The sequence below is a fragment of the Tursiops truncatus genome, chromosome 11 (assembly GCF_011762595.2).
Source record: "Tursiops truncatus isolate mTurTru1 chromosome 11, mTurTru1.mat.Y, whole genome shotgun sequence".
Classification (NCBI taxonomy): domain Eukaryota; kingdom Metazoa; phylum Chordata; class Mammalia; order Artiodactyla; family Delphinidae; genus Tursiops; species Tursiops truncatus.
The window spans coordinates 25,597,691-26,582,556 of record NC_047044.1 but is presented as its reverse complement, the minus strand read 5'-3'; the positions used below and the strand labels follow the sequence as shown (position 1 = coordinate 26,582,556).

General features: G+C 42.5%; 5 protein-coding genes, 2 long non-coding RNA genes, 2 other non-coding genes and 2 pseudogenes across 32 annotated transcripts in view; 4 read left to right on the top strand and 7 right to left on the bottom strand.

The window, feature by feature from the left end:
* CRADD (CASP2 and RIPK1 domain containing adaptor with death domain) overlaps positions 1-122,804 on the top strand; it is a 224,174-nt gene extending 101,370 nt beyond the window's left edge. Inside the window, exons 3-9 of one of the 9 annotated variants that reach the window (XR_012324257.1) lie at positions 66,307-66,681; positions 69,787-71,875; positions 71,952-72,883; positions 74,890-75,021; positions 77,950-78,129; positions 96,766-96,858; positions 110,438-122,804. Coding sequence is in view for 1 of the 9 variants with exons in the window: in XM_033866260.2 (XP_033722151.1) it covers positions 66,307-66,608 (302 nt within the window). In the remaining 8 variants the exon portion in view is untranslated. Of the gene's footprint in view, positions 1-66,306; positions 69,485-69,786; positions 72,884-74,889; positions 75,022-77,949; positions 78,130-96,765; positions 96,859-110,437 lie in introns of those variants that run through there. The other 8 variants (XR_004528861.2, XR_004528859.2, XR_012324259.1 and 5 more) reach the window with 8 other exon arrangements.
* Positions 122,805-155,610: 32,806 nt separating this feature from the next.
* Positions 155,611-156,267, bottom strand: LOC101324156 (small ribosomal subunit protein eS6-like). Its single transcript, XM_033865628.2, has one exon. It carries the CDS (start codon positions 156,259-156,261, stop codon positions 155,611-155,613), a length of 651 nt encoding a protein of 216 aa, XP_033721519.1. The 5' UTR covers positions 156,262-156,267.
* Positions 156,268-186,919: 30,652 nt separating this feature from the next.
* On the bottom strand, positions 186,920-199,574 carry LOC141275835 (uncharacterized). Its single transcript, XR_012324256.1, has 3 exons — positions 199,490-199,574; positions 187,495-187,658; positions 186,920-187,012 (listed from the first exon to the last, which is right to left on the bottom strand). It is a non-coding gene; the product is annotated as an uncharacterized lncRNA (long non-coding RNA).
* Positions 199,575-298,762: 99,188 nt separating this feature from the next.
* PLXNC1 (plexin C1) lies at positions 298,763-440,758 on the top strand. Its single transcript, XM_019952201.3, has 31 exons — positions 298,763-300,170; positions 317,691-317,831; positions 329,152-329,286; positions 332,677-332,777; positions 353,429-353,543; positions 361,268-361,415; positions 364,752-364,839; positions 366,854-366,956; positions 367,097-367,198; positions 378,525-378,664; positions 382,246-382,425; positions 385,023-385,110; positions 388,103-388,306; positions 388,423-388,608; positions 390,972-391,074; positions 393,900-394,001; positions 394,286-394,389; positions 398,049-398,087; positions 398,297-398,421; positions 399,426-399,624; positions 404,220-404,366; positions 417,200-417,377; positions 419,623-419,726; positions 429,424-429,478; positions 431,910-431,941; positions 432,041-432,148; positions 433,218-433,381; positions 435,165-435,312; positions 436,795-436,935; positions 437,033-437,107; positions 438,275-440,758. The coding sequence occupies exons 1-31, from the start codon at positions 299,112-299,114 to the stop codon at positions 438,377-438,379; spliced, it is 4,719 nt and encodes a 1,572-aa protein (XP_019807760.1). The 5' UTR covers positions 298,763-299,111; the 3' UTR covers positions 438,380-440,758.
* CEP83 (centrosomal protein 83) lies at positions 428,459-648,330 on the bottom strand. 10 transcript variants are annotated; one of them, XR_012324250.1, is made up of 19 exons: positions 554,206-554,630; positions 509,500-510,796; positions 509,074-509,346; positions 508,493-508,643; positions 494,151-494,243; positions 492,138-492,269; positions 481,918-482,169; positions 478,748-478,879; positions 471,914-472,028; positions 470,497-470,641; positions 470,234-470,383; positions 464,468-464,543; positions 461,646-461,803; positions 459,866-459,995; positions 445,579-445,682; positions 443,597-443,786; positions 436,623-442,615; positions 431,858-432,034; positions 428,459-429,650 (listed from the first exon to the last, which is right to left on the bottom strand). XR_012324250.1 is itself a non-coding variant. In XM_073788344.1 (17 exons), exons 3-17 carry the CDS (start codon positions 509,244-509,246, stop codon positions 442,511-442,513), a joined length of 2,106 nt encoding a protein of 701 aa, XP_073644445.1. In that variant the 5' UTR covers positions 509,247-509,346; positions 509,500-510,796; positions 554,206-554,630; the 3' UTR covers positions 428,459-442,510. The 10 variants fall into 10 exon arrangements, 3 of the variants coding, with proteins under 3 accessions (XP_073644445.1, XP_073644447.1, XP_073644446.1); XR_012324254.1 differs by having other exon boundaries at positions 431,858-442,742; positions 554,206-554,631; XR_012324248.1 differs by having other exon boundaries at positions 431,858-442,615.
* Positions 641,084-956,503, bottom strand: TMCC3 (transmembrane and coiled-coil domain family 3). 5 transcript variants are annotated; one of them, XM_073788347.1, is made up of 7 exons: positions 954,741-956,503; positions 949,164-949,323; positions 929,689-929,919; positions 757,202-757,267; positions 651,122-652,038; positions 648,214-648,349; positions 641,084-643,101 (listed from the first exon to the last, which is right to left on the bottom strand). In XM_073788347.1, the coding sequence occupies exons 5-7, from the start codon at positions 652,021-652,023 to the stop codon at positions 642,799-642,801; spliced, it is 1,341 nt and encodes a 446-aa protein (XP_073644448.1). In that variant the 5' UTR covers positions 652,024-652,038; positions 757,202-757,267; positions 929,689-929,919; positions 949,164-949,323; positions 954,741-956,503; the 3' UTR covers positions 641,084-642,798. The 5 variants fall into 5 exon arrangements, with proteins under 5 accessions (XP_073644448.1, XP_073644450.1, XP_073644449.1 ...); XM_073788349.1 differs by having other exon boundaries at positions 949,225-949,323; XM_073788348.1 differs by lacking the exon at positions 757,202-757,267.
* LOC117314397 (U6 spliceosomal RNA) lies at positions 663,484-663,590 on the bottom strand. The gene has a single exon (XR_004529143.1). It is a non-coding gene; the product is annotated as a U6 spliceosomal RNA (small nuclear RNA).
* On the bottom strand, positions 702,694-709,549 carry LOC109552936 (uncharacterized). 3 transcript variants are annotated; one of them, XR_012324255.1, is made up of 3 exons: positions 709,147-709,549; positions 704,641-704,777; positions 702,694-704,529 (listed from the first exon to the last, which is right to left on the bottom strand). It is a non-coding gene; the product is annotated as an uncharacterized lncRNA (long non-coding RNA). The 3 variants fall into 3 exon arrangements; XR_002179855.3 differs by lacking the exon at positions 709,147-709,549 and adding an exon at positions 708,914-709,140; XR_002179856.3 differs by lacking the exon at positions 709,147-709,549 and adding an exon at positions 706,281-708,897.
* On the top strand, positions 784,820-785,868 carry LOC101320468 (N-acetyl-D-glucosamine kinase pseudogene; annotated as a pseudogene).
* Positions 852,784-852,856, bottom strand: TRNAV-CAC (transfer RNA valine (anticodon CAC)). The gene has a single exon. It is a non-coding gene; the product is annotated as a tRNA-Val (tRNA).
* Positions 956,504-958,527: 2,024 nt separating the features above from the next.
* Positions 958,528-958,996, top strand: LOC101337208 (large ribosomal subunit protein uL23 pseudogene; annotated as a pseudogene).
* Positions 958,997-984,866: the final 25,870 nt, after the last annotated feature.

Here is a 984,866-nt window from a genome sequence, read left to right as displayed (position 1 = left end):
AACAGATGCTACTCCTTTCTTCTTTCTGGCCCTCAAGAAACTCAGAGGTAAACTTACTTGAAGCTTAGTTCTAACAGCCATAGTCTGCATACTTGTGTTCATATTTCCACCGGTCTTGAGTTTCTATTTTATTTATATCTCCCTGTCTTAAGACTGTATATTTTTGAATATTGATACCTTTATATGTTCTTGACAGAAATCCCCTAAAATCTTTTTGTAATTGGTCAGAGAATGAAATCTATGATTTAATCTGTTGATTTTTCTTTGGGCAAGGGATACTTGGGCTAGAAAAACCAGAGATTATAGTAAATTTGAAAAACCAATATGTTTCTTTAGGTTTAAACATGATCAGTCCTCAAATTTGCCCCTGACCTTAGGAATTAACTCTCTTGGTCCCAAGTTTTAACTAGGTGTGAATTTCTTATGAACAATAATCATATTTAAACCCTCCCCCCAAAAAAGAAAAGAAAAAAGCCACTGAATTAACAGTGATTATTGATTATCAGTGTCTCCTCCAAAAGTAAAATGTTTCTCTCTCTCTCTCCCTCTCTCTCTCTCCCTCCCTCTCTCCCTCCGTCTCTCTCCCTCTCCCTGTCTCTCTCTCTCCCTGTCTCTCTCTCTCTCCCTCTCTCTCTCTCTCTCTCTCTCTCTCTCTCTCTCTCTCTCTCTCTCTCGCCCCGTCTCTCTCTCTCCCTCCCTCCCTCTCTCTCTCCCTCCCTCCCTCTCTCTCCCTCCCTCTCTCTCTCCCTCCCTCTCTCTCCCTCTCTCCCTCTCCCCCCCTTTCTCTCTCTCTCTCTCTCTCTCTCTCTCTCTCTCTCTCTCTCTCTCTCTCTCTCTCTCTCTCTCGTCATGCAGATGGCTAACTCCAGCCCCCTCAGCCCCTTTTCTTCCTTCCCTTCACTACCACAGGAGCTGTTGAAGAAAAAAAGAAGTTAGATTAAATAAAATCCTACATTGTTTCAAAATAGAAGAAACCATGAAAATCATGCTAATAAGTTTTTCTTGTCAAGGTCCCCTTCCAGAAAAGGCTCTAGGTGGCCCCGACTGCTTGAATTTTTTCACTTAACTTTGTTACTCTGCCTAAATTTCTAGTAATTAGGTATTTTGGTAAGAATTTTCTTTCAAAAACAGAGATACTTCTGAGACTCTAAAGGTGTTAATAGTCGTATACAAGTAATTGTAGATTTTTAAAAAGCATTTTGCTCCTCACACATAGCTGGGGGCAGAAGATCCTAGAGAAAGCATTCATTTCTGAAGAAGAGTATACTTTGGGGGAGAACTGGCCTGGTAAGCATTACAGTAAAGGACTCTGGACAGAATAAGGGTACTTGGGGTCTTAGAAAGAATGGAGTTAGAAAGTAGGGCAGGCTTGCAGAAAGGTGAGAGGATGCTGAAGACCCTCCTCAACATATTTTAGAATGTTCTCTAAGGCTGGCCCAGTATTCACGAAAGGATTCATACCTTTTCTCTGCTTTCTGCACCGGAGTTCCAAGATAGAGAATTCAGGCTAATATTCTTAGTGAATACTTGGGTTATATTATGGGTTAAGTAGATTTGTGTATAAAGCTAGCCACCATTTATTCTCTTATATCTACCACTTAGGTTGATTTCAAGTTAAACTTTAGAGATTTTCAAAGTGTCCTTTTTTAGATCCCTGGTATCACAAACTGTAATAATGGTAGCAATTGTTGTTGTAAGAGGGTGTAGTAGTAATATTTTCTATGGAAAAATTTAGAACTTAATAGGTGCCAGGTATTGTTCCAGTTATGGATATTCAGTCATTTAAAGATATTTATTATCCCCATTTTACAGATGATGAAACTGAGGAGGATAAGTAACTTAGTTTTCCAAGGTCACACGGCTACTAAGTAGCAAAGCCTTGATTTGAACCTAGACTCTCTAGATCCAGTTAGGGCTGATAACTGTTATGCTGTCTCAACAGGATCGAGGTTTTCCACAGCTAAAATAAAATTATAAAGTCCCCCTTAATCCGCAGAAAAAGTTAACAGTATATAGAATTTTCTAGGCTTTAAGCTTTATGTCTCAAATCTTTGTATCCTGAACCACAGTTAACCAATGAATGAACAAGTGGCAAATTCGTATTAATAATACAAATACGCATCACTGTATACTGAGGGTTTAGCCACACAACCCACAATAAACTATGTTGTTGCTGATGAAGCTAAGTAATTTGTAGTCAAAAAGCAAAAATAGGAGAATTGCAAACATAAGTAACTCAAGACACGCACGGGTTATGAGGCATCCTTCCCCCCAATTTACAGAAATTCCCACCATCTGTAAATGTTCTGCAACAGTTCCAGACATTGTTTGGCAGTCAGACTGCTTAGCATAATTTTGAATAAGAGTCATTCGCAAACTCTAGTAACGTACTGATTTTAGTAAACCTAATCATCTTACTAAATAAGTTATGCGGCTTATTCATGCACAAAAACAAAACAAAGACCGTGAACTTGGACTGTCTCTTTCTCCATCCATGAGAGCTGATGGAGGAACTTGGGTTTGTCACAGTTTGCTGCTCATCTGGAAGCCCCCTCATGGCTCATCTGTGGACTGTGGGCCATAGTTTCTTGAGAATCCCTGCTTTAAAAGAAAAATAACTTTTATACCTTTTATTGAAGATACTCTGTTAATGTCACGGAGCTTGAATTTTCTCAGTGATAGCATTGTTTAATAGGGCTTCCTGTTTTCCTTCTTTATAACAAATAATATTTCTCACTTAAAGCAAAATAAGAATAATCTTTCGTTGAAATAATGTCTGGGATTTGCTTCAAAATAACCCAAAGGGTGGGGAACTGGGAATGAGTTGGGAATGGGGGGGAATAGATAAGAGGTGTGGTAAGGAGGAGATAGCTGTGAAAGCTGGGTGACACAGGGGATTCATCCACTGTTCTACTTTTCTGCATCTTAGGACATAAAAGTCAACAACAACAAAACCCTCCTTGACTCCCATCCTACCTGCTTCATTTCTCTGCTCTCTTTCATAGCAGAGCTTCTCGGAAGAACTGTCTATATAAGCCATTTCTCTTTCCTCATCCTACACTCTGTTCAACCACTTCGTTTAGCTTCCATCCCATCAGTCCACTGCAGGTACCTCTGTCAAGGGCACCACTGATCTCCATCTTGCCATATATACGGTTAATTCTTTTTTTTTTTTTTGCGGTACGTGGGTCTCTCACTGTTGTAGCCTCTCCCGTTGCGGAGCACAGGCTCCGGACGTGCAGGCTCAGCGGCCATGGCTCACGGGCCCAGCCACTCCGCGGCATGTGGGATCCTCCCGGACTGGGGCACGAACCCGTGTCCCCTGCATTGGCAGGCGGACCCTCAACCACTGCGCCACCAAAGAAGCCCAATTCTTTTTTCCTCATGTTAGTTGACTTTCAGCAACATTTGCTTTAATAGGTCACTTTTTCCTTCTTGGAATATTTTCTTTTCTTGGCTGACGTCAACTCAGACTTGTTTTTTCTGCACCTCACTGGTTGTTCCTCCACCTCCTGGCCTCTGGCTGTTGGAAAGCCTCTTGGGACTTCTCTTTACTCTTTCTCTGGGTAATCTTAGTGGGTCCTATTGCTTTACGAACCTTCTGTTTACTAACTTACATCTTTAACCCTGACTTCCAGACTTGAAGTCTGAGAGGCATCTCCAATTTAATGTATCCAAATCAGAACTCTTAATCTTACTCCTCCTTTCTCCATCATACCTGTGCCTCCCCGTCATCCCCAGCTCAGTAAATAACCCCACTATATACCCAATTGCTTGATCCCCAAACCTCCGTGTCATCCTTGATTGCTCTTTCCCCTTCATCTCCCACATCCAGTCTATCAGGATCACATACTGAAATACTCCCGCATTTACCCAGATCCATCTTCTCTCCTCTCCGCTCCCACCCAGTCCAAACCTCTGATCGCTCACTGGACTTCCACATCGCCTCCTAACCTGCCTGTCTGCTTCTATGCTTGCCCCTGCAGTCTACCTGAGATAGCAGCCGGAGGGGTCTTTTTAAACAGAAATGTCACTCCCCTGCTTAAAATCCTGCATCACCTTCTTGTCGAACTTAGAAGAAATTCCAAACTCCTTTATGCTGTGGCTCCTGCCTACGCCTGTCCCTTATCTCTTATCGCTCTCCCATGGCTCACTACTTAAGTCAGATCAGATATTTCTGATCTTCACATATCCCAAGCAGGGATCTTACCTCAGGTCTTTGCAGTTCTCTCCTCTCTCGCTGGTATACAGGCCACTATATAAGGCTGGCTTCCTCTCATTATTTAGGCCTCAGCTCAAGCCCCCTCTCCCGGGAGGTTTTCCCTGACCACCCTATCTAAAGCACCCTAACCCCAGGTCACACTCTAGCCCATACCTAAAACAGTATCTGGAATATATGGAGACTGATACTTATTGCATGAATGAGCAAACCACTTTAGTTTCTGATTCTCCATCAAAGAACTTGGCTCCCAAGAGCTTATTTAAGCAGCCTTATCCTTACTTCTTCCCCCATCCTCATCCCCAGCTCATCTGGATGCTGTACTTGCGTATTGGGTAAACGTTGTTCAACATTCCTTTTTATCTTCCTTTTATAAATTTATTTATTTTATTTAGTTATTTTTGGCTGTGTTGGGTCTTTGTTGCTGTGTGCGGGCTTTGTCTAGTTGCGGCGAGCGGGGGCTACCCTTCACTGTGGTGTGCGGGCTTCTCATTGTGGTGGCCTCTCTTGTTGCAGAGCACAGGCTCTAGGCACACGAGCTGCAGTAGTTGTGGCACATGGGCTCAGTAGTAATGGCTTGCGGGCTCTAGAGCGCAGGCTCAGTAGCTGTGGCGCACGGGCTTAGTTGCTCCGCAGCATGTGGGATCTTCCCGGACCAGGGCTCAAACCTGTGTCCCCCGCATTGGCAGGCGGCTTCTTAACCACTGCGCCACCAAGGGAAGACCCTTGTACAACATTCTTAAGTACGTTAAAGAAATACTGTACTTTAGGATCTTTGTAATTTCAGATTCTATCTGGGGTGCCACCTGGAGAGGTCTTGTCCCGTTTCCCAGTTTCTCAAAGACTTTCATGGTTGCTTGCATCTCCTCTTCAGCAGTATTTGAACTTCACACCCTTCATCAGCAGAGCTAGGACCTTTCCTTCCTCAGAACAAAGAGCAACAGATATCTGTCAGTTCCATTTACTCTTTGATCTAAGACACACTTGTTTCTTATCTTTCTCTGCCTGTTTTTTCGTTGTCAATTTGCTCCTTCCTTTCCCTTCCCCTCTGTTTGTCTCTTCCTATAGAAAACAACTCATAAATTTCTAGTTTAGTGAGATCAGGTGCTAGAAAGACCATTTCCCAGGCTTGTCTATATGCTTACATCCTAATTTTAATATAATCGAGCAGCCTTCTGTAAAATAGCTAGAGCAAGGGTAAAGTTATGAATCTGACTGTCAGGTCTGACCCAGGGATTTGAGCAAATTCTTTTCTTCTCTGAAGAGGGCATAAGGAAACTCCTGACCAAAGTGAAATCCTTTCTTATGTCTCAGAGTAGATCAATACTTGAAGAGTCTTCTGGACTGGGGATCAGTTGGAATCACCAACTTTTGTTTACTTATCTAATGAGTATAGTAATAGCTATCTGTGTCTACTTGATGGAGTGGTTGGGAGGTTAAAGATTTTTCTTTCCTGAAGACTTTTAGGCTCTTTCTCAAAGAATTATATCTTAAGGAAAAACTTTATATAAAGCTTAGCCATTGGGTTTTTTTTTTCCTGCCACAGCTAACAATTTTGTACTTGACATTCTTTGCATGGTATACATGGAAGACTGTTCTTTTGTCAAGATCATTCTTTATGAATTACCATATAAAAATCATCTGAATAATACTTATTCCTTATAAATGTTAAGTATTTACTATTAGATCATTGAAAACATTTTTATGGGGCTAGAACTTTCCTTGTCAAGGTTATAATTTTTCTTAAGAGTTTTTACTTGAAGCCTCTGTTTCCTAAGGCCCTAGGGTTAATGGGTCTCTTTGACATTAATACTTTTAATTTTGCTGGTTTATATCTCCTTCTGCCTCTATTAGAGCTCCAGCCCTTTGCAAATCTCTCTTCCGCCCTTGAGCTTAGCCCTGAGGGCATGTGACATGTCCTGGCACCACCTCTGCTACTTGTACTGGCCCCTGTTGCATCCCTTGGCACAGCTGCTGCTTCCACTGGGATCAGCCTCTCCTCTCAAATATAAATTTTAGCTAGGGAAGCTAGGCAAAATGGAAATGCTATCATCTGAACATCTGGAATTTGCTTTATGAAGGAAATAACCTTGGAGAAAACACCTTGATGAGTGTTTGAGAAAGAATATGAGGCCCCAAAGGCCTGCATGTTGGCAGAGCTACTCTGTGAGAGTCCAGGGGAAGCATTTATTGCTTGTTGAGAGAGGGAGGGGGATAACATGCAAGAACAAAAGAGAGGGGCGGGAGGAGGAGGGACAGAGCATCAGCTAAAGGCAGGAGGTTGTGGGGAGGACCATGCTGCCACTGTTCCTTGTGGTCCCCAACTTGTCTGTGAGGTCTCCTCCGCCTGCGCATGCCTGGCATGGAGTGGATTTCAGAGGTGAAGTTGGAGATGCAGAGATTCACATCACAGTTGATGCAGTACAGTGTGGAGACAACACTCATACGATCAGGAGCCCAGAAAGTAAAGGAGGCCCTGAGAACATAACTTCACCAAACGTTGAGAAGGGCTTTGGGATCTCAGAGGGCATAGAGTTCACGGAGGCTTGAGCCAATTTCTTGAAGGTCAGTGAGGGCCCCAGCTAACATCTGGGCTACATCTAGGTAGTACCTGGTATACTTTTGGCCAAGGAATTTTACCACTACTGCAATAGGTATCTCAACTACTAATATTGTATTTTATGTGTGTTTGGTGTGTTTGTATATCTGTAATTCTATTAAAAATTTCTTTATTGCACAAATAACATTAGAACAATTCACAACTATGTACCAAGAACAATATCAAATCAAAAGACAAAGGGGGGCTTCCCTGGTGGCACAGTGGTTGAGAGTCTGCCTGCCGATGCAGGGGACACGGGTTCGTGCCCTGGTCCAGGAGGATCCCACATGCCACGGAGCGGCTGGGCCCGTGAACCGCTGAGCCTGCGCATCCGGAGCCTGTGCTCCGCAGCGGGAGAGGCCACAACAGTGAGAGGCCCGCGTACCGCAAAAAAAAAAAAAAAAAAGACAAAGGGACACATTCAGCCAAATGTGTCTCAAATGTCTGGCAGAAGGTCTTCAGGGCAGAGCTGTGTGAATAGAGAGCCCAAGGGGATGCAGTTCCTGTCTTTCAGCAGCTCTCGGATTTGAGTCCACAATCCCAGCACCGTGTGAATCAGCTTTTTTTGTTTTTCCATTCTAGGAACATCTTTCAGGCTTTGCGTAATTTATTACGGGAACCAGTAAAGTTCTGTGCAAGATCAGAAACAGTCTTTTCCCACACCATGTAAGCCTCAGTCGAAGTGTCACCTCCCTCACCACTCTGCTGAAGCATCCCTGAGACTCCTCCTGGTCAACTCAGTTGCTTTCTCTTCCCTGGTCGGGTAGCACTTTGTATATTTCTCAGTTTCTCTACTTCGCACATTATTTGTAATTGGCTACATGTATTTGTCTTTGTTTCCCAGGAGGTCGTACCTATCTTGAAGGCAGGAAACTGTATCTTGTCTGTATTTTGTGTCTCCCGGGAAATATTTGCTGAATGAATGTTTTTGGGGACATGAGTAAGGATATAGTAGAAGCAAAAGTGTTTTCATTTTCTTCCTCCTGGAATGAAGGATAAGTGAAGAGGTGTAGTAAGAAATAAGATTGATGGAGTAAAAGAAAGACTATGTCAGTCACTGTTCTAAGCATTTTATATATAATAACTCATTCATTCCTTATAACAACCCTATGAGATAGCGATTATCATCCTCCAATTTTTTTTTTTCTTGCGGTTCGCGGGCCTCTCACTGTTGTGGCCTCTCCCGTTGCGGAGCACAGGCTCCGGACGCGCAGGCTCCGGACGCGCAGGCTCAGCGGCCATGGCTCACGGGCCCAGCCGCTCCGCGGCATGTGGGATCTTCCCGGACCGGGGCACGAACCCGTGTCCCCTGCATCGGCAGGCGGACTCTCAACCACTGAGCCACCAGGGAAGCCCATCCTCCATTTTATAGGGGAAGAAACTGAGACACAGGTCAAGTGACTTGCTCAAAGTCACACAGCTAATAGGTGGCAGTTGGGATCTGAACTCTACAGACCGGACTCTTTTTTAATTATTTTTATTTCTAGCTGCATTGGGTCTTTGTTGCTGTGCATGGGCTTTCTCTACTTGTGGCCAGCGGGGGCTACTCTTCGTTGCGGTGCACGGGCTTCTCATTGAGGTGTCTTTGTTGCGGAGCACGGGCTCTAGGCATGTGGACTCAGTAGGTGTGGCTCGCAGGCTGTAGAGCGCAGGCTTAGTAGTTGTGGCACACGGGCTTAGTTGCTCTGCAGCATGTGGGATCTTCCTGGATCAGGGCTTGAACCCGTGTCCCCTGCATTGGCAGGCGGATTCTTAACCACTGTGCCACTAAGGAAGCCCCACAGACTGGGCTCTTAACCATTATTCTTTCTCTCTAAGGTTGGAAGAGACTGCGAGAGCTCAGGTCCTCAACAGGTATTACTGGCCAGGTCACAGCTGTTGCTATTACGGCAATATCACTAAAGAGCTAAACTGAACCACGTGGCTGATTCCTTTTGCAAGCCTTTCCCCTACTTAACGCTGAGATAGTGAGGACAGGTGAGTCCTAGGAAAGCAGGCCGAGGAATTTCTCTCTGTGGCCCTGGGAATGCCAGCAGCCCACCCGAGGTCTTGTAATCTGGCTCTGTAGCCCTCTTCCAGCTTGCAAAAGAGAAAGGGACTCCAGGAACAGAATTCTGAGAGCATAGGTGGGGACAGGGCGAGGGATGGAGAAGGGGCGTGTATTCCCACCTGTCTGCGTTTTGGTTTCCTTATCTTACAATGAATGGCTTGAACTAGATTATTCTTTCTCAACTTGGGGTCTAAGGACCCAGGGGACCCAGAAGTTCTGTGAGAGCTAGGTATTTTTATTTAAACGTTAACTAAGAAATTAGTATAACCTTTTTTGGGATCTTCTTCTAAGGGACTCCTGCCTCTTGATTTCAGTTTCTAAAGTTGCCTTTGTGATGGTGACTGTGTTGGGTGTGTATCAGTCACTAAAGCAGCCACGTTCAGGCTTTTTGAAATACATTTTACATTTTAACCCAGCACACACATCCATGTGAATATAAATGCAACAAAACATTTCCTAAAGTATTATTTACCCTTTTACAAAGGAAGTACCTGTTGTTCCCCTCCCTTCCCCAACTAGTCACGACCCACAGACTTCAGTTAGAAAGACTATGGCATTCAACAGTGAGCATGTCTGGGCTGCTCTTTTCTTTTGCAGTGGAAACTTCCCACTGAAAGACATATTATAGAATAAATCTTCAGTTTCTTAACTGATTTCAGAGATTTCAGTAACTTAAGAAACGGAGTCATTGACTTGAGGTTGTGAGAAGAAAACTAAGGTATAAAATAATGACTTTTGTTCTGGATTACTGAGGAAATACACAAGCAATTTAATCTGTTTATGACTGTGAATCAGAATTACAGTTAATTCTTGAACAACATGGATTTGAACCATGCAGGTCCACTGATTCGTGGATTTTTTTCCATAAATATTTATTGCAGTACTACACGATCTGCAGTTGGTTGAATCTGCAGATGCAGAACCACTGATGGAGAATGGGGTACGGAGGGCCGAGGGCTAACTGTAAAGTTATATGCAGATTTTCAGCTGCTTGGGAATTGGCGCCCTTAACCCCCACCTTGTTCAAGGGTCAACTGTACTCACCCCCAAAAAGCTAAATCAGAATCTCTTTGCTGTAAGAAAAGCAAAGTTTTGTAGCAGAGGTCAGGAAACAGTTACATCAAAGCAACCTGGGCCACAGCACCCAGTGCTGTATTTATTTGCTTTGTGAGTAGATACAGTGCATGGGTCCCATCTCTGAATATACCAGCTTACAGCATTCATGAGTGGTAACAAGTGGATAGGTTTTTTTTTTTCATTACACTTAAATTTTTTATGTTATTTATTTTGGAATACACTATTAAGGTGGATTTGTCTTTTACGTTTTTGCACATTCTGGATTTGGGTAATTTTATTCTTGTGGTGGTGGTTAATACGTTCTTCCATTCCCTATATTTCCTATAAACTAGTAGTTGGATCTAGAGGCTTGATTAAATTTAGGCTAAATAGTTCAGGCAAGGATACTTCATTGGTGGTGCTGTACGCTCTCAAATATATCACATCAGGAGGTACATGAAGCTAGGCAGTCCCATTTGTAATGCAGGGAGGAGGCCCACCTCTTCAACCTGTTCACCCACCTAGTGCCGTTTGTGAGCAAGAGAAGAAATATCTACTGTATTTGCACCTACCTTAACAAATACACTTTCTCTCTTAGTCATTTCACATCCACCTTTTGGCATTAAGCATCTAAAACCATCCAAAAATCTGTAAGTGCCTTGCAAGTGCCTTGCCTTACCAATAAGCTGTTAGCAAGTCTTAACTCAGGAGATGTCTCCCCTGGCATTCTGAGAAGCAGAAGTCTCAAATTACTTCCAGCTGAAATGGAAAATAAACACAACAAAGTAGAAACTCATCTGTGGTCGGCAGAATAATGATCCTACCACCCCCAAAGTTGTACATGTCTTAACCTCCAGGACCTGGTGATACGTTACCTTATCTGGCAAAAGAGACTCTTCAGAGGTGACTGCGGGTACTCATTTTGAGATGAAGGGATTATCCTGGATTATCTTGATGCACCCATTCTAATCACATGAAAAAAAAGTAGAAAAGGAAGGCAGAGGAGTGGGTCAGAGAGATGTGATGTGAGGATTTGACCCACAGTTGTAGTCTTTGAAAATGGAAGAAGGGGCCATGAGCCAAAGAATGCAGGCAGTCTCTAGAAGCTGGAGAAGGCAAGGGAACAGAATCCCTCCTGGTGCTTCCAAAAAGGAACACAGCCTTGCTGATGCCTTGATTTTTAGCTCAGTGAGATCCATGTCAGACTTCTGCCTTACATAACTGTGAGATTAAATTGCTAGGTTTGTAGTCATTTGCTATGGCAACAATAGAAGACTAGTATACCATCCCACAAAAAAACCCACAAAACACTTAAATTTTTATCTATCTATCTACCTATCTATCTATCTATCTATGTACAGTACTCACATTTAAAGGTCCTTAGTGCCTAGTATCGATCCCTGGAAACTTGGGTACTTACTTAATGCGTTTTGACAAGATGGATGTCAATGGGCATGTTCCTCAGTAGCTGAAATACATCCAGGCTGTTAAAATGATGCCAGACATTCAGGGGCAAATGGTAGCAAGTATAACAATACTGGAAATAGACAAAATAGAGTTCAAGGTGAAAGTATCGAATATAAGAAAGATATTGTTCATGTTGATAAAATTTACAGTTGGTAAAATTTGCAGTGTGCAAAGAAGTGCTAAGAGATACATTGTGAACCTGATAACATTGCATCAAAATGTAAAAAGGTAGTAAAGGCATACAAACATAAGGAGAAATTGTTAGATTTCCACTTTGCTAGGTAAATCACTTTGAGAATTGAGAGCTTAATTTTATAACAAGATGGCAAAGAAAATTACAACTAATTCCCAAAGCAGAAATCATATAGGCCACATGTCTAATTACAACACAAAATCGATTAATTAAAATAAAATGTAAAAATTACTAAAGAAGGGCTAAAGTGTTTTTTAAAACATTTTAAATAATTACAAAGTAAAGAGAAAATAAAACCTGAAATTATAGTAGAAAAATAAGAGAACTACATATTAAACACTGAGGGTATTCAGCCATTGAAGTTAGTATGGAGAGAAAAAAACATACAGCCTTAAATACATTTAGGACAAATGGAAAGTAAATGAACTTAGCATTCAATTCAGGAGGCTAGGAAAAGCAAAGCAAAAAAAAAAAAACAACTCAAGAAAATAAATCCTAAAATAGTAGAAGGAAGATAATTAACAAAAACCATAGGCAGAAACTAATAGAATGAGTACAAAAATTAGTAAACTTTGTCTATAAAACCAAAAGCTAGTCCTTCAAAAAGACAGATTAGATGGGCAAACCTTTGACAGGTTTTATCATGTAAAAGAAGCAAGAACAACAATAGGGAATTTTAGGAATGAAACATGAGATATGAGAGATATAGCTTTTTTTTTTTACCTTTTAATATTCTTTTAAGTATAGCTTTATGCAAAGAATTTGAAAACCTGGGTGAAATGGATATTTCTAGGAAAATATCAGTTTCCAAAACTGACTAGAGAAGGAGAAGAAAATTTGAATAGACCAAACTTTATTATATTATTTAAAAGTTTCAGTAGGATAGGGCTTCCCTGGTGGCACAGTTGTTGACATTCTGCCTGCCGATGCAGGGGACGCGGGTTCGCGCCCTGGTCTGGGAAGATCCCACATGCCGCGGAGCAACTGGGCCCGTGAGCCACAAGTACTGAGCCTGCGCATCTGGAGGCTGTGCTCCGCAACAAGAGAGGCCGCAATGGTGAGAGGCTCACGCACCGCGATGAAGAGTGGCCCCCGCTTGCCACAACTAGAGAAAGCCCTCGCACAGAAACGAAGACCCAACACAGCCATAAATTAAAAAAAAAAAAGTTTCAGTAGGATCAAAGATAAAAACAAAGCCATAAAAGCGCTAAGAAGATAATGTAAAGGAATTTAATTATAGTTTTGGTGCAGGAAAGGCCTTTATAAGCCTGTCTCAAAACCAAAAAGCCATCAAGGAATGAACTAATAAATTTAATTATGTAAATATCTAAAACTTCTGTTCAGCGAAACAGCTATAAGCAAAGTAAAAATAAACAAGTTAAATATTTCTAACACAAATGACAAAGGGCTAATATCCTTAACATAGTTGCTAATATAACAATATCCTGAAGAATTTACAATTTTAAATTAGGGTAATAGCAGCATAGATGGTAAGATATAGTTGGATCCATGTATTTTTGGAGTAGATCCAACAGGTCTTTCTGATTGATTAGAAATGTGGGGCAATGAGGAAGCAAAGATGTCCTAGTCTGAGAAAATGAGTGGAGGGTAGTACCATTTACTGATATAAAGAAGGCTAGGCAGGGGGATTTGTGTTAAGAAGTGGATTTGGGTGTAGAGTAGGGAGAGAGAAATAAAGCTGATTTGGTCATGTTAAATTTAAGATTCCTATTTGATATTTCAGTGGGAATGTGAAATGCACAGTTAAATACAGATCTGAAACTCAGGTAAGAGATCTTGGCTGGAGGCTTACATTTACGTGTCCTTAGCAAATGAGTGAGTAATGTGTGAAGCCATGGGCGTGGATGATGATGATAAAATGATAATAATAGCAACAACAACAATAATAGGTAACATTTGTTGAGTACTTAATAAGAGTCAAGGCTTTGGGGAAGTTGACCTCAGATGCAGTTGGAGGTGTCACGGCACTGGGAAAACTGGCAGTTTGACGTCTTGATCCTGCTGGTCTTGCTCTTGGGAAGAGGAGGTAGATGCTGGGGCTCATGTGACCTCATGGCAGCCTGTCTCTCCCATAAGTATTGAGGCATTCAGGAAGAGAGGGTTGAGTACTTGATGGGACTCTAGCCTGATCACTCTTCCAAGTCAAAAATTTTAAAAATAGTATTTCTTTGATTATTTCCTGTCCTCCATTCTTGCTTTCCTCTTCTAACTTCTTTTAGATTGATATTAGAATTTCTGAATCTATTCTCCCTGTCTCTCAATTTTTCTTTCATACCATCCACCTTTGTCATTTTGAGCCATGTTCTTCCAGAGAGGAAGGAGGATCCTTTGTCAGTCTTCCAGTTCTCAATTTCTTTCTTTTTTTTCTTTTTCTTTCTTTCTTTTCTTTTTTGCTTCAACTGTGTCTATTCTGCTGTTGGTTTTATTTCAATAATCGTATTTTCTCATTCTCAAGATTTCTAATCAGTTTGTATTTTTTATGAAACTGATATCTTCTTGAGTCTCTTTGGTAGCATTTTATACTTGTTTTAACTTAGAGACACAAAGTATACTAAATATATTAAATGTTTCCGTTTTTTTGTTTGTTTCCAAGGCTATTTAGCGATAAAATTGAAAGCTGCGGAGACTGCATTATGGTGACCAGATATAAAGGCAGGTGGCAGGAATGCTATCTATTATAAAGACTTTATAATAGTTTGTAGAACTCAGGAAAAAATGATTAAAGATATATCTCTTTATTTTCTAGACTGGATTAAATGTAGTGAAATTCCATTTTCTTAGCTCTGGCACCAAGAATAAAATTGAAGTTCAAATTATACCAAAGAGTCTTGGCAAACACAGAAAACCATGAGATTAAGTCACTGTATAACATGTAGATGACCTGGAAAATGTTTTTGCCCTTGGGAGAGTAGGTATTTAAACTAACTGATAGTGGTCAAACTTGTTTTTCCCATTCTAGTTTGATATATTCCAAGAAGTCAGTGATTAAATCATATAGTTTGTCCCCACCGATTTTAGTAACTTTAATGTTTAAAATTGTAGAAATTTTAACGCTTCTCTAAAATATTTGTATTGGAGTCATGAAAGTTGGATTTTGCAACTTCAGTGTTCACTATAAAACCTTTCAGCATAAATTTGATACTTCCCATCAAGTATGACTACTAGCCATGGATTAGAACAATAAAAAATTATTGAATGAGGCTCTTTCACTTGTGAGTATGGAAGAAATATAATTTCTGAGACTTGTCTTCTACCTTGGGAGAAGATAGAATACAAGTGGAATTGGTTGGGTCTTAGATAACCCATCCAAAGCAGCCCAGAGCCCAAAGAGCCACAGGATTAGACACAGCCATATTTTTTTAGAGGGCATAGGGGATCAAGGTGGGGAATCCAAGGTCATTCAAAAGCACAAAGAGCAGAAATCCAGAGTCTGGACTTGGTAAAAACTGTAATGGAGTAGGCAGATCTGGAGCCAAGGAAAGAGAGGGCTGGGGGTGCTCTGAAAACCAGAGTGACTCTTTCTTTTAGTGACCTTCGAGCACAGATGTGTAAGCTGGTCATCCTGGATTACCAGTACAGGCATGCTGTGTAAAAAAATGAGGAATTAAGACATATATCTACACATAAGCTCTTTATTCCTATCCTATATAAATAGGACACTCTCCCTAGATGGTTTCAATTTTATTAACAGGATAGGACTGAGAACCTAGTGTTTTTGTCTTTCAAGAAAATGAATACGAAGTAAGGAAATATATATTTACTACCTAAAATGTTTTCTGAATTTGATACAATGCTGTGTGTAATCTTTAGAGCGGAGCATATCATCTCTTCAGTATCTAGGTTCTAAACAGGCTATGGCCCCATAATTTGGAAACAAAATTTAAAAAAAAACTTTTAAGAGCTCATTGTCGCCCATGGCTCTTTTCCAAATTCCATCCTGGAACTGGGTTGGTTCACAAAACTCAGAAAGTTATTTTATTTATAAATTCATTAAAGTTTCCATTTTTATCCATCATTCACTCATTTCTGTTACAAGTTCGTGAGAGGAGTGGAAAATACAGGAAATAGCTGATTTAGATAAATTATTAAAGAAGCTTTGTCATGAAGGGATGGAAGAAGTTATCCTGATTGGCCCGTATAAGTATTTAGTTCCTTTGGAGAGGTAACATCATGCCATTGTTACAGATTTGTTTGATTTTACTATGTCCTGAAATTATGCGTCTCCCCTTTACTCCAACACTGCTCCTACTCAGTTTCCTAGGAGGCCAGTGAGACTAGGTGTTGGTGTGTGACAGTATTTTGGACCGCTCTGCATTGTATCTTATCAGCATAGCTCTTTGCTAATACATTTCCAGTCCCTGGTCACCTGTGAGTAAACCAATGTTATTGAACAGCCGAACACCATGAATACTTGAATGCTTCTCCTGGTTTGCTCTAAAGAACCTCCACATCAGACTGACCATGTTCCTAGGAGGGTCTGGGAAGCTAGACTGTACTCGCTCATCTCAAGCCCAAAATCTTTGGGAAACCTTCTTTTTTTAAAAAAAAATTTTAATTTTTTGGCTGCGTTGGGTCTTTGTTGCTGTGCGCAGGCTTTCTCTAATTGCAGCGATTGGGGGCTACTCTTCGTTGCGGTGTGTGGGCTTCTCCATAACATTCTTGTTGCGGAGCACGGGGCTCCAGGCGTGCGGGCTTCAGTAGTTGTGGCAGGCGGGCTCAGGATTTGTGGCTCGCAGGCTCTAGAGCGCAGGCTCAGTAGTTGTGGTGCACGAGCTCAGTTGCTCTGTGGCATGTGGGATCTTCCTGGACCAGGTATCAAACCTGTGTCCCCCACATTGGCAGGCGGACTCTTAACCACTGCACCACCAGGGAAGTCCTGTGAAACCTTCTTTTTATCTTAAACATGTTTTAACTTCCATTCTGTACTATATGCATTTTAATTTTTAAAAAATTTTAAATTAAAAAAAATTGAAATATAGTTGATTTACAATGTTGTGTTAGTTCAGGTGTAAAGCAAAGTGATTCAGTTTTATATATATACAAAACTTTTTCGGATTCTTTTCCATTATAGGTTTTTATAAGATGTTGAATATAGTTTCCCGTGCTATACAGTAGGTCCTTGTTTATTTTATAGATAGTAGTGTATATCTGTTGATTCCAAACCCCTAATTTATCACCCCCCACTCCCTTTCCCCTTTGGTAACCATAAGTTTGTTTTCTATGTCTGTGAGTCTGTTTCTGTTTCGTAAATAATTTCACTTGTATCATTTTTTTAGATTCCACATACAAGTGATAGCATATGATATTTGTCTGACTTACCTCACTTAGTATGATAATCTCTAGGTCCATCCATGTTGCCGCAAATGGCATTATTGCAATATTTCATTCTCTTTTTATGGCTGAATAATGCTCCATTGTATATATGTACCACATCTTCTTTATCCATTCATCTGTTGATGGACACTTAGGTTGCTTCTGTGTCTTGGCTGTTGTAAATAGTGTCTTGGCTGTTGTAAATGCTACTATGAACATTGGGGTGCGTGTATCTTTTTGAATTAGAGTTTTCGTGTTTTCTGGGGGTATGCCCAGGGGTGGGATTACTGGATCATATGGTAGCTCTGTTTTTAGTTTCTTAAGGAACCTCCATACTGTTCTCCATAGTGGCTGCACCAATTTACATTCCCACCAACAGTGTAGGAGGGTTCCCTTTTTCTCCACGCCCTCTCCGGCATTTGTTATTTGTAGACTTTTGATGAAGGCTGCATTTTTTTAACTATAAAAAATGCTTATCACTGAATAGTGTCAGCCCTCCAGGAAAATGCACTATGTTTATCCTGTTGCCTTGCATACTGCTTGTGCCCCAGGGAGTGATTCTGCTTCAGTTTGAGGAACATGGATATACTGGAAAGCATACTGGGTCAAGGATGGAGATATTTTGAGTTCTTAGCCCCATCTTTGCCATGAATTAGCTGCGTGACCTTGGGAAAATCATTTAAAGCAAGCTGTCTTCATTTTCCTTTATCTTAATTCAGGGGAGGTGAGCAATAAGACTGGATAATCACAAAGTCCCTTCCTTCTGTCATTCTGAAATGACATAGAATCTGGAATGCCAGACCCATTACTCTGTAGGGTCTGAGTGGTTGCGTTTTAAACTGTGAGGTCCAGTTTGTACAACTGGCTGCCCTTACCTCTTTACTATTCATAATCGCAGTAAATATTTTTCATTATTGAATGAATAAAGAAGGAGTGGGCATCTTGGCATAGCTGGTTTACACATTCCTTTTCCCCTTTTCTATCTTGAGGGAAATAGGAATTAAATCCATATCCCTCCCTTGGCAAATAAAGACATGGGCATAAGGTTTCCATGAATTTAGCCTGCTTTCATATTCAGCAGTCTCATCTCTTCCCCTCAACTTGTGTCCTTTCTGAACGAAATCTAGTCACTTCTACAAGTAGCAGCCAAAGAAATATTCTCTTATAACCTCTACTAACAGCCAAAAAGTTATCTACCTTTTTAATAAATTTTTAAAGAGATGACAATTACAATTAGCAAAGGGTGATGCTTCTAGGCTCATCCAAATTGCTATGTAAAGCACACTCCCTCAATTAACCAGATTGTATTATCCATGAGAACAAGCATCACTGTTCTTCTTAGGCTTCTTAAGCTATTTCTCCAGGCTGTACCTAATTGTGCTCTCTTGAAGCAGGACATTCTGTGCCACGTTTGAAGGCTGGATGACTGACGTAGCTAGAATTGCTGAAAGGAGGAGAGGGGAAGAGAAAGAATTGATACACTTTAAGAATAGGGAATTTCACTAGGCTCTTTGCAGTATACAGTATGGCCGATATGTGTATTATTATGTGGAAAATATTATTCTCTACCTTCTAGTTGGTGGGATGGTCTCCATACCATGCTTCAAGGTCCTACTAAGTAAGTGACTAAGTAAGTGACTAAGTAAGCCCAACAGTGAACACAGGCTGGCCTTGGCCTCTGCTCTCCCCAGCCGTCCCTGCCTGTCACTCCTCCCCGACACCTACAACTGTATGTTGTGATGATCAGTTAACTGAAGTGCAGGTGTATCTGGATTTCTGCCCTGCTTGAAAATTAGGAGTATCTCAGATCATACCTCAAGAGTGCAATGCAGAACTCCCCTGTCTTGAGTTAAAGATATGAAAGCATTTTTAAGTCACTACATCTCTTAGTTAGCTTACAGGTATGAGTCTGTGATTGTCATCTTCGTTGTTTCTGGCAAAAAAACTTACAAGGGGCAGCCAGTGACTTTTCCCCTCAGCCTCCCATCCTAACCAGCTGCTGGTGTTCTAGATCTTTGAAAGAAGCCCTGAATTCAGAAACCTGATGCTGAGGCTTTTGGTTACAATACTGATATACTGACAGTGTTTTTATGGGGTGTTAATGCAGAGTTTAATGTCTTTGCCTTCAGCTAGAGTTGTATTGTATTGAGATATTGAGGCAGGGCTCCTGTAATACCTGCCCTCTGCCTATTCACAGGGCTTGTAGCCTCTTCCTGGAGCTGTGGCCGAGGAGGGGGAGAGGATGACTCTGGTGTAGGGGAGGGGAAGAGTTACAAGGCTTGTGCAATAGCATATTTCCCTGGTGTCTGGCTTTAGACTCAGGGCAGGGACATTAACACATAGAGTAGAGATTGGCTACATACACTTAACACCATTGAAGGACCCTGACCTGGCTGATGTTTGGTTTGCTTGGAGATGCAGCATTGTAGCAAGACCACCACCTTTAAAGCCAGATCAACCCAAACTGGAGTCCCGGCCTTAGTCATTACTCTTCTGTGTGACTTTGGGCAAATTATTTAACCTCTTGGGATCTCAATTTTCTCATCTAACAGGTATAAAATACATATATTGAAGGGTAGTTAAAAGATTAAGCAATAGGAAGCAAAATAGAACAGCCACTTTGGGAGACAGTTTGACAGTATCTTAAAAAGCTAAACATAATCTTACCACATGATCCAGAAGCCCTGCTCCTAGGTATTTGCCTAAATAGTTGAAAACTTATGTCCACACAGAAACCTGCACACAAATGCATAGAGTAGCTTTATTCATATTTGCCAGAATTGGAAGCAACCCAGATGCCCTTTGATAATTGAAAGGATAAACTGTGGTACATCCATGTGATGGAGTATTATTCAGTAATAAAACAAAATGAACTATCAAATCATGAAAAGACATGGAGAAAGCTTGAATGCATATTGCTAAGTGGAGGAAGCCAGTCTGAAAAGGATATACACTGTATAATTCCAACTATGTGACATACTGGAAAAGGCAAAACTTTAGAGACCATTAAAAGATCAGTGGTTGCCAGGGGTTTGGGCTGAGGGGCTGAGGGGCTGAGGGATGAATACACGAAGCACAGGGGATTTTCAGAACTGTGAAACTATTCTGTCTGATGTAATGGTGGACACATGGCATATATGTTTATCAAAATCCTTGGAATGTACAGTACAAAGCCTGAACCCTAGTGTAAACTATGAACTTAAAGTTTTTTGAAAAAAAGGCACAAGGCAATGTATGTAAACTAACAACCTACTAATTAGTACATACTAGACGCTAAAGATTTTATTATTTTTATTCTTACTCTAAGTTCCAGTAATGTCATTTAGACGTAGTTTCTGTTTGTGTTAGACGTATCAGTTTTAATTAAAAGTGATATTATTATTATTTAAAAATCTAGCTGTTTACCAAATGAGAATTAGCTGTCCTTTATAACCATTTCCTCCTCTGCTGTCTGTCCTATGCAAACTTAATAACTTGTTGCCAAATCCAAGGAAAGCAACCTCTGGCTCAGGCATGAGTTTTATTTCAGTCCATGATTTACAGTTGGTGTAAAATTTGGGTCTGGAGTTGGTTAGTTATAATGCAATTGCAATACGAGGCATCTTGAGTTGATTTTTGCCATATCCTGTATTGTTATGTAAAATGCTAACTTTCATCAGGAATTGTTTCAATACAATATCCTTACTTGTCCTAGATGCAGTTTCTCCCCTTTTGTGTAAGTTTTTTTGTATGGTTCAAATTAGTGTGGGAAGAATAGGCAGGAAATATAAATTTAAGTGACACATGTTAAATCATAAAAGAATTACATCACAAAGCATTAAAATGGTGCACAGAGAACTTTGCCAACATCTGATAGAGCAGCGGGGATTGTATAATTAAATAAGAACTAACACCTATTCTATAACTGGAAATCGAGTGTGTTGGAATCCCTTTCCTTTTTTCACTAGATGCTAGGAGTCCAACCATGCAAAAATATCCAAATTGGCCAAATCCCACAGAACTTGAATCCAGCGCGACCCTGCAGAAGTTGTCAAGCATATGCAGTAAATAGTCTTTGGGCTTTTACAAAGCACTGAAAATTAAATGGGACTTTTATGTCCTTATCCTCTACCTCTTGCTTGGCAGCTTTTCTTGGCTCATTTCAGAGACGTGGAATTACAAGCAATTAGGGGAAGTCGGGAGAGATACTTCTCTTTCCTTTCCTTTTCTTTTTCCTTCATGTATCTGTGCCTAAATACCTCCTCTCACATTCACGTTATCCACTCCTGTTAGAGAAATCTGAAAGACCAGTTTCATTGGTTTCTTTTGTTCCATCCCCATAACTGTTTTAGATTGAGGTCTCTGGCTCATGTACTGGGGCCTGTATGACAGATTATCTCAAAACCAAGGGGACCTCAGTGGTACAAATGCCAGCAACAAGGGGCACTTGCTGGCATGGTGTGGGCTTGGCCTGGGTTCTGTGGATATTGGCGAACCACTGGCCTGAAGAAGGGCATGGAGCTGAGCCAGGGAAGGGGGCAGAATGAGCTTCAAGCTCCCCAAGAAAGGGGAAGAATATATGTTTGGAAAAAAAAAGATGATTCTGGGGAATCTGAGAGCAGGTTGGAGTCCAGGGCAAGCCAGAACCACCTATTACCCCACCTGCTGAGGGCGTCACAGAGAAGAAGTTGACCCAGAGAATATTGCCTGCAGACCAAATGGTCAAATTGAGGGGCATAGACAGGTAGGGGCAAGCAAGGGCAGTAGTCAAGCTGGCTGTCAGAGCCTGCTGCTCATGCAGGGTTTCTCCACTGCCTGCCGATTCCCTGCTGGGGCAATGCCGGCCACAAAGTACAGACCATACTTCAGTGCTGGCTGTAGACGTATTGTTTTCCCATAGCTACCGTCATTCAAACAGGATCTGGTTTCCTGGCGTGAGCAGATTTCCCCACTGAGCACATACTCTCTGCCGTGAGGAAGGCCAGGAGATCCTCTGAGGACCTGGATGGCATCCCCATTCCGAAATAAGCAGTTGAGGGGTCGAGGGAGAAGGAGAGGAGCTGACTTCACCTTCTGTTTATATATGAAGTTTTGAATGAAATGGGCAGAATGCACCCTCCCCCCAAAGTGAACGAGATTCAAGTGGGGTTACCCAGTAGGACTGCAGTTTGACTGCGGTTTAACTTGTTTGAAGGATCTAAATATTTACTCTTATCATAAATCCTAGAATCACACGTAAGCAGCAATGACGGAGGCTCTGAAAGTAAACACTGCCGCTGGAGATGTTATACAAGTGTTGCAACTAGTGCAGCTTCTGCTGTGACATCCTAGAAACTTTTGAATATGTAGAGGAAATGAGCCTGAAACAAGGACCTGGCAGCCGGGAGCCCTGGCCTCTCCAGCTCAGCCCGCCTCTGACTCTCTGAGCCTCCAGGCCTCTTTTGTCCAGTGAGAATGCAGGCAAAGCATCTCAGAAGACAAGTCTTTTTTATAACTTGAAACGTGGCAGAACCCACAGTGATCAGCCACATAAATTGTGAAACCTAAGTTCACGATTCCCTTCGTTCTATCATAGTGTATATACACACAACTTTCTTGAAAATAGACCATCAAAACTTAACATTACTGTATCTGATATCTGTGCCCCTACCTTTTATTCAAATTATGCTGGTAATTAAAAAGTTTGGCCTATCAGAGATTCTCTACGGAGGTTGGCCTCACCCCCTTGGGTGCTTTTAGAATCCTGTGGGAGTGTTTTTAGATGTCACAGTGGTTAGGGGTGGGGTGCTAGTGACATTTGATGGGCAGGGGCAGAGCTGCTATATAATACTCTGGAGAGTTCTGCAAAGAGAAGAATTGTCCCACAACCTGCATGGTTTTCATATGTTCTGTCAGATATTCAAAGAATCCAACTTTGTTTTACAAATAAATGTATACACTGAATTTTCCAGGAATAGGTATAAAAAGAGGTAAGACTGTACTCTCTTTTGCTCAGAACTTTACGGAGGTATTCCTCATTTCAGAAAAATCAGATCACCAATAGCAAACACTAAAGATGTTTGAGTCACCAAAACAACACACCTGTAAAGTCTGCATTGTAGCTGTCACATTCATGGTGATTCTATAGGTGTGTGAATCTGAGGCTTCATTGTACTTTAGAGCAGTCATACAGAGTATTTATATATTGAAATACATATTATTTTATAGAAGTTATTTTCTTTTCATTTCTCCTGTGTATTACAATTTGCACATTAATTTAAAAATATGTGTATAGGTAGGTTATATTATTTTATACTGGATTAGTAAATACAGTACTATCAAATGTTATAAAAATGCATTGTAATTGATTGGATTGAAAACCACTGGGCCATAGGATCCTAAGGTCCCTTTTAGCTTTAAAATTCTGTTAACCTATCAGATTATTTGGTCTGATGCCTTCCTTTTTACAGGAGAGTAAACTGAAGCCCACTAAGTCTTTCATGCATTGCTTTCAACAGATATCTATTGACTACCTCCTAGAGGTGTGGGTACAGAGCTGGGTGCTATGGACAAAAACGTGATCCCTGTCTTTGAGGGGCCTTCAGCTTGGCAGCCAAGATGAGATATATGCCAAGAAATAAAAAATAGAAAATCCCAGAGCTAGTTAGTAGCTCAGCTGCATCTAGAACCCACCATTGCTTTGAAGACTGGTTCATTTTCTGTGCCTGGTGCTCCAGGGGCCTGAGGTGGGAGCCTGGCATTCTGAGGCCAGGAATGTTTCTGGCTGTAATCATTGGAGAGGGGTGGGCTGGGAGGAGTATACCACCAGCCAAAAGAACATGATTTTAGTTTACTTTCTACTTTTTTTCCCCCGGAGTAACAAAAGCCTAGGAGTGGCTAGTTAGCGTCCCACCGGTATCACTGCTCACTCATGTGAAGGGTAAGGACTGACCATGAGGATGGCAGTGGTGAGAGGGAAAAGAGTACAGAAAGCTGGTTCCACAGCCATGTCATCTAATGGAAATATCAAAATAATGCAAGCCACAATGTGAACCACATATGTAATTTACATTTTCTATTAGTTACATTTTAAAAAGTAGAAAGAACATGTGAAATTAGTCTGAATGATTTGTTTAACCCAATATATCTAAAGTACTATTATCATTTCAACATGAAAGGAATAGCAAACAATTATTAATGAGGTATTTTACACTTTTTTTCCACACTAAGTCTTCACATCTGGTGTGAACTTCACACTTACAGCACACTTCAATTTGTATGAGGCTCATTTTAAGTACTCAACAGTCACAAGTGGCTAGTGGCGACCATATTGGACAGTTCAACTCTAGTGAAATGGCTTTCAGCCCTTTTTCTGCCTCCACCCAGTTCCCCTATCTAGGCACTCCCATCGGAACTTCTCTCATTACATGCAGTGACTCCTAATCTAGAGGACGCCCCCATCCCTGTAAAATGACAATGGATGGAGAATGGGAGTAGAGGAGGTGGCTTACCATTACCCACCCACTCTCTGAACAAGAGTGAAAGGCTTTGAAAATACAGGAGGTTCCCACTGAGTGCTACTTGAACAGTTTAGTGTTCTGGAGTGACAGCTCCAGAAGGGAGGACTGATCTGGAATGAGAGATCTGAATTTGGAGAAGTGGTTAAGTGGCCAAGAGGTGGCCAGCAATTCGAGGGCTCAGTACTATAGAACGTTACAATAGAATTCCACAAATTTACTATTTTTTTAAGTAATTCCTTTTTCTTCTCATTCTATTTTCATCTTTTCATTTAACTCCTTCATGGAAAGCACATACAAAGGGTATTGGGCCAGATGATTTCCCAAGGACATTCCCTGTCCATGTTACTGTCTCCTAGTTTGGAAGGCAGTCCATCAGAACCTTGGACCTGGTCCTTCAAGGGACTGCAGCTTCTGGCCAGGTCTCCCTGACAGTGGCTCTGAGGTATTTGAAATGTGTTTTCAAAATGCCTGGGAGCCAAAGCAATCTACAGATTCAGTGCAATCCCTATCAAACTACCAATGGCATTTTTCACAGAACTAGAACAAAAAATTTCACAATTTGTATGGAAACACAAAAGACCCCGAATAGCCAAAGCAGTATTGAGAAAGAAAAACAGAGCTGGAGGAATCAGACTCCCTGACTTCAGACTGTACTACAAAGCTACAGTAATCAAGACAGCTTGGTATTGGCATAAAAACCGAAATATAGATCAATGGAACAGGACAGAAAGCCCAGAGATAAACCCACGCACATATGGTCACCTTATTTTTGATAAAGGAGGCAAGAATACACAATGGAGAAAAGACAGCCTCTTCAATAAGTGGTGCTGCGAAAACTGGACAGCTACATGTAAAAGAATGAAATTAGAACACTCCCTAACACCATACACAAAAGTAAACTCAAAATGGATTAAAGTCCTAAATGTAAGGCCAGAAATTATCAAACTCTTAGAGGAAAACATAAGCAGAACACTCTATGACATAAGTCACAGCAAGATCCTTTTTGAACCACCTCTTAGAGAAATGGAAATAAAAATAAACAAATGGGACCTAATGAAACTTCAAAGCTTTTGCACAGCAAAGGAAACCATAAACAAGACAAAAAGACAGCCCTCAGAATGGGAGACAATATTTGCAAATGAAACAACTGACAGAGGATTAATCTCCAAAATTTACAAGCAGCTTATGCAGCTCAATATCAGAAAAACAAACAACCCAATCCAAAAATGGGCAGAAGACCTAAATAGGCATTTCTCCAAAGAAGATATACAGATTGCCAACGAACACATGAAAGAATGCTCAACATCACTAATCATTAGATAAATGCAAATCAAAACTACAATGAGGTATCACTCACACCTGTCAGAATGGCCATCATCAAAAAATCTAGAAACAATAAATGCTGGAGAGGGTGTGGAGAAAAGGGAACACTCTTGCACTGTTGGTGGGAATGTAAATTGATACAGCCACTATGGAGAACAGTATGGAGGTTCCTTAAAAAACTACAAATAGAACTACCATATGACCCAGCAATCCCACTACTGGGCATATACCCTGAGAAAACCATAATTCAAAAAGAGTCATGTACCAAAATGTTCATTGCAGCTCTATTTACAATAGCCAGGACACTGAAGCAACCTAAGTGTCCATCGACAGACGAATGGATAAGGAAGATGTGGCACATATATACAATGGAATATTACTCAGCCATAAAAAGAAATGAAATTGAGTTATTTGTAGTGAGGTGAATGGACCTAGAATCTGTCATACAGAGTGAAGTAAGTCAGAAAGAGAAAAACAAATACTGTATGCTAACACATATATATGGAATCCAAAAAAAAAAAAAGGTTCTGAAGAACCTAGGGGCAGGACAAGAATAAAGGCGCAGACGTAGAGAATGGACTTGAGGACACAGGGAGGGGAAAGGTAAGCTGGGACAAAGTGAGAGAGTGGCATGGACATATATACACTACCAAATGTAAAATAGCCAGTGGGAAGCAGCCGCATAGCACAGGGAGATCAGCTCGGTGCTTTGTGACCACCTAGAGGGGTGGGATAGGGAGGGTGGGAGGGAGACGCAAGAGGGAGGGGATATGGGGATATATGTATATGTATGGCTGATTCACTTTGTTATAAAGCAGAAACTAACACACCATTGTACAGCAATTATACTCCAATAAAGATGTTAAAAAAAAAAAGCCTGGGAGCCATGTCCAGGGGTGTGTGTGTGGTGGGGGGGGGGGGAGGGCAGAGAATGTGGTGCCTGGCTGGGCAGAGTGCTTTTCACCCTGCTGACTCAGTAGGATGACCATTTGAAGTAGATCCGAGAGATATCCTCATTTTCTACAAGAGGAAACAGAGGCAGAAGAGGTTAAGTAACTTGCTCCAGGTCCCAGTAGCTATCATCATTCCATTCTTGATGGTTGGCTGGCAGAATTTTCTTTCTTGGCAGCAAACTGCCTACCCCTTCTTATCCGTCTTTCTTTTCCATGGCATCCTCTCCTCCATACCTCCCTCACCCCTTCACCACAGACGTGTTTCAGGTAAGGAGCAGCTCATCATAAAACAAGTTGGGGGCTTGGCTTGTCGTCCACTGTCTGTGGCCCTCAGACTGGTGTTCCACTTGGTGGCTCAGATTCCTTATTCAGGAGGCTCAGTCTGGGGACATGTGACATTCAACTTACATCAGGTCTGTTCAGCCAGTCAGGGGTCCAGCTTGCCTGTCGTCTCCTGGGATCCAGACCAGGGAGCTGCTGCTGCCGCCTTAGCCTTTCATAGGAAGAAAAGCTGCTTCCCAAGACCAGAAGGGGGCTTTGTGGCCACTCAGCAGACCTCGCAGGTGGGCACTGCCTTGCCAGGAGGCCCCCATCCAGGTCTGTTCCTCAGCTTTGCCGACCAAGGGATTCTCGGACCAGAGCGGAGCAACCTGGGAAAGGGGATGGAGAAACTGATTCATGAGAACCAATCTTAGAGACTGGTGTACAAATCACAAGACCCATTCGTTAATGTGTTGAAAACATGTTTTCCTAAGAGGACACAAATATTCATGTTTGCAGGTTAGTACGTTTTTCACCCTACAGGAAACCTTGTGTGAGGGGCCAGACTTTTATCAGAAGGTTGTGTTAACACACCTGGAATCAGAACTAGGAGAGTTAGATTATTATTGAAAAATTAAGTATTTGTAGTTGAAGAGGACATGATACAAAAGGGCACCTAATGAAAAAGGTCAGCCTCCCTCCTAGGCTTCCTCCAACCCTCTCTCCTTAGCCCCTTCCCCAGAGGCAACCCTTATTGATAATGAACTTCTTCCACAAGTTGGATTATCTGGGGCCTCCATTTCCTGAGCAGAGATGTACCTGCTGCACAGGCCAGGTGACTTATGTCTTCTGACTGGGATGCCCTCCTGGACCAGTTTTTGCTTGACAGATCAGAGGGTGGGAGGTGGGGAGATACTGAGCAGTGAGATGACAGAGGCCAGTTGCGAGGAGAGGCATGCAGGGATCTGCTGAGTTAAAAAGATCTGCATTCTCTAGAGGATAAGATACAAAGGAGGGGTGTAGGGCGAGCCAGGAGCTACCCAGTGACAGTAGAAAAGTGTGTTCCCAGGTGCCTGGCAGGGAGCAGATGGTGAGTATTCCCTGACCCTTCCTAGGCCCTGGGGAACAGAATGGGAAGGAAAACCAGAGAGTGAGAGATAAGGGGGGCTCTGCCCCACTGTCTTGAAGGGGCAGCACCCGCCCCAGAACAATACCCCAAAGAGACAGAGCAGGATCAAAAACACTGTGAAGGGCTTCCCTGGTGGCGCAGTGGTTGAGAGTCCGCCTGCCAATGCAGGGGACACGGGTTCATGCCCCAGTCAGGGAGGATCCCACATGCCGCGGAGCGGCTGGGCCCGTGAGCCATGGCCGCTGAGCCTGCGCGTCCGGAGCCTGTGCTCCGCAACAGGAGAGGCCACAGCAGTGAGAGGCCTGCGTACCGCAAAAAACAAAAAACAAAACACTGTGAAAGGTGGCCCGGCCCCAGAGTAGCCATGCCATACAAGGTCAGTCGTATCATGTGATGCAGCCAAGTAAGGTGCCTTCCAGCTTCAGTGCTGTGACCTGGAGACAGCGCTGGAGAAGGTCTGCGGCAAGATGGAACAGTGTGCCAGTTCATTATGTTGGCATTTCTAGCCACAGAATAAGGCTTGACCCTTAATTAGGGTTGTGACAGATAGAAGTGTATTCCCAGCGGACTCCTGTTACTCACGCGAGCAGGCCTGTTACCCCTGCCTGGTTTGTCCCTGTCCGTGTATGAGGGCCTGCTCTGTGTGTGCGCTCCTGGCAGCTTTGTAAAGGATTCAGAAGGAATAAACACAGGGCCTGCTTCCTGCCCTTTATCCAGAAAAGAAGACTCATTCATACATACGGTCCAAGCCAGCAAACTTTGGTGGTTCAAGAGCAGAAAATAGCTAATCAGGGGGTGGGGTGTCTAGAAACCAGTTCATAGGAGGAAAATACAGCTAATGAGAGATCTAGAATCCAGTTCAAGTGAGGAACCAGGGGTAGCTACTGTGGAAGAGGGAGACTAAAGCCATGAACATCATCATCTCAGATGTTTGAAGAGATGGTGAATATAGTGTGTGGTGGTTCAAAGCCAGATTGCCTGAATTCAGATTCTGGTTAAGGCACTTACAACCTTTGTGACCTTGGACAAGTAACTTCACCTCTCTGTGCCTCAGTTTCCTCATTTAAGAAAGTGAGGATAATATGATACTGGGTTGGCCCAAAAGTTCGTTTGGGTTTTTCCTGTAACATCTTACGGAAAAACCCAAACAAACTTTTTGGCCAACCCAATACCTGTCTCATGGGGCTGTTGTGAGAATTGAGCAGGTTAATACATGGTGAGCACTTGTAACAGTGCCTGACAAACCGAGCTCTATATAAGTATTTGCTACTATACATAAGAAGGTAGGGAGCAGATAGTGGGTTGTACCAGATAACCGAAGTAGAATCAGGGATGGAAAATCTACCTTAATATATAGATTAACTTATTATTAGAGTTACCCAGTAAGGGACTTGGAAAAATAATGAGTGAAGACAATGCTAGAGTTTGAATGGATTTATTCTCCAACCCAGAGCCATGTGAGTTCTGCATATCTAGTCATCTTGACGTTTCCACTTGGATATCTTCCAGCCATCTCACCTTTAACATGTTTAAAACTCACCTGTGGATCCTGCTTCCACATGCTCCTCCCTCAGCCTTCTCCATTTCAGTGCCAGAAGTGGCACCACCAGCACCCAGTCACCCAAGATAGAAACTTGACAGTCAATCATCTTTGACGGCTCCCTCTGCTTTGTCCCCAGATTTAATCAATCACCCAAAGATGTCCATTCTACCTCTTCAATATGATTGGAGTCCATCTACTTTTCTCCATAGCCACTGCCTCTATTCTAGTCCAAAGAATCATCATCTCTCCCTTGCGGTAACTTTCTAACTGGCCGTCTTGTCTTACCTGTGCCCCAAGGCCAGAAAGCCTACAGGGCACCTTGGTGCAGAAAAGTACACTGCCCATATGAGGAGATGCAGCCCTGGGCCAGGCCTTTGTGAGCAGACTGCAGCCAGATTTCACCCCTCACTTGTCTACTTAGCTGGCACCCTTGTGCTTTAACACCTGCTCAACCATGTGCAGTGGCCCTTCCTTCCAGCTGAGTCTTCCAACAGCAGTTGGAGTGATTTTATTAAAATGTAAATTGGATCATGCCACGCTTCTCTCCAGTATCACCCCATCCCCAGTCATTCATGGCTTTCTGTTGCCCTTGAGCTCTGAACCAGATCTGAGATTCATCCTGTCATCTGCAGTGAAATATTAATATCCATCGTATTAATAGCCATTAATCAGGTAGGAGATCTTGCTGCAACAACTAGCTCTGGGGTGGATTGTGGAACATTAGCCCTTAAAGAGAATGGAGAGACACTCCGCCTAGTGCAGAGGCCATAGACTGAACACCTAGGGGCTGTAGCCTGCCTGCAGACACATTTTGTTTGGCTCACACAACATAAAACAATTTTTAAAAATTAGGTGACACTATTTCAAATTGAGATTTCCCTTGAAGTATAGATTCTTGGCTTCTCCTGAAAGATTAGAAGATGCGGAGATGATGGACCCTCCTCCTCCCAGGGTGACAGTCGGCTGGTGTTGAGCGGCAGCTGTTCCCCCCAGCTGGGGCATGCGCACTCTGGTTCTCCCCAGCTCCCACGGCTCCATAGTTTATACTTTATTTCATGCATGTTATCTGTCAGGCCCTGGTAGACATCTGCTCCATAGTTTATACTTTATTTCATGCATGCTATCTGTGAGGCCCTGGTAGACATCTGCCTTGGCAGCCTCTAAGCGCGCACAACCCCTTCGCTTTATGCGGGGGGAAGCTGAGGCTAGACAGGTGGCACGTCGGTCTCCAGATCTTGTACTGGATCATGAACCCTCTCATGGCTTCTGCTCTCTCTACTGAATCACAGCTGCCTCTCAGTTACTGACAGAAGGGAAACACACCGTACAACTTGGTTAATTATTCTTCCTGCTGTGATTGCTAGACGACCCGCCCTTTAGTTATCTTGCTTATATCTGTGACCACAGGAAAATTAGAACATTTGGTCTAGAGGATTGAAATGGCGTTCTGTGAATATCGCCAACTCGGCGTGAGAGTCTAGCCCAAATAAGAGAAAAGGAGAAATGGGGAGGATTGGAAATGACAGGAAATATAAAATCTGGACATCTTTTGAGAAGGGCACAGTCTCTTCCTTGTGGTATTACAGAAAGGGGGGAGCCAGCTGGGTTGTCACCTTTTCAGGGATGAAGAAATCGAGATGCAGATGGCAATGAGTCAGAGGCGGGGAAAAGACTGGAGAGCAAATCTTGGCCTCAGTGCCCCATACTACACTGTCACACCCTGAGAATGATCATGGACGGATCGATCACTGCACAGAAGGGAAATTTGCAATTTACCTTGGCAAGCAATGACTTTGGTCAATCAAGAGGAATGGGAATGAAGCACAGCCCCAGAGCCTTGAGTCAGATGGAAATTGTCTTCCTGTGTTCACTAGAGAAGGCGACCAAATCGTGCCGTAGGGAAGTTAGCTGCCAGGTCCTCCTGGATGCTGCATCCTCTTTGTACCACAGTGAGTCAATGCCATGAAGCCGAGAGACTGCTCCAAGTCATGAACGACTCGAGACTCCATCCTCATGGCAACTCTGGGCTCCTTCCTCTTAAGCTGTAGAAAGGCAGGCTGTTTATGAAGAGAGAAAGGAGTTACAAGATGGGTTCCCAAAGGCAAGGCATGGGAAGGAGTTGGTGTTACATGAATTCCCCTTGGGGTCTGTGTCTCTATTGTATTAGTCTCTTTTTTGTTTCGCTTTGGAGTCTAAAAATGTTTAATGGTACCTAGTATCATTAAATAGTACTTTTAAAAATCTGTATTCAAATGTATCTAAGAACTTCTGCATATATTAACACTCTCGTGATTAAGCCAATGTAATTAGAATATTTTATCAGTAAGAAAATTTTCCTTTAGACATTCTCTCTTTCAAATCTCTGACTCATTGCTCAACAATGGAAATCAGATTTATGATTTCATAGATTGTCTCTCCTTACAACAGCAGACTAATGAACACGGTGATATATGCAAATGAAATGTACTCATTGAAGAATAGGCTCACATGGTTGATTTCATTTCTAGAATCCCCTGGGCTTTTATCTGTTTTCCCCCCTTAAAGAATATACTAAAAGAGTGAGTAAAGGATCAATAACTGTCATCATCCCCCTCTACTCCCTCCCCTTAGACAAAAGTAATGTTCAAAATTCAGACTAAAATTACTTCTACTAATGGCGTATCTCATAATTGGTTGGATCAACAGGCATATTCAATAGAAAGCTTTTTTCCATTTCTTTTAAGAGTTTTCTGCCACCAAGTTCTTTCAGCTAAAGAATATTCGTTTGTTATAATACCTCTTCAGTTCAGGCATTTACTTTGTTCATCTGAAGTGTGAATCCATTGCTATTCTCGTCTTTGTCTGACTTTGTCTTTTTAAAAACGAGGTCTTTTTCCTTGCCTGTGGTTCACACAGAAGTGGAGACATGATTGTGTTGAAAGTGCAGGGAGAGTCTAGAAGTAGGTAATGGAGGTGGGTGTGGAGTGGGGAATTGTTCAGAGGGGAAAGAAGTAGGGTTGTTGGAATGGAGTGGTGCAAAGAGACTGAGCTGTAAGGGAGTCCCAGCATAAAAACCCAGCTGCTCAAGTCTGGGAAATTATCAACAGCAGAGAGTCCGTAGTCACAGCAGCTTGGGCGCAACTGCTCTCTGCAGTAAAATGCTGAGTTGTGGAGAACAGTGACTCATGCTGACAAAATAATGAAATCGATGGCTTTTCCCCAGTGAATGGAAATTTGCTTTTTCCCATGTTCCAAAACACTGGCTCCAGTTTGGTGCATGTTGTGTTTTCATTTGTAATATTATGCATTGATGGTTCCTGAAAACTCTCCTGGAGTCTGTGAGTTTTGATTCAGGCTCTATGGCGGCCTTGTCCCCACCTCTAGCCGCTGTTATGACGCACCCGGCTCTCATTTTCAGTGTCTCGGCATACTTTCCAAGGCTTCCAGTAATTGATTGTGCAAAACACAAAACCAAAAGCAGATGGGACATATGTAGATAAGCTGTTTTGTTTTCCATCCCTGTAATTTCCTAGGTTTGATAGCACTTCAATTTTCTAACCATAAAAGCTACTTCTGTGCTCTTTGGAACACACACACACACACACAATGCTGCCAGTAAGTAGTCTAGAAGAATATTACATGTGTCTTTCTGTTGTTTTTGTTGTTGTTTTTTCTTTCTTTCTTTCTTTTTTAAAGAAGTACCTTGCTGCTAGAGAAGGAAATTAAAAAAAAACCTACTTTGAGTGTGTTTGTTAGAGTTCAGTTTACTTAATGGAACTATTGTGTTAACACAGAAGAATATTTTAGAATGACATATCATAGCTGAAGCTAAAACCTAGGCTTCTGCTGAGCAGTATTCATTTACCAAAATTTTAGATGCTTGTTCTGGGGTCTGCATCTCCTGTACTGGGGGAGAATGGCTCTTCTGTCCCCAGAATGTGACTGGGCAGCAGGAGGTAAAAGCTGCCACTAGACAAAGCAGAGCATGTTGTGGGGAGAGAGCATGTTAAAGTAGGTGTCCCTTTGGACCCATCCATCTTTTTGTCAATTAAATGCTCACGTTTTCTTTTCAGTGAGATAGACATTAGAGGCGTGGATTTACAAGGGCTTTAAGTCCATCATGAACATAAGTTTTTGTTGTTGGTATTATTTATTAAAGTGCACCTACCCCCAAATTTCAGTGTGTAAAGTGAATAAATTCTTCTCTTCAGGCAACCTCCTTACACATTGGCTCCAGTCTCAACCATTTAGTAGGTATCTCTGAGTATCTGCACAGTTTGGGAACTACATTAAACCAGCACAGAATTGTTGCCCAGTAATCCTCTATCTCTCCTAAGGGATTTGTTGACACTCATCTAATCAGACAGAGAAAAGAGAGTGTAGAGAAACTCACAGGAAGAGCACAGACTCTGGGGCCAGACAGACCTGAGTTTGAAACCAGACTGTCACTTCTTCGGCTGAGTGATTTGAGCCAAGTCATTCACCTTATCCTAATAGTAATGCCCTCTTTACAAAAAGGATATGATAATACCTATCCCATGGTGATGGCTTTAAGAGCAAAAGTGTTTCCTTTGTCTTCCCTTCTTGTTTCAGAATGACCCAGGATGGAACACACTTAAATGAGAACTCTCTGAAACCAAACAGGGCTGTGTTTGAGACTATTTAGAAGCATGGAGCAGGGCATTTGTCATATTAGTAATACAGTGAGAAGGAAATGACTTATCTTGCTTGTCTTCTCTGTTATCCATCCAGTAGCTGGGCAGGGAAACGTAGGGGCTGCTTAAGGAACAGCGGCAGGAGGCCAAGAAAGCCCCTTCCGTGTGCCCTTTCTCAGCCCCTCCCTGGTGGTCAGAGGGCCACCGCACCAAGGAGGGGCCAACAGGATGTCCCATGCACGACCTTTCAGGCCCTTCACTGCACAGACCCCACCCACGCAGGAGGGCGGGCATGGGAGCCATCCCACATGTCCCCTCTCTCCCTCCTCCTCATATCTGCCTGATGGAATTGTTTTTCCCATGAGTAAAAGTACAGTTCCTTTTAAATGAACAGAAAGTGAGGCGAGTACATCCCGAGAATCCGACAAGTATTTACAGAGCACTGTGCTTTTATTCATTTTCTGTTCGGCCTGCAGAGTGCATAAATGGAAGGGCTCAACCGTCTTCAGGAAAATGTGAAAGCCAGGAACTTACTAACAGGCTTGACACCTGTCTCCGTGAGGAACTTCTGAAGCCAGAGATAGTCTTTGTAACCGAAGTCCATCTGTTGCACAGATTTTTTAATTCAGATATTCTTCCTTCTCGAGCCAAGGCTGAGAAAGCAGCCAGTTTTGCGGAAAGATCTCTTTAATAAGAAACGAATAAAACTATCAGTGCTAAATAAAATAGACCACTGTGAAACTTGGGTTAAGTCCCACAGGGAAGAGTATGTGAGATTAACTGCATTATATAACAAGACTTCCTTTAATAGCTGGCATGGTTCTTTTTGTTGTTCCAAAAGGGAGAGGCAGCCAAGGCCGGGACCAGAGCACATGATATTATTTTAAAGTACTGCAGCCTCTGGAATTTTTCCTCAGAGAGATGTCAGGAATCAGAGTTGTACTATGATTTTTGGTTACTTCAAATGTTTAACACTTTTTACATTTTCAAAGCTACATCCTCTGCTTCTAGCAGCCTAGGGTGTGTTTCTGTTGCTTTTGAGAGATCATTTTCAAATAGGAAGTTTTTAAATTATGCAAAAGGAGGTTTTAGCCTCCAGGGTGTTTGAGATTTTAAATGGATAAAAGGGATGAGGCCGTAAAGGCAGGGCCCCGTAGCCTTTTTTCTCAGCTGCTTGTGATGACCCAAAAGAGAGTGGGCAGCCGGAGAGAAAAGGATTTTCAAAGTGACAGCACATTGACTCAGCAAACATTATTGGGCCAGATCTTCCTCAGACCTCAGAGGGCTCACCTTCAAGTACAGTTGACAATCAAGCACTTAGGTTGCGCCACACGAAGCTGCCATGTTTTAGATCAGAAATGGTGGAATGTTGGTAGTGTCATACTGGCTCAACTTAATAGTTAAATGAAAACTATACACAGTAATAAAGATTGCACTGGGGCCAGCATATGGTGCTATGGGAAGGTCTAGGAAAGAGGACCTAACACAGTGACATGGGGTCAGGGGACAAGAACGGGACAGCACAACTGAGTGTTGTTTTTTTTTGTTTTATTTTGTTATTTGTTTTGTTTTTTTGAGAAACAAAACACTTTATTGAGGTATCATTGGCATGCAGTAAACTGCACATATTCTTGGTGTACACGTTTTGACATATCTACACCATGAAATCTTCACTACAATCAAATAATGAACATACCTATCACCCCCAAAGCTTCCTCATACCCCTTTGTAATTCCTTCCTCCTGGCACCCCTACCCTGGCAAACACTGATGTCCTTATACATTCATTTCACTGCCTAGAATTTTATACAAATGGAGTTATATAGTGCTCTTTTTTGTCTGGCTTCTCTCACTCTGCATAGTTGTTTTTAGACTCATTCATGTTGAAGTGGGCATCAATATTTCATTTTTTTTAAATTACAGAACAGTATTTCAATGTACAGATATACCACAGTTTGTTTTTCCATTCACCTGTTGATGGACACCTATGTTGTTGGCCATTACAAATAAAGCGGCTCTGACCATTCGTGTACCAGTCTCTGTATAGACATAGGCTTTCTTTTCCCCTTGGTATTCACATACAAGTGGAATGGCTGGAATGTATGGGAGGTGTATGTTTAACTTCTTAAGGGACTGCCAAACCGTTTTCCAAAGTCCCATTTTACTTTCCGACCAGCACTGTATGAGCATTCCAGTTCCTCCACATCCGCACCAACACTGTATGATTGGTCTTCTTAATTTTTACCACTTAATAGGTGTATAGTGGTATCTCATTCTGGTTTTAATTTGCACTTCTCTAATGACAAATGATGTTGGGCATTTTTTCAGGTGTTCATTTGCCATCCGTATATCTTGTTAACTGAAATATATGTTCAAGTCTTTGCCCATTTCTAAACTGAGTTGCTTTCTTGTTAAGCTTAGAGAATTCTCTGTATATACTATATACAAGTCCTTTATAAGATATGAAACTGCAGAAATGTGTCTGGGGGCGGGGGGCTCCAAGGAGCTCTGGTTCTTTATGCCTCAGTGCAGAAAGAATTCAGTGAGAGGCAAAGTGATAGATAAGAAGTGATTTATTAGAACAGGATGCTTGTGAGCTTTACAAGTGGGTGGGTAAGAGGGTGCTGCCCCAAGAACCTAGTGGGCTACAGTTTTATAATCAAAGGACAAGTGGGGAGGGGGAGAAGACCACCTTCTTCCTCATTCTTGAGTAGACGTCAAGCTTCCACCATCAGTTCCTCCTCCACGTCAGGCGGGGGAGTTTTCTTGTCCCTTCGTGGTCAAGCCAGGACTGTCATGGTGCAATGGAAATGAGCAAAAAGGCAGTAACATATACTAAAATATGGTAAATCATCTCAGGTTTCAGTATGATGTCACCTTTTCCTTATACTTTTGTTTTTACTGTGTGCAGAGGAGTATGTCCTAGGAATCATTAACTTAATGACCTCACTGGGCAGGATGTGGGTCTCATTCCACCATTGTTTTATTGTTTTGGGGCATGTCTCATGCTTCTGTTGCACAGTTTTATTGCTAAGCAAGCCTGCTTGGTTTCGTGGTTAAGCAAACCTGCATTCTTGAGTGATCAGTAACTTACAGGGATCTCCCATACTTTTTTCTTTACTTACGATCCGTTGGTGGGATTAACTATTTAGTCACCTATTTTGTCCCTTTACTCTGTCCCTGTCAGTATGATTTGCATGTATTTTCTTCCAGTCTGTAGTTTGTCTTTTCATCCTCTTAACAGTGTCTTTCAAAGAGCAGAAGTTTTGCATTTTGACAACATCCACTTTATTAATTTGTTCTTATGTGGATCATGCTTTGGGTGTTGTTTCTAGGAAAACCTTACCTAAGCCAAGGTTGCGAATGTTTTGTGTTTTTTTTTGCCTATGTTTTCTTCTGGAAGTTATACAGTTTCAGGTTTTTCATTTGGGTCTATGATCAATTTTGAGTTAATTTTTGTGTATGGTATGAGGTGTGGATTGAACTTCTCTTTATTGTTGTGCATGTAGATAGCCAATTGTGGCTGCATCATTTGTTGGGAAGACTGTCCTTTCTCCAGTGAATTGCCTTTGTACCTTTGTTGAAAATCAGTTGTCCATAAAGGTATAGATCCATTTCTGGACTTCAGTCTGTTCCATTGATCTATTTGTCTATCATTTTACTAATAGCACACTCTCTTCATTTCTTTAGTTTTAGAATAAGTCTTGTAATCAACACAGTGCTAAACAAAATTAGAGTTGCATACATTAGTAAAACATAACTCAGCATCCTTAGTTTGGTGTAAGTGTGACACATTTTCTTGCTTCCCTATGTAGTATAATTTCTCCAATTTTGTTCTTTCTCAAAATTATTTTGGCCCTCACATCTCCTTATAAGTTTTAGACTCAGTTTGTCAATTTCTGTTTTTAAAATATGCTGGGATTTTGATTGAGAATAATTTTGATTGAGAGTTTTAGGGCTTTCATCAGGATGTGCCCATGGGAGGAAGGCATTCAAACACCACTTTTATATCTGAACAACTGGAATTTTGAGACCAGTACAGCATTTAAAAAGTTTTCTACAGCCTTTCTTCCAAGTTTATTGAAAACCCACCTGTGCAAAATGGTGTTATTCAATGCCAGCAGATACAAGGAAAAATAAAATGTTCTGATTTTGGTCCTTATTTCCTATGATTCTGCCTTTTTTTTCATCTCTTCCCAGAGAGAGAGAAAGAGAATAAAGACAGTTCTCTCGAGCAGCCTTTCACCCCTGCGAAAAGATCACAGATACACAGATACGTCTGTGCTTTCTTGAGTGGGAGGGGTCCTTTTTGCTATGCTCCCTTTCTTCCCCCAGATGGCTGGAGGCTCATTCACTCCACATGCTTTTCTCCCATTGCTTAGTACAAGAGTCACGAATCACACACCTTTAGGACCTGGGAGAGGTCCTAGACATGGGAAAGCAGCCTGGCACCTGGCCTTTCATGTGTGCCGTGGAGAGAGTGGAGATTCGGAGGTGACCAGCCTGAGGATGACTCTGGTGAACTGACAAGCAAAGCCACAAATCTAGCATTTTGTGAAATCTCCGTATTTTCAAATGCTGTCTCTGTAGTTTTTTGCACTGCACAGGCCAAATGAAACACATATGTGGGCCAAATTCAGTCCATTGGCTCCCAGTGTGCAGCCTCTGATGGATGGGCTCTTTTATTTGCTTTCAGGGTCAGCTCTTTCATCAGCTCCCTAAAGGATTTATTTCAACAATTGCTTAATGAGTACTTATGATGCTCCAGGAAGTGCTCGGTGCCCAAGAAATCGATCAGGGGTGAGAAGCCCCTCTCACCCCTGAGCTTGAGGGACTCCTGCTCCGACGTGAAGCTCAGGTGTGGCACAGAGAGGCATTCCAGCACTACCTCCTATTTTCTCCTAAATCTGCCCCTTTCCCATATCCTCACTGTCACTCATGTCCGGCTTTAAAGAAGGACATGGTTGATTGTGCTTGGAGGAGTCCTGGAAGGCTTCTCAGAGGAGATGACATGTGAGCCCATTATTGAATGGGAGAGTAGTAATAAGCCAGCAGAATGTACACTAGAACAATGTTGCTACATGTTAGTGGAACGCAAAGTCAATTTAGTGGTTGCTGATCAGGATTAGAGTAAAATAAAATAGGATAACATATAGTAAAGGTAAGGATTTGTTGTTAAACTTTTCTTTCAGTTTCACACACACATACATGCACATGCTTCTAATACATCTATGTTTGTAAAAGAAATTGGTTAAAAAACAGAAAAACATAGTCTGGAAAATTTTTCATTTTGGGGGGAATGTTAAAAAGGAGATTAAAAGAATATTTATTAACTATGATCTTGTATTATTTCTGAGATCCCTTCATAAATGTGCCCCCAAATTGTTAACTTCAGCTGCTCATTTGCAGCTGTAAGCAGGCACTGAATCCCCGCTGGGATAGACATCTGTAGGTCACTGTCTTCAGAGCTCCGTGGCCAATTAATTGTGAGAGTGAGCAAGTAACTTTAATTCCTTTCATTTTATATTTTCATTGGTGAAATTAATGAGTTGGTTTAGACAGATAGCTGTAAAGCCCTAAGTTCCGTGGAGGTGCTTTAGACAGACTGCAGACAGTTTACATAAATAGCTAAATTTGCCCAGTGCTGAATGATTAGCACTAAAAGGTAGCCGGTACATAATAGACCTCGATTAATATTTGCTAAATGAATGTATCTGTCCTCAGAGTGCCCTTGCATTTTATTGATATTAGGCATATTCAAATTAGTTGGTAAAAATTGTTACTGAAGTCACACTTTAGGTACAAAATTTGAAATAATGCAAATCCTAGAAAATTTAAATTTTGCCAAGAATCACAAAATCCCAAAGCCAAGTGGAATTCTCTGCAGTGCTTAAGCTCTTGCTACAAGACAGTGCTCCTGTGCTTTGCCAGGTTAGTCTCCCATTATGTGAGGTCTTCTGAATGCATCCCCTGTATAAAATGCAACTGCTCCATATGTTTTTAAACTAAAGTCTTAAAAGTTATTTCTTGGCAGCTGTGAGGTACCAGATATGTGCTAGGTCCTTGCTATGAACAAGACAGACACAGTTTCCACCTCGCTAGAGCTCATAGTTCACTGTGGTAGATGCCAAATGCTTGCTTTCATACTGAGGTCATATGCGCTTACACGTTAATGTCTTTGGGCAGACCTTCATTCAGGCTTTGCCTGCTTCTCTGTCCCAATAATATGCAATCAGGTCATTGATTTGGAAGGGGTCAGTCTGACTATTGCGAATCTGTGAGACTGTCATCTCCCTCTTCCTGACTCCAAAGTTACGTACAGTATTTGGAACTAACATTGTGTCAGTTTTTCTTTTTCTTTTTTTTTTGCTAGGATCACATTGCATTTCCAGTCAATTAAAACATCTGAACCTTTTCTCCTAAACTGCATTTGAGGCAGATTGCAAACGGTCTGTATCTTTATGATTGATTTTTTAAGTTTGGTAGGATGTCACATTTATCCCCAAACAAATTAAATCTCATTAGTGTCATTCCATCAATCTATCCAAATTATTTTGACTCCTGATTATGTCAGTCACCACATTCATTGTCCCTTCCAGTTGTGGGAAGGGGAAGGCAGTAAATTAAAAAGTCTGACTTCTATCTCTCTCCCTAGGTTGCTGATAAGAGGACTGAGAGTTTCATTTTTAAGATTATTGTTGTATCATAGCTTTGAAAGATTTTGCTTGGCAAAGTTACGTGACCTTCATCCTTTTTTATTTCTTTGGTCTTATCGCAAAGCCACTCAACCCAGCTGAACTCCCTTCAAAGGCATGTACTTTTGATGCCTGAAGTCAAGTTCTGTAAGCACTCCTTGATTATCTTGTCCTTCTCCTAAGCAGGTTTAGGACCAAGAAGGAAAACTTAAATCTATCAGAGTTGTTATTTTATGATTTCAGTATGCAATTGAAGCTTCTTAAACTAACTCTCTTTACTGCCCAGGGACCAGCAGCAAAGACAGAATCAAGGGACCATGGGGGCAGCTTGTTTTCTTCAGTTTGAGTATCAGTTTAAATATTTATGTATTTGATCTCTTGAAGACTAAAATAAATTTACTAATATTTTTAAACAATTTTGAAGACTTGGGAGAACAATTATCTGTGGGAAATAACGTGATTAATGTGATTAAGGAGTTCATTTTCCCTATTTAGAAAGGAAAAAAAACCCTCAAAACTTTATATCCTTTTAATGCAACTTCATATAAAGGAATCTTTAATGCCGTTAGACTGTGAAAAAAGTGTCATTAATGTTGAGAATTAACATTAGCCATCTGTGCACTCTGAGGAACTGACAAGGCACTTTGGAATTTTGTCTGTCAACAACTACACTGTTTTTAATTTGGAAAGGTAGTGTTTTAAGTACATGTTTCAATAAACCAAGTAATTTTTGCCATCTGCCAATGAATCTGTGACTTAGAAACAGGGCCACATTATGAACTTTCATGGATTGGAGGCACTGCTGCCTTTGTGGGCCTTTTCCTCCATAAAAAAAATATGAAAAAGTACAGTTTAGGACTGGGTTGTTATATAGATGACTATATTAATATTATATATTCAAATATTTTCTTTGACCTAAAGTTTATTTTTTCTTCTGACTTTTACAAGAAATTAAAACATTTTCACGGGCCCTCAAAAGTACTATGGGCTCTCAGCGCTATCCCCACTGTGCGTAATGGGTAAGTCTGCTCTGACTAGAAGATATATTTCCTCTTCAATTTATTAATTGTACTTTTGCATTTAATGTCCACATTTTTAAAATGGGGAAAACCAACTCTGTTTCTATAGTACACCTCTATTAAACTCAATAAGCAACCGCATATTTGGTAAGAATGACCTGTATCAGCAAGATATAAAAGACTTAAAAATTGGTAAAATAGAAATGTATGTCCTTTTACATACCTTATTCAAACCAGCTGCCTGGCCTGAAGCTATGAGCATTTACCCATTTTGTATTCAAACAGTGTATAACAATCATGAAATACCACATTTTCTCCTGCCCCCTCCCTTTCCTAGTGCAATGTAAAAATCTCTTTTTTTTAGCATCTGGTGATTTTAAGGCTTGATAATTGAAAGCCAGGCATTATTTTGGCTAATTCATATTCTAATAGTGACTCTATTGTGTTTATAAAAATGATACATTCTCATTATTAAAAATCCAAGGAATGCAGATAAGTAAAAAGAAAAAGATAAAAAATCCTAACACTCAGAAATAAGCCTCATGGGGCTTCCCTGGTGGCGCAGTGGTTGAGAGTCCACCTGCTGATGCAGGGGACACGGGTTCGTGCCCTGGTCCGGGAAGATCCCACATGCCGCAGAGTGGCTGGGCCCGTGAGCCATGGCTGCTGAGCCTGCGCGTCCGGAGCCTGTGCTCCGCAACAGGAGAGGCCACAACAGTGTGAGGCCCGCGTACCGCAAAAACAAACAAAAAAATAAATAAGCCTCATTAAGTGAACATCCTGCTGGACATTTGGACATCTCTCTAAGCATGTTTGTAGATGAGAAGCTGGATGGATGGATGGTAGGTAGATAGGTAGATGGGTGGATAGATAGATACATAGATAGAAATGCTTTCATAAAAGTGGAATCGTGCTAATTTTTAAATTTTAAAACTAAATACATTTTTAATTTTATTTGAAGTTAACTGGATAAAAAGTAACTAAGTGAAAATTAAGAAATTACTGAAATTTAAATAAATATTTTTTTTCACAGTAAGAGATGTTATTTTTTTTCTTAGGTTCAGAAAAGAGGTGATGAACTTGATGTTTTTGGTTCTGGCTTTTGTTTTTCTCCAGGTATATTTCTTGGTAGACGTTATTGGTGTTCACCCAGTTCTCTCCCTGTTCTGGGGTATAGGAGAATTGTACTTCTTCACTCCTTTCAAGTTAGGTGTGACTTGCTTTAGCCACAAAATGCGAGCGGAAGTGACTAGCATCACGTACAGATGGATGTATTTAATTGCCAGATCTCCAGTCTCTCACCCTTTCTCTTCCTGTCTTGGTGGGCGTGAGTGCTTATCTTATGTGATATGTGAATGTGGAGGAGCATAACGTCAGTGTGGCATGGAATGCAGCACCAGCTCACAGAGGCACTGCCCTGAAGAGTCACGTGGGCCTGCGGTGGAAGGTGTGAGTGAGAACTTAACCCGTTCTGTTAAGTCATGAGATTCAGGGCTTATTTCCTACCATAGATAACAGCCTGTCTTGACTGCCGCCATCTCCACTTCAGACAGTATAGATTTCCCTGCCATGATAAATGGGCTCACAAGCACTCTCACTCTTTCCTTTCTTCCTTCTAGATTTTGGTTAGTTGGATTGTTATTTTCACACAGGGTAATTTAGTGTTTACATTCTATTCTATAATCTAGCCTTGCTTTTGATTAGTTATATTATTGTTTTCATATAATCAAGATATGTAACATTATGTTCTGTTCAGGTGTTTAAAATTAGTTTTATATTTAAATAAATTCAATATCCAGTACTGATCTTTTTACTGTGGCTTTCCAATCACTGTTATTAAGAAGCAGGTCAGGGGCTTAGAGGATCCTGACTGCCTGGTGGGGGAATATTCCACCCCAGAAAAGAGGGATGTTTTATCATTTGCATTACTTAGATTGTTGGTACATGGTGATATGAAAAGCAGAGTGATTTTTAGTGGTTTTATTTCTACTTTTAAATTCTCTATAAACAATGCATTCTTTATTGCCTGCATCTGAAGCAAACCATTTCCATCTACCCACCCTTGGTATGCCACTGCTGATATATTTACTTTATACATTGCACTGACTAGATTGTCAAGGCTTTTAAAGGAAGGTTCGGAAGAAACAGTGAATTCTTGAGTTGTTTTTATGTTCAACAATATCTGCTGATTACCTTTTTTATATGAAAATCATCTTGGCTAAGAATAATATTCAGAGACTACTCTTTATTCCCCTTAAAATTTTGGTGGAATTGCATTATCTTTTGCACTTAAAGCACTGTTGAAAAATTTGACTGACTTTCTTCTTGTAGGCAATTTGCTTTTTCTGCTTGAAGAATTATATTTTGGAACAGGAAATTCAATTATTTAACCAGTATATGTCTCATAGTTGATTATTCTATATCAGATTTTTCCTAAAACAGAGTATGTTCTTTCAATTTAGACATTAGATTCCATCATATGTTCGTTTTAGGGATATTTTCTTGTATTAGATTTTTGAATACTTTGGGCTGGATTTTCTGCCTCAGGAATATCCATTAACCTTTTTTTTTCTAAATTCATTTGTTTTATTTATTTTTGGCTGCGTTGGGTCTTTGTTGCTGCATGCGGGCTTTCTCTAGTTGTGGCGAGCGGGGGCTACTCTTTGTTGCGGTGCACGGGCTTCTCATTGCGGTGACTTCTCTTGTTGTGGAGCATGGGCTCTCGGCACGCAGGCTTCAGTAGTTGTGGTGCACGGGCTCAGTAGTTGTGGCTTACAGGCTCTAGAGCACAGGCTCAGTAGTTGTGGCACATGTGCTTAGTTGCTCTGCGGCATGTGGTATCTTCCTAGACCAGGGCTTGAAGCCGTGTGCCCTGCATTGGCAGGCAGATTCTTAACCACTGCACCACCAGGGAAGGCCCCCATTAACCTTTCAATGGACTGTGTTTTGCTCTCCTCCATATCTATCATTTTTCTCTAATTGCTTTAAATTCTGCCCTCATCTCAAGCCTTTCCTGAATATATATAATCTGGGGTCACGTTAACGCTATTCCTTGGTATTTCTAATTTATGTATTAGTTTCATGGTGATGCTATTTGGTCGTCCATTTATCATTTTAGTATGACAAGCTTCTTTTAAAATCTCATTTTTTTATTTTTATTGTCTCATTGTTAAGCTCTTGTTTTACTGTATTCATGTTTCTATTATGCTTTTAAATTATTCTGTGACAAATTACTTTCTCTTATTCCTTGAGGATTGTGAATTTTTTGTCAGTTTTTTTCCCATATAATGTTCCCTTTTTAAATCATTTACGGGACTTCCCTGGTGGCGTAGTGGTTAAGAATCCACCTGCGAATGCAGGGGACATGGGTTCGAGCCCTGGTCTGGGAAGTTCCCACATGCTGCAGAGCAACTAAGCCCGTGCACCACAACTGCTGAGCCTATGCTGTAGAGCCCGTGAGCCACAACTACTGAGCCCGTGTGCCACAACTACTGAAGCCCGTGCGCCTAGAGCCCACGCACTGCAACGAAGAGTACCCCTGCTCACCACAACTAGAGAAAGCCCATGCACAGCAACGAAGATCCAACACAGGCAAAAATAAATTAATTAATAAACTAATTAAAAAATAAATAGAATAAAATAAAATAAATCACTTGTTACAATAGTATGTTAGTTGCTGTTCCATTTCATTCCATCTTGCCCATGTTGGGGCAGCCATGCTCAGCCTTTGGTGCTCTAACAGAATGGAGTGGATTCTCCTTGGCACCCCTGTGATCCCCCTATTTGTTGCCCCTTGAGGACTGGATATTTCCTATTCTGTCCACTTTCTTTAGCTTAAGGGCACATGTCAGCAGAAGAGTTGGGCAGAGCAGGGAGCTCATCTGAGTTGTTTGTGTGGTCCACACTGTAATACCTGTGCTCTGCAGTCTCTCCTGAGACCCTGTGAAATGTCTCATCACTTCTTCCAGGAACAGTCAGTCCTCGTTCTTTCTTTTTTTTTTCTTTACATCTTTACTGGAGTATAATTGCTTTACAATGGTGTGCTAGTATCTGCTTTATAACAAAGTGAATCAATTACACATATATATATATGTTCCCATATCTCTTCCCTCTTGCATCTCCCTCCCTCCCACCCTCCCTATCCCACCCCTCTAGGTGGTCACAAAGCACCAAGCTGATCTCCCTGTGCTATGCGGCTGCTTCCCACTAGCTATCTATTTTACGTTTGGTAGTGTATGTATGTCCATGCCACTCTCTCGCTTTGTCACAGCTTACCCTTCCCCCTCCCCATATCCTCAAGTCCATTCGCTAGTAGGTCTGTGTCTTTATTCCTGTCTTACCCCTAGGTTCTTCATGACATTTTTTTTCTTAAATTCTGTATATATGTGTTAGCATACAGTATTTGTCTTTCTCTTTCTGACTTACTTCACTCTGTATGACAGACTCTAGGTCCATCCACCTCATTACAAACAGCTCAATTTCGTTTCTTTTTATGGCTGAGTAATATTCCATTGTATATATGTGCCACATCTTCTTTATCCATTCATCCGATGATGGACACTCAGGTTGTTTCCATCTCCTGGCTATTGTAAATAGAGCTGCAATGAACATTTTGGTACATGACTCTTTTTGAATTATGGTTTTCTCAGCGTATATGCCCAGTAGTGGGATTGCTGGGTCATACGGTAGTTCTATTTGTAGTTTTTTAAGGAACCTCCGTACTGTTCTCCATAGTGGCTGTATCAATTTACATTCCCACCAACAGTGTAAGAGGGTTCCCTTTTCTCCACACCCTCTCCAGCATTTATTGTTTCTAGATTTTTTGATGATGGCCATTCTGACTAGTGTGAGATGATATCTCATTGTAGTTTTGATTTGCATTTCTCTCATGATTAGTGATGTTGAGCATTCTTTCATGTGTTTGTTGGCACTCTGTATATCTTCTTTGGAGAAATGTCTATTTAGGTCTTCTGCCCATTTTTGGATTGGGTTGTTTGTTTTTTTGTTATTAAGCTGCATGAGCTGCTTATAAATTTTGGAGATGAATCCTTTGTCAGTTGCTTCATTTGCAAATATTTTCTCCCATTCTGAGGGTTGTCTTTTGGTCTTCTTTATGGTTTCCTTTGCTGCGCAAAAGCTTTTAAGTTTCATTAGGTCCCATTTGTTTACTTTTGTTTTTATTTCCATTTCTCTAGGAGGTGGGTCAAAAAGGACCTTGCTGTGATTTATGTCATAGAGTGTCCTGCCTATGTTTTCCTCTAAGAGTTTGATAGTTTCTGGTCTTACATTTAGGTCTTTAATCCATTTTGAGCTTATTTTTGTGTATGGTGTTAGGGAGTGATCAAATCTCATACTTTTACATGTAGCTGTCCAGTTTTCCCAGCACCACTTATTGAAGAGGCTGTTCTTTCTCCACTGTACATTCCTGCCTCCTTTGTCAAAGATAAGGTGACCATATGTGCGTGGGTTTATCTCTGGGCTTTCCATCCTGTTCCATTGATCTATCTTTCTGTTTTTGTGCCAGTACCATAATGTTTTGATTACTGTAGCTTTGTAGTATAGTCTGAAGTCAGGAAGCCTGATTCCTCCAGCTCCGTTTTTCCTTCTCAAGGTTGCTTTGGCTATTCGGGGTCTTTTGTGTTTCCATACAAATTGTGAAATTTTTTGTTCTAGTTCTGTGAAAAATGCCAGTGGTAGTTTGATAGGGATTGCATTGAATCTGTAGATTGCTTTGGGTAGTAGAGTCATTTTCACAATGTTGATTCTTCCAATCCAAGAACATGGTATATCTCTCCATCTATTTGTATCATCTTTAATTTCTTTCATTAGTGTCTTATAATTTTCTGCATACAGGTCTTTTGTCTCCTTAGGTAGGTTTATTCCTAGATATTTTATTCTTTTTGTTGCAATGGTAAATGGGAGTGTTTTCTTGATTTCACTTTCAGATTTTTCATCCTTAGTGTATAGGAATGCCAGAGATTTCTATGCATTGATTTTGTATCCTGCTACTTTACCAAATTCACTGATTAGCTCTAGTAGTTTTCTGGTAGCATCTTTAGGATTCTCTATGTATAGTATCATGTCATCTGCAAAGAGTGACAGCTTTACTTCTTCTTTTCTGATTTGGATTCCTTTTATTTCCTTTTCTTCTCTGATTGCTGTGGCTAAAACTTCCAAAACTATGTTGAATAAGAGTGGTGAGAGTGGGCAACCTTGTCTTGTTCCTGATCTTAGTGGAAATGCTTTGAGTTTTTCACCATTGAGGACGATGTTGGCTGTGGGTTTGTCATATATGGCCTTTATTATGTTGAGGAAAGTTCCCTCTATGCCTACTTTCTGCAGGGTTTTTATCATAAATGGGTGTTGAATTTTGTCAAAAGCTTTCTCTGCATCTATTGAGATGATCATATGGTTTTTCTCCTTCACTTTGCTAATATGGTGTATCACGTTGATTGATTTGCGTATACTGAAGAATCCTTGCATTCCTGGAATAAACCCCACTTGATCATGGTGTATGATCCGTTTAATGTGCTGTTGGATTCTGTTTGCTAGTATTTTGTTGAGGATTTTTGCATCTATGTTCATCAGTGATATTGGCCTGTAGTTTTCTTTCTTTGTGACATCCTTGTCTGGTTTTGGTATCACGGTGATGGTGGCCTCGTAGAATGAGTTGGGGAGTGTTCCTCCCTCTGCTATATTTTGGAAGAGTTTGAGAAGGATAGGTGATAGCTCTTCTCTAAATGTTTGATAGAATTCGCCTGTGAAGCCATCTGGTCCTGGGCTTTTGCTTGTTGGAAGATTTTTAATCACAGTTTCAATTTCAGTGCTTGTGATTGGTCTGTTCATATTTTCTGTTTCTTCCTGATTCAGTCTTGGCAGGTTGTGCCTTTCTAAGAATTTGTCCATTTCTTCCAGGTTGTCCATTTTATTGGCATAGAGTTGCTTGTAGTAATCTCTCATGATCTTTTGTATTTCTGCAGTGTCAGTTGTTACTTCTCCTTTTTCATTTCTAATTCTATTGATTTGAGTCTTCTCCCTTTTTTTCTTGATGAGTCTGGCTAATGGTTTATCAATTTTGTTTATCCTTTCAAAGAACCAGCTTTTAGTTTTATTGATCTTTGCTATCGTTTCCTTCATTTCTTTTTCATTTATTTCTGATCTGATTTTTATGATTTCTTTCCTTCTGCTAACTTTGGGGTTTTTATGTTCTTCTTTCTCTAATTGCTTTAGGTGCAAGGTTAGGTTGTTTATTCGAGATGTTTCCTGTTTCTTAAGGTAGGATTGTATTGCTATAAACTTCCCTTTGAGAACTGCTTTTGCTGCAGCCCATAGATTTTGAGTCGTCGTGTCTCCATTGTCATTTGTTTCTAGGTATTTTTTGATTTCCTCTTTGATTTCTTCAGTGATCACTTCGTTATTAAGTAGTGTATTGTTTAGCCTCCATGTGTTTGTATTTTTTACAGATCTTTTCCTGTAATTGATATCTAGTCTCATAGCGTTGTGGTCGGAAAAGATACTTGATACAATTTCAATTTTCTTAAATTTACCAAGGCTTGATTTGTGACCCAAGATATGATCTATCCTGGAGAATGTTCCATGAGCACTTGAGAAAAATGTGTATTGTTGTTTTTGGATGGAATGTCCTATAAATATCAATTAAGTCCATCTTGTTTAATTTATCATTTAAAGCTTGTGTTTCCTTATTTAGTTTCATTTTGTGTGATCTGTCCATTGGTGAAAGTGGTGTGTTAAAGTCCCCTACTATGAATGTGTTACTGTCGATTTCCCCTTTTGTGGCTGTTAGTATTTGCCTTATGTATTGAGGTGCTCCTATGTTGGGTGCATAAATATTTACAATTGTTGTATCTTCTTCTTGGATCGATCCCTTGATCATTATGTAGTGCTCTTCTTTGTCTCTTCTAAAAGTCTTTATTTTAAAGTCTATTTTGTCTTATATGAGAATTGCTACTCCAGCTTTCTTTTGATTTTCATTTGCATGGAATATCTTTTTCCATCCCCTCACCTTCAGTCTGTATGTGTCTCTAGGTCTGAAGTGGGTCTCTTGTAGACAGCATATATATGGGTCTTGTTTTTGTATCCATTCAGCCAGTCTGTGCCTTTTGGTGGGAGCATTTAATCCATTTACATCTAAGGTAATTTTCAATATGTATGTTCCTATTCCCATTTTCTTAACTGTTTTAGGTTTGTTATTATAGGTCTTTTCCTTCTCTTGTGTTTCTTGCCTAGAGAAGATCCTTTGTATTTGTTGTAAAGCTGGTTTGGTGGTGCTGAACTCTCTCAGCTTTTGCTTGTCTGTAAAGATTTTAATTTCTCCATCAAATCTGAATGAGATCCTTGCTGGGTAGAGTAATCTTGGTTGTAGGTTTTTCTCCTTCATCACTTTAAATATGTCCTGCCAATCCCTTCTGGCTTGCAGAGTTTCTCTTAACCTTATGGGGATTCCCTTGTGTGTTATTTGTTGTTTTTCCCTTGCTGCTTTTAATATGTTTTCTTTGTGTTTAATTTTTGACAGTTTGATTAATATGTGTCTTGGTGTGTTTCTCCTTGGATTTATCCTGTATGGGACTCTCTGTGCTTCCTGGACTTGATTAACTATTTCCTTTCCCATATTAGGGAAGTTTTCAACTATAATCTCTTCAAATATTTTCTCAGTCTCTTTATTTTTCTCTTCTTCTTCTGGAATCCCTATAATTCAAATGTTGGTGCGTTTAATGTTGTCCCAGAGGTCTCTGTGACTGTCCTCAGTTCTTTTCATTCTTTTTTCTTTATTCTGCTCTGCAGTAGTTATTTCCACTATTTTATCTTCCAGGTCACTTATCCGTTCTTCTGCCTCAGTTATTCTGCTATTGATCCCTTCTAGAGTATTTTTTATTTCATTTATTTTGTTGTTCATCGTTGCTTGTTTCATCTTTAGTTCTTCTAGGTGCTTGTTAAATGTTTCTTGCATTTTGTCTATTTCCAAGATTTTGGATCATCTTTACTATCATTATTCTGAATTCTTTTTCAGGTAGACTGCCTACTTCCTCTTCCTTTGTTAGGTCTGGTGGGTTTTTATCTTGCTCCTTCATCAGCTGTGTGTTTTTCTGTCTTTTCATTCTGCTTATCTTACTGTGTTTGGGGTCTCCTTTTTGCAGGCTGCAGTTTGTAGTTCCCGTTGTTTTTGGTGTCTATCCCCAGTGGCTAAGGTTGGTTCAGTGGGTTGTGTAGGCTTCCTGGTGGAGGGGACTAGTGCCTGTGTTCTGGTGGATGAGGCTGGATCTTGTCTTTCTGGTGGGCAGGTCCACATCTGGTGGTGTGTTTTGGGGTGTCTGTGGACTTATTATGATTTTAGGCAGCCTCTCTGCTAATGGGTGGGGTTGTGTTCCTGTCTTGCTAGTTGTTTGGCATAGGGTGTCCAGCACTGTAGCTTGCTGGTCATTGAGTGAAGCTGGGTGTTGGTGTTGAGATGGAGATCTCTGGGAGATTTTCACCGTTTGATATTATGTGGAGCTGGGAGGTCTCTTGTGGACCAGTGTCCTGAAGTTGGCTCTCCCACCTCAGAGGCAGAGCACTGACTCCTGGCTGCAGCAGCAAGAGCCTTTCATCCACACGGCTCAGAATAAAAGGGAGAAAAAGCAGAAAGAACGAAAGAGAAAGAAAGAAAGAGAGGAAGAGAGGAAGGGAGGAAGGAAGGAAGACTCGCAAAAGAGGAAAAGGGGAAAAAAATAATAAATCTTGCTCTCAAAGTCCATCTCCTCAGTTTGGGATGATTCCTTGTCTATTCAGGTATTCCACAGATGCAGGGTACATCAAGTTGATTCTGGAGATTTAATCTGCTGCTCCTGAGGCTGCTGGGAGAGATTTCCCTTTCTCTTCTTTGTTCTCACAGCTCCCGGGGCTCAGCTATGGATTTGACCCTGCCTCTGTGTGTAGGTCGCTGGAGGGAGTCTGTTCTTCGCTCAGACAGGACAGGGTTAAAGGAGCCGCTGATTCGGGGGCTCTGGCGCACTCAGGCCAGGGGGAGGGAGGGGCATGGAGTGCGGGGCGGGCCTGCGGCAGAGGCCGGCAGGACGTTGCACCAGCCTGAGGTGGGCCATGTGTTCTCCCGGGGAAGCCGTCCCTGCATCCCGGGACCCTGGCAGTGGCGGGCTGAACAGGCTCCCTGGAGGTGTGGATAGTGACCTGTGCTCGCACACAGGCTTCTTGGTGGCGGGAGCAGCGGCCTTAGCGTCTCATGCCCGTCTCTGGAGTCCGCACCGTTAGCCGCGGCTCACGCCCATCTCTGGAGCTCCTTTAAGCAGCGCTCTTAATCCCCTCTCCTCGCGTACCAGGAAACAAAGAGGGAAGAAAAAGTCTCTTACCTCTTCAGCAGGTCCAGACTTTTCCCCGGACTCCCTCCCGGCTAGCTGTGGCGCACTAACCCCCTGCAGGTTGTGTTCACACCGCCAACCCCAGTCCTCTCCCTGCGCTCCGACTGAAGCCCGAGACTCAGCTCGCAGCCCAGCCCGCCCCGGCGGGGGAGCAGACAAGCCTCTTGGGCTGGTGAGTGCCGGTCGGCACCGATCCTCTGTGCGGGAATCTCCCCACTTTGCCCTCCGCACCCCTGTTGCTGTGCTCTCCTCCATGGCTCCGAAGCTCCACCCTCCGCCACCCACAGTCTCCGCCCGCGAAGGGGCTTCCTAGTGTGTGGAAACCTTTCCTCCTAAACAGCTCCCTCCCACTGGTGCAGGTCCTGTCCCTATCCTTTTGTCTCTGTTTCTTCTTTTTTTTTTTGCCCTACCCAGGTACGTGGGGACTTTCTTGCCTTTTGGGAGGTCTGAGGTCTTCTGCCAGCGTTCAGTAGGTGCTCTGTAGGAGTTGTTCCACGTGTAGATGTATTTCTGGTGTATCTGTGGGGAGGAAGGTGATCTCCGCGTCTTACTCTTCCGCCATCTTCCCAATTCCCCTTTGCAACTCTTGATCCCTCTTACTCTGCTCTCTACTTTTTCTCTCTAAAAACACTAGGCAGTTTACTTATTGATTATGTTTATTCTCTTTAATCTTTTTTCTCCTAGACTGCAAGCTCACAGGCAAGCTCACAGGTAAAGTTAAGGAATCTTAACTTTACTCACTGGTATATCCTCAAATCCGTTCTTACTTCTGATCTCTGCATCCTTCCCTGTGGCAATTACCATCCCTAGTCTACTGAAGTCAGAGGAGAAGTGATAGGAAAGCCCACTTAATTCATTGTTCCTCTCCAGATTTGGGTATATCAGTCTCTCTTTTAGAGTTGAGTTTTATTGAATGATTGATACAGCTTCAGGGGGGTATTGGACTGTGGTTCTGCCATCTTTTTTGGGGGGGGTGGGCTGCATTTTTAGTACCTTTTGTTTATTTCCTTAGGTACTGGGAGGTTGGAATCAGAGTATTTACCCAGAAACCATCTTGGGGTCTGTCAGTGGTTCTAACTCTCTTAAAATTAACCATCTATGTAGAGGGAGGAGTTCATTGTGGCCCAGTTCAGTACAGAGAGTGGGAACCTGCCTATGCTGAACCTTGACAACATCTTACTGTTATAGAGTCGCCCACCCCCCTTTAAAATTTTCTGTATACTCCCAGATGATACAGTCTAATTTCTTTGGTTTTTAAGTGCTAAGTAACTAAAAGTAGGAGCACTTGGTAACACTGTAGCCATAGAGAGCACAGCTAAATGAGTATGTTGTAATTGTAATGGATCATTCCTTTTAATTTGTTCATTTATCCAACAATATTCATTTATGTAATGAGAACCTACTATGTGCTAGGTACTATTCTTGGTGCCCAGGATACATCATTGAGCATCACTGAACAAAATAGACAAAATTCCCCTGCCTGTGAGGAGCTTACATTCTAGCTGGGATGGGATGAGTGTGTGGAGTGGGGCCAGTCAGCAACAACAAATACAATGCATCTATAAAATATGTGATATGTTTGAAGGTGATACGTGGATAAGGGGGATCACAGAGTGGAATGGGAGTTGTCACTGAGAATAGGACAGTCAGGCTGGGTTTCATTGAGAAGTCACACTCGATGGAGGAAGTCAGAGGAAGAATGTTCCAGGGAGAAGGACCAGCTAGCACAAGGCCCTAAGGTTCCAGGCAGACTGGTGTGTTCAGGGGGCAGGATGAATGGTAAATTGATGGAGTTGGGTCAGGTCTGCACAAGTGTGTGAGAAAAATGAGTGGCTCGGCAAGTTGTAACATGAACTTTTAAAGTTTTAAATCCTGTTTTGAAAAAATTTGCTCTACCAATGTTCAATTAACTTTTTTGCAATGGAAGGATAAGTTTCCATGAGTGATATTTAGGAAGCAAGAACAAGCAAAAAAGCATCACTAAAACCCCAAAGGTCTTGGTTCTCTCTTAGAAGACATGTAGGGAAAAGTGATGCAACAATACGTGAATAATTATTGATTAGTGAGAAGTCAAAAACCATGAGAGGGCTTCCCTGGTGGCACAGTGGTTGAGAGTCCGGCTGCCGATGCAGGGGACATGGGTTTGTGCCCTGGTCTGGGAAGATCCCACGCGCCGCGGAGCGGCTGGGCCCGTGAGCCATGGCCACTGAGCCTGCGTCGGCAGCCTGTGCTCGATAACGGGAGAGTTATCTCACAACAGTGAGAGGCCCGCGTACCACTAAAAAAAAAAAAAAAAAAAAGCATGAGATATGCAGAAAATAAAATTGCTTTTTTAAAGGATAGTATAACGATAGATATCATATCTAAATTAGGCCTTGAAAGTCATCTGGTTTTACCTTTTCCAAATGAGAAAACAATCCAAGAGAAGCTAAATGACTTATCACCAGTTTTATGGCAAGTTGGCGGCAGATTCAAATTTAGATAGTAGCCAGGCCTGCCAATTCTTAGCCCAGAGCTCTGTCTGCCCTGCCTCCCTCCTTTTAACTCAGTGAGAACTCAATTATTGCTAATAGTTTTGTTGTTGACCTTCCATGGACTTGATGGCAAATCAAGTTTTCTATGACAGTAAGTATGATTTACTTGCATTTTGCAACAGGGGCTTCATCTAGCTGAAAATCGATTTTAGAAAGACCAGTTTATTTCTCCACCTCTCTGTGAGGACCAGATTGTTCTCTGTGATTATATACCAGAACAAGGGGTTCTAATTAGTTTTCTTTTCAAGGTGCTTTTCTTTCATTTCCAGGCAGCCAGTCAGACCTTGGGCCAAAGGGATTTCTCTGCAAAACCATTGCACTCAGGGATGCAGGTTAACATGTGGGCCCTGGGAGGTGGCCTGTCATGTTAGTTTTCTCAGCCTGGCGGCCTCCCCCTATTTCCTCCCCTTCCATAACTAATTATTCTGTCCGATACATAGTCTTATTTATGTGTGTTTTTGTAAATGGTGTTGTTTTAGACATATATTTTAAAATTCGCATTGTTATAGATATCATTCTTCTTTTAACATTTTCACCTTAGTCCATTCTTTCTATTCCCTGTATGCTCCTTCATATTTATTTATCTGCTCCCCTAATATTGAGCTCTTGTATTGCTTCCAGCTCTTTTCTTCCCAGTGTTACTTGGTATAAACAACCTCATACATGACCCCTCATGGGGTCTGATCTGAATGAGAATTCTTCTGGGATATATAAACCCCAAAACAGGATTGCTGGGTTATAACGTATATATGTTTGCTAACACAAGTGATTTAGCTATGTACAAACAGCCTTCTGCATGTCCCTTATCGATCTTTTTCAGAATTTTTCTTGGGTACATGCACCTAGGAACAATAAAACTGTATTCAGTTTTATTCACGCTGTCCACTTGCTTGTAGAATGGCTGCTCAGTCTTCATTCCCACCAGCAGTGAATAAAGTTTCCTACATGGCCACATCCCAGCCAAAACTTGGTATTGTCTAGATTTCTGTGCACATAAAGTAATTTATCATTGTTGTTTCAATTGTTGTTTCTTAAATTTCTGCATTTGAGCATCTCTTTATATGCTTGCTTTTGCATTTCCTCTAATTTGAATTGCCTGGTCATTCCTTTGTCCTTTTTCCTTTGGAGATTCTTACCTTTTTTCCTGTTGGTTTCAGGAGTACCTTATAAATGCAGAAATTTTTCCCTCCTTGGCTTTAGACATTAACAAATATCTTTTCCCATTCTCTGTCAACTTGAATCATAGTCTCCTTTGACGTAAAAAATTCATCTTTGGGGGAGTCATTTAAAAAGTCACTTCTGGGGTAGGGGAGGGATAAATTAGGAAGTTGGGATTAACATATACACACTAGTATATATAAAATAGATAACCAACAAGGACCTACTGTATAGCACAGAGAACTGTACTCAATATTTTGTAATAACCTATAAGGGAAAAGAATCTGAAAAAGTATATATGTTACACACATATATAAAACTGAATCCCTGTGCTGTATACCTGAAACTAACATGACATTGTAAATCAACTATACTTCAATTTTAAAAAATTAAGTAAACTTTTTTCTTAAACTCGAAAAAAAAAGGTCCCTTCCCACCACAGGTCATAAAGATAATCCAGTGTTATCTTCCATTAAGTTTATAGTTTTGCCTTTTATGTTTGGGCCTTTATCCACATGGAATCTGTCACTGTTTATGGTGTGATGTAAAAGTCCAGTTTCTTTTTAAATATTTATAATTAGCTAGCTTTCCCCGATTTGGAGAAAGCCTCTCCCTACCCCATTATGAAATTTTAATTGTCATTATAAGAATTATCATCTTTATGTAATAATAATGTCTTCCCAGCCAGCACATGAATGATCATTTATTCAGATCTTGCTTTATGTCTTTTTTTTTTTTTAATGAAGGCTTAAAATTTTCCGCATAGAGGTCTTATGTGATCTTTGTTAATTTAATTTCTAGATCCTTTATACTTTTCATTGCTTATTTTATTTTATTTTATTTTATCTTGTATTTGATTATTGCCAGAATGTAGAAATGCTGTTTTGTTGATTTTTGTTTTGAGTTGATCTTGTATCTGGCAATTTTGTTCAACTCTCTTGTTTGTTCTAATGGATTGTTTATTGATCCTGGCCTTTTTCTACATATTCAATCATACTCTGAAAATGCTTCCCTTCAAATGTTAATACAAAATTTCTTTTTCTTTTTTTACAGCATTGGTCAGGACTTCCACTACTGTATTCAATAGTAATGGTGCTAGTGGGCATAACTTGTCTTGTTCCCATTCTTAAAGAGGATACATTTTAAAGTTCTTCATTAAGTCAAATGCTTATTGAAGGCTTTTATAATTTTATCAAGTTTTAAAAGTTGCCCATATTCCTAGTTTTTAAAGAAGAAAATTTTAATGGTAAATAGGTATCAAATTTCATCAAATCCTTTTTTTTTCATGTATTAATATTACTGCCTTTTCTCTTTAGGCTAGTGATATGTTGAATTAATTGATAATTTTTATGATGTTGAAATTATTGTAATCGTTTGATAAATTCTACTTGTTCACAATGTATTATTTTAAATACATTTTTAAAAACTCAAATAGTTAATATTTAGGATTTTTACATCTAAAATTATAACTGAAATGAGCCTGTGATTTTTCTTTTCTGTGTTCTCCTTGTTGTTTGGAATATAAGGTACAGGAACTTAATAAAATGGGCTAGTTTTTGTTCCTTTTCTATTTTCTGGAACAACTTACATAAGTTAGGAAATGAAAAGTTCTATGAATATTTGATAGAACTAACCTATAAGACCATTGGGGCCCAGGGCTCTTTAGCAGGGGAGGGCTTTGATTACCACTTCGGTATATTTAATACATTGGTTTATTGAAGTTTTCTATTTTGTCCTGTACCAACTTCGGCATTTTATATACTCCCAGTAATATATCACTTCATCTACATTTTAAAAATTTATTAGTTCACTTGTGAGTGTTTACAGATTATTGCTCAGCACATTTTCGCTCCTCCCACCCTGTGAGATTTAATTACCTGTCCTGTTGGTCTGGGGCTTGGCCACATGTCTTGCTTTGGTCCATGGAACGTTAGTAGACTTGACCTGAGCAGAGGCCTTACATGTCCTCGGGGAAGAGGTTAGCCTTTTCTCCTGAAAAGTGGCTGCACCAGAAGGGGACAGTCTCTTAGCTCAACTTTTTTTTTCTGGTCCAACAAACCTGAAGCACACGGCACTTCCGTCAGTGAGTTAGGGAGAGTGGTTATCTCACCAGCTCTCCAAAGGAATGTGTATGGTTTTGCAAAGTGCTCCCCCATGTCCAACTGAGTCTCTTTATAAAGCACTCATATGTGCTTACCAAATCTGCAGTTATATTTCAAAACAGCTGAAGTTTAAAACGCAGTTCTACAGTTAAAATGCTTGCTGTTACTCTAGACATCTGACCATGGCTTTATCTGACTTTCCTAGCAGCTGTTTACATGTCTGCTGTGCCGCTCCTTTACTCCATGGCCTTCAGTCTTTGAACCGTACTTTTGAACTTTGTATAGGTCCTCTTCTCGGGTCACCATTAAGGTGGCCACATATCGTAGGATGCAGGGTACAAAGCAGAGGTCAACCAGACAGGTCACTGGGCCTGTGAACTTTCCTTCACTCGGAGAACCTAAAGGTTGGAAAGGAAGGGCACAGAAGTCGAAGACTTGGTCTCTGCACAAAAGGAGCTTGGGAGACAGCAGTGTCATATAAGGAACAGAAAAGTTATGTGTGAATTTTAGATTTGAGCCCAGAGCAGCTACTGATAAGTATGAGTGTGGGAGGAAGAGTTGGTTAGAGAGGAGGGGTCAGTATGCTGTTTTCATCCACGTCATGACCACAGAGACGGAGGGTAGAGGGGTGGGTGGCTAAGTGGGGAGATGGGGGGTGGGGACTGGGGGGTGTTGATCCCTTCAAATGGATTTTTGGCTTCATCATGGTAGATGAGTTTATCAGAGAATGTTGTTTCTTTTGAAACAGGTGAGGTTTAACTTCACTGAGAATGGAATTAAAGGATTGCATGAAAGAGATAGGATCTGTATAAGGGAGAGCATTTTGTCAGTATAAAAGGAGTAACCCCCTGCTTAGGGTTTTTTATAAAATAGCCATTCTTCTGTCCCAGTATCTGGTGGTTCTTAACCAGGGGTGGTACTGCTTTGCCCCAGGGTATGTGGACATGTGTGCTAAGGCTGGGGTAGGGGATGTTACTAGCACTTAGTAGGTGCAGGCCAGGCAGGGATGCTCCAGACCTTGCTGTGCAGTGGAGACAGCACTGCACAGTGGATTGTCCTGCCTGAGATGCCAACAGCGCACTTGTTGAGAAACACCGGGCTTCCCAAGCTTCAGTCATTTCTGTTCTACTTGTACAATTCTTGCCTTATCTTTTAACACCTGTACCACTAATCTAATGCTTTTATTTAAGTTTACTTTTTATTTTAAAACTTACTTTTCTCTTTTGTTTACTTTTTGGTCATTCTGTATCTGCTTTTTTATTTACTTAATCCTTGCAGTCACGGGTTTGAAATGCTATTTATACTTTTCTAATCGTGTTAAAATAGATCCATGACTACTCTAATACAGAATGTTCCCCTCTGTACCCCTGGCATCACTTTGCCCACCACCAGTGGTGTGCACATCAAGCTTTGAGGAACAGTGGCCAGGCGGTCACAGTGGATTGATTTATAGCTCGACCTGATTTGATGTAGTATGTCCTTGGGAGTTGACACTACCGCCTCAGGACTCTCATTTTTAATTAACCTCATGTTCAGCAGAATTCATGAGCTGGAAGGCTCATGAGGATACTTTTCCAGATAGAGGTCAGACGACACAAACAGCTATTATTGTCTCTGTGTGTGTAAGATCTCCTTGGAAGGGCTTGATTTGTTCTTGGCTGGGTCGCGCTTATGTGCCAATTATCTTTGCTCAAGCCTGTGTCCGTAGATTGCTGGCCACCTCCCAGTTATATGGCAGTATTCACAAGGGATATGTGACCCTGAGAGTGTAGAGGAAGGAGAGCAAATACCGTCCTCACTTCCACATCATTGGCTCAAAGCATATGTTGCATTAATAGTTGGCCAGGAGTCAGAATGATGACAGAGTGTAGCAGAACCACAGATGCTCCCGCCCCAACACCCAATGAACTGACCCAAAAAGCAGTTCACAACAAAAACATTCGCCAGCAACCACCCAACAGACAAGAAAACCAATCACAGCTTTGTGCTGTGCACTTTGACCAGTGGCAGGTAATGAAGGAAACCGTCTATCCTGACCCCTCAGGAGCAATGCCGGGAAAGGGAGGTGAGGGGACAGCATCCTGAGGATTCCCACTAACACAGATCAGTATGGGAAGAAGCTGCCTGAGAAGGTGAGTGGGTGAATGTCAGGCAACAGCCTCAGCAGAGGCAGGAAGGCAGCTCGGAGCAAGCCATCTCCCCAGTTACGGGAAAGAGATCACAGGAGTGAGTGCACCCTGGCAGAGCGGGCTCTGTTGTAAGACATTTAACTGGCTTCCAAAAGAGAGGGCAGTGCATAGGACCCCCGGCAAGGGCTGGCCTTGTGAGTCCTACTTCTCCTTCACGCCAGAGCACTGCATAGAAAGCCAAGCTAACCTCAGAGTGTAGCTCAGAGGGAGAAAGGCAACAGGACCCCTATGGAGTGAGCAGAGTGTCAAGGATGCATCAGCTTACTGTACAAGACCAAACAGAAGTTCTGGACAGAGATACTCATGTTAAGTATCAGCAAGATGAAACTAAATGTCATGAAAACTCTGCGAAAATGCTACAGCAGAGGAATGAAATATAGGAACACGGCTTGCAGAAAATAAACATGCAACCAGTCTGGTCTGGGAGAAAACCCAGAGTCCAAAGAAACTCAACCTCACAACTATTTCATGCTGTAGAAGAGCTCAGTATCAATCCAGTAGAAATAAAAACTCAATGTTATGATTAAACAACAAGATTCTTTTTTTATTTTTAATTATAAAATATAAAACTTGCTATCTTTTTCCATTTTTAAGTGTACATTCATGTTGTGGTGCAACTAACCTCCAGAACTCTTTTAATCTTGCAAAACTGAAACTCTGTCCCTATTAAACAGCAACTCCTCATTACACCTCCCCAAGCCCCTGGCAACCATCAATCTTTCCGTCCCACTGAATTTGACTATTCTAAGTACCTCATATGAATGGAATCATGGAGTATTTGTCCCTTTCGTGACTGGTTTATTTCACTGAGGATAATATCCTTAAGAATCATCCATTATGTAGCATGAGTCAGAATTTTCTTCCTTGTTTAGGTTGAATAATATTCTAATGTATAACATACCACATTTTGTTTATCCATTCATACCTCGATAGACACTTGAGTTGCTTCTACTTTTGGCTGTTGTGAGCAATGCTGCTATGAACATGGATGTACAAATATCTCTTCAAGTAACTGCTTTCAGTTCTTTTGGGTAATATAATCCAGAAGTAGAATTGCTGGATCATAATTCAATTTTTAATTATTTGAAGAACTGCCATACTGTTTTCCATAGCAGCTGCACCATTTTACATTCCCACCAACGGTGCATAGGGATTGCAATTTCTCCACATTCTTACCAATACTTATTTTGTTTTGTTTTGTTTTTTGAGTAGCCATCCTCATGGGTGGCAGTAGAAAGGGATTTTTAAAAGATAGATTGAAGAGCCAAGAAAAATTAAGAACAAAAATATGATATAAGATTTGAACCAGGAAGAAAAAAATACAGAATAGCCTTAACTGTCAGTCAAATGAATGGCATGGGGGAAAGGCATGAGATAATCACAGGAAAGGAGTTAAAACAGTAAGAGAGAAAATGATAGCCATGGAGGATAGGCAGAGCCCTCCAGTATAAGGAATAGAAATAAAGAATGCAAAGATATAACACAGGGAGATTTTTCTGAAAGGGAGGAAGAACTAAATCTTTGGTGAGAAGGCCATGCCACATACATGGAAAGGCTGATGAAGAGTGACCAAGATAAACCCTGGTCTAAAGCTTCAGTACTGTAAACTCCAGAGAGAAAAAGCAAATAATACAAAAAGGGGGATGTTCAAGTCAGTATCAGAATTCTCCATACCAGCATCCTCTACCATAAAATATGAGCAAGTTCTACACATGTAAGAGAAATAAAAATATTTAAATAATATAAAATTATATTCATAATTCAGAATATAATAATATGACATTATTTTTATAAATATTGTTCAGCAGTGAAGGCAGTAAGCAGACAGTCTTGATCTGAAAGAACTCAAGAAGTATAGTAACCATGAACCTTTCTTGAAGAAAACCACCCGATGAAGAGATTCACCCAAATGACTCAAATCAAAATAACAGACTCAAAAGCCATGGTTAAAAAACAGTAACAACAACAAAAAACACTGGTGAACATTCAAACCATTAAAAATATAGTTTTAAGACTAGACAGCTGGGAGAAGATTATTGTTACAGAAGCATGTAAATGTTATGCATCCAACAGAAGAAAAATGATATAAGCAAAAAAATCTAGACGTATGAGGAAAAAGAGAGGAAATATAAAGTGTTCATTATAAAGCATCAGGGTGAAGACATGTAGTTTACCTCTTAAATTTTCATTAATTTTTTTCTCAGCATTAGATATTTTGTGTGTATGTGTTTTTTGTTTGTTTTTTTGTTTTGTTGTTTTAAGCATTTAATTGCAGGTCAGAAAGCCATTTAGGTTCACTTTGGCTGCTTTTTCTTCTGTTATATTCAAGCAAAATTAAGTTACTCTTATTAGAAAAAAAACTTGTTATATTCTCCTTCTCACAGTATACACACTTAAAGAGATGTCCCGAATGATGTTCACAAACTGTCAGTAAGATGGTAGGATAGTGGATAATTTGTTTTCTTCTTTGTACTTTTTTGTGTTGTTTGAATTTTTTAAGATGAGCCCATATTTTTATAAAAGCTGTAAAAATGTCAGTGTTAATATAAAATAGTTTGGTCAGTAGTATCATTATTCTAATTTGCTTCTTAGTCATTTAAAAAAAAGCAGTCTTGACAGACACCAGAGAGAGTCCTTGACGATATTTTTGCAACTCATGCCGAAGGTATTGGCAACTGCCTAGAGACCAAAGGCACATGCTGTGGAAAACATCAGCTATTCTAACAGGATGCTTTTTGCCTTCTCATTGAATTCATAAATCAAAACAGTGAGCTGGAGAGTGTGAAGTGGGATTGACCTGAATTTCTGTGATGCTGGTGACAGAAAGTGTAGTATAATGTGCTATCGTACTGAAGTCTGAGGTTCCAGTCCTGGCCTAACCCATCACCGGCATCATCATTTTGGGTGTTTGGAGTCCATCTCAACCTCTGCTCTTTGCTACAGTGACTGTCTCTTCCTTGAACCTGCCATGTCCCCCTGCCTTGGGGTCTTTTCATGCGCAGTTCTCACGGCACAGGGCACACCTCCTTTCCTTTCCCTTCACTGGGTTCCTTCTTACTCATGCTCAGGACTTAGCTTTAACCTCCTTCCTCTGGAAGGCCTTCTGTGTAACCAGTGGCACTTCTCAGCACATCTGTAGTCACTCGCTCAGTGTCAGACTTCCTCAGCAGACTGGCCTCGGGGAGATAGGGCTCCAGTTTAGGAAGTGCAAGGTCAGGTTCTCTCATTGCCCCTACACAGCACGTACTTCCTCTCCTTCTCTGGGCTCAGCCAGGATGGTTACTCTCCTCCTGTGACTTGTGCTGGGACAGTGAACTCTGCTCACCTCTCTTCCTGCTCCCTCATGGCCTCTAGGTTTTCTTTTTCTCAGGGGGCCTCTTAGCACCTGCTTCTGTTAGAAGCTGTCACTTTTTTTGGTGGTGTCCAAGTTTGTTAGGAAAGAGTGGCTGTTCTGTTCAGCCCCTTACCCTATAGCACTAGCCATTCCTGTAGGAGAGAGTGTCACTCCTCCACACACAGGCCAGTGCCAGAGGGAGGTGGACCCTGCAGGCATCCTTAGATTCTCCCAGAAGCCTCGGCTTGACCTCTCTAGTAAAAGAGATGGCGGTGAAAAAAGCATGTTACAAAGCAGTACCTGCAATGTAATCCTAAATGTATGTTTTATGTATAAAAGACTGAAAAGAAATAGATCAGTGACCCAAGATGTGATCTACCCTGGAGAATTTTCTGTGTGCACTTGAGAAGAAAGTGTATTCTGCTGTTTTTGGATGGAATGTCCTATAAACATCAATTAAATCCATCTGGTCTAATGTGTCATTTAAAGCTTGTGTTTCCTTATTTATTTTCTGTTTGGATGGTCTGTCCGTTGGTGTAAGTGGGGTGTTAAAGTTGCCTACTATTACTGTGTTACTGTCAATTACCCCTTTTATGGCTGCAAACAGATGGAGAGTTATACCATGTTCTTGGATTGGAAGAACCAATATTGTGAAAACGACTATACTACACAAAACAATCTACAGATTCAATGCAATCCCTATCAAATTACCAATGGTGTTTTTCACAGAACTAGAACAAAAAATTTTACAATTTGTATGGAAACACAAAAGACCCCAAAGAGCCAAAGCAATCTTGAGAAAGAAAAATGGAGCTGGAGGAATCAGGCTCTCTGACTTCAGACTATATTACAAAGCTACAGTAATCAAGACAGTATGTTACTGGCACAGAAACAGAAATATAGATCAATGGAACAGGATGGAAAGCCCAGAGATAAACCCATGCACATATGGTCACCTTATCTTTGACAAAGGAGGCAAGAATATACAATGGAGAAAAGACAGCCTCTTGAATAGTGGAGATGGGAAAACTGGAAAGCTACCTGTATAAGAATGAAATTAGAACACTCCCTAACACCATACACAAAAATAAACTGAAAATGGATCAAAGACCTAAATTAAGGCCAGACACTATAAAACTCTTAGAGGAAAACATAGGCAGAATACTCTATGACATAAATCGTAGCAAGATCCTTTTTGACCCACCTCCTAGAGTAATGGAAATAAAATAAAAAATAAACAAATGGGACCTAATGAAACTTCAAAGCTTTTGCACAGCAAAGGAAACCATAAACAAGACCAAAAGACAACCCTCAGAATGGCAGAAAATATTTGCAAACAAAGCAACTGGCAAAGGATTAATCTCCAAAATATACAAGCACCTCATGCAGCACAATATCAAAAAAACAAAAACCCAATCCAAAAATGGGCAGAAGACCTTAACAGACATTTCTCCAAAACAGACTTACAGATTGCCAACAAACACATGAAAAGATGCTCAACATCACTAATCATTAGAGAAATGCACATCAAAACCACAATGAGGTATCACCTCACACCAGTCAGAATGGTCATCATCAAAAAATCTACAAATAATGAATGCTGGAGAGGGCGTGGAGAAAAGGGAACCCTTCTGCACTGTTGGTGGGAATGTAAATTGATATAGCCACTATGGAGAACAGTATGGAGGTTCCTTAAAAAACTAAAAATAGAATTACCATATGACCCAGCAATCCCACTACTGGCATGTACCCTGTGAAACCCATAATTCAAAAAGAGTCAGGTACCACAATGTTCATTGCCGCTCTATTTACAATAGCCAGGACATGGAAGCAACCTAAGTGTCCATTGACAGATGAATGTTTAAAGAAGATGTGGCACATATATACAATGGAATACTATTCAACCATAAAAAGAAACAAAACTGAGTTATTTGTAGTGAGGTGTATGGACCTAGAGTCTGTTATACAGAGTAAAGTAAGACAGAAAGAGAAAAACCAATACTGTATGCTAACACACATGTATGGAATCTAAAAAAATGATACTGATGAACCTAGTGGCAGGACAGGAATACAGATGCAGATGTAGAGAACAGACTTGAGGACACAGGGCGGGAATGGTAAGCTGGGACGAAGTGAGAGTGGCAATGACATATATACACTACCAAATGTAAAATAGATAGCTAGTGGGAAGCAGCCGCATAGCACAGGGAGATCAGCTCGGTGCTGTGTGACCACCTAGAGGGGTGAGATAGGGAGGGTGGGAGGGAGACACAAGAGGGAGGAGATATGGGGATATATGTATACATATAGCTGATTCACTTTGTTATACAGCAGAAAATAACACACCATTGGGAATCAACTATATTCCAATAAAGATATTAAAAAAAGGAAATAAATCAAATTATTATGAATGGGTTTCCCTGATGGAATTTCAAGTTATTTTTATTTTCTTGTTTTCAAATTTTCTGTCATAAACATTTCCAAAGATGCTGGGTGGTACTTCTTAAGCCCCTATGTACGGCTCTGTACTGAGTAGCCGCCATGAAGACTAGGAGAAGTTGGCCCCTGCCATTTGGAAGTGTGTGTCATTCTGCCACGTTTTTAATTTCTGCCCCTGTCTGATGTGTTTGCTCGCTCTCTTCACCCTCGTGTCTTTCTCCTCCCCAGATGACCGGTTGGCTGGAATCCCCCCCCACGTCCTCCACAGCTCCCCTTCCGACCAGCAGATCAACCAGCTGGCCCAGAGGCTGGGCCCCGAGTGGGAGCCCGTGGTGCTGTCTCTGGGGCTGTCCCAGACTGACATCTACCGCTGTAAGGCCAACCATCCCCACAATGTTCAGTCCCAGATGGTGGAGGCCTTGGTTCGCTGGAGGCAGCGCTTCGGGAAGCAGGCCACCTTCCAGAGCCTGCTCAGGGGTCTCCAGGCCGTGGACGTGGACCCCTCGGTGCTCCAGCACATGTTGGGATGATGGCGCCCCGTCAGCACCTGGGGAGTCCATCCCCTAGTCTCGTGTGCCGGATCCTGACTCTCACCCAGTGCAGGTAGATTTGGGGGGACTGGTTGGTTTGTTTTAGTGATTTCTTAGATGAAAGCAGATAATGGGATTTCCACTTGACATTACTTGAAAGGCGGGATGACTCAGTTGATCTCCCACGGTGATTTGACAATTCATTGTTTCTCGTTGCTCGGAGATCACATTATTTGAATTGTGCAGGTTTTAATTGTGTGGTTGCCATTTAATAGACTGGTAGATCCTAGTGGCTCCAAAAAATACAGGTTATAAAGCAGAAACTAACACACCATTGTAAAGCAATTCTGCTCCAATAAAGATGTAAAAGAAAAAATACAGGTGTTCCATATATAAAACATCCACTTTTATGTTGCCTGGGAACTGAACTGTGGACTTAGCTATCAATCATGATGTTAATAATAAAAATTGAATGACTGTATGTAATGTGGCCCTCTCATGAGAAAGTATTGCTTGTGTTTTTTTTCTTTCATTCTTGTGTTGCATAGATTAAGGGTGTAAAACTACAGTAGTCCTTTCTTTGGGACAGAATAGTAACAGCGAAATGGTTACTTTCTCTAGTCAAGATAAATCGCTCAGGCAGGGTGTCTGCATTAAATTTAAGACACTGAAGCTCCCTGCAAAAACCAGTTCAAGTACCAGCATGCATACCTGAGCCCTTTATCTTTAAAAGATTTGCTTAAGAAAATCCCGCGCCCTTTATTTAAAGGACTGGGGGTTGGGGGGCAGTGTGGTCTTTCCGTTGAAGCCTTGATGATTGAAGTGTTGTGCTCCTAAGGACTGTGATTTAGTTTTCTGACTTTTTGCTAATAACACATGGTATTTGTCAAATGCTTTACTGTTTTCAGGGCTTTTCACACATGTGATCTCATATGGACCTCACAAAAAGCCTATGAAGTAGTTAGGTAAGAGAGGTGAGCCCCGTCCTGTATCAAGATGAAGCGATTTGCCTGGGGCGGATGAGTGAGCGTGTGTCTTTGCAGCACTGGTCCTGTGTGCCCTTTCCAGCTGCTCCATCCTGCTCCATCCTCTCTCTCACATGCTCTGGAAGAAGCTTGCTGCCCTCCTCCTGCTAGCAGCATCTCCTCAGACAAGTTACTACACTTCTCTAAGCCTCAGTTTCCTCATTTGTAGAGTGAGGCAATGATTGTCCCCACCTCCAAGATTTTTGTGATGATTAAAGGAATAACATCTGCCACAGGCTCATCTAGTGCCTGGCCCATCACCAGCTCTTGGGAAATGGTAGCTGTTAATTCGCTGCTGTGGCTGAACACGGATGCAGTTCCCAGACCAAGCTGAACAGTGGCTAAAGCTGAGGGTACTGTAGGAGGAAGTGCTATTACCACATTTCTTGCTAAGCTGTACAATGTGATGTGGCTTTATTAATGCTACAGTGGGTCCAATCAAGAGAGACACAGGTGAACATTCCCAATCTGTGATCCATCCTTCTGAATAATTAGAGAATCTATTTCCTAATACTAACTTAACTCAGAATTTTTCAAAGGGAAAAAAATTCTGAGGGCAAGCATATACAGTGCTGAGGTTGGACAGAAAGTGGTGCTCAAAATGGTGACAGTCGTGAGTTACTTACATCCTTTCAGATGTCTAGTAACCATATTCCCTTTCCTAAAAAGAATCGGTTATTTTACGGTTCAACAAACAGTTCAGAAGGATGGTCCACTGGCCTTATCAGCTCTAATTTTCCATTTTGTAGTCCAGCCATTAATTCATTATCTTGTGAAATCCTCACACTTTTGGCCCCATCACTGCACCCCGTGACAGACTGTTCTTCCACGGCATCTTCAATAACTGCTTGTCATCTTGAACCTTGGACTTGTTAGGTCGCTATTCATCCCCCTGGGTTTGCTAACAGAGAGGAGCTTTTGTTTTCACCACATGTATGGATGAGCGAGTATAACTGGGCTCGGCTGCCTCTGACTAGATGGCATTTTAGGAGTGGGTCTGATGACTACCCAGGGCATTCCTGCCATTTGTAGGGCATCTGTTATGCACAGGTACCTTTGTGTTCTGTCAGCAGTGAAGGACAATTTGTGAAGAACTTGCCATGATGGGCTGATGGGGTTATTTTGGAGCGCTGACTTGTTGCCCTCAATGAGCAGGGCATCTCCACCATCAACTAGCAACTGCAGCTCTTCGGGCCTGCTCATGCGCTTGCAGAAGATTTGCAGAATGCAAGAACCGAACATCAAATCACTGCCTAATTTCTACCTCTTACTGAGAAGAGTGATGCTACATGGCATCTGCCTACCTCCCAAGAGAATCCAATAGGTCATTGCCTGCAAGGAGTCCATGTGTTTTTGCACGGAAGAAGGTTCTACAATCCCGGAGATTGCCTACTCCCAATAAAATTCTTAATGAGTACAGTGAGGTGGTAGAGCATTTGTAGGTGCTGACAAAAAAAAATGATTAAAAAGTCTAACTCCACTTTCGTTTGGGGGGTGTGTGTGTGTGTGCGCACACATGCACGTGCGTGAGTATGCCCCGTAACTTTTTAAAAACTGTAACTTCTATGAAATTTTCTCAGTACAAAAATAGTACATCTTTTTTATAGCAGTGAAAAAATACCAATGAGCAAGAAAAAAAAAAAAAAAGAATTGCTCCCACTCCCATCTTCCGAAGATAACTACTTTTACAGCCCAGTTTTGGTCTGTGTCCTCCAGTTCCTTTCCCATGCCTGCATATTCTCTCTGTGATAAAAACAGGATTGTATCGTACATGCTGTTTTACAGTTGGCTTCTTTTATTTAACATATAACTGTCTTTCCATGTCATTAAAGATTTTTCTATACCTTTCAACATCCTCTGTGATTTTCAACATCCTCTGTGTTCGGAGCACACTTTAAAATCCTATAATTTTTAGCAGCATATTTGAAGAAATTAAAAGAGACTAGCTATTAAGTATAACAATGTCTTTTTGCTGTCAAAACATCCAGCATAATCCCACTGTTTGCTTTGTCCCCCTTTAGAGCCCTGTTGTTACTTGAGTAGAGCTATTGACTGTCCCCACTGTGCATTCTTACATCCTCAAAAAGCAAAGTTGAACACATTCCCATAAATGTTTGGGGCTTTATTCTAAGTTTTTAATCTCTTTCTTACAGCAAGATGCCTTCTCCACTGTGGCATGTGATCCACTCAGCGCAGTGTTCTCTTCCTACAAGTATGTGTTCTGGGGGACAGTAATATTGTGCGTCGATCCGAATTTGGTGGGACGCCATATTTGATCTGCGTGCAGCCGCTGGTCTACACCATCATTTTTAGTAGTGGCATACTTTCCAGTATATGCACGTACCATGACTTGCAGATCACTTTCCTCTTGTGTTAAGTGGATCTTTAAATGGTTTTTCCTTTGTCACTATTACAAACAGTAATGCAAGGAAAGTCCTTGTTAAATATTTACATTCCACCAGAGGTTACAAAGGCAACTGAGGCAGTAGAATGGGTCTGTCTTCATCCCTTTCTCTGAGGAATTCCTCAGAAGTGGTAGTTTTAGGAAGAGACTTCCCTCATTCAGTTATTCAGCAGGCACTTATCAGGAAGCTCCCGTGAGCCAGTTGCTCTGCTAAGTGGCGAGGCAAAAAGATGACCGATACACCACAGTCCCGGTCCTCCAGAAACTCACTGTTCGGCCAGTGAGACCGACATGGATCTCTAATCACAATATGAGATGATGAGGTCCATGCCTGGGTAATGAGTCTGTGGGAACACAGGGGAGAAAGGATTCACTCTGCCTTGCTTCAGAGGTGAGAGGCGTGGAGAATACTCATATAAGGCTCATCTCTTGGGCAAGTTACTCTACCTTTCTGTGCCAGTTTCTTCATATGTAATGTGGGCAATAACAGTACTGTGCTTACAATCAGGCTCCCACAAAATTAAAGCTTAGAACAGTGCGTGGCACAGCAAAAATGTTTTGCTAAATCATTGAGTTGAATTATTTCAGCTATCAGAGTTTGTCTAATATTCTCCACCCTACCGGGTCCCTGAGAAGCGTGAGGGTCAAAATCACCCTTTCCTGCTGTGATTTGCATATGAAAATAGGAAGTACATGGTCCTTCAGTACTTTTATCAAGACTTTAAAGACAAGGAATGTGAACTGGTAGGCACAATTCAGAGCATATTCAGAATTGGGATGGGATTCTGATCTAACACCTGGCTATCATTAAATGAATCTCTACCATCAGCAAGCTAGCAATTTGTGTGCGCCAGCAGAGGTGCAAAGATAAATAAGACATAGTCCCTGCCCTGTAGGATCTCAGCCTGTTGAGGAGACAAACACAACAGCCAGCAATTACGATCACTGGCCAGTATCACAGAGGAGGGAGCAACAGAATTGGCTACTGAGGAGGTGACACTTCAATTGAGATTTGTAAGTGCTGCCCAAGTTAGTATGTCGGTCCCTTAAAGGGAAGTTAATGCATATGGATACCAGGATTCCACTTAATTTATTTTACATCCAGTGTGACAAATGGCACTTTTCGCCACGGGTGTACGAGATGCCTCCAAGTTACTGTCTCAAAGCAATCTAGAAGCTAAGAGAATTTCATTGATAGACTAAGTGGCCAATGTTATCCCGTTCTGTACATCAAGACAACAAGGACGTGGAGAAGCATGTGTTTATTTAACCACAGGGGAATTGGGTCAGGCTTCAGGTTTTAGATATCAGGCACATGTGGGGGTTCTTTGTGCCATCTCTAGCCCTTAGTTCTTCCTCGAAAAGTCCCACAGATTAAAATTAGATGTTGCTGGCATACAAGGAACGTTTTTAATGTAATAACCGCCTGTTTACTTCTTAGAACTGTAGACAGCTTAGAATAGGGATGTCTATCTTGTTGGCATTTGCTGTTTTATAGGAAAATTAAAGTCTCATAAAGACACAGTTCATTGAGCCAATTAAGCTTGTCTGTTAAAATTATGCAGAATATGTGGCAATAACTCTAAAAGCTATTATTGATTCAAAACATAGACCATGAAATCCAGGTTTCAGTACTGAAAAAGAAAAAAGTAGACCCAACATCTTGGTAATACTCATATGTTTCCATTTCAGTTTTACATTCTGTCTCTAGCCAGTGCTATTTCGGGTGTCGGATTACACTGTTGATGGAGAATATTTGTGGAAAATATCTGCTCTGCCAAGCTGTTTGTATCCCCATTGCCGCCAGAATTCATATGTTGAAATCTTAACCCCCAAAGGTGAGGGAATTAGGAGATGAGGCCTTTGGGAGGGATGAGGTCATAAGATGGCGCCCTCATGGAAGTGGCCCCACAGAGCCCCTTGCAGCCCGTGAGGACACAGTGAGAAGGCTCCAGCTATGAACCAGGAGAGGACCTTCGCCAGAACGCGACCATGTTGGCTTCTTGATCTTGCGTTTCCCAGCCTCCAGAACTATGAGCTGTAAGTTCTTGTTGTTTATAAGCCACCCAGTCTGTAGTGTTTTGTGATAGCAGCCCTAACAGACAATATCAAATGGGTTGGATTAGGTCCTACAACCTCCCTCTTGTCAGCTTCTAGCAGATGAATTGACTTAATCAGACTTAGCTGATACCAAGGTCCTTGGCATGACTTAATGGCTCATTGTGGATTCTGGGAGAAGACCGAGTGCCTACAAATGAAGTAAGTAAGCCTACTCATAGACTGGTGGTGGACTTGGTGCTCCTGGCCGTGTCAAAGCCAAGGATGAGGGGGCTCTGCCTAGGGAATATTTCTTTGAAGGACCAGAATGTCTGTAATAGGTAGTGGTTCTTATCCATTCAGGGGGCAGGGATCCCTTTAAGAATGTGAGAAGACCGTGGAGTCATTCTTTAGAAAAGTGCACACGCATGCACGTGCGCACAAACACCCACACCCCACTTGGCATATAATTTTTAGGGGATTCCCAGTACACCTGAATCCAAGTTACTCACCCCAAGAACCCTAAGCCTATAGGTTATAAAGGGGCACCAGACCTCACTAGCATCTAAGCCTGACTGACCATTTTTTGGCTTTGTAGGGTATTGGGAGGGCTTGTGTCCAACAGAATGGAGCTAAGTGTTTCTGTGGGGTTGCACAAGAATGTAAACTCTGTTATGAAGGACTAACCAAGGTATTGGAATAAAGTTGAAGCCATTTATCTAAACCGTGATCTTTATACAGCTGACCACAGATCTTCTGCCCTATAGGAGGGCAGGCTGGTGGACCTCTTGGACCCGTCTCTTGCAAAGGTAAGAGCTTGCAGACATGTAATGTATGACAACCTCTAGCTTCTAGGAGCATCCTGCCTCCATCCCGTTTCTTTAGAACCAGGGATCCTAGACAGGGCAAGACTGAGACTTCTGTGCCCAGCACACTGGAGTTAATTAATTTCAGGAGAAAATTATATAGAGCCACATCTACTTTATATCCTAGGAAATTATTTCCAACATTATCTTTTTGTCCAGCCACCTGCTTGAATCAAGTTTCTGTCAGCCTCTGGAAGTAGTAATTATTCCCTGCTCTGAAACTGAGCTCCATGCTGGCTTTCTGCTAAGGGAGTGGACCCTTTGGTTGTCTGTGGTCTATTGTCAAGAATTATTTTGTCACTTACTATTGTCAGCTGTTGATTTTCCAACGGATACTATCTTTGAGGCTAAAAATAAATCCTCGCAACACAAGTCCCCTCTTTATGAAGTGTGAAAGACAATCTGCACCAGTCAATTATGGATATAATTTTGCAATAGGGAGAACATTTGTTAATGAGGAATGTCTCAAAGAGAAGGAAGGAGGCCTGGGTTTTATAGAGACAAGTGAACAAGGGAGTCATCCACAAACCCTGTGGGACTCCTGAGAAAGGATGGAGGCGGGTCTTATCTGAGAATATGGGAAGGCTGGGTTGTCCTTTGTGGTGGTTAGCTGTTTCTTGGGACACAAAGCGGGGGCATTTCTTAACCATCACTGCTTTCAGGGAGCACAGGAGCATCCCAGATAAACTTCATCGTTGTCAAAAACCATGTCTTCTTCAACTTTTAAGAGCCTAAAGCAAATTTGAAAGAAAAAGATGTTTTTGTAAGGTTTGGGTATGAGATAAAATCAGAATTCTGGCATCTCGATTGCCTGTTCTACAAAAGACACTTAAGCTACTCCTCCTTTAATTTGGGTAAAGAAAACCGAAAACCTGCATGACTAAAGCTTAACAAAAGGAGGGGAATCAAAGCTGTTATGGTTTTCTTAGGGACCTAGAGAACCCATGGAATGATTTTCAACTTGGGCCAATCATGGAAACTCTTTCTGTAACTTACAGAAGTTCATTCAACATCTGTTTTTCTGAGCACATGTTATGTGCTAGGCATGGCTATAGATACTAGGGGTACAGCAGTCAATGCAACAGTCCAGAATTTCTCCACTTGTAGAGCTCCCTGCTATGGAGGAAAAGGATGCAACAAAGGGACAGGGAGAGCCAGGGGGATGGAGTAGAAGGCGACATGAGTAAAAACCTGGAGGTGAGGGAGAGAGCCACGCTGAGGCCCGAGAGAACATTCTGAGTGACGGGAAGAATGAAATGTGAAGGCTTGAGATAAGAGCTTTCCAGACATTTTCAAAGAATAGCAAGGGGGTCAGGGTGGCTAAAGTGTGGTGGGCAAGCAGGCAGGTAGTAGGGGCTGAGGTCGGAGAGCTGGGAGGATCAGAGGGGGAGCGTCTGACAGGCTACTGGCTTTTGCTCAGGGTGAGATGGGAAGCTACTGCCTGGTTTTCAGCAGAGGCAATGACATCATCTAACTTACAGTCCCAAAGGATCACTCTAGCTGACACTTTTAGAGAGCTGAAGCAGGGAAATAGTGAAGAGGCTGTTGCACTAATCCTGATGAGAAGATGGAGACTTGGGTCAAGATGGGCATGTGAAGTGCAGTGGATGCGTGGTACCCTGCTCAGGTCCCCTTCAGAAATGAAAGATTTATTCCTCCTGCAGCAGGGAGGTCTCCAGCTGATAGCCTTTGGCTGTCAGCCCTCTTTAAGAATTGCCCCCTCTGAGGAGAGCCATCTTGCACAATGGCCTTGCCCCTTCCTGGGCAGCCTGCATTCAGTGACTATAGGTGAAGCGGTATAAAGGCCTGGCTGCCCACCTCAGTTCAGAGCAGCTCCCAAGGGCCATCCCAGCTCAGGGCTCCTTGTGGAGTCAGCTCAGGCCTTCTCTGTGACAGTATCTCAGCCCCACTTCCCCCCCTTTCTAAGCCTGTTTCCTTCCCTTTAACAGGTGTCGATCCCAGGAGCACTCTCTAATCACCTTCCTGCCCACCCAGCTCCAGCTCAGAATCAGCTTCCAGGCGCACGCATCCTGTGACGTGGAGGTGGTGAGCAGTGGTCAGGTTCTGATTACATTGTGAAGGTAGAACCAAGTGGATTTGTTGATGGGTTGGATAAGGTGTTAAAATGACAAAAACTGGTGGTGAAACATCAAGGTTGCATTTTTAACAAATGGAAAGATGGAATCGTTATGAACTGATATGAGAAAGGCAGGGATTTTTTTGAGGGGGGTGGTGGAAGTTAGGAAATATATTAGAAATAAAAATAATTTCTTAATATTCATACAGGTGAAAAGTCAACTTCCATTTCCAGGAGCAGACTCTTAACTTTGAATACTCCCAATGTTATTCAGTTTTAGATATAATCTGTTGTAGCCAACATTTCATTTCACTGGAGGAACGTCAGAGTAATTAAACGTAGACAGTGTGAACACATATGTTCAGTCATTACCCGGGGGTTGCTAATTCATAGAGACACAAATAGCGATAGTTGGTTTTACAAGGGAACAAAGCCAGCCGTTGGCACATCCACCGGGGTATATATCAAGAAGTGTTTTTTCTGCGAGACCCGTAGTATCCACAGTATAGTAACAGGCTCCCATGAGAAGCTGAAAAGAAGCAAAGCTGCTTACAGACTGCATATATCACACAACCAGACAGTGATCCCAAGGCAACCTAGAAGGGATCACCGTGACATGACACCACCCCCTTTTATAGATACAGTTCTGAGAAAAGTCACAGTAGGGAGAAAATTCACTGTGGGGAACAGTAGTTAGGACATGAATCTTGAGCTGAGGCTTGACAGAAGTGTAAAGTCAGTGGAGAGGCTGGGAATGGGGTTTCTAGAGGAGGAAGGAATGTGCGAGAAGTGAGGATGGATAAGACGGGTACTAGGAACAGTAGTGATGCGTATGCCTCCCAACAAAATTACATCGATTGGGTAAAGTGGGGCAAGTCAGCTGACTTTTAAAACCAGGCAAGGAGTTTGGATTTTGCATTTTAAATTACCAAGGGAACAGAAGAAATCTTCTCAAAAGCTTTAAGGTGCCAGTGTACATTGTGCATCTCCAAAATGGAATTGTGCAGTATTTACCAAACTTAACATTGGAAGCTTTTTTTCCGTGACCACCTGTTAACAACTTTGGAAAGATGTGTTCTACAGACATACTGAGGCAGAGGACACAAAACCTTGGAGTGTGCTGGGGAAAGTAGGGCTCAAAGGTACCACAAATAACCAAGATTTTTAAAGGGCACGAACGGTATCTGGGGTGGTGTACAAATAGCATCAATTTATTCTCGTCCTCACCATTCATCCTCACCGTTAGCAGCACGTTATGGGTCACTTGGAAAGAGACTCGTGGCTTTCTGGGACCTTCTTTCCCTCTTTAGTGATTGATAAATCTGTTGCATTTTTCATCATATGATTCTTGTATCCTTGCAGAATACCTTTCTGGCTTGGTGTCACACTGCATTTAGTTCAAGCAATAGGTTGCACTGCCTGTTCGTCAGCAGGTAGCGGGCACTCTCTCTGGTCATTGTCAGGTGCCAGGTGGCACCTGTCAGACAAGCAGGAAGAAACTGGTCTTGCTCCTAACGGCAGCCCCAAACCAGGGAGGCTCTGTCTGCAGCGCCAGGCCTTTTCTGTCTGTCCCCACTCTTGCCACGACTTTTTATGTCTTTGCCGTCTTCTCATTTGGGTTCTCATTTGCTTACTCTGGTCCCCACCCCCCACCACTAAGCCACTTGGTAATTGAACTTGACTTTCATTCTATTTTAAAAAATCTGAAAATAGCTTGTTTTCCCAGTAAGGCCTCCGGCAAGACCTTAACTTTAGTTTAGCAATAGTTCCCAACCAGGAGTGTTACCACATCCCCCCAGCCTTCTACCATGTGGCATTTGGAAATGTTTGGAGGCATTCTTCGTGGGGAGTTATCACCCACCATGCATTATTGGACGGGGGTGCTATTACCATGGAGAGGGCAGTGGCCAAAGATATTAGGCATCAGCTGGCACTGTGGGCACTAGCCCTACACAGTGAAGAGCTGCCTCACCCCAAATGCCCTTAATGACCCCAGTGAGAATCACTGTGTGCTTCCCAGACTCCAGTCATTTGAGTACCACTTTGACAATTTTTCATTTGTAATGCACCACCTGTGCCAATATTTTTTTTAGTTAACTCAAAAATTTTTTTTCTTTAAGCAATAGTGTGTTTGAAGTAATAGGTCAGTGCTATTTTTAAAATGTGATTTAAAGTACACGTAAAAATAAATACCTAACCCCTCATACAAAATATTCTTCATTAGTGATACACATATGAAGTTTGGGAACACTAGGCAGTGCTTATGGCTGCATACCTTTCTGGGGTTTTGGTGAGGGCATTAGCCTTAAACACATTTCTCTTCTGAAATATGAAGGTCTAAGCAAGTGTTTGATGGACTCCTTAGCCCGGGCCTTATAAGGGCAAAGGCCACGTGTTTAATGTCCCATAAAGGTCATTTATACAAAGATGTCTATTCCACTGGCATCCTTGACCCAAGTCAGCTGTCTCTTTGCTGGTTGCAAAGTCAAAGGATAAAAATGAGGCTCGCTTGGCATTCACCTCCTTGGATTGTAGGCTCCGTGAAGACAGACCTGGGTCTTGTGTCCCCACCTTTCCTAAAGCAGAGTCTGACACACGCTTTGTGATTAATGCAATTCTCAGTAAGTGAATGAGATCATGAACAGATGAGTGTATGCTTATCCCTCCTCCAGACGTACAATGGAGGACTGTAAATGCTACTGTCACTGAGTCCAAAAAGTCTTGCGTATAAGTTTCTTGGGCAAGTTCTGTAAATTCTCTGTGCTTCAGTTTCATTACCTCTGAAATCAGGTTGTAATAATACCAACCTTACAGCACTGTTATGAGGAATCAATGAGATAATGTTTGCAAAGTGCTTCAATCAGTGTCAGGCATAGAATAAATGTTATAGAAATATTTGATGACGAATGGATGGTGTCTGTCTTATATTCAGGTTTTCAATATTTGTTGAAAGAGTGAATCAACAGATACTGGGCCACAGTGTTCCTACACTCCAGGTCCAGATCCTCAGCTGTTCCCAGGGGCAGCAGCAGATGCTGAAACAGAACTTCCCTAGCCCTGGCCAGGGGGTCCGGCTACAGTTCTCAGCACAGGAAGAGCTCGTCCAGAACAGGTAACCTAGGGTGATAAGCCCCACCCCCTCCTCAGTCACCCGCCGCACAGAGATTCGTCCTGGTGTTTGTTTGAGACAATGCTAGAACGTGTCCAATTAACTCAATTCCTGGTCGCCTCAGCTGACTCATTGTGCAGGAACACTGCATTCACAGACAGTGAGCATAGAGGTGGGGGAGGGAGGACAAAGGAGGCAAGGCAGCGCTGGTGGAGCATTTATTAGGAGCCAGGCTCAGGGAAGGTGATTTCAAGTGCCTTGTGTCATTCCATCCTCTGACAACCTTAGGAGTCAGGATTTTAGCCTTATTTCCCTCATTTTACAAGTCAGAAAACTGATGCTCAAGGAAGTTAACTAACCCAGCCAAGGTCATACATAGCAGTGTCAAAATTTGAACTCAGGCCCATGTGAGTGGTTTTATAACCCCAGTATATAGTCCAGGTACTGCCAAGGACCCCAGCATGGCTGTCAGCTTCATACTGAAATGTTTCCAGCCCACCTGCTGGGTTTTTGGTGTCGGTAGCTCTCTCCCCTCATTATTGCAGACAGCAAGTGGGTGATGTTCATAAAATAGATGATCTTTAATAGCTCCCGCCTGCTGCCAGCCGTGGAGTCATGTGAAATAGCACAGCAGAGTTGAGGTTGCTCTTATTACCCCGTGGGATTTCGTCAAAAGCCAAAATAATCCTGGCTGAGACAGTGTGTGGGCAGGGCACGGCAAGAGCTTTTGAATAGGGTGTTTGTCTCATTGGCTGAAGGAAAAGTGCTCTATTCATGACCTTCTCCTGATAGGTCTTTTGCATGAGAAAGTGTAGGAAAAGCCAGATTCTCAGAGAGAAGAGGCCTGTCCCCTTTCTCGGAGCAGGGAGATCCCACATCCCATCCCTAGCAAAACGATTTTAGATGAACAGTTGAAATGTTTTTCTCCCACAATTGTGGGGCTGTACTAAGAAGTTGTCTTAGTATCTGAGTGTTCTGGGGAGGATTCTGGCTCTTTTTAGCCAAATGAAATCTGAGCTGCTTCTTGACGTCACTCACAATCCTCGTTGCTCTCTATCTCTACCCCAAAGCCTTCCTTCTGTCCCCACGGACTCCAAGACTATTTTCAAAGTGAAACGTCATTAGCCTACTCTACCCTCTGAGGAGTAATCCTCCTGCCTTTTGCAGATGACTGTGACTGTGTCCTGCCTACCAAACAGCTCATCTTGTCAAATCATCCACACGATTGGGACATGACCTATCATCTGAGTTTATTAATTCCAGCAAAGATGATGTGAGGTGGTTTTGGTCAACCTGAAGTTTGGGCTTCCACGTAAAAACCTGAGGCGTTCCCTTTCCAGCCCCATGTCTAGGAACTAAACAGGTCTCCAACCATGGTGGCCGCCCTTGTAGGGCAGGGCTGGCCTTGGCAGGAACGGGGCCAGTATTCAGGATTCACAGTGACTGTTTCAGGCACAAACCCATGCGTATGTGTCTAACTGCTGGAATCTCCAGACACAATTGGCACCTGTGAGAACCTCTTCCCTCTCCTGTCCAGGCTGTTGGCTTCCTGTATCAAGTCACCATGGTTTCCTCTTCTTTTCAGTTCAGGAAATTTCTCTGGGCTCTGTATCTCACTTGCCAGCTCCAACTTTTCTGCTCTTACCTGGATCTTTCGTTCACTCGTTTAACAATTTTTTGGTAGCACCTCCTAGTGCTGAGTGCAGATGAGTGACATCAAAACAAAACAAGCATAGATACTATCCTCATGGACCTTACAATCAGCTTGAAAAGTTACAAGCTGTGACAAGTGATAAGAAGGAAGAGATCAGCGAGCTATGGGGTCATACTGAAGGGAAGCCTCAAATGTTCCTGTGAGGACAATCTGGTTCCCCACTCTCTCCCTCAGTGCTTGAGGTCCTGGGTTTCCTTCATTTTGTTAACCTTCCATTAGGGTGACTCAGTTGCACTATTTCTTGGGCCTTTGGGTCCTTCTCTCCAAGATGGCACCTCTCATAAAGCCCCTTGGTTCTGTGAACTACAGCCAAAGATGAGAGGGTGAAGGCTATCAATAATGATCTCTTCTACGAATGCTAGTCGATGGCTGTGGAAATGGGGAGAGGAAGGTCGGCGTGCTGCACAACGGCTTGTAACCTGGAAACATTACCATAAGTTCAATGTCCCGATTCTGTGGCACTGGCATTGAGGTGCCATTTCTTGTGCCCTGGCCCTTCACCCTAGCTGGGCAGCATATACTGTCCTGAGCCCTGCATCCCAGGACCACAGTATTTCAGAGGAGGTGTCATATAATATGACTTCATTTGCCTACAGGACTTAGTTTAGGAGTGTTGTTCCATTTGTTAACTAATTCAGAAAACATTTGAGCCAGTGATTGTTTTCCAGGCTTAGGCATCATCTACTGCCTTCTCACTGTAGAGTCACTATGGAGTCATCTCATCTTCCTTTCGTGATTTCATTTCTTCCGTTTTCTTTTTTTCCCTCTTTCTAAGACTCATATTGGGTTTAGATATCAGACTTTCTGGCTTCCTCCTTAAATGTTAACTTTTCTCTCCTATTTTCTGTCATTTTGTTGTTTTTTGGAAATTTTATCAAATTTTTCATCCAACCTTTTTATTGGATTTTTAAATTTATGCCATATTTTTTCATTTCTAAGATGTTTTTGTTTTATGGATACTCCCTTTAAAATAGCATCCTTTTGCTTCATGTTTGCAAATATTCTCTTACCTCTCTGACAGTTCTCACCTTCTTTTACCTTCAAATTACTTTAATCTCTACATTTGTAATCTCTGTTATGTTTGAGTCTTTCTTAATGTCTGGTGATCCTTGGCTGTCATTTATATTTTAAGTTGGGGCACTAAAAAGCTTAATACTAGCTCTCTATTGTGGGTGGGGCTTGAAGACCACCAGGTCACAAGCAGGGTGATGAGGCTGGGCAGTTTAATTTGATAACCCAAATGTCAGTATCTTTAAGTCTTTTCTTTCGGATTCTAAGATGCTTTTCAGTGAAGAATCTTCTTTGTTTTTGTTTTTTCAATTTGAATTTTATTTTATTTTTTATACAGCAGGTTCTTCTTACTTAACTATTTTATACATATTAGTGTACATATGTCAATCCCAATCTCCCAATTCATCCCACCACCACCCCCTGCTTTCCCCCCTTGGTGTCCATACATTTGTTCTCTACATCTGTGTCTCTATTTCTGCCTTGCAAACCGGTTCTGTACCACTTTTCTATATTCCACACATATGTGTTAATATACGATATTTGTTTTTCTCTTTCTGACTTACTTCACTCTGTATAACAGACTCTAGGTCCATCCACGTCTCTACAAATGACCCAATTTCGTTCCTTTTTATGGCTAAGTAATATTCCGTTGTATATATATACCACATCTTCTTTATCCATTCATCTGTCGATGGGCATTTAAGTTACTTCCATGACCTGGCTATTCTAAATAGTGCTGCAGTGAACACTGGGGTGCATGTGTCTTTTTGAATTATGGTTTTCTCTGGGTATATGCCCAGTAGTGGGATAGCTGGGTCATATGGTAATTCTATTTTTACTCTTTGAAGGAACCTGCATACTGTCCTCCATAGTGGCTGTATCGATTTACATTCCCACCAACAGTGCAAGAGGGTTCCCTTTTCTCCACACCCTCTCCAGCATTTGTTGTTTGTAGATTTTCTGATGATGCCTATTCTAACCGGTGTGAGGTGATACCTCATTGTAGTTTTGATTTGCATTTCTCTAATAATTAGTGATGTTGAGCAGCTTTTCATGTGCCTCTTGGCCATCTGTATGTCTTTGGAGAAATGTCTATTTAGGTCTTCTACCCAGTTTTTGTTGGGTTGTTTGTTTTTTTAATATTGAGTTGCATGAGCTGTTTATATATTTTGGAGATTAATCATTTGTCCGTTGCTTCATTTGCAAATAGTTTCTCCCATTCTGAGGGTTGTCTTTTTGTCTTGTTTATAGTTTCCTTTGCTGTGCAAAAGCTTTGAAGTGTCATTAGGTCCCATTTGTTTATTTTTGTTTTTATTTGCATTTCTCTAGGAGGTGGATCAAAAAAGATCTTGCTGTGGTTTATGTCAAAGAGTGTTCTTCCTATGTTTTCCTCTAAGAGTTTTATAGTGTCTGGTCTTACATTTAGGTCTTTAATCCATTTTGAGTTTATTTTTGTGTATGGTGTTAGGGAGTGTTCTAATTTCATTCTTTTACATGTAGCTGTCCAGTTTTCCCAGCACCACTTATTGTAGAGACTGTCTTTTCTCCATTGTATATACTTGCCTCCTTTGTTATAGATTAGTTGACCATTGGTGTGTGGGTTTATCTTTGGGCTTTCTATCCTGTTCCATTGATCTGTATTTCTGTTTTTGTGCCAGTACCATATTGTCTTGATCACTGTAGCTTTGTAGTATAGTCTGAAGTCAGGGAGCCTGATTCCTCCAGCTCTGTTTTTTTCCCTCAAGATTGCTTTCACTATCCAGGGTCTCTTGTGTCTCCATACAAATTTTAAGACTTTTTGTTCTAGTTCTGTAAAAAATGCCAGTGGTAATTTGATAGGGATTGCATTGAATCTGTAGATTGCTTGGGTTGTATAGTCATTTTCACAATATTGATTCTTCCAATCCAAGAACATGGTATATCTCTCCATCTGTTTGTGTCATCTTTGATTTCTTTCATCAGTGTCTTATAGTTTTCTGAGTACAGGTCTTTGCCCTCCTTAGGTAGGTTTATTCCTTGGTATTTTATTCTTTTTGTTGCAATGGTGAATGGGAGTGTTTCCTTAATTTCTCTTTCTGATCTTTCATTGTTAGTGTGTAGGAATGTAAGAGATTTCTGTGCATTAATTTTGTATCCTGCAACTTTACCAAATTCATTGATTAACTCTAGTAGTTTTCTGGTGGCATCTTTAGGATTTCCTATGTATGATATCATGTCATCTGCAAACAGTGACAGTTTTACCTTTTTTTTCCAATTTGTATTCCTTTTATTTCTTTTTCTTCTCTGATTGCCGTGGCTAGGACTTCCAAAACTATGTTGAATAATAGTGCTGACAGTGGACATCCTTGTCTTGTCCCTGATCTTAGAGGAAATGCTTTCAGTTTTTCACCATTGAGAATGATGTTTGTTGTTGGTTTGTAGTATATGGCCTTTATTATGTTGAGGTAGGTTCCCTCTATACCCACTTTCTAGAGAGTTTTTATCATAAATGGGTGTTGAATTTTGTTGAAAGCTTTTTCTGCATCTATTGAGTTGATCATATGGTTTTTATTCTTCAGTTTGTTAATATGGTGTATCACATTGATTGATTTGCATATATTGAAGAATCCTTGCATCCCTGGGATAAATCCCACTTGTATGATCCTTTTAATGTGCTGTTGGATTCTGTTTGCTAATATTTTGTTGAGGATTTTTGCATCTATATTCATCAGTGATATTGTTCTATAGTTTTCTTTTTTTGTAGTATCTTTGTCTGGTTCTTGTATCAGGGTGATGGTGGCCTCATAGAACGAGTTTGGGAGTGTTCCTTCCTCTACAATTTTTTGGAAGAGTTTGAGAAAGATCGGTGTTAGGTCTTCTCTAAATGTTTGGTAGAATTCACCTGTGAAGCCATCTGGTCCTGGACTTCTGTTTGTTGAAAGATTTTCCTCACAGTTTCAATTTCATTACTTGTGATAAGTCTTTTCATATTTTCTGTTTCTTCCTGGTTCAGTCTTGGAAGTTTATACCTTTCTAAGAATTTGTCCATTTCTTCCAGGTTGTCCATTTTATTGGTATAGATTTGCCTGTAGTAGTCTCTTATGGTGTATTTCTGTGGTGTCTGTTGTAACTTCTCCTTTTTCATTTCTAATTTTATTGATTTGAATCCTCTCCCTCTTTTCCTTGATGAGTCTGGCTAAATGTTTATCAATTTTGTTTATCTTCTCAAAGAACCAGCTTTCAGTTTTATTGATCTTTGCTACTGTTTTCTTTGTTTCTATTTCATTTATTTCTGCTCTGATCTTTATGATTTCTTTCCTTCTACTAACTTTGTGTTTTGTTTGTTCTTCCTCCTCTAGTTCCTTTAGGTATAAAGTTAGATTGTTTATTTGAGGTTTTTCTTGTTCTTGAGGTAGGATTGTATTGGTATAATCTTCCCCCTTAGAACTGCTTTTGCTGCATCCCATTGGTTTTGGATCATCTTGTTTTCATTGTCATTTGTCTCTAAGTATTGTTTGACTTCCTCTTTGATTTCTTCAGTAATCTCTTGGGTATTTAGTAACGTATTGTTTATCCTCCATGTGTTTGTGTTTTTTACATTTTTTTCCCTGTAATTGATTTCTAATCTCATAGTGTTGTGGTTGGAAAAGATGCTTGATATGATTTCAATTTTCTTAAATTCACTGAGGCTTGATTTGTGACCCAAGATGTGATGTATCCTGGAGAATGTTCCGTGTGCACTTGGGAATAAAGTGTATGGAATGTCCTATAAATATCAGTTAAATCTATCTGGTCTATTGTGTCATTTAAAGCTTGTGTTTCCTTATTAATTTTCTGTCTCAATGATCTGTCCATTGGTGTAAGTGAGGTGTTAAAGTACCTCACTATTATTGTGTTACTGTCCATTTCCTCTTTTATAGCTGTTAGCAGTTGCCTTATGTATTGAGGTCCTCCTATGTTGTGTGCATATATATTGACAATTGTTATATCTTCTTCTTGGATTGATCCCTTGATCATTATGTAGTGTCCTTCCTTGTCTCTTGTAACGTTCTTTATTTTAAAGTGTATTTTATCTGATATGAGTATTGCTACTCCAGGTTTCTTTTGATTTCCATTTGCATGGAATATCTTCTTCCATCCCCTCACTTTCAGTCTGTTTGTGTCCTTAGGTCTGAAGTGGGTCTCTTGTAGACAGCATATATATGGGTCTTGTTTTTGTATCCATTTCGCAAGCCTGTGTCTTTTGGTTGGAGCATTTAATCCATTCACATTTAAGGTAATTATTGATATGTATGTTCCTATGACCATTTTGTTAATTGTTTTAGGTTTGTTTTTGTAGGTCATTTTCTTCTCTTGCGTTTTCCACTTAAAGAAGTTCCTTTAGCATTTGTTGTAGAGCTGGTTTGGTGGTGCTGAATTCTTTTAGCTTTTGCTTGTCTGTAAAGCTTTTGATTTCTCCATCAAATCTGAATGAGATCCTTGCTGGGTAGAGTAATCTTGGTTGTAGGTTCTTCCCTTTCATCACTTTAAATATATCATGCCACTTCTTTCTGGCTTGTAGAGTTTCTGCTGAGAAATTAGCTGTTAACCCTATGGGAGTTCCCTTGTATGTTATTTGTCATTTTTACCTTGTTGTTTTTAATAATTTGTCTTTGTCTTTAGTTTTTATCAGTTTGATTACTGTGTGTCTCAACGTGTTTCTTCTTGGTTTTATCCTGTATGGGACTCTCTGAGCTTCCTAGCTTCCTAGACTTCCTATGTTAGGGAAGTTTTCGACTATAATCTCTTCCAATATTTTCTCAGATCCTTTCTCCCTCTCTTCTCCTTCTGTGACCCCTATAATGTGAATGTTGTTGCATTTAATGTTTTCCCAGAGGTCTCTTAGGCTGTCTTCATTTCTTTTCATTCTTTTTTCTTTATTCTGTTCTGCAGCAGTGAATTCCACCATTCTGTCTTCCAGGTCACTTATCCGTTCTTCTGCCTCAGTTATTCTGCTATGGATTCCTTCTAGTGTAGTTTTCATTTCAGTTATTGTATTGTTCATCTATGTTTGTTTGTTCTTTAATTCTTCTAGGTCTTTGTTAAACATTTCTTGCATCTTCTTGATCTTTCCCTCCATTCTTTTTCCGAGGTCCTGGATCATCTTCACTATCATTATTCTGAATTCTTTTTCTGGAATGTTGCCTATCTCCACTTCATTTAGTTGTTTTTCTGGGATTTTATCTTGTTCCTTCATCTGGTACATAGTCCTCTGCCTTTTCATTTTGTCTGTCTTTCTGTGCATGTGGTTTTCATTCCACATGCTGCAGGATTGTAGCTTTTCTTGCTTCTACTGTCTTCCCTCTTGAGAAGAATCTTCTAATAATCCTGCATTGTATTCTGAAAACCATGTTATGGAAGAGGGCCAGGAGCTTTAGGGGGAGGGTTTCAATATTTAGTATTTAATTCTTCTGCTTTCAAAATGGTTACTGCCCTCAGCTATACCATGTGTCCTCCTCTCAGAGACCTTCTGTTTTTACTCTGTCCAGAATCCCCATTTTCTGCTGAGGTAGAAGAATTTGTCACCTGGTTGCACAAAGTAAGAAAGAGGATTTGGGAGGGAGGTCTAGCTGCCCCTTAGACTTCTGTCCTTTCCTTTTTCCCTGAATCATAAACCCCTGATGCTTCTAACTCTTGAGCCTTTGGGGTTCTATATGTATTGGAAAATGGGCTGTGACTTAGCTTGCTCACTTAGGACATAGCTTTCTTGGGTCTGCTAGGTCACTTGTCTTTCCTTCTTCTGTTTTCTAATTTGCAACATTTTGTGGCTATCATTTTGTCTCCAGTTCTCTTTTCCCTCTTAGATTTATGTCTTTGCAAAAAAAATCCCTTCATGTCAGTTAGTGGGGATCCAGAGAAAGTACAGGAAAATATGTATGTTTGGTTTCTTATATTTGAAGTGCTTTATACTCTTCCTTCACATATATTTTACTGAGAAAATGTCCCAAGATGTTATTTGCTCTCTTAGTGGTTACTTTTTAAAAGGAAGGAAGGTAAGGAAGCTACAGCAGTAATTTTGGAGACATTTTAGAGCATTTCTTACTGAGACAGTACTTTTGAACCAATTATTGCACATATGTTGTTGAGATTGCACTGACTTAATTCACAAAGACAAAAATGTCGATTTTAGATTGAGGGAGTGAGGTAAATTGTGAAGGTAAGTGAGGGGATGTGAAGGGAATGAGGTAAACTGAATACTCATGGTGGAGCAGCACTAAAGAATAAAGCCCTGGGCCAGGTTGAGCTGGAGATTATGTTTTACCAGTAAAGTCAGGAAGCATGCCTGGAAGGAGAATCCAAATGGTTTTTGATGGGGGGCCCAGAGACAGACATCAATGGTCTAGTTCAAAGGGCAAGGCAGAGACACAGTGTTGGAAAATTGAAAGGGACAATAGCTCAGAATCAAGACTGAGGACAGCAAAAGAGGGCTGGACAATCCCCCTCTTATGAAATGCCATTAGGGTGGTTTCTGTGTATGGGAAGGATTTAAAAGAATACTATCCAGTGTTGTTAAAGTTATGAAGAAGTAGGCATTCTCATATACTCTTGGAGTGTATATATGTGTATAGCCTTTATGGAGAGTACTTGGTAATTATATTGAATATATTAAAATTTAAAATGTGGATTTACTGTTACTCAGTGATTCCATCCCTAGGATAGTGATTCTATAGAAAAATTAACATACAAGGATGGATGTTCATTATATCATTGCCTGGAATAAGAAAAATGGAAACAACCAAAAAAACATTAATAGAAGATTGTTTAAATTCATGATGCTGCATACCCAGATATAACTAGTCTTCATAAGGTGCTGCATTCAAAAGAAGGTAATTTAGTATATTTCAATGAACATTGAAAGAGGTCTAATTCGTAACCCACAACTCCACTTAACAGTTTATCTCTGTTATACAGCCTTATCGTCGAATACTTGGGGCACCCATATGTCAGACAAAGGAAATCAGGTCAATTAATATATACTGACACAGAACAATATCTAAAATATGCTGTTCAATTTTTTAAATGTTATAAAATAAAATATGTAACATGAACTTATTTATGTTTAAAATATATAAAGCCTTCCAGCTTCAAGTAATGGCAAGTAGTTTGTATCAGACTAAACATCCTACTGATAATAATTATAAGCTCTGCTTATATATCTACTTCAAGCCACTGGAGAAGGACCAAAATCAGGCACAAACAGGAGGAGAGATAACTCACATTTAACTGGCTTTTCCCCTGCAGACATTCGCTAGTCTGCAGAGCACAGACTTATTGGACTAAATAGTTAGAGGCCAGACTACAAGGCTGCCAGAGCAACTGGAAGTTGAAGGGAGCAGGGAAATCCCAGAAGGGTAGGAGTGATGGTTGGGAGGAGCCCTCAGATCTATGTACAAAACCTTCTCAAAAGCTTGGCTGACTCTTCAACTGCAAAGGCACAGGGCAAGTCTCCAAGGAGCAGAGCAGAAAACAACAGCTGGATGGCTGAAAGAACTGAGCAGAGACTTCAGCAGTTGCCTGGTACTGGGGAGACAGAGTTTGAAGTTAAAATCTACCAAATTAGAGGGGCTTGGTAAATATGTCTTGCATTTCTATGATATGCTGGAAGTATCATGCCTTAGATATAAGGACCATATCTCAGGACTGTGAGCTAAGGACTATGAGCCTAAGACTAAGAATAAAATTAAAATATAACTAGCCTAACAAATGGATAAACAAGCCTGCAGAAGAGTAATGTTATCCACAAGCAATTTAGCTGCCTTCTGGAGCAAAACCCCAGTACTCATCAGAGGAAGATAACAGAATTTAGATTGTCCGCAGTATGTCATTTACAGTGTCCAGTGTACAGTAACAATTACCAGACACACAAGGAAGCAGAAAAATGTGACCCATAATAAAGACACCAAAAACCAAAAACCAAATAAAAGGAGACCCACGGACAAAGCAGATGGTGAAATTAGCATGTAAAGACTTCAGGGCTTCCCTGGTGGCACAGTGGTTGAGAGTCCGCCTGCCGATGCAGGGGACACAGGTTCGTGCCCCGGTCCGGGAAGATCCCACATGCCATGGAGCGTCTGGGCCCATGAGCCATGGCCGCTGAGCCTGCGCGTCGGGAGCCTGTGCTCCGCAACGGGAGAGGCCACAGCAGTGAGAGGCCCGTGTACCGCAAAAAAAAAAAAAAGACTTTAAAATTACTATTATAAATATGTTAAATAATTTATACAAAAGTGGATATAATATGTGAAGACATGGGGATTTGGGGAAAGTTATGAAAATGCTGAAAAACAAAAAGAAATATATGGAAATCGCAGAACTGAAAAATACAATATCTCAAATAAAGAATAGAATACCTGAAAAAACATTGGGTGTGATTAACATCAGTTTGGAGATGGCAGAAGGAAAGATCAGGGAACCTGAAGAAAAGTCAACAAATATCACCAAATTGAAAAGAGAAAAAAAAAAAAAAAACTTGAAAAGAAATGAACAGAGCTTCACTTAACTATTGGAAAATAAGCAATCTAACATACGTGTTATTCAGAAGGAGAGGAGAGAACTAATGGGGCAAAAAGTATTTAAGGAACTTTTGGCTGAAGTTTTCCAAATTTGCTTAATAATATCAGTCCATAAGTCTAAGAAACCCAGTAAACCCCAGAGGAAAATACGTAAAAGAAATTCATATCAAGGCACATCATTGTGTTAAATGGCTGAAAAGGAAGGATAAAGAAAAATATCTCAAAAACAGCCAAATAAAAGACACAACATATACATAAGAATAAAGATAGAATGACTGAAGATTGTTCATCAGAAATAACAAATAGGGAGTTGTTGAGGCAGGACTCCCCAGACCCTCTTCTCAGCAAAACAGTAAGTCACAGGAGCTCTATTCCAGGGAGTCATGGTGGGAGGGCCAGGTCTCACTTAAGCCATTATGTCCTAGAATTCCTACTCAACAGGGTTTTTTTCATCTGAATCTTCTATATTTCTTTTCTCTCAAAATTTTTTTCTTTGATTTTTTTGCTATATGTTTAGGGAAAAATACTTTGATTTGGTCTTGCAAATCACTACTTCTCTTTTCAGTTGTATCTATTCTGTAATTCATCTCCAACACTGAGTTTTAGAATTTGTTCATCATTATTTTTAATTTTTAAGTTGTCTTTCTTTTTCTCTGATTGCTGCTTTTTCTATGGCAGCTGACTCTTGTTTAATGGATGTGATATCCATTGTATCTCAGGTACTAAATAAAATATTTTCTAGGCTTCTTACATTTGCTCATTCCTCAGATGTCAGTTTGTTGCCAAAAACCTTGGCTCCCTGTTCACCAATGCTGAATAGAAATATGGAGACAGAGATCTGGAGGAAAAGAAATAGAGAGGCTTTTTTATTCCTCTGCCAGGCAAAGGGAAGACACAGCACGCTAGTGCCTCAAGAACTGTGCCCCTGTCTCCTGAGGAATGACAGGGGTCTTACAGGTGGAACTTGCAGTCCAGGGTAAGTGATAAGGATCAAAGTGGTGAAGGTCTTGCCTTCTTCTTGCAGTATTTTTAAAGTCACTGCTGGCGTCAGGCAGCCTGGTAATTGGGCCTGGCAGCCCCATAATTGAGTCCTTTTGTCTGTGGGTTATCGGCCTATGACCTTCTTTCTGAAATGCAAACAGCTACAAGGGGTGATTTGCTACAAGAAAGTGTAGGGAGAGTAAATACCAGGTGCAGGATGTAAATTACACAGAATTAGGGGGTAATAGGTGCAGAACGTAATTTACATCAAGTTAGGGGGGTGACAGGTTAACTTTGTGAAGGACAAATCTAATTACAGACACTACAGATTAGGAACAGTTAAAATACATCTAAGATTGATTAACTCTTTCAGGCCAGTTTATGTTTCTTCTCTAGCCTGTTGACTGTTCCCTTTATTTTCCCTGTTATCAGGAGAGGAACAAAACCTCAATTATATTTTTGTTGCAACAAGTTCTTTACTGGTTCAGCTTTTAGTCTTTTGAGTTTGGTTCAAAGGTCTGATGGTTCTGGATTGCTCATTTTCAGATTCTCTGGGGGCTTCTCCTCCCATTGCCAGACCCCCAGGCTGGAGAGCCTGATGCAGGGCTCAGACTTTCACTTCTGTGGGAGAACTTCTGTGGTATAATTATTTTCCAGTTTGTGGGTCGCCCACCCAGCGTGCATGGTATTTGATTTTATCACTATTGCGCCCCTCCTATTGTCTTGCCGTAACTTCTTCTTTGTCTTTGGATATAGGGTATCTTTGTGGTAGATTCCAGCATCTTTTTGTTGATGGTTGTTCAGTTAGTTGTGATTTTGGTGTTTCAATAAGAAGAGGTGAGGTCACATCCTTCTACTCCACCATCTTGTCTCCCCCTGTGGGTTGTTCATTTCCATATGTACATTTATCAGTATTTGTAGCTATATCATTTCCTGAGCAATTGTTACGGTCCTCTTCCAACACCCCTTACCAGGCATGCCCCTGGAATGTGATGACTGACTGACAGATGTGTTGTGCCCCAAGGTTTATGGGCAGGGGGATGGGCCAGCAGGGTGGAGGCATTCCTCAAATAAGCAAGTAGGGAAAGTTACCCCTTGGAGCACCTCAGAGGATTTCACACCTGTTCCAAGTTGCCTTTCCTTACATAACAATTCAGTAATGTCTGGGCCATGCCGTACTGTTCTGTCTGGCCCCATCCATATTCTAGGAGGCCCCCATGGCTGGTTCTTTACTAAGAGCCTGAGGGCAAACACCATAACTAGCTCCTCAGTGTGCAACTTGGGGGACAGTGGCCTGGCAGTGCTTCAACTCCTCGGTCGATATCCCACAATACACTTCTCTCCTGCTGACCCTGAGTTTGTTTTTCTCTTAGGAAAACCAGTGTATTTATATTTAATAGTCACTATTGAACATCCACTTTGTGCCAGGAGCTATACGAGGAAGAGAGGATACAACAATGAATAAGACAAATGATGACTTGTTCTGATGAAGTTTACAGGCTAGAGAATTATTCATCCAGCAGCCCCCTCCTTCAGCTGTGTTTCTCATCTCTCTGGTATTTCTGCCAGTCTGCTACTACTCAGAACTTCTTTAGTTTCTATTCAACTGGCATTTTCTAGGACTCAGTCTTACCTAGGACTAAGACTTTGTCTTATGTTATGTATCTCATTTCCCTAGTGTTTGGGAGGAAGGAGAAGTAGCCATCTTGGCTCAGTCCATGATCTTGAACTAACCAGCTTTTTTTTTTCTTCAAGTAGAAGAGGGATGGCAGTTGGAGTTCAGATGTACTCTCTGACCCAGGAGCAAAATAGGTAGTTGCCACACCCCGAAGGAAGGCTTTGAATACACTTTTTCTTACACTGGCTCTGGCTGTGGAACTGGTGTCTCTTTGGAGATCAGGGGGAAAAATTACAGAATTCTAGACCAATTCTAATGTTAGGGAACAAGCCTAGGATGAGGCTATGCAGCTCCCTGTTTTGCTTTCCGATTCTGCTGCTTCTAACGTTCTTCATGATCATCTTAACAACTGTGAGTTTAAGAATATGATTGAGAAAGTGCCAATTCGGGAGCATAAGAACAGAATATTTGACCCCCTCATGGTCCACCATATATATTCCTGACACACACACCCCGTCACCACCCAAGGAACACTTCTGAAGAAGAAACTTTTGCTGACACTATTCAAATACTGCTTTACTCCCTGATGTTTGGAGACCAACCAGACAGCTGGAGTCTTCGGGTCTTCTTTGGAACCCAAAAATCTCTTTATGCCTTTCAATTGCTCCTGGAGCTTTGACAGAAAACCTTATTTTCAACTAGAGACGATATTTATTCTAGTTGACCTTTGTTGATGAGTCCCCTTTCCCCTGCTGGTTTTGGGAGATTTATTTTTGTTAGAATCAAACTGAGTGATAGGCTGCCTTCTCAGAAATAAAGACAAACACCTCACTAGGAGACTTGTTTAGCTACCCTTAGGCAAACACCAAATTGAATATTTAGCAATTTCTTTTTTTGAAGCTGGAAGGAGGGGGAGATGGTCCAAGGAAGCCAACTCCCAGTTCCAAGAAAGTAGAGACAGTATATGTGTACTTTTCTTCAGATGATTATCATTTTTAACCAACAGCTGCATGGTCAACCTCTAATACCTCTGTGACCACATCAAGGTGACAAAGTCAACCAAACCTCCATTGACTGTCTGCCCCAAAGCAACAGATTTTGTCTTCTGGTGATGATTTGATGAAGCATCCTTGCAGGGAGGAAGTGAAAAGGGATGCAGACAACGCTTTTTTGGCAGCAACAATATTTCTGTGGCTGGTTTCTTTTAACACAAAGGAGATCATGGCTGATAGATATGTCAGAGCTTCTTAGAGACATGTCCTATTTTATGTGTGTTTCGCAGTGCTCAAAAAAAAAAAAAGTAAATTGGTCTTTTGTAGCTTCCAAGAAAATGTCCCTCTTCTTTTTGTTTGTTGCACATCTAAATCCCAGAATCATCTAGGAAAAGGGAGGGGATGAAGATTTTCAAAAGATTTGGCTTCCTCACTACCAGCGTCTTATTCCATCCCACATACCCAGACACTGGCACGTGCAGAAGAGGAGGTACTGTTTGTCTTACTGGATCTCAGTTTGGACATTTGATTTAAGTAGAGAAGCCTTGTGTCATAGACAGTATGTATTGCATAAAGTTGCCCCTGAGACTAATCATCAGAAACTGGATAAATAGAACTGTGTGTTCAGATAAAATGGCTCCTTGGGAGATTATCCCAGAGTAATATGAGAACTCTGTACCCTATACCAAAGAAGTGGGTGATTTAAAAATATATGCATATATAGTATTTGTATATATGTATATACCTATGTGTATATATACACATATATGTATGTATGTACACACACACAGTCACTTAAGTTTGTGTACAGAAGTTTGCTTTGTTTTTGTATACACACACACATACACACACACACACACACACACACCCCCATACCTAAATTTGTATAGAGAGGTAGATATAGCATGAGTATAATATCTAGTTATACTTCTTCCTTCTGGTAACTCTTCATTTTTCTTCTTAATCATCTTTAAAATAAATTTGGCCTCTTTCTGAGTTTTTGAACCTTTCAGTACCTACATATAAATCAACTGATCAACTTCTGAAGACTGCTTTTGAGGGAAGGAGAAGGCAGGTACAGAAAGCTGGGAACAAATTTCATGGGGCCTTTGGCTCAATTCTGAGAATGCAAATTTAGGGGACAAAGAAAATGTCAGCCTGGGCTTCGTGGTTTGCCCTCCATTTTTCTGCTTCATAGAGGTCCTCTCAGTCTTTGGAATTAATATCCACCAATCTCAGGGGACTGTATAATTGAGTAAAAACAGTTACCCCCAAAGTGGCAACAGTAAGAGACTTAGAATGAATACATCTTTGGGGCCAAAATATTCAGCTTGAGTATAATTTGATAAACCCTGGGTATAATTCAAGTAGGCATATGGACACAGAAGGGAAAAAATAAAGTTCTCCAATTATGAAGAAGGGATTCACCCTATGGTACACACTAGAACTAAAATTATGAGGGTGAATTTGGAGACAAAATAGAAACCCCTACTTAAGTTCCAGAGATTTCTTTAGACTTGTCCCTTATTTCTACACACAGACTTATTCAGTGATCTTAAATGTCTGTGAAATCTAGTATAGATTTCTATATTTGGCTTCTACTGAAAGAAAAATTTCAAACCTTATACTTTTGACATTTAAAATGTGAACATTATTTAGCCTTAATGAAGAAGGAAGTTCTGCCATTTGCAACAATATGGATGTACCTTGAAGACATTACACTAAGTGAGATAAGCCGGCCACAGAAGGACAAATGCTGAATTATTCCACTTACATAAGGAATCTAAAGTCAAACTTAGAGAAACAGAGAATACAATAGTGGTGTCAGAGGCTGGGAGGAGGGGGATATGGGAAGATGTTGTTCACTGGGTATAACGGTTCAGTTATGCTAGATGAATGCATTCTAGAGATCTGTTACACAACCTAGTGCATATACTTAGCAAGACTCTATCGTGCACTTCAAAATTTGTTAAGTGCACACTTAGATGGGTAGATCTTGTGTTAAGTGTTCTTACCTAGAAAAAACAAACAAGCAAAAACAACAACAAAAGCCCCAAAGGGACACAAGGAAACCTTGGGAGGTGTTGTGCTGGAAGTGTCTGTTACCTTGATTGTCATGAAGGTATCACGGGTGTGTGCATATGTCCAAACTTATCAAAGTGTACACATTAAATATATGCAGTTCTTTGTGTATCAATTCTGTCTCTAATAAAGCTGTTAAAAATTGATACTTGAACAAAAGGAAAAAAATTAGTTACCTGTGAGGTATGATTATCAATATAAAACTAAATTTCCTTCCATTTGTTTATTCAACAAGCATTTATTGAGAGACTGCTCTGTGCCAGGCACTGCACTAGGCACTGAGGATTCAAAGACTAGTAAGAAATAGTCCGTTCCTGGCCTCATGGAGCAAGGGGAAGTCAGACAAGGCCTCATATCAGGATGATGAAGTATAATGAGGGCTGCTGGGCACTGGGGCAGTGCAGGGGCGGGGTGGGGGTGGGGCAGAAAGAGAAGAGTATGGGTTTGCTCTAGAAGGAATCACAGAGGCCTCTCCACAGGGCTTCTCAAAACATGGCAGCTGGCTTTCCCCGGAGTAAAGGATCCAAGAGACCAAGACAGAAGCCACAGAGTCTCTTACCACTAGTTCAGAAGTTACATACCATCACTCCTGCCTTATCCTCTTCGTCACACCCATCAACCCTGTACAGTGTGGGAGGGGACTGCCAAAGGGTATGAACACCAGGAATTTGGGGGCTCACGGGGGACTGTCTGGGAGACTAGCTACCTCAGTTCCTAGAAAGAGTCAAAGAAGACAGTACTGCTTTTTATTAACTGAGCCACCATCCAGTAATCCCCATTAAGGTTTTGATTAAAAGTGAATAAAAGCACATGCCTTAGGCCTTGAGGTCTAAAGAGAACCTCTTACTTCTTCCTGAATCTAAATCTTGGGATCTTAGTACCCTCTAGAAGGATGCATGGAGGAAAGATGACAAAATGACAGAGAAAATAAGGTGACTAATAACTTACCTTCTTAGGCACTTACATAGAGGAGGTGGAGAGTCAGAGAGAAGGCTGAGTCCTATTGCCCACCCAACTGTATATAACAGAAAAGAAAGAGAACCACTCCTGGGGTGGCAACCCTGCCCCCAATTACAGTTGTCCCTTTGTATCCACAAGGGATTGGTTCCAGGGCTCTGCAGATACCGAAATGCATGGATGCTCAGGTCCCTTATGTAAAATGGTGTGTGTTTGCGTATAACCTCCTATATACTTTAAATCATCTCTACTTATAATACCAAATACAATGTAAATGCTGTGTAAATAATTGCTGGCGAGTGGCAAAGTCAAGTTTTGCTTTTTGCAACTTTATAAAATTTATCTCCAAATATTTTTGGTCCACGGTTGGTTGAATCTGCAGACATGGAGCCCATGGATACAGAGGGCTGACTGTACAAGGTTCTATTTCTGGTCCCAGACACTGACCAGTCAGATGAGCAACTCCTTTTCCCTTGGGTTGGTGGCAGGGAGGCTAGGAAAAAGCAAGATGGCAGGGAGGAAGGAGTAGAAAATTCCTTTTGCCTGTACTGAAGGTATTGTCATCCCTGTTTTTCATATGAGAAAACTGAGATGTGGAAAGGTTAATTGAAGTTTAGTGAGGCCTAATTCTAAGAAACCATGAATGAAAATCTCAACTTTTAAAATCAGCCATAGTGGTCACATCAGGTCAAAGGTACCATCGTTGCTGCTGAACTTGTGATGTACTCCAAAAATTTTTTTTGGCGTTTCTTCTAGGTTATACATTAAAATAACTGAAGACACACATTCAAGAAATAGAAACACAAGAGGGAACTTTGAATCATTTATTGCTGCCTATTCTTTGCAGAGGTAAGGAGACTGACATCTCAAGAGTTAATGGTTGGGAATGGAGGCCAGATCTTTTATACCCCAGTCTCGTGTTTTCCCGCTGTGGCACTGTGATGGGGTTCCTGAATATATGCTCCCCCTGACATTTGTTGGAATCTTCCTCTTCCCCAACTGCATGAGAGGCAGGAGAATGTGGTAGAAAGAGCACTGGTCTTAGAAGCCCCAGGTTAAGTCCCAGCTCCATCTTGTGTAAACTTGTGTGATCTGGGCACACTCTCCTCAGTTTCTTCTTCTAAACCATTGGTATAAAAATATTTGCCAACCTCTCAGGATGGTTGTAAGGATGAAAGGAGATACCAGCTGTGAAAAATCTCTGTAGACGCCAGGTACTGGGCAAAGGTAAAGAATCACTTTCGGGAAATCTAAATCTATGCAGTTTCCAACTGCCGAGCTAAGATGGCCACGCCCCCAGCTTCTTATATTTTGCTTCCTCTAGAATTTTTTGACTCTCAACTTTTGCACATTGCACCCCTTCCTCTTTGTCTGATTTTATTTCCCCTGATGGTGGTCCAGCTGAATTCTGGGCCCAGCGTCCAGAGAGGTCAGTGACTCAATTCTGGACCCAGCGTCCAGATGAGGTCATCCCTCATGTGGGATGGTTTTCCCCCTCCCCAAGGCCACGAGAATGAGCAGAGAGTGTGAGTACTGCTTTGCAGGGAAGAAAGCAAACAACCCTATCATTTAATGGGAGTCTTAAAGGTTTTAGCTGCGTTAGTGAGTATGGACATTGAGACTGGATGGCAACTGCTCCTACTAACAGTGGAGATTTATTAGCCCAGAAAATCATTTCAATCTGTGGAGATTCCACAGAGACCATTGTATGATCATGGGTATAATTAATAGCAGAACCGTTTGGGAAGGGCATCAACATTTATGCAGTGCCTCCCACACCCAAGGCAGAGAGTGAGGTGTGAGGTTGGTGTCGTTCTTGCTTTGCAGAGGAGAAAGATGCAGTTCAGAGAGGTTAGGTAGTTGGTCCAAGGTCCCAAGCTTGTAAATGGTAGAGTTAAGACTTGAATCCAGGTCTTTGCACTTTCTGTAGCGCAGACACCAGGGAGAGTCTGATGCATTTTGAATCATTTACCTGTGTTTGAAAATGAGAGAAACTGTGTGGGGAGATACAATAATTAAAATAGTTTAACCAGTTGCCCATAGTTTGGAAACTTTGGAGAAAGAGGTTAAAATGTAGATTAAACATGGAAAATAAAAACCCCACGCTTCTCCTACCTCTGGACACCAGACATGGATACACTTTTAATAACAGCTGTTTTTTAGACACTGCCATCAGGAGGAGATTTCAACACCAGGGTCACTGATGAGTGGAGGCTACAGAAGGTCACAACAAAATACAGAGGGCCTCAAACAAGGATTTAAAGGTGTGTCAGTCTGGCAAGAAGAAATTAAGTGAAACTCAGAAAGTTCTCAAATACATAGAAAGAGACTTTGTCTCACAACTTCTATAAACAAACCCCAAAACACGTGGACTTCTAGGAAACAGAGAAGTTATCAAATTGCCAAGGTGTTAATGGTCAGTTCTTGGTGTTGTTAGAGCACAGTCTGACTTGCACACCTGACTGAAATGTTGTCCTTAACAAGCATACGCTTTCTCGCTAGTGATTCTTAATATTTCTGCTACAAGGCAACTCATACATTTGGTAGTCTGATCACTCTGGTCAGAAAAGTAAAACTTACTGAGCACATCCTAGGTGCCTGGCTATGACCTAGGTACGGAGGATACAAATGAAAACAGAATATATGCTTTCATGGAGTTTTTAGCCTGATGGGGAAAGCAGTTAAGTCAACAAGGAATTATAACCTGTGCATTATGGTAAGAGCTCGATGAAGGTAGGACAGGGTGCTTGTGGAAATGCAACAGAAGGGGAGCTACCTCAGTCTTAGAAGGTCATTGAAAGCTTCCTAGAAAAAGTGCCATCTAAGCTGAGACCCCAAGGATGAGTAGGAGTTGATGGGAGTGGATTAGTCAGGGTTCTCCTGAGAAGGAGAACCCACAGGAGGTATACAGAGATGTATATAAGAGGGGAGTTATTATAGGAATTGGCTAACACAGTTATGGAGGCCTAGAAGTCCCACAGTCTGTGCTCTGCAAGGTGGAGAACCAGGAAAGCCAGTGGTGTACTTCAGTCTGAGTCCAAAAGCCTGAGACCCAGGGGAGCCAGTGGTGGAAGTCCCAGTCTGAAGATAGATGTCCCCGCTCAAGCAGACAGCAAATTCACCCTTCCTCTATCTTTTTCTTCTCTTCAGACCTTCAACCGATTGGAAGGTACCCACCTGCATTGGTGAGGGAGATCTTTACTCAGTCTACTGAGTCAAATGATAATCTCTTCCAGAAACGCTGTCACAGACACAGCCGGAAATAATGTTTTACCACTTACTCCTTAGCCCGGTTAAGCTGGCACATAAAATTAACCATCACAGGGGGTATATATCCTCAGCAGATGGAGGAACGTGTGCAAAGGGGTAGAAGTGAGAAAATAGAATGTGTTTGGGGAACTGAAAGAAATGCAGTTTGGCTGGAGTATTGAGAGTAGAGATGGCTGGAGAGATGGGCAGGGGGCTAACCTTGCCATGCAGGTTAAAGAGTTAGGATTTTCCTAAGAAAAACTGCAAACCATCAAAGGGATTTAAGCATGAGGCTAACATGATCATGCTTGTGTTCTAGAAAGATCTGTATGTGTGTGTTTCAGAAAGACCTAAATGGTGATTTGGAGCATGAGACTCAGGATGGGGGACAGACCAGAAGCAGGATAACCAATAGGTGATAATTGTAGTCATCCAGGCCAGAGACGGGCATGGTCTAGTCCAGGTCACACCATTGGAGGTGGAGAGACTGGAGAGATCCAAGAGCTTCTTGAGGAGTGAACTGAATCCACAGAAACTTGACACTGATTAAACATGAGAAGTGAAACAGGGAAGCAGTCGAGGATGGCTCCCAGGTTTCCGGGAGGTATGAATGGGATTGCCAGCTCCTGAACTAGAACACTGCTGAAGGAGCAGGTTTCAGAGAGGTGTGGGTGAGTTCCATTTTGGAAATTGCTGGGGGAGTGTGCAGGACATCCAAGTGGAGCTATTCAATACAGAGTAGGAACCATGTGTTGGAATCTCAGGACAGAAATCTGAATGAGTTTTGGATTTGGAAGTCATTGGTAAGTGGATGGCCCTTGAATCCAAGGCTGAAATCACATTGGCAAGGCTAGCTCCAGCATCCTGTCTTCAAAGAGGATCTGGAAGCTCCCACTTTTTCTTGATTTTGTTGATCAGACCATGTACATGTAATTAAAACACAATATCCATTCTTATGTCACTTTATGCTTTTGAAAGTAGTCGCCGTGTGTCCCTAGGACTGTTGGGTGAAGTACACAGAGAGAAACAACGCACATTTTATATATGTCCAAGGTCATAAAGCGCCACGCACTGAGAGAGCTCAGCTCTGGTTCTGCCAGGGCTCTTTTCACTACCCTGGATAGTCGTTGAAGCCACTTGTCCTGGCACTGCATAAAGAATACCCGCGGGCTTCCCTGGTGGCGCAGTGGTTGAGAGTCCGCCTGCCGATGCAGGGGACACGGCTTCGTGCCCCAGTCTGGGAAGATCCCACATGCCGCGGAGCGGCTGGGCCCTTGAGCCATGGCCTCTGAGCCTGTGCTCCGCAACGGGAGAGGCCACAACAGTGAGAGGCCCGCATGCCGCAAAAAAAAAAAAAAAAAAAGAATACCCTCAATTCACAGACAGCCATGACAGGACTGAAATTCATGATGACCCATAAAAGACCTAAGAGAAGCAAGGGGACAGCCTCTCTACCAGGCTCAGTGGATTTTAGCTTCTGCTGCCCTCAGCTCATCACCCTTGTCCACCCTGTGTTGACCTCAGCACAGTTTTAGACTGCCCCTGTCTGCCCACAGCAGGTCTGTGAGGAAGGTCCATGGCTCCATGGCTCCTAAGTCGCTGGATACTTGGCCATTCACCATTTGTAAGAAGTGGCCCAACGAGCACCCAAATGCTCAAAGGCAGAACCAGAGTGATGCGATAAGATGGAGAGAGATCTGGTAGGTTGGGAATGGGAGAAGGAGGACGTTTTCCTGATGATCCAGGAAATCATAGTATGTGGAGAAGAGATAAAAAGACAGTTTGGGTTTGCGGCTTTGTTTTGGTTTTGTTCCTGAGCAGCGGAATTCTCTTTCCTCAAAGAATTCTTGAACCGGACTCCAATATATCAAATGGTTTAAAAAAAAAAGGAACTGTTATGATAAAAGCGGGAGCCCTGGGACCTGAGCCAGCCTCCTGGTGGGGGTGGGGGCATCCCACCCCCTAATACTCACACAGGGCCTTTTAGGCTTCTTGGAACACTTTTGAAAAACGGTAGTTTAGTCCATGCCCCCAGGATGGTGGAAGATACAGAAGAATGAAAGATCGAGCTTTAGAGTCAAACTCCCCTGGTTTGAATCTGGTCGGGCTGCTTATTAGGTGTGTGATTTGGGACAAGTTATTTAAGAGTTCTGAGCCTCAGGTGCATTATCTGTAAAATGCGTGTGGTAAGTACAGAATTGCTGTGACAGTTAAAAGAGAAAAAATATCTAAAGTACTGAGCACTGAGCTCAGCATTTAATATATTCTCAATAATGGAAATTATTATTATTGTTGTTGTTATCAGTTGCCAAACATTTGGATTTTTACAGATTTTTCAAGCTGGAAATTTGGCTTTTTTAAAAAAATTAATTTATTTTTTATTTATTTTTGTCTGTGTTGGGTCTTCGCTGCTGTGAGCGGGCTTTCTCTAGTTGCGGCGCATGGGCTTCTCATTGTGGTGGCTTCTCTTGTTGCGGAGCACAGGATCTAGGTGCTTGGGCTTCAGTAGTTGTGGTACACGGGCTTAGTTGCTCCGCAGCCTGTGGAATCTTCCCGGACCAGGACTTGAACCCGTGTCCCCTGCATTGGCAGGAGGATTCTTAACCACTGCACCACAAGGGAAGCCCGAAATTTGGCTTTTTAAAGATAGGCTAGAAATTTGGACTTTTTGGTGAGGCTCTCCCAATTTTTAAGTAATTAATTGAAAAAAAAAAACAACAACAACAAAACTGAGCTAAATAAGATGACCTCCAGCAGTCCACTGGAGACCTCTGGAGTAAATAGTTAATGCATGATTATACATGGTATGTACCATATATGATTAAACATGTGTATAGATCCATGTATGGCAGAGGCTGAATTGTCCTGGAGGGGAAGGGACGGGAGGCTGAGCGGCTTGGAGGGAGGAAGAGGCCTGAAGCTGTGCCTGGGTCCATGGTGTGGGGTTGTGGCTTGCTTTATTCGGTACAGGTTGGACCCTGCCATCCTGCTGTGGGATAGATTCATGTTTCTGGGATGAGGGAACATTTTCTTTCCTGACCTGCCATGGTGATACCAGGATTCACAAAGGACAGGCTGATCCTCGCACTTCCCAGTTGCATTCAACTCAGGAGCTTTTGCGTGGACCCCTCTTTATTTGAAATATTGATATTTTGTTTATCATGTACTTTTTTGCATCAATTTTGATTTTTTAAAAATATTGCATTTAAAATTTTATTTTTAATGGAAACTTCTATTAAGTAGGAAGATATAATATCTTTATTTTATTTTTTATTTTTTGAGACCAGGGATAGTATTTTATTCTTCTTTTTTATACATCCATACTACTTAGCATAGAGCTATACTCTTTTTTTTTCCCAGTGCTATACAGTAGGTCCTTGTTGGTTATCTATTTTAAATACAGCAGTGTGCACAAGGACATAATATCTTTAGTCTTTAATCCATTTTGAGTTTATTTTCTTACATGGTGTGAGAAAGTGGTCCAGTTTTATTCCTTTGCATGTAGCTGTCTAGTTTTTCCAGCATCATATATTGAAGAGGCTGTCTTCAACATTTTTTTGCCTCCTTTGTCACATATTAATTGACCATATTAGCATTGGTTTATCTCTGGAATGTCAATTCTGTTTCACTGATATATGTGTCCTTTTGGTGCCAGTACCATACTGTTTTGATTACTTTAGCCTTGAAGTGTAGTTTGAAATCATGAGCATATAACCTCCAGCTTTGTTCTTCTTTCTCAAGATTGCTTTGGCTATTCACGGTCTTTAGTGATTCCATACAAATTTTAGGATTATTAGTTTTAGTTCTGTGAAAAATGCCATTGGTAGTTTGATAGGGATTGCATTAAATCTGTAGATTGCCTTGGGTGGTATGCAATATTAATTCTTCCAATCCGTGAGCAAGGTATCTTTCCATTTGTCTCTGTCATCTTCAGTTTCTTTCATCAATGTCTTATACTTTTCAGAGTACAGGCTTTCACCTCCTTAGTTAGACTTCCTCCTATGTATCTTATTCTTTTTGACGCAGTGTAAATCAGATTGTTTTCTTAATTTCTCTTTATGATAGTTCATTATTAATGTATAGAAATGCAACAGATTTCTGTTTATTAATTTTGTATCCTGCAACTTTACTGAATTCACTTATTAGTTCTAATAGTTTTTTGATGGAGTCTTTAGTTTTCTCAATAAAGTATCATGTCATCTGCAAACAGTGACAGTTTTACTTAGATGCCTTTTATTTCTTTTTTTCTCTGATTTTGGTGGCTTGAACTTCTGATACTAGTTTGAATAAAAGTGGTGAGAGTTGGCATCTTTATCTTGTTCCTGACCTTAGAGGAAATGCTTTCAGTTTTTCACCACTGAGTATGATGTTGGCCATGGATTTGTCATATATGGTCTTTATTCTGTTAAGGTATGTTCCCTCTATATACACTTTGTGAAGAGTGTTTGTCAAAAAGCTTTTTCTGCATCTATTGAGGTGATCATATGACTTTTATCTTTCATTTTGTTAATGTGATATATCATATTAATTGATTTGCAGACATTGAGCCATCCTTGCATCCCTGGGATAAATCCCACTTGATCATGTGGTATGATCCTTTTAAAGGAATTCTGTTTGCTAATAGTCTGTTGAGAATTTTTGCCTTCATATTAATCAGTGATATTGGCCTGTAATTTGCTCTTTTTTTTGTGGTGTCTTAGTCTGGTTTTGGATTCAGGGTGATGCTGGCCTTGCAGAATAAGTTTGGAAGCATTCCTTCCTCTTCAATTTTTTGGAATAGTTTGAGAAGGATAGGTATTAACTAATCTTTAAATGTTTGGTAGAATTTGCTTGTGAAGCCATCTCATGCTGGACTTTTGTTGGGTGTTTTTCTTTATTACTAGTTAGATTTCATTACTGGTAATTGGTCTGGTCAGCTGTTTTATTTCTTTCTGATTCAGTCTTGGAGAATTGTATGCTTCTAGGAATTTATGCATTTCTTCTTGATTGTCCAATTTGTTGGCATATAATTGTTCATAGTAATTTCTTATGATCCTCTGTATTTCTGTGATATCTGTTGTAACTTCTTTCTCAGTTCTGATTTTATTGATTGGGCCCTCTCTCTCTCTCTCTCTCTCTCTCTCTCTCTCTCTTTCTCTCTTTCTCTCTCTCTCTTTTGATAAGTCTGGCTGAGGTTTATCAATTTTGTTTATCTTTTCAAAGAACCACCTGTTAGTTTCAGTGATATTTTTTAATTATTTTTTTTAGTCTCTATTTCATTTTTTTCTGCTCTCACCTTTATTATTTCTTTCCTTCACCTAACTTAGTTTTTTTTTTTTTTTCTTTTTCTAGTTCCTTTAGATGTAAGGTTAGGTTGTTTATTTGAGATTTTTTGTTTGTTTGTTTCCTGAGGTAGGCCTGTATCAATATAAACTTCTCTCTTATAACTGTTTTTGCTGCGTCCCATAGATTTTACAATGAGTTTCCATTTTCATTGTCTCAAGGTATTTTTTATTTCCCTGAGTTCTTCAGTGAGCCATTGGTTTTTTAGTATAGTTTAGACTCCATGTGTTTATGTTTTTTCCAGTTTTCATCTGGTAGTTAATTTCTAGTCTCATACCATTGTGGTCAGAAAAGATGATATGATTTCAGCCTTCTTAAATTTATGGAGCCTTGTTTTGTGGCCTAGCATGTGACCTATCCTTGAGAGTGTTCCATGTGCACTTGATAAGAATGTGTATTCTGCTGCTTTTGGATGGAATGTTCCATATATATATTAAGTCCATCTGATCTAACATGTCATTTAAGGCCAATGTTTCCTTGTCTGGATGACCTGTCCATTGATGTAAGTGGAGTGTTAAAGTCCCCTACTATAATTGTGTTACTATTAATTTCTCCCTTTTTAATATTTGCTTTATGTATTTAGGTGTTCTTATGTTGGGTGCATATATATTTATAAGTGTTATATCTTCCTGTTGGATTGATCCCTTTATCATTATGTAGTGCCCTTCTTTGTCTCTTTTTAGAGTCTTTGTTTAAAAATCTGTTTTATCTTATGTAAGTATTGTTACCCCAGCTTTCTTTTCATTTCCATTTTCGTGGAATGTATTTTTCTATTCCCTCACCCTGTGTATGTCTTTAGATCTGAAGTGAGTCTCTTGTAAGCAGCATATATATGGATCTTGGGTTTTTTTTTTTAAACCATTCAGCTACTCTATGTCTTTTAATTGGAGCATTTAGTCCATTTACATTTAAAGTAATTATTGATAGGTTGATACTTATTGCCATTTTGTTTCCTCATTGCTTTTTTAGTTCTTCTTTGTTTCTTTCTTCTCTTGCTCTCTTCCTTTGTGGTTTGATGACTGTCTTTAGTGTTATGTTTTGACTCCTTTCTCTTTACTTTTTGTGTATCTATTATAGGTTTTTGGTTTGTGGTTACTAAGAGGTAGGGGTGTGTGTGTGTGTGTGTGTGTGTGTGTGTGTGTGTGTATATATATTTTTTTTTAAGTTGACAATCTCTTAAGCTTGTACACATTATAACAGCCATATAATTTTAACTTTTAACCCCCCACCACATTTTATTTTTTTGACATTTTACATGTTTTAATTTTGTGTCTTTCTTCACTTATTGTAGATATAGATGATTTTACTACATTTTTTCCTTTAACCTTCCTACTAGCTTTATAAGTGATTGATCTATTACCTTTTCTATTGTTTGCTTTTACCAGTGAGATATTTCCTTTCATAATTGTCTTATTTCTCAGACGATTGTGGCCTTTTCTTTTCTGCTTAGTGAACTCCATTTAACATTTCTTATAAGGCTGGTTTAGTGGTGGTGAACTCTTTTAGCTTTTGCTTGTCTGTAAAACTTTTTATTGCTCCTTTAATTCTGCATAGACCCCATCTTTATTTGAAATATTGATATTTTGTTCATCATGGATTATTTTGCATTAATTTTGATTTTTTAAAATGTTTCATTAAAATATTACTTATCTCACTTTCTGAGTTTTTGGATGTCCCCTTAACCTTTGTGTCCAAGGTGAACACCTCACTTTCTCACCCTAGTCCCTGACCAAGATCCCAGCCCCAAGTCATGATTTAGTGGATTGTCCGTGTAACAGGCTGTCTGTTGGAGGCAGGTACTCAGCCCTCATAGCTGCTTGAGGGAAGACAATCACCCCACAGAGCAGGTGGATACTGGGGAATGCAGACCAATTTTGATTGTAGCCAAAGCAAACAGTCTCTAAGAAACAAATCTACTGAAGGATCAAGACATTCCAAAGGCAAACAGGAACAGTTTCCAGAAGATTTATTCTTTTGGATTCCTGGCACTTCTTATGTCTCCAGTTCCTTAGGAAGGAAATGCACAGACTGACTTGTAGGGGATCAACTGTGACTGTCAGCCCCCCACGCTTACAAACATTTTCCCCCTTTGTTCCATGAAAGGTACAGAGATTTGATTCAGAGGAGCTCAGATGTTAGTGGAGAAAACTGTTTTCCCTTCAGCATCTCTCATCCAAGGCTTCCACAGAATCCCAGCACTGGGTCTGGAACTGCCTGTGGGGCCTGGCCTTAGGCTTCCAGGCAGGGCAAGATCTCAGGTAGCGGTGTCTGTCTGGGAAGCTGCAGGCCTTCTAGCTGCATCTCAGTCAGTGTGGCTTGACCTTCACTCCCCTGGACAGGCAGAGCCACTAGGCACATGGTCCCCCTGTGTGGCAGTGTGGCTGCTGGGCAGACTCCGGCAGTGTGCCCACGCTACACAGACCGTTCATGTGGATGTGCTTCATCCACCCCCAGAAATCCCGCCTGTCTTGAACTGAAGAGCAAAGCCTGGAAGTTTGACCAAATCAGTAGGAGTTCTAGATGAGCTCAACTGTTTCAGACATAGAAAACAAGAAACTAGTATATTGAACTTCTCCATACCTTCCACCCAACTTAAGAAATGAAGTATTACTGTTACAATCGAAGCGCCCTTAAACAACTTAAATGTCTACCCTTGAGAGAATGGATATGTAAACGGAGGTATGTTCTAAAATATCCTACAGGTAAAACAAAAGAATCAGAGGTATGTGTGTCATCACAGGTAAATCTTAAATATGTTGTTGATCTTGATTCTTTCCATGGGTGTTTCCTAGGAAACTTGAACTGACTCGCCTATGAGAGCTCTCAGCTTAGGACAGCAAGCAATCTACTGATCAATCACTTATAAAGCTAGTAGGAAGGTTAAAGGAAAACAGTAGTAAAATCATCTGTATCTACTGAGTGTGCCCACTTTCGTCTCTTCCTTTCCTTCCTCCTTCCTTTCCTCTCTCTTTGCCCCTTTCTATTCTATTCTCTTACCTCCTCCAATCTTGGCTTATATTCTTCCTTCCTCTCCTGTTTCTCTCCTTCTTACCCTTTCTTTACTCTTCACGGGAGAAGTCTGGGGTGTGGGTGTAATCACGCAGGGAGGTGTGTGTGTGTGTGTGTGTGTGTGTGTGTGTGTGTGTGTGTGTGTGTGTCTGTGGTGAAAGGGGTTAACACCTAGTTTGTACCAGACCATACTGGGTACTGTGCACACATTATTTCACATGGTCAATCCATTATTGTCCCCATTTTAAGAATGAGAAAACTGAGCCTCAGAGAGGCTGGAAAATGAGGCGAAGTTCTGCAAATTGTAAATAGCTGAGCAGAGACTTGAATTCAGGTCAGAATCTGGAATCAGGGCTCCTCCCACTTCCCAGCACACAGCCTACCCTACCCCTCCACCCTTTTCTTCTCTTCTGCCTTTTCTCTCCTTCCCTCCCCAAGTATGTCCCATATCACTTTCTACTACAATTACCAGTATTATTATTATACTTTCTGTTATCTATTTCAAGGATGCCTTAGGTTACTTTGTTTATCTTTTCAAAGATAAACAGTTTATCAAATGCTCTCGTGAACAAGACCTCATTTAGTCCTAACAACCCCTGTGAGGCAGGTGGGGCCAATATTAAGCCCACTCTACAAATGAGGACCAGAACTCAGAGAGGCTGGGAATATGCTGAAAGCCACATAGCCATAGGCTGATCTTCTGTCTCTGACTCTGAATCCTGGCTCCTTTGGTTACCCTGCTTCACCGAGACCTATGAGTCCATTCAAAGTCAAGTGCTGGTCACCGGGAACACACAATACTTGTGAAACCAGATCCTGTCTTTAAATTTTGATATTTTGTTCATCATGAATTTTTGACATTAATTTTGATTTTTTAATATTGCATTACAATGTTATTTATATTATTTATTTGATGGCTGGGTTTATTTGGTATCTTTAAATTTTGCACCAGAGGTGATGCCTCACCCTCCTCACCCTAGTCCCAACCCTACCTGTCTTTACCTAGCACAGTAACCCCTCCCTTATCCATGCTTTTGCTTTTCATGGTTTCAGTTACTCACAGACAACCTCAGTCTGAACATGTTAAATGCAAAATCCCAGAAATAAACAACTCATAAGCTTTAAATTGCATGCCATTTTGAGTCACGTGGTGAAATCTCACATCTTCCAGCTCCATCCTGCCTGGGACGAGAATCATCCCTTTGTCCAGCGCATCCCACCTGTTAGTCACTTAGTAAGTGTCTTGGTTATCAGATCAATTGTCATAGTATCACAGTGCTTGTGTTCAAGTAACTTTTCTTCTACTTAATAATGGCCCCAAAGCACAAGGGTAGTGATGCTGGCAATTGGGATATTCTCTTCCTGTGCCTAATTTAAAAACAAAACTTTCTTACAGCTATTTACGTGTAGGAAAAAGCATATTATCTATAGTATATAAATATAGTATTATCCGAGGTTTCAGGCATCCCCTGGGGGGTCTTGAAATGTATCCCTCCCGGGTAAGGGGGAACCACTGTGCCAGAATTACACTGTGTTTACTTCTAACAAGGTAAGCATGTGGTAAGAGTTGGTTTTACAACAGTGCTGCTTGGCTGCCTTTTCTGACACTTCCTCATTAGTTTGGTTCAGAGTCTCACTTCCCAGGTCCCCTCTGGGAATCCTGTCTGATCAGAATAATTCTGTAGAAGAAGGTGAGTTCTTGGGTCGGTACAGGATCAGTGATGCCTCAGAAAGAGGAGACTTGATTTCTTCCACGGGGCCCTTGCTGTTAGCTGATGCTCAGCGGTTTGAGTTAGCACAATGAAGTCTTTTTCTGGGAAGGGACTATTTGGGAATAAACTTCCATGGATACCTCCTCACACACCCCTCCAACCCTGTCCCTTGGCTGTTAGCCTTTAGGGAAATAGAAGGAGCAGCTTGATCGGGGTTTTCCTAGAAAAGCCCTTCGATGGGCCCATTATGGAAAAGAAGCTGTTTTTGTTTTCTTTGATTAATTACAGTATCTTGTTTCCCAAAGCACATGTGGCCTTGGATCTTCCAATGGACAACAGCCACAAAGGAAGGGCCATGGCTGCCTGGAGCTTGACAAGGACCCCAAGACTAGGGCCGGTGCAGGGGAGCGGGGGTGGCATACGTAGCCCTGTTGTCAAGGACTTGGCTCTTCACTTTTTACCATTGACGTAGTTCAGGTTGTCCATTTCCTTTGTGTTTTCCTGCCAGTGTGAATAAGAGAAATATTAGTGTTTAAAGATTTCTTTACAGTTCCTTGAAAGCTGGCTGGGTGAAGTCAGCCAGAGAATTATATAACAGCAAAGCTCATTTAAAGCAACAGTGTCTTTCTATAGGGCTGTGGGGTTTCATTTATTGGTTTTGTTATAAATTATAAAGAAAAAGGTACTAATTTTATGAAGAAAATAGAAGGACCCTCCCATTCTTACTTTCTGTTCTTTCACTGGAGGGGTGCAATTTCTAGGGTGTTGGTTAAAAAAAAGAAAAGATACAAAACCTCTTTCAAGGAAGATAAGAAAAAATCATGTTCATTAACCTCAGGCAGTCATAGCATACTTAACCTTGTTTGAATTCAGAAGAAAAAATAATAATAAAGAGAAAAGCTTTCTAAAGTATTTGTTTCTTTTTTAAGAGTCTTGGGAATTTTATAAATGTTCAGCTATTTTTTCCTTTCAAAGGGAGCCAGACCCTTTGAGGTAGGGAAGGATTCAAGCATCAGGTAATCTACTACTATGATGTTCTCTGTGGTGCTTTAATACCTATCAAAGTGCCTACCATGCATTATCTCAACTGATCTCCCCATTCCCTTGGTTTGCCCTTCTGTTTCTTTCCATTTTAGAGATAAGAAAACTGAGGCCCAAGGTTTCTCTGACTTGCCTGGCATCACACAGCTCAAATGGAGACCAAATTCTGCGATTCTGTCTGTCTCTTGCTGGCATCACCCTGAAAAGGCCTCCTTCTCCTTTCCTGTATACCAGTGGATCTCAACCAACGGCAACTTTACCTCTCAGGGGACATTTGGAAATGTCTGGAGGTATTTTTGGTTGACACAACTGGCAGAGGAGGGCAGAGGTACAGGTGCTACTGGCATCCAGTAGGCGGAAGCCAAGGATGCTGCTATACATCCGACGGTGCACAGACTACTCCCACAAAGAAGTATCTGGCCCTAAAGGTTAATAGTGCAGAGGCAGAAAAGCCAAGGTCGGGAGTGCGCCCCACATCAGACGGAAGTTCCAACCTCTGGGAGTTGCCAGGGCTCCTCTGCCCAGCGACAGGCTTGGCCTCTCTCCCGAGGCTGCCACAAGAGCTGAAGCCACTGTCTAGAATGCCCTTTGGCAGCGGGCAAGTGTCCCCTGTGGAGTTTCCTGCGGGACAGGCAGTGCATCAGCTGGAGCTGCTGTGTGTTATAATTTATAGTCGCAGGACGCCTGTCTTCATTTAGCAGCAAGCTCGCTGGCAGCTGCCCTGCCAGGGAGGAAGTGAGTCCCGCAGAGGCCCGCAGCACCCCCCACAGCTGACAGCCCGTGGTATTTGGGGACGGCTGTTGCTCGGAGGCACCTGGGAATAGGCCAGGGTGGAGATGGCGCTGAGCACGTGGTCTCCCCTTCCGACCCATCCGTCAGCAGCGGCCCCTGCCAGAAGATGGCCTATTGAACATTTCCAGGAATAGCACTGCCAAGCCTGTCAACTGCTTTCTTGGAAATACACTCAATAAGGATGGCGGGCCTCCAGCAGGGAGAGCAGAAAGCCCGGCCTGGACCACGCCACTCAGAAACGGCAGGGCCTGGCTGCAGGCCCTGGCAGTGCCTTGGGGAAGAGGAGCTGTAGCTTCTGGAGTCGTTTAAAAACGTTCTCAGCGTGGAGGGGAGATGACCACACCTTTCAGAAGGTCGGGCCCTGCTGACCTCATGCAACCCCGTGACCTTTAAATGCCTGCTGTGTTTGTTCAGCCACCAGCGGACTGGAAGGCTATCCGGCTTGGAGGCCAGGTATTAACTAGGTATTAACTGTCAGCAGTGATTGACCTCAGTGTCATCTGGGGAGCCTTGGCCATCACTCCTTCTGTTGTAAGCTTCACTCTCAAATAGCGCCAAAGGAACATAAGAAAGGGCGAGTATTCCCCACTCCACCCCACTAACCCCACGCACACTGTGACTGTGGGGATATAGCAAATAAGAGGCAAAGATGTGATAACGAGAGAAAAATCTTATAAGCCACCCTTCCCCTCACCCCCTGCAGAAGTAACCTTCCCCCTCACAGAGGCCTGACATTCCTGTTGAAATTTGACCACTTGGAACTCTTTGCTCTCTGAGCTACGGCCTTCTCCAGCCTCTGGGGGGGTTGCCCAGGGGTTGCCAGGCTTGGGGATGCCCTAAGAAGGCCAGCTGCCTTCAAAGAAAACTTAAAGATGTAGGCATTATAAAAAAGCAAGAAATCAAAAACCGCGATGTGGAGGGTTCAGGGAATATTGGTTCCTCACCTTTTAAAAATAATAGCGTTATGAAGTTTACCACAGAGCAAGTATGGGACATCTATTTCATTTCTAAAAGCCACTGATTCACAGGACAAACATTATTCGAGACCCACACTGACCTACAATTAGTTGGTGGTAGGGCTGCCAAATACACTATCAGATGCCCAAGTAAATTTAAAGTTCAGAAAAACAACAAATAATCTTTTTGGTATAAGTTTATCTACAAGTCCAATTTACCTGGCCGCTGTGTTTTTGTTAAATCTGGTCACTTCTATTTGGGGGGATAAATTGTCCTAGTTGTTAATAACAGGGAACAGCAATACAGATTCAACACATATGAAAGATCATAGCTGTTAGAGGAGGAAAGCAGGGAAGGAAGAGGGTAGCAAGGAAGGGGAGAGAAAGATCAAGAAGAAAGGGAGATAGGCATAGTGAAGGAGAAGGAAACTAAGTGAAAGAGAAACAGGAAGTACTGAGGAAGGATGAAAACAGGAACATCTCAGAAAGACCTAAAATGCTGAGACAGTTCACAGGATGCTGTTTCCCTGGGAAATGCCGTTTCCTTAGCTAAACACTGTTCTTGTATCTTTTGCTGCTCTTTGTTCTATCTGGTAAAACCCACAGTGACCACTAGGGAGTAATGAGTCCTCAAGCTATGATGGCAGCATCTAGGCCAATATTACCCTGGAGGCAGGTTGAAACCAAACCTAAGACTATATCCAACCTTAAGACCTGTTCCCCCATCCACTCACCCGACTCACCCGCACCCACATTGCTGTCATCAGAGGATTGTGGATTTTCAAAGAATTGGCATCTGAACAATATAACGGAGCTGGTTGTCATGATTCTATGGAACTTTTTTGTTGTTGACGATGATTCGGAAAATCAGTAGCTTCTTTCGCCTCGGGGTGAAAGTGGCGATGAGCAGGGCGTGCATGCAGACAGCAGAGATTTCCTGAGTTGTTAATCCCCTTGTTCTCTGACCTGCAGATAGGAGGCCAGGTTGGCCTGACCCAAAGAGAGAAGCCTTAATAGGCTTCTAGGGGGATGAGAGACGCATACCTCCTAGGGAAAAGCTGTCATGGTGGTGGTGGTGGGATGGAGGGGACCCTGCTTTGGAGCCCCCCCATCCCACATGTATCCTGGGGAATGGAAATGGGGCTGCCCTCGGTTACCTGGGCTGCGCTATTAGATGTGTGATACCAGAGCAAGGGAATAGGTCTCCCCATAAACTCCAGTGAGGAGCAGAAGAGACTGACCAGTGGCCCACCGTATTGTGACTCTATTCCAGACAGCTGCTCAGACTGTGGCCACACGGGATGTTGTCATTACAACAGTAGCTGACACTCGGCAAGCATCTCCTCTGGGCCAGGCATGTGGGAGGTGCTTTATAAACACTGTCCCAGCTGGCCTTCAACAACTGCCTGATGTTGTAGGGATACTATTATCTTTCATATTACTATTTCCCTAATTTAAGAGGTAGAGAAATCACGACTGCAAAAAGTTAAGTTGCTGTTTCAAAGTCAACTGATTAGTGAGTGTTCGGGCTGAGATTTGCCTCCAGTCCGCCTAACTCCCAGCTCAGGATTCATCCCCGTCCCTCCCGTCAGACTGCAGAGGTCAAATCCCAGCTCCATTACTTACTAGCTGCATGACCTTGGGTAAGTTATTTAATGTCTCTGTGCAACTGCTTCGTCATCTATAAAACGAGGGTAAAAATAGTATCTAGCCCATGGAGTTGCTGTGAAAATTTAATGAGTTTGTGTCAAGCACTGAGAACCCAGTACTTTACTTCCCTTACTTCATCCAATCCTCTAACAATTCTCAAAGTAGTTAATATTATTATCCTTCTTTACATGTGAGGAAACTGAGGCCCAGAGGGCCAATTAGCTTGGTCAAGGTCAGTAAGTGGGACAGCTGAGATTCAAACCCAGACAGACTGATCCATAGTCCATACTTATAGATTCTGCCTCTGTACACTTTTATGTGTTCATTTCATAGTTTCTGCCTTTTAGAACTGGGACGTTGTCAGGTGGCATTTTTGTATACTTACACCTGTGGACAAGGTCCAAGATCGTCCTTAAAGCTACCAAATACACATCCTTCATAGTAGAATTGCTCAGAAGATTCAACTTTTCTGAATTTGCTCTCTATCTCTGCTTGTTGATAATGACTGTAGTCGTCAGGCTAGGCTAGGCTACAGTGCAGTAACAAATAAACCCTGAAATCTCAATGCTGTTATCACAACAAAGGTTTATTGCTCCCTCACAGAAAGCCTAAGGAACTTTCCTCTCTGCGTTGACCTTGTGGCTCCACACAGACATGCAAGGTCACAGCCAAATGAGACGGAAGAAGTGGAGGAGAGACTCCCATTAACATCCATGGTCTGGTCGTGCCTCTTCTACTCACAGTCCTTTGTGCAGGACGGTAACATGGCCTCAACCCCTGCAAGCGAGGAGGGGAGGGGAGCACGTGGATTTTCCCTTCCCAGAGCTGTGGTGGTCTCTACCTCCATGAATAAACCCAGCTCCTAGCCTCAAGTTAAGAACAACTGCTAGCAACTTTATTAACCAGGTTGTGAGAACCCCTTTCTTATTAATTATAGTCATGTATTTACTTGAATTGAAACCTCTTCATTTGTTCACTCAATAAATATTTATTGAGTGTTCCCTCTCTACCAGTATTTTTAGGCCCCCAGGAATATATCAGTAAATGAAACAGAATAAAGCCACTACTTTTGTAGAACTAGCATTCCAGTGGGGAATGGGAGAGGATAGACACTTAACCCAAAAATTAAGAAAGTGGTATAATATATTAGGTGTTGGTATGTGCAAGGGAGAAAGATAAAACACGGAAGAGGGGATCAAGGTGTGAGTGTGTGTATGTGTGCATTGAGGGGATGATTTTAAATAGGGGGGCTAGGGAAGGCCTTCCTGAGAAGGTAACATTTGAGCAGACATCCAAAGAATGCAAAGGGCTCTGGGGTGAAAGCATTCTAAGAAGAGGAAGTAACTGGCGCAAAGGCCCTGAGGCAGGGGACTGCCTGACGTGTCAGAGGACAGCCGTGTGGCTGAGACGGACGGAGAGCAGTAGAAGACGAGACCAGGAAGGGGATGGGGGTGGGATGTACTGACCCTTGAGGACCTTGTGCTTTTACTCCTGCTTAAAAACCTCCATTTTCTCCTCCTTGTCCTAAGAACCTGGTCCTGGCTCCTCCCCCACCTCCCAACACACCCACTGTTCTTCTCTCAGTCCCCCTGCAGCAGTGCCTCTCAGACTTGAGGGGCGTCAGGACCACCTGGGGGGAGTGTAAAATCAGATTTCCCATAGTGGGGCCTGAGAATCTGCCATTCTGCTGCTGGTACAGGGACCACCCTTTAGGAAGCACAGCCATAGTGTGACAAGCTCTCTCTTGCTTTTGGGCTTTTCTACTTATTTCCTCAGGAAAGCTTGCCTGGATTCCTGGACAGCACCAACTGTGTAATTTGTGAGGTCCAAGGCAACATGAAAATACAGACCTCTTGTTCGAAAAGCAGGGAAAAAAGGTTCAGTTACAGGTAAAATATAAAGCTTTTCCTTTTAAAATATTATATTATTTATAATAATTTTATTTATAAAATGTGATAAGTGTAGTGATACATGAGTAACAATACAAATGTTTTTTTTTTTTAGATGTTGGGGGTAGGAGTTTATTAATTAATTTTTTTATTTATTTTTGCTGTGTTGGGTCTTCGTTTCTGTGCGAGGGCTTTCTCTAGTTGCGGCGAGCGGGGGCCACTCTTCATAGCGGTGCGCGGGCCTCTCACTATCGTGGCCTCTCTTGTTGCGGAGCACAGGCTCCAGACGCGCAGGCTCAGCGGCCATGGCTCACGGGCCTAGTTGCTCCGCGGCATGTGGGATCTTCCCAGACCAGGGCTCGAACCCGTGTCCCCTGCATTAGCAGGCAGACTCTCAACCACTGTGCCACCAGGGAAGCCCACAAATGGTTTTTTAACGGTAAAACATATTTTTGATGTCATAATTTTATATAATACAATGAATAATACTGATTAATATGATACCGAGATTCTTCTGGTTTGCTTTCCTACATATTCATTCATTAGGTCATAAAAATGTGTACTTTTAATAACTTAATTTTCAATTTATATACTTGAAAGCAACGTCATTTGCTGTTGGCAAATGTAAAATTACAAATATTTTTTGATAACTTTAATTTTGACAATTAAAATCTACTAATGCAGTTGTTACCAGAGCAGATAAGAGAGTTTTATAGGCTATGACAACATTGGGGTACACATTTGGTAAATTATTTCGAAATATAAGTTTCGGTACCTCTAGAGGTGATGATTCCCGTGGAACTATTTTCTACAGAGTTAACTCTTTATACAAATCAGTTTCATGTAATTCTGAATTTAATATGCAAATTTATATTATTTATAAATAATTAAATTAGTGGTATTTACATATAGCATTTATATTACCTAATCAGTTAATTATATGATTTTTATACACAAATTTAATGTTAGTATTTTCTGACAGTTCCTGCAACTTGTGAAAATCTATAAGAAACCAAAGTGGCTTCATGATTTTTATATAATTCAAAATGCCTGATATGCATTCTATCACTGTATCTTCAAATATAAGAAAATTCATTTACATATTGTCTTCCTTGTTAATTGTTTATCTGAAACTTTGTGTGAAGGCAGTGTTCTATTCTATTGAATGGAACAATCTTTACATTTAATTTCTATTTCTGAGCCCGTGTATGTTTGGTTTGCAATGCTGTAACAGTTTTCAAAACCAGAAATTCTAAATTCTTTGAAGAATTTTAATAAGGCCCTGACATGCTTTATTGCAATGTCAATGTGTACGCCCTTAATTTGTAATAATTTACTGACAAGCTTTACCACCTGAGTGCCTGAGTGTCCTGGTGCTCATATTAGAGAGTTAATATTTGTGCAGATGCCACAGGGACAGGCTCTGGGGAGAAACGGGTTAGCCAATCTCCCACCATGCGTCCCAGCACTGCCCCTGGAACCACTCCACTCTCCACGGCTGCCACTGCTGCCACCACCACTGCATCTGCTATTGCTGCTGCCGCCATCAACCAATCTGGGTCCAGGTCCCAGGCAGGGCTGCCCTCGTTGCTCCAAGGGGCTCTGGACAGCCCCAGGTGTGCACATGCTCACCAGAAGGCCAGGCCGGGTGCGTGGTGCTGCCCGCTGCCACGCCTGTGTGCTCCAGCCCCCACGTGTGTGCACTAATGCCTGGCACAGCAGCTCTGCTCACACACGTGCTCCATTGTCCTTTCTGACTTCACAAGTTCAAATATAATTAAGAATTTCAAGACTCTGACAACAGAGCATTAAACCAAGCACGCTGTCCCTTCTGAGTGGCCCTGCTTGCACACCCACAAAGTTGGTCCTGCTCCTGGGCTAAGTGTCTTACCCTAGTTTTGCCCATAGAGCATCTTATATTATTCTCTAACAGTGTGTCATCCTAAATTATTTAATGTCTGTTTTCCCTGCTAGACAGGATCAGCAAACTATGACCCATTGGCTGAATCCTGCCTGCTGCTTGTTTTTGTAATGAAGTTTTATTGGAACATAAAAACTCATTTATTTCGGTGTTGTCTGTGGCTGCTTTCATATTACAAGGAAGAGTTGAGTAATGCAACAAGGAATGTTTGGCCCAGGAAGCTTAAAACATTTGCTGTTGGTCCTTTATAGAATTCTACACTAGACTGTAAGATCCCTGAAGGCAAGAATCAGGTCTGTCTAGAACAGTGCCAGGAATATAGAAAATGCTCAGTCAATACTTGTTGAAAAACAAAAGAATTAAAAAATGAATACATAGAGAGCCTAGTATTTTTTTTTCTTTTTTTTTTTTTGCGGTGAGCCTAGTATTTTTTGAAGTAATTTATCTTAAAGAAAACCATGTACATTTTGTTTGATTTCACTTTTTGTTTTCGTATAAAAATTGTGTCTAAAGTTACTTGCCACACTGTGAAATTGACTCTCCAGGGAAATGTAAGGTGTTTGTCTTGTAGTTGGCATACCCTCCTGACATGTTACTATACTCCTTAGTCTAAAGAAGCACAGGCATTGAAAATCCATCATTCCTCATCAAATAATATTTATTGAGCAAGGCGTGGGGCTAAGCGTTACGACAGGAGTGATAATAATTTGCACTTGTATCTTACCCAAGAGAATTTTACAGGCTATCGACCAAAGGAGAAAAGACTTGCAAATAATATATTATATACACAAGCAACTATGATAAATAGTGTTCAGTGCAGAAGGAAATTTCTGGATCAAGTGCTATCATCTTTCAGAGTCAGGACACGTTCCTTTTGACTGTGAAATCAGAAGAAGCTTCTCACCAGGCATTCTTTTGGTCTCAGATCCAATTCCTGTTCTTTTTCTGCTTTGCTCTGCACCACAAGGAGCTAACTCCTGCAAACTTTATTTCCCTGGCTCCCCTGCCAACTGATTCCAGCTGAGTCCCTTCGGTGGGTGGCCACAGAGAAAGACCAGAAGACTGGAGGAAGGGGGAGGAACCAGGGTATTTCTCCTCACTCTCTGAGCCTCAGTTTTCTCATCTATACAATGAAAAAACCAATAGAGTATTTTCACAGGGTTTCTATGAGAAATAAGATAAGGCATGCAAAATGCTTAGCATAATACCTTATATATGAAATAAACATTCAAGGAGTAGATCTATTATGGCTTTTAGCCTTGCTTAGGTAAGTGGAAAGAGTGCAGTGATCAATAAGTGATGTCTGCCAAGAGTGAAGGGTTGGGGGGTAGTGCTATGTGAGAGGAATATTTACCCAACCCTGATATCTTGGAGCTGTATTGTGGAGATAGAATTGAGAGGACCTGGCAAATGGATTGACAGACTGGTAAGGTATTGGGAGAAATCGAAAAACTGGGATAGTGATACCAAAAGTAGACATAGGCAATGAATAAGAAAGAGTAGGTTTGGGAGAGAGGATTATGAATTCATTTTTAGATAAGGTGTTGTTGGGCTTTTTCCAATTACCAAAAAACAAAAACTCCAAAACAAAAAAACAAAAAAATGGTACACTTAAGAACACCACAAGAGATGGGAGATTTTGATAGAAATACACGTGTGCAGTGAGTTAGCAGAGAAAACCATCTCAGCAGCTACACGCTCAGACCTAATGGACAACTGGAAAACTGCGGGAGACCACAGCAATTCCAGTTACTATAGTCTAGTCTTCTCTTAAGAGGAGAAACCATTGTTCTTTGCTTACTGAGTCTTTCCTGCTCAGGACTCTCTCTGCTTCTGGTTCTGTCTCTAGATTTCCTCTTCCTGCCTTTGTGCTGTGGTTATATTCTTTGCGTCCAGCATTCAAGATGATCAGACTGCATATTTACCATTTAGTGTGGGGCTTCCCAACTAGGATGCATTCTCAGCTCAGACCACCTCACAGTTTCCTTAGGTCTGGCCCATATTGGACGTCTTTGGCTTGGAGTGGCAGCTGTGGCCAGCATAGCAGTCACCTGACAAGGTGTGTCAAAGTCCACCCTCTCAGGAGCTGTGTAACTAGCTGTGAAACCAGTAGGTTTTATGGTGTATACATGGTGAGTGAGCTGGAGATGTCATTGAGATCTCCATGGAGCTGAAAGTAAGATTGGGTCATGTTGAGAGAGCACTGAGGAGACTTAATTACCTCTAATGTTATATATCCCATGCAAATTCAATCATACAAGATCAAAATCTGTCCAAGGTTCAGGGCAAAGAAGTCAGAAATTAAAAAGATGGTTCTTCTAATGGAATCCAGAAAGTTAGACAATTTGCAGAGGAAGGGATTTTCTTACTGTCGTTTATAGGGACTTCACCAATTTTTTTCTTTTTTTTTTTTTTTTTTTGGCCATGCTGCATGGCATGTGGGACCTTAGTTCCCTGACCAGGAATCGAACCCGCACCCTCAGCAGTGAAAGCATGGAGTCTTAACCACTGGACCACCAGGGAATACGTGGGACTTCATGCATTTCTTAGAGGAACAACCTAGAAATTGGCTTGGAAGGGTGGGTGTGGTGAGGTTAGGGTTTTCTTACTGCTTTGAGAATAAAATAGTCTACAGTTTAGGAAAACAAACAAAACAACCCAACCCTCTGTGATTCTTCTCAGAACTCTTCAAATCCAAGACATCCATCACATTGAAACTTGAGGGGCCCAGAGCTTGCAACACACATATTCCAAGGATAAGTTGATATGAGCTCACACATATGTATTTCTTTAAAAACAAAGAGAGGAAGGAAAAAAAGAAAGAAGAAAAAAATTTAAAAAGCAGTCTTTTGAAAATCTATTATTGATGGAGACAGATGGGGCTGTAAGGGGGCAGGTGGATGCTTGCTCTTAAAATCCCAGGTGAGGACAAACAGGCCAATTCTTTAGGCAGCAATACCTGATAGATGGTATATGCACTTTTTTTTTTTTTAATCCTTCAGAGAGAAGTGCCCCAGCGTGCAAAGTCTTGTGTTAGAATTATTTAAATTAAAAATAATGAATTCCACAGACACTATTGAAGAAGCAGAAAATTTTAAATGACGGAAAATAGCCATATCCTATCCTCTAACCATACCCCCTTATTATATAAGTACTTTTATCATTTTATTCATATTCGTATTTAATTTTTATGTAATGGTCATTGGATCCCCTTGGGCTCACCATGCAGAACTTCTGGGTCTGAATGCTGACTCCAGCACTTGGCCTCTCTATGACATGGCAAGTTACTTAAACTCTCGGCTTTAAGTAACTGCACTCGGCTTTAAGTAACTCTCGGCCTCGGCTTTCTCATCTGAGCACTGGGATAGTAATAGTACCAACTTGAGGATTAAATGAGACAGCTTCTGTAGAGTGCCTAGTTCAGTGCCTGGCACACAGTCAGTTATAACCGTTATGCTCACCCATCATTAAAATAAGGCAGGGGCTTCCCTGGTGGTGCAGTGGTTGAGAGTCTGCCTGCCGATGCAGGGGACGTGGGTTCGTGCCCCAGTCCGGGAAGATCCCACATGCCGCAGAGCGGCTGGGCCCGTGAGCCGTGGCTGCTGAGCCTGCGCGTCCGGAGCCTGTGCTCCGCAACGGGAGAGGCCACAACAGTGAGAGGCCTGCGTACCACAAAAAAGAAAAATAAATAAGGCAGCTGTAAAATTTCAGGTTGGCTGGGACAGGAGAACTTAGCAGTTGAAGTCTGTGTTAGCCTCCCCATCTTTTTCCTGTCCTGCAATGATGTATTCTTGGGTCTCCTTCCTCTTGCTGTCCAAGACCCCACCCAATCCAAGATGAAAGAAGTAACACACGTTGTTAACTGTGCACTCAACATATGCTGGAAAGACACATACTAGGATTTGGGAAAACGAAACAGTGATGCTAGCTGATCTCGTAGAAAGGTGGCCATGCTCCAGTGCCGTGCCAAGCTCTTCATGGGCATCTTCTGAACCAGCAACCTATGGGGTGGCCACCGTGCTTTTCATACAGTTGAGGAATTCATTTCTCGGGAAGGTTACTGTTATGGGCTGAAGTGTTTCCCCCTCAAATTCATATGTTGAAGCCCTAACCCCCAGTTCCTCAGAATGTGACTGTATTTGGAGATAGGGCCTTTAGAGAGGTGATTAAGTTAAAATGAGGCTATTGGGATGGGCCCTAATCCAGTCTGACTGGTGTCCTTATAAGAAGGGGAAATTTGAATACCAGGGATGCAAGCACACAGAGGAAAGGCCATGTGAGGACACAGCAAGAAGGCAGCCACCTGCCAGCAAGGAGAGAGGCCTCAGAGGAAACCAAACCTGCCGACACCTTAGTGCTGGACTTTCAGCCTCCAGAACTGTGAGAAAATTAATATCCATTGTCTAAGCCACCCAGCCTCCTATATTTTGCAGCCCTAGCAGACTACTGTAGTTACATAACTTTTAAAATCTTATGGAATATTCATCCTTTAAAAAGGATATTCTGACATAGGCTGCAGCACAGATGAACCTTGAAGACATTATGCTAACTGGAATAAACCAGTGACAAAAGGACACCTACTGTATGATTCCACTCAGATGAGGTACCTAGAGTAACTAAACTCACAGAAACAGAAAATAAAATGGTGGCTGCCACGGTCTGGGGGAGAGAAGAATGGGGAGTTATTGTTTAATGGGGACAGAGTCTCAGTTTTGCAAGATGAAAAACGTTCTGTAGATGGATGGTGGTGATTGTTCCACAACAGTGTCAATGTACTTAATGCCACTAAACTGTACACTTAAAAATGATTAAAATGGTCCATTTCATGACATGTATATTTTACGCAATAAAAATTTAATTAAAAACAAAAACTTGGGGGGACTCCCATTCTTCATGAAGTTCGGTCTCACTGAAATCTTGACTAACTGCTTTTGGAAGGATGAGAAAAGGAAGGTTGAGGAGAAGGAGGGAGTGGGGAGAGGAGAGGCGGCACTGGGGACGGGATGAGGAAGGCCTGTTGGCCTCTGCTGCTCTGTCGGAACACTGGCCTGCAGATCCAGACGAAAACTATCCTGACCTCACCTGCCTCTGAGCACTGGATCCATAACGTGTGCATGTGATCCCTGCCTTTTCAATTACGACGATGGAGGAGAACATGATTTCCAAATGTGAGGCTAAATTCCCTGTGATTTTTTTTCTTTTAATGCCTTTTACCTCCCCTGTTTCCCCACATCTCCTGGCCCTGCTGTTTATCACACACAGAAAGAAAACGTCCTCAGTGGTGGTCAGAGCACTTTGCTAATTCTTCCACAGCAACAAAAATCCGATCAGCCTCTCCTCACGGCCACCGCAGATTCGCTGACCCTTTCTCTGGGTTCCCTGCCAGACCTACAACCTGAGGGGTTAGGCCCTCAGTATCTGCCTGCTCTTTTGATTTGAACTGACCCATGTGGCCCTGCCCAGGGAACCCCCAGGCACTCCACGCTTGGACCCTAAGAAAGGCACTTGCCCAGGTGCTGCCTCTGTCTGCACTCTGCCTCCACCTCCCCAGGTGGCCCCTGAAGGGATGCCATGTCCTTCCTCCGGGACCTGCGAGTGGTAAGTTTCTCTGCGTCAATTTCTCCTATGATCTGTTGTTGAACCGCATCTCACCATCCAGCACCCTGTGCTCCAACCTAACAAATGTTAATTTAACAAAGTCACAGCACAGAGACAAACCCAAACTGAGGGACATTCTACAACATAACTGGCCTTGAAATCTTCAAAAGTGTCGGGTTGCAAAAGACAAGACGTAGAAACTATTCCAGACTAAAGGAATAGTCTGAAAAGAGACAGACAACGACTGTCGCTCGGTTCTGGACTGAGTCGTTTTGCTGTAAAGCACGTGATCGGGACAATTGGCAGAACTCAGATGAGGTCTGAGGACTAGACCATGGTGGTGTATCGGTGTGCATTTCCTGATTTTGAAGCTTGGACTGTGGTTATACAGGATGATGTCCTTGATTGTTGCGATTGCACATGGAAGTATTCAGTAGTGATGGGCCATCAGTTAGGCAACTTAACTACCAAATGGCTTAGAAAAAAAATAATTCTTTGTGCTGTCCTCCAAGTTTTCTATTAGTGTAATTTTGGTTCAAAAAAATAGAAGAGAAAGAAGCAGTACCTTGTTTGTTTAGGAGGTAGCCATGCTCAGCGTTTTTTCAGGTGATTTCAGGTACCAGCCTGTGATGGTTCCTGAACTTGAGTCACCTTTTTGAGTTTTCCTGGTGAGTGGAGATGCCGGCAAGATTTGGGAGGCTCTTGAATGCTGGCCGGTGACAGCATGCCTTCCATATTTGATGTCTCTTGGTCATCCTTTCCTTTCTCATAGTTTTCTTGTTATACTTCCCTGTCCTCTTCAACTTTTGTCTTCCTTTAAATGAATAAAAATACGACTTCACAGAATAAATGATAAGGTGTTAATTTGTTGTTTAGAAATCTGAGAAATGAATGCTCTGATACTGAATTTTTATTTTAAATTTTCCCTTTTTTCCCAACCTAAAAAGGAAACATTTTTTAAAAGATTCACTGACACAGGTAGGCTAAAATCAGCTTTAAGGTATTTCTTCTAGTAAAAAATAAATAAATCAGTCACATAAAGGCTAGTAAACTTGATTTTTAAAAATATTTAAAAATATAGGGATCTGGATGGAAACGGGGGGAAGGAGAGCCATCAGATGAACGAATCTGTCCATAATCTTGCTATTCTGGTAGAAGGACTCATGATGATTTGATGTGTGAGTTTCCAGTTATGTGTGTGTGTGTTTAGAAACTTATTTTTTTAATGGAAATTACACTATACATGCTGTTTATGATCTCACCTACTTAATAATATTCTTCTACAAAATCATTTTTAAAGGTTAGCTAGTAAGATCCCACTGGGTATGAATCTTAATGTAGTTTACTAACCCCAGCTGAGGTTGGATTTGACATTAGACGTGGACTCCCTCCATGCCTCAGATTTTTGGTTCACATTGTACTTCAATGTGGAAGAAAAAAACGGAAGACTTGCCAGGTTCTTTCTGGGAGGACTTGTATTGCTTCCCACTTTCCCATGAACAGAATTGGGCTGTGAGAGGGAAATTTCGAGGAGTGATTGAGATCACACTCCTGAACGGATGAGCTGGGTTCGAAACCTGATTCTCTCATCACCAGCTGTGTGAGGTTGGGCATGTTACCTAAAACCTTTGTGCCTCAGTTTCTTCATCTGTAAGACAGGATGAAATGAATAGTGTCCATCTCACAGGGTTATTGGAGGATTAATAAGCTCTAAGTAGCTAGTACGTGGTAAGTGCTTACTGGTGTTGGCCATTGTTAATACTCTGAACAAATGTAAGAAGCAACTTTTGAGGTCTGCAGAATGCTAGAAAGACACCAAGTGGGGCAAGCTCCTCCCTAGGAAAGGAAATAGTCTTCTGTGTTAGTGGCGAGCAGTAATTATGATGGAAAAAAACATTTTCCGAAGCCTGGAGCTGACGTGTACTCCTTGTGACATTTTAATCTCTGAGTAATAGATTCCATTGCCTGCAGAGCTGTGATTTTTCAGTTTATTGCTTTTTTCCTCTTCTCTCTCAAACCTGATTCCTCCTCCTCTCGGCTCCAGCCTGTCTCCAGCGACTGTGAACTGTTTCTGGACAGTCCCCATTCTGGAGCCAGGTTCTTTACTCAACTCAGACAAGGGAGCCTAAAGCCCCAGCAAGACACACTGCCTTCCTTGAGGAAGGTAGAGAAGGCCTACTGTGCGCTCCATCCGTCACATCCCCTTTCATGCTCCCAACAGCCCTGCAATGCTGATACTGCGATGATCTCCACTTAAGGTGTAGCCAAGGGGCCGTGCTTGGGCTTTGGAGTCAGCGAGCCCAGGTCTGGTTTTGTGACTCACACGTTCACTGTGAACACGGGGCAAGCTACTTAACTCCTCTGAGGCTTGGTTTCCTAATCTCTAAAATGAAAGGGACAATAATAATGCCAGCCTTAGAGGGTTGTTGGGAAAATTGAATTAAATCGTATGTGTAAAGTATATGGTATAGCCCCTAGAGCATGGGGCATGCTCAGTAAATGCTAATTACCATTGTTGTTATTGTTTAGAGTTGAAAAAACTGAGTCAAGGTAGTTATGATTTTTATTATATTTTGCAGGTGAGAAAAACCCCTCTATACCCATCTCTGAGTTTAGTCCTTTTCCCACTGTACACAGTGACTTGCCTCTCCGTGGCCAGGACTACCATTGTCCTGTCTTATTGCTAATAGAAATTTTAGATGGGTGTAAAGACTACATTTCCCAGCACTCCTTGTGGCTGGATATGGCCATATGACTGTTTGGCTAGTAGAATGTGCCTGGAAGTGATATCTGAAGCTTCCTGGTTAGGTGTTTACAGGAAAGGGATTTGCTTTCCTTTGCATCTTCTTCTCTTGAAGTGACTACACGGACTTTTACATAAGAAGAATATAATCCTCTATGTGTTTAAACCATTGTATTTGGGGTCTTTTTGTTACAGCAGCCAAAGTGACATAGAGAAGGAGCAGTAGTGTCAACAGTAGTAGCGTCGACAGCCAAGAGTCAGAAGATCTGGGTTTCCTGGCCCTGCCCCTCATGTGTCGCATGACCAAAGTATTCGTTTTGCTCCCTCATCTCACAACATTTACTTTGCAAGCAACTGTACTAGACATTAGCAATACAGAGACAAATAAGAAACAGCCCCAGAAATGATCTAATCTACCTGTGGTCTTAGTGATGTTATCCATGTCAATTCCTGAGGAGATTATACTCCCTTATAGAGGATAAGGATTCAGTTTTAGATGCAGGCCAGGGCTCAAGTAATTTCTGCTGGTTCCAGAACTTTTGCGGGTCCCAAATGGGCTCCAAATCTGTTAACATAGTTAGAAAAATCGTTGGTGCCTAGACACTTACTAGTTGCACATCTTTGGAAAGATATTGAATTTCAGCTCCAATGGTTCAGTGTCAAATAGAAACAATGGCACTTGGAAGATTAAAACACGTGTGAAGCACTTAGCACTATAATCTGACATTTGAGAGACAGTCAGTAAATGATGACGAAGGTGTTAGGCTCGATTCTCTGCCACATGTAAAGTGGGCTGTGGAATGAGCTGGCTAAGAAGACCCTCTGAAGGATGAGCATCACCTTTACCTCATAGGGGCTATGAGCTCAAGCGAGGCTGTGTTGGTTAAGACCCTTTTTGAGAGGGTGATGTGGCAGTGGAGTGGTCTCAACATTCAAATCTGCAACATGCCACCCTACTTACCTCCGTCCCTCAAATTGCTTTCCTTGTCTTTGCCAAGATCCCGTCTGACAACTGCTGCTCCATTTCAATGCTTTATTGTCAATTCTGAGAGTTTATGTTACTGGCTGTTGAGCATCTAGTCTCTGTGTCCATTGGGATCTATCCATATAAAACCACAATTAATCAGAAATCATGAAAAGAAAAAAATTTAACCTAATCATTAGATTATATGGACTCTACATTTGAATATTCATAACAAGTTACATATATATATATAAAATCTTGTGTTGAGAGCATCTGGAACTCAAAAATTATATATATAGATAGATCATATATATATCATCTATATATATATATTCCTTAATTCCACAGAGTAATGATTATTATCCTAATTTTATAGGTAAGTATACTATCGTTCAGAACAGTCCTAATTTTATAGGTAAGTATGCTGTTGTTCAGAACAGTCATGTAACTTTCCCAGGTACCTAGTGGCAGGTCTCTAATGAAGCTAATAAAATGTAAGTTCAGTCCTCTCACTTATACAAGCCTCTTCCAAGTCTCTGTATTGATTTTTATTTATTTATTTATTTTATTTTTGGCTGCATGGGGTCTTTGTTGCTGTGCACTGTCTTTCTCTAGTTGCGGAGAGCGAGGGCTACTCTTCATTGCGGTGCACAGGCTTCTCATTGTGGTGGCTTCTCGTTGTGGAGCTCGGGCTCTAGGCACGCAGGCTTCAGTAGTTGTGGCACACAGGCTCAGTACTTGTGGCACACGAGCTTAGTTGCTTTGGGGCATGTGGGATCTTCCCGGACCAGGGCTCAAACCCGCGTCCCCTGCATTGGCAGGTGGATTCGTAACCACTGTGCCACCAGTGAAGTCCCTCTGTACTGATTTTGAATCTATGCATTTCATATTCTTTTTCTTAAATGTTCCCCAGCTTGTATATGCTTCAGGCCCTACAAAATCTAGATTCTTCCCTGTAGGGTCACACAGCTGCTAAAAAATGGAGCTAGAATTTGAGCGGTAATCATTTGAGATTTCAATTGAGTTTAAATTTGCTATAATAGTTCTTTGTAATTTATTAAAATAGTGCTATTGGCACATATAGTTGTGCCAGTGGACCAATATTGATCCATAAGGTTGGGATTAGAATCTCACCATGATATGCCCAAATGATATGCTGGATAAATTTTATAAGTCCATTTGTTGATGTCAGTACTTCCTGTCCAAGGTACTACACTGTGAAAAGGACCGTACCTTGGTTTTACAGAGCATATTCCCTCTGACTTGCTAAGTGATTGCATGCATTTTTCTTATGGGCCAGAATTATCACTTCCATTTTATAATTGCTAATTGAGCAAAGAAGTAAACATCTTAACAGGAGAACCAGAATAGAGGATGAGGGGACTGTCATGAGCACATATGAGACACCTCTGGGAATTACCAGATTTGACTCAGTGACACGTTGAAGGTGCTGGGCAGCTTGCCTTTAAAATGTCAGTAATTCTTTACCTGACTCCAGTATGTCTGCAGCCTGAAAAGTCCTAACTGATCTCATTTCTTCCCTCACATCTTCCAGCCTCAGACTCCTTCATTCCTCTCCTCTGAACACCCACCATCTTTCAGAACTAGGACTGAGCACGGCAGAGGAATGTGGAAAAAGGAGCTGCTTACTCTCGCCCAAGAGTACAGGAATGTGAAGGTGGGGAAAAGACGCATGTAGCCACCTTTTGCCTCCTATTATGACTTGGGTCATTGTTGAGGCTTCAGTCACCTTCAGAGTTTACTTGGTAGAGAAAGACAAACATACCTTGAAGCTTCTGATTTCCTCTAATTCAGCCCAGAAGAAGTGCTGTCTCCATACCTTCAGTATCAAGGTCTATCCTTGTCTTATCAGAACAGTAAAAATTGATTCACATTCAAAACAAATCTCATGGTCTTAAAGATATGGAGATGTTGTTTTCTTTATCCCTTGAGAGTAGAGATAAGACTGATTCTGATTTTCTAGGAAGGTAGGGTGAAGGTTGGGTAAGGAGATGGGCAGAGAACAAGCCAAAGCATCTGAATCCTGTGCCAACTTCTCTGAACTTGGCAAGGGCATGGTAAGAAAGTGCAAAGACATGCTCGAGGTGATCCACAGGTGGGGTCCCTGTGAGGGCATTCAGAGGAGGCAGTGGCTTCTGCCTAGTCCAGGAGTCCGGGGCGATCCACCAACGGAGGGAGTCTTGCTTCCTCCCTTGGAGTCTGAGACAGGGATGTTAGGTAATGTGCCAGTTTCCAGAACAGCTTCCAGAGCTTATTTCTGTCTATTTAAGATGGATTTGAAATTCTGAGCCATCTCCATTATAGACAGGCCAAAAATCTTTATTTTTCCCACCTCTTTAACATTAAAAATTTTATCAATTAATAAATACAGGGGCTTCCCTGGCGCAGTGGTTGAGAGTCTGCCTGCCGATGCAGGGGACACGGGTTCGTGCCCCGGTCCGGGAAGATCCCACATGCCGCGGAGCAGCTGGGCCCGTGAGCCATGGCCGCTGAGCCTGCACGTCCGGAGCCTGTGCTCTGCAACGGGAGAGGCCACAACAGTGAGAGGCCCGCGTACCGCAAAAAAAAAAAAAAAAAAATTAATAAATACACACCGGGAAAAAACTAAGAAGTTAAGATGAGTTTATGACAAAAAGAAATAGTCTCCTTTTCTACTTCTCCCTAGCCTGGTCCCTTTTTTTCCCAGAAACCATTTCTCTTTCTAAATTTCAAAGTTTTAAATTTTCTGATGGTTGCCTCCACATTGATAAATAATTTGCTATAGTGCTGCCCTTTCATGATGTACCAGCTTTACACTTTTTACACTGACTTCCTGTTAAGATATGAGAGTTTTACTTACTTAATCCCTCCTCTAATCCCTCACCCTTCACATACTTACGTCACTATTTTCAGTTCCCAGGTTTTGAAATTTAAAACACTGTAATTAAATTTCTATTTATCTTATTACATCTTATCAGTTGAAACCAGCTCTTGCTAAAGAGTCAGGCTTTAGAAAAGCAAGGAATAAGAATTGTTCTGGGAATCCAAAAGGAGCAGGGATTAATGCACTGTCTTTAGGGTACTCCCCTATGTGAATCAGTGGGGATTCTTAATTTACCAGGAAGAGAAAGTCTGATTGGCTTACATTGGGCCACACGCTCACCCACTGGCTAGAGAGTGTAGGTCATGTGGATGAACAGTCTCACTGAGCCTGTATGTTGTGGAGGAGAAATGACCCAAGGGGAAATTGAGGTGCTAGTACTAGCAGAGGGGGTTAAGGATGCTGGGTACTATACTCCTCGATTTGTAAGGCATCCTATATTACATAGTCACCCCTTCCTTCCTTTCACCTCTCTCTTTCCTTCTTACATCTCTCATTTGAATTTGTAGTTTTACACTAACAAGATTCATAATACTCCTGGTCTTTTCTGTGTGTGCTTTGTCTTGCTGATTTTAAAAATTAGAAATCATTAGAGTCTTTACAGTATTATCTTTCTGGAGAGCAGTGTGCTATGATTACATTTATCTTCTTACAGTTTTTAATTTTTCCTGGAATTTCTAATTGCCTTAATTTTTGTATTCTCTGCCTTTATCATCTGCTTATGCTCCTAAAATGTCTCCAGCATACTGTGTAGTTTATGGAGGTTCTTTTCTCCCCGGAGCCTTCCTCCTGGAACTCTCCATTTACCTACCTCCTCTAATGTAGCCTGATGGTCTTCTGGGACCGATAATTAGCTGTTGTTTTCCTCCCCTTTGGTTCTCCTTTAAATCGGGCACACCATCCCCTGGATCTTATGACTTACTGTTTCTTTTTTTTTTTTTTTTTGCGGTACGTGGGCCTCTCACTGTTGTGTCCTCTCCCATTGTGGAGTACAGGCTCTGGACGCGCAGGCTCAGCAGCCATGGCTCACGGGCCCAGACGCTCCGCGGCATGTGGGATCTTCCTGGACCGGAGCACGAACCCGTGTGCCCTGCATCGGCAGGTGGACTCTCAACCACTGCGCTACCAGGGAAGCCCAACTTCCTCTTTCTTGATTTACTTCCTCGTTTGACTGGAGCACATCTTCTCAAGTAACTCTCAACTGCAGAATGGATAGGAGGTAAACTTTCTGAGCCCTGCATATATAAAGATATCCTGCCATCATTATTTAATGACATTTTATCTGGGATAGAACTCAAGTCAAAGACCATTTTTCTTCAGTTTTAAAGATATTGTTCCATTTTCTTTCAGCACCCAGTGCTGCTATGCCCATCGGTTTCTTTCTTTTTCCTTTGTAGATGACCCTTTTCTCTCTCTGAAGCTTTTAGGGTCTTTATTTTTGGTGTTCTGAAATTTCACAGAGATGTATCTAGGAAGGGTCTTTTTAAATTCTCACCTTTCGGTATAGAAACTCTTGTCCTCCATCTTGGGAAATTAATTTGTATTATTTCTTTCTCTCCTATTTCTCTGTTCTCTCTCTGGAACTCCTATTGGTCACATGTTGGATTTTCTGCATTGATCCTCCATGGTGCTGATTTTTTTCTCTCAGATTTTAGGGAATTCATACCAAGCGAAGGAGACAGTGGTGTCATGGAGCGTAGCACATATAGAGTTGGATGACTCACTCAACATACCTTCTAGTTCACCTTCCTCTGCTACAGAGTCTGGACAACTAAAACGTACGTTTCCCAGAACCCCTTGTGGCTAGATGTCAGGTACGTAGCCTACATTCTTCTAATTGGTTGTGCTAGTACAGGCGGAGGTGGAAGTGATCAACGTGAGATTGCAGCAGTGCACGGGTGATGGGATCTTCTGATGAGGAAAGTGGTAGAGGTGTCTAGTTATTCTGAGGCGGTAGTAGCCATGCTTACATCCTCAGGTCTACACTGGCTGATCAGTGCTAAGCAGCAGCTGTTGCCGTGTTTCTCTCAAGCAGCTGGCGTGGTCGGGCTCTTTCCTGGCTGTTATGTTTAGGTAGGTAGCATTCACACCTGGATCTCCATCCCTCCCCCAAATTCTGGGAGCCACCCAATATCCTTTAACAAGTCACTTTCTGCTTGAACTCCCCAGAATGGGTTTTGTTGTTTGCATAGAGAAAACTTTACATGGAGACATGCTCTAGATTGTATGGTAACAGAGGCAAAGAGGTCTTCTCCTTCCTGAAATGAAAGAAATGATTTCGTAGAATGAATGGCAACTGAGCAGAGACTATTAGGGTGAGTAGAAGTTAGCTGAATGGGCCATGGTAGAAAGAGATTTCAGATAGAAGCGCAAAAGTGAGTGAGCCCATATACATTCATTCATTGTTTATTTAATATTCATGAATACATACTACGTTCTAGATACTGTGCTAGTTTCTTTGCACACAGCAGTGAGTAAGATAACCAGGATTCCTGCCTACGGGATGTTTACATATTTCCAAATTGTGCGTGTAGATTATGTTACCTTGAAAAAATTTAGATATGGAGGTCACAATAAAGGAATTGTGTGTCCCTGTTCCCATTAAGTACTTGCATCTTGGGAGGTAAAGAAGAATAGACTTTCTTACCTGCATTCCTATAAGTAGTGGTGAGATAATTGTCAGAATACTGGGCATATTTGGTTTTATCTGGGTGATTGTCCTTTTCTGAAGAAGGATGGTCTTGTCTGTCTTCCTTAATCAATGTCTTAAGTGTTGTGTGTTGGTGCTGCAGAAAATCAGGGCTAGAGGAAGAAGACAGGCATTGAAGAGAGGGATAAAAACAGGCCAGTGCCAAGGCCCACTTTTCCAAGTCAGGTTTCATAGTGAAAACTAGAATGTTCTCACTATGAAAACTCTGGATGCCCACTCTCATTTCAGTCTCTTGGCTTTGTTTCTTGGACTCCAAATGGCCAAGACCAGTGATGGCATGACAAGCCCCAAGGGACAACACGTGATGACTGGGGCTAATGCTCCTGGATCCAAGGAAATTTTTAAAAAATTTTTAACATCTTTATTGGAGTATAATTGCTTTACAATGGTGTGTTAGTCTCTGCTTTACAACAAAATGAATCAGTTATATATATACATATGTTCCCATATCTCTTCCCTCTTGCATCTCCCTCCCTCCCACCCCTCCAGGCGGTCACAAAGCACGATCCAAGGAAATTTGCAGTCAGTCACCTCTGTGTGCTGATGATCCCCTTTCATACCTTGGCTTCATGCCTTGGCCGGGTTTTGGTTTTTTTATTATTATTTCTGGCCGCGTTGGATCTTTGTTGCTGCGCGCGGGCTTTCTCTAGTTGCGGCGAGCGGGGGCTACTCTTCGTTGTGGTGTGCGGGCTTCTCATTGTGGTGGCTTCTCTTGCTGTGGAGCATGGGCTCTAGGCGTGCGGGCTTCAGTAGTTGCAGCATGCAGGCTCAGTAGTTGTGGCTCGTGGGGCTCTAGAGCGCAGGCTCAGTAGTTGTAGTGCACGGGCTTAGTTGCTCTGCGGCATGTGGGATCTTCCCAGACCATGGATCAAACCTGTATCACCTGCATTGGCAGGCGGATTCTTAACCACTGCGCCACCAGGCAAGTCCCTTGGCTGGGTTTCTAATTCATTAATGACTAGAAAGATTATGTCCCTTCCTGATTCACAATGAGTTATTGTCTATAATACCATCCCTACTTTTCTTTGGCTTTCTCCCTTCTGGAAATTGGCAGTTATATGTTCATTAATTAAATCATGAGAACTGGTGGGGATCCAATGGCATTGGCAATCCACGAGGCAAATTCCAGATTCCAATAGTTAGTTGCAGAATCAAATTTTCAAAGATTTCATTGCTAGGACATTTTGTGAAGCCAGTTTACCAAAAAATAATAGTTAACATTTATAGAATGCTTTTTGAGTGCCAATAGCTGTGATAAGCATTTGTATTCATTTTCACCTTTAATCCTCACAACATCACCATGGCAGAAGTATTCTCACTGTTGCCGTTTTAAGATGATGAGGTTGGGGGTGGTTAAGTTTAAACTGAGTCAGTTAATAAGTGGCAGGGCCAAGATTAGGACCCAGGGCAGTGAACTCTAAGGCCTGAGCTCTGATCCACTCACCTCTGTTGTCTCCTGTGGAGAGCTGGTGTTTTTCTTCTGATAATTTACTCTATGGGACATCCTTCTTCACCCCTGAAATAGAGTTTGAACAAAATTAAGATTTACTTAAGCCAAAGGTTTGATCAAATAAGAGTTGACCTTAGTCAGACTAGTTTCATGTGTAGGCACAGCTTAAAATGAAGCACTGAAAGGTCTTTCTCTGATTGCTCTGATGGGCATAAAATCTGCATAAATTACAAAATTTATGGTTCTAAAATAGTTTGGATTTTAACACAATAAATGAAAGAAAAGGCAGTGACACATTCTTGAAATTTAAATTGTAAGTATATCCTCTCTAAGGTACCCTCAGGTTACAGGGTGATATTTTATAATGTTCAGTGATAACCCATGAGTGTTGCTACTATTTTAACATGTAGATTTATTTCCAAGATGTCTAAATGGCATATTGCAGAAAGACAGCTGGATTTTGATTCTTAAAAATCTGGAAATTAAAAAAAAAAAATCTGTAAATGATGGAAATGGTTTTTTGGATTTAAGTGAGAACATCCTCCCTGCTAAAACAGCACTCTGATTAGATTCGTTTCTAGAACTGCATTACTAACACATGGAAATGGTATACATTTGTTGCTAAACCATCTGCAGATGGTAGGGGTTTTTTTCCCAGTAAACACCAGGGGCTGTGATAGAGCTCTTTAGAACAAATGGGCTCAATTGTGCAGCCTCTTCATATGTTGCATAGCCATGTCCTGCTCATTGAACTGGGGCCCTAGTTCTTGAAAACAAAGCCTATTAACATTAGCGACGGCATCTTGAAAATTGAGAGCGTGCTTCATGGTAAAAGATAACTGGTCTACCTTGTCCTATTTAGCAAGATAGGGACTGCCATAACTCGATGAAGAAACAAAGTAACAAACTATTGGAATCACAGACTCTTAAGAACTGAAATGTGCAGTAAGCATCACCCGGGAGAAACCTCTACAATGTCTGAAAGGTGCTTATTTCCTCTGCTCTGGCTGAATACTTCCGCTGATAAGATACTTACCACCCTGCTGAGATGGTCAACCAGAGTTTATTGAACACCTGTGATGTGACAGGCTCTGTGCTAGGTACTGAGGATTTGGAGGCAAACAGTATACCCATCCCTGTCTTCCTAGCCCCTGCCCTCATGGAGTCGGTGATCTAGTGGGGGAGGAGGCGAGTAAGCAAGCAGTTATGGTACGTGTGGGCTGTTTTAGTCACCTCCTATTCACCCTATTGCTGAAAGAGGGATTATGGGTTATGGGGTTGGCTGAATATGCAACCCCTAGGGTTATGGGGTTGACTGAATATGCAACACTCAGCACTGGACAGCTGAGACTGATAGCAGTTTATCAATCACATATCCTCACAGCCTAGTGGGGGGCAGGGGAAACCACACGCCATACAAGGTCACACAAGGATGGCACTCAGGAGCCGAGTGAACCATCAGGGGCTGTGAGAGGTAGGCTTGTAGTATCAAGAGGGTGAGGAGGCCCCTGGTTCCTGCAAGAGGATGTGATTGGCTTGTTTGACGAGTTCTGTGAGCTGCCAGGAAACTGAAACCTACTGCTCAGGGATTAATGGGAACTGCACCTGGGGGGTTTGATAAGGAGGGCTGTTTGACTAGGGGAATTATCCATGGGAGTAGAGTGGGGAGGGGAACTTGCCATTATGCCGTTTGAGGCCCCCCTGATTTCACCAGACATCAAGGCAGCATGTAATATTGAGTGTCAAATTTAGTTCTTACACCATAGGGGATTCTAAGGAGGGACAATTAAAACAGGACTTGGGGATGGGGCCTGGGTAGGGGAGGCCGGGGCAGACAATCCTAAGAAAGAGAACATTTAAACTGAGACCCAAAGAATGAGTTGCAATCAAACATTCCCAAATGTGGGTTCCCTCTACAGAGCAGCAAGGTGAGAGGGAGCCCAGCCTGTGCATATGAGGGGGTGGGATGGGGAGAGGGAGACTGAGAGAAGTTAGCTCCCCAGACTCTCCCCGCAGGCATGTGTCAGGGGAGACCAGTGAGAGAGGGAACAGGAGCGCCATCAGGGCCCTGTAATGTGGAGCCCACCTGTCGGCATCATCAGACAGGTAGCCTCCGTGAACCAGAGGAAGGGTATATAGCAGGCGTGGCGCAGACTGGGAGAACTGGAACACAAAGCCCCCATCCAGGTAGGAGGCCCTTTCCATGTGGGAACCTGTGCCCAGAGTTACCAGATACCCTGAGTTTTCAAGAGAAGCCATACGTTTGGATTTGTACACAAAGTTTTCAAAATTATAAACATTGGCTGTACTTGAAATTTAGAAAAGCACTGTGTGAGCCAAGCAAAACCTATCATTCCACAGGCTTCTGGTTTGTAATCTCTAAGGAAAAGCCTTGAAAGCCATGAGAAAGAGTTGCAAGTTTACCCTAAGAGCAACGGGAGATTTAGGAGCAATGGGGATCTACTGCAGAACTTCAGAAGGGACCAGGGCAGGATCACACCTGTATTTTAGTAGGTGGGCACCTATTGAAGACCAGGTGGGAAGCTAAGATGGCAGCGTCTCTGTCTGACCTGGGGAAGTGACTATGAAGATGGAGCAGAGTTGTTTTCATTCAAGAAATGTGTAGGAGGTAGAAGTGATAGGACATGGATGTCTGGGGGAAGGTAGGGGAAAGGAGTCAAGTCTTTGACTTATCACATTATCAGGAAGTTATTAAAAATCTCCGTCTAGCAACCTCTGGATGTTGAAAGCCATCAAGACTCACCCTGAGCCTTTTCCTCATTATTCCATATGTAGGGGCTGAGGTAGGTAGTAACTAATGGTGTGAAATGTGCAAAATCCTTTCAGCCTAGAACTTTGAAACCAGAATGAATATGATTTTTTTTTTTTTGGCAATAAATTTACTTGCTGAGCTGTAGACCAAGATTTAAGTGAATTTTCGTTTTCTGGGTTCTCACAGAGTGGTACAGGGGCCAGGCTATCCCCAGAGGCCTGCTGCGTACCATGGGGATTCCAGACCATGATTAGAAACATACAAGGTAGATAGTTCACATGATGGTTAATCAAATTCCTTATCAGATGTTCATATCAAACTGTTTCCAACTGAAACTGAACATGACTAATTTAGCCATTGCTCTACGTTACAGGGAGATGGGAATTTAGCACAATCCCCTCCTCTTCATAAACGCCCTTGATATTATTTAGATTTTGCCCTCAGATACAAATGTAGAAGTTGTTTTAGCCTCCCAAGTATAGGCAAGTGAGAGGGCCAGCATCCTGCTTGGATGAAGGAGGGAAGTGCCTTAAATGTACTTTGAGCTGCAAACTCCCAAACCGTGAAGGACAAGAGCCAGTTTAGCAGATAAAAACAGCAGGTTCTATGCAAAGAATATTCTTGGAGGTTTTCTAGAAAGTCCAGATCCCAGATATGTGTGGAAGAAGAGGAAGGGTGAAGGATAGTCCAGAGCACACAGGAGATCCTTGGCTTGTCCCAGGTCTAACAGGAAAATCAAACACGTGTCAACAGAAATGCCTTCATCCTCGGATTGAAACGGAATAAACCCTGAATGCTGATTATTTTTCATTTTTCTTATTCTATTGTGTTGCTTTTTCTTAACAAGTTTATTGGAGAAAATTAGAAAATAGTTCATTGTGAAAAATTACAAAAGAAGATACATAGAAAGAAAGAGAAGAAAGCAAAGAAGGGAGGGAGGGAGGAAGGGAGGAAGGAAGGAAGGAAAGAATAGAGAGATTAGAGAGAGGAGAGCTCTAGTAATTCCACTGCCAGAGGCAACCACCTTGAACGTTGGATGTATATCTTTTCAGTGTTTTTTCAGTGGACCCAAGTATTATTAATTTTTTTCCAAGAGTGGAATTCTACTCTTAATAGGATATAAGAATATCAATCAACTCACTCAGGTAACTTAATTTATGTCATAGGCTTGTGTTTTCTTGGGGGAGCAGGGATGGAAATGTAATCTCGGGTCAAAGTCTCCTCACCTGCTTCAGTGCTCAGTCACCAGTCCATACAGTGTGCTGCTGAGCCCTTTCTTGTTGCAAGAACCCCATCCTTTTAGCTATGTTTGTGCCCCTCTTGGGTCATGCCCAGCTGCAAGAAACTCAGTGAGCTTGTCTGAGGGGCCCTATTGACTGCATATCACTCTCAGACACAGAGGTCAGTTCACCAGGGCCCAGGACATGCTCCCTGGTTACCTAAAGCCCTTCCTGCACACACACATCTCTGGACCATTTCTTCTTGCTCTTTACCACCTGCCCAGGCTGTGCCTGGGATGAAAATGCAGGCTCTCCTTTCCCAGGGCCTACAAGTGCCTGTGGAGTCATGATTTCCCTCCTTAGTTGACCCCCTCCACCCAGCATCTGAAGAGAATTCAGAAGAAGCTTTCCTCTTCCTCAAGGGACCTTCCAAATCTATTATTCATCCTCCGAATTTTTGTTGTTGTTGTTCCTCTTAAGGGCACAGCTTTCAAAAGAAAAAGTCAGGAGAGGGTCCCATTTTCTCTCTTCTGCTGTTCAGTTCCCATCACTCAGGCAAAAACTCCAAACAGCCTTCTTTGAAGGGTAGAAGGGCCATGAGATGAACTATTAGGAAGGTGGAAGGAATGCCAGATACAGTTTTACAGCGGGGTCACACCACTGTGCTTATAGGACCCTAGGGGTCCCAGTTCCTCCTAGCAGGCTGGGAGGTCGCAACCTGGAGGACAGCTTTCTAAGAGGAGGCATGGGGGGGCGTCCCCTTGGCTGTTCTTTCTACCCAGGTCCTGTGGTCCATGCTCTTGCCCATCTGGATGCAAACACACAGGGGGCTTCCTGGGTCCTAGTCCTTGCCCCTTGGAGCCCAGAACAAAGGTATCCATCCAAGAAGAATCAAGTTTTCTTTTTTTTTTTTTTCGGCTGCATTGGGCCTTCACGGGCTTTCTCTAGTTGCGGCGAGCGGAGGCCACTCCTCGTTGCAGTGCGCGGGCTTCTCACTGCGGGGGCTTCTCGTTACAGAGCCCGGCTCTAGGCGTGTGCGCTTCAGTAGTCGTGGCATGCGGGCTCAGTAGTTGTGGTGCACAGGCTTAGTTGCTTCACGGCATGTGGGATCTTCCCGGACCAGGGATCGAACCCGTGTCCCCTGCATTGGCAGGTGGACTCTTAACCACTGCACCACCAGGGATGTCCCAAGTTTTCTTTTCTCGCCTCTCACCCTCACTGTGGGGAGGGAGGTAGGAGGGGAGGCGAGGGGAGGAGGGCAAGCCCTTGAAGGGATATAATCTCCTGGAGAGAAATGCACTTTCTAACACTAATGTAAATATGATTCATGCAACTCCCGCAGCCAGGCTCCTTTTATTTCCCTGACTCGGAAACGCAGGCTGGAGGTTCTTACTTATCTTCCATCCCAGAAGGGGACCCCGAGCAGGGCTTGGTCCTGTTCCAGTATCTGAAGTAGAAACCACAGCCTTGAGACAGTGCCAAGGCAGCCAATTAAGAAGGTGTTGACGACACTTCCCAGGAACATTTTTCTAGATGTTTAACTTTGACCAAAAGTTTAAGCTTCTAATAAACCCCAGGAACCTCACATTTTCCAGGGAATAGTGCCTGGGCTCTTAAAAACTTCCAAGAAACTCCGATTCTCAGAAGACTGCAGCCTTCGAACTCACCCGCCCATTCAAGAGCTTTCTGGACAAAAACAAAGGCGGTGAAAGCCGTGCTTTCTCATATGCCCTGAGAGTTTACACAACTAAAGTCAGATAAGAAGCCTGGCGCCAATTAGGCCACCGCACTGGCTTTGGGAGGCGAGGCCCCGCCTTCAGTCCCGCGCTTGGCCGCTGGGTAGGACAGGGCTGGCAGTGGCAGACAGCAGCAGTGTCTGTCAGCCTAAGTGGCTGGGGTCGGTGCCGGCCGGGCCTGGCTTCCTTTATCCGGAATTTTCTTAGTGTCCTTACTCAACTTTGTGTCCGATTCAAAGCTACCACAACCTGGCTATTGAAATCTGAACGTATATGCCCATAGACCCGGCAGTCTTACTGGGAGCCCTGCAGGGTGGGCTTCCATCTCCATCTTACAGATGAGAGAAGTCTCAGAGGAGCTAAGGGGTTCACAAGCCAGAGATGAGACTTGAACCTGGGTGCTGACTCCCACTTGGGAATTCTCAGGACTAGGTGAGAGCAAGAGAAGGTCTTGGCCAGGGAGCTGGGGAGGGTCCTGCTGCACCTGGCACCAATCTCCCCACGTCCTGGGGTGGTCTGGAAAGTGCAAGAGGAGGGGCCAGGCTGAGTGGGAGCAGGGGGGAGGGGGCATTGGGGGTCTCGGGATAGAAGCTTTTTTATCAAGTTGTTCAGAAGTAACTGAATAGTTTCACAACTGGTACAGCCAACCTGGTGTGTAATGGCAAATATGAACCCTAGTCATAAACACATGAATTGGAATATCGAGTAGTGGGATAAAAGTGGGAGGGATCAGCTCTCCAGGTGGGGAGTGGAAAGATTAACAAGATGGTCCATTAAACCATCGGAAGGAGGGGAAGGGAAGGGCATTTCAGGGAGGCTGGAGGGCAACAAGCAACAGGGTCTGCAAACTGTTTGCTGCGGCCAACTGAGGGGGTGGGGCACCAGGGAGAACATTTACAAGACCTGAGACTGGAGGGGTGCCCAGAGACTTGGCACGTGACGTCTTGACTGGGGAATTTTGGTAAAACATTTTATGCTTTGGACACTTGTAGACATTTGTGGGTTGTTTCTTGTCTCTAAGCACAAATTATTAAACTTTCAAAAACAAAAAGTTTTTAACTGAATATTCTGTAAAAGAGACATCTTCATCCCATGACGATCTCCACTGCATCTTTGGTGACCTGTGTGCCCACTGAGTGGCCCGCTCGCCACTCCTCATTGGCCTTATCCTGCTTCTTCATCTCACCTCCCAACAATCTTGCTGGAACTGGATCCCCTTTAAAATCCCAGACTGCTTAGGTGAGCACCTGACTCCTGCCCACATAGTCCCAAGCCCCCACCACCACCAGGGGCTGGGGGCTGCTCTCCTTCCTCAACCATGGGCTGGGGATTTGCTGTGAATAAAGTTATCACACCATGAATTCCTACCTGCTTTTAATCCCTCCCATCGCCTGGATTCCCACTGCCTCATTCCATCTGATGAATTGGATCCCCTTATACACCAACTCCTGCAGAACGCACACCTGAGGTCAAGATGGGTAACCGTAAAATGTGCTTCCTGCCGTTCCTCTCAGGGGCTGGGCTGCAGCCAGGCACATGTCTTCAGTCCTCCACCCCTGTCCCATCAACTCCAGATGTCCCACATATCCTACTCGTCTCCACTCTTGTTAATGAAGACACATCATGCATTGTGTAAGGGTCTCATGAAGTTACAAAACAAGGACAAGCCGAATGGAATCACGCTTATCTGAACAAAATGTCCAACTCTCAATGCAAATATTTAGATGGGTTCCATCTTTGTGAATTTGAGTGCTCTTGAAGGAGAAGGTCAGCAGTGCCCCAGGCAGTTTAAAAGCCAAGTAGAGACATGTCTTCAGTGCAGGGAGGGATGTGATTAAGTCCCTGGCTTTTGCCAGTTGTTCTTTGCTACTCATTTTTAATGCTGATGACCTAGGTTTATAGACTCAGAGAGGAAGTAAGATGTAGTAGGAAAATCATTTGACTGGGTGTCCTGAGGCCTGAAGTTTCGTCCTGGCTATGTGTACCCTAATCCAGCTGTGTTGCTCCACCTCAGATCCCTTCTCCTCTTAAGACTTTTGTTCCTTAGCCTTAAATAAGGGACTGGGGGTTTGATACTCTTTCTAAGCTGGTGATTCTCATTCTTTTTGTGTTTGTAGCCTACTTTCAAATAGCAGACTATGGAGTAGCAATATTAAAAACTTTAAAAGACTCAAAACAACACTAAAAACGTTGGCAATCACCAAATACACTTCAGACTCCAATACAGCAGTGTCTCCCAGTGACTATAAAATCACCCACAGTTACGGTTCAGTCTTCAGCTGTACTTCACCACTTTATGATTTTTTGGGTCTTTGAACTGTTTACTGCCCTGACCTGCTTCTCTTATGGACACAGAGTCAGAGCTCTCACGTGTTCTGGAAGCTCCGTGACTTTTCATTAGCCCGGGCTTGACATCGCACCCGTGCCTCTCAAAGCCTGTTTGCTCCAAGTGATCCACATATCTCAACGTTCCATCCGACGCCAGAACTAAAGTGACTTAAGGACTCAGATATAACCCAAACTGGTTTTCCACATTGATCAGACTTAGGCTAAATATGGAGACTGCTCTGAGGGCCATGAGAGCTATGAAGTCCTATATTTCCATGAATTAAAACAAAAAAGTAACATTTTGAGAAAAGAACTAGTTGAGGTGGAGTGCTTAATTAAGGCACTGAGTCCAGACCAGACGAAGAAAAAAATCCTCATGGGTGAGAAAGTGAGCTCAGAGGGCCCAGAGTGGCCTAAGGAGCTTGCAGAGTTTGAGAAGCATTAGCAGAAAGATGAGCGGAAGGAATCACACAGAACGTGAGTAGCCAGACATAGACTCTCAGTTTCTCTCTGTTTCTAACAGTTATATATATATATATTTTTAGAAGGTGGCATTTAAAGTTTTTGGTAACAGGGGGCAATTATTTTTAGGTTCTGTTAAAAGATAAACAGGCATATTAGAAATTTTAAGAGTTTTAAAATTTGAGCAATGTTTGAGCAAACATCAGGCAGCATCCAATCCAGCAGATGGGATCCTGGGAACACAGGTGTGTGGGGTGTCCCAGAGGGTCTCACCCTGGTCACTAGAAACTGTAGAGAAGGAAAAATAATTTTCCCTCTATCCTTTATGGTGAATGCCTGGCTGAGACCTTTTCTCTAAGGTGCCTCGTGAATGGATAGGCTTATCCGGGTTAAAAGTTCTCAGCTGTGGCCACTGTAATTAAAGATTTTCCTGGGTAAGGTTAACCTGCTCGTTCAGCCTTAAAACAAAATTGTATTCACCTGACGCCTCACGTGAAGGGGCCAATCCAGCTAAGTCAGAACCGGTCCCACTCTGAGCCCAATCCGGTTTTTCAGTCGGACCCACTCCAGCTCTGGCCATTTCCTAACGGAGTCTGGAAAAGAAATGCTCAAAGCCTGAAAGCTCCTCAGGCAGAAGCCACGGAGGCTCCGCGAGGGACGGACCCAGCACCTCCTGAGGCGGGAGAGGCGGCGAGCTCAGGACTCAGCAGGTACCACGTCTGGTTGCTCGTTGCTCCTGGGGCCGTCGGGGGTCTCCTTCGGTCCCCGCTTCTTACTGTTACTAACAGAACTGTTAAAAGATAAACTGAGGCATAGTAAACATTTTAAGAGTTTATTTGAGCAAAAGTCAGTTTGAATTGGGCAGCATCTAGTCTAGAAGACAGAAAGGAGCTCCAGGGAGCTGTTGAAAATGAAAGACAGGCAGAAGGGAGCAGGAAAGAGGAAAGTAAACTAGGCCAAGAAGCGGTGGGTTAATGCAGTTACTTTCCTTCAGGGGATGGCAGGGGCCTGTCAGGCAGACAGCCCCACTAGTGCTGATCAGGTGGTTCCTGACTGACTGCTTTAAGGTTCCATTTCTGGCAGAACTGAAACTGAATTAAGTCTCAGTTTGGTGACGGGGGACTTAGCATAAGCGATTCCATTTGGGGCCTGTCGTCTTGTTTTTAAGTTCTTAAATATGATTGTTTTGGGGGTACCGAGTTGTGTGTTCCATTGTATTCCTATAAATTATTTTTCATTTCTTCAAACGCCCTTTCCAGACATTGGCTGGTTGGTTTATGGTTCTGGGCACAGAAAATTATGATCAGTTTAGTGGCTGCTTAATACAGATTGCGTTTCATTTGTTAGAACGGTGAGGACCAAAGCTTTTCAGAGCTAAGCAGGAGCTAGATCAAAGAAAATCCTTATTTCACTCTCATAGGGTGTGACTTATCTTTAAATAACAGAAAGTGGACATTTGGAATCAGGTTTTTGTCATAAAAATGCTTTCTTCTGGGAAAACAAGTTACCCAGCCACCAACTCACATTTGTGCCAAGAAATGGTGTGGGGTGTAGCAAAGGCTGTGAGCTTTCTTTCCCTCTCTAGTGAGCCTTATGCATTGGTTCAATGATGATATTTTAGTGTCTCCTCTGTGCTAGATGTGTGCCAGGTGCTGGGGGTACCTTGGTAAGTGAAAATGGCCCTCATGTAGCCCAGCTGGGAAGACGGGCAATTGTGTAAACGATTTCCTTAAACTGTCGGGAGTGTTACAACCAGGGACACAGACACGGAGTCGGGGACGGGAGGAGGGACACTTAACCTGGTCTGGGCAGCCAAGAAGACCTCCATAAACAAACGTGAATAAGTGAGGAGACGTGAATAAGTGAGGGATGGGCAGTGGAACAGCACGTAACAGGGAAAGGAGATGAGGTTCCCAGCAGGAAGTGAGCACGAGAAGTTCGGTCTGGGTGGAACAAAGCATGTCAGATGGCATTGCCAGGAAGGGACCGTGAGGGGGAAGCAGCAGACAGATCACAGAGGCTAACTCATCAGCCAGCTTAGAGTTTGTCCTGTGTTCCAGGAACCACGGGAACCACTGGAGGATGTTAGGTAGGAGACTAACTTGGTTGGATTCGTGTGTTTGAAGATTCCCGGGAGAGGATTGGCGAAATTGTGTGTGTATTGGTAAATCCGCGAGTCTATGTGCAAGGCTGCTTTCTCTCTTTTTTATAGTGAATTATCACTTATGTAAGGAAAAATATATAGTGTGTGTACGCATGGGTCATCTCTGGAAGGACACATAAAAGGCACAATGATTGCTTCCTGGAGGGGAGCTGAGGCCTGAGAGACAGAAGTGGAAGGAGACTGACTTTCCATTGCATACCTTTTAACACTTTAAAAATGATGTGACTCTGTTATCCAATTAAAAAGTGGTTTTAAATCTGAGCATTGAAGAATTCCTTAAAGGGGATCAAGTCCAGTTCCCAAGGCAATGGAGGAATCCTTTCTTCATTTTCCCTGATAGACAGGCATCTGCGTCCAAACACTTTCTTTGACAGTTTCAGGGCTGAGAAGTCAAACGTCTAAAATTCATTCTGCATTGAGCTAAAGTCCATATTCCCTTCCCCCTCCTCCTCCCCTCTCCCTCCCCCTCCTCCCCCTCCCTCCCTCCCCCTCCCTCCCCCTCCCTCCCCCTCCCCTCCCCCTCCCTCCCCTCCCCTCCCCCTCCCCTCCCCCTCCCTCCCCCTCCCCTCCCCCTCCCTCCCCCTCCCCTCCCTCCCCCTCCCCTCCCCCTCCCTCCCCCTCCCCTCCCCTCCCTCCCCCTCCCCTCCCCCTCCCCTTCCCTCCCCTCCCCCTTCCTCCCCTCCCCCTCCCTCCCCTCCCCATTGGCGCTAGCTCTTTCTCTGCAGTGCTGAGCCAGCCTCTTCCTCTCCCAGCCTTTAAATCATTTGCGGAAGGATATTGTGGTTTTCCCTAGTCAGAGGTAACAAGCAAAAAGCTGGCGGGTCAGGCAGGTGATGTAAATGAGCAAAGCAGGCCTCGCCAAGACCGCGCGGGCAGTGCACCCTTCCACCTGGAGACACGACACAATGAGGGGTGGTGAGCCCTATGGCAGGGAGACAGAGAGAGGTAGCAACTGTTCCTCTCCAAGGAAATACTGCCCTAGAAGGAAGAGGGCCAGATGTTGCCGTATCTTCCCAGGGATGTCAGAAACTGAAAATTTACTTTAAACACCTCAATTTTAAAATGTTGGCAACTAAGTTAGTTTTTTTAAATGCTGAGCAGACCAAACAAAATACATGCATAGCTGGGTGTGGCCACTAGTTTACCATGTGTCCTGTCATCTTTCCTCCGGGTACCATGAGAATTTCTCATTTTGTTGTTGGATTTGCAATGGGATGCTTGTGCCTGCATCATTGTCCAAATTGGCCTATTTATCAGTCTTTCTAGAGCATTAGAGGTAGGAGTCAGGCAGCTGGGTTACAGTTCTGGCCAAAGGCACTGTAGGACCTTGTGGAAACCACAAAAGCACATTTTCCTATGTTTGCGTTTCCTCACTTGTTAACAAAGAGAAGACCTGGATCCTAGTGGGGCTGTTTTACAGACTGTCTCAATGAGTTTCCCCTCTTTGCTGAGCTTCAGAAAGTTTTGGAGCTGGAAGTCTGAGATGGGGGTGCCTGTGTGGTTGGATGAGGCCTCTTTGCAGGGTCACAGACATCTCCTCCTGCCCTCAGCTGGTGGAAGGGCCAGGCTGCTTTCTCTTTTCATTATCCAGCCACAAGTTTGATCGATTTCAGTTGGGGAATTGAAATAGGGCTCTTCATTTGGATAAAATCAGCGAGCAGGGGCTTCTGCTGATGACTAGGTACTGAGCTCCAATTCCCAAGATTTTGAGAGACTGTTAGGCAGTAGCAGGAGACTTATTACTAAACTGTGCTCAGGCACGTGTTTTGCCAAAGCTGCCTCCAGTGCACTGTCAGTCGGCTGCCTCCCTCCTAAGAACCTTCAGGGGAGCCTTGCCCCTTCCTTTCACTGTCCCATATCTACCCCTCCAGTTCTGGAGAGTTCGTTCCCCAGCCCTAGGCCAGAGGCAATGTGGACGACATTGGTGATGCGGAACCCCAGCTCCCAGCTCCCCCTGCCTCTCTTATACCTGTCTTCTTTCCCATCTTATTCTGTTCTTATCTCTCCAGGCACCCTCACCTACCTCCCATCTGTAAATAGCATCAAGAGTCCCTGAAGACAACTCAGAGCACTTTTTTAGCTGCTTCTAGTTTCCCTTTTCCTCTCTCCTGCTAATCCCTGTTAGGGTTGGGTAAAAACTAGCAATTACAGCATTTATGTACCATCCCTGCCTGGTTGCCATATAGCACAGTAAGGATGACTATGCACATCTGTGATAGTGCATTTTACATGTCCATTTGCTGAATCGAGGGGTACCCAGGCATTTGGTTAAAGGTTATTTCAGGGTGTGACTGTGAGGGTGTTTCCAGAAGAGATTAGCATTTGAATCAGTGGAATGAATAAAGTGGATTGCTGTCCCCTGTGTGTGCGCATTAGGCAATCCATTGAGGGCCTGAATAGAACAAAAGATGGAGGAAGGGAGGATTGCCTCCCTCTGCCTGACTTCTGAGCGGGACGTGGATCTTCTGCCCTCAGCGCTCCTGGCTCACCAGCTCTCAGCATTCCAGCTGCACCACCAGCGTCCCCAGTTCTCCAGCCTGCGGATGGCAGATGGTGGTACTTCTCGGCCTCCTTCTCAGCCAGTTCCTTATAAAATATCATATATACTTGTGACGTATGTATTAATCATATGATATTTTATATATGTATATACATAGACATATATTTCTTTACGTTTGTATACGTTACGTGTCATGACATTTAGTACAAGGAGTTGACTATAGGATATATGGGATATGTATCTCCCATTGGTTCCATTTCTCTGGAGAGCCCTGACTAACACAACAGCATTAAGTGTGCTGGATTAATTTGGGCTTCAGTTGATTGGTCATGGTGCCATGTTGCCCATAGATGTTCAGTCTTTGCTGTCATTGCTCATGTAGACTGGCTGTTTTTATACAACTTTAAACAAAATGTAGGGCAAGGGTCACAGTCAGGTCGCAAAGTAGGAGCTAAGCTGCATCCCATCTCAAAAACTATGGGGCAGTAGAGATGACTGTTAGGTGTATATTAAAGTTATAACGATTAGTGGGCTTCTGGGAGACATCCTGTTGAATGATAAATGAATGAATGAATGAGTGGGAATGGGGAGCTGCAATGCTAAGATTAATACTCATTAACAAAAACAGAGTGAGTCGTGCCCTGGGTTAGTGAGGAACTCCTCCTGGGAGAGGAAAGAATCCAAGTGCCTTCATCGGCACTGGTGCCCTGGTTGATGGCTCAGGGAAGAGAGTTTTTGAATATGATACTGATGGGGCTGTGCAATGAGCCCTTGGCCTCTGAGCTTCTTGTCCCAAGTTACCCTAAAGAAGGGATATAAAAATGGAAAGAGTAGGCTCCCATTTGGAAGTCTAAAAAGCACGATAATATCTTAGGAGCACACCCTCTTCTAAATTCCAGGACTTTGGCAGGGCTAACAGTGATACAGCAGCAAAGGAAAATGACCAGATCATTTGACCTGTGGGGATGAGGTAACAGCAGAGATCAAGAGGTGCAGGGGCAGTTGGAGTATAGCAGTAGCCACAGGGGAAGGCAGGAAGCCACACAGGGAATTCTGGAAGAAGGGGAAGTGGCTTGGGGGGCTTGTAGTCTCAATTGTCTCATGGGGTTGAAGATCAGGGTCACTCATATTATGGCTGTCACCAGTGCTTTCAGTCATTCATTTATTTTTAATTTAAAAAAACTTGTTTGAGTATCTTACAAGTGTCAGAAACAGTGGATGTGTTGGCCTAGGCCAGGGGTCAGTGAATTTATTCTGTGAACGGCCAGCTGGTCAACTCTGCTGCTATGGCACAAAGGCAGCCATAGACAATAAGTAAACAAAGGTTTGCCTGTTGAAAGTATTCCAGTAAAACTTTATTTATAGAAACAGGCGGTGGGCCAGATTTGGCCCATGGGTTATAGTTTGCTAACCCCTAGTTTAGAGAAACAGTGTGCTGGTTACTCTCCGGTGCCTCTCCAGATCTAATCTATAGCCCTTTCCACATGCTCTCTATCCCAAGAGGCTGACTTCTGCAGACTCTGTCACCCAGACTTCTTGCCCTCTGGCTTCTGATTAGATTTGGCCAATGGGAGGCACTGGCAAGAGATCAGAAGTTGGGAGGGGAGAGAGGTGGAGGAATTTAGTCTCTCTACTTCCTGTCTTCCGGACTGTGCTTTGGCAACGGCTGCGTTCCTCTTCCTGTGGCCACAGCTCTGACTGGTAGTTCATACCTATGGCTACACCTCTCACCCAGGTGCAGTATCGGCTCTTCTCCTTGCCCTTCAGCCCTAAAAGTGGTACTGGTTTCCCACTATTCCCAGCCCTGAGAGCTTCTCCATCCCTTGTTGGTTTCCATACCACTGCCCGCACCTCATGTGTGGGTCCCTTCATTAAACTTTCTTCAATTCTCCCTTCAAGTGTGTACTCTCTTCCCTGCTGGGCGGTGTCTGAATATGCCCTTGTTGTGGACATTCACTGTTTCCAGGTGTAACAGTGTTGGTTCCAACCTCAAATCCAGGTTGAAACGTGATCTAGGCCAATAAGCACACTGAATCACCCAAGCCATAGTAATTGGTTCTGAAATGGTCTCATAAACCAAGTTGTCCCCACTGGAGGGAATAACAGTATTTGTGGAGAAGCTACCAAGCAGTGCTGTTTGTTCCACTGGATTTGAGCCTGGGAGCCTATGAATTTGGAGCTTCCAGTAGCTATTTAGTGAAACCTGAAGACAAGGCCCAACACCAAAGATGGTAAAGTCCAGAGGTGACCTTGTTTGTGGCCCTGGAACTAAATCCACTCCTCAGTGTTTTTGTCAATGAGACAATAAAGTTCCTTATGTTTTCCTAAGCCAGTTTGGGTTGAAGTTTCTGCCATTTGTATCCTAAAGTTTAACTTAAAAAAACAAAACAAAACCTGGGACCACTTTACACAAATTTCGTTATACTCACTGAATTATCTACACAGAAAACCAGGCTTATTTCATCTTTGGATTAGATACACATTAACACGGTGTAGTGAAACATACTGGATTTCAGTAGTGACAGCAGCTAGGGAAATGGTTTGCCATCATCCCACTTCCAAAGGGAAATAACTGGAGCCCAGCTGCATCTTTGCAGAGATTGCCTCCCGTGCCAGACAGACACACCTCCCAAGCCATAATCCCACCCACTTTGACACTTGACAATAGCAAAAAGAGAAAAATCTTCATCTGAATGAACGGGGAGATTGGTGCTATTGTTGGCAAGACAACAAGTTGAAGCCTGGTGTTTATTAACTGTTGTAAACAAATTGTGAACTGGTGCCAGGAACCAAAATAGAGACAACTGGGCATAATAAACATTAATTCTCAAAGAGACCATCTAACAACCTAAAAGATCTTTTGTGGACTCCAAGGCATTAATTATACTAGACCTTGTTCTGTTCATTAATTCATTTAAGAATTTGCTGAGTAAATGTCAGCCTGATGCAGTACAGGCACGGCAAATAGTTCTCATTTCTTGTGCCAATTGTGGTTGCGGCTGCCCAGTGGGCTGTGTTGAGAAAGATTGTGAGGCCAAATCTGGGTTCAACAAGAATGAATATTATAGTTGATTAAATGTGTCTTTGGTGGAAGTGGAAGAAAGGGGTGCCCAAGGAGTTTGTCATCTCTGTGAGTTGAAAAGGGCCTTGCCTAGAGTAAAAAGGAGTAGATTTTGGGGCAAGTCACTTCCAGCCTATGTGCCTTTATTTCTGCAAATTTGTAAAATCGGGGAATTGATCTAAATAACTTACAATGTACCTCCTTGCTTCCCTTATTCATTTATACATTCTTTTTTAATTGAAGTATAGTTGATGTACAATATTATGTTAGTGTCGGGTGTACTACATAATGATTTGATATTTGCATGCATTATGAAATCACCACAATAAGTCTAGTAACCATCTGTCACCATACAAAGTTACTACAATATTATTGACCACATTCCTTATGCTGTATATTACATCCCCATGACCTATTTATGATGTAACTGGAGAGTTGTACCTCTTAATCCCCTTCACCTGTTTCATACATCTGCTACCCCGCTCCTTTATGGCAACCCATTTGTTCTTTGTATCTATAAGTCTGTTTTCATTTTGGTTTGTGTGTTTTTTGTTTCTTAGATTCCACACGTAAGTGAGATTATGCAATATTTGTCTTTCTCTGTCTGACTTATTTCACTTAGCACAGTGGTTGCGGCCTTTTTGGCACCAGAGACCAGTTTCGTGGAAGACAGTTTTTCCACAGATGGAGGTGGGGTGGGGAGGGGGCAATGCTTCAGGCAGTAATGCAAGCGATGGTTCAGGTGGTGATGCAAGCGATGGGGAGTGATGGGGGGCAGCGGATGAAGCTTCACTCGCTTGCCTGCCTCTCACCTCCTGCTGTGTGGCCTGGTTCCTAACAGGCCACAGACCGGTACCGGTCCGTGCCCGGGGGTTGGGGACCCCTGACTTAGCATAATACCCTCTATATCCATCCATATTGTTGCAAATGGCAAGGTTTCATTATTTTTATGGCTGAGTAATATTCCATTGATTGTACCATATCTTCTTTATCCATTTTTCTATAGATGAACACTTAGGTTGTTTCCATATCTTGGCTATTGTAAATAATGCTGTAATGAACATTGGGGTGCATATATCTTTTTGAGTAAGTGTTTTTGTTTTCCTCAGGTAAATACCCAGAGGTGAAATTGCTGGATCATATGGTAGTTCTATCTTTAATTTTTTGAAGGCTCTCCATACTGTTTTCCACAGTGGCTGCACCAATTTACAGTCCCCCCAACAGTGCACGGGGCTTCCCTTTTCTCCACGTCCTTGCCAACACTGACTACTTGTTGCCTTTTTGATGATGGCCATTCTGACAGGTGTGAGGTGGCATCTCATTGTGGTTTTGATTTGCAAATCCCTCATGATTAGTGATGTTGAGCGTCTTTTCGTGCATCTGTTGGCCATCTATATGTCTTCTTTGGAACATGTCTATTCAGGTCCTCTGCCAATTTTTCAATTGGGTTGTTTTTTTGATGTTGTTGGGTTGTACGAATTCTTTGTACATTTTGGAAGCTATCCCCTTATGAGAGGTATCGTTTGCAGATATCTTCTTCCATTCAGTAGACTGTCTTTTCATTTTGTTTATAGTTTCCTTCGCTGTGCAGAAACTTATATGGTCAATTAATCTGTGACACAGGAGGCAAGAATATATAATGGGGGAAAAGACAGGCTCTTCAATAAATGGTGTTGGGAGAACTTGACAGCTACATGTGAAAGAATCAAACTGGACTACTTTCTCACACCATATACAAAAATAAACTAAAAATGGCTTAAAGGCTTAAATATAAGACCTGAAACCATAAAACTCCTAGAAGAAGATACTTATCCATTCTTTTATTCATTGGCTTATGCTTAGCAGCTAGGGTTGATATTTGTCCTTGTGTTTGGGGTGATACTCCATTTTATGAATGCAGTTCTTTCTAATGTAGAAACCAGAAACTTACTTTCCCACCATCCTATGTAGTAAGAATGCAACCATGGAATCTAGGTCCACCAAATTCAGGCGTATCTGTTCTGAATTTGTTTGGAATCTGGTGATGGTTAGAGGTAAGCTCTGCACAGAATCCATCTGGCAAGGATGAAGACAGAGACATCAGTTTGTTGAAGCTGCAGTCTCAGAGGGTCTGCAGGTAATGTCCAGTGCTTGGCTGTGAAGGGAGCTCCAGCTGGGGGGACCCCTGATGACTTCATGGGAGCAGCTCTGCAGTACAGGTGGAGACATCTTTCCTGGATGCAATCCATCTGTGGGCCTCCTTTAGTGACTTTAGCTGTTTAATTCTTTTTAAAATAAAATCTTTTTACTGCTGAAATGAGCCAGAGTGTGTTTCTTAGTTCTCAAAAAGCTCAACAATTTATGATCAAGAGTGAATGCCTTCAAACAGACTTTTTTTCTCCTTTAAAGGTGAAAATTTTAATTCTCTTTTATGAATTATAAAGAGTATGCTTAGCTAATACTTCATAGTATATTTTGTTCTAATTATCAGTAAGATAATTGTTGCAGATGGATAAATATGAATCTTATGGGGAGATGTTTCTCACTTTTATCTTCTTCATTACTCTAAGTGCACTAAAGAAAACGAAATTCCTTCAGTATTTATGGTTCACAGTTTTAAATTGCGAAAAGGACCCCTCTTCTAATTATTGTTAGTATGATTATCAGCGTTTGCAGGAGTGCTTGGTTAGGTTTCTATACTTCAATTATTTTCTTTCTTTTTTTTTCTGACTACATGTTAGATCTCTTTCTTTTACTTTAACCTTTGCTTTCCACTGCTTTTTTTTTTTTTTACATCTTTATTGGAGTATAATTGCTTTACAATGGTGTGTTAGTTTCTGCTGTATAATAAAGTGAATCAGCTATACATATACATATATCCCCATATCTCCTCCCTCTTGCATCTCCCTCCCACCCTCCCTATCCCACCTCTCTAGGTGGTCACAAAGCACTGAGCTGATCTCTCTGTGCTATGCGACTGCTTCCCACTAGCTATCTATTTTACATTTGGTAGTGTATATATGTCCATGCCACTCTCTCATTTTGTCACAGCTTACCCTTCCCCCTCCCCATATCCTCAAGTCCATCCTCTAGTAGGTCTGTGTCTTTATTCCCGTCTTACCCCTAGGTTCTTCATGACATTTTCTTTTTCTTAGATTCCATATATATGTGTTAGCATACAGTATTTGTCTTTCTCTTTCTGACTTACTTCACTCTGTATGACAGACTCTAGGTCCATCCACCTCACTACAAACAACTCAATTTAGTTTCATTTTATGGCTGAGTAATATTCCATTGTATATATGTGCCCCATCTTCTTTATCCATTCATCTGATGATGGACACTTAGGTTGCTTCCATCTCCTGGCTATTGTAAATAGAGCTGCGATGAACATTTTGGTACATGACTCTTTTTGAATTATGGTTTTCTCAGGGTATATGCCCAGTAGTGGGATTGCTGGGTCATATGGTAGTTCTATTTGTACTTTTTTAAGGAACCTCCATACTGTTCTCTATAATGGCTGTACCAATTCACATTCCCACCAGCAGTTCAAGAGTGTTCCCTTTTCTCCACAACCTCTCCAGCATTTATTGTTTGTAGATTTTTTGATGATGGCCATTCTGACTGGTGTGAGATGATATTGTAGTTTTGATTTGCATTTCTCTAATGATTAGTGATGTTGAGCATTCTTTCATGTGTTTGTTGGCACTCTGTATGTCTTCTGTGGAGAAATGTCTATTTAGGTCTTCTGCCCATTTTTGGATTGGGTTGTTTGTTTCTTTGTTATTGAGCTGCATGAGCTGCTTGTAAATTTTGGAGATGAATCCTTTGTCAGTTGCTTCATTTGCAAATATTTTCTCCCATTCTGAGGGTTGTCTTTTGGTCTTGTTTATGGTTTCCTTTGCTGTGCAAAAGCTTTTAAGCTTCATTAGGTCCCATTTGTTTATTTTTGTTTTTATTTCCATTTCTCTAGGAGGTGGTCAAAAAGGATCTTGCTGTGATTTATGTCATAGAGTGTTCTGCCTATGTTTTCCTCTAAGAGTTTGATAGTTTCTGGCCTTATATTTAGGTCTTTAATCCATTTTGAGCTTATTTTTGTGTATGGTGTTAGGGAATGTTCTAATCTCATATTTTTACATGTACCTGTCCAGTTTTCCCAGCACCACTTATTGAAGAGGCTGTCCTTTCTCCACTGTACATTCCTGCCTCCTTTATCAAACATAAGGTGACCATATGTGTGTGGGTTTATCTCTGGGCTTTCTGTCCTGTTCCATTGATCTATATTTCTTTGTTTGTGCCGGTACCATACTGTCTTGATTACTGTAGCTTTGTAGTATAGTCTGAAGTCAGGGAGCCTGAGTCCTCCAGCTCCGTTTTTATTCCTCAAGATTGCTTTGACTCTTCAGGGTCATTTTTGTTTCCATACAAATTGTGAAATTTTTTGTTCTAGTTCTGTGAAAAATGCCATTGGTAGGTTGATAGGGATTGCATTGAATCTGTAGATTTCTTTGGGTAGTAGAGTCATTTTCACAATGTTGATTCTTCCAATCCAAGAACATGGTATATCTCTCCATCTATTTGTATCATCTTTAATTTCTTTCATCAGTGTCTTATAATTTTCTGCATGCAGGTCTTTTGTCTCCTTAGGTAGGTTTAATCCTAGATATTTTATTCTTTTTGTTGCAGTGGTAAATGGGAGTGTTTTCTTGATTTCACTTTTAGATTTTTCATCATTAATGTATATGAATGCCAGAGATTTCTGTGCATTAATTTTGTATCCTGCTACTTTACCAAATTCATTGATTAGCTCTAGTAGTTTTCTGGTAGCATCTTTAGGATTCTCTATGTATAGTATCATGTCATTTGCTAACAGTGACAGCTTTACTTCTTTTTTTTGAGAAGGATAGGTTTGAGAAGGATAGGTGTTAGCTTTTCTCTACCTCCATTTTCTTTAATTTTCTAATGATTAGAAGTAAATATCTCATGAGGGGGAATTGCCACAGCAAAGAAACTCACTTGACTATTTATCTTTATGAGAGTTTCTTTAGAAAATTTGAAACATACTCCCCAAACTCTATGGGCAAGAAAGACCACATTGCTTCATTTTCTTTAATCAATTGAAATTTCACTTCAACTTCCAGCCTACAATACTGTTGAAAAACAGGTGTTTAGTAGTCATGTGTCAAAGTAAGCTTAAGGTGCTCTCTACCTCCTTCATATTATCCATCAACAAACCATCCTCCCATTTGAAATAGATAATATTTTCTTGACTTTTTATGCTAAAGTGGTATTCACATGCAAATTGAAACTTTTTCTAGAACCTGATTGTTGCTCTTTGTGTGTGTGTGTGTGTGTGTGTGTGTGTGTGTGTGTGTGATGTCTGATCTTATTTATTTGTTACTCTTAGAATATCTCATTTTTGACTGGACTCAGAAGGAGAAGCTCTCAGAGAGGACAGCCTCTGTCTCTTGGCATTCTGTTCCTGGCCTTTCTATTTGGCCTTCTTCATTCTCTTGGCCAAAAGGTTAGCATATTCTGAAGCCTCTTCCTTATTTTTCTTAGTACGCTGTTTCTTCAAAGCAATATGCCAAAGTTTGTGTTGCAGAACACGTGGAGTAACAAGACGCTGAATCTTGGGTGCTTTGGTCCTAGGTTTCTTACCTTCTTTGTTTAGGGGCTTTCTCAAAACACACTCTTTAGAGAGATTGAAAAGTTTGTGGATTCTGCTAGCTTTTTTGGGCCCCAGGCGATGAGGCACAGTAGTATCAGTGAGTCCAGGAATATCTTTCTCCCCTTTCTTTACAGTGACCAAATTGAGAATGCTCAGATTGGCATCCACAATGCAACACCATACAGATTTGTGCTTTCTTTCTCCAGTCCTCCTTGGTCTGTAACAGGAATGCCCCTTACTCAGTAGCACGCGGACTTGGCCATGGGTCAGGACACCCTGCTTCATGGGGAAACCCTGTTTGTCATTCCCACCACTGATTCGGACCACATAACCCTTCCGTTCTTCACCCAGAACATCAGCAGCAACTTCTGTGGCCATACGCTTCTCATAAAAGGTACGAAGTTTTCGTTCATCGTCCACTTCAATGAGCTTCTGGCAGCCAGTGGCCAGGAAAGAGATGTTCAGCTTCATTCTGAAGCAGCCAACTGCCACCGAGGCGCCACGAAAAAGAGACCCCCTGATTGTTGCTCTTATGGGAACAACGTATGGGAATTTTGGAGCCTAAACATTAGAGGCTTCTTCCTCCTCTTGTCCTCCTAGCCCTTCCTCCCATAGGGACTTAGATTCCTAGGGTCCTACAGCAGAGCAAAAACTTAATGGATACAGCTTCCAGTTCCAGCTATGATAGAAAACAGGTATCAGATTGGTTTCAGAAAAATAAGTATCAGATTGGTTTCCCACATCTTTAGGATCTCCTATGCATAGTGTCATGTCATCTAGTATCATAGTATCATAGTAACTAGTAACTAGTATCATAGTGTCATGTCATCTGCAAACAGTGGCAGTTTTATTTCTTTTCCAATTTGTATTCCTTTTATTTCTTTTTCTTCTGTGATTGTCGTGGCTAGGACTTACAAAACTATGTTGAATAACAGTGGTGAGAGTGGGCAGCTTTGTCTTGTTCCTGATCTTAGAGGAAATGGTTTCAGTTTTTCACCATTGAGAATGGTGTTGGCTGTGGGTTTGTCATATATGGCCTTTATTATGTTGAGGTAGGTTCCCTCTATGCCTACTTTCTGGAGAGTTTTTATCATAAATCGGTGTTGAATTTTGTTGAAAGCTTTTTCTGCATCTATTAAGATGATCATATGGTTTTTATCCTTCAATTTGTTAATATGGTATATTACATTGATTGGTTTGCATATATTGACGAATCCTTGCATTCTTGGGATAAACCCCACTTGATCATTGTGTATGATTCTTTTAATGTACTATTGGATTCTGTTTGCTAGTATTTTGTTGAGGAGCTTTGCCTCTATGTTCATCAGTGATACTGGCCTGTAGTTTTCTCTCTTTGTGACATCTTTGTCTGGTTTTGGTATCAGGGTGATGGTGGCCTCGTAGAATGAGTTTGGGAGTGTTCCCCCCTCTGCTATATTTTGGAAGAGTTTGAGAAGGATAGGTGTTAGCTCTTCTCTAAATGTTTGATAGAATTCTCCTGTGAAGCCATCTGGTCCTGGGCTTTTGTTTGTTGGAAGATTTTTAATCACAGTTTCAGTTTCATTACTTGTGATTGGTCTGTTCATATTTTATATTTCTTCCTGGGCTTCCCTGGTGGTGCAGTGGTTGAGAGTCTGCCTGCCAATGCAGGGGACACGGGTTCGTGCCGCAGTCCGGGAAGATCCCACATGCCTCTGAGCGTCTGGGCCCATGAGCCATGGCTGCTGAGCCTGCACATCGGGAGCCTGTGCTCCACAACGGGAGAGGCCACAACAGTGAGAGGCCCATGTACAGCAAAAAAAAAAAAAAAAAAAAAAATATATATATATATATATATCTTTCTGGTTCAGTCTCAGAAGGTTGTGCTTTTCTAAGAATTTGTCCATTTCTTCCAGACTGTCCATTTTATTTGCATATAGTTGCTTGTAGTAATCTCTCATGATCCTTTGTATTTCTGCACTGTCAGTTGTTACTTCTTTTTCATTTCTAATTCTGTTGATTTGAGTCGTCTCCCTTTTTTTCTTGATGAGTCTGGCTAATGGTTTATCAATTTTGCTTCTCTTCTCAGAGAACCAGCTTTTAGTTTTACTGATCTTTGCTATCGTTTCCTTCATTTCTTTTTCATTTATTTCTGATCTGATCTTTATGATTTCTTTCCTTCTGCTAACTTTGGGGGTTTTTTTCCTTCTTTTTCTCTAATTGCTTTAGGTGTAAGTTTAGGTTGTTTATTTGAGATTTTTCTTATTTCTTGAAGTAGGGTTGTATTGCTATAAACTTCCCTCTTAGAACTGCTTTTGCTGCATCCGATAGATTTTGGGTTATCGTGTTTTCATTGTCACTTGTTTCTAGATATTTTCTGATTTCTTCAGTGATCTGTTGGTTATTTAGTAGTACATTGTTTAGCTTCCATGTGTTTGGTTTTTCACAGTTCTCTTTCCTCTAATTGATATCTAGTCTCATAGTGTGTGGTCAGAAAAGATACTTGATACAATTTCAGTTTTCTTAAATTTACCAAGGCTTGATTTGTGACCCAGGATATGGTCTATCCTGGAGAATAGTCCATGAACACTTGAGAAGAAAGTGTATTCTGGTTTTTTTGGATGGAATGTCCTATAAATATCAGTGAAGTCCATCTTGTTTAATGTGTCATCTAAAGCTTGTGTTTCCTTATTTATTTTCATTTTGGATGATCTGTCCATTGGTGAAAGTGGGGTACTAAAGTCCCTTTGTTGTGTTACTGTTGATTTCCCCTTTTATGGTTGTTAGCATTTGCCTTATGTATTGAGGTGCTTCTAGGTTGGGTGCATATATATTTACAATTGTTATATCTTCTTCTTGAATTGATCCCTTGATCATTATGTAGTTCCTTCTTTATCTCTTGTAATAGTCTTTATTTTATAGTCTATTTTGTCCGATATGAGAATTGCCACTCCAGCTTTCTTTTGATTTCCATTTGCATGGAATACCTTTTTCCATCCCCTCACTTTCAGTCTGTATGTGTCCCTAGATCTGAAGTGGGTCTCTTGTAGACAGCATATATATGGGTCTCATTTTTGTATCCATTCAGCCAGTCTGTGTCTTTTGGCTGGAGCATTTAATCCATTTACATTTAAGGTAATTATCGATATGTATTTTCCTATTACCATTTTCTTAATTGTTTTCGATTTGTTTTGGTTGTTTTTTAATTTGCATTCAATTTATTAAAATTACAATTTAAATTAGCTCTTAAACCTTCAAAGAGAAATTCTATTTAATAAATGCACATATACATCTAATATTTTTGTTAAAAAACATGCAGTTCTTCCTTGTTCTTTGATCAATGCTCAGTTGAGTTGTAAGTTTCACAGATTAATTTCCCCTATACATTTGGCACCATTTATAAACCTGATTAATTCAATTTCCTTAGACATTTTAAATTACAATTACAAATTTTAACACATCAAAATCCCTCAAGCATTTCAAACACTTAACAAGAAAGATTTACAAATCTAATAAGCAACAACTTCTTAACCACTTCTTTAACCACTGCTTATAAATGTAAGAAGTCTAAATTTCTAGAGTATTAAAGTATCAAATATTTAAATATTGTATACAAACAACTTCTCTTATCTTAGTTATCAGTTTAAAATCACAGGTACAAAATGTGCATCCCTCAATTATTTCATCTTGAAATCAAAATTCTAACACCCAATAAATAATCCTGAAAAACCCAAATTACAGCCTGTAAGTTTAATGTCAATCACATTTTCTTTTTTTTTCACACACACACTGTATTTTATTTGTACAAGAGATAACTAAACTGACACCAAGCATTGTAAATGGATGACTACAACAAAACTAACAATGATTGCAATTACCAAACACGAAACACACTCATACTATGTCATAATATTGACATTCAGTCCAGTAATCCTCCACTGAAACAGCTCCTTTACTTTGCAGTGAAAATTGATTGGTATATTTTTTGCCTCTTAGTTCTTGTGGGATTTTTTTTTTATTGAAACAGAAAGTCAAAAAAATTATAATCATCCTCATCAGTTCACTCAGTCTCATGTAATTAATTTTTTTTCACCTTGATCTTTTGTTAGCACTTTTATGAATTCATCAGTTTTCCGTTAGAGTTCTGAAAATGCTTATTCATTCAGTTCAGCAGTATAGTCAGTAACCAGAAACTTGTACTTGTCAGAGTCTTTTCCGTGAATTACTTGAGGATGAAACACTTCTATAGGAACATATTTGCAAAAGTATCAGAGTACACCCAGAACTGTCTGTAAATGATAAAAGACTTAAAAATGACCCTGGTTAAAGATTTGATGAAAGTTCATAATAATGCAATTGACAAGGAAATTTAGTTATTTCTGAGGTATGCATTTTAAAGTAGTAACTAGAATTATGACTTACAACATTATATTAGAACATAAGATTTTTAGAAATTTCATGTAATGTCTGAAACATTTATATTAACATATTTCCATACAAATAACCCAAAGAAACTTTAGTATTAGTTGTTTTTTTTTGTTTTGCTTTTTTTTATATGGCAGGCTCTTATTAGTCCTCAATTTTATACACATCAGTGTATACATGTCAATCCCAATCGCCCAATTCAGCACACCAGCATCCCCACCCCACTGCAGTTTTCCCCCCTTGGTGTCCATACGTTTGTCCTCTACATCTGTGTCTCAACATCTGCCCTGCAAATCGGTTCATCTGTACCATTTTTCTAGGTTCCACATACATGCGTTAATATACGATATTTGTTTTTCTCCTTCTGACTTACTTCGCTCTGTATGACAGTCTCTGGATCCATCCATGTCTCAACAAATGACTCAATTTCGTTCCTTTTTATGGCTGAGTAATATTCCATTGTATATATGTACCACAACTTCTTTATTCATTCATCTGTCGATGGGCATTTAGGTTGCTTCCATGACCTGGCTATTGTAAATAGTGGTGCAATGAACATTGGGGTGCATGTGTCTTTTTGAATTATGGTTTTCTCTGGGTATATGCCCAGTAGTGGGATTGCTGGATCATATGGTAATTCTATGTTTAGTTTTTTAAAGGAACCTCCATAGTGTTCTCCATAGTGGCTGTATCAATTTACATTCCCACCAACAGTGCAGGAGGGTTCCCTTTTCGACACACCGTCTCCAGCATTTGTTGTTTGTAGATTTTCTGATGATGCCCATTCTAACCGGTGTGGGATGATCCCTCATTGTAGTTCTGATTTGCAGTTCTCTAATAATTAGTGATGTTGAGCTGCTATTCATGTGCTTCTTGGCCATCTGTATGTCTTCTTTGGAGAAATGTCTATTTAGGTCTTCTGCCCATTTTTGGATTAGGTTGTTTGTTTCTTTAATATCGAGCTTCATGAGCTGTTTATATATTTGGGAGATTAATCCTTTGTCCGTTGATTCATTTGCAAATATTTTCTCCTATTCTGAGGGTTGTCTTTTTGTCTTGTTTATGGTTTCCTTTGCTGTGCAAAAGCTTTTAAGTTTCATTAGGTCCCATTTGTTTATTTTTGTTTTTATTTCCATTTCTCTAGGAGGTGGGTCATAAAGGATCTTGCTGTGATTTATGTTAAAGAGTGTTCTTCCTATGTTTTCCTCTAAGAGTTTTGTAGCGTCTGGTCTTACATTTAGATCTCGAACCCATTTTGAGTTTATTTCTATGGTGTTAGGGAGTGTTCTAATTTCATGCTTTTACATTTAGCTGTCCAGTTTTCCCAGCACCACTTATTGAAGAGACTGTCTTTTCTCCATTGTATATCCTTGCTTCCTTTGTCGTAGATTAGTTGACCATAGGTGCGTGGGTTTATCTCTGGGCTTTCTATCTTGTTCCATTGATCTATGTTTCTGTGTTTGTGCCAGTACAATATTGTCTTGATTACTGTAGCTTTGTAGTATAGTGTGAAGTCAAGGAGTCTGATTCCTCCTGCTCTGTTTTTTTCCCTCAAGACTGCTTTGGCTATTCGGGGTCTTTTGTGTCTCCATACAAATTTTAATATGATTTGTTCTAGTTCCATAAAAAATGCCATTGGTAGGTTGATAGGGATTGCATTGAATCTGTAGATTGAATTGGGTAGTATAGTCATTTCCACAGTATTGATTCTTCCAATCCAAGAACGTGGTATATCTTCCCATCTGTTGGTATCATCTTTAATTTCTTTCATCAGTGTCTTATAGTTTTCTGCATACAGGTCTTTTGTCTCCTTAGGTAGGTTTATTCCTAGGTATTTTATTCTTTTTGTTGCAGTGGTAAATGGGAGTGTTTCCTTAATTTCTCTTTCAGATTTTTCATCATTAGTGTATAGGAATGCAAGAGATTTCTGCATTAATTTTGTATCCTGCTACTTTACCAAATTCATTGATTAGCTCTAGTAGTTTTCTGGTGGCATTTTTAGGATTCTCTGTATATAGTATCATGTCATCTGCAAACAGTGACAGTTTTACTTCTTTTTTTCCAATTTGTATTCCTTTTATTTCTTTTTCTTCTCTCATTGCTGTGGCTAGGACTTCCAAAACTATGTTGAATAATAGTGATGAGAGTGGTCATCCTTGTCTCATTCCTGATCTTAGAGAAAATGCTTTCAGTTTTTCACCTTTGAGAATGATGTTTGCTGTGGGTTTGTCGTATATGGCCTTTATTATGTTGAGGTAGTTTCCCTCTATGCCCACTTTCTGGAGAGTTTTTATCATAAATGGGTTTTGAATTTTGTCAACAACTTTTTCTGCATCTATTGAGATGATCATATGGTTTTTATTCTTCAATTTGTTAATACGTTGTATCACATTGATTGATTCGCATATATTGAAGAATCCTTGCATCCCTGGGATAAATCCCACTTGATCGTGGTATATGATCCTTTTAATGTGTTGTTGGATTCTGTCTGCTAGTATTTTGTTGAGGATTTTTACGTCTATATTCATCAGTGATATTGGTCTGTAATTTTCATTTTTTGTAGTATCTTTGTCTGGTTTTGGTATCAGGGTGATGGTGGCCTCGTAGAATGAGTTTGGGAGTGTTCCTTCCTGTGCAATTTTTTGGAAGAGTTTGAGAGGGATGGGTGTTAGCTCTTCTCTAAATGTTTGATACAATTCACCTGTGAAGCCATCTGGTCCTGGACTTTTGTTTGTTGGGAGATTTTTTTAATACAGTTTCAGTTTCATTACTTGCGATTGGTCTGTTCATGTTTTCTGTTTCTTCCTGGTTCAGTCTTGGAAGTTTATACCTTTCTAAGAATTTGTCCATTTCTTCCAGGTTGTCCATTTTATTGGCATAGAGTTGCTTGTAGTAGTCTCTTAGGATGCTTTGTATTTCTGTGGTGTCTGTTGTAACTTCTCCTTTTTCATTTCTAATTTTATTGATATGAGTCCTCTCCCTCTTTTTCTTGATGAGTCTGGCTAATGGTTTATCAATTTTGTTTATCTTCTCAAAGAACCAGCTTTTAGTTTTATTGATCTTTGCTATTGTTTTCTTTGTTTCTATTTCATTTGTTTCTGCTCTGATCTTTATGATTTCTTTCCTACTGCTAACTTTGGGTTTTGTTTGTTCTTCTTTCTCTAGTTCCTTTAGGTGTAAGGTTAGATTGTTTACTTGAGATTTTTTTTCTTTCTTGAGGTAGGCTTGTATAGCTATAATCTTCCCCCTTAGAACTGCTTTTGTTGCAACCCATAGGCTTTGAATCATTGTGTTTTCATTGTCATTTGTCCCTAGGTATTTCTTGATTTCCTCTTTGATTTCTTCAGTGATCTCCTGGTTATTTAGTAACGTATTGTTTAGCCTCCATGTGTTTGTGTTTTTTTCGTTTTTTTCCCTGTAATTGATTCTAATCTCATAGCGTTGTGGTCAGAAAAGATGCTTGATATGATTTCAATTTTCTTAAATTTACTGAGGCTTCATTTGTGGCCCAAGATGTGATCTATCCTGTAGAATGTTCCATGCACACTTGAGAAGAAAGTGTAATCTGCTTTTTTTGGATGGAATGTCCTATAAATATCAGTTAAATCTATCTGGTCTGTTGTTTCATTTAAAGCTTCTGTTTCCTTATTTATTTTCATTTTGGATGCTCTGTCCATTGGTGTAAGTGAGGTGTTCAAGTCCCCCACTATTATTGTGTTACTGTCCATTTCCTCTTTTATAGCTGTTAGCTGTTGCCTTATGTATTGAGGTGCTCCTATGTTGGGTGCATATATATTTATAATTGTTATATCTTCTTCTTGAATTGATCCCTTGATCATTATGTAGTGTCCTTCCTTGTCTCTTGTAACATTCTTTATTTTAAAGTCTATTTTATCTGATATGAGTATAGCTACTCCAGCTTTCTTTTGATTTCCATTTGTATGGAATATCTTTTTCCATCCCCTCACTTTCAGTTTGTATGTGTCCCTAGGTCTTAATTGGGTCTCTTGTAGACAGCATATATATGGGTCTTGTTTTTGTATCCATTCCACAAGCCTGTGTCTTTTGGCTGGAGCATTTAATCCATTCACGTTTAAGGTAATTATTGATATGTATGTTCCTATGACCATTTTCTTAATTGTTTTGGGTTTGTTTTCATAGGTGTTCGTTTTCTCTTGTGTTTCCCACTTAGAGAAGTTCCTTTAGCATTTGTTGTAGAGCTGGTTTGGTGGTGCTGAATTCTCTTAGCTTTTGCTTGTCTGTATAGCTTTTGATTTCTCCATCAAATCTGAATGAGATCCTTGCTGGGTAGAGTAATCTTGGTTATAGGTTCTTCCCTTTCATCACTTTAAGTATATCATGCCACTCTATTCTGGCTTGTAGAGTTTGTGCTGAGAAATCAGCTGTTAATCTTATGGGAGTTCTCTTGTATGTTATTTGTCATTTTTCTCTTTCAATAATTTGTCCTTAATTTTTGCCAATTTGATTACTATGTGTCTCAGCGTGTTTCTCCTTGGGTTTATCCTGTATGGGACTCTCTGCGCTTCCTGGACTTGGGTGGCTATTTCCTTTCCCATGTTAGGGAAGTTTTCGACTATAATCTCTTCAAATGTTTTCTCGGGTCCTTTCTCTCTCTCTTCTCCTTCTGGGACCCCTATAATGTGAATGTTGTTGCATTTAATGTTTTCCCAGAGGTCTCTTAGGCTGTCTTCATTTCTTTTCATTCTTTTTTCTTTAGTCTGTTCCACAGCATTGAATTCCACCATTCTGTCTTCCAGGTCACTTATCTGTTCTTCTGCCTCAGTTATTCTGCTATTGATTCCTTCTAGTGTATTTTTCATTTCAGTTATTGTATTGTTCATCTCTGTTTGTTTGTTCTTTAATTCTTCTAGGTCTTTGTTAAACGTTTCTTGCATCTTCTCGATCTTTGCCTCCATTCTTTTTCCGAGGTCCTGGATCATCTTCACTATCATTATTCTGAATTCTTTTTCTGGAAGGTTGCCTCTCTCCACTTCACTTAGTTGTTTTTCTGGGGTTTTATCTTGTTCCTTCATCTGATATCTAGCCCTCTGCCTTTTCATCTTGTCTGTCTTTCTGTGAATGTGGTTTTTGTTCCACAGGCTGCAGGATTGTAGTTCTTCTTGCTTCTACTGTCTGCCCTCTGGTGGATGAGGTTATCTAAGAGGCTTGATGGGAGGGACTGGTGGTGGGAAGACCTGACTGTTGCTCTGGTGGGCAGAGCTCAGTAAAACTTTAAACCACTTGACTGTTGATGTGTGGGGCTGTGTTCCCTCCCTGTTGGTTGTTTGGCCTGAGGCAACCCAACACTGGAGCCTACCTGGGCTCTTTGGTGGGGCCAGTGACAGACTCTGGGAAGTCTCACGCCAAGAAGCACTTCCCAGAAGCTCCGCTGCCAGTGCCCTCATCCCCACAGTGAAACAGAGCCACCACCCGCCTCTGCAGGAGACCCTCCAACACTAGCAGGTAGGCCTGGTTCCGTCTCCCCTGGGGTCCCTGCTCCTTCCGCCGGGTCCCGATGCACAGACTACTTTGTGTGTGCCCTCCAAGAGTGGAGACTGTCTTTCCCCCAGTCCTTTTGAAGTCCTGCAATCAATTCCCACTAGGCTTCAAAGTCTGATTCTCTAGGAATTCCTCATCTCCTTGCCAGATCCCCAGTTTGGGGACCCTGAAGTGGGGCTCAGAACCTTCACTCCAGTGGGTGGACTTCTGTGGTATAAGTGTTCGCCAGTCTGTGAGTCACCCACCCACCAGTTATGGGATTTGATTTTATTGTGATTGTGCCCCTCCTACCGTCTCATTGTGGCTTCTCCTTTGTCTTTGGATTTGGGGTATCTTTTTTGGTGAGTTCCAGTGTCTTCCTGTTGGTGATTGTCCAGCAGCTAGTTGTGATTCTGGTGTTCTCACAAGAGGGAATGAGAGCACGTCCTTCTACTCCACCATCTTGGTTCCTCTCTTGGGTGTGTTTTTGTAGGTCTTTTCCTTCTCTTGTGTTTCCTGCCTAGAAAAGTTCCTTTAGCATTTGTTGTAAAGCTGATTTGGTGGTGCTCATTTCTCTTAACTTTTTCTTGTCTCTAATGGTTTTAATTTCTCCATCAGATCTGAATGAGATCCTTGCTGAGTAGAATAATCTTGGTTGTAGGTCTTTCCCTTTCATCACTTTTAATATGTCCTGCCACTCCCTTCTGGCTTGCAGAGTTTCTGCTGCAAGATCAGCTGTTAACCTTATGGGGATTCCCTTGCATGTTATTTGTTGCTTTTCCCTTGCTGCTTTTAATATTTGTTCTTTGTATTTAATTTTTGATAGTTTGATTAATATGTGTCTTGGTGTGTTTCTCCTTGGATTTATCTTGTATGGGACTCTCTGTGCTTCCTGGACTTGATTGACTATTTCCTTTCCCATGTTAGGGAAGTTTTCAACTATAATCTCTTCACATATTTTCTCAGACCCTTTCTTTTTCTGTTCTTCTTCTGGGATCCCTGTAATTTGAATGTTGGTACATTTAATGTTGCCCCAGAGGTCTCTGAGACTGTCGTTAATTCTTTTCATTTTTTTCTTTATTCTGCTCTGCGGTAGTTATTTCCACTATTTTATCTTCCAGGTCACTTACTCGTTTTTCTGCCTCAGTTTTTCTGCTATTGATTCCTTCTAGAGAATTTTTAATTTCATTTATTGTGCTGTTCATCACTGTTTGTTTGCTCTTTAGTTCTTCTAGGTCCTTGTTAAATGTTTCTTGTATTTTCTCCATTCTCTTTCCAATATTTTGGATCATCTTTACTATTATTAGTCTGAATTCTATTTCAGGTCGACTGCCTATATCCTCTTCATTTGTTTGGTCTGGTGCGTTTTTACCTTGCTCCTTCATCTGCTGCATATTTCTCTGTCTTCTCATTTTGTTTAAATTACTGTGTTTGGTTTCTCCTTTTGCAGGCTCTAGGTTAGTAGTTCCCATTGTTTTTGGTGTCTGCCCCCAGTGAGTGAGGTTGGTTCAGTGGCTTGTGTAGGCTTCCTTGTGGAGGGATCTGGTGCCTGTTTTCTGGTGAGTGGGGCTGGATCTTGTCTTTCTGGTGGGCAGGGCCACCACATCTGGTGGTGTATTTTGGCTGTCTGTGAACTTAGTGTGATTTTAGGCAGCCTCTCTGCTATTGGGTGGGGTTGTGTTCCTGTCTTGCTAGTTGTTTGGCATGGGACATCCAGCACTGGAGTTTGCTGGCCGTTGGGTGGAGTTGGGTCTTAAGGTTGAGACGGAGATCTCTGGGAGAGCTCTCGCCAATTGATATTACGTGGGGCCACAAGGTCTTTGGTGGTTCAGTGTCCTGAACTCGGCTCTCCCACCTCAGAGTCTCAGGCCTGACACCAGGCCGGAGCACCAAGGTCCTGTCAGCCACATGGCTCAGAAGAACAAGGAGAAAAAAAGAAAGGAAAAATAAATAAAAATTTAAAAATAATAAATACAAAAAAAATTTTAATATTAAAATAAAAAAATGAATAATAATAAAAAAGAAGAGTGCAAGCAAACCAATAAACAAATCCACTAATGATAACAAACACTAAACACTAAACTATGATAAACATAAAAATCAGAAACAAATCAGTCGCAAACTGCAAACCCCACATCTAAAGTTGCTCCCAAAGTCCACCATCTCAATTTTGGGTTGATTTGTTATCTATTCAGGTATTCCACAGATGCAGGGTACATCAAGTTGGTTGTGTGGATTTAATCCCATGCTTCTGAGGCTGCACGGAGAAATTTCTCTTTCTCTTCTGTGTTCGCACAGCTCCTGGGATTCAGCTTTGGTTTTAGCCCCACTTCTGCGTTTAGGTCGCCCTCAGGCATCTGTTCCCTGCCCAGACAGGAGGGGGTTAAAGCAGCGGCTCATTAGGGTGCTCTTGCTCATTTAGGCCAGAGGGCCAGAGGGATACGGTGGTTATAATTGCAACGCGGGGCGAGCCTGCAGCGGCAGAGGCCTGCACAACGTTGCAACAGCCTGGGGCACACCGTGTGTTCTCCCAGGGAAGTTGTCCCTGGATCATGGGACCCTGGCAGTGGCAGGCTGCACAGGCTCCTGGGGTGGGAGGGATGAACTGTGGATAGTGAGGTCCTAGCTGATAGCCACAGCTTGCACCCATCTCTGAAGCTCATGTAGGTGGTGCTCTGAATCCCCTCTCCTCGCGCACCCCGAAACAATGGTCTCTTGCCTCTTAGGCAGGTCCAGACCTTTTCTCGGACTCCCTCCTGGCTAGCTGTGCCACACTAGCCCCCTTCAGGCTGTTTTCATGCAGCCAACCCCAGTCCTCTCCCTGGGATCTGACCTCCGAAACCCAAGCCTCAGCTCCCAGCCCCCACCTGCCCTGACAGGTGAGCAGATAAGACTCTCTGTCTGGTAGTGCTGGTTGGCACCGATCCTCTGTGCGGGAATCTCTCCACCTTGCCCTATTGCTGCACTCTCCTCCATGGCTCTGAAGCTTCCCCCCTGCCCACCCCCGGTCTCTGCCAGTGAAGGGGCTTCCTAGTGTGTGCAAAGTTTTCCTCCTTCACAGCTCCCTCCTAGAGGTGCAGGTCCCATCCGTATTCTTTTGTGTCTGTTCTTTTCTTTTTTCTTTTGCCCTACCCAGGTACGTGGGGAGTTTCTTGCCTTTTGGGAAGTCTGAGATCTTCTGCCAGTGTTCAGTAGGTGTTCTGTAGGAGTTGTTCCACATGGAGATGTATTTTTGATGTATTTGAGGGGAGGAAGGTGATCTTCATGCCTTACTCCTCTGCCATGTTGAAGGTCCCCTTCTGGGGTCTTCATTAATATTACCAAGGACCCTCCCCTTGGGATTCATGGCCTTCCTAGCATAAGAGAGATAAGATGGATACAGCCTGGCTAGAGAATCTTAGAGGACTTCATTGAGTCCATAATGGTGGCATTGTTCCATGTGACCTGCAAGTACACGTGATTTATGACTTAGACCATAGAGGCTATGTCATAGTAGACCATGTGACATCACAAACTCAAGTTAAAGGTATAAACACTCAAAACAGTTTTTACAGGTTAAGCCTCTTTGCCTCACTTAGATGTTTTCTCATACTTGTCTCCTCAACTTGGCCTCCTTATCGTCATCTTAATCACTTACACACCATAGTAAGCGGTGAGGCCATTGTGAGTGGTGATGGTCTCAGCACAGATGAAAACATGACCTCTGCCCCAATTTGGAGATGTCTGTTAATGTTGGGCAGGTCTCACCTGGTGATCTTATTGTCCGAAGGTTTCTCAGCCTCTTGGTACATACAATATCAGTTTGTAGCATTGGAAAAACCCCAAATGGATCACGAGGCTCCAGATATCTCAGCTGCAAGGACATTATTTAGAACCTCCTGAGTCTTATTCAATATTAAGCCAACTCCAAAGTTTTCATAAACCTTAAATATTCTAGCTCTTTCTGTGTAATCATACTATGATCACAATTGGAGACTGACTATACAACATCATATCTGAAAGGGAATTTGGGTTCTAAACAGTGGTGAAAGCACCCTCCAAGGGAGCCAAGGGAAGGCATACCCACGCCAAGTTGCGTTTTTTACCTACCTCAGCCCTTTTAGCTCGTTCTATTTCCATTTGAGGAGTTCCACTTGTAAAGTGTCCACAGTAGTTACTTTCTTTTGGTCTTTTTTGTGGATGACATAGTAGATGTTCCCTCTCCCAGGAATTTGAACAGTGGAATTGGGTTATGATTCCCCACCCCCCCCAACCCCCGTTCTAGTCAATGGCCTCTGCTGATGATTGCTAGGCTATTGGCTCAGTTTCTATGGTTTAGTCTTTGGGGTTTTGCTAGAGATATCCTGGCAGTCAGTATCTTCCTATTTTCTGGAGGGAGTTGAGTTTGCTCACTCTCCCCCCACCCCCGATTTGGGTTGATCTATTCTCAGCTTTAATTGCTGCGTTCATGAAATCTTGCCATGATCATTTCTGTAACCTTTGCAGTATTCAGAGATGTTTGACCACAGCAGCCGCCAAGGTTCTGGCTCATGCTTTAGTCATTCCTTGACTGGACCATTCTAAGACTCCTGGCTGCCCTTCCCATTCATTTGTCAAAATGCTATGGCCTATTTCAAGAATTTTTTTTTTTTCAGTTTCTCTGTAAGTTTCATGTTAACTTGTCCTTTGGTCAGTTTCATTGCTTATCTTTATCTGAAGATTATTTTAACTTCCTACTTGTTGGACAATTGCTATCTCAGGACTGTCACATTGATGTAGTAATCAAATTTTGGCTTGGTGTTCTGGTATATTTCTCATAAATTCTTCTGTTCTATTTCCCCTTCCCTCAGTGACCTTCTCAGCTGATGTCATATTTGGGCCGGTTACCCCAAGAAATGGGAGAAGTTGGATATGATGACACTAAGCAAGCATCCCTAGGCCATGTTGAATTATAGAATGATAGAATCTTAAAGTTGGGAGGGTATCTACAGTTTGGTTAGTTCAACTTGCCTCCCAAAGGTAAGAATTTATTCTACGGCAGCCATAATCCCCTCTTCTGCTTGAATCCTTTCAAGCAGGGTGAACTCATTAGTTTGCTAAGTAAATTGCTCCCTTATTTCCAGTTAACTGATAACGGGAATTTTGCTTTTTCTTTCATCAAAGAAGGTAAGCATTCCTTGATGTGTGGCCACACCACTCAGCCTCTGCCTCCATGGTCATATTGCCTCCTCCTCTTCTTTCTTCTGTGTCTCTTATAAAGACACATGTCATTGGATAGGTCATAGGGCCCACAGGATAATCCAGGATAATCCTCATCCAATATCCTTAAATTAATCATATCTTCAAAATCCTTTTTCCAAATAAGGTCACATCATAGGTTTGGGGAATTAGGACATGGACATACCTTTTTTTTTTGGAGGGGGACAGTATTCAACCCACTAGAATGGTGAGTAGTCTTGAGCGTTACAAAGTTCACAACTCAGTTGATTTTTATCTTTAGGATGAACTTGATTTTACGTGTAACCTTTTTCTTTTAGTGATCAAGTGTTTTATATAAACCCAGAACTCAGTGAAGAGATTTCACTTCCACGGTAGCACTTTGTGACTTAAGCAAGTGGCCAAATGTAGGTCCACGCTATCATATCAGGAAAGCAAAAAGAGTAATTATATTACAAACCAAAAAAAAACAAAAACAAAAACCAAGAAAACCCTCTCCTCTTTTTTACTCTTTTTCCCCGTAGGATTTGTGGCTCATCAAGTGTAAATCCTTTTGCTAAGGTTGCTCATTCAGACTATGTTGGTGTTTTTGGAGTTCTCCTTATTAAAAAAGAAGTCAGACTTTCTACTTTATTTAAAATGGAAATTCTCCACCTAACATTGGGTTGACTGAGGTCTTCTGGGAAATTCTCCTGTGCAGCCTCTTTACCTGAAACACAAAGTCTTTATAAAAGATACTCTGTGATTAAAGAAAAATCATCATAATTCCAAAGGACTTGGCCTATAATTAGTTGTATTTTTAAGTGATTTGCTTTACTGTTTTTTGGAAGAATTAAATGTAATTTGTATCTCTGGGGTGAAAAGATCAACTTCTTCATGTATATATTTGTCTTTTGCTAGTGTTTGGTAATCGTTAATGAGGCACATTTTTCTTGTTCACACAAGTCCCTCTTCTTGGTGTGAAAATATACTGACATTTGCTGCCCCTTCTACATCATGTGTAAGTGATGCAGGAAGGGAAAAAGGGAGACTTAGTAATTTGTTGTCATGGAAATGAGTTAGTACAAAGCTGGTGGTTTGAACTATGACTCGAGATGCTTAGGAGGGGGAGGAGAAAGGATGACAACATCTATATCATCATGAAGCCAAAATCCTTAGAGAAATACTGGCAGGTTTTTGTCCCCTCTCTCTCTCTGTTCCCCTCATGTGAATATTTAGCTGTTGAGCCTTCGTTGATCTAACAGAACCAGACAAGGTCCCCAGTGTTCTTAAGCCCTCTGAGCGTGGCACAGCCAAGTGTGGTATTGAGCAGAGACAGCATTCAGTCTGTGTGTTTTTTGGACAAGTGCAACTCCAGTAAAAGACCAAACATGGAGACATTTGTATCAGCTCCCCTTCACTCCCTGCAATTAGATTGAATGCCTGACTTCCAATGATACCCCTTTTTCTAGGAATGACCCTAAATCACAGAGCTGTCCTCTGTGGCCGTGTCTGGATGATTGGCCTTGACTTTTATCATTAGATACCACTGATACAGGGCTGGCACCCTGAATATGGGCCCAAATTCAAGTTGGCCAGTCGTGATAATTTGTCTTTCTGGTCGTGGTAGTTGGTCTGGGAGTGGCTCTCTAAGCCAAACCAGACCAGCCAAAATTGTTCCCCAGAACTTTTCAAGCTGGAATTAAGACCATTGGCTCTAATTTGGAAGTAAAGATGTGAGATGTGAGTCCTGGCACCTGAAAGTGGCCATGTTGAACACCTTTTCAAAGGAATCCTTATAAGAGAATGAAGTGTAGAGTGGCAGATGAGAGCTGGAGACAAAACTCTACCGACAGATTCTAAGTCCCCCATCCAGTTGTCCCCAAGGTCCAGCTGCACTTCTATCCTTGCCTCAGTTATGAGACTGTACCTGTAATAAAGTCCTGTTGCTTGACCAGGTGATTTAGAGATGGAATTCTATCCCTGGAAATCATGAGAGTTTTAACACTTCTCATCTTTTTTGGCTGTGACTGAAAGCAGAGCTCTTTATATTTTTCATATCTCCTACAGCACTTTCACAGCCATTATCATATTCTACCCCTGAAGAGCTCTTGGAGGTGAGTGAGGCCAAGTGTCACCATTGCCATGTTAAAAGGAGGAGGCAGCTGCATTCCAGAAGGATTAAGTGTTTTGTTCAAGGCTGCTGAGTTAGTCCAGGACAAAACCAGCCTAAAAATTGGGTTGCCTGACTCTCAGAACTTTATCTTTGCTCTACTCACTTTTGGCTGAAAACAAATGGGTCTTGTGGCTTTCTCTTCTGGCTCTTAGTCTGAGGAAACAGAGAAATGGACCTGGGAAATGCCCCTCTAGCTGTCATATGTGGACTTGTAACAGCCATACAAAGATCATGATGGGACATAGGGGCAAGGCCCTTTCTTCTGCCTTCTCACCAAGTGGAATGAAAGAATTAGATGCTCAATACGAACATAGTCTGGTGAAGGAGGTCAAGAATATGACAAGAGCAATGTGGGTTAAGGCTGAGGAGGATAATCTGACCTGAGGGAAAAAAGCAAAAAATGTATGTTTCTACCATCCATATATGCCTCAGGAGAGGTTGCCATCATGGCTGGGGCCATTTTCCAAATGAGGAGAAGGGATGTCTCCTTGCCAGGAGGGCTCGGCAGGCTCCTAGGAGGCAGACATTTGCCTGAAGAATTACTTGGCTGTATTGTTAGATGTGGTCAACTACATTTCCCTTTCAAAAAGGTAAGGAATCAGAAAGGGCTAGGGTTTACAGACAGTTCTTCCCCGCCACACCCCTGGGAAAAGGAGCCACTGAGACTCCATTAGCAGGGAAAAGAAACAGTTGGAGGGTGTCTTCTGCCAGTGATGAAAACCAGGTGGACCTAGGAATATACTGTGAGGCTCCTCTTTCTAACTCAGGGCCCTGAAAAGAGAAAGAAGCTTTATTGATAGTAGTTGACTTGTTGGTTTTTAAGGGCCCCCAAAATTCGGAAATGAGAGCAATGGGACTGACTTTCTGAGTGCTAAACTTTAATAACAATATATGTTAGATTAGATGGGAAAGGTCAATGAGAAAAGACAGGCTGGCTTCCAAGGCTCTTGATCTGGCTGGGAGACACGGGACTCCTCTGATGCTCTGATGGCCAGTTTTGGCTTGAGAACTCCGTAGCTGCCTAGGCAAACCTTCTTTAGACAGCATGGCAGTTTAGAATGCTTCCATCCAACCTTCCTTCTCACTCCCCTTCACTCAGAGTCAGATTTTCATCTTATTTCTTACACATACAGTCTTATCTCGGTATCTGCTTCTCAAATGCCCCCAGATTAACAATGAGGCATGTACATGGCCAGGATTCCAGCAGGAAAGAGATGAAGCACTCATATTGGGATCCTTTGAGTAGAGTTTGATAAAGAAGCTATTTTCAAAGGTATGGGCAGGGTATAGAGAAACCACAAGGGAGAGTGTAGTTGCTCAGGGCCTTGTAAGGCACTCTTCCCCATCTTAGGCCTGAAGGAGCAAGGAGAGGGAGGGGGCACTTACTGGAATCCAGAGACTGAGAGGCCCGTGGAGAAAGGCTTGCCTTATGGGAGCTGGAAACTGCAAAAGGAGGCAGCCCTCAGCAAGACCCCCAGCTGGAGGAGCTAAAGGAATCAGTACTCTTGCTTCACTGTCTTTCTCCCTCCCATCTCTTGCTGGTGCTCCCATTGGCCCAACCTAACCGGAAACTGCAGGGAAGGTAGGCCTGTTGATGCAGTTCTTAGAGGTCAGCTGTATGCATCCTGCAACAGGGAGGAGAAAGACGGGGAGTGGATCCGGAAGAGCTAGAGGGACATCTCCAGCTAACAGACAATAGCAACCTTTTGTGTGGTGATAGCAAACCTTCCCTCTAGGCTTCCCTGCAGCAGCGGCAGCAAAAGAGAGCCGCAGCCTGGCCAGTTAAAGTGCTCTGGCACTCTTCCCACTGCATCTCTTAGCCTCAAACTCCCCCCTGTGGTAGCTTTATCCTCAGGCTAGTGGGTTGATAACCGTAGCCATTTCTGGTGTCATATCCAGTCCCTACAATGTCCGGAGATAGAAAAGGCCATCTCTTGTGATTCACTTAGGCATGAGAAAACCTTTCTAGAAGACCCCTAAGGGAATCCCCTAGGCACATGGCCACCCAGAGGAGGGAGATTTCTGAACAAGCTTGGGGTTCTGCTAGGAAGGAGGAAGGGGCTGCTACATCCATTTTCTACATAGCAAACAGTGCTCATTCAAATGCACGAATGTGAGCAGATCACTTCCTGCTTAAAATCCTTCACTGGCTCCCACTACTCTCCTGCAAAAACCCCACATTTTTATATGAGCACATGAGGCCCTTCATGCTATGGCGCTAGTCTACCTCCTCAGCCTCCTTGGCCTGGGCTCCATCCTGCAGTCATATCGAACCACTTGCTCACACAAATCAGCTATGCTCGCTCCTCTATCACTTGCTTCTGGGCTTCCGCTGTGTCTTCTGTCTGGAGAACACACTGCTGCTTCTGCTTTTCTCAGCTTATCTTGGGAAACGCCCCACAGCTATCACTTATTCTTGGGAGACTTCCCCGGCCCTGCTGTGTGCTCATGACACACTGCGCTTTCCCTTATGGTATCTGTCTGTATTCAGATGAGCAGGAATTTCTCCTTCTGGGATCTGTGCTTCAAGAGGGAGAAGTTTGTACCTACTAAGAGGAGCTTCTGATGTCCAGGCTAAGAGCTCAGGTTCTAGCATCAGACAGCCTAGATTTGACTCTTGGCTTCACTACTCATAGCTAGTGACCTTGGGCAAGTTATTTAAACTCTCTGGGCTTCTATTTCCTCATCTGTAAAGAAGGAACCATAATAGTAACTACTTCATAGGATTATTGTGAGGGTCAAATGAGATGATTCGTGTAAAGCACACTGGCTGTTACCAAGTCCGTGCTCCGTAACTATTTGTGTAATGAATGGTAATATGGTAAATGGAGCTGGGCCTTTCCCACTGTTCTGGGAGTGCTACGGGGTACTCTGATATTCTTGTCCAGACAGGAGACTTCCATGACCAATCTTAAGTATGTGATTGAGGAGAATATAGGAGTATGTTGGCCTCTCAAATAACTCTCTTACTAGTCTGTCAGGTTGCTCAAATTCTGCCGTTACAGATTGATTCTTTCAAATTAGCGATCAATCCATACTAGCTCACTCCCCGCTCCAAAAGACACAGCCTTGTCCAACTGGTCAAGGTATAGGCGCCAAGTGCTACTGGACTTCAAAGGGGAAGAACTCTACATTGAACTTGGAGGACAGCTGGTATTTAGACAGGTGGAGAGGGAAGGAGACAATGACCCAGATAATGAGGAGAAAATCAAGGGCAGGAGAGTTCATGGGTAGCATGTGACCTCTGGGTGACTGGAGGGTCCCATAGGGAAATACTCGGACACAAAAGTACCCCCCTTGAAAAACGTGAATTCACTTAAAGTTGATATCACAGAATTTTAGATCCCGAAAGGAAATTTTTAATCCTCTTATTTGAAGAAACTGGATCTCAGAGACATTAAATATCTTGACCCAAATCACTAAGCTGGCAAGAGAGAAAGACTATAAATCCAGATCCGCTACCAAACTGGCTCTTAATTAGCTTAGTTTCATTTCTTCTTAATAAGCAGCTGAGATAATGGAGTGAGAGAAATTGGGGTATCATTGTGGGTGGGGAGAAAAGCGGAATCTTCGAGGAAGTGGAGAGGTAGGGAACGTGAGTCTCTAACGTTAAGCCTCTTTTTCTAATACCCTTGTCTTTCTGAACCGTCTAATCAGTGTGTTCCCACTGAGGCGTGAATGACCCCAAAGCCCAAATCACCGCGCTCCAGGGGTCTGTCGTCAGGAGGAATCTATGTTGCGGGGACCAGCACTGAGGAAATCTTGAGTTCTAGTCAGTTTGTCCGTGGATCATGCTATAGCCTCGGAAAAAACATTTAGCCAGTGGAACCACATAACACATTTTACAGGGATAATTCTTAAGACATTTGGGGACAGTCGCTCTATTACAACCCCCTTCCTGCCCCGAAGGCTTCAGTTCTTCCAGTTGAACCCCTCCCATTCTTTATGGTTTTTAGTTTCCAGTTTAGCCTTGTTGCCCTCCTCTGGTTGGGTTGCAATCTGTCAGGGTCTCTGTTCAAGGCACCATGAATGGCACATAAAAATTGCAGGTGTGTAGGGGCTTCCCTAGTGGCGCAGTGGTTGAGAGTCCGCCTGCCGATGCAGGGGACACGGGTTCGTGCCCCGGTCCAGGAGGATCCCACATGCCGCGGAGCGAAAAAAAAATTGCAGGTGTGCAAAGGATGAGTACAGTCCTCTCTTTGTCATGCACTCTGTACTTCCATTAATGGTGGGTAAGTACTGGGCCTGTTGGACAATTTTGTCTTATCCGCACTTTCTTGCCATGTGCTGATCCACTTGGCTACATATGTATCCCTCCAGCTGGGCTGTCATGGACTACAGATCCCTCCAATCTCTCCAAAAACAAATTCAGAAGAACTTTGTTAAATGCCTTGCAGACGTTCAGAGCTGTTATGTGAACAAAAGTACCTCGGTTTACCTGTCTACAGTCACAATCAAAATAGGAATTGCTATCTATCTATCTATTTATTGCTATTTATTTAGGCCGTGTTGGGTCTTCGTTGCTGCGAGCGTACTTTCTCTAGTTGCGGCGAGCGGGCTTCTCCTTGCAGTGGCTTCTCTTGTTGCAGAGCATGGGCTCTAGGCCAGCGGGCTTCATACTTGTGGCTCGCAGGCTCTAGAGCGCAGGCTCAGTAGCTGTGGCACACGGGCTTAGTTGCTCCGCGGCATGTAGGGATCTTCCCGGACTAGGGCTCAAACCTGTGTTCCCTGCGTTGGCAGGCGGATTCTTAACCACTGCACCACCAGGGAAGCCCAGGAATTGCTGTTTGTTCTTTGTGAGCTTACCTTGGTTCCCGCTGGTCTTCTTCCCCTTTTCTAATACTCAAGGATCTTCCTGTATAAAACGGGAAGGTGCTGGATCACCTCCAGGCTCACCAGGCTCTCATTGTCAAGACCCACCTGCTTCTCCTCTTTTAATAAATTGTTTCCTGCCTTTGGTTGTCTCTAGTTTTCTGACATCACCTCTATTTTTCTGATCATCAAGAGGATTACCCAAAGCAGTTCAATCATCTCACTGCAAAATGCCTGATTATGTGACATGCAATTTTTAATACATTCCTTGTAGAAGTTAGTATATAATAGGGGCAGGTGTTGTAACAAAGACCCCAAATAACAGTGAATTAGAAAAGATAGACACTCTCCTCCACCCCCAGTAATGGCCCAGGTGTAAGCAGTCCTATCCTTATGACAGTGCCAAGGATCAGAATCCTTCAATCTTGCTATCGAGTTGCATCTCTATAGAGTGGCCCTTGCCCACATGGTTCAAAATGGCTCATCACATCACCTCAGATGCCATCTATGTAGCAGAAGGAGAAAAAAGGGAAGAGGAAGGTACATACCTTCTCTCTGAGTACAAACCTGAACTTGCACATGTCGTTTCCACTTAACAGCCCATTGGCAAGAATTTACAGACCTGGGCATCCAGCTGCAGAGGAAACTTGAAAACGTTGTTTTTACGTCAGCTGTAATGCACCCATCTAAAAATGTGCGGCTCTAGTTTTATAGCAGAAGACGGATATTGAGCAGAAACTGCCGTACTCCAATCCTGCTTCCTTTCTGTATCTCTTAAAGCTTCCTCCATTCTCTCAGATCTGAAACTAAAGCGTTAATTCTACTTTTTCTATGTCTTTTCTGGTCACTCACAAAATCCTGTTCATTTTATTATATTTTAATCAATTCTTAAAATATTTTTTAGCCATGCCTTTTTTCTATTTCACACTTATCGCCATCTGAATACAGATTCTCATCCTTCTTTGGCTTTGTCATCCCCATCCAGAGGTCCAGACTGATCACCTTCCATCTGCTGACTGCTTGGTAGGAAGGGATACAGGCACAGTCTCTCCATTGGCAAATGGTATTGGGCAGAGTTTTCTGCCGCCTTTAATGTGGATGCCTCCTTGAGTTTGGAATTGGGGGCAGTGGATGTTCTGACTGGGTCCCTCCTCAGGAGGGATAAGGAATCACTGCTTCTACCACTATGACCTTCTGCCCACATTCAGCTAATTCCCAATGACCCTGGCTCCACCCCGAGTTCCTCCCAGAGAACGGTGCCCCAACAGTTTGTCATTCTTTTGCCCCCTTTGGGAAATTGTGTTTTCCCGTTTTGTCATTTCTTGTCCAGACTACAAGAGCCTATTAACTCATGTCTCTGAAGACATACTGTCCTCTAATCCACTCTGTTCTGAGCCAAATTAATCGCCTTAAAATACTGATTACATTTTTTAAAACTCTTCCACTTAAACATTTCTAAATGGTGGATCATTTATCACAGCATGCATGGCAAATGCATGTTGCCTCGTTCAAGGCCAACCTCACTAATCAAGATACTCTTTCCTGCTTGACCTAGATGAAGCTTTAGAATCCTTTTTCCACAGTTGGTACTACCAACTAATTGGAATTGGCGTGGGAGATAAATCTGATTTATCACCTCTAGCCTACAAAATTATTTCCAAAAGTTGGGTTTTAACAGTCTTCCATCTCTGAACATGAATTATATGCTGTTCAACAAAATCTTGCCGTTCAACATATGCGGATCCTGTTTCCTCCAATAGACTATACGTTCCTCATTCTGTTTTTGTTTTTTTCATTACATGTCTGGGTCCTGCTCACAGAGTTGAGGCAGGTGCCATTTGCAGGCATCCTCAGGTCAAAGAGGAGATGCTGAAGGTGCTGAAACCTGAGCTGATGGATGAAGGAAACAAGACCATAAGGAAAAATCTAAATTCTCTCAAGAAAGGCAGTGCCAGGCTGTAATTAGAAAACTGGTGCCAGGTGTGGAGTCCAAGGACCAAGGCAAGGTCACATGTGGAGAAGGCAGAGCCCAGGGGTCAGAAGGGAAGCGAGCTGGATTGCAGAGTTCAAGTAGGGACAAGGCAAATGATTCAGAACTAAGCTTGTGGGACTACTTCTTGGAACTGTCAGAACTGCCGCTGTGCAGGATCAGCTGATAACACAGAATCATGCATGTAACATGCATTAATGCAGAGATAAATAAAGATAATCATAAAGTAATCCCTTCCAATCCTATGTTGAAACACCATGTTGAACAATAAATTTCTGTCGTTTCAGTCTCTTATATCCAGTTTTACACAAAAATATTGACTGGGCAACTTTCCTTTAAATTCTCATCTCTCTCGCTTCTTAAAGACTGTATTTAAAGCCAGAGTGGAAAAGGTAGCTCTCAACATATGCGCTAATAATAAAGCAGACCCTAAGTGGCAGATGGAAACAGGACCGGCTCTACCCAGGGACTTTTGCAGATTAGACCCCCACGAAGCCTTTGTTGCCCCTCTGCTCCTGCCAAGCCTGAGGGACAGGCTTCTTGCTGCAGCCGCCTTTGCAAAAATTAACATCTTGCTCCTGCCAAGAAAGCAGGTGATGCACTCAGCAGCTCTTCTTGGGTTTGCTTTTTTCCACGGCAGGAACATGTGCCCCGCTGAGTGGGCATTTGTTTGTATAATCAGTAGGATGGCAAAAGCAAAGGTAAGGAGACGAAGGTGAGTCAGGAAGGAGACAACAGCACCAGGGAGCCAAATAAAACACCAAACAGCCAGGTGATGGAAACAGAGCCAGCCAGCATTCCCTCAAGTGAATGGAAGCAAGTTGACTCATGCAACCCTGGGAACAGCTAAGAATGTTTGTATGCACACAATGAATCCTCTAACGTGTAAGTCAAGCCACCAGCTATAAGTAATCTTGTGCATTAAAGCAAATTTGAGTATTTTTTTAACATCTTTATTGGGGTATAATTGCTTTACAATGGTGTGTTAGTTTCTGCTTTATAACAAAGTGAATCAGTTATACATATACATATGTTCCCATATCTCTTCCCTCTTGCGTCTCCCTCCCTCCCACCCTCCCTATCCCACCCCTCCAGGCGGTCACAAAGCACCGAGCTGATCTCCCTGTGCGAGCTGATCTCCCTGTGCTATGCGGCTGCTTCCCACTAGCTGTCTACCTTACGTTTTGTAGTGTATATGTGTCCATACCTCTCTCTCGCTTTGTCACAGCTCACCCTTCCCCCTCCCCATATCCTCAAGTCCGTTCTCCAGTAGGTCTGTGTCTTTATTCCTGTCTTACCCCTAGGTTCTTCATGACATTTTTTTTTCTTAAATTCCATATATATGTGTTAGCATACGGTATTTGTCTTTCTCTTTCTGACTTACTTCACTCTGTATGACAGACTCTAGGTCTATCCACCTCATTACAAGTAGCTCAATTTCGTTTCTTTTTATGGCTGAGTAATATTCCATTGTATATATGTGCCACATCTTCTTTATCCGTTCATCCGATGAAAATTTGAGTATTTTGAACATGAGCTAATGAGATTCACCTGTATGGTCATGTAGCGCTCAGAGCTGGGTAAGCACGGCAAGGTTAAAGGAGGAATCTGGGGATGTCCTCAGGAAGTGCCTTTCTTCGTGGCCTGCAGTTTCAGCCACGTGGTGCTCCATGTGGTATGTGAACATTGGCAGTAGGTTGGGCTGGATGGTGTTTGCCCCACCCTACGCTGCCCTCAAGTCCTCCTTTATTTACAGTGCTGTGACCGGGACAATGCCTTCTGGATACAAGGACTAGAAGGGGTGCTTATGGTTCTTTCCACTTTGCAATGGACTTTCATACTGATTGTGGAATGTAATGCGCTAGGATGACCTGCTGCTGGTTGTTATTGGTCAAACTGGTAGTGGACGTTTGTTGGCTTTTGGCAGGCTAACATCTATTCCATATTCCCTTAATAGTAACACCTGGCTCCTTTTGAAGATTTATTTCTCTGCCGTGGGTACAGCTTGATAAGACTGTAATCAAGGTGCCCTGCTCTGCCTCAGCTGTGGAGCAGGCACATGACCCATGCCACTCATTCCATACAGCAGTGGCTCCCAGGAAAGAAAGCCAGGTGTTCTTGACACCGTAAAGGTCTATAAGGTTTCTCTGGTGGCAGGATTGGTTCTCCAGCCATTTCTGAATTTGGTTCTAAGCGTCTATTCTTTTTTGCTGTTTCATATCCTTCCAAAAATCTCCCTTTTTGCTTAAGTTGCCAAGAGTTGGTTTCTACTGCTTGTAACTGGAGACTCCTAATTGATATAGATTCATGCACCCAAAGTTTCCACTACAACAAAGATGCTCACCGGAAGGGAGATTATTAGTAAACCCAGCAAGCTGATTACATCTACGTGTTCTACAAGGCTCGTTACACCAAGTCTTCTCTTCCTTACCATTCCTGCCTTGAAGTTTCTTTTCTGATTAATTTGTTGTTTATTTCAAATCTTTTATCAAATATTACCCAAGCTATAATAAATGGGCAGTATGTCATCTGAAACCTTGCTTATCCACAAATATCTTTCACCCTGACGGGTCTTGCAGGGGTAGGGGTGGGGGGTATTTTGTTTCTTATAATATATGAGGTACGTATTTGACTATCAGTGTGTAAAAAGAAAGGTAATCACTTGTGGAATAGAAAAATACAGCAAAACATCCAAAAATAATGAAGAAAAGGAAACAAGAAATAATAATAACACATTTTATTGAATTAAAGGCATCATCAGTTGTCAGAAACTCTATGTACTACTAAGAAAGAAAAAAAGGGTTACCAATCAGTTTAAGGGACGCTATCCCAACTTCAGAGGTGTTGCAACAAATGCAAAAAGAGTATGTTTTAAAGGGGTGAAGTTTGGTAATAAAAATGATAACTAAATGTGTGGAGCCCTAACTATATAATATATCCTGTTCTAAATGTTTCACATGTATAAATTCATTTAATCCTAACAATCTGATGAGGTATTATGATGTGGTAACACCACTAACATCTATAGGTAGCCAAACAGACAGCTTAGGCTTAATGAAAATTCAAATTAGAGATTTTATCTGAACTGACAATTTTATGTTTTAATCAAAGCAACAATTAAAATTGTGTGAGAAAGTATTGCTCTGACGTTTTCTTTCAGGAGATCAATTTCTAAAATGTAGCCTTATTTCATGCTCAAAAGTTCATTCTTAGTTTTGTTTCAGTCCTTACCATTTAAAAAAAATATATGCCATTGTTTCTAATCTCTGTTCTATAAACCTTAAAAGCCCTTGGGCCAAAAGCAATAAATATTTTAATTCCCTACCTCCATTCCTGGTTGTGTGCATTGCAAAGCAGTGTTACTCAGCCGTTCTTTAAAGATACTACTGGTGTGAAGGGGTTGTGCTGTAACCTGAATAAATCCCAGGGCTCCAGTGGCCGGTCTCAACACAGTGAACATTCAGAGAAACACAGTCCAGTAATGAGGTGTGATTGCTATCTTTCCCTTTCTTGCATTTCTCAAAAGACATTGAGAGATCTAATTCATAGTTCACAACATCATTTCTTAAATTTTTCTTTTCCTGATTCTTCTCCTTCTAAAATTGTCTCACATCTCAAAGCTTCCCCAAGACCTCTCCCATTCTTTATATTCGGCTCCTCCCAAACCATCTGGATTCCCCTACACTTGTAGGATCTTCACTTTTCCTCCTCTCCTCCTTCCTTTCCATTATTTTAAATTTCTTTCAAGAAAGCTGCAGCCCTGCCTGATGGCAATTACCTGTTCCAGTTACTGAGTCTTCCACCCTTATGGGTAGTTTGGTTTGTGTAGGAAGAACCATGAGGTGAATATCAAATTCAGGGAGAGATGCTGAATAAACTTAGTGAGAAGTTTTCATAGAGGGTACAGGTCAGGAAAGAGGCAGGACATTTCCTTCTACCTTAATGATATTTTGTTTCTTCCTTAAAAAAATGTATCGTCACTTATATTGATAAACACTAGGTACCTCTTCAAGATTACATTAGCATATTAAAAGCACTGAGAAGTCTTGCAATAAAGAGTTCTATTTATCTTTGTTTTATCCAGTATTTCTCAAATGTGTTTAAAAATGAATCTGTTTTAAGATTGACCCCACCCCCTCCCACATACACACATAAGTACCCATGCAATGCCATTTGGATAAAGTGGCCTTAAATTACAAAAGATGTAACAGAAGTAATTGAAGGCACACTTGGAACATACACATAGAATGGTAGGATGGATGTTTCAATGAGGATAGCCATAGTTTGAATGTGACCTGCCCTTTTCACACAACATGGAAAGCAGTGCCACGTGGCCTCTCATCTTGCAGTTGTGACAAGATAACTTTGCTAGAATAACCACTGACTGAGTTTGTCTGGCCAATATTTACACAGATCCCAACTGGTTCTGGAGAGCAGTTGTCCTTGAATTTGATTTTGCCAAGATGTTTTGTGTTATTACCTTCCTGGGTATCTTGATTTACCTTGGACACTAGCCAGACCCTAGAGCTAATGTTGGATATTAGCCCATTAGCTCATTAGCTGTTAAATAAATGTAATGTCCTCGGGTGTGGAGGGTATGATTAGACTGTAGATGGGCTTGTCCATAGCTAGAGGTAATAGGTACCTCGGTGTCTGAGCAGGTCTCCATGTGGGATCATCTGGAATAGATTGGGAAATAGCACGTGAAGCCACATGTGCTCACTTAGGCATCCAAAGAATTGCATAGATTCAGAAGGAGGGGCAACAGCTGATGAATAATTTTCAAACTGGTGACGTTTTTGCTGGATCTAATCACACTGGAAATCTTCCTGTACAAAGGTGTAGCCGATTCGTTGTTAAGTTTAAAAAAAAAAAAACAGACAATAGATAAACAAGTTTTAGACAATCTAAGGAGCAGATTTGAATAATAAGACTCTTTTATTGCCTACTTTACTTTGAGCTATTGTTATTTGGAGCAATGCTGGAGGCCAAGACGCATTCCCATATCACTGCTTGAGCTCGTAATTTGTTTAAGTTTTGTGCCAAGTCAGTATAAATGACTGTATTCACTAACATTTTCATCTGAAATTCTTTGGAAGTTATTGGATATCTTAAAGAAATACACAACCAAAAAGTTATTCAACTTAATGCAAAATTTGGAAAAAATGTCCAAAAATAGTGTTTACTATGTTATTTGTTTACTATGTTATATCCATATATGGTAATCATAGTGCTATCCACAAAACGTTTCTGGTTTTTCTTCGGTACACATGGCAGGATTACATTTCTTTGCCCACTTTATGTTAAGTGAGGCCACAAAACTAGCTTTAGCCAAAGAAATGTAAACAGCAGAAAAACAAATAACATGATGCTTCTAGGCGGAAATTTTAAAGACCATTGTGTAATTTTCCATGGTCACTTTTCCTTCTGCCTGGTCCTAGAGTGAGAACACTATGTAATACAGCCCCTAGCTGACCCACAATAGACAAATAGAGTGAGCAAGAAATTAAGTTGTTTTAAGTCACTGAGATTTGGGGGGTGTTTGTTACTGCAGCTTAACCCAGCCTGTTCTGGCTGATATACTGTGCAATGGAACACTGAACAGTCCATGAAAATCACAGAGTAGAAAAATACTAGATAATGAGAAAATGTACAGTACTATATTAAGTAGAAATATTAATTTTAACAAACTTTTATTCAGTCATTGCAAAACATACATGAAATAGGGGTTCCTGGGGTAGATGGGATCTTCAGAATTTTAAAGTTGGAAAATATTCCATTAAAATGGTGCCTCTGTGGTGAAGACTAAAGGTTGATCTTTGGGTTTAACTGCCTCTTTGGGGACACTTTTAGATTTGGATCTGAAAGGCAACTGTATATTCTTTTTCCTTGGAAAAAAATCATGGTCTCTTTCTGGGATCAGGAGAGGGCACTGGACCTCTCCTCCAAGGGGTGGTGAAGCTGATGATTCCTGGTGTCAGGGAGTGAGCCCACCCTGGCCACAGAGGAGTCAGTTGGTGGCCAGGCAGGAACCATCCTGGCCATGGACTCTGAACCCAGACCTCAAGCTGAGACTCTAACAAGAGCCAGCTGACCTAGGAATTGGAGGGCCTGTCTTGCAGTTTGAAGGAAATAGCCAAGGAATGAGTGTTTCCCTTCCTTAGGCTCCCTGTGGACATGTAAAATCAGTCAACCACAAAGGATATCTGACTGCAGCAGGGCCAGCAGGGGAGGGTTCAGCCTGAGAGAAAAAGAATGGAGGACCCTCAGCAAGGGTGATGTTCGAAGTATTAAAATTCAGAAGTCCCAGGGAGATACAGGCAATACTCAACATCCAGTGGGTGTGCACTCATCCCTTTCTCTAGGGGACAATTCTCAGCTCTCAAAGTGCCCTGAGACATGTTGTCACAATGACAAGGCAGGAGAAAGGAGGTATATGACTGGGCTGCACCCTGTCTCACTTTTGTGCTCTCCCTGGAGGCAAAAGAGGATGACAAGTAAGAAAAGCTCACCACGGGATGCTCTTCTCTGAGAACACAGGCAGTCCCAACAACATAAAGAGAAAATAATTATCTGGAAAGGCTTCAGTTAATAGTGTCAGATGTAACCTTTGTTCCAATAGGAAATGTCTGCACTAAGACATCACCCAAGACCTAGTGCTGTCTCTACAGGAAAGCTTTTGAACTTAGAGGCGGAAGTCAGTACTCACCCCATCTTCTCAGAGGACGGTGTTCTTTCTAAGGCAGCCTGCCAAGGACCGCCAAATTAAGCAGGGGTCTTGAGGCTCTGTCTCCTAACTGTTAGCAAATTAGCCCTTTCTGTATTGCTCTCAAAAATCCTACTGCTAAACTCGTGCAATTGCCACTTCTGATGTACATTAAAAATGTGAAATAATTACCTCAAAGCCATGGCTATGAAGCAAAAATAATCAAAATACAAGTTGGAGAATTGGTGTGAATAAAATGTCACGTGAACGGCAAAGGTGGAGAGTACGTATGCATGTGCATGTGTGTGCGTGTGTGTGTATTTAATAGAGAAATATCCATTCAAGAGAGCATTAACAGTAGCTCCAAGAGCTTATATTTGGGAGTGAGAGTGGAAATCCACATTTTAGTGATTTTCTTTTCCTTCTTCACAGACAAATGACATTTTTTCAAACATCTATTCTGCAAGCAAAAAGGAGAGGGACGTACATCAGTGTTAAGTGCTTAGAAGTGGAATCATGGAGAAAGGCTACCCACTTAACTGATCTCAGCTCTATGAAAGATTGTAGGGTTTGAACTATTTCTGGCCACATCGAGCATCTGTGATAAGTGGGAGCGAAGTCCTTAAGTGGACTGGGCATTTATGCATTTGGTAATTTGCCTTGAGTCAGAAAGTCTAGATACCCCCTTCCCCCTGGAAATGTCAAAACTGTGGTTCATTACTATGACCTTCAGGACACTTTTGAAACAGGAGAGGCAAAGACCATCTGGAAGACCCCTGAAGTGAATAGGCCCAGTAGATCTCGATTCAGGCACCTAAAGCAAAGTGAAGGCGCAGTGATCTGACATCTGGTTCCCACAGGGGCCGGGCCTCACCTGACCGGGGGAGAGGCAGCCTGAGGGTCCAAGACTTCAGCTAGATCTGGGCACCACCAACTTCCTACCTGGGCAACGTGGGAACGGTAATTTAGTCTCTCTGTGCCTCAGTTCGTTCATCTAGCAAGCAGGCACAATCATTTTAACAGCTGGAACAGCTAACATTTTTGAAGAACAGCCTATGTGCCAGGCACCAGAATAAATGCTTATTCATTTACTCTTCTTGGCAACCCTGTGAGGTAGGAAATATTAGTATATTTTACCGATTCTGAGATGTTCATTTTCTTCTTTCATATTTTAACATTGCCTGTTATCGGGATGCATCACATAATTGATAAGAAAACATATATTTCATAGCTTAATTTATATTTTAAGTTTTTTCTTAGTTGCACGTACACTGGTGGTGTGTTGGTTTCTATGAGGAAACCGAGGCCCAGATAAGTTAAATAACTCTGGAGAGTTAGGACTTGAATCCAGGCTGTTCTAGAGTTGACTTTCTTGTAAGGAGCTAGAGCTCCTGGTTCCTCCACTTACTAGCTGTGTGATCTTGGGCAAGTTCTTAACTTCTCTGTGCCTCAATTTTTTCATCTGTAAAATGGTGATAATAATAATAGTAATGCTGCGTAGGATTGTTATGGAGATTAAGCAAGTCCATACACATAAAGCTCAAAATAGTGCCTGATGTGGTAAGTGTTCAATAACATTTAGCTATTATTAGCTTTAATTAAAGTGAAAACCAGCATCACTTGTGAATAGAAGGCAATAGGAAAAAAAGGGTGTAATTAGTAAAAGAAGAATATGTTTATCGGTGTGGCCCTAAAATCCTCTGGGATAGAGGTGTTTACCATAGTTCGGGAAATGGTTTTTTGTTCTGTCTCTCTAAAACTGAGAGAGCAGGTAACAGTGAAATGGGAGAATGGGCTGAGGGGGATGGTCCTTAGAGGTGAGGGAGAAGGGGGAGGTGAGACACAGGATTTGCCTGAGGAGTGGGAATAGCATCGGTGCTCATGCTGGACATGGGCACAGCTGTTTGGGAGGAGATGTGCCGCAAAAAACGGTGGCTGGACCCCGACCAGAACGAAAAAGTGTTTTCAATCTGCAGATTAATATTCATTAGTAAGTCAAGGAATCCATGTGGTGGATCATAACCAGCATGTTTAGAAATACAGGAAACAGGAAAGGAAGTGAACACAAGGGAAGGCAAGTATCAGAGGGTATCATGTATCATCACAATAAACATTGGTTTTGGGAACTTGGATTTCACTTAAGAATAAATAGGTGTTTGCAGTGGGTTCTGATGTAAAATGTATTTCTCTTGTGGGTCTCAGTTCAGAAGTTTGAAAGCTAGCGGATTAAAGGATACAAGAGTAGGTGTTGGCTGAAAAATAAATACACGGTTTATGTTTAGTGTGTTTTCTATTAAGAACCCCTGCTTCTGCAAGAGTGTAGCCTTCTGAAAGCAATCAGGGACTCAGACACACCTTAAGGCCCCTATAAAAGAGTACCCCAGGGGCTTCCCTGGGGCTTCCCTGGTGGTGCAGTGGTTGAGAGTCCGCCTGCCGATGCAGGGGACACGGGTTCGTGCCCCCGTCTGGGAAGATCCCACGTGCCGCGGAGCGGCTGGGCCCGTGAGCCATGAACGCTGAGCCCGCGCATCCGGAACCTGTGCTCCGCAACGGGAGAGGCCACAACAGTGAGAGGCCACAACAGTGAGAGGCCCGCATACCGCAAAAAAAAATAAAGAGTCTCCCATTTTGCATCTCTGCCTTGAGGAAACTCACCATCCCTCCCCCATTCTGCGGCTGACTTTGCCTCTCCTCGGCTCAGCCTTTTTGCTTTAGACCCAGTTCCTGCCCATGCTTCCCACATCCCTTCCGATGTCATACTCCAAGCCTAACCTGCCCTAGGACAAGGCCAGCTCTTGTTGATCCACAGAGCCTGGAACCTCCACACAGGATGCTTGGTTACCTTGGGAGGCTGAGCTGTTTGCCCTCTTTTAAGATTTTGTCAATGTCATTGAAGTATAAATGGAAAAGAGATGGAGAAGTCACACTCCCCAGGAGTGATACCAACTCAGGGGGCCCGAGTCTGAACAGCTTGATTTAGCTGTCATATCAAGGGGTAGATGGGAGTGGATCCTAAACCAAGAACCGTCTCTCAGATTAGAAACAGGTAAAGCAGCTGTGGAAGCATAGGTCTAACCTTATGTATACTAAACAGTGACTAATCACAAGTATTAAGTCTTCATCTGCCACTGAAATTACCATTGTTTTAAATGTGCACAAGCAAATTTCAGAATAACATGGGGTGAGAATGCCTGTTAAAATTTTGGGAGGCTCCTTTACTGGAACATAGCACAAGGCCGAGTGCAAATGGTATGAAGCTACTCTCAGCAAGATGCAGGGCATGGAATCAGCCATTCCCTCCTTCGCTCCTAAGGCCATGTGATGCTGCACTATTCAAGCTACAAGAACTTGTGTGTTTTCTGAATTATTTTTATCTTCCAGGTAAAACAATTACTGGAAATTATCAGTCAACCTCATAGGGGGGTCCCATAAGAAAAAGCAGTGAAAACTTGTCAATATGTAAAATTGGAGGTTGTCAGACTATCTTGCAGAAGGTGAATGAAACACAGACATTGGCAGATTCAGATTAGTTCATTAAAATCCCCCCAAGATTAAAGGAAATGCAAAACCTGTACATCACTGAGTATAACAAAGACTTCACATGCAAGAATTCCATAATGGAGGCATTTAAAACTCAGCCACTGTAAGTTCATGTTGTCTGTAATTCAATTAGACATTATTATCAGGTGACTTCTTTTTGGTTACTATTACACCATTAACCTTTTTCCATTAACTATTTATTCTTCCTATTAATATGAAACAAGAATAAAATTAACTTCTAGAACATATCCCTTTTTGTTTAAGAGAAAATTGTTTCTTAGATAAGCATTTAAAAGTTTGCACATATAGGAACCTAATTATTGAGTAAATTGAGAAATGACTGTATTCTTAAGTCTTGTGAGAAATCCAGGTAGAAGTTGGCAGCAGGCAGGAGAAAACTTTGGCTAAATCTCTGGGCTCTTAAGGGATAAAGGGCAAGCTATTCCAACCTGAGGAGCTGAGCTCGGAGGAGACCCATGTTCCTTTATGGACATTCCTCAAAAGCATTTCTGGAACTCCTCATTTGTAAGCTCCTTTAGAGCCTGCAGCACATTCTGAGGGATTTCTTTGGAGGTGACCAAACTTCATCCTTTGAGAATGGGTTTCAATTTTTTGAAATGGCCAGAAGTTAAGTTAGAGTCAGATCAGGTGAAACCTGGTCAGGTGGGTTAAAACAAGCTACAACTTCGAAGTGACAAAGACTGTCCTCATCTAGTTCATAAACAGACCCTGTAGGAAGGAATACACCAGTTCATTAAGGTGCATGGAAAATGGCCTGAGGGTAGGAGGAGGGAATAACCAAGGAAAATATTAATCTCAGTGGCGTGCAGCCATGATGAAAGTGAATAAAATTGACATCACGTTTTCCTGTGTGCCTTTAAAGTTTAACAACAAGGGGGAAAATGAAAATAAGGAATGCATTCCATCTCTCTAATGAGATCTGAGTTCCAGGACAACCAAAAATTCTAGAACTGAGAGTCAGGAAGCTCTCCCAACAATGTTCCGTTCTGTGGGTAACTCTTCCTCTTCAGGACTGAGGAATGACCAACTCAAATTAGGGAAGGACAATGGGAAGAGAAAAGCAAAGTTCAGCACTTTCTTGGTTGACATAAGCACACATGATATAATAGGGAAAATTGGAAAATAGAGATAAGAAAAGCCTGGCACCAAAGGATAAACCCTGTTAATATGTTTTGGTATACTTCCTTCAAAATGTTTATATATAATTTGTAAGTGTAAATATATATATATGTACATATAAGTAGACATATACACATAAAATGTATTCTCCTCCCAAATGGTGCACTATAGGTGCTTTTTAATAGTTTTGCTTTTCCATTAACAATAAAATGTGAATATTTTACGTCATTATAATTTTAGATGGCTACTTTGCAGTATATTCATTGATGGATCATAATTTATTTAACCAAATCCTAATTTAAGACATATTTTTTACAGGTTTTTACTGTTTATAAATAATAAATGAGGTTTCCCTATTTGGGCATAGAGCTTTAAGCATTTTTCCAATTTCTTCCTCCCCACAATGAAGAAACGTCTATTGTGTTTTCCTTCCCATATAAATTGAACATATTCATTGCCAAAAACAACAATAAAAAAAATCAAACAGTACCTTGAGAAAAAACTAAAAGTCACCTGAAATCCACCTTTCTGAGAGAAAAACTATTAACATCTCAGTTACCATCCTTTCCCATAATTCTTTATGTATTATGTACACGTAGATATATTTTTACAGATGCACACATGCATATACTATTCACATAAGGTTTTAGAGGGCATTTTGAAAGGGGTTGGTGGTATATAATTCTCTGTATCTTAACAGCATATAATGGAAATTTCCCCTGGTTAAGTAGTATCTAGATCATTAATTTTTAATTCTTGCATAATAATCTACTGTAAGTATTATTACAATTCATTCAGCAATTTTTTTATTAATGGACTTTTGATTTGCTACCAGCTTTTTATTATTAAAAATAATTCTGCAATAATCATCCTCGAATATGTGTACTTAAATACTAGAGCATTTATTTCTATTCTATAGAATCCCAGGAGTGGGATTGCTGGGTTGAATTGTATATGCATTTAAATTTTTAACAGACATCATGAATTGCCTTTTCTCATTTCCACCAGTGATGTGCGAGAGTGCCCTGCCTTGCCTCCCATCTCTGCTAATAATAGGTGCTATTACACTTTTATGTTTGCCACTCTGATGGGTAGCCTCATGGTAATTTAAATTTTCATTTCTCTGTCTATTGTGAGAAGGTTGAACATTTTAGTATACTTGCTTTTCTGTCAATTGCCTCTTCATATCCCCAACCCCAGTTTTGCTACTGGTTGGTGGTCTTTATCTTATTAAATTATGAGCTTTCTGTATAGCATAGGTAGTAATTTTTATCTGGCATTTGAATTTAAACTATTTCCCCTAAATTGTTTGCCTAGTGACTTTGATTTTATATCTCTTGCACTACAAATACCCCAAATTTGATGTGTATGTGTGAGAGCAATATTTATGTGTGTATATGTACTTCACATATTCTTGTCTTAGAAAGATTTCTCCAGTGCCTAGGAGTACTGAAGGTACTCATTTTTTTTCCTAAAATTGTTATCATTTATTTTTACTTTCTATAATACATCAGGAATTTATTTTTGGAATTAATGTAAACCAGGGGTCTCAAGTTAATTTTCTTGTAGGAGTATAACCAATTGTGATGAGACTATTAATTAAATTTCTCCACCATGAAATACACACACACATCTCTAATACTGAGTTCTCTATTACGTTTTACTGATTTTTTGGTACAGTCCTATGCTACTACTGTATTTTTTTTTATTATAATGGCTTTTAAGTAGTTTTAACTTAGTGTTTTAATACCACCATTCTTTATTCATCAATTTAAGAGCATTTTATCCAATTAAAAATAACATTGGGGGCTTCCCTGGTGGCGCAGTGGTTGAGAGTCCGCCTGCCGATGCAGGGGAAAAGGGTTCGTGCCCCGGTCCGGGAGGATCCCACATGCCGCGGAGCAGCTGGGCCCGTGAGCCATGGCCGCTGAGCCTGCGCGTCTGGAGCCTGTGCTCCACAACGGGAGAGGGCACAACAGTGAGAGGCCCGCGTACCACAAAAAAAATTAAAAAATAAATAAAAATAACATTGGGAATCTACTGGAGTTGCACCAAATTTATATCTGTTCAGGAGAACAGATTTTTTTTATAATAATAAGTATTCCTTTCCAAGAGGATAGTATAGATTTCTATTCATTCAGATCAGATTTTTGCCCTCCAGTAGGATTTTATTTATTTTTATATAAATCCTGTTTCTTTCTTGTATAATTACCTATCTATTTTATGATTTTTGTCACTATTATGAGAGGACTATCTTCCTCATTTCCATTTTTACATGGGTGTTGCTCATACAGAAAATGCTAATAATTTTATATCTTTATTTTGTATCCACGCAGTTTATCAAATTCTTTAATTACCTCTACTTGTTTTTTCATTAGAGTTTCTTAGTGATAGCAGGTATGAAATGATATTATCAGCAAAAAATTTCACCTCCTTTTTTCCATATTTCTATAGTGAATTTTGTGTTTATTGCATTTACTAAACTCTCCAGACAGTATTAAATAATCATGATGATAGTAGGCATTCCTGTCTTGTTTTTGATTTTAATGGAAACAGCTTTAACCATATAAATACAAACATATTAGCCCCATATTATTAATTAATTATGCTGCAATAACCGAACAACTCTAAAATATCAGGGCTTCATAGCAACACAAGTTTATTTTTAGCTCACATAACACATTGGCTGCTAATAGGTTGTGGTTCTGTTCCATGAGTCTTTTTTTTTTTTTTTTTTTGCAGGGGGATCTAAACTAAAGAGAGAGTATCTATCTGGGATGTGTCATTCTGTAATAAAAAGAAAACATCAATGGCCATACCGTGAAATGGTTCTTAATGCTTCTGCTCAGAAGTGACATACGTCATTTCTACTCACATTCATGGGCCACAGCAAATCACAAGACGAGGCTTAATGTCAATGTCATTCGAAAGAATACCCCAAAGAGGGAGAGCAGCAAATAACTGGAAATAAGAATACAATCTACCATGTCTACCCCCAGGTCAAAAATATTTTCTTTCCTCCCTTTCATTCACAAAATAAACATACCCATTCTTCCCCAAAAGTCCCATCTAATTATGAGTGTCAAGTCTATTCAAGATTTTGTAGTAGTCCCTACATCATATTTGGATGTGGCTCCTCTTGATCTTGAAGCCTATAAACTACCAAAAAAATCTACCTGTCTCTCTCCATATATATACATATACACCCTCAATACTCCCAACATACAGTGGTAGAAAACAGACATGGGACAACCTCTATTCACACTCCCATTGAAAGGTGGGAAGATACATTGGTCACTGACCCATAGCAATTCTGAAATCCCACCCAGGAAATGCTGCAAGGACCTCAAATCCTGGGTAAAGGAATTCTTTTTAAAAAAAAATTTTATTGAATGAAAGATTCTTTAAATTCTACAGTGTTTTACAATTTTCAGAAGTTTCACACACATGATTTCCTATAATCCCATAATAACCCTAAAGGGGAAGTTCTTGATGAGACCTTATCTCTGCTCCCCATAAGTAGCTTTCCAGTCCAAGTAATTATTGATAGGTGTGTACTTATTGACATTTGTTCATTATTTTCTGGGTAGTCTTCTAGTTCTTCTTTCTTCCTTTCTTCTTCTTTTGCTCTCTTCCCTTGTGATTTGATGACTATCTTTCATGTTATGTTTGGATTCCTTTTTCTTTTTGGTGTGTGTATCTATTATAGATTTTTGCTTTATGGTTACTATGACGTTCATGTATAACAACATATGTATACATATATATATGATTATTTTAAGTTGGTGCTCTCTTAAGTTCAAACACATTCTAAGAACCTTGCATTTTTACTCTCCCACCCCACTTTTAATGTTTTTGACATTATATTTTACATCTTTTTATTTTGTGTATCCCTTAACTACTTATTGTAAATATAGATGATTTTACTCCTTTTGTCTTTTAACCTTCCTACTAGCTTTATAAGTGGTTGATCTACTACCTTTACTGTATTTTTGCCTTTACCGATGAGAATTTTCCTTTCATAATTTTTCTGTTTCTAGTTGTAGTCCTTTTCTTTTCTCCTTAGGGAAGTCCCTTTAACATCTATTGTAAAGCCAGTTTAGGGGTGCTGAACTCTTAATTTTTACTTGTCTGTAAAACTCGATCTCTCCCTCAAATCTGAATGATAGCCCTTCTGGGTAGAGTATTCATGGTTGAGGGTTTTTTCTTTCATCACTTTGAATGTATTGTGCCACTATTTTCTGGTCTGCAATTCTTCTGCTGAAATATCAGCTAATAGTCTTATGAGAGTTTCCTTGTACATTGCTAGTTGTTTTTCTCTTGCTGCTTTTAAGATTCTCTCTTTAATTTTTGCCATTTTAATTATAATGTGTCTTGGTATGGACCCTCTTTGAATTCATCTTGTTTGATACTCTCTGTGCTTTCTGGACCTGGATGTCTGTTTCCTTTCCCAGATTAGGGAAGTTTTCAGCTATTATGTTTTTTAATAAGTTCTCTCCTCCTTTCGCTCTCTCTTCTCCTTCTGGGACCCCTATAATGAAAATGTTAGTATGCATGAAGTTGTCCCAGAGGTCTCTTAAACTATACTCATTTTTTTTTAATGTTGAGCCTTCTTTTAATTTATTTATTTTTATTTTTGGCTGTGTTGGGTCTTTGTTTCTGTGCAAGGGCTTTCTCTAGTTGTGGCAAGTGGGGGCCACTCTTCATCGCAGTGCGCGGGCCTCTCAATGTCATGGCCTCTCTCGTTGGGAAGCATAGGCTCCAGACGCGCAGGCTCAGTAGTTGTGGCTCACGGGCCTAGTTGCTCCACGGCATGTGGGATCTTCCCAGACCAGGGCTCGAACCCGTGTCCCCTGCATTAGCAGGCAGATTCTCAACCACTGCACCACCAGGGAAGCCCTATGCTCATTTTTAAAAATCCTTTTTTCTGTTCAGCTAGAGTGCTTTTCACTACTCTTTCTTCCAGTTTGCTGATTCATTCCTGTGTATCATCTAATCTATTATTGATTCCTTCTAGTGTATTTTTTATATCAGTTGTTGTATTCTTTGGCTCTGTTTAGTTCTTTTTTATATTTTCTAACTCTGTTCATCATCTTTCTTCTCCCAAATTTATTAAGCATCTTTATGATCATTACCTTGAACTCTTTATCAGGTAGATTGCTTATCTCCACTTTGCTTAGTTCTTCTGGGGTTTTGTCTTATTCCTTTTTTCAGAGCATAGTCCCTGTCTCCTCATTTTATCTAATTCTCTGTGTTTATTTCTACGTATTAGGTAGGTCAGTTACATTTCCCAATCTTGGAGAAGTGGTCTTATGTAGGAGACATCTTATGGGGCCCCACAGCACATTCCCCTCTGGTCACCAGAGTTGGATGCTCCAGGCGTGCTCCCTACGTTGGCTTTGTGGGCCCTTCCGTTCTGGCGGAGCTGACTACTGTGGACACACTGGTAAATGGGGCTACCCCAGCCTGGTTGACTACCAGGCCCAGTCTCATGTGGTGGCCGCTGGCCTGCTGGTAGGCTGGGCCAGGTCCTGGGGCTGCTGGCTGCCTGGCCCAAGGGGGACAGAGCTAGCGCCAGCCTGCTGGTGGGCACATAAGCCCTCAATGCTGATAGGCTAGAGGTAGGACTATAAAAAGCACTTGCCAGCACCATTGTCCTCATAGTAGATTGAGCTCCCCCAAATAGCTGCCACCAGTGTCTATATCCCCAGGGAGAGTCCCAGTTGCCTCCTGCCTCTCTGGGAGGTTATCCAAGTTAAGCAAGTGATTCTGACCCAGACTTCTTTCAAATTACTGCCTCTACTCTGGTATTCAGAGCATGTGAGATTTTGTGCACACCCTTGAAGAGCAGAGTCTTTGTTTCCTACAGCCCTCTGGCTCTCCCATATACAAACCCTGCTGGCCTTCAAAGCCAGACGTTTTGGGGGCTTATCTTCTCGGTGCAAGACCCCCAATCTGGGGAGCCTGATGTGGGGCTCAGACCCCTTGTTCCTCGGGAAAACTTGTGCAGTTGTGATTATCCATCCATTTGTGGGTTGCCTACCCAGGATATGGGTCTTGACTATACCGTGTCTCCACCCCTTCTACCCAGCTTACTGTGGTTCCTTCTTTATACCTTTAGTTGTGGAAAATCTTTTCTGCTAGTCTGCAGGTCATTCTCGTATATAGTTGCTCTGTAAATAGTTGTAATTTTGGTGTGCTCGTGGGAGGAGGTGAGCTCAGGATCTTCCCACTCCATTATCTTGGCCACACTTCCATTTGCATTAAATTCTTGGTAGTTTATTAACATCCATTTTATTAGTCTCATTTTTTATCTTCAGACACACTAAAATTAAACTTACATGTTTTCTTTATGACTAATCTCATATACTCTCATGATTCAAGCTACGACTACTTTTAAACTGAAGCCTTCCACATTTTCCTGAAGCTTCAGGCTCAGATATTCAACGTGCCTTATGGATACAACTAGCTCAATATGCCTGAACTTGTTAACATTTCTCTAAATCAATAATGACTATATTTTTCTCAATTATTTGTACCACTACCCTTCTGCATGTAGATGCTCAAGCTAGACACATAGGATTAATCCTTAACCCCTACCTGCTCCTCTCATCCATATCCAATTAAACACCAAATCCTGATTATACCTTCTAAATAAAATTTACCTTCCATCTTCCCCATCTCTGCTGTTGCTGTCCCCATTTTACCTTCACATCTATAGCAGATCATTATAAATGTGCAAGACTTTCCTTCCTTCTCCCTGCTGCCAGCCCCATCCCACCCCAGATATATCCCACAAAACCTCTGGGTTGATTTATCTAAAAAGCACATCTCACCATATGGTAACCTCACTTAAAAATCCCTCAATGCTCCCTATTTTCTACACAACCTCGATGTAGCCTATAAGGGCTTTTATATCCCCTCCTGAAGAGGAAATCAGCTAACATTAATAAATTAGTGTGAACCATTTAATGAGTTATTCCGTTAATGTGTCTTTGTACTTAAATACACATGGAAAGCATTGGGTAGAGAAAGGGGCTAACATGCATTCTCTGCCTACTGTGAACCAAGTCCTGTGCTAAGGTTTTATCATTTCATTTAATCATTATAACATGTTTGTGAGATGGGCAGTTAGGAATGCTTTCAACTACAAGAATCAGAATATCTCACTGATGGTAGTTTAAACCTCAAAGACAGTTAATTCCCTCACATTACAATAAATGTAGAAGTTGGCATTTCGTCAGTTCTATGATGCCATCAAAGACTCCCAGAGTCTTTCTACTTTTCCATTCTGCTATACCTAGCAAATTGGCTTTTCATCCTTATTCATGTTTCTTCATAATACAAGATGGCTAATGAAGCCCCAAGTTTCAGAGAAAAGAAAGAAAAGAGGTAATACCAGTGAACTCTCTTTTCAGGCCTGGCCCCTTTACAAGGAAGCAAGAGTTCTCTCAGAAGCCCCCACCAGGTTTCCATTTACTTCTAATTGGCCAGAACAGGGTCAATGGCTACCCCTGTCTGCAAAGGAGAGGAGAGAGCAAGAACTTCGGGTCTTCCAGCCTCTATAGTGAATTGCAATAAGAGACAGGGGGAGTGGGAGTGTCCAGAAAGTAGACCCAGGTTAGTGATTCCACAGGTATCATTATCTCCAGTTTATAGATGAGGTCAAGGTTGCCCAAAGTTCTACTGCTGGTTAGTGATAGGTTCTGGATTATGAATTGAGTTTTGTTTCCAAAGTTTGTACTGTCTTCTTTATACTACTGCAGTCTCTCCATATACTCTAAGAGTAGAATTTCCGATATTTACACATGATTCAGTGACATTTCTTGGCACCTGCTATTTCCCCAAAATCACACCACAACATATTCTCAGGCATTGGATGGAATCACCTAGAATGTTCCAAAGATGAAGCACCCTCCTGCCTCTTTGATGAAGCCACATGTAAACTGTGTTCCTTTTGTAAATGGAAACATTAGGGACTACATTAAGCCTGTATTAGATTGGCATTGAATTATAATACTTAAAAAGAAATTACATTCAAAGTATTTAAACCCGTACAGCATGCATTCTCTAACCTTCATGATCCCCAACTGAGAATCCTTGCCAAAATTCATCATTTAGTTGTGAGTAAGGTTTGGGACATAGTCATCCTGACCTTTGGACAATTCACTTAGCCTAATGAATAGCCTGTAACTTATTTAGCAATGATAGTTAAACCTCCTCTACTATATCAAAGAAAAAAAATTTTAATACTCACCTTAGGGGCAGATTCATTTCAACATATAATTTCTAAGGAGGGAAAATCTGCATATGAAAATTTATATCTTACGGTTCTTTCATTCTTGCTTTCATAAAATGAGAATCCACAGGGCAATAGTCCAATTTTTGGCTTCTGAATCACTAGGATTTACACCTTTTATTAGTTATTGTGCAATGATTGTGACATCACAATGGAAAGATTATGACTTCAGCTCCTAAGAAGTGGAAGAAGTGTATGTGTACAGTAAAAACATAAAATGTGTGCTAATTCTAACTCCCCTGGAAATCATTCTTTCCTGACAGTAATTTTCAGTTCCACCTGCCGAAAACTAATTTTAAATAAAAATGAAACTGCAGGCAACTTAACAGTCAGGGTTACAAAAAAGGTCTCAGGAACTTGTAGATGGGAAATTTTTTCATATCTCAAATCTTTTTTCTTCTGAAGCAAACCAATCTCAGCCATTAAAATGGACTAAAGAGACCTGCATTCATCATCAAAGACTGGATAATCAAGAACCTTCATGCCACTGTCTGAGCACCATTAGGTTAAAAATTCGTGCATTGTTTCCAGCCTTACTAATAGTTTTAATGATGTCCTCATTTTTCTTTCAAACTTAGTCAATTTTCCTATGATGGAAACATATTACTATTGAAGAAATAAAATGCCTCGCATAGAAATTTACAGCTTTGAATGGGGAATAGTTATTTCTTTATGCAGTTCTTTTTCACAAAATCATTTGAAAGAATTGAGTTTCTATTGTTATGTGAGTTTTCTCGTGAGAATGATGTTAGAAAATACAATTAAAACAGGCATATATATAATATATAAAATCTTGAGACTCTCTGTAATAGATGGTACAGAGGTAAAAGAAACACATTACAGAAGCAAACCCTGCAGCATTCTTCAAACTTAGTTTATGCCACAACAAAATGTTGCTATAGGAACATTAAATCTTCAACAGTATTCCTGGAAGTTAAAGTTCTGCCTGCATACTTGCTTCCAGATGCTGTCTTCCTTGCTTGTTAAATAAAATTTGGCATTTATCATATAGAAGATTTTATCTTGAAACATACTATGAAAACTACCTGGGACCTTGAATGCAGTGCTCACAATGGGGAGAAAAATATTAATGTAACGAGAATGTCTAGTCTGGTAGATGTCTCAGGATTTTGGATTCAGTGCCTGTCAGCCTGATGGTTTTTCCTCTTCCCTCATCAACACTCCCTATAAAGAAGTAGCTCTAATATAGGATTAATCCTTAATAACTGGGTGATGGGAAATCACTCGAGTACCAGTGAGAAAATCAAGTTTTCCTATAATTCAGGGGCTTTCTTTAAGAGTAATTTTCCTCTAGTAATTATACAGCAGTTTGATCTCAGAAAACAGACTGATTAATTAGGAAGCAGCTAAATGAGTTCTTTTAAAATGTCTAAAAGTGTTCCTGCTTCTTCTTTTCTAATCCTCTTCAATCAGCTTTTTAAAAATCCCCTTAAATAGTGAACACATAACAATTACATTGGAACTCAAAGAATTACCACTGGCCTTAGTTTAAGAAGGGATTTAAAATCATATAGAAGAGGAATACTCTATTTATTTAAAGTCCCTCTGTCAGATATTTCCCACCACAGACACCACTCACTTCTCTAACTTCCTCTCATCCTATTGTTTTACCTCATTTGACTGCTTTGACCACTACTGGAGAAAACCAGCCCATCTCCATCTGAGCATTTGTCCTCAGGCTGGGAGCTCAGCCTTCCACTGAGATAATAACTTCTTTCCTTGCCACCTCTTGCTCACAATCACAGAATATCCAAATTTTAATAAACATATATACATACAGTAGAAGGTATTGTGTCTTGTGCCCTTGAAAAAAGGGGGGAGCCCCATTCCTGAAGTGTGGGTTGTATATAGTGACTTCCTTCCAAAAAGTACAGTATGGAAAGGAGTGGGGTGGGGGGGCAAAAGAGTGATCTTACAGTGGAGAAACCGGATAAACTCTACTTCAAGGCAGGTAATCAAGGTCAGCATCAACAGTCGTAAATCACATTAACAGTATGTACCATTGATATGATATGATGAAAATGGCTCTAACCTCTGATCTCATTCCGCCAAAACTTATAACGCTAGGCTAATCATGAGGGAAACATCAGAAAAACCCCAGTAGTGGGGTATCCCATAATATGACTAACCAGTACTCCTCAAAACCATCAAGGTCACCAAAAACAGGGAAAGTCTGAAAAACTGTCACAGCCATGAGGAGCCTAAGAGGACATAATGACTAAATGTAATGTGGCATCCTGGGACAGAAAAAGTACGTTAGGTAACAATTAAGGAAATCTGAGGGAACTATAGACTTCAGTCAATAATAATTTACTGATATTCATTCATCCATTGTAACAAATGTACCACACTGATGTAAGATGTTAATAAGAGGGAAACTGTGTGCCTGCTGGCAACTGTCTGTACTCTCTGCTCAATTTTCTGTCAATCTAAAACTGTTCTATAAATACATTCTATTAATAAAAATAAGGGACAGATGGGAAAGGCTGGGGAGTATGGGTAGCTAACAAGGTATGCAAAGCTTAGTGTTTGCTGTCATTGAATTTGGGACCAAAGTGGGTCTCTGGGAGGATGTGAGGCACCAAGTCCCACTGGGGACCTGGTCTGGCTGAGGTAGACTAGACGCAGGTAAGGATGAGAACCAAGTGTTCTCCATCTCTGTGCCTCCAGTCCAGCACAAAACCATCAACATGAGCACTGGCATTCATCAGGTATCCACTATGGACCTGACACTGCACTAAGTGCTTTAGGTACATCGTCTCATACAGGTATTAACCTTAGTGTACATGTGAGGGCCACCGTGGTATAGAGAAGTTAAGTAGCTTACCCAAGGAAACAGCTGGTAAATGGCAGAGCCAGGATTTGAACTCAGGCAGTTTGACTTGAGAGTACCGTACTGTGTACCACCAGCAGCAGACTCCCAATAATTGCTGGCAGTATGAAATGATTTTCTGTTGTCACGTGTTACGTTTCAGGTGTGAATCACTGGTTTTGAGCACTAAAATTCCCAGACTACCGTTGGCAGACCCAGTTGATCCTCAGCAACAGAGGATTTAGAGTTCTGGGGTTTGGCTATGGAGACAGGTCACTAAAAGTCTGTGACATATAGCAATTTATGATATCACTGAGACATTGACCAGAATTGCCCTGCTGTGAGGCTGGATGGTGAGGTTCTGTTTAATAGCAGTCACTTATTTTGGGTGTTCTCAGATCTAACCCCTGAAGACCTGGATCCTCAGATCCGACCTCCTTGGCTACAGCATTCAGCAGTTCAGCATCCCGATGGAGGGTTACTCTTCAGTGCAAGGGCTTCGGAGTGATACTAATGACAAATGTGTACATGGATGTCTTACCTTGATGCCTAACTGACGGTTCTCACAGCATTCACTGCACATGTCATTAAATAGATATGAGCTGTAATTGAACACGTGACCAAATACTTTTCCTGTATGCTTGGGCATCGTGGTTTCCCCAGGACAATCCATCTTATGACTGTTAGCCCCACATAATTATTAACAGTGCCCTCTTTAGCTTTCAAAAGTGTCCAAGTTTGAATGATAACTTACAGAGCCACCATATCTGTAACACAGAGATAATCTGTCACTCCCCAGCTAAAAACTCTAGAGACCATGCCAACTGCTGTTGCAATATATCGGTGACAGCTGGGCCTCTTGCTCCTAGAACTTCGGCAGAGTGAGTTCATCTGAAAAAAAGTGATTTTGAAAAACAAATCAGGATTTTCAGGGGTGTGATTATTCATTCATTCCACATGAGTTAATGGTTTTGCAACTTTCATCAATTTCAACTATATTTCTTTTGCAACCAAAGAGTGTAACCATTGCAAAAAGCATATTTATTAAAAAAAAGAAATATACTTTGTGACCATCACCTGAGCTCCAAAACCTAGATGGCTGCCCTTAAGAAGTGACCGATGACATCGTCCTCTTTGAGGATGGTCAGCATGGTCATGTGTGACGCCACGCTGAGCACCAGGGCATTAACAGCTAGCCTCTTGGAACAGGGCCAAAAGCAAGGAAACGCTTTAGTACAACCCGAATTGTCTTCTCTTTTAAAAGTGTTGGCAGTTCTCATATTTGACATATATCCTAAATTTCTTTTCTGGGCTCATGTACCTGGTCTTATACTGAGTGTACAAAATTTGAGAGTGCTGCCCCATCACCTATCATCATAGACCTCTTCTCTAGTTCTTTACATTTCTATCTAGGTCATTTTGCCCTGTCCATCTCTATCATTTGCAAGATTAACAAAACTGCTGAACATTATGGGGTTTCACTTACGAAATCTTTTAAGCTATGTACCAGCTGTTAATTCCTATAATTTGCTTTCTCTCAATAATTTTAAGATTTGGTGCAAAAGCCTCTTCTCCCAGGGTCACAAATTTGTAGCAGCCTCCAAGAAATCCAAATACACACTCACTTCTAAGCCTCAGCTAAAGCTGTTGATAAAATGTTGTCTTCTGTGTGGTAAAGGCCCCTGCTGCTAACTAACTAATTGTAAAATATAGATCAGACCAAGCTCTGGAGACGGTAATGGTTGTACAATAATGTGAATGTACTTGATACCACTGAACTATACACTTAAAGTGGTTAAAATGTATATTTTACCACAATTTAAAAAAAAATATATATATATATATACATATATTTATCACATTAGTCAGGAGCGGTGGGACACAAGGACCGTGTGTGTGTGTGTGTGTGTGTGTGTGTGTGTGTGTGTGTGTGTGTGTGTGTGTGTGTGTGTGTGTGTAGATGCCACCCAGCTTGGATGAAACAAAACAGCCAAGAATGAGAAAGGGGCAGTCGTCCCCGGAGACACATTTGCCGACTGTTAGATGACCTAAGCATGCAAGGAACTTTTATAAGGATAGATTTGAAAATTGTCTTACAGGGCCAAACAAATGATTGGTTAAAGGCTGTCATGGAGCCGCAAAAGACAAAAGTAGATAGACATCATCCTAAAGATGCCACCAGCTGGTAAATATTCAACAAATATTTATTGCACTCTTGCTACCATATTTCATCAGATCTAACACAGTATAAATTATTAAGCCATTTATGGAGTACACATGTGTTTATTATATGACTTTCTGTTTTCTTGTATTTCTGAAATACTTAACTATTTAAAAGCTCTAATACTATCACAAATACCTTGTGTCTTGGTGTGATGTAAATTTACTTTATTTACATAGAACCCAAACAGGAAGGGTGTATAGAATATCACAAAGAAGCTAAGGAAATAAACAGAAGCTCTAGCTGTGGAATGGAGAACAGTTGGAAGGTAGGGGAGAAAGTACAGTTAACAGTTAAACTTTGCCTAAGAAATTTCCTAGAAAATACCTATTTTTTGCATGAAATAAAATCAGGTGTTTTTGACATGTTCTAGGAAAAGGTAGCTGGCTAAAAAATCCTAAGGTCCAATACAAATCTAGACATAGCATCTTCTAACTCAAAGCCCAGGGCTCATGAAGCTAAAACAAGTGGCTACACAGAAATCTAAAGGGGAAAAAATGTGTCACAGGTCACAATAATACCCATCACCCTGGACTCCAGAATATCAAAGTTACAAAGGCTCATATGTAAGAATCCAAAATAAATCACTAATGATCTAATGATTAACTGCATGGGCTCTGGTATCATACAGACCAGTGATAAATCTAGGTTTAATTGCTCAATTGCTGGGGTTTTAGAGAAGTTACTTAAAGTTAACTCTCTAAACTTAGTTAATTCATCTGGAGAGTTAACAGCTCTCCCTATCTACCTCATAGGATCGTGGGGAAGGTTATACATGATGATATATATGCAGCATCTAACACACAGCGCCGGGTACATAGTAAGTGCACAATAAATGTTAACTAGCATTGTTAATATGCTAAGACATTGTTCATGTAAGGTGCTTAGTCTAGCACCTGGCACATAGTACGTGTCTTATAAATGCTAGTTGCTGTTGTTATTATCCCATGTCATAAGCAGACTGATCTTGGTCACTGTCTTTTATTCTTTCTATTTCATTGCATATGTACTGCGTTTCCTACATCATAACCCAAAATTAGGGCTCGGGTTTAAGGAAATAGAAAAGAAATATTAGCTTTCATACTAAAAATGGTTGCTCAGACCAGCTTTGATCAGGGCTCTCTAGCTGGAGTATCAGCAACTGTTCCTGCCAAAAGTGAAGTAGTACTTTAATTATCATTTGCCTAATTAGCACATTTCTCCTTGTTGATATAGATTCATCAAGAATTTGTGGGTGGAAGCAGAGTTAGTAGGACAAGCACTCCTAGATCCTTGGCCTAAATACTATTCATTCATGATTGGAGCAAATATTATTTGCCAGCCATTGTTTTAGGTACTGGGATTCAGCAGAGAACAACAACAAAAAAATATTACTCCATTCATATTCCTTACTTGGTGCTTTTATATACCTTTAAAAGGACCTATATTCTATATTACTAATTCTCATTCCAGCTGTATCTAATCTATTAACTCACCCATTGAGAGTTTAATTCTAGCCATTTTGTTTTTCTCTTCTAGAAATTCTATTTGTTTTATTTCTAAATCCTCCTAGTCTTTTTTTATAGTGTTAGTTGCTTTCTTGTGCTTTCAATTCCTTTTTATTTTGCTTGAAATATTTTAAATATAACTAATTTTTATATCCTGTGTTGGATAATTTCGTTTCCTGAAGTTCTTGGAGAAGGTGTGTGGTCCTCCTTCTATTACTTGTTGTTTCTGCCGGTAGTAGCTTACTTGTACATGTTTGCAACTTTGGATCGTGAGCACAAGTTAACTGAGTTTTATCTGTAGGAATCCTCTGAATCTTGGACTGAAAGTTTATCCCTCCAGGAAAAATGTTTTTCTCCTCTGCTAAAAGCCTGGGAATATTATAAAGCTGTGGTCACTTTATATTAATTTCCTGCTTTAGAATTTCCAGGACAATGTGGTATAAATGTGAATCCAAACCCACGTGCTAACAGGTATATATGGTCACTACTTTTGAGGGGATGTTTTTACTCACTCAGAACCTTGGCCAAGACAGACACGTTTATTTCTCATCTCCCTTGTGGAGCAAATGTTTTCTAGCCCACTCTTTCATGGAATGTGTACCTGTAAGGGTCCCAGATTTATACAGCATTCTCAGAACCACCCCTGACTTTTGCAAGGCTAGGATCTTGTTTTTGTCCCCACAGAGCCATTGAAACCATGTTTCTTGGTCCTGAAAATGGCAAATACTTTCTGAGCTTGGGCTTTCAACTTCTTTGTTTCAGGCCCCCAAGGATTTCTCTTACTTCTTTTCATCCTCACCTTTGCATTTGAGAATACATTGATTATATTTTATTCAACTTTTCCAAGTGTGTTGTAGTGGAAGGAGTTTCAAATTACCACCATATTACAGATAATGGAGGTTAATAATTCTATAACGGAAGTACAGGAGGTTTTTTTTTTTATTGCTGCCTTCAATGAGGTTATGATCTTGTTGGGCATTTATTTGGAAATATCTTTAGAAAGAAATAAAGAAATATCTTTAAAAAGTAGACTCTCCCAGACACTTGTCAGTTATGACAAACATGATAGGTTCCTTGCTCTCGCATATCCCAGCCTTGCAAGCATGAGTGTTGGCACTGTTGCTTGGGTTAAGGAGACACATCACCCAATTAAGCAGCAAGAACTTAGTGAAATACATTTGAAAGTTAGAGCAAGAAAGTCATCTAAGAAAAAAAGCCTTTTAAGTAATGAAGGAGAGATGTTCAGATGTCACTCAGACCAGGATATATTCATTTCCCAATCAAAGTTGCAAAATCCTCTAGAATCTTCACATCGCAGGGGAGCGCATCTTATAAGTAGTGTTTTTCATGGAGGGAGTTATCTGACCTATAGATGTCAGAATCATCTCAGAAGTCTGCTTTAAAAAGTAGAGTTCTGGGGCTTCCCTGGTGGCGCAGTGATTGAGAGTCCGCCTGCTGATGCAGGGGACACGGGTTCGTGCCCCGGTCCAGAAAGATCCCACATGCTGCGGAGCGGCTGGGCGCATAAGCCATGGCCACTGAGCCTGCGCGTCGGGAGCCTGTGCTCCGAAACGGGAGAGGCCACAACAGTGAGAGGCCCGCGTACCGCAAAAAAAAAAAAAAAGTAGAATTCTGAACTCCACTCTCCCATATTCTGATTCAGTAGTCAGAAGTGGAATCTGGAAATCTGTGTTTTTTAACAAGCACCTCCCTCTGGTGACTATTAAGCACAGTGAAGTGGGAGAAGCCCTAGCACAGAGTATGTTTGCATTTGAAAGAGTATGTTGCCATAATTTCAGGATCCCCGCTGATTCATGCAGTAGGAATAGAAAGGGCCAAACAATAGAAGATCTGGGTTAGTTCTTGAGGTTTAAAGTCTCTAAGTCTCTGCTGTATTAACACCTAAACTCTGAGCCATTACAGAGAGAAACAGAGCCAGACAGACAGACAGAAAGCCCACTGTAGTAAGTTCAACAGCCTTGATCCAAACACGTGCCCATCTGGATTCTCATGACATCAGACTTGGACCACTGGAGGTTGAAAAATGCCTAACAAGAGTCAGAGAAATATACCCAGGACCATAAAAGAAGAGCTTCTGGAGTAAGAACAACACTGAAACCTCACTCCAGGCCCTCCTGCAGAGAATCTGTCCGCACTGTAATTCAGAAGGGGATTGGCCATCAGTGCCAAAATCATACTGCCTCTAAAGCCATCTGTCATTTACTGTCTGTTTCATACAGCATATTTTGTTTAACCATTACTTAACAACATGTATTTCCTCCCATTATGTGATTTTAATCCTTATCCCTAAATTAGGTGTTTATAAAATCGAAGCTAAAAGCATACCTTCTGGAAAATTTATATAGCAACACCCAGAATCCCTGTAATGCTGCCCAGAGCAGGTACATCTCCTGAAATGGTGACCAAATAGGGACCCCTGGGGCACTAGTAGGAAGGAAAATGCTGCATATTATGTGAAGTGTGGGAGGAGAGGACGGACCCATAATCAAGAGGATTAGGCAGGTGATTAGGTTTATAAAAAAAAAAAATTGCAAGTGCAATGGTCCTTTAAGGAATGCCATTAAAATGAAGTATTTTAAAGAGTGCCATCCATTCGGAATCATTTTGGGAAAAATTTGAGAGGAATTTCAGATGAAGAACCTTGCTGTGATTGTTGCCTTAGGCCCCATTTTTGGTTTACAAATTACATGCCATTTTACAGACAACTAAAGAAACACGATCCCACTCTATTATTCTGTGACCCCGTGTTTTAACAGTTCCATATGGTTAATATCAGTTGGCTGATTTCTTTAGAAACCATTAAAAATCTTGCCAGACACACAGGAAGAAAGCATGTGAGCGTGTTTTCCTGTTGCTGGTGACACTTCATCTCCTGCCCATCCCTTCAGTCTCTAACAAATTACTCAGCCTGCTGGAGCAGGATCCGTCAAAGGCTGGGGAATGACAGCCCTTGTCTGAGACATCCTCTCTTGCCACAACTAAAATTGGGCCTTTAGGCAAACGATAACACGGAAAGAGGTCTGCTTTGTTTCTGTGGCACCAAATGACAGTATTAAGAAATGAAGCCAATGTGAAAACCAGCTTGAAATGCAGTACACCATTCAAGGTAACGGAATGGACAATACGTCAATAATATGTAGACTCATTTGGGAGGATGTATTGGCAAGTTAGGCTAGATTTTGCTGTAGTAACACCCATCCCCAAATCCCAGGGACATGATTACTAGGGTTTACTTCTCACTCATGCTTTCCGTCAGCGTAGGGGCAAGTGCAACTCACTGCCAAGTCATTACTCTGAGCCCCAGGCTGACAAAGAAGGAATTATCTGGAAAGTTGTTAAGCAGCATGGCAGAGGGAAAGGGAGTGTCCTAGGTTTTTTACATACATTGTCTTGTTTAACCTACCAGCCATCCAGTGAGATAGGTAGTAATATCCCTATTTTGTAGATGAGGAAATACATTTAGAGCAATCAAAGAACTTATTCAAGGTTACCACCTAATGAGTGGCAAAGGGAAAATTCAATTCTAGGTCTGTCTGAACGTGGCAGGCAGGCTCTAGGATGGCCCTCAATAATCCCCACACCCTGGGATTCATATCCTTGTGTAATTCCCTCCCCCTGAACGTGGACTGGACCTAGTCCCTTGCTTGCAATGAATAGCATATGGCAATGTTGCTGTTGTGATAGAATGTTGCTGCCAGTTTAGGTTATGAGAGATGGTCACTTTCACCCTACTTGCAGACCCTCTTGGCTTTCCCTTGCTAGCTTTGACGAAGCAAGTGGCCAGATTGGGTAAACCCACGTGGCAAAAACTAAGGGAAACCTCTGTCCAAGAGCCCTAAAGGAGCTGAATCCTGCCAACAGCTATGTAAGTGGGATTGGAACGTGATCCTTCCCCAGTTGAGCCTTCAAATGAGACCTCAGTCCTGTTCAGTACCTTCATTGCAGCCTTGTGAGAGACCCTAAATTAGAGAATCCAGCTGAGCCATATGCAGATTCCTGACCCACAAAACTTTGAAATAATAAGTATGTGTTGCTTTAAGCCACTAAGTCTGTGGTGACATGTCACGCAGCAATAGGGAGACCATGCTGTTTCCACTGCATGAATTCGCCTCTTTTTGCCAGAGCATCCCACCCAAGACTGTTCTCCTTCTTACATTCCTTGTTTTGGTTGGTGATCTTTATAGCTGTTCTTCTAAGTCATCAACTTGCGAGTTACCCTAGATTTCACCCACTGCCTCCCTTTCCACATATAAAGAGTCACCAAATCTTGTAGACACTAGGTCCTGTACATCTAAAATCCTGTTTCCTCTTCAGTCCCACAGTTTAAGTCAGGGCATAATCATCTCTCTTGCCTAGACTTTTTCCATGGTCCTGAATGGAGACACCTGCACCCAGACTTGCTCCCCTCGAATCCATCCTCAGACGTATCACTGCCTCCCACACTACTTCTAGGACAAGTCTACACTTTATGGCATCCTAGTATGACATTGTAATTCGATGATGTATTGTGCTACAGACTTCCTGTTACCTCCAGAACCTTCCTCGCATCCAGGCCCCAGAAAAAAATGTTCTATATACTGCTTCAGGGAAGGATTGTGAGACTGAAACAGGAAAACAAAGTCATCAAAATCCTGGCTTTAAGAATTTGGACCAAAATCTTGAAGGACTCAGAGCATATATTTAATACCATGTAGTTTTTAAAGGATATATGCTAGGTCCCAATCCGTTTTCCCCACCCTAGACTAGATAAAGCTTCTGTAGACTGAGGCACAGGAAGGATGCAGGGAAAGTGTGAGACCTAAGATATCTGTGTTGCTGAGAAGGGGCTCCACTTCCTGACTCACTGTCCCCATCTCAGTCCTGGAGAGAAGAATAATAGAAACCACAGGTGGGTTTGGGGGATCAGAGAACAGAGAGACCTGCACCTGGATTCCAGGACTGGGAGGAGGGGGCAAACAGAGGGCAAGCCTGGCAGAGTTCCCTAGCACCAAGCCTTGCCTATGAGCACGAGAGACACAGCTGAGTATGGTGCCTAGAAAGACAGACAGGTGGCCATCTAAGTAGACTCTTGATAGGAGACCACATGGAAAGGAGGGAATATTAGTGGATGCCAGTATAGACAGATGGAGAGGAAGGACAGCCTCCCTTTCCACATGTAAAGGCCACTCCCAGTCTCTCTGCCCTCCAAACTTAGACACAACCTAGGGAATGGGGAAGGGTCCCCAATTAATGGAGATTTAGCATCCACTCCTGGGCAGGAGAGAGATTTGAAATATAGGTTTCACCCTCTCACCAAGATTTTTCTAAAACTCTTTCTGTTTCTCCCCCTACTTGGAGAGAAAGCATTTGAGAAGCCAAGTGTCATCCTAAAAGGTTGGTGCTTTGGGTAGGAATTTTATTCTTGAGACTTGTAGAATGATGTGAGAAGACTCAAGAAAAAGAATCACCCCAAGACTCAGCCCCAGACATCCTGCCTCCTCCAGCCCTTCCCTAAGAATTGTCTCTACCACATCCCTTCCCTGCCTGCTCCTCCTTTGGCCCCAGGGACTTTCCCCATGAATTCTACTCCATCCATCTATAGAGTCCTGGAAAGAATCACATCCATGAAAACCACTTAAGGTCACACTCCACTTGTCTCTTCTATTTGGTGCAAGAAACAGGCAGGGAAGAGGACACTCAGGCTCCTTCTATTTCTTTTTTTACCCTTTACCACAAAACTCTCTATTGCCCAAACTATGACTAGCAAGCCAGACATTTCCTTGTAAGCAACCCCAATTCCTTGGCTCCCACTGGGCTTTTGTAAGAATCTAGGGGCCTAAGGAGCCCAGAGTGGAATTTTCTGGATTTGAAAGGAAGTTGGAATCGCAGCCCCTGGGGAGTTGTGTCTATCACTGTTTCTGCGATGACATGTCCAGAGCACAGGGACAGAAGGGTTTATGGGCTATTAGAAAATAGGAAAAAAACAAGCCAGATAACTATTCAGTTAGAAGTTAATTCCTGATGCTCCTAACCACTCCATCCAATGACCTTTCCATGGGAGAGAATGATGGATCCTGTACAACATAATCAACAAGCACAGTTTCAGTGAGACATCTGATACTTGGTCTTTTGGTCTGGTCCTAACAAGTATTTAGATGCTTGTGTGATTATAAACCTGGGACCATAAAGGAAACAGTGGAGAAGGTGTGCTGTCGTTGGTGTGTGCGTGTGTGCGCGCACGTGTGCATGTGTGGGCATGTATGTGTCATCCCCATTAACTAAGGAAACCTAACGGCAATGTCAGCCTCAGTACAGGATAACTAGCTGCTGTTTCTGTTTCCTCCTGTCATGGACCTGATTTCCTTTTTTTCCCTGACCTTCTCATCCACTTTTAACCTGCATTCCTCCTCCACCTCAAGGCAAATCCAAACTCCTCTCAACCACAGTTCTCACTCACTTCTTCTAGTCTCTGTCTTCTCATTCATCACATTTTGGAGAGTGAAACAACCCTTCCTCACTCCCTCCCTTGTCCCCTCCTAAAGGGGGTCTGCTCTGTAGCCAACCAGCTCTGCTTTTCAGAGAAACTGCCCTGTGGAGTCAGAATCCCTGTATTCATTTCCGGTGTCTGCTGTACCTAAGTACCCAACCAGGTGGCTTGAAAACAACAGAAACTTATTGTCTCACAGTTCTGGAGGCTGGAATTCCAAAATCAAAGTGTCAGCAGAGCCATGCACTTAGCACCCTCCGAAGGCTCTAGGGGAGACTCCTCCCTTGCCTCTTCCAGCTTCTGGTGATGGACATCAGTCCTCTGCATTCCTTGGCAATGCCATCAGTCCTCTGCATTCCAGCTGCATCCCTCCAAGCTCTGCCTCTGTCATCACCTGCTGTTCTCCCTGCATCTCTGTGTCTTCATGCAGCATCCTCCTCTCTGTATGTGTCTGTGTCTAAATGTCCCTCTTCTTTTTTTTTTTTTTTTTTGCGGTACACGGGCCTCTCACTGTTGTGGCCTCTCCCGCTGCAGAGCACAGGCTCTGGACGTGCAGGCTCAGCGGCCATGGCTCACGGGCCCAGCTGCGGGATCTTCCCGGACCGGGGCATGAACCCGTGTCCCCTGCATCGGCAGGCGGACTCTCAACCACTGCGCCACCAGGGAAGCACTGTCCCTCTTTTTATAAGGGCTCCAGTCATAATGGATTAAGGCTGACCCTAATGACCTCATCTTAACTCTACATCTTAACAAGATTATATCTGCAAAGACCCTATTTCCAAATAAGGTCACATTCACAGATACCAGGGTTTAGAACTTCAACAATTCAACCCTCACAGACCCCATATCCATCTCTGAGTTAAATTAAAAACAAACTAACAGAGACTCATCAGGATGCTGATTCAAGAGCAGAAGGCTATGCAGGCCCAGGCAGGAAGCTGGAAGTCTTTGGTCAGGGAATTCTAGGAAGTGCCCTAATAGGGATCTAGAAAAGAAGGAGTCTAGGCTCTTGATGGGCACAGCCTCTCAACCCATAGACGCTGTACCCTGTAAGGATGAGTGCAAAAGGGAGAGGATCTGCACAGGGCCCTCTAAAGAATGCCCACCCAAGATACAGTCCTAGGAGGACTGCATCAGCATCACCTGGGAGCTCCTTAGAAATGCAGAATCCCAGGTCCCACCCCGGACCAATTAAATCTGAATCTTTGGAAGTGAAGGCTGGGGTAGGTAGCAAGTATCTGGGTGTTCCCCAAGCTCTGCTATAATTCTTACGCATGCTAAAGCTTGAGAGCTGCTGCTTGGAAGCTTGGTTCCCAAGACACAGTCCATCTTGTCCCTCTAAGGGTCTATGAGCATCTCTAACGGAAGATGCACATCCTCTGCTAGCCACTCAAGTGATGGGGATGTCATTATGTAAAAAGGCAGCCCAGTGCTTTGGTGAAAACATCTCTAGAGGCAAAATTGCATTTCTTGTGTTGAGCAAAAATCTGCATCCCTGTAATTTCTACCTCTTGGTTAATGTTATTCTCTGGAACTCCAAAAGAAATCCGTTCTTTTTTCCAAAAAGAACAGATTGAAGGTATTCAAAAATAGCTGTCATGTCCTCAATTTTTTCCTCCAAAGTCCACCTTTCTACACCCATGTTTTTTAATGTAGAGGAGGAAGGTATGACGTAAGGAGTATATCAGGATTGAGTGCAGAACATTGTTGAGTTTGTTTTTGGTGAAGACATTTGATTTGAAACCTTAAATGATATTAAAGCAGAATATGAGGTATTTATTTATTTTGGGCTGCATTGGGTCTTCATTGCCGTGGCGGGCTTTCTCTAGTTGTGGCGAGCGGGGGCTACTCTTCATTGCGGTGCACGGGCTTCTCATTGCGGTGGCTTCTCTTGTTGTGGAGCATGGACTATAGGCGTGCGGGCTTCAGTAGTTGCAGCACGTGGGCTCAGTCATTGCAGCATGCGGGCTGTAGGGTGCGCGGGCTTCAGTAGTTGTGGCGTGCAGGCTCAGTAGTTGTGGCTCGTGGGCTCTAGAGCACAGGCTCAGTAGTTGTGGTGCACAGGCTTTGTTGCTCCGCAGCATGTGGGATCTTCCTGGACCAGGGATCGAACCCATGTCCCCTGCATGGCAGGCGGATTCTTAACCACTGCGCCACAAGGGAAGTCCCAAGGTATTTTTTAAATGTTTATCAAAAAGGACCATATGTTAGAAATGACCTTCTTAGTTAGATGACAGAAGGGATAAGGATCCCAACTCTTTTTTCCCAGATCCCTGCTCACAGAGGCAAAAAAAAATCTAAGACTTACTCAGCTACATACCTACAAAGATGAGAAATATTGGAGAGAAAAATGTGGGAGATTTTGAAATGGGAAGAAGGCATTACTGGCTATCTTTTATGTGGAGTGTCAATGACCATCAGATTCCTTAAATGTGCATGCCTTTGTTTGTCTTTGACTAGGCTGTATACAACCCTGCAGAGACAGAAGTTAACTTGTAGAGAATAGACAGTAATGCAAATAATTCTTGTCATAGAAATGCTAGTTTTGTCCACTGGAATGCAACTGATGTTAGTCTCTCTGCATATTGCCCCATTCTGCTCTTTACATTATAAATTCGTTTCCCAAATTCCTTAGCAGTCCATATATATGTGGTATATTTGAAAAAGAGGTTATAATACCTTCCTGGTTCCTTCATTGATTAATGAGTTAAATAAATCTTAGACACTTGTTTATTTTTTATTTGGATGAAAGCCACAACTGTACCTTATTTTGAAAATTATCCTTTAGCAATGGTTTTCCTTATAATCACTCATCTCTCCATCCATCTTTTGGCTTTTTTAATTGCTCACACTTTGTAGATATAGAAGTACCTAAAATTCCAATACTATTATTGTTATTGAAAGGAGACCACTTCCAGGGCCCAAGAGTGGGCCGTCGTCTAAAACTCAGAAATCAGTTATCTGAGGAGACACACGTACTGACAAAGCAACAGACTTTATTGGGAAGGGGCACCTGGGCAGAGAACAGGAGAATAAGTGAACCCAGGAGCCCTGCTCTGTCACGTGGCTCGCAGCCTCAAGTTTTATGGTAATGGGGCTAGCTTTCTGGGTTGTCTCTGGCCAATAATCTTGCTTGTGGGGCTTCCCTCGTGGCGCAGTGGTTGGGAGTCGGCCTGCTGATGCGGGGTACACGGGTTCGTGCCCCGGTCCGGGAAGATCCCACATGCCGCGGAGCGGCTGGGCCCATGAGCCATGGCCGCTGAGCCCGCGCGTCCGGAGCCTGTGCTCCACAACGGGAGAGGCCACAGCAGCGAGAGGCCCGCGTACCGCAAAAAAAAAAAAAAAAGAAAGAAAGAAAGAAAGAAAAAATCTTGCTTGTGCACATGTTTGGTCCAATTCCTGGAGGCACGCACATCTCTCAGTCAAGATGGTTTCCAGTGCGAGGGTTTCTGGGAGGTTGGCAGGACATATTATGGGCTGGCAACGCCCCCCTCCTTTGGGCCCCTCCCGAATTCTTCCAGCTGGCTGTAGCTTGTCAGTTCTTTGTTCCTTATCGGGACCTCCTGTTGTGACATAACTAATGCAAGCAGTCATTATACTGCTTGGCCAGGGCAGGTGGTTTCAGTCAATGGTTCCCTAGTATTATCAGCTGGAACTGGGCTGCCTGAGCTCAAAATCCAGAACCTTAGTCAAATTACTTGACCTCTCTGTGCCTCAGTTTCCTCACAAGGTTTTGTGATGAATAAATGAGTTACATAAGTAAAGTATTTAGAAAAGGTGTGTGGAACATAGAAAAAAAAGCCTGTTACTTTTTTCTCCTTCAGGCTGCAAGGAGAAAGAGAATTTGTCTCTCACTCTGGACCTGCTGCTTCTTATGGGTCCTAAAACCATGGCCAGCTCCTCTGTTTTTTCTGTGAATGAAGACCAATTTCTAATTGAGGACCCTTTTGGTATCACTACTTTCTAATTTTCTCCTCTGTCAGGGTGTTAATATCAAGTAAGGATTTATATCACAGTTTTTATCTGAGGGAACTCAATCTTTTTTTTTAACAGAATGAATTTATCAAATCACTACTCACCCTTATAATAGCCCTTCAGATGGATCAGATGCCTTTACTACCTTTACTTATTCTGAACATCCCATTGTAGCAGCTGCCAGGAGCCTGCACTCACCTGGGCAGGAACATCAGTCACCCTAGTAAAAGTGGGAAAACGCTGCTGTCTTTTAGGTGTAAGATTAGGGAACCCACCTGAATTGTCCTGTTGGGGGAACAAGGAAAAAGAGTTTGTTTTAGCTTCCTTAATCTGTTTCTGAGCTACGGAACTCCTCCAGAATTGAGCTCTTAGATTCAAGTCTCCAGCAAAGACTGTTCCTGGAATAGTATTCCAAGTCTCCGGTCCCAGTTTTATCACTCAGGATGGGCTTGGCTTTGTTACTGTAACAAAAAAGAACCCAATCTCAGTGCCTTGAACAACAAAGGTTTATTTCTAGCTGATGCTACGTGTCCAGCAGGTATCGATAGTGGTCTTGCTCTGTGGCATCCCCCCAATCCAGGACCCGGGCTGACAGAAGTGCTACCATTTGGGGATTCTCCGGACTCCCAGCACAATGAAGAGAACTTGGAAAATCGCAGAATGGCTCTTACATATTTTTGTCCCGAAGTGACCAAGATCACCTCTGCTCACCTTTCACAGCCATGCCTAATTTCAAGTGTGGGCCAGTGTGCCTCTCCCATGTGCTCCGAATGGAGGGGAACGGGATATTAGACTTTGATGGACGTGGTAACGTTTACCACACCAGCTATGGCTCCTAAGCGTTGACTGCCTTACCGCTCTTGTCCGGATTTCTTTGCTTCACTCTCAGCATTTGGCACAGGATGTAATTTCGTTTCCCTTGGCCTTGCTTCTAACTTGACAACAGCCCTGGTATTACCTGAAATCTGTGGGGACTGAGCTCCCCAACAGTACACATTTGCGTCTTCAAACTTCAAGCGTTCTCTAGCAGGCGCCTTTGGTATTGTCGAGTGTAAGCTTGTTTTTCCTTCCAAGCTCTGCCTCACCCAGCCCCAACCTGGGTCTAATTGTAAAATGCATCTGCATGTTTTAAAGCTCATTATGTAAATGTCTCAGAGTCCATGTCCATCAACAGATAATTAAGGGACTACATACATATTTATGAGTTGGCTTAATATTGCTTTAATGAGGAGGTTTACTAGAAGTACCAAATCAAGGAGGCGAGAAGAGAAATGATGGTAACGAAGAGTTTCATCAGTTTCTGGTAGTCCTGAGGGCCGTCAGAACACTCGGCACCTCACATTTCCTATCTGCCCACCATACATGGGAGGAAGAACCTGGGAAAGAGGTAGATAATGTCAGTCAACGCTTCTTTGAAAATAAGGCTGTACGTCTTTTTTCCTGAATAAAAGCTATTTGAGGAGCCAGAGTCTCATGTTTTCACCACCTGTAAAAGCAATGTCACTGCGGGGGCGTGGTCAGAGACTTGACGTGGCAGCCCCCAGCTGATGCAAAACCTGCAGAGATGAAGCCCTCACACTAGCTCAGGTGGCTTCTCTGTGCAAATTAGAAAGGAGAGGAGGAAAACCAACGGGAAACCCGTGCCTCCCTCTAGCAGGCAAAGCCCTCCAGGTGCATGGCTTAGTGAGGAGACGGTGCTTTATGGAGAGACGTTAAGTGACCTTGCCCCAGGTAGATGAAGCCTAGTAGTGCCAGGACACACGGCTAGGTGAGCAGAGAGTGGGCTAGAGTTTAGGCTTTCCTTACCCTGCCAGCCAGGCTCCTTTGTACAGCACATAATCCACACAACCACAGAGGCAGCCCTGTCTAGAAAACTCGGACGGAGCGACTCCCACCGAGAGCTGGCCTGAGTTTATAGGAACAGAAGACCCTGCCCCACTCTACCTCCCAACTTGTCCCTTCAGTTTACCCAGTGGCAGCTCACCCCCACCTTTGGGGCCCCTCTATTGTCCCTCTCTTCTCTACCCACACACAGTCCATCGGCCAGGACTCCGTCAGGTGGCTCCGCCAGGTCACAGAGGAAGCTGGGAATTGTAGTCTTGCTGGGTGACCGGGAGGACAAGGAAACGGGGTTTCTTGGCCACAGAGCACTGGCTCTGCCACCGTCCACCCATCTTTTCACTCTCTGTTCATCCATTTCCATTATGACCCTCACGCAGAAAGTACAGCCCTCATCCTGAGTAAAGCACCCCAAAGGCCATCCAGTGATGCAACCAGCTCCAGGGGCTGATCTTGGTGACACTGTGCGGTCCTCTTCACCAGGTCCAGATGTGGCTCCTGCAAGCTGGTGACCAGGGAACTAGAAGGCAAGTCATCTGCCTGCACCACTCCCCACACGCTGGAGGAGTAGGGACAGGAAGGTAAAACTCCCATTCAGTAAAGGGAAGGATGGAAGAAGGAGTCCTTGACCACAGCAATTCTGAAGTTTCTTGACTTGATCTAATTCTGGTCTCTGGGAAACACTGCCTTGTCTGTCATCCTCCCTGGCATGTCTGAACTAGATGCTGACAAGCACGGTCTCCTTGGAGGCTCCCCAGCTTTGGGACCCTGATTCTTCCTGGAGTGAGTTTAGAGGCCTGAGATTGTTTTACAACCTCGACAATCAAAGAGTTTTTCTTCTTTTCTTTTAAATTCAGGCTTGTGGTTTCTCTGACAAATGTAGTAGCTCTTCTATTTGTATTTAGTCAGTGTTACATGTCAGGGACCACATCCACCTCCTTCCTAGACGTACTTCTCTAACCTGATTTATGTCTTTGCTTCCTTATACCTCCCGGTCTGTCTGTCTCTCCCTCTCTTTTAGTAAAAGGCACACATCACGTCTTCCCACATTCCCACATTCCATTGGCCAGAATTCACATGTTCCATTTAATTGCAACAGAGCCGGGAAAATAGGGTGTCACTATGAGTCCAAAAGGAAACAGAAATGGGGTTTGAATCCATATCATTGCTTCTTCCTCATCTGGCCTGGGAGGTAAGTTATCCTGATTGGTAGCCTCTATTCAAAGCACATATTTGGAGTGAGGTAAGCCTTCTCTGAGAGAAGAGGGGTATTGTTTCTAGAAGAAAATAGGATTTGAAGTAGATAAACAGATTCCAACCCGGATAGAGCTTAAATATTTTGAAGGGCAGAAAGACCTAGCATGGAATCTTGACTTCAATATTTATGAGGCTTGGAGGTCTGTAAGAGAGTTACAAGAACTTTCTGGGCCTCAGTTGCCTCATCTGTAGAATGGGGGTAATAACATAGACTGTTGTAAACTTAGATAATGTTTGTCACGTACTTGGCACAACACGATGCAAGAGGAAACATCAGTATATGAGAGAGTAGAGGAGGATACAAGCCTCAGTCTATGTATTCAGTTGTGTTAAGAAATATAACTTTATTTTCCTATATCTGAACCTAATGTCTATCTTAAATCCCCCTTTCCTTCTGATGATGGAAACTTCATCTCAGTCGATTCACAGCTTCTCCCTGGGTTCTGTGTAAGTTGCAGGGAGTTAATGTGGATTCAGGATGGCAGGGTGAGAAGGCAGCCATCCTTCTATGTTGTTGCTTGTCTGTGGTGGCATCCACTGAGATGACTTTGCATGTCATTTAGTCTTTGTTCTGTGTGAGTCAGAGCTGGGCCCTCCCTTCTTCCTAGCCACCAAGCATCTGCAGATCTGTCAACTCCCTTGTGTCATGTCTGGGTTACTCCACAGTGCACAGGATACACAGTATTGCCAATGACATCCTGGGACCCCAGAAACCTCTGTAAGTTTGCCTTGGACCTGTCTTGACTCACTGAACAAATATACCTTCTGCTTTCATGCCTTATTGGCTTAGGGACTTCTGGAGTCTTCCCATCCCCCAGCAATGAGGCTCACATCCATTCTGCTCTTGGTTCCCCAATCTTATCTGCAGAGTCCATCATTCAGCGTCAACCAACTTCCTGGGGAAATGTCCTAGCAGAATCTAAGACTGAGCTGCCCAGTGCAGTGATCATTCAAATTTAAATTGGGTAAAATATGCTAAATTAGCAACACTAACCACATCTCAAGTGCTCCGTAGCCGTACGTGGCTGGTGGCTACCACAATGTTTGTTATAGAACACCTCCATCGTCCCGGAAAGTTCTGTTGACAACACTGCTCTAGGACCTCTTCCTTGTCTGGTCCTACCGCCATCCCCCGCCATCTCAGAATCTGTATCTGGCCTGGGGTGGAAGCCTTGCTCTTACATGATCGTACAATCTCACACCATGCTGTTTCATATCTAGGTCTAGGCTTTGAAACTCAGAAGCCAAGAACTGACTCTTTTGTTCTCTGTGTTCTACTGCGTCATCTCTTCCCTGAGGCACAGAGGATGGGATGCCTATATTACCAACAGAGTGAGCAACTGGTCCAGTTTGCCGGGACTGAGGGGATTCTTGGGACATGAGACTTTTGGTTTGAAAACCAGGAAAGTCCCAGACGATCCAGGACAAGTTGGTCACCTCGGTTACAAAGAACCACAAGTTACCAAGGAATGCGGAAAAAAATACCAGTCTTTATAACTCACAGTTACTTCAGCTCTGTAGCTAATATTAATCTGATGAGGATTTCACTTTACCCTTCAAAGTTAGATTTGGATATTATATTTCTTCTTCTCTTTCTACAAGCTTTCCTGCCTCTCTCCCTCCCTAGCCCTGTCACTTGCACGGATTTCATTGGTTCCACCTGGTATTTATTAGCTGTACGTCTTCAGATCACCTTTCCCCTTGCCCACCTCCCTAGGGTAACTGTTTGAATATCTGATAGTTTGCCCTTTCTGGAAATCTATCGATCCTGGGGTCATAGGAAGGAGTGAGCCACATAAAAGACTTCTATAAGGCAGACAGAGCCAGCTCCAAAGAACCCCTTTGGGCATTAAAGTAAGACCTTCAGTGGATTGTTAATAGCTACCTTTTGGCCCATTTCTAACTCACATAGTGACAGTTTCAAACACAGAAGCTATTACAGGGCTCAGGTCTAAGAGAAGAGACTGCCATGAACTGCTGTCACTCGCCTTGTCCCTCTCCATCCTCTCTCTGACATTTTCCTGCTCTGGCTTATTAGTTTGTGTGAACTGTCTAAAAATACCTTGATAGCAGAAGCTCAGAGGGTTGAAGAAGGAAAAGGAGTCATTCAGTAAGACCGTGAATGTTCTTCTTTCACCCACTTCCTTCCCTCAGCAAGATTCAGACCTGAGGAGACTTAAGTTCTATCAGACACTCTGACCCATGAATGTGACCTGTGCTGTTCTCTGTTCCTGGAAAGTCTCTCTCCCTCCATTAACTTTAACCTGTAAGGTGCAGAAAATATGCATTTTTAACAAACGCTCCAGATACTTCTTCAAAAATAAATTTACTGCTATATAGGTCACATCCCATACAATTCACCCATTCAAAGTATACAATTCAATGGCTTTTAGTATACGCAACCGTTACCACAATCAATTTTAAAAACTTTTATTATCCCCCCAGAAAACTCCAGATGCTTTGGTTATCACTCCTCAATTCCCACTCCTCTGTCTCTGCTGTAGGCGATCACTGATCTCTTTCTGTTTCTATAGATTTACCCATGCTGGACATTTCATATAAATGAAATCCTGCAATACGTGGTCCTTTGTGACTGCCTTCTTTCACTTAACGTAATGTTTTCAGTGTTCTTCCACGTTGAAGCATGCATCAGTACTTCATTTCTCTTCATGCCTGAACAATATTCCATATTTTATTTTCCCATTCATCAGTTAATGGATATTTGCGTTGTTTTACCACGTATAATATTGCCTATTATAAATAATACTACTATGAAGACTTGGGTACAAGTTTTTGTGGGGACATATGTCTTCATTTCTCCTGGTTATATGTCTGGGGATGTAATTGCTGGGTCATGGGGGTAATTCTATGTCTAACTTTCTGAGGAACCGTCAGATTGTTTTCCTCAGTAGCCGCACCATTTTACATTCTCACTAGCAGAGAACAAGGGTTCAGATTTCTCCACATCCTTACCTGCCTTTCTAAATTCTAATCATCCTAGCGGGTGCGAAATGGTATCTCATTTTTGTTCTGATTTACATTTCCCTAACGGCTAACGCAGGTTCTTCTTATACTCACTGAAGTTTGAGAACCTTTGATATACTGCCCCGTAGTATGTGATGGAGTTACCTGCTTTATGGTCCTTACTAGACAGTAAACTTGCAGAAGGCCTGGAGTGCATTACATGGCTACCTGGGTCCCCTTCAGTGTTTCCCCAGTGCCTGGCCCATTATAGATGCTCCATAAGTAAGAGCTAACTTCTATTGAGGGCCTGCACTGTGTCAGGCGTAGGTTACACAAATTAATTCATTTAATCACAACAACAACCCTTTGCGGTAGGACCTAGCATTACTGCCATTTTACAGATGAAAAAATGGAGGCACAGAAAAGTTAAATAACTTGCCTGTATTTGAATTCTTGTTGCATGATGCCAGACTGAACTGCCTCCTGCAGTAAATATCTCTTGAATAAAAGAATGAATTCCAAACTCTGAAAGAAGGAGGAGACAGCAGACTGAGAGGCAGGCTCCCTCCGCTCTCCATTCGCCTGAACAGCCTTCTTTCCGGAAGAACAGCACTAGGAATTTGAGGTGCCTTTTCCTCTAAGTGACATCATTACACTTCGCAAAACCCCAATTCCTAATGAAGGACATATAAAGGGGCACAGGCTTGGATTTTTCTAAGCCAGGTATATGCTAATGCTGAGTCCCAAGCCCATCAGGAAGTATCCGTGGTGGAGAATGGAAACAGACGCATTCTGGTGCAGACTTGGATTCTAGGGATGCGTTGGCAGTGAGGTTGAAAGGTAGGAAGACGTCTTTATAGCTTTGAATTGAGCTATTTCATATCAAATGTCTCCTTTTGAGAGCAGGCATGCTAAAGATCAGCTCCGAATAACCAACATGATTTTCCACATCCTGTACAGGGTAAATCCTTCAACACATCCTACCAAGGGCAAATTAGAAAAAGGTGCTCCTTCAGTCCAAGCCAAGGTGCATGGGTTAGTAAACTGAGCATGGGCTGGATTTCAGCCCACACCAGCCCACTTGGCTGGGCACCTTTGTGCAGTGCCCAACCTGACCAACCATAAGTGGTCTGTAACTCTCTGTATAGTAAAGAGTCTAGCCCTGGTGAATGCGGGAATCTTGGCAATTAGGGAGCCACTAACCATAAATCAAGTAATGGATTGATCAAAACCTCCTAGCTCTTTATAATCCAGGTGAAAGAAACAACTATAGGAGCCAGCAACAAATGATTGATAGAGCCTTTGACACAATGGGGTACAGAAGCCAACTAAACCCATGCAGACAGAATCCAAGCCAAAGCCATAACTCAAAGCCAACTCATTCATCTTGACTTCAGTACCTAATCCAGAAAGCCAGGGTGCCCTTGGAGCCCTGAAAGATAGAATACAACACCAACGAAGAACTGAAGATTTGGAGCTCAGGACTGCAGGCAAACTGCTTGCCATGGAGCCAGACCAACTTCCAGAACACATCTTGCTTCTTGGGCAATTGACAGAGCCATCTATGACACAGGCTTTGCGAGGTGGCCGCACCCAACACCATGTATGCCTGCCAGGAAGCAACTCCAGGAAGCAGGCCATGGGGAATGGGAGTGGGTGAGAGGCTGTGCGAGGTGCTCGAGCATCTGTCAGAGGAAATGATGACATGGCGCAGCATCCACTGCTATCTGTGTCTCTCCAAACGCCCAAGCCCACTGACACACAACTCCAAATGACGTGGCGTAATTGTGGCTTGCCGAGGGACTGTGGTCACAGACGGAATAGCAGCGTTCAGAGAGAGAAAGAGAAAGACGGGCAGATTCCACATGGACAGAGAGGAAGAGCTATATGTTGTAGTGGGCAGTACACAAACAGACCCAAATCTAATAACGAGAATATTTATAATAAATAATAAAATGACGAATAATTTGCTAAAGCTGTGCTATGCCCTTTATTCATATTATCTCACCTGTATTTTTTTTTTTTATTTTTTTTTATTTTTTTTTTTTTTTGCGGTACGTGGGCCTCTCACTGCTGTGGCCTCTCCCGTTGCGGAGCACAGGCTCTGGAGGCGCAGGCTCAGCGGCCATGGCCCACGGGCCCAGCCGCTCCGCGGCACGTGGGATCCTCCCGGACCGGGGCACGAACCCGGGTCCCCCGCGTCGGCAGGCGGACTCTCAACCACTGTGCCACCAGGGAAGCCCTCACCTGTATTTTAAGGCACATAACAGTCCTAAGAAGTGAGTATTATTTGTAAGCTTCTTATAAGTGAGGAAACTGAAGCACAGAGAGGGTAAAAACTTAACCAAGATCACACAGCTTATAAGTAGTAGAGCCTGGATTTGGAGCCCTGCAGTCTCACTCTAAAACCCAAGCTCTTAACTGCATCCTTATTTTGCTTTGCAAAGGACTATCTGTTGGTATATATGAGGTCTCACCTATGGGTATATGAAGCCAAAATGGGTCTTTGAAGCCACTATCATACACACTGTGCATTTTATACATACATACAAACACACATAAACACATATATCTTTTCAAGAAATATTTATTGTGTTCTGCCCTTTGATGTGTTTAATATTGCCGACAACTCTAGGTTGTTAGGAAGGAAACATGGTCCCTGCCTACGACAAATTGTTTCTAGACATGGCTGCAATAGTGGCTTTCATCACTCATGTCTTTTGCAATGAGACTCCGTCAATCCTCTCATCAGTAGGTGGAGTCTATTTACCCTCACCTTGAATCTGGCTTGGTGGTGTGACTTGCTTTGCTCAACAGAATACAGTAGAAGAGATATTCTGAGACACTAAAGTACAAAGTTTAAGAGCACTGGCAGCTTTCACTTTTCTTACATCTCAGCTGCCATGTAATCTGACTACCCTGAGACTGCCATGCTGTGAGGAAGCCCAAGCTAGCCATGTGAAGAGAGGGTGGCCACGTGGAAGAGAACCAAGGCACCAGATATCTGGGTGGACTTCATGGACCTTTCAATCTATAGTCAGAGTTCTCCAGAGAAACAGAACCAACAGAAGGTAGGTAGGTAGGTACGTAGGTAGGTAGGCAGGTAGGTAGGTAGGTAGATAGACAGGCAGACTAATCTAAGGAATGGGTTCACATGATTATGGAGGCTGGCAAGCCCAAAATCTGCAAGGTAAGCCAGCAGGGGAGACCCAGGGAAGAGCCAGTGTTGTGGTTCAAGTCTGAAGACCATCAGGCTGGAGACCAGGGTAGTACATATGTTTCAGTTCAAGTTCAAATGTCATCTAGTAGAGAATTCCTTCTTGCTTAGGGGAGGTCATTGTTTTGTTCTATTCAGACTGATTGGATGAGGCCCACCCACATTATAGAGGGCAGTCTGCTTTACTCAAAATCCACTGATTTAAATGTCAATGTCATCCAAAAAACCTTTGTAGAAACATCAGAATAATGTCTGACCAAATATCTGGGCACCACAGTCCAGCCAAGTTGACACACAAAATTAATCACTACATAGTCCAACCCAACCACCGGCATAATGCAGTTGAGTGAGCCCTGCCTGACACCGTGTGGAAGGAAAGACCCAACCAGCTGAGCCCTGCCCGAATCCCTGATTCACAGAATCATGAGAAACAGTAAATTACTGGTTTCAAGCCATTGAGTTTTAGGGCTGTTTTTCATAGAGCAATAGAAAACTGCCCTAATGGAACTTATAATTTAGTAACCTTAACAAGTAAAAAAGCACATAGATGTATACTTATACATTTAATACATAGTAAGGGGGGAAGAACAGAATGGAACTGTTCCTTCATTGCATTTATTAAACACCTAATAAGTAAAAATTTCAGGGCATTGGTAACAAGATCATCCTTTTCCAGTCTCTGACTCTTAACTTGCAGTGATTACTGGCAAATCACCTTTCTGGACCTTGGTTTCTCCATCTGTGAAATGGGCACAGTAGCAGTCATCCTCTCTGCCTCATAGGCTCTTGTGAAGATGAAATGAGACAAGAAACAAAAGTGCTATGATTGCTGAAAAGTCCTCAGCAAGCTGTATCATAACAAGATAAACGTTTCCTTGTGCTAAAAATGCAAAATTGCTTTAAAATTTATGGCTGAAATGGAAACATCTGGCCAAGGAAACTTGAAAGAAGCAGAAACCTTTCTGACCAAAGCAATTGCATATAATAGCTGGTCCCTGGAGTCTCCTCCTTCAGCTCTGATTTGCCCATTACTTTGAGTTGTATTTTGAAATATGTCAGCCTTGCTTGTTTGCACATCTGCTTTTTCTATTTTTACTTTTGACCAGAATAGAGAAAGAAAGCATTATAAATGGTAAATATCCATTCTTGGGCATTCATCATATATATATATATATATATATATATCCATGAATTTATTCACCAGTATATCTTTTAATTGTAGTTGTAGAGCAAAATGGAGTGAAGCATAATTGTATAGGCATTTTATAAGCAGCCTCAGCAAGCAATTCTACAGGTGAATGAGATTTCCACCTGGGTTATGAAACAGTGAACCCAGGAGCCAAATCCAACCATGCCTTGTCCCTGTTTAAAAACTCCTTAGTGACATCCCTATGCCCTCTGTATAAAGACCAAGTTCCTTGTCATAGCATTGAGGTCCTCCATGATCTGGCTGTTGCTTTCCTCTCCAGCCTTGACTCTCACTACTCACGTTCTTGGGTTTCATGACCTGTTAATGCAGGTGTCTCATCTCCAGCCTTTGCATAAGCTTTTTCCTTCTCCCTAGCACACCAGCCCCCTTCCATCTTTGCCAAACTAACTCCTTCATCCTTCATGTCTAGCTTTAGATGATCTGTCTGAGAAATCTTCCCTAAACCCCTAAGACTGGGTTTGGTATCCCTCATCTGTGACCCCTTAGCACCTTACCTCTAAGGTAGTTTCACATTATAATTTCCAGAAGGCTAAAGACACAACTCTCACACAAATACATCATGAGCCTATGTCAAAGATTCATTTAATTCATTAATGAGCGTGCCAGCAGGGTAATAAAGCTGGATCAAAGGAACATAAGAGAAACTGATTTATACGGGGTCAGTGAAAGAAACAATGCTGATGTAAGATTGCTATCTTAGATCCAAAATTGGATGTAATATAATGTCCCATAGGCAATAAAATCATAACCCTTAGGAGCTGTCTTTTCCAATGGACAGAAATCATCTACATCTTTACCAGACAAAAATGATTTGCAATGTATCAATTTCCTACCAATTAAGATCTAACCTTTCAAGGACTAGATCCTAACTTATGTAGTAATAGTTAGCCAAATCAAGGCTGTCAGAAGACCTACGGGCTGGCCTATTAGACAATACTTTAGTATGACATTGAAAGGATACACTGTCATCTTTCTGGAAGTTTTCTTTTTATTACCAGTAGCATTCAGACTCTGTATTATAATGACCTGTTATCTTGTCTGAAATTCCCAGCAAACTGAAAAGCTTCTTAGGGACGAGGTTGTGTTTTGGGTCACTCTTGTAGCCTCTGATCTTAGCTGAGTCTGTAGTAGGCGCTCAGATTATTGTTGGATGAGTTAAAAGATTTCTTCTTGGAGGATTAAAGTAACCCCCTCTTAGGAGTCTCCCACAGATCAGGCTGCGAGCGATAGAAATCTGTGCAGTGATCGCAGCCCCCGTACCTCTCCAAACCCAGCTGAGTGTGGCCCGAAGCCCCTTAAGCATTTCTCCAGCTTCCCACGGCTGCACAAGCCCAAATTGTTGCCCTGATGGTCAGACGTGGAAAGCAAACTAAAAGAAGCTCATCTCCTGTACTGTGTCTCCATTTAAGAATCAGGAAAAATGGGGTCCTTCCCTGTCAAGCCCCCTGCCCATCCACAGTCCCAGCAGGAAGGCTAGAAAGCTCAGCCCTCCCAAGCTGGCTGCCTCACATCTTTGTGCCGCTGCTGGGAGCACAAGGGCTCGTGCTATTCCTGGATTCACCTCCCCAGGGACAGCTATTGGGGCTGCAGGCACACCACTCATCCTCCTAATAGGCATATGGGGCAGCCCGGTTTTCTCGCAGATAATGAGCCTGTACAATTTAAATCAAGACTAATTTATGCATTTCAAATACTTGTTGCCAGGATAGGGAAACCGCCCTATTTGTGACTTGTTTTTATTAGCACAGGAGGCAGATAAAACATCATCAACTGATGGGAGGAGGGGCGGAGGCAGGCCTGATTTTCAGTTATTCAGGGTCAGGAGTGTCCAGAAAAAGGAGGGAGTAGGGGTGGGGTATGCTCCAAATAATTTTAAGTTTTGAGGGGTCAGTCTGGAAAAAAAACAGACTCAAAACAGCGTAAGTGAGGGTGACTATCACCTTACATAACACCTTTGTCAATCTTGTGGAGAAATTGGAAAGATGTCAGGAAAGCAGCGAGTTATCTGGGCAAGAGTTTGAGACTTTTTGCCAAAGGGTAGGTTCCAGTAAGCCCACGGGCACTGGTAGAAGGTAGATTGGGACCATGTGAAAGGAGAGAAAGCAGAGAAAGAACAAAAACACAGGAACAAAGGCCTGTATTTCTTAGGAGCAGAGTAGATAGATAACTCAAAATCTAGGGAGTGGGTGAGGTTTGCCATTAGAGCACCCAGTTTCTCATTCTGGGCCTTTCCCTACCCTAGGGAACCCCTTGCACCCTGTGTGCTCCTTCCTATGCCCTCTCCCAAAACCCTAGCCATTTGCCCCTTCACTGTGAATTGAAAGCTGTGAGTTCTCCTCTTGCAGTGGTACTCACCCTTCAGGTTTTTCTCTCTGAAAAAGCATTCAAGTGGCCATAGAATTTATCATCCCTCCAGGGGTATTTTTAGCATCCTTTAAAATTACACCAGAACAGTAGGTATAAACCAGAACTGTCCCAGAAGGGTCCTGGGCAAACCAAACCTAAGGTCATCCTAGAAATGCAAGGCTCCTGTTTAAGGAATTGTGGGCATCACTGAGCATGTGGAAAGAGGTCTTTGATTCTTTCCCAAGGAGAGGGTAATGAAAGGAAGTGGAAGGGAGCAGAGATGTATTAGGATGCTCCCAATTGCACATAACAGAGTATTCAGCTACTGTGGGCTTAAATTAAAAGGATTTAATTTTTTCACATAACAGCTGATCTAGAGGGAGATGATTCCAAGCAAGATCAGTGCCTCAACCTTGTCAGGCCTTCTCTGAGGATCTCTTGCCACTCTCCCTCATTATTGCAAGATGTCTGCCAAGGCTCCAAACATCACGTCTTAACAAAAGCATATTCAAAGGTAAGAAGAAGGAGTTGCGGCTTTTCCTCATATCTCTTTTATCAGACAGATTTTATCTTGCCCAGAATTCCCCCAGCAGAGTTCCCCTCTGTTATCAGTTTAATTGGCCGATATTGGGTCACGTGACTATTGCCAGAGCTGCAAGGGCAGCTGTAAAAGTAAGAACCTACATTTTCTGCCTCTGTAATAGGCAATGGATTCTGCTGGCTTGAAGAAAGTTTGAGCAACTGACAGTGTCTACAGCAGTGAGTTGCTGGGAGGTTCAAAGGGGACAATTCATAGAAAGCTCCCTGCATATTTTTTGACATAAACGTCGATTCAATAAGGTTGGCAATTTATATCAATTTATACAGTCCTGGACAGAGAAATTTTTTAAAGAATGAGAGCTAGGAGTATAGATCTAAAGGCAGGTAATTTTGCTTTCTCTGCCTGTCCTTCTCCATTTTGCAACCAAGAAGGCAGGCAAGATTCAGCCTACACTCAGCCTTTGTGCCCACCCCACTTCAAGACAACCTCTGGCTACAGAGCTCTTATCTTTCACAGACACCAAATTTTCCATCTCAGCCTGCATGAACGGAACACGAGAACGCCCTACAGCCTGTATTTGCTGCGTGTTTCTGCGGATGCCAGTAAAGCAGGACTTCTAGTAATGGGATCAGTAACCTGAGGAAGAGAACTGAAAAGGCAAGTCTGAATCTATCCCGCCTGTTATGTTCCAGTGAACAATGAAAGCGCAGTAATGAGAAACACTGCCTTCTGACATGTTTGAGCCCGTCCACCCCTGCTAGGTACTATTATTAGCAGCAATATTAATAAGTGCTTCTGACAGGCAGTAAAGGTTCAGAGTGCTGGAGAGTCGCAGAGTGTGCCAGACACATAAACCGCCTGCCCCAGGCGGCTCACGATCATGAAGGATACAAGACAAGGCCCAGATGTCAGAAAACACGATGACCAGGGAGCAGTTCTTGCGGGTGAAGCAGGGAGATTCTTTCAGAGCTGTGCTGGGAGCGAGAGAGGCTTTAGCGCCGGCTAGCTGGCTGGCCATCTCACTAGAGGAGCTCTTCTTGGGAAACCATTGGAGAGATGATAGCAGACAAGTGACAGTCCACTTTGAATGTCACCTCTACCACCTTGGAGCCTTGAGGGAAGAGCTAAAGATGAGTCCAGGGCTTCCCTGCTGGCGCAGTGGTTGGGAATCCACCTACCAATGCAGGCGTTGCGGGTTCAAGCCCTGGTCTGGGAAGATCCCACATGCCACGGAGCAACTAAACCCGTGCGCCAGAACTGCTGAGCCTGCGCTCTAGAGCCAGCGAGCCACAACTGCTGGGCCCACGTGCCACAACTACTGAAGCCCACGCACCGCAAAGAAGAGTGGCCCCCGCTCGCCGCAACTAAAGGAAAGCCTGCGCACAGCAATGAAGACCCAAAGCAGCCAAAAATTAATTAATTAATTAAAAAAAAAAAAGATGAGTCCAGCCCTCTAGCTAACTGAGGTTAGGCTGGGACAGAGACTGCTAACTGTTCCCCAGAGGCTAGACTCTTTCTAACTTTTAAAAACACAACTCTCTGAGTTAGCAGGGAACTCTTGGAAATTGGACTCCTCAAGTGATAGCTAGAGACCACCTGTCCTAGACGCTGACCTCCGACCAGTGGGTTGAGAACAGAAGTCATGCCTGTGCCTTGCAAATCACGGCTTTTTTATACGGGAGCTCCAGGCCTCCATTTTTTCCCCCGCCCCTGCTGTCACCTGCTGGGGGATGGTACCACCTGGGGCTACTGCCTCAGACCCAGAGAAGGAACCCACAGTCAAAGATGGCAGCTCTGTCCTCTCAGCATCCAGTCCTCCCAGCTCCCACCCTCTCACCCTCCTCTGCTCCATCAGATGGAAGAAAAACAAACTTCTGCCCTACTTAAGCCACTGTATTTTGTGGTCTCTTTCTTATAAGAGCTTATCTCATACCGCATTCCCAGGCCTGGCTCTGAACTCAAGGAAGAGAGCCAAGACTTACATTCGTAGGGGGTTAATAGTTTACACACATCACCTTTATCCTACTCTCCTCTTGCTCCCTCACCCACCCAGCTCCCCTGAACTGCCTGCTCTTCTGTTCCTTGAACTCATTTCTTTCCCATCTCAGAGCCCTTGCCCTCTGCATTTGTTTGCTAGGGCTGCAGTACCACAGACTGGGTGGCTTAAATAACAGAAATCTCTTGTCTCACAGTTCTGGGGTCTGCAAGGCCAAAATCAAGGTGTCAGCAAGGTGGGTTCCTTCTGAGGTCTGTGAGGGAAGTGTCTGCTCCAGAGCTCTCTCCTTGGCTTGTAGATGCCATCTTCTCCCTGTGTCTCTTCATATTGTCTTCTCTCTACGTCTGCCTGTGTTCACATTTCCCCCATTTATAAGGACGCCAGTCGTATTGGGTTAGGCCCCACCCTACTGACCTTATTTTTACATAATTACCTCTGTAAAGACTCTCTCTCCAAATAAGGTCACATTCTGAGGTACTGGAGGTTAGGACTTTAACATATGAATGTGGGGGAGATACAACTCAGACCATAACAGCCCTTCCTTTAGAACATGAACTTCATTCACTGGTACAGAGAAGGTAGTCATTAATTTTTACAGAATGAATCAATATATAAATATTCATCATTTTTATTATATCAACATCATGATCATTTTCAATTAGATGTCTTTAACTGGCATTTCTATACTTCTGTAGTTGATATTAATTGATATTTACTTGACACATAATAATTAATATGAATAATAATATCCTGGAATTATGGAAAGATCCCAAAATGCAATTTGAATAATTGGACAGGGATTACACTAAGCTCAGTATAATTTTAATGTTGATTGTATTTTATTAATATAAAATTTGGTCATTCGTAGATGGTTTTATAATAACCACCAAATATCAAGAATGTTTGTTTTTACTCTAGTCTAAAAGAACTTGAGGGTTTAAGTAACATACCAAAAACAGGATTTCAATAAAATGAGAATAAAAACAGATAAAGTTGGATTAAGCAAAAAGAAAGAAAAAAAGAGCAAATGTTCTGACCATCAGAGTCATTATAATTGCTCTACTAATATGTGGAATCTAAAATATGACACAAATGAACCTATCTATGAAACAGCAACGGAATCATGGACATAGAGAACAGACTGGTGGTTGCCAAGGGGGAGGGGGTTGGGCGAGGGTGGAGTGGAAGTTGGGGTCAGCAGATGTGAGCTTTTATATACAGAATGAATAAACAACAAGGTCCTGCTGTATAGCACAGAGAACTGTATTCAATATCCTATGATAAACCATAATGGAAAAGAACACCTTTTTTTTTTTTTTTTTTTTTTTTTTTTGTGGTACGCGGGCCTCTCACTGTTGTGGCCTTTCCCGTTGCGGAGCATAGGCTCCAGACGTGCAGGCTCAGCGATCAGCAGGCAGACTCTCAACCACTGCGCCACCAGGGAAGCCCGAAAAGAATACTTTGTAAAAGGAATGTGTATATACATATAACTGAATCACTTTGCTGTATAGCAGAAATTAACACAACATTGTAAATCAACTATACTTCAATAAATAAATAAAAATTGCTCTACTAGAGCATAAACTTATATTCAACATTTGGGCAACACAGCAGCAGATACAAACAATACCTGAGAGGAAGATTTATAGCAGTACTTCAGGAGACAGAAGATTTTTACCTCATAGAGAACTCAGAGAAGTTTCCACAGGGGCCAGTCTAGAGGGCATAGCTGTCCCCTGCATCATTCAGTATCTTCTACACCAGTTTCATTCAGAATTCAGAAGAGGAATTTAAGCTGTTTCTTGTACCCAATGTCATAAAAGTCAAGCAACTACATTAAAACGTAATTTAGCGAAGGTGCATAGTGCAAGTATGAGGCCTTCCACCCAAGAGTAGCACTTAGAATACACAAAAGAGTAGCTACAGGGCTTCCCTGGTGGCGCAGTGGTTGAGAGTCCGCCTGCCGATGCAGGGGACACGGGTTCGTGCCCCGGTCCGGGAAGATCCCACATGCCGCGGAGCGGCTGGGCCGGTGAGCCATGGCCGCTGAGCCTGCGCGTCCGGAGCCTGTGCTCCGCAACGGGAGAGGCCACAACAGTGAGAGGCCTGTGTACCGCAAAAAAAAAAAAAAAGAGAGTAGCTACATACCACATCCCTTAAATTCTCTCTCCTAAATCTCATTTCCATTCAACCTGGCTCTTTGCAGGAATGGGCTCAAGTGCAGCGCTTAAGGGAATCAGACATCTGGATTTGAATCCAAGCTCCACCACATCTGAGCTGAGTGACTTTAGGTAAGTTACTTACGTATAAAATGAGGATGATTATAATGCTTATTTTATAGGTTTCTGGTGAGGATTAAATTAGATAACGTACATGAAGCTCTTAATACAATACCTGGCACATGGTGAGAACTCAATAATGTTCGTGGTTATTAATAGCAGTCTATTCTTGGATCACAGGTACATAAATATACTTTGGAAACCACATGGGTGAGTGGTAGAGTTCACATTCCCTTATGAAAATCAAAGTGCTCCAGTGGGCTTCCTGCTTGGATGGAAGTCTCCATGGTTATGTAAAGGAAGGGTACTGCAGAATCTGTTCTCCTTTCACCAGAACACCTCATTCTCTGACAGAAAACAGGGTGTTCACTCCATTGACAACTTTCCAACAGTAATGCCCTCATTATAACCCCTAGTTTCATTTCTTGGCATTAATTTACTTGATTAAATAGAAAGCAAAGAGACTGTAATTTACCCAAGTCTAACTAAACACACACACACACACACACACACACACACACACACACACACACACACACGTACACACTTTAGTATAGATAACCCATCTGTTGTACAGCAAAGAATTTGACTTGCCTTTGTCCCTGGTTCCTGGGAGGGAGACTCTGATGGGGAATTCCCCATGTAATAGGATTGTCTTTGTTATTCATGAGCATTTTGGATCACAACTAAGGTTAATCTAAATGCTGAAATGATTGAGGCTGGGAGCTGAAAGATCAGAAAGATCAACCATGTGATTAGAAGGTTGGGGCTCTGAGCCCCTTCTGTCAGTGGGAAAGGTGTGTCTGTTTCATAACCTCCGTGGCCAGGGAGTTACACATAATCAATTTTGTTCACGTTCCTCTGATAAGAACTAGTTGTGTGGCCTCATCTGGATGCAGGTGGGGCTGGGAAATGTAATTCTTGTCGGCGCTGCTCTTCCCAGAGTTCTATAATTTGGGAAAGTGGGCATAAATTTTGGTGGACTGTTAGCCATCAGAAATCGGTTAAAGGGTAGACCCATGACGTGACCCAAACAACCAATCAGAGGACGCCTGTGGGATTGATATTGGAAAGCTAGGAGAAAAAGAGAAGCTTTGGGGGTGGGGTGGGCAGAGGAGATCTGAATTTGGACTTTTGTAGCCATGTTCTCTGCGATGAGGTCAAGGTGTCTGCAAAATGAAAACAGGCAGAGAGGAAGAGACAGAGACAGAGGGAGAGATTCAGAGGAGGAGACAGAGAGACAGAATTTGAAAACGAGTGAGTCCGGGTGGCCACAAGAGAACTGGGGCTTTGTCAGTGACTAAATTAGTGGCCTTGAACAAATTACTTGACATCTGAGATCCACCGAGATCTGCTGATACCAGTTTTCTTATTTGTTTCAATACCCTCATCAGCCTTTTTTATTCTGTTGTGTCCTTTCCAATGTCCACCTGCATAATAATGCATCTTTCATTCATCATGCCTCCATTTTTAAGGTGGAGCTCAGCTGAGAACTACAAATGTATTTTTATTTTAATGTTGCCTTCTTATTGCTGCGTATGCAGAACCTGCGTGAATTGTTGGGTTTTCTTTGTGCCCCCAGCGCATGGAGGGCATCAGTCCTTCTGTGTGGCTCACTCGCTCCGGTGCCCCCGGGATGCAGGCGACGTTGATCCCCGCTCCACGTGGTCTCAGATCGCTGTGCTCTGAAGTCGGGTTTGTGTCTCTAGCAGCGCTACCCATTCCCTCGGCCAGCCTGCTGTCACTTCTCGCTGCTGCTAATCTCCTCCCTAACAAATGCTCAGTTGCTTAGAACAAGGTCCAAGAATGTGTCCTTGTCTGCCCTCCCTTCGAGTAAAGTACAACTATGCCCCCAGAGACCCTTTCCATTGACTTCAAAGTTAAGTTCTAGGTGCTTGGTGGCCGGCATTCCTAGAAATATGATCCCAGAGAAGCAGGGCATTATTGAAATGCCTGCCTGTTTACCTATTTAGCAAAAATACGACGTGCAAGTCATAAGACTAAGTTTACAAACCACTCTCTTCTTAAGCGATTAGGCTTCCAGAAATCTTTGGCCCCTGAAAGTTTTCCATGAACCCGGACAGCCAATTGGAAGAGAGACAGACAGATGCCTGCTGAAGATTTAATATATACTCTTCATCCTCAGTAGGGCTTGGAGGTCCTCCCCTCAGGGCTCTCTGGAGAAAGCCCACACTCGTGTGCTGTCAACAAGGTCAAAATGAGCATCAGATCTCTTGGGGGATATTTAGAAATAGAGATCTGAGAGTTAGAATGAGTCAAAGGAGGTGAAATAGTACATGTTTATAGAGTGGTCCTCTCTCCCTGAGAAAGGGTGGGTAGTGATGGAGAAGTTGTGTTTACTAAAGAGCCAGATAGTAAATATGTTTTAGGCGTTGCATTCTATACACAGTCTTGGTTGCATATTCTTCTTACTCTTATTCCTCTTTTTTTTGGTGTTTTGTTTTTTTTTAAACAACGCTTTAAACTGTAAAAATGATTAGCTCATGGGATGTACCGAAACAGGCCAGATTCTGCCCACAGGCTGTAGTTTGCTGACTCATGTTGGAGCACTGAGATGTGAGTCCTGGACTCGCCACCGCTGGCTGTATGTATGTAAGCTTTCCAAGACTCAGTGTCATCACCTGTAAAATGAGAGTATCACAGGCTTTTGACTGGGGGGCTCTATCACAATGCCCAGCACCTAGTGGCATTCAGTCCATGAAGAGTGGCTGGTGTTGCTATTTCCTGATTTGCCACAGAGTCTTGTTTTAATGTGGTAAATCCATACAGTGGAATATTATACAGCCTCAGAAAGGAAGGAGATTCTGACCCATGCTACAACATGGATGAACTTTGAGGACATTATGCTAAATGAAATAAGCTGGTCACAAAAAGGCAAATCTAGTACGATTCCACTTATAGGAGGTGCCTAGAGTAGTCCAGTTCATAGAGACAGAAAATAGAATGGTGGTTGCCAGAGGCTGTGGGGGAGGGGGAATGGGGAGTTATTGTTTAACGGCGACAGAGTTTCAGTTTTGCAAGATGAAAGAGTTCTGGAGGTGATGGCAGTGACGGTTGCACAGCAGTGTGAATGTACTTGATGCCGCTTAGCTGTACACTCAGAAATGGTTAAGATGTTATGTTTATTTTATCACAATTTGAAAAACACATAGGAGATATATATCTCATATATGGAAAAGTAAAATAGGGGAGTAGGGAGTGTTATAAGGGGTGTGAAGTTTTAAACAGGGTGATTGAGGGAGGCTTCCCTGAGGAGATATTTGAGAAAAGACCTGAAGGACGGAGGGGAGAAACCATATGGGTTTGGTGAGCAGAAGGGTGTTCTAGGTAGTGGGTATAGTAAGTGCAAAGGCCCTGAGGTAGGAGTGTGCCTGGGGGATTGGTGGGCTGGAGCAGAGCAAGTGAAAGGAAGATGAGATCCAAGAAGGAAGAGGAGTATCAAGGTGGGAGACTGAGGGGACAGTTGCACAGGATTTGGGCCACTAGAGGCACCTGACTCTTCCTGTCAGTGAAATGGTCAGGTATTGCAGGTTTTGAGCAGAGGAGTAACGAGAGCTGACCTATATTTTTTTTTATTGAGGCATAATTGACGTACAATATTACATTAGTTTCGGGTGTACATCATAGTGCTTCAATATCTATATGCATTTCTAAATGGGTGCTGACCTATGTTTTAACAGAATCTCTCTGGCCACTATGTTGAGAGAAGACCCGGGGACCAAAGGTGAGGCTGGGAGACCAGCCAGGAGATTATAGCAATTATCGAAGCCAGGGATGATGGAGGAGTGAACAGGGTGAGAGTGAAGGAGAGACTTGGTGGGATTAGGGGTATATTTTGAGACAGAGTCAACAGGATGTGCTGAAGGATTGGATGTGATGGGTGAGAGAAAGAGAGGAGTCAAGGATTTCTCCCAAGTTTGGGACCTGAGCCCAAATTTCCGTGGTTTACATGACACATTCATATTAATTATCTCATTTGCATCTCACAGTCAAGGCCTCATAGAGGTCGCAATTCCAGGGCTCAGGCTTGGGAGCTGCCAGGCCTGGGTTAGAACCCTGTTTCTGGTACTCGCTAGCAGGGTGGCCTAGGCCAAGACCCTTAACATCTTTGAGGCTCAGTTTCCCCACCTGTAAAACGGAGATGCTGACATTTAACTGATTTGTTATTGTGAGGCCTGCAGCCCCTGGGACCCAGGAATTGGTCACTTGTGGAGCTGTTATTCTTTTTTCCACACAACTGGAATTAGAACATGGCCCTTTGCCCCCAGTCCAGTGTTCTTTCCCCGAGTTCTCTTTTCTCCATTTCTCTTTTCTCAATTGATCATTCTTGGGAATAACATTCCATTTTCAACATTTTAATTATACTCGATCTCATTGAAGAAATGTTTTCTTAACCAATAGACTCTTTTCTGGGAGTCCAGGACAGTTCTGGAGTTGGGGCATGGTTATGTGTGTGCTTGGGGGTGAGGGGGCAGCTCTTTGAATGAGTTTTACTTGGTTTCACCCCTTTTCAAGCAGAAACAACAATGCTCCAGCCTCTTCTCCCCTGGCTTAGGGCGTTGGGCTGAATTGACCAGACATTTTAACATTTATCAAGCACTGCCTCACTCTGACCAAAGACTTAGTTCCAGAATAACAGAACAGAGAACACTTGCCTCTCCCTCCTCCCATAATTTAGTGCACAGACAAGGAGATGGGAAGAAATATTGACACCATCACACGGTGGACCATGTGGGGCTTGAAGGAGGGGTGTGGGGGGTGGGTAAGCAGAATGAGCACTGCACTGGGAGTCTTGGCCCCTGGTGCACGCTAGCTGTCAGTCACAAATTGCAGCCTTTCCGAGTTTTCGAGTCTTTGACCGTAAAATGAGAATTACAGTATCTGCCCCTGAACCTCATGGAGGATCAAATTAGAGAAAGTAGGTGAATGAAAGCTGTCATAGGTCATGAATAATAATATTGATTAAATTCAAATGCATAGGCCATAATCCCAAGCATCTTCTGCTGTATCTCACATCTCCTTCATTAGGGTTACCTGGGGTTGCTTAATAAAGTGCTGAATTCTAGGGCCCAGTCTGGCCCAAGTCTCCTGTCCTCTCCTCCCACCCCATTCCCACCGCCACCCGGCACGAAGCAATTCTTAAACACGTTAACGCTTAGATCTACTGGTCCAGGAGCTAACTTTGATGGAATAGAAAAAGGGATAAGGTATAATTAAGTGCCCGGAGATTTCTGGCATTCACATACCTGTAATACAAATGATGGATTTTATTCATCACATTTGAATCTTCCCAGTGGGTGGTACATAGAGTTCCATTTAAAATAGCTGGGTAAGGCCACTCGTCAGAATTTTAAAGAGGCAATGTGAATTGTTACACGCTTCCCTTCTGAAGGGACGAAAGGGAATGTAGAGCCTTTTTTCTAAAGATGAATTTCCAATGTTCTTTCCATGTGTTCCTTCTTATGCCCCAGAACACTCAGCCCTGGCTTTTCTTGGTACTTTGCCAAGTGCCACAAAATCAAGGACTTGCTGCTTTTATGCCAGCGTTTCAGAACTGGGCTCTTCTCCCACAGCCATTCCATCGCTGTGGCCAAATTAGCGATCACACCTGCCTATTGATCTGGGCAGGTGCCCAGAGGACAGCCTGTCCTGGTTGAAAGCAGGCCCTGAAGTTTTTGCTGCACTCTGACTCGGCAGGACCCAGAGGCCTCCTAAAGCCAGATGGGTGGGCCCTGGGGGTTTCTAAACCCTCCGCCTGCAATCTTTTAACCAGACAACAGGCCCATCAGTTCAGTGGCCAATCCCCAAGTTTTCAGCTGGGCATTTCTCCATCTACTCAGGAGACAAGAAGCTTTGTGGACACACAGATACTCCAGAATCCACCTGGAATACATGTGGCAGAGGAAGAGGGCGGGGGGGTTGTAAGAATGGCTTGCAGCACTTAGAGATTTGTTCCTCGTACGGTAGGCACAGGTCCTTTGCTTCTCTGAGCCTGTGAGCCCATGTGAAATGCCCAGGGACTTCTCTCCGCAGATACCACATGCACACACACGCATGCACACACTGCCAAGCGCTATAGATGCAAAGAGGCAGCCCTTGGCTGCCTGATCATGGGCCATCTCATTGGTCCCTAGAAATGAGGAGAAACAGACACGCTGCCTGCTGAAACAGAGCCCAGAGCCTGGGGTGACCTGAGGAAGATAACACCCCTTCACTCAGGACACACAGAAACCTTAGAAAAGGTGTGAACGTACGCTTGTGTTGAGGTTATCTCGATATCTGGGGGCCAGGATCACCCAACACATAGCTGCTTTACATTATTGTTTTATTATTATTTTCACAGCTCCCATGGATCCACTGTGGGCCCCCCCACGCACATTGCCCCCCATCTGGAATGCCCTCCTTCTCCCTATCTGAGCCTTCTCCATCCTCCTCAGGGCTCGCCTCCTCCATGCTCTCTTCCCAGGCCACCGGAGGCCCCACTGACCTCCCACATCCAAGAGGTCCTACGGGTCATCTTCCTCATATTTTTCTGTGCATGTGACCCTTCCATTCCCAACTAGGTTCTGTGGCAGGCACCGCGCCCGGTGTCCTTTGTTCCCTCCCGTCCCCAGCACGACATTCAGCCCCAGCGGCTGCTTTCTCAATGCCTGCTGACTCATGAGCACGAGCTGGGACATGGAAACAATCTTTAACAACCGAATGGAGTAAGGCAATAGGCTTTGTGAACATAAGATACTACCTGAATGAAAGATGAGAAACAAACCTTGGCAAAACCAACCCAGTAGGATTATTCCATCATTCTGCACCTAAAAGAATGAGAGGCAGAGAGCAAAATGCAAGTCCCAGTGACATCAGCCTTGGCAGTCCCTAATGGAAAGTGACCCTGCCAGGGCCCTGCTCCCTCATTCAATCTGGGAACGCTTTCCATTAACGCTGTTAACCCTGCACAGCGGTCAGGGGCAGAGCCGGCCAGGCCAAATGTGCTCTGTTCCAGTTGCTGAATCATCTCCATCTCGTTTGCCCTTCCTAATACCTTCAAGAATTAGAAGAAGCAAAGGAGGGGGAGAGAAGCACGGAGGACTATCAACTTTAGCAAATCCTTAATTGGAAGCAGTTTGGCCGGTTCCTTCCATCCCTGGGAACTCTTTCCATTAAAAACATTTCTTTACCACAGCCGTGTTTTAGAATTACCATTGTATCCTCAGCCCAAAGGAAAATTCTCTCCACCCCCGACCACATACTGTGAGCGATTTCCTTCTAAGGGCGTAAAATCACTCTTCTCAGTGTACCGCTGGATGACTTGACATCAACCAAGAAACCCAGTAACATCCTGACCTTCTGAAAGCAGAGTGGAAGATCAGAGAAGGCTTTCCTTGCTGCCCCCAGGACTCACCACCATCAAAAGGCACACAGAGGCCCCAGAACTGAAGTTGGATGAAAACACCAAGGAGGAAATGAAAGTCAGATATAACCGGGAAGTAGGCAAATTCAGTCTTCTCTGAGCTGGAAAATTAGAGCCAAGGGAATTCTATTATTAGGGGAAGCTCAGTGACCTCTGTTCTCAAGTCTGGGTGGGGGAAGGTTGCAAAGAAGACTACACTGCCCTCTATTGGGGGCCTATAGGCGCGCAGCTAAGGGCTTTTCATTCATGGTCTCGACTGATTGATTAGCCATTGCACAACCCTTGGGAACGCTTATTATCTGAAACAGACAAACAAAAACAAAAAAAAACAACTGAGAACATAGACATCAAGCAACTTGCCCAAGGTCACGTAACTAAGATGCAGCACAAGCAAGGATGCTAAACCAGGGATAAAGGACTTCAAGTTTCGTTTTCTTGCCATTTATCTTTATAGATAATCTTTCCATCTTGGACTCAGATAGCTCATGCTCTGAGAGTCTGCCAGCGGTTCTCTCTGGCATGGTGGTTCTCAAAGGTAGCTGCGTATTCGAATCACCTGGAAATGCAGCACTAACCTGCGGAGTACTCAAGCCCCACAGCCGGAAAGTCTGACCTCAATGGATCTGGGGTGGATCCTGGCTTAAGTGAGTTGTAAGAGTTCTCCAGGTGATTCTGATATGTAGCCGGTACTAAGAATGTCTGCTCCAGCTGCAGAAGGGTTGGAGACAGAAATAGATGGCCCTCTCAAACCTAGGACATAGTAGTTAATAGAGAGCAGGTTTGGAGGGCTTCTTTAAAGAAAAATCACTTTTGAAGGATGCGAGCTCAATAGTGGAATGTCACAGTTATGCTTTGTGATGTTGTGGTAGGTGAAAAATAGATCCCCAGAGAGCTCCACGTCCTATTCCCTGGAGCCTATAAATATGTTACCTTTCACGGAAAAAGGGACTTTACCAATGTGGTTAACTTAAAGATCCTGAGAGGGGGAGATTAGCCTGAATTATCTGGGCGGCCCTGATGTAATCACAGGGTCCTAATAGGGAGGCAGGGGAATCAGAGTTAGAGAAGGAGATGTGATGACAGAAGCAGAGGCTGGAAGGTGTGAGGAAGGGATCCGAGGATGTGGCAGCCTCTGGAAGCTGGAGAGGCTCCAGAAGGAATAGCCTTGCCAACACCTTGACTTTAGCCCAGTAAGACTGCTTTTGGACTTGTGACCTCCAGATCTGTAAGAATAAATAAATTTGTATTGTTTTAAGCCACTAGGTTTATGGTCATTTGTTGACCATTGGTCTATAGGAAAAAATGCAGATCCTGTGTAACTTACTCCACTTCTCAGAGGTTCTGTTTCCCCATCTCTAAAATGGGATCATCTGACGGCAGTAGGGTAGTTTTGAGGGTTAAATACATTGATTAGAAACAAAATGCTTGGTACGATGGCTTATAAACACGGCTTACTGTGATGACCGTGGATAGAGGTCTCATGAGGCAGAAAGTGATGTGAGAAGAGAGACTTCCAGCTGCGCCCAAGTACATTTCTACAGGACAAGGGATTGAGGCAAATGGAACAAAATTAGCAAAGACTGGTGCAAAAGAGCAGCGGCAGCAGGATTTCTCAGCCCGTTGGCCTTTGGGAGATGTTTGCACCTGCCTATTCTGAACATCTGACCATATTCCCAGAGCTATTGGGTCTACCCCCCGGACCTCATCTCCTTCACTGTAAAATACACACAGCAAGAGAGAAAAGGGATAGGAATCATCAAGACACCAAAAAGACTCTACGATACAGGTTCCCCAGTATTTCATTCACAGTCCATATCCAGCCAGCAGGTCAATTTCTGAGCTTATAGACAATTTGGGGTTCTTAAACCCTCTCAAGAATAAAATATGTTTTCTACCTATTTAGTTTTGGTGGAATTATAACTAGTAATGTGTACTGTACCACTCACTAGACTCGTGACCTTGGACAAATGACTCTGTTCCTCAGCTTCGTCATCTGTAAAATGGGGCCAAGGATAACACCCACGTGTAGCGTTGTTATAAGCATTAAATGCTTTCTCCATGCAGAGGGCATTGTGAAGTGCCTGGCACACTTTCGAGTGCTCAGCAAGTTAGCTATTAACTTTCCTATCAGGGTCATTTTTATTTGGGGCAAAGAAGTGAGGGCAGGTGAAGGGAACCACCCACTTAGAAGACCTGACATGAAAAACAGTAATTTCCACACCCTTTGATTGTTTTACTCAGTTTCTTTTAAGGAGCTACAAGAGAAAGTAGTCTAAAATCAGAGCCATATACAGTCACTTAGTGAGTGCCTATCATGTACCAGGAATTCTTCTAGGACCTGGGAACCTAAAGATAAACAAGATCCATTTCCTATTCTCAAGGAATGTCCAGTCTAATGGTGGGAAGAGGCACAGTGAATTTCCATCACAAGACAGCAAGATACATGCTAGAATTGGGGTAGGTAGGGTGTGATGAAGATGTGCTTAGGAGAGACCTAAACCTTCATGTGGAGGAGGGGGCATCAGGGAGGCTTCCTGGAGAAAGGACATCTAAGCTGGTGGAGTGAGATACTATGTGAAGAGTTTTAGAAGGAGCCAGCTCTTCTGAAGACTTGAGGTCAAGAGCAAGCAGTGTTTTTAGGAAACAGCAAAGAGTCAATATGAGCATGATGCATGGGGCCACGGCCAGAAAAGTTGGGGTGAAGGTGGGGTATTGAGAGATTTGGCTGGAGATCTAAGGGCCATTCAGAGCACAGAGCGACTTAAGAACCATGATAAGAAGTTTGGATTTTAGCTTGAGGACATTGAGGAGTTGCTGAGATTCTGTAATAAGACACGAACTTCAGAAAGATCACTCTCAGAGGAACAGTGGAAGAGGGACAAGATGAAAGTCAAAAGATAATGGGAGGTGACTGCAGTAATCCTGGTGGAAGAGAACGGACAATGGAGCCGAAGTACTGGCAGTGGGGGTGATCAGAGGTGGATAGATTTAGACATATTAGGGCAATAGTGCTGCAGAGTGTGTGGTGAGATAAGAGAAAGGGAGGAGAAAACCCCCTGATATCCACTAAGTCAGGAAATGCAGGAACCAGCAGTTTGAGTGTCAAGTGATAAGCTCCAATTTAGACATGTTGATCTGAACACAGTGAAGGCCTGGAGGACCTTCAAGTGGTTTTATGTAGTTGGCAGTAAGACATGAGTCTGGAGTTCAAGAGAGAGATCTAGGATGAAGACCTAGGTCTGAGAATCATCAGTCCATAGGTGATCTACTTGAAACTACAGAAGTAATGAGACCACACAGGGAGAGTGAAGAGCAGGTAGAGAAGATGGTCAATGATCTAAGGTCGGGCAAAGGAAGAAAGGACAGTCAGAAAAGGGAGACTAAGCCTAAACACCCCAAGAGATCGGGGCAGCCAGGAAGTCCAGGAAGTGAGTGCTTTAAAGGAAGGAGTGGTTCACAGTGCTGAGTGTTTCATTGAGGCCAAAGGAAACAGGGATATGGACTTGACTAATTCAAGGCCATTACCAACTTTGGCAAGAGTGGTTCCAGTAGAGGGATTGGGGTGAAAAAGCCTGATGGATGTGGGCGAGAAGTAGAAGACAAGCAAGTGGAGAGGGCAAATGGGGACCTCTCAAGACGAAGACATGACATTCTCTTGCAAGAGCTTTGTCTGAGAAGGACAGCAGAGAGATAAAGTAGTAATTGGAGGGAAGCAGGAGGTAGAGGGTTTTCTTTAACATATGAAAAACTTGAGAATATTGAAATGCTGCTGATGAGGAAAAAGGGAAGAAAGGAAGGGTTGATAGTACCATGGATCTTCATTATTATCAGATTCTGTATTTGCAAATTCTCCTACTTGCTAAAATTCACTTGTAACCCCAAAAGCAATACTTGCAGCACCCTCATGGTCATTCCTGGACATGTACATGCTCAGAACAGCAAAAAGTATGAGTCTCCCAATACGCTTCTTTCCAGCTGAGGTTGAACAACTGATGTTCTGCCTTCTTGCTCCAGCTCTCATGCTGTAAACGAGCATCCTTTTCACAGTATATATAGTGCTGTGTTTTTCATATTTTGGTGCTTTTTGTTGGTGATGTCACTCTTTAAAGTTGCCTCAAGTGTGGCGCTAAAGTATTATCAAGTGTTCCTTAGTGCGGGAGGGCCATGATGTGCCTTATGGAAAAAATACATGTGTGAGATAAGCTTCTTTCAGGCCTCAGTTATAGAGCTTTTGGTTATGAGTTCAATGTTAATGATTCAACAGTATATATTAAGTAAGGTGTCTCTGAACAGAAACACACATAGAACTAGGTTATATGTTGAATGGTTGATAAAAATGTTGTGACCAGAGGCTCACAGGAACCTAACCCTGTATTCCCTCTAGGAGCAGTGGTGCAGGATTCACGAATTCAGTGTTCACGGTGACCTTATAGAACATAAATATTGTGAATAATGAAAGTTGGCTCTGTAAGAGAAAAGGAGAGTCGGGAAGAGGTCTCAGAAGTGGACTTGGGGTGGGCATGCTTTTGGGTAATGGAATGGTCATCTAGAGTCCCCGATCTTGTCATCCAATAAGTTTACTAGACCAAAACATTCCTTTCCAATAAAAACACAGGCAATAAAAACACATGGATAAAGAAGATGTGGCACATATATACAATGGAATATTCCTCAGCCATAAAAAGGAACGGAATTAGGTCATTTGTAGAGACATGGATGGACCTAGAGACTCTCATACAGAGTAAAGTAAGTCAGAGAGAGAAAAGCAAATATCGTATAATAACGCATGTATGTGGAATCTAGAAAAATGGTACAGATGACCCGTTTGCAAAGCAGGAATAGAGACATAGATGTAGAACAAATGTATGGATACCAAGGGGGAAAGGGGTGGGGAGAGAGGAATTGGGAGACTGGGATTGACACATATACATTATTGATACTAGGTATAATATTGATACTAGGTATAAAATAGACAACTGATGGGAACATACTGTATAGCACAGGGAACCCTACCTAATGCACTGTGGTAACCTAAATGGGAGGGAAGCCCAAAAGGGAGGGAGTATCTGTATGTGCATGGCTGATTCATTTTGTTGTGCGGTGGAGGCTAACACAACATTGTAGGGCAACCATACTCCAAGAAAAATTTTAAAACACAAAACAAACAAAAAAAAACACAGGGAGATAGTTGTCAACCGGGCTTACTCTGAACAAGCGGTCCTGGTATATGAAGAGCAAGAGGATGAGGAAAGGAGGGAAGTGATATCAATAAAAGGACATTGAAACTAAGACGTGGGGAGAGAGGGGAGGTCTCCTTTTGTTGTTCTCTCTCTACATTGTACAATTTATCAAGCTAAAGTTTATCAAGTTAAAAATCCTTTTCTGAGGATTTCCCAGGGAGTCTCAGGTTTTACCTTCCTGCCCTTCTGGTGACACCATATTTGTTTTGACCCCTCCTCTAAAACAGTGTTGTTCAGTCTTGTCTTTGCCCATACCCGGATTAAGGAGGAAGTTAACTGCAGACGTTGAGACTTGGTGTTACACAGTAATCTCTTTTTTATTAACTCATCCCAGCAGTTGAAAACATTGGAAAAATACTATTAAAACACTGGAAACAAAAACAAAAACAAAATACTTCGCAACCAAGCACATATCCTGTGGGAAACGCTAAGAGCCTTTCTCTTCCCGCCACCCTTATCCTATATTACAAGAGCAAGTCTTCTCTAACTACTCCCAAAGTGAGGTCAAAATCAAGGGGAAAAACTACTTTGTGTTAAATGGTGTCGTGCACATTTTGAAGATAGGAACAGGACGTCAGACAGGAAGAAAACGAGTTCTCAAATATTGATCATCCTTGCTAAGCTAGGTGAAGTTACAGTGAAGTTTTAATATTGGGGGAAACGGACACCTGATGTATTTCCATGTCAGGTCACAAAAGGCGGATTCCTTCTGTTGAGAAGTATAGGAAACCACACTTAATCACACTTAAACCACACAATCATAAATTGTGATTTATGATTATTCAGAGAGGATGGGCCAAAGCTCACTTTTGTTCTACTGTATAAAATCTTTTCTTAGCAGATTATCAGTGTAAACAAGTTCAATTTATTTAACAAAATATACCTTTTGGGGGAAGATCATAAATTTAATAGACTGGTAATACTGAGGAACCTTTTTGATCTTTTTTAATTAACAGACTTTATTTTTTAGAGCAGTTTTAGGTTTATAGAAAAATTGAACAGAAAGTACAGAGAGTTCCCGTATTCCCCTTCTCCCTGCCCTCAGAGACAATTTCCCCTACTATGAACATCTTGCATGTCCAAATGTGGTACATTTGTTACAATTGACAAACTGATATTGATACATTTTTATTATTAATAAACCAGGGTCCGTAGTTTACATTAGGATTCACTCTTTGTGTACAAAATATATTTTTAATGTGTTTTAGAAGCATAGAAGTCAGAATAGTAAAGCTAACCATTTATAGAGGCATCTCTAGGTCGCAATGCACTGTCACTTAAAGGGAGCTGAAGTTCAGAGAAGCCAGTGACCTGCACACAGCTGTTTAGTAGGAGAGACAAGATAAGAACCCAGGTCTTCTTACTTCGTCTCCAGTTATGCTGGTGCGAATATTTAAGATACCAGTCTTAACCCCATGTCTTCCTTAAATTCAGGTTTACATTTCTAAGCAGAGGATTTAGGTGCACTGCTAGTGTTTCCACTGAGAAACCACTGTGACAAGGTGAACAAGATGACACTTGGTCAAAGGCTTGGCAGGTGGGGGGACACAAGTGTTAATCCGTCTTTTGGGCTTGAGTATTTAGGGTCCATACTTGCTGCCAATTTATGTGTCTGTTTCCTCCTCTCCACAGGACACTTTAGGAGAAAAGGAACCAGGTCTATCTTGTTTACTGTTGTCTCCTTTTTGCTTGCATATTACTTGGAATATAATAGTACGCAAACAACAGTTATTAAGCAAATGAATGGAAGGATGAATGAAGCATGTATATTAATCAGGGTTTTCCAGAGAAGTGGAACCCATAGTGTGTGGTGTGTGTGTGTGTGTGTGTGTGTGTGTGTGTACAGAGAGAAAGAAAGAGAGATTGATTTATTATGAAGGATTGGCTCACCTGATTATAGAGGCTGAGAAATCCCGTGATCTGCCATCTGCAAGCTAGAGGCCCAGGAAAGCTGATGGTGTCGCTCCCACTCAAAGCTGAAGGCCAGAGAACCAGGGGAACCAATGGAGTCAGTCCCGGTCTGAGTCCCAAGGCCCAAGAACCAGAAGCACCAACGTGTGAGGGCAGGAGAAGGTGGATGTCTCAGCTCAGGCAGACAGGAAATTCACCCTTCCTCGGCCTTTTTGTTCTATTCACACCCTCAGTGTATTGAAAAATGCCCACCCGGATCCGTGAGGGCCACCTTCTTTACTCAGTCTCCTAATTCAAATGCTAATCTCTTCCAGAGACAGCCTCACAGACACACCCAGAAATAATGTTTGACCAACTCTCTGGGTATCCCTTAGCCCAGTCAAACTGACACGTAAGATTAACCAGCACAGATGAATGCTGTCATCTGTAAGTGATAATAGCCATGTGTAATTGCCCCTGGGATCCCTTTCTGATATTTTCCCTTTTGCTTTTCTGATTGTTTTCCAATTACTATTTCAAATGACCTTTTCTACTTCTTACGATATTTTGGTCCTTACAATTTCAACCACATCCTATAATTGCAAGATAACTTGAACCAACACCAAATTTCCCAGTCATTTTCTTTCCTTGCTATATAACAAGGTTCAGACACAAGCTACCATTTCTCTTAAGATAATATTTATACCTTTGAGCTGCTTCCAGTACCAAAATCCATGTGCATGTGGGCACGTCAATGCAAATAACTTTTGCCTGGTGCCCTCTCGTTACTATGAATGGCAGAAGGAGCTGATGGAAGACGTACCCTGTGCAGAGTCAGCAAATCTATGTTCTAAATCTAAGTTGTACTTACAGCTCTCTTAAGTAATGGAAACTTGTTTCCCTTTGGTTTCCTTAACCACAAAATAAAGATAATATCACGCATGCTTAGGATACCCCCTAAAACTATTTTTCCCATATAAATGTTCAAAAAGGGATGTTAAAATGCTTTGGGTATTTCATTAAGCTGTTTATTAGTTTTAGTAAACACTGACTCCAAGGCGCTAAAGCAAAGGTTACAAACTGGTAACTTGAGGGACCACATTGAGTCAATAGAAGTGTTTTGTTGGTCCAGTAGTGCTAATTTTTAAATTTAAGTCAGTTACTGAAAGGATTAAGATTTGAGAGACTTCACATTTATATTCCGGCTTCCTTTGAAAAATCTGAAGATTTGGCACCCTCAGTCCACATTGCTGCTTGGCAACAACTTGCTGGAGCTAAGCAATGATTGCTTCCTTGTAAAGGCATAGGAGCCCTGTAATTTGCCACAGCCCCCACCACTCCGTAGCCTACAACACCTAGTCTTGGCCACAGCCCCCACCACTCCCTAGTCTACAACACCTAGTCTTGACCACAGTCCCCACCACTCCCTAGTCTACAACACCTAGTCTTGACCACAGTCCCCACAACTCCCTAGTCTACAACACCTAGTCTTGGCCACAACCCCCACCACTCCCTAGTCTACAACACCTAGTCTTGGCCACAGCCCCCAATACTCCCTGTTTTATTGCATCCAGTTGCTCAACTCACTTCTTTTGCTGTCTGGTTCCTGAAGGCATTTGAATTTGGAAGTTTCCTGTTTTAAAGGGATATTACACAGCACATAGTTGACTGCCCAAGTTGCAGCTATCAGATTGATCCTATTCACAAATAGTTCCAAAGAAGAAAATCTATAATATTATCTGGTAATCCATTGGGACATTGGAACGTCTCCCTTCTATCCAGAAATTTTTTGTCACCATAAATAAACCAACAAGAATAATACAAGTTTAGAGCTAGATGACATCTTCTAGCTCATCTGGTCCAATCCCTTTATATAACAGTTGAGAAGACTAAAGTACTAGATAGTGAAGATGCTTGCTTAAAGCCCAGTAGCCCAACAGATGCAGAACTAAAGCCACAACTAGACCCCCAGTGGAAAGCTTTCCAGGGTAGGCATAGAAAACAGCTGCTTACTTTTCTTTATGAAAAACACATTAAGCTTGGACTCAAGAACAATAAGTGTTTTTTCTCTTGTTCTAGGCTTTAGATTCTCAGACAGCTGATTTTCCTAACCTTAAATACCATGAACACTCTCCTTTGAACCCTGTATTCGTTTCCCAGGGCTACCATAGCCAAATGCCACAAACCAGGCAGCTCAAAACTGCAGAAACCTGTTCTCCCACAGTTCCTCTAGGGGCTAGAATTATGAAATGAAGATGTCAGCGGGGCCACGCCCCCTTTGAAGTCTCTCAGAGTGACTCCTTCCTTGCCTCTTCCTAACTTCTGGTGGCTTCCTTGCCTTTCTGGGCTCGTAGCTACATCCCTCCAATCTCTGCCTCTGTTGTCACATGGCCCTCTTCCTTGTGTCTGTCTCTGTGTCCTCTCTCTCATAAAGACATCAGTCATTGGGGCTTCCCTGGTGGCGCAGTGGTTGAGAGTCCGCCTGCCGATGCAGGGGACACGGGTTCGTGCCCCGGTCCGGGAAGACCCCACGTGTCGCGGAGTGGCTGGGCCCATGAGCCATGGCCGCTGAGCCTGCACGTCCGGAGCCTGTGCTCCGCAATGGGAGAGGCCACAACAGTGAGAGGCCAGCATACCGCAAAAATAAGTGACTAATTTATTTGATCTTCTCGATACAATAGGCATTGTTTCAGAGAAATAGGTTAAGTAACCCAAGGTCCCATACAAATTAAGGGCGAATGTCAACATCCCCCAGGACAAAGCTTTAGAGCCCCAAACCTGGTTCTGTGGCCAACCTGTGTCTCATAGGTGCCCATGTCAACTCAGACCTCCAGAAGGCTACTTCAGCCAGTTTGGTCACTGAACTAGGTATGCGATTCTTAGGGTTTTTTCTTCCATGGTTGTAAACATCTCTTCCCAGTTAGCAGAACATCCCAGATGAACGTTCTTTAAATTCTACCTCTGTGTTAACTCATGTCATGAAAAAGCTTACATTCTATATTACGCTACTGTATCTCTCTGCAGACATGTATTCATTAAGTGAGTACCACATACCACTGATATTAAGGGGAGCTTTTTCACATTTTAACGCCTTTTAAATTAGAATGCATCACCGGCTATGGGAAGTCATAATTTATTTGGCAATGTTTTCCCTTTCTTAGTGACACACAAAATAGTAGTGTATCTGTTATCAGTGGTGTCTTAGATCCAACAAAACATGGTATTTAAAAATTTAACTCCAGTCTTTTCCAGGCTTGATATAAGAAATAACTCCCTGAAGACTACCTCCCCGCTTTCTGCAAAGTTATTATTACACATCATACAATGTATGTTTAATGCCTCGAAAACAAATCTGTCACAATAAATCTCATAGAGTTCAATGCTAAGGAAAGCACTCTGTCTCCCACTGAACGTCCTGCCCCTCTTGCTGGATAGTCATAATAACGGATTCTTGCAACTCTCTGTTTTAACAAAGACAGCTAAAAAGCTCCAACCTAGCTTCTCCCTCTGATCTTCCATTTACCATCTTTACCTTCATTTTTTTTTTTTTTTTTTTTTGCGGTACGCCGGACTCTCACTGCTGTGGCCTCTCCCGTTGCGGAGCACAGGCTCCGGACGCGCAGGCTCAGCGGCCATGGCTCACGGGCCCAGCCGCTCTGTGGCATGTGGGATCTGCCCGGACCGGGGCACGAACCCGTGTCCCCTGTATCGGCAGGTGGACTCTCAACCACTGCGCCACCAGGGAAGCCCTACCTTCATTTTAATCATGGTGAAGAAGGTGTTTTTTTTCCTTTTCAGAAGTAAGTGGGGCACAACTAAACAAATAGACTATGCATGTTTCCTAAAATACGCCAGCTACGGATGAGATGCCCTCCTAGATCCGTGATCCTTGATCTTTCCTCTAAACACGCACAGCACCCTCCTGACGGTACCACCCATCACCCCCCCCCCCCCATAAATCAAGGTGAGGGTGGAGAGAAGATGACACGTGACAGTCTGCCTACAGGAGCACATCAGAATCCTCAGGGCTGTGCCAAGAGCTGCTAGTGATTCTGACCTACATCCAGTCCTGCTTTGGTCTCCTTTCTATGCCCAGGAGAGCGACTTGCACACAGTAAGCCTCAATAAATTGTTCCCGGAGATGACTGAGAATAATACAAAATTAGGCATAAACATCTGGAAGGGACCCTGGCAATGAACAACTCTGGGGTTTGAGCTTCACTACCCGCTAGGTGTAAGCGTATTGTCTGGCCAATGAGAAGTGAACAGAAGTACCGTGTGAGACTTCCCAGAAATCTCCTTAAAGGGAAGGAGCACGCCTTTCTTCCTTCCTTCCTCCACCTCACTGCCTGGAACTCACCTATGATGGCTGGGGCTCCAGCAACCATCTTGGGCCAAGAAAGATGGGTCAAAGGACCCTCAAGAGCCCAAATGGTAGGACAGAAAGTCGAAGGATTTCAAGTCTCTGATGACTTTGTGAAGCTGCCTGCAGCCCAGGCTGCTTCCCTCCCAGACTTCCTTGTGTGTGAGAAGAGAAAGCCTGGGGGTCTTTATTCTTAGGGCTCTCTTATAGTCAGCCGAACACAGTTCCTCACTGATACAGCATCATAAAATGATCCCTATAGGAAGGTTATAGATCAGGGAAGGGATGCAAGTCATAAAACGAGCCCAGGCCTGGAGGTTAGAACCCCTCTTTCCGGTCTTTGCTATGCAAATTATGCCTTTAGCTCCATGAACTTAAGCAACACACTTCACCTCTATTTACTCAAATCTTCTCTTTAAAAATAAATAAATAAAACTTCCTCCCACAGAGTTATGATGGCTAAATGACATAAAGATGGGAAAGTTGGGTTTTTTAAAATAAGTTTATTTATTTATTTTTGGCCATGTTGGGTCTTCATTGCTGTGCGTGGGTTTTCTCTAGTTGCGGCGAGCGGGGGCTACTCTTCGTTGTGGTGCACGGGCTTCTCATCGTGGTGGCTTCTCTTGTTGTGGAGCACGGGCTCTAGGCGCACGGGCTTCAGTAGTTGTGGCTCGTGGGCTCTAGAGCTCAGGCTCAGTAGTTGTGGTACACAGTCTCTGTAGTTGTGGCTCACGGGCTCTAGAGCGCAGGCTCAGTAGCTGTGGAGCGTGGGCTTAGTTGTTCCGCGGCAAGTGGGATCTTCCCAGACCAGGGCTCAAACCCGTGTCCCCTGCATTGGCAGGCGGGTTCTTAACCACTGCACCACCAGGAAAGTCTCTGGAAAGTCTTTTGAGATGGTAAAACCATTCACCATTGTTACGGTTGGTTGTAGTAATGATGCTCTACAGAATAATCCTTCCATTAGCCCATTTCCTGTTAAATGGGTCAATTCTAGACTCCCATGTTCTGGGCAGTGATGTTGACATTAAAACTGAAACCATAGAGCTTAAGAAATCACAAGTCATTTTGATAGAGCACAGACAGTTTTGCAAGGACCTTTCTCTTCACTGGGGAGTGACCGTCTTCTCATCAAGGGAGGCAGAATCATCAACGATGATCAATCCTTTTACGCTGACATTTACATGGAAGATGGCTTAATAAAGCAAATTGGAGACAGTCTGATTACCCCTGGAGGAGTGAAGACCCTCAAGGCCAGTGGGAAGATAGTGATCCCTGGAGGCACAGATATTAAAAAAAAGAACTGAACAGTGGTTAACAAAGCTAGAATTCTTTCTAAAGAAAAGAAGGTGGGAGAAAAGCGGGCATTTTGAAAGTCTTCAAATTATAAGGTAGTTGTAAAGAGTGATCAGCTGTTTGCTATGACCTCCAAGGATGCAGGCTTCTGGTTAGAAGAATAAGTGTTCCCTGCTTGGGCACTGTCTTCGACCTGGTTCCCTAAAAGCAGAGATTGGTGGTCTTCTGGGAGAGATTTCGGGAGGAGAAAGTAAGGCACTTAGGGAAGTGGGTTAGAGCAGGAGAAGAAGATAAAGATGTGGGTTCCCCTCAAGTCTAGCCTCAGCCTGATCCCCAAGGGAACTCTGGAGTTTATATAACATCAAGGAATTGTGTCACCTCAAGGCAAGAGGACCAGAATTTTAGACCTCAGTATCAATCAGGCACTGGGGCAGACCACCCCTGAGAGGGTGAGGGGACAATAATCTCCCAAGTGTCTCTGAGTGAGACACTTAGCCCCTCTTAAAGTCTGATATATAGAAATTCTGGAGCACTGAGCACTGCTTAGCAACCTGGCAGATAATCAGCACTTATAATTGTTAGTTATGAGTATTAACAGAGAAGGGATAGAATTTTTATGCAAACAATAAGAAAAATCAATAGCTACTGAATGTTTACTATATATTAGATACCATACTAAGAAGTTGTGTATGTTATTTATTTAATTCTAGCCATAAAGTGATTGAGGGAGAGACACTTTATCCCCATTTTACAGATAAGAAAACTGAGATTCAAAAAAGTTAAGTAACTTGCTGAGTTAGTAAGTAGCAGAACTGGCTTTGAATCCAGGTCTGTTCATTCCCAAAGCTGTGTCCTTTCCTCTCTACTATGATGTATCTGGTTCCAGGGCTGCCCCTCAGAGTGTAAGGACTCTAGTCCCTGGGGGTAATTTAATCACCACAAAACCATAGCCAGATCCCTGTCCCGTGACAGATTTTTTTTTTTTATCCCCTTAAAGTCAGCCGCCAGTCCCAGAAAGTTTTTTTAAAGTCATGATTTATATAGGTCACCTCACGGCAACATTTTCAATCTTAATTTTAATCACCCTCCCCGCCACACCACGAGAAAACTTACAAGGGGAAAGCTTGGAGAGGTTAGTGATTTCTGACCCCCACATTAAAGACACTGTCCTCAGAAGTCCCCTCTGGCTTCCCAAGTGAGCTCTTGGCATCTGTGATTTTCCGCATCACCGCTGAGAGCTGAAAAGGTTTGGACTCTGCCAGACGTCTCTGCACGGGAGGGTGACCTAGACAGGCCCTTGGGCCAGCTCAGTAAATCAGAGGAAAACAGAAGGCCCAGATGCTCTATGTCACACTGGGAAAGGTAAAGGCCTTCTCAGACCATGAGTGTATCTATCACGGGTGGCACAGTGTGACAGACAAGAGAAGATGGGTGGAGGGGGCAGGGGGCCAAAGCACTGTCTCCTCCTAAAGAACACAGGGGGCAGTGTTCTCTGCAGAGAACCTGGCTTGAGTCCACCGAGCTTTCCTATTCCAATCGTTTGTACCTTTAAACCTTCACAACATTGCTTTTGTAGAGAATAGGTGTGCTCTCAGTGCTAAATTCTGACCTTGGTCTTTAATAGCAACTCAAGGCAAGGGAAACAAGGAAAGTGTTACTGACACTTATACTTGGCATTTCACTTCCTGAGTTTCTCCACAGCATTGGGGGTTTAAGGGTGTAAATGAATCCTGTTTCTCCTCCCCTCTGGATTCTGAACCAATGGGGAAGTAATACACAAGAATCAAAGATCACATGGATGACCTTCTTGCCGAGAAGGCTGGTTTGAAGACCTGGCTGGGATCCAAGGCCCAAAGAAGCATCTTCTCCTCCCACTAAGAGGAAACCACGCACTGGTCACAGGATAAACGACCATGGGGCATCGCATACAGGACCCGCGGCAGAGTGGAGGAAAACTGGGGACCTGTGGGCAGGCAGAAGTGCTGAGCAAGGTGGGTAGGCACCATGCCGCCTCCCCATCTTCCCCAGGAAGCCTAGAAAGAAGGGCTGGGACTGTTCCTCCAGTTATATTCGCCAGGGAGGAGTGGAGGAAGGGTCCGCTCTTTTGTAGGGAGTGGGGCAAATAAGCTTTCCTTCCAACAGACTGCTGAAGACAAGGAGAAAGGATCCTTTAATTCCGGAGGCGGTTTAGAAGCCCTGGTGGACGCCCAGAGCAAGAAAGCCCATCTGGACCTCGGAATTAGCCACACCATCTCCATCTGCCAGCCGCCCCAGGTCTCCTTTTCTGCACCAAGAAGCTGACCAGATTTGCAACTGTTGGCTGACTAGCTGGGACGCATCAGCATCGATGGATCCAAGTCACCTCTGTCAGGCTCCTCCAGCCAGCGCCTGCTGGCTGTCTTGCCACGTCCCCTCTCCTGAAAGCATTGCGCAGCACTGACATTTTGAAGTAGTGTTTTTCCTGAATTTACTGCATTTTCCCTTCTTGGAGGTAATAGATGGGCTGCTTGGCTTTCCTTCGATGCAGACACTGCTCTGTGGTCGCCACAGCTCCAGAATGTGTGAGCAGATTAGGCAGGGTGAGAATTACAGCATCCTGGGCTCCACATGCTTCCCTGATTGGCGTGTCATTTTCCAATCTGCTAGCACTTCACAAACAAAACATTATTTTAATTACTTTGAGCTATACTGATGGGTCAGATTTTTCTCTGCTTTTTTTCCTTTCTGCTCCGTGTGGCATCCCTGTGCTGTCTCCCGTAATGACAGACCTCCGGTTACAAGGCGTGCCGTGGGAGGCCAAGGAAAGGCCCCTTCCCATGCCTTCTCCCAGGACCTTGGGATCTTAAGAAACTGGTCCTGGCTCCTGGCCAAGGGTTGCCCCGTTGAGCTTGTTTTGATACCCAAAGAATGAAAGATTTCCAAAGCAGGCTTGACTTGCAGGTTTGGTTGATCTGATCTTCTACCCACCATAAATGATCTCTTACTTAAAATACTATGCATTTTAAACTGTCCTGTTGCCCAAGCAGGGTGGAATGTTACAGAAGACGCCACGTACGTGCAGGGGTTTAACGCAATGGGTTCCTCCTTGTGCGATGGCCATATTCCTGAGAGGCCAGGCTGCTGCTGGGGAGTCCAGGGGAGCCAGATCCCACGGGAGCCAACAAGAATTGTAGACAAATATCCTTAGGCTGAATAATAGAGATAGTATCTTGAGTTTGTCTCGCTTCCAGAAACTTCATAAGAACAAAGGGGTGTTTTACCTACATGTGATCTCCCCTTCACAGATTTTTTTTTTTTTTTTTTTTTTTAATGAGAAAGTATCTTCTAAAGAGTCTTTAAAACATCCCCTCAGCCCACCCAAGTTCAGGCCTGGGCTGTTTCTCACCTGGATTAGCCCCAGGTCCCCCCCTCAGCTCTTGCCCCCCGCCCTCCCTCCCTCTCACGGATGCCAGCTTCAATCTCCTAGTGCCCAGTGTTAATCATATCTGTCTCCCGGTTAACACTTGTCAGAGGCTCACCTTCCTAAAGGGAGTACAGGTGCCCCAGTGTTGGTCCAAGGCCTGCCATGAAGTCGCCCTGACAGCTTCCTCCACTGTGCCCGCCCCACCAGCACTCAGCCCTGCTCAGGGGTAAGACTCCATCTGTCCTCCAGACACGCACCGTGCACCCCTCATCCTGCCTGGACAGCCCCCGGTCCCTCCTCCTCCCAGAATCCTGCCCATTGTTCTAAGCCAAAAGCACCACCCTCTTCCAAAAGGCTAGCCTGTTCTTCTAGGCAGACAATTTCTTCAGGTGTCCGTGTGGATGCACTATATTCTATTTCCATTCTCTGTCCATCTGTGTGCATGTCTTAACCTTCTCTCTCAGGGCATTTTCTCCATCTGTTCATCTCATGTCCTCCGTGGCATCCAGCACAGCTTCTTACACTTAATTGTTGCTCAATAAGTAGTAATTGAATTGATTTGGACTTAGCGTCGATACTTTCTTATCATGTGCACTGAAGTACTATCTCCCTGAGTATTTTCTATCCTGGGTTCAGAAATTATAAGACCCATTTCCAAATGGCATCAAGATAGAAAACTTGTACTCTTTAGTTTAGAGAATAATTTCTGTTCTTTTCATCAGATTTTAGGAAGCAGAGAGGCAGGGGGTGGGGTAGGGGGCTAGCAACTTCGTGGGAATTTCAAGAGCTTTGAAGTTAGGTTTGAATCCCTGCTCCATCCCTGACCACCTGTGTGACGTTGAGCAAGTTCCTTAATCTCTCTGAACCTCAGTTTCTCTTCTCTGAAATGGAGACAAAAGTACCTATTTTATAAGTTTATTTATGAGAATTAAATTCGAAAGTTTCTGTTAAGCTCTGACCCAGTGCCTAGTATATAGTAAGTGTAAATCATTCCCATCATCATCCTAATCCTAGGTGTAAATTAGTTTTCATAATATGACAAGATTATAACCTGATTGAATGGGAGGATATTAGCGCAAGAATACTCATTGAACTGTGCCATAGGCAGGTGTTCAAACGTGTGTTAAAAGGTACAAGAGATTTGCTGAAGTCAAAGTGAGATGCAGTATAATCGTGGCAATGAGACACCCTGTTGCTGGGACCCTGCTCTCCCGGGGTCGTCCACAGACTGACTGGAGCCTTAAGTCGGCATCTGACTCTGCAGGCGCCTGGCTTCACAGGCCAAGCCCCTGCGGTTGACCCAGCCTGGCCGCCCTCCACTCCCGCACTTAGAAGGACCCCAGGCTTGGCTTAATGCTCTGCTGTCATCAACTTGAAATTCTCCCTCATTTTCTAATGGGCTCTGCATTTGCATTTTGCACCAGGTCCCAAATTCTGTAGCCAGTCCTGCTTACAGGAAGGTGAGGGGTTATACTTACTTCATTTTCTGCCCCTACTGCCTGACACATCATGTGCTCATACCTGGAATGAATGAATTTCACTTCCACAGCCATCTGGGTGACAGCTGCTCATACACCTGCTTTTACCTAAAGTTTTACATTTAAAACTGACCAAGTTAGGTATGTTTGTGCCTCAGACTTTGAATTTGGTGAAATAGGACATTTGCAATTTTCTGCAGAATCTCCATACAGAAGGAAGAGAGCAGCTAGAATGTGGGGGACTTCGCCACCTGTTTTAAACATCTCAGTTTTACCTTTTTTTTTTGTAAGACCTCCAACTTTATTTCTCTTTTACTATTTTTTTTTTTTAAGACACATTTTTGGACTAGAAGAGTAGTTTCCTGTCATGGCACATGGCTGAAATTCTATTATCAGATGCATTTCTTTTTTTAATTTAAAGCTTTGACTCTAGGGAAAGTTAGCCCGCTAAACTTTCAATTCAGCAAGTGCTTATTGCTAGCTAGATGGATACGGCACCGGGAAGATGCTAACGTAAATGATGTTGCACATCCCTGAGAGGATGTGAGTCTGACTGCAGCATTGGTTACCACATGAATCCACTGAACTGACTCCATTGACCTGGCCGGCTGGACTGGCGTCTCCTTATTTCCTCATATACATTCTTTCTAAAGTCTATTTGGAAAGAAAAGTTGAATTTCATGGACTATTTTTTCATACAAAGTGATTCAGCTTTCTCCTGCCATTAGGAAAGTGTGTAAACAAAATTTATAGGAACATGTAAGTAGTAGTTAATTCCAACTTAAAGGATCATTACCTGTTCTTTTTATTCACTGGATTGTAACCTAGGTTCTCTCCCACTCCAACACACACACACATTCACACACACTCTCCTTTCCTTGAAATTGTTTTGGGACCAACTGGCGCTCTGATGTAAACAACTTTATAGCAGACATATTAAAAGCAATTCAACTACAATTTCTGACGGCTGCTAGACAAGTAAAAGATACATCTGAAAAGCGATTCAGATATACATTTTTTACATTTGTGGATATATACATTTGTGGTAAAATACACGTAACATAAAATTTACCCTTTTAACCATTTAAAAGTATACAACTCAGTAGCATTAAGTACGTTCACATCGTTATACTATCAGCACTCCATGCATCTCCGGAACTTTCCCATCATCCCCAGCTGAAACCTTGTACAATAGTCCCCCATTCCTCTCTCCCTCCAGCCCCCGGTGACCACTATTCTACTTTCTGTCTCTATGAATTTGACTATTCTGCATATCTCACATAAGTGGAATTGTACAATACTTGTGCTTCAGGGTCTGTCTTGTTTTACTTAGCGTGATGTCTTCAAAGTTTATCCATGTTGGAGTATGTATCAGAATTTCATTCCTTTTTAAGGCTGAATAATATTTTACTATAGGTACATACCACATTTTGTTTATCCATTCATCTGTCAGTGGAAATTTAGGTTGTTTCATATATATATATATATATATATATATATATATATATATATATATATGCATGCCACAGTATTCCCTTAGAGCCTTTAAATTTTACAATATGCAAATCTTTCTGATGATGTGTCCCATTTCTCTCAGCGCCAGTGAGCCAGACAGCCCTTCTTTCCCCCTCACAGCCTCAGAGGTCTTCTGTGATAATGAAGAAAGGAGAAAAGAACACCTCTCCAGAGGGAGATCTTTGGTCAAACCTGAGCTTATTAGAGGTGTCTCAGAAATGTCCATTTACAGGGAACTATATTCAATATCTTGTAATAATCTATAATGAAAAAGAATATGAGAAAGTATATATATATATACACACATATATATCTATATATATGTGTGTGTGTATATATATATAACTGAATCATTTTGCTGTACACCAAAAACTAACACAACATTGTAAATCCACTATACTTCAATTAAAAAAAACAGAAATATCCACCGAGCCCCTACCCAGCAGGAACACAAGCCTTATGAAACAGACCCAGATGCTTTCATCAATGGCCTTACACTCCCTAGAGATCACTTCCGCACAACCCCAGTGGACCCCAAACCATGGCATCAGGTTTGCAATGAAGCTGACTCGGGCAAGTGGGATATGGAGCTCCTCTCTGAGGCAGGAGAGTAGTTTTTCATACCTGGAGCTTGGGATACATGTGAGATGGGAGTGGGTGGCGATAGTTGAAGTAAATACCCGTGTCAATGGCTTCTCTGTCCTGGAATGTGCCAGCTGTGACCACAGCCAAGTCAGGACGAGGCCTCAACAGGCCAACCACCCACCCGAACACTGAATAGTGTCTTTGACGGAGTTTGGTGATAGTTCTTCTCCTTCTCCTCCACTCAGTCCCATTCATCACATATCTGCAAGCACCTGCTGCTTACAGGCATGCTTCCTGGCATCCAGACTTGGCTGGTGCCTCTGTCTAGGTGGGATGTGCACCCTGCACCAAGAAGCAAGCAAAGCAGAGGGTCGTTCTGCAGATTCCTGCCCTGCACGGGCAATACCCTGGGGTGGGGTAGGGGGGTGAGCGGGTGAAGCTGCATCGCCTCCTTCATGGGGAATTGCTCCTCCCTATTCCATGTGTCCAGTATATAGTTGGACGGTCACATCCAAAGCTCAGAAGAGAAAATGTATGTGGAAATACAGATTTAGAAGCATAGGTGTAGGCGGCACCTGAAGTCTTGAAATGGAATCAAAAGTCTTGGGGAATGTATGTGAAATGACAAGAGAAGAGCAAAAACTGATCTCTAGGAAACATCAACATTTCAGGGTGAGCAGGATAAGAAGAAACAGGGGACAGGGTAGAGAGGGCCAGGGGAGAGGCATGACCAAGGAGGGGGGAGAGTCTATCAAGAAAAAGGGCATGGCCAACAGTGCCAACTAGAAGTCCACCGCCAGAAGCTGCACTGTGAATCCAGCTGGTGATCCAACCATTGGCTGGTACTCACTGTTGCCCAGGCAACGACATCCTGTTCTTTGAATAGGTCTGGCTTTGTGTACTGAGGTAGCAGGGAGAACAGGAAGATACCAGAGGTGTAGGACATAAAATTGGTGAAGATTCTGATGAAGGTTAACCTCAGCAAAGTTAGTAAAGGACTGTAGGAATTGGCCAGCTGCCAAGAATGGAGGAGAAAATATTCCAGACTGAGTGGGTGGTAAGGAAACATCCTGGGAACTGCCAGTAGTCTAATGCGCCTGGATTGTTGGGTGCATGTGGAAAAGGCATGAGAGATGAGGCTAGAGAAGATACTGGGGTGAGATGACAACAGGGCTTTTAGTCTTGCTAAGGAGTTTGCATTTTCTTTCAAGGCAATAGGGATCCCCAAGGCATTTTATGCAGAGGGCTGATATGAGCACATTTGCATCTTGGACTGATCACCCTGGCAACAGACAGAGGCCGTTGAGTTAATGCAAGGTGAGAAATTACGAAGGGCTGTGGCATTGAGGATGGATTTGTGATATATTAAGGAAGAAGAATTGGCAGGGTATTTTATACGTAGTGGCAAAAATTAAAATTTGACCCCTTAAGTCAGGCTCAATGGCAAAGACTGCTAGTAACAGAATCTGTAGTTTTGACTCCCCCAGCTAAAACCTGTATATCCCATCTTCCTTGCAATTATAAGGGCCATGTATCTAAGTTCTGTCCAATAACTTATAAGTGGATGAGTCTTATTCTGGGAACCTTCTTTATAAGTTATCTACCATCCACCCTTTGCCCCTCTTCGTTATCCTTTTCCCCCTCCTGCTGGATGTGATGGCTGGAACTGGAGCAACCGTCTTGGACCTTGAGAAGACCATGACCTTAGGAATGGAGGTTCAGCATAGCAGGGAAATTAGACAGAAGGAGTCCCCGGGTCCCTGAGAGCTTCTTGGAGCAGAGCTGTCCCATCAATCCGAGAGTACCTAGCTTCAGACTTTCACAGTACAGATCAGCTTTTTTCTATCTTGTTTAAGCCACTGTTATGTTGAACTTCTTTTAGCCTTTTACCGAATTAACTGGCCCTGATCCTAACTAATAAAGCTCTCACTTTTAGCTGTTCGCAGAGTCTCTAACCCTGGGAGCTGTTAGTCTGTACCACTGCTCAGCCTTTAGCGTATTCCTTCTGTCTCCAGTGCTTTTTTGCATCCTTGGCTGAACATCCAGCCCTATTCCTAGTAGGTGCTTAATAAATACTGAGAGGAAGGAGGAGGCAGTACCCAGAATTGTTGTTTTCAGACCTTGTTAGTCATCTGGCCTCAGGAGAAATTTGTAATGTAAATTTCATCATGCAAACTAGTTAATGCCTTGCCTAGTGGCCCTCAGCCCAGGAGCGTGAAGGAGAAAAGAGGAGAGTCCAGCAAGAGTCTGACTCTATTACCTCACCTGGGGATGTGCAGCCTTGAAGGCACTGACTCATCTTTTCTGGGGCAGGGGTGGGAGACATGATTTGTATCAGTTGGCAGGGAAGACAGCATCAGGGTGAATAAGGAGGAAAGTTGTGTCTAAGATTCAGGTGAGGGCTTCAGCTGGTTCCCTGCTGGCGCCCTCTCCCAGCAGCCTCTGCTTCTCCTTTGTAGCGTCTCTCTCAAAATAAATTAATGTTTCCTGCAATTATTTGTTCAGTATATCTCCCCTACTAGAGCATTAGCTCCACCAAAATCAGGAACCAAGCCTGCATTCTTCACCCCAGTATCTGGAGCACAGAAGGCACTCAATAAAATACTTGTTGAGAAATAAATGAATCAGTCCACCTTTTCACGCGAAGAGGAAAGAGCTTAACAAACAAAAGGTTTACATGGGAAATCTCCTTTGCAAATTTTAAAGGAAAGTATTGTATTGATAGAAAAGATTTTTCACTCTGTGGATGAGCCCTAGCAGAAGTCTGGACCCTGAGCCAGCTTCCTTAGCTCCATTTCCATCCAGTCAGGTAAGCTCTCGATTACCCAGCGCTGTAGGAAGTGCAAAGGAATTTTAATATTCACTTAATGTTCACAAGATGAACAGTAAGTCTGCTGGGAGCAAAGGAAACAAGATATTCAAAGGCTATAAGCAAGGTCTGACGGAAGTGACTTTGAAATTATCCCCAGGTTAGGGCTGCAGGCACCTGGGGTTGGAGGTCCAGCCTGGACCAAGTCGGGCCTGGGGCGGGTGACCGGGGAGTGGGTTTGCCCGGCGGGGAGGGGGCGCGGAGGGGGTGCGCCCTCTGCCGGGGGTGAAGGAAAATGCGTCCGCACAGGCGTTGTGTCCGTCCTGTCTGTCCCGAACCTCTCGAGAGTAAATATTAACGTATTCCAGGGGGAAAAGCGGAGGGGAAGAAAAAGCGTCTCAAACTCTCGCCCAGGAAGTGTTCTTCACAAGTGTTTTCCGACCCTCGCCCTTACAGCCCCGAACTTTTCCAGGCTCAAGGGGGACTGACTGCGGTTAATTGCAGGTACTGACGGCCCAGGTCCCGGGAAGCCGGAGTGCTCCCCCCGCTTCTCATCTTTAAAGTGCAAAGAAAAAAGAGACTGCTTGAGACGATCAGAAATGGCAGGTCTTATCGGGCCCTTAGGACCCTCTTGTGACCGCGTCATCTTCCCCTTTCTGGGGTCTGGGGCGCAGAAGCAGGTGCCTTTTCCGTGCCGGAAAAGAGGCTAAGAACGCCCCAAGCCCCTGGAACTGGTCCTGGGGGCACACTGCGGTGCAGGCCCCGGGACCAGCCGGGACACCCTCTAGGCCAGGAGGCGGGGCCCACCTGTGCCTCCTGGCAGCAGCCCAAAGCTGGGAGGGGCGCTCGCACCCACGTGGGCGCCGAAGCCGGCTCTGTTCCCTGCCCTCCGCTCTGGTTGCAAAATCTGGAGACTGAATTAGATGGTCAGGTGGCCCTAACCCTAGAAGTTCTTGATTCTGTTGTCCTTTTTTTAGACCCAGACTGTGTCAGTGGAGGGAGTTGAGGAACAGGGGATGCCTTGGAGTGTGAACCAGAAGAAAACAGTGGGTGGGGGTCATCTAACCAGCTCCCTTCACTAGAAAAGCCTAAACTGCTTTCCAAATCCGGGGCTCTCTTTACTGAATCGGGAGTGACACCTAGTGGCTGGTTCTCCGCGGGATTTCCGAGGCGGCACTTGCCCACTGATCGCTAAAAGCCTTGGGAGCACCGGGTACCATTGATGTTTCCCGTTTTCTGGCCCCCATCAACAGCACTTTTCGTGCAACTTAGGCAACTCTAATGAAAATGCTCTTCTTACCTGGAGACCTGGCTTGGGCAGCTGGCTCACTCTCAGGCGGCAAATACAGCATGTATTGAGCTGGATGCTGTTGTAGATGCTGGGGATACAAAGATGACCAGGGCTTAGTTCCGGCCCTCAAGAAATTCACAGCCCAGCTGGGGGGAAATGGAGAGGTTAGAACAGTGGACAAATTTTAAGTGTGTTGGATGCTGTGGGGGAATCAGAGGTGGACCTAAGTGCCTAGAGGCATTGAGGAAGGCAGAAATCCTTGAGCTAAATTTTGAAGATTAGGTGGTATGGTAGGCAGAATTCTAAGATGGCCCCCAAAGTTCTCAGCTCCCCCTGAGCCCCACCCCCACATTCCCCCAGTTATTCAATCAAATACCAATTTAGGTGCTGTGGTAAGAGATTTTGCAGATGCAATTAAGGTCCCAAATCAACTGATCTTAAAATCTGGAAATTATCCTTGGTGGACCTGACCTAATCAGGTGAGCCTTGAAAAGCAAGTAGGCTTTTCCTGGCAAAAGAGATTTGAAGCATGGAAAGGATTTATCACGGGCAAGATTCTCCTTTGCTAGCTTTAGAGATGAAGGGGGCCAGTGGCAAGGAAACTGGGCAGCCTTTAGGAGCTGAGAGCAACCCCTGGCTGACAGCCAGCAAGGAAAGAGGAGAAATTAAATTCTACCAACAACCAGTGAGCTTGGAAAAGAGCCCTGAGCTCCATGAGAGAACACAGCCCCGGCTAACACCTTGCCTGTAGCTTTGTGGGAACCTAAACAGAGAACCAGCCACACTGTGCCCAGCTGCTGACTTTGTGGTAATTTGTCACACAGCCATAGAAAACGAATACAGATGGTCATTAGAAAGAGAGCGACTGCCTGGACAAAGGTTCAGAGGCATAGAGCAACAAGGTGTACTTGGAGAACTGAAGTCATTCGGTACAGGCGGACCATGGGGAGCAAAGGAGATGGTGAAATGTAATATCAAGAACCTGGCTTTGTCACAGAGAGACTGTGCCCTCGGGCTAGTTAACTTAGCTCTCTGCGCCTCAATCTTCTTAAAGGTAAAATGGGGCTAATGATAGTAGTTAAAATAAAGAGTTGTTTAGTGGGACAAATGCACATGGAGGATTCAACACAGTCTTCAGATATGGTGAGTGTTTAAGAAATGTTGGGTAGTAATAGTTGCAGTAATTAATCATGTGGAGAATGGATGAGAACAAGAAGAGGCTAAGTGATGTCGTTTCTTACAGAGTCATTGGGGACACCCATATTGCGATCACCCAGGGGGGCTTATTAAACATGCAGACGCCTGAATCCTGAGTCCAGGCTGAACTAGACTCTCTGGGGCTGGGGACTGAGAATCTGCACTTTCAAGAAGCATCCCAGGTGATCTTTCTGAGAATCACTGAGCAGGAGATAAGAAGACTTGTAACCAGGCCATTGTAATAATCTAGGGGAGAGTGAGTGACAGACGGAAGCAGCCAGGGCATTGGCGGTGAGAATGGGAAGGCGGGGGGCGGCAGACTTTGAGGTGGGTAGAATCAACGGGGCTGGAAAACGGATCGGAAGGGATGGCGAGGAAGAGGGAGGGCAGAGGATGAGAAGGTAGGTGGAGGCGGTTATGTTGACTCAGATGGTGTCACAAGAGTCCAGGCATCCGTGGGGCATCCAGGTGGAAAGGCAGGTAGACAGTTGGAGAGTCTAAAATGGAGGAGATAAGATGGGGCTGGAAATGCAATTTGGAATGTCCATGAGTACAGGAACCATGGGCTGATGCCCACAGAATGAGAAGATGGTCAAGAACAGACCTTACAGTGTACCGGTGTTGGGGGCAGGGGTCTAGGATCCCGAGACAGGGCCATCAGAAAGGCTGACAGGGTGCTCTGTGGGGAGGGGTCCGAGAAGGTGGCTGTCCCCAGTGTCCCCACCTTGGAGCAGTCCAGATGGAGAAAGTGTGAATGCGTCCCTGAGCCCCAGCTACTAGCAGCTCCAGGGCAGGATCAGTGAGGCCCACTTCAGTGGGGTGAGGAGGGAGGAGGCCAGACCCATGGGAAGCGAGGCAGGGGGTACTGTGCTTCAGAAACGTGGCTGTGAAGAAAAGGAGAGGATAGGACCTAGAGGGCTCGCAGCCCTTCCCCTCGCATTCCACGCTGTGAACCCGACACAGAACCCACATACATGGCTGCAGCTGGGCCTGTGCCTGCCAGACTGTGCAGGGAAGCGGGCAGGGGAGGGTCTCGAAGAAAGAAGGGGTGCCTAGATGCCAAGGTCGAGGATGCAGATACATTTATGAGTGGGACCCACGAGGCAGAAAGAGGAGTGAGGTGGAGACATCCTTGACTCTTTGGAGAACGAGACATGGAAAAGATGAGAATCAACAGGCCCGAGGATGGCTGAGCTGCGTCAAGGGCCCAGCTGGGCTAAGAGAAAAAGAATCCTGTGGGGAGTAACTGTGCGATTTGGGGGAAAGTGCCTCGATTATGCTTTGCCTCGAGTAGCTCAGCGGTACTGTGGGAACAAGGGTACCACTTACCTTGGAGCGTTGCTGCAAGAGTTCCCTGCTGGCACCCGTGGTGACTGGCACAGCAGTGCTAATAAACGGCAGCTGTCCTGAGGATTCTAACAGTTGTCATTTCATAAGTCAGAGAATGGCCGTCTGTTCAGGACCCTCTGATCGCTTCCCATCCCACACAGAGTGAAAGCCAGTGTCCTTAACTCTGACCGGATCCTACCGTCTCTGGTCAGTTCTCTCTGCTTCAGCCACGTAGGTCTGGGTACCGTTCACCAAGCACGTCAGAGCCTTTGCCCTCACTGTTACTTCTCCCTGCAACACTCTTGTCCCGGTCATCCCCCTGGTTCACTCCCTCCCCTCCTTCAGGACTTTGCTCAGATGTCACCTTCTCAGCGACACCTTCCTTGATCTCCCCAGTTTGGCTCGCAACACCCTTGTCCATGCCCCTCCCCCCTCCCCTGCTATATTTTGCACCAGAGTGCTTTCCGCCATCGCCACGCTCCAGGTTTTTTTCATCGGTCTCTCCTCAAAGGGACGCGCATCTTCTGTTCACTGCAGTATCCCCAGAGCCTACAGCAGTGCCCAGCATCTAGTTGGCACTCAGCAAATATCTGTCGGGCAGGAAGGAGTGATCCCTTCTCTAAGCTCTTGGCTCAAATGTCACCTCTTCAGAGGGCCCTCCCACTGCCATTTAAATAGCACCCCCTGCTGTCACTCTCTGTACCCTCACTTTACTTTGCTTTTCTTCCTCAAACTTCTCCACACCTGGTATTATTTTGTATTTGTCTGTTTGCTCATCGTCTCCTCAGCTGAGTCAGCTCCCAGAGGGCAAGGATTTAGTTTAGTCCACTGTATATCCCAAGTGCCCATCACAGCACCAGCTACAAAGTAAGCACGTGACATGTATTTGTTGAATGACAGTGTTATCATTGGGGTTTTTTTTTTACTATTAATAATAATAGTAATAGTTTTACTATTATTAGTAATAATAATTTACTGTATTGTTGGAAAGCAGAAGGTAAGGAGCGGCTGCCCTCTGAAGAGTGGACCAGGGCAGAGGGAGGAAGGCGGCCTTCGGGCAGGACATCCTAAATGCATTGTCTGGTGGAAACTACGAGAGGGAACGAGGATCCTCACCCCCGTCCCCAGCCTGGCTAAATCCCCACACCCAGCACCCTGGGTACAAAAGGCATGGACGACACCACAGGCAGCAGCCAGAGGGGTTTCTTTTCTCTTCTCCTTCTCCTGGGAATCCTGGAACGGCACACACTCGTGCTCTATAGATGTTCGTGCATTGAATACACAGCAACTCCCTGGAATTTTTTAGAAGGAGTAGCATGAACACCAACATCCAGTCGGTCTTCTCTTGGACAGGTACCAAGCAGCACTTCATTTTCAGAGTGAAATTCAGTAGCTAAGGCAAGCCCTGGGGTCCCCCACTCAAGAGAGGAGAGCAAGGACGCAGAGAACAGATACGAGAACCCCTGCCTTGTTCAAACACTAGATCCACAGCCTACCTGGATGATGTCTCTGTGTCTCAGCTTCCTCATCTGTAAATGAGGATAATAGCAATACCTACCTCATGAGGATGTTAACAAATATATGTTATATATAAATATTTGTATACTGATTTTTTAAAAACAGTTCCTGGTATATGCCAAGAACTATGAAAGCCGTGAGGATTTACCCTACTCGTAAGCTAACAGAATTGCCTGCTACTCTTTTGTAAATGCTGACTGATGACACAAGACTCCTGGTCAGAGGCAAAGAATGAAGGACTTTATTACTTAACAACAATAGCAATAGACAGAGCGTCAGCCCTTGTGCCAGTTCCCTGACTTTGATTCCCACAGAGGAATGCAAAGACGGTAACTGCACATACAGTGGGATGCATTACAGGAGTAGAACCCTGGGCTTAGGGAACCCAGATATTTTGTAACAGGCAGGAACCATGCCTGCTCTTTGCTCCAGAAGGAGACACAACCTCTAACTCCCAAGGCTGTTCACTAACAAATATCTTTGAAAAGATATGTCAGAACAAAGGGAGTCAGTGCCCCTGCTTAGGAGATACGCAGAAATACAAGAGATCCATGGAGAATTGTTTCCCAAGAGCACGTGGTGAGAACTATTATTATTATTAATAGTAATAATACTATGGGAAAATGTACCCATACTACATAACTTCACTTCTTTTGGTGACTCTGAAATTATTACAAAGCAAGACATGGACTAAAGAGAAGTTACAAAGAGTAATGACAAGTCATGGCATTCGAGTTAAGGTTCAGCGGCTAGACTACCAGGTGCATTTCACAAATGGGTTTCTGTGGGGGGGAAAAACTGCTGTCAGTAGTTGATTATGATATTGGGCAAATAAGTCTGCAATTTCATGCTGAATAATCTATCACTCCCTATCTTAAAAACTCAGGCACTCACTCAATCTTTTTTGACAGGCAGCATGTATATTCTATTGCCAGAAAGGAAGGCAGTCGTCAAATTCCAATTTTTCTCTTTGAAAAGTGAACATTTAACTCAAATATAAGATCTGGAGGAACACATAGACCTTAATTACAAAGCGCAATTCAAGATTTGTGATAATTAATAAGCTGATGAAAAATTCATTGGAATTCAGAGAAGAATGAAGGGGATAAATTGACCAGTGTTAATACTGAGTTCAAGAAATGTTTAAGTCTATTCAAATAGGCAGCTACTCCTCTGTCATAATTTAATCATTCATATGATTATTTCATTTTGCATATCAAAAATTACGCAGAGAGGGACTTCCCTGGTGGCACAGTGGTTAAGAATTGCCTGCCAATGCAGGGGACACGGATTCGAGCCCTGGTCCGGGAAGATCCCACATGCCACGGAGCAACTAAGCCCGTGCGCCACAACTACTGAGCCCGCGCTCTAGAGCCCACAAGCCACAACTACTGAAGCCCGTGCGCCTAGAGCCCATGCTCCGCAACAAGAGAAGCCACCGCAATGAGAAGCCTGCGCACCGCAACGAAGAGTAGCCCCTTCTCGCTGCAACTAGAGAAAGCCCGCGGGCAGCAACGAAGACCCAACACAGCCAAAAGTAAATAAATATAATTTTTTTTAAAATTATGCCGGGAGAATATTTCTTTAAACTTTGTGATTTCTAACAGTTATACTACCATGTTAGAGATTTTTGAAGAAGACCAGCTTAGCTACCTGAAACAGGAACTTTTTTAAAGAGGTGAGAGAAGACATCAGTTTGAATCCTGGCTTTCGCCATTCACTAGCTGTGACCTCCAGCAAATTCTCTGAGCTCTTCGAGCCTGTTTCCCTATTCAAATGAGGATGATAGAGATGCATGAGGTTGTGATGAAGGTGAATGACTGTTATTGTGAATTAATCACATGCCTCCTCCCTTCCAGATTCTTAACCAAACCAGACCAGGAACCAGATGGAGATTGAAATGTAGGAACTGGCTTGTTATCAATACAGCTTGATTGCTGAATAAGATGGTACCCAGGCTGAAACTGGACTTCCTGAATCCACCCTCCCCCTCCCACACCAGCTGCCCACCCACCCATCCAGTCCTGGGACCTGGCTGTGGGGAGAGTGGGTCTGCGGCGTGACATCCAGACGGCCGCAGGGAGAGTGCTAGGCTGTCTCACCCCTTGTGGGGAGCAGGAAAGAGAGCAGCCAGCGAGAGGGTGAGCCTGTTATTTTTCTGTCCTTCCTGTAGAATGTTCCGTCTTCTTGAATATCCATTGGTGCATTCAATTTCATTCATTCATTCAAATTATTGCAGTGTTTCTCCAAGAATCAGTAGAGGAGATTATACCAAAAAAACAAAAAAACTGTGAAACACCAGAAGTACCTGGCCCATACTAAGCACTTTTAAGTATTGGGTATTATTATTATCATCATCATCATCCAACTTTGTGATTTTGCCATATCCTAATAGCACTTGGTCTATCATTAATATTTTCTTTAAATCAAATTCACCAGCCTCAACACATATATATGGAGTCCAAAAATCATGATTCTGAAGAACGTAGGGGCAGGACAGGAATAAAGATGCAGACGTAGAGAATGGACTTGAGGACACGGGGAGGGGGAAGGGTAAGCTGGGACAAAGTGAGAGAGTGGCATGGATACTACCTAATGTGAAATAGATAGCTAGTGGGAAGCAGCCACATAGCACAGGGAGATCAGCCCAGTGCTTTGTGACCACCTAGAGGGATGGGATCGGGAGGGTGGGAGGGAGACACGAGAGGGAGTGGATATGGGGATATATGTATATGTATAGCTGATTCACTTTGTTATACAGCAGCAACTAACACACCATTGTAAAGCAATTATACTCCAAAAAAGATGTTTAAAAAAATAAATAAAAGGGAAGAACAAATTCACCAGCCTCCTGAGCAAGTGTCTGAAGTTGCAGGTTGGAAAGGCTAGTTATGTTATATAATACACAAGAAAATAAAATACATAATTATTGAAATAAAACCTGATCATCTGAAGACCTTCCACAATCAGTTCCACTCCCAGCACACCTGGAGAAACACTATTCTATGCAGCAGTTCGATCACACGTCCATCTGCCTGCAGAGATGGTACGCTGCGTGGGGACCGGCACCAAAGCTTGGTTCATTTTTTAGTTTGCAAATAGTTTGCAAGTACACGTGACAATTCATCCACCCTCAATAACTGTTTGCGGGATAAATGAATGAATGTAATTAAATGCATCAACCGATGTTCAAGAAGCCAGAACATTCTACACAAAGGACAGAAAGTAACAGGCAAATCGAGAAGCGCAGTGAGGCACCCTCTCCCTCTCGGCACCACCAGCCCTGGGAAGACTGAAATGACCTGCCCTCCCATTTTCTCTCTCCTCTTACAACAAACTAACCTCCTGGCTTATTTGACAGCAAGGTGGAGGGGGGTTTAGGTTGGAGTGAATCTTGCAGTTGTAATGAATCAAAAATGGGAGGAGAAATCAGATTTCAGCAATAGCAGAATACTCTCACTGTTTAAAAAGCCCTCGCCCCGGAGGCTGGAGAAGATTAGAAACGGATAATTTATGTTGAAATCTGGCGAAGCCCTCCACAAAGTCCTAGTGCTTGTCCCTGCCTTTTGACTGACAGATATGAAAATAGAAACTGATTTGAAAACCTAGGGCTATTTAACTAGAGCAGCATTAATTTCTCTGTTAGAAACAAAGAAATTGCCTGGGGTGGGGCGGGCAGTCGCCACAAAGAAACGGATGACGCTGGTAGAAGGCCACGCCTTTTTCCAAATATTACAAAACTCACACCAGCTCTTCAAGTTTGCGTGACCTTTCTAAGCTTCCCAGACCTCACACTGGCAAAAATCTTTTTTTTTCCATGCTAGTTAAAATGCCCTCAAGCTACAGTCATTAGATCTGCTGGACAGCGGCATCATTCTGATATTATCGGCTCTGTCTTCCTGTTTTCATGAATAATGTATAACAAGGAGCTATCGGAAATGGATTCTTCCACGGCTGACGGTCTTGCCACCAGACAGGTCCCTGAATTCTCAGTCATTTCATCTGCAGCAGCAGCAGACCTCCTTCCTCTCCTCCTGGCTACCTCTGGCTGCTTGCTGGGCACGGAGACCCTTCCAAAGACACCCCATCCCTGCTTCTCCCTGGATAGTAAGAAAATTGGGGGGCGCAGGAAGCGGTGCCCACCACCTTCCTTCCTTTTCATTGTTGCTCCGTGTCAGAGGAGTAGTGCCGGAGCTACTGATGCCAAGCTCATGCGGTTTCATTCCTGGCCCTGCCCTGTGTGGGCCAAGCCAGCCTTGCTCTGTACTCAGAAGCCTGCCAAGAAAATGCTTCTCCTTGGGCACAGGGGCAGCTGCAAGAGAACCTCTACCTGTGTGTTCTCATCCATGTCTCTATGTGCTCGCATCTGTCATATCTTCACAAAGAAGAGAACCATCTTTCAGCCCCATCCCTTCACCCACTCGTTCATTCAACATATTTTTATAACCTGCGAGGCTTGCAGTGACCGTAGATTACAGAAATGACTAGAAAATGTACAAAGAAGAGCATCGATTGTGAGAGTGTATAACAGAGGGAAGTAGCCGAGTCGGGGAAGGCAGTAAAGGATGTGAGACAAGGGCCCATACGGCAGTGGATGTGGGTTAGGGGTGGCTAGGCGGTAGCGTGTGCAAAGGGCCTGCCGCGGGAGGGGCAGGGCCTCGTTACAGGAACTAGAAGAAGATGCGGCCCGAGAGCACAGTTTGCGGACGGGTGCTGGGGCTTCTCTGCCCCTTTGATCCTGGTCTGCTTTCACCTTCCCGACACTCTCCCCACCCCTGGAGTCTGAGAACTGCTGAGTTCTGACTGAGAACACGAGCATGGTCTCCATCCTGAGGAACTGCTTTTATAAATTTTTAAGAAAGTTTTCTAAAACAAGATGGAAGAACGGAGCAGCCATCATCACTCCAGGAAGACAAGGACGCCTTCTCTGCCCGTGTCAGGAGGGGAGCTCCAACCAGCAGCTTCGTGACGTTACCTGCTAAGGGTGCCAAGGACTGAACCTTGAGGAAAGTCTGTGTGTCATTTACACCCGAGGCAAGGTGCTGGGAACAAGGGCTCCTTCTTGTCCGCGTCTATTACTCTGGAGTGGAACACTCTTTGTACCGTTCACTTTATAGAAGCTAGTCCCACCCCCCACCCCCGCCGGCCCCGCTCGTTCACAGTCACTTCATCCCAGCCCTCCTGTGGGTCCACTTCCAAGGAGTTTCTTCCCCTGGACTCAGCCCTCAAGCATTCTAACTGAAAATGCCACCTCCTCCAGCACCCCGGGTGTGAAGCCTGGCTCCGCTACCTGCTGCTTCGTACCCAAAACAGGGGCTTCGGATTAAACCACAGAAAAAGCGCCAGCCAGCGTGAGCAAGAAAGCAGCAGGAGCCCGAGGCCTCCTGTGAACAAAGAGTCTGATTGTTTTCATGCAAATTGTTTTTAGTAGGAGGGAGATAACAGGCAAATGAAATATGGGAGATAGGCAGAGATTTTTTTTCTAAACCAATGGAAGGGGCGGGGAGTTTTTTAATAAAACCACAGCTCGTCGTTTAACAGTGAAACATCCAGCTCCCACGTTTCTTATCAAGTGCAAGAGAATTTCTCCTCTCTACTCTGCCTCCCCTTCCTCCCCTCCCAGCCCAGCACCAACATGTCTCTTTCTGCTTCCCCGACAGTCCGTCTTAGCCTTGTCTGAAACAGTCTGTTTCAGAATGTTAGTGCTTTCTAATAATGAAAAGTGTATCACGAGAGAATGATTTGAAGTTGTAGGCAGAATGAGCAATATTAATTCTACTAGTTGTTTATTTTTAACGTACTTAGGAAACACTGTGTCTAGCACATCAAATCCGTGATTTTATTATAGGCTGTGGCAGCCTCCGTTTTAAAAAGCGCGTTAATATAGAGCCAATAAAGAGAAAAGTATTAAATACATCATGATACGAGTGGTATACAAACGTGCTAAAAACTGTAAAGTGGTGCATGCGTGTATGACGGTTGGAAAACATGAGTGGGAATTCTTCTGCACATCCAAGGCGGTTCCTGGGGAACGGCCAGAAAAGCCCATGGTTCGTTGCAGTAACTTAGATACAGACATTTGCATTTCCTTTTGGATCCTAAGTGAGTCTTTACAATTATGAATCCCGGGACATCCTGAAGTCTAAGATCTGAGTTCTCAAGCTGGTAGAGTGTGTCTCAAGCAGGGAGGAGTGTATTGTTTTAAAACTCAGGGCATCTCACATAAAATTCAGGTTTCCTGTTCTCTTTAAAAACTGGAATGTCGGGCTTTCCTGGTGGCGCAGTGGTTGAGAGTCCGCCTGCCGATGCAGGGGACACGGGTTCGTGCCCCGGTCTGGGAGGATCCCACATGCCGCGGAGCGGCTGGGCCCGTGAGCCATGGCCGCTGAGCCTGCGCGTCCGGAGCCTGTGCTCCGTAACGGGAGAGGCCACAACAAGTGAGAGGCCCACGTACAGCAAAAAAAAACACAAAAAAACCGGAAGGTCTAGCATGCTGTGTCTCCATCCCTGCACGGCAATAATCAGGTGACCACAGGCCCTGGGTGCCGCTACTCTCTGATGCAAGGCACTATAGGTTCACTTGTGTGACCGGGGCTGCCCGAAGAGCAAGGGTAGAAAGAGGGTTCCTCTTCTGTAAGTTTCCTCTTCCCCTGCTTCTCAACTTTCTCTTTCTCCCCTAGCAGTCCGTCCCACCCATATACGTGCACTCATAAATGCATCTCCAGGAAATGGATATGAGAGTCAAACTTCCATCTTCTTCCACTGGTTCCCATGGCTATACTTGCCTGAGTGGTGGCCCAAATTCCCTGACAGTTTCTAGGCTGATTATTTATTATCTCTTAGCCATCTGACTCGCAGAAGCTCATTTGAAACCACTTTATATGTTACTTTGGTATAGGATGTGGGGCAGAAGTAAAAATTTAATTTTCCTCCTACTTGTTACATCATAAGAGAAAGGACACATGATTTGGAGCCAGAGGGTCTGAGTTCAAATCCTGATTCTCTCATTTCCTGGCTATGTGATCTTGGGCAAATTATTTAACACTCTGGCACCTCAGTTTCCTCATCTGTAAAAGGGGATAATAGTATCTATTGCCTAGGATTTTTATAAAGATTTATGCGTGAATATATATAAAGTACTTAGAAAAAAGTCTGGCTCACAGTAAAGGTTATAAAAATGTTACCTATTATATGAGTAATAATCTTCCATGCTATGAACTATCACCAGGATAAGCTTTAACTCTGTGCCCTAGATACAATACTATTAGTCATATTTCTTCTATCCAGCAGTGCTTTATTGCTGTCATGTAAGTGTCAGGCATTACCTTGAACATTGAAAATACCAAAAACTAAGATAGTGTCCTTGCCCTTCAAGGAGCTTCCTATCCCTAGTGGATTTGGAATTTAAGATTAAGTTAAACTAACATTATATGATGAGTTTAAATAAATATAAGGTTAAATTAAGCAAACGTCATATGACAATTGTTTAAATAAGTAGGAGTCTTCCAGAGAACAAAGAATTGACTTATTCTAGATTCAGTCTACAAGAATCAGTCTCCCAAAGAGTTAGAGGCAAATTAGCGTTTTGAACTTATGACAGAAGAATGGGAGCCAGAGGAAGCTGGTGGGGGCTATCATGAGAGGATGACCACGGGTATGTGAGACAGACAGACAGACAGACAGACAGACAGACAGACACACACACACACACACACACACACACACACACACACACACCATGTTTGAGGGAACACAGGCTGGTTTAGGGATTGGGGGGAATGGATCCAAGGTTCAGAACAGCTGGGATCTCTTCAGTTCTATTTCTTTGTGTGACTTAAAGTCAATTGAATTTCCTCTACCTAAGTTTTCCAATAGCAATGGAAGCACGTTACACATGCTTCCATTGGAACATGTTTCTTGTTTATTTGTAGCAATGGAACATGTTTCTTGTTTATTTTTAAGTACTTCGGAATAATCAGGGTGATATGATGCATCTGTCAGGTGGTCACTACCAGGAATGCATAGTCTGAGGGAGGTCAGCTAGCGTTGCATCAGAGACAGCCAACTTCAGAGGCAGCTAGAAGTTTCTCTGCGATCGGTACGTCAATCAACAATCAATGATTTGCGCATTGTTTGCATGTTGAATATCAGCATTTGTTTTCTACTGCTGAAATTAGGGACTTGTTAATTTGCATGATTCATGTGAGAAATAATTCTCATCAAAGACATCTGATTAGGTTTAAATGGTTCAAAGACAGCCCCCCTCCACCTCCCCACTCCCCACCCACACACACCTGGAATGAATAGGGAATAAGAATCCAGCCAAGCCCTAAAACCCTCACCACTGGGACAGCACCTGAGGCTTGATCCCTAATCAGCTTCTGACCATTGGCGTCGGGCATTTCTGATGGCATGATGCCTGCCGGGGGCACAGCATCCGGCCTCAGTAACCAAAAGGGACAGAGAGCTGGAACCTCACAATTACTTCATCAAGGTTTTAGGCCTGTGTGGCTGAAGAATTTTGGTCTGAAAGTCGAAGTGTGGTAGAACTTGGCTTGAACTTTGCCTTCGGTTCAGCCAGGGCGTGAGGTCTGGGGGTAAGAGAGAATTCTCACCATCTCGGCTTCTTCAGTGGCCGCTGTTACCGTCTAAAGAAGATCTAGTGTCGGTTCCCAAGAAGGGGTGGGACGATGCAGGCTCCAGGGCCCTGCCCAGATGACCTTCTTTGATTTTTCTCGGGCTTCTCTTTCCACCCAGCCCTACTGTGTGGGTCCTGAAAGGCTCAGAGATGTGACAGCACCTGGCAGAGGTTGGCTGGTGTCTTTCGAGTGCTGGTATGTGAAGGAAAGCTTTCTGTGATCATAATTTGGTCTTCAAAGGTTTTCCATTTGCCCCTGGCTCTTCCCAAGGGTTCAAGGAAGGTCCATGCTGTCCTTGTTGAGACCAGAAAGTCCCTTCCAGGGCTTCCATGCTCCAGCTTTACCCAGTGAGGGGCCCACATCAGTGCTTCTCAGTCCATCTCCAGGCTGAATCAGAGAGGGGGTGGGACAGGCCAGAAATAACAGTGACTTATCCCAGCTTGCCCAGGCCTCCCAGTGCACCAACGTTAGAATGCTGTTCTCTAACTGAAATCTGGCCACACTATGGGAAAGATTAACCTCAGTCCACCCCTCAGAAGGTCTAGCATCACCGTCTAACAGAAATTTCCACCATGATGAACAGGTTCTCCATCAGCGCTGTCCAATATGGTAGTCACTCTCACACGAGGCGATCAAGCATTAGAAATGTGACTAGTGTGACTGAGGAACTGAACTTTAAGTTTTATTTCATTGTAATTAATTTAAATCGAATAGCCACATGTAGCTAATGCCTACTGTACTGGGGACCAAGCCCAGAGCCTGGCCACTGTCCCCATCCCTCAGGACCTTCTCTCAATCCTGAATCAGTTTGATCTGCCACCAGACTCTGTCTCCCAATCTCTTGTTGTGACCTGAGTCACCTAGCTCTGTCTTCTCTCTTCAACTCTCTGGAGTGTTCTGGCTTGGGTGGTTAAAGGAAAGAGACCCAGTGCTTCATAAACATTCTCACAACAGAGGTAGGCAAGAGGTTAGGCCTCTAACAAATGGGATATTAATGACATATGGGACTCATAGAATGAACACGCCCCACTTGGCACTAAGGAATCCAAAGGTGTTATTCATAGTAATAGTAATAATGCCTAATACTGGTATCTTTGTATAAATATGCCATCACAATGCATCCTACATATAAGGCAAGCAGAGAAAGAATTAGACTCCCCATGTCAAGGATAAGAAAACTAAAAGTCAGTTCAGCTGCCAGGATCACATAGCAGGTAATGACAGGGATGGGACCAGAACCGGTGTTCAGGCTCCTAACTCCTCACCATTGGAATAGTTGTATCCGCTGTGATTAGAGAGGAAACATGCATGGAAGAAGAGAGAAGACCATATCAGCCCAACAGATTGACAGTGTCTTTAATGAGGCTCTGCTTTGGGACCTGCAGGGAGCCAGTTTGGATATACTGCATATTATTTCATTCTCTGGCATTGTAGAAACCCAGTGGAGTTAGGGGAATCTAGGTGTGTATCTGCCTTCCAGAGCCTCTAATGGGTCACCTTGATCCCTCTTGGATTCTTACTGTATTCTTTGGCATCTTATTAACAAATATCCTTCCAACAGGATATCCTGCCCTTTGCACAACTCCAGAGGGCGCCTTTATACACAATACAATATGCAACGCAGTAGTATCGCTCTAATAGAATTTACTTCTAAATGGAACAAACCAGGTTTCTTTCCTTATGCTTCAGTTAAATTCATTTTCATACTATCTTGGGTGCTCTGATAAAGCACGTGTTAAACTAAGGGGTTTGCAACCTTGGCTGTTCATCTGAAATTATAGTGCTTTTTACAAAATACACATTCCATGTTCCATTCCTTGAGAAGCTGGTCTTGAGCCTGAAAACCATCTGGGTTTTCTCTAAGTTCCCTAGATGATTCCAGTGCTGAGAGCTGAGACTCACAGAACAATGGACCAGGAATCAGGACACTCACGTTCTGATTTTCCCCCACGACCACCTCCCTGATCCTGTTTCCTATTCTGTAAAGGAGAGCTATGAGGTCTGCCCTTCTTTTATTAGTTTTAAGCATGAGAGCTTGTGTGAAAGAACTTTCTAAAGTAATCTGTGTATTTATGGTAGGAGGGAGTTAGCAGCTAGTGGTCAAGCCCCACCTGCAAACAGGCCTGGGGTTCAGTCACTTGGAGACATTTTCACATGGCTTCCCACTGCCAGCTTGCTCCGTCACACCATGCTAAAACTGGGCAGAGAGTGGGTGGAGCTCAAAATACTTTGACTAGAGTGTAATTGTGTGGGCAGCTTCCACTTTGGCTAGGTAGTTCTGGACAAATAGAAGCTAGCCTGCAAGCAGCTATATTTATTTCCCAAATAGCTGGTGAGAGCCCGTAGGAATTTTAGACATTCATTTCAGTTTTATCTGTTTTGAGACCTTTAGGCCACGGGGATTAGAAAGCTCCAGGCATGAATCAGGAGAGAGAAGTACACAAGTTGTTTATCGCCAACCTCAGAGGTAATACTCAGGGTAAACCCACAGCCATTTGATGTGGGCATGTTTTAAATGGAGAAATCAAATGCAGGAAAGATACTACCCCCCTTACTTTTCATTTCAAGCATCTCTCTCACACACACACACACACACACACACACACTCTCTCTCTCTCTCTCTCTCTCTCTCTCTCTCTCTCTCTGTCTCACACTCACACACACACACACACACACACACACACACACACACACACACTACCCAGAATCGGGCTGCTATTGAACCCTAGCTATATACATATTATAGACTTACACAAATACTCAAAGATGTTCCCAATACTTTCTTTTCTTTTGAAACTTCATAATTTTACCTCACTGACAAACAGATCTGTTTCATTTCTGTAAATTACATTTTGCGCATTCAGTGCATCACAAATTGGGCATAGCAGGAAAAAGAAATGAATTAAGGATCATAATTTTGCAAAAGATGAAGATACAGGAGCCCCTCCATCCCCTCCAGGGCAGGCTCCATGTGCACTCTGGGCTATTACATAAAAGTGGACCAGGCAGCCTGGCTTCCTGTCTGTCAGTTTCCAGGTGGGACCATTTTATTCTGGTTTACACGGCAAGATCAGAAAACTTCACTTCCTCTTTCTCTTTGCCGTCCTTCCCAAAGTTCTGTTTGTGTTTCCCAGTAATCCAAGGATATTCGCTCTAGGATTCCCTTTTTCATTTTTCCTTTCCTCTGCATCTGGCCTTTAACTTCAAGACATCCAGTCCATTCCTGTGTCTCACTCTGGGTGTCTGAACCTGTTTGGGGATTTTAGGGTGCTGTTGATAACCCAAAACTTTGAGGTTTCGGCATGTACTTCCTGCCTCCTCAGGAAGTTTCAAAAAGGAATTGTTTTTTTACCCTCAAATTCTATCTTTCCCTCCACCTTTACACCCCAGCTGCTGTCAGGGTAACCTCCCCTTTCATTTCCACCCCTTCTCTTTGTAAACCTGATCAAAATAAGGAAGTATATGGTGAGGTAGGGCTGGTTTAAAATTCTCTGGAGGTGGAAGACACAAATCCTAGGATCCTGGAAGAAGCTGTAAGAGAATACAGTGTCTGTTTTGTAATTGTGTGTGTGTGGGGGGGGTCACTCTTCTAAGTGCTGGTGTGCTTTTGAGAGACAAGTATCTTGTAGACCAAGTGGATGCCATGCTGGCTGGTGGTAACCTCCTACAGCATTCATTTATTTATTCAGTCATTTATTCCATTCATTCATTCATTCCATTCATTTATTCATGTGTGAATAAATGATACATTCGTTTGTTCCATTTGTGCACTACAGGTACACTGATACATTCATTCATTCACCGAGCATCTAGTATGTGCCAAGAATTTTGCTAGGAGTTGAGGATAATGGGTAACACAACCAATTCCTGCATTTAGGGAGTGAACAGTCTCGTGGTAGAGATACTCAGAGCTGGGTAAACAAAGAATGACCCATGCAATTACACACCATATTAAATGCTCTAAAGGGAAAGAGGGAATAATATGAGGGAACCTAATATGAGTGAGAGGAGGCATGTCTGAGCAGATGCTGAGACCCGGAGGCTGCCGCGTGAAGAGTTGGTGACACTTGTTCCAGGCAACAAGGACAGTAATACAAGGACTGAACTGAAAACCTCTAGGATATAAGTTTCTACCCTTCTTTCTCCCCAACTCCTCAGGTTTCTCTTCATCCTGGCTCTTCGTTATTTCTACTAGTAAAGTACAAGAAACACTGAGCACCATTCCTGGCACGTACAATAACTAACACTATATGCAGGTGTTAGTCTAATCGTGTTACATGCATTCACTCATTTAATCCTCGTAACAACCCCGTGATGGACATTCTGTTCACGTCTCCATTTTACAGAGGAGGAAACTGCACGAGGCAGTATGCAATCATGGTCACTATTAATATTAAAACTAGTAATTTATTCAACAGTGGCATATTAAGCATTGTCAGGTTCCTGGCGGACTGCATTTTGTTCATTTCTAATCTGTTCACTGCCCATTTAGACCCTTTGGAAAATCTATTCTTCAAGTTACTGGTGGTGGAAAATCTTTTAACACTGCTGATCAGGTTTTACAGACAAACCATTTGCTGATTTGTCTAGCCAGCAACACCTTCTTTAATTACATTCAGTTCAGTAAATGTTTATTGAGAACCTAATAATTGTCCAGGAAGACCCTAGAGATTGCCAAGACCGGATCCAGAAATTCAAAATCAAAAAGAAAGAAACACACACAAACAGCTGTAATAGGATAGGATGTACGCGCCGCTTGTCTTATAATTTAAATACCAATACAAGTGAAGACTGCTGACTGGGAAAAAAATGTCCTACATCCAAGTAGATGACCACCCAGCAGATGTGTTCTTTACTTCAGGCTACTTTTAAAAAAAATAATAAGTGTGTCACTAGTCAAAAGACTTTCCAACGTGAAGCTGTAACAACATCATATTTTGGAATGTGTTGCCCTCATAAATCTGATTTGTCTGAGAATTGCCCCTCCAATCACCTAGTTTTTCTGAATTACCTACCGTTTAGATATAGATTTACCATCGAATAGATTTTTACCTTTTTAAACAAAATTTACAGGTGTGGAAGCTAATCTTTGAAGACATACCTTCTAAACGAAACAGTAATTGTTGAAGGAGAATTGGTGTCTGGTGTGCTTATTCCTAAGTGGAGAAGGAACTTCATTTTTGCAAATCCATGAAATAGCGATCCACCCTTCCCAACTGTGTTAGGACACTTCCCTTTGCACTCTCTTCTCCTCTTCTCATTTAGGTAAGGACTTAAAATAAACAGGAAAGGGGAACTGTGCACCAGCCCCATGGCAACCAGCCTGGTCAACTATGATTACGGCTTTGTATTTGAAAAAAGAAAAGATGAAAAATTACAGGAGTTCCTCATTTGTATTTTAATGCACACAAAATTCCCCTTCCAGAGGGACCTGGCCTTGCCGCTCATCCATTTTCAAAGAAGCCTAGCTTCTCTAGGCTAAGAGCATGAATTTCTGCTTCCTGAATCATTGCCTATGTCGGAGATGTCCACATCTGATGAGGCAAGGATACCACAAGGGACTGTCAAGGATCCAGCAACTACTAAATCAGCAGAAAACACAAGAACACCAGTGGAAGAGAAACACATTCCAAGAAGAGTTAATGGGAATGAATTTAATAAAGGTCTTTCCCAACTAGCATCCTCGAAGGGCCCTTTCTCTATTCCTGTTATCGAATCTATCTCCCTAAGAACCTAATTTTTTTAAGGAGCAGAATATAAATTGTAGTATAATTACTTGATGAGGGAAATGCCATTCTAGACCTGTGTCCATCGACAGCAGGAAAACACACACTGACTCTGGCTCTTAACTCCGTCACCAGGTGTTCAAGGGACCTCAGAACAGCAGTTTTTAACTGGGGTCTGTGAACGTGGATGGTAAAGCAAAATGACATCTTTATTTTCTCGAACTGAAATTTAGCATTTCCTTCCATCACGATTGTTGGCAACAAATTGGAATAGCAATAGCAGCACCTGTGACTTTGTCAACACGAGAGAGATCACAGATCTTTTCAAATCACATGACAATTGTTGCCAATACCTTGATTCATACTTATCTCTGCTTTACATCATGATTCAATATTAGAGGTGCTGCTAGATCTTGTTATTTATAATGTTACTAAAAAAGCACATCTGTACCGTGTCATGATTTTATTATTTTGTAACTGTATTTCAACATAGTTGGCTTCCTTTGTAATCCTATGTATTTTTTTAATTTTTGGGAAAAAAAGTTTTAAGATCTAAAACTATTGTGAGAAGAGGCAATACACTTCACTAGATTGTCAAAGAAGTCCATGCCCTTCCCCCTCCCACACACACACAAAATGTTAAGGGCCCCTTAGACTCTCTGCATCGTTCCCCTAGCTTAAGGTGATTTCAGTATTGCCCCATTGCAAAAGCAGAGCTTCCATGCAGAGAGGGGCCTATAAAATGAATCATTTAGTGCATTTCATTGTGCCTTTCCCTTGGTTTAGTTACCTCTTTCCCAATAACACACCTTAACAAAAACCTCAAATGCAGTACAATTGTGAAATACGGAATCATTTGATCTTCAAACCGCTGGTTAAAACTGCATCAGCCTTCAGCTGTTCAAGAGCTGACTATCTGAGCGGTGAATTACCAAGGTCCCCTTTTCTCCCTGGTTTCCTCTTTGGCTGTTTACCATGTGGCTCTTTTACTATAGGTCACAGGTGCACTGACAGATAGGCAGGGCACCCGAGGGGAAATGACATTCAAATCTGACAGTTTTCCTACATCACTAAGAAGTTGTGAATGGGCAGAGGTTGAAAGCATTGATTAAATTAAGATTCTTGGATTACCTGTGGATTTTAATTACCATGCCTTCCCTGTCCCAGTGTGCTCTGTCTCCCCCACCACTGAACTCCTGTAGCTCTAATGAGACACTTATCAGATGCTATTTTGCATCTCTGTTATCTTTGCAGTGCATACGCTCTTTGAGTTCACAGATCCTGTGTTATCCTTCTCTTGGGTTGCCTCTGGTGCTTGGCAGACAATAGACCTGCCATAAATATATGTGGCTGAATTGAATAGCTGTCGACTGTGCATATTATTGGGCCTTCATGCTTGAAGATGCCAGTGCTAACATGATTATTTTCTATCTCGGATTTGTTTATGCAACATCTATTCCACAAATACTGAACACTTACTATGTGCCAGGCATCATGCTAGACATTAGAGACAAAGACGAATATAACTAATTCCCCCAAGGAGTCTAGAGCCATAGGGACACCAGACCAATACATATTGCAATGGAAGGTAATAAGAGAAAAGATAGGGTTATGAACCAGGTGTGTTGGTGAAACCAAGGAGAGGATGGTCAACTCTGGAAAAAAAAAAGAGAAGATGCTAGAGTGAGAACCCAAAGGATGAGTTGGAATTTAGCCAATGGGAATAGGGAATGAGGAACCATAAATCCATCAGTATTGCAGCAGCATTCTTTACCTACCCAACACCCATTTCCTCCCCTTCCCTCCTACTTCCCTGCTAATAGAACCTTAGTTTCCAATCTGGGATGATCTCAAGGAAGGTAAGCTCCTCCCCCAGACGCAGGCTCATGAGCCAACCAAGCACCAAACACGGTCATCCCTTTCTCTTTGCCAGCGATTGGTCCAGAGTGGGCACATAACCACATTCTAGTCAATGAGTTATAAGGGGAAGTCGGCTCAGGGCCTTGCATTTGTACATAGAAAGACAGACAGAGTCTGGCTAGGAGAAAACTAGCTTTCTCCTTCTTGTCTAGAAAACTGTTATGATATCTGCAGCTGTGGCAGCTATCTTGTGACAGCAGAAAGATAATAAGAGCCCGGGGTGGCTCTTTGATAGTAACACTGAATAGCAACCAATCCTGGCAACTGGACTCCTTGTGTGGGGAAAAAAAATTAACACCTACTTGTCTGTGCTACAGGTATTTAGATTTTTCCCCCCTTATAACTAAACACATCATAACATATACATAGCTTTTGTAAACTATTTTTCACAGGTCTCCCCAGTGGATGCCGATGAGGTCACATGACTAATACCCCTGAGTTTTATTGTCTGATTATCCTCGACCTGCATAATTCTAGATTCAACTCCTTTCTTATTCAATCTCTCCAATCACTTTAGGAAGACCCGAGGAAACATATTTGAACGTGGCTTCCTCCCTGCTACTCTGTATCTCCCCTGACACTGAAACAGTATTCTCTGCAAAGCTAGCAAGAAAGCCCTTCTCTCTGATTTTGTGTTTCACTCTATCACTAGACCCCAAGATGGTGGGGACGCCTTGAATGTCATAGGCCTTCGGTCAAAGTATACCTCCTAGGGCTTCCCTGGTGACGCAGTGGTTGAGAGTCCACCTGCCGATGCAGGGGACACGGGTTCGTGCCCCGGTCTGGGAGGATCCCACATGCCGCGGAGCGTCTGGGCCCGTGAGCCATGGCCGCTGAGCCTGCGCGTCCGGAGCCTGTGCTCCGCAACGCGAGAGGCTACAACAGTGAGAGGCCCGCATACCACAAAAAAAAAGTATACCTCCTAGCTCCTGCCTACCCCTGCGCTCTACAGGGGATTGTCTGAGGAACAGGAGGCATACTGTTTTCATCTACTTTTCTTTGTGTCTTTCCACAAAAGCCTAACGTCAGCCTCTTCCTTTAGGCAGAACAGAACAAAACAAAAGCCCCCAGGCATATCAACCAGTGCCAACAGATGCCTCAGAGTTCAGGTTTACTGGCCCTGCACAGTTACTCGCCAATTAGCTCAGCCCAGAGCACAGTTACAGGTGCGCATGAAGGCACGGGAACAGAGTGTTGCAAAGACAGGCAGTCGGGGACCTTATACGTCAAGCTAAGAAGTGTAAGCAGTAATTTCTAAGCCAGAGCTTCCCCAAAAATATGGCATATGGTATGCTGAGATACTACCCTGCCCTCTCAGCCCTTGGGACTGCTGGGCAGAGCCTGGAAGCCAGCACCCTTAGGCTGATCACTTCTAGCAGCAAGTAGCCTTGTGTGGATCTAGGATGGTGGATCCAAGCAGAGTGGAGCCTGATGGGGCCGTGACATAAAAAGACTGGAAAACAATGCAGAGGCCTTGAAGGATTTTTTAACAATAAGAAACCTAATCAACTCTCCATCTTGGAAGAGAATGAGAAAGCAATGCGAAAGCTGGACAGGAGGGGGTAGACAAGGAGCCTGAGAGTAGGAATACCAGTCTCATCTACAAAGGCCCAGATGTGAAGCGATGAGGGGCTGCACTAAGGAGTAGGAATGAGAGAACAGAAGGGATCTGGGATACAAGAAATTGTAGGGAGATAAAAAATCAACAGACTTGGACTTACAAGCTGATTAGATACATTGAGGGACGTATCCAGGATGACTTCCAGTTTTTGGATTGAGAACCTGACTGGACAGTGGTGTCATCCATTAAAACTAGGAATTTGTGGGGGAAAGTAGAAGAAAGCTGGTTTGAGATGCATGTGTAACGTTCAAGGAAGGTGGCCACTAGGCATTTAGACATACAGATCTAATGCTCGAGAGATCACTCTGGTGTAGGGATTTAGAGTCTTCAGCAGGTAAGTGATGGTGGAAGCCCATTGCAATTGGTGATATTGAGAGGGAGGACAGAGCCGGCATAAGAGAGGACCAGAGACAGAGCAAGGGAGAGAGGCTCAACCCAAACCAGCTCAAGTCAAAGGACCAAGACTGAGGACTCAGCCCGGTGGGCCTCAATCAACCTGTGTATGTGTGTGTGTGTGTGTGTCTGTGTCTGTCTGTCTCATCTCTGCTTCTCTTTGAATGTTTGCCTCGTTGCCTCCTATTTCAGACTGGACTTTTCTACTAGGTGGAGAACAAAGTCACTGGTAGCCCCAGATTAAGCTATCCCAGTAAAAGACCTTTTTCTCTCCCACTGTTCATATAATAGTCCCTGGAAAGAACTCTGATTGGCTTTGCTTGGGTCACATGACCTATCCTTAGACCAGCTGTGGGGCACTAGCATTTGCCAGACCTAGGTCATGTGCCCTCATCTGGCTGGGGGTACAGGGACGGGTTCTATTACCAGAAGAACAGTGACAGTAAAGCTTTCAGGGCAGATAAATATAGTTACCATGGTTGCCCACACATCAACACTTAAAGAGGTAGGTAGAAGAAGGGGACCAGTGAAGGAGACAGAAAATTGACATGTCAGAGTAGATGATGGGCTTTTCAGAGGCTGAGAAATGTGTCTTATTCATATCTGTTTCCTCCTTCCCCCCTCTGATATCTAGTGTTATGCCTATAATCAACAAGTGTGTATGGAATGAATTCATAAACGTTCTACATGGCAAGTAGTGGGTATTTTTCAAAAGACATAACAAAGACTGACACCCAGAAAATCTGATTTGGACAATATACAAAGCGCTTTTTTTTTTTTTTAAGTAGCTGACCACCACCGACATAGTTATTAATAGATTCTCTGAAAAGAGCCAATCTTTTTCATGATTCGGTTGAAGGCACCATATCAATTTGGACCAAAATAGTTACAGTTGAGAATTTGATTGTCTAATGGAAATCAGGTGGTGGTATCGTAAAGCATGTTCAGTTTATTGCTCTGTTCTAAGGCTGACTGTAATTTCATGCTGCATTTGCAAGCCTGCAGGCAGACACCTTAATTACTATGGACACCAGACAGAAAGAGGAGTGCTAGTCAAATCTTTATTAATTGGTGACATACTTCCAACTTCGGGGAACAGATGCTAGGAAGGGATGTAAGAAAGCTTGTAATCCACAGCACCCACCACCTCCCCTCAGGTAGTGAATATGGATGTTATTTTCTTATCAAGTACCTTTTATAACCACTAGGGGGAAGCCTAGGGTGTATCAAAACTTGGCTTTTTCTAAGCATAATGGAATGATGTACCCTTGAAAATTTACTTGTCTGTTGGTGGGTGTGACCTCCATGCTGTAAGGGCTCAGAGATCTGGCATATTGTCATATTTTTCAAACAAATTAGAGAATATCATTCAAGGTATGTTAAAGGGTGGCAACTATTTAAATTCTCACTGGATTTAGAAGGCATCCACTAACAACTTTAGATGAAAATTTGTATTATAAACAGAAGTTTCTACCCTGAAAAGGAGGGTCTTTATTTGTTAGAATCTTTGCTTATTAAAAAATAGAGAATGCTGAATCTGTGCCCTTTCGATTTTAAAGAGCTTAATTTTAAATACCTGTTAGGCACTAGTGTGACCTTAAGGCTCAATGGAGTTCTTAAAGTATTATTGGCACTCCGTTGATAATTATTATACTTCTTCTAAGCATGTCTAACATAAGTACAGTATAAGACTCTTCCCTTTTTAACACAGAGCCATTTTCAAACAAAGTTTGAAAGATGCTGTAAATTAACAAATAATCCAAATACAACGCTTGGACTTGAATTCAGTGGTTGCTCCCCCATAGTGTCAATAATATTTTTGTGTGTGTGTGGCTGGATATTGCTTTTTTCCTTTTCTGTTCTCTGCCTCTACAGAGATAATAAATTCACAAACTGGTAAATATGTATTGTACATAAGCTAGATTAAGTCGTTGTATCTGGGGCTGTGAGTTCCCCAAAGAATGACTCCCTGACCCTAGAGTTTACAGTGTGTAGAATGCAATTCAACCGATACGTGTTGACCACTGTGCAAGGCCCAGGAAGCTCCACAGGGAGGGAACCATCGGTCTGGCTCACTGCCACAGCCACAGCCATGAACACGTGCTTAGCACATGGTAGGTTCTCAGGAAGTATTTGTTAAAGGTATGAGCAAGTAAATGAAGGAAAAGTTTGAGGCATAAAGGGAATTATGGCAATAAACTGAATAAGACACCATCCCTGACCTCAAGAAATCTACAGTTGAATAGAAGAACTATATACACAACTATGTATAGTGTAGAATGTAAACTGCAAGATTTAAATATTTTCATAGACTGGCAAAATGCTATTCAAGTTTGGGGGAGGGAATTCACAACCAAGTGGAGAAATCAGTTCGGTTAAACAAATGCAACAGGCAGATTTAAGTACACTGGTAGAAGGGAGCCTGGCAAGGAAGAGATACTCGTTACCATTTTGGAATAAATGAACAAACGTTTACTATACACCAGGCCCTGTGCTAGTTCCTGGGGGCACAAAGATGAATTAGAACTTGATTTCTATTTTAATTTCATTTAAAAAAACCAAAACAAAAAAAAAGCTCATAGTCTAGTACAGAGCTTCTAGTACCCTTTCAAGAATGACTTCCAGGAGAAAGTGGCTTTTAAACTGGGTCTTGAAGGATGAATAGGAGTTTGCAAGGTGGAGAAGAGGGAAAGGATGTTTTAGATGAAAAGTACAGCATTTGCAAGGGCATGGAGGCATGTAAGGGCCTGGCTTGTTTAAAGAATATCTCATTGCTAAAAATGGAAGATAGTACCAAATATATCCCTAGCTCTTAGCAAAAAAGCCCTATATAGGGAAGTTCCTTAGTAAATACTAGTTGTTTTTGACAATAATGATGGTAAGAGCCAGGAGATGAGCGTAAGTCTTAAGTACTTGTCAAACCTAAGTAAATGTGCTCAGTACTGGGTATATGCCCAAGAAATGCTGTTAAAATTCTTTCCTAAGGATGAGACCTGAAATGAGTGTTATGGGCTGAGTTGTGTTCCTCCCACCCAAACCACCCTCAAATTCATCTGTTGAAGTCTTAACCCCCAGTATCTCAAAATGTGACTGTATTTGGATATGGGGTCTTTAAAGAAGTAAAATGAAGGCATCAGGGCGGACCCTAATCTAGTATGACTGGCATCCTTATAAGACAAGGAAATCTGGACATTGTTAGGTACAGAGAGAAGACTACGTGAAGACACAGGGAGGAGATGGCCATCTACAAGCCAAGGAGAGAGGCCTCAGAAGAAACCAACTGCCACACCTCGATCTCAGACTTGTAAGCTCCAGAACTGTGAGGAAATAAATAGATTTCCGTTGTTTAAGCCACCCAGTCAGTGGTACTTTGTTATGGCAGCCCTAGCAGACTAATACTGGGTTAACATAGCATTAGAGCCCTGGTATCTAGTAATGGTAATAATAATGATGATGATGATGTTGTCATTTAATATGCTTGAAAACCCCATGAGGTTAGATGCTACTATTTCCAGGCTACAGTGAGGGGGCTGAGGCTCAGAGAGCCCAAGGCTACATGGTTTTGGGGTGGTAGGGTCACTGGGTCTGGAACCTAGGCCTGACTAAGGCTACCACTAGCCTTATAAAGTCTTTGTGCAGAGAAAAGGCATCTCTTCCTTGGGGCACACCCAACCCCACACCAGGGTCCAGGGCTTGATGAGCAGAAGGCAGGCCAGATTTCAGTTCCTCTTGTCCCCTGGGCCGGAAGCCCTTGTACAGGTCTCACCCTTTGCGGTGGCCCACTCTGCAGCCCAAGCACTGAGTCATTATACTGGGCTTCCCAAGGGGCTGGGGTGGCTAGAGGTAATACCACCAAGGAAGGAAGAGGTGGGCACATAAAGTGATTCTGAGAGCTGGGATTGCAAACCTCACCTACTCCACGGTTGGGCATGCGAGAACTCAGGTCCATGAGTTCTGGGTTCCAGTGGGTGGGCTTCCAGTGGTCCTGCATCCACAAGGGGGCCTTGATTCAGCCCACTTCTGCTAAGTGGCCTCAGAACAGCTCCGTCTCCAGTTCTCAGTAAGCAAGAAATCCAATTTGCTGGGATCACATACCTATCCTATCGCCAATACCCAACCCCCAACCCCCAATCAAAGAGACTGAGAAAAGCATCTTTGACTATTTTGACAATGAATGTAAGTGTGCCTCTCCTCACAATTAAAGCTGAATGTTCCAAATTGCAGCTTTTGTGGTGGGGAAAGAAAAGGCCTCTGACAGTGTAAATATTTAATCACCATTAAGAATGTCCAATAAAGGAGGGGAGTCTGGTTTCAGATTGGCTGGTTCAGACGATTAAAGCACAGAAGTCATAGCAGGGTAAAAATAAAGTACCCACTAAAAAAGTACCGGCCTGGGCTTCCCTGGTGGCGCAGTGGTTGAGAGTCCGTCTGCCGATGCAGGGCACATGGGTTCACGCCCCAGTCTGGGAAGATCCCACATGCCGCGGAGCAGCTGCGCCCGTGAGCCATGGCCGCTGAGCCTGCGCGTCCGGAGCCTGTGCTCCGCAACGGGAGAGGCCACAACAGTGAGAGGCCCGCGTACTGCAAAAAAAAAAAAAGTACTGGCCTTAGAACTCAAGATGGTTTCTATTTCTACTCCATAGAACACTGTGTGGGTCACCTGTCCTTGAGCCATGAAGGAACCAAGAATATCTGATTTATCTTTAAATATTAGTGGGGGTGGGGTGGGGTGAGGTCTGGAGATGAGGAAGGATGGCAGTCTCTTAATAATCCTGTTTTGGGAATCATGAATAAAAATGGAATTTCTAGACTGTATGGAAGGGACTGCTGAAGTTCAGACTTAAGGAGAAATGTCTAAAAAGGAAAAAGCAGTATGTTCAGTTTCGTGTCTTATTTGAAAATAGACTTCAAGTGTTCAGCAGTGTTTTAGAGATCAGAACCACCGCTGCCCCCCACCACCTCTTGAACCCTTAGCCCCCAGGAGTTCTCGGTTTACTTTTAAGGTAAAGCTTTTAGTTTTATGATTTAGCTGGAAAAAATATATAATCCCACTCAGTCAGGTTGCCATTTGTTTGTATTACCAGGTTGAACTAGCATAGGACAGCCTGTGCAAAAGGAAGAAAAATGGAGTTTTTCCAAATCCAGATTTGGGGGAGCCAACACTTGGAAAGAAAGACCAGGAGTTCTATTGTGCCTAGCAGTGTTTCATGCATTCTATCAGTGGACAGACAGAAAGCACAGATCTAAATAGCCTTCTAGGTCACTTCTCCATCCACGCTTGGAGGGAGGTTGGTGCATCGGTTAAGGTTCTGGCAGAAAACAGGTGACACAGGCAAATGGGTTCGTTAATGAAGGGATGGTGGCAGAGGTATGGATGGGATGAAGAGAAACCTCCAAGGGCTGGCAACAGGGGAGGTGTTGGTTCCCACAGGCCTGAGGAGTAGGGTGAGGGACGCTGATAACCCAGAGAAGGCTGGGACTGTAGCTGTGGCTGTAGGATAGGGCTGCCCAGAGGATCTGTGGCCTTTGAGAGGGACACAGCCAAGGCCAATGGACAGATCACTGGGAGAATAAATATCTGGATGTTAGCGTAGCCACCCACCCCTGCATTTCCTGCTGGGGCCTCGCATTGGCTGAACCCAACCGGCAGCCAGAAAGCGAGGGAGATGTCCAGAAATGTCAAACTTGTGGGTATAGAGCAGGATGGAGAAGAGTGGGGTCTGTAGAGGTAAATGGAGAATATCCAGCACAAATGGGGAAGAACAAACAAATAGGGAGGATTAGAGAAGGGGCAGAGGGCGAGGTAAATGCTCAGCCTTCCACTGGGTTTGCGCTTGGATTCTGTGCATGAGGCTGTTTGGATGTCCATACTCCCAGCGCCTTCCCCACGGCACATGACAAGTGGGGTCGCCCTCATCACGGGCACCACGTGCTGAGCTTCCCAACAGCAACAACCCAGGCCCAGAGCTGATGCCAGTTGCTTCTTGTCCACATTGGTGGAAATATTTTCTAGGGAGCGGCAAGGCCATAAAAATGAGAAGGGGGCGCCAGCTTGGTGGCCAGCAGCAGACCACTCACAGCCAAGTCCGGCGACTTTATTGTCAGCTCAAGCATCTCCCTGTCAGAATCTCAAAGAAACAGAAATATGGGTGACTGTGATGTTATCCGCGTGTTTATCTTATCTTCTGCTATTTGTTTCAAGAATTCAAGTTCTTATTAATATGAGAGCCTGGTTTCTGGCAGCTCTTCTCTTTGAATGGGTTTATGCCAAGCTGCCAGTTATCAAAGGATTCAGGGCCTAGAATTACGCTGACGGGGAGCCTCAGAGCTGTGATGGCAGAACAGAGACATGGGAAAAGACACTGTATTAAAGAGGGATCGGCGTTTCGTGTCTAGTCCATGATGCCCTTTTGGCTCCGTATTTCAAAAGAGCAGCAAGAAAAACATGAGCAGGGATAGACCTGAACCTTGTGAAAATCAGAGACAAGCTGGTGACCAAGAGACTGCTCAGCAAGTTACAGAGGTCCCCCAAGCCCGGAGTAATAATTTACAGATGACGTTGTGCGCTCCATGCAGGGTGAACTCCAGTCGGTCTGGAGAAAACACGGCGATGGCTGATGATCTAGCGTATTTTGCTTTCAGCTGTTAATGGTCTCAGACTCTTAACCACTGATGGTTTTGGTGAATTTTTTGGAGAAAGGGATCAAGAGAAACTTCATGACACTGAGTATATTACATGAGAAGGGGGGTACTAGGGTGGCAGGGTGATGTCCTGGACACCACTGTCTCTTAAAAACATCTGGCCTTTTACATCCTTTCCATAGGCAATAGTTCATCTATCCCTAGAGCTGAGTGAAGGCCCTTTTATAGCTTAAAGGGAGTCATTGGATCTTGAGTAAAGAATTGTTACTTTGCACAATTGTATGTCTGCTGGTGAATGACCATGAGGACAACATGATGTCCAAAGGGCAACTGTAATGTTGGGAGTGAACCCAAATTCCACCTACTGAAGGAACACCACTGAGCCTTCATCTCTTTAACCAAAGGCACGGGCACCATCACTGAGGTTAAGGGTGATCAGCAATTGTCTGGGGCCATGTTGGGTGGGCAGGGAAGACGAGGCACCATGTTCCTTCAGCCACATCTTAACTGTGCCTTTGACTGACTTTCCATGTCGATTGAAGTGTATTCACCTCGTCTCTCAGCATCAATTCAAACTTATTAAACGGCTCTTCATCTTATCTGCTTTCAGCCATCTACTCATCAGCAGACTAGAAAGGAGCCTGGCTCATTTCTTTTTCCTGTCAGTCACAAAGGGGGCTAGAGGCTCTGATAAAGTCCTCGATGTGGAAGACCACATAGACTTAGCAAAGCTGTGGAGAAGGGAGTGGCCTGTCTTAAGTCCTAGACGGACAACACTGGAACTATTCAACCCACTGGGTGGTGTTTCCCAGATGCCTCCCAGGGGGTTGTAGCTACATAAATAAGGTATAAAGAGAATTCATTGGCCGCCAGAACTAATATTCTTGGTGACTTTTCATCTCTGCTGGCCCAGTCATCCCTACAGACCACTGTCAGAATTTTTTACGTCAGAAAGTAAACTGAAGCACCAATGATAGCCATCTTACGACTGTGACCAACTGCCTGCCGACCGGTTCTTAATGTCCTGAGCCTCAGCAGGAAACCACGGAATCTATAAAGTCCTGTCCGGCAGAAATGAGTCTGGATGTGGATGGTTTGGTTAACCTGGATTGCCTTTGGTGCCTGAGGGAGTTGATATTTTCTCATCATGAAGACTTTCCCATCTAGTGAACGCTACAAATAAAAACTGCTCCGAATCAGTCTGAACTGCCTGTTTCCGTGGTAGCAGGCCTCTGTCTGGAGGATAAATCTGCACCATCTTCCTTTTTTTGGGTTTCAGCCAGTTGTGTTACAAGGAGTTCTGAATGTACGATACGTGACACCCAACAGGATGGGCTCCATCAGCTGGAGAGGGGAGTGTTGTCACCGATGGGATTTGCACCCTTGGCCAGACAGCGGTGTCCAAGAGAAAGGGATCAAAAACATACGGAATCCACATGCCTAAATATTTATTTTGGTTGTTCATGTTTCCCACCGTTTTCAAATGTGAACTTGTGTCCTGAAGGTGGAGCTTTAGTACACAGGAAAATTGGAATGGGGCAAACATGATTGTACAAAACAGGGTAGAATCAGCAAAGAACACAATAATATGCTTCCTAGTCTTCTATATTTTTCTTGCCAAAAAGTAGGCACAGATTCTGATTTCTTTCACCATAGGAGCCTGCATACAATTAAATGGGAGAGAAAAGAAGCCTGCTCTCAGGAGCGGGGCTTATGCCCAGTAGAATGGCAGGAAGCTGTAGCCATCAAAGTCACTTGTGCTTCTTGCTGGTAGTATTTTTTGAGATGTTGTTTCTTTTTCAAAACGAGGCAGGAATGAATTGAGTAGTGATCAAAATGCCGCACCACAGAGTATGTTTAATCCAAATAGCTCCCAAGATGGTCGGCTCCTGATTGTACCAACTCTACGGGACTTAGAGAAATGACTTGGTTACCAGTGAAGTCAAACTATCTCCAGAATGGAATTGAACTGTTGCTTCTCAGCACATAACAACACTGCCACAGCCGGCTCATGACAGCAGTGAAGCTCATTGTGTTTCTTCATCATTCACGGGGAACATTGTCAAAATACTGGCACGTACATCCCCTACTATGCTGTGAAGGGTTCTATGAGCTTCTGCAGCTGCTTCTGAGATTTCCGGCAGTGCAGAAATTCTTAAAACATTTCAGGTGGGTAGGGAATGGGGGGAGGAAGGCCTGATTATTCTGGAGCAGAGAGCATCTGATTAGCCTTGCCTAAGATCTCCTGATTCGCATCCACCTGGTAGCTCTAGGCCTTCCCCTTCCTCTCTCCTCACGGGTACCCCACCCGCTCTCACTGTAGCAGAAGGAGCCACCTGACACTCGTGGGAAAGCATTTGCTGCCTCCCGGCAGGCAAACATAATGTTATCCAACTTCAAACAAGGAAATGATGAATGGAAAGATGACCACTCTGAATTCAGAATATGAGCGCTACTGCTGGAATGATGTGAGTCTTTAACTGCACGTCTAGGGCCGAAGCCCCAGTTCCTCTTCTGCTCCTTGCTTCACCTCACCCTCCTCTCCTCAAGCCTTCCAGACCTCCTCCTCCTGCCCTATCCCTCAGCACTGGGGAGAACTTGGAGCCCTGCTGTAGAAGTTTCAAACCTGCAACAGCTGCTCCTTCAGGAGCATGTGGAGGAAGCCCACGCACCCCGCCCCACCCCCAAACAGATTCTACCTAGAGCTGGGAAACTGGGAGGGGAAGGAAGAAAGGGGTTGCGACCAATTAACCTCCCTAGGGGCTCTGGCCTGGAAATAGCCTGAGATGGGACAGAGATCCTTTCTCAGGGGTGCATAGGGTCCTCGGGGTCCCCCTGCTGCACCCCCTGGATCACCCGCTAGACGGTAAGGGTGCTGGTGGTGCTATCAGCTGCCTCAGGACGCTGGGAGGTATTGTGCATCCTCTGGGGCCCCTTTCTGAGAAATCATGAACCTACCCCCAGGTGTGCAATGATTCAGATATTCACTGTGCTGCAGAAATTCTTGGTGGTTTGGGGGGCAACCCAGCTGGCACTTGCCCCCTGGGTGAGTTGGTGAGACCTCAGAGTGTCCAAAGGAAAGAGGTGGGAAAGGAGGAGACAGAGGGAGAGCCTCTAGGGAAATAAGGGTACTTGGCTCTGAGATTAGAAGGCTGGGCTGGCGAGGTAGGTTGGAATATTTAACTTGGGGAACTTTTCTGTCTCACCTGCTAAGAATGATCTCCAGGTAGTACTGTTAAGATCACAGGTGGAACTGTGGCTAGAGGGGGTGGTGTAAGCCCTCCTGGAGCTAGATGGAATTCGAATCTCAGTTCCGTTGTTTGCCATCAGTAGGACCCCGGTAAGCTCTGTAACCTTTCCGTGATCATTCTCCTCTCTATTAAATGGAGGTGATAATAACAGTCACTAATTAATAGGGTTGTTACGGGTATTAAACGAGTCTTAATCCACGTAGTGAATTTAGAGCAGGGCCCGGCAAGCAGTAAGTGCTCAATGAATATTAGCCATGATCATTCAGGTTAGATGATGAGTAGAACTTTCAAAGTGCTAGGCTTGAAAGCCTGGGACTCCGTTGCCAAGGGAGATTGGAGAACCTTTTCAAATATGGGAGCTCTGGCCCCAGGGATTGTCCAGACCAGAATCTTGGCCCCTGCCTTTCCTCCACCCCATTCCTCTGACCCGGGGAAACCCATCCCCTGTCACAGGGGCGCCTTGGTCCCTTGAGCCTCCGGCTCGCCACCGTCTCCCGCGCTCCTCCCCAGGGCCTCCCTCCCGCCGCTCCACACCTGTCAGCCGCCCTCGCAGCCTTCCAGTGGCCCGAGATCCGGGCCTCAGCTGCAACCCTTCGGGGTCCTGGGTCCCAGTTCCCCGAGCCTTGCGTATCCCCCCGCCCCCCGCCCCGCTGCTCTCGTAAACAAAACCCGAACGTTGGAACAGCCCCGCAGGCGGACAGGCGCAGGAGCCAGCTCGGTGCACTGTTAGCGCGCCCCGGGAGCCCCGGGCGAGCCAAAGGGCGATGGTGGCGGCCGCGGCGGCAGCGGCAGGCGGCTCAGCTTTGTTATGAATAGATGAAAGAGGCCACCTACACAGTAACCCAAATTACGAGACCTCCCTCCTCCCTATCTCACCGAATCAAGAGGGGAGGGAGATGGGCGTGGAGGGAGGGAGGGAGGGCGGGCGGCTAGGAGGCGGAGGGCGGAGGGCGGAGGGCGGAGGAGGAAGAGGATGAGGAAGGGGGCTAGTTGCATCCCACTTTCACAATGGGAAAGTGAAACGCACAAGCGCACCGAACCTCTCCAGCCCTCCCCGCTTTCCTCGCTCCCCTCCGCCCGTCCCCTCCCTTCCCCTCCGCGCCTCCCCTCGAGCGCCAGCGCTGCACAGAGAGGAACTCTCCGGAGAAGGAGGGCGAGGAGGAAGCGGCACCGGAGCGCGCAGGGCTTGCCGCCGCCGCCGCCGCTGCTGCACAGGCTGCCGGAACGAGCCCGCCGCGCGCCGCCCTCCCCGCTCTCCTTCCCGGGCGAGCTGCTGGGATGGGGCGGCCGCAGGAGCCCGAGCGCGCGCAGGAGCCGCCGCCGCCCGCGTCTCAGTCGCCGCGCGCCTGAGCCGCCGTCGCCGCCGCGCGCCCTGCCCGGGGGCGGCCCCCCCAACCCCATGGAGGTCTCCCGGAGGAAGGCACCGCCGCGCCCCCAGCGCCCCGCCGCGCCTCTGCCCTTGCTTGCCTATCTGCTGGCGTTCGCGGCGCCCGGCCGGGGCGCGGACGAGCCCGTGTGGCGGTCGGAGCAAGCCATCGGAGCCATCGCCGTGAGCCGGGAGGACGGCGTGTTCGTGGCGAGCGGCAGCTGCCTGGACCAGCTGGACTACAGCCTGGAGCACAGGCTCTCGCGCCTATACCGGGACCAAGCGGGCAACTGCACGGAGCCCGTCTCGCTGACGCCCCCCGCGCGGCCCCGGCCGGGGAGCAGCTTCAGCAAGCTGCTGCTGCCCTACCGCGAGGGGGCGGCCGGCCTCGGGGGGCTGCTGCTCACCGGCTGGACCTTCGACCGGGGCGCCTGCGAGGTGCGACCCCTGGGTAATCTGAGCCGCAGCTCCCTACGCAACGGCACCGAGGTGGTGTCGTGTCACCCGCAGGGCTCGACGGCTGGCGTGGTGTACCTCGCGGGCGACACGAACAGCTGGTACCTGGCGGTGGCCGCCACCTACGTGCTGCCCGAGCCCGAGACGGCAAGTCGCTGCAACCCTGCGGCGTCCGACCGCGAAACGGCCATCGCGCTCAAGGACACGGAGGGGCGCAGCCTGGCCACGAAGGAGACGGGACGCCTCAAGCTGCGCGAGGGCGGGGGTAGCCTGCACTTCGTGGACGCCTTTCTCTGGAACGGCAGCGTCTACTTCCCCTACTACCCCTACAACTACACGAGCGGCGCCGCCACCGGCTGGCCCAGTATGGCGCGCATCGCGAAGAGCTCCGAGGTCCTGTTCCAGGGCCAGGCAGCCCTCGACTGCGGCCACGGCCACCCCGACGGCCGCCGCCTGCTGCTCTCCTCCAGCCTGGTGGAGGCCCTGGACGTTTGGGCGGGCGTGTTCAGCGCGGCCACCGGAGGGGACCAGGAGAGGCGCTCCCCCGCCACCACGGCACTCTGCCTCTTCAGGATGAGGGAGATACAGGCGCGCACCAAGACCTGCAGCTGGGACTTCGAGGCTGAGTACCACTGCGTAAGTCCTAACCCCGTGACGCTGCGGGGAGCGCTCCTGCTGCGGAGCCGCCGGCGAGGCAGAGCCGGAGGGAGAGGGTTGACCTTTACCAGGTCCCGGATTTACACAGCCCGGCGGCGGCCGCCCGACGGCCGTTGTCTTACGGTCTCCGAGACCTCGGGCTACTCTAAAGCACGGCCAGAGGTCCCCGAGGGAGTGTAAGAAGGGAGGTGGCGAGGGTAGGAGTTAGGCTCAAAACTCTGGTGGCTGCATCCCATTGCCATCCTTCTCTGTCCAAACATGGGCGCTTGTTTGGGTCTGAGCCTCGCCGCGCCGCTCCCCCGCCCTTCCCTAATCTCTTCCCCAGGTGTGTGGTCTTAGCGGGCGTGTGGCTTTGAGCCTTGCCCTCAACGGCGTTACCAAACACAGTGCCCTAGGCAGAGAAGCCCCAGAACCTAAAGGACTTGCCACACCCCAGTCTTTGTGCCCCCCATCTTCCCCCCACCAACCCCGTAACACGTGTGATGTGGTCTGAGGAGTTGGTAGCCTGTTCGACATGGGTCAGCGCTAGCCTGGAACAGAGGCTCAGGCTTGCGGGAACACAACCCTCAGCGTGACCCCGTGCAAGGGGGCGGGGCTGTGGCTCCGCTGAGCGTGAGCTGTGATCTCCAGCTGGGGGGAGAAGCTGAGCAGGCTGGAGGTGGCTTTGTGGGTAAAAAGCCTCGCCCTAGAGGGGAGAGCAAGAGAAAGTATTAGGGTACTTCAGGCAGTTTCTGGGCTCCAGATTGCCTGACTAGATCGCGCGGCTCAGAGGCACCACCCTCCCAGGCAAACGGCAGAGGTTTCCCCTGGGTTCCCAGGGCAGCCACAGCTTGACTCTTGAGATGGACATTTCTTTGACTGGAAAATAAAGCGGCGGTTCAAGAGGATTCAGTTGATGGGGATTATGGAGCCATTGTGCAGTTCTCCGTGGCCGTCTTCCTTCCAAGGCTGCTGGCACGTCAAGTCCGCATATGGCTCCTGAGAGGGGAGCCTGCTGAGCGCCTCCTTTATAACTGGACGGAAATCAGAGAGCAGAAATGAACGGCTACAGGTGTTGCCATTGTTTTGATATGAAATGCGTCAGAGAGGAAGGCGAGAAGTCTCCACTTGGAAAAACGTGTTGTGTTGGTACATTTGTTGTGTAAGCATAGAGGGGACGTTGGCTGTAAGGTATATTAATAAGTGTATGGAAAGACACTCCCATCCCCAGCCACGCAGAGCACATCTTACCAAATATTAGCCCTATTACCCAGAAGGAAAAAACAGGTCTCTTGCAAGGCCCCTTAGAATGGTCATTTGCTTCTTCCTCCTTGCCCACTACCTGTGTACTGGGGCACACGCATAATGCCTTCATTTAGTTACTGCTGTAATTATTTTAAAGCATAAATAACACATAATGCTCCCTAAATGACTCCGTCTTGCTATACAAGTATAATTTAACATTTAATATCTGTCTTTGTGAGAGCCTTATTATGTAACAGTTCAAGTTTGGCAAAAATCATCACCTTCGACCTCTCCGTTGAAAGACTTGAAAGTAACCCCTACATATTACTTGGTGTCGAGCTTTAGGCACACTTGGTCTCCGGGGTTAATGACAAGACAGCTCGGAGGCCCGCAGCAGGTGATAACAGTGGAAGTCCAAGCTTTGCCATCTGACAGCTGTGTAGATGTGTGGAGCCAAAACATTTCTCTTTACCGCCTTTCTCTACCCACTGGGGCCTGGAGGACTTAGTTCCCTTCCAAGCCCAGTAGGCACCCTGAATGCACTCACTCAGAAGCCACATTTTGGCTTGATCAGGTGTTCCTGCTTGCGCTGGGATGAGGGGAAGGGAAAGTCAGAGAGCTGTTGATCCATCTTCGCGGGGAGCTTCTGGGAGGTAGCTGCCCCTTGGAAATCAAGCAAGGGATAAACACTTGCGGCCAAAAATCTGGAATTGGAAAAAGAAATAATTAAGGTAGGTCCCTCCACAGCACGCCTTGCTGCTGCTGTTCATGGAGAGCTCCCAGCGTGCTCAGAGCTGCGGATTCTGAAAGACGGGGTCTCTACCCCCGAGCTTGTCATCCGAGTTAAATAATATACTCCGGTTCAAACAATAGCTTGTCACAGCTGCACAGGTAGGAGCTTGGAGTTTTGCAATGATTCTTTAAGTAAATTCCTTGCTGCTCTTATGAATTAAAAAGCCTTAGTGGGATTGAATTTCAGGAGAGGTTTTGAATGAAAAAAAAAAAGGCGGTCGTTTTGATGAAAACGCTGACAATTTTCTAATCTATTAAATAGGCAGGTAAGAGACTTCCACAAATATTTGTGCTCTGTGCTGGGTGCCACTGATTCTGCCATTGAAAGGACGGTAGCAGGTGGCAGCCCCGTTTAATGGGGCTATGGGATCAGTGTGCCCCTGGTTGTCACTCAGAACAATGATGTCATTGGGTTGCATTTGTTCTGTGTTTTATTTTCAGGTTTTCAGTGTGTTTTGGAAAAGGCATGCTGAATTACAGGTGCCTAAGATAGACAAAACTTGAAACACTCCAGAGGGAGCCTCAGTAGATTCTAACAGTGGTTCCTCCAGAGCAGACACAGTCATTTTAACGGTAATCCTCAGGCAGCAAAGCACCAGGGGCTAGATTTGCTTGCCTCCTCCCGCTACCCCTGGATGACTCGCTCTTATTTTCCATCTTCAGTCAACCATGGGTAGGAAAGTGACAGGAGTGACTGGGTTGTGTTTTCTCATTTCTTGGTTCTCTCCTTATCTCTTGTCGGCTGATTTGCTGGCCCTCAGCTTCTCCCGCTAAAGATTAATTTACAAGATGCTTGTGCAATGAGTGTGTCCTCAGCCGTTCACACGTTGGGCCGTGACTTTGTCTGTCTTGCCTCCAACTTTGAATCTCCTTTCACAACTATCGCGGGAGAGCTTCAGCCTGTGAACGTGCCCAGGCCGCCGAATTCTGTAGACACTCTCTAATAATCCGGCACTTCCTCATACATTACTTCTTTTGAGGCCCTCATCAAGTCTAAGGTTGATTCTCTGAGGAACATTCTCATTTACCTGATGAGGAAGCTGATCACTTAAGCAACTTGCTCAAGAGAGCAAAGGAAGCGTCAGAGCCTCCAGCGTAAACCCAGGTCTCACAATATCTACTTCTGTATTCTTTCCACCACTTTGGTGCTTCAGACTTTCCCTTCAAAGTCCCCTAATTAGAGGCAGTAACCAACCTCCCCTAGGCTATGGGGCTGAGGCTGGAGGGTACCCCTTGAAGTGTGTTTTAAAACTTAAGGTGATTTTTTTTTCCATTCTATTCCATAACATATCTATGTGCTTGGGTTAACATAAAAAGTGAATGTTTCAAATGATGTGCAAGTTAACTTCCTCTTGTTTCTGAACTCCTGTTACCCTTGGCATATGGTAGAAAAGTGTGTATACTTTTCAGTTTTGAAGTCTGATTGTTCCAGATTGTTTGGCCACCATAGTTGGGTCCTGGGGTTGCTTGTGGTTTAAACGTGGTGGTCACCCCCTCTATAGTTACTGAGGGTGGCATGTTTCCTACTGTGTTGGCCAACAGGACTGACTCTTCTAGTTCATTCTACCACTTGTGGAGGGACACACCTGCTTCCTCCACACTCACATAATTCCAAAGCCTGACATAATTTAACTGTCATGCAGACAACCACAAAACACTCACATGCTCTCCAGCAGACAGTAACCCAAGACACTTCTAGCTACTGCATGCAGAAGTGATGTCCCAGGGCCACTCAGCAGTGACCCCTATTGACCTCAAAATCCACAGCCTTCCTGCAATGTTTATTTCTTCTTTAGTTTCTGTTATGATCCTGTCTAGCCACTTTGCAGTCTACGGACTAGATGGTGAATTTTACCCCCATACACACATGTGATATGCAAGGGAGATTTAAAAAGCCCAACAACCACTTAGAGGGAAAAGCCATCATAGCTCCTACTGCTGGATGACTGTTATGGCCAGGCTTTGTGCTAAGCACTTCACATGCCTTACTTTTGGTTGATTCTCATAATCACCCTATGGGGCAAGGATTGTAGTTTATGTTTATGATTTTATGATGAGGAATTGAGGCCTGGAGAGCTTTGGTTGGTTTCCACAACTGATACATGGTAGAGGATTGAGGATCTGGGCCTGTAACACACAGCCGTGGACAGTCCAGCCTCACAGACATTGGGTTCTGGTGTCAATCCTGTCCTACATGGAGCCTGCTAGGCCCTTGCAACTGCTCTGGGATCAGCTGTTTGCTGGGCATAAGACAATAGAACAGAGAATCCTTGAGTGCCAACGGGGTTTCTGGGTCTGCATGTTTGAGCACTTGAAATTCAGACTTTGGGAGGGTTGTAGTTCCTCAGTGGTCAATTTCTAGGTAGTGCTGGCACCTTTTGTATTCAGGCTTATAAACGACCTCAGAGAGACTTACAGGACCTTAAAGGAGGGCTCCCAGCTTTTGTTCTCAGACAGAAGAACTAGCTCATAAACTAAATCCAGAAATCTCAACCTGTTAAGTCTGGGTTACAGGCGCTCTTGTCTTTATTAGCAGCCACAGTTAAAATACAAGCCCCAGAAGGTCAGGAACCTTGTAACGTTTTGTTCTCTGTTGAACCCAGAGTACCTAGCATAGCACCTTAGGAAATACTTGTTGAATTAGTAAACGGGGGATCATGTTGGGGATGCCACCTGTGGTTGGCAGCCACACTTTCCTGAACCTGGCCACCTCATACTCCCTTAACCATTGTCTTTTTCTTGGTGTCTGATGTGTTGGGGCCTCTTTCTTCCCTAGTCCGAGCCTAACTGGCATCCTCCACTCCTCTGAAATCCCCATTCATTGGGCTCACCAGGCTTCTGGTCCTGCCAATCTGGGAGTTACCTTTGACCATAGAAACCCAGCATGGTTGCCACTTTTGTGGTATAATTTAATTGCGTGATCGTGCTTTTCAGCGGACAAGAGGAGAGGGCTCTGTGGTGTAGGGCACAAAGCCCCTCAAGAACTTGTAGGGTTCTCAAGCGTAGTCTCTGGACCAGCAGCATTCAGCATCACCTGGGAACTTACTAGAAATACAAACTCTTGGGCCCCAATCAGAAACTCAGAGTAGGGTGCGGGACTGGCAATCTGTGGTTTAACAAGCTCTCCAGGTGATTCTAATATACATTCAGCTTTTAGAACCACAGCTGTAAGGTATCAGTTTCCCTTGTCGTCCACCTGAGGCACCTGGGATAAGAATTTGTGCCACTGTTTTCATTGCAGCTTTACTTAGGGTCATCTAAAGTAACCAGCTAATTCCACTACCCTTATATTCCTTATCCTCTTCTAATTGCCCAAAGGAAATACCTAGAAAAACTTCTGAAGTCTTAACTGTTTTTGAGTTTAGAGTCGGAGTCTCAAGAATCTATAGGTCATAGTTAAATTAGCTCCTTCACCCTTTCGGACAGCAGTCTATTTGCATTTCATTCCAGGATGTGGGGTGCGGGGGAAGAGGTCTAGAGCCTTCTACTGTGCTGTACACCACACCACAATTCTCTTGAAGGATCTGGTCTTTACGAAGATCAATTCTGATACCAGTTTCAATCCTAATTAGGCACGGTTGGTTGCGTGAAACAAAGATCTACATAAGCAAGCTCAAACAAGGGGATGGGGCATTTAGTGGATGGAAACAGGTGGGATTACATGGAGATCTAGGAGGAGAAGCAGTACTGTGCAGTGGTTGCCTGCACAGACGCGAGCCAGGTCGACTGGGACCACAGCTGCCACTTCCCAGTTGTGTGAACTTGGGCAGATTATCTAACCTTTCTGTGCTTGTTTCTTCATCTAGAAGTAGGGGTCCTATTTGTTTCATAGGATTTGTGTCTGGATTGATGAGTTAATATGTATGAACGCTACCTGACCTATAGTAACTGCTGTGTATGTATTTCCTATCATGACTATTTGGGAGTGCTAGGATGGGGCTGATACAGAGCGGGAAGGGGGTCTGGACTCCCGGCAGCGGAAAGGGGTGTAACAGCAGGAAGTGTGATGGGTGCTCATTCTAAGGTTTCATCGTCAACGTGACTTAGCGTGGCTGCTTCCCTCAGTCCTGCTACGTAGTGACCACCTCGGCTTCCTCACACATCTGCCCCTCACCCCCTCCACCTGAATGTGCCTCAGCCTTACCCGATCCCCCCACTCTGCCTTTCAATAGCATTTAACCCTCTGCATTGGCTACCAACTGGCAACAGCTTTCTCTGTTATTTAGTTCAAATGACCAGGAAAGAGAGAGAATGGGGTCCAGCCCATCCTTTCACTCCAGATTATGAGCCCTCGTTCAGGGTAGGGATTCATTGCCCTTGGGGCAGGTACTGACCCCAGGTGCAGTCAGAAGAAGGAAGCCCATCATGCAGTGGTCCCCAGTAGGCGTGTGGGCGGGCTGCCTTGGAATGGGAAGGTGGAAGAGCCACACCGTGATCGCTATGTTGACTACAGCAGCATGGAATCATCTCTACCTCCCTTCAGGCTTCTCCGTGGCCTACCTCTGTCTTCCTTGAATGTGTGGTGGCACATAGCTGATGATCACTGAGGGCTGCTCAGAGAACAACCGAAGTCCGCTGGGGCACAGTCTGTAGGCATCCTGGGCCTAACTTGTTTGTGGGAGCAGGGCACGGTAGTGGGAAGATTTTTTTTTAATCAATTGCGCGCATAGTTTTTCTTAGCATTTTCATCAAGATAGAAAATTAATACTAATTTATATACTATCACAAAACCAAATAGAAGTGTGACTTAAGTTTTACTGTTTCTGTAGTTGATGGGTTTGACTGTCTAATCAATAGTTACACGTGGTGTCTCCTCAGAGGAGTTACGAGGGGGATTTGACCCCAGCAGTCCCCACTCCACCTCTCTGGCCAATGTTCTTATCGCAGAAGTCGGCAAACTTTTTCTGTAAAGGTCAGATCGTCAATATCGTGGGCTTTGCAGGCCACATACAGTCTCGGTTGCCATTGCTCAACTCTGCCACTGAAGTGTGAAAGCAACCCTAGGCAACATATAAATGAACAAGCACGGGGATGTTCCAGTAAAACTTTATGGACACAGAAATCTGAATTTCATGTATAGTTTTCACTTGTCATAAAATATTATTCTTTTGATTTTTTTCAACCATCTAAAAATGTAAAAACGATTAGCTTGGCAGGGGGTCGTTCAGAAAAACAGGCAGCAGGCTAGATTTGGTCCACAGCGGGTGGTTTACCGACGCCTGCTGTAACAGAAGGGGTGAGAGTAAAACAAACCTTCACGTTGCCCTAAGAGATTGTGAGAGATTTAGCAAAAAGGTGGTGCAGAAACCCCAAGAAGGAGTGTCACACTCAGCGTGGGAGGACCTGGGAGGCTTCAGAGAGGTGATGCTGGAGCTGTGGCTTAAAGCCAAGTAGAAGAGGCAAGAAAGGGAGTTCCAGAGACAGGGCACAGCTTGTGCACAAGAGGGAAGTTGAATAAGCTTGTGAACCGCAGGTAGCTCGCCCTGGCTGGGGAGTGTCCAGAAATGAGCATGCAGGGCCAGATGGCAAAGGGCTTAATAAGACTGGCCAAGATGGCTGGATTTTATCCTGATGGTCAGTTGTTTTCGGACTTTCTAAACCTGGGCTTTAAATCTTAAACCAGAGGCTCAGTATGAGAAAAAGGCTAATAAATCATCATTGACCTGCTGTTCTGGGTGAGGCCGTTGCCAAGTGCCGGGGCTCAGGGTGAAGCAGGGGTGGGGAGGTTCCCAGAATCCTGCAGCTCGCCCTCCCCCCACCCCCTGCCTGTCCCTGTGGCATCTCAGAGGAACTGGGACTCTGCTGAGCAGGGTGTGAAAGCCATGGCCCATGGCTGATGGAGGACAGCAGCAGGGCTCTAGGCAGACATGATCTGATTGTGTTCTAGAGAGATCACTCAGAAGAATGGATGAGGCAAGATGAGAGGCAAAACCGCTGATTAGAAGGACCAACAAATACTTCTTGAGTTCCTACTATGTGCCAAGCACTGTGAGGAAATATTTGTACCAACGATCAACAGAGTAGACAATAAACATGCAGCAGATAAAGAGGTTATTTTTATATTAAAATGATAGCTAGCACTCCTAGAGCACTCACTTCATACCAAGTATTGTCCTAAGTCAGCACTTTACCAGTATGAACTCGTTTAATCCTCACCACGACTTTATGAGATGGGTAATGTCATTACTTCCACTTTACAGATGAGAGAATTAAGGCCCCGGCTGAGATGGGGGCCCTGAGAGAAATAACAGGACGTAAGAGAGCTGTGTTAGTTGAGGTGTTGGGGAAAGTTCTCTTTAAGGAGGTTGTGCTGCCACCAGGAAGATGAGAAGGGATAGCTGTACACGTCCCCAAGGGGAACTGCGGAGCAGTGCAGGGCCTCGAAAGGGGAAATGACTTGGTCATTCTGAAGAAGCAAAGGCTAGTGTGGTCGAGTTAGGGAGGTGGAGAGGGGAGAGTGTCGGGGAAAGAGGTTGGGGAAGGAAGCGGCAGCGGATCCTGTAGTCCTGGTGGGCAGTGGGAAGGAGCTTATATTTTTTTCTGAAAGCTTAGAAGAGCCTTTGAAGGGAAGCGACACCACTGGATTTGAATTCCTAAATAAATGGCTGCCCTTTGGGGCATGAATGAGAGATTGGCCCCAGCAGAGGCAGGGGGCTCTCGAAGTAGTCCAGGTGAGAAATAACGTTGCCTTGGTCTAGAGCAGTGGCCTCAAGGAACGTGGAGAGAAAGAGGTGGATTGCGTGGGCTGCAGTAATCCACGTGAGCGTGTTGGAGACCTGAACTGAGGTGGTGGCAGTGCAGGCGGAGAGGAGGGGTTCAATGAAATAGCTTTTTAAGGTGTAGAATTGAGAGGTGTTGGTGACCAATTAGTTTAATTTTCATCGAGTTTTAGATATCTTTGGGACCTGCAGAAAGGGCCATTAAGCACGCGGTTGGCCAGGAAGTGAGGAATTGGGGATCCACTCTGTCAGCCTCTATGGAGTGCCAGCCGTGGGCCAGGCTCTGTGTTGGGCTCAACACGGTGCCATTGGGGCTGTAACTGCCTTGAGGGGAGTGGCCAGGGGCGTCTCATCAGTGTTTCCCAGGCATCCAGAATGCCGTCTACTGCACGGTGGGCCCTCAGTAAGTATTTGTTGAACTGGAAGGAAGGTGCTCTCCATCTAGTGGAGAAGATGTGGTTACGGCTCGGCGAGATAAGAGCGTCCAAGAGGAGCCCAAGCCCCGGGAGCTGTGTTTATAGGAGGAATAAAAGCCAGGTAGCCTAAAGAGAGGGGAGTTTCCCTGTGACTCCCTCACCAATGAGGCCGGATTCCTGGTCTTTCCCTCCTGCCCCTCCAGCCTGGTCTTGGAAGAGTCTACTCGAGAAGGATATTCTCTAACACATCAAGTGTTCCTAATTATTCTGCACTGACGTCCTTCTGAGGTTCCTTTGCCATCAGCGAGCAATCTTAGAAATTGGATTCCACTTGCTGGTCCTTCTCTGAGGCATCAGGAGGGCTAGGTGGCCCAGAGCAGCTGGTAGTTATAGGTGTCACCCAGTCTCAGTCTCCTGGGCTTAGCAACATCTCTGTGCCCCTCCCTCCCGTGGAGCCCTTGTGCTGTGGACCTCTGGGGAAGCCTGTAGATCCCTCCTCAGAGCAGTGGTTTTAAACACATAAAATAAAAAGAGAGAGTTGCAAAATGAACCAATTATATTGATCTACAGATATATCAAAATGTTTTTTCCAATTTGAAATAGAGTAATATATCTTAGCACATTTAAATAGCAAGACCTAGCAGCGGTAACTACCATCATTTCAAAGTAGCGATAAGCACAAACGATATTTTGAGATACCTGCAACAACTATAAAATGATATGAAAGTATCTGATTTCTTTTGATGACAAAGTCACAGGTTCAGTTAATATGACTCTGGTCTGCATTCATAATTAAATGAAATGCTGAATTTCAGTCAGAGTTCGCTAAAATAGGATTTTTTTCTCATCTGGTTTCATGGATTCCCGGAATTCTTTGCAGGAACTGTGGATGTCAGTGCGGTCCCCACTCGAAGCACTCATTCCGTTACTGTGTGTGTCAGAAAACCAATGACAAGATGCTGCATTTTGTTTCAAAACTCATTTGATTGGCTTAGTTTGACAATAGGGAGTTCAGTCCCACCTGGATTTTTACAGGTCAGGCACTTGGCCAAGAGCCAAGTGCTCCATAAATGGACTGGATGGAGCAGGTGGGTGGGTGGAGAAGCCTCAGAAAGGTTAAGTGACTGCTTAGAGACAGCTCATAAGTAATAGAGCTTGAACTTGAACCCACATTTTTCTTTACCCTAAATCTCTTGTTCTTTCTACTCTTGCATGCTACCACTTTGTTATTCAATATTTCTATTTTAAAGAGTTAGCCAAATGCAACAGTTCACAGGTTATGCTGTTCTAATCATGGGACAAGAACAGTGCTATTATTCTTCACTTTGGTTAGAGGATACGAAAATACCTAAAGTATTTTGTTTACTTAGAGCCTCATTTTAAGTACACTGAGTCTATAGACTGTCTATAGATGGAGATGGCAAAAGACCTAGGGACTGTCTTTTGCAAACTGTCAGTGAACTATGGATGTGAAATTTAGAGAAGGCCAAGCTACATGGCAGCAGATGTGGGGTAGTTTAGTATTGTTCCCCAAGGCAGAACCAAGGCCCAGTGCTTGCAAGGGACAAATTTTGTAATGAACTTTTGTAGAACTTTGTAATGATTAGACCTACTTAGCAATGTACCAGGGTTGCCTGGTGAGATATTGACTGAAAGCATTCGAATACTGATCCATGTATTCGTTCATTCATTCAATAAATGTTTATTGACAGCTAACAACATGCCAGATGCTGAGGTGTATGCTGCAGAGGGTAGAGTAAGATAAACTATTGTAGAGTTTAGAGTCTACTGGGAGACAGACATTAAATAAAAAAATTTAAAGCAATGTAATTATAATTATTTTCAAGGAAACAAATGGAATATTATGATTCAGAATAACTACTGGCATAGGGATAGGATGATCTATAGTCATGTGTCCATGAGGAGGTGACATTGAACTTGAAACCTGAAAGACTTAAAAAAAAAAAACAGCCTACAAGGTGTGAAGAGAGGGGAGGTAGCAGAAATAGCATATGCAAAGGCCCTGAGGCAGAAAGATGGGAACATGTTAAAGAGTCTGAAAGAAAGACACTGTGGGAGCTGAAGCAGAGTGAAGGAAAAGAGTGACAAGGGATGAGTTTGAAGAAGTAGGCAGGGACCAGAGCAGATAGGACCTGGGGAAGCATTTGGGTTTAATTCTAAGTGTGATAGAAAGCCGTTGAAGACTTTTAGTCAAAGAAGTAACGTGGCCTACTTTATACGTTAAAGAATCACTCTGGCTACTGGATGGAGAATAGATTGTAGGTTGAAAGAGAGAAACCAGGAGGCTCTTGCTGTAGATCAGGAGTGAGATGATGGGGGCTCGGACTGGGTGGAAACCATGGCGATGGAGAAGATAGATGTAAGGTTGCTGGGAAATTCAGCTGAGATTTTTCAGGTATTGGGTGTGGGGACTGATGGAAAGAGAGGAGCTGAGGGTGGATGTTGGTACCATTCACCATGATGGGGAAGATAGGGAGGGAGAGAGTTGGAGGGAAGAAATGTCTAGATAATCATTTTCTAGCAACTCTGAAATCTTGGGAGCGATTCCACAGGTTCTCAAAGAAGAGGATGCCATTTATTTAGAGGGTATTTAGCAGTGCGAGAGAGGGAGGTTTTGCAGAAGTCAAAATGATGGTGGGGGGGCACTACTGGTATTCTTGGGCAGGTGTCAGGGATGCTAAAAGTCCTGCATCATGGAGGACAGCCCTCATAGTGAAGAAATATGCCATCTAGAATGCCAGTAGCTTCCTCATGGAAGAACATGGTTGAACTGTGTCTCTTCCAACTCTAAGAATCTAGGAGAATGCATTTTTTTACACTATCAGCAATTCATGTATTTTTGTGACTTGTTCGAGTCAGGTTGTCTTTTTGTAGGTAATTGACTGAAAGTAGCCACATGGAAGGGATGGAGATTTAGGTGGGGGATGGAGTGCAAAGCAGGAAAAAGGAAGGATAAATCTTGGAGAGTGGGACTTTGGCAGTAGGAAGGCCTGGGAGGTTGGAGGACACTGGGGCCTTGGAGGGAGGGAAGCAGGTGGAAGAGCCCGTGGGAGGATGTGAAATACAGACCTCACCACTTTGCATGTTCCCCGTGGCTCAGCTGCACGCCCCCCATGCTTGCCTGGTATAGAGGCTGCCCAGGTATGTCCCTAAACTTCCCTTCTTTATTCCTCCTGCACACTTTGAACTTTTCCTTTGGATCATTTGAGTCCCCAAGGTTAATTCTTCCTTCAGATCATCAGATGCCATAAAGCTAGAACCCGATCAGTGCGGTATACTCTAGAAGAATAAGGAAAAGCGACAGGCGCCTTAACGGCCAAGAAAATCACTATCTACCTTGGGCGAATAGTTGTTCTTTCCATTCTCTAGCTTGATACAGATAGTTTTCCAATTATTTCCACACACATGATTTCATTTGGGCCTCACGACAATGCTAATAGACAGGGCGTGTGTATTATTGGGTCCATTTTACAGATTCGGTTATTGATGTTCAGGGACTTGCCCAAATCAAGCAGCCTGTCAGGGACGGAGCAGGGCCAGATCTTGGGCATAGGACTCCTGCTGAGGTTTCCTAACTGCAAGTAGGCCCCTGGGTAAGTAATGATGAAGAAACTGCTTCCCTTAAGTGTATGCCAAAGAGGAATAGACTACAAAATTAACCGCCCGAGAGGCTTTTTATCGATGTGTAAGAAGTTCCAGTTGGTATTTGCCCTGGCCCCATAAAGAAAACCCAAAATGAGGGAGTCCTTTCATCACCTTGGGCGATCAAAGACTTGACTTTTGCTGTCTCCCCAACACTTGAGGGGCCACTTTTGTGCACATTTCCTCCAGCTGTTCCCATAAGAGCTGCAGCGTGGCTGTGAGCGGCTGTGTGATCCTTGCTGAGTCAGGCCATCTTCCACGTGGTAGGGGCGGGGCCACGTGGTACTCAAATCCAGAGCGTGCCATTCACACCCTAGAGTTCATGGCTGGTGCCCCCTGGAATTGGGCAGTGCACGCTGGGGGGTGTTTATGGTCAATGAAAGATTTATGAAGGAGCTACAAGGAGGTCAAGCTGTTTCCCTTGTGATGTGCCCAGTATTCCCTGAATACTCTCTCTCACACACACACACCCAGCACTCACCCCTTCCCAGTAGCCTTGGTTCCGCTTTGGTGTGTCAAGCCCAAGGCTCTCTCTTTTTTAGCCCAAACATCATTTGAGACAAGGTAGCTTTTTCCTCAAACTGAAAAAAGTTTCCCTCTGAGAGCGGGCTCAAGTGTAGGCGGGACGTGTGGTTAGACACGGCAGGCAGGAGACACAGAGTGACAACTCTGAGGGAACCAAGAAAGCCCAAAGGGGAGACAAGGTTTAGAGCTAAATCAAGATCGGATTTTGTCGCGAGATGCAGAACTGGCAAAGGCATCATTACAAGGCATTAACCTTGTTACACACAGAAGAACAAGCAGAGGCCTGAATTCAGAAATAAATTACACGTAATAAACTAGACAGAATAGGCTGAGAGCAACATTAGTGATTATGCCCTAAAGGGAGAGAAGGGCACGATAGAAAATAGGCCAAAAAAAAAAGAGTGAAAATAATCTCTGGACACAGGGGGCCGACTGCACTATTTTCTCCCTTTTTCTACTTGGCTCCCCAGGTATTAATTTCACTTTTGTGAGCAGGTTTCTCTGGAGCCTGTCTTTCTTTTGTTTGCATTTGCTGAAATGAGCAAAAGGAAGCCATTCAGAGGGTTCCTTTTTCCATTCACAGGGACCTGTCCATTTCTGTGTGTTTCCAGCACAAAAGAAGCCATCTCCATTCAGCCAGAGCAGCCCTTCGAGTTTACTTGAGGTCCAAGCCCGCTCTTTCCTATTTTCTTCCAGGCTCGCTGTTGTAATTGGCTACACAATCCTGACCGTGGCCAGGATCCTCCAGGGTGAGAGGAACAAGCGCTTGGCCGGTTCCTGGTCCTTTGTAGCTGAGGAAAAGCTAGAGTCTAGTGCCATGTCCCCAGCCATGACTCTCATTTCTTACACAGGGACTTGCTTTGCGTTGCAGGCAATTAGCAGTGGCTTAAACCATAACATCATTGTTAGTAAAAAGTTTAAAGCTTGGAAGTCTGAGCTCAGTGGTGTCCTCAGGAGCTGAGGGTCTTTTGTCCTTCCCTTGCACCAATCTGTTGGTTTTCATCCTCCATCTTGAATGTCATGGAAGCAAAAATGGCTGTCACCACTCTGCACGGGGAGCCTCACATCACAGATTCCGAAGGGAGGAAGTGAGGGAAGAGGCGCAAGTGAGTTCTCCTCAAGAGCCTCCTCTTATCAAGGAGGAAGCTTATTCCCAGAAGCTCCTCCAGTGGATTTCTTGCATCTCACAGACCCAAACTGGGCCACATGGCCACCCCTAGCTCTAAGGGGTAGGAAAGCAAGTACCAGGCAACGGGGAATGGGATTACTGTGTGGCTTAGACTAATCATGGTTTCCCGGGCTTGGGTTTATTGCTACCTGAACAAAATTAGGGTTTTGTGGCAAAGGAGGAGGTGGCCATAACTGCCACAGGGGTGGCATCAACCGTTTGGGTTTTTAAATAAGGTCATGATCGCACACATGGACTGTGTGTTACTCTGTGCCAGACGCTGTTCTTCTAAGCTTTACCTGGGCTTGTGTCTTAACTCATTCAGTCCTCATGATGAGTCTATGACATAAATGCTGCTATCATCACTTCCATTGCATAGAGGAGGAAACTGAGTCACAGAGAAGCTAAATAATGTGCACAAAATTAGTTAGAACGTGACAGAGCCAGGACCGAAAGCCTGGAGGTCCGGCTCACTACCCTATGCTATCCTTATTGAGTCGGAGTATTATAAAATATTCCAAGCAGCACACAGTAGGTGCAAGTTACTAATAATAATAGCAGCTAGCATGTATCAACATGTTATTATTACTGCCATCATTATTATCTCTCCCTCATAACTACCCTACCGATCAGACACCATTGGCCTTATTCACAGCTGAGAAGGCCAATCCCAGCAGGTTCGATAAATTGCCCACATCACCCAGGGGATGAGAACCAAGCTTGAATGCAAACCTAACTTCTCTGACCCCTAGTCCCAGGTGGTTTGTTCTATGCCACCAGCTCTCAAATTCGGGAACATTGATTTAATGGCCCTACTACTAACCCATGCTATTGATCCAGGACTTAATTTGGAAAACTTCAATTACTGAGAAACAGTCAGAAGCCAGGGAAGGAGGCTAGAGAGGATGGGACAGTAATTTAGAAGCAATTTTCTCCTTGTTCTTCTTCGGCTTTTGAGCCACTTCTGGGATTTTTTGGAGTCAGTCTTTCACAAACAGAATATCTCATCCCGCCTTAGCCAAGGCTAACTGTGATGTCACGGTTCTTAGCTAATCTAAATAGCTACAGTTATTAAGCACCTACTGTATACGTGGGAGGACACTATCCCATTTGGTCCTTGTGGATGGATAATCAACAGTCCACAGTCATTACTCTGTCTGTGTCGTGGGATGAGGGAAAACGGAGTCCTCCAGCCAAGGATAGTGGTGTTAGAACATTCCAGATACCCGGGCAGAGATGACGTCCAATTCTCTGAGTTAAGCACTTCTGAGATGCTCAAATATTTAATAAAAAGAAGAGGCGTGGTCAGCCGATTTTAAGTTTGAACAATTTTGGTTTTATTTTAAAGCAAGATGTGTGGTGTGGGTTTATTTTTTTTTACATCTAAAGGTCACCGACTTTTCTTTTTTTCTGCTCATGGTCACGAGGTATCCTTACCTAAACAGTGATCTATTGTTCTGATTCTTAGGCCCACAGAGGTTTTTTTTCTCAGCTTCATTTTAACAGGACAGTTCCTCATCTTCCCCGACTGTATGAAAAGTATATTTTTAACAGGAAAAAAAAAAGTCTCCAATGGGTTTTCTAAAAATCTTCTTAAGCTGAGTTCACTATGGAATACTGTATGCAAATAAGCCACGTTCTCTTAGGTTATGACATCTTTTCCTTGAGCAGAGATCACGACATTGGCGAAATCCTTGCCAGCATGTCTTTTCCTCCCAGCGTAACTTCAACAAAGAAATGTAGACGGCACTTTAAAGGCTTCAGAAATCAATTTAGTCCATGAATCCATTTAGTGTAGATGTTAATGAAACTTGGTGGGTTTAAAAATAATGAATATTTAATAAGACATAAATTGAAAGACATAAACACTGTCGGCAGTAATATAATGAGGTTAATAAGTCTTAGCCTCCCCCTTCCTACCTCTCCCCTCTCCAAACGGGGCAGTTTTAGGAGTTGCGGTGATGCTTACAGAAGTTTGCTGGCTCTCCTATTGGTTGAAGCGTAGATGTGCCTTCGCCAACCTTAGTACAGTTGGGAACCAAACTCTGGCAGATAAAGTATGCTATCGCACTGTGTTCAGTAGCTGCAGAAGGCAACGACTCTTTCTAGCTCCTATCTTCCAGAGATTTGTGTAACAAACTCGGTTTCCTGTCGTTGAAAGCAGGAAGCAGCAGGAAGCACTTCATGCCTTTAAACAAGGAAGAAAAAGACATTTTGGTCGACACACTGTCTGCTCTGGATTTAAAGAGGGACTTTATTTAATGATCAGGAGTGAGCATGTGATTCCATGTGCTCAGAACCTCAGACCGTTTAAATGCCTTCAGGTTGAGAGTTAGGCTTTCCATTTCTTCTTCAAGAACATCAGCACCGGGTCCAGCCCTTGTGCTTGGTTCCTCTTTAGCCCTGCGGCTCTGTCTTACCTACCATCCATGACTCTGTCTTTCCCTCTTTGCCCTCTGAATGACCTACCCTGTCTTTGGGCTAACACACTGCACTCTTCTTATAAATCCAGAGTCCCTCCTCTCTGCCATCACACCCAATAGGATGGTCTGTCTCATATCTCTGGAAGTGGCTTGTTTAACCTCACAGAAGCCAAACCCTTGTTAAAATAAATTTCAGCATGATCCTGCAAACAGCCATGTATAAGACTGTCTCCCTCCCACTTCAGCGGTGGGCTCTTTTTTGGCAATAAAGGGGAACTCAGTTTCATATATCAGCTGGGGGAGTGTTAAATGGATGGCTAGCTCACTGCTGGCAATCAGTACATGTTAATACACAGTAAACAAATGGCTTTCCATGGGTTGGGCAAGCGTGGTGATTCTGCCGATAAAGGGGATAAAAGGTTGTTCCTGGGGATCTTGTCTAAGAAAATGTATTTGGGGCTCCAGTAAGGATCCTTCCCAGGTGGGCATGAGTGACATTTTATCATCATGAGAATTATCACTGTTAAAAATTATCTTTTTTTTATTTGTGCGTTTGTGTGCATGTTCAGAATGAGAAGGATCAACCTGAAAGAGTCCAGCCAATCGCGTCATCTACCTTGATCCATTCCGACCTGACGTCCGTTTATGGCACCGTGGTAATGAACAGGACTGTTTTATTCTTGGGGACTGGAAATGGCCAGTTACTTAAGGTTAGTTTTCTGTGCCTTCTTCCATGTCGATTTTAGTATTGATCCATTTTGTGCTTTTGTATTTTGTATTTTTTATTGCTTCTGGGTTATACACAAGACCATACCAACTGCTTTGTGAACTGCTCGGAGACACCTCCCCTCACGGAAATGGCCTGAAAGAAATTTCTGGAAATCTATTTGTAATAACCTCCTACTCATGTATGGAAGTGACAGACCCCTTGATTCCTGGGAACTTGCCAAGACGGTTCCCTTCCTTACTCACAGGCTGCCTGGGTGAGGCACATGGGGACCTGGCCCTTACTGCATCCAGGCTCACCCTCCTAAGACTTTTAACTTTTCAGTTCTATCTCCTTTATAATGGAAATGTACAAAGCACCTGATTTCTCACAACTTCAAAGAGGTAAAAGATTATAGGGCTAAAAAGAAGAAATAAACAGATGTTCCTTCTCCCCAGCCCACCTGCCGCCCGCGGAGGGGGTGGTTCATTTTCTAACCTTCCTACCCACACCCACCACAGAGAGGTTAGAAATCTCAAACCCTCTGAGGCTCCCCTCGCCTTTTATCTCTGAGAACTGTTTATTTCCACTGTGCGGATACACCACTGGCCGAGCTGAGATTTTTTATTCACTGGGGGAAAGGTGCAGGGGGAAGGAGAAGAAAATAAACTCAGAGATAACACATGACTCGTCTGAAATTATATAGCAGTTATCAATTTCTTCAGCAAGCGTTTACGGAGCACCTTCTGTGACCTCCACCAGCATTCGTGGTTGAGAATTGCACTGTTTCTTTCACCCTGGGCGGATTCTCCTTTGCCTTTCTATAGCCAGTCAATTTACTGTCAGCTCGGATTCTAAACTGAATATTAACAGATTTGTTTTCTCAACTGATCTCCCACTGATAACTAGCTGTGTGACTTGAGGTAAATCTCTTAACCTCTCTGAGCCTCCATTTCCTCATCTGTAAAATGAGATTGTACTAGATGACCTAGGAAACCGCTTCCTCTTCTGATCGTCTCTAATTAGCCAAACCTGCTTGCTTGCTTGCTTTCTCCCAATGTGCCTTGTGTGCTGCTCCCACACCTTCGCTCACACTGTACCCCTTTCCTGGATTGCTCTCTCTTTTTCTCTGCTTTACTGAATCCTGCATATCTATGCTTTGGCTCAACTCAAACTCCGCCTCCTCTCTGAGGACTGGGAAGCCTGGAGTGATCACGTTTCTCCCTCATCTCCTGAAATACTCATTGTCTGTGTCATTCTTTTGGCTCATTACAAATGTCTTGCTTTGATGCCTAACCTTTGCACTTGTGTTTGTCTTGCCTTCCCAGCTTGATTTTGAGCTTCTGGAGAAGGGGGCCGGGAATTCCCACAGCCTGATACAGTGCTGAGTGCCTGGTAGATAGATACTTGATTTAATCTGTTTTCTTTGGAGGAAACCCAGTAACATATGGGAGGGGGTTTGTTTGTATACACATGCTTTTAAAATATACGTTGATCATCTTTCCTTTTGTATTAGCTTTATTTCCTGGGGGAAGGTAAATACCCACCAGTCCTTGTATACAAGTTGCTCAGGGCCGTGAGGCAATGTCTGGACCTACACCAAGCTGGTCAGACTCATTGGACCCGTTCGCCTGGCGGAAGAAGTTTCCATCAATCCTTACTGGGTCTCCTTGCCAGTTATCTCTTCAGATTTGGGATATTTTTGACGAGTGTTTTGACAAGAACACTGTTTCCCCAAAGCAGAGCCAACCAAACTGTTAGATGGTAAATTGGAGGTGAAGGAACACTGGCTATAAATAGTTTCCCATGGGACGGCCTGGTTTCGCCTGTCCTGTTTGTTCACCCCAGCAGTTCGTGTGCAGCTGGCCGGTGTTTAGCGATGCTGTGCTACCAAGGGGTGGAACTGAGCTGCAGCTTCAAGGCTGCTGAGGAAGAGATGGCTGACCCAAGTCTCACTTTCCTCGGCATCTGTACGGGCTACCCTTTCCAAAGCCACATCTGTGGCTGTGTTCTTAGGGTTCCAGTAACAAGGGCAGGTTGGTTTTCTGTTTGTTTTGTGACTGCTAACATTTATACAGTGCTCATCACTCTCCCTGTTCTCATTCAGTCCCCTCCACCACTCAGTGAGGTAGACACACTGTTCTCATTTTACAGATAAGGGAACCGGGGCCCAGAGAAGCTGCACCATTTGTCCAAGGTCACCCGTAGCAGAGCAGGGGTTTGAACCAGGAAGCGCTTCAGAGACCACACTGTTATGTCTCAGGCTACACTGACTCGGTAGCTTCTGCCCCAGGCACGGGCAACCACTCTGTGAGAGTCCTCTGGGGGGAGTGGGAAGCATGTTGCTAGGGAGTCACATGGCGGTGGGAGTGGAGCGGGTTCAGGGTTCTTAGAAGCTCAGGGAAGAATCCCAGCTTGAGAAGAAGGCAGACTGTCTGGCTGAGGGAATACCTCACTGGTATGATAACTTCTTGGGAGTCAAACCCCACCCCCAGCTTCCCTCAGGAAGGTTCTACCCCTCAGGAGGAGGTTGGGAGGGGAGAGTGTGAGCTGACTGGGCCCTGCCAGGCTCCCGAGGACAGCCCAGCCATTCCCAAGACTCCCCTATGTATCCTGCGTACAGATGCTTGGGAGCAGCCCCTGAAATCACCCAGAGTCCTGAAGCCCCAGGATTGTGTAGACGATTTGGAAGGCACAGAGGATCTCCAGATCCCTGTATTCAAACACTTCAAGCTTGTCCCTTGCCAGACTCGTCACCAGAACTGTTAGAAAAGACGAACATTGATAGACACAAGCTTGGCTTCTTCAGCCACAGAGTGGAGGTACTAATGAGCAGAGAAAAACAAAGGCCAACCCAAGGCAGCCTGCAGGAGCAGGAGAAGAAGGGGCTTGGATCACCCACAGCCTGACTCTTCAGTTTCCCTGGTGATCAAGAGTTGACGGCCTTTCGACAGACGCCAGGCACTGTACTATATGCCTGGTTGGAGGAGAGGCAGGAAATAGCATTTGGGGGCCAGTTGCTCTTTTTGACCAACACATACACGGACCCTCTGATTTCCTAAATCTCTGAAAACCTCACAGAGTTTTCATAGAGTTTGGTGCAATTTTAAATATCATATTACTGAAATGATTTTTTTCTTATTGTAAAAGTAATGCATGCTCTTGGAGAAAGTTGCAGAGTAGCGGGGTATGAGGGGAAAGCAAAGAAAAAATACCCCTAGTTTTCTTATGTAGAGGCAGCTGCTGTCAGCATTTTAGATTCTTTTTTTTACATAGTTGAGGTCAGACTCTATTCAGTTTTGCATCCTTTTTTTCTTCAGTTAATGAGGGAGAATGCTTATATTAAAAAGTTACGGCAAACTGTAAAGTCTTTTAAAATATCATATATATCATATATGAGATATATATATCATATATCATATATATCATATCATATCATATTCTATTATATGGAAACATTATTTTGAGCTTAAGCCGAGATATTGAATCACTTTTAAAGTGACTTTAAAGACATGCACTCTTCCGAGTCATAGTCATCTGGCACTACCTCTGAAGGTAAGATTTTATTGATGATGAGCGGAAAAATTAAAGGTTTCACAATATGCTAATACCTTTACTGCCCTCTTCTACTTTTATTTCTAAATCCCTTTGTAAGGTTTTAGAAAGCCTGAAGGAATTTGGAACTGAAAGCGTCCTTTGCGAATATCTCATCTGCCCCCTTATTGTCGACTTGCCATCCTAGTGGTTGTGAGACAGATGATGTCCAGTCACTTTTTCCTCTGGATATTTCCTCATTTTACTTCCTTTCTGAGCATGATTGCATGCTATAATTTTTCAGTCGTCAGCATCCTCACTGAGATCAGCTGAAAAAGTAGAGCCACACTGAACTCCGTTTTTGGGAATTCACATCCCACGTGTTGTGTGGCCAGGATTCTTGTAAACACGTGCTCTTTCTCCAGCTTGTGGTACAGACTACGGTGCAGTTTGGATTCCTTTGAGCTGACTCTGTTGCATGTAGAAAATGGTCCTTATTTCAAGGGCAGAATTGAATATTTTGAACTTTTCCAGGTGGTAAAATAAGTAATGAAATTTGAAATAACTTCACCCATGCCCATTAACCTTCCTTGTAAGCAAAGAAGAAAAGAAGGCAGTAGGCGAGGAATAATAACAGCTAACATTTCTGAGCTCTTACTATGTGCTGGGCATTAGAACCAGTGTCTGCATGGGTTCACTAGTTCAATACTATTAGCGTTCCCACTTTATAAATGAAAAAACCCGAGGCTCTGAGAGGTTAGGTAACTTGCTCAAGGTGATTTGAGTGGAAGCAACCAGTCTCCCAAACAAACTGCACTGATAATTCAGATGTGTTCTCTAGAGCTTGGGAGAGTTTGTGGAACTGGTTTTTATTTTGTATTTTCTAACGTTGGAATATCTGGGTTAACATCAAGATGCAAGTATTTGAGGTTTCTTGAGAAGGTTCTATGGCTTCTGTGGTTTTAGGGACAGCTTGCTGACAACCCAGCTGAGTGCAGACTTCTGTGTTAGAGGAAGGCAGAGCCCTCTCCGCTTGGGGCTACAAGTAGCTCCTGGGAGCCTCTCAACCCCCTTAGGAACCCCTGCTTTTCCCCAGTGGACTCCTTTAGAGCAATGGTAGGAAATCTGTGTTCAAGTTGATTTTTAGAATGGCTCCAGCAACAGGAGGCTAGGGTTGGTTTTCTCCAACATCCTTAGGCCTAAAGCAGGGTTCAGGATTCAGGAAGCCGTATCATGCCCTTTCCCCATATCCAGCAGAGAAGCACCACGCCCACGCTGAGTCCGGACTGGCTACCTATGTAGCTCTCCAAACTCTGCTCCTACTAGTGGATGTCATTTATCCAAACCATGGAGTGAGATTCAGCCCATTTCCAGAAAGTTCTTCCTGCCTCCAAAGTGTGTAACCTTTTAAGAGTCTGCCTTTGACGCTGGTTTTTAAAGTTTTCGAGTGAAAAATAAGAGAAAACAAAAACAGGTCTTTTCTAAAGCCAAGCTCTATTTATACTCCCACAGAATGTTCAAATAAGGAAGAGGAGGCCATGAGAAGCCCAGGACAGGACCTGGGGTTGGAAGTGGGGGGGGCATGGACGCTGAGCTGAGGGAACAGACCAAAAAGTAAAGGTGGTGGGAACTGTCAGAACTTGAAAGTGGGCTCCGTGGTTGGCTGTTGAGAAAGTCACGTTCAAGTTTACCCCCATCTCATTCCTTCCAGTGTGTGAGTGTGCAGGGACTCCCCGATTCGGAACAAATTCGCCCGTGTAATCCACAAATCTAGAACTCATGGTTCAGGCTGTATGCTTCTCTCACTACTTACATCAAAATCAGTAGATTGCAAACCAGAGAGTAATTTGCTTTAATCTTTATATTTCATTTTTATTATTACTCTTACTTACTGAAGCACAGTAAATGCTATTGGATAATTATCTTGCTTTCCTCGTGTGTGTGTGTGTGTGTGTGTGTGTGTGTGTGTGTGTGTGTGTGTGTGTGTGTGTGTGGTTTAAGTCTCCTTTGCAGCATTTCTTAGAAACTGTTGATGGAAAAAAAAAAATAAGTGAGAATTTTTGGTTTACCCTTTACCTGGTCAGCCTCACAGAGTGAGGTATAAGAAAAGAAATTTGGTGTAAAATATTTTAGCATTTTGAACACCCATGGCTTTCCCATGTCATGTTAATAGTAAAGAAAAAAAAAGAAATAGTCTTTTGTTTAATTTTTCTCCCCCTCATTTTCCTCACCAGGCTGTCTTTTCCGTGGACGGTGTTGTACTTGTAATGCAGCTAATTGTATGGTGTGGAAGTCTCACACACCATACATTTCAGGACTGTAGCTGGGAGGGTTGTTGTTGGTTTTTTTGTTTTGTTTGTTGGTTGGTTTTTTAGTATGCAGTGAAAATCCCAAGGCTAGTTAATCGCCTGCCATGAGGCTTCAGGAAGATGTCAACAGAAACAATATGTTGACACTCACTGAAGTTCTCCATTGGGGAAAATTTGTTTTCCACATGGGCTGCAGCTGGAAAAATCTGAAGAGCCCTATAAAATCTTGAACGCTACTAGAGTATGTTTTTTCATTTAATAAATATTTATTGGGCACCTTTTATGTGCCAGGCACTGTTCTGGGTGCCAAGGATATAAAAGTGAACAAAACCAACAGTGCCCCTGCTCTCATGGTGGGAAGAAAAAGACAGAAAACAACTAAATGGATTAACCAGTAATGAAGTCATTTCTCATGGTGATAAGTGCTGTGGAGAAAACAGAGTGATGTGTAGAGAGGGACCGTGGGGTACGGTAGAAAGGTGACCAGGGAAGGCTTCTCAGAGGAGGTGACATTTGAGATGGATGAAGGGGTATGTAAGAATATACATGGCAGAGGCTCAGGTTGACTTCAGATTAGATCCATATTAAGGTTGTATGCTGGAAGCAATAGATGAAAATCCACATCATGCCTGAGGAGTGTGTGTGTATTGAATGCATTTTCTCTTATGCAAAATTCAACCCATTTTGGGTTTCTGTGACTCACCGTTACTTCCTGAATCGCTTCACTTATCGTATTCTTTTCCGAGGCAGCCCAGCTCCAGTCTTGCTGGCTTTCTTTTCTGTGTTGATGTTGATGTGACTTTTGCAGTTAGAAGATCTAAGTGTTCCACCGATGCCCCTGTGCTGGGCTGGGCTCTGTGGGTTGGGGGGTGGGGTTGGAGGTGATATTAACAGAAATCCAGAGGAGGAGGAGATCCTTCCTGTAGTCATCTGAGACGAGGGCCGTGCTGAAGCAGAGACCCCAGTCCCTCTGTGCAGCACGTTGCTTTAGTAAAATTAAAGATGTGATGAAAATGGAAACTTCCTTGGGGGTACAGAGATCCTTCTCTGCATAATCTAGAGAAAAGGAAAACCATTGGACCCACTTATCCTCAAACACTTTTAAAATTTAAACTGCATGTATTTATTTTTAAAGACAATACATTAACAGTGTTCAAAACTCAAAAGAACCAAGAAGGTCACCCATTCTTGACTTCTGGGGCAACCAGTGATAATGGTTTAGAGATATTTTATATATGTCTGCGAGCAAAAGGGGGAAGATAGTCTTTCTCCCCTTTTATTAAACATATATGTTATATATGTGTATATACATGTATATATACATATTTAATATAGCATGGTAAACATAACATATAATACATAAAGAGCTTTCTGATTCTTTTCATTGCTAAATAGTATTCCATTGCTTGCACCATAGTTTAGTTAACCAGGTCCCTATTGTTGGACATTTCAGTTGTTTCAGTCTTTTGCTAGAACACATGATGCTGCAATAAATACCTATTACATATATCATTATATATGTATGTATGAGGGAGTGTGGGATCTAAGGGTATGTGCTTTATAATGTTGAGAGAGAACGCCAAATTACCTTCCAGAAAAGTCTCACTCCCACCACAATGAAGCATACCCCTTTAAACCCAGCACCTGCAGTTATCAGGACAAGCTTCACTGCTGGCCTCTCGAGGTAGCTTGTTCAGGAAACTGGTTGGCAAATCCTGGTACATGTACACTTTGGTAATTTAAAGAGAAAAAAAAGCAAGCAAGAAAGGCTTCCCTGCCATAAGTCCAAGTTCTAGAGAGAATACTGATGCTTCATCTCTAAGGTATCAAGTAAATAAATCTGTATTGACCCAAATAAGATCTTTCTAGCCCCTTACCCATCTGTATCCACCATGCTCCAAAAATAAATAAAATAAAATAAGCTCTAATAACAACTGCAGTGCAGCTCCTAACTCACTTAAAATGGATGAGTGGTGGTGTTTTGTATATTGTTTTTATTTACTTCTAAATTTTAAAGCAAATCCCAGACACTGTGTCATTTCACCCCCTACATATTCCATTATGCATCTCTAAAAAACTATGATCATTTCTTTAAATCACCATAATCATAAAGCTGTGATTGCAAGTAACAAAATCATCAGTAATTCTTCAGAATTATCTAATATCAAGTCCATGTAACTAAATTTTCCTGATTGACTCAAGAATGTCTTTTTAAAATTGTTTGGTCCAAATTGGTATCTGAACAAGGTCCTCAAATGACACTGAGGTTGTTCTGTTTCTCTTAATCTGAGTGACCTCCTCCTATCCTGTGATTCACCTCTGTTGACTTTTTGAGGAAAGGAAGTCTGTTGTCCTGTGGCATGTCTCCCACCGTGGATTTGGCTGTTCGCTTTCTTGTGGCGCCGTTTAGCTCGTTCCTCTGCCCCTTCTGTCTCCTGATGCTAAATGGAGGTTAGCACTAAGGCTTGATCAGATTCGGCTTCAGCTTTGTTGGCAAGAATGCTTCATAGGTGTTTCTGCCAGATGATGGTTTTAACGTGATGAATTCATCAGGAGAGATCTGGGCAGCAGCCTTCTCCTGAGCCTCACTTGAGAATGTTTCTATCGATCTTTAAATCTGGCTTCCTATCTCTCCCCCTCTATACAAGCACTTTCCAAGAACCTGATCAGCTGTTTGAATCTGAGCTGATTAATAAAGAATGTGAATTAGAGATGGGAAGACAGGAGCCTGGCAAGTCCACACTTGGTCAGTGCCTGCCTGATGTCTCCCTGGACTCATAGGTTTCTGTAGGCCAGGGTCTCTAATAGAACTTTCCATGATGATGGAAATGTTCTGTATCCGCACATACAATATGATAGCCACTAGCCATATGTGGCTAGTGATTACTTGAAATGTGGCTAGTGTGACTAAGGAAGTGAATTTTTAAGTTAATTTAAATTTAAATAGCCATGTGTGGCTAACGGCTACCATATTGGATGGTGCAGCTGTAGAGTCATTTATAAATGACTTGAGGCACAGACCTTTCCACCTCCCTTTGGACCTAAACGCTGCTTTTCCTTTTGAAAAAAGTCATACTTAATCTATTTAGTTACATTGATTTTACAGAGCTGCCACTGAACTTAGTGGTTCATGGGCTCCTAGTGAGCTACTAGTTGCACCAAATCCACCTGGGTTTGACTCAGAGCAGATGATGGAGGGAAGTCACCATCGCAGGACAAAGCCAGACTCAGGCCACATCCTGAGCGCGTGCGGGATGCTCTCCCTGAGCCAAATTAATTTTTTTTTTTTTTTTTTTTTTGCGGTATGCGGGCCTCTCAGTGTTGTGGCATCTCCCGTTGCGGAGCACAGGCTCCGGACGCGCAGGCTCAGCGGCCATGGCTCACGGGCCCAGCCGCTCCACGGCATGTGGGATCTTCCCGGACCGGGGCACGAACCCGTGTCCCCTGCATTGGCAGGGGGACTCTCAACCACTGCGCCACCTGGGAAGCCCTAATTTTTGATTAAATAGCAAAAATGTGCTTGCCATCAGGATGTGTGGTACAGGCATGTTATTGCTCAGTAGATGTGTGAAAGTAGACTTTGCAAAGAATCCCAGGTGCCAGTTTTTTCTTTTCAAATCATATGCCCAATGTAACTGATGTCCACAGTGGTAGAGATATGAATATAGATATCATATCTGGATGTTTTCAAACTGACAAAATGTTGAACATCTTCACTTTCAAAAGCATTGTATTGTCTGGGGCAGAGGGGTAGGTACCAAGATGATTAAGACATGGTCCCTACCCAAGAGGTGCTTGTAATCTAGTAATAGGTTATTATCCATTGAGTATTGTTGATGTGCTAAGCATTATTTGTAATTCTCATTTGATCCTACAACACTGTTTATAAGGAAGGCATTGTTAGTTCCATTTTAGAGGTGAGGAAATTGAGTCCCAGGGAGGTTAAGTAAGTTGCTAGCTCAGAGGAGCACATCTACTTGAAGGGTAGAGCCAGGATGCAAATCTGAGACCAAGCTACCATTATATTTCTCCAGGATTAGGGTAATCATCTTCCGAGGAGTCTTCCTATCCATGCTTCAAACCCCACCTTCTCACCGTGTGTTTCCTCTGCTCAAAGCCCTGCAGTGGCTCCGCATCTCTCACCTAGAGTAAGAGGCAAAATCTTTACACAGGCCAACAAGAACCTATATGATCCCCCCTGTTACCTCGCTGTCCACTCCTCTCTACCTCACTTGTTCTGCTCAGGCCATACTGGGCTGCTCTCACTTAGGGCTTTTGCACCAGTGGGTCACTCTTCTAAGAGTATGCTTTATCCACATATATCTAAATGACTCACTCCAGCATCTCCTGTTAGTCTCTAAATAAAACGTCACCTTCTAATGAAACGTAATGCTGAACACACATTTTCCATCTTTTTACCCCACTTAATTTTGACCTATATCACCTGCTAACGTATTTTTTTTTTATATTGGAGTATAGTTGATTTACAGTGTTGTGTTAGTTTCTGGTGTACAGCAAAGAGATTCAGTTGTACATGTATGTAATCTATTCTTTTTCAGATTCTTTTCCATTATAGGTTATTACAGGATATTGAATATAGTTCCCTGTGCTATACTGTTGGTCCTGCTAATGTGTTTTTTGTTTTTTGGCTGCGTTGGGTCTTTGTTGCTGCGCACAGGCTTTCTGTAGTCGTGGCGAGCGGGGGCTACTCTTCGTTGCAGTGTGCGGGCTTCTCATTGCATTGCGGTGCCTGCTGACATATTTTATAATTTACTGATTTGTTGTTAATTGTCTATCATTACACTCCCCCCACCCCAGCATGCACATGAATGTAAGTTCTATAGGGCAGGATTTCCCCACCATTTGTTCACTGCATTTTTGCAAACACCTACAATGTGGCAGATACATATAGTGGATGTTCAAGAGATGTTTATTGACTAAAGATGAGTGAAACTCAGGTATGTCCAACTTCAAAGCCACACTTACTTGTATTTTATATATAAATATGTACCTACTCGTTTAGGTCTGTTAAGTTGTCCTGGTTACTTGAAAACACAGAACTGTGTAGACCCATAGAGGAGAATCAGAGTAACCCATGCGGGTACCTGTCAGGCTGCCTGCCTTTAGTTTTAAGATCACTTGGCATAGCACTAATGAAGCTGTCACTTGTGGCTTCTCATAAGGCCAGTTTTGGACAAAGAGCTTCCACATATGAGGATACTGCCTCAGCGCCGAAGAGTGGCTTTGTGTGTGTGTGTCCGTGCACCATGACTTTGTCCCCTACAAAAGCAGAAACCCAAGCTTGTTATCACCAGCCTTGTTGAAGGCTGAGATATGAGCCGATGATTAAGGAACGTGGTACCTTAGCCAGTGTATGTAGTGCAGAAGAAAGGATGTAATCTTAGGATTAAGCCATAAGTTTTGCCACCCTGAAATTCAGATTATTTAATAGAAGTCATATTTCTCTTTTTTAAAAAATAGGTTATTCTTGGTGAGAATTTGACTTCTAATTGTCCGGAGGTTATCTATGAAATCAAAGAAGAAACACCTGTTTTCTACAAACTCGTTCCTCATCCTAAGAAGAATATCTACATCTATCTAACAGCTGGAAAAGAGGTAGGCAGAAATACTAGTTACTCTTTCTGTCTTATGAATACAAATTGTTTAATTGGTGTCATTATCGAGTGGTGAAGCTTTTCCTTTGAGCTACTGAGTTTAAACACTGCTGCAGGCTTCAAGAAGACGCGCAGTGGTTCACAGACATGGAATTAAAAACCTTACTGTCAGTAAGTAAGCAAGAATTATTACCTATGTAGACAATTTTATTATTGGCTATATTTACAATGCAAAGTTTTCAGAGAAAGGTATGCTTGCAAATGGCAGTGTAATCAGCGAGGTAACTGAATTTACACATTGATCGTGTGGGCATTGAATGGCTAGATGCATTTATGAATATACCCGATGGGATTGGCTTTGGAATTCGGGGTTAATATCAGGCCATAGTCTCATACACATTCATGAACCGGGAAATATGTGGCACTCACCCTCCCTCTCTTAATTTATCTGGCTGTTTTAGTTTTGCTTCTTGCTTCAGCTTACTGAAATAAAAAGGAAACCTTTTTACATTTTATTCATTTTTACAAAGTGCTTTCACCAAGGGAAGGAGGAGGGAAACTAATTGTTACTGAGTCCCTACTGATGCTGTGCTAGTTACTCTTCCAAAGAGGGTCTCTCTAGATGCATAGAATTGTACACACACACACACACACACACACACACACACACACACCGCAAAGTATAATAAACAATGTTAATGAAATCTGTCAATAATCTTGTGAGATAAAAATTACCCTTGTTTTATATATGAAGAACTAGGACTAAGAGAGGTTAAATATCTTCTCAAGGATATAGATAGAGCCTTGTCAGGGCCAGGACTTAAATTCTACCTGATGTTAAAGCCCATGATAAATAGGATCAAACCCCAAATTTGTGAAAACCGAACAGGCAATTCTGGCATGGTTGTTTTGACCCATGACCATTTGAACATACAAGTGCAAAGAAGATAAGTGAGACTTACATAATTACATAATGGATATAACAGATGCCCTCGGCCCACCCTCATTTTCCATTCTTTTCCTCAGTCATCCTATGGAGAAGAGCAATGACATCCATCTCCATGTGCTGGCCATGTCGCAGCACTTTTTCGCTTCTGACACTCCTAAAAAGGCTGTATTGCCTTTTGCATGTTGAAATGCCAGTTATTCAAAATGACCGCATTGAGATGGCCAGTGGATCTCATATACCTTTGTTCTTCACCATACAGAACCTTTTTGACGAGCTTGCTTCAACATTTAAACACTGTCTATTATATTTCTTCCCCAGGGTTCTCGTATTTGAAAGAATTTTGTCTACTCAACAAACTGCACTTATTAAGTAACAATTCCCATTCTCAGGCGTTATTTATCAAGGGCATCTCAAAACGGCCACTCAGAGCGCTGACTGTGCTACCACACGGAGCTGATAAAATTCCAGCTCAAAGCAAAGACACTTGCAGCCTTGCCTGGTCTGTGCATGTTTTTCCAATCCGCTTTTTGAAACATTGCAAATAGCTCATAAATCCTTTCCCAGACCCCAAACCTGTAGGCTGAGAACCACAGTGAGAACCACCAGTAGTTGATAGGTCCTCACTTTCTGAAGGTGAAGAGTTCTAGTCTGGCCATTCAAAGCCTGAAGTCCGGAGAAGAGTTTTCCGCTGGGCATCAAAGCAGGTTATTCTTACCGTCTTCACTTAGATTCACTGCTAGAGATCCTATTAGTAAGACTTTGGTTCTCTGGTTGAGCCAGTATAAGCCCTAGAGAGACAAAACCTAAGGAAGGTCCCTTCCTAGACTCTTGGGGAGATAGTAACAGCCAAACTAAAATGCCCTGCTACATCCATAGAATACTTGGTCATTAAAACAACCGTATGGAAATAGATGCATTGCTGTGGAATAGGCCCTGTAAGTGTGTTCAGTTAGAGAAGCAGGTCCAATGTAGTATTTATGGTGGCCTTTCTTTCACATAGTTATTTGTTTGTGTGTTTAAGTACATGTAGAGTCGTTCTCCTAGAATGTTCTAGAGACTCATTTTCCACTCAATGTTCTGAGCAAAAGTGGTCCCAGGAGCAGATGATACTTACTGTACCACTCCTAGAGTATCATAATAGAGCATTCAAAGGCTCTCAGAAGCCTTGTGCTAAGGAAACGTTTGCTTTTTCCCTGTGAGGTTTCACAGGTTCGTTGGACCGTGGAAACTTTTTCTCATGTGGTAGCAATAGCCAGCATTTATTGAGCGTTTATTATGTGCCGGGCAATGTTGGTAATAACCCCGCAAAGTCAGCAGCACTATCACTGTTTCACACATGAGAAAACAAGGTTGGAGAGATTCCGTGACATTTGTGAAAATCCCCCAGAATTACAAAGATGTGCTGTGAGCTACAGGGAAGTGTCCACATTCTGGTTAATTCTGGCTCAGGCTGGTGGTCCGCCCGCCACATCTGTCAGCGGCGCCGGGGACTGTGAGCTGATGGGCGGTGGTTATCCTCCACAACGTCAGCTTGGAATGGAAGGGTATTCCTCGGGATAGCCCCTGCTTTTCTCACAAACCCCTTCTAGAACTCTCTATTTCTCTATATGTTTTAAGAAGTTACTTATGCTTTCTAGCAGGTACAACTTCCTGGCTTAATGAATTCCACAGGTTTCCTGACTACGCTGTGGGATTTTGCCTGCAGAAAACGCAGCATGTGAGGCTCAGGTCCTCCCTGCCTCCCCTGCAACCCTGTTTGGAGGCTCTGCCGGCCTCCAGGGCGTGGGTCTGCCCAGCACCCGCGCCCACCTCAGGGGCTGCTGTTTTCTGACAACCGGAAGAGGCAGCTCTAGGGGCCAGGAATGATTGGAAAACTCCCCGTTTCTTTGATTTTCACCTCCAGTGGAGGGAGTGTGAATGGGGAGCCAGGAGCGGAGGTGATGGGTCACCCCTAGGAGGGGTGTGGGAGGGTGGTCCTCATTTCCATGTCAAGTGCCAACCTCGTGCCGACACTCCAGGGCAGAGCCTCTTGCTTTCCCCAGACGCTCATCTTCAAGGTGCCATTGACTGTTGCTGAAAACCAGGTGACCTGATTCCACGATCCTTGAAAATCACTACCGGCAGATCAGAAACCTGACTGTGGATCAGGCTCACCTGGGAGAGCTCTTGAAAAGGCAGATTCCTAGGCCCCACCCCAGACCTACTCAGCTAGAGCCTCAGCGGCAGGGGTTCTGGGAATCTGCCCTTTCCAAAGCTCCCCAGGAGACGCTGATAAACTGCTTCATACCCTAGAACTTGAGAACCGCTGCCCCATGTCATTACACGGATGTTCGGCGTCTGAGTGGATAAATGTCTCTTTGTGGCCCTTCATCAGATAAGGTGTTGTAGTTTTTCTGGTGTTGCTCATAATTCCGTCTGAACTGCTGTCACCTTTATTTTTAGGTGAGGAGAATTCGTGTCGCGAACTGCAGTAAACATAAGTCCTGTTCGGAGTGTGTAGCAGCGACAGACCCTCACTGCGGTTGGTGCCGTTTGCTGCAGAGGTATTTCCTGAGTTCTTTCTCACCAACTCACGATTTCGAAACAGTGGCATGCGGCTGCACACTTGTTGCCCTACTTTAAGGATCCGTGCCAGTGACCTGGGGGAACTGATCTCTGCGCCAACTAAAATACCAGTGTGTAATCTGAATTAATTCTCAGTGATGTTCCCAGTTGTGTCGGTGCCACTGAATCATTTGACCTGAACCACTGAGAGGGTCCCCAACGTGGAGGGCAGAGGTTGAGGGGGGTTGGGGGAAGGATACCGGCGTAAGTTGGAGCTGTCCCTGTAGCTTTTACTTTCTACAGAGTTCTCCAAGACTGGAGAGAGATGCAAAATGTTCTCTGTCAGAGGACATAAAAGAATAGGCGTGTTTGAAAATTTTCAGATGAATCCTCGTGATGTCACGTGTTTGGTTGGCTCCGTGGAAGCCTGATTATTGATGATGTTGTCTCTGGGTGCGCTGTACAGCTGTGCAGAGGCCTGATGTGCAGTCTCAGTCTCCGGGCAGAATCTGCCCAGCCTGGTCTTGAATTACGATGTTCACGACCCATCTAGGCCCAGGGCGACTTGTAGCGGCTTCCTCGCCATGGCAGCTCCCAACGTCGCTGGGACCGGCCTGGTTGGATTCGCTGTTGCCATGGCAACCCAGTACTCGGGCTTTTGCTATAGAAGCAAGGAAGAGAGAGCCTGAGCTGCAGCTCAGGCAGGGGGAAAAAAAAAACACATAACAGTGTCTGTCAGTTTGGTGCTTTCAGTTTTTAAAGGTGAAAAAAATAAGAAAGAGTAGAACAGGTGCAGAGAAGCTGAAGGCTAAACAAGGGGCAATTTAGGGAGAGAGAAGAAGACTGGGGGTAGAATTGGGGAGCCTTTGGGGGAAGAAGGCAAGAGCAATGAAGGGAGAGGGGGAAAATACAATATAAGCAAGAGGTTCGGGAAACAAACTAAAAATATGGGGCTGGAATTAATTAAGAGTTCATGGAGGAAGTCTGAAGCTGAGATGCAGCGAGACACATGATTGCCCTTCCTTTTGCTGGGCCTCCTTGCCGGGCTGTTTGCTTCAGAATCATCGGCAGACAAAAGAGGCAAGGCCAGAAAGATTCTCATGAATAATTGTAATTGGGTGGGAACGTTTTCTTCTTGTCGCTTGCCTAAGACTAGAGTTTAAGAAATTAACCGATCGTGAGCAGCACTGCATCGCCACACACCCACCAAGCAGGTCTGCCATAATCTTTCTGATCTGTTCCATTTATGTAGCTTCTCTGTCTATATTTGTAGAGCTCTGTGCAGGAGTTAATTCAGTGACAGCAGTGGAGATGGTGGTGATGGTCACAGTGGTGATGGTGATTAAATAGCCACGCGTAGCAGCTAGTGGCTACTCTTTCGGCAAACACAGGTCTGGCGTTCATAGGAGATGTCCGAGCTGGTGATAGGACTTTGGGGGTTAGTAGTATTCTGATGGTACGTCGTGAAGTCTTCAGACCAGATGAGGGAGGGAGTGTAGATTGAGAGGAGGATTAGTTGGAAAACTGAGCATTGAGGCGGTACAGTGTTTAGGGGTCAAGGAGATGAAGAAGTAACAGATAGGGAGAGAACAACCAGAGGGGAAGCGGAGAGACTAAAGAAGGTGGCCTGCTAGAAGCCCAGGGAGGAAAGGAGGATGGGAGTGGTCCATTGTGCCAGATGGTGCAGAGAGGTCAGGCAAGAGAGGAAGAGAATTGAGCCACTGGGCTTAGCAGGCGTTGACTGGTACGGTGGCAAGGACAGGAAGTGTTGCTAAAGCTGTAAGAGAAAATTAGAAAATTAGAAAATTTCCTCCGCTGAGAAAGCAGAAAAATGGAGTAGACGTTGGAGGAAAAGGTGGAGTCCAGAGAGCTTTGGGGTTTTCTTTAAGATACATGAAATAGCAGTGTGTTTTTGTACTGTCGGGAAAGTTCCAGTAGAGAGAGAGAAACTGACGATACAGGAGAGAGAAGGGAGAATTGTGGGGTGTTGTCTTTCAGCAGATGAAAGAAAATATGATCTTGTGTACCCGCGGGGGACCCAGCCTCAGCCAGGAGCATGGGACCCTTCATCCTTGGTCATGGGAGGGAAGGTGAAGAATATGGGCTCAGGAGCAGGTCGGTGATGGAAGCACGCACAGTGTCTTTGCATGTGGCTTTACGTCATTTTCAGTAATGTAAGATGGGTGAGGTGAGGGAGGAAGCCCTAGAGTTGGAAGGGAGAAGAGAGAGAAGGTATGGGACAGAGTGGAAGAGAGAACAGAGCCGGGAAAGGGAGAACAGTTGCCACACGACATCAGGGCTCACTTGAAGTTAGTGGTCTTGCTTTTGAAGTGAGAGCAGTAAGCATGGGTTTGCTTCCACAAGCCATGTTTGGCTCCGTGGGCATAGAGGTAGGGTAGTGGAGAGTTAGATTAGCCAGAGATGGGGCTTTGCCAGGAAATACATTCAAGCGGGGAAAGCGGGGCCCAGAGCTGAGGGTGCCTACGAGGGATGGACAGTGATATGGATTGGGGTACTTACAATAGTGGACCCTGGGCTTCAAGCCAGAAGTGAGCTCTAGGGAGGGACGTGAGGACACGAGAGGAGTGAGAGTTGTGGAAAGGTAGCCAGCTCTGTGCAGGGGAGGTTGTTTTGGGGTTTAAAACTTGTTGGAGGGCTTCGCTGGTGGCGCAGTGGTTGAGAGTCCGCCTGCCGATGCGGGGGACGCGGGTTTGTGCCCCGGTCCGGGAAGATCCCACATGCCGTGGAGCGGCTGGGCCCGTGAGCCATGGCCGCTGAGCCTGGGCGTCTGGAGCCTGTGCTCCACAACGGGAGAGGCCACGGCAGTGAGAGGCCTGTGTACCGCAAAACAAAAACAAAAACAAAAACAAAAACAAAAAAAACTTGTTCGACCTGGGGAACTGGAGAAGCGGTAGTGGTCAGACTATGGGGAACTTGAAATTAAGGTCATGGTGGGGGCGGAGTTATTGGTACTGGCAAGGTCTGGGGTGTGATTGTGTAGCTGAAATAGGATGAAGGACAAGATCATTGGAGAGAGGGTCAGGGAACTGAGGAGGGGTCAGAGTGTTCGGTGGACCAGTCACCAAGAAGGACTATGGGAGCAATGTTGGAGAGACCAAGGAGGCACACAGTCCAGAAAAGAAAGGAATTGCCCATGGGCGGGGTGGGCCATGGATGCTCTTGACGAGGAGAGGCCGGGGGATCTGGCAGGTGGCCCGATGGTGTGAGCTTCCGAGCTGGGGAGTGCAGGGGATGGGGCCAGGCTTGGAAAGAAGGGAAGAAGATTCATCCCGAAGAGGCAGCAAGAGACAAGGAGGACCACTGTGATGAGGGAGAGGAAACAGCCAGCCCTTGGTGGGCTGCAGGGAAGCAGGGTCCTCGGGGAGAGAGCGTGGTAAGCAAGTCCAGCAAGATGGTGAACGGAACAACTGGAGAAGTTGAAGACATCAGGACTGTTATTGATGATGGGCTGTGATAAAGGGATCCAGCCTTCTGGAAAAGCCTGCTCACGGCTTCCGCTGCTTCTGCTCTTGTCCCCTCACCCCCGCCCCAAGAGGAGTGGTCTTGTAAAAATCTAAACCGGATCATTTTACTCCCCAGCTTAAAAACCTCCACTGGCCTCCGTCGCAGAATTCAGTCTGACTCCCTTGCTCCCAGGGCCTGAATACAGGGCCTCCCAGAGTCGGGTCCTTGGTTATTCTCAGACCTCTCATGCCACCCTCTCCTTCGTTCACTCGACCCCAGCCACACGGGCTTTCTTTCTGACTTAAGAATATGGCAGGCTTTTTCCTGCCTCAGGGACTTTTCACCTGCTGTTTCCTCAGTCTAGAAAATTCTTCCCCAAATGCTTCCACGGCTGGCTCTTTCTTGCTCATCAGGTCCCAGCATACATGTCTCCCTGCAATGACCCAGTCTGAAGTAGCCTCACCTCAGTCACAGTGACGTCACTGTTTATAGGCTTCCTGGCCCCATCACTATTTGAAATGATCTTTCTCTGCCTCTTCCTTTATTAAAATGTAAGTTGCATGGGAATCTCGTCTTGTTCATGACTGTATCCCCAGAATCTAGAATGGTACGTGGTGTATAGTAGGTGCTTAAAAAATATATGTTAAATGAATGGAGTACACTGAGTGATTGGGAATCTCTACCAATGGCAGGCCGAGACGTGTGCATTAAGTATGTTAAAACATTCCGGATTTGTGGACTGATGGCCCTTCCCAGCCACGTCGCATCACTTGGTTTCAAACTGGCTTGGTTCTGACCTGAGATGAAATAAAACTAAGCCTCAGATCCGTGACTCATGTTAAGCTGTTAGTACCATTCAAAATTAGGAATTCTAAAAGGGGTTGTTTTCTTATAACTGTAGAGCATCCCACTGTGTTTATTGTAAGTGTCACAGATTTATTTAGAAAAATAATTTACGTTCTCTGTTGAGAAGGTTGGGCTTTATTTCATACACGTCTAGAAAGTGGATTTGTTGAGGTGGGGGGGGGGTGCAAGAAAATGATCTTAACTTTCTTTTGATCAGACATTAAGAATAGGCATCCAGTATAAGCAGACAAAAAGCAATTAGATAAACAATGAGCTCTAAAAAGTCTAGTATTTTATTGTTGGAACCACAAATCCAACCTATGCTGAATTTGTCTGTGTGGGTGGAAAGTGAATTTTTTGCAGGCTGAATATCTTGGGTTTGGAAGCAGCTTCTCAGTTTCTCCCATATTGCAAAGCACAGCACATGTGTTTAGTTATGGATTTCCACAAAACTGGCAATCCGGAACCAATGAGCGGGTGAGGTTCCAAAAGTTCATTTGCAAGTTTGTTTGGCACTCGGAGTGCATTTTCCCATAGAAACAATGTCATAAATTAAGGACTGATTCCCAAGTCAGCCCACAAAATTCAGTTTATCTAATTTCAACAAACATTTATTGAATCTCTACCAAGAACCCAAGAACCCAACGTGGGAAGTGAGATAACTAGGTGATACTGAGAGAAATCAGATGCCGTTCTCGGCCTTAAGGAATTCACATGCCAGCTAGGGAGACAGAGACGTCCATGGCCAACGTTCATTCATTCAGTCATACATCCCATCGACAGATATTTACTGAGCGCCTACTGTGTGCTTGGGATACTGTTCTTTCTTGCCCGCATGGAGCTTGCAGTCTAGTGAGGGATAGAGACAGTGTTGGTAGTCAGGTTTCTGCTCCAGTAATACTGTGTTAACAAACAGATTGTTAGTGACTTAGAAGACCAAAAATTTGTTTTTCTTGATCGTGGGTCAGCTTCAGCAGTGGCTGCAGGTGGAGGGTTTGATTCAGGTCTCCTTCACATGTCTCTCATCCTGCACATACTCTCCTCAAGGCAGGCAGCAGAAGCACAAGAGCCCAAGCTAAACTCTGCAGCACATTCAGAGCCTCCGCTCATGCCGTGTTTGCTGATATTCCATTGGCAAGCAAGCCACACAGCCAAGCCCAGCATCAGCGGGGTAGCGAAACATACGCTTTCTGCTCTAGTGGCCAAGGGTATGGGTGTGTTATTCCAGTACAGGAGAGATTGCAGAACTGGGAACAATAATCCGGTCTACCCTAAAAAGTTAAGGAGCTACCAATCTACTAATAAGTAAATAGAGAATAATAGGGTTAGCACAGAGGACGTGGAGGATTCCACGGGGACACATAAAAAAAAACAAACAAACATCTAACCACCAAATAGCAAGTGTTGGCGAGGGCGTGGAGAAAAGGGAACCTAGTGCACTGTTGGTGGGAATGGACGTTCGTGCAGCCGCTATGGAGAACACTTTGGAGGTTACTCAAAAAACTAAAAATAGAACCACCAGGTGATCCAGCAATTTCACTTCTAAGTATTTTTCTGAAGAAGATGAAACACTAGTTCAAAAAGATACATTCATCCCTATGTTCACTGCAGCAGTATTCACAATAGACAAGATATGGAAGCAGCCTAAGTGTCCGTCGATAGACGAATGGATAAAGAAGATGTGGTGTATATATGCACAGTGGAATACTACTCAGCCGTTAAAAAAATGAAATCTTGCCATTTGCAGCAACATGCATGGACCTAGAGGGCATTATGCTAAGTGAAATAAGTCAAAGAAAGACAAATATTGTATGATTTCACTTATATGTGGAATCTAAAAAACAAAACAGATGAACAAAAATAACAAAACAGAAACAGAGTCGTAGGTACAGAAACAGGTGGTGGCCCAGGAGGAAGGGGTTAGGGGGATGAGTGAACTTGGTGAGGGAGATTAAGAGGTACAAACTTCCAGTACAAAAAAATTAGTCATGGGAATGAAATGTACAGCATGGAGAATATAGTCAATAATATGGTAATAACTTTGTATGGCAATGGATGGTAACTAGACTTGTCGTGGTGATTATTTTGTAATGTATAGAAATACCCAAATGCGCCTGGAGCTAACATAGTGTTATAGGTCAGTTATACTTCAGTTACAAAGACAACAACAGGTACAGCGAAAATGAATCAATCAAAGAAAAGTAACCTAAACTTAAGGTCAGAGAAGGCTTCCTGGAGGAAGGGATGTCTAAGCTGAGCCTGAAGTGTGAGCAGATATCATCCAGGTAAAGAGGAAGCGGGGGAAGCTGAGGGAACAGACGGTGCCAAGGCTGGAAGCTGGAGGAGCGCCTGGCCTAATGGACAGTAGGGGAAGCGTGCGGTCTAAAGAGCGTTGGTTAATGAGGGCGGCCTGGTAGGCAGGGGCAGGGGAGGAGGGGTCTTAAAACCCACGTTAAAGCATTTGAATTTCGTTGGAAAGACTTTGGGAAGCCATCCCAGGGTTTCAGTCAGAAGACAGACTAGATCATTTGTGTGTTTCAGAACAAGCATTCTGGTGCAAGGTAGACTACAGATGACACCGCTGGAAGCCAGCAGGTCCCTTAGAAGGTGGTTGTAAACCAGGAAGAGATTGGGGTATGGATAGTGGGTATGGAAAGAAGTAGGTGGACTTAAGAGCTATTTGGAAGATAGAATTGACAGGACTTAGGGATTAATTGGATCCCCCCTTGAGTCTGACACACTAAAAATAGGGCCATAAAATGAAAAATACAATATCAAAGTGGCCACCGTTTTTCTGGAAGATGTATTCTTTCTCCCTCGATCTGAGTCCTCACAAAGAAAGTAAAGAAATGATACCAAACATACACTGGATTCCTACTGTGTTCCAGGCCTTGTACGAGGCACTAGGTTGGAGCCCAAAGCATGGGTACCCAAGTCAGATGGAGAAGGACTCCCAAGAGATGTGGAGCTGAGTCTCATAGGTGCAGGGGCTTTGCTGTTGAGATGATAGGGCAAAGAGTGTGGGTATCTGCCTTGTGTACCAGAGGGACAGAGGTGTCATTGACCGAGCTGGAATGTCGGAGAACTAGCCAGCTTGGGGTGCCCAGTGATGCAGGGGGATGACTTCCACACTGGCAGCAGGAAGAACGCAGACCTGGAGCCAGTGTGTGGTGTCGAATCCAGGCTTCTTTGTGACCTGCAATTTCTTATCTTCCCTGTGCCAGATCTCCTCTTCTGTAAAGCAGGGCTAGTAACGGTGCCTCCCTTGCAGGGTTGCTGAGAGAATTAAACCGGATGATGTGCATAAAGTCCTAGGCACAGTGCCTGTTCATAGCAAGCACTCAAGTCATGTTAGCTACTACTATGGCGGAAGCCCAGAGGAAGGAGCCGTTGGTTGTAACCTAGGTTGGGAAAGGCTTCAGGGAGGAGGTGGCATTAAAATTGGGTCCTGGGGAAGAGGAAAAAAATGGGTCTTGAGGCCTGAGTAGACGTTCCCTGAGGGAAGGAGCGGGTGAGAGGTAGTTCAGGGAGCGGAACCAGCACAATAAAGAGATCATTTTATTCTATTGTTTTGGCCATGCGACCTGTGGGATCTTAGCTCTCCGACCAGGGATCGAACCCGCACCCCCTGTAGTGGAAGCACAGAGTCTTAACCACTGGACCACCAGGGAAGTCACTACTATAAGAGATCTTTTAGGGGATGGCAAATTGAATCATGTTACCCCAGCGCTGGCTTTGGAAGCAAGGAAGTAGATGGGAGGGACCACGATGGGAAGGGCTCTGAGTTTGGACTCTATTAGTTGGTGCTGGGAACTTATTAAAGGGTTTTCAACAGAGGACTGGCACGATAATATTTGTGTTTTTAAAAGATGATCCTGATGGCATTGTATATAGAACATGAAGTGCGTTAACCCAAGCATTAATTGTACCACACCTGCCACTCCTACCCCCTCTAGGGTCACTGTCTTCTAGTATATTTTATAAAGAGTGAGTTGATCTCACTTCTCTTCCTGAGTCATCTACTTAGCGGCTGTTTCTCCAAATTTCACATACCTCTCCACTTCTCCCACCACCACCATGGGCTCCACTTGCGGTCCCAATCACGTAATGGAACCAGGGCTGGGTCCTCTTCAGAAAATGGGCCACATAGGAGAGGCCACACTCATCTTTATTGTCCATCCCAGAATGCCCCACCCTGCCCAGGATGTGTTCAGGGCGGGGACAAAGCCCCCAGGTGTGCGAATTATAAGGTATCTGTGCGCTTCCCTCACTTGTTTGTATAAATTTAACATTTACTCATATCCTTCTGCATGCTTCCACGTTTACAGTTAGAAGACTTCCAAGCAGCCCCTGGTAGCAGTTTTTAGGTTTTCATCTGCTGGCTGGCTGTTCAACACGTGACACTGTGAATGAGGTCATTTCTCAACCTGGTCTGACAACAGACTTTCTGAAAGCGTTGGGGTAGCAGAAGGGGATTTGAACACTGGAGAGAAAAACTAAAATCTGCCTGCTAAACATATTCATCCTCAATACCCCAGAGTAATAAGCAAAAAGAATTCAATGATTTGCTTATGGACAAATCCAGTTCCTTGCATTGCTCTCCTGTCTTGAGGTCTGTCTTCCCTCTCTCTCCCAAGAGACATTCCTTCCTCAAGCCTCCCCAGGGCCAATCAACCACCCTAAGGCCTATGAGCTGCTATTGCCTGAAAACTTGACCAAGACAACGCCTGGTGCATGGTAACCCATCGCCACATTCTTCTGAAACCTGAGTTACTCTGGTTCAGTCTGCCATCGTGAGACGCGGGCATTATGTAGCAGAGAAGGCCCCTGAGGGCTTTTCAGTAGAGGAATCCATCAGAATGTGGCCACTTATCCTTCAGAAAGCTATTACAGGGCCCCTTCTCCAGGAAGCCTGCCTTGAGTCCAGGCCCAGCCAGGAGGCAGGGTCACCATGCATGGAGGAGAATATGCTTATCACACATCAGATGCTGTGCCCTGAATGTTCCATGCATGTTCCGTTTAGTCCTCCTGGTACCTTGTGAAGAAAGTACTATTACAATTCCCACTTTTGAGAAGAGAAAACAGCCTTAGGTTTCTATATTCATTTCCTACTGCTGCGGTAGCAAATCACCACAACCTTGCTGGCCTAAAACAACATACATTTATTACCTTGCAGTTCTGGAGGTCAGAAGTCCGCGGTGGGTTTCACCTTGGGCTAAAACCAAGGTGTAGAAAGGTCTTCATTCCTTCTGGAGGCTGTTAGGGAGAATCCGTTTCCTTGTCTTTTCTAGTATCTGGAGGCAGCCTATGTTCCTTGGCTTGTGGCCTCTTCTTGCATCTTCAAAGCCAACAGTCTAGCCTCTTCAGATCTTTCTGGCTCTGAATTCTGTTTCCGTCATCACGTCTCTTTTGCTGACTCTGACCCTCCTGCCTCCTCTCATGCAGCCTCTTGTGATTACTTTGAGCCCACTCGGATAATCCAAGATAATCTCCCCATTTTGAGATCCTTAATCACATCTTTGAAGTCCTTTTTGCCATGTAAGGTAACAAGTCCCAGAGATTAGGACATAGACATCGTTGGGGGCCATTAATCTGCTTACTACAGGTTGTGTAAGTAGTGGAACCAGATTTCAAATCTAGGCTCAGCTCTAACTCCCAAGCCAGTACCTTTCCCTACCACTATAGTGAAAGGGAGGAGAAACAAAGGAGACATTATCCCTCATGGTGGTGGGAGGAGAGGGCAGAGCCTGGTCCAAATGGACCCACCATGGATGACTGGTTTAAATATGGAACTCCGGGCCAACCTGAGTTATAGAAACCCTTCCAGCTTGAAAGTTTAAGCATCCGTGCATTCACTTAACAGATCTTTACTGAGTACCTAGTGTGTGTCAGACACTGTTCTAAGCACCAGGATTCTCTAGCAGTGAACAGCTCAGCCCCAAATCTTTGCCCTCATGGAGGTCCTTCTAGTGAGCCGTGTTAGTTTCCTAGAGCTGCCATAGCAAGTGGTCACCAACTCAGTGGTTTCAAACAATGCAGATTTACTCTCTCACAGTTCTGGAGGCTGGAAATCCAAAATCAAGCTGTTAGCAGGGCCACTTTCCCTCTGAAGGCTCGAGGGCTGAAACCTTCCTCTCCTCTTCCAGCTCCTGGTGGCTCCTGGTGTTTCTTGCCTCTGGCAGCATATCTCCAACCTCTGCCTCCATCTTTATGTGGCCTTAAATGTCCTTCTCCTCTCTCTTGGCAGAACACTAGTCATTGAACACCTTAAATCCAGGACGATTTCATCTTGAGATCCTTAACTCGTTACATCTGCGAAGGCCCTGTTTCCAAATAAGGTCACATTCTGAGGTTCCGGGTGGATGTGAATTGTGGGGACCACATTATTCGACCCACTACGTGAGGGGGGATGGACAGTGTGAAAATAAAGAAGAAAATAGCATGTCAGATGCAATCACTGTTAGGAAGAAAAATAAAGCAAGGAGAGGGTAGGGCATGCTGACTGGAGGCAGGGGAGGTTAGTTTCAACCAGAGGATCCTGGAAAGCCTCACGGAGAAGGGGACAGCTGAGCAAAGACCCAAAGGAGCACACTCCACTTTGGGGATGGCCCCCTTCGTAGGCTATGACCTCATCTAGCCGAGTGGCTGGGAAGACAGTTTGAGGTGAAAGGTGGTTCTAATTCTGCATCTGTCCCTCCTTTCCTTCTAATCCGGGATGTGTCCTCGTGCCTGAAGTCTGTGCAGTGACACTCCTTTATGGTCCAGTGCAGCTCTAATGGCAGCGTTCATCATAATAATGGGGTTTTGGGGTGGCCCCACCTCCTTGTGTGAGGACCCCATTGTGCCAGCTAATTGTGTAGAAGCAAGTAGGACAGCTGTCTGTGGGGTGGAAGCAGTGGGGAGCAGAGAGGAATATGTTTTTCGGGCCTGGGGGCATCACTGAATTACCCTGGCAGAGGCCAAACCCGGGCATCTGGGTTACCGAAGATGCTGAAAGGGATTTGGGGGCCTTCTCACGCTGGGAGGGGCGGGTCTTGGGTGGACATGAATCCCCTGGGTTCTTCATCATCTTTGTCAGCTGTTAGAAGAGCTGGGAGTATTTCAAAGCAGAAGGTGAAGAGGGGTTGAAACTATGAAGGCGCCCAGCTCTTTGCGCCTGGACAGCTGACAGTGGCTGGCACAGGGAGAACGCTTACCGTACTCAGAAGCCAGTTTTGTTTTTGGTCCAACCTCAGCCTCCAAACTACTTATCTTCGCATCTCTTTAATTGATGTAGCCTGACTCAAGCAGGTACCGTTAGGAACACCCCTTTTAGTAAATATATGTTTTAATGGAATAGATTTTTTGTTTTGAAATGACCTTATCTCAGGCAGCAAGCAATTTTGTAAGTATGTATCGATTGGCTTTTAAAAATTCTTCAAATGTTTTCACTTGTCTTGGTGACCTAGTACTTGTCCTGTTCCCAGCAACTCCTCCACATTCAAACAGATGTTCATATCTTCATTGGAAGCCTTCCTGCCAGTCTTTTGTGTTTTTGCTCTTGTGATGTTTTGTAACATTTGGGCACTTGTATCCCGCTCTATGGAGAATGGACCATTTCTGAAATGCCCCATGTGGGATTCAGTATTGCTCTCTGGAAGATGGGGTTGTTACCGCTGCCAGCTGTTTACTGGTGGGGAAACTGAGGTCCTAAGAGGCTAAGGAATGTGTTCACTGTTACAGAACAAATGTGTGGGAGAGCAGTTTGGAACCCAGATCTTCCTGACTCAAGAGACATCATTTTCCCATCTTTATTTCCTTGCTACCTGTTTTTTACGAATGCCTCCCTTAAATTCTTCAGTTCAGGGTTTGCGTTTGGAAATTAAATCACCAATTTTTAGTGCACTCATCACCCACCAAAGAACCACATGGGGTGAAGGCCACAGCTCCCTTTTGTGTGAGTGTTTCAGTCTGCAGATGTGTTTTACGTGTGCTAAATAGCTCCAAGTTTCAAGACAAAGGTTGGTTTTCCACCACGCCAGTTAACTGGCCAGCCCAGTGAACAAAAATCAATGAAACAACTTAATGCTGGTATCATGGAGACATAGACAAGAATTTAGTCACTTGAAAATTTAATTCTTAATCCAATTTAGCTAACGCTTGTTGAATACCAGGCCAGATACTAGGCCCTGGGGAAACAAAAATGAATGAGGCTCTGCCTTGGAGAAGCTCACAGGTTAGTGTGGGAAGCAGGCACTGACCAAATAATTTCAATACGCCGTGGGAGGTGCTCTCATAGCTGGGGCTCAAGGCATAGGGAGACCCGAAGAACCCTTGGGAGGAGGAGGGTTGTGATTAAGAAACTTCCAAGGGGCTTCCCTGGTGGCGCAGTGGTTAAGAATCCGCCTGCCAATGCAGGGTACATGGGTTTGAGCCCTGGTCCGGGAAGATCCCACATGCCACAGAGCAAATAAGCCCGTGCACCACAACTACTGAGCCTGCGAGCCACAACTACTGAACCCACGAGCCACAACTACTGAGCCCGCGAGCCACAAAGCCTGCACACGTAGCCCATGCTCTGCGACAAGAGAAGCCACCGCAATGAGGAGACTGCACACTGCAACGAAGAGTAGCCCCCACTCGCCTCAACTAGAGAAAGCCTGTGTGCAGCAACAAAGACCCAACACAGCCAAAAATAAATAAAAATAAAATAAATAAATTTATTTTTAAAAAAAAGGAACTTCCAAGAAGCCGTGAGCTGTGTCTGCCTCCTTACATGGAAAAGGCAGGATGATTGTTGACCTGGTGTACGTGAGCAATGCAGAAGGCAGTCTGGTTACCCCTATTGCCCAGATCCCTCTTGCATCTCTATGATTTTGTGTGTGTGTTTGGCTTATGTCATCCAAACCCTTTACCTAAATTCTGTTTCACTTGCCTGTGTAATAAATATAATAACAACGATTTACTGAGGCATTATTGGAAGCCTCAGTTAAATAGATGTACGTTTTTGAAACAGCTCCATGAGATAGAAACAATTATGATCTGCGTTTCTACAGTTGGAAAGCCGGAGACACAAGCGTGAGGGCATGTGATTTGCCCAAGGTCACTGGCTTGTAACTGGCAGACCCACTCTACTCTCCCCTTCCTTCACTGAAGTCTAGCCAGTCTGGTCTTTAATCAGTTCCTTGCAGAGACCAAGCTTTCAGTGAACTCAGGGTCTTGGCACATGCTGTTCCTTCTGCCTGGAATGCTGTTCCCACTACTCTTGATGTGGCTGGATTGTTTTCATCCTTGAAATCTGAGCTGAAATGCCATCTTTCTTGACCAGCCTATCTAAAGTAGTTCCTTCCTGCTATATTTTTGATTTCTGCAGAAGACTTACCTCAGTTTGAAACTATTTAAATTATTGTCTGCTTATTTGGTTTTTGTCTGTGTGCCTCAACAGAATATAAGCTCATTAAGAGGGGAGCTTTAACTGGCTTAGGTATTCATGTGTCCCCAGTGCCCAGTGTTTGATGTCTTGTGGGCACTCAGACAATATTTGTAGAAGGAATACTAGATAATGGCACTAGGCCCTGGGGGTGCCAAGGTGAATAAGGTTAGCCTTTTCCTTGGGGATCTTATAGTCTGGTCAGAGAGACAGGCAATTAGCAACCAATGCATTGTGCTTTGTAACATTTGTAAGGTGCCCATGGGGACACAGAGGAGGGCACGACTGCTTTGCCTGGAGGCTGGGTAGATGTGGAGGAGGTGACATCGAACTAGGAACACCATTTCACCAGTATTGCAGGCCCTGGGGCATTCTGCACATGCCAGGAAGAGCTGGGCAGTTTTCACTGCATGTGTTTATTAAGTAACTGCTCTCTGTGAGGCATCACGTACTAGATATTGGCGACCGATGTATTTAGGAGCTTGTAGGCGAAATAGAAAGACAGACTTATCAACCCATGATTGCCTGGGGATGAGTTTGGAGAGGAAAGCAGGAGCTCGATCATGGTATTGGATACTGAGATGAGCGTGGAAATGTGTGTTCTAGGCCACCGGTCATGAAAGTGATGTAGGTAGAGGCGTTTGGTGTAAGTGAAAGGGTGCCACTGAGGGTTCCTAAGTAGGAAGTGGTGTGGTCAGTTCTGTCCTTGAGAATACCTAGATGTTGTTGTGGAGGCTGACTGTAGGCAGGGAGGAGGGAGGCCCATCAGAAGGCTGCTGCAGGAGCCTAGGTGAGAAGTGATGGGTGAGGCGGACTGCAGGAGATAGTATAGAGAAATGCTTGGAATTAATAGGTCACAATCAACTGGTATGAGAGATGAGAAAAAAAGAGTAAAAAAAGGCCCGAAGTTTTCTAGTTTGATCTTCCGTTTGGATTATTACTCATTAACTGAGATCAGGCAGTGTTTCCCAATGTGCATGGCTAGAACTTCTAATCCCTCAACAAAAACGTTGGAAGATGGTGCATCATCCGTTTCTGTCTTGGAAAGTTACAAAGCGCACAGGCATATTCAAGGCTCTGAGAAGTCCTGCAATAGAGAAGACCATTAATTTTATTTAGTGTTTCCCAAATTTCTTGACCCTCCTTTAACACTAACACCTAAAACAACCCGAAGGACACACTTTGAGAAATGCTGAGAAGTGGAATAAAACCTATATTTTCCCGTAAGGCCCAAGCTCTGGGAGGACATATTTACTTTTATCTTGGCATTCATGACATTGCTATGCCGGAAACCTTTGAACATTTTGAGGCATTGGCACAGTAGTAAGAGTATGGATACCAGTGCCAGACTGCTGAGATTCATAGCATGCTAACCTCTCCGTGCCTCAGTTTCCTTGTCTTTGAAATGGAGCCGATAACAATACCTACTCCCTGAGGTGGTTGTAGGATCAACGAGTTAAGTCCCGGAAAGTCTAGAAACAGTGCCTGGCCCCTGGGGAGGGCTCAGTGAGTGAGAGCCCTTATGAGGGGCATTACAGGGTAGGAGATGAGACCATGGACTCGGAAGCTGCACTGCCTGGTTTGGTATCTCAGCCGCTCTGCTTCCTAACTCTGTGACCTTGGGAGAACAATATGGAGGCTTCCGTGCCTCAGTTTCCCCCAGCTGTAAAGCAGGGAAATTTGTTGTACCTACTTCATAGCTTTGTGAAGAATAAGTGGATCGAATCATGTGAAAGAACGTCTCTTGGCAGGTGAGGTGTTTTCACTTAAAAAAAACAAATCTTCTAAATTGTCTCTGTTATTAGCATCATTTTCTTATGTAGACTGGATCTTCATCACTGGAGCTGAAATTCAGTTTTTCAGCTTTCCCGGCAAGTTATTTTGGTCTCGTATTTTGGCATCCCCCTTGGCTGACTCTGGAGGCCTGCAATTCAGAGTTTAGTTTTTCACAGTGACTTCCAATTCTCTTCTTTTCAGTCGAGATTGGTTTCTCCATCTTGTGGACTGACAGCATTAATGAAAGCCCCCTGATTCTGGGGACCACGTGGCCCTTCCTCTGGACTCCGTGCCTTTCTGAAAAATGCAGACAGCTGTTTCAAATCACTTAGCGGAAGACCTTTGCTCTTGTGGCAAAAATCTACCCACAGGATGGACACAGTCTCCTGTTTCCTGAGAGAGAGGCTGGATTGTTTCCTTGTTAAAAGTTTTCTGATATTGTATCGGTAGAGAATCTTTGGAACAGGTCACACCACTGCTCCCATTCAAGCCAATTACCAGATATTTAGTTATCAGTTTACTTCAGGGATTGTCTGCTCTTGGTGAACAATTAGATTAGAAGATGCTGATGAAATTCGAGTGGCAGGAAGTAGAAGTTACATTTCTGAGTTCAGAGTTTCTATTTCAAGTTTGAGTAAGTGCTAACTTCTTACCGAGAGATTTTAGCCTAATAGAGTCAGATTCTCAAGGTCCCCCAGCCCATCCCGTGGGCATTTCACCTGCCTGGAAACTTCAGCTCATTTCCAGAGGTGGGTCTCCCTGTTCTTTATGTTGGCATGAAAACAATAATTTAAGCCATCCCCATTAAAAAAAAAATAGAAATACTGTATAAATACAATACTGTAACAATAAATTTAAAAGTCGATCCAGCTGGGCACTGTTCCCAGACTACCAGCTGAGCAGAAACACAAATAAGTAAAGAAGAAAAACTGCTATACGATGCAAATGGCTTCAATCTCGTTGTTTTCTGCTACTCTTATACTGCAGATAGATAGAACTGAAGTTACATTACAGATAAACAGGTTTTGTGGGCTAACCTGGAGACCTAATCACTGTTTATAACATTTCTGTGGGGAGAAAAGTGTATTCCATATTACAAACAGATGGTTTGCAAGCAAACTTCTGGAACACAATAGATTTGTGAGTTGGGGCCTCCTGGAATTTTAACCTCTAGTTGGATGTTTTGTATTCAGGGCTAGTGATGTGTGAAAATTCAAGGCCTCTCAGGTTCCCCCCCACCCCGCCCCTGTTTTCCTCCCGAATCCTTGCTTCCCCTCTTCGTCCTGGATGCGCTGTCTCACCTTCTCTATTCATCTGTTCCTGGGGTCCTCATCTCTGTCGCCTCATCCTGGCACAGCCCCCTCTCCAACCACTGTTGGGGCCCCAGGAAGCCAGGAGGAACTCTACATGTCATGGTGTTTGTGCACCTTATTAAATGGCAGTTAGGGCTCACAGGAGGCCCTGCAGCCGAGGGGCCAATCGTGGGGCTCTGAAACCAGACTTCAGCCACTTGGGGCTGTGCACCCTTGGCACGTTATTGCACCTCTCTGAGCCTCCGTTTCACCCCTGTAGAATGAGGTGGTTGTGAGGACTAATGGGGGAAGACTAACTGTAAACACTCAGAACAGTGCCAGGCATGGGGCAGTGTTCCTTCCAGGTAGGTACATGGTGGAGTAGTTACTCAGGGACATCAGGGTTTAGACAGATTTCCACAAACTCAGGAAGCAAACCCATTGTATGCAAATGCTTTCTGAATTCCAAACAGCAAACTTAGAAACAAGTGTCTGGAATCTCCCTGTTCATGAGTCGGTGCCGGGGTAGGTTTTGAATGAACGAGTTACGAGTTAGGGGTCTGGGAGGGTTGGTCCACGTACTCGAATAGTGTGAGTGACAATCTCAAACTCTTATTATTTTGAATAGATTAAGCTCTACAGCAGATTTTATGAACAAGCCTGTTAAATAGTTTCATTCACTAAATTGCATCCACGGTTCTTTAACCTAGCAAAGGTTTTTTTAAATTAACTTTTGGGTTTGGGGATTTTTTTTTTCTTCAGGCAATTTTTTTCTTTGCATTTGAGCTGGCTGTTTCCTAATTTGCAAGTAGGCTAGTGTCTGCACATTGGCCTTATTTTGTAGGCAAGAGAGCTAGCTGGAAATAAGGACTAGAAAAATAAAGTACTGGTTGGGAGGCGTAGGACTTTTGGAGAGATCCTCCGTAGAGAGTGGGGCAATAGCATAAGATAAGAAAAGCAAACATATCTCTGCCATTTTTTCCCAGAATGCGCTCATTCTAATTTGAATCCCATTTTCCTCCTATCTGTGGCCTGAAGAAATTGTAATGAAGCCAGTTAAGAAATCAGCCTATTTGAGACGGCTTCATTGAGGATCCGCCTCACCGAGAGCCGAGTCTGACAATGAGATTTTAATTGTATTTGGGCAAAGGCTTAAGTGTCTATGCACTTGACCCTTGCTTTCGTGGATGTATAGGAATAAGAGTGATGGCTTTCAAAAGGGACCATTTCAAAGTAACTGGTTTTGTTTACTAAAACGTGGGAGCTGTAAGATCTGTTCCCCCTCCTGAAGAAATCTGTGTGGGTAACGTGCTGTCGTGAAGATTTTATAATCTGCCGTACTGGAGAAGTAATAAGATATTGTTGTTGGTTGACCATCTGGTTATTCATTCTTGGTGTCACAGTTTGCTTTTTTATTTTTATTTTTCAGCTGGTGAGAAGCAAGGAATGAGAGTTTAGAAATCTCAGAGGTGTTTTATAAACCAGGAATTTATGTTTAGTTGCTTAACATGGTTAAATTTTGTTTTCACCTTATACAAAATAGGAATTGAAAGGTCCATGTATATATTTTTTTTCTTCTTTTTTTCCCCCCAAAAAGACAAACTGAAAACCTCAACTTCTAATCTGTTGCCTCTCTGGCCCCAGATTCAAACTTTTAGCTTACATTAAAGATAGTCTCTTGACTGCAAGTATAAGTCAGACATAAATCATAAGGAAACTCTAGAAAGAAAAATCACCTACAGAAAGGACCTGTAGAGATTTCATGTTTCATCCATTCATTCAAAAATATTTATTGAAACCCTAGTATTTGCATACCATGCTGCCAGACACTGAAGGATTTATAGAAGAAATATTAAAGACACTTTCCTTTCCTTTGAGGATCTTACAGCTTACTTGGGGGGAAATGACACAGACATATGAAACAGTTAAGTTGTAATTCAAGGCAGCATATGATTAAATACCCAAATGTGTGGTGCTGACAAGAGATGCCATAGGAGGTCAGAAAAGGGACTGATAATTCAGTGGCACTACCGTTTTCTGCCTACAAATTGGCAAATTGTAGCACTATTTGTATGAAATATTTTACACTTGTTTTTTTGGCAGCCTTAGGCCTTGACTCCCAGGCAGTACTAAGAGCCTACAAAAATATTTGTACGCCAGTCACTCTAGAACTGACTTTTTTCTCTTTTTTTTTTGCCTTTTTTTAGGCAGAGGAAGTGCCTTATACAAACCAGAATGCCTCTGAGAGGCAGGTAGTTTTTGACAGTCATCATCACTTCCAAATACAAAATAGGAAACCAACCTCATCATTCCGTGTTTCAATCCAGCCGTACGTGTACCTCCATCGCAAACTCTCCCTGATGTTGAAAAGGAGGTTTAATTTGAACTTAATGTCTGTGATGGACGAAGTAGTCATCAAGGGTCAGGTGAATTTATGGCTTTGGAGAATTGCTGATGAAAGTCCCCGCGGTCATGAGAAGGAGAAGGAGATGACACAGGTGGAGGAGAGTTTGGGCACAGATGTGCTCCCTGAAAGCAGGGCTCCCCAGGATGGTAGAATATGATGACATGCTGAAAGTATTGCACTTGGGGGTGATGGTTAATGAAACTCGCTGGCTTCCTGTTCTATTTTTGTCATATTCAAATTAGCTCAGCGCTCAAAGATGAAGCCATGGGGCCTAAATTCTTAAGAATTAAAAAAAAGAGAGAGAAGAGGAAGAAGAAGAAATAAAATGCTTGTGAAGTCAAATGCACTGTTGGGGACCACACCTCACTCCACTCACATCCTTTCAGGGACTCCCCAGAGCTGAATGTGGTTATTATTTAGTTGCTTTTCAATCTCACATGATTCATGAATTTTCGGTTTTTTTAAAAACTTACTGTCACTAGTTCTCCTCCACCCCTTCGTTTTAACCTTGGGCCTCGAGGAGGCAGAGGTAACAGATGTTTTGTTCTTTTCCTTGATACCGTTCAGGGGATGTCTGTGGAGCCCAACACCATTCGGAAATCACAGGGCCCTTGGTGTTCATTCTTCTTGTTAAGTTGGCGGCCCTGCTGGTGAGGCAAGAGTTTCCAAGTTCGCGTGACCTAGAGTGACAGAGACAGGCGTCAAGCAAAGCGGTGATCTCACCTTTCAGCTTATGATGGTGTTTATCAAAGTAGTTGGCCCTGAAAAAAAAAAAAAAAAAAGTAGTTGGCCCTGACCCCAGCCTAACATTTATTTGGGGGCATCCTCTGAGCTGGCCGACTTGGCAAAGCGGCCCTGGCAAATGTTTTACCCAGTATCTTTTGATATAATTTGACATCTGTCGAAATAAATGTTATGTAGCAGATGGTTCTGGAATGTCTTATCAAATTCTTGGGAAGACTCTGCCCTTGCAATATGTTTATTTGATTATCATACTGCAAAGCACAAAATGGTCGCTTTCATTTTTTTTTAACAACAAAAAAAGTTACACAATGGGTTGATATTCTAGAAATGAATCGCAAACCTAAAATGTATACAATGTGTGAACCCTTTCTTGAGCTGTTCTGTACCAGGTTTTTCTAGAAGGGGGCTCTTTAATTGTAGGATGCAGGGGAAGCTGTGTTTTGGATGTATTTGGCAATGTTATCTTGAGAGAGATGGCTCAGGAGTCTAAGTTCAACATGTCCACATTTGTTCTCTGCTCTGAGACATGATGGAAAAAATGCTCTGCTGGTTTCCTGTTGCTTTTCATGGTTTTCGCATCGTGTTCTTATTCTTTCTTGAAATCAGTAATCCACTATATAAAGCCTGGCATTTTGAACCGAAGCCAAGTATGAGAAAGTTTTAACTGATGCATGTGTGCTGCTACCCCCCCTTTTTTTTCTTTTTTGATAGGTGTACTTTTAAAGAAGATTGTGTGCATTTAAAGAACTCAGAAAACTGGCTGGATATTTCATCTGGAGCTAAAAAGTGCCCTGAAATTTACCTATTTCGAAGCAGTAAAGATAAGGTAAGAGGAAAGATTTTTAACTGGTCTCTACTGTCTCATTTTACACAACTGACGCCAGCTTCCTTCTGTGTGTAAAATATCCATTAGTGATCAAATAAGCTTAGTTATGAGATCCTCATTGTCAAATTATCAAACTCATTTAGTTAACTGATACTTAGTGCCCACCAGATGCCATACACTCTGCAAGGTGATGGGGAGGTAGCAGAGAATAAGACACATCATGGGCCTGCCCTCATGGAGTTTGTCATCTTACACAGCTAAAGATGACCTTTATTTGTTGAAATTAAGGAAAAGATGGACTACTGATGTCTCAGAAAAATACATTGATAGGGACTTCCCTGGCAGTCCAGTGGTTAAGACTTTTGCCTTCCAATGCAAGAGGTGCGGGTTGCAATCCCTGGTTGGGGAGCTAAGATCCCACATGCCTCGTGGCCAAAAAACCAAAATGTAGAACAGAAGCAGTATTGTAACAAATTCAATAAAGACTTTTAAAAATGGTCCACATCAAAAAAAAAATCTTTAAAAAAAAACCCACATTGATTAAAAAAGAGAGAAAAAAAATAAGTTCAGATTCATGGTCAAGATTCCTTAAATGTGTCTTAAGTGTCGAATTTTGCTGTTTTATGGTTTCTTTTCCTGATGTGTTCAGACTTCTCTTGACAACTGTCTTACGTGCATGGCTTCAGGTGATGTTGACAGAGAGGGAGAGAAAGCAATGTGGGCAGTGAATATCCCAAGGGGGTGTTCCCTGGAAAGTCCATGGGCTCTTGCTATGGCAGTCCCGCCATGGGCAGCACGGCAGCCCTGTCATTGGATGAGAGAAAGGTAGCAACGTGAGCATATTCAGGCATTTTCTGATTCACATACCAACTGCGCCCCATGGGAGAATGGAATTCCTGCCTTGCAGTCTCGGTGGCTGGAAGGAGACATTTTCTCCCTAATTACAGCTCTTGTATTATGGATAACTGTACAGAATCACCATCAGCAGCCTTGACCTGTCTGTCGAGCTCACTCTGTTTTATTTGAATGCCACATTAACAAGGAGATGGGTCACTTTCTCTTTCTCCTTACACTTTGCCATTTCAAATAGCAAGAACCGTACCACTTAAGATGATTTAACATTTAATAAAGGAGAGCCAGAGCATTTAATGAGGGATAAATAATAAAAAGAATCAAGCTTTCAGGTCATAACTGATCAGAACTCATGGATTTCAAGTTATCTGACTGTTGTCACTTTCTGTTGTCCTCGTGTGGGTGGCAGTGTGGAGGATGGGGGGGGGGGTGGGCAAAAAAAACCTGTCGAAGCCTTCATCCAAGCCTCCATCAGCCCTGCACCAGAATGAATAGATTCTGTGAAAAGGATGCTTACGCATCGAAGTATAGGTATGGCCAAACTTTTATTTCTCTTATCAGTCTGCAGAATAGCCGACTCTAGTGCTGATAGAGACTGGTAGAAAATACCATGATCATTGAATACACCCAGGACTCCGATGAGTTAAGATTACACAAAGCTTTTTTTCTTTTATCATTTTGAAAACGTTAAGGGTAGTACTTCGGCTCAGTGAGGTGAGGGAAAGTAACTTGTTCATTGACTGAAAAGTGCTGCTTACACAATTTGCTGACCTGTCTTTGGGTTCACTAGTATCAGTTAATCACCATTCACATCTAGTCTGGAACATTACAAAAGATGTTTACCACCCAGAGAACTATGGGTGCTTTCTTCCCCACCCCGAGTCCCACTGTGATTTGCCCTAATCCCTCTAGAGTCTTCCCACAAAGCCTTTACCTCACTCTCTCCAGCTAACCACCACTCTCAAGGTAAAGGAGATAAGAGTTGAGTAATTTGAGTAAAGCTATTCTTTGAACCCAACTTTGGGCTGATTATTTTAGTAATTTCGATAAGATGTCAGTCTCCATTTCTTGGTCATATTATTTCAAAATATTTCCTATCTTGATTGTTAGCTGTGACTTGCCTGAAAGTCTTAGATCTTTGGTTATTTAAATAATTCCTTATCCCAGACCCATAGAGATGGAAGTCTATGGTTTTCCCCGATTCTATCTATTAGCTTGGTTCAAAGAGTGTTTGCTCACTGCCCATCATATACCTAATAACATTCTAGTAACTTTCATGGTATGGGAAAAAAAAGACCCATATAGTACAGAGACTCTGTTTCCAAGAAGTTTTGTCTCTTTACACAAGACAATGAGAAGACAGTGTATCCTCATCCTCGTTATGAAATTGGCATTAAAAAGAAAGAATTAGAGCAATTCCGATTGTCTTGGAGGGACTTCATGAGATTTTGTTGAGTAAAATCATCAAGATGCAGAAAAGTATGTATAGCATGATCTTGTATTGATCCAAAAAATGTCCCTGTGTATGTTCATGTATGTATGGCTCTATATGGTTATTTGAGCATGGAGAAAAACATGGAAGAATTCGTGCTAAGTTGTAAACATAGGCTCCCCTGATGGAATGATTCATGTGGTGGAGGAAAGGTCAGAGACAAGTAAAAACAAACAAACAAAAACACAAACAACTGAAATCCTCATACACACAGACAAACACAAAAAGGGATGCGTGACATCTCATTTTGCATTATGTAAAATTATATGTTTGTATACCTATAAAGAGATTTTTAACAGTCAGTAAAAATGGCTTATACTGATAAAAACAGAAAAAATGTAGGAATAAAAGTATTTCCCACAAACAGCATGGTTCCTAAAGGAGAGACTAGAAATGTTCTTTTACACATCAGAACAGAAACATCAATTCCATCACTGATACAACCAACATTGTTTCTAAAGTTGTGTCCCATGTAGTAATACAAGAAACAAGTGATAGAAATAATTATTAGAATGGAATAGACAAAAATATCATTATTTGCTAATCTTAAGTGGTTGTATATCTGTAAAATCTAAATATATTAGCTTTTAAAACTTTAATTGTTCAGTAAACATTCAAGTAACAATAACCTTACTACATGTAAGACAAACTGTTAACATCCATTAATGAAAGATCCCATTCATTAAAAACAACAGAAGTACTCAGGCACAAACTTGAAGAATGAGGTATATACCCTGTATTTTAAAATCATTTTTATTAGGAGATACATGTTGAAGCCAGCTACGAAAATAGTGATTTTGGCCATGCGACAGCTAGTCTTAAGCAATAGTAATAGTAATTAGATAGTGAGGCAGTGGTCTGTTGATGCTATTTATAATTCATAATAGGAAAACCTTATCAATTAAAAGCATAAGCAAATATAAAAACAAAGACACATAAGGTATTTTCTTGGAAGATATGAAAAACATCTTAAATATATCCAGACATATACTATGTTTCTTGGTGGGAAGAGATCATAAAAATGTCACTACTTCCTCAATCTATTTTCTAGATTTCATGCCATCCCAGTGAAAATTTGAATAGACTGTCTTAAAATTAATATAAAGTTCATCTGGAATAATAATATGAACTGGTCAAGAATATCCAAGATATATCTTGAAAAAATAAAATTATTTAAGCAAGACCATTTCCATATGATTGTAAACACATATATAGTGGCAATAATTTGGCCCATGACTCTGGTTTAAAAATAAGAATATAGATCCATGGAATAGAGTAGAAAGCTCAGAAATAGATGTAAAAATTTTGGGGCTTCCCTGGTGGCGCAGTGGTTGAGAGTCCGCCTGCCGATGCAGGGGACACGGGTTCGTGCCCCTGTCCGGGAGGATCCCACATGCCGCGGAGCGGCTGGGCCCGTGAGCCATGGCCGCTGAGCCTGTGCGTCTGGAGCCTGTGCTCCGCAACGGGAGAGGCCACAACAGTGAGAGGCCCGCGTACCAAAAAAAAAAAAAAAAGATGTAAAAATTTTAAAGAGCATTATCGTAAGAGGAAACAAAAGAATTATTTCATGAAAGTTGATGAAATAACTGGCTTACAATGTGGAAATATAGTTTAATTCACCTTTTTTACTTTAAATATAAAATAAATTTTAGGCTAATTAAGAAATTCATCTAAAAACCTAACAGAAAGTAACTGAGCATCAGATAATTTGGAAGTATAATTTTCTGGCTCTGAAGGAATATATTCTGTAATAGCAAGAGAAAAATATTCATATACTTGACTTTTTAAAAAAATCTATACAAGGAAAAATAAGAGATGACTAAAGCACATACTTCAGGAAAAACATTTATGACAGGCAAAATATTAATCGCTAGATATGAAAGCTAGGAGAAAGTAAAAAGAAAAATCTAGAGACACCAAAAAGTGAGTGGGCAGAAGTGTATATTCTCACAAGAGGAGGTTTAGAGGGTTGGATATAGATATGGAAGTATGTTCAGCTTCACCAGATATCAAATAAGTACAAATTAAAGTGAAAATAAGGTTTGCTGACACCTAGTGATGGCGATGCCAATTAACACAACCTTTTTGGAAAGCAATTTGGCGATATGTTTCAGAAGTCATAAATATATTCATTCTGCCTGAAGCACTAATTCCAGGCTTAGGCTTCTGAAGAAGTAATTTGAAAGAAAACCCATAAGCTTACAGATGTTATTGCAGTGGCATTTATAGACTTAGAAACTTGGAAATAACCAAACTGGCAATAAGAGGAAAGGTTACGTAAAGTAAGGTCTGTCGATAGAATGATAGAACGTTATGCGGCAAGAAGTTCTTTGGCCCCATGGACATTACTAGATAATTGACACTCAAACTTCATATCTCATCTGATTCTTTGGGTCTTCATTCCGTCTTTATCCAACTTAACTCAAGACAGAGTTATTAACTTGGCAAGGATTCCCACGTTGGGTTCATCAAGCCAAGGTCTCAGCTTTTTAACCATGCTTGCCTGGAAGCCAAAGTCGCACAAAAATACCTTCAACTCCCTGGCTATCCTCTTCTTCCACGGCTTGAAAACACTTACTGTCTCCTATTTTCAGATCAACTCCAACTTCTTCTGCCCCATTGTTCCCCTGAAACTGAACTCCATGGAGCCATTCCAGCAGACACTATAAGTCCTCATCTTACTTGGCCTCTTGGCTGCATTTTTGAAACTCTGTCTTCCATCACCTTCCATGGTGCACCTTCTCCATGCTCTCTTCTTTCCTTCTTGACTATGCCTCGACCTCCTTTGCTGGCTCCTTCTCTCCCTGACTCTAAATGTTGGAGTTATTTCAGCCCCAGGTTTGGCTCTTCCTCTCTTCTGACTCTGTACTTTGTCCACAGACAATCTTATCCACTCCCATGGCTTGATATACCATCTATATGTTGATGTCTCCTTTATCTCCCACCCAGATTGCTTCTGGGCTCCAGGCTTATTATATCTTCTTAATTATCACACAAGCATCTTGAACTACACACATCCAAAAATTGAAGTCTTGATTTTTCCACCCAGGGTCTGCCTCCTGCTCGTGTGTCCCATTGCAATATACAGTACCTCTGTGTCCAGCCATTTGCTTACCACATCCACATGCCCCACTTCCAGTCCTGCCCCATGCTACCTCTAATGGGTATATTGAAGCTGTCAATTCTTTCCATTTCTATTGTACCATCCTAGCCCAGGCTTCTATCCTCTCTTAATGATCTCCATCCCGTGTGACCTTCCGGTTTTCATCTAGCAGACTTTCCCACACTTCTGCTAGACTATAAGCTCCTTGAGGGCAAGGACGGTAGCCGCTTGCTTCACTGAAGTAATCAGTGCCTTGTGTAGCACATGGCACCTCCTAACAGCTTGATAAATGTTTATGGAATAAATTAATGCAATGATTACAGTTATGTAAATGCTATGTATATGAGAACTGGAAGGCAATGTGGAAAATTTAAAACAGTTAGTGAAAATAGGACTTTAACAAGCTTTCCGGTGCTTTTGTTATGATGTTTGAGCAATGAATTCAGTTTAAGACATACATGTGTACAGGATAACAGGTGATAACGGTCATGCGCTGAGATGTGCGGTACAGGGAGAAATGCAGGGGTGAAGCATGTGTGAGAGTTCAGCCAGGTGTTGAAGATGAGCTGCTGGGGATGGTCTGGGGTTCAGTAATATGTTCAGGTCCCCTGGAGAGGGTTGGACTTCAGTCCAGTGGAAGTTGGACTCTAAGAACTTGCGTTCCAGCATGATCCTATGGCTCAGAAACAGGATTTTTTGAAAATGGAAAGATGGGGGTGAGATCCCAGGGCTAGAAGAGATTTAGCAAGCGTATCAGAAGATGAGAGACAGTGGTCTTAGCTGGCTGTGCAGAGTCTGGGCAGAGGTCTGAAGTATAACAGAAGATGGACACCTATCACTCTCCATCGTGGGTGATAAGGTTACCACTTCCTGTGGTCCCAGCTTCCTAAAATTTAGCCCACCTCCTCACCAGATCCCCTGCATGCACGTGATGCAGAAGTGGTCTCCCATTGGCATATTATTTTTAACTTTCCTTTTTCTTTTTCTTCTTCTTCCTCTTTTTCCTTTTTCTTCCTTCTTTCCTCCCTCCCTCCCTCCATCCCTCCCTCCTTCCTTTCTCTCTCTCTCTCTCTTTCTTTCTTTCTTCTTCTCCTCCTCCCTCCTAAACATAAACAAATGAAAAAAAATTGTGTATTTGGATGAGAATACTTAATATCATAAAGATATAAAATCCCCTAAAATTAATGCATATATTAGTACAATTCCAGTTAAACTCACAGTCCCCACACCCCATTTGCGTAAAATGATCTTAAAGTTCATATGGAAGAATAATGTTTAGGAAATGCTAAGAAAATTATGAAAATAAAAATAGAGAGAGTTGGGCTTCCCTGGTGGTGCAGTGGTTGAGAGTCTGCCTGCCGATGCAGGGAACGCGGGTTCGTGCCCCGGTCCGGGAAGATCCCACATGCCGCGGAGCAGCTGGGCCCGTGAGCCATGGCCGCTGAGCCTGCGCGTCCGGAGCCTGTGCTCCGCAGTGGGAGAGGCCACGGCAGTGAGAGGCCCACGTACCGCAAAAAAAAAAAAAAAAAAGACAGTTGCCATAAATATATTTAAATCCACAGTAGTAAAAATTTGATGACATTGGAATAGAATTAGATCAATAGATAATTGGAACAGTGCAAAGTTCAGAAATAGCTTGCAGGTATATGGTGATTTAATATATGACAAAAGGGGTAGTTCAGTGGGAAAAGGAATTTTTTTTTTTTAGTAAATGGTTGTGACATAGCTGATTAACCATCTGGATAAAAATAAAGTTCGACCCTTATCTTACACTATACATAAAAATAAATTCCAGATGGATTAAAGACATAGTTTAAAAAATAAAGCAACAAAGATGGTGGAACAATATTATATTTGTCCACAAGCAAGACTTTGGGAGGAACTTTATAACCAAGACAAGAAACCCTGCATTTGATTACATAAAAACACATTGTGTAGGGTAAAAGATAACACACATACAAATGGCAAGACAAACAGATCAGGAGAAAATATGTCAGAAATACGACAGATAAGGATTAATATCTGTACTATACAGAGAGCTCTTAAAATTGATAAGAAAAATACACACAAAGCAGAAAAAATGGTCCAAGGATATGAATATGCAATTCACAAAAGAGCAAATTAAATAGCCAACAAAACATCTCTTTCTTTATATTGGCAATCTAAGAAATTCTCCTTCTATGGCAAGTCAGAGGTGAGTTCATTTAAGGCTCTAGGATGGATGGAAATGATGGAAAAAGACCATAATTTGGTTCCTGAAATTTCTTCCCCACACAGACGACTGTGACTGTGGTGGGAAGCTTCTCTCCAAGACACTCGGAGTGCATGGTGCAGAACGTGGACACCGGCAGGATGCTCTGCAAGGGCAAAAGTGTATCCAATGAGACCTGCACCTGCAGCATCCCGACCAGAGCAACCTACAAAGGCAAGTGGACTCTTGCTGTTTTTTTTTTTGTTGTTGTTAGAAAATGAAGCAGGCAGGAGAAACTTCTGAGTCCAGATTGCCCAGGAAACAAGTTAAATGACAGAATCTGAATAGTCCCACGCTGTAGACTCTCTCTCCCCCTACCCCTTGCTTCCCACTTTTCCCCTCAGTCCCGCTCACCTCTGCTCCACTCATCACAGGAGTGCAGGACCCCACAGTCACATGTGGCTGGAGAATGACAGAGGATGGTAAGTTGGTTAGGTGAGTGGAGTCAAGCCAGAGACCTTTGGGCTGACCTTACATGGATGGTTCAGATAATTCAGAGATCTGAACATCTGGGAATGCCCTTGATGAGATGAGAAAACAGAACGGCCAATATTTTATCATCTTAAGTTCATTGCATTCGTTCATTCATACAGGACGTATTTATTGAGCATCTACGTGCCAGACACTGTGCTAAATGGTAGGGAGTCAGTGACCGAAAACACTCACCTGGTCCTTGTTCACAGTATTTAGAGCCTCTTGAGGTAGAGATGAGTAAACAGCACCTTACAGTGCAGTGGGTAGCATGCAGGGAACATAGCACACCATGGGGAGCACATGAAAAGGGCACCTAACTGGACTTGTGGGGGCAGGTGAGGATGCAAGGAAAACTTTCTGGAGGATGAATAGGGTTGAGCTGGACAAAGAAGAAGGGGAAGAGTAATGCAGTCAGAGAACAACTAGTGTGATGGCCAAAAGGAGAGAAAAAGCTTTGTCTGAGGAGCCAGAAGAGGTTCTATATGGCCAAGGCAAATAAGGTAGAAAGCAGAATGATAGAAAATGGATACCAAAGAAGGTACAAAGTGTCTGGCACAAAGTAGCCATTGATGATCAATAAATTTCTGTTGAATGAATGGCCGCAGGTGGAGAATGGGACAGGGGGAGGGAAGGGCTGAGTTCTGAAAGGTCAGAGAGAAGGGAAGCTGTGGCAGTGACGGGGTGATGGGACTGAGAGCTGAAACTGTTGAAGACAGGTAAGGGTGGAGCGAAGTGGGTGGATTCAAAGGATGGTTAGGAGTTAATACAATGGACAGACTGAGGATTCATGAGTCCCTCTGGGTCTCATGAATATGAATATGCGATTCACAAGTCTTGCTCACCTGTAACATAAGCTTCGGAAGTATTTGATTTTTTTTTTTTCTTTTTTTTGCGGTACGCGGGCCTCTCACTATTGTGGCCTCTCCCGTTGCGGAGCACAGGCTCCGGACGCGCAGGCTCAGCGGCCATGGCTCACGGGCCCAGCCGCTCCGCGGCATGTGGGATCTTCCCGGACTGGGGCACGAACCCATGTCCCCTTCATCAGCAGGTGGACTCTCAACCACTGCGCCACCAGGGAAGCCCCGGAAGTATTTGAGATCACCTTGGAAAGCTAGTTGATTGCTTTTTAAAATTTTTTTAAATCTTTTTAAAAAACTTGAAATATAGTTGATTTACAGTGTAGTTGATTGTTTTTACAGCCTCCGTCAACTGAACCCAACCCTTTGTCTGCCCTTTTCTCTGGATGCCTTCCATATTCTGAGCAGGCAAACAAAACCACTTCCCACCTCTTGCATTCAGCCAGCCAGTGGCCATTGCCAAACCTTTGTCTGTGGCCTGTAGTGGCTTTGCCTCTTTCACCAAATCCTGTCTCCCTTCTGCTTTGAAAAGTCACCTCTTCCGTATAGCCTTGACAGATTCTGCTCTAATCATCCCGATCGTTCCAGCACCCTCTGGGTTCCCCACCTGCACCCCAATCTTGGTACCCAGGTGCTGCATGGAACTTGAACCACTCAGAGGGTGTTTCCTTGACTATACTGTCACTGTGCTTTTTCACCTAAGTTATTTTATCTCTTCTAGAATAACTGCGAATGCTTCCAGAGCAGAGAGCATATATATTCGTTTCCTTGTGATATTTCCCAGTAGTGTTTTGTGCACAGTTGATACTCAGGAAAGTACAACTCTTGCTAGTCTCCATCACTGGACACTTGTTGATTCCATTGATATGTGTTTTCCTTGGGAGTCCCTCAGTACTTACTGTCCATATGTTCATGCTACTAACAGTTATCAAGTGTCTGTTCAAATGCTCTTGCTGAGAGGTCACGCCAGCCCTCCAAACCTTCTTGTCTTTGGAACAGAGGATTATCATTTCACATATACCCGCTTTATGTGAGCAGAATTTTATGTGGCATCCTGGCTTTCAGAATGAATATTCCTGCTGAAGAGAACCCCTTAAAGTAAGGGTTCTCAGACTTTTGGACTCATATACTAATAATATTTCAGTTGAAAAATGAGGGGTGCCAACAAAGTTAGGCCAACTTCTTAATTTGTCAAGGAAAGACTTTTCATTTTAAAAGCATCATCTGCTCTCCCCGTTAATTCATAAAAGGAAGAAGATATTAATCCAGAATGGGTGACAATGAAGATATCACAGAGTAGCACTGGTCCCTGGCCACAACAGGATTTGAAAGGCACCGCTCCAGGCGGCCGCATCAAAACCTGGCTATACACAGTCAGTACATGGGGAGATTACAGACAGATTCCGGACATCCCCCAGCTCTGCTGAGTCAGCATATCTAGGAGTGTGGCTCTGGAATCTATATTTTCACCAATTTCTCAAGTGATTCTGATACACAACCAGATTTAGGGATCACCTAGGGTAGAGTATGTAAGTTAAAGAGGTACAGGAAATATGCCATTTCTCTCATGCTGATTTAGCAGAGTTTTTATCTTATTACTTTATTCTTCGGGGGTTTTCGAACCCATGGGTAGGTTTTCGAAAGCAAATAAGAAAACCTTCATCATAGATTTGGCAACAGTTGACTCCAAGAAGATCATGGCTCTCAGCCCATGGGAACCACACTTTGGAGTTTGTTAGGTAAATATCCGTAGTATGGATTTTTCTGAAGGTGCAGGATTTCTTCTCTAACATTCCAGTTATCATGTTCTAGGCAGTTCTTGCTCGGTGACTTGTTTTATTCTTATGCTGTGGCCAATTACAAGCTGAGATAGTGATCCCAGGGAGAGTATGAGCTGTAAATGGGCTGTGAAATGGCTTTTTCTTAGTGATTATCCGTGGGAGGCCTGGAACGCGAGGTGGGCCCGGGTCTGTTTGGAGGCGTGTGCTGTGCACTTCGGCTGCCTGATGTGAATGGCCCCCGGGAAGGAGCCACGTACCGATTGAAATGTTAGCGAACAGCTGGCACACCCCGCCCTCTTTGTGGAGGAGGCAAAAAATATTTAATTTTTGCATTTACAGCTTTGCTTGATGATAGCAGGGCTCCACCGTCAATGACTTCTTTTTCCCCTTTGCTCCAGATGTTCTAGTTGTCAACGTGACGTTCTCCTTCAGTTCCTGGAGTGTGTCAAAAAGATTCAACTTTACCAACTGCTCATCATTAAGAGAGTAAGATTTTATTTAACATGTGAATATTCTCTCATTGGTTTTAATGTATTTATTTGCTTTACTCTTCGATTTCCTGAAGACCTCTTTTGTGGAGGAGAACTTTCCAAGGTGCCTTTTGGAGCACTGCCTAACGGGAGACAGGAGAGCCTCTGAGCTAATAAGCTGACTTGTTCAAGCCCTGCCAAGTGAGGTGGAGCAGAGAAGAGGCCAACAGCTGTGCTTGGGTGTATTTTACCCACAGGGAAATGCATCCCTCCAACCAAGCGGTGGCCTTGAAGTAACAGGCGAAGGGGTGCCGCTAGGTTCTCACCTGATCAGACTGGCTTTGGGAATTTGAGTCAAGGAAGAGAGTCTGAGCATGAGATAAGGGGAAGTCACGGTCAAGGAGAAGCACAAGAGGAAGTCTCTGTCATCAAAAGAACATGTATATTGTGACCCACGTTTTTGTACTGCGTTTGGCCCTGTTGAGCTATGTACCCCCCTGAGTTAGGACCACACTTCACTCCTTGCTTCTAAAGCAGACGGAAGACAGAGGAAATATGTCTCCCAGATTCCTGGTTTTCCAGCTGCAAGATGGGATGGATGTTCCCATGGAAACAGTGGGAAGCTGTATTATTAGTGATTCTATAGCTCTTTCAGTGGTTTGCTTGACCAACTGTGTGAGTACCAAACGTGGGTTTCTTTGGGTCTGGTCTGGGAACCATTGTTTCTTCAGGGTAAAGGCATTCGAACTCGATGCTGAGTTGGGAGGTCACCCTACAGCTATATGAACAGGAGCCGCTGGACTTCACCTTTACCACCGCGGCACTTTGAAAGAGGGATTGAATTCAGTGATTTCTAACAAGCAGAACGAATTCAGGGAGGAAAAACACCAAACTTGATACAGAGAGTCCATGAAAATGGGGAAGAAAAAGAAAAAGGGGGAGAGTTACATAGATCTGTGTAGCTCAAGGAGAGTTTAAACAGAACACAGCTCCTGCACCCACGCCTGTAAGGCCTGGTGAGAGGAAGCGCCTTGCCCCAGGTCCGCAGCTAGGTAATTAAGAACCAGACCTCAGACCCACAGCTCCCCAGAGGGGGAGCACCCTTTCCTTGGGTACCTACTTCCCCTTCGAAAAGCACTTAATAAAGTCATCACACTTGAGGGGTAGCGATAAGAGCGCACGTCACAAACCTGCTTCTAGCGCACTTTGGTGGCGGGTGAACCCTTAGGCGAGCCTGTGCTTTCTTCTCCCACCGAGACTGCCTTTTCTGTAGGTCAGAGTCTCAGGATGCCTTGGCATTTCTGGAACAGTACATGAAATGCACATGTGTCCCCTCTCCCTGATCTAGTCCTCTCACTGTCCCCGGGCTGAGCCTTCCTTTTGCCTCCTTTGGCTACCTTTCCAAACCCACCTCGATTTCCATTTTTATTGTTCTTGCTTTAACACTGATTATCCTATTAAGTGCTTTTCAAGTCTTCCGCTGTTATCCATGCATGGTTGTTTGATTAGTAGACACAGTTCTTCCTTAATTTGATTAAAAAGCAAACACTGGCACCCTGTTTTCTCTGCTCGCCAGGTAGCACTTTTATTTTCCCGTCTTCCAGGCATTTGGCAGTGTTTCTGCTCCAGTGAGTAAGGGTGGGTTTATGGGGGGGCTGGGGGAGATCAGTCTCCAGAGGGAAACTTACCTGAAGGTAGACAAATAGCAGAACTGGATTCAGAAACAGATTCAGTGGGTTCCTGTTATCTACTGACATACCCGGTGACCCCAGCTTCAGGTTTCCATGGCAACCCCCCAGCAAGTGTAATGATGGTCCGTCAGCCCCGAGGGCTGCCCAGAGCAGGGCATAAAGTCAGTACTATATCCCTAGCCCCAAAGGACTGTCCTCTCTCCCCTGGGTGCCTCACAGTCTATCCAGGGATTTTTTTTCTTCTTTTAAATGCTCGCATGCAGCATCACAGAGGGAAATTCTAGGATATGAACGTTTTCCTAAAAATGTGGGAATTAAGTTGGTTTTCTGTGTTGCCAGATGCCCAGTATGTATTGGAACTGGCTGTGCTTGGTGTGAAAGTGAGAGAAAATGTATCCATCCCTTCACAGCTTGCGACCCTTCTGATTACAAGAGGAACCAGGTAAGGTGACATTTTCAGTATTACAGGGTTTAACCAAAAATAAATATTTGTGACCACCTAGCCCCAGCCTGTCTTTTGCCTTTATTTCAAACTTCGAATTTCCACCAGTTCGGATGTTGAAGGGATATTCTTCATTTCAGGACCTCTGTCCAGTGGCTTCTGAGAAAGGGGCCCCACCCAAGACAGCAGGAGGAGGAGAATCCAAGGAGAAGACAAGTAACAGAACCACCCAGGGCTTGCAGGTCAGACCCTGTTTTCATATCGATAATGGGAAAATCCCCCTTTGAATGGCAATAACATCTCCTGCTACTTTGGGTTCCTTTTAAAAATTACCTATTTTACTTTCTACCCAAATTCCCTTTTTTACCTTTGGTTTTTAACCAAGTTGCATTTAATTGGTCAATACATCAGAAGCTGCACACTCGCATAAAATAAATTAAAAATCTGTAATTATGAAAAATGAAGGCCCGGTAAAAGTAAAATTTTAAATCTGACTTCGTGGCTCTCAGGGAGAGTTAGAAGGAAGTATAGAGCACACAGCACTGAGGGGATTTCAATGTTTAACCACATGTTATGATTGCATTTTGGGGGGGGCGGGGTATGTGAGGGCTAGGCGTGTCTATGCAAAATATATAAACGAATCTCTTTGGATTATTTTTCTTTGCAGAGATGATCTAACCAGTAGTCAATAGTGTCAAAACAAAGAGTTGTGTCTACGTAATAAATATACATTTCTCTTCACTTCTCAAAACTGTTTTTCATGGAAAAATACTTTCCATGAAATTTCTTTGGAAATTCCTCTTATTTTCTTCACAGTAAATCACCAAGCTCAACTGACAGACGTGTTTGAAAAGAGAGAACATGACCATGTAAACATTTCCGGGTAGATGCATTTAGTACACAAATGCTGACTTCATTCATTTGATGGAAGTTAATTGAGCATCTACTATGTGGTGAAAAACAAAAAAGGACAAGTTCTTGTTCTTATTAACCTTGGGTCTAGTGGGAGCAGACAAATTAAAAACAGTAACATGCTTTGTTCTTAAAGGCTCAGTTTTCTGTTTCTTGGCTAATCTGTGGCTTTGATGTATCCATTTGCTGCTACTTAAGGTCAGGTGCCAATATAAATAAGTAGCACATTTGTAATCACTACCAAAATGTTGAGAGTAACTTTAGGTGAATTTAGCAACAAGCAAAGGGAATGTGAATCAAAATGGATTATGAAGTTAATTAAAGGCATTAGAAAAGCTTGGTATGCCAGTATCTTCAGACTTTTATTAAAGTCTTTGAGGTTTTATTAAGTGATGAGCCGCATTTCTCTTCCCATTGGTTTATGAAACTAAGGCATAGTGACAGGTGTTTGAATCAGAAAGGCAGTGGCTTTTAAAAAAAAAATTAAACTTCTCCTTTGTTGTTGTTTCAGTTGTTTTTTTAAAATTTCGGTAAAATACACATAACATAAAATTTACCATATTTAAGTGTACAAGTTCAGTAGAGTTAAGTACATTCACATTGGTGAGCAAGCATCACCACCATCCATCTTCAGAACATGTTTCATCTTGCAAAACTGAAACCTCGTACCCATTAAACAATAACTCCTCATTTTTTCTTCTCCCAGCCCTGGCAGCTACCATTCTCCTTTCTGTCTCTATGAATTTGACTGCTCTAGGTACCTCAGTTAAGTGGAATCAAACAGGATTTGTCTTTTTTGTGACTGGCTTATTTCACTTAACATAATGTCTTCAAGGTGCATCCATATTGTAGCATGGGTCAGAGTGTCCTTTAAGGCTGAATAATGTTCCATTGTTTGTATATATTACATTTGCTTATCCAGTCATCCATTGATGGACACTTGAGTCGCATCCAGCTTTTGGCTGTTGTAACTCATACTGCTATAAACAGGTGTGTACAAACACCTCTTCAAGACCCTGTTTCAGTTCTTTTGGGTAGGTACCCAGAAGTGGAGTTGCTGGATCATATGGTAATACTATTTTTAATTTTTTGAGGAACACCATTCTGTTTTCCTTATCGCTCTGACGTTTTACATCCCCACCACCAACAGCGTATGAGCGTTCCACGTTCTTTCCAGCACTTGGCTGTTTTCGTTTTTTTATAGTATCCGTCTTAAATGGGTATAAGGTGGTATTCTCTTGTGGTTTTGATTTGCATTTCCCTACTGATTAGTGATATTGAGACTCTTTTCGTGTGCTTATTGGCCATTTGTGTGCCTTCTATGGAGAAATGTCTATTCAAGTGTTTTGTCCATTTTATAATCAGGTTTTTTTTGTTGCTGTTGAATGGTAGGAGGTCTTTATATATTTTAGATATCAACCTCATATCAGATATATGATTTGCAAATATTTTCTCTTATTCTATAAGCTGCCTTTTCACTCTGTTGATTGTATCCTTTGATGCAGAGAGGTTTTTAATTTTATTGAAGTGCAGTTTATTTTTTTATTTTCTTGCCTGTGCTTTGGGTGTCATATCCAAGAAATCATTGCCAAATCCGATGTCATAAAGCTCTTATTCTAAGAGTTCTATAGTTTTAAGCCTTATATTTAGGTCTTTGATCCATTCTGAGTTAATTTTCATATATGGTGTAAGGTAAAGATCCAACTTCATGTCTGTGTGGGTATCCAGTTTTCCCAAGACTGTTTGTTGAAAAAAACTGTCCTTTCCCCCATTAAATATTCTTGGCACCCTTATCAAAAATCATTTGACTATATATGCAACAGTTTACTTCTGTGCTATATATCCTATTCCGTTGGTCTATATGTCTCTTCTATTTTGTAATAAGACACTGTTTTGTAATAAGTTTTGAAATCAGAAAGTGTGAGTCCTTCAACTTTGTTCTTCTTTTTCATGATTGTTTTGGAAGAAAAATAATTTATTTTGAGGTAACTGTAGATTCACATGTAGTTGTGAGAAAATAATACAGAGAGATCTCATGTATCTTTTACCCAGTTTCCCCCAATAGTAACATCTTGCGAAACAATAGCACAGTATCACAACCAGGATATTGACAGTGACAACAGTCAAGATCCAGAACAGCCCTGTCACCTCAAGTCTCCCCCACGTTGCCTGTCTATAGTCACACCCACTTCCTCCCTCCCACTCTCTATTTCTGACCCCTGGCTACCACTAATCTATTCTCCATTTCTATAATTTTATCACGTCAAAGACTTTAAACAAATGGTATCACCCAGAGGTACCCTTTGGGGACTGGCCTTTTTAACTCAACATAATTCTCTGGAAATTCATCCAGTTCTTTTTTTAAAAAATTTTTAAAATTTATTTTACTTTTGGCTGTGTTGGGTCTTCGTTGCTGTGCACGGACTTTCTCTGCTTGTGGCGAGCGGGGGCTACTCTTCGTTGCGGTGCGCGGCTTCTCATTGCGGTGGCTTCTCTTGTTGCGGAGCTCAGGCTCTAGGCACGCAGGCTTCGGTAGTTGTGGTTCGCGGGCTCAGTAGTTATGGCTCGTGGGCTCTAGAGCGCAGGCTCAGTAGCTGTGATACATGGGCTTAGTTGCTCCGTGGCATGTGGGATCTTCCCAGACCAGGGCTCGAACCCGTGTCCCCTGCATTGGCAGGCAGATTCTTAACCACTGCGCCACCAGGGAAGCCCCATCCAGTTCTTTTATGCATCAATAGTGTCTTCCTTTCTATCGCTAAGTCGTGATTCAGACAATGACTTTTTACATTTTTATTTTAAAGGAAAAAGTAAGGTCACGGCATCCTGTTTTCCTGTATTGTGTCTTACGGAACCTTTTGACTTTTGACACTATGTGGTTAAAAGAACTGGGGCCACCAAGGGAGCAGGAGGCGGCGGTAATGAACAAAGCCCAGACCTGTCTTCAGTGCTTCTCTGTGAATGACCTTTGTAGAAAGACATCTTTTATTTTTAATTAATTTTCATTGAAGTAGAGTTGATTTACAATGATGTGTTAGTTTCTGCTGTACAACAAATGAATCAGTTATACATATACTTATATCCACTCTTTTTAAAATTCTTTTCCCATATAGGTCATTACAGAGTATTGAGTAGAGTTCCCTGTGCTGTACAGAAGGTCCTTATTTTATATTGGGTTGGCCAAAAGGTTTGTTCGGGTTTTTCTTTAACATCTTACGGAGAACAAAACCTGAACGAACTTTTTGGCCAACCCAATGTATAGCAGTGTGTACATGTCAATCCCAATCTCCCAATTCACCCCCCCCCCCGCCCCCGCCGCTTTCCCCATTGGTAACCATAGGTTTGTTTTCTACATCTGTGACTATTTCTGTTTTGGAAATAGGTTCATTTGTACCATTTTTTAAGATTCCACACAGAAGCAATATCATATTGGAGAAAGACATCGTGTTGATACTGAAATGTTTTCTTTAAATACGTGACTCAGTTGAGAAACTCAGTTTTGGTTAATAGGGAGTGGAGTAGTGTTTGTCTCCGGAGGGATTTCTCATGCTTTGTGAGACACTGCTGTCTTCTCATCATCATGCGGAATGTGTAAATCCAGGTTTCCAGTTTGATGCTCATGCTGGCCTTGAATGAAGCACCGAACACTCTATTCCTAGCAGAGAAGCTTCGAGGGCTTTCATTCAGTGCATCGCCCACATCACATACATACTGAGTGCTTCCTCCGTGCCGGGCATGGGGACGCGAAATGTGAATGATACAGACATAGTCTTGGGCTTCCTGATGCTGAGCTAGGGTTGATTCTTTCTGCAGGTGTTTATCAAGCACCTAGTAGATACCATTACACTGAGCTCCATGGATACCACAGGGCGGGGGGGGTGGGGGTGGGGAACATGTCTTGTCCTCAGTCTCAAGAATCTTATATGTACATGAGCACATAGATAAGAATACAAGATAAAAAAATATTAACCTAGGGAAGGTACCAGGCCGTATACAAGCCCAGAGAACCTCTCTGTGCCTGGGGCCTTGGCTTAGTCATTCCTGATCATTTAAACCCAGTGCCTGGCGGGTAAAAGCGCTTAATCGGTGTGGTTGGATAAAGTCTTTGATGGATGGAGACAAGATGGCATTTCAGCCAGTAGTTGAGGGAAGGAACACGTGGAGACAGAGGAGTGGGTCTTCTAAGCAGAGGGGCTAGCACTGCAGAAGCATAGTGGGTCACCAGAAAATTCCAGGGTACCCATTACGGGAGACCCTAAGTGATTCGATTTGGCTGGAGCAGAAGGATGCAGGAAATTATGGGACAAAACAAGATTGAGGGCTTCCCTGGTGGCGCAGTGGTTGGGAGTCCGCCTGCCGATGCAGGGGACACGGGTTCGTGCCCTGGTCCAGGAGGATCCCACATGCCACGGAGCGGCTGGGCCCGTGAGCCATGGCCGCTGAGCCTGTGCGTCCGGAGCCTGTGCTCCGCAACGGGAGAGGCCACAACAGTGAGAGGCCCGTGTACCGCAAAAAAAAAAAAAAAAAAAAAGATTGAAATGACCCTGGAGCCTACACCAAATACAGTGCTCTTCAAGACCTTTTTTTTAAATGCATGAATTTGCTCATCCATGGATGTGGCATTTATGAGAGAGGGTTCCTGGCTCAACCCCTGTTATGCCCTGTTGCCCTCACACTGTTTCATGACCCTATGTCCCATCTCTTGACCGTGACCTAAAAGCACATATTGTCATGTACCAGGGGGCTGCGTTAGGAAAAGCATCACCAGAGCAGGGAAAATAACTCAAAAATCTACATTTGCCCTTTGGATGGGCAGTATTTTCAGCTGTAAGGGCCAGTCTCTGTCAGAGACGGTTGGCCCTGTCGCCCTGCCCTAACCTCTTTTCCTTCCTTTTCAGAACAATCTTATATCTGGTGCCTCCACCTGCTGAGAGAAGAGGTGGCTGCTCTTCTTTCCTGTTGTCAAGGAAAGGTTGTGGAGATCTGTGATATGATGTTGTTCTAATATTTGTTACGCTTATCGCCGCCGGGTAGAAATACACCATACAAAATCATGTTCTCCTGCTCTCGGAGAATATATATTCTTTCTCTTCCTTGTGACTTCTCTTCTCTTCCTCCATTACTTTTGATTGCATTTTAACTTCTCCCAGGCAATCCAAATCACCTCTTTCAGGGTCCTTGCCTTGAAAATGAAATCAACTTTATTATATACCTTGTTGAGTAGCTTCTGTGGGCCTAGCACTGTGCTGGGTGCCGTGGGGTTCACTGCCAATTGCTCCTTTATTCACTCATTCGTTCATTCATTCATTCAAAAAGTGTTTTTTAAACACCTACTATGTGCTGGGCAGGTAGGCAAAGTGTGTGCCCTTTGGAGTTTACGTTGTAGAACTTATAATATTTTAAAGGAAGTAAGATTCATTTTCATGAAGCATCTGAGTGTGCGCAATGGAAAAAGTTACGCACAGGAAGGCCAGAATGTGCTAAATTGAGTAGTGGCGACCTGTATGTGTGCAGCCTGTGCTATATCCTGAGCTCAGAGTGCCTCTTTATTTGAACCTCACAATGGACCTGTTTTCCCCATTTGATAGACAAGTGTTGACTTGCACAGGGTCAGTAGGTAGTAAATGATAGACATGCGATTTGAACCCAGGCCATCTGACTCCAGGGCCCACAGCTTTAATCACTGCTCTATACTGTGTGACCTCAGTGTAGTATTGATGATAGAAGTCAGTCTGGAAGGGACTTCTTCTCTTGGCATTAGGCTGGCACAGCCTGCCCCATCCATGGCCTGGGCAGGCTGTCAGGGGGGTGCGTTAGCATTGAAGCCCTTGGGACGAGGGGGGTGGGCTGGGGCACAGTCAGAGTGAAGGAGTTGGACCCAGGCAAGGCTGGCATCTTTTCCAAGACGGGGAGAGCAGAAGAGCCTTCAGATGGGAAACTGAGGCCTTCAGGAGAGGGGAGTGGCAAGTGTCTCACGGTGAAGTTGCAACTCAGCAAGGGGGTGGGGTTTGAGTGGTGGGGTCTCTGCTAGAGGGGAGACGCTACCCTCCCTGGTCACAGAGTCCTGGGCACCCCGTCCGGGTCTCAGGAGTCCCATTCGGGAAGATCAGTGACGAGGAGTAACTACTTTATAAACTGGCCTCGGCAGCCTCGCCTTCAAGTCCCCCAGGTCACAGAAGCAAGCCTTAATCTCTCTGCACAGGGCCTTGGTCTGTCACCTTCTTATCTCCAGGTCCATCTCAGTTGGCATTCTAACTCTTGACAATTCCTGGACCAAGTTACATTCCAGTCTCCCAAGGACCTGTCCCCGGGGCCCCCACCAAGGGGCATTCACCTGGGGGCCGAGCAGCGGATGGACACAGCCTTTTCGTTCTATTTACTGCTTTCATTTTTCCTCGGCGGGATTGTATTTTGCTGTTTTCTTTCCACGTCTCACCTCCTTTTACACTTTACCGTCTCCACTGCTGGTTACCACTCTTCTCAATTTATACATTTCATTAATATATTACTTCCATCCTTTTCGGTCATTAATAAAGATGTTAAATAATTCTGAACCGAATACCCCTGTGGGGCCTTACAGGACACTTTCCTTTAATTAGTTGTGGTACCTTTCATCTCTCTAATGTCCTTTGGTTTCAGATTTCCAGCTGGTTTTCAATTCATGTGACTTTTTATCCGGTCCCGTTTGAACTAATTTCGCAAGTGAAAATCTGAGAGATGTTTTACTGAGTGTTGATTCAGGTCCGGGGCTATGGAGAGCTTTGCTATATTCAGATTTTTTTTTTTAAGAAACAGAATAAGAGAGTACAATTTGGTCTTAATAAACTGAGCCTTCCTAATGTACCTCTTTCCGAGATACATTCTTTTCAATCATCGTGGTAGTTTCTCCATTAATGTCATGGTAATTTGAATTGTGTTGACGTCAGACTTCACAAAAAGTGCTCTTACTGTCAGGAGTAATCCTCTTAGACCTTTCCAAAGATAACTAGTTCTTAGTGATTGTGCTATTTCCAGTGTCTTACAATGACTTTGTTTTTTAAAAATAAATAAAAATAACTGGCTATTCTGTAATTACCTAGTTAGCCAGTTTCTAATGTGCTTTTTTATACCAAACAGGGAGTGATTTAAACTTGTGAGCAACCCGAGCTCATAGTATTTTATGAAATAATTTTAAATTGTGCAGCCGTTTAAAAATAACTCTTAAGTCTTTAAAATGTAACTGACAGGAAGTGGACTATTCTGAGGTTAATTGCTGGGCAACCCAGGGCGATAAGGGTTACAGCCAATGGTATTTTGATTTGATAAATAAATGGAAATCCTTGGACATAGGATGAGGGAGGAATTTCACTGTAGGGCTGTAAGGAATTATCTCTTTGCATCAAGCTAGATTATGTTTTTAAATTAACCCCTTGTATGTGTCAGTTTATGGGACCTGCTACTTCATTTCGGGTTGTGAATTAATTTTTGATTAAAATACAGAAATAGATCTAAAATGTTGAGTGTGTGGAGAGATCATTCTTGGCCTTTTGTCTGTAATAGATTTTTAAAGGATATTTATCAGTAAAAATAGAAAATGTTTTATTTCTAAGACTTGTTGTAGCCAGGTAGTACACCCATATAAGAACCCTGTTTTTTTTTTTTTCTCCTTGTATACCTGTGCTGTTTATTTAGTGAGATCCCCTTGGTAGCTCTTTACTGCACTTATTAAGATTAAAAGGGGTTCTCCAAGCAAGCAAAGGACAACTAATCTGACCCTCTTTCCAAGCAGACAAGAAGCATCTGCTTTCATGAGATAGGCCAGGGCTGGATCCCATCCTAGACAGCCAGTGGAAACTTCTCGAAACAATAAGGTTTTAAAACCAAATCCTTTTGAAGCTGTCTCTACCCAAGAGGAAATAAAAAGTTAATGAGGCGTGGGGCTTCCCTGGTGGTGCAGTGGTTAGGAATCCGCCTGCCAATGCAGGGGACACAGGTTAGAGCCCTGGTCCGGGAAGATCCCACATGCCGCAGAGCAACTAAGCCCATGTACCACAACTACTGAGCCTGGGCTCTGGAGCCTGCGAGCCACAACTACTGAGCCCACGTGCCACAACTACTGAAGCCCATGAGCCTAGAGCCCGTGCTCCGCAACGAGAAGCCACTGCAGTTAGAAGCCCGCGCACCTCAACAAAGAGTAGCCCCCGCTCGCTGCAACTAGAGAAAGCCCACGTGCAGCAACAAAGACGCAACACAGCCAAAAATAAATAAATTAAATAAATAAATTTATTTTTAAAAAGTTAATGAGATGACGTGGCGGGTCCTCTGATGGTATTTTTAGAGCCGTTTAAGGAGCAAAATGTAATCCCCTTTAGAAAATCTGTTTTAGGTTAGTTATAAGGCTCTCTTCAGCCTCTCATGAGAGCGAAGAAGTAGCATTTACTGGGCATGTTTGAAATTTTGCGTGAGCAGACATCAACAGTCTAAGAAGTGAGAAGGGCTATCTTCAAAGAAACCTGAGAATCATAGCTGACTTGGATATAAATGTGAGTCTGCACTGAGGTTTAACATAAAGCCTCTTGCCTCCCTAAGAAGACAGTGGATCCTCTAGTACAGGGGTTGGCAAGATTTTTTTCTTCAAAGAGCCAGACAGTTAATATTTTAGGCTTTGCAAACCACATGATCTCTGTCGCAGAGACTCGGCTCTGCCGTTGTAGTACAAAAGCGGTGACAGACAGTGCATAAATGACGGGCGTGGCTCTGTTCCCAAAAAACTTTATTTATGGACACTGAAATTTGAATTTCATGTGTTTACACATGTCATGGAATATTATTCTTCTTTTGACAGTTTTTTCATAGGCTGTACAAGAACGAGCAACGGACTGAATTTGATTTGCTCCAGGCAAATCCAGGAGTTTGCTCATCCCTGATCTAGTGCACGCAGAGGTTATGTGTCCTCCACAACACCTAGCGCTGTCCTAGGGATCCTGTAGGTGTTTAACAAATACCTGTTCACTTAGCTGTCATCATGTCAGAGCAAAGAGTAAGCCTTTTGCTATCCAACACACACTTGGCATTTGCAAGGGATTTATCTTGAAGTCTTCGCTAATCCCCCCCCATTCCAAGTACCACTCTTGCAGATAATTTCCCCCATAAAATGCAGTCAACTCTAACAGCATAATTAAAGTGACCCTTTCGGGCCCTTCGTGATTCTATAAATACGGGGCTCAAGTCCTTTACTAAAGTGATTAAAATAAATTCTGCCACCGAAATCAATTCTCTGTCGTATTACATCATTACTGTGATGACATACACAATGAATTTACCTCAATCTGCAAAACCGATCCATGGTGATAATGAGTGATGGTGACTGCTTTACCATATAGCACGTGGGTTTCTCAAGGACCAGAATGATAAAACATCCTTTCAGCAGGATGGGCAGCCCCAGCAGTGCAGCAAGTCCGTCGTGATGAGCATTATACATACAAAGGAGCAAAGGACCCTGGGCTGCTTGAAGAAGCAGGTGGTAGGCAGGTGCTGGATGTGACTAAAGCTCCCCCAGTGCCTTAAGTGGCTTCCTCCTAGACGTTATCCTCTAAGTGGATACACTCTGTGTTTATGATTTAAGCCGAATTTCACATGATTAAGCATCTCTGGACCTGGGGGTCGTTTTCAAATATCAAGAGTGCGAGTATGAAAATTCACTCATGCTAAAGATCCGCTGAGCTTTCTATTGGCTAGAATCTTAGAATCTTGTCCTGTCTGGTCCATATTGTAGAAGAACATAGACTTTCTGGAAATGGTCTACAAAACAACTACTAAATGATCAGAAAGACGGTGGCATCTGTAGAGAAAAGTGAAAGAAATCAGGATTGTTTTGTCTTTGAAAGGGAAAATGATTCTTGCCATCAAATAGAGGGCTTTTTTAAAAAGGAGAATTTGATTAAACGTTGCAAATAGAGAAGTAAGGTGCATAAATCTATGTGAGATGGGGCCCCAGGTACGAGGGATCCCAAGGGAGACTTTCTTGATAAAGAAAGGCCTGATAAAGCTTGTGATGGGCACCAAAGAGAAGATGGTATCTGCAAACCAGAGAATGGAAATGGTTGGCCCCAGTGGTTTAGGCATGCAACTACTTGATATTAGGTGACTTAGTTGATTTCCTGAGATTTTTTTTTTCGCTGCAGTATACTCCTTGATTCAAATAGCCTACTGAAACAAACAAAAACTAGGAACTGCTTTCTTGGGAATTAAATTTATCCAGAATGACATTTATTCCAACTTAGTGATGAGTCTGGTGCTGACTTACAGTCAGTGGACTGCTCGTCTTTTCCTTCATTTTGCTATGTTGTGAGCCTGCAGAGGCTGGAAGGCAGTGAGCAGTTTTGAGACTCTAGTGATAGCTCACTCTTCAGACAGAATGTCAGACTCTTCAACTGTATTTTCAACTGTCTCGTGAGACAAAGACTAATTGGTTTGACCTCATGCTGTCGCATGTTGAGAGACATGAGTCTTCAGCCCTCTCCCTTGAATTCACTGATTTCATTAAACACTGTCTGCTTGTGTTTGCAAAATGTTGTAATTTCCCAGTGATTTCTTCGAACTGCAGCACATAAACAGATTTTTTCAAACAGTGCCATTTCTTAGCTTTGATCTTGTGTTTGAATCTTTTCCTTCCAATAGGTCTTCTACATTAAGTCCATTGAGCCACAGAAAATATCAACCTTAGGGAAAAGTAATGTGATCGTCACGGGAGCAAACTTTACCCAGGCATCGAATATCACAATGATCCTGAAAGGAACCAGTACTTGTGATAAGGATGTGTGAGTTGAAATATGAGTAATTTATTCTTCGTAATGTAGTGAAAAGCTAAAACTTACATCAAAGGAATAGCACTGTGATTAGAATCTTTATATAGTTAATTTATTTCCATGTGCCAATTTGAGCCAATTAGTCTGCATATTTGATATAACATAATTTCAATAAGTGAAATAATTTAAGCACCACATTTAAAGTTAATTGTGGGAGAATCTGTCCCATGTTACCCGCAAAATCTCAGTATACAATAATTCCAGGATGTTGCCTCTTGGGGTCTTATTTTGTTTTCATGAACAAAATCAAGTGATTTGAGTAGCAAACATCATTTTGAAGATGATCCACTTAGAAAAATAGTTGAGCACTTTGGAATTTTACAGGAAAATAGGACCACACTTTCAATGTATTACAGTTGAAAAAAAGAAATTTTCTGATCCATTGTATGCTTTTTATTTATTTTTATTTATTTATTTTTAATTTTTTTGCGGTACGCGGGCCTCTCAACAACTGTTGTGGCCTCTCCCGTTGTGGAGCACAGGCTCCGGACGCGCAGGCTCAGCAGCCATGGCTCACGGGCCCAGCCGCTCCGCGGCATGTGGGATCTTCCTGGACCGGGGCACGAACCTGCGTCCCCTGCATCGGCAGGTGGACTCTCAACCACTGTGCCACCAGGGAAGCCCCCATTGTATTCTTTTGGGGCTTCTCTTTATTGGATTGGTTTCAGGCTCGAATAATAACTCAGTGGAACATACATTAATTTAAAAAAGAAGAAGGAAAACAAAACACCCCAACACTAATATCTGGTCAGTGTACCATTTGAACATCATTATTTCGATGACCTGTTTCCCCTAACACATCCTTTCAATGAAGCTTTGAGAGAAGAAAGTCTCAGTATTTCACTAACACTCTTGTGCAAATGCTACCCCACAAAAAGAGAGAAAATAATAATAACATAATAGGGCTTCCCTGGTGGCGCAGTGGTTGAGAGTCCACCTGCCGATGCAGGGGACACGGGTTCGTGCCCCGGTCCGGGAAGATCCCACATGCCGCGGAGCGGCTGGGTCCGTAAGCCATGGCCGCTGAGCCTGCGCGTCCGGAGCCTGTGCTCCGCAACGGGACACGCCACAACAGTGAGAGGCCCGTGTACCGCAAAAAAAAAATAAGAATAATAACATAATAGATAATTTGAGTTTTCTGCTTGTTAGTGTTTATAATTGTGAGCTAAGTTGAAGTAAAAGATGTTGCAGTCTACGTGAAGTGTAATACTGACTTTGTTCTCATCGTGGGAACGCGCTGAAGACAGTCCATTGAAGCGTGGTGTTTTGGTTCTTAACTACTGAAACAGATTTGTACAGTGTTTGAATCTGCCACACTTACTTACTGAGTTTTCTGTTTTAATTCATTTGCTGCATTTAACTGCCACCCCCTTCCCCTCCTAGCAGTAAATTTGGGATGTCTGTCATTTTGATGGAAAAAGCTGCTCACTGGGGGCTCTGCTCTGTTCTGCTATTTACCAGAATTATCAAGCACACATTAGTGGCTGTATTTGTGCGACCCAGGTATTTTTGTACCATTTATCCTGGCTAAATACCCCCCTGCAAAAATCTTTCATTTTGTGTAGCAAAATCTGTGAAGTTAGACACCTGTGTGTTCACTGAAAGGCAATCAAATTCACTGGAAAATAAGTCGTTTTTCCTAGCATTACCGTGTTTCTGACTGTTTATGCTCTCATTCCAATTCCGAATGTGTCTTGAGATACTGCAGTTATTAAATTAAATGACTAAGAGAGACCTTTCTGCATGTAGCATTTCAGTAACCACATCTGTGTGGTGAACCCAAGTTCATGAGCAGTAAACATAATACCCAGTTAATCCTATATCTGAGTTCATGCCATAATCCTAAAACTCTTTTATTATGGTATTTTGTAATGCCTAATTACTCTGAAGAGAAAAATATAAGGATAGTAGTGGAAGGACCCATATTTCTGCCTCCTTCAAAAATTGATAAATAAGTGTGAATATTAATGATCAGCCATTTTACAATGAATTTCCTAGAGCTTCGCTCTGAATATAAAATCTTAGAATGTAAATTTGAGGTGGTATAAGTACAAACCGACTCAAATTTTTTTGAATTTGCCTTATTGTTAGAATCTGTTATTACTACTTAAAGGCTACGTGCATTAAAGTAGATAATCGTGCACGTAGCCTTTAAGTAATAATAATAGATTCTCACGTGGCATAATTATACTGAGCATTATTCAGACAGAACCCCATCTTCATGACTTGCGCTTTAGAGGCTCATTGTAGACGGGATGTACAGAGGAAGCTGCAGGTTACAGAGGGAGTGTTGTAGAAGGCTTTGTTTTGACTGCTGAAAGGTGTTGAGGGCACACTCTGCAGATTTCAGGAGCACCTAGGACAGTCCCAGCTAAATTCCCATCTGGAGCTCCTCGGGAGGCAGCTTGGTTCTGATGCTGATTGATTCTGAGACCCCTGGGCTCTTGGCATGGACTTTAGTTTTGCGCCCTCTGCTCTTTGAACAGCAGAATCCCCATCTCTGCCTGGGGTTGGGTTCTACCACACCCCTGCCCCAGTGTTTGACTGGGACTTCTCTTTTTTCAAGCTTTTCATCATGGAAATTTCCAGTCATACACAAGAGAAAAGAGTGTAACAAACCTCTCTGTACCCTTCCTCCAGCTTCAAAACTTAACATTCTGCCAATTTTGTTTCATCTATCTCCTCCGCATTTTTGGAAGTGAAGGAAGGATGGCGGCTGGAGTTTTTAAAAGATGTACCAGGACTTCCCTGGTGGCGCAGTGGTTAAGAATCCACCTGCCAATGCAGGGGACACCGGTTTGAGCCCTGGTCCGGGAAGATCCCACATGCCGCGGAGCAACTAAGCCCGTGTGCCACAACTACTGAGCCTACGCTCTACAGCCCACGAGCCACAACTACTGAGCCCGCGTGCCACAACTATTAAAGCCCGCACGCCTAGAGCCCGTGCTCCGCAACAAGAGAAGCCACCACAGTGAGAAGTCCGTGCACCGCAATGAAGAGTAGCCCCCGCTCGCTGCAGCTAGAGAAAGCCCATGCGCAGCGATGAAGACCCAATGCAGCCAAAAATAAATAAATAAATTTTTAAAAATTAAAAAAAAAAAAAGTAAAAGCATATCCCAGGATATCTCACCATATCCTTTCACTCATAAGTACAATACTTCAGTATATATGTCTAACATATAGCCTTAGCATACTCAACAAAATTAATGACAGTTCCTTAGTATACTTTAATACCTAGTCCACGTTCCACTTCCTATTAGGGCTTCTTAAAGGCAAGGGTTACGTTTCCTTCTTTCCCCACTTCTAAGGGAAATGCAAATAAAAACATAAAAATGCACAAAAGAAAGAGGAACCCAGCCCCCAGAGAATACCCATACTGAGTAAGTGGACCCTGATTAATCGGCAGTTGCCTGCGGCTGTTCCGATAGTTTGGGAGCTGTTGTAGTTCAAGTGAAATTCATATCCTGTCCCCTTGGGTAATCAATTGCGCTAAGGTCCGTGTCATTGAAGAGTTCTTTTCTACCCCTTTCTAGGATACAGGTTAGCCACGTGCTAAATGACACCCATATGAAATTCTCTCTTCCATCAAGCCGAAAAGAAATGAAGGATGTGTGTATCCAGTTCGATGGCGGGAGCTGTTCTTCGGCGGGATACTTGTCTTATATCGCTCTGCCCCTCTGTTCCCTCATATATCCTGCTACCACCTGGATCAGGTACTTTCTAGAGCATATTTTTCTCTTGTTGTGGTTAACAAGGTCATATGCATAAAGATCATGGATTTCACGCAAATAAATATAGAAATGATTGTCATATCTAAATTCTCCTCACAGAATTTCCTCTGTAGGATTTATTCTTAGGAAACAAAGGTATACCTGATAAGCAGCTTGCTTTCCGTTGTCACAGTAAACACTATGAGTACATCTTGTTTTACTCTTAGCTGTGGCTGCTGGGAAACTCACAGCTAAAATGTTTGCTCAGACTCTGCTTTACGTTCAGATCGTATTAAACCTTAGGCATTTGAAAATTTATGTTCAATTGTAGTAACTAAACCTAGGTTTCTGTTACAAATACATAACCCTCTTCATTACATTTCATTCCTGCCCATGACACAAAGCTGCTTCTTTCTTACATCTTTCAATTTATAACCTTTAGAGTAAGCTGTTTTGAATAATTTGAGGAAATATTGGGAGCTATCTAATGCAAAACAGTATCTACATTTCAAAGATGTGCCCTAAGTGAGAGACGGACATTCCAGAGAAGCTCTTGTCAGGTGACTCTTACATTAAGAAAACAAGAAAACAACTCCCCCTTAGCTGAATTTAAATTCACATTCAGATTTTAGAATAGAACCCTAAAGATAGTTTCTCCTCCTAACACAGCATGAAGCTAACTTTCAAAGTACTGTCTAGGTGAAACTACAGATGCAGCTTTGTTTTAAAAAAAAAAAAAAAAAGAAAAAGAAGAAAATCACTTCTGATATTCCTGTTTAAGATGAAGTGAGCGGTGGATGTATTAGGCTGCTAGGGCTGCCATAACAGAGCCACAGACTGGGTGGCTAAATCACATAAATGTATTGCATCACATTTCTGGAAGCTAGAAGTCCAAGAGCAAGGCGCTTCCAGGGTTGATTTATTCTGAGGCCTCTCTCCTAGGCTGGTAGAGGGCCATCCTCTGTCTATGCCTTCACAATGGTCCTCCCTCTGTGCTTGCCTGTGTCCTAATCTTTTTTTATAAGGACACCTGTCGTGTTGCATTAGGGCACACCCTAATGACCTCATTTAACCTTAATTACCTCTTTCAGGGTCGTATCTCCAAATATAGTCACATGCTGAGGTACTGGGTGTTGGGACTTCGATTCTGCCTGTAATAGTGGCATGAGGAAAGCTGAAATGTCCAAACCAATGCTCCAGCATGGCACTATCTGCCATGGGTCTCAATCCTTCCTATAAATAAAAGCAAACATCGATGCGGCACTCCCCACATGCCTGGTGTGTTGGATCTGTTGACTCAGAAATCCTCACAAGCCTAAGGGGTCCGCTATGAGTAGCCCTTTTTGCCAATGAGGAAACTGAGGTGGGGAGCATTCAGACAACTTGCAGGTTCGGGGCAGTCTGGCCCAGGGTGCTGTGCTCTGAGCCACCAGTGTTCTCCTTTGTTGTAAAATAAGAGGATTCTTTGTTGTGGCCTCTCCTGTTGCGGAGCACAGGCTCCGGCCGCGCAGGCTCAGCGGCCATGGCTCACGGGCCCAGCCGCTCCGCGGCATGTGGGATCCTCCCCGACCGGGGCACAAACCCGCGTCCCCTGCATCGGCAGGCGGACTCTCAACCACTGCGCCACCAGGGAAGCCCAACATGAGGATTCTTAATGTCCAGTCACCTGTGACATTCTGAGCCCGTGTCTCTTGGCAGAACATGGCTCTGCAGTCTGACCGGTGGTGGAGCACACTTGGCCTGGTTTTCTAGTAATGGTGACAGGCTGGCACGAGGCCAGCTCAGCTCTTCCCTCTTGTGGCTGGAAGGTTCAGGGCTTAATGTCGTCCCTCTGCCCTACACAAATTGGCCTGCTCGTGCCCACCTCCTGGTCTTGTCATCATGGGCTCGGCTGGCCGATGGAGCTGACCTATCCAGGCTCCTGTCCCCTGGAATGAGCGTCTCAGTGACCTATGTGAACGGGAAAGGGTGGCCAGAGCTGTGGACAGCTGTGTATTTCACATCTAATGACCACTTTGCTTAAATGCAATTATGTGCTAAGAATATGTGAAATTATTTGGCTTAGTTTCAGAGAGATAGGACATAAATGTTACTTATGTGGTTTACCAATAGGAATTTAGACTTATAATGTCATTTATAATTTTACCTTGTCCAAAGTATTCCCTGTCTCCCTACATAAAATATAATCGGTAGGTTGGGAGTTTGATTTTGAAAGCTGTTAGATTGAAGTCTTCATATAGATTAAACAGTAATCAAACAAAATTCTATTTAGTGAAATCTTTTCAAGGTACAGCTGATGATCTAATTATATGTGGAAACATGACACAGCAAAACTCAAAATTCTATACAAGAATTTGGACATTTTCTTAGACTTAAAACAGGATCCAACCTGAATTTTTATATTTATGTATCTTAAAAACTGTCAGTATCATGAAAAGACTTTTTAAGCTGTCGTGCGTTTGAAATTAGAATTTATTAATTTGCTCTCAAACATAACTGAGTTTAATATTGAGTACGAATAAATGGATGGTTTTATTCATAAATGCAAAATGCCTGTGTGTTTATCTATGAAACTCCTCTCATTGCTTTTTGCCTTGCAGTGGTGGTCAAAATATAACCATCATGGGTCGAAATTTTGATGTAATTGACAACTTAATCATTTCACACGAGCTAAAAGGAAACATAAATGTAAGTCTTCAGCTGCTTTGTAATAATAGTTATTTTCAAGGATGATTTTGTTTTCATCTCACTCAGATATGTTGGGGTGTATTTTTTGTTCCTGTGCCTTTGTGCTGTCATAAGCTTTTACCTGTTGCATGATCTATAATAAATACCATCTGTACTATAATGGAAATAATAAGACCTCAGACTTGGAGTTGAGAGTTTCGAGGTGTGGCACAGAGGGAAGAGAGGTGATACGACAAGACCTGCCATCTCCTCCCTGTGTAACAAGTCACCTTGATGAGACAGTGTTTGTGAATACATGTGAGAATGCCTTGTGAGTGGCTGAGGTGTGATGGAAGGAAGAGCATTCCTGTGGAGAGTAGGTGGTAGTGGTCCCACCACACAGAGCACGCTGTGGTTCAGAGGTGAGGTGACCTGTGGAAGTCCCAGAGATGCTGTCAAGTGCTTCTCCTTCTCTTGCCCTTGTCTCTTTGACCTGGCTTGGTGCCTTCTTTCTGACCTCACCTCCTCTTGCCTTTCCTGTCCCCGCACAGGGGTCTGGCCCTCAGCCCCACTTAGTTCTTAGCCCAACACGATTCACACACGGGCCTCGTTGTGGGAAATGATGAACTTCAGAGACAAGTCGGGGCCTCTGAGTGCACTTCTAGGCTCTTCTCGAAGGCTCTCCCCATTCTCTCTTCCCCTTTCTGTCCCTCCTTCATGAGAGATGTGAAGATAACAGCCTCTCTGAGGCCCAGCCGGGCCACTACCTGCCAAAGCTGGCAGGCATGTTAGCGGCCACAGACCCGGCCTCCGCTTGGAACCAGGGTGGCTTCAGGTCTAGGTCCAGGAGGCCTTCCTAAGTCCTCCTAGATCCTTGTCATACACATGTCCGAGTCCTGACACCCTTCAGAGCCAGTTCCAAGCCTCATGTTGTATCTGATTCCAGGCCCCATCTCCATGATGTCAACACATCCTGTTGAGTGGTTCGTAGAGACTGACCCTCTTACCAGAGGCATTGCCTGCATTTGTGAGTGAACTTGCTCTCCCTCCCCAGTGCTGTCCCTATATCAAGTAGAATTCACTGAGCACCTACTGTGGGCCAAACATTTTCCTGGCTGCAGGGACAAAAGGTAAAAAAGAGAGTCACGCTGCCTTCACCGAGGGAGACGGGTAATCTACACTGGGATGGAAAGCTGAGCGCACAGGCCGTGTTGAAGTTCTAGGTCCTCTGGTTCCCTTCCAGCTCAGATACCCCACTGTGTGTTTTCACATGAAAGAGAAATTAAACTAGAGCAGATTTCAGCATGTCTGTGGAGTGGAGCGGTATGAGCAGGTAGAAGCAGGGGGGCAGAGGAGACACTCACTCACAGGCCCCTGATGGGAATATTGGTGAGTCCTGCTCTGCTGGAGCCGAGAGGATGGGTCGGGAATGAGCCAGAGGGACGGCTGCAAAGCCACGCTGGGCCGGAAGAGAGGATCAGACTGAAACGTCTGCCCTTAACTCTGTAGGCAGTGGGGAGGGATTGAAGATCTTTGAGCAGGGAGTGACGTGAGGATAGGTACCCTTGATGATGATGATTTTGGCGATGGTGCATAGGATCGTATGGAGAGGCAGTAACTGAAAAAAAGCCTGGGAGACCCATAAGGATGCTCTTGCAGGTATCTAGGGATGGTGGGGAGATGACGGGTCATCTTTGTAGCATGGTCGTTAGAAGGAGAATGTGAACGACATCCTGGGAGTGGGGGCACAAAGGAAGAAGAAAAGAGCTCCTGAGATGGAATCTTGCAAACAGCTTAATTTTAAGGAGTGAAAGAAAACAAGATGGCCAGTGAAGGTGGCCAAGAAGTGCTCAAAAACTAGAGAAAAAGAGCATTTCGGATGACACTGGTATGGAAATTTAGAGAGTAGAGAATGAGGTTAGGGTGACCCTATCACCAGGAATCTTTCTAGAAGGCGTCTTCAGCAGAAAGCCAGCCTGCTGGGGTTCCGGCTGTTGAGAGGGCTGAGGCAGTGGGTTTTGTGGTTTTCTTCATGTCGCCAGAGATGTGAATGAGAGATTCAGGGCCATTGTTTGGAAAGGCGTTAAAGGTGAAGGGATGTTCTGCTTGTCCACATCTCAGTGCCTTGCATCAGATTTTCCCACCTGTTGCTTCTTCCTACCCTCTTTTTAAAATTCCAACATTAGTTAGACAGCAAATAACATAGAGGAAAAATCCCCATCTGGCAAATTTCCTTTTAGGAGCCTTAGCTGCTCTTCTTGAGAACGTTTGTCAACCTCCCCTCTCCCAGCAGCTTTCTCTGCCCAACTCTCTGCACACCTGAAAATGACAGTATTTACGTTCGCTTGTTTGTTTTAAATAAGCCTGTAAAGTGGGCCACCCTTTCTGCGTGGTTTCCCATCTTCATGCTCTTTCTTTCGTGGGAGCTGTGTTGTCCCTTTTACTTTTGTTTTCCTCTACTTTTTGTTAGGCCTGCAAAGCCTTTTCCTCTTGTGGTTAGTGATTTCTGCTAAAGCACAGGGGTTCGCCAGCACAGAGTGATTGAGCCAGCAGACGCAAGCCTGCAGCCAGCCTTGCCGAAGAACTGGCTCCTCCCTTCCTGTAGTTTCCCAGGACTCAGCCTTGACGTCTTGAAGGACACACAGGCCCGTTGGTGCAGTCTTCCCCTTTCTCTAGCTGACTTCTCTTCCGAGTACCCTTTTTTCCTATTGTATCACCTTCTTCTTTCGTTATTACTAATAATATTAATAATCATATTAGCATTTGTTGAGTGCTCTTTTGCATGGATTTGTAAGCATTTTTGCATGGATATTCTCATTTAATTTAGTGAGACCTCATCTCATTTAATTTAGAGTTAATTCAACCCCATGAGGTGGGTATGCTGTTATCCCCATTTTACAGAGGAGAAAACAGAGGCACAGAGAGGTTCAGTTGCCCAGGTCACTTAGCTCTTCAGTCCCAGAGCTGAAATTCATTAATGAAGCTGTCAAAATGCTCTTTCCTTCTCCCTCAGGTCTCTGAATATTGTATGGCGACTCACTGCAGATTTTTAGCCCCCAGTTTAAAGAGTTCAAAAGGGCGTACAAATGTCACTGTGAAGCTCAGGGTCCAGGAGACCTACTTGGATTGTGGAAGCTTGCAGTACCTTGACGACCCCAGATTTACAGGGTACCGGGCTGAGCCTGAGGTGGACACAGAATTGGAAGTCAAAATTCAAGTATGTCTCTCTCATTTCGGGTGGGAGGATGTGCTCCCCTCCACAGGGAAGGTGTCTTATGTTTGTGAGTTTCCACACACGCCTTGACTTCTTCATCTTCACCTTGTTCTTCACAGAAAGAAAATGATAACTTCAACATTTCCAAGAAAGACATTGAAATTACTCTCTTTCATGGAGAAAATGAGCAATTAAATTGCAGTTTTGAAAATATTACTAGAAATCAAGATCTCACCACCATCTTCTGCAAAATTAAAGGCATCACTGCGGCAAACAGCATCGCCACCTCTTCCAAGAAAGTTCGCGTAGGTTGCCTGACAGTCCTACCTGTCAGTTTTACCTTATTTGGTGTGGGGCGGGGGGAGGGGGGATTCCTTGGCTAAACCAGAAGCCAGAATAGAATCTTTTATGGATCGTTAGATCTTCACTTTCAGTGAAGATAAACAAAGCTGGTATTGTAGGCCCAAACGCTATTCCTCCAGAATAGCTTGCAGAACCCATCCCTGTGCCATTGGAATGTCAAAGCACTGAGCACACCATTGTTTATGACACTAATGAGTCTTGATAGCTTTTGTTCTAGCCGTACGTTTAGACCGCAGCATCTGCAGCAGAATCTCTAGACCCATTGATGAGTGAGCTGTCATTCTTTGCCCAAACGCAGAGGTGGCATGTCTTGGCAGACACCCAGAATGGGGGCTTCCCTGGCACACTGAAAGTGGCAGTGGAGTCTAATGGGGACCAGATAATCTAGGGGTCATGGGCTGCTTCCTCCACCATGAAGTCAGACTCACTGCATTTAATCTTTTCCCAGACATGTTTGAGGGTCCGTCCCATCACTGGTATATTTATGTCCCACAATAAAGACAGGAGACCGTGGTGAAGGGAAACATATTAGAAACCTCCGTTTATAGTATTCATGCCATATGAGACTCTGCACAGTCTATATCCCCCCCTCCAAAATGCTTTATGATCTAGAGTCATAAGTAATTGGGTAAAGGATAAGAAAAAGGAACATCAACTGGAAGGCAAAACAAAATGTGTTTGTGTCTCAGCTGCACCAGTTAATAGCTGTGTGGCCTTAAATAAGTTGGCTTTAGCTGAACCTCCCTTGGTCCGTCTGTTGTACGGTAAAGAGGGTCATAATAATTATAAAATGAATAACAGCAACTAAACTCACAAGGGATCCCACGTGTCTGGTTAGTTGAGAAGAGCAAATGGTAGCACCCTTCATTATCCAGGACTAGTTCCCGAGTGCCTGCACTGGGACATAGGGACATAGCAGAGAAGAAGACAGACCCGCCTACCCCCCCCACCCCCCAAAATATCTGCCTTTATGGATCTTACCTAAAAAGGCAGGTAGTATAGAAAATAAATTGAAGATGTGTTAGATGGTGGTAACTGTTATGAAGAAAAATGAAGCAGGAGGTGAGGGGCAGTGCTGCAAGGTTTACGATGGCGGCCAGAAAAGGGCTCCCTGTAAAGACGACGTTTGAATCAGGACCTCAGGGATACGAGGGGCATGAGCTGTGGGCCATCTGGGGTAGAGTGTTCTAGGCAAAGGGAACCACAGGTTGCAAAGTTCCTGGGTCAGGAGCCTCCCTGGTGCTGTTAAAGGGCAACAAGGAGACCAGTGTGGCGGAGTGGAAGGAACAAGGCGGGGAGTATTCCAAGGAGGTGAGAGCATTAACAGGGGGAGCGTGGAGAGCCAATTGGGGGTCATTGTGGGGACTTGGCTCTGAGCTCCAGGAGTCCGCTGGAGAGCTCTGAGCGGGAGTGCCAGGAACTTGCTTACAAACAAATGCTGGCACGTTTCATCTTCACGACAACCCTCCGAAGAGGCGTAACAGCATCCCATTTTAGAGATGGGGAAAGTGAGAGCTGCACGGATAGGTGACTCACGCAAGCTCCTACAGCTGGGAGGGACAGCAAGGGGGAGCTCCCTGGCGGTCCAGTGGTTAGGACTCGTGTTCTCACTGCCGAGGGCCCGGGTTCATTCTCTGGACTGGGACTTAGAACCTGGGCTGTCTGGGCCCGGAGTCTGCACTCTAGCCACTTTGCACAGATACTTCCACAGGGGCAGCCGTGGCTCCCAGGATGGTAATGTTCCTCAATACTTATATGTATGTCAATGCAAAAATAAGGCTTGATATAGAGTTTTTCCCTTTACAAGTTTTACAAACTTTTATAATCAAAACCTAAAATTGGAAAAGCCCCTCAGGGATCATCCTGGCAGCATTGCCAAACTGGTTTTTCCCACAGAATGCTTCCTTCAAAATAGGCCCATCAAGAAAACACAAGATGTAGAAGAGGTTAAAAAGTTGGATTACTTCCTTAGTCCAGGGGTAAGAGGGTGTCTTACCCACAGGTTACTATCTCCTTATCGCCCCCATTCCTGCAGTTTAAAACCCCCAGGGCAAAGAGGACCCAAGTGTAAAATCTGTGGGTCTAGCCCTTCAACTGATTGGAGCTGAATCCAGAAACCAAGGCACAGGGAATGTTCTTGATTGGCTGAAATTCACATAGCTAATCTGCCCAGAGACGGGACTTGAACTCGGATATCCTACCTAGCTTGCCACCTCTTTTTGTATCTTGGAGAAAACCATTTGGGGGGAAAAATTGTGTACCTAGATGTGGTCCCCACCTCGACCCCACCTCTTTGTCCCCTTAGGTCAAACTGGGAAACCTGGAACTGTACGTCGAGCGGGAATCGGTTATTTCCACTTGGTATTTTCTGATTGGGCTGCCCGTCTTGCTAGTGATTGTCATTTTTGGTAAGTGCCCTGTTTAATTTTGTCAGAGAAATTATTCCCTGGGGCCTCGGCAGGCAGGAAGGCTTTCAGCCTTCAGGGGCTGTTTGCTTCAGTTAAGTATCAATGGATGAAAACCCAGATCAAAACTTTGGGAAAAGACTAATAGGTACACGTGGAGGGCTTTCTAAACATTTTTTAGGATGCTTCATTGATAAAAGGCTGGATTACAAAGATGGTTGGTATCTTGGTGTTTGAGAAATATAATCCACTTTGCTTCCCTGAACCTGTGAATTGTGATGACAAATGTCCCATTTACATTATTTCCTCAGAATTCCTCTGGGATTTGGGACTCTAAGACTTGGTCATCTCATCCTGCCTTCTCATCCCAGCAAACCCCGCCCCTCACCCCTACCCCAGCCCTGTCTTTCCTGGCAGAACTGTGTTTTGGAAGTGTGATCTGTACCATCTATTAAAATGTTCCAAGGCTCATCCAAGCACAGTGATCCCATGGTGGTTGCTCACTGGGTGAAATCTGGCCAACCGATGTGTTTTGTTTGGCCCACGTAGCATTTTTAAAAATTTGAAGTAATTGACAACATTTTAAAATTAGGCGATTCTTGAAAATTTGAAAGATCTGGATCATTGGATCCTAATTTTTCCATAATATCAGTTTGCTGGAGCTGAGGAGCAGCTACCCCTAGAGAGAGGGCAGGTGTTCACTGAGCTTTTGCCATAGTCTCCACCACTCCCTACTGTCTCCATCCAGGCCACTTACCTCATCTGAGGACCTGGTCCCTGTAGCCATTCAGTTTTTGACCTCTGTTTCTGAGCTGCTTTTCATTTTAAGTCTGTTTCCTCTTGTCCTCCTTAAAAAAGAGAACTCTCCTCCAAAGCTATGGAGCCCATCATATTCCTTGATTTAATGCAGGCATCGCCTCTCTAATGGTTTTCGGTTAATAGTTGCTAAGGTCTCCTTCTGTATACTCACTCACTCACTCATTCATCTATCCCTGCACGCACTTACCTGACGTTTATTGAGCACCTGTTATGTTGCTGATAGCTGTGCAAGGCTTTGGACTTAGGGAAGATGAGTTCAGTCCTGGTCCTTTCTCTCGGCTAGTTCCCAGTCCAGTGAAGGAAGGATTTGTGTGTATTGTTAACTAGCCTAATGGAATGAATTCATTTTGCAGAGATCCTGTTTTGTACTGTTGATGATCATTTCAGGTATTTTTAAAGCTCTCTCCAAGTTATCCACCACTCTTAATGCAGCTAGAATCCAGAATTGGGCCTGATATTTTAATAAAGTCCTGGCCGGTGCTGGCTTCAAATAAGATTACTTGTAAATTCTAACCGCTGAGCTCGATTTTGAGAATCCGCTGCTGTCAGGCAGCTCTAGGTAGAGCAGTCTCATCATGGAGTCACATCTACTTTGTGACTGCCCAGAAACCTCTGATCTCTTCCTGGGCTCTCTGCGCATCTTCATTCCTCTCCCTTCACTTTGTCGGTAGAGATTGTTTATGCTCTTTCAGGTGAAGTGGGCTCCATCTGACACATCACTTTTGGTTTCATTGGTATCTGCAAAGCTGTTTAAAATTCTCCTCCCCTTCTTACCATGATTCCGTGGAGGCATGTGTCCTTAGCAGCTTGAGTAAGTGTACTCTTCAGACCATCGATCACATCATTAGTGAAAACACTATACACACCTGGCCTAAGGCTGCCACCTACAAAACACCCCCTGTAGCTTCCCCTGGAGATTTCAGCCAGGAAAAACTCCCTGCTTTGTGGACGTGGCCTGCTAGCTCCATTTTCAGGCAGTGAGCTGGTGCTGCCTAAAGGGTGGTCTGAGTGCCAGCAGTCCCAAGTGATGCTCCTGGAAAGAGGGCTCCACAGTCAAGCAAATTTGAGAATTCCTGCCTGCTCCACCCTCTCTTGAAGATACATGATGCACGTTATGATTAAGACTGTTGACTTTATGAAGTGGTCCAGCACACAGCTGTATTGAATTTTGTTTCCTCCAGCATCATTCACATCTAGCAGGATCCTTTTATCATGAAATTTCTATTAAAAGAGGAAAAACTTCCGAGAATAATAATGAGAGTTGACAATTGCTACATATGCTTTTTTAAAAATAAGATCTAAATGTTTTCTGTGAGTTACCTCCTAGAATCCTGTCAGTGTCACGAGGAGGCAGGCACTTTACTAGATAAGGCAGCCAGGCACAGAGATGCTAAGGAACTTCCCTGAGGTCGCACAGCTAGTTAATGACAGAGCGGGGACATGAACCCGAGTGCCGCACTTGTTCGGTTTACTGCATCTACAGCATAGTTAGAAGCAAAATGAAGTGGAGAAAGAAGCAATATCCAGATACAAGCGTTCACTGGGGACCACTCATCCTGTCACCCCATTTGATCTATGCAAGTTTGGCTCATGTAACTCACTGTGGATGTGTGGGGTTTTTTTCTGCATTTAAGGCTCAACTTTATTTCTCTAGGGATGTTTAGAAACATTAAAAAAGAACAGAACAATATTAAGTGGCCTGTGGCTGTAGGGAAACTTGGCTTGTTTCATTCCTTTTCAGCCAGCTGGGATCTTTGGTTCCAAGTGAAGGTTATTGGATTTAGTTTTTTACTTTGAAGATGAGTAGGGGTTTTGGGGGGTTTTTCTGTTGCATTTGAGCATCTTCATCTGTAGAGTGACCCCTCACTGGGAATCTTTCTTCTTAGAAATTCCACCTCTTCCAGGCTAGCCTTTCTCGCTCTCCCTCCGCCGCCTCTTCTGTAAAGGACTGTACAGGTTGGTTCTGTTTTCCTTTTTGTCAGTCTCATGCTGGATCTCTGTCTCCACAGCGGCTGTGGGAGTGACCAGGCACAAATCGAAGGAACTGAGTCGCAAACAGAGCCAACAGCTGGAGCTCCTGGAGAGCGAGCTCCGGAAAGAGATACGTGACGGTAGGCTCCAAAATTTTATTTGTAGAAAAACAAGCCCCCCCTTTTTTTTTTTAACCCTTAAACGGAACCAGCCACAGTAATGAGAGCTGTTTGTATAGAAGACAACTGAACAGCAGGGTTGTTTTGTGTTTTATTTCAGCTCTTCTCTGCAGCCAACCAAGTAATTATCTACTGTTTCTTCTTTAATGAAAACCAAGGTCATACTCCGTGTTAGACAAAACAGCAGAAGATCTTATCCATTGTTTTCTGAGTTAAAATATTGCTCTTGGGATTCTGTTTTGCAGGCTTTGCTGAGCTGCAGATGGATAAATTGGATGTGGTTGATAGTTTTGGAACTGTTCCCTTCCTTGACTACAAACATTTTGCTCTGAGAACTTTCTTCCCTGAGGTAAAAGAGCATCGATCATATTCCTAAGGTTGAGTCTTGAATAATAATGAAGGTGCTTGTTGCTACTGTCAAAAACCGTGTTTCCTTCCAAGGCAGCGGTAGATAATGTGCTTGGTACAGAATAATGGCTTAAATCTCAGCAGAGCAGGGAGGAGGATAACTATTAATTGGATTGATTAGGGTATAAAGCAGTGATGGGTCACTGGCAATTACTCGTTGTCCAGTAACAAAAACCTAGGAGGGACACAAGTTCAAAGTGATGATTTTTTTGCTTTATTTTACTACCAGTTTAGAACTGAATTTGTAGCTGGGAAGTGAGCTAGTTTATTTAAAAATCAATAAATCGTGGGCTGGCCAGTTTGTTGTGTTTATCTGCATGACTTACATTGCAGCTACTAGATTATTCACTATTACTTCTCAATTGGAAATGAAAAGTACTGTTGGCCAAGAGGGAGAAAAGTAGACACGTGTAGAATCTGAGTTAATAGCAGCCATTTTTAGCAATGTAGAGTTTTTATGGTTCTCTCCAGCAGTTATTCTTCAGCTGATCAGTTTGTGTCATCCTCATTTAGTGGAAATAGCTGCATGAAATGATTAATTAATTTGTTCTGGGATCCGAGGAGTCGTCTGCTGAACCCTTTGGGTTTTCGGTCTCACGTTCTAACACCTCCATTTTCTCACCCACTCGCATAGTCTTCCTCATTTACCCTCCCAAGTCTTTGGCGAGGTACACTCATCCTCCTACCATCACCTCCAAGTCCCTGTACCCCAGTTCCTCCATATTGCCCTCTTTTTTTTTGTCCAGAACGGGTGACCACAGCAAGGCCCAACCTCTGGAACACATCAACACCAATTACATATGACATTTAAATCTAGACTTCTAAGCAAAGCCAGAAAATCTCTCCAGGCCAAAAGAGAGCTTGTATCACCTTACCATCAGCTTCTCAGCTACATTTGGCCAGAAGCCTAGAGTTCAGAAACCCAGACACATGCAGTAAGCAGTTTCCAGTTTCTCTATAATTCCAGAAGCAGACACCATGATATGTGATGCTGTGTCTGGAGGGTGGGGATACCTCCATAAAACACCCACCATATTTTCTTTTTTTTTGTCCAAGCCTTAGTGTTGTAAATCAAGAAGGCTAGAAATAAGACTTTAGCTTTTAGTACTTGTATTTTTTTTTAAGTTATCCTCCAATAATAGCAGGCACCACGACTTGCCATTTGCCACCTCCTTCATTTCTATGGCAGAATACTGCCTAGGGAGGGGAGTTTAATTCCCTGAATCATGATGACTGTGCAGGGCCTCAGCAAAGGTTGCACCAAGAGTCCTATTTCCCAGCTATCTGAGATCCCCATTAAGAATTTAATAGCAATAAAAGGAGAGATTTCTACCATCTACAGGAGTACTCTGTGGGCTTTTATAGTTAATGATTGCCCTTGAGTGCTGAAGAGAGTAATCTGTGGCCTGAAAGAAAAAGTTTTCCTATCTTCTAAATTCGGTCATCAAGAGCAAGGTAGAGTGATGAATGCAAAGGAATGCTGTTGCGAGTGTTTAAAAAAAAAAAAAATTCCTAGGAACAATGCTGTGTTATCTCAGAAGAGAGAGGTGCAAGAAGGCAAACTGATTTAACTCAGGGTTATGTAGAATCTTGAAAGACAACTGGGAAAACTATAGAAACTGATGTCAGAAGAAGACACAGGAAAAACAAGCATACATTTTTCAGAACCCTATTGAGAAGACCTAAGTTAAAACTGAATTTGTCACAATTAAGAAAAGATCTAGAGAACAAGGGAAGATACTCCATTAGAACAACACCAGTTGAAATGCGTTCTAGGCTGAAGGTAGGTCCTGCTGTTGAGCGGCCCTTTACTGATAGATCAGGAGCCACATCCTCTAGGCCTGGAGGTTGGGTGGCGGAGGGAGACCTTGGGTGATCAACACCTACTCGGTTAACAATAGGCAAAGCCCAGAGGAGATGGTAGCTTCTCAGAGACCAAGGCATTACCGGTAGTTCTTTGCCCTGCTAGTTGGTTTTTGGCTTTTAAAGCCTTGCTTTTCATTATATTGGCATCTTTGTTGTGCTGAAAATAGAAGAAATAAGGGTAAGCAGAGCACCTAACCACCTAGAGGAGAAGAATTTGAATGAAAGGAGGAAGGAACATTGAAACCCAGGGAGCCAGAGCGGTATTTCTCTATTTAAGGTCAAGAATCAGTCTGGTTTTTTTTTAAGTTTTTTCTTTAATTAATTAATTTTTGGCTGCGTTGCATCTTCGTTGCAGGGCACGTGCTTCTCATTGCGGTGGCTTCTCTTGTTGTGGAGCACGGGCTCTAGGCGCACGGGCTTCAGTAGTTGTGGCTCATGGGCTCTAGAGCGCAGGCTTAGTAGTCGTGGCGCACAGGCTTAGTTGCTCTGCGGCATGTGGGATCTTCCCGGACCAGGGCTCGAACCCGTGTCCCCTGCATTGGCAGGCAGATTCTTAACCACTGTGCCACCAGGGAAGTCCTCAATCTGTTTAAATTGCCTATTGGCATAAGGTTGGTTCAGCAGAAAAATATGAGGAACTAGAAACTGCAAACCCAGGGTCTGATTTTTCTGCTTATTACCAGGGGAGAGTATGAGGTAATAGTTTGAGGTCTTCTACTTGGGCTAACAAATTTGAAACTATAAGGCAAAAATTCTCTGCAGAAGAAATTTACTTAAATAAGATATAAAAGTAGCCCAAAGTTTCAAGTATTACCAAAAAATTTTTAAATAAATGAATGTTTGAATTTATATTTTCATCCTGTTGACTCATTTAAAGTGTTAGCATGCTTTTTAAAATGTAGTCGTTTGATTCCAATATGATTTATGATATTGTACATTAAAGGAAACCCCAAAGTTTATATTCAAGAGCTACAGAGCATAACACTTTAAAATATTTTTACAAACCAGCAGGGCAACAGCATTGTGGTCTAGTTTGCTGTAAATTAGTGATTAAAAAAAGAAAGCAAAAACCGATAATGATAGCTGACATGAAGAACTTACTGTGTATTCATTCATTTTATTTTCACACCTAACCCGTGAGGTGAGAATCATTATTGTTCCCATTTTTCAGATGAGGAAAGTCAGGCACAGAGAGGTTCAATGACTTGTCCAAAGTCATGTGACCAGTAGGTGATTAAAACCAGGATTGGAACCCAAGTTGTTTGACTCCAGGTTCTAGCTTTTACCCACCCCCCTCCACCCCTTCTTGAATGACAATGTGTATCCAGACAGTAAATGCTTCTGAGCTAAGACTTGTATAAACTTACCAACACAACTCAGTATTTATCCTTAGAAGGTAAATTGCTTGAGGAGTGGTCTGTACATTTGCATAATCTTTCACCACCACTTCTTTAACTTTTGAGTCAGTTCTTTTAAAGTGTGAGATGCCTTCACCTACCAAAACCAGAACTGATGCAATGATAAATATTCTTAGAGGCTTTCAGAAGTCACTGGTGTTTCTTGAGAGCTGAACAATTATTTATTATGTAGAAGATATGCTGTGAACATAAGCCCAGGGGCTCTTCAGATTAGCAAATAGTGTCTCTATTAAAATGGACTCGGGTATTGTGACAAAAATACACTCTTCATTTCCTTTGGTTGTTATGAATAATAAAAGTGTCTCCTTCCTCTCAGTCAGGTGGCTTCACACACATCTTCACTGAAGATATGCATGTAAGTCTATAAGTTTTCATTTTTCGCTCATGACTGCCTGCCTTTCATAGTGTTATCATCATCTCCATTATTACTTTGAATTGTTATTGTGGGTATTTTGGGATCACGAATTTGATATTAAATAATTCATTGTCTTGGAAAACCCATTGTGGATCTACTTTCTAACTTTAAGTTTATATATTATCTATATTATGTTATATTTTTTTCAGAACAGAGATGCCAACAACAAGAATGAAAGTCTCACAGCTTTGGATGCCCTAATTTGTAATAAAAGTTTCCTTGTTACTGTCATCCACACTCTTGAAAAGCAGAAGAACTTTTCAGTGAAGGACAGGTATCAGCCCATTTGTTTATACTTTGAAAGCCATTAAGCAGAAAGAATAAAACCTGAGCCTCTCATTTTGTTTTGGAACTACAACCTGAGCTTGGTATCTGAGGACATGCATCTCTCCAGAGGCTGGTTGATTTGGGTCACCATGCAGTCCTGATGTTTCTTTCCATTTCAGATCACAACGCTCTAACACAAATTCTATTTTGAAGACACACACACATGTGACACCCCCCCTCAAAAAGCACCCTAAAAAAACCCAATACCAAGAAAACACATGAGTCCTGAGTCAAAAAGCAGAAGTGTGCTGTTTTCTATTTTTAAAAACACCCTGAAAATTCAGGGAAGACATTCACTTCTTGTTACCGCTCTAGTTTAAAGTCAACTAGAAAATGCTGAAAACCATATAAAATGACCGGAAGTTAACATTGCTGTGTGGTTTTTATGGATCGAGGACAAAGGTAGTTGAAACTTAGATGTTAAGAAAAAGCACCCACAGGGCAGCACCCCGTTAGCATCCCATTGCCTGACCCCTCAAGTTCCCTTGGAAACTGCTATCGGCACCAGGCAAGCCACAGCTGATGATTAACCTGCTTAATCAAGACTCTGGTTTTTTTCAATATGCTTTTTTTCCATCATCTGTATATCTTCTTTTTTTTTCTCTTTCAGTTTTATTGAGATATAATTGATATACAGCACCGTATAGGTTTAAGGTGTACAGCATGATAACCACAAACATCTCTTTTTCTGAGTTTGAGGTTTGTTTTGTTTTTTTTCAGATCCCACATATAAGTGAGATCATACAGTATTTGTCTTTCTCTATTTCATTTCACATGATGCTCTCAAGGTCCATCCATGTTGCTGCCAACGGCAGGATTTCCTTCTTTTTAGGGCTGAATAGTATTCCATTGTATATATGTACCACATCTTCTGATCCATCCGTCTGTTGATGGACACTTAGGTTGCTTCCGTGTCTTGGCTGTTGTAACCAAGGCTCTATTTTTAAATAGGTGTCTGTTTGCTTCCTTCTTAACCATTGCACTGCAAACTAAGCTGGTCTACCTAACCAGCATCCTCGAGGTGCTGACCAGGGACTTGATGGAGCAGTGCAGTAACATGCAGCCTAAACTCATGCTGAGACGCACAGAGTCCGTGGTGGAAAAGCTCCTCACAAACTGGATGTCCGTCTGCCTTTCTGGTTTTCTGCGGGTAAGTGTCGCATCCCTTGGTGGCGTCAGAGCTGACTGTATAGGCAGCTGTTTTTAGCAGATGCTGATGTCTTTGCCAGGATAAATCCTGAGCACTCTGTGGTGTCAGCATTTAACCACTTTTAGTCTTGGTCCTTACTAGGAGCACATGGAGGGGAAAATAAAATTTGTTTTTTGCTGTAACTGGCCTAGGCAAGTACAATTCATTTAGAATTTCCTCGAGTAAGACTTTTTAAAAATTTTATTGTAGTGAGGACAATTAACGTGAGACCTACCCTCTTAACAGATTTTTCAGTGTACAAAACGGCGTCATCTATTGGCACAATGTCGTATGATAGATTTCTACAACTTACCTTACATAACTGAAACTTTATACCCCTTGACTTTTGCATCCACCTTCACGTGGTTAATGAACGTGTGCTGAGTGGAGGGCATATTTCAAATGCTGATGGAAACACACTGTTTTCAGGGCCTCTGAAGCATCTTGGAAATAGCCATTTACCTACCGCTACGCTCTCTGTAAGCTAATTACATTCAATTCCAACCAGTTATCCCATATGAAAGCAAGTCTCCAAAAAGCCGCCCGCCCCTTGAGTTCACTTTGTTACAGTTAAGTGAACATGGTTATAATCTAATTGAATCTTAAAATCTTTTCAAATGTGAACTTGGCACAGATTCCATTGGTTAAGAGGATAGGCCCTGGAGCCCGCTGCCCGGTTTGAATCTAGACTCCACCCGCTTACCAGAGGCCCCAAGCAGGTTTCTTGACCTGCCTGAGCCTTGGGTTTATAACCTGTACAACTGGAGGAAGAATATTTTAGGGCTGTTCTGAAGCACTGATGAGAAAATGTATCCAATTGCTTGGCACTGAGTAAGCACTCCATAAATGATGCCCATTATTATTATGAAATATTAGTAGGAAAGGAAGTGTGTTCTGTTGAACCCAGGCTTCATTCAGCCCTCCGAGGCCCCTGGTGCAGGACGCTCTTATCCTTCTTCAATTTCACCAGCCATCCAGATTCCAGCAAAACTACATAATTGTGTGTTTGTAGCTAGTTCTGAAATCTAATTAAAGTTTGAATAAGATACACTGCTGTGCCACAGGTTTTAACAGTGCTACTTAAGTTTAGATCCAAAAAGCAGTGCCTTAAATAGACTGTGCTTAGTTTAATGTTTAATGTAATCTTACAAGTAGATGCACAACCTTTTTTTTTTTTAACCAACCCTTTTCTCTCCCAAGGCAATGCCTATTTATTAAGATTAATGAAATCTGCCTTCTTTGCTGTTTACTTGGTATAAATCATCACACACTTTGGGGAGATGTGGAGCGCTTATTTCTGGGGTGAATATTTTTGGCTTCCTCCATCCTAGCTTCAGCCGCAGCTGCTCTGAAACAGAGGCAGCAGGACCCTCACCCAGTTCCTGGGTCTCAGTCTCAAAAGGCAGCTCCTGCCTTACCACCTACCGTGCCACTGAGTCAGAAGCTCAGGGTGGGGCGCAGCAGTCAACGTTTCCAAATTCCTGCAGGTGGTTGCACCACCCAGCCTTTGAGAACCTGGGGGCAGTAGGAGGAGCGCTGGCCTAGGAGTCTTGGTTAGAAGCAGCAGGTTCGGGCTGTAAGTTCATCTCGGCCCCAGCTTGCTGCGTGGCTCCAGGTACGGCCCTTTCCATCTGGGCATCCGTTTTCTACCCACCAAATGAGGCGCGTGGCCATTGGTTTTAACTCCCTTTCCAGTTCTTTCTCTGGGACCTTGTGATTCTTTTTCTGAGCCCTCGAAGCCTAGTCAGAGCCTTGTCCTTGCTGCTCTTGGGCGTTAAAAAGGCGAGGCGTCCCCAGAATCTGCGCTCTGAGTCCAAATGGCCCCCTTGAGCAGAGGATTCCTCGTCAAGGTTTTGCAGTGCTGACTCAGGAGTGTCTTGGGCACTTGGGGTGGTGAGGGGCCAGCGTGCTCCCTGGGAGGAAGTGGCATCCGGCCCGTCGGCGATACTTTCATTTTCAGTGGAATAATTCCCTCTGACGTGCAGGGCCGGACCTCCCCAACCAGGTGCCCAAGGGTGTGGGACTCTGACGGCCTGGCCCTCCTGCTCTACCCATCCTCCCAAACATCGGCCTGGGTGCCACGAGCACTGTGACCTCCAGGTAACTTCCTCCTCTGTGCCTCCAAGGCCCTGTGGGTCAAGTAATAATAATAACTACCATTTATTGAATGTGCCAGCCACCATGCTAAGAGCTTTGCTTCCTTTTTCTCACTGAATCCCGTGAGGTGAGAACCTTTAGGACCGTTTTGCGTACTGGGGAATTGGGGCACACAGGATAGACAAGACTTCCTCCCATAGAGGAAGATCCCATAGCTCGTGTGACAGCACCAGGGAGCTCTTAGCCACCCGGCTTAATGCCTCCCCAGGAAGGCAGCTCACTTCTTCCAGGCTTAGGGAGGGATTTGGGGCTGGAATGAGGTCACAGGTGCAGAAGCCTACAGCTCAGCCGTGGTCAGAGAGTCTGGTCTCACGAAGGAAAGGATGGTGAAGGGGCCAAGCTTAATTCCCATCACAGGATGGGAAGGGCAGGGTTGGTTCCATACACGGGGCTCTGCCCCAGGCCGGCTCCCTGGGAAGCTGTGTGCACCCTGGTCTGATGAGACGCCCAAGCCGCCAGCAGGTATGACTAACTTAGAACTTGTGTTCAGCGGTGACAAAGAAACGTCGTGGCTCCGTCGTTTCCTAAGCTGGCCACGCATCCGGATCCCCCGGCAGGTGTTAAAACTACAGATGCCCAGGCCTCATCTCCAGAGATTCCGTGTCTAGAGTAGGGCCCAGACATCTGAATTCTTCATAAGAGTCCCAAGGGATTCTGGTGATGATTATCCAGGTTTAGAACCACGGGTGTGGGTAACGGTGCCAGATGAGATGTTACTAATCTGAGTCTAGCTGCACGCTTGTGGAGAATTCTTACCACAGAGCCATCGAGTCTGGAGCTGTCACTCCACACAGCCCAGAAGAGCCCACCGGCCCCCTAACGCCGACCTCTGCAGGTGCCTCCAGCCCCCTCCCAAGGGCACTTACCCCCATCTCTGATGTGGGCTGGAAGCAAAGAGAGAAGTGAGGTTCTAGGTTTACGGTCGGGATATTACCTAAGGGGGTGGAGGGAGAGAGACGAGAGCAGTGTGGTTGTGAACCTCTAAATAAAGGAAGTTTCTCATAAGAATTGAAATGTCATGTTCTAGTCCCAGCGCTCTCCCCACCTGGGAAATTTTTGAACATTCCAACCCTGTCCTACAGTAAGGAAGCGACTCCAGGACACGTCAGGAGGGGAGAGGAAAGTGATACAGGGCCCCAGTGGCAGGGAGGGCAGCAGAGGAGTGACAGGAAGCCCGGGACCAGGGCGGGCTGTGCTTTTGCAGTCAGTATAGAGGATGGTACGGGGCGGGTAGGGGTGGGATCCAAGAGACCTCAAAGACGTCTTAGCTTACCTCTTCAAGGGAAAACAGGTGAGAGAGCCAGTGGAACCCTCCTTTCCAAGCCAGATGCATTGGCTGTGAAGCTTGACTTTGTAAACTGGTGCTTCAAGCCCTAGTCACATGGCTGGCTTCTCGTCATCACTGAGGCAGTTGGATTTGCTGGTTCTGGGCCTGGCTCTTCTTCCCCCTTAAATTCAGTTTAATGTCCTTTTGATTACAGAGGGTTTATTTACTTAGCAAATACTACACGATGGATCGTCAAGCCAGGGCGACATGCTTTGAGAGGCTGCATGAAAGCAGGAACACACAAGCCTCCCCCTTGGGCTCCTCAGGGTCCATTCAAGCGCGAAGTGACTACAGAGTTCAGGCGTTTCAATAACAGCAGGGGTGGCCACCCCTGGTCCAGAAAAAGGTGCAGAAGGAAGTCATCAGGATGGGCCAGATGCTTGGGAAGATCCTTAGAGTAAGGATCTGGAATCGGCTCTGGCCCAGGGGAAGGAGGTGCGGTACACTGTGGCCTGTACCAGCAAAGGTGCCCGGGTGGGACTGTGCAGGCTGGGTCTGGGAAGGAGCCGGGGCTGGCCGCCTCACGGTCAGGAGGGGAGGCTGCAGACTGCAACTGAAGGCCACCTCCTTCGTGAGAAGCTGTTGACACCCAAAAGCTTCCTCCTAGGTAAATGTATAAAATGTTTTTATGTTTATTCTGGTTACCAAGGCTAATCGTTCTGCATTTTTTTACATGCCATTTATTTTTAGCGCGCTGAAAAAAAAAAGGGCAGTTAAATAGGAATGTAAAGAAAGGTTAAATCTCTACCAACTGTTCTTAGGCCAACTGATGAGCACTGGGCTACCATAGAGAAGCTTAAGCATAAAAGAATGATCACCTCTGTAAATGCCATGAGAGTGTGCATGTGCGTGTGCGAACACGCGTGTGTGTTGGGGGAGAAGAGGCAGTTTCCTGAGTTTTGCTCCTAGTCCTAAGTGGAGCAAAGTGTATTTTCTTGGGAGGTGCATGTTGACTGTTAGAAAACACTGCCGCCTGTCTCCTGTCGTAGGGCCATAAACTGAAACTTTGATTCTCTGGAAAGTACAGTGGATTCTGCCGAAAGCTAACTGTCACTTTTGCGTCTTTTCCAAGGAGACTGTTGGAGAACCGTTCTATTTGCTGGTGACGACTCTGAACCAGAAGATAAACAAGGGCCCTGTCGATGTAATCACTTGCAAAGCCCTGTACACGCTTAATGAGGACTGGCTGCTGTGGCAGGTTCCGGAATTCAGCACTGTGGTGAGTTTACGATGAAGCTGGTGGGGTAGAGAGTGAGTTGGGAAGCGTCGCTTGAAATGATCATTCCTACCACAGGAGGCCTCATACGTTCAGTTTATTAAAACCGTAGTTGATAAAATATTAACACGTGTTCACATAATAGATTTTAATTACTCGGATTGGGGGAGAAAGTATTGTCATGATGCCTGGGGTACTCCTCCATTTCCAAAGATTTTAATATCAGGATGGTTTATAGCTTTCAGCATCGGCAAAGGAACTGCAAAGCACTCCCTACTCAGCGCTTATAATTGCAATCAGAATTTCTCAAACGGCTCTGCTCTGGAAGACAATGTGTGAAGATATATTTCAACCAAATTGAGGCCGTCTTATTTTAGAACGATAACACAAGACAAATTCCACTGTGTTCCCCCTGCAACATGACGCCCTTACTTTATTTTCATGGATTAGTTACAAATGTTTGGTGTCATGCACTTATCGTTCTGTGATCTCACAGATATTTTTAGAGGAATGCTGTAAATCACGACAGGAAGATGATTGCTTGGCTGCTGGAGGGTTTCACCCATTTAAGATCTTCCTTTTCACCCGTCCCCACTCCACCCGCCCACTCTCTTCCTTTCCTAAAGGAAAAGAGACCAATTTTTTGCACATTCAGGAATTTGAGAGAGAGAGAGCCAAGCATGGCAAGTATCTCCAAAATTACTTAGGATTTTTTTGTGCTTTTCTGTTAACAGAGACTTGGAAAAGGGATTGCTGTATTTTGGTTTGATCTTTAGCTTTTGCAGAGATTCCGGGCTGCTTCACAATCTCATTAGTGGGGAAGGAGGAAAAAATTACAGTGGGGTTTTTGTGTTGCTCAGTAAAGGGGCCGAGGCTCCTGCGGCTTTGCTCTGGATGGCAAGCACTGCGGTGTCATCCTGGAAGAATTCATCCCCTAATTGGAGAAGGCACTATGGTGCTGTAGGCTATGTTATGGTTGTGTCCTCTGGTGGGAGAAGAGTCCCTACATCAGCTCTTTCGAGTCCTCGGTCACCGCTGGATGGAGCTGACCCTCCACTGAACATGGCACATGGTTGGCCGCCATCCACAAGGTGGGAGGCGGAGCAGGTCACCAGGTCTGACTCCTGTCTGTTACTCCCATCTGTGTCTGAGGGGGGGTGGAGTGCGGTGGTTCTCCTATGTTAGCATGCATCAGAGTCCCCGAGAGAGCTTATTAAATGCCAGTTGGGAGGCAGCACCCCAGGGTTTCTAATTGTGTGGGTCTGGGGTGTGGCCCAAGAATTTGCATTTCTGAAGAGCTTTCTGCAGCTGCCGCTGGTCCAGGGCCACACAGGGAGAACTACTGATATAGTTGTTACTGAGTGTGGACTCTGGAGCCAGGCAGGTTTGAATCAAGCCTCTGCCACTGGCTAGCTGTGCGACTTTGGGCAACTTTGGAAACCTCTCTGTGCTTCCGTCTCTTCACTTGTAAAATGGGGATGATGATCATGGTACCTGCCTATCTCATGGATGTTGTGAGAATTAAGAGTTGATATTCTGTAAAGTACTTAGACCATTGCCGGGCACATGAGTGTAAAGAGTTATTAAATTTAATTCAAATCTCCTCGGGCGCTTGTTAGAAATGCAGATCCAGATAGACCCATGCCTGGGCCTTCCGTCTGGACTGACTACATCAGAATCTCTGGGGGTGGAGCCCAGGCACGGATAGATGTTTTAAATGCTCCAGGTAATTCTAATGTGCATCCTGCAGGAGGAACCCCACTGGTACCCTGGAGGACAAATGATGAACTTGCATCAGGGCCTATTGACTCTCCTTTTACTGATTCAGGGTCTTGTCTTCAAACCCAGGGCCTTGGTCCTAATGCAGGTGTTCATGCTTTTACTTTGAAACATTTTAGGAGCCCCACAGGTTCCCAAAGAGAAATATTTGCAAGTGAATATAGGTCAGGGGAATCCAGCAGTGTTTCACTTTCATGAAAACACGAACCCGCACAGGAAGGAGAGGAGAGCAGAAGACGGAACTGGGAGTGGGGAGGACTCAAATGCCTGGAGCAACTTTTGAGGTTTGAGTCCTTTCTAATGCTTTACGTCGGAACACTTTTCCCCCTTTCATTTTGGAACGTTATTTATTTCACAGTCAATTAAGACCATGTGTTTCTGATGTGTTAACACTCAACTCATCATCAAAATGTTTCTTGATGCTGAAGACGTTTGTGTCGACTTGGATTCTTTTTTTCCTTTGTAGCCCCTGGGGAAAAGGTTGACGGAAAATTATGTTTTAAGAAATCCACATAAATCTTCCTTTCCGAACACGGATTTGCCAGTAGATAGCGTTGAGACTGGGAGAGGGGTGGGCCACTTGTTTCTAGAGCCCTTGACTTTGAAATTGAGTTTTAATGCCTTTCCTTGGACCCGCCCCAAACCTCTTTCATGGTGGATGGTTATACTGGAAGCTCCAGAGCAGCTTGATCCGGTCTGTGCTTGTGTGACAAAATGTTAGCAGAAGGTCGATATAAAAAATTTAAGGTTTTTCATTTCCTTTCAGGCAAGTCCCCTCAGCCTTAACCATCATCTTTTAAATTTTCTTCCTTCCTCTCTTTCCCACCTCCCCCTGCCCTTTCTCACTTTACCCGCCTTCCCCACGCATGTACACCCAGTGATCTGAAGTCTTGACTTTCTAAATTTGCTGAGATGGTTTATGTATTTGAAAACCAAGGTGTGGTGAACGAATTCGATTGTGTGTGTGTGTGTGTGTGTGTGTGTGTGTGTGTAAATATTTTCAAGGAAAAAAAAGGCAGGGAAAAAAAATCAAGAGCAGCCACCCAAACAACTTGAAATGACAGAGCCTGGTACCGTGGCTGGGACACATTTAAAAAGAGGCCCCCAAACTCCTGTTTAGCCAAATGGTGAAAACCACAGCGCCTCATCTAACAGCCTCAAAGTCAGGTTTCACTCCTCTAAAATTAGGATGTGTTCTCCCTGAGGTGTAGGGTGTTTTCTAGAACATAAAGGCAACATGCCAGTTGCTTATACATGAAATCATTATACTAACACATGGGCTCCAAGAAGTAATTCTTTGTTTGCTGTGCCCTGGGAGGAAAATTCCTCTGCCATTTCTTAAATGTAAGCAAAGCCCCATAAAGTCACTTCCTCTAGGGCCAGAAGAAACCATCCTCCGCCAGCAAGGCACTGCAGGCTGGTGTTCAGTGAGGCAAACTGCCATTACATTCTCCTGCTCCGGGCTAGGAGCATCAGGGGAGGGTTTGTACACACACACACACGCGCGCACACACACACACGACTCCTCTAACATCCAGGGATTCCGAGTTGACAGCTAGAAGAGAGATAAGCCCTATTGCTCTAAGGTTTTTCCTCCTTTGCAAACTTTCAGGCACGTTCGATTTTGTGGCTGAAGGATCTCGGGCTCTCCCTTAGGGTGGGCTGTGTCTATAGAGTCGTTCTGGAGCGGATCGCCTGAAACTTCGGAGAATCGAGTGAAGGTTGAGGATTTCAGTTCCGGGAAAGTGTACCACATGGGAGAAAGGACATTTGCTTCACTTTCAGGAGGCGACGAGAAAACCCAATAACTCATGGCAAGTGTGCTGAATTAGCAAGAGAAGGTTGACTTATAATCAAAGTTAAGCGAGAAATGGTTTTTTGAACTCTTAAACCCAGGAAATGAGCCTGCCAATCGGCTGTATCAGAGATAGCATCTTGGCGCCCTGGGAAACAGTGTTCTGACAAACATAATATTGCCCTCGTTCTCATATCTATGAGAAAGTCTTTAAGATTATTAGAAAGTCTTGGAAAAGCACAGATACTCGCTTACAGAAATCTTGATGCCTCAGCTATGATTTATTGAACGTTTCCACCAGCCCACACTAGGCTTTTCCCCCAATAGTTACCACGTTGCGGACAATCCTGGTTTGTAAAATATTTCACCTCTGACATAGCCCTAGCTATCCCTAGCAAGAGTTCCTCATCTGCAAGCTTCCTTCAACGCGGCCGCTGGGCCCTCCACTCCCCAGCTCCTTCTGTTCCATTTAGTTGGTCCTTTCAGAAGATCCATTATCCCCATAATTAAACAACCCACTGTCCCGATTAAGTCATTCTCTGTTACTTCAATTACATCCCATTGTTCATTAAACCCTGATGTTTGCACTTCAGCAATCTTGTTTTTAATACTCCTAGCATTTGTGGAGAAACAGTAAAGTTAATTAACAATTCTTGAGCTTTGTTTTTCTTTTTCTCTCTACCATAGTGCAGATCATTTCCATTATGACTTGCAATAATACTGAAACCATTACTAACTCCATAGTTACTGTTCTGAGCTTCTGATCAGAGAAGCGAAACCATTTTTTATAATCATTTGAGGTAAGTCATCCTACTTGACGGCAGGCAGTGGAAAATGAAAAATTAACCTTAAATGAGTGCTTTAAATGATTCTCCTCTTCATATTCTTTCTTCTCACACCCATAGTCTTGGGATTAGAAAATAATTTCATTACCTGAATACACACGTACTTAATTTTCCTCTTTATGGCTCAAATATGACTCTGTTACTTCATCGTTAAGGATTCTTATTTATACTTGTTCCCCTCAGAGAATGGTAACTTTTATAGCAAACCATGGTGGAGATAAAGGCATTTTTAATTTATTTATTTATTATAAAATTTGTTTTATTCATTTATTTTTGGCTGCACTGGGTCTTCATTGCTGTGCATGGGCTTTTTTCTAGTTGCAGCGAGCAGGGGCTGCTCTTTGTTGCGGTGCGCGGGCTTCTCATTGCGGTGGCTTCTCTTGTTGCACAGCACAGTCTCTAGGCACGCAGGCTCAGTAGTTGTGGCTTGCAGCCTTTTAGAGTGCAGGCTCAGTGGTTGTGGCTCGCGGGCTCTAGAGCGCAGGCTCAGTAGTTGTGGCGCACGGGCTTAGTTGCTCCGTGGCATGTGGTATCTTCCCAGACCAGGGCTTGAACCCATGTCCCCTGCATTGGCAGGCGGATTCTTAACCACTGCACCACGAGGGAAGCCCAAGGCATTGTTTTAGATTTGTCTTTTATGGCATTGTCAAAGTCAGCATTCCATTTGAAGTTACTGTTATCTAGAGCAGGAATCAGCAAACAACCACCTGTGGGTCAAATGTGGCCCTGCTGCCTATTGTTATAAATAAAGTTTTATTGGCACACAGCCATACCCATTCATTCACTATTGTCTATGGCTGTTTTCCTGCTGCAGTGGCAGAGTTGAGTAGTTGCAATAGAGATGATAACAGACCTCAAAGTCCTAAATGTTTAGTATCTGGCCTTTTACAGAAATTTTGCTATCCCTTAATCTAGAGCTTGACATAATAGAGAAAAAAAACCCTAGAATCCACTCTGCTGCTCACCCCCCAAAATCTTGGCCTGTTTCCTCTCCTTCTAGGGACACAGCAGTGGAACTGCCTCACCACTATCCACAAAGCTGAAACTTATGGGCACTCTGCCAAAAAAACCCAGAAAACTGTGAAATACATTAAACCTAAAATACTGGAATCAATCATTTTGGGCTAAATTGGACAGATTCTCACTTGATTTTTGCATGAATAAGCGTTAGTAAATGCTAGCAAGTGTATAAGACTGGTGAGAGAAACTTAAATTTGAGGAAATTCTCTCCATTAACTTAATTTTTTTCTTCAAAATGGAAAAGGCCTTTCTCCCTCAGTATTCTGTCAGAGGGTTAAATACCCTGACCCAGGAAGCGTGGGGCTCTCAGTCTTTGGTGGGGAAAGGAAAAGGCGGGTGGGGGAGGGGAGGTCGGGCCGGCAAGAGCAGCGTTAGAGGGGCGGCTGGTAGAATGTCCCAGGGCTGACTCAGCTTGAGAAAAACCTCAGGTCAGAAGCTTTTCTGAGACTTGGACTTTTAACTCTGGGCTCTTGCTGCTTCTACTGAACTTCTGGAAGTGGTTTTCTTCTCTCTAATTCAGTTTAGTATAAGAAGCAGACTTTTCTCTTGACCTTCATTTGGCTCTGCAGTGAAATTCGAAATGTATTTTATAGGTTTTATTTAACGAAAGCAATTATTGGCCTAAGACCGTCTATGATAAAGTCGCTGCTTGTAATAAATTCTTTTAAAATTGATTTGTAGGTTTTAGAAGGTACTACAGAAAGGATGCAGCAACATCCCTGCCCTTATTAGCTGAGAATGTGGCTGATGAGTTAGTGAGGTAGCTGCATCAGCCTTTCCCCACTAAACTGGGGAAAATGGGCGGCCATGCCTCTTCCCCCGCTTTTGATGTGTCCTCTTAGCCCTCTGCAGCTTGTTTTTTCTGCCTCCCCAATGCCTGAAACTGCCAAGTTGTGTGAAGGGCCCATGGGTAAAGCTGCTAGTAAAGCAGGAATGTGGTTGTATGTCGGGGTGCTGTGTTGTTCAGCTCAGAAGAGGTGGGGTTTGGAGTCTGACCGTCTTGGGTGTGAATCCAGGCTCAGCCGCGTTACAAACTGGCTGTGTGACCTTGGGCAAGTCACTCAACCTCTCTAAACCTGTTTCCTCATCTTTAAACAGGTGGATTATTTTAATTAAACCCTAACCTTGTACATTTTTTATGAGGTCAGGAAATAATATCTGTAAGATGTCTAGCCATCATGCCACGGAGTAGGTACTCATTATTTATTTATAACAGCTTTTCTCGTCTGAGCTGTTTTTCTTATCAACAGTATGGTTGAAGCAGAAACGGTCCCCTCAGCATTGGTTGGTTATTTGGTTGGTTGGTTATTGATGATGGGTGATGCAGGGCAGTTGATTAGCTGCATCCGTTGTCATTAAAAGCTTATGTCACTATTGAAAATGTTACTCATAACCCCTACATGTGGGCTTTTACAACCTATAGCAGACAGTATCCCCCTGGACAGATGTGAACAGGAGACCACAATGACACACCTGCCCAGCTAACTTGGACTGCAATCCTGCACATCTAAAAGGGCTGGACTGTGACCTGCTGCAAAGGACTGGGTCCTTCCAGTCTGGTCCTTTCTCTGGCTTTGGTCCCTGTGCCTTCAAGATAGCCTTGCCCTTCTAAGAACCCTTCTTGATAATAGAGAAGGCATTGTTCCTGAATCCATTGTTCCTTGAGACCCAAGATACCTGTGGCTGAAGCAACAGCGGAGTTTCTCTCTCTCCCACATGAAGTTCTGAGGTGGGCAGCCCAGCACTGGTGGGCGCCTCTGCTGGGATGTCCTCGCAGACCCCAGCTCCTCTCTTGCTGTCCTGAGGTCACCTCATGATCTAAGGTGTTTGCTCCCTGCCAGCCTCCTTCCACATTCCAGCCAGCAGGACATATGCTGAGCTATAGAAAAGTTGACCGACGGTCACCAGCTGTCTTTTAAGGAAGTTTCCCAGGGGCTGCCACATAACACATCTGCTTAATTTCATTGACCTAAACTTAATCACATGGCCATACCGAGCTGCAGCAGAGGCTGGGAAAGGTCGTCTTTATTCTAGGTGAACGTGAGCCCCATAAAAATTCCTGTCAGTGGGGCCCAAACCACAGGGTGCTCCAGATTGAGTGGGTTCCATGGGGTCCCATGCCAGCCAAGGTAAGGAGGTGGAGCCTCCTCTGCTGTGCCCAACCTGTCTGCTTGGATAGCATTTATTGAGAACCTCAGGCAGATTGGGACTGCCCTTCGGAAGTTGATCACCTCGACTGGCCTTTGGCTTTGCAGTTAAGAGTGTGGACGTATCCTAGTTATGACCCTCAGCAGCTCTGCGATCTTGGACACGTTTCTGAACCTCTGTGTCTCAGCTTCTTCATCTGTTAAATGACACTAATAATAGCGCCCTCTTCAGACAGCAGTCATGAGGATTAAATGAATTAGTAAAGCACACCCAGCACATGGTGAGTGTTCAGTAAGTGTTGGCTATTATTATTAGAAACCTCAAATTGTATTACCTTCCTCAGCTTTTGTTTCTGTAAATAGTACAGGGCTTCTCCCTGACATGGAAGGTGGTGGTTTTGGAAAGGCAAGCATGGTTCTTCAAGTCCTCTACCCTCTATTCTCCCCAAAGGAAATGGGATTCTTTATCTAGACTTCCTAACCTCATAGCCTGAGTAAGAGATTGAAGCTTGCCGCACATCAGTCTAATAAGAGTTGAAGCCAAGTATCTCCATGGTCCAGAGGCCTCCTCCTGTACTGTTGTACATGTTGCTCCTTTCCAGACCCAGTTCAAGTGGCCCTTCCTCCATGCAGCCTTCCTTGATTTCTCTCCCTTTGAAAACCCTCCTCCAAGCTAGAGGTAATATCTCTCTGAACCTCTAAAGCACTCCATCTATACCTACTGTTTTCTTCCTGGTATTAGAATTTGTCGTGTATATCCCACAGTTGTTGTATCAGTCTTCAAATACTTCCCAGGCAGGATCAGTGCCAGCTTCTATTGTATATCACCTGCAATGCTCTGCACACAGTACGTGCCAAGTAGGTGGGTATCAATGAAAGTAGGTGGGTATCAATGAATGACTTTGTCTACCTCAGCGTCAACAAAATGAGCTCTGTCAGATTGGGTGCAGGCAGATGTACGTAAGAGAAAATATGACTATTGGTGTGTGAAATCCTAAGAGCATGGAATTGCACTTAGAGCGGGAAGTCTGGAGGTAAGCAGTCCGAAGGTAGGTCCATGTACTCAGCAGTGTCAGGGCTCTGGGTCACCATCTCCTTGCTCCTCTTGGCCCTTCCTCTTAGTCACAAAATAGCCGCCACAGCTCTAAGCACTGCTCTCCCCTTTTGTAGAAATGCTTTCCCTTTATGTTTCATTGGGTTTCATGACCAGTCCCTGGTGAATGAGGAGAAGGGAGCTGCCGCCAGAAGAAGGAAGAGAGAAGGCTGCTGATTGTACAGTCAACCATATCTGTCGCCCCAGCTTTGCTGACACTTTCGTAGCCAGAGCAGTTCCTCTTAACAGAGGGGCAGAACTGGGGGGAAGAGACCAGGGTGCCTTTTAGGATGCTCTTGCCTTTTGTGGGTCTTGACAATTAATCACCGTTCCATAGGTTTGAACCGTGCTTAGTTTACAAAACATTTTCAGGCTTTGAAAGGCAGGCTCAGCAAATATTTAAAAACATGGAGCTTGAGTTCCTGCTTCTACCTTTTTCTTGCTGGGTGATCTTGTACAATGTACTTAATCTCTCTGTACCTCAGTTTCTCATCTGTAAAATGGGAATAATAATAGGATCTGTTCTATGTCATAGGGTTGTTCCTGAGATGAATTTATGTATATTAATACACATCATTTGTCCTGGTGCTTGGCACACAGGAAGCACTCCTTAATTTTCTGTTATTACATGTCATGATTTAGTGATCCTGTCACTCCTTCGAGATAAGAACAATGAGAATTTTGAGGCTCAGAAGAGCTAGAGGACTTGCCCACGCTCCCACAGCTAGCTAGCAGGAGAAGGGGATGATCCAGGTGGCCTGGTGCCAGTGCTGGGGACCCTCAACCCTCCTGTCCTCTCTGCTCAAATTCTCTGGACACTTACTGAGAGTGAAAGAGTTGCGTCTGGTGGCTGAATATTGCTTCAGAGGCGGTGCTTTGGTTCCCAAGTATATTGTGAATCATCTGAGAACGAGGACCGTGTCTCATGGTCTCTCCTAACCCCGGCCCCTAACACTGAGTAGCGCACAGGAAGGACTCTGGTTAAGTGGGTTTTGAAGGGGAGGTAGCACTTCTGGGGGGATCTTCCTTGATGGGGAACAGAGGCCCAGCGTGAGCTTTTCAAGCCTGGGGGTCGGGTTAAGAGGCAGGGCCTGCTCTGAGATCCCCCCGCTACTCTTACACATTCAGAAATTGCTGTTGGGGCGCTAAGCGTTAGCGGCATAAAAAATGAACACAAATCAATTTGTGTCTGAATTTACTCTCAGAATTCCCTGCGGACGCTATAGAAGGCCATTTTACCTTTTTCCCACCCAGCTAGCTGTGAAGGCAGTGGCAGATTTACATTATTTTACATCCAGTTAAGGGTTTTTTCCCCTTTTGGTTATGTTTTAAAGGAGAACATTTATTGCCTGTAAAGAGGTGTTTTTGTTGAAGACAATAGTGCCCTTTAGGTAGTCACAGACTGTTATTTCGCAAATACCTATAAAACTATTAAACAGGCTGGGGTCGCTGTAGCCCTGATTAAAAGGGCCTTTTCATTTGTCTTTATCTTTGGAAGCCCTGTGAAATACATTAACCACCACTACTGCTACTGGCGAGACCAACTCATAGAGAAATACAGGGAGACACGGGCAAGTATACTCAGACCGTACAGGGCAGGACTGACGTTTGCCCCTCCAGGAATCCCGTTTGTGCTGGGAATGCAGCTTAGGACTTTGGTTATAGTCTGATCTAAGGTTCCTGGCGGTCCAGAGGGTTCCTGGGCTGTAGGTGGGACAGAGAGGAGGAGGGAGGGCCCAGGGGGTGGGAGGGACCGAAGCTGAGTGGTTCAAGTTGCCACCCCTGGCTCTCCATTTACAAGCCGGGTCCCTAGAGGCACAGGCCTCTGTTTCCTCACTCAAAAAGTGGGTATAATAATAATACACCCTCCTGCCCCAGGATATTGGGAAGATTAAAAGAATCGTGTCTTGAAATGTGTTTGGCAGGGTGCCAATAAATGTCACTAAAAAAGGAGGTGAGGAGAGGGCTCTGGCCTGAGGCTTCTCTGCCGTGGTTCTCAACCTCCACCCTGCTTCTCGCCCACCCAGTATGTCAGTGTTTGCTAGCTATCAGGAGTCCCGCATCCCTGCCCAGTGAGCCACTGGCCCAGAACACCAATGTGCTCTGAGAACAGGCAAGGGAGCCACTCTCTGTCCCAGAAAAAAGAAACTCTCACAGGCCAGACCGAGACCACCACTTAACCTCAGACTCCAGCCTCCACTGATTCGGAGTTTCATCTGAAACTCGGTGAGGACTGCACCAAGGTTTACGCTCGCATAATTATAGACTGGATTGGAGGGGCAAGATGTAAAGGCAGTAAAAAGAAGTCGTGCCTCTGAGCACCTCCCCAGAGCTTCAGAAGCCCCTTCTCCGTGTCTGGGGTCCTTAAGTCCTATCTCCTGAGTCAGACACTGTTCTAGGCGCGACGTGATTAATTCAGTTCATCATCACGGGAACCCCGGGAGGCAGTTACTGTTGTTGTTCTGACTTTACAGGTGAGAAATCTGAGATACAGAGAGATTACCCAGCTAGTTAGCGGTGGGCTGGGCTTGAACCCAGGAGTCTGACCCTGGAGCAGGTGCTCTGCCCCGTTCTCCTTCGGGCAGCTTGCTCTTTACTCTGATAGAGATACTGACCGTGGAGTCAGGGTCCCAGCTGCTCAAGGCCGCCTGAGTCTGTTTCCACATGAAGGCATACTAATACTAACAATAATCATAGTGATAAGTTATATGAAATAATAACATGCCTTTTATTATTACTGTTATCATTATCATCACCATCGAGCCTTTCCCAGCAGCCTGCCCCGTGCCAAGCCTTTGGCATGCGTGATCTTATTTAATCTCGATAGAAACACTAGAGGCCAGGTACTGTTCTTTTTTTTGTTTGTTTTTGCGGTACGCGGGCCTCTCACTGTTGTGGCCTCTCCCGTTGTGGAGTACAGGCTCCAGACGCGCAGGCTCAGTGGCCATGGCTCACGGGCCCAGCCGCTCCGCGGCATGTGGGATCCTCCCGGACCGGGGCACGAACCCGTGTCCCGAACCCGTGTCCCCTGCATCGGCAGGCGGACTCCCAACCACCGTGCCACCAGGGAAGCCCCAGGTACTATTCTTATACCCATTTTAAAGTTGAGTTAACCCTAAGGGTCCCCATTTTCCACATTATTTGTGTTTTCATTTTTTAAACATTTCCATTAGTTAATCATTTTACATTCCCTCACTGCAGCCAGGCTCAAACACACGAAATAATCGTGCATTTCACACCACACCCAGGTCCCTCTGGCTCCATGATTACCAGGGTGGCTTAGAATCTAAACTGTATATTGTGCTAATTACAAAATACTCTCAGCACTTCCCTGAATCAGTTCCCCCAAGGATCCTGAGTATGTAACTTTGTTGTTTTAGATCGCTTTATTCTTAGGCAAAGTAAACCTGAAATTGCTCTTAAATTCCTTTTGAAATATTCCCTAGTTCTGTGTTTTCACACATTCACCAAGGCCTTACTTCTCCCATTAGACTGATTCTGAGGTTTTGCTGCACTGGGAGAATGTTAACTGACAAAACCATAAGTAATGGCACTGAAATGTAATTAATGCAAGAATTATAGTACAGGGTGGGGATCTCAGTGTTTTAATGAGAGCTCAAGAAACTGCCTGTCTGAAGCAGTTGAAAGTGGAGGGGGAGAGGCACGTTACTGTAGTTAATGCTGCATATTATGAAGTGACCTCTTTGGCATGATCAATACGGAGACCTCATAACCTACTAGGACTCTGTGGTCCTGTAATTTAAAAGATAGTCACCAGTCTGCCCTCATCTACTGTGGAAGCTTTCCAATTTTTTTCTTTTTTTGAGGATGAAATTAGAAATCACCGTTTTTAGAGTATTTATATGTGTGTGTGTGTGTATATATATATATATATGCATATATATATATATTTTACTCTCAGATATATTTATTCAATGCTTGCTCTGTAATGAGAGTTTTACCTTTCTGTTTTCCTTTCCATTATCCCCGAAAAGAATGGATTATGGAAAAAAGTTTAAAGTGGTATAATGCGATACGGTGTTTGCTAATGTGCTGTCAGAGGTATTAGTAGGACTCGCCAAGGTTTGTGTCTTTTATGATTGCCTTTCAGATTGCAATTATCTAATAGACTTGGAAACCTGTTTGTGTTCTTGCAGGCATTAACCGTCACCTTTGAAAAAATCCCAGAAAATGAGAGTGCAGATGTCTGTCGGAATATTTCAGTCAACGTTCTTGATTGTGATACCATAGGTCAAGCCAAGGAGAAGATTTTCCAAGCATTCCTAAGCAAAAACGGCTCTCCTTACGGACTTCAGCTGAATGAAATTGGTCTTGGTAAGGTGATACGGGAGCTGTTTTGTCCCAATCCCCTGATGAGCATCCTTTCCACCTTCCCTCCTTCCTGGCCCCCCGCATGTAAGCTCTGTTTGGTGAAGCTTACTAGCCTGGGTTGTTCCCAAACGGCATGTCTAGAGGCCAGGAGACTGCATGGTTCTCCCATAGGTATCATGACTCCTTTTCCTAGAAAGCAGGATCCTTCAAAGATGCTGTTTTGTTTTTTGTTTTTTCTTCAATATTATGTTTGTAAATCAGATTCATGAGATTGCTAACCCTGAGACCAAATGAATTCACCTTGCACCAAGAAGTACAGAAAGGTGTCAACCTCAGGCCCTCTGTATGTGTTGTGTTTCACATTGGCATTTGATTTGTTTGTTGTGACACTGAGTGTGTCATTAGCGGGTGGCTCAGACTCTGGGTGTGAAGGCTAGAAAGGTCATCTTCCTCTCTGCTAATCACATCCTGCATTAAGTATAGTCTCCATCCTCCCCCAACATGAAACAGCATCTGCTCTGAATTCATTTTCGGGCTCTATTGGTATACTGCAAAGGCGAGCATATGCGTGAGCGAGCTAACAGGGCTCCACTTCACTCAAATGTTCATCAACATTTTAAAGTTGAGCTCCACGCAGCCCTCCCAGGAGACTGTCGTGGGATTTTATAGCAGATAATGGGACAGGAAAAAAGAGTAAAATCGCCAACAGTGACAGACAGCATAACAAGGTTCATCTCTCTTCCACGTACAGTTGTAGCCTCCACTAAGCAGGCAATTAAAATCATCCCACCGGGCCCTCTAAGTCAGACTCTCTGCTGAAAGGCCATTGCGAGAAGCCTGGGGGCGGGGTCCGGCACATTTGAGTGAAACCATGCAAATGTATAGCAACCCCAAGACCTGGCTTCAAGGAAAGCAAGGCCACTAAAGCACCTCTCAGCCACCTCTCTTCTGCTTCCTTCGGTTGGCTGGACTATTGGGCACTTCAAGACCATGTGAGCTCATTTGGGTAGACGCAGGGGCAAAGGGCAGCCCCGGCCAGGAAACCATGACGTGACCCAGGGCCATCAACTTCCTTGCCCTGAGCCTACGTCTCGAAGTATTGCTCTGACTACCAAGGAGGTGCCCGCTTGGAGCCGAGGACTATGGGAAAACGGCCCGGTGGCCTCAGTCCTGCCACTGCCTGGTCCGTAGTATCATCCTCACACCATCCAGGGTTTGTGCCCATCAGGTGTTCCTGGCCTCCAATGTAGCAGAGGCAGGGAGCAGGACGAGCCCACTAGAAGCTTCCCGTTACAGTCTGATGGCAAATGGCTTCTGCATGTCTGCTCATCTTCCAAACTACCTCCGCGGCTAGCCCCAGAAAACTAAGGCAAAGCCTTAGAAACCAGCCATAAATTGTGTTAAAATCCAATACGAGAAGCAGCTGTGCTGAGACCTCTTATAGCAGAGGCTCACAAACTCCAATGCCCAGAGGGGCAGGAAGTATTATAAATAAGGGGTGTCAGCCCACCTGGGATAATGGGAAGTGGTGGGACCCGACTTAACTGGAAAAAGACACCTGCCACGTAAGGGGGCAGTGCTACTTAGCTTCAGCCCATGATTGCCACGGGGGGCCGGTGTGGTCAGTGTTACCAGATGATCCAGTTTTTTAAAAGAGAAATCACAGATCCTAATTTTTATGTGCAATCTTCCAGTCTTTAAATGTTGGTGCTGAACTGACATTAGAATAGTAATAAATGAAACATGGTGCAGGTTCACAACAAGAAAAAAACCCACATCCATGGGCCACATTCTGACCCTAGGGCACAAGTTGGCAACCTCTGTAAAGGAGTTGAAGCCCATGGCGTTGGCATACGAGCCCACCAGCGCATCGCACACGGGGACCGACGGAAGATAGTTCCCAGAGCACCTGCTTGTGAACACACAGGTGTGGGCATACAAGCTTGCTTTTGGAATTTTCTGAAGAGCTGAGTCTCTCTGAGGATGCCTTATTTCGTCTTCCTTTCCAGGCTTGGCCTCAGAGTAAAAGCTTCAGGGAAAAGTGGTCTTACACGTCAGAGCCCTAAACACAAAACAAAACCGAAGTCAGGCTACCAGTCTGGCTGATATGTCTTCCAAACCACTTTATTTGTTGTAGCTAGTTAGCAACATAAATAATAATTGCAAAAGTGACAGGGTAGCATTTTACATTCCTCATTGTCACGTTAAAAGAGAACAACATGCTCTTTCTTTTTTTTTTTATTCCCAGAGCTTCAAGTGGGCACACGACACAAAGAGCTTCTGGATATTGACAGCTCCTCTGTGATTCTTGAAGATGGAATAACCAAGCTAAATACCATTGGCCACTACGAGGTAGGAAAAGATTTAGCACCCACCAGCTCCTTCCTCATCCCCAACCCTAACCGGATTAGATCATCAACAGGACCACATAAATTCTTATTACGAGACTCTCACCCATTTTCTGGAATCATTTGCAGGTTGCTTATTTCTGGGTCAGAAGTTTTCCTTAGTTGCTCGTGCTCTGCTCATTTCCCGGTACCCCCTCTCCCAGAGCTGCGATTTTCATGTAACCCAGTCATTCTCCATCCTGCGGTTTAGGTCGGAAACTTCACCCTTACCAGATTCTCTGGCCTGTTCAGTGGAAGGGGTACTGTTCAGCTTGACACTGAACAGAGCCTCTAAAAGTTCTAAGTTGCACTGCTGTTCATCAGTGAACTTTGTGTAGGGTCCTTGGTTTCTGAAGAAGATCTCCATTTCCTGTTTGTTTGAAACATTCAGCGATGCCTCCTTGGCCTCTGACCCACATGCTGGGTGAGTGTTGAGGTGGGTGAGGGGAGTACGTGAGCTGTCAGAGAGCTGAGTGCCCGAGAAGCCTGCCCAGAACCAGAGAGGGGACGCAGGGCAGGTTTCGGAACACTCCGGCAGGCTGGGAGTCATTCAGCAACATTATCAAATCTTTGTTGAGTACCTACTCTGCACTAAGAGCTGGGGCTGCACGCAAGAGGAACAGAGGCCAAGTCTCTGACCTCACGGAGCCTATGGCCCCGGAGAGAAGGGGTGGAAAGGGAAGAGGAGACGAGGAGTAAGGCAACACCTTACTACTACTAATACTAGCACTGTTACTACAACACGGTGTGATAGTGCTGTGACTCGGAGCATCCGAGAAGGCTTCCTGCAGGAAGCAGTGACTCAGCTGAGACCTGAAGAGTGAGCAGAACTTAACCAGGCCAGCATACCCAGCAGGGAAGGGAGTGCATGCTGCTTCTTCTGCAGTAAGACTTTTAGACTGGCTAGAACTTGAGAGGGACAGGGGTAGCAGTGAGAACCAATAACAGCCAATGTTTACGGAGCCCCTACGCTGTGTCAGGTGCTGGCCTCTGCCTTTCCCTTTATTTCAGCTCATTCTATCCACAGCGGTCCTGCGAGACAGGGACTACTACTAACCTGCTTTATAGATGGGTGCACTGAGGCTCGGGGAGGCTTCCTAATAGCTAGTCCGTGGCAGAGGCAAGATTGGGATCCAGATTGTTGGGCTCTAGGGTCCACGGCTTAACCAGTACCTGCCGTGGTTTCTCACGGAAGAAGGCCAGAGAAGTGGGGAGGGAGGGGAGAAGGGGACCGTGCAGGCCCAGCAGCTTCTTCAGGAGTCTGGATTTTATCCCCAGCACAGTGGAAAGCCATTGGGAGATCTTAAACAGGGGAGATTTGCGTCTCAGAAAATGACTGTGGCTGTGCGTGGAACATGGATATAAGAGGTGCAAACCTGGAAACAGGGAGACTCGTTAGAAGAACCTCAGGTGAGAAATGATGTTGACCAGGAATGACACAGTGGCCCTGGAGATGGAGCCAAGCAGATGGGCAGAAGGTGGACACCATGAGCTGTGTGGCTGGGAGAGAGACTGCGGCAGGGGAGGGGTCAGGAAGGCATGGGGCTGGCTGGGCAGATGCAAAGGTGCTCTTGCGGAGACGGAGGAGACAGGGGAGTGGCTTCCCAGGCCCCTTGGAGAGTAGGCGCCCCGCCTTTCATGGCTCTAAGTCCCAGGGAGATGTGTCTGCACCAAGAAGGTGTTTGGGGCCTGCCCGGCTTTCCCCTCACCCGGAAAGAAGCTGAGGCTTCTCCTTGAGCAGAGCTTCCTGGACGGCAGCTGGGAACAGAGGGCACCGCAGCCTTGGGCTCCTTGGCTGAACGGGTCTCAGAGCCGGTTTGGAAATAGTTGCTTTGGGTGACCCGTGGGTGGGTGGTGCCCCTGCAGCCTTTGCTGGAGGGCACCAAGCAGAGAACGTGGCAGGTTAACAACTTGCTCCTGTGCTCCCCCTTCTGCAGCTTAGACTTTCCAACCTTGGGATCATCTTGCCGAGAGCTGTCGAGCTTAGCCTTGGGAGTTTATAAAAATCCCCAGGGAACTTTCTGAAAGTATGTATTCCTGTCGGCGGGCCACATTCGGACAAGCAGTGCCCCAGAGGAAATATAATGGATGGAAGGAGTCAGAGGTGGAAGTGCCTAGGAGAGGGGGCTTATTATGGCATCAGTCTGAAGTTCAGAGTTGCAGCCCGGCTGCAGTCTCCTCCTCTCCCTGTATCTGGGGAGTGAGCTTGTCTTGGCAAGCCTGGCAGAAACACAGCCACAAATGCCCTCCTTTCGCGTCTTGACTAATGTGCTGGCGTTGCTCAGCTGTGCAGGGAGGGCTGGACCACCCTGGTCAGGCTTCTCAGCGTCCCCTGGCAACTGTGTGGCATGGGGTGGGCCCCAAAGGAAGGGGGTGTGGCCACTCACTGGCATTAATAGGAAAAGGCAGGCCAAGACACTCCAGCAGGGAGAACGAAGAACCACCACCGCCGTCTGCAAGGCAAGGGGAAGACTGTCAGGGGAGATAGGACATCAGTCTTCACTGGAGACATCGGCTGCACTAGACACCTATCTGCTTAAGGATGATAATGAAATTAATCTGGCCTGTAGTCACTTGCCATCCAAATGATTTATTGGCCTCATACCCTAGCATTGCCACATGGTGGTAATAAATGACAAGACTAGGACACAAGGGCTTAAAGGATTCTCCTTATGTTGAAAAAGCTAAGCCGTAAGGCAAATAAACGCAGAGAGCTTGAAGGAAACTGGGGAGGTCATCGGCGCCGTGCTCTCTGTGCCTGGACCATCTCAAATGCCCTGGTTTTCAAAGACTGCTTGAACGAAAGCGTCCAGCACCACCCTCGGCCGCCTGCATCTGCGCTCCATTTGGCAGCACCCCTGCACAATCAACATTTGGAGTAATTTGACAGGGCTGAGCCGAAGCTCGCTTTTGCCCCTTTTTCATTAAAGAAAAATCTTCTCCTCAAACACATTTCCCTCCAAAGAGACAGGATGCTAATTATCACTCTTATTCATTTACTAAAGCGCTCTAGTTTGAATCACTGTAGGTGCTTGAAAGTGAAAAACTATATTTCAGTTAAAAATAGGGTCTAACTCAGAGTTTTAAGTGATTAAGACTCATCTCCCTCCAATTAGCCCAAATTAGTTAGGTTTTAAAGTTAATCTTTAGTGACGGCCAGTTCCTCCTGCTATCTAAACAAAGTCCCCTCTGCTGGAGTGCGAGCCTCTCTCTTCTTGCCTTGTTCTGTCCTTAGGGCAAATAGAGTGTAGCTGGTCTCCTCTGAATGATTTACTGTCTGTATATTTGAAGAACAGGTTTCTAGAGGGGATCTGAAGGCACAGCAAAAACATAGCATCTCATGGACCAGATTGCCAGCAATGCCCTGTCACCAGCAGGATGGCATCCTTGCCAACCCTGGGCGTCGGCACAGTTGCTCTCCACAATGATGACAGTGGCAGCTGGTACCCAGCACTTGTCGTGTGCATAAGCGTGATTCACGTTGACACAACCTGTGATGAAGGTGCTTTGATTACCCTCATTCTCCATCAGATGAGCATGGAAGAGGACAGATTTCTGCTCCAGTCTCGTTCTGTCCCGGGCAGACAAGGGGTAAAGCCGATGCCTTTACAAACACGTGAAGCCACAGGCGTTTTCTCCACTATAAAGCACTCCGCCCTGGTGCTTCCTTAACCGGCCACCTCTGTGTGTGTGTTCCCTGTGAAGGGGACTGTGCTGTGCTCTGGAGCTGACGAGATCAGTTGTGTGTGTCTGTGTGCGTGTATAGAGGGTGTGGGGATGCTTGCCCGGTGGGACTGAAGCAGGGTGGCTTCTCCCAGTCCAGGCTTTCTGCACCTGCCCCGCCGTGTGCCCTCTTGCTGGACCATGTTATTGCACCCACACGCAGCTGTGGGGTAGCATCAAGTGTGCAGGACAGGTGTTGTGTCCGGCAGGAAATGTTCTCTACAGATCACACTTCTCGTTCTGAGCTGTGAGGTTTTGAGGGCAGAAGATACGTTTAACCACCGTGTCACTGAAGCATGTTCCTCCTAACGGGAGCGCGCCGGTGCCCAAGTGGTCACTTCTAACGCCAAAGTTGTCATTCACATGACATTTAAAGCTCATAGGAATGTCCCAAAGGGTCTGCTTGGGTGAAGTCAGTGGTTCTTCAGGTCAGGTGTCTCATCTGTGACTCTAAGGGGCTTGGACTGTCTCTAAAGGTCTCTTACAGCATGAATGACTTCAGATTCGTACTTACTAGACACATGGAGTGCTTCCTGTATACTGGGCACTGTTCTAGAAGCTCTTACAAAGAGTAAGTCCTTTAGTCCTCTGTATAGCCCAGTGAGGTAGACACTGTCATTATTCCCATTCTGAGGCCCAGGGAGGCTGAGAAACTTGGCCATGCTCCCATGCTCTCCTCAGTGACGGCCCGAGGCTGGAAGCAGATGAAAAAGGAATTGCACAGAGACCATGGCTCTGCTCAGGGCCACAGGGATAACCTTGCTCAGAGCCAGCCTTGCAGCTTGTGCTCCTAGCCTCTGAAGCAGCCTGGCTGGAGAGCTTATGAGAAATTCTGGTAGTTGCCTTCTGTGATGTCAAAATTAAAAGGGTAACCTCTTTTCAGATCTTATGATGAATCTCACGTCTGTGAGTTTATCAAAATGCTTCCTTCTAATCCCACTCTGACATCCTTTAAGGCCAATATTCCTTGAAGGCGACAGTAGTTACCTTCTTTCAGAAGGGAGGCCTCTTTCAGGCATCCAAGAGCTGACAGCTCCAGCCCAAAAAACGCCTGGGGAGCTCAGGTTCCCAATCGCCCGCACACTGGTGGAGGCCAAGCTCCCTCCCTGAGACTAGCTCAGGGTTCCAGCAGTCCTCAAAGGGGTGTTTGCTTCTGGCCCAAGGCTAATTCCAGGCACACAAGAGAGAAGCAGGAGCTGTACTGTCATTTTCACTAGTTTCAAGAATCCTTCAGAGCTCTGTCCTGGGTGTCAGGAACATCCTGGGTGATTTGACGTGTCTGTTGAGAATGTTCTGATGGGCCCCTTCCAAACAGTCCAATGAGCACCGAGCCTCCTTTTCTGAAGAACTGAGCAAGGTTATCCCTCTGGCCCTGAAGAAGAAAATAGATTCCTTTTTCAGCTGCCTCCAGCCTTGGGGTGTCAGTGAGAAGAGCTGAGGGGAAGGCGGGGAGAGCAGTATTGATGAGTGGTTGCTGGGACAACACGAGTTGAATAGGATTCTGTTTTCACAAAATACCATTTTAGGAATGAGAGATACCAGTAAGGGCTTCCACGTGGTGCTTTGTATTGACTATTGTGTTTTTAGACTTAAGGAAAAAGTATCATGGTATTTCAGACCCTATTCATAATTTTCCATAAAACTCTTAGGCTAAAGTTCCAGCTTTCCTCTTGGGCTCAGTCATTTGAAATGGCCAATATCTGACCATTTTTTACTTACAAAGATGGCAGTTTCATCAGGTTAAGTATAAGTTCAACCTTCCATTTCTAGAAAATCTGTTTTTATGGCATCATCTTCAACTTGTGGCATACAGATAGTATTTTACCACGAAGAAATCCCGCCTTTACTTGCAAATGGTTTGGGGGATATGTAGCTTCTGTTTGTTTGTTTTTAATAAATTTGTTTTTATTTTTGGCTGCGTTGGGACTTTGTTGCCGCACGCGGGCTTTCTCTAGTTGCGGTGAGCGGGGGCTACTCTTCGTTGCAGTGCGCAGGCTTCTCACTACGGTGGCTTCTCTTGTTGTGGAGCACAGGCTCTAGGTGCGCGGGCTTCAGTAGTTGTGACACGCAGGCTCAGTCGTTGTGGCTCGTGGGCTCTAGAGCGCAGGCTCAGTAGCTGTGGCGCACGGGCTTAGTCGCTTTGCGGCATGTGGGATCTTCCCGGACCAGGGATCAAACCCGTGTCCCCTGCATTGGCAGGCGGGTTCTTAACCACTGTGCCCCCAGGGAAGTCCATAGCTTCTGTTTATTTCAGGAGCAACTTTAAATTGATGACATGGGTCCATCTCTCCCTTTGTGGTCACAGCTCATAATTCTGATGGTGGAAAAGTCTGCAGTCCTCTCCACCTCTTTCCGACACGGGCCAGCCATCACTGGAGGGGTGTGGCCTCGTCGTCGTTTTGAATCTTGGAGCATCATGAGACTGGAAGGAATTGAATTTGAAATTGCCTGTGTACCAGTTCTGCTCTGGGCTGGAGAAACATTCCTGCCACAGATCCATCTAGTGACATTAATCTTTCGTTGATTTAATTTGGTTTTCATTCTTAAAGTAGGGGCCAAGAGGACGCTCCCTGCCTCACGGGAGTACAGGAGGATTAATGATCCACTCTTAGGAAAGCATTTGGAGCTCCTCAGATGGAACAAACAGCATCATAGTTTTAACACTTCGGATTCTGTGGCACTTTTCAAAAAGGCATTTCTGTCCTTAACTGAGCAGCAGCTGACTTTTGTGCCAAATAGAAAATGGAAACCTCTCCCCCCACAAACATCTGTAAACAAACTAGTTTTCTGTCTTTACAACAATGTTAAAGTGTCACGCGGGGGAAAAATGTTCCAGCCCTAGAGCAGCTGTGAAAGTTAGCAGTACACTTGCACACATACATGCTCAAACACACACACAACTCAGCCGCTAATAAAATGCTTTTACACTTGCTCTCAGGAGATGATTTCAGAGTAAAATTTCCCCGGTACAGGCTGCGTGTGCGCTGTCTTAATGCCCGAGCGCTGTGTCAGCAGCGAGTCGTTGTCAGCTCTTGAAAAGACGTTTGAACTCTTGGCTGTGCTCCTCCTTGGAAGGTCCATCCGTGGTGTCTGGGACTATAAAGCAAGGGTGCTTGCTTTTGGAGAAACAAAGCATCTGACAGTAGCAGAGTATTGGCGTAACACTCATCAGGGTCCATTTGGGATTCATTCTTTGACAATTACCCAGAATGAATCACCAGCTTCCTTTTTTAAAAAGGTATTTATTGGCTTAGAAACAGAGCATATCCAGCTCTTCATGGGGAGGAATTCTGTAACTATGTTCAAACATTCTCATAAACTCGGCGTCTGAGTATTGCTAGGGGGGGTGCCTGCACAGAGCGTTTACTTTAATTGCATCAAATATGGAGGAGAGCTGACAAATCAGCCAACAGGGTCGCTCAGTGAATAGCTCAAGGGGAGAAGAGAGGACGTTTGGTAATAATGGCAGAGTCCAGGAGCTCAATAAGAGTTTAGAATCCGTGCTCGAGATACTTTGCAGAGGCCAGAGGGCCCCTGCCAGCCCCTGCCCAGAGCCCCCTCCCTACAAGGTGTCCTGAACACCAGGAGTTGGAGGCCTCTGGCCTATACTTAGTGGCTGGCTGGACACGGCTGGCTGGACCCTGTGCTCAGGGGCCCCCTCTAGGGCTGGCTCTCGTGCGTGTTCCTTCCTCTGTGGGGACAACCTGCAAGAGATTAGGCTTTAATCCTTTGGTGTTTGCTGAACAGGTTTGTACATTCTGATAACCGGTGTGCTGCAGGCCAGAAGAGAAATTCTAAGGTTCTACTTTTTTCCAAGCGGAGGGAGGCCAGGTCCAAATGAATATTAGAATTCAGAGCAGCCTTCGCGCTTTCAAGTGCGATGTTCAGAAATGACAGGGTTGATCTTTCAGCCACATCCCAGAATGAAGGTGAAGATTTGTGTATCCCTGACCTGCCTCTTCTTATGGCCCATTTGTCTTAACATTTTTGTGGACCAGCCCCTCAAAACAGTTTACTCCTCCCAGGAAGCAAGGCCTGCTCTCTTGTCTCTCAGCATCTAGTCCCCCTTGGCCTGAAGAGGCCTTCTTCCCCTGGTTGGGTGTGGGGAAGGGGTGCACAAAAGGCCATCGGGGCCCGGCTTCCACGGTCCCAAAAAGCCTCAGATGAGAACTCTTGACCTTATCTCCAAAAGAGGCTACACATTGGTGTTGAAATTGTGTGTCAGTGTGGTAAAAGCATTTATTTGTCAACTGCGTACATTTAAAATCTGTGACAGTTTTTTAACAGCTGTGTTGAGATATAATTTATATACCACAAAGGTCACCTCTTCAAAGTGTACAATTCAGTGGTTCTTGGAACATTTGTGGAGTTGTGCAATCATCACCACAGTCTAATTTTAGAACATTTTCATCAACTCAAATAGAAACCCTGAACTCATTCAGCGTCATTCCTCATTCTTCCAACTCCTGTTTTAGGCAACTAGTAACCTACCTTCTGTTTGTATACATTTGCCTATTCTGTACAGAATTGGATCTTTTGTGCCTGGTTTCTTTCCCTTAGCAATGTTTTTGAGGTCCATTCATGTAGCATGTGTCAATACTTCTTTCCTTTTATTGTATAGCAATTTTTTTTGTAGTGTATTCATTCAGCAGAATAATAGTAATTTAAAAAGGATGAACTACTGGTCGCTGCAACACCACAGATGAACGCTGTAGACCTTATATGGACCCCATGCTGAATGACTCCATTTACATGAAGTTCAAGAACAGATAAAACTAATCAATGGCAATGGAAGTCAGAAAAGTGATTACCCCTGGATGAAGATGGGGTGCTTACTGATTGAGAAGCATAATAGGGGTACTTCTTGGGACCTTGAAATATAATTTTATATCTTGATGTGGGCGGTGGTTACACAGTATGTACTTAAGTGAACGTTCTTGAGCTGTACACTTAATAGTAGCACTTTCCTGTAAGTCATGCTTCAATTTTAAAATTTTTATTTAAAAGTACATGCATTTTTATGATTTTTACAAGATTCTTTTAAAAAATAAGCAATACCTGCAGAAAAGAAAACAAATTGTAAGTGTACTACTGGATGAATTATAAAGTGAGCCTATCTTATTTATAACTTCCACTCAGGTCAAGAAACAGAGCACTGTGGGCACCACAGAAGCTCCCTCCTGGACGTTCCTAATCACCACCCCCCTTTCTCTTCTCCAAACAGTTAAATCATAGTTTCGACTGTTTTAGCTAAATGAGAATGGAATCACACGGTATGCATTCCATTTTGTCAGGCTTCTTTGGCTCACCGTTCATCACTGTGAGGTTCATGCATGTGGCAGGTAGCAGTAATTTGCTCACTTTCATTGTTTTATCATAGCCTGTTTTATGAATATACCCCAAATTATTTATTCATTCTACTGTTGATGGTTATTTCCAGTACGGGGTGTTTACAAAGTTTATCTCAGGATATGTACAGGTGTATACCTAGATGTGAAACTGCTCTGTTACCAGTTGAAAGGTTTTGAAAACTTGTTTCAGCATTTCTTAATATAGTAGTAACCCCCAAAATGAAAACGGCCCAAACATCTCCTGTCCCCTAGAAGCTGAGATGCCTCCCAGCACAGCTGGGTCCTCCCCTGGTCCAGGGCTGGCCCACCTCCTATCGGCCCCACAGCATCCTTTGAGCACTTGCCTCCCTGTATCTCATGGCCTCGGTCTGCCACCTTCACAGGACCGCAGACTCTTTGAGGGCAGAGACAGTGTCTTGCTTATCATTATAGCCCCAGCCTCCAGTGCCCAAAACATAGGAATTCTTAATAAATATTTGATAGAATAAGTGAGAGAATATAAGATCCACCCAGCCATCTAATTCCTGGGTAAAGTTGAGAAATACATCAAATTTTGAAAACTCATCTATTTTTTATCTTTGCTTTCAGATATCAAATGGATCCTCTATAAAAGTTTTTAAGAAGATAGCAAATTTTACTTCAGGTAACAGACATAATGCTATTAACCTTTTGTTCTCACCCCACTTTATAAAGCATCACTTTTTGCCTCTCTCGGATGTACTGTCACAAAGATGAGATTGAGTGGTTGCCAGGTAATTCTCTGAGAGAGTGGAGGAAAGCATTTAGATCTGTTTCTGGTCCTGAGAATGTGAAACCTGCAAAGAGGGGGACAGGAAACTGTAAACAGTGGTTGCCCCGGCTGCCCGACACTGAGGAAGTTGCTGTCATTAACCACCCTAAGCTCAGGGCAGAATCTTAGCCACTGTAACTCTTTTCCAACTCCTCAGTAGGATGGGGGCTAACCGAGGGGATCCCCCTGGCAAGCTGAGCGAAGCCCGCAGATTATCACACAGCCCTGGAAGCTCTGAACACACAAGATAATTCACTTAGCCCAAATCTCCTAGTGACAGACCAACTACAGAGGGGGCTTTGTGAAAAATTACTAGGCCAGTCTCTGAACTCTCTTCTACCTCCCCGCCAGCCTTGGGGCAGGAAAACACTGTGACAGTGCCTTGAGGAAATCCCTAGGTCCAGGTTCCAGGTTTGTCTCCAGAGAAATTATATCCACGCAAGACAGTCAGTCCTCAGCCCCCAGAAAGGTTCTGGGTCTCACCAGCAGGACCTGTTCACACACACAGCTGGAGGTGGGACTTTCTGATTCCTGGATTCAGTGCTAGGAGCAGCCTGGTAGGTCCCAACATCTGGTGAGTGCAAATGAAGAATGCAGGGCTCCCAATTAAATAGGATAACTTGGTAGGTTGTAGGACACCCTGTGGGGAACCCTGCCCACCCCACATTCCCCCATCCATCATTACGTCAGGCTATAGTGAGAAACCACCTTGCAGAAGGCGGCTATCTTTCTGGTCTAGGGGGATTGGTGTCTTTGTGCTGTTAATAAGTGCAAGAGCTGTGTATTTTAGGCTTTAATGACTGGTTTTTTGAGAGCTTGTTATTTAGAGATCTTGCATTTGGATCACTTAATGGGACTTCAAGGCAGTCAAAAACACCTCTGCCTCCTCCCTGTCCAATCCAGTGGACACTGGATCACCCTCCAAACCCTTGCCCCTCTGTCCTTTCATCACCCACTGCGTGACAGTCCCAACCCAGCCCTGGATGAACCCAACTTCTCACCTTTCCCGACCCTACAGCTGGGCAGCCACAGGGGAAAGGCCCACGACAGCACAGTTGGAGTCACAGTAAATTCCCGTCTTGACCAGGACCCTCCACGTAGCCTGTTCCCCCCCCCCCCGTGCTTCTGCTTCTCGAAGCAACCGACTGTGTTCTCCATAATCCCACCTTCTCTCCTCGAAGCTCTGACCCCCCACTGCTCCCCTGACTATCAGCAGATGACTTCACCCAGTGCTTCACAGAGAAAACAGAAATCAGAATTCCCTCAACAGTGTGCACTAACCCTGCCTCCCTGCCTGTGCCATTCCCTCCTCCTTGCTCCCCTGACATTCCAGGGCTGCCCTTCCTCCCAGCAAGGCCTGTCTCTCACCTGGGCTTTGGATCCCACCCTCCTTTCCGACCTTCTGAGCATTCCTACGCCACCACCAGTGATCTCTCCTCTCACCTGCACTTGCTTTCCTTCGCTCGCTACTGTATTTTTCCACAAGCATTTCAAGGTATTCTAGTCTCTAATCTTCAAAACAAAAAACCAAGTGCTTTAATCCTTCCCTTCCCTGCATTTGCCACTCCCTTCACAACCTCGTTTCTTCCCAGAGTGTCCTCACTCTGTGCTGCTCTCCCACCTGCTCTATGACCTCCGCCTTGCTGCCCTTCTCTCAGATCCGAGATCGCCTTCTCTCCCACCACAGGGCCTTTGTACCCATTCTCCTCCCCCATTGGCCTGGCTCATTATCCATTCATTTAGGTTCAGTCCCGACATCCCTTCCTCAGAGAACCTCCCAGGCTAGGTTCGTCTCTTGTTACATACTTTCCTAGCATATAATTCTTCTCCACAGTTCTTATCACAAGGATATGAATTAAATAATTAATTGTGTAATTAGTAAGTCTCTCTCATTGGCTAGGATGTGAGTTCCATTAGGTGAGAGCTAGGTCTGTCTTATTCATTGCTGTTTGCCTAGTAGCCCCTGGCACACAGTAGGTGCCCCAGCTCTAGCTGACCTGAACCTCTCCTACCCCACCCTGAAGTGATCAGTCAGCCTGTTCCAGGGACAGGGAACCTGCTTCCCACTCCAGTCCCTGGCCCATCCTGTCTTCAATAATGTTCTTAAGGTCTTAAGACACAGCAAGGAGGTTGGGGGGGGGGGGTGTAGCCATGAAGAGCTCAAGTAGGAGGGCTCAAGTAACCTCTTCTGTTTATAGCACAAATGGGGCATCTTATGAGAAGGCCAGTTACCGTGGCTGTTGTTTTAATGGACTGTTTCTCTCCCTCTTTCTGTGGCGTTCAGATGTGGAATACTCAGAAGACCACTGCCATTTGGTGAGTTCAGGCTTTCTTGTGCTCCTGCTGAAGCGGATGCCTTCTGCAGCACGAACGGTCTCCTTGGGTAATGCTTCTTCTACTCTGTCTTCCCTTTAGATTTTACCAGATTCGGAAGCATTCCAAGATGTGCAGGGAAAGAGACATCGAGGGAAGCACAAGTTCAAAGTTAAAGAAATGTATCTGACAAAGCTGCTGTCGACCAAGGTAAACTCACTGTTCTGGGAGCGCTTTTACGGCTACCTTGGGGGTGTATGATGTGTTTGACTTCATTTCCACTGAAGTGTGAAAATGCTACAAATCCCTTGTGCCTTCTAGCAAAGCAAAATGAAAGTCTGAATTGTAAACACTTCCTACCCCCTTCTTCTTCTGTTTTTACAAACTGCAAAGATAAAGCACTTTACAAATTTCCACCATAACATCTTCAGTCAGGGATTTAATATTGTTCCCAGTCCCTTTACCCACCATTGCACTATTGTTATATTTTTAGGTGGACAGCATAATTATTCCTTTTTGTTTACTTGTTATTATAGGTGAGCAATAAAACTCCCTCTTTGAGTTGCAAATAAAATGAAGAGGGGGGAGGTCATTTTAAAACTAAGAATTCTGTTCGCATATAAAAGTGTCAGATATGAAAGCCCATGGAATACCAAATTGGGAGCAAATTTTACTTTATCTGGCTTTTAGTGGGATTAATGGAAGTCTGTGGTGATCCTTTTTTTTTTTTTTCTGAAATGACTCGCAATGTAAATGCTATTATCTAGTGGGTAGAGGACAGCCAGAGCCTCTTGATTTTCTCATCTGTCCCACAGAGCTCTGCCTATTTTGTTTTAGTAAAACACTCAAATGCTTTGGAAAGTACACAATAAAACCCTATGATGGAAATACATGCAACAGGAAAAGTTCTGGGAACCGAGCAATACCACTTGAGTTTTTCTAGGCTGAACATAATAAAAGCCAACCGTCTGGGGCTTCTTGGTTTATGTATACAGACCTCCAACTTACATTTCAACTGCTAGAGATGTCTAAGGTAGCCTCCCTGTTGACTAAACAGTGTTATCAGCAAGAAGCTTATGAAGCAGATCTAAACCTGGGCATGGATTTTCAGGACCTTTGTCTAATACTGTGAGTGTTGGCCTCATTTGTCGATTTTACATACTTTATCTTCAGCTTGTTTTTCTCTGTTTTGTAACTTAGATTTCATTTTTCATTGTGTTTTCAAAACCACCACCCTATTTTTTAAAATCTTCCAAGTCTGATGTGCTCTGTCTTTCAGGTGGCAATTCACTCTGTGCTCGAAAAACTTTTTAGAAGCATTTGGAGTTTACCCAACAGCAGAGCCCCGTTTGCTATAAAATACTTTTTTGACTTTTTGGATGCCCAGGCTGAAAGCAAAAAAATCACAGATCCTGATGTTGTACATATTTGGAAAACAAACAGGTGGGAACAAACAGTAGGTGATTACTGTTTTCAAGAACCTGGGTCAGAATCTTAACTAAAAGAAGGGCATGGATGGTTACAGAAGGATTCATTTATCCCTATCTTAGAGTTTTTTGGCTTGGTAAGCTATCATGTCAAAGCAGTTTCTTGTTGTTACTATTTTTAAACAATAAACAAAACCATTCCTGTGCTGAGACTCCTAGTCTTTAGGACAAAGAAAATAATTATCTTTAAACAAGTTTAGCTTGACCAGTAAAAGATGAGAAATTAATATTTTGTGGTTTTATCATACAATTTTCCATTAGAGAAGACTCTTAAATTTGTCCCTCAGAGAATTACTCTTTGCGGTTTCCAAGCTGTCTATTTTGTATAGAAATTTCTCCTTTTATTTGATCAAATGCCATGAGAATTAGTCAAAGGGGGGGTGTATTTTGTTTTGTTTTTTAATACTTTAAGCTGAGGCAAGGCATCCAAATTAAAATTTCTCCTCAGTAAAGAAACATGGCTCATTACCTCTAATTGAAATACTCTGTGCATGAGGTGAATGAGAGTTAGTTATGATGTAATAGAACTTCTCAGTGCAGCCTCAAGCCCTTCTAAGCATTGGGGTGAAGCCAGACCATTTTAAATAAGTGTTAAAAGCTCCAGGTCTATCCTAAGTCTCTACTCTGGCTCCCTCCCTCCCTTTGTTCTAGCCCCTCCTTCCCAGGCCCTGCTTCTCCCACACCAGGCTCCGGTGCTGCAGGCGACAATTTCACTGTGAAGACAGCAGCACACGAGCAGGGGCACTAGTCAGGACAGGAGAGCTACCGAGAGGCCCAGCAGCCCATATGATGGAGGGAATTAGCTAGGCCACAGGACCCTGAATGACTTCCAAGTTCATATGCAAATATCTGAGTACCGACTGTATACCAAGTCCTGTTTGTTAGGTGTTGGAGATAAAGTAATAAACAGACAGAAATCCGTGTTCTTACAGCGCTTGCATTTTAACAGGTAAATTGTGGTATGTTAGAAGTCGATTAGTGCAGTGCACAGAGTGGGGAAAAAAGGACAGAGACAGGATAGGTGGTCAGAGGCCTCAGGAGATGACATTTGGATCAGGTCTTCAAAGAGGGCACAAACCATGAGGCCGTCTGGGGCGAGACCGTTTCAGAAAGACAGACAAAAGCGAAGTCCTGAGGCACAAGCCTGCCTGGTATGCATGAAGAAGAGGAGTGACCAGGCCAGTGGAGTTGGGGCGAGTAAGGTGAAGAGTAGTAGATGAGGGCCCAGGCCTAGGTCATGCAGGGGTTTTCTCCAGAGAGGGGTGGAGAGCCACAGAGGGTTTGGAACAGAGGAGACACAGGACCTGATTCTGCTAGTACCTGTGGGAGAATTAACTTTTGGGAACTGGGGGGTAATAATCTAGGTGAGAGATGACAGTGGCTTAGGCCAGGGTGTAGCACTTAGAGGGGGTGAGAAGAGGTCAGGTTCTAGAGATCTGATGAGACGTTCTCATTGGTAACCATTAGCTAATATAATCTGGAACTTTTTGTGGAGAAAGTTCTTGTCTTGTCAAGGGCCACTTTCAGACTTCTCCAGTCCTCCCTTTCAGTAGCTCTGACAGTTTAACCCTTTCTTGTGCTGAGTGACGCTGCCATCTGTTGCTTGGTATATTTGGCAAAGCAGACTTGCATACTTCAATGACAAGGACAAAAACACCCGTTTACAAACTGTGATAAACAGAGCATCTGCCTCATATGAATGGCTGTATTTGAAGAGAGATTTCTCTCTTTTGGAACAGCCTCCCTCTTCGCTTCTGGGTAAATATCCTGAAGAACCCTCAGTTTGTCTTTGACATTAAGAAGACACCACACATAGATGGCTGTTTGTCAGTGATCGCCCAGGCGTTCATGGATGCGTTCTCCCTCACAGAGCAGCAACTTGGAAAGGTAAGGCCCAGCTTTAGCATTTCCTGTATGTATTTCTGTCTTCCTCGTAAACATTCAAATAATAAACCATACCAGCTAAAAAGAAAGTCAGTGATAGTCACTGAAAATTTGCTTTTCTTCAAAAAATCTCTCATTTATTTCTATTTTTAACCTAGTTTAAGTGAAAACCAAAATAGATCATCTCCACCCTACTGCAGACTCCGCCTGTGAAAACCTTTTGTTTTTGTTTCCTAGAAAAATCATCTACAGGCACTAATAAACTATGAACCCGAAGTATGAAACTATTGAAATTTGCCTAAATTAATTCCATCTGAATATACGTAAAAGCGTCTATTTGAATACAACAAATTTCTGATGGGGAAGAAAATCTTGCCTGAGATTTCTAATACCTCTAGTTTGTCAGTTTACAGTCAAATCAATATTGTAATAACACCCTGAAAGGAATTCAAGGCAAAGATCAGGATGAGGCATTCTGTGCTCTGGGGAAACTGGCAGAACTGGCCCTCAGTTAGATATTTTCAAGAGAAAATTTTATGAACTCAGTTTCTTGAATCTTCCCATACTTAGTTAATGGTTTTAGTGCATTTCTAAGATATCTGTTCCTCACACATAGCAGTAAACTTCAACCAAGATGTGCACATTTGACTGCACATCCCCCTCCCTCAGATCACATATACAGGCCTCCCCCCCTTACCTCTTCCAAACAGTGCTCACAGCTTTCTGAGAGGCTATCTCCTGGGTCATAATCCTCAGGTTGGCCTGAATACATTTTTCCATTTCTTTCTTAGATTGACTATTTATTAATTTTTCTTTGACAGTAGATGTTAATTTTGTCAAAATTATAACTTTTAAAAACAAATCTTCATTTAAATTTTAATATCACTGTTAAAATTACTTAAAAACATTCAAACTGCCAGGGAATTTTTGCAAAATGAGACATCAGAGCCACCAATACTAATGACCATGCTCTTTCCTGAGGACACTGGAAGAGCTTTATAATCTAATAAAATAGAAGGGACAAGCAGGAAAATCTGCCACTGCCAGTTACCTACCACGTTCATGGTTATATAAAGGGCTCAATCAGACCCACACTCAAACCTTTTATAAATGCCAGAATTCACTGGTGGGTGAGGATGAGAGCAAACGTTTTAATTCAGGCTTTTTACAACTATTAGTAATGAACTATGATTGCAGTAAGTTCCATTGTTACAGTAACTCAAAATCATGCAAAAATAATAATTTCAGTTCTTTTATAAGAGGAAGGCAGAATATATTAGCATTTAGTCTGCCTGAAAATAACAGTGACTCACCAGAACTATCTGGATAGCAGTCAGTCAGGCAGTCAACAACGTTTATGAAGGCCTGCTGTGTGAAGAGTCCTTGTTACCACGAGATAATCGTGGTGGAGGTTCAGCTACACTGGTACTCTTATAAATTCCCTATGGTTTTTTAAAAACTCTTTTGGTGGTGGTTGTTTTTCAGGAAGCACCAACTAATAAACTTCTCTATGCCAAGGATATCCCAACCTACAAAGAGGAAGTCAAGTCTTATTACAAAGCAATCAGGGATTTGCCTCCATTGTCATCTTCAGAGATGGAAGAATTCTTAACTCAGGAATCTAAGGTATTGTTACAAAGTAAAAAGACTGTATTTGGATATTTCTTAAAAAAAAAAAAAAAAGCCACTGCAGAATCTCTCAACAAGGCTTTATTTCTTTAAGAAACATGAAAATGAATTTAATGAAGAAGTGGCCTTGACAGAAATCTACAAATACATCGTAAAATATTTTGATGAGGTAAGATTTTAAATAACATTTTAAAGAATAGATATGAATCAGTCACCAGAATTTGGTTATAAAGCATTCTGTAGGTCTCAGGACAGCTCTGGCATCCCAAATGGCCAGAAAGGGAGGCCAGGAAGCCTGTGTGAGATGGGGGATCCTGGCACCAAGCCAGACCCTGCGCGTGGCTGCTGCCCCTCATAGTTTTATTATGCTGCTCGCCTTTGGACCAACCATTTACATTTGAGTTAATGGGGCCTGTAGCCATACTGGCATACTTAACTTTGATGAGTAAGTAGTGGTCCTAATAAAAGGGGCCTGCTTATGCTTGGTTGTAATCTGCTAAAATGAAAGCTAAGCTTGTTAAATCGCCTAGATTCTGTATTCAGTAGTTAAAGTATGACATATTTTCTAACTTAAGCAACTATTTCAATAAACCATTCTCCTTTATGATTAATCCTCCTTAATCTGGATTTTTTTCTTTGGGAATTCACACAGACACAGTCATCAGATGCGCTGTTTCCAAATATGTTAATTCCCCCTTCCCTGATTCCCCCCACTCAGTCATGCTGGGACAGGCTATCCATGTCAATGGTGAGAATAGCTCACCAATTCCATTTGCTACTTGAAGATCAAGTGAAGCACTAAGGTAGGGTAGAGGCAATGAGTTCCTTGAACATGATAAGCATCCCTCTTTCCAGGGGTCAGGGGTTAGAAGGGAAGCACTGGGGAAGGGAGGGGAGAGGAGGGACTACACTGCCCAGGAGGGGAGGGGAGGGAAGGGAAGGGAAGGGAAGTAGACGTCTCTGACCAGGATGCCCCTGCCTGCTGCATTTAAGAAGAAATACTTGCCTGCATGTTGGCTGCCCAGGAATGCTTGCTGTGCTTGGAATGGCTGTAACATAATGCATAAAACAGGGCCTTGAAATTCTGGCCCTATATTTATAAGCAAATAGTTTGGAATTTCTTGTGAGCTTCTATTTTAAACCTAAGCGTTGTTGATCCTGTGATAATGACTTAGCAAAACAACTTGCAAAGTGAGTATTAAATGATTGAAGAAAATGTTGGCATCTGTTTCATACAGATTTTACCACTCACAGCATCAGGAATGCAAAAAAAAAAAAAACAAAATTGTAATGCTAAAACCACAATATCTAAAATAACTGTTCTAATTGTCAACAGATTCTAAATAAACTAGAAAGAGAACGAGGGCTGGAAGAAGCTCAGAAACAACTCTTGCATGTAAAAGTCTTATTTGATGAAAAGAAGAAATGCAAGTGGATGTAAGCACTCTGGGGCCTGGCTTAATCTGGTAAAGTTCTTCAGACGACTTGGGAGCAAAATGGCTGCTTAAGCTACTCTGTGTCGTTAATTTTTTAAGTTTGCACATAGGTTCCACTTTGAGCACTGTCTTTTTTAAGAGAGCAAGGCACATGCACAGCTTTTAGAAAGCATACCAAGCACTGTGCCTGTGTGTGTACTGTGGGAGTGCTTCTGTACATAGAGTTGGAGTGGTTGTCACAAACAGCCTCCTTGTTCACAGAGAATACAGGGCCAGTAAGCAAGGGTCGGTATTGTAACTACAGTCTCCACTTAAGCACAATGATATACGTGGTTTTGTTTGAAAACTACAGCTGTGTAGCACTTGTGACTACACTGCACCTCTGCAGACAAGGGACATTGCCAGTGATCAAAACAAAATGTGAAATGAGTCATCTGGAAACAAGGTAGGGGTGTTAGGGCAACCTTGAGGACTTGCAGCATTGAAACTTTCCCCGGTAGTTCTTGGAAAAGCTGACCGCAGAATTTGGTAGTGTGTACACTTAGCATTTGTGAGTGTGTGTGTGTTTTTAAACCAAAAACTAACAGTGTTGCAACATTTTGAAAGGGCTCGTGTTTTTTCAGTGGTCACCGACTGTACTCCATCAAACTCGCCTCCATTTCACTAAGGAACTCTAGAGCAAGGAGAGGGAGTAGGCTTCTTTAAATGCGACAGCATTTTACCCAGACACTTTAAAGTATGTACGTTTTCTTCATTTTATTTTTTTCATATTAAATGTATTTGATAGTGGACAGGTTGGCTATTGTTAAAAAAAAAAAAAAAATCAGTAGCTTCTTTCTGTCTAAACACTTCGATCAGAACTGTCTGTGGAAGAGTAACTCACTCCTCTAATCCTACATCTCTATATTACTATCTCCTTGCTTTAGATTTCTGGTGAACCCTGTGGTTATAAATACTTGTGTGTGATTAAAAAAAAATACATTTTACATTTCATGAAATTGCTGTTCACACTGGAGTATTATATATGAATATATATATTTGAGGCCCATGGCCTGAAAAATATTAGTATACAACTTGGTATCTTAGTCTTACGATGTACTTTTTGAGAGTATTCCTCACAAGAGAAAGAGTTTAAAAAAACCTGTTTTATTCATGCCTTTTTTTAAAAGAATTCCCTATCTAGTTATACTGTAGTCTTTTTATTGCTGATTTTTTATTCCTGAATTTTTGCTGCTCATGACCAACTTTAATACCACTGTGTTTTCCTTCTATTAAACCAGAAGTAAAAAGTGTAATTGGCAACTCTCAAACTTTCCTTGTGGCACCTTTACCCTTGGTGCTCGAAATCCCAGATTGAGGAAAGAAATTTTTTCAAGTAGCAAATAAAACATTGATCACACATTCCTTAAAATCATTTACCAACACTGTATGGGATATCAGGATTTAAATGTGAGTTTGTCTTAAATGAATGCAGTTCTTTTTGCGCCTCACTCTCTGGTAAAGAGTGAGAGGTGACACCTCACAAACTGATCAGAGAAAATAAGCATTTATTGCCCTGATTGATAGGCACCTTCCCAATCCTGTCGCTTTCGACTATTATCTGTCCAATGGACACACCTCAAAAATACTACCAAATAGGTTACTTATAAAGGTGAGAGGTCTGGTCCCCATCTAAGGCTGCTATAGTCTTGATGTGAAGGGGTTCACAATAGTAGGAGAGTTGAGAGCCAAGGGTAGGAGAGTTGCCCAGAAGACTTCCCTTCTTTAGGGTACAGAAATGCTAAGAAATCTCAAAGGATCAGTTACAGCTTTATCTAAGTATTCAGTAAATGCTACATGAGGGTGTCCCTGTCCAGCTCTCTGGCACATGAGTCCTGTGTGGAGACTTACCTTCTTTTCCAGGGACTGTGCTGCTGGGAACTTTGGGCAAGTCACTTACCTCTTTGTGCCTCAATTTCTGTATAATATTTCTAACCTACCTCACTGAGGTGGTGTGAAGATTCACTAATGTATGTAGCGTGTTTGTCAATCCTCCAGTGAAGAGCACTATCTGGACCACATTAGCCAAATGCAGTAAATGGCCAAATTAGATGTGTGCTGAAGACAATCAGTCACTGGGTCTATATTAAACAGCAACCAGAGAAACAAATGGCAAACATTGTCTATTTTCAAGTTTCTTTGCATATTTTTTTGGTGCAAAACCATTTATAAACAACTTTCTTTTTCTAACACTAGTGTCTACAGCAGCATTTAAAAATTAATTCTGTTACCTTTTTCTGTATTAGGGATTTAAAGTCTATTTCTTATTGTATACCTGATTGAAGCCGTTCTTGGAGATGAATGTTTTAAATGTCTATATCCAAAAATAAACATTTTGATGTAAATGTGGACTGTTTTTGTCTTTTTCCTCCTTCAAAATTTCTAGTTATAATAGATTTTTAAATTCTGAGTGGCTCCATGGAAATTAATTATTTTTCAAAAACAAAGTGTCACTGGATACGCTCTGTAAATTAGCAGCTATATATATAGTAAGTAAATCTAGTTTCTTCTAAATGATGTTAAGGCTGTGCAATTTCACTCCTGGCCTCCACTATCAATTAACTTTGACTTTTGAATGTGAGGACTACTGGATAATGAACATTCCACTTAGTCCGGCAGACATGAGCTTTGCCTTGTTGACGTGAAGTTATTCCAGCAGAATGCCTTAAAAATGTTACATAAAAAAGCAAAAGGGGGGGGGGGGGCTTCCCTGGTGGCACAGTGGTTGAGAATCTGCCTGCCAATGCAGGGGACACGGGTTCGAGCCCTGGTCTGGGAAGATCCCACATGCCGCGGAGCAACTAGGCCCGTGAGCCACAACTACTGAGCCTGCACGTCTGGAGCTTGTGCTCCACAACAAGAGAGGCCGCAAGAGTGAGAGGCCCATGCACCGCGATGAGGAGTGGCCCCCGCTCACCGCAACTAGAGAAAGCCCGCGCACAGAAACGAAGACCCAACACAGCAAAAATAAATAAATAAATAAATAAAATTTAAAAAAACCAAAAAGCAAATGGGGACTTACCTGGTGGCACAGTGGTGAAGAATCCACCTGCCAATGCAGGGGACACGGGTTCGAGCCCTGGTCCAGAAAGATCCCACATGCTGCGGAGCAACTAAGCCCGTGCACCACAACTACTGAAGCCCGCGCCCCTAGAGTCCGTGCTCCACAACAAGAGAAGCCACCGCAATGAGAAGCCCACGCACTGCAATGAACAGTAGTCCCTGCTCCTGCAACTAGAGAAAGCCCACACGCAGCAACGAAGACCCAATGCAGCCACAGAAATAAAACATTTATAACAGTTTGGTTAGATCCAAAACAGGAGGAGGAAAAGTTAAAAACCAGCAATATTTCTAAAGGGACCCCACTGGGTGCAAGTTTTACAATGAATGGCCCTTGTTTTATACAGCCACAGGATTTAATTTGTACTTTGTTATTTCCTATCAATCCTAACCCAACGAAGCCAAAATTAGTGAGATCTTCTACACTGTATGGTTAAAACAAAATTAAACACAAAACAATGCAGTTAGAAAAATGTTAAGTTCTTTAATAAATTATGTGCACACAGCTTTTAGAAAAGGTAGTGTTTTATAATATATATCTAGATATCTTATTTTTTTATACTAACTTTAAAATTGTCATTTTTCAAGAACTAGAGGTTTATAACTCATATATAGTAAACCAGAAAATGTTCACTGACCCTGTTATTGCCAAGCATCTCAAAGAAGAGGAAGAGGGAATTCAAGATGGGCATGTTTTAGGCAAAATGCCAAAAAATTCAACAAAGTAAGATTAATAAAATAATTTAAAAACTTGATTCCCTAATGAGTTCCTTTTATTCATTTATTTCACATTCTCAAAGGGTTGTCAATAATATTCTAAGTATCTCTGAAGCTGCTTTAGTGCTTCACTTATCATTAGTATAACCCTAAAATCCTGACATTCATTCAATACATCATGTACCGGTACCTTCTCTTGAGGCATATTCAAGTGTTTTGGCAAACAGTAATGAAGTATCTAAATACCACATACGTTAAAACTTCAAGCCTTATTGAGTCACTGATTTCATCCCTTTTGATCTGCCTTTTCTCCAAGAAAATCATTCCCCAGGAAATCCAAGTTCCTCTAGTTGTTTTCTTTGTGTTGTTTCTAGTTCTTCTAGTCTTTTGCGAAGTAGAGAGAGTTCTCTTTGATGCTGCTCCTCCTTAAAAGCACAGAAAGAGGGAAAAAAAAGAAAAGAAAAAGCACACCAAAAAAGACTTAGAAAAACTGGTGGAAAAATAACCGTTAGGCAGTGGCCTCAGTGCCTCTTTTATTCAGGCCTGCAACACCTGGCAAGAAAAGGATGACCATTTTAGCAGTCTAAGAACACCAGCATGGTCTAGACTACCAACTAGTCCTTGCTTCTCTCCTGCCTCTGGCTGTAGCCTTCAGCAAAAACCCAAAGTCTGTTCCTCTCTAGGTGTAAAATTCACCAGGGAGTGAATTAGATAACAGTAATGTAGGGCCCAGCTGTACTTATATGGCAACTTTCTAATGTGATGAGAGTTTAATAGCAGTTTATTATATAAACAAAGCACTTCGTTTGAGATTCAATTCGGTGACTTACAACATTAAAAATCTTCAGTGCTTTCAACATTACAAAATGTCATTGCTTAATAACAGTTCATCTTCTGAAAATCATCCAATCAATTTGATTCCATCAACATCTCAGGGATCTGATAAAGTAGAACCATCTCAGGTTTTGGGATTAGATTTAGGTATGAAATTCAACTCTCACTTAGCTATGACCTTAGTCAAGTCACTTCACCTCTCTGACTCAGCTTCCTCACCTGCAAATTGGGAATACCAATACCTTCCCTCAAAGCATTTTTCATTAGGATTAAATATTGTATGGAAAATACATAGTGCAGTACATTTGCGTAAATGTTGGTAGTAATTAGCATTGTATGAGTGACTACAAACTCAACAGTTATTCAAAGACTTATCAGTTAAGCTTCTTCCTTTCAACTGCCCAACAGGAGACTTTACTCGTAGCACCATTGCTAAAGGATAGGATAGACTCAAATCCACTATGCCTCTCAGCAGACTTTTCTGGTAAAGATTTAGGTTTTTAACTATTTAAAGAGGTAAAAACGTATGGAAATATTTATCTAACTTTCTTCCCTAAAATAAATGCTCATACCTGCATATGAGGAGGAAAGGATAGTTCCATGCCTGGAATCACAGTTGGTGACTGAAAGCTTCCAGGATTGATGGATGCTGTTGAAGGTATGTTAGGACCCAAAATTAAACTTCGAAATTCATTATGTCTTCTCTGTATATCCTTTAGTCTTTTTTGAAGCCTTGTATGTTCTTCAAATGGAACATTTTGTCTTAAAAAGAAAAAGTGTTTCTGTTGTTTAATACAGTTACATTCTATTGAAGAACGGTATGAGTCATAGAACATAATTTTAATTGGAAGAAAAGAATTTCTAAATTATAAGATTTATCTATATATAATATACACATAAAATTTGGTTTATCTAGAAAGATAAACAGAAACATGATATGACATCTTAATTATATGCGTTATTGTTGGCCCTGCAGGCTATCAACTGATTTTAAAGTTTTATTTGCCAATTAATCAAAGATTAAAAATCTTTTGATACTTTTACTTTCATTTCCACTTTACTCCACCAACCCATGAATCCTAAAACTAAAAGGAGACTCCTTAAACCAAAAGGGTGCCTTATTTTACTGCAGGAATCAAATAGAAATAGAGAAAATGCCAGGTTGAATCTTTTTTTTTAAAGGGAATTATTTGTTTGTTTGTTTATTTATGGCTGTGTTGGGTCTTCATTGCTGCATGTGGGCTTTCTCTAGTTGCAGTGAGTGGGAGCTACTCTTTTTTGGGGGGGGGCTACTCTTTATTGCAGTATGTGGGCTTCTCATTGCAGTGCATTCTCTTGTTGCAGAGCACAGACTCTAGGGCTTCAGTAGTTGTGGCGCACGGGCTCTAGAGTGCAGGCTGAGTAGTTGTGGTACACGGGCTCTAGAGCACAGGCTCAGTAGTTGTGGCGCACGGGCTTAGTTGCTCCACAGCATGTGGGATCTTCCTGGACCAGGGCTCGAACCCGTGTCCCCTGCATTGGCAGGCAGATTCTTAAACACTGCACCACCAGGGAAGCCCTAGGTTGAATCTTATGAATGCCATTTTTGTAGGTGAAATATGGTCAATTTTCACAGATCACCACCTTTTTGGACATAAATTTCCTGACGATTAATCACACCAGTAATCAAATATAGTTTCAAAACCATTCGAAGTTCTAGGCCATCTGTGCCATAGCTGCCCAATCTTGAATTGGTAACACCTCCTCCATAACCATTCATTTTGAAATATTAAGTTGAATTTTGTTTTAGAATGAATTTGGTGGCTTCTTACTTTGGAACAGAGAGTATTATAAAGTTGGCATTTATTCCACAGTCTAGAAACCTCTTGGATGTTCTAAAAAAAACACAACTGTTCACATTTTGGTAATAATTATACCCAAGAAGACCAGTGCACATTATAAAAAAACATCACTGCTTGCTATACAGGCAATTCCCATTACAGAAAAGTCTGATACTGTCTAAATGCTGAAGACAACTACTAATTACCTGAATTTGAAAAGATTTTATTAACTTGAATCACATGGGTCATACACTGCCACTACCACTATCTTAATATGGTAAATCTTCTCTGCTCAAAAATGCTAATGATGCAGATCATTAGCTGTGCTTGGATGTAAATGAAAAACGAGAAGCTACTGCCCAATATTTTCCATACCAAAAAATAAAAAAACTGAACTTTGATTCAAAGTTGTGGCCACAATTTTAGAACTTGTAATCACTAAACTGTCTCGTCTCAGCAGCAAGGATTCACACCACTCCTGGCTACCAAAGCCAGTGACTGACCTCTCCTGTCAGTCCCAGCTGTAATACAAATGCATGTGTTAAAGACCTTTTGGTTTGAAGAAACATTCAATCAGAAAAAAAAAGCAAAGATAATGAATTAGGAGTCTAATGCATAGTTTTAGAATTCTTTTCAATGTATATTTTAAAAGAAACCCAAGTGCATTATACTCAAACAAAGTTGTATAATATCGAAATAGCCACATGGGGTATGTATACACACAAACACATTACCTATTTAACACCTGATTTTCTGTTTCTAATTCTTCTCTCTTTGCCTCCAAGACTTCTACCTTTTCCTGCATTCTCTTCAACTTGTTTTCATGGAGAGATTTTCTCTAGAAAAAGAGAAACAATTAATATGAGCAAGTATGGTAATACATACTCTCCTATTTGAACAAAGCTATATAGTGAATATTTTACTCACCAAAAAAATTTTACTTAGAGACGAGTATTTTCAGGGAATACTAGGAGCAAAGATTAGTAGATATGATGCTTACTAAAAATTTTAAAGATAATAAAACACAGATCTACCTCATATCCTCAACGTGACAAACAGAACCATTATAAATGTCAAACCAGAAAATTGATATCAATAAGGAAATTGTGCAAATAAAAAATCTAGGAAGGGAAGGAGTCAAATTTTACTAATGAGTTTACCTGTCACCTCATAATCATGACTGTTCATTTTCCCAGAAGATTATCATGGGTTTAAAACAACTATAAATTTAAAATTTAAAAGCATGTTTGCAACTGATAAATTGCTACCAAAGTAGTAAATTAAAGGATCAGACAGATAAGATTGATTATGGATGCATCTCAGTTTGAAAGCATGCCTTTCTAAATATTAAAAAGAAAAAAATTTAAACTTCACAAAGGAAAAATTTTCTAATATGGAAAAATCTATGTATAATGCAAAAGTAGTAAATGAAAAAAGGTAACACTTTTTCAGTTTTATAAACAGGTCGTTTTTATTTATTTTTTTTTTTTTTACAGAAAAACACCTATAAATGTTGACAATCACTTAGTAGCTCCAGACCTTTTAGATTTCTGGTTTCTCACTCTTTACCTAAGTATAACAGGCTTACAGAAAAATGCACATAATGTAAATGTAAAGCAAAATGTAAAACCACCAAGCAAATGCTGGTGTTGTTACCTCACAGGTCAAGAGCACTGCCGTACCAAAAGGGCCCCTACCCTTCCCTCCTTTCAATCTCTACCCCCTCTGTCCTCTGAAAAGGTAACCAACTAATTTACTTCCAAAGCTGTAGTTTTGTGTATTTTTGAACTGCATACAAATGGAGTCACAGTGCACATTCTTTTACAGATGGCTTTTTTCTTTCACTCAATACTGCGAAATTTATTCATGTTACTGCTTACGGGTATAGCTCATTCATCGCCTACCCTGGCCCAGGAACCACCCTTCTGTCCTTTATTAGCACAAGTATGTATATATGTACAGGTGACTCAGGACTCTGTCTATTCATTCACCCGCCCACATCAAAGAAATCATACACTATATACACTTCTGTTTCTGGATTTTTTGGTGGTTGTTCAACATTTTATCCCTATGACTAAGCCATGTTATTGCATGTCACAGTTCCTCTCTACTGTTATGCTGTTATCCATTTTACAAACACACTATATTTTATCCCTTCTCCTACTGATAAGAATTTGAATTGTTTTCTACTTTGAAGCTACTATGAATCAAGTTTTATGAACATTCCTGAATATGCTTTTGGTAGATATATGTCCTCATTTCTCTTTGAGTATATACCCAGGAATGAGTCATACAGTATACATATGTTTTATCTTTAGTAAAAACTGTCAGTTTTCTAAAGTGGTTCTAACTAATTACTAATTACAGGCCCACCAGCAATATACAACAGTTCTAATTGCTCTACATCCTTACCAACACTTGGTGTGGTCGGTCTTTGAAAATTTTAGCTACTCTGGTGGAATAGAATAATATGTCACTGTAGCTTTAATGTGCATTTTCCTGTTAGCTAATGAGGGTGATTACCTTTTCTTATGCATACTGACCATCTGGATTTCCTTTTTTTGTGAAGTGTTGTCTTAGTCTTTTGCCTGTTTAAAAAAAATTTTTTTTGAGTAATCTGTTTCTTATTTGTAGTAGTTCTTTATATATTCAGAATACGAATCCTTTGTCAGATATTTGTGTTGCAGATTGACCTTCTCTCAGTGTGTGGTAACATTTTTTCCCATAAGGGTGTCGTGTTATAAAAAGAAGTCCTTAATTGTAATAAAATCCAAATTATCAACCATATCTTTTACAGTTAGTGCTTTTTATGTCCTGTTTAAAAAAACTTATCGCAAGATCTTAAGATTTTCTCCCCAAGTTTTTTTCTAGCAGCTTTATTTTTTTACTTGTCACATTTGGGTCTGTGGTTCATTTTCATCTAATTAGGTTGGGTTAATGATAACCAATTGACTCCACATCATTAAAGGACTATCCTTTCCCTATTGAAAGGCAGTGGTACTTTGTGGTAAGTCAGGTGTTCATATACTATTCCTGGACTGTATTCTGTTCCATTTGTCTGTCTATCCTTATGCCGATACCACACTGTTTTAATGACTGTAGCTTAAAGTAAATCTTGATACCTAGTAGTGTTAAGTCCTCCAGCTTTGTTATTTTTCTTCAAGATTGCCTTGGTTGTTCTAGTCCTTTGTACTTTCATATGAATTTTAGAATCTACTTTCCAATTTCCACAAGGAAAACTAATGAAATTTTGATTAGGACTGCATTCAATCTACAGATCAGTTTGGGAAGAACTGACATCTTAATAATATTGAGTCTTTCAAATCAAGCGTGGTATAGTTTCCCTTTATCTAGGTCTTCTTTAGTTTTTCTTAGCAATATTTGCCTATCTTTTATTAGATTTGTTCCTAAATATTTTATATTTTTTATGCTAATGTAAATGGTATATATTTTATTTTCTAATTGTGTATGTAAAGAAAGAACTGATCATCACAGAAATGCAAGTCAAAACCACAATGAGATTATCACCTTACAACTGTCAGAATGGCTATTCTCAAAAAGACAAGAAACAACAAGTGTTGGTGAGAATGTGGAGAAAAGGGAACTCTCACGCACTGTCGGTGGGAATGTAAATTTATGCAGCCACTATGGAAAATAACACGAAGGTTCCTCAAAAAATTAAAAATAGAACTACCAGCAATTCCACTTCTGGGTATTTAGTGAAAAAAAACAAAAACACTAACTTGAAAAGGCATATGCACCCCCCATGTTCATTGCAGCAGTATTTACAACAGCCAAGACATGGAAGCAACCTAAGTATCCATCAATGGATAAATGGATAAAGAAGATGTGATATACACACTGGAATATTATTCAGCCATAAAAGAGAAGAAAATCTTGCCATTTGTGACAACATGGATGGACCTTAAGGGCATTTTGCTAAGTGAAATAAACCAGACTGAGAAAGAAAAAATACCACATAATCTCACTTACATGTGGAATCTTTAAAAAAAAAAAAAAATAAGCTCAAAGATACAGAGAACAGACTGGCAGTTGCCAGAGGCAGGGACTGGGGGCTGGGTGAAATGGGTGAAGGAGGTCAGAAGGTACAAACTTCCAGTTATAAAATAAATAAGTTCTGTGGATGTAAAGTACAGCATGGTGACTATAGTTAATGATACGCATTGCAATATTTGAAAGTTACTGAGCGATATCTTAAAAGTTCTCATTACAAGAAAAAAATTCTGTAGCTATATATGGTAATGGATGTTAACTAGACTTATTGTGGTAATCATTTTGCAATATATATATATAAATACCAAATTTTCTCTATGGAAGGTTTTAAATTAAGGAGTCCATTTCCCTAATGGATACAGGACTATTTAGATTTCCTAATTATTCTTGTATTAGTTTTGTTGAGATGTTCAAGGAATTTGTTCATTTCATCAAAATTGCATAATTAACACAGTTGTTCTTGTAATAGTCTTTTTGTTTTAATATCTATAAGATGTATAGTGATACCCCTTTTTCATTCATTATATTGTCCATTTGTGTTTATTCATCTACCTACCTACCTACTTTATGAGGAGTTTGGGGAGAAGCCATTTTATCAATCTTTTCAGATTGATCAGCTCTTGGCAAGTTAAATTTTCTCTATTGTATTACCTCTGCTTCATTGATTTCTGCTCATGCCTTGCGGAGGCAGATGAGGATGCTGTTAAATCTATACACAGAGTTCATAATTCAGTTACTGTGTTTTTTAGTTCTAAGCCTGCCATTTTAAAAAATGTCTTCTAGTTTACTGATCAATTCTCAAGCATTTATTTCTGAGCATCTACAACACGGTAATTTTAAATTCTGTATCTGATAACTCCATTACCTGGATCCCCTATGGGGGGTTTCTTTATATTGATTGTTACTTCTCTTGATTTTCAATGTTATTTCCTCATGCAGCTATTTTTAAAATTATTAATAGAAATTTGTTAAAATTGATAAACCAATACTGATACATTATTATCAACTAAAGTCCAGTTTACATTGTCACTCTTTGTGTTGTTCAGTTCTATGGTTTTGTCAAATGCATACTGTCCTGTACGCACTATTGCGGTACCATACAGAATAGTTTCACTGCCCTAAAAATTCCCTGTGCTCTACCTATTCATCCCTACTTCCTACCCCACAAACTGTCAATCACTGATTTTTTTTGTCTCCATAGTTTTGCCTTTTCCAGAATGTCATATATTTGAAATCTTTCAGTATATATAGTCTTTTCAGACTGGCTTTTTTCACTTAGCAATATGCATTTAAGGTTCTTCCATGTCTTTGCATGGCTTAATAGCTCATTTCTTTTTGTCACTGGATAATATTCTCTTGTATGGATACAGCAAAGTTTTTTAACCTTCACCTACTGAAGGACATATTGCTTGCTTCCAACTTTTGGCAATAATGACTAAAGCCGATACAGACGTTTGTGTGCAGTTTTTTTGTGTGTGTGAACATACATTTTCAACTCATCTGAATGAATACCTAGGAGCATGACTGCTGGACTGTATGGCCAGACTACATTTTAACTTTGTAAGAATCTGCCAAAGTGTCTTCCAAAATGGCTGTACCATTTTACAACCCCACCAGCAATAAATGAAAGTTTCTATTGTTCCATATCCTTACCAGCATTTGGTTCTGTCAGTGTTTTGGATTTTAGCCATTTTAATGGATGTGCAGTAGTATCTCTGTTTATTTTTTATTTAGAGCTAGACACTACATTTTAAAAACTGAGGAAATAACTGAAGCCTACAATGCTAGTTTCCCTTAAAGCAGATTTACATTTGTTTCTTGCAGGCAGCTAGGAACACTAACAACAGGGGTTAATTTAATCTAATTTTAAGGACAGATGATCTGAAGCTGTGCTTCAATACTTGCAAGGGCCAGGCTATTTGCAGTTAGTTCACTCTTAGTCCAAGGGCATACCCCCTTCATGGTCTCAACCCACAGCACTAGTAGACTCAGACCTGAGACCCTCTCTCTGGCAGATTCTGAACTCCAATTTTTGGTCCCCAAGCCCTATGAGGTTGTCAAAAGCTTTGCTTCACTTCTCAGCCTCTCAAGCTGTCTCTTCCAGAACTGGCAGCTTCCTCTAAGGGAAAAGCAGCCCCAAATGCTGAGCTCACCTCTCCAGGTTTCCCAGCTCTCCAGGATCTTGGCCTCTTAATTCTTCACTGCCCTTCATGGAGATATTTTTAAAAATATTTTGTCTGATTCTTCTAGTTCTCATGTGGAGAGCTGATCCACATATTTCCTAGTCTGTCATTATCAAAAGCATATGCTCCTTTTAGGTATTTTAGTTCAACTAACAGCAGACATTTTAAAGATCGAAATGCTTAATACTTCATTATTATATGATTATATAAACCTGCAATCTTAAAATCTAGTTCTATTTCTCCATTTGTACTGCTCATTTAAATTGTAGTAAAATACCAATTTTTTCACTATCATCTTCAAATCTTAAGCATGTATATTTATACACACACACACAGAGTGCACACTTAACTGGGCCCTATATTAACCACAGTTAATACAAAATACAGGGATTTCTGAAGGGAATTCCAGTCATAAAATACAAAATCTTGAGAAAAGGCTTTTTTAGAAAGGATAAGAAATGAATTAAGAAGAATCTGTAATTCTATAGGAATGTGGATTCCCCTGATGGTTCTCCAGCAGGGGAACTGATGGGTGAAAGCATTGTTTTGAAAAGATTAATATGGTATCAGTGTATAGGATGGACTCTGAAGTTTGCCTCTTAAGAGGCAAATCTGGAGATAAGCTTCCTGAAGACAGGGTTCAGGACAATGTTGCCCCATCCTCATCACTGTAAAAACAACCAGCCATTTACTGAGCACTAGTCTTTGCCAGGAACTGAGTTAGAATGCAGCAAAAGAACTGGATAGCTGGTTGACTAGTAGACCCAATGAATGCCTTAGACCCTAACATTGTAATCATTTCTTTGCAGCACCCTCATTATCTTGACCCAAGCCAAGCCTCCTTCTTCTTCTTCTAACACACACACACACACACACACACACACACACACACACACACACACACACACACACACACACACACACACACACGGCCCGGTCTCACCTTAAATTAACCAGCACTAACTTCAAATGGGCCCCCCTATTGGTACCTGGAAATCCTACTAATTTCCCTAATCCAATCACTCTCCCAAACTCTTACATTCTTTCACAACTTCTTGTCTCTTCTCAAATCTGTTAGACCTCCACTCTTCACAGTCTGAGCTGGTGACCCAGATTCTTTTTTGCATTGAGAAAATAGCAGCCATCAGTAGAGAATTTCCACTACATCCATGAATTTATCAGGAACTTACAATCATATATTTTGTCTTTTTTCCAGGTACAATAGATACATTGTGTTTCTATCCCTTCCCTCTCTGAATTGAATCTAATGCCCTTCTGCCTACTAAAAGATATCATCCCTTCATTTGCCCCCTCTTTCTCCTGCATCATCAATTTTCCCCTTGCTACTGAATCATCCTATAATTTCTCCCTTCTTAAAGGAAGCCTTTGCTCCCACAATGCTAGCTATTACCCCAGTTCTCTGTTCTTCACAACAAAATTCCTTCGACAAACTATACTCCATTTCAATCAGACCTGCATACCTACTACTCCACAGAAACAACTCTTGACAAAGCCACCAACAATTACCATATAGTCAAATGGATTCTTAGTCTTCATCTTACTATTTTATCATCTTACCACTGTGAAATAAAATTCATATTTATGGCAAGACAAGAAAAATTTAAACATAAAAATTCTTCTCTGCGCTTTGGCCTCCCCTCTCCCCTCACTGTGCCTTGTGTATCTGCATTATGCATTGACCATACCTCCCCCATCAGCAGGAATACCTGCTCAACCATAAACAGCAACATTCTCCTAGCATCAGCAAGACAATGCCTTAAAAGAGAACATTCCTTCTAGATTATAAAGGGTCACATGACCCACCACAATGGCACTAAAATCTGGATTTTGTAAACTGTCAATAATAGGTCATTTAATGTACAGCCCTCTGTCTCAAAAAGCTTATATAAACTGTATCTTGACTTCTAACGGGCGGAACAGTTCTCAGAGCTTTCTGAGATGCTCTTCTTGGGTTTTAACCCTCAACTTTGTCTTGAATAAAATTTTCCAATTCTTTCTTAGGTCGCCTGATTAATTTTTCGTCGACACTATAATGTCATTCGACACAGCTAATCCTTCTTGAAGCATTTTTCTTCATTTGGCATCTAGTACTCTCTTGGTTCTTTTCCTATCATATTGGCCACTCCTTCTCAGTCTCCTCCTTAACTTCCCAACTTCTAAAGTCTGGAATTCCTCAAAACTCAAACCTGTTCTTTTCTGTCTTCCTTCACTTTCTAGGTGACCTTATTTTTTAATCCCATTGCTTTCAGTATCACTTACATGCCGGTAAGTCCCAAATCTTTATCTCTAGCCTAGTCCTCTTCCCTGAAGCCCTGATTCATGTATTCACCAGAATGCTTAGTATCTCCACTTGGAAGTCTAATGGGCATCTCAAAGAGTTAATGTGTCCAAAAGAGGCATCTTTATTTTATCCCTAAACCTGTTCCTTCCAAGGTCTTTCCCATGTCAGTAAACAGCAATTCTATTTTAACCACGTGCTCAAGCCCAACATCTTAGGCATCTTTGATTTATCTCTTTAATACCCTGTAACCATTGTAAGTTCTCCCTTTAAAAATATACAGAATCTGACCACAAGTCTGCTACTAGCTCTCTACATCTCTCATCTGAACTACCGAAAAGTGGTCTTCCTGAGTCCTGTTTGCCCCTCTACACAACAGCCAGAGATTCTCCTGAAGATATAATTCAGATTACAGCATTTCTCAATTCAAAACTCTCCAGTGTGTTCCTATCTCATTCAGAATAAAACCCAAAAAAAGCCCCTACATCACCTAGCCTCCTACTACTTCTGTCCATTCCAGTTACCCAGGTCTCCCTCCTTGTATTCCTTCAACATACCAAGCAGATCCCTGCCTCTTTTACTTTCTATTCCCTCTGGAACATTCTTCCCCTACATACAAAATATGGCCTCCCCCTTCTTTCCCCGAGGTCTCTGCTCAAACGTTACTTTATCAGAAGCTTCTCTGATCACCTATATAAATGCCCTCTATCCCCCTTAGTTTTCCTCTTAGCACGCATCTCCACCTGACACTTGTTCCTTTACCCCGTGTCTCCCATCCACTACAACATAAGCTCCTCAGTGCAGAGTCTTTATTTCTGTATCCCTGTGAATAAAACAGTACCTGGTATAATACACAGTAGGTTCTCAATAAATCTGTTGAGTAAACTGCCTAAACGAATATAGAGAAACCTCATAGTGAAGAGAGTCTGAGCTAGGATGTTGCAATAAGAATAAAAAGAAATGAGGTGGGGAAAACGTGAGATACATTATAAAGGAAGAATTCACAGGCTCTAGTGACTGTACTGGGTAGAACAGTGTCTCCGAAATATTTATGTTTACTCAGAATCTCAGAATGTGACTATGATATAAGAAGAAATATATCTGGTCTTTGCCCTGGGCTTCTGGCACAGAGCTCCTAAAACACATGGAATTTCCTGAGTCATAGGAGCATCTTTTGCTATTCATAACCAGCCCTTTTCAATCATACCTGAGTTAATACTAATGAGTTAACTTAGGGTGGGACCCCTAGGTAATCTCAAAATAGAGCTAGTCACTAGAAAGACCAAGTGGTAAGAAGGTAGGAACTTGCAGCACTATTCCCACCTCCCACTCTCCACCCTCCACTTCTGGGAGTGGCAGTACTGGAGATTGATATCTATTAAAAACTCTTGAACAAGGATACCTGGAAAGCTTCCAGGATAGTGAATACATTGATTTGCTAGAAGGGTGGCACTCCCAGAGAGGGCACCCCTCCCCCTCCATACCTCGCCCTATACATCTCTTCTATTTGGCTGTCCCTGAGTTGTATCCTTTCTAATAAACCAGTAAATACAAGTAAAATGTTTTCCTGAGTTCTATGAACCTGGGTGGGGGGTGTTATGGGTACCCCAATTTATAGTCATTGGTCAGCAGTGCAGATGGCTAAGGACCTGACACCTGACATGGAGTTAGTCTTGAGGCTGAACCCTTTAATTTGTGGAATCTGATGTAGTGTCAGAATTTAATTGAATTATTGGCACCCAGTTGGTGTCCAGAGAATTAGATAATTGGTTCTTGGTGTTGGAAAACACTCCAGAGTGACCTTATCTGAAAAAAGGGTAAAGTTAAGATGAGGTTATACTGGATTAGGGTGGGCCCTAAATCCAATATTGACTTGTGCCCTTAGAAAAAGGGGAAAATCTGGATACAGAGACAGACACACACCACGTGAAGAGAGAGGCACAGACTGAAGTGATGTGTCTGCAAGCCAAGGAACACCAAGGATTGCTAGCAACCACCACAAGCTAGGAGAGAGGCATGGAACAGATCCTTCCCCAGAGCCTTTGGAGGGAGCATGGCCCTATCAGCACCTTGATTTTGGACTTCTAACTTCCAGAACTGTGAGATTATAAATTTCTGTTGTTTTAAGCCACACAGTTTGTAGTAATTTGTTACAGCAGACCTAGGAAACGAATACAGTGACTGATTATATTTGGGGAAAGGGAGCCCTTAGGATGAATCAAAGGTTTGAAGACAAAGTAACTGGAAGAATGATATTCTACTGAAAGAAATGCAAGTCCACAGGACAAAGTGGCTGTAAGAAATGATTGTAATTTTGATTTTATCAGTCCAATACAATCACAGGTCTATCAAATGGATGCCTTAGTGTTACACACATTACAACACAAAAGAGTTAAAGAAAAATCAAAAGAATACTGATGCAAGAATCAAAGCTGAAATTTTCCTTTTATCACCTTCTAGCCAAATTCAATGAACTCTCTTTAATAATAACGACCATTTACCTTTGATTCCTTTCTTTTCCTGTGGCTTCTATAACACCATACTATAGCTTCTACTTCTATGACCATTCCTCTACTAAATCCAGCTCCTCTTTCCAAGTCAACTTAGTTCTTAGTCCTTTTATTCTTCAACAGTTCTCAAAATCTCAAGTGTCTAATTATACATCCCTAAGCTGAATTACTGATCTCCACGCTTTACATTCCATTATTTCTGTTAATCTACATGATATCTTCACTTAACAGTCTAGGACAGGACTTCCCTAGCGGTCCAGTGGTTAGGACTCTGCGCTTCCACTGCAGGGGGCACGGGTTTGATCCCTGGTCAGGGAAGTTCCACATGCTGCACAGTGCAGCCAAAAAAAAAAAAAAAAAAAAGTCTATATGGATGCACTACCATCAGTTCATACCTGACATGTGTTTAGTCAAATGTATCTTCTCTTTCTGCTCAACTGACACATGGTCTTTATTCCATCATGACAACTCCTCTGTATCCTCTCATAGCTAAAATACTTTGTATTTTTCTCTTTCTTCTTATTTAGCACTATATTCTGTTCATTTTTTCCTTTGGAATACTTCTAGGAGTCATCCTTCACCTTCATTCTATATTGCAAGCCCAAATTCCAGACTTCTTACCTCATTTTAAGATTATTATAAATAGCTTCCTGACTAGTCTCCCTGTCTTAAGGCTTTCTTCTCTCTAGCACAGTAGTTCTCAAACTTTAGTGTCCACACAGATCACATGGAAATGACTAATAGATTCTTTAGGTACTGCATGCTATTTTATTTCTCCAATTAGATTATATGGTCATCAAGGGCAGGAATTAATCATGGCTTCTATTTTCCCCTCGGTGTATAACATAATGCCAGGCCACACAGCATATTCAATAGATATTTTATAACTTCAAGACTATGGTTCATTTCTTTCTCAAAACCGTTCATAACATCTAACCAAGAATTATTTTAGAGATATACCTTAGAATAAAAATAACAAGTTCTCATTTCAAGCACCTCAAAAGGAAAAGCACAACTCATTGTCCTCATACCAAGAGATCTCTCTTCATACTCACATTTCAACAGAGTGTGGGGAACAACATACAGAGAAGTCATCAATTACAGAAGGACATTCCAACTCAAGATACCCGGTCCAACTTTTCCAAACAAATCAACACAGCAAAATATCATTGAACAAAGACTCTACCTAAAAACACTTACCAGAAATGACATAATCTCTGTGCTTAGGAGGTTGGAGCTGTAAATGAAGCCATCTTACCTAGCCTGGGGAAAAAAAAATAAAGCTGCTACTCCCCAGTTGTAAGAACCTCTCACAGGAAAGTAACTCTAAAGGACTATGATTTCCGCCCTAGAGTTAATATTTTGTGACTTAATTGAAGTCTTACTACACAAGAAAGTTATGATCTTTGTCATCTAAGAAACTTAAAAAAGTCTGTTGCAATTTTACGAATCATATTTATGTAATCTTATAGCCAACAGTTTCATACAGAAGCACTATATTTAACTTGAATGGGAAAAGGGTTTTGAGTTTTAAAAATTAATTTTATAGTGATCATTCTGCCACAGGAAATAAGACTCATGTGGATTATGGTTATAATGAAGAGAAAAGCAGTAAAGTATCTCGAATCAAAGAAAGGGGGAAATTAAAAGAGTTAACAGTGCAGAAAAAGCACAGGATTAAGAATAGAAAAATGTAGACTTTAGTCACAGCGTTCCTAACTAGTCAATGATCTTGGCTCCCTACCACTTCAGTTTCCAAATCTGTAAAAACTATCTGAATGCTAAGATCCCCCAGCCCTAAAATTATACATACTTATATACTTTTTACAGTATTTCTATGTCACATGTACTATCTGCTTTTCCACTTTAATTGAGGTAAAGTTGTAAGCCTACAGGGCAGTGCTCCACATAATGGGACAGCTCTGGGTCATAATTTTTACTGAATTAACAATTTCCTGCAACTTAAAACCATTATCCACAGGTCACATTTTTAAAAGTAAAACAGGTGTTTACTATATTCACCCCCATAATTTGGCAGTTATTTCAGTAGGAAAAACATTCATCCTAGGTCAATACTGATGAAAGGTTACTTCGCACGTTTCTTAAAATATCACCTCCTGGGCTTCCCTGGTGGTGCAGTGGTTGAGAGTCTGCCTGCCAATGCAGGGGACATGGGTTTGAGCCCTGGTCTGGGAAGATCCCACATGCCGCGGAGCAACAAAGCCCGTGAGCCAAAACTACTAAGCCTGCGTGTCTGGAGCCTGTGCTCCGCAACAAGAGAGGCCGCGACAGTGAGAGGCCCGCGCACTGCGATGAAGAGTGCCCCCCGCTCGCCGCAACTAGAGAAAGCCCGCGCACAGAAACGAAGACCCAACACAGCCAAAAATAAATAAATAAAATTAAAAAAAAAAAAAAATCACCTCCTCCCCTTTCTGGTATACCTATGATTAGTTGATAACCTCTCTCACCACTGGATGTCACTTTTGCTCCAAAAGAAGTCAACCCAACCTAGCCTCAATAATTAGAATCTGATCTCTAAGACACTTATCTCTAAAACCCCAACAAAAAAGTTTTTTCTGTGAAAGATAAAATCAGCTCTTACAATTTCTTATGATTTCTAGCTAATCTGGCATCAGATGCTTTTAGGCTTCAAACAGTACAAGGAAGCATAAGTAGGATTTCGGAGATCATTCCAAGCCATGAAATAACTTCACTAAAATCCCATCAATACCCATACGCTGCTCAGTACTTATATGGAAAGAAAGAGAGAGAAGTGATACAGGGGGAAAAAACAATGAAACAACAACATAAGTATTTATATTTGAGTATAAAACGCTGGGATCCTATATCGTTAAGTGCTATTTTCTAATCTCAATGTTATACTACTTTTAGCATAATGGAAAGAGAAAAGCAGCATTCATAAAGCAAGAAAGTGGGGAAGTAATGACTTTAAGACTTCTCATGTTGTCACTCCAACTATCAGGATGAATTTGGCAGTTATATCTAATAATGTAAACAGGTAACTAAAAACTGTGTCCTTGATTTCCAAATTCAGAATATGTAAATGATATACAGTTCTCTTCTCTTATGCAAATATGAACAGCTAACCTTACCAATAAACATACAGACATTAAGACACCGGTGTGCCTATGTCTAGAGTACAAATTCCTCTCATTTCAGACCTCCTCACTTCCCCACAACCAATGCCACTACTAAAGGAACTTATAAAATGGAGACATATCCAAATCATTTGTGGGATTTTTTTTTAAAATACTTCCTTTCCCTTCCCCCAACACACATGCGCCAATCTTACTAAAAATAACTGCTGAATCGCTGCCATGGAGAGCCATGGTTACTGATGGGGCTATGCTACATTCCTTGGGTTTGTTGAGTAGAAAAAAAGTTGTAAACCACTGACTTAGATGAATCATCTGGTTACATTAGTTCCATGATGCCCTGGATTAGTTCCAAGAAAAGAAAGTTTTTAGGTTCTGGAGAAAATATGCCTGCAAAGATGAAACTTTAAAAAGATCATGGCTGTGGGAACTATCATGGCTGTTTCAGAAGCCAGGGGAGTCCTAGTTCCTTCTGCTGGGGCAATGAGATACTTGCTTCTATATTCCTGAGTTGGAAACAAAAAAGTATTGTAACCACAAAAACAATGTTAAAAGTATTAGTTAAGCACAGTTGAAACAGGCCTAATCACCCTGTAATTTAAGTGCGAATGAGTTAAATAACACTTGTATGGGCTGGTCTAGAAACTTTATCAATGAAAACCACTGTCTCTGTGGAAAAATGCATACTCTGAAAAACTGACTTGTACACAACATTTAGAAATAAACCTGTTGAGCAGTTTGCATTTTCCCAATTTATCTTTACAATGTGACAGCAAAATGTCATGTTTAAATACCAAACTGAACATACCCGTAAAGTCTCAATTTTAATTATACATCTTATTCTCCTAAAATAGTTATGCTTTTACTCTATAGAAATCACTTTAATGAGAACCACTTGCCTTTTTTTGGGCAATTGCAGCTCGCTGCAATTTCTCCTTAGCTTGATTATACTTTTCTTCTCTGTCAGTGATACGTTCATGAAGCCTATGCTTTTCTTCCAACCACTGTATTTGCTTCTCTTCCAATGCCCTGTCAGAAGAACGTACGCAAAACATGAGATGTTAACTCTTAGAAGAGATATTACCGCAAGTATAATCAAATCACTACCTACTTCACCCACAGCCTTCATAATCCAACACAGGCATTCTTGCATGGCCACGTATCTGCTATCACCACCATTACTGAGTATTTCCTATGAGCCAGCCACTGGGCTTAGAACAGTACGTGTACTACATCATTTATTCTTCACAGTAACCCCTGAGTTAGGTACGTCTATCATTTCCATTTTATAGCTGAGGAAACTGAGGCTTAGAGCTGTTAACTAACTTGCTTAAAGACTTATACCTAGTTAACGGGGGGACAGGACAAACAACTGATAATCAGCTTGAAACCATGATACCACCAAGCTATTAAAAACTGGGCCTAATAAAGATGGTTTAAAATCAACCTTGGTATCAAGTCTTAATGTGGTATGTTTCATGGCTAGAGTAAAATTCATATAAATGGTATTTTATAGTAACATCATAACAACTTACATCTTTAAAGCTCTTCTGTATACTTTATGATTTTTAGTATCATCACTACAGGCAGTACAAATGAGATATACAAACCCTGAGGAGTCAGACTGCATGACTAAGGTCAAACAGATTTTAAGTATCTTAGCTGGGATCAAAATCACATTCTATTGACCCCAAGTCCAGCTATTTTCTGCTATATAATCCTATGAATAACATTCAGAAACCAATAAGTTAGTTACATTTGCTAGCTATACTATGACTGGAATTCTTAAGCACATTTCAAATCACTTGAGGATCCCAAGATACAAATTCCTATTATTTGCAAAATATAAGCAAAATAATTTGGACCCTGTGGAACATCACAACACATTATGAACAGTTATCTTGCTTACTTCCTTTTCTTGAAATTCAACCACATATATGAGTCCATGGACAAGCCTTAAAATATTAAATAATAGAAAAATAAGGAAAAGGTTTTATGTGGCAAGGTAGCCTTCAGAAGAAAAACTGTGAAAATAATGTTTCATAGATTCAAAAACTTATAATAATGACATGTTATAATAACAAAGCAAATACAAAATAGTAGTTTTCTACCATATATAAACAACATTTTCCAGGGAATATAAGATCTTGGTCACCAAATTCATCTCCCTACCAGTTTACTAGACTGTCTACTACTAAGAGATTTCAAAATCAAAAAATATAAACAAGTAAATGAACTTTTCAAAGGGAAAATCCAAAAGATTATAACTGTAATTCTAAGAAGTAAGCTATACACATCAAAAATTTTGTTTCTGTTCTCTGGCATTCAGAAGAATTTAGATATTTGAAGTAAGAAATGTATTGATTTACTCAATGAATACATAAGTGTTTCTTTGAAGGTTTTCCTAATACTGTGGGGTCAGGCAGAATTTTAAAAGGTTTTCTTCCTTAGATGTCTATTTTCTTTTCTTTTTTTTTTTTTAAATCAATTCAAGAGTCCATAAAGCTCATCTTTAGAAACAGAAAATACATTACCTAAGACCACTGTACACTGTCAATGCGGTATTTGTAACTAGTTCCCAAAATACAGTCAACACTGGAATCATCATTAAAAGAACTATATATAATATAGCAGAAAGAAGAAACAGTTTGTACATAAAAAAAAAAGAGCAAACTCTACTTTTCAACTTCTAGTTGTGCTTTTTCAGCTTGGCTTCTTAAATTTCGGCATTCCTGTTTTAACCTCTCCACCATTTCCTTCAGTGTTTGGTTTGAATTCAGCAACTCATTCTCTGACTGTGCAAGTGAGGTCACTTGGATCTGCAAACTACTGATTTGCTTAAAAGAGAAGAAAGAAGAGAAATATAAGGCCACTAAACAAATGCAATAGAATATGAGAGACACAGAGGACACTAAGCATCTTCCCTCACATATGCCACACCCAACTGATGTGCCCTTCAGGACACCCTGAAATGAAATTATAAAAAGCACCAGCATTAGAGAAATGCAAATCAAAACTACAAGGCGATATCATCTCACACCGGTCAGAATGGCCATCATCAAAAAATCTACAAACAACAAATGCTGGAGAGGGGGTGGAGGAAAGGGAACCCTCTTGCACTGTTGGTGGGAATGTAAATTGATACAGCCACTATGGAGAACAGTATGGAGGTTCCTTAAAAAACTAAAAATAGAACTACCATACGGTCCAGCAATCCCACTACTGGGCATATACCCTGAGAAAACCATAATTCAAAAAGAGTCATGTACCACAATGTTCACTGCAGCTCTATTTACAAAAGCCAGGACATGGAAGCAACCTATGTGTCCATCGACAGACGAATGGATAAAGAAGATGTGGCACATATATACAACGGAATACTACTCAGACATAAAAAGAAAGGAAACTGAGTTATTTGTAGTGAGGTGGATGGACCTAGAGTCTGTCATACAGAGTGAAGTCAGAAAGAGAAAAACAAATACCATATGCTAACACATATATATGGAATCTAAAAAAAAAAAAAAAAAGGTCATGAAGCACCTAGGGGCAAGACGGGAATAAAGATGCAGACCTACTAGAGAATGGACTTGAGGACACGGGGAGGGGGAAGGGTAAGCTGGGACGAAGTGAGAGAGTGGCATGGACATATATACACTACGAAATGTGAAATAGATAGCTAGTGGGAAGCAGGCGCATAGCACAGGGAGATCAGCTTGGTGCTCTGTGACCAGCTACAGGGTGGGATAGGGAGGGAGGGAGATGCAAGAGGGAGGAGATATGGGGACATATGTATATGTATAACTGATTCATTTTGTTATAAAGCAGAAACTAACACACTATTGTAAAGCAATTATACCCCAATAAAAACGTTAAAAAAAAAAAAAGGCAGCAGCATTAGGATCGTATCTTAATATAACCAGAGACCATCAAGAACCCTATTCCTCAATCTGCCACTGAGTCCTCTCTCTTCTTCCCCAAATAAGCAGGCCAGAAGAGGTACTAGAAATGGGGAGAAGTGTCATTAGAAGGAGAGCAGGGAGGTGAACAAAGAGAATCCAAATATTAGTCTCCTAGCCTCCGAGGAAAGAACAGATTTTAAAAGGTAAGCTGGGAAAGCTACTAAGAAAATCCATTCTCCCACTCCTGCAACATTGTGATTAGCAACCCTTCCAAAGGTTCTGCTCTCTGAATAGTCAGGAATCATAAATGCAGGTAGGATCATTCTCACATTGTTTTTGAGTAGTTTTTAAGCATTTTATAGAGTGTTGGGCAGAAGAAAGATGCTCTGAGAAACCTAATGAATGGTAGGGATTCCTTGGCCTCTAGAACCATTTATCAAACTGGGAAATGTCAGGCTTCTTCATCCCAGTTTACCTTTATCTGGGAGTACTTTTTCTCATTAAAAGTAGCTAATTATCTAGTTACAGATTAACAGGCTAGGAGATTCACATTGCTCTTAAGTCTTATCCAAATAATTCATTTGGGACATATTTACACCTAATTCTTGCAAAAGCCATTTTACCAATTAATAAACAAGTATTCATTTTTCTTTCACTTTCTTCTACCTCTCTAAGCCATTCTCTTGAGAGAAGTTTGGAGGCAGAGAGTCAAGTGACTTCAGATCAAAAGAATCCATTACAAGACTCAAGAGCCAAAAGAAACCAGATTCTTTACGCAATAAACGGGAAATAATTCCATTACTTCCTGATGGTAGCAAAGCCACATACAGAACTGTATAGGTCCAAAGAGCAACTGTCAGAAGAATAAAGTAAAAAGGTATGTCTCAGATTTCTATTTTAGAATGAATTTCTCCATGAAGAACTATTCAGTCCTTTTAACTGCAGCGGTAAATATAAAACTTGTATTACAGCTGGTTGAACAAGCAACTTTCAAAGAGCTTAATACTTCTCCATATCTACAGGATGACAGAAAGCCCAATGTCAATGAAACTAGATAACTTCTCTCAGAGTATCACACATTATGCCCTCCTACTTGGAACTTAGAAACCATAACTATACATGCAAAGCAATGCCAGCTAGCATGCAAGCATAAATCCTAAAAATGGAATTTTCACTCCTCATAATTTGTTTTGCCCATATAAATCTTTCCCGAACCCAAACAACTTTAATTAAAATATGAATTTCCTTCCATAAATACAACTCTTAGATTTCATAGGGATATAATAAAAAATAGCTCATGGAATAAGAAATGCAAAGTTACAAGTCAATCACACAACTAATTCAAAATACTGCCCTTTAAACTATAATTTTAAAAAAATTCATCATGAGCCACAGCATATAAATATCTTAAGAAAAACAAAAGCAGCTTACTAAACAAGAGCTTAAAGAGGTCTAAACACTTTACATATCAACTTCATCAATTCATTATCAATTGGAGTGATATTTTCAGAATATTTATATATACAATTCCAATAAAGATTCAAAAACAGATTTAAAGAAGCACTTAAAAAAATAAAAGCAAAATGTTTGCTAAAATAATACCTGTTTCAGGTCAGAATTTTCATTTTTTTCTTTCTCTGCATTTTCAATATTCACAATTTGTTGTTGAAGTTTTAACCTAAAAATCACAACCCAACAAAAGACATTATTAAAAATCCATAGTTCATATATTTCACTGAATTAGACAATCATATTATTGAGTGCCCATATTGACACAAGGCACTGTGCTATATAAAGTGATAGATTCAAAGACAAAGATTTTGACTTCAGGCAACTAAGCTGTGTCCACATATAATTAAAATGTAACAAATTTCTGCTTTTGCTATGGAAAAATCTACAAACTATGGGCATAGAGAAGATGAGAAATCAAGTCTGTCTAGAAGGATGAGAGACTACTACATGGAGATAAAACTCTGGTGGGTAGGATCTTGATAAACACAGGGAACAGCCTGAAAAAATGGCTTTGGTGGAGGAGTGCCTAGTGGGTCAGTAAGGCAGGAGAAAGGAGTCCAGTTTAGGAGAAGCTATCTTATAGCCATACAGTATTTCACAATTTACAAAATGCTGTCAGATATACTGCTACTTCACCTTCACTCTACTGGGTTATAGAGCTCCTAAATGTATCCTAAATGCCTACCATGATGTCTATAGTATAACAGGCATTTAATTAAGGTTGGCCAGTTGTAATAATTTCTCATAACAGTTGTATGGAAGTAAGCAGAGTCACCTTTATAATTCCAGATAATACAGAAGAAGAGGTTGAGGCTTAGCAAAGTTAGGCCCAAATCACACAGCTACCAAGTAGCCAAATCAAGATGAGACCCAGGTCTTCTCACACCCAAGTAAGTATCTCTGTCTCCCACTTCATTATGCCGTAATTATACTGATTTTAAATTCAGAATTTAAAAGAAAACTATCTAGTACAGACACCATACTGTATTCTATAAAATATGAGTTTTCATCCCTGAGATGAATGCACACTTACACAATTTGTGTCCTTTTCAAAAGGAATGATACATTCTCAGCCAAAACCTTAAAACACAGTGTATCCCTGGTGACCAAGGGACTAACTAACCTCATGAGAAAGACTATACACTTAATTAGCTCTGACAGGATAAGCCCTCAAACTTCCCTTTTAAAAATCCTTCATTTACCTCAAATATAATTTGCTTGGCACGTACTAGATATAGTTTAGCATTATTAGCATGCCTTTTCAACCCAATTAGAAATGCTTCTTGGGAAGACAATATTCTCAAAGGCCTAGGGCTGTGCTTTAAACACTAATACCCTGAGAAAACCATAATTCAAAAAGAGACATGCACCACAATGTTCACTGCAGTACTATTTATAATAGCCAGGACATGGAACCAACCTAAATGACCACTGACAGATGAACGGATAAAGAAGATGTGGCACATATACAAAATGGAATATTACTCAGCCATAAAAAGAAACAAAATTGAGTTATTTGTAGTGAGGTGGATGGACCTAGAGTCTGTCACACAGAGTGAAGTCAGAAAGAGGAAAACAAATACAGTATGCTAACGCATATATATGGAATCTAAAAAAAAAAAAAGGTACTGATGAACTTAGTTGCAGGGCAGGAATAAAGAGGTAGACATAGAGAACAGACTTGATGACATGGGGTGGGAGGGTGAAGCTGGGGCGAAGTGAGAGTAACATCGACATATATACACTACCAAATGCAAAATAGTTGGCTGGTGGGAAACAGCAGCATAGCACAGGGAGGTCGGCTCGGTGCTTTGCGATGACCTAGAGGGGTGGGATAGACACGGTGGGAGGGAGGCTCAAGAGGGAGGGGATATGGGGACATGTGTATGCATATGGCTGATTGGCTTTGTTGTGCTACAGAAACTAACATGGTATTGTGAAGCAATTATACTCCAATAAAGATCTATTAAAAAAAAAATTCAGTAAGTATCTGTTGTTGGACTGAATGAACCAACCCAAATCCTGGATTACACATTTTAAATGCACAAGGTGGTTGGACAATATGATATGGAAGAAACAATAAAATACACTGCTCCTGAGATATTTACATACAAACACCAGAAACAATGGACCTAAAGGAAGAGGACCAGTCTTGCTCTTCCTGTGCTCCTTTGACAGTACCAATCATACTCTTATTCTGTAATTCTAGCTATACTATTACTCCCTCAAACTTTCTGGGCATTTCTCCCTTAAATGTTTAAGGTTGTTATTAACTTGGAGCTTTTAGGTTACCAAGTTAATAAAGGTTTCTTTCTACAAAACCATGGAGATGAAAATAGGGAAGAAAACACCATGGGTCCTAGCTCCAGTCCAGAGTTAGAAAACTTAGGCCCCAAGTATATCTCAGCTCTGGTCGAGATTTTGGATACACATGATAAATCAACAAGAAACAAGACCGAGTTATGAAAGCGTTAGTGGCCTGAATACTTTCTAAATAATTATGTAGATATGAAGAGAAACAAAAATGCCCTACCTATAAAAACTGAAGCCAAAGAAACCATTGGTGAAGAGTATCTGACTATCATTAAACATGAAAGGAGTAAGAACACCATTTTGGTAGACTATAAGAGATGATCTACAAAATTTTCTTCAGTTCACTTTGCTGAAGCAGTGCTGGGTTAGAATTCATAACTGATAGGAGATTTTTTATTTTTTTTAAGAAGAAAATTAGTCCATGATTTAAGATCATTACATTTAGGATTCTAAGGGATAATTACATAAGTAACCTTAGGGGCTTCTCTGGTGGCGCAGTGGTTGAGAGTCCGCCTGCCGATGCAGGGGACACGGGTTCATGCCCCGGTCCGGGAATATCCCACATGCCGCGGAGCGGCTGGGCCTGTGAGCCATGGCCGCTGAGCCTGTGCGTCCAGAGCCTGTGCTCCGCAATGAGTTAACATACTGCTCAAGAAACTATCATTCAAATCTTTTTTTTGTGTGTGATACGCAGGCCTCTCACTGTTGTGGCCTCTCCCGTTGTGGGAGAGGTATTGTAATTACCTGTATTACCTGTAATTACCTGTATTAAAAGGTATTGTAATATTTTTGTCCATAAGGGACACATTTAAAATAAAACAATAAATAAAGCTGAAAATAAAGTGAAAAGATGTACCACAAATATGAACAAAAGGAAAGAAACAGTAGAAATGTTAATATTAAACCATATAAAATTCAAGATAAAACATTAAAGGAAAAATAACAAGTAACCATGAATATATATGCACCTAAAAAAATCTACAGCAACAGTTGTCAGAAATCTATGAAAAAACAGATCAACAATTGTAAAATAAAACAGGAGTAATAACAATATCAAACAAGGTGGAATTCAAGCAAAAAAAATTAAATGACAAAAAGAAAAGTGCTTTTAAATGCTAAAAGCCACAATTCATAATTAAAGTATAACTGTTATGATTATCTATATACCAAATAATATATCAATCACCTACGAAGCAAAAAAATTACAAGAAATTTAAGGAGTCATAGATAGAAACACACTAACACAATAATAGGAGACTAATATATCACTCTTTGTACAAGACACATGAAGTGGACAAAAAAAAGTATACAGAAGACCTGAACATCATAGTTAGTAAGGTAGATCTTATGGATGTATATTTCAAACTTTATACTCATAATTGAGTACTTTCTTTACTAGTCCTTATGTAACACTCATAAAAATCAATCATGTATTACAGGTCTGAGACTGAGATAAGGCAAGTGAGGTGCCCAGAGTGAAAAATTTAAGGAGACTCACCCCAGGTTTCCTGCAAGTCCAATGTCAACACATAAGAGTGAGTACCTCTTTAAATTTTGCACCCTTGGGTGCCTCACTGGCTTTACCGTAGTCCTGGCCTTGATATATTAGGTCACAAGGAAAACATTAGAGTGTTCCATAAAGCAGAAATAACAGAATCAATACTCTGACCACAATGAAATAAAACTAAAATTTAACAACAAAATAAACAAGAAAGCCCTATCACCTGGAAATTCAAAATCCTTCAATCACTTACCCGTGATTGTATTTGGAGACAAGGCCTTTAAAGAGGTAACGAAGGTTAAATGAGGTTATATGGGTGGGTCCTAATCCTACGACTGGTGTCCTTATAAGAGGGAGAAGTACCAGGGATACATGCACACAGAGGAAAGCCCCTGTGAGGACACAGTAAGAAGGCAACCAATCTGCAAGCCAAGGAGACAGGCCTTAGGAGAAACTAAATCTGCTAACACATTGAGCTCTGAGGCTTCTAGCCTCCAGAACTGTAAGAAAATTAATTTCTGTTGTTTAAACTACCCTGTCTATGGTATTTTGTTGTGGCAGCCCTAGAAAACTATTAGTTTCACCTTCTATTAAACAACTATACCTTCTATTGCTTCTTGGGTGAAAAGGAAGATGCAAATTGAAATTAGGGAATTTCTAAAAAATAATGATAATTAAAACACTGCATATCAAAATCTATATGATACATTTAAAAAGCAGTGATAAGAAAATTCTCAGCATGATACTTTTACCAATAAAGATGAAAGAATGAACATTAGTTGAATTAAATTCCCAACTCAAAAAATTTTACTCCAATAAAGATCTATTGAAAAAAATACTATCAAAAAAATAAAACCTACTTAAACCCTCAAAAAAACACACCAAAACCAAAAAATGAACAAGTAAACTAAAAGGAAATACAATATACAACATGACGTTAGAAAACTAAGAACCCACAAAGCAGCTAGTAGAAAATACGTGACTTCCGTAAGGTCATAGGATACAAGGTCAATACATAAAAATCAACTATATTTCTTAAACATTTTTTATTTCTTTAATGTTGTATCTATTTTATTTATTTTATTTTTGGCTGCACTGGGTCTTTGCTGCTGTGCGCGGGCTTTCTCTAGTTGCAGCGAGCGGGGGCCACTCCTCGTTGCAGTGTATGGGCTTCTCATTGTAGTGGCCTCTCCCGTTGCGAAGCATGGGCTCTAGGAGTGCAGGCTTCAGTAGCTGTGGCACACAGGCTCAGCAGTCGTGGCTCACGGGCTCTAGAGTGCAGGCTCAGTAGTTGCGGCACACAGGCTTAGTTGCTCTGTGGCATGTGGGATCTTCCCAGACCAGGGCTCGAACCGGTGTCCCCTGAGTTGGCAGGCGGATTCCTAACCATTGTGCCACCAGGGAAGCCCCTCAACTATATTTCTATATGTCAGCAATAAACAATTAGAAAGTAAAATTTTAAAACATAACTCCACTGATAATTGCATAAAAATGCTTAGAATTATAATGTAACAATATGAGCATGATATATACAATGAACACTACAGAACTCTGATGACAGAAATTAAAGATGACCTGAATACATGGAGAGATAGGCCATATTCATGGATTGGACAGACTCAAAACTGTTGAGATGACAACTCTTCTCAAACTGAGCTACAAATTCAGTGCAATCCCAATCAAAATCTTAAGCCTTTTTGAAAATGGTTATAAGCTGATTATTTACAAGGAAAGGCAAAGGACCTAGAAGAGCCAAAACAATCTTGCCAAAAAAGAACAAGGTAGAAGACTTGCACTACCTGAATCAAACTTACCATGAAGCTACAGTAGTCAAGACAGACATACAGATAAATGGAATAGAACAGAGTCCAGAAACAGACACACTCACATATGGCCAACTGAAACCAACAAAGGTATCAAAATAATTCAGATATGGAGATCTGGGTGAAAATTATATGGGAATACTCTGTACTAGTTTTACAATGTTTTGTTGGCTATGAGATTATTTCAAAATGAAGTTTAAAAAAATATGCATATATAACCTAATACTCTGAAGTTCCCTCCTGGCCGACTCTTCTGCCATCTGTGAAGCTCGCAATCTCTCTTCACACTGATCCTTTTCAGATTGCCTCCTGACATCATGTTCCACTTTCATTTTCTCTAAATCCGCTAATCTGCTCTCAAGTTCTAGCCTAAAACAACAGATGATAATTATATTACAAGAACTACAATAAGGATGATATGACAGCAAAATGTTTTCATTTGCAAGGAGATTTAACACAAAATAAGGTAATTAGGTACTTACTTTTCATTTTGTAATACCACAAGTTTTTGGTAACCTTCTTCTTTGGCAGCTTGTACTTTACGTATTAATTCACGGTCCTTTTCTACTAAAAGCACTTTGTGGTGTTCAACAGCTGATGTGAGAATTTCATTGTCTGACTGTAATCCTAGTATTTTTTTTTAAAGGAGAAAACTGTACTGTATTCAATGTTATTAAGAAGAAAAATTGCAATTAACAGCAAATATTCGTAAGCTGATAAGACAAAAGAATATAGAAAGTAAGTCTCTCCAGATACACATCTCAAAGATCTTTACTTTGTTGGTAAACTTTTCCTAACGAAAAAGACTACTACTCAGACTTAATTTGTCATTTTATTAAGCACTCACACAGAAACACTTTAACAAAAGGTTATATACATTTACTCATTTGGATCGTGAGAGCTGGGGACATCAACCTGGGTAATACTGAAAGAGGTTTAAATACTTAACTTTTAAAAGGGTTCTGTAACCTAAATCCCACAGACAGCATCATCATAAAGCTAGCTGGAAAGCAGAATGAATAAAATCACAGAAGCTTTTGAAACTTATCAGAACTGTTAGATATCTAATACAAATTGGACACTTTCAAGTTTGTCCAATGAATTCACAAATTTTCCTCGTAATGAAATGACAAGTATTTTGCATATGGAATAACTAAAACAAATTCATATCTAACTCAAAGTTTAAAAAGAATGCAAAACTGGATCTCAAACTCTTTAAGTTCCAAAGAAAATATGCTCCCTAACTCTGTGAAAATCCATGAGTCAACATCAAGTAGAAATTAATAATGAAAATAGTCACTCATCATAAGCTCTGTCTGAAGCTGAAACTAGAGGCCAGTTCAACTAGAGACCAACTTCATGACAGCTGCAGGTCCAGGCAGCTTATTTAAGTACTTAATAAAAGTCAGAAATAATATAATTTCTGAGAAATCTTGATGAGAAGGACATTCTAAGACTAAATTGGAGTTTAAAAATAAGCTTAGGCTGAACTAGGCCCAATAACTGGCCTAGGGTCTACATAAAAAAAATTTTAAACTTAAAAATTGGACCTGGAACCCACTTATATATTCTTTAGATTTTAAATGGTCTGATATTAATAATCACATGATCTAAACAGATTTTAAGTTATATACCCAGGAAGTATGGAATCCTATCTATAAAGTTTCACTTAATTTATGTATTAATCAAATAACAATGATATAACCATAAGATTGTTTTTTTAAAAGTTACATCACAGAATGAACATTTAACATACAAATAAAAACAATACATATGTGTGCTCTAAAATTAAAATTCAATTAAGCTTAAAATTGGAAATAAACTTCAGTTTAATCTATTTTAGTAATTTGAGTTTATATGTGAAAGTAACAGTAAAAAGCATGGGAAATCATATATTACCATCCAGTTCACTTTGAATTTTATTCCTTTCTCTTTCTAGCTCACTCTTAGCTCTTGCTGCCTCCAGTTTGATGTCTGTTATTTCTAGTTTGTTTGAATGTTTAAGTTCTTTTACCTGTTGATAATTAGAAATTGCAATTACTATTGGTCATTTTCTTGCCACTAAATGCTAACCCAAAAACATTAGTAGAAATGAGAAAACACTTTGGTAGCAGAGTATAGAGTATAAGCACCTTCCAGCAGGGAAGATGCTTCAGTTCCTGGAACAGTACTCAGCACCAAGAAAACAGTCTCTTCCTAACAGAATTGAGTCATTTCTTTCAATAGCAGGTGGGGTCATCGGGCTTAATCTTGCCTTTAAAGGCTTAACTGCAAGTACCTAAAATCTAATAGTCAATGACTGAAACATCCTCAGGGAAAAAAAAATTGAAACCTTCCTCTAAAAAAAACTGCTGGTGACAAAATGGCATTTTAGGTATAAGGAACAGCATATAAAATGTTATAAAGGTAGAACGCCACCTGGTCTGCTTGGAAAACAATGAACAATGTGTCATAGATAGAGCAGAGGAAGATGTGAAAACTGTGGAGTGGCAGGGAATAAACTTTATATGCCATACAAAAGGGTTGTATATCCTCTTAGCTGCTGAAGGTGGCACAATCAACTTTGTTTCAGAAAGTTAACTCTAATTGCAAGTGTGCTGGATTAAGAAACTGAAAGTAAAGAAACCAATTAAGAGGCAAAGGACTAACAAAGGGGACAAGAAAGAATAATCTATTGAAGTTGGTGACTAAATAGTGTGTGTGTGTGTGTATGCTGGTAGTGGGATAAACAAGTACAAAATGTATGAATCTAATTTAAACCTTTATTGCCAAAACCTGATTCTTTTAAAGCCCCAAGGTGAATGTAACTAATTGTCAATATTTTCCATATAATTAACCACATACCAATCTCAGCTTTTCCCTGAGACATTCCTTTTGAAAGCTGAATAATTATAGTTCATAAGTGGTATTCCTTAGGCTTCCCTCGAGGTGCAGTGGTTAAGAATCTGCCTGCCAATGCAGGGGACACGGGTTTGAGCCCTGGTCCGGGAAGATCCCTCATGCTGCGGAGCAACTAAGCCTGTGCGCCACAACTACTGAGCCTGCACTCTAGAGCCCGCAAGCCACAACTACTGAGCCCACGTGCCACAACTACTGAAGCCCGCGTGACCTACAGCCCATGCTCCACAACAAGAGAAGCCACTGAAATGAGAAGCCCGCACACCGCAACGTAGAGTAGCCCCTGCTCACCGCAACTAGAGAAAGCCCGCATGCAGCAACGAAGACACAATGCAGCCAAAAATAAACAAAAAAATTTTTTAAAGTAGTATTCCTTTGTTCATTCAATAAATATTTATTGAGCACCTATTATGTGCCCTAGCACTGTCTTAGGAGCTGGGGATACAGCAGCGAACAAGAAAGCTTTGTCTCTCTAATCATCTGTACTACTCTCTTAACAGTTTCCATATCCCTGCCCTTTGGTGAGGGGCTTCTAAAATTAGGTACAGTACTATATAATGAGGATTTAACCAGTACGGATATAAAGGTTAGATAAACCTGCATTCTGACATATTATACTAATGTATAAAACCATGAAATCAGAGGAGAAAATCACAAATATATACAAGCCAAATCTGTAAAATATAAGATGGTGGTAACAAGAGGGTAAAGGATAATTTACTTGAGTGCAATAAAAGGCTATAAAAACTAGAGATGGGAGTTAGAAATAAATCAGGAAGAGGTCCTAGAGCCAAAGAGGGTGAAGATGAGAAACAGAAGTGTCTTACTGGAGGAGACTCCATCTATGAAAGGTCTTGGAAACATAACAAGGTTTCCTGCAAATTCCTCACTTAAAGGAAACAAGAAAGTCAAGTACTGTGCTGCCTTTGTACTGCTAATAACCACACTAAGACACAAATTAACCTGTAGATTTTCAAATGACACAACACAAAATGAATACCTTGTGCTGACATCAGATTTGCATTTTTAAATCTTTCTGAAGTTCTTTTCTATGAAAGCAAGTCTCATTGAACAATGTTTACAAAGCAGCTTTGAAATACTTTCAGAGCAGCTAAAAAATTGTATTTATTTTAAAATTTAAACTTTCTATAGATTGGGTTTTTATAATTTCATGGACAGAATTTATAAATGCTTTAAAATTTGGAAGAACTACAACTACAGTGAAAATCTACTTTCTATGACAAATGTAATCATAACCTGCTATTATACACTAACTGTAGAAGGTTTGAATGACACAGCAGTTCATTAGCAAACCACATTGTAGCTGCTTTATATATGAGGTGGAAAATCAGAGCCATCTTATTTTGTAGAATCTTTCAACGAGAAGAACTACAAAATATATAAAAAACATATTTCTTAATTCATTCACTGAGATTTACTGAAATGAGAAAACATTTTTCAATTAAACTATAATCAGTGAAACTGAAAGAACACTGATCGGAAGTCAAACGACAAGTCTATCTTCAGAACTACTTCTATTATTAAAGTAGTGGTATATGCTCAAGCAACATGCATTCAAATTAACTTATTTATGGACCCGGATGAGTTTTTCTTTAGTGCCACATTTCTAAAATACTGAATGCACTCACACTAATAGTAATTAACTTCCAAAATGATATTAAAATTATTTTATTTATTAAAAATGGAAAAACGTATATGAATATTTATTAGATATGATGAATAAAAACACTTTCTATGAGTAATATGAACCAAATCCCAAATAGTTATAATAAAGTTTCTTTCTGCCTCTAGATTCCTAGTTCTTAACTTTTGTAATCAAGCATCAAAAATCCTAGGAAAACTAGGGATCTTTTCTTAAATAAAATGCACAATGTTAAAATGCTGAAAATAATTTGAAGAGATTTACACTTCCGTGTGCCAAGCTACCCTGTTCTGCTTTTATTTTTCCACAATATGTTTTCCATGTAGATTCTGGTCTTTACATTGTGAATTTGCTTTATGCTTTTGATACAACAGAAGTACTCAGAATATTAGCTAGTACTAATAAAACTTTAAGAAATGTAACAAAGTAGCAACAGTAAGCATTTTATAAGGGTTCAGAATCTATTACACACACACACACACACACACACAGAGAAAACAATATACATAAGCCAGAAGTTCAAATAAAGTTGAAAAAATGTATTACTCAAGAAGCTCTTGATGTAAATTCCAAAGAGACAGTACTCAAACTCTGATCTTTTTCAAAGGTCTGAGATGGTATGACCTCATAAACTTAGCTAATAAGGTAATTCTGTGGGATGACTTCCTTAAAACTGTACATTTTACTGGAGTTCTAAAGCTCAAACACCTCATAACAGGAAGAATTTATCTCATTGAATATTAGATATCTTTAAGGTCATCATTTTTAGGCCATCTTTGGTAATACTTTTTAATCCAAGACACCGATAGTCACAATGACATAACTCTGTTCAAAAACCTAACAAACATTTACAAATTTGAATAACTTAGACAAATACACCCCAGGTGTTCCTCTGCATTGCAAACAACCATTTGTGAGAATTGCAAAATGTGGATGAAAATTTCAAGTTGCAAAGATAACTGTGACAATGTTTGAAACATTATTTTAAAATTTAACCTTCCAATGAAATCTTTTTATATGCAAGATCTCAAATGAAAACTTGGTTTGTCTGAAGTTGGTGGGTGGTTTTTAATAAACCATTTATACGCATAACAATGCAAGTATGCCTTTAAAAAGACAGGCAACTCTTAGCAATGTGTGTTAATAAACATACAATCTGGAAGTGTAAAAGAGTATGTATTTGCCATAGAAAAAACTGGGTAGACTATCTCCCAAGGGTGGCATCTAATACATCTAATATTATGGCTTTGGCTTTTCAGGCACAGAAATCAAATTTTGTCACCACACTTAAAGACCACTCTCAAGGTTGAACTCACATTACTAAAGTTTACAAAGAGTGATCTATAAAACCAGAATGTCAGTTTATTAATTGCGAGAAAAAACTATAATGGAAAACTAGAATACTCTAACTCTGAAGAACCAGTGCGTTCTCTCTCCCTGTAGACAAAATTACAGAGGAAATCACATAACAGTCAGAAAGTTGCTTAGGGCTCATGCAGTCAGAACAAAAGGAATGGGATGAATCGATTATTTCATGGCCACAAACTAAAATAGATTGAGGTATTCCTTTCCACAGTAAGAATGATCTCTTCAATGGGACCAGAATACTCACACTCTGCCAACTAAAACTCTCTCTTGCCTCTGTCATAAACACTGTTTGACTGTGGACAAGGAATTTACGATGAACGCATTACTCCTCTAGATAAGTTCATATATTTCTACTAGGCTACAATAAATTCCCTCTGGTCTAGAAACCATTTTGTTTTTTAAGGTGATTTTACGTAACTCTGCTCTGACAGAAATATAATACATGATCTCACTGATTCAGACATCAGTCTTATTTTCAAGTTCTTAGAGCTGACCCAAGTACTACTAATAATAGCTAATATTCAGGTGATTATATATTAGACCTTATGCTAAGTGCTTTATGCATAATATCTCATTTAATCTCTGCCACACTCTATAAAGTAGGTATTAGTCTGTTTTATAAAGGAAAATGCTAAAGTCTTCAGAGAGAAATTAAATTGCCCAGGTCACACAGCTAGCAAGGGGAAGAAATGGAATTTGAATATGTCTGACTCCAGAACTGATATTCACTGCGGTATTCTATAAAATACTTTCATCATTGCTATCCTACTTCTGGTTACTGGATTCCTTATATACATTGCATTTGAGGGGGAAAAAAACCTCTAAGTTCCTGGGAAAAAGGTGTTCAAACCATTATATTCTTTTAAAAATAACAAATGCGGGCTTCCCTGGTGGCGCAGTGGTTGAGAATCCGCCTGACGATGCGGGGGACACAGGTTCGTGCCCCGGTCTGGGAAGATCCCATGTGCCGTGGAGCAGCTGGGCCCGTGAGCCATGGCCGCTGAGCCTACGCATCCGGAGCCTGTGCTCCGCAACGGGAGAGGCCACAACAGTGAGAGGCCCGCGTACCGCAAAAAATAAATAAATAAAATAAAATAACAAATGCAGATCATGCTGCTGCTATTAATTTACTCATTTAACAAATATTTATTGTCTACTGTGTGCCAGCACTGTTCCAGGAGCCAGAGATACAACAGTAATAAAAGCAATGTCCCTGCTGTCTTGGAGCTTATATTTGAGGCAAAGGGAGAAGAAAAGACAAAAATAAACAAATATATCAGATGGTGTTAAGAGCTATGAAGAAATATAAAGCAGGTAAAAAAGATAGAGAATAAGGCAGAGGAAGAAGGAAGATGGTATTTTACAAAGTGAAGAAAAAAAAGTCCTCTCTGATAAGGCAACATCAGAAATGGGTGAGGAGGGGCTTCCCTGGTGGTGCAGTGGTTAAGAATCCACCTTCCACTTCAACTATGAATGTTGACTACAAACCATCGTAGTATTAACAGTACCTGCAACAGATATTTTCATATCATATTACATTTTTTGTAGATATTTCAAAATATCATTAATACTTATCACTGCTTCAAAATTACAGTAATTTTTAAACTCATCATGAGATTTGGTTTTAATGCATTAATAAACATATTTCTGTATCAAAAAACAAACAAACAAACAAAACACAGAATCCACCTGCCAATGCAGGGGTCACGGGTTCGATCCCTGGTCCGGGAAGATCCCACACGCTGTGGAGCAACTAAGCCTGTGCACCACAACTACTGAGCCTGCGCTCTAGAGCCTGTGAGCCACAACTGCTGAGCCTATGTGCCACAACTACTGAAGCCCACATGCCTAGAGCCCATGCTCCGCAACAAGAGAAACCACCTCAATGAGAAGCCTGCGCACTACAACGAAGAGTAGCCCCCGCTCGCCACAACTAGAGAAAAGCCCGCATGCAGCAACGAAGACTCAACGTGAGCAAAAATAAATTAATTAGTTAAAAAAAGAGAGAAATAGGTGAGGAAGAAAGCTATATACATATGTGAGGGAAGACCATGCAAGGCGGGCAAGTGCAAAGGCCCTGAGGTAGAAGTAAGCTTGCTCAAAGAAGAGTGAGAAGGCCTGTGAGGCTAGAGCAAAGTGAACGGGAGGGAAAATGGACTATGACGGCTGAGCAAAGATTGCAGGGGCCAGATCACACAGAGCTCTGACAGGGTAGAGAGTAAAGAGAACAATTAGGAGGCTATTGTAAAAACTGGACTAGAGTGGTCACAATGAAAGCCCTTAAGAATTGGTCAGGGGCTTCCCTGGTGGTGCAGTGGTTAAGAATCCGCCTGCCAATGCAGGGGACACAGGTTCAAGCCCTGGTCCGGGAAGTTCCCACACACTGCAGAGCAATGAAGCCCGTGCGCCACAACTACTAAGCCTGCACTCTAGAGCCCCAAAGCCACAACTACTGAGTCCTCGTGCCCCAACTACTGAATCCCGCACGCCTAGAGCCCGTGCTCCGCAACAAGAGAAGCCACCGCAATGAGAAGCCCACGCACCGCAACGAAGAGTAGCCCCTGCTCACCGCAAGTGGAGAAAGCACGCACGCAGCAAGGGAGACCCAACACAGCCAAAAATAAATAAATAAATTAAAAAAAAAAAAAAAGAATTGGTCAGTTTCTACATGTATTTGGAAGGTAGAATAAGATCAAAAAAGAGACTTCAATGTAGGGAACTAAGCTACTGAAACACAAAATTCCTTTGTCATTATACAGTCTCAAGCATTCTAAAGAATAAAGCAAATACTTAAGACAACTTACTTTACTGGTCAATGTATTTATTTCCCGTTCAGCTTTATGCAATTTACTAATTAAAGTAGTGTTTTGTTCATTGCTTGATTGTAGCTCTTTTTCCAAGCGTTCAGCCTGTAGTTTAGCTGACTGTTTTTCAGCCTTTTATTAAAATAAAATATTTTAAAATTTGTTGACAATTTTTCAATTATATAAAAACAAAATAAACACTATTTAAATAAATGTAATAATCATACTACCCAAAATTATTCAAAACCTCAACAATATTAACATATACCGAAGTAACAAGAGTTTTCACAAAGCAATTGGTAGAATTCATATGCAAGATATTTGCTCCAGGAAATATGCAACAAAGTTATCTGGACAAACAACTTATCAACAGCCTCCACCAAGATAAAACCCATACACTTCTCTCATGAGAGAGAGAACCTAACACACTCACTTGATACCTATTTACTACTATTGTGGACATAATTCAAACAAGCATTTTGGTGGATTTCAAGTACACAGCAAATATGAAAAAGCATATTACAAGGTAGAGGGGAGGGCTTACGTGTAGTAGTAAGAAGTGAGAACTGAAAATCTAAAATCAATGGAGATTAGAAAACAATCCCCAAGAGATTAAAAATTCAAAATCCTCGATTAATCTGGAGCTTCTGGAAGTATGGGCAAAGAACTCAATAGCTCCTGAACTCATCACATAATATTCTTAATGAAGTAAGCTGTCAAGAAAATTTCCAGTTGGTAATACTCATAGTACTCTTTAATTAGAAAGGGAAAACTAAATGCTTTTTAAAAATACTTCTATTCAAAATAGTTAAAATGAAAACATTTTGCATTTAAAGGATAAGCTTCAGTTCTGCAAGAGCTCATTTCCTATATATCTTAAATATGATAAGGAGTGTATTCAGCAAATAATTCAGAAAAAAAAAAAACCCCTATTTTCCTCACATAAAAAATGATACTCTTCAGGCACAATGATAGACAAAAAAAAAAAATCAAAGAAAGGCAGGCTACCTGTCATGTGTGTATTTTCATTTCATCTGACAAATGATAAAATGAAATACAGGCTCTTGTGAAAGAACCTCCCATCTTTTGTCATCATTCAACTGGTCCTGAAAATAATCACTCTAAATGACCTCAATGCAAAGTTTCACATTGAGATCACATACCATACTCAATCGCAGTCATCCCACTGTCACTGTGTAAATACGTTAAGGATAGAAGGATGGCAACATAAACACTTCATTCTGAACTGCCTCACGTCTAAGGTCCAATGATACTGACAATTTAAATTCAGGAAACCACTAAATACTGCCAGAAGCTTCATCCAAAAAATAAAAAGGTGACTTCTACTCTTCAAAACATATTAATGTACTTCTTGTACCAGTTTGCTGTCCAGAAAAAAATCACTACTTTGGATTTGGATATTGGATTTTAATTACAAACTAGGTGCACACTAATTTCCCTCCAGTTCAAATTACCTCACAACTATTCTGAAGAAAACAAAACATTTTGGACTGCTCAAAATAAAATTTTAAAAACTATCAAACTAGTATATTTGCTACACGTAAGACACTAAGGACTAGGAGGAATAAGCATTATCTCAATAAAACTGTAAAGGGGTCCAGAACATGTCACTGTGGAATAAGAATTATTTGGAGGTGAAGGCTTTTGAGAATCAACAGACACAGGACAAAGTTTTTTCCTGAACTCCTCTTATCTGTCTAAAAGTAGAGCCTCTAAAAAGAATTTAGGGCTTCCCTGGTGGCGCAGTGGTTGAGAGTCCACCTGCCGATGCGGGGGACACAGGTTCGTGCCCCGGTCTGGGAAGATCCCACATGCTGCAGAGCGGCTGGGCCCGTGAGCCATGGCCACTGAGCCTGCGCGTACGGAGCCTGTGCTCTGCAACGGGAGAGGCCACAACAGTGAGAGGCCCACGTACCGCAAAAAAAAAAGAATTTAAGTGTTAGAAGTTCCCTCCGCAGGGGTTTCATAACTAGGGAAGGCCAACTTCTATCACAGAAGACAAGAAGTCAACACCAGGATAAGAAAGCACCTACACAAACAACATCACAAAATTATCATATCTGCCATTTGTTTTCCTAAGGGCCCGTTTATCTTTCCTAAAAGTCATTTCTTTTCCTGTAAGTGTCCTTTCTCCCCCTCTCTTTTCCTTATTAGAATGGTATATACGCCCCAAACTACTACTGCCTCTTTGAGTCACATTTTTCTGTGAACTCCTGTTTACGTACATGAATAAAAATCTATCTTTTCTCTTGCTAATCTGTCTGTTGTCCGTTTAATTCACAACCCTTAAACTCTGAACCTAAGAGGGTAAAAGAAAAGTTTTTCCTCTCCAACGACAGAAACAAGAACTTTCATAGGAGAATACCTCTAGGAGTACCAGCTTAGCTCTGCCAGCTCTTTTCTTTCTCTAATGAACTCAGGGAAATAATTCAGTAAAGGCTTATATGCATTAGTAGCCAAGTTCAATTTTGTAACTCCGGCAAGAAGCTGTCATAATATAAGTATGGTATTTCTGTTGAAACAGGATTTATGATTTTAAGATCTTGAATCCCAGTGTAAGGAAATAACTAGAAAGAAATTGCTCTTTCTGGTTTGAGATGACTTTAGTCTTCAGAAACTCCATTTTTTTTTGAATTTTGCATATTCTACTCTGTGGCACTGTAAAAGTTAAATCATTTCAGATAGGCAACGTGACTCCGAAAGAATAAATAATCCCCTTGTAAATATGGTAGCATAGCTATTGCTTATGAATCAAGAGCTTTCTTCTTTACAAAAAGTATATATACTCTTGGGATTCCACAAATGCTTCAGCGTTAGATTGGTGAGCAGACATTTATGCCCTAAAAAATCAAAGGCTTGGGCTTCCCTGGTGGCGCAGTGGTTGAGAGTCCGCCTGCCGATGCAGGGGACACCGGTTCGTGCCCTGGTCCGGGAAGATCCCACATGCCACGGAGCGGCTGGGCCCATGAGCCATGGCTGCTGAGCCTGCGCGTCTGGAGCCTGTGCTCCGCAACGGGAGAGGCCACAACAGTGAGAGGCCCGCATACCGAAAAAAAAAAAAAAAAAAAAAAAAAAAAAAATCAAAGGCTTGTCAACTGCACTTTAAAAAAAGTACGCGATAGTCTACCGGGAAGCAATTAAAACCTTACCTCCAGGGATCTGACTGTAGCCTGCATCTCAGCCAACTGCCGCACCTGAATTCTCTGGACATTTTCTACCTGAGCACCAGAATTTTCTTTTTCAGCTCTCAATTCTGCTACTTCAGCCTCTAAACCTTTTAATTTCTGACACAAATGGACTTTTTCTCGAACAAGTTGCTCCACTCGTTTGCTGTCTCTTGTGGGGTCAACACTAAGCAGCTGGTTATGTAGTTCTTCTTTATCTTTCTCCAGTCTTGCAATCTGATGACAATTTGAAAGAAAGCATACAACCTTAAATTATCGAATTTTCAGCCATGAACATGCTTTACAAGTCAGTAAATTAAAATTTAGAATTGTACAATATGAAAAAAAAAGCTCAGGTGGTAAAATGAAGTAAAAAGGAAAAAAATCCTAAAATGTCACATTCTTCATTCTGTACTTGGCATGACTCAAATGTGAGGGCAAGGACCTTGTCCTATTTTCCCTCCATCTCCCCGTGGTGCCTAGCACAGGGCTTCATCAGTTGCTGACTAAAATTCAAAATTATAAGTAATACTATAAAATAATAATTAAAAATATGTCAAGTATTTTTAAATTCATCAGATTATAAGGGTTTATGCAAGATCATATTGATCTTGCATAAACTGATTACTCCTAAGCTTTTCCTCATGTGACAGTAATTCTTGGGCTATATCTATACTAATAAAATCATCTATTCCAAGGCAACTTAATTTACAAAAAAAGCTGCTTGTCCATATAAGTAACAACAAATGTGACTGATGAGAGCTTTTAAATAATAGCTGAGAGTTTCTTAAAGCCCTAGTTGTAGTGATGGCCTAGTTCTTAATTCTCAGATCCAAGAAAGAGCTGAAAATCATTACTCCAGGGCATGTAGACAAATCACCAAGGAACTTGTTGAACAAAAATACCAGTGGTCTTCTCATTCACGCCAACCATCACTGACAGAGCTCATGTGCCCCCAAATCAGGGGATTTCAAACTGCTTCCTAACCTCTGAGGCACTTCAGAGGCCCCTTACCTCCAGGAATGAGGGTCCAAACAATCACAGTAAAACTCATTCTTTTGGGCTTCCCTGGTGGCGCAGGGGACACGGGTTCGTGCCCCGGTCCGGAAAGATCCCACATGCCGCGGAGCGGCTGTGCCCGTGAGCCATGGCCGCTGAGCCTGCGCGTCCGGAGCCTGTGCTCCGCAACGGGAGAGGCCACAGCAGTGAGAGGCCCGCGTACCGCAAAAAAAAAAAAAAAAAAAAAAAAAACAAACCTCATTCTTTCCCTCTGCTGATCTCGCCAACTCCCTATCCCCTACTATCACCACCAACAAACCTTTGTTGTTAACCACAGCAGCTCCTCTTTTTAGTCTCTTTTTATATATGGGGTTTCTTCAGGTGATTTAACTTAAAGATTCAGTTGTTTAAAAAAAAAGAAAAAAGAAAGTTAGAAGCCACTGCTATAAACAGCACCAGGGGTTGTTGTAGCCAGGAGGAGCTTAGCAGGCTCACTCTAAGCCAAAAGGACTTAAAGTAATGCTCTGCAGCCTGGGCAAAAATGGCCCAAGGGACAACTGATTGCTCACTTTGCTATAAGTGAATCTAAGAAGTGTGAGACCTCCACCCCAGGGCAGAATGTGTTCCTCATCTGTAAAATGAGAGGTTAGAATGAGGCCCTCTAAGATCCTATTCAGTTCTAACATGTAGTGATTCCAGTAAGGTTTTGGACATTAAACTGAAGCTGAATTAAAGATGTCAATGGGAAATACAGGTAGAGCTATCCACAGAAGGCAAATGCCATTTCTTACCAGAAAATAAAATTTATTATAGAAGGCAGCTGTAAAATTCAGGGTCAAGCCCTCAAAAACTCAACTAATTAGTGTCTCCTATTTTTCCTCCCATCCTTTACATAAACATTACCCCCAAGGTTTGGTCCCCAACTACCTTTTTCCCTCCATATTCTCTTTCCTTCAGCCAGGTGTGTGACTTTGTGGAAGTCACTTTTTCACTTTGGCATCAGTTAAAATGAAGGGCTGGGCTGGAAGATCTTTAAGAAACCACTTAGCTTTTGCATGAGGAAATCCAAATATTGTTCCACTGTGCTATATCAGAGGTGTGGCAGCTCATCGATATGAAACTCGGGTTCAAACAATGGTGCCCTTTACTGAGTACTTAATATGGATCAAGTGCTGAGCTAAGTGTTATATATAAAATTGCATTTAGTAACCATAATTTATCCTGTAGTCTTCATTTTACATATGGGATCAGACAGCTAATGTTCATGACCAGCATGCTTCCTATGTTATTGCTTCCTCCAGTAGTTTTAAAAGGCATCTATGTGATAGTTGAAGTGAGAGCTGAAGCTCTGGACTGAGCTAGCTAATACCAAATTCAGGATTAGATCTCACATTTATGACTCCTTAACAAGAGTTCTCTACCAAGTCACTCCTCCCAAAACTGGTAATCACTGCCTTCTAACTTCTCTATTCATTCGTTCATGCAACAAATATTTATTGACTACTTACTGCATAGGCAGCACTGCTCTAGGTATTAAGGGTACATTAGAGAACCTAGCAGATAAGCAGAGACAGCCAGCCGGCTCTCAGTATCTAACAGGATTGGTTCCAGGACCTGCTACAGATACCAAAAACCAAGGGCTCAAATCAGTCCTCTGTATGGGCGGGTTCTACATCTGCCGATTTGACCAACCATGGATTGTGTAGTTGACCCTTGAACAACATGGGTTTGAATGGTGCAGGTCCACTTATATGCAGTATTGTATGTGTATTTATTTTTTAAAATCCAGGTATAAGTGGACCCGCACCGTTCAAACCCCATGTTGTTCAAGGGTCAACTACAATCATAAAACCTCTGTTCTGGAGGAGCTCATATTCAATCACTGCTATCCATCCTCTGGGTAAAGATCGTGGACACAGCCTCCACTCTCCCCTTTTCCTCCAATCTCAGATTCACATGTCCTCTCCCTTGAAGTCGTGAATTCCCTAATGACATATGATGTTCAACATCTTTTCAGGTGCTAAGTTGCCATCTGTATATCTTCTTTGGTGAGATGTTTGTTAAGGTCTTTGGCCCATTTTTTTAATCCAGTTGTTTGTTTTCTTATTGTTGAGTTTGAGTTCGTTGTATATTTTGGGTAACAGTCCTTTATCAGATATATCTTTTTCAAATATTTTCTCCCAGCCTATGGCTTCTCTTCTCATTCTCTAGAGTGTCTTTCAGGGCTTCCCTGGTGGCGCAGTGGTTGGGAGTCCGCCTGCCGATGCAGGGGACGTGGGTTCATGCCCCGGTCCAGGAGGATCCCGCATGCCGCGGAGCGGCTGGGCCCATGGGCCATGGCCGCTGGGCCTGCATGTCTGGAGCCTGTGCTCCGCAGCGGGAGAGGCCACAGCAGTGAGAGGCCCGCGTAACGCAAAAAAAAAAAAAAAAAAAAAAAAAATAGAGTGTCTTTCAGAGTGGAAAGTTTTTACTTCAATGAAGTCTAACTTATTATTTCTTTCATGTATCAAGTACCATATCTTGGTGGTGTATCTAAGTCATCACCAAACCCAAGGTCATCTAGGTTTTTCCCTACATTATCTTCTAGGAGTCTGATAATTTTAAGTTTTACATTTAGGTCTATAATCTATTTTGTGTTAATTTCTGGAAAGTTGTATGGTCTGTGTCTAGATCCACTTTTTTTTTTTTTTGCATTTGCATGTCTAGTTGTTTTAGCATCATTTGTTGAAAAGATAATTCTTCTCTACTCTGCCTTTTCTCCTCTGTCAAAGAACAGATGATGCTATTTCTATGGGTCTGTTTCTCAACTCTCTGGTCTGTTCTATTAATCCGTTTGTCTGTTCTTTTGCCAACAGCACACTGTCTTGATTACCATAGCTTTATAGTCAGTCCTTCAACTTTGTTCTTCAATATTGTGCTGGCTATTCTGGGTCTTTTGCCGCTCTCTATAAGCTTTAGAATCAGTTTGCCAATATCCACAAAACTTGCTGGGGTTTTGATTGGGATTGTACTTAATCTACAGATTAAGCTGGGAAGCACAGACATCTTGGCAACATTAAGTCTTCCTCTCCATGAAGGTGAAATACGACTCCATTCATCCTTTGATTATGTTCATCAGATCTTCATTTAGATCTTCTACATATTTTTTTAAGTATTTCATTTGGAGGGGGTGCTAATGCAAATGATGTTTTTAATTTCAGATTCCACTTGTTGATTACTGTCATATAGGAAAGTGACTGCCATTTGTATATTAACCTTGTATCCTGCAACTCCACTGTAAAAGCTGGATTAGTTCCAGGAGTTTTTTATTGATTGTTTCAGATTTTCTGCACAATCATGTATCTATAAGCAAAGACAGCTCTATTTCTTCCTTCCAAATTTGTATGTCTTTTATTTCCTTTTCTTGTCTTATTGTATTAGCTAAGACTCCAGTACAATACTGAAAAGGAGTGGTAAGAGGGGACATCCTTGCCTTGTTCCCTGATTTTAGTGGGACAGCTTCTGGTTTCACACCACTAAGTATGATGTTAGTTGTACTTTTTTTTATAGATGTTCTTTATCAAGTTGAGGTAGCTCCCCTCTAGCCCTAGTTTGCTGACAGTTTTATCATGAATGGGTGTTGGCTTTTATCAACAACTTTTTCTGTATCTATTGATATGATGATGTGATTTTTCTTCTTTGGCCTACTGATGTGATGAATTACATTAGTTCATTTTCTAATGTTGAACCAGCTTTGAACGCCTGAAATAAATCCTACTTGTTCATGATGCATTATTATTTTTATACATTGTTGATTTCAATTTGCTAATATTTTGCTGAGGATTCTTTATTATTTTTTAATTTTATTTTACTTATTTTTGGCTGCATTGGGCCTTCGTCACTGCACACGGGCTTGCTCTAGCTGTAGTGAGTGGGGGCTACTCTTCGCTGTGGTGTGCGGGCTTCTCATTTTGGTGGTTTCTCTTGTTACGGAGCACGGGCTCCAGTAGTTGTGGCTCCCAGGCTCTAGAGCACAGGCTCAGGAGTTGTGGCACACGGGCTTAGCTGCTCCACGGCATGTGGGATCTAACGACGTGGCATCGAGCATTCTTGCATCTTTGTTCATGGGAGAGTCTGGTCTATAGTCTTCTTGTAACGTCTTTGTTTGGATTAGGTATTAGGGTAATGCTGGCTTCATGGAATGAATTAAGAAGATTCCTTCTGATTCTATCTTTTGAAAGAAATTGTAAAGACGGGGTATAATTTCTTCCTTAAATGTTTGGTAGAATACAACTATGAACCCAGTCCTTTTATCCTGGATGTCAGACATTCTGAAGTTTATTTTTATTTTATTTCATTTTAATGTTAGGTTCTTTTGTATTCCTTTAGGTACGTTTAAATCTTTGTTCTATTATTCAGTTAAGTTACTTAGGAATAGTTTGATCCTTTCAAATCTTTCTTTTACACTTGTTAGGCAGAACCAGAGTAGCCACTATTGTGGGGCTAATTTGGCCCTACTACTGAGATAAAATCCTTCTGAGTCTTCTATGCAATGCACCACGCATTAGGCGGCCTTTCCACTCTGGTGGACATAAGATGAGGCAATCTCTCAGAGCTCATTTTATTTGTTTCCTTCTTTTAGGGATCACTGCCTAGTACGTACTACCTGTTTTCTAGTGTCTGAAAACCACAGCTTCCTATATTTTGTCCCAGTTTTTAGTCAGCACCTTAAGTTAAATTCAGTCCCTAAAACTCTACGATGGCCAGAAGCAGAAACCCCCAGACTACCTAGATTTGATTCCTGGCTCTACCACCTACTAGCTGTCCAACCTTGAACCAGTCTCTCAGTGCTTCATGAGCGTTTTCTCATTTATAAAATGGGAATAATGATTATCTAATCTCTAGGGTTGCTGACAAAATTCCAAGAATTATAAAGTGCTTCTCCCAGTAAATTGAATACAAATTTGTTTTCTTTCACTTCTTCAACTTCTGTAGCTTCTCACTTACAAATATGAAATCTATTTAAAAATATCTACTATATTTATTATGAAAATTAGTACTATGATTAATGCTGTCAGGTACTAATAGTGATAATACCATTAATTTGAATGTTTACTATTTGTCAGGCATTATGGTAAACATTTGGCACATGAAATTTCAAGTTCCCTGATCTTTGTTTCTAAAGTCAAGTTAGCTTACCTTTTTATATTCCTATTATTCCAAGTTTCCCCTTTTCCCCTATATGTATTAGAATTGATTTTTCCTATATCAATGATGGAAAACAAAACCATTTTCTCATTTATTTACACTAAGAAGAAGGTAGCACTTAAATTATTTACAGATTTAAGTTCATATTTTAATCTAATTTTGGAAGATAACATCTCCTTTCCTTAAACTCCTTACTTTCTCCTAGTAAGAGAAAGACAGTACTAAGAACTTTCTCCCCATGACTATGTATTTGCCTCCAGACATAAATATGGAAAGATCAGACGATGGGATGCAAGAACTGTTGGGAAATGAGGTGATGTTCAGTGTCTTTAGAAGAATTCTACTCAAACTGAACAAGAGAATAGGGATAATAAACACATGCCTTTTTCAGGCCCCGAGAGGTCATGAGTGTAGTAAAAGATAACTAACTGTGACTGATAGGAAAAGCTAGGGCAGAGAGCACCTGAAAGCAGAGCAGTCAGAATGATGGTGAGATGAAGATGGGGGATGCAAGCACTGTAATGAGATATGTGCCCTCAAAATACTTAGAGGATCTAAGTGCAGACCTGACACTGAAAACTCTAACATGCTCAAGTAAAGGACAAGATCATACACTCAAGAAATCTGAGCACGTGGAAATTTAAATAATGATAATAGCAACTACCATTTATTGAAGGCTTACTATGTGTGGTCTAAGCACTTTACACACATTAATTTATTAAATCCTCAAAACAACTCCATGAGATAGATACTACTGACAACACCATTTTATAGATGAGGACACTGATGCACAGAGAAGTTAAGTCCGTTCCCCATGTCATGCTAAATGAACATCTGAAATGTTTAAAATTTTACAGGCAAAAAGTTAAGTTTTTGAGATATTCAAAACTGCTTTCACAGAAAAGTTTAATGAGTAAAATTTCACAAAGCCCTTCTTAAAAGTTTGCTAAAATCAATTCCAGAGAATTCCAACTGTGAAGTAATTTAATTTTAATTTGGGAGACTTTTATCTATTGTAATGTATCAATAGTTCAGAGTAATCTGAGAAGGGTGTAAGTTAGAGAACTTGGAATATTTCAGATAACGGAACCCACCGGGACCTAAAGCAGCACTCCAGATAGAACTTCAAAACCTATCAGAACAAAAAAGAAGTGTTTTGAGAGATTTCATGATGTCTACCGACATACATGTCAGGATAAGGACCCAAAGAAGGAGCGCATTATCAAGTTCTGTGCTACCAGTGCTATAATGAAAAAACAGCATGTGGTAACAGGGACCCAAAGAAGTTCTCCTTCTTTGCCATAGGAAATTTGGCTTCTCACCAGCCCCATACAAGCCAAGGTAGAGCTCAGCCAGTTTGGAAAGCATGATGGAATAATCTCGGAGACCTGTCACTATGTACTGTGTCACTGACAGGTCTTCATATGATGCAGTGCTCACTGCCCTCTCTCAAGATCTTAGTATCTCCACTGGATTACTCTTTCACTCATTCAGGCTACATTACAATCATCTGTACCTAAAACTCTTTGTACTGCTCTTCATTACTATTTGCAGACTAATATAAAATCAGAGTCCTAATAAAATATAAACACACTAGTACCACTTCCAAATAACAACTATATATGTAACTTCAGAATTTCATCTGTATACAGTCAAATGCACTGAGAAATCATGCCATTATCTTTTTCATAAAGATATCTTCTTTCATATACTTTTTAAACTTCAAAATATCATGAGGGACATGTGAATTCCTAGAGTGCTCCTCAGGAAAACACTGACAAAATCTTCCTCAAGTATTCCCCTATGAAACAAAACACTAAAGAATATTCAGTTATTTCTTTTATCTGTAGAAGTGAAAATGTACAGTATTGTGTGATTCCTTAATTAATGCAAGAAAATCCAATTATTTTTAATACACCAAGTTAATATATTTTATACCAGTTAAAATTGTAAAGTTGATAGATGGCAAGAGTAGGCTTTACTTTGAAGTTTTACTGCTGTTTTGTGTCCACATCATCTCACTAGTTTTTACTTTAACTGTAAAGAGAAACTGGAGTGTAAAGATAAGTGATGGAATGAAAGCAGACACCCAATTATCCACTAATTAATATTACTCCTGCATAATCAACTAGCAAGTAGAAAGGAGAAAACTTCAGTCTTTTTTTTTCCCCCACAACTCACACACACACTGTATTTTATTTTTACAAGAGATAAGCTGACACCAAGCATTGTAAATGGATGACCACAACAAAAGCAACGATGACTGCAATTATCAAACATGAAACACACTCATACGAGAACTTCAGTCTTATTAGAAAGTTTTACTTTTCTAGCCTTTACTAATCATAGCTTCTTAGCTAGCCGTTTATCTCCAGATTTCTAAGAATGTCATAAGACATTCCAATTAGAAAATTATTTAAGATGCCACTGGCACCTTAAAATTTTTAATGAATATCATTTGGTCTTTCATGGGTGAAAAACAGAATAGGCATCAGGTTTCAGATGCAGGTTTCATTCTTTAAAAACACAATAAAACTAGAAACTACAGAATACAAATAATCATTACCAGATAAACATCAACATTAGACTTTAAAAGCAAAGTATAAAATAAAGCATCACTATCTTCAGCCTCAGTAGTTACTCTTCAATATACTAAACCTACATTTTAGGTTGGAAATCTTTTTATCATTCTTTTTTTTCCACAGGAAAATTTTTATATGTAGTTCCTTTAAGTCTATCATAATTACAGACTCAAAATCTTTCACAATCTTACATAATATAAATCAATTGATCTCTCTACAATATTACAGTGGTTAGATGGCCCCTAATTAGCATAGCAACCTCAAATCATTAATAATTTGAAACTTAAAACTCTGGGTAGGAGTTGGGGTACCTGAGCTCTACTGTTAACTTGGCTGCTGAGTTTCTGTGAGACTTTGGGCAAGTCACTTATCTCGTGCTTCAGTGTCGCCATTTAAAATGGAAAAAATAAGACGGTCCTGCTCCATATCACTGACCATAATGGACATGAGATCATATGTAAAAAAAAATAAATAATTTTTTTAATGAAAAAGACTATAATTATTTATAGTTTTTTGGTACCAAATTCTTAATGGACTCAAATGATCCAAAGTTCATTCAACTTCTTACTTTTCGAACAATCATGGAGGAATTTGCTCACTGATAAGAAGAAATCAGTCTGATCCAATTAGTAATTGGTAACGGAAGGAGAGTATATTTTAGCTCTTAATTCCAAATAAAGTCAATGCAATAAATGTATTATGAAGATGTGTTTGTACATAGAATGCTTCATGTAAGTACGGACAACAAGCTATTTTTTAATAAATTCAACTAGCATTAGATTTCTTATTTGAATATAGCAACATAAAACTGATATTTCTCTCTTTCCATCCTGAAAAATCACCTAAAAGCAACATGAAGAATAAGAGACACAAACCTCGTTTTTGGCAAAATTAGGAGACAAACGACAAAATGAGAAGAGAGGCTGCCAAACTTAATAGATAAAGAATAGGGGTATAGGCTATAGGCATCAGAGACAGAATGTTGCAGTTGTAGATGCCAGAAAGAACGAAGTGATGGTGATGGGCACACCCTAATGTATAAACCCCTTGTTTGTATCAGTGGAAACAAGGAGCATGGGCTGAGAGCCAGAGCTCTCCTGAACATGGTTTGATTCCAATAAGTAGAGGGGGACAGTGCTAAATAAGCAATCACACAGACAAACTGTATTTGCAAAGAGAAGTCTGTCTCTGCTATCTATCTCCACTGACTGGGGCAAAATAAATTTTCTTCATCTTTTCCTCTTTTAACAGTCCAAAAAGAACATTCATCAGAAAAATGTTGCTATAGAGCAGATGAAAATCATGACAAATACTTAACCATTAATTAATAAAGCAATTATGCAATCAACTTTAGGTTGAGATTCACAAAAAATATAAAATCATAAAATTTTATTGACTAGCAGGATAAAGACTAAACTAGTATAATCAGTCACTCACCTCTGATTCATATTTTATTTTTTCTTCTTCTAAAATACGTGCACATTCTTCTTTCTGGTGTTCAAATTCTGATTTGAGAAATGTATGCTCATAGCGAAGTTTATTATATTCAGCTCTATACTTTTCTACTTCCTAAATTAAAAGAAGATTATAATTTATCACAAATTTATAAATGAAATTTGTACTCACTTCAAAAATCACCTTTTCAAAAATTTTAAATTGTTTTATATTAAGAGCCATTCTAAAAGTAAAAAATTAAGCTTAACAGAAGTATAAACAAATCTTGGAAAAGTTCTCATGACAAGAATGCTACAAACAGAACTAGCACACTCCTGAAAAGGTATCAGTAAAACAAATTACTCTTCAATTAATCTTATTTCCTCACTGATTCTAATAATAAAAATGTATTAGCATGTCAAAACTTTTGACCTCTGGGCTTAATAAAATAATATTTAAAAATGTAGCACACCTTTCAAAATAGATTTTAAAAATTAATTCTGTAATAAAATATAAAATACCCCCTTAAAAGTCAAAAAGGATGAATTTTAAGTAGGTAAATGATTATTTGAATGTTTAGTACAGTAACTCAAGGTTCAGTCAAATGTTACAATGATAGTCCAATTCAACACACTAGTCTGAAGTATATATGTAGCACCAACTCTCCTGACTAACCAAGAACACATGCAATGCCTATGCTCTAAAATTCTGCTGCCTAACACTTCAAAAGCTGCTGGCATTCTGAATCTCAATAAAAACTCAGGTAACAGAGCAGGAAGACGGAGACACTATTCCAACATACATCAAGGAATTAACAAGGAAAGCATGCCTCCTAAAATACTCAGCTCACTATAAATCTTTAGTTGAAAGATTTCTAAGCCTGTTTACAAACCAAGAAAGTGGGTTTTGTGATTTTATCAGAAACATACTTTTTAAAAAAAAAAAAAAAACATGCTTTTACTTAACTTGATCACCTACCTCAGATTTAAGTAATTTTTTATAATCCAAAATCAAATCTACTCCTAAACCATAATGCTCTGGTTACCCATCAGGATGATATTGAAAAGATGACTTTATCAAGCCAGAAAATCATTTATAAAAGAGGATTCCCACAACTGTTTTGTGCAATGACAGCATCACTAGTCTACAACTTTCCAAAGGGGACCATTTTGAGGGGGACAATATTCATTCGTATGTATAAGGCCCAGTATGTTTATTAAATAAAATAACGTATAAAATGTCTAGGATAGTACATAATATAGTCAATATCTGTCATCTCTTCCTGTTCCCTTTATTAAACATTCAGTCACATCATACCAACATTTCATATGAGGAGACTGATCTCAATCTGAAGAAAAACTAACAAATTTTTACTTTTCTGAGGCTGCATGAAATTCATTCTTTCATTCAGCAAACATTAATTGAGCACCTGTTGTATGCTAGGAAGTGTTTTAGGAACGTGGACTCTAACAGTGAACAAAACCAGATAAAGGTTCCTCCTTTCATACAACTTACATTCTAGCAGTTGTAAAAGGGAAAATTTTTAAAATAAGCACAATAAATATTATATAGCATATTAGAAGATTATAAATACTAGAGAAAAATAAAAAGTAGAGCAGGGTAAATGGGTATCCAAAAGTCTAAAGAGTGACAGGAAAGGCAAGTTGCAATATTAAAAGGAGGCAGGGGTTGGTCAAAGTAGGCCCTACTGGAAAGGTGAAATTTCAGCAGACTTGAAAAAGATGAGAATATTAGCCAAGAGATATGTGGCAGGAATAACAGCTAGGGCAAAGACTTGAACTGCACCGTTTCTGAAGAGCCAAAGAAACACCAAGAAGGCCAAATGTGGACACAAGAATGGGATCTGATCGTGTGCAGTCTTAAAGGCTGCTATAAGGACTCTGAGTAAGAACGGAAGCTGTTGCAGGGCTTTTGAGTAGGAGAATGATGCTTTTCCTCAAGCTTTTCACAGTCACATGTAGATAAATGCACAGTCCTTCTATACAAATTACTTACTTCATCCAGATGCCTAAAACATTCTCTCATTGGAGTTTCTAGTTCTTGTTGTATTTCAGCTCGTAACAATTCCAACTTTTGTGGACTTAATACCTAATATGTAGAGAAATATAGAACAATTCTAAATATGAAATCACAAATATTAAATTGAAGAATCAGACAAATTTCAAAGCTTCTCTCCTAATTATGACAATGAAATTAAACTAATAGAAATTTCATGATATACCTAATTTTACAATAACCATTATATAAATAGAACCATCATTTGAAACAAAGAAACTCAATTTCAAGCTCTCAGAGATGTCCAAAATTCCATTAACATGAGGTAAAGACAATTACTGATTATTATTATTGTTATTAATAGGAAAAACTATGTTGGCAGCTAAGATTATCATGTTGGATACAGTGGCTGATTCTATTTTCTAAAGCAAGCAAAATAAAGGTATAACAATTTGGTATACCACAGGAAATTCTTCAGACTTATTTTCAATCAGAGAAAGCTGATATTTACCAGCAAAATTACTTTAGGCTCCTCCATGTTATACTCTTATAGAACTCATATTTCAATAAGTATTTACGTAAGCTCCTTAAAAGAACACACAGTTAGTCTTTAGTCATCATGTGTTCCCAAAACCTCGCACTACTGCCTAGCACAAAGGAAACACTCGATTATTTCTTGAATCAATTAATTAATGAATACTAGTTGTAAAAAAAAAAAAAAAAGACCTAGTTTGTATTTACATTAATCTCTGAAAACTAAGAATAATATTTATTTGTTTATTCATCAATACTCCAAATATTCGAAAAACTTTACTGAATGAATGCCTACTATATGTAAAGCATTGTGCAACATACTATAATCTACATAACATACTGTTCTAAATTCCTTACATGCATTAGTTTATTTAATCCCTGCAACAATCCAGAATATAAGCTACATTATCATACCCCTTTTTATCAAAACTGAAACACACAGAGTCAAACTTGCTAAAGATTACAAAACCTCAAAGGAAGTATATCTCTCCCCATAAAAAGTTCACACTTTCAAGTGAAAAATAATTTATACATACGAATACCTATAAAAATAGGCAATACAGGCTTACCAGAAAGGTAAAGATGAACAAAAAAGATATTTAGGACAGAAAGAATGGCACATCAAAGGAATGGGAAAACTAAAGCTTAGGTAGAACCCAAAACCGAAGAATGGATAAAATATTAAATTCCTTGGGGAGAAAAATGATCCTCAAAGGTGACCTAAAGGCATTTTAGGTAGAACCACCCTAAGCACTACAGAAAATTTAGAATCCTGCGCCCCTGTGTTAATGTTGGTAGTAATCTCTAGACTCTCTGACACCAAGGCCATGCTGACACACTTCCATTAAACGCCACCTTGGAGAGCTGCATCCTGGCTGGAAACAAAAGGAAAAGAGGTGGGAGCCACATAGTGGAAGCTTCCTGAACACCAAGTTCATATTCTTATAATTTACTCAGTATTTAAAAATTTTTTCCTTTTACTTAAAATGAATAAATTACATAAATAAAATAATTCAAACAAAATAAAATATAATATTAAAAAACTAAGTCTTCTCACTTCAGTCATCTAGTTTCCCTCTTAGGAAGCAACCACTGTCAATAATTTATGTACCCTTCTTGAAGCAGTACACAGATATATAAGCATATATACTACTTCTAATTTTTCTATAAAGAAAGGCATACCATACACATTTTTCTGTACCTTGCTTATTCACTGAAGGTGAATAAGCATTACCATATGTATATTTTAGGAAGAAGCAAGATGAATCAAAAGTTTTGGTGGGAGAGAACTGGTGGCTATGGGAAGGAGAGGCAGTGAATGGGGCTAAAGAAACCAGATGGAAAGATCCTGTTATTATGGTTTATGATGTCAAGAGTCTATAATAATTTCAAGTCCAAAGTGAGAAGGAATGGTAATTAAAAAAGAATAAGTAAATGTTATTTGGATGCTTTTTCAAACAAACCAACTTTAAAAATAACAACAAACAAGCAAAACTGTGAGAAAATTAGGAATACGTGAACAAAGACACAACACTAAGAGGTTCAAAGAAATAAGTACTTTAGGTATGTAAATGGTATTGTGGAAACACTTTTGAGGAACTGCTTTGGTATATAATAGAGATGTACACTAAAATATTTAGGGTTGAGATGATATGATTTGCTTCAAAATAATCCAGAGGGGTTGAGAGACAGAGGCAGAAGTGTTAGAAGATAAAACAAGACTGGCTCAGAGATGGTAATTACTGATGCTGGGTGATGGGTATGTGGGGATGCATCGTACCACTCACTATACTTCTGTACTTGTTTGAGATTTCCATAATTAATTAAAATATTTTAATTAAAAATAAAAGTGCTGGGCTTCCCTGGTGGCGCAGCGGTTCAGAGTCTGCCTGCCAATGAAGGGGACACGGGTTCGTGCCCCAGTCCGGGAAGATCCCACATGCTGCGGAGTGGCTGGGTCCGTGAGCCATGGCCGCTGAGCTTGCGCGTCCGGAGCCTGTGCTCCACAACGGGAGAGGCCACAACAGTGAGAGGCCCGCATACCGCAAAAAAAAAAAAAAAAAAAGTGCTTCCACTGCCAGCAGATGGCATAGAGACCAGGTTTACCCTCCTGCCTGAAACAAACAAAAGACTGAACAAAAAAAACCACGATGGTTTTCAAGACATTGGACATAATGAAGCAAGGAAGATCCCTAAGAGACAGAAAACACAGAAGGTGAGCTTTGCAAAAGCTTCCTGGCCATGGCAAAGGACCACCTGAAAGGATTAGAGGGATGAGTATTTAGAGCTCTCACAGAGTTCCTTTTCCCAAAAGCCAGACTTAAAACTTCATTCCAGAGAGATACGAGTAGAGTACTCAGAAGGCTCTCAGTAGTGGGAATAATTAGCACTAAACACTAATCTGTTCTCACTTAACAAATCTTAAAAGCAAGACTCAGAATGATAAAACTGTTTCCAAGGAACTGTGTCCCAGAACAAAGCTTAAGAATATTTACCGGAATACAAAAATATCTAGCACTCACCAAAGTAAAATTCACAATGTCTAGCATCCAATAAATATTTACCAGGCATAAAAGACCTAAGAATAAATTTGACCAAGGACGGGAAAAACTGTACACTGAAAACTATAAGACACAGATGAAAAAAACTGAAGATACTCAAAAAATGGAAAAATATTCCATGCTCATGGATTGGAAGAATATTGTTAAAATATGCATACTACCCAAAGCAATCTACAGATTCAGTGCAATCCCTACAAAATGCCAGTGGCAGATTTCACAGAACCAGAAGAAATAATTCTAAAGTTTGTACGGAATGACAAAAGACTCTGAATAGCCAAAACAATCTTGAGAAATAAGAACAAAGCTGGTGGTATCACACTCCCTGATTTCAAACTATACTACACAGCTATAGTAATCAAAACAGTATGATACCGGCACAAAAACAGACACATAGATCAATGGAACAGAATACAGAGAGCCCAGAAACAAGCCCATGCATATATGGACATTTAATCTATGACAAAAGAAAAAAATACACTGCAGAAAGGACAGTCTCTTCAATAAGTGATACTGGTGGGAAAACTGGACCACCACATGCAAAAAAATAAAACTAGACGACTATCTTACACCATATACAAATTAACTCAAAATGGATTACAGACTGGAATTCAAGGCCTGAAACAGCCTCTTCAATAAATGATATTGGGGAGGAGACTGGTTCAAGATGGTGGAGCAGAAGGACGTGCGCTCACTCCCTCTTGCGAGAGCACCGAAATCACAACTAACTGTTGAACAATCATCAACAGGTAGACACTGGAATTCACCAAAAATGATACCCCACATCCAAAGACAAAGGAGAAGCCTCAATGAGACGGTAGGAGGGGTGCAATCACAATAAAATCAAATCCCGTAACTGCTGGGTGGGTGACTCACAAACTGGAGAACACTTATACCACAGAAGTCCACCCACTGCAGTGAAGGTTCTGAGCTCCATGTCAGGCTTCCCAACCTGGGAGTCTGTCAAGGGGAGGAGGAATTCCCAAAGAATCAGACTTTGAAGGCTAGCGGGATTTGACTGCAGGACTTTGACAGGACTGGGGGAAAAAGAGAGTCCACTCTTGGAGGGCACACACAAAGTAGTGTGCACATCGGGACCCAGGGGAAGGAGCAGTGACACCACAGGAGACTGAACCAGACCTACCTGCTAGTGTTGGAGGGTCTCCTGCAGAGGCGGGGAGTGGCTGTGTCTCACTGTGAGTACAAGGACACTGCTTCAGAGCCTGTGCTCTGCAATGGGAGAGGCCACAACAGTGAGAGGCCCGTGTACACCCCCCCCACACACACACATACACACACACACACACACACAAAAAGAAAGCTGGAATAGCAATACTCATAGCAGATAAAATAGACTTTAAAACAAAGAATGTTACAAGAGACAAGGAAGGACATTACATAATGATCAAGGGATCAATCCAAGAAGAAGATGTAACAATTATAAATATATATGCACCCAACACAGGAGCACCTCAATACATAAGGCAACTGCTAACAGCTATAAAAGAGGAAATCGACAGTAACACAATAGTAGTGGGGGACTTCAACACCCCACTTACACCAATGGACAGATCATCCAAACAGAAAATTAATAAGGAAACACAAGCTTTAAATGACACAAAAGACCAGATTTAATTGATATTTACAGGACATTCCATCCAAAAACAGCAGATGACACTTTCTTCTCAAGTGTGCATGGAACATTCTCCAGGACAGATCACATCTTGGGTCACAAATCAAGCTTGAGTAATTTAAGAAAACTGAACTCTTACCAAGCATCTTTTCTGACCACAACGCTATTAGATTAGAAATCAATTACAGGGGAAAAAAACATAAAAAAACACAAATACATGGAGGCTAAACAATACGCTATGAAATAACCAAGAGATCAGTGAAGAAATCAAAGAGGAAATCAAAAAATACCTAGAGACAAATGACAATAAAAACACGACGATCCAAAACCTATGGGATGCAGCAAAAGCAGTTCTAAGAGTGAAGTTTATAGCAATACAATTCTACCACAAGAAACAACAAACATCTCAAATAAACAATCTAACATTACACCTAAAGGAACTAGAGAAAGAAGAACAAACAAAACCCAAAGTTAGCAGAACAAAAGAAATCATAAAGATCAGAGCAGAAATAAATGCAATAGAAACAAAGAAAACAATAGCAAAGATCAATAAAACTAAAAGCTGCTTCTTTGAGAAGATAAAATTGATAAACCATTAGCCAGACTCATCAAGAAAAAGAGGGAGAGGACTCAAATCAATAAAATAAGAAATGAAGAAGTTACAACAGACACCGCAGAAATACAAAGCATCCTAAGAGACTACTACAAGTAACTCCATGCCAATGAAATGGACAACCTGGAAGAAATGGACAAATTCTTAGAAAGATATAACCTTCCAAGACTGAACCACGAAGAAATACAAAATATGAACAGACCAATCACAAGTAATGAAATTGAAACTGTAATGAAAAATCTTCCAACAAACAAAAATCCAGCACCAGATGGCTTCACAGGTGAATTCTATCAAACATTTACAGAAGCGTTAACACAAATCCTTCTCAAACTCCTGCAAAAAGTTGCAGAGGAAGGAACACTCCCAAACTCATTCTATGAGGTCACCATCACCCTGTTCACTGTCACTAAAACCAGACAAAGATACTACAAAAAATGAAAATTATAGACCAATATCACTGATGAATATAGATGCAAAAATCCTCAACAAAATACTAGCAAACAGAATCCAACAACACATTAAAAGGATCATACACCATGATCAAGTGGGATTTATCCCAGGGATGCAAGGATTCTTCAATATACGCAAATCAATCAATGTAATACACCATATTAACAAACTGAAGAATAAAAACCATATGATCATCTCAATAGATGCAGAAAAAGCTTTTGACAAAATTCAACATCATTTATGATAAAAACTCTCCAAAAAGTAGGCACAGAGGGAACCTACCTCAACATAATAAAGGCCATATACAACAAACCCACAGCAAACATCATTCTCAATGGTGAAAAACTGAAAGCATTTCCTCTAAGATCAGGAACAAGATAAGGATGTCCACTCTCGCCACTATTATTCAAGATAGCTTTGGAAGTCCTAGCTATGGCAATCAGAGACGAAAAAGAAATAACAGGAATACAACTTGGAAAAGAAGAAGTAAAACCGTCACTGTTTGCAGATGACATGATACTATACATAGAGAATCCTAATGATGCCACTGGAAAACTACTAGAGCTAATCAATGAATCTGGTAAAGTTGCAGGATACAAAATTAGTGCACAGAAATCTCTTGCATTCCTATATACGAATGATGAAAAATCTGAAAGAGAAATGAAGGAAACACTCCCATTTACCATTGCAACAAAAAGAATAAAATACCTAGGAATAAACCTGCCTAAGGAGGTGAAAGACTTGTCCTCAGAAAACTATAAAACACTGATGAAAGAAATCAAAGATGACATAAACAGATGGAGAAATATACCACGTTCTTGGATGGGAAGAATCAATACTGTGAAAATAACTATACTACCCAATACAATCTACAGATTCAGTGCAGTCCCTATCAAATTACCAATGACATTTTTTACAAAACTAGAACAAAAATTCTTAAAATTTGAATGGAGACACAAAAGACCCCAAATAGCCAAAGTGGTCTTGAGGGAAAAAAACGGACCTGGAGGAATCAGACTCCCTGCCTTCAGACTATACTACAAAGCTACAGTAATCAAGACAATATGGTAACTGGCACAAAAACAGAAATATAGATCAATGGAACAGGATAGAAAGCCCAGAGATAAACCCATGCACCTATGGTCAACTAATCTATGACAAAGGAGGCAAGGATATACAATGGAGAAAAGACAGCCTCTTCAATAAGTGGTGCTGGGAAAACTGGACAGCTACAGGTAAAAGAATGAAATTAGAACAGTCCCTAACACCATACACAAAAATAAACTCAAAATGGTTTAGAGACCTAAATGTAAGACCGGACACTATAAAACTCTTAGAGGAAAACATAGAAAGAACACTCTTTGACATAAATCACAGCAAGATTTTTTTTGATCCACCTCCTAGAGTAATGGAAATAAAAACAAAAATAGACAAATGGGACCTAATGAAACTTAAGTTTTTACACAGCAAAGGAAACTACAAATAGGATGGAAAGACAGCGCTCAGAATGGTAGAAAATATTTGCAAACAAATCAACGGACAAAGAATTAATCTCCAAAATATATAAACAGCTCATGGAGCTCAATATTAAAAAAACAAACAACCCAATCCAAAAATGGGCAGAAGACCTAGATAGACATTTCTCCAAAGAAGACATACAGATGGCCAAGAAGCACATGAAAAGCTGCTCAACATCACTACTTACTAGAGAAATGCAAATCAAAACTACAATGAGGTATCACCTCACACCAGTCAGAATGGGCATCATCAGAAAATCTACTAACAACAAATGCTGGAGAGGGTGTGGAGAAAAGGGAACCCTCTTGCACTCTTGGTGGGAATGTAAATTGATACAGCCACTATGGAGAACAGTATGGAGGTTCCTTAAAAAACTAAAAATAGATTTACCATATGATCCAGCAATCCCACTACTGGGTATATACCCAGAGAAAACCATAATTCAAAAAGACACATGCACCCCAATGTTCATTGCAGCACTATTTACAAAAGCCAGGTCATGGAAGCAACCTAAATGCCCATCGACAGATGAATTGATAAAGAAGATGTGGCACATATATACAATGGAATATTACTCAGCCATAAAAAGGAACGAAATTGGGTCATTTGTAGAGACATGGATGCATCTAGAGACTGTCATACAGAGTGAAGTAAGTCAGAAAGAGAAAAACAAATATATTAATGCATATATGTGGAACCTAGAAAAATGGTACAGATGAACCAGTTTGCAAGGCAGAAATTGAGATACAGATGTAGAGAACAGACATATGGACACCTAGGGGTGAAGTGGTGGCAGGGAGGGGGGGTGATAGTGTAATGAACTGGGAGATTGGGATTGACATATATACACTAATATGTATAAAATGGATAACTAATTAGAGCCTGCTGTATAAACAAATAAATAAAATAAAATTCAAAAAAATAATGATACTGGGAAAAAAGTCAGTCTCTTCAGTCAATGATACTGCGAAAACTGGACAGCCACATGCAAAAAATATTAAAAGCTAGACCACCATCTTACACCATACACAAAATTAACTCAAAATGGAATAAAGACTTGAATTCAAGACCTGAAACCATAAAATTCCTAGAAGAAAACATAAGTGGCAACCTTACTGATATTAATCTTACCAATGTTTCAGTGGATCAGACTTCAAAGGAAAGAGAAACCAAAGCAAAAAACAAACATCAAACTGAAAAGCTTCTGTACAGCAAAGGAAACCATAATCAAAACAAAAGGCAGCTTACTAAATGGGAGAAGTTATTTGCAAATCACCTATCTACAACTCAACAACAAGAAAAAACCAAGCAACCCAACTTAAAAATGGGCAGAGAATGTGAATAAACATTTTTCCAAAGAAGACATAAGGCTGGTCAACAGGCACATAAAAAGATGCTCAACATCACTAATCATCAGGAAAATGCATATCAAAACCATGAGATATCACCTCATACCTGTCAGAAATGGTGATTATCAAAGAACAATGAATAACGAGGGTTGATGAGTATACGGAGCAAAGAGAACCCTGTTACACTGTTGGTGAGAATGTAAATTGGTGCAGCAACTATGGAAAACAGTATAGAGCTTCCTTAAAAAAATTAAAAATAGAACTACTATATGATCCAGCAATTCCACTTCTGGGTATTTATCTAAAGAACATGAAAACACTAATTCAAAAAGATATATGAACCCTTATGTCCACTGCAGCATTATTTACAATAGCCAAGATATGCAAACAACCTAAGTGCCCACTGATGGATGAATGGATAAAGAGAACATTATGCATACACACACATACACAAACACACACAAACAACAAAATACTACTCAGCCATAAAAAAGTGAAATCCTGCCATTCATAACATGGTTGGACCTTGAGGGTATGATGCTAAGTATGATGCTAAGTTTCTTTGTCTGAAATAAATCAGACAAAGAAAGACAAATACCATATGATTTCATTCATATGTGGAATCAAAACACACACCAATGAACAAACAAACAAAATCAAACAAAAGCAAACTCAGAGATACAGAGAACAGATTAGTGGTTACCAGAGAAGAAGGGGGTTGGGAGGTGAGCAAAATGGATGAAGGGGGTCAGCTGTATGGCGATGGATGATAACTAGACTTGTGGTGGTGGTAACTCTAGTGTATACAGAGGTTGAACCATAGTGCTCTACACCTGAAACTTAAATACAAAAAATTTTTTTTTAATTTAGCAGATATGTAAAGAAGCCTGAAAATACTACCCACAATAAATAGGAAAAGAAAATCAACCAACCAACACCAACCCAGAAGTGACTGAGATGCTAAAATTAGCAAAGACATTAATATAGTTACTATAACTGAATTCCACATAAAGCTACAGTAAAGATTGAACATGTCAAGGAAAATATGAAAAAAATCAAAATTGGACTTCAGGATAAAAACTACAATTTCTGAGATGAAAAATGCACTATAAAATGACTGGCAGATTAGACACTGCAGGAAAAAAGATCAGAGAACTTAAAGACATGACAACAGAAACTATCCAAAATGAAACAAAGAGACAAAAAAGATTAAAAATAAATAAACAGGGATTTCCCCTGGTGGTCCAGTGGTAAAGAATCCGCCTTAAAATGCAGGGGACACGGGTTTGATCCCTGGTCAGGGAACTAAGATCCCACATGCTGAGGGGCAAATGAGCCCACACGCCACAACTACTGAGCTCATGTGCCTCAACTAGAGAGCCTGCATGCCGCAAACTACAGAGCCCACATGCCACAACTAAAGAAGAGAAAAAGCTGCACGCCACAACTAGAGAGAAGCCTGCATGCCGCAACCAAGAGCTCATGCGCCGCAATGAAAGATCCCGCGTGCCGCAACTAAGACCCAACACAGACATAAATAAATAAATTTAAAAATAAATCTTTAAAAATAAACAAACAGAACATCAGTGAGTTATGGGAGAACTTTCAGTGGCCTACTAGCAGAGTCCCCAAAGGAAATCAAATAGGAGGCAGAAAAAAATATTGAGATAAAATATCTAAAATTTTTCTAAATTTGATGAAAACTATAAACCCACAGACTCAAGAAGCTCATTAAACCTCAAGCACCAGAAACATGAAGATATGTGCAAAGGCAGGTCAAATTACTGAAAAGCAATAAAGAAAAAATCTTAAGAGCTGACAAGAAAAAAAGACACACTAGATAAAGAGAACAAAGATAAAGCTAACAACAAATTTCTTATGTGACACATAAGTGAGAAGACAGAAGAGCAACATCTTTAAAGTATTAGGGGAAAAAACTGTCAATCTAGAATTCAATACTCAGCTGAAATACCTTTAAACACCATTTCTTACATATACATACAAAAGCTGAAAAAATTCTCACCAGTATTTCTGTACTATAAGAAATGTTAAAGTCCATAAGATGGAAGGAAAATGATACTGATGGAAAAATGTATCTACACAAAGGAAAAAACAACACTGCAATTGGTAACTACACAGGAGTCTTGTGATCAATGAGGTCTCTGATAAAGAAAAAAATCTATGGTTAGAGATGCTTATCTCATAAGAAACTTATTAACAACAAGCACACACATTAAAAAATCTATCTTCCTCTCCTCTCCCTCTCTCTCAAAGCTGACATACACCAAAGACATAGAATTAGAGGGTTAACTCAATGTCATATTAGGAGGAAATTATGCTGTGTCTTACATTTCTAATGGAATACTGCCACTGCTTGTCTGAAAAGAAACTTAAAAGAATGCTCTGTCATACAACCGTCTATGTGTCATTACCTATACTAAATATATAAAAAATCTTCAATACTCCAACATTTGTCATATTAATAATACAAAACAATATTAACGCATATATGTGGAATCTAGAAAAATGGTATAGATTAACCTATTTGCAGGGCAGGAAAAGAAACACAGATGTAGAGAACAGACGTGTGGACACAGCAGGGGAAGGGGCGGGTGGGATGAACTGGAAGATAAGGTTTGACATAAATACACTACCATGTGTAAAACATGTGTAAAACAGATAGCTAGTGGGAACCTGCTGTATAGCACAGGGAGCTCGGCCTGGTGCTCTGTGATGACCTAGATGGGTGGGATGGGGGGTGGGGGGAGGGAGGTACAAGAGGGAGGGGATATATGTATACATATAGTTGATTCAGTACATTGTACAACAGAAACTAACATAACATTGTAAAGCAATTATACTCCAATAAAAAAATAATAATACAAAACAGACCAGAATTTTTCAAAGAATATTTTGATTTAAGGGGGCAAATATTGCTGTGCCAGAGATTCTTAAAAGATTAATGACAAACTGAGTATTAAATTTTGCTCTGAGCTTCCTAGCAGCCAAATAAAATGGTAAACATACTGGTTTACACAGTTTTCATTACCTGGCACAAAGAAAGCATATAAATGTTTGGCAAAGTAATTTTTTAAAACTTTTTTCAGAAACATATAAAATGACTCCCATATTTTTAAAAAAGGTTTTGCTCACATGTTACATAACAACAATGTAATAGCTAACTTGTTGTAACCACTTACGACATCAAAGCACCATACTAATAATTTCTAATCATTGATTCATTGCAACTTTACAATCATCCTATGAGCTAGGCACTATTATTATCCCCATTCACTACAACTGCACAAGTGATGCAGAAATATTCTTTAAATGAATGTCTTTTACATTGTTTTTCTATGAAGCCAGAGATACTAAATTCTAAATGTGAAAAGGCATTTTGCAGGTAGACAATACATGTGTATTTTTAAAATAATCATCTTTCATAAAACCTTCATTGAAGTATTTCTTGCTGATTTTACTTTGCTGAATTGACTTAACTCACAATTTGTACAAATTGCAAACACCCCCTGAAGCAAATAGCTAAACTGCTTCAATACATGTATTTATGTATAAATGCTTCTTTCAGTTATTTCTGCCAGGTAAATATCACATAGAAATCAGATATGTTTATTTTGAAAAACAGAAACTTTAACAGATAAATTTTATTTATCAGCAAACATTTGGGAAGCTATCACATGAAGAAATATCCAGAGTTATTTTGTGTAGGTCCAAGGAACACTGCAATAACCAACAGGGAGGCTACAGGGAGGATGATTTCCTTTCAATATGATAGAGAAAATGCTTAACATCCTCCAATCCATAAATGGAAGTGTATCACTTTACAATTCACTAGGTTCTCTAGCACTGAAAGCACTGAAGCACAGAATGAAGAGCTCTGTGTCATAAGAGTTCCAAACGGGAATTCTGCTTTGAAATTTATTGCCTCACAGTTCTGGAAGCCAGAAGTCCAAAATCAAGGTGTCAGCTAAGTGTTCCCTCTGAAAATTGTAGGAAGAACCCTTCCTTGCCCTGTCCTAGCTTGTCTTGATGTGCTGGCAATCCTTGGCATTCCCTGGCAGCTGCCACACTTCAATCTCTGCTTCTGTCATCATAGGACGTTCTCTCTGCTCCACCACCACCCGTGTGTTTCCGTCTCTATGTCTTTTCTCTTCTTCTTATTAAGGACATCAGTCATATTATATTAAGGGCCTGTCATACTTCAGTACGACCTTATCTTAACCTAAGTAATTTCATCTGTAAAACCCTATTTCCAAATAAGGTCACATTCTGAGGTACTGGGAGTTAGAACTTCAACTTATCTTTTCGGGGACACAATTCAATTCATGACAGATATGAAAGAGAACTAGATGATTATCAACTCTAAGATGCTAAGGCTCTAGATACCTATGAGACAACAAGTGCAACATTATACTATATATGAATAGAACAATTCCAACTCGCTCATTTATTCTACTTATTCATGTCATTCATTTAACAAATACTTGCTAGGCACCATCCTGAGCACTGGAGACACACTCCACCTGCCGTCGTGGAGTCTGTATTCCAACAGAATAAAAATTGCCATCATTTATGAGTAGCTACTATGTGCCAGACACCGTACTGAAAATATACAGGTTATAATCTCATTAGTCCTTACAGCAACCCGTTAGATAAAAACCTTTATGCCCTTTATCACGTGAGAAAACTAAGGAATAGAAACATAACTATTTGTTGAAGGTCATCACCTTCCTGGTGAAATGACCCTTTTTTTGGTTATAAAAACGTTCTTTTTATCTTTAATGATACTCTTTGTCTTGAAGTCTATTTTATCTGATATTAATATAGCCACTCTAGTCTTCTTAGGCTATTTTGCATGTGCTTATTACAAATAAGCATGTCTACATGTTACTCTCAAGAAACAGTGATTACATCTTCAATGCCTGAAAAGAATACTTTGAATACCTTGGGTTTAGTGCTCACAGACTGCATTCATATAGGCCTCAATTTTTGCAAAACAAATTAATCCACCAATTCTAAAGGTTTAAATTATATTTCCCTCTTCAACTCACATTTCAGAGGTTTTTATTTGTTTAAATGTCCTAAATATGTATACGTAGGAATGAAACAGTAAACATGGTGGAGGGTCCAACCCAAGCTTAAGTGGTGGTGTTTCCAACAATGGAAGATTTCGAGATAATACGGAATGACAAACTCCTTTAACACTGCTGTCAAAAGAATACATGAATTGGATAATATGCCACACTGGATGACTTGAAAGATGGCTTTTCACTCTATCAACCCATGACTCCAATATTAATAATGCCTTCTTGTAACAAGCACTAGATCAATACTTAAATCCTATACACCTTTATTTTTAAAAATATTTTTAAATTGTGAATTTTTATCAATACAAACTGGCCTTTCCTCCAATTATTCTGAAGAGTAAGATATTATTTAAATCAGAACAGGAAATATAATACAAACTTACCTAAAATAACAGTTTTGTGGCTAAACCCTACAGGGTAGCTAACATTCTAGAGTATATGAAAGAAGATTAAGTTATACCACCTAGAGATACAACAAAATATTCATTAAGAATATAGGGAAAATTTACCAAATTTACCAAAATTATTTATTTCCACTAAATATCTGACTACTTTTATACTAATTTGAATATATTTTCTTACCTGCAGCTTCATTTCTTCTAAGTCTTTAGTTTTCTCTACTAACTCCCCTCGTAGCTCTTCAAGCAGCAGCTGAAATTTTTCCTGGTGAGTTTGCTTTTCATTTAATAGGCGCTTGAGCTCATTTTGTGACTTTATGTACTCATCCTGCAACCTGATTTTTTAAAAAGAAGAATTTAAGTGTATCCTTTGCTTTCTAATTGCATTACTTTATGTGAAGTCAACCAACACTACAGAGCAAGATCAACATCATATATTTATTAAACTTACAAATATAATTGCTTTACAGTTTCATTTATTATTAACACTGTAATTTCTGAATGCAATTTTACTTTGAAGGGAAAAAAACATTTAGCCACCTAGATACATTTAATTTTATATGTCTTGCTACTTTCAAAACAAGACTTTTACAAATTTATAATCCACTTGATTTAAAGAAAATTTACTTGTATTTTAAAAGTTTTAAATGTATATTGTATACTGCAAAATAACAAAATTATACTGTATGTTCCAGAGCAAACATTTAGACAAAATAAAAAATTTTAATCAAGCCTCTCACTTCCAAATTTAAGTAATTTATTTACCTTGTGTGTTCAGCTTTCAGAGTCTGATAATTAGTTTTATGATGTTCACATCGTAACCGTTCATCAATTAACATTTTTTGGAACTCAGATTGAGAACTTGTCAGCCCACTGTCTCCACCAGGAGGAAAAATGGTGGGAAAAGTGTCCATATTGGTAAGTGAGCTGACAACCATGTAAAAGCAAGTCTTGCTTTCTTATTGTCTTAGTTTTCTTTTCAAGAGTATTTTTCACTTTCTTCGTGCTAAGACAGAATCTCGGGAGGCCAAATTATACCTGAAGAGAGAAATACACTTAATTAGTGATCAGTGAACTCCTTCAGTATTATATACTTTTTATCACTTATTATTCTCCTTATCATTTCTATAACAAACACAATTTTCAGATTTTCAGTTGTTCATAAAATTCAAGAATAAAGTTGAATCATACCTTAAATTTTCTTTACTTCCATGCAGTTTCTGTGCCCATCAAGGTCATATCTTCAAGTATTAGCCTAACTAGATGTAACGACTCTTCCAGTATAGGTAGTCCCAGAGTCACAAATCACCAATGTTTCCTGAAGTTACTGAGGTAAACTTCAAGAGTGGATTCTGGTACGAAATCCATACTCTGAAACCAGGGGAAAAGCTATTTGGAACTTGATAAGTGTCTGGGGAGAATCACAGTCTTCACAAAGATGACCTTCAGCATGTAATTATACCTGTGATTAATGCTACAAAGGATCTTTTATTTGACACAAGGTGACTGCACTCAGGCTGCAGATTCAGAGAATAAATCAGTCAACATATAAATATTGATCATCTATGTATTATGCACTGTGCTAAGAACAGGAAAGTCAATCACCTCAGCTATCCCCAAAAGCACCAATCCAGGATTATGAAAGTAACCAAATGTTTGCTCTATCTAGAAGTAAAATATGACACAGTGTTCTTACTGTAAATAATTAAAAACAAAAAATTTAATCAAAACAATTCTGTCCCTTTTAACTTCATTCATCTTTTTCAAAACTATTATATATATTTTTTCCTAACAGTACCTCCCTTAGTCATGGGTAATTATGAATTACCTTTTCTTACTACAAGAGACCATCTTTAGCCTACACAACCCCACCATTAAATTACTGAGTCTTGCTTGAACTACATCATTTCTGATAAATTAACGTGATGTCTACGTATTACATAAGAACACTTTTAAACTAAAATTGAGGTTGCTTTGGTTTCCTGCTTTATCTATTTTAACAGAGGCGTAAAAGTCCTTCAAGGACACTTTACTCCTTATTCTTCGGTTAAATGTGCACAAGGATTCAACCTTTGCAAATGCAGAGTGCACTGTTTGTAGTAGCAGCTGCCACAACATTATCCTGTCAAGAATATACATTTGCCATGGAATTAATAAACTGGATCATAAAAGTGGCATGTAATTTTTTTTAATTAATTAATTTTATTTATTTTCAGCTGTGTTGGGTCTTCGTTGCTGTGCACAGGCTTTCTCTAGTTGCAGCAAGCGGGGGCTACTCTTCGTTGCGGTGCCCGACCTTCTCATTGCAGTGGCTTCTCTTGTTGCGGAGCACGGGCTCTAGTCGCGTGGGCTTCAGTAGTTGTGGTATGCGGGCTCAGTAGTTGTGGCTCGCGGGCTCTAGAGCACAGGCTCTGTAGTTGTGGCGCATGGGCTTAGTCGCTCCACAGCATGTGGGATCTTCCCAGACCAGGGCTCGAACTCGTGTCCCCTGCATTGGCAGACGGATTCTTAACCACTGCACCACCAGGGAAGCCCTGGCATGTAATTTTGATTCTGCTCTTTGATGCAAATTAATTTTTAAGAGACAGAAATATACAATAAACATATCTAATACTTTCTAATAATATCACCAAAAGGCATTATGAGGTTTTAGTTTTAATTAGCTAAAAGCTTACAAGTCAAAAGTTACCCTTCAGTCCTACTACTAGTAAAAGAAAGATTTCCAAGGTAAAATGAATATCTTTTTTCCTCTGTATTCCAATTAACTTGACAGTAAACATTCTCACTGACCCCTACCCTAAAATGAGAGTTACGTCCTCACAGAAATAAAATTTACAAAGACCTGAAAGTTTCTGGAAAATAAAATTAAAATGATTTATCTCCTTCCCTCTTGGCACTGAAATATTTACTAGACGTACTTTCCAGGACTTCACTAATTTCAGAATATCCCTTTCTCAATCACCACCACCATTACTTCACCTCCAATTCTAGTTTCTATGCAAGCATATGTGTACTGCCCCCTTGTATTTTCCCAAGCCAGGAGGATTTCTCCTGTTCCAAGTTGATGTTTGCAATTTCATTACTTTTTAATATGTTAATTTTTTGAATAATAAAGCTAGAATATACCAACATACATCACCAGTAGGTACTACACCCAAATGCATGATATACTTTCCCCTCATACCACAAAAAATACGTTAATTTGCGTGCGTGCGCACGCGCGCACACACACACACACACACACACACCCCTATAGTAAGCTTTCTGCAAAGTTACCTGTATCAAAATGATAAATCTGCTTATCCCCTGGCCCAATCCTAGGAATTTATTCTATGACAATAGCTGGATGAGTACCCAAATGTAATTATAAGAATTTTCTTTGTGACTTTTTTTAATTAAAAAAATGAAAAAATCAGAAATAAGCTAAACTTCCATAAATAAAGGTTTATCTATACTATACATTAAAAAGGACAAGTTAGATCTGTCCCCACAGCATGGTGAAGAGTATAAATGACAGATACACACACACATATGTTTACATACACATAAAAAGAGTCAAATAGTGGTACAGCAAGCAGCGAATAGTGGTAACTTCTGGGGAAATAATAATGGGGGGACTCCCTGACAGGAAAACTTGCACCTTGCACTTTCAACATTTTACTGTTAAATTTTATTTTTAACAACTACAAACTGTTTTCCAGATAATGAACAATTCTATCACCCTGTATTCAAATTATCTTAAACCAAATTCATTACCCTTGCTTTCAATCTACCTTCAACATCCTTACTTTCCAGCTTCTGATATTGATACCAGTATTATGCTACCATTCATCCACACTTACAACCTCAAAGTCTTCTCTGCTTTCTCTCTCAACTTCCCATGTATGAACAACAAATACTCTTTCTTTAAAATGCATTCCATTCTCTCCATTCCTACTTAACCACAAAAAGTCAAGCTTGTATCATCTCATAACTAGACTATTAGAGCTTTTTATTATCCCTGCTTCCAATATTTTCTCCTAGTCTACCCTCCAAACACTGCCAGATTAACAGTCAGAAACTGTTATTTGATCTCTCATTCTCACTCAAAAGCTCCCATATATGAGACAAAATCAAAACACCCAGTCTTGCAAAGCAATACACAATCAGCCCCAATCTACCTTGTGTAATCTCATCTCCTACCATCTGCCAAGAATATTCTACTCCAGCTAGCCCCTGAATAAACATGCACATCACACCTTTGTTCACACAGATTTTGTCTTAGTTTGTGAACCCTATACTAATGAAAATGGACTCTAGTATGCACGATAATCACTAACTGTTCTCTATTTCTGTGATGACTGAATATAAATAGGCTTAAACACAGTAGTTAGATACTGGAAAGAAATCCTTGACTCAAAGTTATGAGCCCCTGGGTTGCATTTGCCAATAGCCTTTTCCAGAATTTTCTCCTCTAGGAATAGTTAAGAATTACAGAAAACTATCTGCCAATTTGTGTGAAACTAACCAAGGTCAGAATGAATTTTTTATCTGTTTTCAAGTACTCTGCACATATAACATATCCAGTTCTCTAATTCAGTAGTAATCAACTTATCAATAATAATCTTGAAAAATATAGTATGGTAGTCCTCCAAATAGATATCTAGTGTCATAGATAGAAAGGCCTCATAAAATAATTCTTTCCCTGACCTTCAAAAGTGGTCCATCATTCTATATTCAAGGTTACAAAGAAAGAACTTCTATTTTTTTATACTAATTATATAAGGACGTTTTAAATGGAAACGTCCTTAGCTAAAAATGGAAAACCCCAACTCAGTTACCATATAATCTATCTCTTATACCAAGAAATCTGAAGACAGTCTTCTATTACCAGTAATAGAGGATTAAGTAATTTGGATCAAGCCTCCCGCTAAGGACAGCAAGAAAAGCTGGATACATACTTTTTTTAAATCAGCTTGAAGACACTGGAAAACAAAAGAATAAATATTTACTGAGATGGGAACGGGGAAAGATATGGATGCAGAAAGATGAGACTGGCACTTGGAACCACCATTCCCCTAGAGGTATCTGCCAATTCCAGAGAGGTAACTGGGAGACTGAATGCCCTGGGACAGTCTTTAAATTCAACGAAAGATATATTAAGTCAGCAAGGAGTGGAGAAGCCCTGGTGAACACCCTTCATTTCGGATAGAGACTTCAAAGGCTGCCTCTTAGGAATAAGGGTAATTCAGAAGAAAGATATTAGACTAGACCTCAAATTGCTCTAAAAAATAAATATGTGACACATACACACATGTAAAAGTTCATGGGAAGATAAGGTAACATGAATTAAAGCCACAGAAACAACAGACGACAAGCAGACACACAGGGTCTCACTATTAAAGAGTCATCAGACAATGGATCTAAAAGAATTTTTTAAATTCTAATTGTGTACAAAACAATAGAAAAGAAGGTTGAGAAATTTGGGAAAGGATTAGAAACCATAAAAAGAAACCAATGGAAACTCTAAACTTGAAAAATGTGATAACCAAAATCAAGAGCTCAACTGAGTGGGTAAACCAGCCCAGATTAGACATAGTTTAGGAAGTAATTGGAAGACAGCTTAAAAGAATATGTTCAAGAAAAAGTAGAAAGATAAACAAGGATGGAAAATATAGAAAAGAAGGAAAGAAATAGAGAATAAAGTTAAAACGTCACTTTAACAGACATGAAATTGGAGTCCCAGAAAGAAAGGAGAGAACAGAGCAGAAGCAATACCTCAAAAAAAAAAAGAAACAAACCAGTTTGACATCATCCCCAAACTGAGGAAAGGTTTGACATCATCCCCAAACTGAGGAAAGGTATCAATTCTCAGATATAAAAAGTCCTACAGGGACTTCCCTGGTGGTCCAGTGGCTAAGACTCCACGCTCCCAATGCAGAGCGTCCAGTTTCAATCCCTAGTCAGGGAACTAGATCCTACATGCCACAACTAAGAGTTCACATGCCACAACTAAAGATCCCGCATGCCACAACTAAAAAGATAATATTGTATATGTTGCAACTAAAGATCCCACGTGCCTTAACTAAGACCCGACACTGCCAAATGAATAAATACCAAAAAAGAAAGTCCTACAATCCCCAAGCACATAAATAAAAAGAAATCCACACCTACGCACATCACATTAAGACAGCTAAAAACAAAAATAAAGGGAAGATCTTAAAATCAGGCAGAAAGAGACAAGGTGCCTGTAAATAAGAGCAACAAAAAGACAGAAGTGACTTCAACAGTGAAGGCCAGAAGACAATGTACAGTGCTGAAAGAAAACAACTGCCAAACTAACATTCGATAAATACAGCAATACTACAACTTTGAAAAATGATGGTAAAACAAAGACATTTTCAGAGAAACAAAATAAATTCATCCCTAAAGATGTACACTAAAGAAACAGTCAAGGACGTTTCATACACAATGAAAATTCTTAGATGTGAACTTGACAATGCAGAAAGGAAGATTAAAGGAAACCATAAATATATGCATAATTTGAATTGAATATTAATTGCATAAAATATTGATAATAGCTTGTGGGATTTTAACATATACTGACTTAAAATACATGATATAAATGGTATATAAGACAATAAAGGTAGAATTACAAGTGCAAAAGAGTCCTTGCACTGTATGGGAGAAGAGTAAAAGTATCAATTAACATTCTATTTTGATAAGTCAACAATACACATTGTAAAGGAAATGGGTTGGCAAACTACACTCCATGGGCCAAAGTTGGCCTGTAGCCCTTTTTGTATGGCCCCAAGCTAAAAAATGTCACCTCCTTTTTTAAGAGTTAAAATAAAAAGAATGAAAATAGATGTAAAAATCCTCAACAAAATATTAGCAAATCAAATACAGCATGTTTAAAAAGAAGTATACACCATGACCAAGGAGGATTTATTCCAGGCATGCAAGGTTGGTTCAATATTCAAAAAAATCAATTACTATAATCCATTACATCAACAGCCTAACGCAGAAAAATCACATGATCATATCAATAGATGCAGAAAAAGCATCTGACTTTTTGCATCTGACAATGCAACACCTATTCATGATAAAAACTCTCAACAAATAAGGGACAGACAGATACTTCCTCAATTCGATAAAGAACATCTACAAAAAATCTACAGCTAACAGCATACTTAATGGTGAGAAAAATAGCATTCCCAGTAAGAACAAGAACAAGCAAGGCTGTCCCTTCTCACCACTCCTTTTCAAAACTGTAGTGGATGGCACTCAGCTAACATAGTAAGAAAAGTAAAAGGGATACAGGAAGAAAAGGAAGAAATAAAACTATCTTTGTTTGCAGATCACATGATCGTTCACAAAGGAGAGCCAAAAGAGTCAATTAAAAAAGCAATTGCCCTAGGGTCTTCCATGGTGGCACAGTGGTTAAGAATCTGCCTGCCAATGCAGGGGACACGGATTCAAGCCCTGGTCCAGGAAGATCCCACATGCTGCAGAGCAACTAAGCCCATGTGCCACAACTACTGAGCCTGCGCTCTAGAGCCCTCATGCCAGAACTACTGAAGCCCACACACCTAGAGGCTGTGCTCTGCAACAAGAGAAGCCACTGCAATGAGAAGCTCGCACACTGCAACAAAGAGTAGCCCCCGCTCACTGCAACTAGAGAAAGCCCAGGCGCAGCAACGAAGACCCAAAGCAGCCAAAAATAAATAAATTAATTTTTTTAAAAAAGGCAATTCCCCAAACTAATAAGCAATTACAGCACAATTGCAGGATAGAAGATTAATATACAAAAGTCACTTTCTTCCAACAGCAATAAAAAAATGGAATTTGAAACTTAAAACAATACCATACACATTAAAACCCCCCAAAAATGAAACAGGTATAAATCTAAAAAGATATGTATAAGACTTACGTGAGGAAAATGATAAAACTTTGATGAAAGAAGTCAAAGAATAAACAATAAATTATTTTAAACATCTTTACTGGAATATAACTATTTTACATTGCTGTGTTAGTATCTGCTGTGTAACAAGTGAATCAGCTATATATGTACATATATCCCCACATCCCCTTCCTCTTGCGTCTCCCTCGAACTCTCCCTATCCCACCCCTCTAGGTGGTCACAAAGCACTGAGCTGATCTCCCTGTTTTGTGGGGCTGCTTCCCACTAGCTATCTATTTTACATTTAGTAGTGTATATATGTCCATTCCACTCTCTCACTTCGTCCCAGTTTACCCTTCCCCCACCCCGTGTCCTAAAATCCATTCTCCATGTCTACATCTTCACTCCTTTCCTGCCCCTAGGTTCTTCTGAACCACTTTTTTTTTTAGATTCCATATATATGTGTTACCATATTGTATTTGTTTTTCTCTTTCTGACTTACTTCACTCTGTATGACAGACTCTAGGTCCATCCACCTCACTACAAATAACTCAATTTCGTTTCTCTTTATGGCTGAGTAATATTCCATTGTATATATGTGCCACATCTCCTTTATCCATTCATCTGTCGATGGACACCTAGAATGCTTCCATGTCCTGGCTACTGTAAACACAGCTGCAATGAACACTGCGGTACATGACTCATTTTGAATTATGGTTTTCAAAGGGTATATGCGCAGTAGCCGGATTGCTGGCTCGTACGGTACTTCTACTTTTAGTTTCTTGAGGAACCTCCGTACTGTTCTCAATAGTGGCTGCATCAATTTATATTCCCACCAAGAGTGCAAGAGGGTTCCCTTTTCTCCACACCCTCTCCAGCATTTATTGTTTGTAGATTTTTTGATGATGGCCATTCTGACTGGTATGTGGTGATACCTCAATGTAGTTTTGATTTGCATTTTGCTAATGATTAGTGATGCTGAGCAACCTTTCATGTGTTTGTTGGCAATCTGTATATCTTCTTTAGAGAAATGTCTATTTAGGTGTTCTGCCCATTTTTGGATTGGGTTGTTTGTTTTATTGATATTGAGCTGCATGAGCTGCTTGTATATTTTGGAGATTAATCCTTTGCCTGTTGATTCATTTGCAAATATTTTCTCCCATTCGGAGGGTTGTCTTTTTGTCTTGTTTATGGTTTCCTTTGCTGTGCAAAAGCGTTTAAGTTTCATTAGGTCCCATTTGTTTATTTTTGTTTTTAGTTCCATTTCTCTAGGAGGTGGGTCAAAAAAATCTTCCTGTGATTTATGTCATAGAGTGCTCTATGTTTTCCTCTAAGAGTTTTATACTGTCTGGCCTTATATTTAGGTCTCTAATCCATTTTGAGTTTTTTTGTGTGTATGGTGTTAGGGAGTGTTCTAATTTCATTCTTTTACATGTAGTTGTCCAGTTTTCCCAGCACCAATTATTGAAGAGGCTGTCTTTTCTCCATTGTATATTCTTGCCTCCTTTGACACAGATTAGTTGACCATAGGTGTGTGGGTTTATCTCTGGGCTTTCTATTCTGTTCCATTGATCTATATTTCTGTTTTTGTGCCAGTACCATACTGTCTTGATTACTGTAGCTTTGTAGTGTAGTATGAAGTCAGGGAGCCTGATTCCTCCAGCTCCATTTTTCTTTCTCAAGATTGCTTTGGCTATTCGGGGTCTTCTGTGTTTCCATACAAATTGTAAAACTTTTGGTTCTACTTCTCTGAAAAATGCCATTGGTAGGTTGATAGGGATTGCATTGAATCTGTAGATTGCTTTGGGTAATATAGTCATTTTCACAATACTGATTCTTCCGATCCAAGAACATGGTATATCTCACCATCTGTTTGTATCAACTTTAATTTCTTTCATCAGTGTCTTATAGTTTTCTGAATACAGGTCTTTTGTCTCCTTAGGTAGGTTTATTCCTAGGTATTTTATTCTTTTTGTTACAATGGTAAATGGGAGTGTTTCCTTAATTTCTCTTTCAGATTTTTCATCATTAGTGTATAGGAATGCAAGGGATTTCTGTGCATTAATTTTGTATCCTGCAACTTTATCAAATTCATTGATTAGCTCTAGTAGTTTTCTGGTAGCATCTTTAGGATTCTCTGTGTATAATATCACGTCATCTGCAAACAATGACAGTTTTGCTTCTTTTCCGATTTGGATTCCATTTATTTGTTTTCTGTCTGTGACTGCTGTGGCTAAAACTTCCAAAACTATGTTGAATAATGGTGGTGAGAGTGGGCAACCTTGTCTTGTTCCTGATCTTAGTGGAAATGATTTCAGTTTTTCACCATTGAGAATGTTGGCTGTGGGTTTGTCATATATGGCCTTTATTATGATGAGGTAAGTTCCCTTATGCCTACTTTCTGGTGGGTTTTTATCATAAATCAGTGTTGAATTTTGTCGAAAGATTATTCTGCATCTATGGAGATGATCATATGGTTTTTATCCTTCAATTTGTTAATATGGTGTATCACATTTATTGATTTGCATATATTGAAGAATCTTTGCATTCCTGGGATAAACCCAACTTGATCGTGGTGTATGATCCTTTTAATGTGCTGCTGGATTCTGTTTGCTAGTATTTTGTTGAGGAGCTTTGAATTTATATTAATCAGTGATATCGGCCAGTAGTCTTCTTTTTTTGTGACACCTTTGCCTAGTTTTGGTATCAGGGTGATGGTAGCCTCACAGAATGAGTTTGGGAGTGTTTCTCCCTCTACTACATTTTGGAAGAGTTTGAGAAGGATAGGTGTTAACTCTTCTCTAAACGTTTGATAGAATTCGCCTGTGAAGCCATCTGGTCCTGGGCTTCTGTTTGTTGGAAGACTTTTCATCAGAGTTTCAATTTCAGTGCTTGGGAATGGTCTGTTTATATTTCCTATTTCTTCCTGGTTCAGTCTCAGAAGGCTGTGTTTTTCTAAGAATTTGTCCATTTCTTCCAGGTTGTCCATTTTATTGGCATATAGTTGCCTATAGTAGTCTCTCATGATCCTTTATATTCCTGCAGTGTCAGGTGTTACTTCTCCTTTTTCATTTCTAATTCTGTTGATTTGAGTCTTCTCCTTTTCTTGATGAATCTGGCTAATGGTTTATCAATTTTGTTTATCTTCTCAAAGAACTAGCTTTTAGTTTTATTGATCTTTGCTATTGTTTCCTTCATTTCTTTTTCATTTATTTCTGATCTGATCTTTAAGATGATTTCTTTCCTTCTGCAAACTTTGGGGCTTTTTTTGTTCTTCTTCCTCTAATTGCTTTAGGTATAAGGTTAGGTTGTTTGAGATTTTTCTTGTTTCTTGAGGTAGGATTGTATTGCTATAAACTTCCCTCTTAGAACTGCTTTTGCTGCCTTCCATAGGTTTTGGGCCATCGTGTTTTCATTGTCATTTGCTTCCAGGTATTTTCTGATTTCCTCTTTGATTTCTTCAGTGATCTCTTGGTTATTTAGTAACGTATTGTTTAGCCTCCGTGTGTTTGTATTTTTTACAGTTCTTTTTCCCTGTAATTGACATCTTGTCTCACGGCAATGTGGTGGGAAAAGATACTTGATACAATTTCAATTTTCTTAAATTTACCAAGGCTTGATTTGTGACCCAAGATATGATCTATCCTGGAGGATGTTCCATGAGTGCTTGAGAAGAACGTGTATTCTGTTGTTTTTACATGGAATGTCCTATAAATATCAGTTAAGTCTATCTTGTTCAATGTCTCATTTAAAGCTTGTATTTCCTTATTTATTTTCATTTTGATTGATCTGTCCATTGGTGAAAGTGGAGTATTAAAGTCCTATACTATGACTGTGTTACTGTCAATTTCTCCTTTTATAGCTGTTAGCATTTGCCTTACGCATTGAGGTGCTCCTATGTTGAATGCATATTTACAATTGTTACATCTTTTTCTTGGACTGATCCCTTGATCATTATGTAATGTCCTTGTCTCTTGTAATAGTCTTCATTTTAAAGTCCATTTTGTCTGATATGAGAATTGCTACTCCAGCTTTCTTCTGATTTCCATTTGCATGGAATATCTTTTTCCATCCCCTAACTTTTAGTCTATATGTGTCCCTAGGTCTGAAGTGGATCTCTTGTAGACAGCATATATATGGGTCTAGTTTCTGTATCCATTCAGCCAGTCTATGTCTTTTGGTGGGAGCACTTAATCCGTTTACATTTAAGGTAATTATCCATAGGTATGTTCCTATTACCATTTTAATTGTTTTGGGTTTGTTATTGTAGGTCTTTTCCTTCTCTTGTGTTTCCTGCCTAGAGAAGTTCCTTTAGCATTTGTTGTAAAGCTGGTTTGGTGGTGGTGAATTCTCTTAGCTTTTGCTTGTCTGTTAAGGTTTTAATTTCTCCATCGAATCTGAATGAGATCCTTGCTGGGTAGAGTAATCTTGGTTGTAGGTTTTTCCCTTTCATCACTTTTAATATGTCCTGCCACTCCCTTCTGGCTTGCAGAGCTTCTGCTGCAAGATCAGCTGTTAACCTTATGGGGATTCCCTTGCATGTTATTTGTTGCTTTTCCCTTGCTGCTTTTAATATTTGTTCTTTGTATTTAATGTTTGATAGTTTGATTAATATGTGTCTTGGTGTGTTTCTCCTTGGATTTTTCCTGTATGGGACTCTCTGTGCTTCCTGGACTTGACTGACTATTTTCTTTCCCACATTAGGGAAGTTTTCAACTATAATCTCTTCAAATATTTTCTCAGTCCCTTTCTTTTTCTCTTCTTCTTCTGAGACCCCTATAATTCGAATGTTGGTGCATTTAATGTTGTCCCAGAGGTCTCTGAGACTGTCCTCAGTTCTTTTCATTCTTTTTTCTTTATTCTGCTCTGCAGTAATCATTTCCACTATTTTATCTTCCAGATCACTTATCCGTTCTCCTGCGCCTCAGTTATTCTGCTATTGATTCCTCTTAGAGAATTTTTAATTTCATTTATTGTGTTGTTCATCATTGTTTGTTTGCTCTTTAATTCTTCTAGGTCCTTGTTAAACGTTTCTTGTATTTTCTCCATTCTATTTCCAAGATTTTGGATCATCTTTACTATCATTACTTTGAATTCTTTTTCAGGTAGGCTGCCTATTTCCTCTTTATTTGTTTGGTCTGGTGGGTTTTTACCTTGCTCCTTCATCTGCTGGGTATTTGTCTGTCTTCTCACTTTGCTTAACTTACTGTGTTTGGGGTCTCCTTTTTGCAGGCTGCAGGTTCGTAGTTCCCACTGCTTTTGGTGTGTGCCCCCAGTGGGTAAGGTTGGTTCAGTGGGTTGTGTAGGCTTCCTGGTGGAGGGGACTGGTTCCTGTGTGTTCTGGTGGATGAGGCTGGATCTTGTCTTTCTGGTGGGCAGGAACGATTTTAGGCAGGCTCTCTGCTAATAGGTGGCGTTGTGTTCCTGTCTTGCTAGTTGTTTGGCATGGGGTGTCCAGCACTGGAGCTTTCTGGTCATTGAGTGGAGCTGGGTCTTAGAATTGAGACAGGGATCTCTGGGAGAGCTCTCGCCGACTGATGTTACGTGGGGCCGGGAGGTCTCTGGTGGTCCAATGTCCTGAACTTGGCTCTCCCACCTCGGAGGCTCAGGCCTGACACCCAGCCACAGCACCAAGACCCTGTCAGCCGCACGGCTCATATAAGTGGCATCATACGGTATTTGTCGTTTTGTTACTGGCTTATTCCATTTAGTACAATGTCCTCAAGGTTCATCCATGTTGTAGCATATGTCAGAATTGCCTTCCTCAGGAGTCTCCTCAACAGTCCACTTGGCCAGCGTGTTCCTCTCCCCAGCCTCACAGAAGTAACCTTTGTTCTCTCCGTTCCTTTCACTCTTTGGCCTTACCGTAATAGAGACTTTCCACGCCTTAACTATTTTTTTTTTTTGCTCTGGGTATCCCTCACAGCACGTGCTCTTTGCCAGTGGTTACCAACTTCCTTTACAGTTCCTGTGCTAGGCTCTGAGGAGCCTCCTCCCTCCCACCTCGGGGCAAAGGGCAGGCAACAATAAAATGTTTATATTCATGGATAGGAAGACTAAATATGGCCAAGATGTCAGTTCTTCCCAACTTGGTAGATGAATTCTATACCATCCCAACAAGTTATCATGTGGATATCAAGAAACTGATTCTAATATTTATATGGAAAGGCAAAAGATCTAGAATAGCCAACATAATATTAAAGAAGAACAAAGTTAGAGAACTGACACTACCCAACTTCAAGACTTACTATATAAGCAACAATAATCAAGACAATATATCAGCCAAAGAATAGGCAAATGGATCAATGGAAAAGAACAGAGAGTCCAGAAACAGACTAAATTATAGTCAACTGATCTTTGACAAAAGAGCACATGCAAAAATAACACACATAAATAATATGTGGATCTAGGCACAGACTTTACACCTTTCACATAATTAGCTCAAATGGACTACACACCTCAATGTAAAATGCAAAACTATCAAATTCTGAGAACATAGGAGAAAATTTACATGACCTTAAGTATAGCAATGACTTTTTAGATACAACACCATAGGCAAGATTCATGAAAAAATATTGACAAGTTAGACTTCATTAAAATTAAAAATTTCTACTCTACAAAAGGCACTGTCAAGAGAATAAGAAGAGAAGCCACAGACTGGGAGAAAATATTTGCAAAAGATATATCTGATAAAGGACTGTTATCCAAAATATACAAAGAACTCAAACTCAACAATAAGAAAACAACTGGATTAAAAAATGAGCCAAACATCTCACCAAAGAAAATATACAAAGGCAAATAAGCACATGAAAAGATACTGCACATCACATGTCATCAGTGAATTACAAATTAAAGCAACAATGAGATACCACCATGCACCTATTAGAATGAACTAAACCCAAACACTGACAATGCCAAATGCTAGTGAGGATGTGGAGCAACAGAAACCCTAATTCATTGTTCTTACCATACAATCCAGCAACTGCACTCCTTGGTATTTACCCAAATGAGCTGAAAACTTAAATCCAACAAAAACTGGCACACAGATGTTTATAGCAGCTTTATTCATAATTACCAAACCTTGAAAGCAACCAACGTGTCCTTCAGTAAGTGAATGGATAAACTGTGGTATATCCAGACAATGGAATATTATCCAGCCTTAAAAAGAAATGAGCCATGAAAAGATATGGAGGAATCTTAAATGCATGTTACTAAGTGAAAGAAGCCCATCTAAAAAAGGATACATATTGTAGGATTCCCATATATTCTGGAAATGACCAAACTATGGAGACATTAAAAAGATCACTGGTTGCCAAGGGTTAGGGGAAAAAAAGGGATGAATAGGCAGAGCAGAAAGGATTTTTAAAGCAGTGAAACTATTCTGTATGATACTATAATTATAGAATACATGCCAATATACATTTGTTAAAACCCACAGAATGTACAACACCAAGAGTGAACCGTAATGTAAACTCTGGACTATGGGTAATAATGACATGTCAATGTACCACTCGGCTGTGGGATGTTAACAGTGCAGGAGGCTGTGCATGCAGGGGCAAGTAGTGGGTACATTGGAGCCCTCTGTACTTTCTGTTTGATTCTGATGTAAATCTAAAACAGCTCTATAAAAGGAATGAAGGAAGGGAGGAAGGGAGAAAAGAATACATAACAGAAACCATGCATGGCCTGAAGAGCCTAAAATATTTGCTATGTGACTCTTCATAATAAAAGCTTGCGAACCTTTCTCTAGGATAACCATTAACGCATGCTAAAAGGGTGGAAAAATTAAAATTACTCAAATACTCTAAAAAAGGGTTTCTCAACATAGAAGAGAAGTTTGGAAGGAAAACCATACTCAACTATATGACTTTTTTATAAGACAATTGTAAAACATAAGGGCACAGAAAGGTTGAGATAAAGATAATACAAACATCAATCAAAAGAGATGGTGGAACTATATTAATGTCAAATAAAGTTGATTTTAAGGCAAAATATACTACTAAAGATGAAGGAGACATTAATAATGATAAAAGGTTAAGTACATCAAAAAGATGTGACAATTTTAATTTATATACAGTAAATGAAGAGGTCAGAACTACAAGGAAAAAGAGACAAATTCACACTCTTAGGGGGAGAATTTAACCACTATTCTTGGTAACCAATAGAACAAGCAGAAAAAAATAATCAGTAAGAATACAGACAATTTAAACAACACAATTAATCAACCTGACCTACTGACATATATAGAAAACTGTATCCCATAACTACAGAATACACATTCCTTGTAAGCATACACATAACATTCAGAAATGACCACATGCTGGGTCTTAAAAATATCTCACATTTTTTAAAAAAGCAAACTTATACAGAATATGTTTTCTGACTACAGTGCAATTAAACTAGAACTCAATACCACAAGATAACTGGAAAATTATATATGCTTAGAAATAATACATTTCTAAATAACTTATAAACCAAAGAAAAGGTCACAATAAAAATTAGAAAATATCTAGAACTAAAGAAAACATTAAAACTTGAGGGATAAAGACATCTGCTTCCAGGAAGATGGAGCAGGTGTACATTACCCTAATCCCACTAATACAACTAAAAGTCCCAAATAGTATATATATATGACATATATAACATGACTCTGAAAAACGGAGACTAGAAGGCAGACCAGCCAAGGACCCCGGACATAAGAACCAACACAATGGCGTGCTCCCTGGGTTTTCTTTTTCCCTCACTTATGCCCAACTTGGAACTGAAGAAGCTGGCAGTGGGTTCACATACACCACCACCCCAAAAAAAACCCTGTTTCTCTAGCCAAAGTAACAAGAAAGGGGAAGCCCAGCAAGACAAAAAAATTTTAGACAGTATCAACTTACTACAGGCAAATACAACAAAAAAAGTTGTGGTTTCACCCCCATCCACGCAAGCAAAGGCCAAGTGGAGAGGCCAGGTTGTAATGAGTTACCCCAATACCCTACCTGGATAATCTACAAGCAGTAGGAAGTTGGGACTTTCATCTCTGCTGAGAAGTAATAAAGCCCCATGCTCCTGCAATGTTAGTGGAGACCACATGGGTCACCTGAACTTTCACCCCACCAACAATAATAAGGATTAGCACATTCCTCAATCTGCTGAACTGTCAGAGAAGGTCTAGTGGAGAGTAAGGGCTGGCACTACCACTCAGTAATAACAAGGCTACCCTTTCTACGGTGTCAGTAGAGACCACATGGGAAGCAAGAAGTCCTCGCCACCCAACAACAAAATGATGATCTTCCATAACTCAGGTGTCAACAGAGGCCAAATGGGAAAACTAGACTTTTACCCTCATCTGGCAATAATGAGGTAGCATTTCCCCCCTTTTCTCCCACCAGAGAGGTGTCATGAAAAGCCAGCTAAAACAGGTTTAAATAGGATCCAAAGTCTCATAACATAAAACCCCAAAGGTCCAGCTTTCAATAGAAAATCACTGGTCATACCAAGAATGAGGAAGATCTCAAATTAAATGCAAAAAGACAACTGCTAGATGCCAACACTGAGAAGACAGAGATGTTAAAGTTATCTGACAAAGATTTTAAAGAAGTCATGATTAAAATGCTTCAGTGAGCAATTACAAACAAGCTTGAAATACATGAAAAAAGAAAAAGTCACAGCAAACAGATACAAGTCTCAGCAAAGAATTGAAGATATAAAGAAGAACCAATGGAAATCTTAGAAATCAAAAATACAATGACCAAAATAAAAATCTAAGTATGAGCTCAACAGTAGAAATAAAGATAGACAAAGAGGAAAGAATGAACTAGTAGAATAGAAATTACTCAGCTTAAACAACAGATAGAAAATAGACAAAAATAACAGATGCTCAGGGACCTGTAGGAATAAAATAAAACGTCTACCATTCATGTCATCAAAGTCTGATTCCATTTATATGGAATATCCAAAATAGGTAATACCATAGAGACAAAGCAGACTGGCGGCTGCCAGGGGCTGGGGGGAGGGAATAGGGTAATGGGCACAGCGTTTTCTTTGATGTGATAAAATGTTTTGGAACTAGATAGAGGTGGTAGTTGTACAACGTCGTGATTGTACTAAACGCCACTGAATTGCACACTGTATAACGGTTTTGTTTTATGAATTTCACCTCAATTATAAAAAACTTCAGCAAACTAGGAACTAAAAGGCACATCAATTTGATAAAAGGTGTGTTCAAAAAGAATACAGCAAACACCATGACTGATTTCAAAATCTTCAATGCCTGCCTTTGAGAATGCAATCAAGACAAGGATGTCCAATATCACCAATTTTATTCAACTTTGTACTGAAGATCTGGAAAAAGACAAAGGTATAAAAGGTTAAGAGAAAACTGGAAAAGGAAAAATAAAACTTTATCTACAGATGTTCTGATGGTGTATACAGAAAATCCAAAAGAATTTACAGAGAAATCATTAGAAAAAGCAAGTTAGTAAGACTGCTAAGTAGATTAACATACAAAAATTAATTGCATTCTACATACCACCAACAAAATATTTTAAAGACATTCTTTGTTTATGGGTCCTCTGGGTATTCTCTTTTGTGAAATGTTTATTTGAATCTTTTGCCCAATTTTTTCTACTATCTTTTTATGTACTAATGTGTAGGAATTCTTTATAAAATTAAAATTACAATGAGAAAACCAAAAAGGTTGATGGTAACAAGGTCAGAGAGAATGGGAAGCATGATAGCATATCCACTTTGGGAAAAAAGCAAGCATTATCTAAAGTTAAAGAAATGCATATATATTATGACTCAGCAATTCCTCTACTTGATATATAACTAACTGATATGTGAGTACAAGTACACCAAGAGATTTCTGTTGGAATAATACTGTTCACAGCAGTATTATTCCTAACTGAAACCTAGAAACGAATTTCCATAAACAGCTGAAGAACCAAACTATGGTATAAAGGAACTAGTACTATATGGCAATGTAAAGCTACAGATGGACTCTATATAGGTGGATATCACAAATACACTATGCAAAAGAAAGACACACACAAAAAAGTACTCAACTATTCCAAACAACTAAACTTCAGAAAAAATAAAAAACAGACAAAACGACAGTATTTGGAGAATACATGCCTGGGTATGTTTAGGTTGTGATTAACACAGAAAGTCAGGATAATGTTACCTGAGGAAGGCTGGTAGTGTTCTACTTCTTGATCTTTGTTGAGGTTACACTTTGGTTTGCTTTGTAAATCCCTCAGATGGACATTTTTCTGCATTTTTTTTTTACATGTATATTATAATCAACTTTTTAAAGAGGTCAAAAATTTCCATTTTTAAATTCAAAATTCTAAATTTTCATTCAAAAATTAGTCTCAGTATTATCAAGGACCCTGGTCTTTCCCATTCTTCTGCCAACATCCTGCTGTCTTAATTCTCCTCTCAGTTGTGAGGGTACCACAGTTTCAGATATCACATGGATACACAACAATGTGTAAAAGGACCATTTCTTCCACCAATTCTGTTTATTTAGTCTTTTTGTTTCTAAAGTAAAATGTACATATAATGAAATGCATAAATTTTAAGTATACAATTCCATGAGCTCACAAAGGAAGAACCTAAGACTATTCCATTGTTTAAATATAACACATTTTGTTCTCTTACTGATGGGCATTTGGATTGTTTCTGGTTATTATGAATAAAGCTGCTTGTACAAGACTTTTTGTAGACACGTTTTCAGTTGGTGACAAGTGTAAATATATGAGTGGAACTGCTAGATCATGGAGTATTTGTTTATAACAAACTGACAAATCTTTTTCCAAGTAGTTGTACCATTTTCCATTTCAATCAACATGAGAGTCGTTTCCTCCACATTTTTGCCAACATTTGGCGCTGTCAGTTGTTAAAAGACAAACTGAGGCACATTAAAATTTTCAAGAGTTTATTTGAGCATACATCCATTCCAATTGGGCACCACCTAACCGAAAGCAGTAGGAGCATACCACCAATAGGAGCTAGTGCAGAGGGTTTTACAGAGATGCGGAACCAAAGCAAGGAAAGCATTTGGTTGGCTACAGGTTGAGGAGTTTTCTTATTTGGAAAACCCTAGTTGGCTGTAATTGGTTGTTCTTAAATTTCACTTTCTGGGATTCAAGTGCATTGATTCTGGCTTAGGTTTTGGTTTGCTTACATAGGCTACCAAGGCATTACAGCCACCACAGTCTAATGGCCTCTTTAATTACTTTAACATGGTCTTTTTTTTTTTTAACATGGTCTTTTTAATTTTAGCTATTCTAGGGGAAGTATCTCATTGCGGTTTTAATTTGCACTTCCCTGAGGCATCTTTTTTTTTTTTTTTTTTTTTTTTTTTTTTTTGTGGTACACGGGCCTCTCACTGTTGTGGCCTCTCCCGTTGCAGAACACAATGCGCAGGCTCAGCGGCCATGGCTCACGGGCCCAGCCGCTCCGCGGCATGTGGGATCTTCCCGGACCGGGGCACGAACCTGCGTCCCCTGCATCGGCAGGCGGACTCTCAACCACTGCGCCACCAGGGAAGCCCTGAGGCATCTTTTTTACGTATTTAATGGCCATTCACAGATCTTCTCAATGAAAAGATCTTTGCGTTAAGAAGGATCACAACAAAGACTGTCTACCTTGCAACTTACTAGAAACAAAACAAATTTTAAATTCATCTCAGTGCCCTGACTTACTGGTGGCTTCGTGAGCACAAACTGCTGTTTTCTACCTCCATGTCTTAGCAAATACTAATTTCCTTGCCCTGAAGGTCTTTTCTATCCCCTCTGCACTCTGATCTAGTGAATTCCCAGTCAGCCTTCAAAACCTTGCTCAGGAATGCATTACTTCCTCCATGAAGTATTCCTGACTCTCGCAAACTTATTATGTAATTATTCTATCTTCTATCTTGTAATTTTTTAATATATGTAACACAGGCAATGTAACTTCGCCCAAGGGAAGAAAACCTGTCTTACTCATATTTATAACCCCCACACCTAAAACAAACACAGGTACATACTGGCTCAAAAATAGTAAATGAATGTGTTCACCATTCTATGCTACTTTAGCCTCAATTCACTTCTCTCATCCATATTCAGTAACTGAGGCTTCTGTATTGGGCTGAATGCTGGCCCAAAAAGCTATGTCACTTCTTAATCTCTGTAACTTATGACAATGATATTATATGTCAAAAAATGTGATTAAATTAAGGATCTTAAAAGGAGGAGCTTATCCTTAATTATATGAGTGGGCCCTAAATACAATGACAGGTATCCTTATAAGAGAAAGACTAAAGGAGGAGTCAATATGACCAAGAAGGCAGAGATCAGAGAAATGCAGCCACAAACCAAGGAATGCCTTAAACCACAAGCTGGAAGAAGCAAGGAAAGGATTCTCCCCTAGAGCCTTTAGAGGGAGTGTGGCCCTTGATTTCAGACTTCTGGACTCCAAACTGTAAGAGAATAAACTGTTGCTGTTTTAAGCCACCTAGTATGTGGTAATCTGTTACAGTAGCCACAACTAACCAATACCCTGGCTCTCTCTTCAGTCTACTTTTTCATAATGAATTTTAGCCAGTCTGAAAATTTCCATCAGTTTTAAATTCTTACCACAGTCAGACTTTTTGGATTTTAGCCAGTCAATAGACAGGTATCAATTACTCACAGAACATCTAAATATGTATTAGGCATTTGAACTATATAATAAAACAAACAATTCCTATTGTGTGGAGTCTATCAAATAAAGAAACTCATAATGCAAATGTTTTAAAGTACACAATTCAAACAATAATGAAAGGTAAAGCAGATTATTTTGATCAGCCTGTTAATCAGTAAGCACTTATGAGATGGACTAGTCTCTGTGAAAGGCAATTTTTAAGACTCAGCATAACCCTTCTCCAAATACATCTTCCTATCTTTGCAACTATTACTATCACATAACCACACCCACGTCCTTCCTCCCATATCTTTAGACCAGTCCCAGCTCCACAGACCCACACATGACATTTTCTTTTGCACAGGAGCTGTATTTCTTAAGCAGTGGTACAATGTCTGCCCAAGAGGATGGTAATTCAAAATATTCTAAAAGCACAGCTGCTGATGCTCATGGAAAGCTTCCAAAACACATTCCATTAAAAAGCACATGCTACGCCTTTGAACATTTCAAAACAATGCTCTAAATACTACATGCCCCCAAAGTGAATGTTGTTTTTTAAAAACAACATTAAAAGTCTAGAGAGAACCTACATCCAGCATTACTTCACTTATAAACAGAACATTAAAAATGAGTTTCCTTAATATCCAGAGAGAATCCTATACTAGTCACCCAAACAGCCTTTGGACGGCCATCCTAGGATGTCTTGTATACAAAAAATGTCACCACCTGACACCCTGCCAAAACCTGAAGTGCAGCTGGGAGCAGACCCTTCAAAGTCCTGGAAAGGCGCCAGGCCCTGTGATTGTGATTTAGAAAGAAACGGGAGGGTAAGGAAGGAGAAAGGGAAAAAGGTATGTATTAGAGTGGTTAGCAATCAACCACCAAAGCACTCTGAATTAAAATGTTATTCTATTCTTATAATTGCACTGTCTGCCTCCGCATAGCTTAATTCGCACAAAAGAATTCTGGAAAGTATGATATAGTAACCAGTCAACCTCAAATGCTTAGAAATAAATTATAAAAGTCTCTGAAAAGGTGTGATCTGAAAAACAAGGATGACGCTTGCACAAACCATACTTCAAATTCATTTCCATGTTTCTTAGTGTAAGCTCTATTACATATAATAGAGGGGACTTTGCAAAAGAGTTATGAGTACTTAATACCTTTGTGCGAGCTACAGAGTCTTCTTTGCTCACAGTCCCGTATTTCTCCTGAAATAGAAAAGGCTACCATATGGCTCCTAACACAAAATGAAGGTTGTCTACTGATCCAACAACATGTCCTGGAAATTATTTGTTTTTTAAATAAATTCTGATTTAATTTATTTCCATGAGATTTATGCATTATTCTGAAAAGTTAAATAAACTTTAAAAATTGATGAGTTTAACTGATATTTTTACTGGAGTTAATGTAAACATTCCCTTTTTCATATTTGAGAATCTGCCAGAAAGAAAGTATAAAGTTTTTCAGAGCCAGAAAAGGGAGATAAATACAAGTCACACAACACAGGTTAACCTTAAAACCATTTATTTAAAAGAAAAAAAAAAAAGCAATTAAACAATCAGTACCTACTGAGTGGCTACTATATCATATTTACTGAGTGGTCCACTTCCTAACAGGGTTCTGAGGGAGATACGTAAATATGCAGACCATCAAGTCCAGCTGACTTCTCAGCAAGGAAGAACCTGCCCATATTCAGAGTACTATGGACATTTTCTAAGTGCCTATTCTATGCCAGACACTTTGTTGGGTAGAGATACAGAAATAAATAAAAGAAAATTTGTGCCCTCAAAGAGTTCATAGTGGGGCTTCCCTGGTGGCGCAGTGGTTGACAGTCCGCCTGCTGATGCAGGGGACACGGGTTCGTGCTCCGGTCCGGGAAGATCCCACATGCCGCGGAGCGGCTGGGCCCGTGAGCCATGGCCGCTGAGCCTGCGCGTCCGGAGCCTGCGCTCCGCAACGGGAGAGGCCGCAACAGTGAGAGGCCCGCGTACCGCAAAAAAAAAAAGAGTTCATAGTGGTCAAGGAAACATACATGTTGATCAACAACTGCTAACTAAACAAAAATAAGAGAAAATTTACAATTTATTAAACCCTTACTGTACTTTAAAAAATTTTTTTTTGCCATGTGGGGATATTACCTATTTAAAATAAGTGAATTCAGAAAGTGTCAAAACTATAAAGCACTGTAATATATTTATAGGTAGTATGGGTGCACTTGAAAGAGAGGCAAAATTCTGCTGGAGAAGCTGTCAGGGACGACTTCACAAAGAAGGAAATCCTGAGTTAAGACAAAGAAAGGGATGCAGGGAAGAAACACCAAGTACAAAGGCACGGAGATGGAGAGAAGATCACTGGAGGTGCAGGGGAGAGATGTGGGGAAGCATTATCAGCCTGAAGAGGTGGGGCAGAGCCTTGAAGGCAATGTGCAGAAGACGGGAGTTCATCCTGGGGTCTAGGAGAGCCAAGGAAAGGTTTTAAGCTTGTGGTAGATGACCGACAGTACAGGGTAGTTTCAGATTTGTACTTCACAAAAATAACTACCTTATCCAAGGGGCAGAACAGATTTGAGGTGGGGTGGGGAGTAAGAAAATGAAAAAGAGATCAAAAGTCCAGGAAAGCAATGATGAACGCCTGAACAAAAATAGTGGCAGCAGGTAGTCAACAGGCAATAGTCCTGAAAATGAATTTGGAGGCAGAAGTAACAGGAGTTTGTAGTTAGATATTGACACACCTCTCAAAAAAAGAAAAACAAAAAACAAACAAAAAAACCACCTCTTTCAAAGACACTAATTAAAAAGGAAATCAGGACAGTTTTTTGTTTTGTTTTAAATAAAGTACAATCCAGTTAAAGCAGAAGACAGACTGTTTCAAAGATTACAATTACTTCAAACACTAATCTTTCATATGAACAAAGAATCAAGCACAGGGACCTTTGCAAAAGCATCCGAGTAAATGCAAATATCATCACAGTATCTCTAAATACCTACTTTTCTTCTATAGGGATTTCACAAGCAGAGGGGTAAACGCTAAAACTGGCTCTGTCAGGAACAAAGACATAAAATAAGTATTTTGTTCCTTGAATGTCCACCTGCTGTTACTCCTCCTCATTCTTTCCTTCAAACCATCATCTCTATAGCAACACACTCTTAAGACATTTGTGGGTGGAAGGCATATGTTTTTGCAAAAACATGAGAACTCAAGAACAGGAGCTACTTAATTTTTTCCTTTAATACAAGAGATATACAATATATCTTAAAAGACAACTGCAAAACATGAAACAGAAAAAAAAACCCAGACTTAAAAACACAGGAAATGTAAAAATTGGTGTTGCACATATTTACATGGAATTTATTTTTATAGGTTACAATGACACCTTGTGGTAAGACTTTTTAAATTATGTAAGTTATCTTGGAAAATATTTTATAACAGAGATAATAAAACTGGTTTAGAAAATAGGAAAGACCAAGACCACAGTCTTGAGGCAGTATGAACATGTACAATAATCCATCTGGAAAATTAAGGACACAGAGGTTCCTCAAAAAATTAAAAACAGAGCTACCATATGATCCAGCAATTCCACTTCTGGGTATCTATCTGAGGAAAACAAAAACACTAACTCGAAAAGACATATGTAACCCTATGTTTACTGCAGCATTATTTACAAGACTCAAGACACAGAAACAACCTAAGTGGCCATTCATGGGTGAATGAATAAAGAAAATGTGGTGTATGTATGTACAATGGAGTATGACTCAGCCATAAAAAAGAAGGAAATCTTGACATTTTCAACAACATGGATGGACCCTGATGGCACTATGCTAAGTGAAATAAGTCAGAGAGAAAAATAACATGATCTCTTATATGTGAAATCTACACACACACACACACACACACACACACACACACACACAAACAAGCTCATAGATACAGAGAACAGATTGGTGGTTGAAGTTGGGTGTGGCGGTGAGGGGAGTAATGGGTAAACTGGCTGGGTTTTTTTTTTAAGTTTAATTAAAAGAAACAATTAAGGGCAAAAAAATAAAACTTAAAAAAAATGCCACAATATTAGGGAGGCAAAAGCATCTTACAAAACTATAATTATAAAGTCATATACTATTCCCTTCACTTGAGCTAATAAAATTATTAGTATAAGTTTTGTTTTTAATGATGCAAAAATAAACTACTTTTGTAATCTGGGACGAAAGTGATAATGTTGGCAATACCTTTACATGAGAGTATAGACACATGGCTTATAAACTATGAAAATAACTGTGTCATTATTCCTTTCTTACCAACTGAACATAACAGATAATAACATGAAAAATTTCAATCTTAATCCAATAATTAAGAGAATAATTTAAACTATCTTTCATCAAGAGTTTACTACGTTTACTAAGCTATGCTAAACACTAGTAAACATAAAGAAACCTTATCAAGGCAGTTTGCACATAATCACCCTTAAGAACCTCTTTGAAATATTCTTCTCTTAGCATATACAAACCATGATCACCTCCTATCTCTCTGACCCTTCTTGTTCACCCTTGTATGTTCTTTCTCCCATTCACCATGAGAATCTCTAGTCTGTTGTTCCATCTCTACAAGAAAAGTCAACGGACTTCCCTCGTGGCGCAGCGGTTAAGAATCTGCCTGCCAATGCTGGGGACACGGGTTCGAGCCCTGGTCCGGGAAGATCCCACATGCTGCGGAGCAACTAAGCCTGTGCGTCACAACTGCTGAGCCTGCGCTCTAGAGCCCGCGAGCCACAACTACTGAGCCCATGCGCTGCAACTGCTGAAGTCCGCGTGCCCACAGCCCGTGCTCCGCAACAAGAGAAGCCACCACAATGAGAAGCCTGTGCACTGCAACAAAGAGTAGCCTCCGCTTGCCACAGCTACAGAAAGCCTGCACGCAGCGACAAAGACCCAACGCAGCCAAAAAAATTTAAAGAAAAAGTCAAGTTGCCTCTCTCACAACTTGATTTATTACATCTTATTGAATGACACTCAAATTTATAACCACGTTCCTAACCTCTCTCTCAGCTCAAAACTCTTACTCTACTACATGTCCCATCTATAACGGAAGCTTGGCATAACAAGAATGAAACCCTTTAACTTCAAATTTTCTACCTGCCTCCTTAAAAAAAAAAAAAATCACTACTACCCTCCCCTTATTTCTTAGCACACAACTTATTCCCCCTCTCCTATCAGTAATACATTATTAATCCTGTTGATTCTTCATCTGTCTGTTGATTTTAACCATTCTTTTCCACCACCCTCTAGTGCAAAAATCTCAAATATTTTACATTTGGTTTATTTTAACAGAAGCCTCCTCAACAGTGTCCTGGATTTTGGTCTTTCCTCATCCTTACATAGACTGCAAATTATCCACCAGGACAATCTTGCTCATGAACTGTTTCCATTATTATAACTCCTAATTATAATCCTTCCTATTGTTTACTGAATCAAATCTACACTTCTCAGCCAAACTCAAAGCCCTGCATTAGCCAGCTCCCTATACAAATGCAAACAGTTTCATTTTGCTGCCCCACAGGACCCCTTTGCTAGAGCAAATTAAGTTGCTTCTCTCTCATACACGTTGCTTATTCTTACCTTCACAATATCGTTCATATACTTATGCCAAATTAAAATACCTCCTTAACTTTTCAACTAATCCACAAATCAAGGTCAGAGTCAAACCTAAAACCCTACAGTCTGAACAATCATGAAACTATTTTCAGAGTTGATAGTTAACTCTAAAAGTGAATGTAAACAATAGCTTCTGCCCTTCTTTCTGCTTTCCTTGGGCTTGCCTCAGGATATTTATTCTAAATTCTATCACATGGGTATTTTTCCCTTCTAGTGATTTATAACTATGTAAACTATCTTTCCAAAGAGACTATGAGTTCCTCAAAAGAAAACTACAATCGCCTTCATTTTTGGTTATCTCCATAGCTCCCAATTCCAATAAATCTAGTTAATGACAGAAAAGTGATCCACAAAATTTCTGTGATATGAATCCTACTTTCCCATAGGCTTACAGTGTAATTTAAGAGAAAACTTGGGGAAGAATGTCATCAAGAACACCATTTGCTAATCAATTATGCATGCCTTATGATAGTTATCAATCAAGATATTTCTGCCTCAAAAAACCAAAATTCTAGGGAAGTGTCTAATAATCAAAAGCTTTAAAAATGAACATATCCTTTGACCTAGCAATTCCACACATAGGAAGTACTCTTAAGAAACTAATCAGAAATATGCACAAATATATATGTTCAGGAACCTTCTTCATTTATTGTTTAATAACTGTTTACTGAGTGCATGCAAAGAGCCAGGAAGGAGTGGAAGACAGAATTAGGTCCCTGCCACCATGATGCTTACATCACAGTGCTATTTATAATGGAAAAAGAGGCTATAAAAAAGCATGTTTAATAGCAAAATATACCATATTCATGGATCAAATTACTCAATATTAAGATGTTAATTTCTCCCAAATTCAACGCAATGCCATTCAAAATTCCAGCCGACTTTTTAAAAATAGAAATTAACAAGCCGGTTATAAAATTTATAGAAAAACACAAAGGACCTGGAATTGCCAAAACTTTGAAAAAGAACAAAGTAGAGAACTTGCACTGACTTCATGACTTATTAAAATGCTACAGAAATCAAAACAGTGTGACATTCATATCATGACACATAAACCCATTAAAAAGAGAGGAGAGTTCAGAAACAGACACAAATATACATGGTCAATTAATTTTTGACAAATAGCACAGTCATTTTTATGGAGAAAGGATAGTCTTTTCAACAAATGGTCCTGGGACAACTGCCTGTCCACATGCAAAAACATAAACTTCAAGTCGTACCTCACACCATACACAAAACTGAATCAAAATGTGTATGTAAACACAAACATAATACAATAAAACTCTTAGAAGCAAACACAGAAAATTATTTTGATCCTGAGTTAAATATTTGAGTTAAATATTTCTTAGATACAACACCAAAAGCATAATCCATAGGAGAAAAAATTGAAAAACTGGACTTTAAAATTAAGAACTTCTTTAAAAGACACTGTAATGCAAATGAACAGATAAGCAGGGCTGAAGGAATAATTTATAAATCATATATCGATAAAGGACTTGCATCCAGAATACATAAAAAATTATCAAAACTAAATAACAGGGGGACTTCCCTGGTGGCGTGGTAGTTAAGAATCCGTCTGCCAATGCAGGGGACACGGGTTCGAGCCCTGGTCTGGGAAGATCCCACATGCCACGGAGCAACTAAGCCCGTGTGCCACAACTACTGAGCCTGCACTCTAGAGCCCGCGTGCCATAGCTACTGAAGCCCGCGCACCTAGAGCCCGTGCTCCGCAACAAGGGAAGCCACCGCAATGAGAAGCCTGCGCACTGCAACAAAGAGAAGCCCCCGCTTGCCACAGCTAGAGAAAGCTGGCGCACAGCAACAAAGACCCAACGCAGCCAAAACTAAATAAATAAAGCTAAATAACAAGAAAACACCTCAATTTAGCAAAACAAACAAAACAATGGGCAAAAGATTTGAATAGACACTTCACCAAGGAAGATACATGGTTAAACACGTGAAAAAATGTTAAATATCATTAGTCTTTAGTGAAGTGCAAATTAAAAACACAATGCCATACTACTTACTATACACCTATTAGAATGGCTAAAATTTAAAAGGCTGATCACAGCAAGTTATTAACTAGAATGCAGAGGAACTGGAACTGTCATAAACTACTGATGGAAATGTAAAATAGGAAAATCGTTTGGGGAGACACTTTGTCAGTTACTTAAAAATTAATCATACACTTACCATATAATCCAGCCATTTCATTTACAGGTATTTAACCAAGAGAAATGAAAACAGAGACTTTTACACAAATGTTCATAGCAGCTTTGTGAGACTCAAACATGGTCCAACAGAGGTAAATGGATAAACAAATTGTGATATATCCATACAATGGAACTATTCAGTAATAAAGGGATGCATTAATGTGGGTGAATCTCAAAAATAATTATGCTAAGTGAAAAAAATCTAGACAAAAAAGAGTATATGTTACATGATTCCATTTACATAAAATTCCAGGATATGCAAACTAATCACAGTGACAGAAAGCAGATAGGTGGTTGTTTGGGAACAGGAGTGAGTGGCTGGTGGAGGTGGGGGAAGGAGGAAAAGATCACTAATGAGGAAACTTTAGGTCATGACGAATATATTTAATACCTTGATTGTGGTAATAGTTTCACAGGTGTATATGTATAACAAAACAAGTTGTTTACTTTTAAAATGTACAATTTATTTATCAATTTATCAATAGATAAAGCTATTTTTAAAAACAAACAGCATGGGGGCTTCCCTGGTGGTGCAGTGGTTGAGAGTCCACCTGCCGATGCAGGGGACACGGGTTCGTGCCCTGGTCCGGGAAGATCCCACATGCCGCGAGCGGCTGGGCCCGTGAGCCATGGCCGCTGAGCCTGCGTGTCCGGAGCCTGTGCCCCGCAACGGGAGAGGCCACAACAGTGAGAGGCCCACATACCACAAAAAAAAAAAACAGTATTAACTTTAGAAAAAAGATTTTCCTAAAAGAAAACTCTAGCCCAGATGATGTCACAGTTAAATTTTTCTTTAAAAAAAAAAAGTTATGAAAGAATATTTAATAACACTGGTAAATGTTTGTTACAGAAGTAGAAAAAGCAATTATAAAATGTTGTATAATCCTTATTTTGTAAAAAGTATATTAAATGACTATATATGCACAGGAAAAGATACAGGATAGGCACTAAAATATTACAATTACCTCTGGATGATATGTTTGATTTTATTAATTGTTCATTTCCTGAACTTTTCTTATTTTACAACAAACATAGGTTATGTTTATAATCAGAGGGAAAATGTCACTGAGGAAAAAGGAGGAACCTCAAAGTCTACTTGAAGACCAAAGGAGGAGGAAAAAAGTATCCCCTTTTCAGATCAGAAAACAGTGACCAAATATAAAAGATTAAGATGAAGTTCCAGCCCCCACTTCAGGAAATAACCCAGAAGTCCTCAAATTCCATTCCCTTCTATGCAAGTTTATGCCATAAATACTCAAAAATATACTAAAAAAAAAAAAGTGGTTGTTGTCAGCCTCAAATCCATACTCTACAAAATTAACCAAATCTATGGCTCAGCTTATTTCCCTTATCAATATAACTGCCTGTTATCTAAATACAATAGTAGTTTTCAAACAATTTTAGCAATAAGCTTTTTTTAAATTAAATCTTATAGAATCCAATAGTTAGAAACACTATATCATTTTATTCATGTATATTAATAAAAATTTAAGGTCATAAGATGTTATTCTAAAGACATATCAGATCTTTTATTCTCTATCAGTTAATATGCTGCTGGTCTCTAGTGTTTTAAAATCCAGCTCATAGCACATCTGAAATACACACACACCCCCAGAGTCTTTTATTGTGGCTTTGGAAGTAGTTGAAAATGTAATTAAACAAAATTCAAATCAAACTTTGACAGAATCCTAAAGTACTTCCCAATCACAGTTTTGCAGAATTGGTCAATAAAGGTTAATCCAAGCTTTTTAATATAGTATACAAAACCCTTCAAAATCTGGGCCCTCTCTACCCTTCCATCCTTATCTCTTACAACTCCCTGATATGTACTTATGCCCCAACATTAAACTGCTTATAGTTCATTGAACACACCACACGTTTTCTCACCCCATGCTGATCTCTCTTCCTAGAACACAATCTCCTAATCTCACCCTTCACTCATCTTCATATTCAATTCAGTCATTACTTCCTCCTGAAAGTCTTTCCTGGATGCTTCCCTTTTTCTTCCCCCCCAATCCATTCTGAGTTAAGTATCCTTGAGAGCTCTTCCATAATGCCACATATTTATCCCTATCAATGTATTTACTTCACCACATTATAATCAGCTATTTGAATACCAATCTCCTTCACTAGGCAAAGACCTCCTTGGGATCAGAGATTATGTCTTAGTCATCTTTATACCCCAAAACCCTACGCAATAGCTGGAACATGACAGGTAGTCAATAAACACTTGTTGAATGAACAGTAAGCAGTTCCTTCCACTGATCAAAAGGATAAGGAAAGCAAGAAACTACTTAGAGCTTGTAATTCCCCAGCCCTAAATGCCATATAATTTGATGCTTGAAGAAAATCAGGAAATTTAACTCAAGTACATTTGGAGCGATCAATAAATGTCTAATGCTGTGCAAAGGATTATGAGTAATATAAAAGAAAGATGGGACTTTATCCTCCTGAGAGAAGAATTCCACACATAAACCAAAAAACAGGCCTCTGATTTCCAGCATGAGAGAAGGAGCAGGTCAACAAATCCTCTCCACAAAACAGCCAAAAATCAACCATATCAGTGCTCTGGAATTCAATCAAAGGCATTCAACAAACTGAGAAGTGTTTATTCACAAAAATAACTGAACTCTGGGTAAGAACATGAGTCTACAGCATTCTTACCTTTTGGGTGCTTAGGAGTTTAACAAGGGTAGGGCAGACTAAAACAGCAGCTTCACCACCACTACTTGAAGGTAATCTGTTGAGCCAGTGCATTGTCAATTAAAGCAGAGATCTCTATGGCAGCTAACAGTGAGGGCCAGTGGCACCTTTAGCCTGAGGTTGCAGGACTCCAAGTAGCAAGCAACAAACTGGCAGACTAGCTGGGAATTTTACAGGAGTTTTGGGAGGTGAGAAAGCCTAAGGGGTTTAATAAATTATTTACCAGCCCACATTAAACAAAGACTGTAAAGACAAAAACAAAGACAGTCAAGACAAAAACAAAGACAGTCTCTTGTGCCCCAGAAACTGGAGCAAGCCCAGGTCACTCACACATCCTTAGCCAACAGAGCACATGCACAGAAGAGATGCAAGAGAGGCTGGTGGAAAGTAAAATCCAGGGCAGACACGAACATGACCTGTGTTTGAATACAATGCCCAGTCCACACAGATCCATCAGCAGTATTAGCCATATTAGTACTAGTGCTGGCCATATTAGTCCAGGCTGTTTGAACACAACCTCTGCCCAATCCTCGGCTGAACACTAAGTTATGCAGAAATAGTAAGCCAGGTTTAAAAATAAAGAAATAAAACAGCAGAGACATCAGGAACCACACAATGTAGGGGGAAAAGACTTCACAAATTTAGACCAGACAAGTTACTAAACAAATGAACAGAAAAAAACATCAACCTCTGAGAGAAAGGTCAAAACACAGAGTTGCTTCAAACTATTATCTAAAATGTCCAGGAGGGAATTCCCTGGTGGTCCAGTGGTTAGGACCCTACACTCTTACTGCCAAGGGCCTGGGTTCAATCCCTGGTCAGGGAACTAAGATCCCACAAGCCATGCAGTGTGGCCAAAAGAAAAAAAAGCCCAGTATTCAAAAAAAATTATAAGCAAAAACAAAAAAACAGTATGACCCATTCCCAAGAAGGAAAACAGCAAATAGAAGCTGTCCCTGGGTATTCCCAAATATTAAATTTGGCAGACAGAAAGTTCAAAGAAACTATAATAAGTATGTTCAAAGAACTAAAGGAAACCATATTTAAAGAATTCAATGAAAGTATAATGACAATGACTCAGGACTGAAAATCTCAAAGAGGAGACAGAAACAGTTTTTTTAAACGGAGATTCTGAAGTTGAAAAGTATAATTATTGAAATAAAAACTTAGGCGGGGTTCAACAGTAGACCTGAGATGACAGAAGGCAGAAGCAATGAACCTGAAGATAGATTAGGAAAAAGTATCCACCCTCAAGAACAGAGGAAAATAAAAGAGATTGAAGAGAAATGAATTGAACTTCAGAGATCTGAAAGACAATACAAAGTGTATCAACATACATGTAATGAGAGTTCCAGAAGAAGAAAAAAGAGACACATATGCATAAAGAAAAAAGAGACACAAATGCATAAATTGAAAAATTAATGGCTGAAAACATCCCAAATTTAAAATATTAATTTATCTATCCAAGAAGCCCAGAAAGTCCAACACAGAGATCAACACTAAGACACACCACAGTCAAAAGGCTAACAGACAAAGATAAAGAAAAAATCTTAAAAGGAGCAAGAGAAAAATGACTCATCCGATATAAGAGAATAATAATATGATTAACAGGTGGCATCCCATCAGAAACAATGAGTCCAGGGAGGGAAAAATGGAATTTAAAACAAACAAACAAAAAAGCTTTCAAATAAAAATTCTATATTCAACAAAATGGTTCTTCAAAAATGATGGTGAATTAAAGATATTTCCAGGTAAAGACTGAGAGAACTTGTTGCTGTCAGAAATGCCTGATGTGAAATACTTAAGGAAGATTTTCTGGCTGAAAAAAAAATCACCAGAAAGTAACAAATCCACTTTTATTTTAAAAGAAATAAAACATGCTGGAAATTGTAATTATATAGGTAAATGCAAAAAAAATAAAAAACTTCTAAAAATATAATTGCTCTCATTTCTTTTAAACAAATAATTAAATTAATTAGCAAATTAGCATTAATTAAAATACTGTGTTGTTGGGTTTTTAATATGCATGCATAAAAAAGGAAGAGGAAGGACTTCCCTGGTGGTCCAGTGGTTAACACTCTGTGCTTCCACTGTAGGGGGTGTGGGTTCGGTCCCTGGTTGGGGAAGTTCCACATGCCACAGTGTGGGTCAAAAAAAAAAAAAGGAAGAGATAAAAAGACCTATACTGGAGCAAAGTTTCTATAATTTACCAGAATTAATTTAGTACTATTCTGAAGAAGACTGTAATAGGTTAAAACACATATTATAATCCCTAAAGCAACCACAATGAAAATAACATAATATAGTAAAAGAAATCAACAGAGGAATTAGAATGGCACAATTAAGATAACTGATAGAACACTCTACCCAAAGGCTGCAGAATTCACATTCTTTTCAAACACACATGGAACACACTCCATCATACACTATATGTTGGGCCATAAGTCTCAATAAATTTAAAAAAATAAAATCATTAAAGTAAGTTATCTGATCATGATGGATTTAGAGATCCACAATAGAAAGATATCTGGGAACACTCCCAAATATTGGTAAATTCAACAACACACGTCTAAGTACCCATGGATCAAAGAAATTACAAGAAAAATTTTCAAAATATATTTTGAATTGAAGTAAAACAAAAAACAGCATATCAAAATGTATAAAATGCAGTTAAAGCAGTGCCTAGAGGGAAATTTACAGCTTTAAACACATATCAGGAAAGAAGAAAGGTTTCATTCAATAGTCTAGGTTTCCACCTTAGAAAACTAGGAGGGAAAAAACAGCACACTAAGCCCAAAGCAAGGAGAAGAAGAAAAAAAGAAATATCAGAGTGGAAATCAATGAAACAGGGGAAAAAAAAAAATCAATGAAATAAAAGGTTGATTCTTTGAAAACATAAGCAAAGTTGACAAACAGCTAGATTCACCAAGAAAATAACAGAAAAGATATAAATTGCCAAAATAAAGAATGAAAGAGGGAACATCATTACCAACCTTACAGTAATTTAAAGGACTTTTTAAAAATATGAACTTTATATCAACAACAACTTAGACAATTTATATGAACTGGACTAACTCCTGGAAACAAAAATATCAAAACTCAAAAAAAAATAAAATAAAGAAAATCTGAATAGAAATATAACAAGTGAGGAAACCAAATTCGTGATTTAAAATCTTGCCACAAAGAAAAGCCCAGGTTCCCACAGTTTCACTGATAAATGTCATCAAATAATTAGAGAAGTAATAGCAATCCTTTGGAAACTACTTCAAAAAAAATAAAAGGGGAAACACCATGCAACTCCTTCTATGAGGCCAATGTTGCCCTGATACCAAAGCTAGACAGAGGCATCATGAGAAATGAAACCAACAGACTAAAATCCTTCATGAACATAGAAACAGAATTTCTTAACAAAATTTAGGAAAACTAAACTCAGCAATATATAAAAGATTATATAGCATGAGTAAATGAAACTGATCCTGGGAATATGGGCTTAAGCTCTGAAAGTCAATTAATGTAATATACCATATTAACAGGATAAAGGATAAAAACCATATGATCATCTCATTGGGTGCAGAGGAAAATCTGACAAAATCCAATACCCATTCATGCCTAAAAACTCTCAACAAATTATGAACAGAAGGAAACTTCCTCAACCTAATAAAGAGAAATCTACAGAAAATGGACAGGTAACATCACACTTAATAGTGAAAATCTGTGTACCTTTCCCCCAAGACCAGGAGCACTCTCAACACTTCTATTCATCTCTCACTGGAGAGTCTAGCCCATAAGATAAGGCAAAAATAAATGACAAAATGTAGTAACATTCAGATTGGAAAGAAAGTAGAAATGATTTATTCACAGACATGATCACCTATGTAGAAACAATATATAAAAGTTGATTGTATTTTTAGGTACTAGCAATGAACAATCTAAAAATCAAACTACAAAAACTCCATTCTCATTAGAATCAAAAACTATCAAATTCTTAGGAATAAATTTAATGTAAGTACAAGACATATGTAGAAAATTTTAAAACAGCATTGAGAGAAATTAAGATCTAAATAATTGGGAGACATTACATGTTCATGAATTGGAAGACCCAATTTTAAGTTACCAATTCTTCCCACGTTGATCTATAGATTCAGTGCAAATTCTATCAAATCCCAGCTAATTTTTTGGTAGAAACTGACAAGCTGATCCTAAATTTCATACGTAAATAGAAAGGATCTAGAATCACTTTTGAAAGAGTTAGGGGATTTACACTACCCATTTTGAAACTTAGTATATAACACTACAGGAATCTAGACAGTGTGGTACTGGAGTTAAGTACAGGAGTATACATAGAACATAATTAAGACTAGCAATAAACTCAAGTTATAAGCAACTGATTTTTTTACCAAGGTACCAATACAATCCAAGACGGAGAAGAATAGCCATTTTAACAAATAGTGCTAGGACAAGTTGGCATCCACGTGGCATGAAAATAAAAAAGAACTTAGACCTTATCTTATACCATACATAAAATTTATTTCAATATGGATCCTAAATCTAAATGAAGGAGCTAAAAAAAAAAACAAACTGGGCTTCCCTGGTGACACAGTGGTTGAGAATCTGCCTGCCAATGCAGCGGACACGGGTTCGAGCCCTGGTCTGGGAGGATCCCACATGCCGCGGAGCGACTGGGCCCGTGAGCCACAATTACTGAGCCTGCACGTATGGAGCCTGTGCTCCGCGACAAGAGAGGCCGCGATAGTGAGAGGCCCACACACCACGATGAAGAGTGGCCCCAGCCTGCCACAACTAGAGACAGCCCTCACACGGAAACGAAGACCAACACAGCCATAAATAAATAAATAAATAAATTTTAAAAAAGAAAAGACTAATTTTAATAAAGACAGGAGAAATTTTTGTGACCTTGAGTTAGGCAAAAAGTTCTGAAACACAAAATCAAAAGTATAAGCCATCAAACTAAAAAATGATAAATTAAACTTCATTGAAAACTTTGCACTTCAAGGACACCATTAAGAATAAAAAAAAACAAGCCACAAACTGGCAGAAAATCTTTGTAAATCTCTGATAAAAGACCTTTATCAGGAATATATAAAAAACTTCTACAACTCAATAAGAAAAAAAAAAAAACAGCTAAAAAAATGGGCAAGCGACTTGAATAGATGTTCCACCAAAGAAGTCTTAATAAATGGCTAATAAGCACATGAACAACTCAACATCATTTGTATTTAGGGAAATGTAAATTAAAATCACAAGACTCTACTAGTCACCCAGTGGAAGGGCTATAATCAAAAAGGCAGATGATACCACGTGTCGATGAGACTGTGGAGAAACTGGAACCCTTGTACATTTTTGACTGGAATGTAATTGGTCACTTTCGAAAACAATTTGGCAGTTTCTCAAAAGATTAAAAACTAATTCTGAACTGTTGTTAGAACACTTCTGTAGAGTTTTCCTCACATCAACTAATTCTCCAACTATCCTCCATACACCAACTTGAGTGTCCTAAATTTTTTTTTTTTTTTAATATTTAGTTTGGCTGCACTGGGTCTTAGCTGCAGCACATGGGATCTTCGTTGCGGCATGTTTCAGTTGTGGCATGTTTCAGTTGTGGCATGCGGACTTCTTAGTTGCGGCATGCATGTGGGATCTAGTTCCCCAATCAAGGATCGAACCCAGGCCCCCTGCACTGGGAGCATGGAGTCTTACCCACTAGACCACCAGGGAAGTCCCCAGTAGTCATTCAATTTAATTCAGTTCTGACACTACCCAGAAGTATTGCAGACCCCACAGTTTAAGGGCTCAGTTTCACAAGGCTGCTCCCATTTCAGACACAAGTCCCGGGTTGCCACCTACACTTCTGACCAACCATCTGTAAGTCAGGGGTTCCACAACCCTCTCCTCAGGTTTTATAATTTGCTAAAACGGCTCACAGAACTCAAAACACTTTACTTACTATTACTGCTTTATTATAAAGGATACAACTCAGGAGCAGCCTAATGTAAGGGTTGCATGGTGCAAGGTATGGGGAAAGAGGCACAGAGCTTCTGCCCTCTGGGAATGCCACTCTTTCAACACCGGTATTCATCAATTCAGAAGCTCTTGGAATTGCACTGTTCAAGAGTTTTTATAGTAGTCTCCATTCCCTTTTCCCAGAGGTTAGTGGGTAAGGTTGAAAATTCCAGCCATCTCATTACTTGGTCTTTCTGGTGACCTGTCCCTTCTGAGGTGATCTAGGGATCCCTTCTAAATCACCACATTAGCATAAACTTAGGTGTGATCAAAAGGGGCTCATTATGAATAACAAAAGATATTCCTTATCACTCAACAAATTCCAAGGGGTTTTGGAAGCTCTGTGTCAGCAATCAGGGACAAAGACCAAATATATCCTACAACTTACCATATGACTCAGCAATTCCACTCCAAGGAATCTACCCAAGAGAAATGAAAATATATGTTCACACAAACACTTATGCAAATCTTCATGGCAGCATTATTCATAATAGCCAAAAAGTGGAAACAATCCAAAATGTCCATCAACTGATAAATGGATAAATGTGACATATCTATACAAGAGAATACTATTCAGCAATAAAAAAGAACAAAATACTGATACATGCTACACAGATGAACCTCAAAAATATTAACTGAAAGAAGCCAGATGCAAAAGACTAGTATACATATTTTTTATTCCATTTATATGAAATGTCCAGAAAAGACAAATGTATAGAGACAGAAAGCAGCTAAATGGTTTGCTGGGACTAGGTTGGGAGGTGGATTGACTGCATACATGCTTGGGAGAAACTGGGGAGGTTTAATGAAAATGTTCTGAAACTGTCTTGTGATCATGGCTGTATAACTCTATAAATGTACTAAAGATCACTGAATTGTATGCTCACAATTGGGTAGAAAAGTTATCTCTTCTGAACTTTAGAAAATGTGATGATTGGACTGCTGTAATCAAGCCAAAGTTCAAATAGCCAAGCAAACAGAAAGAATCCAGGTTCTTAATGATGTCACCGAGCCACTGATTTGATAATCCTAGAACCACCTATCTGCAGACTTCTTATACATGAGTCAATAAAATTTCCTTAAGGTTAAAAATAAAAGGATATGAAAGTTCTGAGGGATAGAAGAATATGTTCATTTCATTACAGAAAATTTGGAATTATCATCTGTATAGAAAGGCATCAAGGAAAAGGCAGGAATTCGGGTGGATCTTGAAGGATAAAAGATTATGATGAGGGGTACAGGGGTGGGGAGAAGAGGCAAAAAAGAAAGGTGTTTAGAAGAGTGTAACAGTGGAATGGATAAAAATTAACATTTAACAAGTGCCCACTATAATTGAGTCAGGTATTACAACATGTATCTTTTAATCCATATGACTCATGTGGGAAAAAAAAAAAAGTATCATTTTACATATGAAGACATTGAGGACCCTAAAATTAAGTAATTTTTCCAAAAAGCCAAGCAGCTAGTAAAGTGGTGGAGCCAAGATTTTAATCTTCAATCTCAGGATTCAGGCTCCAAAACATATACTTCTTCCTCCATGTTATGATGCTAACCAAAGACTTAAGCCACCCCCATTCACAAGTTCAGATCTTTGTAGAAAGCATCTTTGCAAAGATGGGTTTGCAGTTATAGTGCTACACAATGTTTCTTGACTAGCAACTTTCACTTAATCAGTATACTAAATGTGATATTCATTCCTCCCTTGGCTTCCAAAACTCTACCCTTCTCTGGTTTTCCTTCCTATTCTCTTTCTCCACCTCCTTATTACATGCTGATGTTCACCAGCTCTTGTCTACACCCAGGATTTTAAATACCACTATGGCTGATGACTTCTGACTCTGTCTCTCCAATTCAGAGAAACTCCCCAGTTTTCCTTGATGGATTAACTCCCTCCAGGCCAGGTTGAATACTTCTCTGTACACTCTCAAATTACCCTTACATAATTCTAATGAGGCATTCCTCAGTCATAATGTATCATGTCTGCAGTTCTAAGTCAGATGTCCTCCCTACATGCCCCCAGAACACACCCATAGCACTTCCCAGGTTATATTACAAATAATGACTCAATCCATTTCTCCTACCAAACACGCTGCTTGAGACTTGGCACTATGTCTTATTCACAATCTAGTACCTAGCATAGTGCAAGACACATAATGGGCACTCAAACATTGACTAAACCAATGAATAGAAGAAATAAAATTTGCTTTAAATTGGAAGGATACAGTTTCTCAAAGAAATCTTCAGGAATTTATTTTTTGAAATGGGAAAATAGGCCAAGAAAGGTTAAGTAACTAACTTAGTCAAGCCATGGTCACCTGAGTCATAATTCTCTTCCCATAAAATCATGGTGCCTATTAATTCATGCTTATTAATCTATGCTCTCTATGAACCTCCAGAAGTAATATAAAAATGTTTTCTAGAGAAGAACCATTTCAAATTCATCCACTCCAGCTCTGGCTGGCTGTATCAGTTGTGTAGAACTCTGATGTTAATTATTACTTAACAGTTTTTCTGTCCAGAATAGACTAATCTTTAATTGAACCAGTCTTTTCACATGTCCTTCACACACCATAATTCAATATATATTTATCATGCATCTCTAGGAGGAAAACATGAAAGTTATAATTTGTCAGTACTCAAAAAATATATACTTAATTATATTATACACAATTTCAGTTTAACAATACCTCAAATGTCTGCCTTAATGCGATTCAGTTGAGAAAGACAGACTGAATGTGAACACTAGAGATACACGCTGCAACTTCATGGGGAAAATCCCTGGAGTCCAATGCTACTGTTGCCAATGGTTGCTATGCTATACTGCACAACAACTCAGAAGCTGAGACAGCCAGCTCACTAAGAAACAACTGAATCGAACCAAGATTTATAAATGTACTCTGAGACTCAACTTTTTTATACCTTTAACTGAAGTAACTGTTTGTCATAAGCATCAGATACAGGATTTACAACAAGACTATAAAAATTACCTAGAATTTATTTAAGGACATATTTGGAGAGTGATAAGCACTTTCCAGAAGAGAATGGTTAGGTTTAGGTTCCTTCTAATTCCATGAATTTTAATCCAAAAGTGATTTGAAGTTACAATATACAGAAAACAAATAACTGGACACTTCATGACTTTAATTTCTTTCTTCCTGGATTATATCTCAAACTTAAAAAAAAAATAGTGCTAGACTACAGTCTATGATCCTTCCATGACCCAGAGAGGCACTCCTGACAGAAAAATATAAAACTTAGAACTGCTAATTTATGAGGGCCAAATAAAAGTACTAATATAATTTCATAAATTAAGTCTTTACTAGGTAAAATGGAAAAGGGCAAAATGGGGAAATAGGAAGAGAGGAATGGAAGGAGACAGGGAGGAGGAAAGAAAGGAAAGAGTGGGGGAAGTATTTTTTTTAAACCCAGATTCTACTAAGGAAGAACCAGGAAACTGACCAAACTCCCAAGCCCACTAGGGAACAGTGCTAGCATTCCTGAGGGAGTCCTTACTGCTGACATGGTCATGGGAAATTCTCAACTATTCACACTTTCTAGTAACAGAAACTTTACCTCTAATTCCAGTGAATCCCGCCTCTTTAATCCCCTTTCTTATGGTTAACAGTTGCCCTTCCTCCCTCAGTTACTCTCAAAAGATTTTCTTTTAGTTGCACTACATTATGGGAGGAAGGAAAAAAGTAGAAATATACATTCCTTATCTCTAATAAACATTCATTCAGCAACTTCTATTTGGAAGAGATTAAAGATACAGCTCACTGAGATCTGATTTCCTGTGCCTAAAAAGCTTATAATCTAGTTAGCAAGATAAGACATACATAGAAATGATAAAACAATACAATATAAAGTATCAAATGGTAGGACTGACAAATACACTCTACAGGATTTCAGAGGTGGAGTTTAGGACATGTTACCCCCAAATCTGCCGCTCTGGTATACTGACGTAGTTAAAGGCACTTGAGAAACAGCAGATACAAGAGGAGCACTCTGACCCTCCTTTTTCTTCCAGAAAGCAGGAGATAAAACTCCCATGTGAAAGGTGCCAGCCCTGTACCAGGAGGACAAAAGACATTCTTATCGCCAGAGATGGGGAATCAAAGCCGAGAAATGTGTACAAACTTGTTAAACTAACCCTTATCTTCCTAGTCATTTCTCTACAATTTACTCCTCCTAGCCCAAAACTCTGTCTTGTCAATGTTTCACAACCTTGTTCTTTGTCTAAAAGATATAGACTGTCCCCAACTTAGGAGTTTTTCAACTTCACAATAGTGCGAAAGCAATTCACGTTCAGTAGAAACCATACTTCAAATTTTTAATTTTGATCTTTCCCCAGCCTAGCGATATGCAATACAATACTCTCTCATGATTCTGGGTGGCAGCAGGAGCAGCGAGCTGCAGCTCCCAGCAATCAAGAGGGTAAACAACCGATACACTTACAACTGCTCTGGACCCATACAACCATTCTGTTTTCACTTTCAGTACAGTATTCAATAAGTAACATGAGATAATCAACACTTTATTATAAAACAGGCTGTAGGTTAGATGATTTTGCCCAACTGTAGGCTGATATAGGTGCTCTGAGCATGTTTAAGGTAGGCTAGACTAAGCTATGATGTTGAGTAGATTAGGTATATTAAACCCATCAACTTATGATAGGGGAGGTAACCCCACTGTAAGTCGAGGAAGACCTGTAAAAGCTTTCTGCTCTGGTCTTCATTCTGCATGTACATGTAAAAAATTTTTAAAACTTGTATGCTTTTCTCCTGTTAATCTATATCAATTTAATTCTTAGGCCCAGCCACAGACCCTAACAGGGTAGAGAATTTTTCCTCCCCTGCAGAGTTGAACTTTATAGAAAGGGTACAATTCAGATTTTAGGAAAGAAGGAAAGAAATCAGGCAGTGACATGAAGACTGGTAAGGAGAGCAGAAAGCACATAGTAGGTTTAGAGGACGGTGAAGAAACCAGTCTGGTCAGAGTACAGCTTTTCTGTAAAGAACATAAACTTGAAAAGGCAGAGTGTGATGAGATTCTGAAGAGTTCAGATTAAGAAATGTGAACTTCAGTCAGCAGGAAAGAGTACTTCTGGAAAATTTTTACACAGATACATATAAACATTCCCTAAAAGTACACACAGATTAGACAACTTGAGAAAATTACTTGCTGAACCTAATACATTATGTATGACAAAGTTAAAATAAAACTCATTTTCTTTAGGCAGAGAGAGTACCTAGAAAACACACATACACACACAAAATTCTGACCATTCACTAATCTGTTAAGATTTCATTCTTCTAAGCTTCTTGAATTAGAACTTCTCATGACAAAATGCTGACTTCTGATTACTAAGGATTTTATCACACAACGTGCATGAATCATTCTTGATTTTTCTTCTTTGCTTGTCTTTCCCATTCTTGAATATTTCATTACTTCAACATCAGCATTCAGGAAAAAGAGGGAAAGGACTAAAACAGAATCTACGGATTTTTGAAATACAGTCAGGGCATGATGTAAAGAATATAAAACTTCAAGTTCCGATTCCCATTACTAATAGTTTGATTTCAAAGAAGTCATTCAGTCTCACGGTGTCTCAAATGTTCTCACCTACTTTCTTACATACTTGAAAGGTTACTGCATTCAAAATATCACAAAAAAGTGGTCTAAAAACTACCTACCAGGGCTTCCCTGGTGGCGCAGTGGTTGAGAGTCCGCCTGCCGATGCAGGGGACGCGGGTTCGTGCCCCAGTCCGGGAAGGTCCCACGTGCCGCGGGGCGGCTGGGCCCGTGAGCCGTGGCCGCTGAGTCTGCGCGTCCGGAGCCTGTGCTCCACAACGGGAGAGGCCACAGCAGTGAGAGGCTCGCGAACCAAAAAAAAAAAAAAAACTACCAGCATAACTCATTTTATTGTGCTTCACTTTATTGCACTTCAGACACTGCATTTTTTACATATTGTAGGTTTGTTGCAACCCTGCATTGTCAAATGATGGTTAGCACTTTTTAGCAATACAGTGTTTTTTAAATTAAGGTATGTACTTTTTTTTTTTTTTTTTTTTTTGCGGTACGCGGGCCTCTCACTGTTGTGGCCTTTCCCGTTGCGGAGCACAGGCTCCGGACGCGCAGGCTCAGCGGCCATGGCTCACGGGCCCAGCTGCTCCGCGGCACGTGGGATGTTCCCAGACCGGGGCACGTACCCGTGTCCCCTGCTTCGGCAGGCGGACTCTCAACCACTGTGCCACCAGGGAAGCCCCCGTGGTATGTACATTTTTTAGACACAATGCACATTGCACACTTAATAGACTACAGTATAGTGTAAACATAACTTTTATATGCACTGGAAAGCAAAAACAAAAAATTCATGTGACTCGCTTTACTGCAGTCGTCTGGAAGCAAACCCACAATATCTCCAAGGTATGCCTTTACTTGCCATACAAATTATATCATTAAGGGTTCAATGAGTAGAGTAAGAGTGAGATTACTGGCTAAACCAAGGTTTAAAAACCACCTGTGAGGGCTTCCCTAGTGGCGCAGTGGTTGAGTCCGCCTGCCGATGCAGGAGACGCGCGTTCGTGCCTCGGTCCGGGAAGATCCCACGTGCCGCGGAGCGGCTGGGCCCGTGAGCCATGGCCGCTGAGCCTGCGCGTCCGGAGCCTGTGCTCCGCAACGGGAGAGGCCACAACAGGGAGAGACCCAAGCAAAAAAAAAAAAAAAAACCACCTGTGAGCAATAAGTGTTCTCTCAATGCTCTATGTTACCCTAAATTGGTATCACCCTACTAGTTGATACAATTCCTAAATATAACCACACTTCACCTGGTTAGAAAATACTCAAAGGAAGGGGAACACCTGACATAGTATGTCCCCAAAAACCAAAGGGTAACTCAAATCCATTTTTAACTCTCTGTAGAGTCCTATACGACTCTAAAATGTAAAGCATTCTAATAATCCTAAACAAAATGCGTTTGAAATCACAGCTCAGTACAAAAGGTGAGTATGAACTATAACCACCTACAGGCTAAACTATGAATTCAGAGAACTCTGAATCTGGATAATTGCAGGATAGATACATTTAATTATATTCTAGTTGAATATTAGACTTGTTTACAGAGATGTTGCTTGGTAACAAAAGCTGTGCTTTAACAACCCACTCAGTTTTAGATCTACTCAAGTATTTTATGCTCATAGTCTGAACACATTATGAACTATATACTACTGATATGAGAAACTAAGGACAAGTTTCTTGTTATCCTAGACATCTTGGAGATTTTACTAAAATAGTTTCATCGTTACAACTAATGTGACCAAAGGCTTTTAAAATACTTGACAATAGTTATTTTTAAGAGCTAAGTACCCATTTTTTTGGCCAAAGTTGGACACTAAGGATACATCAAAATGTCCATGAGAGCCCAGCATGCATTCACATATTCTAACGTTATCTTTGTAATGACAGCCAACATCACTGTTAGAATTGTCTTCAGGGTCAACGAAAATGGCAGCTTATTTTTTTTCACAAATGAAACTGGAGGTACCACACGTTTAGCCAGCTTTTAAACTGAGGCTACCCAAGCACCACTGGAGTTCATCAAAAAGCCCCACAGAGTTTCACGTGCATTTAATCGGCTACAGAACATCCTCCCAGCCTACTTTTCTAACACCCGCTCCACCTGCTTTACGGGAAAAATAAAAGAAGAATTCAAGGGCAAGTTGTAAAGAAAAAAGCCATGAGCATTCCAAACCACGGACAAGACAGCGTTACGTACCAGACTCACACTCGGACCTTGCAACGTGCGCACAGAAAACTTAACAGTGACCGGTGTTCCGGCCGCACTCGCCAGGTGGACACCTCCACTGCTCCAGCCACGGGCGCCTACGGCACTCTTCCCGCCGGGGCACTGGGGCCACGGGAGACGGTCCCGCACGCGGGGTGCAGGCCCAGCCCGTCACGCCTGGCGAGGTCTCGGCGGCCGCTCGCGGCGCAGGCTGAAGAGCAGGAGCCGCAGGGCCAAGAGCGCCCCTCGGGCTCCCGACCCCTGGAAATGTGGGATATCCCGAGAGAGCTCCGAAGGCGAAAAAGGCAGCGGCGGCAATGGAGATAAACCCCGCTCCTCCTCGGTGGACTGGCCTTCTCTGGGGTGCGGGGCCGGAGCCGAAGTCCGACTAGGAAACAACCCCGAGCCCGCCGCCCGCCACCCTTCAAACCCCGCAGAGCGGGCTGAGTCCGGAGACCTAAGGGCGCGCGAAGCAGGAAGTCCCGCCCCCACGTCGACGTCACCGACGCCGCAGACGCCAGCCGCGGCCAGAGGCAGTTAAGAGGGAGGCGGCGAGCGAGCCGAGGCTGGGGTAGTGGCCAACCATAGTGGGAACGGCGGGGCCAGGTTGGCGCTCCGAGAAGCCTCTTGGGGCCGCGGAGATCCCTAGAGCCGAAGGGAACGCACAGTCCGGGGCCCGGCACTTGCCTCAGGGAGCCAGAGTGACGCGCGCGGTTGAGCGGGAAGCCGCTCCCCCTCGCCTCCTCCCCACGCAACGTCTCGGCGGTTTCTCCCAGTTTCGCGCTTCTCCTGCGCTCCGCTGGCTCTTCCGACACTTTTTCTTCCCTGAGGGCACTGATAGTGGTCCTGCCGCCACCGCCGCCTGCCTTCGTGTCCGACCGTGCAGACAGAATGAGTCTCGAAGTCTCCTGCCTACCGCGTCGGCCATGGGGCCTGGGCCCACGAGTGCGGAGCCGGCGCAGCTTGCCAGGCGGAAACGGCCAGGTCAGGAAAGAGGCCCATGCGCGAGTCCCTCCCCGCACCGCACGCTCCAAATCTCAAAACGTGTTAGCTCGAGTACAGGGCCCACTGGGCTCAGTGGTATCAATGAACTATATGTTACAAATCATTGGTCAGTGGGAAAAAGATGATCTGAGGAATTACTAAACGCTGGGGACCGGCTTTACATCTGTTTCATTTGTTTAATACCAGATGACAAGAATTTAAATGTAAAGAATGAAACCATAAAAATATTACAGGGAGATCTAGGTGACTATAATCTTGAGCTGAGAAAGGCCTTTTCTAAGTATGAAGCAATAACCAGAAACCATTAAAGAAAAAACTCGATAAAAACCACATAAAGATTATTATCTACACACAAAATGGAATATAAATTTGTATCATGTGGAAAAAGAAGGAAAATATTCCTAATACACAAAAAGCTCATAGAATATCAATTTTAAAACTTAACACAATAAATAAAATTGGCAAAGGATATCAGTAGGACATTCTTAAACCAAGAAAAACAAACTTCTAATTAACAAATGAAAAGATGTTCAACTTGCAAACATCCTTTTTGTCTATCAGTGCAGATAGGAGGTGGGGATACAATTACTGTCATGCCTAACTGGTGTGATCTTGAAATTGGTACACGTTAATTACCAAAATTTAACAAAATAATTAGGCTTTGCCCCAGCAAACTCATTTTCTAGTCATGCGCTCTAAAGAAAAGAAAAAGAAAACAGATTTACGAGGATGTTCCTCACCCCCTTTTTATAATAGGTGCTTATGGAAACAATGTAAGTACCATCACTAGGACACTAGTTAAATACGTTATGGTACCTACATACAATGAAATACCCTTGAGCCATTAAAAACGATGATGTAAATCTCTTTATTTACACAAAAATACGTCCACAGCATATAGGTTTGTTTTTCCCCCTAAAAAGCAGAGTACAGTTTAGCACGAACAGTGCTTCACCCAAACATGAGTATGCATGTGTATGTATGTGAATGTAAATACAAAAAGATCAAGAAGGATGTCAGCCAAAATGCAACTGATTTTTATTTTATCTTTTGACCTTTTCTATCTTGTTTGAATTTTGTATAATGAATATATCATTTTTACAAAAACAAAATTGTTTTAATTAAAGATGCCAGTGAAAAAGGGCCAGTTTACTACAGACCCTCACAGGTGGATAACCAATGTGAAGTAATTATATTTGGGATCTAAGTCTCAGCTTTTTAAGTGTCCACAGATTTGGTTACATTAATTTACCTAGAGTTGGACAAACTTTTGTCATTTGGACATCCTGATCTGACTCCCAGATTGGACTGGGTATCCTTCCTGTGTGCTCTCTCTATGCCTCTCATGGCATTTGCCACAATGAACTATAATTCCCTCTTTCTGTCACTAGACTGTTTACTCCTGCCACACATACACGTCCTTTTTCTGCCATGTTATGTGCTTATTTTCCCCTGATTCCTTTTCTGTCATCTACTTTATTTTTCTGTGCATAAGTTTTCATTTTAATGTAATTACACAGATATTAAAGGGATAATTTCAACAACTTTATGCCAAAAAATTTAAGTGAAATGGACACATCAAAGTCTAATAATAACACAAATATGAATTCCAGCTGCTTCAAATTGTGATATTTACATTGCTAGTGTGAGTGTAAAATTTAGGGCAGTGAAAATATTCTGTACAAAATTGTAATGATGGATTATGTTATACATTTGTCCAAACCCAGAGAATGTACAACACCAAGACTGAATCCTAAGGTTAATTATGGATTTTGGGTGATTAGATGTGTCAATGTCAGTTCAGCCTTGGTAAAAAAAATGCACCATTCTGGTGAATGATGTTGATAATGGGGGAGGATATACATGTGTAGAGTGGGGGGGTATATGGGAAATCTCTGTACCTTCATCTCAATTTTGTTGTAAACCTAAAACTGCTCTTTTAAAGTCTTTTTAAAAAATGAACATCTAAGATGTGTGCATTTTATTCTATGTTAATCATACCACAATAAAATATATATTTTAAGTGCTGATAAAGATGATTCCTTTCTGTTAACTGAAATACCAATGTCTGCTAGCAAGGTCACTTAATTCCTTATATCAAGATATCTGAGAAATCTAACTAGTAATCATAAAGTTGTTAGGTGCACCCATATTCAGAGCAAAGGAAAGTATATGGTCCTGAGGGGTAAATCCAAACTGCAGAAAAGCTTGATAAGCTATCAAGCAACAACAAATGTGTTTGTTTACCATGGCAGATAAATGAAAGAAATAACTGCTATAAAAATGAAGGCTTTGATATCATGGAGCTAATAAATTTGCATTACACATACAAGAGTGGAATAATGGGGTCCTTAGGAACCTAATAGGAAATTGTTTTATAAGTTTAAATTTTAAATGAGAGAAAGTGAGGACATGTGGAGTATTTGATTAAGAAAGAGTGATTTAGGATATGGGAATTCTTTTGATAAAAAGAAGGCATTCCAGTATTGCTTTTCACATTTAATACTTTGTTGCCAAAGCCAGAAATAATGTAAGAAGAATAAGCTTGTATTTCAGAATGTCAAGGAAAAAAAGTTATATGTCGTATGGCTCAGTGGTAGACAGAACTATTTTTGTCTTCTTAAAATTTCACATACCTTCTCATTTTCTCATCTCTCCTTTCCTATTTCTCTTTCATCATTCTACTTTTCCTTCTTGTTCTCTTTCATCCTATTCATTTTTTCTCTTTTTCCTCCTTTAGATCAGGCTTTTTAACTTTAGTTTCATGATTGACCTCCTAAGGAGTCATTTTAGGCATTTATCCTAATTTCCCCCCTACCCACTATGAGATCTTAAACCACAGATATCCTGTATATCTGTTTATCTACTGTGGCTCTTTGGAGGGCCACAAACAATTGTAATAACTAAGGTTTTTTGCCCATTGAGAATGCATGCTCCAGATAATAAGCTCTTTGAGGGGAAGGATCATGTTCTGTTTATTTACTACGGTATGTTCTCTGCTTAACATATAATGCTTGGGACATAGTAGGCAATAAATATTTTAGATGATTATTTATTGAATTAAAAGTGAAAATGATCTCTGCTACAAACTTATGGGTCAACTAAACTAAAATTCTTGGATCTTTTTCAGACAGTGCTACATACTACTGACTACTCCACAATACCTCCACATTCCAAGAATGTCTTCCTGAGACTATATGCTTGTGACTTGATAGAAACTTGGAAAGCATGGAAAGCACTCTAATCACAAAAGCAGTACTTTTGTAGCCAATTCCAAGAGCGGGTTACTTATACAGGAGCTAATTTCATCTATCATAAATGATTTTTCTCCCTAGCTTCAGTTTCAGAAGGTGATCATTTCCTAAATTTTTCTTTAAATTCTGAGGCTATACAGCCTCTCTGGTACTTAAAACCCACTATTCAAGTTTATCAGTTTCAGCTGAGGTCCAAGAATTAGATTAGAGAATGAAAAGAAGGGGAAGACACTGTAGGAGAGGGAGAAAATAGAGAAATCATTAAACTTTTCTGTTTCTTAATTGTTTTACATGTAAGAGCTCTTCTAGCTCTAAAATTTTGATCTTGATGATTATGCTCTAAGTGGTTCTCAATAGAAGCATTTTGGCAATCTGTGAAGGTGTCATTAGTTACCTCAAGATTGGGGGGACAGTGCTACCAGCATTTGTGGGTAAGGCCAGGGATGCTAAACATCCTGCAATACATGGGACTTTGTTCAGATCAGGTCCTTGGAAAAGTAGATGCCAAGACAAATTAGGTATGCAAGAGATTTACTGGGGGAAAATAACTGTTAAGAAAAAAGGAGAGGGCTTCCCTGGTGGCGCAGTGGTTGAGAGTCCGCCTGCCGATGCAGGGGACACAGGTTCGTGCCCCGGTCCGGGAAGATCCCACATGCCGCGGAGCAGCTGGGCCCGTGAGCCATAGCCGCTGAGCCTGCGCATCCAGAGCCTGTGCTCCGCAACGGGGAGGCCACGACAGTGAGAGGCCCGCGTACCGCAAAAAAAAAAAAACTGGTATGCAAACCCTGATAAGATGGTTACTTAAAAAAAAAAAAGAAGTAAAAAAAGAAAAAAGGAGAGAGGAAGTAGTAGGCCAGGAGTACCTTCAGACTGATGCAGTTCTGCTACCCATGAAACGAGCGAGAGAAGGAAGCAAGGACAGGTAGGAAGAGCCTCAGACTGCCATTCGGCTCTGAGAAGTCTTGGCCAGACCAGTGAGGAGTCTCAGAACAAAGACTGACCATTTGAAGGGTCCCAATTTGGGCAGGCGTGGCCTGGCTCTAATACACCTGCTGTGCTCAGTTTTTTTTTTTTTTTTTAATTAATTTTATTTTTGGCTGAGTTGGGTCTTCATTGCTGTACACGGGCTTTCTCTAGTTGCGAGGAGCGGGGGCTACTCTTCATTGCGGTGCTCAGGCTTCTCATTGCGGTGGCTTCTCTTTGTTGGAGCGAAAGCTTAGAAGAAGGAGGTTATTGGGACAAACTACCTCCCCATTACTCAGTTGGTCTCAGGGACGTAACTGCTACGCATCTTCCTCCTCCTCCCTTATCCAGTTCAAAATCTACTATTCTTTACCTGTCACCTCCACAGGTCTTAGTAGCTTACCTGGGTATGACCCAAATGCCCTCTTAATGAGAACGTATATTTACTGGTAATTAGACACTTCTCAGGCTGGGATTGCTGCACATGTCCTTCCACAGTTCCAATTAAGTATCAATAAACTTCCAGATGGATCACATGGAGTCCACATATATTTTTCCTTCCCATTATATGAAAGCAGCCCCTCCTCTTCCTGTTGGTCCAGGTCAGTTACTCTTGTCAAGATGGGGACTCCTCTTCTTGCCCCCTGGTGCCTGGACACAAAGAGTTCAAAGTGCCCAAACAGTAGCCATAGCTATTACTTCAATGGAACCCTTGTGTTCCCTGACAAAAATGCACTCCCTTTGGGGACCAAGACTTCTAAACCTGCAAAGCCCAGAGTTTTGGGAACAGGAAGCACAAAGTCTCTCAATGACTCAATGAGGTGTTAAGTGGGGCCACTTCTGCTCCCTCCCCTGGACTCATATATTCTTCCTATTAGGGGCAGTGTCATTCAGAGGTCTCTGATTTAATGTATGTACTGCATCCTGAAGGATGGCCCTCCATCCTTGCAGAATACTGCCTCTAAACTGGCAGCTTACCTGTACCTTCAGTAGGTTGTCCAGTGCTCTTATCAGGCTGGCAGCTTCTGGATAGTGTAATAGGTGATACAACCAGTAGATGCCTTGGTCATGAGCTCATACTCAAATCACCTTTACTGTGAAGTGGTTCCCCTTTTCTGATGCTATGTTGAGCTGGATCTCATGCCAGTGGATCTGGCCTTCTGCAAGCTCCTAGATAGTGGTACAGCTGAGGCTGTGCAGGCAAAAAAGGCAAACCCATAACCAGCAGAGGCATTTATCCCTATGAAGGTGAACCAGTGGTCACTCCAGAATGGAAAGGGCTCAGTATTGTTGACTTGCCACCAAATGGCTGCTTTATCTCCTCAAATAATAGTGCCATGTCAGGGACTCCGTGTTGGTCTCTGTTGCTGGCAAGCTAGACCTTCAAAGGCAGAAGTAGCTCAACTTGGCCTTGGTAAGTGGGAATTCATGTTGTTGGGCTCATGTGTAGCTTCTATATCTGCAAACATGGCCATTCCACTCATGTGCCCACTGTGCCAGTTCTGGGGTAGGCCATGACAACACGTGGCTGACATCAACTGGTAGAATCTTTTCGTCTACTTGGTTGTCTCATTCCTTTTCCATAGTTAATGCTTTCTGGTCAGAATGAATATAAGATACAAAAATCTTCACTCTTAGGCCCACTCTGTTTGACCACATGCCTCTACTCCAGACCTCCCTGTCTCCAATCTAGGCATCTGTATAAATTCTCACCACCAGTCACTTCCTCTTCCACTCAAAGCAGATGACCAGCTATACTGCTTGAAGCTCTGCCCTTTAGGAAGCTTTTCTCTCTCCACTGTCTTTTAGGGACACCACTGAATGTGTTGTAACGTGCTGCCATCCATTTTTCAGGTCCCACCCATATACCAAGCCAACCCATTCATAATCAAGCTTGAGTTTTTTTCTCCTCCCTCAGCTGGTCAAATATGACCCCCTATGTAGCCATACAGCCTGAGCATGGGGTACTGGTGCAAGCATAGTGGGTGGTACGGGGGTCTGGACTACTAGCTCATGTTGTTTACTCATGCCTTCTCGTCCTATTGGAGTTTGATTGTGAATGCATCATTTCCATATTATGATGAACTGCTGCCGGGCCCATCAACTTTATGACTGGGCATATCTGACAGAACTCAGCTCATGATGGGTACTTCCAGACACATGATAACTTGATGCCCCACAGTCAAGCTTTCTGGCTCTACTAGGGCCCAGTACCATGCCCGGGGTGGTTTCTTGAAAGGAGTAAAGTCCTCTGCTGCAGATGGCATCGCCTTGCTCTAAAATCCCAGGGGCCTATATTGTGATCTCCTACTGGGACTTGCTGTAAGTTCCACACTGACTGCTGCAGAGCCCAATGCTGTTCCAGGCTGCACAGAACTGTCACCCAGGACATGAGCCAGAGCAATATTCCTAGGTGTGGAATTCGCGCTTCCAGAACCCAAAGAGGCCCATCAGATATCGTGCTTCATTATAGTAGGTGACGCAAGATATAAAAATGTGTCTTTTACTCTGGAGGGGATGTCTCCACATGCCACTGACTACTGGACCTCTAAAAACCTTACAGAAGTGGCAGATCACTGAGTCTTCTTAAGGTTTATCTCTTACCCTCTGGATGCATGTATCTTACCAAGGCCTCTAGTATACAAGCCACCTCTTGCTCGTCCTACCCATCAGTGTATTATTGGTATAACATATCAATGTGACATTCTGCAGGATGTCCGGACAGTCCAGATCCCTTCATACTATATTAAAATAGAGGATAGAAGAGTTAACATAGTCCTTGGACAAAACTGGAAATAAATCTCTCTTCCACATCAATGTAAACTACTTCTTATCCTTATTTCTGATTGGAATATAGAAGAATGCATTCACCAAATCAATGGCCACATGCCATGTACCTGAGGCCTTATTAATCTGCTCTAGCAATGATAACATGTCCAACACATCTTGAATTGGGACTACTACTTGGCTAAGCTTGCTGTGGTACGCTACATTCACTGGGATCCAGAGTGGCACTAAACACCACCATCTCCTCTGGGACACAATATAAGTTTTCATTATCTTAGCTGGGCTGAGGAACAATTTTAAAGGCTTCCAGTTGGTCCTCCTTACTATGATAGCTCTTATCTAACAGCCTAATGACCCAATACTTCAACTGCTAAGTATGTCTATTGCAATTATATACTCAGGGACCAGGGGAATGACTGGCAGGTGAGTCTGCAGACCCAGTGAATTCTCTGTAGACCAGATTTTAGCTAGGACTCTATTAGCTGCTTGTGTAAGCCCCGGCTCTAACAGGAGGCCATGATGACATTTTGGGTCTCCAGTTACCAAAGTCTACTCAGAACCTAGCTCCAAAGCTCCTTAAAATGACTGGGCATTGCCCTTTCCCCATTATAAATGCCTTAAGTAAATACCCTGGGTCCCTTTGGGGAATGACTGAAGGAATCATTACAATAGAGTATACTTTACACAATGCTGCAGAGTCCTTCTCCTAGGGACACAGCCACTTCTTTAGTTAGTGGATTCCAGATCAGAAAATTGGCTCTAATTCAGGAACTGAGCAACAAACATATTGTGCCTTTGTATTGAGGTGACAGCCCTTAGCCTCCTGCACCTCCATTCTGTATTGTTGGCTGTGCTAGGTTTCCATTGTGGTGCATGCACTCTTCGTTGTGGGCTTCTCTCTAGTTACAGTGCATGGGCTTCTCTAGTTCTGGCATGTAGGCTGCAGAGTGCGCAGGTTCAGTAGTTTAGGTGCGCAATCTCTCTCTAGTTGTGGCATGCAGGCTCCAGAGCACACAGGCTCAGTAGTTGTGGCGTGTGGGCTCTCTAGTTGTGGCACACAGGCTCTAGAGCAGGGGTCCCCAACCCTGGGCCACAGACTGGTACCAGTCCGTGGCCTGTTAGGAACCAGGCTGCACAGCAGGACGTGAGTGGTGGGCAAGCGAGCGAAGCTTCACCTGTATTTACAGCCACTCCCCATCGCACACATTACTGCCTGAGCTGCGCCTCCTGTCAGATCAGCAGCAGCATTATATTCTCGTAGGAGCATGAACCCTACTGTGAACTGCGCATGTGAGGGATCTAGGTTGGGTGCTCCTTATGAGAATCTAATGCTTGATGATCTGAGGTGGAGCTGAGGCAGTGATGTTAGCACTGGGGAGTGGCTGCAAATATAGATTATCATTAGCAGAGAGGTTTGACTGCACAGAGACCATAATAAATCAACTGCTTGCAGACTCATATCAAAACCCTAACAGTGAGTGGCAAGTGCAAACAAGCTCAGGGCTCCCACTGATTCTGCATTATGGTAAGTTGTATAATTATTTCATTATATATTACAATGTAATAATAATAGAAATAAAGTACACAATAAATGTAATGCGCTAGAATCATCCCCAAACCATCCCCCCCGACCCCTGATCCATGGAAAAACTGTCTTCCACGAAACTGGTCCTTGGTGCCAAAAAGGTTGGGGACTGCTGCTCTAGAGCATGCGGGCTCAGTAGTTGAGGCACATGGGCTCTCTAGTTGTGGCATGTGGGCTCTCTAGTTGTGGTGCAGGCTCTCTGGTTGCCCCCCCAGCATGTGGGATATTAGTTCTCTGACCAGGGATCAAACCCACGTCCCCTGCATTGGAAGGCGGATTCTCAACCACTGGACCACCAGGGAAGTCCCTCCTGTACCTCCATTCTTGCTTTCTTCTGGCCGAAGAGGACAATTTAAGCATCATAATGAATTATGACTGAAGTGAATTAAAAATATCAAATACATTAAAATCCATAAGTACATAATGATATTCAAAAGTAAAAATTGAGTATAAATTCATTTGAGGACTAGTTTATAAAGTAAAGGAGTTAAATTGAGCACCTATATTCCCCTTCCTGTCCAAATTGTATTTCCTATACAAATATTTGAAGAGAAAGTTTTAATTTCAAGTAATAAATACAGAAAAAATTATAAAAATTAGAATATTACCATTTTGCATCTCTTAGGGAAATAATGAACAGAGGCCATGATCAAGTGGCTGCTAAGACCATTCGGTAAAAGGCTGCTCGTAAACACTGATACAGAAGAGCTCATGCTGTCAGCATTTGAACCCACTAATCAGCCTTTACATCAGAAAAACAGCCAGATATTGATGCGCTTTCTGGTGTGATACAATGAGCAGGGCATAGCACCACCTGTGAAATACCCCTGACAAAAAAATCAAACTTGACTATGATCAAGCCTCTAGATCTAACAGCTAGATTACAGTAAATACAGAGGTAGAGGGAACATGACAAAACAACAACATAGGGACACAATCAGCAAAATCCTGAACGTGGGAAACTCTGTGACAAATGATCCAGTTTCTTTAACAAATAAATGGCAGGAAATAAAAAAAGAGAAAAATCATCATAGATTAAGAGAGTTTTAAGAGACATATCAACCTAGGGCAGTGTTTGAACTGACTCAAACGAATCAAGTATAAAAAGACACATGAAAATCTGAGAAAATGTAAAACTCTCAATATTTGCTGATATTCAGGAATTATAACTTGTTAGCTGACATAGTGGTATGTGATTATGGGTTTTTTAAGTAAAATATTTGTGAATGAAATAATATATCTGAGTGTTATCTGGGCTTTGCCTTCAATAATCTGAGAAGGTGGGGAATGTTGTGTAGATCAGTGGTTCTCAAACTTTAGTGGAGCTACAAATCAGCTGGAGAGATTGTTAAAACACAAATTCCTGGGCCCTACCGCAGAGATTCTGGTTCAGTGGTCTGAGGTAATGCTAATGAATTTGATAAAAACGATTGGCCATTTATAACTGATCACAGTTGAAGCTGGGTTCTGATAAGTACGTAGTTCATTATACTTTAATATGATTCTGAACCCAATTTCAGTTGTGTATATGGTGAGTGGGGGAAGGAGTTCCCACAGCACCGAGCAATTCTCCAGACATTAGCTGGGTGGCCTACAATTCAACTCAATTCTGACACAGCCTACCCAGAGACAGCATCAGATTCCACAGGTTAAGGGCTCAGTTCCACAGACTGAGCAAACGCCCTTCCTTCAGAGGCCAATCACAAGCCCAGGTTACCACCTGTACTTCTGACTGACTGGCTATAGACTGGAGGTTCCCGTGACCCCTTCATCAGATTAGATTAATTTGCTAGAGAGGCTCACAGAACTCACAGAAACATTTTACTTACTAGATTACCGGTTTATTATAAAAGGAGGTAGCTTAAGAACAGCCAGATAGAAGAGATGCATGGGGCAAGGTTTGAGGAAAGGTCACAGAAATTCCATGCCCTCTCAGAGTGCACCACTCTCCCCAAATTTCTCTGTGTTCACCAACCCAGAATCTCTCTGAACCCCATCCTTTTGGGTTTTTATGGAGGCTGCATCACATAGGCGCGACTAATCATTGGCCATTGGCAACAGGTTCAACCTCCAGCCCCTCTGTCCTACTCGGAGGTAGGGGGAGGGGCAGGACTGAAAGTTCCAACCCTCTAATCACCTGTAGCTCCTCTGGTGACCAGCCCCCATCCGTAGGTACTTTCCCAAAGTTGCCTCATTAACGTAACAAAAGACACCTTTGCTGATCTCTGAAGAAATTCCAAGGGTTTTAGGAGTTCTATGCCAGAAATGGGATGAAGACCAAATATGTTTCTTGTTGTAAATCACAGTATCACAATTCTATTCTCTCTACTTCAGCATGTTTGAAATTTTTCATAATAAAAATTTTTTATAAAATGCATACGCCAACACCTGACAACTTCATTATACCTGCCAATTTTTTCCCAAGGACTTACATATTTTAATACGATATTTATTACAAATTAACCTCATTTTATTTATCCTTTATAATACAGGTAGGGCATTAAATTGATTTTTTTTAATGATGTACGTAGGCAGATTGCACTATATATGTGTTTCATTTGCAGACGGTTAAAAATATTTATTATAAAATGGGAATATTGAGTCCAATAAGGGTGACAGCTGCTAATCTAAGACAGTCTGTGGAGAAAGGAAGGCTATGGAGAAGAGCAAGCCTTGGCAGCTGAATGGGCAGCTTCAGTGGTAACCAAAGCAGATACCTCACCAGACCTGCCAGGATTTCTACTTTCCTAAAAAAGAGGCTTAACAATTCAAAGTATCTTGAGTTCTCCCAGGACATTTTCTTGTTCACCATTTGGGATTTCCTAACTATTCAAGATGGGAAAATCATTCTGAAGACAAACTGATTCTTCTCCAAAGAGCAGCAGGCTAGTTATTAACACTCCAGAAACTTGTCAGAGAGCTTCATTTTCAATAGACGACTACCCAGCCCCAGACAAGAAACAGCTGAGAACTGTTTGGGACAGATAGTCAAAGGCAGTGCCTGCACTTTGGAATCATCAAGGGAACTTAAAAAAATACTTATATCTGGGTCTCACCCTTCTGACTTAATTGATCAAGAGTAATTAGGCATTGGAAAATTTAAGTTACTCAGGTGATTCTAACGTGCGACCAAGACTGAGAACCATTGCTAGAAGACTGAAGCAGTGGTTCTCAAAATTTAGAGGGAATCCAAATCACCTGGAGGGGGTATTTTTGAACAAGTTCCCAGGTGATACTGAGGCTGCTGGTTTGGAGACCACATTTTGAGAACATAAAGCACTCTGCTGCACACCCTAAGGACAATGGCTGTCTCAGGGAAAAGCACTTGTGCAGTTGAGTGCTGAACTTGACACTTTTTTATAGAACACCATTTTTATTTGAAAGAACGCTGACAAAAGTTGTACAGACTTGGGTATTTGGGAGACATTTTCTCAAAAAGTATGCCAGTCACTTCAAGGAAAATAAGTGATGCTATTTGATGCCAATGACAAAATTCGAACTTGCAAGTGGAAACTAGAAATTTGGAAAACTTGCATCCACCATCATGCACTTGACTACATACCAGTACTTGAAAGATTTCTGTGGTAAGGTTGGTAGTGAGATTAGTGAATGTGATTTTTTTTGATATTATATAATGAAATGTGTCAATATTTGGAAAATCTGCATAACTCAGTGAACCAGTATTTTCCAAACGAATGGTGCATAATGTTCCCAAATCATGTATGGGTGACAGAGTCATTCAAAGAACAAGTTAGACCAACTGATTTTAATGTCACAGAATATGATATAGTTTTAGATTCCACATTGCAACTAACCTTTAAAAACTAGTACCTGTGGAGGTCTGGTATAGTACAAAGAATATCCACAGTTATCTGAAAAGGCCACTAAAATAGGGCCCCTTTTCCAACTACATTTCTGTGTGGGGCCAGATTTTCTTCATATACTTAACCCTCTGGGGGCAGAAAACGTTTCCCTTTGTCCATTCTACGTTCTTTGGCTGGCCTAATATTAAACTGACATAAGACTGATTAGCAGGAGAAAACTTTAATTTTGTACGTACGGGAGCCCACATAGACCTGAGAGACTCTTCAGCTGTCAGGTAATTAATGCTTATATACCATCCTGAGCTAAGGAGAAGAGGATAGGGGTGTGAGGTCTCAAAGGGAAGGAAGATAATTCACAGGAAGACAAGAAGAGCAGATCTATGGTGAATAAATGTTTGCCATGCCATGCAGATAAGTCTTTAGGATATAAAAAGTTATTTTTGGTAACAGTGCTCTTCTTGGTACAAGTTCCCTATCGGAATGGTTTTAGGCAGTTCAAGGGGAGGTAAAAAGCTCTTCCTGAGTCCACTGGGCCTCGACTGTCTTCAGCTCTTAATAATTCACATGCTTGCCCTGTACCCCCAAAAACCAAAAGCAGACTATCACAACAGACTGAATGCAGAATCAGATATGAGAAACCAGTTGTCTTCTATTAAACCAGACATTAAAGAGATTTGAAAAAAATTTGTGAAATATCACTCTTCTCACTTTTTTTTGTTTTGGCAAATGTTTAATCTTCATAAAGTTTCCTTTAGGTTACATGCAGTAACTTACTGTTATTTTAAAGTAAATTAATAGGGAATTCCCAGGTGGTCCAATGGTTAGGACTCTGTGCTCTTGCTGCCAGGACCCGGGGTTCAATCCCTGGTCAGGGAACTAAAATCTCACAAGCTGCATGGTGTGGCCAGAAATAAATTAATTAATAAATATTTTTGTAAATTCTGTTTTAATTTCTAATAATGTAAATATTGCCAGATATAGGCCATATAAACATAAGCTCATTGAAGTCCTCAATAACTTTTAAAAGCATAAGGGAGTCCTAAGACCAAAAAATGGAAATGCTGTTCTAGAGTTACAGGAGTATTCTATTTCTTGAAATTGCAGCTACATAGATATTTGTTTTACAGTTATTTCTTAAAATATGTATACAAATTTTATGTACTTTTGTGAATGTTGTATTTCGCAATTTTTTTTTTTTTAGTTGCAAGTAAGGAATTTGCCTCTTAGTTTACTAGAAAAAGCAGGGTTTTGGAAGTAAAAGATTTATGATTCAAGTTCTCTATCTGTGTTAACCTGTTGTATGGTTTGGGGACCAAGAAGAAAAAATAGAATGCTGTAACACCACCTTCTGTAAAGCATGAAAGTGCTTTATGAACTATAAAGTGGTATGCAAATATTGGCTACTATTATTATTGCAGAGTATCAACATATATATCAGTTTAAAAGTTTCTCTCTTCTAATCAACCTGCCTGTGGCCTTGAAGCAGACTTTTGAGAATTCCTTAAACCATCATGTTTTCCATTTTTATTTGACTTCCAAACTACTTGGAGTTAAATTTTTTGCACAGTGTTAACAACGCTATTGTATGTTTGTTACGGATTACTTCTCCTCCAAATAGTATTTAATCTTCTTGATTTACCTTTTTAAAACTGCCTAACTTATATGTATCTTAATATTGTTGAAGACCTCAAATACTTTATGGAAAAAAGAGGAAGAGAGTAAATCTTATATAAATTATAAAGGATACTGACAGTATGAGAGAGGAGACGGCCCTCACATGTCCTGTTTCCAAAGGTTGTGAGGCAACATTTGTGGCAGTCTCGTTTCCCTCTTTCTGTAGCACATCACCCTCACATAAATAAATAAAGCACAGGACTTTCATTTCCAGGCAGTTGTCATAGCAACTTTTGACTATCCACAGCAGAAGGAATTCTCATATCTTAAGCCCTGATTCCAGCAGAGCTAAGACACAAAGACTAAAAGGAACATTAAAGAATGATTGCAAGATGTAATGAAACTGGATATCTGTTATTCAGAACTTTTCCACTAAATGTATGTACTTTTTCCCCCCTGACATATATTCCCCCTTATAGGTTTCAGAACTCAACAGCAGTAAATGGAATAGCTACCATTTATCACTCATTACATGCCAGATACATAGAACATTACATACGTTGCTTTTTTTTAAAAATACTTCCAACAACACTATAAGTGTGGTACTATTTTTGTCCACATTTTACTTTATGAGGAAATTGAGTTAGATAGATAGATGAAGTAACTTACTCAAAGCCACACAAGTAAGTGTTCAGCCTTTCAGCCTTCAACAGGGTTGACCACTTCTTAAAACATTCTCAAGTTTTCTGGATTTCCTCCTGCTTTACTGACCAGACACTTTGCTAGCTCCTTTGTTTCTGCCTGATCTTTAAATGTTGGCTTGCCCACGACTTGGACCTGAGCACTCTTCTCTACCCAGATGATCTCTTCTAGTCCTGTAGCTTTAAATGCCTTGTATGTGTTGATAATTCCCAAACGTGTATCTCCCACCCCAGATATCAACATGCACTTCAGACTCATGTATGCAACTGCCTGTTTGACACAGGTTTCTAATAGGTATTTCAAAGAAAATAAATCTTAAACAGCTCCCGTCCTTCAGTCTTCCCTGCCTCAGCAAATGACAACATTGTCTATCCCAGACGCTCAAGCCAAAATCCCCGAGTCATCCTTGATTTCTGCCCTTTCCTCACACCCCACTGCTAATGTATAAACAAGTTATGTCAGATTTATACCCCAAATCTATCTTAAATCCACCTCTTTTCATCTCCATTGCCATCACTCTTGCCAGCTTTAAAGCCTTCAATGGCTTCCCATTGCTCTTGGAATATGATTTGAGCTCCTGACTATAGCCTAGAAGACCCTGCATGGTCTAGCCCCTCCTTCCTGCCCCAGTCTCCTATAGCTGTCCCCCACCATCACTCTTCTTTACTCACAATATCGTCCTTTCCTTCCCTCAAACACATCAAGTTCTTTTTGCCTCTGGGATTTTGTAGTATAAACAATATGAACTGTCTCAAACTTCTCTCAGCTCATCTTCCTAGCTGGCTCTTTTTCATCCTTCACGTTTTAGCTCAAATATCTTCTTTGGGATTACCTTATCTAAAATTGGCTTCCTGTCAGAGTTTTCAACCACCCACATCATTTTTATTAATAGCACTTACCAGTATCAGAAATCTTTACTATCTTCGCCCCTCTCATTTATGTAAGCTCCATGGGGTCCGGGACGCCTACTGTCTTTTTCACTTCTACATTCTCAAAGCTTAGGAGCATATAGGACGTGCTCAGTAAACACTCACTGATGGAGGAAAGGAAGGAAAAACAAAATTCAATGCCAGGTTCCCATCCCAGGATTGTTTTACTCTAAAACTGCTTTTAACTACCTCTCTATTTTTATTTATTCATTTATTATTTTTATTTCCTTTTTTAAACTGAGATATAATTGACATACAATATCATGTTACTTTGAGGTGTATATCATAGTGATTTGATATTTATATGCATTTCAAAATAGTCACCATGATAAGTCTAGTTACCAACTGTCACCATACAAAGTTGTTACAATATTATTGACTATATTCTCTATGCTGTACATTACATCCCCATGACTTATTTATTTTATACTTGCAAGTCTGTACCTCTTAATCCCTTCACCTATTTTGCCCTCCACCCCAAGCTCTGTTCTCTATATCTGAGTCTGTGCCTGTTTCGTTTTTGCATTTATTCTGTTTTCTAGATTCCACAAATAAATGAAATCATATAGTAATTGCCTTTGTCTGACTTATTTCACTTAGCATAATATCCTCTAAGTCAATTCATGTTGTTGTAAATGGCAAGATTTCTTTCTTTTTCATGGCTAATATTCCTCTAGATAGATAGATAGATAGACAGATAGATAGATAGATAGATAGATATAGATAGATATGTATCTCACATCTTCTTTATCCATTCGTCTATTGATGGAAACTTAGGTTGCTTCCATATCTTAGCTATTGTAAATAGAGCTGCAATGAACATAGCGATGCCTGTATCTATTCAACTTAGTGTTTTCGTTTTCTTCAGATAAATACCCAAAAGTGGAATTGCTGGATCATATGGTAATGCTAATTTTAATTTTTTGAGGAACTTCCAAAATATTTTCCATAGTGGCCATACCAATTTATATTCCCATCAACAGTGCATGACGGTTCCCTTTTCTCCACATCCTTAACAACAGTTATTTGTGGTCATTTTGATATTTGCCATTCTGACATGTGTGAGGTGATATCTTATTGTGAGTTCTATTTCCCTGATAATTAGTGATGTTGAGCATCTTTTCATGTGTCTGTTGGCCATTTGTATGTCTTTTTTGGAAAAATGTCTTTTCAGGTCCTCTGCCAATTTTTTATTCAAGTTGTTTGTCTTCTTGATATTAAGTTGTATAAGTTCTTTATATATTTTGGATATTAACCCCTTATCAGATATATAATTTACTAACATCTCCCATCCAGTAGGCTGCCTTTTCGTTTTATTGATAATTTCCTTCACTGTGCAAAAAGCTTTTTAGTTTGATGTATTTAGTCCCATTTGTTTAGTTTTGCTTTTGTTTCCCTTGCCTGAGGAGACAGGCCCAAAAATATATCACTAAGACTGATGCTAAAGAGTGTACTGCCCATGTTTTCTTCTAGGAGTTTTATGGTTTCAGTCTTACATTCAAGTCTTTAACCCTTTTTTTTTTTTTTTTTTTTTTTTTTGCAGTACGTGGACCTCTCACTGTTGTGGCCTCTCCCTTTGTGGAGCACAGACTCTGGACACGCAGGCTCAGCAGCCATGGCTCACAGGCCTAGCCGCTCCATGGCATGTGGGATCTTCCCAGACCGGGGCACAAACCCGTGTCCCCTGCATCGGGAAGCGGACTCTCAACCACTGTGCCACCAGGGAAGCCCTTTAATCCATTTTTAAATTTATTTTTGTATATGGTGTAAGACAGTGGTCCAGTTTCACGCATTTGCATGTGGCTGTCCAGTTTTCCCAACACCATTTATTAAAAAAACTCTCATTTTTCCACTGTATATTCTTGCCTCCTTTGTAATAGATTAATTGACCCTATATGCGTGGGTTAATTTCTGAGGTCTTTATTCTATTTCATTGATCTATGTGTCTGTTTTCATGCCAGTTCCAAACTGTTTTGATTACTGTAATTTTGAAGTATAGTCTGAAATCAAGGAGTGTAACACCTCCAGCTTTTTTCATTTTTCTCAAGATTGTTTTAGCTATTCAGGGTCTTTTGTAGTTCCATACAAATTTTAGGATTGTTTGTTCTACTTCTGTGAAAAATGCCATGGTATTTTGATAGGGATTGCAGTGAACTTTTAGACTGCTTTTAGATAGCTTGACAATATTAATTCTTTCAATCCACAAGTGTGATATATATTTCCATTTATTTGTGTCATATTCAATTTCCTTCACCAATGTCTTAGAGTTTTCAGAGTGCAGGTCTTTCACCTTCTTGGTTAAATTTATTCCTAAGTATTTTTTTTTGATGCAATTGTAAATGGGATTGTTTTCTCAATTTCTCTTTCTGATAGCTCACTATTAGTGTGTAGAAACACAATGGATTTCTGTATATTAATGTTGTATCCTACAACTTTGCTGAATTCATTTATTAGTTCTAACAGTTTTTTTGTGGAGTCTTTACATATATTACCATGTTATCTACAAATATTGACTGTTTTACTTCTTCCTTTCCAATCTGAATTCCTTTTACTTCTTTTTCTTGCTTAATTGCTGTGGCTAGGACTTCCAATACTATGTGGAATAAAAGTGGTCATAGTGGGCATCCTTGTCTTGTTCCTGATCTTAGAGGAAAAGCTTTCAGCTTTTCACTGTTGAGTATGATGTTAGCCGTGGGTATGTCATTTGTGGCTCTCATTATGTTGAGGTACATTCCCTCTATACCCTCTTTGTTGAGAATTTTTATCATAAATCGCTGTTGAATTTTGTCAAATGTATTCTCTGCATCTATTGAGATGATCATATGATTTTTATTCTTTGTTTTGTTAATGTAGGATATCATGTTGATTGATTTACAGATGTTGAACCATCCTTGCATCCCTGGAATAAATCCCACTTGATCATGGTGTATGATCCTTTTAATGAATTGTTGAATTCAGTTTGCTAATATTTCATTGAGGATTTTCCTTCCTATTTTAGCTTTTCAAGATGATTTCCAGTTATATTATTTTGCTCTAACTCAAGACTAATGCCTGGGGGCTTCCCTGGTGGCACAGTGGTTAAGAATCTGCCTGCCAAAAAAAAAAAAAAAAAAAAAAAAAAGAATCTGCCTGCCAATGCAGGGGACACGGGTTTGAGCCCTGGTCCGGGAAGATCCCACATGCCACAGAGCAACTAAGCCCATGCGCCACAGCTACTGAGCTCGTGCTCTAGAGCCCATGAGCCACAACTACTGAGCCCATGCACCACAACTACTGAAACCCACATGCCTAGAGCCCGTGCTCCGTAACAAGAGAAGCCACCGCAATGAGACGCCCATGCACCACAACAAAGCGTAGAAAGCCTGCGTGCAGCAACGAGGACCCAACGCAACCCAACAATAAATAGATAGATAGATAAATAAATAAATAAATAGATAGATTGATAAATAAATAATGCCTGAATCCCCCAAGACCCTAAGTTTGAGATGAGAGTGAAAGAAGATGGGCTGTGACAGAATGGAATTGGAAGAGCTCCCAAACAACTGCAAACCTACCTTATCCTACTATAAATTCTTTTAGCTTTGTGGGGGAGGAAAAAAAGATAGAGGACACTATGGCACAGTTTTTAATCCCTCAGAAATGAGGGTTGAATTCCTTGAAACAAGAAAACATAGTCCGCATCACATCCTTCCCCACCAAATTCCCAAGGTGTTTAGGAAGTTGTTTATAAGCAAAGAACATTATTCCAAAATGTTAACTTTGGGGATAGAATTGACAATTATACCAGATTACTGCCTCTCATTTTCATTCATTTATTATTGACACCAAAATTATATCTAAATAACCCTTGAGGAAGAAAGACAGAAGGAAGGCACAGGATATCAAAACCTGAAGCATTAGGAGGCTAAGGACAGCCTGAGGAAATTACTGGATGTAGGGGAGGAAAAGTATCCTTTTCCTCTACGCTACCAAGTTCTAGGCTGGGGACTCTGTAACAAAAGACAAGTTAACAAGAGAAAAGCATACAAATTCAGTTAATATAAGTTTTACACAGCATGGGAGGCTTCATAAGGAAGTGAAGACCTGACCTAGTGGTTAAACCTGAGTATTTTTATGGTAGGTTTGATGAAGTGTGGAAAGTCATGAAAAAATGTGATAGGACAAAGTGTGTCTGCAAAGCATAGTAAACTGGTGGTGACTTAGCAAGACCTGTTCATTCAGATTCTTCTCTGTGTCCTTTGTCTTCAGAGATAAGGATGCTCTTTTTCTCCAAGTTTAGGGAGGGCACCTCTCATATGAGGGGTTTATGACCTGCTTCAGTGGAAGGTCAGAAAATTCTTCCTGCACAGGCCATTTCTCAAATTCCTTCAACTTACAATAGTCAACATGCTAAGGCACCATATTTTATGTTAGGGTGTCCTCAACCGTGTCATGGATGTTTCTCACAGCTGATCCCCCTGCACTAACTCAAAATTGGTTGTAAAGTCCAGCAAGTTCCTAGGGAAAGGAATAGGGAAAATGATTCAAGGATATTCTTCCACGCAGAATATAATTTTAATTTATACAAGTTTCCAAAAAATCTAAATCTCAAATATCTCACTCTACTTCTGGCATCAAAAAGGAGCATGCCAAGGCCTGAGAGAGATAAATTATTATAATTTGCATGTTAGCTGGCTTTCAATAACCTTGGCTCCTGAGCCTTTTAAATGTCAAGGGTTTTAGCATTAAAACACTTAGCTTTCAACACTTTAGAAGCTCTCAGTGCTAATGTTTTTGTTTTGTATTTTAACTAACAGTTCTCTGGCTGAAGTCGTTCATCTTCAAAACACTTAAATTCCTAATACATAAAAAACTTGCAGGCAGTTTGAAGAGTTTGGGCCATAGTGATAGACTGAAAATGAAATTTGCTCTTGACCTTGATATTGACTTTGCTGTGACTGTACAAAAATCATTTATCTTCCTGAAGTTTCAGTTTTTTAATTATTAAACATTAAAAACTATAGGGACGTTATTTTGAGATCATTGGAGAAAATGGACGAGTCTAGGTTATTTGTAGGTATACTCATATCTAATCCAATTATGTAAATGCTATTTTAAAATATCTTTCTAATTCTGTACTATATAAGTTTCATACAATGAAAACAAAATTTAATTTGATAGTTTGTCAAAATCTAATATCTCCAGTTTCCTTTCAATTAGGGTGAAAGAGCCATGCTAAAATTGAAATAATAGAACCTCCAGACTTAATTTTGTCTTTTCTTGTGCTGCACAGAACCATACCTCTTTACTCTGTCTGAAAAGTTTTCATTAGTCAAGGCTCCACTCTCACACCCCTGACCTTGGATCTACAAACACCACAATTTTATATGAAAAGACATTTTATGTAAGAAAAAATACAAACATCAAAAAACATGAAAATTCTTGTAAACAAAGAATGCAAACTAAAATTAGATAATTTTTTCACCTAGCCATCTGGCAAATATTAAAATTAAAATTGGAAAATATTAAAACATAGTTTTCATTATGGGCTAAGGTGTAAGGAAACAGGATTTTCGTAGAATGCTAGTGGGTGTATATATTGTTAAGTCCTTTTTGAGGAGCAATTTGGTAATACCTATCACAAGTTTCTAATTGTACTTCGATCAGCATGGTAGTAGACAAAGATACAAAAATAAATATCAAGTGTCAGTGGGAATGTAAAGTCATTGGAACACTTTTACACTGCTGGTGGGAATGTAAGCTGGCACGTCCACTTCTGAAAACAGTTTGATGTTATCTGATGAGGTTGAAGATGTGCATATCTCATGACCCAGCAGTTCCACTCCTGGGCATGTAGTCAAGAAAAACTCTTGTTCATATCCACACTGTTTGTAAGACCAAGAAAACAGAAACAATCCCCACTGTCAACCAACAGTGCAATAAATAAATAAACACAGCAGTGAAAATGGATGCTCTCAAGAACACTGTTGTGAGAAAATAGTAAGTCACAGAATAATGTATACAGGATGATTCCATTTGTATAAAACTCAAAAACATGCAAAAACTAATTCCTATGTAGTTTAGAGAAACAAATATATGTGGTAAAACTAAAAACAAGGTAATGATGAGCATAAATTCAGGATAGGGGTTACCTCTGAGGGAGAGGAAGGAGCACAAGTTGGAGAGAGGCACACAAGAGACTCTAAAGGTAACAAAAATATTGAGTTTTTTCCCTTAAACTTGATGATGAGTTATGGGTGTTTGGTGAGAAATATGCTTCTTTTTACTTCATAAATATTTTTTTATCTAGTCAATGGTTAATAAAAACAATTTAAAAATTTAAACTAATTGTTAGTTAACATGAATACAATGATTTTGTTGATATAAAACTTATTAGGTATATAAACTGCATAAAAGGTGTCTGCAAGGGCATACTCTAATGTTATAATCACCATTATCACCTAGTGATTGAATTTGGGCTAATTTTGCTCTCTTTGTTTTACTTTACTATGTTGTTTGTTTTGTTTTATAAAGGACATGCATTCTTTTTTTTTTTTCTTCCTTTTTTGCGGTATGCGGGCCTCTCACTGTTGTGGCCTCTCCCGTTGCGGAGCACAGGCTCCGGACACACAGGCTCAGCAGCCATGGCTCACGGGCCCAGCTGCTCCGCGGCATGTGGGATCCTCCCGGACCAGGGCACAAACCCGTGTCCCCTGCATCAGCAGGCGGACTCTCAACCACTGTGCCACCAGGGAAGGCCCATTCATTTTTATAAAGACAAAAAAGCTACTTTTTCAAAAAAGATACAACTATTAGGGTGTTCATCACAGTATTATGTATCAATATATTATATACTGAGAAGTAAAGAATTAACGTTATCCAAAGATAGGTCTGGTCTTTGCTCTCAGCTTCTGTGAGGTAACCTCTAAGCCCTTGGAATGTCCTGCCTGGTAAGAGTGCCTTTGCTTATCTGGGGCCTTTGGGCTACACCAGATTGTCAGTGCTAACAATGAATTGACGGTTGGGGCCTTGAGCCACGTTGTATCAGCTTAAACCCTATAGGAGCTGGAGGCTAAGGTCAGCCATGTAGGTAGTAGACCATATCTCTGTGACCAAGCCCCAGTAAAAACTCTGGACATCAAGGCTCAAGTGAGCTTCCCTGGTGGGCAATGCTTATGGAGTATTGTCATGTACATTGTTTCTGAGAGGAGCTAGGGCTGCCCATGACTCCACTGGGAGAAGACAACTGGAAGCTTACTGCTTGGAACTCTCATGGACTCTGCCCCATGTGCCTCTTTCCATGGTTGATTTTAATCTGCACCCTTCCACTCTAACAAACTATAAGCATGAGGGTAACAGCTTTCACCTAGTTCTGTCAGTCCTTCCAGCAAATTATTGAACCAGAGAGTGGTCTTGGGGACCTCCAAACTTTCAGTTGGTATCAGAAGTGGCATTGGTCTTGAGGAGGCCCAAAATTTACACATATATGTTATCAATTATAAGCAAAACAAACAAACAAACCCTGGAAGCCACCTAAATGTCTACCAACAGAAAATTAGTTAAATAAATTTTGGTATATTCATATCTTAGGACACTATTGTCATTAAAATCCTATAAAAGAGTGTTAAAATGGTATATTAAGAAAACAAGCACTAAGACAATCATATTTCTTTTTTAGTAAAATGTGTGTGTGTGTTTGTGTGTATAATTCTGTGAGGGATGAATCAGACAGAGATTCTGCCTTAAATAGAGTCCAATAACAGAGATTTTTTAATAAGTGCACACATATTCACCCAAAATCCTCTCCTGAGTTCCCTGTGTCTGTGAATAGCACTCCCTTCTTTAGTTAACTTCTCTCCCTCTTACACCAACCATGTGGTTCCAGCTACATTACCAAGTTCTTAATGGTCCCATCCTCCTGCTCTTAGCCCATTAGTCTAGAGTGGACCCCTAATCTAGGTTGGGCCTGTCATGGTACGCTACCCCACTGACCACAGTTGACTGGTTGGGGAATGAGTCAGCGAGAGCTCTACCACAGAACTTATAAAAAACAGTTGTAAAAAACTGAAGATAGGAAAAACCAGTTGTCCCTACATTGGAAATTTAGGAACTGCCAGTGGCAGTAAAGTTAGGAAAACAAACTGACAGAGAAAGTACAGCCAATTCTCAAAAAGACATATAGTAAAGAGAATTTTAGAGTCATGGTCATGTTTAAGACTAGATCCAGTTTTCCTAAGACCGAAATGCATTCCCTTCCCTTTTGCCCGTTGGTTATACAAGCCTTCAATTATCTGATCTTTCCCATTATCTTTCCAATCAGTTTCCCTATTGCTTAGGCTTCTTGAGATGGAGTTATGTGCATTTAAGGGTATTAATTAATAAAAAATTGGCCAACTCAGAAACATGAAATATCTTTGACTTCTTTCTCTTATTTCCCACATATAAGCAATCACTAAGTTTTGTTTATATTCCCACATAGTACCTCTACTATCTGGTCACTTCAGCCACTTCTCTCAATCTTCACTGCCATTGCCTTAGGTCAGGTCACCATCCCTCCTGCTCCCCTTCTCCCACTTTTTATTACAACAGCCTCCTAACTATCTCCTTATTCATTAATTCACTTATTCAGTAAATACGTATTGAGTGCCTAGTATATACCAAGCACTGTTTTAGGCGCTGAAGAGATAAGTAGTAAACAAAACAAAGCCCCTGTCTTCATGAGGGCTCTATACTCCTCATGTAGAGGATACAGTTAATTGATGAACAAATGTATAGTATAATATCTAATGGTGATAAGTGCTATGAAGAATCTATGCCCCAATATTGTAGTAATGGTCCCCAGTAATGTCTCCCAGTATCCACACCCTTGAGTATTTTCCTCCCACAATGACTCTGGCTCAACTATATGACATGTTTTAGCCAACATGACATCAGCAAATGAGGTGCAAACAAGATACTGAAAAGTACTTGTGTAGTGGACTTGCTTTCTCTGGCTTCTGAGAATTCTTCTGCTACCATATGAACAAGTATTATCCCAGCCATTTCAACTATTCCAGCTAAGATCCTATACATGTGAGTGAGGCCATTGAGACCATCTGGCCACAGCCAAACCAGCCCCAACCAGAAGAACTGCCCAACCAACCCACAGAATGTCAAAAAATAATAATGTTTGTTGTTTTAAGACACTAGGTTCGGGTATGGTTTGTTACACAGCAAAAGCTAACTAATAGAGCATTATAATGGAGCAGAGTGATGGGGAGCTGCTACTTAAATGGGGTAATCAGAGAAGTCCTCCTTGAAGAGATGACATTTGAACAGAGGACTGAATGAAAAGAGGAACTGAACCATCTGGCTATCTGAGGGAACAGCATTTCAGGTGGAGAGAACAGCATTCCAGGCAGAGGGAATAGCATGTGAGTAGCTTTGAGGCAGGAGCAATGCTTGGCATATTAGAAATAGTAGGTTTGTCAATTGAGTTTAGTGTCCAAGGGAAAAGAGCAATAAGAAATTAGAGGTGGTTGTGGGGCAGTCATATCTTGCTATTGCAAACAATGCTGAAGTTAATACATTTTTATAGATGTTTTACATAAGCGACATTATAGCTATAAGGTAAGTTCACATAATTAAATGGCTGTGTCAAAAGGTTTGTGCTTTGGTATTTTTCACAAGTGTTGCTAGATTGCCTTCCATTAAGGTTGTAACAAGTTACTATGCCACCAGCAATATGTTACTTGCAATTATCAGAGTATTATCTAACGCATTGGTCTTTGCCAATCTGATAGGTGGAAAAATGGTTTTAATTTGCATGTTTCTTATGAATGAGGCTGAGCAATTATTTTACACACTTCAGAGCCATTTGTGGTTTTTTTCAATGAATTGCCTATTTATCTTATTTACCCATTTTCCTACTGGATTGTCAACCTTTTTCTAGCCCTTCACATACTGGGAAAACGAGGCTGTGTCTGTGATGGAGTCACATTTTGAAAGAAATCTGGCTGCTGTAAGGGATAGACTGATGGGGCAGGCATGGCAGCTGGCAGACCTGTTAGGAGGTTACCCTAATGATCCAGGTAAAAGAAGATGGTGGCCAGGGTTAGAAATGTAGAGGTAGAGGTGGTGAGAAGTGGTCAGACTCAGGAGAATATTGTAATAATATCTAATGTTTATTGAAGGTTTACTTTGTATTAGGCACTGTGATAATGACCCTATAAGCATTTTCTCATTCTACTTTTCCAATAATTCTATGAGGGAGGTGCAATTTTCTTCCACTTACAGAAGCAGGTTAAGTGGGTTTGACTCCAAAGCCAAGTTCTTACCCACGATGCCATATTCTCCATAGCCTCCTACAGCCTGTAGTCCTGCAATCCATTCTCTCTGAGTCAAAGTGATCTTTCTGAAACGCAAGTGTGTTCTTGTCGCTCTCTTGCTTAAACACCCTAAGGTGGCTCCCCAAGCCTTAGGCATCCAGCATCTGCAGAGCTTTCAAGATTTAGCCCCAGTTAACTGTTGCTACGCCTCCCCACCGGGGCTCCTCCATCCCCTTACACAGAACTGCTCACAGTTTGGAGCCCAGGACACTGCGCTCCACCGTCAGACCCAGGCTGTGGCCTCCTCCATCAACAACATCCTTCCCAATCCCCAGACTTTCCCAGACTAAGTCGCACTGGCCCTTCAGTCTCAGCTTAGACATTGGCTCCTCTGGGAAACTGTGCAGGAAATACACTTCCTCAAAAAAAAATCCTGGGTTAGGTGGCCCTTGTATGTTTTACCAAAGGATCCTGTAGTCTCCCCTTCACTAGTATCCATAACTACTGTCCATAACTAGTGTCCATAATTTCCCCACAATTCCTCCCAACTGGACTATAAACAGAATGGAGACAGAAGCAATATTTACTTTTTTCTTAAATATTTCTATACAATGATTTTAAAAGGTAAAAAGACTTAGGTTTAGGTAAAACGATTTACATTGCTTACACATCAGAGTATAAAACGGTATTCCCTCACTATCTACGAGAGAATGATTCCAGGACACTCCCACCCCACCCCCGCCACTGCCCTGCCCTGCGTTACCAAAGTCTGAGGATGCTCAAGTCCCTTACCTAAAATGGCATAATATTTGCATATAACCTACACACATTTTCCTGCATACTTTACATCAACTCTAGATTGCTTATAATACCTAAATACAACGTACATGCTATGTACATGGTTGCCAGTGTGTGCCAAATTCAAGTCTTGCTCTTTGGAAATTTATGGAATTTTAAATATTTTCAATTCATGATTAGTTGACTCTTCAGATGGTATGAAAGATTCACTGTACAGTGAAAAGTCTCTTTCCCCTCCCCATCATCCCCCATTGACTTTGTTTTCTTCCTTTACAAGTAGCTATTATAGTTTCTGTTTACCCACCTGAAAAATGTTTATGCGTGATCCAAGACTAAACATATATGTGTATGTGTGCGTGTGTGTATTCATTTCTCCTGCAAACATTCCACACAAATGGTAGCATACCATACACATTTTTTCTGCACCTTTTTTTTACTTAGAATATATTGGGGACCTTTCCGCATCAATACATAAGGAGCTTCCTCTTCTGTGTGTGTGTATGTATGTGTGGGGAAGGCATGAACTACATTTTGTTCACTGTTACATTCCTCACTGCCTCAGCACAGGGTCTGGCACATGCTAGAGTTTTATATGACTGTTTTATTGAATTGAATTAAATTACAATATAGGAAGTTGATAATAGTTAAGTGCTGAGGATATAAAAATGACTAATAAGCACACAAAAACATGCTCATCACCATTATTCAGCAGGGATACGCCTATTGAAAGCACAGTGAGATTTTACTACCCACCCACCAGAAAGGCTAAAATAAATAAAATGAAATATCTGGCAACAGCAGGTGTTGGCTAAGACATGTACAAATGGAGCTCTTCTACTGCTAGTGAGAATGTAAATAAACTGATACAGCCACTTTGGAAAACTGTTGATAATAACCACTAAAGCATAACTCATATGCATGAGTTATGACACAGCAACTCTATTCCTCCATATATGTCCATCAGAAATGCTACATATATTCACCAAAAGACACATACAAGTAAGTATGCAATAATGGCTTACCCTTGCCCAAACAAAGGTTTGCTTCTTGAGCAGCTCCTAGGAGGTAACCTCTAAGCCCTTGGAAGGTCTTGACTGGGGGCTTTAGGATATTCCAGATCATCTATGCCAGGGGTCCTCAACCCCCCTGGACCGCATATTCGTACTGGTCCGCGGCCTGTTAGGAACCGAACCACACAGCAGGAGGTGAGAGGCAAGCGAGCGAAGCTTCATCTGCTGCTCCCCATCGCTCACATTACCACCTGAACGATCCCCCCAACCCCCGTCCATGGAAAAATTGTCTTCCACGAAACTGGTCCCTGGTGCCAAAAAGGTTGGGGACCACTGATCTATGCTAGCAATGTGATTTATGGTCAGGGCCTCGGGCCACATGGTATCAGATTGACCTCTGGAGGACTTGGAGATTAATGACACTCACGTGGGCAGTCACCATATCTACATGACCCCCAATAAAGTCTCTGGACACCAAGGCTGGGGTGAGCTTCCCTGGTTGGCAATAATCCACACATACTGCCACACATCACTGCTGGGAGAAGCAAGTGCTGTCACTGGGAGAGGACAACAGAAGCTCACACCTGAAACTCTCCTGGACCCTGCCCTATGAACCTTTTCCCATTGATGATTTTAGTTTGTATTCTTTCACTATAATAAACCATAACTGAGTATAATAGCTTTCTTTCTGAGATCTGTGAGTCCTTCTAGTGAATTACTGAACCAGATGGTGGTCTTGGGTACCTTCCCAATGGCCATGAGAATATTCACAGAAGCATCACTCATAAAAGACAAAAACTGGAAACAACCCAAAAGAAAACAGTTAAATAAATTGTGGTATATTCATACAATGGAATGCTCTACAGCAAGAAAATAAACAAACTATAACTACAGGCGACAGTATGGATGAACCTCTCAAACATAATATTGAGCAAAAGAAGCCACATAAAGGAGTATAAGTGTATGATCTTATTTATAGAAGGTCCAAAAATTAATCTATGGTGAAAGAAGTCAGAATAAGGTTGCCTTTAGTATGGAGCAGAGAGAGAGAAAGCAAGCTCTCTAGTGTCTCTTCTTATAAAGGCACTAATCCCATTCAGGAGGACTCCATTCTCATGACCTAATCACTTCCCCAAGGCCCCACCTCCTAATACTGTCACATTGCAGGTTAGGATTTCAAAACATGCATTGGCAGAGGGGGAGCCACATTTACTCCACAGCACAGGGAGAGGGCACAGGGTTGTTCCTGGGGCACTGGTAATGCTCTGATTTCTGATTGGGATGGTGGTTACAAGGATGCATCCACTTTGTAAAAGTTCATCAAGCTTGACACAGGATTTGTGCGCTTTTCTGTAAGTATTATACCTCAACAAAAAGTTCACTCCCCTACACACCTATTATAATGCCAGTGAAAGAAAAAACGAAAGGGAGAGAGGGAGAGGGAGAGGGAAGGAGGGAAGAGAAGAAGGAAGCACACTGGCAAGGATGCAGAGTAACTAGAATTCATTGCTGGATGGGCATGCAAAACGGTACAGCCACTTTGGAGGACAGCTTGACAGTTTCTTACAAAGTTAAACATGCATGTACCATGTAACCCAGCAATTCCGCTCCAAAGTGTCACCCAAGAGGAAGGAAAACTTACAGTCACACAAAAACTTGTATACAGGGACTTCCCTGGTGGGGCAGTGGTTAAGAATCCGCCTGCCAGTGCAGGGGACACGGGTTCGAGCCCTGGTCCAGGAAGATCCCACGTGCCGTGGAGCAACTAAGCCCACGCGCCACAACTACTGAGCCTGCGCTCTAGAACACGCGAGCCACAACTACTGAAGCCCGCATGCCTAGAGCCAGTGCTCCACGACAAGAGAAGCCACCGCAATGAGGAGCATGTGCACCGCAACGAAGAGCAGCCCCCGCTCGCCACCAACTAGAGAAAGCCCACGCACAGCAAGGAAGACCCAATGCAGCCAAAAATGAATAAATAAATAAATAAATTAGGGCTCTCCTGGTGGCGCAGTGGTTGGGAGTCCGCCTGCCGATGCAGGGGACGTGGGTTCGTGCCCTGGTCCGGGAGGATCCCCCATGCCGCGGAGCGGCTAGGCCCGTGAGCCACGGCCGCTGAGCCTGCGCGTCCGGAGCCTGTGCTCCGCAACGGGAGAGGCCACAACAGGGAGAGGCCCACGTACCGCAAAAAAAAAATTAATTAATAATTAATTAAAAACAAAAAAACTTGTATACAAACGAGCAGCTTTACTCATTATCTTAAAAAAAACTGGAAGAACCCAAATGTTCTTCAACAGGTGAATGGATAAATGAACTGTGATGCATCCAATAAAGGGATACTATTGTTGTACTCAGCGCTGAAAAGCAGTGAACTGCTGATCCGTGCACCGACCTGGGTGAATTTCATGTAAGTGAAAGAAGTCAGACTCAAAAGGCAACACATGGTATGATTCAATTTATGTGACAGACCAGGTTGCCTAGGTTTTGTGGAAGGGGTTGACTGCAAAGGGGCACAAGGGAATTATTGGGGGTTGGATATGTTATATAACTTCATTATGGTCCTGGTGGTTATACCATTAAATGTGTTCGTCAAAACTCAGAAATGTACACTAAAAATTAGCGTGAGTTTTACCGTACAAAAAGTATACCTTGATAAGTCTGACTAAAAGATACATAAAAATGTTCAAAGCTTACTTTAAAATGATAACAATAGGTGCCACAAGAGATGTAAGGATGAAGCACAGAATATGGAAATTTTATTTCCAAGTGAGAATCAGGAAGGCTTCATGGAAATGCACATATTTAAGCTGGGCCTGCAATGTAAATAATATCTGGGCCATCACGATTTTGAAGAACTAATTTCCAACTTGAATTTATAGGAGAAAATATCAGAGAAGATCAGATTTATGCACCTTTGCCATCAGTACATCCCACAGCGACACAAACCAACTAGAATCTGAGAGTCACTCGGCCCAACCTGTCATCACACAACAGTCACACTGCTTCTGCTTAAGAAATGGTTCAGGGGCTTAAAAAAGAAGAGTCCTTGGGTCTTCCAGGGAGTTCCAAACTTCCTCCACAATGTTTATCCCTTCAGAGTAAGAAGAAATGACCCATTAATAACAAAAGCTAACACTCACACAGCACTTACTATGCACTAGACCCTGTTCATCATTTTATATATATATATATATAAAATATGTATAACATACTTAATATATATAAAGTATATGTATAAAATAAATATATAATATATAAACATTGACAAATATGCATATATATGTATACATGTATATATTTATACAATATAAATATGTGTATATTTATATACAGATATAATTTTATATATTTAATATATAATTTATTAATATGGTTAATACATTAAAAGTATATGTATAAAATAATAAATATGTAATATATAAATTTTTTAAAATTGAAATTTTTTTGTATCGATATATGCGTTTGTGTATATGTATATATTATGTATAATCAATCCTCACGACAACACTATGAGGTAGGTAATTTTACTACCAACCTCATTTTACAGATGGGAGACTGAAGAATGGTGTGGTTAAGGAACGCACTCAGGGTGTGACATTCATAAGCAGTGGAGCCAGAATTGGAACCTGAGCAGTCTGGCTCCAGAGCCCCTGTCCTGACCACCGAGTCCTCCACACACAAGCGCAGCTGGAGTTAGATCCCTTCCGAAGCCCTAGCTCTGCGCCTGGTGTGGAAGGAGACACTCGCTTCCTGGCTGCCCTTCCACAGTCCTAAGTGTAGAGGGCAAAGCCGCCAGGAGATGCTCCTTTCTCCGTGGAAATTCAGCTGCCCCCAGTGACCAGAGCTGTCTCTGCTAAGTGATAAGGAAGCCTGCATCACCAGCTGGAAGGGATTTAGCAGAGCGGCTCACAAGTGCTAACCAGAGTCAGACAGCCTTCCCTTACACCCTGCCTTCCCCCTTCAGTCACTCAGGGACTCGGAGCAAGGGATTTCTTAACCTCTCTGTGCTTAGGCTTCTTTTTCTGTCATGGAAGAAAACTAAGACTACCTGCCAAGTGAGATAATACAAGTGGAAACTTAGAACAGTGCCTGGCACGGTCAGTGCTTCCGAAATGCTATTATAATAAGTCGGCTGCTTGTGGAAAACATTTCCCCTGTGGTCCTGACATTGTGAAGGCCATCCTTCCCACCCCCCGGCTTTATTGAGATGCACTTGACATATAACATTGTGTAAGTGTAATGTGTAACAACCTGTTGATTTGACACCCTTACATATTGCAGAATGATTACCGCCACAGACTTAGATGACACCTCCATCCCATCATATAATTACCATTTCTTTTCTGTGGTAAGAACACTTAAGATCTACTCTTTCAGCAACTTTCAAGTATATAATACAGTATTAGTAGCTACAATCACCATGCTGTATGTTAGATCCCCAAAACAAGCTAATCGTGTAGCTGGAAGTTTGTACCCATTTACCAATATCTCCCCATTTCCCCCAGCACCCCCGGCCCCTGGTAACCACCAGTCTACTCCCTGTTGCTCTGAGTTTGGCTTTTTTTGGATTCCACATAAAAGGGCAGGAAGGCCTCCCTTGACCTGTTGGCTGCTGTCTACCTTGACCTGTTGGCCACTGTCTCTTTCTGCCTCTGACAAAGGTCTTTTTCTGTCCTGCTGTCAGTCTAGGGCGGCTTCTCCACTGCTTTAGCCCTGCCAGTGGTTTTCCCAATCACTTCCTCCGCCTGCACTTTTTCCTTTTTCTAGCAATCATCACGTTCTCCTTCACTTCAAAAATCCAGCATTAAAAAATCATTGGCTCCTTTCCTTTTCCCATCTCACACCGCTGTACTGTGTCCCTAAGGAACAGGAGTCTAGGCCCAACTGCAGGCTGGGATAGGGAACAGGAAAATGAATTCTTTTGTGGCAACATTTTCCTTGATGCTGTTTTCAGAAGGGGAAGCCTGCACTTTCTGCTCCCTGCAGCTTTGTGTCAGGGCTATGATTTCAGGCCTTTTTATTATTATTATTATTATTATTATTTTTTTGCGGTACGCAGGCCTCTCACTGTTGTGGCCTCTCCCATTGCGGAGCACAGGCTCCGGACGCGCAGGCTCAGCGGCCGTGGCTCACGGGCCCAGCCGCTCCGCGGCATGTGGGATCTTCCCGGACCGGGGCACGAACCCGTGTCCTCTGCATCGGCAGGCGGACTCTCAACCACTGTGCCACCAGGGAAGCCCGATTTCAGGTCTTTTTAGGACTGCAAATAGGTCTGACCCATCTGGCAAATCTCAGAGTCAACTTTCCTAGAGTACACCACTGCTTCGAACTGGAGTCACTGAAATTCAACTTCCCCCCTGACCTGGAGGAGAACAGACACCCCAGTGTTGTTTAAGTGTTCAAACCAAGATCCTGCTGCTGCTGCTGAGAAGGAGGTGAGCAGGAGGGGACGCGAGAGGAGATTCAGTTTTCCTGGATCATTTGCATATTGTGTAATGTACTAGAAGAATTAATTTGGAAGAACCCTTTGAACCTGAAAGAATGTCCCCAAAGTAAGTCTGGGTTTTTAAAGAAAATCTGTACTCCTCTTCCTCCCCATTTAAAATTTCACCTCTCTCTATGAGGCAGATACAATCCCTTAGCCATCCCTGTACCTTCTCCTTTCTTCCATGTCATCAAACTCGATTTACAGAGTCTTGATAGAGTCTGAAAAGGTCACATATTTGCTTTCTCACCTCTCCGGCAGCCCAGCATGGGCATGTGACCTAATTCAGGCAATGAAATATGGTGAAATCGAATAAAGGGGTTCTAAGAAAGATTTCTTTCCTAATGAAAAAGGGGCACATGAAGAGAAAGGCGCCCGTCCCTTGTTTGTTGGCACATGTCTGCCTGCATGTGACATCTGGTCTTCATCCTTTCTCTTAAATGCAGGACCCTTCCCCTGGGGTCAGGCCTGGCTCTGTGCCCACCCTTAGAAATCTCAATCACACGTGGTTCCACCTATCACCTCCCTGCACTGTTTCAACAAATATTTATTGAGCACCTACCTTGTGCCATATTCTAGAAGCTAGAACAAGACAGGTAAGGTCTCGACTCTCATGAAATTTAATCCAGTGGGCTCCTCCTAGCACCATGCCTTCAATTGTCTCCACTGGACACTGCTGTTTGATGGTCCCACCATCCCTGACACAGCAATCTGAAGTCAAATTCACTCTCTTTCTTTCCAAAACTGACTTCCCCGGCACCCTCCATTTCTTTTGAGTCATTGAGTCTACTCCTGTTGAGTGCCAGGGGCTGGAGCTACAAAGATATAGCCTCTGATGCACGCAAATAATCACAGTACAGTGTAAGATGTGCCACAATAGAGGTATGTCCAAGATAGGTGGGAGGAGGTAGGGTCTGAACTCTTCTGAGGCAGCCAAAGAAGGAGAAAATGCGGACAGGAAGAAGAGACTGAGCCGAAAACTGAACCTTGGAAAGTACTAATAGTTAGAGGGCAGAACAGTGTCAAATGCAGCAGATAATAAGGCACGAAAAGATCTTCGGCTTGGTAAACAAGGAGTGAGTGATCTTGGTGAGAACAGTTTCCATGGAGCGGTGGGTTAGTCTGTGGTAGGTGGAAGAATGAACGGAAAGCAGTGAGAAGGACTAGTTTTATATTCTCAGCCTCTAGCCTCCCTTCCGATAACAGTCTTGATTTCCCTTTGGGACCACCCCTCTCCCTCTGTCAGTGGTTGGGTGGAGTTGGCCCCACCCCCAGGGCCAGAACCTAGCCAATCAGATTACCACATATCCATTGCCATGGAGATATGCTCAGGGATGGGCTCATGATTAAACCTGGACCAAGAGAAATCAGCTGGTGAAAGTCTCAGGAAAGAAGTGCTCTGTCCTACACCAGTTGGAAGCCCAGGCTCTTATCCCGTCAGAGCTGGACTACTGCACCAGTCTTTTCACTGGTCCCCTTGACTCCTAATTCTTCACACTGACCAAAGCTTCCAAGCTGTTCTTCTCAGCATTGCTTTCACATTATTCAAAAACTCTTGAGCACCCACTATTAAATTCCTTGCATCTAATGCTTCATATTCATACTCTACAACCTGTATCAAATTTACCTTTCCTTGTACCTTCCTGTCATCAAGGTTTTAATTATCTTCCCTCTTCCTGGGCTGCCCACCCCTTTCCTTTCTATTATTCAAACCTTCTCATCTCTCAGTGTCCCAGCTCAAATGCCATCTTCCCTGACTCGCATTTGGCATCAGTATGAATTGATGGTAATTTTTGGAAAACATGATTTATTGTGTAGTTACCTCTCATTTTACATATTAGTTTTTTCTCTTCCAAATTACCTCGGAGGGAAGTTAAAGACAAAGACTGTGTCAAATTATTGGTATACTGTGTAGCATTTATGACAGGACTCTGCACAGGCAGCACTCAAAAATTTTCATAGAATGATTGATAGACATTTCCCAGTTCGGCAGTGGAAATGGAGCTGAATGTAGAAATGCAATTTAAATGATGAGAAGAGACGTGGTCAGCAGGCACGAGGGGAAAAAGCTTAATGGATGCAAATAGTCTGGTCAGGAAGACAAAGCTTGGAATGTGAAAAATGGAAAGTTCTTGTATAAAACCAAACTTGACAAGGCAAGGAGACAAACCCAAACAAACACAGGATGGGGACCACGGGGACAAGCTCTGAAAACTCTGGACAATCTGTGATCCAAAGGGAAACCCTAGGAAAAGCTAAGTGACCTAGTTGAAGGAATCAATGCTGTGACCTCAGCAGCAAGGTCTCAGGTGACTCAGCGGGTAGAAGATAAAGGATCCTTGGAAGTAGCGCTCATTGGATTTAGGACACTTACTTTCTTACTCTCTTCAACTCTCTCCCTTTGGGAGAATAAAGGAAAGCTCTCAGAACTGACCTCCCAATTTATGTGGAAGAGTGATGAGGAACCAGTCTTGATAAGGACCCAGGAGACCTCCCCATTGTCATTCTTATGGTGATTTCCAATCTTCCTTACTTGATGACTCCCTCCTCCTGAACTGTTCTGTTCATGAACCGTCTCTTTCAGGATTGTGCTCCTAATGGACTGGCCCTTCACTCTCAATCTCATTTGCGGGGTCATCTTCATGTTCCTGGCCTCTGAGCATCAGAGTGCCCCCGGCCTTCCTCCTTAGACCTCTTCTTGTCTAGATTTGTGTTTAGGTCATGGGGGAATCTCATCCAGATCTAGGGCTTTAAATCCAGGGCTTTTATGAACATATGACAGCTAATTTTGTATCTCAAGCCCTAACTTCTCTCCTCCCCCTTGAACTCTAGATTTGTATATCCATAGTCTATATCTCTACTTGGAAGTCTAATAATCATTCCCAACTTGGTATGTTCAGAATTAAACTTTAACACATACACACACACACACACACACACACACACACACACACACAGTGCCGAATCCCACTTCACCTGCATCCTTGGCCATTTCTGTGAATTACTGCCTCACTCTACAAGTTGTCAGACACAACTCCTTTGATCATCCTTGCCTGTACTCTTTCTCATACCCGAAACCCAATCCCTCAGCAAATTTGGTTAGCTCTGCCTTTGGAATACATCCTGATCCTGAAATCTCTCATCATTTCCAGCACTGCCACCTGAGTCCAGTCCACCGTCATTTCTCATCTGGACTTACAATGGCCTTGGGATTGGTCTTTGCATTTCTGCCTGCGTTGCCTACAGTCTCTTTCCACAAAGCACCCAGAGTTATCCTTTCGCAGTGTAAGTAAAGTCATCTCACTCCTCAGCTCAAAACCCTCCAATGAAATTCTGACCCTTACTACAACACAGGTGAACCTTAAGGACTTTATGCTGAGTGAAATAAGCTAGACATGAAAGGATAAATATTATCCAATTTCACTTATATGAGGTACCTAAAATAGTCAAACTCACAGAGACAGAAAGTAGAACTGTGTTCACCAGGGGCTGGAGGGAGAGGGAAATGGGAAGTTATTATTCAATGGATACAAAGTTTCGATTTGTGATGATGAAAATGTTCTGGAGATGAACAGTGATAACGGTTGCACAACGACATGAACGTACTTAAGGCCACTGAACTGTACACTTAAAATGGTTAAAATGGTAAATTTTATCCCCTCCAAAATTTTTAACCCTCCAATAGCTTCCCATCTTACTCAAGGTCAAATCCAACGTCCTTACCAAGGCCTGTAAGGCCCTATACCCTGGAGCTCCTGTCACCTCTCTAACCTCCTCTGCTACCACTCACTACTCCATCACTCTGCTCCAGCCACACTGACCTCCTTGCTATTCCTCAAATAAGCTATAGACATGGCCACTCAAACATGCCAAGCCCTGTCCTGCCTCAGGGCCTTTGCATATGCTGTTCTTTCTTTCTAGAATATTCCCCCCCCCCCCCCGCAGAAGTCCATGTGGTTATCTCCTTTATTTCATCTAGTTCTCTACTCAAATGACTCCTTTAGAGCAGCAATCCCTAAACTATCACCCCATACCACTTCCATTGTTCACAATCCCTTTACCCAGCTTTATTCTTTAGAGCACTTATCAAAACTAACATGTTTCTTTATTTGTTCAGTTATTGTCTGACTCTCCCCATTAGAATATAAGCTGAGAACAAGGATGTTGTCTGTTCCGCTGACAGATCCTAGTTTCCTAGAACAGTGTCTAAAATACAGTAGGCACTCAAAAAATATTTGTTGAATGAATAATTAAGTGAACTTTACCCATTCTCAGCAAGTGCCAAAAGACAGTAAACAAAGAGGCTATTTAGGTGACTGACTAATATCTGGATAAGTAAAAAGGATTCTCTTCGAGGAGGTACGCCAAACCCAGTTGCTTTGTGTTTTTTGTTTTATTTTTCTAAGTGTGAAAAACATGTTCATTATCAAAAATTTGGATAACAGCAAAAAGTAAAGAAGAAAATAAAAGCTGCGTGCTTCCACAGTTACCACTATTGATATTAGGGAGTTTCATCCAAATTTTTAAATTTATATGCGTTTTTCTTAGCCTGGCTGCTCTGAAAAGCGGAACCAAGGATTGCAGTGCTGACACTTTATTTAGGAGAGGCCAGCACACGGCCGAAGGGTGAAGAGAAGAGACAGCATGAGGCAAGGAAAGACGCAGAGTAATGTAGTGTGAAGCTTTATCGTGCCGGCCATCTCTTCGTGACAAGCTACAATGAGACAGAGCAAGTCAGATGTAGTGGCCGATTTCTTTAAATGCCTAGAGCCAAGAAGTTCCCCAGCCTTTGTTGAACGGCTCTATGTGCGCACTGGGGCATGCTTTCAACACTCAGTTGAAAGGCAGTTCCCAACTCCACCTTGGCCTTCACTTACTGCTGACACAGAGCCTCAAGGTGAGCCAGAGGGGAGAGCGCAGGCCCCCCTCTTGCCTACCTGAGCTCACACACAGCCCTGGTCGGATGCACAGCCGTAGCACGCACACGACCTTCTTAGATTACCAGTAATATCTTGGAGCTTTTCAAAGGCCCCTGTAGGCATCGCATTCCCTAGACTTTTGTTCAGGCTTTTGGTTATGGTTTGCCCAAAGTTATCCAACACCTGAGGCAGCCAGTGGTTTTGCCTCTGACTGCTCTTGAAAACACCCCTGGGGAAAGGCTCTTCATGCTGGGCAACCTCTGGATGAAGTCAAATAAAGACAGCCTTGTACGTGGGGTCTTCCAGCGAACCAACCACCAGACAGGTCAAATAATGACACTCTCTGGGGATGGGGCTTTGAAGGAGCTCCAGCTCTGTTCTGCTTCCTCAGGTGGCTGCCAGGCTACTGGTTTTCAACATGATTGTGTGATGTTCGTTTTCAAGGCTACTGCAGAACTGGGAAGAAGAGGATGGAATACAACTAATTAAAATGCCACAAAGCTCACTGCTTTTACTGAAATCCAGTCACTTTTCTTGAATCAACATTCTCTCGTTGATTCTGACAATTTTCCCAGTTTTCTCATTGCTTTAATGGGACTGAGGATTTTTTAGAAGTCTTTACTCTGCTATTTTCTCAGACATCACTCACAGGTTTTTTTGTTTTTGTTTTTAAATGGTGCATAATTATTGACTATATTCCCCACACTGTACATTTTATTCCCTTGGATCATTTATTTTGCAACTGGAAGTCTGTACCTCTTAAACCTCCCTCACCTATTTCTCCCCTCCCCACAACTCCCTCTCCTCTGGAAACCCACCTGTTTGTTTTCTGTATCTATGATTCTGTTTTGTTTATTTGTTTTATTTTTTAGATTCCACATATAAGTGAAATCATACAGTGTTTGTCTTTTTCTGTCTGACGTTTTTCACTTAGCATAGTATCCTCTAGGTCCACCCATGCTGTCACAAATGGCAAGATTTCATTATTTTTTTATGGCTGAATAATATTTCATTGTGTGTGTATATATACATATATATATATACACACATACATACATACATACCACATCTTCTTTATCCATTCATCTATTGATGGGCACTTAGGTTGCTTTCATATCTTGGCTATTATAAATAATGCTGCAGTGAACAGAGGGGTGCATATATCTTTTCTAATTAGTGTTTTTGTTTTCTTTGGATAAACACCCAGAAGTGGAAATGCTGGATCATACGGTAGTTCTATTTTTAATTTCTTGAGGAATCTACGTACTGTTTTCCATAGTGGCTGCACCAATTTACAATCCCATCAACAGTGCTCAAGAGTTCCCTTTTCTTTATATCCTCACCAACACCTGTTATTTGTGGTCTTTTTTTTTTTTTTTTTTTTTTTTTTGGTACGCGGGCCTCTCACTGTTGTGGCCTCTCCCATTGCGGAGCACGGGCTCCGGACGCACAGGCTCAGCAGCCATGGCTCACGGGCCCAGCCGCTCCGTGGCATGTGGGATCTTCCCAGACTGGGGCACGAACCCGTGTCCCCTGCATCGGCAGGTGGACTCTCAACCACTGCGCCACCAGGGAAGCCCTGTGGTCTTTTTGATAACTGCCACTCTGAAAGGTGTGAGGTGATATCTCATTGTGGTTTTGATTTGCATTTCCCTGATGATTAGTGATGTTAAGCATCTTTTTATGTACCTGTTGGTCATCTGTACGTCTTCTTTGGAAAAATGTCTACTCGTATCCTCTGCCCATTTTTTACTTGGGTTGTTTGGGTTTTCTGATGTTGAGTTGTATGAGTTCTTTGTAATATTTTGGGTATAAAGCCCTTATTGGATATATCATTTGCAAATATCTTCTCTCATTCAGTAGGCAGTCTTTTCATTCTGTTGATAGTTTCCTTTGCTGGGCAAAAACTTTTTTGTTTGATGTAGTCTCATTTGTTTATTGTTGCTTTTGTTTCCCTTGCCTGAGGTGACATATCCAAAAAACACAGCTAAGACCAATGTTAAAAAGCATACTGCCTATGTTTTCTTCTAGAAATTTTGTGGTTTCAGGTCTTACACTTAACCCTCTAATCTATTTTGAATTTATTTTTGTAAATAGTGTGAGAAAGTAGTCTAGTTTGATTCTTTTGCATGTAGCTGTCCAGTTTTCCCAACACCCTTTAGTGAAGAGGCTGTCTTTTCCCCATTGTATATCCTTGCCTCCTTTGTCATAGATTAATTGCCCATATACAAGTGGGTTCATTTCTGGGCCCTCTATTCTGTTCCATTTATCTAATGTGTCTGCTTTTGTGCCAGTACCATACAGTTTTGATTACTGTAGCTTTGTAGTATAGTTTGAAACCAGGGAGCATGCTACCTCCAGCTTTGTTCTTCTTTCTCAATATTATTTTGGCTATTTGGGATCTTTAGTGTTTCCATACAAATTTTAGAATTACTTGTTCTAGTTTTGTGAAAAATGCCATTGGTATTTTGATAGGGATTGCATTGAATTTGTATGGATAGATTGCCTTGGGTAGTATGGACATTTTAACAAAATATTAATTCTTCCAATCCATGAGCACAGTATATGTCTCCATTTGTTTGTGTCATCTTCAATTTCTTTCATCAGTGTGTTATAGTTTTCTGAGTATAGATCTTTCATCTCCTTAGTTAGGTTTTATTTCTAGGTATTTTATTCTTTTGATGCAATTATAAATGGGATTGTTTTCTTAATTTCTCTTTCTGATAGTTCGTTCTTAGTGTATAGAGATGCAACAGATTTCTGTATATTGATTTTGTATCCTACAACTTTACCAAATTCATTGATGAGTTCTAGGAGTTATTTGGTGGCATCTTTAGGATTTTCTATATATAGTATTAATATTATGTCACCTGCAAACAGTGACAGTTTTACTTCTTCCATTCCAATTTGAATTCCTTTTATTTCTCTTCCTTGTCTAATTGCTGTGGCTAGGACTTCCAATACTATGTTGAAGAAGACTGGTGAGAGTAGGCATCCTTGTCTTGTTCCTAATCTTAGAGGAAATGCTTTCAGTTTATCACTGTTGAGTATGATGTTATCTGTGAGCGTGTCATATATGGCCACTATTATGTTGAGGTACATTCTCTCTATACCCACTTAGTTGAGAGTTTTTATCATAAATGGATGTTGAATTTTGTCAGACACTTTTTCTGCATCTATTGAGACACATCTATTGATATGAGATGGTCATATGATTTTTATTCTTTAATTCGTTAATGTGGTTGATTTGCAGATATTGAACTATCCTTGCACCCCTGAGATAAATCCCACTTGACCATGGTGTATGAGCATTTTAATGTATTGTTGAATTCAGTTTGCTAATATTCAGTTTGCTAATGGATTTCACATCTAGGTTCATCAGTGATATTAGCCTTAATTTTCTTCTTTGTGATATCTTTGTCTGGTTTTGGTATGATGGTGGTACTGTCCTCATAGAATAAGACCTCTGCAGTTTTTTGTGTTTTTTAATTTTAAATTTTATTTTTGTTTATTTATTTTTGGTTGCATTGGGTCTTTGTTGCTGTGTGCAGGCTTTCTCTAGTTGTGGTGAGCGGGGGTTACTCTTCGATGTGGTGCGTGGGCTTCTCATTGCGGTGGCTTCTCTTGTTGAGGAGCACAGGCTAGCTGCATGGGCTTCAGCAGTTGTGGCACATGGGCAGTAGTTGGGGCTCACGGGCTCTAGAGCGCAGGGTCAGTAGTTGTGGCACATGGCCTTAGTTGCTCCATGGCACATGCGTTCTTCCTGGACCAGGGATCAAACCCGTGTCCCCTGCATTGCGCCACCAGGGAAGTCCCCGCAGTTTTTGAAAAATTTGAGAAGGATAGGTATTTACTCTTCTCTAAATGTTTCGTTGAAATCCCCTGTGAATTTTATATATTGATTTTTTTATTCATAAGCATTTTCCGTATCCTTAAATATTCTCCAAAAAAATAAATGTTAACAGATGCATAATGTCATCCTATTGATACTTTATATAATCATTTTTTATACTGAACTTTCAGATTATTTTCTGTTATTCCTCTTTATAGCTAAATGCCTTGATAAACATCCTTTGACTATATCTTGGATTACTTTCTGAATCTAAGTTGATGAAAATGGGACTACTGGGTTAAAGTATATGAACATTTTTTTAAAGTAAGTTAGGAAGTAATAGAATGTCAGCTGCAAGTAACAGAAAAGCTAACTAACAACTGGGATATTTATTGCTTATATAACTAAGATGTCTGAAAGAAGGCAGGAAAACTCAATGATGTCATCAAGAAATCAGACTCTTTTATTTTTTTCTCTAACATCCTCAGAATATTGACTTTTCATCCTTGTGCTTGTTGCTCATGATTGCAAGATGGCTCTAAGCATCACACTGTCACACAACCAAAATTCAGGAAAGCAGGAATATATGAAGTCAGGAAAGTGAGAGAATCTCCTCATATACAGCTATCCTTTAGTTAGAAAAGAAAATCTTTCCCACAAACCCTCTATGAGAATTTCCTCACTGGCTTATTCCCAGTACTGTATCAAATGGCCATCATTAACTGTTGGGATGCTAGGAAAACAATATCTTTCCCTTTCCAGATTCAATAATGAAATAAGAGGTTTGATATAGCTTCTGTGTAGTCAACTGTATGACACAGCAGAAGTGACAATAGTGCTGTGTAACAGATCACCCCAGAATTTAGAGGTAAAAAACAATAAACATTTTTTCTTGACCATATCTTGGATCAATTAAATGGCTAAGCTAGATTGGATTTGGCTAGACTTGCCTATGGTTGGGCTCAGGTCTGCTCTATGTTTGGTCATTTTTGTTTTCACTTTTCATTGTAAAATAAAAATAAAGAAAACAATACAAAATAAATATATATCTTAGTGAATTATCATAAAACAAACACCCTTGTAACCACCACCCAGGTTAAGAAATAGAACTTTGCCAGACACCCAGAACTCTCCCTATATGCCCCATCACAAATATACCCCTCTCCTTCCCCACAAATAACCACAATTCTGACTCTTACAGTAATCACTTCCTTGCATTGGTTTATGGCTTAATCATTCACGTACATATCCATAGGCCCTATGGTTTAGTATTTTTTTAATTGACATATCATTTAAGTCCTTTTTAATATACCATTTCCTTCTCTATATTTTTCTTTTCTTATAATTTATCTGTTTAAGAACCTGGGCCTATTTATCTATAGAATGTCCCACAGCCTGGATTTTGCTGATTGCATATTCATAGTACAACTCAGCACATTCCTTTGTCCTTCATATTTCCTGCAAATAGGCAGCTGAATCTAGAGGCTTGAATAGAATCAGGTTTAACCTGCTTTTACTTTATGGCAAGTCTATAGGTGATACCTGTTTTTCACTGCTTTTTTTTTATGTTACCAGCCTTTAATGCTCAATGCCTACACCGATTAATTCATTTGAGTTGCAAAATGATAATAAGTCTATCGTTTCACCTTACTTATTAAATAAATTACTTTTTAAGAGAAAACACATCCTCTCATCTCCTAATGGCTACCCAGTGGTACAGCTTATATGGGAAAGGCGGGATAATGCTTGTTTCTTTTCTTTTATTTATCTAGTTTTCAAAAGAATGAATTAACTCCCTATTATCCTCCAAAGGAGGCCAATTCGTTTATTATTATGAATTCATGAATTTGAATATATTCAATGTGTTTTGATCCATGGCAATTCTTATCCTTATTGCAGCTTAAATTTTCTTATCTTTGACCCCTGGGAACTTCTTCAAGTTGACTTCTATGTCACTTTGACATAACCCAAATTGTTTTTGACAGATTTCTTGCTGTCTGATATGACAAAATATTCCAGGATCATTTTTGCCACAGATTTGGAATCAGTCATTTCTTCAAGAAGTGCTGGTTTTCTTTTAGTGGAAAATGGCATTTCATAACCACAATCTCTTATGCTATTGGATGGGTTGGTCAATATTTCTCGTCTTTTATAGTGAACAGAACTAGGAAATATATTTTTTAAGATGAAACATTTCATGAGTTCACAGTGATACTTCCAATCCAAATTCAGGACTACGGGGCTATTCTTTAATCTCTTTTATATTACTCCTGAATCTCCTTTATCTATAACAAGAATTCTGGTATGGTTCTCAAGGACATAAGGAATGACAGAATATCCCATGATTGCTCATTTACTTTATCCTACATTATACACAGAATGGTTTCAGAATAGTAATACTCAGAATAAGCACCACCAACTATGTTACTAGAAACAATTTTTTTAAATTTTGCATACCCTACCCCCATCTCACTTCATTTTTCTTTTAATTGTACTACATCCATATTGTCAAAACATACAATCATCACATACTATATTCTCTCTTTTACTCTTATTTGGTCTTCAACTACAAGTAACTATATATGTAATGCTCACCATAATTCCTTATATCAAAGTCTCTCTAGTCATTTTGGTTACCTAAAGCTTGTTCTCTAATAGATTCCTGAGGAAAAACTCATAGGAAGAATATTCCCTAAGTTCCTTCATGTTCATAACAGCTTCTCTGTGTTCTTGAAAGTCACATTTTCTTTACTTGGATGTCACAATATATAATACTATTCCATTTTCTTCTGACATAAAGTGCTACAATCAAAAAGTCTAATAACAATCTTCCTTCCCTTATAAGCCACATGTTCTTTCAACCTAGATGCCTAAAGAAGTTTTTTTCCTTTTTCTTTAAAATCCAGAAATTTCACTAAAATTTCTCTTGGTATTGGTCATTCAGTTCAGTATTCTCATATGCGTAGTGTGCTCTTTTAATATGTACTTTTGAGTTTATTTCAGAAAATTTTTTCTTGAATTATATTTAGTATTTGTTCAATTCTCTTGCTTTTCTTCTTCAGGAACTTCTGTTCACCATACGCTGGGTCTTCTTTGTTTATATTTATTGAATAGTTGTATTGTTTCTCAAATCTTTATCTCTTTCTTAATTTATTTTTAAAAATTTCCTCATTTTCACCTTCTATTTCTCTTAAGGCATTATCTGTGTATTTATTCACTGGATTCGTTGTAGCTTAGCCTTCATTTATTTTACTTCTATGTTTTTCCTAATTTCTGTCACTTCATTTCTGAGTTTTTCTATTTCTCATTAATTTAGTCTTTCATATTTTGTATCATTTCTTAATGTCTTTTAGCTCATTTTGAAATAGTACATTAAATTTTTCTTCTTTTTCTTTCTTATTTTTTTAAAGCAAATATTTCTGGCCTGCTTTCATTACCTGTAGGGATATTATTCTGCTCCTTATTCTAATTTTTCTTAGAATAACTTTGTATAAGATTTGACCTCTTACAAGGAGGTTTTTACCAAGGATAACTTTTTTAACTTCACAAAGGTACTTATTCTGTTGTGCTTCATGTAGTGCAAAAATATAACAGCTTGCTTTGTAAGAGTTCCTGGATATGTTCCCCTCATCCACTTTTATCTGGACTTTCTTTCCTTCATCGCTACAGTGCCTGTTCTGCTCAGTTTTGTTTTGTTTTTTAACATCTTTATTGGGGTATAATTGCTTTACAATGGTGTCTGCTCAGTTTTAATCCCACTCCCAGCAGTATCCTCAGGGAAGGGCCCTGTCCTCAAAGGGAGCCCTCGCTGGTGAGTTTTGAGAGTTCACAGGGGCTAGACCACTCCACACCTTTCAGGACTTACTCCAGGCCTGTGTACTCACCTGCTAATTGTAGTCGGCACAGAGTTTCAGCTGTTGTCCTAAAACTAGCTTGCTGAGCTTTCCAGTGAATACCTGTTAGATATTTTAGGGGTTTCTTGTTCTCAGGTTTGTTAGATGTCCCACTGCTTTTCTTGTGACTATCAATGATTTCTCCTCACCTGCTTGTATTTCAGAGTCCACAGGGATCCCTTCTCACCTGGTTTTGTTGGAAAAGATCTGTGGGTTTTTGGTTTTGCTACTCAAGTGCTCTGTTTCTATGTGGAGATTACTCAAGTTCCAAACACTATTCTGTCACTGCCATTTCCATCCTCCCAAATCCACGTATTCACTCTGGGTCTCAGACTGAAGGGGCAGGAGCACACAGGGGAAGTTCTTCTTGTGGTAAAACGAGAAATGCGAGAGAACAAACTTGACACCAGAGGATGCTGAAGCCTCTGCTTGCAGGACACATTTGTTAACACTCCATCGGCCAAAAACAGGCCACAAGCCAAGCACAATGTCAATATGCAAGAAAGTACACTTTGCTTCTAGGAAAAGGAACTACAGAATCACGCAAAGAGCATGATGAGGAATTGGGAACAATAATGCAGTGTTCCACACCAACCAACTGCATCTGCCCCAAAGGCTTTCTCTAAATCTTGCTAAATTACATTCAAAAAATGGTTTGTTAATTATACTTCCATACATAGATATGAGAGTGCCCATCCCACTACTACACTCATCATGATTGAATATTTTAATACATTGTTGTTAATTTAATAAGTAAAAAATACGTATGTGGTTTAATATTCAGATTGCACTTTTCATTTTTGTGAAGTCTAATCTTTTCCCATTAGTTTATTAAGCCATTTCTTTTTCTTCCTTAAGGACTTATCTCCTCATGTCCTATAGCCATTTCTCTGTGGCAGATGTTGCTTTTCTTGTTGATTTATAAGACCTCATTTCATAATAAAGATTTTAATCTTTATCTTTCATATTTCTTGCACAGACTTGTTCCAATTTGTCATTTTCATTTTGCATCATTTATCTAATTCTGCCTAACAAATCGCCTTAAAACTTTGTGTTCTAAACCAGAAAACATTTACTATTGCTTACAAATCTATGGGTCAGCAAGACGTAGCTGATGACCTGGACCAGGTGTAGCTGATCTCGGCTGGGCTCATTCATGCATCTGCTGTCAGCTGGTGGCATAGCTGGGGAACAGATGGTCTAGGATGGTCTCACTCACATACTGGCTGTTGGCTCACTGTCAGCTGGCGCAATGGGGATTAATGGGCCATGTTACCACCATACTTTTTTACCGTATTTATATTATTTAAATATAAAAAGTGTATACATTTTTAAATTTTATATATTCAAAGTTATCATGTTTTCTTATGTGATTTCTCTATTGTTGTTATCTTTGTAAAGTTATTCCCCAATCTCAAGGTCTGCTAAATATTTACTTACATTTTCTTCTGCATTTTTATTCTTTTATTTATTACCTCTAAGTCTTTAATCCATTGGAAATTGATGGGTATGAAGTGAGAATTTAAATGTTTTTGTTTTTCCACATGTAGTTAACCAACTATCCAAGCACTATTTATGGAATATTCTTTCCTCTTCCCATGAATTGATGACATCATCTTTTATCACAGAGTGGATTGTGATATAGTCCTTGGTTCCATTTTTGGGCTTTTGCCTTTGTTCCACTGATATATCTGTCTATGGGTTCTTGTACTGCCCAAATCTATATAGTCAATGGGTGGAAGGAACTCAGAGTTGGGGGGAGACTATCATAATTATTTCTGCAAATTAAGTTCATACTGTGTTAGCCATTCTGAAGCCCAGGGTTCAAGATGAGCTCTGGAAGTTCAGGGGGGAGATGGAGGGGATTAATCCAGACCTCTCAGAGGGCAGAAGTCTTTGAGCAGAGGGAGGGCGCTTAAGAAGACAAATATCCTAACCTAGCATTTGTTGTGAAAGCAGAAGAAAGACATATAATTACAATCTTGGTAAGAAGAGAGACCCTTGGCGTTTTCCGCCATTATCTGAGGTACCCAAGATGCTCCTGCAAGACCCAGGTCCTGGAGAGCCTTGTTACCAACGCATGCGCAGGATGTAACTGTGCAGTTTGGAACAGCGGGCTCCAGTCTTTCACCTGTGGCAGAATATGTATTATTTATTGATTTTCCTTTGAGCAACAGGTTTAGTGGAGATTGTCAATTCTCTGGGGGAATAAACATGAAAAGGATTCTCCCCCCTCAAAAAAGATCTATCAGTTATGCTCTGTGGAACCGCCTTTTCCCACTGGGTAGCAGGCTCCATTAGCTATGTATATACCAGTCTGATTCTATAATTTTTCATCATTTTAGTCATCAAGATGGTTCCTCTTCAGTTATTAAGCTTCAGCTCTGTTCAATTTAAAATTTCAATCTTTATTTGATCCAAAGCTTTCCTCTTTGCCTCTAACGCAGACTAGGTCACAGGCTTTAGAAGGTTTGGGAGTGGGGAAGTGGAGGGGAGACAGGATCTTCTCTTCCCCACTCCCCTCCCTCCCTATGCTAACCCTTCTGGCTTTGGAGGAAGAGGAAGAAAAGCCAAAGCTCAGTATGCCTCTTTGTGATTGCCAGTGGCAGGACTGCTGTTCCCTGTGGCTGGCCAAGTGGCCCTGGGGCGTGCTCTGGCACGGTGCCAGTAGGCTTCTGGTGGTCCTTTAAGGAACATGTGACTTCTTCCAGCCAACCCCCAGGTGACAGCCTTGGACAGCATTTGTCCAATGCACAGGTCTGTCTGCCCAACATATGGCCATCCTCCTGCACGTCTACGGCCCCCAAACTCTAGGGCCCGTGAGCAGGAGAGGGATCCATCCATATTCTTAAACCCAGAGCTTGGCAGGATAATCCTACTCAGGTCACACCAGCCTGTTACATTTCCGTACTACAGAAACTTCCTTCTTCTGAACCCAGTGCCAGGTTCCTGCAGATCTCAAGGCCGATGATAGCCCTGGACTCTACATTAATCTGGGCTCTTGATGCCCCAAGTCTCTAACATACAGGTTATACTATATTTATTTTGACTGCTTGAGTTATTCAGTACTTGCCTCACTATAAGATCTTAGGTTTCAACAGAGAGGTGGACTCACTTTCCTAAGACTATGGACCAAATCAGCACCATGCTCAGATTAGAATGTAAAGTGTCAGAACATATGACCCAGGATTTTTCCATCAGTAGAGGACTGCTCGGGCTTCCAGAATGACAGGAGCTAAGAACCTGGGCTTTGGTGTCAGATCTCAGTCTGAGTCTTGGAAGAACCACTTCCTAGCTAGCTAATCTTGGACAACTTACTTAACCCCTCTTAGTTTCAGTTTCCTCAATTGGAAAATAAAGATAATAATAATAGTATCTATCTTATAGGGTTATATTGCTTAAGTGAGATCATGCAAGAAAACCTCAGTGCCTGGTACCTAATGAGTTCTCATTTATGGTAGTTATTGTTTTGTTTGTTTTTGGTTTTTTTTTTTAAATTGAGGTCTAATTGACATATAACAATATATTAGTTTCAGGTGCATTACATAATGATACAATGTTTGTACATTTTTCAAAATGATCACCGGAATAAGGCTAGTTAATATTCATCACCACACATAGTCCCAAAAGTTTCTTTCCCCTGGTGATGAGAACTTTGAAGATCTACTCTCTTAGCAACTTTCAAACACGCAGTACAGTGTTATTAACTATAGTCATATGGTAGTTACTAGTGTTCTAAACAAGAGAATCTCCTCAGGCCACTGTAGATTCAAACATGCCTAAATGTCACTGCCTTAACAGATGGCTGAGTCGCGTGTTATTGGGGTTAACTCCCAAGCAAGGGATCAGCGTGTAGCTGTTGTCCTTCCACCTCTGCAGTGCTTGTTCCATTCTGGTGGTGAGACAGCATGGGAGCGGGTGTGAGGAGGAGTGTCTATGGGTCAGTACGTGATCACATTAATCTGCATATATATGTGCAGATGTATATTTAATGTATATATATCTATTTCTCAATGTTTTTCAGCAGCAGAAACTATGTACTAGAAAACCATTAAAATATTACTTGGCATTTCTCAATACTGAGACCTACTTCCGTACCATAAATTGCCATGTAGCGGTCAAGAGAAGAACAAAGATTATGAGACAACTGACCCTTTAAAAAAGTCATTCGTGGGATGTTCATTATTCACATTGCATCCGCTCTCAATCCACCCCCTGGGTTTCTTATTTTATACTTATTTCCAGATTAACAGCCCAATTAGAAACCTATTGACTAAGAAGCTATTAAAGGCAATGACCCTCCTTCCTGCTATCAGCTCGCCCCTCTAAAATCGTCCTTAAAAGCACAGGAAAGCGGCACGGGCGCTCCCATTCCTGGACAAACTCTGCCCCCTAGTGTTCATTCGCACACGTGCGCACCAGCAACGCAGCGTCTCCTTTGTTATTTTTTCCTCCTGGGACTGGAACAGAAGAGGCCTGTCACCACCACACCCCTGCCTCCCATCAGCCTATTCTGTGTAGATAATCCACCAAAAGGCTTAGATGTCATTTCTGTCTCGCGTGTTTGAAATTAATGTAGCCCATCAATCTCACTCTGTGGTAGAAAGTGTTTCTCCGCAGATTGCTAAGGATACGTCTCCGTGCGGGCGGGATTGCAGAGGGGGTGTCTGAGGTCTCCTAGACCTCCCGGGGGAGCCGGGTTAAGGCGTGCCCAGGAAGTGGAGCCTCGGCCAGGCCACGTGACCCGTCTCGGACCTTGGTTCCCTCGAGTGCAAGAGGAGCAGAGCAAGCGCCACCACGTAGAAGGAGAACCGCGGATGCCTGGGCTGTCGTGAAAAGGATATTTACTGGGAGTGGGGACAAGGGCACGTGGCTAAAGCTGTGGGACCTTGAATTAGAAATTCACCTTTCTCAGCCTTGAGCTTTTCATCTTACTAAATGGAAACAAGGACTTCGTCCTGCCAATGGCATCATCTTCTTGTGAAGAGAGAGAGAGAGGGGCAGCAGGGGCTCCCCTATGTGTGCTCTAGGAGCCCCCGGTGAATAGTCACGGGGTTCTTCACGGTGCAGATTCCTGCGCTCCACCCCAGGAGACAGACTCAGAACCTTGGGGTGCAGAATACCGAACCCCCAAAGATGTCTATGTCCCAATCCCCAGGACATGTGACTATGTGACCTTACATGGCAAAAGGGACTTTTCAGGTGTGACTAGATTTAGGATCTTGAGATGGGAGATTAACCTGGACTATTCAGAGGGGCCCCATGTAATCACAAGGGTCCTTAGAAGGGAAAGAAGGAGGCAGGGGAGGCAGAGAAGATGTGATGACAGAAGCAGGGATCCAAGCGATGCAGCCATGAGCAAAGGAAAGCCGGCAGCCTTGAGAAGCCGGAAGAGACAAGAAACGGATTCTCCCCAAGAGCCTCCAGAAGGAACTCAGCTCTGCTAACACCCTGCTTTTACGTCTGTAAGACCCACTTGAGGACTTCTTACCTCCAGAGCTTTAGATAATAAACTTGTGCTGTCTTAAGCCACTATGTTTGTGGTAATTAGTTACATCAGCCTTAGGACACTAATAGGGGGTTGGGGGGGCAGTCAGTATCATAAATCTGCATTTTTCACAGACCCCTTGGTGAGATCTTTGTGGAACACTAAATTTAGAAACCAGAAGTGTGGTGGGAAGAGGCTGGGGACCAGGAGGTCTGGATTCAGTCTAGCTCTGGTGTCATTAGCTGTGTGACTTTGGCAAGGTTGCTGAGCCTTGGTTTCCCCATCTGTAAAAGGGGGCAGTTTGGGGGGATGCTGTCTACGTATTCTTCTGGCAGGAGCATTCTGAGAGTCTGAAAGAAAATAAAGAGAAGCTCTTTGAAAAGAGTCACGTCTGCTCAGTGTGGGTATTAATCCTCGAATCTCCTAGAAGAGATCCTGTTAATTCTTTGAACAGGTACTTTTTATACAGCACTTCCTGTGTGTCAGGTCTTGGTCTAAGCTTTCCACTTACAGGAACAGCTATCTGTGGGGTTATCTTGACACAGCAATTATTAATGTGCAATTAATAATTAAACGCTTTGGGGGGATGATTTCTAATCAGGATCTGATCAATAAGCCAGTAAAGGGGGGGAGCGGTAGGCACCATCTTCAGCTAATTAAGGGGGCGACTGTGTGTCTCTCCTCTGAAAAGAAAAATGTCACCAAACATTACAAGCAGCCTGAGGGGTCTGGATAGAAGGGGGAAGGGGCTGCTGTTGCTAGGCAACGAGCTCCTCATCACTAATCATGTGCAGAAAGCCTGGGGTCCTGTTCTCAGCACAGCCAGTGGGCCTCCCGCCTTCTCCCACCCCCTGCTTCTGACAGTTGTCCTCTGGGCTCTTGTTCCAGACACCTGGACCCTGAAACAGGCCCAGGGCCCCCTCAGTATTCCAGGGTCAATTCTGCTGCTAAAAAAGCAAAATGACATAGAAAAGACTCTTTTTTTTTTTTTTTTGTTTTGCGGTACGCAGGCCTCTCACTGCTGTGGACTCTCCTGTTGCGGAGCACAGGCTCCGGATGCGCAGGCTCAGCGGCCATGGCTCACGGGCCCAGCCGCTCCGCGGCATGTGGGATCTTCCCAGACCGGGGCATGAACCCATGTCCCCTGCATCGGCAGGCGGACTCCCAACCACTGTGCCACCAGGGAAGCCCCAGAAAAGACTCTTTATGTCCATCTCAGATGAGCTAAGCCCTGGCACCAATATTCCAGAATACCCTTTCCTCCACTGCAGCCTTTGAATGAGCCATCACCCCAGAGGCTGGTTTAGATTTGAGAAAATCCCTTTCTGACCCCTGCATTCAAGGGAGGCTCTCGCTGTTTGCCATGTGGATGCTGAGCAAACATGTGGGTCCCTGGGCTGGCTTTCAATGTGCTCTGTAAACACTTCTCTCTGGATACAGCCAACTGTCCAATTATGCAAGATGCAACCCTCTTCCCCTGGGGATTTGTTGTCTTAAAAAGCGAGGACCCGGCGTGATCAGAGAGTTTACATAGCACGTGTCATACAGAGAAGATGCACCCACTGGGGCAGCTGCAGTCCCATGGGGCCAGCCATCATTCAGAAGAGAAGCACAGAAGGCTGCTTCATCTGCAACTCCTTCCGGAACGCACAGGCTCAGGAATAGCCAAAAATGGAAGAGGTGTTTGCATCTGTTTCCTTCCAGGATACACAGGCTCTCTAGGAGAACGGAGGGCTGCTTTTGTGCTATGGGAGCAAATGCTACATTTGGGATGTGGCACTGGAGTTATCAGAGGGATCCCTTGGTCCTGGAAGGTTATTTCAGAGAAACGTCATTACAGGCATCAGCTAAAAAGACAGACGTCATTGCACAATGTAGAATGGACTAACCCGTTTACCTTGCACAGTTCTAAAGCTGGAGCTGTCCTGTGCTAAAGTCAGAAAGGGGGCTGGTCTTTCCCAGGAACCCTGAGGAGTTGACACCACCACCAGTGCCCAGGCAGGCTGCACAGCTCCTGGAGAAGGGCTGTGCAATGCGGGGACACAGCTCAGCCACCTGTCACAGTCCCTCCCTCTCTCGGCTTGAGCCACACTGGCCTCCCTGCTGCCTGCTCAGAACTACCTCCTTCAGGCCTTTACACGCGGCCCCTGGATGCTCAGCCCGATACCTGGATGACAGGAGAACTTCTCTGACCACCATCCTGTCTAAGATAATAGATCTCCCACCTGTATGTACTCTCCAATGCCATTTTTAATTTTCTACAAAGTGCCTTCCTCTCTCTCTCTTCCTCTTTCTCTCTCTCTCTTTCCATCTGTCTGTCTCTCCCTTTCTCCCCCTCCATCTGTCTGTCCATCTTTATATTTTATTTGTTCATTGCCTGTTTCCTTCACTAGGGTGTAAGTTCTGTGAGGGCAGGGCACTTGTCTGTCTTACGAACTGCTGGGTCCCTGGCACCTGCCACCGTGCCTCCCATAAGGCCAGCCCTCAATTAACATTTGCTGAGTTGACCCCAATTACTGTGACTCCACTCTTTTTCGGGAAGGCACAAGGCTCTTTACTTCCATCCTCATCCCTCAGGTACCCACAGCTTTCCTCTGGAGGCAACTAATATATGAGTTTCCGATGTAACTTTATTGACATGTTATGCTTGTTCTAACAATACACACAGGGATAGCTTCCTCCCACCCATCCTTTTTAAAACAGTAATAGTGGATAGAGTACTTTATATTTCTTCTACATCTTGCTTTTTTCACTTTATATATCTTGATGATCATTTCATGTCAGCTGACAAAACAAACTTCTTTATCTTTTTCTACAGCTGAGTAATATTCCGAGGTATGGGTATACAGTAATTTATTTCTTTGGTCCCTTCTAGATGGACATGTGGGTTGTCTCCCATCTTTTGTTATTGCAAAGAGTGCTGCACATAATCTTGTCTATATGTCATATCATGGGTATGTGACCACATCTACTGGATAAATTCTTAGAAGTCAGATTCCTGAGTCAAAGGGTATATATGTGCTTGTAATTTAGGGAGATATTGCCAAACTGCTCTCCACAGAAATCGTATCTACACTCCTACCAACAACTTATGAGAAAGCTTGTTTCCCTGCATCTTTACAGACTTTCTTTTATCTCTGCCAATCTGATCTCTGGAAAGTGATATTGCACTGCTATCCTATTTTGCATTTTCTTATTGTGAATAAGGTTGAACATCTCTCCATATGTCTCAGCGCCATCTGTATCTCCTTTCTCATGAACTGCCTATTTTTCTAGTAGCTTGTTGGTTTTTTTCAAAAATCGATGTATAGTAACTCTGATATATTAGGAAAATTAATCTCTGGCTGTGATATAAGTTACAGATATTTTCCCCTATATGTCATTTGTCTTTGGATAAAACCATTGTATGTTTTCTGCCTTTTATATTTTTAGTCTAATTTCTGCATCTGTGTATGTATGTGTGTGACTGCCACCTTTTAATTTGCATTTTATCTTATGTCATCATATGTTTGCCAGTATTCTTGGAAAATGCACCTTTTCCAGTTTCATTTAAGTTGATGCTTCCCTGATGGGGCTTTTAGGATCCACTCTCAACTCTTGATGAATTGGGAGGCTACCCTATTCCTTGAGGAATCCTGAGAGATTTGGAAAGCACTCAAACTGCGAGAACCTTCATCTGTTCCATGTCAGCTCTTATAAGTCTGTTTCAGAGATGTTGACAAATTTTTGACTTTTTCAGGATTCCAGAACCTACCACCTGTCTTAGTCTTTAATCATCTCTCCACTCATTACAGGTACAGGAGGTGGAAGCAGCTGCAAAGCATCTGTTCCCCGAGAGAAGGAGCCCCTCTCTCAACCTCACTCTGCTTGACCAGAACCCACCGGGCACCGTCAACCACGACGGACCTGCCCTCCCCTCACCCGGATCCCCGTCCTCCATCATCAGCACCGCCACCTCCTTCCTGCTCCACTTCCAGCCCTGACACCCCTCTTCTCCACCTCTGCTCCAGGCAGGCCACTCATTCCCACCTTGTCACTGCAGCCTGAGCATGGGGGCTGATCCAGGTTTACTGGGGCCTGAATCGGGTTCACTCTTTGAAAGAACGTGAATGCAAAATGACAAGTACAAAACTAAACGCAAAAATGAATAGGAGAAAATAAATCATTACAAACTTTGAAAAGTGGGAAAATACAAAACACAAAATATAGAAAAATAAGCTATTCGTTAGTGTTAACGAGCTGTCTGGCACACTTCTAAAATACTAGTTTTCTTCCTTTTTGGCTGCATGCTCTTTGATTGTCTCTTCATATGACAGTAAGCTAGAAATACCATTGTCCAGAGAGGGAATGGAAAGAGAGTTCAGGGTTTTGTTTTGTTTTGTTTTTTCCAGTACGCGGGCCTCTCACTGCTGGGGCCTCTCCCGCTGTGGAGCACAGGCTCCGGACGCGCAGGCTCAGCGGCCATGGCTCACAGGCCCAGCCGCTCCGCGGCATGTGGGATCTTCCTGGACCAGGGCACGAACCCGTGTCCCCTGCATTGGCAGGCGGACTCTCAACCACTGCGCCACCAGGGAAGTCCAGAGTTCAGGTTTTTATCCAGCATGGTTGACCATTTAGAAAGGTTGATTTTAGCTTCACAACCTGTTATTGGTAATGTCTTGGTAAGACGTAGTCCGATACATTAGGAGACATGAATCATGCGACTTCCCATACAGGCATGTCCACTATTGTTTACCTCCCACAGGATTAAATTCCATTTGCCACAATTTCCATCAAAAAAGAAAAAAAAAAGTATAATATGTTTCTGTAGCTTTATCTGGTATATTCCTGCAGGGGACAGTTTCAATTTTGATCAGAAGTCAAGAATTCAGTCCTCCATTTCACAATTTTCCACATCTGATAATTGGAAGAATTTTTTAACAGACCAATCTTCAGCTCTGTACGTTTCCAACTTGTTTCTCCTACACTTCCCACAAATTTCTGGAGGTGAGCACCGTGGGACACAGTCTTATCGTGACATGACCACTAGCTCTGCACCTTCTTGTCACCTGGCAGGGTGAGTCAGGCAGTGCGAGTACTCCTAAAACCATTTCTACACCCAGCCAACGAGTAAACTTAATGAAACAATTGGAAGTCACATAAAAATATCCATTTAACACACTGTAAATGTATCCTCAGCTCAATTTCCCCCTAGTTGGTTTTCAAAAATGCCCACGGTCATGTCAAAACTGGGTGGAGGGAGGATTTAATCGAGGGGAAGTTGAAATGGAAAGAGACTGATGTGGTCTTAATAATTGCAGCTAATGCATCTCCTAAAAACTCTGCAAAAATATATGAACATGACTCCCACCCAGAGTGGTGGAGGAACTCATGAGTGAGTAGCCTTGAAACTTAAGCGTCATTAGCCTCGAGATAGATTCCCCTCTGCTCACACTGTCTCCCCACCCCTCCCCCACTGCCTAGCCTTCATTTATTTAATTTTCTTCTTGGCCACGCCCCGCGGCATGTGGGATCTTAGTTCCCCGACCAGAGATCGAACCCGCGTCCCCTGCATTGGAAGCACGGAGTCTTAACCATTGGACCACCAGGGAGGTCCCTAGCCTTCATTTAAAATAGGTTCTGAGGGGCTTCCCTGGTGGTGCAGTGGTTGAGAGTCCGCCTGCCAATGCAGGGGACACGGGTTCGTGCCCCGGTCCCGGAAGATCCCACATGCCGCGGAGCGGCTGGGCCCGTGAGCCATGGCCGCTGAGCCTGCGCATCCGGAGCCTGTGCTCTGCAACGGCAGAGGCCACAAGAGTGAGAGGTCCGTGTACCGCAAAAAAAAAAAAGCCAGGGAACAGATTCTCCCATATTGCCGGTGGAAGGATTGTAGCTTTGCCAAGGTTTGGTTTTAGGACTTACAGAACCGTAAGAAAACGAATGTGTGTTGTTTAAGCTAATAAATTTGTGGCAATTTATTACAGTAGCAACAGCAAACTAATACACGTGCTGAGAAGATAACAAAATATAAGCCCACTGTACCCTTTCTCTCTTCCTTCCTAGACCTACCCATCTGTTATAGGCTGAACAGTGCCCTCTCCAAATTCATACGTTGAGGTCCTAACCCCCCACGCCTCAGAATATTTGGAGATAGGGCCTTTAAAGAGGTAATTAAGGTAAAATGAGGTGCTGTGAGTGGGCCCTAATACAATATGACTTATGAGAAAAGGCGATTAGGGGCACAGACACACACAAAAGGAAGATGATGTAAAGACACAGGGAGAAGAATGCCACCAAGGAGAGAGGCTTCAGAAGAAACAAACCTTGCAGACACCTTGATCTCTGACTTCCAGCCTCCAGAATTGTGAGAAACTAAACTTCTGTTGTTTAAGTCACCCATTCTGTGATATTGTGTTATGGCAGCTCTAGCAAATGAATACACCATCCTTCAAGGCAGAAGTGAAATTCGACCTCCTTTCTCCAACTGTCTTGATCAGACTAGCAACAGTGTAACCATGGTCTTGGGAAACCTAGTGGCTGAGAAGGAAGGACAGCCTGCCATTTGCAACAACATGGATGGACCTTGAGCACATTATGCTAAGCGAGATAAGTCAGACAGAGAAAGATTGCACTTATACGTAGAATCTAAAAGAGTCAAACTCATAAAAACAGAGAGTAAAATGGTGGTTACCCAGGAATGAGGAGCTGGGGAAAGGACAGATGATGTTTAAGGGTACAAACTTACAACCAGTAGCAAATAAACCCTAGAAATGTCACGTACAGTATGGTGAATATAGACAACAATACTGTATTACAATCATCAAACTTGCTAAGAGACTAGAACTTAATTATTCCAACCACTAAAAAGAAAGGAAAATTATGTAATGTGATCGAGGTGTTAATTATCACTACAATGGCAATCACATTAAAATATATCAATGTGTATCAAACTTAAAAAGGAAACAACTGAGTGTCTGTCACCTCAGTTTAATGCAAGGGTCACAAACCAAATCCCTGCGCGGCCAGGAAGAGAACTGACATGAGGGAACTGGCTAAGTGTAAGGAACATAGTGCCTGTAAATTACACGTAAGTGATATACACCATCACAAAAATAGGCCCACTCCCAGGTCTGCCTTTTGCTTTCCCACCTTTAATAGAGGATGGGAAACATTCTCCTCTCTCTCCCTGGCAGCGCTACGGGTTGAGGTGGCAGTACACGGGGAGAGAGGCACTGGCCCTCGGCCCTCATTCTACATGTCCAGGAGCCCATGAGGGCAGGGGCCGAGGGAGCTGGGTACAGCCCTGCCCTGTGTAAAGGGGCAGCTGCAGCCCAGCTCCAGCCAGTTGTCACCAGGGCCAAGTCCAGGCCCCAGGGCTGCTAGAACTTTGCAAATTTTCAAAAGAAACTGGAAATTTAGATTAAAAAGATAAGAAAGCTGATTTTTAAGCATTGGCAACCAATTAAAAATTTTTTCTTGGGCTTCCCTGGTGGCGCAGTGGTTGAGAGTCCGCCTGCCGACGCAGGGGACATGGGTCCGTGCCCCGGTCTGGGAGGATCCCACATGCCGCAGAGCGGCTGGGCCTGTGAGCCATGGCCGCTGAGCCTGCGCGTCCGGAGCCTGTGCTCCTCAACGGCAGAGGCCACAATGGTGAGAGGCCCGCGTACCACAAAAAAAAAAAAAAGTTTTTTCTTAATTGTGCTGGCCACTTGATTAGGATGACTACCATCAAAAAAACCAGAACATTAATTGTTGACAAGGATGTGGAGAAACTGGAACCCTGTGCACAGTTGGTGAGACAAAAAGACAAATACTGCATGATTCAATTCATATGAGGTACCCAGAGTAGTTAAATCATACAGATAGAGAATAGAATGGTGGTTGCCAGGGGCTGGAGCTGGGAAGGGGGGTTGGGGAGTTATGGTTTCATGGGAACAGAGTTTCAGTTCTGCAAGATGAAAAGAATTCTGGACGGTGGTGATGGTTGCACAATATGAATGTACTTAATGTCACTGAACTGTACATGTAAAAATGATCAAGATAGTAAATTTTGTGTTAGGTACATTTTGCCACAGTAAAAAATCTGGGAGAAAAAAACCTGTGCTAGCTAAAATCGTTATTGCCAAACAAGACACACTTAAGGGCTCCATTCAGCCCACAGGCCACCAGTTTGCAACCTATTGTTTAACACTTAATTTTTCGAGTTGTTTTGTGCGTTTATGTCTCATTCACTCAACTAGGAAGTAAAATGCTATGAAAGTAGGAGCTGTGTCTTAACCTCCTTTGATGTCCTGCAGGCAGGAGCTCTGGGCTCTGCAGCCGGCAAATCATAGGTGCCCTGCCAAGTATCTGATGACACACACACTCACACACATACACACTCAACTCACACACTCCACTAGCAACTAATTATTAAAAAGCCGCACGGTACGTGGAGCTGTGAGCCCAGGGGGCTGCATCATAGCAGCTCAGGAGTGAGAGAGGGCACCGCGTTGGGAGCACTGAAAGGACGTCACCAGACAAGAAGGTGGAGATGCTGTGTCAGGAGAGACAGGCTGAGGGTGGGCAAGTGGGGAAAGTGGGCCTTGTCAGCCGTGTTTCTGGAGGTTCACCCTCATCGCAGTGGTGATGGGAAAGCACTGCAGGCTCTTAAGCAGACAGTGACAAGATTGGAGCTGATTTTGGGATAAATCCTAAAAACTAGAGCCTGGAACACCCTGGCTGAGGGACTCAGGACAAAGCTGTGTCCCCAACAGATCTCTGGGGCCTCACACGTGTGTGGGAAGAATGAGGAGACTGGGACCCCGGGAAGCACTGGGGGAGCTCGGGGGGCTTCAGTGAGAGGGGTGATGACTTGGCTGCGTGCCCCATTCAGAGCGAATTGCTGTGTGTGTGTATGTGTGTGTGTGTGTGTGTGTGTGTGTGTGTGTGTACACCTGCGTGTGCACACCAATAGCTGGAGTAATTCTCAGGTGGATCTGGGCAAGCCGACTGCCCACAGGTTCAACCTGTTTCCCTCTGTCAGGGAAGAAGACATTTTCCTCTACTTTTCCAGGTTCTTCTGGCTTGTCTAAGAATTAAATTCACATGAGACCGATGAACAGGAGAAAATCAAACAAAACTTAAAAATGTATACATGGGGGCTTCCCTGGTGGCGCAGTGGTTGAGAGTCCGCCTGCCGATTGGGGGGACACGGGTTCGTGCCCCGGTCCAGGAGGATCCCACATGCCGCGGAGTGGCTGGGCCCGTGAGCCATGGTCGCTGAGCCTGGGCGTCCGGAGCCTGTGCTCCGCAACGGGAGAGGCCACAACAGTGAGAGGCCCGCGTACCGCAAAAAAAAAAAAAAAGTATACATGGGAGAGAGCCAGGAAAACTGTGTAACTCACCAAAATGGCTAAAACCCTCACCTTAAATACCATCTTCAGCTAAAGACATAAGAGGATGTTGGGGGTAGTGGTTTGGGACCTCAAAGGGGAAGCAGATAATTGACATGGAGATGGAAAGCAGATGTTTGGTAAACAAACATTTGCTGGGTAGGCAGAGAAGGTGGGCCAAGAGGGGGATTTTAACAGACGTTGCTAGGTTCCTCCCTCCTCCACCCCTGGTTCACACTGCAGTTATCTACGGTGATGGCTCCCTTCCTGGGACGGGCCCCAGTTAGGGGGAAGGTCAACGTTTCTTCCTGAGTCTTTTGGGTCATGATTGTTTTCAGCTCGAGATAATTTGCATAGGAAAGAGACACTCTGGGGGGACAAATTTTGCTCCCCTCCACTTCCTTTACATGCTTGCTAACCAGTTCCAGGCCCTGATCAGAAAAGGATGGTGTCCTGAGGTCCAGCCATCAGATCATCTTTGCCCCCTGGGGACAGAGGAAATAATAAGTGCTCTCACTTTAAACTGATCCCAGACAGGGTCCCACGCACTCAGTAACCCGTGGCAACCCCTAGAGGCTGCTACAACCTCAGCAATGAGGAGGACTGTATGCAGGGAACTTACTGGTTCCCCAGATGCAGAAATGACTGAGCCCTGGTGACCACCGGCAGTCTAAACGTGCACAGAACTCTCATGCTGACGAGGTCTGAAGGGGCAAAGGCCCAGTCCCCTAACACCCTTCTCTGAGGGAAAGAAGAATCTTAGAAGAAATGATATGAACAAAAGAGGATACTTCTCGGGTGGTTCTCTGGCGGCCAACAGTGACTGAATGTTTATTAAGTGTATTTCTCTCTGTTTGCTCAAGGGCAGCTCTTCACCACTGGGACTTGAAACAATTTCTTCAGAAGTAATTAACCAGCCACAATTAGTGTTGCCTCATAAAGCCTGGAAAATACAGTGGTCAGAAGAGCCGCATCGAAGGGGCAGTCTGGGGAAGCTGGAGGCACAGGGATGGGACCACTGTCGTCAGAGGTGGAGTTACTAAGAACTGGGTGACGTCTGGACTGCTGGCCCCAGGGATTTTGAACTTAGGAACGGAGGCGTCATTCTTCATTTCCAAACTTGACCAGTGGTAAAGATGCCAGGATGCCCACGATTGCTCAACTGATAGTCATCAACACATCCTCAAATCAATGTGCACTTCTGAATATGAACAGGGATGCTTCCAAAGGGGCTAGAGTTCTGCGGAGCCCCCATTAGCCTCCGGGCCCCCTACACGCTGGATCTCATCCCTGTTGCCTCTGCCACTGGCACAGTAGGGATTCTGCCTGGTGCTTCCCCTAAGCAAACAAGAGCAGCCACTAGAAGCACCTATAGTTCCAAGACCAGCTCCCCAACCCCGGCCTCCAACCAGATTACCACTCCTGCACCCCAAGATGGTCTTTGGAGCTCAGCGCAGGAGATGGCCATGATCCCTGTATGATTTGGAGGCAGTCATGTTATGGGCTTCATGTTATAGGTGACCTAAGAGAGGTCTCAGAGGTGCCCTGGGAGCAAAGAGGCTAGTTGAGAAAGAGACGAAGAATGCCCCAGCTAAATGGCGCTCCCCCGCTCAATCTGGGAAAGAAGTGTTCCCATCTTTCCTAAGCCAGGCATTTGACATATCTTGCTCCCATCTTACTCTCACATCACCCGTTCTCTGCGTTCAGTTGGCTCCCACGTTAGCCCAACCCAGGCTCCAGGCAGTTCCCACACACTCAGCCAAACTGGACCACTTGCTGCAGCCTTACCCTCCTCCACATATTCCTGCCTCTACACGTCTTTACCCAAAATGCACATGTGATGGAGGCCTATTTCATGTGACCATTTTGACCCAGATGTTTGATGTGACCAGATTAAAATACCCTCCACAAAGGTACTCAAAACACTACTTTATCTTAAAAATTGCAGTCCTAACTGAAAGGAAACCAACAAAGGACAGGGTGTGGGTTCATATAGATAGAAGCACATGATATCTGTTAAAGACATTACTCAGTGATAACAATAAAAAACTAAATATTTAATCATTTGGTTCTCCCCCCAGCTACCTAAAAATACACTTCACGCTAAAATAGCCGCTTTAGGATCACTATGACAACATGGCACAAGTTTGCTCATACTTTCCTCTATCCTCCCACTGTCTGTGTCAGTTAGGAATGCCTTATGATGTAATTAGCAGCCACTAAGAGAGCTTAAGCAGGAAAGACAGTTATGACCTCACACCAGAAGAAGTCTGCAGGTAGATGATTCCTGGCATTGACTCAGATGCTCAACAGAGCTGACAGGGACACAACCTCTTTCCATATTTCTACTGCCATCCTTACGCTGGCTATCAGTTCTCACTCTCATCACCTCACGGTCACGATATGGCTGCCACAGTTCCAGGCATTGTATCCTCATACAAGGCAGGGAATAAAGAGAAAGGGACAGTAGTTAAAGAGGCTATTACAACTGTCCTGGGACGAACTGAACCATAACCAACCTAGTGGCAGCTGAGATGGAAACATGACAAATCTGAGACATATTTAGAAGGTAGAATTGACATGACTCTATGGTAGCAATGATGAGGAAGACGGATCAGAGGTCTCTAGCTTGGGTGACTAGGTAGGTGGTAGTGGTGGTGGTGACTTCAGTGGAAGCAAGGAGTACAGAAAGAATAGATCTGGTATAAGGGAAGAACAATGACCTTAGTTTTTTTAGTTTGAGGTGCTCTAGGGACATCTATATACATACAGATATTTTATAGGAAACCTAAAATTGGATCCATGGCTCAGAAAAGAGGTAAGCACTAACTACGTAATTGGGGTAGTACCTGTCAAACAGGTGATGCTGAAATCGTAGACAGTGTGTAGAAAGCAGGTAGAGTGGAGATAATGGAGCCCCAGAACTCTGAAGAGGGGTGGAGAAGTAAAAGGACATCCAGGGGCATGGTGTTAAGGAGACCCCCTAAGGGAGGAGACAGCATCAAAGAGCAGGGAGAGATCTGCACTGTCGAATGAACTAGAAATCAAGTAAGACCAGGGCTGTGAAATATATGTACTGGTTTTGGCAATTAGGCAATTGATGACCTCACTGAAAGCAGTTTATGGGAGGGAGGCACTGATTATACTTTATCGTGGTTTGAGGAGCCTTAGGAAACAAGGAAGTGGAGACTATTCCCTCAGGAAACATGCTGTGAGGTGTGGCCATATGACTGACTCTGGCCCAGGAGTTATAAGGTTGGTCTTGTTGGGGGCCTAGAGATGAGATTTTCCTCTCTGTACAAGGCAAGGAGTGAGGAGAGCCTGCAACTCCTGTCGTGTTCTTCTGTGTGAGGATGTGATGGCTGGGTCTGGGGCAGCCATCTTATGGTCAGGAGGACAGACATCTTGCCATAACTGAGGCTCAGCAGAGCAGAAGGATGGGATGAGCTTGGCCCTTGGCCTTCACTGAGCTGATGAACTATCCCTGCAGCCACCTACCTCCCAACTTCTTTTTAGGTGAGGAAAATAAATCCTTGTTGCTGAAGCCACTTTTACTCTGCTTCTAACTGGCATGTTGAGCACACTGCTCATGAGATGTGATAAAAATGAACTCTACTACTGTTTCCCACCATCCCTGGAAACTCTTCAGTGGGGATAATATCTCCCTATTCCTAGATGAAAACTCTGGCAGACCCATGACTTTTGTCCTCACCCTTAGGTAACGGTCTAAAGTCTCCTCCTACAGTAAACATGGTTGTAATTTTGGAATTAAAATGGCCAAAGACTAAATCTGAACCTGATTTTCCATCAAATCTCCCCTCCATCACCAGGCCTGTGTCAGGCCCAAAGCCCGAGGTGGAGGGGCCACAAGGCTGGCTTCTCTCTTTCTCCACCTCACGCTCTTCCTCCTTCACCCAACGCTTATCTCTACCTGCCTAGGGTCAGGGTGTGGGGTGATGAATGCTAAGGGCACTGAACAGGTCCTGCTGTCAGCCGGCTGTGGCTCTCTGGTCCTGGCAGAGGTGAAAGCTGACCTTCTTGTGGGTGCTTTCTGTGCGCTCTTAGAAGCTTCCCATCCCTGGGGATGCTTGCAGTTCCCTTGGCCTGAGGGCTCCTTCCTCAGCCACAGGAAGGCTGTGCCCACCTCTAGCTTCCTTCTGCTGTGCTGCCCCCCAGCCCCACCCACTGGCTCAATCCGACTCATACCACGCAGATTTGTCTGCGGCGTGGCCACGTCAGCCCATGGGAAACACTGGGCGTCTCTGTAGCTGACCCCGACGCAGCCCTCCTCTCCCGGGCAGCCACGGGCTACTTCAGCCGTCTTACTTGTCAGTCAAAGTCCTCTTGGGGACCTGCTTTCAGGTGAGGGCAGTAGAACACCCACCACAGACACGTCAGAAGAAATCCAAGGAAAGAAAGAACTCAAGAACACCCTCTTTCTTGCCCCTCTCTCAATCCTTTTTTTGTTCTGGAATTGGTGAGGGGCTCAGGAGCACAAGGAGAGGTTCCCAATCACTCCCTTCGGAGGTTCTACTAGAGTGACCTGGCTTTGGAATTTCATCTTTTGTATTCTGACAACTTGCTCAAAACTTTGGTTTAGCTGCCCACCTCTGAGATGCTTCTTAGTGAGAAAAATAAACCTCTATTGTTTCAGCTCAGTAGTCTATCACCAGGCATGGAAAGCAGCTGAACCACTTCAGCTGGCTTCATGACTCTCCTGACACGATAAAGTCAAAGCTGGTGATTTATAACAGTAAAGAATTAGAAACGTCCAACCACAGGAGATCCAACACGTGAAACATGCATACGATGGAAAATTATACAGCCTTTTAAAATGATACTTTGAGGGACTTCCCTAGTGGCCCAGTGGTTAAGAATCCGCCTTCCAATGCAGGGGATGCGGGTTCAATCCCTGGTTGGGGAAAAAAGATCCCACATGTCGCGGGACAACTAATTCTGCGTGCCGCAACTACTGAGCCCGTGTTCTCTGTAGCCTGCTCTCCACAACTAGAGAGAAGCCCACACGCTGCAACGAAAAATCCCGCGTGCCGCAACTAAGACCCAACGCAGCCAAAAATAGATAAATAAACAAATAAATAAATAAATACTTTTTAAAAATGATACTTTGGAAGAATACAAATATAGGAACATAGGAAAATGTTCATATTTTGTTAAATTATATATATGCAGAGGAAAAAGACTAACAGGAAATGTCAGAAAGGTCAAAGTCCAATATGGCTGAAAGAAAATAAAACACACACGTTATATATGCATAGAAAATAGCTGGGTGGATACACAAGACATGGGCATCAGCAGCTGCCTCTGGGGAGGGGCCCTGGGCATGGAGGAGGCGGCAGGGGGCGTGATTCCTGAAGTTTCCAGCCATATGCATGTGTTCCTTTTTCAGCTAAAGAAACTGAATAGTGTTGTTGTTATTTTTTGTTTGTTTGTTTGACACTTTTAGAGGGAAAAGGATAATAATAGTTTTCTCTGGGTGGAAGATTTAATGGAGATTTAAAACATCTTTTTGTTTGTTTATTCTGTATTTCCAAATCACCATGTATTACTAAAATAACCAGGAAAACACACACACACACACACACACACACACACACAGTAAAATGCCCTCCCTCTCCCTGTTTCCTGCCCTTCCCTCCCTGAACAGTTTGGTTCCAAAGCCATGAGTGATGAGTGGACACAGAAGGTCGGGCTCCGTGGGGGGAAGGGGATGGCCTAGAGCAAGGTGGCACAGCTCAAGCAGGGGGACAGGACCTGGTGGGGGGGTAGCCTGGCAGAGGCAATCAGAGCCCCGGAGGGTGAGGAGGGCTTCCTCGTGCGTCACAGCCAGAGCAGGGTGGGGAGGACATCCATGCACTGGGGTGACCCGGTCAGTGTGCCTGAGACTGCAGCAGGGTGAGGAGAGAGACCCAGTGGAGAGGCAGCCTGGCGTTGAATGCCAGCACCCCAAATCCACCCACATCTGGGAGGGGTGGGAAGCAGAGATGGGGAGTCAGTTACACATGGGGGTTGGGCAAGTGAGTAGGTATATTAGAGACCATGGAAGGCAGTGTTTCACTGTTGGAGAAGGGTGTGCAAATACAGAAAGGAAGACAATTTGAATGCGCTCGTGGGGTTGGACTGGGGTCAGAAGGGTTGGTGTAAACTCATGGTCTTCAACGTACAGATAGATACAGAAATAAGCAGAGATCTAAATGTATATCTATGTGAATATACGTATATAAGCAAATATAGATGCTGTCTTAGTCAGCTCAGCCTGCAGCAATAAAATACCATAAATTGCGTGGCTTAATAGGGTTTTCTTCACAGTTCTTGGAAACTAGGAAATCCAAGATCAAGGGTACAGATTTGACGTCTGGTGAGGGCCCTCTTCCTGGCTTGTAGATGGCCACCTCCTCACCGTGTGCTCACCTGGCCTTTCCTTGGTGCATGCGCCCCTTCTGCTTACAAAGCCTCTGATCTCATCATGAGGAAACCACTCTAATGACTTCATCCAACCCTAATCACCTCCCAAAGGTCCCATCTCCAAATACCATCACCTCAGGTTAGGGCTTTGACACATGAATTTGGGGGACACGCACAAATGCGTGTGTTCCCTACTTCTGTCCACTGAGAGGGCCTGCGAGTGGTGACACTCCGATGGCAAAGAGCAAAGCTAGCAAAGCTAGCACCCAGAGCTTGGCTTTTCCATACTGTTTTCCACTAAAAGGAATCCGGATTCCTTGAAAAAACTGCCAGTTGCAGGTCTAGGGTGGGGAAAGCACAAGACGAACCTGGAACATCTTGTGCCAAAAAACAAAGGGTGCTCAGAGGACGATGAGGACGCGCCAAAAGGACACAAAAGACAGCCTGAATGAGTTCCCACTCGCCACTCAGGGGACAACATGTCATTAAAATGAACAGTCAGCATCATGGATTATAACCCTTTGGATAAAACAGAAAGCCATGATCCCATACTGAGAGAAGTAAATTAATGAATACATTGAAAGTTTGCTGAGGAACAGGAGGTATGAAGTACCTTCCCACAAAATACTTATTAATTACCAAGGGGAAAAAATGTCTTAATCAAGAGTTCAAAGCAAAAGCATCCATAATGAGACACAGCAAAACTGCAGCCCATCTGAGAGGATGCAGTGAGAACACGGCGTCACTTCTGTGATATTCCTGCCAGAGATGGATACGCTGAATCTAATCATAAGGAAACACCAGCTTGGGGGACATTATACAAATAACCGTAAACTTCAAATGCTCCAAGATCATGAAAGTCAGGGAAAGATGGAGGAACTGTTTCAGACAGAAGGAGACAAAAAAGACAACTAAATGCAGTTCATACTTCTGGACCAGATCCTCTGGCTGCAAAAGACATTATTGGGACAACTGGTGAAACCTGAATGGGGTCTGAGGATGGGAGGTCAGTAACACATCTATTTAATTTCCTGATTTTGATGGTTGTATTGTGGTCATGTAGGAGAATGTCCTTATTTTTAGGAATCACACAATAAAGGGTTTGTGGGTGATAGGACTTCAGGTTGGAAACTTACTCCCAAATGGTTCAGGAAAAATAAAATTCTTTGTACTAAACATCCAACTTTTCTCTAAGTTTGTGATCATTTAAAAATTTTTAAAAACCCAATAAATTCTATTTACATATATGAACTAAATATCCCTAAGTATAGAATCGGGGTGGTTATATACTACATATTTCTTTTATTTGTGTACTAATAGGGCATATACATATACAAATACAGAGCGCTGGGACCTACAAGCAGACCTGGACCTCCTTGTGCTGAATGGGGGCTGCAGCCCCTGGAGATCCAAAGAGGCTCTGGAGATATGGGCCAGCCTCTGGGGGCCGCCTGACTATAGCTGGAAGCTGGGCCCCTCCCTAGAACATCTAGCCCCCCTGTTCTGAGATAATGGCTTCCAAACGTCCTAGAAAATTCAGAAATCAGAAATTCATAATTCCTGGCCTGAGAAATCATTGAAATCCCAGACATTCTTCTATTTCAGGATCCCCAGGGTGCGTCCCAGACAGTCTCACGTCCCTGATGGTGGTACCCATCATGGCCTGATGATGTGGAGTCAGACAGAGGAGGCTCTGCCTTCCAGCCCCGCCAAGTTTGTGCCTCAGTTCCTCCACGTGTAAGACGAGAAGAGGGCTGTGGTGGGGAAGAGGTGACATAATCCATAAACCCCCCAGGCCCTGTGCCGGGTAAATGACATGCTTGGTGACAGGAACTGCTTTTCTTTATCAGTTAAAAGTTCATGTTTCCTTGTTTAGATTCCAGAAATGTGGTCACCATTTCGATAAAAGCCAGCAGTACCAAACGCCAGTAGGGCTGGGCTCCGAGGTGTGCTCTATTTTCAGCCATGTGGACTTCAGACCCCAGCGAAGTTTTATGAGACGCGCTTTATGGCCCCAGACTTCCTTCTGATACTGGGAGAATGGCAGGGTGAGGTGACGGTCAGACCAGGGAAAGTCAAGCTGAAGGGAAGCTTTCCAAAAGCGGCATTGTTCCCGTTAGATATCCTCATCCTTTTGCATTGGGAGGGGTTTCTGGTAGAAAGTGTGAGTAACTCTGATTCCATACTCAGTAATATGTATTAAACACCAATTGTCCAGGAATCGCAGATACAGAAGAAAGAGATGCAGCCCACCAAGTGCTCACAATCTAGTGGGGAAGGAACACAGCTCCATTGTTACATTATCTGGCCTCTTTGTTCATTGAATCTATTGATTACCACCCACGTGCGTGGCACTCAGTGAGGTCCAGGGGAAGAACCAGATGAGGAGAAAATGGCTCGGGCTATAAGGAACTCACTGTCTACTACTGGGACAGACATAAACCAAACCCTCCCTGATCACTAGGATAAAGGGATCATAACAGGGCATTTACAGAATACAGAGTGGGGAAGGGAAGCACAGGAGGTCTTCACAAAGCAGATATGTGAGAGGGTCATGAGGAAAGGAAGGAGAAGAAATGCGATCACAGGCAGAAGAAAGCACTCAGGCATTGCCTGAGGATATGAAATAGCAAAGTGGGTTCAGGGCCGGATGTGTGGAGCTGGGGCAGGAGGCTGGGAAGTTGGGTTGGCTCTAGTACATCAAGGACCTCATGCAGCTTTGTTCAGAAATTCAGCCTTGACCCTGTGGGCAGTGGGAACCCCTGAAGGGTTTAAACAGTGGAACAGGGTGATCTGATTTGCATTTTAGAAAGATCACACTGGCAGTCACATGGGTTGGGGGGGGGGGGTCAAAACCAGGCCAGAGGAACCACTGAGGAGCCTGTTACAACTGTCCTGGGAGAAATAATGGTGCCCTGAACCACAGTAGTAGCAAGTGGGATAGAGTGAGGTGAACAATTGGCAGGTTTATTGAGAAGGTGGAATTGATACGACTTGGTGGTGCTGGTGAGGAAAAGGAGGAGGGCTCTGAGGTTTCTGGTTTGGGTGGGTGAGTGGATGGTAGTGGTGTCTTTATGAAATTAGGAAGTGAACAGGAACTCGGCAAAACACCGAGCTTGGTTTTGTGATCTGAGGTGCCCTCAGGATATCTCTGTAGAGACGAAGGGTGAGTCATTGGAAATAGGGGTCTGTGGCTAAAAAAAACAGGCAGGTACTCACTACATGGAGCTGGTAGTTATTAGTCAGAGATGATGGCTGAGTCACGGGGAGTCTGTACAAAGCAGGTGAAATGTAGATAATGCAGCCAAAGAAGACTAGCGAATGGTCGAGACGTGGTAGGAGAAGCAGAAGAGTGGCAGCAAGGAAACACCCAATGAGAGCAAAACGTTTTGGCCAAGTGTGAGCATCACAGTGGCAAACGATGTAGGAATTAAGTAAAGATACAGGCTGCAAAGGATGCATCAGATAAGCAAACGGGTCATTGGAGAGAAGTGTTCTGTAAGTTTGGGGGCTTATACTAGTTTTTAGTGGATTAAGGAGTCCGGGGAGAGTGGAGTGGAGACTATAACTTTAAGAAACATGGTGAGGGGACTTCCCTGTTGGCACAGTGGTTAAGAATCCACCTGCCAGTTCAGGGGACACGCGTTCGAGCCCTGGTCCGGGAAGATCCCACATGTCGCGGAGCAACTAAGCCCGTGTGCCACAACTACTGAGCCTGCGTTCTAGAGCCCGAGAGCCGCAACTACTGAGCCCAAGTGCTGCAACTACTGAAGACCATGCGTCTAGAGCCCATGCTCGCTCTGCAACAAGAGAAGCCACCGCAATGAGGAGCCCACGCACCGCAACAAAGTGTAGCCCCCACTCACCACAACTAGAGAAAGCCCGCGTGCAGCAACGAAGACCCAACGCAGCCAAAACAAATTAATTAATTAATTTAAAAAGAAAGAAAGATGGTGAGGGGAGAAGAAGGAGTGGTGAGCTGAGGAAAGGCAGGATCCAAAAAAGTGGGTTCAGGATAGCAGCAGTGTGGACAGTTGTGTAGGCTGAAATGAATCCATAGAAAAACAGGCATGGATGGTACCAGACTTGATGACAGAGGAGCAAGCTCTCTGGAGAGGCGGGGCGGGGAGAAAGTGGGCACAGGTAGGAGGGTCATCTTGGACCAGTGCGGGGGTGTGGGGACAGAGGAGAGCAAAGAACGGGAAGAGGAGGGAACCGCTGAGCAAGTTTAGGCCCAATGAGTAGGGGTCCCAGTGCTCTGTGGAGGGAGAGCTACCAGGGAAGGGAGTGTTTTCCTTGGCACCGGCTGCAGGTAGGCACGCTGAGGCCCCAGGTGGTGAGGACGCCCCAGGCTTCCGGGGATGCGGGTTCATCAGCTGAACCCCTGGGTGCAGGTGCAGGGAGCAGCTGGCCCGTCCCGGGGTTGTGCCTGGGGAAGGGTGGCATGGGTAAGGGCCTGGGGTCAGGGCCCAGAGGCTGCCAGTGAGAAGCTCCCAGGGGTCCGGAGGAGCTAGCGGGGAGCTGTGTGTCTGCTCAGGGCTCAGCATCCCACAGACGGGTTACTCACTGCTGACTCAGGTCCAGGTGCTCATTGGCATGTTATTCATTTCAAGCCAAAAAGAAAAAAAAAAAAAGAGCAGGAATACTAAGAGCATGTCATCCTCCTTCCAAATGGAACCACCCCAGATATTCCCAGCATTCCTGCTGTTGTGCTGAGTTTCACTGACCTAGAAATCTTTCCACTTTGGAGGGTTCTCCTCAGTCAAGCCCACACGGCTGTCTGTGAAACTGAGCTGGGAAGAAAGCACTCAGAAGTTCATTTCTGGGCTTCCCTGGTGGCTCAGTGGTTAAGAATCTGCCTGCCAGTTAAGGGGACACGGGTTCGAGCCCTGGTCCGGGAAGATCCCACATGCTGTGGAGCAACTAAGCCCGTGCACCACAACTACCGAGCCTGCGCTCTAGAGCCCGCGAGCCACAACTACTGAGCCCAAGTGCTGCAACTACTGAAGCCCGCGCGCCTAGAGCCCGTGCTCTGCAACAAGAGAAGCCACCTGGGCTTCCCTGGTGGCGCAGTGGTGGAGAGTCCACCTGCCGATGCAGGGCACACAGGTTCGTGCCCCAGTCTGGGAAGATCCCACATGCCGCGGAGCAGCTGGGCCCGTGAGCCATGGCCGCTGAGCCTGCGCGTCTGGAGCCTGTGCTCCGCAATGGGAGAGGCCAGAACAGTGAGAGGCCCACGTACCGAAAAAAAAAAAAAAAAGAGAAGCCACCGTAATGAGAAGTCCGCGCACCGCAACAAAGAGTAGCCCCCACTCGGCGCAACTAGAGAAAGCCCGCGGGCAGCAACGAAGACCCAACACAGCCATAAATAAATAAATAAATAAATAAATATACATTTTTTTTTAAGTTCATTTCCTCTCTAAGAGTATCAAGGTAAGTTTTAATTTTAGGTTAAATGCTCAGTGCACGGCCATTACTGCTGCCAAATATTCTATTTTTGTTTGTCGTCGTCTCCTCCCAATAGAGTGTAACCCCCGCGAGGAGAGTGACATTGTTTCACATCTCTGTGCCTAGAACAGTGCCTGACACATGGTAGGTGCTCAATAAATACATTAAATGACTGAAGACCCTGTTCCAAGCACTTTATCTAAGCCTTACCACCCTAGGCATGTTCCAGGTTAGGACAGGGAAGTTCAGAGAGGTTAAACATTTTCCCCGGGTTCATCAGATTGCGGGTAGGAAGAAAGCCCCCAGAGTTTCAGGCTGGCCTGCCCACACGTCACGCAGTCATTCAGACTCTGCTTGATTAGTCTATTAGGTGACTGCGCCTGTGAAAATGATTCATGCTAACCCAACTCCGACAAGACCTGCTGACAAGAAGCAGCAAATGTGCTGATTTCCATTCAAATATAGAGAGCTGCCCAGGAGCTGAAATGCTCTGACCAGCTGCACGGCTCAGTCCATCCCCTGTAGGACAGGTCCGTGACTGAGGGAGCCAGAGGAACATCCCCCAGCTTGGCCAGGAGCCTGGGCGGAGTTCAGTGCTCTCAGGGAGACTGTGAGCCCACTCTGGGAACTGGACACCAGGAGACCCACTGGGCTGACAGGTCAGGATCCTTCCTTCTCAAGGACCAGCGACACGCTGCTGCCCGCCCTCCACTAGCCAGGAGAGCCAGCCGCCAGCCTTCAGCCTCCTTGGGTCCTTCCCAGCTTCTCCTTTGAGAAGTGCTTGTTGAACGATGAATGGGCCTCCTCCCTTCCAGCTCTATATACGGTTTTCATCAACTCTTAGGTGACTGCTTCTTGTTGATAAGGGGAAACCCTACGCATAGCAGGAAGTCACCTGGGAAAAATTCTGACTCCCGTGTCTGGGGAAAGCCATCTCTCTGTGAATCCAGGCCTCTGTTTGAGTTCCTGCTGGCTTGAGCCACTGCGGGTGTTTATGTCCTGCCTGTGGCCCGAATGTTGGGGGTCTGTCTTATAGTCCTCTGTTCCCTGCAGCTAAGAGGACTTGGGCTTCAAACCACAGGGAAGTGTGATGATGGAAGAGCAATCAAAACCACTCTGGGGAGGAAACACCCAGCTTGGAGAGCACCACTGTTTGTAATGTGGACCGTCTGAGATCAGAGTAGAATCCAGGCCTCTGAGAGTTTCTTTAGTAAATGGAGTCCCTTAACTATTAGTAGAGACTGAGGCATGACTTTGCTTCTTTTCTACTACTTGGTAGCTATTTTTAAGCAGAACAGAAGAAAAAATATCCAATTCCCATACCTGGCCCGGAGTGGTGTAACCACCACCAACACATGGCTGATCCTCGCTCCCGTTAACTTCTTTAGTCAAGTTAAAGGCCTGGCAGGGGAGAAATTCTGGCTGGCTTAGCAAGGAGAGGAATTTGAGAGTAGCCATCACAGACGGTTGGTAGCAGATACTCCAGAGCACAGGGCAGAAGCCACCAGGGACCTCACCGTCTCAGAGCTAAGCAGAAAAGCTGATAAATACTCAGCCAAACCAACTGCCGATTATACAGCCCAAGAAGCTCAGGCAGCCAGGGAGGGTGTAGAAGTTTCTTTAGTTAACAGCTTTCCATTCTGTTCAACCACAAATCTGTCAGCCCATGTTTTTTCAAAGATCTAGGATATTGGCTTCAGGTAACCATCCTCACCATAATATGTCCAAAGAGCAAAGGTGTAAACGCACGATTTGCAACTGTGGTAATCTGCAACGGCGGTACTGACTGTTCCAGTCCTGGGGCTAAGTGACCCCTTTTAGGGCTCCAGGAGAGTCATCTGCCTCGCAGGAGCTGGGAGCTACCGAGTAGCGAGAAGGCAATCGCTCAGTCCTTCCGTTACAGCACAGGGGAGTGGTTACCAGTGTAGGCTTGAGTCATACAAGCTTGGGGCTGAACAAACAGCCCACAATTACCCACTTCCTGATGCTGCTAGTTTTTTAGTCACTCTGAACCTCAGTTTCCTCATCTGTTAAGCAGGGACAATAGTGTCTGTCTTACCGGGTGTCGGAACAATTATGTTTGCTAGTGAATGCAAAGCATTTGGCACATAGCATAGTACACAGTAAATGCTCAAAACATGTTAGCTGTCATTCCACAGCGATGAAAGCCCAGAAGGTGCTGTTTGGCACTGCCATGGTCCTTCTGTGTCCTATAAATTCCTGCATCTCATGGTCATACCTATCAGAAGGCAACTGTATGCAGGGCTGCAGGTAATCTGCAACCTTATGACTGTAAATTAACAAAAGCTACTATTATGAACTGCTATGAAGATTGGAAGTTACTTGGTTAAATTGTGACTATGGGTGTTCTCAGGTGTCCACGATAATTTTTTCTATTAGAGGTCCACGTATGATTCAAAATCGGAAAGCACTGCTTTATTGTGTGGCAGTATCTTTCATTATTAGCTATAATCTAACTCATCAAAAATTTTCTCCATCTCTCTTTTTAAGGAAATGCAGACTTGGTGTTTTCCCTAAAGTGACACTTGGGAATATGCCGGATTGGTCACACATTTAATATAATCAGTTCTATTTTCTGTATGTACATCTTCAGACATCAAATAACAATGGGTGTGCAAAATAACAACAGGGTCCCATAAGATTTCCAAAGATTCAAATATGCAAATAACCAGGGCAAGGAATGAGCTGACGTATTTACGAATGTCTCCATCACCTAAACGTGCTAGTTATTTTGTTAGTACAGGGGGCGTGAGTGCTGGATGACCAGAGGAGAAACTGCTTAGGACTTCGAGCTGAGTGGAAGTAGATAAAAAGGCAGGAGGAGGCAAAGGCAAAGAGAGCTCAGCTCCCTCCTTCACTAGCTGTGACCTTGGGAAAAGTGTCTGAGCTTCAATTCGACCCATATACCAGGGATAACGATGCCTATGGCATAGGACTGGCTCAGATAAGTTACCGCACTAGGAAAATAAAGTGCTTCGTCAGCACGAAAGCACCATACAATGGAGAGAGATGACACTAAACAGGCTGCTTCTTCAGAGGGTCTGCTCACTCCTGTGCCCACACCTGTCCTGGTGTTGCCCTCCTTCTTGTCTGTCTTGCTCCAGCTCAGGACGGCTCTGCCTTGCCCTCAACATCCTACCACACCTCTTCCCACAACACCAGGGAACATCTCCTAGAATTCCAGGTACTGTGACAAACCGTCCTTCCCTCTCCCACCAGGCTCAAGGAATGGGCACATGGACAACTTTGCACAGGGTAGACTTGAAATTAGTTTAAACATTGATTGGGGATGGGTGGGGAGAGGGAAGGATGAATAGGCAGAGGATTTTTAGGGCAGTGTCACTATTCTGTATGACACTATAATTAAAGGTGGATGCATGTCATTACACACTTGTCCAAAGCCATAGAATATACAGGAGTGAACCCTAATGTAAACTAGGGACTTTGGGTGATAATGACATATCAGTGTAGGTTCCCCCTACATTGTACCCCCTGTTGGGGGATGTTGACAGCAGGGGAGGCTGTACATGTGTGGGGACAGGGGGTGTATGGAAATCTCTGTACCTTCCAATGAAGTTTTTTGTGAGCCTAAAACTGCCCTAAAATAGTCTATTTTAAAAAATGATTATACAGACACACAAACAGATCTGCTACTGAGATGGGCTCTGACAAATGTGAAAATTTAAGAAATCTAGCTCTTTTTTTTAAATATAAGTTTATTTATCTGTTTATTTGTATTTTTTGGCTGCGTTGGGTCTTCATTGCTGCACATGGGCTTTTCTCTAGTTGAGGGGAGCGGGGGCTGCTCTTCGTTGCGGTGCGTGGGCTTCTCATTGTGGTGGCTTCTCTTCTTGCGGAGCACGGGCTCTAGGTGCACGGGCTTCAGTAGTTGTGGCACGCGAGCTCAGTAGTTGTGGTTCACGGGCTCCGGAGCGAAGGCTCAGTAGTTGTGGCGCACGGGCTTAGCTGCTTCGTGGCATGGGAGATCTTCCTGGACCAGGGCTTGAACGCGTGTCCCCTGCACTGGCAGGCGGACTCCCAACCACTGCGCCACCAGGGAAGCCTCTAGCTCTTGGTTTAACATCAAAGCCAACATCGTGTTTATTTAAAAAAATGATGGCACCTGCTTTGAATGTGGTGAAGGTCTACAGGGAATTTACAATGTTAGGCTGACAGGAAACTATATGATATCCCACAAAACAGAAATTCTACAACAGACCTCACAATGAACATTTCCAGTTTCTATGCTCGGAGCCACTAACTACTGCCTAAACACATCTTAAACAGCGAGCACGTTTTGTTGAAACATTTCTCTAAGGACAAATACAGCAGACAAGCTTTAAATAAAGTTGCAACACATAAATCATTCCTAAAACAATCAAGGTACTTACTTCCCAGCTTCTTATAAACAGAGAATTGTATTGACTTCAGAAAATTATAAATCTGCTTTTATACCCTCTGGGTTATCACTCCTGTTAAATGTACCTTTCTTTTTAAAAAAGCTTCTTAACTACTTTTAATAAAAATAGGCCAATTTCATTCTTTTCAGTGATTTATCTTTTTAGACCAACTCTTTCCTTAGCACATGTGCTAAACTTCTTATACACCTCTCTCCAGATAGTCTTGAATTTTAAATAATGCCATTTCATCCTACCCCCGGTTTCTCAAAATTATAGAAATAGGCATAATAGGTTCTTTAATCATGCATGTTCATATTAGTAAGTATATTTGAATGTTTTCCCAAACCAATACAACTATATTTGGATTCAATGCAAAAATGTTCCATGTGAGGCAAAATAATTTGGTATTTAAGAAACAAAGAAAAAGGATCTAAGTGAGTAGTTGCCCGAGGGAAGCTAGTTCCTCTCACTATTATTGAACCCATAATTAAACCTGATACACTAGAAAAATGACAGGGTGAGAAACATACATAGTGGGGAAATATTTAAATGAATACAAGAGTGACAAATCAGGAGAAGGGCTAAAATCGCATGGATGCTAACTGACAGAGAAGGATAATAATAGCATTATGGGCTGCAATGGAAAGGGGAGGAGTTTCAGACGATTTCAATTTATCAATAGATCACAGCAACCATATAAGCAGAACAACTAACTATACATGCTGTAAACTTGGGACGAATGCTACTTTTTTTTTTTCTTTTGAACAGGAATTTCTATGCTTTTACTATAAGTGGGTGAAAGATTTACAATAATTTCTTTACATAATAAAATGTAGTTATTAGAAAGAATAAAACAGGACTTCCCAGGTGGCGCAGTGGTTAAGAATCCGCCTGCCAATGCAGGGGACACAGGTTCGAGCCCTGGTCCAGGAAGATCCCACATGTTGCGGAGCAACTAAGCCCATGCAACATAACTACTGAGCCTGTGCTCTAGAGCCCGCGAGCCACAACTACTGAGCCCATGTGCCACAACTACTGAAGCCCACAGGCCTAGAGCCTGTGCTCGGCAACAAGAGAAGCCACCGCAATGAGAAGCCCACGTACCACAACGAAGAGTAGCCTCCGCTCGACACAACTAGAGAAAGTCCATGTGCAGCAACAAAGACCCAACGCAGCCAAAAATAAATTTAAAAAACAAAAAGAATAAGACAGCTGTATGTACTGATACTTAATATATTTAAATAACAAATGCTACTTTCACTGTCCAAAATCAGCAACATAGAGAGGCGGGGTCAAGATGGTGGTGTGGGAAGACACGGAATTAGCGTCTCCCCACAACTAAGGTGCCTGCCAGCCGCTGGTGGAAGACTCGGACGCCCAAGGAGATGGGAGGAACCCCAGAGTGAAACTGTAGGACGCAGGGGGACTGAGGGGGGAGGAGAAGCGGAGGCCAGACAGGATCAGCGCCCCTGAGGCTGCGGATATCATGAGAGGCAAGCAGGAGGGGCCCTCCCAGAGCGGAGGAGCAGGAGAGGAGAGGAGGGCGTTTGCCCCACCCACTCTAGCCCAGGAAGCCTGCTGGGCTCCCAGGTGAGGTCCCCTGCCCTCTGAGCCCAGGGGTGGGGGGCACATCTGGGCCCCTTCTGTTCCTTGAGCCTAAGCCCCACTCCGCCATGGCCCCCAGGGCCTTTTCCATCTCTGTGGGTCCTGAGCAGTGGCCCCGCCCACTGCCCAAACCTCACCCTTGCTTAGGCCCCGCCTTCCACAGCCAAGGCCTTCCCCCGCCCCTACCCTTTGTTTTTTTCCTTTTCCCTCCTCCTCCTTTTTTACTATTGTGGTACTGATGTACCTTCTGGTTGTTGATCCACCTATATTTTTATTTTTATATTCTTTCTAACATATCTGTTAGTTTCCTAGTATAATTTTATTTTTTACTTTGTTATTGTTCTTTTAGTTTTTTTTTTTTTTGGCCGCCCCACATGGCTTACAGGATCTTGTTTCATGAGCTGGGGGTTGGGCCGAAGCTCCTGTGGTGGGAGCTCCGAGTCCAAACCACTGGACTAACAGAGAACCTCACATGCCAGGGAATATTCGTCGGAGTGAGGTCTCACAGAGTTCCTCATCTCAGCACCAAGACCCAGGTCTACCCAATAGCCTACAAACTCCAGCGCTGGAAGCCTCCGGCAAAATAACCAGGAAGATAGGAACACAATCCTAATCATAAAAAAAAAAAAGAGAGATGGCAAAAAAATATTTCACAGATGAAGGAGCAAGGTAAAACCTACAACACCAAATAAATGAAGAGGAAATAGGCAATCTACATGAAAAAGAATTCAGAGTAATGATAGCAAAGCTGATTCAGAATCTCAGAAACAGAATGGAGGCATGGATGGAGAAAATACAAGAAATGTTTAACCAAGATCTAGAAGAACTAAAGAACAAACAGAGATGAACAACACAATAACTGAAATGAAAAATACACTAGAAGGAATCAATAACAGAATAACTGAGGCAGAAGAACGAATAAGTGAGCTGGAAGACAAAATGGTGGAAATAACTGCAGAGGAGCAGAATAAAGAAAAAAGAATGAAAAGAATTGAGGACAGTCTCAGAGACCTCTGGGAGAACACTAAATGCACCAACATTGGAATTATAGGGGTCCCAGAAGAAGAGAAAAAGAAAGGGTCTGAGAAAATATTTGAAGAGATTAGGTTGAAAATTTCCCTAACATGGGAAAGGAAATAGTCATCTAAGTCCAGGAAGCACAGAGAGTCCCAGGCAGGAAAAACACACCAATATGCATATTAATCAAACTAACAAAAATTAAATTCTAAGAAATATGAAAAGCAGCAAGGAAAAAACAAAAAATAACATACAAAGGAATCCCCATAAGGTTATCAGCTGATTTTTCATTGGAAACTCTGCAGGCCAGAAGGAGTGGCAGGATATACTTAAAGTGATGAAAGAAAAAAACCTACAACCAAGATTGATCTACCCAGCAAGGATCTCATTCAGATTTGATGGAGAAATCAAAAGCTTTTCAGACAAGCAAAAGCTAAGCAAATTCAGCACCACCAAACCAGCTTTACAAAAAATGCTAAAGAAACTTCTCTAAGCGGGAAACCCACAAAAGCAAACCCAAAACAATTAAGAAAGTGGTAATAGGAACATATATATTGATAATAACCTTGAAAGTAAATGGATAAATGCCCCAACCAAAAGACACAGACTGGTTGAATGGATACAAAAACAAGACCCATATATATGCTGTCTACAAAAGACCCATTTCAGACCTAGGGACACATACAGACTGAAAGTGAAGGGATAGAAAAAGATATTCCATGAAAATGGAAATCAAAAGACAGCTGGGGTAGCAATTCTCATATCAGATAAAATAGACTTTAAAATAAAGACTGTTATAAGAGATAAGGAGAGACACTACCTAATGATCAAAGGATCAATCCAAGAAGATATAACAATTATAAATGCTTATGCACCCAGCATAGGAGCACCTCAATCCATAAGGCAAATGCTAACAACCATGAAAGGAGAAATCTACAGTAACACAGTAATAGTAGGGAACCTGAACACCCCACTTACAACCATGGACAGATCATCCAAACAGAAAATAAATAAGGAAATACAAGCTTTAAATGACACAATAGACCAGATAGATCTAACTGATATTTATAGAACATTCCACCTAAAAGTGGCAGAATACACTTTCTTCTCAAGTGCACATGGAACATTCTCCAGGATAGATCACATCTTGGGTCACAAATCACGCATCGGAAAATTTAAGAAAATTGAAATCGTATCAAGCATCTTTTCTGACCACAATGCTATGAGATTGGAAATCAATTACAGGAAAAAAAACTGTAAAAAACACAAATACATGGAGGATAACAGTGCACTACAAAATAACCAAGAGATCACTGAAGAAATCAAAGAAGAAATTAAAAAATACATAGAAACAAATGATAGCAAAACCACGACAACCCAAAACCTATGGGACGCAGCAGAAGTAGTTCTAAGAGGGAAGTTTATAGCAATTCAATCTCACCTCAAGAAACAAGAAAAATCTCAAATAAACAATCTATCCCTACACTTAAAACAACTAGAGAAAGAAGAACAAAGAAAACCCAAAGTCAGTAGAAGGAAAGAAATCATAAGATCAGAGCAGAAATAAATGAAATAGAAACGAAGAGAACAATAGCAAAGATCAATAAAACTAAAAGCTGGTTCTTTGAGAAGATAAATAAAATTGATAAACCCTTAGCCAGACTCATCAAGAAAAAAAAGGGAGAGGACACAAATCAATAAAATTAGAAATGAAAAAGGAGAAATCACAACTGACACTGCAGAAATACAAAGGATTATAAGAGACTGCTACAAACAACTATAGGCCAATAAAATGGACAACCTGGAAGAAATGGACAAATTCTTGGAACGATACAATTTTCCCAGACTGAACCAGGAAGAATTAGAAAATATAGACAGACCTATCGCAAGTAATGAAATTGAAACCGTAACTAAAAATCTTCCAATAGACAAAAGTCCAGGACTAGATGGCTTCACAGGTGAATTTATCAAACATTTAGAGAAGAGCTAACACTGATCCTTCTGAAACTCTTCCAAAAAATTGCAGAGGGAGAAACACTCCCATATTCATTCTACGAAGCCACCATCACCCTGATACCAAAGCCAGAAAAAGATATTACAAAAAAAGAATATTATAGACCAATATCACTGATGAACATAGATGCAAAAATCCGGAACAAAATACTAGCAAACAGAATCCAACAGCACATTAAAAGGATCATACACCATGATCAAGTGGGATTTATCCCAGGGATGCAAGGATTCTTCAATACACGTAAAACAATCAATGTGATACACCACTTTAACAAATTAAGGAATAAAAACCATATGATCATCTGAATACATGCAGAAAAAGCCTTTGACAAAATTCAACATCCATTTATGATAAAAACTCTCCAGAAAATGGGCACAGAGGGAACCTACCTCAACATAATAAAGGCCATATATGACAAACCCACAGCAAGCATCATACTCAATGATGAAAAACTGAAAGCATTTCCACTAAGATCAGGAACAAGACAAGGATGTCCACTCTCGCCACTCTTATTCAACAGTTTTGGCAGTCCTAGCCACGGTAATCAGAAAAGAAAAAGAAATAAAAGGAATACAAATTGGAAAAGAAGTAAAACTGTCACCGTTTGCTGATGACATGATACTATACATAGAGAATCCTAAAGATGCCACCAGAAAACTACTAGAACTAATCATTGAATTTGGTAAGGCTGCAGGATACAAAATTAATGCACAGAAATCTCTGGCGTTCCTATACACCAACAACGAAAAATCAGAAAGAGAAATTAAGGAAACAATCCCATTTGCAATTGCAACAAAAAGAATAAAATACCTAGGAATAAACCTGCCTAAGGAGGTGAAAGACTTGTCCTCAGAAAACTATAAAACACTGATGAAAGAAATCAAAGATGACATAAACAAATGGAGAAATATACCATGTTCTTGGATGGGAAGAATCAATACTGTGAAAATAACTATACTACCCAAAGCAATCTACAGATTCAATGAAATCCCTCTCAAACTACCGGTGGCATTCTTCACAGAATTAGAACAAATAATTTTACAATTCATATGGAAACACAAAAGACCCTGCATAGACAAAGCAATCTTGAGAAAGAAAAACGGAGTTGGAGGAATCAGGCTCCCCGACTTCAAACTATGCCACAAAGTCACAGTAATCAAGACAGTAATGGTACTGGCACAAAAACAGAAATATAGATCAATGGTACAGGACAGAATGCCCAGAGATAAACCCACGCATATATGGGCACCTCATTTACAACAAAGGAGGCAAGAAAATACAATGGAGAGAAGACAGCCTCTTCAATACATGGGGCTGGGAAAACTGGACAGCTACATGTAAAAGAATGAAATTAGAACACTCCTTGACACCATACACAAAAATAAACTCCAAATGGATTAAAGATTTAAATGTAACACCAGACATTATCAAACTCTTAGAGGAAAACATAGGAAAAACACTCTGACATAAACCACAGCAAGATCTTTTTTGACCCACCTCCTAGAGTAATGAAAATAAAAACAAAAATAAACAAATGGGACTTAAAATCTTTTGCACAGCAAAGGAAACCATAAATAAGACAAAAAGACAACCCTCAGAATGGGAGAAAATATTTGCAAATGAAACAACAAAGGATTAACCTCCAGAATATACAAACAGCTCATGGAGCTCAATATCAAAAAAACAAACAATCCAGTTAAAAAATGGATGGAAGACCTAAATAGACTTTTCACCAAGGAAGACATATAGATGGTCAAGAGGCACATGAAAAGATGCTTAACATCACTAATTATTAGAGAAAGGCAAATCAAAACTACAATGCGGTATTACCTCACACCAGTCAGAATGGCCATTATCAAAAAATCTAGAAACAATAAATGCTGGAAAGAGTGTGCTGAAAAGGGAACCCTCTTGCACTGTTGGTGGGAATGTAAATTGATACAGCCACTATGGAGAACAGTATGGAGATTCCTTAAAAAACTAAAAATAGAACTACCATATGACCCAGCAATTCCACTACTGGGCATATACCCTGAGAAAACCATAATTCAAAAAGAGGCATGTACCACAATGCTCATTGCAGCACTATTTACAATAGCCAGGACATGGAACCAACTTAAATGTCCATTGACAGATGAATGTATAAAGAAGATGTGGGGGCTTCCCTGGTGGCTCAGTGGTTGAGAGTCTGCCTGCCGATGCAGGCGACACGGGTTCGTGCCCCGGTCCGGGAAGATCCCACATGCTGCGGAGTGGCTGGGTCCGTAAGCCATGGCCGCTGAGCCTGCGCGTCCGGAGCCTGTACTCCGCAACGGGAGAGGCCACAACAGTGAGAGGCCCGCGTACCGCAAAACAAAAAAAAAAGATGTGGTACATATATACAATGGAATATTACTCAGCCATAAAAAGAAACGAAATTGAGTTATTTGTAGTGAGGTGGATGGACCTAGAGTCTGTCATATAGAGTGAAGTCAGAAAAACAAATACAGTATGCTAACACATATATATGGAATCTAAAAAATAAAAAAGAAATGGTACAGATGAATCTAGTTGCAGGGCAGGAATAAAGAGGTAGACATAGAGAATGGACCTGAGGACGTGGGGTGGGAGCGCGAAGCTGGGGTGAAGTGAGAGTAGCATTGACATATATACACTACCGAATGTAAAATAGTTGGCTGGTGGGAAGCAACAGCATAGCACGGGGAGATCGGCTCGGTGCTTTGCGATGACCTAGAGGGGTGGGATAGGGAGGGTGGGAGGGAGGCTCAAGAGGGAGGGGATATGGGGATATATGTATGCATATGGCTGATTCGCTTTTTTGTACAACAGAAACTAATACAGTATTGTGAAGCACTTATACTCCAATAAAGATCTATTAATAAAAAAAAATCAGCAATGGAATATTTTTATTTACTGCTACATTATGGGTTTAAATTTTTTTGGTGGGGGGGGGAATGAGTGGGGGCGATGTTTTGTTCCGACTCAATCATACTCAAAGTATAAGCTGGAATAACCAATTCCAAACCCACAAGAGTATTCTTAGGTTTTTGTTTTGTCCTCAGCAAACTATCATTACCCTGGTGATCATGAAAATGATATGCACCAAACAATCCAGGGCTAGAACCCAATGTCCAGCATCTTCAACCACTCAGTTAAGTTCGCTGAGGGAGCCGGCGCTTGCCCACCCCACCGCTGGCTTTCATCTCTAGGTACGCACATGATGCTGACTGCCAACGAAAGGTGGGGAAGAGGATTCGTTAAATGTATATTGAATATCCAACTCCAGGGTATGTCATAGCTAGAGCACTATTTTCATTGTATATTTATAACATTTTATTTAATCTCCTTGGAGTGAAAAGCAGCAACAGTGGGAAAGTTTATTCTTTAAGAAGAAAATAATAAACTGCGGAGAGTGAAAGTCTCCTTGGAGGATATCATCTTATTAAAAAGCTTCATGAACTTGCAATGAGACTCTAAAATAAATACACTGTGTAGGTTGAGCATATCCAAGTGAAAACAAGGTTTCTGAAATCTAATGAGAATCACCAGAAATATGAATTCTTTAAAAAACAAAAAGAATTCATGATCAGGTGGGATGATTTAGATCCTACAGTATTTCAGAAGAGAGTCAGTTTCAAGCAGCTTCTATTAACAGCTCCAGCCTGGAGGGGGTGAATTGTGTTGCTTTCTTCTCCACCTTTCTCCCTGGGGAGGAGACACACTGATCACAGGTCTGGCTGAGCGACGGAGCAGAGTGTTGGGGCGTGAGAAGGAGGCCCATGCCTACTGGGAGGGAAGGGCCAGGGATCTCACTCTTTCTCTCTAAACCACCAGCGGCATCTACACCTACCCTACTGCCTGGCATCTCCAAAGTGCCTCAGAAATGTTCACAGAAATCAAGAGGAGCCCATCCAGGAGCCATCTTGATTCAAGGGCCTAAGTTACACCCGGCCCTCAGCCCGCATGGAGACTGAAGCCCACAGACAACAGGGAATGCTGGTCATGAAAACGGAAAAGCAAAAAGCAGCACAACATTGCTCCTCTCTCCCTTCCCTGGATCTGCAACCTGTTTCTGTCCCCTGGACTGGATGGACCACAGTGTATTTACAGCCAACCTGGGAGACCAGTGGAGAGCCTGGCAGTGAAAGGGGACACAGCCATGAGATGGGGTGGGCCTCCCTCTTCCCTGAATGCAAGATACTTTAAGCCAAAGATTTTGTGAAATGACGTTTATTGTTTTAAAAAGCTCAAGTCTGGAATTAGATAGTAATGATAGTTGCCTAAGTGTGAATTGACTAAAACCACTGAATTGTAAACTTAAAAAAAAGCAAGCTTAAGTTGTATGAGACTCACCCACACTGGACTTGTACCAAACGCCTGACTATTCCGTTCCCTCAAACCATGGCTTATGTCACATTTTTTCCAGGAGATTTCCCTAAGAGCAGCTATTTGCAAATTATTACACTTAAAATTTAAATCCAGGCGATTTGATGTTTTCTGGAAGAAAATGTACACTAACATGCTTCTTTATGCCTTCAGATAACAAAACAGCTGGTGTGAGAAGGGGCTGAACAACAGTTTCCATTAGATTCTCATAGGACTTCCTTTTTGTTATATACGCAGAGAAACAGATCTAAAGGAAAATATTATCTGGGCTCAACGTAGTGAATGGCATCCCCCAAACAGACCAAAGACGTTGACTTTCCATGGAGTGAAAGTGCGGCCACTCCACGTATTACCTCAGAACTTATCCTAAGAGAGAGATGGCAACCTTGGCTCAGACACTGGATCTAATTTATTTTATTCCTGCTGGTCTTTCAAGGTCTGACGAGGACCCTCCCTCAATCTTCATCCGGGTGACCTGCACCCACTCATCTAGCTGCCACCCAGTTAGATCACGCGTCATATTTTCTTCCCCTTTTCCAGTGTACCTACCTCAGGGCACTTTAGCTTTATAAGCTACGATGCTGTTGTCCTTGAAGAGAAACAGAAACACTGCAACGTGAGCATCCTTTTTCTTTTACTGAGTAAGCTTTGCTATCCCTCACAGACTGAATAAAGTGAATCACATCGCAGAGGGGCGCATCACAGCGAAGATGTGCCCAAACGCAAATCTCCAGTGTAGTGCTTATCAGACACCAATTTCACGTTAAAGATGCTTTGGAAGCATCTCTACATGCCTTGAAGGTGGTGCATAAGACAACCAGTGAATGTGAAATCAGGAGTGCGGCTCCCTGGGTATAAGAAGGTAAGGCCCATTCATAAATATTCATGTCTTACCATTTAAAGAGAAACCGAACACTTAAGTTAGACTTTTGATGGATCAACAGGTGTGTTATTAGATTTCCATGTGATAGAGAGTCACGAACAGTTGACCACTGTGGACACTGGGCACACATGGGATCTATGGTCATCAGTGAACAGTGGGGCGGATTACACGGGATTTACTGTGCTTCCACGGGCCACACGTGCTCACATGGGCAACGCCTATGCTTCTTCACCTCCCCAAGTCATGCCACACCCTCGCTGCTTATAGGACGCGGGGAAAACACAACCGCCAGCAAGAGTGCAGCTCAATTTTGACAGAGACTTAAGAGAGATTTAAAATCCCTTCTGGGTCACTAATCACACCAAGTGCTCAGCAACCAGAGGCTGACCATGCTGGACTAGGCAGGTGGGCAGGAAGCCTGGTCTGATTAAGGCAGTGAGCAACGTGGTGAGAGCATGGAAACAGATTCACGGTAACCACGTACAGGGACCCAGCTGGCAAGTGCTACCGAGAGAAGAGAACTGCAGTTATTTACAACGCGCAGCCGTGGCCCTTGTAACCTTCCGTCGGCACAAACGTTCATTTTAAAATCTGGTAGTATGCAGAGAATTTTCTCCAAAATAAAAACTTGAAAGAACATGAGGACAGGAACCAGCGGCTTCATCTTGGTATTATTATCCTTTCTATGGCACAGAGAATATGGTCCCAGTTTTTACAGAATATTGCCAGGAGAGTCACAGCGAAGAAGGTGCCGAGAATGTGGAAGCGGCTCTTCATCATGGGTGAGATGAACTTGGCGATGGTGGACACACACACCAGGATGACAGTCATGAAGGCCAGGACCACATTGATGCATTTCCCCAGGAGGACCTTGGCGTTCACGGTGTCTGTCTGCAGGGCTTGCTGCTCCTGCTGGTGGAGCTCCAACTTAGAAATGCGAGTCTGGCAGGACTCCAAGGCTTCCTGTGGGCGAGAGGGAGAGTGAGGATCAAATGCTGTTGAGATCACCAGCAACACGTGAGCGTGAGCTGGGACGTGCGCGAGGGCCACCCAGCTCAGGATGCTGCTGCCTGTGCAGCTTCGAACTGACGATGATAACGATGACGATGGTGATGACAGACAGAGAAGTAAGACAAGAATCCCAAGGCTCACTTTGTCCTGTCCTTCACAGACAGAATGCGCATGTATCTACAACCATGAAGTACCATGAATGAGGAATTACGGTTAGGTATTTTTGACTCCACCTATATTTAAAATAAAGTGCATAAAATACTGGCATCTGGTGGAACCATCAGAGACAAACCAGAAGAGGGGTGGGATTCCGTTTTGTGACAGGTGACTAACTCCAGTCACGGGGCAGGTGACATCTCCAACTGCTAGTCCTTTTGTTGTTTTCTTTTTGGCTGTGCCACACGGCATGTGGGATCTTAGTTCCCTGACCAGGGATCGAACCGGGGCTCCCTGCAGTGGAAGCACAGAGTCCTAACCACTGGACTGCCAGGGAAGTCCCACCAACTGCTAGTCCTTATTCCACTGCTCAGTCCATGTGCACCTGTTACAGACCAGTGGAGGACGGAGGGAGGGATGGGGCCCGGCTGACTGTGGGGCTCTCATGGCTGCTCTTCGAACGCTGCGTTACCAGGGCGCTATCTGAAGCTACAGCTTCTCCCCAGATCTCATTCTTGCCAAGGCTTTGATTACTAGACACGGACGACTCCAAGTATCTCCAGTCCAGCTGTCTCTCTTGAGATTGACTCATGTGTCTACATGCGTCCTGGACATCTCCACTTTGAGCTTCTTAAAAGCACCTCAAATGCACCATGGTCAGTTGTGGATTCATATCTGCACCTTCCCTGCTCCTGCCATCAACCGTGTCCCTTCCAATTCCTCTTCTCAGAAAACAGCACCTGATGCACCGAGTTGTCATGTGAGAAACGTGAGAGGCATGCCTTGACACCCCTCTCGTCTAATCCAGCACCCGGCCCCTCCGATGCAACATCTGGTATTTAGCTTAACTGGTCCATTTCTCTCTCCTCCCACAGTAACCCCCCACCTCAGTCATCAGGGTCTCCACCTGCAGTAACTTTCCACTCATTTCTCTTCACACCCTCTTGGTCTTCAACCTCATGAATCCACTTTCCACACAGCAGCCCAAGTGATCTTTGAAGGACGCATATCTGATGTCACTCCTTCTTGTAGAAACTTTTAAATCTTTAACGTGGTCCAGGCCCAGCCACTGTCTCCTGCCTTGCTTACCTGGTAAGCCTCCTCCCCCCTCACTGTGTTCTGGCCATACCGGCTTTTTGAAGTTCTGAAAAGGACCATGCTCAGGGCCTTTGCACACGCAGTGTGCTGTGGCCGAAAGGTTTGCCTCCCCACACACCATTCCCCTCTACCTTTCAGGTCCCACATTGATGGTCACATCCTGAGGGACACCCTCCTGGACCCACCAGACTATGTCAAGTCTCCCTCTGGCCCTTGTCCCTAACCAAGGGACCACACCTGCACCGCGCAGGAGGTACGTGCTGGCAGCAGGAGGTACGTGCTGGCTGAATGCTCCAGACTGGATGCCAGTAATGGGATATGAGGCTTGAGAGAGAAAAACCTTACACCTCTCGGGAGAAAAGGATCGAAGTAGAGGTGGTACAAGGAGCTCCTTTTAGTTCACGAGCCTGTTTTCCAACTCATTTACCAGTATGTGTTTGCTCAATTAAAATCCAGTCATGTTTTCAGGTTTTAAACGAGCATAATGGCTCCAAAACTTATTTACTTTCCTTCTGCTGAACATACTCTATGGGCCAAGGGTTCTCTGTTACTATAGGAACTTCCATTACACAGGCTACCAACAAAAAAGGTACAACTTCTTCAGATCTCACATTCTAAAAAGTTCCGGCTTTCTACAATGACAGGCGAGTGCCCCCAGTATCATGCATTCTTTTCAAACACTTAGGCCCATGGTGTCCTCTCTTTTAGGCATGGCATGGAAAAGGTGATAGGACAGGATAAAAGATCAACACTTTAGGCAAATTCATTCATCTGTGATTGGGTTGATGAATTACATACACAAATAGACTAATCCTAGAACTGCCTTAGAACTTCTGTCAAATTTTCTACCAAAAGGAAAATCCAAGAAAATTAAGCAGTGAATTCGTAAGGAATTTTGGTCACAGCACCCACTAAGAGATATACAGCCCCACAATCTTTAGTACTTCCTCGGGCCCAGTATTTAACTTATTGGGGATAAGGACAGAGGACAGGATTGTCTTTAAACTCTTCTAATTGAGAATTCAAGGTTAAAAAACTCATTTGTATTTTAAAACAACAACAAAACCCTTGCATCCCTATAGGCAACAGTCACCCTCATCTATACGACTCCATCATCTTGTATAACCCTGCTTATAAGAACAAAAGAAACAAGAAATAAAGAGGAAGCTGAGCAGGTCCAACTGCCAAAAGCCTCAAGAAATATGGCTACTCATACATAATAAATACAAAAACTGGCCAATATTTATTTTTATCCGCTTATTATGTGTCAGGTAAAGATTTAAGTACTTTACATGTCTTATCCCATTTAATCCTCCTGACAGCCTTTTGAGGTAGAGCTCATTAATATTTCCATTATATAGATGAGGAAACTGAGGCACAGCGTTGATGTTGCAGGTTTATGGTAAGAGGCAGAGCCAGGATTCTAACTATCCTAACAAGAAAGACCCTCCAGCCACTCACACAGGCATCCTCTTTGCACTTCTGAGCTACAAGGTGAAACTAGAAAATGCTGAAATGAACTCTTCTACATTTTTAAGCTCTCTTTGTGAAGTCCCTCCCTTTATCTTACCCCTCCATCTCTAAAGTATGTTTCTTTAAAAAAAGGAATAATAATATAAACCCAAACAATCCTCTAAATAAGAAAACCATATATTTAAACATCAGTTAGTGGCATCCCAGACATATTCTAAAACAGAATGCTCTAATAAAAGACTGCACTGTCCACCTGGCAACACTTCACATTTAAACGGGTTCCCATTTTTTAAACCAGTCAGCAGTGAAGTTAAGTCTCCTAGCCCAGAGCAGTGGCAGAAATCCCCCAAGTGTCTTGTGCACCAGGGTCCTCAGAGGCGAACAAGTCTGATGCTGTGGCTCCCAGAATTGTCCAAGGAGACGTTGGGATTAGCACAGGCTCAGCCCCAGACACAGTGTGGAACAAAACGTGGGTGGCTAAAAGTCTGGCTTACACACTGTGGGAGAAATCTCTCCTTCTGTTTCAGCCCCTTGTAAAGTGGGGCTGGAGAAAGTAAGCACTGCCTACGAAGAAAATGTGTAAAACTGAAGCTGAGCATGACTGCGAGAGTATACTTCTTTGTTTTTTTCTTTAAAGAGGTGATCAATGGGCATGTAAATCACTGCAGCCATTATGGAAAACACTATAGAGGTTCCTCCAAAAATTAAAAATAGAACTACAATACGACACAGCAATCCCACTTCTCTGTATATACCTGAAGGAAATTAAATCAGTACCTAGAAGAGAAATCCACACCCTCATATTTATTGCAGCATTATTGACAATAGCCAAGACATGGAAACAACCCAAGTGTCCACTGATGGACGAACAAAGAAAATGAGGTACACATACACACACACACAGACACACACAGGCACACTATGCAGCCGTGAGAAAGAAAGAAATAGTTCCATGTGCAGCAACATGGATGGACCTAAAGGGTATTTTGCTAAGTGAAATGAGTCAGACAGAGACAAATAACTACTGTATGATCTCACTTATCTGGCAGAATCTAAAAGGGGAAGGGAGGTAAAATGGATGAAAGGGATCAAAAGGCACAAACTTCCAGTGATAAGGTGAATAAGTCCTGGGGAATGTACTGTACAGCTTGGTCACTATAGTTAACAACACTGTATTGTATATTTGAAACTTGCTAAGGGAATAAGCCTTAAAAGTTCTCATCATAAGAGAACAAATTTGTAACTATGTGAGGTGATGAATATTGACTAAACTTATTGTGGTGATAATTTTGCAATATGTACACATACCAAATATTATATTGTACACCTTAAACTAATACCATTATATGTCAGTCAATGATATCAGAATAAAAACTGGGGGGAAAAGAGACCCTCTAGTACCCCTAAAAAAAGGAGCTCAAGAAGCCTAGGGTTGCTTCACTACAGCGTTAGTATCACATTAATACTGGAGCATGCCTTTGTTTATACTGATCCAGTTACCCCTTCCCTCCATCCATCAGGATCCCACCCACCTTCAAGTCCCACCTCCTCCAGGACATTTATTCACATTCATTACTCAAGGATTATCTGCAAGACCTTGGTCAAGTCACTTAACCTCTCTGTGCCTTGGTCTCCACATCTGAGAAATTAAGAGAATAACAAAAACTACCTCAAAGGGCTGTTGTGAGGAACAGATGGGGAAATTAGACATGTAAAGTGCTTTGATAGTGCTTGGAACACGGTATGCACTCAACTGCTTGAAATTCCCACAAATATGAAAGCTATTATTTTAGAGATGAGCAAATAGACTTAAGGCTTGCTCAGGACCATGAAGCTGGTAAATGGCTGGGACTGAAGTCCAGTGTCTGACCACTAAGTGGACCCCTGCCCCACTTGTCCATAGCTTGCTGGGCACTGCACGCCTAAATTTCTGAGGCTTTCAGAGTCTGCGTCACGTGATTTGGCCCTTGTTCACATTGTCTTGAGCCAAGTGGCAGTTGTGTTACTTCTGACCCTCCACCTAGGCGAGCATGCCGAAGGCAAGATTTATCCAATGTTTTAAAATTTGTAAAAACTGTGGTGATGGTGGGGAGAGTAGAGTATCGGTGATAGGCTTGGGGTAGATAATAAATATTTGCTAACTAATTTAGGCAGAAAGTAAACAGAACATAGCTTAGTGTCTATAACATGAGCTAATGGGGTTAATATGGTGAAGAATAAATGTTTGCTCCACATGCCAGAAATCCCTTCAGGCTTGGGGGTAATGCACTTAGTTTGTTAAATGAATGAAAGGCTGGGAAGAGCCCACGTGAGCTCTAGTGGGGAGAGGAAAGGCACCTGGATGTCCCGTGACCGCTCGTGGGCCTGGTAGGCCACCTTCTCCTCGATGCTGGCCAGCTCCTGCTTCAGGTTGGACGTCTCGTGCTGATGCAGGTCCGTGAGGTCATGCAGCTGGTCTTCCAGTCGCTCGTACCTTTCCAAAGAGAGGAGGTGATTCTGAACGTGACATTTCAAAGGTGTTCTGACAGCACTTAGAAAACGGCATCCTTTGTGTCTCACTGTCACCAGTGCCCCTTGGCTTGCTCTCATCCCCAGGCAGACTGTGCTTCCAAAAAAGTAAGTCAAGCTGTGGGGAACATGCTTTTGGAAAACACTGAACTCTAGCTCCAGAAAGGACTGGTCTCTGCAGTCTTAACTCTGTCCGCACCGCTGAGGGTTCATGCAAACCAAACCTGACTTTTCCACCCACATCAGACCAACACCTGGCTGTGGGGACAACAGGACAGGTCTTATCACTGGCACATTCACCAGGGCTGGTCAGGAGACAGGGCTGTCAATCCTCCTGCTAAAGGCGAGGACCCACTGGCATCCCGGTGCTCTTCCCTCTTCCGACCCCACAGTGCCTAATGGTTCACGGCCACAGCTCTCATGCGCCAGAGAGGCTGTAAGGAAATGACCGATTTCTACGCTGGAGCCAATTCCACTTATTTCCCAGTGCACACAGTGATTCCGAATACATGTGTCAGCGCTTAGGACTTAAGTGTCAATTAAAAAATCATGCTTCTTGCAAATTAAAGATGGCTTATCAGGTGGCACTTCCGAAAGTCCAAATCTAAAGTAACAGAACCACAAAGATTCCCATTCCCACCCCCAATCCCCTCAGAGAAGGGGAATTTTGTATTGCATTTGAAACCCTGTAATATTTATTTGGAAACAGGAAGCACTATTTGGGGAAGGTGCATTAGCCTGGATGACTTCGATCAACGCCAGTTTTAGACGCTTAGTCACCTCATAGAATCATTTTAAAAAACACTTTGATATAGATTTAATGATTTTTCTCAGGTAGGATTTCACAGGTGCCCAATGTTGGTGTTTTGTAAGCAAGCCTTTAAAAAATCTCTTGACAGATGAATGGATAAAGAAGACAGGGTACATATATACAAAGGAATATTACTCAGCCATAAACAAAAGTATGAAATAATGACATTTGCAGCAACATGGATGGACCTAGAGATTATCATACTAAGTGAAGTAATAAGTCAGACTGAGAAAGACAAACATCATATGCTATCACTTATATGTGGACTCTAAAAAAAAATGATACAAATGAACTTACTTATAAAACAGAAACAGACTCACAGACTTAGAAAACAAACTGATGATTTCCAAAGGGGAAAGGAGGCAGGGAGGGATGAATTAGGAGTTTGGGATTAATGTCTACACACTACTATACATAAAATAGATAATCAACAAGGACCTACTATATGGCACAGGGAACTCTACTCAATACTTTTAATAACCTATATGGGAAAAGAAGCTGAAAAAGAATAGATATATGTATAACTGAATCACTTTGCTGTATACCTGAAACTAACACAACATTATTAGTCACCTATACTCCAATGTAAAATAAAAACTAAAAAAAAAAAAAAATCTCTTAAAGGAAGTAATACAGTGAGTGGCCAAATCATGGAGATCACAAACATGTTATATAACAAATGAGAGCCAAAGCTGTCCTAACGGATGCTTGTGACTTGAAATAAAGGGATCCAAAGGGTGCTGTATCCCAAACTATCTGAATGGAATTAAAGTCAATATTATCTGGAAAAACTGTGACGCAGAAACACTTCTTATGTGACAAAGAATCCAAAGTCAAAGATGTAGGTGGAAAGTTTTTAAAAAATCATTTCATAAAATATGACAGCCGAAAAAAGCCACATCTCTAAATTAACACATATATAAAATCATATATCACATAAAAAACGTGTAAAGTAAATTTAAATTTTAACTCTTACCATATGTAATAGGCATTCACTTTTTTTTTTTTTGCGGTACGCGGGCCTCTCACTGTTGTGGCCTCTCCCGTTGCGGAGCACAGGCTCTGGACGCGCAGGCTCAGCAGCCATGGCTCACGGGCCCAGCCACTCCGTGGCATGTGGGATCTTCCCGGACCGGGGCACGAACCCGTGTCCCCTGCATCGGCAGGCGGACTCTCAACCACTGCGCCACCAGGGAAGCCCTAGGCATTCACTTTTTAATCTACATTTTTAGAAGTTAACATTTATTTGACAAAAAAACTTGGGGGTGCATATTTTTATTGGGAAAATGGTGGAAAATCACCTCATACTTGGGCATACACACTAGTTAAGCTAGAGGCACCTAAAAGCCAGCCTACACAACACCGGACTTTAAAAATTAGCTAATATAATCCACAAGATTTGAATTTATTATTGATTATACTTATAATCTTAAGATTCCTTTTGAAAGCTCTTCATTTAGGGCGAAAGTTTACTGAGCAAAATACAATATCATAAAAAAATACACTATATAAAGACTTCAAGATTTATGTACCAAATAAAAGCTACCTAGCTGGACAATGAATTCGTTTTTTACTTGACAGTTATTATGGAGGGAAATCAAATACAGATCTACGAATTGGTGTACCGAGACCTCATAACAGCAGCCTACTGCGTCAGGAGCTCAGTATGCACGAGTCACCGACTATATAGTGATATTTTAACAGACCCACATGTATAAGGTCTTTCTCTAAGCTGTCAGGCTTCAAGTCACAAATTACAAAACTAAGAATCACAAGGTATGGCAAGAACTACCGATTCCTAAATGCCTTTTGACCTATATCCATATTTACAGAAAATACAACCACTAGCATATCACCTTCGAGCAATCTCTCCGCAGGTAGTAACTCGTACTCCTGAAAGAATGTGAAGAGAAGAGCATGAAATACCTGTATGTCTCCTCTTGCAGGGTCTGAGAGATGAAGCCATACTCCCTCTTGAACTGCGCCTTCAGTGCCTCGATGTCCTCGGCCAGCTGCGCCTGGGTGTCCTTGATCTCCCTGAGCTCCTCCAGGATGGCCGTGAGCTTGCCCTGGCTATCCAGTGCGCCAGTGCCCCCGGCCCCAAACGACTGGTTCCCGTTGCTATCGGCGGAGCCTGATGTGCCGCTCGAGCACTCGTCGTCACTGCCGTACTTGGGCTTGTTCACGATGGTGGCGCTGCCCCCGTAGGCCCTGGCGCTGGTCTCGGGCCGGAACTCCTCCAAGGAGTTTCTTAGGTGAGCGATATTGTCGGCACTGCCAAACTTATTCCGGATCAAGTTGGCGAACTCTCTGGGCTTGCTGAAGACGAACACGGGTGGGGTGAGGGACACCCCCGGCAGGCCCGACTTACTGCTCTCCAGGCTGTGGGGAGCGGTGCGAGCCTTGGCCTGGGCATCCTTCAGAGGGGACTGGATGTCCTTCAGGTTGTCCTTGGCAATGTCCTTTGAGCTCCTGGGGGCCCCATTCTGCTCGAGCTCCCGGAGCTTTCTGTGATACTGCTCTAACTTCTTCTGCAGCTGGGCAATGGATTGAGCCGACTTCTGATTCTTCTTCTCAAAGACCTGCTTGATGCGGCCAGCCTGCTGCTTGTCTGCGCTGCTGACTAGTTCCAGATACTCTGCGACATTCCCATCGCGGGACGTTTGCTCGATTCTTATCTGCTCTGTGACCTTTAGAATTTTCTGCTTCAGGCTGTCCGCGCTGAGTTTGACCTTGTGGAAGTCCAGGATGCCATCTGGTACATCAAAGTTGAGGTTGGTGTCCGACCCACCTCGGCGGATGTTCAGGGGAAGGCTTAGGGTATTCATGTCATGACGTTCTACCTGGAGGAGACAGGGAAGAAGCACTTTCAGACTAGAAGTCGAAGAGACAGTCGCTGTGATGGAATCTGTGCACACACAACAGACATACTTTACGCCCCAGATTTTCAAACTGCAAGTATTCGAAAGATAAAAACTCCCTACTATCCTCTCAAGTTGAATGCAGAACAACCCAACTCCTCCTGCACCCATGTATACGAACGATGAGATTCACCTCTGCCAGGGTATCTGACTTTCTGCCTGATTAGATAGTAACTCTTGGTTGCCAGGATAGAAAATACATAATGAGATGAGGTTATCAAGTCTGTTCTGGTTTCCCAAAGTGCCCAGGTAACTGGGATGCCTGCCATGCCCCATTCACAGCGAACTTCACCATTATGGGAAATGAACCCAATTCGGTACTCAATCATTTAAAAGGAAAATGGAAAAAAAAAAAAAAAAAGGAAGGGAGGGAGGGAGGGAGGGAAGGAAGGAAGGAAGGAAGCAAAGTCCCAGTAGGTACATTCGTCAACACAAGAAATTATTTTCTTAATGGAATGATTAAACAGATATGATGGAATAATATGGAGTAAGATTAATTTTAATAATTGAGTAATAAAACAACAGTATTCAGATATGGAAACAAATAACCCAAAACTCAACCAAAGTGATTAAAAACAACAATGGGGAGGGGGAAGGGGAAGCTGGGACGAAGTGAGAGAGTAGCACTGACATACATACACTACCAAATGTAAAACCGATAGCTAGTGGGAAGCAGCCGCATAGCACAGGGAAATCAGCTCGGTGCTTTGTGACCACGTAGAGGGGTGGGATAGGGAAGGTGGGAGGGAGAAGAAAGAGGGAGGGGATATGGGGATATATGTATATGTATAGCTGATTCACTCTGTTGTACAGCAGAAACTAACACACCATGTAAAGCAACTATACTCCAATAAAGATGTTAAAAACAACAACAACAGTGACAATATTAAGACCATGTGAAATAGCTTTCTCACTCAAGGGCCACCTGGAAAAAAGGAATTGCAAAGCATCATTGAGCACCCTGGCAAAGGGGGTGGCTAGATTGTGCTCTAAAAGGGAAAGGCATGCACCCCAATGTTCACTGCAGCACTATTTACAATAGCCAGGGCATGGAAGCAACCTAAATGCCCATTGACAGACAAATGGATAAAGAAGTTTTGGTACATATATACAATGGAATATTACTCAGCCATAAAAAGGAACAAAATTGGGTCATTTGTTGAGGTGTGGATGGATCTAGAGACTGTCATACAGAGTGAAGTAAGTCAGAAAGAGAAAAACAAATACCGTATATTAATGCATGTATGTGGAACCTAGAAAAATGGTACAGATGAACTGGTTTGCAGGGCAGAAATTGAGACACAGATGCAGAGGACAAACGTATGGACACCAAGCGGGGAAAGAGGCGGGGGGTGGGGGTGGTGGTGTGATGAATTGGGCGACTGGGATTGACATGTATACACTGATGTGTATAAAATTAATGACTAATAAGAACCTGCTGTATAAAAAAATAAATAAAATAAAATTCAAAAATTAAAAAAAAAACCATACTAGGAAACTTGGAAGGATTTCCATGAGGTATTGTTGAGTGAGGTACTGTTGCTGACAATAATGAATGAATGAATGAATGAATGGGAAAGGCAAATGTGGTCTGCGCGCCAGGCACTGAATGTCCACAGGGTTTGCCTTGCCTGAGCCTCACCACCATGGCAGGCAAAGAATGTGTTACATCCATATAACATGTAGAAACAGAGACTTAAAGAGCTAGGATTTGAATCCAAGTCACCCTAACGCTGGTCCTTTTTCCACCTCAGGACACTCTACTACTCTTGTCCCCAGAGGACTAAAAACAGGTCTTTATAGAGTCTGAACACAATCTCTAAACAAAAATACTTAAGATCTAAACTGAAGCATCTTATTTTTCAAGTTAACAACCCTTTGATTAGCAAAGTGCCTTGATATAGAGTCTTGACAGAAAAAATGGGAGACAGGACAATATTCAGCTCAAGTTAGCTTTTTTTTTTTTTTTGCGGTACGCGGGCCTCTCACTGTTGCGGCCTCTCCCGTTGCGGAGCACAGGCTCCGGACGCACAGGCTTAGCGGCCATGGCTCCCGGGCCCGGCTGCTCTGCGACATGTGGGATCTTCCCGGACCGGGGCACGAACCCGTGTCCCCTGCTTTGTCAGGTGGACTCTCAACCACTGCGCCACCAGGGAAGCCCTCAAGTTAGCTTTTTTTAAGGAGAGAAGAGGCTGACATAGTAAAAAATCGCTAAGATAATAACAGACCTCATACTGCCAAAGTGACTCAGGCTCAAATGTGGACCATTTCCAACAGTGAGCATTAACATTCTGCCATATGAAAAAGGCTACCCAGGGCTTTTTCCGAAAGGGGGGAGCCCAATGGTACAGTGGGACACAATCCCAGGTCGGCGGGTCAGGCCTCTTTCACAACTTACAAAAGTTTGTTAGCGTTATTTCTTGACCCCTCTCTTCCCACACACAGCTTTGTCATGAGAGACCCTGGTTGCTTTATCTGGCAGAAGAGCATCACATAGGAAAGGCTGGAAGGAAATAAATGCCAAATCAGTGTAAGACTAGAAAAAGGGATAAAGGAATTGTGACTTCACCTAGTCAGGGGGAGGACGGGTGCAGAGACTAAAGAAGGCACATAATCATCACCTTCAGGTCCTGGAGAGATGACCGCAGGAAGTTCATGGAAGCCAAGCAGCTATGGCTCACCAGGGGACCCAAACAGGAATGGGCTCAAATTACAGTAACAAAGGATGCACTAAGCCCAGGAAATGTTTGTTTTGGGCAGACAGGGTAATTAACGGTAACGGTACAACCACGAGGCTGGAAATTCGATTTCACTGAAGATATCCAATCTGATTGTGCTACTCTACTTCACAGAAAATCTCTTTGGCTCCCTAGTGCCTCCCAAATTATGTAACACAACTTGGTCACTGTTCAGTCCACAGCTTACCTTTCAGGCCTCACCTTGCACCTGATGGATGCCAGTCATCTTAAGGGAGCCACGCAACCTAAAGTTCACATGCGTGATATTCACAATGCCGGCCATCCATCCACTTGTTTATCAAACTCCAACATACTATCTATCTATCTATTTATTTATGGCTGCATCGGATCTTAGTTGCGGCACGTGGGCTTCTCCCTAGTTGTGGCATGCGGGCTTAGCCGCCCCAAGACATGTGGGATCTTAGCTCCCCGACCAGGCATCGAACCCACGTCCCCTGCATTGGAAGGTCCCAAAATCCAACATACTCTTCACAATCCATTTCAAGTGCTACTTTTTCCATGAATCTTTTCCTAGTCCCGCCAGAAGGCTGCCTGTCCTTTCTGTGATTCCCCCACGGTGCTCTTGTGGCACTTTATCCCTCCTTTTATCGCTCATCTGCTCCTTCAGGGGAGAGGTGGTACCACACCTGCACCCAGCTAGTAGAGCTAGCACTGCCCCTTATTCACAGGAGGCTGTCAATTAAATGTTTGCTGAACTAAAGCGACATCATTCTTTATTTCCAGGAGAATCTACACTGAAATCATTTAAGATACATTTGAGGAGAATAAAAAAATGACCATAGCAGTTCAGTCCACATAGACACGACCATTCCAGGTAAAGATGTTTTCTTAATACCTAGGTAGTAAGTTAGTTCTACATCATTTCAACCCGATTCAACTAAACAGAGTTTTTTTAGTATCAATGAGCAACTTGATACACAAATAAAGACTTAAACTTTAGTTGAAGTTTCATTTACATGCAGAAAAGAGCACATCTAAAAAGAATAAAACTCAAATCTTCACAAACTGTGAAACTAGTGTAACCAGGACCCAGTTTTAAAAAAAAAGAACAGAAGCTCCCCTTGTGCCCCCTTCAGTCATAACAACATCACCCCCATCTCCAGAGGTAACCACGAATCTGACTTCTAACAGAATACACTAGTTTTTTTGTTGTTGTTGTTGTTTTTGCGGTATGCGGGCCTCTCACCCTTGTGGCCTCTCCCGTTGTGGAGCACAGGCTCCGGACGCGCAGGCTCAGCGGCCATGGCTCACGGGCCCAGCCGCTCCGCGGCATGTGGGATCTTCCCGGATCAGGGCACGAACCCGTGTCCCCTGCATTGGCAGGCGGACTCTCAACCACTGCGCCGCCAGGGAAGCCCAGAATACACTAGTTTTGATTAATGTATCATGTGTTCCTCTTGTCTTTCTTTTGCTCCACATTGTAAGAGTCATAAGAAGGAGGGTTCCTGCCCTCCTGGAGCTCTGATAAGATCAGATCAGGTTGTTTAAAAAAAACCCACCTGCTTGATAGCCCCTATTAGGAAGTCCACCAAACCTCTGAAGATACAGAGGCTTGTAAATCTTACCTTACCAAACACAGCAAGAAGGCATCACCGCATCACCTGCTCCTCTTCCTTTAATTCTCAAGCCCATGGCAGCTGGCCACCCAGCCCCAACATCTCAGGGCAAGGGCCCAGTTCTCTCACAGACGCTGGGCCAGGCCAGCCGTGTACGCAGGAATGTTTACGCACGGATGGCTGGCTGACTTCTGGCTTACTTTCAAGCTACAACAATGCCTGGCATGTCCCCGAGAGTCCAGGTGGAGGAAAGCAAGAGCGTTTAAAGCTCAATCAATCAATCTTACTGCTGGTTGGCAAATCTCAGTTAGAAATGTCTGATGAGGGTGGAAAGCCGGAACTATTGCTGGGCTGCACGCTTCAGCCTTTTGCAGCCCTAGCTCTGCAGGATAATTAAGATCCAGCTAACACGTATCACTAGCTGCCCATCCATTTCCCTGAACTCAAACTGGGATTTCAGGTATATGCTGGAAGAAAGCTGTGGGAGTCCTCCGTCCTCCATTTCATCTGGACTCGGCACGGAGGTCACCAGTACAACGCAGCTGCTTCAGGGCTGGGGCCCAGGGAGGAAGACAAAGGTCCACAGATGGCCCAGAGTCAATCAGCAGGTGGATCGTGGGACACGTGCTCCAGTTTTGGCACTAACATTTACCAGCTATATGTCCTCGGGTATATCTAATCACCTGTGTGGTCTTTGATGTCCTAATCTATAGAATGAGGAGACAGAACCAGACAACTCAGAGCTAACACTGCAAAATGCCATGAAGTGTACTCCAAGCTATCTTGACTGTGAGACAGTGCCACACACAGGATAGTCAAAACCCTGGGCTCAGGAGACAGACTGCTTTGGTTTCCATCTTGGCACCACTCTTATGAGCTGTGTGACCTTGGAAAAATGACTTAGCCTCTCTGTGCTTCAGTGTCCTCTTCTGTAAAATGGAGATAATGATTCTTTGAAGAGTCGTGAGAAATAAATGAGATAATGCGCATGAAGTACTTAAAGACTTCCTGGCACAGAAAATGGTTTCAGTAGAGGTTTGCTATTGTTTATCATCCCGATCTCATTTAAAAAATGTACCTGTATGAAAAAACTAACAGAAAAACAAGCTCCAAATTGTTACCAATGGCTATCTTTGCACCGTGGCATTGTAAGGAGTCATTCTTTTTATTATGCTGTTGTATTTTCCAATTTTAAAAAAATAAGGAAGCTGGACTTCCCTGGCGGTCCAGTGGTTAAGACTCCGCACTTCCACTGCAGGGGGAACGGGTTCCATCCCTGGTCGGGGAAGTAAGATGCTTTATAGCACAGCCAAAAAATTTTAAAAATAATAAAATAAAAAAATGAAGTTGAATTACCGATTTGGCAGAAAAGATGCTGTCTTTAAAAATGACTGCTAACCTCCTTCAGTTCTCTCCGAATTACCCGTCTATTATTACCTTACGTGAAAAGCAGACCACCAGCATGCTAGTGAAAAGCCATTCCTAATGGTGTTTTCCTTCTGGCAGCAGAAACATTTCCACTGTCATCTCAGTGTTCTGGAACAAAGGCAAGGAAAAGCTTTAAGCCCTGGACAGATGTCAAAACCTGACACTGAATCATCTCTGCTCCAACCCAAGACTCCAGCACCATTACCCCCGGGAGCTCACCTTCCTCACTGGGATGCCAAGCACATCTCGGTCGTTATCAGTGCTGCTCAGACACATGGCTCAAGCTTCCAGAGAGGGCTGCCCCCCATGACATGTCATGTGTGCCCCCTGAAGCTCCAGAGAGACATGAACAAAAAGGGCAGCGTAGCCAAGCAGAGCACACCATCCAAACCAGGAGAACTGGAAAGGGGAATGCAGGCTCCTGTGGACACCGGGAGGGCGTGGACTGCGGCAGGAGAGCCTGGGGCTCTGGGGTCACAGAGTGGCCAGAAGGTGCAGGGGCCGAGAGATCAGGACCAGCGGACAGATAACAACCAGCTGCTTAGTCCCGAGGCCAGATAACAACCACCTGCTTAGTCCCAAGGCCAGTTATGGTAAACTTTTGCCTCAAGAAAAGCTGCTTGAGCTCGGTCATGTAAGGAAAGGGTCAGGTCCTTCAAACCGGTGGTCACTGCCCAGGCAACAGGTATTTCAGAGCACACACGAGAGCGGTGTTACAGACAGGCCCACAAAGGAGCTCCAGGTTCAGGACCCAAAGGCTTTTGCAGGTTTTTGTGGCCTAAGTGTCCAAGCCAACACAGCTGACATTCTGCAGTCTTACTCATTTCAGCTGAAATCTAACTTTAGGTGTAGCATCAAGGCTGTTCCTCTGGTGTGCCAGTCAGAATGCGCTAGGCTTTGCTGGGGTAACCATCGACGTCAAAATCCCAGGGGCTTGAAAAAAGGGAAAGGCTTCTCTCTCGCTCATGCTAACAAGCCTGCTGCTGGTAGGCTGAGGGACCCAGGCTGTGATGGAGCCCCTACCATCAGGAACGCTGCTGGTGGCCACGGCAGGGGCAGGGAACTTGGCGAATCGTCCACTGGTTCCTAAAGATTGCCCCAGAAGGGACTCCTGGGCTTCCTGAACTCACTGCACTGGCCCTACCTAACTTCAATCCTACCACACGCCCGGGAGGAAAAAGTATCCTGTTAGTGACACGTGCTATATCCTATTGGCTAAAAAATCTGAGACAGGTTCTACTATTAGTACCATTTTACAAATGAGAAAACTAGATGCAGAGAAGCTAAGTAAATTGCCTAGTAAACATCAGAGATAGGACTGAAATCCAGGCCGTCTGTCTTCAGAGCATGCTTCCCTGACAATACTGACCGAGTACTTTGATTATGAGTCAGGCATTATGCTAAATATTTTTTATGTATTCACATATTCTTCACACCAGCCCTATTTTACGAGAAAAGCAAGCCTCATAAAGAATATGTATGTTTCTTGAAATCCCCAGAAAATAAACAGCTTAGCTGGGGCTCCACTCAGTTTATATGAACTATGCAAGACTCTGGGAGATCTGTACAAGCCACCAACCGCGTGAGCACCCGTTCTGTAGTGTCCCTCACATGGTCACCCGGACTTCTGTGGGCACTCCAGGTTCGGTCCAGACCCAACCCTCAGGCTGAGCTTGAAATCTTCATCCACGTGACTTCCTACCAAGGCCCTGGTGTTGCCACCTGAAGCCACACCCCTCTCGGGTTTGGCACGGCCTGTAAAGTCCATTCCACTTCATCCATGCTCTAAAAGGCAGACAGTGACTGAGGCAAAATAATTTTATGAGGATAAAAAAGCTATTGCTTTTATCAGAATCATGCCCATGCATTTACAATCACAAAGAGAAGAAGGAGAAGGAGAAAAATGGTAAAAACCAGAAAAGCAAGTAAGACAAGGAGCCTATAAAGAAGATGCTGGGGCCTTACAAGTGAAGAGTTGATATCTAGATATATACAGGAACAGGCGCTCAGCAGATAAGCCATGGACTTGCCCAGAGAGAAGGGAAGACACCCTTCCCTAGGCTGGGTGACAGAGCTGAGAAAACAAGGCACTGCTCAGCATGGCCCTGAAGGGGGGAACTTTGTACGTTCTATCAGAAGAATGTGAGCTTTATATCACTTTCTTTTTCTTTTTTTAATGTATTTATTACTTTTGACTGCGTTGGGTCCTCGTTGCTGAGCGTGGGCTCTCTCTAACGGCTGCGAGCGGGGGCTACTCTGTTGCGGTGTGCGGGCTTCTTATTGCGGTGGCTTCTCTTGTCGCGGAGCACGGGCTCTAGGCACGCGGGCTCAGTAGTTGTGGCGCATGGGCTTAGTTGCTTCGCGGCATGTGGGATCTTCCTGGACCTGGGCTCGAACTCATGTCCCCTGCACTGGTAGGTGGATTCTTAACCATTGTGCCACCAGGGAAGTCCCTATATCACTTCCTTACTGGTAATATACATGATGCTACCAAGCCATCTTCCCTCTTGCTACACTGTGGTCACCTGATATGCACTTGCAAAATGTCTAGCCACTCAGTGAATATGGAACCCAGGGAAGCCAACCCATTCACGGGACCCTAGCATCAAACATCTGGTTTTCTTGCTAACTGAGCCAATCTGTACTGGAAAAATAACTCTGAAGGCTCAATAAGCATCCTTATCAAGACGTCACTACTCCAGATACCTATACAGAATATTCAAGACCTATATTTGAGAAGAAAGCTACTTCTCCACACTACATGCTCAAAATGAAAAAGCCGAAAAGACCCTCATGTGGTATCCAAAAGGATATGTTATTAGTAAAGTGTCTTAGTACAATGTTTGTTCTAATTTGTTTAGACAAAGAGCACTTCCTTTCATAGTCCATTTCTGACAGTGGTACATTCTGTTCACGGTGTACGGAACAGGAATTGAGTCACTAGTTTTTACCATAAAGGTTTTATTTCTCCCCACCTCTTCCTCTTGGTATCCCTGAAAAAAGAAAATCTGTAGCATCAAAAGTTCTCTTTCTTGACTGCAGGTAAAGTAAACCTGGAATCAAGGATCCTTTGGAACCGGGGCTGGAATACACGTACTTTTGAAAGCCCAATCCTTTATCCACAGATACTGCTAATTAACAGTGTAAGGGAGATTAGGCAAAGTGTTCAGGGTTCTCAAAAACAAATTCTTCAAATATCTTCAAGCACTTACAAACACTTGATACTGTAATTAGAAATAATTATCTTCTCATTTAACCTCTACCAGGCAACAGTGGTAGGGAAACTACTTTGAGTTACATACACTAGGAAAAATACCTATTTCTTCAAAAGAGCTTTCAATTAATGCAAACTAATCCCTTATCTGGTAAGGATTTACTGTGTACTTTATAATCTACACAAGAATTAAATTAAAGGAGGGGGGAGGCCAGATTAAAAAAGACTGTGCCTTGAAGAGCAGAAGGGGAAGGGTATGGTAATGAAAATACCAATCTACACTGAGAACCACGGGCAGCTAAAGGACAGCCATGTCCCCGAGGGAGGGAGCGCTGGAGGCTGTGAGGAGACCTGAGAAAAGGGTGCTACTGAGAGGAGGAAGGACTCTCTGGGAACCCCATGTACCTCAAAAACAGGCAAGTTTAGGGACGGGAAGTGAGCCCCTAACGCCAGCCCCTCACCTCTACCAAGAACTCCGCCTTCCTGATGGAAGGGGTCACAGTTCCTTCTTGCGGGGAGACGCGGGACGGTGAGTCCTAAAGAAGGGGAAACAGGAAGCCCCAAACTTAGGAGTAAACTGGAATAAGTGTCATTGAGGCTTTTAGTTCCTATACCCAGAACAAACCAAGGGAAGGCGTGAGTGAGAACCCCTGGGCACTAACCTAACAACTTCGGAGGGGTTCTGGGATCCGTCCCCACCATGGTTATTCCCCGTCCGTTCCTAGCAGCGTCTGTCAGCAAAACCTTCCCAGGAAAGGGACCTGAGCACTTGCTTTGAGGGTTAAGGGAGAAGGGATGTTCTGCTCCAGGAGAAGCACCCCCAGGAACTGAGGGAGCAGAGGCAGCTCTAAGGGGCAAAAACTGGTTCCCAAGGCCCTGATCCAGTGGGCAGAGCAGAATGTCTGGAAAGGAAGCCTGCGGGCAGAAGGCCTGCCTCCCCCCAGGGCCGAGGCCTAACCTTCTCCTTTTCCTATAGCATTTATTCACTGCCTCTCCTACCCCCGAAACATGGAGGGTGAGTGTTCTTGGCAGGGACATGTGCGTAAGCTAAGCTTCTGAGCGATAACTACGAATCCCAGGCCTGTCCTGCTGTCTTCCGGCATCTCCAATCTGAACAAGGGGTCTGAAGGACACGCATCGCCCTCTTAGACACACAATGATGGATAACTTCGTATGAGTGGCAGCCACCCGCAACAGAAGTTAACTTTCAGAGGTGGACGGATCCTTGGAAATCTCACTTGGCCTAATGCCTGCTTTTAAAAGCAGCAGCCTGAATACATACCCGAGGAACTTTTCATTTCAATCTATGCTCTGTTCATTACAGGTGCCCTACATAAAAGGGAAGGCAATTTGTCTACTAAAGTATAGCTTCTTGGATCAATACATAAAGTGGATATAACAGTAAATATGATAGGGGTGTCTATCAGATACCAATAATCATGTTTCCCTTTTTGCTGTGGATACTAGGAGGTTCAGAACCAAACTGAGAGTAACTGTTAGACTTGACAATGAGCCTATTTGCTTTTCCTTCCTTTTTTAGAACTTTTGGGTATTATGGTTACTCCACCTATATTTTCCATGTGCCTATCATAACCTGATTCTCATTGGAAAGAGGTAGGTGAACTTTAATCTAAAGATGCTAGGTATGTCAGGCTGCCTGGAGATGAAACTAGACTCACTCCCAAATGTAACTGGGGGAATGTGGTCAAACACACTGAGCTTATAAGTTGGCACAGCTCTTTCCATCCTCCTTTCCCAGGGCACCCAGAGAAAGCAGGGTCACAACTTGGTCCATGTCCTTTGAAAAGATGCTATATTAAGACTGAGCCAGAAAATGGCATTTGGTACTCAGGCCCTAAAGCACATTCCCTAAGCAAACCTAAGCCTCATAATTGAACTATTCCCTGCAGACCAGGGGTTTAATTTGTTTTTGGTACTATAACAAATACGGGGTAGGGGCATATGTACTGGATGACCTGTAGTATAGAATTCTGTTTTAAATGGATCAGAACACTACTAGACATCACACAGGGCTTAGAAATAACATAGCTAAGTTATGAGGGAGCAAAGGAAAATTGATCTATATTCATTTCTTTCCCTTTTGCAATACTGAAGTTATTTCCCTTGAGCAACTTTATTTTTTCTAATGTAAGCCAGCAGCATTTTCACCAAATAGCAATTGGAAATAAAAAGCTGCTTTCAGTTCTACCAAAGTTATAAACAGCATTACATTTAAAGAAACAACCTTTAGATGTCCATGAAAAATGCATTCAATCAACATTTTGATATTTATTAGTATGGAAAAACAACCTTACTTTGAAGCCATGCTGGACCTTCAAATGAGACAATCAATATAACAACTCTGACTTCTTTGGACTGAATAAAATTATCTTTTTATTTTTTAGTTTTTTAAAATACGGACCGCTTCATGAATTTGCGTGTCATCCTTGCGCAGGGGCCATGCTGATCTTCTCTGTATCGTTTCAATTTTAGTATATGTGCTGCTGAAGCGAGCACAAAATTATCTTTTTAAAAGATAAAACAGGGCTTCCCTGGTGGCGCAGTGGTTGAGAGTCCGCCTGCCGATGCAGGGGACACGGGTTTGTGCCCCGGTCCGGGAAGATCCCACATGCTGCGCAGCGGCTGGGCCCGTGAGCCATGGCCGCTGAGCCTGCGCGTCCGGAGCCTGTGCTCCGCAGCGGGAGAGGCCACAGCAGTGAGAGGCCCGCGTACCGCAAAAAAAAAAAAAAAAAAGATAAAACAGACCATGTCCTGTTCCTTCTCAAAAATCTTTTAAGTTCCCTAAAGTATGAAATCCTTAGCGAAGAATTTAAAATGCTCTTGATCAGGGTCCTGTCTTACCCTATACCAGCAGACTCATCCGTAATGCTACTGTGAGCACATCTACGCACCAGCACCAGAGTAAGAATGCAGCTTGATACACGCTCTCCTTTAATCCCCGCAGCTCCATGAAGTAGGCACCATTAGCTTTGCTTTACAGATTTGGAAGTGAGGAGACATCAGATAAGTCATGGTTACGGCTAATAAGACACAGAACCAAGATTTGTACCAAGCTCTAAAGCTTTTAACCTTCACTGCATTCCATTAGTCCAATAAACCCCAGAATGCTTCACGCACTCTCCTAAATCTCCGTGTTAAGTACCTCACCCTGGCCTTCCATACCTCCATCCCCAGGTACCTTCCAAGGACCAACCCAAACACTGTCTCTTCCACAAAGCCTCCCCCATTCCCATGCCCAGCTTCCTTTATACTCTCCCCCAAATCTGCATGTTCCCCTTTTCCAGTACTTCTTCTCTAGGTCTGGTAAGCATTTGTGTAACATTTGTTCCCCCACTGTCTTGAAGCCTGGAGGGGAGGGAATGTCTCCTAAGCCACCTGTGTCCTGCCCCACATTCCTTCCTCAATAGGACCTTGTTATCTGTTGCGTGAATCAATGGTTGACAGAGCCAACTGGGGCAGCCAGTTGTCCCACATGTTTAACATCCTCTCAGCTGCTTGCAACGAGATCAAGAAGAACCTACAGCTGAGGTGGTGCTGGACTGCTTTCAAGACAGACTGGACTTTGGACTGTTAATTAATGGCTGTGATTCATGCAAGAGATCAGATATTCAGGAGACGAATGTGTCTCACGGCTCTTAGCTGCTCCAAGCAGAATACAGGCAACCAATTATCAAACGACAGATTCTAAGACCCACAATGTACAGAACATGCAGGTGTACTCCCTTCCTAAGTGACATTTCCGCTGCGGTTACCATCCTAACTGTTGCAGAGAACTAGGTGCCTGCTCCTTCTAACACATCCATGTCTGAGCTCAATCCATTATTTGTGGTAGCATATAAGGAAGCAGTCTTGTATTGCATTAGATGAAAAACTTTAAAAAATAATTTAGCCAATACACCAGCAAGAATGTCAAGGGTACAGATGATCCCTGAACAACATGGGTTTGAAATGCACAGGTCCACTTACACACAGATTTGTTTTCAATCAATACTAGGGCACTACACAACCTGTGGCTGAACCTGCGGAAGCTGGGGCCGACTACAGGACTTGATCATCCAAGGATTTCGGTATTCAAGGCGGGTCCTGGAAACAACGCCCCAGGGATACCAACGGACGATTATAGCTCCTTGTGCCTTAGGAAATCACAGTTCAATAGAATAGGAACACAAAAGTAAAGGAGCCCTTTTATCCTCTGAAGTCTAAGAAGGCAATGACTTGTTTAAGGCCAAAAGCAGGCATCAAGAAGAATGGTCCAAAAGAGGACAGGATCTTGGCAAGATAGTTCAAATTTATTTTAAAAAGAGAAGCTACTAGTTACGAAGGACGTATTAAGTATCGTATAATTTTCTAAATGCTTCACATACATTATTTTATTTTTCCTTTTAAGAATCTGAGATTACAACAATTATTCTCATTTCCAGATCGAAAAAGTAAGGGACTTATCTGAAGTCATAAAGCTCGCATGTAGAAGAGCTGTGACTCCACCTGGCTCCAAGGGCTGGGCTTTCATAATATTTCCAACCTCTACTGAGATCCTACTGCATATACCAGACCCTTTCCTAGACATGAACATGTTTTCCATAACCCTTACAATGCCTAAAAGTTCCTTTACTTAAATCACTGTGCTACCGTTAAATATTACAAAGTAAAAAGTATGCATGGTAGAGAAACCAGAAGGGAGAATACTAACGGACGGCTTTGGACAGTTCTTGGTGCTATAAGGCAATTACTGGAGATATTCCAAATTTGACATTTAATAAGTAAAACGAAACACTAGCTTAAATCCCAAGATATCCTGTGTAATAAAAAATGTAGGCTGCTTCTGTTTTAACCATTTTAAAAATGATTCTCAATGCCAGGGGAACATGCCAGCTTACACATCAACTCCCTCTTTTGGCTAAAGCTCTAGTGGATACTGTAATCATTAGAGGCTCTGCTACCAAGATGCAGATAAGAGGAGGCTTCCTTCTCCCACAGCTACAGCAGTTCACAAGCACCAGAGTCATGTTTCAGAGAGACAATAGTCCTCTAGGAACTTATTGTTTTGTAATCTGGGAGGAAGGAAACTGCAAGAAATGAATTGAATTGTGGATTGTGATTTTTAAGATAAACACTATACCATGACCCTTCTTAGAATCCAAGTCTGTATTTGGGTTGACTGTATTTCCAAACGGAGGCAACAGCCTTCTAGGGCCACTCACAATACTTGCAGCAACTAGCCAGCTCAGATTCACAGGAAAAGCCCTGATTCCAAAGCCGTGTGTCCTAAACAGAGCTTAACTGTGGCACAGTGGTAGCCTAAGCTAGTGGTTTAAGAGCACAGATTCAGAGCCAGACTATGCAGGTTCAAATCCCAGCTCTGCCATGTTAATTGTATCCCCTTGGGCAAGTAGTTACTTACTCTATGACTCAGTTTCCTCGTCTGTGAAGCGGGGGCAGGTGTCGACTTCACAGGGTGACTGTGAGTATGCAATGAATTAATATTTATGAAGTGCTTGGAACAGGGCCTTGTACAGAATAAGTGCTGTAAGTGTGAGCTATCGTTTATGAAACACAACATACCCCCAATAGGTGGGAACTTCAGAAAAGTCCAGAGCCAAGAACAATGGTGCTGCTGTTGTCATGATTAAGCTCTTCCAGTGGAAGCTGAGCACTGCCACCCCATGGAATCTGCTTGTGCGTGCATCTGCATCTTGCCGCAGAGAGGGAGGAATCTCAAACTCACGCCAGGAAGTGCCTTAAGGATCAAGTTTCGATGAAACTGAACAGCAAAGCTAATACTTCTTAAAACTGCCCACCAACCCAAAAGCAGACGACCTAGTATTCGAGTGATTTAATCTAACTTTTAAAAAGGTACAGTACCTCTAATGACTAAAATGTTAAATCTCAATATCTGGTCCTTAATTTTTAAATAAGTGTCATTAATCTTCTAGGTTGCTATTTTCAGTAAAACCAGAACTCTAAATTAAGACCCTAAAGACAGATGTCTAACATTTCCTATCTCTAAGTCTTTAGGCAAAACAAGGGGAAATTGTATTAGAAAAGCTTATCTAATGACCATAACTTGCTACTTTCTCTAAAAAACCTCCTAAATTATTTCTTGAGAGTATTATGTCATGGAAGCTTGTCTTTATAAAGTGTGAGATTTTTTTTCAATCGGGCTATAGTTAATCCCATGACCTTATCTATCAATGGCTTCATTCTCTAATTTTACCAGGTCCTCTCTCCTTCATCCCTTATTCAAGCTGCCACCAAATTCTGTTATTTCTTTGTCTAGCAATTTCTCTCTAGATTGACACTTCCTTGCTATTTCCGGGTCCATCTACCTAAATCCGGCCCCCAACTCCCTACCTCACATATACAAAGGGCAATGGTTTAATCGGGTTTCATTGCTTTCAACATTTTACTTCTATCTATCTAGTCCATGGCGAACCCTTACACTCGTCTTCTAAACTTCCACTTACATCATGTTACAAAATGCTCAAGATGTACGATTCTTCTTTTTAATAAAGGAATTGGGTTCTTCCTCCTGTTGGTATTTAATCTGAGTAATTTTTCCCATTCCAGTTCTCCAATGTCTTCCTCCTTTCTTCCAACCTCCACCAGACAGATCCCAGCATTGTAGAACACAATACATTTCTGTACTTTTTTTTTAACCTCAGTAGTTACATCGTTCCCTTTGGACACAACATTTCCAAGGCCTCTCTGTCTTATCCAAATCCTACCATTCCTTCAAAAATCTCTTCCTTGAGGCCCATGTCACTTCCTATCCTTCCTGATCCATTTTGGCTCTTATTTATACTGTTGAGTGGGGGTCCCTACTTGTTTTATCTTCCTTGTTGGATTTTTAGATTACTAGAAGTATTCATTTTTTTAGACACCACACAATACTCAGCACAGAACTAGCAGTATCACTGGGTAGCAAATACTTATTATAACCAACTTTCCTATGCTATAAAGCAGTATATTCCCAATTCTGAATGAGACCCATAGTAAGAAATACATATGTACCACTACATACATACATATGTGCACACGTATACACACATACATAACTGAAACACAAATTTTATCAAACACTTATCTTTATACATGCAACAGTATTTTAAAAAAACACAGTTGGTTAGCTCATTTTTTAGACAACTGCGTATTAGGAAATTACAATTAATTTTGTTAGGCATGTTAATTTTATTATATAGGAAAAGTCCTTATTTTTAGATACATATCAGAAAAGATATGCCCTGATATCTGTATGTAACATACATACACGCAGACACAAAGCAAATGTGAAAATGTTTGTTGAATCTGGGTAACACAGATGGGTATCTGCCGTACTCTTCCTTCTGCCTTTCCGTCTAAAAATATAAAATGATAGTTGCTATTCATTAAATCTATTTCATAACCAACTAATGGGTTTCAATTCTGTTTGAAAACCAGTGCTTTATAATTAGGAAAAAAGATAAGCCACTTGTTTCTATGTTTACTGATTATATTGAAGGAGGCTCTAGCATTCTGAAGAATGTTAGTAAGGGATTTAATCTTCCATTGCTTTGGGTCCACTAATCTCTTCTTTAAAAGCCTTCCTATGGAACTTTCTATGAATCACTACTACCTTAGCAGAAAGGTATAAGATTAAGGACTACTTTTTTACTTACAGAGATCACAGAATCAGAATTTACCCTAAGACTTCTCATCCTAAAAATAATCTTTGTGGTTTTCATTGAGGCTTTAAAAGAACAACATCCGGGAACGGCAGAAGTTCAAGATGATGCATTGAAACTGAAAACATCACAATAAACACGCACATTGGTTTAAACGTTCCCCTTCCTTCTCCTTTAAGCACTGGTTCTAATAAAAGAAGAAGTTCCATAAACAGAATCAGTAACACCTCAATTTAATTGACACAAAGAGGGAAGTACAATATTATAGATGAATGAAAGAAATTTCCAGATAACTGAAATTCTTACCATTTATGGGCCAACGTATTAAGTCTTGCTGATGACTGATTTCTAAACTACTAGCTTCCCAAGACTGCTTTCCTGTTAACTGGGATCATCCATGTGACCAAGTCTGAATTGTGACGCAGCATGTTGACCTCAGGAAGAAACCTGGTCTAGATCCACGCGGGACCTGGGGTCTAGTTAACCCTCCAGTCTTAGGTCCCTCATTTGAGAAAATGAAGTGGCTGAACTCTGCAACCTCTAAGCCTTTGCAGCTCTTCTTCTCGACAGTTCTATCGCTAGTAGGTCTGTAAAGCTGGCAGCCCTCAGCACATACCAATTAACACATATTGAATATTTACACTTCCGTATAATGAATCTTATTCACCAAAATGAAAATGAAGCAAAAAGCAGTTAAAAGTAATATGCAGCAAGTAAAAAGAAGGAACAATTATTAACACACAACATAAGTGAATCTCAATAATGTCATTCTTAATGAAAGAAACTATATACCCAAAAGGACATGCTCTATGATTCCAAGGATAGGGAGGTCAGAACTGGTTACACTCGTGGGGAAGCAGGGGAAGGGAGAATGATCTGCCAGAAGGTGGCACAAGGGAGTGCTGGGTACGGACAACACTGACACAGGGGACAGTTACATGGTGCGACACAGGTAAAAATCATCCAACTGTACATTTAAGATGTATGCGTGTTACTACAAGTTATTCCACAAAATAGTTTAAAAAATTAAGTAAATAAAATACAAAAAAACCATAGAAAATACAAATTCAGGAGCTGTCGAAACTACTATTTTATCTTTACAGTACCTGTAACATATAAGTACTCAATAAATGCATGTTGATTAACATACAAACTTGTTCAGTTCTAGCAGGAAAAGAACTTTAATTTCAATGGTGTGTCAATTCATATTGCACTTTGTCAGCTCTTTAACATATTTAAAGTTTCGGAAATTTTCATGATACTCTCTAATAAATATTTGTTTTCAGTACCAGAATATAGAAGAGCAAATGTACAAAATACAGAAAAGGAGTAGAAATCTGTATGGTATACTAGCAGGGCACTAATACCTATGGTGTAACTAAATACATCAGATTTAGTCACGAAAATATTTAATCTTACATTCTGCAAAAGGCAGCAAAATCCTAAATACCATGTTGATGCAGATTGAAAATGACCTGGTTCATTACATAATAGTTATTTAGAAAGCCAATGCTTCTCAAAGAGGCTGAATTTAACTAAAAGCACACAAAGTACGACTAAGGCTTACTCACTGAGCCCCAATTGTTTTTATGACAGTTAAAGGAACTGATTAATTTAGGTTCCAAGCCAGGCACCCTAAGATACAGAACTGACACTTAAAAAATGTTTTTCTGGGCATTTTTTGTGAGCCAGGCAGTATCCTAAAAGCACTGGAGTCAGAAAGATGAATATGCTAAATTTTAGTCTAGGAGTTGTTGGGCTGGGAGACATACAGAACTATACAACTGTAGAAAAATGTAATATGGACTACAGGAAACAAAGAAGTGGAAATAAGTAAGGCTTCAGTGAGACACCTGCTAAGAAGATGATATTTGACGTGGCCTTAGAAGAGGAGGCTCAAAAACCAGCCAAGAGAACCGTATCCACAGAGGCAAACAGTAGAATATTTAGGAAACGAAAAGTTTCTTTGGGTGTCTAGAATTTAGAGCTAAATGGGTCATCCTAGGTCAGGGTTTGATCGAGGGCTGGGGCAAAAAAGAGGTACAGGGCAAGTATTTCTAAAGGGAGGAGGCATGAAACTCTGAAGAATACAGACAGCCTGTGGCAGGCTCTATGTAAACCATGCTAGACTTGACACTTTATCATGCAGGCAAGGGGAAATTTTTTTAATCATAAAAATAAAATATTGAGAAACAGAGAAGTTGAAATAGCAAAATGAGTAGGGGGAAAATCACCCATAACCCCCCTTAAATATAGACACTGCTTAGATTCTTATTAATTTTTTAACAACACAGAACCATGACTATACTGTACATATAGGGATTTCAGACTTGGTTCATGTATTGCGCATAGTCACATAAGGATTTAGTAATGAATTTGGAAGACTTCATCATTATATGCCTGTACACTCACACTGCACTGCACAGCAACACTAAGTGGGTCTCTGTCTGGGATGCAGGGATCAGGTAACCAGATCTACTATTAAAAAAATCATGTGAAGTTAAGGGCTGTTGAATTCTCACCTGAAGTAACCGTATCCATCACATGATGGAAGATCAGACATTTTGTCTCAGAAATACATGATTGATTATTTATTCCATCTCTACTCATCTGAAATGCTAAACTAATTATCACAGTGCCCGGTGCTTTTTATCAGAAGGGTCGGACAGATGACAAAGGGCAAAATTTTTACCTAGGATGAAAGAAAAGGCAAGAATTATAAAACAACTCCCCTGAAGGATACACTTCTTTTTGTCTTTTATTTACGGATTGAAAAAAGAAATTCTTCAACATATGCATGTTGCAAATCATATTCTCCTCTCTGTAAGCCACAGTTACAGAAAACAACTCAAGATTCTTCTGACTGTAGGAAGGCACCACAGTACACCTAATCTACACTGTGTTATCTATTATGACTCAAATTCTGTAGGAAAAATATTTTAAAATCCAAATTAGATTTGTAAAAGGTAAAAAAAAAAAAGCCTGTGAAGGATAGAAGGTAGTTTGGGAAAGCTTCAATGACAGATGCTTTTTTTCTCTCTTTACTGGGAACTGGAACCAAATCATGGGCCTGTACCTGGCTTAGTGCCCTAACTTCCCAACGAGACTGCAAAAACTCTCAGACAGGACACCTGCTCTGAGCTGATTACAGAACTGCCTTGTGCAGAATTACCATTGGAAAACATTAACTTTGTGCTCAAATGGAAGAGTGCCTACTTCCCTAAGATATATGAATGGTAGGGTTTTCTTTTGCCTTACTTTGGGAAAGCTGATGAACTAATAAGACTCCAAGGGCTGCTAACTACACACTAATACTCCAGTGTGGTACACTTTATTAATTTGACTCAGTCCATCTACCTTATTCAGCATTCCAAAATGTTAGAGAACCATCTGTTCAAGATTCACCAACTGAGAACACTATGAAACCTCATTCAGCCCAAGACGTTATTGAATTTGATGAACTGCAACTTCTTTGATTTCTATACTTGATGATGCCTGTGATGTCATCCTTACTTTAGATGTTCCTTTGACTGATGTTTTATTAATAAGGCCACTGTAAATGTATCTGCAAGGACCATAATCCCTGTGTCAGAAAATTTTGCTCAGCTGCTTTTCATACTAGGTTAACATGCAGTCAACAATTACTGAACGTATACTTCATATTACAGGGCTGACTCAAAGTGTTCAATCATATCTAATCAGAGGCAAGGGTATGTTTATTTTATTAAGTCTCACATCCTTCAAAGAAACCAAATATTATATATAAACAGTGGGAAAGTGATGAACATAATTAGGCAAGAATTAAATGACAAGCAGAGTTGGGCATTATCATTTTTTTACCACTAATATAGCATCTTTCATTGAAAATTTCGATAAATCTTGCCAAATGTTCTTGCCCCAACCTAGGATATGATTATCTGAAAGTGTTCCAAGTCAGTTCTGAATTTCACACTGAACAACTGACAGGCATTCAGGTTTTTGAGGCTCACTGCTAAGTCTTTCCTCCCCCTTGCCTCACACATCACTAAGTTCTCTTTCTTTTTTGATGTTCTAACACCTAACCCTTCCTTTCTTTCCAACATCTGATACCTGCTCGGTTCAGGTCTTCTATACTGCATATCTGGACTCCTGTAACCATCTCTTAACTCATCTCACTGTCTCCAGGCTGCGCCCCCGTCAATGGTCACTGCAGTTGTCTATAGGATGAGGTCCAAATTCCATTACTTGAAAAGTCAAGGTCTTCCATGTCTTGACCCAATCCTGTCTCTCTCCAGATTTTGTACACACACCTTCTTACCTAGACCAAATGACCTGATCCAGTGATCTCTGACCAGATCAAGAACAACATACCCAGATCACTTCTACTAACTCACCTTACCTTTGTTCATGCGCACCCCACAACATGCAGTCCAGCCACACCTTCCACCTCCACCATCTACCTGGTGCCTGCCACGTGCCCGTCAGCATGACAGATGTTTGACATATTTTGTCTCTAATCCCCACCCCAATCCTACAAGTTATGTTTAGTCTATCATGATGAGTATCAAAGAAATCAAAGACTTTGACAAGTTCACAAACTAGTGAGTGATGAGCCTAAGCTCAAGCTCAGGTCTGATTCCATAGCCTATGTTCTTTCTAAAACTTCAGGCTTCCTGGAATACCATCCCCAACTCTCTACTTACCAAAACCTTGGGATTCCTTCAGAGTCTGACTCAGTTTAACCTCTTCCACACAGAGGTGTTTCTTATCACCTCCAATCTAGTAAACAGTGCTTACTCAGAACCCCTGCTGCTCTTACTGTCTGAGTCCCTCTGGTTGCACTGAATTCATTACTGCCTCATATCATTAGTTGCCTTATTCTTTTTCCCCCTTGTTTGCAGTCCCACAGCCTCATATTGCCTCTTGAACACAGTAGGCACTCAACTGTCCTATAACTGAGTTCTCTACTTTGACAGCATTTCCTATGGATAAAATTCCACATCAGGTAGGATAATTTCAGTAACTGGATAAAAGACGTTCAATAATAAGGGCACTTATGATGTCACAAACTAAGAAGATCAGCGGACAGGGCTAATTTGGTGGCTTAAAAATGTTATCAGGGGGCTTCCCTGGTGGTGCAGTGGTTGAGAATCCACCTGCCAATGCAGGGGATACTGGGTTGGAGCCCTGGACCGGGAAGATCCCACGTGCTACAGAGCAACTAAGCTTGTGCACCACGACTACTGAGCCTGCACTCTACAGCCCGAGAGCCACAACTACTGAGCCTGTGGGCCACAACGACTGAAGCCCATGCGCCTAGAGCCCGTGCTCCACAACAAGAGAAGGCACCGCAATGAGAAGCCCGCGCACCGCAACAAAGAGTAGCCCCCGCTCGCCACAACTAGAGAAAGCCCACACGCAGCAACTAGAGAAAGCCCGCGTGCAGCAATGAAGACCAAACTCAGCCAAAAATAAATAAATAAATAAAGAATGTTATCAAAGATCCAAGCTCTTTCCAATTCTTCATTAGACTATCTTCAGGGCATTTGCAAGTTCTCTCATGGAGGCAAGTGAGCTACTGCAGTTTTAAGAATCACATGTAGACAATTTCTGGCTATATATGAGAATACTGCTCTTCTTTCATATTTTGTTAGGAAGGAAAATATTTTCCAGAAACTCCTCAGCAGATTTCTCCTTAGGTCCCTCTGGCCGGGCCTGGGTCATACGTCCATGCGCTAGCTGCAAGGGAGGCTGTGGAAGCAGTATCTAACATTTTCAGCCTCTACTGTATGGGCTCTGCCAGCCAGGCAGAAAGGGAAGGAAAATGATGTTTGGATAGGCAACCAACACCTTTAGAGAAATATTAATGCAATGATAAGCTCTGTATAATGAAAGTCCTCCACGGTCCCAAGAGATTAATTATCTTAAGAAAGGTTTGCTAATCAGGTTATGAGAAATACTCCTGTTACAATAAGGTGCTGTTTGCACTAGAAGTAGGAGAGAAGAGGACTGGAATCTCCCAGCTCTTTAGCCAACAAATTGTAAACACATTCCTTTCCCTCATATCCTTAAATATCGCAATCTCTTCCAGCACTATGACCATCACAAGGAAGGAAAGGCAAGCAGAAAAAAAACTTGTTCTCTTCAGCTTCCATACAGTTCTCCAAACACATTAAAACAGGTAAAAAAAAAAAAAATTTTGAGAGATTTAAAGAACAGAAGTGAAGATGAAAATATTTATGTCTTTGCCTCCTTCTCCTATTCTTTGCTTCTTCTAACAGGACAGTCTGCCTTAATCACCACCATCACCACTACCACCACCATTACGTTTCCAATTCTGGAATCAGCTTAGATATCCATTAATGGAGAGCCACTTAAAAAACTATTACAATGGAAAACAATGCAGACGCTAAAATAGAGGTGGATCTCAACTGGCTACTACGGGAAGCTGTCCAAACTAAATTGTTAAGCAAGAAAGATACAGAGCTATATATCTATAGTACACACTCATTTGTGCTTTAAAAGAGGGGCAGTGGTGGGGTCTATATAAATGTGATACAAGTGTACTCTTTGTAGAGAAATTTCTAGAAGGATGTCTTAGGAATTGTGGATGGTAATTACCTCTGGGGAATAGGATTGGGAATCTGGGACCAGAGATACTTTTTGTTTTATATTCTCTTTTTGGTATAGTTTGGTTTTTCCCCACCTTGTATTGTCATATATTTTTTATTTTTATTATTTATTTATTTATTTTTTGCAGTAGGAAGCCCTCTCACTGTTGTGGCCTCTCCTGTTGCGGAGCACAGGCTCCGGACGCGCAGGCTCAGCGGCCATTGCTCACGGGTCCAGCCGCTCTGCAGCATGCGGGATCTTCCCGGACCGGGGCACGAACCCGTGTCCCCTGCATCGGCAGGCGGACTCTCAACCACTGCGCCACCAGGGAAGCCCATGTCATATTTTTTTTAAACCCACTTTGAGGTTGAGTCTGCAACCTCAAAGCAAATACCTACAAAATTTCATTAGCTCACTTAACATACTTCTTTGTTTCCTCTTAGGACCTGTGATTTTAATAATAATAGCAAAATAACTGGCCTCAATATTCAGGATAGTATTTTTGTAACTCAAACTAACTTGATTTAGTTTACGTAATTACTTTTACTCCCTACTGAAAAGAGGGCTTTTAAATCCAATTTCCCAAGGAAGTAAGACCACGTCTCAATAAGTAGTTCTTTAAAAAAAGTTGTGGAACTAAGCTGGAATTACCAAGTCATAATTAGCAGTTTTCAAACGAAAATCCCATAAAAAATAATGTATACTAATGTTACACCACTTTTATATGATGTAACCAAAATACCATCTCTTCAAGGGACAAATCCTACTGAAACATTTCTATTGAGAACTCAGTTTCCTAATGCTCACAGCTTCGAATCTATTCCATGTGGGCAATGATTTTTCCCACAGAGGGTCTTCACTGAGAACACCACAGACGCGGATGACACCAGTGTGTGACAGGCATATGCAGGTGTCCCTTGGCATCGTAAGGAATGGTTCCAGGGGCACCCCTCATGATGCCCGAGTCCCGTATGTTAAATGGTTTTGCGTTCACAGGGTTGGAGAGCCAACTCTACGTATTCACTCATCTGTGGTAGCTGAACAGACTCACAGGGTCCATCGAGCGACAGTTTACATGTGGCTCATGTGACTCTGGAGGGCTAGATTGTTTTATTTGTGATTCTCAGGTTGATTTTTGCCCTTCAAAATGGTTTCTGTAACAGCTACGAAAAGCATTAAAGCTATCTCCTTAAGGTTGAAGTTGCTCAGGACCCAAAACAAGGCAGGACTACTTCCATTAAAAAAATTTTTTGATGGTCCTAGCATTTATTTTTAAATGAAGCAATGGAATTGGATTCCAAGATATATCTGAAATGTTTACATTTACTGAATTCTTAAAACATGAAAAATTGTTTGGCATTTGAACATACACAAGCTCTAGAGACCCAGAAATTCCATTCCTAAGAACAAGTGCCCACATTAGGACAGTGCATGAAAAATATTCATAGCAGCAATGTCCACAACAGAAAACAACAGTAACAACCACCCAAAATAACCCAAAGGTCTACAGGCAATAGAATGGATACACGTACCTTGTGTGCCTTTGTACAGTGGAATGAAATGAACCAGAGCTTCAAGACTTAAAGTGGATAAGTTTTAAAAGCAGCAAGTCAAAGAAGAACACATGCAGTATGAACTCCACTTTATAAAGTTCAAATGCTGGCAAACTCTTGTTTAGGTATAAACACGCAGGTAGTAAACGATAGAGAAAAAGCAAGGGGACGGTTAACACAAACCTGGGGACAGCATCACCTCCTGGGTGAGGAGGCTTGTGATAGCGGGATATGAATCAGGGAAAAGGTCAGAGGGTCAAGTCTGATTTCCTGCCCTGGGTTTTAGGTGCAGGGGTGTTTCATGTTACTTTCTAAAATAGAATATCTTCTATATATAATATTTTACAAACACTTAAAAATAAAAACTATGGAATAAATTACACAGTAAAATAAACTGAGTGTGCGTGTGTGCGTGTGTGTACACGTTTAAGTTATATGATAAATAACATCTTCTTTTAATCCCATTGCTTTTATCTCTGGGTCTATACTTAACTCTTTGGGTAATAATGTTAAAATCTAAATTTGAGGCCCTACTTAAATTGTGACCTGGATTCAAAGGCCCTCAGGCCACCTCCTGCAATAAATAGGTCCAGACTTAAGTCTCCCTGGGTCATTATCCTCAGTGGCTCACACCCTGGAATGTGAAGGATGTAGTCAGGAGAGAGCCCCAAATTCCCCCCAGGCTACAAAGTAACCGCCAGGCAGCCTGCAAACAACCCATGTTTGTACTTTAGGTAACCGACTGAGCTCTTCAGTGGCCGCAACAGGGGAACAGAGAGGAGGAAGAGCCTGGGGGGAGCGGCTGGCCGGCGTTGCAAGGGCTTCTCCAGAAGAGCCCGTCAACCGGCGGCTGGCAAGAAGAGACCCATTCCTAGCCTTGCACAGACGGCAGCTATAGTTGTTTCACAAGCTGTGCTCTAGCAGTTTGGGTGGTAATTTCTCCCTTTCATTCCAACTGAAACCGTGCACATCAATCTCTGTCAATCACTGCGCTCACAATGCTATGAGGCTATTAAGATGCTCTGCTGTCAGAACAACTAGCCCTCCAATTATTTTTGCAACTAGCCCTCCAATTTTTTTTTAACAACAGAAATTTAATCTCCAAGATTCAAAGGATCACACAATAAGCAGCAAACTCCTCCAACTCTCCACACCCCTCACCCCCCACCCACCCAAGCTGTTTGTTTCCAAAGGTTGGGGATCATTATCAACAACAAGCCCACCTTTGTGACATTCCAGGTAAACATTTAATACAGAACTAACTGGTGGAAAAATGACCTGAATTCATAAAAGTGTTCAAAATATTTTAACGTCCAGGAAATGAAAGACTATTTATTTTGCAGCAATATCCGAAAGTCTTCGCTGACACAGATGCACACACACAACCACAAATTGAATACGGATTTCCCATGAGCTCAAGCAGCTCTTATAGGCAGAGTTCAGGTGATGTGGAACCTTCTCTGTCCCACAGGGGGCACTGCATCCACCACCACGGGGTGGCTGAGGACAGCCGGCGGGGGAGCCCTGATTCTTCAGATCACGACGCTCCCCCTCCGCTGCTTGCTCTCCCAACCACAGCCACCACACCACACGCTGTCTCGCAGTCAGTTCTGTGGAGTCTGAAGTTTCAAGGAGGGATGTCCGCTTGTCAACAGACCGGGTGTTAAAGTACAACGTTAGACTCCAACTCCGCCTGGTCAGACCCGGGATCACTTTCAAAATGACAGGGAAGTAAGAGGAGAACTGGCTCTTTTCCAGCCAGTAGCCGGCAGGCTCCTACTCAGTCAGATACTTGCTCACCTCTTAAATCAAACTCACTGAATTTACATTTTTAAAGGACCGAACGATAAGGATTTTGGTGGCTCATTAGGAGTTTCAGCAGCTTAAGTATCTAGAAATCCAGTGAGAGATCACGGAAGGACTCGGCCAAGCATAAAGACAACTATTAAAAGCCCCCAAATAACCTGTATGTCTTTCAAGCATCTCATAGGATACAAATTACTACACAGCTCTACGATACATATTCACACAGCCTGGTTGAAACCGCAGAGCGGGGAGGAGACTTACCAAACGCCGCACCACAAATCAGGGAGCAGACTGGGATCAGCAAACAGTTCACTCCCCACCCTGTCTGAGAGGCATCTGAGCCTGTAAGGCAGGCAGGCTGGATAGTCAAACAGCTCCTACCATGACTCACCCTGAGCTTTGGAGATACTGCTCACGTATCTCTGGGTATTCCCGTGTTTGTCTCCGAGAAACTCCACACCCTGCACTGTAACCAATGCTACTGCCCGCAATAATACACTGTATTCAACCCACTGCTGACAAACGGGCTCTTGGTACTGTCAGAAGAAAAGATATGCATTCTGTATATTTGGAGAGAGGCAGACTAGAACAAAGTCCTGTTGTCACACAACTCTGGGGGTGGGAGAGGACCTTAGAGGATGTCCAGCCTGGCACTCCTGATTTACCGACTAGGAAACAGGCTCAATTCAACAAACTCCAGTTGGGCAGAGCCAATGCAAAGCAGTAAACCGAGCACAGGAAACCCCAACATGGATGAAGGCAGGGCGAGCGGTAAGCGGTCCAAGCGCGTAGGGAAGGGCAGTGAGTGGGGTCAGGAGACTCTTTCCTCTGTTGCTTCATTCATGAGACACATGCTCGCCGGTGCCTTCGAGTCTCAGATGCAGCGAGGCGTGCTGGAGTTGCAAAGGGATGAGTGCCATAGGAGGTGTACACGGTGCTAGAAGGCAGCACTTGGGAGGGGTAGCCAGGGTGGGGGGCGCAGAGGAGGGGGAGGAAGGCAGGAGAGGAAACAAGGCTGGTGCAAGGCAGGAAGAAAGAGACTTGTCAGTCAGAAGGTGCTTCAGGTAGTGCGCTCTGATTCATTCGGCCAGACGGCATGTGAAGATGTGAAGGGTACTGGGCACGGCCAAGGAGGCAGGAGAACTGGGTCAGCAGACAGGGATGAGATTTTGACGGCTCCAGTTACATCACGCCAAGGCGTTTAGATTTCAGCTGATAGGACAGGTGGCAGCCGCTAAAGGGATTAGGATAATCAGATCCCTGTTTCAGACAAGTCCTTCTGAAAAAGCAGGAGAGCAAATGCATCTCAGTGGAGCAGACTGGAGCCAGCTGTAGTCATCTAAGGCGAGAGCTGGTGACGGCTGGATGCAGGGTGGTCCTGGGAAAGGAGAGAACAGCGTCTGAAGCAGACGAAGGAGGCAGCATCAAAAGGGCGTGATACCAATCGGATGGGGGGTGAACGGCAGAGTCACGGAAAACCCCACTTGTTTCATCCCTTCTGGTGGCCAAAAGATCAAGCCAAGCACAAGGCAGGCAACTGAGGAGAGGTAGGAGAAGGAAGAGATTTGGGGTAGCGGAGGATTCAGCATCAGACATAATGAATCCGAGGCTCCTGTGGGACATTTAAGCACAGGTGTCCAGAGGGGCACTCAGAGAGACAGGGGCTTAAGAAAGAGAACTGGAGCCCATCAGTGACAGTGCCTTGGGGCAGCTCACCAATACTTCCGTGTCAGGCAGACCTGATCAAATCCCCAGTCTGCCACTTAGCAGCTGTATGACCTCCGGCAAGTAAATTAACCTTTTTGAAACTGTAGTCTCATATGAGGAAATTCCTCCTGGAATGTAATAAGATCAGTAAAGAACCTTATGTCAGGCCAGACACAAATATTAAATATTTTTCTCTTGCCCTTTTGTGATCATATACTGCTTTTTATTATAATAATTTGAGTACTAACCTCTGCAACAGATTACAAGTTGCCTTGCTGTCAGTCACCCGTCTTTGAATCCCCTTTGACCTTCCTGGCATGAAGAGATTCTCAAATATTTGAACTGCCATAAGTCAAATGAAAATCTCAGGCCAGAATGAGTCTAGGAGACCAGGGTTTCTTGCCCTTGACATTAAATAACTAACGCAAAGATCTCAAAATGGTTATGTGGTTTATACGGTACTGATTTAATTCTGTGTTGGGGGTGTGATGGGGGGAGAAAAGGGCAATGGGGGTTCGCAAAAGAAAGAAAATTTTGTCGGGTCTAATAAAGCCCTGTCAAAGTCACAGAACTTTACTCTTTGCGTAAAACTATACCGTAATGTTTAAGAGGAAGAGTGTCTACTGATGTTAGTATTTACACAGCCTCTATCCTCTGGCTCAGTTCAAGTAAAGGTCTTAAATTAAATTTTAAATAATGAATTCTAGCAAATGGGTCTTGCCTTAAACCAAATTTTAAATCAACAGTATACTCTGTATATAACAAGAAATATATACTTTCTTTGTTAGGCTCATTTTGCTTTATTTATAACTCTTAAATGGACATTTAAAAACTACAATAAGGGGGACTTCCTTGCTGGTCCAGTGGTTAAGAATCTGCCTTCCAATGCAGGGGACTCAGGTTCGATCTCTGGTCAGGGAACTAAGATCTCACATGCCACAGAGCAACTAAGCCTGCACGCCGCAACTACTGAGCCCGTGTGCCACAACTAGAGAGAAGCCTGTGCACCACAACGAAGAGCCCGTGTGCCGCAACAAAGATCCCATGTGCCACAACTAAGACCCGACACAGCCAAATTAAACAAACAGAAAAAAACTACAATAAGGGACTTCCCTGGTGGTCCAGTGGGTAAGACTGTGCTCCCAATGCAGGGGACCCGGGTTTGATCCCTGGTCGGGGAACTAGATCCCGCATGCATGCCGCAATTAAAAGGAAAAAAAAAAGACCCCCACATGCCGCAACTAAGGATCCCACGGGCTGCAATGAAGATCCTGCATACCGCAACTAAGACCCAGAGCAGCCTAAATAAATATTAACAAAAAAAAAAAAACTACAATAAGATTTAAAAATCATACTGACCACTAAGGCACACAGAATTCAACTCCACATAGCCAAGCTTGTTCAGTTTTCTCCTGGTTTTGCCTTCAAATTTAGGCTCTAATTTGCCTTACCCATTTTTTAAAATTTTATTTATTCATTTATTTAATTTTTGGCTGCATTGGGTCTTCGCTGCTGCACGCAGGCTTTCACTAGTTGCAGTGAGCGGGGGCTACTCTTTGTTGCGGGGCGCAGGCTTCTCATTGTGGTGGCTTCTCTTGTTGCAGAGCACAGGCTCTAGGCGCGCGGGCTTCAGCAGTTGTGGCACAAGGGCTTCAGCAGTTCTGGCTCGCGGGCTCTAGAGCACAGGCTCAGTAGTTTTGGCGCACGGGCTTAGTTGCTCTGCAGCATGTGGGATCTTCCCGGACCAGGGCTCGAACCCGTGTCCCCTGCATTGGCAGGCGGATTCTTAACCACTGAACCACCAGGGAAGCCCTGTCTTACCCATTTTTATGGCTGCCTCCCTAGTCTGAAAACATCTTGGTCACTGGATATTTTATTTCGTCTCCAACTTACTTGGCTGAAACACATTAACGATCACCTCTTCCTTGCTTCCTGATCCTTCCCTGGTAGCTTTAGATATTCTCATTCTTTCATCGACAGCCTAGTTTAGCATACCTACTTCATGTTCTGTGTCTAGTCATAAATATCTCCAAAAAATTCTCACAGGTTTCCAATATAAATTTGTTTTACGATTGTCTCAAAGTTCTCTAGTTGTTTGGCTCATTTAACTATTCTGATTCAAGACAGAGAATGATCCAATTCACAGCTACGGTCTTCGGGACTTGTTTAATTCCCAGCTGCCTTCGACTCGGCCACAGGTGGTACGGCTCAAGCATGACCAATTTTAGAGGGCACTTGGGTACCTACGCGCTGAGGAAGAACATGTATCCCTCTCCCCAACATGCCCAGCCCTAACCCGAGGTTCTTGCTGCTCTTAGATTGTCTGGACTCCGGATGGCTCCCTTTAAACTCACACAATACAGCCGGCCATCCCTCTTTAGCCAATATCTAAGATTCTGACTCCTCACTGACATACCGACCCCCTCCGAGATACCCCCCAGTCCTTCCCTGCCTTGAATGGACTTGAACTTCCCAGACTTGAATAGACTCAACTAATTTTCTGTGTGTCTATAAGATCCTCTCCTATCTTGCTGTCACTAGGAGGCAAAATGAAGGCAGAGAGACAGAGCCAGGCCGTATGGCAACGGCCACTAAACCAGCACAATCCCCCTGCCACCTGGCTCCTGACCTGCATTAAGGAGATGCACACACATCTGACTGACAGACTACTGAGATGTAATTCTTTCCATTTAGACGTTACTTTGAAACACACATTACACACACCTAACTACTACACCATGACTGCCAATAGACGTGTTTAAAATGAAGAGCATCTCATCACAATGCTTCACCCAAAACTGCCCTACGGCATCTACTGAAGGAGCAGGTCAGATCCAGGAAACCGTTTACCATAATCTAGAGCATGATTTTCTCATTATCACATTCTGCTGCAGGGCTGCCTGACTCGCTTCCCAACCCAGTTCAGGTTCTGTGAGCTCGTGCTGGCAAATGGAGTGTTAGTTACTTGCTTTGCCAAGCCATTCTCTATTCTCCTCTCCCTCTGAAAACCCGGGATATCTTTTTAATTATTCTCTTTCTCAAGAAATATCTCATTTAATTCCTTCAACCAGAGGCCCTGGTGACACAGGTTTTGAGTAAACAAGGAGAGTTAGCTGCTTATCTGCTGCATCAGAACCAACTGGGGCAGGAAAGCCTTTTGAAAATAAAAGATTTCCCCGGTAAACTGGTACAACCCTCTGGAAGGACATCTTGTTCCCATCTATCCCTATTTAAAAGACACATGCCCTTTAACCCAACAATTTTGCTTTTAGAAATTTATCCATATACGGTTACAGAAAAACAGATGTACAAAAATACTCAGTACAGTATTACGAGGCAAAACAAACATGGAAAAAAGCACTCTAGAAGGAACTTAAATTGTATTATCAGTAGGAGACTGGTTAAATAAATGATATATATAGGTTTTGTGAGAACATTGTTTGAGAGGACATTTCTGTAAAGATACATAAGAAACTTAACATCACTTATCTCTGGGGATGAGGATGAGAAGTTGGAAAGAGACTGCATTTTCTACCATGTGCCCTTTAGTACTATGGGATTTTTTTCCTATGAACTTGCACTTTTTAAGTGTAGCTAGTTAATAGGAAAACACAGTGAACCTTCATAATTTGGGCTTACATGGATGATCTACAAGACACTTCATTTAACAATGTCATTCAATCTTCGTTAAAAAGGAAATAGAACGAGGAACAAACAGAAACTCTATAGAGCGGATATACATTAAAATGTGTTTGCTCCAGCAGGTAATGATCTCATCATTACACTTTAGGAACCCTTGTCTTAGCCTCTCAGAAGACCAGGCTTCTTTTCTCCAAAGTACCTGCTGTATGTGTTATAGACTCTTCCATAATCTAAGTGGCTCGATTTAACCATCACCCTTGTGCTACACATGTGTGCTGACACTTAAACTTAGTTTTACTCTGGAAATTGGGGTGAGGTTGGGAGGAGCCCACAACTTTTGTCAAAACCTTGGAAAGAAAAAAAGAAAAAAAAAATGACTGATGCTCAAGCTCCAGATAGGATTTACTGACTCTTCGGGTCTGGGAGTCCAATTCCTATATTTTTTAACCAGCTCTCCAGGTAATTTCTACACTGCTGGTCCTACCTCACGCACACCAGAAGTAACCATGCTTAGCAAACACTGTGTCTTATCCAAACGAAACTACACACGACAGAGTAGAAAATTCTATAAACAAAGGTGTTCACTATTGCATCACGCCACGATTTTAAAACAATTTTTTTCGAACACTGATATGGAGTTTGGAGCCAGCGCTGGCTGTAAGCAGAACCCGCCAGGCCCTCCCATCAAAGCTTCTGGCTTATCTGAGGTGGGGTACGGCGGGGGGGAACATGTAGAAAAGCCACCTTTGGGGCTGGAAGGGACCTCGCGTAGTGTAGACTGATTGATGTTTCACAGATCGTGGCTGCGATCACCTGATCACACATCCTCCTTTCTTCCTCCCACCCCCACCCCATTCTCATGTCCAAATAAAGTCTGACAACTACCGAGCTCTTCTGGTATTTCCTGAACATCCAACTGTAAGATCACCTAGGGCCCCTGCTGTCCTTGCCCCACCCTAGACCTAGTGAATCAGAATCTCTAATAGAGGTTCTAGATGTTAAACCAGTGACCCAGGTTGTTCTCATAAACAGGGAATTCTGGGAATCACCAATTCCAGTCAAACTCATTTTAAGATAAGGAAGTCAAGGCTCAAGGTGTTAAATAAGTTTCCCAAGGACTTACCAGCTGATTAATCATAGCTGGGACACCTGAAACCTGGTGATCTATTTCTTGCCTCTTATATCAATATTACTTATTATTATGTTTATCATGAGTATCTATGAAATTTCTGATTCACCATGATGAAGCCCCAAGTAAGTGACTAATGAAGTCTGAAGGCAGAGGGTGTGTCATTACATGCCACTGGTTTAAAGAATAACTATTGCTATAAGGCTGTCCAACATCTAGTTACCTGCCGCTTTCACTTTCAGTATCAGGATGAGGGGACACATAAAACAGCACATCTGATAGAAAAGGAAATACAGTCCCACACATTTATAACCAGGTGAGGGAGATTCAAAGTCCTCCGATCTCACTACTTCTTGATCAAATATTAGAAACTTTAGCAAAAGAAGTCTAATAATCACACTTTCATTTATAGCAACAGCCTGCACCTTGCTGTTGGGAGAGAGAAGAAGACAGCTCCTACAGAGATTCCACAACCTTGCCCTGAAACCAGTATCTCTAAACCCATCAACAAGAAACAATGATGGGAAACTAAACCCCCAGCTTGGAAAGCACACAGCAAGCTTTAATTCAGGGAGGGTTCAATCAAGTTATAATTGCCTCTAATTGGTCCTCCCACAGGTCTCACAATTTACAGCTGTAATCAGTTCCACAAAGAATGTGCTAAATTTCTTTTCTACCTTTGAAGTCAGAATTCTCTCCCGCTAGGTTCTTACAACATTGCTGTTTTGATTCAAAAAACAAAACAAAACAAAAAAAACCAAGATACAGAAAAGGATGAATGAGTGAATAAAAAGCAAAGATGCAGACAGATCTTTTGGAAATAAGCACTGACCCCTCTGACCTAATGATAACCCAGTGAGATTGAAATTTGTAATGGAGACTGATGCCAGTTTGGGAAACCTTTCTGTTCCAGGGCACAGGATCCAAAAAACACATTCATCTGGTCAGACATTTTCCATACTCTGATTTTTATCTTTCTTGGCATGCTCCATCCTCCCCTAATAAAGTCACAACCCTTTGTTGCCATGGAACCTAATCAGACATGGAGCCTGTTACTATGACTGCCCCGAAGGTCTAAAAAAAGATCTAGTGACCAAAAGAACAGCCCTTTAAAAAAAAAAATTTTCTAAGGCAAAGAGCTCCAAAAAGGACTCAACCCTTTTATTTCAGGCAGGTTAACTTGAACTCCTGAGCCAAAGCTAAACAGCGTTTCATAAAAATTTGTCCGCTGGGACCTTCCCAAGAAGATGGTTTTATAAATAAGTACCTGGCAAAGAGGATGAAAATATTCTTAGGATTTCTTCCCTTTTTTTCCCCTTCCAGGTAAGTTTCCTAAAATTTGAGTAGCTGTTTAGCAAATAATGTGTCAATCAGCAGCTACCAAATTGCAATATTCATTTCCACCAATAATTAATTTTTGCCAAGAGCTCATGATTTCTCTGTAAAGAAGAGATAAGCTAAACAGTACAACCAACCCTGTGTTCTGTTGTATCTGGAGCTGGACGAAACCTGTAGGAAAAAAATACCTGAGACTAATAGCAGAGCTACTTAAGGAAAGAGAATTAACATTTGTTGAGTGCCTACCATGAGCTGTGCACTTTTTAGGTCATCCCGAGAACCCAGCAACAGAGGCATTTCCCTGTCTCTGTTTTGCAGCTAAGGGACCAAGGCTCAGAGAGCTTCAACAGCTTGCTCCAAGCTGCCATATTAGAATGTTGTCTGGAGCCCAAAGCCAATCATTTGTTCACCCAACATCTATTTCTGGCCTCATAGGTGGTTTGCATTTTGTTCCGTTCCTTGTTCTTTACAATAAAATCTGCAGCCTACAAAGCTTGTCTGTAAAGAGGGCATGGAGTCTCTCTTTACTGGAGCAAGGGGCCAGTTCTGGCTGTCCCCACTTATAATAACCACCACATCTGCCCAGCAGCAGCTAACCCTTGGGAGAATCGTGAGCAAATGCCCTCCCTGGTCACTTACCTAAGTTGACATGGGCCAGACACCTACTACATCCCTCAAAAGGCTGGCTGCTGACAAGGCCTTCCAACCCTGGACTCTGTGGCATGGGGAGGACCAGGAAGCTCTAGGTACTTGTTCTTGTGCAATTTCAGCAACGAAGTAAAAGCCAAGCCATGAAAACTCAACGACAATTATTCTATCCAACCCTGGTTTTGGATACACAGCTTCGAGAAATGACTAGTGAGAAGGAATGTGGTAAAGCATGGAAGTTAATTTCAAAGTTGTATTATTAATCATAGCAGCCTTGCAGCTAAAGGTATTTTATCCATCTCCTCATATAATGAATACAACTACGTTCATTAAAAGAAATTTCAAAAACCAACACAAAACCATAATGAGATACCACTTCACAACCACTAGGATGACCGCAATCAAAAGATATATAATAACAAGTGTTAGCAGAGATAGGGAGAAAACAGAACCCTCATAAACTGCTGGCAGGAAAAAAAGATGGCGCAGCTGCTGTGGAAAACACTCTAGCAGTTCCTCAAAAGGTTAAATATAGAATTAGCATATAACCCAGCAATTCCACCCTTAGGTATGTTCTCAAGAGGAATGAAAACAAACGCCTACACAAAAACTTGTACACACGTGTAGAGCAGCACTAATCATAACAGCCAAAAGATGGGAGCAACCCAAATGTCCATCCACTGGATAAATAAAATGTGATACATCCATGCGCTGAAATATTATTTGGCAATAAAACGATATGAAGTACTGACACATGCTACACCATGGAAGAACCCTGACATTATCCTGACTGAAAGAAGCCGGACACAAAGACCGCATTATATCTGATTCCGTTTACAAAAAATGTCCAAAACAGGCAAATCCACAGAGACAAAACGTTAATTAGTGGTTGCCTCGGCTTGGGGAGTCTGGGGAGGGAGGAAATGGAGAATGACTGCTAGTGGATATGGAGTTTCTTTTGGGGGTGATGAAAATGTTCTAAAAGTGACTGTAGTGGTGATTTCACAACTCTGTGAGTATACATGTCATTCACTTGTACACTTTAAAATGGCTCAATTGTACGGTATATGAATTATATCTCAATAAAGCTGTTATTTTTTTTTAAAAAGGAAAAACCAACACAACTCCTTTTTGGTTTTTGGTTGTCCTATTAAATAAAAAATAACCCAACTGACAAGAGCACCTGACCCTGGACGAGTTACTTTGTCTCTGGAGTCTCTGTACCTTTTCAAGGAAACAAGGCTCATGCCTGAACCCAATGTTCTCTTCTGCTGCCCCATGAGCAAAAGAATCTGACTTTTTGAGGGGAAAAACCACTTGGAGGAAACCTCTCAGGTAGTGTCCAAACAGGGGAATCAGACCCCATCTGTCAGCCAGGCCAAGCTCCATCCCACTCTCGCCGACTCTCTTCAGGTTCCCTCTCTGGGTTCTTCCTTTCACCCCAGGCTCCGTGCCCCAGCTGATTCCTGAACATGTGCCATGTGCAAGGTTCAAGAACAGACTCAGGTAGATTATGCAAGGTGATCAGGGTTGCACAGCTGCACAGTAGCAGAGATGAGATTTGAACTCAGAACCAAAGTCTGAGCTGCTTCTCTTATTCCTACACCTGAGTTTTCCAAACTGGGTCCACAGACGTATTCTTGGGGTTCCATGAGTTTGCTACAGACAATTTACAAGAATGTGCTTATTTAGATGGTAAAAAATATTTATATAATTTGGAGGATCACAGAGATAACCATCTGCTAACCAAGTACCTCGAAATCCTGGGGTTTCAAGGCTTTCTGTATTTCTACTCACGCTGGGTCCAGGTATTAGTACTTCTTTAGTTGTCGTGGGTGGATAGGAAACGTGTCGGCTAACTGTATTGGTTTTCTAGGACTGCCGTAACAAGGTACCCCAAACTGGGTGGCTTAAAACAACAGATATGTATTGTCTCACGGTTATGGAGGCCTGAAATCAAGGCGTCAGCAAGGCCATGCTCCTTCTGCAGGTCCTGGGGAAGGAGCCATTGCATGTCTCTCTCCCAGCTTCTCAGACATTCCTTGACTTGTAGTTTCCTCCACTAATCCTCTGTCTTCACATCGTCTTTCCTCTGTGCATGTCTGTCTCCAAATTCCCCCATTTCAAAGAACACCAGTCATGGTGGATTAAGCCCCTCCCGAACAACTGACTTCCTTTTAACATGTGTGGACGAAGAATGTCAACTGCCACATCGGTAAACAAAGGATGGGGGCACCTAGAGGCCAGTGAGCCATCAGCCACCGCAGCCTCCCCCAACTTTGCACCCTGAGGGGATCCAGGATGGAGAAAAACAGGATACTAGTCCCAGATAAAGTGCATATCAAAGGAATGATTTCAACCAGCCCAGCCTCTTCCATCTTCCCCAAAAGAGAAAAGTGTTAAATTCATTAACTTGACATGTCTGGTTTTCTTTAACTATGATCTCTTGATGTTCCAATTCTCGAGTTTTTGTTGCAAAAACTCCTATACCTCCTGGCTCCCAGCAGTCCCTCAGGGCTATCTGAGAGGCTGCCTCCCAGGCTTGAGTCCTCAGAAAGTCCGCTGAATAAAACATAATTCTCAACTTTCAGGCTGTGCATTTTTCTTCAGTTGACACATCATTGTCTCTATAAAGACCCTATTTCCAAGGAAGGTAGTGTTCTGAGGAGCCGGGGGCTAGGACATTATACGGGAAACACTCACAAGGACTACCACACTTCTGGTCACCTAGTGTTGCAGCTGGGGGTGGGGGGAGGTTCCCACACCAAACAGTTCTTCTCCATCAGCAGGGTGTCCTACAAATCAACTCCTTCTGACACTATCTACCCGGAGATGGCATCAGATCCCACAGCTTAAGGACTCAGTCCCCGGAACTGTCTCCTCCCCCGACTTCAGACACCAGGCTCAAGTCCACACTGTTACCTGTGCTTCTGAATGACCAGCTCTAAACTGGAGGTTCCCATAGCCCTCTTTTCGGGTTGATTAATTTGCTCGAGAGGCTCACAGAACTCAGGAAAACACTTACTTAATGGATCACCAGTTTATAATAAAAGGATGTAACTCAGAACAGCCAGACGGAAGAGATGTACCGGGCAACGCATGTGGAAAGGGCAAGGATATTCCATGCTCTCTGGGCACCACTCTCCCAGAACCTCCGCAGGTTCACCAACCCAGGGACCCTCTGAACCCCATCCTTTTGGGTCTCTATGGAGACTTCATTAAAAAGTCATGACAGATTGAATCACTGGCCATAGGTGATGAATGCAACCTCCAGCCCTTCTCCCCTCCCCACAAGTGGGACTTAAAAGTTCCCCTGGCAACCTGCCCCCATCTTTAGGGGCTTTCCAAAGTTAACATAAGCTCAGGTGTGGCTGAAAGACGTTTGTTATATGAATTAACAAAAGACACCCATTTCACCTTTATCACTCTTATCACTTAGGAAATTCCTAAGGTTTTAGGAGCTTTGTGTCAGAAGACCAAATATATATATTTCTTACTGTAAATCACCATTATCACAGACTTCAACACATCTCTTTGAGGGGACAGAATTCAACCTATTCAACACTGACTTTACATATAAATGATGCAGAAATCCCAGATGAAAGTCAAACAATCTCACAATGAACAAAGGTGTCACACAGAATTCTTCTCACAGAGAAGTTACAGATTAAGCCTTTCCATATCACGGAAAATGATATAGGTAATAGAGTCATCCAAACTCAAACAACAACAACAAAAAAAACCTGCCCTGAAGTCACTGCTATACCAACGTTGTGAGTGACTCAGACCATCTGTATATTAAGTTAATGTTAATAGAAATTGCTATTACCTTTGTATTTTTTTCTCTGTATCATTCCGATTTTTTAGTGTATGTGCTGCTGAAGCAAGTACTACCTTTGTATTTTGTACGTATTTGTTTGAAATTTTTCACAATAAAACGTTGGAGGAAAACTTCCTTAGACTCTTGATGGAACCTGTTAACAAAACATTTCTTCTTAGAGAACACCTAAGTAAAAACACCAGTTAGGATCTTCGAATAAGCATTTCTCTACACAAGTGGAGAGAAGATAATTTTTTTTTTTAAATAAACTTATTTATTTTTGGCTGCATTGGGTCTTCACTGCTGTGCAAGCGCTTCCTCTAGTTGCCACAAGCGGGGGCTACTCTTTGTTGCGGTGCGCGGGCTTCTCATTGTGGTGGCTTCTGATGTGGAGCATGGGCTCTAGGCACGTGGGTTTCAGTAGTTGTGACACATAGGCTCAGTAGTTGTGGCTCACGGGCTCTAGACCGCAGGCTCAGTAGTTGTGGCACACAGGCTTAGTTGCTCCACAGCATGTGGGATCCCAGACCAGGGCTCGAACCTGTGTCCCCTGCATTGGCAGGCGGATTCTTAACCACTGTGCCATCAGGGAAGTCCCTTAAATTTTAAAATATGGAAATAAGAGTACATTACTTGTCTTCCCTAATGAGACCTATTTAAATAAGAAATGTAGCCAAAGCCTTAACCATTTGACGTCCTCAAACACTGACCTCTGAACAGAAAAAGTCCTACAGTCTGTTGGAACGTGTGAACTCAAATATTACACTAATACCTATGCATGAAATCTTTCCTTCCTTGCATCCTTCTATTTCTCTATCCATCCAAACATATACTGTGCATTATGTGTGAAGCCCTGGAGATACAATCCCTGCCCGCTTTCCAGGGGGAGAGAGACAAGCGAACCACACATGAGAAGAACACGAAGAAGGCTCACAACAGACTTGGGTACCAGTCTGGTCAGGGAGCACCCAGGCTGGGGATGAGCTGAGAAGGGGAGTCAGGGAAGACCCCTTCAGTTCAGGATCTTACAGAAGCCTTCAACATCTTTATAAGACAAGAATTACACTTATTTTTTCACATGAGGAAACTGATGCTCAGATGGGTTGGGCAAACTGTCTACGATGAGTCCACACAGTTTGTAAGTGGCAGAACCAGGATTTAAAAACCAGGCCCGTGGTCCCCAGAGCCCTGACACTGAGCTGCCCCTCTGAGCTCTAACACGCCGAAGAAGGGCTTGAAAATGGCCTGTTCTGAATCTAGCAGCCCAGGTGATCCTTGTTAAACATGAACTGCCCCATGAACTGGCCTGCCCCTGCCTCTTGGATCTCACGTTCTAAATGATTCCTCAACTCCTTGCTCGCCCTGTCCGGCCACGTGGCCTCTTTGATGTGCCTCAAACACAACAGGCACACGCTTGTTGCAGGGAGTCTGCATTTGCTGTTCTCTCTCCCTGGAGCGCTCATCCCCTGCACAGCTGAATAGCTTTCTTCCTCGGGCCCATCCTCAGCGGCATCTCTGAGTAGAGCTGACCTTGAGCCTCCTACTTGAAACTGCTTTCCTCTATCCCACCCACAGCCCACCACACACACACACACCTTGGGCCTCCCCAGCCCTTTCTTCCATGCTTTCTTTCTCAACATTGCATTTATCACCACTTAATATACCGTGTAATTTACCTATTGGTCTGGGCTCTCTGCCTCGACCTACCTGAATATAAGCTTGGTGAGAGTAGGGAAATTTCTTCTGTTCCCTGGGATGCCGGGCACGGAGCAAGGTACTCAACACGTATGTGTTGAATTAGGCTGAAAGCAGAATTGTTGCAGGCATGACACATACCTGTACTGCTTACGCGTGGACAGTGGCCCGACATCTCCCACATGAGATGCTGCCGACTTGGTGGAAGGGGGTCAGAAGAAACCAGCCCAGGGGCTACAGGGAGCTCATTCTTAAATCAGTGCCATGCAAAGGTGCCCGAGTGAGTCCTCTTCCCTGGCACGTGCTGAGGAGACGCAGACACTACCCGCCTGGATGCTACTACCCAAGGAGGCCCATCAGGGCTCTCGATCTCAAGGTGTGGTCCTGGGTGAAGGGGACACCTCAGACCAAGAAGTTAGGGGAAGTGAAGTGTAGCCTATGTTTCTGCCTTCTCCCAAAGTGCTAAAAAACAAAAAAACTCTGCCTAGCCACTCAAGGAGGTCCTTATTCTCCCAAGTTAAGCTCCACCTGTTTGCAGAAGGGCTCTCTTCTTACACTGGCCTTTTGTACCCCAGGTTTAGGAAACCTCACCAAAGCTACCGAAAGAAAACCATAACGGTTCAATCCTCCAGGAGTTCTCAGACAGCAAAGGGTGGACTCTCAACCTGCCTACAGAGTGACTGCAGGAGTGAGATGTTCTAAGCATCTTGGTGTCTGCTGAGTCTAGAGAGGGATGAATGGTGAAGACCGAAGCACAAAAAAGATCGCACAAGGTCAAACAGCAAACGCATTCAAGGGGAGGGAGAGTGTACACTTTTCATCAGGGAGAAGCTCGTGCCACAGAGTGTATAACGTCTCCCAAACTCCAAATGCAACCTCAGGCTAATCCCTCATATCAGTAAAAATCCTGGCCACGTAGATTAAACTGGGGTGAGGTGGGGGTGGAAACGAGGGTGATGCGTAATAATAATGCAAAAGCCCTAAGTACTGACTTCACAAAATCCTAAGGCACTTAAAGGGTGACTTTCATAAGTGAAATTCTACAAAGGAACCCAAACCACTGCAAGACAGTTTCCAAAAAGCAAACAAAACCTCACTGAGAGATGGTACTATAATTTCTGGAGTTTGCATCAGTCTGTTTTCTGTAGTTAGGAACTAAGGGTGTCTGGTTTGGGTTACAAAGGCAGTGTTCCACTATAAAAACCTGCTGGTTGCCATGACAACGAACAACTCTGTTCCTCCCTTTTCAGCAGCATCCTGCTTACATCTGAGTCAAATCAAAGGACCTATCTGTGATGCCCAGGGTTTAGTATTTCCTCTGCACGAGGATGTAACGATACATACACACACATATACTCACATACAAAGCACATCATCAAAGGGCTAATCAGAGGGGAACCAAAACCTCAAAAATGGGTACCACCTGTCCTTCTCTCCCAATCACATCCTACAAACATCTATCAGGAGACACTCATGCAGGAGAGTGTGAGCATGAAGGGAGGTGGGTCAGGAAGCCTTAACAGCGGACACCTACTCCTTCCCGTCTAGAGCCTCTCAGGGTGGACTCTGGGTCAATTCTTTCCAGAAAGGCCCGTGAGAGGTCAGGGCTCCCTGGAGCACTGCCATTTTCTGTGTGCAAGTCTGTCCTCCTGAGCCTGAGCACCTCCAGGGCAGTGCCCACGTCTGACCGGTCTTAGGGCCCAGCCCAGCGCTGAGCACCCAGTGAAGCTCTTAGGACAATGAAGGGGGAACTGGAATAAGGCAGCCTCTCCTCATATTTTCTACGGAGACCTCGAGTTGGAACACATCCTGCTTCAAATCATCCCTGCCTAGGAAGAAAGCCAGGGAATTCTAGATCCATGCTCTAGGGTGTGCAGCGTGGGACCTACAATGCAGCGCTGCTACTGGTTTCTGTCACTGGGGTCACAAGTCTTGACCACTGACCCTTCCCCAGACCTGGGGCAAAACAAAGAGTAAATGAGAAAGTTATAGCATTACTGTGGTTTATCTTCTCCTTTTCAGGACAAAGGCTGCTCATCATGTAGCTAGATTTAACTGCAAAACAATGTTTGTTTTAGAAAAGCTATGAAAATACCAAAAAGCCAACGGAAGAAAAATAAAGCACCCAACGCTCTACTTACCCAGAGGTAACCAGTGTCTAGATTTGGGTTTCTATGTCACTATCCTTTCAGCGGTTGTTGCAGTTCTGCCTAATGGTTAGAGGCAAAGGCTCGTGAAGGCAGACCAATCAGGGTTGAAGTTCCAGCCTTTCCATTTCTTACTGGTATGATCATGCTTGAGTTATTTACCCCTGTTTGAGCCTCAGTTCTTCATCCATAAAATGCGGATAACTGTACCTACTTTTTGGTACTGTTGTAAAAATTATCGTAACCCACGTAAGCCCTTGTCACACTGCCAGCAGAACTACTCACTTCTGCTAGCTTTATTCACGTTCTATTTGTATGTGCCACTTTACAAACAAAAATGGTATCTTCTGTGCACATATTTTGAAAACTTTTTCAATCAACGTAAAAGCATGACCTCTTGACATGTCAATGAATATACTTCTATAAACTGATGGCTTTAATTCTAAAACAAGAGCTTTGACAGACATTAACGAGAGTATAGATGCTTAAGTTCTTGGCGTGGTCCAAAAAACTGCCTACTAGCAAACTCAAAATAACTTTATATGTGCTTTCAGAAAAAATTAAAATGCGTACAAACTTTAAACAAATACTATTCAACATCTACATAAAATCTAACATCATTCTGAAAATCTTCTATGACAAATATTAAAACATGACTTTAAGAAATCACTCCTGTAAATAAAGTTACTTGACAAAGCTATTTAAGAATAGATGGTAAGGTTGAAGATATTCTTTTTCCTCTGCCCCAGGAATGTCACTTCTAAGTATCTTTGCTAGAGAAACCCTCCCACAAGTATACAGACCTTCTCAGAATCAACCTGCCTGTCCACCATTAGGAGAATGGCTATCAACAGACTCTGGTTTACTCATATACTGAAATAATGTACAGCAGTAAAAAATGGAAATGAAGTTGAATAAGTGTATAAACACCATGTTGGAAAAAATAACCAGTTACAAAAGATTGCATTTATATAAATATTTAATCCAAAATACAAACTATACATTGCTTACGGATTCTCGCAATGTATGAAAACATACAAAGGAATGAAACACAACAAATTCAGCTTACAGAGACCTCTGAGGAAACAGGAAGGGAGAAGACATCCAGACATTGTATCTGGGACCATTTATCTCTTAAAAACAAGTGACAGAAATCTGGTGTAAACATGGCAAAATGTTAACACCTGTTACATCTAGGAGGTAGGTCTATGAGCACCACACTTTAAAAAAAGGTCTTCTCCATATCTGAAGCATTTGGTAATTAAAAATAAAGTTGTCTACTATTTAACCAGAACTTTGGTTAATGATTTGACACAGGTTTTCCTCATGCTCAGAACATCCTTCCCTGGTTTACTTTTAAAATATGGTGTAAGTTGCTGTTTCTGATGGGCCATTTCATTACCATATAATTTTGGAATCTGATGTCACTGCATTTACTTCCATAGGACATTAACTTCAACCTTAAATTAAATTTAACAAGCAAAGCAAGCATAAACTTAAGAAAATTAAAATCCACTGAGAGTTTAATAAGCTAGCTGCCCTAGAAAAACATCCAGGCTCATTTTAGGCTACTGTACAAATAAACTAAGGAGCAATTACTTTAAAGAATTATTTAACAAAGTAATTGTGATTTCTGAAATGTCCAAAGTATCACAAAATAAAATAATCTTTGTATACAGATTTAGTATCTCTGTCTTTCAACAATATATGTATTATTCTTATTTAGCAAACCTGTTACCATTAAAATCACCCCAAATTTGCAACAAATTATTTCAGAAATGAAGGCTGAGAAGGCATCAACGTTAATTTAAAGGAAGCTACATAAATACAAGATTATTTCATTCATCTATTTGCCCAAAGAAAAGTTTCAAAATATGTCTGTTGGAATGGTGGGCTCAGTTGCAAAACCATCCTTTAAACAGCACAAGGCTGAAGAGCTCTCCTTTTAACTCCTTCTTTAAAAATAAGAGCTTAGGGACTTCTCTGGTGGCACAGTGGTTAAGACTCTGCGTTCCCAATGCAGGGGGCCCAGGTTCAATCCCTGGTCAGGGAACTAGAACCCACATACATGCCACAACTAAGGAGCTGGTGACCCACAACTAAGGAGCCCACCTGCCGCAACTAAGGAGCCCGTCTGCCACAACTAAGACCCAGCGCAACCAAATAAACAAATAAATATTTTCAAAAAATAAGAGCTTAATCCAAGCCCTGAGTCCTTTAAAAACTTTCTTGCTATTAGACCATTTTTAAATGGCCAGAGTGCTAGTCAAATTTCTCGACAGAACTTAATGTTCCCACCTACCCAAACAGTAGGAACACTTCGGGATATTAGAAACAGAAAATGATTTGGTGTTAAGTAAGAGCCCTATGGCTCCCCAGGTTGTAACAAGACATAAATGGGCCACCTGAATGAAAGAAGACTCTCACTTTAATTCTGGTGCCCACGTAGCCAACAGATGCCAATTCAGTGAGTACCTCTAAACTGCTCAGCACATGAGGTAAATTTTGGCTGGCTTTATACAACAAATATTACTTGATAATTTGCTTAAGTCAGGAGGTTTTGACAAGCACAGTGCCTTTCCAAAATGAAAATACACGTAACAAAAGCACACTCATTCCACCATTAACATGCTCTTGGGTCAGCTTATGAAATGTTAAAGTGTTCATTTCGGGGCACAATCAACAGTTTCAACCTCCCTCTGTGTCAGACACAGGGATTATAAGCCATGTGAACCTCTCAATCATTAACTTAGGTGCACAGAACAACCCCTAAACATCTACTGATATTAACAAGCCACAGGAGTAACCTACAAATAAGGATAATTAAGCCAAACAAAGCAACAGCTCATTACCTACAAACATGAAATCTTGTTTTATTTATTTTAACGTGAGTCATAAACCAACAGCATATATGTACCGAGGACAGCATAAGGGTGCTATATATGCTTACTAAGTGAGAGGGCCACAAGCTTGAAAGTAGTCTGCTGAAAGTCATTCCTGCTCTTTCATCTCCAGAGCTAGGATGGTGGACCACAATGATTAAGGCAGCACAGAGGGCTTAGGAAACAACACCACATACTCTTTATACTGTAAAGAATATGTAGAACTTGTTGAGAGGTAACATCTACTTCAAAAGAATTGAAAGCAAATTTTTTTTTTAAATGACAAACTTTACCATCGCTTCTCCTTTACCTGTTGGTCTTTCCTTACAGTAGGTGATACTGGAATCATGCCTGTTGAAAGTTTCTAAATGCATGAGCTACAGTTCTCAAAACACTCATTTCAAATCCTGGATGAAGGTGTGGGAGGGAGGGGGGATACCAACCCAGAATAAATGAACCAAAATTATAACCTTTGATTCAATACTTTTAAAACAGGAGAAAGAAATTTATAAAAATGAAACTCTACATATGGACAGCAGTGTATTTTTAAAGAGAAGTAACTATGCAAAAAATGGTGCAGGGATAACTATGTCATTTATGTGTAGACATCTTAAAGAGAATCAAATTCTAACTAGATCAAGATTAAAATAGATAAAAACAAAAATCATAAAACGTATTTAAAAAACATGGTGTTTTGGTTTTTTAAAGGCTCCTAAAATCTGGAAGGCCATTCTAAGAATGACACAAACCTGTAAGCCCTAAAATTTTTAAATTTCTTCATGGCAAAGTCTGGTTAATATTTATTTGGTGTTTGGTATATGCTAGCTCTATACACACACAACGTGTCATTAAATCAGTGTGGAAGGCAGAATTCTAAGAGAGCCCCCAAGATTCCTACCCACTGGTGTATACACCCTGTCAGATAACCTCTCCTTGTGTATGAGCAAGACGTGTGACTATGATGGGATTTTACTCCCATGATTAGGTTACATTACATGGCAAGGGTGAAAGAATTTTGCAGATTTAATTAAGGTTCCTAATCAGTTGATTTTAGTTCATCAAAAGATGGAATAACTGAGTGGGCCTGGCCCATCAGGTGAGCCCTCTGAAAGAGCCCTTGTCTGGAGGTAGTGCCACAGAGACGCTCTCCTATTGGCCTTGAAGAAACAGCCTACCATGTTGTGGAGAGGGCCACATGGCAGGGAATAGTAGGCAGCCTCTGGGGGCTGAGGGCCTCAGTCCTACAGCTGCAAGGAACTTAACTGGGTAAACAACCAGTGAGCTTGGAAAAGTATTCCAAGCCTCAGACGAAACTGTGGGCCTGGCTGACACCTTGATTTTAGGCTGATGAAACAGAGCAGAGGATGCAGGTAAGCTGGGTCTGGACTCTTGGCCCATGGAAACCGTGAGATGATAAATGGGTGTTGTTTTAAGTTGCTAGATTTGTAGTAATTTGTTATGCAACAGAAAATTAACAGTCAGAAATGACAAACTGGAAAAAATGTAGGTGCAAACAACCTACTTAATAAGAAACTTCTACAAATCAAACTAAGAGATGAATAACCCAATAGATAAATGGCCAGAATACATAAACAGGTAGTTCACAATAAAGACAAATGTTTTTTAAGTGTGTGAAAATATAATTAACACATTGTACTACAATTACATAAGATGTAACCCTTGGGAGAATCCGGGTTGGGTAGAGGGGTGGTACACGGACATTTCTGTACTATTTTTTTGCAACTTCCTGTGGGTCTGTAATTATTTCAAAATAAAAATTTAAAACTACAATCAACCTCATTCGTATCAGGAAAAATATAAATTAAAATGAGGTACCAGTTTTCACCTACCAGATTGGTGAAGATCAACAAACTTGACAGTACACTGTGTGTCGGAAACATGTGAGCTGAGGCATGTTCATACGCTGACCGTAACATAAACTGTATCAGTTTCGCTCTCTGCTGCACAGGGGCGGTGTTCAATTTCACAATAGCATGATTTAAAACGCACACACCCTTTGATGAACAATCCCACGTTTAAGAATTTAGCCTATTAACATATTCTTCACGCGTGGGAAAAGAAGCATGCCAAGGGCAGTCAATGAGGTGCCTATAATAATCAAAGATTGGAAGTAATACAAGTATCCTTTAGTAAGGAAATGGTTCAATAAATTATGGAATACCCATATAGTGGAGTCCTGTACAGCAATTATAACAAGGTCGATTAATCTGCACTGATACGGATCAAGAGTAGAATACACTTTCCAGCTTCTGAAGTCCTGTAGAGCACACCCACACCCACTCCTTCGGTCAGTATTCACAAGCCCCAACTTCGTACCACCCTCCATGTCTGGATAAAAAACATAACCATCCCCATGTGAGAGGATGAAGCAAGTGCCCAAGGCAGAAAGGGGAGGCACAGGAGCCCACAAAGAAAGGAGACCAGAGCTCAAGGGCAGAGAGAGGGAGAAAGACAAAGGTCAGATGAAGAGGCTCTGGTGTCAGGGTAAGAAGCTGGGATTCTGTCCTGCTGAAGGATTTAAAGCAAGATATTGACAAGACACTATGCAAAGCATACAGTTACTCTAAAAATAAAGCAGTGGTCCAGCTGGAGAAGCTCATGATCAGGAGACCATGCATGATTTCACGAGAGGTGTCTTAAGGTACCTCAACTTGAGCACTTGCGGTAAGCTGAGTCGCCCAGGCACACCCCTTCACCTCACGCCTGTCGATGTGCTGAGACCTACAGAGCCAGGAGGACAGCATGAAGTCCTCTTGAAACATGCCAGCTTGTGGGGTGGATTCAAAGGACGTACATAAGACATCTTCCTCACTTGGAGAAATATTTACAAGCAGATGTCTCAAGCATCTAGACAAGCTTTCCTTAACCACGTTCCTTTACAGCTCTTCACCCAATATTTAAGAATGGAGTCAAAGCAGCAAACTATTCGACTGCGTTTCTTCAACCCTCCTCTGTCTCCTGTGCTTTTAATGGTTGAAGCTTTCGAGCACTTTGCCTGATGCCAATGCACAGCCTGAACAGCTCTTACTGAATGGGCCTCATATGTTCAGATAAATTAAAATCGATGCCAACTAGTGATTCAGTCTCAAATCGAGGCCACCTGTTCCAATTAGTGAGATTAAAATAGTACGCCACTGAAGCCGAGTTCCAAGCCTTCTGGATTATGACAACATCTTTACAAAGACAGAGAAAGAGGGACTTTCGGTCCCAACACACACTTGCACACACATGAGTAAATATACCGAGGTGTTGAAGCATAGCTTTCACTAAGGGCAGACTTTATTTTTGGACAAGTGCTTATATCAGATTTTCTGAGAAAGGATGCAGCTCAAGGCATCATTTAGTTTCCTTACGTTACAACAAGCCTACAGATACAGCTTAATTAGATTCAACTTTACTTCAGAGAAACACAGAGCTTAAATTTCTTCTCCACCCACTTTCTGTCCTTGCCTGAATCTCCCAAAGAATCCGCATCTTCTGGGTATCCATTCTTTAGCCTCAGGCCTTCCCTCGGTCATGGGAAGACTAGAAACACAGCCTGGAACACAACTCTTGTCTTCCCAACCTCTCCCAAGTATCCCTACCCAGACAAGACTGTCTTCAACTCAACAGGGTGCACTTTTGTTCATCCCAAAACATTCAATTATTCAAATTTTCACAATCCATGAGAAGAAAATATATATATTTCTAAGCATTTTCTAGGCAGACGGTCTAAGAGAACTGTTTCATAAAGGAAGGGAGATGATACATGAACACCAGTGTTTTCCTCAATGATTCTGAATCATTTTAGGAGGACAAAAATGAAAGCGTTAAACACACAGAATCACCGGGAGCGAGTCAGTCCCTTGAAAACAGTCCTCAATCCAACACAGCTGCTTCAGTCCAGGAGAAAGTCTTGTTCTGCACTAACAGCTCCCTGACAAAGCTCCCGCATTTGCTAATCTTTTTCATCTTTGCTGCAGGCCTCAGAGGCCCAGACAGTATTCAGCTAGAGTAGTCACATGGATACTGTAAAGATAAAATTTTAAGGAGTGAATTGATTTAGAAATATTAAGTAAATAAGGGTACAGGTGGCCCGAAGCTGTTAGGAGGAGGCGTGGGAATGAGTGAAGTCTGGGGAACTCTGCGGTAGACAAAGAATGACTCAATGTCAGAACAACAAACGCTGTGATGGGTTTCCCAATGCCACTTCTCACAGTCATTCACACAGCTGGTAGGTGGAGAAGTTGACATTCCAGCTTGGCTCCAAAGTCCAGACTCTGAACCCTTCACTCCAGCCCTCAAATCTAGAAGTAAACTGCGTTAAGTGAGGTTGGGGATAAAAAGGAAAAAGTGGTTGAGAAAATTTAAGAAGTAAACCACTGGATGTGGTGGACGAGGGGGGCTGATTGACAGGGCTTCCCATGCATCCAGTTTGGGGGCTGGCTGTATGGGAAAAGTATTCATCAGGAATTGCGGGGGATTGGAGAGAACGAGTTAAGTCTGACACACAGACTTCGAGGTGCCTGTGGAACATCTGGGTACGCTGGGGTAAAGCCACACCTAGGTTGGGCTCTCAAGTCAGCATGTTAAGACAGGAACCACACACACTTTCACTCAGGGAGGCATGTCCCTGGGATGGGCACTGGACGTGCCATCTCTCAAAAGGCCGATGGACCCCATCCCCGTCTTCCCCCGGGGTTGCAGCACATGACTACTTCTTCAGCGAAGAACCAGATGATGTTTTCGGTTTGTGTTTACAGGCTCTGTTATATGGAAATTATATATACCAAAGCCACTTGGTGCTGGAAGATGCTCTCAAAAGAGACTCACAGGAACGGAGAGCTTCAGAGGTGACAGAAGACTGGGGATGAATTCTAAGTGAAGTCCGTATATGATATATTCCAAGACTTCTGCATGTGGTATATGTTTTTTCCCACTACCCTTACCCAACAGGTAGAAGGTCAGACAAAGATGAACTCACTTCTCAAAACTTTATTTTGAAAAAAAAAAAATGACAATAAAAGTGACCTCAGAAAAGATAATTTTTAAAAAGTGGCGGCAGATCCAGTGCAGCTAAGTAGTTTGATATATGAACTGTTACCCCTCCTCTTCACTCCAGCCCCACCAAAAATCTGGAAATAAATTCAGAAGGATAATGGCCCAACACTAAATCATTCAAAGTCAGCCTTTTTCACCTAAAAATCACAAAATTTTAAATCTGTTCATCAATTAATTCTCTACTGAAAATAGTTAGAAATTCCCATTTCACCCGAGTTCAATTTTGAGATGTTTATCACACGTAACTTAGCAATTAACTTGGTATTTAACAATGTTTTAAGCAGTTTTCTTTAAAGAAATTCTCTTCTAAGAGAGAAGCTGGTATAATGGTTAGTCCTAATCAGTCTGTATTAGTTACGTAATTTCACCGGTTACAGTCTGGCTGGATGTCACTTTCCTACTTCTGCAAGTGGAATGGTCTGGAGTTAATGTCTGAATTCTCCTTCAGTTCTAACACGGGGAAACCTTTGAGTCTAAGTTACCAACCTTCTGCCTTAAGTATGAGAAGCGTATGCCTTCAGCTCAGTGAAGTTCAAGTCCTACAGGGAGATCCTGTGAGGCCAGAACGTGACTCAGTTGTCACAAGGAGGAACGACCCTCGTGTACTTCAACTGCTCATCCTCCAGAGACCAAAGACCAGGTAGAAGATTCCTTGACAATGTCTTTAAATCATAAGCTTATTTAACAGCCTTGAAGATGTCCCCAACTACTGTCAAAATTCTTACATCTTAGGCATTATAAAAAGTTCATAAATCGTGCATTCTCCAAATGCTTACTGGGAACATACAACTATCTGCAAAGCACTGGCAAAGTGCTGTGTCCTAAGAATCCCGAGCGCACAATTTTGGCTGGGCACCCTGTGGAAGTTGAGCAATCCATCCCCAAGCAATCAGCAGGCTTATTAGGACTGAACTGCTCGTACTTCCCTGGTGGCGCAGTGGTTAGGAGTCCACCTGCCAATGCAGGGGACACGGGTCTGATCCCTGGTCGGGAAGATCCCACATGCTGCAGAGCAACTGAGCCTGTGTGCCACAACTACTAAGCCTGCGCTCTAGGGCCTGTGTGCCCCAACTGCTGAGCCCACGTGCTGCAACTACTTGAAGCCCGCGCGCCTAGAGCCCACGCTCCGCAACAAGAGAAGCCACCGCAGTGAGAAGCGTAGCCCCAGCTCGCCGCAACTAGAGAAAGCCCGCATGCAGCAATGAAGACCGAACGCAGACAAAAAAATAAAATAAGACTGAGCTGCTCTCCAATACTCAGCTCAAAAGCACAAGATTGGGAAGTGGTTAAAATGCCAGCTCTGTTATTAGATCTGGGTTCATCAAACCCTGGTTCCACCATTTCCTAATAGCCACAGGGCCTTGGACAAATTACTTAACCCATCTGGGCCTTAACTTCCTCATCCGTAAAATGGAACTATAAATAGGATATTGTGAGGATTAAGGAGGTAGTGCATTTAAAGTGCTTAATATTGTGCCTGGTGTATAGTAAGGAATTGGTACACGTTGGCTATTATCACCATTGCTGCATTCTTTTCTTCATTTACGTACTTTTTGCCTTCTTACAGAGGAATAATCAACACACACACTACATTCTCCTTCAAGTAACATCTCCCTCCCCCAAGTCAGTGGAAGCAGCTGGATTATGCACAGATCATGCACAACTATGACGTTCCTTTTCTGAGGAATGTGAAGTCCTCATTCTGATTCACAGTACAGTGATCCATGGTTCTCTTCTCTCTCACCACCCGCCTCTCTGCTGAAAACATGAAAACACAGTTAAGAAACAGCAGGGCTGAAAGCTACAGCCTCTCCTAAGTTAAGACTTGGGCAATATCCACCTAGAAAGATGAGGCTGATTTCTGACCTTAAGAGCAGCCCTGGAAATCCAGGCGGTGGATCTGAAGCAAAGAAGTCCTGCGATCCAACTTGGTAGGAGCTGTTTTGGTGTTCTACAGTGGATGTGACAAGCAAGCATGCTGGTGGACTGCAGTACGCTCCGATCTAAAGGGAGAACCAGTGAGACTGCAGCAAAGCATCGCTCAAAAAACATGCACCGCATCAATCGTTCGTGTTGCACTTAAGAAAATTCTGACTTGGACATTCATCTATTCACCGTTCCTTTAATTAACTCTTGAGAATAAAACAAATCACTGATTAAAAGTGTACTCACACATCACTTACTCAGCTTACCACTTCACCAGGTCAGTGTCACCTACAACAGAAGTTCAGTTTCCACTCACTCCGGTTCCTGCCCAGGGAGTAAGCATGCGATCATCAACTTACTACACCACTGCCCAACCATTTCCATGGTGAGAAGGGATCTGACATCTGCTTCTTCCTGACTGCCTCTGGCCATTACTCAACTTACTACACCACTGCCCAACCATTTCCATGGTGAGAAGGGATCTGACATCCGCTTCTTCCTGACTGCCTCTGGCCATTACTCATCGTGCAATTCTGGATCAATTTCCAAACCACAGCATGTATAAAGATGTACTGCAGGTAGCAACCATGCCCAACACAGGTTTTACTTCAGATGCTAGAGGCTACTTACTATCATCATTTCCTCCTGTAAAAGAGAAGGGTATTTCCTGGGGCCACAAGTATAAATAAGATACACTCACCAGATACTAAGTTTCCAGAGGGGCCAGACTGTTTCATTCACCCTTATATTCCTGATGCCTGCAGCTAGCCCAGAGAAGGTGCTCACAAATATTTGCTGAATGAAACTTCTTGCTCTCAAAGTGCCAGTGTCTATAGTCTATAAACATGTAAACAATCAACTGATGAGGAATGTGCAATGGAGGGAGGTACCAAATGCTAAAAGTGCCAGAAAAGTCTCTATATTCTATATTCACAAAATTAGAGTCTTTTCATTTCCAAGCTTATGAATATGTCTTACATAGTAATAACAAAAACTGGCCACTATCTATTGAGTTGTCACTGTGGACCTGGCATTTTTAGACATTACTCATTTATTACTCACAACACCTCTATGGTGTGGAAGAGGAAACTAAGACTTAGGATGACTATAAGGTCCAAGGTGACATGGTTAGGAAGCAGCACTACTAGCATAGAATCTGTCTTCTGCGGGCAGCCCAATGAAAGTGCTTCTGTAGACAGAACAGTCTGGTCCTTGCAGGCTAGATGGATAGAAGTTGATGACATCAGAGACCAAAGAGGAAGCTAACGTACCAGTTATCTCTTCCTGAGGTCTTAAGTGGCTAAACTAAGGTGGGATAACTGGGGAACATGGAAGGAACCAATTCCAGAGAAATGTCAAAGATCCAGTGGCATGGCTGACAGACTAGAGATGGGGGGAAGGCAGGCACTCAGGACAACTAGCAGTTCTGATTAGTGGTATCAACAGAGCAAGAAAAAAAAATTATCCACCTTACATATATGGAGAAAAACAGCTAATACCTGAGTATACACAACCATTGTTTTTACAAATTCTCTTATTGAAGACTCATAATCACTCCCCAAAGTAGGGATTATTATCACCTTTTATAGATGGGGAACTGGAGGCTCAGAAAGGTGAGACCCTGCTCCAGCCGTCACCCAGCTGGGAAGTGTGAAGAGCCAGAATACGATCCAAGTCTGCTGCTCCCAGGGCCACAGCTGTTCACCACTGATACCCAAGTGGCTGAAGATGGTATTTTAGGACATTTAAAATTAGGACTAACAAAAATTTGATTCAGACATAATTGATGAATAAAGACCAGTTGCTGTCTAGAAAGCAGACTGCCTATATTCTTAAAAAGATAATAGGGGACTTCCCTGGTAGTCCAGTGGCTAAGACTCCATGCTCCCAATGCAGGGGGCCTGGGTTTGATCCCTGGTCAGGGAACTAGATCCCACATGCCGCAACAAAGGGTTCGCGTGCCGCAACTAAAGATCCCGTGTGCGGCAACTAAGACCCAGTGCAGCCAAATAAATAAATATTTTTAAAATATAAATAAATAAAAAGATAATAGGCTTTAACTATCTAGGACATAAAAAAAGAAAGCAGGATTCTAATTACAGACGCTCTTTATTTTAAAGCAGAGGGATATTACATTGAGTGCATTGAGTTTTAACATGTACCATTTCTGAGTTTTACCCAGATGAAGTTTAAAAATGTGAACGATCCTGACTTGTCAGCTTAGAGACAACCACAGAATTCATCAGTTATATTAAATTTTCACTGAGGGGGGAAAAATTTAGGTTAATCCACCTGGCTGTAAAAATAGACTTGTACACTGTTAAAATAGTACACTGCCTCATTATTATTCCAGTCTCAAAGGCTTAAACAAGCTCAGCAAGAGAGATGTGTATGTTCCCTGTTTTCTCAACAAAGTATCAATTTTGAACTCAAAAAATGACCTTTCGGTAACCGAGAACTTGATCTCATAGTCTTAGCCCCTGCCTGGGAGGAATCTGCATATCTCTGAAAGTTTATCAGCTCTTCACATGCACCTCCAGTTCTCATTATAGTGTTTTTAGGGGAGCTCATTTACCAAATGAGTCCATAAAAAAGTTATTTTTAAATCCTGTACTAGATGGTTTATTGCTAAGTCAAGAAGGTGACATCAAGAAATTAAACCTTAATGCCACTTGATGTTTTCCCTCGGCATTATACACATTCGAAGTGTAAAGAAAATAAATCTTTACAGCTACATCTAAGTGAGTTCCACAAAAGAGGAATTAGAATCATCTAATGGGCTACCTGCTGCACAGGAAACTTACTGCTACCTTTCCTTCATTACAGCAGACTTATTGCTGCCTTCAGGACAGACCAAAATTACATCAGCCCCACTTGAGAAAGGCTCTTAGGAGTTTTCAAAAATGCCACTCATTCTTTCTATTCCCCACTGTCTCAACAATAAATACCCTAAAAGCAGACAGTCAAGAAGTTTAAACGGGGATCTCAGCATCATCAGTGCTGTAGAACCTGTGATCCCTGTCCACTGAAGCTCTAGCCTTCTTTGATCCAATTTCTTCCAGCCCTCACCAGATTTCATTTGCCCAATAAGCTCATTTAGAATAATCAGTACATATAATGTCTAACTCAGTTTTAATACGCGGTCTATATAAAAACCAGGTATCTCCATGCTAACAAAACAATGTAGTAGTTTGATACTGTGGGTAGAATTTTAAACAAAATAAGAAACACCCTTCACATAAGGTTGCAGTCCTTTAACAGAAAAAATGGCTGTGGAAATGGAACAATGGCAGATACAGGAGAGATAAAGTCTTCAGCTGACTTACACATCTGCTTTGCCACTTTCCATCTCAGTAGTAAAAAGAGTGAGTTTTGGAAAGTTCCGTGAGTTTTGCCAAATTGCTTAAATGGGCTCAGTGAGCCATCCATCCCTCAAAGATTACTAATCCTGTTGTTTACGCGAAGATCACCACAGTTGTGACAAGAGAAACCCAGCTTCCACATTTTTTTTCAAATCTGAAATTTCTTCTGTCAGCTACAACATTATGAGCCACCCCTCCCAATTACAAACGCGTTAGCAAAAGATCTTCACCTTTCTTCGCATTTAACACTGTATTCACCAGCAGCCATCCCTCCAAAAACTTCTAACTGTAGGTAACCAAAGATCTTTTATCAATGTTTTCTTCCAAATGGAGTTTCTAGTTATTTTCATGACAAACTGTATGGAACTTTTAAAGAAAGTTTAAAAGATTAAGAGAATTATTTGGGGGGAGGGTAGAGTGAACTGGATGCAGGAGGTAAGTATTATTCCACTAAATATATTTAATCCGAAAAAATTTAAATCATTCTGTTAAACTGATTAACCGATGCGAGCACGACCCTACCTCCGTGAACTTGATGCAGGGAGGCTGGCACTCAAAGGCTGAGATCGGACAAGTGAGCGGTCAGAGCAAAGAACACCCCCAGGTATCCCCCGCCCGAACAAATGCCAGGGTGGAGGAGCTGCTGTTCTAAACGGCACTTCAATCAGCCAAGGGGAGAGTGAAGTGTCGAGCCTGGAGGATTGAACACCTCAGGAGAATAAAGGTATCCCCGAGGGACCAGCGCTCAGGCTGAGGCCTCCCTCTACGTTCAAGCACTGTACGGCTCGTCTCCGCTGCATACTCTGAAAAGCTATTTTCGCCCACAGCCAAAATCAGCAACAGCAAATTACCCTGCAAACAATGGAGAGGGCGCCGGCTCCGCACGGCTAAAAACTCTGAAGAAGCAGCGCGCAGAATGACTTTTCACTGGGGCAGAGCCGGGAGGAGCGGCCGCGGGAAACCGGGAAGCTGGTCCGCCGCCCCTCCGCGCTCCGGCCGCGCGCAGCGCGCGGGCTCCGGCCACCAGCCCCGAGCCCAAAATCCCCGACGGCTGCGGAGACGCGGCGGCAGCACCGGAGCTTACAAAGAGGGAAGGAGGCCGTCCTCCGCGAACACGGTGCCGCGGATGGCGGGATCCCCTCGCGTCCCCCACCGCGCGGCGGGCGCTGCCTGGCAGAGAGGGCGGCGGAGCACCGGCCGTCGGGGAGACCCGGGCGTGCTGGGACCGACGAGCGGAAGAGGACGGCGGGCGGTGCTTTGCGCCACCCCCGCCCGGGAGGGGGACCTGGGATCTCGGAACCGCGGGCCGGGCTCCCACTCCCCACTTCCCAAGCCCGTCAGCTCGAACTGAGCGGGGAAGCCCGGACTCGGGGCCGCCGGGAAGAGAGGGAGGGAGGCGGAGAAACGCGCAGGGCGACGTCGTTCCCGCGGGAGCCCAAGCCCACCCGGCCTCGCCCCTCGGCCGGGCGCCCCCACCGCCACTCCGCGCGCGCCTCTCACCCGGCTCTTGCAGCGGTGGTGCCGGCCCGGGTCGGAGTAGGTCCGGTCCACGGTGAGCGCCGTGTCGCTGCCCGGCATCTCGGCGCTCGCGCTGGGAACTTTCCCGGGGCCCCGTGCCGCCGCGCCGCGAGCTGCCTGCCGCGCTCGGGCTCGGGCTCGCCGGGGGTGAGCCTCGGCCAGGGGGCGGCGCGGGCTACCGCAGATGCTACAGACAGCCTGGCGGCCGCCCTGCGCCGCCACCGCCGCCGCCGCCTTGGGTGGGGGGGGGGGGGGGGGAGGCGGGGCAGGGACGCAAGAGTCTCCTCCCCCTTCCCCTCTCCGCCCCTCCCCCTGCGCGCCCCGCCCGCACGAGACTACTCTCCAGGTGCTGCTGTTTGCCTCCCTCCCTGGCTGAAACTTGATTCCACCCCCTCCCACACTGCCCTTTTTCCTCAAGAGATGAGCGACATCTCCACTACTTGTTGACTTAATCTGTATGTTTATGATAAAAGATGGATTTTTGGCAAGATGTTGTGAGGCTTGCCTTAAATGCTTCCTTTCGTGTTACTCTTATTCCAAATGCACTTACGGGACATCTTCTATGTGCCAGGCCCTGGAGTAGGGACCAGAGTTGGGTTTTCTTGTTTTTTGGGGGGTTTTTTAAGCACATATTTTTCTTCTTCTGATTCCACTGAGCAAAGAATACACTTCCCCCTAAACAACGATCTGTGGTGTTGTGTATTTTAATTTTGCATGTCTGGCTCACCTTTATGTTGGAAGCTGCTTAAAAGTCAAGACATATCTTTTCAGTTTAGTATTCCCTATTTCCAGGGAAGAGTCCCTGCTCACAAGAAATATGGCGTCTAGAAGAGACATTCAGAACACCTGGTCTGGTTATGAAGGGTGTACTAGTGGCAGACTGAGTTGAAATATTTAAAGTGCAGTGCACATGACCAGTCTAGAAGGAAGGAGGGATGTGCTCCTCCCCTTCAATGCGTTGAGCAGGGAGGGAAGTGCAGGCAGAAGAAAAATACTGAGCATAAAAACAAGGGTACATTTGGAAAACCTCAAGTCATCAGTTTAGAGAGTCTCTTCAGGAACAGAAAGACGAAAAAGTAGGTGGACACCATGTGGTGCAGGGCTCTACTTTCAAGGCTAAGAAGTTCAGCCCTATTCTTGGGTATTGGGCAGCTGCTGGAGGTTTCTGAATGGGGACATGACAGTATCAGGATGGAAATTTAAGAAGAGGAAATATCTGATAACTGTGTGAAACACTGATTAAAGATGGGTAAGGGACACTGGTTAGAAGGCCACTGCAAAAATTGAGAACAACCTCAATGTCCTTCAGAAGGAGACTAAGTATCAATAAATTATGATAGGGTTTCCCTGGTGGCGCAGTGGTTGAGAGCCCGCCTGCCGATGCAGGGGACACGGGTTTGTGCCCCGTGCCCCGGGAAGATCCCACATGCCGCGGAGCGGCTAGGCCCGTGAGCCACGGCCGCTGAGCCTGCGCGTCCGGAGCCTGTGCTCCGCAACGGGAGAGGCCACAACAGTGAGAGGCCCGTGCACCGCAATAAATAAATTATGATACAGGCATCCAGTGGAGTGTTAGGTACCTGTAATAGAATGGCAGCTCTCTATGTATAGCTACAGAAATATCTCTAACATATACAATTAAGTGAAAAAAGCAATGTGCAGAATAATATATGTGGTATTCCACCATTTATATAAAAACAATATATGTATATGCTTAAATATGCATAGCATATTTCTGGGAGGATTAACATGAAACTAGGGAAATAGACAAGAAACTGATGGAAGGAGAGAGGAACTAGGTAGCTAAAAGGAGGGTTGGGGATTAATTTCTCACTGTATATGTTTTTTAAACTTGAATGCTTGAACTGTGTACATATATTAACCATTCAAAAAGTAAAATAAAAAGATATATTTTTAAATAAAAAGGATAAACTTATTAAAACTAATTTAAGAAGAAATAGAAAAGCCCATACAATCCTAAAACCGTTCAAAACATTAAATCAACACTTTAAAATACTCCCCCCACCCCCCACCGTATATGATACAACTGCACCAGGCCCAGGGAGTGTTTCAGGTAAGTTACTCCAAAGCAGAGAAGAGAGATATGAAATGTGAGTGCGCGTGTGTGATTTTAGCTAGGGTGGCCAGGGAAGGCCTCCCTGATAAGGTGACATCTGAGCAGAGACTTGGGAAAAAGACAGCCAGCCATGTAAATATCTGAACACTGCAGAAAGAAGGAACAGCAAGTACAAAGGCCCTGAAGCAGGAACATTTGGGAGTGTTCAAGAAAGAGCAAGGAGGCTAGTGTTCTCTGGAACAACAGTAGATGAAATCAGAGACATTTCAAAGGACTAGATCACATAGGGCCATTTAGGCCATTTTAAGAACTCTGAGGAAAATGGGAAGATTTGGAAATTTTTAAGCAAAGGAATGGAGTGACGTGCTCTGCCTTTTCACTTGGGGGAAAAAAAAAAATGGATCCCTACCTCAAGGCATACACAAAAAATCAATGCCAGATAGGTTAGAGACCTAAAGGAGAAAACACAATTTTTAAAACTGCCAGAAGAAAATGGAAGAATATCATTATGATCTCAAGTCATAAAAAGCAGTTCACAAAAAAGCATAAAGATTCAACAACATTAACGTTTTAAAACTTCTGCTTATGAAAAGAAATAATAAAAACAAAACTTGAGCTAAGAAAATCAATATGGATGAATTTCACCAACGATACTGAGAAACAAAAAAAGCAAGCCACGTAAAATTACCTGTTGTGAGATTCTATTCAGATAAAGTTAAAATATGAAGGATAAATGACAATTTTTAGGAGCCCTAAGATATATAAACTATTAAGAAACGTAAGAACATCCTATACACAAATTTCAGGACAGTATTTACCTCTGGTGGGGGCTAAAGAAGGATACAGTAGGAGAGGAATACAAGATTATAAATACTGCCATATTTAATGAATGGCTATTTTTTTGAATATTATTTTATGTATTTATTTTTTATTTTTCGGCCACACTGCGCAGCATGTGGGATCTTAGTTCCCCGACCAGGGATAGAACCCGGGCCCCCTGCATTGGAAGTATGGAGTCTTAACCACTGGGACCACCAGGGAATTCCCTAATGAAAGACTATTGGTATACTGGCTATGTATTCACTCCTACACACATACACAATATTTCATAATTTAAAATTTTAAAGACAACAAAGACTCAAAGGACACATGCAATGATGGTATTCTTAATCCTGGATTTAAGTCACCAGTGGTGGTGGTATCATCTCAAATACACAAAAGTAATAGCACTTTTACAGGTATAAATTTTGATACAAAGGCAAGACAGTCTGTTATTATTAAGTCTTTATGTCAATTTAATCTTATAAAGATCCATTCTGAGATCTATAAGAGTCTATCTCTGGGTTCCCCTCCCCCATTTGCCTGATACCTCATTTATTCCAGGTACTTAGGACTATAGAAATTATATTGCTCAAGTGTATGTGTGTACATGTGTGTGTGTAACTGTGTCTGTGTGTAACTTTCGAGAGGGCAGACCTAAGTAAGGTCCCTGACAAATCAAGGTTGGGCATTGGTTGGTGTGACAACAGTCATATACTTTCCATTTCTATTACTGTCTTGGTATTGCTTAGAAGAGCTCCATTCTGGAAATGCTGACCCTCCGTAAAAAGGATGAATTAAAATTTTATTAGGCTCATTTCAGTTTTAATTAACAGAGGATGTTGTTTTTTAGATCATTTAGATCTATTTTATAAGCTAGTTGCCCAAAAGCTGCTCTACTGGGCACTCATACAAAATAATGTTTTTAAAAGCCCAAATTAAACAGCACAAGAGCAAGCTCCCCAGAAAAGAAAGAAAACAAGCAGTGCTGATCACCATTTGGCTCTCCTATTTGGAATTAGGATCCACGGGGAAAAGAGACCATGCACCTTCTTTTGGAGGCAATGCCCAGGATTTTGTCAGACCCATAGAGAGAGAGAGACAGAGAGACAGAGACAGACAGAACACTTCAATTCTTCTTCAATGTAAGAAATTGTTTGTGCCTCTGATAATAACCTCCAAAAGCCTCTATGAAAAAAGTAATTTTTTAAAAAATCACAATTTTTAAAGTAGCGAATGCAGTCAGAACAATAAGGAAGACAAAAGTACAAAATCTAGGGTGTGAAATAAGAATTTACTTCCAAAGTGTAAGTGGCACAATAAGGCGGCACAGGCTAAGCACAAAAGAATTGGAACAGGTCTTTTGAGCTGTAAGAGTTTAAAGTTTGGAATGATGAGAAAAGGTTCATAAAAGAGGTATGGCGTTTCTGGAAGCTTGGCCGCAGCCACCGTGGTGGGAAGCGGGCTGAGGATGGCCGGGGGCCTGGAGACCAGCTTGCAGACAACCTCAGACCCGGAGCGGCCAGGCTTGGCAGGCACCTGTCCAGTGCCCAGACTTCAGTGGCCGCAATGCTGCCATCAGCACAGGGCTGGGTGGGCGGGAGCCGGGAACGGGCTGCAGGAGGCCCAGGGCCCTGAGGCTCAGAGAGGACCTTCAAGATGGTGGAGGAGTAAGACGTGGAGATCACCTTCCTCCCCACAAATACATCAAAAATACATCTACATGTGGAACAGCTCCTACAGAACACCTACTGAATGCTGGCAGAAGACCTCAGACTTCCCAAAAGCCAAGAAACTCCCCCACATACCTGGCCGTGTGGCTGACAAGGTCTTGGGGCTCCGGCCAGGTGTCAGGCCTGAGCCTCTGAGGTGGGAGAGCCGAGTTCAGGACATTGGACCACCAGAGACCTCCTGGCCCCACATAATATCAATCAGTGAGAAATCTCCCAGAGATCTCTGTCTCAACGTTAAGACCCAGCTCCAATCAACAACCAGCAAGCTCCAGTGCTGGACACTCCATGGCAAACAACTAATAAGTCAGGAACACAACCCTACCCATTAGCAGAGAGCCTGCCAAAAATCATAATAAGGTCACAAACACGCCAAAACACACCACCAGATGCAGTCCTGACCACCAGAAAGACAAGATCCAGGCTTATCCACCAGAACACAGGCACCAGTCCCCTCCACCAGGAAGCCTACACAACCCACTGTACCAACCTTACCCGCTGGGGGCAGACACCAAAAACAATGGGAACTATGAACCTGCAGGCTGCAAAAAGGAGACGCCAAACACAGTATGTTAAGCAAAATGAGAAGACAGAGAAATACCCAGCAGATGAAGGAGCAAGGCAAAAACCCACCAGACCAAACAAATGAAGAGGAAATAGGCAGTCTACCTGAAAAAGAATTCAGAGTAATGACAGTAAAGATGATGCCAAAATCTTGGAAATAGAATGGAGAAAATACATGAAACGTTTAACAAGGACCTAGAAGAACTAAAGAGCAAACAAACAATGATGAACAACACACTAAATAAAATTAAAAATTCTCTAGAAAGAATCAATAGCAGAATAATTGAGGCAGAAGAATGGATAAGTGACCTGGAAGATAAAAGAGTGGAAATAACTACTGCAGAGCAGAATAAAGAAAAAAGAATGAAAAGAATTGAGGACAGTCTCAGAGACTTCTGGAACAACATTAAACACACCAGCATTCGAATTATAGGGGTCCCAGAAGAAGAAGAGAAAAAGAAAGGGACTCAAAAAATATTTTAAGAGATTATAGTTGAAAACTTCCCTAAAATGGAAAAGCAGAGAGTCAATCAAGTCCAGGAAGCACAGAGAGTCCCATACAGGATAAATCCAAGGAGAAACACGCTGAGACACATAAAATCAAACTATCAAAAATTAAATACAAAAAAATCTTAAAAGTAGCAAGGGAAAAGCAACAAGTAACATACAAGGGAATCCCTATAAGGTTAACAGCTAATCTTTCAGCAGAAACTCTGCAAGCCAGAAGGGAGTGGCAGGACATATTTAAAGTGCTGAAAGGGAAAAACCTACAACCAAGATTACTCTACCCAGCAAGGATCTCATTCAGATTCCAGATTCGATGAAGAAATTTAAATGTTTACAGACAAGCAAAACAAAAGTTAAGAGAATTCAGCACCACCAAACCAGCTTTACTACAAATGCTAAAGGAACTTCTCTAGGCATGAAACACAAGAGAAGGAAACCGCCTACAAAAACAAACCCAAAACAATTAACAAAATGGTAATACGAACATACATATCAATAATTACCTTAAATGTAAATGGATTAAATGCTCCATCCAAAAGACACAGACTGGCTGAATGGATACAAAAACAAGACCCATATATATGCTGTCTACAAGAGACCCACTTCAGACCTAGGGACACAGACAAACTGAAAGTGATATTCCATGCAAATGGAAATCAAAAGAAAGCTGCAGAAGCAATTCTCATATCAGACAAAACAGACTTTAAAATAAAGGCTATTACAAGAGACAAAGAAGGACGCTCCATAATAATGAAGGGATGATGGATGATCTTGGATGATGAAGGGATCAATCCAAGAAGAAGATAAAGCAATTTTAAATATTTATGCACCCAGCACAGGAGCACTTCAATACATAAGGCAAATGTTAACAATCATAAAAGGGGAAATTGACAGTAACACAATCATAGTAGGAGACTTTAACACCCCACTTTCACCAATGGACAGATCATCCAAAATGAAAATATGGAAACACAAGCTTTAAATGACACATTGAACAAGATGGACTTAACTGATATTTATAGGACATTGCATCCAAAAACAACGGAATACACTTTATTCTCAACTGCTCATGGAATATTCTCCAGGATAGATCATATCTTGGGTCACAAATCAAGCCTTGGTAAATTTAAGAAAATTAAAATCATATCAAGTATCTTTTCCGACCACAACACTATGAGACTAGACATCGATTACAGGAAAAAAAACTGTAAAAATTACAAACGCATGGAGGCTATATAATACACTACTAAATAACCAAGAGATCACTGAATAAATCAAAGAGGAAATAAAAGAATACTTAGGAACAAATGACAATGAAAACATGACAACCCGAAACCTATGGGAGGCAGCAAAAGCAGTTCTAAGAGGGAAGTTTAGAGCAATACAATCCTAACTCAAGAAACAAGAAACATCTCAAATAAACAACCTAACCTTACACCTAAAGCAATTAAGAAAGAAGAACCAAAAAAACCCAAAGTTAGCAGAAGGAAAGAAATCATCATAAAGATCAGAAATGAAAAAGAAATGAAGGAAACAATAGCAAAGATCAATAAAACTAAAAGCTGGTTCTTTGAGAAGATAAACAAAGTCAATAAACTATTAGCCAGACTCATCAAGAAAAAAAGGGAGAAGACTCAAATCAATAGAATTAGAAATGAAAAAAGGATGGGCTTCTCTGGTGGCACAGTGGTTGAGAGTCCATCTACCGATGCAGGGGACACGGGTTCGTGCCCTGGTCCAGGAGGATCCCACATGCCGTGGAGTGGCTGGGCCCATGAGCCATGGCTACTGAGCCTGCACATCCGGAGCCTGTGCTCTGCAATGGGAGAAGCCACAACAGTGAGAGGCCACGTACCACAAAAAAAAAAAAAAAAAAAAGAAATGAAAAAGGAGAAGTAACAGCTGACACTGCAGAAATACAAAGGATCATTAGAGATTACTACAAGCAACCATATACCAATAAAATAGAAAACCTGGAAGAAATGGACAAATTCTTAGAAAAGCACAACCTTCTGAGACTGAACAAGGAAGAAATAGAAAATATAAACATAACAATCACAAGCACTGAAATTGAAACTGTGATTAAAAATCTTCCAACAAACAAAAGCCCAGGACCAGATGGCTTCACAGGCGAATTCTATCAAACATTTAGAGAAGAGCTAACACCTATCCTTCTCAAACTCTTCCAAAATGTAGCGGATGGAGGGACACTCCCAAACTCATTCTACGAGGCCACCATCACCCTGACACCAAAACCAGAGAAAGATGTCACGAAAAAAGAAAATTACAGGCTAATATCACTGATGAACATAGATGCAGAAATCCTCAACAAAATACTGGCAAACAGAATCCAACAGCACATTAAAAGGATCATACACCATGATCAAGCAGGATTTACCCCAGTAATGCAAGGATTCCTCAATATACGTAAATCAATCAATGTGATACACCATATTTGCAAATTGAAGGATAAAAACCATATGATAATCTCAATAGATGCAGAAAAGCTTTTGACAAAATTCAACACCCATTTATAAAAACCCTCCAGAAAGTAGGCACAGAGGGAACCTCCCTCAACATAATAAAGGCCATATATGACACAGCCAACATCATTTTCAATGGTGAAAAACTGAAAGTGTTTCCTCTAAGATCAGGAACAATACTGGTGCCCACTCTCACCAGTATTATTCAACATAGTTTTGGAAGTTTTAGCCACAGCAATGGGAGAAGAAAAAGAAATAAAAGGAATCCAAACTGGAAAAGAAGAAGTAACACTGTCACTGTTTGCAGGACATGATACTATACATAGAGAATCCCAAAGATGCTACCAGAAAACTACTAGAGCTAATCAATGAATTTGGTAAAGTAGCAGGATACAAAATTAATGCACAGAAATCTCTTGCATTCTTATACACTAATGATGAAAATTCTGAAAGAGGAATGAAGGAAACACTCCCATTTACCAGTGCAACAAAAAGATAAAATACCTAGGAATAAACCTACCTAAGGAGACAAAAGACCTGTATGCAGAAAACTATAAGACACTGATGAAAGAAATTAAAGATGAAACAAACAGATGGAGAGATATACCATGTTCTTGGATTGGAAGAATCAATACTGTGAAAATGACTATACTACCCCAAGCAATCTTCAGATTCAATGCACTCCCTATCAAACTACCAATGGCATTTTTCAGAGAACTAGAACAAAAAATTTCACACTTCGTATGGAAACACAAAGACCCAGAATAGCCAAAGCAATCTTGAGAAAGAAAAATGGAGCTGGAGGAATGAGGCTCCCAGACTTCAGACTATACTTCAAAGCTACAGTAATCAAGACAGTATGGTACTGGAACAGAAACAGAAATATAGATCAATGGAACAGGATAGAAAGCACAGAGATAAACCCATGCACATATGGTCACATTATCTTTGATAAAGGAGGCAAGAATATACAATGGAGAAAAGGCAGCCTCTCCAATAAGTGGTGCTGGGCAAACTGGACAGGTACATGTAAAAGAATGAAATTAGAACACTCGCTGACACCATACAGAAAAATAAACTCACAATGGATTAAAGACCTAAATGTAAGGCCAGACACTATAAAACTCTTAGAGGAAAACATTTTGGCAGAACACTCTATGATATAAATCAAAGCAAGATCATTTCTGACCCACCTCCTAGAGAAATGGAAATAAAAAATATACAAGTAGCTCATGCAGCTCAATATCAAAAAAACAAACAAGCCAATCCAAAAACAGGCAGAAGATCTAAATAGACATTTCTCCAAAGAAGACATACAGATTGCCAACGAACACATGAAAGGATGTTCAACATCACTAATCATTAGAGAAATGCAAATCAAAAGTACAATGAGGTATCACCTCACTCCGGTCAGAATGGCCATCATCAAAAAATCTACAAACAATAAATGCTGGAGAAGGTGTGGAGAAAAGGAAACCCTCTTGCACTGTTGGTGGGAATGTAAATTGATACAGCCACTATGGAAAACAGTATGGAGGTTCCTTAAAAAACTAAAAATAGAACTACCATATAGCCCAGCAATCCCACTACTGGGCATATACCCTGAGAAAACCATAATTGAGAAAGAGTCATGTACCACAATGCCCATTGCAGCACTACTTACAATAGCCAGGACATGGAAGCAACCTAAGTGTCCATCAACAGATGAATGGATAAAGGACATGTGGCACATATATACAATGGAATATTACTCAGCCATAAAAAGAAACGAAATTGATTTATTTGTAGTGAGGTGGATGGACCTAGAGCCTGTCATACAGAGTGACGTAAGTCAGAAAGAGAAAAACAAATACCCTTTGCTAACACATATATATGGAATCTAAAAAAAGAAAATGGTTCTGAAGAACCTACGGGCAGGACAGGAATAAAGACACAGACCTACTAGAGAATGGACTTGAGGACATGGGGAGGGGGAAGGGTAAGCTGGGACAAAGTGAGAGAGTGGCATGGACATATATACACTACCAAATGTAAAACAGATAGCTAGTGGGAAGCAGCTGCATAGAACAGGGAGATCAGCTCAGTGCTTTGTGACCACCTAGAGGGATGAGATAGGGAGGGTGGGAGGGAGACGCAAGAGGGAACAGATATGGGGATATATGTATACGTATAGCTGATTCACTTTGCTATACAGCAGAAACTAACACAACATTGTAAAGCAATTATACTCTAGTAAAGATGTTTAAAAAAAAAAAAAAAGAGGTAGGATTATACTTGACTCTTACAGTACATATTTGTTGTTTTTGTCTGCCTAGCATCCAGTCCATTATTCTCAAAATACTGCCTGGATTTTTCTTTTGGGACCCATCCCACCCCCACCCTCAGTCCAAGAGGTTTAGGTGAGGCTGACCATGCACGACCCCTGGCTCCAGGAAGAGGCATATGATCCAGCCTTGGCCAATCAGAGTCACTGTAAGTTGTGCAGAAATAGACATGTGACCCAGTCAGAGCCAATCAGAGTTTCCCCTGAGACTTTTGCTGTAACTACTGGGAAAGAACTATGCCCTTCCAGTAGGCATGGTTAAGCTGGTAGACTATAAGCCTGCTGCTATGGTGGGCGGCCCTGCTGTATGTGGTAGACATACAAAGACAGCCTCCTCCAAGAGGAAAACAGAGCCATGGAAGGAGAAAGACTCATTACTGAATTGTGAGAGCACTAGATCCAGCTTTTTCCACCATCTATTGCTGCATGACAAATCACCCTAAAACATACCGACTTACAACGACTACCATTCATTTGCTCATGATTCTGCATTTTGAGCAAGCCTCCAAGGGGGATGGCTTTTCTCTGCTCTTCTAACACTGTCTGGGGCAGGAGTATCCAAGATGGCTTCCCTCATATGTCAGCACCTACAGGAATGGGGGTGGCTGGAATGCATGGGGCTGGCCAGGTCTCTGTCTCTATTTGTATATGTTTATACATTTAAACAAAATATTTTATATTTTATAGTCTCTTCTTCCAGTGCTCCCCCCTCTCTACCAGGGTAGTTGGACTTCGTTACATGGTGACTGGTTTCTGAGAGATTAAAAATAAAAGGTGCCAAACCTCTTTAAGGCCTAGCCTGGAGCTGGCAGAATACCACTTCTGTCACATTCTACTGGTCAAAATGAGTCAAAAGTCCAGCCCACACTCAAGGGGAAGAGAAACAGTATCTACCACTTGATGGAAGGAGTAGGGAGTAATGTGCGCATACAGGGATGGGAGAATCGTTGGCTGCCATCATGGCAGACGACCCACCACGTCAGATGTGGTTAGACCCCCCTTTCTGGTTATAGGAGGCAAGGCATTCCTCTTTTTACTTAAACCCGTTTTAAAAATCCTAATACAACATTCAATGCTGGGTCTGGGTAGAAAGAAAACAATGAAAAGGGTGGTATTTCAAGAGAAAGCAGGAAATGCGGAAAGCATGAATAGAGGGAAAGTGAGCAGAAAATTCTAGTGGGGGCAGAGGATTTTCTCAGACCACTAGGTAGAGAGCCTTCCTTGGTCAGTCCATGCCAGATGACCTCCTGCAGACTCTTTAGCTAATTATATTCTGTACCTCTCATTTTAACACAAAAGTTATAATATCTTATCATGCTATTTAAATATTTTATGTGGTAATTTATAGGTGCCCTCCCCCCAACTAGATTGTAGGTTACCTGAAGGAAAAGACAATACCTTCTAGGTAAGTGTGTATATTCCTGGTTCCTAACATAGTATCATGTATTCAGTCCATACTTGCTGAGTATGAATGGATAGATTCTACATTTATGAAATGCCTAGTTATTTTCCAAGCAATAAGGTTTTAAGAAACGAGTAAGACGTAAGCAAAAGATAGCTTTTGCCCTCAAGGGGTTGGAGCAAACAATATGTAAGGATGAAAATTTGCTGAACAATGAACGCTGCCATTTTTCAGATACTGACTGGTTACTGAAGTTTGTGAACTCTGAAATTACTTAGTGAGCACCTTTCATTTGATGGGCTCTGTTCTTGGTGCTGGGGATTATAAAAACAAATAAGACATGGTCCGATCCTGAAAGGCCATCCCATTTAGACAGGGAGACAGACTGCCAAAAAAAAGTTGCTAGAGATGCAAGGATAGTTACATCCTTGGTACAGTGGTAGGGCAAAGGAAGAAAATGGTCTCCTGGTGAAAGTCAGCTCCTTAGGTATGTTAGGCTTCGTGTCATTATAGCAGGGAGAAGGAAATAAACATAAAGGAAAGTCTGACTTTAAAGATGAAAATGTAAGCCTCTTATAAAGTAAAGGATAGTGAATTTCCTTTCATATTCCATTTTTATTTAATAATATAGGAAAAGTGTTCCTTCTGCAGGGAAAATTTATAGGACAAAAAATACAGAAGGCTTTTTTTTTTCCCCCAAAGGATTTAAGGACAGAGCGTGGAAAGAGAAGAATAAATCAGATTTTAAACATTTATTCAGGGACTTCTCTGGTGGCGCAGTGGTTAAGAATCCGCCTGCCAATGCAGGGGACACGGGTTCAAGCCCGGGTCTGGGAAGATCCCACATGCCGCGAAGCAACTAAGCCCGTGTGCAACAAGTGCTGAGCCTGCGTGCCACAACTACTGAAGCCCATACGCCTAGAGTCCACACTCCTCAACAAGAGAAGCCACTGCAATGAGAAGGTCGGGCACTGCAACAAAGAGTAGCCCCCGCTCTCAGCAACTAGAGAAAGCCTGCGCACAGCAACAAAGACCCAACACAGCCAAAAGTTAATTAATTAATTAATTTAAAATTTATATCTATATAAAAATTTGTTTATACTGCAGGTCAGAAGCTTCCAGGGCTGAGGCGAATATGAATTTCTAATTTTAACTGCCTGATTTACAGCCAACTGGAAATGAGCACTCCTGATGTTTATATTTAATTTTTAAGATAACATGTTCTATATGACTGTAAGAAAACAATCACTGCTATTTATTTAGCATTAGCAATCATCTGGCACAGAAGCTCAAAACTTCCACTTGCCAAGATTTTGATGAAAACAGGAAAGTAGAAAGACTCAAACTCTGCAGGCTAGTGAACTTGCCTTCTAAAATTCCTTTTTTAGAAAACGCAACAATTTCATGCAATTGATTTCTCAAGAGCAATGAATCTTAAAGAGGATTCGACAGGGAGACTTCAAGTGTTCAGGAAACTGGTCTCTAACATTTATCTTCCCTGTAGACATGAAACTACATTAAGAAGTACACAAATGGGACTTCCCTGGTGGCGCAGTGGTTGAGAGTCCGCCTGCCGCTACAGGGGACACGGGTTCGTGCCCCCGTCCGGGAAGATCCCACATGCCGCGGAGCGGCTGGGCCCGTGAGCCATGGCCGCTGAGCCTGCGCGTCCGGAGCCTGTGCTCCGCAACGGGAGAGGCCACGACAGTGAGAGGCCCACGTACCGCAAAAAAAAAGTAGTACAAAAATGTATTTTATCTCATCAAAATGAAAAACTTTTACTTTGTGAAGACCTTGTTAAGAGGATGAAAAGACAAGATACAGATGGGGAAAAATATTTGCAAAACCACAATCCAACAAATTAGTTGGATTAGTATCCAGAATATATAAAGAACTCTCAAATCTCAGTAGTAAAAAAATAAACAATCCAACTGAAAAATGGGCAAAAGACATGAAAACACGTTTCATCAAAGAAGATAACAGATGGCAAGCAACACATGAAAAGATGTGCAATGTCATTAACCATTACGGAAATGCAAATTAAAACCTCAATGAGACATCACTACATACTACAAACCTCAATGAGACATCAGAATGGTTAAAATAAAAAATAGTGATATCACTAAACGCTGGCAAGGATATGGAAAAACTAGATAATTCATACAGTTCTGGCAGCATTGCAAAACGGTACAGCCTCTCTGGAAAATACTTTGGCATTTTCCTATAAAACTAAACACGCAAATACCATTTGACTCAGCAATTGCACTCGTGGGCATTTATCCCAGAGAAAAGAATACTTATGTTCACATAAAAACCTGCAGGGCTTCCCTGGTGGCGCAGTGGTTGAGAGTCCGCCTGCCGATGCAGGGGACACGGGTTCATGCCCCGGTCCGGGAAGATCCCACATGCCGCGGAGCGGCTGGGCCCGTGAGCCATGGCCGCTGAGCCTGCGCGTCCGGAGCCTGTGCTCCGCAACGGGAGAGGCCACAAGAGTGAGAGGCCTGCGTACCGCAAAAAAACCCAAAAAACAAAAACAAAACCTGCACAAAAATGTTCACAGTAGCTTTATTCATAAAAGCCAAAAACTAGAAATGGCCCAGATGGCCTTCAGCAGGTGAACAGTTCAACAAACTGTTGGCCGTCCATGCTATGGAATACTATTCAGCCATAAAAAGGTACACACTACTGATATACGACAACTTGGGTGAGTGCTGAGGGAATTATGTTGTGTGAGAAAAGCTACACTCCAGAGGTTATATACCATGTGATTTCATTCATTTAGCATTCTTGAAATGACAAAATGATAGAAATGGAGACGAGATTGGTGATTGCCAAGGATTAGGAACTGGGCCTGGAGGGAGGGGGTTGCAGGAGGAGGTGGATATGGTGATAAAAGGGCAACGCCACCAGGGATCCTGTGGTGATGGAAGTCTTCTGCATCTTGAGTGCAGTGGTGGACAGTACTCACCCATATGATAAAACTGCAGGGAACTAAACACACACACACACACACACACACACACACACACACACACACACACACACAGTCATCCCTCCGTATCCAGTGCCCTCCGTATCCACAGGGCATTGCTTCCAGGACCCGCTGCAGATACCAAAATCCAGAGATGCTCAAGTCCCAGTCAGCCCCTAGTATCTGCAGTTCCACATCCTCGGATTCAACCAACTGCAGGTTGTGTAGTACTGAGTGTTCATTGAAGAAAATCTGCATATAAGTGGACGCATGCAGTTCAAACCCGTGTTGTTCAATGATCAACTATACAAGCAACTCTGAAAAAATCTGAGTAAGACTGTGAACTGTGTCAATGTTAACATGTTATCTGTACTACTAGTTTTGCAAGATGTTACCTTTGGGGAAACTAGGTAAAATATACATGGGATCTCTCTGTATTATTCCCACAACTGCATGTGACTGTACAATTAAAAATTTAAAAAAATTTTTAATTAAAATTTAACTAAAAATTTAATTTTAAATGTAGGTGCAATTGGGATAATTTTCACAGGAAAATCTTTGGGTTTGGGGAGGGGGAGAAAACACAGCAAGTAGGAGTGGGTGGTACAGGGAATTTTTTCTCTGGAGAAATGGTCCACAGAGCAGAGTTCTTTCAGGTTCTGGCCCCTCGCTGCACCAGAAGAGGGGACCAGCTGTAGACATCGAGGGGCAAGGGCAAGACTGTGGGTGGTGCTCATTATGCGACCACCAATATCAGCACCTGGCTGCAGCGATACCGTATCTGAAAGCTCTAGTCAACCGTGAAGACTTTGAGGCCAAGGGCAGAGTCCTTTATCCTGGGCCAGCCAGTGCTGAGCATCACACCTGGCACAGAGCTGTCATTCTATAAGGTTTTTGTTGAATAAATGACTGACAAGTCCTGATATGGTTGGAAGAGTATATATCAAAGTTCATAGATTTGGTTCATGTTCAAAAAGACTCATTACATACTGAGTTGTTCAGTAAAAATGTACATTGTTAGTAAAATGCAAACATTTACATTCTCTACATTGAATAGAGAATTCCACAAATTCCCTGTTCTGCAGTGGGGTTCCCATATTGGCTTGAGTCTTTGTATTGCATCATGTAACACGCAGATGAGAACATGAGCGCTATGTTATTTCTAACCTCTTGACCCTACCATTTACTAGGAAAGGGTTGCACTGTGTGATCATTGTGTATGACTCTTGGCTGTCTGCTCCTGCAGTTTCCCAGAAGTCACAACAATGACAGAAAACAAACATAGAGGAAAATGCCTCACTTTGTACTCGGCACAGAGTGTTCCGTTCGGTTGAGTCTTTAACCGGAGCTGTGATGCTGAAGGTTCCTACTGTCCTCCACCACAGAGGCAGCAGTGTTCTGGAGATTTCTAGCTGATTCCACCCTATGCATGACCAGCCAAGGAGACTTCTTTCTCATCAAACACATACCGAGCCTGAAGGATGAGCTAGCTGCACTTCAGAAGGAACGCAGTGTCTGTGAATTCACTTTGCATTTGATCAATTCACTTTGCAAGATAAGGATGCTGAGAGATGATACTGCCAGAGAAATCTGATGTGATGTCTAAAAAACACTCCAAGTCACAGTCCAACCAAAAGGGAAGATGCTGCTTGCTGAAGCCTTCCTCGTGCACTCCGGTCCACACTCATCTATCCCTTCTCTGAATTCTGACGGTATCTATTGCTTCTATTAGTCGCATAAACATTAAGTAGAAATGCTCTTATACTGTTGCAGGGAGACGGTATGGTACACTGGAGACACATTGCCTGGATTCAAATCTTGACGTTGCTACCTACTTAGCTATAAATCTTTGGTCCTCTCATTTGTAAGCTGAGAATAATAAGAGAATCCACCTCATTGTTGTGAGGATTAACAGATAATATATGTAAAGCATTTCCAAATAACAGCTCAATAAACGCCTACAGAAAACAAAATAAAACCTAAAATCTGTCTTCACGTGATATGTTTTTCTCCTTATCAGTAAGACTTCAAGGATTGCTGTTTTCCTGGAAAGTGTCCTATTAAGGAAGAGGGTGCATTCCAATGTCACACCTCACCTTCACAAATTTCAGTAACAGAACTAAGAAGAAACTAGGAGCCTCTGGCTAAGCTCTGGACCAAGAAAGCAAACTTCTTCCCTTTACACTAATCTTTGATTCCCTTTGTCCTCAAGGCACCTATGCCCACTTAAAACAGTTTCTTTTTGCTTGTACAGTTTGACTAAATAATTCCAAATCTAGGACTCTATCCTAAAAAAAAAATTAAATACAGGAAAGGTTTTACAGATGAAGATTGCCCATCACAGTGTTTTATCATTCTGAAAAGTTTGAAGCAATCTAAAGGATTGTTTATGAAGCAGTTGTTTATTGTTTATAAAAAATAAAGGGTTAATTATATAAATTATGATAGTCATACAAAAAATACAGTATACCTATTGCAAATTATACTTAGGAAGAATGTGTAATCATATGGGGAAATGTTTACTTAATAATACTATACCAAAAAAATCAGGATAACCCTACCAGAATGACAGAAATTATGAAGTATTATAGTATTTAGTGCTGGCAAAGATCTGAAGCAGCAGGAACTCTCACACATTGGAGGTGGGAACATAAACAGGTACGACCCCTCTGAAGCACGATGGGGCATCATCTCATAAAGCTGAAGTCATGCCTACCCTATCACCCAAACTCTCCACTCCTCGGTATATATCCTAGAGCAGAGGTCCCCAACCCCCGGTCCCCTTAGGAACGGGCCGCACAGCAGGCGGTGAACAGCGGGCGGGCGAGCGAGCAAGGCTTCATCTGCTGCTCCCCAACGCTCGCATTTCCTCCTGAACCGTCCCTCCCATCACTCGCATTGCTGCCTAAACCATCCCTGCTCACCCACCCCGACCCCGTTCGGGGAAAAATAGTCTTCCACCAAACCGGTCCCTGTTGCCAAAAAGGTTGGGGACCACTGTCCTAGAGGACACAAGTCAACCAGGACACACAGACAAGGATGTTCATGGTGGTAAGAGTCCCCATGGGGAAACAACCCAGCTGTCATCAACAAATGGATAAACTGTGGTACTTGTATTTGGAAATTGTATTTATTTTCCAGTTAATGTCAGTCATGTTTCTGAAAATCAAATGCATGAACATGCTAACTAGAGCCTATTTCCCATTGTCTTAACTCATTTTACAATGTTAGGTTTTTCTGTTATATGTAGCCGAACCTAATACTGACTGACCCAGAGCCTAACAAAATGCCTGGTATAAAGTATCACAAATGCTAACACTCCCTGACCCACCACCCCCACTCCACCCCTCAAATGTTCAGAGCAAAATGGTCAGCAGAAGCCCCAAAATATTTTGCTACTGAAGAGTAAGAAAACAATCTTCCTCCATTTCTTTTGTGTCTTCATGCAGCATCTCTCTCGTACTCTGTACGGAGTCAGCAAAGGACAACAGTTATTTATTTAGCCTACTCCATTTGCACCAGAACTTTAAGTACATCAACTCTGAGTTATGCCAAACCCCTTTCCTGCCCCACCTCTGTGATAGTAGGTGCTATTAGTTTTTCATTTTACTGAGTAGCAATAGGGTCTCTGATTACATTAAGTTATTTGACCAAGGGTACTCAGCTAGTAAATGGCAAAAGTGGAGTCCAAATTCCAGGCCCATTTGATGCCAAAGCTCACTTACTAAGTATATGTCCTTGAACAATTTATTTAACCTTTATAGGCCTCAGTTTCCTCACCTGTAGAATGGGGATAATTGCACCCATTAAACAATAACTGTCTCTTAACAAAAGGCTTATGCTGGCATCACTGAGACTAGGAACAGGGAAGAACCTCAGTGCATCTGGAAACTCCACTGTTGCATGGCCCCTCACTTAACACTTAGCTCATATGAACTTGACCTGCCCCCACCCCCTGCTTGACCTTTTCCTGCTTCTCCCAAACAGTTTAATGAACAGCAGCATTCCTAAGAGCCCCATGAAGATGATTTCTATATTCTTCATGTTTCCTGTTCTTTCCTTGATGAAAGAAAATGAACAGGGTTTTTGAAATTCAAAATTACATCATTTTTACTTTATCTGAAGGCTCCTGTAAATCTTCCTCTTTTTTTTTAATAATTTCCAAGCACTTCTATATTTCCAATTTTGCATTTCAAGTTTCACAAAGTGAGAACTCAATTCTCATATCACTGTGGAATGAAGGTTAAATTTCCTACCAGTATTTTGAAGTACTCACCATCCTAGCTGACAGTTTTGAAAGGTATCCTATAGTTCTATTATTTCTCATTGCTCCTTGCCAGATCAGCTGGGGCTGATGTACTTCTAGTTAGTATTTCTGACATTCCATTGAAGGAATGTCTTTCACTAAAGGAAGAAACTGCTACCCCAGGCACAAGATTTAAAATATCTAATATGAGGCTTCCCATAAATATATATATTGTGTGTGTGTGTGTGTGGTACGCGGGCCTCTCACTGTTGTGGCCTCTCCCGTCGCGGAGCACAGGCTCCGGACGCGCAGGGTCAGCGGCCATGGCTCACGGGCCCAGCCGCTCCGCGGCACGTGGGAATTTCCCGGACCGGGGCACGAACCCGTGTCCCCTGCATCGGCAGGCAGACTCTCAACCACTGTGCCACCAGGGAAGCCCTCCCTTATTTAGATAAAGATTAATTGTATAACAAATGACTGTCTAATACAGCAGACACTAGCCACATGTGGCCAGTGAGCACTTGAAATGTGCCTACTGGGACTGAGGAAATGAATTCTTAATTTTATTTAACTTTAATTAAATTACATTTTGAAGACTTAGGACCCCCAAAATGCAAAATATCATTAATATTTTTTATACTGACTACATGCCAACATAAACAACAAAGGCCACTTTTATTTAGTTGCCAAAATATGAAAACATAGAGGCTGACACGTATTCTCTATATCTCATTACAGAAAATATGAGACAAATATAAACATACTAATACTCATATTATGCATAGCTCTTTCCCCCCAAATGATCTCTTAGGTCAAAATTAATCTTCCTTCCCGGCTAACATGTTATGTATAATTTTACTATAGTATTTATGACAGCCTCCTTTTTTTGGGGGGTGGAGCAGCACACCATGTGGCTTGTGGAATCTTAGTTCCCGGACCAGGGATTGAACCTGGGCCCTCGGCAGTGAAAGTATGGAGCCTTAACCACTGGACCACCAGGGAATTTCTACAATCTAATTTATATCTAATTTATATTAAATAAATTGTCTGTATGTCTACCACAACCCTCTCTACTAGACTGTGAGCTTTTTGAGATAGGAGGGCTAACTTGCTCATTATAAAAATCCATCAGTACCCAATGTGGTTCTTACAATGGAAATCCTTTCATAAACGTTTGGGAACTTGAATATAGTATACACGAGTGGGTTTTTAAAAAATTCATTCTTCTATAAAAGAAAGCCTAAAACTAATATTGAGGTAGTCCATGCTCATGGAGGGAAAGATGCCATATCAACTAGATGTCAATTTCCCCTAAATCAACTGAGAAATGAAACAGAACCTGATCAAAAAGGGCTTTTTCCTAAACTTGACAAGGTTACTTTAAAATTCAGCGGAAGAAAACATCTAACTTTGGGGAAAAAATATGGTGAGTGGGGACACACAGGGTGAATTCTCCTTTCTAGGTATCAATTCATTTTATAAGCAGTAGTATTCAGTTACCATGACCAGGAAAAAGACCAACAGAGAGAGAGCTCAGAAAGAGACCCAAGCATATTTGGAAGCATAATCCATGGCAGAGGCAGCATTATAAATCAATAGGGAAAGGAAAGTATCGGCAGTTTACATGGAGAAAAGTAAAGCAGCAGTAGATCCCTATCTCACACCAAAACAAAAAATTCTGGTGCAATTCATCTCTGAAAATTATGTCATATTTTCTGTGATGATTCACTGACAATTCCAAGCGAACTATGCAACATATGAGTTATATTAATACACTGTTCCTACCCATTGGAAATAAAAAGGAACAAAAATGAAGTTTTTTTTGTTTGTTTTGTTTTTTGCGGTATGCGGGCCTCTCACTGTTGTGGCCTCTCCCGTTGCGGAGCACAGGCTCCGGACGCGCAGGCTCAGTGGCCATGGCTCACGGGCCCAGCCGCTCCGCGGCACGTGGGAATTTCCCGGACCGGGGCACGAACCCGTGTCCCCTGCATCGGCAGGCGGACTCTCAACCACTGCGCCACCAGGGAAGCCCAAAATGAAGGTTTTGTAAGGACATATTTTAAAGACGCCCACAAAACAGGGTACGTAAAACACATTTTTTTCTTCTTTAATATACTGAATCAAGCCAGCAGTCACTGTGGCTTTATGCAAGTCAAAACTGCAGAACTGAGGTGGAGGCCAGTAAATCCATGGAGGGACTCAGTTACTGTATAAAGTACTTCTAAAGACTTGTTTGAAGCTAACTCCATAAAGCTGGAACCAAAATCCAGCTGCACGGTGACAGTGCGCCATGCTCTTGAACAGCACCTCTTGACTCACCCCCATCTGGGTTGGTTCACTGAGGCAAGCTCAGTGTGACCCTCAGTCTCACCCAGATCTAAGCCGGTTACTCTCAGAGTAACTCCACGCAGCAGACATTCAGAGCATCAGTGTGGAGGCAGCACTCTTCGGATGCTGCTAGGTTTGCTCACACTTCTGTAGTTCTGAGCCTGGCATGGAATTTCTTCCCTGACTTCCAGGGAGGCCCAAACCCCAAAACTGGGCTTGGAAAGAAAAAGAATCCTCCAAACACGTTTCATATCAGTATCACATATGCTCCAGATCCCCTCTCCAGTGAGTTTATTTCCTGCTGGAGAGGTGTTTCACCCTGTTTTCTAGATCTCGTATCTTGGATTCTCCTGTTTGATCCTGCAGCGAACTCATAACACAGATGTGGTGTTACTATAACCATTTATAGTAGTTTGTGGGCCTGTCATGACACAATACCTTCAATGATAGAGTGGCTTCAATAATAGAAACTTATTTTCTCCCAGTCTGGAGGCTCGAAGTCCAAGATCAAGGGACCAACAGGGCTGGTTTCCTCTGAGGCCAATCTCCTTGGCCTCCAGATGGCAGCCCCCTTGCTGCTTTGCCTTTCCCCACGGTCATTCCCCTGTGCACTCGCACCCCTGGTGTCTCGGTGTGTTCAAACTTCCTCTTCTTAGAAGGACACCAGTCAGATTGGAACAGGGTCCAACCTAACGGCCTCAACTTAATCACCTCATTGAAGACCCTATCTTCCAACACAGTCACATTCTTTTTTTTTTTTTTTTTTTTTTGGCTGCGCAGCTTGTGGGATTTTAGTTTCCTGACCAGGGATCGAACCCAGACCCTTGGCAGTGAGAGCGCAGAGTCCTAACCACTGGACCACCAGGGAATTCCCCAACACAGTCACATCCTGAAGTTCAAAAGTTTAGGGCTTCAACACGTGAATTTTAGGGGGACACAATGCAGCCCCAAACACCACTTGCGGTATGATTAATTTGGTAAATATATGTAAGCAGCTGTGCTGTGAGGCCAGGAGGAACAGCAGCTGGGAAGTGGAAGAGAAGGGATCTCTAAACCCACAGAGAAACTCCACAGCCTGGGAAATAAAACCCTGATTTCTTTTGTAGAAAACTGCTCATTCTCATTAGGTACTCTCTTAAACTCCTACTTCGCATAGAGAGAGAGTCACATAAAGGATTTCATCCAAAGAGGTAACGGTCCATTAAATGCCTTTAGCAGCTCCTGCAAAGTATCCAGCCTTTTCTCCTTCTGAGCCAGCCCAATTCTCAATATGCCATCCCTCTGTGTAAGACATATGTGTAGGGCCTAGTGATAAATGGGCAGAAAGCAAGAGTGTGGGGTGAGAAACAGAAGAGATGGGAGAAAAGGGAAACCGGTGAATTGAGACTTTTAAAGAAAGAAGTACAGTAAGAAAAATAAAATACACTATTGAGAGGTAAGAACGTACAGCAATGGCGCTTCTCTGAATGAAAAGCTAGGTCAGGATGGACCAAGTGAATCTCAGGTGTGAAAAAGAGGTAACGGGAAGGAAAAAGAAATATAAAGTTGTTATAAAACTCAGGAATTCACTTTCGAAATGAGACATGATCTACTTAAAAGGACCCGGGAGATAAGGAGAGCATGGAGGTATCAGAGGAGATGATGCCACAGCAACCATGGGGGGGTGGGGCAGGAGGAAGTTCTGCCATTGCTGGGTCACATGAGGAGTGGGTTTTTCAGGTCAAATAAACAGAACTGAATCTGAGGTTAGCAAAGGACTCTACAGTCGCAGATTCTGGTGTTAAAAGTCTATACCAGGCCTAAGTAAATATATTTAAAGAGCTGTGGCCAAAGATGGGATTTTATAATTACATACTGATTTATATTGGACTTCTTGGTCTGCTGCAGAGTTTGGAATCTCTCCAGGAGTACTTCCCTGCCAATTTCTAGGTAGCTTATAGCAATTTCAAAGTACCTCCAAATATACATTTTCAACAGATGGGATTATTAAATACTTAGTGCAAACAATGATCCTTAGATGTGTTACCACCCACCAGCAGACAAAGCAGATCTTCTCTTGCTCCACTCTCATTCCAATAAATATTTATATCCTTCCATTTTACTCATTTCAAGACTGCAGAATATGGAAGCTCATTGCTCTTTTAAAGTGAATGCAAGAAATTATTGATGCTTTCTGGATTTTCCAATTAACTTCCTCTCAGAAGAATTTACTTTTAGCGTAAATACAGTTCATGGTCTGTAGATTCTTTCATTTACAGATCAGTCATAATTCTCAGTACGGTACCAATATTTTTTTTCCAGGTAGGAACCCTTTTTTAAAGTATTTATACATTTAAAGCCTAGAATTGTAGAACTTTTCAGAATCTTCAAGAGTGTATGGTCTAGCCTTTTTTTTTTTTGATGAGGAAACTGAGGCACAGATGTGTAAAATGACTCGCTAAATCAGTGAGGGGGCTGGAGGAAGAAGTGGGAGAAGAGAGAGAAGAGAGACTGCAGTTACTGTGGGCACTGGTCAGGTCAATGTCCACACACTTTTACACACATACCTCACAGCATCCTTGTCACAGTCCTGGGACAGGGGGCTTGAGACTGAGAGATGCCCACTGTCACGTGAAGTGACTGATTTAAACCCAAGTCTGTCTGATACCACACACCAATGCTTCCCCATTTCCCTACACTTTCAAAGAAAATAAACAGACCAAGTTATACTTAGTTCAAAACTGAAACTTATAATGGCATTATATAAAATTAGATTCAAGAGCTTCTCAAAACCTTGGGTTTATTTCCTACTATTCAATCTCTGGATTGTTACTGGTTTCTGTTTTGGCAGCATAATTGACATTTACTTAAGAAAGTACGAATTAATACATCTCTAGGTATAGGACTTCCCTGGTAGTGTAGTGGTTAAGAATCCGCCTGCCGGGCTTCCTTGGTGGCGCAGTGGTTGAGAGTCCGCCTGGCAATGCAGGGGACACAGGTTCGTGCCCTGGTCCAGGAAGATCCCACATGTCGCGGAGCGGCTGGGCCCGTGAGCCATGGCCGCTGAGCCTGCGTGTCCGGAGCCTGTGCTCCGCAACAGAAGAGGCCACAACAGTGAGAGGTCCGCGTACCGCAAAAAAAAAAAAAAAAAAAAAGAATCCGCCTGCCAATGTAGGGAACACGGGTTCGAGACCTGGTCCGAGAAGATCTCATATGCCGCGGAGCCACTAAGCCCATGCTCCACAACTACTGAGCCTGCGCTCTAAAGCCTGCGAGCCAAAATTACAGAGCCTGCGTGCGACAACTGCTGAAGCCCGCGTGCGTAGAGCCTGTGCTCCGCAACAAGAGAAGCCACCGCAATGAGAAGCCCGCGCACCGCAACGAAGAAGAGTAGCCCCCGCTCGCCACAACTAGAGAAAGCCCGCGCACAGCAACGAAGACCCAACACAGCCAAAAAAACAAAAACAAAAAATCTCTAGGTATAAATCAAGTGAAATCCTGGCTGTCTGACCTTAATTAGTCAGTGATGAAAAATTCCATAATCTTTTGAAGTATTACTTCAAAATTACTATTTGAAAGAAATGCAATGCAGACACTTCAGCATGTCTTACCTGAATGGGAAATTTACTGAGTACATCTTACATACCCATCACCTGATGTTCATGGTGAGAGACCCAAAAAGGTACAAGAATTAGCTAGTAACTGATGTAAACTCAAGACTACCTGGCACCAGAAACCAAGCCAAGGAAGGCAGAATGTACATTTAAAATATACCAAGCATATTTAAATGTGAAAGCTTCTTAGAACTTTGTATTTGTTTCACAGAACTTATAGTCTTGTTGGGAAACGTTTCATCAAACTGAGTCCTGGTGCTCAATTTCTGTGGTCCTGTTAATTGGAAATAGTTTTATTTGGCAGACAGAATAAATAATTTACATTTATTTAAAATAGTTTGGTAACTACGTACCTACAACTCAACACTCTTGAACCCCAGGGCTAATCAGACCTGATGCTTCACACCTGTTGACTCAAAGTGCTGTGAGCACGAAGGTCATCCTTAAATCTCCGTTTGGTAAATCTGAATTGCATGAGTGATTAGGTAAGAGTGTGACCCATTACCTATTACTGTAATAAAAAACGACTCAAAGAGCATGTACTTTTACTACTGTAGGAGCCCCGTGGCGTAATATTATTTTTCAACAGATGGCAAGTAATATTCATTAGCAGACTTTTTGTGTCCTTCTGCTCACATTTAATGCATGAGGTTACAGCCTAAGGTTAAAGCTGTTTTTCCTTAAAATACTCAATTTTCTTTCAGAACACTTTGAAAATCTAAATCTGCCCTTGGGTCAGCCTCACTAGAATGGACATTGGGAAGGGAATGATTGCTTTTGTTTTTATGTCACCACGTCCATAATTAGGTGGTATTTTTAAAAAGAAAAGAATCAATAAGTTCCAGGCACGATACCCTTGTAACCTTGTGCAGTTTTGTAACCCAAAGTGGTATACTGACAAACCTGGTAATTATTCTTTTTAAATCTCAGATAGCCTTCTCTCAGTTGCCAAGAGTATATTCAGTAAATCAAATCTACTTCCTTCAGTATTTGAAATCCCATTTGCATCCCGGTAGGAACACACATTTCCTGAAGAAAAGGGCCAACGTTTTAAAAAGGAAGCTGAAGTCTTTAAGCTTGGGTTAACTCTTTTAAAAATGGAAAAAACTTTTCCAAAAATCCAGGGAGGATTTGAGCGCCTCCTACACCAATGGAAATGAGGAAAGCATCCCTTATTTCATGGACATTACTATACAAATTATAAAACATACTGGTACCACAGCAACGAACTCCACAGAGTGTGTCTGCAGTTTCTGATAGCAATCTGGGCAGGGGGAGGGAAAAGTAACTTGTTTTTTCAATGAAAGTATAGTTGATGTAGGATATTATATAAGTTACAGGTATACAATACAGTGATTCACAACTGTTAAAGGTTATATTCCATTTATGTTATTGTAAAATATTGGCTATATTCCCTGTGTTGTACAATATACCCTTGTAGCTTATTTCATACATAATAGTTTGTACCTCTTATTTCCCTACCCCTAAATTGCCCCTCCCCCCTTCCCACTCCAAAAGTAACAATTTTGGATTTGGGCGTTTGTGAGGATACTTTCTATCTTCACTATCCCAGACTTCCCTAGACCTTCAACTCAGGGAGAGCACATTATGCATATTCATTCAGTTGACTTAAAAAAATGCACAACATGAGAGTTGCCAGTTAAGTTTTATTTGGGGCAAAATGCGGACTGCGGTCCAGGAGACAGCGTTTCAGATAACTCTGAGAAACTGCTCCCAGGAGGGGAGGGGAGGAGCCCGGATATATAGGAGTTTTGCAACAAAGGACAGGTAGTCGGGAACGTCAAAGGATTACTGTTAGTCAAAGAAAACCAGATATCTCAAGTTAAGGAATTTAGCGCCTTTCTACGTATGGGAAGATGCAAGAGTCTGGGCTCACTGAAATCCTTCCTTTGATATGCACCGCAGCTATCCGGGGCCAGTATCCTGACGCATCCTGAGTTTCCTCAGGGCTCACCACCCGGAGTGACTGCAGTCTGGCTGCTAGATGGCAGGTATTCTTTTCAGCCCTGAGTTTCCTCAGAGCTCACCAGGTCATGTTGGAGGGCTGCAATCTTTGGTGACTATGAAATCCTTTGTTTATTGATATGGCAGGAAATATTCCATTTATAAATATTCCATTTATCAATTCAAATCTAGAGTGTAAGGAATCTTATTTTGCTGGATTAGGCATAGAAAGTCATTACAGTTTATGAAACAGAACCAAGTGAAATGAAACCCAAAACAAGGCGGATAAACGGCCACAGGATTATCCCAGCTTTCCTGCTCTCTTAGTTCACCATCCCCCTTGGAAAATCTGTTTCCATTTTTTTTTGTTTGTTTGTTTCCATTTTTTTAAGAGGTACACTTGAAACAACTACTGCACCTTTCTCCTGTGAATAAAATGAACCACCAAATTAATGAGAGTGGCAATTGCAATCCTCACTTGGAAAACACTTTGTTTTATGAAACACCCTGACATGCCAAGCAAACCAGCCAGTTGATATTTTTTGAGGGCCCACTGTGTGTCAGGCTTTGGCCTGGCTGTAGGGAGACAGCAGCAGAATGAGACCACCAACAGCACCTGGACGAGAAGAGCAAAGCACTGATGGGGCAGAACGACGCTAAGCAAGTAAGTACAGCATGCTGTGGGCTCCAGGCAAGAAACAGAGCTGTGAAGGGGGCCTATGACCAGGAGACCTAACCAGATCTAGCAGCTGAGAAGGATTCCCAGATAAAGAGACATTTAAGTCGAAGCTTAAAGAAAGAACAGCTTTCAAGGGGGTGCACAAGGAATAGAGAAAGACAGCTGAGGGGAGAGTGGTGTATATTTGAGAAATGGAGATAAATCTATCGCAGCTGGAAAAAGTAAGGGATAAAGCTGGAGAGAAGGCAAGTACCAGATCATATAGAGCCTGGTGGGCCAGAGGAGGGAATCTAGAATTGATTGCCAGGGCAATTAGAAACCACTGATCCATTCTAAGCAGAGAAGTCATATGATCTGATTGTTATTATTGTTTGTGGTCATTTTAGGTCACTCCTGCTACAGTTGGGGTGGAAGTAGAGAATCTAGTTTCTTTCTTCTGATAAAACTAAATAAAGAAGAGAACATGCGTAGGTACCACACCCACTCCACCTCCTTTTTTTAATTAAAAAAATCTCTAATTACGTAGCAGGGTCCTCTGAGTAGCAGGATGTAGGTACAAAACTATTATTCAAAACCAGATGTTAATAAGCTTCCTGTGGTCAAGGGAAAACGTTACAATTCATATCTGGGGTTTGCCCAGGTATGATAATAAAGAAAAGCATTCTTTATTCTGAGAAGTAGCATTCTAGTCATGCAAATGTTAGTGGGATACCTACTGTCCTAGGGTAGCTCTCCAAGCCAGTAACATAATCCAAAAGCAAACGCTTCAGATGTTATTGTGTCCCCTTTACTAACTGAAAAGGCTGTTCCACTGTGAGAAAGGCACATCTTTACAGAAAAAAAAAATTTCTACTGCTTCTCATAGAGTTCTACATTTTTGTGGAAAATATCATTTAACAAGCCAGTGGTAGCTGGAGGGGCTGAGTAGGTTCAGTTACCAGCTAGGAGGCTACTGCTCTCTACTAGGCTTGGAATAGAGTGGAGAATTCAGCTGAGAAATGCTGTGGGATAGAAAGAATAGGACTTACTGATTCCCCAGATATGGTGTTCTAAAGGGTTGGAGGAGGACTCCTGAGCAATTGGTTGGGTGACAGGTGCAACCCCAGAGGAGCCAGAGGGGACGTGCAGGAGTGTAGGTACATTCGGACAGACTGAGTGGCCATCGAGTGCAGATGGAAGTAAACAGATGGATAAGTAAGACTGGAGGTCAGAAGAAAGGGAGGAACAAGAGAGTTGAGTGCGGGAGCTGTAGGCACTTCGATGCTCTTTGAAGCCAAGCGTGGTCTGGAAGAGAGAGCAAGATGAGAGGGGAAGGGTCTGCAACAGACCCAGAGAGATGCTGGACTATCTCGATAGCCTCCTAACCAGCTCCCTGCCTCCACCCTTGCCCCCAATAGTCTATTCTCCAAACACAATCCAGGGTGATTATTTTAAAACTAAAGGCATTCTTTTGCTCAAAACCCTCCAATGGCCTCTAAGTTCACTCGAAGTAAAGCGAAGTCCTTACAATGCCTGAAAAATGCCTCAGGATCTGCTCTGCCCCTCTCTTCACCCCAGGCTGCTTCTCCGACTTCATCTCCATGTCTACCCCTCTCCTGCTGGCCTCACACTGCTCCAGCCTCACCGATTTCTTGCTGTTCCTCAAATGTAACAAGTACTTTCCGCCTCAGGGCCTTTGCACTTGCTGTTCCCTTTGCCTGAATGGTCTTCTAGATATTCTACGTGTATTACTTCCCACTTCCTGAGATCTCTAGTTAAATATAAGCCAACCAGTGAGGACTTCCCTGAGCGGCCTATCCTAAATTGAAGCATTCATCCATTCCCCTTTCCCTGCTTTCTAAAGCTTATTAATATCTGATATATAACCACTTGACATATAGTTCATTATATATAATATAGTATTATATAACATAGTAGTATATGCTATATACTATATTTATATTTACTATATGTCAATCGCCATCTGGTATAGTATATATTAATTTTTATAATTTCCCAGCTCCAAATGTAACTCCACGAAGCCAGCAACTTAATTTTATTCACTGCTGGATTCCGAGAGCCAAGAAAATTTCCTGGCAAGAAATATGCACTTGCTAAATGATTTGTGGAATAAATTCCAACATTTCATGATACCATAGAAAAGTAGAAGGGATTGAAGGTGTTAAGAGGAAAACAAGAAAACAGTGTCACTGAAACCAAGGAAGAGTGTGCTGCTAAGAGCAATGGTTAACATTTATTATTGCTTATCGCTGTAGGAGACACTGTGCTAACTACTTCTCATGAACTATCTCATTTAGACCCCGCTACAATCCTATGAGGAAGTTAAGTAAATTTCCCAAGGTCACTATGTATACTAAATTCTGCTGAGAGAGGAATTAAATTGTGTCCTAAAAACTGCCCACTGAATTGATTCACATGGAGACCACTGGTGAGCTTAAGAAAAACCTGGCAGTGTCCAGACTGGAGAAGAGTGAGAGGTGAGAGGGAGCGGAGGAAACGAGGACAGGGAAGCAGCCAGGTCTCCCCAAAGTTGGCCTGTGAAGGAGAGGATGGAGAGAGAGCTAGGGCTACAGTTAAAGGGAAGGTGGGTTTTTTTCTGTTCTTTTTTAAATTGAAGTATAGTTAATATACAATATTATGTAAGTTACAGGTGTACAATATAGTGATTCACAATTTTAAAAGATTATACTCCGTTTATAATTATAAAATAATGGCTGCATTCCCTGTGCTGTACAATATATCCTTGTAGCTTATTTTATACAAAAGAGTTTGTTCTTCTTACTCCCCCACCCCTATCTTGCCCCTCCTCCCTTCCGTCTCCCCACTGGTAACCACTGGTTTGTTCTCTGTATCTGAGAGTCTGCTTCTGTTCTGTTACATTCACTAGTTTGTTGTATTTTTTAGATTCCACATATAAGTGGTATCATATGGCATTTGTCCTTCTCTGACTTATTTCACATAGCATAACACCCTCCAAGTCCTTCCGTGTTGCTGCAAATGGGAAAATTTCGTTCTTTTTTATGGCTGAGTAGTATTCCACTGTGTGTATATGTGTGTGTGTGTGTGTGTGTGTGTGTGTGTGTGTGTGTGTATCTATCTATCTATCTATCTATCTATATATCATCTTCTTTATCCATTCATCTGTTGATGGACATTTAGGTTGTTTCCATATCTTGGCTATTGAAAATAATGCTGCTATGAACATTGGGGTGCATGTATCTTTTTGAATTAGTGTTTTGGTTTTTTTTCCAGAGATGTACCCAGGAGTGGGTATATGGGAGTTCTATTTTTAGTTTTTTGCAAAACCTCCATACTGTTTTCCACAGTAGCTACACTAATTTAGAATCAAGGTGGGTTTTATTTTAGGTGACAACAAGATAATTTGAATTTCTAAAACACAATCCCTTTTAGAGTTTTGCTTAGCAACTCTATGGGAGCGATCAGCATAGATAAGGTATTTGTTTTCCCTGTTTCCTGCTCCAAAGAAATTCAGATTTTTGCTTACAAAGTTGGTTTTTAAAAATCCTTGGCTATGCATAAAAATTGCTTGCCACATCCTACAGGATGGAGAAATCTATAGAAAAGATGTGTAATTAGGTCAACATAAAAAAGAAACAAAAAGACCTGCTCCAGTTCTCTTGGGAAGCTGAAAAATCAGGGCTTTAGAAGACTCAATGGAGCCACACTACCCTGTGACAACGCGCAGGAGAGGCCCACACACTGGACCTCCGAGGCAGAAAACCCAGCTGGCTGGTCCTTCTGGGCTAGCCGCCGTTGAACTTTGTCACCCTGTGCAATCTGCCCAACTTCAGTGTCAGGATAATGTTTATTATGGCTCTCTTGGCTCTGGGCAGAAGCAGATGAGGGGAGCCAGTAAAGGCTTTAAACAAATGCAAGGTATTGCCAGTATTTCCTGTGATTGAAGGTAAGTAAGCATCAAATGATACTTACTATAATGTATGCAGCCTGGAAGCAACCTGTTTGGATATGTGTACAAACATTCACCAACTGATTCAAGGGAACAAAAAAAAAATGCAGCGGTTTCTTAACAATTCCACAAGGTCATTTATTTAGACCTGCATATTTACCTTTCCTTCCTACAACTGGTGCTGTGGAAGCTGACTGACTGTGAATCAGGTTAAACCAGGCCTAAGCTTGAAGTGCTGTCTGCTCTCTGAAAATGCTGACTGTGACATACTTACTTTCAGTTTGCTCTGAATCTGACAATGTAGCAATTCTGTACCCAAATCCTGGCACATCTAAATGCTTGTGCATTTACTAACCAAAGAAAAACCAGTACAGCCAGTCTAATTATAGACTAAACAAGCTTCCAGCCTCTCTCCTAAACACTTCCCAATTGAGGCCTTACTTAGGGCAAGATCACACATGACTCCAGCCCTGTACCAACTCCCTGAATGCGTTCATTTCTTATGGAGACATGGACATGGCCACCTCCAATTAGAGGGACAAAGAAGAGAACGGTTAGGGCTTTACTTTTAATTTTTAAAATGTGAAACATCAAGTCCTGCCCTTTAGCTATCACTGTATGTTACAAACATTGAAAATGTTGAACGGGGTGGGGGGGCGGAGATGGTGGATTAAGTGTTACAGAGACCAAATGCATCAGGCGTCTCACTTATGTAACATTCTGGGCTCCAAGAACCTCTGAGTAGGAGTGAATCAATCCCACATTCAAGCAGATACCAGCTAAGTCACCCTTTCCACACAATTCTTCCCGGCATCCTCCCCTCTCTCTGCAAAGCAAGATTGGTTCTCCTTCCTTTCTCTGACCCCCAGGGCCTGGGGTCCTCTGCTGCCCAATGATAGTAACACTCAAATTGCACCATCTGGGCTCCTGCGGCTGTAGCTAGCAACAGCCAAGGTGGGGCTGGAGAGAGTAGAACTTCGGTGATGCACTGGTGACTTCTAAAAGAGTTGCCTTCTAAGGCTGCCAGGGAATTCTTGCCTCCAAATCGGCCCTGACTAGGATATTGAGTATTTTCAACGGAAAAAAAGGGAGAAGGGCTTCCCTGGTGGCGCAGTGGTTGAGAGTCCGCCTGCCGATGCAGGGGACACGGGTTCATGCCCCGGTCCGGGAGGATTCCACATGCCGCGGAGCGGCTGGGCCCGTGAGCCATGGCCGCTGAGCCTGCGCGTCCGGAGCCTGTGCTCCGCAACGGGAGAGGCCACGACAGTGAGAGGCCCGCGTACCGCAAAAAAAAAAAAAAAAAAAAAAGGGAGGAGTCGGGTGGGAGAGGAAAAAGAACGCAGTACAATTCTGCTTTACTGGGTGTTTGGCACCCGAGACTGAAGTTGGACTAGGAAATAAATATAATTGAAACCAAGTCCCCCTAAAACTAAGTTCCCTTACCAAGTTGATGATTAAACACTCTCTCCAAAACTGTAGTCCCATTCTTGTCCCCTCTGACCTCAATTCTGTGCTAACTGAACACTAATCAACCAGTCAGACGACTAAGATTGCTGTTGTCAATAACATTGTTAATGTACTAAAATTGCTATTCTAGATGTCATCTTTAACGTACAAACTCAGGTTGTTTCTCTAGGGCAAGATGAGCTCACAGACCCCCAAGCCATGGACCACCCAGACAGAGAATGGTAAACCAGAGACATACTGACTTCCGAAAGCACCATTAAGAAATGTCACAAGACGATGATGACCAGGTTCTTTGTTCTTCTCCTTAAAATGACCCCTAACTCAAAGACCAAGCTGGAGTGTATCTGAGGCTTGTCTCCCACTCCCTGGCTTGGCGCTCTGCAAGAAGTCCTTACTTTGCTGCAAACTCCTGCTGTCAGTTTGGCTTCCGCGCTGCGGGCACACAAGCCCTTTGCTCGGTCACATGATGATTATCACCATCGGTGAACCTCCACAGACTACCTCCGACCAGACTTTCCCTCCTCCCCTTCTGCAGCTGGCCCACCCTCCGTGCCTCAGCCATCCTGCATCGCTCACCATTCCCTACACGTGCTACCCTGCCCCATCTCCGTGCTTTGCACTCCCGCTGATGGGATAACCCCTCCTCTCTCACAGAAACCCCACCCTCTGGGCCCAGATCAAATGCTCCTCCCCAAAGAAGTCTTCCTCAATTATTAGAAGCAATAACTTCTTCCTCTCACCCCAAATAACATTTTGTCTACATCAGTAAGTAAAGTTGGTAATAAGCTTACTTACTGAGCACACACTATGGGACAGGAATCATGCAACTTTATACATTTTATTTCCTTTAATCCTCACAATGACCTCCATGAGGACACACCGTTATTATTATTGTTCCCTTTTGTAGATGAGAAAACTGAGGCAGAGAAAGGTTAGGTACTTTAAAAGGGCAGTGGGGGCACTGGACTGGGGCCGGTTTGACTCCAGAGCTCACATGTTCTACTGCATCTTGCCTTGTATTGTAATGATTTGTGCACGTGTCCCACCTGCTCTATTAATTTCTGAGGTCATATATCTTTGGATATCCCATTATATTAACTCAGGGCCTGGCTCAAAGTGGGTGCCTGAATTTGAGCAAAAGTAATTTGGTGTGGTTTTATGCATCTCTAGATAGATCCCTGTGCCTGATTTTCCCAGGCATATGATCCCTCTCGACTGCATCCGGCATAAAGGCTTTAGGACAAGTCAAGAGCAGCAATTATAACTGGCCGTCCAAAGTCAAGAATCCAAGACCTAGGGAAGTAGGAGAAATATGACCCTTGAAACTTTCAAGCAGCTTCAAAGGGGCCCACAGGACATGGGTACCACTGTTTCCTAATTTTAGTGACCAGGTATCTGAGACATATAAGAACTCTTAGAATGGCGAGTCCTAGGACGGTCTTTCTTTGCAGGTAAGTTTATTATAAATGTATGTGTGTTGCAGTCAATGTTTCTTCATATTCTCTGTTTTCAGTCTCGTGGAGAAAGATAAATTCTTGTTGGGAGCACAAGCCGATATGGCTCAAACAGCAGATGGGCTTTCATGTTAAGTGGACTTGGTCTGAATGTTCTGTGGAGAAGGAAAAAGTCTTCCTCGACCCTCTTAGGGTCCCTGGCTGGGCCTGAAAAGTAAACTGACAGGAGAAAAGCATACATGTTTATTTAACATAAGTTTTACATGACACGAGAGCCTTCATATGGAAATGAAGGCCCCACAAAACAATTAAGCCTGAGTATGCTTACACCAGGTTTGGTGGAGATTGTACAGTGGTGGAGGAATATGATAGGTTAAGGAGTGTGAGGTAACTGCAATAAACTGGGGGAAACCTGGCAAATCCTGTTTGTTCAGGTTCTCTCCGAGGTCCCTTTGTCTTTGGAGATAAGGATGCTCCTTTCCTCCAGGTGTAGGGAAGACACCTCTCCCCTGAGGGTTTTAGAACCTGTGTCAGGGGAGAACACAGAGGAAAGGTCAGGGTGACCCTCCTGCTTGTGCTGTTTTCTCAAATTCCTTCAGCTAAAAATATTCAATATGCCAAGTGCCATACTTTGGGGTAGCGTGTCCTGAACCCCATCAGTCCCAAGTCTGCCCCACTTTTGCGACTTAACATTTGTGCCTGGGTCTCCCTGTCTGATAACGGAGGTAACATCGGCACCTATTCATCCGTAAGGTGACCGGAGGACAGAATGGGATAATGCCTATAAAACACCCAGCACTGTATAGTCAGGGAACGTTAGCTCTTATTATTTAGCAATTACTATTATTAATATTAAATGGCTACTGTTGGAAGTCATGGTTTATAGCTCACAGGAACACATTTTTCATCTGAAAAATTCCTCACTGAAGTTTATTGGTTAGTGTTCTTTTTTTCTGCTCTACAGAGCTAACAGTGAATATAGACACCCACACCTCTGAACATGAAGAATGAGGAGAGATAAACTGTAGCAGGACCATCGAACAATTAAAGCTGCTTGAAATCTGAGACTGTTAGCAGCCCCCCTTTCTGTACCCAAGGGAAGATGCCTCATATGGATGTTGCCTGTGGTTCAACTTCAGCCCCCTAAGGTCCTACTTTTAAGAGCCTAGCCACTTTCCCCAGCTACTTACAATGCTGATTCTCAAACTTTAGAGGCCATAAGAATCACTTAGGGTGTTTAACAAATGCATATTCCCAGGCCCACCACAAAGCATTATGATTTTTTTAATTTAATTTAATTTTTTTTTTGCGGTAGTCGGGCCTCTCACTGCTGTGGCCTCTCCCGTTGTGGAGCACAGGCTCCGGACGCGCAGGCTCAGCGGCCATGGCTCACGGGCCCAGCTGCTCCACGGCATGTGGGATCTTCCCAGACCGGGGCACAAACCCGTGTCCCCTGCATCGGCAGGCGGACTCTCAACCACTGCGCCACCAGGGAAGCCCAAGCATTATGATTTAATAAAGAGCATCCCAGGTGATTCCAATAAAAGTGGTGCGAAGTAACTGACACCTTAGAAATACTTAACATGGGTAAGTTTATTTCCTGCATTAGAAAAAGACGGAAAAACTTCTTTTAATTTTCTAACTATCTACATTAAAAAAAAAAACGAATGTTGGGGCTTCCCTGGTGTCACAGTGGTTAATAATCCTCCTGCCAATGCAGGGGACACGGGTTTGATCCCTGGTCCGGGAAGATCCCACATGCCGCAGAGCAACTAAACCCGTGCGCCACAACTACTGAGCCTGTGCTCTAGCGCCTGCGAGCCACAACTACTGAGCCCACATGCCTAGAGCCCATGCTCCGCAACAAGAGAAGCCACTGCAATGAGAAGCCCACACACTGCAACTAGAGAAAGCCCACATGCAGCAATGAAGACCCAACGCAGCCAAAAATAAATAAATAAGTGGGTGTGTCTATTAGCTATGACTTATTCTGGTGAGTAATTTTTAAAGTCTCCCTTAACTTCTTGTTGCTGATGAAACACTGAACAGTTACTCTATTGTTCCTTCCCAAGGTTGTAGACTGGTGTATTATTTTAAGACAGGCCAAGATCTTAACATGGTTCTTCTGATTCTGGGACAGGGGGCCTGAGTTTACTATTACTAACAAACTCTGTGGCTTCCCTTCCAAATGGCTACAGTCAGGGTGGTGATGGTGATTACAGAGAACATGATATAAAGAGATGGCTGCAGTCTCTGAAGCAGAGTGCTCACAAACCTAAAATTCAGTAACATCTGATATATAACCATCTGACAGATATACATACATATATATATATATATACAAATATATATATATATGTATGTATATATATATATATATATATATATATATATAAAATCAATCCCCAGAGATCTGGAACAGAGGACATCAGGAGAGAATGCAGTTGCAAATACTAGATCTGCTCCAGGACCAACCAATCAGAGCATTCATTCCTTTCCCTTGACTCCAGTGACTGGGGGCAGCATAGTACTTAAGACCAATAATACCACAAACTCTAGGGGTAGACTGCCTGAGTTTCAAATCCAGCTCCTCTACTCACTACTGTGTGATCCTGGGCAAGTTACATAACCTCTCTGTGTCTTGATTTCTTCATCTATAAAATGGGATGTTGTAAAAATAGAGTTGGTTCATAGTAAGTGTTATCATTATTAGATGCTATTATTGGATGGTCATGTGACCCAAACCAAGCCAATGACATTCAGTCCGAGGACTTTTGCTGGAGATACTTCTGCTAGAGTTGCTAAATTGGTGAAAATATAAGCTGAGAACTGCCAGGGGCCACCTGTGGAGAAAGTCTTCCTGAGACTGAAGCTCCCACAGAGGAGAGCTGAGAGACAGAGCAGGCACCTGGGGTTTAATGTTATTGTTTGAGACCAGAACCTAGTCAGGCCTGGACATCTAGTGTGGGACTTTTCAATGACATGGGCTGTTAACTCCCCCTTTTTTTTAAGTTGGTTTGAGTTGGTTCCAATTAGCTGCAAACAAAAGAATTCTGACCTAGCTTTATTGAGACATAATCCACATGCTATACAATCCCCCCATTTAAAGTATACAATTCAATGGTTTTTAGTACGTTCACAGAGTTGTGCAACCATCACTATGGTGTAGGAGTTTTGATCCAAAACTCCTCAGAGATGGCTCAGTAGGCATGAGGTGTGAATGGTGGTGAAGACGGACATGTACAAGTCTGCTTTCAAAGTCGCCACAATTTTGAAACTACTTTTAAAGTTGGAATCAACCAACTTTTTGATTTGGAAGTGGCTTACAGCTCAGCACAGTATAATGGAAAAGAAGTGAACTGGAAATTAGAACCCCTAGTTTCTTTTGAAGCAAATTATCAAATCCCTATGATCCCTTCATACTCCACATAATTTTATAGTTTTAGTCAAATCCTGTCATTTTTCATGATAAAACTGAGGACCAGACAGGTTAAGCCAACTGCCCAAGCTGACAGAGGGATTTACTGTTAGACACATTCAAGAATACAGTTCAGTTTTCTCTGTTGCTAGTTTCAAGAAGTTCTTACTTTTTCTGCAGGATTTCATAACTCAAGATCCAGGTCAATCCCTTGAAATGCTTGGAGGTTAAGAGAGTCTTTGAAATACTAATCAAATATTTATTCATTCATTCTAGAAATACACTGCGATTAAGGGTATTCCCCAAACTTATGTTCAATTTCAGTGTTGTCTCTCTTTAGATAAGATAGTGTTCTACCTATAACCAAGAGGAAAATTAATATACTTTCTTTAAAGCAGGATATGATAGTTAATGGTAAAAATATTTTATGGTGTTTAGTATGTTAAGTAGATCATGGACTGGCAAGTTTCTACACACGGTTGTGCAATAATCTTGGTTTGCAGAACCAGGAGGTTTAATTACAAAAAAAGTCCTGCTGGGGATAAGGATGGATGATGGTTAAGGGAATAACTGCACTCTTCATCTAATAAAAAGAAAGAGACTTGATAACCAAACTGAAAATTTAGAATAATTTCAGCTCTAACAGCCCGAGGGCCTTTAGATGAGTTAGCAAAGACATAAAGAACCCTTTAGTTGTTAATAATTACAAATCTGTCCATCTGGGCACAAAAGAACTCTCTGTACAGGCTTTTGAAAGTTTTAGAAACACACTTCCTGGAAGAACCTGAGAGTTTGGATCTGGCCAACAAAACGTAATGCAGTCTGGGGCAGGACGCATCGTACTTGAACATATTCAGGGACAGAAAGGCATTTGCTTTATCTGGGATATCCTGTGAAAACACATTAAGAACACCCAGGGAAATATCATCAGCAGGGGTATTATTTGTGGTCATCGTTGTTTTTTTTTGTTTTTTTTTTTTAACATCTTTATTGGAGTATAATTGCTCTACAGTGGTGTGTTAGTTTCTGCTTTATAACAAAGTGAATCAGTTATACATATACATATGTTCCCATATCTCTTCCCTCTTGCGTCTCCCTCCCTCCCACCCTCCCTATCCCACCTCTCTAGGTGGTCACAAAGCACAGAGCTGATTTCCCTGTGCTATGCGGCTGCTTCCCACTAGCTATCTATTTCACATTTGGTTGTGTATATATGTCCATGCTACTCTCTCACTTTGTCACAGCTTACCCTTCCCCCTCCCCATGTCCTCAAGTCCATTCTCTAGTAGGTCTGTGTCTTTATTCCCATCTTAGTCATCGTTGTTTTTAATGCATGTTTTTTCCTCTGTGACTCTAGATAAAATTAGTTGAACCCTGTAAAAGAGTATACTAGATGTTTTATTTAAGTTACAAGCAAGAGGTAGTAGAATTTTTACACGGAGTTCAGTGGTGAGATCTTTGTATGGGCTTCAAGGGGAAAATAGTGAAAAAGAAAGGAAAAATTGTCCATAATTCCACCAGCCTGATACAACTATTATGAGGGCTTTGATGCATTTTCGTTTGCTTTTCTCCTAAGTAGTCACTGTATACACTTGCAGTTGAGAGGAGAAAAAGCTCTAAGATGTCCTGGCAAGACCTGCCTTTACCGAACTATCTTCCTTCCCAGCACATATATTCTCAGCCTTCAAAACCAACAAGCCCCATCCCATCACCTCAGCTAAGGTGGTTAATACAAGCCCAGGACTCCCAGGGATGCAGGCAAATAAGCATCATCACCAGGCTGTCACCCCCATACAGTTCTGACAGCCCAGTACCCCAAACCTCTCCACTCTGTCCTCAGAACCCTAGTACTTCATCAGCAAATTCCTCTCTATCCTCAAACTTTGAACATTTTCTTCACTTTCTTATTCTAATTGAAACCTTCGGTCACTGCTTCCTCTGCTGTTTTCGCCCCCACTCTCATCGTGCTATTGCCCCTTGGCCTCCTTGCTCCTCTGTGTCAAACATCTTCCTTTCTCTCTATACTCACCAGCTTTTTTATTTATTTATTTATTTTGGGGCGGTACATGGGCCTCTCACTGCTGTGGCCTCTCCCGTTGCGGAGCACAGGCTCCAGATGCGCAGGCTCAGCGGCCATGGCTCACGGGCCCAGCTTCTCCGTGGCATGTGGGATTTTCCCGGACCGGGGCACGAACCCGTGTCCCCTGCATCGGCAGGCGGACTTTCAACCACTGCGCCACCAGGGAAGCCCTATACTCACCACCTTTTAAGAGTTGTCATTAGACTCGACCACAGGCTGCTTCTCCTCGCTGCAGTTACCAAGAGAAAGTCACCCCCTATCACTCTCCTCTCATTCTTTTTTTTTTGGCCATGCTGCACGGGCCTGGGGGATCCTAGTTCCCCAACCCGGGATTGAACCCGGGCCCTTGGCAGTGAGAGCACGGAGTCCTAATAACCGGACTGCCGGGGAACTCCCCATCTCCTCTCATTCCTTAAAGATTTTAGCCCCTGACTCACTGTTACCTTTGCCAACATTACTTATGTTATAAAATACTTCGTGATTTCCAAATCCACACGGGAGCTTCCCAATAGCCCTGCCTCTAGATTCCTTGACCACTTTTCCATCAAATATCTTGTCCTCCACCCTACCTCAGCTTCCCCCACAGTCATGCTCTAGACCGTGTCATTGCCAAAACCCCGCTGCCTCTCTCATCCATTTCAAGCATCCCAGCCACCACTTCCTTGATTTCCAGCTCACTCCCTTCAGTACCCTCCCAATCCACGGAGACCTATGATGCACTGATCGTACCATCTGTTCACTATCATTAATATCCTCCATATCTCCACTTAGCTTCTTAAAGCAGCTTATCATTCACTTACTTATATCGCCAACTCCCTTGCCTCTCCTTCCCTTCATAGTATTCACCCAGCAAAACCACTGCCTTGGTTAAATCTGACTCTCCCCTTACTCTGTGCCTGCACAAGTGTAGCTCAGCATGGCTGGAAAAGAACATATCCATGTGGCTGCTCTCATCTTAGATCCATGACCAGAAACCAGGATTGCCACCTGGTAATCCTACATTTCCCTGGTCCCTCTGCTCTTCCCCTCTCCTAGACGGTTAATTCATGCTCCTCTCTCTTCAAACCTCCAATACCTCCTCCTCCCCCGTCCTCACCCTTGGCTCATGATTTTGCTTTACATTTCTCTGAAAAAAAAAAAAAAAAAAAAAAAAGTAGCAACCAGGAGAGAACTTCCACAAGTTCCCACTGCCACATCGACCCACCATGTGCATCGGTGCCCATACACACACTGTACTTTCCCTCCTGTCGCAGATGAATTGTCTGTGATCCTGAGGCCAACCCTCTCTTCCTGCTCTGCATCCCAAGCCCCCTTCCCTACTCAAGGGCGTCTCGCCTGCGATTCTCCCCTCTCTTTCTTGCATCATCTTATTTTCTCCCTCACGGATTGTTTACAACAGCGCACAAACATGTTGTTATCTTCCCATTCTTAAAAATCCCTCTCTTGACCTCATTAACCTCCATTAAAACTAAGTCAAATCTTGTCCATCCGGCTTAAAACCCCTGACATAGCTCCCATCCCACTCAGAAAAAGGCCAAAATCCACCAAAGACCTCCACAGCTGGACCTCACCTACTCCTTCACCCTCTGTGCCTCGGCTCTTCATTTTTCCAAGCACACATGCCCAGCATGCTTTACTGGGGCCTTTGTACTTGCTGTTCCCTCAGGCTGAACACCCATTCCCTCACTTCACACCTTTAACCAAATGTGTCATCTCAGTGAGGCTTTCCTTGGCCTCCCTGTGTAAAACTGCAATGCGACCACACTCTCGACACTCCGTTCCCTGTTTTATTTTCCTTCTTTGCGCTTACCGCTTTCTAACATATAACGTACTTACTTGTTAGGTTTATTGACTGTTTTCCCCAGTCAATATCCACAGAGCTGGAATATAAACCCTGTAAGAGCAAGAATTTTTTTTTTGTCTACTTCGTTTACTGCCAATGTATCCTCAGCACTGCAGTGCTTGGCACGTAGTAGGTGCTCAATAACTATCAGTTGAATGAATGAATGGTTAAAATTAAAGACACCGGCATAATGTCTTATAATTTTAAAGTTTTCACAATCATGTTTATTTACAATTCCCCTACAGCATCTGCATTAGAGTTCTCTGAATCAAACACAAGGACCTTCGTTTTATCATGTTCTACTGTAAACATGTCCTTGTCTTTCAAATAGAAATTGATTTCAGAATGGGAAAAGTGAAAATCTTGGAGCACCTTCAGTAATTCACCGAGTCTCTTTCCCTGCTTTAATTTTGGTTTATACTGAGTTTGGTTTGGAGGGAGGAAGCCTTTGTCTTGGGGAGTAGAGAAGACCGTGGGAGGATTTAAGAAAGAATACCTGGCAACAGAAAGCATCATTCAGAGCTTAGAAAGAAACCCGTTCAGAGAGTAAGGGGAAAAAAAATAGTCACTGGAAAGAGAAGGTGGAATCAGTCACATACCACCTGAGAATATGGTTCTCTGAGTCAGAAGAACACTGTGGCCCAAAGCAGCTTCCAAGATCAAAGGAAAAGTGGCATTCCACAATAGAAATAAAGATTTTAGCCATGATTAAAAGTAAAAATAAAAACAAACCCACAACAGAGATTCCAAAACAACAGGGAGACAGCGAGCTCTGAAGCTGGAAAGACCTCAGTCTGAGGCTGGTCCCCCCACTTCCCAGCGCTGGGAGGTAGTTCTAAGCGCTGCCTGGGAAACGGGAGGGGCTGCGCGGATGTTAGCTCCTCCCCCACCCCAACCCCCCACTGTGTCCCCAGAGCCCAGCATGGGCTGTAAGACACTGAGCGGATGCCGAACAAATAACACTTTAGTGCACAAATTCATAACCCAGGAGAAGGAACTTCTCAAATCGAGCTGCCTCTACCTTTGCACCAGACTTCACAGAATTTGCTTGTTTCTGTTTATTTTTTTTCTCACTTCACTGCACCCTCTCACCGTCTCCTTAACCCACTCCTGAAATCATCTTCCCATTTGTTGTTTGTGTCTCCACTCCACAATGGAGCTGGCGTTGGAGACATCAGTCTCTCAGCTACCAAACATTAATTTCCATTTAAAAACAAAGTGTTTTAGCAGAGAAATGGGACTCAGGAGGCACCGTGCACCCTGGGCTCCTCCACTTATTACTCCAGGCTGACAGATTTTTCATCAAGTTATTGTTTTTCTCCTCTGGAGGAAAGCTTATTTCCATAGAAGGATTTCCCCCCTTTGTGCTCATTCTTGGTTCACAGTTTCAGTGTTTACTTTTGCTTTTTATCTTTGCATAATCCTTTCAGTTTCAAGAATCTAAAGAGATTCTGGATTGGAATCCCTTGCCCTTCCCTGAAAATATCTCTGGTTCCTGCCAATAGGGGTTGACACATTTCCCTAGTGCTCCTTTCACATCTTTGTAATGCGAAAGGGTGCTGGTAAATTGTGTGGACAAGCCTCAGATAACCTGGTGTTTGTTTATGGGATATTTTTCAAGTCTTCAGCCAAGACTGTGCAACAGTAAGTTCGTTTCAGTGGAGTTCCTGGAGAGAGGGTTCCAGATCCGTCTGGACTACGTAACCAGTGACCTATTCAGAAGTCCAGCAGAGTTAAAGAGGTGCAGGGTCTCTTTGCTTGGAAGGCTGGGAAGCCCATTCCTCAGAGAACAGCTATGCCCACTGAAGCAAGAGGCTGCTCTCCCCAAGCAAAAGAGGGAGGGGGACTTGGGAACTGCTTGGTAAACACTGGAGCAGCAAAAAAAGTGACGTGAGGAGGGCACCCCCAGCAGAATATAATCTCCATGAATGAAGGCAGAGGCCTCTTCTTGTTTTGTTCACAATGTCTCCAGCACCTAACTATGTGCACAAGTAATAATTACTGTTCAATAAATATTTATGGAATGAATGAATGAATCAGGTAGAAGGACAGGGCACCACGAGCATCCTCTTGAATAAAAAGGGCAGTTTTGGAAGGTGTTAAATATGCTGTTGCCATGTTAAGTTTTACTAGAAAATGTTTGTAATTCTACTGAAACCCCCGGTTGCTGTGGCCTGGAGAATAAAATGAGTCACCAAAGCTTTTTTTTTTGCCATATATGACAAACCAAAAAAGGGGGCTTCAATCAAAAACTATAGGGCTTAGTATGGGCCAAATATGGTGCTAGGCAGGAGATGAAAAACTAAGATAATGACTCTTATACACAGAGCTATATCTATGTGTTATTATGTATGTGTATATAGAAATATACAGTTACTATTTATCATCACTTGCCTCATGTCAGACTCTGGTTAATTCTTCTAATACCACTAAGATGTTGTAGCATTATTGTTTCCATTTTACAGACACAGAAATAGAGGCCAAGAAGTTTAAAAAAAGGCTGAATATAAGGCAACCTTGACAGTAAGGTGATTCTTCCTTTCCCCAATGAAAAAATTACCCTCTTCCCAAGATTCTTGGCTAACTTGAATAAGAAAGCTTTTAGAAACGACAGTACAAAATCTCTTATATGCACTATTCAAAATAAGGAACCCACCAGAGTCACTTACTTAATTCTTCTTTTGGCCAGAAGAAGAAAAGACAGAAATAAACTTTGAGGATCCCTTTCTTGAAAAGATAATCAAAACTTTATATAACCTTGGGGAGCTATAGTTACCAATTTGAATAATGTTACCCCACGACAATTAATTGACAGGTAATGTTATTTGCATTGGAGATACTATTAAATTTTAGAAAATCTGGATGTCTCCAAGTGGGTTTCTTAGAGACAACTCTAAAAAGGTGTTTAATGGTTACTAAAAACAGAGTAGGATTTTATTATGGGAAGGTTTTCAGCCTTCAACTTTATCCAACAGCTTTCCCTTCTAAACTGCCTACTGTTTAACTCTCAGTCTCTGTACTTACATTAACACCCTCTCTTGCAGGCCTAGGGTTTTTTAAACCAGCAATTGCTAAAAAGGAAAACTGTTGTTTCAGGCCACAGACAAGATTTCTTTGCTGAATCTGAGTCAGAAACATGGAAAGTAAATCTAAGCCTAAACCAAAGAATATGAGAATAAATAGATTTTAGGAAGGAATGTAAGACCTATAATATTTCTCTTCTAGGGAGGTGAATAATATGTAATCAATATCTATTAACATTTATCAATTTGATTCAATACACATATTTCAAATGTCGTCTTCATCACTATAGCTACTTGAGTCAACTAATAGTTTCCTGCAGTCTTTACTATGTCTACCTTGTTTCCTTAGTAGAAACACACGACTACAAACATAGCTCCTTTCCCCATCATGTTGTTCAAACAGCTGCATATTATTGCAAAACATATTTACCAATTCTCAGAACTGAACACTGGATTGTTTCCAAATGCTCAATAGTACAAAGGACATTGAAATAAACATCCTTAAGGATAAGCCTGTGCATATGTTCTTAATGATGTCTATAGGATATTGCTAGGTCATAAAACTGAAGGGGACCCTATGGGGTCTTCCGAGACAGGCCCCCCCCCACCCATCCCCACCTCCCTGTGTCTCCAGCCTCTTCCTTGTAAAAAAGCTTTAGCCTCCCAGGCCTTCCCCAAGTTCCAAAGAGCAAATTTAATCAGAAAAGTTACAAAATCAGAAATAAACCAAACAAAGTCAAACAAGACAAAATTATGACAGTTTAACCATAAAACAAAGTTAAGGATCTTTAGTTCCTCCTCAAGGGCCATAGGTAATATCCTGAGCCATATCTTTGAGCTGTTTTATAGATACTAAAACCCCCATCAGGTGGAAGAAGTTAACTGCATGCTAACCAACAGCACATAGACCCCAGACTGGTTAAAATCAGAAAGTTGATGATTGAGATTCCCAAAACATCACCCTGTTACCTCACTATCAACCAATCAGAGAACTGAACACAATCTGATCACACACCCCATGACCCTCTCCCTCACACTTTCTTTAAAAACCCCTCCCTGAAAGCCACTGGGGAGTTTGGGTCTTTTGAGCATGAGCTGCCCATTCTCCTTGCTTGGTGCCCTACCATAAACACTGTACTTTCCTTCACCACAACCCAGTGTCAATAGATTGGCTTTGCTGCAAGTCAGGCTAGCAGATACTAGTTTGGGTCAGTAACAGTCAAAGGTGTGCTTATTCCTAAGGTTTTGTTTTGTTTTTTAACATCTTTACTGGAGTATAAAAAAAAATGTACTGATTTTGACTAGTTGAAGCCTCACACTTCTCTGAGAAGAATATCTTACTATGTTCAGTTTATAAATAAGTGAACTGAGACTTTTTTTTTTTTTTTCCCGGTACGCGAGCCTCTCACTGTTGTGGCCTCTCCCGTTGCGGAGCGACAGGCTCCGGACGCGCAGGCTCAGCAGCCATGGCTCATAGGCCCAGCCGCTCTGTGGCATGTGGGATCTTCCTGGACCGGGGCACGAACCCATGTCCCCTGCCTCGGCAGGCGGACTCTCAACCACTGCACCACCAGGGAAGCCCTGAACTGAGACTTTTAAGAGTTCTGGCTGAGACAGTGAATCAGCTTCAAAGGCTCTGTGGAAGTACCAACGCCAATTCTTTGTCCTCCAACTAAACGATTGCCAGAGACCCTTCCACATGTGCACTTATAAAAGTGATTTGTAACTGTCTACCTGGTGGATCCAGCCATCTGTTGAACAGCTGGAGCCAAGAATGTCAGATCCCGCACAAATGCCAAGAAGCGCGAGAAATGGTCTGCAATCCTCCTCACCATTCCCCAGTCACGCCCAGGGTCAGAAGTAGTGCCGAATACCTTCCAGCTGCCCCTCAGGATCTGCTCTACCTTCCCTGGGAGCCCAATCTACATGGGCTGCAGCAGCAGCCTCCAGGTGGGCTCACCGCTGGGGAGCACCGGCAGGAGAGGGGAAAGAAGAGTGAGGCTGGGGTATTCATTCCCCTGGTTTCTATGGCTCACTGTAAGCTGGCTGCATCCTTTAACCAAAAGTCACAGCTCTGGTCAGGCAGCCCCTCACACAGCCTCTTGTCCCCGGGTACTGGGGGCCACTCCCTTCCTCTTCAGCTCTAGGGCTGGTATCAGCCCTTCCGTTACCAGCCTGAAGTAGCCCTGCACATCTCCTGCATTTCCTCTCCACCTCTGTAAGGAGTTTCTTTATTAATTCTCTTGAAATTATGTGTGTGTGTCTCTTCACAGATGTGTGTGTGTCATCTACTTCCTGTTTGGACTCTAGTTGATACTGTAGTCTTGTCAAAGGCCCAAGCTGAAGCCTTCACAGTAAATGAAAAGAAGGACACCACGAGGGCTTCCCTGGTGGCGCAGTGGTAGAGTCCGCCTGCCGATGCAGGAGACACGGGTTCGTGCCCCGGTCCGGGAGGATCCCACATGCTGTGGAGCCGCTGAGCCTGCGCGTCCGGAGCCTGTGCTCCGCAATGGGAGAAGCCACAACAGTGAGAGGCCCACGTACCGCAAAAAAAAAAAAAAAAAAAAGGGACATATAGAATCTTAGGAAGCCTGGAGGAGGAACAAGAATGAATGGGCTTTCCCAATCAACCCATAAACAAACTTCCCACAAAGAGTTGGTGGTTCCCTCAACATGTAGTAGCACCTATTATGCGGTAGGCCTGGTGCAGGGACTTTCACATACGTCATGTCATCATGTGCTGTGTAGTCTTGAGCAGACTTGCAACCTCTCTGCATCGCAGTTTTTCATCTGTAAAATAAGAAAAATAATAGGACCTACCTTGTAGTGTTATTGAGAGAACTAAATGAGATAATACATGTAAAGTGCCCAAGACAGGACATAATACACGTTCAGTAAATGTTAGCTATTAATAGCAATGATTTAGATGAGACAATAGTTACGATAAGAAGAATAAACAACTCTTAAAACAATCTTCTGAGGTAGATATCATTTCCCTCATTTTAAAGACGAGTAAACTCAGGCCTCATGAGCTACACCACAAAGAAGAGGCAGAAGAGAAATTAACCTGGGGGCTGCTTCTTGATAGTGGGGATAGAAAAGACCACAGTGACCTGCTGACTATGCTTTCTATGTGAGAATGAATTCTTTAATGAGCCCAAAAGACAACTAACCTGTTAGTCAACTAAAATATAAATACCGCCGTCCCTCAGTATCACCCGGGATTGGTTCCAGGAGCCCTGCATATACCAAAATCCAAGGATGCTCAAGTCCCTTATAGGAAATGGCTTAATATATATGGAATTTTAAAAAGCGGTACCGATGAACCTAGCGGCAGGGCAGGAATAAAGACGCAGATGTAGAGACGGACTTGAGGACACGGGGTGGGAAGGGGAAGTTGGGATGAAGTGAGAGAGTGGCATGGACATATATACACTACCAAATGTAAAACAGATAGCTAGTGGGAAGCAGCCGCATAGCACAGGGAGATCAGCTCCGTGCTTTGTGACCACCTAGAGGGGTGGGATAGGGAGGGTGGGAGGGAGACGCAGAGGGAGGGGATATGGGGACATATGTATACATGTAGCTGATTCACTGTTGTACAGCAGAAACTAACACAACACTGTAAAGCATTTATACTCCAATAAAGATGTGGGGAAAAAAAAAAAAAAAGAAAGAAAATGGCTTAGTATAGTCAGCCCTCCGTATTCACAGATGTGAAACCCGAGGATACTGGAGAGCCAACTGTACATTTATTGAAAAAAATCCCCATACAAATAGACAAACTATTCAAATTATCCAAAACTATTCACAGGTTTGTACAGTTCAAACCTGTGTTGTTCAAGGGTCAATTGTACATACGTGTATATGTATACACAACACATACGGAAAACTAAAACAAAAACCATGATATTTTTTAACCAAGTACCACTGATTTTTTTTGAGTCTTCGATTATTAACAAAATATCTTATGCTTACTGAATTCAATTACTGAATTCACTTGTGCAAAACGAAGTGGCTGATGCTTTCTCAAAACATCCTGTGAAGAGCTATGGCACCAGAGGTCTCAGACCTTCATCTGAAGATAAAGGTTTCCTCAGGGAGTTATAGGGAATCTATAATTTTAAAACCATATAAAGATGGAAAAAACACTTATGTAAAAGTGATGACGTTCTTTAAAATTGATCAACATCTTCTCATTGTTCATACAACATTTAAGTAATCCTAAAGAAGTTTTATTACTTTCATGTTTCAAAAATAATACACAACATATATTTAGGATCTTAAAATCTCCTGTCATTTTATAGATACCTTCTTTCTACACCTTCCGTTATCTTGCTTTAAATAAAAATTAATTAATTTTTTTACGAAAGGAGAGAAATTAATTCGAATCCTGTTGATACCAAATCTGTATCTATTCCACCTCCCATGTGCCACAATTCACGGTCTACATAAGGGATAACATATGTGACCCACTGCTCTCACACTCTACTCCCCGAATGAGTAATGAAAGAGGGTCCTCTTTCTAGCTGACTCTCAGAATTCCTCCTAACATACTTCCCTAAGCAGCCACTAAGAGTCAATCAGAGTTGAGCTGTGACAGAAACCTCATCTGCTATCTCTGAAGGAAAACATCAATTCAGATGAACAGGACAAAATCAGATTCAAAAAGAATGTTCATTCCACAGATCAGGAACTTTGCTTTTTTCACTCTGGTTTCTCCAGGGCCTAGAATGATGCCTGGTACATAGGAGGCACTCAGTAACTGTTTGTTGAATGAATGAATGAATGAATGAAAGCTGTGATCTGTAAGAGCGAGTATCATGCCTTCCAGGAGTTTACAGACAATGAAGATGGACAAAAAGAAGAATATAAACAACCCTAATGCAGATTAGCCTAAGATAGATATCAGAAAAGCGCAGCAAACTGTGGGTGAAACGAGAAAAGAGAGTGGTCTGAATTAGTCTGAGTAACACAGCATTTAAAGAGACACATGGCATAGCTTTCAAGTATCTTACTCTAGGCCCACAGCCTTCTGAGGCAGACATTCTAACGAAATTGCTTTAAGAAGCAGATAAAAATCATTTATAATTAGTAACACCACTTGTCTTAAAGTGTTTACAATTAAAGTTGATAAATAATCTTCTTTTTGGAGTAAGCAAATGGGACCTTCAACCCAATTTCTGTGTGGGTAAATCCGAATGAATGAGATTTTAAACTATTTGAACATGAGCCCCTGGGATTATTTTCAGGGATGGTTTGAATTAAGAGTTAAGTTTTTTCTAGAGGAGACTTCCTGTAATAACACATTAAAGAAGATGATACTTTGTTGACATTTGATTCTAGTTTACATTGGTTAAGCAAAGTTGGCAGGTGTTCCAGTTACCTACTGCTGCACAACATACCACGCCAAAATTTAGTGGCTTAAAACAAAGATAGTCATTTATTTTGCTCATGAATTCTGCAATCTGGGCAGTGTTCAGTGGAGACATCTCATCTGTGTTCCATGTGGCACTAACTGGGGTCACTCAGCAGAGGCTGGAGGATCCACTTGCAAGATGACTCACTCACGTGGTTGGTGTGCTGGTGCTGACTGTAACAAGCGTCCTTTTCTCCTTTCCATGGGGGCCTCTTGGTGGGGTGCCTTGGGCTTCCTCATGGCATGGCTTCTAAGACTCAGTGTCCGAAGAAACCAAGGCAGATGCTGCAAGCCTTCTAATAGTTCACCTCGTATGTCACACAGTGTCATTTCCACTTCACTCTACCAATTAAGCAAACCAGCTCAAATTCAAGGGGAGGGGAATTTGATCCCATATCTCAGTAAAAGGAGTTGCAAGGAATTTATGGCCACCTTTAACCTACCATAGCACATAAAAGAAACAGTGTAAGTGTGTCTCTGAAAATCATGTTTTGGATATCGGACTGGCAGCAAAGAGAAGCCAAGAACAGAATTAGAGTATCTCATGACTGAACCAACTCTCCTGGGAGGAACTAAATCATAGCAGTCAGGCGTACAGGCCACCTGGGTGTGATTCCCAGCTCATGTACCAGCTATAGGACCATGAGTAACTTGCTTGACCTTTCCATGTCCTCACAGCCTCATCTACAAAATGGGGGAAAATAATGATGTCTACTGCATCGGGTTTGCACAGGGAAACCAAGATTCTGCTTTCTGATTCATTAAAAAAACTTCTAAAGCTGAACTATAACAAATGCACAGAAAATACAAAATAAAAAAGTAATCGATGCATTTTCACAAACTAAACACACTCATCTGACCACCACCAGGATTGGGGAACAATACGGAGTGGTAGGGACTTTGGCAAACAAGAAAGCATTTGTCCCCTCTCAGGGAGACTCTTGGCTTTTGCCAGTGGTTGCCATGTGGGGATAGAGGTGGAGTGTGCAGGCTCAATAAAACATGGTAGAGGGCCAGACTTCGCCCAGGGTCCCTGTCTGGGACTTTGCAGGAGGTTTTGGGACAGAGGTAAGGGGATGAGAAGATCAAAGTGGGCAGAACAAGGGATGTGAGCATTAGAAAGGTTGACATTTTAGGCGTAGCCAAGCATGGCAGGGATAACGGGTATGGAGTTAACTGGGCACAAGGTTCTGAAAGGAACCTTGGCTTGAACTTGTCCTAACACAGGAAGGCTGGGAAAGACTCAGAGACAAACCAGCCAAATGCTCACCCTTCATATGCGCCACCTATTTTAATCACTAAAGCCCCTTCAGAAGCTCCACTCCCATGAAACTGTCCTCAGTCTTGCTCCTTTCCACACAAAGGGAGACTCTGATGTTCTCTCCTTTCCTCACTGTCTTGTCTTGCTTTCTTACATGCTGCCCTTCTGCGTGGAGGTCCTAAGGTTCTCCCTCTTATGAAATGTCTCGTGGCACACATCCTGCTGGAAGATCAAATCCTTTTTGGAAAGAGGCAGACACATATCAGTGAAATGAAGACAAAGTCCTACTCACTGTTCTGTCTATGAAATCTGAGGCACCTGGTAGACCTGTTCAAACAATCGCGAGTCCTCCGCACTCTGGCTGTGGTGCGTGGTTTAAGCAGTGGCTGATGGAATACTGAGCTTGGTGGGAGGAGGCGACATCTAGGATCATTAACAACTAACTGTATAACTGGCAGATCTAGGGAATGGTTGCCCATGGGATGCAGCTGGTGAGAGCAACGTCAGGAAGAGGACTGACTTACTCAGAAATATTTAGATCAAACTGCCATCTGAACATTATACCCATGTCTGCAGCTTACTAGACGAGACCGTGCACACAGTAAGCATTTAAGCTCAGTGCTGGGCAAAGAGCAGGTGACTTGTAAACCCTTGCCTTCTCCCCATCCCTCTTCCTCTCTTCCATTTCTCTATCAGGCTGTATGTGGCTACATGAAGCTTTATCTACGCAAGAATCCAGCTAGTTATAGTCAGCTCTTTTTCTCAAGCTCTATGCCCTGACTGATCTGAACGACATGACCACATTGGTTTTCCACTGAGTAGGAAGAAAGATGACTTTGAATCGCTTCATTCGTTAAAGGTGAAGTGTCTAGTTCAGAGACCTTGAGTGTTTCTGGATGTACATTCTGTCATTTATAAATCATCCTTATCTTGGAGGCAGTATGATACAGCTGATTTGTTCATCTGTGTGTACACATTTGTGTGCTCAGCACGCATTCCATTGAGAAATTCAGGTACTTTAAATACATTTGGAAAGAGGCAAGACATAAATTAATGAAATCAAATTGAAGAACAAAGGTTTCCTTAAAGTGTCTTTTTTTTCACCCTATATCCTTATTTATAGTGCTTTTTAGTAAGCACTGTCTGGGTTTTTTTTTTTTTTTTGGTCACACCACGTGGCTTGTGGGATCTTAGTTCCCCAACCAGGGATCGAACCAAGGCCCCTGGCAGTGAAAGCATGGAGTCCTAACCACTGGACAGCCAGGGAATTCCCTGGGGTATTTTAAATTACTGTAGCATAAAATAAAACTAAAGAATGATAACCATTTATTGGTTTCTCTTTGGTTAAGACAGCACTAGATTCTTCACACTGAATACAAATCTTTACTCAATAATTTAGGATGGGGGACTTTCCTGGTGGTACAGTGGTTAAGAATCCGCCTGCCAATGCAAGGGGACACGGGTTTGAGCCCTGGTCTGGGAAGATCCCACATGCCACGGAGCAACTAAGCCTGTGCGCCACAACTACTGAGCCTGCGCTCTAGAGCCCATGAGCCACAACTACTAAGCCCGCACGCCACAACTACTGAAGCCTGCGCACCTAGACGTGCTCCACAACAAGAGAAGCCACCGCAATGAGAAGGCCACGCGCAACAACAAAGAGTAGCCCCCGCTTGGTGCAACTAGAGAAAGCCCGCGCGCAGCAACAAAGACCCAACACAGCCAAAAATAAATTAATTAATTACTTAAAAAAAAATTTAGGATGAGCTATAACTTTTTTTTTTTTTTGTGGTACGCGGGCCTCTCACTGTTGTGGCCTCTCCCGTTGCGGAGCACAGGCTCCGGACGCGCAGGCTCAGCGGCCATGGCTCACGGGCCCAGCCGCTCCGCGGCATGTGGGATCTTCCCGGACCGGGGCACGAACCCGTGTCCCCTACATTGGCAGGCGGACTCTCAACCACTGCGCCACCAGGGAAGCTCAACTAGCACTTCTTGACTAAAGAAAAAGGGCTGCTTCTGGCTGCTGAGAGTCACTTAGATCATGTTCCACTTGGCAACACGACTTTAATTCCTTCTGCAAATAGAGATACTTACAGCTACTCCAAGTTCCAAGCAATACGTTAATGACAACAGGAAAAACATATCCACAAAGGGACATATATGTATGTGTGTGTATATATATATATGGGCAGGAGGCCAGCTATTTATATAAAGTCCAATAACTATTTTATTATTTAATCTAGTTAATGTTTCTTAAATTAGGACTTATCTGTGAAATACTGGCTGGAGATCACTTTAAGCAAAACATCTGAAATCCAAAAACCCTCTCCCCAAGTATTTTATCACTTTAAATATGAAACAGTACCTCATATTCATGGATGTGACCTGGTACTCCAAGTTCATTATTTCCTATTCCAAGCCTAATTTGCCTCATATTCATTATTTCTGTCCAATGGCAGGGCTACCTTCCCAGGTACTCAGGCTGAACACTATGACATAATCTTTATTTCTCTTCCTCCTTTACCCTCTGTATCCAATCAATTGCCAAATCCTGGGGATTGTTCTTTCTTAGTTTTTTTTTAATATAAATAACTTTATTTTAGAATAGTTGTAGATTTACAACAAAGTTGCAAAGCTAGTACAGTGTTCCCATATTCTCCTGACCTAGATCCCCCTAATGTTCACATCTTACGTTACCATGGGACATCTGTCACAACTAAGGAAACAACATGATCCAGGGCTGTTAATTAAACTCCACACTTTATTCAGACGTCACTAGTTTCCCCCTCATGTCCTTCTTCTGTGCCAGGACCCCATCTCCAGGATACAGTACATTTAGCCATCGCGTCTCCTTAGTCTACTCTGGTCTGTGACAGTTGCTCAGATTGGCCTTGTTTTTGATGACTTGGACAGCTTTGAGGAATACTAGTCAGGTATTTTGTAGAACGTCCCTCAATTTAGGTTGGTCTGATGTTTTTTCATGTTTGACTGCGGTTATGACTTTCTTGGAGGATGACCACAGAGGTAAAGTGCCGTTTTCATCGCATATCAAGGGTACATGCTATCAACATGACTTATCTTTGATGATGTGAACCTTGATCACCTGGCAGAGACAATGTTCACCAGGTCTCTCCTCTCTAGCGTTACTTTTCCCCCACTCCCACTTTCCACACTCATTTTACAGATGAGGAAACTGAAGTTAGAAGTCAAATGACTACAAACATCAAGGTTAGAAAGTAGTACAACTGAAATTGCAACATAAAGCTTCTCACTCCTAGTTCTGCATTTCTTCCACAATACCAGGGGTTGGTAAACTATGAAGATACGTGGGTCGAATCCTACCCACTGACTGTTTTTATAAAGCCTACAAGCTAAGCATGGCTTTTGTATTTCAAATGGTTAAAACAATCAAAAGAAGAATATTTTCTAATATGTAAAACTTCCATGAAACTCAAATTTCAGTGTCCATAAATCTAGGTTACTGGAACACAGCTATGCTCACTTGTTTTTATATTTGCCCATAGGCACTTTAATGATATCTCAACTGAGTTGAATAGTTGTGACAGAGATCATATGACCCACAGAACTTTAAATATTTACTATATGGCCCTTTTTAGAAAACATCTGACAACCCTGCACTATACCATGATGCTACTACTCACGAAGCAACCTCATTTTTGTCAGGGGATGGAGAAAAGAAGAGGCCCTTTATCCCTAAGAAGGTTTGTTAATTGTGCAATTTACAAAGTGTAAAACAAGACCCTCTGAAACGTTTCTTTAGGTTTGCTGTGCTTTCCCACTCCTAGTGATGAACTCACATATGTGGGGTGAGGGGGTGGGTGGGAATGAGGCGGAGATGAGGAGATAGGGACACAGAGCAGAAAAAGACAGGAAACATACATTATTATGGATGTTGGGACGTGGGTGGGGAGGATCCCTCAATGAACAGATGGTACATAAAATTAGTGCAATGAGTCAAAAATCTGTACCATGGGAGACTGTGTGACAGGCCAGGGGTCTTTCAATGCAAGCATCGAGATCCTCCTCCTACACGTACAGCAAAGGCATTCTTAGAAACGTTCCCTGCATGTTTCCCAGCCTCAGCTGCTCTAGTATATTCCAGAGAAAGCCCCTCCCAGCCTGCTCCCTTGCTAGGACCGTGACCCCCATCATTCCTACCTATAAATGACAAGGCTGGCTACTTGCCCAACTCTAAAACTGTTCTCTATTTCTAACTCTAGGAAAGGACAGACATGTCTCATGATAACTGTATTCTGGGGCATTATTTTTAGAATCTAATTTTTATTGTGTATCCAATAAAGAAAATTATTTTTGATTTTTTCTCAATCTTTTATGAATAGTCCTTTATTTTCTTTCTAAGTTCATATCAAATGCTTATGAAATTTCTGAGTTAGGAGGCCCCTCCTTTTGAAGAGTTGTTGTTTTTTTTTTAACATCTTTATTGGAGTATGATTGCTTTATATTGTTGTGTTAGTTTCTGCTGTATAAGAAAGTGAATCAGCTATATGTATACATATATCCCCACATCCCCTCCCTCTTGCATCTTTGAAGAGTTTTGTTTTTTTTTTTTTTTTGCGGTACACAGGCCTCTCACTGTCGTGGCCTCTCCCGTTGCGGAGCACAGGCTCCGGACGCGCAGGCTCAGCGGCCATGGCTCACGGGCCCAACCGCTCCGCGGCGTGTGGGATCCTCCCAGACCAGGGCACGAACCCGTGTCCCCGGCATCGGCAGGCGGACTCTCAACCACTGCGCCACCAGGGAAGCCCTGAAGAGTTTCTTACAAAGCAGATAAGAAGCTGGCACTGATCAAGAATCAGGAAAATGGGATCATCTTTGGGGAAGAAGATGCAACTGTCGCAAAAAGACAAAGGGCAAAGGGAGGGTCATTTGAGGATAACTTTATGAAAGGAGGTAATAAGCAACACAGCTGACCTCAGAAAGTTCAAGTTAAGGGCACTGCTGAGGCTGTGTAACCATGTTGACCTAAAGAACTCTACAACTGTTCAACACTTTATACTTTTCTAAATATGTTTAGCATAGCAATCCTGTGAGGTTAAGAATTAGCCTTGTTTTTCAAGTAAATCCCAGAGAAGTGAAATGGTTCATTTAAGTTATCTCCATGAGGTCAGGGCTCAGAATGTTGGATTCATCACTATATACACAGAAGCTACCTTCATGCCTTGGGACATAGCAAGTATTCAATAAACAACTGTTGGGAAAATGTCGATTGGCCAGTTGACCAATCCCCAAATCTTGTGTCTCCAGCTCTTCACACTGCTCATGGATGAAGAAGACCCCTTGCCGCAATAAATGGCCCTTCCCCTTCTATTCTACCTTTAAAGTGCAATTTGTTGATTCATGACTTGCCAGCTTGGGCATCACCTAAGGGCAGCTCTGTCACTAGAGAGTCAGCAGTAGATACAGAGAACCAGGACAGGGACTCGACATCCCATTTCCTAAGCATTTTAAGTTAATTCCAAATCAGTGGGTGGATTATTTTAATCTCAAAAGGCAAATGTGGACAACACAGTATTTATAGAGGATCAGTATTTAGAGAGGAGATGTTACCTTTTAATAATTAAGTCTTAAAGCTGTTTTCCAAGCCTACAGATGGGACTGCCTTTACTTAACAGTTTAGCGATAAGAAAATGAAATGCAAAATAAGAATTCTGCAGAATTCTCTAGCCTAGCCTTCTTGTAAAAGCCATATCTGTAAAACCGAAGAGTATGAGGATGCACAAAAAAAGCAGAAGAAAAATCCAGCTGTCTTTGTGTTATTTTCTCATAAAAGCGGCCAAATTCTCAGTCGCTTTATATTTTGTGCAACTGATTCATTAACCCCTATTTACATAATGATGCAAGTATTTGAGGCTACAGTTTTCCTTGTAGGAGGCATGGTTTGAAAGCAAATACCATCACGATGCTACATAAGGCAGGAGGATACCGAGTAGACAGTGTCACAGGTTTGCCGAGCCCCTTTTAAAACTTTCCCCTTTCAATCTCTGGAATGAATAGAGACTTCTGGCAGTGCCACCTAACTTTGTATTTTAGAGACATATAGGGAATAACAAGGCATGAAATTGCTTTGCAAAAGAAATCATTTTTCTGATTCAGTAAGTGATGCGGTGGGTGGTGAAAAGTTCCTTTCAATAACTGGTCTGAATTAGGGAGAGTAACGAAAATCTTTAATGCTTTTCAAGTTAATCCTGGACTGAGATAATGGTTCTGGGAGATGATGAGAAAAGAAAACCTAGGAGCCCTTGGTCACGAGAGAGAGTGATTTTGTTATTCCCAAGAAACCAGTATATTGTCCCCAGAATTTGCTACAGGCCACCCAGTCATGATGGGATAAGTGGATATATAAAACCTAGTGTCTGCCAAGGGCAAACTGGTTCCTCAGGCAAAGCACTAAGAAGTCACTGGCTGGATGGTGGAAACAGCAGCAGTTTTTTACTAAGACAACAGACAGCTCATAGTCCCCAGAGGGAGAAGTTACTTTCTTGCCAACTCTGGTCAAAAGTACAATTCTTGGGCTTCCCTGGTGGCGCAGTGGTTGAGAGTCCGCCTGCCGATGCGGGGGACACGGGTTCGTGCCCCGGTCTGGGAAGATCCCACATGCCGCGGAGCAGCTAGGCCCGTGAGCCATGGCCGCTGAGCCTGCGCGTCCGGAGCCCGTGCTCCGCAACGGGAGAGGCCACAACAGTGAGAGGCCCGTGTACCGCAAAAAAAGAAGTACAATTCTTTAGAAACAGTTCAGCAAAGGATTCCTCTCCCCTCCCCACCCAGGCAGGCAATAGAATTTTATTTCTAAAATGAATGAATGTTTTAATAATACTTATATTTTTTTGATAAATGTGATCATAAAAGTGATTTCTCTTTGCTTTGTGAAATGAAGACACACTGAAATTGACTGCTTGTGGAGATTTTGTTTATTTAATATCCTGTATATGCTATGAAATCTCAAAACTACTGGACTACAAGGAACTTGGAGAGCTCATTGGATCCACAGTATATCCCCTTATTTCAACGTGTGGCCCTTGGACCAGTGGCAACAGCATTATCCTACAGCCTGTTAGAAATGCAGACTCTTGGGCCCCATCCCAGATCTAATGAGTTAGAATCTGCTTTATTACAAGATCCCCAGGTGGTTTGAATGCACATTTGTAACCTCTCTTCTTCAGCTGTAACTCTCTTGAGTTTGAGAAGCACTCATCTAGCCTGCAGACAGTTTAGTGGTGGCGTCTGAGAATCGGAATTGCTTTGCCCATTGGTAGGATGGATGCCTGGGTACCATGCTTACCCCTGGAGGAAGGCAGGGAGTCAGACCATGTGGACTGACTGTTGAGGAAGAAAATCGATCAAGGTGCTATTATGAGAACAGGGAATGAATGATGGGCAAGCAAATCAAAAGATATTCCTTTAAGTGACCAGTTGTTAGGGATGAGCACCTGACCCAAGCCAGGTCAATGAGGCTCATTTGTGGGACCTTTGTTGTATCTACCGAAAAGGAGAAGCTCTTTGTTCTGAGGTTACAAAGGTGATTAAAATAGAAACCTAGAGCTACCAGGGTGACCGCTTAGAGAAGGCCTGCCTGACAACGACGTAAACCCCAAGAAAACAGGGCTAAGAAGTGGAGAGAGATCAAGTCCCCATGACTTCAACTGTGCCCCCAAGCATAGGCCACTAATTCCAGGGCCACACCACACTGTTTTCTGATACAACCTGAATGCGCCCCCTGGAGTTGTGCAACAACATGGCAGCCCTTCGTGGATGCAGTTATGCCTCATCCACACGTTCACTCTGGACTCCTGTTATATGTGTCAATAAATTCCTCCACTTAAAAAAAAAATTTTGTTTGAGGTAGATTTTCTATGACCTGTAACCAACTAAAAGACGGCTAACACCCATGGGGTAAGTTTCAAACATACTCAGGCTCATATCCAGCACAAAACTTTCTCCCCTACGACAGACAGACTGATATGGCCTAGGCAGGGGTGGGGATGAGGGGAAGACACACAGAGTGCGCATTCTTATGCATTCCTGGGAAGGTGTAAATGCATAAATCCTGTTTAGAAGGGCGATTTGGCAATTTCTGTTAGTATTAAAAGGGATAAGCCCTATAAAATAAATAAGTCATGGGATGTAATATACAGCACAGCAACTGGAAGTTACTAAGAGAATAGATTTAAAAGTTCTCATTACAAGAAAAAAAATTCTGTAACTATGTATGGTGACAGATATTAACTAGACATTGTGGTGATCATTTTGCAAATATATACAAATATCAAATCATTTTGTTGTACACCTGAAACAAAAAGAAGGGAGACATACAAATGTCTAATAAATAGAACAAAACAAAAAGGATATACCATTTGGCCTAGTAATTCTACTTCTGCAAACTGATTCTAGCGATAAATTAGCACATGTGCTCAAAGATATATATTCAAGGATATTCAATTAAGTATTATCGGGATGGCAAAAGATTATACAGCCAAACTATGCAACAATAAAAGGCTGAAGTTAATGGTTTAGACGGTCCATTTGAACGATGGAACAAACATTCCGTAGCTATTAAAAAGAACGTGGCAGCTCTACATGTGCTATCCTGGAACAATTCTCAAGATAAACGAAAAAGTAAGGTATGGAATACCTATTATTCCAGAGTATGCTACCATTTATATAAATAACGAGGATAAATAATTAAATATGTGTATGTGTATTATGTGTGTATATGCATATATGAAAAATATGTACAATATGTACATATTTTTACATATGAATAGAATATATATAGAATATATATATAGAATATATAGAATATCTTTACATATGAATAGAATATCTTTGTAGGAGTAGGCAAACTTAATAGTAGTTGTTTCTGGGGTGGTTACAGGATTAGAAAGAGATCTATTCTATATCCTTTACATTTTGTAACTACTATATGCATCAATTATATATTCATTGCCTTGGCATATCTGGAACATTTCCTTCCTCCTTCTTTAAGAACTACGGGCCTGGAGAAGATGAGGATGCATGTACCAGGCAACCGGTCTGGAGACTGAGTGATCTGCAGCTCCTTCCTTTCTAATTAGACCAGGCGCTGAGCATATCATAGCCACTCAAAAATTCTTGAAAAATCACTCAAAGAACTGAATGTAATCAGGAAGGGTGGACCTGCACGAACAGGAATGAGAGTTATTTTCCCCAGGAGCACAAGTGTACAAAGGTTGGGCCTTGGGAACATCTGTCTTGCTGTTAGCATGCTGCAGGGCAGCAAAGGTTCCCAGCTGCCCAACCATCAAAGCAATCCTATCCGTGATTTCTTTCTCTCATGTGGCCTGAATCCTCACTGGCCTCCGTCCTTTCCTGTTGGCCATTCAGAATTCCTGAGCCCTCCTTCAGGACACCACTTTAATTTCTGAAGACCTTCCCCTCTAATGCATGCACACCCAGAAACATTAAAAACTTCGAACACAATTTAAATGAAAAGTGTAAGCAAACTATGCATTGGGTCTGAAGCCCTGACTCTCCTAATGAACTGAGGGTTAGATGGTCACTGGCATGAGTCCGGGATGTTCTGCAGAGGCCACCGTGTGTTCGTTAACAGTGAAACACAGGAACACAGGGTGACCTGAGACACTCACGGCCAAGTCCACCCTCACAGGGACAGCTGTTGGTGGGGGAAGCTCGGGGACTGGCACTGGAGTTCGCGATCACTTTACTGCTTTAAAATGTGCAACTCAAGCGTGACAACGCTGTTGTTTCCATTAAGCTGTAACTCACCTACAAATTAACCTCGCTGCACTCATTCAGTTAAATGATGTTTTAGAAATAGTTCTGATCCCATCCTTTGGAAACAGAAACTCATTCTCCCTTTTTCCCAGCACAAAGCATCTCCCTCACTGCCCAAAATTTCATATCTTACTGGTTAGCCTTCTTTTTTTAAAAAAAATAGATTTTTTTATTTATTTATTTTTGGCTGTGTTGGGTCTTTGTTGCTGTGCGCGGGCTTTCTCTTGTTGCAGCGAGCGGGGGCTACTGTTCGTTGTGGTGCGTGGGCTTCTCGTTGCAGTGGCTTCTCTTGTTGCAGAGCATGGGCTCTAGGCGCACGGGCTTCAGTAATTGTGGCATGCGGGCTCAGTAGTTGTGGCTTACGGGCTCTAGAGCGCAGGCTCAGTAGTTGTGGTGCACCAGCTTAGTTGCTCTGCGGCATGTGGGATATTCCCTGATCAGGGCTCGAATCCGTGTCCCCTGCGCTGGCAGGCAGATTCTTAACTATTGCGCCACCAGGGAAACTGATGTGTATCTATGTGTGTGTATATGTATGGGGTGGTAGCGGGTGAGTGGGGAAGGTGGCACATGATTGCTATCAGAGAGCACAGAATTGATTTTAGTGCTTTCTCTAATGAACACTCAAACTGTGCACTTCATACCTTTCCAGGCCTCAGACGACTTCTCATCTGCCCACCCTCCCTGGGGAATGAGATGGATGGTCTCAGATTTTCTTGCATTGCACCATCAAAGACTGGACCAAAAGCACCCAAAGAGAAGGGGTGGCATCTAAAAGAGCTAGGTTTTTTTTTTGTTTTGATTATTATGGTTGGAGTTGACCGTGTTTTGACCTTTCACAATGCCTATCTGGGGAAAGGCTTAGTAAATACTTATTGAACTGAGCAACCTTTGTCTCCACTCCAGCTGCCTATAGAACTGTGTGTATGTTCAGTTGAAACATTAAAAAAAGAGCGCAAGTGTGAAATTTTGCAGAAACACAATTTAAATGTATTCAAAATGGACTAGAGTCTATTATTCATTATTGTTGTTTGATGAGCTGAGAGGAAAATGCGGTTCTTTTCATTTCGGGGGATTTAAAAAGTCACCCAGGCAGTTCCAGTTGAAACACACTTGCAAGGGGCCTCCTGTGTCTGGGCAGACTGTGACGCAAGCCCAAGAGGGCTACCCGTTGTGCTCGGTGTCTGGGGAAATGCCTCACCTGGGCTCCACTCTAAGCCCACCCCCATCCCTCACCTACCCCACAGGACAAGATGCAAACCCACAACACATGCCAGATGCCCCATCTGTCCTGAGATTTCTTTATGCAGAGCAGTCTGGGCCACCACAGACAAATCTGACCCCGTTCACATGACATGGGGTCAGTTAGCATGTAGTTGGGTTAGACTGGATTACCATCCTAACCAGAAAATGTTCTGAATAATCTGTGATCAAGTCTGAGTCAATTTATACCTCCGGCAACAATGCCAATGCTTGGTAGGGACCCAGTAAGAAGTCCTTTGAATGAATGAATGAAGTGAAAAACCAGACGATATCCTAAATTTTTAAGGAAGCTTTTAAGCCAAATCCACAGCAGCATCTAATCTGAATCCTATGAAGTGAGTTTTAAGAGCTCACGGCGGGCAGCGGGGGATGAGAGTATTGGCTAATGCTTCCTTACATATGTAAACTACTTGGCACTTTTCTGTGATTTCACTTAATTCTAACAACAACCTTATGATGTTGGTTAAATAAGTATTATTATCCTTATTTTACATATGGGGAAACTGAGGCCCAGAGAAGTTGTGATTTGTTTCATGTCATTATATTAAACAGAGCTAGGATACAAATTCTGATGTCCTTCTACCTCACTAGTGCATAGGAAGCTATAGTTACTATTGTTTATCTTTTAAAATTAAACTACATATAAACATAGACTCATATAAGTACACGGCACTCAGAACATCTTCCTTCAGCAATGTTTCCACACAGGAAATCAACTGACCTTGGAGGCAGACAAACCTGGATCTGTCCCCACATATATCTATGTGACTTTGAACAAGTAATCTCTCTAAGGCTTTGCTTCTGCATCTAGAAAATAAGAATAACAAGACTTACCTCAAAGGGTTACTTTGAGGACTAAATGAGAATACAGTTAAAAGTGCTTAATACAAAGATTAACACATTGTCAACAACAGTGAGTGACAGCTCTCTTCATTATTATGACGAAATGAAGGAAAGAAAAGGTAAACTGGGACTATGAGTTTGAATGGAAGGTTTTACAGCCTAGTTTGTAGTAACGCGTACATAGTTTCAGGCTGGATTCCCAATTGAAGGAGTTTAGAATCACTGAGTGCAAGCCATACAAAATAAGAATCCAGGAATGTACTGAGATTTTCATATTTTTAAAGCAGAGCATGTATACATGCATTTGAAACATATTCATACACACTTATGCATGTTGGGGAAACATACACTTTTACACATTATAGCAAACTTCATGATGAATTGTAAAATTGACTTAGCAAAAATAACAGCTTAGTGGATTTCCTTTCAGCACAAACAACACTGCAAGTGACAGAATAAGATTCATTCTGATACGACTCTAGACACACTACAGGTAAAATTTCAACCCCTGAAGGTATCAACACACCATAAAGATTTGATCAATTTTCTGTAAGTCTGGAAATCAGTTCTAATCCCCAACTGCACTATGATATTATATCTTAAAAACTCTTCAACATGTTTCACAGCTTGAAAATCCAACGGACTCCAGGGATACTGATGGTTAACAATAATTAACCATCTTTTTCTCTCTTAAAAACTGGAAGCTGCTAATACAATACATCAATGAGCCAACAGATTTCTTAGTAATAATTCCATAATGAGCACAGGTTCTGGAATTGGATTATCTGAGTTTAAATCCAGATTTGTACCACTTTTTCGCTCTGTGATTCCCAGTAAATTACTTCATCTTTCTGTGCTTCAGTTCCCGATCTACAAAAGGCAACTAATAAGAGCACATACTTCATAGGATTTGCTATGAATATTAAATGAGACAACTAGTATAAAATTCTTAGAAAGGTACTTAGCACAGGGTAATGAATCAGTAAATGGTACCTATCATTACTGTATATATACACAAAACATGCCTATTTAAAAACACTAATCATAGATCCATCCTTCCTCAATGACCAACCTCAGAATTTCCACCCAGACAGCGATGTGAAAACTGATTTATCTTGCATTCTCTGCTCCCAAAGGCTGGGTGCTATGACTGGCACAGAGCAGTTACTCTGAAAATATTTGATAAGAGAATGAAATGATGATAGTAATATTTTAAAACACTTTGAAAATATGTCATGAAAAGCATGATATACTCTGTGATCCTCAAGGGTAAGGGAGAAAGAGAAGTTATTCCAAGCTTAGATTGTCTTTCTCCCATTGGGATAAAAGGGAAATGAAAAACAGTGGCTATTGCAAGAAGCAGTGGAATTAAATTATGTCAACTTCCCAGCATGATAACAACAGACAGCTCCATCATGGAGGTGAGGCTGGTCACCTATTCATCCACTCTATTCTTTTTTTTTTTTAAATGCTCTATTCTTTTAAAAAACAAACCATCCTCTCACAAATCTTCTCTCTTAAGGATCGATGTACATGAGATACTGAGAATTCACATTATGTAACATCACAAAAAAAAGCAACAGGAATTCAACAATGCTTTTTCTAGCGCTCACAAATATTTGGCCCCCAAACAGTAGGCATTAGAGAGCTGAGTTTCCAACAGGTTTTACAACTGCTGTCTGACAGCAAAATCCTATGGAGAGGGTTGGGGCCAATGCTTCATATGGGGATCCTATGCCAGGAAAGGTTCATAATCAGAAGAGTGGGAGCTGCCCAAGACTTGCAATGAAAACTCTGATCAAAGCCCACAGAAATTCCAGGTTTCAAACACAGGCAGTCCCCACAAAAAGCCAAAATTATCCCCTGCGGTGTAGAAGCTACACTGTTACAGAAGCAAAAAACTTTAGGGAAAAAAAATCATCAACTGATCCAATATAAAACTAAATGGCAAAATGTCCATGATATATTAAGTTCCCCTCCCCACCAAAAAAGAAAGTTGTAGACCAACATGTGCAGTGACTCTATTTAGTTAAATAAAAACAAAACAAAAACTTCACTACCCTTCTTTCTCTCTGTAATTTATACACAGAAAAATTTCTGAGAAAAAAATGTCTAATTGTTAATGCTGATTAACACTAGAGGGTCAGTAAAGGGGAGACTTTTATTTAACTTTTCATGATAGAAAAATAAATAGGTTAATAAACCCCTACGTACCCCTTACTCAGCTTCACCAATGATCTATTCATGTCCAATTTTGTTTCATCTATATTTCCCCTGAACTTCCTCTGTCCTGCATTATTTTGGAGCAAATCCCAGATATCATATTATTTTATCTGTAAATATTTCACTATGTATTGCTAATAGACAAAGACTCTTTCTTTAAAAACATAAAGACCATACCATTATTATACCTAAAAAAAAATCAATAATATCACCCTAATACTTCAAATATCCAGTGCTTAAACTTCCCATAAATTAAGTTTTGGGGTTTTTTTTAGCAGTTTGTTTGAACCAGGATTCAAATAAGGTCTACATATAGTGATTGACTGATAAGTCTTTTAACGTCTTTTAAGTCTCCCATTCTATAGGGGTCCGCCTATCTTATTATTTTATTGTAACTTACTTGTTACTTAAAAATTTTTATATATCTATTTATTTTATTTTATTTTTGACTATCAGCAAATTGGTTTTTGAAAAATTTTTTTTTGGATTTACAATGTTGTGTTAGTTTCAGGTGTACAGCAAAGTGAATCAGTTATACATATACATATATCCACTCTTTTTTTTAGATTCTTTTCCCATATAGGACATTACAGAATATTGAGTAGAGTTCCCTGTGCTGTACAGTAGGTCCTTACTAGTTATCTATTTTATATATATTTATATAAATATATATATTATATATATATATTTTATATCACTGTTATATCTATTCATTTTAAATTGACCACAAATATGTATTTTTTTTACATGTCAAGAGGAGGAGAATATTAAATGGATGGCAGTACTGAGTTCCTTCACTGCTCAAAAAATAAACAAGTAGTGGTAAAAGCTGCAGTTACATTAGATGATATTTCTCTGTCTCCCATAAAACAACTAGATAAGAGTGGGCCAATATATAAAAACTGCTTAAAAAGTAAATTTAAAAACCAGTGAGTTATCAGTAGTATAATATTACCAGTAGTGCAAGGTATCATCAGAGATCTATTCGAAGCAACAGACAGATTAGCTTAGCTGTGGGTCTTGGTTCAGCCCTATTAAGAATGTCTACTTTCCTAGATAAATAACTTCCAGACAATGTGGATGCTGTGATTAAATGTTAGTAGACATTTTTTGTTATTTTTTATTACAAATGTAACCCATGCAAACAATTTAGCAAATACAGTTAAATAATTGATAAAATGAAACCTATAACCCCACCACCCCAAAATAACCACCATATTGATCACTAAGGAATCTTTTGGCTCTAAGTCAAAGAAGACCTAAATCAAACTGGCTTAAATATAAAGGGAAGTAATACATTTGGAAAGTCCAGAGGTAGTTTTGGCTCCAGGCAAAGTTTAATCTAGCAGCTAGGTGACGTCACCAGAGACCCAACTTTCTCTATTTCTCCACTGTCATTCTTAGTGTCAGCTCATTCTGAAACTAGTCTTATCATAGTTGCATGATAGCTACCACTTACAGCTCCCAGGACCTCAAATTTCTTGCTCAAGTCGAACAAGAAGAATACTCCTTTACCCCAGCCTTCTCAGTGACAATCCAGAAATGCGCTCTGATCAGTCTAGATCAGGTCATGTGACGTTGCCCTCACAGCGGCAAGGGGGATATAATATACAAACTAGCTTAGCCGAACACACACACTCTACCGCCTTATCAAGGTACAGTCAGCTTCCCCAGAAACTCATAGATTCCCTAAATGGCAATGGGGGCTAGATAGAAAGAAGACAGAAAGCAGAAATCATGTTGGGGTTCAACCAATAGATGTCCACTGCCATCACTGTTTATATTTGCTGTGCTGTGACTCTGTTTTTAAATGTAGAAGATGCTGCCGATGCTGAGATTAATTTCCAATATGTAGAAGTTTAGGGAAGAGAAGGTTTTCAATAGATAAAACACAGGATGATGGCCTCACATTTGTTAGGTAGTAAAATCATTTGTTGAATTGAAATAGCTTAAAAAGTCTTAAAAACAGAATACCCAACGATGCTTCCCAAAGTATGAGACCAAGAAAAGCAAACTTACAGGCTCTCCATGGCACTAAAAAACATAGTCCTGGGACTTCCCTGGTGGCGCAGTGGTTGACTCCGCACTCCCAATGCAGGGGGCCCAGGTTCAATCCCTGGTCAGGGAACTAGATCCCACATGCATGCCACAACTAAGAGTTCACATGCCACAACTAAGAAGCTCACCTACCACAACTATGGAGCCCACGTGCCACAACTAAGGAGCCAGCAAGCCGCAACTAAGGAGCTTGCCTGCTGCAACTAAGACCTGATGCAACCAAATTAAAAAAAAAAAACATAGTCCTTATTTACATAAATGTTTGAATCTCTTGGTTGGTTATACAAACAAGTATCCCTCAGTTGTCCAAATATTTGTCATGGTTTCTTTCCTTATAATAGAAATCAAAGAACCATAACAACCCAAGTTTCTCATACTTGGGGAGAGGGGCAATAACCCTTTAAAAAATAACATCCTACGATGCACCACATACCTTAATCAAATGAAAGTTGGGTTAGACCTGCTGAAATAAGAGTGGGGGACTTGAAGCCCACGTACTTCCCCCCCCTCCGCACTTCATACTAGTAACTCTTCTACCATGTCAGCTCGAATACATCTAAGTAACAGGGAGTTCACCATCTCACAAAACATACTCTTATTCTAATTTCGATTCCTGATGCCAAAACAGTTTCTTACTACTGGACAAAAGTCTGATTCCCTGTAATGTCTACTCCGTGGGCCAAAACACCCTTTCACAAGCTGACATTTCAAGTACCGCTCAGCCATCCTGCCTTCTTCAGGCTCAACATCCTCAGGTCTTTAACTACTGCTCACTGGACACGGTCTCTGTTCTTTTCATCACCCTGCTCACCTCCTACTGCGTGTTCTGCTGCAGCTTTGAGAATATGCCCTTGACCCAGGGAAGTGTGCCAATTGCTCAGTGTCTTCGGAATTTATTTCTCAACTGACTTTTAACAACACATGCATGTTCTATCTCTGTCAGGCAACTCTGTTTCTACCTTTTGATGCTCATATCTCAGCAGCATGACAAATGCTCATCCAAACTCAGCTCTTGACCCTTTGCTCTTCTCTCTGGACTTGAAGTATCTTCTCCCCTCCATCCACTGTGTTCTTCCCAAACTGCTAATTTACAGCAAATGTTTGTGCCTGTGATCTGCTCCCGCAGACAGTAGTGCCTGGGCATAGGCCGCCTGTCTTGACACTGCTACCCTTCCCAGCTCACTCCAAAGGCCTGGAAAAGACTGTCTGCTCTCATCTGAGTCCTCCTGAAATGGAATCAACATTCTACATGTGCCTTGATCAGCTCAGAGTTCAGGGGGCCTGTGCTTTCCCTGCTCTATGCAGTGCTTTTCAGGATGGATGATATTAGTCAATGTGCTTATGGGTTTGATTTTTAGCAGCTTCCCTTCTCTGTCACATTATCTCAAGATTAGATTTGACTGTCACTGGCCACAGCCCCACCCAGTTGTCTCCAGCGGGGTGGCCACCTCCAGATTAAGTGAGGCTCTGAGTCAGTGACAACCAGGATTGATGATACAGTAAGACAATGGCTGTCAATGCTGGCTGCACATTAGAATCATCTGGAGAGCTTTAAAAACTCCAGAGATTCTGGTTCAATTGATCTGAGTATCTTTTAAAAATCAGTATTTTTTAAAAAGCTCCCATGATTCTAATGTACAGACGGGATTCAAAGTCACTGCAATAGGAAATCCCTCTTAATAGGTAAATACGTTCTGGAATTTGTCTGCAGCTCCCCTATCTGTAAATAGAGCCTAGAGTGCCTGACAGGACTTCTACAAAACAATTCAGTAACTGCACTAAGCATTTAGTAAACCACATTCAATTCTCCCAACAATTCTGGGAAGCAGATTTTATTACCATTCCCATTGAACAGACGCAAAATCCAAGCCTCAGAAATGTCAAGTAACCTGTCCCAGGCACGCATAGGAAGAAAGGGGGGCAGGGGATACAGAATATTTCTGCAGATTCCAAAGATGTGCCCCTAACCCTGGTATACTTTCCCCAGTGCAGCTCCATCCCTTGGCCTTATTGAAATGTTTCACTTCTTCCTGCAGCCCTGAGAGTTGGGCCTGGAGTCCCATCCTGAACCTCCACCTAATTCCTACCAGCCCTTCTCATCTATTGCTTCTGATACCATTTTCTTCATCTTAAAGGAACTCTGTCCATTATAGCTTGGATACTTCAAAATCCAGTCATAGGTCATTCCCTTGGATACAACTCCGTCGGCCATTGACCTCCCCTGCCCACTCCGCCCCAATCCAACCTCTCACTCTCTCCCAGACGCTGCCCACAGTCAGTCCTGGGTGACTCCCAGCTGTCTGCATGCTATGCCAATGACAGCGTCAATTAAATCCCTCTGGGTTTTTTTTTTTTGTTTTTTTTTTCACATGAACTGCCATGAAGCTGTTCCTCTTTCATCTTGCATGTTTATGATTATTCCTTTAAACCTAAATATAGGACTAATTGTTGCTATTTAATTTAAAAAATATTTTTAGTTTTATTAGTTTGGGCCCATTATTCCAGCACTTCCATATAATTCTGAAACTAAATTACCATTTATCATAATGAAGTCTCCTTTTAATCAAAAGGAGAGTCTCTTGACCATGGGCTCTATGTTTTTTCCCAAGTTCCTAATAAAAATGGTTCTTTGCTATTACCCTTCCTTTTGTGTGGCCTAAAACCAACAGAATCAACATTCTCTAGCAAAAATCACTCACTGGGCTATCTCCAGCTAATTGTACAATCTTATTTTCAAAAATTCGAAATGGGATTTTGTGAGTGCTTTGTTGAAATTAAGATTCAGTAACTCTATATTATTCTCTGAGTCAAGTTACCACAATGAATGTTTTTTTTTTTTTTTTTTCTCTTTTGCGGTATGCGGGCCTCTCACTATTGTGGCCTTTCCCGTTGCGGAGCACAGGCTCCAGACGCGCAGGCTCAGTGGCCATGGCTCACGGGCCCAGCTGCTCCGCGGCATGTGGGATCTTCCCAGACCGGGGCACGAACCCGTGTCTGCTGCATCGACAGGCGGACTCTCAACCACTGCGCCACCAGGGAAGCCCTCCTAGTGATCTCTTTCTTTTTTTCTAATTACTGTCATCTATTTGAGAATCTATTCTAAACTTGTCAGGGATTAAGAGAAATGTGAAAGACCATCTGTGAAAAATGGAACAGGATTTTCCCATTTTTTGGCAATGCTCCTATTCTCCACAACTTCTCAAAATTTACTAATAGTTGCCCTAAGGTCAGCTCCCTTACATCTGGGATGTAATCGGACTGGGCTTTCTTACCATCTCTCCACCTATCCAGGGTTTCAGTGTCCTTTTAACTCATTTATCTTTTATTTAATTGAAAATTTTATTGAGATAATTGTAGATTCACATACAGTTGTAAGAAATGATAGAGACCCCTGTACACTTTGCCCAGTTTCCCCCAATGGTTTTTCCAAAACTGTAGTATAATATCACAACCAGGATACTGACATCGATAAATCACCCTGTCTTCCTCAGACTTCCTCAGTTTTACTTGTATTCATTGTGTGTGTGTGTGTGTGTGTGTGTGTGTGTGTGTGTGAACTTCTGTACATCATTACCTGTGTAGAATCATGTATCCAGTCAAGATACAGAACGAACAGTTCTAACACCACAAGGGTCCCTTGTGTCGCCTATCCATTAATCTTTGAAACATGCTTGCTCTGCTCTTTTCGGTCTTTAGATCAATTGCGATAAAGGAAATAAGGGATGCAAAATAAGAGTTGAGAAGTGCCTTCACTGGGCTATTTGTTAACATTACTGCTTCTTCCTCCTTTCGTGCATGATTTCTTAAAACTGCATAAACTTGCTTTTTTAATACTATTACTATGCCTTCCTAGATTAAAAAAAATGCTTTTAAGTCCTTAGGTGTTCTTTATCTGAGATTCATTTTTATAATTTCTTTGGAATGAAGCATGATAAATGGATGCAGAGGCTTTTTTCACCCTACTTTGTAGTGGAAGGGAAGATGCCTTCCAATTATAAGCATTTATGAGACATTTCATTTGTGTAGTAAACTGTAACCAGCAACTGTAGATAATCTTAACATATTACAGTATCATTTTCCCCAGTAATCTCTCTGAGGAATAGGACCACATCCTACACTTCTTTTGTGTTTAGAGTGACTGCTGTCCTTGACTCTCCAACACCCATACATCCCAGATGATTAGTCAAAGCCAAGGGTCAGCCGTTTTCCGGTAAAGGGCAGACAGTAAATATTTTAGGCTTTGCCAGAAGATCTCTGTTGCAACTACTCAATTCTTCTGCTGTACTGTGAAACAATTTTGTAAATGACTGGGCATGGCTTATGCCAATTACATTTCAGTCATAAAAAAAAAACAGGTGGGGAGCAGCAGTTTGCCAACCCCTGGCCTGAGCCAATTATGGTAACTCCATTTCCTCAGCCAGTGACTAGCTTACAAATGGACAATGGGACCCAATCCTGGTGCATGCGATGTGAGGAAAGTTTGCTGAGGGGCTTCTAGGAAAGACTGTTTCACAGTTCAGACACTCAAGGAAGAGACAACCCTCCTATTTCCTTTGGATATTAGCAGATCTGGATGTGATGCCTGGAATCACTGCAGTCATCTTGCTCCTGACCTAAAGATGAAGCCAAAATAGGAGGGCAGAGGTATGAGAATCACAGAGGACAGCAGAAATTGGACATACTGTGCCTGGAAGCTGCCCTACTTCTTCTTATGTAAGACAACACATTTCTTTATTGCTTAAGTCAATGAGTTGGCCAAAAAGCATCCTAATTACTGTACCCCCTTCAGTGCTTAGCAAAGTACTTCACAGAGGAAAGATGTTCAGTGAACATTTTGTTGATCTGGCTCACAAACTGAACCATAAGCTTATGCAAATCAGAATTCTTGCCATTGTAAATAACAACCTAGCTCCTTTTAAAATACAAGTTCACTTTTCTTGGAAAAATCAATAACAGTAACACCAAGAGGAAACAATAGTAAACCTCATATTATTTAAGATGAATAGAAAACCAAAATATGTGACAGTTTTTCATTTTTCTCAAAATAAGTGTGTTTCAAGATTATCCATTCAGTGCAGTTTTCCTCCTGTTACTTTAAGCCTTTCTCTCCCTGGCTGGCCCTTGGAAGGCAAGCTGCATGCAAATGTCTGTACACTCATCAGCCTTATTAGGCATGGTTCCAACTGGCCACCCCACATGAACACAATTAAAAGTTAAACATCAATTAAAATTCATGAAATCCATTTAGCTCTCTGAAAAAGCACTAAATAACTGTCCATATTTGGGGCCCAAATTAATCTAAATTGTTTTCCATCGCTCTTTAGTTATCAAACATACTGGGCCTCATTTTAGACTCTGCTAATTGCTCATTCAGCTTTCACAGAGTAGGCGATGAAAGATGAGCCCAGGATAAAAAATAAAGACGTGGAATGAAATGCCACCCTGGGTCAAGTTCAGTCAGTCGGGTAGTCTGTTAGTGACGGCGGCACTGGAGAAATTCTGCGAGAGGGCAAGCCCTATCCAGGGTGAGGGGACACACAGATGATTTCTCCTCTGAGACTTCCGCTGATTTATTCATCTGCTTATTCGACATAGACTTGGATGTCTAATTGGCATCTCAAGTTTTGACATGTCCAAAACAGAATGCATAATTTCCCCCAAGTCTATTTCTGGTCCTGTCTTCCCCATATCAATGAATGGCACCCAACTGCATAAGCCCAAATTCAGCATCACCCTTGATTTCCTTTTTTCTGTACCTCTACAACCATGCCATCAGCAATTCTTGCTGACTCTGTAACCAAAATCTGTTCGGTCCTCTCCATCGCACGCCACCACCTTAATCTGGGCCTCTGTCACGTCTCTTTTGAGATTACTGCCACCACCTCCTAAATGGCTTCCCTGATGCCCTTTCTGCCTCTCCAAAACCCATTCTTTTAAAAACAAAATACAATCCCATCACTCCCCTGCTTAAAACCCTTCAATAGCTTCCAACTGCATGTGTTTCTTTTTGTTTTTTTTTTTGGCGGTACGCAGGCCTCTCCCTGCTGTGGCCTCTCCCGTTGCGGAGCACAGGCTCCGGACGCGCAGGCTCAGCGGCCATGGCTCACAGGCCCAGCCGCTCCGCAGCCATGTGGGATCCCCCCGGGCCCAGGCACGAACCCGTGTCCCCTGCATCGGCAGGCAGACTCTCAACCGCTGCGCCACCAGGGAAGCCCAATGTGGACCATTTTTAAAGTCTTTAGCGAATTTGTTACAATATTGCTTCCTTTTTTTTTATGTTGTGGTCTTATTGGTCCTGAGGTATAGTGGGATCTTAGCTCCCCGACCAGCGATCGAACCCGCAACCCCTGCATTGCAAGACGAAGTCTTAACCACTGGACCACCAGGGAAGTCCCCCGACCATATTTTAGAATTAGAAACCTATACGAGTTTCCTATTGCAGCTGTAACAAATTATCATAATTTGGTGACTTACAACTGCATGCTCTTACAGTTCTGGAAATCAGAAGTGTAAAATCAAGGTGTCAACAGGGCTGTGTTCCTTCTGGAGGCGTCAGAGGAGAGTCTGTTTCCTCGCCTTTTTTAGCTTCTAGAGCTTCCTATATTCCTCGGCTTGTGGCGCCTCCCTCACCTTCTCTGATCCTCCTGCCTCCCTCTTATAAGGACCTTTGTGATGACATTGGGCCCACCTAGGTCACCCAGGATGATGGCCCCATCACAAGATCTTTAACTTAATCACATCTACAAAGTTTCTTTTACCACATAAGGTGACATATTTACAGGTTCGGGGACTAGGACATGGATAATTTAGGAGGGCCCTTATTCAGCCTATCATAAAAACAAAAATCAAAACACAACACAGGGCTTCCTTGGTGGCGCAGTGGTTGGGAGTCCGCCTGCCAATGCAGGGAACACCGGTTCGAACCCTGGTCTGGGAAGATCCCACATGCCGTGGAGCAGCTGAGCCCGTGAGCCACAACTGCTGAGCCTGCACTCTGGAGCCCGCGTGCCACAACTACTAAGCCCACGTGCCACAACTGCCGAAGCCTGCGTGCCTAGAGCCTGTGCTCTGAAGCGGGAGAGGCCACCGCAGTGAGAAGCCCCTGTGCCGCAGCGGAGGGTGGCCCCCGCTCACCGCAACTAGAGAAAGCCCGCATCCAGCAACGAAGACCCAACACAGCCAAAAATAAATAAAATAAATAAATTTATTTTAAAAAAAATTAAGGATTAAAAAAACACAAAAAAACAGAATACCTTCCATTTCACATTTATTATCTCATTTAATCTTCACAGGAATCTGGTGTGTGTGTGCATGTGTATATGTGTGGGTATGATTTACACTATTTTACTGTATTAAAAAAATCACAGTCAATGCTTCTGATCCTGTTGAAATATATTCATGCAGCTTGGGTGTATTTCATATTTTAAATACGATCCCAGATTTTTAAATTAGGTTATTAAAATAAGTACCAATTAAAATGTGGGTACAAAGCAAACGGCGGGATCCGCGGCGGCGATAGCGGCAGCATGGCCGCGCTCTACGGGGGTGTAGAGGGGGGAGGCACACGATCCAAGGTCCTTTTACTCTCAGAGGATGTGCAGATCCTGCCAGAAGTGGAAGGACTCAGCACAAACCACTGGCTGACCGGGACAGACAAGTGTGTGGAGAGGATCAACGAGACGGTGAACGGGGCCAAACGGAAAGCAGGGGTGGATCTCTGGTGCCTCTACGAAGCCTGGGCTTATCCCTCCTGAGCGGTGGGGATCAGGAGGACGTCGTGCGGATCCTGATGGAGGAGCTGAGGGACCGATTTCCCTACCTGAGTGAAAGCTACTTAATCACCACCGACGCCGCCGGCTCCATCGCCACTGTTAACGCCGGGTGGTGGGATCGTGCTCATCTCTGGGACAAGCTCCAACTGCAGGCTCATCAACCCCGATGGGTCTGAGAGTGGCCGCGGTGGCTGGGGCCACATGATGCGAGATGAGGGCTCAGCCTACTGGACTGCACACCAAGCAGTGAAAATAATGTTTGACTCCATCGACAACATAGAGGCGGCTCCTCATGACAGGGGCTGTGTCCATGTTCAACTATTTCCAGGTGCCAGATCGGCTAGGAATCCTCACCTACCTGTACAGGGACTTTGATAAATGCAGGTTTGCTGGGTTTTGCAGGAAAGTTGCAGAAGGTGCTCAGCAGGGAGATCCCCTTTCCTGTTATATCTTCAGGAAGGCTGGGGAGATGCTGGGCAGACATGTTGTGGCAGTGTTGCCTGAGACTGACCCGGTCTTGTTCCAACAGGAGATTGGTCTCCCCATCCCGTGTGTGGGCTCTGTGTGGAAGAGCTGGGAGCTGCTGAGGGAAGGTTTCCTTTTGGCGCTGACCCAGGAGAGAGAGATCCAGGCTCAGAACTCCTTCTCCAGCTTCACCCTGTTGAAGCTGCGGCACTCCTCCGCCCTGGGCGGGGTCAGCCTAGGGGCCAGGCACGTGGGGCACCTCCTCCCCATGGACTAAAGCCCAGTGGACATTGGGTGCTGGAGCTTTTTCTCCTTTTCCTTGTTTTTTTTGAAAAAGAAACACCTATAGAAGAAAATAAATGTACTTTACCCACTCACCCCCACCCCCCAAAATAAATAAATAAATAAATAAAATGTAGGTCTCTTGCCATGTAACAGGGCTGGTTTCATCTCCATTTTACATCTGTGTAAACTGAGGCTCATAGAGACACAGTTGTAGAGAACAAATATATGGATACCAAGGGGGAAGGTGGGGTGGGAGGAACTGGGAGATTGGGATTGACATATATACACTACTATGTATGAAATAGATAACTAATGAGAACCTGCTGTGTAGCACAGGGAACTCTACTCAATGCTCCGTGGTGTCCTGAATGGGAGGGAAATCCAAAAACGAGGGGATATATGTATACGCGTAGTTGATTCACTTTGCTGTAGAGTAGAAACTAACACAATATTGTAAAGTAACTATACTCCAATAAAAATTTAAAAAAAAAGAAACCGAGGCTCAGAAGATATACGTAAAGTGACAGGATCTCAGTCAGAACCTGGGACTTTCTGAGTCTGAGTGTTTCCCTTTATCCCACATTCCTTCCTCATTCTACTTTGGGAAACAACATAAATTCCTGAGAAGTTAAATAAAAATACAAGATTTAATGTTTAAAGAAGCCCCAGAATACCTCCTTACCATGGTTTACCAGCCCAATGTAACCCAGCCGTGACCAACTCTCTCAGTCTTGTCTCTCACTTACATTCTCCTACTCAGGCCTCCTGTCTGCTCCTTCAATGTGCCAGGCTTTCTCTCACCCTAGAGTCATCACTCTTGCTGTTGCCTCCACCTGGGGCATTCTTTCCCCAGAAGTTCACACAGCTGGTTCATTCTTGAGAGCTCAGTTGTGATTTTCTCACTTATCACCATCCGAGATCACCTCCTTGACTTATATTCTCCCTGTCAATAAGTCAACTCCAAGGGGAGATCCTCTGTTTTGCTCACTGTACCACCTGGAACAGTGACTGACACATGTAGCAACTTAATATTTGTTGAAGGAATGAACTCTATGACTTCAAAAAGTCGTTGATTTCCCCATAACACGACTTCATAACCCATTCTGGTTTTATAATCCATAGGTTTAAACAAATGCTTTTTAAACCCATCCACATTTTCATCCTATATCAGCTGGCAGGATAAGACTAAACGAGATGAAATGTAATAAAAACAACTGTGAAGCCTACAAAATATTGGGAGGTGGGGGAAATGGGAGGTGTAGTGAGGGGATAGGGCTGAAAAAAATACGAGTAACATAATATTTAAAGTAGACTTAGAGGGAGTAATTATAAATGACTTTTAACTCAATATGACTTGTTGCAAGAATGCAGCTACCGAAAACATGACCTTCTGTGCAATGGAGGTTTTCAAGCAAAAAGGGGAAAACTACTTCTTGGACATACTTTATTAACAAAAATAGCTAGCATTTCTCAAAATGAACATTTGAGAAACTGTTCTGTAAAGGATAATAAAGCTTTATCTGTTACACATGTGGCATGATTTTTCTCCATTATCATTTATCTTTTACTCTATGTGATGTTTCTCTATACGGCTTTTAAATCATGTATTCAAATCTCTCAGTATTTTCCCTTAAAGTTTAGTAATTCAGAGTCAGAAGTACTGACTCTGAAATCATACTTGCTTGGTTTGAATTCTGGCACCACCACTTGTTCAACCTTGGGAAAATTACTTAACCTCTCTGTGCCTCAATTTTATCATCTAGAAAATGGGAAGAATAAATAGTAAATACAAGAAAAAATGGCTAGCATTTACCAAAGGTATAATATGAACTAGGCACTGTAGTGAAAGCTTTACATGAAATATCTCATTTAATCTTCAAAATACTGTTATGTTAGAGGCACTGTTAATACTTCTCATTTCATAGACGAGAGAAATACAGTTCAAAGGAGTCAGGTAACTTGCCCAAATTTACAGAATTAGTATGTGTTAGAGTCAGGATTCACGAGTCCAAAGCCTGGTTTTTAAACTTAATTCACTACTGCACCAGCTTTTATTGATTATCCTGGACCCAGCGAAGGGTTGGTAAGAAAGCACTACCTGCTCTTAAGAAGCCGTGGGATTCAGCGATCTCAGCAGCTGGGCCTGTGCAGCCTGGTGAAGCTTATGACCCATAAACCAGAAGATGAAGCCCTTAATTTATAACTGTAGAATATCCACATGTTCATTAGCTCCCCAAACACCACTACTTACTACTTACTAATACACTAATTACACCAGTAATTCAGGCTCCACATTTCAAACATCATCTCACTCTTCCTTCTCCTTCATCCTCGTCTCTAATGAGTCATAAAGTCCAGCTATCAATTCTTCTAATTTTTCTTTTTATAATTATTGTATTGCAAAAGAAAAATACCTACTCATGGTAAGACAGTCGAATGCTATACAAAGATAGATAATAAAAAGTAAGTCTGCCTCCCATTCTAGACCCCAAGTGCCCTTTTCTGGAGACAACTGTTACTGATAAAAACACACACAAATGGGAAAGGGAATGACAGGATCAGATGCGGGTCACTCTGGATATAGCGGAGGGAGGATTAGGGCGGGTGAGGCTAAACACCAAGAGATGAGCATGGAGGCTACTGCAATGGTTCTGGTGGCTAATGATGAGATCATGAAATAGGACCATGGCAACCTGAAGAATCTGTGAGATACATGGGGGATGGGTCATTTAGAGATAGCAGCGCTTGGATTTGGGGAGGAAAGAGAGTGAAGAGTCTGGGATGACTCCTGCCTGCCTGGCTTGATACTGGTGGTGTTTCACTGAGATCAGAATATGAAGCACCAGTTCACAAGTTCAGCCAGGGATGCATTCATGGCATCTGGGAGACAGAGCAGATAGAAATGAGGGTCTAGAGCTCAAGAGAGCTCAAGAGAGATGCCATGCACAGGATGAGTTCGCTGAGCTGGGTGAGAGCATCACTATCTTGAGGGACAGGCAGAGGAAGCACCATCTCTGGTGTCATTACCATCGATTGCATGGACAATAGAGGGCTCTCCAGAAACCTAGTTTTACCTGGAGACATATTTTGGCACTTGGCTATATTCAGTTCTGTTGTGTGCCTCTATCATTTCATATATGTATGTCCTGCTGTCCTGTAACATTTGCCATCCGTTCCAAGGTAGAGACTTGCCAGGTTTCATGCGTAAGGGATGCAGCTTTTTTTCTTTGGTCATTTTAGTCACATTTTCTTAAATTAGGATATGTAGCCACTCGCAGTCAGACTGCATCTGAACAATATAACAACGGCAGGCGGGGTTGGGGGGGCTTGACATGTGCTGCTCTGCTCACTTTGCTGCCTTGTGTTTCTGCGGCAGCCAAGAGAAGAACGACCCCAGTCCAACCTAGGCTCAGAGTAAGCACATGAACGGAGCAGAATCGCCCCGGCTGATCCACAGACACGCGAGGGAGCAATAAATGCTTATCGTCTATTACCTGGCACTGAGATTTTGTGGTTGTTACGCAACAGCTGTTCCTTTTCCTTGTATACGATGAAATGTTTAGACCTTAAATACATCTTCAATTGGTTTTGACAAAGGTATTCACCTGTGTAACTCACACCCCTGGCAAGACACAGAACACTGCCATAACCCCAGAAAGCGACCTGCTGGTCCTTCTGAGTCAATCCCCACCTCACGCCCAAAAGCAAACACTGATTTACTCTATCATCATAGCTTAGTTTTAAGACTTCTATCATTGCCGCCTAGTTTTGTGGTAAGTTGATAAGGACCAGGGATTAGCCAAATCCAGCCCACGGCCCATTTTTGTATGACCCATGAGCTAAGAATGGTTTTTACATTTTTAAACAGTTTAAAAAATATCAAAAGAGGAATAATACTTTGTGACATGTGAACATTTTACGAACTTCAAATTTCAGTGCCTACGATGAGGTTTGACGGGCACGCAGCCAGCTCCATCTATTTACGTATCTATGGCTGCTCCTGCACTACAGCCGCAGAGTTGAGGAGCTGAGACTGAGAACATATGCTCCAAAAGCCTGAAGTATTTACTACCGGGCCCATCACAGACAATGTCTGCCCATCCCTAGGGAACTTGCCTCTCTCTCTCCATCACACGTGTGGACCCAAGTGCTGAAGCCAGAGTTGAAAACCAGGTGTTCTGAGTGCTGTTTTAATTGCGTTCATTCAAATCACAAATACAAATCATACATGTTCATGAAACGTCTAAATACTGTCAAAATACACAGTGTGGAAAGTGAGAACCTCTCAGAAGCCCAGCTCTCAGGGAGAACACTCTAAGATTTCAAAGAAAACTAAAGCTAAGTTACAACTAATGTGTAATCGTTACTGTCCTGTATCATTTTCACACGAGGGTTGGCATCGCTAAGATCTGTTGTTACTGAAATGGAAGCAGCGAAGCTGTAAATAGGGACAGGCCAAAATCAGATGGAAGAGGTAGGGTGAGTGCCAACATCTCCCCTGTGAACTACAAGGGAAGACAGGAAGGAGTCAGATCCCCAGAGTCACACTGCATTAAATGCCCAATTCCAGCCAGGCTAGACTCACAAGTCCATGGGCACATCAGGCATCCACGGAAAAAAGCAGCGGTCCCAGACGGGGACCTGAGCCACCACACACTGTGCTGGCTGGAGTTTGCCAGCTTAGGGTTGTGCATGGCTGCCTTAGAAACAGCGTGGATCTTATCCTAGAATGCAAAGTATGCTCCTTCTTAGCTAATAAAGTGCAATGCTATTCTTCTGCTGGGAACATTGGTAGCACTTACATTATGCTTTTAGGAATAACACCATCTGGAGATACCCTTGAAGTATATGGCTTTGGTCAATAACTCCAACTCTAGAAGCCCATCTCTTCAAGTTTTGCCCAACTACCTCAGCCTTCTTTAATGGAAATACTTCCCTTTTTCACTGAATGATTTCTTCTCTAATTAAGAACCATTTTGCTACTCTAGAAGGGATGGGGGGTTGGGGGGAAGGATAGATCGGAATATCTGCAGGGCTTTGTTATGCTGAGTGGCAAGCACAAGTAGGGATCAGAGTACAATTTCTGGGACGACAGTGGAAAAGCTGACGCCATCTTCTCATGCCATCCCTTTAAGTACATGCTGCACCACTATTCAAAACGATTACGTCAAAGGGTATCAATTGATTAGCCAGCTGTGGATGGCCACATGTTTCTGTTTGTTTTCTGGCTGGGGGGTGGTTGATGAGTATCTCAGGAAACCTATGGATTCTTTCCCCGGAAAAACACACATGTTCCCCCCCACACACACACACACACATTCATGGGGCTTTCAGGCTCTGAGTGCCTGGCGAGGGATCCCAAGTTTAAAAGACTCAGCTATAGGAGGTGAGTGTACCTGGAGGGGCTGTAGTAGAGACAGTCTATAATGACAATGTTCTCACAGTCTGACTACCTGTGGAGTTTGCCCCAGATGCACTGGACTTCAGACCATGGTTTTTTGGGGATAAAATGACTAAGCAGGCTCCTAATTTGTAGCTTAGCTGGTCTTTGGGGAAAAAAATGCAAGTATTTGATTTGAGAGTGAATAAATTGGTATTTTAATACTGTATTTAATACTAGGTGCATGTAGATGTGTGTGGTGTGTGTGTGTGTGTGTGTGTGTGTGTGTGTGTATGTTTACATCAGTCCGCCCCTGAGGTACCGTCCTCCCAGGTTTAGCAGCTGAGGTGAATTCAACCAGGTAAGAGCCAGCTGATGGGGCCCCAGGCAGCTTGCCCCTGGGGAGCTCTGTTAACCACTTCCCACCTACAACTGCCCCATCCTCATGGCCACCATCAAGTTGAGGACACCAGCCCACGTTGAGGCCTTGCCAGCAGCTGTGAACAGTTCCAGTTCCTTATAATCACAGAGGACTGATCTGCTGCTTACCGCGCAAGCTCCTTAAACTACATCCCACTGTGTGGCCTAAAGGGGATTACAGCTGTCGTGTAGCTTTATCTTGCCACCTACCCAGCAGCAGACAGGAGAGCTCAAAATGTGACAGAAATAAGAACTAAGAGTAAAGAAATTCCCAGAGGGGTGAGTCTGTGTCTCTCCGAGGCACTGAAAGCATCCTACACAAAAGTAAAACATGAATCTTGGGTTTCCTGAATTCTCCTCTGTCTTCTCTTGGCTGAATGCATGAGACTGATAAGTCAGTGTCTGCCAACTTCCAGCTCTGGCCAGCAAAGAAAATCAGATGGGGAAAGGCGGGCGCCTGAGCATGGGCCTGCTAGCAAGCAAACACGCACACGCCAGACATGCGGAGAAAGGAAAGAAAAGGCCGCCACCCTTCCTGACTTTTCAGAGACAGGCCTACAATTGTTTCGGAGGGTAGTCCAGACAACACAGGAACTCCTGAGAGTTCAGCTAAGGAAAGAGCACATGTACACTCCACAGGATCATCAGGCCCGGCTCTATTTCTGTGTTCACGTCCACACGGAGACGGGCCAAGGGTTCTGCTGTCCTACGGCAGCAAAGGCCAGGCTGCCACCAGCACTCTGGGTTATCTTCCTGGGTCTGACGTCTATTCCAGGAACGCTTGGGACCAACAGACTGATCAGCAGAGGAAGAAAAAAAGAACGTTTTATAGTGCAAAGCCCCAAATCAGCCCCAGATAACTTGGAAAACTGTGCATCGTTTAAAGTCTTCCAGTGGATTCCCACTTCCCGGAGGATAAATTCTCAGTTCCCTATGTTGGCCTTTACGTAGGGAGGATCATGTACTTTAATGGTCCAAACAGGAGCACTTTCGAGAGTGAAAGACACTGCGATTCATAACAATGCTGGGACAACAGCCGTAAACCAGGACTGTCTCCCCTGAGAGACCAGACTCTGGGCATACTGTGACTTAGCCCTGGGACCCACCCTCTTCCCTCTCACCATCTGTCTGCGGGCTTTCTCCTCCAGTTTCCCGGAAGGAGCCGGTTTTCCCTCACCTCCTCACCCCTGACAAGCACTTTCCTCTCCCCGTTCCACATATCTGCAGCTTCCTCACCTGCCCCATGCCCACATCCTTCTTCAGCCTCAGTCTGGACATAACACGGGCAGGGAGGCCTCCTCTGACCTCTGAGACAAGGTTGGCTCCCTCTTACGGGCTCCCAGGGCACCCCTTTGAGATGCTTCCTTTAGCTCCCACACCATCCCCAAGCCATGGAAGCTAAGGGCCATCCCGAGCGCTCCCGGGACCCCAGGCTGCCTCTGACACACGCCGCTGACATGACCCGCTCAGCACTCTGAGCCCCTTCGAGGCAGAGACTGTGGTCCATTCATCCAGGCACAGTGTGGTTGTTGAGGAGGAGGCCGGGAAACAACGAGAGGGCCACGATCCCTCGTCTGAAACCTTGGGTCCAGGTACGTTTCAGAATTCAGAATTTTTCATTTGAAAATGATAATACGATGCGGTAGTGCCAGTGGAGCTGGGGCAGCATCCTGTAATCTGCCACACTGATATTTCTGCAGCAAAATGTGTGAATATTCACATAAGTGGCTAAATACAGCCTCAAAATATCCTCACATCCTTTCGGGTCAGGCTTTGAAAGTCATTGAGTTCAGAGCAGGTCAGAATTTTCTGCCAAAATTATGAAGAAATTTTGGTTGTCAAGAGCTTTTGGGTTTTTTTAATTGTGGAAAAGAGACTATGGACTCATGATAGCTTACATTTCATGAATACTCATCTTCCAGGCACTGTTCCAAGTTTATATACAATTATATATAACATTATATATTCTCTATATATTACATTAATATACGTTATAAGTAATATATATAGGCTGTATCTATAAAATCTCATTTAATGCTCAAAACCATCCTATAACGTAAGTGTCATCACTTTAGTTTTTAGATAAGGAAACTGAGGCACAGAGAGGACAAGGAATGCGCAGAAGGTAAGCAGCAGATCACAAAACCAACACACGCTCCACAGCTGGTGCTCAGCGATCCCTGAGTAAATGAATCAATGAAACTCGAGTGTGCATGTGTTACACGTAGCAAGGCGGAGCAGTTAAGCGGCAAAACTGCTGACATGGCCTTGTCAGTTCCTTGGGGTTATCTGCCTCAAACCTCTTTTCTAGGCATTGCTTCTACCTCAGTTTAAATGCTTACTGAAAGTGCATTACAAGTAGCCCAGCCCCCTGGACACAGATCCTGCCTGGTGCAGGGGTAGGCTCCTGACTCAAATTAGGGCAATCGTGACAATTCCCTGAGACTTGGGAACTGGCATCACAAAGTCATTCTCTTCTGGGCGCCTGGACAATAAAACACAAACGTGTTTCAGAGGAAAACAGGAAACACCATAGACAGCCTAAATATCCAACTCCAGCCTGACATATTTTAGTGTGTAGCCTGTGATTTCTTTTTAAATAAAACATTGGCTGGCGCACAGGAACTAGCAGGCCAGTGGGGACTGCCTCTGCTGATACTTAACTAATGACTGTCGAGTCACTGGCCATTAAATTATTCAACCAAGGCTTACTGTGCACCTACTGTGGGCCAGGTATTCTACTAAGCAGATGATAAACAAGACGGGTGTGGTGCACGCCCTCCCAGGTCACACGACTACAGTGAAAAGTCAAATAGCAACAGTGTGAGTATCACGATCCAGGGAATATGTGGGGAGCAGAGAGGATACACAGCAGTAGATTTAAATCAATTTGTAATTGGATCTGAAGTGGAACAAAAATTAATTATACTATTTATGAGCTGTTCAAGTTTAATTCCAACAAATTTAGATTATAAAACGAAATGATTGTGAAGAATTACTGACGCAAGCAGTGGAGATATGTGCACTGAGTCAAGCACGGACCATCCAGACTGACTGTTATCATTAACAGAAGATTAACAAGATTTGCATATATATTGTGAATGTTTGATTAAATAGCTCAATCGTGGAAAAACTAGTACAATTTGGGAGTATGGTTTCCAGAAAACACTTAGTCCAGCCAATATCTTTTGTCCATTTAGAGTCAGGGTTATCTGCAGGGTAAAACTGAATTCTGCAGAAAGCACGTTGCAAAAGTATTAGAATACTTCTGAGATTCAAGAGAAAAAAGAACAACACTAAAGCGTTTATGGCAAGAGTAAATATGATTGAGTAGCTGCGGCAACAGAAACACATTTGATGTAACATATGACAGACCCTGTTAGCTGTGAATGCACTTACTCTTACTCCTTTCTTTCTTGTAAACATAACCCCAATTTTGTTCAGTACTCTACCATGCCGTGCTAAATATACTCTTTCCCGGCCGCCCTTGAAGTCACAGATGTCCATAGATCATGGTTCTGGTGAATAAAACCTAAGTAAAAGTCTGTTTCTGGTTCCTAATAAAAGGAGACAGTTGGCAAGAGGAACCCTTTTCCAACCCGTCTTCTCACCTAGATGTAGACGTAATGCCGGAGCTGTAGCCACCATGCTGTCACCATGAGGGCGAAAGCCAACGTGCCAAGTGGCTCTGATGAGGAGTTGAACCAGCCTACCTCTAGCCTTCCTATTATGTGAGGAAAAAACACACTCTTATTTGTTTTAACCACCGTTCTTCGATATTTCTGTTCTTTGCAACCAAACATTACTAATAGAATAGAACAAGACGGAAGGTTGTCCTTAAAAGTGTGAACCTTGGGTAACTGTAGCTACCAAGACCCAGAATTCTGTGTAATTAGTGACTCAGTGCAGATAGCAGGAAATAACCAGTCCGGTGTGGAGCAGCATAAAATACTGATCATCGTGGGACACCAGGTCAGGATGGTGGCAGAGGCTGCTGGTTGTTACTCAATGTATGTCCCTGTCTTCTTTCTCACCAACATGCCCTTTCCCAGCCCCAGGGCAAGTCCCATTTCAGTCACCTGGTTAAAGCGTAATAGGACCGGAAAGTTACTGATAGTTCAGGGGCTGTGCTCTGCCAACTGTGTAGACAGTTAAGCTTCTTCCAGCCTCCACCTTAGACACAAGAGATTTCGATATGGGATGCAGACTTAACCTGGTTTACTTCAGGGCATGTCCAATTGCACTGTCAGAACCTTCAGGCCTTTTTCTTTTTCTTTTCTTTTTTTTTTGGTAGAAGTAGGTTTCTAGGTGTCTGGTATATTTGATACAAGGTTATTACTATTTTTGGACTCAATGGCAGCTTTTTAAGTAGACACCACAGAGGTAGATACATTTCCCCTGAACCTAATGACCTCACCTTTCCCCCTTCTGAATTTGAGAAGCAGTTTACGCTTTTTTACTCACTCTGTGTTAGCGCTTTGTTTGTAAATAATAAAACCTTATTTATTTATTTTTTTCTTAAAAAGAAGGCATGGAGGGGAGTCTTGGAGAACAAGGCATACTCAGAAATTCTAAGGCTGGAGAGAACCAAGAGCTGAGGTTTCTTAGACCGGCAGGTAGGTGTGGGAGAGTTCTGTGCCTCACACACTGAGGTCTGACTTTTATTCCAATGGCACTGAGGAGCCACTGAAGGAGTTTAATCAAGGAACTGAAATAACCAGATTTTTTATTTAGAAAGATCACATGGATTGCACTATAGGGAAGCAAATTGCAAGGTGGCACAAGAGGCCAGTTACAAATTAGTAAGAAACGGTGCAGGCCTGAATTAAGGCCATGGCAATGGACAAATTCGAGAGGCATTAAGGGAAAGCGTTTCATGCCCGATTAGATTTATTTGGTACGGGACAGGAAAGCAATAAGGCGGCTCGCAGATTTAACAGGGGGTAGTTGTTGATATCATTCACAGAGATAGAGCATGCGGGGGGGTCAGGTGAATGGGGGTGCCTCAGGGGAGACAGGCAATGGCCCATGCAGTTTTGTGCACAGTGGGACATCTCTTGAAGATATACTGCTAGGCAGCAGAATACATGGGTCAGGCACTCAGATCTGAACAGTAACTGAATCTGAATGCAAACGGATAACAACTGAAGTCATGGGACTCACTGAGATTATCTAAAGAAAATGAGCAAAATGGGAAGATGCATCAGTGAAATCACAAAGCACACTAATAGCAGCAGTGGAGGATGAAAGCAGCAGCGTCCACAAAGACGGGAACGGCCAGCGGGGCCGAGAAAGAATCACGGAGGAGGCGGGGTGGGGAGCGTGATGGGAAGCCCGGGGAGGAAGCTGGGAGGCCTGAGTGGTCTGCAGCGTCCACCACCAGAGAGAGCAGAGCCCACACGGACGGCTCAAGGCTGCTCTTCCCCAGCATATGTGGGCTTTGACCCGCCCCAAGTGTGCGTGTGACCCTGCTCCCCTGCCACGGCTCACTGGTCAGGAGGTGATTGCTGACCCAAGCACAGAAACCAGCGCTGGGAGCCTGGAGTGCCCCCCGCCCCTGCCACGTGGACTGGGAAGCCAGCAGGCTGAGAATGGGGAGCCGGAACAGTGTGCCCTGGTCTGCGAAGACAGCTCCTCCTGTCCTGATAAATGACTGTTATGTTAATGCTGGTTCCGGCTGGTTTGTCTTACTTGCAACTATAAAAATCCCAATCTGGGGATTCCCTGGTGGCGCAGTGGTTGAGAGTCCGCCTGCCGATGCAGGGGACACGGGTTCGTGCCCCGGTCCGGGAAGATCCTACATGCTGCGAAGCGGTTGGGCCCGTGAGCCATGGCCGCTGAGCCTGCGCGTCCGGGGCCTGTGCTCCGCAATGGGAGAGGCCACAACAGTGAGAGGCCCGCGTACCGCAAAAAAAAAAAAAAAAAGTCATGTACCAAAATGTTCATTGCAGCTCTATTTACAATAGCCAGGACACGGAAGCAACCTAAGTGTCCATCGACAGATGAATGGATAAAGAAGATGTGGCACATATATACAATGGAATATTACTCAGCCATAAAAAGGAACGAAATTAAGTTATTTGTAGTGAGGTGGATGGACCTAGAGTCTGTCATACAGAGTGAAGTAAGTCAGAAAGAGAAAGACAAATACTGTATGCTAACACATATATATGGAATTTAAGAAAAAAAATGTCATGAAGAACCTAGGGGTAAGACAGGAATAAAGACACAGACCTACTAGAGAATGGACTTGAGGAAATGGGGAGGGGGAAGGGTAAGCTGTGACAAAGCGAGAGAGTGGCATGGACATATATACACTACCAAACGTAAAATAGATAGCTAGTGGGAAGCAGCCGCATAGCACAGGGAGATCAGCTTGGTGCTTTGTGACCACGTAGAGGGGTGGGATTGGGAGGGTGGGAGGGAGGGAGACGCAAGAGGGAAGAGATATGGGAACATATGTATATGTATAACTGATTCACTTTGTTATAAAGCAGAAACTAACACACCATTGTAAAGCAATTATACTCCAATAAAGATGTAGAAAAACAAAACAAAACATGTAACCATTTTAAGTGTCCAGTTCAGTGGCATTAAGTGCATTTCTACTGTTTGTGCAAACATCACCACCATGGATCCCCAGAACTTTTCATCTTCGCAAACTGCAATTCTGTACCCGTTAAACACTAACTCCCATTCCCGCCTCCCCCCACCTACCTGTACCCACCATGCCACTTTCTGTCTCCATCAAGTTTATTAGTCTAGGCACCTCAGGAAGTGGAATCCTACAGTAATAAATCTTTTAGAAACAACTTACGTTTAAATGTGCTTTAAACTGTAAACATTTACCAACTGTTATCGCTTCCTCCTCCTGAGGTGGGCAGGGCAAGGACCATGGCTCCGGCTTTGGAGGCTGGGGAAGCTAGGGCTCAGGAAAGTTAAATGATTCGCCCAAGCCTCGGCTTCAAGGGATCACAGGGCCCCACGCCCCACGAAGTGCCAGGCTCGGCTAACCCTCTCACACACTCCAGGGAGGCTGCTTCCAAAACTGGACTGTTGAAGGCCATTATCCCAACCCACACCCCATACCAGCGGGCCTTCCTTTTCTGTGCCCGGAGGTGGGTGGTTTGAGCACTTCACTAAGGATTAGCAATCAGAACAGGAAATAGCCAATGCAGTAGGGTGGAGACAAGAAGGATTTAACCTTAGGCCAGGGTGTGTCTTTCTATGGTCGGACGCTCCCTGCTCCCTGCTCAGGAGGGAGACAGCTCAGAGAGGTCAAAGCCATTGCCAGCGTGAATTATTCATCTGCACACTTGTTTGCAGTGCACCTGAGTAGGCAGCACAGTAGAGTCAGGGCAGAAAGTGTTAAATGATTAATCCTCCTCCTGCCTGAGTCCTCGGCTCCTGGGCCGGCTCTCTTACTACTGGACATCTGGAGAGAGGTCTTGCTTTCCATTCTCAGGTCAGAAGGTTTGCTCACTTTTGTTTTCTGCACAGTAATGGTCAACCCTAATGACCTATTTGCAAGCTGCCAAGAGATGTAAGGTTTCTTCAGGTTGGTTAGTTTGCTGGAATTGGAAATGGTTCAAGCTGTGCATTCCTTACTTTCTAAATCAATGTAAAAAGCTCTTAGTGAGCCTAAAGAAAATGAGCCTCATGCATTCTGTTCTCATCAATACCTACTAAAATAATTTATCAGGTGCTGTGTGTGTGTGTGTGAACGCGCATACATAGGATCTAACCTTAAAAGCTGGAGACAGTTGTTAAAACATACTCTAAATTTACCTGCAGGACAGAATCAAAAGCTAATTAGTTTGACCCCATGTGGCTCAGCTGTGCTTAAGACCTAAGGAAGATTATGTCTTAGAATTTAAGGATTTCCCTTGGGGCTGGTTTAAAGGTGGAAATCCTGTCTCACCTTAAGACTCTGTAAGTAAACTGGAGTGGCTGGGGGACAGGTGTGGAGGAACCAAGGAGACTGAAGAAGGAGCCTGGGAGCTGGAGCAGGAAGACCTAGATTGACAACCTGCCACCCACTTACTACACGGTGCTCTAGGGCAAGTTGCTTTATCTGAGCCTCAGTTCCTCATCTGTGAAAAGGGATCATAACTTTATCTACGAAGGAGGGACAGTGCAGAGATTAAATAAAATAAGAACTGTAATAGCAGCAACAATTCACTGAGTGCTCACAATGACTCAGGCACCCTTCTGTGGAAAAATTACTGTAAGGGACTTTACAAACATTAGTTGTAATAACAACTTTATTATTGTTGTTCTTTACTGACAATTCAAAGGGCTTCAATAAGTGTAGAGAATGTGGGCAGGTTTCTTCCACTTTATTCTTTTTTTTTTTTTTTTTTTTTTGGTACGCGGGCCTCTCACTGCTGTGGCCTCTCCCGTTGCGGAGCACAGGCTCCGGACGCGCAGGCTCAGCAGCCATGGCTCACGGGCCCAGCCGCTCCACGGCATGTGGGATCTTCCTGGACCGGGGCACGAACCCACGTCCCCTGCATCGGCAGGCGGACTCTCAACCACTGCGCCACCAGGGAAGCCCGTTTTTGGCTTTTTTTGCGCACTTTATTCTTATTTTAAAAGTCTAAAATCCCATACTGTTTGAGTACCAAGGGTCTCATCTCCCAAATGCCACTTTGAGCCCATAAGGATCTTCTTCCCTTCTGTCCTCTCTTTGAGGGAAGAGGGGAGAAACTGGACCAGCAGGAAGAGGACGAGGAGCTAACATATGTTAACTGAGGTGCCAAACTTCTGTGGCCAGAAACTTAACCAAGATAACATATAGAAGTAATGTTAAAATCTATCACTGTGCTTTTTTCCCCCTTTTGCATTTGAGGGCTGGTGGACTGCCAGCGTGCAGGGAGGGACCTGGAAGCTAGTGGCGAATGACCAGCCCAGGGCCCCCCATGGTTGTTGCCAACACACCATCCTGAGAAGCCAGGCAGCACCAGAGGCATTTCTGCCACTACCCTCCAGGGAGCAGGCCGCCCCAGGCACAGACAGGGACTCCGAAGGCTCAGTATGCGGCCCCTTATCCAGGCCACTGTGCAGCCGTGAACCCACTCTTCCCTGCTAGTCTCAGGTGCCCCCTTAAGGAGGAGCTGGAGTGAGGACAGGGCTCTGAAAGACGGAGGCCTCCAGACAAAACCAAGTTACCTAAAGAGCCCATTTCAGCTGTTGGATGAGACCAAGTCATCCAACTGCAATAAGACGTGGTTGTCCTCTGTTACCCAGTGTGGGTGAGAAGAAGGAGCTCAAGTGAAGACTGAGTTTTCTCTAGAAAAATAAGTTTTCTTTGCAAACACAGGCGGTGTGAATAAATCCAATATTAGTACCCTGCAGCCCTCAGACACGTGCTTTGGGAAAGGCGGTAATTACTTTCCTCTGCCTGGGCAGCTTCCCCCCATCTTTCTGCACCCCTCTTCCTAGCTAACAGCCTTTTCAGATGCTGGCTTGGCATGAGTTCCTGAGGGAAACCTCCCTTGGAATACACCCCCATCCCCAAGGCCAGGTCAGTGCTCACACCCCTCTCCCCACACAGCCATGTTCCCAAGCCTGCCCTTATCAAAGCAGGGATCCCCCTGTGTTGTAAGTGCTTGTTTATTCATTTGCCTCCCCAGCCTGTGTACACTTTTCAAGTCAAGGACTGTGTCTTGTTCACCATTATATTCTTGGTGCCTAACACAGTGTCTGACAATAAATATATGTTCAATACCAATGGATGCCATCTTGCAGCAACATGGATGCAACTAGAGATTATCATACGAAGTGAAGTAAGTCAGACAGAGACAACTACCATAAGATATCACTTAGACGTGGAATCGGAAATATGGCACAAATGAACCTATCTGCAAAACAAATAGACTCACAGACACAGAGAACAGACTTGTGGTTGCCAAGGGGGGGCGGGAGGGAGAGGGATAGACTGGGAGTTTGGGGTTGGTAGACGCAAACTATTACATTTAGAACGGGTAAACAACAAGGTCCTAATAGCACAGGGAATTACACTCAGTGTACTGTGATAAACCATAATGGAAAAGAATACAGAAAAAGAATGTCTATATGTGTGTAAAACTGAGTCACTTTGCTGTACAGCAGAGATTGGCACAGCATTGCATATCAACTATACGTCGATAAAAGTAAATAAATAAATGTAATTATTGACCAATTAAAAAATATATCAATTGACAAGTGACTCACTGATGTCCCTGCAAGGAATATGTACCACCTTAGGTATCAACAATTTGAACGTGGGAAGACAACTGTCTGTCAGGGAATGCCAAGCACAATACAGAAGGAAGATGAGGAAGCGGGGATGTGGTTGGTTAGGAGGTTTTATTTTATTTTATTAATTAATTAAATTAATTAATTTATTTATTTTTGGCTGTGTTGGGTCTTTGTTGCGGTGCAGGGGCCTCTCATTGTGGTGACTTCTCTTGTTGTGGAGCACGAGCTCTAGGCGTGCGGGCTTCAGTAGTTGTGGCACGTGGGCTCAGTAGTTGTGGCTCGCGGGCTCTAGAGCGCAGGCTCAGTAGCTGTGGCGCACGGGCTTAGTTGCTCCACGGCATGTGGGATCTTCCCGGACTAGGGCTCGAACCCGTGTCCCCTGCATTGGCAGGCGGATTCTTAACCACTGTGCCACCAGGGAAGTCCTGGTTAGGAGTTTTTAAAAGACTATGCTCATTTTGAAAAGGGTCCAGAGCTAAAGCAATTTTTTTTTTTTTAAAGCATAGTATAAATCTTCATAGATGCCACACCTGGCACCTGGCCAAGTTCTACCTCTAACTGGATGTGGGACTTGGGGCAGGTTCCTCATCATTTACTTGAGTTACATGTAATCCCATCATCAGAGCTTCAGGGTTCTTAAGGTGATGACAGAGAGTTAAAGAGAGTTCTTTTAACTCTGTATTGTAGAAAACTTTGAAAATATAAAATAAGAAAATGAACTATTTAGGAGTAGAATTTTGGAGTATTTCTTTCTGGTTTTCTAAAATTCATGTAATTACCCTTTTTGTGTTACATATTCTAATGAGCCCCATGTCCACGGACAGCTGCCACCTCTGGGTACCTCTACTTCCCCTGCCCCATCAGCTCCCATTCACTCTAGGGCCCAAGGAGGCATCTGGAGTTGGCTGTCCCCAGAGGTATCAGAGGGTATACTGTCACGCAGGGCTTCTCATATTTATTTCCAGTAAGTATTTTGTTACCAGTCTTTTAAATGTTATTCAAGTTTTTTTTTTCTTGTGAAAGCTTTCAAAGATAAACAAGGTGAAGGCAATAGTGTAAAGAACCCCATATACTCCTTGCCCATCTTATTGCATACCCTCCCACACATGGTGTGTGTGTTGGAGCATTTTAAAGCAGATACTATGTATCGTATCTTAAACACAGTTTTTAACTGTCCCTGTGTGCTGAGGCTGCCTTCGGAAGGGACAGAACCTCAGAAATGCACAGAACGTATAAAGAGCACTGGGGGTAAAGGTTGCTTGTGGATGCCCACTCTCACAGCAGCACAGTGCTTTTTTCTCATTGACCTGCACGAAAGGGAAAGCTTCCAATTAACTGCTTAAAAACACATTCAGAGCAAACAAAGCCTTTGATCCCTGTGGAAAACTTAGAAGGAACGGGGCAATTTTCCAAAAGCATCACGCTCCAAATAAGCCAGGTCAAGTGGACGTTTCTGCCTGATACCCAGTTACTCCAGGTGTCACCTCTCCGGTTACTTAATTTCCCTGCTTCATTCCCTCCGGATTGTGGAAGGAGCCTTGCTCACTAACCAGCACTGCCTTGTCTTTTTCCTCATGTGAACGAAAGGGGAGTGTTAATTACAGGTGTCCTGAAAGCAAGTGAGAGAACATGTGATCTCGTCTAGACACAGAGGCAACGGGCCCTGGGCTCTCTGAATGCTGACCCAGTCAGGGACGGACACACAGACATAACTGAGACTTGCTCAAGCCCACTGCCTGCAAGCATGAAATGAACTAATGAGTGAATGAGTAGGAACTAAAGAGGCTGGAAGCCCCGTGAAATGAACGCTGGAGCCTGGACCACCCAGGCCAGGTATTGGGAGCACCAAGCAACTAAAACAAAACCTCAAAAACAACACATTAAAATGAGTTTCAAAAATGTATCACCTCCACTTTTTTCTTTCTGTCATTTATTTTTTTCCCCCATTGTGATGTTTGGTGATGTTAAATTTAAAATGTAGTTTTAAATAAAGTTTGGACTTACATGTTAAAAAAAAAAAAAGTATCACCTCAATACAAGAGTTACTTTCCTTCTTCCACTGAATTTCTAGTCTCGGTCCTCGGTAGATTCATTTCTACACAGCTGAAATCACGGCATACGGGCAATTTTATACGTGCTCTTCCTCACTTAACATATCAAACACATCCCCAGAATTCTTTTAAATGGCTGTAGGTATGTGTATAAACCCAAACGTAATTCTCTGCTCTTCTCCTTTCCTCTTTCTTCAGTTATTCATCTTTTTTTTTAGGGGAGGAGTCCTGAAAACTGCTCTTTTTGCCTTATCTCCAACCCCTCTTGCCAAGAGGCGCCTGACCACTGAGGTCCCCCTGCTCTAGGAACTGGCACGTGCTAATGCCTCTGCGGGTAACACTGCCACAGCCCACTCTCCACCTGGCCTATTCCTACCTCCATGTCAGGGCTCAGATTAAGAGTCATTTATTCCAGGAAGCCTTCCTTGACCCTCCTGACTGCCGTAACTTCCTGGACTTCAAGGGTCAAGGCACCCATCACACTCTGTATGTTGTAACTGTCTTATGATCTGTCAGGTCACTAGAACGCGAGCAGAAGCCATTTTTCTGAGCCTTGTTAGCTGGGTGGTCTTGTCTCCCTTGAGCCTCAGTCTTCTCATCTGTGGGAGAAGATAGTTATGCAGTCTCTCCCACCTACCAACAAGGATGCTGTGAAGATCACATGAGGCAGTATGGCAAAGATTCTTGGTGCAGCATAAAGGGCTGTAACAATGTTGATAAATATTACTGATGATATATCTGAAACCTAATTCTATGGCATAGAAAGTCGTCGCATAATTTTAACTTTTCGAGGATGGCAGATGAAGAGTGATAGCTAACAGTTACTGAATGTTCATGGACACTGTACCAGGCAGTTTACATGCATCTTCTCATTGTATCCTCATGCGAATGAATGGGGTAAGATCTCTTATTATTCTCATTTTCCAGAGGCTCAGAAGACTAAATTATTTTCCTGGGGCCACACTGGAATAGGATGCTAAGGACTCAGTGCAAGACTCCTCAAAAGATGCCCCTACCCACATCCATACAAAACAGTGCATACAACTTCCAGAAGTTCACGGATCCCCTAAAGCCCATGTTCTCTGGGCCCCTGTTCAAGGCCCTGCATGCAGAAAAGTGAATTTTGCAGAAAAAGTTCAAAGATTGACACACTTCACAGATCTGGGTGGGTATGAGAATAAACTGTGTCAGCAAGAATTCTAGAGCCTGGGAACAGGTGGTAAATCCTGAAGTCCCAGCAGACATTGTTTCCTTGGCAATTTAAGTCACTGGATGATTGAATACTCTTGGCCCAAAAGCCACATGGCATGAATATTGCACTCTGATAAATCGGGTGCTGAGGGAAGGTGATGGTACCCGCTGTCAAACTCTAGCCACCGGCAGCAACGGCCAGACCCTTCAGGGTGCAAATAGTTTCTGAAGACACTCACTGCTTGATGGAGTCCACAAACTGGAAAAGCAACTGCTATCAGAACATAAGAGGCTGCAAGGAACCAAAGTGGGAACAGAAACAAGAGTTTGTCGAACCATCTGGCTTCGGCCTGTCCTCATCTCAGAAAGGCTTTGGAAACGGTGAGGCATCACCGTGGGTGTAAGAAGTGCATGCGTCTCACACCGAGGAGGGTGAGAGACAGCAGCCCGGTCACCAGGCATGGCGAAACCCATCCCTCTGCAGAAAAATCCTTGGGACTGTGCCGCAAGTCAAAATAAGCAATTAAAATGTGAAAGCAAACTCGTGGGCCAGACTGCATTTTTCAGCGTGGCACCGTGTGGGCAAAGCCTCAGAGGCCACCTGGGAATGGACTGAGATGAGCCAAAATGGTTGCCATGGTGAAGGCTCCCAGAACCAAGGAACAAAGGCTTAGGGAGTATGTGGCTTAGAGAAAAGCAGCCTGCTGGGTAGTGTGAAGTGTGACAGTCCTCACAAAGACAACGGTGGAAACTGGCTGTTCAGATCCACTCAGGAGAGAGAGCAAAGGGAATGTGGCTGAGGAACTGGTTGGGGTTAGGGTTAGGGAGAGCAGCCTGAGGGAGTTCCCCACCCCGGGAACTGTCAGGTGTGGAACTAAGCTACAAAGGAAACACGCGCGCGCACGTGTGCACACACACACACGAGAGTGCAGCCCCCTAAATGTCAAGGAGGCAGACCCCTCCTCGGAAACAAAGTTTATTTTGCTTTTAACAAAGGGCATGAGGGTCCTCTATCAAACATAATGTTAGTGGTCCACAAGTTCAACTTCTACCAGTGCAAAGAGGGAGGAAATTATAGGCCCCAAATTCCTTACCTGTAATTCTGAAACCCAGAAAGTTCTGAATTATGAAAGCTTTTTCCTAAATGTGTGCAACTCATCTGGTAACAAAAATCTGACCCGAAGTGACACATATTTATAGTGTTTCCTTAATAACAGTTAAGTCGAACCACAGATATATTAACATGTCTGATTGCAGAGCACGACCCCAGTCCCACTGGGGGTCTGATGCAACATAAGATGTAATGAGCAAAGCATTTCCTTACAGATTTCAGATAAGTGATTATGGACATATATCTCCTTTTCTACACATCAGTAGAAATGAAAGAAATGTTTGACCATTTGGGATGGGATGAATATAATCAAAAAGAAACCTGCAAGATCTTGTTTAGACTCTTGGTAGGAACACGGCTTTGGGGCAATTTGTGGGTCCTCATAGGGTCCATGGACGAGCCTATCCTTATGTTTCTGGTCCTAGTTCAGAGTTTACCTATGACGTTTAATTCTGTTAGACTCTAGCTCTGCACCCATATAAATCCAGAGCAACACCAGGCTTTCCATGCATGTAGCGAAATCTGGAAGCCTTTCTACCTCGATGGTAAGAATGGATAACAAGTCGGCCATTGCCTGCTCCTCCCCCAAAAGCAAGTGAACTGGGGACTTAATCCCTTTCATCTCTAAGGGTCTATGATTTTAAAAGAGGAGAATAAAACAAAGTAAAAGATGAGGTGTTTTCTTGAGGATGTGAAGAGTGTTTTCAATGAACAAAGGAACTCTGAGCTTTTCTATCAGATGATCTACTTTTCCTGTTCCATAGCGGAAGGACCGTTTTGGGCGCCTGGGGACAGGAAAGAGGATCAAAAAAGGGAGTAAAGATGGTTTATTAACAAAAAGACTCGGATTCAAAGCCACACACTGCCACTTAATAGCTGTGTGACCTTGGAAAGTTTACCTCCCTGAGGCCAAATATCATCTAGAACCTGGAGGAAAACAGTACGTTCCTCATAGGGTTTTTATGAGGATTAAATGACATGTAAAACACCCAATATATAGTAGCTATTACTGGGGTTGCAATTAGATTCTGGAACTTGAACAGGGCCTGGCTTCACCTCTGATTTCACCAGATTGCCTGGCTCAGCAGAATGCAGGGGATATTGACTTCACGAGCACAGAGCCAGTGGATAATAAACACACAGTGCAACAAATCACATTAGTAAACCAATCTCCCTCCGCTAATAACTGCTTCCCAGGCTCCTGCATTTGCTTTGTTCGAGGAACTAAATAGGTCCTGAAGGCTATGAAACCAAATCTTCTAGAAGAGTGTGAATTTCATCAGAATCAGAGTTTCTGTTAAGGGCCTGGTACTGTGAGAGAGTCCATTCAAAGCCAACCCTTTTAAAGGAGGCCAAGCCAAACAATACACAGGTCACACTGGAATCGACTAGAGGCACTTCTGTAACTTGGCATGTTTTCTGAGGCTTATCTTACTCTACCCATCCTGTCAGGTGACAAACATTCCCTGAGATGCACTATGCACCATATTAAGTGCTGGGGCACAAAGATGAAAAGATATGGTCCCTTCCCCTTTAGGAACTCAGGCCTGCAAGTGAGACAGACGCATGCATCAGTTAGTATGGTCATGCTGTCACTGCTAATGAGAGAGGCAAATGTGAACAGACTTTCTAAAATAAACAAAGATCCATCTTTTGTATTTCCTTAATGTAAGGTATTTCCATAATGTTGGTATTTTATATAGTGAACATGGGTTGCTTGTGAAATCAGAAAAAAAAACCAACCTTATAGGAAAAATAAAGAGCTCAGTGATGTAGTGGTGAGACTGATTACCTAACAAACATTCAGATACTGGCGTGAGTGCCAAAATTTGGGAAGGAACCAGAACTTTGGTGGGACCCTTGAGAAGAAAGCAGGGGCACCCACGCTGCCTGAGGTAAAGGTGACAAGTCAGGCTTCCCTAAGATAGTGACACTGAAGGTGAGACAAAGACTTAATGATGGTGATGAGAGTGTAAATTAGCGTAAGTATAGCCTCTTTAGAGAGCAATCTCTAAATATTTACAGTATTTAAAATGTGCAGACCCCTTGACCCAGAAGTTCCTCTTCTACTGAGAAGAATTCCAGGAAACATACACAAAGGTCTGTGTAAACAGACGTTTACTGCATCACTGTACAAGATGACACTGGAAATGACTTAAATGTCCACCAAGAGGGGACTGTTTAAATAAAGTATGATGTACACCAGAATATAATCATGAAAAAAATGAAATAAAACTTACAAATAGCATATTAAGTTTTAAAAGGCAAGTTATAGAACAGTGTGATCTTATTTTTGTAGAAATAATTTTATATATATTTTGTTTGCATATCAATAGGGAAAGTCTGAAAAGATACACAACAAGCCATATTAGGCATATTAGAGCTGGTGGGGTGGGGTGGGTTCGTGCCCTGGTCCGGTAGGATTCCACATGCCGCAGAGCGGCTGGGCCCGTGAGCCATGGCCGCTGAGCCTGAGCGTCCGGAGCCTGTGCTCCGCAACGGGAGAGGCCACAACAGTGAGAGGCCCGCGTACCGCAATAAATAAATAAATAAATAAATAAATTGAAAAGTGTTAAGCAATTTATATACACACACCCATACCCCATCATATACATTGAAAAACTATCTGTAATTCTCTTCAAAATACTCTGGCAGAAACAGTGTGATATATATGTGTGAGTTTTAATTGATATCCTAGGAGTAAGCAGTTAGTTAGCATTTGAAAGACTCTAAAGTTGACACTCCAGAGGTGGCTATTAAAAGGCTTCAACTACCTTTATCTTTGATCAATATCAGAGGGTTTGATAATAACTATAATGGATATTGGAAACGGTTTTTATTGATAAAAAGAAAGGTGTTGAAAACACATGGATCCACCTGAAATGCAATACAGGCAACTAGGCCGTGACCAGGGTATGAGAATTAGGCAAGCCCAGCTGCCTACATCCCTGCAGCGCATGTGACGGTGGGTTCTGTGACCTGAGCAGCCTGGGATGCTGGCTGAATCCTACAGCCGCAGTGCTGACACTGTTCATCCCACAGGCTTTTTCACTCAAGGTGCTGCTCTGAGTGCCTAGAAGGCCAGGAGTCAGGGGCTCACCAGCAATTCCCAGAATGGGCTGTGTGCCCGTTTGGTGACGCGTGTGTGTCCCTGTAGCAGGATTTGGTTCAGAGAACGGCTTTTGATTTACCCTTCTACCTCCTAGGGAGGCTGTGGGAGTGGAGACCCATGGTCCTCACCTCCAAGGATCTGTAATCATTGGAGGCAACTGATATCTTCCAAGCGTGAGCTTATTAATTGTGAACTACTGAGCTGGCTTTGGTCAGTGTGCAACCAATGCGTCATATGCCAGAACTTCAGCAGTGATTACCTGTGGATGGTGGGACCATGTGACTCCCACCCACGCTTCTCTAATGAGCTTTCTAACTTTTCCTGTAATGAACAGGTAGTATATGTTTTCTAAATAATAAATAAATAAAAGGAAACAAGCTGCAGAGACAGCACTGTCACCACCTGCTGGCAAACACTTAGAAAGACCACTCAGTTAAATGCAGACTCAGTAACAGTAAACAGCAGACTTGTCGTTCTACTCATTGGTTTCAAGCTGCTTTTAACTCAGAAGTGTAACATTTGGGTTATTTGGGGAAAAGATCATCTCTTGTCATGGACAACATACTTTAAAGTAGGAAGCTCTCTTTAAGCATATTACATTAAAAGAATTCTGACTTTCCAAAGAAAAATATAGTTCTGTTGACTGTGGTTTAACTATAAAGAAAATCATACTCTGCTGGATGTAACATTATTCATTTGGTCATCTAATAGTCTATATGTTCTTAAATGCATTCCTCCCAAATATCAATATCTAGAGTAAAAGATATGTCTACTGGAACCTTCTTCACAAAAACATCTATTAATTGATGGCCATAAGTTAGGTCTTTATTCCCCTACTAGTTGTCAATCTGCATTGCCTCCTGACTTTTTCCCATTGCTCTGTGGCATTCCCATGTCTCCATCAGCACCATCTATTGCCACTACTGTGCAACACTGTCTGAACAGAAAGTATAAAGATAGCCCTTACCAATACTACTACCCATGTGCTGTGTGACAATCTGAAGGTTTACTTCTCAGCGCACCATTTCCCAAACAAATGTTCTCCTATATCTTCATTCATGCTTTTCTTACCACAGGATCACATATCCTTACCGTCTACCCGCCACCCCACACCATCTTCTCAGGGCCCATATCAAATGTCAGCAAAGCCTTGTTTAATTTCTCCACCGAGAAGTAAATGTTTCTTGCTCTGCGGTCCTAGAATATCGTGTTGATCCCTTTCTAGCAGTACTTGTTTCACCCTAACATACACGATATTGTTGCAAACGTGAGTTGTATGAATGAGCAGACATGGACACACACCATTCACGGAGCACCCCTCCCACCGTGATGCTCGACAGGGGCTCCATAAATATCCCCTGAGTATTTGCTGAGTTGAAAGTGTGGCCCTTTGATTACATGGCTCAGATTTAAACAGCCACTGACTTGGACATGTGCACAAACACACATATATACCATGGATATAACCAGCTCGGACGGCGAGAGATGATACCAACCACACAGTAAGAATGTCGTCAAGGGCAACAGCTTCAAATGCAAACACTGACCATGGGTTACATCCAGTTTAAATCATTTTGAGGGTCTGGTTCTTTGGATTTTTTTTTTTTTTTTTTTTTTTGGTGGTACGCGGGCCTCTCACTGTTGTGGCCTCTCCCGGACGCGCAGGCTCAGCGGCCATGGCTCACGGGCCCAGCCGCTCTGCGGCATGTGGCATCTTCCCGGACCGGGGCACGAACCCGTGTCCCCTGCATCGGCAGGCGGACTCTCAACCACTGCGCCACCAGGGAAGCTCCTCTTTGGATGTTTTTAATCAGGTACTTGCCAAAACTGACTCAATCAGTAAGCTATAATCTCTCCAGTCTTAATATCTCTGCTGAATTTCTAACAGGAATGTAAGAGTCTTAGCCTCAGGGTTTGGGTTCTATAAGCAAAGCAAATCCGGCACAGACACAAATGGAAGGAAAAGGCAGCAGCTACAACAACGCTGCCACAGGACAACGTTTTCCTGGGCCGTTGCCTGGGTGACAGAGGCCTCCTGGTGCTCAGCAGTCCTTGACTTGTGGATCCTTCCACAGATGACCATCCTGTCTCTCCCCTGCCAACCTCTGCTCTCTTCCTTACCCGGCCCCAAGCACCTCACCTCAGGCAACAGGAAGGAAAGCTGCTGCCCTCAGAATGTCCGTTCTGCCACCTCAGAGCCACCAGCCTCAGACCCCTCCCAACCCTTTCTTCCCTCCAACTGAAGATGCTACAGGAACATCCCACCCCCACCTCCACCGTCTCTCTCTCCCATTACACCCCTCATGCACTACTGATCATTTCTATAAATTATTTACACATCCTCTTTCGTTATAAATATGGTACTTGGAATCCCTACTTGAAATAAATGGAAAACACACAAATCCTTTTAACAGAAAGGATGGGGACCAGGGGACCACTGTGCGCACATGCACGCACGCGTGCGCGCACACACACACGCACACACACACACACACACACACACACACACACACACACAATGGCTATTCACACAGGGCACACAAGATTTTACCTGCACCTATTAAATCCACTCTCCACACTGGAAAGGACCACGAAGGTCCTCTAATTTCAGTGGGGCTCAGACTTTCGGATTCCAAGGCAGGTGAAACTGCCTCCTCCACCCACCACCATCCCCACATAATTCAAAGGGAAGGAATAAGACGGAGCTGCCAACACTTTATTTTGCCAAGTTGAGGACTTTTTAAAATCACCATCTATTCTGGAAAAGGATACTTTAATACCAAAAGAGGACACGCTATCAGAATGATAATGATTAAATTTAGCTTTATGAAACTGACTTCATTCACTCTGTCATGGACCTGAACTGGTTTGGGGATGGACTCTGGGGAACCAGTGACCTTCTAGACTATTCCAAAATTTCAGATCCTCCAAGAACCAAAATTTCAGACATTCAAGAATCACCACCATATCATAACTGTACATTATTTCCTTACTATTTTTCGTTAAATAAACGCTCATTTTTACTTATACAGTTTTATTTTAAAAGAAAACTTTGGATCAGGTCCATAAAGGAAAAATCAATATCCCTTGCCACAAATGAAAGCAACCACGAATGAATGCAATAAAAACAAAGCATGTTATTAAATTCCAGCTAGATAGTGTTGCCTGATCTCTCTCTGCATTGCCAAGGGAGACTGGCAAGTGTTAGAGCAGTTATTAAAGACTAAGCCAAACTTTTCTCTTTGACAAAATCAGGATTGAAATTAAGTTGCAAAGAAATTACTTTCACACACGATGATGCAATATTATTTAGTGCTGGATCCAGGCCCCATCTAAAATCATCTCTAGCAGTTCATGTCCCACTCTTAGAGTCATACGAATCAACACACTTTGATGGCTGAATCTAATTCATTCATTCATTCATTTAACACACCTATTGAGCACCTACTATGTTCCAAGCACTGTACACAATAGAACGAACAAAACAGACGTGGTACATTTTGCAAAAAGCTCACCTTCTAGTGGTGAAACATACGTCAAACAAATGGTGACACAAATTAATTTGTGTTATTTTACATAAACATGTGTGTATATACATGTGAAATGTATACGATATACATGTGATAAGTTGTGCATGTATACACACACACACATGCCTAAACTTGGTAAGTGCTATAAAGGAAAAATACAAGGTGTTATGGTATAATTTTAATAGTAAGACCCTCTTTAAATAAGGGGGTCAGGAAAGACCTATATGAGGTTATAACAATTAGGCTGAGACCTATAGGAAGAAAAAGATTTAGCAGGCTGAAGTTTCGGGCAGAGGTGACAACTGTGGAAAAGAGCTTGGCTCCTTTGGGGAACTGGAAAAAAGAAGCATGGCTGGAGTATAGCAAGTAAGAGAAAGAGTGGGATGAGAAAAGACGATGAGCAGTCTCCCAGCCTCTGCCTAGTGACCAGAATCTTTCTACCGCTCTCCGCAAAGATGTCTTCCCATCTCTGCACCGCTCCCTGGAAATGTCTCCTTATGCTAAAGAGAAACCTGTCTCTCTCTTGGGTTTACACATTAATACAGCAGTTCATCCCCTTTGCATCACACACAGAAACAATGCAATCCCCCTTCCACATGATAGCCCTTTATATATCTGCAGACAGCTAGCATGTTACTCCTGAACTTTCTCTTTCAAGCTGAACAACACCCAACTTTCTATGCTGCGTGTGGTCTGTGCCACTCTTACATGGAAGGTAGATTTTCCAAGGCCTGTTTCTCTCATGGCATTAGAATTTCCTTCTCCACATATAATCCAAAGTTGATTTTCAGCCTTGGATATTGTTTTATTTTGCTCTTTCTGGATAACACCCAAAATAAGTTATGGTCAGGCCTGAATTTCTTAAGAACAAGGAAATCTCAAATGCATGCCATCAGTAATATCTATTTCTTCTTTCATGTCTCTTTCCCACATCTTGGAAGACAAATTGCATTTGTGAGGGCGGGCTAAGGATCTTTTCCAAATAATGAAGTGGTAGTAGATATTTATCTAAGCTAAATTCAAAGATACCATACTCAAAGTTTGTGGCGAAAAAACACACAGTAATTACTGTTCAAACTGCCCAACCATTTATTTGGGAGGCTCAGGGAAGGTGCATATAATGCAAGAAAACTGCTCTTCACCGCTTCAGCTACAGACCCAGATTCCCCCGAAACTAGGGCAAAGGTACAAGGGATGGTGTTGTGTAAGCAGGGCATTCAGCCAAGCAGGGATCACGTACCTCCACTTCACAACTGGAGCGGAAAAATATACTAAAACTTTCATGAATAAACATAGCATCCTTGGCACGCTGGATGCAAGTTAAGTGGCCTTTATTAACACATTTTATCCAAATAAGCTGAAGTCTCTCAATATTCCTACCCCCTTCCTCCCTGCCCTCTCCCCTCTTTTATCACATTAGGTCAGATTTCTAGCTGCTTCCTGCTGCAAGGTGAATTGTCCCAGGGAAGAAGGGTTGGCTTCCAGGGGATCTGTTATTCCTAAAGCTTCCTCCACTCTGTGGCTGCCATATTGCCCATTATGTCTTCATGAGGCGTGGCAGTGTGGCCTCAGGAAGAGCAGGAGAGATTCAAAGCAGACAAGTTGTCTCTCCCTATCAGTTCTAATACCTTTGGGGTAGGTAGTCAAAGAAACTGAATAGAATGGACAATGTCTGTCCTCTCCTCATTAGCCTGCCTATTAGAGCTCTGCTTCTGGACATAATCAGAAGAAGTAACATTCATGAAAAAAGTCTTCACATATGAGTAAAATTATATCACAAATGGCATGAAAACTCAGCAGATTTAAGTGACAGATGAAAGGGCTTCTCTGTCTCATGGGAAGCACCCAACGTGTAAAGCTGTAGGGAACAGTGTTCCCATGAAACTATCAACTCCTACAGGGCAGAGACCACGTTTATTCATCTTTATGCTACTTCAGTGGTTGACATAACCTATGGATTAGTTGTTCAACAAAATATGTTACATGCATTTGATTTTTAAGACTAATAACACATACAGGCATTGAAAAACATTAAGAGTTATCTTTTGGGTGGTAGAACTACAATGAATTTTATTTCTGTTTTTGCCTTTTCTACACACTCCTGATTTTCTCTAATGAACACGAATATACTTAGTCAGAAAGTTATCATTAAAAAGAAAATGTTTTGAATTGGAAGGGACCGGAGAAATCAGCTCAATTCTCTTATTACTTACCTATGGAAATTGAGAAGCTAAATGACCTGCCCAAAGGCGCACAGCTTGTCAGTGAGAAAGCTGAAATAAAACGGAGGTGAGCTCACTCACTCTTCTCAGCCCAGTGCCCTTTCTCTCACTACACCATTGTCTTCCCTGAAAAGACGCTGTTTTGGTGAGGCTCTAATCTAATGTTTTTTTTTTAAGTCTCCAACCCAATCTAAAAACAAACTATGCCACCCAGTGAACTTATTCCCTTAGAAAACATTATTTTAGAAAGTACAAAGTGGAGTATAGTTTAAGTATAACACCCTTTGCTGTTTTTATAGCAAAACACTTCTCCACTCCTTGCTGACAGATGACCTCAAAACAGCCTCTGAAAGGAAGCTTAACATCTGTGAGCAGTTGAATAGTGAACAGGAGGGTTTATTATGCATTAGTTTGCTTCTCAAGTAGTAAGAAGACTTACGAGAAATTTTCTGGGGCCTCATCTTCCACCGAACTCTTATTGGTACATGAAGTTCAAACTTTTTTTTTTTTTTTTGCGGTACGCGGGCCTCTCACTGTTGTGGCCTCTCCCGTTGCGGAGCACAGGCTCCGGATGCGCAGGCTCAGCAGCCATGGCTCACGGGCACAGCCGTTCCGCGGCATGTGGGATCTTCCCAGACCGGGGCACAAACCCGTGTCCCCTGCATCGGCAGGCGGACTCCCAACCACTGCGCCACCAGGGAAGCCCCAAACTTTTTATTATAAAAATTTCAAACACACAAAAGAGAAAGACTAGAGAGGTGAAGTAACTTGTTCAAGGTTGCCCAGCAGTGGGACGAAGTGAGAGAGTAGCATGGACATATATATACACTACCAAATGTAAAATAGATGGCTAGGGGGAAGCAGCCGCATAGCACAGGGAGATCAGCTCGGTGCTTTGTGACCACCTAGAGGGGAGGGATAGGGAGGGTGGGAGGGAGACGCAAGAGGGAGGGGATATGGGGATATATGTATGTGTATAGCTGATTCACTTTGTTATACAGCAGAAACCAACACAACAATGTAAAGCAATTATACTCCAATAAAGATTAAAAAAAAAGGTTGCCCAGCAGCACATAGCAGAGGCAGGATTTGATCCCAGGTCTAGCTGACTCTGCAGTCCAAGCCCTTAACTGCAGCACCGTGCTACCATCCTACCGCCTCCTTCTGACATGTTCATTGGTTCCAAAGTACAGGTAAAAGTTAAAGTCCTTCTGAATTTAGTGTGTGTTGGGAGTGGGGGGGTAGATGGAAAAGGACATAAATAACTCTCCTCCCCAAGGTCTGGGGGTGTCCCTGAGGCAGGCAGGGACCCAGAAAACAACTACAAACATGCCCTCAAGTGCATCAGCCTTCCCCAGACCCCACCATGGAACCATGGTTACCAGTACCTATTCGGGAAAGTCCCTCTAACCAACAAGGCCACTCTGGGCTGTGGACCCTGATCCCCTGTTCAGTCAGAACATCCCCAATCCCACCAGGAGGAAGGTGGATTATCAGACAAGTGTTCCCACTACAAACAGATGGCAAATTCAGACCATACGATCTAAGTGAGATTACTAAAGGGTTTGTTTACAAAGGTGTGGGTAGGGTATTGGGCCAGAACTCATGACCTTAGGGACTGTCACCACCCCAGGCTTGACCGGGTAAATAGAGGGGCTGTTGACGGCCCCAGAAGGAGAGAGGAACGTGGAGAGAAGCTCCTTGACTGGGGCTGAAACCTGTGGTTAAGGGACTCAGGAGCCAGGGGTGATGTAAGAGGGAGGAAGTTGGGGAAACTTACTCCAATATGACCCTTCTCTCCCAACCACTCTTGCTGGCCTCCCCGCAGTGGCTGAAGCCAACGGGAGACCAGAGGATGAGGGAGCCTGGTAACTGGTTCACGGAAGTCAACCTCCCAGCGCTCAGAGCAAGATGGGGAAGGGAGATCTGGGGCCGCCAATGGAAGCTGTCAGGCACACAGGGGCTCACAGCCACCTTCTTGACTGTACTGAGCCATGGCTTAAGCGGACAAGTACTTGGCAATGCCAAGGACTCCAGCTCTCCAAATACTCAATGGGCAGCCCTCTCTCCACAGCTACCTCTGACAATGGTAGATAGTGAGCAGCTGAAGTGATCAGAGCATGCATGCCACAACTCGGTTCAAAATCCTCCAACAGCTTGCATCTCATTTAGAATAAAGTCCAAGTCCTATCATGGCCTGAGCAGCCTTTAGGATCTGGCAACTGCCTCACTCTCTAACCTTATTGCCCGATTCCCACGTGCGAACACGGGTGTATGTTGAATGAATTAATGTACACATGCAAGCATGGGAAACAGAAACGCTTTGTTTCAGCTGAGCTCTATTCCTGAGTTCTCACCTCAGCTAAGCTGCACTTTTATTATGCCTGTTGTTAACGGTTTTTCATAACTACAAAGGTGATTCATGTTCACCGTAGAAAATTTTGGAATCCACAAAAGGACAAAAATCTGTAGAATAAAATAATTCACAGATAGCCACTGCCAGCATAGTTTTTAATGCATATATTTAGTATACAAAATTGGAATACTATTATGATTTTGTGACCTACTCTTTTCATTTAACAATGTGGCATTAAATTCTCTTCCAAAACATACTGTTTCAAGACTGCACTGTATTTCACTGAATGTCCAGACGAGGTTGTCACTAATCCCCTATTTCTGCACATTTCATTTGTTTCCCTTTTTCTGGCTATCATAAAAAACCAATAATAAACATTCTTTCACATCAATGTACATTTCCATTATTATATGCTATAGATGGATTCCTATAAGTGAAACTGCTTGACAAACAGAAATACAAATTAGAGCATTTGTAAGTATTACTAAATTGCTCTCCAGAACAACGGCATCAATTAATACTCCCAGCGTCAGTGTTTAATTTGTGTTAAACACTGGGTGTTAATATTTTCTAAAAAATATATAATACCATGTTGAAACAGTCTTGTTACTTTTCTAACTCTATTAGATCACAGATTTCTTGAGAATGAGAACTATGTCTTTTACTTCTGTTTACTTCTGATACATAGCAGGCAACTGTTGGTGGATGGGTGGATGGACTGGATGAATTGTATTGGATGGATGGAGGATGGACTGGATGGACTGGATGGGTGAATGGATGGAGGATGGATTGGATGGACTGGATGGATGGACTGGATAGATCAGATAGATGAATTCTGTCACGGAGTACCAAGAAAGACACTGAGCCACATGAATAAGTTGTCTTTTTCCAGTTTCTAGGACGCTCCTGACTGATTTGTGTATTTATCATGGGGACAGTCCCTCCTCCCTGGTTAAATTCCACTGAGCATCCCTCTGCTTTTGATTATGAAGCATTAGGTTCACATCCCAGCAGATCTGGCTCTCCCTCCCTTTTGGCTTCAGCAGAAGAGGTATTAAAATTACTAATTTGGGCTTACATGTTTACTGTCTCAAGTATAACTAATTAATGTTTTAACAGCAGAATAACAAGTCCCAGATTTCCCTTAGCGAAGCAAAACTGAAAGTAAACACTGTAATGGACTGCTTCATAGCATCCAAACCTACCGACTGGAAAAATACAAGCACCAGGGGCTGAAGGTGACCCAGAAATTGTGCTAAGAGAAATTTAACCCAGTAATGCCATGATGAGGAGCTGCCTGGTATCCATTCACCCCATGTGTAGACCCCAACTTGTCACTTCTCAGGAATCACTAAGGGGTGGGACTAGAGTCTTGTTTGTTGGTGTAGCGCCTGTGTCCAGCATTGTTTGATATATAGTAAATATCTGCTAAATGTCTAGTGAATAAGCAGACACCAAAGAGAGGGAATATGGGATAAGAAGATTCATGGAAGCCTGGTTATAGTGAGTGGGCTATATAGCTCATAAATTCTGGGGGTGGCAAATAAACCAGATTTGGACCTAGGTCAGAAACAACCCCATTCACATTCTCTGTTCTATGCTGCCTTCCCTCATTAATGAACAATGTTTAATGCCCTCTATCTGAAAATCTGTGTTGCAGTAAATGATCTGAATCGCAGTTTCAAATTTTAAATGCCTCGAATAATCAACCATATTTTGGCTACTATGAAGAGGTTCTCACAGCAACATTCTCCCTGCTTCAAATAACCCCAGTATGTTAAAAAGATATGGAAGCAAGAACTGCTGTCTACCCAGAAAGCAAAATGAACAATATACTCTCCAACTTGCTTTTGTTTTTTTTAATATGTACCCTCTTTGGCTGGAGATAAGAGTTAATCACTGTAACGACATCAAGTGCCAATAACAAGTTATGTGCAAACATAGCAGAGGGAGCTGTATAACTTATCCATTCATTTATTTGGCATTAGGCACCATGGAAACAAAGATAGTATGTTCCTCCCTACCCTCATGACTGTCAGTAGGGGAGATCTATAAGCAATCTATCATAGTACAACATGGAAAAAGCAAAAAGAGGCCCATGCCTATGTTACAGGAAGTTCCTGACCAGGTTTCTCAAGGAAGTGAGAAGTTATGGCAATAAGGAAAAAGAATGGACTGTTAGAAAGCAAGAAGAACCAAGAATTATATTAGTTGAGAATATATTAATAACACTAGCAGTTACCCATTTATTGAGTGCCCTACTATGAACCAAGTACCCGTAAGAACTCATTGAGGTAGCATCTATTATTATCCCTATCTTAGAGAGGAGGAAACTGAAGCTTAGTTTAAATAATTTACCCCGCTAGTAAGTACCTAAACATGAGAAGAAGAAACCGGAAGTAAAGATGTATAACAATCAAGGCCCCAAATATCACTTGAAAATTAGGGGCACACCTATTGATTATCTGCTGTTACGTAACAAGTTACTCTCAAAACTTAGTGGTAAAAAACAACAAACATTTACTACCTTATAGTTTCTGTGGGTCAAGAATTCAGGAGCAGCTTAGCTAGGCTGTTCTGGCTCAAGATCTCTCAGGAATTTGCAGTAGAGATGGCAAATGGGGCTCTGCTCATCTGAAAGCTTGACGGGGGCTGGAAGATCCACTTCCAAGATGGCGGCTGGCAGGAAGCCTCCATTTTCTTGCTATGTGAGCCTCTCCACAGGATTCAACATCCTCACGACATGGGAGTTGGCTTCCCCCTAGAACTAGTAATCTAAAGGAGAGCAACATAGAAGCCACCATGCCTTTTATGACTTGGTCCCCAACGTCTAACACCATCACTTCCTCAACTTTCTATTAATTAGAAGCGAGTTGTTAAGCACAGCCCATAAGCACAGAATTGGTGGACATATTTTAAAACCACCATTAGACCTCAGACTGGAAACTAGAATTGATTGCTAGGACCCTATCCAGAGAAAAAGGTTTGCATTTCAGAAAGAAGAGGGGTGGCAAATAAACCAGATCCCAGGTGCTGGGAAGGTAAGGTGGCACTTATAGGCCAGCAAAGGGCTAGGAGGTTGCTCACATCTATTAAGTAATTATTTTAGGGGAAGTGTAATTATTTTAGGGGAAGTGTAATTATTTTAGGGGAAGGGGTTAGGGGCATGGTAAAAGTCATAGTTTTAGAAATAGAAACATGCAGTTAAAAAAATACTTCTTTACTGGTATTAATTTCTTTTGGTTTTCCCTGCCGTTGAGCAAAAGTGCTTTTGAAAATGTTAACTTACTTCTTAGGTGTGCCCCAAGAAAGGTATTTGGGCTGGAGAGAAACAAGGGAATTAGGATCTCGTATTGGGAGGAGAGTGGCAGCAGGAATCAAAGGGAGGGAGACCAGGAGGGCTGAGGAGGAAGAGCAGGGTCCCCTGGGTACGTTGCTCCCCCGCAGTCTCCTTCAGGGCTCTCCTGGGCATGTTGCAGACTTGTGAACATTTTGTGCTCTGCTCAAAAGGGAGAGAGAGGCTCCTCCTTTTCAGAGCATGAAGAAACTGGATGGAAGTGAACCTCCTAGCACAGAAAGCTGAATGTAAAAAAATCAATTTACATGACCTCGCCAATGCAAAATACAGACCATGAAAGGGTCTTAACATATTGCAGGCAGCGTTTGCACTGAGTTAGAGAAAAACAGAGGCTGCAAAGCCAAGAGAAAGCCTAGCATCGTGGCTAAATGAATGATGTTCAGCTGGACCCGGGTTCAAATTCGAGTGGTGTCTTGTACCAGCTGTGACATGGTGGGAACGCTAATCTTTCTCAAATTTGATCTCCTTATTGTAAAGATGGGGAGTACTAGTAATTTCCTGACAGGGCAGTGAGAGTTTAATGAGAGATGTAAGCATTCAACGAAGGTCACCTTATTAATGCATGACAGGGGCTAAGATATGAAGTTGACCTTTAGGAATAAAAATAAACATTTGCTCATTTTCTGCATCTGGGTGTATGGTTTACGAGAAATCCTCTAGAGCACTGTTCAGAGAACAGATGGTGAGTCAGGCACCTTCTCTCCCTCTCCCCGCCTCCCTGACCTCCCATCACTTTGCTCCAGGGCAAGGGGACAGCCCCACCACCCTGGCTGGAAGGAGAAACACAAAGAGCTGCTGTCCCCGGAACACCAGCAGCATTTCCAGAAGCGGTAAGTTCTGGGAAGGAGCTGGAACAGTGAATTCCCGTGGTTCCCTCACTCCCATATTTCCATGGGGTTTTTGCACAGCAACAGCCCTATTCAACAGCAGCTTTTTCACATCCCAGAAATTAGGCACCAGGGCCTCCTGGAATTCTAGGGAAAGGGACGCTGGGACAGGTTTAAGGGTAGGTGAGGACCCTCTCTGGAGCGCAGGGTGGGAAATCATCCCTACGGGGTTATTATTACTTCAGCCTCAGGTCACAAGTCACAGACCAATATAAGCTCATGACCAGCAGGGCTGTGTGCCTATGTCTAGCAGCACAGTTTTAAGGCCTTTATAGAAAAGAAAACCATTACACAGGTGTTACAAGTACATTTAAAAAAGCTGATGACAACATGGATGCAACTAGAGAGTATCACACTTAGTGAAGTAAATCAGAGAGAGAAAGACAAAGACCATTATGACATAACTTATATGTGGAATCTACAGTATGGCACAAATGAACTTATCTACAAAACAGAAACAGACTCACAGACACAGAGATCAGACTTGTGGTTGCCAAGACGGGGAGAGAGAGAGGGATGGACTAGGAATTTGGGGTTGGTAGATGCAAACTATCACATTTAGAATGGATAAACAACAAGGTCCTACGGTACAGCACAGGGAACTATATCCAATCTCCAGGGATAAACCATAACGGAAAAGAATATTTAAAAAAGAATGTATATATGGGGAGGGGGAAGGGTAAGCTGTGACAAAGTGAGAGAGTGGCATGGACATATATACACTACCAAACGTAAAATAGATAGCTAGTGGGAAGCAGCCGCATAGCACAGGGAGATCAGCTCTGTGCTTTGTGACCGCCTGGAGGGGTGGGATCGGGAGGGTGGGAGGGAGGGAGACGCAAGAGGGAAGAGATATGGGAACATATGTATATGTATAGCTGATTCACTTTGTTATAAAGCAGAAACTAACACACCATTGTAAAGCAATTATACTCCAAAAAAGATGTTAAAAAAAAAAAAGAATGTATAGGGAATTCCCTGGCAGTCCAGTGGTTAGGACTCTGCGCTTTCACTGCTGAGACTGCGGGTTCAATTCCTGGTCGGAGAACTAAGATTCCCACAAGCTGTGTGGCTCAGCCAAAAAAACAAAATTAAAAATTAAATTAAAAAAAAATTTTTTAATAAAAAATAATGAATATATGTGTATAACTGAGTCACCTTGCTGTACAGCAGGGATTGGCACAGCATTGTAAATCAAATATACTTCAATTGAAAAAAAGCTGATGAAAGGATAATTGCCATTTCCCACATTACATGATCGAGCGACAACAGGTCAGCTGGCCATCTTGGTCCCTCGCTCCCATTTTCCAGTGGGGAAGGCGATGAGCTCCTGCCCAAGGCTGGCAGAACGCTAAGGGCAGAAACAGGCTGAAATTCCCTTTCCAGGCCCCCGGCCTTTATCGTTTCCCATGCCTCATCAGGGAAACACCCCTAGACCTCCTCAATATCTTGCCAGGCAAACAGGAAACTTCAGGCCCACGCAGCCTTACCCCGTTAATGACTGAAGCACTTTCCTAAAAGCAGGCAAGCCCGGCTTTATTAAGGATCCAATCAGCAAATACAAAACCCTTCATAAAACGATTCATGCCTCCCTGGGGCTTAGCTGGGACTTCCCGAGAGCGCAGGGAAGGCCGGCGCTGAGTGACAACTGCCTGGGAAGTCAATTTATTCTGGATTCTTGGAGGAAGAATAAAGTGTGTTGCTATTTACTTTTAATAACAAAACTGCCCAGCACTTTAAGCCTGTCTCTCAGTCAAAGAAAATTGTGATTGTTGTTACAGGCGAAGGCCTGGCCCTAAGGACTGCCAGATATACGTGCACGGGGCACCTTAGATGGACCCTCTCAGGAGTGTGGTAAGCCGTGGGTGCACACCCAGGAGGCTTCCAAGACCGACGCCAGGCCGGCAGCTCTGGCCCTTCCCGAGCAGTAGGAATTTTTAAAGTTCTCTGTGCAGTACTTTCCTCAGCCTCAAGAATAATAACAACAACAACAGCCAACGCTTACTGAGCACTTGTGACGTGGCAGGTACTGTCCTGATATGAATTATCTCTTTCCTTTCACAGCTACCCTGAGGGGTAGGTTCTATCACTGTCGCCATATTCTACAAATGCAGAAAGTGAGGCACAGGGAGGTGAAATAAGGAAGTTGTCCAAGGGCCCCCAGGTGAAAAAGCTGTAGAGCTGGGATCCACAGCCACAGTCTGGTCTCAGAGGCTGTACGTTTCACTACGTTACGCCCACTTGCTTGCTGCGTTCTATAGGTGTTCCTGGTTTTTTTCATGACATGTGAGGATGAAGCCCCTCTCCCCTTCTTTGGAATCCTAGCAAAACACCGGGTGGACTTAGATGGTGGCCTTCTCACGCTTATTGGTCAGTGTCTACCCTCAGTGGCTTCTACACTGGAGAAGACAGCTGTTTCATGCCTTAAGAAAACTTAACATTGACTCTTTCAGATTTCTTATCCCAAATGCTATTTTCTAGTAATGATGTAAGTTCATTTCCCTTAAGAAGCAGAATAAAATGGTGGAACATGGTTTTTGAAGACAGAGAGAGAGGTTCCAACTGCCCTTCTGCTACTTCTAGATGAGTAAACTTGGGCAAGTTATTTAATATCTCTGAGTCTTATTATGAGAAACGAAGGATATAAAGTATATAGAGCACCTATTATATGCAATAAAGAGTAATTCCCTGAGACTTTTTCCTGTTGTAAAGGTCTCTGACTATGTAGCTTTATTGCTTGGGTGGTTATACATCTTCAAGGAAGCAAAGGTTTAGGTTTGCTTCATTCTCAAGCATGTCTCTTGGGTGTGGAAAATCAACGAACTACCACTGAGTATCTTCCAGTGCACAGTCCCGTGCTAAGGCCAAGGGACTTCCATCCCAGGGAGCAGTAAAACACAAGTGCGTGGAAGGAGAACCAACTGTTCCAAGAAGTAAATGACTGAAAAGGAGACTAACAGAAGGAGAAGACACTTCCTGCTGGGCCCTGTGTCAGGTTAGATGAGAGAAATTTTTTAGGAAAGAGCAGATTGGGACAGGCAGAGAAGATGAAAGAAATTTTCAGCAAGGGCCCAGAGAGAGAGCACAGGGAGGTCTGGGGTGTAAAGATGGGACATCACCAACTATACCCAGTGAACAGTAAGACAGCTGGCCAGGCAGCAGAGTTAATGGCAGGAAGTCGGGGTTAACTAAGTAATTGATGGTGGACATGTTATTGTTACATTTTGCTTTACCCAGTGCTTGACATATGTGACCCTACTTTTAATCCTTACAAGGGCTATGCTAAACTGGCATTATCTCCACTTTGCAGTTGAGGAAACACACTCCCAGAGAGTCAGATTCATGTTATTTCCACATTTGATCCTCGAAATAATTCTGAGAGATAGGTAAGTCTCTATCTCCACTTACAATGCCACCTTTATTGTCCTGAAATAAAATCAAACTCATAAATAACGTAACACCCATAACTGTGACAACTAAAACTGCCCCCACAAATATACAAAGCGCTGTCTAGGGGATAGGATGCCCTAGGCTAAGACCCATCCAAAGTCAAAGGTAGGGCCAGGTCTCAAACTCAGGTCTCCAGACTTTTGGAACAAGGTTCATCCTCCTTGAAAAGGTGGGACGCGGCCGGAGTAGAGGACACAGATCACCAGAGCTATGAATGGGAAGGCTGAACTTCGGTGAGGTCAGGCCTGCAGCTTCTTGTCCTTCTGACATTGGCCACCGGTACTGAGAAAACAGACATTTACGTCTGTTACACTCACCTCCATCCTTAGGTCTTTAATCTCTAAAACTCATCTTGCTGAAATAGAAATTTTGTCTTCTATTCTGTTATGGTAGTCCATATCCTAGTTCTAACAAAAAGTTTAAAAACACAGGATTCTTCACGGCCAGCTCAAGTTATCGTACAAAACACAACATTTGTTTTCAAAGTCTGTGCTTGGTGCTGAATTAGGTGTATCTTCCTCTGGGTCAAGCCACCTGACAGGATGATGGCTTTGATTAACCTTGCTAAGAAAAAGCAAAAAGACATCCAGAGCTCACATTCTGGAGGTGCTGCTGGCAGACTCCGGACTGACAATTTTACGCACAGATTGTCAGGAAGAAAAGCCAAACATTATTTTCATTCTTGCAATTTAATTCACGTGCTTCAATGCCATGTTAGCATGCTTGTAAACCGATGTCATGATCAATCAGACAGTAAGAAGCAGTATGCACTTCTCTCAGCTAGTTGTGCAACATCCTCTCAGCAGACATGAAATAACAAGACAAACTACCACGTAGGAGCTGCTTTCCTGTGGCTCATGTCCTGAAGTTCTGTCTACCCAGAATTATTTGTTCAACAAATGATCAATAAGCATCTACACAGTGCAAGGCACCATGAGAAGTTGAAAGCTGTCCTCGGTCCTCCCAGGATCCTACAGTCTGATGAAGAAAAGGAGCCAGGTACCCAGGCACAAGGTCCTGTGAGAGAGGGACCACAAAGACCACGGGAGAGTTAAAGGAGAGCCCAGTCAATGTTTGACCACGTCGTAACCAAAGCCAGGAACGGCATGGATAAATAAAACCCACAGACAACCCCCAATTTAAATTAATTAAACAGGTCAAAGCTTTTCAAAAGATTAACAGGTAAATCTCTCTTAATTAGCCTTAAACACACCTACTGGGACCTAAGACTGGCTTCTTAGAGGAAAGAAGGACTACTGGTCCTATCAAAGGTCAGCAGAGCAGCAGAGACCATACACCAACTGAGGGAGAAGAGAATGATATGCAAAAAGGAAATAACTTTAGGTCGGAAGTTTCTGGTGCTTATAGTATAGGACAGACATATATATAGTGACATGGGTGCGCATTGCCTGGTGTACAAAATCTCAGACAGAAAGACTTACGAACCAAGGGAAAGACAGAACAAAAATACCGTTCAGGTTTGTTAAAGTCCTCTGATGCAAAGCTCAGTTTTATGAACTCTGTCCTCACTTGTGAAAGGACAAAATGCTACAGTTTAGGAAATGGATAAATAGTGCCAAAATTGTTTTATTTCTTACAACCTTGGGAAACAAAATATTTTAATTTTCTTGTTTCCTTTATTTTCAATGGCAAATTCCCTAATTTCTTCTCCAAAAAGAGTACAGCATTCTACTTTATGGAGGGTAAAAAAAAGACTGCTTTCATGATATGCCATCCTCATCTTGTTTGGAATGCTGGGATACTGCTGCTAAAGGTGTTTTTTAACAGCTTCATTGGGATATTACTTACATACCATAAAGTTTACCCACGTAAAGTACACAGTTCAGTGGGGTTTAGTATGGTTATTATATTGCAACCATCACCATGATCTAATTTTAGACATTTTCATCCCCAAACAAAATCTTAAACCCATCAGTAGTGAGTCTCTATTCTCCCCGTCCCCTGGCAACTATACCTCCTCATAGGGAATTAAGTGAAATAAGTACATGAGAAGAGCTCAAGAAACACAGCTATTACCATCAAGATGACTTTTTTAATAGAAAGGAGTAGAGTAAGAAAAGAATTGAGAAAATCATTTGATCCTTGCCATTTGCTTTTACTTCAGTCTCAACTTTCAGCCTAACCATGAAATATTCATGTCTAATAAATGATAATGTCTGAAACACTTAAATTGTTAATGTAGCCTCTTTTATATGAACACGTGTTATCAGTTAGGGTCAGATTCAGCTGTGAGGAACAGAGACCTGAGACAATGATTTAAGCAAAATAAAAATGCATTTCTCTTGTATGGAAAAGTCCAGAGGCAGGCAGCACAGTGCCGAGCATGCTAGCTCCGGTCCATAAAGTCCTCACAGACTCAAAAATCTTCTAGGTCACCATTTGTACACCCTTTGGGTATTGGCCTTGTTCTCATGATTCAGCATGGTGGCTAGAGCTCGAGTCATCATAACTGTGGTCCAGGGACAAGGGTGGGAGAAGGGATAAACAAGAAAGAGAAGGCAAAGAGCGCACACCAGTTTCCAAAAGCATCCTGCAAGCTCCCAAACAACCCTTCTACTCACATTCTATCATCCAGAACTAGCCACCTGGCCTCCTCTGGTTGCATGGGAGGCTGGGAAATGTAGACTTTATTCTGGATGGCCTGTGCCCAACTAAGAGCTGTGAGTTCTGATAAGAAGAGAATGAATATTAAGTGTAACTAGCAGTCTCTGCCACAACACGCAATACGCTAGAAACTCAAAATATAATAAATGGGTATTTTAAAAGGAGGGTATCACTGACATCACTAAGTGCTAATTATGAGAATTTTGCAGAACTCAGCTGTAAAGAGTTACAAAAACAGTGGAAGAACTAGTACTCAGAGGTGAGTCACAAAGGAGATGAAAAGCTGTTGATAAACTGCTTGGAGATAACTAGTTCATCAACAGTTCTTCTCATCTCCTTTGTGGATGAGGACATGAAAGAAAGATCATTGATGCTTCAGAAAGTAACGCAGTGGTAAAAGTGGTCCTATTTTTTGATCCAATAGAACCATTTCCTGCATTGTCTTCAACAGTGAAGTAAACTACATGCACAAATACGTTTGTTGAAGAATATTCAGTAAGAGAAAATAAATAACTGTACAGCTGAATTGAATTACTAAACAAAACACAGTACTATATTATATAGCCATTAAAAATAAAACCACATAGGGACTTCCCTGGTGGCGCAGTGGTTAAGAATTCGCCTGCCAATGCAGGGAACACAGGTTCGATCCCTGGCCCAGGAAGATCCCACATGCCGTGGAGCAACTAAGCCTGTGCACTGCAACTACTGAGCCTGCGCTCTAGAGCCCGTGAGCCACAACTACTAAGCCCGCACGCCACAACTGCTGAAGCCCGCACACCTAGAGCCCATGCTCCACAAGAGAAGCCACTGCAATGAGAAGCCTGCACACCACAACTACTGAGCCTGCGCTCTAGAGCCCGTGAGTCACAACTACTGAGCCCGCACGCCACAACTGCTGAAGCCCGCACACCTAGAGCCCGTGCTCCACAACAAGAGAAGCCACTGCAATGAGAAGCCCGCGCACCGCAACGAAGAGTAGCCCCCGCTCGCCGCAACTAGAGAAAGCACACGCACAGCAACAAAGACCCAACGCAGCCAAAACATAAATAAATAAATAAAATAAAACCACAGACAAACTTTATCCTATGAAACGAACAGAAATTTTTTTATTGATTATAATTAGATATACATTAAATGTATATAATGAGGCCATGAATTTAACTTTGTAACACTGACCAACTGGGTTTGGGGCTCCAATCCCCAGCTCAGTAGAAAGCTAGATGAGCTTTACGTAAAGTCAAGTTTTTAAAAATATAAACAATTCTCTGTTCTGTGGTCTTGAAGAATAAAAAAGAAATTTAAATCAACACATAACACCAACCTAGCTAAAATGACGTATCATGTATGACTTTAACCAGAACTGTAATAAGGTACAAAGCTAACTCTTCTGAATTTACCTCCTTTCCTTTTCCTGTATCCCTTAATGGCACTAAAAATGAATAGATCACTGACAACGTGGAGACTATGAGGCAAAGGAGAAACTCTAACAGTTAAAGAAAAAAACAGGGGAAAGAAGCAAACTGATCAAAATTAAATCATCAGCTCCAGAATAACAACAGTTAAAACTGCAATCTTTTAGAAAAGGTTTGCCTCCTCTGAGACACTTGTTTGTGCTCTTCTTTCCCAAAGTGTGAGTTATGTGCCTTATCATGTTCCATCTTTTGCCATGGCTGCCAGGAGGCTCCATTGTAAAATGGCCTATTTTAACACTTACGGCTAGCATTTTAGCATTCCCTTCTTTTCCTTGGTTCTGATTTTCAATTTCTAGATGCACTTTACTAGCTTCATTATTATACATCTGTTGAGAGTCACTTCAAGTTCTTTATAGGAAGGAGCAGGGTAAGTAAAATAAACAGACTCCCTGGAATCTTTTATATTCCACCAAAAATACCATATTGTCTAGCTCCTCCTATGTGAGCTCATCAGAAGTAACCACGGCTCAAAGCTCTTATGACAGACTCTGCTTGACTCCGCCGTGCCAGCTGACACCTTCATGATCTCCCCAAGGAGACATCTGGCTTTAAAACACAAACACCAAAAAAAAAAAAACCAAAAAAACACAAACACCATGCTTCATCCTGATGTAGGGCCTGTGGTTAGAAAGTGATTGCTATCATTTTCTATTCATGTTTTCTCATTAGAAAAAACAAGTACATTGTATTCTAACTCTTCATCACAGATATTTCAAACCATCTAATGCATGCCCTTTATAACACTGAACTAGCTGCCTTTGTAAAGACTATAGATTTTTATCCTGTACAAATTATTTTACAACACAGAGTACAAAGGGAAAAATACCAGGAGATTCAATCACTCTCTCTGGTTTTATTTAAAGGAAAAATTCTCTTCCCTCCACCAAATGATGATTTTTTTCTTTTCTATCCATGCCATTGTATCACGTTTTGAAAATCATATAAAATACAAACAATCCCAAACCAAGCAAAATACATCATTTGGTGGCACATTCACTTATTAACTCTTTCAGTAAATATTCATGAAGAACCTACTATGTGCCAGGCCCTAGACAAGGCATAGACCCTGTTTGCCCTTTTCCTAAGAGTATCATTTTGGGCAACACAAAGGGTTTTGTTCAGAGTTGATGTTCTGCTTGCACACTGCAGTATGGTTGTGCCAGTTCTTTTTCACGTTTTCTTGTACCTCAAGTGTCTTCTGTGTCCCCCTGCCAACTGGTCTCTTCTTCAGCACCCAGATCTCCTCTGTGAACTCACACTGGCACACACAGTGCCTAGGGCACTACTCCAGTAGTTATGGACTAGTACCTGTTTTGTATCACTTGATAAATACTTTTAACACAGCCCCAGTTTTGCTTCTCCTTATTTCCGCTTGACCCACAGATGCAGCACTGCAGCCTCATTCACCCACCTCACCCATTGCTTCCCACCTTCTCATGCCACCTCTTCCCCTCTCCTGGACACAGCACATCTTCAGGAGATCAAAGACTTTTCCTCTTCACCTCTCAAGGGGATCAGAGTCTCTGTTTCTCCATTTGACTATAAGTGAGTAAGACAATCTGAGGCTTTCAACCTTTCCCCCAAGGGATGTTCAAAGTGTCTTCTTTGTCAGTGGTATCAAGCAGGTTTTCTCTTATTATTTTGACAAATTTGAAATCGTCACAGGGACTCTGCTTAAAACAAAAATGTGCCAGGAAAAAAAAAGTAACTGTGGGTGACTAGACAGTCCACACCAGGGTTTGAAAATGATTAAAAACAGTAACTAGATCTTTGCTTGGGCAGAATCCCAAACTAAGGCACTGGAGGGCAAGAGTGACAGATGCAAAATCTGAGGAACGGTTCCCTCGATGATTATGCAAAACACCACTGGCCTTTCACGCTTTGATGGAGAGGCACTCGTTTCTCCAACTTCCATCACACTAAATTCAAGCGTAGTTTACAGACAGCAACTGGATTGAAAGGTAATTGGGAGCTGAAAATAGAGAATTTGCCTCATTATAATAATCCTTTACCAGAAATGTTTGCTTTGTGAAAAAGCACTGTTCTCTGGGCACCTGTTGAAAGGAATAGCCATTAAAGATTTTCAGGGGGTTACCATTTACAGTGTTTTTAAGCTATGAATGCTAAAAAGCCTATAAAAAATAAATACCTTTGCATTTATTTTTAAAAATTCTATTCTGATCAGGGGCCCAGGATGACTGAATCCCATTTCAGGTAAATAAGATGTGAGAGCAATAAATTCAAACCATAAGCCTAGTCTGATCACCTGACTTCCCTCTAATGCCACTTTTTTTTCTACTTCTCTTTTCCTTTCCACTCCTAACACTCCTTCCTCAATATCAGGCACTCCACCATGCCTTGTACAACCTTTTATAAGAGGCAGGGTATATATACTGAGGAAGGGAAGAGACAAAATCCTTCAACAGTTCTTCTCTTCTGCCACCCCTGTAATCTGACCAGCCCCTGGAGATACCCTGAGGGTGATGATGATGGTGGGGGTAATGATGACAGTGACTACCACTATGTATCTACTCTGTTCCAGACATGTTAAAAATATAGTCTCTCTAATTCTCATAAGAGCTCAATAAGGAATAAATACTTTTAAAATCATTTTTTGATTGCAAGTAATAGAAAACATGGCTAATGGGAACATACATAAATAGGGGCCTATTTTCCTTGCATAACAAGAAATATGGCTATAAACAGTTCCACAGATGCTTAGGGGGCTCAGTAATGGTAGGACTTGTGGTTGACATCTCTGACTTTCCTGGTCTTCTGCCTCACAGTCACAAAATGGCTGCAGCAGTTCCAAGCATCACATCCTAGCACAGTTGCATTCAAAGCAGGAAGCAGAGAGTAGCATGGGCAGAGGTCCTCCTCCTCTACCTCCCTTTTACCCAGGGAAAAAAATCTTCTCCCAGAAGACTTTCCCTTACATTTCATAGACCAGAAGCTCACATGTCTGGCCCTAAAGCCAGGGGCAAGCCCCACCCTTCCTGAGTTTAAGTGACCTCTGCCTGGTTTTGTTAACAAGGAAGGAAAGAGTAATGGCTTTGGGGCAAGCAACAAGCAATCTGACACAGTACTACCATCTCTAAACTACAACTGAGGAGACTGGATCTCAGTGAGGCAATATAACCTGCCAAAGGTCACAGCCAGTAGTAAGGGGCAGAACAAGGATTCAAAACTGGGGATCAGGCTGTTTTCTAATCCCCTGAGCAACCTCTGACAGCAACAGTCCCTCCTGCTGGGACCTAATTCCCTCTGTCTAGAGTGCTCCCCTCCTTTTTTTCTTTCACTCTACATATTTTTTCTTACAATAACCATACTGAGTCTCTGAATTCAAATTTCACCCAGGACTGTTGAGGTCAGCCCCTTGCCACACATCTGTAAGAACTTAGTTCAAATCCGACAGGTCCAGAGCCCCTGAGGTACAGTGTCTGCTCTGCAGAAAACAGCCACTCCCTAATTATCCTGTATCAGGGGCTGGCGACTTGCTCTCCCCAGGATCACCAGGAGAGCCTCCATCCTGTTAATGGAGCCACTGAGACGTGGGGCAAGCAGAGCCTGACAAAGATGTCACCCTCAAAAACACAAAGGGGCGAAAAAAAGCCTTTCGTAAACCTGAAAATGTCAGGCCTGTGCCTCCACGTCAGTCCCAGGTGGGGTGGATTTAGCCTTCACCGCAACTGGCCCTGGAGGCAGCAGGGGAGGGAGGGCAGATTCCCAGGGCGTGCACTTCCCGCCCGCGTAGATTTCCTAACCCTCTGTGCGCCACTGTCCTTAACTGTACAATGGAGATGACAACGGACTCTATCTCCCAGCACTTTTTGAGGCTTATAAGACATAATATATGTGAAGGGATTAACAAACTGCTCACTCGATGAACGCCAGTGCTTTAGCAGGAGTGGCGGCAGCGGCATCAGTAGGAGAAGGAAACAGAACCAAAGTGCTTGTCCTGTTACCACCAGGGTTTTTTGTTTTGTTTTGTTTTTTTAACATCTTTATTGGAGTATAATTGCTTTACAATGGTGTGTTAGTTTCTGCTTTATAACACAGTGAATCAGTTATACATATACATATGTTCTCATATCTCTTCCCTCTTGCGTCTCCCTCCCTCCCACCCTCCCGATCCCACCCCTCCACGCGGTCACAAAGCACCAAGCTGATCTCCCTGTGCTATGCGGCTGCTTCCCACTAGCTATCTATTTTACGTTTGGTAGTGTATATATGTCCATGCCTCTCTCTCGCTTTGTCACAGCTTACCCTTCCCCCTCCCCATTTCCTCAAGTCCATTCTCTAGTAGGTCTGTGTATTTATTCCTGTCTCACCCCTAGGTTCTTCATGACATTTTTTTTCTTAAATTCCATATATATGTGTTAGCATACGGTATTTGTCTTTCTCTTTCTGACTTACTTCACTCTGTATGACAGACTCTAGGTCTATCCACCTCATTACAAATAGCTCAATTTCATTTCTTTTTATGGCTGAGTAATATTCCATTGTATATATGTGCCACATCTTCTTTATCCATTCATCCAATGATGGACACTTAGGTTGTTTCCATCTCCGGGCTATTGTAAATAGAGCTGCAATAAACATTTTGGTACATGACTCTTTTTGAATTATGGTTTTCTCAGGGTATATGCCCAGTAGTGGGATTGCTGGGTCATATGGTAGTTCTATTTTTAGTTTTGTAAGGAACCTCCATACTGTTCTCCATAGTGGCTGTACCAATTTACATTCCCACCAGCAGTGCAAGAGGGTTCCCTTTTCTCCACACTCTCTCCAGCATTGATTGTACCACCAGGGTTTTAAAGATGCAAAGGTGCTACCAAACTGCCTCGCTGTCCACTCAGCCCAGAGCTTACCGTCTCCCTAAATTCACTCAACTATCAACAATCACCCAAAACCACACACACAGAAAGTATGAAATTTGATAGCACACATCTCATTTTACTTTTATTTTATGCTGTGTATATGTTTTTCTTGTATATTTGTTTTGTGTGTGGGGGGGATATATCCCAAGGAATCAAGAGAATGTACATAACAGGTACCCGCATTGAAAGTAAAAAAAAAATAAGAAACACCCCCGTACCCATCCCACAGTTTAAGAAATAGAATAAAAATCAGGATCTTTGAAGCCCTTTTTGTCCTTCTATGATTCCCAGCCCTTCCTTGCCTCCCCCCACCCCACCTGCTCCCACCCAGCACAGGCAAACGCCAATCTGAAATTTGAATGAATCATTCCTTTGCTTTTCTTTATAGTTTCACCATCTATCTATCTATCTATCTATCTATCCCTAAGCAATAAATCACTTAATTTTGCTTTATTAAACTTCATGTAAATGAAATTATACAGTAGGTATTCTTCTGCAACTTGCTTTTTCATTCAATATTTATTTTTTGAGTTTTATCCATGTTTATACACATAACTATACTTCCTTCATTTGCATTGCTATTAATAATAATCCGTTGTAGGAATATAACACAATTAACTTACACATTCTCCTGTTTATGGATATTTGCCCTGGTTCTAGTCTAAAGCTCCTAACCTCAAGATAGGCTTACACAGTTCCCAAATATTCAGGATAACCATATAATTTGTTGTCCAAACTGAGACACACTTGAGAGTGAAAGGAAATGCTATTAATAATTATAGTAGGACAAGACGCATAAACTATTTTGTGTGTCACCCTATAAATACTGAATATTATCAAAGGATTTCTTTTTTTTTTTTTGCAGTACACGGGCCTCTCACTGTTGTGGCCTCTCCCGTTGCGGAGCACAGGCTCCGGACGCGCAGGCTCAGCGGCCATGGCTCACGGGCCCAGCCGCTCCGCGGCATGTGGGATCTTCCCAGACCGGGGCACGAACCCGTGTCCCCTGCATCGGCAGACGGACTCTCAACCACTGCGCCACCAGGGAAGCCCTATCGAAGGATTTCTTAATCAGCCCCCCAAGGTGAAGATCGAGGCATTTAAGTCAATCCTGATGGTTCACATTTCAAAAGCTGTTAGCATCTGCATCTGGAAGTATAACCCTGACCGAGAGCCCTAACAGCTAATTATTTCTTCTAACCTGGGAAGAAGAAAAGCAAACTCTTTAAGAGGTAAGATGGAGAAAAGGCACAGCTTCCCAGCCTCTGCTGTCTCAGACATTCACAGTTTAATTATCATTGCTTAAAGAAAATTCCAGCTACCATGATAACAACAACAAAGATAACATTTGAGAGGCCTTAAAATCCAAATCCTTTTTCTGAGCCAGTGTGAGGCTAAAGGCCCAGCATCTACTGCCTCATTTAATCTTTACTACATCCGTGGGTGGCAGGTATGAAGCTCAGAGAGGTGGAGTAACTTGTTTAAGGTCACAATGCATGTAAGCGGCAGAGCCTCAAAGATCGTTTCTCAGTGGTTGACCATATAATTTACTGCACAAATCAGGACATTTCTGGGAGTGAGAAGGGGGTGCTATTAACAACTGTACCAGGAAAGCAGGTGTAAATGGCACCATGACACGGGATCGCTCTAGTTCTAACTTTCCCATCTAGTCTCATAATCTTCCAAGTTCAGATACAATTAACTTGGGGGACTGACCAGATTTTGGACCCTAATCTCTGGTGTTCACACTCCTTTTGGGTAGAGATGCACCTCCCTGGAAGGATACACAGAATCCCTCCCCTGTTCCTCTTCAGTACACCTGGAAGACCTGAGAGACAACCCAGAAGCATCCTTCCATCCAGCACAGCAGGTTGGAGAGGGTCAACATTTGCTTCCCTGAGATTCATAATTAAATTAGAGCAACATTCCTCCTCCCAAAACATTCTGCCTGGAGCTGCCAGCAGCAGAGTTAACGTCCCATTCAGTGGAGCAATCATCACTCAGAGAGGCTGCAACCACATTCTCTGACTGGAGGATCTGAAGCCCTTTCCTTCAGCAGGTCCACTGAGACCCCCAGCACTTGCTCCTTTCTGCGTATGTATGTATATGTGTGCTTTCTCACTCCATATTTATCTCTGGCTCTCACACACATATACGCTGCTTTTTTTTTTAATTTAATAAAATGTACAGTTGGTAGGACCTGTTTCTGCATCTTCACCAGCAGCCGGGGCATCTCCACCGTTGGTTTTTCTGGTGTAAATTACTTGAGCTCTGTTCTGTGAAACCATTTTAATAAGTCCTTTACTAAGGAGCTCCTAAAGGGCTGCCCTGGCCAGGGAAGAGTGTTTTTCTTAATGTTTTAGGCATGGAAAAATAGAGAACTACGGAACAGTATCCCCTGAGGAACACGTGTGCCTTTGCTACACAAAAATGTTCACATCCACATTATTCGGAAACAACACAAATGTCCAACAAGAGTAAGATGATAAACTGTGGTATAGTCATACAATAGGAATGCTTTCCATCAATAAAAATGCACAAATTACTGCTACACACAATAAATTAATCTCACAATCAAAATGTTGAGGGAAAGAAGCAAAAAAAAAAAGAGGGGAGGAGTTTTACATACTATGATTTCATTTATATAAGGTTCAAAAATGGGTAAGAATAACCTACAATGTTAGAAATGAGGAGGAGGTGAAGGATATTGATTAGGTTGATAATATTCCATTTCTTCATCTGGATTGTGGTAACTACGCTAATTCATCAAGTAATACCATTGAAGGCGTATGCATGCACTTTTCTGTATGTATGTTACACTTAGAAAAAGCTTTACTTTTAAAAAACCTAAAACTAAAGCCTTTTAGTCAAGTACTCTGTTACTTGTACCAAAATTATCTTCACTGTTAAACTATCTGTGTGACCTTGGGCAAGTCATTTAACTTCTGTGTATCTATTTCTTTATCTGTAATAGCACCTGATGTGTAGCGTCTACATGAGAAGTACGTGATACAAACATATGAGATATGCTTAGCAAGCGCTTGGCACACAAGTAGGTACTCAAAAATGTTAGCTGTTTGAATTAGTGGTATCCTATCTATACCTGCCTTCCTCATATTTGGGACTTGTATCTCCATTTATCATCTCCTCTGGACTGAGTGAGGACATACTGAAATAGACAAGTCCACCTACCCCGTTGGGGGGCTATAGAGAGGAATGGGTAAATCCCTTCCAGAGGACAATCTGGCCATATGTACCAAGAGCCCAGAAAAATATTTGCTCCCAGTAATTCCATTCTAGTATCCTAAGGAGATGAGACATGCAAACAAGATTCTTATGTGCTGCAATGCATTTTATTTATAAAAGTGGAAAACTTGAAACAATATATTACCTCAGGAAATAAGTAAATAAAATAATGCCAATGAGAGGTTTCAAGACATGAAAAAGTTAAATATAAAAGCAAGAGGCCTATGGGTACCCATTAAAAAAGTAACAAATATACAGAGAAGAAAAATTAGAAGAAATTAAACCAAAATTTAAGCTAATTATCTCTAGATGATTGTACTACAGGGATTTATGTTTTTCTTCCTTATATTTTTCTGTTTTTTTCCCAATATTTTTCTATGAGTATATATTACTTTCTATAACTGTAAATATAAATGTGAAACAAATAGTTTGTGTCTCCTTCTCCAAAAGCCTTTATCTCTGTTGTCAAGGTGACAGCCAGTTGCAATCCATCATATTTTAGGAAGGACACCACCACAAAATGGAAGGTGTCAGAAGGAAGGTGACTGCCAGCTTGGCAAAGGACTCCAACAAGGGCTTCCCTGGTGGCGCAGTGGTTGGGAGTCCACCTGCCGATGCAGGGGACGTGGGTTCGTGCCCCAGTCTGGGAGGATCCCGCGTGCCACGGAGCGTCTGGGCCCGTGGGCCATGGCCGCTGAGCCTGCGCGTCCGGAGCCTGTGCTCTGCAACGGGAGAGGCCGCAGCGGTGAGAGGCCCGCGTACCGCAAAAAAACAGTAAACAAGAATCAACAAAGGGCTCCATCAACAAGCCTCATGAGGAACGGCTGAAGGAGTGGGGATGTGTACCTCGAGGAAAACTAGTCAACAGGATAGCTTTCTTGGAACATCTGTCACGTGGAAGAGGGATTACCCTTCTCTACTAGGACCCAGAGGTCAGAACCAAGACCAGTGGATCAACCGTACAAGGAGGAGAGAAGGGGAGGATGAAGATTTAGCTCAAGCAGCAAGCACGCTGTATGATCACACTGTAAACCTCAGGCTTCCTTCCTGCCCTACAGTAAGGAACTCCTCTGGAGGTATCCAGTGAATTATTTGTTAACCTTTCGGCAACCACACAGCTCCATCCTGAGGCCATCCTCTACTAGCCTCCCAGACCAGTCTACTCTGTGGACAATCACATGAGTTACTATCTCTGAAATTCATCACCTTTTAATCCCTCTCTCTTGCCCTGTAGAAAGTTCTTTAAACTGTACACAAATTGGGCCACTCCTCTCCATTTTTTCCACTCAACCATCTTATTTTATTTTTTTATTATTATTATTTTTTTGTGGTACATGGGCCTCTCCCTGTTGTGGCCTCTCCCGTTGCGGAGCACAGGCTCCGGACACACAGCCTCAGCGGCCATGGCTCACGGGCCCAGCCGCTCCGCGGCATGTGGGATCTTCCCGGACCGGGGCACGAACCCGTGTCCCCTGCATCGGCAGGCGGACTCTCAACCACTGCGCCACCAGGGAAGCCCTCCACTCAACCATCTTAGTCCAAGGCATCATCACCTATCTCTTCCCTGTACTACGAAGGCTTCCCAACTGGTTTCTTTGTTCTACTGTTGCCCCCAGTCCCTTTGCTACATAGAAGCTCAAGTAATGGTTTTCTTAGACTAAAGTCAAAAATCTTTAACATGACTTCAAGACTCAGAGTGCAGACTCAAGCCTTCGACAGGGCCCTTCTCCATCACTCCCTGCACTCCAACTAAGCTGGCTATCTCTTAGGTTCGTCATTCACACCCAACTCTTCCCACCTCAGGGCATTTGCACGTGCTGAAACACTCTCCATTCCTCACTGGGTTGACCCTTCTACAACTCAAATCTCAGATGTCATTCCCCAGTTTTAATCCTACAATGGCATCTCAAGGCCATAAGGAAACTTTATGTGGTTTATAGGATTTTTTGTAGGCTTCTCAGAACTGACCAGTCTGCACCCACTGCCTCCAGGCTCTCAACCAAGCAGAATGCCCCTGAGTTCCTCAAATGTACGAGCATTCCCTCTGTCCATCAGTTTTTGTGTAGGTTGCTTCCTCTGCCTGGAAAAATCTTCTTGTGGCTAATTTCTGTCACCTTCAGGACTCACCCTGAATGTTACTTCCTCAGGAAGCCTTCCCTTCCCTCCAGATACTGGGTTAGGTACCTTCCCAATGCGTGCCTACAGCCCCTGTAATTATTCCATCACAGCGTTCACTATCCTCAACTGTATTGGTATTTGTAGTTCTTGCTATTTGGTAAACTATATGGAGGCAGGATTGCACTTATATTTCTCAGAACAATTGAATGAATGACTTCATTTTAAAAATATGACTTTTCCCCCAAGAAAGAGCAAATTAAGGTTAAAAAAATAGGAAAATAACAGATCGCAACAGGAACCATTCTAATACGTGGTATTTTCTTCCTAGTATAATGAAGCAGATCTAGACTTCACTCAGTTCCCTGTCCTAAGCAAGGGTTCGTGTGTTGTCACTTTTATTTTCACTAGCTGGCAAAGTATTCTTTACCAGCACTTGAATGCCCTGGGCAATCTTCGGCGTGCACACAAAAAGGACCGATAGGTACTAAACAGACTAAAAAGATGTATAACGTTGAATTTGTAAAATGGCAGGACATCTAAGAAAAGTAAATCAAGAAAACACTGGAGGACAGAAGACTAATCCGCGCAAAAAAAAAAAAATCTTCCATAGTCTGCTTTCCCAAAGGCATGAACAGCTCCTGTTCATTTGATAAAACTGCTTCATGTGAAGGATCTTCAGAAGCCCAAAGCCAGAGCCCTGGTCTGGCCTCAGTGTGGATTCAGGGTAGAGGTACAGAGGCCCATGCCCTGAGTTCCTGTCGCTGATGGCCTCGTGGAGCCGTCATAACTAACTCTGGACTGCCTACCTCCAAACTCCCTTACATTCAAGAGAAATACACTTCTATCTCATTTCATATCAGACAGCTTCATACAAAATATTTTCCTTGACCTTTATCCCAAATCAGCCTATATGAAGGCAATGGTCCTGACTCTCTCCTCTGGAGGAAGACATTCCAGTTTGTCCCCCTTTACATGTCAGCCCTACAACTGCCTAGAAACACTGTGGGATTTGGTCTAAGAAAACCTGGATTCCCGTGTGATCTTGCACAAGTTGTTTAAGTGCTCTGAGCCTTATTCTTTAGCCACAAAGTGAAGACTCCTTCCTTCTATCTTCCCTAGAAAGATGGTTTACAGAGAAGAGCATAGATTTTTGAGTCAGATACAGATTCAAATCACTTAATAGTTATGTGATCTTGGGCAGCTACTTAACCTCTCTGAGCCTCAGTTGTCTCATCTTTAAAATACCTTACTTCAGGGCTTCCCTGGTGGCGCAGTGGTTGAGAGTCCGCCTGCCGATGCAGGGGACACAGGTTCGTGCCCCGGTTCGGGAAGATCCTACATGCCGCAGAGCGGCTGGGCCCGTGAGCCGTGGCCGCTGAGCCTGCGCGTCCGGAGCCTGTGCTCCACAATGGGAGAGGCCACAACAGTGAGAGGCCCGCGTACTGCAAAAAAAAAAAAATATCTTACTTCATAAGGCATTTTAAGGATTGGATGAGATACTGAATGTGAAGCACTTAGCACAGAGGCTGGCATTTATAAGCCAGTGAGTTACTATAAAACAGTAGGGAGTTTCTATAAAACAGTAGCTATTATCATCTCCTTTTCCATTTTGCAGCGCTGTAGGTTATGGTAACAACTAACAACTAACAATTACTAAGCACTCCTGTGTCAGGCACTGCTCAAACACCTTTCATGGACTAAGGATTTATTCTCACAATGATGTAAGTACTATTATTACCTCCATTCTACAGATGAGGAAAATGAGGTACAAGATATCAACTAATGTGGGAAGGTCACACAGCTTGTCCAGCTTGAGATGTGAGTCCAGGCCGTCTGACGCCAGGACCTCTGCCAAAATACACCATATTGCTTGCTGTCTGGAGGTAGTTGTCATGTCTCCCCAAGCAACTGGAGAGCTTCCTCAGGACATGGCCTGTACTGTATACATCTCATTGACCGCCATGGCAGCCAGCAGGGAACCTTACCCACCATGAGCCCTCCAAGCACCTGTGATATCTGATTGGCCGGCAAGACACAACTGATCAATTTCCAAAACACCTGTTTTGTCAAATGACCTTGAAGCAGACCACCTGTCTACTGAACCAAGGTGGAACACAGAGGGTCTCTGCCACAGGAATGGAAGCTCCCTACCCCAATACAGCTCTTGGGTTTTCAGTCAGATCCCTAAAGGCTTGAAAAACTCTGAGAACAATCTGACCAACGTTCATACACCCCTAGAGTTTGAATTGTCTGAGTTTAAGGCCTCTGTGATTCATTCAAACTAAAATACCTGCCAGACAGAATGAAATGTGCCCCAGAGTTTGTTGATCTGTAGAGAGCTACCATTTCCCCCTTAGCACCGATGGACAACAGAACTCTTCATGTTGTCATCACCACGGACGCTTTTACTGAGTATGTCACTGTGCACACTAGGTGCTAGGGATGCATACAATAGGACACAAACCTCATTAACATGGACTCCATTCATTTGGAATATGTGATAATTCTTAGTGTTGAATTTTACTTTTTCATTATCTGTAAAGGAATACAATATGCCTAAGACATGAATAAACAAAATCTATTCATCCATTCTATAAATATTTATTGTGAATCATTTATGTCCCAGCACTAGGGTAGCAGTCAGAGACATTATTTTGTATAACTCTCATTAAAAGAGAACTCTGCAGTGCAAGAAGTAATGTATCCATTTAAAATAAGTTAGAACACTGGAACATTAAATTATGGTACATCCATACAGTGGAATGCTATGCAACTATAATAAAACCACTGGGGTAGATCAGTTGGTGCTAACATATTAACAAGAGCGATTGCTGAATGAAAAAAGCAAGAGGTGGAACCCTCTTTAAAAGTATCCCAGGGCTTCCCTGGTGGCGCAGTGGTTGGGAGTCCGCCTGCCAATGCAGGGGACGCGGGTTCGTGCCCCAGTCTGGGAGGATCCCACGTGCCGTGGAGCGGCCGGGCCCGTGGGCCATGGCCGCTGGGCCTGCGCATCCGGAGCCTGTGCTCCGCAACGGGAGAGGCCGCAGCAGTGAGAGGCCCGCATACCGAAAAATAAAAAATAAAAAAAGTATCCCATTTATTTGAAAAATAACAAGATGATGAATAAGAAGCTACATACATAAGTAGATATGCAGTGAAATTCTCAGGAAGTAAAGTCAAGAAAATCAGATGAGATGGTCTGGCATGGAAAAGCAACCCATTTTTTACTGTACTTTTGTAACATGGAATTTTTTTTCCATTTTCATAATATTAAAGCTAATCAAAAGAGCTTAGCATAAATTATTATTTATTGGTATGTCTGGCACATAATTGGAATTCCAGTATTTATTGCATGAATGTAAATAAATAATGCTATTAATTACCATTTAAACACATTAGTCTTTTCTATTCACTACATCAGGTCTCATCCTAGTAATACAGGCCAGAACACTTCGGAGTGAGTTCAAGTCCATGTATGTGCTTAAGGAAATAAAATTGCAACAATTCTGAAAAATATTCTGTAACTCACACTTTTCCTTTATGCTCCCTGCCCTCTTCTATCTCAAGCTCTTCTCTATACACACACGTGTATGTGAACGCATGCACACACACACACACACACACGTACACACACACGCTGCGGCAGGAAAACAGTTCACTGACAAAAAAGAAAGACGGAAAGGAAGGTTTGGAATTAAGAAATGCTTTGCTGCTATTGCTAAAGGTTTAGGCTCGTCAATAATTTTTTAAGCAGATGCTGATTTGAGGAAGGCAAACCTATAACCTCACGATACCACTTAATTGGCTCTGTCGATTAATTTTTGGAGTATATTTTGAAGAGTTAGTTGGTGCAGATCCATTTGAAAACATCTGCATTATTCCTAACAGCACACCACAAAGATGTTCTACATAGTGAGAGTAACCCTTAAGCATCTTGAAGGCCTATCAACACTAAGCCCCTGGGTAGAAAGCCCTTCGGTAACCCTGGCCCGTCCAGCTGCCTCCACTCGCTGCTACCTTCCTGCATGAGTGGTGGCGAGCTGGGGAACTGGAAACGGAGAGTTCTACTTTTTCAGTGCTGATGAAAGGGGAACAAATTATGTATTTGGTCTGAGTGCGCAGTACGTTGTTTTAAGTTGTTTTGTTGGAGTTTTTCCCAGTAGCAGCAAGTATGGGGGGGGGAAAAAAGACATCTGGTAACTTCTTTAAGAAAATTCAAACACATTTGTGGGTATAACTCTACTCAATCTGTTTCATAAATAAACCCCAGGCAATGCCATCAATTAAATATCTTTTTAGAGATGGTTTTAACAAGAGCAATGCCCTGGAAACTAAAATTCCAATATCCTAATAATCTTAAGAACCACCATGTATGGAAGACTCATTAGGTCCTGGCAGGCACTGTGCAAAGCACTTTATAGGCAAGCAACATTTTAATTCTCACAACTCAATAGGGTGTTATTACTATCCACATTTTGCAGATGAAGAAACTGAGACTCACTGAGAATTAACTTGCCCAAAGTCACACAGCTAGTGAGTGGAAGAACTGGGATTCTTCAGTTTTTGAAGAACTCCCGGGCGTCCTGAAGCACTATGCTCACCTGGCTTATCAGAGAGAGAAAGGTAAGAATTTGGGGGTCAAGGAAGGAGCCACTCTCTCCATGCACTAGATTTGACCTTCTATGACTTTCAGCACCTTTGGCAGAGCAGGCCAGGTGCGGCAGACAAAACAACAGGCCTGGCGCTTCGAAGCCCAGGTTTGTCCTGGTTCTACCATGAGCAAACCTGCTAGCATCACTTAACCTGTCCAAGTCTTGCTCTCCACAGATATGAGACGAGGCGGCTGGACTAGAATATCCTTCAGTTCTAAAACTGCACATCTTTGAGCACGGGTGTAGAGAAATCATTTTCGGTAAAGTAGAAAAAAGTCAAATCTAAGCTGCAGAGTGTACAATTGAGTCCACTTTGCAGAGAAAAGTCCTGACAGATGGCATTAACCAGCAGTCAGCTTCCAATGCAATTGCACTCATGACCTCCAGTGGCCATTACTAAAGCCAGAGGTCCATTTCTGGTCATCCTGACTGACTGAGCGATCAGCGGCATTTGACAGAGTCAACACACTCTCCTCTCTGAAACCTTTTCTTCACTTGACTTCCAAGATACTCCTCTCTTCTAGATTTTCCTCTACCTCATTGTGAGGCTCCTTCCAAGTCTGCTTTGCTGCTTCATCCTCGCCTCCCCAACTCATACAGTGCCTCAGGGTTTAGTCCCAGACCTCTCTGTCTACACTAATTCTCTGGGTGCTCTCATCCGGTTTCATGGATTTAAATGCAATCTGCATGCTGCTGACTCCCAAAAGTGTATCTCTATCCTGGAACTCCAGACTTTTACATTCAGCTGCCTACTCTGCTAGGATGTCTAATGGGCATTTCATGCCCCCCAGATGAGCTCTTATTTCCCACCTACCTCTGCCCTTAGCAAAGACCCACTGCAGTAAATGGGCACTACACCCTTCTCGGTGCTCAGGCCAGGGTCTCTCTGACTCCCACTTTACTGAGGGTTAAAGGCAAAGTCCTTACAATACTTACGAGTCCTTCCAGGTTCTTATCATCACTCATTTCCAATGATCTCTCTGCCTTCGTCTCCAGTTAGTCTTCCCGACTCCCGGCCACTCTAGCCAGCCCAGTTTAGGCGCTTACTATTCCCTCTACTTGGAGCACTTCCCTGGGTACCCACAGGCTCACTCCCTCACCTTTCTTACATATTGGCTCAAATATCACTTACCCTGAGCATTCTAAATTGCAAACTGCTCCTCAAAGCACTCTCTTCCCCTCTACCCTGCTTTATTTCTCTCCATAAAACTTCACCATCTGGGCTTCCCTGGTGGCGCAGTGGTTAAGAATCCGCCTGCCAATGCAGGAGACACAGGTTTGAGCCCTGGTCCGGGAAGATCCCACATGCTGCGGAGCAACTAAGTCTGCCCGCCACAACTACTGAAGTCCGCACACCTTAGAGCCCGCGCTCTGCAGCGGGAGAAGCCACCGCAATGAGAAGCCTGCGCACCGTAACGAAGAGCAGCCCCCGCTCGCCGCTACTAGAGAAAGCCCGCGCACAGCAACGAAGACCCAATGCAGCCAAAAATAAATAAATAAAAATTTAAAAAAAACAAAAACAAAAAACGTCACCATCTGATGTATTTTATATTTTACTCATGTATTTCTTTACTGCCTATATTCCCCAACCAGAATGTAAGCTCCAGGGAGGGAGGAAGGTTTATTGTGTTAGTTATTGACATATCTCCAACACCTAGAACACTGCCTAGAACATAGTAGGCATTCTTTGTGGAAAAAAATGATTTAATCTTTAATGCGCCATGCATAGCTTGTGAAGAGTAGCAGAACAGGCCATCCCAAAATAAGCTACTTTAACATCAGGATTATTCTGAGCTGAAGACAAATGAGAAGAAGCAGATTCAAGAAAAATCCTCTGCCTTCCCCCTATTTGCCTAAGAGCAAGACATAAACTTGTAAAGGTGTCCCCACACCCTCCTCCCTACCAGGAAGGACAGAAGTTAATCACTGAGACACTCTAGACCCTTATCAGCCCAAGAAGGCACCAGAGAACTCTATATAACTATCCTTGCTAAAACTAGCCCTTATCTGCCGTTAGTTTCCTTATACGTTTACCTTCCCACAAGTTGCCAACCCTAGAAGCACAAGGTCCTTTTCCTTTGTCTTGTCACTTCTCTAGAAATTTACTGTTCTCCTATTAAAATGCTATATAATCCCTTCAGTTACTCATCTCTGAGTGCTCCCATGTATGCATGAGGCACATGTTAATAAACTTTTGTTTGCTTTTCTCTTATTAATCTGTCTTTTGTCGGTCTAATTTACAGGGCCCAGCTGGAAAACATAGGAGGGTGGAGGAAACAAGTTTTTTTCCTCCCCCTACATTTGGGTACACCGGAGCACACACAGTAGCCATTTCTCTGTGAGAGGGAAGAAAATGATGAAATACTGTCTCAGACACTAGTTTCTTTTCCTCTCGTCTAAAAACCTGGGTCATTTTAGCATTTAAGGGGAAGCATATATTGTGGCGTCTCATTTAAACTTCAGAGTCCCGAAAAACAAAGAGGAAATATGAAATCTTTAACTTTTAAAAAGTATCTGAATTAGGATTAGTACATTGTTTCAATTATACGTAAATTAATTTTTAACATATATATTTTTTTAAGTTGGGGAACTAATCATGCCAGGATTCCTATGGTACTCTTGAAACTGTCTTTACGTATCAACAGTCTATGTTATTGTTTTTATCTTTGGCAGGTTGTACTGTCTGATTTTTTTTTCTTTCTTTCTTTTTTTTTTGGTTTTTCTAACTTGAAATCTGTCTTTCACCCACCATGATTCTGTAATGGCAAATGATGTCACCAAGTAAAAAAGTCAAAGCTCAGACACTAGCATGAAAGAGCCTAAGGGTCTAAGTCACAGGTCCACTGCTCTACTGTCTAGAAGGATTTTGTCAACTTATTTAACTTCCCGGATCCTTGGTTTGCTCATCTGTGAAAGGATAAGTTAGCCACCTAGTAAGATTTCTGTAAGGATCAATGAGATAATCCACATAAAACACTTAGCGCAGTGCTTGGCAAAGAGGAAGCACTCAATATATATTAACTATTATTATTATTATTATTAGACTTTATCTGAAGGCTTTGGGTCTCAAAATTTGGAGGGCTTATATATCCCAAACTCAAGTCCTACCTGCTGCAGTAAAATATTCCCTTCTTCAGTTTGTGCCTAATGACAATGTATTCATTTTCTAATAAAGACTAACAAATCAGGCCACCTTAAACGTTCTAACAAGATATGTGAATGTCGGTTTTAAAGGCAAAAGTCTTGAGGGGTCAAGAACTGGCTGATAGGTAAATGAACCAGCTGTTCAGATCTAAAATAACACAGAGAGAGATAGCCAACTGGAAGAAAAGAGGAAGGATAAGAAAAAGACACTATCTAGAAAAAAGGGTGAATCTGAAAGGATGACTTCAGCATTCAGGACAGTGTCAGCTTTATTCCCTTCTTAAATAGGGTTATTGGACAGATAAATCAGGAGAAAGCTAATTATTCTACGCTTACCAATGCAGTACTTTATAACAACAAGAAGTAACATTTACATAGATTGCACTTACCACGTGCCAGACGTTGTTCCAAGGGCTTTATGTGGATTGCCCACTTCATCCTCACAACACCTTCTGAGTGGGCACCATCATTATTCCCCTTTACAGCTGGGGAAACTGAGGCACAAAGAGTAACGTGCCCAAGGTCCAACAGCTGGCAAGTGTCAGAGCCAGGGTTTGAACCCAGGCAGTGCAGTTCCAGAGCCTGTGCTCATAACCACTATGGTACACTCTCCCTGATGCACGTTTCCTCATTTCAGAGAGATGGGTGTGTGTTGTTATTCTTTTGGGAATTGCTCCTCTCCCTCAACTCTATGTGACTCTGGACAGGTTGAATCTGCCCCCTACCTTACCCTCAGCCACAAAAGTGGGCACATGTGACCCAAAATAACCAGGCAGAGTCCAGCTCTGAGATTTATTCTGTTGAAGCTAGGAAGAAACTGTCCTTATCCTCTCTTGGACTGACAGCTGCAAGGTTATGACTTCAAAGTGGTGAGGGCCCTTGTACCTCACTATACGGAGGCATAAAAAAGTGCTTAGAGCAGAGGGGCCAACGTTGGACAGGGGCCAAAATGAGAGATGACTAGATAGAAAGAGGTATGGAATAGGATGTATGAGTCCCTGGATCTACCTGTACCTGAAGCATGTGCTAATTCCTGCTTTTCTAAGTCCTGTATACATGAGTCAATTAATTTCTACCTTATTATTTAAGCTATTAGTCCCTATAACTTGCAGCAGAAGAAGCCCAAGGAATAAATTTAACTAGGCATTTAACATCATCAGGATGAACTGAAGAAATATAAGCTACATCCTAAACAATAAGGTAGATTTACAGCTAAAGGAACATATATGTTCATAGATTACACATGCATCTTCTGAGCACCCATTCTGTGTCAGGTACTGTGCTAGTCACAGGGGAATAATGACAAATAAGACACTGCCTTTGTTCTAAAGGAACTCACAGTCTAAGGAAGCAGGGCACATAAGGAAACAAATACTTACAATACAGTGAGCAAGCTGGTTAATATAGTCCCTACCTCAGGGCCTTTGCACTTGCTGTTTCCTCTGCTGGAAACACTATATTCCCAGACCCATAACTTTCCAAGGCTGGTACATGAGTTTCCTAGGGCTGTTGTAACAAAGTATCACAAACTGGGTGATTTAAACAACAGAAATGTATTGTCTCATAGTTCTGAAGGCTAGAAGTTCAAGATCAAGATGTCAGCAAGGTTGGTTCTTTCTGAAGTCTGAGAGAGGAGAATCTGCTCATCTTCCCTCCTAGCTTCTGGTAATTTGCTGGCAATCTCAGGTATGCCTTGGCTTGTAGATCTCTGCCTTCACCTTCAAACGGCCTTCTCCCTGTGTGTTGTCTGTGTTCAAATTTCCGCTTTTTATGAGAATGCCAGTCACATTGGAGTAGAGGTCCACTCTACTCCATTATGATCTCACCTCAACTAGTTAGAGCTGCAATGACCTTATTCCCAAATAAAGTCACATTCAGAGGTACTGGGGGGTAGAACTTCAACATATGATTTTTTTAGGGTGTACAATTCAACCCATAAGAACTGGCTTTTTCTCATTATTGAAGTCTCAGTCCAAGTATCACCTTCACAGAGAGGCCTTCCCTGACCACCCATTTGAAAGTGGTTCTCCCCCAGCCGACCGTCACTCTATCTCAATGCCTTACTTTATTTTCCTTGTACACTTACCACTACCAGAAATGACCCTACTTGTTTATTTGGTTTCCATCTGCCTCTCCACACTAGAACGTAGACCCCATGAAATCAGGGACTTGGTCTTGTCCACTTGTCTCCCAAGCCTAGAGCAGTGCCTGGCACGTGGTAGTATTCAATCAGCATCAGTTGAATAAATGAATATCACTCGCCCATTCATAAATATAATGCCACAGAGTGCCCCAGCTATGAAGGAAAATAAAGCAAAGTAAGAGGATAGAGGAAGATGTGCCATTTTGAATAGGCTGGTGAGGGAAGGCTTCTGAGTGCTGACACTGAAGCAGAAAAGAGCAGTTTCAATGACAGTGAGGGAGACAGTGTGACAGGAGTGAGGTCCAGGCGTGAACAGGATGTGAGGAAGCAGAGGGCAGCAAGAAGACATGCAATAAAGGAAGCTGAGAGTGGGGGGCCTGCACTTACTACCCTCTGTCTGGACCTCCAGCTAACAAAATGCTGTGGTATGTCTGGAAAAAAAAGCTTTCCCTTATTTTTACCACAGCCCTAAGCCCTCCCTCCTCTGTCCTCTGGGCATTTTGTCCTTTCTTCTACTGCAGCACTTTTATTTTTTTTTAACATCTTTTTTGGAGTATAATTGCTTTAAAATGGTGTGTTAGTTTCTGCTTTATAACAAAATGAATCAGCTGTACGTATACATATATCCCCCTATCTGCTCCCTCTTTTGCTATTGCAGCACTTTTAGCATTTCTGTGGAATTGTAAGTTTTCCATTCTACCTGCCTTTTGTCCCCTCCAGTGAGCTCCTTGAGGGCAGGGACCCCACTGGGTACCCAACAGATATGGAAGAAAGGGAGCATCTGTCTGGTGCTTCTCCTTGTAGATGCCCCTTCTGCTACAAAGACCAAGTTTTCCCCATTTAACACAAGGCTTTCAGGAGTGATGTCATACAAAATGGCACAGCAGAAAGCTCTAGGGGTCTTCCCTCCACCCAAGCAACACTGAGGTGGAAGAAGTGATCAGAATCAACTATGTGGGAAGCCTGGAACCTAACTGGACACTTACAATGCCTGACGAAGAGAGAGGCTGTTGAGCTTTCATAAGTGAGCACCGTGGGTAAACCAGCTACCAGCCATTCCTCAGGCCCGTCACAGCTGTGGGGAGAGCAGTTCACATTCCTAGAATGGCAGGCTGGTGCCAGGATAGGCAGTGGGGACCTCATCCTCTAAAATTTGGGGTTATGCTTTCTGGTTGGCCTGGTGGTGCTTGAGGGACTGACACAGATGCTTGCCTTGGTTGTAGCCCTCTCAGCGGCAGCAGCTTCTACTGGTGGCATCCACTGGAAAATTTTAAGAGACACATACACACACACACAAAAATCCCTCTTTTTTTTTTTTTTGGCCACACCATGTGTGGCATGTGGAACTTCCCTGACTGGGGATCAAACCCATGCCCCCTGCGGTGGAAGCACAGAGCGTTAACCACTGGACCACCAGGGAAGTCCCAATCCCTCCTTTTTGGAGCTACACATTTAAAGATACCTTTGTCAGGCCACTGACTGACCTCCAAGATAATTCAGTGAGCAGACACAACAAGAAATGCATATTTGCAAAAAAATAGTGTGGAAAAGTCACAAATGGAGAGCGTCAGCCCTCAACAACACCAACGAAAAAATCAGCAATCCCTGAGGAGCAGGAGAATGAGATTTCCAGAGTTACCATGGTATACTACTATATATTTTTAAAAATCTATTCAATGAACTAAAAGAAACTATGAACAAATCATTAAAAGAAATAAGAAAAATGTGGTATGAACAAAATGAGAATATCAACAAAAAGATAAAAATTATAAAAAGGAAGTCAATTCTGGAGGTTAAAAGTATAATGACTGAGATGAAAAATTCACTAGAGGGATTCAACAGCAGATTTGAACAAGCAGAAAAAAGAATCAGCAAACTTGAAAACTGGAAAAATTGAAATGATCAAATCTGAGCAGCAGGAAGAGGGAAGAAAAGTGAACAGAGCCTACGGGAGCTGTGGGACACCATCAGGCAAACCAACATATGCACTGTGGAAATCCCAGAAGAAGAGAAAGGAGCAGAAAGTGTATCTAAAGAAATAACAGCCAAAACGTTTCCTAAGTCTGAATATATACATGCAAGAAGCACAACAAACTCCAAGAAAGATAGAGTCAAAGAGATCCACATGGAAACACATTATAGGCAAAATGTCAAAACCCAAAGAAATAGAGAAAAATTTAAGAGCATAGAGAAGTGACTCTTCATGTACAAGGGAGTGTCAATAAATTAACAGCTGATTTGTCATCAGAAATCATGGAGGCCAGAAAACAGTGGAATAATATTTAAAGTCCTGAAAGAAAAAATAGTCAACCAAGAATTCTACGTGTGACAAAACTATCCTCCAAGAATGAAAGAGAAATTATGTCTATATAAATGAAAGATAAAAGAGTTCATTACTTGGGCTTCCCTGGTGGCACAGTGGTTGAGAGTCCACCTGCCGATGCAGGGGACACGGGTTTGTGCCCCGGTCCGGGAAGATCCCACATGCCTTCCCTGAGAAATGATAAAAGGCTAAAATGAAAAGAAACTCCAGGCCATAAGAAGAAATAAAGAACACTGGTAAAGGTAACCACACAGGTAAATATAAAAACCAGCATTATTGTACTTTTGATTTATAACTCCTCTTTTTTCCTATATTACTTATAAGGCAAGTACACAAGACAAATCTATGTTATTGGCCACACAACGTATAAAGGGGTATCTGTGACAATAACAACGTAAAGGGGGAGGAACAGAGATGTAGAGGAGCAAAGTGTATACTACTGAAACTAGGTTGGTATTAGTCAAACTAGATTATTGTAAGTTTTCTTTCTTTTTTTTTTAGTATTTTTTAACATCTTTATTGGAGTATAATTGCTTTACAATGGCGTGTTAGTTTCTGCTTTAAAACAAAGTGAATCAGCTATACATATACATATATCCCCATATCTCTTCCCTCTTGCATCTCCCTCCCTCCCACCCTCCCTACCCCACCTCTCTAGGTGGTCACAAAGCACTGAGCTGATCTCCCTGTGCTATGTGGCTGCTTGTAAATTTTCTTTCAATTTCAAATGCTAATTTTAAAATAAAGTTTATAAGAAATATGGTGTCACTGTGGAAAAATTATTAAATCAAATAAGAAAAAAGGTTGAAATCACCTCAAACCATACCAGCTTTATCCTGATTGAGTTGAAAAAAAATCTTTTAAAATATTTATTTATTTATTTGGTTGTGCCGGGTCTTAGTTGCGGCACGCGGGATCTTCATTGCAGCATGTGGGATCTTTAGTTGCGGCATGTGAACTCTTAGTTGTGGCATGTGGGAATCTATTGTAGTTCCCTGACCAGGGATTGAACCTGGGCCCCCTGCGTTGTGAGCGCAGAGTCTTACCCACTGGACCACCAGGGAAGTCCCTGAAAAAATTTTTAGTATTTTCTAGATATTTAGATATTTTCTAGAAGAGCCAGACTATAGAGGGGTGCATTTCAGACAGAGGGAATAATATGAGAGGAGAAGAGTGGCAGAAAATATTTTTTTTCTTTTTCCTCAAAGAAATAGGCTCTCCTTTGCTTAACAAGATTTTTCAAAGTACTCTGAATATCAAAGACACTAGAGTACAAGAATAAAGAAACAGATTTGTGCTAACCTACCCAGGTTTTAATTTGGATCTATCATTTACTGCCTGTGTAATTTTGGGCAATCGTTCAATACCTCAGTTTCTTTATCTGTAAAATGGGAATAATAATAGTACCTACTTCATGAGGCTGTTGTGAGGAATAAATGTGGATACATGTAAAGCACTTAGAACCAACCCTGGAACACAGGTAAAGTCTACTAAATATTAGCTCTTCTTATAATCATACAATCATCTAAAAAAGTCCTGAGAGGCATAACTGAGGTTCTAGCAAGGTCTACAGCTGTAGCAATAAATAAAATTTAATATTCTTTACCTTATTCCACAGTCAAATCAATCCATTTCCTATCAGATGCAGATAATTCTTATCTAAGATTTAGAACAAGTGTAAAACCTAATCAATATTTTGGTATTTCTTTTTTTTTTAAAGTCTTCCATCAGAGTTGCCAACTAAAGAATGCCGTCCAGCTCTACAAGGATTAGGTCACTGCAGCAGCTGACCTTTAACACAGCCTGAAAGGAGTTCAGGGAGGAGATCAGGAAAGAGGCGCTCTGTGCTCTGGGAAAACTGGCAGAACACGCCTTCAAATAGATATTTTCAGGAGAAACTTTTTATAAACCTGGATTCTTTCATCTTCCCATACTTGGAAAAGCACTAAAGCCATAAACTAAGATGTCTGTTCCTCCTGACTATCGGCAAGCTCCTACCAGAATGTGTGCTTGGTTGCACGTACCCCCTTCGCCAAAATCACATACTAACCTCCCCACCTCTTCGCAGTGGTTCCTGAGAGCTATCTGAGAGGTTGTCTCCCGGGCTATAGTTCTCAGAAAGTCCCCAGATAAAACTGAAACTCACAGCTTTCACACTGTGCATTTTTATTTCAGTCGACAGAGTAATAATGCAGTTAGCTCCTAAAGCTTTCTTCTAAACCAGAATTAGTGTGTCTGTGTCTTTCCATCATTGCTGTAGCCACAGGATATATAACAGGATATAAACTCCCATGTTGCTACCGAGAAAGCTAAAATGGTTAGCCATATGACATTTATTCATTCATTTAGTCATCTGTTCAACAAATACTGAGTACCTTTAATGTGCCAAGTACTGGGGAAACAGGAATAAACATTACAGACAAAAACCTAAGTTTACATTCTGATAGGTAATCATAGATGGAGAAGGAGGTGGGTCACTGAAGCTCGGGGGTTTTGGGCAGAGGCAGGAACGGGGTTACTATTCTTATCTTGAGTCATTCCAGGCCCCTCTGATTTGGAACTATATTATATCACATTGTATTCATGTCAGACTCCTGACCTAGAGGTAAAAACCATGCAAGTTAATTCCTTAAGTCCCTGGTCACTCCTCACCACCATCACCCAGTCACCCGGGCCAGAGACCTAGGAGCCAAAAATGACCCAAGTCTCTGGGTCATATCCAAAGACAAATCATCACATAAGAGCCACACTAGTAAAGATGAGCTTTTTGTTTCTTCGTTTAATTAGAGCTGTGTACCTAGATGACTTTTTAAAAAAATGATCTCCATCTTCTCAGAATGATTTAACTAGATTCCTGTCTGAGGCAGAAACAAAACCACTGCCTTCCAAAACCAGACTTCCCGATATGAGTCTTGGTTTGGACAAGTCATTCAACCTCTCTGAGATTGAGTTTCCCCGTCTGTTAAATGGGGATAGTAACACACACCTACAGGGCTGTGGTGCTACTTAAATGAGTTAAGGACATGAAAAGTACTTAGAATGCCTGGCATATATGAGGCACTCAACACACACTGAAAAACAAGAACCTCCCAACATTCCTTTCAGTGGTTCATTTTATCTAAGGAGTATCCTATCTTTGAAGAGTACAACCCAACAGATGAATGCATAATTAATTATCACAGCACACAAAGCAGAAAGGTGGATTTGTGGGGTGGGAGAGGCATGTTTCAGGCTACAGTAAGGGCCTGGGTTGGCTGTAAGATTTGGCTCTTCCAAGAGCTCGGAGCCCTACCTACCAACTTAAAATGGCTCTTTGGGGCTTCCCTGGTGGCGCAGTGGTTGAGAGTCCGCCTGCCGATGCAGGGGACACGGGTTCGTGCCCCAGTCCGGGAAGATCCCACATGCCACGGAGCGGCTGGGCCCGTGAGCCATGGCCGCTGAGCCTGCGTGCCCGGAGCCTGTGCTCCGCAACGGGAGAGGCCACAACAGTGAGAGGCCTGCGTACCACAAAAACAAAAACAAAAACAAACAAACAAATAAAATGGCTCTTTGTGCAGAATTTCCCAGGGAGACGCTGCCTCCATACCCCTTCCCCTTCCACTTGTTTTCCTTTAAAGGCTGATTCAACCAAGGAAGCATGGGCTTTGAGGCCAGGGCCTAACATGGGTAACAGGGCCCTGGCCCGGTGTTTCCCATGCAGAATACCCCAAACCCTGTGTCAAAGGAAGCCCATCAGGGGCGAGTGTATTGCCAGCCTTTCTCACTGCTTGTCACAGGAGAACTCCCCGCTGCAGCCTCGGCTTTTGTCTCTCCATCTGTATTACAAAAAGTACCCCTGCCCCTGCCCCGGAGAGGATGCTTCAGGAGATCATTGAGGGGCCTCTGGTATTCTTTCACAGCACGTGGTTTGCTCTCCCTGATGACCCGTCTCTCCAGCGGTCAGAAGCCTGCATTCAGGAGCAGCAACATGCTTCAACCGGAGGCTGGCAGCTCTGGGTGGAATCAAGCCAGGGCTGCAGAACACTTCAAGAGTCATTTGATGGACCTCAAGGACATTACGCTAAGTGAAATAAGTCAGACAGGGAAAGACAAATACTGCATGTTCTCATTTATAGGTGGAATCTTAAAAAGCCAAACTCGTAGAAATAGAGTAAAATGGTGGCTGCCAGAGGCTGAGAGATTGGGAAACTGGGGAGATGCTGGTCAAAGGATACAAATTTCTAGCTGTAAGATGGGGAACTAAGATAAAGCATGGTGACTATAATTAACAGTACTGTATTACATACCTGAAAGTTGTTAAGAGGGTCAATCTTAAATGTTATCACCACACATAAAAAAGGGTAATTATGAGAGGGGATGGAGGTGTTAACTAACCTTATTTTGGCAATCGTTTCACTATATGTATAATATATATACATAGCAAATCATCACATTGTACACCTTAAACTTACATATGTTATACGTCAATAATATCTCAATAAAGCTAGAAAAAAAAAACTAAGACCTGTGGTTTCTACCCAGCTTCCTGTCCCACTGCAGCCTAGAGACTTTTTCTCTTTGACTTTTTAAAATAAAATGCAAGAAATCACTTTCCCTTTCATGGCTTCAGAAATGATAGCTTTGGGTGATTATTCCTCTTCCCCCTTTGATGACATCTCTATGAGGACAGGGACTGTGCCTCAATCATCTTTGTGTTCCTAGCATCAAACACAGAAACCAGCTGTTGAATAAATACATAAGTAAATTCTATTTTTACAGCATCTACTGACATCTAAAAATTCCAAAGTAGAAGTTATAAGATGTAAGATAGATACCTTAAGAAGAAAAAATTAATTGCAAAATCAGTTGTGTACTACATAGTACATAGAATTTTATGAAAATTAGTACTTGCTCCAAATTGGTTTTTTTTCATAAATTTATTTTATTATTTTATTTATTTATTTTTGGCTGTGTTGGGTCTTCACTTCTGTGCGAGGGCTTTCTCTAGTTGCGGCGAGCGGGGACCACTCTTCATCACGGTGCGCGGGCCTCTCACTATCGCGGCCTCTCTTGTTGCGGAGCACAGGCTCCAGACACGCAGGCTCAGTAGCTGTGGCTCACGGGCCTAGTCGCTCCGCAGCATGTGGGATTCTCCCAGACCAGGGCTCGAACCCATGTCCCCTGCATTGGCAGGCAGATTCTCAACAACTGCGCCACCAGGGAAGCCCGCTCCGCATTTTTAAAAAATGTACTGTAAAATATGCTTTGTTATTCATTGGTATGAACACAGAACCAATAATTAATTCTGGCCTTCACTATTATAGAATGCCTATACTTTCCAATTTATAAAGTGCCAAAAATAACAGCTACCTCACTGAATTCTTGTGAGTATTAAATGAGTTAACACATGTACAGTATTATACTTAGGACAGTGCCTGGCAGACAGTGACCACTTAAGAAATGTTAGCTACTATTATTGTTGTCATTATTATCAGGCACTGTCTTGGCTAAGACTATTACCCAAGTTAAATAGAAGTTCATTTAGTTAATCTGCCCAGAAAAGTATTAATAGAAGCAAGATGTACATATAATCTATCCCCTTGACAACAAAATTTGCCCTCAAAGCTTTAGGTATCTCCTAAAAGTCATTCATGGATTCTCATCATGTAAAATTTGCCTGTAAATTATTTGTTTCTTAGAAAGTGATTGTACCTTGAAGCAGAAATAGATATTTAGCAGACCCTAAATGTGTGCCCAAAAGAAGTGAGTTAGCAGCCTCACTGAAAGGTTCCTTTTAAAAAACAATTCAGAGAGTAATTTTTACCTTCTCTACAGGCCAGACAATGGTCCTCATTCGGCAGGTGTGGGGCACTTTCATCTGATAAGGGCCTGCGAGTGTATGAGACTTCAAATGACTACAGTTTGGGTTAAAAATAATCTCTGAGAAACAAAAACTGCGACACAACTGAGAAACAGAAAGCAGAAGTATTTACAAAATTGCTCCATTTGCACTCTCCCACAGTGGGCGTTTCCCTGTTTCTCCAAACACCGTCCTTCAGCCAGAAATTCCCAAAGGGTGTCCTGCAGGCTGCTGGTCCCCAAGGTGCTGGGTCATACAAGGGTCCCAAGGTCAAGTGTGGGAAATACGTACTACATTCTCTTCCTGAAAGCCACAGTGCCCACCAACATATCAAAAGGTCCTGAGCTCCTTCCAAGAAAGAACCCTGTTTAGTTGTGCTTCGTCCACTGGTTGAGAATGTAAAGAAATAAATGTTGCCTGCCATACCAGTTCTATGAGGATCAATCCATTAGCCACTGCAGTTGCCCACTGACAATGTGCCTGAGGGGAATTCAGAATGGAGAAAAACAGGAAGCGTATCCCACTTACTGGCCCCTAGATCTTAAGACACATATCTAAGGAGAAATTTCAATGACCCCAGATTCCCGAATTGTGTCATAAATAGAAAAGCACTTAACTTGAGATGCTGTTCTTTGTGATTAGCAGTAATATTTTCATGTTGAACTACATGGGTTTTTTTCCAGCAAAAATTTCATGTATATTCTGACTCCCCACTTACCTCTTTGGAGCTGTTCCTCAGAGCTATCTGAAAGGCTGTCTCCCAGGCTACAGTCCTCAGTAAGGCCCTCAAATAAAACTTAATTCACAGATTTACATTATGCGTTTTTCTTTCAGTCAACAAGAAACCAACCACACACATGCTTTTTCCCAAAATATACGTACAAGAATTTCAGTTTTGGGAATACTGAAACAGTCTAAAATTAACCACTTCTTCCCACTTAGGAATGACTGCAGGCTCATTTGCTTGGCCTGGCAAAGTCAACACTTATTTAAAAGCAGATGGGAAAGAATGTTAACCCTACGCATTCCCATGGCCTCTCATTCAATGCATGTTTTCATGCCTTGGATCAAGTCAAAAAGAAACTATCCTCAGGATACATCTGAGGTGTGTCCCACATCCAGGAAAGCGCCCATAAATTCTAGGAGTGGCTCACAGAAAGCATGATTTCAGAAGATGCTGAGAGTAACAGGAAAGATAATGTAAGAGCAGTCCTGTCAACAAAAAGAATTTAATTCTCCTCCTATTTTTTAAGTCCAGGAGAAGAATGCAGGTGCGTTACAATCTAACCAGAACATGTCCAAAGTCTTTAGGAAGAAATTCACTGAGGTCAGCTTAAATCAGTCCCAAGCAGAGAGGAATGCTCAGGGCTTCCTTGTCAAACTATCTCCAAAGACTCCAATCTCTAGAACATTATCTTAATTCTATAACTGGAAAAAATTTCGGCTTCCCTGGTGGTGCAGTGGTTAAGAATCCGCCTGCCAATGCAGGGGACACAGGTTCGAGACCTGGTCCAGGAGGATCCCCCATGCCGCGGAGCAACTAAGCCTGTGCGCCATAACTACTAAGCCTGCGCTCTAGAGTCTGTGAGCCACAACTACTTAACCCACATGCCACAACTATTGAAGCCCGCGCGCCTAGAGCCTGTGCTCTGCAACAAGAGAAGCCACGACAATGAGAAGCCCACGCACCACGACGAAGAGTAGCCCCCGCTCGCGGCAACTAGAGAAAGCCCGTGCAGCGTAACGAAGACCCAACACAGCCAAAAATAAATAAATCTATAAAAAAAATTTTCCAGAATCCTGAATATCTGTTTGCAATGTAGTTTTATCCCAGCACCCAACACCTCACAGAAAATTAGGGATGTGGGGAAGCATCTTCCCTCCTCCTCAGGTCACTATGATATTCACCCAACCATAACTGTCCAAAAGGGCCCCCTACTGGCCTCCCTAATGACCAAACTTACTAAAAAGGCACAGCAGCAACAGAGACAAATGTGAAATTTCTGAAATAACAAAGAATAAAACCATCCTCGGTTATGTAACTCGTTGTTTCCCAGATTCTAAAGCATTCAAGGTCCTTGAGCCTGAGAATCCCCTAAGTGGGGTAGGACAGGTGTGGGGAAGGGGCTACTTGGATGAGTCTATAGAAAAGACTTATGTCACAGGCTCTGCAGTTGAACAGAAAGTCACATAAAATTGCCCACCATTTTGCTCCAGCACTGTCCAATAGAACTTTCTGCAATGAAGAAAATGTTCTGTATAAGCACAGTTCAGTGTGGTAGCCAGTAGCCACATATGGCTATTCAGCCCTTGAAATGTGGCTCGTACAACTGAGGAACTGAAAGTTCAACTTTAGTTAATTTTAACTTAGATAACTACGTGTGGCCTATGGCTACCTTATTAGATAGTGCAACTAGCTGATAGACTCAAAGTTCCTTCAACATGAATTCCACAAAAATACAGACAGTCAGGGACCAAGGAAGGTTCTTTTGAGGGTCTGGGAAATAGACTCTTTTACTTATCAAAGGAAGCAGGGAAGGATTGAGTGCACAATCTCATGAATTTTCTCCTACTAAAGGGAGAAACTGAGACATAGATCAAATAATTGATATAAACAGTAATTGCTATTTTTGGAATCTCTACACGTGCAAAGGGTTTTATATGTGATTTTTACAACAATCCTCCAAATACACAGTATTGTCTTTCTCCTACTGATGTGGAAACTGAGGTTCAAGGAGGTTAAGTGGCTTAGGAAATGCCACACAGTAAGTGGAGCTAAGATTTGAACTTCAAGACCCTCCCAAAAAAATACAGTTGAGGTCTTTAGCAAAAATAAATTTTCCTTTCTAGATTTAATCAACAAGTATTTTTTGAGTATCTAGTACACACACAACACCATTCTAAGTGCTGGGGTGAAGTGGTGATACACACACACAAAGGTAAACAAGGAAAACCATCAATACACTGAACCTCAGAGTCCTGTGGGCTTGTTACTCTTCTCTACAAGGTATATTAATTATTCAATTACTCACAGCTAGCTCCTCTTGTATATTACAGCAACCAATCAGCCCAGAATATAAAATAAGCTAATACTTTTAGTACTTCAAAAACATGCAGAACCAGGGCTTCCCTGGTGGTGCAGTGATTAAGAATGTGCCTGCCAATGCAGGGGACACGGGTTCAAGCCCTGGTCCGGGAAGATCCCGTGTGCCGCGGAGCAACTAAGCCCGTGCGCCACAACCACTGAACCTGCGCTCCAGAGCCCGCAAGCCACAACTCCTGAAGCCCACGCACCTAGACCCTGTGCTCGGCAACAAGAGAAGCCACTGCAATGAGAAGCCCGCGCACCTCAACGAGGAGTAGCCCCTGCTCGCCCCAACTAGAGAAAGCCCGCGTGCAGCAACGAAGACCCAACACAGCCAAAAATAAATAAATAAAATAAATAAATTTTTAAAAACACACAAACATACAGAACCAAAAGCACAAGTGACGAGAAAAAAACAAACAAGTTAGACTTCATCAAAATTTAAAACTTTGGGCATCAATGTAAAAATAGCCATCATCAACAGAGTAAAAAGACAAGATGGCAGGAAATATTTGCAAATCATACATATGACAAGGTACTTGGATCTGAACTGTATTTTTTAAAAACCCTCACAACTCAACAATAAGAAGACAACCCATGCATATTTTTGTGTGGACATACGTTTACATTTCTTTTCGGTCTAAGAGTGGAATGCTGGGCCATATGGTCATTCTACGTTTAGCATTTTGAGGACATACCAATCTGTTTTCCAAAGTGGCTGCACCATTTTACGATCCCACTAGCAGTATATGAAGGCTCAAATTTCCCCAAACCTCATCAATACTTGTTGTTGTCTGTCTTTTTAATTTTAGCCATTCTTGTTGGTGTGAAATGGTCTCTCATTATGGTTCAATTTGCACTTCCCTAAGGACTAGTGATGCTGAATATCTTTTCATGTGTTTATTGGCCATCTGTATATCTTCTCTGGAGAAATGCCTATTCAAATCCTTTGCCTGTTTTTTTTTCCAGGGGTAGGGGGGGAAATCAATCCAGTTCACTGAGGGGCTTCGGGTTGCGGTGTGCGGGGGGGTCGAAGTGCCGGGAGGACAGTGAGCTCCGGGTCCAGCGGGATCTCCCCAGCTTCTCAGCTGCTGAAAGCCTTTTTGCCTGTTTTAAAATGGGTTGACTTTACTGTGAAGTTGTAATAGTTCCATATATATTCTGGATACAGTTTCCTTGTCAGATACATGATTTGCAAATATCTTCTCCTGTTTTGAATCTGCTCTTCTATGAGTCAAGTCAGGTTCTCCAGCAAACAGCCCCATTCCTTGCTCAGGAAGGAAAATATCATCTGAAAACATAAAGTACAACTTTTTTTTTTTTTTTTTTTGCGGTACGCGGGCCTCCCACTGTTGTGGCCTCTCCCGTTGCGGAGCACAGGCTCCGGACGCGCAGGCTCAGCGGCCATGGCTCACGGGCCCAGCCGCTCCGCGGCATGTGGGATCTTCCCGGACCGGGGCACGAACCCGTGTCCCCTGCATCGGCAGGCGGACTCTCAACCACTGCGCCACCAGGGAAGGCCCAGTACAACATTTTTTAAAAGAGCATCTCGCTTTCTGATGAGAAGCAGTTGAGAAACCCTCTCAATCCACAGCATGGAAGGGTCAGTCATGACTTGAAAGTAATCATGAGGGCAGCGAGACGGAGCAGACTGGGAAACAAAACTCAGGGCTAAGTTGGTTAAGCACAGACTTTAAAATGAAAAAACTGCCCATCTTTTTCTTCCTCTATTTTGTTTTAAGTCCCTCTTTGTCACTATTTTTCTAAATGGACCTAAGTGCTTCATAATCATCGCTATGTAAGTCATATGGGGCAACGATCTGGAGAACCTGACTCAATCCACAAAAGAGCAGAAATGTGTAACAATGAGCCGTGTTACCCCAGGACCGGAAGGGCCATGGAGGAGTGCATGAACACGTGTGCACAAGTCCAGGTAGCTTGAATCCCTACCATTGGATCTGCATCCTACACAGCTTGCATCATTAGGAACCTGCCCAAACCAAAACATATCTCGGTAGAGAGGACATCCAATGGATGGGAACTAGGTATGCAAACTTCTCTCTCAACAGACAGACCGAAGTTTCTTGGGAAAGAAATAAAAAAGGGAAGAAACAAGATTCAAAGCAATTCCAAAAGACGAATACTGGAGAAAACCCAACAAGATCTACATGGTAAATTCCCAACAGATGCCAGTTATTTGTGTTAACATTAAATAATAATATTAACCGTAAAGTTCTGAATTTATGTTTAAAGCAGCAATTATGTAAAAAGAGACTAATGGAAAACTGACTTCCCTAAAATCCATAGGAGGAAAAAAAATTGGGGTTTTGGTTGACCACAAGCCTAACATATGCCAATAGTGCAATGCAGGTGCTAAATAACTACCACCACAAGGCAGCCCCTGTCTGCATCAAAGAAATTGATAGGCTCACTAAGCTCTACCAGCCAGGCCATGTCTGATGTGTAGGTTTCATGTGGGTACAAAAGATATGGACAATCTAAAGCATATCTAGCAAGAAGTGACCAGAATGGCTATAGGTCGGGAATCCAAATTAAATACAAAATAGTTGATGGAACGGGAGGTATTTGGGCCTCCTGTTTAAGGTAGCTCCACTTAACTATTGAAGAATTGCCAATAAAGAGTGGCACTAAGTTGTTTTGTGCTGCCAAGGGGTGAAAATTACAGGGGAATGTTATGCTCCATATTCGAAATTATTTTCCAGTACTCAAACTCATCCAAGAATTGATCCCCTGGGCTTGAGAAGTTATAAGCTCTCTTTCGCTGGACACGCCAGGCTACTGAACAGGAGGGTTATCTGCCAGCAAGAGCAACCTAAGGATCCTGTGGTGGGTAAAAGGATGTATCCCAAATTTTAAGGTCCCTTCCAAAATTAAGAACCTGCAATTCTGTGATTCTCACTATGGCTGAAATTCATCAAATTAGTAGACAAAACCCAGTGTTAATTAACTCTCCTCCAACCCATCTTTATGTGGTAAATGGTGAACATTTAAAAATATTCTTGGTAGGCCTGGAAAAATGATTAAATAATACTTGAGTCTCAAATATTAACTAATTATTTTTGTTAAATACTTTTCTATTGTATTTAAACCCTATTCCTATCTGCAGAAAGACTTAAATGAGATGATAAAGGTGAATAAACTCTGAAGGCCTCAAAGCAATATAAGGGATTTTTATTCTAAATGATGGTTATCAATAAGCAGAGAAGCACCCACTAACTTTAAAAAAAGAGAACACTTCCATATGTAGCAGTAGTTTCCTCCTTTCTGACTCTCAACTATAAGTTTCCAAGGCAGGTCTAATTTTACCTTCATCTCAAGATTTGGTAACCAGAGTGCCAGATGCCTACACACAAAATTCCAGCAGAGTGCCCATCACAGAATATTAGCAAGAGAACTTGGAGGCTGGGCTTTGCCTTCTGGCCTCAAACAGGAATAAATGCAGGATCCAGGGAGGTTGTGAGAGTGAAAACTGGGGCACCTAAACTAAGAGTAAACCAAAGAGACAGGTTAAAGGCACAGCCCAAGCACAATCTACAAAAGAAAGAAATAGGGCTTCCCTGGTGGCGCAGTGGTTGAGAGTCCGCCTGCCCATGCTGGGGACACGGGTTTGTGCCCCGGTCCAGGAAGATCCCACATGCCGCGAAGCGGCTGGGCCCGTGAGCCATGGCTGCTGAGCCTGCGCGTCCGGAGCCTGTGCTCCACAACGGGAGAGGCCACAACAGTAAGAGGCCCGCATGCCACAAAAAAAATAATAAATAAATAAATAAATAAATAGATGAACTGGACTTCATCAAATTTAAAAACCTTTGTTCTTCAAAAGTCACCATTAAGAAAATGAAAAGATAAGCCACGGATGAGAGAAAATATTTAAAAATCACATCTGAAAAGGGACTTGTATTCAGGATATATAAAGAACTCTCATAAAGACAACCCAAGTAAAAACTAGGCAAAAAATTGAATGGATATTTCACCAAAGAAGATATATGAATATCTAATAAGTACATGAAAAGATGCTCAACATCAATAGTGATTAGGGAGATGCAAATTAAAACCACGATGAGATGCCCCCAAACACCCACTAGCATGGCTACAATCAAAGAGACAGTATCAAATTTGTAGAGCCACTGGAGGCCCCCTCATAGCCCAGTACTGGAAGGGTAAAATGGTTCAGCCACGTTGGAAAACAGTTTAACAGTTTCTTCAAAGGTTAAACATACATCTACCATATGTCCCAGCAATTTCACTCTCAGCTATCTATCAAAGAGTAACAATAACATTTGTACATATTAATACACGCACACAAATGACCATAGCAGAAACAAGGCAGATGTCCAACGGAAGCGAATGAACTAACAAAATGTGGTACGATTTGGCGATAAAAAGGAATGAACTATCAATACACATTACGACAGTAGTGAATCTCAAAATCATTATGCTAAGTGAAAAAAAAGGCAAACACAAAAGACCACACATTGAATGATTCCATTTATATGAAATTTCCAGAAAAAGCAAATCTACAGAGAAAGAAGGCAGATTAGTGCTTGCCTAGGAGTGAGAGCAGAGACTGGCTGCAAATAGGTGCAAGGCCACTTTTTGTAGTAACGGAAATGTTCTAAACATGGATTATGGTGATGGTTGCACAGCTCTATAAATTTACTAAAAATTACTGAATTTAAAACCTGAATTTTACAATATGTAAATTATTCCTCAATAAAACTCTTTAAAAAAAATAGTACGGGGCGGGCTTCCCTGGTGGTGGAGTGGTTGAGAGTCCGCCTGCCGATGCGGGGGACACGGGTTCGTGCCCCGGTCCGGGAAGATCCCACATGCCACGCAGCGGCTGGGCCCGTGAGCCATGGCCGCTGAGCCTGCGCGTCCGGAGCCTGTGCTCCGCAACGGGAGAGGCCACAGCAGTGAGAGGCCCGCGTACCGCAAAAAAAAAAAAAAAAAAAAATAGTACGGCCCTGAGACCCATGAAACAATAGGCCTGGATCAGAGGGCAGATCTTTTAGTTGCATTCATTAAACACATTATATTCAGTTCAAAGAAACATAATGGAGAAAAAGAACAAGTTTTCTTTTTCTTCTATTTTACTTATTTATCAAAAGCAATTTCTTGAGGTATCTCAAAATTTGAAACTATAAATGCTCAGCTTCTCTTACAATGTGATTTTGGAGGCAGTGTGCCTAGAGGTTAAACACAGGTGGGGACTATGGGTTCAAGCCGTGTCTAAAAGCTGCTCGCACTTACTAGGTGACCCTGAGCAAGGGATTCAACCTGAGTCTCGGTTTCTTGTTTCTGTAAAACAAAACTCACACATACCACACTATCCAGCGCAGGGGAAGTACTCAACAAATGCTGATGCTATTGTTTTTATTATCAACATATCATCATTATCATCACTATGACCCTCGTTCCCTCAGGAGGCATGAAAATGTGACTGATTCATGCATGTTCTCAATATACATTTAGTGCTTCACTACCGTTCTATTCAATTTAATCGGGACTCCCACTGCCCAAACATAAGCAGACTCCTTGTGACCCACATTTGCTATCTTAGAGACTCAGACTTTGAAATAAAGTCCCCAGATCATCTCACTGAAGAGAACAAAAGCTGTCCCATCCCTTGGCAGAAGCAAGATATTTTCCAAGTCAACAACAGGAAAAAAATTTACTAGGTAAGTTTTTGTTGTTTCTAGGTGAACTGGACAAAGAAGAAAATGTCAGCCTTTCCTCAGAGATGCCTGGCAAACAGGGGAACATAACACTAGAAAAATAAAGCCATCTGCCAGAGGAGCTGGCACAGTGACACGATTACCAGGCCCTGCCCCAGAGGATCACCAACACCCACAGAGTAAAGAAGGGGCCGTGGTTCAGTGCTGGCTGCTTCTTCGGTCAACAGCTGGAACCCAGCCAAGAGCAAAAACCACTTTCTTTCTTATGTTTTTTTAAGTCTGTATGAAAGGGCAAGGGAAACTCCATGGGAGTGAACTCCTGTTCTGTGAGACAAGCATCTTCTGGTTCTCCTTTTCTTCCTGCTGGGCAAGGGTAGGGGGACAGGACCCCGGAAAAGGATCTGTGGTACCAGGTAGACTGCTTCACCACCAATGTCTGGAAAAGGACAGTGGTTGCCTCTGGCTCAATCAGCCCGCTCCCCTCCTCTGGCCCACCAGCACCCACTGCCCCTAAAGAATCCAAGTCTCCCAGCACATCCCTCTAGCCACACACCTCAGAGGACAACTGGGAAGAGACCCCAACAACATGACCAGGGGCCGGGCGCCTGCACCAGAAAGGGGCACATGGCCTTCAGTCTCCATACCTGCTGGTCAGCCACAAAAGTCCCAAGACCTCAAAGTATTCTAAGGAAGTATGTCATGGGATTTACCTATCATGAGGACTGCTTTAACTCGGCATCCAAGAAGACCTCACGGCCCCTGTGGGGACTTCTCCTGCTCATTTAAATAGCAGTAAAATAACAGCAATAAAAATAATAAGGAAAACAACTTCCTCACATGAAATGAGGGCCAAATGTAAATGCCCTGAAATCTGAATGAATAACGTTTCTGTCATCCTGGATCTGTCTTTTTTTTTTTTTTTTTTTTTGTGGTACGCGGGCCTCTCACTGTTGTGGCCTCTCTCATTGTGAAGCGCAGGCTCCGGACGCGCAGGCTCAGCGGCCATGGCTCACGGGCCCAGCCGCTCCACGGCATGTGGGATCTTCCCGGACCAGGGCACGAACCCGTGTCCCCTGCATCGGCAGGCGGACTCTCAACCACTGCGCCACCAGGGAAGCCCCTGGATCTGTCTTTTAATGCTACTTCTGTTCTGCTTTTTTCCATTACAAAGCCATAGAACTTGAGAGCTGAGAAGGCCCATGGGGGCCCAGAGAGGTGAAGTAACTTACCAAAGGCCACAGAGCATGGAAGTGACCAAGCCAAGACTAACACCCAACTTTATCCACAAAAACTGGAAAATACTGTTGTTCTGGATTACAATCCACCCTCTCCATTAAAGAGCATGTCCCTAACCCAGAAAGAAAGTGCTCACAAGGGGACTCTGAAGGGAGCTGATGACAAGTTCAAATCCAGTTCTGTCCCTTACCAAAGTGTGTGACTCTAGGCAACTTCCTTAATCTCGGTTCCTCATCCATCATATGAGGCTAATAAAAGCACCAACCCTGTAGACTATTCTTAGAATGAAATGTACCGATATAGTTTCCAAAATAGTGTCTGATGTAACCAGTATAAAACTCAACATCATCACCATCCTAAAACAGAGAGGAAATGAGAGTAGAGATGGGGGTTAAATGAAAAATGATAGAAAGTGCGTTCATTAAATAAGTAAAACACCAATCGTTTAACTTCAAAAAATTTAAAGACACACCAAGAGTCATGTTAACAGTAGCTAGTGGGAAAATGAAAGCAAAACAAGAACGTGTTATAAAATATTAGGTACTATACGACTCCGATTATGTTAAATAATCATACACACACACACACACACACACACACACACACACACATATATACACACACACTTCAAAAAGAGAATGAAAGAAAAATGAAACATTAACAGCCATTCTCTGGGCAGGAGGATTATGGTTGCCTTTTATTATCTTCTCTATTTCCAGAGTCTTACGCAGCAGGCATGTATTACTTCAGAAATCAAAATAAAGGCAAGTTTGCATAAAAAAGAATGAAATAATGCCATTTGCAGCAACACGGATGCAACTAGAGATTGTCATACTGAGTGACGTTAAGTCAGACAAAGACAAATATCATATGATATTGCTTATATGTGGAATCTAAAAAAAGGGTACAAATGAACTTATCTACAAAACAGAGTCACAGATGTAGAAAACAAACTGATGGTTACCAGGGGGTATGGGGGGGAGGGGTAAATTGGGAGCCTGGGATTGACACTACTATATATAAAACAGATAACTAATAAGGACCTACTGTATAGCACAGGGAACTCTACTCAATACTCTGTAATGGCCTATTATGGGAAAAGAATCTAAAAAAGAGTGGATATATGTATAACTGATTCACTTTGCTGTACACCTGAAACTAACACAACATTGCAAATCAACTATGCTCCAATAAAAATTTTAAAAAGAGTGAGAAGAGGAAATGAATATTTTTGAACACACACACACACACACACACACACACACAAAATAAATAAATAAATAAAGGCAAGTTTGAAAGATTATTTTTAAAGAAGAAACTTGACACCAGGCCCAGGCCAGGTCTCAAATTGCTGAAGGGCTGTTACATAGCAGCTACAATGGGGTGAGGGGAACCCGAAGAAGCAGGGCCTGTGTTTTGGCCTGTGTTTGGAGGGGAGCCCAAGACGTGGAGAAGAGGGACACTCAAACCACCAAGCAAATATGAAATTTGATGCCTAAAAGTATCAGGTCAGGGAGGGGCAGAGCTCTGCAAATAGGACTGAATTTCAAAAAGAAAAGAAAGTGGTAGTGATGACTTCAGCAGTCCCTAGTTTTTTTTTTTTTTTTTTTTTTTTTGTGGTACGTGGGCCTCTCACTGTTGTGGCCTCTCCCGTTGCAGAGCACAGGCTCCGGACGCGCAGGCTCAGTGGCCATGGCTCACGGGCCCAGCCGCTCCACGGCACATGGGATCCTCCCGGACCGGGGCACGAACCTGTGTCCCCTGCATCAGCAGGCGGACTCTCAACCACTGCGCCACCAGGGAAGCCCAGCAGTCCCTAGTTTAAATGAGAGAGGTTATGAAGGCCTAGAGAAAAGGGAGAAAAGAGAAGAATCCCGGAGAAAGATAACCAGCAGCCCACTTTCTTTCTCTGGCTGAGACAGATGAGTTGCCAAAACTGAAAAGCAAAAGACCAAATGGCTACACAAAGGGACAGCGGGCCCCTGCTGGAGACAAGGTTGGGACAAGCCATCCAGGCTTGGGGCTCCCAGCTATCCTCCAAGTCTGAGACCATCCCCTGATCCCAGTGAGGACCAAGAACTTCCTTCTTCCCAGCATCCAGATGGGAGAAATGGATCTACTGACTCTGGGGCTGCTGACACGGACATAAGCCGGAGTCCAGAAAGAACTTCCCAAGGGGTTTAAGAAGACTGAGTTAGCCTGGGATCTTTCTCTGCACATATTCCTGGCTTGTCTTCAGTCCCCACTTCTTTCAGCTTGAGTTCTCAATCCCTTGTAGCTCATGTGAAGGGCAGACGGACGGAACAGGAGAACAAAATACGCGAAAGAGGGCAGCATCACCCTCTCCCCAACGGCTCCTGTTCAGGGTCCCATTCTCCTCTGAGAAGCCTCTGACGCTGTGATAAGCTGAACCAGGGTACATCGCCCCAGCCCTAGCATCTCTGCATCTTTCCCACTAGCTGCTCTTCTTGAGCAGCAACCTAGGATCAGTGCATGTTAAGGTTCATCCAAACCACCCACCTAGTTTCCCTATTTCACGAGAAAAAAGAGGCAGGAAAAAGAGGACTGTGTGTCTGTGCCTACCAAAGTCAGATGAGATAATGCACTACCTCAAGACCATCTGATCCACAGCCTCGCCCGAGGTCACAAATCTTTGTAGTGACACAACCGGGATGAGAAGGTAATTATCCTGCTGGCTGCCCCTTCTTCTGGCCGTGGACTGGACTGCACTCTCCACTGCTCACTGTGAAAGCTCCTCCTGGGCAGATGTCAACAAATAAACTAATCCAGAAGCCTAAATCAAATCCAGGTGTAATGGACAGGGGTGACTCTTCACTTTTTCTAAGGGGCAATTATAACAGGAAGTGTCTCAGTCCAAGAAGTGGCCCTGCCAGGGTAGACTGTTACCACCTGTGATGACCTATGGATGAAACATTATGGATATTTGCATCATCTTAGAGTATCTCCCCCAAAATATTAATAAACATGAATAAAGGTATTATTAATTACTGTGGTTGTTTTAAAATGTGCCCACAAATTCCTTGAGACTCCTCCCTCTAGGAGATGGAGATTAAATTCCCTCCCTCCCCTAAGTATGGGTTGGTCTCAGTGATTTCTCTTCTAAGGAACAGATTATGGAAAGGAAAAAATAGTCATTTAACAGCAGCAAAAACCTGGCAGACACCACCTCATGACCAAGTGATCAAGTTTAACATCACCAGTGGTGAGTCATGTTGATGCCATGTACTTCCTGACATGATGCGGTGACAAGGGTGTATCACCTCTGCTGCACTCACCCCTAAAATCCATAACCTCAGTCTAACCATGAGAAAACACTAGACAAACCTAAATCAAGGGACATCCTGCCAAGTACCTGACCACTACTCTTCAAAAGTGTCAAGGTCATATAAGACAAAGGAAGATGAAACTGGAGGAGAATCACCAGACATGACAATTAAATGCAACATGAACTGGATCCTGGAACAGAAAAGAATATTAGTAGAAAAACTGGGGAAATCTGAATAAAGTCTATAGTTAATAACTAAAGTTAGCAGTATTATACCAATGTAAATTTCTTAGCTTTGACAAATGCACCAGGGTTATGTAAAATGTTAATGTTAGGGGAAGGCAAGGGAAGGATATTCAAAAACTCTCTGTACTACATTGGCAAAATCTTCTGTAAATCTAAGATAACTTCAAAATAAAAAAGTTTTAAAATGAAACAAAAGTGATGCTCCAGCAAGATGCATCATGTTTATGCTAAAGGCTTCAGGTCCCCGCAAAACCCCTAAGTATTTGAGAAGCATCGCATCTCTCAGTTACCAACTCTTTCCTAATGCCATAGCTGTGGTGATTACACATCAAGAAGAAATGGCATGTATCATCTTAATTATTCGGCTGAGTTTTTACACCAAGGACCCTTTCTAAATTCCATTCTTACAAAGAACAGGATGAAAATGGTGAAAGGGCTCTGAGCCTGGCGAGGCTCCAGTCTGTCTGCTTCTGGCTATGGTCCCATCACTCAGCACTTTCCTAGGTCCTACACAGGATGAGTTACTGACACACCCAGAGGACAAATTCTGAGTGTGCATCAATATTGATTCATTTACAGAGATGGTTTTGCTTCCCTCCCCTCCTTCTAAAAACAGTTTGATTTAAATGCTTAGTGCTACCCCAAGAGATAAGCTGTCATTAAACCCTCAACCAGACACAACTGAGAAGCAAGATAAAATCTTCCCAGTAACCCTGAAGGAAAACATTTAAAAGTTCTCATCACCTAAATATATACTTTTTACTTCATAGTTTATTTCTATAATCTTTGGGTACGGCTCTTTTGTTTTGTTCCTTCTTCATTTTTAAGAAGAAGTAACAGATTGCTTGCAAAAATGGCCCCAAATTCTACACCCCTCTTATAGCCACACCCACTTTCAGCATGATTATGTGGCTTCTTTCACCAAGGGTATGGGGGTAGTGACTGTTATTTCCCTACCTCTTGAAGCTGGGCTGGCCTTGTAACTTGCTTTGGCCAATAAAATGTGGCAGAATTAACAGTGTGCTGTTTGTGAACCTAGACCCAAGAGGCTTTGCTTACTCTGCCCACTCTCTTGGAACCCTGTTCAACAGCCATGAGACGAAGCCAGGGCTAGCCAGCTATAGAATGAGAAAACTTGTAGCATGAAGATGAGGTCCCCCAGCTAGACCTCAGCCAACCCAGCAGCTGACTAAGATACATGAGCAATTCTAGCCAAGAACAGAACTGCCCACCTGACTGTGAGGCCACCTGAGCCCAGCCCAAACTGCTGACCTATAGAATCACGAACTAAGTGAATAAATTAAGTTACTAAATTTGGGGATAGTTTATTACACAGCACAGTCTAGCCAATACAATGGAAATGTGTAATTTTAATGCTATTAATTTTTCTGATTTTAAAGGCATTACATACTTATTGGGAAAAGTCAGAAAAAAAAAAAAGAGAAAATTACCCATAATTTAGCACTACAGGAAAAGCAGTACTCTGGTATATTTCTTCCCAATCTTCAGTGTGTATGAGTGAATGAAAATGGGATCAGTTTAGTTATAATTCTGTATCTTGCTTCTCCCTCACAAACATTGTAGAGTTTTTTTTATGCCGTGAAAACATAATTTTTAATAATTTCATATTATCATAGATATACAATAATTTAAACCTATGCCATATATTTTTGTAGTTGCTGTAACTGTATAACTATTAACTAATGAAGTTATTTTTTCATTATTGTAAATAATAGTGTTCATTTGAGTACAGAAACCAGTCCTCCTGCATATATACACACACATACCCCATACACACACACACACACACACACACACACACACACACACGCACACACACACCGCCTTTGCTGGCAGAGACCCAATTTGTTCAGTTCACCCCGCGCTCTACCATGTGCTCAGAATGGGAGCCTCTCCCCAGCAAAGGAAAGAATGGAGACCCTTGATCAGTCTAAAGTTGCAGGCTAAATCCAGCTCACCACCTGTTACTGTATGGGCCATTTAATACCATCCTGGTCTGTGAGATAGGAGAAATCTTTTGGGAAGCTTTGGAAAAGCTTTTCCTTATAAAAAGATACCTGTGCAGGGACTTCCCTCGTGGTCCAGTGGTTAAGACTCCGTGCTTCCACTGCAGGGGGCATGCGTTCAATCCCTGGTCAGGGAACTAAGGATCCCACATGCCACGTGGCAGCAGACAAAAGAAAAGGATACATGTGCAGGAAGGAATGGTCCTTTTTCTCAGCTCCAGCTATCAGTGTGTGAGGATGTGTTGCCTAGAACTGACGCAGCCCTCTTGTGACTATTAGGAGCCAAGCAGAGGGGAAAAGCCAATAGGGTAAAGATAGCAAAGCAGGATAAGGAAAGAACCCATGTCCTTTGTGCTGGGGTTGAGCCACTGAATTCCCTGGAAACGTGCCACCTCTGGACAGCAAGACAATAAACCTAAACCTCTTGCTGTTTAAACCATTTTTAGCCAAGTTTTCTGTTTCTTGAGGCCAAAGGGACAGAGACTCTTTTCAAAGACTGTAGCAATGGACCTCTTCTTCAGCACTCTATGGGCTTATGTAAAATCTATAAAATAACTGGGGGTAAAGGACAAACGTAAAATATTCAATATTCTAACATCCAGAAAACTGATGTACTTCTCATTTGCTCAAATTAAAAAATATATATCTCCTAGTAAATTCCTTTATTTACCTAACTCCAACAATGTGTTGTGAGACTTTTTCTTTGGGTTTTGTGCTTTTGGTGCTACTGTGAATGGGAGCATTTTCCCATTACAGCCAACAGATTGTTACTGGTATATTATACAGGTATTATCTCTCATGTATATACTCACAAGTTTACTGATCTCTCATTAAATCTAAGAGTGTCACCACCTGGAGTGCTTTTATTGGTATGTAATTATGTTGTTTATTACAAAAAACTTCTTCTGGGCTTCCCTGGTGGCACAGTGGTTAAGAATCCGCCTGCCAATGCAGGGGACACGCGTTCGAGTCCTGGTCCAGGAAGATCCCACATGCCGCAGAGCAACTAAGCACGTGTGCCACAACTTACTGAGCCTGTGCTCTAGAGCCCGTGAGCCACAACTACTGAGGCCCTGTGCCACAACTACTGACGCCCATGTGCCTAGAGCCCATGCTCCACAACAAGAGAAGCCACCACAATGAGAAGCCTGTGCACCACAACGAAGAGTAGCCCCCGCTTGCCGTAACCAGAGAAAAGCTCGCATGCAGCAACGAAGACCCAATGCAGCCAAAACTAAAATAAATAAAATAAATAAATTTATAAAAAACAAAAAAAAACTTCTTATTGTCAGCTACACTTTAAATGTATGTTTCATGCTTTATTGCACAGGCAAGCAACGTCAGAACAATGATGAATATCATCTTGAGTTTTTTAAGTGGAAATCTCTAATGTTTCCACTAAGCAAGATGTTAGATATTAGTTTAAGATATATGTACATGTGTGGATACACAAACACACATTTTATTTTGGGGTTTATAGAAAGTATTTAAGGAAATGTCCTATTTCTCTAAGAATTTTATTTTTAAGGTAAGAATGGGTATGCATATGGTTTGTCATACTGGAACAAGTGACTATAGGGTCTAATTTACAGACTTCCTAAAAAAATTTCTTTATATTTCTGGAATAAAATGTTATGCTAACATCCTGAATGATTTTTCTATTGGGCTTTTCTAACTTTTTTTTTTTGAGTTTTTGAATTTTATTTTATTTTTTTTTATACAGCAGGTTCTTAATAGTTATCCATTTTATACATATTAATGTATATATGTCAATCCCAATATCCCTATTCATCACACACACCACCCCCACCCCCCCACCGCCACTTTCCCCACTTGGTGTCCACACGTTTGTTCTCTACATCTGTGTCTCTATTTCTGCCCTGCAAAACAGTTCATCTGTAACATTTTTTCTAGGTTCCACATATAGGCATTAATATACAATATTTTTCTCTTTCTAACTTACTTCACTCTGTATGACAGTCTCTAGATCCATCCATGTCTCTACAAATGACCCAATTTCGTTCCTTTTTATGGCTGAGTAATATTCCATTGTATATATATACCACATCTTCTTTATCCATTCATCTGTCGATGGGCATTTAGGTTGCTTCCATGACCTGACTATTGTAAATAGTGCTGCAACGAACATTGAGGTGCATGTGTCTTTTTGAATTATAGTTTTCTCTGGGTATATGCCCAGTAGTGGGATTGCTGGGTCATATGGTAATTCTATTTTTAGTTTTTTAAGGAACCTCCATACTGTTCTCCATAGTGGCTGTATCAATTTACATTCCCACCAACAGTGCAAGAGGGTTCCCTTTTCTCCACACCTTCTCCAGCATTTGTTGTTTGTAGATGTTCTGATGATGCCCATTCTAACTGGTGTGATACCTCACTGGAGTTTTGATTTGCATTTCTCTAACAATCAGTGATGTTGAGCAGCTTTTCATATGCTTCTTGGCCATCTGATGTCTTCTCTGGAGAAATGTCTATTTAGGTCTTCTGCCCATTTTTTGATAGGGTTGTTCGTTTTTTTAATACTGAGCTGCATGAGCTGTTTACATATTTTGGAGATTAATCCTTTGTCCATGGATTCGTTTGCAAATATTTTCTCCCATTCTGAGGGCTGTCTTTTCGTCTTGTTTGTAGTTTCCTTTGCTTTGCAAAAGATTTTAAGTTTCATTAGGTCCCATTTGTTTATTTTTGTTTTTATTCCCATTATTCTAGGAGGTGGATCAATAACAATCTTGCTGTGATTTATGTCAGAGAGTGTTCTTCCTATGTTTTCCTCTAAGAGTTTTATAGTGTCCAGTCTTACATTTAGGCCTCTAATCCATTTTGACTTTATTTTTGTGTATGGTGTTAGGGACTGTTCTAATTTCATTCTTTTACCTGTAGCTGTCCAGTTTTCCCAGCACCACTTATTGAACAGGCTGTCTTTTCTCCATTGTATATCCTTGCCTCCTTTGTCATAGATTAGTTGACCATAGGTGCATGGGTTTATCTCTGGGCTTTCTATCCTGTTCCATTGATCGATATTTCTGTTTTTGTGCCAGTACCATACTGTCTTGATTACTGTAGCTTTGCAGTATAGTCTGAAGTCAGGGAGTCTGATTCCTCCAGCTTCGTTTTTTTCCCTCAAGACTGCTTTGGCTATTCGGGGTCTTTTGTGTCTCCCTACAAATTTTAAGATTTTTTTTGTTCTAGTTCTGTAAAAAATGCCATTGGTAATTTGATAGGGATTGCATTGAATCTGTAGATTGCTTTGGGTAGTACAGTCATTTTCACAATACTGATTCTTCCAATCCAAGAACATGGTATAACTGTCCATCTGTTTGTGTCATCTTTAATTGCTTTCATCAGTGTCTTACAGTTTTCTGCATACAGGTCTTTTGTCTCCCTAGGTAGGTTTATTCCTAGGTATTTTACTCTTTTTGTTGCAATTGTAAATGGGAGTGTTTCCTTAATTTCTCTTTCAGATTTTTCATCATTAGTGTATAGGAATGCAAGAGAAGTCTGCGTATTAATTTTGTATCCTGCAACTTCACCAAATTCACTGATTAGCTCTAGGAGCTTTCTGGTGGCATCTTTAGGATTCTCTGCGTATAGTATCATGCCATCTGCAAACAGTGATAGTTTTACTCCTTTTCCAATTTGTATTCCTTTTTGTTTGTTTTTTGTTTTTGGATTTTTTTTGCGGTACATGGGCCTCTCACTGTTGTGGCCTCTCCCATTGCGGAGCACAGGCTCCGGACGTGCAGGCTCAGCAGCCATGGCTCAGGGGCCCAGCCGCTCCGCGGCATGTGGGATCTTCCCAGACCAGGACACGAACCCGTGTCCCCTGCATCGGCAGGCGGACTCTCAACCACTGCACCACCAGGGAAGCCCCTGTATTCCTTTTATTTCTTTTTCTTCTCTGATTGCCATGGCTAGGACTTCCAAAACTATGTTGAATAATAGTGGAGAGTGGACATCCTTGTCTTGTTAATGATCTTAGAGGAAATGCTTTCAGTTTTTCACCATTGAGAATGATGTTTGCTGTGGGTTTGTCATATATGGCCTTTATTATGTTGAGGTAGGTTCCCTCTATGCCCACTTTCTGGAGAGTTTTTATCATAAATGGGTGTTGAATTTTGTCAAAAGCTTTTTCTGCATTTTTTGAGATGATCATATGGTTTTTCTTCTTCAGTCTGTTAATATAGTGTATCACGTTGATTGATCTGCATATATTGAAGAATTCTTGCATCCCTGGGATAAATCCCACTTGATCGTGGTGTATGATCCTTTTAATGTGTTGTTGGATTCTGTTTGCTAGCATTTTGTTGAGGATTTTGGCATCTATATACAGCAGTGATATTGGTCTGTAATTTTCTTTTTTTGTAGTATCTTTGTCTGGTTTTGGTATCTGGGTGATGGTGGCCTCAAAGAATGAGTTTGGGAGTGTTCCTTCCTCTGCAATTTTTTGGAAGAGTTTGAGAAGGATGGGTGTTAGCTCTTCTCTAAATTTTTGATAGAATTCACCTGTGAAGCCATCTGGTCCTGAACTTTGGTTTGTTGGAAGATTTTTAGTCAATTTCAATTTCATTACTTGTGATTGGTCTGTTCATATTTTCTATTTCTTCCTGGTTCAGTCATGGAAGGTTGTACCTTTCTAAGAATTTGTCCATTTCTTCCAGGTTGTCCATTTTATTGGCACAGAGTTGCTTGTAGTAGTCTCTTATGCTTTGTATTTCTGAGGTGCCTGTTGTAACTTCTCCTTTTTCATTTCTAATTTTATTGATTTGAGTCCTCTTCCTCTTTTTCTTGATGAGTCTGGCTAATGGTTTATCAATTTTGTTTATCTTCTCAAAGAACCAGCTTTTTCTTTTATTCAAACAGAAAGTCACAAAAATTATAATCATCCTCATCAGTTCACTCAGTCTCATAGAACCAACTTTTAGTTTTATTGATCTTTGCTATTGTTTTCTTTGTTTCTATTTCATTTATTTCTGCTCTGATCTTTAAGATTTCTTTCCTTCTAGTAACTTTGGGTTTTGTTTGTTCTTCTTTCTCTAGTTCCTTTAGGTGTAAGGTTACATTGTTTATTTGAGATTTTTCTTCTTTCTTGAGGTAGGCTTGTATTGCTATAAACTTCCCTCTTAGAACTGCTTTTGCTGCATCCCATAGGTTTTGGATTGTTGTGTTTTCGTTGTCATTTGTCTCTAGGTATTTTTTGATTTCCTCTTTGATTTCTTCAGTGATCTCTTGGTTATTTAGTAATGTATTGCTTAGCCTCCATGTGTTTGTGTTTTTTACATTTTTTTCCCTGTAATTGATTTCTAATCTCATAGTGTTGTGGTCAGAAAAGGTGCTTGATATGATTTCAATTTTCTTAAATTTACTGAGGCTTAATTTGTGACCCAAGACGTGATCTATCCTGGAGAATGTTCCATGTGCACTTGAGAAAGTGTAATCTGCTGTTTTTGGATGGAAAGTCCTATAAATATCAATTAAATCCATCTGGTCTATTATGTCATTTAAAACTTGTGTTTCCTTATTAATTTTCTGTTTGGATGATCTGTCCATTGGTGTAAGTGAGGTGTTAAAGTCCCCCACTATTATTGTGTTACTGTCGATTCCTCTTTTATAGCTGTTAGCAGTTGCCTTAAGTATTGAGGTGCTCCTATGTTGGGTGCATATATATTTATAATTGTTATATCTTCTTCTTGGATTGATCTCTTGATCATTATGTAGTGTTCTTCCTTGTCTCTTGTAACATTATTTTAAAGTGTATTTTATCTGATATGAGTATTGCTACTCCAGGTTTCTTTTGATGTCCATTTGCATGGAATATCTTTTTCCATCCCCTCACTTTCAGTCTGTATGTGTCCCTAGGTCTGAAGTGGGTCTCTTGTAGACACCATATATATGGGTCTTGTTTTTGTATCCATTCAGCGAGACTGTGTATTTTGGTTGGCACATTTAATACATTCACATTTAAGGTAATTATCGACATGTATGTTCCTATTACCATTTTCTTAATTATTATGGGTTTGTTTTGGTAGGTCCTTTCTTTCTCTTGTGTTTCCCACTTAGAGAAGTTCCTTTAGCATTTGCTGTAGAGCTGGTTTGGTGGTGCTGAATTCTCTTAGCTTTTGCTTGTCTGTAAAGCTTTTGATTTCTCTGTCAAATCTGTATGAGATCCTTGCTGAGTAGAGTAATCTTGGCTGTAGCTTCTTCCCTTTCATCACTTTAAATATGTCATGCCACTCCCTTCTGGCTTGTAGAGCTTCTGCTGAGAAATCAGCTGTTAACCTTATGGGAGTTCCTTTGTATGTTATTTGTCATTTTTCCCTTGCTGCTTTCAATAATTTTTCTTTGTCTTTAATTTTTGTCAGTTTGATTACTATGTGTCTCAGCGTGTTTCTCCTTGGGTTTATCCTGCCTGGGCCTCTCTGTGCTTCCTGGACATGGGTGGTATTTCATTTCCCATGTTAGGGAAGTTTTCAACTATAATCTCTTCATGTATTTTCTCAGGTCGTTTCTCTCTCTCTTCTCCTTCTGGGACCCCTATAATGCGAATGCTGTTGCGTTTAATGTTGTCCTAGAGGTCTCTTAGGCTGTCTTCATTTCTTTTCATTCTTTATCTTTATTCTGTTCTGCAGCAGTGAATTCCACCATTCTGTCTTCCAGGTCACTTATCCGTTCTTCTGCCTCAGTTATTCTGCTATTGATTCCTTCTTGTATATTTTTCATTTCAGTTATTGCATTGTTCATCTCTGTTTGTTTGTTCTTTAATTCTTCTAGGTGTTTGTTCTTTAATTCTTCCAAGTGTTTGTTAAACATTTCTTGCATCTTCTCGATCTTTGCCTCCATTCTTTCTCGAGGTCCTGGATCATGTTCACTATCATTATTCTGAATCCTTTTTCTGGAAGGTTTACTATCTCCACTTCATTTAGTTTTTTTCCGGGGTTTTATCTTTTTCCTTCATCTGGTACATAGCCCTCTGCCTTTTCATCTTGTCTATTTCTGTGAATGTCATTTTTGTTCCACATGCTGCAGGATTGTAGTTCTTCTTGTTTCTCTTTTCTAACTTTTTCATTCACTTCATGAGGCTTTTTTAAATCATGACTACGGCAGCTCTTCAACTTGAGCGTGATAGCAATTATATAACATGGAAATTGTCTGATATTTGGAAATTTAAATAAGTTCATAAGTAAAACTGCATTAGGAACCCATTACCTTATAGTAAGAGGGGGAAAATCCCAACAGATTATGTTAAATAGTTTAGAGAGAAGGAAGGAGGGACAATCTTTGAAATGCTAGTATTATAGTATACTGACATTGCTAGAGCTCCTACTAGATACAAAACTATATAATACTTTCCTGATGCTGGGACTTAGCCCTGGCTTTTTGTTGTCTTGTTTTACTTTGTTCTGTCGCACCAGAAACACTTCTCCATGTTTCAGACAGTATTATATAGGAGGGCAAAGAAAACCTTAGTTTCTCCGTGTCTGGACACAGAACCAATCACATGTCCATTTCTCACAATCCCCATAAGTATCAGTTATACACTTACACAATAATGCTGCAGAAAAAGCAATTCAACAACATCACTGGTATACAACAGTAAGTGCTTAAAGCTCTTACTGTGAGGTGTGGTGGCCAGTTAGGTGGCTCTCCTGATCTTGGCTGGGATTACTTACCCTGGTATAATTATTACCTTGGGGTCAGCTGGTTTAGGAAGTCCTTGGCTAGGAAAACTAGGGTCATTTGGCTCTGCTCTGAAAATGTTCTCATGGTAATGGTGGAAGCACAAGAGATCAAGCAGAAACACACAATGCCTCTCGAGGCCTGAGCTGGGAACTGGCACACCATTCATCACTACTACAGTACCCTGATGGCCAAAGCCAAAATCACAAGCCCAGGCCAGACTCCAGGGGTGAGGAAATGGACTCTGGAACTGAAAACGGCCTGGTGGATACAGGGAGAGGTGGAGAACTAGCCATGCTTGCAATCAACCACACTATAACTCCTCTGTCTTCAGCTCTCGATGTCTAAATGTCAGTGACCCTGCATCCTTTCCTCTCATATCTCCCTACTGCAATGTCTGACCACAAGTCACCCTGTCCCCCCAGAAGAGACAGGTTGTCTTTTCACCCCAACACTTTAGCTGTCTCAGGGACCCAAGGAAGCAGCTGGGCCTTCTGCTCAGGGTAAGGAGCAAGAACTGCTAAGTGAGCTGTTTAAAGATGTCCTAGGGGAGAGGGCAGGGAAGAGAGAGAACAGAGACTCCATGGCAGACCACAGAGATGTGGCTGGTTATGGCTCATGGGGGAGTGACTGTTGGGGAACCATGTTCCACATCTCTACCCTTCAGTGAGTCAGGAATATAGAAAAATTAAGGTTGGGACTACAGAGTAATTCCCTTAGAGGTGGAGCCTTCTCCATGTCAGTAGCATGTGTCAAGTTGGGCAAGTCTGAGTTAAAGGCTGTGGCATCACTAGCTGCCTGACCCTGGATAGGCTGTAAACCTCTTAGGACAGTGGTCCCCAACCTTTCTGGCATCAGGGATCAGTCTTGTGGAAGACAATTTTTCCCGGACCGGGGGTGGGGGAGGATGGTTCAGGCGGTAATGCGAGCGATGGGGAGCAGCAGATGCAAGCTTCACTCGCTCACCCACCACTCACCTCCTGCTGTGTGGCCTGGTTCCTACAGGTAGCGGACCGGTACCAGTCCGTGGCCTGGGGGTTGGGGACCCCTTTCTTAGGACACTGATAAAAACAAGGAGTTGGACAATTCTCAGTGAACCTTCTGGCACCAACATTCCAGGGTTGTGCATTTTATTTTGTTACCCAGCTAAACTCTCTTCATGTACATTCATTCTTCAGATCAACCTATAGTATGACTGCTAACAATTTTAAAAATCAGGAGGAACACTACCAACATCATAACATTAAACCCGACCTCTCAAGACAGCATTCTACCACCCTAGATGATCAAAAGATGCCAAAGGATTATTATTCTGTCAAAGTACCTTCGTGTGAAGGAAACCAAATTGTGTACATTTTTCAGGGCAGCACAGGTTCACTTATGATTAAAGAAAGACTCAGATCTATTTCAAGCAATAACATCTTTGAATTTTCTCACACTGAGAATTACTATTATTTCTCCCATTTTAGTTCTTTTTTAAAAATTCAATTTATTTTTTGAACAGGTGATACATGCACATGGAACTAAACTCATAAGTTACAAGTAATACAAAGTAAAAAGAAAGTTTCCCTAGCATCCCTATTCCTAAGATACTCAATTACCCGCCTCAGTGACAACCATAGTTACCAGTATTCTATACATACAACAAGTTCAAGCACCTGTGTATTCATGTGTGCACACTCCAGCAGACACACACACACACACTATTCCTTTTAAAAACCAATAAATGGTATTATAATAAATATGTTGTTTTACACCTTGTTTTTTTCCTTCTTAATGGCATATCTCAGGCATTATGCCATATACAGCTGCCTCATTCTTTTAAAAGACTCTACTAAGATGTTCCCACTGTTGTTCTTTAAAGTTGACTTCAATCAGTGTCCTTTTTATTAATATTATGATTAATGGCATCTTAGCCAGTCTAATGTGTAATTTCCATACAGGTAAGTTCTTTTTTTTTTTTTGCGGTACGCGGGCCTCTCACTGTTGTGGTGGAGCACAGGCTCTGGACGCGCAGGCTCAGTGGCCATGGCTCATGGGCCTAGCTGCTCCGCGGCACGTGGGATCTTCCCGGACCGGGGCACAAACCCACGTCCCCTGCATCGGCAGGCAGACTCTCAACCACTGCACCACCAGGGAAGCCCTTCAGATAAGTTCTTAAACTCAATGTTTTAAAACACAGTTGCATCTGGAGTCTAATGTCTTATTAGTTCTCCAAAATTGCAATTTTTCTTAAAAAAAAAAAAAGACTCTATTATATTCTGCTGTATGTATATTCTATTACTTAACCAGTTCTCATTAATGAATATTTAGGTTGTTTCCAATATTTTGGCATTTCAAACTAAGCTACTCTGAGTAACTTTGTACACAGGCTATTTTGCATAGATACAAGCATATCTGTGGATGAATTCCTCCCATAAGTGAGGATAAATTGCTCAACCTGTACATAACTGTGCGTCTGTAACTTGGACAGACAAAGCCAAACCACCTTCCAGATCAGGCATTGGCAAATTATGATCCACAGGCCAAACCCAGCCATGAACTAAAGATGTTTTTGCATTTTTAAAGAGTTGTTTTTTTAAAAAGGAGGAGGAGGAAGTGGGCGTGGGGGAGAGTATGTGAAAGAACTTCATGTGACCCTTAATGCTTAAAATATTTACTATCAGGTCCTCTACGGAAAAAGCTTGTTGACCCCTCCACTTGGCCAATTTACACCCCCACTAGCAATGTATGACACAGTGTTTCTCCACTATTTCAGTTGTAATCTTTGGTCAAATTAAGATTTAAAGTAATGCTTCAGGTTTTGTGTCAGCTGAAGAAAAAGTTGAAGCATCTATAATACACTGGCACTATCATTTTTCCAGGAAAAACACATCTTGTTTCAGGATGCAAACATCAACTGACACTTGAGTTTCTCATCTCACAGTCACAAGTGGCAAGAAAAGGCTGTAATTCCCAACTACTAGAATTGAAAGGAATGGGCTTCCCTGGTGGCGCAGTGGTTAAGAATCCGCCTGCCAATGCACAGGACATGGGTTTGAGCCCTGGTCCGGGAAGATCCCGCATGCTGCGGAGCAACTAAGCTCGTGCGCCCCAACTACTGAGTCTGCGCTCTAGAGCCCGCAAGCCACAACTACAGAGCCCATGTGCCACAACTACTGAAGCCCACGTACCTAGAGCCTGTACTCTGCAACAAGAGAAGCCACTGCAACGAGAAGCCCGCGCACCACAATGAAGAGTAGTCTCCACTCGCTGCAGCTAGAGAAAGCTCGCACGCAGCAACAATGACCCAACACAGCCAAAAATAAATAAACAAATAAATAAATATATTTTAAAAAAAAAGAATTGAAAGGAACTTTAAAGGTTATCTGGTCTGAGTATCATGGATTCTGTATACCATTAAAATTTCAAAAAGAATTTAAAGGATTCAATTCAATTTTTTACCTTGCCAAGTTAAGTCTTTAAATAATAAATACAATCCAACCACCATCTACCTACTTTCACCATCACTTCATAAAAGAAAGGAATGTAACATCAAAAAGTAAGACATACCCAAGCTTAGAATAAAAGAGAATCCACTAGACTGAGTACACTTAGCTACATGACAAGCCAAATTTGCTTCAGATTGAGGAAAACTCCATGTCAAATCCATGTCTGAGAACCAACATTATTGTTTTCTAAACGATCTAAAGCCTCCACATCCAAATGGCATGCTCCAGGTGCAATTCCACTGGCAACGAACTGGCAGCAGATTCAGAACTAGAACCCAGGACTTCCCTCTCCCAGTCTCATATCTTTCCCCTAAACCACAATTCCTCATGTGTCCAGAATCACAAAACAAATAAATAGCACAACGGGTCCAACCAACACCCCAGCCCACTCTCTCCCTTCCCCATCTCACTGAGGTCTTAGGTCTGATCTGTTCATTTCTCATCCAAAATGTGTTTTTAGTCCTCTTCATTGGGTTGGGGGTCAGGGGGAGTCAGGGTATGACAGCAACAACGGAATAGAAAAACTTCTCTCTTCTAAGTAGCTGGAGAATTCTAAATTCATGCAGGACCAAACAACAATGATCCATCCATTCTAAATGTGTCTTTTTCCCATCGATCCTCATGAATAGCCTCCACCTCACTCTCTTTCTTTATGCTGCCAGAGCCTGGCTGCTTCTGTAGTGCCCATGGTGGAGAGTGAGAGGGGCTCTGGAAATACATGCAGGAGTTTTTGTAGACACTTAAGAGTTAATCGGCTGTGTTGGTTAATTTCATGTTGTCAACTTGACTGGGCTAAAGGATGCCCACAGAGCTGGTAAAAATTTCTGGGTGTGTCTCTGACGGTGTTTCTGGAAGAGATGAGCGTTTGAATTGATGAACTGAGTAAAGCAGATGGCCCTCCCCAGTGTGAGTGGGCATCAGCCAATCAGCTGAGGGCCTGAAAAGAACAAAAAAGGCAGAGAACGGCAACTTCCCTCTCTCTGCTTGAGCTGAGACATCCATCTTCTCCTGCTCTTGGATATCACATCGGTGCTTCTGATTCTCTGGATTTCAGACTCAGATCAGGATTTAACACCATCAGCCGACTCTAAGGCCTTGGGGATCGGACTGAATTATACCACTGGCTTTCTTGGTTCTCCAGCCTACAGATAGCAAATCATAGAACTTCTCGGTCTCTATAACCACATTAGCTAATTTTATAATAAATCTCGTATACATACATACTTACACATATCCTATTGGTCTGTTTCTCTGGAGAACCCTGACATACATCAGCTTCCACTGAATTTCAGAGCCAAGTAAACCTCAATGGCCTTGGATACGGAGCCAGAAAAACACTACATCTCTATCAGATCCAAGCCCTGGCCTTCCTCTGCGCTCCCTGGTCCCCTTTCATTCAGCACTCATCTTTCTCCGGTGGGCCAGGCACTGCTCGCTTGCCCCCGTAACTGCTCTCCCAGGACTTCAGATAGGAGGCAGCCTCATTAAGCACCACCTGCCACGTGGGCGCAACACTCCTGGCGCAGATACACCAGCCTCTGCTACTCAGACACCCAGACTCTGGTCTATGCCTGCTGGGCACTGTTGTTTCCAGCTAGCCCTGCGGCTAAAGCTAACGATGCTCTGGACAGCAGAGCTTCCTGTAGTCCTTCCAGCATCATAAAAAGAATGCATTTGAGAGCAGTCAGCACTGATAATAGTTTTAATAAATACAATCTGCTCTATTTTCAATTAAGATTTTAGCTTTCACCCAGCAGGGCTTTAAATAGAAGTGCTAAACCTGGGAGTAGGTCATTGATAATGTATAATACCTTTTTCTAAAAAACTAAATTTATTTATTTATTTGTTTGTTTATTTATTTTTGGCTGCGTTGGGTCTTCGTTGCTGCGCGCAGGTTTTCTCTAGTTGTGGCGAGCGGGGGCTACTCTTCATTGCGGTGCGCAGGCTTCTCATTGCAGTGGCTTCTCTTGTACAGCACAGGCTCTAGGCACGCGGGCTTCAGTAGTTGTAGCACGTGGGCTCAGCAGTTGTGGCTCGCGGGCTCTAGAGCGCAGGCTCAGTAGTTGTGGCACACAGGCTTAGCTGCTCCACGGCATGTGGGATCTTCCTGGACCAGGGATCGAACCCACGTCCCCTGCATTGGCAGGCGGATTCTTAACCGCTGTGCCACCAGGGAAGCCCCAATACCTTTTTTTAATGAACCAAATAGCAGGACTTTTGCTGTCATCCTAGGTTTCTTCTTCTTTTTGTAAAAGCCTTCCCGCCTCTCATCATTCTGACGCACAGCTGAAGATAATTCTGCTCCCTTGCAACACCAGGTACTGCCTCCCCTCCACTAACTGCTATGATACCTCAGGTTTTTGTTCCCTTGTAAGGCTTTTTAACAGAACTAGTAATATAAGAGAGAACCAAGTAGTAGATGGATTTTTTTTGTTCCTTGTTAATAGGCTGTGGTCAAAAACATGCAAATTCTCACCAGGACACCAGGAAATGAGACTTTTATCCCAAGCAGATTCGACCCGGGGAAAGCGGATGTGGTCTGTCTCTGCCGATACTTCGTGCTTCTCTCAAAATGACCTCTTCAGGTTTTGGCAGCATCACGTCTCTATAAATCAGCTCAGTCACGCAGATATGATTTAGTTATTTATTTCCCAGAACAACAGGAGGTTTGGTTGACGTCTGGAGATAAATGAGGAGGTCAGTCCTAGAGATGGCCTAGCTCCACGTTAGGGGGCAAAACAACTATCCTGCCTACTACAGCAGGTGTTAGCTTCCTGGCTTGTAGTTGACATTTTTAAGGCGTCTCTCATTAAAGAGATGAGCTTGAGATGGCATGGTTCAAACAGGCCCTCAGAGTCATGCCGTGGTAGAGGTTGAAGATGTCATAGGGGTTATCAGGAAAAGCACTGAGTTAAATGGACACAGCAACAGAACAGTGAATAAAATAGGGCAGATATGTACATATAAATGCGTACGTTTGTGACATGCCACATGGTTAGTAGCCTTTTCTCAAAATTTTATTCATTCATCTATTCACTCATTCAATGAATAGTTACTGAGTACTTACTGGGTGCCGGGTATGAGTACTAGGAACCAGGGAAATGATGGTAAACTAGATAACTCCTTATGTAGCTTACAGTCTAGGGTTTACAGCTTAGTTAATAAACAAAATTATAACTGCTGCCCATTAAAAAACCCCAAATAGTTGGGGAAAGTTGATATCCTAGACAATTGAGAATTACCATATATACCATAAATGGTTTCTCAATTTACAAATAAGTAGACTTACCTATAAGTAGTCTACTTATAAATGAGTAAACCTACTTAAAAATGAATAATAGTTCTGATCATTCAGAAAAAAAATGTTTATTGAGGACAAGCTATGTGCTAGTCACTGAATTAAAAGCTGGGTTACAAAAGTGACTGATAAAATTGGTACCTTTAATGAGCTCACAATCTAAGTGAAAAGTTAAAAAAAAAATTAACAAAGAGCTTCAATATAGGTGACAAAGGCTTTAATGAAAGGTGGAAAAAATCTTTAAGAATGGGAGTGGGGAAAATAATAAGGGCTGGAAAGAGGGCAGCACTTAAGACTGAGCTGAGTCTTGAAGAATGATGAGTAAGGCGATGTCAGGCAGGCAAGGGGTCAGGGAGTTCACTTCAGATGGAGGGAACAGCACGTACATTCCCAACTGAAAACAGTGTCTTCAGGGTGAGCAGAGAGTGTATCTGGGCAGCAGCCAAAGATAAGCCTAGAAAGGGAAACAGAATCCAGGTCTTGACAGGCTCTGTATATCCTGACAACATAGCTGCACTTTATCAGGCAGGCGATGGAAAGCCTCTGCTGTGTTTTGAGCATGAATGGCCTACATGATTAGATTTGTCTGTTGAAACATTACTCAGGCTGAAGGAACATGCACTTCACACATTTCTGAAGGTGTGCCTGAAGGCGTACAGACTTGAGGAAGGTAAGCAATGACAGCGCACTGGCAGGAGGATAGTAATCATCATTTGTTCTTCCTAGTTTGACTCCCAATCAAAGGGAGTGTAATTGAAAATTGAAGAAACACATCTCAAAAGAGGACATACATGACAACTCTGTCCAGACTCTTCATTAAAGCAAAACAAAACAAAACACAACCTAGCATCATATTACTAGATGAATAAAACTGCTGGTACATTTCGACCTATTTATTGCATTAAGAGATGCCCAAGAAAACAATCTTGATGAGAGAAAAATAACTTCGTTCAAAGGAGTTTTTAACTCTACTACTCAAATAGCCAACAAATGAAAATAGTCCAAATGTCTAAAAATAAGGGACAGTTTAAGCCAAATGTCATCTATCAACATGACTAAGTACTACATAAATATTAAAACAACTATAGCCATAACTATCCCCATACACTATGCCGGGGGGGGGGGGGGCAAACTTCAGAACAATATACATACAATGACCACAACCATACGTGCCTACTATGTGTTGGGCCCAGTGCTAGGTTCTGAGAACACAGAAATAAGCCAGACATGGTCCCTGTCCTCCAAGATCTCACAGTCCACTGGGAAAGCCAGATTCACACAGTTATAACAATGTGAGGAGTTCCAGACAAAGTTGGTCACCTCATGGTGCTGGAGAGAGGACTTGCCCAACTCAGAGCCAACACACAAACACAGCACAAATGTAGACATTCGAATCAGTGGCAGAACTCAGCTACAAATCTGGAAGATCCCAAACCTGTACCTATTGATTTCATTAGATTATCCTGGACATGAACATAGAAATTGGGAAACAGGATGAAGAACACTCAAATCCTCAAGACCCTGGTTTGCGAGACAAAGATCTAGAAGTAGGAGGATGGCAGTGGAAGGGAAAAGATGACAAAGAGTCACCCAACAGAATTCAGCTCCTGATTAGGACGGAGAGTCAGAGATGATGCCAAGACTGAAGCCTTGGCATCTGGGAGAATGGTAATGGGGCTCCCTGAAACAAGAAACCCAAGAAGAAGATCAGGTTTGAGAGTAAGAAAATAAGCTCCATTTGTTGAGACTGAGTTTGAGGAACACTTGGGAGAAGAAAGGTAGAAGTATGCAGGACTTTGCTGGATATTTCTCTCTGGAGATTTGGAGCCACAGGGTAAAGACACAGTATCCAAGTCACCTTGTGGAGACAGCTGAGGCTAGAAACGAATACTGAACAACAGGTAAGAACGTATCTAACTAAAAGTACTAAATGCAGAAGATATACCCTTTTTAGTCCCTCATATATTTAAGCATCTACTTACTTTCAAACTAGTATCTCTATCAAATTAGTAAAATAATAAATGGAATAAATAATAAAGGATAATAATACATTACAATAAATTATGGAATGAAGGATCAGGCTACACACAGAGTAGATACATTGATCCCATATTTTTCCATGGCATAAATTCTCTACTTTTATAATGAATATAATTTGGAAATATGATTTGATTTGTATAATTAACATGAAAGCTAACTTTTCCTGCAGCGATATAATCATGACCATCCTCCTACCAAGCCTGTGAACCTCTGAGATAAGGACTGTGGGTCTATGCTTATGGAAATTTCTAACAAGGTATCTGGAGAATAGCAAATACTTAATATTTGTGGAAGGAATTTTGCTGAGAGGGGAATACTTTGTATGGCTCTCAAACATGAGGAAGTTGCAAAGTACTATAAGAGAGCATTTGTGTGTACGTACATACTGCTGAGTTCTACTGTTGAAAACAATCTGGGCTGCCAATGTGGAGGTGGTAGATGATTTCACTCATTTGAAATCTACAATTACTCATATGTAAATTAGAGGCAAGGCAGCGAATGTGAGAAATTCAGACTCAATTTATCTTTTTAGTACTACTGAGATTCTTTTTGTGTTTGTGATCTGCATGTGCCAACACTACAATTGTGTTAGTTCCAGAAATAACTCGGAAAAACATTTTTAATGATGAACTTTGAGTGGCAAAACTGGAAAGGATATTGTCGATCTGTTGTATATTCATGGTGTGCTTAATCTCATGCTCTTTCTTTCACACACATGCTTCAGGGCACAGAAGAAAGTGAAAACAACACTGTAAATCTCATGGCTGCAGAGGGAGAGCTGAAGGAGGAGAAACACAATTTGGGTTCTTACACTGGGTTGGATATCAAATCTCCAGTTCTCCTTCTATTTCCACTTACTGAAACAGATATTCCCAGGAAGATAAACTGAAGATAATTCTTGTTCTTCCTGATCCTCTGTCTTTTGATTCCCTTATTGTCTGTGAAGATAAATGGCATGAACTTTTAAGGGGGAAGTCCAAGCTAGGATTACAAGGGAAGTTTAGGTTTTCTTAAATCCATCAACTGAGACGTATGAACAAAACCAAGCTTCCCAAACACATCATAATTACCTATGGAACCTGTTAAAAATACAGACTTCTAGGCGCTCTCAGAGAAATTCTGATTCAGTAAGTCTGGGGTGAGACTGGAAATCTGTATTTTCCCAATGCCCCTCCCCCTGCCACCCACTCCCACAGTGATTCTAATAAGCAGCCAGGTTTGTGAGCCATGAACAAGAGACTGCACTCAGACTAAGCAAATAACAGTAACCGCTTTCATTTGGACAGCATTTCAAAACTGCATTCACATAGACTATTTTATCCCCATTTCACAGATGAGGAAAATGAAGCTCAGAGTGGTCCAAGTTCCACAAGCCTGTATATGTCGCACCTCAGTTCAGATGCCACAGTGTAATGCTATATCTCCACTGCACCATTATTCAAGCACCAAATCTCTGAGCACTGGTGAACTCTAACCTGATCTTGGGTCTCATTGCACAGAACACCCATGCACCAACCAGCAAATTGCTGTGGTGCTCCTGGACAATTCTTGCACCTGCCCATAGTTCAGGAAGACTACCTGCATCCCAAATAACCACTTCTTACTATATAAGCACTAAAAGGTATCTATTAAATGGAATTTTAATAAATTTGTAGAATGCACAGTTTGTAACATTCTAATTTCATTTTATAACTTGTAACGATAAATTATCTGAAGATAAAGAAAACAAAGGTATCCACTTCTGCAAAGAAAGCAATGTCCATAGCCTCACTACTAATTTCCATAATAAATTTCCATAATTCTAGTTAATAAAGCTCATTAGGATCCCGGAGCATGGAAACGAGATCCCTTGTAATTAGGAAAGGGTGCCATGAACAGCAGGTAAAGGCAGGTGGGTGGATGTGTGTATAACTGCACGAGGAGGCAGCGAGTGAGGCAAGCAGGGAAATGAAATATGAAATATCTTGGTTTGCAATGGGTTTCTGGTTTTCTGTCCATGGAGCTCTGCATAACTTCTGAGTATGAGGATGGGCCATGGCGGAAAATGCTGCTTCACATACTGGAAAACAAACTGCAGACATACCCGGGACACAGGGAAAACTCTAACGCTACAGGAAAATTATGGCCAAATCCAGCCACCTGGTGTGTGTGTGTGTGTGTGTGTGTGTGTGTGTGTGATCCATAAGAATGGTTTTAACATGTTTAAATGATTGGAAAAATCAGAAGAATTATATTTTGTGACCTGTGAAAATTATCTGAAATTTAGATTTCACTGTCCATAAATAAAGTTTTTTTTTTATAAATTTATTTATTTATTTATTTTTGGCTGTGTTGGGTCTTTGTTTCTGTGCGAGGGCTTTCTCTAGTTGTGGCAAGCGGGGGCCAGTCTTCATCGCGGTGCGCGGGCCTCTGACTATCGCGGCCTCTCTTGTTGAGGAGCACAGGCTCCAGACGCGCAGGCTCAGTAGTTGTGGCTCACGGGCCTAGTTGCTCTGTGGCATGTGGGATCTTCCCAGACCAGGGCTCGAACCCATGTCCCCAGCATTAGCAGGCAGACTCTCAACCACTGCGCCACCAGGGAAGCCCCATAAATAAAGTTTTATTGGGACACAGCCACACATTCATTTTATGTCATTCTATGTATTACCTATGGCTGTTTTCACATTACAATGGCAGAGTTAAGTAACTGTGACAAGAATCCGTATGACCCACGAAGCCTAAAACATTTACTCTCTGGCCCCTCAAAGCAAAAGTCTGTCAATCCCTGCTTTAGGGGAGGTATTAGATTACTTCCTGAAAAATGACTCTGATCATTTGTCAAATATGAAATAAAATACTGAACTTAGAAGCATCTCAGATATATTTTCCTTGCTATTAACCTAAAAAGCATACCACAGTCTAGTTACCTCTACCCGAGTGTCCCAATATTGAATTGAGATTATTTCTGTGGCTTCCTAATCCAGAAGTAGGGGCAGGGAAGGGTTTCTGCACACTCAATTCCATTATTAGAATGACGGACGCATGAAGAGGCAGCCGAGCATACTAATCCAGCAGGGCCCACTGCATGGGCTGTGTCTGAGACTTCCTTTTATTGAGGGATGGAGAGCTTTACCCTGTCAACAAATATCTCAAGCAGTGTTGCCATTTTCCCAGCATTAATATTCACAAATCAGAAGTGCAGTGTACAAAGCATAATTCAAAGGAGAATGGAAGAAGCTGCTGTCCTCCCTTCCACTGAGGCAGGAGGGTGGCCTGTCACAGTCCAGACAATTCTGGTCTATTATCAGCAGCCTAGTTTCTGCCATCTCTGAAGGCAACACAAATTATGTATAAAGTGTTTGCTACTGTTGCACCAATCAGCTAATTCAATTGTCAGAACATTTCAAACCCCGTAATTTACACTAGGAAAAGGGGGAAGCCTCACTCCTTTGAACTGCCTGCTTGACTATACCAGGTCACAGCTTGCTTGGGGGTAGAAATAAAATATTCTCCATTAGAAAATTAATGTAAATACCCTGGAAAGCCAAATAAGCATAATGGTTTAGGAGAAAAGTAACCAGAGTGATTTATTATTCACATCACAAGTACACATTTAATCCGTGGCTTTATCACACGCATTGATTGCTGGTACAACTCTTTTTTCTTTTTTTTAAGTGTTTGACTTCGGGTTTTTGTTTGGCTGGTTGTGTGTATTGGTTCAATTCTTATTTTACTCACATTTCAAACAACACCTAACCTAGCCCTCTTTCCCAGTGTTTTTACCTAAACCCTCTGTGAACAACAGTTCCCAGTTTCATAACATACCCAGTCCTTAGATGCCAAGGTAACAAAGAAGGTGCTCTTATACTGAACAACTCCGTGGGCTGATTTCCCTGTTGAAAACCTCAATATGCTTTCACGAGCCATTACACTAGTGTGAATCCCGGCTCTGCCTGGTACTAGCTGCACGTGCACGGAGACCACACTTCATTTCCCTGAGCCGCAGTCTGCACCCATCAATTGGGGGTTAATACTTTTTTTTTTTTTTTTTTGCGGTACGCGGGCCTCTCACTGTTGTGGCCTCTCCCGTTGCGGAGCACAGGCTCCGGACGCGCAGGCTCAGCGGCCATGGCTCACGGGCCCAGCCGCTCCACAGCACGACCAGGACCAGGGCACGAACCCGTGTCCCCTGAATCGGCAGGCGGACTCTCGACCACTGCGCCACCAGGGAAGCCCTACTTTTTTTTTTTAATTAACTTATTTTATTTTACTTATTTTTGGCTGTGTTGGGTCTTTGTTGCTGTGTGCGGACTTTCTCTAGTTGCGGCAAGCGGGGGCTACTCTTTGTTGTGGTACGCGGGCTTCTCATTGCGGTGGCTTCTTTGTTGCAGAGCACAGGCTCTAGGCACACGGGCTACAGCAGTTGTGGCTTGTGGGCTCTAGAATGCAGGCTCAGTAGTTGTGTCACATGGGCTCAGTAGTTGTGGCCTGTGGGCTCTAGAGCGCAGGCTCAGTAGTTGTGGCGCACGGGCTTAGTTACTCCGCGGCATGTGGGATCCTCCCGGACCAGGGCTCGAACCCATGTCCCTTGCACTGGCAGGCAGATTCTTAACCACTGTGCCACCAGGGAAGCCCGTTACTACTACTTTCAGTGACGATTTTGACTCAGGAAATTTACTAAAAGATCAGTGAATTATACACTCAACATTGAGCAATTTCAAAGTATGTAAATCATTCCTCAATAAAGTTGCTAAAAAGTTAATTTTTAAAAATTGCGGTTAAAGGAGGAAGCCATTGGTGAATAAGGAAGTGGGGAGACATGCTCGTTGAGAAGGAGAGGGCAGCTGAAGATTGGAGTAAACAGATCAAGCTAGAGGCCCAGAGAGAGGCCTTCAAGAGTGTTCCCAGTGGTCATGTCCTATTTAAAACCCTCTTCCTAGACTCCCCTGACACCGCAACTCCTCTCTTCTGCCCCTCAGAGTTAATCATGCTCTTTTCTAGACTGTATTTTGGATATGTTTTTGTAAATGCAATCATCACACTGCACAGCCACTATTTCTTTAAAAGTCTGCCCTTCACTAAACTGTGAGTTCCTGGAGTTGGCAGCCCTGTTCTCTAATTCAGTCCAATAAGGCTCAAGAAGATTAGATGAATGAAAAAATGAATAACTACTGCTTACTGCAAAAAGTTTTTTTTTAAAAAAGATGGTTTTGAAGAGTCAATGAACTATACATGTATATGCAAAGCACTTAGCACAATGCTTTGCATGTAGCAAGCATTAGGTAAATAGTGGTTCTTTTTATTAACAAAACACGGCAAGAACTACACTACAGCAAGAAGTGTATTTCGAAGTTACACTAGCCTGCAAAATAAAGACGTCCAAATGCACAGAAGACCTAGTTTTAGAGGACCCTCTCTCCTATTTCCAAGGGTTAAGGGCCCAGTTATTGGCCAGACTCCAAAAGGCCTCACAGAGCCATCTACAATTTGTGGTCAGAATCCTCCAAGGTCACAATTAGCAGCAATTCCACTCTCACTAAACCTTGTACTCGCAGGTTGTAGCTATACTGAGTAGTAGTTGTTGGGCTGGGTGAGGATTCATTCTTCTAGATTTTGGTCTGAATGAGAAGATACAAAAAGCAACAGAGAGCAAGGGAGGGCAGAAGCAAGAGACAGTGTTTCCGACTGCCTTCTCTCCTCTCCCCACAGGTAAACCACCGTCCAGCATGTCAGGAACTGCTGGACTACCGACTTAGCAGGTACCCGATGAGATTCCTTCAGTCATTCAATAGATATTTATCGGTCCCCTACTATGGGTCTGCCATTGTTCTAGGCACTAGATACATCAAAACATTTAAGCATACTCAAGAGCAACAAGGTAAGGTGACTCTACTGCCTGATATCAGGAGTTAGTATAAATAAGTAGTAACCGAGATCTGAATAAAGAGCCCACAGGCTCATCCACATATGGAAACTTGATAAATGCCAAAAGGTGGCACTGCACATTGGTGAGGAAAGGATGGGTATTCAGTAAGTGTTGCTGGAACGACTGGCTGTCAATATGGGGGAAAAACTGAATTACTACCTCACTTAAAATATTGAATTTAATATCAAGTGGGTTAATGGTCTAAATATTAAAGGCAAAAACTCTTTTTAGGAAACATAGGTAAATATCTTTAGTTTGCAGACATGGAAGGATCCCTTATGAAGCAAAAAGCACAAAACTCAAATATTATACCTTAAAATTCATCAAAATATTCCATTAAAAAAAAGACAAACGGGGGGCTTTCCTGGTGGTCCAGTGGTTAAGACTCCACTTCCACTGCAGGGAGCATGGGTTTGATCCCTGGTTGGGGAACTAAGATCCCACATGCCGTCGGAAGAGGCCAAAAAATTAAAAAATTAAAAAAACTTTAAAAATAAATTAATTAAAAAGAAAGACAAACTGGAAAAATGTATTTGCAACTCAGAAAAAGACAATATAGAAAAGAAATGAGCAAAAGATATGAACTGATATTTCACAGAAGAGGAAACTTGAATGGCCAAAGAATACATAAAAATATCTTCAACCACACTTGAAATCAGGGAACCACAAATTAAAACCACAGTGAGATAATATTTCGCCCCTGTCTAATTTGCAAAAAAATTTAAAGTCTGACAGTACCAAGTGTCTGGTAAAAATACAGACCATTCACAAACTGTTGATAAATCTCTTTGGAGAAGAGTATGGCAATATCAGAGTTGACAGCACGCTTGTCCCGCAGCCCCACGATCCCACCCCTAAATGCCCCGGCACTCACAAACAAGTAGATACACAACACGATAGCAGCAATGCTTTGAAACAACCTAAACACATGGCAGAAAGAGAAAGGATAACTCAAGTATGTAGTAGTTCATTTCATGATATACTGAGGCCTAAAAATGCATGATCAGCTACTGGTATCAAATGGATAAATCTCACATACATAATGCAAAAAAGCAAGTTACAAGAATACATAATTCGTTCATACACACATATGTGTGTATATATGTTGTGATATATACAAAGTTCAAAGACAGGCAAAATAACAGTATATCTTGCTTAAGGACATATGCACGTGTAATAAAAATATTAAAGGGCATAGACATGTTATATTCAGGATAGAAGTTAACTTTGGTTGGAAGGAAAGTACTGGAGAGCTCCATCTCTGTTGTTGTTGGGTGTTTTTGTTTTTGTTTTTTGGGGGGTTACAGTCTTTTATCAAGGTATAATTTACATATAATGATATATACACCCATGTAAACTGCACCCCTATCAAGAAGTAGACCATTTTCATCACCTCAGAAAATTCCTCATGCCTCTTCCTAGTCAATCCCCACCAGCAACCACTGTTTTGATTCCTATCACCATAATTTAGTTTTTCCTGTTCTAGAACTTCATATAACCAAAATCATACAGTATGTACTTCTGTGTCTAGCTTGTGATTCATCCATGTTTATGCATATAAAGTAGACTGTCCCTTTTTATGGCTGAGCTGTATTCCATGTTATAAATATACCAGTGTATCTTAGTAAAAAAATTTTTTTTAAGCTGTGGTGGATACACAGATGTCAATGTATTAATCTTTATATCTTTTTACATATTAGACATTTCCTTTTTTTTAAAGTGTAGGTCAGAGGGTGGTAGAGATCCTCCAGGGCATATACCTAAGAGTGAGGTAGCTGGCTTGTAGTTTATGCATTATTGCCAACTCTACACACTGCAGATTCCAGTTGCTGACCACAGACCTACTGAATCAGCAGCTTAGGAGGTTGCCCAGGAATCTGCATTTTTAATAAACCCCCCAAGTGATTCTTATTTTTCTTTAAAACCTGATGGGTTCTTTTTAAAAATATTTATTTATTCACTTATTTATTTATGGCTGCATCGGGTCTTAGTTGCAGCACGCAGGCTCTTCGTTGTGGCGCAGGCTTCTCTCTAGTTGTGGCGTGTGGGCTCCAGAGTGCACGGGCTCAGTAGTTGCGGTGCGTGGGCTCCATAGTTGTGGCGCACGGGCTTAGTTGCCCTGCGGCATGTGGGATCTTAGCTCCCCAACCAGGGATCAAACCCGCATCCCGTGCATTGGAAGGCAGGTTCTCAACCACCGGACCACCAGGGAAGTCCCCAGGTGATTCTTATGTACACAGATTTTGTGAAACACTGTTTGTAAATACATTGTCTGTTGTGTCATTCCAATGGCTTCCATTACTATCACCTATATGCCTCAAACTCAAAGTGTACAGAACAGAAGCAATCTTCCCAAGTCCCACGCCTTGGTTTTTCCTCCAGAGTTTTATGTCTCAGTTCATGGCACCACCATACACCCAGTTTCCAAGCCAGAAACCGGGGAGTCTGTCATCCTTAACCTCTGTCCTCCCTGATCCTCTGCATCCTATCAGTCACGAAGTCCTACTGATTCTACTGCTAAAACATCTCTTGAATAGAACAGGTCTCTCCTTTCCCTTTACTATCTCCCTGGTCCAGGTCATCTGGATCAATGACTATAACAGACTCCTAACCAGGCTTCCTATCCTAGTCTTGCCTCTCCAGTCCATTCTCCACCTTGTGGCCAAAAGAACCTGCTGAAGCAAGTATCTGATTTTCAAAAATCTGCTTAGAACCTCTCAGTGGCTTTCCGTTGCCCTTCAGACACTTCTCAACATGACCTACACAGCCCTTATGACCTGGCCTTTCCCTATCTTTCCCTCCTCAACTCTTGCCGTTTACTCTTTTGTGTTCTATGCACTTAGCTACTCTAGACGCCTCTTGCTTCTTTCAATGCGCTTCTCCTCTCCCCCTTTTGCACAGGCTGTTCATCCCACCTGGAACTCAATCCTCCTCCTCTTCCCTGGCTGCCCTGCTCACCATTCAAGTCTCAGCTAATAGTCACTTTGTCTGGAAGGCTTTTATGAACCTTCCCTCTGCCCCCGACCCGACTAGATAAGGAACTCCCACTACGACCCCTACCACCTTCTTCTTCCTTTGCAACAGCATACCACCATTCACAGAACTGCTTCACTACCTACTTAGACAGACCCCAACCCTCTGAGGAGACTGGGGCCATGCGGAGCTTGCTCACTCACAATGGGTGTGTAGCACACAATGAGGTTCATTTGAAATATCTGTTCCATGAGAGTTACCACATTACATTTAGTCCACGTACAAACAAAGCTTACGAAACTGCCTCAGTTGTTTCCTTCAACTTGAAGAGACACACGGTTCTAAATTCAAAAAGCTACGTATTATCTGTAGTGTTTATATTTTATTCTCTCTGCCGCTCTGGCAAGCGTTGTCTGCCACCGGAGAAGCAATCCATCAAAAGGAGCAAGAGGTGGCAAGACTCAGAACTAGACAGCTTGACTGTCAAACCTTAAAAAAAAAGCCCCATGGGACTTCCCTGGTGGCACAATGGTTGGGAGTCCACCTGCCAATGCAGGGGACACGGGTACGAGCCCTGGTCCGGGAAGATCCCACATGCCGTGGAGCAACTAGGCCCGTGCGCCACAACTACTGAGCCCTTATGCCACAGATACTGGAGCCCGTGCGCCTGGAGCTCGTGCTCCGCAACGGGAGAGGCCGCCGCAGTGAGAGGCCTGCACACCGAAGCGAGGAGCAGCCCCCGCTCGCCGCAACTACAGAAAAGCCTGCGCAGCAACGGAGACCCAACGCAGCCAAAAATTAATTAATTAATTAATTAATACAGTAAAAGAAAAAAAGCCCCATATATTTTCAAAGGTCACACCTCAGTTACAAGAGAGGCACAAGGCCTGAAACCTTGTTAGGATTCTACCGTAACTGAAGTGGAAAGGCTTTTGGCAAAAGGGTTGAAAGTATATTTTTTTGTGTGCTAGGATTTTCGGTCTAAGGCTCAGGTGGCTACACTCAGCGGCCGCTGAGGATGGATGGAGGCTGCATGTGAGTTTACCAGCAGTTTACCTAGAGCAGAAGCTCTCAATTTTAAATCCCCAACCTTCCACCCCATTTTTTTTTCCCTTTTTTTTAGCATAAACATTAAGAACCCAGACTCTGGTGCCAGAATGCCTGGTTTAAAATCCCTGCCACGTCATTTATTGGCTGTGGGTGCCTGGCACATTACTTAGCTATTCAGTGTCCAGCTTCCTCACTTGAACACGGGAACAAAATGGAACTTATTTCAGAGGTCTGTGGAGGATTAAATGAGCTAATTACACATAAGGCACTTCGAGTAAGGGCTCAGTAAATGTCAGACATATCTCGGGGCGTAGGAATAGGTTTGGAGGAGCAAGGATGTAAAACAGAACGGAGAAGACAGAAGCAAAAGTAATCTGCTACGTAATAATAATAGAGCACTTTGAACAGATTATTATCCAGCCCTCAGAAAAACCCTTTAAGGCAGGTTAGCCAATCCGAGTCACACAGCTAATAAACAGCTGAGCTGGATTTGAATCCAGGCAGTCTGTCTCCAGAGAGCAAGTCCTGAACCACAATGAAATAATGTCTCCTACCTTCACATCTGTCCCTCGGGGAATGGAATTTCTGCTTTGTAAGGGAGAAAGTGAAGCAAAAAGATGTTAAGGAATGAAAAGAAGAAAGAATTAAAAAAATAAGGTCAGACAACTATTTTCTGAATTTAAAAGTGACAAGTTTCCCTTTATCATCCCTTTGCAAACATAACAGAGCCCACTGTCTCTGTGGACACTTTACTTTGAATCCAGTAGGCCAGGATGAAATCAAAGTCACTAGGAAAGACTACAGCAGATTGACAGATCCCTCTCAACCTAGTAAGACCCAAATGTGAAGTGGAAATGAGAGGCATGAAATGAGAGGGTGGGCGGGAGAGCAGTGGCTGAAACATCAGGGACACAGAAATCATACCTCTGTCTAGAGCAGCAAGATAAGCTGAGGTGCTCTAGAGTCAGACGCACAAATGATTCACACCGTTGTTTGGTCTGTAGCATCAGAAAAAAGGACTTGACATCTCTGAGCATCACTTCTTCCATCTTTAAAATGGGAACAAGAACACCCGCCTCTCCACGGATAAATCACTTTACTACAATGTTAGGAAGAAACAGGAAGACAGCACTCTCACACGTTGCTGTGGAGGTGAAAAGTGAGGGCAACTTGGTCATACCTCTCTTTTTTTTTTTTTTCAGTTTAACAAACTTACAATGTGCCAGGTACTGTACTTGTCACTTTACAATTATTAACTCATTCCATTTTTGTAACTTTACAATTATTAACTTATTCATTTATTGCCTTATGCCATTAACTTATTCAAGATTGTTTGCAAAAATGGCAGCAATGATTCCCCTCACTGTATCCTTGTCCTTGGAGAGTCCCCTCCCACATGGACTCTGAGCTTGGTGGGATACCTGCTTTGGTCAGTGGGACAACAGTAAATGTGACAAAAGCAGAGATTTGAAAAATGCTTGTGCTTTGGGGTTTGCCATCTCTTGCTGTTTTTTTGCACCCAGAGACCCCCATGTGAAGAAACCTGCTGTCCCAAACGAGGTCCCCACAGCCCAACTCACTTGTCCACTGTCAGATACATGAATGAGGCCATCCTAGATCCTCCAGCTACCAGCTGACCCACCAGGACCACAGAAGCATGAGAGAACTTAGCAGAGCTCAGCTGGGTTGGCCGGCCAAGAAAAGCCAACCTACCCACTCAAAAGCCGAGTACAATTTGTCTTAAGCCACTAAGTTTTGGGGTGATTAACAAATCAACACAGACTAACTGATAGAATCTTCATAACAATCCTATCAGGTAGGCACTATTCTTATTCTTATTTTACAAGTCAGGCCACGGAGTTAAAGAGAGGTTAAGTGACTTACACAGCGTGTGAATGGCAGAGTCAAGATTCAACCACCAGGAAGTCCGGCTCCCAAGTCTGTGCTATATTTATGTATCTATATATTTCTATAAATATCTCCCCAATACTATGCTGCTTCACCTAACATAAGTAAAGACGTTCGTATCAGTTGACCCAGAAATTTATCACACAGATATACTCACATACATATAAAATCATGTATGTATAAGATTATTCAGCACAGCACTGCTGATAGTAGCAAAAGACTAGAAACACCACTTCTAGTAGATCCATATAAAGGTATCCTATATGCAGCCATAAAAAGAACCGGCAGATCTACAAACACTGATCTTGTGTACAGGGAAAAAAGCAAGGTGCGCTCGTATGGTACCACTTACATTTACATTTGTGTGTAAAAAAAAAAAAAAGGGGGGGCGGGGGAGTGTGAATATATACCTGCTATGTATCTGCATAGATTATTCCTGGAAGTACACAAGAAATGGGTTTAACATCAATTATTTCTAGGGGAAGGGAAGCAGCTAGCTGGGAAACAGGGTAGGAGGAACAATGTTCACTGTAAACTTCTCCATATCTTTTAAATTTATATTGTGTAAATGTATCACCTATTAATTGTAACTTAAAAGGTTGTTATGAACATGAAGGGAGATAATAGATGCCTGGCACAAAGAAAGCACTCAATAGATAGGAGCTACCACTGTAATTATTTTTTCACAGCTGATTTCTAACTCTAATACAAATAATTTTTTAAAGTAACCAATCCTCTGAAACCCTTGGCTCTGCATAGGAAAGAGCTCATTTTGGATGCAAAAATAGAGAACAAAACATTAGCTAGCTATGTGAAGAAGTGAAAGAAGAATCCAGCCCATGGCTTCTCTGGTGGTCACATGAGGTTCAAAGCACCGGGCAGAGTGGTAATGCACCAGGTCAGCCTCTCCTCGGAGAAACCCAGTTATTGGGCATCTTCTGTGCTCCCATTTTGAACATTCCCTATGCACCCTTTCATTCAGGAACACCAATGAAAATAGCCATTACTTTCCATTCTAGTAGAATGTCTTCCCTTCCTCTGCATTTACTGATCTACAACAGCTAAAAGGTTGCCACGTGCATCTTCTGAACAGCTAAATTATCTCTTCGGAAACAGAAAAGGTCTGAGGCAGGAGCAGGCAATCTGTAGGCAGCAGAACATAGTGGCAAGAGCCAGGGCTTTGGGGTAGGCAAACCCAGGTACAATTCCAGGTCCAACACTCAGCTGAGTGGCCTATAGCAACATACTCAACCTTTCTGAGCTTGTTACTACCACATCTGTAGAATGGTGACAATAGTTGCTATTTCACAAGACTCTTGCTTAATACATGTACCACAGAAAACGTTCACTGACTGTTAGCTATCTTCATTATCATTGGGGCATTCCAACCAAGGCCCAACCACCTTCTTTTCTCCACTTCTCTTTTTCTCTCTCTTGCGCGCACGCACTCTCACATACTCACACGCAATTAGCAACCTTAAATGTACATGAGAGGAGTCCTACCCCTTCCTTCCTCCCACATCAGCAAGTTCAGTTGACTCTACCTCCGAAATATCTCCCCCTCTCTCCATCACTACTGCACTCAAAGGTGATCTCCCTTTACCACTACCATCCCCATTCCATAATCCATTCTATGCACAATAGCCAAACTGATCTTCAAACAAGTAAACCAGACCACATCATTCTACTCTTCTCCTTAAAATTCTCTAAATAGCATCCCTCTGCATTTAGGCTTAAATCTAAATTTCTTACCATGGCCAAGAAGGTCCTATAGAACTTGGTCCCTTCATTCCACTTTCCCCACCCCTTATGCACCCCACTCTGCTTCAACTCTGATATCTTCTCTCTGTTTCTCACCCAGGCCAAGCCTGTTCCTGCCTCAGGGCCTTCGCATTTGATGTTCCTCAGCCTGCAGCACTTTCCCTGAAACTTTGCATAACTGACTTCTTTTCATCATGTAATTCACAGTTCAAATGTCAACTGTTAGAAGTGTCTTCCTTGCCCACACACACTATAATGGCTTCACTGCCTGATTCACTCCCCTTCCTGTAACAGAGAAGAAAAAACCTCACTCCATACTGACCTATTCCTTTAGCTCTAAACTTTGTGCTCTGTTACCTGTGCTTAAGTCATGCTGGCTCTGATCCTTTTGTAACAGAATGTTGCCTGTAGCCTGAAATATACAGGATAGCCCATTCCCAAGGCTCTGACCTTTAAAGGTATAACACTTTCCCACTCATATAGAGATAAAAAGTTGCAGAACAGAAAAAAACATTTGTCTTGTTGAAGGTTTAAAGGAACATTGTGACCAGACCTACAAGGACAGCTGCAAGAACAAGGTATTCCGGCATCAAGAAGTTAGCAACAACCAGCCACACCTCCTCCCCTTTTAGTATAAAAGCAGCCTGAACTCTAACTCAGGTTAAGATGGTTCTTTGGGACACCAGTCCACCATCTTCTCAGTCTGCCGGCTTTCTGAATAAAGTTGCTGTTCCTTGTCCCAACACCTCGTCTCTCAGTTTACTGGCCTGTCTTGCGGCCAGCAGTACAAGCTTGGACTCAGTAACTATTCCATTATCCTGCTTTATTTTCTTCACAGCACTCGTCACTCTGTAAAATTATTTGAATATTTGTTTACTTCTGTACTGTCAAATTTCTCACCTAGAATGCAGTCTCCAAGAGAACAAGGCTCTTAGCTGTCATCTGCCCTCTGTACTCCTAGAGCTCAGCACAGTGCCTACTACACATAGTGTTTAATACGTATGCCTTAAGGTGGTGGTGGGCGCTCAACGTGTAAATTGCTGAGCTCCAGTCCTACAGGCTCTGATATAATAGGACTGAGGTAGAGCCCAGAAATCTGCATTTCTAGTGAGCATTCGTGGCTTCCATCCTAAAGCAGGTGATATGCAAATCTCATTTTAAAATACTCTGGTCAATGCCCTCCATCTCCAAATCTAGATTCTCCACCTAACACATCTTACTTAGGCCTACAGATCCCATCCCAGCTGCCTTCCTTAAGAACCCCAGTGGCACTCAAAGTAAAAGGAGGTTGCTGACCCCTAAATTTGGAGTTCAAACAACTAGTCCCTCCAATTTCCATTTCTGCTGCTCCACCGATGCCAGGCATGCCAACTAGCTGGCCAGTCTGGCTGCAATCCTATTCTCCCCAAAAACACCTGAGCAGGTTTGGACTCACTCCAAAGGTAAGCCAGGTAAATGTCCATGTCAGCTCACTAACAGGCTTTCCAGAGGCAGCTGGGGCCAATTCACACTTGCTCTACATATATTCACGCCAAACACTACCCACCCCCACCAAACAGAACACCTAATAACCTGGCATCATCTGCAAAACAACAGGCCAGAGTTCCCTTTGAAGCAACCCAGCCCCCGAGAGGAAGAAATCTTTGGAAGGGCCACTCAGGGGACCAAATTAATGGGCACATACCTTAGTAACAAGGCAACCCCAAACTCCAAGCCAGAGACATTCACAGGCTCTGGTGAGAGTCTTAATCTGTTTTTCCCATTTCCTCTCTCAGCCTCGTCTCTTCAGAAAACACCCAACACCCTTTCTTTGGCACATAAATTGTCATCAGGGTTGGCCTTAGGAGGTCTGGGGAAATGTCATGGATATCTACCTGGATCTCCTTGAGTTTCCTCCACCCCTTCTTCTCCCTATAAGTGCCGAGATCCCGCGTTCGATCCAAGCAGCCTCTGTCCCCAAGATTAAAATCCAACCGCATAGTGGTACTGGTAACTCATGAAACCACCAACACTTTCGTGTCAGCCAGCTCCGTCAGACACGCAAGACCAAGCTGTGCAGGACCTGTGCGCGCGTGCTCTCCGGGGCGGACAACAAGCATCACCAACCTCAGGCTGTCCCTTGAGGTGGAATAAACCCTGCAGTTCAGCCTCTAGATTGGAGTTTTTCCACCAAGGGCTCTGGCCGGAGGGGAAATGGTGTGCGCAGGGCCCTCACACCTGCCGTTTGCGAAGGAGCCGCTGCCGAGGGCGCCCCCAGCCCACGCGCAGGGCTGGGAGCCGGCCTCCGGGACTCGGCGCGGGTTCCGGTCGGCGAGCAGCGAGCGCCTGCCTCCCTCGCGCCGAAGGAGTGACTCGAGTTCACACTGCCTTGCGCCTAACAAACGCCGGAAGCGAGCGCGTGTCTAGAGGCGAGGGGTGATGACCACCTCCCCGAAACTCACACCCACGTCACTGCACTCTCACCCGCCCGACTCTGGGGCCCACCCCTCCCTGGAGTGTGCGCCGCGGGAGCCCGACCCGCGCCCGCCCGCAAAGTTTACGAGGCTCCCGAGGGAGGAGCGAGGCGCCAAGCTCAGAACACAGCGGCGAGCCGAGCCGGCTTGGGGGGCGCGGGGGAAGGGGTTCCCCCCAAAACAGAGGCGCGGGGTGCGGGGGGAACAGCCCACCGCGGCCCCGGGGAGGCGCGGGCAGAGAGCCCCGACGTGTCCGCGCCGCCGCAGGTGCCAGATGAGCCCGATGCCCTCGGGAGAGGAGAGACGCCAGGGCCCCCTGTAGCCCGCCGACGCTGTCCTTAGGGCGCCTCCCCCTACGCCAAGGCCACGGCCGCGGCCCAGCGAGACCGGCCGCCCAGCCCTCAGCCCTTCCCGCCCGGTTCCCCCGCGAGGCTCTCCCATCGCTCCCGGCGGCCCTGAGCCGGGCTGGAGGGGAGCGCTCTCACGCTCGCCGGCCCCCTCCCGCCTTCGAGGCGGGGCGCACTCACCCTCCGCATGGTGCCGGGACGGCCCGGGTCGGGTTCGGCGGCGCGGGCGCGAGGCGGTGGGTCGGGCGCTGCGCACGGCCGGCCAGGGAGTGTCGCGCTGCCCCGTCCTGCATACGCGTGCGCCGCGGCCGGCGAGCAGGCGGCGGCCTCCGCGGGGGCGGGGCGGGGGCGAGCCGACCGCAGGGTCCCCGGGTCCGCCCCGCCGCGGGCCGAGCTCAGGTGCCTTCCTCCCCCGTCGCGGCGTCCCCACCTTCCCGGGCCGCTTCGCCCCTCTCCTCACTCGGAGAGGAGCCGATCCCCACGGCCACCCCAGCGCTGCGAGACGGTTGGAGTTGAACGTCCACCCTGCCGGGGACCCAGTTTGAGGAGCAAGAGGGGATTGTGGAGAACGGAGGAGGGAGTTCTCACCACTCTGAGAGGATTGATGCTTCTGTTCTCCCCGATGGATGGGAGGATGCCTGCCAGTGTCCCATCCTACTTTATAGATTCAGCGACTGTCTTTTGGAAGTCCTGAGCATTCATAAACCTTTTGGGGGGAGGGTTGGGGTGAGAGTTAAGAGTGGGAGACAGCAGATCAACCCGCGGCAGGAGGAAAGACAACCTCTCGAAACAAAGATGGTCTAGTTTTGTCCAGACGAACGAGCTCAGTGGGGGAAGGGGTCTGCATCCTCATTACGGAAGAACCCACAGGTCTTCCTGGCAAACCCCTGCCTGCAAAGCTTCCTCTTCACAGACAGCCTCCCCATGCCCACTCCAACTTCTTCAAACAACAGGGAAAGCCCATCCCTAAATGTTAATGCTGCTGGGAAAAGGATGATGGAGAGGAGATATATTCCTCCTGATCACGGAAACACAGCACACCTTGAGCCAGGGTATGCAGGATCCCAATCCTCAAGGATAAAAGTAGGATGGAATGATGTGTGAGGGTCTTCGGGTAGAAACCTGGCCTTTCTCTTTGGGGTTTCTACTGCTGAACAAAGTAAATCAAAGCACAGAACGCAAGGCAGCCTGAATTCAATATAGAAAAAAACATCCCTTGTTTACCAAAAGATCCTTTGAAAAGCATACAAAGACGCTTGTGTTTTCAAATCGGGCTGTGCCAGGTAAGCAGGCAGACAGCAGTAGGAAAGCTTGTGCTGGGTAAACACTTGTGAGAACGTTTCAGCTTTTACATTGCCTGGCTGCCAATTATTCTGGCAGATCACCACTTACCACTGTCAAAGATATACTGTTATAATTTTCTAACATTGATAGAGTGTCAGCAGCACTATAGAGACCAAATAGTAAACAGACTAAGTACTTCTATGATCAAATGAATAAAAATATTTTGTCTGGATTTCTCTTGGGTGCCTACCAGCACAGCTGAGAGTAGGGGTGACTGATGCAGTAGGAGAAAAAGTAAAGGAAGGAAATTAATGAAATCCGCTCACCCCCCTTTTACTTTAATTTATGACCTGCATACATAAATACATGGGTTTTTTGCTCCCTTGATTTCAATCCCTTCAGATTGGTCTTTGATGTTTTGCCTTTGGGGAAGTAACAGTTGTAGCAAATGTACTTACTTATGCACCATGGGCTTTACCTATGTTACCACTTTCAATCCATACAAACCTATGAAGTGTACTATGATTTTATGGTTTTTCAGAGAGAGCTACTAAGGCTCAGAGAGGGTAAGTAATTTGTCCAAGGTCACACAGCTTGTTAGTGGCACAGTCAGGATTTGAACTCAGGTTGTCTGACTCCAGGACCCATCCACTTAATCCCCACGCTTTACTGCCCTCCTGTGCTCTGCTTCACATAAAAGGTATAGCAGTGAAAAGTGTTATTCAAAGTAAATATATGGGTTCTTGTCATAGATCAAATTAGTTGCTTCCCATCTCTGTGCCTTGGCTTCCTCATCTGTAAGATGAGAACTTGGACTAAATAGATATGTTAAAGACCTATCCAGAAGTAAAGTTTTAGTTTTAGAGTATTACCATGTGAATATTTTGTGCTCAGCATTGTGGGAAATCTTAACCTGGGGGAACAGTGTTAGTAACGTCATTGGTTTGTATAATATCTCACCACAGCCCCTTGTTTTACACTGCTTATGCTGCTTTCTACAACACCACCTCTCTCTCCTCCTTCCAGTGAATGTTCTTTCCTTTGTGAATGCAATTTCTAATCCAATTAATGTTAATTTCTTACTAAAGTTGAATATAACTCCTGGTGTGTGGTGTGAGGGAGTTTCAGTTAAGTAATTGTTAGGGTGATCTTCAAGCATTAGTTAGCCAGAATAATTTTTAAACTCCCCTCAGAAACCAACAATTATTCAGCTGTGTCAAATAAATGACAACATATCAGATGCTAATGGAACATAGTCATACTGCTCATCTATGGAAATCCCCATGTTTCCAATACTATCATTAACTAACTTGAAGAACCAATTTAGAAGTGGAAGTAGATTGAATCAGATTTTCCTCTTTTTTGCAGGGGAGGGTGAAGAGGAGGGTCTTTATTTCCTTTATATATTTAAAGCATCTTAAAAGTGTTTGAATGATAAGTTATGTCACTAGTTCGTATTATCACACCTCCATTAATCTTCTAAACTCAGATGTATTACTATTTGTTTCCTTGAAAACCACCAAATATTTGAAAATATAGTATATTTTTTTCCCCATTTTCTTTTTCTCAATTGTGTAACAATATCTCCACCAGTCACAAACAGTGATATTTAGCCCTCTTGATCGTCAGGCCAGATTTTTAGGTCCTCATCTTAAATACAGCAGGAAATGTACTAGGATTAGGAGGCCAACTTCTTTCATTATTTATTAACGTAGATAGGTATTTGATATAAAATTGGGCAAAAATGAATCAGTTTATAATTTCACATACATAGTAAATGAGAAATGAATAATTTGTCTATTTTTTGTCGATAAGAAATGTTACCAATTAGCATAACTTCTTACCAGTCTGTCATCCTCCATTTGGAAATTCATTAGTAATGGAATATTGTTTTTCTTTGCCAATGTTCTTAAATCAGAACCCTTCAGAAGGCATCTATTAAATACCTACTGTAAAGGACATACATTATTGGTTGAATCGATCCATAGTTCCCCGAAACAGATCAAGAATAATTTCAAGGAAAAGATATGGTCACAACTACATATACTGAATACTTCATATGCCCCAGGCACCATGACGAGCCATTTTACATATATCAATCTGTTTCATCCTCACAAAACCCTACCAGACAGTTGTTATTATGTCCATGTGATAGGTTAGGAAACTAAGGTCTATCGTGATTAAACACCTTCCATAGGTTGCATGGCTAATAAGTAGTGCAGATCTAACCCAGATCTGTCTAACTCCAGAGCCTATGAGATTAACCAGTGACAGGTGGATGCTAATGTATCACAGACTCTTCTCTCTCTCTTGAACTTCTTCAAAGCAGTGGAAATGTGAGCCAAGAATTTTACATCCAGTAAAACTGACTTTCAAGTATTTATACTAGAATAGAATGGCGTTAACTAAGAAAGGGTTCTTGAAGAAGATGAGTCCTTGTCTTTTAAAAAAAGTACAAGATTTGAATTAAAAGAGTGAAGAATATTCTTGATAGGGGACAGCAGAATGGCCAACAAGCTGGAGGTGGTGACAGTAAAAAAAACAAAAAACAACCAGATCTCCTAGGGAGTCCCGGGGCACATGACTGGGGAGGTATGCCTGGTGGCCCGTTAATAAGAGGCTGGGGATACTCATCAGGGTACGATTATACACATTCCCTCCATTTTTATTTGCATTATCATAATCACTCAAAAATATCCATTTATTTTGCTGTGGAAGGTCTGCGAGGCTGCTATGCCATTGTTTTTCTTCTTGCCCTGGTCAAGCCCTCTTTGACTTCTCTGAGCCACAACCTAGGAATTGGGCATTCCATTAAAAAAATTTTTTTTTTTTTTTTGGTGGCCTGAGGATGCATGGATGGATAGTGGGGAAGAGCTTACCTGGAGCTGTGTGTAGCCTTTGTTGGAGGAATTTGATTCTGCTTTCTTCTCTGAGGTTCTGTACAGGGTTCATTCCCTAACAGGTATTTAAAAAGATAAAATTCACCCACACTCCCACCCCTGATATTGTTTACAAATTTCCATATCCTTTCCCAGTCTCAGCTCAAATGCATATCTGCTTGCAATCTGTTTACATGGCTTTCTCTTCTGCTAGACTCTTTTAGAGAAGGCTCCTTAAAGAAGGAAGGGACTGTCTTAATAATTCTTACATCTCTACAGCCTATCACAGAATAGGCTCACAAAACAGGTACTCAGTACATGTTTAACAAAAGAATGAATGATGTTAAAACCATATTGGGACTTCCTTGGTGGCACAGTGGTTAAAAATCTGCCTGCCAATGCAGGGGACAGAGGTTCGAGCCCTGGTCCAGGAAGATCCCACATGCCGCGGAGCAACTAAGCCCGTGCACCACAACTACTGAGCCTGTGCTCTAGAGCCCATGCTCCTCAACAAGAGAAGCCACTGCAGTGAGAAGCCTGGGCACCACAATGAAGAGTAGCCCCCACTCGCACGCAACTAGAGAAAGCTCGTCACGCAACGAAGACCCAAGGCAGCCAATAATTAATTAATTAATTAATTAATTAATTTTAAAAATACACATATTGTAGCCTGCTCCTTTCCATCGACAAAAAGTTTTCTATATTTTTACATGGCCTTAATAATTACCTTTATTGCTGCTTCTATGGACATCTCACTGATATATTTTATCATTTAACCATCCCTTCAAGTTGTTATTTGAGTTGTTTCTACTCTTTAGAAATTCTTTGTGAGTTAGTAAGTAGGGACATGACTTGATATAAACCAAGATTTAGAGGAGGATAATATGAATGTGGTTGGTCAAATGGTCCAGTTGTAGGGAGGCCAGTTAGGAAGCTCACTTCAGTCACACAAAATGGTGCTGATGAGGTGGCTAAGGCCAGGATTAGAATGGTGGTTGTGGAATTGGAAAGGGAAAAACAGTTTCTGCATCTGTTGCTAAAGCTGGAAAGATGTAATCATGGGTTTATCCCTATTTGGGGCTAAATATATGACAGACACTGGGGACATTGTTCTGTGTTGAAGGGCATTGTTTTAGCACCACGGACAGCTCCTGGGTTGTCAGGCAAGGGCTCTGGGTGGTGTGGGGCCATTATCGCTGTCTGATGGCTCCTTTTAATAAAAAGCAATAAATAACATTGATCACATACTCAGTGAAAGCTTTACATGCATTAAGGTATTTAACTGTCACAAGGAAGCAGGCACAAAAAGGACCCCCAAAGTCAGACGATGGCAAGTAAGGCAGAGCTAATTTCTGAACCTAGGTGTTCTGGCTCCAAAATCTATTGCACCATATTGTAAAAGAAGATTACAATTAAGTATGATAAATTATATGACAGAAAAATCAAAAAAGAGGGGTATCTGAACTACATAATGAAGGAAAAGGAAGGGAGGAGTATTCTGGGAAATTTTCCCAGAGAAGAGAACACTGGAACTAAGTTTTGAAGGATGAATGAGATTTAACTAGAGAAGATAGCTAATAGGCTACCTGAAGCCCTGTGTTGAGAAGGGTTCCGAGGCCAGATCCAAGCTCAGCAAAAAGCCTCCTGTGATCAATTAACGAATGAGGTAGAGAATGATAGGAGACCTGAGCTAGGGAGGTATGTGGGCCAAATAATGAGGGACCTTGGATGTAAGTTAAGATGTTTACACATTTTCCCTAAAAGCTATGAGAAACCACCAAAGAGTTTTAAGAAAGATGTGGCAGGATAAAATTTGCATTTTAGGAAAAGCATCCTAAGGTGTCCTAATACCTAATGTAATGAACAAAAACTAGCTCAGAGAGAAGGCAACACGTTCATCCTAGATAAGGTGGGAACAGGGGCAAAGAGACCACATCCACTCTATAATAGTTACAAAAAGATCTGATTGGAGCCGCCTTTATTAAACAAGAGTGAGATGAAAATAAACTACATGGTGACCATGTAAATATGGTACAGTCAAACAAGGGAGGGATGGGGAGGAAGGAAGGTAATAGATGAACTATGAAGAAACCAGTCTGGAAGAAAACATAACACCAAGATACAGGAGATCCCCAGGGAGTGCATTGCACAAAAAGGCCTTAATAAGAAAATGAATCTGAGAAAATAAGATCTCAAAATTGAGATGCTAAAATGACAGAGGGAGAATAAAGAGATTTCAGAGCTAAGGAAATGAATCAAGAACTGAAACAACACCATTATATATCTAATACATAAATTAGAAATGCCAAAGTAACAGGAAAGACATGATTGAAAATTGAATTAATGGCATGGATAAAAGGCTTGAGATAATTATGGCAAGTACAAAGGGAAAACGCAGAGGGAGTAAAGCAATTAGGGAGAAGATAATAAGGAGATAATAAGAGAACCAAGAGACAATCAAACATAAGGATAATTGGTATCCCTAACTGTTGTATAAAATCCAATAAATGCAACAAAATATTCATTCAGAAACACAATACAGGGACGTTTTTCCTAAAATGAAGGAAGAACTGAATCTGCAGAAGAAATTTTCCACTGTATACCAAGGGAAAAAAACTGCTTTGAACAAACATCAAGATATAGCCTGGTTGTTACTAATTTTCTAGGGGAAATAATTATTTAGACATTGGGCAGAAAAGGCAAATCATCCATGGAGGTGGAGGTGAGTAGGGGTGGAATCAAGCTGGATACAAACTTTTCCAAACAGCCTCAACACCAGAAGACAATAAAACAATGTCTAGAGAGTTTGGAGAGAAAAAAGTATGACCTAGGAATATTACACCTAGCCACAGGTAGATTCTCATGCATGAAAGAACAGAGTAAAATACCCATGAGTCTTTCTTAAAAAAAAAAAAAATAAATTAACCAATCAGGACCAAGAAGTGAATTTTTTAAAAAAGAAGCAGGAACAGAAGACACCAAGGTAAGAATTAAAAGTAAAAGAGGGGCTTCCCTGGTGGCGCAGTGGTTGAGAGTCCGCCTGCCGATGCAGGGGACACGGGTTCGTGCCTGGGCCCGAGGGGATCCCACATGGCTGCGGAGTGGCTAGGCCCGTGAGCCATGGCCGCTGAGCCTGCGCGTCCGGAGCCTGTGCTCCGCAGCGGGAGAGGCCACAACAGTGAGAGGCCCGCGTACTGCAAAAAAAAAAAAAGTAAAAGAGCCTGGGACTTCCCTGGTGGCACAGTGGTTAAGATGCTGCGCTCCCAACACAGGGGGCCCGGGTTTGATCCCTGGTCTGGGAACTAGATCCCACATGCATGCTGCAAATAAGAGTTCACATGCCACAACTAAGGAGCCAGTGAGCCTCAACCAAGTACCGACGCAAGCAAATAAATATTTTTTTAAAAATGTGACTGGTTCTAATTGAGATGTGCTAAGTAAAAAATACACAATGGATTAAAAAAAAAAAAAGTAAAAGAGCTTGATGATGGACAGGTAAGCTATTTACATACAGAACTAAGACAAAGAACTGATGGAATTCTAGCTATGGAACGAAACGTAGATGTTACGAATCCTGACAAAAATAATAGAAAGATTTTACAAATCAGGAGGTGGGAGAAGGAGAGAGGGAAGAAGTAAAATGCTAATTACCTCATCTTTCACCTGCAGGGAACCAACTGCCATCATCTAAAATTGAAGCATAAATCAAGAGAAATATTGTAACTTCAACTTCTTAATGATTTCCTAAACTTCAACTTCTTAATGATTTCCTAAACTTCAACTTCTTAATGACTTCCTAACTTTTTTCTTAACCTCAGGAATGTCTTATAAAACACTTCTCCCATGGTGGGGATAAAAAGTTATCTGAAACTGCATTACTTCAGTTTAATTTTAGTTTTTTTCTTCTGTAAAAGTCAAACTTAAATTCAGTACTTCAATTAAAATAACTTTGGTAAATAATCATGAAATACTCTCTCTCCATCTGTCTGTCTGTCTCTCTCTCCTCTTACAGCTTTATATATAAATAAAAGAGACCTTGAATTATGTTATTATTTCTGGGTGGTGAGATGTTTTTCCAGTTTTATTGACATATAATTGACATATAACACTGTATTAGTTTAAGGTGTACAACGTATTGATTTGATATACATATATATTGCAAAATGATTATCACAATAAGTTTAGATAACACCACCTCACATAGTTATAATGGCATGATTTCCTTCTTTTATGGGTGGTGAGATTTTGAGGAATGTGCTGCTTTTATTCTTTGTACCTTTCTGTATTGCCTGAAATTTTTGGTAAGGAACAGGTATTTTTATTTAAAAATAATTACCTTTTTATCATAAATGAATATGGCTGCTCTATATGACTGGACATGGAAAGATGTCCATGACATACTGCTGAGTGAAAATATTGCTAGTTTCAAAACTGTATCTACAGTATATTGTCATTTAGGTAAAACCTACATAACATTCATGCTAATATAAAAGTCTGAAAAGACAAACACCAAAATGGTAACCGTATTTATCTCTGAAGTTGGGATAAAGAATTAAGAGAAGCGCTTATAATTTCAGTATCATTTAAAAAATCTTTTTAATTGAAAATGAAACACAGATACAAACACAAACAAAAAGCAAATGTGCAGCTTTTTAAGTTACTAAGGCGAACATCCTTGTAACCACCGCCCAAGTCAACAAATATAACTTTGTCAGTAACCCAGAAATCCCTCTGGTGCCCCATCCCCTTTCCTCCCCACAAAAAATTAATATTATCCTGACTTTTAAAGTACTAATATCCTTACATTTCTTTATGGTTTTATCACTCAAGTACACATGTTCTTAAAAACACTGATATGTTGTTTGTCTCTTTTAATCTACAGATTCCTCCTCCATTCCTTTCTTTTCCTACATCGGTTGAAAAACCCTGGGGCATTTGTCTTGAGTTTTCCACAGTCTGGATTTGGCTGCTTGCACATTATAGTGCACTTTAATTTGTTCCTCCGTCCTCTGTATTTCCTACAGAATGGCAACTGGATCCACATTCTCTTTGGCAAGACTACAGGTGGTATTGCGCTTTTATCAAGAGGCATAGCATGTCTGCTTGTCTCTCTTTGGGTGATGTTAGCAGCAATTGATCAATACCTTAATCCGTTGACTTTATAAGGACTGCAAAATATTTCTACATACCTCAATAAAAATAAGAACTATAAAAAAAAAAGATTTCTGGGGAATTCCCTGGCGGTCCAGTAGTTAGGGCTCCACGCTTCTACTGCAGGGGGCACAGGTTCAATTCCTGGTTGGGGAACTAAGATCCCACAAAAAGGTTTCTAGTTCTACACTTCTTTCTCATCCATTAATTGAAATGCTTTTATATAGAGATAATTTCCCCCATTGGTTACCCAGTGTTACAATTCATACAGAAAAGGCAAGATAATTATTTGACTCGGCTTTCTTTACCGGTTCTCAAGATAATGAATTGGTTCCCTATCATCTTCTGAAAGTAATAAATTATTTTTTAATATTTATATGAATTCATTGGTTAAACATATTTGGTGGCTTTTAATCAATTGCAATTATTATCCTTTCTGAAGGCTCCAATTGTCTCACCTCTGGCCAGTAAGAGCCTCTTCAATTCAGCTTCTGACTTTTTTTTGTTTTGCCTTGTCCCTAGAAGTATTTGATACCTTCCTCGCTATCAGGTATGACAGAATGGTCCAGGCTCAACTGGTACATTTTCTGTCCCAGATAGGAACCAGCTATTTCTCTGAGACTTAACCATTTCTCCAAGAAGCCTTAATTTAATTGAGTGGTAAACTGTATTTCAAGACCACAACATTGGTACTAGGCATGCTCCATGTTTCTGCTTTCCTCACAAATTTTAGGCGTCTGGATGTATATGATTTATATATAGCCTTATAGTCTTAGCTCTGTCCCCTGAAGAGGCCTAAAATCTATATACAATCTACAGACGACAGGCTATATAAACATAAGTCATGTAGACTAAAGACTCTCTCTCCGCTTAACTCTGGGCTGTTTTTCCCTTCTCTACTGTCTACCTCCACAGTTTCTCTTCAAGGCAATGTCCTATCCTGAAAAGGATCCCTGGCCTGGTCAGTTCTGAGAATCTGTAAAGGTTACACTGCTCCAGCTCTTTCCATTTTTACTGCGAACCCACTCCATTCTCCTGCTACTGGAGCTGGCGGATCTCTTCCCCGTTACAGCTGCTGTTCTCAGATTAGCCTGCCATGCTTTCCAGTGAACATATGTTGACTGTTTGGGATTCTCCTGCTCTTAGATCCATCAGATGTCCCCCTGCTTCCCCCTCCTTTCTCTGCACAGATGTTGATACCATGCAGGTCTTCATGTTCACAGGTTTTGGATTTAGCCATCTAGTTTCTCTATCTGTCTGTATGTGGCAATTCAGAGAAATTTCAAAAACTATACTGCAGCTACCACTATCCCAGCTCATTTTTATTTTACTACATTTTTACTAAGGCTATGTTTAGGACATTATGTTTTCTGGGGGAAAAAAGCAACAATATTTCCATTTGGGGAAGGAAGAAAAGAAAAGGTTAAGTCTGACTGCATTGTACTGTTTGGCTTTGGGGGAATTAAACAGATACAATCAGCTGGTATGCACTAGTACAGCTATACCATTGTTAAAATATTTAAGTACTTCCATTTCAACTAGTAAGTACCACTATTCCAACCCCGAGTTCTCCTACCTTGAATGTTCCTTCCCTATGTCCCCCAGATCTGAAGAGTTAATGTCTGTTACAGGAAGGGTCCTTCAGGATCCTGTTCCAGCTCACTGGCTGGTTGGTCAGTGTCTAGGCTGCGCTGTTGGTTAAATATCTTGACTATGACCTCTGGGCAGGCTACACAGTATGTGGGAGATGAGAGAGAGGATGACAAGGGTGTGTGCCTCAGCTGAATAATTCAACCAGTATGTCTTAAGCATTTCCTATGTGCTAGGCACTAAGCTAGGCCAAGAGGGTAAAAAGACGATAAGACAAAGTTCATGCCATTGAGGAGCCCACAAGGTACTGTGCCCTGGGGCCACCGAGAGGATGCCAGTTTTGTCATACTGGGGTACAGACTTCAGTCCCCGAGCAGAAATGAGAGGAGAAAGAAAAGTGCAGACCCAAGGTTCTTACTTAAGCCATCACCTTAACAAGCTCAAATCTCTCCACCTTTGGAACAGTGACTGCCATGAAAGGCTGGGCAGCTAATTAAAACACATGGTAAATAAGCTGGGCAAGGAACAGTCCTTGTACACAATGAATCAAGCAGTTTCCTTAGACACAAAAACCTGTATCCTTATCTATAGAGTGAATCAGTTATTTAACAATTCATATTCTGTGTCCTAATTGGACTAGCAATGGTTTCTTTGAATACGGAGGAAAAAGAGACCTGGAGTAAAAGCAGGCTGGAAGCATAGTATTTGTCTAAATAATTACAACATTTTTTCTTAAGAAAGACTTTTACACTCAGGAATGCAATGCATTGAGAAGATGCTCTAATTTTTGTTTGCCCAGTTACTGAAAGCACAAATCTCTTGGAGGAAAAAAAAAAAAAAAAATTAAATAGGACTAGCTACACACTGCCAGAGCCCAAAAAGCACCCTGAAGGAAAAAAAATTACCTGACACCTTCATTTCCCCAGTCAGTAAATTCCAACTGATCACATGTATTAAGCAAATACATATTAAGCACCTGCTACGTGTCAAGTGTAGTCCCTACTATTACCAAATTCCACTTTACCCATCAGGTAAGTTAATATGCAGAGGAAAAGCTCAGCCTTGCTTCTGTAGAAGAGGTATAGAAATTCAACGTTTCCCACAGTGGAGGTAATACTTAAACAGGAACCAGACATATATTGTGAGTAGGACATTATTGTTTATACCTTCAGTTGGGGCTTCTGAGAGAATGAACACAGTCATAGCAGTTTGATTAGTCTGTAGGAGTTTATGATACATTTGGGAACCCCCTGTTTCCGAAGCAGAAGAATCAGACCCTATAAATTATCAGCTGACAAAATGAGAATGTTACATTGGCAGCTGCTACCATCAACTTCTAGTGATACAGTGGTTTGCAAGATGGGAAGGGGATGTATCAAAAATCTTGGTGGGGTGGCAGAGGGAAATAAAAGGACCATTTTCAAATTACACATCCCCTCTAAATAAGAGATTTTTATGTGGAAATGGTTATGAGCATAGGCTTTGGAGTCAGCCTGCCTAAATTCAAATCCTGGCTCTAATACTTATTAGTTGTGTGACTCTATATAAATTGTGCAACCGCTACATGATTCACTTTTTCCATCTGTAAAATGGGAACGATGACATTTGTAGTATGTGAATTAACATGTGAATGTGAAGTAACGTGTGAATTCACGTAGCTAAAGTCCTTAGCAAAGTGCCTCCCTCTCAGGTCCCTTTCTACTGCTGCCTCTTGCTGACCTAAGCTGACCATATAGGGAGTGCCCCAAGCCTCAGACCATGACAGAATCAAGAGAAGGAAGAAATCTTGGAGGCTATCTGCTCTTATTCACTCTGGAATTTTCTCTCTGAAATCTTGGCCAAGTTACCTGGCCCCTACTTGAACACACTGAAAACCCTGTCCCATCTCTGGACATTTGAAAGGTCTCTCTTGCACTGCGCTGGGGTCTGTTTCTGTCTCCTCTGGCTGTTGCTCTGGCTGTCGGAATCAGAGGTAACAAGGTTATTAATATCCCTTTAAATAAGGGAGGACAGCTAATGGTGCACAGTTAAGCCTGAGGGCAGACTGCGTGGATGGAGTCTCAGCTTCCCATTTTACTGGTTGTGTCATCTTGGGCGACTTTATCTTTCTGTGCCGCAGATTCCTCATTTGCAAAACGGACATGCTAATACTACCAATTTCCTAAGGTTGTTGTGAGGATTGAATAAAATACCATATGTAAGGAACCTGGTTCTTAAGACTCAATAAATGTCATCAACACTGATGCTGTTAATATCCCTCTTGGGCATTTGCTTCTTCAGGCTAAACATCCCTATTTCCTTCACTTGTTCCTGATACAATTCCCAATACCATCTCAGCCCTTCCCTCTGAGTGAGCTCCAGTCACCAGTAATCCAGTGTTCCTCTCCAGTGTTTCAGCTCCAGTAATCCTCTTTAACTGCATCCCCAGGATGGAGCCCAGGACTCTGGTGGGTTCTGTCCACAAAGAACAGGGTGAGCCATCCTCTCCCTTGTTTGGTTGTTTGTTCATCCACGGATTCATTCACAAATGATTTTAAGCATTTATATTTTTATAAATGGATCCTAAGGGAGAATTGGCTTTTTTAGTGAGCACATCATGGTCTTGACTCACACTGAATGCACAGTGGACTCGATCAGGGGTTGGTAAATATTTTCAACTTTGCAGTCCATACCGTCTCTGCTGCAACTACTCAGCTCTGCTGTTGTAGTATGAAAGCAGCCACAGACAATATGTAAAACTTTATTTACAGAAACAGGCTACTGGCTGAATGTGGCTGATGAGCCATAGTTTACCAACTCCTGAATTAACACATAATATAAATAAGTCTTTTTTACCATATGATCCAGTAATTCCAGTTCTGGGTAGTTACCCAAAGAAAATGAAGTCTCAAAAAGATACCTACATACAGCTCAATATCAAAAAAAAAACCCAATCAAAAAATGGGCGGAAAATCTAAATAGACATTTCTCCAAAGAAGACATACAGATGGCCAAGAGGCACATGAAAAGATGCTCAACATCACTAATCATTAGAGAAACGCAAATCAAAACTACAATGAGGCATCACCTCACACTGGTCAGAATGGTCATCATCAAAAAATCTACAAACAATAAATGCTGGAGAGGGTGTGGAGAAAAGGGAACCCTCCTACACTGCTGGTGGGAATGTAAATTGGTACAGCCACTATGGAGAACAGTATGGCGATCCCTTAAAAAACTAAAAGTAGAGCTACCATATAATCCAACAATCCCACTCCTGGGCATATACTGGGAGAAAACCATAATTCAAAAGGATACATGCACCCCAATGTTCATTGCAGCACTATTTACAATAGCCAGAACATGGAAGCAACCTAAATGTCCATCGATGGAGGAATGGATAAAGAAGATGTGGTACAAAAAAAAAAAAAGAAGATGTGGTACATATATACTATGGAATACTACTCAGCTACAAAAAAGAATGAAATAATGCCATTTGCAGCAACATGGATGGATCTAGAGATTATCATACTAAGTGAAGTAAGTCAGAGGAAGACAAATATCATGATATCACTTATATATGGAATCTAAAAAAAATGGTACAAATGAACCTATTTACAAAACAGAAATTGAGTCACAAATGTAGAAAACAAAGTTATGGTTACCAAGGGGGAAAGGGGGGTATAAATTGGGAGATTGGGATTGACAGGTACACACTACTATATATAAAAGATAACTAATAGGAACCTACTGTATAGCACAGGGAACTCTATTCAGTGCTCTGTAATGACCTATATGGGAATGGAGTCTAGAAGAGAGTGGATATGTGTATATATACAGCTGATTCACTTTGCTGTACAGCAGAAACTAACACAACACTGTAAATCAACTATACACCAATAAAGAAATTAATTTTTTTTAAAAAGTTATCTGCACCCCCATGTTCACTGCAGCATTATTTACAATAGCCAAGAAGACATGGAAACAACCTAAGTGTCCATTGATGGATGAATGGATAAAGAAAATATTCCATTACACACACACACACACACACACACACACACACACACACACACACTAGAATATTATTCAGCCATTAAAAAAGGAAAGAAATTTTGCCATTTGAAACAACATGGATGGACCTTGAGGACATTTTGCTAGGTTAAATAAGTCAGACAGAGAAAGACAAATACTCTATGCTCTCACTTATATGTGGAATCTTAAAAAAACGAAAAAACAAACTCATAGGTGCAGAGAACAGATTGATGGTTGCCAGAGGTGGAGAGCTGGGTGATGGGTGAAATGGGTAAAGGTAGTTAAAAGGTACAAACTCCTAGTTACAAGATAAATAAGATGTGAGGATGTTATGTACTGCATGGTGACTAGTTAACAATACTGTTTTGTATATTTGAAAGTTGCTAAGAAAGTAGATCTTAGAAGCTCTCATCACACAGACAAAAAATTGTAACTATTTGTGGTGATGGATGTTAACTAAATTTATTGTGTGGATTGTTTCCTAATACTTACATAAATCATTATGTTGTGCCCCTAAAACTAACATAATGTTATGTCAATAGTATCTCGGTTAAAAAAAAATAATTTTTTACATGTCTTTTCCCCACCTCTCACCCCCTGCCCAGCTTGTGTAGCTGATTGTTTTTGTTGTTACTTTGTTTTGTTTTTTAACACACATGCAAGGCATTTCATTGACCTCTCTTCAGCTTTATTTTGTTGGACCTGGTCCTTTCTACATCCTGCCAAGATCTGAGCCCTGATTTTGCCACTGTGCAAAGTAAACCACTATCTCTCTTAACTTTGTAACATCTGCCAATAGTGCCTTATATATATATTCATCCAAGTACTTGATTAAAATTTTGAACTGGAAAGATCTGGGAACAGGGTCTTAAAGCTTGCAATAAGTAATCTCTCTCCTTGTTAACTCTGCTGTGTCCTCCAGAATTTGGCCTGGTTTCAGCTTCCAGAAAGTTATTCTTACAACTCCTCTCCCTTCCCAAGCCTTCCTGCCCAGACTGAGGAGGACGCCCATATTAGTCTGTGTTATCCAGCAAAATAGAACCAATAGGATACCTATCTATCTATCTATTGACCAATCAAGATTTACTTTAAGAATTGGCTCCCATGATTATGGAGGCTGAGAAGTCCAAGATCTGCAATCAGCAAGCAGAGAGAGAATTCTCTCTTAGCCTTTTCTTCTATTCAGGCTTTCAACAGATTGAATTGGATGAAGCCCACTCACGATGGGGAAGGCCGTCTGCTTTACTCAGTCTACCGATTCAGATGATAATCTCATCCAGAAACACCTTCACAGATACTCTCAGAACAATGTTTAAACAAACATCTGGGTTCCCCACGGCCCAGTCAAATTGATCCTTAAAATTAACCATCACGATGCCCTTTGAATTTGGCCCATAATACCCTACACATACCTCCACCGCAGCACTATGACTGCTCTATAATTGTGTCTCCCCAACTAGCCTACATGCTCCATCTCAGGGCACGGCACAGAGTCAGTACTCAGTGACTGTTGGCAGAACAAATGAATGAATGAATGTGTGGCTTTGTGTATGTGTCTTCCTTAGCTTCTCCCCTTCATCAAAAATTACTTCTCTCTTAGTAAGTCAGATAGAAAGGACAAATATCATATGATATTGTTTATATGTGGCATCTAAAAAAATGGTACAAATGAACTTATTTACAAAACAGAAACATTCACAGACTTAGAGAACGAACTTATAGTTACCAGAGGGAAAGGATGGAGGTCAGGGGGAAGGGACTGACATGTATACACTACTATTTAAAATAGATAACCAGGACTTCCCTGGTGGTACAGTGGTTAGGAATCCGCCTGCCAATGCAGGGGACACAGGTTCGATCTCTGGTCCGGGAAGATCCCACATGCCACGGAGCAGCTAAGCCCGTGCACCACAACTACTGAAGCCCCTACGCCTAGAGCCCGTGCTCCGCAACAAGAGAAACTACCACGATGAGAAGCCCGCAAGGAGTGGCCTCCGCTCACCGCATCTAGAGAAAGCCCACGTGCGGCAACTAAGACCCAACGCAGCCAAAAATAAATATATTAAAAAAAATAATAAAGTAGGTAACCAACAAGGACCTACTGTACAGCATAGGGAACTTGGCTCGATATTCTGTAATAACCTCAATGGGAAAAGAATTTGAAAAAGAATGGATACTTGTATGGGTGTAACTGGATCACTTTGCTGTACACCTGTAACTAACACATCATCATTAATCAACTATACTCCAATATAAAAAAATTTTTTTTAAATTACTTCTTTCTTATTATCTTCCTTTGAAGACCAGCTAGATCACTGGAATTTGATAAACTAATTGGAGATAAGGTGTAAGTGAGAGATAACGGCTCAGTGCACCATATCTTCCAGGATTGCTTGAGAGGTGTTATTTTAAGAAGGGTGTCTAGTGTCCTTATCACAAAGGTCTAAGTAATATGGCAATTTCAGGTATCACAGAAGAGAGATTTTGGAAAAAGGATGCGAATACTTAGTCATCCTCCCCAAAGCACATCACGTTATCTTTTCCTTATTATGCCCATAGAGTTTTTTAATAATTTATTATCAATGACAGTAACATAACAGCAGCTTTATCTTTATTTATTGTCATTTATTTTCCAGATAAGACTATATTCAAGACAGGCAACTTTCTGGTGATTGAACAGCATGATATTGGTTTCAAAGGTGAGGATATGAGTTGCTTTGTTATAGATTCTCTGGGGACAAGTCTGAAAAAACTGTATGGGCCACAGATGGTATTTATGGATATTATTTTCAGTCTATAAACATTTGTGTATATTCTCCAAAGAACCTGTGTCCAGGCTTTTCTTATACAAAGGCGTAATAAGGAAAAGATAACATGGTGTGTTTGAGGCTATTGTTCTTAAACTAACTGATCATGTGTGCATGTGTACATATACTATATTTTATTTTGTTAAATATCCTCTTGTAACACCATATGCCATGTGTAAAAGTTTATTTCTCTGAGGACAGTGCAGACAGAGACCAGAGCTGATCATTAGTAGCTGTGTCTTCAGAAGCAGGACCAGACGGGAAGGAGCAGCAGGAAACTGACTGCCTCTTAAAAATTCCAGACTAGGGCTTCCCTGGTGGCGCAGTGGTTGAGAATCCACCTGCCAATGCAGGGGACACGGGTTCGAGCCCTGGTCCGGGAAGATCCCACATGCCGCGGAGCAACTAGCCCTGTGAGCCACAACTACTGAGCCTGCGCGTCTGGAGCCTGTGCTCCGCAACAAGAGAGGCCACGATAGTGAGAGGCCCGCACACCGCGATGAAGAGTGATCCCCGCTTGCCGCAACTAGAGAAAGCCCTCGCACAGAAACGAAGACCCAACACAGCCAAAAATAAATAAATAAACAAATGTGGGGTTTAAAATATATATATATATGATTAAAAATTCCAGACTAAAAATTCGTTTATCCCTCCCTTGTGTTCTCAACAGGGATCAAATGAAGCTGAGATCGTGATGGCCCCACAAACTAGTGATCTTATTGTGTCTTTAGGAACATCCACCTTGCCTCAATTCACTTGTTTCTGAGGGCTTACTGCTGTGCTCCATGCTGAAATACTGAGGCACACAGTTCCTGCCCTCCTGGAGCTTAGAATCTAGAGACAAAGCAAGTTCTTTCCTTTTGAATTCCGTTTACCCAGAATTTCAAATATTTCTGGCAGTCATTTTCAAACATAAAATGTTTTTGAAACAGAGATAGATTGTATCTTCAGAAGTATCTAGATCCCAGGATGCTATGGACTGAATTGTGTCCCTGCCAAATTCATATCTTGAAGTCCTAACCCCCATGTGACTATATACTGGACATGGGGCCTTTAAGGAGGATTAAGGTTAAGTGAGGTCATAACAATAGAGTCCTGATCTGATAGAACTGGTGCCCTTATAAGAAGAAGAAGATACTGGAATTCTCTCTGCGTGTGCACGCACTGAGGAAAGGCCATGTGGGCACATAGCAAGAAGGCAGCCCTGTGCAAGCCAGGAAGAGGGTTCTCACCAGAACTCAACCTTTCTGGCAACCACACCTTAGACTTCCAGCCCCCAGAATTATGAGAAAATAAATCACTGTTTAAGCGACCCAGCCTGTAGTATTTTGTTATGGCAGCTCTAGCAAACTTATACCTGCGGTGTAGGTGATATTATCTTGTTTAGAGTAATTAAGGGTACAAAAGTATCGGTATGAAAATAGCATCACTCAGGGAATTCCCTGGTGGTCCAGTGGTTAGGGCTCCACGCTTTCACTGCAGAGGCCATGGGTTCGATCCCTGGTTAGGGGACTAAGATCTCACGAGCTGCAGCATGGCAAAAAAAAAAAAAAAAAAAAAATAGCATCACTCAGAGGCTCCTCATAAGTTCAGGGGCTTAGTGGGAATCTGTTATTTTGTCTGCTCTTCCCTGACATCTTTGGGGAACTCCGCATCGCCAGTCCATAGAGTTCATGTGGAGTAGTCAATCACAATTTACTGCCCTGTGCTGGCCATGGGCTTGCTTATCATGGTACCCAATCATCCTGACAGCAGTGATTGTAACTGGCACAGCAGTGAGCACACCACATAGACAGGACCTGGCAGAGCCCTTCTCTACGTTTATATGCAGTACTTACCATGGACATTTAATACACATTGAGAGGACCCGCTTTTTCTGCTAGTCTGGCTGAGCTGGGATCATAAAAGCCTGGCTGAATGTAGGAAGCCTGACTTCCTACATAATGGGAAGGGAAGGAGTACTGACACACACAGGAGAGCAAAGAAGAGAGAGAGTGCATGTTACGTAAATGGCAGATTCCAGCCACGACTCAAGCCTACTCCTGGCTCCCCAGTTAGATAAACCAGTGTATTTGCTTCTCTTTCAGCTTAAGCTAGCTTGAATTTGATTTCTGTCACTTGCACCCAAGAATCTTGACTTATACAAAAGATTCACTAGTCCCTTTGAGTCCTTTGCTGGCCAGATTTGACCAGAACCCAGGCTCAGAGTTGCTTTCATCCTCCAACTCAGACTGTGCTGATCCTTTTCTCTTCAAAACATGGGAAGGGCAGGGTTGGTTATCACCAGACTTCCCATGACCCAGAGATATGCTTTGCCTGCTCTCTCCTCCAGGTTTTCCCAGGTAAAAACCTCAGTTTTCTTATCTTTAAAATGGGAACAGTCACCTGTAAAAATACTGAATCGCTATGCTGTATACCTGAAACTAATATAAAATTGTAAATCAACTATACTTCAATTTTAAAAAATTGGAAGAGTTGCTGTGAAATAATTTCATAAAGTGTCTAGCACACTGTTGAGCAGTAGTAGGTGCTTGGGGATATTAGCTCCTATCATGGAAAATTCTCTATATGGTGCCCAAGGCCCTCCCCTAGGCTGCCGTGAGCAATCTTTTCTTTATCCTCATGAAAAGCAAAAGCAATGAACAGATTGAGAGCAACATCTATTGTTTTTACAGTAAGGTCTTAGTTCCCTCCCAGAGAAAGGTTGCCTATCTGTAACAAGGGAGAAGAACCTATGTACCTAAATGCTCTGCTTAAAATCACACTTTGTTTAGAGATCATTCCTGCCTACTTTTCTTCTTCAACTCAAGAATGGGAAGAAACCATTCCTTCTGTGTCCAGGAAGGAGAGGTGAAATTAATGGTCACTGTGGCACTCAATTTCTGCTCTGAGGAAACTAACAAACAGGCCTAGCAAGCCTGCCTTCCCTGGCACGGTCACTTGGATGGGCTTGCAAAGACTTGGTTGGCTCCTGGGCAAACTCCTCTGCCGTGTGCGTTCACCAACAAATGGGAGATATCACACCCCGGGGGTGGGGGGCAGGATAGTTTGGAAAATGGAAGAACCCATGTTCAGGCTGAAGACAGGAACAGTAGGGCTGTTACCTGAATGGTGCAGCTGATGTAATCAGGGATAAAGGAAGTGCAAAACCCTTCTGACTGATCTCAGCTTCCTGGGATCCTGCAATTTCCATTAGTTGTGATAAAAAAGAATTGCAGTACAAACTGCCCAACAGGGGAGAAGCTTCTGTTATTACTCAGGCCTTGCTAAACAACCAACCAGAGCAGGGCAATGCTTACGTAGGCTTGGCAAACCATTAAACCATCACACTCAGTGGGCCAGCCTCAGCCAGGGCGGCCAGCCTTCCTGCCGCGGACAGAGTTCTGAGTCATGTGGCCCTTAGGGAAAGCTTTCCACCACCCCTGACAGCAACATTACCCCATCTCTGCCTGGTGTTGAGACTTTCACTTCCCCTCCCGTCTGGCCCCACCAGCAATGGGAAACCAGCACTACATGTTCCAGACACTGTGCACGCGCTTAATTGGTTTAGTTCCTACCCTGCGAAGTGGGTACTTATCCCCATCATATAGAGGAAGAAACTGAGGCTTAGAGATATAGGTGACCAGTTGGTAAGTGGAAGAACTACAACACCCACATTCCTCCCCACTGCAAAAAAGTTTCCACATATTTAAGACTTTTTTTTTTTGCAGTACGCAGGCCTCTCACTGTTGTGGCCTCTCCCATTGTGGAGCACAGGCTCCGGACGCGCAGGCCCAGCAGTCATGGCTCACAGGCCCAGCCGCTCCATGGCATGTGGGATCTTCCCAGACCGGGGCACGAACCCGTGTCCCCAGCATCGGCAGGCGGACTCTCAACCACTGCACCACCAGAGAAGCCCTTTAAGACTTTTGTTCCTAAGGCCTGCAATGAGGGGAATAGGCCAGCACACCCCCAATTAACGTTATGGGCTTCGTCTTTCTAATAACCTTCATCTCTTTCACTCTTAAACAGAAAGCTATCCTATGAGCACCATTCAAAATACTTACTCTCCCGAGAGAGAAGAGACTGTTCTCCAGTGTTTCCTCAATCAATCTGAAGAGTGCCTGGTACATCATTCCTCAGTAATTGTAAGCCGCCTTCATCTGCATCTGTTCATTTGCTGAACAGGTCAGGCCTCTTTTTGCAACATCCTACTGTCCTCAGAGTGGCCTGCAGCCCTTATTGTTATCCCTCAGTTGACCTGGCCACAGACCAAAGCAGATGGTCCAGCTCTGGGGGTTGAGACCTCCTCTGGTTTCCCCACTCCAAGACCAGTTAGGAACCTGCCATAGTCCATGCTTCTTGCTCTTCCATACAAATGATACCTAAATGCACATTTCATCACAGCGCTTCTTGAGAAACCTCTGGTTTGCAACGTTCTGAAAACTTTTCAAACAACCATCACTTGTGCTTCCACTCAGAAGCTGAAGAATCAGCCTGGGAGGAGAGAAAGTCAGGGCGATGTTTGTTGTCCTGTGATTGCTGCATTTATTTCACTAATTTCAGTTATTGGCAGCAGGATGGGCATAAATGGTTGGTGTTTGCTTCTTAATTGGTTTAGAGCCTTCGCTCACTCTGTGCCCAGTCTCATTCATCAGTAACTGGAGACAGCTGTCTACAAGGGATTTTTTTAATGGCATTTTAATGTCATTTTACTTTCCTAGAATGTCAGTTGGACGGGCAAGGAAATTTCCCCCTAGAGTCCTTGGAGGCTGTTCTGAGCTGAAATAACCGCCACCATGGTCGGCTGAGCTCTAAATGAAAAACAGAGTTATACGTCAAGTTCATATTTTAGGGAAGAAAATGTGCAAACCCACACCGGCACCTCTGCCAGCATGATCTCAAGCTTTAGCCACAAAGCCGCAGAGTGACGACTGAGGGCCAGAGTCACTCATGGCCATCAGTAAGGGAGCCGAAGTTCAAGAGAGGGACAGAATGAATAATGGTGACTAGCTTTCTGTTCACCCACTGTGGCAGATTAGAATGCCAAGAGAAGGCGGGAGTGATGACATTTTTAAATGGATTCATTTTGTGAGAAGACTGCTGGGTGAAAAGCAGTGGGTCAGGGCTTATTAGAAACCACAGCTGAAGCCATAAGAAAAAAAAATAAAACACTGTAGAAGAATAATGATGACGAGAGATAAAGCAGCTTGACAAAAGCAGTTCACAAAACTGAACGTACAATATTGTCACTGACTGGTTTGGCGTCTGTATTTTAAAAAGCTTCCCAGGTTGTTCTGATGCACTGTTGGCATTGAGAACAGCTAGTATATGCAGAGAAAATTTAAAAACCAGAGATAGCTTTATGGGGTATTTCTGATTTAATTTTTTTCCTGTGGTTTTTCTGTTTCTACATATTGTTCTATGAACATGCATTACACCTACCATCAGAAAAGGTTATTAATAAAAATTATAACTGAACTTATTAGCAAAAATCGTCCCAGGCAACAACAAGAAATAATAATAACAACTAACATTTATGAAGTGCTTCCTGAGAGCCAGACACGGGTTTCTGTTTTTTGGCCGCACGGAATGTGGGATCTTAGTTCCCTGACCAGGGATCAAACCCATGCCTCCTGCCGTGGAAGCACAGACTCTTAACCACTGGACCGCCAGGGAAGTCCCAGACATGGTTTTATTAATGTTGACACTTAGTCCTTACAACAACTCTGACCGAGTTGTTGTAAGGACTTTTACTGATGAGGAAAGCAGAGGTCCAGGAGGTTCTAGCTCAGACAACAAGAGAGTGACAGACAAAGTATGAACCCAGGGACAGTTACTTGAGAACCTGAGGCTCACCTTTACGTGCTGCTTTGTTCCAGCTGGAAGAAGTCCTGTGTGGTCCAAAGGGCTCCCCTCCAGTCACACCATCATGGGCCCTCTGGATCCTGGGCCTCACCTGTGTGTGCTTTGGGATTCCCAGAGGTCATGGGAAGTTTCCTCTCTGCATTCCCATCAATGTGCTATTTCTTCCGGAGACTTCCCAGAGTTTGCTACTCCCCTCAAGGGATAACTCTGTCACCATGCAAGCTAGAGAAAGGGAAAAAGAAAGAAGAAATTGAACACTGCCGGATCCTGGCTGGCTATTAAGACGTATCATAAGAATCCTTTTTAAAAAGTCTTAATTGGTTTTTTATTGGAGAGCAGAATGGAGTTCTATGAGGTGCCCCAGGCCATTATACATGAGGGTACGGATGTGAAATTCTACAGGGTTTTCCCCTGGAGAGAGGACAGAGTGCTCATCAGATTATTTCCCCATTTCGCAGATGGTGGTGTCAAGTCATTAAGAAACTCTGTGAAAGAGAAAAAAAGGAGTTGATGCCCCAGCCAGAACCAAAGACCTTTCTAGTCCACAAGCAGTTTGTGGATTTTAAAAGATTTTTAAAAATCAGCAGCTATTTAAATTCATTCTCCTTCATGGTAAGGTTTCTGATAAAACACAGCATGTCCAGTTAGATTTGAATTTCAGATAAATAATTTTTTGGTAAAAGATGTCCCAAATGGTGCATGGAACACCTTTATACTAAAAAATTATTCACTGTTTAATTTTAGATAAACTTTAACTGGGAGTCCTATACTTTTATTTGTTAAATATGACAGACCTATTTCATGAGAAACGTGATTTTATTTTCTCCTTGGAGACTGTTTTCCCTTCTCAGTGTCATTAGCTCAGTGATTTGAAGGAAAATAGACCAGAAAATTAATCCCAGCCCAACCTTTTGTGCCAAACACCCACTGAGCCAACTCCTCTCGTAGTCAGTAAGCGTTACATCTTCCAAAAGCACACATGCACACACACCTTACACACATGCATTCACATACACACACACACCGTCAGACATGCACAGGCACACATTTTCTCATATATGTATATATATGCACACATGCAGGGTACAAATAGCTTCTCCTAACATTTTAAATTGCAAATCCCTCACTCTCTGCTCAGATTTTCATGGCTTTCCAAAAACATTTTTTTGGGGGCGGCGGGGTCAGTTCTTGTCTATTCAAGGAGACAGTCACGTCTCCAGCTTGTTTTGTATGCTGGGCTACACTGATTGGGCTTCCCACAGAGAGGGTTGGCAATAAGACCTAATCGCTCTCTCTTTTTTTTTTTATTTTATTTATTTATTTTTGGAAGCGTTGGGTCTTCGTTGCTGCGCACGGGCTTTCTCTAGCTGTGGCGAGCGGGGGCTACTCCTGGTTGCGGTGTGCGGGCTTCTCATTGCGGTGGCTTCTCTTGTTGCAGAGCATGGGCTCTAGGCACGTGGGCTTCTGTAGTTGTAGTGCACAGGCTCAGTAGTTGTGGTGCGCAGGCTCTAGAGCTCAGGCTCAATAGTTGTGGCGCATGCTCTTAGTTGCTCCACGGCATGTGGGATCTTCCCAGACCAGGGCTTGAACCCGTGTCCCCTGCATTGGCAGGCAGATTCTTAACCACTGCACCACCAGGGAAGCCCAAGACCTTATCTCTTGTATTTCAGAAAATTTGAATTTTTCTTTTCTTGCCATTGCATTAAACTGCCTATTTTAGCGAAAAGGGGATGATAGTTGTCTTATGGTCAGACACTGAATGCAACTTAATAACAAGGAAAAATACAAACTGCAAATTGAAAAATTGAGCCATGTAATATAAATATTTGAAAATGAGAGAGAAGAAAAAAATTTAAAGTATTTAAGAAGCAGTATAGAATAGTGGTTAAAAGAGTAATTCCTATAGCTAAGCTACTTGAGTTACTAGCTGGACAAGTTACTTAACTTTAGATGTAAAGTGGAAATAACAACATTTTCTGCCTCATGAGGTTGTTGTGATGTTTAAGTAAATATATAAAAGATGTATGAAATAGTGGCTGACACATATTATTTACCATTACAATTACCTCTTATTTGCCATACACAGGGGTAGCCTATTTACATATATAATTCCATTCAATTGTCAAATGAATGTGAGATACATGGACATAAGGAAACTGAGGCTCAGAGAGGTTAAGAGACTTGCCCGAGGTCACACAGCTAGCATGCAACAAAGCCAAGATTTAAGTACTAATCTCAGTACAAAGCCACTGTTCTCTTGATTACCCAATTTTAAAATAACAAGTGGATACTGGGCATATACCCTGAGAAAACCATAACTCACAAAGAGACATGTACCACAATGTTCATTGCAGCATTATTTACAATAGCCAGGACATGAAACCAATCTAAATGTCCATTGATGGATAAAGAAGATATTGCACACATATACAATGGAATATTACTCAGCCATAAAAAGAAACAAAATTGAGTTATCTGTAGTGAGGTGGATGGACATACAGTCTATCACACAGAGTGAAGTAAGTCAGAAAGAGAAAAACAAATACCGTATGCTAACGCATATATATGCAATCTAAAAAAAAAAAAACGTGGTACTGATGAACCTAGTTGCAGGGCAGGAATAAAGGGGTAGAAATAGAGACTTGAGGACATGGGGTGGGGGAAGGGTAAGCTGGGACGAAGTGACAGTAGCACCGACATATATACACTACCGAATGTAAAATAGTTGGCTGGTGGGAAGCAGCAGCATAGCGCAGGGAGATCGCCTCAGTGCTTTGCGATGACCTAGAGGGGTGGGATAGGCACGGTGGGAGGGAGGCTCAAGAGGGAGGTATATGGGGACATATGTATGCATATGGCTGATCCACTTTGTTGTGCAACGGAAACTAACACAGTATTGTGAAGCAATTGTACTCCAATAAAGATCTATTTAAAAAAATAAATAAATAAAGTCATGGGGATGTAATGTACAGCACAGGAAATAGTCAATAACACTGCAATAACTTTGTATGGTGACAGATGGTTACTAGACTTAGTGTGGTGATCAATCTGTAATGCAGATAAATCAAATCACTATGTTGTACACCTGGAACTAATATATATTGTATGTCAATTATACTTCAATAAAAAAAGAATACATCTTTTAAAAAAATAAAATAAAATAAAATAAAAGTGGAAAGTACACAGGTGGCCAGGTAGTAGCTCTTCAGGAAGGAGACAGAATCACGGCTATGGTCGCTGCTTCTGTGGGGTTGGGGGGTGAGTGTCAGGAGAGGTTTAGACTGGTGCATTTGGTGGAGAGTACAGAACTTTGTGTTTAGTTACAGACCTCACCCAAACATCTGCCAACCAGGTTAGGACCTTACTTTCTTGTTACCTCTCTAAATAAATCCCCAGAAGGTGGAAAGCCCTGATCCCGGGCTCTGCCTGACTCTCCATCATTAAGGCAATGTAAGGCAGGGTTGACGCGCCAGCATTGGGTGTGTTCTAACAGTAGCCCCAAGGACTCTGTCCTTGACTCACAACTGTCTACTCAGCATTTCCACTTGGATATCTAATACACATCTCAGACTTAACAAGTCCAGAACAGGATTTTATCCCCAAAACTGGCTTTACCTCTAGTGGCCCTAGTTCAATAGATGACAACTCCATTCTTCCAGTTGAGGAGACCTAAAGACGTGGAGTTGTCCTTCATGTACCTCTTTCTCATGCCTCTGATATCCAATCCATTGGCCATCCCTCATCCAATCCTGATGGTCCTACCTGCAAAATACATCCAGAATCAGACCACCTCCCTCCATCTCCACCCCTACCATCCTGGTCCATGCATCTCATCTTCATCAGGATCACTGCAGTAGACTCGTAGCTGATCTCCCTGCTTCCACCCTTGCCTCCTGCCATGGTGTAGTCTTCACACAGCAGCCAGAGTACTTTTGTTAAACATGCCACAAATCACCGCACTCCTCTGCTCAAACTCCTCCAGAGTCTTTCATCTTGGAGAGCCTGAAAAGCCCGTCATGATCCACAGCTCTCCCCCAGCTCTCTTGGACCTCCCCTCACACCACTAACCCCAGCTCCCTCTCCCTTAACCCGCCTTATTTTTTCCACAGCATTTATCCTTTCCTGATGTGCTCTATTCATCTATTTGCTTACTGTCTCTACCCTCTAGAAGGGAAGATCCATGTGGATAGGGATTTTGTCTGTATTACTGACTGCTATTTCTGTATCCTCAGGGCCTAGAAGACGATGTACACACAGCAGGTGCACAATAAATATTTGGCGAATGAGTGAACAGAGAGAGCCTTTTGTCGGCTGAACAGGACACCTCTGCTGACTGCTTCAGCTTCCCTACCCTAAAATCAGCCTTTGAGAGGACTCTCCATTCTGCATTCTTTTCCACCTTAGGAGTCAAAACTCCAGGATGATCCTGAACAAATCTTTTCTGGCTGGCGTGCTTCTGTGTTTTGTAGCTCTGCCCAGTTGGGTTGGGCAGAACAGACTGATGGACAAAGCCACGTGCAAGGCTCCCGGCAGGTCTCCAGCTCGCCATGTGCTCTCAATGGAAACATGTCTGGGGACACTATTCTAAAGGCTCCAAACCAACGCAGCAAATGATGAAAACCTCATCGCTCAAGTAGAGAAGAAAACAAATCCAACCACCCCGATGCCCACTTGCATGGAAACTCTGCATTAGTTCAAAGGGCCAGTACTGGCAATACTTTCGGCTTTTATGACCCTCTTTTGTCGTTCCAGGGATTGTGTTTGGCACATGCTGGGAGGAGGTGGCCTTTCAAATTGAATGCACCAAGCAGGAAGCTTTCCAAAGACCGAATTAATTACCTTCAGCAGCATCTGAACAATTATTATTTTGTGAGGAGTTTGCCAGTCAGAGACTTTGGCACATCCATTAGGGACCCTGAAACCAAGCCAAGGACTCAGCCTCTCACTGCAGAAATCCCTTCACCCTCCCCAAATAAGCAAGGCTATTAGAGAAGGGCTTTGCTGACCCAGGTGGGAGGCCTCACCCAATCCTCTGGCTTCTGCGGCATCTCCTAACAGCTGAAGTGTTGCCTACAGAAGCCTAGCACAAACACTGAACACTGTAAGGGTTGAACACTAGAATATGCAGCATCTAAATGTTCAAGTATCTCTTCCTAAAAGGATTCAGGTATATCCAATCGTACTGTGTTAATTAATCATTTCTCCAGAATTACACTGGCAAAACTATCAATAAGGCTAGAGTGCCTCTTAATGGGTCCCAGGTTCAAGTACGCACATTCTACTCACATGAAGAGGACAACGTACCAGTGGAAACGCCTGAACTCTGTGGTTTTTCTGACACTTGGATCAGCCAGGTCCCCTCTAGGATTCCTGAACATTCAACCAGCCCAAATGTCTAGTTCATCTTTTAGGTATATTTATGGACATGGACACCATACTTTAACTTGTCAGCCATTTTAAGATGCACCGTTATTTTATGTAAAGCTAAGAAAGAAAATGATTCTGTAAACTAAATTAGAACAAGCCATTGATTATAGGTTGGGTCCCAATCAGAGATAAGTTGTAAAAAATTGTGTATCTTACAATCATGTGTGTGTGTGCGTGCATGTGTAGGGGGAAAGAAAAAGATGTAGTTGGGGGAAAAAAAACTCATGTAAGTTGTTTGGAGCAGTTTTGATATTTAATATTTTCACCATTTCTAAAATTAAAGAAAATTACTATATTGCTTGCAAAATTCTACTTGGGGATTTTAATAGAATTTTTAAAATTATGAACTGTATGAAGTTATTTCTATTTTAGACTCTGCTGATCAGGCACTGAGTTCTCTAACATGAAAATGAATTATGTAATTGCTCTTTCTGCTGGCTCTTCTTGCAAAGGGCCAAACCAGGTTCAGTGTTGCTGCCTCAGCAGAGCACATAGGATTAAGTAATGTGGCAAATGGCCACCATTCTAAGATCTTGAGTTCACTCATGCACTCACTCACTCTTTCATGACTGCCTTCCAACCTCTGGTCAGTGGTAATTCTCTGAGTTTATCACTAATTTCTCATTTGCAGAATGAGAGGCTAGAACTAGATTGATTTCTAAGCACCTTTTCTGCTTTCACATTCAGCTTTATACTAATTCCAGTTTGACTTTATTTTTTTATTATTTATTTATTTATTTATTTATTTTAAATAAATAAATAATAAATATTTATTATTTATTTATTTAAATATTTATATATTTTTATTATTTATTTATTATTTATTTAATAAAGTAGGAGTTTATTAATTAATTAATTTATTTTTGCTGTGTTGGGCCTTCGTTTCTATGCGAGGGCTTTCTCTAGTTGTGGCAAGTGGGGGCCACTCTTCATCGTGGTGCGCGGGGCTCTCACTATCGTGGCCTCTCTTGTTGCGGAGCACAGGCTCCAGACGTGCAGGCTCAGTAGTTGTGGCTCAAGGTCCTAGTTGCCCCGTGGCATGTGGGATCCTCCCAGACCAGGGCTCGAACCTGTGTCCCCTGCATTAGCAGGCAGATTCTCAACCACTGCGCCACCAGGAAATGGAAATAAAAACAAAAATAAACAAATGGGACCTAATTAAACTTAAAAGCTTTTGCACAGCAAAGGAAACCATAAACAAAACAAAAAGACAACCCACAGAATGGGAGAAAATGTTTGCAAATGCTGCAACCTGACAAGCGATTAATCTCCAAAATATACAAACAGTTCATGCAGCTCAATATCAAAAAAACAAATAACCCAATCCAAAAATGGGCAGAAGATCCAAACAGACATTTCTCCAAAGAAGACATGCAGATGGCCAAAAAGCATGAAAAGATGCTCAACATCGCTCATTATTAGAGAAATGCAAATCAAAACTATGATGAAGTTATCACCTCACACCAGTTAGAATGGCCATCATCAAAAAGCCTACAAACAGGGACTTCCCTGGTGGCGCAGTGGTTAAGAACCCACCTGCCAATGCAGGGGACATTGGTTAGATCCCTGGTCTGGGAAGATCTCACATGCCGTGGAGCAACTAAGCCCGTGTGCCACAACTACTGAGCCTGCACTCTAGACCCTGTGAGCCACAAGAGCTGAAGCCCACGCATCTAGAGCCCGTGATCTGCAAGAAGAGAAGCCACCACAATGAGAAGCCTGCACAGCACAACGAAGAGTAGCCCCTGCTCACCACAACTAGAGAAAGCCCACGCGCAGCAACGAAGACCCAACGCAGCCAAAAATAAATAAATAATTTAATTTTAGAAAAAGAATGCTTTAAAAAAAAAAAGGAATGCTTTAAAAAAAAAAGTCTGCAAACAATAAATGCTGGGAGGGTGTAGAGAAAAGGGAACCCTCCTACACTGTTGGTGGGAATGTAAATTGGTACAGCCACTATGGAGAACAGTATGGAGGTTCCTTAAAAAACTACAGAGTTACCATATGATTCAGCAATCCCACTCCTGAGCATATATCCAGAGAAAACCGTAATTTGAAAAAGATACATGCACCCCAATATTGACTGCAGCACTATTTACAATAGCCAAGAAATGGAAGCAACCTAAATGTCCATTGACAGATGAGTGGATAAAGAAGATGTGGCACATATATACAATGGAATATTACTCAGACATAAAAAGGAATGGGGCTTCCCTGGTGGCACAGTGGTTGAGAGTCTGCCTGCCGATGCAGGGGACGCGGGTTTGTGCCCCGGTCCAGGAAGATCCCACATGCTGCGGAGCGGCTGGGCCCGTGAGCCATGGCTGCTGAGCCCGTGCATCCGGAGCCTGTGCTCCGCAAGGGGAGAGGCCACAGCAGTGAGAGGCCTGCGTACCGCAAAAAAAAAAAAAAAAAAAGGAATGAAACAATGCCATTTGTAGCAACATGGGTGGACCTAGAAATTATCACACTAAGTGAAGTAAGTTAGACAGAGAAAGACAAATATCATATGATATCATTTATATGTGGAATCTATAAAATGATACAAGTGAACTTATTTACAAAACAGAAACAGACTCACAGACTTAGAGAACAAATTTATGGTTACCGAAGGGGAAAGGTGGGGGGAAGGGATAAATTAGGAGGTTGGGATTAACATATACACACTAATATATATAAAACAGATAATCAACAAGGACCTGCTGCCTAGCACAGGGAACTCTACTCAATACTCTGTAATAACCTATATGGGAAAAGAATCTGAAAAAGAATCGATATATGTATACGTATAACTGAATCAATCTGCTGTACACCTGAAACTGAGACAACATTGTAAATCAACTATACTCCAATATAAAATTTTTAAAGCTTTAAATAATTTAAAAGATAAAGTAAAAAATAAACAAAACAATAGCAGACAATATAAGACAACAGAGGAGACAAAAGTGTGACAAGACGGATATCCCTTCCTTCCCAGTTTTCCTGCTCTTCTTGGCCTGCACGTGGATGTTTAGAAAGTGCACAGAGGCATCTGGGTTCCGAGCAGCCCCCCAGCCCCACTCACTCTTGCGCACTCTGCAGCTCGCTCGGAGCTATAAAACTGTAAAGAGAAGAAGCAGGTAACTTTCCTGGCCCTTTTCGGCCAAAGAGGGGACAGATTATCGTCTCACTTCTGTACCGAGTCTTGAGCTGACAAAGCATTCCTCAAACGTCTCCAAGCCACAGCTGGAGGCTCTCCCTTCCTATATGTACCCTGGCTGGAAGTTTCAGTCTCTCTTTGAACTCAAACAGCTGCAAATCTTCTCACCGTAAAGGCCAGCCACCTTGCCCTGGTATGTGGAAGGACATAGGGCTTGGAGGCACCTTGCAGAGGTGACTGTGCTGGATATTCTCTATTGGTTCCACACCATCTTCTGCCCTCCTCCACCTGCTCTGGGCCCTGAAGGCTGCTCTCTGGGGCTGCATCACCCAGGCTCCCTCACCCTGTTAGACCCAGGCAGCTGCTTGCAGAAGATAGGAGGGCAGGAAGATGGAGAGCCTGGTGTCTTCAGTCTCTGGCCCCTCTCTCTCCCTTGGGTCTAGGGCTGGTAGCAGCTGCCTTCTGTTGCTAGTTTCTGGATGTCTCACCATCCCTTTACGGTTCCCTGAATCTTTCCCAAACCTTTGAAAATCATCTCTCTGTTAATTCCTCTGTGTTTTGTTTTGTTTTTTTTAAATTTTAGCTGCACTGGGTCTTCGTTGTGGTGCACGGGCTTCTCTAGCTGTGGCGCAAGAGCTTATTTGCCCCGCGGCATGTGGGATCTTATTTCCCCAACCAGGGATCAAATCCGCGTCACCTGCATTGGAAGGTGGATTCTTAACCACTAGACCACCAGGCAAGTCCCCATCTCTCCATTAATTCCTTTTCACTTAAATTCTTGTGAGTCATCTGTTTGACATCTGTCATCTGTTTCTGCTAGGACAGCTAACAGCCTTCAAAGCTAGCTACTCACAGCTACAGCAGCCTTCAAAGCTTCATGCCAAAAGGGGTAGGCAGACAACAAGCTCTACCTACCCCAATATCCAGCTTCCTTCTCCCGTAATAAAGAAACACTTTATTTGTAGCTGGGCACGTGGCTATTCCTAATGAAGATCTAGTTTCCCAGACTCCACTGCAATGAGTTATGACCACATGACTCAGTTCTGCCTGCTAAGATGTAAGCATAAGTAAAATACAGCAGTTTCCGGGAAACCTTAAAAGATAGCTAGATCATGTCATTTGGACTTTTCTTCTGCATTCCTTCCTCTACTCTACTACTTAGAACATGATTATGATGGTTGGAGTTCCAGAAGCTGTCTTAGACCATGAGAATGAAGGTTACACCTTAGTTATGGTGGGATGGAAGCCTGACAGAGCTTGGGTCCCTGCATGTATAGAGCTTCCATACCAGCTTGGACTGCCTATTTCTGAGCCTCTTGTATGGGCTGGCCAAAAAGTTTTTTCGGGTTTTTCCATAAGATGTTACAGAAAACCCAAACGAACATTTTGGCCAACCCAATACAACCCATGCTTGCTTATGCCGTTGTTATTTTTGGCTATCTGTAAGATGTGGCTGAATTCAATCCTAACTGAAACTGGTGAGTGAGATTGGAAAAGAAGTATGGTTTAGCAGAAAGAACCCTAGACCTAAGGGCAGAAGATGCTGGTTCAACTTGCAGCTCTTCTACTAAGAGCTCTAGAGAAAATCACCTGATCTTTCTGAGACTTGATTCCCTATCCATTAAGCTGAAAAAAGAGAGCATCCACCTCACATAATCATTGAGAAGATTATGTAAGATAACACATGTTTCAGTGTCCAGCACACAGCAAGCACGTGGTTTTAAGTGTATGGCTCTAGAGTTAGACTGGGAGTTGAAATCCTGCCTCCACCACTTACTAGCTGTGTGCCTTTGGGAAAGCCATTCGAATTCTCTGGGCCTCCGCTCTCTCATCTTTAAAAGTGCTTGATAATAATACATGCTTCATAGGACTTTGAGGTTAAAATTAGCGAATTCATGTAATTATTTTATTACCTAGCACATAGTAAACGTTCATTAAATGAATAACTACTGTTATTAATATTTTCTAGTCATTATCCTCTAATCATTTTTAAATATTCTTGTGATGATTATTTTCATTTTAAGTCTTGGATTGCGTATTCCTATGACAAAAGAATGTCGTCTATATACTGTTATAGACTTCACAGATCCTAGCTCTATGCCAGACCCGGAAGTACTTGATTAAACAGCTAACAAATCATCTTGCATGTCAGCTGAAGAGGTTCAGTTCTTGAGTGGGGTTGAGAGTCCTGTTCTTAGAAACAGCCAGATTTACCAAAGAAGAATGAGATGGGGTGGGGCTGGGGAAGGAGGCTGAGAAGCTGTTGAGATTTCAGAATTAGTAGGGCATCATATAAATCAAGAGTCTCTGTTGCAGACAGCAGAATTCACTCTGGCTCGCTTAAGCAGAAATAAGTACATGAAAGAAACTAAAGAGCTCACAGAATCTTTGGCAAGACCAGAGAACCATGACTGAATGCTATGCAGTTGGAAAAAAATGCCCTACCACAACATGGAAATGTTTTAATGTAGGCCCACAAAGAACCAAACCAAGCTTTGCAGAGAATCTGCTCTCTCTCCCTTTCTCTCCCTCTCTTTGGGCTCAGCTGCGATCTTACATCTATGCCACGTAAGTTGGCAGAAACTATCACAAGTCTCAATCTATCTGCAAGGGAGTCTAAGAATGTACATTTTAGCTTTCTTCACAGAAAGGGGTTGGAATGTGTGTTTAGTGAGCCAACTTACAGTATCTGCCACACGAATTTTAGGGCTTTCTATGTGCCTGTGGCTTTACCAATATGACATGTCAGAAAGACCATGATCGTGAAAAGATCATGTGCCGTGAAAAGATCATGTGCCGTAAAAAAGATTTAAAGATAAATGTGGTTTCTTTCTTTTCCTTGGACAGACCAAATTTGTTCCTATCTTAGGGTCATTGCATATGTTCATTTTTTACCTGGAACTCTCTGCCCCTATATCTTCTCTTGGTTCATGCCTACTCGTCTTCAAGTTCCAGCATGAATGTTGCCTCCTCAGACAGGCCTTTCCTGACCACCCCATCTACACTGTCCCATCTCACCCAGCTTCCTATCATATCATTCTTTTATTTTCTTTTTAGCATTTAGCTGCTATTTTCTTATTCTTTGTTGTTGTTTTTATGGTCTGTACTCCTCTTACCTCTAAATAGAATGGAAATTCCATAAGAGCAGAGACTTTGTCTTGTTCACAGCTGTATCCCTGGAGTCCTGAAGAGTGGCTAACACATGATAATAATAGCATGGATTTTATATATATATATGGCAGTCTGGCTCTAGAACCTGAGCTCTTAACTGCTACAGCATGCTGAATATAGCAGGTGCTCAAAAAATAATTTATGGATACATGAGTGAATGGACATCTTTTAGTCATCTCATTGACCCTCTCTGTTGTATTTAACACTGCTAATTCTCTCTTTCTCTGTCTCCTCCATGGGCTTCTCCTCCTCAATCCCCTGTCCCCCTTCCTTTACCTACTGGTGTTCTACAGAATTCCATCCTGTGTCAACTGCTCTTTTTACCACATGGTCATATTTAGAATCATGGGTCATGACCATTGGGTCATATTTAGAATCATGATTGAATGACCATATTTTATGCTGATGCGTCCCAGGTCTACCATAAATCTCTAGTGTTGATTCTCCCAGAGGGACAGAATTAAATGCTCTTAGCTTCCTGGACACCACCATTTGAGCATCCTCTAGGTATCTCAAACTCAACAAACACAAAGTTGACTTCATCTGCTACACGTACAATCAAGTTAGCCTCAACCAGTCTGTGGAGAGGGTGCCATTTCATTTTCTCCCCAAAATCTGCTCTTCCCACTTCCCCAATCTCAGTCAATATCACCACCATTTAGCCAGCCTTCAAGGCCAACAATCTGGAAGTCACTTTAGAATTTTCCTCCCTCTCCTCATAGCCAATCTATGACCAACTCCTGTGGATTCTACCTCTTAAATAGTTCTTCAGTCCATCCCTCCTCTTTATTTCTGCTCCCAACAGGACTTCTGAACCTCCTTCCAAGAATATATATTGCAATAGTGTCCTAACTACTGTACCTGCCTCTGGTCTTGCTCCCTCAAATCCATTTCTGAATACCACCAGTGTGATCTAACTACAATAAAATTTTGTTTGCTCTATGCTACACTCTTTAGTGGTTCTGCCATTCACTGCCTTCAGGATGAAGTTCCTGCTTGTTAAAAATCCACCTTGAGGGACTTCCCTCATGGTCCAGTGGTTAAGAATCCATCTTCCAATGCAGGGGACGCAGGTTCGATCTCTGGTTGGGAAACTAAGATCCCACATGCCGTGGGGCAACTAAGCCCGTGTGCCACAACTAGAGAGAAGCTCACATGCTGCAACAAGGAGCTGCATGCTGTAGCAGAGGATCCTGCATGCCGCAACAAAGATCCTGTGTACCGCAACTAAGACCCAACGCAGCCAAAAATAAAATAAATATTCTTCAAAAATCAACCTTGATCTGGCCCTTGACCACATCCCAAATCTACATAAAGCCCCTTCCCTACTCCCAACCTTCACCATCACCTATGCTTCAGAAATGGCCAGTTGGCCAGTTCACCGCATTTCCCCAGCAAAGCCCACATATAGAGCCCCGTTTTTCTCCTTGTGGAGTAGGGATAGGGGAAAGCCAGTCAACTCGAGAGTAGAGGAAACATTATGGCAGCTTTTCAGTCCCCTAGTTTCTTCTTGAAGCCCAGCTGCAGCCCTGCCATTTCATTTCTCCAGACACTCCAAGAGCTTTATAATTCAGTCTCTTTATTCACTACTGCTGGCTCACGTTGATGTCTGCTACTTGAAACCAAAAGAGTTCCAACAAATGCACTGATGAACTGAAAGAAAAGGCATCTATTTACATAAGATGATTTGCATGAGAGGAAGGAAAGAGCCCTGTCACAAGAAGAGGGAGAGGACTGGGGAGGCTGGCCCGGCCAACCCCAGGGATTCATGTCTGAGCAGTGAGTGCAGCAAGAGAAGCTGCAAATAGATGATGAAGCCTCTATTTTACAAAGGCTCCCTCCTGAAGAAGCAAAGCTTTTGTGTCCAAGTGACAAAGTACCGCACAGGGCAGAGCCTTCTCCCTGTTCTGTGAGGGATGCAGCCCAGCCGTGGCACATTTTGGGTTCCAGGGAACACAGAACTGCTCTGACACCCCAGGCTGGATGGCTGGGGATCATTGAAAGACGGCATTCTTGGCACAATCCTCAGAGTTATCACCATGGACACCAGCAGCATGGGTGAAGAAAGGGACCCTCCCCAAATGGCTCAGTGGGCAACAAATAGCATTGTGGGGAGGTGATCAGAGCATGGGAAGAAGACGTCATGAATGCCCCTTGGTAACTGTAGTGGACAGACTGGTTTGCAATACACCCACTGGGGAATCCCAAAAATAACTGAATGAGACTTGAATGGGGGCACTCAAGGCTCTGAGACTTGAAGATGTGAGATAAATTCAGCAAAATGTGGGTTATCACCCTCCATAGGCCCCCACTGCAACCCACAGGACAGGGAAACCTGAGGAAATTGAAGTTCATGGTATTAGATCTACTTAAAAATTTTTTTAAGTGAAGGAATAAAATAACCTAGGAAAACTAAGATGGAATTACTTATGGGACTTTCCTTCAAAGCCTTGTCTAGAATTCACAAGCTGTTTATGAAATATCATCCATTAAAAGAAACAGTTCATAATTTAGTGTGCTGAGATTTCCTATAAATTCAGCAAAGTAGAAGGGGACAACAGAAAGCTTATATTCCAGGATTACAAGTCAGAAAGTCCCCTTTATATAATTAGGGTCTCTGGGTAGTTAGCCACAGAGATCTTGTCAATTATTCTTGAGCTCATTTGGGAAAGAAGGAGACCGACATTTTTATAAGCTTACTTTTAATTCTGCATTTCACATGGAGAGCTTGACCCAGTTGTGAAATGACACACTTTCCATAGCCTGGTTGGGATTAACCTGACTGAACATATAGCAAATCAATTCACCCAAGGAATGGATGTCAACCTAGCCTTAGAGAGAAATTTTCTCTCTAAAGAAAACTTTGTACTAAATTCAACTTGATACTTATACAACTTTCATGATCGTCAATTCTTTTCCATTCTTATAAGTGATGATACTGAGTTTCAAATTGAAGCTGATGAGTTATAAAAATCTCCATTTAAAACATTCTAACTATGTTTACAGATATTTTTATGACACCCAGGAGACATGAAATGCAGGATCATTAGTTCACTGGAAGATGAAGACTTGGGGAATTAAAATGCTTCTCAAACATAAATTTTCAAGTAAATGAAATCCAAAAATCAAACTTCCTATATGATAGGAATTGTTCAAAGCAATTAACAAAATATGAGATAGATATAATTTTTTCCCTATGTCATAGATGAAGAAATATAAGCATGGAGAGCTTAAGTAACTTGCCTAAGAGCTCACAGCTAGTAAGTAGCAGGGCAGGGATTTAAGGCAAACTGACTAGAGAGAACACATGTGATAACCAGCATAAATATACAGCTTCCCAGCTTCTGCTACTTCCCTTCTTTAGTTGGCATGTGTATCTTTGGGCTGTTTGGTACCAACTCTGATCCCATCTCTATGTGACCTTATCTTTCAAGCATCTAACCCCTTCTCTAGCAAGTCTCACTGGCTTAGCTTGGATTAGTGTCTTCACTGTGGGTTTTTTTACTTTAACACAAACAAGCAATTCCTTAATTCTCAGCAGACACTGACTGGGTCCTGGGTGTCCTAATTTAACTAATTTCTGGTACTATCTACCTGGACATAGCATCAGATCCCACAGGTTGAGGGCTCTGTCCAAAACACTCCCTCGATCCCACCCCCAAACTTCAGATGCCAATCGCAAGTCCAGGTTGTCACCTGTGCATCTGACCTGCTAGCTAGAGATCCTCTGATCTCCTGCAACCGAATCCTTGGGTTCGATTAACTTGCTAGAGCAGCTCACATAAACATTTTACCTCCTAGATAACTGGTTTATTATGAAAGGATATAACTCAGGAACAGCCAGATGGAAGAGATTCACAGGACAAGGTATGAGGAAGGGGCTCAGGTTTTCCATGCTCTCTTGGTGCACCACTCTCCCAGCACTTCCATGTGATCACCAATCGGGAAACTCCAAATCCTGTCCTTTTGGGTTTGTTTGTTTGTTTTTGCACACCGCACAGCTTGTGGGATCTCAGTTTCCTGACCACGGATTGGGCCACGGCAGTGAAAGCACCGAATCCTAAACGCTAGACCACCAGGGAACTTCCCCGTCCTTTGGGGGTTTTGTGGAGGCTTCGTTACATAGGCATGTCTGATGAAATCTGTGGCCATTGGCAAATAATTCAACCCCCAGTTCTTCTCCCCTCCCCAGAGGTGGAGGGGGCGTGGGGCTGAAAGTTCTAACCCACTAATTACCTGGTCTTTTCCCCTGGCAAACACCCTCCATCCTTAGGTGCTTTCCAAAAGTCACTTCATTAATATAAACTCATGTGTGGTTCAGAAGGGTTTGTTATGAGTATTAAGACACCTTTATCACTTAGGAAAGTCCAAGGGTTTTAGGAGCTCAGTGCCGGAAAGGGGCACAGGGACTGAATATATATTTCTTATTATAAATCACAAACGTCACAGTTTTCATGTTTAAGTTGTCAGGACATTAACTGGAAAACCACTCGAATGCACCTGCTACATCTCAATGAGTTCTTTACAATCAAGACTTGAGAAACAACCACAGGCAATAATATTAGGGAAGTAGAAGTGGGAGGATTACCAGTATTGATTACCTACTATGTACCAGGCACTATAAGTTCTAAATACATTACCTCATTTATCTTTGTAACAACACAACTAAATGAGGTCAAAGACTATCAAAGGGTCAGTCAGAACAATCAACAGTGTTAAAGAACAATGACAATACGAGATATTAGAAGACCACAACAGCCTAAGAGGATTGAGCACAGAAAGATGGTCCATGGGAAAAGCCTCAGAAAAATGGATTTAAATTTTTCTTAATTTATATTTTGAATGGGTATTATATGCAAAATTCAAAAGGTACATAAGAGGTTTTTTTGTTTGTTTGTTTTATATAGTCAAAATAGTTTATCGATTGGGACCATAAGCTTTTCTTTCATAAGAGTTTTGTAATGGACATTTTTCATTTGTGTCTGCCCCACATCTTTTCTTTGTAGTTCTTCTATATTATGAATTCTCCTTTCCACAGATAGAGACAAACAAAGACAACGCATATCCTAAAACCCTTTGCTGCTGGGATATAGACATGTGACTCTATTCCAACAAACCCCAAACTTAAGCAAGACTTGGGATACAGGCGAAAACTTACACACACACTATTCTCCTAGTAAGTATGGCCCTGGGGCATTTGCTTTTCTGCGGGAACTGCAATGGGGATACTGGTGCTCAGTGCAGGTTTTATAGATGTTGAGCATCCCTTGGCAGCCACAGCAGGATTTCTGCTAGAACACCCCTGTGGTGTGTTTGGACATTTGTGATGTAGTTGGACACGTTTCCTGGCTGCTTTGCTTCTGACTGTATGACATGCAGGCTTTGTGTGTCGGCCCTCCCAGAAATTCTAGTTAATACTGTGCGATAATTTTTTACTGAAACTAGCTGGAATGGATTCTTTCTTTGAAACAGGTCCCAAGGTATTGGGAATCTGGGATGGACTAGGTGACCTGGTTGGATAAGAAAAGAGTAGGGATGCGATACAGGTAAAACACTGGCGCCCGGTAGTAAAAGAGTCATGAAAACTATTGTAATACAAGTTAGGATGATACTGTTTCTTCCTTAGTTTAGGGAGATGCATCAATAGATTATATCTCAGGATGCCAAAATAAGAGTGAGCACAGCCCCAGACCTCAACCTCCCCCGTTAGGCAGAATTTACAGGGCAGGAAGAAGAACCTGCCCTACATCTCCTGGGCTTCTCAAAGAAATCAAGGATGTAAAAGGGGGTCAGAGAGATGATTTGGAGAAAATGATTGAGGAGATCTTTTTTGAAGAGGCTTCTGCTCTGCTTTAAGTCCTCTCTCCTTTGGACAAAGCGGGGGTGCGGGGCGGGGTGCTAGGTGCTATCTCCCAACCTCAAGCCTAGTTAGAGAATTTCCAGTAGACCACAGGGTAAGTTATGAAATGAAGCCCCCTGCAGCTGGAAGGCATAGAGGACCAGGGTCTGACTACTGACCAAGAAAGCACAATCAAGTCATGGACTGAAGTCTAACTCCTCCATCAAAATACAGAATGTTTAGAAGGGTTAAGTGCTCTGGAGATACAGGACCCAGGAGGGCTGCTACATTGCAATCATCAGGCACTCCCGGAGTTTGCTGGCGCAGGGGATGAGATTTCCCGTAACTACATGTGGGTTAAAAAGGAGAAAGCCTTGGATCCTAATGATAGGTCTTTTTAGAAGGACGTTGGCAATAAAAGCTGAGCGTGCACTGCTGGATATCCAGGGGCTGAGGAAAGAGTTGAAAGGAACCATCCAGAATAGAGATACATCCACTGGAATCGAGGGAACTGCCGGAGAGGCGGCCTGTAGGGGGCGTCCGAAGTTCCTATGCAACTGCCCTGAGAGACGAATCAGCTTGAGCATCCTACAGGCCCCCCAGGGGTCACCAGCTTTAATCATCTGCAAGGCCCAGAGAACACGAAGCCACCAGATCAAGTCATAACTCACTCGCCTCTTTCCCTCTCATCTCTACCCTACCTTCAACCTGAGAGAAAAAGAAAATGACAGCTAGCACGTAGAGGTGAAGGTAGTCAGGGAGAGCAAGAAAGGCCAGAGAAGCTGTCAGAAGTTCCATCCGGGGATAGAGGAAGACCTTCTTCTCCTTCAACCCTGAATGAAGTTGAAAGAGTTGGTGGTAAATATAAAGTTGCATTTTGATTATATCATGAGTTGTGTTTATATTAGTCCATGGCTCCCAGTGGCAAAACACCAAAATGATCAACTATAGTCACACAGAATGAAATGCCAGTGAAAGCAAGGCTCTGGCAGGTGGAGAAGGAAGGAATAAAAAGGCTCTGAGGTGAGTCATTCCAGTTAACTGCACGATAGAATTTAAAGAAAAAAAATCACAAGCTTAGGCGTTTACATTCTCACTTCAGAGCACGGTCAGTGAATGAGAAAGGTTCTGTGGCTTCCCTAAGATACTCTTGTATTTCTTGCAGGCACTGAGCTAATGCAGCTGCAAAGTCGGAGGCAGAGACGGAGTCTGAAGATCGACGAATTACAGAACAGACTGAGTTCAAGTCTCACCAGGTCTTTCAGGGCATTTATCGAGAAAAAGTGGCTCTTCCCCCGAGTACTGGAACGGACATATTTTGGAGGTGTCAGACAGCCCCAAGAATCTAAAGCCCTAGAACTCACAGAGCTTCCTGGACCAACAAAAGCAGCCCCTCCTCCCATTCTGATGAGGCTGGTCCTGTGCTGTTCAAAGACACCAGCTTCACTCGCTGGTCACCTTGCAAGGGGATGTCCTCATGGCCCACCCCTTCCTCTGTTCATTGACTCCAGACCCAAAGCTAGAGGCTGATTCTAGCACGCCCTGAAATCAAAATCAGACCTAGGAGGAGAAGGCAGACACACCAAAAGCCTTGCAGGATTATGGGAAAGTATTCTGAGAGTGTTAGGTAGAGAAGGTCAGAATTTTAGATTGGATCAAGCTCATCTTATAGGTGCCCTCACCGAAAATGCTGGATACAACGTGCTAGATTGAACAACGGGAAGAGGCGTCAACTTCTGGACTGGTTGTCTGAGACTGAGTCTCAGCGGCGGCCTGTGCATGTGAAGTTCAGATGCCATACATTCCTTGATGGAACATACAGAAGGGAATCCAAAGACTTACAGAGACAGGAATGACAGTGGATTTATAATAGCTTTGAAAACTACTCACCCAGTTTCAGAAGAAAAATCCACTGATGAGAAGAGCATGAGCATGCCTGAAAAGTACTTGCCTTCCGTAGGCCAGGGATGATAGCAGGAGATGCCTCCATGGGAAAAGGTTTCCTGAAGGAGTAGATGTCAGCTTTAACCTTCACAGTGGGTCCACATTCCTGAAATAGGCAGAAGGCTTGGGTGTGATTCTCAGAAGGATTTGATTCTTAGGGATGTTGGAGAGTGCGTAATAGATTGTAGGGTCTCTGGGGCTGAAATACATGGATACCAAAGTGTGACTAAATTTCTATAACAACAACAATAACAAAATCTAAGTCTGGGGAACAGGGTCTGATTTTTGTCACGAAGATAGAGAGTCACAGTCCTTTACCCAATTCCCAGATCCAAGTCACTTAAAAGACCCTTGGAAAAAAGGGACACAAGATACTCTTTAGGAGTAACCCAGCAGGGGCAACACAGGTGTACACCAAGGTCCCCCTCCTCCAGCAGGGGCACGGCGGGTGTACACCAAGGTCCCCCTCCTCCAGCAGGGGCACCGCGGGTGTACACCAAGGTCCCCCTCCTCCAGCAGGGGCACGGCGGGTGTACACCAAGGTCCCCCTCCTCCAGCTGGGGCACAGTGGGTGTACACCAATGTCTTCCTCCTTCCCTTTAACAAATGCACTTGGAGCCACATACTAGGGTAACTGGGCCCTGGGAAAAGGGCTTGCATTGGTCTTTCAGGATTTTTATTATTATTCCCAGCTGATGCTAAGATCTGGAGGCTCTAAATGCCATTTGCGGTTCTCTGGTTGGTGTAAGGGAGTTTATGGAATACAGGTGCTAGTGGGGCTCACCCACAGCAGGACCATTTATAGTGGATCCTAGTGGATCCTTGAATCCCCTCTATAGTTATTTCCTCAGTTCTTGAGTGCTTAGTTGTAGCCAAAGTACGGACAGAATAGACATACTGGGTCCCTGACCAGTGATGTGTTACAATGGTAGGAAGGGTCAAGTCAGGGGGTTAAATACACAGAAGTTGAAGTCAGACAACACGGGTTCAAATCTCAGTTACTGCTGAAGACCTTATGCAAGCTTCTTATATTCTCTTTGGCTCAATTTCCCCCATTTGTAAAATGATAGTCCTTACTTATAGCATTATTATAAAGATGAAATGAGTTAACATGTATGTACAGTGCCTGGAAAATAGTGTTTGCTATTATTACCTTCCCTGTTTTATCAAGTATATATTTATGCAGTTAACTGATTGTCTATTTTATTTCCTTCTGCTTTTCTCCTACTATGTTATATAGACTGTATTAATGATGGTTAACCTTAAAACTTAGTCCAGAGATTATAGAATAACAAGATGGGCTTGTTACTAAACTTGAGGAGGCATGCTCATTTCTCAGAAATCCTGGACTTGGAGTCAGATTCAGGGACTGCTAAGACTTTAGGGCTCTCCTTTTGGAGAGAGGGTGAGCATGTCCTCGCTTTTTTTGGAGGGGTGGGGGGGCTCATCGCGTGGCATGCGGGATCTCAGTTCCCTGACCAGGGATCGAACCCACGCTTCCTGCAATGGAAGCATGGAGTCTTAACCACTGGACCCCCAGGGAAGTCCCTGTCCTCACTTTTATAGGGAATGGTGGCATTATCTCAGGCTATGAGAAACTTCATGGCTTAAAGGTAGATTTTCTATGGATGCTTTGCTGAAAAAATATTATGACTATAGTGAATGTTCAATAATATTCATGTCTAGGTATCCAGTTAGTTCTACTGAATTCTGATGATAGTATTAAAATACAGAGTTCATGTAATAGTTACTTGTTTAATGTCATTCCAATGTGTTTTTTCCAACCCCACCAAGCAATTCTCCAGTTCTCAGCAAAGACTGACTGGGTGTCCTACAAATTTAACTCAATTCTGACACTACCTACCTGCAGATAGTGTCAGATCCTACAGGTTAAGGGCTCCATCCTATACACTGCTTCCACTTCAGATGCCAATCATGAGTCTAAGCTGTCACCTGTGCTTCTGGCTGACTAGCTATAAACCGAAGGTCCCCACTACCCCCTCCTCAGGTTTGATTAATTTACTAGAGCAGCTCACAGAACTCAGAGAAATATCTGCTTATGTTTATCATTCATTATAAAGGATATTATAAAGAATACAGATAAACAGCCAGATGAAGAGGTCCGAGCTCAGGAACCGGGGTGCACCACCCTCCTGGTATGTGAATGTATACATCAAACCAGAAGCTCATTAAATCTTGTTGTTCAACAGCTTCTATAAGGCGGAATTTTTATAAGGGGAAGGCACACCACCACATTTCCCTGTCTAGAGATCAGTGGGTAGAGCTGAAAGCTCCGACCTTCTAATCACAAGTTTTCCTGGTGACCAGCCCCATCCTGAGGCTATCTAGGGGCCCCTAAGCTACCTTATTAGTAAAAACACAGGTCTGCTCAGAAGGGGTTCCTTATGAATAACAAAAAACTCTCCTATCACTCAGGAAATTCCAAGGGTTTTAGGAGCTCTGTGCCCATAACCAGGGATGAAGATCAAATATATATTTCTTAACATAGATCACCGTATCACATACACCCCAATGTTTATAGCAGCATTATTTACAATTGCCAAGATATGGAAGCAGGCTAAGTGTTCATCAACAAATGAATGTATAAAGGAGATGTGGTATATATATATATATATATATATATATATATATATATATATATATATATATATATAGTATTCCATTGTGTGTGTGTATATATATATATATATATATATATATATACATACATACACACAATGGAATACTACTCAGCCGTAAAAAAGAATGAAATTTTGCCACTTGCAACAACATGCATGGACTTGGAGGGTATTATGCTAAGTGAAGTAAGTCAGACAGAGAAAGACACATACTGTATGATATCACTTATGTGTGGAATCTAAAAATTAAAACAAACTAGTGAATATAATAAAAAGGAAACAGACTCACAGATATAGAGAACAAACTAGTGGTTACCAGTGGGGAGAGGTGGTGGTGGTGGGGCAAGATAGGGATAGGGGATCAAGAGGTACAAACTATTATGTATTAAAAAATAAGCTACTAGGATATATTGTACAACACAGGGGAGGTAACCAATATTTTATAATATAAATGGAGTATTACCTTTAAAAATTATAAATCACTATGTTATATACCCGTAACTTATATAATAACGTACATCAACTATACCTCAGTAAAACAAAAAATCACAATATCACAGTCATCCATTTCATTAGACTGTAAGCTCCATGAAGATCCATTTTCTCTCTTGTTCACCACGGTATCCCCAGAGCTAGTGCAGGCTTCTCTGTACATGGGATTCTCTCAATAAACATCGGCATAAATGACTTGATTTTGAATATGATAATTGTATTGTTAATTATCTATTGCTAGATAACAAATTGCTTCAGATTTAGAAACTTAATTGATGAAGCAAGTGGCCATGTTGTGAACCTCCCCCATGAAGAGGCCCACGTGGCAGAAACTGAAGGTAACTTCAACTGACAGACAGCAAGGAACCAGGGCCCTCAGTCCAACAACCCTCAAGGTGCTGAATTCTGCCAACAATCATGTGAGCTTATAAGTGGATCCTTCCCCAGTCAAACCTTGAGCTAAGATTGCAGCCCTGGCCAAGACTGATTGCAGCTTTCAGATGAGACCCTGGAGTAGAGACCCAACAAAGTCTTGCCTGGACTCCTGACTCACAGAAACTGTGAGATAATTAATGTGTGCATGTAATCACATGCATTCCATTACCTATTGATTAGAGACAAGTCACAGGACCTACCCACACTCAGAGGGAGAGAATTACACAAGAGCATGGATTCTAGGAGGCAAAGATCATTGGGGTCACCTTACAATCTGTCTGCCTCAGTGACTCACCAAATACCCTTATCAAATCAGTTAAGCTGTAGCCATTCTCTAAAGAAGGCCAGACAGTTAATGTCTATGAAATGCCAGAGGGTTCTCATTAGCTCAGCCCTTATTACCCAAGTCCCTGCTATTGTCAAGTTACATAGGGAAGCAAAGGTCATCTTAAGATAAAAATATTCACTAATATCAAACTTGTTCCCCCTCGAAAATCACTTCTCCTCTTAATGCTAGTACATGTCCTCTTACACCTCTTTTTGCCAGAGCGCCTCCTGCTAATTATGTGAGTCTGCAATGCAAATACAATCAAAACCAATTGCACGGGCACTTCAAAAGAAAATTATTTGAATTATCAGAGGCTTAGGAGAGGCCCTTGGGAAAACTGACGAAGCCCTCAAATAATTTTGTAAAAATAGTCTTATTTGGATCACGTTGGGAAATTTGAGTATGAAATATTATGTATCCGGTTGTCATACCATATTTGGAAAAATATTATGAAAAAATGTCAGCAAAATATTTTTTTTTCATTCTAAGAAAGTTGCCTAGATGCAAAATAAAGTAACCTAACCTTAAATATAAGAGAAAATCACATAGTCCCATAATTTTATTTTTATTTGGATCTCTTGTGGCCTGGGTTCAAATCCTAGCTATGTCAATCACTAGCTGTGTGATAGGCAAGTTAATTTTTCTGTGCCTCAGATCACACATCCATAACATGGAGATGCTAGTAATAATAGTACCTAAATCACCTTGTACTTCATTTGACCCTAACGACAACCCAGGAGGCCAGTGTTGAGGCAGGTGCCCTTGACAGGGTTAATGACTGTGATTGGGTAAGATGACCAGAGGTCCCTTTTTTTGCCTCCAAAATTCTGGGCCTCAGCAGCATTAACCAGAGTGGCCAACTAATTAAGGTCAGGGGAATCCACACACTTAGGATAACTTCCTCATCTAAATGGTTTTTGAAAAAGTCCATCTAACATGAATCCACGTAAAGACCAGATGATATACTGTGCACGTCACAAGATATAAGAGCATTTAAGTAACTTTCAGAAGGTCAATAGATTAAAAGTGGTGTATTCAGAGCCAGGTGTAACTAACTCCAAAGCCCACGCTGATGCTTTTTTCATACCCTTCTCTTTGTACAGCCCCGTAGATAGCAGGATGAGCACCAGGGAAGAGTGATCCAGAATGGGAGAAATGCCCAGCACTCAGAAAATAAGGGTCAGATCCCTAGCCAACCCCAGAAAATCACTAGCCTTGCTCCCCCACCCCCTCCTCTTCCTCAACTAACCCTTTCCTTCCTTAGCTCTCTCCTCCCTTCCCCATACCGCTTGTGTTCCTCCAGGCTGCTGCTTAAGAAGGTTTTTGAGATCTCAAGGGTAGGAAAAAAGAAACAGTCTAAATCAAAAAAGCAAATCAACATTGCACCATCTTCTAGCTGTCCTATCTGAACAGAGAGAGGAACTCAAAGCAAGCCCCAGGAGTGTTGAGTTCATTTTCAAAGCACATATAGTGTTCATTCTTAATAAACCAATGGAGTGAGACAGAATGTAGAGAGACTGAGGGAAGGGTCACTGCTTAACAGATCAATGCCACGAACAGAAGCAGCTGAGTCCACACGCGTACAAACAGATTGAGGTGCTGCATGGGTCTAGGAAGGGTCAACAGTACCTTTGGAACTTGAGGTTCCGAGCGTGAAGGAAGGTTCTGGCCTTCCCACTTGAAGCAAGTCACCGAGTCTCTTCTTCAGATGTGAGGTAGAGAATAATCAAAATCCTTAGAGGCCAAGCTGGGGATGGAAAAGAAAATGAAATGCTGAGATCCAAGTGGTATTGCCTTGGAAAATAATCATTGTGAGGGAAGGGAAGTATTATTCCATAGCTGGTGCTGGGTACATTCTGAAGAATGAAATGAATTCCTGCCACTGTGGAAATAGTTTGATTCCTCTTTGACTGAAACGAAAAGGACTATAGGTAACATGCTACATGGTATTTAATGATAAGGCGTGAGAGGCAAATCTCATGAACAAAAGTACACGGAGCATTCCAAATCCTGAGGTTACATTACTCTTCTCAGTACAATGATGAAAGGGGATTAGAGAATATTTACACCCCAGAAACCTCAAAAAACAAGGAACAATAAATATCATCCAGGTGGGTCAACTATCTTAAGTTAAAAAATTCTTATCTCGGGCTTCCCTGGTGGCGCGGTGGTTGAGGGTCCGCCTGCCGAGGCAGGGGATGCGGGTTCGTGCCCCGGTCCGGGAGGATCCCATGTGCTGTGGAGCAGCTGGGCCCATGAGCCATGGCCGCTGAGGCTGTGTGTCTGGAGTCTGTGCTCCGCAGCGGGAGGGGCCACAACAGTGAGAGGCCGGGGTACCGCAAAAAAAAAAAAAAAAAATTCTTATCTCTAATAATCCTGCTCAATACAGTTTCAGTATTTAAGGGTAAAAAACTCTCCAACATAGTTAACAATGTATTACACATTTGTTTAAACTCTTGAAAATAGAACCTTTGATCTTGAGTCTATGTCTACAAAGTTTGTAAGACATGTTTGTTACATACATTAGATCATAAATTATGTGTATTAGAATGTTAGTTAAATTAGATTTTCTCACTGTCTCAGATCACATTCCCTAGAAGCAGAGCCTGAGACAGGGTTTGGGGTGCATACGGTTTAGTGAAGGAGGACTCAGGAGGAAGAGTGAGGGAGAGGAACAGGGCAGGAGGAGGAACTAAGCACGGGGAGGACCTCAGCCAGAGATGAACTTCAGGATGATTCCACGGGGAAGCACGGCAGCATAAATAGCATCGCAAAGCTGATCCCACCTTGAGGCAAGGGGGTCAGCCTTTTGTACCCCGTGTCAATCAGTCACTGGCTGCTGGTTATGACCCAGGCGTCGGAGGGGCATAGGTGTAATTCCCTGGGTGGAGTGGCTCCCTTTGGGCTGAGGGCAATTCTCTGGAGAAGGACGTATCTGTGAATGCTTAGCAGCCCAAACTCACAGTACCTGGGGGATGGATGCACGAGTCAGGAGAAGGTATGTGGCCAGTGGGCCAGCAGCATCCAGTACACTCACAACAGCTGTGAAATGAACTCACCTGCCTGCGATAAGCAACCCCATACCTAGACCCTCCCTAGCCTTCTATTAAGGAATCTTATCACTAACAATATGGTATGGATTTCTTGGGGGTCAGTCACTGGTATTGGCTTTCTCCATTTAAGCCTGTTTGAAATAAATACTTTCTCTGGTAGAGTCAAATCTAAATATAATGGGAATCTTCATTTTTCCACAGACGAAAGCAATTCAAGACGGATAAGAGTAAATAACAGGGCTTCCCTGGTGGCGCAGTGGTTGAGAGTCCGCCTGGGGCGGCTGGGCCCGTGATCCATGGCCGCTGAGCCTGTGCGTCCGGAGCCTGTGCTCCGCAACGGGAGAGGCCGCAGCGGTGAGAGGCCCGCGTACCGCAAAAAAAAAAAAAAAAAAAAAAAAAATTAAATAACAATTTAAAAAATCAAACACTGGAAAACAGGAAGAAGATCTAATTAAATATGTATTATCATTCTCAAAGGAGGATGTTTTTTTAAGCCTGGATGTAAGGAAAAAATCATAAAGGAAAACATCAGCAGGTTTTACTGCATAAAAGCATAAAGCTTCTAACCATCAGGGGAAAAACAAAACCAGCTCTGCATAAACAAAATAAAAAGGTAAACAACAGGAAAGAATATTTCTGCAAATGTGAAAAGAAAATTCCTTGACAAATGATGGTTGCTAATTCAGCAAGGGTAAGATGTTCACAGCATGCTTATCGGCCAGATTCTGGAATAAAATCCCCACCCAGCAAAAGGGATTGAAAAGAGATTAAAATGTCTTTTTTTCAAGTGCCACACGTGACCAGCTATAACCTTGGGCAGCTTACTTCATTGTTTTTTATCTCAGTTTCTTTATCTCTAATATGGAGAAAATAATAGTGCCTACATCTTTTTTGTTATCATTCTTAGGGCTGCAAGAGCCAGATGTCCTACTAGGAATTAACTGTCCACACTCATAAAAAGAAGAAGTGTTAGAAAGAGAAGAAGGAGCTACAGGGGGTGACAGAGCAGAACTATTAGGGAAGAGTAAGTGGAGATGGAGTTGATAGAATCAGGGCAGCGTATCTAGCTAGGTTCCACCACGCTCTGGCATGAAACTACCTTTGGCAGAGCTAAAGCTCTACAACTTAGGCCAAGGAGTTGTTAGAGGACCCTTGATGCCCACGGAGAATTCCTCTTACCTACTTTGAGAGAGACAAGCTCTCTTTCTTCTTCTCTGGCTCCCTTGCCATTAGGTGCTGTCATACAACCAAATTCTAGCTTATGGAGTATGAGTGGGAGTGACGTGTGCCATTTCTGGGCACACACACATCATACTCATCTATGTTCTCCATTCCTCTTCAACTGCTGGAAACTGGATGTGGTGACTTAACCTGGGCCACGCAGATGACAACAGACCCTAACACAGGGCAGAGCCACTAGGTGGAAAGAGCTTGAGTCCCAGAATTACTCTGTGCAGCAGAGCCACCTAGAATACCCACACTGGATATGTGGGATAAATTATGTGGGGTAATAATGTAAATTATTACATTTCATGAGCAGAAAACAAACTTCCTTATTCATGCCACTAAATTATTGGGTCTTGTTACAATTAAGTCTACACTCATTCAGCAATGCTGAACTAAGTCTATTGATAAATGCCACTTAAAGCCTTTCCCATGAAACACCCAAGGCACACCGGAACAGTGACCCTACCAGCAAACAGCAGGAGACAACACATGTAGGTTAAAGGCTACACAAACAATTTGAAGGCTGCTGCCCAAACATTTCCCGTCTTGGCCTGCAATAGGGGCTGGCAAACTTCTGAAAAAAAGGACAGATAGGAGATACTGTAGATGGCTTTGTGGGCCATACAGCCTCTGTTAAAACTGCTCTGCCTCTTTGTAGCACAAAGGCCATCATAGACAATACCTAAACGAATGGGCATGGCTGTGTTCCAGTAAGTGATTATTTACAAAAACAAGGCATAGGCTGTATTTGGCCTGCAGGCCATAGTTTGCTGACCCCTGACCAGAAGGACCCCTGGAATTCCTGTTGTTAGAGGATCATTTGTTTGGCCTATACTTAGCAGAGTCTTATTAAAATGTACACATAGGCGGTAAACCAAAGCTTAAAAGGTGGCATTGTTTGCAGCCTTACATTGTACCTGATTGTCTTGAAGAAGCTATATTATAATGGGTTTGACATTCCTGATCAAGAGCCTAAAGTTAACCTTTTATAAAAATGATGGGCCTCCTATTTAATCAATTATTAACTCTTTAACTGCCCAGTTTAAAATTTTCTAGACTAGATAAGCATCAATTTAACAGGACAATATTGAAAATGCTCTTATCAATTTTATTTAGGATACTACTAGCTTTTCAAGATGGTGCCGAAAGTGAGGCAGGAAACCCCTGTCCCTCCCAAAGCTGAAGCCAAAGCAAACACTTTGAAGGCCAAGAGAACAGTGCTGAAAGGTGTCTTTAGCCCCACAAAAAATGATCCACACCTCATCTACCTCCTGACAGCCCAAGGTACTGCAGCTTGAAGGCAGCCCAAATATCCTTGGAAGAGCACCCCTAGGAGAAACAAGCTTGACCACTACACCACTGTTAAGTTCCCTCTGACCACCACATCAGCCTTGAAGAAGACAGAAGACGACACACTGTGTTCTTTGTGGGTGTCAAGGCCAACAAGCACCAGATCAACCAGGCTGTGAAGAAGCTCTGTGACACTGACGTGGCCAAGGTCACACCCTGATCAGGCCTGATGGAAAGGAGGCATATGTTCGACTGGCTCATGACTTTGGATGTTGCCAACAAATGGGATCATCTCAACTGAGTCCAGCTGGCTAATTCTAAATATATCTATATCTATATCTATAGATAGATATAGATATATAATATAGATATATAAATATAGATACATATATATATATTCACCATGAAAAAAGATTATCTCTAGAGAAAGTTATGATTGAGTCGTTGATTGACTCGCTGATAAGGGTACTTGAGATACATTATCTCCCATCATCACAATAGCTTCCAATGTGCCTTACCAAGGGGAACACTGAGGCTCAGAGAGGTAAGTAATTTTCTAAGATCATCCAACTGATACAGAGAGATGTGCCTAGCTTTGAAGCTTCTATTCTCATACCACCGCCCCTGGCTAGAAGAAGGAAGGGCATGGGCAGAGATTTTGATGGAAAACTAGAGGCTGGCCAGGAGAGGAGGCCACTGGGCTCTGGACCTAGAGGGATAGGCTTATGTGGTCAAGAGTATCAGGAAGCAGAAGCTTGACCACTGTGTGTTGTCAGTGGGTCATAACACGAATAACTGGCTGAATAGTCCAAGTGTGGATTGTTGTAAGTAGAGCACGTAGCCTACAAAGAGCAGCTATGAAATTATTACATTTACTGAGTACTTCCTATGTGATAGGCAGCATGCCAAATACTTTTCATGGACCCTATCATGTAATCTTCACAATAACCCTTTGAAGTAAGTACTATTATTATGATCTCCATTTTATAGTTCAGGAACTGAGGCACAAAGAGATTTAAGCAACTCGTCTAAGGTCAAAAGGTTTAGAAATGGCAGAGCTAATATTAATCTTGTCAGGCCTCAAAGCTCACATCTTAATCCCTTACACTATGCTGTTTCCTAAAACAGCAAATAATAAAATTTCACGCTATAATTATCCTTATCACTGTCCCTGTTCATTTCTCCAGAGAACTCTATCATAATCTGCAATGATGCATATTTTTGCTTTCTTTCTTGTCTCTTTAACTAAACAGTAAGCACTATGAAGACAGAACCCATGTCTATTTTATCCAACAGGGCCTAGTGCCTAGTACAATGCCTAGCACCTCACAGGTATTTGGTAAATTTTTGCTGAATGGATTAATGGGTAAATGATATGCCAACAGGGGAACTCAAGATGGCATAATACCTGTGCAGTGGGAAGTGGTTCTCTTCCTATTAAATGTCAAAACAAAGAAACAAACAAACAAAAAAACCAAACGAACCAGAGTTGAAACCATCATGCATTACTGGTGGGGATATAAAATGGTGTAGCTGTTTTGGAAAACAGTTTAGTGGTTCCTCAAGAAGTTAAACATAAAATTACCATATAATCCAGCAATTCCACTCCTAGGTATATACACAAAAGAATAGAAAGCAGGGACTCACACAGATACTTGTACACCAATGTTCATAGCAACATGATTCACAGTAACCAAAAGGTAGAAACAACCCAAACGTCCATGGATGGATAAACAAAATGTGGTATATACATACAGTGGACTATTATTCCACTTTAAATAGGAGTGAAATTCTGATACATACTGACAAATCTTGAAAATATTGTGCTAAGTGAAATAAGCCAGACATAGGACAAATATTGTATGATTCCACCTACCTGAATAGGCCAGTTCACAGAGGCGGAAAGTAAATTAGACGTTCCCAGGGGTTAAGGGAGGGCGGGTGGGGACTTTTTTTTAATAAACACAGAAATTTCAGTTTGGGATAATGAAACCATTCTGGAGATGGATAGATGTGATGGTTGCACAACAATGTGAATATACTTAGTGCCACTGAATAGTTAAAATGGTACATTTTGTGTCATGTATATTTTACCAAAGAAAAAGTCTCCACACGACAGAAGATGTGAATTTGCATTTGCCATCACGTCACTCTGAGGTCAGAGAGAATAGCAGGAGCCCTAGGGGTCCATGGGTCTCAGAGACAACAGCCTTCCTGAGGCCAGGGATGCTGGTGTCCGCACTGCAGAGCCCAAGAGGACCAGGAGACGAGAGGGAATCTCTGGCAACACAGATGATACTTATTCTACTTGACAGTTAAATCTCAGCCTTTACTAACAGCTCCCAGGACATGCTCAGTCATTACAATACTGTCCTTGGCACCGGGAGTGGGCGTTTCAGTGCAAGGTGAATGGTAAACTGTGAAGATTCACAAGACCCTGAGGAGGAGAAAATTTCCATAGGGTGGGATGGGAACAGAGATGTTTCTTTTTTTTTTTTTTTTTTTTTTTGGCAACACCATGTGGGATTTTAGTTCCCCCGACCAGGGATCGAACCCGTGCCACCTGCAGTGGAAGTACAGAGTCTTAACCACTGGACCTCCAGGGAAGTCCCCAGAGATGTTTCTTTTAACCACCCCTGGTTTCCACCAATCCCCCAGTGAAAACGGATTGAAGGCTCACGTCAGAACCCACTGAATGAGACAGAACGTCGTCTGAGTGAGTCTTATTGATGTCAGAGACTACTGAACACTGCCCATAGTACTTTTTTGCCACTAATACCCATGCATGAATTAGCTTGCGAAGAAATAAGCAAGCTAATGACTTCCCATGACCAGAAGAAAGGTTCAGATGAATAAATTCTGTAGGGGAAAAGGATGTGGTTGGGAAGAAGAAAAGGTAGAACCAAAGTGGGCAGAGCCAGAGTAAAGCCCGAGAGAGTTGGAGGCCAGGCAGAGGAGGCCCTGAAATAACAAAAGGGATCCATGAAAGAAACCTCAGAGGGCACAGAAGTTGAGATCTTGATTCTTTCCAAACTGTAATGTTGTCCATGAAATTGAGCCATCCCTACTCCACAGACGGGTGCCCCTTCCTACCTAAACCCGGGGCCCCCGAAGGGGCCTGCAGTCATTGGTACATTTGGGCAAATATCTCTCTTGCTTTTCTGTCTCATAGATGAATATAGGTGGCACAGTGTAATGCCAAGAGGAAAAGTGTCAGCACTTTGGAGCTAGTCTTGGAGATGAACGCTGCTTCTTTAACTTACTGGCTTAGAAATTACTTACCTCCCATGAGAGGCAAGTTCCTCGTCTATAGAACAGTTCAACTATTAAGGTAACACCATATGCCATGCAATAATACCTGTTAGGTAAGCAGGTAATACCTACGAGAAAATACCTGTTAAGGTAATACCTAATAGCATGACCAGCACACAGCTATATGTTCCATAGATGATCACTTTCTTCCCTCATCTGTAATTCTAGTCCTGAACTCTGCCTACCCCAAGTGAGCAGAAATTGCCAAGTTTCATTCATTGTGCTGCCTGGCTGTGAGCCATCAGAGGTCAGCGCCTCTCCTTCCTCTTGCTAGCAGTGTCACAATTTGCATCCTTTATTTTCGTGCTGCCCCTCCCCACCGCCCCCGAGGATCTCTAAGGACTTGGCAGACTCCAGAGGGGAAACATAAACCATTTTTATGTTACCAAAAGGGAAGTTAGGACACAATGAAAGATTAGCGGTTTTTCCAGAAAAAAATTAAGAGACATCCCAAATTGTCTTCCTTTCCCACAGTCCATCCCGCTGTTTGAATTGCTTCCCTGGACACCAAATGAAAGCAACTGGCAATCAGGGACCATGGTCCATAGGGAATGCTTATCAAGGGCTGGCTGGGGTCAGATTTTCAGTCGTCTCATATTCTGAAACCCTCTCAAACCGCCTGTCGTGAATGACAGCAGTTTCAGCACAAGAGTCATTTCATCCTGAAACAATTGCCAAGCACCAGGTGTACCCAGCCTGTGGCGCTGGATACGAGTGAGTGACGTGCTTCCTCTGATTTACATCTATCCCTTTGAGGAAACGCTCCTTGCTAGGTGATGTTAACCTCCTGTATCAGCCTCTATTTTTAGCCTCTGAATGAGTGATGAATCAGGTTATAATCTGACAGTGTGCTTAAAGACATATTAAAGTCAAATTAAATTACAGTGCCTCAGGGCTTCCCTGGTGGCACAGTGGTTAAGAATCTGCCTGCCAATGCAGGGGACATGGGTTCGAGCCCTGGTCTGGGAAGATCCCACATGCTACAGAGCAACTAAGCCCACGCACCACAACTACTGAGCCTGCGCTCTAGAGCCTGGGAGCCACAACTACTGAGCCCACGTGCCACAACTCCTGAAGCCCGTGCGCCTAGAGCCCGTGCTCCGCAACAAAAGAAGCCACCCAGTGAGAAATCCACGCATCACAACGAAGAGTAGCCCCCACTTGCGCGACTAGAGAAAGCCCGCGCACAGCAAGGAAGACCCAATGCAGCCAAAAAATAAATAATTAATTTTAAAAAAAATTAGAGTGCCTCAGACGTCACACATATTTCTAAAGAACAGAGCCAGAATGCATTATCCCTGCCCATTTTCAATCCACACCCATTATAACCTAAATTATTCTTATTATGTATCCCATTATAAATATATCAGATGGTTAAATATGACTCTACGATTAAGTTTCCTCCAATTTTAATCAAGCCTCACAAACGAAGGCAGCTCATTCCAAAAGCTGGAGATAGAAACGATTTCTCTTGAATATTATCATTATGCTGTGAGCTCAGACACTGCTGGTAGAATCAATACTCGCGATCATTCAGATACACCTGGGACACCTACTACATGGCAGGCACTGCCTTGGGCACTGGGGAGACAACAGCAAACAAGAGCAAGACATAATTCTTACCCTTGTGGAACTAGATTAGTGACGAGCTAGATATTAACCAAATAATCAAATAAGCAAGTGGTTAGGATTGAAATTATGTTAAGTTTCTGATTCTGTCTCTCTCTCCATCCATCTCTTAGCTCTGCTGTCTTCTGTTTGGCTTCCTCTTTTAGCAGCATCTCTCTATGTGACTAAGACAACCACTTGCAGCTCCTGATGATCCTAAAAGAACAGTTGTCCCTAGAGCTCCAGCAAAGTCCCAGAGAGGATGCTGATTGGCCTGGTTCAGATCACATGCTACTTCCTATAATGGTATGGAGAACTGGGAAAGTAATATTCTGATTGGCCAGCCCAGGTCACATGTGCACTCAATGTGGAGAAGGGAGGGGTGGTGTTAGTGTCCCTGGTACCATATGGCTAAGCAGGATTCCTAGGCATGGGACGCAGTAGTTTCCCAAGTGAAAGGATGATGGGCCAATGAATGTTTGTCCATGGAAGTGTCAGAAGGTTGATGTTTAAAGTCGGTCAAGCAAAAGAAGAAAAAGAGTAGCAACGTAAGTTATACTTTCTCTATATTCCTCTAAGTGCCAGGGACTGCAGCATGCAGCACAGTAGAAAGAGAGGGCTTCAGAACCAGACAGATGTGGGCTCATATCCTGCCTCCACCACATCTTAGTGGCTACGTGGCCTTGGGAAAATCATCTAATCCTCTAAAACAGTTTCTTCACTGGTAGCACGGGGATAATAATTCCACCCCAATAGGATTGTTGGGGAGATGAAATTATACAATGTAAACAAAGAGGTGCAGTGATGGGAGCATTGGAGCTACTTGATGGATGATGGGTACTTAGAAATCTCCCCGAGGCACCATATTGTATAACAAATATTGTAGACAGGGTCCTAAGTTGTGGAATGGAGGGAGGGAATGGTGTTTGGAGGCAAGAGGAAGAAACAAAATATGAACAACTAAATAAACAAGCATACATTCATATTTTGAAAAATGCTCTGATGGAAATAAACAAGGTAATAAAAAAACAAGGGAAAAACAAATATAATAGAGTAATAAGAGTGGAGGCCTCCTTTAGATGGGATAGGCCAGGAAGGCCTCCTTGAGAAGGTGACATGTGAACAAAGTCCTGAAGGGTGAAAAAGAGATTGACATGCAAGCAGTTTAGGGAGAAGGTTCTAGACAGAGGGAACAGCAAGTGCAAAGGCCCAGAGGCAGGAAAGGGACAGGCGTTTTCAAGGAACAGAAGGAAGGACAGTGGTTGGAATGGTGAGATTAAAGAGAAACAGGAAACAGATCATAGTAGGCCTTTCAGGCCATAGTAAGAAGTTCAAGTTGCATACTGAATGATATATCTGGTTAAAAATTCTAATAAGATAATTAGGGTTGTTGGGTGGAGAATAGAATGGATAAGGGCATGTGTGGAAAGACCAGTTAGGAGACCATTGCAATCAGCTAGGTAAGAGACAGTGGGGACCTAGCCTAATGAGGTGATAGTGGAGATGGGGATAAATGGATGGATTAAAGACATATTTTGGGGGCTTCCCTGGTGGAGCAGTGGTTGAGGGTCCGCCTGCCGATGCAGGGGACACGGGTTCGTGCCCCGGTCCGGGAGGATCCCACGTGCCGCGGAGAGGCTGGGCCCGTGAGCCATGGCCGCTGAGCCTGCGCATCTGGAGCCTGCGCGTCCGGAGCCTGTGCTCCGCAGCGGGAGAGGCCACAGCAGTGAGAGGCCCACGTACTGCAAAAAAAAAAAAGACATATTTTGGTTGTAGAGCCAGAAAGATCCCGAGATGGATTTGTATGTGGGAGATGAAGGAATTGGAGGAATTAAAGATAAATCTTGCCTCTGGGGGTTGAGCAACTACTTGGGCAAATGTGGGCCATTCACTGAGCTGGGGAAGCCTTGGGAAGAAACAGATTTAAGATATTGAGTTTGAGGTGCCTATAGGGACCCGGGTGGCAGGATGGATGAGACAGTTAGACAGACAAGTGTGGGTCTTAAGGGAGAGGCCAGGGCTGGGGTACAAATTTGAAGCCATGGGACTGGATGAGATCATCCAGGAAAGAGGGGAGATAAGAAGAGAGAAGAGAAGGAAGAAGGTCCCTGCATGAGCCTTGAGACTCACAGAGGAAGAGTCAGCAAGGAAGAGAAGCCATGACCCAGGAGAGAAACCAGAAAGTCACAGTGATAGAGGCCAGGAGAGGAAATTATTTCAAAAAGAAGGAAGCAGTCAACTCTGGTGAAAGCTGTTGAGAGATTAGTAATGAGGACAAGGAAATGAACTTTAAATTTAGAAACAAGTAAACAAACAGAAATCCACCCCTGACGGTGGTACTCTCAAATTCATCTTTCCAAAACAAATCTGATATTACTCCCTTGATTACAAAACTCAGCTGCTCATCACCAGGTCCTTAGCAAGGTACATTGGACCACTCCTTCCTAGCACGGCCTCCATCTGTTCTCATCCACTCCCCACTCCTTTGTCTGTGCTTCCTGGGAGCAGTGACCACAGATGGTCCTGCCTCTCTGAGCAGCCCCTGCTCTCCAGGTCTCTGTCCACCGTTTCTCAGACCTGCACTACCCTTCCCTTGCTCCTGGAGGATGCCACATCCCTGACCCAGCCCTGATTCCATCTCCATACAGTGCTGTTTGAGCCACAAATCCCCTCCTTAGATCTCTAATACAGCACTTCTCGGACTACATTAGAATTGTTTTCCTATTCATGGCACCTACTAGACTATGAGTGAGATCCTTCACAGTTGGGACTTTGTTTGGTCATCTGTATGCTCAGCACAATACCTAATGCATAGAAGCTGCCTACCAGGTATTTGTTGAGTAAGTTCCCTAAAGACAAATAGACGTTTTAACTACTCTTTAAAAAAGCAAAGTTAAAATATATCTTTTGAGCCTGAATGCATATACAAGTTCCCCTCACTCAAAAAGTCATTAAAAAGGGTACAAAAACATGAACAATCCTGTCATTGGTTGAATAGTGCCCCCCCCAAAAAAAAAGGTATGTTGGAGTCTTAACTCTCAGTACCTCAGAATGGGACCTTAATTGGAAATTAAGTTAAAACGAGCTCAGTTGGGTGGGCCCTAGTCCAATATAACTGGTATCCTTATAAAAAGGTAAAATTTGGACATGGACATGGATGCACACAGAGGAAAGACCATGTGAAGATGCAGGGAGAGCGCCACGTAAAGACAGAGGATCGGAGTGATGCATCTACAAGCCAAGGAATGTGTGAGGCCACCAGAAGCTAGGAGAGAGGCCTGGAATTGTTCCTTCCCCAGCACCTTCAGAGGGAGCATGGCCCTACTAGCACTTTGATTGTGGACTTCTGGCCTCCAGAATTGAGAAAATAAATTTGTCATTTTACTCCATGCAGGTTTTGGTGCATTGTTTTGGCAACACTAGGAAACCAATACATCCCCTGACATGGAGGAAGCCCAAAATGTATTTTTTTTGGTCACTTTGGCACTCCATAAGTTGAACTCAACTCGTTATGCTGAAAATTTTTTAAATACAGGAAAAAAGAAAATAGCACTCTCTTCAATTTTGCCAAACAGGGAATTAAGAAGAATCTCCAAAGACCTCACTTTAATCAGGTTTAAATTAATCTACACTTTGTATTTATAGTAATATTAAATTAACCAAATGCATTTTTAAAATAATATATTCTGAAGGATGGATATTGGATTATATTAATCTGAGTGCTCTATTTTTATTTAGTAAAAGAAAGTTATGCATTTTCTTCTGCTCATTTTATAACCCTGGGTGAGCTTCATAATAAAATAATATAGTCTCTTAATCAAAAAATACTCTATGAAAATGATAAAGTTCTGGAGTGAAAGAGTGAGATAGTGTGATGGTTAATTTTATATGTCAACTTGACTGGGAAAAGAAATGCCCAAATAGCTGGTAAAACATTATTTCTGGATATGTCTGTGTGGGTGCTTTCAGAAGGGATCAGCATTTGAGCTGGGAGGCTGAGTAAAGAAGATCACCCTCACCAGAGCAGGTGGGCATCACCCAATCCGTTGAGGGCATGAATAGAACAAAAAGGAAAAGGAAGGGCAATGTGCTCTTTGTTTAAGCTGGGATGTCCATCTCCTCCTGCCCTCAGATATTGATGCTCCTGATTCTTGGACCTTTGAACTCAGCCTGAATTACACCACCGGCTTTCTTGGATCTCCAGCCTGCAGACAGCAGATCAGGGGACTTCTAGGCCTCCATAACCATATGAACCAATTCCTATAATAAATCTCTTGAGATATATATCTATATATACCTATATCTATATATCTATATCTATCTATATCTATAACTATATCTATATATATATATATCCTATTGGTTCTGTTTCTCTGGAGAAACCTGATTAATACAGATGGGGAGGTGGCAGAGAAATTATCATTGACTTAGTTGAGTAGAGAAGAGAAAAGTAAAGAAGCTGAGCTGATACTCTGGGGAGGCATTAGTCAATTTAACCAAGAAAACAGAAGCCACTTTAAGTGTTTAAACAGAAGGAATTTAATACAGGGGATTGGTGACACATAACGGAACAGCTAAGCACCAGACAGAACAATGAGGCGAACCTGAGATGAGCAATGGAAGGAGCCACTACTGCCCTTAGGCTAGAGCAGGTTTCTCAACCTTGGGACTATTGGTATTTTGGGCCAGCTGATCCTTTGGTGTGAGGGGCTGTCCTGGGCATCATAGGATGTTTAGTCTTTATGTCTGGCCTTCAGCCACTAGATGCCAGTAGCACCCCCCCTCACCTAAGCTGTAACAACCAAAAATGTTTCCAGACATTGCTAAATGTCCCTTGAGTAGAGGGGGTGGGGAGTAGGCAGAAACGTCCCTGGGTGAGAACCACTCAATTGGAAGGACAAAAGGAGGAGGTGGTGTTACTGGAACTTAGGTACAGGGTCACCCAGGAAAAGCTGGAACCATGAAGCAAGAGGTCCATCCAGTGAGAGTTAGAGACATGGAGAAGAGGCCTCAGGCAGAGAGGGAGAGGGAGAAATACCCTGGCTTCTTTCCTATCCCCTCAATCTCCTGCAGACTGGCATTGGCCTTCTGAGATACAGAGCAGAGCAAGCAAAAGGCAAGGAATGGTTCTAAGGGTGCAGAATCAGTGCAGGGATTCCCTTAAAACTTTAGCACTGAATAAGGACAAAAATTTAAATTCGAGGTCCAACTTTGAGACTGGTGTTCATTCAGTGTGCCAGATCCCCAGATAATTGCTGCATATTACACAGAGGCAACTTACTGTGAAACCAAAGAAATCCCTCGTTTGCATGGGCCCCCTCCAAGGTGCCAGAAGGGCTCTAGTAATGTGTTCAATGGGGTCTCATGTTTTAGTAAAATCTGCATCACATTTCCCCTCATGCTGGGTGGAACTGGAGTGGGTGTGGGCACTTTGGAGATCTGGTTAAAGGAAATTTGAGATGGTATCAGCACTGCCTTTGGTCCTGAGCAACAGGAGCTCCTGCCCTGGGCCTTACACATCAGAGAGCCTCACTGTGACTCTCCTCCTGCTGCACCCCTCCCCTCTAGATGAGAAGTCTGCAGGGTCCAGGGGCTGTGCCCACCAGGAATTTACACCCTTCCCTTCTTCCCATAATTTGAGTACCCAGGACTACAAAATTCCCTGTCCAAATGGTCCTGAACCCGCTCCCAGGATCTACATGGGCCTCTCCCCTGAGTCCAGACTTCCAAGAGTGGACCATGCTATAGGAATGCACACCCCTAGGCCCAAGAAGTGGCCAAGGCACAGCAGTTTGCTGGAGGCTATGGATAAAGCTTGGTTGTATGGACTGGAGTGTCCACATATGTGAGAGGCCCTGCAGGGTGCAGAAGGGAGCTAGGTAGGAATAGGAAGAGAAGGGGAGTCATAAATAAGCAATTTTTTTTTTCAGATTATATCCAAAGTAGTAATTCATAAAGAGGAAGAGAGAAGTTTTGAATAGAAGTAAAGAATAAGCTTCTATATTGTTTGATATCTGTTTCTTCTTGATCTAGCATAAAATACTGACATCATAATCCACCAGAACAATGGGGTTATCAATGACAAATGGGTTAATGAGGGTCATTAATTCAAAAAGTACTGAAGAGTAGTCCCTGTGCAACAAAACTTGAAATATGCATGAAATCTTACAGCTTCTATATGAAAGAAAGCTGATGTAGGATTTCCCAAATTTGACAACAATTTAAAAAAATTACATGGTTTACCAGTAACCAGTTCTGAGGTTGAAAAACCTTTTCTAACATATTAATAAAGAAATTTATTCAACCATGCTAGAGGAAAGACTGAGTAATCTTTTGGTAGAAAATGATGTTACAAAATCATTGTCATAAGAAGTGTATAGAGGTATGTCACCAAACAATAGAGAGGATATTAGATGTGTCAAGCCATCAAATAATGAAGATATTATTTTTCTAGATTTTTGTAGTATTTGTCAGCCTTTTATTTTTATTTTATTTATTTATTTTTTAAATTTTTTGGCCATGCTACGCAGCCTACGGAATCTTAAGTTTCCCAACCAGGGATCGAACCCACACCCCCTGCAGTGGAAGTGTGGAGTCTTTACCACTGGACCACCAAGGAAGTTCCTGTCAGCTTTTTAAATTTTGTGACTGGCTGTAATTTCTTTTCCCATTTTATGTAAATATTCGACTTCATTGTTTACAATTTTGCATTCTTTTTCCTAAAGAAGGAGCCCACCTCCCTCTAAATTGTATAAGCTTTGGTTTCCACAAAACCCAGCTCTTCTCCGGCCTCATAATTTATTAAGTGAGTTGTTTCGGTGTGGAGAGGTGAAGTAAGAGGGGCATGGGGCCTCTGTCTGGAGAAATTTATAGAAAATTATCTGAATGGGTAGCTCATCCTGACCCCCAAGATGTCAAGATGTATTATTTCAAGGTAAGTGAGTCAGTAACTGGCATTTCCCACACGCCATTTTCAGATGGCTGAATTACATCCTTGTTTCTCCTTGTTTTTGTTCTGTAGTCACGGTGGCAGTGATGATAAGAGAGTGAGGTGATGAGGGGCAGATGATTGTTTAGCTGTGACTCCACAACCTCTCACACGGTAGAGAACAAAGAGAGACAATTAAAAAAGAAAAAAAAAAAGCCCACCAGAACACGCCTGCAATTCTGACAAAGAGCTGGTATCCGTTTGGGAGCCCCAAGGGCAATCCCAAAGTAGACAAAGCAGGGGTGTGGGTGGAAGGTCGCAGGAACCGAAGCAAGGTGGTTTCATTTGTGAGCCATGACTATTCGTCTCATTGAACAAAGAACAGGGATTAATTCTTAGTATGTAATTTATTATTTCTTTCAGAAGGAAGACATTTCACCCTGAAGAGTAATAGGTGTCTGAGTACTCACATTTCTTCGAAAATAGTTACTGGGATTTGCGGATGTAATTTCTACATAGGTTGGTGTAGTTCAGGGACTTGTAAAAGATGGACTGGCCAGGCAAGGCTGCCTGTGCATTTTCCAGCAAAGGTTTTTTGATTCCTCAAAGGCTTTATGGTTAAAGTGGGTTGAACACAGGCTTATTATCATTTCTCCCTTCTACAATCCCAATAACATGACTGAAAAAGAATAAAATAGGAAAAATCCACAAGGACAAAAAGAATGAGAGATGATGGCAGCAGACTAGAGATCCAACAATTCTGGAGACTGTAGTGCTGGAAAGTGGGACTCAGCAGAAAGGGAAAGGTGGATCAGAAATACTCCCCCTACCCCTATCACTTTTAGGCCAGAACAGAACTCGCACAAAGTAATTTTGAACTGATATATTATGAGGCTATTTTCTTTTATAATATGAATCACCTAAGGTTAAAGAATGGAGAGCTTTCATTTACTAAATAGAGCGAGTTAATCAGGAGCAAGTCAGTTGTTACCCCAGATCCACCCTCTGTCCCTGGCCAAGAAGTTCTCTTTCTGGAGAGATGGAACCAGCAAATCTGGATTCAGAGAGGGCTTAGGTGAGATGTCAGACCAAAAGCAGATGTAAAGGTGGAGTCAGCTGTGTCCGAAACACATACGCTGAAGGAAGGGGGGGGACGATTTCCCCAGAGGAAAGTTGGGGTAATAGGGACAACAGTTCACGCATACACTATGTACGGGGCAGTTTTTGAAACACTTTATACACATTAACTCATTTAATTCCTACAAGAACCATATGCTAGAGGTACAATTATCATTTTATGTACAAGGAACTCAAGGCACAGAGAGTTGAAGTACATCCTCCAAGGTCACACAGCCAGTAAGTGGCAGAGCAGGAGATGAACCCTGACAGTCTGGCTATATTGAGAGGGAGACGTGGATCCTGGGTGGCAAAACTGCAAAAGCCTACCACAGGGAGAACCGTGACTTATATTCCAAAATTTTCATAGATTGTGTGGGCTGTATGCAGTTTTATCATATTTCCAGTAGGTACCATGAGAGACAAGCAAATGACATAATGCCAAGCTCATTTGTTTTGAGCAGATCCTTTTCTGCAGTAGCAGGTCCCCCTATAGCTATAGGTCTACAGTAGCCTGATTAGTGACCCCCCAAAAGATGTCATGTCTCAATCCCTGGAACCTGTTACCTTACGTGGTAAAAGGGACTCTGCAGGTGTGACTAAATCAAGGATCTTGATGGGGATCCTCCAATCCTCACAGGACATTCCAGGTCCCTTTGTACTTCCTCAGCTCAGACCACTAGGTGAGGGGCTCACAGACTAGACACCCCTCTGCAAATACCACACACAGCCCACATCATGATTCCACTCACTGGTAAGAACCCGCTGACAAAGGTGAGTGGGACCTCAGATGGATCTGTCTCTGAGCTGGGATATCAACTGAAAGTTGGCACTGATTACACACCACATAGGATACAGAAAGCTCTCCTGTTAAAAACAGGATAAATATATTACATTTGTAGAGCTCAAACGCTGGTACAAATGGATTTTGTTCAGGAATCGGAATTTCTAGAGTGCCAAAGATGTTGCTGTGGTTTCGAGGAAAGAATCGTGAATAAAGCTTGGCTCAGCTGTGTCTATAAAAAGGATGAAACTTTATTAGCCGTGGATGGGGACTGGTGGGTGATCAACAGTCCACCCGTTCTCTTGGTAGAAATCATGTCTATTCGTGTTTAAGCGATTTTGATATTGTAAATTATAATCCTAAAATGACCGTTGTAGCTGGGGAAGGAGGAAGGAACACCACTGGGACACCTGAATGAGCCACCGGAAACTTGAGCAGATGGAAGCAGCAAATAATATAAGCCGGGAAGGGGGGGCCAAGCAAATCACTTGTCTGAGGGTATGTCAGTCATTTCAGATCTGCAAGAGGACTATGAACACAATGTGTTCCTTAGACAAGAAGCAGAAGGTTATTGGGTGCACCCGTAAGTCAACCAGGAAAAGATACATTCAGCCAGGAGCTGCAGAGAGGCATCTGAAAGGCTATGACTGCTGGAGGAGCTAGGCTCAGACCTTGACTTAGAACACTGATAGAAAAAACATAAGGTACATGGTCTCTCCATCCCATGCCCACGGCAGACATCACTAAGTGATCACTGCACACTTTCTTGCTGAAGCCAGAGGCAACCTCAGAATCTTTCTTAGCACAGATCTCAGTCCTAATACTTATTGATCATAGTTGACCGGCAAGATAAAATCTACTTGCTATCCCTGGTTTAGAACAAGAGGTAAAGGAACCAAATGTTGGTTAGAATAGAATCTTCATTAGTATCTTTTTTCTTTTTTTTCAATTTTTTGGCCGTGCTGCGCAGCATGTGGGATCTTAGTTCCCCGACCTGGAATTGAACCTGTGTCCCCTGCAGTGGAAGGGAGGAGTCTTAACTACTGGACCACTAGGGAAGTCCCTGCATTAGTATCTTGAAAAAGCACTAGGGGCAAGTTGGGTAGAACAGAGAGATCTGGGCAAGAAAAAAAGAAAGGACTTCAGGGGCTGAAGCCAAGGGGGCATCTAGGAAGTTGCAGGAGATGACACTAGCCAGGCTGAAGTCTGGATGAAGAACTTAGCAAATACTTCCTCATGTCTCTATGGCCTAAATGGGGTCATGTGCCCATCCTGAACCAATCACTGTAGTCAGATGTGGGCTTTGCTGATTGGTTTCAGTTAATCAGAGCCCACCTGTGGAGCGAAGGGCATTCCCACCTAAATCTCATGACTAAGAGTCAGGGAGAGGTGGCTCCCCTAAGGAATTGGGGTACTCCTACCATGAAGGAAGAGACTCAATGCTGAGGAATAAACAATAGGTGTTACCTACACTAGGTAGGATTTACAAGGACTGGAGTTGGAGAGCTCTTCTTGAAGGGCAGGTGAGGCATCCATAAAGTAGGTGCAGAGTGGCCAAAAGCCCACAGAAATAATTTCTGGGGACCAGGTGAGAAGTTCTTTCCTCCTCTAAAAAGACCTAAGGGACTTCCCTGGTGGCACAGTGGTTAAGAATCCGCCTATGAATGCAGGGGACACAGGTTCGAGCCCTAGTCCGGGAGGATCCCACACGCTGCAGAGCCACTAAGCCCCATGCACCACAACTTCTGAGCCTGCACTCTAGAGCCCGTGAGCCACAACTACTGAGCCCACATGCCACAACTACTGAGCCCGTGAGCCACAACTACTGAAGCCCACACGCCTAGAGCCCGTGCTCCTCAACAAGACAAGCCACCGCAATGAGAAGCCCGCACACCGCAACAAAGAGTAGCCCCCACTCGCCACAACTAGAGAAAGCCCGCGCACAGAAACGAGGACCCAACACAGCCAAAAATAAATAAATAAATAATAATTTTTAAAAAATAAATAAATAAAAATTTTAAAAATGAAAAGACCTAAGAATCCATACCTGCCACAAAAATGAGGAAGCAAGTTTAGATTGCAACTCAGAATGTCCCCAGACCTACCAAAGGCGCCAACTTGAATTTCCTGGGCTAAGTACTTTAGGCCAACTTTCCAATGTCATATGAGGATGACACCTTGGAACCAGCCAGGAACTAGGTCCTACGGCCCAAAGACAATAACAGCAAGTGCTTTCTGCAACCCTGCACAAACCCTGTGTTTGTAATTTTGGTGCCCTGGATATTTCCCCAAAGTGCGCAGCAACAAATTCCTGAGGTCTGAACATCCCAAGTGCTTGCCTCCTATAAAAGGAAAGAAGAAGGAAACTGGGGGATTGTGTCCTATTTCTTTGTCACTCCTGGAAACAGAAAATCTCCTAGGGCTGGAGAAGGGGTTGTGGCAGCTTTGAAAAGAAAGGGAGTTTGAGATATTTGGGATGCATGGAAAAGAGGAAAGGTGCAGAAAGGCAGTAATGAGAAGCAGATTGTGGGTTCAATGGGCAGAAAACCCAGGGGTTACAGAAGAAGAAGAATTTGTAAATAAGAAGAAGGCCATCAATGGAAAGAAAGCTGTAAGTTTGCTGCAGTTTCTTTACAAATGGCATGAGTTATGGTAAGTATCTTTCAGGTATAAGCATTAGAAAACCTTCTCCAAATTGGCTTAGAAAGAAAAATAATTTATTAGTTCACATATTTGAAAGGGACAAATGTAGAAGGGATTTTGGGCAAGATTTGATCCAGCAACTCAAAGGATTCTGTTTCTTCCTGTCTCTACTCTCTTCATCCTAAGGCTGGCTCTTCTCATTGTTGCCAGATGTCTACCAGTAGCTCCTGGGGGAAAGGGGACATGCTTCCTCATTAACATCAAACAGAAGAGAAAGGACTCTGTGCCCCAGAATCCCTATCAAAGGACCACTGATTGGACTTGCTTAAGTCCTGTGACTGTCTTTGAACCAATCGCTGTGTCTAGGAAGAGAGAAATCAGGTTGTAATCAGAGGTGGCTGTGGAGCCCCTCACATCAGTTCTGCATGGCTGAGAATGGTGTAAGAGACCGTTTCCTAAAGTAAACAGGTTATTGTCATCATGAAGGAAGGGGAATAGAGGCTGGACAGCCAACAGCAGGTCTCCTCTTATCACACTTACAGAGAAAGGAGGAATGTATTTAGAATAAAATCAAAGATAAAGGCAAATAGCAAAAATCTCTCTTCTGGAAGTGACTTTTTTTTTTTTTTTTTGTGGTACGCGGGCCTCTCACTGTTGTGGCCTCTCCCGTTGCGGAGCACAGGCTCCGGATGCGCAGGCTCAGCGGCCATGGCTCACGGGCCCAGCCGCTCCGCGGCATGTGGGATCTTCCTGGACCGGGGCACGAGCCCGTGTCTCCTGCCTCGGCAGGCAGACTCTCAACCACTGCGCCACCAGGGAAGCCCCCTGGAAGTGACTTTTGCTTTAAAAAAAAAAAAAAAAAAAGGCTGATGACTGGAAGAGAAGGTATGATTGTGGCCATGCTCAGCTGGCTAGCAGCTGCTCCATCAGATGAAATGAGACACAGAATAACAACTCACATGAATAATCTCCGAAGATGGATCTTGATATATATATATATATACTTAACCCCACGTTCTTAGAAGGACTCAGGGGGCACACCCCAAAGAGGGAGTTAGTGTTCTGTTAAATTCTTGCTTTATTTAGTTACAAAGATGGTTTCTCCCTGAAACCTAGCACTGTATTAACATTCTGCATGTTCATTCTGGTGAAGGAAGAGGGATCACTATTCATTCACTATTCAGTCACTGACGTACTTCCCAAGTTAAAAAAGACATATAATTAATAATGGTAGAGCAGCCCAGTTAGAAACTCTAACAAGATATATAACATGGAAGCTAGAGAATGAGAACAGTCATTCCTTTGTGCCTAGAAGACAACAGTGAAATAGATTTAGTAGCATGATGATTGTTCAATAGATCTTTTTTTCCTCTTTGGTTCATGCCAAGGGTCCATGAGACTGAGAGAGACAATGTATTTATCTGAAACAGAATTCTCCAACCACTACGTCAGAATATAGCAACAGTTTTCAAAGTCTTGATTGGTAACGAGGTGGCTGTTTAAATAAATTATGTTATATCCCTACAATGGAATTCTATTCATAACACTTAAAATGATGCTGTAGGTAGAAATGTATTAACGTTTTTGGTTTTTTTTTTTTGCGGTACGTGGGCCTCTCACTGTTGTGGCCTCTCCCGTTGCGGAGCACAGGCTCCGGACGCGCAGGCTCAGCGGCCGTGGCTCACGGGTGCAGCCGCTCCACGGCATGGGGGATCTTCCCAGACCGGGGCACGAACCAGTGTCCCCTGCATCGGCAGGTGGACTCTCAACCACTGCGCCACCAGGGAAGCCCAGAAATGTATTAACTTTAAATGAGGTTCAAAAATATATGATTTGGTAAAAAAGCAGGTTAGAAAACAACATGGACGTTATAACCATACCTTTTATTTTCAAAAATATTAAAACATTATATTTTGGCACAGAAAGAATGAGAAGATATACTTTAAGGTGTTTCCAGTGGTTTTCCCTAGGTGATGGATCATGAATATTCTTTTTAAATCTTTTTTTCTTGTTTATATTCTCTAAATTTTCTATAATGTTTATTTATGGCTTCTGCAATAAAAATACAGCAGAGATATTTTGAACTAAAAAATTATACCCACTACATCTGTAACTCTTTCATTGTACTTATAGTTTACTCTTTAAAAGTGTGCTATTCTTCTCATAAGCAGCCAGAAGTCCTCTGTGGCATGAGGTAGGGGAATAAATGCATGCACGCACATATAAATGAGTGAATGAATAAACACAGCACCAATTAGAGCAGTAAAGGAAACTCTGGGGAATCCCAAGGCCGACCCTCTGTTCCCTCACTTCGATTTCATTAACATCTAAACGAGATCCAATTTCAGGTGAATAGTCCCAGCCACATGGGACATTTTAGTGCTTCTAGGTCTGGAGATGGAGTTTTCTTGCTCCCAGGAGAGGCATCTCAAGAGTATAGATTCTCAAACTCTAGTAGGGGGTCCGTCACCTCCCACTCTGGGCCCCAAGTGGACTTTCTCTTCCCATAATCTCTAGATCCCGCCAGCCTCCCGAGGTGGGGCCACATTTGGTCTTGCCATCACTCTGAATCTTAGGGGCTCCTGGACCTTCACACTCACGCCAAGGTTTCTGGCGCTGTCCACTGCTTCAGACTCATTCTCTAGTACTGCCACCCTACGCAGCCAGCACTGCTGCAGCCACCATGCTCCAGATTGAAATCCTTCCCCTTTAGTCCTGAGCAAAGATGCAAACTCCCTCTAAACAACCTCCAGCGTCTAGGAACACAAAGGTCCCATCACAGACCTATTCCCAGGTAGGAAGAAGGTGGACACGTCAAGGCCCATCTCAGTCTCACGGTACCCCTCCCTCTTTCGGCTCACTGCTAGACTTGGGGAACACGAAGTGACAAAAATGGAGGTGAAAGAAACTCAAAAGCCTGCAAGTAACATAAACGTGTTATCTACAAGTTGCTGAGATGCAGTGGATTGTTGCCAAGGGTAATACAGGCCCAGTGTTGATAGGTTTGTTTTTCAAGAGAAAGCAGAAATCTAGATTATTATGTGTAATCTCCCAATTTTTAAACATGGGCCACACGTTCTATATTTTTAGCCCCAAAATAAGCCTGTCCTGGTTAGGAATTCTGTTCAGCTGCTAGTAACACAGATGAGAAATAATACGGCTGATGGTAAAGCCTTAGTTCTGTCTCACCTGAAAGAAGTTCAGAGGTCAGCAGTCCAGGGCTGTGGGAAGCTCCATAAGGTCATCATGTTTGAATCACTTGGCTTGGGTTTCTTTCTAACAGTTGCTAGAATACACTGGAACTTGAATTCAAGGTTAACTAGCTGAAGATCCCTGGGCACAGCCGTTTATCTTTCTATGCCTGTTTCCTCATTTGTAAGATGGACCAGAACAGTACCTACCTCACAAGGTGGTTGTGAGAATCAAAAGAGATAATACATGAAAAGAACCTGGAGCACAGTGGGCCCCATAAATGTTGTGTAAGACACAATGAGCCCCATCCCCACTCTTTGACAACCTGGACCCTTCTACACTGTAATGACAAAGTAGTCCTTAGATATGCAAAGAGAGCTGGGCATAGGATAGATAAGAGCTGAATTGTTCTGTATTTTAAAATAAGAAGAACTCAGTTTCCTTTTTTTTCCCCCATCTTAGAGCAGGAAATGACAGGAAAGAGAAGGGAAGAGAGGAGAAGCAAGCAACATAGCAGAGTGCAGAAGGACAGTTACGAATATCTGATATTAATTTTGACATTGATAATCTTTTTGAAACGTAAGACCATCTGTCACCCCAAATCTTTAAAGTCTGTTAGGCACTAAAATATCTATCATGAGTAACTTTTTTTTTTTTTTTTTTTTTTTTTTTTTTTATCATGAGTAACTTTTAAAGGAAATATCAGAAGGGGGTGAGTTCTACGGTGTGTTGATGTAGGATACAAATAGACAGCACGTATAGGACTGTATATTCTTTTTTTTTTTTTTTTTTTGTGGTACATGGGCCTCTCCCTGCTGTGGCCTCTCCCCTTGCAGAGCACAGGCTCCGGACGCGCAGGCCCAGCGGCCATGGCTCACGGGCCCAGCCGCTCCGCGGCATGTGGGATCCTCCCGGACCGGGGCACGAACTCGTGTCCCCTGCATCGGCAGGCAGACTCCCAACCACTGCGCCACCAGGGAGGCCCAGGACTGTGTATTCTAATGAATGAACTAATTCAACAGAAATGGGAAGGACTGGAAGTTTGGGGTTAGCAGATGCAAACTGTTATATATAGGATGGATAAACAATAAGGTCCTAGTGTATAGCACAGGGAGCTATATTCAATATCCTGTGATAAACCATAATGGAAAAATATATGAAAAAGAATATATATATGTATAACTGAATCACTTTGCTGTACAGCAGAAATTAACACAACACTGTAAATCAACTATACTTCAATTAAAATTAAAAAAAGAAAGAAATGGGAATCTGAGGCCAGAGGTTAACCTGCAACAACATAAACTCCGCCCTTCCCCAATCCTTGGATAGACTATCGGACTTTCTTCAAATGTAAAAGGAGGGGTGAGAGTTTTAAGTCCATTTCATCTAGATCTAAAGGAGCAGGAATACCCTAACAGCCATTTGACTTGCACAGCTATTACCTACCCTCTCCCAGTCAACCACACTCCTCATGACCCTTAACAAAATTGAACGGAATCTTCTGACATTGCCTCTACATCTGCAATAATCTTCTTCAAGTCAGGAAGAGCTTGAGTTGACTGTAATTCTAAAGGATGAATGGATGCTGATGGTGTTTCCTAGCAACAGCTGAAAAGAGATCAATATTATGTGATCTAAGCGCCATGAGTAGAAGCAAAAGATCCACTGAGACACAGTCAGAAGTAACATGGATTAGGTACCGACTGTCAGACCAGAACTGGCAATTGTAAGCTGATCTAACGTTAGGAGGCTGCACAGATGAAGCAAGAGCAAGAGCTGAGTTAGGCTAAAGGAGGCCTCATAAAAGGGACCCCCAAATCACAACGCCCCGTCAAAGCTCAGGTTTGGCACGACAGCCTTCGCCAGAGAAAACCAGTTCATCTGTCGAAAACTGAAGGTCATAGAAGGCTGTCAAATAAATCTCTTTGATCTAGTTACAATGACATTTATTCCTATAAAGCCACATAGTATTAAATCAGACACTAATAATCATATCTCAGAAGAATAAAAACGACTCTCAAATGCTACTCTGTTCATAAATGTGGAAAGCACTGATTGTTAACCAAGTACCAGCTGAAGAATACTAATGTTCTATTGCATTTGTCGGGGGTACTTTTTACTGTCAACACATGAAATTCAGCTTGAACTTCACAAGCAAAAAGGGGATTGGGGGGAAGGAGTAAGTAATGGAATCAAAGAAGGTATCTAGGAATTACAGCAGCTCTGAGGAGCTAGAAACCAGGGATTAACACGCCTGGGACTCTTTCTCTTTCTGCTTTTATGGGTTCTTTATTTCCTTGGGCTTTTCTCTGAGGCTAAATCATGTCTGGTAACAACCCTGGAGCTCTATATAGTTTTGTGGTCCCAGGAGGAAAGAGAACTTACTAGCTTCACTTAGAAAAAATCCCAGGGGAGGATTTGTTACCCTAGGCTGGGCTGCATGCCTTCTCGTAGGCTACTAGCTGGGGCCAGGACGACGGTGCTAGCACTGGTCAGGCCTGGGCCACATGCTCATCCCTGGTGTAAGGACAGGAGGTAGGATACTCTGGTTAGCAGGGCTGGGATGGGAAGAAGTCCCTCAAAGAAAGGGGATGCTGTATTCTCCAAAAGAGAAAAAACTGGCACCGAGCAGACAATAACACAGGTCCACCACGTTTATTGAACTGGCGATGAGAGTGATTTTCATAACCTGCTAGTATCCTTAGCTTGTCTAAGTTGTCTTGGCAAAGGCAAAACATTACAGGATCCACAGCTGTCTGGGATGTACTATGGATTCGGTTAAACCTTCCTAAATCATTTATAATTAGCCACCACAGGAAGTGGGACTTCAGCTGTACATCTCTGAAAATATCAAATCCCATTTTTCCCATAAATAAAAGGAAGGTATGATAAAGACAAAATCTAATATAATAGCTACATTTTGAACTTTGTTTCCAAATAGAATATTTATATTTATTAGGGATTTTTTTAATCAGTAAAATAATTCAAAATTAAGTTATTAAAATTTAAAGGAATGTTACATAAAATAACTTAAAAAAGTATCTCTCATTCTTGTACAGTGATCAGTATTGACGTTTAGTATTAGCTGAACTAGTTAATATTTATGATTCTATTTATTTAAAATGAGTAATAGTAAAAAGGCCTAAAATTGATCATGCTTTCGAGAGTTGTAAATCAGTAAACTAAATCATTACTATGTAAACATTTTTGTTAGGTTTTTGGATCTTTTGCCTATGGTTCTACCAAGATAATTAAGGTAGGATGATAATAATACTAGTGGCTACTAGGTGTCAGTTGCTTTACCTGACAACTCTGTTAGGGGGGTTTGATTATCCCTGTTACAGATGAGGAAACTGAGGTCCTAGAAGCTGTTAGTTGCCCAAAGCTAAAGTTAGTTGGCTAAAGGTCAACAGTAGAGTCAATTATCTCTCCAATCTTACCAGGCTGCTTCCCTGATTCAGCAGTGCTGGAAAGAAGAACAAAACTGTGTGGGATATTTGTTAATAAAATAGGAGTCTAACAATTGAGTGTCTGAAACAATTCTTGAATCATAAATTGTATAAATGTGTCTTATAGTTGGGCAAAAAAGTTAATTTCTAAGACTTCAAAGTGTTCTCCAAAAACCAGAGTAGACACATTTGTGGTGTGCAAAATGAGACAGTTGCTAATTCTAGGACCCTAAGAGAAATCTCAACATCAAACTTGATACGAGAAAACACCGATCAACAAGAAAAGAAGGCAAGGAAGCCGTTACTCAGTCAAAAGTCAGGGAACGACTGTGCCCCAAAAGACCACGAAAGAAAATGTGAGAATAAGATCTTAGCTCTTCTTCACCGATGGGAAACTAGTTAAGGGGGGTTTTAATTTAGGGTGTGGGGACTGTAAGGGAGCTTGGGCGAGCACAGCTATATGACAAATATTAATGTCCATCGCAATTCTCAAACTGAAAAATTCAGGTCAGCCTGGAGGTGAAGCTACCTCCAAAGGCAGCAGCCTTGTTTGGGACTTGCTGGTAAAGCCCTGCCTCAGCAAGGGAAGTCATCTGAGGCTACAGAGACATCCACAGTCCAAAACAAAGAGACGTTTGTCAATAGAGAACAGACTTGTGGTCGCCAACGGGGAGGGTGGGGGAGGGAAGGACTGGGAGTTGGGGATTAATAGATGCAAACTAGTATATATAGGATAAATAAACAACAAGGTCCTATGGAATAGCACAGGAAGCTATATTCAAGATCTTGTGATAAACCATAACAGAAAAGAATATGAAAAAGAATATATATATATGTATAACTGAGTCACTCTGCCATACAGTAGAAATTAACACAACATTGTAAATCAACTATGATTCAGTAAAATTAAGGTAAAAAAAAGAAGTGTTTGTCAAAGTTTCTCTATATTTTAGGACAAAGCCCCAGTAGATTTTTCTGAGATTCTACCCAAGCCAGAGATTCTTCCAGCCTCTTCTATTTGCTAACCAACTTTTGTGTGGCCTCATAATGCTCAAAAGCTTGGCATCCCTATCCTCTTTTTCCTCCCCCCCCCCCACTTCCTTTCCACCCCCCAACTGCCCACCAGACCTTTACTCCAAGCCTCATCCACCCTCAAGCCACACTGCACTTACCTTCAGGTAATGGAATTTGTAGAAAGAGACTCAGCTTGATCTATATTAAGCACAATTGCAAAAAGGTGGACTAATCATATGGTGCTTGCCCAGGGACAAGGTAGTTTTTAGGAGGATCTCTAGTGGGGTGAATGTCACTTTCTTTTATGCTGAGGACACAGGATTACTGTCAATAACCTATTAGAATTGAGTTTTTAAAAAATTGAGATAACAGTCAAATAGCATAAAATTCACCTTATAAACCATTTTAAAGTGTACAATTCAGTAGTTTTCAGTATATTTACAATGTTGTGCCAACACCATCACTGTCTCATCCTAGAACACTATCTCATTCCATCATTCTCCCTCCCTTCCAGAAAAAAATCCCAGGCCTGTTAGTAGTCGATCCCCATTCTCAACCCTTTTTTAACTCACATGTCCTAACAGATTTTTACTGAGTTTTGTTTCTTGTAGTTTATATTATGAAAATAATAGGGTGAATTGTTTTATTCATTTTTCCAGCACAAAATTATGTTTTATTATTGTTTGTGCTTTTTCAAACTATAGGTGCCTCCCAGATTCTGTTGAGCAAACCTGTCTCCTGTGGGCATCCTCTCCTAGCAACTGGATTTGGCGCTATTAGATTCGATGATATTTGTGAGGTACATATTTTGTGTGGATGGCTTTTGTATGGTCAACTGCTTCTTCCATGAGTAAGTTTTTGTTTTTTCCACGTAGCTCAAGTTAGAGTTAATGTTCCTAGTGATTTAGACGAAACTCTTAACATTAAAAATTTATGGATCCTACTTGCAAAAAATTGCTTTTCATAAATGAACTATTTTTCATGATAACTTAATATGTAAATTTCAAATTAGGACACAGATTTTTCTGTCACATATTTTTTTCATCCTCTTTCTATTGCTTTGAAAGGAGTATCATAAATCCCTTAAAATCTTGGGGTTGATGCTTAGCCTTATTTATTGAGGTAAAAATGACTGTCCACTTTTTAGCAATTTTATTGTGGCTTAAAGTTCCAAGTCCAGGCTACATGAAGTCAGATCTGCAGACCTTTCTAACCGTAATCATCCAGTAGAACCATAACATACATGAATTTTAAAGACCTGGATATATCCTCCAATGCACATGCAGACACTTCATGGAATGTGGGCATCCACTTCAACACAAACTTTAAGTTTTTAAAATAAAGTTTTTTATTAGTTTATAGTACTAAATCCTAACAAACACTACTGGCCTATAAAATACCCATATTTATGAATCAAAAATTCCTAATCAGGGTCACATCTAATAAGGAAGACGATGCATACCAATAACAAATTTCATTACTACAGAGGAGAAGTAATAAAGTCATAAGGATGTTATAACCGTGAGGACATTCAGTTCCAAGTGAAAGAAGCCTAAATCAATCTAGATTCAGGAAAAAACCAAAACCAAAACCGAAACTCCCCCCAAAAATCCAGGGAAATCTAGTGGTTCACGTAACTGAAAAGTCTAAGTGAATTCCAGCCTCAGGCACGTCTGGAGCCAGGTGTTAAACACTGTAATAAATCTATCTCGTGCCCTATCTTGGTTCCACTTTCCTTTTCATTGACTTCACTTTCAGGCTCCCTGCCTTGGTGCAGGGCTCCCCAGCCACATCTGGCATCTATCCTCCAAGCTTCAAGTGTTACAGAATGAGGAATTCTATTTTCCAGTGTTTCCAACTAAAGTCCTGAGTTTCACTGGTCTGTCTTCAGGCACTTATTCATTCCTGACCCAGTCACTGAAGCCAGTGGGATACAATACTGAGAATTATTAGAGAGTGCATACATATCCACTGAAATATGGACTGAAAGCAGGGGAAGGATGGTCCTCAAGATAAGTCAGGATTCTATGCCAGAAGAAAGGAAAAGGGATGCGGGGCAAGCACAAACAGATGCCCAGACATATGCCTTCCAGGAACTGGATTAACTCCCCCACACATCTTGGTGGGTAAACCAGA

Coding starts and splice junctions, on each gene's coding strand:
- LOC101324156 (XM_033865628.2), bottom strand. CDS start 156,261: ATGAAGCTGAACATCTCTTTCCTGGCCACTGGCTGCCAGAAGCTCATT.
- PLXNC1 (XM_019952201.3), top strand. CDS start 299,112: ATGGAGGTCTCCCGGAGGAAGGCACCGCCGCGCCCCCAGCGCCCCGCC. Junction 353,544..361,267: donor TTCGAAGCAGTAAAGATAAG/GTAAGAGGAAAG, acceptor TTCCCCACACAG/ACGACTGTGACTGTGGTGGG. Junction 367,199..378,524: donor GAACCACCCAGGGCTTGCAG/GTCAGACCCTGT, acceptor TCCTTCCAATAG/GTCTTCTACATTAAGTCCAT.
- CEP83 (XM_073788344.1), bottom strand. CDS start 509,246: ATGGTTGTCAGCTCACTTACCAATATGGACACTTTTCCCACCATTTTT. Junction 482,170..492,137: donor AAATAAAATATGAATCAGAG/GTGAGTGACTGA, acceptor AATTGTCATCAG/ATTGCAAGACTGGAGAAAGA. Junction 443,787..445,578: donor GAAAATCAGGTGTTAAATAG/GTAATGTGTTTG, acceptor TTTCTTTTTAAG/ACAAAATGTTCCATTTGAAG.
- TMCC3 (XM_019952208.3), bottom strand. CDS start 709,640: ATGCCGGGCAGCGACACGGCGCTCACCGTGGACCGGACCTACTCCGAC. Junction 648,350..651,121: donor CTGCAAGAGGAGACATACAG/GTATTTCATGCT, acceptor CTCTTTGGAAAG/GTACGAGCGACTGGAAGACC. Junction 643,102..648,213: donor AGCGGTCACGGGACATCCAG/GTGCCTTTCCTC, acceptor TCTCGCCCACAG/GAAGCCTTGGAGTCCTGCCA.